At 35.6% G+C, this 1084604-nt stretch overlaps 1 protein-coding gene, 4 long non-coding RNA genes and 1 pseudogene across 6 annotated transcripts; 2 read left to right on the top strand and 4 right to left on the bottom strand.

Moving 5' to 3' along the window:
- The first annotated feature begins 41027 nt into the window (after positions 1-41027).
- On the top strand, positions 41028-155308 carry LOC309620811. The gene is made up of 2 exons (XR_014239658.1): positions 41028-45659; positions 151846-155308. It is a non-coding gene; the product is annotated as an uncharacterized lncRNA (long non-coding RNA).
- Positions 119725-136539, bottom strand: LOC309620949 (transmembrane emp24 domain-containing protein 7 pseudogene; annotated as a pseudogene). Its single transcript has 2 exons — positions 136492-136539; positions 119725-134798 (listed from the first exon to the last, which is right to left on the bottom strand). The product of its transcript is annotated as a transmembrane emp24 domain-containing protein 7 pseudogene (transcript).
- Positions 155309-277609: 122301 nt separating the features above from the next.
- Positions 277610-540786, bottom strand: LOC309620854. The gene is made up of 2 exons (XR_014239702.1): positions 539821-540786; positions 277610-277723 (listed from the first exon to the last, which is right to left on the bottom strand). It is a non-coding gene; the product is annotated as an uncharacterized lncRNA (long non-coding RNA).
- POU3F4 (POU class 3 homeobox 4) lies at positions 341552-376017 on the bottom strand. Its single transcript, XM_082377407.1, has one exon. The coding sequence runs from the start codon at positions 374536-374538 to the stop codon at positions 373447-373449; it is 1092 nt and encodes a 363-aa protein (XP_082233533.1). The 5' UTR covers positions 374539-376017; the 3' UTR covers positions 341552-373446.
- Positions 540787-540845: 59 nt separating the features above from the next.
- Positions 540846-1032293, top strand: LOC309620858. Its single transcript, XR_014239706.1, has 2 exons — positions 540846-553246; positions 1028697-1032293. It is a non-coding gene; the product is annotated as an uncharacterized lncRNA (long non-coding RNA).
- On the bottom strand, positions 637137-846064 carry LOC309620819. The gene is made up of 2 exons (XR_014239667.1): positions 844195-846064; positions 637137-656006 (listed from the first exon to the last, which is right to left on the bottom strand). It is a non-coding gene; the product is annotated as an uncharacterized lncRNA (long non-coding RNA).
- Positions 1032294-1084604: the final 52311 nt, after the last annotated feature.

Below are 1084604 nucleotides of genomic sequence, written 5' to 3'. Positions count from 1 at the left end.
AGAACAAATATTAAAATAATTGGAATATCAAAAGGAGAAGGGTAGGAGAAAAGAGCAAAAAAAAAATCTATTTAAAAAATCATAGGTGAGAACTTCCCAAACCTGTGGAAAGACTGGGATATTCAAGTTCACAAAGTTCATAGATCAATCTATTATCTCAATGCAAAAAGACCTTCTCTAAGATACATTATACTAACACTGAGGTGGTTTGAGAGGTAATTAAGTCATAAGGGTTGAGCCCTCATGCATGGGATTAGTACTTTTATAAAAGAGACCTCAGAAGTTTCTCTCACCCCCTTCTGCTTTGTGAGGGCACAGTAAGAAGTTGGTAGTCCTTAGCCAGGAAGTGGGATCTCACCAGAAGCCAAATCTGCAAGCAACTTACTCTTAGAATTTCAGTCTTCACAAGTGTGAGAAACAAATGTCTGTTGTTTATGAGCCATTCGATTTATGGTACTCTGCTATGGCCTGAGTTGAATAAGACAATATATACCCTTTTCTGATTACAATGGAATTAAACTAGAAATAAATAGTAAAAGGTAACCTGAAAAATTACATACATGTGGAAATTAAACAACACACTCGTAATCAATGAGTCAAGGAAGAAATCATAAGGTTAATTATAAAATATTTTGAAATAAATGAAAATGAAAAATCAACATAAAACTTATGAGATAATTTAGCACTGCAAAAGCAGTGCTAAGAGGGAAATGTATAGCTGTAAATTCTTATATTATATAAAAAAAGATTTCACATCAAAAACCTAATGTTCCAACTTAAGGAACCAAAAAGAACAAACTCAACTCACAGCTGGCAAAAGAAGGGAACTAATAAATATTGCAATAGAGATAAACAAAATAGATAATAGAGAAACAATTGAGAAAATTAAGAAAATCAAAAATTGGTTCTTCAAAAAGGTCAACAACATTGACAAACCTTTAGCTAGATTGACTAGGGAAAAGAAGAGAAGACCCAAATAAATAAAATCAGAAGTGAAAATGGGGACATAACTACCAATTTTATATAAATAAAAAGGATTATTAGCGAGTGCTACAAACAATTAAACCCTACAAGTTGGATAACCTAGATGAAATGGACAAATTCTTAAAAATACATAACCTGCCAACACTGAATCATGAAGAAATAGAAAACCTGACCAGCAAGGAGATTGAATCAGCATTCAGAAATCTCCCTATGAGAAAAGTTAGGAGCAAATGTCTTCCCTGGTGAATTCTATCATTTAAAGAAAAATTAATACCAATTCTTTTCAAACTCTTCCAAAGAATTACAGAGGAGAGGATACTTCCAAACACATTTGATGAGGCCAGCATTGCTGTGATACCAAAGCCAGGCAAAAACACTACAGGAAAAGACTATAAAGGCCAGTATCCCTTATAAATATTGATGCAAATATCCTCAACAATATACTCTCAAACAGAATTAAAATAGTATATGGAAAAGATTATCCACCATAACCAAGTGGATTTATTTCTGGAATGCAAGGATGTTTCAAGATAAAAAAGTAATCGTTGTAATACATCACATTAACAGAGCAACTGGAAAAAAAATCCCACCAAATTATCTCAATTGATGGCCACAGTATTTAAGAAAACTAAACACATTTTATGAGACAAACACACAAAAAGGAGAAATAGAAGGAAACTACCTACATAATAAAAGCCATATACGAAAATTCTTAAAAACTAATATCTTAAAAGCTTAAAGCTTTACCTCTATAATCAGAAGAAAAAACAATCATGACCACTTTTGACACTTCTGTTTAACATAGTGCTTGAAGTTCTAGCCAGAGCAATTAGGCAAGAAAAGAAATAAAAGTCATCCAAATTGGAAAGAAAGAGCAAAACTATTTATAAATGACATAATATTGAAAATCTCAAAGAATATACAAAAATCTACTAGAATTAATAAAAAAAATTTAGCCAAGTTGTATGTTACAGGCTCAACACACAAAAATCACTTGTGCTTCAACATATCAGCAATGAAACAGGTAAAATGGAAATTAAGAAAACAATTTCAATTACAATAGCTTCAAAAATACTGAGAGATAAATTTAACAAAGAAAATGAAAAATTGTGCACCAAAAACTTTAAAATATTGCTGAAAGTAATTATAGAAAACCTAAATAAATAGAAAAAACATCCTGTGTTCATGAATGGGAAAACTTAATATTGTTACAATGTTAATACTCCCCCAAAGAAACCTACAGACTCAATGCAATACGTTAATATTCCAGTGGCACTTTTTGGAAGAAAAGCTGATCATCAAATCATATGGAATTGTTAGGGGACTCAAATAGTCAAAAATATCTTGAAAAACAAGAACAAAGTTAGAGGATTCACACTTACTGATTTCAAAACTTACTACAAAGCTACAGTAATCAAAACAGTATGTTACTGGCAAAAAGGATAGGCATATATACCAATGAAACAGAAGTTAAAGTTCAGAAATAAAACCATACATTTATGGCCAATTGTAGACAAGGATGCCAAGACTATTTAATGAATGAATAACCTCTTTAACAAATGCTGCTAGTACAACAGGATATCCACATGCAAAAGAATAAAGTCAGACTCCTACCTCACAAAATATTTTAAAAAAAGGACTCAAAATATTGAGTTGGCCAAAAAGTTCATAAACACACTACTGTCCTAAATATGAGAGGTATCACCATAAAACTCTTAGAAGAGAATATGTATAAATCTTCTTTTTTTTAAAAAATTTATTTATTTATTTATTTATGGCTGTGTTGGGTCTTCGTTTCTGTGCGAGGGCTTTCTCCAGTTGTGGCAAGCGGGGGCCACTCTTCATCACGATGCACGGGCCTCTCACTATCGTGGCCTCTCATTGCGGAGCACAGGCTCCAGATGCGCAGGCTCAGTAATTGTGGCTCATGGGCCTAGTTGCTCCGCGGCATGTGGGATCTTCCCAGACCAGGGCTCGAACCCGTGTCCCCTGCATTGGCAGGAAGATTCTCAACCACTGCGCCACCAGGGAAGCCCTGTATAAATCTTCTTGACTTTTGATTTGGCAATTATTTTTTCATGACATCAAAAGCAGAAGCAACAGAAGAAAAAAAAAAGATAAATTGGACATCATCAAAAAAATTTGTTGTGGATCAAAGGACAGTAACAATGGAGTGAAAAGGCAAGCCACAGAATGGGAGAAAATATTTGTAAATCTGATAAGGGTCTAGTATCCAGAATATATAGAGAACAGTTACAGCTCAACATCAAAAAGACAAAGAACCCAACTTAAAAAAGGACAAAGAATTTGAATAATATTTCTCCAAAGAAGATATGCAAATGGCCACTGAAACATGAAACAATGTTCAACATCATTAGTCATTAGTCATTAGCAAATCAAAACTACAATGAATTACTACTTCACACCCAATAAGATGTCTATAACAATTTTTAAAACCCAGAAAATAAAAAGTGTTGGCAAGGATGTGGTGAAATTGGAATCTTTGTACTTTGCAGGTAGGAATGCAAAACAGTTAAAAGTGTTGCAAACATTTTGGCATTTCTTCAAAAATTTCAACATGGCATTACCACATGATTCCACATTCCATTTCTAGGTATGTACCTAAAGGAATTAACAACAGGTACTCAAACAAATGCATATACAAGCATACTCATAGAAGCACTGTTCAGAATAGTCCAGAATAGTCCAAAAGTGGAAATAACCCAAATATCCATCAATAGATAAATGGATAACAAATTGTGGTATATATATATATATACATATATATATGAAATATTTTTCGGTCATAAAATTAAACATTGATAAATGCTACAATGTGGGCGAACCTCAAAGCATTATGCTAAGTGAAAAAAAACCAGACACAGGTAATCACATACTGTTTTATTTCATTTATATAAAATAACCAGAGGCAGAATACAAATTGGAGATTTCCAGGCCATAGGGGATGTGGGGAGTAGGGGGAAAATACTTAATGGATAAGCAGTTTTACTTTGGAGTGATGGAAATATTTTTGAATTGATGGAGGGGTGGTTGAAAAACATTGTGAATGTAATAAGTGCTACTGAATTGTTCACATTAATATAATTTTATGTTATATGAATTTAATCTAAATAAATCATTTTTTAAACAATGCTCAAATTATTCCAACCTACTCATCTGATAATAATACTCAGCTCTTTGAGTGATGTATTAGTTTTCTACTGCTTCTGTAAAAAAATTACCAGAGACTCAGTAGCTTAAAACAACACAAATTTATTACCCTACAGTTCAGCAGGTCAGAAGTACAAAATCTTACTGGGCTAAAATAATTTTCCAGAGTTTGTAGTATAGAGTGCTTCCTTGCCTTTTTCAGCTTTTAGAAGCTGCCCATATTATTCGGCTTCTGCCTCCTTCCTCCATTTTCAGAGCCAGAAAATTTGCACCTCTCTGAACATTCTTCCATAGTCACATCTCCTTCTGAGCGACTAAAACTGGGAAAGATTTTCAGCTTTTAAGGATTTATGTAATTAGATTAAATCCAGAATAAACTCTTTACAGCTCAGGGTCTTTAATTTAATCGCATCTGCAAAATCCCCCTTTCCTTTTGACATGTAAGGTGACATATTCAAAAGTTTCAAAAATTAGAATGTACAAAAGTAGACAGATGATACCATTGTAAATTTATAGCCATGGAGCTCAACTGGGCCACAAATAGCGGCTGGCTATCATACACTATGTTTCTGTTTTTGTTTTTTTTTTTTTCCTTTTTTAAACACCTTTATTGGAGTATAATTGCTTTACAGTGTTATGTTAGTTTCTGCTGTATAACAAAGTGAATCAGCTATATGTATACATATATCCTCATATACCCTCCCTCTTGTGTCTCCCTCCCACCCTCCCTATCCCACCCCTCTAGGTGGTCACAAAGCATCGAGCTGATCTCACTGTGCTATGCAGCTGTTTCCCACTAGCTATCTATTTTACATTTTGTAGTGTATATATGTCAGTGCTACTCTCTCACTTCGTCCCAGCTTACCCTTCCCGCTCCCCATGTCCTCAAGTTCATTCACTATGTCTGCGTTTTTATTCCCGTCCTGCCCCTAGGTTCATCAGAACCATCTTTTTTTTTAGATTTCATATATATGTGTTAGCATATGGTATTTGTTTTTCTCTTTCTGACTTAACTTCACACTGTATGCCAGACTCTAGGTCCATCCACCTCACTACAGATAACTCAATATCGTTTCTTTTTATGGCTGAGTAATACTCCATTGTATATGTGTGCCACATCTTCTTTATCTATTCATCTGTCAGTGGACACTTAGGTTGCTTCCATGTCCTGGTTATTGTAAATAGAGCTGCAACGAACATTGTGGTACATGACTCTTTTTGAATTATGGTTTTCTCTGGGTATATGCCCAGTAGTGGGATTGCTGGGTCAGATGGTAGTTTTATTTTTAGTTTTTTAAGGAACCTCCATACTGTTCTCCCTTGTGGCTGGATCAAATTACATTCACACCAACAGTGCAAGAGGGTTCCCTTTTCTCCACACCCTCTTCAGCATTTATTGTTTGTAGATTTTTTTTTTTTACTTAATCTGCTTTATTCACTGTTTTATCCCCATCACTTTGAAGAGGGCTTGGTACAAAGTAGTTCCTCAATAAATTCATTTGTAAATGAATTAATGTCCTTAAACAAGGTACCAGTTTCTCATCAGTAACATGAGGTAACAATATCAGCTGCGGGGGTTATCAAAAATAAACAGTTTGTGAAAGTATGTCACACAACTAGCAGATTAGGTACATAGTAGTGGTTAAAATTATTCTGAACTCCATACTCCAAGAAGAATATGAAAAACCTGGAAGACAAACAGGATTTAGAGGAAAACCAAAATTGTATATTTGAGAAAATACTGAAGGGAAGAGAGAGCATTTTGTCTGGAGCAAATTCAGAGGAAGCATGGTCCTTGCCATCCTAAATTTGAAGATTTTTTTGAGCAAGAGAGATTCTCTATATACTTTGTGGCACCAAAACAGGTAGAACTAGGATCACTGGGTAAATACTGCATGGAAATGGATGTCTGCTTATTGAAGGCATGCACTTCCTATTCACCCCTGAGGGGCAGAAGCCATATTTATTTTCTTTACTGATGTACCTTAATGCCTAGCAGGAGGTCTTAAGGTGCACAACCAGTCCTAATTGAATGAATGATTGGGAATGAAGAGTGAATAATCTAATCTTAAGAGCTGACCAAAGCTGGAACAGGCTCCCTCAATTTGTGGCTTGGAAGGTTCAAGAAGGAACTTTTCAACCACTGGCTAGGGTACAGCAAAGGTGACATTTTACATACAACTATGATACCTTTGTCACCACTAAATAACTTATGTCAGTGCATTACTATGAACTACACACACTTTGTTTGAATTCCACTGGCTTTTCCACTAGTGTCCTTTTTCTGTTCCACGATCCCATAAAATATACTAGACAACATTTAGTTCTCTTGTCTCCATAGGTGCCTCTTGACTGTAACAGTTTCTCAGACATCCCTTGTTTTTACTGACCTTGACAATTTTGAGGTATATTGAAAATTGTCCTTCTATTTGAATTTGTTTATTTTCTTCATGATTAGACTGGGTTACAGGTTTGGGAAATAAAGAACACAAAGGTAGTGTCATTTTGAGTCACATTACACTAAGGGTACATTTATTTATTTTTTCAACAAATATTTGCTTATTTTATTTTTATTTTTATTTTTTTAACATCTTTATTGGAGCATAATTGCTTTACAATGGTGTGTTAGTTTCTGCTTTATAACAAAGTGAATCAGTTATGCATATACATATATTCCCATATACCCTCCCTCTTGTGCCTCCCTCCCACCCTCCCTATCCCATCCCTCTAGGTGGTCATAAAGCACTGAGATGACCTTCCTGTGCTATGCAGCTGCTTCCCATTAGCTATCTATTTTACATTTTGTAGTGTATATATGTCACTGTTACTCTCTCACTTTGTCCCAGCTTACCCTACTCCTCCCCGTGTCCTCAAGTCCATTCTCTATGTCTACGTCTTTATTCCTGCCCTGCCCCTAGGTTCATCAGAAACATTTTTCTTTTTTTTAGATTCCATATATATGTGTTAGCATATGGTATTTGTTTTTCTCTTTCTGACTTACTTCACTCTGTATGACAGACTCTAGGTCCATCCACCTCATCTCTTTTGTATATTAAATTCTTTTTTGAAAAGAATTAAGAAGTACACATCTTTGGAAGGGCATTATTCTCCCTATCAGTAGAAATTTTGTTTGACTATGGACTAACCTAGAACCCCATCCATGCTAGAGTAAATAAAGATTCCAGTAATATAGGGTAAATAGGGAAACAGATACCTCCAGCTTTCCCCTGACATGTGAGTACTCCCAATTCTCAGTAATATCTGTCTGGGCCATTGGTCAACCTTTCAAGTTCATAATTTGGTTTTCAAATTCACTCTACAACTTTTTTCTCCATTTGTGCTACCCTCTGTTACCCTCCAGCAACCATTCTATCTGGGACTGTATTGTCCAGTATAACGAGGTTTTTAGCAGTGTGCCTTTTGTGTCCAAAAGCCCTTGTTTAAAATATTGATTTTTTTAACATCTTTATTGGAGTATAATTGCTTTACAATGGTGTGTTAGTTTCTGCTTTATAACAAAGTAAATCAGTTATACATATACATATGTTCCCATATCTCTTCCCTCTTGCATCTCCCTCCCTCCTATCCTCCATATCCCACCCCTCTAGGTGGTCACAAAGCACCGAGCTGATCTCCCTGTGCTATGCGGCTGCTTCCCACTAGCTATCGGTTTTACATTTGGTAGTATATATATATATATATATATATATATATATATATATATATATGTCCATGCCACTCTTTCAGTTTTTTGCGATTTACTATCTGAAGTACCATGGGCAATTTGCTTCATTCCTATGTACATCAGTTTTCTCATCTGCAAAATGTGGATATAATAGAATCTATCTCACAGAGCTGTTATGAGAATTACATAAGAATATGTGTGTAATGTATTAAGCACAGTAAATGGAATATAGAAAATATTCAATAAATGTTAGCTGTCACTTTTATCAATCTGACTTGTCTCTTCAAACAGGGAGAAAGCATCTGATAAACTCATATTTACTAAGGCATTAGAAAAAAAGTATGATGTTTTTCAAATATATTTTCAAAGGAAACATGAAAATGAAAAGATTTAACTTAGATCAATCTCTAATTGTAGAACCAAAGATATTATGGGACTTTAAAGGGGGAGCTATTTTTAGTTAGGAGTCTTTCTGAAACATCACAGGTAATGGTCACTTCTAATAACGCTTTCTCTTCCACTTACCATTCAAGAATTCCCTATAGGCATTCAAGTGCTCAAAATTCCTTCTTACTTTTCAGGAAGGATACACTTTTCTTTCATACTTCCCACAAGTACTAAGGCAACATTCTTAAAGTTAGTAAATTATTTGTGGAATTAGTCCATATCCATTAAGTACATTCCTTACTTTTCATTTCTAATGCTATCATCTTAGATTAGGAATTCGTTCCCCTTCCCGTGGATCACTGCATTAGACTCCAAATTTCATGAAATTGTCTCCCCTTCGACAATCTGTCCTTAACAGCAGCAAAATATTCTCGGTACAATACAACCTCGACTTCAAAAATCTTTAGTTGGTTCCTATCTCCTACCGAATTCAGTCTAAATTTCTTCCCTGTCATTAAAAAAAAAAAATCCATATTAGGGCCTAAATCTACTTTTCCCAGACTTCTCTCTTTCTTTTCTTCCACATGTTTTCTTTAGTCATTTCCTAAAAGACATATCACATTTTTCTATCACCACACCTGTGGCCAGAATGCTCCTTCTCATTTTTCTTAAAGACCAGGTAAAGTATCACTTTTGTGATCCTTACTTCTAAGACATCATCCATATTCTCTGAACAACATTAACATTCAGCTTATATCCTTTAAGTGATATCTAACATGTATCCTTACATTGTAATTATGTATTTATATATTTTATGCCATTTAATTGAGTTTGAACATTTTTTTTAAGTTTAATTTTTATTTATTTATTTATTTATTTATTTATGGCTGTGTTGTGTCTTCGTTTCTGTGCGAGGGCTTTCTCTGGTTGTGGCAAGTGGGGCCACTCTTCATCGCGGTGCACGGGCCTCTCATTATCTCGGCCTCTCTTGTTGCGGAGCACAGGTTCCAGACGCGCAGGCTCAGTAATTGTGGCTCACGGGCCTAGTTGCTCCGCGGCATGTGGGATCTTCCCAGACCAGGGCTTGAACCCGTGTCCCCTGCATTGGCAGGCAGATTCTCAACCACTGTGCCACCAGGGAAGTCCCCGAGTTTGAACTTCTTGACAGATGGTACATTAGAGTCAGTATTATAACACAGCATGGATCTGGAATACCGTAACTCTGGACTTAACTGCATAAGTTAGATAAATGTAAAATCCAAATAATCAGAAGTGTATGGAGGAGAGGGCTTAAGATGGTGGAGTAGGAAAATGTGGAGCTCACTTCTCCCTAACAAACACATCAAAAGATATATCTACATATCGACAATTCTCACAGAAAACTAAGTGGAAACTGGCAGAATCACTCCTATACAGTGAAAGCTGCAAGAATGAGCTCCGCTTAACAGGGTAGGATGGGACAAAAAGACATCAGGTCAGGACCTGCGCCCCTGGGAGGGATCCGTAAGGATAAGAAAATACACACAGGCGGCCCGCTCAACCTGGGGAGTGAGTAGGTTGACCCACAATCTGGGGATCCCATTCCTGGGACCCTGTAGGGAGGAGGTAAGAACCTTTGCCTGCTGGGGAGTCTGCTGAGACAGATAGGATGGCTGGAGAATCCTAGACTCTTCTCATGATGAGTGCATGCATGCTGGCTTGTTAACAATAAGGGCGAAGAATCTTGCACTGGTGGCTGCTGCCTTGCTACACTTCCCAATCCAAAGAGATGAACACCCCGTCCTGCTCAGCCCACACTACAGCTTTTGTGAGATCAGGGCAAAGATTATGTCTAGATACACAGACAGACCAGGAGCCTGGGGTGTGATCTGGGTGGAGCCAGTGGAGAACATTGTCAGCACACCCACGGAGTGGCATAACAAGAATGCTCAGAGGCTAAGGGCTGAATCTAGTGTAGACAGGTACTGGGGAAGGACTCAATCTAGCTATGCAGAAACAGCCTGAAGGGCCTAGGGTGTGATCTGGGTGAAGCTGCAGAGCCCATTGTCAATGCATGCACAGGGCTGCAAGTAAAGCCACTGTGGCAACTGTCAGTGCAAACACTGGGTGGTGTGACAAAAATGCACAGTGATTAAGTACTGAATCTCTGGCAGATAAGCTCTGGGCTAGAGTACACAGCAGTTTGTTTCCCAGTGAGAGAGCCCAGGCTCCGCCCACTCCACTCACAGCTTAGCGCTAGATCTGGGGCAGATAAGTCCTGGGTGAAGTCTGTCACAGTGGCAGTCCAGACCTCAGGAAACAACACAGCCACCTTAATTCCTGCAGCCACAATGCCCAACACCCAGCCCTAGCCTACTCCACACCACAGCCTTGCACTCAATCTGGGATGAACACAACAGAGAAAGGAAGACGACTTTGGACTTCTGAATGGAACTGAGGGTGCTTACACAGGAGGCACATAGGCACCTTGTTACAACATGGCCTCACTTGCTTCATCAATCACCTCTTCTGGGGCAGAACATACACTCAAGGCAACAGAGCCTGATCAAACGACCCTCAAGGCTTCTACTCCAACAACTTGGGATCAAACTGCCCCTGACAAGGCAGTGACAGCCATGGAGCAAAAGGAAGCCCCACCTCACATCCAGCACAGTCTTGAGACACTACAAAACAAACCACATTGTTGGTGTTTACTCAAACAGTGCCCCAGAAGCAGACCAGACTTCTAAAGGCAGCACAGCCACCAGAATTACCATTACCACCTCACAGCACACAACAGACCCAGCTGAACGATTTGGTCCTGCCCACTGTCACAGTTTATTACTGGATCTGAGAGCAACCACAACAGGGGAAAAGACAAGAACATTGGCAGCATCGGAGCAGAGCTGCAGATGCCTACACGGGTAGCACATAAGGCCTCTGTACACACACAAGTCCCACTTGCTTCAGCATTCCCCTCCTTTGGAGCAAAGACCCCAGTGTGGGGAGAATAAATAACACACACTTAAAGGAAACAGAGCCAGTTTGAGCCCAAACCTCAGGACTTCCACTCCAGCAACATAGGAGCAGACCCTGACCCTGATATGGGGTTATGGCTGCTGAGCAGAAAGGAAGTCCCAGGTCACACAGGCACAGTCTCCAGCTCCTCCATCACCAGCTACACCTCTTACCAAGGGGCTAGCACATCTTGGGGAAAGACATGAATGGAGTTTATATCAAAACCAGCCCTCCCACCAAAGGAATAGGGCAAACACAGTCTACATAGGGATGCTCACATGTAAGAACACCCTTTCAAGACCATAATAGGTAATTATTTCCTACTTTAATTTTTATTTTATATTGGACTATAGTTGATTTACAGTGTTGTGTTAGTTTAGGGTGTACAGTGAAGTGATTCAGTTATATATATATATATATATATATATATATGCATATACATATATATGCATATATATACATGTATATATACATATATATACATGTATATATATATGCATATATATACATATATATATATATATATATATATACTTATATATGTATATATATATTCTTTTTCAGATTATTTTCCCATTTAGGTTATTACAGAATATTAAACAGAGTTCCCTGTGCTATATGGTAGGTCCTTGTTGGTTACCTATTTTAAATATAGTATAGTGTGTATATGTCAATCCCAAACTCACAATTTATTTCGGTCCCAACCCTTACCCCCTGGTAACCATAAGTTTGTTTTCTATGTCTGTCAGTCTGTTTCCATTTTGTAAATAAGCTCATTTATATCATTTTTAAAAATTAGATTCCATCCATGAGTGATATCATATGATATTTGTCTTTGTCTGACTTACTTCACTTGGTATAATAATCTGTAGGTCCATCCATGTTGCTGCAAATGGCATTATTTCATTCTTTTCAATGGTGGAGAAACATTCCATTGTATATATGTATGGCATCTTCTTTATCCATTCATCTGTCAATGGACATTTAGGTTGCTTCCATGTCTTGACTACTGCAAACAGTGAACACTGGGGTGAATGTATCCTTTTGAACTGTGGTTTTCCCCAGATATATGTCAAGGATTGCTGGATCATATGGTAGCTCTTTAGTTTTTCAAAGAAAATTCCATATAGTTCTTCATAGTGGCTATATCAATTACTTTCCTGCCAACAGTGTAGGAGGGTTCCTTTTTCTCCACACCCTCTCAAGGTTTTATTGTTCGTAGACTTTTTGATGATGGCCCTTCGGACTGGTGTGAGATGATATCTCATTGTAGTTTTGATTTGCGTTTCTCTAATAATTAGCAATGTTCAGCATCTTTTCATGTGCCTGTTGGACATCTGTATGTCTTTTTTTTTAACATCTTTATTGGAGTATAATTGCTTTACAATGTTGTGTTAGTTTCTGCTTTATAATAAAGTGAATCAGTTATACATATACATATGTTCCCATATCTCTTCCCTCTTGCGTCTCGCTCCCTCCCACCCTCCCTATCCCACCCCTCTAGGTGGTCACAAACCACCGAGCTGAACTCCCTGTGCTATGCAGCTGCTTCCCACTAGCGGTTTTACATTTGGTAGTATATATATGTGTCCACGCCACTCTCTCACTTTGTCACAGCTTACCCTTCCCCCTCCCCATATCCTCAAGTCCATTCTCCAGTAGGTCTGTGTCTTTATTCCCGTCTTACCCCTAGGTTCTTCATGACCTTTTTTTTTCTCTTATATTCCATATATATGTGTTAGCATACTGTATTTGTTTTTCTCTTTCTGACTTACTTCACTCTGTATGACAGACTCTAACTCCATCCACCTCACTACAAATAACTCAATTTCGTTTCTTTTTATGGCTGAGTAATATTCCATTGTATATATGTGCCACATCTTCTTTATCCAGTCATCCGATGATGGACATTTAGGTTGCTTCCATGTCCTGGCTATTGTAAAAAGAGCTGCAATGAACATTTTGGTACATGACTCTTTTTGAATTATGGTTTTCCCAGGGTATATGCCCAGTAGTGGGATTGCTGGGTCGTATGGTAGTTCTATTTGTAGTTTTCTAAGGAATCTCCATACTGTTCTCCATAGTGGCTGCATCAATTTACATTCCCACCAACAGTGCAAGAGTGTTCCCTTTTCTCCACACCCTCTCCAGCATTTATTGTTTCTAGATTTTTTGATGATGGCCATTCTGACTGGTGTGAGATGATATCTCATTGTAGTTTTGATTTGCATTTCTCTAATGATTAATGATGTTGAGCATTCTTTCATGTGTTTGCTGGAAATCTGTATATCTTCACTGGAGAAATGTCTATTTCGGTCTTCTGCCCTTTTTTGGATTGGGTTGTTTGTTTTTTTGATATTGAGCTGCATGAGCTGCTTGTAAATTTTGGAGATTAATCCTTTGTCAGTTGCTTCATTTGCAAATATTTTCTCCCATTCTGATGGTTGTCTTTTGGTCTTGTTTATGGCTTCCATTGCTGTGCAAAAGCTTTTAAGTTTCATTAGGTCCCATTTGTTTATTTTTGTTTTTATTTCCATTTCTCTAGGAGGTGGGTCAAAAAGGATATTGCTGTGATGTATGTCATAGAGTGTTCTGCCTATGTTTTCCTCTAAGAGTTTGATAGTGTCTGGCCTTACATTTAAGTCTTTAATCCATTTTGAGTTTATTTTTGTGTATGGTGTTAGGGAGTGTTATAATTTCATACTTTCACATGTACCTGTCCAGTTTTCCAGGCACCACTTATTGAAGAGGCTGTCTTTTCTCCACTGTATATTCTTGCCTCCTTTATCAAAGATAAGGTGACCATATGTGCGTGGGTTTACCTCTGGGCTTTCTATCCTGTTCCATTGACCTGTATTTCTGTTTTTGTGCCAGTACCATACTGTCTTGACTACTGTAGCTTTGTAGGATAGTCTGAAGTCAGGGAGCCTGATTCCTCCAGCTCCGTTTTTCTTTCTCAAGATTGCTTTGTCTATTCGGATTCTTTGTGTTTCCATACAAATTGTGAAATTTTTTGTTCTAGTTCTGTGAAAAATGCCAGTGGTAGTTTGATAGGGATTGCATTGAATCTGTAGATTGCTTTGTGTAGTAGAATCATTTTCACAATGTTAATTCTTCCAATCCAAGAACATGGTATACCTCTCCATCTATTTCTATCATCTTTAATTTCTTTCTCCAGTGTCTTATAATTTTCTGCATACAGGTCTTTTGTCTCCTTAGGTAGGTTTATTCCTAGATATTTTATTCTTTTTGTGGCAATGGTAAATGGGAGTGTTTTCTTAATTTCACTTTCAGATATTCCATCATTAGTGTATAGGAATGCAAGAGAGTTCTGTGCATTAATTTTGCATCCTTCTACTTTACCAAATTCATTGATTAGCTCTAGTAGTTTTCTGGTAACATCTTTAGGATTCTCTATGTATAGTATCATGTCACCTGCAAACAGTGACAGCTTTACTTCTTCTTTTCCGATTTGGATTCCTTTTATTTCTTTTTCTTCTCTGATTGCTGTGGCTAAAACTTCCAAATCTATGTTGAATAATAGTGGTGAGAGGGGGCAACCTTGTCTTGTTCCTGATCTTAGTGGAAATGGTTTCACTTTTTCACCATCGAGGATGATGTCAGCTGTGGGATTGTCATATATGGCCTTTATTATGTTGAGGAAAGCTCCCTCTATGCCTACTTTCTGCAGGGTTTTTATCATAAATGGGTGTTGAATTTTGTCGAAAGCTTTCTCTGCATCTATTGAGATGATCATATGGTTTTTCCCCTTCACTTTGTTCATATGGTGTATCACGTTGATTGATTTGCGTATATTGAAGAATCCTTGCATTCCTGGAATAAACCCCACTTGATCATGGTGTATGATCCTTTTAATGTTCTGTTGGATTCTGTTTGCTAGTATTTTGTTGAGGATTTTTGCATCTATGTTCATCAGTGATATTGGCCTGTAGTTTTCTTTCTTTGTGACATCTTTGTCTGGTTTTGGTATCAGGGTGATGGTGGCCTCGTAGAATGAGTTGGGGAGTGTTCCTCCCTCTGCTATATTTTGGATTAGTTTGAGAAGGATAGGTGTTAGCTTTTCTCTAAATGTTTGATAGAATTCGCCTGTGAAGCCATCTGGTCCTGGGCTTTTGTTTGTTGGAAGATTTTTAATCACAGTTTCAATTTCAGTGCTTGTGAATGGTCTGTTCATATTTTCTATTGCTTCCTGGTTCAGTCTTGGCAGGTTGTGCATTTCTAAGAATCTGTCCATTTCTTCCAAGTTGTCCATTTTATTGGCATAGAGTTGCTTGTAGTAATCTGTCATGATCTTTTGCATTTCTGCAGTGTCAGTTGTTAATTCTAATTTTTCATTTCTAATTCTGTTGATTTGAGTCTTCTCCCTTTTTTTTTTGATGAGCCTGGCTAATGGTTTATCAATTTTGTTTATCTTCTCAAAGAACCAGCTTTTAGTCGTATTGATCTTTGTTATCATTTCCTTCATTTCTTTTTCATTTATCTCTGATCTGATCTTTATGATTTCTTTCCTTCTGCTAACGTTGGGGTTTTTTTTGTTGTTGTTCTTCTTTCTCTAATTGCTTTAAGTGCAAGGTTAGGTATTTTATTTGAGATGTTTCCTGTTTCTTAAGGTAGGATTGTATTGCTATAAACTTCCCCCTTATAACTGCTTTTGCTGCATCCCATAGGTATTGGGTGGTTGTGTCTCCATTGTCATTTGTTTCTAGGTATTTTTTGATTTCCCCTTTGATTTCTTCAGTGATCACTTGGTTATTAATTAGTGTATTGTTTAGCCTCCATGTGTTTGTATTTTTTACAGATCTTTTCCTGTAGTTGATAACTAGTCTCATAGCGTTGTGGTCAGAAAAGATACTGGATACGATTTCAATTTTCTTAAATTCACCAAGGCTTGATTTGTGACCCAAGATATGATCTCTCATGGAGAATGTTCCATGAGCACTTGAGAAAAATGTGTATTCTGTTCTTTTTGGGTGGAATGTCTTATAAATATCAATTAAGTCCATCTTTTTTAATGTATCATTTAAAGCTTGCATTTCCTTATTTATTTTCATTTTGGATGATCTGTCCATTGGTGAAAGTGGGGTGTTAAAGTCCCCTACTATGATTGTGTTACTGTCGATTTCCCCTTTTAGGGCTGTTAGTTTTTGCCTTATGTATTGAGGTGCTCCTATGTTGGGTGCATAAATATTTACAATTGTTATATCTTCTTCTTGGATTGATCCCTTGATCATTATGTAGTGTCCTTCTTTGTCTCTTGTAATAGTCTTTACTTTAAAGTCTATTTTGTCTGATATGAGAATTGCTACTCCAGCTTTCTTTTGATTTCCATTTGCATGGAATATCTTTTTCCATCCCCTCACATGCAGTCTGTATGTGTCCCTAGGTCTGAAGTGGGTCTCTTGTACACAGCAAATATACGGGTCTTGTTTTTGTATCCATTCAGCCAGTCTGTGTCTTCTGGTGGGAGCATTTATTCCATTTACATTTAAGGTAATTATGGGTATGTATGTTCCTATTCCCATTTTCTTAAATGTTTTGGGTTTGTTATTGTAGGTGTTTTCCTTCTCTTGTGTTTTTTACATAGAGAAGTTCCTTTAGCATTTGTTGCAAAGCTGGTTTAGTGGTGCTGAACTGTCTCAGCTTTTGCTTGTCTGTAAAGCTTTTAATTTCTCCATCAAATCTGAATGAGATCCTTGCTGGGTAGAGTAATCTTGGTTGTAGGTTTTTCTCCTTCATCACTTTAAATATGTCCTGCCACTCCCTTCTGGCTTGCAGAGTTTCTGCTGAAAGATCAGCTTTTAACCTTATGGGGATTCCCTTGTGTGTTATTTGTTGTTTTCCTTTGCTGCTTTTAATATGTTTTCTTTATATATAATTTTTGATAGTTTGATTAATATATGTCTTGGAGTGTTTCTCCTTGGATTTACCCGGTATGGGACTCTCTGTGCTTCCAGGACTTGATCAACTATTTCCTTTCCCATATTTGGGAAGTTTTCAACTATAATCTCTTCAAATATTTTCTCAGTCCCTTTCTTTTTCTCTTCTTCTTCTGGGACCCCTATAATTTGAATGTTGGTGCGTTTAATGTTGTCCCAGAAGTCTCTGAGTCTGTCCTCAGTTCTTTTCATTCTTTTTTCTTTATTCTGCTCTGCAGTAGTTATTTCCACTATTTTATCTTCCAGGTCACTTATCCGTTCTTCTGCCTCAGTTATTCCACTATTGATCCCTTCTAGAGTATTGTTAATTTCATTTTTTTTGTTGTTCATCGTTGTTTGTTTTCTCTTTAGTTCTTCTAGGTCCTTGTTAAATTCTTCTTGCATTTTCTCTATTCTATTTCCAAGATTTTGGATCACCTTTACTATTATTACTCTGAATTCTTTTTCAGGTAGACTGCCTATTTCCTCTTCATTTGTTAGGTCTGGTGTGTTTTGACCTTGCTCCTTCATCTGCTGTGTGTTTTTCTGTCTTCTCATTTTGCTTATCTTACTGTGTTTGGGCTCTCCTTTTCGCAGGCTGCAGGTTCGTAGTTCCCGTTGTCTTCAGTGTCTGTCCCCAGTGGGTAAGGTTGGTTCAGTGGGTTGTGTAGGCTTCCTGGTGGAGGGGACTAGTGCCTGTGTTCTGGTGGATGAGGCTGGATCTTGTCTTTCTTGTGGACAGGTCCACGTCTGGTGGTGTATTTGGGGATGTCTGTGGCCTTATTATGATTTTAGGCAGCCTGCTAATGGATGAGGCTGTGTTCTTGTCTTGCTAGTTGTTTGGCATAGGGCGTCCAGCACTGTAGCTTGCTAGTCGTTGAGTGAAGCTGGGTCTTGGTTTTGAGGTGGAGATCTCTGGGAGATTTTTGCCATTTGGTATTACGTGGAGCTGGAAGGTCTCTTGTGGACCAGTGTCCTGAAGTTGGCTCTCCCACCTCAGAGGCACAGCCCTGATGCCTGGCTGGAGCACCAAGAGCCTTTCATCCACACAGCTCAGAATAAAAGGAAGTAAAAGTACAAACAAAGAAATAAAGAGGATAAAATAAAATAAAGTAAGATAAAATAAAATAAAGTTATTGAAATAAAAAATAATTATTAAGAAAAATTTTTTTAAAGTAAAAAAAAAAAGAAAAAGAGAAAAAAAAAAAAGAACGGACGGACAGAACCCTAGGACAAATGGTGAAAGCAACGCTATACAGACAAAAATCTCTTTTTTTTTAAACATCTTTATTGAAGTATATTTGCTTTACAATGGTGTGTTAGTTTCTGCTTTATAACAAAGTGAATCAGTTATACATATACATATGTTCCCATATCTCTTCCTTCTTGCATCTCCCTCCCTCCCACCCTTCCCATCCCACCCCTCTAGGTTGTCACAAAGCACCAAGCTGATCTCCCTGTGCTATGCGGCTGCTTCCTACTAGCTATCTGTTTTATGTTTGGTAGTGTATATATGTCCATGCCACTCTCACTTTGTCCCAGCTTACCCTTCCCCCTCCCTGTATCCTCAAGTCCATTCTCTAGTAGGTCTGTGTTTTTATACCTGTCTTACCCCTAGGTTCTTCATGACCATTTTTACATTTGGTAGTGTATATATGTCCATGACACTCTCTCACCCTGTCACATCTCACCCCTCCCCCTCCCCATATCCTCAAGTCCATTCTCTAGTAGGTCTGTGTCTTTATTCCCATCTTGCCACTAGGTTCTTCATGACCTTTTTTTTTTCCTTAGATTCCATATATATGTGTTAGCATACTGTATTTGTTTTTCTCTTTCTGACTTACTTCATTCTGTATGACAGACTCTAACTCCATCCACCTCATTACAAAATCTCACACAGAAGCATGCACATACACACTCACAAAAAGAGGAAAAGGGGAAAAAATAATGTATCTTGCTCCCAAAGTCCACCTCCTCAATTTGGGATGATTCGTTGTCTATTCAGGTATTCCACAGATGCAGGGTACATCAAGTTGATTGTGGAGCTTTAATCCACTGCTTCTGAGGCTGTTGGGAGAAATTTCCCTTTCTCTTGTTTGTTCGCACAGCTCCCGGGGTTCAGCTTTTGATTTTGACCCGCCTCTGTGTTTAGGTTGCCTGAGGCTGTCTTTTCTTCACTGAGACAGGACAGGGTTAAAGGAGCAGCTGATTTGGCGGCTCTGGCTCACTCAGGACAGAGGGGGAGATAGGGGTTTGAATGCGGCACGAACCTGCGGTGGCAGAGAACGCCATGACGTTGCACCAGCCTGATGCACGCCATGCGTTCTCCAGGGGAAGTTGTCCCTGGATCACGGGACCCTGGCAGTGGCGGGCTGCACAGGCTCCCGGGATGTGAGGTGTGGAGAGTGACCTGTGTTCACACACAGGCTTTTTGGTGGCTGCAGCAGCAGCCTTAGCATCTCATGCCCGTCTCTGGGGTCCACGCTGATAGCCACGGCTCATGCCCGCCTCTGGAGGTCTTTTAAGCAGCACTCTTAATCCCCTCTCCTCACGCACCAGGAAACAAAGAGGCAAGAAAAAGTCTCTTGCCTCTTCGGCAGGTCCAGATTTTTTCCTGGACTCCCTCCCGGCTAGCCGTGGTGCACTAGCCCCCCTCAGGCTGTGTTCACGCCACCAGCCCCAGTCCTAGCCCAGGGATCTGACTGAAGTCTGAACCTCAGCTCCCAGCCCCCGCCGGACCCGGCAGGTGAGCATACAAGCCTCTCCAGCTGGTGAGTGCTGGTCGGCACCGCTCCTCTGTGCAGGAATCTCCCGCTTTGCCCTCCGCACCCCTGTTGCTGCTCTCTCCTCCGTGGCTCTGAAGCTTCCCCCCTCTGCCACCCACAGTCTCCACCTGCCAAGGGGCTTCCTAGTGTGTGGAAACCTTTCCTCCTTCACAGCTCCCTCCCACTGGTGCAGGTCCTGTCCCTATTCTTTTTTCTCTGTTTTTTCTTTTTTCTTTTGGCCTACTCAGGTATGTGGGGAGTTTCTTGCCTTTTGGCAGGTCTGCGGTCTTCTGCCAGCGTTCAGTGGGTGTTCTATAGGAGCAGTTCCACGTGTAGATATATTTCTGATGTATCTGTGGGGAGGAAGGTGATCTCCACATCTTACTCTTCTGCCGTATTCTCCTCTCCCTATATGTCTTTTTGTCGTAATGTCTATTTAGGTCTTCTGTCCATTTTTTTATTGGGTTGTTTGTTTTTTTGATATTGAGCTATATGAGCTGTTTGTAAATTTTGGAAATTAATCCCTTGTCAGTCACACCATTTGCAAATATTTTCTCACATTCTGTGGGTTTTCATTTTGTTTATGGTTTCCTTTGCTGTGCAGAAGCTTTTGAGTTTAATTAAGTCCCATTTGTTTATTTTTGTTTTTATTTTCATTACTCTAAGGAGGTGGATCAGAAAAGATCTTGCTGTGATTTATGTCATAGAGTGTTCTGCCTATGTTTTCCTCTAAAAATTTTATAGTATCCTGTCTTACATTTAGGTCTTTAATTCATTTTGAGTTTATTTTTGTGTATGTTGTTAGAGAATGTTCTAATTTCATTCTTTTACATGTAGCTGTCTAGTTTTCCCAGCACCAGTTATTCTCTTCATTTACTGAAGAGACTGTGTTTTCTTCATTGTAAATACGTAACTATTTCACCTAAATTCATAGAGACAGAGTTAAGTAAAATGAAAAATGACAGAGGAATTATTCACAATAAGAAAAAGAGAAATCCCCTGAAAAACAAATAATGAAACAGACCTCAACAATCTACTAAAACCTGAGTTCAAAAAGGAGGTAATAAAAATGCCACAGAAATTAAGAAAAATTATCAATAGAAATGCAGATCACTTTAACCAGAAACTAGAAACTATTAAGATGGACCAATCAAAAATAGACAATTCAATTTCCGAGATAAAAGCCAATCTAGAAACAAGGAACAGCAGACTAAACAGCACAGAATAACAATTAAGTGATAAGAAGATAGAAGAATGGAAATCACCCAACCAGAACAGCAGACCGAAAGACAAGAAAAAAAGAAAAAAAAATTAAAACAACATACGAAATCTATGGGGCAATATACAGTGTGCCAACTTATGCATAAAAGGGATTCCAGAAGTAGAATAGAGAGAAGATCAAGAATGCCTTTGAATGAATTATGGCTGAAAATTTCCTCAAACTAAAGAAGGAAACAGATACCCAGGAAGGACAGGAAGAATAACAGGAAGGACAGAGGGTCCCAAAGAAGAATAACTCAAACAGACCCACACCAAGACACATCATAATAAAAATGGCAAAACTTGAAAAAGAGAAGATTCTAAAGACAGCAAGAGAAAACAGTCACTTACAAGGGTCCCCATAAGGTTTATCAGCTGATTTACCTGCAGTAACTTCGCAGGTCAGAAGGAAATGGCATGATATATTCAAAGTCCTGACAGTGAAGAACCTGCAACCTAGGATACTCTACCCAGCAAGATTATAATTTTGAATAAAAGGAGAGATAAAGAATTTCTTAAACAATCAAAAACTAAAAGAATACAACAATACTAAACCTACCCTAAAAGAAATATTGAAGGGTTTTCCCTAAATATAAAAAAGCAACAATCTATAGAAAAGGGAAAATCACAATAGGAAATTTATAAAAGGATTGAAGGTCACCTAAATAAACAAGTATATAGATTAAAAAATAGTAAAAAGATTTTAAAAGTGATTACAACTACAATTAACAGTAAAAAGATAAGCATGAAGATAAAAAATAGGACATCAAAATTACAAATTCTCAATGGACTAAATGCTCTGATCAAAAGACATAGGATGGCACATTAGATTAAAAAACAAGAACCTATAATATGCTACCTACAATAGACTCACTTCAGGGTGAAAGACATACACAGACTGAAAGTGAGGGGATGGAGAAAGATATTTCATGCAAATGGAAATGACCAGAAAGTGGAGGTAGCAAAACTCATATCAGACAAAATAAACTTTAAAATAAAGGTTATAAAGAAACACAAAGAAAGACATTATGTAATGATAAAGGGATCAATACAAGAAGAGGATATTACACTCATTAACATATGTGCACTCAACAGAGGAGCACCTAAGTATATAAAACAAGTATTAACAGACATAAAGGGAGAAATGGACAATAGTACAATAGAATTAGGAGACTTTAACACCCTACTGAAATCAAAGGGCAGATCATCTGGACAGAAAATCAGGAAGGCAACAGAGGTCCTAAATGGAACAATAGACCAGTTGGACTTAATTGATGTCTACAGCACACTACATACCCCTCCCAAAACAGAGTACACATTCTTTTCAAGCATGCATGGAATGTTCTTTAGGATAGACCACACACTAGGTCACAAAACAAGCCTCAACAAATTTAAGAGGATAGAAATTATTTCAATCATCTTTTCTGACCACAACAGAATGAAATTAGAAATCAAGCACAGAAAGAAAAAATGGGAAAAAACAAACACATGGAGACTAGACAATGTGCTATTGAAAAACCAATGGGTCATAGTTGAGATCAAACAAGAAATCAGAAAATACCTCAAGAGAAATGAAAGTAAAAAACAACCTAACAAAATCCATGGGATAAAGCAAAAGCAGTTCTAAGATGGAAGTTCATTGCAATAAGGCCTTCCTCAAGAAACAAAAAAAACAAATAAACAACCTGACCTACTATCTAAAATAAATAGAAAAAATAAAACAAACAAAACAAAAAGTCAGCAGAAGGAATGAAATAATGAAGATCAGAGAGGAAATAAATCAAGCAGAGATAAAAGACAATAAAAATTATCAATAAAATCAAGAGCTGATTTTTGAAAAGATAAACAAAATCAGCAAACCTCTAACAAGCTCACCAAGAAGAAAAGAGAGAAGACCCAAATAAAGAAAATAAAAAATGAAAAAGGAGAAATAAAAACTGATACTACCTAAGTAAAAAAAAAATTATAAGAGAATACCATGAACAGTTACATGCCAACAAATTGGATAACCTAGAAGAAATGGACAAGTTTGAAGAAATATACAGCCTGCAAAAACTGAGTCAAGAAGAAACAGATAATTTAAATAGATCAATCACCAGGGGTGAAATAGAATCTGTAATAATAATAATGATAAAAAAACTTCCTGCAAACAAAAGTACAGTACTAGACAGCTTCACTGGAGAATTATAGCAAACAGGCAAAGAAGAACTTATACCCATCCTTCTTAAATTATTCTAAAAAATTAAAGAGGAGAGAATTCCATATTCATTCTATGAAACCACCACCACCCTGATAACAAAACCAGACAAAGAGACTGCAAAAAAAGAAAATTACAGGTCAATCTTTAATGAATATAGATCGAAAAATCCTCAACAAAGTATTAGCAAACTGAATCCAACAATACATAAAAAGGATCATACACCATGATCCATAATCAAGTCAGATTCATTCTGGGTTTGCAAGAATGGTTCAACATATGCAAATTAATCAATGTGATACACCACATTAATGAAAAGAAAAACAAAAACCACATGATCATCTCAATAGACACAGAAAAAGCATTTGACAAAATTCAACATGCATTCATGATAAAAAGTCTCACCAATGTGGGTATAGAGGAAACATATCTCAACATAATAAAAGCCATTTACAACAAACCCACAAATAATACTTAGTGGTGAAAAGCCAAAAGCTTTCCCACTAAATTCAGGAAGAAGACAAGGACGCCAACTCTCACCACTTCTATTCAACATAACATTGGATATCTTAGCCATAGCAATCAGAAAAGAAAAAGAAATAAAATGTATCCAAATTTGTAGGAAAGAGTTAAAACTTGTATTTGCAGAGGACATGATACTCTATATAGAGAGCCCTAAAGTCTCCAAACAAAAACTATTAGAACTAATAAATGAATTCAGTAAGGTAGCAGGACACATGATTAATATATATATGTCTGTGGCATTTTTTACACTAATAATGAAATATCAGAATGTAAAAAAAATCCCATTTAAAATCATCTCAAAAATATGAAATACCTAGGAATAAAATTTACCAAGGACATGAAAGACCTATATGAAGAAAACTATAAAACATTGATGAAGGAAATTGAAGATAGTACCAAAAAAAAAATGGAGAAGTATCACATGCTCTTGGATTGGAAGAATTAATATTGTTAAAATGGCCATACTACCCAAAGCAAACACAGGTTCATTGCAATCTCCATCAAAATGTCCAGGAAATGTTTCACAGAACTAGAACAAATAATCCTAAAATTTATATGGAACAACAAAATACCCAGAATTGCCAAAGCAATCCTGAAGGGGGAAAAGCAAAACAAAACAAAAACAAAGCTGGAGTCATAACTCTTCCAGACTTCTGAATATACTACAAAGCTATAGTAATCAAAGCAATGTGGTATTGACACAAAAACAGACATATAGATCAATGGAACAGAATAGAGAGACCAGAAATAAACCCACACTCCTACATTCAATTAATCTACTACAAAGGAGGCAAGAATATACAATGGAGAAAAGAGAGACTCTTCAACAAGTGGTGTTGTGAGAGCTGGGTAGCTACATGTAAATTAATGAAATTAGAACAGTCTCTAACACCATATACAAAAATAAACTCAAAATGGTTTAAAGACTTAAATATAAGACATGACACCATAAAACTCCTAGAAGAGAACATAGGCAAAACTTTCTCTGACATTAATTATACCAATATTTTCTTATGTCAGTCTCCCAAGGCAAAAGAAATAAAAGAAAAAAATAAACCAACGGGGCCTAATCAATCTTAAAAGCCTTTGTACATCAAAGCAAACCATCAGCAAAATGAAAAGATACCTATACAATGGGAGAAAATATTTGCAAATGATGTGACCAGCAAGGGGTTAATATCCAAATATACAAACAGCTCATACAACTCAATATTGAAAGAACAAACACCCAACCAAAAATTGGACAGAAGGCCTAAATAGGCATTTCTCCAAAGAAGATATACAGATGGCCAACAGGCACATAAAAAGATGCTCAGCATTGTTAATTATTAGAGAAATGCAAATCAAAACCACAATGAGTTATCACCTCACACCAGTCAGAATGGCTATCATCAAAAAGTCTACAAACAATAAATGCTAGAGAGAGTGTGGAGAAAAAGATTCCCTCCTACACTGTTGGTAGGAATGTAAATTGGTACAGCCACTATGGAGAACAGTATGGAGGTTCCTTAAGAAACTAAAAATAGAGCTACAATATGATCCAGCAATCACACTCCTGAGCATATATGTGGAAAGAATGAAAACCCTTATTCAAAAAGATACATGCATCGCAATGTTCACAGCAGCACTACTTACAATAACCAAAACATGGAAACAACCCAAGTGCCCATCAACAGATGACTGGCTTAAGAAGATGTGAGTCATATATATATATTATATATATATATATATATATAATATATATAATATATATATATAATATATATAATATATATATATATGAATATTACTCATCCATAAAATGAATAAAATATTGCCTTTGCAGCAATATGGATGGGCCTAGAGAATATTATACTTAGTGATGTAATTCAAACAATGACAAATACTATATGATATCACTTATATGTGAAATCTAAAGAATAATACAAGTGAATCTATATACAAAATAGAAACAAACTCACAGACATAGAAAACAAACTTATGGTTACCAAAGGGGAGAGAGAAGGAAGATGGTACAAATTAGCAGTATGGGATTAGCAGATACAAACTACTATACATAAAATAGATAAACAACAAGGATTTACTGTATAGGACAGCGAATTATGTTAAGTACCTTGTAATAACCTATAATGGAATACAATCTGAAAAATATATAGCTGAATTACTTTGCTATATACTTGAAACTAACACGGTATTATAAGTCAACTATACTTCCATTTTTTAAAAAGTGTATGAAAAGTCTAGAACTTGTTAAACTGGCAAACGCAGTAACCTAGATTTGAGCAGGCAGTATTAGGAGAGATCAAAAAAAGAAAGAAAAAACACAGCAGAAAACCAGAAGTGAGTTTATACATGCATAAGCTCACAGGGTATCAGAGTTAAAAATGATCTTTACAAGCAGTCTAGTCTCATATGCATTTGATGGTGAGTCCTCTTGGTCACATCTCCTCAAACTGCCTTCTACAATTTTATATGTTGTACAGGACATATACCTGTATGTTGAATGTTGAATAAATGATTGAAATTTATACATACTTCTTATTTATCACCCATAAGATGAGAGTACATTTCATATTTTTTAATAATAAAATCGTATAAAGCTAAAAACTAGGTTTTCTTTTCAGAATTTAACTCTATGGTGAGTATTATTGGTTAGTTTTTTTTTTTTTTAGCAAATATACTTTAACCTTAAGTAGCTCTTTCTTCTAACAAACCATTGTATCATTTAATGTACCTCAATTGCTCCATCAGACCACCACTATCATTTGGTGCACTGAAACATAAATTTTAATAGTGTTTTTCTGTTGTCCCAAGAGGGAGGTAAAGTGCTATTAGGGAAAGAAATTTTGATTGAGAATTCTGCAACTGAATCTGCTACTGACCAGCAGTATGATCTGAAGTAACTTAACATCTCCAGGCCTTAATTGCCTTTTCTGTAAATTTGAGATAATAAAACCTTGTGTCCTTGGGCTTCCCTGGTGGCGCAGTGGTTGAGAATCTGCCTGCCAATGCAGGGGACACGGGTTCGAGCCCTGGTCTGGGAAGATCCCACATGCTGCGGAGTGACTGAGCCCGTGAGCCACAATTACTGAGCCTGCGCGTCTGGAGCCTGTGCTCCACAACAAGAGAGGCCGCGATAGTGAGAGGCCTGCGCACTGTGGTGAAGAATGGCCCCCACTTGCTGCAACTGGAGAAAGCCCTCACACAGAAACGAAGACCCAACACAGCCATAAATACATAAATAAATAAATAAAATATTAAAAAAAAAAACAACCTTGTGTCCTTGAGGGAAGGATTCAGAATGAATTTATCTTTTGTGGTTTCTTCCATTCTGAAGAGTAATGATTCTAAATAATTCTTGGTAATGGGACATTGATATCACACTTTGAAGAATACTGTTAACATATCAATTTAAAAATAATCTCCATTAAGAAAGGAATGTAAGGAATGTAACCTTATGAATTTAACCACTAGCAGGAGGAATCTCATAACAACTCTGATCACTTTTTTGGCTTCGAATTTGAAAGAATGTGTTTGGGGGAAAAATAATATAGAGACCATAATAAAATAATTGAAACCACATATTTATGTATCATACTAGATTACACAAAAGAAACAGAGACTCTTGTTTAAATAACATTGATAGGAAAACGTACCCAGTCTCCCTATCTAATCATTGACTTAATTGAATTCAATGTATATTTATTGAATCTCTATTATGTGAGGCACTATATAACTTACAGAAGGGAATGTTTCATTAACCCTTCCATCTAGGGGATTATGGTTTAGTGGAAGGAGATAGACGCTTAGCATATAAAGAATAAAAGGCAGACTAGAATAAGTGCAAGTCAGTATTAAAAAGTGTGATGTCACCAAGATGGCAAAGTAGGAGACCCCAGCCTCTATTCCACTGCAAAGATTAACAATTAGACAGCTATCCATGAACATAACCAGCTCTGTAAAAGCACAGGTGTCCATTTAAGAAACTTCAGCAACACAGTGGAACAAAAAAAATCTGAGAATAAATGCACAAAAAGGGAAGATGTATATATGTCCATGCCATTCACTTTGTTATAAAACAGAAACTAACACACCATTGTAAAGCAATTATATTCCAATAAAGATGTTTTAAAAAACACCATTACATAACAAATAAAAATAAAAATAGCATGTGCAGTATGGTTAAAAAAAAAAAAAAGGGAAGATGGAACGGCTTCATTTTGCCTGCATCACTTCATCTCCCAGGCCAGCATGTCTCAGCACCTAGGGGGAACTCCTCAGCTAGAAAGAATTACCCTCACTGAGAAAAGGAGAGTGGGGTGAGTGTCTAGCTTTGCCCACCTTTTAGAGCACAACACGAAGGACCCACTCTGGTTCACCCCACCCAGAGAATGGCAAATCTGTGACTTACAGAGACAGATATGAACAAGGAAGAATAGCAGAGACTACCAGTAGTAGCCATGCAGTGGGAGCAAGCATGGTTTCCAGTTGCTTGTTCTGCAGAAGACTCCAGCAATTGTCACCACTGAAGTAAGCAAAGACCAGCACAGCCACCATGGATCCACTGCAGATTTTACTGTTTTTTGTTTGTTTGTTTGTTTGTTTGTTTTTATTCAAGAACTACTCCTGACCACAGACACCAGCATCCTGAGTCCCTTCCCACTCCCTTTCCTTTCACCTCTGCTGGAGCACATGATCCATGCAGGCGGCATCTGAAGATGCGTGAGTGCAAATCACCAGCCTAGACCCCCCTCGACTGACCTCTACAAACAAGAGTTCACTTGGGGATAACCCCTCCAGCTGTGCACATACATGCTGCTGTCTTAACTCTAATCATCAGCCTCTACTGCCATGTGCTATGCCAGTGGTGAGACCTTATAACTATGGAAGTGCATGCTGACAGCCAAACTACTTACCAGCTGCTTGTGGGCCTGGATTTGGCCTATCTCCTGTCATTGGCCAATACCACTGGGTGCACCTACAGATATCGCCCCCAACTGTTCACTCTAGACTGACAATAGCTCCCTCATGCAAGTGCATTCCCTAGATAGCAACCACAGAATCACAAGCAAATTTAAGTTTCTGATATGACTTCCCCAACAGCCCTTGTGATCAACAGTCTTCCCTGCTTCCTAGGGCCTGTATGCCTTATATGCTTCTTAAATATGAACTCTGTGGAGCTTATCAAACTCCTCTCTTTTGGCTTTTATTGACCATCCCAGCCTAGGCAGGAAACCACAATGTACTCCACCTATGGAACTTAATAAACATATGAGGCCCAGGTCCCATATTTCTCTGTCTACATTCTGCCTTGACCTTCTTATGTAATCCAACAAGGCATGCTATGTATTTCCTCCAGGACCTGTGAGTAACAAATTTCTCTATTTCCATTTTTTTTGTAGTCTATTGTTGAACCATGGCTCACTGTACAACATTCTGTGCTCTACTGAACAAATGTTAATTTAGCAAAGTCATAACACACCCACAGCTGAGAGTCTGAACACCACTGGTCTCAGCCACTAATGCTGCATGCATTGGTGCCTTGCCATTGGACCAGGAGGTAACTCTGAGGACACCAACAGCCCTAGTCACCATTACGGAACCTTATAGAACTTACCAAGAACCACACAGTTGGAAATGCTATGGACTACAGTGGCCTTGCTGATGAGACATTATGTTGCCTCCCAGACCTATAGCCACTATATGCCCCTACACTTGGCTCCATTTACTACTAGACATGGGGTCATAGGGTGCTCCAGCATACCTCCATCAACAGACCTTTCCTACTGAAGTCTGTCCATAAAGTCTGGAAGAGGTGATTGCTGCTTCAAATATGCAGATACCTACACAAAGCCACTGGGGTCACAAAGTATCCAAAAAAAGACATGACACCACCAGGAACAAAAGTAAACATCCAGTAACTGACTCCAAAGAAATAGAACTACAAGAGTTGTGCAACAAATAATTCAAAATAATTATTCTAAAGAGGTTCAAGCACCTATAATAGATAAACACTTTAACAAAATTATAAAAACAGTAGAAGAATACAATTAGGAGCCCAAAAAAAGATAGAAAACATAAAAAAAAGAAACTTAGAATGGAAGAGTATAATGATTGAGCTGAAGAGTTTAACAAAGAGATTAAATAGCAGCCTGTAACATCAGAAGAAAGAAACAGTGGGCACAACGACAGACCATTTGAAGTTATAGAGACAAAGGAACAACAACAACAACAAAAGAGTGAAAAAGAATGAATAATGCCTATGGTTTACTTTAAGAGAAAAATCTACATATTATTGGAGTCCCAGAAGAAGAAGAAAGGATAAAGGGACAGAAAGATTATTTAAGAAAATGTGACTGAGAACTTCCCAATGTGGGGAGAAATTTGGACATCTGAGTTCATGAAGCTAAGAGGTCACAACACAATTTTAATCCAAAACAATATTCTCCAGGACACACTATAATACACATGTCTAATATCAAAGACAAAGATAAAATTTCGAATGCAGCATGAGAAAAAAGAATTGTATTATACAAGGGAATTCCCATAAGTCTATCAGTGGATTTCTCAACAAAAACCTTGCAGGTCAGGAGAAAGTGGGGTGGTATGATGAAATGCTGAAAGAAAAAAGCCCTGCCAATCACGAACACTTTGCCCACCAAAGTTGTCCTTCAGAAATGAGATAAAGACTTCCTCAAAGAAAAGCCGAGGGAGTTCATCACCACTATATTTGCCTCACAAGAAATGCTGAAATGAGCTATTTTATAAAACCTTAAAATACCTCACATAGAGCACTCATGAGAAAGAAGGACAAAGATGGTGGTACCACAATCCTTGATTTCAAATTAGAGTAATCAAAATAGTATGGTATTGGCATAAAAACAGACACATAGATCAATGCAACATAATAGAGACCCCAGAAATAAATCCATTCATATTTGATCAATTAATTTACAACAAAGGAGCCAACAGTACATGATGGGGACAAGGCAGTCTCTTCAATAAATGGTGTTGGGAGAAATGGATAGCCACCCACAAAAGAATTAAATTGGACCACTATCTTACACCTTACACAAAAACTAACTGAAAAAGGATCAAAGCTTTGAACATAAGACCTGAAACCATAAAAAATAATCCTAGAAGAAAACATTGGTGGTAAACTCCTTCAAATCCATATTGCCAATGATTTTTAGATTTGACACCAAACGCAAAAATTAGCAACTGGGGCTACATCAAACTAAAATTCTTCTGCACAGAAAAGGAAAGCATCAACAAAATGAAAAGGTAAATCAACAGAATGGGAGAAAATATTTGCAAATCGTATATTTGATAAGGGGTTAATATCCAAAATATATGTCACTCATACAACTCAACAGATAAAAGCAAAACAATTCTATTAAAATATAGGCAGAGGATCGGAATAGACATTTTTTAAAGAAAACATATAGATGGCCAACAGGTACATGAAAAGATGTTCAGCATCAATAATCATAGGGCAATGTAAATTGGAACCACAATGAGATATCACTTCACACCTGTTAGAGTGGCTATCATCAAAAAGACAAGAGATACAAAGGGTTGGGAAGGATGTGGAGAAAAGGGAAAACTTGTGAGCTGTTGGTAGGAAAGTAAATTGGTGCTTCCACTATGGAAAACAGTTCCTCACAAAATTAAATACAGAACTACGATATGATCCAGCAATTCCACTTCTGTGTGTTTATGTGAAGAAATGAAAAAGTTAACTTGAAAAGATATGTGTGCCCTCATGTTCATTGAAACATCATTTACAATAGCAAATATAATGGAAACAGTGTAAATGTCCACTGATGGATGGGTGGATAAAGAAAATTATGTTTGTATATGCACATATATATATATACTGAAATATTATTCATCTATAAAAATGAAATCTTGTCATTCAAAACAACATAGTTAGATCTGAATGGACCTTAAAGGCATTATGCTAAGTGAAATAAGTCAGCCAGAGAAAGACAAATTCCATATGATCTCACTTACATGTAAAATTAAACAAAACAAAACAACCAAGCTCATAGATACAGAGAACAGGTTGGGGTAGCCATAGACAGAGCATGGGGCTGGGTTAAATCAGTAAAATGATTAAAAAAATACAAACTTCCAGTTATAAAATAAATAAATCATGGGTATGTAATATACAGCATGGTGACCACAGTTAATAATACTGTATTGTATATTTGAAAGTTACCAAGAGAGTAAATCTTGAAAATTCATATTACAAGAAAAAAATCTGTAACTAGGTATGATGATGGATGTTAACTAGACTTATTGTGATGATCATTTGCAATATATAAAAATATCAAATCATTATGTTGTACACCTAAGCTTAATATATAAATTTAAAAAATGCTGAAAAGAGTCTTTCAAGCTGAAACAAAAGGATACTAACTAGTAACATGAAGACATATATGAAAGTATAAAACACAATTATAAAAGTAAGAATATAGTCAGATTCAAAATATTTTAATACTGTAATAAGAGGACATGTTAACCACTTAACTCTAATTTAAAGGTTAAAGGACAAAAAGTATGAAAAATATCTACAGATACGGTAATTTGTTAACAGATACACAACTAAAAAGTGGCAAATTGCAACATCAAAAGTATACAAAAGGGAATAAGTGGGTAGAGTTTTAGTATGTGATCAAAATTAACTTACACATTTCAAAAAGAATGTTGTATTTTTAAAGTTTCAAGTAAACCTCTGGGTAATTACAAAACAAAGTGGTAAAATTTATAAATAACTTTATACAGTGTACTATAAATAAATTTGCAGTTATAAGATAAATAAGTACTAGGGATGTAATGTACACAGGATTAGTATAATTAACACTGCTGAATGTTATATATAAAAGTTGTTAAGATAGTAAATCTTAAGAGTTCTTATCACAAGGAAAATTTATTTCTTTTTTTTTTTAGTTTAAATCTACATGAGACAATGGATATTCACTAAACTTATAGTGGTAATCATTTCATGATATATGTATGTCAAATCATGTTGTACACTTTAAACTTATGCAGTGCTGTATGTCAATTACATCTCAATAAAACTGGAAGAAAAAACAAACCAAAACAAAAATTTATAGTAGATACACAAAAGATAAAGAGAAGACAATCAAATTATACAACTATGGAAAATCATCATTCACAAAGGAAAATAGCAAGAGAGAAAGAAAGGAAAAAAGGAACTACAACAGAGCCAGAAATCAATTAACAACACAGCAATGCCTATTAATAATTAATTTAAATATAAATGGATTAAATTCTCAAGTTGAAAGGCACAGATTGGCTAAACAGGTAAAAATGAGACCCAACTATGCACTGCCTGTAAGACACTCACTTCAGATTCAAGGACACTTATAGGATGAAAATGAAAGGATGGAAAGAGATATTCCATACAAATGTACATCAAAAGAAAACAGGGATAAAAATATTTATATCAGAAAAAAATAGCTGTAATGAGAAACATAGAAGCTCATTATAAAATGATAATTTTGATAAATTAATCAAAAGGATATAAAAATCATAAGTATATGTACACTCAACATCAGAGTAATTATATATAGTAGGCACATACTAACAGATCAAAGGGAGAAATAGACAAAAGTATAATAAAAGTAGGGAAAATAAATATTCCATTTTCAACAATGCAAAGATGATCCAGACAGAAAATCAATAGGAAAACATTGGATTTGAATTATACTTTAGACCAAACAGTCCTGAAAAACATATACAAATCATTTCATCCAATAGCAGCATAATACACATTCTTCTCAAGTTCACATGGATCCTTCTTCAGGATAGATTATGTGTTAGGCCACAAAAAGGTACTAGCAAAATTTACAAGATTGAAGTTATACCAAGTATCTTTTCCAACCACAGTGGTATGAAACCAGAAACCTAAAACAGGAAAAAAAGGGAAAAATTCACAGATATATGGAAAAATTCAAAAATATATGACAATTAAACACACTGCTGAACAACCAATGTGTCAAAGAAGAAGTCCAAAGGGAAATCCAAAAATATATTAATAAAATGAAAATGGAAACAACATACCAAAAAATGGGATGCTGCAAAAGCAGGAGAAAGGTTTATCACAATAAACAGCTACATTAAGAAAAAAGAGATATTTCAAGTAAACAATCTAACTTTACATCTCAAGGAACTAGAAAAAGAAAAACAAACTAAGCCCAAGTTAAAAGGAAGGAAATATAAGAAAAAGAATAGAAATAAATAAAATAAAGACCAGAAAAACAATAGAAAATATCAATAAAACTAAGACCAGCTTCTTTTTAATTGACAAACTTTTACCTAGACTAACTGAGAAAAGAGAGGAAAGGCTCAAATAAATAAAATAAAATTATAAATGAAAAAGGAGACATTACAAACATTACCACAGAAATACAAGACCATAAAAGGCTACTATGTACAATTATATGCCAACAAATTGTAAAACCTAGAAGAATAGGATAAACTCCTGGAAACTTACAACTGACCAAGATTGATTCATGACAAAATAAAAAAATCTGAACTGACAAATAATATGTAAGGGGATTGCTTCAGTAATTTAAAATCTCCCAATAAAGAAATATCCAGTATCATATGACTTCCCTAGTGAATTCTACCAAACATTTAAAGGAGCACTAATGTTAATCTTTCCCAAACAATTCCAAAAAGTCAAAGAGGAGATAACATTAACAATCTCATTTTAAGAAGTCAGCATTACCCTGATACCAAAACCATAAAAGGACACTGTAAGGAAAGAAAATGCTGGCCAATATCCCTGATGAATATTATGGCAAAAACTTCAACAAAATACTAGCAAACTAAATTATTGCACATTAAAAGGATTATACACCATGATCAAGTGGGATTCATCCCTGGGATGCAAGAATGCCTCAACATATGCAAATCAGTAAATGTGATACACATTAGAAGAATGAAGGAAAAAATTAATTATTATCTCAATAGATGCATAAAAATCTTTTGTCAAAATACAATATTCTTTCATCATAAAAACTCTAAACAAGTTGACTATAGAAAAAACGTATCTCAAAGTAGTAAAGGTCATCTATGACGAGCCCACAGCTTACATTATACTCAATGGTGAAATGTTGAAAGATTTTCCTCTATGATCAGGAACAAGATAAGGATGCCTACTCACACCAGTCCTATTCAACATAGTACTGGAAGCTCTGGCCAGAGCAATTAGGCAAGATAGGAAGTAAAAAAAGCATATAAATAGAAAGGAAGATGTAAAATTATGTTTGTTTGCAGATGATATAATCTTATATGTAGCAAATCCTAAACTCTCCACCAAAAACTGTTAGAACTAATCAGTGAATTCAGTAAACTTGCAAGATACAAAGTCAACATACAAAAATCAATTGGGTTTCTGCACACCAAAAATTTTCTGAAAAGAAAGAAAAAGATGAAAGAAAGAAAGAAAGAAAGAAAGAGAGAGAGAAAGAGAGAAAGAAAGTGAGAAAGAAAGAAGAAAGAAAGAAAATCTCATTCACTAAAGTATAAAAATAATAAAATACTTATGAATATATTTAAGCAAGGAAGCTAAATACCTGTACACTCTAAGATTTTGATGAAAGATTATGAAGATGATACAAACAGATGGAAAGATATCCCATGTTTATGGATCATAAGAATTAATATTGTTAAAATATCTGTACTTCCAACAGCCAATTATATAGATTAAATGCAATCCTGAGCAAAATACCAAAGTCATTTTTCACAGAAATTGAAAACACAATTCTAAAATTCATATGGAACCACGATGAATAGCCAAATTATTCCTGAGAAAGAAGAATAAAGCTAGAGACATCAAACTTCCTGATTACAAATTAATCTACAGAGCTATACTATTCAAAACAGTATGGTACTAGCATAAGAACAAAAACAGAGAGCAAATTAATAAAATCAAGAATCCACAAATAAACCCATGAATATATGGTCAACTAATCCCAAGAACACCAAGAACACAAAATGGGGAAAGGATAATCACTTCCATAAGAGAAAACTGGATATCCACATACAAAAGTATAAATGTGGATCCCTATCTTACACAACTCTTGAAATAGATTAGACTTGAACATAAGAACTGAAGAAACTGTACAACTCCTAGAAGAAAACATAGGGGAAAAGCTCCTTGATATACCCTTACATTGATTTTTGGGTATGACATCAAAAGCAGAGGCAACAAAAGAAAATATAAACATGTGGGACTACTTCAGTTAACAATTTCTGCACAGCAAAGAAACATTCAATAAAATGAAAAAGCAACATATGGAATGGGAGAAAATTTGCAAACCAGTTATTTGGTTAAGCACTAATATCCAAAATATTTAAGGAACTCATACAACTCAATAGTAAAGTAGAATTCTGATTTAAAATTGGTAAAGACCTTAAGATATATTTTCAAAGGATAGATACAAGTGGCAAACAGTTATACGAAAGATGCATCAAATGTGCCACCATCACCAATAACAAAAATAAACAAGAGGAACTATATCAGACTGAAAAAACTTCTGTACAGCAAAAAAACAATCATCAAAATATAAAGGCAGCCTAGGGAATGGGATAAAATATTTGCAAACCATCTGTCTGATAAGGGATTAACATCCAAAATAAAATAGGAACTCATACAACTCAATAGCAAAAAAACAACCTGATGTTAAAATGTGCAAATGAATAAAATAGACACTTTTCCAAAGACAACCTACAAAATGTCAACAGGTACAAGAAAAAATGCTTGACATCTATAATCATCAGGGCAATCCATATCAAAACCAGAATGAGATATCACCTCAGACCTGTTAAGATGGCTCTTACCCAAAAGAGAAAATACAACACGTTTTAGCGAGACTATGAAGGAAAGGGAACCCTTGTGCTCCCTTGGTGCAAATGTAAATTCTTACATCCACTATGGACAACAGGATGGAGGTTTCTCTAAAGTTAAAAATAGAACTACGGTATGATTCCACAATCCCAATTCTGGATATATATCCAAAGGAAATGAAATCATTCTATCAAAGAGATATCGGCTCTAGTCCTGTGAAAAATGCCATTGGTAATTGAGAGGAATTGCATTGAATATGTAATTTACTTGGGTAATATAGTTATTTTGACAATATTGGTTGTTCCACTCTAATTTTGTCATCTCTGATAACTTTGTGTCATCTCCAGTTACTTTCTTCAATGTCTTATAGTTTTCAGGGTAGAGGACTTTTGTCTACTTACTTCAGTTTATTCCTAGGTATGTTATTCTTTTTGATGAGACAGGAAATGGGATTGTTTCCGTAATTTTTCTTTCTGATATTTTGTTGTTAGTGTATAGGAATGCAAGAGATTTCTGTGCATTATTTTTTTATCCTGCAACTTTACCGAATTCACTGATGAGCTCTAGTTGTTTTCTGGTAGAATCTTTAGAATTTTCTATATATAGTATCGTACCATCTGCAAACAGTGACAGTTTTCCTTCTTCTATTCCAATTTGGATTCATTTTATTTTTTTCTTCTCTGATTGCCACGGCTAGGACTTCCAAAACTACAGTGAATAAAAGTGGTGACAATGGACATCCTTGCCTTGTTCCTGATCTTAGAGGGAATGATTTCAACTTTTCATCATTGAGAATGATGTTAACTGTGGGTTTGACATATATGGCCATTATTATGTTGAGATATGTTCCCTCTATTCTGGCATTGGTAAGAGTTTTTTAATCATGAATTGGTGCTGAATTTTGTCAAAAACTTTAACTGCATCTATTGAGCTGATCATATAGATTTTATTCTTCAGTTTTTTTTAATATGGTGTATCGCACTGATTGATTTGCAGATACTGAAGAACACTTGCATCCCTGGGATGAATCCCACTTGATCATGGTGTATGATACTTTTAATGTATTGTTGGACTTGGTTTGCTAGTACCTTGTTGAGTATTTTAGCATCTGTATTCATCAGTGCTATTGGCATGTAATTATCTTTTTCTTTTTTTATTTAACGTCTTTACTGGAGTATAATTGCTTTACAATGTTGTGTTAGTTTCTGCTGTATAACAAAGTGAATCAGTGATAATGTATACATATATCTCCATATACCCTCCCTCTTACGTCTCCCTCCCAACCTCCCTATCCCACCCCTCTAGGTGATTGCAAAGCACCGAGCTGATCTCCCTGGGCTATGTAGCTACTTCCCACTAGCTATCTATTTTACATTTGGTAGTGTATATATGTCAATGCTACTCTCTCACTTCGTCCCAGCTTACCATTCCCCCTCCCCATGTCCTCAAGACCATTCTCTACATTTGCATCTTGTTTTTTTGTTTTTTTGGTTTCTTTTGGAGTTTAAGGTATACTATTTATTTAGCACTTAAATTTATAGAACAAAATCTTGTCCTCAATTAAAATTATATAACCCACTGAAGTGAAAAAAGTTGCTCATCATTTTAAGAATTACCATTTCTATAAATGCTTTTAACATAGTGAGAAATATTCTAAATCAGCCTTAAATTTTTTAACATCTTTAATGGAGTATAATTGCTTTACAATGTTGTGTTAGTTTCTGTTGTATAAAATGTGAATCAGCTATATGTATACATATATCCCCATATCCTCTCCCTCTTACATCTCCCTCCTACCCTCCCTTTCCCACCCCTCTAGGGGGTCACAAAGCACCAAGCTGATCTCCCTGTGCTATGTAGCTTCTTCCCATAAGCTATATATTTTACATTTGGTAGTGTATATATGTAAATGCTACACTCTCATATCGTCCCAGCTTACACTTCCCACTCCCGATGTCCTCAAATCCACTCTCTACTTCTGTGTCTTTATTCCTGTCCTGCCCCTAGCTTCATCAGAAACATTTTTTTTTAATTCCATATATATATGTTAGCACACTGTATTTGTTTTACTCTTACTGACTTACTTCACTCTGTTTGACAGACCCAAGATCCATCCACCTCGGAACAAAAAATTCAATTTTGTTTCATTCTATGGCTCAGTAATATTCCATTGTATATATGTGCCACATTTTCTTTATCCATTCATCTGTCAATGGACACTTAAGATGCTTCCATGTCCTGGCTATTGTAAATAGAGCTGCAATGAACATTGTGGTACATGGCATTTTCTGAATTATAGTTTTCTCAAGGTATATGCCCAGTAGTGGGATAGCTGGGTCATATGGTAGTTCTATTTTTAGTTTTCTAAGGAAGCTCTCTACTGATCTCGATAGTGGCTGTATCAATTTACATTCCCACCAACAGTGCAAGAGGGTACCCTTTTCTCCACACCCTCTCCAGCATTTATTGTTTGTAGATATTTTGATGATGGCCATTCTGACCAGTGCGAGGAGATACCTCATTGTAGTTTTGATTTGCTTTTCCCTAATGATTACTGATATTGAGCATCCTTTCATGTGTTTGTTGGCAATCTGTATATCTTCACTGGAGAAATGTCTATTTTGGTCTTCTGCCCATTTCTAGATTGGGTTGTTTGTTTTTTTGATATTGAGCTGCATGAGCTGCTTGTAAATTTTGGAGATTAATCCTTTGTCAGTTGCTTCATTTGCAAATATTTTCTCCCATTCTAAGTGTTGTCTTTTTGTCTTGTTTATGGTTTCCTTTGTTGTGCAAAAGCTTTTAAGATTCATTAGGTCCCATTTGTTTATTTTTGTTTTTATTTCCATTTCTCTAGGAGGTGGGTCAAAAAGGATCTTACTGTCATTTATGTCATAGAGTGTTCTGCCTATGTTTTCCTCTAAGAGTTTTATAGTGTCTGGCCTTACATTTAGGTCTTTAATCCATTTTGAGTTTATTTTTGGGTATGGTGTTAGGGAGTGTTCTAATTTCATTCTTTTACATGTCCCTGTCCAGTTTTCCCAGCACCACTTATTGAAGAGGCTGTCTTTTCTCCACTGTATATGCTTGCCTCCTTTATCAAAGATAAGGTGACCATATGTGCATGGGTTTATCTCTGGGCTTTCTATCGTGATCTATATTTCTGTTTTTGTGCCAGTACCATACTGTCTTGATTACTGTAGCTTTGTAGTATAATCTGAAGTCAGGGAGCCTGATTCCTCCAGCTCCGTTTTTCTTTCTCAAGATTGCTTTGGCTATTCGGGGTCTTTTGTGTTTCCATACAAATTGTAAAATTTTTTGTTCTAGTTCTGTGAAAAAGGCCAGTGGTAGTTTGATAGAGATTGCATTGAATCTGTAGATTGCTTTGGGTAGTAGAGTCATTTTCACAATGTTGATTCTTCTAATCCAAAAGCATGGTATATCTCTCCATCTGATTGTATCATCTTTAATTTCTTTCACCAGTGTCTTATAGTTTTCTGCATAAAGGTTTTTGTCTCCTTAGATAGGTTTATTTCTAGGTATTTTATTTTATTTTTTGCAAAGGTAAATGGAAGTGTTTCCTTAATTTCTCTTTCAGATTTTTCATCATTAGTGTATAGGAATGCAGCAGATTTCTGTGCATTAATTTTGTATCCTTCTACTTTACCAAATTCATTGATTAGCTCTAGTAGTTTTCTGGTAGCATCTTTAGGATTCTTTATGTATAGTATCATGTCATCTGCAAACAGTGAAAGTTTTATTTCTTTTTTTCGGATTTGGATCTCTTTTGTTTCTTTTTCTTCTCTCATTGCTTCGGCTAAAACTTCAAAACTATGTTAAATAATAGTGGAAAGAGTGGGCAACATTGTCCTGTTCCTGATGTTAGAGAAAATTGTTTCAAATTTTCACCATTGACAAAGATGTAGGCTGTGTGTTTGTCATATATGGCGTTTATTTTGTTGAGGTAGGTTCCCTCTGTGCCTACTTTCTGGAGAATTTTTATTATAAATGGGTGTTTAATTTTGTTGAAAGCTTTGTCTGCATCTACTGAGGTGATCTTATGTTTTTTATCCTTCAATTTGTTAATATGGTGTATCACATTAATTGATTTGCATATACTGAATAATCCTTGCATTACTGGGATGAACCCCACTTGATCATGGTGTATGTTCCTTTTTATGTGCTGTTGGATTCTGTTTGCTAGTATTTTGTTGAGGATTTTTGCATCTATATTCAACAGTGATATTGCCCTGTAGGTTTCCTTTTCTGTGGCATCATTGTGTGGTTTTTGTATCAGGGTGATGGCGGCCATGTAGAATGAGTTTGGGAATGTTCCTCCCTCTGCTATAACTTGGAAAAATTTGAGAAGGATAGGTGTTAGCTCTTCTCTAAATGTTTGATAGAATTCGCCTGTGAAGCCATCGAGTCCTGGGCTTTTGTTTGTTGCAGATTTTTAATCACATTTTCAATTTCAGTGATTGTGATTGGTCTGTTTATATTGTCTATTTTTTCCTGGTTCAGTCCCAGAAGGTTGTGCTTTTCTAAGACTTTGTCCTTTTCTTCTAGGTTGTCCATTTTATTGGCATATAGATGTTTGTAGTAATCTCTATGATCCTTTGTATTTCTGCAGTGTCAGTTGTTATTTCTCCTTTTTCATTTCTAATTCTGTTGATTTGAGCCTTCTCCCTTTTTTTGTTGATGAGTCTGGCTAATGGTTTATGAGTTTTCTTTACCTTCTCAAAGGTTTTAGTTTTATTTGTCTTTGCAATAATTTCCTTCATTTCTTTTTCATTTATTTCTGATATGACCTTTATGATTACTTTCCTTCTTCTACCTTTTGGATTTTTAAAATTTTTATCTTCTTTCTCTTATTGCTCTAGGTGGAATGTTAGGTTGTTTATTTGAGACTTTTCTTGTTTTTTCTGGTAGGATTTTATTGCTATAAACTTCCCTCTTAGAACTGCTTTTGCTGCATTCCACAGGTTTTTGGTCATCCTGCTTTCATTGTGGTTTGTTTGTAGGTATTTTTTTTAACATCTTTATTGGAGTATAATTGCTTTACAATGGTGTGTTAGTTTCTACTTTATAACAAAGTGACTCAGTTGTACATATACATATATCCCCATATATCTTCCCTCTTGCATCTCTCTCCCTCCCACCCTCCCTATCCCACCCCACTAGGTGGGCACAAACACCGAGCAGATCTCCTGTGCTACGTGGCTCCTGCCCACTAGCTATTTATTTTACGTTTGGTAGTGTATATATGTCCATGCCAGTCTCTAACTTTGTCCCACCTTATGCTTCCCCTTCCCTGGGTCTTCAACTCCATTGTCTAGTAAGTCTGCTTCTTTATTCCTGTCCTAACCCTAGGTTCTTCATGCCATTTTTTTTTTTAGATTCCATATATATGTGTTAGCATACGATACTTGTTTTTCACTTTCTGACTTACTTCACTCTGTATGACAGACTCTAGGTCCATCCACCTCACTACAAATAATTCAATTTCGTTTCTTTTTATGGCTGAGTAATATTCCATTGTATATATGTGCCACATCTTCTTTATCCATTCATCTGTCGATGGACACTTAGGTTGCTTCCATGTCCTGGCTATTGTAAATAGAGCTGCAGTGAACATTGCGGGACATGCCTCTTTTTGAATTATGGTTTTCTCAGGGTATATGTCCAATAGTGGGATTGCTGGCTCGTATGGTAGTTCCATTTTTAGTTTTTTAAGGAACCTCCATACTGTTCTCCATAGTGGCTGTATAAATTTACATTCCCACCAACAGTGCAAGAGGGCTGTCTTTTCTCCACACCCTCTCAGGCATTTATTTTTGTAGATTTTTGATGATGGCCATTCTGACGGGTGTGAGGTGATACTTCATTGTATTTTTGATTTGCATTTCTCTAATGATTAGTTATGTTGAGCATCCTTTCATGTGTTTGTTGGCAATCTGTATATCTTCTTTGGAGAAATCTCTATTTAGGTCTTCTGCCTAGTTTTGGATTAGGTTGTTTGTTTTATTGATATTGAGCTGCATGTGTTGTTTGTATATTTTGGATTTTAATCCTTTGTCAGTTACATCATTTGCAAATGTTTTCTCCCATTCTGAGGGTTGTCTTTTTGTCTTGTTTATGGTTTCTTTTGCCATGCAAAAGCTTTTAAGTTTCATTAGGTCACATTTGTTATTTTTGTTTTTATTTCCATTTCTCTAGGAGGTGGATCAAAAATGATCTTGCTGTGATTAATGTCATAGAGTGTTCTGCCTGTTTTCCTCTAAGATTTTTTTAGTGTCTGGACTTACGTTTATGTTTTAATCCATTTTGAGTTTATTTTTGTGTATGGAGTTAGGGAGTGTTCTAATTTCATTCTTTTACATGTAGCTGTCTAGTTTTCTCAGCACCACTTATTGAAGAGGCTGTCTTTTCTCCATTGTATATTCTTGACTCCTTTATCAAAAATAAGGTGACCATATGTGCTTGGATTTATCTCTGGGTTTTCTCTCCTGTTCCATTGATCTATATTTTCTTTCTGTGTCAGAACCATAGTGTCTTCATTACTGTAGCTTTGTAGTATAGTCTGAAGTCAGGGAGCCTGATTCCTCCAGCTCCATTTTTCTTTCTCAAGATTGCTTTGTCTATTCGGGGTCTTTTGTGTTTCCATACAAATTGTGAACTTTTTTGTTCTAGTTCTATTAAAAATGCCAGTGGTAGTTTGATAGGGATTGCATTGAATCTGTAGATTGCTTTGGGTAGTAGAGTCATTTTCACAATGTTGATTCTTCCAATCCAAGAACATGGTATATCTCTCCATCTATTTGTATCATCTTTAATTTCTTTCATCAGTGTCTTATAATTTTCTGCATACAGGTCTTTTGTCTCCTTAGGTAGGTTTATTCCTAGATATTTTATTCTTTTTGTTGCAAAGGTAAACGGGAGTGTTTTCTTAATTTCACTTTCAGATTTTTCATCATTAGTTTATAGGAATGCAAGAGATTTCTGTGCATTAATTTTGTATCTTGCTACTTTACCAAATTCATTGATTAGTTCTAGTAATTTTCTGGTAGCATCTTTAATAGTCTCTATGTAGATTATCATGTGTTTTGCAAACCATGACAGTGTTACTTCTTTTCCGATTTGGATTCCTTTTATTTCTTTTTCTTCTCTGATTGCTGTGGCTAAAGCTTCCAAAACAATGTTGAATTATAGTGGTGAGAGTAGGCAACATTGTCTTATTCCTGGTCTTAATGGAAATGGTTTCAATTTTTCACCATTGAGGACAATGTTGCCTGTGAGTTTGTCATATATGGTCTTTATTATGTTGAGATAATTTCCCTCTATGCCTACTTTCTGAAGGGTTTTTATATTAATTAGGTGTTGAATTTTATCAAATGTTTGTCTGCATCTATTTAGATGATCACATGGTTTTATTCATCAGTGTGTTAATATGGTGTATCACATTGATTGATTTGTGTATGTTGAAGAATCCTTGCATTCCTAGGATAAACCCCACTTGATCATGGTGTATGATCCTTTTAATGTGCTGTTGGATTCTGTTTGCTCATATTTTGTTGAGGAATTTTGTATCTATGTTCATCAGTGGTATTGGCCTGTAGTTTTCTTTCTTTGTTACATATTTGTCTGGTTTTGCTATCAGGGTGTTGGTGGCCTCGTAGAATGAGTTTGGGAGTGTTCCTCCCTCTGCTATATTTAAGAAGAGTTTGAGAAGGATAGGCGTTAGGTCTTCTCTGAATGTTTGATAGAATTCGCCTGTTAAGCCATCTTGTCCTGGGCTTTTGTTTATTGGAAGATTTTAAATCACAGTTTCAATTTCAGTGCTTGTGATTGGCCTGTTTATATTTTCTATTTCTTCCTGATTCAGTCTTAGTAGGTTGTGCTTTTCTAAGAGTTAGTCTATTTCTTCCATTTTGTCCATGTTATTGTCATATAAATGTTTGTAGTGATCTCTCTTGATCCTTTGTATTTCTGCAGTGTCATTTGTTACTTGTCCTTTTTCATTTCTAATCCTGTTGATTTGAGTCTTCTCCCTTTTTTTCTTGATGAGTCTGGCTAATCGTTTATCAATTTCTTTTATCTTCTCAAAGAACCGGCTTTTAGTGGTTTTTTTTTTTTTGCTATTGTTTCCTTCATTTCTTTTTGATTTATTTCTGATCTGATATTTATGATTTTTTTCCTTCTAACTTTAGGGTTTTTTTGTCCTTGTTTCTCTAATTGCTTAACGTGCACGTTTAGCTTGTTTATTTGAAGTTTTTCTTGTTTCATGAGGGAAGATTTTATAGCTAAACGTCCCTCTTAGAACTGTTTTTTCTGCATCCCACAGGTTTTGGGTCATTATGTTTTCATTGTCATTTGTTTTTAGGTGTTTTTAGATTTCCTCTTTGATTTCATCCGTGATCTCTTGGATATTCAGTAGCGTATTGTTAGCCTCCATGTGTTTGTATTTTTTACAGTTTTTTTTCCTGTAATTGATATCTAGTCACATGGCGTTGTGCTCAGAATAGTTACTTGATATGATTTAATTTTCTTACATTTAGTCAGGCTTGATTTATGAACCAAGAGATGATCTCTCCTGGGGAATGTTCCATGAGCTCTTGAGAAGAAAGTGAATTCTGTTTTTGGATTGAACGTCTCATAAATATCAGTTAAATCCATCTTGTTTAATGTGTCATTTAAAGCTTGTGTTTCCTTATTTATTTTCTTTTTTTTTATTTTTTATTTTTTTTTATTTTTACAAGAGATAAATAGACTGACACCAAGCATTGTACATGGATGACCACAACAAAAGCAACAATGATTGCAATTACCAAACATGAAACACACTCATACTATGTCATAATATTGACATTCAGTCCAGCAATCCTCCACTGTAACAGCTCCTTTACTTTGCAGTGAAAATTGATTTGTATATTCTTTGCCTCTGAGTCCTTTTGGGATTTTTTTTTTTAATTCAGACAGAAAGTCACAAAAATTATACTCATCCTCATCAGTTCACTCAGTCCCATGTAATTGATTTTTTTTTTCATCTTGATCTTTTGTTAGCACTTTTATGAGTTCATCTGTTTTTCATTAGAGTTCTGAAAATGCTTATTCATTCAGTTCAGCAGTACAGTCAGTTACCAGAAACCTATACTTGTCAGAGATTTTTCCATGAATTTCTTGAAGATGAAAGCCTTTTATAGGAACATATTTGCAAAAGCATCAGAGTACACCCAGAACTGTCTGTAAATGACAAAAGACTTAAAAATGACCACTGTTAAAGATTTGATGAAAGTTCATAATAATGCAGTTGACAAGAAAATTAGTTATTTCTGAGCTATACATTTTAAAGTAATAACTAGGATTATTACTTATAACATTATACAAGAACATATAAGATTTTTAGAAATTTCATGTAATGTCGGAAACATTTATATAAACATATTTCCATACATATTTCCATACAAATACAAATATAAGATTTTTAGAAATTTCATATAATGTCTGAAACATTTATATTAACATATTTCCATACATATTTCCACACAAATACAAATATAAGATTTTTAGAAATTTCATGTAATGTCTGAAACACTTATATTAACATATTTCCATACAAATAACCCAATGAAAGTTTAGTATTAGTTGTTTTGTTTGTTTGTTTTTTTATACTGCAGGTTCTTATTAGGCATCAATTTTATACACATCAGTGTATACATGTCAATCCCAATCACCCAATTCAGCACACCACCATCCCCACCCCACCGCAGTTTTCCCCCCTTGGTGTCCATATGTCCATTCTCTACATCTGTGTCTCAACTTCTGCCCTGCAAACCGGCTCATCCGTACCATTTTTCTAGGTTCCACATACACGCGTCAATATACGATATTTGTTTTTCTCTTTCTGACTTACTTCACTCTGTATGACAGTCTCTAGATCCATCCACGTCTCAACAAATGACTCAATTTCGTTCCTTTTTATGGCTGAGTAATATTCCATTGTATACATGTACCACAACTTCTTTATCCATTCGTCTGTTGATGGGCATTTAGGTTGCTTCCATGACCTGGCTATTGTAAATAGTGCTGCAATGAACATTGGGGTGCATGGGTCTTTTTGAATTATGGTTTTCTCTGGGTATATGCCCAGTAGTGGGATTGCTGGGTCATATGGTAATTCTAGTTTTAGTTTTTTAAGGAACCTCCATATTGTTCTCCATAGTGGCTGTATCAATTTACATTCCCACCAACAGTGCAAGAGGGTTCCCTTTTCTCCACACCCTCTCCAGCATTTGTTGTTTGTAGATTTTCTGATGATGCCCATTCTAACTGGTGTGAGGTGATATCTCATTGAAGTTTTGATGTGCATTTCTCTAATGATTACTGATGTTGAGTATTCTTTCATGTGTTTGTTGGAAATCTGTATATCTTCTTTGGAGAAATGTCTATTTAGGTCTTTAGCCCATTTTTGGATTGGGTTGTTTGTTTCTTTAATATTGAGCTGCATGAGCTGTCTATATATTTTGGAGATTAATCCTTTGTCCATTGATTCATTTGCAAATATTTTCTCCCATTCTGAGGGTTGTCTTTTTGTCTTGTTTATGGTTTCCTTTGCTGTGCAAAAGCTTTGAAGTTTCATTAGGTCCCATTTGTTTATTTTTGTTTTTATTTCCATTACTCTAGGAGGTGGATCAAAAAAGATCTTCGGTGATTTAGGTCAAAGAGTGTTCTTCCTATGTTTTCCTCTAAGAGTTTTATAGTGTCCAGTCTTATATTTAGGTCTCTAATCCATTTTGAGTTTATTTTTGTGTATGGTGTTAGGGAGTATTCTAATTTCATTCTTTTACATGTAGCTGTCCAGTTTTCCCAGCACCACTTATTGAAGAGACTGTCTTTTCTCCATTGTATATCTTTGCCTCCTTTGTCATAGATTAGTTGACCATAGGTGCGTGGGTTAATCTCTGGGCTTTGTATCTTGTTCCATTGATCTATGTTTCTGTTTTTGTGCCAGTACCATATTGTCTTGATTACTGTAGCTTTGTAGTAGAGTCTGAAGTCAGGGAGTCTGATTCCTCCAGCTCCATTTTTTTGCCTGAAGACTGCTTTGGCTATTCGGGGTGTTTTGTGACTCCATACAAATTTTAAGATGATTTGTTCTAGCTCCGTAAAAAATGTCATTGGTAATTTGATAGGGATTGCATTGAATCTGTAGATTGCTTTGGGTAGTATACTCATTTTCACAATGTTGATTCTTCCAATCCAAGAACATGGTATATCTCTCCATCTGTTGGTATCATCTTTAATTTCTTTCATCAGTGTCTTATAGTTTTCTGCATACAGGTCTTTTGTCTCCCTAGGTAGGTTTATTCCTAGGTATTTTATTCTTTTTGTTGCAATGGTAAATGGGAGTGTTTCCATAATTTCACTTTCAGATTTTTCATCATTAGTGTATAGGAATGCAAGAGATTTCTGTGCATTAATTTTGTATCAATCAACTTTACTATATTCATTAATTAGCTCTAGCAGTTTTCTGGTGGCAGTTTTAGGATTCTCTATGTATAGTATCATGTCATCCGCAAACAGTGACAGTTTTACTTCTTCTTTTCCAATTTGTATTCTTTTTATTTCTTTTTCTTCTCTGATTGCCGTGGCTAGGACTTCCAGAACTATGTTGAATAATAGTGGTGAGAGTGGATATCCTTGTCTCGTTCCTGATCTTAGAGGAAATGCTTTCAGTTTTTCACCATTGAGAACGATGTTTGCTGTGGGTTTGTCATATATTGCCTTTATTATGTTGAGGTAGGTTCCCTCTATGCCCACTTTCTGGAGAGTTTTTATCATAAATGGGTGTTGAATTTTGTCGAAAGCTTTTTCTGCATCTATTGAGATGATCATATGGTTTTTCTTCTTCAATTTGTTAATATGGTGTATCACATTGATTGATTTGCGTATATTGAAGAATCCTTGCATCCCTGGGATAAATCCCACTTGATCGTGGTGTATGATCCTTTTAATGTGTTGTTGGATTCTGTTTTCCAGTATTTTGTTGAGGATTTTTGCATCTATATTCATCAGTGATGTTGGTCTGTAATTTTCTTTTTTTGTAGTGTCTTTGTCTTGTTTTGGTATCAGGGTGATGGTGGCTTCATAGAATGAGTTTGGGAGTGTTCCTTCCTCTGTAATTTTTTGGAAGAGTTTGAGAAGGATGGGTGTTAGCTCTTCTCTAAATGTTTGATAGAATTCACCTGTGAAGCCGTCTGGTCCTGGACTTTTGTTTGTTGGAAGATTTTTAATCACAGTTTCAATTTCATTACTTGTTATTGGTCTGTTCATATTTTCTATTTCTTCCTGGTTCAGTCTTGGAAGGTTATACGTTCCTAAGAATTTGTCCATTTCTTCCAGGTTGTCCATTTTATTGGCAAAAAGTTGCTTGTAGTAGTCTCTTAGGATGCTTTGTATTTCTGTGGTGTCTGTTGTAATTTCTCCTTTTTCATTTCTGATTTTATTGATTTGAGTCCTCTCCCTCTTTTTCTTGATGAGTCTGGTTAATGGCTTATTAATTTTGCTTATCTTCTCAAAGAACCAGCTTTTAGTTTTATTGATCTTTGCTATTGTTTTCTTTGTTTCTATTTCATTTATTTCCACTCTGATCTTTATGATTTCTTTCCTTCTCCTAACTTTGGGTTTTGTTTGTTCTTCTTTCTCTAGTTTCTTTAGGTGTAAGGTTAGATTATTTACTTGAGATTTTTCTTGTTTCTTGAGGTAGGCGTGTATAGCTATAAACTTCCCTCTTAGAACTGCTTTTGCTGTATCCCATAGGTTTTGGGTCGTCGTGTTTTCATTGTCATTTGTCTCTAGGTATTTTTTGATTTCCTCTTTGATTTCTTCAGTGATCTCTTGGTTGTTTAGTAATGTATTGTTTAGCCTTCACGTGTTTGTCTTTTTTACGTTTTTTTTCCCTGTAATTCATTTCTAATCTCATAGCATTGTGGTCAGAAAAGATGCTTAATATGATTTCAATTTTCTTAAATTTACTGAGGCTTGATTTGTGACCCAAGATGTGATCTATCCTGGAGAATGTTCCGTGCGCACTTGAGAAGAATGTGTAATCTGCTGTTTTTGGATGGAATGTCCTATATATGTCAATTAAATCTATCTGGTCTATTGTATCATTTAAAGCTTCTGTTTCCTTATTTATTTTCATTTTGGATGATCTGTCCATTGGTGTAAGTGTGGTGTTAAAGTCCCCCACTATGATTGTGTTACTGTCAATTTCCTCTTTTATAGCTGTTATCAGTTGCCTTATGTATTGAGGTGCTCCTATGTTGGGTGCATATATATTTATAATTGTTATATCTTCTTCTTGGATTGATCCCTTGATCATTATGTAGTGTCCTTCCTTGTCTCTTGTAACATTCTTTATTTTAATGTCTATTTTATCTGATATGAGTATAGCTACTCCAGCTTTCTTTTGATTTCCATTTGCATGGAATATCTTTCTCCATCCCCTCACTTTCAGTCTGTATGTGTCCCTAGGTCTAAAGTGGGTCTCTTGTAGACAGCATATATATGGGTCTTGTTTTTGTATCCATTCAGCCAGTTTGTGTCTTTTGGTTGGGGCATTTAATCCATTCACGTTTAAGGTAATTATTGATATGTGTGTTCCTATGACCATTTTCTTAATTGTTTTGGGTTTGTTTTTGTAGGTCCTTTTCCTCTCTTGTGTTTCCAACTTAGAGAAGTTCCTTTAGCATTTGTTGTAGAGCTGGTTTGGTGGTGCTGAATTCTCTTAGCTTTTGCTTGTCTGTAAAGCTTTTGATTTCTCCATCAAATCTGAATGAGATCCTTGCCGGGTAGAGTAATCTTGGTTGTAGGTTCTTCCCTTTCATCACTTTAAGTATATCATGCCACTCCCTTCTGGCTTGCACAGTTTCTGCTGAGAAATCAGCTGTTAACCTTATGGGAGTTCCCTTGTATGTTATTTGTCATTTTTCCCTTGCAGCTTTCAGTAATTTTTCTTTGTCTTTAATTTTTGCCACTTTGATTACTATGAGTCTCGGCGTGTTTCTCCTTGGGTTTATCCTGTATGGGACTCTCTGCGCTTCCTGGACTTGGGTGGCTATTTCCTTTCCCATGTTAGGGAAGTTTTCAACTATAATCTCTTCAAATATTTTCTCTGGTCCTTTCTCTCTCTCTTCACCTTCTGGGACCCCTATAATGCGAATGTTGTTGCGTTTAATGTTGTCCCAGAGGTCTCTTAGTCTGTCTTCATTTCTTTTCATTCTTTTTTCTTTATTCTGTTCTGCAGCAGTGAATTCCACCATTCTGTCTTCCAGGTCATTTATCCGTTCTTCTGCCTCAGTTATTCTTCTATTGATTCCTTCTAGTGTAGTTTTCATTTCAGTTATTGTATTGGTCATCTCTGTTTGTTTGTTCTTTAATTCTTCTAGGTCTTTGTTAATCATTTCTTGCATCTTCTCAATCTTTGCCTCCATTCTTATTCCGAGGTCCTGGATCATCTTCACTATCATTATTCTGAATTCTTTTTCTGGAAGGTTGCCTATCTCCACTTTATTTAGTTGTTTTTCTGGGGTTTTTTCTTGTTCCTTCATCTGGTACATAGCCCTCTGCCTTTTCATCTTGTCTATCTTTCTGTAACTGTGGTTTTTGGTCCACAGCCTGCAGGATTGTAGTTTTTCTTGCTTCTGCTGTCTGCCCTCTGGTGGTTGAGGCTATCTAAGAGGATTGATGGGAGGCTCTGGTGGTGGGTAGAGCTGACTGTTGCTGTGGCGGTCAGAGCTCAGTAAAACTTTAATCCACTTGACTGTTGATGGGTGGAGCTGGGTTCGCTCCCTGTTGGTTGTTTTGCCTGAGGCAACCCAACACTGGAGCCTACCTGGGCTCTTTGGTGGGGTTAATGGCAGACTCTGGGAGGGCTTATGCCAAGGAGCACTTCCCAGAACCTCCGCTGCCAGAGTCCTTGTCCCCACAGTGAAACAGAGCCACCCCCCACCTCTGCAGGAGACCCCCCAACACCAGCAGGTAGGTCTGGTTCAGTCTCCCCCAGGGTCACTGCTCCTTCCCCTGGGTCCCGATGCACACACTACTTTGTGCGTGCCCTCCAAGAGTGGGGTCTCAGTTTCCCCCAGTCCTGTCGAAGTCCTGCAATCAATTCCCAGTCTTCAAAGTCTTATTCTCTAGGTATTCCTCCTCCCGTTGCCAGACCCCCACATTGGGAAGCCTGACGTGGGGCTCAGAACCTTCACTCCAGTGGGTGGACTTCTGTGGTATAAGTGTTTGCCAGTCTGTGAGTCACCCACCCAGCAGTTATGGGATTAGATTTTACTCTGATTGCGCCCCTCCTACCGTCTCACTGTTTCTTCTCCTCTGTCCTTGGACGTGGGGTATCCTCCTTGGTGAAGTCCAGGGTCTTCCTGTCAATGATTGTCCAGCAGTCAGTTGTGATTCTGGTGCTCTCGCAAGAGGGAGTGAGAGCACGTCCTTCTACTCTGCCATCTTGGTTAATCCTCTCCTTATTTATTTTCATTTTGGATGATCTGTCCATTGCTGAAAGTGGAGTGTTAACTTCCCCTACTATTATTGTGTTACTGTCAATTTCCCCTTTATGGCTGTTAGAATTGGCCTTATGTATGGAGGTGCTCCTGTATTGGGTGCATAAATATTTACAATTGTTATATCTTCTTCTTGGATTGATGACTTTATCATTATGTAGTGTCCTTCTTTGTCTCTCAGAATAGTCTTTTTTTTAAGTCTATTTTTTCTGATATGAGAATTGTTACTCCAGCTCTCTTTTGATTTCCATTTGCATGGAATATCTCTTTCCATCCTCTCACTTTCAGTCTATATGTGTCCCTAGGTCTGAAGTTTGTCTCTTGTAGACAGCGTATATATGGTTCTTGTTTTTTTATCCATTCTGCCAGTCTGTGTCTTTTGGTTGGAGCAGTTAATCCATTCACGTTTAAGGTAATTATCAATATGTATGTTCCTATTACCATTTTCTTGTTTTGGGTTTTTTTTGTAGGTCTTTTCCTTCTTTTGTGTTTCCTGCCTAGAAAAGTTCCTTTTGCATTTGTTGTAATGTTGTTTTTGTGGTGCTGAATTCTGTGAACTTTTGTTTTCTGTAAGTGTTTTAATTTCTCTGTCGAATTTGAATGAAATCCTTGTTGGGTAGAGTAATCTTGATTGTAGGTTTTTCCCTTTCATCACTTTAAATATGTCCTGCCACCTCCTTCTGGCTTGCAGAGTTTCTGCTGAAAGATCAGCTCTTAACCTTATGGGGATTCCCTTGTATTTTATTTGTTGCCTTTCCCTTGCTGCTCTTAATATTTTTTCTTTGAATTTAATTTTTGATAGTTTGATTAATTTGTGTCTCGGCGTGTTACTCCTTGGATTTATCCTGTATGGGACTCACTGTGCTTCCTCGACTGGATTGACTATTTCTTTTCCCTTGTTAGGGAAGTTTTCAACTATAATCTCTTCTAATATTTTCTCAGACCTTTTCTTTCTCTCTTCTTCTGGGACCCTTATAATTCGAATGTTGTTGCATTTAAAGTTGTCCCAGAGTTCTCTGAGACTGTCCTCAATTTTTTCATTCTTTTCTCTTTATTCTGCTCTGTGGTAGTTATTCCCACTATTTTACCTTCCAGGTTACTTATCCATTCTTCTGCCTAAGTTATTCTGCTACTGATTCATTCTAGAGAATTTTTAATTTCATTTATTGTGTTGTTCATCATTGTTTGTTTGCTCTTTATTTCTTCCAGGTCTTTGTTAAACATGTCTTGTATTTTCTCCATTCTATTTTCAAGATGTTGGATCATCTTTACTCTCATTACTCTGAATTCTTATTCCGGTAGACTGCCTATTTATTCTTCATTTTTTTATCTGGTGGGTTGTTACCTTGTTCCTTCATCTGCTGCATATATCTCTGTCTTCTCATTTTAACCTACTGTGTATGTGGTCTCCTTTTCACAGGCTGCAGGTTCATAGTACCTGTTGTATTTGGTGTCTGCCCCCTGTGGGTGAGGTTGTTTCAGTGGTTTTTGTAGACTTCCTAGTGGAGGGGAATGGTGCCTGTGTTCTGGTGAGTGAAGCTGTACCCTGTCTTTCTGGTGGGCATGGCTGCATCTGCTGGTGTGTTTTCTTGTGTCTGTGAACTTAGTATTACTTTAGACAGCCTCTCCTAATGGGTGGTGTTGTGTTCCTGTCTTGCTCATTTTTTGGTATGGGGCATCCAGTACTGGAGCTTTCTGGCCTTTGGGTGGAGCTGAGTCTTAGCATTCAGATGGAGATCTCTGGGAGAGCTCTTGCTGTTTGATATTTTGTGGTTTGGGAGTTCTCTAGTGATCCAATGTCCTGAACTTGCCTCTCCCATCTCAGAGGCTCAGACCTGACATCAGACCGTAGCACCATGACCCTGTCAGCCACGTGGCTCAGAAGAAAAGGGAGAAAAAACATTTAATAAAAAAAAATAATAATAAAAATAAAGAGAGCAACAAAACCAGTAAACAAATCCATCAATGATAGCAAGTGCTAAAATCTATACTAATATAAACATATAAATCAGAAACAAATCAGTCACAGACAGCAAACCCCAAGTCTACCATTGCTTCCAAAGTCCACTGCCTCAATTTGGGATGATCCTTTTTCTATTCAGTTATTCCACAGATGCAGGGTACCTCAAGTTGACTGTGGAGATTTATTCCACTGCTCCTGAAGCTGCATGGAGAAATTTCCCTTTCTCTTCTTTTTTTGCACAGCTCCTGGAGTTCAACTTTGGTCTTGACCCCAACTCTGTGTGTAGGTCGCCCTCAGGCCTCTGTTCCCACCCAGACAGGAAGGGATTAAACAGCGGCTGATTAGGGGGCTCTTTCTTATTCAGGCCGTGTGGAGGGAGGGGTACTGTAGTTATAATTGGAATGCAGGGAGAGTCTGTGGCAGCAGAAGCTGGCATGACATTGCAACAGCCTGAGGTGCACCATATGTCGTCTTGGGGAACTTGTCACTGGATCACGGGGCCCTGGTAGTGGTGTGCTGCACCGGCTCCCCAGGGGGGGGTTGTGGATAGTGACCTGTGCTTGTATACAGGATTCTTGGTGGCTGCAGCTGCAGCGTTAGCATTTCATACCAGTCTCTGGGGTCTGAGCTGATAGCCACATCACGTGACTGTCTCTGGAGTTCGTTTGTGGTGTTTTGCCTTCTGTGGGCAGACAGGGAAGGAATTCCATCTCCTTGTGCACCCCAAAACAATGGTCTCTTGCCTCTTAGGCAGTTCCAGACTGTTCCCCTGACATCCTCCCTGCTAGCTGTGGTGATCTAACCCCCTTCTGGCTGTGTTCATGCAGCCAAACCCAGTCCTCTCCCAGGGATCTGACTTCCAAAGCCCAAGCTTCAGCTCTCAGCCCCACCTGACCTGGTGGGTGAGCAGACAAGCCTCTCGGGCTTGTGAGTGCTGGTGGGCATCGATCCTCTGTGCAAGAATCTCTCCCCTTTGCCCTCTGCACACCTGTTGCTGTGCTTTCCTCCATGGCTCCAAAGCTTCCCCCCCACCTACCCCCATCTCTGCCAGTGAACGTCCATCCTAGTGTGTGGAAACTTTTCCTCCTTCACAGCTCCCTCCCAGAGGTGCTGGTCCCATCCCTATTCTTTTGTCTCTGTTTTTTGTTTTTGCTTTACCTTACCCAGGTATGTGGGGATTTTCTTGCTGTTTGGGAAGTCTGAGGTCTTCTGCCGGCGTTCAATAGGTATTCTGTAGGTGTTGTTCCACATGTAGATGTATTTTTAATATATTTGTGGCGAAGAAGGTGATCTCCATGTCTTACTCCTCTGCCATTTTGAAGGTCTCCATCCTCTTTTTTTTTGTCTTCTTTTGCAATCAAAGTGATGGTGGCCTCATAGAATGAACTTGGGAGTGTTCTTTCCTCTGTAATTTTTCTGAAGAGTTTCAGAAGGATAGGTGTTAACTCTTCTCTAAATGTTTGATAGAATTCATCAGTGAAGAAGTCATTGGCCCTAGACTTCTGTTTGTTGGAAGTTTTAAAGCTACAGTAATCAAAACAGTATGGTACTGGCACAAAAACAGAAATATAGATCAATGGAATAGGATAGAAAACCCAGAAATAAACTCACTTACCTATTGTGAATTAATCTATGACAAAGGAGACAAGAATATATAATGGAGATAAGACAGTCTCTTCAATAAGTGGTGCTGGGAAAACCTGACAGCTATACATAAAAGAATGAAATTAGAATATATTCTAACTTCATCCACAAAAAAAAAAAAAAAATCTTGAAATGGATCAAGGACCTAAATGTAAGGCTGGACAGTATAAGATTCTTAGAGGAAAACATAATCAGAACGTTCTTTTACATAAATCATAGTAATATCTCTTTTGATCCACCTATTAGAACAATTAACATAAAACCAAAAATAAACAAATGGGACTTAATTAAACTTAAAATCTTCTGCACAGCAAAGGAAACCATCAACAAAACAAAAAGATGAAGCAACCAACAAGGAATTAATCTCCAAAATATACAAACAACCCATGCAGCTCAATAAGAAAAAAACAAAAAATATAATCAAAAAATGGGCAGAAGATATAAATAAACATTTCTGCAAAGAAGCCATACAGATGGCCAACAGGAACATGAAAAGATGCTCAACATCACTAATTATCAGAGAAATGCAAATCAAAACTACAATGAGATATCCCCTTACACTGGTCAGAATGGCTGTCAACAAAAAATCTACAAAAAATAAATGCTGGAGAGGTTGTGGAGAAAAGGGAGCCCTCCTACATTGTTGTTGGTGGGAATATAAATTGGTACAACCACTATGGAGAACAGTATGGAGGTTCCTTTAAAAACTTAAAATAGAATAACCATATCATCCAGCAATCCCACTCCTGGGCATATATCCAGAAAAGAACATAATCTGAAAGGATACATGCACCCCAATATTCATTGCAGCACTATTTACAATAGCCAGGATATGGAAGCAACCTAAATGTCTATCGACAGAGGAATGGATAAAGAAGATATGGTAGATATGTACAATGGAATATTACTTAGACATAAAAAAGAATGAAATAATGCCATTTGCAGCCACATCAATTGACCAAGTGATTATCTTACTAAATGAAGTAAGTTAGCCAAAGACAAATATCATATAATATCACTCATATGTGGAACCTAATTTTTAAAAATATACAAATGAACTTATTTACAAAACAAAAACAGACTTACAGAAATCTAAAACCAACTTGTTACCAAAGCAGAAACATTGTGAGGGAGGGAAAAATCAGGAACTTTGGATGAACATACACACCCTACTATTTATAAGATAGACAACCAACAAGGACCTACTGTATAGTACAGGGAACTCTGCTCTCTATTTTGTGGTAACCTATTTGAGAAAATAATCTAAAAAAGAATGAATATATGTATATATATATAACTGAATCACTTTGCTGTACAGCTGAAACTAACACAACATTGTAAATCAACTATACTCCAATAAAATTAAAATATTTTTAAAAAGAGAGGGCTTCCCTGGTGGCTTAGTGGTTAAGAATCTGCCTGTCAATGCAGGAGACACAGGTTTGATCCCTGGCCCAGGAAGATCCCACATGCCACGGAGCAACTAAGCCTGTGCGTCACAACTACTGAGCCTGCACTCTAGAGCCTGTGTGCCACACCTTCTGAAGCTCGTGTGCCTAGAGCCTGTGCTCCACAACAAGAGAAACCACTGCAATTAGAAGCCTATGCACTGCAATGAAGAGTATCCCCCACTCGCCGCAACTAGAGAAAGCCCGTGCACAGCAACAAAGACCCAACACAGCCAAAAATAAAAACAAATAAATAAATATATATAAAAAAAGAGAGACATCTGCACTCCTATGTTAATTGAAGCATTTTTACAATAGCCAATATATGGAAGCAACGTAAATGTCCGTTTATAAATGAATGGACATAGAAAATGTGATATACCATGGGATATAATTCAGCCATGGTAAAAAGGAAATCCTGCCATTTGTGACCAGACTGATTAAATGTAAGGGCATTATACTAACTGAAATAAGTTACACAGAGAAAGATAAATACTATATGATTCACTTATTTGTGACATATAAAAGAAGTTGAAATCATAGAAACAGATAGTAGAATGGTAGTTGCCAGGGGCTGCAGGGTTGGGGAAATGTGGAGATGTCAGTCATAAGGTAAAAACTTCCAATCATAAGATGAATAAGTTCTGGGGATCTAATAGACAGTGTGGTGACTGTAGTTAACAGTACCGTATTATATACTTAAAAGTTGCTAAGAGAGTAGACTTAAAATATTCTCACCACAAAAAGAAATAGTGATTATACTGTGTGATGTAGGTGTTAACTAACCCTACTGTGGTAATCATTTTGCAATATATATGTGCAACAAATCATCAAATTGTACACCTTAAACTTACACAATGTTATATGTTAATTGTCTCAGTAAAACTGTGTAATAAAAAGAAAAAATGAGGATACAGAAGAAGGGTTAATTATAGGAGCTATACCTTAAGTAGAGAAGGCAACCCAGCACCCAGTGTTGTGAGTTGACTTGTATCCCCTATAAGGATATATTCAAGTCCTACCATTTGGTACCTGTGAACTTGACCTTATTTGGAAATAGTGTCTTTACAGGTGTAATCAAGTTAAGATGAGGTCATTCTGGATTAGAGTGGGCCCTAATACAATGACTGGTGTCCTTATGAGAAAAGGGAAATTTGGACACGTGCACACCCAGGCAGGAAAAAATTTGCCATGTGTTCATGGAGGCTGGATGGGGCCAAGGTCTGGGTCAGTCAGCAAGGAAAAAACCTCAGGCAGTAGTACAATGAACAGACAACAGAAAGTGCTGGGAACATTCAGGGTACCAAGAAGCTTCAATTTTGTGGGGGGAATTTTGGTGAGAAACAAAGTTATAAATGTGTAGTAAAAGGTAATTTCTCAGTACCCAGTTTACATTTGATTTTTCAAATAAATTGTTTAGTGTTTCCACTTGTTTCAAACTAAGCAAATGTGATCTGGCTCTGAGAACTGCAGAGGGCAGTCTAACACTTGCTACTGGAAATCAGAAACTAAAATGCAAATTCTTTTATTCTAAATAGCAACACTTTGTATGTATTACTGGGGTTGTGCTACAGATCACAGAAGCAACTAATACTTTTGCAAAATCAACAAAACCTCACCACCAAGTCACATTCTGAAAAATATAACTACAAATTTTCCTTAATATGTTTGGTAGTTGATCTGAGTATTCTCTGAAATTACAGAGAAAACTGTACATAAGGAAATGGCTATGGATATTTTTGTTGTTATTAATAATATGACCAATGGGGTAAATAAATAAAGGTAGGATGTTAGTTATAGTTCTGGTTTATTTTGTCCCCTAATTATAATATGGAACACTTAGCATTCACCTGCAAATTATTGGAAGAAGGTGTGTCACTAGGAAAGAAAGATTGTTAAAAAGAAAGAATGATATTTTTATTGTTGGAAGTTATGATGTTTGGTTTAGTAATTCAGGTTTAGTACTGAAAATATTGTCCTTGTTAAGCACTTTAAAAAAATACTGATGATAGGAATGAATGCAGCTCAGGATGGAGTGGATACAGTTCAATTTAAATTCATCCTCCAACAGTCTCCTTCATTCTGGGAAAGAGTCCAATTCTGACAATTTCATGTGTTCAAGGGAGTAGAATCTTTCATTTGAGAAGCATCAAAGCAGTCCTAAGGGGTTCATAAAAAAGGACAGGACCCTGGGAAGGAGACTTCAAAATGTTGGCAAGGAGACAAATAAAATATACTTCACTTTTAAATGAATGCAAAATATTGTGAAACTGTGTCTTAGAGATTATTCCCAATGTGTAATTTAAAAAACATTACCTTGTGTTCACAAAGAAGGGGTTATGCTTACTCATAACCTTCAAATAATAAGTATTCAAAATGTCCTTTTCATGAAGATTCTCATTCATAAATTTAGACAAACAACATTTGCATATCTTGGGAAAATGGAAAAATAAAACTTTTTCTCTTCTACTTAAGTGAAATAATTGAAATGATTATCTTCCATTCATAATTTGAAAAGTCTGTAGTTAATAGATTTTGGGAAAATGGGAGATGGGGTTCACATTCCTAAAGAAGCCCGTTTTAAACATGAATGTGTAGCTAATAGTTGAGAGTTTATTTTTATTCAGAGTAAAAAGTAAAGAGAAACATAATACCTTTTCTACTGCCTTAGTTTTCCACTAGTATTTTTCCTCTCATCATGCCCATGGGATTGTTTTACATACTAAAGAATGTGCATTGGTCAAAACTCTTCCCAGTTCATCAGTGATAATATCTCATTGGTCCAGAATGAATATAGCTAGTTATAAAAAGTGCCTTGTTTCTCCTATCATTGACTTTTTACTAGATTTTTCCCCTTTGGGAGTTAGAACTGAATTTAGCAATGTTGATTTTAGCCAGATTCTCATAATTCCAAAGTTCTACAATAAATCTCTGCTTCTGAAAGTTTCTGTGGATATAATCTCATTTACATAAGTGAACTAGTGAGAGAAGGAAAAATAATCCTTAAAAATAGAAGGCAGAACACGTAGTACAAAAAGACCAATGAGTGAATAACAATAAATTCTAAGGTAAGTCCTAATTTAAAAATACTAGACATAATAGTGCGACTGGCCTGTTGTTATTAGTTATTACTATACTAATAAAATATATCTTTAGCAAGCCTCCACTCTCTTCCTCTGACACAAGATGAGATAATTTATTCATTTCAAAACTGAATTTGGCAGTATGTCAGCCTCCAAGAATCCACAGCAAAAAGGAAACATTAAATTACATTATTTTTAATTATATGGCCAATTAAGACACACGTATAGGATATTAGCACGGTGAAAAATACTTTCAATTAGATTTCAAGAGGTGAGAAAATATTCTCTAAAGGGAAGATTCTTGCAAGTGTATTTCATTTAAAAATGAGAGGGTTTCTATGAGCAGACTGAAATGCAATAATTTCAAAATACACCTCCATGTAGTTAAATATTTTGACATGTTGAATGTAGTTAAGATTGATCACAAAAATTTTGGGTGAACACAAACCAAGTATAAAATAATCGTTTATGATACGTTGATCTTTCTATTAACTGATCAACAGTTTCAAATATACCTAAGACTGCTTGTAGTACAGAAAATACAACCTGTTATCTGTACAAAGTTATTAAGGTAAATATTAAAAAGAAAGTATGTTAGGATGCAATCGTTGTTAACACTGTTGAAGATTGAACTATTGACCTAATTTTATTATAGTCATGTTATTGTGAAAATGATTCCAATGAAAAATCTATAGCCTAAAATCTATTCTGAAGTTGTACAATTTGATTAGACCCATATATTTTCTTTGTCTGAAAAAAGGGATGGTAATAGGTGGATCAGTGTCAACATAAACTAATTTTTAAAAAGTATCAGTGATTAGTTATGAATTTATTATGTATCAGGATGTGTGCTGAGCATTATAAATATATTATCTAAATTAATTCCTCCTTAAATCCTATGAAGTGAGAATTGCAGTATTATAATAATATCAATTTACTAATAAGTAAAGAGAAGCATAGAGAGAGAGGTAAGATAAGAAACAAATATATGTGTAGTAAGAGACAGTACCAAGACACAAACCCAGGTCTGTCTGGTACAAAAATTAATTTCTTCTGGAATAAGCTATAACAGACATTCACCAGTTTCTTGTAGAAAATATTAGTTTGAAAAATTTAGTCTTATTTTTTTATGAAAACTGGCATGAAGTTTTTAAGTAATCCCTAAAAATCTTAATGGTTCCTAACATAAAGGTAGAAGGAAAATGTATTTTTTTTATGTAGGACATCAGAGAAATGTCAGACTAAGAAGCCCCAGGCCTTTATTGCCACATGGAAACATTAAAAAAACACTAGAGACTAGCTAAACTAATTTAATAGGAGTTCTGGAAAAGAGTCAAAGTCTAGAATAATCAAGTGAATGTCTAATTAAGAAATAGCCACATTCAAAACTGTAGGAAATTTGGGCTTCCCTGGTGGCGCAGTGGTTGAGAATCTGCCTGCTAATGCAGGAGACACGGGTTTGCGCCCTTGTCTGGGAAGATCCCACATGGCCGCGGAGCAAATAGGCCCGTGAGCCACAACTACTGAGCCTGCACGTCTGGAGCCTGTGCTCCGCAACAAGAGAGGCTGCGATAGTGAGAGGCCCGTGCACCGTGAAGAAGAGTGGCCCCCATTCGCCGCAACTAGAGAAAGCCCTCACACAGAAACGAAGACCCAACATAGCAATCAATCAATCAATCAATAAAAATAAATAAATAAATAAACCTTTTAAAAAAACTGTAGGAAATTTGAAGGGATTTTAATTTACCTTTGCCTCATACCTCACTGATGTAGGGTGGTCTTGGTCTGGAGAAGGCAGTAACCCAGTTCCAAATTCATTCACTCCCTCAAACATGAGGGATACCTTATTTTTCAAAGTTCTACCTGATCTGGGGGACTGCTTGAAAAACTAGTCTCTGTATTGACTAAAGAATAGATCCGGGGATGAAAGTGGTGTAACTTAGATTTCAGGTTGTGAAAAGTGGCAGAAAGCAAGTGGGCACTGCTAATAAAATCTTTAAGGGGTGTAAAGAGTTACAGAGGACAGTGCCAAAAGATTATTAGTAGAGACAAACAATAGAACTTCTAAGCTCCCAAGGAAAAGCTGGGGTGAGACTCTGGGAAATTAAGAAATACAAAAACAGCCATGTATATAGGGGAATTGCAAGAGCCACTCTCAGGCATGCAGAAGCACACACAGGTGCAGGCAACATATGTTCAAAAAAGACGTGAAATAAACTTAAGGCTTCACAACAGATTGATCTCAAGGTTTAAATAATATGTAGCTAATAATCAGAGAACTGCCCTTGCACAAAGCTGATATAACAATCCTGGAAGTGTTCATTTTTCAGATGCCCAATTAAAAAGCACAAGGCAAACAAAGAAACAGGAAAACGTGGCCCACTCAAAGGAAGAAAATAAATTGGCAAAAACAATTTCTGAGGAAGCACAGACATCAGACTTACTGAAAAGATATTTTATTATTAGTTAATTAATTTTTATTGAAGTATAGTTGATTTACAATCTTATATTAGTTTTGGGTGTACAACATAGTGATTCAATATTTTTATAAATTGTACTCCATTTAATGTTATTATAAAATATTAGATACATTCCCCATGCTATACAACATATCCTTCTAGCTTATTTATTTTATACATAGTAGTTTGTACCTCATAATCCCCTACCTCTATCTTGTTCCTCTTCCTTCTTTCCCCCAAATGGCAAACACTAGTTTGATCTCTATATTTATGAACCTGTTTCTATTTTGTTATATTATTTTATTTTATTTTTTAGATTTCACATATAAATGATAACATATGGTGTTTGTCTTTCTATATCCAAGTAACTTCACTAAGCATTGTATCCTCCATGTCCACTCATGTTGTTACATATGACAAAAATCCATTTTCTTAAGGCTGAATAATATTCCATTGTATATGTATACCACTTCTTCTTTAAGCATTCATCTGATGAAAAACACTTAAGTTGCATCCATATGTTAGCAATTGTATATAATGCTGCTATAAACATCAGGGTTTACTTATCTTCTCTAATTAGTGTATTAGTTTTCTTTGAATATATAGCAAGGAGTGGAATCGCTGGATCATGTGTAGTTCTGTTTTTTGTTTTTGGAGGAACCTCCATACTATTGTCCACAGTGGCTACACCAATTTACTTTATCACTGATAGTGTACAAGGTTCCCTTTTCTCCACATTCTTGTCAGCAATTTTTATTTGTGATCTTTTTGATGACAACCATTCTGACAGGTGTGATGTGATATCTCATTGTGGTTTTGATATGCATTTCTCTATTGATTAGTGATGTTGAGCATTTTTTCATTTGCCTGTTGGTCATCTGTGTGTCCTTTTTGGGAAAAAAAGTCTATTCAAGACTTCTGCTCATTTTTTAATTGGGTATTTTCTTTTATATTGAGTTGATGAGCTGCTTGTATATTTTGGATATTAAAAACCATATTGGACATATCATTTACTAATATTTTCTCCCATTCAGTAGGTTGTTGTCTCATTCTATCAATGGTTTCCCTTGCTGTGCAAAAGGTTTTAAGTTTAATAAGGTCTAATTTGTTTATGTTTGCCTTTTCTTTCCTTTGCCTTAGGAGACAGATCCAAAATAATATTGCTGCAATTTATGTCAAAGAGTGTCTGTCTATGTTTTCTCTAGGAGTTTTATGCTTTTGAATCTTACATTTAGGTCTTTAATTTTATATATATAAAATATATAGTATATGGTGTGAGAAAATATTCTACTTTCATTCTCTTATATGTAGCTATCCAGTTTCCCCAGGTCCACTTATTGAAGAAACTCTTTTTTCCATTGTATCTTCTTGCTTACTTTGTCATAGATTAATTAACCATAAGTGCGTGGGTTTATTTCTGGGTTCTCAATTCTGTTCCATTGACCTATGTATCTGTTTTTGTACCAGTACCATGTTGTTTTGATTACTATAACTTTGTTGTATAGTCTGAAGTCAGGGGGCATGATACCTCTAGCTTTATTCTTTATTTCTCAAGATTACTTTGGCTATTTGGGATATTTTGTGATTCCAAAAAATTTTAGGATTATTTGTTCCAATTTTGTAAAAAAGTCATGAGCATTTTGGTAGGGATTACATTAAATCTGTAGATTTCTCTGGGTGATATGGATATTTCAGCAATAATAATTCTTTTAATCTATGAATATGATATATTTTTTCATTTTGCTGTATCATCTCCAATTACTTTCATCAATATTTTATAGTTTCCAGAGTATAGGTCTTTCACATCCTTGGTTAAGCTTATTCCTAGATATTTTTTTTTCTGATTAAATTTTAAATGAGATTATTTTCATTCTTTCACTCTGATAATGAATTATAATTGTATAGAAGAGCAACAGATTTCTGTATATTAATATTGTATCCTTCAACTTTACTGAATTCATTTATTAGATCTAATAGTTTTTCATGGAGATGTCAAGGTTCTCTCTATATAGTATTATGTCATCTGCAAATGGTAACAGTTTTACTTCTTCCCTTCCAATTTGGATACATTTTATTATTATTTTTTCTTGTCTGATTGCTATGGCTAGGATTTCCAATACTATGTTAAATAGAAGTGGCAAGAGTGGACATCCCTGTCTTGCTCCTGGTCTTAAAGGTAATGATTTCAGCTCTTCACAGTTGAGTATGATGTTAGCTGTGGGTTTGTCATATTTGAACTTTATTATGTTGAGATATGTTCCCTTTATACCAACACTGATTAGAGTTTTTATTATGAACAGGTGTTGAATTTTGTCAAATGATTTTCTGCATCTATTGAGATGAACATGTGATACTTAGCCTTCCTTTTCATAATGTGACATATCACCTTGATTGATTTGTGGATATTGAACCATCCTGGTATCCTTGAAGTAAATTCTACTTGATTATTTTGTATGATCCTTTTGATATATTGTTGAGTTTGGTTTGGTAAAGTTTTGTTGAGGATTTTTGCATCTATATTCATCAGAGATACTGGCCTGTAATTTTCTTTTTTGTAGTGTCTTTTTTTTCTAGTTCGGTATCAGACCAGTGATGACTTCATAAAATAAGTTTGGTAGTGTTCCTTTCTCTTCAATTATTTGGAATAGTTTGAGAAGATAGGTATTAGTTCTTCTTTATATGTTTGTTAGCGTTCCCCTGTGAAGCTATCTGGTCCTTGACTTTTGTTTCCTGGGAGTATTTTTGTATTACAAAATCAATTTCACTACTAGTGATCAGTCTGTTCAGATTGTCTTTCTTCCTTATTCAATCTTGTCAGGTTGTATGTTACTTGACATTTGTCCATTTCTTCTAGTTTGTCCAATTTGTTGGCATATAACTGTTCATAGCATTCTCTTATAACTTTTTGTTTCTCTGTGGTAACAGTTGTTATTTCTCCTCTTTTATTTCTTATTTTGTTTATTTAAGTCTTCTCTTTGATGAGCCTGGATAAATTTGTTTATCAAATTTGTTTACCTTTTCAAAAAAACAGTTTTTGGTTTAATTGTTTCCATTTTCTGTCTATATTTTATTTATTTTCTTTATGAACTTTATTATTTCCTTCCTTCTGCTGACTATGGGCTTTGTTTTTTCTTTTTCCACTTCCTTTTGGTGGTAGGTTAGGTTGTTTATTTGAGATTTTTCTAGTTTCTTGAAGAAGGCCTGTATCACTATAACCTATTATTTTATAACTGCTTTTGTTGTTATCACATAGATTTTGGTGTGTTGGGTTTACATTTCCATTTGTCTGGAGGTATTTTCTGATTTCCTCATTGATTTCTTCATTGAACCATTAGTTTTTTCAGTAGCATGTTGTTTAGTGTCCACATGATTCTGCTTTTCCCATTTTTCTTCCTGTAATTGATTTCTAGTTTCATACCCTTGTGGTCAGAAAAAAATGCTTGATATAATTTCTGTTCTCCTAAATTTGTTGGGATCTGTTTTGTGGCCTAGCATGTGATCTATCCTGGAGAATGTTCCATGTGCACTTGAAAAGAATGTGTATTCTGCTGTTTTTGGATGGAATATCCTGTAGATATCTATTAAGTCCAACTGATCTATGGTGTCACTTATGGCCACTGTTTCCTTATTGATATTCTGTCTGATTATCTGTCCAGTGATGTAGGTGGGGTGTTAAAGTCCCCTACTATTATTGTAATATTGTTAATTTCTGCCTCTGCCTGTTAATATAGGTTTTATATACTTAAAGCCTGTATTGGGTGCATATATGTTAACAAGTGTAATATCTTCTCCTTGTATTGATAATTTTATCACTATATAATGCCCTTCTTGGTCTTTTGTTATAGACTTTGTTTTAAAGTCTATTTCATCTGATATGAATATTGCTAACCCCAGTCTCCGGTCATTTCCATTTCACTTTTAGTCTCTGTGTGTCTTTAGGTCTGAAATATGTATTTTGTAAGCAGCATATAGACAGATCTTTTTTTTATCCAATCACCCACCCTATGTTATTTGGTTGGAGCATTTAGTCCATTGATATGTAAAGTAATTATTGACAGGTATGTACTTATTGCCTTTTTGTTAATTGTTATCTGGTTGTTTTTGTAGTTCTTCTTTGTTCTTTTCTTTTTCTTTTAGTTTCTTCCTTTGTGGTTTGATGATTTTCTTTACTAGTATGCTGTGTTCCTTTCTGTCTAGTTTTTGTGTATCTATTGCAGAATTTTGATGTGTCTTTATCATGAAGTTCATATATGTTGAGCTATAACTATATCTACTTGTTTTAAACTGACAGTCATTCATGTTCAAACACATTCTGAAAGATCCACCTTTTTTTATCCCCCGAATGTTTTATGTTTTTGATGTTATATTTTACATCTTCATGTTTATCTCTTTACTGTTTATTGTAGTTATAGTTGATTTTACATTTTTTTGGTTTTTTAATCTTCATAATAATTTATTTAAGTGCTTGATCTACAGACATTACAATATATTTCTCATTACTAGTGGGATTCTTTCCTTTCTCATACATTCTTACTTATTGTTATATCCTTTTCTCTTCCACTTAGAGAAGTCGTAGTAACACTTCTTGTAGGGTCAGTTTAGTTTTGTTGAATCTTTTAGTTTTTGCTTCTCTGAGAAGTTCTTTATCTCTTCTTCAATTCTTCATGATAACCTTACTAGGTAGAGTATTTTACATTGTAAAGTGTTTTTTTTTTTTCCCTTTAAGCACTTTAAATATTTCATGTGACTCCCTCTTTGTCTGCAATGGTTTTGCAGAAAATCAACTGATAGCTTTATGGGGTTCCCTTGTATGTGAATATTTGTTTTTTCTCCTGATGCCTTTAAAATTCTCTATTTATATTTAACTTTGCTGTTTTAATTATGATCTGTCTTGGAGTATGTCTTTTTAGGTTCATCTCCTTTGGAAATCTCTGTGCTTTCTGTACCTGGAAATTTGTTTCTTTCTTTAGCTTTGGGAAGTTTTCAGACATAATTTCATCCACTTTTGACCACGTTCTCTCCCTTCTCCTTCTGGAATCCCTATAATGCAGATGTTAGTATGTTTGATGTTGTCCCAGAGGTCCCTCAAACTGCCCTAATTTAGTAATTTTGTTTTTCTTTTGGCTGCTCCAATTCGGTGATATCCATTATTCTATCTTCCAGATCATTTATGCATTCCCCTGTATCACCTAGTTTGCTGTTAATTCCTTCTAGTGTGTTTTTCATTTCAGTTATTTGATTCTTTATCTCTTACTGGTTCTTTTTTTTTTAAGTCTTCATATATGGTTTATAAAGCTATTATTTATTTATTTATTTATTTATTTATTTATTTATTTATTTATTTTTGGCTGTGTTGGGTCTTCGTTTCTGTGCGAGGGCTTTCTCTAGTTGCGGCGAGCAGGGGCCACTCTTCATCGTGGTGCACAGGTTTCTCACTATCGTGGCCTCTCTTGTTGTGGAGCACAGGCTCCAGACACGCAGGCTCAGTAGTTGTGGCTCAGGGGCCTAGTTGCTCTGTAGCATGTGGGATCTTCCCAGACCAGAGCACGAACCCATGTCCCCTGCATTAGCAGGCAGATTGTCAACCACTGCACCATCATGTAAGCCCCTGGTTCTTTTTATATTTTTTAGTTTCTTGTTACAATTCTCACTGTGTTCATCTTTTTTTTTTTTTCCTGGTTCAGTTAGTATTCTTATTACTAATGCTTGGAACCCTTTATCTGGTAAATTATTTATCTCTGTTTCATTAGATGTTTTTTCAAGGGATTTTTCTTGTTCTTTTGTTTGAAACAAATCCCATGTTTTTTCCTTTTGTTTAACTTTCTCTGTATCTATGAAATTAGGTGTAACAGTTACCTATTCTGGTCTTGAAGAGGTGTCTTTCTGTTGGAGCATCCTTATGCAGTCTGCATTTGCCCAGTGACTTTGGTGGGATAGATGGATCTGAAGTTAATGTGAGTCATGTCTTCCCCCAGAGTGTGCTGACAGCTATTACCTATGTGGGAGATGAGACTGCAGGTGGAGGGGCTAAAGCCAGAGCCAGATGTGAGCTGTGTCTTCTCCTATGCTAGGTGACCATCACCATCCTAGCAGGCCTGAGTTGTATTCAAAGTTCTAGAGCAAAAGACCAGTGTTGGGTCTGAGTTTGTTCCATTCCTTTTAAGTGTATGCTCTCTCCCCTCTTGGCATTAGCACCTTTACCTCCATGGGGAGCAACACTGATGCAAGGGGTGCTGGATTAGGCACCCGGTGCAGAAGGCAATGCATGCTGGGACAGTCCCAACATGGTAGACAAAGCTTCAGACACCTCCCAATCCACCTCCCTTGTGAACACCAGCAAAGGCCACCCTTGCCCCATTCAAATGCAGGGCTGGGTCCTAGCCAGCTCTTTCCCCACCATGTGTACACTATCCTCTGCAATTGCAGCCTCTCCCTTAGTGGGGAGCTGTGCCTGAGTAAGAGGGGCTGGGACAGTCCCATGCAGGGGTGATCATGTGAAACTGGCCAGAGTCCTGGGAAGTTTCTACCTTCTTCCTGTGCCTTTTTCCCAGGAGTAAGCAAACATGTGTGTATGTTCTTCATGAGTGGAGTCTCAGTTTCTTACATCCCTCCTGTAACTCCCACTGGTTTTCAAACTAGCTTATGGGACTCTTCCTCCTGGGGTTGGGCCTCAGGATTGGGTAGCAACAATATGTGGCTGAAACTTCATGCTACTGGTGAGTATCTCTGAGCCCATGATATCTCCATCATCTTCTGTGTTCCCTGCAAGGGGCACAGGTCCCAATCTGATCACTTCTCCTCCCTTCCTACTGAACTCCATGTGGATTTTTCTTTACAGCCTTGGTTCCTGAAGAGTATTTCTGCCACTCTCTATTTTGTTTTCATTAAGAGTTGCTCCACATATAGATGCATTTTTTGATGTGTTCATGGAGGGAAGTGAGATGTGTCCTCCTACTTCAACATTATTATCTCAGGTTTGTGCCTATTTTGCCCCCACAGCCATCTCCACTTTGGCAACCAACCTTTGGTCCTATATATCAGTGAGTTGGTTTTCATTTTGTTTTGTTTGTTTCTTTAGCTTTTTAGATTTCACATATAAGTGAGACAATAATATGATGCTTGTTTTTCTCTGCCTGATTTATTTCACTTAAGATAATACCCACTAGATCCATCCATGTTGTGGAAAATGGCAAGATTTTTTTAATGACAGAGTAATAAGTAATATTCCTTTTATATACACTGTATTATAAATACCATTTATCTGTCAATGGTTTTCCATATCTTGGCTATTGTAACAAATGTAAAAACTTTGGTGTACATATATAATTTTAAATTAGTGTTTTTGTTTTCTTCAGGTAAATACCCAGAAATTAAATTTCTGGTTCATATGGCAGTTCTATTTTTTTTTTTTTTTGAGGAAACTCCATATTGTTTTCTGTAGTGATTGCACTGATTTACAATCCCACCAACAGTGCACAATGATTCTTTTTTCTCCTCATACTTGTCAGCACTTGTAATTTGTTTTCTATTGGATGAAAGCCATCCTGACAGGTGTGAGGTTGTATCTCATTGTGGTTTTGATTTGTATTTCCCTAATGAATAATGACACTGAGAATCTTTTTATGTGTCTGTTGGTGATATGTATACCTTCTATATAAAAATGTCTATTCAGGTCCTTTGTCCATTTTTAAACTGGATTTTGTTTCTTCATTTGTTTTGGTGTTTAGTTCTGTGAGTACATTGTATATTTTGATATTAAACTCTTATTGGATATATTGTTTAAAATATCTTATCACATTTAATACACTGCCTTTTCATTTTGTTGATAGCTCCCTTTGTTGTACAAATCTTTTTAGTTTGAGATAGTCCTATTTGTTTATTTTTGCTTTTGTTCCCCTAAGTGTAAGGAGATATATTAAAAAAATATTCCTGGAACAGATGTCAGAGAGCCTATATTTTCTTCTCAGAATTTATGGATTCATATCTTACATTTAAGACTTTAATCCATTTTGAGTTTCTCTTTTTATATGGTGTGAGAAATTAATCACTGATTCCTTAGCATGTAGTTATTAAGTTTTCCTAAACTAATTTAAGATGTTTCCTTTCCCCATTGTATATTCTTACCTCCTTTGTCATAGATTAATTGATCATACAAGGGTCGGTTTATTTCTGGGCTCTATATTCTTTTCTATTGATTTCTGCTCCTTTTTTTGCCAGTAAAAATCTGTTCTGATTACTGCAGTTTTGTAGTATAGTTTGAGAGCAGGGACTGTGATTCCTCCAGCTTTGTTCTTTTCTCAAGGCCGCTTTGGCCTGGAGAAATTATTGTATGTCAGTTATTGACAATATTCTCTTCATTGGATTGCTTCTTAGTATGTCCAGATTATAAATCTTCAAAGATTAAGCCCAGATGTATCTGGACCATGGTGACTTTACCAAAGCAATATTACTTTGTGTAAATTCTTAATATCCAATTGGCCACCTTATTAACGTGTAAAAGTAATGAAGCTAAAAACAAAGAATAACTAGTACATTTGGATACTAAGTGTATATTGGTAGAGCACCTAAATATATAAAGAAAATATTTACATACATAAAGGGAGATATTGAAAGCAATACAATAATAGTAGGAGACTTTAAATATATTGTACTGTTTACTTTCATTTTATTTTTATTTTTGGCAGTGCCACACTACATGCAGGATCTTAGTTCCCCAACCAGGTATTGAACCTGTGCCCCCTGCAATGGAAGTGTGAAGTATTAACCACTGGACCACCAGGGAAGTCCCAGTTGGGGATTTTAATACCTCACTGACATCTTTGGATATATCTTCAGACAAAAAATTCATCAAGATGTGCACTCACTCTCTCTTGCGAGAGCACCAGAATCACAACTAACTGATGAACAATCATCGAGAAGAAGACAGTGGAACTCACCAAAAAAGATACCTCACATACAAAGACAAAGGAGAAGCCTCAATGAGATGGTAGGTGGGGCGCAATCATGATAAAATCAAATCTCATAACAGCTGGGTGGGTGACGCACAAACTGGAGAACAATTATACCATAGAAGTCCACCCACTGGAGTGAAGGTTCTGAACTCCATGTCAGGCTTCCCAACCTGGGCCTCCAGCAATGGGAGGAGGAATCCCCAGAGAATGACTTTGAAGCCCAGTGGGATTTGATTGCAAGATTTCCACAGGACTAGGGGAAAAAGAGACTCCACACCTGAAGGGCACACACAAAGTAGTGTGCATACCAGGACCGAGGGGGAAGGAGCAGTGACCCCATAGGACACTGAACCAGACCTACCTGCTAGTATTGGAGGGTGTCCTGTGGGTGGGGGTTTGTTGTAGCTCACCGTAGGGACAAGGGCAATGGCAGCAGAAGTTCTCTGAAGTACTCAGTGGTGTGAGCCATCACAGAGTCCACCATTAGACCCAATAAAGAGCCTGTAGTCTCCAGTGCTGGTTGCCTCATGCCAAACAACCAACAGGGAGGAAACTCAGCCCCAGCCATCAGCATACAAGTGGATTAAAGTTTTACTGAACTCTGCCCACCAGAGCAACATGCAGCTCTACTCACCACCAGTCCCTCCCATCAGGAAGCTTTCACAAGCCTCTTAGATAGCCTCATCCACCAAAGAGCAGACAGCAGAAGCAAGAAGAACTAAAATCCTGCAGCCTTTGGAACGAAAACCACAATAACAGAAAGACAGACAAAATGAAAATGCAGAGTCCTATGTCCCAGATGAAGGAACAAGATAAAACACCAGAAAAACAACTAAATGAAGTGGAGATAAGCAACCTTCCAGAAAAAGAATTCAGAATGATAGTGAAGATGACCCAGGACCTCAGAAAAAGAATGGAGGCAAGGACCAAGAAGATGCAAGAAATGTTAAACAAAGACCTAGAAGAATTAAAGAACAAACAAACAGAGATGAACAATACAATAACTGAAATGAAAAATACACTAGAAGGAATCAATAGCAGAATAACTGAGGCAGAGAACGTATAAGTGACCTGGAAGACAGAATGGTGGAAATCACTGCCATGGAACAGAATAAAGAAAAAAGACTGAAAAGAAATGAAGACAGCCTAAGAGACCCGTGGGACAACATTAAATGCACTAACATTCGCATTATAGTGGTCCTGGAAGGAGAAAAGAGAGACAAAGGACCTGAGAAAATATTTGAAGAGATTATAGTCAAAAACATCCCTAACATGGGAAAGGAAATAGCCACAGAAGTCCAGGAAGTGCAGAGTCCCAGGCAGGATAAACCCAAGGAGAAATACTCTGAGACACATAGTAATCAAATTGACAAAAAACAAGGCAAAGAAAAATTATTAAAAGCAAGAAGGGAAAAATGACAAATAACATACAAGGGCACCCCCATCAGGTTAACAACAGATTTGTCAGCAGAAACTCTGCAAGCCAGAAGGGAGTGGCAGGACATATTTAAAGTGATGAAAGGGAAGAATATGCAACCAAGAATATGCTACCCAGCAAGGATTTCGTTCAGATTTGATGGAGAAATCTAAATCTTTATAGACAAGCAAAAGCTAAGAGAATTCAACATGACCAAACCAGCTCTACAACAAACGCTAAAGGAACTTCTCTAAGTGGGAAATAAAAGAGAAGAAAAGGACTTACAAAAACAAACCCAAAACAATTATGAAAATGGTAATAGGAACATACATGTCAATAATTACCTTAAATGAGAATGGATTAAATGCTCCAACCAAAAGACACAGACTGTCTGAATGGATTCAAAAACAAGACCTGTATATATGCTGTCTACAAGAGACCCACTTCAGACCTAGGGAAACATACAGACCGAAAGTGAGGGGATGGAAAAAGATATTCCATGTTAATGGAAATCAAAAGAAAGCTGGAGTAGCAATACTCATATCAGAAAAAATAGACTTTAAAATAAAGAATATTATGAGAGACAAGGAAGGACACTATGTAATGATCAAGGGATTAATCCAAGAAGAAGATATAACAATTGTAAATATCTATGCATGCAATATAGGAGCACCGCAATACATAAGGAAAATGCCAACAGCTATAAAAGAGGAAATCAACAGTAACACAATAATAGTGGAGGACTTTAACACCTCACTTACACCAATGGACAGATCATCCAGACAGAAAATTAATAAGGAAACACAAGTTTTAAATGACACAATAGACAAGATAGATTTAATTGATACTTATAGGACATTCCATCCAAAAACAGCAGATTACACTTTCTTCTAAAGTGCACACGGTACTTTCTCCAGGATATATCACATCTTGGGTCACAAATCAAGCCTTAGTAAATTTAAGAAAATTGAAATTGTATCAAGCATCTTTTGTGACTACAATGCTATGAGATTAGAAATCAATTACAGGAAAAAAATGTAAAAAACACAAACACATGGATGCTAAACAATATGGTATTAAATAACCAAGAAACCACTGAAGAAAGCAAACAAACAGGAAATCAAAAATACCTAGAGACAAATGGCAATGAAAACACGACGATCCAAAACCTATGGGATGCAGCAAAACATATCTAAGGGGGAAGTTTATGCAATACAATCCTACCTCAAGGAACAAGAAAAATCTCAAATATACAACCTAAATTTACACCTAAAGGAACTAGAGAAAGAAGAATAAACAAAACCCAAAGTTAGTAGTAGGAAGGAAATCATAAAGATTAGAACAGAAGTAAATTAAATAGAAACAACCAAAACAATAGCAAAGACCAATAAAACAAAAACCTGGTTCTTTGAGAAGATAAACAAAATTGACAAACTTTTAGCCAGACTCATCAAGAAAAAGAGGGAGAGGACTCAAGTCAATAAAATTAGAAATGAAAAAGGAGAAGTTACAATGGACACCAGAGAAATACAAAGCATCATAAGAGGCTATTACAAGCAACTATATGCCAATAAAATGGAAAACCTGGAAATAATGGACAAATTCTTAGAAAGGTATAAACTTCCAAGACTGAACCAGACAGAAATAGAAATAATATGACTAGAAATCAATTATAAGAATATAACCAGAAAAAACACAAATGTGTAGAGATTAAACAGCATGCTACTGAACAACCAATAGACCAATGAAGAAATCAAAAGAGAAATTAAAAAAAATACCTTGAGACAAATAAAAATGGAAATACATCATTTCAAAATCCATGGGATGTAGCAAAAGCAGTTCTAAGAGGGAAGTTTATAGTGATACCGGCCTACCTCAAGAAATGTCTTAAATAAGCAATCTAAGTTTTTATTTAAAGGAGCTAGAAAAAGAAGAACAAATGAAGCCCAAAGTTAGTAGAAGGTAGAAAATAATAAAGAGCTAAGTGGAAATATATGTAACACAGACAAAAAAAAAAAACAATGGAAAATAACAATAAAACTATCAGTTGGTTCTTTGAAGAGATAAACAAAACTAACAAACCTTTAGCTAGACTCACCACGAAGAAAAGAGAGAAAGCTCCTTTCAGCAATTCTTGTAATGTAGATCTAGTGGTGATTAATTCTCTCAGCTTTGTTTCTGTAGAATTCTATTTCTCCTTCACTTTTGAAGGATAGCTTTGCTATATAGAGTGTATTGGTTGCCATTTTTTTTTTCTTTTTGCACTTTGAATATATCATCCCACTATCTCCTGATTTGTAAGGTTTCTGTTGAGAAATGCAATACTAGGCGTAATGAGGTTCCTTTGTAAGTCAAAATCTCTTCTCTTGCTGCCTTTAGGCTTATCTTTTGTCTTTGATTTTTGAAAATTTATTATAATGTTTCTTGGAGAAGATCATTTTAGATTCAAATAATGGTATGAGCTATAAGCTTCATGAACTGGGATGGCCAAGTCTCTCCCCAGGTTTGGGAAATTCTCAGCAATTGTTTTATTTAAATAAGCTCTTGACTGTTTATCCTTCTGTTCTCCTTCTGCAAATCCAAACATTCTGTAATTGGCTTTTTTTTCATCTTTATTGGACTATATTTTCTTTACAATGGTGTGTTGGTTTCTGATGTACAAAAAGTAAATCAGCGATATGTATACATATATCCCCATATCTCCTCCCTCTTGGGCCTCCCTCCCAAATGCCCTATACCACCCATCTAGGTCGTCACAGAGCATTGAGCTGATCTCCCTGTGCTATGCAGCAGCTTCCCACTAGCCATCCATTTTACATTTGGTAGTATATATATGTCAATGCTACTCTCACTTTGCCCCAGCTTCCCCTTCCTTCCCGTGTCCTCAAGTCCGTGCTCTATGTCAGCGTCTTTATTCCTGTCCTGCCACTAGGTTCATCAGTAACATTTTTTTTTAGATTCTATATATAAGCATTAGCATATGGTATTTGTTTTTCTCTTTCTGACTTACTTCACTCTATATGACAGACTCTAGTTCCAGTCACCTAATTACAAATAACTCAATTTCGTTTCTTTTTATGACTCAGTAATATTCCATTGGATATATGTGCCACATCTTCTTTATCCATTCATCTGTCACTGGACATTTCGTTTGTGTCCATGTCCTGGCTATTGTAAATAGTGATGCAATGAACATTGTGGTACACGTCTCTTTTTGAATTATCGTTTTCTCAGGGTATACGCCCACTAGTGGGATTGCTGGGTCATATGGTAGTTCTATTTTTAGATTTTTAAGGAACCTCCATAGTGTTCTCTTTTGTAGCTGGGTCAATTTATATTCCCACCAACACTGCAGGAGGGCTCCCTTTTCTCCACAACCTCTCCAGCATTTATTGTTTGTAGATTTTTTGATGATGGCCATTTGACCAGTGTGAGGTGATACCTCAAAGCAGTTTTGAGTTACATTTCTCTAATGATTAGTGATGTGGAGCATCTTTTCATGTGTATGTTGGCAATCCGTTTGCCTTCTTTAGGAAATGTCTATTTAGGTCTTCCACCCATTTTTGGATTGGATTTTTTGTTTCTTTGATATTGAGCCTCATGAGCTGCTTGTATATTTTGGAGATTAATCCTTTGTCAGTTGCTTCATTTGCAAGTATTTTCTCCCATTCTGAGGGTTGTCTTTTCATCTTGCTTATGATTTCCTTTGCTGTGAAAAAGCTTTTAAGTTTCATTAGGTCCCATTTGTTTATTTTTGTTTTTATTTCCATTACTCTAGGAGGTGGGTTAAAAAGGATCTTGCTGTGATTTAATTCATAGAGTGTTCTACCTATGTTTTCCTTGAAGAGTTTTATAGTGTCTGGCCTTACATTTAGGTCTTTAATCCATTTTGAGTTGATTTTTGTGTATGCTGATAGGAAGTGTTCTAATTTCATTCTTTTACATGTAGCTGTCCAGTTTTCCCAGCACCACTTATTGAAGACCCTGTCTTTTCTGCATTGTATATTCTTGCCTCCTTTATCATAAATTAGTTGACCATAGGTGTGTGGGTTTCTCTCTGGGCTTTCTATCCTGTTCCATTGATCTATATTTCTGTTTTGGGGCCAATTCCATACTGTCTTGATTACTATAGTTTTGTAGTATACTGTGAAGTCAGGGAGCCTGATTCCCCCAGCTCTGTTTTTCTTTCTCAAGGTTGCTTTGGCTATTCAGGGTCTTTTGTGTCTCCATAAAAATTTTAATAATTTTTGTTCTAGCTCTGTAAAAAATGCCATTGGTAATTTGATAAGGATTGCACTGAATCTGTAAGTTGTTTTGGGTAGTATAGTCATTTTCACAATGTTGATTCTTCCAATCCAAGAACATGGTATGTCTCTCCATCTGTTTGTATCACCCTTGATTTCTTTCATCAGTGTCTTAGAGTTTCTGCATACAGGTCTGTTGCCTCCTTAGGTAGGTTTATTCCTACTTATATTGTTCTTTTTGTTGCAATGGTAAATGGGAGTGTTTCCTTAATTTTTCCTTCTGATTTTTCATTGTTAGTGTATAGTAATGCTAGAGATTTCTGTGCATTAATTTTGTATCCTGCTACTTTACCAAATTCATTGATTAGCTCTAGTAGTTTTCTGGTGGCATCTGTATGATTTTCTATGTATAGTATCATGTCATCTGCAAACAGTGACAATTTTACTTCTTCTTTTCCAATTTGGATTACTTTTATTTCTTTTTCTTCTATGATTACCATGGCTAAAACTTCTGAGACTAAGTTGAATAATAGTCGTGAGAGTGGGCAGCTTAGTCTTGTTCTTGATCTTAGAGGAATGCTTTCAGTTTTCCACAGGGTGATAATGGCCTCATAGAATGAGTTTTGGAGTGTTCCTCCCTGTGCTATATTTTGGAAGATTTTGAGAAGTATTGGTGTTAGCTCTTCTCTAAATGTTTGATAGAATTCACCTGTGAAGCTATCAGGCCCTGGGCTTTTGTTTGTTGGAAGATTTTAAATCACAGTTTCAACTTTGATGCTTGTGGTTCATCAATTGATATTTTATTTTTCTTCATTCCATCTTGGGAGGTTGTATTATTCTAAGAATTTGTCCATTTTTTCCAGGTTGCCCATTTTATTGGCATATAGTTGCTTGTAGTAATCTCTCACGTTCCTTCGTATTTCTGCAGTGACAGTTGTTACTTCTCTTTTTCATTTCTAATTCTGTTGATTTGAGTCTTCTCCCTTTTTTTCTTGATGAGTCTGGTAATGGTTTATCAATTTTGTTTATCTTCTCAAAGAACCAGCTTTTAGTTTTATTGATCTTTGCTACTGTTTCCTTCATTTCTTTTTCATTTATTTCTGATCTGATTTTTATGATTTCTTTCCTTCTGCTAACTTTGGGGTTTTTTTTCTTTTTAACATCTTTATTGGAGTATAATTGCTTCACAATGGTGTGTTTGTTTCTGCTCTATAACAAAGTGAATCAGCTTTGTTGTTCTTTCTCTAATTGCTTTATGTGTAAGTTTAGGTGTTTTTTTTTTGAGGTTTTTCTTGTTTCTTGAAGTAGGATTTTATTGCTATAAAATTCTCTCCTGTAACTCCTTTTGCTGTACCCCATAGGTTTTCCGTCATCCAGTTTTCATTGTCATTTGTTTTTTGGTATTTTTAAATTTCCTCTTTGATTATTTCAATGACCCCTTGGTTGTTTATTAGCATATCGTTTAGTTTGAATATTTTACAGTTTTTTTTCCTGTAATTGGTATCTAGTCTCATAACATTGTGGTGGGAAAAGATGCCTGATACAATTTCAATTTTCTTAAATTTACTGAGGAGTGATTTGTGACCCAGGATGTGATCTATCCTGGTGAATGATTTGTGTGCATTCGAGAAGAAATTACATTCTTTTGTTTTTGGATGGAATGTCCTTTATATATCAGTTAAGTCTATCTGCTTCCCTGGTGGTGCTGTGGTTAAGAATCTGCCTGACAATGCAGGGGACATGGGTTCAAGCCCTGGTCTGGGAAGATGCCACATGCCACAGGGCAACTAAGCCCATGCATCACAACTACTGAGCCTATGCTTTAGAGCTTGGGAACCACAACTACTGAGCCTGTGTGCCACAACTACCGAAGCCCACATGCCTAGAGCCAGTGCTCTGCAACAAGAGAAGCCACTGCAATGAGAAGCCTGTGCACTGCAACAAAGAGTAGCCCCAGGCCACCACAACTGTAGAAAGCCCGTGTGCAGCAATGAAGACCCAATGCGACCATAAATAAATAAATAAATAAATAAATTTATTTTTAAAAATATATCAATTAAGTCCATCTTGTCTATTGTGTCTTTTAAAGTTTGTGTTTCCAATTTTATATTCTGTTTCAATGATCTGTCCATTGGTGTAATTGCAGTGTTAAAGTCCCCTACTATTTTGTGTTACTATCGATTTCCCCTTTTATGGTTGTTAACATTTGCCTTATGTATTGAGGTGCTTCTATGTTACGTGCATAGATATTTACAATTGTTATATCTTCTTGGATTGATCCCTTGATCATTATGTAGTGGTCTCCCTTGTCTCTTGTAATAGTCTTTATTTTTAATTCTATTTTTTCTGTTATGAGTATTGGTACTCTGGCTCTCTTTTTATTTCCATTTGCATGGAATATATTTTTCCATCCCCTCACTTTCAGTATGTATGTGTCCCTAGGGCTGAAGTGCATCTCTTGTAGACAGCATATATACAGGTTTTGTTTTTTTTATTCATTCAGCCAGCCTGTGTCTTTTGGTTGGGGCATTTAATCGATTTACATTTAAGGTAATTATTGATATGTATGTTCCTATTACCCTTTTCTTAATTATTTTGGGTTTATTTTTGTAGGTGTTTTCCTTCTCTTGTGTTACCTGCCTAGAGAAGTTCCTTTAGCATTTGTTGTAAAGCTGGTTTGGTGGTGCTGAGTTCTCTTAATTTTTGCTTGTCTGTAAAGCTTTTGATCTCTCTGTCGAATCTAAATGAGATCCTTGCTGGGTAGAGTACTCTTGGTTGTAGGTTTCTTCCTTTCATCACTTTAAATATATCTTGCCCCTCCCTTCTGGCCTGTAGAGTTTTGCTGAAAAATCAGCTCTTAACCTTATTGGGATTCCCTTGTATGTTGTTTGTTGGTTTTCCCTTGCTGCTTTTAGTATTTTTTCTTTGTGTTTAATTTTTTTTAGTTTGATTAATATATGTCTCAGCATGGTTCTCCTTGGGTTTATCCTGTTTGAGACTCTCTGTGCTTTCTGGACTTGATTGACTATTTCCTTTCCCATGTTGGGGAATTTTCCACTATAATCTCTTCAAATATTTTCTCAGACTCTTTCTTTTTTTCTTCTTCTTCTAGGACACCTATAATTTGAATATTGGTTTTCTTAATGTTGTCCCAGAAGTCTCTGAGGCTGTCCTCAAATCTTTCATTCTTTTCTTCTTTATTCTGCTCTGTGACAGTTATTTCCACCATTCTATCTTCTAGCTCACTTATCTGTTCTCCTGCCTCAGTTATTCTGCTATTGATTACTTCTAGAGTATTTTTAATTTCAGTTATTGTGTTGTTCATTACAGTTTTTCTCTTTAGTTCTTCTAGGTCCTTGTTAAACTTTTCTTGTATTTTCTCTATTCTGTTTCTGAGGTTTTGGGTCATCTTTACTATCATTACTCTGAACTCTTTTTCAGGTAGGTATTTGGCTTAAAAAAATGTTTTTTTTTTAAATTGGAGTATGGTACAAAGGAACTTGTTTACAAAACAGAAGTAGAATCATGGATGTAGAAAACAAACTTATGTTTACCAGGGTATAAGGGTGGGGTGGGATAAATTGAGATATTGGAACTTACATATACACAATACTATATATAAAATTGATAACTAATTAGAACCAGATGTATTGCACAGGGAACTCTACTCAATACTCTGTAATTGACTTTTATTCATGGTTTACCATAGATCACATAGTGTTCACTCTTTTTCATTCTCTTTTATTTTCTTATTTCTATCTCACCTGTTCTTTCTTCTATTTTGCCTATGCTGATATTGATATTCTCTTTTGCATTCTTCATTTCATTCATTGAATTCTTCAGCTCCGGAATTTCTCTTCAGTTCTATTTTATGATTTTTATCTCTTTGTTAGATTTCTCATTTTGATCATATACTGCTTTCCTGATTTTATTAAATTGTCTTTGAGTTCTTGTAGCTCATTGAGTTTCCTTAAAAAACTCTTTGGAATTCTTTACTATGTAAAGAACATAGATGTCTATGTTTTTGGATTTGTTTAGTGGCAGATTATTGTGATTTTTGGTGATGTCATATTTACTTGATTTTTCATGCTTCTTGGAGTTTTGCATGACTGTCTTTACATTTGATGTAGCAGTCTTCTCCTTCAATTTTTCCTAACTGTTTTCAGGATAGAAATATCTTTTGTCCGTCCTGATATAGAGTCTGTGGGTTTCTCTAACCTTATATAGATACACCTACTCCACTTTCCTTGCTCCTTCTTGTGGCAGAATTCTTAAGCTTGTATGTCTTTTCTCTATCCTATAACACACCAGACTAGCTGTTGATAGTCTGTCTTTTGTTTTCCTGAAGGTGGCTCTACAGTTTGAGTTTGTGATTTCTCCTTGCCTCCTTTCTGCATGTGCTCCTATCTATCAGAGCTTTCTCTCACTACCACCCTTGGAAGTGAGCACAAGAAGCTGGCTGCAGAGAGGGGGAAAGTGTGGACTTGGCATGTGATGCACTAGAGATGCCCACAGGCCAGTTGAGGGGAGCCACAGATGAAGCTTTCCCTGTGGCTCATAGTCAACCTTCTTGATGGAGTCCAGAATGCAATCAGCAGGAACCGTTAATGCCCTCCAATAATATATGTGCTCTCCTGATTGGCTACCTTACCTCAGTCTTGAAGCCCCCAATTTAATACTCTGGATGCTGCAAGAGAGGGAAATAAATTTCTATGACAGTGTCCAGCACAGGTGAGAAAGTCAACGGTTTACTCACTTACTCTCTTTCTCCCATGAAGAAGTCATCTCATTTAGCCCTAAACTGAGCTGCCTTTGGCCAGGCGTGATGCTGGCAAAGTCAAGCTTGTCTCTTTTACCCACTCTAATGCATCAAAACATATATATATATATATATATATATATATATATATATATATATATATATATATATATATATATATATATATATATATATAGTTCCAATGGAGTGCTGACACTTTTCCTCTGGAAAACTGGACCTCTGCAAAAGCTTTTTCATCTATAGATGACTGCCCAAGTCATTTTCTGCAGGCACTCCCAGACACACCCAAGAGAGCCCAGAATTAATTCATAGTTTCCTATAGGTTCAACAGCTGGTAATGAAGTCTGTCTGCCTATTACCCAATACACAGGAGGGTGAGACTCCTCCCAGTCCCTTGGCATATGATGCTGGTTCCCATAACTCCCACAGAGGCACTTCCACTCATGGATGGATGTCAATTTTTTGTTGTTGAAGGGGAGACAGAAACAAGGGAGGTTTTATGCCACCATGATGCTGACATCACCCTTGCCAATATCATTACTATTTGTTCCCACTTCTCCTTCTCATTGTCACTACATTTGTTTAAGCTGTAATCATTTCTTGTTTGGAATTCTGCAACAGCCTCCTAAATAAATCCTTATGCCCAGTTTTCCTCATCTTTAGTTCACTCTGAGAATTGCAGTCTGAGTGATGTATCTAATCCAATCATGGAAATCCCCTCCAGTGTCTCTTTAATAATCTACAGGATAAAGTCTAAACTCCTTAGAATGGCACACAAAGCCATTCATGTTCTGTATGCATGCTTCCGCTTTAGGATCATATTAAGACACTGCTTTCACACTTTAGGCACCAACTACTATGAATTATTTAACAATCTCCACACACCATGCCCTCACTCTGATTCATGCTTCTGCACAAGCCAATATAATGCTTCACCCACCTAATATACATCTTTAATGCTTTCTTTAAGATATTCAGGTTTCCTTCTGGGAAACCATCCCTGAAGTATTCCCTTACACTGCACTCTCTTAATCTGAATTAGATGCTCCTCCTTTGTGCTTTCTTCTAACATAGCACTTACAACAATAAATTATAAATATCTCTCCCTTGCAGTAGATTTTGAGATTTTGCGGTGAACTGACTTGTTATCTTTGTTTTTATATTTCCAAGGCATAGCACAATAGTTGGCAAATAGTTGATACTCAATATATTTTTGTTGAGTAAATATATGCTCAAGATATTGGAAAGCGAAGAGGAAAATTTTAATCCAAATGCCAATGTCCTCATGAAATGTGGAGAAATATTCTGGAATTTAACAGTTAAGATTAAGATTATGCTAAGAGTGATATAACCAACTAGAATGACACTTACAAGTGAATCATACTTAAATGTCTAAAAACATTCACATAGAGCAATGGTTTGAAAAATTCCTTGGGCATTAGATCACTTGAGATGTGGGTTTTAAAAATATAGCTACGTGGGTTTTAGTCACAGAGATTCAGTTTCAAATGTTCTGGAATGAGACCCGGATATCAGTATTTTGTGAAGTTTCTGAGTAATTTTAAGAGACAGTGTATTTGTTTGCTAGGTCTGCCATAACAAAGGACTATAGGCTTGGTGGCTTAAATAACAGGAAATATTTTTTTTTGTGCAATTACAAAGCTATAAGTCCAAAGTCAAGGTACAAGCAAGTTCGGTTTCTTCTGAGGTCTCTCTTCTTCCATAGCAAAAGGCATCTCTCATTGTGCCTTCACATGGTCTTTTCTCTGTGTTTGCACAGAGTGTCTCTTTATATGTCCAAATTTCCTCTTACTATAAGAACACCAGTCAAGTTGAATTAGGGCCATCCCAATGGACTCATTTTAACTTAATCACATCTTTAAAGACCTTATGTCTAAATATAGTCACATTCTGAAATACTGGGGTTATGGCTTCAACAGGTTAATTTTTTAGAGACACAGTTCAGCCCATAACAGGCACCCAATCAAGAGGGTAATCATTATTCTCTTTTTTGTTTTTTTTAACAGATTTATTGAGATTTAATTAACATGCAACATACCACACATATTGAAATTGTACAATTTAATGAATTTTGAGGTAAGCTTATGTCTGTTAAATCATCATCTCAATCAAGATAGTGAATGTATTGATCATTCCCAACAATTTCCTTTTGTCACCTTGTAATCTATTCCTTCTCCACTCCTCCATACTTCCAGGCAACCACTGATCTGCATTCTATTACTATAAGTTACTTTGCATTTTCTAGAATTGTATTTAAAGTTTGTCAAACATTATGCACGTTTTATCTGATGTTACACATACGAATAGTTCATTCCATTTTAAAATGGGAAGGAGTTAAAATAGACATTTTCCAAAGAAGACATGAAAATGGTCAACAGACACATGAAAAGATACTCAACGTCACTAATCATCAGAGAAGTGCAAATAAAACCACAATGAGATATCACTTCACACCTGTTAGAATGGCTATCATCAAGAAGACAAAAAATTACAGGTGTTGGCAAGGATGTGGTAAAAAGGAAATCCTCTACATTGTTGGGAATGCAAATTGGTCCAACCACTATGGAAAACAATATTTCATAAAATTAAAAATAGAATTACCATACAATCCAGGAATTCCACTTCTGGGTGTATACAAAAAGGAAATGAAAACAGGATTTTGACAAAATATATAAATAAATAAACTCCCATGTTTACTGTAGCATTATTCACAATAGCCAAAATATGGAAATAACCCAAATACCCATCAGAAAATGAATGGATAAAAAAATTGTGGTGTATATATATTTTTTTCATATATTATTATATATATATTATATTATTATACATTATTCAGCCACGAGAAGGGAAGATATCCTTTCATTTGTGACAACATGGATTGTCCTTGAGCACATTATGCTAAATGAGATAAGTCAGAGAAAGACAAATGCTGTGTAAGGTCGCTTATATGTAAAATCTAAAAAGTTAAACTTGAAAAAAACAGAGAGTAAAATGCTCATTATCAGGGGAGGAACAGGGTAAGAGTGATGGTGTTTAAGGGTACAAACTTGTAATAAGTAGTAAATAAGCCATAGAGATCTAATACACAGTATAAAGAATATAGACAATAATATTGTACTATAATTATGTAATATGATAAATATCACTACATCAGCAATCATATTACAAAAAGTAACACACTTCACACCTTAAACTTACACAATGTTACATGTCAAATTTATTTAATCAAAAAATGGTTCATTTATTTTTATTGACAAGTAGATTTCATTGTATGAATATACCACGAATTGTTTACCCATTCACATGTTGATGTATATTTGGGTAATTTCCAATTTCAATTATTACAAATAAAGCTAGTATGAACATTCTCATACAACTCTTTGTATGGACATATACATATGTTTTCATTTCTCTTAGGTAATACTTAAGAATGAAATGATCAGATCATATGACAGTGTTTGTTTAACTTTATAAGTGTAAAATTATTTTTCAATCTTTGCCAAGTTCAATGTCAATAAGATATTTTCCTAGGTTTTCTTCTGGAAGTTTTATAATTTTAGTCCTTACATTTAGTTTTATGGTCCTTTTTGATTTTTCAATATGGTCTGAGATAAAGGTTTAGGTTGTTTTATTTATTTATTGTTTTATTTTGTTTTCAAATGCATAGTCCATTGTTTCAGCACTATTTCTTGAACAGATTATCCTTTGCCACTTGAATTGCCTTAGGACCATTACTGAAAATCAATTTACCATATATATGTGTGTCTGTTAATGGATTCTCTGTTTCATTGATCTATATGTCTATATTTACATCATTAAGACACTATTCGAGATTACTGTAGCCTTGATATTAGGGAGGTAGTCTAAATCCTCTAACTTTGTTCCTTTTTTTTCAAAATTGTTTAACCTTTTTAGGTTCTTTGCATTTCCATATAAAATTTAAAACCAGTTTCCTGATTTCTGCAAAAAAAAAGTGCCTTCTGGTGTTTTAATTGAGATTGCATTGACTCTGTAGATCATTTGGGGGGGGCACTTAATATCCTAACAACACTGAGTTGTCCAATTCATGACCACACACTATATTTCCACTTATTTTAGTCTCCTTTAATTTCTCTCAGCAAAATTTTCTAGTCATCATTCCATCATTCATGCCTATCTTTAATCAAATTTTCTTTTACACTTGCAAAACTCACATATTAATTCTGGTAGCTTTTCTGAAGAGTCTTTAGAAGTTCCTACATAGATAAACATGACTTATGTGGAAAAAAAGTTTTACTGCCTTCTAATCTATATGTCCTTTATTTACTTTTCTTGCCTTCTTGCACTGGCTATGACATCCACTACAATATGAAATAAAAGTAAAGAGACTGAAATTTTGTGCCTTGTCTCTGATTTTAGGGAGAAGTTATTCAGTCTCTTACAATGAAATATGATGTTAGTTGTAGATTTTTCATAGTTGCCCCTTATCAGGTTGAGAAAATTCCTTTCTATACCCATTTTGCTTAGAAATGTTGATATGAACGGGTTTTTAATTTTCTCAAGTGATTTTTCTGCATTTATCATATAGTTTTTCTCTTTTAGTCTGTTAATATGAATTATATTGTTTGATTTTCTTGAATGTGAAGTTAATTTTGCTTCATAAGACAAACGCTGCATGGTCATGGTGTGTTACAATTTTTATATGTAGTTGGATTTAATTTACTAGAATTTTGTTATGAATTTTTGTGTCCATATTCATTATGGATATTGGTCTTCAGTTTTAATTTTTTGTACTATCTTTTTCTAGGTTTTGTGTTTTTCTTTGTTTTTTTGTTTTTTTGTTTTTTATGAAGGCAATGTTAGCCTGCTAGCCTAATAAAATGAGTTGGGGATTTCCCATTTCTATTTTCTGGGAGAATTTGTATAGAATTTTTTGATCCCTAAATGTTTGACAGAATTCTACAGTGAAAGCATCTGATCTTGCAGTTTTCTTAACAAAGAGGATTTTAACTAATAATTCCATTTAAAAAAAAGAGATATAGGGCTATTCATGTTATTTCTTCTTGAGTGAGCATTGGTAGTTTGTTTCTTTCAAGGAATTTCTCCAATGTCCTATATGTTGTTTAAATTTATTAGCATTAGGTTTTCAATCTATTAGCTTTTTAATTTCTGTGTGGTGTATAGTGACATCCTTTCTCATTCCTAGTACTGGTAAATTTTATCTATCCAATGAACCAGCTTTTGATATCATTTTCTCATCTTTTTTCTGTTTTCTATTTCATCAACTTATTTTTTTTTGCTTTTTTCCAGCTTTATTGAGATATTGTTGACATATAACATATGTATGGTTAAGGTGTACAAAATGATGAATTGATACACATATATACACATATATATCACAAAACAATTATCATAATAATGTTGGTTAACAACTCCATCACCTCACATAATTATCATTTTTTTGTGTGTAATAATAACATTTAAGAGCTACTCTCTTAACAACTTTCAAGTATGTAGTACAAAGTGTTAATTATATTAACCATGCTATACATTAAAGGATCTAAGTTTTCATTTGGAGATCTGCAATGAGAGTAGGATTGGACATCTTTAAAGTAATTCACAGGTGAGGAGAATCTGAATTAATTGTCTCTGACTAGGATTAAATTTGCTCAGCTGGAGAGATAACTTATCACCTGTCCTTTCATCCTTTTTGCTAAAGCAAAACTAAAGTTAAGTAGTCAACTTATTCTCTTTTTTTAAAATTTCTTACTTTTATATATTCTGAGAAAGAATTTTCTTGGAAATAAATGTCTACCTCTAACAGGTATTTGATTTTATAATTTATTTTGCCAAGCTGATTTTAATTGCAGCACACAATACATGAATATTAATGAAAAGACCTATAATATCTTTTTGTTTGTTTTGTTTGCTGTTTTTGTTTTGGTTTGTCATTTCGTATGACACCTTTGGTATTTCCTAGTTTTCTTTGGTTGGTCATGTTAAAATATGCATCTAGAATTATCTCTTGATCCTGTATAAAACTAATCAATTTAAAATGAAAGTAGGGACCTTTGGGAGTATTTTACTGTCCATACTTATAGAGTCTAATGTATATTTCTTAGTCACCACATTCCATGTGGTTTAATAGTATGGAAATAACTGGCATGAAATATTCTTCAGAGTACACTTCCTGGTGATATTTTCCTTCTTCATTTTTAATCAAACAAAAGCCTGAAAAAGGCCTTAACTCATAATAAAATACAATAGTAAAATAATTATTAAAATAACTAAATTAAATAAACCATTTTGAAAGTTAAAATAGTTTTAATGTATGTTTGGTACAATTGTATGCTTCTGAGGAAACATAACTGGTTAAAATTAGTAACAGGGCAGACTTAAATAGTTACAAAACAATGACAGAGGAATGGACAGCTGGGAATGTTCTTGTAACTTAAGAAAGCTGCTCATATATGTCTTGTTGTTTATATCCTTGCTGATTTTGAGAGCATTAATATGGAAGAAAAATAATTTCCTGAGGTATATCTGACTTTATACCAACAAACTATTGGACAATTCAGAGGAGGGTTAATCAAGTTTTCCTCTGAATATATTATACATACATTCACATTTAAAGTTAAATTAAACTGTTAAATAAAGAGTCTACTTACAGTTCTAGTATATATTGCTGTGGTTTGCCAAGTGATAATGTGTCATAGAAAGTGTATTTTGTAGAAAATCAAGCAACCAAACTCAGGGAATTCTGCTAAACTCCCCCTACTAAAATAACATAGAAAATGGGACTTCCCTGGTGGTCCAGTGGTTAAGAATCCACATTTCCACTGCAAGAGGCACAGGTTTGATCCCCGGTTGGGGAACTAAGATCCCACACGCTGCATGGTGCAGCCAAAACAAAAATAACATAGAAAAGAAAGCATTTTGAAATTAGATTTTTAAAATAAATCATATAGTAGAGGAGATGTATCTTCTTAAGTACCTATATGTACACAAATCTGTCTTAAGAAATAATTCAAGTGAGAGAAACACAATTTCTAAAGACTTCCTTTAAAGGGCAAAACATTGAGCAAATAAAAAGAAACTGTTATATCTATATGTGTGTGTATATATATATAGTTTGTGGGTAATATTTTTACTCCATTTCCTAGTACTTGTATGTGTATTATTTGCACTTGGTTGTTCATCCACTCATTAAATATATATTTACTACATATACAGAATCTCATATTTGTTGAATAATATTTGTTGAGTAAATACTTGTTGAGTAAATAATTAATATGAAAAACCGTGCCAGAGGCTGGAAATAAAATTGTGAATAAGGAATGGCCTCTCTCTTGACTATTAAGACAAGATGACTGTAAACACAAAATTAACACAAATGCACAACTATAAGACAGTGTTGAAATACACATATGCACAAATTGCTGTGAAGATTCATAGGAGGTGACCCGTTTTGGTGTGTACAACTGATGATGGTTGAGAGAAATTATATAATGTAGTGAAGAGAAACTAACTTTTAGAGTCCCTGACATCCATATTTGCATCTTAATTCTGACACTGGCTTTAAAACTTTGATCAAAGACTTAAAATTCTGATAATTTTCTTTTTCATCTGTAAGATGGAGGTGAAAAAATAATCTAGTATAGAAGGGTTTTGTTTGCAGAGTGGAGTAAGAAAGTCCTTAGCACAATACTTGACAAATGAGCAGTCAAATATTTCTTTCTTTCTTCCCAGAAGTAATAGTATATTGGTTATCTATTGCGGCATAACAAGTTACCCCTAAAACTTAGCTGCTTACCAGGCACTTTCACTATCTCCAAATTTCTGTGTATCAAACATATGGACTTGGCTTTGCTTGATATTCTACTTTATGGTCTATCATGAGGTTGCAATAAAGATGCTGGCCAGGAAGGGAGTCTTATTTGAAGTTCTGACTAGAGAAGAATCTGATTCCAAACTCATTTATGTGGTTTTGGGCAGGATTCATTTCCTTGAGGGGTATTAAATTTAGGGCCTTGATTCCTCACTGTCTGTTGGCTAAGACTTTACTCATTTTCTTTCCATGTGGGCTTCTACAATATGGAAGCTTACTTCATCAAAGCCAGAAAGAGACAGACTGTGCTAGCAAGATAGAAGTCACCATCTTATGTAACCTAATCACAGAACTGATATATTAAGGATGCCATATTCCATTGTTAAGAATCAAGTTATTAGGTTCAGCTTTTACTCATGGGAGAGGATTATACAAGAGTGTGAATGCTAAAGGCAGGGTATACCAGAGGCAATCCTAGAGACTACCTACCACAGATTGCATTTAAAATTTACCATTTATTGTGTATTTGCTGTATGTCAGGCAATATGTCAATTAATTTATAGGAATAATCTCATTTCACTCTTTATTTAAAATTAATTAATTTTTTAAAATTTTTGGCTGTGTTGGGTCTTCATTGCTGAACGTAGGCTTTCTCATTGTGGTGGGTTCTCTTGTTGTGGAGCACAGGTTCTAGGCATGTGAGCTTCAGTAGTTGTGGCATGCCAGCTCAGTAGTTGAGGCTCGCGGGCTCTAGAGTGAAGGCTCAGTAGTTGTGGCGCATGGGCTTATATGCTCCACGACATGTGGGATCTTCCTTGACCAGGGCTCGAACCCATGTCCCCTGCATTGGCAGGTGGATTCTTAACAACTGCGCCACCAGGGAAGTCTCATTTCACTCTTTCAACAACCCAATGAAGAACATATTACAGAGATCCTTTAAACTGTTCTCAGTTTTAAATTTGTCTTTCTTTTTGCTGTTCTGATTGGGTGATTTCCATCATTTTATCTTCCAGTTCACTTATGTGTTCTTCTTTATCACCTAGTCTGCTGTTAATTTCTTCTAGTGTGTTTTTCATTTCACTTATTGTATTTTTCAGTTCTGACTGATTCCTTTTTTATATTTTCTAGGTCCTTGTTAGAATTTTTACTGTGCTCATCTATACTTTCCCCTACTTCAGGTAGCATTCTTATTACTCATGCTTTGAATTCTTTATCTGGTAAATTGCTTATTTTTGTTTCATTAGTTATTTTTTCAGGGTTTTTCTCTTGCTCTTTCAATTGAGAAAAATTCCTCTGTCTTCTCATTTTGCTTAACATTCTATGTCTCTGTGAAGGTAGGTGAAACAGCTACCTAATGTGGTCTTGAAGGGTTGCCCTTATGTGGGAGCATCCCTATATAGTCCATGTGTGCCCAGTGGTTTTGGTGTTAGAGGTGGATTTGACATGAATTCAAGCAACATATTTCCTCAGGGTGTGCTTGCAGCTATCACTTTTGTAGGAGGTGGGCATGGAGATGGTGGGGCTAGGGCTGGAATCAGTTGTGAGCTTTTCCTCTGCTCAGTGGCCCTCACCAGTCTATTTAGGGTGAGGTCAGTTCCTATGTTGGTGGAGCAGAAGACCTGAGTATTGGGTTCAAGCTGCCTCTGTTTCTTTTAAGTGTGTGCTCTCTCCCCCTGCCAGCACTGCCATCCATACACCAGAGGGGAGCACCTCTGGAACAAGTGGGGCTGGCCTAGCCACTCAACATGGGTCAGGGTGCAGACTGTGGCAATCTAGCCAGGGTTAGAGACCCAGACTACTTCTAACACACTGCCTGTGTTAGCTCCAGTAAATGATACCCCTACTCTACTCAGACACTGCTTGGGGCCTGAGTCTCCTTTGTCCCTCTCAGCTGGATTCTTCCCTCAGCCTCTGCTGCCCTCTGGAGCTATGCTGCAGGGCAGGCAGGGTCTGTGCTGGCTTTTTGGATGTGTCAGGGTGAGGGATGCGGTGGTCCAGCTGCCATCAATCTGGACTGTTTCTGGTGTGTTGCCTGTGTAAGCATCAGTAATGGCTATCCCCACCGTGCTCAGACTGCTTCATGTCTGAGCTGCCTCTGTGTCTCACGGGCAAGCTTGTTCTGGGTTGTGGTAACCCTTACTCCAGTGTGAAGTTGCACTGTGAAGCAAGCGGGGCTTCAGGTTTTGCTGAGCTCAAGCTGAGGTTCATGCCAGAGAGGTTGTGGGAAACTAGCCAGCCACTCATGCATTCTCAATCTGCCTTCTCTGCTCTGCTTCAGGAGCAAGAAAGCATCTGTGTGATCCTCATGAGCAGAGCCCAGGCTTCCCACAGCCATCCTGTTTGTCCTACTGGCTGTCCAACCAGCCAAGGGTGCTCATCTTCCCTGTGTAGGAGCTCAGTGCTGGCGTACCAATATGTGGCTCAAACCACTCACTCTCCAGGGAGGATCTCCACCCATGTAATCTCCCTTTTCGTCTGAGTTCCCCCCCAAGGGCACAGGCTCTAATCTGATCACTTCTCTTCCCTTCCTACCTGACTCCATCTTTCTTACAGCCTTGTTTGTACAAGAGTCATTCTGCCAGTTTTTGGCTAGTTTTCAGTGAGAATTGTTCAACATGTAGATGTATTTTTGATATGTTCATGGGAGGTGGTGAGTTACGTGTCCTCCTATACCACCATCTTGATCTGACTACCCTGCGATGAATTTTTTTTCCTTCACTAATCTCTTTTGTAAAATGAATTAATAGACCAGTAGGGACAAAATGAAATTATCCAGAAAATGAATGTAGGCATAGTTTTTATTTTCCATAATTATAGAATATGTTGAAATAAGAACTATAGTTATTTTGTATAGCTACAGTGGGCAAACATAGTATTAATTAGTGGAGTTACTCAGCCCAAGGTTATACTTCCTAATAAAATATATTTTCTTCAGAAGAAACTGACCTCTCCATGATGAGTCCAAGCAGACCCTGGATAACCAATTGTTAGAGATGTAGACTTGATTCATAGATCAATGTTCTCAGTCTGTGAGAAAGTTTTTATTAGAATTCAGTAAAATGAAAATCTTAAGGATAGATTTATGATTTTATTATAGAAGTACATATATTAAATTTCAAACTATCTTTTATTTAGATATTTGGAAATTAAATAACATTTATTTTATAAAATGATAATAACAATACATTATAACAATTATTGTTGTGATTTTGCTTGATAACAAAATATTGGAGACCATATACTTGTTTTTCAAATTTTAATTTTTCAGTCTCACCTTTCTGTAAAATTGAAAAATCTGCAAGCATTGTGCTAAATGATTGCGAAGGTCTCTGAAAATACTGAGATTCTTTGATTCCCTGATTTATTGTATTGAATTATTATTTCAAATGACATAGTCCAACTTCCAAACATAACAATAGAGATTTTTTGTACATAATATCTAATAATAAAATTGATATTTATTATTGCCACCATTTGACAATAGATAAAGCAGAGACAGTGGAATTATGTAACTTTCATTCACAATTGATAAGAACTATAGCAATGATGCAAGAACAGATTTGACTAATACCGATCTGTTCCTTTCCCTTGATATATGGCTTCTCTTCAGTTGTATTTAAACTGCAAAACTCTGTTCCATGGCAGAGATTGCCACCATTATATCTTCCAGGTCACTTATCCAAACTTCTGCCTCAGTTATTCTGCTACTGATTCCTTCTAGTGTATTTTTATTTTCAGTTATTGTATTGTTCATTTCTGTTTGTTTGTTCTTTAGTTCTTCCAAGTCTTTGTTAAAAATTTCTTGTATCATCTTGATCCATGCCTCCATTCTTTTACTGAGTTCTTGGGAAAAAAAAAACCACAGAAATATAGATCAATGGAGAAGGATAGCAAGTCCAGAGATAAACCCACACACCTATGGTCACCTAATCTATGACAAAGAAGGCAAGAATATACAATGGAGAAAAGACAGTCTCTACAATAACTGGTGCTGGGAAAACTGGAGAGCTCCGTGTAAAAGAATGAAATTAGAACACTCCCTAACACCATACAAAAAATAAACACAAAATGGATTAAAGACTGAAATGTAAGGCTGAATACTATAAAATTATTAGAGGAAAACATAGGCAGAACATTCTTTGACATAAATCACAGCAACATCTGTTTTGATCCACTTCTTAGAGTAATGAAAATAAAAATAAACAAATGGTACCTAATGAAACTTCAAAGCTTTTGCACAGCAAAGGAAACTATAAACAAGATGAAAAGGCAACCCCCAGAATGGGAGAAAATATTTGCAAACAAAGGAATCAACAAGGGATTAATCTCCAAAATATACAAAATGTCCATGAAGCTCAATATCAAAAACATAAACAACCCAATCAAAAAATGGGCAGAAGATCTAAATAGACATTTCTCCAAAGAAGACATACAGATGGCTAAAAAGCACATGAAAAGATGCTCAACTTCACTAAGTATTACAGAAATACAAATCAAAACTACAATGAGGAATCACCTCATAATTGTCAGAATGGCTATCAGAAAATCTATGTACAATAAATGCTGGAAAGTGTGTAAAGAAAAGGGAACCCTCCTATATTGCTGGTGGGAATGTAAACTGGTACAGCCACTATGGAGAACAGTATGGAAGTTCCTTAAAAATCTAAAAATATAGCTACTATATGATCCAGCGATCCCACTCCTGGGCATATATATGGAGAAAAACATAATTCAAAAATATACATGCACTCCAATCTTTTTTGCAGCACTATTTACAATAGCCATGACATGGAAGCAACCTAAATGTCCATCAACAGAGGAATGGTTAAAGAAGATGTGGTGTGGTGGGACCTTCAAGATGGTGGAGGAGTAAGGCTTGGAGATCACCTTTCTCCCCAAAAATACATAAAAAATACATCCATATGTGGAGCAACTCCTACAGAACACCTACTGAAAGCTGGCAGAAGACCTCAGACTTCCCCAAAGGCAAGAAAAATCCCACGTACCTGGGTAGGGCAAAAAAAAAAAGAAAAAACAGAGACAGAAGAATAGGGACAGGATCTGCACCTCTGGGAGGGAGCTGTGAAGGAGGAAATGTTTCCACACAATAGGAAGCCCCTTCACTGGTGGAGACGTGGGGTGGGCGGGGGGGAAGCTTTGGAGCCATGGAGGAGAGCAGAGCAACAGGGGTTCAGAGGGCAAAGGGGAGAGATTCCCGCATAGAGAATCGGTGCCGAACATCACTCACCAGCCTGAGAGCCTTTTCTGCTCACTCACCAGGGAGGGTAGGGGCTGGGAACTGAGGCTCAGGCATTGGAGGTCAGATCCCAGGGAGAGGACTGGGGTTAGCTGTGTGAACACAGACTGAAGGGGGATAGTGTGCCACAGCTAGCTGGGAGGGAATATGGGAAAAGTCTGGACTTTCCTAAGAGGAAAGAGACCATTGTTTCAGGGTGCACAAGGAGAGGGTATTCCTTCCTTATCTCCTCACAGAAGGCAAAGCACTACCTAAACAAGCTCCAGAGACCAGCGTGAGCCAGAGCTCTCAGCTCGGACCTCAGAGATGGGTATGAAATGCTAACGCTGATGCTGCAGCCACCAAGAAGCCTGTGTGCAAGCACAGGTCACTATCCACACCCACCTGCGAGACTGTGCAGCAGAACGCCACTCCAGGGTCCCATGATCCAGTGACAACTTCCCCAGAAGAACACACGTCATGCCTCAGGCTGTTGCAACATCACGCATTCCAATTATAACTACTGTACCCCTCCTTCTCTCTGGCCTGAATGAGCAAGAGCCCCTAATCAGCCACTGCATTAACCCCATCCTGTCTGTGCAAGAACAGATGCCTGAGGGCAACCTACACGCAAAGTTGGGGCTAAAACCAAAGCTGAACACCAGTAGCAGTGTGAACAAAGAAGAGAAAGATAAATTTCTCTGTGCAGCCTCAGGAGCAGCAGATTAAAACCCCACAATCAACTTTATGTACCCTCCATCTGTGGAAAATCTGAACATACAATGAATCATCCCAAAATTGAGACAGTGGACTTCGGGATCAACTGTAGACTTGGGATTTGCTGTCTGTAACTGATTTCTTTCTGATTTTTATGTTTATATTATTATAGTTTTTATCACATATTATCATTGGTGGATTTGTGCATTAGTTTGGTTTCTTTATTCTTTTTCTTTTTATTATTATCTTTTTAATTTGTTTACTTTAATAACTTTTTTTAATTAAAAACTTTTTTTCTCTTTCTTTTGCTCTCCTGTTTCTTCTGAACCATATGGCTGACAGGGTCTTGCTGCTCCGGCCTGGTGTCAGACCTGAGACTCTGAGGTGGGAGAGGTTGGTTAAGGACATTGGACCACCAGAGACCTCCTGGGCCCACGTAATATCAAACGGTGAGAGCTCTCCCAGATGTCTCCATCTCAACGTTAAGACCCAGCTCCACCCAATGGTCAGCAGATTCCAGCACTGGACACCCAATGCCAAACAACTCACAAGACAGGAACACAACACCACCCATTAACAGAGAGGTTGCCTAAAATCATACTAAGTTCACAGACACCCCAAAACACACCACACGACGTGGACCTGCCCAACAGAGAGACAAGATCCAGCCCCACACAGCAGAACACAGGCACCAGTCCCCTCCACCAGGAAGCCTACACGACCAACTGAACCAACCTCACCCACGGGGGGCAGACACCAAAAATAACAGGAACTACAAACCTGCAGCCTGTGAAATGGAGACCCCAAACACAGTAAGTTAAACAAAAGAGAAGACTGACAAATATGCATCAGGTGAAGGAGCAAGGTAAATAACCAACAGACCAAAAAAAATGAAGAGTAAAAAGGCAGTCTACCTGAATAAGAATTCAGAGTAATGATAGCACAGTTGATCCAAAATCTTGGAAATAGAATGGAGAAAATACAAGAAAAGTTTAACAAGGAACTAGAAGAACTAAAGAGCAAACAAATAATTATGAATAAAACAATCAAAGAAATTAAAAATTCTCTAGAAAGAAACAATAGCAGAATAACTGAGGTTAAAAAAAAGTATAAGTGACTTGGAAGATAAAATAGGGGAAATAACTACTGCAGAGCAGAATAAAGAAAAAAGAATGAATTGAGGACAGTCTCAGAGACCTCTGGGACAACATTAAATGAAACAACATTCGAATTATAAGGGTCCCAGAGAAGAAGAGAAAAAGAAATGATCTGAGAAAATATTTGAAGAGATTATAGTTGAAAACTTTCCTAACATGGAAAGGAAATAGTTAATCAAGTCCAGGAAGGGCAGAGAGTCCCATGCAAGGTAAATCCAAGGAGAAACACGCCAAAACACATATTAATCAAACTATCAGAAATTAAATACAAAGGAAAAATATTAAAAACAGAAAGGGAAAAACAACAAATAACATACAAGGGAATGTTCATAAGGTTAACAGCTGATCTTTCAACAGAAACTCCTCAAGCCAGAAGGGAGTTGCAGGGCATATTTAAAGTGATGAAAGGGAAAAACCTACAACCAAGATTACTCTACCCAGCAAGGAACTCATTCAGCTTTGGAGGAGAAATTGAAACCTTTACAGACAAGTAAAAGTTAAGAGAACTCAGCAGCACCAAACCAGTTTTACAAATGCTAAAGCAACTTCTCTAGGCAGGAAACACAAGAGAAGGAAAAGAGCTACAAAAACAAACCCAAAACAATTAAGAAACTGGTAATAGGAACATACATATCGATAATTACCTTAAATATAAATGGATTAAATGCTCCAATCAAACACATAGACTGGCTGAATGGATCCAAAAACAAGACCCATATATATGCTGTCTACAAGAAACCCACTTCGGACCTAGGGACACATACAGATTGAAAGTGAGGGGATGGAAAAAGATATTCCATGCAAAAGGAAATCAAAAGAAAGCTGGAGTAGCAATTCTCATATAGAAAAAATAGACTTTAAAATAAAGACTATTACAAGAGACAAAGAAGGACACTACATAATGATCAAGGGATCAATCCAAGAAGAAGATATACAATTGTAAATATTTATGCACCCAACATAGGAGGACCTCAATACATAAGGCCAGTGCTATCAGCCATAAAAGGGGAAATTGACAGTAACACAATAATAGTAGGGGATGTTCACACCTCACTTTCACCAATGGGCAGATCATCCAAAATGAAAATAAATAAGGAAACACAAGCTTTAAATGACACATTAAACAAGATGGACTTAATTGATATTTATAAGACAATCTTTATTTTTTTAAACATTTTAGCAATTTAACTGTCTGCTTCATTATACATAATGTAATATTACACATTAGGAAATATATAAAACATAAACTTAATTCATGGCTCAAAGAATAGTTATAATCCTCTTTATGTTTTTCAGCTTTATTGAGATATAATTCACACCTAACATTGTATAAATTTAAGCTGTACAACATGTTGATTTGATACACTTATATACTGCAAAATGGTAACCACTAAAGTGTTAGCTAACACATCTAATCTCTATAATCCTCTTTATTAAACACAACTTTGATAGAGTTTACTTTGGTTAAGCTTCTGATTATAAGATATGTATTTTAAAACATGATGCAAACTACCCACTTTGGGCTGATTCTTAGAATTTTTTTTTAATTTAACTTAATTTATTTTTTTATACAGCAGGTTCTTATTAGTCATCCACTTTATACACATCAGTGTATACATGTCAATTCCAATCTCCCAATTCATCACACCACCACCACCACCCCTTTCAACAGTGGACAGATCATCCAAAATGAAAATAAATAAGGAAACACAAGCTTTAAATGACACATTTAAAAAGATGGACTTAATTGATATTTATAAGACATTCCATCCAAAAACAACAAAATAAACGTTTTTCTCAAGAGCTCATGGAACACTCTCCAGGATAGATGATATCTTGGGTCACAAATCAAGCCTTAGAAAATTTAAGAAAATAGACAACGTATCAAGTAACTATTCTGACCACAATGCTATGCAACTAGATATCAATTATAGGAAAAAAAGCGTAAAATATACAAATAAATGGAGGCTAGCAATATGTTACTGAACATCCAAGAGATCACTAAAGAAATCGAAGAGGAAATCTAAAAACACCTAGACACTAATGACAATGAAAACACAACAACCCAAACCTATGGGATGCAGAAAAAGCAATTCTAAGAGGGAAGATTATAGCTATACAATCTTCCTTCATGAAACAAGAAAAATCTCAAATAAACAACCTAACATTACATGTAAAGCAATTAGTGAAAGAAGAACAAAAATAACCCAAAGTTAGAAGAAGGAAAGAATCATAAATATCAGATCAGAAATAAATGAAAAAGAAATGAAGTAAATAATTGCAAAGATCAGTAAAACTAAAATGTGGTTCTTTGAGAAGATAAACAAAATTGATATACTTTTAGCCAGACTTATCATGAAAAAAACGGATAAGACTCAAATCAAAAGAATTAGAAATGAAAACAGAGATGTAACAACTGACACTGCGGAAATACAAAGCATCATGAGAGATTACTACAAGAAACTATATGCCAATATAATGGAGAACCTGGAAGAAATGGACAAATTCTTAGAAAAGCACAACCTTCTGAGACTGAACCAGGAAGAAATAGAAAATATAAACACACCAATCGCAAGAACTGAAATTGAAAGTGTGATAAAGAACCTTCCAACAAAAAAGCCCAGGAACAGATGGCTTCACAGGGAAATTCTGTCAAACGTTTAGAGAAGAGTGAACATCTATCTTTCTCAAACTCTTCCAAAATATAACACAGGCAGGAACACTCCAAAACTCATTCTATGAGGCCACCATCACCCTGATACTAAAACCGGACAAAGATGTCACAAAAAAAGAAAACTACAGGCCAATATCACTGATAAACACAGATGCAAAAATCCTCAACAAAATACAAGCAAACAGAATCCAACAGCACATTAAAAGGATCATACACCATAATCAAGTGGGGTTTAACCCAGGAATGCAAGGATTCCTCAATATAACAAAAATCAATCAATGTGATACACCATATTCACAAATTGAAGAATAAAAACCATATGATAATCTCAGTAGATGCAGAAAAAGATTTCAGCAAAATTCAACACCCATTTATGATAAAAACTCTCCAGAAAGTAGGCATAGAGGGAACCTACCTCAACATAATAAAGGCCATATATGACAAACCCACAGCCAACATCATTCTCAATGGTGAAAACTTAAAATCATTTTCTCTAAGATCAGGAACAAGAAAAGGTTGCCCACTCTCATGGCTATTATTCAACATAGTTTTGGAAGATTTAGCCAAGCCATCAGAAAAGAAAAAGAAATAAAAGAAATCCAAATTGGAAAAGAAGAAGTAAAACTGTCACTGTTTGCAGATGACATGATACTATACATGGAGAATCCTAAAGTTGATACCAGAAAACTACTAGAGCTAATCAATGAATTTCATAAAGTAGCAGGATACAAAATTAACGCACAGAAATCTCTTGCATTCCTATACATCAGTGATGAAAAATATGAACGAGAAATTAAGGAAACACCTCCATTTACCATTGCAACAAAAAGAATAACATTCCTAGGAATAAACCTACCTATGGAGACAAAGACCTCTGCAGAAAACTATAAGACACTGATGAAAGAAATTAAAGATGTTACAAACAGATGGAGAGATATACCATGTACTTGGTTTGGAAGAATCAAAATTGTGAAAATGACTATACAACCCAAAACAATTTACAGATTAACGCAATCCCTATCAAACTACCAATGGCATTTTTCACAGAACTAGAACAAAAACATTCACAATTTTAATGGAACAGCAAAAGATACTGAATAGCCAAAGCAATCTTGAGAAAGAAAATCTGAGCTGGTGGAATCAGGCTCCCTGACTTCAGACTATACTACAAAGCTACAGTCATCAAGACAGTATGGTACTGGCACAAAAACAGAAATATAGATCAATGGAACAGGATAGAAAGCCCAGAGAGAAACCCACACACCTATGGTCAACTAATTTATGATAAAGGAGGCAAGAATATACAATGCAGAAAAGACAGTCTCTTCGATTAGTGGTTCTGGGAAAACTGGACAGCCATATGTAAAAGAAGGAAATTAGAACACTCCCTAACACCCTATACAGAAATAAACTCAAAATATATTAAAGACCTAAATGGAAGGCCAGACACTATAAAACTTTTAGAGGAAAACAAAGGCAGACCACTCTATGACATAAATCACAGCAAGGTCCTTTTTGACCCACCTCTTAGAGAAATGGTAATTAAAACAAAAATTTTTAAATGGGACCTGATGAAACTTAAAATCTTTTGCACAGCAAAGGATACCATAAACAAGACGAAAAGGGGACCCTCAGAATGGGAGAAATTATTTGCAAATGAAACAACTGACAAAGATTTATCTCCAAAATATACAAGCAGTTCATGCAGCTCAATATCAAAAAAACAAACATTCCAGTCCAAAAATCGGCTGAAGACCTAAACAGACATTTCTTCAAAGAAGATATACAACTGGCCAACAAACACATGAAAGGATGCTCAACATCACTAATTATTAGAGAAATGCAAATCGAAACTGCAATGAGGTATCACCTCACACCATTCAGAATAGCCATCATCAAAATTCTACAAACAATAAATGTTCGAGAGGGTGTGGAGAAAAGGGAACCCTCTTGCTCTGTTGGTGGGAATGTAGTTTGATACAACCACTCTGGAGAACAATATGGAGGTTCCTTAGAAAACTAAAAATAGAACTACCATATGACCCAGCTATCCCACTACTGGGCATATACCCTGAGAAATCCATAATTCAAAAAGAGCCATGTACCACAATGTTCATTGCAGCACTATTTACAATAGCCAGGACATGGAAACAATCTAAGTGCCCATCAACAGATGAATGGATAAAGAAGGTGTGGCACATATATATAATGGAATATTATTCAATCATAAGAAGAAATGAAATTGAGTCATTTGTAGTGAGGTGGGTGGACATAGAGTCTGTCATACAGATTGAAGTAAGTCAGAAAGAGAAAAACAATTACCGTATGCTAACACATATATACAGAATCTAAAAAAAAAAAAAAAGGTTCTGAAGAACCTAGGGGCAGGAAAGGAATGAAGACGCAGACGTCGAGAATGGCCTTGATGATGTGGGGAAGGGGAAGGGTAAGCTGGGAGGAATTGAGAGAGTGGCATGGACTTATATATACTACCAAATGTAAAATAGATAGCTAGTGGGAAGCAGCCACATAGCACAGAGAGATCAGCTCGGTGCTTTGTGACCACCTAGAGAGGTGGCATAGGGAGTGTTGGAGGGAGATGCAAGAGGGAGGAGATATGGGGATATATGTAAATGTATAGCTGATTCACTATGTTATAAAGCAGAAACTAACACACCTTTGTAAAGCAATTATACTCCAATAAATATGTTAAAAAATAATAATTAAAAAAAGTACCATCCTTAGTATTGGCAAAATTCTGCTTTTAATGAAACAATCTTTCCCCTTTAAATTTAGTGGTATAAATTTGGAAAAACAAAACCTCTGGAGAAGGAATTATTCAAATGTCAAATAGGCTACAATTACTCAGCCTTCATGTAATTTGATTTTCTCTGATAATCTACTCTTCAATGCATTCTTTTTAATAAGTTTTTAACCATTTACTCACTAGAAACTTAGCATTCTTTGGGGAAACATAAAATCCTAGTCTTTCTTGACTCAGTAAGCAGTATAGTATAATACTTCATCTACTGCCACTTATTTGTTTTGAAGGTTTTTTTTTTTATTTTTTAGACTAAGTGTCTTCTATTTCCCCAGAGAGTAATATACATGAACTTCAACTTTATTTCAATTCACAGAATATTTATTGCACATACACCGGATGTTAAGCAACAGGTTAGCTGACCAGAGATAGATATGGGAAAGTAGGGAAACTGTTTACATAATGATGGGGTGTCACTAATAGTAGTTTTTGCCTTCTCTTTCACAATTGTACATAAGCCTTCAAACAATGATCTATCTGGGTTTTTTCTACCTTGGAAAACTCATAACCAAGAATTCATTATTGCAATAAGCACAATATGGATGGGGGTCTTTTAACCACAATAGACATTTTACACTCAACTTCTGCACACTACTCTAAGAACAGGCATCCTATGCTTTTCTATAGAGATAGTGGCATTGAATTTTTATCAGACACATGTGTTATAGATGATTTGGGCAGATCAAACTCCTTAGAGTTATAGGGAGAAACACTTTCCACATGTCAACTCTTTCAGTGGGTGCCAGTACTACTGGCCAGCATTTGTTGGCATACCTGGACTTTCAGAAGTTTTCTTTTCTCTGAAGTTGATACTTATAACTTGAGTTTTGCTTTAATTAAGTTTTACTTGCTAAGTTTTATTGTATCCAGTTCACATTTAACTTAAATACTATGTAGCAAATTTAATTCTCTGCTTTTCATACCACACTCAACCCCAACATATTTTTTTCCACCTAACTCTTCCTCTCAATCAGCAGAGCTTGTTGGCCAGGAGAGGATGCTATCAGACTTAAAGGGGAGGAGAGTGGTACTTTTAAAAACCTTCAACAGTTCCATGTGTACTTGAGAATAAGAGTAGTGGTTACCAGAGGGGAAGGTGTTTTGAGGAGGACAAAATGGTAAAGGGGATCAACTGTATGGTAACAAATGAAAGCTAAATTTTTGGTGGTGAGCTTGCCATGGTGTATACAGAAGTAGAAATACATTGTACACATAAAATTATATAATGTTATAAACCAATGTTAAATAATAAATTGAAAATAAAATAAAAGTTTTAAACATGTTTTATGTAGTACACCAACTGCAGATTTGTAATAAAAAGAATTTTTATATATAAATCTCAACTCCTTTGAAAGGTGAAATGAAACATCTTACTATACAATTCCTATAACTTTCTCATGACCAACATCTACTTAAAAACATATATATATATATATATATATATATATCTCCAAATCTCCTTCATCTGGCATAACTGAAACTTTATACCATTTGACCAGTATTTTCTCATTTCCTCCTACACCCTCAACACTGGTAACCACCATTCTACTCTCTGCTTCTATAAGTTTGACTATTGTAGATTCTACATATATTTAAATCTTGCAGCAATTGTTTTTTTGTGTCTGGCTTATTCCCTTAGAATAGTGGCAATAGTTAACAATACTATAATGTATACTGCAAATTTGCTGAGAATAGATCTTAAGTTATATCTTCTTATCTTTCTCTCTCTCACACACACACACATACACACAATGGTAACTGTGACGGTGGTGATCTTTTCACAATGTATACATATAACAAAACGTCAAGTTAAGCACTGAAAATATATATAAATTTTAGATGTGAAAAATATCTCAATAAAATTGTTTTTCAAAAGGAAGTACTAAAGAAAAATATACTTTAAAAATTAATGTGGAAAACAAACAAGATTGACAGATTGTATCAATGATAATATCCTGGTTTTGATACTGTTCTATAGTTTTGCAAGATGTTACCACTGGAGGAAATTTGGTAAAGAGTTTATAGGAGCTCTTTGTATTATTTATCACCATTTAAAGTGAATCTGCAATTAATTCAATAAAATTTTTCATTAAAAAATATAGACCTTAAGAAAAAATTGTTGCTAGAGATGAAAAAGGCCATTTTATAATGATAAAATTGTGAATCTATGAAGAAAATTTAAAAAATTATAAACACATATGCAACTAACAACAGAGGCCTCAAATACTCAAACACTAGCATAATTAAAGAGAGAACTATACAATTCAGCAGTAATCATTACAGACTTCAATACCATAATTTCAATAATGGGTAGAAAAACTAAACAGAAGATCAACAAGGAAGTAAAAGATTTAACAACAGTATAAACCACTAACCATAAAAAAATAATCTATATAATATTGTACTAAACAAGAGCAGAATACACGTTCTCCTCACGTGTGCACTTGGAACATTCTTCTGGATAGATCATATGTTAGATCATAAAACAAGTCCAATAAATGCAAAAAATTACGATCATACAAAATATCTTCTCCAAGCACAATAGGATGAAATTAGAATCCAATACCAGAAGGAAAACTGAAACACTCAGAAATATGCAGAAATTAAAAAAAAATTCTTAAATAACCAATGAGTCTAAGAAGAACTCAAAAGAAATCAGAAAATACTTTGAGGTGAATAAAAATAAAAATACAACATACCAAAACTTATGAGATGTAGTGAATGTAGTGCTCAGGGAAAAATGTATAGCTTTATTTTATTTTTTTTATTTTTTTAATTGAAATATAGTTGATTAAAAACATTGTGGTAGCTTCAGGTGTACAGCACACAAATTCAGTTATAACTGAATATATGTATATATATATATATATATATATATATATATATATATATATATATATATTCTTCTGAATATATTTATATATATATATATACTTCACATCCCATAAATCATGCCTGCATTGCCTTTTGTATAGTTAAACTTCTGTGTATCCAGTATAATTAAGGAGGAAATATTAAAACTTTTTAACTGTTTTAACATATATTCAAGAAATATTATTTGTAAAGAAATGATCCACTTTGAACATAATCTGATTCAGAATAAACATAACATCTTGAAAAAAAAAAAAATATATATATATATATATATTCTTCAGATTATCTTCCCTTATAGGTTATTACAAAGTATTGAGTATAGTGTCCTGTGCTATACATTAGGTCCTTGTTTGTTATCTATTTTATATAGAATAGTGTGTATATGTTAATACAAATTTCCTAATTTATCCCTCCTCCCACCCCCTTTTCACCTTTGGTAACCATAAATTTGTATTCTATGTCTGTGAATCCCTTTTTATTTTGGAAATATGTTCATTTATGTACATATAAGCAATATCATATGATATTTATCTTTCTCCATATGGCTTACTTCACTTAGCATGATAATCTCTAGGTCTATCCATATTGTTGCAAATGGCATTATTTCATTCTTTTTTTAGAGCTGAGTAATATTCCATTGTATATATATACCATATCTTCTTTATCAATTTATCTGTCAATGGACATTTAGGTTGCTACCATGTCTTGGCTGTTGTAAATGGTGCAGCAATGAACAGTGGAGTGAAAGTATTTTTTTGAATTATGGTTTTCTCCAGACATATGTCCAGGGGTGGGACTGAAGGACCATAGGGTAGCTCTAGTTTTAGATTTTTAAGGAACCTCCATACTATTCTCCATAGTGGCTGTACTGATTTACATTCCCACCACAGTGTAGGAGGGTTCCTTTTTCTCCACACACTCTCCAGCATCTATTATTTGTAGAATTTTTGATGATGGCCATTCTGAGCAGTGTGAGGTGATACCTCATTATAGTTTTGATTTGCATTTCTCTAAAATTAGCGATGTTGAGCATATTTTCATGTGACTTTTGGCCATCTGTATATCTTCTTTGGAGTAATGTCTCTTTAGAACTTCTGCTCATTTTTTCATTGGGTTGTTTGTTTTTTTGATAGTGAGCTGCATGAGCAATTTGTATATTTTGGAGATTAATCCCCTGTTGGTCCCATTGATTGCAAATATTTTCTCTGATTCTCTGGCTTGTCTTTTCCTTTTTTTATGGTTTCCTTTGCTGTGCAAAAGCTTTTGAATTTAATTAGGTCCCATTTTTGGTTTTTGTTTTTATTTTCATTCCTCTAGGAGAAGGATCCAAAATGATATTGCTGCGATTTATGTTAAAGATTGTCCTGCCTATGTTTTTGTCTAAGAGTTTTTTAGTATCTGGCCTTATATTTAGGTCTTTAATCCATTTTGAGTTTATATTTGTGTATGCTGTTAATGCGTGTTCTAATTTCATTCTTTTACATGTAGCTGCCCAGTTTTCCCAGTACCACTTATTGAAGAGACTGTCTTTTCTCCATCATATATTATTGCCTTTTTTGTCATAGATTAATTGGCCATAGGTGCATGGGTTTATTTCTGGGCTTCCTATACTCCTCCATTGATCTATATTATTTTTTTCTGTGCCAGTACCATACTGTTTTGATGGCTCTAACTTTGTAGAATAGTATGAAGTCAGAAAGCGTGATTCCTCCAACTCCGTTCTTCTTTCTCAAGATTGCTTTGACTATTCAGGGTCTTTTGTATTTCCCTACAAATTAAAAAAATTGTTTGTTCTAGTTCTGTGATAAAAGCCATTGGTAATTTGATACGGATTGAATCGAATCTGTAGATTGCCTCGAGTACTATAGTCATTTTGATATTATTGATTCTTCCAATTCAAGAACATGGTATATCTTTCCATCTGTTTTGTTATCTTCCATTTATTTCATTAGCTTCTTATAGTTTTCAGAATACAAGTCTTTTGCCTCCTTTCGTATGTTTATTACTAAGTATTCTATTCTTTTTGATACAAAGGTAAATGGGATTGTTTCCTTAATTTCTCTCTCTGATCTTTTGTTGTTAGAGTGTAGAAATGCAAGATATTTCTGTGTATTAATTTTGTATCCTGCAACTCTACTGAATTCATCGATGAGCTCTAGTATTTTACTGCTAGTGTCTTTAGGATTTTCTATTTGTAGTATCATGTCATCTGCAAACTGTGACAGTTTTACTTCTTCTTTTCCATTTGGATCTCTTTTATATCTTTTTCTTCTCTGTGATAAGATTGCTTTGGCTAGGACTTCCAAAACTATGTTGAAAAGAAGTGGCGAGAGTGGACATCCTTGTCTTGTTCCTCATCTTAGAGAAAATGCTTTCAGCTATTCACCACTAAGTATGATGTTAGCAATGGGTTTGTTGTTTATGGCCTTTATTATATCAAGGTATGTTCCCTCTGTGCCCACTTTCTGGAGAATTTTATCATAAATTACGTTGAATTTTAACAAAAGATTTTTCTGCATCTACTGAGATGATTATATTTTTTGTATTCCTCAGTTAGTTAATGTGGTGTATCACACTGTTTAATTTGTGGATACTGAAGAATCCATGCATTGCTGTGATAAATCCCACTTGATTATTGTGTATGGTCCTTTTAATACATTGCTGGATATTGTTTGCTAGTATTTTGTTGAGGATTCTTGTGTTTATGTTCATAAGTGGTTTTGGACTGTAATATTTTTTTTAGTGGTATCTTTGGTTTTGGTATCAAGGTGATGGTGGCCTCATAGAGTGTGTTCCAAAGTGTTCCTTCCTCTGCAATTTTTTGGAAGAGCTTGAGATGCATACGTGTTAACTCTTCCCAAATATTTGGTAGAAATCCCCTGTGAAGCCATCTGGTCCTGGACTTTTGTTTGTTGGGAGTTTTCAAATCACAGATTCAATTTCAGTACTTATATTTGGCCTGTTCATATTTTTTATTTCTTCCTGTTTCTGTTTTGGGAGATTGTACCTTTCTAAGAATTTGTTCATTTCTTCTAAGTTGTCCATTTTTATTGACATATATTTGCTTATAGTAGTTTCTCATGATCCTTTGTATTTCTGTGGTGTCCTTTGTAACTACCACATTTTCATTTCTAATTTATTGATTTCACCTCTCTCCCTTTTTTTCTTGATGAGTCTGGCTAAAGGTTTATCAATTTTGTTTGTCTTTTCAAAGGTCAAGCTTTTAGTTTCATTTATCTTTTCTATTGTTCTCTTAGTTTCTATTTCATTTATTTCTTCTCTGATCTTTATGATTACTTTCCTTCTACTAAATTTGGGTTTTATTTGTTCTTCTTTCTCTCGTTGCTCTAGGTGTAAGGTTAAGTTGTTAACTTACGATTATTCTTGTTTCCTGAGGTAAGATTGTATTTCTATAAACTTCCCTGTTAGAACTCCTTTTACTGTGTTCCATAGGTTTTGGATCATCATGTTTTCATTTTCCTTTGTCTCTAGGTATTTTTTTGGTTTCCCCTTCTATTTCTTCAGTGATCCATTGGGCGTTTAGAAACATATTGTTTGACCTCACGTGTTTGTGATTTTTGCAGTTTTTTTCTTGTAGTTAATTTCTAATCACATAGCATTGTGGTTGGAAAAAATGCTTGATAGAATTTCAATTTTTAAAAATTTACCCAAACCTGCTTTGTGGCCCAGCATGTGATCTATCTCGGAAAATGTTCCATGTGTACTTGAGAAGAATGTGTATTATGCTGCTTTTATATGGAATGCTCTATAAGTGTTAATTAAATCCATCTGGCTTAAGGTGTCATTTAAGGCTTTTGTTTCCTCATTGATATTCTGTCTGGATGATCTATCCATTGATGTAAGTGTGGTATTAAAGTCCTCCCACTATTATTGTGTTACTCTCAATTTCTCCTCTTATGTCTGTTAACATTTCCCTTACATATTGAGGTGCTCCTGTGTTGGGTGCTATTTATATTTACAATTGTTATATCTTTCTCTTGGATTGATTCCTTGATCATTATGTACTGTCCTTCTTTGTCTATTGTAACAGTTTTTATTTTAAAGTCTGTTCTGTCTCATATGTGTATTGCTACTCCAGCTTTCTTTTGATTTCCATTTGCATGGAATATCTTTTTCCATCCCCTCACTCTCAGTCTATATGTGTCTCTAGATCTGAAATATTTCTTTTGTAGACAACATATATACAGGCCTTGTTTTTTCATTCATTCAGCCAGTCTATGTCTTTTGGTTGAAGAATTTTATTTTTTGATTGGAGCATGTAATCTGTTCACATTTAAGGTAATTATCAATATGTATGTCCTTATTGCCATTTTGTTTTGGATTTGTTTTTATAGCTCTTTTTTTCTTCCTTTCCTCTTTTGTTTTCTTTGTTATTTGATGACTACCTTTAGTGTTGTGTGTGGGTTCCTTTTTCTTGTTTTTTTAATATTAGTTTTTTAGTAAAGAATAGTTGCTTTACAATGTTGTGCCAATCTCTGCTGTACAGTAAAGTAACTCCTTTATACACATGTATACATTATTTTTTAGTATTCTTTTCCATTATGATTTATCACAGGATATTGAATATATTAGGACCTTGTTGTTTATCCATTCTAAATGTAATACTTTCCATCTACCAACCCCAAACTCCCAGTCCATTTCTCTCCCTCTCTCCTTCCCCCTTGGGAACCACAAGTCTGTTCCCTATGTCTGTAAGTCACTTTCTGTTTTGTAGATAGGTTCATTTGTGTCATATTTTAGATTCCACATATAAATGACATCGTACGGTATCTGTCTTTCTCTTTCTGACTTACTTCACTTTGTATAACCTTTAGTTGCATCCATGTTGCTGCAAATGGCATTATTTTGTTCTTTTTTATGGCTGAGTAGTATTCCATTGTTTATATTACCACATCTTCTTTATCCACTCATCTGTTGATGGACATTTATTTTGTTCCATGTTTTGGCTACTGTGAACAGTGCTGCCATGAACATAGGGGTGCATGTATCTTTTTGAAATATAGTTTTGTCTGGATATACACCCAGGAATGAGATTGCTGGATCATATGTTAATTCCATTTTTAGTTTTCTGAGGAAACTCCATACTGTTTTCCACAGTGGCTATACCAATACATTCCCATCAACAGTGTAGGAGGGTTCCCTTTCCTCCACATCCTCTCCAGTATTTGTTATTTTTAGACTTTTTAATGATGGCCATTATGACTAGTGCAAAGTGGCATCTCATTGTAGTTTTGATTTGCAATTCTCTAATAATTAGTGATGTTGAGCATCTTTTCATGTTCCTACTGGCCATCTATATGTCTTATTTGGAGAAGTGTTTATTAAGGTCTTCTCCCCATTTGTCGACTGGGTTGTTTGTTTTCCTTTTGTTGTTGTTGAGTTGTACGCACTCTTTGTATATTTTGGAGATTAGGCCCTTTTGTGTCACATGATTTGCAAATATTTTATCCCATTCTGTAAGTTGTCATTTCTTTTTCTTTTCTTTCCTTTTTTTTTTATGGTTTCCTCTGCTGTGCAAAAGCTTGTATGCTTGATTAGGTCCCATACTTTTATTTTTGTTTTTATTTTTATTGCCTTGGGAGACTGACCTAAGAACACATTGGTACTATCTATGTCAGAGAATGTTTTGCCTATGCTCACTTCTTGGAGTTTTATGGTGCCATGTCTTATATTTAAGTTTTTAAGCCATTTGAGTTTATATCTGTGCATGGTGTGAGGGTGTGTTCTAACTTCATTGATATACATGCAGCTGTCCAACTTTCCCAGCACTTCTTCCTGAAGAGACAGTCTTTTTCCCATTTTATATTCTTGCCTCCTTTGTTAAAGATTAATTGACTGTAGGTGTGTGAGTTTATTTCTGAGATTTCTATTCTGTTCCATTGATCTGTATGCCTGTTTTTGTACCAATAACACAATTTTTGATTACTATAGCTTTGTAGTATTGTCTGAAGTCTGGGAGAGTTATGCCTCCTGCTTTTTTTTCCCCCCACAAGATTGCTCTAGCAATTCTGGGTCTTTTATGGTTCCATATAAATTTTTGGATTATTTTTTCTAGTTCTGTGAAAAGTTTCATGGGTAATTTGATGGGGATCACATTAAATCTGGAGATTGCTTTGGGTAATATAACCATTTTAACAATATTAAATCTTCCAATCCAAGAGCATGGGATATCTTTCCATTTCTTTGAATCCTCTTTTATTTCCTTTAATAATGTTTATCGTTCTTTTTTTTAAAAAACATCTTTATTGAAGTATAATTGCTTTACAATGGTGTGTTAGTTTCTGCTTTATAACAAAGTGAATCAGTTATACATATACATATGTTCCCATATCTCTTCCCTCTTGCATCTACCTCCCACCCACCCTCCCTATCCCACCCCTCTAGGTGGTCACAAAGCACCGAGCTGATCTCCCTGTGCTATGCGGCTGCTTCCCACTAACTATCTGTCTTACGTTTGGTAGTGTATATATGTCCATGACACTCTCTCACCCTGTCATATCTCACCCCTCCCCAACCCCATATCCTCAAGTCCATTCTCTAGTAGGTCTGTGCCTTTATTCCTGTCTTGCCACTAGGTTCCTCATGACCTTTTTTTTTTTTCCTTAGACGCCATATATATGTGTTAGCATACTGTATTTGTTTTTCTCTTTCTGGCTCACTTCACTCTGTATGACAGACTCTAACTCCATCCACCTCATTACAAATACCTCCATTTCATTTCTTTTTATGGCTGAGTAATATTCCACTGTATATATGTGCCACATCTTCTTTATCCATTCATTTGTCAATGGACACTTAGTTTGCTTCCATGTCCTGGCTATTGTAAATAGAGCTGAAATGAACATTGTGGGACATGCCTCATTTTGAATTATGGTTTTCTCAGGATATATACCCAGTAGTGGGATTGCTGGGTCGTATGGTAGTTCTATTTTTATTTTTTTAAGGAACCTCCATACTGTTCTCCATAGTGGCTGTATCAATTTACATTCCCACCAACAGTGCAAGAGTGTTCCCTTTTCTCCACACCCTCTCCAGCATTTATTGTTTCTAGATTTTTTGATGAAGGCCATTCTGACCGATGTGAGACGATACCTCATTTTAGTTTTGATTTGCATTTCTCTAATGATTAATGATGTTGAGCATTCTTTCATGTGTCTGTTGGCAATCTGTATATCTTCTTTGGAGAAAGGTCTATTTAGATCTTCTGCCCATTTTTGGATTGGGTTGTTTGTATTTTTGTTATTGAGCTGCATGAGCTGCTTGTAAATCTTAGAGATTATTCTTTTGTCAGTTGCTTCATTTGCAAATATTTTCTCCCATTCTGAGGGTTGTCTTTTGGTCTTGTTTATGGTTTCCTTTGCTCTGCAAAAGCTTTTAAGTTTCATTAGGTCCCATTTGTATATTTGTGTTTTTATATCCATTTCTCTAGGAGCTGGGTCAAAAAGGATCTTGCTGTGATGTATGTCATAGAGTGTTCTGCCTATGTTTTCCTCTAAGAGTTTGATAGTGTCTCGCCTTAAACTTAGGTCTTTAATCCATTTTGAGTTTATTTTTGTGTATGGTGTCAGGGAGTGTTCAAATTTCATGCTTTTACATGTACCTGTCCAATTTTCCCAGCACCACTTATTGAAGAGACTGTCTTTTCTCCACTGTATATGCTTGCCTCCTTTATCAAAGATAAGGTGACCATATGTGCATGGGTTTATCTCTGGGCTTTCTATCCTGTTACATTGATCTATATTTCTGTTGTTGTGCAAGTACCAAACTGTCTTCATTACTGTAGCTTTGTAATATAGTCTGAAGTCAGGGAGCCTGATTCCTCCAGCTCCATTTTTCGTTCTCAAGATTGCTTTGGCTATTCGGGGTCTTTTGTGTTTCCATACAAATTGTGAAATTTTTTGTTCTAGTTCTGTGAAAAATGCCAGTGGTAGTTTGATAGGGATTGCATTGAATCTGTAGATTGCTTTGGGTAGTAGAGTCATTTTCACAATGTTGATTCTTCCAATCCAAGAACATGGTATATCTCTCCATCTATTTGTATCATCTTTCTTTAATTTCTCTCATCAGTGTCTTATAATTTTCTACATACAGTTCTTTTGTCTCCTTAGGTAGGTTTAATCCTAGATATTTTATTCTTTTCGTTGCAATGGTAAACAGGAGTGTTTCCTTAATTTCTTTTTCAGATTTTTCATAATTAGTATATAGGAATGCAAGAGATTACTGTGCATTAATTTTGTACCCTGCTACTTTACCAAATTCATTGATTAGCTCTAGTAGTTTTCTGGTAGCATCTTTAGGATTCTCTATATATAGTATCATGTCATCTGCAAACAGTGACAGCTTTACTTCTTCTTTTCCGATTTGGATTCCTTTTATTTCTTTGTCTTCTCTGATTGCTGTAGCTAACACTTCCAAAACTATGTTGAATAATAGTGGTGAGAACGGGCAACCTTGTCTTGTACCTGATCTTAGTGGAATGGTTTCAGTTTTTCACCATTGAGGACAATGTTGGCTGTGGGTTTGTCATATATGGCCTTTATTATGTTGAGGAAAGTTCCCTCTATGCCTACTTTCTGCAGGGCTTTTATCATAAATGGGTGTCGAATTTTGTCAAAAGCTTTCTCTACATCTATTGAGATGATCATATGGTTTTTCTCCTTCAATTTGTTAATATGATGTATCACGTTGATTGATTTGCATATATTGAAGAATCCTTTCATTCCTGGAATAAACCCCACTTGATCATGGTGTATGATCCTTTTAATGTGCTGTTGGATTCTGTTTGCTAGTATTTTGTTGAGGATTTTTGCATCTATGTTCATCAGTGATATTGGCCTGTAGTTTTCTTTCTTTGTGATATCTTTGTCTGGTTTTGGTATCAGGGTGATGAAGGCCTCGTAGAATGAGTTGGGGAGTGTTCCTCCCTCTGCAATATTTTGGAAGAGTTTGAGAAGGATGGGTGTTAGCTCTTCTCTAAATGTTTGATAGAATTCGCCTGTGAAGCCATCTGGTCCTGGGCTTTTGTTTGTTGGAAGATTTTAATCACAGTTTCAATTTCAGTGCTTGTGATTGGCCTGCTCATATTTTCTATTTCTTACTGGTTCAGTCTCGGCAGGTTGTGCATTTCTAAGAATCTGTCCATTTCTTCCAAGTTGTCCATTTTATTGGCATAGAGTTGCTTGTAGTAATCTCTCACAATCGTTTGTATTTCTGCAGTGTCAGTGGTTACTTCTCCTTTTTCATTTCTAATTCTATTGATTGGAGTCTTCTCCCTTTTTCTCTTGATGAGTCTGGCTAATGGTTTATCAATTTTGTTTATCTTCTCAAAGAACCAGCTTTTAGTTTCATTGATTTTTGCTATTGTTTCCTTCATTTCTTTTTCATTTATTTCTTATCTGATCTTTATGCTTTCTTTCCATCTGCTAGCTTTGGGGTATTTTTGCTCTTCTTTCTCTAATTGCTTTAGGTGCAAGGTTAGGTTGTTTATTCGAGATGTTTCCTGTTTCTTGAGGTAGGCTTGTATTGCTATAAACTTCCCTCTTAGAACTGCTTTTGCTGCATCCCATAGGTTTTGGGTCGTCGTATCTCCATTGTCATTTGTTTGTAGGTATTTTTTGATTTCTCCTTTGATTTCTTCAGTGATCACTTCGTTATTAAGTAGTGTAAGGTGTAGCCTCCATGTGTTTGTAGTTTTTACAGATCTTTTCCTGTAATTGATATCTAGTCTCATAGCATTGTGGTCAGAATAGATACTTGATAAGATTTCAATTTTCTTAAATTTACCGAGGCTTGATTTGTGACCCAAGATATGATCTATCTTGGAGAATGTTCCATGAGCACTTGAGAAAAATATGTATTCTGTTTTTTTGGGATGGAATGTCCTATTAATATCAATTACGTCCATCTTGTTTAATGTATCATTTAAAGCTTGTGTTTCCTTATTTATGTTCATTTTGGATGATCTGTCCATTGGTGAAAGTGGGGTGTTAAGGTCCCCTACTATGATTGTGTTACTGTCGATTTCCCCTTTTATGGCTGTTAGTATTTGCCTTATGTATTGAGGTGCTCCTATGTTGGGTGCATAAATATTTACAATTGTTATACCTTCCTCTTGAATCGATCCCTTGATCATTATATAGTGTCCTTCTTTGTCTCTTGTAATAGTCTTTATGTTAAAGTCTATTTTGTCTGATATGAGAATTGTTACTCCAACTTTCTTTTGATTTCCATTTGCATGGAATATCTTATTCCATCCCCTCACTTTCAGTCTGTATGTGTCTCTAGGTCTGAAGTGGGTCTCTTGTAGACAGCATATATATGGGTCTTGTTTTTGTATCCATTCAGCCAGTCTGTGTCTTTTGGTGGGAGCATTTAATCCATGTACATTTAAGGTAATTATCGATATGTATGTTCCTATTCCCATTTTATTAAATGTTTTCGGTTTGTTATTGTAGGTGTTTTCCTTCTCTTGTGTTTCTTGCCTAGAGAAGTTCTTTCACATTTGTTGCAAAGCTAGTTTGGTGGTGCTGAACTCTCTCAGCTTTTGCTTGTCTGTAAAGCTTTTAATTTCTCCATCAAATCTGAATGAGATCCTTGCTGGGTAGAGTAACCTTGGTTGTATATTTTCTCCATCATCACTTTAAGTATATCCTGCCACTCCCTTCTGGCTTGCAGAATTTCTGCTGAAAGGTCAGCTGTTAACGTTATGAGGATTCCTTTGTGTGTTATGTGTTGTTTTTCCCTTGCTGCTTTTAATATGTTTTCTTTATATTTAATTTTTGATAGTTTGATTAATATGTGTCTTGGCGTGTTTCTCCTTGAATTTATCCTGTATGGGACTCTCTGTGCTTCCAGGACTTGATTAACTGTTTCCTTTCCCATATTAGGGAAGTTTTCAACTATAATCTCTTCAAATATTTTCTCAGTCCCTTTCTTTTTTCTTCTTCTTCTGGGACCCCTATAATGCAAATATTGGTGCATTTAATGTTGTCCCAGAGGTCTCTGAGACTGTCCTCAGTTCTTTTCATGCTTTTTTCTTTATTCTGCTCTGCAGTAGTTATTTCCACTCTTTTATCTTCCAGGTCTCTTAGCCGTTCTTCTGCCTCAGTTATTCTGCTGCTGATCCCATCTAGAATATTTTTAAATTTCATTTATTGTGATTTTCATCATTGCTTGGTTCCTCTTTAGTTCTTCTACGTCTTTGTTAAATGTTTCTTGCATTTTGTCTATTCTATTTACAAGATTTTGTATCATCTTTACTATCATTATTCTGAATTCTTTTTCAGGTAGACTGCCTATTTCCTCTTCATTTGTTAGGCCTGGTGTGTTTTGACCCTGCTCCTTCACCTGCTGTGTGTTTTTTTGTCTTCTTATTTTGCTTATCTTACTGTGTTTGGGGTCTCCTTTTCACAGGCTGCAGGTTCGTAGTTCCCATTGTTTTTGGTATCTGTCCCCAGTGGCTAAGGTTGGTTCAGTGGGTTCTGTAGGCTTCCTGGTGGAGGGGACTAGTACCTGTGTTCTGGTGGATGAGCCTGGATTTTGTCTTTCTGGTGGGCACGTCCACGTCTCGTGGTGTGTTTTGGGGTGTCTGTGGCCTTATTATGATTTTAGGCAGCCTCTCTGCTAATGGATGGGGCTGTGTTCCTGTCATGCTAGTTGCTTGGCATAGGGTGTCCAGCACTGTAGCTTGCTGGTCATTGAGTGAAGCTGGGTCTTGATGTTAAGATGGAGATCTCTGAGAGATTTTCACCGTTTGGTATTACATGGAGCTGGGAGGTCTCTTGTGGACCAGTGTCCTGAATTTGGCTCTGCCACCTCAGAAGCACAGCCCTGATGCCTGCCTGGAGCACCAAGAGCCTTTCATCCACCTGGCTCAGAATAAAAGGGAGAAAAAATAGAAAGAAAGAAAGAAAGAGGATAAAATAAAATAAAATAAAGGTATTATAATAAAAATTAAGAAAAAAAATTATTAATAATAAATTTATTAAGAAATTTTTTTTTAATTTTTAAAAATAGATTTATTAAATTTTTATAATCAAAAATTAGAAAAAATTATTAAGAAAAAATTTTTTTAATTTTTTAAAATAAAAATATGAAAACTTATCAAAAATATTTTTTAATTTTTAAAAATAGAAAATAAGGAAAAAATTATTAAGAAAACATTTAGTCGGAAAAAAAATTTGTTTAAGTAAAAAAAAAAACGGATGGACCTAACCCTAGGACTAATGGTGAAAGCAAAACTATACAGACAAAATCTCACCCAGAAACATAAACATATACACTCACAAAAAAAGGAAAAGGGGAAAAATTTATATATCCTGCTCCCAAAGTCCACCTCCTGAATTTGGGATGATTCGTTGTCTATTCAGGTATTCAACAGATGCAGGCACATCAAGTTGTTTGTGCAGTTTTAATCCGCTGATTGTGAGGCTGCTGGGAGAGATTTCCCTTTCTCTTCTTTGTTCGTACAGGTCCCGGGGTTCAGCTTTGGATTTGGATCCGCCTCTGCATGTAGGTCACCTGAGGGCGTCTGTTCCCTGCCCAGACAGAACGGGGTTAAAGGAGCAGCTGACTAGGGGTCTCTGGCTCACTCAGGCCGGGGGGGAAGGAGGGGTACGGATGCGGGACGAACCTGCGGCAGCAGAGGCCGGCGTGAATTTGCAGCAGCCTGAGATGCGCAGTGCGTTCTCCTGGGGAAGTTGTCCCTGGATCACTGGAGCCTGGCCGTGGCGGGCTGCACAGGGACCCGGGAGGGGCAGTGTGGAGAGTGACCTGTGCTCGCACACAGGCTTCTTGGTGGCAGCATCAGCAGCCTTAGCGTCTCATGCCCGTCTCTGGGGTCTGCACTGATAACCGCGGCTCACGCCTGTCTCTGTGGTCCACGCTGATAGCCACGTCTCGCGCCTGTCTCTGGAGTTCGTTTAGGCGGGGCTCTGAATCCCCTCTCCTTGCGCGCCATGAAACAAAGAGGCAAGAAAAAGTCTCTTGCCTCTTCGGCAGCTGCAGACATTTTTCCAGGCTCCCTCCTGGCTAGCTGTGGTGCGCTAACCCCTTCAGGCTGTGCTCACGCCGCCAACCCCAATCCTCTCCCTGTGATCCGACCAAAGCCCGAGCCTCAGCTCCCAGCCCCCGCCCACCCCGGCAGGTGAGCAGAAAAGCCTCTCGGGCTGGTGAGTGCTACTCGGCACTGATCCTCTGTGCGGGAATCTCTCCACTTTGCCCTCCGCACCCCTGTGGCTGCGCTCTCCTCCGTGGCTCCGAAGCTTCCCCCCTCTGCCACCCGCAGTCTCTGCCCACGAAGGGGCTTCCTAGCATGTGGAAACCTTTCCTCCTTTACAGCTCCCTCCCACTGGTGCAGGTCCCGTCCCTATTCTTTTGTCTCTGTTATTTCTTTTTTCTTTTGCCCTACTCAAGTACGTGGGGAGTTTCTTGTTTTTGAGAGGTCTGACGTCTTCTGCCAGCATTCAGTGGGTGTTCTGTAGGAGCAGTTCCACGTGTAGATGTATTTCTACTGTATCTGTGGGAAGGAAGTTGATCTCCGCGTCTTACTCTTCCGCCATCTTGCCCAGACCTGTTTTATAGTTCTTAGCATATAAATTTTTCACCTCCTTCGTCAGTTTTATTCCTAGGTATTTTATTTTATTTTATTTGGTGCTATTTTATTTTATTTATTTTTATTAGAATAAAATTGCTTTACAATTTTATGTTAGTTTCTGCTGTACGATGAAGGGAATCAGCTATATGTATACCTATATCCTCTCCCTCTTTAATCTCCCTCCTATCCCCCCAATTCTACCCATCTAGGTCGTCACTGAGTACCAAGCTGAACTATCTGTGCTATACAGCAGTTTCCCACTAGCTATCTATTTTATACATAGTAGTTTATTAATGTCAAACCTAATCTCTTAATTTGTTCCACCCTTCCACCCCCCCCCCATGTCCACATGTATGTTCTCTACATCCATGTCTTTATTTCTGCCTTGCAAACTGGTTCATCTATACCATTTTTCTAGATTCCACATATATGTGTTAATATACAATATTTGTTTTTCTCTTTCTGGCTTACTTCGCTCTGTATGACAGACTCTAGTTCCATCCACATCTCTGCAAATGACTCAATTTTGTTCCTTTTTATGGCTAAGTAATATTCCATTGTATATATGTAGTACATCTTCTTTATTCATCTATCATTGGACATTTTTGTTGTTTCCATGTCCTGGCTATTATAAATAGTGCTGCAATGAATATTGGGGTATATGTTTTCTTCTGAATTATGGTTTTCTCATGGTATATGCCCAGTAGTGTGATTACTGCATCATATGGTATCAGAAAAACAAATAACCCAATTAAAATGGTCAGAAGACCTAAATAGACATTTCACTAAAGAAGACATAGAGATGGCCAAGAGGCACATGAAAAGATGCTCAATATCACTAATTATTAGACAAATACAAATCAAAACTACAATGAGGTATCACCTCACATCGGTCAGAATGGCCATTCTCAAAAAATCTACAAACAATAAATGCTGGAGGGGGTGTCGAGTAAAGGGAACACTTTTGCACTGTTTGTGGAAATGTAAATTGATACAGCTACTATGGATAACAGTATGGAGTTTCCTTAAAAAACTAAAAATTGGTGCAATTTTAAAAGATATTGTTTTTTTACATTCTCATTCTGATATTTCATTGTTAGTGTATAGAAATGCAACCAATTTCTGAATGTTAATCTTGTATCCTATTACTTCACTGAATTAGTTTATTAGATCTAATAGTTTCTGTGTGGAGTTTCTTTTCTGATTGCTGTGTCTAAGACTTTCAAGGGACAAAGTAAGAGAGTGGCATGGACATATATACACTACCAAACGTAAAATAGATAGCTAGTGGGAAGCAACCGCATAGCACAGGGAGATCAGCTCTGTGCTTTGTGACCACCTAGAGGGATGGGATAGGGAGGGTGGGAGGGAGATGCAAGATGGAAGAGATAGGGGAACATATGTATATGTATAACTGATTCACTTCGTTATAAAGCAGAAACTAACACACCATTGTAAAGCAATTATACTCCAATAAAGATGTTAAAAAAAATACTATGTTGAAGAGAAATGGTGAGAGTGGACATCCTTGTCTTGTTCCAGATCTTACTGAGGAGGCTTTCAGCTTTTCACCATTGAATATTATATTGACTGTGGGTTTGTCATAAATGGCTTTTATTATGTTGAGATATGTTCCCTCTAATCCCACTTTGGTAAGAGTTTTCTTTATCATGAATGGATGTTGAATTTTGTGAAGAGCTTTTTCTCCATCTATTGAGATGATCATGTGGTTTTTGAGTTTTCTTTTGTTAATGTGGTGTATTACATTGATTGATTTGCAAATGTTGAACCATCCTTGTGAACCTGGGATGAATCCCACTTGGTCGTGGTGTATGATCTGTTTTATATGTTGTTGGATTCTGTTTGCTAATATTTTGTTGAGAATTTTTTGCATTTAAATTCATCAAATATATTGGGCATGTAATTTTCTTGTTTGGTGGTGTGTTTGGCTGGTTTTGGTATTAGGGTGATGGTGGCTTCATAAAATGTCTTTGGGAGTGTTCCCGCCTCTTCAACTTTTGGAAGATCTTGAGAAGAATCAGTATAAGCTCTTCTTTGTATGTTTGGTAGAATTCACCTGTGAAGCCATCTGGTCTTGGACTTTTGCTTGTAGGAAGTTTTTTTTTTAAATTACAGATTCTATTCCACTTCTAGCAATCAGTCTGTTCAAATTATCTATTTCTTTTGTTTTTTTTTAATACATTTATTTATTTTATTTATTTTTGGCTGCATTGGGTCTTTGTTGCTGTGTACGGGCTTTCTCTAGTTGCGGCGAGTGGGGCTACTCTTCATTTCAGTGCGCAGGCTTCTCATTGTGGTGGCTTCTCTTGTCATGGAGCATGGGCTCCAAGCACGTGGGGTTCAGTAGTTGTAGCTTGTGGGCTCTAGAGCTCAGGCTCAGTAGTTGTGGCACACAGGCTTAGTTGCTCAGTGGCATGTGGGATCTCCCTGGACCAGGGCTCGAACCCATGTCCCCTGCATTGGCAGGCAGATTCTCAACCACTGTGCCACCAGGGAAGCCCCTATCTATTTCTTCTTGATTCAATTTTTGTGGTCTCTATGTTATTAGAAAGTTGTCCTTTTCTTCTAGGTTGTCAAATTTGTTGGCATATAATTGTTCATAGTATTCTCTTATGTTTTTTTGTATTTCTGTGGTATCAGTTGAGATTTCTCCTTTTTCATTTATTATTTTGTTTATTTGCATCCTCTCTCTTTTCTTCTTGGTAAGCCTCACCAGAGGTTCTCATTTTGTTTACCTTTTGAAAGAACCAGCTTTTGGTTTTGTTTTTTCTAACTTTTTTTTAGGGTTCCTTTTTCTTTCTGTGTGTACATCTATTATAGATTTTTCATTTGCTGTTACCATGAGGATTTGATATAGCAGTCTATATGTAAACATGATTGTTTTAAGCTGCTTATCTCTTAATTTCAATTGAATTTCAAGTATTCTGCATTTGTTCTCTCCTCCTCTCACTATTATTCATTTTGATATATTTGCGTGTGGATGATTTTCTACCTTTACTGTATGTTTTCCTTTACTGGTGAGATTTTCCTTTTCATAATTTTCTTGTAACTATTTGTGGCCTCTTCTTTTCCACTTAGAGAAGTTCCTTTAGAATTTTTTATCAATCTGGTTTGGTTTTGCTGAATTACTTAGTTTTCGTGTGCCTGTAAAGCTTTGGATTTCTCCCTCAAATCTGAATGATAGCCTTGTTGAGTATTCTTTGTTGTAAGTTTTTCCCTTTCATCACTTTAAATATATAGTGTCACTCCCATTTGACCTGCAGTGTTACTGCTGAAAAACCAGCTGTTAGTCTTATGTTGTTTCCCTTGTATGTTATTTGTTGCTTTTCCCTTGTTTGCTTTTATTATTATTTTTTTGCCTTTAGATTTTGTCAGTTTGATTACTATGTGTCTCAGTGTGTTCCTCCTTGGGTTAATCCTGTATGGGACACTCAGCTCTTCCGGAACTTGGGTGACTGTTTCCTTTCCTATGTTAGGGAAATTTTCATCTATTATATTTTCAAATTGTTTCTCAGGCCCTTCCTCTCCCTCTTCTTCTGGGACCCCTATAAAGTGAATGTTGGTGCATTTAATGTTGTTCCAGAGGTCTCTTAGGCTGTCTTCATTTCTTTTCATTTTTTTCTTTATTCTGTTCCATGGCAGTGATTTCCACCAGTGTCTTCCAGCTCACTTACCTGTTCTTCTGCCTCATTTATTCTGCTCTTGATTCCTTCAAGTGTATTTTTCATTTCAGTTATTTTATTCTTCAACTCTGTTTGGTTGTTCTTTATATTTTCTAACGCTTTGCTAAAAACTTCTTGTAACTTCTTACTCTATGCATCCATTGTTTCCCTGAGTTCTTTGATCATTTTTATGATCATTACTTTGAATTCTATTGGGTAGATTGCCTATCTCCACTTCATTTAGTTGTTTTTCTGGGGTTTTATTTTATTTCTTTGTCTGGAACATATTCCTTTGTTATCTCATTTTGTTTAAATTTCTATTTGTATTTTTATGTATGTAGTAACTTATTTACACTTCTCAACGTGGCAGAAGTGGCCCCCTGTAGGGGATGTTCTATGTGTCCTAGCACTATACTCCCCTCTGTCACCCAAGTGCCAGGGACCACCTGATCCCAGTGTAGTTTCTGTCCTATATTTGTGAATTCAGTTCTGCTGGCTGCAAGATTATAGTTTTCTTGCTTCTGGTGTCTTCCCCTGGTAGGTGAGGCTGGTCTAGATGCTTGTGCAGGCTTCCTGATGGGAGGGCCCAGTGCCTATGCACTGGTGTGTGGACCTGGGTTCTGGCCTTCTGTTGGGCAGTGCCATGTCAAGGGGTGTGTCTAGAGGTGTCTGTGGGCTCAAGACGTCTTTAGGCAGTCTGTCTGCTGATGGGTGGGTCTATGTTCCTGCCCTGTTGGTTGTTTAGCCTCAGGTGTCCCAGGACTGGAGTTTACAGGATGTTGGGTGGGGCCAGGTCTCAAGGCCAAGGACCCAAAATGTCTGCCTCTAGCCAGAGTTCACATAGGTCTCTGTTATGTCTGCCACCAGATTTTTGACCCCAGCCAGAGCCACAGCCCCCCCTGCCTCTTCAGGATTCCCTCCAAGACCAGCAGGTAAGTCTGGCCCTGGGTCTTATGGAGTCACTGAATTTGCTCTTGGTCCCTGTGTGCATGAGAACTTGTGTACACTCTCCATGATTGGAGTCTGCTTCCCTGAGTCTTGTGGAGCTCCTGCAAAAAGCCCCACTGGCCTTCAATGCCAAATGTTCTGAGGATTCCACCTCCTGATGCCAGACCTCTAGGCTGGGGAGCCTGGTGTGTGGCTCAGAGCTCTCACTCCTCTGGCAGAATCTCTGCAATATTATTATTTCTAGTTTGTGGGTCACCCACCCAGTTAGTATGGGATTTGATTATGTCACAAGTGTGTCCCTCTTACAGTCTCATGGTTTCTTCTTTATGTCTTTGCATGTAGAATATCCTTTTTTTTTTTTTGGTAGATTCAAGTATTTGTTTTTGATGGTTGTTCAGCAGTTTGGTGTGCTTGTGAGAGGAGGGGAGCTCAAAGACTTTTCACTCTGCCATCTTGTCTCACAATCTCCCGTATACTTTTCTTCAACTTCAAGAACTGCTGTTTCAGTAGTTATAGCAAACTCCACTTGCTCAAGATAGTCTCCTTTTAGAGTGTTCCAGTCTCTCCTGACAGATAGACTTTATACAAGTACACCACCACTCCCTGCAAAAGGCTGCTAACAGGAAGGCTATCAGCCCAAGAAAAAAATGGTTTCTGCAAGCTGATTTCCAGTAAAAATGACTCGGCTTATTCTTGAAAAGAAACCTGGGAAGTTCAGAAGTGCCAGATGCAACAGTGGTGAGCTGATTCTGGCTCAGACCAGAATAGAAAAGATGATAGAAGTATGGTGGTACAAGGATCACAACATCAGTCAGACAGAAGGAAATCTATAGTACTATGGCAATGAGAGATCCTGGGGATGTTCTTCGAATAAGGCTGCACCAAGACCAATCCAACTGAGCATCCACTCTAGGCTCCTTGTGCACCACAGCCACTGTTGCTACCACTGCTGGGAAGATGTGGTAGTGGCTGTGCAGCTTGTGCTTCCACCACCACCTTGCCTCGGTTCATCTCTCCTCTAGCTTTGAATGCTTACATTAAAAAAGAAGTATCCAAAATTAAAAACCTAACTTCACATCTCAAGGAATTGGAAAAAGATGAGCAAACTGTACTTAAATTTTGCAGAAAGAAGGAAATAATAAGAGTAGAGTGGAAGCAAGTACAATAGAGAATAGAAAATAGATAAAATCAATGAAATAAAAAACTGGTTCTTTGATCAATCAATAAAATTAACAGAAGTTTAGCTCATGTGACAGAGAAAAATTACAGAAGACTCAAATTTCTAACATTAGGAATGAAAGAGATGACATTACTACTAACCTTACAAAAATAGAAAGAAAATACTATGAGAATTTGAAAGCCAACAAGTTAAATAAACAAGATGAAATGGGAAAATTTCTAGGAGGTCACAAACTACTGAAACTGACTCAAGAGGAAATCAAAATATGAATATATCTATACCAAATAGAGATTGAATAAGTAATAAAAAATCTTTCCATTAAAAAACTGCAGAAGAAGATGGCTCACTAGTGAATTCTACCAAGCAGTTAAAGAATTAACAGCAATCATTCACAAAATCTTCCAAAAACTAGAATAGAGACTAGCTTCCAATGCATTTTATGATAATAATATTACCCTGATACCAAAACCAGACAAAGACATCATAAGGAAAAAAATACAGATCATATCTCTTATGAATATAGATGAAAAAATTCCTCAACAAAATGTTAACAAGTCAAATCCAGCAACATATAAAAAAAGAACATATACCATAACCAAATGGGATTTATCACAGGTATGCAAGTTTGAGTAAATATATGAAAATCAATCAATGAAATATACAATAATCATAGAATAAAGGACAAAAAGGCCACAATGATCATCTCAATAGATACATAAAATACACTTGTCAAAAACCCAACACCTATTATGATAAACACTCATTGAACCAGTAATAGAAGGGAACTATTGATAAAGGTAAAAGGCATCTATGAAAAACCTACAGCTAACATAATACTTAATGTGCAAGAGTGAAAATTTCCCCCTAAGATGAGGAAAAAGCACATATGTCCCCTCTTGCCAATTTTATTAAACATTGTACTGGAGATTCTAGCCATTGCAGTTAGGCAAGCAAAAAATAAATTGATTAAAATAAATTTTAAAATTTGCATCCAAATTGTAAACTAAGAAGTAGAAGTATCTTTATTTTCATATGACATGATCTTTATGTAGATCACACACACACAAACCTATTATAATGAAAGTATTTCAGCGAGGTTTCAGGATACAAGATCAATATAAAAGAAGCAATTGTATTTCTATAACATTTGCAATAAACAATATGAAAATTAAATTAAGGAAACTATTACATTTGTAATAGGAACAAAAGAATAAAATACTTAGGAAAACTGTAAAACTCTTAGAAAAAAGTTGGCATAATTATTTGCGACAGTGGATTATACAATGATATTTTAGATATGACAACAAAAGTTAAAGCAATGAAGAAAGATATAAATAAATGACTACATAAAATTCAAATTTTTTTTGCTTAAAATGACATTTTGATGAAAGTGAAAAGACAGCCTACAGTATGGGAGAAAATATTTGTAAATCATATATCTGATAAGTGTCTGGTATACAGACTATATAACAAACTCTTACAACTCAGCAGTAAAAAGACAACATAATTTAAACATGAAGGGTCTGAACAAACATTTTTCCAAATAAGATCTACAAATGTCCAAGAAGCACATGAAAAGATACTCAATATCATAAGTCATTAGGAAAACACAAATCAATACCACGATAAAATACTTCAAACCTACTAGGATGGCTGAAATGGAAACAGAAAAAAATAAAAGAGAAAATACGTTTTGTCAAGGATTCAGAAGAATAGGAGCTCTCATATATTGTTGGTGGGAATGTACAGTGATGCAGCCACTGTGAAAACCACTTTAGTGTTTCCTTCAAAAGTCAAATAGAGTTACAATATGGCCCAGCAATTTCATCTGTAGGGATATACACAAGAGAATTGAACACTTACGTCCACACCAAAACTTATACATGAATGTACATAGCATTATTATTCACAATAGTCAGCAAGTGAAATAACCCAAATATCTACCAACAGATGAATAGATAAATAAACTGTGGTATATCCATACAAATGAATATTACTTAGCCATAAAAAGGAATGAAGTACAGATGCATGCTACAACATAGATGAACCTTGAAAACATTATGCTAAGCAAAAGAACCTAGGCACAAAAGACTATATTTTATTATTCCATTTGTATGCAATCTCCAGAATAGGCAAATTCATTGAGACAGAAAGTAGATTATTACTTGCCAGGGGATAGAGGAATAAAGAATGGGGAGCTACTGCTAATGCATACAGAGTTTCTTTTGGGGGTGATGAAAATGTCTGGAATTATATAGTAGTAATTGTTGTACAATTTTGTGAATTGTATGCTTTAAAGTGTAGATTTTATGGTAAGTGAATTAAGCCTCAATAGTAAAAAAAGTACATGTGTTGGAAACAAAAGTGTCAGCTTATGCTTAGGAGCCATTATTATATTATAATCAAAACAAGATAGCCTTTAATATCTCTTCCCAAAAGGTATATATATATATATATATATATATATATATTTATAATTTATACACTTATGTACTTTCATATTTCATAGAAGGTTTGAAATGATTTACAATAATGACACATATTATAATGAACATATAAAACTAAATTTCAGGGACTGAAAACATAAAGAAGAATGGGAATTTTTGGCAATTTTGCATCGGTTTCACTTCTGAGATTTCTAGCAACCAAGACACAAAGGGAAATATTAAAGGCTATTATAGTTATTATATTCAATACAAAGAATCATACCACTCATTAACAGTGAGAAAATATCTCCTGGGTCCTCCTAAGGCAAATAATGGATCCTTATATTAGGATCACAGAGTGTTACAATAAATGGCTCATGTAATGGAGATTTTCAATTGAGTTGCAAAATTTTTCAAGTAACTATTTTTTTGCATTGATCCTTGATAAAAGCAGTTTAAATGGGTGAAATCAGATCATCACATGAGTGGGTATTAGGCAGAAAAACAGTTGAATTGGGAAGTTCGGTTTGTACAGAAAGTGTCAGGTTGGGTAGTATGTGTATATAGCTGGGACCCAGGCTGGGAATGCTGGTCAGTTTGTTCTGCCAGGTCCACTAGAGCCTCGAAGCACTGGTCTCCTATTTATTCATGGCATGAAGAGTGTGCCAGGGAGAGTAAGGCTTTCAGCAAACAGGCCCCCTGCCTTTGGGAGGTGTCAGTTACAAGCTCCAAGTGTGTTATAAAGAGAGATGACAAGGGAACCACTTCTCTCCCAGAAACCCTCTTAGTTCTGATAATTAGGAAAGCAAGCGAGCTAGAAAGACCCGCTTATGAGGAAAACTGAGTCCTTTGAAGTTTGTCTTGCGGGGAGGAGAGATCGTTGAGTCCAGGTTACATTGATTCTTCCGTAAAGTTAAACTAATATCCCTAAAGGAAGCTTTCCACTAACTTTCTGATGTAGCCTCCCACTGACTTCCTTCTCCTGCAACAAGCTGAGCGATTTGTTCCCCTGAGTAACATCTAGATGTTGGATAAAAAGAATTTGTGCACAGATAACTTCTTCTGGAGACTGATTGCTCCTAAAAATCGAGGTAACCACATTGTTCCAGAAGTTATCTGGAGTGATTACTGAGGAAGACTTAGTAGTTTATTGAGAACTAGGCTTAGCCCATCATTCTCCCAAAATTACCCAGCTTGGTGGGTTCTAGTGGAAAGCTGATAGCCTTTTCCAGTGAGCTGACATGAATAACAAAACTTTCTTCTGGAACTGTAATGGGACCTCTGTTTGGCAACTCCTAGAAGGGTCTTTGCAAAGTTGATAAAAGAAAAAACTCAATACTCCTGAGGGGTTTTTTTTTAATGTCTGAATAGATATGCATTTTCTACTTCATATATGCATACCCAGCTAAATATAGACAACTATCAAACTTTAACCAGTTACATACAGACTAGACTAAGCCTGTATTATTTTTTACAACAGGTAACAGTGGTGATTTCAAAAACTTTAATATATCTCAATAATTTCATCAAAAGTTATTTGTGGGTGGTGTTAGAGGTTTATATGCAAGTTGGTCTCATTCTGCTGCTTGGATTCCTAGTGATAGTGTCATCAAGTGGTCACTGAGATCCATGAAGCAGATTTCATCCCAGGTGTTGTTCTTCAATGGCTGACAAGGTGTCATTTTCATGTGAAAATTCTCTAAAAGCCAAGTTGACATGTGACCCAGGAGTAGCTTTCTGAAAACCCTCCTCCATGCATCTCTCTTGCTATTGCTCATCACATTGTACATGTGAATACAAGGCTCTGACCCCTTTTTTTCTCAGAATTGAAAAATGCAGTGAGGAACTTGGAAAGACGAGATCATCTCTCCCATTGAGACAACAAATAGGTTTGGTTCGTACTTCAAAGAAACTGAAATAAATTCCACAACCTCAGCATTCCTCTCTTGTAAGACAACCCAGCGTATGTGCAGACTCCACGTGGGCCCTCTGTGTCACCCCCAAGAGACTCAGGGACGAAGGGAACCAATACAAACAGGCTAACTTTCCTTGAAGAAGGGAGTAATCAAGTCACAGGTCCAACAGTTTTGGTGATGGAGATGTGGCTTTCTGGAAGAGGTAGAACAGTAGTGGCCAGGCTGGGTGGAAAGACAGAAAAGCATCTGGAAGCCAGTAATGAAAACTCTTCCCCTAGACATTTGCAAGAAGAGGGAACAAGGATCCCTGCTGTCCTACTTCTTTTCTTTTTTCTTTTAAAACATTTTTATTGGAATATAATTGCTTTACAATGGTGTGTTAGTTTCTGCTTTATAACAAAGTGAATCAGTTATACATATACATATGTCCCCATATCTCTTCCCTCTTGTGTCTCCCTCCCTCCCACCCTCCCTATCCCAGCCCTTTAGGTGGTCACAAAGCAGCGAGCTGATCTCCCTGTGTTATGCGGCTGCTTCTCACTAGCTAACTATTTTACTTTTGGTAGTGTATATATGTCCATGCCACTCTCTCACTTTGTCCCAGTTTACCCTTCCCCCTCCCTGTGTCCTCAAGTCCATTCTCTAGTAGGTCTGCATCTTTATTCCCATATTGCGCCTAGGTTCTTCATGACCTTTTTTTTTTCTTTTTAGATTCCATATATATGTGTTAGCATACGGTATTTGTTTTTCTCTTTCTGACTTACTTCGCTCTGTATGACAGTCTCTAGGTCCATCCACCTCACTACAAATAACTCAGTTTTGTTCCTTTATACGGCTGAGTAATATTCCAATGTATATATGTGCCACATCTTCTTTATCCATTCATCTGTTGATGGACATTTAGGTTGCTTCCATGTCCTGGCTACTGTAAATAGAGCTGCAATGAACATTTGGTACATGATTCTTTTTGAATTATGGTTTTCTCATGGTATATGCCCAGTAGTGGGATTGCTGGGTCATATGGTAGTTCTATTTGTAGTTTTTTAAGGAACCTCCATACTGTTCTCCATAGTGGCTGTATCAATTTACATTCCCACCAAAAGTGCAAGAGGGTTCCCTTTTCTGTACACCCTCTCCAGGATTTATTGTTTGTAGATTTTTTGATGATGGCCATTCTGACTGGTGTGAGATGATATCTCATAGTAGTTTTGATTTGCATTTCTTTAATGATTAATGATGTTGAGCATTCTTTCATATGTCTGTTGGCAATCTGTATATCTTTGAAGAAATGTCTATTTAGGTCTTCTGACCATTTTTGGATTGGGTTGTTTGCTTTTTTAATGTTGAGCTGGGTGAGCTGCTTGTAAATTTTGGAGATTAATCCTCTGTCAGTTGCTTCATTTGCAAATATTTTCTCCCATTCTGAGGGTTGTCTTTTGGTCTTGTTTATGGTTTCCTTTGCTGTGCAAAAGCTTTTAAGTTTCATTAAGTCCCATTTGTTTATTTTTGCTTTTATTTCCATTTCTCTAGGAGGTGGGTCAAAAAGGATCTTGCTGTGATTTATGTCATAGAGTGTTCTGCCTATGTTTTCCTCTAAGAGTTTGATGGTGTCTGGCCTTACATTTAGGTCTTTAATCCATTTTGAGTTTATTTTTGTGTATGGTGTTAGGGAGTGTTCTAATTTCATTCTTTTACATGTAGCCGCCCAGTTTTACCAGCACCACTTATTGGAAAGGCTCTCTAAGGCTCATCAGTAAGTGTATCAGTAGTTATGTCAGTTTGCTTTTCCTTAATTTCTCAACCTTATACAACCCTTACTTTTTTAATATCACTTTATACACAGTGGACATTATGTGGAGTTTTAAAATACCTAAGTTTTTGCTATCCAATCTTAAAATTCTTTTTTTTTACTTGGAACATTTACTCTATAACATAATAAATTACTAATAAATTTGAAAAAGAAAGTTATTTGTGGTAATAGCCTAATATCATGATGTTTTGATAAACACAGATTAAATAACTGCATTATCTATGCCAAACTCAGCACAGTGTTGATACCCAACTCTGCTTAATTATAGTATAAGTATCTGAACACAACAGAGCAGACAGGCAACCAGCAAAGGACATTTAACATATGCCCATGCTTATCAATCCTGTTAACATTAGTGTTTAAAATTTTCAAATCTAAATATAGAAGGGCATTTATAAAGTTGCAGAATATAATATAAGAATTATAATTATATACAATCCTGTTTGAGGACAACTTGCTTTAGCTGGCATATGTAGTGGGATTCTTCAGTAGAGTATTAGTAATGATAACAGTGACAATAAACTGTGTGTTTTAATAGTCTTTACAGTATAAGAGTGATGGAAAACAGCAGGTCAACATTTGTTCATCTTTATTGCCGTAAACACACACTCACACATATCTTCAGCAAGACTGAAGGGCTTGTGGTAGGCTGAATAATGGTCCCCCAAAGTTATCCACTTCCTAATCTCTGGAACCTGTGAATGTTACTTTATATAGCAAAAAAGACATTTAGATGTGATTAAGGATCATGTGATGAGGGGATTATCCTGGACTATCTGGGTGGGCCCAAGGTAATCACAAGAGTCTATGAGAAAGATGCAGAAGGAGATTTGAGTACAAGAGAGGAGAAAGCAATGTGACCACAGAGGCAGAGATTGGGATAATGCAGCCAGTAGAAGAGGCAAGGAACAGACTCACCCTGAAGCTGCCAGACAGCTGACCCAGATGACCCCTTACTTTACCCTCATTAACACTCATTTTTTTTACTTCTTCCCTTTAGAACTGTAGGAGAATAAACTAGTGTTGTTTTAACCCACTAAGTTTATGGTAATTTGTTATTGCTTCGACAGGAAACTGATAGGAGGCTCAAGATCACAGTGCCTATATTGCTACTTGCCCTTCAATCCTTTAACTTCAAATTCTAACTTCTGCAGTATCCATCACACCGGGCACTTGACACAAAACAAGCCAATATAAGAACACTAATAGATAAATCTGCACAAATTTAAAATTCACTTATAATCCATTGGTAAGTATTGTTTAAGGAATAGCTATTTGGTCTTCAAAAATTTTAGAATTAAAGGGTTGAAAACATGTTCATCCCTTGATACATTGTAACATTTGAAATTAGGAAGCAGAGCAACTTGAATTTGTTTTGCTTATACATGCTGAAGTGTATATGCTTTTAAAGACAGCTTAGAATTAAGAGTTAACTTCTAATAAGTAGTGGTACGGTCTATCCAACCAGTTTTCTATGGTACCACATATCAAAGTCTCTACAGCATGACAGTCTTATTTAGCACTCAGCACTTTAGGGTGAGGGAGAGAGGCATGGCAAAAAGCAGTTGCAAATTATTTTTTAATAGCAGAAAAGCTTTAAAGACTTATACAATTTTTCATCATCTCATATTCTATTCCAGAATACTTGGAACAAAGTCTTATTTCAATCAGCTCAATCTATACAAGCTATAAAATGCAAAAACAGTCCAAACCCTATAGTGTACAGAATATGCACTATTTAACACTCATTAAATGAAGTACTGTCAATGAAGATTATCAAATAAGAAGTACACACAGTATTCTAAATTTTTAAATCACCTTAGGATCACTAACCGGAGATTGTACAAATTACATGTGCAAGACAAAAAGAAAAAGAAAAAAAAGAAAGAAACAAACTTCTCAGTGCATCACACCAATCAGGATAAAATGTATGGCATTTTTATGATACTAATATTACATTACAACTGTCCATTTTAACTGGGAATGACAAAGAAATGAAATTCGTATAAGAGCAAGAACCAGCCAATTAAAATGCTAAAATAAAACAGATCACCTGCTTTCTTTGTAAAAAACACTGAAAATGTAATGTGTGCAGGTAACTCACTAAAATTTTTCTCATTCATTTGCCCCCTAATAGAATTGTCTTAACTTTTTTCCTGTAAATATTCTACCTGTTATAACAGTCTGATCTTAAGGCTTGTGTAAACTCTAATATGTTATTGAAACATACTATTTTTTGTTTGATAAGAATGTCTTCATGAATAAAAAACATATCTGGTTATAAATCATAGAATAAAACCCCCAAAACAAAAATGTGACATTTTCTAAGCTAGTGAGAAATAAATTAAACCATGATGTATCAGTTTAAAATTATATCAATATTAAATGACATTTCTATGTTCTATTTTTTCCCATAAAATTAAACAGTGCAGAATAGGGCTTGGGCTACAATTAATCACTTTTGGTTTTCTTAAAAACAAAATTTTATTTGCTATAAACATTTAAAAGGCAATTATCTTCCTTCACAACACATGTGGACATTAAATGTAAGGTTTTAAAAATATCCACAACCTAAAAGAAAAGTACTTTTAAATGGCTAAAAGGAATCAAAATACCAAAGTTTAGTGTACAGAAGAGTAGATATAAACAACACCAACATCATTGGTGTTGAATTTTGAATAGCTCATAATAAGTTCCAAAGTTTTTCTACCTGTACAAATAAAAAAAGTGTCCTTTCCAAAGTTTGAGGCTATGCACTGCACATCACCCCCCAACAAGTGTATGAATAAGGTTTTAAAAATGTTGCCAGTATTAAGTTCTTCTGTACCTAAAATTAGAGGACAGCAATAGTACAGTGATTAGGGTGCATCAATTCTCAAAACTTAGTTATGATCCAACACGAGTTATGGTGGTTCTTTTAACTGAGAAAAACTTTTCAGAAGAAATACCAGCCCTATGCTAACCACCAGAAGAATGCGGGCTTCTACTGACCAAGGCCACTCTTATATTTAGATCCTTGGCTGGCTTAGGCCTTGAGCTTCTCTCAAACGGAAATGAGTCTGAAAGTTGATGACAGACTTCAAAGTTACGTGAATTGAAACACAGGCAGATTCCATCTGGGTAAGAGCCCTGACTCAGTTCTCACTAGGAAACAAAGGTGGGTCTTCTCCAACTTCAAAATTAAAATATACGATTTTATGGATTTTATGTGTGAAAGCAGAATATTCATTGCTGACACAAAATTTGTATGTCCCAGTTTTGGAGGCTGTTTCTTCATCTTTTTGTATAACACATTGCCATCAGGATGGTCAGATCGACAATCTACATCATAGTGACTGCCAGTAGTCGCCTGGAACTCGAGCGTGTACTTGGTGACAGGCGTAATGTCCTAGTAGAAGCACTGCTAGGCATAGTCGGGCAGTTTGAAGCTGATCTCAGTGCCATCAGGTGGGCACCAGCAGCAGCAGTGGCCCAGTGACCTGCGGAGTCCGCCCAGCTCTGCGCTGACACCATCCGCGGCCTCTGGAGAGGCTGTGGCGGCTGCCACTACAGAGCTGCGAGGAGACTAGGGTCAGGTCTGCACCGACTCAGGGCACGCACTGCAGAGTCTCTCTGAGCCTAGGAGAGATTAAGGATGAGCAGTGATCCGCTGGGTGTGGGTGAGGGGTGCTGAGCAACCAGGGCCTAGTGCCGGGAATGATCCGGGAAACAAGACTCCTGAGTTTTTAAAATGGATAATGTCCCCAAATTTATGCTGACAATATGTACTCCATTTAAGAACCTAAAGGAAAACCATTTGTCAGTGAAGTCTGCTGAAACACAGAATACTGCAAGGGATTATATATAAATTGTTAAAAAATAAACACGGAGCATTTTAAAAAATAGGTCTCAAATTCAAATCCAATCACTTATAATATACTGGAAATGAAATAGCACAGCTTTGAATCCAAAGTGGTTGGGTTTGAATCCAAGCTACATATAACTTTACCCTTATACCCACAGTGTCTTTGTAGAATGAAAACAATAACATCTACCTTGTAGAGCTGTTTTGAAGATTAAATATGAAGTGCTTATAGTATTACCTGGTACTCAATATATGGCAATTATTAATATTACTAGAAGATGAAAAGATTAACTTGTTACTGCAACCAGGTAAGGTACAGAAAATTCCATATACAAACAGACACATCCACAATTGTCAAATAAAGATTCTGGTCTTGGCTAGAGCATATTTGCAAGAAAATTTATCAGAAGGCAACATTGCAACGAGAAGCTTAAGGTTAAGTCCAGAAAACTCTAAACTTTAAACTACTTCAATTATTTGCTGTCCTCCCTACCCAGCACCAAGAAGCCAGACAAATTAACTCCAACAATGTTCTTTCTGGTGCTTTCTGCAGGAGTGTACCTAGAGAGAAGCAAGAAAAGTCAATGTGTGTTCTGACTATTGAGTGATAGATTATCTGGAATTCACCAACTTGCTCAGTATCCTTTGACCTGTATTGTCCCTTTCAGGAATGTTCTTAGATAGTTTGTCATCAAACTTTGTCCTACGTCCTAAATTGCCTTCAACCCACTCCAAACTTCTCCTTCCCAAGTCTATTCAGCTTAAAGGTTTACTAACAATTTCGGTGGTTGCTGATTAAGAACATAAAGTGTGACCTCCCTGAAGTATTTTCATTTCTACAGTGGACAATATAAGACCCTCTTACATACACACACACACACACACACACACCCCTACAAAATTTCAACATTTAACAGAATGATATTATACTAATGAAATGGCATATAATATGTATGGGTATATGTAGGCATATGAAATTTTATAGATATGTCTACTTGCATTTCTGATTTATAATTATACCTGATATTTGCATTATTGCTTAGAAATGTACCTGAATTTTGATAGAAAAAGAAAAAAAAGAATTTCTAACTTGAGTGCTATCTCAAAGAATCTCCCCTGAATAACTCAGAAGTCATTTAATCTATAGTAATGTCAATGTTTTGCTGTCAAATGTATCCCTTCCTCCTCTCCTTATCCTTAAGGAGCAGCTGGGGTTCAAATTGTGCACTTGCTGGCTGACTGGAATTTTACTGTTAAAAAATTTCATGCCCCCATGCATGGATTACACATGGGCCGGAGAAGAACATAGCCATGAGAATGCCATTCCCAAAACAGCCAGCACGTTGGGTCTGTTGTAGCATTTGTCCATTTTCATTTGTTCTTCATAATGTTCTGTTTTTTGTCATTCACATACAACTTCAGTAACTGTCCAGAGTGATTTGGCATTGATAATACAAACCATTTCTCGACCTGCTTTAATATAGTTGTTTTTTATCCCTTTATAGAATTAGATTCATTGTTAAGTTTTGCTGAAAAATAAAATGGTAGTGTTAATTTTTAGAAACATGCTAATTAGTTCTGCCTTAAGTTACCTCAAGGTGTATTTATGTGTGTGTGTGCATATACACATGTTGTGTACATACTTCTAGGTAGGCTGAAAACTTAGGCTTCCATATAATTATTAATTGTTAAATTGACTGTATTAGTTTCCTAGGGTTTCTGTGACAAAGTACCGTAAACTGGGTGGCTTAAACAACAATTTATTGTATCAACAGTTCTGGAGATTAGAAGTCTGAACACAAGGTGTCAGCAGGGTTGGTTCCTTCTGAGGGATGTGAGGGAAGGATCTGTTCCATGCCTCTCTCCTTGGCTTATAGATTGCTGTTTATATGTCCACATAATGTTCTCCCTGTGTATTTAATCCTGTCTCCAAATTTCACCTTTTTATAAGGACACAAGTCATATTAGATTGGGGCCAACTGCAATGGCCTCATTTTAACATGGTAAAGACCTATCTCCGAATAAGGTTATATTATGAGGAACTGCAGGTTAGGACTTGAACATATGAATCTTAGAGGAATACAGTTTGGCCCATAACATTGAGTGAGATCTTCTTTTCAAAAATTATTTCAATGTCTTTAAGCAAAATTGAATAAACAGTTAGCCAGATTATTTAAGTATGAGTTCCATTTTTACTCTTAGGAGGTAGAGATTATGAAATCAGTTGGCTGATCAGTGTTTTGAATACAATAAATATTCAATAAATATTTGGAGAAGGAATGAAAGCATCATAGTCCAGGAGAAGTAAATGGTGACATCATGAGCTTCCTTGATTTGCTTTATTTTTTTTTGAACCTGAGAGTATAGGTTGTTGATATTCTGCTATGGGGGTTTAAGATAGGATTCATATTCAATTACCAAAACTCCTATTTGGAATCATTTTCCCACAGAGTTCCCTAGTGTAAGGCTTAGAACAAGAAGCTCAACAGTTTCCCTGGACTTATGGGTAAATTGGGTTTTGAAATGCTTTATTTTAGCTTCTTTCTTTGTTTTGTCTTTGACTGAAAGTGGAGTAGACAATATAGGAGGGTCTTGAGACTTATGGAGAAAAAGTTGGCAATTTGGCTGAAAAACTGAGGCAGCCAATTTTTGATTCCTGATCTTGCAAATGGTAGACAGAGGCACTGCTCTAATATTTATGAGCCAGGAACAATTTGAAGATAGAAGCTCACATTTAACCAATTAGAGTTTAATTTTGACTGAGAGTAAAGCCAAGTGGTCATTCACTCCTCCCTATGAAATACTTTAAGGTTACTCAATCAATCCAAAGGGAATGGGAGTACAGTGATCCCTTCTACTATAGCCTCTCCTTGCCTGCTTGCTAAAATATGGAATATCCTTTGGAAAGTATGAGGCTTGTGTGTTTGCCTGCAGATCTATTCTATGTCTTCTAAAGAGAAAACCCTCTTCTCTAAGATCTGCTTTCATCTGAAGTGGAACTATTATATCACTAAAGTTACTATATATATACATATTTATTTTATATTTTTATTTTTTTATAAATTTATTTATTTATTTTTGGCCGTGTTGGGTCTTCGCTGCTGTGTGCGAGCTTTCTTTAGTTGCAGCGAGTGGGGACTACTCTTCGTTGCGGTGCATGGGCTTCTCATTGCGGTGGCTTCTCTTGTTGTAGAGCACAGGCTCTAGGCACGCGAGCTTCAGTAGTTGTGGTTTGCAGGCTCTAGAATGAAGGCTCAGTAGTTGTGGCGCACGGGCTTAGTTGTTCCGTGGCATGTGGGATCTTCCCGGACCAGAGATCGAACCCGTGTCTCCTGCATTTGCAGGCAGATTATTAACCACTGCACCACCAGGGAAGCCCTATATTTTTATTTTAATATTTAGACATTCATGTGTTTTCCAAAACCCTCCAAATCTTCCTCTGCATTCTCATATTTCTGTCATTCAAGATGATTATTGTCAGGCAGTTTTTTAGACTAAGCAAATTAAAGAAAGTAGTATTGGTGGTGGTGGTGGTACATGATGTTAGAAGTACATGCTTATTTGACATTAAACTTTTAAATATCTTCTCAATTTGAAATGAGACTTTAAAACAAAGAACCAAAAATGTTAGGTCTAACTCAATACAACCCTTTCATTAGAATCCCTTAAAACTCTTAAGAAAGTTTGTGGGTACAGGCCAAAAAAAATTTTCCTTATGTGGTATTTGCTGTTTAAAGTTAGAATAACAAGTCTGATGAAATGGTCTACTTAGCATATTTACATATAATACTTGGATGTCACATGCTGCTCCCACCTCACTAACCTAGTACACAATGGGATTGCACCTGGCTCTATTTAGAGGTGGAAAGGCAGCCTTGCATGAAAGTTTTAGAAAGTTGTCTGACAGCCTGAATTTTTATGCACCCACCTTCTTCTGTGGAAACACAGAGACAGGGAAATAGGTAAAATCCCATTTATTTTTTCCGATAAAACTCTGCTTTATGAGCATGTGTTAGCAATAACAATAGCTAAGATGTATATGGCACTCACTATGTGTCAGCAGAGCCACCATACTGTCCAAATCAAGGCGTTACCATTCACACTGCATTCTATGTTAATGGCATCCACTGGAGTTATACAATGCAGAGGTACTGAATTTCAGGCTCTGTTCTAAGCACTTTACATATATTACCTCAATATAATACTCATAACAACTCTAGGAGGTAAGTACTATTATGTCGACTCAACAAATGCAGAAACTGAGGTCCAGAGTATGTAAATACTTTGTTCATGGTCACATAGTAAGTGACAGAAAGTAGATTCAAACTCAGGCAATCTAATTGTAGAAGCCATGGTTGTAACCACTACACATACTGACTCTGTGAAGCTTGGAAAGAGTATATGGTTTTGGAAATGAGGAGATAGCAGTGACTGAATAAAGAATGTCTGAATGCAGTTAGCATGCAAACTGCATGCTTGAAAAGTTCTTCACATTTGCTAAACATGAGCTACAAATTTGATTCTGAACTTTTAAGCTTTCAATGCAAAGAAGGAAACCTTATCAGTTGTATGATTCACATTATATAAATGACAAATATAGAAGCAGAGTTATTGCTACTGAGATCAGAAAACTATTGCTACAAAGATCAGAAAACTAGTCTTTTTATGAGCAGTCTTGAAGAGTATGTTGTGAGCGATATCATCAACAGCACCTCCATAGTAAACACAGTAACATGTTTCTTAAGGCCTATTTCTATTAATATTGCTTACTGTAAATTGATGCCATAAAGCCAAAGTGATCTTCCCCCCAAATTATTATTGAGCTATACTTGGTCAAAATAAAGTAACCCTGTAGTCCATATTCACATTTCTCTGGAGGTCTTGCTTAAGCCAGCAATAGACTGCAAAGCATCCAAGGGAAAAAAAGGGACTTCTAGGGACTTCTCTGTAAGTATAAGCTCTTTCTATTCAGAATTTGAAAATGTTGAGCAACACTAAGTTCCTGGTTATACTCCGTGATGAGAATCTGATATGCAGGTAAAACATGTTAATTATATGCAGATCCACCTGCTTTAAAAGTTGATGACCACTTTATCATGGACTAGTGCTGCTACCAAGAATTCTGAGTGTGTAATCCAAGGAGAATCAGTGCAGTGTCAGTTAAGGTTAAGCATCTGAACTTTTGAGCAACTCATACCTGATCCCAAGCCACTTAGTTACTATGTGACCTGGGATAAATTTCCTTCTTCACTGGTAAAATAAAGATAATAATACCTATCAATACTTACCATTAAGTACTTAAAGTTGTAGGGATATAAATATTTTTGTGTCAGAAATATATGATTATTGATTACTTTTTCAATATTCTGCACAATCTTTATATATAACAGGTAGAATCAGGCTTAGGAAAAATAGAAAAAAAGAACATTACCTTCAGTTCCCCACCCTCCTTTCTAGTCCTATTTATAGTAATCCTCCTTGCTTCTACCAGGAAAAAACAGAACAAAGCTCATTAATACTGAGGCATCAGTGAGTAAGTGTGGCAGTATAGAAGAGAGATTTTTCTTTAGTCCAACAGACACATCCTCAAGCTCTGACACTTACTTTTGTTTTGTAAGCCCCAAATTTCTCATTTAGTAAACAAAGGCAATAAGTCCTTCCCCACAGGTTTGTTGAAAGGATGGGAGGTAACCAACGTGAAAGTATTAATACAGTGGTGCCACATATAAGGTGTTCAATTAATGGTAGTTATTACTGGTATTGTTATTACCCTGCTATAATATTTAGCCTTGGAGACATGAACTTTAGACACAGCTGTTATCCTAACTCATGGCGTGATCTTGGGTGATATATAAAAGTACTTGATAAATTACAAAGAATTATTTAAATAGTAGTAGTAGTAGGTAGGATGTAGTATGTAATAGTAGTAGTATTTGTATACATTCATTTTTTAATATTCTTTTCCATTATGGTTTATCACAGGCTATTCAATATAGTTCCCTGTGCTATACATTAGGACCTTGTTGTTTATCCATTCTAAATGTAAAAATTTGCATCAACCAATCCCAAATTCCCAAACCATCCCTCCCCCTCAGCAAACACAAGTTTGTTCTCTATGTCTATGAGTCTGTTTCTGTTTTGCAGATAGGTTCATTTGTGTCATATTAAAGATACCACATATAAGTGATATCATATGATATTTGTCCTCTTTCTGACTTTTGCATCCATGTTGCTGTAAATGGCATTATTTCATTCTTTATTATGGCTGAGTAGTATTCCATCGTATATATGTACCACATCTTCTTTATCCATTCATCTGTCAATGGACATTTAGGTTATTTCCATGTTTTGGCTATTGTGAACAGTGCTGCTATAAAAATAGGGGTGCATATATCTTTTTGAATTATAGTTTTTTCTGCATATATTCCCAGGAATGGGATTGCTGGAACATATAGTAATTACATTTTTAGTTTTCTGAGGAAACTGTATATTGTCTTCCATAGTGGCTGTACCAACTTACATTCCCACCAACAGTGTAGGAGGGTTCCCTTTCCTCCATATCCTCTCCAGCATTTTCTATTTGTAGACTTTTTAATAATGGCCATTCTGACCCGTGTGAGGTGGTACCTCATTGTAGTTTTGATTTACATTTCTCTAGTAATTAGTGATGTTGAGCATCTTTTCATGTTCCTACTGGCCATCTGTATGTTTTCTTTGGAGAAATGTATTAAGGTCTTCTGCCCATTTTTCGATTGGGTTATTTGTTTTTTTGTTGTTGAGTTATATGAGTTATTTGTATATTTTGGAGATTAAGCCCTTGTGTGTCGCCTCATTTGCAAATATTTTCTCCCATTCGATAGGTTGTCTTTTCGCTTTTTTTAATTGTTTCCTTTGCTGTGCAGAAGCTTGTAAATTTGAGTAGGTCCCCTTTGTTTACTTTTGTTTTATTTTTATTGCCTTGGGAGACTGACCTAAGAAAACATTGGTACTATCTATGTCAGAGAATGTTTTGCCTATGTTCTCTTCTAGGAGTTTTATGGTGTCTTGGCTTATGTTTAAGTCTTTAAGCAATTTGAGTTTATTTGTATGCATGGTGTGAGGGTGTGTTCTAACTTCATTGATTTACATACAGCTGTCCAACTTTCCCAGCACCACTTGCTGAAGAGATTGTCTTTTTCCCATTTTATATTCTTGCTTCCTTTGTCGAAGATTAATTGACCGTAGGTGTGCGGGTTTATTTCTGGGCTCTCTATTGTGTTCCATTGATCTATATGTCTGTTTTTGTACAAATACCACACTGTTATGATTACTGTAGCTTTGTACTATTGTCTGAAGTCTGGGTGAGTTATGCCTACTGCTTTTTTTTTTTTTCCTCAGTATTGCTCTAGCAATTCTGGGTCTTTTATGGTTCCATATAAATTTCTGGATTATTTGTTCTACTTCTGTGAAAAATTTCATGGGTAATTTGATAGGGATCACATTAAATTTGTAGATTGTTTTGGGTATTATGGCCATTTTAACAATATTAATTCTTCCAATCCAAGAACATGGGATACCTTTCCATTTCCTTGAATTCTGTTTTATTTCCTTTATTAATGTTTTATAGTTCTTAGCGTATATGTCTTTCACCTCCTTCATCAGTTTTATTCCTAAGTATTTTAATTTTTGGGGTGCAATTTTAAAAGGTATTGTTAATTTGCATTCCCACCAACAGTTCAAGAGGGTTCCCTTTTCTCCACACCCTCTCCAGAATTTATTGTTTGTAAAATTTTTTATAGAGGTTCCTTAAAAAACTAAAAATAGTACTACCATATGACCCAGCAATACCACTACTGGGCATATACTGTGACAAAACCATAATTCAAAAAGAGTCATGTACCACATGTTTATAGTAAAAAGAGTCATGTACCTAAAAAACTAAAAATAGAACTACAATATGACCCAGCAATCCCACGACTGGGCATATACCCTGAGAAAACCATAATTCAAAAAGGGTCATGTACCAAAATGTTCATTGCAGCACTATTTACAATAGCCAGGACATGGAAGCAACCTAAGTGTCCATTGACAGATGAATGGATAAAGAAGATGTGGCACATATATACAATGGAATATTACTCTGCCATAAAAAGAAATGAAATTGAGTTATTTGTAGTGAGGTGGATGGACATAGAGTGTGTCATACAGAGCAAAGTCAGTCAGAAAGAGAAAAACAAATATGCTAACACATATATATGGAAGCTAAAAAAAAAATAGTTCTGATGAACCTAGGGGCAGGACAGGAATAAAGACACTGGCATAGAGAATGGGCTTGAGGACACGGGGATGGTGAAGCGTAAGCTGGGACAAAGTGAGAGAGTAGCATTGACATATATACAGTACCATGTGTAAAATAGATAGCTAGTGGGAAGCAGCTGCAGAGCACAGAGAGATCAGCTCAGTGCTTTGTGACCACCTAGAGGGGTGGGATAGGGAGGGTGGGAGGGAGGTCCAAGAGGGAGGGGGTATGGGGATATATGTATAGATATAGCTGATTCACTTTGTTGTATAGCAGAAGCTAACACAACACTGTAAAGCAATTATACTCCAATAAAGATGTTAAAAAAATTAAAAAAAATAATTTATTTAAGAAAAGGTATTGTTTTTTTACATTCCCTTTCTGATATTTCATTGTTAGTGTAAAGGAATGCAACTGATTTCTGAATGTTAATCTTGTATCTTGCTACTTTGCTGAATTCATTTATTAGGTCTCGTAGTTTTTGTGTGGAGTCCTTAGGGTTTTCTATATATAGTATGATGTCATCTGCATATAATGACAATTTTACCTCTTCCCTTCCAATGTGGATAGTTTTTATTTCTTTTTCTTGTCTGATTGTTGTGGCTAGGACTTCCAATCTATGTTGAATAGAAGTGGTGAGAGTGGGCATTCTTGTCTTGTTCTAGATCCTAGTGAGAAGGCTTTCTGTTTTTCACCGTTGCATATTATATTGGCTGTGGGTTTGTCATAAATGGCTTTTATTATGTTGAGATATGTTCCCTCTATTCCTACTTTGGTAAGAGTTTTTATCATGAATGGATGTTGAATTTTGTCAAATGCTTTTTCTGCATCTATTGAGAAGATCATGTGGTTTTTGACTTTTGTTAATGTGGTTTATTATATTGATTGATTTGCATATGTTGAACCGTCCTTGTGAACCTGGGATGAATCCCACTTGGTTGTGGTGTATGATCTGTTTTATGCATTGTTGGATTCCATTTGCAAATATTTTGTTGAGAATTTTTTGCATCTATATTCATCAAAGATATTGGCCTGTAATTTTCTTGTTTGGTGGTGTCTTTGTCTGGTTTTGGTATCTGGCTGATGGTGGCTTCATAGAATGTCTTTGGGAGTGTTCCCTCCTCTTCAATCTTTGGGAAGAGTTTGAGAAGATTCGGTATACCTTCTTCTTCGTATGTTTGGTAGAATTTACCTTTGAAGTCATCTGGTCCTGGACTTTTGTTTGTAGGAAGTTTTTTTGTTTTTTTATTTTATTACAGATTCTATTTCACTTCTCATGATCAATCTGTTCAAATTATCAGTTTCTTCTTGATTCAATTTTGGTGGTATGTATGTTTCTAGAAAGTTGTCCATTTCTTCTAGGTTGTCAAATTTGTTGGCATATAATTGTTTATAGTATTCTCTTATTTTTTTTTTTTTTGTATTTCTGTGGTATCAGTTGAGATTTCTCCTTTCTCGTTTTGTTTATTTAGGTTCTCTCTCTGTTCTTCTTGGTGAGCCTGGGCAGAGGTTTGTCAATTTTGTTTACCTTTTCAAAGAACCAGCCCTTGGTTTTGTTAATTTGGTTATTATTTTTTTAATCTCAGTTTTATTTATTTCCTCCCTAATCTTTAGTATTTCCTTCCTTCGGCTGACTTTAGGTTTTTTTTTGTTTCTTCTTTTTAAATTCTTTTAGGCAATAGGTTAGGTTGTTTACTTGAGATTTTTCTTGTTTTTTGATGAAGGTCTGTATCGCTGTCAACTTCCCTTTAAGAACTACTTTGGCTGCATCCCATAGATTTTGTATTGTTGTCTTTTCATTGTCATTTGTCTCAATGTATTTTTTTTAATTTTTAATTTAATTTAATTAATTTATTTATTTTTGGCTGTGTTGGGTCTTCGTTTCTGTGCAAGGGCTTTCTCTAGTTGTGGCAAGCGGGAGCCACTCTTCATCGCAGTGTGCCAGCCTCTCACTATCGCGGCCTCTCTTGTTGCGGAGCACAGGCTCCAGATGCGCAGGCTCAGTAATTGTGGCTCACGGGCCTAGTTGCTCCATGGCATGTGGGATCTTCCCAGACCAGTGCTCGAACCCATATCCCCTGCATTGGCAGGCAGATTCTCAACCACTGCGCCACCAGGGAAGCCCTCTCAATGTATTTTTTAATTTCCTTTTTGATTTCCTCATTGACTCATTGGTTTTTTAGTAGCAAGTTATTTAGTACCCAGGTAATTTTTTTTCATTTCTTTTCCTGTTGTTGATTTCTACTTTCATGCCATTGTGGTCAGAGAAGATGCTTGAAATAATTTCTATACTCTTAAATTTGTTGTGGTTAGTTTCGTGCCCTAGGATGTGGTCAATCCTAGAGAATGTTCCGTGTGCACTTGAAAAGAATGTATATCCTGCTTTTTTTTGGATATAGTGTCCTGAAAATATCAATTAAGTCTCACTGTTCTATTGCATCATTTAAGAGCTTTGTTGCTTTATTGATTCTTGGTCTGGAAGATGTGTCCATTGATGTGATTGGGGTTTGAAAGTCTCCTACTATTATTGTATTCCATCAATTTCTCACTTTATGTCTGTTAGTATTTGTTTTATATATTTTTGTGCTCCTATATTAGGTGAATATATATTGATGAGTGTAAAATCCTCTCCTTGTATTGATCCTTTTATCATTATATACTGTCCTTTTTTTAATTTTTTTTTTATTGTGGTAAAAGTCACATAATATAAAACATACTATTTTAATCATATTTAACTGTACAGTTCAGTGACACTAAGTATATTCACATTGTTGTGCAACTCTCACCGTCATCCACAAATTTTTCACCTTCCTAAACTGAAACTTTTCCCCATTAAACACTAACTTCCGAATCCCCCTCCCCACAGCCCCTGGCCCCTGGCATCTACCAATGTACTTTCTGACTATGAATTTGACTATTCTAGGTACCTCGTATAAGTGGAATCAAATGGTATTTGTCTGCACCTACTGTATATTGGAATGCATTTTTAAGGTTAACTTAATATATCTCCTACAAACAGATTGTACCTTCTTTTTTTTCCCCTGTGCTATACAGTAGGTTCTCATTAGTTATCTATTTTATACATAGTAATGTATACATGTCAATCCCAATTCCCCAATTTATCCCACCCCCCCTTTACCCTCTTGGTGTCCATACGTTTGTTCTCTACGTCTGTGTCTCTGGTTTGCAAATAGGTTCATCTGTACTATTTTTCTAGATTCCTTATGTATGCATTAATGTACAATATTTGTTTTTCTCTTTCTGACTTACTTCACTCTGTATGACAGTCTCTAGGTCCATTCACGTCTCTGCAAATAGCATAATTTCATTCCTTTTTATGGCTGAGATTAGTGCCCTTCTTTATCCTTCTTTATAGCCTTTGTTTTAAAGTCTGTTTTGTCTGAATGAGTATTGCAATTCCCGCTTTCTTGTCATTTCTGTTTGCATGAAATTTCTTTTCCCATCCCCTCACTTTCAATCTATGTGTGTCCTTTGCCCTAATGTGGGTCTCTTGTAGGAAGCATATTGTAGGCTTTTGTTTTTTTATCCAGTCTGCCACTCTATGTCTTTTGATTGGAGCATTCAGTCCATTGACACTTAAGGTAATTATTGATACATATGTATTTATTGCCATTTTGAACATTGTTTTCCAGTTGATTCCTTGTTTCTTCTTTGTTCCTTTCTTTTTCTGGTTTGATTTCTTTTTATTTTATGCTTGTGTTCTCTTCTTTTAGGTTTTTGTGAATCTATTGTATGTTTTTGATTTGTGGTTGCCCTGTTTTTCAAGTATGTTAACCTCTTTCTATATCTGCTTGCTTTAGACTGATAATCATATAGGCTCAAACACATTCTAAAAAAAAGAAAAAAAAAACTTCATTTTCTTACTCTCTTTCCCCACATTTTATGATTGTGGTGTCACTTTTTATATATTTGTGTTTATCCCTTTGCTGTTCCTTGTGTTTATCATTGCTTTCACATAGAGGGTTTTTTTTTTTTCTCTTTGATCTACATACTGGATAACTTAAGTGATTTACTTTCCAATTGTGATTTCCTCCTTCCTATTTCTTCTTGATTCTTTTCTATTTGGAGATGCCCTTTAAATATTTCTTTTAGGATAGGTTTAGTATTGCTATTTTTTTTAGTTTTGGCTTGTCTGAGAAATTATTTCTCCTCCTATTCTTAGTGATAATCTTGTTGGCTAGAGTATCCTAGGTTGCAGATTTTTCTCTTTCAAGACTTTGAATATATTTTACCACTCGCTTCTGGCCTGAAGTTTTCTGTAGAGAAATCAACTGATAGCCTTATGGGGGTTCCCTTGTAAAGAACTCTTTCTTTTTCTATCGCTGCTTTTTGAATCTTCTCTTTAACTTTTTCCATTTTTATTATAATATGTCTTGGCGTAGGTCCATTTGGGTTCATCTTGTTTGGGACCCTCTATGCTTCCTGTAACTGGATATCTATTTCCTTCTTTAGATTTAGGAAATTTTCAGCCATAATTTCTTCAAATACATTTTCAATCCCCTTTTCTCTTTCTTCTCCTTCTGGAATCCTTATTATGCATAGATTGGCCCACTTTATATTATCCCATCAGTCTCTTATATTGCTTTCATTTTTTTTTTTTTTTCATTTGGCTTTCTGTTTGCTGTTTTCATTGGGTAATTTCCATTAGTCTATCTTCCAGGTCACTTATTCTTTCTTCTGCATTATTCATTCTGCTATTCACTGCCTTAAGCTCAGCTTTCATCTCAGAAAATGAATTTTTCTAATTTTGCTTGGCTCCTTCTTATAGTTTCTAGTTCCTTTTTTCAGTAATCTGTATTTCTTTTGATAGCCTTTCTTAATTCCTTCAGTATTTTCATTACCTCATTTTTGAACTCTGTGTCTATTAGACTGAAGAGATCTGTTTCATTATTTGTTCCTTCAGGGGAATTTTCTTGGTCTTTTAACTGAGAGTGGTTCCTCTGCTTCTTCATTTTGCTTATATTTCTCTTACTCTGTGAGTTTAGGAGAAACAATTATCTACTGTAGTCTTGGAGGCCTATTTATAAGTGGGAGCATCCCTGTGTAGCTTGTGTGGGTTTAATATTTTTTTGACGTGAGGGCTGTTTTTGGTTTGGATGCTTGCTGTCACTTTCTTCAGTGTGTGTTCACTCTTATCCCCTTGATAGGGGGTGTGCAGGTGCAGAGGTACATGCTCCCAGGAAGGAGGGTGCAGCGGTTGGCTCCAGTAGTGTGTCCCTATGCAGCTGCAGCAGCGAGGGTGGGGCGTCCCTGGGGAAGTTGGCCCCAGATTGTAGGACCCTAGGAAGTGGCAGCAGGTTGTGCACCCCCCAGGGAGGTGGGGGCAGTGGTTGGTTCTGTGTCGTGGGGCCCTCAGAGCAGAAGTGGTCTGTGTGCACTCCCATGGAAATTGGGTCTGGATCATGGGACCCTTGTCATTGGTGAGTTGTGCTGGCTCCCAGGAAGGTTGGGTTAGTGACCTTCATCCCTATTCACAGGGGCGGCGGCAGCAGCAGCCATCTGCATCAGCCTATGGAGTCTGAGATGGCAGCCCACAGCTTGCACCTGCCCCTGGAGCTCATGTAGGTGTTGCCCTGCCACCTGTGAGCATGCAGAGAAAGAAGCTCCTATGGCAGGCTTGCTCCTCTCCTTGCATGCCCCCTAAAATGGTAACTTACTTCTCTGGCAGGCCCAGGCTTCTTCCTGGACTCCCTCAGTTGTGGCACACTACACCCTTGCCCACTCAGGAGCTCAAGCCTCAGTACCCAGCCCCACCCGCTCCAGTGAGTGAATGGACAAACATCTCAGGCTGGGGAGTGCCAGTCAGCACTGATCCTCAGTGCAGGTCTCTCTCTGCTCTGCCCTCTGCACACCTGTTGCTGCACTCTCCTCTAAGGCTCTGAAGCTTTCTCTATCACCACTAGTAAGGGGACTTCCTAGTGTCCGGAAACCTTTCTTCTTTCACAGCTCCCTCCCAGAAGTGCACATCCTGTCCTAATTCCTTTTTCTATCTTTTTTTTTTTCTTTTGCCCTAACCAGTTACGTGGAGATTTTCTTGCCCTGGAGTCTTCTGTCAGCGTTCAGTACATGTTCTGTGAGAGTCTTTCCACATGTAGATGTATTTTTGATGTATCTGTGGGGAGAAGGTGAGCTCCGCATCCTACTCCTCTGCCATCTTGATCTGGTCTTGTAGTAGTAATATTTGGTAAAAAGTAAGTGAATGGGAAAACCAGCAACTACTGCGTGCCAATCTCTTTAATGTAAATTATCTTATTTAATACTTACAATAAGTGAAGTTGAGGTGATTTACTGTATATCTGTTGGGAAACTCCACACAGTTTCTCTATTGCACAGCCTCAGGACTCAAACTTAGATTAAAAGGCACTGTTCCCCTTCCTATCCTTCTTCCTTTCTTGTATGAGGCTTTAGGATGCTACATGGGGCCAACTTTCTGCTACTTTAGGGGCTAATACTTACCACTCTACCCAGCGGTGTCCTTCTCTTATTTTCTCAAACTTAGCTCTGAAGTGGAATTCATGTCTTAGTCAGTGGAGTTTGAAGAGATAGAGGTTGTGGTACTATCTTGGAGAAACTGAGCTTCACCCCAGAGCACAGTTCACCCCAGTTCAGGGAACCACATTCTAGAAGGAGGGAATTCACTCATCTATATGGTGAGAAGATATAAGGTTCCTCCCCTCCTCTATTCTTTGCCTGTGCTCTAAACTTAGAAATGTTGAGGGTGGGAAAAGGGGTGCAAGGAGGATTCTTATATTTTTCTGGTGCATTTTGCTCCTCTGGCCCCTTTATGCTGCTCTCATGAACAGTACATAGACATTTTACTTTAAGGAATTTACTACAGCTGGCACTGGGGAAACCAAAGAAATAACAAAAAAGAAATAATTATGAGGAAGACTATTTAGTTTTTAAAATTATTTTTGTGTAACAAATCACCACAAATTTAGTATCTTAAAATAAAATCCTTTTATCACTTCATAGTTCTTTAAGGTAGAAGACTGGAGGGACCTGACTGAGTTTTGTCCACAGGCTGAGGTCAAGGTGTTGTACAGACTGAGTTTTTATATGGGAGATTTAGGGGAAATCCACTTCCAAACTCATTCTCATTGTTGACAGAGTTCATTGCCTTGCAGTTGTAGAACTGAGGTTCCTATTTCCTTGCTGGCTATTAGCCAGAGACTGCTTTTAGTTCCTAGAGGCCACCCACATTCTTTGACACATACCCCCTTCAATCTTTTTTTTTTTTATAATTTGAACTTTAAGCCATTAATCTGACAATGAAAGACTTTTTTTATTAATTAATTAATTTTTTTTTTATGGCTGTGTTGGGTCTTCGTTTCTGTGCAAGGGCTTTCTCTAGTTGTGGCAAACGGGGGCCACTCTTCATCGCGGTGCACGGGCCTCTGACTATCATGGCCTCTCTTGTTGCAGAGCACAGGCTCCAGACGCGCAGGCTCAGTAATTGTGGCTCACAGGCCCAGCTGCTATGCAGCATGTGGGATCCTCCCAGATCAGTGCTGAAACCCGTGTCCCCTGTATTGGCAGGCAGACTCTAAACCACTACGCCACCAGGGAAGCCCCCCCTTCAATATTAAAGCCAGCAAAGATACATCAAATCCTTCTCATGCTTCAAAGTTTTCACTTGCTCTGTCTATGACATATAAACTCAGAAATAAAGTGCTCATAAGAATAGATCAGGTCCATTCAGATAATCTCCGTATCTTAAAATTAATTGTGCCTTCTGTCCATTTTTGGATGGGGTTGTTTGTTTTTTTAATATTGAGCTGCATGAGTTGCTTGTATGTTTTGGAGATTAATCCTTTGTCAGTTGCTTCATTTGCAAATATTTTCTCTCATTCTGCGGGTTGTCTTTTCGTCTTGTTTATGGTTTCCTTTGCTGTGCAAAAACTTTTAAGTTTCATTAGGTCCCATTTGTTTATTTGTGTTTTTATTTCCATTTCTCTAGGAGGTGGGTCAAAAAGGATCTTGCTGTGATTTATGTCATAGAGTGTTCTGCCTATGTTTTCCTCTAAGAGTTATAGTGTCTGGCCTTACATTTAGGTCTTTAATCCATTTTGAGTTTATTTTTGTGTATGGTGTTAGGGAGTGTTCTAATTTCATTCTTTTACATGTAGCTGTCCAGTTTTTCCAGCACCACTTATTGAAGAGGCTGTCTTTTCTCCACTGTATATTCTTGCCTCTTTTATCAAAGATAAGTTGACCATATGTGTGTGGGTTTATCTCTGGGCTTTCTATCGTGTTCCATTGATCTATATTTCTGTTTTTGTGCCAGTACCATACTGTCTTGATTACTGTAGCTTTGTAATATAGTCTGAAGTCAGGGAGCCTGATTCCTCCAGCTCCACTTTTCTTTCTCAAGATTGCTTTGGCTATTGGGGGTCTTTTCTGTTTCCATACAAACTGTGAAATTTTATTTTCTAGTTCTGTGAAAAATGCCAGTGGTAGTGTGATAAGGATTGCATTGAATCTGTAGATTGCTTTGGGTAGTAGAGTCATTTTCACAATGTTGATTCTTCCAATCCAAGAACATGGTATATCTCTCCATCTATTTGTATCATCTTTAATTTCTTTCATCAGTGTCATAATTTTCTGCGTACAGGTCTTTGTCTCCTTAAGTAGGTTTACTCCGAGATATTTTATTCTTTTTGTTGCAATGGTAAATGGGGGTGTTTTCTTAATTTCACTTTCCATAATTAGTGTATAGGAATGCAAGAGATTTCTGTGCATTAATTTTGTATCCTGCTACCTTACCAAATTCATTGATTACGTCTAGTAGTTTTTTGGTAGCATCTTTAGGATTCTCTATGTTTAGTATCATGTCATCTGCAACCAGTGACAGCTTTACTTCTTCTTTTCCAATTTATATTCCTTTTATTTCTTTTTCTTCTCTGATTGCTGTGGTTAAAACTTCCAAAACTATGTTGAATAATACTGGTGAGAGTGGGTAAAATTGTCTTGTTCCTGATCTTAGTGGAAATGGATTCTGTTTTTCACCATTGAGGACGATGTTGACTGTGGGTTTGTCATATATGGCATTTATTATGTTGAGGAAAGTTCCCTCTATGCTTACTTTCTTCACGGTTTTTATTATAAATGGGTGTTGAATTTTGTCAAAAGATTTATCTGCTTCTATTGAGATGATTATATGGTTTTTCTCCTTCAATTTGTTAATATGTTGTATCACATTGATTGATTTGCGTATATTGAAGAATCCTTGCATTCCTGGGATAAACCCCACTTGATCATAATGTGTGAACGTTTTAATGTGCTGTTGCATTCTGTTTGCTGGTATTTTGTTGAGGATTTTTGCATCTATGTTCATCAGTGATATTGGCCTGTAGTTTCCTTTCTTTGTGACATCTTTGTCTGGTTTTGGTATCAGAGTGATGATGGCCTCGTAGAATGAGTTGGGGAGTGCTCCTCCCTCTGCTATATTATGGAAGAGTTTGAGAAGGATAGGTGTTAGCTCTTCTCTAAATGTTTAATAGAATTCGCCTGTGAAGCCATTTCTCCAAAGATGATATACAGATTGCCAACAAACACATGAAAGAATGCTCAACCTCATTAATCATTAGAGAAATGCAAATCAAAACTACAATGAGATATCATCTCACACCTGTCAGAATCGCCATCAGCAAAAAATCTACAAACAATAAATGCTGGAGAGGGTGTGGAGAAAAGGGAACCCTCTTGCACTGTTGGTGGGAATGTAAATTGATACAGCCACTATGGAGAACAGTATGTAGGTTCCTTCAATAACTAAAAATAGAACTACCATACGACCCAGCAATCCCACTACTCAACATATACCCTGAGAAAACCATAAATCAAAAAGAGTCATGCACCAAAATGTTCATTGCAGCTCTATTTACAATAGCCAGGACATGGACGCAACCTAAGTGTCCATCAACAGATGAATGGATAACGAAGATGTGGCACATATATACAATGGGATATTACTCAGCCATAAAAAGGAACGAAACTTAGTTATTTTTAGTGAGGTGGATGGACCTAGAGACTGTCATACAGAGTGAAGTAAGTCAGAAAGAGAAAAACAAATACCGTATGCTAACACATATATATGGAGTCTAAAAAAAATAAAAGAAAAAAATATGGTCAGAAGAACCTAGGGGCAAGATGGGAATAAAGACACAGACCTACTAGAGAACGAACTTGAGGATAGGGGGAGGGGGAAGGGTAAGCTGGGACAAAGTGAGAGAGTGGTATGGACATAAATACACTACCAAAAGTAAAATAGATAGCTAGTGGGAAGCAGGTGCATCGCACAGGCAGATCAGCTCGGTGCTGTGTGACTACCTAGAGGGGTGGGAGAGGGAAGGTGGGAGAGAGGGAGATGCAAGAGGGAAGAGATATGGGGACATATGTATATGTATAACTGATTCACTTTGTTATAAAGCAGAAACTAACACACCATTGTAAAGCAATTATACTCCAATCCAGATGTTAAAAAAAAAAAAAGAAAGCAGAAACAGACACACTATTGTAAAGCTATTATACTCTAATAAAGGTGTTAAAAAAGAAAGAAAAAAAAAGACCTGACGCGACCAAATAAAAAAAAACAAATTACAAAGAAAGCATTCACAGTTTGGGATGATGAAAAATTCTGGAGATGGATAGTGGTGATGGTTGCACAATAATGTGAATGTACCTAATGTCACTGAATTGTTCAATTTTGACCCAGCTCCTAGAGAAATGGAAATTAAAAAAAAAAATAAACAAATGGGACCTAATGAAACTTAAAAGCTTTTGCACAGCAAAGGAAACCATAAACAAGACCAAAAGACAACCATCAGAATGGGAGAAAATATTTGCAAATGAAGCAACTGACAAAGGATTAATCTCCAAAATTTACAAGCAGCTCATGCAGCTCAATAACAAAAAAACAAACAACCCAATCCAAAAATGGGCAGAAGACCTAAACAGACATTTCTCCAAAGAAGATACACAGATTGCCAACAAACACGTGAAAGAATGCTCAACATCATTAGTCATTAGAGAAATGCAAATCAAAACTATAATGAGATATCATCTCACACCTGTCAGAATCGCCATCAGCAAAAAATCTAGAAACAATCAATGCTGGAGAGGGTGTGGAGAAAAGGGAACACTCTTGCACTGCTGGTGGGATTGTAAATTGATACAGCCACTATGGAGAACAGTATGGAGGTTCTTTAAAAAACTAAAAATAGAACTACCATATGACCCAGCAATCCCACTACTGGGCATATACCCTGAGAAAGCCATAAATCAAAAAGAGTCATGTACCAAAATGTTCATTGCAGCACTATTTACAATAGCCAGGACATGGAAGCAACCTAAATGTCCATCGACAGATGAATGGATAAAGAAGATGTGGCACATATATACAATGGAATATTACTCAGCCATAAAAAGAAACGAAATGGAGTTATTTGTAGTGAGGTGGATGGAGTTAGAGTCTGTCATACAGAGTGAAGTAAGTCAGAAAGGGAAAAACAAATACAGTATGCTAACGCATATATATGGAATCTAAGGGATAAAAAAAAAAAAAGGTCATGAGGAACCTAGTGGCAAGACGGGAATAAAGACACAGAGCTACTAGAGAATGGACTTGAGGATATGGGGAGAGGGAAGGGTAAGATGTGACAAAGTGAGAGAGTGGCATGGACATATATACACTACCAAACGTAAAATAGATAGCTAGTGGGAAGCAACCACATAACACAGGGAGATCAGCTCTGTTCTTTGTGACCACCTAGAGGGGTGGGATAGGGAAGGTGGGAGGGAGGGAGACGCAAGAGTGAAGAGATATGGGAACATATGTATATGTATAACTGATTCACTTTGTTATAAAGCAGAAACTAACACACCATTGTAAAGCAATTATACTCCAATAAAGATGTTAAAAAAATAAAAATAAATAAATAAATTGCTTAAAATGATAAATTTTGTTATGTATATTTTACCACAATTAAAAAAAGAAGAAAACGTTAAAAAAAATCAGTTGTGCCATATAACACAACCTAATCATAGGAGCAAGATCTATCATAGTCCCTGGGATTATTCAGGACCTACATAAAGGAGCAAGGATCTTGGGGGCCATCTTAGAATTCTGCCTAGAATAAAATGTTAATAAATCCTTATAGGTGTGTCTCTTAATTATTACTACTACTACTACTACTACTATTCTTCCTTCTTCTTCACCTCCTCATACTACTGATAACAACAACAACTAACTTTTCTTCAGTGTTTACTATGGGTTCAGGCCCAATTGTAAGCACTTGGCATGTATTAACTTTTGCAATCCTCACATAACCTTATGAACATTGAGGTGCTGGTAAATACTTAACAACCAGCTGTCTGGGAGAGAAAAAGACCCCTGATATGTAATGTTTCTGGTTTCTGTGGTACAAATATTCCACTATGGTCAATTTCAAGCTAGCAGCATGGTGTCATTGAATTCAGATTTGGGAAGACATGTGCAGTAGCACACCATCGTATAGTATTTCCATCATACGGATAGAATAGATGACCTTATGAACATAGATAATAGTAAAATAATTAAGAAGTGTAGAAAATAAACATTAACTTGGGCTATAAAAATCCTCCCTGCTATTCATCATGCTGGAATAAAAGACAGAGATAAAGCCAGCTACAATGTTAAGAGAAATCAATGCTTTTCCCACCAACATCTGCAACTGTAAAATGTCATATTGTCCCCCTTCTTTGAGTGTCTACTGCTGTCTTACTCACTAGAGAACACTGTTCCCTAAAAGACTTTAGAAACTTGTTTGTTTGTAATTATATCATTAATAATGAAATATCCTACTCTTGTCTATGAAATCTAAGTCACTTTGACCAAGAGAAGCAACCTTGATTTCCAGCTCAGGTAAAGAGATTCAGATGAAGAGTTTCTAGCATAACATCCCACATCTATCTTAACATTATATTTCTAAGGAAACAGGACCCTGAGTCCACGTTGCTGTCCATACATGAGGTTGGTCCCTTTACATGCAACTCTGCTTTGCTTTGAGACTCTCAAAACACTCTTTCATTTAAATTTCACTTAAGCTCCATAAATCTATCTCCAAAATTCTGTAACTCCATCTTCTCCTTTGTTTGGGAGATGCCCCATGATTCCTCTGGTGTGTGATCTCTTTCATTGCAATGGACCAGGAAGTCTGATTTTGTCAGACTGCAGGTTTATTCGTGGTGTCCTTAGGCTTATTGTACTAGGAAAAAGTAATGAGTTTTAAGTATTTATTCACTTTTTCTTTAATACAATTTATTTTATATTAAGTTTAAATGATTCAGTTTTTAATAATGGCTATGTTTAACCTCCAGTTCACAAAATAACTGAAAATCAAATATTGATTCCTTGTGAGCAGGTATTATCCAGCTATATCACACTATGAGGTAGATTTTATCATCTCCATTTTACCGGTGAAGGAACTGACACTCAGACAAGTTAAGTAATATGACCTGTGACCTGGGTCACACAGCTAATAAATGGAAGAGCTGAAATTTCAACCCAAAATTTTAGCTCCAGATTCTGTGCTTTTAATCCTCTGTCTCCTCTAATAATGTTAAGTTAAAGTTGCATGAGGATTTTGCCCTTTGTTTTCATCTGTGAGAATGGATCCTGTCAACTTTGTGGCCTCCTTTCTCCAGGAAGACTTTACTGTAGACTAGGTAGTCTACAGATGCAATTCTTCCAGAATATGAGATATCATCTTTGCCCCAAGTGGGTGATTTGCTGCCATTAGGCTTCTGTCAAGTTCAAAACAGTGCTCTCTAGGAATTTACTTCCACTTTAAGCATCGATTAATTTATCTTTAAAAGGTAGCCTGTAATGCTAAGCCCAGAAAGAACCTTGATTCTAAAATGGTGCGTTTTTGAAGGCCCACTAAGTGCCATGTGTGTTGTGTACATTATATCAGGGAAGCAGATATCATATTCCAATTTAAAGATTGGAAAATTCAGCATCTTGCTCAATATCAACCATTTAGCAAAATGGGGAAATTAGGATTCAAACTTGGGTCTAATTAACTCCAAAGCTCATGTACTTTCCACTAGTTCAGATTTGGGAATATCTGACTGATTTCCCTCTCAGCAAAGCATACTGTAAAGAAAAACATAAGGAAAAAAATAATGTGAACCTTCCTGAAAGGCTTGGAGTTTTCTGCAAATGTAAACTGTGCCTACAGTGGAGTTAGTACACTGGTTAAACTTTTTAGCACTGGTCCACTATAGTCACACCCATCAGTCAACCGATTCCTTTTTTACCTGCAGCCTGAGCTTTAGCCTTGAGAAAGGAAAGGGTAAAATCAGACTCTGACTTTTGTTGCAATGTGAACTTGAACATGTGTTAGTCATACTCATCTCTCAATACTTTTAGTCGAGTGAAGAGGAAACAATTATCTTTTAAGTTGAACACTTACCCTGTGTACAAAGTTCTGGCCCAAGCAGGGAAAAACAGAATCCTAGTTTTTGAATGCTGACTGCTTCACTGAGGTGCGATTTCATTATATGCTTTTGTTTGTACACTTTGGAACGGTTTTGGGCTGCTAGTTAAATTCAGCTTTCTCTAGCCAGATTTTAGAGCAGAACCCTCTTTAAAAGAAATGATTGCTTTTAAAATTTAGTATCAAAGTACCCAGACCTCAGCCATGATAATCTCAGCCAGATGGAATTCTGGGAACACGCTGTCATCACTGCCTTCCATTTCCCCTGAAAGGTTGATTGCTCAGAGATTCCAGTAATAACACACTGCTGCCTGGAGACTTAAGTAATAACATATTTTAAATTTTGGTCTGAAAGCTTAGTAATGTTAGTGATCTCACTCATTACTCAGCATTGTGATGTATTAGGGGATGAGGTTAGCATAATCCAAAAGGCGGTGAATTGTGGTTTGTCACCATTGCATTTTAATAAGGAAGAAATATAAAAGTGGGCTTTTGCATTGCTTCATTTGCTCCATGAGTCTCCTGAAAATGATTCCTTTATTGTTTATCTCCTTTGAAAATCCAAAGATCTATTAATAAAATGAGTTCTACTTCCAGTTTTAGGCATTGGTCTATTTAACATCCATTTCTCTTTAAGTCAGTACCCAGTTACTGTGATCAATGTTTTCAACTAAGGAAAGATGCATAATTGAATGATTAGAGGTTTGATTGAGAAACCTAAGACTGAAGTCCCTGGCTGCAGCTCTGATTGATAGAAGCAAAGTTTGGGAAGCCTTGCTTCCCATTTTTCTAAAATGACAATAACTTCTATGCACCTATGTTGTCAGAAATATTTTTAGGATGTTATTGAGTGGGTTTACAAGATGCACTGAGATCCTACATTGCTAAGAATGTTCTATGTGTGAAATATTTTTAAATGGTCTGATGGAGAAAATCCAAGCCACAGATAGATTTTATTTGAAACCCAAGTATTTTATCTTGAGCAGTTTAATAACTCATGTGTAGTTGAAGCTTTGATTGAGGTAATGTGTCGTGAGAACAAGACCATGAAGCCCTAAACTCTCCTAGCTTCATGCTGTTCTGCAGTTCTGGAGCCAAATTATTTAAGTCTGAGAGTCCTGGTAAGGCTTCTAAGCTTTGTGCTAAAACAAATGTGTTCCTGATCTTTAGAAATGAAAAAAAAAAAAAAACAAAACTCAGCCCTGTAAATAAGGCCCTAAATCTACCTAAGTCATAAATTTGCAAACCAAATGCAAATACGAATAATGATAAATGTCTACAGAAGGGTGAACTATGAGTCAACATTAAGAGGAGGGAAAGCTGAATGTACTACTCTCAGATAGCACTTCTAGGAGCAAGAGGTCATCTACAACAAAGTTTCTCAACGTTGGTACTATTAACATCTTAGATTGGATAATTCTTTGCTGTAGGGGCTGTCCTGTGCATTGTAGCATGTAGCAGCATTCCTAGATCTCTACCAACTAGACACTATTACCACCACCCCTGTGAGTTGTAACAACCAAAGTGTCTCCAGATATTGCCAAATGTCCCCTGTGTGTGTGCAGTCTCTCCAGGTTGAGAACTACTGATTTATAACATATGAATAAGATGTTCTTGCTTCCCTGCCCCACTGTCTTAAATTTCAGCTATTAGAGATTCTTTTCTTCAGAATAAAGCATTGTTTCATGGGTAGTCCTCTTTTAAAATACAGATAATACAGAGACACTTAGCAAAATCAGCAAATTAAGCTCTAAGTGGCCATTGGCACATAGCAATGATTTATTCATAAAAATTATAATAGCTAACACCCTTTCATATCTTATATAGTTAAGAGTTTGAGCCCTAGGAGCAGACAGACCTGAATTCTAGTTTGAGATCTAAAACTACCTAACTGACTTGGGACAAAGTTCACTTAAACTCTTCTTCAGTTTCTTCATTTGTAAAATGAGACACTAATAGTATTAATATTGTTTTTTTACAAGTATAAATATTACACAATGAACTTAAGGTGTTTTGCACAATGTATGGATGAATACATTTTACTTCTGATGTTATTAGTTTCATTTTTTTGTTTAATAGGGACCTTGTGAGAAAAAGATTAGTATTATTTCCATTTGATATATATGACATATATGATGATATATCTGAAAACACTTTGCATGTAGTAGGTTTTTACTTAGAGAGGTAAAACTTATTCAAGGTTACAATTAACTATGAACCTGGGCTCAAACGTAGTTCTTCTGATTTCAAATCATTTTCTCTTACTTAACAGAATTTACAAATTTTAGGGAATGTAAACTTTGACTCAGAGAGGTGAAGGAAGATGGAGGCATAATTTGTAGATCTGAGAAAAACCTAGATAAATCAGCCCTGTTAGGAGCCCTGGGTATTGGGTAGCCAAGGGGAAGCACAGAGGAACCTAGTTAGGTATCCTATGAAGGTAAGGTGAATAATACATTACAGTTAAGCCAGGTCAATTCTCTGCCCTCTGATTGGCTAACAAAACTACATTGGCTCCTGAAGGTCCATCTTTAACATTGTCCAGGTCTAGAAAAGGAGTATAAATGGAAGCATTTTGAGGCACACAGTCCACCTTCCTTCTTTTCCCACCTCTATCTCTGCCTTGTACCAAAAATATCTCTTTGGTGTGTGTGTATACACAACTTCCATATATTCAAATCCATCCATCTCTTACAACTTGCAAACAGCTGCTTCTTGGCCATCTCCAGGTCTAAGGTTAAACACACTTGTGGATCAGTCTGTTCTTGGAATGATGGACCCAAGCAAGAGATGGCTTTGGTCCTTGACAGCAGATTCTGGACCATTTGAGCAGGAAATTTTGTGTAATTGAAGCCTGATTCAGAAAAGAGAGTTAAGTCTTCAATTGGAGTACATACCAGTGGACTTGTAGAGGGAAGTAGCTGGAGAAGAACTAAAAGCAGGACATTTTAAAGCACAAGGGGAATACTGAGCTTCTGTGCCTGGAGTTCTGTCTGTCTTTAATTTTTCCTCAGCAAATGCTGTATGTCTGTCAAAGTCTTACATTCTCTTGTGATATCTAGCTAATCTGAAAAATAAACCTGTATTTTTCGGGGAAAGGGAAGTTGGACACAGAATTGCTAAAGGTTTACTGACTCTCAGTTGTCAGGAACTGTATTAGAACAGCAACCTTCTGGGTCCCAAATGAGTGCTTCAGATAGTGGACATTTAAATTCCTTAATGTCCACTATCAGGAGAAACACATTACTGGGAAGAAGAGAGCAGTTAATAATTCGCAGATCTGCAGAGATTAGTTCAAGATGGCAGAGTAGAAGGACATGTGCTCACTTCCTCTTGCAAGAGCACTGGAATCACAACTAACTGCTGAACAATCATCGACAGGAAGACACTGGAGCTCAACAAAAAAGATACCCCACATCCAAAGACAAAGGAGAAACTGAAATGAGATGGTAGGGGGAGTGCAATCATGATAAATCCAAATCCCATAACTGCTGGGTGGGTGACTCAGAAACTGGTAACAATTATACCACAGAAGTCCACCCACTGGAGTGAAGATTCTGAGCCCCACGTCAGGTTTCCCAACCTGAGAGTCCGGCAATGAGAGGAGGAATCCCTAGAGAATCAGACTTTGAAGGCCAGTGGGATTTGATTGCAGGACTTCAACAGGACTGGGGGAAACAGAGACTCCACTCTTGGAGGAGACACACAAAGTCTTGTGCAGGACTCAAGGGGAAGAAACAGTGACCCCATAGGAGACTGAACCAGAAATACCTGATAGTGTTGGACAGTCTCCTGCAGAGGTGGTGTGGTTGTGGCTCCCCATGGGGGCAAGGACACTGGCAGCAGAAGTTCTGGGAAATACCCATTGGTGTGAGCCCTCATGGAGTCTACCATTAACCCCACCAAAGAGCTTGTAGGCTCCAGTGATGGTTGCCTCAGGCCAAAGAACCAACATGGAGGGAACTCAGCCCCACCTATCAGCAGAGAAGTGGATTAAAGTTTTACTGAGCTCTGCCCTCCAGAACAACATCCAGCTCTACCCACCACCAAGCCCTCCCATCAGAAAGCTTGCACAAGCCTTTAGATAGCCTCATCCACCAAAAGGGCAGACAGCAGAAAGAAGAAGAATTACAATTTGCAACCTTCAGAATGAAAACCACAATCACAGAAAGATAGACAAAATGAAAAGGCAGAGGATTTTGTCCCAGATGAGGTCACAAGGTAAAACCCCAGAAAAACAATTAAATGAAATGGAGATAGGCATCCTCCTAGAACAAGAATTCAGAATAATGATAGTGAAGATGATCCAGAACCTCAGAAAAAGAACGGAGGCAAGGTAGGAGAAGATGTAAGAAATGTTTAACAAAGACCTAGAAGAATTAAAGAACAAACAAACAGAGATGAACAATACAATAACTGAATTGAAAAATGCACTAGAAGGAATCAATAACAGAATAACTGAGGCAGAAGAACGGATAAGTGACCTGGAAGACACCAGGAAGAATGGTGGAATTCACTGCCTCAGAACAGAATAAAGAAAAGAGAATGAAAAGAAATGAAGACTGCCTAAGAAACCACTGGGACAAATTTAAAGGCACCGACATTCACATTATAAGGGTCCCAGAAGGAGAAGAGACAGAGAAAGGACCCAAGAAAATATTTTAAGAGATTATAGTCAAAAATTTCCCTAACATGAGAAAGGAAATAGGCACCCAAGTCCAGAAAGGGCAGAGACTGCCAGGTAGGATATACTCAAGGGGAAACACGCCAAAACACATAGTAATCATATTGACAAAAATTAAAGACAAAGAAAAATTATTACAAGCAACAGGGAAAAATGACAAATAACATGCAAGGGAACTCCCATCAGGTTAACAACTGATTTCTCAGCAGAAACTCTGCAAGCCAGAAGGGAATGGCACGATATATTTAAGGTGATGAAAGGGAAGAACCTACAACAAAGAATACTCTACCGAGCAAGGATCTCATTCAGGTTTGATCAAGAAATCAAAAGCTTTACAGACAAGCAAAAGTTAACAGAATTCAGCAAGACCAAACAAGCTCTACAACAAATGCTAAGGGAACTTTTCTAAGTGGGAAACACAAAAGAAGAAAAGGACCTACAAAAACAAACCCAAAACAATTAAGAAAATGGTAATAGGAACATACATATCACTAATTACCTTAAATGTAAATGGATTAAATGTTCCAGCCAAAAGACAGAGACTGGCTGTATGGATACAAAAACAAGATCTGTATATATGCTGTCTACAAGAGACCCACTTCAGACTTAGGGACACATACAGACTGAAAGTGAGGGGATGGAAAAAGATATCCCATGCAAATGGAAATCAAAAGAAGCTGGAGTAGCAATTCTTATATCAGACAAAATAGACTTTAAAATAGACTATTACAAGAGATAAAGAAGGACACTACATAATGATAAAGGGATCAATCCAAGAAGAAGATAACAAAATTGTAAATATTTATGCACCCAACATAGGAGCACCTCAATACCTAAGGCAAATGCTAAGAGCTATAAAAGAGGAAGTCTACAGTAACACGATAATAGTAGGGGAATTTAACATCTCATTTACACCAATGGACAGATCATCCAGGCAGAAAATTAATATGGAAACACAAGCTTTAAATAACACAATAGACCAGATAGATTTAATTGATATTTATAGAACATTCCATTCTAAAAGAGCAGATTACACTTTCTTCTCAAGTGCACACCGAACATTCTCCAAGATAGATCATATCTTGGGTCACAAATCAAGCCTCGGAAAATTTAAGGAAACCAAAATCATATCAAGTATCTTTTGCAACCACGACACTATGAGATTAGAAATAAATTACAGGAAAAATAATAAAAACAAAAACATATGGAGGCTAAACAATATGGTACTAAATAACCAAGAGATCACTGAGGAAATCATAAAATACCTAGAAATAAATGACAACAAAAACATGATGATCCAAAACATGGGATTCAGTAAAAACAGTTCTAAGAGGGAAGTTTATAACAATACAATCTTACCTCAAGAAACAAGAAAAATCTCAACTAAACTATCTAACTGTACAACTAAAGGAACTAGAGAAAGAAGAACAAACAAAACTCAAAGTTAGTAGAGGGAATGAAACCATAAAATTCAGAGCAGAAATAAATGAAATAGAAACAAAGAAAACAGTAGCAAAGATAAATAAAACAAAAAGCTGGTTCTTTGAGAAAATAAACAAAATTGATAAACCATTAGCCAGACTTATCAAGAAAAAGAGGGAAAGAACTAAAATCAATAAAATTAGAAATGAAGAATAAGTTACAGTAGACCCCGCAGAAATATAAAGCATCATAAGAGACAATTACAAGCAACTATATGCCAATAAAATGGACAACCTGGAAGAAATGGACAAATTCTTAGAAAGGTATAACCTTCCAAGACTGAACCAGCAAGAAATAGAAAATATGAACAGACAAATCACAAGTAATAAATTGAAACTGTGATTAAAAATCCTCCAAAAAACAAAAGTCCAGGACAAATGGCTTGACAGGTGAATTCTATGTAACATATAGAGAAGAGCTAACATCCACCCTTCTCAAACTGTTCTAAAAAATTACAGACGAAGAAACACTCCCAAACTCATTCTACAAAGCCACCATCACCCTGACACCAAAACCAGACAAAGATACTGCAAAAAAGGAAAATCACAGGGGGGCAAGATGGCGGAAGAGTAAGATGCGGAGATCACCTTCCTTCCCACAGATACAGTAGAAATACATCTACACGTGGAACTGCTCCTACAGAACACCCACTGAATGCTGGCAGAAGACGTCAGACCTCCCAAAGGCAAGAAAATCCCCACGTACTTGGGTAGGGCAAAAGAAAAAAGAAATAACAGAGACAAAAGAATAGGGACGGGACCTGCACCAGTGGGAGGGAGCTGTAAAGGAGGAAAGGTTTCCACACACTAGGAAGCCCCTTCGTGGGCAGAGACTGCGGGTGGCAGAGGGGGCAAGCTTCGGAGCCACGGAGGAGAGCACAGCCACAGGGGTGCGGAGGGCTAAGTGGAGAGATTCCTGCACAGAGGCTCGGCACCGAGCAGCACTCACCAGCCCGAGAGGCTTGTCTGCTCACCCGCCAGGGCGGGTGGGGGCTGGGAGCTGAGGCTCGGGCTTCGGTGCTAGCCGGGAGGGAATCCGGGAAAAAGTCTGCAGCTGCCGAAGAGGCAAGAGACTTTTTCTTGCCTCTTTGTTTCGTGGCACGCAAGGAGAGGTGATTCAGAGCACTGCCTAAACGAACTCCAGAGACGGGCATGAGCCACGGCTATCAGCGCGGATCCCACAGCAACAGGGGCGCAGAGGAAAAAACAGAGAGATTCCCACACAGAGGCTCGGCGCTGAGCAGCACTCACCAGCCCAAGAGGCTTGTCTGCTCACCCGCTGGGGCGGGCGGGGGCTGGGAGCCGAGGCTCGGGCTTTGGTCGGATCACAGGGAGAGGACTGGGGCTGGTGGCGTGAACACAGCCTGAAGGGGTTAGCGCACCACAGCTAGCCGGGAGGGAGCCCAAGAAAAAGTCTGCAGCCGCCGAAGAGGCAAGAAACTTTTTCTTGCCTCTTTGTTTTGCGGCGCGCAAGGAGAGGGGATTCAGAGCGCCGCCTAAATGAACTCCAGAGACGGGCGCGAGCCATGGCTATCAGCACGGACCACAGAGGTGGGCGCAAGGTGCAGCTAACAGCGCGGATCCCAGAGACAGGCGTGAGCCCAGGTTATCAGCGCGGACCCCAGAGACGGGCAGGAGACGCTAAGGCTGCTGCTGCTGCCCCCAAGAAGCCTGTGTACGAGCACAGGTCACTCTCCACACCGCCCCTCCCAGGAGCCGGTGCAGCTCGCCACTGCCAGGCTCCCGTGATCTGGGGACAACTTCCCTGGGAGAACACACGGTGCGCCTCAGGCTGCTGCAACGTCACGCTGGCCTCTGCCGCCGCAGGCTCGTCCCGCATCCGTACCCCTCCCTCCCCCCGGCCTGAGTGAGCCAGAGTCCCCGAAGCAGCTGCTCCTTTAACCCCGTCCTGTCTGAGCGGGGAACAGACACCCTCAGGCGACCTACATGCAGAGGCGGGTCCAAATCCAAAGCTGAACCCCGGGAGCTGTACGAACAAAGAAGAGAAAGGGAAATCTCTCCCAGCAGCCTCACAAGCAGTGGATTAAAGCTCCACAAACAACTTGATGTGCCTGCATCTGCTGAATACCTGAATAGACAACGAATCATCCAAATTCAGGAGGTGGACTTTGGGAGCAAGATATATTAATTTTTCCCCTTTTCCTTTTTTTGTGAGTGTATATGTGTATGCTTCTGGGTGAGATTTTGTCTGAATAGCTTTGCTTTCACCATTAGTCCTAGGGTTAGGTCTGTCGTTTTTTTTTTTTTTTTTTACTTAAAATTTTTTTTCCTACTAAATGTTTTCTTAATAATTTTTTCCCTTATTTTCTATTTTTAGAAATTAAAAAAAATTTAATAAGTTTTTTCATATTTTTTATTTTAAAAAATTAAAAACTTTTTTTCTTAAGAAATTTTTTTCTTAATATTTTTTCCTTATTTTTTATTATAAAAAATTAATAAATCTATTTTTAAAAATTAAAAAAAAATTTTCTAAATACATTTATTCTTAATAATTTTTTTTCTTATTTTTCATTATAATAGCTTTATTTTATTTTATTTTATCCTCTTTCTTTCTTTCTTTCTATTTTTTCTCCCTTTTATTCTGAGCCATGTGGGTGAAAGGCTCTTGGTGCTCCAGCCAGGCATCAGGGCTGGGTCTGGGAGGTGGGAAAGCCAACTTCAGGACACTGGTCCACAAGAGACCTCCCAGCTCCACGAAAAACCAAACGGTGAAAATCTCCAAGAGATCTCCATCTCAACACCAAGACCCAGCTTCACTCAACGACCAGCAAGCTACAGTGCTGGACACCCTATGCCAAACAACTAGCAAGACAGGAACACAGCCCCATCCATTAGCAGAGAGGCTGCCTAAAATCATAATAAGGCCACAGACACCCCAAATCACACCACCAGACATGGACGTGCCCACCAGAAAGACAAGATCCAACCTCATCCACCAGAACACAGGCACTAGTCCCCTCCAACAGGAAGCCTACAAAATCCACTGAACCAACCTTAGCCACTGGGGACAGATACCAAAAACAACGGGAACTACGAACCTGCAGCCTGTGAAAAGGAGACCCCAATCACAGTAGAGATAAGCAAAATGAGAAGACAAAAAAACACAAAGCAGGTGAAGGAGCAGGGTCAAAACACACCAGACCTAACAAATGAAGAGGAAATAGGCAGTCTACCTGAAAAAGAATTCAGAATAATGATAGTAAAGATGATCCAAAATCTTGGAAATAGAATAGACAAAATGCAAGAAACATTTAACAAGGATGTAGAAGAACTAAAGAGGAACCAAGCAGCGATGACAAACACAATAAATGAAATTAAAAATACTCTAGACGGGATCAATAACAGAATAACTGAGGCAGAAGAACAGATAAGAGACCTGGAAGATAAAATAGTGGAAATAACTACTGTAGAGCAGAATAAAGAAAAAAGAATGAAGAGAACTGAGGACAGTCTCAGAGACCTCTGGGACAACATTAAACACACCAACATTCGAATTATAGGGGTCCCAGAAGAAGAAGAGAAAAAGAAAGGGACTGAGAAAATATTTGAAGAGATTATAGTTGAAAACTTTCTTAATAAGGGAAAGGAAATAGTTAATCAAGTCCTGGAAGCACAGAGAGTCCCATACAGGATAAATCCAAGGAGAAACACGCCAAGACACATATTAACCAAACTATCAAATATTAAATATAAAGAAAACATTAAAAGCAGCAAGGGAAAAACAACAAATAACACACAAGGGAATCCCCATAAGGTTAACAGCTGATCTTTCAGCAGAAACTCTGCAAGCCAGAAGGGAGTGGCAAGATATACTTAAAGTCATGAAGGAGAAAAACCTACAACCAAGGTTACTCAAAGCAGCAAGGATCTCATTAAGATTTGATGGAGAATTTAAAATCTTTACAGACAAGCAAGAGCTGAGAGAGTTCAGCACCACCAAACCAGCATTACAACAAATGCTAAAGGAACTTCTCTAGGCAAGAAACACAGAGAAGGAAAACACCTACAATAAAAAACAAAAAATATTTAAGAAAATGGGAAGAGGAACATATATATCGATAATTACCTTAAATGTACATGGATTAAATGCTCCCACCAAAAGACACAGGCTGGTTGAATGGATACAAAAACAAGACCCATATATATGCTGTCTACAAGAGACCCACTTCAGACCTAGAGACACATACAGACTGAAAGTGAGGGGATGGAAAAAGATATTCCATGCAAATGGAAACCAAAAGAAAGCTGGAGTAGCAATTCTCATATCAGAAAAAATAGACTTTAAAATAAAGACTATTATAAGAGACAAAGAAGGACACTATATAATGATCAAGGGATCAATCCAAGAGGAAGGTATAACAATTGTAAATATTTATGCACCCAACATAGGAGCACCTCAATAAACAAGGCAAATACTAACAGCCATAAAAGGGGAAATTGAAAGTAACACAATCATAGTAGGGGACATTAACACCCCACTTTCACCAATGGACAGATCATCCAAAATGAAAATAAATAAGGAAACACAAGCTTTAAATGATACATTAAACGAGATGGACTTAATTGATATTTATAGGACATTCCAACCAAAAACAACACAATACACATTTTTCTCAATTGCTCATGGAACATTCTCCAGGATAGATCATATCTTGGGTTGCAAATCAAGCCTTGGTAAATTTAAGAAAATTGAAATCGTATCAAGTATCTTTTCCGACCACAATGCTATGAGACTAGATATCAATTACAGGAAAAGATCTGTAAAAACTACAAACACATGGAGGCTACACAATACACTACTTAATAACGAAGTGATCACTGAAGAAATCAAAGGGGAAATCAAAAAATACCTAGAAACAAATGACAATGGAGACACGACGACCCAAAACCTATGGGATGCAGCAAAAGCAGTTCTAAGAGGGAAGTTTATAGCAATACAAGCCTACATCAAGAAACAGGAAACATCTCGAATAAACAACCTAACCTTGCACCTAAAGCAATTAGAGAAAGAAGAGCAAAAAACCCCAAAGCTGGCAGAAGGAAAGAAATCATAAAGACCAGATCAGAAATAAATGAAAAAGAAATGAAGGAAACGATAGCAAAAATCAATGAAACTAAAAGCTGGTTCTTCGAGAAGATAAACAAAATTGATAAACCATTAGCCAGACTCATCAAGAGAAAAAGGGAGAAGACTCAAATCAATAGAATTAGAAATGAAAAAGGAGAAGTAACCACTGACACTGCAGAAGTACAAATGATCGTGAGAGATTACTACAAGCAACTCTATGCCAATAAAATGGACAACTTGGAAGAAATGGACAGATTCTTAGAAATGCACAACCTACCGAGACTGAACCAGGAAAAAATAAAAAACATGAACAGACCAATCACAAGCACTGAAATTGAAACTGTGATTTAAAATGTTCCAACAGACAAAAGCCCAGGACCAGATGGCTTCACAGGCGAATTCTATCAAACATTTAGAGAAGAGCTAACACCTATCCTTCTCAAACTCTTCCAAAATATTGCAGAGGGAGGAACACTCCCAAACTCATTGTACGAGGCCACCATCACCCTGATACCAAAACCAGACAAAGATGTCACAAAGAAAGAAAACTACAGGCCAATATCACTGATGAACATAGATGCAAAAATCCTCAACAAAATACTAGCAAACAGAATCCAACAGCACATTAAAAGGATCATACACCATGATCAAGAGGGGTTTATTCCAGGAATGCAAGGATTCTTCAATATACGCAAATCAATCAACGTGATATATCATGTAAACAAATTGAAGGAGAAAAACCATATGATCATCTCAGTAGATGCAGAGAAAGCTTTTGACAAAATTCAACACCCATTTATGATAAAAGCCCTGCAGAAAGTAGGCATATGGGAACTTTCCTCAACATAATAAAGGCCATATATGACAAACCCACAGCCAACATCATCCTCAATAGTGAAAAACTGAAACCATTTCCATTAAGATCAGGAACAAGACAAGGTTGCCCACTCTCACCACTATTATTCAACATAGTTTTGGAAGTGTTAGCCACAGCAATCAGAGAAGAAAAAGAAATAAAAGGAATTCAAATCGGAAAAGAAGAAGTAAAGCTGTCACTGTTTGCAGATGACATGATACTATACATAGAGAATCCTAAAACTGCAGCCAGAAAACTACTAGAGCTAATCAATGAATTTGATAAAGTAGCAGGATACAAAATTAATGCACAGAAATCTCTTGCATTCCTATATATTAATGATGAAAAATCTGAAAGTGAAATTAAGAAAACACTCCCGTTTACCATTGCAACAAAAAGAATAAAATATCTAGGAATAAACCTACCTAAAGAGACAAAAGACCTGTATGCAGAAAATTATAGGACACTGATGAAAGAAATTAAAGATGATACAAATAGATGGAGTGATATACCATGTTCTTGGATTAGAAGAATCAACATTGTGAAAATGACTCTACTACCCAAAGCAATCTACAGATTCAATGCAATCCCTATCAAACTACCACAGGCATTTTTCACAGAACTAGAACAAAAAATTTCACAATTTGTATGGAGACACAAAAGACCCCGAATAGCCAAAGCAATCTTGAGAACAAAAAATGGAGCTGGAGGAATCAGGCTCCCTGACTTCAGACTATGTTACATAGCTACAGTAATCAAGACAGTTTGGTACTGGCACAAAAACAGGAATATAGATCAATGGAACAGGATAGAAAGCCCAGAGATAAACCCACGCACATATGGTCACCTTATCATTGATAAAGGAGGCAACCATATACAGTGCAGAAAAGACAGCCTCTTCAATATGTGCTGCTGGGAAAATTGGACAGGTACATGTAAAAGTATGAAATTAGAACACTCCCTGATGCCATACACAAAAATAAACTCAAAAGGGATTAAAGACCTAAGTGTAAGGCCAGACACTATCAACTCTTAGAGGAAAACATAGGCAGAACACTCTATGACATAAATCGCAGCAAGATCCTTTTTGACCCAGCTCCTAGAGAAATGGAAATAAAAACAAAAATAAACAAATGGGACCTAATGAAACTTAAAAGCTTTTGCACAACAAAGGAAACCATAAACAAGACGAAAAGACAACCCTCAGAATGGGAGAAAATATTTGCAAATGAAGCAAGTGACAAAGGATTAATCTCCAAAATTTACAAGCAGCTCATGCAGCTCAATAACAAAAAAACAAACAACCCAATCCAAAAATGGGCAGAAGACCTAAATAGACATTTCTCCAAAGAAAATATACAGATGGCCAACAGACACATGAAAGAATGTTCAACATCCTTAATCATTAGAGAAATGCAAATCAAAACTACAATGAGGTATCATCTCACACTGGTCAGAATGGCCATCATTAAAAAACCTAGAAACAGTAAATGCTGGAGAGGGTGTGAAGAAAAGGGAACACTCTTGCACTGTTGGTGGGAATGTACATTGATACAGCCACTATGGAGAACAGTATGGAGGTTCCTTAAATAAATAAAAATAGAACTACCATACGACCCAGCAATCCCACTACTCAACATATACCCTGAGAAAACCATAATTCAGAAAGAGTCATGTACCAAAATGTTCATTGCAGCTTTATTTACAATAGTCAGGACATGGAAGCAACCTAAGTGTCCATCATTGGATGAATGGATAAAGAAGATGTGGCACATATATACAATGGAATATTACTCAGCCATAAAAATAAATGAAATGGAGGTATTTGTAATGAGGTGGATGGAGTTAGAGTCTGTCATACAGAATGAAGTAAGTCAGAAAGAGAAAAACAAATACAGTATGCTAACACATGTATATGGAATCTAAGGAAAAAAAAAAAAAAGGTCATGAAGAACCTAGTGGCAAGATGGGAATAAAGACACAGACCTAATAAAGAATGGACTTGAGGATATGGGGAGGGTGAGGGGTGAGATGTGACAGGGTGAGAGAGTGTCATGGACATATATACACTACCATATGTAAAATAGGTAGCTAGTGTGAAGCAGCCGCATAGCACAGGGAGATCAGCTTGGTGCTTTATGACCACCTAGAGGGGTGGGATAGGGAGGGTGGGTGGGAGGTAGATGCAAGAGGGAAGAGATATGGGAACATATGTATATGTATAACTGATTCACTTTGTTATAAAGTAGAAACTAACACACCATTGTAAAGCAATTATACTTCAATAAAGATGTTAAAAAAAAAGAAAATCACAGATGAGTATCATTGATTAATATAGATGCACAAATCCTCAACAAAATACTAGCAGACAGAATCCAACAGCACATTAAAAGGATCATACACCATGATTAAGTGGGATATTTCTGAAGGATGCAAGGATTCGTCAATATACGCAAATCAATCAATGTGATACACCATATTAACAAATTGAAGGATGAATTCCATATGATCATCTCAGTAGATGCAGAAAAAGCTTTTGATAAGGTTGAACACCCATTTATTATAAAAACTCTCAGAAAGTGGGCTTAGAAGAAACCTACTTCAACATAATAAAGCTCATATATGACAAACCAACAGCAAACATCATTCTCAATGGTGAAAAACTGAAAGCATTTCCTCTAAGATCAGGAAAAATACAAGGATGTCCCCTCTCCCCACTATTAATCAACATAGTATTGGAAGTCCTAGCCACAGCAATCAGGGAAGAAAAAGAAATAAAAGGAATACAAATTGGAAAAAAAGAAGTAAAACTCTCACTGTGCACAGGTGACATGATACTATACATAGAAAATCCTAAAGATGTCACCAGAAACCTACTGGAGCTAATCAATGAATTTGGTAAAGTTGCAGGATACAAAATTTATGCACAGAAATCCTTTGCATTCTTATACACTAACAATGAAAAATCAGAAACCAAAATTAAAGAAAGAATCCCATACAACAGTGTGACAAAAAGCATAAAATACCTAGGAATAAACCTACCTAAGGAGGTAAAAGACCTGTACTCAGAAAACTATGAGACACTGATGAAAGAAATCAAAGATGATACAAAGAGATGGAGAGATATATCATGTTCTTGGATGGGAAGAATCAATATTGTGAAAATGACTATACTACCCAAAGAAATCTACAGATTCAATTCAGTCCTTATCAAATTACCAATGGCAATTTTTTACAGAACTAGAACAAAAAAATCTTAAAATTTGTATTGAGACACAAAAGACCCCAAATAGCAAAAGCAATCTTAAGAAAAAAAACGGAGCTGGAAGAATCATACTCCCTGACTTCAGACTATACTACAAAGCTACAGTAATGAAGACAATATGGTATTGTACCCAAAACAGAAATATAGATCAATGGAACAGGATAGAAAGCCCAGAGATAAACCCACGCACATATTGTCACCTAACCTATGACAAAGAGGCAAGGATACTCAATGGAGAAAGGACAGTCTCTTCAATAAGTGGTGCTGCAAATATTGGACAGCTACATGTAAAAGAATAAAATTAGAACACTCCCTAACACCATACACAAAAATAAACTCAAAATGGATTAAAGATCTAAATGCAAGACCAGACACTCTAAACCTCTTAGAGGAAAACATAGGAAGAACACACTATGACTTAAATCACAGCAAGATCTTTTTTGACCCACCTCCTAGAGAAATGGAAATAAAAACAAAAATAAACAAATGGGACCTAATGAAACTTAAAAGTTTTTGCACAGCAAAGGAAACCATAAACAAGATGAAAAGACAGCCCTCAGAATGGGAGAAAATATTTTCAATGAAGCAACTGACAAAGGATTAATTTCCAAAATATATAAACAGCTCATGCAGCTCAATATCAAAAAAAAAAAAACAACCCAATCCAAAAATGGGCAGAAGACCTAAATAGACATTTCTCCAAAGAAGACATACAAGTGGCCAAGAGTCGCATGAAAAGCTGCTCAATATCACTAATTATTAGAGAAATGCAAATCAAAATGACAATGAGGTGTTACCTCACACTGGACATCATCAGAAAATCTACAACCAATAAATGCTGGAGAGGTTGTGGAGTAAAGGGAACCCTCCTGCATTGTTGGTGGGAATGTTAATTGATCCAGCCACTATGGAGAATGGTATGGAGGTTCCTTAAAAAACTAAAAATAGAACTACCATATGACCCAGCAATCCCACTGGGCATATACCCAGAGAAAACCATAATTCAAAAAGACACATGCACCCTGATGTTCACTGCAGCACTACTTACAATAGCCAGGTCATGGAAGGAACCTAAATGTCCATTGACAGATGAATGGATACAGAAGATGTGGTACATATATACAATGGAATATTACTCAGCCATAAAAAGGAATGAAATTGGGTCATTTGTAGAGGTGTGGATGGACCTAGAGACTATCATACAGAGTGAAGTAAGTCAGAAAGAGAAAAACAAATATGGTATATTAATACATATATGTGGAATCTAGAAAAATGGTATAGATGAACCGGTTTTCAAGGCAGAATTACAGACACAAATTTAGAGAACAAACGTATGGACACCAAGAGGAGAAAGTGGGTGGGGGTGGATGGGCTGAATTGGGAGATAGAGATTGACATATATACACTAACACATATAAAATAGATAACTAGTAAGAACCTGCTATATAGCACAGGGAACTACACTTCGCTGTGCAGTAGAAACTAACACAACATTGTAAAACATCTATTTCCCAATAATAAAAAAATAAATAAAGTATAATTCTCAGATCTGCCTAAATAAAAATAAACCACAGATATTAATTTATAGGAAGCCTACTCAATTAATTAATTCAACACACATTTAAGAAGCTTATACTTTATCAAGCACTGTTCTAGATGTTGGTCCTGCATGGAACAACAGAAGATGTTTAAGTGGAGTAGGGGAATGAGGATCAAAGTTTTCAGAGGATATGATGTTTAAAATGATATTGTAATAGATGAACTAACCAAGGGGAGTATTTGTGTGTGTATGTACGTGTGTGTGTGTGTGTGTGTGCGTGTGTGTGTGTGTGTGTATGCATTCTTATTAAATAAGGGAAAGGATAAGACATTCCAGGTAAGTGGACCTTAACTTAAAATATTGATATTAAATAGAAATACTTTTAATTCCATTTTCCAGATGCAGAAACCAAGGCTGAAGTGATTATTGGACTTTCTCAAGGCCACATAGCCACTACATTTTGGCGCCCAAAATCAAACCAAACAGGTCTATATAACTCCAAATTTGATCTTTCTATATTATACATTGTCCTTCCTTCAGCCAAGTCTTGTTATTCAAGGGATCCTAAGCTAAAAAATATATTTCTGGGAAATTTTCGGTGGCATTTTCATGTTGGATTAAATCCTATCTTGTTGAGAACACACACACATACATACATACACACAGAGCCACTTAATTCATGTTTATTAAATTAACGAATGAACAAATGAATAAATAAAATATTTGAGTTAGCAAACATTTATTAAAGTCTGCTGTCTGCAAATCAATGTGCTTCTGATACATGCTGTGGGGGAAGCAGACACTGTTCTTACTATTAATGGGTTTACTATCTAATTAAGGAAATTACATATTTTCAAAATAACTGAAATATAAGGTAGAATATGATAAACTACACAAGAAAAGTCCAAAACACTCAGACGATTAAAATATAAATAATAAATAAAGGTACAGGGTAAATTTTTCTAGAAAGTGTGCAATTTAATCTGGACTGAGAAGGTTATATAGACCTTCTCTAGTCAGATATTGAGAAATGGACAATGCAGAGAGAGGGAACAGTCTGGTGGCAGTTACAAAAGTGAGAAAAAAAGAAAGTAGCATAGAATAATTAAGCCCTCAAAGACTCTGAAGTTCGACGGGACATGTGTTAAATTTCTAGTTCTGCCATTTACTAACTACATGACCAGTGGATAATTACTTAACCTTTCGACAGTTTACTTTTTTTATCATTAGCTATATAAGAATGAATTTGATAATACCTGAAAGGCACTTAACATGGTGTCTGGCACCTGGCAGTTGGTAAAAAATTAGCTAGTTTATTATAAAACATAAAGTATATAGAACATAAAGTATTTTATTTGGGATAGAAATAGTATTAAAGGGATGGGGATGAGAATAGTACATATATTTAATTTGGTCTTATAAGTTATTTGTAGTTTGTCACCTACCCTAATATTAATTACATTCTGAGTACACCCTGAAATTGAAGGCCTGGGCTACGAGATAAACTGTTTTACACAGGATAGTTAGTTATGAGGTGTCAGACAGAAGGAAAGATCCCTAAGGTCTGTCTTAATCATTGAAGAGAAACAGTAATTGCTTACTGCTTTGAAACCAAAGTGTCTTGTCTATTAGAAGTGGAGACAAAAACTTTATTTTATATTTCAGTCAGGAAGGTTCATGAAATCCTTTGGCCCACAAAACCTCCCAAGCAACTTGCAAGCACCAGCTCTTCCGAAGTGTCAGAAAGTGATGTGTCATAAATAGCTTGAGGATACATTTTGCATTTTTATCAAACTGACTAGACTCTAACCAGGCTACTCTTCTGGACATGGGCCAACATTCATTGACAACTGGTTCCAGCCGTTGGCAGCAGTAAGTTATTCATCTCTTTAATTCTCTTACTTCTTGTTTCAAACTATCTCTCCCTTTCCTGGATGACATCAGCACCACTCTTCTTAGTCTAACTTCCCTCCTTTAAGCAATATCATGTTGTGGTATTACCACATGCAGAGGCATTTATAATTAAAAAAAAAAAAATAAAGAAAAGAAGAAAGAAAAAGACAAACGATTTTTTCAATGAACAAACTCTTTAAAATCCAAAGGAAGAATCTTATATAGTAGATCTTCAGGGGCCTTTGCAGTGTCTTGTCAATCACACCATTTAGATGTAGTTCTCTACACCTTGCTAGATTATATAAAGTAACAGCATTGTTTGTAGGGGCAAACTTGTTCATAAAATGGTAGGTGTGTTGCATAGACTTTATTTGCTTTCTACTCCCCCAATATCTACGTTCTACCCTCCTCTACACTGCTCTATGCCACAGGAGAGTGATCTGTATGGACTGTATAACCAAGAGTCCCTTGACTTCTGATTTCAGTTGGATTAAGCAATAAGAGGCAAGGGATTGGGGTACAGGAAGAGAGAGAGATGTCATGGCATATCTTTACCTCTCTGCAACAACTGTGTGACCAGAGTTCCTGTTGGTCAGCTCCTTTCTTATAGCTTTAGGTCTTGCTATATTCTAGTAACACAGTTCTTTCTGAGGCCCCTTCAGGCCTGCAAGTACTAAAGGCTTATTACTGCTGCTAGACACTATATATCTCATCATTCCTTATTGGTTCTTTAATCCTGTTCACAACTCTGCAAAAAGTACCTTCATTAAATCTCTTAAACCATTTTGTGTATGCTATTTGTTTCCTACTGAGATACTGAATGATACAGTAAAAATCATCTTGGCTTCTCTATCTTCTAGGAATATGGGCTTGGATAACAAGAAAAAAATAACAAAATTAAAAAAGCCTATACATGTTTTATAAATTTTTCTAAATATCATAAGTCTCAATCGGCCTGTTTAAGGCAAAATAAGATCACACATGTGAAAGTGCTCTATAACCTACAAAGTATTGTGCAAGTCTAAAAGGATAATGATGATGATGATGCCCCCTCAGATTTAATTGTATTTTAAAATTTAAAACCATGTTTAGATTTAGTCCCAAGATGGAGGAGTAGAAAGACCCTGAGCCCCCCTCTTTTCATGAACACACCTAAATCACAACTATTTACAAAAGAGCTATTGATAAAAATATTGGAACCTACCAGAAAATATCTTCTATGATTAAAAATATAAAGAAGGAACCTCAACTGAGATAGGTAGGAGGGTTGGAGTTGCAGTATAGTCAAGACCCATACCTCCAGGTGTGCAAACCCCAAATAGGAGAATAATTATATTGCAGAAGTTCTCCCCAAACAGTAAGCAGTCTGAGCCACACATAAGCCTCCCCAATCTGCGGTTTCTATGCCAGGAAGATGAACCCCCAGAATGTTTGGTATTGAAGGCCATCAGGGCTTACTTTTGGGAGACCCAGAGAGCTGTGGGAAATAGAGACTCTGCTCTTAAAGGTCACACATAAACTATCACATGTTCTGGGACACAAGGCAAAAGCAGTAATTTGAAAGGAACCTGAGTCAGACCTACCTGCTGATCTTGGAGAGTCTCCTGGAGAGTCAGGAGGCAACTGAATGTCATCCTGGGGACAGAGACACTGGTGACAGCCATAATGGGAGCTCTTTCTACCATGTGGACATTGTTGCTGGCAAACACCATTTTAAAATTCTTCCTCTAGCTTATTAACCTCAGGACCAGCCCTGCCCCTGCCCACCATCCTGTAGGCATTAGTGCTAGGATGCCTACACACAGCTCCACCCAGCAGCAGACAGGCTGCCTTAACACCTCCTGAACCCAGAGCCACTCCTGGACATGGCCTGCCCACCAAAGGGCCCAAGACCCAGCTCTAAACTCTAATGCACAGGCACTATAACTGTTACACCCAGGGCTCTACAGCCAGAGACACTGGGATCCAACTCTACCCACCAATGGGTAGTCAAAAGCCCCAAAATTCTCTGGGCTCCATTCTCACAGACCAGAGAGTCTGCTTTAGCCTGGATCAGCCCCAGGATCTTCTGGACCATGACTCTGTCCATGAGTGAGCCAGAACTAAACCTGGCATACGCTGGGATACCTCTGCCAGCTGACTTGTAACCCGCTTCCACCAACCAGTGGCTGGCAACCTCCACAGAAAGCAGGGCTTGACAATCAACCAGACCCAGGGCCAGCCATGACTATGAGACAACCCACAGGAGTCAGACCACCAAAACAGAAGGACCCACAAACCCACATAGGGAGCACACCTATAGCATATAGCTCTGATGATGAGAGGGGCCTGTGCTGCTGGGACACATATGATGTCACCAACAAAGGCCACTTCTCCAAGGTTGGGAAATGTATCTACCAGATACATAGAAATAAAAGCAGCAAGTTAGGCAAAACAAGGCAACAGAGAAACATGTTTGAAATGAAGGAACAAGATAAAATCTCAGAACAACTAAGTGAAGTGGAGACGGGCAATCTACCTGAGAAAGAGTTAAAGGTAATGATTGTAAAGATGATCAAAGAACTGAATGGATGAATAGAGTGAGATATTAGAAGTTTTAAACAAAGACTATGAAAATATGAAGAACAACCAAACAGAGATGAAGAATACAATAACTGAAATGAAAAACACATTAGAAGGAAACAACAGTAGACTAAATGATTCAGAGAAACAAATCAGTGAGCTTAAAGATGGAGAAGTGGAAATCACTGAATCTGAATAGAAAAAAGAAAAAAGAATAGAGAGAAATGAGGACAGATTAAGAGACTTCTGAGACATCATCAAGCATACTAACATTCACATTATATGGGTACCAGAAGGAAAAGAGTGAGAGAAAGGGGCAGAGAACATATTTAGAAACATAATAGATAAAAACTTCCTTAACCTGGGAATGGAAACAGACATCCAAGTCAAGAAAGCACAGAGAGTCCCAAACAGGATCAGCTCAAAGAGGACCACACCAAGAGACATTGTAATTAAAATGGCAAAAAATAAAGATAAAAAGAGAATTATTTTTTGGGGGGGGTGCTGAACTGCATGGATTGAGGGATCTTAGTTCCCTGACCAGGAATTGAACCCGGGCTCACAGCAGTGAAAGTGCCAAGTCCTAACCACTGGAACACCAGGGAACTCCCCATATGAAGGAACAAGATAAAACCCCAAAGGGGATTGATTCAAGATGGAGGAGTAGAAGGATGTGTACTCATTCCTTCTTGCAAGAGCATTGGAATTACAACGAACTGCTGAACAGTCATCAACAGGAAGACACTGGAACACACCAAAAATGATACCCCATATCCAAAGACAAAGGAAAAGCTGTGATGAGGTGGTAGGAGGGGCACAATCATGATAAAATCAAATCCCATAATTGCTGGGTGGGTGACTCACAAACTGGAGAACAATTATACCATGGAAGTCCACCCACTGGAGTGAAGGTTCCAAGCCCCATGTCAGGTTTCCCAACTTGGGGGTCTGGCAATGGGAGGAGGAATCCCCAGAGAATCAGACTTTGAAGGTCAGCAGGATTTGATCACAGGACTTTGACAGGACTGCGGGAAACAGAGATTCCACTCTTGGAGGGCACACACAAAGTCCTGTGCACACCAGGCTCTGGGGGAAGAAGCAGTGACCCCATAGGGGACTGAACCAGACCTACCTGCTAGTGTTAGAGGGTCTCTTGCAGAGGCGGGGGTGGCCATGGCACACCATGGGGACAAGGACACTGGCAGCAGAAGTTCTGGGAAGTACTCCTTGGCGTGAGCCCTCCCAGAGTCAATGATTAGCCCCGCCAAAGAGCCTGTAGGTTCCAGTGCTGGGTCACCTCAGGCCAAGCAACCAACAGGGAGGGAACACAGTCCCACCCAACAGCAGACAAGCAGATTAAAGTTTTGCTGAGCTCTGCTCACCAGAGCAACACCCAGCTCTACCCACCACAAGTCTCTCCATCAGGAAGCTTGCACAAGCCTCTTAGATGGCCTCATCCACCAGACGGCAGACAGCAGAATCAAGAAGAACAACAATCCTTCAGCCTGAGGGAAAAAAAAAAAAAAAAACACAATCACAGAAATATAGACAACATGAAAAGGCGGAAGATTATGTCTCATGTGAAGGAATAACATAAAACCCCAGAAAAACAACTAAATGAAGTGGAGACAGGCAAACTTCCAGAAAAAGAATTCAGAATAATGATAGTGAAGATGATCCAGAACCTCGGAAAAAGAATGGAGGCAGGATGGAGAAGATGCAAGAAATGTTTAACAAAGACCTAGAAAAATTAAAGAACAAACAAACAGAGATGAACAATACAATAACTGAAATGAAAAATACACTAGAAGGTATCAATAGCAGAAAAAGTGAGGCAGAAGAATGGGTAAGTGATCTGGAAGACACTGGTGGAAAACATTGACATGGAACAGAATAAAGAAAAAAGAATGAAAAGAAATGAAGACAGCCTGAGACCTCTGGGACAACATTAAATGCACCAACATTCAGATTATAGGGGTCCCGAAGGAGAAAAGAGAAAGAATGGACCCAAGAAAATATTTTAAGTGATTATAGTAGAAAAATTCCCTAACATGAGAAAGGAATTAAGCACCCAAGTCCAGTAAGCAAAGAGAGTGCCAAGCAGGATAAACCCAAGGAGAAACACACCAAGACACATAGTAATCAAATTGACAAAAATTAAAGACAAATAAAAAATTATTAAAAGAAACAAGGGAAAAACAACAAATAACATACAAGGGAACTCCCATAAGTTTAACAGCTGATTTCTCAGCAGAAACTCTGCAAGCCAGAAGGGACTGGCACAATATATTTAAAGTGATGAAAACAAAAAACCTACAGCAAAGAATACTCTACCCAGCAAGGCTCTCATTCAGATTTGACAGAGAACTCAAAAGCATTACAGACAAGCAAAACCTAAAAGAATTCAGTACCACCAGAACACCTTTGCAACAAATGCTAAAGGAACTCCTCTAGGCGGGAAAGAGAGTAGCAACTTAAAACAACGTTGTACATATACAGACTGCTATATGAAAACATTATGGGAACAGCAAACACCAAAACTACAAAAGATACACCTACAAAAAAGTAAAAGCAACCCAAACACAACACTGAACATGGTCATCAAACCACAAGGGAAGAGAATAAAAGAGGAAGGGAAGAAAAAAGATCTACAAAAACAAACCCAAAACAATTAAGAAAATGGCAATAGGGACACACATATTGATAATTACCTTAAATGTAAATAGATTACATGCACCAACCAAAAGACATAGACTGGCTGAATGGATATGAAAACAATACCATATATATGTTGTCTACAAGAGACCTACCTCAGATCTAGGGACACATACAGACTGAAAGTGAGGGGACAGAAGTTATTCCATGCAAATGGAAACCACAATAAAGCTGGAATACCAATATTCATATCAGACAATATAGACTTTAAAATTAAGACAGTTATAAGAGTCAAAGAAGGATACTACATAACAACCAAGGGATCGATCCAAGAAGAAGATATAACAATTGTAAACATATATGGACCCAAGATAGGAGCACCTCAATATATAAGGCAAATACTAAGAACCATAAAGGGAGAAATCAACAATAACACACTAATAGTGGGGAACTTTAACAGCCTAGTTTTGTCAATGGACAGATCGTCCAGACAGAAAATCAAGAAGGAAACACAGATCTTAAATGACACATTAGACCAGATAGACTTAATTGATATTTATAGAGCACTCCATCCAAAAAGAGAAGAATACACATTCTTCTCAAGTGCACATGGAGCATTCTGCAGGATTGACCACATACTGGGCCACAAAGCAAGCCTCAGTAAATTTAAGAAACTTGAAATCATACCAAACATCTTTTCTGACCACAAGGCTATGAGATTAGAAATGAAATACAAGAAAAAAAATCTAAAAAACACAAACATGTGGAGGCTAAACAATATGATACTAAACAACGAATGTATCACTGAAAATATCAAAGACGAAATAAAAAATTGCTAGAGAAAAACGAAAATGAAAGCACAACAATCCAAAATCTATGGAATACAGCAAAAGCTGTTCTATGAGGAAAGTTTATAGCAATACAATCTTACATCAGGAAACAAAAAAAATCTCAAAAAAACAAGCTAAGCCTACACCTAAAGCAAATAGGGTAAGAACAAAGAACAAAACTGAAAGTTAGTAGAAAGAAATCATAAAGATTAGAGCAGAAATAAATGAAATAGAGACAAAGAAAACAATAGCAAAGATCAATAAAACTAAAACCTGGTTCTTTGAAAAGATAAACAAATTTGATAAACCTTTAGCAAGACTCATCAAGAAAAAGACAGAGAGGACTCAAATCAATAAAATTAGAAATGAAAAAGGAGAAATTACAACTGACACACAGAAATACAAAGGATCATACTATATGCAACTGTATGCCAATAAAATGGACAATTTGGAAGACATGGAGAAATTCTTAGAAAGGTACAATCTACCAAGACTGAACCAAGAAGAATTAGAAAATATGAACAGTCCAATCACAAGCACTGAAATTTAAACTATAATTTAAAAACTCCCAACAAAAAAAGTCAAAGACCTGAGGGCTTCACAGGAAAATTCTCTCAAACATTTAGAGACAGCTAACACCTATCCTTCTGAAACTGTTCCAAAAAATTGCAGAGGAAGGAAAACTCTCAAACTCATTTTATGAGGCCACCATCACCCTGATACCAAAACCAGACAAAGATACCACTAAAAAAGAAAATCACAGGCTAATATTGCTGATGAACATACACACAAAAATCTTCAACAAAATACTAGCAATTTGAATCCAACAATACATTAAAGGAATCATACACCATGATCAAGCAGGATTTATCCAGGGATGCAAGGATTTTTCAATATCAGCAAATCAAACAGTGTGATACACCATATCAACAAATTGAAGAATAAAAACCATATGATTATCTCAATAGATGCAGTAAAAGCTTTTGACCTAATTCAACACCCATTTATGATAAAAACTCTCCAGAAAGTGGGCAAAGATAGAACCTACCTCAAAATAATACAGGCTATATATAACAAACTTACAGGTAGCATCATACTCAATGGTGAAAAGCTGAAAGCATTTCCTCTGAGATATGGAAGAAGACAAGGATGCCCACTCTCACCATTTTTATTCAACATAGTTTTGGAAGTCTTAGCTACGGCAATCAGAGAAGAAAAATAAATAAAAGGAATCTAAATTGGAAAAGAAGTTAAACTGTCACTGTTTACAGATGACATGATACTATACATAGAAAATCCTAAAGACGCTACCAGAAAACTACTAGAGCTAATCAAAGAATTTGGTAAAGTTACAGGCTACAAAATTAATATACAGAAATGTGTTGCATTTCTATATACTAACAATGAAAATCAGAAAGAGAAATTCAAGAAACAATCCCACTTACCATTGCATCAAAAAGAATAAAATACCTAGGAATAAACCTACCTTAGGAGACAAAAGACCTGTACTCTGAAAACTATAAGATGCTGATGGAAGAAATAGAAGAAGACAGAAACAGATGGAAGGATATGCCATGTTCTTGAATTGGAAGAATAAATATTGTAAAAATGATTCTACTACCCAAGGCAATCTACAGATACAATGCAATCCCTATCAAATTACCAATGGCATTCTTCACAGAACTAGACCAAAAATCTTAAAATTTGTACAGAGACACAAAAGACTCTGAATAGCCAAAGCAATATTGAGAAAGAAAAATTGAGGAATCATGCTCCCTGAGTTCAGACTGTACTACAAAGCTATAGTCATCAAAACAGTATGGTACTGGCACAAAAATTGAACTATACATCAATGGCACGTGGTGGAAATCCCAGAAATAAACCCACGCACCTATGGTCAATAAATCTGTGAAAAAAGATGTAAGACTATACAATGGTAGAAGGACAGTCTCTTCAACAAATGGCGCTGGGCAAACTGGACAGCTACATGTTAAAAAAAAAAAGCAATTAGATCATTCTTTAACACCATAAACAAAAATAAGCTCAAAATGGATTAAAGACCTAAATGTGAGGCTGGCCACTACAAAACTCCTAGGCTAAAACTTAGGCAGAACACTCTCTGACATAAATCACAGCAATATCTTTTACAATCAGTCTCACACAGTAATGGAAATAAAAAACAAAATAAACAAATGGAACCTAATTAAACTCAAAACTTCTGCACAGTAAAGGAAACCATAAACAAAGTGAAAAGACAACCCACAGACAGGGAGAAAATATCTGCAAAAGATGTGACTGACAGTGATTAGTTTCCAAAATTTACAAACAGCTCATGTAGCTTAATATCATCAAAACAAACAACCCAATCAAAAAATAGGCAGAAGACATAAATAGACATTTTTCCAAGGAAGACATATGGATGGCCACGAGGCACACGAAAAGATGTTCAACATCGCTAATGATTAAAGAATTGCAAATCAAAACTACAATGAGATATAACTCACACCAATCAAAATGGCTATCATAAAAAAATCCACAAAGAGTAAATGCTGGAGAGGGTGGGGAGAGAAGGGAACCCTCTAACACTGTTGGTGGGAGTGTAAATTGGTACAGCCACTATGGAGAACAGTATGGAAGTTCCTTAAACTAAAAATTGAGCTAACATATGACCCTGCAATCCCACTGTTGGGCATATATCTGGAGAAAAACATTGTCCAAAAGGATATATGCACCCCAGTGTTCATTGCAACACTGTTTACAATAGCCAAGACATGGAAGCAACCTAAATGTCCATAGACAGAGGAATGGATAAGCAAGATGTGGTATATATATATATACAATGTAATATTACTCAGCCTTAAAAAAAATGAAATAATGCTATTTGCAGCATCATGGTTGGACATAGAGATTGTCATACTGTGTGAAGTAAGTAACACAGAGAAGGAGAAATATTGTATGATATCACTTATATGGAGAATCTAAAAAGAAATGATACAATGAACATATTTACAAAACAGAAACTGTCCTGCAGACTTAGAGAATGAACTTATGGTTACCAGTGGGGGAAGGGTGGAGCAAAGGGATAGTTAGGGAGTTTGGGATTGACATGTACACACTGCTATATTTTAAAATGATAATAAACAAGGACCTACTGTATAGCACTGGGAACTCTGCTCAACGTTATGTGGTAGCCTAGATGGGAGGGTTTTCTGGGGGAGAATGGATACATGTATATATATGGCTGAGTCGCTTTGCTGTGCAGCTGAAACTATCACATTGTTAGTTGGCTATATTCCAACATAAAATAAAAAGTTAAGAAAACAAAAAAAAACAGAAAAACAACTAAGTGAGGTGGAGATGGACAATCAACTGGAAAAAGAATTCAAAGTAATGATAGTGAAGATGGTCCATGGTCACAGAGAAAGAATGCAGGAACAGATTGAGAAGATACAAGAAATGTTTAACAAAGACCCAGAAGAAATAAAGAACAAACAAATAGAGATGAACAACACAATAAGTGAAAAAAACACTAGAAGGAATCAAAAGCAGAGTTACTGAGGCAGAAGAATGGATAAGTGAACTGGAAGACAGAATGGTAAACATCACTGCCCTGGAACAGAATAAAGAAAAATTAATGAAAAGAAATGAAGACTGTCTAAGAGACCTGTGGGATATTAAATGCACATCATTCACATTATAAGCATCCCAGAAAGTGAAGAGAGAGAGAACAGACCGGAGAAAATATTTGAAGAGATAATAGCTGAAAACTACCCTATCATAGGAAAGGAAACAGGCACCCAAGTTCAGGAAGTGCAGAGAGGCCCATACAGGATTCACCCAAAGAGGAACACATTGAGACACATGGTAATCAAAGTGACAAAAATTAATAACAAAGAGAAAATATTAAAAGCAATGAGCAAAAAACAACAAACAATATACAAGGGAATCCCCATCAGGTTAACAGCTGGTCTTTCAGCAGAAACTCTACAGGCCAGAAGGGAGTGGCAAGATATATTTAAAGTGATGAAAGCTAAAAACCTACAACCAAGATTACTCTACCCAGCAAAGTTCTCATTCAGATTTGATGGAGAATCAAAAGCTTTACAGACAAATGAAAGTTAAGAGAATTCAGCACCACCAAACCAGCTTTACAACAAATGCTAAAGGAATTTCTCTAGTCGGAAAACAAAAGGCCACTTCTAGAAACAAGAAAATTACAAATGGAAAAGCTCACTAGTAAAGGCAAACAAAAAGTAAAGGTAGGAAACCATCTGAACACAGATATGATATCAAAACCAGCAACTGTGAGAAGAGGAGAGCACAAGTGCAGAATATTGGAAATGCATTTGAAATTAAAAGACCAGCAACTTAAAACAATCTTGTTTACATATAGACTGTTATATCAAAACCTCATCATAACAGCAAATGAAAAATATACAATAGATACACACACAAGAAAAAGGAATCCAAACACAACACTAAAGTTAGTGATCAAATCACAAGAGAAGAGAACAAAAAAGGAAAGGAAGAAAAAAGACCTACATAAACAAATCCAAAACAATTAAGAAAATGGCAATAGAAACATACATATAGATAATTACCTTAAATGTAAATGGACTAAACTTTATAACCAAAAGATTTAGACTGACTGAATGGATACAAAAACAAGACCCATATATATATGCTGTCTACAAGAGACCCACTTCAGACCTAGGGACACACACAGACTGAAAGTGAGGGGATGGAGAAAGAAATTCCATGCAAATGGAAATCTAAAGAAAGCTCTAGTAGCAGTACTCATATCATACAAACTAGACTTTAAAATAAAGACTGTTGGAAGAGACAAAGAAGAATACTACATAATCATCAAGGGATCAATCCAAGAAGAAAATATAACAATTTTAAGTATACATGCATGTAACATAGGAGCACCCCATTATATAAGGCAAATACTAACAGCCTTTAAAGGAGAAATTGACACTAACACAATAACAGTGGGGGACTTTTACACCCCACTTACATCAATGGACAAATCATCCAGACAGAAGATCAATAAGGAAACACAGGGCTTAAACAGCACATTAGACCAGATGGACTTAATTGCTATTTATAGAGCATTCAATTCAAAAGCAGCAGAATGCACATTCTTCCCAAGTGCCCATGGAATATTCTCCAGGCTTGATCACATGCTGGGTCACAAAGCAAGCCTCAGTTAGTTTAGGAAATTGAAATAATATCAAGCATCTTTTCTGATCACAACTCTATGAGATTAGAAATCAACTACAAGAAAAAACTGTAAAAAACACAAACACCTGGAGGCTAAACAATATGCTACTAAATAACCAAAGTCTATTCCAACATAAAAAAATATTTAATCTATGAAAATTTATCTTATTAATCAGCTGTGCTTCATGTGATCTGAATTTTAATGTGTTCTACAGGGTGTGTGTCCATACTCCTTCGAGCAGTAAAAAAAATAAAAAATAGGGCTTCCCTGGTGGCGCAGTGGTTGAGAATCCGCCTGCCAATGCAGGGGACACGGGTTCGAGCCCTGGTCTGGGAAGATCCCACATGCCGCGGAGCGGCTGGGCCCGTGAGCCACAATTGCTGAGCCTGCGCGTCTGGAGCCTGTGCTCCGCGGCAAGAGAGGCCGCGATGGTGAGAGGCCCGCGCAACGCGATGAAGAGTGGTCCCCGCTTGCCACGGCTGGAGAAAGCCCTTGCACAGAGGCTAAGACCCAGCACAGTCATAAATAAATAAATAAATAAATAAATAAAAGAACGTGAATTTCTAAAAAAAACTAAGACCTGGAGCAGCTAGAATAAATAAATACACAAGTAAATATTTAAAAAAAAAAATAAATAAATAAATAAATAAAAAATAAAAAAATAAAGATCTGTTACTTGAAGTAAAGGAGAGAATATTAAAGGCAACATGGGAAAAGAAACAAGTTACATACAAGGGCACTCCCATAATGCTATCTGACTACTAAGCGAAAACTATGCAGGACAGAGTGGAATGGCACAATGTATGGAAAGTGATAAAAGGGAAAAACTTAAAACCAAGAATATTCTACCCAGCAAGGCTCTCATTCTGATTCAAAGGAGAGATCAATGTTTTAGAGAAAAGCAAAAGCTAAGAGTTCAGCAACACCAAAACAGCTTCATAAGAAATGTTAAAGGGACTTCTTTGAGCTAGAAAGAAAAGGCTACAACTGGAAACATGAAAAGTATGAAAGGAAAATCTCATGAGTAAAAGTATATACAAAGTCAATGTAGTACATTACCCACATTCAAAGCTAGTAGGAAGGTTAAAGGACAAAAGTAGTAAAACTGTCTATGTCTACAATAAGCAATTAAGGAATACACAAAACAAATAGATGAAAAATATGTCAAAAACAGTAATCGCTAGGGGAGGAGAGAAAAAATGCAGGGTTGTTAAAATGCATTTGAAATTAAGAAGTCAGCAACTTAAAAAGTCATGTATACATATATGGATTGCTATATATAAACTTCACGGTGACCACAAACCAAAAATCTATAACAGATATATACACACAAAAAAGAGAAAGGAATTCTAACATAACACTAATGATAGTCATCAAATCACAAGGGAAGAGGACAAAAGAAGGAGAAAGGAACAAAAAAAAGAATTGCAAAAACAACCACAAAACAATTAACAAAATGGCAATAGTATATACATATAAATAATTACTTTAAATGTAAATAGAATATATTTTCCAATCAAAACACATAGGATGGCTGAATTGACAATAAAACAAGACCTGTATATATATTGCCTACAGGAGACTCACTTCAGTTTTAAAGACACACACAGACTGAAAGTGCAGGGGTGGAGAAAGTTATGCCATGCAGTTGGAAATTTAAAGAAAGCTGGGGAAGCAATATTTATATCATTTTATACCAAATGGACCTAACAGCCATATAGAGAAAATCCATCCAACAACAGCAGAATACACATTCTTCTTGAGCACACATGGAACTTTCTACAGTATAGATTATATGTTAGTTTATAAAAAAATCCTTAGCAGGCTTAAAGTTATTGAAATCATCCTAACTATCATTTTCAACCACAAAAGTATGAAGCTAGAAGTCAGTAAGAGGAGAAAAAGTGAAATTTTACTAATATATGAAAATTGAATAGCACATTTCTGAGCAACAAATGGGTCAATGTGTCAAAGAAAAAATCAAAAGGAAATTTAAAAAATCTTGAAATAAATAAAAATCGAAACACAGCATACCAAAACTTATGGAATGCAGCAAAAACAATTATAACAAGGAGGTTTATAACAATAAACATCTACATTAAGAAAAAAGAAAGATCTCAAATTAACAGCATAGTTTAATAATTCAAGGAATGAGAGAAAGAAAATCAAACTAATCCAAAAGGTAGCAGAAGAAAGGAAATAACAAATATCAAACAGAAATAAGTGAAATACATACCAGTAAAACAATACAAATGATGAATAAGACTAAGAGCTTGTTATTGAAAAGATAAACACAATTAACAAACATTTAGTGGACTAAGAAAAAAAAGACTCAAAAAATTATAACTACTAGAGGAGATATTATGATTGATATCAGAGAATTACAAAGGATTATATGAGACTTCTGTGAACAGTAATACTCCAACAAATTGAATATCCTAAGAGAAATGGATTAATCCCTAGAAACAGAACCAACCAAGACTGAATCATAAAGAAATATAAATTCTGGGCCAATCAATAACAAATAAGGAGATGAAATTAAAAAAAAAATTATAAATTCCACAACAAAGAAAAGCCCAGTACGACATGGCTTTAAAGCTTAATTCTACCAATTAAAAATGAATTAATACCAATCCTTATCAATCTCTTCCAAAAAATTGAATAGTAGAGGACATGTACAAACTAATTTTATGAGGCCAAAGTTACACTGAGAACAGAGCTTGAGAAGGACACTACAAGAAAAAGAAATTTCAAGCCACTCTCCCTGATAAATTTATATACAAAAATTCCCAATATGATAGTAGAAAATATTATTCAACAGAACATTAAAATGATTCATACACCATGATCAAGTAAGATAATCCTGGAATTCAAGGATGTTTCAATATATGCAAAACAATCAATGCAGTATGCCACATTAACAGAATGAAAGATAAAAATTGTATGTTCATCTCAATAGATGCAGAAAAAGTATTTGACAAATTCAACATCCTTTCATGGTAAAACCTCTCAACAGATTAGGTATAGAAGAAATGTACTTCAACATAATAAAGTCCATATATGGCAAACCCCCAACTAACATCATACTTAAAGGTGAAAAGCTGAAAGTTTTTCCTTAAGATAAGGGGCAAGTCAAAGTTGCCCACACTAGGCACTTTTATTCCCCATAGTACTGAAAGTCCTATCTAGAGTAATTAGGCAAGAAATAGAAATAAAATCTATCCAAATAAGAAAGGAAATAGTAAAATTGTCTCTGTTTGAAAATAACATGATCTTATATATAGAAAACCTTATATATGGCAACAAAAAATGTTAAAGCTAATAAATTCAGTAAAGTTGCAGGATACAAAACTCAACATACAAAAATCAGTTGCATTTCATTATTTTAAAAATGAACTATGTGAAAAAAGAAATTATGAAAGCAATCACATTTACAATACCATAAAAACAAATTAAAATTAGAAATAAATGTAACCAAAGAGGTAAAATTTCTGTTCACTGAAATATGTAAGACATTGATTAAATAAGTTGAATATGAACCAAGTAAATGGAAAGACATACCATACTCATGAATTGGAAGTATCAATATTGTTAAAATATCCATTCTACACAAAGAAATCTACAGATTCAATGCAATCCTTATCAAAATACCAATGGCATTTTTCCCTGAAGTAGAAAAATACAATCAGAAAATTCCCTTGAAATTAGAAAAGCCTCCAAATAGTCAAAGCAATCTTGAGAAAGAACAAAGCTGGAAGCATCACAATTTCTGATTTCAACATATATTAAAAATCTATAGTAATTAAAACATTATAGTACTGGCATAAGAAAAGACACATAGACCAAATGAACAGAATTGAAACCAGAAATAAACTCATGCATATAAGGTCAAACAATCATTGACAATGGCATCAAGAACACACAATGAGGAAGTATTGTCCCTTCAATAAATGGTGTTAAGAAAAATGAGTATTCACATGCAAAAGAATAAATTTGTTCCCCTATCTTACATCACTAACAAAAATTAACTTAGAGACTTCAATGTATAAATTAAAACCTTAAGTTTTTAGAAGAAAATATATGGGGAAAGATCTTTGTCTTTGGTCTTGTCAATGACTTTTTTGGATATGACACCAAAAGTACAATCAACAAAAACAAAAATAAACCAGTCATACTATATCAAATTAAAAAGTTTCTGCACAACACAAAAAATAATCAACAAATGAAGAGGTTACCTACGGAAGGGATAAAAATATTTGCAAACACTATATATGTTGACTGCAAAAAAAAATGCACAAACTAAAAGTTGAAAATTATGTTTTATTTGGTGGACAAAACTGAAAATTTAAGCCTGGGACACAGCTTCTCAGATATCTCTGAGGAATTGCTCCAAAGAGGTAAGAGGAGATACAGGGCTTTTTGCAACGAATACCAGGTAGTCAAAACATCAAAAGATAACTGTTAAATAAGAAAACCAGGAAGTCTTCAAGATGGTGGAAGAGTAAGACGTGGAGATCAGCTTCCTCCCCACAAGTACATCAGAAGTACATCTACATGTGGAACAGCTCTTACAGAACACCTACTGAACGCTGGCAGAAGACCTCAGACCTCCCAAAGGGCAAGAAACTCCCCATGTAATCAGTAATCAAGACAGTATGGTACTGGCACAAAAACAGAAATATAGATCAAAGGAACAGGATAGAAAACCCAGAGATAAACCCTCACACATATGGTCACCTTACCGTTGATAAAGGAGGCAAGAACATTCAATGGAGAAAAGAGAGCCTCTTCAATAAGTGGTGCTGGGAAAACTGGACAGCTACATGTAAAAGAATGAAATTAGAGCAGTCCCGAACACAGAAATAAACTCAAAATGGATTAAAGACCTAAATGTAAGGTCAGACACTATCAAACTCATAGAGGAAAACATAGGCAGAACACTCTATGACATAAATCACAGCAAGATGCTTTTTGACCCAGCTCCTAGAGAAATGGAAATAAAAACAAAAATAAACAAATGGGACTTAGAGAAACTTAAAAGCTTTTTCACAGCAAAGGAAACCATAAAATAGATGAAAAGACAACCCTCAGAATGGGAGAAAATATTTGCAAATGAAGCAACTGACAAAGGATTAATCTCCAAAATTTAAAAGCAGCTCATGCAGCTCAATAACAAAAAAACAAACAACCCAATCCAAAAATGGACAGAAGTCCTAAATAGACATTTCTCCAAAGAAGATATACAGATTGCCAATACACACATGAAAGAATGTTCAACATCATTAATCATTAGAGACATGATAATCAAAACTACAGTGAGATATCATCTCACACCGGTCAGAATGGCCATCATCAAAAAATCTAAAAACAGTAAATGCTGGAGAGGGTGTGGAGAAAAAGGAACACTCTTGCACTGTTGATGGGAATGTAAATTGATACAGCCACTATGGAGGACAGTATGCAGGTTCCTTAAAAATCTACAAATAGAACTACCATACGACCCAGCAATCCCACTACTGGGCATATACCCTGAGAAAACCATAATTCAAAGAGTGTCATGTACCAAAATGTTCATTGCAGCTCTATTTACAATAGCCAGGACATGGAAGCAACCTAAGTGTCCAACAACAGGTGAATGGATAAAGAAGATGTGGCACATATATACAATGGAATATTACTCAGCCTTGAAACGAAATGAAATTGAGTTATTTGTAGTGAGGTGGATGGAGTTAGAGTCTGTCATACAGAGTGAAGTAAGTCAGAAAGAGAAAAACAAATACCGTATACTAACACATATATATGGAATCTTAAAAAAAAAAGTCATGAAGAACCTAGGGGCAAGATGGGAATAAAGACACAGACCTACTAGAGAATGGACTTGAGGATACGGGAACGGGGAAGGGTAAGCTGAGACAAAGTGAGAGAGTGACATAGACATACATACACTACCAAATGTAAAATAGATAGCTAGTGGGAAGCAGCCACATGGAACAGGGAGATCAGCTTGGTGCTTTGTGACCACCTAGAGGGGTGGGATAGGGAGGGTGGGAGGGAGGGAGACACAAGAGTGAAGATATATGGGGACATACGTATATGTATAACAGATTCACTTTGTTATAAAGCAGAAACTAACACACCATTGTAAAGCAATTATACTCCAATAAAGATGTTAAAAAAAAAAGCCAGTTATCTCAAGTTAATCAATTTAGCACTTTTCTGTGTATGTGAAGACTCAAGAGTATGGGATCATTGAAATCATTCCTTTGATATGCACCTTAGCTATCTAGGGCTAGTATCCCATGCTTTACCATCTTGAGTTCCCTCAGAGTGCACCATTGTGGGTGGTAGCAGCAGCTGAGCTCTTGGCAGTGGGCAGCTTGTTTGTCTCCATGCTGAGTTTTCCTCAGGGCACACTGCCGGAGGTGGCTGTAGTGGCTTGATGGCTCTAACAACCTTTGTTTACTGACATGGCAGGCAACATTTTTCATTCACATATATGATAAGGGGTTAATATCCAAAATATATATGAAATATTTGATTTAATAGCAAAAATATATACCCTCATCTAAAAACGGGCAAAGAACTTGAATAGACATTTTTCCAAATAACACATACAAATGGCCAACAGGTGCATGAAAAGATGCTCAACATCACGAATCATCAGGGTAATGTAAATTAAAAACATAATGAGATAGTCTTTCACACATGTATAATGGCTATCATCAAAAAGACAAGAGATAAGTACTATGAGGATGTGGAGAGAAAAGAACCTTTGTACAATGTTGGTGGAAATGTAAATTGTTCACCCATTATGGAAAACAATATTAAATTTCCTCAAAACATTTGTAAAAGAACTACCTTATGATCTTGCAGTTCCACTTCTTGGTGTATATGCAAAGGTATCAAAATGAGTATCTTGAAGATATATCTACCCACTCACTTTTATTGCAACATTATTCACAATAACCAAGATATGGAAACAACATATACATATATATATGTGTATATATATATGTGTGTATATATATTATATATATATACACACACATACACACACACACACACACACACACACATATATATATATATATATATACATGCAGTGAAATATTTTTCAACCAGGAGAAGGAGGTAAATCATGCCAGTTTCAACAACTTGGGTGAACCTAGAGGACATTATGCTAAATGAAATAATTCAGACACAGAAAGGCAAATGCTGTATGATCACTCTATCATGTGGAATCTAGTTCCTGGGCAGGTGGGATTTAAGTGGGGAGCTGATAGTCAATGACTACAGGCCTTCAGTTGTAAGATGAATAAGTTCTTGTGATCTAATGTACAGCATGATGGCTATAGTTAATAATTTATTTTATACTTGAACTTTGCCAAGAGAATAGATCTTAAGTGTCCTCACTACAATAAAAAATAAATTGTAACTATGTGAATTGATAGATGCATTAGTTAACCGGATTGTGGTAATTGTTTCAGAAAAAATATGTAGAGCAAGTCATCATATTTTACCCCTTAAATACATACAATTTTATTTGTAATTGTACTTCAATTAATTGAAGAAGAAATAAACCACTAGAGCCCTTTAAAAAATGTGTTCTGCTTGACTTATTGTTGCATGAATATAATACTCCTTTATATTTTTAGCTGATAATTCCAACATATTTAACATCTCAGGGTTCAAAGTTGTTGGCTTTCTTTTCCTTTGTGAGTTAAGATTTTCCTTGTTTGGGACTTCCCTGGTGGTCCAGTGACTCCACGCTCCCAATGCAGGAAGCCCAGTTTCTATCCCTGGTCAGGGAACTAGATCCCACATGCTGCAACTAAGAGTTCGCATGCCACAACTAAAAAAATACAAGTCATATTGGGTTGTATAGTAAGCATTTCGAATATTATGTTAAGTGATTCTGGGTCTTGTTTAAATCCTTTGGCAAATGTCAGCATTTTTGTTCTAATAGACAACCAACTCTTTCAGTTCAGACTGTAAGTTATGCTTTGTCTTCTTTCGACTGTGGTTCTAATGTTTGTTAGTTTTCAAAGCCTTTGCCAATTTGTTTGGATCTCACTTGTGTGTGCACCACCTAATGATCAGTCTGGGATGTAAGTGTCTGTCTTCCTCAAGAGGTCAGTTTCTTGATATGGGGTTTAGGATCAGATCCTTGTTTCCATAGTTCAAGAAAGAGCCCAAGGATCCTACACAACATGATGGGATTACTTTCTTGAGCTACTTATTTTCTGCAATCTCCATAAATTTTGCCAGTTCCCAGTGACCTTCCCTTCTTGGAACATTGTCTGGGATGCTGAATCTTTTGTTTCACTATTCTGTGGCACACCTTCTGTGAATTCTTCTGCCTCCAGGATGAAATAGCTATAAAATATAAAAGAAAAATAAAGTAGGGATTCTACCTATGCTTTTGGAAACACAATTTCTCTGATCAGATATAAGAGTTCCCATTCCTCAGAGTTTTAGGCACATGCCTGGTCACCACTGGCATCATTGATGCCAATACAGGAACTGCTTGGAGGCTGGGGCAGGAAGGAATATTTAAAAAATAAAATAAAAGGGGAATTTCCTCCACCCTATCGGACCTCTTTCTTGCCTTTTGGAACAGAAATAAAAGGGTTTTTTGGAGTTATTTCTGTCAACACCTGATAAATAACTAGGTTTCAGGCTACCTTGGAGTCCAACCAAGAAGAAACTAGAGGGAAAAAAATAGGACACTCATTTTGTTTCTGTGGTACTTTGAGATTTGTTTTTCTTCCTCCCATCAACATGATACCATTTACTTTTCAGAGACCTCAAATAGCTCTTCCGTGTATTCAATTTATTTACTGGAAGAGGGGAGGTTAAAGTGTTCTTACCTAGTCTTATGTGGAACCAGAACCCTCCAATTTAATTTTTGTTTTTTTTAATTAATATAATTTAATTTTGGAATTATTTTAGATTTACAGAAAAGTTGCAATTATAGTACATATAATTCCAGCATACCCCTCTCCTAGCTTTTCTTAACCACTTTACTGAGAAAGTATTTATATATAAAATACTGTGCATATTTACTGTGTACATGTTAATGAGTTTTGAGGTAACTGCACACACGTGAAACCATCACTACTATCTATGCCATAAACATATAGATAACCTCCAAAACTTTCCTTTTTATTATTTTTTGTGAGTGATAAGAACACTTAACATATGCTATAACCTCTAGCAAATGTTTAAGTATACAATACAGTGTTAATAACTATAGGTATTATGCTATACAGTAGATCTCTAGAACTTATTAATCTTGTATAAATAAAGTATACTCAGATAAATATTTTCCCTTTACCCCTCCACCAATTCCTGGCAACCACCATTCTACTCTCTGATTCTATGAGTTTGACTATTTTAGACAACTTTATAGGTGGAATCATGTATTATTTGTTCTTCTGTGTCTGGCTTTTTTCACATAACATAATGTCCTCCAGGTTTATCTACATTGTATCATATTGCAGTATCTTTTTATTTTTAAGGCTGAATAAATTTCCATTGTATGTATATACCACATTTTCTTTATTCATTCATCCACTAAGGGTTATATAGGTTGTATTCAGGTTTTGGCTTTTGTGAATAATGCTCCAATGAATATGACAGTGCAGATCTATTCCCAAGACAATAATTTTAAAACCTTTTGATACATACCAAGACATGATATTTCTGGATCATATGGCACTTATATTTTAAATTTTATTTTAATGTAATATTTATTTTACAGTTTTACTGGATTATAGTTGATTTACTATGTTGTGCTAGTTTCAGGTGCATTGTAAAGTGAATCAGCTATACACATACATACTATCCACTCTTTTTTAGATTCGTCTCCTATATAGGCCATCACAGAGTATAGAGTTCCCTGTGCTATACAGTAGCTCTTTATTAGTTACCCATTTTATATATATTAGTTATCCATTTTATATATAGTAGTGTGTATATGTCAATCACAATCTTCCAATTTATCCCTACCCCTGTTTACCAACTGGCAACAATAAGTTAGTTCTCTACAGCTGTAAATTTATTTCTGTTTTGTAGATACAGACTATACTACAAAGTTATAGCAATCAAAACAGTATGATACTGGAAAAAAACAAAAACATAGATCAGTGGAACAGGATAGAAACTCCAGAGATAAACCCATGCACCTCTGGTCACCTAATCTATGACAAAGGAGGTAAGAATATACAATAGAGAAAAGGCAGTCTCTTCAATAAGTGATGCTGGGAAAACTGGACAGCTATACGTAAAATAATGAAATTAGAACACTCCCTAACACCATGTGCAAAAATAAACTCAAAATGGATTAAAGACGTAAATGTAAGGCCAGACACTATAAAACTCTTAGAGGAAAACATAGGCAGGACAGTCTTTGACATAAATAGGAGTAAGTTCTTATTTGATCCACCTCCTAGAGTAATGAAAAGGGAAACAGAAATAAACAAATGATACCTAATTAAACTTCAAAGCTTTTGCACAGCAAAGGAAACATAAACAAAATGAAAAGAGAACACTCAGAATGGGAGAAAATTTTTGCAAACAAAGCAACTGACAAGGGATTAATCTCCAAGATGTACAAACAACTCATGCAGCTCAATATATAAAAAAGAAAAAAAAACCCAATCAAAAAATTGGCAAAAGATCAAAATAGACATTTCACAAAAAAGACATACAGGTGGCCAACAGGCACAGGAAATGATGCCCAACTTCTTTAATTATTAGAGAAATGCAAATCAAAACTACAATGAGGTATAAACTCACACTGGTCAGAATGGCTATCACCAAAAAATCTACAAACAATAAATGCTGGAGAGGGTGTGGAGAAAAGGGAACCCTCCTACACTGTTGGTGGGAATGTAAATTGGTACAGCCACTATGGAGAAGAGTGTGGAGACTCCTTAGGGGGAAAAAAAAAAACTAAAAGTAGAGCTGCTATATGATCCAGCAATCCCACTCCTGGGCATATATCCAGAGAAAACCGTAATTCAAAAAGATACATGCACCCTAATATTTATTGTGGCACTATTTACAATAGCCAGGACATGGAAGCTACCTAAATGTCCATCAACAAAGGAATGGATAAAGAAGATCTGGTACATATATACTGTGGAATATTAGCCATGAAAAAAAGAAGAAGATAATGCCATTTGCAGCAACATGGATGGACCTAGGGCTTGTCATACTGAGTGAAGTAAGTCAGATGGAGAAAGGCAAATATCATATGATATCGCTTATATGTGGAATATAAAATAAAGGTACAAATGAACTTATCTACAAAACAGAAATGCAGTTACAGATGTAGAAAACAAACTTATGGTAACCAGGTGGTAAGTGGGGGTGGGGAGGGATAAACTGGCAGATTCGGGTTAACATATGCATACTACTATATATAAAATAGATAACTAATAAGGACATACAGTATAGCACAGGGAACTCTACTCAATACTCTGTAATGGCTTATGTGGGAAAAGAACCTAAAAGAGAGTGGATGCATGTATATGTATAACTGATTCACTTTTCTGTACACCTGAAACTAACACAACATTGTAAATCAACTATACTCCAATAAAAATTTTAAAAATAAATACATGTCTTTTAATTTTATGAGAAACCTTCACACTGCTTTCCATAGAGGCTACAACAAGTTATATTCCCACAAAGAATGCACAGGAGTTCCCATCTTTTGACATCTATGCCAACTTTTGTTATCTTTTTCACTTTTTGATAAAAGTGTCTTAACATATGTGAGGTGATATTTCATTGCGGTGTTGATTTGCATTTCCCTGGTGATTAGTGATGTTGAACACCTTTTCATATTCCTGTTTGGCCATTTGTAGCTTTTCCTTTGAGAAATGTCTATTCAGGTCCTTTGCCCACTTTTTGATCAAGTTATTTCTATTTTTGTTATTGAGTTTGTATGTTTTATCTATATATTTTAGATATTAACTCCTTATCTAATGTATGGTTTGTAAATATTTTCACCCATTCTGTAGACTGACCTTTCACACTGTTGATTGTTTTCTTTGCTGTGCAGAAAGCTTTTTATTTTGATGCAATCTCACTTGTTTATCTTTGCTTTTGTTGCCTGTGCTTTTGGTGGCATATCTAAAAAAATCATTGCCAAGATCATCTCAAGATTTTTCCATGTTTTCTTTTAGGAGTTTTACGGTTTCAGGTCTTGTGTTTAAGTCTTTAATCTCTTTTGAGTTGATTTTAGATTGTGGTGTGTTGTAAGTATCCAATTTCATTTTTACTCCTTTGGATTTTCAGTTTACCTACTACTATTTGTTAAAGTGACCATCCTTTCCCCATTATGTATTATTGACATATTTGTCAAATATCAGTTTATTGTAGAGTGATGTCAGCATCATGGGAGCATAATACATTCCTCCTATTTATTTCCCTTTTAAAATAATCAATTAGACATACAAACATAAACAAAAGTTCCTCTGTGGGAACTATGAGATTCAGCAGCATATAGTAAGGGATCTGGAATAAGTTTTTCCAATTTCTCCATCTGGTAATAGACAGACAGCCCTGGGATGCAACACAGAGGAAGGAGGAACTTTGTCAGTGTCACCGTCCTCCAAGGCAACAGAGTACATGGTTGTGTTAGCTGGAGGCAACTAATCCTGTGGAGGAAAAGTAGAGTAGTGTGTGAAAAGATGCCTCAGCTATATTGGATACTGCCAGAGTAATCAGTTTATTTCCAACAACAACTAGAGAACTGATGTGGAACCTTCATGACTGGGGAGAAGAAAGAGATTGGGAAAGAAGAGGATAAGAAAGTGAAATGACATTAACAGTTCATACTGATGGCACTCAGGACTTCAGCAGGAAGTCTGCCCACAAGCACCTGGGAGAACTTCACAGGAGGATCTATCCACCAGTTCCATGGATATCCTCAATGTTCAGAGTGCTAAACACACACCTCCTCCCACTCTGAAGCCAACTCCTTGAGCATGCTCCTAAGTATGATGGCAAGACTGGGTCCAGTAGACAGACTGGTATCGAAAAAGAGACCAGGATCTGTGTCAAGGGAGAAACTACAAACTTGAACTATAGCTCCACTTTCGTAAAAACAAATCAGAGGTTTACAGTAGCCAGAATGGTGAGTTGTAGGAATCAGAAAGGATATACAAACTTAAGAATTCTGCAAAAAGAGGGACAAGATGAATGCAGCAATTGTATCCATAAAAGTTTGGAGAAAACCCCCGCTATAACATGCCAAAGAACCGTGTTCCCCACATGAAGGCAAAAGGAAAAGATTTGAGGATTTGTCTGCTGCTTTAAATATGAAATCAGCAACACAAAACTCCAAGGAATAGAAAGAATCATGGAAACACGTCATCACCAAAGATAATAATCTTCCAATAACCAGGCTCAAAGGCATGGAATTTTGTGATGTAGTCAATAAATAATTCAAAATGGCTCTTTTGAGGAACCTCAGTAAGCTACAAGAAAACACAGAAAGACAATTCAAAAAATTTAAGAAAACAATACAAAACAAAATGAGAAAATTTTAATAATATAGAAATAATAAACAAGAACCAAACAGAAATTCTGGAGCTGAAGACTTCAATGAATTATATGAAAAATGCAATAAAGAGCATCTACAGCAGAGCAGTGCAAAGGGAAGACAGAATATGTTATGAAAAGGAAAGGAATTTTGACATAACTCAATCAAAGGATAACATCAAAAAAGAATAAAAAAGAGGAAAGAAAGCCTAAATGATTGGGTTCATATAGCCGTACAAATATTAGAATAACTGGGATTCCAGAAGAAGGAGAGATGGAGAAGTGGGCAGAAAGTTTATTTAAAGAAATAATATCTGAGAACTTTCCAAAACTTGGGAAAGACTTGGACATACAAGTTAACAAAGCTAATAAATCATCCCATTAGCTCAATGCAAATAGGCCAGGACACAGTATAATGAAACTATCCAAAATCAATGACAAAGGGAGAACCCTAAAAAACAGCCAGAGAAAAAAGATTGTAACCTACCAAAGAACCCCCATTAAGCTGTCAGCAATTTTCTCAGCAAAAACACTACAGGCCAAGAGAGAATGAAACGACACATTCAAAGTGTTGAAAAAATTGCCAGGCAAGAATTTCTATCTGGCAAATTTATCCTTCAGGTAAAAAGGAGAAATAAAGGCATTCTTTGAAAAAAAGAAAAAAAATGCTGAGGATGTTCATAACTGCTAGAACTGTCTTGTAAGAAATGCTGAAATGAGAATTCAAACAGAAATGAGAAAAATGAAATGAAAATATATAAAAGTATACAACAAAATGATAAATGTAAATATACAGTCAGATGTAGAAAACTCCAATTCTGTAATAGTATGGTGTGATATTTCCATGGGAACCCCCCCTCAAATGTGGCAAATTTCAGTAGGGAAGATATTGCTGAGGGGTTAAACTGCAGACTCTCTCACCCTGGGACACAACAACAACAACAACAACAAAAGCAAAAGTTTAAAGGGCACCTTAACTATATGGGAAGGAAATCCATTTACTAAAACTAGAGCTTCTGCAAAATGAGCAGGGAACTGCGGGAGCCCTCTCTGGTATCAGAGGCACCGGCAAATATCACTGATTGAGTCCCCTTGAGGCTCCCCATCCTCATGCCCACACATACTCCAGCCCCAGCTGCCCCACTGAGGCAGTCTTGGGCACAGTGCTCCTCAGGCACAAGCAGTCTACATTTAGGATGCTCCCAACCAAGAACACTACTTCAAGACCAGGAGAGGTAGCTGTTTTGCCTGATTCATAGAAAAAAAGTCAAACAAAATGATGAGACAGAGGAATATGTTCAAAAAAAGAACAAAATAACCCCCCAGGGAAAACCCTAATGAAATAAAGGCAAGTAATTAACTTGGTAAAGAGCTCAAAGAAACTATCATAAGGAAGCTCACTGAACTCAGGAAAAGAATGGAGGAACTCAGTGAGAACTTCAACAAAGACTTAGAAAATATAAGAAATAATCATTCAGAGCCAAATAATACAATAACTAAAATACACAAGAACGAATCAACAGCATATTACATGTTACAGAAGAATGGATAAGCAATCTGTAATGTAGAATTATGCAAATCAAACAATCAGAAGAGCAAAAAGAAGAAAGAATTTTTTTTTATTCGCATTTTGTTTTTTTTTATGTTTTTTTCACACACACAGACTATATTTTATTTTTACAAGAGATAAATCAACTGACACCAAGCATTGTAAATGGATGACCACAACAAAAGCAACAATGATTGCAGTTACCAAACATGAAACACACTCATACTATGTCATAATATTGACATTCAGTCCAGTAATCCTCCACTGTAACAGCTCCTTTACTTTGCAGTGAAAATTGATTTGTATATTCTTTGCCTCTGAGTCCTTGTGCGATTTTTTTTTAATTCAAAAAGAAAGTCACAAAAATTATACTCATCCTCATCAGTTCACTCAGTCCCATGTAATTAATTTTTTTCATCTTGATCTTTTGTTAGCACTTTTATGAGTTCATCAGTTTTTCATTAGAGTTCTGAAAATGCTTATTCATTCAGTTCAGCAGTACAGTCAGTTACCAGAAACCTGTACTTGTCAGAGTCTTTTCCATGAATTTCTTGAAGATGAAACCCTTTTATAGGAACATATTTGCAAAAGCATCAGAGTACACCCAGAACTGTCTGAAAATGACAAAAGACTTAAAAATGACCACAGTTAAAGATTTGATGAAAGTTCATAATAATGCAGTTGACAAGAAAATTAGTTATTTCTGAGATATACATTTTAAAGTAATAACTAGGATTATGACTTATAACATTATACCAGAACATATAAGATTTTTAGAAATTTCATGTAATGTCTGAAACATTTATATTAACATATTTCCATACAAATAATCCAATGAAAGTTTAGTATTAGTTGTTTTGTTTGTTTTTTTATACTGCAGGTTCTTATTAGTCATCAATTTCATACACATCAGTGTATACATATCAATCCCAATCGCCCAATTCAGCACACCACCATCCCCACCCCACCGCAGTTTTCCCCTCTTGGTGTCCATATGTCTGTTCTCTACATCTGTGTCTCAACTTCTGCCCTGCAAACCAGCTCATCTGTAACATTTTTCTAGGTTCCACATACATGCATTAATATACGATATTTGTTTTTCTCTTTCTGACTTACTTCACTCTGTATGACAGTCTCTAGATCCATCCACGTCTCAACAAATGACTCAATTTCGTACATTTTTATGGCTGAGTAATATTCCATTGTATATATGTACCACAACTTCCTTATCCATTCGTCTGTTGATGGGCATTTAGGTTGCTTCCATGAATTGGCTACTGTAAATAGTGCTGCAATGAACATTGGGGTGCATGTGTCTTTTTGAATTACGGTTTTCTCTGGGTATATGACCAGTAGTGGGATTGTTGGGTCATATGGTAATTCTATTTTTAGTTTTTTAAGGAACCTCCATATTGTTCTCCATAGTGGCTGTATCAATTTACATTCCCACCAACAGTGCAAGAGGGTCCCCTTTTCTCCACACCCTCTCTAGCATTTGTTGTTTGTAGATTTTCTGATGATGCCCATTCTAACTGGTGTCAGGTGATACCTCATTGTAGTTTTGATTTGCATTTCTCTAATAATTAGTGATGTTGAGCATCTTTTCATGTGCTTTGTGGCCGTCTGTATGTCTTCTTTGGAGAAATGTCTATTTAAGTCTTCTGCCCATTTTTGGATTGGGGTGTTTGTTTCTTTAATATTGAGCTGAATGAGCTGTTTATATATTTTGGAGATTAATCCTTTGTCCGTTGATTCGTTTGCAAATATTTTCTCCCATTCTGAGGGTTGTCTTTTGGTCTTGTTTATGGTTTCCTTTGCTGTGCAAAAGCTTTGAAGTTTCATTAGGTCCCATTTGTTTATTTTTGTTTTTATTTCCATTACTCTAGGAGGTGGATCAAAAAGATCTTGCTGTGATTTATGTCAAAGAGTGTTCTTCCTATGTTTTCCTCTAAGAGTTTTATAGTGTCCAGTCTTACATTTAGGTCTCTAATCCATTTTGAGTTTATTTTTGTGTATGGTGTTAGGGAGTATTCTAATTTCATTCTTTTACATGTAGCTGTCCAGTTTTCCCAGCACCACTTATTGAAGAGACTGTCTTTTCTCCATTGTATATCTTTGCCTCCTTTGTCATAGATTAGTTGACCATAGGTGCGTGGGTTTATCTCTGGGCTTTCTATCTTGTTCCATTGATCTATGTTTCTGTTTTTGTGCCAGTACCATATTGTCTTGATTACTGTAGTTTTGTAGTATAGTCTGAAGTCAGGAAGTCTGATTCCTCCAGCTCCGTTTTTTTCCCTCAAGACTGCTTTGGCTATTTGGGGTCTTTTGTGACTCCATACAAATTTTAAGATGATTTGTTCTAGCTCTGTAAAAAATGTCATTGGTAATTTGATAGGGATTGCATTGAATATGTAGATTGCTTTGGGTAGTATAGTCATTTTCACAATGTTGATTCTTCCAATCCAAGAACATGGTATATCTCTCCATCTGTTGGTATCATCTTTAATTTCTTTCATCAGTGTCTTATAGTTTTCTGCATACAGGTCTTTTGTCTCCCTAGGTAGGTTTATTCCTAGGTATTTTATTCTTTTTGTTGCAATGGTAAATGGGAGTGTTTCCATAATTTCTCTTTCAGATTTTTCATCATTAGTGTATAGGAATGCAAGAGATTTCTGTGCATTAATTTTGTATCCTGCAACTTTACCATATTCATTAATTGGCTCTAGCAGTTTTCTGGTGGCAGTTTTAGGATTCTCTATGTATAGTATCATGTCATCTGCAACCAGTGACAGTTTTACTTCTTCTTTTCCAATTTGTATTCCTTTTATTTCTGTTTCTTCTCTGTTTGCCGTGGCTAGGACTTCCAGAACTATGTTGAATAATAGTGGTGAGAGTGGACATCCTTGTCTCGTTCCTGTTCTTAGAGGAAATGCTTTCAGTTTTTCACTGTTGAGAATGATATGTGCTGTGGGTTTGTCATATATGGCCTTTATTATGTTGAGGTAGGTTCCCTCTATGCCCACTTTCTGGAGAGTTTTTATCATAAATGGGTGTTGAATTTTGTCAAAAGCTTTTTCTGCATCTATTGAGATGATCATATGGTTTTTATTCTTCAATTTGTTAATATGGTGTATAACATTGATTGATTTGTGTATATTGAAGAATCCTTGCATCCCTGGGATAAATACCACTTGATCTTGGTGTATGATACTTTTAATGTGTTGTTGGATTCCGTTTGCTAATATTTTGTTGAGGATTTTTGCATCTATATTCATCAGTGATATTGGTCTGTAATTTTCGTTTTTTGTAATGTCTTTGTCTGGTTTTGGTAACAGGGTGATGGTGGCCTCATAGAATGAGTTTGGGAGTGTTCCTTCCTCTGCAATTTTTTGGAAGAGTTTGAGAAGGATAGGTGTTAGCTCTTCTCTAAATGTTTGATAGAATTCACCTGTGAAGCCATCTGGTCCTGAACTTTGGTTTATTGGAAGATTTTTTTTTAAACATCTTTATTGAAGTATAATTGCTTTACGATGGTGCGTTAGTTTCTGCTTTATAACAAAGTGAATCAGTTATACATATACATATGTTCCCATATCTCTTCCCTCTTGCATCTCCCTCCCTCCCACCCTCCCCATCCCACCCCTCTAGGTGGTCACAAAGCACCGAGCTGATCTCCCTGTGCTATGCGGCTGCTTCCCACTAGCTATCTATTTTACATTTGATAGTGTATATATGTCCATGACACTCTCTCATCCTGTCACATCTCACCCCTCCCCCTCCCCATATCCTCAAGTCCATTCTCTAGTAGGTCTGTGTCTTTATTCCCATCTTGCCACTAGGTCCTTCATGACTTTTTTTTCCCATAGATGCCATATATATGTGTTAGCATACTGTATTTGTTTTTCTCTTTCTGACTTACTTCACTCTGTATGACAGACTCTAACTCCATCCACCTCATTACAAATACCTCCATTTCATTTAGTTTTATGGCTGAGTAATATTCCATTGTATATATGTGCAACTTCTTTATCCATTCATCTGATGATGGACAGTTAGGTTGCTTCCATGTCTTGGCTATTGTAAATAGATCTGCAATGAACATTTTGGTACATGACTCTTTGTGAACTATGGTTTTCTCAGGGTATATGCCCAGTAGTGGGATTGCTGGGTCATATGGTAGTTCTATTTGAAGTTTTTTAAGGAACCTCCATACTGTTCTCCATAGTGGCTGTATCAACTTACATTCCCACCAACAGTGCAAGAGTGTTCCCTTTCCTCCACACCCTCTCCAGCATTTATTTTTTCTAGATTTTTTGATGATGGCCTTTCTGACCGGTGTGAGATGATATCTCATTGTAGTTTTGATTTGCATTTCTCTAATGATTAATGATGTTGAGCATTCTTTCATGTGTCTGTTGGCAATCTGTATATCTTCTTTGGAGAAATGTCTATTTAGGTCTTCTGCCCATTTTTGGATTCGGTTGTTCGTTTTTTTGTTATTGAGCTGCATGAGCTGCTTGTAAATCTTAGAGATTAATGCTTTGTCAGTTGCTTCATGTTGGAAGATTTTTAATCACAGTTTCAGTTTCATTACTTGTGATTGGTCTGTTCATATTTTCTGTTTCTTCCTGGTTCAGTCTTGGAAGGTTATACCTTTCTAAGAATTTGTCCATTTCTTCCAGGTTGTCCATTTTATTGGCATAATGTTGCTTGTAGTAGTCTTTTAGGATGCTTTGTATTTCTGTGGTGTCTGTTGTAACTTCTCCTTTTTCATTTCTGATTTTATTGATTTGAGTCCTCTCCCTCTTTTTCTTGATGAGTCTGGCTAATGGTTTATCAATTTTGTTTATCTTCTCAAAGAACCAGCTTTTAGTTCTGTTGACCATTGCTGTTGTTTCCTTCATTTCTTTTTCATTTATTTCTGAACTGATCTTTATGATTTCTTTCCTGCTGCTAAATTTGGGTTTTTTTAATTCTTCTTCCTCTCATTGCTTTAGGTGTAATGTTAGGTTGCCTATTTGAGATGTTTCTTGTTTCTTAAAGTAAGATTGTATTGCTATAAACTTCCCTCTTAGAACTGCTTTTGCTGCATCCCATAGGTTTTGGGCCGTCGTGTCTCCATTGTCATTTGTTTCTAGGTATTTTTTGATTTCCCCTTTGATTTCTTCAGTGATCACTTCGTTATTAAGTAGTGTATTGTGTAGCCTCCATGTGTTTGTATTTTTTACAGATCTTTTCCTGTAATTGATATCTAGTCTCATAGCGTTGTGGTCGGAAAAGATACTTGATGCGATTTCACTTTTCTTAAAATTAACAAGGCTTGATTTGCGACCCAAGATATGATCTTTCCTGGAGAATGTTCCATCAGCACTTGAGAAAAATATGTATTCTGTTGTTTTTGGGTGGAAAGTCCTATAAATATCAATTAAGTCCATCTTGTTTAATGTATCATTTAAAGCTTGTGTTTCCTTATTTATTTTCATTTTGGATGATCTGTCCATTGGTGAAAGTGGGGTGATAAAGTCCCCTACTATGATTGTGTTAGTATCGATTTCCCCTTTTATGGCTGTTAGTATTTGCCTTATGTATTGAGGTGCTCCTATGTTGAGTGCATAAATATTTACAATTGTTATATCTTCTTCTTGGATTGATCCCTTGATCATTATGTAGTGTCCTTCCTTGTCTCTTGTAACATTCTTTATTTTAATGTCTATTTTATCTGATATGACTATAGCTAGTCCAGCTTTCTTTTGATTTCCATTTGCATGGAATATCTTTTTCCATCCCCTCACTTTCAGTGTGTATGTGTCCGTAGGTCTAAAGTGGGTCTCTTGTAGACAGCATATATATGGGTCTTGTGTTTGTTTCCATTCAGCAAGCCTGTGTCTTTTGGTTGGAGCATTTAATCCATTCACGTTTAAGGTAATTATCGATATGTATGTTCCTATGACCATTTTCTTAATTGTTTTGGGTTTGTTTTTGTAGGTCCTTTTCTTCTCTTGTGTTTCCCACTTAAAGAAGTTCCTTTAGCATTTGTTGTAGAGTTGGTTTGGTGGTGCTGAATTCTCTTAGCTTTTGCTTGTCTGTAAAGCTTTTGATTTCTCCATCAAATCTAAATGAGATCCTTGCCGGGTAGAGTAATCTTGGTTGTAGGTTCTTCCCTTTCATCACTTTAAGTATATCATGCCACTCCCTTCTGGCTTGTAGAGTTTCTGCTGAGAAATCAGCTGTTAACCTTATGGGAGTTCCCTTGTATGTTATTTGTCTTTTTTCCCTTGCTGCTTTCAATAATTTTTCTTTGTCTTTAATTTTTGCCACTTTGATTACTATGTGTCTCGGCGTGTTTCTCCTTGGGTTTATGCTGTAATGGACTCTCTGCACTTCCTGGACTTGGGTGGCTATTTCCTTTCCCATGTTAGGGAAGTTTTCGACTATAATCTCTTCAAATATTTTCTCAGGTCCTTTCTCTCTCTCTTCTCCTTCTGGGACCCCTATAATGCGAATGTTGTTGCATTTAATGTTGTCCCAGAGGTCTATTAGGCTGTCTTCCTTTCTTTTCATTCTTTTTTCTTTAGTCTGTTCCACAGCAGTGAATTCCACCATTCTGTCTTCCAGGTCACTTATCTGTTCTTCTGCCTCAGTTATTCTTCTATTGATTCCTTCTAGTGTAGTTTTCATTTCAGTTATTGTATTGGTCATCTCTGTTTGTTTGTTCTTTAATTCTTCTAGGTCTTTGTTAATCATTTCTTGCATCTTCTCAATCTTTGCCTCCATTCTTATTCCAAGGTCCTGGATCATCTTCACTATCATTATTCTGAATTCTTTTTCTGGAAGGTTGCCTATCTCCACTTCATTTAGTTGTTTTTCTGGGTTTTTTTCTTGTTCCTTCATCTGGTATATAGCCCTCTGCCTTTTCATCTTGTCTATCTTTTTGTAACTGTGGTTTTTGGTCCACAGGCTGCAGGATTGTAGTTTTTCTTGCTTCTGCTGTCTGCCCTCTGGTGGTTGAGGCTATCTAAGAGGCTTGATGGTAGGCTCTGGTGGTGGTTAGAGCTGACTGTTGCTCTGGCAGTCAGAGCTCCGTAAAATTTTAATCCACTGACTGTTGATGGGTGGGGCTGGGTTCCCTCCCTGTTGGTTGTTTTGCCTGAGGCAACCCAACACTGCAGCCTACCTGGGCTCTTTGGTGGGGCTAATGGCAGACTCTGGGAGGGCTCACGCCAAGGAGTATTTCCCAGAACCTCCGCTGCCAGTGTCCTTGTCCCCACGGTGAAACTTAGCCAGCCCCTGCCCCTGCAGGAGACCCTCCAACACTAGCAGGTAAGTCTGGTTCAGTCTCCCCCAGGGTCACTGCTCCTTCCCCCAGGTCCTGATGCATGCACTGTTCCGTGTGCACCCTCCAAGAATGGGGTCTCTGTTTCCCCCAGTCCTGTCGAAGTCCTGCAATCAATTCCCACTAGGCTTCAAAGTCTGATTCTCTATGAATTCCTCCTCCCATTGCCGGACCTCCAAGTTGGGAAGCCTGATGTGGGGCTCAGAACCTTCACTCCAGTGGGTGGACTTTTGTGGTAGAAGTGTTCGCCAGTCTGTGAGTCACCCACCTAGCCATTATGGGATTTGATTTTACTCTGATTGCGCCCCTCCTACCATCTCACTGTGGCTTCTCCTCTGTCCTTGGACGTGGGGTATCCTCCTTGGTGAAGTCTAGTGTCTTCCTCTCAATGATTGTCCAGCAGCTAGTTGTGATTCTGGTGCTCTCGCAAGAGGGAGTGAGAGCACGTCCTTCTACTCCGCCATCTTGGTTTATCCCCCAAGAAAGAATTTTTTTAAGTGAAGAGAGTTTAAGGGGCATCTGGGACAACATCTAGGATACTAACATTCCTATTATAGGCGGTCCCAGAAGGAGAAGAAAGAGAGAAAGGGACAGAAAACATATTTGAAGAAATAATAGTTGAAAATTTCCCTAACCTGAGGAAGGAAGCAAACATCCAGGCACAGGAAGCACAAAGAGTCCCAAATAAAATACACCCAGAGAAATCCACAATAAGACATATTATAATTAAAATAGCAAAAATTAAAGATAAACGGAGCATCTTAAAGGCAACAAGAGAAAACAGCTAATCACTTACGGGGTTATCCTCATAAGATAATCAGCTTATTTCTCACAGAAACTTTACAGGATAGAAGGGAGTGGCAGGATATATTTAAAGTGCTGAAAGGGAAAATCTTACAACCTGGAATACTCTACCCATCAAGATTATCATTTAGAATTGAAAGAGAGATAAATTGTTTCCAGATAAGTAATAATTAAAGGAGTTCACCAACATTAAACCAACCACACTAGAAATGTTAAAGGGTATTCTTTAAGTGGAAAAGAAAAGCCCACAAATAGAAGTAACAAAATATGTGAAAAGAAAAATCTCACTGGAAAAAAGAAACAAATAGTAAAGGCAATGAATCAGTCATTTAAAAAGCTAATATGAAGGTTAAAAAGACAAAAGTAATACAATCAACTATAACTATAATAAGTAGTTAAGGAATGCACAAAATAAAAAGATGTCAACTATGGAAACAAAATATAAAACATGGGGATGGGGAGTAAAAATATAATGCTTTTAGAATTCCTTCAAACTTAAGCTTCTACCAAATTAAAATAAATAGCTATATATGCAGGTTGATATATATAAACCTCATGGCAACCACAAACAGAAAACCTACAATGGATACACAAAGAATAAAGAGAAAGAAATCCAAATATAACACTAAAGATATCTATGGAACCATAAGGGGGAGAGAGAGGGAAAAGGAGGAAGAGGAGGAGGAGGAGGAGGAGGGGGAGGAGGAGGGGAGGAGGAGGAGGAAGAGGAGAAGGAGAAGGAGAAGAAGAGGAAGGAGAAGAAGAAGAAGAAGAAGAAGAAGAAGAAGAAGAAGAAGAAGAAGAAGAAGAAGAAGAAGAAGAAGAAGAAGAAGAAGAAGAAGAAGAAGAAGAAGAAGAAGAAGAAGAAGAAGAGGAAGAAGAAGAAGAAGAAGAAGGAGGAGGAGGAGGAGGAGAAGGAGAAGAAGAAGACAGGAATGGAGAACTACAAAAACAATCAGAAAACAACCAACAAAATGGAAATAAGTACATACCTATAAACAATTATTTTAAATGTAAATTGAATAAATGCTCCAATAAAAAGACATAGGGTAGAGGCAAGTATTAAAATAAAATCAAACAAGACCAATTCATATGTTGCCTACAGAGAGTCACTTAAATTCTAAAGACACATATAGATTGAGTGTAAAGGGATGGAAAAATATATTACAGGTAAGTGGAGAAGAAAACTAGGGTAGTAATATTCATATCAGACAAAATATACTTTCAAATCAATCTATAATAAAATACTAAGAAGACCATTACAGTAAGCATTACAATAAGTCCCTTACATACAAACAAAAAGTTCTGTTCAGAGAGCATGTTTGTAAGTCCAGTTGGTTCATAAGTCCAACAAAGTTAGCCTAGGTACCTAACTAACACAATTGGCTATAGAGTGCTGTACTGTCATAGGTTTATAATACTTTTCACACAAATAATATATAACAAACAAACACAAAAAGTAAATAAAATATTTCTAATCTTACAGTACAGTACCTTGCAAAGTACAGTAGTACAGTACAACAGCTGGCATACAGGGGCTGGCATCAAGTGAACAGGCAAGAAGAGCTATGGACTGGAGGAGGGAGAAGAGGTGGGAGATGGTAGAGCTGAAGGATCATCAGCAATAGGAGACAGGGGGCAAGCTACAATTTCACTCACACCTGAAGTTGATGGCACAGGTTCTGGTTTCCTGATGGAACCAGATGCTAGTTCATATCTTTGAAAGTTTGCAACTTGAAGGTTCGTATGTAGGGGACTTACTGTACATAATAATAGTCGTCATAATAAAGTGGTCAATACAACAAGTGGATATAACATTTGTAAACATTTATGCACCAAACATTGGAATATCTAAATGTATAAAGCAAATATTAACAGAAATAAAGGGAGAAATGGACAGTGATACAATAATAGTAGGATTCTTTAATATATATTATATATATAACATTAATATAGCATTAACTAACATTATATAACATTATATATATATATATAATATTCCATCTAAAACTAGCAGAATACATACATATTATTTTTAATTTTACATGGGACATTCTCTATGATAGCTCATATATTAGGCCACAAAACCAAGTCTCAATAAATTTAAGAAGACTGATATCATATCAAGCATTATTTTCAACCATGATATGAACCTAGAAATTATGTATGAGAGGAAAAGTGGAAAAAAACCCACAAACACATGGAGACTAAACAACAAGTTACTCAACAAGCAATGGATCAATGAAGAAATCAAAGAAGAAATTTTAAAATATCTTGCAACAAATGAAAATGGAAACCCAAATTTCCAAAATCTATGGGATGCAGCAAAAGCAGTTCTAAGAGGGAAGTTCGTAACAATAAAAGCCTACCTCAAAAAATAAGAAAAGTTTCAAATAAACAATCTAAATGTACACTTAAAAAGAAGAACAGCAAAGACCAAAGTTAGTAGAAGGAAGAAAATAATAAGCAGAGAGGAAAAAATTGAAATAAAGACAAAAAAAATAGAAAAGATCCATGAAACTAAGAGTTGGTTCTTTGAAAAGTTAAAAAAAAAATTGGCAAATGTTTAGCCAGACTCATCAAGAAGAAAAGAGAGATCCCAAATCAATAAAATCAGAAATGAAAGGGGAGAAATTACAACTGACATCACAGAAATACAAAGCATCATAAGAGAACACTATGAACAACTATATATCAACAAATTAGACAACCTGGAGTAAATGGATAAATTTCTAGAAATATACACTCTTCTAAGTATGAATCATGAAGAAATAGAAAATCTGAATAGACAGATTACTAGTAACAAAATTCAATCAGTAATTTAAAAAATATCCCAACATATAAGTCAATGTACAGATGGCTTCACCTGCAAATTCTACCAAACATGTAAAAAAGAGTTAATATCCATCCTTCTCAAAGTATTCCAAATAATTTAAGAGGAAGGAACAGTTCCAAACAAATTTTAAAGGGCTAGCATTACCCTACTACCAAAACCAGACAAGGACAATACACACACACACACACACACACACACACACACACACACACACACAGGAAAATTGTAATACAAGCTAATATCCCTGATGAATATAGATGCAAAACTTCTCAACAGAATATTAAGCAATCCAAATTCAAGAGTACATTAAAGGAGTCATACACCATGAACAAATGGTATTCATTTCAGGGATGTAAGGATGGCTTAACATCCATACCTCAATCAATGTGATACACCACATTAACAAAACAAAGGATAAAAATCACATATTATCTCAATAGATGTAGAAAACACATTTGACAAAAATCAACATCCATTTCTGATAAAAACTTTCAACAATAGAGGGAGTTTACCTCAACATTATAAAGGCCTTATATGATAAACCCATAGCTAACATTATACTCAAAGGTGAAAAGCTGAAAGCTTTTTCTCTAAGATCAGGAAGAAAACAAGGATGTCCACACTTGTCACTTTTATTCAACATAGTGTTGGAAGTTATAACCACAGAAATTAGGCAAGAAAAAGAAATAAAGGAATCCAGGATGGAAAGGAAGAATTAAAACTGTCACTATTTGCAGGTGACATGATACTATATATAGAAACCCCCAAAGCCTCCCACTGCCAAAAAAAAAAATTTCTTAAAAAGTACTAGTAAATGAATTCAGTAAAGTTGCAAGATACAAAATACGTGTACAGAAATCTGTTTTGTTTCTATGCACTAATAATGAACTATCAGAAAGAGAAATTAAGGAAATGATCCCATTTACATTGCAAAAGGAATGAAATACCTCAGAATAAATTTATCCAAGGAGGTGAAAGACCTGTATTCTGAAAACAAGGTGTTGATGAAAGAAATTAAAGATGACACAAATAAATGGAAACATATACCATGCTCATGCATTGGAATAATTAATATCATTAAAATGTCCATACTACCCTAAACAACCTACAGATTCAATGCAATCCCCATCAAAATAGCAATGGGATTTTTTTCCACAGAAATAAAACAGATCATCCTAAAATTTTTATGGAACCACAAGAGACCTCGAATAGCCAAAACAATCTTGAGAAAGGACAAAGGTGGAGGTATCATGCTCCCTGATTTCAAAATATACTACAAAGCAATAGTAATCAAAACAATATTGTACTGTCACAGACAGACACATGGATCAATAGAACCGAATAGAGAACCCAGAAATTATCTCACACTTACATAGGCAATTAATCTACAACAAGAGACAAGAATATACAATGGGGAAAAAGAGAGTATCTTCAATAAACGGTTTTGGGAAAAATGAACAACTACTTGCAAAGGAATCAAACTGGACTAATTTCTCACACCATGTAAAATTAAACTAAAAATAAAGACTTAAATGCAAGATGTCAAACCATAAAACTTCTAGAAGAAAACAAGGAAGAAGCTCCTTGAAATTGGTCGGGCAATGATTTTGTGCATATGACACCAAAAGCAAAGGCAATAAATAAAAAAATCAACAATTGGGACTACATAAAACTGAAAATATTCTGCACAGCAAAGGAAATATTCAACAAAATGAAAAGGCAAGATACAGAAAGGGTAAAATATTTGCAATTCTTACATTATATAAGGAATTAATAACCAAAATGTATAAAGAGCTTATTCAACTCAATATGCCAATAGGTTTGCCCCTTATGGAAAAAGTATGAAAATTCCTCCAAAAATTAAAAATAGAACTCCTACGTTTGAGTATATATCCAAAGGAAATGAAAACATGATGTCAAAATGATATCTGCACTCCCATGTTTATTACAGCATTGGTCACAATAGCCAAGATATGGAAACAACCTGGGTGTCTATCAACATATGAATGTATAAAGATATGTGATATATATTTAAACACACAATGGAATATTATTCAGCCATGAGAAATAAAGAAATCCCACCATTTGGGACAACATGAATGGAACTTATGGACATTATGCTAAAGTAAGTGAGACAGTGTAAGACAAATATTGTATGATATCACATATATGTGGAATGTAAAACAGCCGAATTTGTATAAAGTGAGAATAGAATGGTGATGACCAGGGGCTGAGGAATAGATAATTGGAGATATATATTTAATGATACAAAATTACAACTAGAAGATAAATAAGTCCTGGAGTTCGAATGCCCAGCATAGTGATTATAGTCAGCAATACTATATTACAGACTTCAAAGTTGCTAAAAGAGTAGATCTTAATCATTCTCACCACAAAGAAAGGAAATGATAATTATGTGACCTGATAGAGATGTTAACCAACACTGTGATGGTACTCTTATTGCAATATATAAAAGTGTCAAATCAACAAGTTGTACACCTTAAACTTAGAAAATATCATTATCTAATCTATATGTCACTTAAGAAAAGGAGATCAGTTGACTATAGGTGGGTGGTTTCACTTCTGGGCTGTCTATTCTGTTCCACAGGTATATATGTCTTTACACCACCACCATACTGATAATTTTGTAATATATTTGACATATCGGATATACATATACATTGTGAAATGATTGCCATAATCAAGCTAATTAATGGATCCATCTAATCACATAATTTTCATTTTTTTTGTCATGAGAAGACGAGATTTGTTCTCAGCAAATTTCAAGTATACAATACTGTATTATTAACTGTAACCACATGGTGTTCCATAGATGAATAGACGATAGATAGATGATAGATAGATAGATAGATAGATAGATAGATAGATGATAAGTAAATAAATAGATGATAGATATATTCCTTAAACATTTTGGATAAGATCCTTTTATCAGATATATAGTTTGCAAATATTTTCTTCCATTTTGTAGATTGCCATTTCATTTCACTGTTTGTTTTATTTGCTTTTAAATGTGATGTAATCCCACTTGTCTATTTTGACTTTTGGTGCCTGTGTTTTAGATGTCCTAGCCAATAAACCATTTCCAAAGCTAATGCTAAGAATCTTTTCCCCTATGTTTTTTTCTACAAATTTTACGTTTCTGGTCTTTCATTTAACCCTTTAACCTACTTTGAGTTTATTTTTATGTTGTAAGGGTCCAATTTCATTCTTTTACCTGAGGATATACAGTTTTCCAATACCAATTATTGAAAACATTATAATTTCCCCATTTTGTGTTCTTGGCATCCTTATTGAAGATCAGTACCTTATTTGCATGGGTTTATTTGGGGGCTTTCTATTCTGTTCCACTGGTCTAAACATCTGTTATATACCAGTCCCATGCTCTTTTGATTACTGTTGCCTTGAAATATATTTGGAAATCAGGAAATATGAGGTCTCTAGCTTTATTCTTCTTGCTCAAATATACTTTGACTATTCAGGGTCTTTTCTGATTCCATATAAATTTTAGGATTATTTGTTCTAGTTCTGTGGAAAATATTATGTGTATTTTGATAAGGGTTGCATTAAATCAGTAGATCGCTTTGGGTAGTATGGATATTTCAACAATATTAATTTTTACAATCCATGAACACAGTATATCTTTCTATCTGATGGTGTCATCTTTAATTTTTTTCAACAATGTCATAGTTTCCTGAGTGAACGTTTTTCTTCCAACTTAGGGAGTTTTATTCCTAGGCATTTTATTCTTTTTGTGGTGATTGTAAATGGGATTATTTCCTTAATTTCTTATGTTGATAGTTGGTTGTTAGTGTATAGAAATTCAACAGGCTTTTGTGTATTACTTTTTTATCCTGCAACTTTACCGATTTCATGGATGAGATCTAGTATTTCTCTGGTGGCATCTTTAGGATTTTCTCTATATAATATTATGTCATCTGCAAAGAGTGACACTTTTCATTCTCCTTTTCCAATTTGGATTCTTTTTATTTGTCTGATTACTGTAGCTAGGACTTCTAACACTATGTTGAATAAAAGTGGCAAGAGTGACCATCCTTGTCTTGTTCCTGAATATAAAGAAAACACTTTCAGTTTTCACTGTTGAGTATGACGTTAGCTATGGGTTTGTCATATATGGCCTTTATTATGTTGAGATATGATCCTTCTATATCAAGTTTGATAATAATTTTTTATAATGAATGGATGTTGAATTTTGTCAAATGCTCTTTCTCTATTAAAATTATCATGTGATTTTTATTCTTTTTTAAAAATTGAAGTATAGTTGATGTACAATATTATATGTTATGGCTATACAATATAGTGATTCACAATTTTTAAATGTTATACTCCATGTATAGTTACTATAAAATATTGGCTATATTCCCTTTGTTGTACAATATATCCTTGTAGCATAATTTATACATAATAGTTTGTACCTTTTAATACCCTACCTCTATATTTCTCACCCTTTCCCTCTCCCCGCTGGTTAACACTAGTTTGTTCTCTATATCTGTGAGGCTGTTTCTTTTTTGTTATATTCACTAGTTTATTTTATTTTTTTAGATTTCACATATAAGTGATATCATATGGTATTTGTCTTTGTCTGACTTATTAACTTAGCATAATACCTTTTAGGCCCATCCATTTGGCTGCAAATGGCAAAATTTCATTCTCATGGTTGAGTAGTATTCCATTGTGTGTGTGTGTGTGTATATATATATATATATATATACACATATATATATGTACACATATATGTGTATATATATATATACACATATATGTGTGTATATATATGCTATGTTTTCTCTTTGTTAAAAATTTCTATTTTCTAACTCTATGCATCCATTCTTCCCCCAAGTTCTTTCATCATCTTTACAGTCACTATCCTGAACATACTCTCTATTAGATTGCCTATCTCCACTTCAGTTAGCTCTTCCTTTGGGGTTTTATCTTGTTCCTTCGTCTGGAACATGTTACTCTGTCACTTCATTTTGCCAAAGTTGCAGTTTGTATTTTTATGTATCTGGTAGGATAGTTATACTTCCCAACCTTGGAGAAGTGACCCTCTGTAGGAGACACCCTATGCAACCCAGCAGTGTACTCCCCTCTCATCACTCAAGTTACATGCTCTAGTGTTTCCCCCTATGCAGGCTGTGTAGGTCCTTCTCTTGTCTTGGGATGACTATGTAGGCTTGGCTAGCCCATGGTCTGGTTGGTTGCCAGGACCTGCCTTGTTCAAGGGCTGCAGGCTGTTGGTTGGCAGGGCCAGAGAATCCCAGGGGGCCCTGGGGCTACTGCTGTCTCACTGGTCAGCAGAGTCAGGATCCAGAAGACTCCAGGACTTTTACCTGCCTGTGGTGGGTAAAGCCATTCTGGAGTTTGTTTGCAGGGCCCTTATTTTATATTCCTTGTATATCATATTCTTTGTACATTATATTCTTTGTATATTATATATAATGTATATGTATATATATATATAAAGTATATATGTATTATTTTTATATTATATTCATTGTATATTCCCCATTGTATATTCTTGCTTCCTTTGCTGTAGATTAAATGACCATATGTGTGTAGTTTTATTTCTGGGTTCTCTATTCTGTGCCATTGATTTGTGGTCTGTTTCTATTCCAGAACCATACTGTTTTGAATATTGTAACTTTGTAAGATAGTCTGAAATCAGGAACCATGATACCTTCAGCTCTGTTCTTATTTCTCAAGATTGTTTTGGCTGTTCGGGGTCTTTTGTGTTTCCACACAAATTTTAAAATTATTTGATCTATTTCTGTGAAAAATGCATTGCTATTTTGATAGGAATTGCATTGAATTTGTAGATTACCTTGAGTATTATGGTCATTTAAACAGCATTATTTCTTCCAGTCAATAAATACAATATATCTTTACATCTGTTCATGTAATCTTCATTTATTTTCTCATCAGTGTCTTCTGAGTACATGTCTTTTACCTACTTTGTTAGATTTATTCTTAAGTGTTTTATTGTTTTTGAAGTGATTGTAAATAAGATTGTTTCCTTAATTTCCCTTTCTGATAGCTCATTGCTTGTGTATAAAATTGCAACAGATTTATTTATGTTAATTTTGTATCCTGCAACATTGCCAAATTCATTGATGAGCTCTAGTAGATTTTGCTGGCATCTTTTGGATATTCTATGTATAGTGTCATGTCAACTGCAAATAGTGACTTTTTAATTCTTCCATTCCAATTTGGATTTATTTTATTTCTTTTACTTTTCTGATTGCTGTGCCTTGGACTTTCAAAACTATGTTGAGTAAAAGTGGCAGGAGTGGGCATCATTGTCTTTTTCCTGATCTTACAGGAGATGCCTTCAGCTTTTAACCACTGAGTGTTATGTTAGCTGTGGGGTTGTTGTATATGGCCTTTATTATGTTGAGATATGTTCCGTTTACACCCACTTTTTGAGAGATTTTATTTTTAATGTATCTTGAGTTTTTTCAAAAGCTTTTTCTGCATCTGTTGAGATGATCATGTTTCTAGTTTTAGCCTTTTCTTTTGCACTTAGAGAAGTCCTTTTAAATTTCTTGTAAAGCTGATTTGGTAGTGCTGAACTCTGAGTTTTGCTTGTTTGTAAAACTTTTGATTTTTCCATTAAATATGAATGAGAATATTGCCAGTTATAACATTCTTGATTCTAAATGTCCCTTCTAGCCTGCAGAGTTTCTGCTGAAAAATCAGTGAAAGTTTTATGGGAGTTCCCTTGTATGTAACATATAACCTGTTGCTTTTCCCTTGCTGCTTTTCTGTTTTTTTCTTTTTTTTTTTTTTTGGCTGCGCTGTGTGGCATGTGGAATCTTCGTTACATGGGTTGTGAGATCTTAGTTCCCCAACCAGGATCAAATCTGTGCCCCCTTCATTGGAAGCACAAAGTCTTAACCACTGGACCACCAGGGAAGTCCCAATGCTGCTCTTAAAGTTTTCTCTTTATCTCTTATTTTTGCCATTTTAATTACAATGTGTCTTGGTGTGGTCCTCTTTTGGTTGATCCTGTTGGAAACTTTGTGCTTCCTGGACTTGGAACACTGTTTCTGTTCCCATGTTATGGAAGTTTTCATTTATTATGTCTTCAAATATGTTCTCTGCTCCCTTTCTCTCTCACTTTTCCTTCTGCTACCCATATAATGTGAATGTTAGTATGCTTGATATTGTTACCAAGATCTCTAAAACTGGTCTCATTTTTTAAATTCTTTTTTCTATTAATCATCAGTGACTTCCATTATTCTATCTACTGAATCACTGATCTCTTTTCTGTATCACTTTATCTACTGTTGATTCCTTCTAGTGTATTTTTCATTTGTTATTGTATTCTTCATCCCTGGTTCTTTTTTATATTTTCTAACTGTTGAATTTCTCACTGTTTTCATCTGTTCTTCTCCTGAGTTCTTTGATCATTTTTATGATCATTACCTCGAAATTTTTTCAAGTGGGTTGCCTATCTCCTCTTCAGTTAGTTCTTCTTATGGGGTTACATATTGTTCCTTAGATTGGAGCATGTTCCTCTGTCACTTAATTTTGCCTAATTTGCTGCTTTATTTCTAAGTGTCTGGTAGGTTGCCTATATTTCCCTATATTGAAGAAGTGGTTTTTTCTAGGTAACATCCTATACATCCAAGCAATGCATACTCTTCTGGTCACCAGAGCTATATGCTCTAGGTGTTCCCCCTATGTGAGCTGCATTGGTCCTTCTGTTGTGGTGGGATGACTACTGTGGGTGGTGTGTTAGGTGTGACTGGACCCTGGCCTGGTTGCTTGCCAGACCCTGCTTTGTGCGGAGGCTGCTGGCTACTTGTTGGTGGGGTTGGTTCATAAGGTGACGGGGTGTGGAACCCTGGGAAGTCCCAGGTCTCATGATGGATTACTGGTTGGCAGAGCCAGGTTCTTTGGTCAGTGGTTGTGGGTCGAGTGCTTCTGGATTTAGTGTCAGCCTGCTGATGTGTGGGGCTGATTTCTGACATGGCTGGCTGCAGGTTCTGATATGTCGCAAAGCTGGTGTTGGCCTGCTAGTGGTTGGGGTTGGATCCTGGGGCTGTTGGTTGAGGGCAAGATGTCCCAGAGCTGGAGTTAGACTCTTGGTGGTCAGTGCTGTGGCCTGGAGCATTCTGGGGCTGGTGTTGGCCTGCTATCTTGAATGGGTCCTGACAAGACACGCTATGGGGATGCAGTGGTTCTGGAGCTGGTGTTCATCAACTGGTTAGCAGGGTTGTGATCCAGGAGACACTGGGTCAGGTGCCCATTTGCAGTAGGTGAAACTGGTACCTGATGCTAGTGCCAGGCCACTGACAGGCAGATCCACGTCCTGGATTCCCTGGCTGTAGGTCCCAGGTGTCCCATAACTGGAGTTGAAATGCTGTTCATTGGAGTCGGACTCTGGGGTGGTTGGCTGAGGGATTTATGCAGTCTCAGAGCTGGTGTTGGGCTGCTGGTAGGCAGGGCCATTACCCAGCATGTTCTAGGGCTATTGTCTGCCTGTTGGTGAGTGTGGCTGTTCCCAAAGCTGGTGGTTGGCATTCTGGAAGACAGGGTTGGGGCCCAAGTTGTCCTGGGGCTGCTGCCTTTGCACCAGTGGGTGAGGCTGGTCCTGAGGCTACAGCTCTCTCACTGTCAGGTAGGGTTGGGGCTGGGACTTCCTGGGGCTGGTGCCTGCCTACTGGTGGGTGTATCTTTGTCCTAGTGTCTCTGAATGCAGGGCCATAGAGGTCCAAATTTTAATGCCTGCACACTGGTGTGTGGGGCCAGATCTTGGGCCCCCCCTACTGGACAAGACTCTGTCGAGGGATGACTGTGCACTCAGGGAGTCTTAAAGCAGCCTGACTGCTGGTGGGTGGGGCTGCCCCACATGGCTATTTGCTTGGCCTGAGGCATCCCAGTACTGGTGTCTATAGGCTGGTGGGCAAGGGAAGAGCAGGGTCCTGGGCTAATAAACTAGAAGGAGGATTCCAAAATGGCACTTGCCAGTACCAGTGTCCTCGTGGTAGAATGAGCTCCCCAAAATGGCTGCTGCCAGTGTCCATGTCTCCAGGGTGAGTTCCACTTACCTCTTGCCTCTCTTGGAGACTCTCCAAGATCACCAGCTGGGTGTGACCCTGGCTCCTTACAAATTACTGCTTCTGCCCTGTGTTCTGCAGTGTGTGAGATTTTCTTTGTACCTTTTAAGAATGGAGTCTCTATTTCCCTTAGCTCACTGGATCTCCAAAAAGAAAGTACCACTGGCCTTCAAAACCAAACTTCCTGGGGGCTCGTATCCCCAGTGAAGGACCCCAGGCTGTAGAGCTCGATGCTTGGTTCAGATCCCTCACTCCTTGAGGGGAACCTTTGCAATTATAATTATCCTCCCATTTATGGATCACCCACCAGGAAGTATGGGTCTTGACTATACTGCAACCCCACCCCCCCATCAGCCTCATTGTGGTGGTTCCTCCTTTATACCTTTAGTTGTAGAAGATCTCTTTTGGTTTACTCTGATCTTTCTCCTCAATAGTTGCTCTGTAAATAATTGTAATTTTGTTTTTCCCGAGGGAGGAGATGAGCTCAAGATCATCCTACTCCACCATCTTGCAGCAATCTATGACTTGTTTTCAGTTAATCTCTGTAAAATTATGCTGGAACACAAAGTACAGTCTTCAGATTTACAACTTTAGTTCTTCCATTACCTTGGGAATTTTCTGCTGTTATATTATCCAATAGTTTCCCTGTTCCATTTGTAGAGCAGAAGTTGTTCTACTTCAGGATTATTTTTAGTACATCACCTGTGATCTCTGTCTCTATTATTTTCTTTCTAACTGCTTTAATTTTTAAAACTCTTTTTCCCTGCATTCACTGTGATTATATTAGAATTTCTCTCCATTTCTTTAATTTGATTTTTAGCATTTCTATGGAGTTCTGTGCATTTTGTAGTTTGTTATTTATCAAACGGAGTTTTATTGTTTTGTTTCCTTAGCCCTAAATCCTTCCTTTAAACTTATATTTTGATATTTACCTGTTCATTGAGTTCCTTTTATAAGTAATTCATATTTTTAATAAGCTCTTTTCTTCACTAAACATTCATGGGTAATTTGAATTGTTTTTTTCCCTTGCATTGTGCATTCTTCCTGAGTGGATTCTTCATCAGTCTTTTGCCTCCTATGCTCAATTTTGTTTCTTACTTTACCTCCCATTTTTTTCTGTGGTATATTTTTATTACTGTAATGCAGTTTTATTTTGTCTTATCCTGCTTATGGTTAATAGAGTCAGGTTTTGTAACTCATATTTACCTTTATATAGTACAGTTATATTTTCTTGACACTATTTATTTATTTTCTGATACCCTTCCACTTCCCTTCTCTTTTAAGGTATATTTTAAGGGTTGATTATTGAAATTCTGTTCAATACTTTTGTAACATACTGACTGGAGAGTGAGGAGTAGGTGTGAGCTACTCTGAAGCTGCCTAAAACTTTTGTTTCAGAACTTGGTCTCTGCAAATCTTTCTGATATATTAAAAAAATGTCCTGAATCATGATACACTCCACTTGTGTCCTTTTCCCATGAGATATTATTCTTCACTTTGGTTTATTTCTCAAATTCAGCATTGAAAAATGATAGTTTCTAGATTTTCCTACCTCTCCTGCTATCCTAAAAAGCTGTGCCTGTAATTGAAATCTTGTCAAAGAATTTTCATTACTTTTGTGCCTCTACATCTTCCTCAGTTTCCTTCTCTTTAAATTATTCATGAAAATTCTCAAGATTCTGAGATGTACGCTCTCCCCAGTACAATTTCTCAGTGTAAATGATTTGTATAAGAAACACTCATGACTGAGGTGGCAGCTGTAGTGTCAATGACTGAGACCAGATGTGAGAGGCCAAGAAATGCACCAAAACACAGCCAAGTAGACACAAGGAATGAACGTCAAGCATACTTCCTGCACCATTTCAGCAACCCACACACTGCACATAAGGGGACATAAAATTATTGTTCATCCAACACTAAATTAATATTTTAACAACAACAACATAAATTAATTACAAAAATGACTCTGAGAATGATGTCACATAAGATGGCAGATTGGAAGCTCCAGGATCCTATAACTCCACTGAAACAATTTTATTGGCAAAAAAAAAAATAAATCTCAGAATGAACTATATTAGAACTCTGGAATTCAATCAAACAATTGCATCATCCATGAATGTGCTAGATGAATTAAGATGCTGGTAAATTGCAGTAAATTTTGGCATTTTCATAACAGCTACCATTCCACATCACCATAGTGGGCACACATGGAAAGGATGGACCAAATTTCTGGTGTGGCTTTCTGGTACAAAGGAAGGCAAAAGAACTTTGTCCTACAAGAGTCAGAGCTGTGTGTTTTTATGGGCCTGCTGGATTACTGAGGGACAAGCACAGGGTGGCCATTATTTTAATTCTCTCAGGCTGAAGTAATTTTTCCAGATAATATCTGTTGAAAGAATTTAGAGTGATCAAATATCTTTTTCTTCTTATTTGATCCAGGCTTTCAAGGAAATTTCTGTAGGGTCACAGGTTGAGTGTGGGGATAATGGAACAGGGACTTCAATAACCACACACAACAAATATTATAATCTTTGCAAAAATAGTTTGATGATGTCACTCACAAAATAGAAGACTACAGCACTCAATAAGCAAAAGCGGCAATCCTGGGGAATATGAGAGAATCTGATTTCCTGAGTTACCACATTGCAATATTCAAAATATCCAACTCTCTGAAAAAAATATGAAGCATAAAAAGAAACAGGAAACTGTGATCATTTTATAAGATAAAAGAAATAAGCAGAAACCATCATTAAGGAAGCTCAGACTTTGGACTTACAAGACAAAAACTATAAATTAACTGCCTTAAATATGCTCAAAGAGATAAAGAAACCATGGACAAGTAATTAAAAGCAATCAGGAAAATGATGTGTGAAAAAGTAGGGAAAATCAAAACAGAAATAAAAGTTATAGAAAGAACCAAATACAAATTATGGAGCTGAAAAATATAACAGGTGACATGAAAAAATTCACTACAGAGGTTCAAAAGCATATTTCAGCAGGTAAAGGAAAATAATCTTAAAACGGCTAATAAAAATTACCCTGGGCTGACAATCAGAAAGAATAAAGAAAAATGAACAAAGCCTAAGCTACAAATTTGACACAATCAGGTAAATCAATGCATGTATTATGGGAATCCCAGAAGGAGAGGAGTAAAAAGGGTCAAAAAATTTTGAGGAAAAAATAGCTGCAAGTTTTTCAAATTTGATTTAAAGACACAAATTCATACATCCAGGAAGCCCAATAAACACCAAGTAAGATAAACTAAAGAGATTTACATTGAGACACATTATAATCAAATTGTTGAAGGCCAAAATGAAAGCAGTTTTTTTGAAAGCAGCAAGAGAGATGCAACCTGTCATATACATGGACTCCTCAATAAGATTAATAGAAAACTTCTCATCAAAAAACACAGAGGTCAGAAGGCAGTGGGATGATATATTTAAGGTGCTTAAATAAAATTAAAAGAAAAACTTCTCAAAAGTTCAATATGGCAATACTATCCTTCAAAAATGAAGAGAAATTAAGATCTTCACAGATAAACAAAAGCTAAGTGCTCTTGTTGCTAGTATACCTGCCCTACAAGAAGAGCTAAAGGGAGTTCTTAATGCTTAAGCAAAAAGACAATAAATGGCAATGCAAAGCTACATAAATATCTCTGTTAAAAATAACATAGATTAATATAAAATTTAGTGTTTTTGGATTTGGGGTTTGTAATTTCTCTTTTTACTTACTATGTGAGTTAAAAAGAAAAATGCATAAGATAATAATTATAAATCTGTATTAATGGGCACACAACGTATAAAGATATAGTTGTTAACAATAATGACATAAAGGGGAGAATAGAGATGCATAGCAGCATAAGAGCTAACTTATGCTATTGAAGCTAAATTGGTATAGTTCAACTAGATTCCTAGAAAATTTAGGATACGAATGGTAATTCTCATGATAACTACTAAGAACATAAATTTAAAATAGAAATAAAGAGGAAATAAAAATGGTACACCAGAAAAAAATCAAGTACAAAACAAAGAAGTACAGGAGGAATTGAACAAAAAAAGACATGTAAGAAAAAACAGAAAAGTGGCAGAACTAAATTCTTCATTAATGATAATCACTTTAAATGAAATAGATTAAACTCAATAATTACAAGAGAAAATTGGCAGACTGGATTAAAGAATAAAAACGTGATCTACCTATATGTTCTTTAAAAGAGACTAACTTTATATGAAAAGGCACAAATATGTTGAAAGTGAAAGAATATAAAAATATCCCATGCAAATAATAAGCAAAATAGTTCTACAGTGAATATACTAATATAAGACATTACAAGAGACAAAGAGAACATTGTATGTTTATTAAAGGGTGAATTCATCAAGAAGATACAACTATAAACATTTATAAATCAAACAACATAGCCCCATTATATATGAAGAGAATATTGACATAATTGAAAGGATAAATATAAAATTCTACAATAATATTTGGAGACATCCACACATCACTTTCCATGATGGCTAGAACATCTAGAGAGAAGATTAATAAAGAAGTAACTTGAACAATATTATAAAATAACTAGACTTAATGTATATGTATAGTACACTCCACTTAACAAAAGTAGAATAAATATTCATTTCAGAAGGAAATTTTTTTAATTAATTAATTAATTTATTTATTTATTTTAATCAGTCATCAATTTTATACACATCATTCTATACATGTCAATCCCAATCACCCAATTCAGCACACCACCATCCCCACCCCACCGCAGTTTTCCCCCCTTGGTGTCCATACGTTTGTTCTCTACATCTGTGTCTCAAGTTCTGCCCTGCAACCCGGTTCATCTGTACCATTTTTCTAGGTTCCACATACATGCGTTAATATACGATATTTGTTTTTCTCTTTCTGACTTACTTCAGAAGGAAATTTATAGCATCTAATCACTATGTTAGATAATAAAATCTCAAACCAACAAATTAACTTTACAATTTTAGGAACTAGGGAATAAATTGCAAACTGAACTCAAAGGCAACAGAAGGAAGGGACTGAAAAAGATTAGAGCAGAGATTTTAAAATCAAAGAGAGAATAGAAAAAAAATCCAGAGAATCAACAAAACTAAAACTTGGTCCTCTGAAAAGATAAAACTAGCTAGATGAAGAAAAAGAGAGAGAAGACACAAACCACTAAAATCAAAAATGAAAGTGGGAACATTACTACTTACCTTAAATTAAGTGTAGTATAAAAGAATAGCATGAACAATTGTACACCAGATAATAAGATAATCTATAGGAAATGAGAGAATTCCTAGAATCAAACAAATTACCAAAACTGATGCAGGAAGAAATAGAAAATATAAACAGATATTGATCAAATGCAATTTTCCCAGGAATATGAGTGCATTTCAACATAAGAAACATAAGAAAATCAATCAATGTAATATACCATAATAATAGAATGAAGGGGAATAAACAGTATGAACATCTCAATAGACGCAGAAAGCTTTTTGACACAATTTAACACTCTATTCTTTCAGTGATAAAATCACTCAGAAAACTAGGAATAGAAGGAACTTCCTCAGCATAGTAAATGACATATATGAAAAACCCACAGTTCACATGACACTCAAGCGTGAAAAATTGAAACTTTTCCCCGAAGATCTGGAACAGACAAAGATGTTCACTTTAACCAGTGCTATTTAACATTGCATTGGAAGTCCTAGTCAGAGAAATTAGGCAGGTTGGGGGGAAGGAAGTAAAATGCATCCATATTAGAAAAGAAGAAATAAACTACTTGTATTTGCAGATGGCATGATTCTATATATAGAAAAATCCCCCCCAAGACAAATCCACAATAATACTAGAGATAACTAAAAAATTCAACGAAGACACAGGTTAAAAAATTAACTTATGAAAATCAGTTATGCTTCAATACACCACCAACAAACAATCTGAAAAAGAAAGTAAGAAAATTATTCTGTTGACAATAGCATCAAAAAAGATAAACTATCTACAAATAAATCAAACTAAGAAGGTAAAGATCTGTGCTCTAAAACTACAAAAGCAGCCTTGCAGGCAGTTGGCTCTCATCAGCAAGCTGTGCCAGTGCTCACCTGAGCAGCACCTGGCAACCCATGGTCCACTGGCCACTCAGTAGTGCTGCCTTCATGACCCTCCAAAGAACGGGCAGCCATGCCCTCTCCATAGTTTATGGGTGGTGAGCAGCTTTGAGAGATAACAGAGTCTGAACTCTTCTTTGCACCAAGAAGTTAAGCCCTGGCTCTGACATTCTGTGAGGACTTCCAATACCATATTGAATGAAAGTGGCAATGACTGATCACAGACAAGATGGCAGGGTAAAAGGATGTGAGCTCACCTCTTCGTATGGAAACACCAAAACACAATTAACTTGAACAACCATTGACAAAAAAAAAAAAAAAAAAAAAAACAGAACCTACCAAAAAACGATACCATATATCCAAAGATAAAAAGAAGCCACACCAAGACAGGGGCAGACAGCAGAAGCCAGCAGAACTACAACCCTGAAGCTTGTGGAATGGAAACCACAATCACAGAAAGTAAGACAAAATGAGATGGCAGAGGAATACATCCCAGATAAAGGAACAAGACAAAACCCCAAAAGAACTATGTGAAGTGGAGACAGACAATCAACCTGAAAAAGAACTCAGAGTAATGATAGTAAAGATGAGGCAATATCTCAGAAAAAGAATGGAGGCACAGATGAGAAGATAAAAGAAATGCTTAACAAAGACCTAGAAGAACTAAAGAACAAAGCAACAAGGAAAAAGCAAGAAATAATGTATGAGGGAACTCTCATAAGGTTATCAGGAAGAATCCTGTTCCATTGATTTATGTCTGTCTTTGTGTCACTACCATACTATTTTGATTTCTGTAGGTTTGTAGTATAGTCTGAAGTCTGAAAGCCCTATTCCTCCAGCTCCGTTTTTATTTCTCAAGATTGTTTTGGATATTTGGGGTCTTGTGTGTTTCCATTTTTTTTTTTAATTTATTCCAATTCTGTGAAAAATGCCAATGGTAATTTGACAGGGATTGCATTGAAGCTGTAGATTACCTTTGGTAGTATAGTCATTTGACAATATAGATTCTTCCAATCCAATAACATGGTATATCTTCCCACCACTTTGTGTCATCTTCTATTTCTTTCATTAGTGTCTTATAATTTTTGAAGTACAGGTTTTTGCCTCCTTAGGTGATTTTATTCCTTGGTATTTTATTATTTTTGATGAGATGGGATATGGGGTTATTTCTTTAATTTCGGTTTCTGATATTTCTTTGTTAGTGTATAGAAATACAACCAATTTCTGTGTATTAATTTTGTATCTGGCAAAATTACCGAATTCATTGATGAACTCTTAATAGTTTTCTGGTAGCATCTTTAGGATTTTCTCTGTATAGTATCATGTCATCCGCAAGCAGTAACAATTTTACTTCTTCTTTTCCAATTTGGATTTCTTATATTTAATTTTCTTTCTGATTGGCATGACTAGGACTTTCAAAACTATCTTGAATAAGGATGGTGAGAGTGAACATCCTTTCCTTGTTCCTGATCTTAGGGGAAATGCTTTCAGCTTTTCACTGTTGAGTATGATGCTAGCTGTGGGTTTGTCATATATGACCTTTATTATGTTGAGGTAGGTTCCTTCCATGCCCACGTTCTGGAGCGCTTTTACATTAAATGGGTGTTGCATTTTGTCAAAAGATTTTTCTGCATCTATTGAGATGATCATATGGTTTTTAGTCTTCAATTTTTTAAAGAGGTGTATCACACCGATTCATTGGCAGATATTGAAAAATACTTGCATCCCTGGGATAAATCCAAGTAGATTATGTTGTATGATTCTTTTAATGTATGGTTGGATTCAGATTGCTAATATTTTGTTGAGGATTTTTGCAACTATGTTCATCGTGATATTAGTCTGTAATTTTCTTGTTTGTGGTATCTTTGGTTTTGGTATCAGGGTGATGGTGGCCTCATAAAATGAGTTCTGAAGTGCTCCTTCCTCTGTCATTTTTTGGAAGAGTTTCAGAAGGGTACGTGTTAACTCTTCTCTAAAAGTTTCATAGAATTCGGCTGTGAAGCTTCCTGGTCCTGGGCTTTTGTTTGTTGGAGGTTTTTAAATGAGAGTGTTAATTTCAGTGCCTGTGATTAGTCTGTTCATATTTTCTATTTCTTCCTGGTTCAGCCTTGCAAGGTTGTACCTTTCTAAGAATTTGTCCATTTCTTCTAGGTTGTACATTTTATTGGCATATAGTTGTTTGTAGTAGTCTCTTATGATTCTTTGTATTTCTATGGTGTCTGTTGTAATTTCTTTTTCATTTCTAAATTTATTTTATTTTAATTTTTTTAACATCTTTATTGGAGTATAATTGCTTTATGATGGTGTGTTAGTTTCTGCTTTATAACAAAGTGAATCAGCTATACATATACATATATCCCCACAATTCCTCCCTCTCACCCTCCCTATCCCACCTCTCTAGGTGGTCACAAAGCACCGAGCTGATCTCCCTGTGCTATGTGGCTGTTCCCACTAGCTATCTATTTTACATTTGATAGTATATATATGTCCATGCCACTCTCTCACTGAGTCCCATCTTACCCTACCCCTCCCCATGTCCGCAGGTCCATTCTCTATGCCTGCATCTTTATTCCTGTTCTGACTCTAGGTTCTTCAGAAACGTTTTATTATTTTAGATTGCATACATATGTGTTAGCATACGATATTTGTTTTACTCTTCTTGACTTACTTCACTCTGTATGACAGTCTCTAGGTCCATCCACCTCACTACAAATAACTCAGTTTCATTCCGTTTTATGGCTGAGTAATATTCCATTGTATATATAGGCCACATGTTCTTTATCCATTCATCTGTCAATGGACACTTAGGTTGCGTCCATGTCCTGGCTATTGTAAATAGAGCTGCAATGAACATTGTGGTACATGCATCTTGTTGAATTATGGTTTTCTCAGGGTATATATCCAGTAGTGGGATTCCTGGAAAATATGGTAGTTCTATTTTTAGTTTTTTAAGGAACCTCTGTACTGTTCTCCATAGTGGCTTATCAAGTTACATTCCCACCAACAGTGCAAGAGGGTTCCCTTTTCTCCACACCCTCTCCAGCATTTATTGTTTGTAGATATTTTCATGATAGCCATTCTGACTGGTGTGAGGTGATACATCAATGTAGTTTTGATTTGAATTTCTCTAATGATTAGTGATGTTGAGCATCCTTTCATGTGTCTGTTGGCAATCTGTATATCATCATAGGGGAAATGTCTATTTAGGTCTTCAGCCCATTTTTGGATTGGGTTGTTCGGGTTTTTGGTATTGATCTGCATGTGCTGCTTGTAAATTTTGAAGATTAATGCTTTGTCAGTTGCTTCATTTGCAAATATTTTCTCCCATTCTGATGGTTGTTTCTGTCTTCTTTATATTTTCCTTTGCTGTGCAAAAGATTTAAGTTTTATTAGGTCCCATTTGTTTACTTTGATTTCATTACCATTTCCTTAGGAGGTGGGTCAAAAAGGATTTTGCTGTGATTCATGTCAGAGAGTGTTCTGCCTATTTTTTCCTCTTAGAGTTTAATAGTGTCTTGCCTTACATTTAGGTCTTTAATCCACTTTGAGTTTATTTTTGTGTATGGTGTTAGGGAGTGTTCTAATTTCATTCTTTTACATGTAGCTATCCAGTTTTCCCAGCATCACTTATTGAAGAGACTGTCTTTTCCCCATTGTATACTCTTGCCTCTTTATAACAGATAAGGTGAACATAGGTGTGTGAGTTTACCTCTGGGATTCTATCCTGCTCCATTTATGTATATTTCTGTTTTTGTGCCAGTACCATACTGTCTTGATAACTGTAGTTTTATAGTATAGTCTGAAGTCTAGGAGCCTGATTCCTCCAGCTCCATTTTTCTTTCTCAAGATTGCTTTGGCTATTCGGCGTCTTCTGTGTTTCCATACAAATTCTGAAATTTTTTGTTGCAGTTCTGTGAAAAATGCCATTGGGAGTTTGATAGGGATTACATTGAATCTGTAGATTGCTTTGGGTGGTATAGTGATTTTACACAATGTTGATACTTCCAATCCAAGAACATGGTATATCTCTCCAACAGTTTGTATCATTTTTAATTACTTTCATCAGTGTCTTATACTTTTCTGCATACAGGTTTTTTGTGTCCTTAGGTAAGTTTACTCCTAGGTATTTTATTCTTTTTGTGGCAATGGTATTTGGGAGTGTTTCTTTAATTTCTCTTTCATATTTTTCATCATTAATGTATAGGAATGCAAGAGATTTCTGTGCATTAATTCTGTATCCTGTACTTTACCAAATTCATTGATTCACTCTACTAGTTTTCTGGTAGAGTCTTTAGGATTCTCTATGTATTGTATCATGTCATCTGCAAACAGTGACAGTTTTACTTCTTTTCCAATTTGGATTCCTTTTATTTCTTTTTCTTCTCTGATTGCTGTGGCTAACACTTCCAAAACTATGTTGAATAATAGTGGTGAGGGAGGACAACCTTGTCTTGTTCCTGATCTTTGAGGAAATGTTTTCAGTTTTTCACCATTGAGAATGATGTTGGCTGTGGGTTTTTAATATATGGCCATTATTATGTTGAGGTAAGTTCCCTCTATGCCTACTTCTGGAGGGTTTTTACCATAAATGGGTGTTGAATATTGTCGACAGCTTTTTCTGGATCTATTGAGGTGATCAAATGGTTTTTCTCCTTCAATTTGTTAATATGGTTAATCACATTGATTGATTTGCGTATATTGAAGAATTCTTGCATTCCTGGGATAAACCCCACTTCATCATGGTGTATGATCTCTTTAATGTGCTGTTGGCATCTGTTTGATAGTATTTTGTTGAGGATTTTTGCATCTATGTTCATCAGTGATATTGGTCTGTAGTTTTCGTTCTATGTGACACCTTTTCTGGCTTTGGTATCAGGGTGATGGTGGCCTCGTAGAATGAGTTTGGGAGTGTTCCTCCCTCTGCTATATTTTGGAAGAGTTTGAGAAGGATAGGTGTTAGCTCTTCTGTAAAGGCTTGTGGGAATTCGCCTGTGAAGCCATCTGGTCCTGGGCTTTTGTTTGTTGGAAGATTTTTAATCACAGTCTCAATTTCAGTGCTTGTGATTGGTCTGTTTATATTTTCTATATCTTCCTGGTTCAGCCTCGGAAGGTTGTGCTTTTCTAAGGACTTGTCCATTTCTTCCAGGTTGTCCATTTTATTGGCATAGAGTTGCTTTTAGTAATCTCTCATGATCCTTTGTTTTTCTGCAGTGTCAGTTGTTACTTCGTTTTCATTTCTAATTCTATTGATTTGAGTCTTCTCCCTATTTTTCCTGGTGAGTCTGACTAATGCTTTATCAATTTTGTTTATATTCTGCAAGAACCAGCTTTTAGTTTTATTGATATTTGCTATTGTTTCCTTCATTTCTTTTTCATTTATTTCTGAACTGATCTTTATGATTTATTTCATTTGGCTAACTTTGTGGTATTCTTGTTCTTCTTTCTCTAATTGCTTTTGGTGTAAGTTTACGTTCTTTATTTGAGATGTTTCTTGTTTCTTAAGGTAGGATTGTATTGCTATAAACTTCCCTCTTAGAACTGCTTTTCATGCAAACCATAGGTTTTGGGTTGTCGTGTTTTCATTGTCAATTTTTTCTAGGTATTTTTTGCTTTCCTCTTTGATTTCTACAATGATCTCTTGCTTATTTAGTATCGTATTGTTAAGCCTCCATGTGTTTGTATTTTTTACAGTTTTTTTTTTCTGTAATTGATATTTAGTCTCATAGTGTTGTGTTCTGGACAGTTACTTGATATGATTTCAATTTTCTTAAATTTACCAAGGCTTGGTATGTGACCCAGGATATGATCTATCCTGGAGAATGTTCCATGAGCACTTGAGAAGAATGAGTATTCTGTTGTTTTTGGATGGAGTGTCCTATAAATATCAATTAAGTCCACCTTGTTTAATATATCATTTAAAGCTTGTGTTTCCTTTTTTCTTTTCATTTTGGATGATCTGTCCATTGGTTAAAATGGGGTGTTAAAGTCCCCTACTATGATTTTGCTAATGTTGATTTCACCTTTTATGGCTGTTAGCATTTGCCTTAAGTATTGAGGTGCTCCTATGTTGGGTACATAAATATTTACAGCTGTTATATCTTCTTCTTGGATTGATCCCTTGATCAGTATGTAGTGTCTTTCTTTGTTTCTTGTAATAGCCTTTATTTTAAAGTCTATTTTGACTGATATGAGAATTGCTACTCCAGCTTTCTTTTGATTTCCATTTGCATGGAATATCTTTTTCCATCCCCTCACTTTCCCTCTGTATGTGTCCCTAGTTCTGAAGTGGGTCTCCTGTAGTCAGCATTTATATGGGTCTTGTTTTTTATCCATTCAGCTAGTCTATGTCTTTTGGTTGGAGCTTTTAATCCATTTACATTTAAGGTAGTTATCGATATGTATGTTCCTATTTCCATTTTCTTAATTGTTTTGGGTTTGTTATGGTAGGTCTCCTTCTCTTGTGTTTCCTGCCTAGAGAAGTTCCTTTAGTACTTGTTGTTAAGCTGGTTTGGTGGTGCTGAATTTTCTTAGCTTTTGCTTGTCTGTAAAGTTTTTAATTTCCCCTTCGAATCTGAATGAAATCCTTCTTGTGTAGAGTAATGGTTGTAGGTTTTTCCCTTTCATCACTTTAAATATGTCCAGCCACACCCTTCTGGCTTGCAGAGTTCTTCTGAAAATTCAGCTCTTAATGTTATGGGAATTCCCTTTTATGTAATTTGTTGCTTTTCCCTTGGTGCTTTTAATATTTTTTCTTTGTATTTAATTTTTGCTAGTTTGTTTAATATGTGTCTTGTCATGTTTCTCCTTGGATTTATTCTGTGTGAGACTCTCTGTGCTTCCTGGACTTGATTAACTATATTCTTTCCCATATTAGGGAAGTTTTCAACTGTAATGTCTTCAAATATCTCTGATATTTTCTCAGTCCCTTTCCTTTTCTCTTGTTCTGGGACCCCTGGAGTCCGAATGTTGGTGCATTTAATGTTGTCCCAGAGATCTCTATGAGTGTCCTCAATTCTTTTCATTCGTTTTTCTTTATTCTACTTTGCAGTAGTTATTTCCACTAGTTTATCTTCCAGGTCACTTATCCGTTCTTCTGCCTCAGTTATTCTGCTATTGATTCCTTCTAGAGAATTTTTAATTTCATTTATTGTGTTGTTCATCATTGTTTGTTTGCTCTTTAGTTCTTCTAGGTCCTTGTTAAACTTTTCTTTTGTTTTCTCCATTCAATTTCCCAGATTTTGGATCATCTTTACTATCATTACTCTGAATTCTTTTCCAGGTAGACTGCCTATTTCCTCTTCATTTGTTTGGGCTGGTCGGTTTTTACCTCGCTCCTTCATCTGCTGTGTGTTTCTCTGTCTTCTCATTTTGGTTAACTTACTGTTTTGGGGGTCTCCTTTTAGCAGGCTGCATGTTCGTAATTCCCATTGTTTTCGCTCTCTGCTCCCAGTGGCTAATGTTGGTTCAGTAGGTTTTGTAGGCTTCCTGGTGGAGGGGACTAGTGCCTGTGTTCTGGTGAATGAGGCTGGATCTTGTCTTTCTGGTGAGCAGGACCACATCCGGTGGTGCTGTTTTGAGGTGTCTGTGGCCTTATTATGATTTTAGGCAGCTTCTCTGCTAATGTGGGGCTGTGTTCCTGTCTTGCTAGTTGTTTGGCATAGGGTGTACTGCACTGTAGCTTGCTGGTCATTGAGTGGAGCTGGGTCTTAGCGTTGAGATGAGATCTCTGTGAGATCTTTCACCATTTGATATTACATGGAGCCTGGAGGTCTCTGGGGCACCAATGTCCTGAACTCAGCTCTCCCACCTCAGAGGCACAGGTCTGACACCTGGCCAGCACCAAGACCCTGTCAGTCATACAGCTCAGAAGAAAAGAGAGAAAAAAAGGAAAGAAAGAAAGAATAAAATAAAATAAAAGTTATTAAAATTAAAAAATAATTATTAATTTTTTTTTAATTAAAAATAATAAAAAAAGAAAAAAAAAAGAATGAAAGAAGAGAGCAACCAAACCAAAAACAAATTCACCAATGATAATAAGCACTAAAAACTATACTAAAAATAAAAAAAGGTACAGACACACCCTAGGACAAATAGTAAAAGCACAGCTATACAGACAAAAATCACAGAAAGAAGCATACACATACACACTCACAAAAAGAGAAAAAGGAAATATATATATATATATATATATATATATATATATATATATATATATATATATATATATATATCGTTGCTTCTAAGTCCACTGCCTCAATTTTGGGATGATTCATTGTCTATTCAAGTATTCCACAGACACAGGGTACTTCAAATTGCTTGAAGAGACTTAATCTGCTGCCTCTGAGGTTGCTGGGAGAGATTTCCCTTTCTCTTCTTTGTTCGCACAGCTCCTGGGGTTCAGCTTTGGATTTGGCCCCACCTCTGCATGTAGGTCACCTGAGGGCGTTTGTTCTTCGCTCAGACAGGACGGGGTTAAAGGATCAGCTGATTCGGGGACTCTGGCTCCCTCAGGCCGGGGGGAGGGAGGGATACGGATGTGGGGCAAACCTGCGGCCGCAGAGGCAAGCATGACGTTGCACCAGCCTGATGCACGCCGTACATTCTCCAGGGGAAGTTGTCCCTGGATCACAGGACCCTGGCAGTGGCGGGCTGCACAGGCTCCCAGGAGGGGGGTTGTGGATAGTGACCTGTGCTCGCACAAAGGCTTTTTGGTGGCTGCAGTAGCAGCCTTAGCATTTCATGCCTGTCTCTGGGGTCCGCACTGATATCCGTGGCTCGCGCCCTTCTCTGGAGCTCGTTTAGGCAGTGGTCTGAATCCCCTCTCCTCACACACTCAGAAACAATGGTTTCTTGCCTCTTAGGCAGGTCCAGACTTTTTCCCGGACTCCCTCCCTGCTCTCTGTGGTGCATTTGCCCCCTTCAGGCTGTGTTCACACAGCCAACCCCTGTCCTCTCCCTGGGATGTGACCTGCGAAGAGGTAGCCTCAGCTCCCAGGTCCCACCTTTCATGGCAGGTGAGCAGACAAGCCTCTCAGGCTGGTGAGTGCTGGTTGGCACAGATCCTCTTTAAGGGGATCTCTCCACTTTGCCCTCTGCACCCCTATTGCTGCACTCTCTTCCGTGGCTCCAAAGCTTCCCCTCTCATCACCCCCCACTCCGTCTCCACCAGTGAAGGGGGTTCCTAGTGTGGCAACTTTTCCTCCTTCACAGCTCCCTCCTAGTTGTGTTGGTCCCATCCCTATTCTTTTGTCTCTGTTTTTTCTTTTTTCTTTTGCCCTACCCAAGTATGTGTGGAGTTTCTTGCCTTTTGGAAACTCTGAGGTCTTCTGCCAGCGTTCAGTAGGTGTTCTGTAAGAGTTGTTCCACATGTAGATGTATTTCTGATGTATTTGTGGGTAGGAAGGTGATCTTCACCTCTTACTCTTCCGCCATCTTGAAGGTCTCTCTCTCTAACCCCTTTTTAAAAACATTGTTAAGATTCAATAATATCTTTTTTTAAACATCTTTATTGGAGTATAATTGCTTTACAATGGATATATACAATGGAAGATTCAGTAATATAAAAACAGTTTTCATAGGTTATAAAGAAATTTCCCAGCACCACAGGTGATAAAACACTGCTGTTCTATTTGGAGAAATAAGAAAAATTGTAAAGTAAAAGAGCTTTTAAATATTTTAAATACAATGAAAACAATCAACAAGTTATGAGCTCTTTCCTTGACCACTTAGAAAAGAATTTGACTTTACTTTTTATTCAAAAAATATTAGGCTTATTTTCAGTTTTTAATTAAAAAAGAGTATTACTTAAAGAAAGCCTTTTGTTTGATAATAGTCAATACAATATTCATTTACTTTTCTCCACGCATGCAAGATTTCAATTATACAATGCGAATGTTGCCTAAATATTTGGAAAAATTCTGATTTTAATAGCTGTCCCCTAAACAATTTCTTCCTATTCATATGTAAATGGTCCATGGCTATTTCCCTATCATTACAAGTTCTGGACATTATTCCAACAAGGAATATATGGCTTGATGGATTTCATCTCTGATTATCACTGTGAAAACATAAATTTAATAAATATATTTTAAGTAGAAAAAGTCTCATAAGCCTCTGAGTCTACTCTTCCAATGTAAGGATATCTGCTACAGATTCTCTGACAGATTGTTCTGGCCTCTGCTTGAACACCTCAGTGAATTCTAGTTTATTCAGTTCATTGCAGCCCTTCAGTCAATTAAACACTTACTAAGCATCCACTCTTGGAGTATATAAAAATTAATAAACAGAAACCTCAATTAAAATAGAGTCAAGAGGACAGAAAAGGGATCTCTCAAGCTCTACGATAATAGCTGAGCCCAACAGGAAAAAAGAAAGTCTTCCTCTTCTTGCCAGGCAAGAGCTCAGATAATGAGAGAATGTCACAACTCAGCAAATAAAAAGCCACTATACTTTGAACTCTCAATTCTCCCAATGAACTCTTTGTTCAATATAGCCTTTCCAACCCTCTTTTCCTCTCTTTAAAATAGTTCTCCTCTCTTGGCTGTGTGGGGACTTGCACATTGCTCACCATGGTTGCAGACCCCTAATCGCCATTCTTTGTCGATCCGGAGTAAAACTATTTTTTTCCTGGAGAAATAACTCACTATTTTTTTTAAGTGAACAAAGAGCACGATGTGAGTAAAAGCCTATCTAAATCTAATCAGGGAGACTGACACACATGTCAGTTTCATACAAAGGTGAGTAGGATTAATGATATTTCAGAACTAAACAATGTGATTGGGGAGCTGTTTTAGAAGGAAAGATTCAATCTGACCAAAAAATCTGGGTTAGATTTTGAGGGAGGTGGGATTGAAATGGGGTGTTTGTTATAAGGAATGGAGATATTTAAATTAAGTCAAGAATTAAGGGAGTATGACTGCATGTGGATTAAAGTGGAGAAGTCATCAGAACAGAAGCAGCTCTAGGATCTAGCTACAGGCATACATCAGAGATTTTGCAAGTTCAGTCCAGAACCAGCAATAAAGTGAATATCATAATAAAGTGAGTCACATGAATTTTTTGAGTTTCCAAACATATAAAAGTTATGTTTACACTATATTGTAGTCTATTAAGTGGGCAATAGCATTATGTCTAAAAAATGTACATACTTAATTAAAAATGCTCTATGATGAAAATTATCTGAGCCTTCAGCCAGTTGTAATCTTTTTTCTGGTGGAGGTTCTTGCCTCAATGTTGACAGCTGCTGACTGATCAGGGTGGTGGTTGCTAAAGGTTGAGGTGGCTGTGACCATTTCTTAAACCAAGACAACAATAAAGTTTGCCATATTGATCAACTCTTCCTTTCATGAATGATTTCTCTGAGCATGAAATGGTATTTGATAGCATTTTACTCACAGTAGAACTTCTTTCAAAATTGGAGTCAATCCGCTCAAACCCTGCCGCTGCTTTATCAACCAAGTTTCTGTAATATCCTAAATCCTTTGTTGCCATTTCAACAATCTTCACAGCATCTTTTCCAGGAGTAGTTTCCATTTCCAGAAACCACTTTGCTCATCTATAAGAAGCAATTCTTCATCTGTTAGTTTGAGATTGCAGCAATTCAGTCACATCTTCATGCTACACTTCTAATTCTAGTTCTCTTGCTATTTCTACCACATCTGTAGTTACTTCTTCCACTGACATAACCTCTTCCCATGAATCAGAAGTGTTCTTAATGGTATCTAGAATGGTGATTCTTTTCCAGAACCCTTTGTATTTGCTTTGCCTAGATCCACCAAAGGAATCACTATCTATGGCAGCTATAGCCTTATAAAAGGTATTTCTTAAATAACAATACTTGAAATTTGAAATTACTCCTTGATCCATGAGCTGCAGAATGGATGTTGTGTTAGCAGACATGAAAACAACATTAAACTCATTTTATATCTCCATCAGAGCTCTTGGGTGACCAGGTGCTTTGTCAATGAGCAATACATAATATTTGGAAAGAAATATTTTTTTTTCTGAGGAGTAGATCTCAACAGTGGGCTTAAAATATTCAGTAAACTAAGTTGTAAACAGATGTGCTGTCATCCAAGCTTTGTTGTTCCATTTATAGAGCATGGCAGAGTAGATTTAGTATAATTCTTAAAGGCCCTAGGATTTTCCGAAAATAAAATGAATATTAGCTTTAACATTAAATCACCAGCTGCATTAGCCTGTACCAAGAGAGTCAGTCTGTCCTTTGAAGCTTTGAAGACAGGCATTGACTTCTCTCTAGCTATGAAAGTCCTAAACAACATCTTCTGCCAATAGGAGGATGTTTGTCTACATTTAAAATCTGTTGTTTAGTGTAGCCACTTAGTTAATTATCTTAGCTTGATCTTCTGGATAACTTGCTGCAGCTTCTACATCATCACTTTCTGCTTCACCTTGCACTTTTATGTTATGGAGATGGCTTCTTTCCTTAAACCTCATGAGCCAACCTCTGCTAGCTTCAAATTGTTTCTCTGCAGCATTCTCTCTTCTCTCAGCCTTCATAGAATTGAAGAGAGTTGGGGTCTTGCTCTGGATTTGGCTTAAAAGAATGTTGTGGCTGGTTTGATCTTCTCTCCAGACCACTAAAACTTTATATCAGCAATAAGGCTGTTTCGCTTTCTTATCATTCATGTGTTCATTAAAGTAGCACTTTTAATATTCTTCAAAAACTTTTCCTTTGCATTTACAACTTGGCTAACTATTTGGTGCAAGAGGACTAGCTTTCAGCCTATCTTAGCTTTTGAATACTTTCCTCATTAAACTTAATCATTTCTAGCTTTTGATTTATAGTGAGAAACATGGCACTACTTCTTTTACTTGAACACTTAGAGGCCATTGTAGGGTTATTAACTGGTCTAATTTCAATATTGTTTTGTCTCAGGAAATAGGGAGGCTTGAGGAAAGGGAGAGAAACTGGTGAATGGCTTGTCAGTAGAGCAGTCAGAACACACAAGATATTTATTAAGTTCACCATCTTATATGGATGTGATTTGTGGCCCCCAAAACAATTACAAGAGTAACATCAAAGATCGCTGATAACAGATCACCATAACAAATATAATAATAATAAAAATGTTTGAAATATTGTAAGAATTACCAAAAGGTGACACAGAGACATGAAGTGAGTAAATGCTGTTGGAATAATGACATTGATATGCTTTCAGGGTTGCCACAAACCTTTAATTTGTAAAAAGCACAATATCTTTGAAGTACAATAAAATGAAGCAAAATAAAACAAGTTATTCCTGTACTGTTTAAAATTCTCTAAGGAACTAGTTGATCCTGGTTTCTTATGGCATATCTCCTCTTAGTATAAATGGTCTTTTCTTTGCTTTCCATCCCAATCAACTAATTTTTCTTCTGCTTAGTTTTTGCTCACATCTAACTTCATCTTTCATATGGCTCACCATGGCTACTCATGTTTATTTCTCCCTTCATTATCAATTTTTCCCCTTCTTACTGCCAGCTGGGAAATTCTCCACCATTTTATTAGTTCAAATTCTTAAGAAAACTAAAATTATATTTTGGACCGATTTATTTTTTTGTGATAGGCCATAAGATATAATTGATAGCCCTACTGGATGCTCTGAAATATGACGGATACCTAACCATCACACAAATAACTATGGTATGGTGGGAGATGGATGAGGAGAATAGGGTCATTGACATGAATAAAATAGTGGCCACAGACTGGATAATTTCCCCTTAAAATGGATATGTGTGAAAATAAGGCAATTAAATATTTTCCTGTCCAGTGAGATATTATACATCATACAACTGGACAGATAAGCTGATATCAAACTGTAATGATTATTAAATGCTAATCTAAGAAACATAGACTTTTTCTCTGTATATCAAAGGAAGTTTTCAAAGTTATTTGTGAACGGGAATCATAATAATAGCCAACATTTATATAGCACTTAATTGTGCTACAGGAACAATTTTAAGTGCTTTTTGAGTTGTAATTCATCAAATATCATTAAGCTTGCATCAAAGGAAGTTAGTTCTAGCTGCAACAAGGCATGGCTTGAAAGAAAGAGCTAGAGATCTGGGGTGGGGCGTGGAGAGTAGAAAACTGTTTTAATAGTTTTGAACACTAGTACTTAAACATGAGTACCTAAAACAGATCACTGACAAAACAGTAATCGTATGAATACAAGAAACTTTCATAGTTAAACCTGAAACAATTATTATTTGATTTTATGTGAAAGGAGAATGGAAGATAGTGCTGAGTTATAGACCTTAAGAGGCTTGATCTGGAGAAGATTATGGTATTACTAAAGAAACAAGGGGATGTGGGAAGAAGAGTAAGTTTACAGATAAGATGAGTTTATTTGAGGTGTCTATGGGACATCAGGTGGAGAGGTTTGCATAAAGAGGTCTGGTATTTGGGAGAAAAGGTGACAGACAGAGTTTGGAAAGTCATACCTTGTTACCAAATGAAAGCTTTCAGTGTGAGCTAAGAAATCCCAGTAATAAATGCTGATTTAAGGTTGGGAAAATTATCATTAAAGGAAGTGATTATAGAATCATGGTTCTCTAGAACTGGAAAGGACCTTAAACATGCACTTTGACATTCTAATTTTGAAGAATTCATTTCAGAGAGAAATGACTAGTCCAAGGTCGTAGCATAAGTTACTGATAAAACTAAGGCAAGTGTCCTTATACACTGAAGAAGAAGAGCCAGAAAAGTCCCATATCACAGAAAAGTAGGGAGAACAAGATTAATTACAAGGATACTGAGCAAATTTGAAAAGGACTTCTGCTTGACAAAAACTCAAAAAAGGCCACTGAATGAGGCAATTAGGAGTATACTGTTAGAAACTTTCATTACTGAAATATTCTTTCTTGAACAAAAGTCACCCTCCACCCAGTAACTTCAAACCACCTGTCCTAGGTTTTCGTCCTTGAGCCAATATTGCTCCCTTTTTTTTCTCTTCTTATCTTATATTTTTTATCTTTTCCTCCCCTCCCCTGTTTCCAACCCACATCTTTCTTTATCTTTTTCACAACATAAAAGTGAGTGCAGTTTCGTGTTTTTCAATGCCTTATACTTTTAAAAGATGTGATTAATATATTATTTTTCTTTGTTTTTCATCCAAAGCCCGAACTTCAAAAGTTATTGCTCCGTTTGGTTTCTGTTGATGATGTTATGCATAGTTCTTCTATTGCAACAGGTTTTTTTCTTTTTGCCATTTAATATAATTTGCCTTGTTTTATTTTATTGATTATCTTCCTCTATTAGGCAGAATGGTTTAAATGCAAATAACACAGAACATTTATTCTGAGTCCTGACCCTATCAACTATATCTCTGTGAGATCTTTAGTAGGTCACTTGACTTCTGTATCTCTTAGGTTCCTAATCTGTCAATTGAGGATATTGACTTCCATGTCTATTTTTAGGAAGAAATTGTTGGGAATGTTTGGGGATGGTTCAGATAACATTTGTATATAAAATTATATGAAAATAGTTTGGAAAATAAAGCAATATTATGCAAAAAGTAGTTCTTACATTTATATAGAATTACATAATGGGAAAAACATGGCATTTGGAGCCACATAGAGCCTAGTTTGAATCCTAACTCTAGCATTTACTAGCTTTATGATCTAGTACAAGTTACTTAACTTTTGTAGGTTTCAGTTACCTTATCTGAATAAAGGGGATAATAAGAGTATTAACCTCCTAAAAAGTTGTAAGGATTACAAATTGTATATAAAGTGGGCAAAGTGCTAGGTATATAGTAACTGTTCCATAAATATACTATCGTTTTTTCTTTTCTTTCCACACCAAGATGTTCTGCTTACACATAAAAGCTTTATGTCAAATCTTCTTGCAATTATCCCTCTTGGAAAGTAGCATAATCAAAGAGACCAGTATATCCTGGAGTCTAATGAGTGTTCCATTAAATAGGTTAGATACAGATAATTGACTCAGCAAAAGCTAAGATGAAAGCTTTTTCTAAATGTGTTTAATCTACAGAGGGTAGACCCTGCCACTCCTGATGCACTTTTTTTAATAGTTCATGTTTTGTTTTTCTTTTTCTAACAAATTTATTGTAGTATAATTGCTTTACAATGTTGTGTTAGTTTCTGCTGTATAACAAAGTGAATCAGCTATACGTATACATATATCCCCTTATCCCCTCCCTCTTGCGTCTCCCTCCCACCCTCTCTATCCCACCCTTCTAGGTCGTCACAAAGTACCTAGCTGATCTCCCTGTGGTATACGGCTGCTTCCCACTAGCTATCTATTTTACATTTGATAGTATATATATGTCAATGCCACTCTCTCATGCAGTCCTGGCTTACCCTTCCCCCTTCCCATGTCCTCAAGTCCATTTTCCACGTCTTCATCTTTATTCCTGTCCTGCCCCTAGGTTCTTCAGAACCATTTTTTTTTTTTTTTTTAGATTCCATATATATGTGTTAGCATATGGTATTTGTTTTTCTCTTTCTGACTTACTTCACTCTGAATGACAGACTCTAGGTCCATCCACCTCACTACAAATAACTCAGTTTCATTTCTTTTTATGGCTGAGTAATATTCCATTGTATATATGTGCCACATCATCTTCAGCCATTCATCTGTTGATGGACATTTAGGTTGCTTCCATGTCCTGGCTATTGTAAATAGTGGTGCAATGAACATTGTGGTACATGACACTTTTTTTTTTTTTTTGCTTTTATAAAATTTTATTTTTGTCTTTAAATTTTTAATATTTTCTTCCAGTTTTATTGACATATAATTGGTGTACAGCACTGTGTACATTTAAGGCATACAGCATAATGATTTGACTTACATAAATCATTTAATGATGATCACAATAAGTTTAGTGAACATCCAACATCTCATACAGAGACAAAATTAAAGAAGTAGAAAACACATCCTTTTCCTTGTGATGAGAATTTAGGGTTTACTCTCTTAACAGCTTTCATATGTAACACACAGCAGTGTTAAGTATCTTTCTCAGGTTGTACATTACATCCCTATTACTTATTTATCTTATAACTGGAAGTTTGTACCTTTTGACCACCTTCATCCAATTTCCTCTTCCCACAGATAGGCTGTTGCTTTTTGAATATCTAAATGAAGGGCATAATTCCTTATCTCCCAAAATAAATGGAATAATTTACCCAAGAAGAGACAGACACTAATTTTAGAAGATATTGAGGAGTTTGTCAAAGACCTACCTCCTCCAAAAGAACCTAATAAAAGACAGTTTTCAAGCAGTTTCTTTATAAGCTTTTTTTTTTTTTTTGAAACTGATAATTCCTATGTCAAGGAGATACACAGACATGGAATACTTTTCCATTTATTCTGAGTTGGCATGACTGTGATATTGCAAGTGGACTGGAGTAGTCCTCAAAAAAACCTAGGACCCTTACAGATTAGAGAGGCTCATCTCTATTCCTTGAACCCCAAATTTCATGGCCCTTTAAAGTGAAGTAAAGAGAAAGGGTAAATATTTAGTCAATCTTGTAATTGGTGTGGCTGGGAATTTGGATAAGTACTAGACAAGGGGTAACTGCCAAAATTAATAACAGAAACCAGGAGCAGCCCACCCAAATGTAAGGCACATACACCAGGACACATCACCCTAGGGAAAAACCAGGATCGCAAAAATAACCACATACAAGGTATCACTGACACTTGTCTCTGCCCAGGATATCATATCTTCCACTTCCATGAAAATAATATTCTTCACATCCCTCATTATTTCTTGCATCACACAGGCATCTCATGAGGGATCACACTCACCACTGCACTCTCCGTGATTAACAATTGTCTGGCATACACTTAGTGTCCAATACATGTTTACCCAAATGAATGAGTGATATGAACAAGGATTGTTCAACAGTCACATGGTACTTGCTGTTTGCTCCTTTTTTGCTTTGGTGCGCCCTCTGGTGAGCACATTCGGTAATTTCTGAAGCCCTGAAAACTGCTGCTTTTATTTTTTATTTTTTTAACATCATTATTGGAGTATGATTGCTTTACACTGGTGTGTTAGTTTCTGCTTTATAAAAAAGTGAATCAGCTATACATATACATATATCCCCATATCTCTTCCCTCTTGCACCTCCCTCCCACCATCCCTATCCCACCGCTTTAGGTGGTCACAAAGCACAGAGCTGATCTCCCTGTGCTATGTGGTTACTTCCCACTAGCTATCTATTTTACATTTGTCAGTATATATAAGTCCATGCCACTCTCTCACTTCATCCCAGCTTACCTTTCCCCTCCCCGTGTCCTCAAATCCATTCTCTACATCTGTGTCTTTATTCCTGTCCTGGTGCTAGGTTCTTCAAAACTTTATTTATTTTTAAGATTCCATATATATGGGTTGGCATACAGTATTTATTTGTCTCTTTCTGACTTACTTCACTCTGTATGACAGTCTCTAGGTCCATCCACCTCAGTACAAACAACTCAATTTCATTTCTTTACATGGTTGAGTAATATTCCATTGTATATATGTGCCACATCTTCTTTATCCAGTCATCTGTCGATGGACACTTAGGTTGCTTCCATGTCCTGGCTATTGTAAATAGAGCTGCAATGAACATTGTCGTACATGACTCTTTTTGAATTATGGTTTTCTCAGGGTATATGCCCAGTAGTGGGATTGATGGGTCATATGGTAGTTCTATTTGTAGTTTTTTAAGGAACCTCCATACTGTTCTCCATAGTGGCTGTATCAATTTACATTCTCACCAACAGTGCAAGAGGTCCCCTTTTCTCCACACCCTCCCCAGCATTTATTGTTTGTAGATATTTTGATGATGGCCATGCTGACCTGTGTGAGGTGATACCTTTTTGTAGTTTTGATTTGCATTTCTCTAATGCTTAATGATGTTGAGCATTCTTTCATGTTTTTGTTGGCAATCTGTATATCTTCTCTGGAGAAATGTCTATTAGGTCTTCTGGCCATTTTTGGATTGGGTTGTTTGTTTTTTTGATATTGAGCTTCATGAGCTGCTTGTATATTTTGGAGATTAATCCTCTATCAGTTGCTTCATTTGCAAATATTTTCTCCCATTCTAAGGGTTGTCTTTTCGTCTTGTACATGGTTTCCTTTGCTGTGCAAAAGATTTGTTTCATTAGTTTCCATTTGTTTATTTTTGTTTTTATTTCCATTTCTGTAGGAGGTGGGTCAAAAAGGATCTTGCTGTGATTTATGTCATAGAGTGTTCTGCCTATGTTTTCCTCTAAGAGTTTTATAGTGTCTGGCCTCACATTTAGGTCTTTAATCCATTTTGAGTTTATATTTGTATACGGTGCTAGGGAGTGTTCTAATTCCATTCTTTTATATGTAGCTGTCCAGTTTTCCCAGCACCACTTATTGAAGAGGCTGCCTTTTATGCATTGAATTTTCTTGCCTCCTTTATCAAAGATAAGGTGACCATATGTGCATGGGTTTATCTCTGGGCTTTCTATCCTGTTCTATTGATCTATATTTCTGTTTTTGTGCCAGTACCATACTGTCTTGATTACTGTAGCTTTGTATTATAGTCTGAAGTCAGGGAGCCTGATTGATACAGCTCCATTTTTTTTTTTTTCCTCTAAATATTGCTTTGGCTATTCGGAGTCTTTTTTGTTTTCAAACAAATGGTGAAATTTTTGATTCTAGTTCTGTGAAAATTGCAATTGGTAGTTTGATAGAGATTGCATTGAATTTGTAGATTGCTTTGTGTAGTATATTCATTTTCACAATGTTGCTTCTTCCTATCCAAGAACATGGTATATCTCTCCATCTCTTTAATTTCTTTCACCAGTGTCTTATAGTTTCCTACATACAGGTCTTTTGTCTCCTTAGGTAGGTTTCTTCCTAGGTATTTTATTCTTTTTGTTGCAGTGGTAAATGGGAGGGTTTCCTTAATTTCTCTTTCAGATTTTTCATCATTAGTGTATAGGAATGCAAGAGATTTCTGTGTATTAATTTTGTATCCTGCTACTTTACCAAATTCATTGATTAGCTCTAGTAGTTTTCTGGTAGCATCTTTAGGATTCTCTATGTATAGTATCATGTCATCTGCAAACAGTGACAGTTTTACTTCTTCTTTTCCAATTTGGATTCCTTTTATTTCTTTTTCTTCTCTGATTCCTATGGCTAAAACTTCCAAAACTATGTTGAATAATAGTGGTGAGAGTGGGCAACCTTGTCTTTTTCTGATCTTAGTGGAAATGGTTTCAGTTTTTCACCATTGAGAATGATGTTGGTTGTGGGTTTGTCATATATGGCCTTTATTATGTTGAGGTCAGTTCCCACTATGCCTAATTTCTGGAGGGTTTTTTTTCATAAATTGGTGTTGAATTTTGTCAAAATCTTTTTCTGCATCTATTGAGATTATCATATGGTTTTTATCCTTCAGTTTGTTAATATGGTGTATCACATTGATTGATTTGCATATATTGAAGAGTCCTGCAATCCTTGGGTAAACTCCACTTGATCATGGTGTATGATCCTTTTAATGTGCTGTTGGATCCTGTTTGCTACTATTTTGTTGAGGAATTTTGCATTTACGTTCACCTCTCCTGATGCATTTTTTTGACTATCTGCAGATCCTCAGATTCACCTCACACTCTTCTGTAATGAAATACATAGAGCACAGGGCATGTTATCATAAAGCCTGGATTTGAATCTTCATTTTACCATTTAACACAGGTTTCCTTGGGAAAGCCATGAGGACTATCTCAGGCTCAATTTCTTTATTGAGAAATTAGGGTAATCCCTCTTTCTATCTCTACCTTGTGGAGTTGTACAGAAAGTATAGAGAAATATAGGTGGATGTGTCTTGGTAAAATGTAAAATATAATAATGTGATGTAGTGTTATTATTTGGGGGTCTTTATAGTGGTTTTGGATACTTTTTTAGTCTGAGGATCTAAGTAATCTGGATTCTTTAAAACCCATGTTTGAGGTTTCCATGGGTAAAATCAGAATCAGGTCTTATAAGGTCTGTGAGGTGTGTTACAGTGAGTCTCTAGAGTTCCAGCATTTTCCTCATTTTTGCCACATATTCCTCATTTTTCCCTTTGTTTATAAACATGGCTTCTGAGAAAGCCAGCAACACTGGCAATCACTTAGAGTCTAATTTATCTTCAGTTATTCATCTTGTGAATCATCCACACTAATGTTTCAATAAAACTGATCACTCTTCTTTTTTCCCGATTTTATACATTGAGGTATATTGTTCCACAAAAACTAAAAGGCGTAGGGAACATTAATGTTTTTTTCATTTATACTTTCAGCTTTTGAGACAGGGAATGTGTATTAGTAAGAATAGAGAGTATTGCTGAAACAGAACTGCAGATGATTCCCTTATAATTGAATATTTTTGTTAAGTAAATCACTTCTTGTCTTGCCCTTTTTAAAAGAAGTGGTTTCTTTGGTGTCACTAAACAGGGGAATAGATACTCATATCCCCTTATAATCCCTCTCTTTGGTATGATTTCTTCCCCAATTAAGAGAAAAATAACATAAAGAAAGAAACATATTTCAAGATTATTTTCTTTGTAAGAAATTATACTGTATATGCCTGAAAAGATAATTTTGTTAAATATGGCCCTATAATTACTATAACCTCACTCTACCTCAACCAAGATTACTGTATAAGAAACTATGTGTATTGAGGGGAAATTTTAAAAGCCTCATTACATAGTACGACTCCATGTTTCCAATTGCTTCAGTTTTACTTTTACTTTTTAAAATAGTAATTCTTACTATAAAAATAATACCTGTACACACTATGAAGATTGAAGTAAAATTAAGAAATGTATTAAGGTATAATATAGAAAACAAAAATAAGTTATAATCCGATGACATACTGTGCATATTTTTCTGAGATTTTTTTTAGACATCAGCCATTACACAGAATTTCAAACTCAGTCAAAGTTATTCTCAGACCACAACAAAATAAGGCAAGTAAAGGCCATTTAATAATTTTGCCTGAGAACAGACAGACTCAAGTTCATTGTGCCACACACAAAATACTAACTACCCATTTCTCAGCCAAAATAAGTGACTACCACTTCTTTACCAATTACAGCTTTGTCTTCATATTGGTCTCTCTCTTCCCTATAGGTAAGACTGACTGAGATACCTAATCATAGAATGCCCCTCTTCTGCTTTCTACCAGCATCTAATCTGGAGCAAAATTCCTTAAATACTCCCCTAAATTACCCAACCAAAGCCCAAACCCTATAATATGTTGTGTTTTTTTTTTAATACCCTATTCCTGAGACACTCCATGCTTCTTCATGATGTATGTTCTCTCTTGCTGCAATGAGAAATAAATCCAACATGTTTAATTGCAGACATATATATTATCCATGTTTTTCTGATGTTTTGACATCTGGAGCCTTACTGATCTTGGAGGAATTATCCCCCAAATGTTAGTCAATTTGTAGAGATACTGAACAACTCAGCTGTGAGTGTGCATTTCAGATACAAACCAAACAATCTAAAGCCTATATCCTAACCACCTCCTTTATTGGGTTTTCACACTCTGGGTCTCTATTCAACTGCCCTAAACACATCAGGGACAGGTACCAGACAGCTAGGGAAAGCTCATAAACCCCTCTGTACTCCAGAGCCTGCTGAAATTTTTCTAACTGATCCTTAACCTGCTTATCTGCCTTGCCCATTCCTTCCCACAGAAAGCATGATAAAGGTTCTTGCCCATGTTTCCCCATTACATTTGTCTCCTGACTGACCCTGGTGCTTACCTGGGTGTCCACCTCTGGTGGCATACCATGTCACCTGTTACTAGGAATTTGTAAATATAAAAACTTCTTCCTTCATGACAGTTATTTCGGTGCCTGCATGTCTTGCCATACCTGATTAAAATAAATTTCATGTATATTTTAAAACACTGTGTCCCTTTAGCTGGAGGGCAATATATTTTTTTTTTTTTTTTTTTTTCTGCCCGATGGCCTTCCTCAAGTGTCAGGGCAAACCTAGGGGGAATGATGACCACATGGGCTGCTGTTAGGTTCGAACTCCAGTGGCTGGGCTTTATTGGATGAACTGCATCTCCTAGTTGCTAAAAACACAAAATCATTGGTGATTTGATGCGAATTGCATTGAACCTGAAGATTTCTTTGGGTAGTACAGTCATTTTCACAATAGTGATTCTTCCAATCCAGAAGCATGGTATATCTCTCCGTTTCTGTCATCTTTGGTTTCTTTCATCAGTGTTTTATAGTTTTCTGAGTACAGGTCTTTTGCCTCCTTAGGTAGGTTTATTCCTAGCTATTTTATACTTTTTGTTGCGATGATAAATGGGAGTGTTTCCTTAATTTCTCTTTCTGATCTTTCATTGTTAGTGCATAGGAATGCAAGAGATTTCTATGCATTAATTTTGTATCCTGCAACCTTACCAAATTCATTGATTAGTTCTAGTAGTTTTCTGGTGGCATCTTTAAGATTTTCTATGTATAGTATCATGTCATCTGCAAACAGTGACAGTTTTACAACTTCTTTTCCAATTTGGATTCCTTTTATTTCTTTTTCTTCTCTGATCACCATGGCTGGGACTTCCAATACTATGTTGAATAATAGTGGTGAGAGTGGACATCCTTGTCTTGTTCCTGATCTTAGAGGAAATGCTTTCAGTTTTTCACCATTGAGAATGACGTTTGCTGTGGGTTTGTCCTATATGGCCTTTATTATGCTGAGTTAGGTTTCCTCTGTGCCCACTGAATGTCCATCAACAGATGAATGGATAAAGAAGATGTGGTACGTATATATAATAGAATATTATTCAGCCATAAAAAGAAATGAGATTGGGTCATTTGTAGAGACGTGAATGGACCTAGAGCCTGTCATACAGAGTGAAGTAAGTCAGAAAGAGAAAAACAAATATCGTATATTAATGCATACATGTGGAATCTAGAAAAATGGTACAGATGAACCTATTTGCAGGGCAGAAATAGAAAGGCAGATGTGGAGAACTGATGTGTGGACACGGGGGTAAGGGGAGGGTGGGATGAACTGGGAGATTAGGTTTGACATAAATACACTACCATGTGTAAAATAGATAGCTAGTGGGAACCTGCTGTATAGCACAGGGAGCTCAGCTTGGTGATATGTGATGGCCTAGGGTATGCATATGTTTGATTCACTTTGCTGTGTGACAGAAATTAACACAACATTGTGAAACAATTATACTCCAATAAAAAAAATAAAAACATCAAAACATAGTTAGCTATGGGCGTCAAATTCAAGCCAAGAAAGAGAGTCAAGGTCAGTCTCAGAAGAGCAGTGTCAAGATCAGAAATAAGGCTAAAGTGCTAGAGATGAAGCACTCAGGGTTCAGGAATGGACTGAAAAAAAAAAAAAGAAAAGAGAGGAACCAAAAGCGTTCAGAACATTAACCATGAGCGAAGCAGCAGTGCTCATTATCTGGGGTGGGAGCTAAGGAAGTGTGAATTATCTACATCAATTTAAAAAATATTAATATGCTTCAACATATAGTGTATACTTATTGTTTGACTTTGCAGATTTCATAGCTTTACTTTAGGAAGAGTTATTTTATTTCCTAATAAGTTAAATGTACAATTATTTAACTTTTAATTTAAAGTTTTTCTTCTACTAATAAAGTGAGAATACTGAACTGTCTACTTTAATACTGAATACATGACAAACCTGATGGCATGAGATTGGGGGGTCTGGCATAAAACTGTAGAACTGATCCAGATCAGATACCCTCAAAAAAAAATGGTGCAGATAACTTATTCTCCCCATACTGGCTAGAACAGGAAACTCTGAGGCTCAAGAAATGTTTGATTACAAATGAAATCATTTCCAAGCAATAGTCCATATACGAACACGTTTAGTATTGCTTCTACATACACAAGACTCAAAACTGAACTGTTACTCATACTTCTATTTGGGACTATGGGAAATAGTGGGTTCTGCTAATTTATTTGAATTCATGAGTTTTATTAATCTTGATTTTCAAGTTACTGAAAGTGTTTTTTCTTACAAATAATATGGATATATACTTTTCAGGTTAGGAATTTTGTCTACAAAATCCTGAATAACATTGCCAAGCTTTTTTCCATTAGTCCCTTAGCAATTCTTCTGTTAATGGTGAGTGTGTTGAGATATCATATACAGTAATTAATCTAAGCTCATTATTGTATCTCTCACATGAAAAATGGTAGAGAATGTCATGTCAGTTGATTTGAATGAAATATAAGCTCTTTTGTATTGAAGTATAGTAGATTTACAACATTGTGTGTTTCTGGTGTACAGCAAAGTGATCCAGTTATATATATATATATATATATATATATATATATATATATATATATATATATATATATATATATATTCTTTTTCATATTCTTTTCCATTATGACTTATTGCAGGATATTTAATATGGTTCTCTGTGCTATACAGTAGGACCTTGTTGTTTATCTGTTTTATATATAGTAGTTTGTACCTGCTAATAACAAACTCCTAATTTATCCCTCCCCCACCACTTTCCCTTTGGTAACCATAAGTGTGTTTGCTATGTCTGTGAGTCTGTTTCTGTTTCATAAATAAGTTCATTTGTGACATATTTTAGATTCCACATATAAATGACATCATATGGTATTTGTCTTTCTATTTCTGACTTAATTCACTTAGTATAATAATCTCTAGGTCCATCCATGTTGCTGCAAATGGCATTATTTCATTCTTTTTTATGGCTGAGTAGTATTCCAATGTGTATATAAACCACATCTTCTTTACCCAAAATATAGGCTATTAATAATTAAAAGCATGTTCCACAAATTTTTCATTTTCTGCCCAGAAATCTGTAGTGAGAAAGAAGTTCTCTAAGGCCCCTTTCTTTCTTTAATATTGGGTTAGCCAAAAAGTTCGTTTGGGTTTTTCCATAAGATTTTACAGAATAACCTGAATGAAATTTTCGGCCAACCCATTATATTAAAATAAAATAAAACTACCTCTCTCTTTTCTTCTCGTCATCTCTCACTTGCACTCTTTCAACTGTACATACTTTTAGATTTCACGGAACTGAGCGTGTTTCTTTAGGATATTTACACAGATCAATGGTTTTAATAAATATCCTAAACTCCAAGAGGAAATATCATGTCAGGACAGTCTCACTATCTATTTGCTTAACATATAGGATCGTTGACTCCCTGAGTAAGAAGGCAGGCTGAAAAATTAGTGGAACATGCTGTATATCATCTAGTCTAGTTCATATTTACATCCCAGTCCCTTCTGCACAAGCCAATCTTTCAAAATTTGAAGACAGTTTTCACAGTCCCTCATGCAATTTAGGTACAGATTATTTTTGACAAACCCAGCTACCTATCTTTGGTTGTTTCAGTTTATTTATTTTTAATTAATTTATTTATTTTGGGCTGTGTTGGGTCTTCATTGCTGCGTGCAGGCTTTCTCTAGTTGCGGCGAGCAGGGTTTACTCTTTGTTCTGGTGCGTGGGCTTCTCACTGCAGTGACTTCTCTTGTTGAGGAGCATGGGCTCTAGGGGCCTGAGCTTCAGTAGTTGTGGCATACGGGCTCAGTAGTTGTGGCTCACAGGCTCTAGCGCCCAGGCTCAGTAGTTGTGGCACTCAGGCTTAGTTGCTCCGCAGCATATGGGATCTTCCCAGACCAGGGATCGAATCCATGTCCCCTGCATTGGCAGGCAGATTCTTAACCACTGTGCCACCAGGGAAGTCCTGTCTCAGTTTATTAATGCTCTTTTAAAAATGTGGCACAACATTCCAGATTTGATCTGAACTTTATACTTCTATTTATGTACCCTAAGATAGCATGAACTTTGTAGAAAGCCATGATATGTTGCTTGGTTCATATGAAGCTTGCTGCCAACTAAACTCCCCAATGGTTTTATAATGTCACTTCAATTCTGTTCTTGTAAAATTAATCTTTTTGAATTTAAATGCATGACTTAATTCCATTAAGCTTCATATTTTTAGTGTTAGCCCAGTATTTATTATAAATAATAACAATAATAATAATCTGATAATTATCTTCTTTTAGTCAGTAAACATTTTCCAGGGCCAGATGGTAAATGTCTTTAACTCTACCACCTATAGGGTCTGTGTTGCAACCACTCTGCTAGCATAGTGCAAAAGTAGCCATATACAATTCATAAACTATTGGGTGTGACTGTGTCCCAGTAAAATTTTGGTTACAAAAACCAGTGAACAACATTTGACCCATGGAATTTAGTTTGTCACCCCCTACTCTAACATGTACATATAATCCTGTCTTCAGTCTTCTGAGAGGAAGGTCTATAGCTTTCCTCAGATTCTTAATGGAATTGAGGTCTTCAATTATGATGATGAACATATGCTTTGGGGACTCTGTCTAACTATGTTCTTGCTAAGTTTATATTCATTTACATATAGAACAACTGTCCCAGTTTATGTCTATTGTCTCAGTGTTCTCTCTGGTTAGTGTTATCTTTCACTCTCAAAAGTCTCCTAGTTTGGTTAAGAACTGTATGGTTACTCTACTAATATGCCATATGGATATGATCTCTATTAGGTCCAGAGACATTTCTAAAACTTGGAATTACTTCAAATTCTTTCTTCTAACCATTCAAGTAAGTAATCTTCCAAAGACAAGTACTTTGCTATTTTTTCTCTATTCAGTTTTAAAATGGCAGATTAAAAAGATGAAAAACAAAGGGCTATTTTGCTGAACTGAAGACGGTTTAAATTAGTAATATGTTGAGAAGAATTTAGGGGCAGACAAGAGCACCATAAAGAGGAAAACAAGCACTGTGGTCAGAAAAATAATACTGAGGCAGGAATAGAGAAGAGCATGCACACATGGTCCCTCTTTGAGAACACTACCACACAAAATTCATGATTTTTTAGTCTCCTGATTTTGTGTGCTAGAGAAGAAAATGCTTAAAATTTTTGAGATCCTCCTGAGAACTTCAGAAATTAAAAACAGAAGATTGCCAAGACTTTGAGGTGCAACTGTGGTGGGGGGATGGACTACTTGGGCCTTTATACTTTTTTCAACACTACAACTCAATAATTGCTCTAGAAATTTGTTTTCTAAATAGAGGTTGAGATAAATCTGCTTCTAAGATTAATAGGGTTCTAGATCTGTTCTTCTATTAGCTAACTATGTTGATTTCAAGTCATTTCCCCTCTCTGGGCATTTGCTGTCCCTTTTTTATTTTTCAAGTGGGATAATAATCTGTGTTCTGCCAGTAGAGATTTTGGGAATATATATATATATATATAATTTTAACCTCTATTTATCTATTTTCCTGAGTTTTGTGGGACTAAACTTATGGCAATGTCCTTAATTGCATATCTGACATAACTGTTGTTATTCTCTTTTTATCCCCAGAAAGTAATGCTCAATATAATCTGTTTGAGAGTCCCTCCCTTACTTCAAATTGTAGGACAGTCTGGCCCCCGACTTCATGGAGCCATTCAAGACTATGAATCTTCCACTTTATGATGAAGACACATTTTTAAGACTTGAGTAGGTTCCTTACTCTCTTTTACAAAAGGAAATAAATACAGTATGCCCTAGAATGCATGGACAATTTCTTTTCTTCTACCAGGTACTTGTGAATGTGAACTTGATATAAGCAGCTCTTTCCAGGTGGAGCTTAGGTGTGATTTTTTAAAGCATGCATGCAGGGGCTTTTCATCCCAATATAACTATTCCTTGACTGATATCTATCTGAACTTTAAAAATTAGATGTTCCCCTAAAGACTTGAAATATTAGAGATGGGTTTAATGAAGAAATAATGTTAATTCCTTCTGTGTGTACTATGCTTTATCATTTACAAAGCCCTCTTAATCAGGCAGGGCAGGTGGTAGCATTCTCTCTTTACAGGTGGAGAAACTGAGGCTTTAAAAAATGAATAAGATTTGTCTAAATTTAAACAGATTAATGGAATCACTAACACTAAAACCAAGATGAATTTTAAAGTATTTTAAAATGTCTTTTCTTTCTTTTGCCTGATTCAGATAAACTTTACCCTCACAGCAACTTGGTGATGTAAATAAGAGTAATTTAAAAATAAAACTGTTAATTGTTACTATAATTAAAAATAGATACCCACATTTCACCTGATATTCTGCATTAAAAAAAAAAAGATGGAATTTTTGCCTTAAAAAAGTACCTGCTAAAACATCCAAGGTAAAGAGTTATTTACACATATCTTAATCAACTCAATACTTCATGACTTGTCAGTTGTGATACCATAGTTTAAGGCCCAAAACTCAATAAATTACAAAGCCTTGCATCAGAGAATCAGTGTTTAAAAAAAATATTTAAGTATTAACACTAACGTTATGATAATTGCTGCCACCGATTTAGTCTTCGATGGAGATATTTTAAAGAAGCTTTGTACCCATTGAAAAGAAATCAGTCATGACAGTTTGTTTCTTGGCATACTTCTCTCAACAACTAGTTATTGAGAATCAACACTGTGCTAGTCTCTCTGGGGTATAGAAAACAAGATGAAGTCACAATCCCTGACCTAGAGAAGCATATATCCTAGTTGGAAATTTATATAACCCCTAAGTTGCAAAACAAAATGTTACAAAGCAGAATATTATCGCTTTTTAGTATGTACTCTAAGGAACATCATCTTTGGATAATATAGCCATTGTCCTGGTATGCACTGAGTAGCATGGATTTCTGAAGATAGAAATGGACATTCCATTGCATCACAGTCCAAAAGGAATTTACACCATTAGGTTTTCAGAAGGATATAATGGTTAATAATAGAGGTTCTGGTAACTTTACCCAGGTTTCAATCTTGGCTCAGTTACTTGCTAATTTGGGTTCAAGTTATTTGAGTCTCAGTACTTCATTCATAAGAAGTGACAATTAATAATACCTTATAAAGGTTTTTATAAATTAAATAAGATACTCCATAGAAATGTTTTAGCATAGGGCTTGGGACATAGTAAATGCATGGTAACTATTATTACTATTTCCTAAGGTTACGTATTGAATTTGTTATGTTACTTTTCATTCCTTCACCAAATTTAATTCCCCTTAAAATTTGAATATCGAACCTCGAACCCACGGTGTTTAGAATATGACTTGATTTAGAAATACGGTCATTGAGATATAATTAGTTAACTTACGATGAGGTTATATGGGGTAGGATGGGCCCCTAGTTCATTATGACTGGTGTCTTTACAAAAGGGAAGATTTGGACTCAGACTTGCAAACAGGAGAATGCCATGTAACTATTGGGGTTGTGTTGCCATAAACCAAGAAACTACCAGAAGGTAGGAGACAGGGCTTGGAATAGAAATTTCCCTAGTGCCTCTAGAGGAAGTATGGCCATCACAACACTTTGATCTTTGACTTCTAGCCTCCAGAAGTATGACACAATACATTTCTTTTGTTAAGCCACTCAGTTCGTGGCACTTTGTTACAGCAAACCTACAATATGAATATACTAGTTTATAGTGCTAGAACATTCATGAGTCAGGTCTATTACTCCTTGTAACCTGTAAAATACATATCAACACCTCATCTCTGGAAAGCAGGAATGAGCTAAACGAAGGAAGAAAAATTTTCTTTCCCATTCTGTTCTCCAGATCCAGTTTTTTTCTCAAAGAATATGTGTCTCTTATAGTTAAATGAAATATAGCAGTATCCTCAAGTCAATACCAGAAAAAAATCTGTGCTCCTGAAGGACAAGGGTAACAGGAAAACAGAGAGAATGGTCATTCAAGGTATGCAAGTGGTCATTCAAGGTATGGCAAAGTGGCATAAACATGAGCAAGAAAGCGTGTTGTATAATGGTGTATTCTTTTTGGCATGGCATTTGGTATAAGGATACCTTAATGCCTGTATACCAAGTACTTGCCTGCTGAGTGTCAGTGCCCTTGGCCAAATAAAGTATGCTTACTCACACTTTAATTCTGTGAAATGGCAGCATGTAATCTGACAAGATCTTCATATACAACTGTAAATGGAAGACCATGTGATTAATAAATTTGTTAATTCATATACTAATTTCATATACAATATTTGAAGACTGATGAAGACAACTAATCTTTCTTTCATTGTTTATAATTGAAACAATATGTAGTGGCTATTTTTAATTGACTGATTAAATTAGCATTTAAATTCTCAAGAAAACTGAAAACAATTAAAATATATATTACCTTCTTTGTGTTTTATGATATTTATTCTTCTTTTCTACTTGGAATTTAACATGGTCTTTTAACTAAAATCTTAGCATTTATTCCCAAAATTATTCATAGTAAAAACTTCAAACCTTTAAACACATACACATTTTAAAGTTCATTTATATGAAGGGGAGATGACTCATGTTTTATAAATGACTTATAGGGTATATATGATTTTAATGTTGCTTATTTTTAACATTAATGTAACATCAACATGGTGCCAACTTTTATATAAATTGGAACCAATACGGTGTCAAATTTACCAATTCATTCATTGGAAAATGAAATAAGAAAATAACAAATTGGTATTAATGTCACATATCCAAAATCAGTTGTAATTAACAATTTTTCCCTATAACAAATAGATGTCATATAGTATAACAAAGATATTGTGAGTTACTGATTGCATTCTGACACTAATTCTCACATACCAGCTGGGTGTCCTATAATTTATTTCAATGCTGACACTATCTGAGTTTCAAATTCCGAAGGTGAAAGGGCAAGATCCCCAATAAAGCTGCCTTTACTTCAGATGCCAGCCATAAGAAGGGTCCCCAGGATACCCTCAGTTCTGCCCAGCTGACTACAAATTTGCAGTTTCCAACAAGTTTGATAATTTGTTTGATAATTCACTAGAAAGATGCATAGAACTCAGGAAAACACTATATTTATGATTACCATTTCATTATAAAGATTACAAATGAATAATCAGATTAAGAGATACATAGAGCAAGGTCTAGGAGGGTCGCGAGTACAGAAGTTTATGTTTTCTTGGAATCAGACTGTGTCACCCTTTCAGTATATTGACATATTCACCAACCAGAAAGCTCCCCTGAGCTTCAATGTCCAGACATTTTATATGGGGTGTCATTACATAAGCATGATTGATTAATAACTGACCATGTAAGTGAACTCAATATCCAGCCCTTCTCCCCTCCTTGGATGTTGGGCAGCTGAAAGTTCCAACACTCTAATTATGCATTTGGCTTTTCTGATAACCAGCTCCCATCCTGAAGCTATCTAGGGGCTACTATAGGTCATTTCATTAACATAGCAGAAATAATCCTATCACTCTGAAAATTCCAAAGGTTTTTGAAGCTCTGTGCCAAGAACCAGGGACTAGAAAATCAGATATAGTCTTTAGTACCTCACATTGATTTTCTAGTGCCCAAAGTAGGACATAGTGGTAGTGTCTCTTCAACACCAAACTTCTGCTTCCTCTTGAGTATAGCCCCTCAACCCACCCAGACTCAAACTTTTTCCTTCTTTCTGTCCCTAAATTCTCTATCCATTCCACCATCTTGAAGTGGATATGACTAATATCAGCTTCAAGTATGATAATCTCCCTTGGTGTTCATTAATTCGTTTGTTAACCCAAAATAATTATTTAAAAAGTGATATATGTATATAATGGGATATTACCCAGAAATAAAAAGAAGGAAATCTTGCCATTTGCTACAACATAGATGAACTTTTAGGACATTATATAAGTGAAATAAGTTAGACAGAGAAACTCAAATACTGTATGATCTCATTTTCATGAGGAATCTAAAAAAACTGAGCTCATAGAAATGAAATAGTAGATTCTAGGGGCTGGAGGGTGGGGAAAATGGAGAGATGTTGGTCAAAAGTACAAATATCCAGTTAGAAGATGAATACGTTCTGAGGATCCAATGTACAGCATGGTGACTATTGTTAAAAATACTGTATTATAATTGAAAATTGCTAAGAGAGTTCATCTTAAATGTTCTCACTACACACAAAAGTAACTCTATGAAGTGATGGATGTGTTAACTAACCTTATTGTGGAAATCATTTTACAGTATATACATATACCAAATTATCACATTGTACACCTTAAACTTACACATCATATGTCAATTATATATCAATAATGCTGAAAAAATAATAATTATTATTATAATACCTACTATGTATTAGGCATTATTCTTTGCTTGTGTCTCACAGCACTCTTCACTCTCTGCCTTATAAGATAAAATTTTATGCATATCTTAATCTATCTTTGTATATTTATCTAACTTGGAGCTTGGTAATTATTTGTTATTGAATGTTGCCATCTACGTACTAGATGTTGCCATCTACCTATGAATTAATATAGTAATTAAACAAATATTTATTGCTTATCTATAATATGCTGTGGGACATGGCAGTGAATAAAGTACATGCTTTTTGGAGCGTATAATCTACAGGATATACAGACAATTAACAAATAAATATAAAATATTAGGTTAAAATATAGAAAAAGTACAAGTGATAATGTGTGTCATTTTAATTAAGGAGGGTCATAAGAAAAAGCTCTGAAAAGATAAAATTATAACAAAGGAAGGAAGCCACTGGATCAGGGAATGAGACATGAAACAATCTGGGAGAAGAATGTTATAGCAAGGGCAAAGACCTAGAAGTAAGAATAAGTTTGTGGGTTTTAGCAACAGCAAGGTTAATGTAGTTAAGTCATAGTGAGTTGGAGGATGGTAGGAGATGAGGTCAGTGAGCTAAAGAAGGGCCATATCATGTAGGACCTTGTAAGCCATGACAAGGAGTTTATATATTTTTTTCTCAGTACAGTAGATAACCACTTGGTTTGATCTTTGAAGAATTTTGAGCATGGAAGTGACACAATTTAATGTATATTTTTAAAAAATCCCTCTACCAGCACTGTGAAAGACTGACTATATGGGGGCAATAATGGAGCCATGTAGACCACTTAAGACTATTACTACAGTTTAGACCAGAGATCAGTGGCTTGGATAAGGTAGTAGTTGAGGAGGTGAGAAAATATACTTGAGATATATTTTTTAAAAGAAGAGTGAATAGAATTTGATAATGGATTAGATGTAGAGTGGAAGGGAAAGAGAAGAATAAAATATGACCTCTGGGGTTTTGACCAAAGCAACCAAGTGAATGGTTTACTGACATGAGGAAGGCTTGGTAAAGAACAAGATAGATGGAGAGTGGTGATGTAGTCAAGAGTTGTATTTTACCTATGTTAAATTTGATATGTTGTTAGGCAACAAGTAGTGTAGTCCCAAGGCAGTTGGATATAGGAGTTTATAGCTTATGGAAGTTCAAAGGCTGGACAAATTTGGGGTCATCAGAATATAAATCCTATATGAAACCATTAAAAATTAAATCACCAAGAATATGAAACTAAATAGAGATAAACAGAAAACGTACAGTATTTAATAAATGGGAAAGAAGAGTGGGAAAACTAAAATAAAGCTGAGAAGGAGCTTCTAATGAGGTATGATGAAAACAAAGAGAATATCCTGCTCTAGATGAAACCAAGTCACAACAGTGCTTCAACAACAGAAAAGTGATCAACTGTGTTAAATACTGCTGAAAGATCAAATAAAATACAGATGAAAACTGACCATAGATTTGAAAAATATGGAGGTCACTGGGAATCACAATACAAGATTTCAGTGGAGTTATGAGAACAAAATCTAATTAGAGTGTGTTTGGAAGACAATGAGATGTGGAAAATTTGAGAGAGTAAGTGTAGGCAACACTTTTGAATGGAGATTTGCTGCAAATATTTTCATAGAAAAGGAGTAAGATGTGGTAAATTATGAGGGATTTGGGACCTATGGAAATTGTTTTTGTTGTTTGTAGTGTTGTTGTTTAAGATGCGAAATATTTCAACATGTTTGTTGGTTGAGAACCTAGTGTACAGGGATAAATTGATGATGGAGGAAATAAGTTATTTTCAGGAGCAAAGTACATAATTGGAGTAAAGCAGATTGTGTGGGTGCAGATACAGTGAGATGGGTAAATGTTTTGGTAGGAGCTTGTGGTAGGCCTCTTCAGATACCTTCTATTTTATCAGTGAAATAACAGGCCAGTTAATCAGTTAAGGTGAGGAGAGGGAAGGCAATATTGGATGTTTGAGAAGAGGAGGTGTGAAATAGTTGCTGGGGCCAGAGGAACAGAGGATAAAATGGACTTGGAATTAAAGTAGGATCACCTGGAAGTACTGAAATATCACTTCAAATTTTAGTCATAAACTTAAAATGAGACCACACATGGAAGTCTTAAAGAAATAAGATGTAAACTACATTTGGAATTACTTGACTTCAGCAAACAGAAGATTTGGTATCAAAGAGCTACCTTCCAGTCATAATATTAAGCCAAAATGGTCAATAAAATATACAGAGGCCAATGGGCACAAAAGGGTCACTATGTGGGAAATTAGCTCTTGAGATGAGCTTACTGCTTTTGGATACAGGGCTGGTGCTGTTGAAGGCAATAGTGATGGTGATGGTGATGATGTTGATGTTTGTGTTTCAGGATATAGGTCCAGGGCCTCCAACCTCCTTCACAGAGGTAGAGAAGATACAGAGACAAGTTATTATGAGTGTCTCCATTTCATAGCATACAGTTTTTGAGCTTCAAAGATGATAAATTCCATCTATTTGTTCTCCTATTTCCACATTATCCATTCTTCCTCACAAAAGACACCCTATTTGCTTAGCTAAATCCATTACTCATAAAAGAAAGAGGAACACTCTTTTATTTTATTCAGAGATTTACTCTGAAGTGTGAGTGGAAGTGCATATCAAATTTTGTATTAGGCCTTATTTTTATTAGTATCAACTCTGCTGCCTTCACAATGTCACTGAAACCATGCCATGCAGATAAAGCCTCATAATGAGATCAGTTGTCAGCAAACTGCTCTACTTGATATTGTAGGAAGGATTCTGGTGGAACTCTACATGTTGCTTTGCTGATGCAACAAGACTATCCTGATTAGATCTCAGTAAACCAGAAAAATGCTTGCCTTGATGCCATTTCTACATGAGGCACCTATGATAACACTCAGCAGGACTTGTTATTCCTTGGCACTATATATTGTATCTGGTTTTAGCTTTAACACACAGCAGGGAATTTACAGCCAGAGATTTGTTGCAAAAAAGTGGTCAAGAGGAGGGAGACCAAGATAGTAGAGTAGGAGGATGCTGAGCTCACCTCCTCCCTTGAACACATAAGAAATAAATCTACATGTGGAGCAACTCTCATTGAAAACAAACTGGAGACTGGCAGAAAGATTCACACAGAGTTGGGTAGGAAGGGAGGTGAAGCAATCAGGTAGGGACCTGCACTGCTAGCAGGGGAGACAGAAGAGAAGAGACTATCACAGGCTTGGAGATCCACTCTGGGGGATGAGAGGCTGGAGCCAAATATCAGCACACCAGCTCTGGGGTCTGACAACAGGAAGACAAGTCTCCTTAGCTGGTTTGAAAACCAGTGGGACTTAACAGGAAGGCTGTAAGAAACTGAGACTCCACTCATGAAAAGCACACACACACACACACACACACACACACACACATTTGCTTACTCCCTGGAACAAGAGGAAGAAGATTGAAAATGGCCTGGGGCTCTGGCAAGATTCCTTCAATTGCTCCAACATTCACCCCAGCCCACACCGGGTGCTTGCTCCAGCCCCTCTAGCTCAAGCACAGCTCTCCACTAGGATGAAAGCTGCCTTTGCCAAGGAGAATGTGCACATGGGTGGAATGCAGTCAGCTTGGACCTGGACCTGCATTTGAACACAGTGAAAACAACCATTATCAGAGTACACACAGAGGTGGCAGATAGAGAGCTACCTGAGGATCTGACTGGAGTGCCAGGACCATCCCAGTGGGTGCCCTGGCTTGCACTAGGCATCTGCTTCATCCCTATTGCTCTGGCACTGATTTGTACTAGAGCAGAAGTGCCATTGCTGGGAGGAGAGCACACACTTAGAGGGAGTGGAACCAGCTTGGGCTGGAACCTTAGGGCTTCTGCTATGGCAACATGAACCCAATCCCACTGTTGATAGGGCAGTGATGGCCACTGAGCATAGGAGAAACCATGGATTCTACCTGGTTCTGGCTCTAACCCCTCCATATCCAGCCCCACCTCCCACCAAAGTGGTAGATGCTAGCATACAAATGGGGAAGATGTGACCCATGCTCACTTTAGATACAACTCTCCCACCAAAGCCACTGGGCACATGCAGACTGCATAGGAGCAGTCCCCTACAAAGACACACCTTCAAGACAGGGATAGATAATTGTATCACACAATTCCATAGAGACAAAGAAAATTAAACAAAATGGGAAGACAAAGAAATTTGTTTCAAATGAAAGAATACAAAAAAAAAAACCTGAAGAAGTCCCTAATGAAACAGAGATAAATAATTTATTAGATCAGGGGTTCAAAGCATCAGTAATAAAAATACTAACCGAACTTGGGGCAAGAATAGATTAACATAGTGAGAATTTTAGCAAGGAACTATAAAATTCAAATAGAATCAGTCAGAATAGAATACAAAAATTAAAATGAAAAATACACTAGAAGTCATGAGTAGCAGACCAGGTGATACTGAAAAAGGCATAAGTGATCTGGAAGACAGAATAATGGAATTCATCCAATCAGAACAGCAAAAAGAAAAACAAATTAAAAAAATGAAAATAGTGTAAGGGGCCTCTGGGACAATGATAAGGATAATCACATACTTATTATAGGACTTCCAGAAGGAGAAGAGAGAGAGAAAAGAGTTGAAAATTCATTTGATGAAATTATAGCTGAAAACTTTCCAAAGATGAAGAAGGAAATGGATTTCCACATCCAAGAATCACAGAGAGTTCCAAACAAGGTGAACCCCAAAAGAACCACACCAAGACATATCATCATTAGAATGGCAAAAGATAAAAAGAGAATTTTAAAAGCAGCAAGAGAAAAACAAAGAGTTATATACAAGGGAATCCCCATAAGGCTATCAGCTGAATTTTCTGCAGAAACTTTGCATGCCAGTAGGGAGAGGCATAATATATTTAAACTGCTGAAAGGGAAAACCTACAACCTAGAATATTCTACCCAGCAAGGTTATCATTCATAGTTGAAGGAGAGATAAATAACATAGACAAGCAAAAACTAAGAGTTTATCAATACTAAACCAACCCTACAATAGGCATTAAAGGTTCTTCTTTAAGTGGAAAAGAAAAGGGTACAACAAGTAAAGAATTTATGGAAAAGGAAAATCCTACTAACAGAGGTAACTATTTAGTAACGTCTGTGGCTCAATCAATTAAATAAGCTAGTACAAATATGAAAAGACAAAAAATTGTAAAATCAACCATAACTACAATAAACAGTTAAGGGTTAGACAAGGAGATGTAATATATGACATCAAAAACACAAAATGTGGGGTAAGAGAGTAAAAAATGTAGATCTTTTAGAATGTGTTTGAAAGATTATCAGTTTAAAATAAGTTGATATAGTTATAGATCAACATATATGAACCCCGTGGTAATCATAAAAAAAAAACTATAATAGATACACAAAAACTAAAGAGAAAGGAAAACAAGCATACCACCAAAGAAAATCAGCAAACCACAAAGGAAGAAACTAAAAGAAGAAGAAATGAACAGAGAAGAAGAAAAAAAAACAGAAAACAAATAACTCAATGGTAATGTGCACATGCCTCTCAGTAATCACTTTAAATGTCAATGAACTAAATGCTCCAATCAAAAGATATATGGTGGCTGATTGGATAAAAAAACAAGACCCTTTCGTGTGTTTTCTACAAGAGATTCACTTCAGAGCTAAAGACACACACAGACTGAAAGTGAGGGAAAGGAAAAAGATATTTCACGCAAATGGACATGACGAGAAAGCTGGGGTAGCAATACTCATATCAGACAAAGTAGACTTTAAAACAACATCTATTACAAAAGACAAAGATGGGCACTTTATAATGATATAGGGATAAACTCAAGAAGAAGATACAATATTTGTTAACATAGGCACACCTAATATAGGAGCACCTAAATATATAAAGCAAATATTAACAGACTTAAAGGGAAAATGACAATAATACAATAATAGTAGGGATTTTAATACCACACTCACATCAATGGACAGATCATCAAGACAGAAAATTAATAAGGCAGCAGTTGTCTTAAATGACATATTGGACCAGTTGGACTTAATAGATATCTACAGATATTCCATCCAAAAGCAGCAGAATACATATGTTTTCAAGTGCACATGGAAAAATCTCCAGGATAGAACACATACTAGGTCACAAACCAAGTCTCAACAAATTTAAGAAGATAGAAATTATATCAAGCATTTTTTTTCCTAATCACCATGACATGAAACTAGAAATCAATGATAGGAATAAAAATGGGAAAAACACAAATTTGTGATGAGTAAACAACATGCTACTAAAAAAAACCTAATGGGTCAATGAAGAAATCAAAGAAGAAATCAGAAAATACCTTGAGACAAATGAAAATAAAAATACAACTTTATAAAATCTCTTGGATGCAGCAAAAGCATGCTAGGAGGAAGTTTGTAGCTATACAAGCCTAACTCAAGGAGCTGGGAATATCTCAAATAAACACCTAACTTACCATCTAAGTAGAAAAATAAAGGCCAAAGTTAGCAGAAGGAAGGAAATAATAAAAATCACAGAGTAAATAAATGAGATAAAAATAGAAAAGATCAATAAAACCAAGAGCTGTTTTTTTTTTAATATAAACAAAATTAATAAGCCTTTAGCCAGGATCATTAAGAGAGAAAGAGAAAGGACCCAAATAAACTAAATAAGAAATGAAATAGGAGAAACTACAACTGATATCACAAAGATACAAAAAATAAGAGAATACTATGAACAGTTATATGCCAATAAATTTGACAACCTAGAAGAAATGGATAAACAAGTAGAGACATACAATCTTCCAAGACTGAATCAGGAAGAAAAAGATAAACTGAGAAGACTGATCACTAGTATTGAAATTGAAGCAGTAATCAAAAAACTTCCAGCACACAAAAGTTCAAGACTGGAGAGCTTCACAGGGGTATTTTACCAGACATACAAAGAAGACCTAATACCCATCCTTCTCAAACTATTCTGAAAAGTTGAAGAAGAGGGAACACTTCCAAATGCATTCTATGATGCCACCATTACCATGATACAAAAACCAGGCAAAGAAACTAAAAAAAAAGAATATTGCATGTCCTCTACAAACAGTGTCAGTTTTCCTTCTTCCTTTCCAATTGGATTCATTTTATTTATTTTTCCTCTCTGATTGCTGTGGCTAGGAACTCCAAAATTATGTTGAACAAAAGTGGAGAGAGTGGGCATCCTTGTCTTGTTCCTGATCGTGGAGGAAATGCTTTCAGCTTTTCACTGTTAGTATGATGTTAGCTGTGGGTTTGTCATATATGGCCATTATTTTGTTGAGGTATGTTCCCTCTATGCTCACTTTCTGGAGAGTGTTTTTGTTTTTAATCATAATTGGGTGTTGAATTTTATCAAAGGTTTTTTTCTGCATCTATTGAGATCATTATATTGGTTTTTATTCTTCAGTTTGTTAATGTAGTGTATCACATTGCTTGATTTACAGATATTGAAAAATCTCTGCATCCCTGGGATAAATCCCACTTAATCATTGTGTATGATCTTTTTAATGTATTGTTGCATTCTGTTTGCTAGTATTTTGTTGAGGATTTTTGCACGTATGTTCATCAATGATATTGGCCTGTAATTTTCTTTTTTTGTGATATCTTTGTCTGGTTTTGGTATCTGGGTGATGCCGGCCTCATAAAATGAGTTTGGGAGTCTACCTTCCCCTGCAAATTTTTGGAATAGTTTCAGAAGGATAGATGTTCAGAAAGATAGATTTTCTGCCTATGTTCCTAGAGGAAACAGGCAGAACATACTTTGACATAAATTGCAGCAATATTGTTTTGGATCTGTCTCCTAAAGTAAAGGAAATAAAACTAAAAATAATTATATCAGGCCTAATTAAACTTAAAAGGTATTTCACAGCAAAGGAAACCATGAACAACATGAAAAAACAACCTACTGAAAGGGAGAAAATATTTCTAAATGATATGACTGATAAAGGATTAATATCCAACCTATATAAACAGCCACTGTGGAAAACAGTATGGAGGTTTCTCAAAAAAACTAAAAATAGAGCTACCATATACCCAGCAATTCTGCTCTTGGGTATATATCCAATAAAATCATAGACACTAATTTGAAAAGATATGTGCACCCTAATGTTCATAGAAGCATTATTTACAATTGCCAAGATATAAAAACAACCTAAGTGTCCATCAACAGATGAATGGATAAAGAAGATGTGATATATATATATATATATGTTATATAACATATATATGTTATATATATAACAAATGAATATCACTCAGCCATATAAAAGAACAAAATGTTGCCATTTACAGCAACATGGATAGACTTGGAGAGCATTATGCTAAGTAAAATAAGTCAGACAGAGAAAGACAAATACTGTGTGATATCACTTATATGTGGAATCTAAAAAATACAACACAATGATCTAGTGAGTATAAGATAAAGAAGCAGATTCACAGATATAGAGCACAAAGTAGTGGTTACCAGTGGGGGCAGAGAGGCAATTTAGGGCTGGAGGAGTGGTAGACACAAACTATTCGGTGTAAGATATGCTCAAGGAATATTGTACAACACGGGGATTGTAGCCAATATTTTTTTTAATAACTGTAAATGGACAACAACCTTTAAAAATTGTATAAAAGTAAAAAAAATAAGTAAAATAAAATAAACATAAAAAAGAATATGTGGGAAAAATTACAAAAAATTATTACAGGCCAATATCTCTGATAAATATAGATGAAAACAACCTCAAATAATAGTAGCAAACAGAATCCAACAATATGTAAAAAGGATAATACACCATGATCAAGTGGGATTTATTCCAGGCATGCAAGGGTGGTTTAATATCCACAAATCTATCAATGTGGTACACCACAGTAACAAAAGAAGGAATAAAAATCACAAAATCATCTCAATAGATGCCAAAAAAAAACATTTGACAAAGTTAAGCATCCATTTATGATAAAATCTCTTATCAAAGTTTGTGTAGAGGAAACATACCTCAGCATATCTCAATATACTAAAGGTTATTCATGAGAAAACCACACCAAACAGTATACTCAATGGTGAAAGGCTAAAATCTTTCCCTCTAAAATCAAAAAAGAGAAAAGGAGCCTACTCTTGCCTCTTCTATTTAACACAATATTAGATGTCTTAGCCACAGCATTTAGAGATGAAAAAAATTAAAGCCATACAAATTAGAAAGAAAAAGTAAAACTGTCACTATTTGCAGATGACATACTACATATAGAAAATCCTAAAGTCTCTGCCAAAAAAACTGTTGGAAGTAATAAAAAAAAATTCAGTAAAATTGTAGGATACAAGATTAACATACAGATATCTGCTACTTTTCTATACACTAATAATGAGCTATCAGAAAGAGAGAGCAAGAAAAAAATCCCATTTAAGATCACATCTAAAAGAATAAAATAACTAGAAATAAAATTACCAAGGAGATGAAAGACCTATACTCTGAAAACTATAAAAAAATTGATGTAGGAAATTGAGGATGATGATAAAAAGGAATTAAAATGTATTCTGTGTTCATGAATTGCAAGATTTAATATTGCTAAAATGTCCATACTACACAAATCCATCTAAAGATTTAATGCAGTCCGTATCAAAACATCCATGACATTTTCCACAGTACTAAAACAAAAAATCAAAAATTATATAGAACAATAAAAGACCTTGAACACCCAAAGCAAAAGAGAAAAAAGAACAAAGCAGGAAGTATCCCACTCCCTGACTTCAGAATGTACTACAAAGCTACAGTAATCAAAGAATTATTTTACTGGCAGAAAAAGGAGTCACATAGATCAATGGAACAAAATAGAGTCCAGAAAAAATTCCATGCACTTATGGTCAATTAAATTATGACAAAGGAGGCAAGAATATACAATGGAGAAAAGACAGTCTATTCAATAAGTGGTGCTGGGAAAAGTGGACACCTATATGTAAAAGAATAAAATTAGTACATTTTCTTAAACCATTCACGAAAATTAACTCAAAATGGATTAAAGACCTAAATGTAAGACTGGAAAACATAAAACGTCTAGAAGAAATCATAATTAGGACAATCTTTGACATAAATTGTAGCAATATTTCTTTGGATCTGTCTCCTAAGGCAAAGGAACAAAAGAAAAATAAACTGATGTTACCTAATTAAACTTAAAAGGTTTTGCAGAGCAAAAGAATCTGTCATCAAAACAAAAGCACAGGAAAGTCGAGGAGATCAGAGCAAGACCACTATGAAACAGACTACACGACAGGCAGCGAGTCCTGCGATGAGCTGGAGGAGGACTGGATCAGGGAATATCCACCTATCACTTCAGATCAACAAAGACAACTCTACAAGAGGAATTTTGACACTGTCCTGCAGGAATACAAGAGCTTACAAGCAGAGCTTGATGAGATCAATAAAGAACTCTCTCGTCTAGATAAAGAACTGGATGACTATAGAGAAGAGAGTGAAGAGTACATGGCTGCTGCTGCTGAATACAATAGACTGAAGCAAGTTAAGGGATCTGCAGATTACAAAAGTAAGAGGAATTATTGCAAGCAGTTGAAGAGCAAATTGTCACACATTAAGAAGATGGTTGGAGATTATGATCGACGGAAAACATAGACAGCAGATGCCACATTGTTAGGTTAAGAAGTATCTGACTGACATCTCTGCAATGTTATCAGGAGTCAAAATGACTTTGGACTCTAACCTGGGAGGCCAAATCTTTGTGATCATTACAGAGTTTTGGTAGTTTTAATATCATCAGTATTGAAGCATTTTATAAATAGCTTTTGATAATCAACTGGGCTGAACACTCCAAGTAAGGATTTTATGCTTTAAACATTGGTTCTTGTATTAAGAACTTTTGTTTCAGGTTTTTAAACCTCTAAGGAAGGTCCTGGAGTACACTGTGCTGTGAACTTTCACACCCTAGGCAATCAGGTCTTAATACCTAAGTACGCTCATTGGGTCTTGTAGGGGATAGTTTAATTCTCCCAGAATTCTCCCTTCAGATAACTGTTACTTATAATCATTTATCTTCAGATAAGGAAACTGGGGCCCTGCAATAAAGTCTCTGAAGAAAATAAACTAAAAAAAAAAAACAACAAAAAAAAACAAAAGCACAACTTACTGAATGGAAGAAAATATTTGCGAATGATATGACCAATAAGATGTTAACATCCAAAAATATATACACAGCTCATGCAAATCAATATCAAAAAAAAGTCCAAGTTTTAAAAGAGCAGAAGGCCTGAATAGACATTTTTCCAAAAAGACATGCAGATAGCTAATCGTCACATGGAATAATTCTCACTAATCATCAGAGAACTGTAAATAAAAAACCACAATGACCTAGGGGCAGGACAGGAATAAAGCCGTAGATGTAGAGAATGGACAGGAGGACATGGGGAGGGAGAAGGGTAAGCTGGGACAAAGTAAGAGAGTGGCATGGACATATATACACTACCAAACATAAAATAGATAGCTAGTAAGAAGTAGCTGCATAGCACAGGGAGATCAGCTCAGTGCTTTGTGACCACCTAGAGGGGTGGGATAGGGAGGGTGGGAGAGAGATGCAAGGGGGAGGAGATATGGGGATATATGTATATGTATAATTGATTCACTTTGTTATAAAGCAGAAACTAACACACCATTGCAAAGCAATTATACACCAATAAAGATGTTAAAAAAAACACAATATAACCTCACACCTGTCAGAATGGCTATAGTCAAAACAAAACAAAAAATGAATAAATACAACAAAACAAACAGACTCACAGATATAGGAAAACAAATAAAACCAGTGCTATCCAGGTGGAAGAAGAATTGGGGGAGGGGCAAAATAAGGGTAGAGGATTTTTTTTTAAACTTTTTTTAACATCTTTATTGGAGTATAATTGCTTTAAAATGGTGTGTTAGTTTCTGCTTTAAAATAAAGTGAATCAGTTATACATATACATATGTCCCTCTTGCGTCTCCCTCCTTCCCACCCTCCCTATCCCACCCCTCTAGGCGGTCACAATTCACCCAGCTGATCTCCCTGTGCTATGCGGCTGCTTCCCCCTAGCTATCTATTTTACATTTGGTAGTGTATATATGTCCATGCCACTCCCTCACTTTGTACCAGTTTACCCTTCCCCCTCCCCGTATACTCAAATCTATTCTTTAGTAGGTCTGCATCTTTATTCCCATCTTGCGCCTAGGTTCTTCATGACGATTTTTTTTTTTTTTTAGATTCCATGTATTTGTGTTAGCATACAGTATTTGTTTTTCTCTTTCTGGCTTACTTCACTCTGTATGACAGACTCTAGGTCCATCCACCTCACTACAAATAATTCAATTTCGTTTATTTTTATGGCTGAGTAATATTCCATTGTATATATGTGCCACATCTTCGTTATCCATTCATCTGTTGATGGACACTTAGGTTGCTTCCATGTTCTGGCTATTGAAAATAGAGCTGCAATGAACATTTTGGTACATGACTCTTTTTGAATTATGGTTTTCTCAGGGTATATGCCCAGTAATGGGATTGCTGGGTCATACGGTAGTTCTATTTTTAGTTTTTTAAGGAACTTCCATACTGTTCTCCATAGTGGCTGTATCAGTTTATATTCCCACCAACAGTGCAAGAAGGTTCCCTTTTCTCCACACTCTCTCAAGCATTTATTGTTTGTAGATATTTTGATGATGGCCATTCTGACCCGTGTGAGATGATATCACATTGTAGTTTTGATTTGAATTTCTCTAATGATTAATGATGTGGAGCATTCTTTCATGTGTTTGTTGGCAATCTGTATACCTTCTTTGGACAAATATCTATTTAGGTCTTCTGCTCATTATTAGACTGGGTTTTTTTTTTTTTATATTTAGCTGCATGAGCTGCTCGTAAAGATTGGAGATTAATCCTTTGTCAGTTACTTTATTTGCAAATATTTTATCCCATTCTGAGGGTTGACTTTTCATCTTGTTTATGGTTTCCTTTGCTGTGCAAAAGCTTTTAAGTTTCATTAGGTCCCATTTGTTTATTTTTGTTTTTATTTCCATTTCTCTAAGAGCTGAGTCAAAAAGAATCTTGCTGTGATTTATATCATAGACAGTTCTACCTATATTTTCCTCTAAGAGTTTGAGAGTGTCTGGCCTTACATTTAGATCTTTAATCCATTTTGAGTTTATTTTTGTGTTTTTTGTTAGGGAGTGTTCTAACATCATTCTTTTACATGTAGTTGTCCAGTTTTCCCATCACCACTTACTAAAGAGGCTGTCTTTTCTCCACTGTAAATTCTTGCCTTCTTTATCAAAGATAAGGTGACCATATGTGTGTGGGTTTATCTCTGGGCTTTCTATCCTGTTCCATTGATCTATATTTATGTTTTTGTGCCAGTACAATACTGTCTTGACTACTGTAGCTTTGTAGTATAGTCTGAAGTCTAGGAGCCTGATTCCTCCAGCTCCGCTTTTCTTTTTCAAGATTGCTTTGGCTATTCGGGGTCTTTTGTGTTTCCATACAAATTGTGAAATTTTTTGTTCTAGTTCTGTGAAGAATGTCAGTGGTAGTTTGATAGGGATTGCATTGAATCTGTAGATTGCTTTGGGTAGTAGAGTCATTTTCACCATGTTGATTCCTACAATCCAAGAACATGGCATATCTTTCCATCTACTTGAATCATCTTTAATTTCTTTCATCAGTGTCTTATAATTTTCTGCATACAGGTCTTTTGTCTCCTTAGGTAGGTTTATTACTAGATAATTTATTCTTTTTGTTGCAATGGTAAATGGGAGTGTTTTTTTAATTTCACTTTCACATTTTCATCATTATTGTATAGGAATGCAAGAGATTTCTGTGCATTGATTTTGTATCCTGCTACTTTACCAAATTCATTGATTAGCTCTAGTAGTTTTCTGGTAGCATGTTTAGGATTCTCTATGTATAGTATCATGTCATCTGCAAACAGTGACAGCTTTACTTCTTCTTTTCCGATTTGCATTAATTTTATTTCTTTTTCTTCTCTGATTGCTGTGGCTAAAGCTTCCAAAACTATGTTGAATAATAGTGGTGAGAATGGGCAACCTTGTCTTGTTCCTGATCTTAGTGGAAATGGTTTCAGTGTTTCACCATTGAGGATGATGTTGGCTGTGGGTTGTTCATACATGGACTTTATTAATTTGAGGAAAGTTCTCTCTAAGCCTACTTTCTGGAGTGTTTTTATCATAAATGGTGTTGAATTTTGTTGAAAGCTTTTTCTGCATCTATTGAGATGATCATATGGTTTTTCTCCTTCAATTTGTTAATATGGTGTATCACAGAGCTTGATTTGCATATATTGAACAATCCTTGCATTCCTGGGATAAACCCCACTTGATCATGTTTTATGATCCTTTTAATGTGGTGTTTGATTCTGTTTGCTAGTATTTTGTTGAGGATTTTTGCATCTATGTTCATTAGGGATATTGCCCTGTAGTTTTCTTTCTTTGTGACATCTTTGTCTGATTTTGGTGTCAGGGTGATGGTGGCCTTGTAGAATGAGTTGGGAGTGTTCCTCCCTCTGCTATATTTTGGAAGAGTTTGAGAAGCATAGGTGTTAGCTCTTCTCTAAATATTTGATAGAAGTCGCCTGTGAAGCCATCTGGTCCTGGGCTTTTGTTTGTTGGACGATTTTTAATCGCAGTTTCAATTTCAGTGCTTGTGATTTTTCAGTTCATATTTTCGATTTCTTCCTGGTTCAGTCTTGGCACGTTGTGCATTTCTAAGAATTTGTCCATTTCTTCCAGGTTGTCCATTTTATTGGCAAAGAGTTGTTTGTAGTAATAACTCATGATCCTTTGTACTTCTGTAGTGTCAGTTGTTACTTCTCCTTTTTCATTTGTAATTCTACTGATTTCAGTCTTCTCCCTATTTTTATTGTTGAGTCTGGCTAATGTTTTATCAATTTTGTTTATCTTCTCAAAGAACCAGCGTTTAGTTTTGTGATCTTTGTTATCGTTTCCTTCATTTCTTTTTCATTTATTTCTCATCTGATCTTTATGATTTCTTTCCTTCTGCTAACTTTTGGGGTTTTTTGTTCTTCTTTGTCTAATTGCTTTAGGTGCAAGGTTAGGTTGTTTATTTGAGATTTTTTTGTTTCTTTTTTTTTTTTTTTTTTTTTTGGCTGTGCTGGGTCTTCGGTTCGTGCGAGGGCTTTCTCTAGTTGCGGCAAGTGGGGGCCACTCTTCATCGCGGTGTGGGGACCGCTCTTCATCGCGGTGCGCGGGCCTCTCACTATCGCGGCCCCTCCCGCTGCGGGGCACAGGCTCCAGATGCGCAGGCTCAGTAGTTGTGGCTCACGGGCCCAGCTGCTCCGCGGCATGTGGGATCTTCCCAGACCAGGGCTCGAACCCGTGTCCCCTGCATTAGCAGGCAGATTCTCAACCACTGCGCCACCAGGGAAGCCCGATTTTTTTGTTTCTTTAGGTAGGATTGCATTGCTATAAACTTCCCTCTTAGAACTGTTTTGGTGAATCCCATAGGTTTTGGGTCATCAAGTTTTCATTGTCATTTGTTTCTATGTATTTTTTGATTCCTTCTTTGATTTCTTCAGTGAGCTCTTGGTTATTAAGTAGTGTATTGTTTAGCCTCCATGTGTTTGTATATTTTTACAGATTTTTTTCCTGTAATTCATATCTAGTCTCATAGAGTTGTGGTCGGAAAAGATACTTAATACAATTTCAATTTTCTTAAATTTACCACGGCTTGATTTGTGAACCAAGATATGATCTATCCTGGAGAATGTTCCATGAGCACTTGAGAAGAATGTGTATTCTGTTGTTTGGTGATGGAATGTCCTAAAAATATCAATTAAGTCCATCTTGTTTAATGTATCATTTGAAGCCTGTGTTTCCTTATTTATTTTCATTTTGGATGATCTGTCCATTGGTGAAAGTGGGGTGTTAAAGTCCCCTACTATGATTGTGTTACTGTCAATTTCCCCTTTTATGGCTGTTAGTATTTGCTTATGTATTGAGGTGCTCCTATGTTGGGTGCATAACTATTGACAATTTTTATATCTTCTTCTTGGATTGGTCCCTTGATCATTATGTAGTGTCCTTCTTTGTCTCTTGTAATAATATTTGTTTTAACGTCTATTTTTTCTGATATGAGAATTGCTACTCCAGCTTTCTTTTGATTTCCAGTTGCATGGAATATCTTTTTCCATCCCCTCACTTTCCCTCTGTATGTGTCCCTAGGTCTGAAGTGGATCTCCTGTAGACAGCATACATATGGGTCTTGTTTTTGTATCCATTCATCCAGTCTATGTCTTTTGGTTGGAGCTTTTAATCCATTTACATTTAAGGTAATTATCGATATGTATGTTCCTATTACCATTTTCTTAATTGTATTGGGTTTGTTATTGTAGCTCTTTTCCTTCTCTTGTGTTTCCTGCTTAGAGAAGTTCCTGTAGCATTTGTTGTAAAGCTGGTTTGGTGGTGCTGAATTCTCTTAGCATTTGCTTGTCTGTAAAGGTTTTAATTTCTTCATCAAATCTGAATGAAATCCTGACTGGGTAGCATAATCTTGGTTGTACGTTTTTCTCCTTCATCACATTAAATACGTCCTGCCACTCCCTTCTGGCTTGCAGAGTTTTTTTATGAAAGATCAGCTGTTAACCATATAAGGAATCCCTTGTGTGTTATTTCTTGTTGTTCCCTTGTTGCTTTTAATATTTTTTCTTTGTATTTAATTTTTCATAGTTTGATTACTTTGTGTCTTGGCCTGTTTCTCCTTGGATTTATCCTGTATGGGACTCTCTGTGTTTCCTGGACTTGATTAACTATTTACTTTCCCATATTAGGGAATTTTTCAACTATTATCACTTCAAATATTTTCTTAGTCCCTTTCTTTTTCTCTTCTTTGTCTGGGACCCCTATAATTTTAATGTTGGTGTGTTTAATGTTGTCCCAGTGGTCTCTGTGAGTGTCCTCAATTCTTTTCATTCTTTTTTCTTTATTCTGCTCTGCAGTAGTTATTTCAACTATTTTATTTTCCAGGTCACTTATCTGTTCTTGTGCCTCAGTTATTCTGCTATTGATCCCTTCCAGAGAGTTTTTAATTTCATTTATTTTGTTGTTCATCACTGTTTGTTTGCTCTTTAGTTCTTCTAGGTCCTTGTTAAACGTTTCTTGTGTTTTCTACATTCTGTTTCCAAGATTTTGGATCATCTTTACTAACATTATTTTGAATTCTTTTTCAGGTAGACTGCTTATTTCCTCTTCATTTGTTAGGTCTGGTGGGTTTTTTCCTTGCTCCTTCATCTGCTGTGTGTTTCTCTGTCTTCTCATCTTGCTTAAGTTGCTGTGTTTGCAGTCTCCTTTTCTCAGGCTGCAGGGTCATAGTTCCCGGTTTTTTTTGGTGTCTATCCCCAGTGGCTAAGGTTGGTTCAGTGGGTGTGTAGGCTTCCTGGTGGAGGCGACTTGTGCCTTTGTTCTGGTGGATGAAGCTGGATCTTGTCATTCTGGTGGGCAGATCCATATCTGGTGGTGTGTTTTGGGGTGTCTGTGGCCTTATAATGATTTTAGGCAGCCTCTCTGCTAATGGATGGGTTTGTGTTCCTGTCTTGCTAGTTGTTTGGTATAGGTTGTCCAGCACTGTAGCTTGCTGGTCGTTGAGTGGAGCTGGGACTTGGCATTGAAATTGAGATCTCTGGGAGATTTTTGCCATTTGATATTACATGGAGGTGGGCCGTCTCTTGTAGACCAGTGTCCTGAACTTGGCTCTCCCACCTCAGAGGCACAGCTCTGATGCCTGGCTGGAGCACCAAGAGCCTTTCATTCACATGGGTCAGAATAAAAGTGAGAAAGGAAAGAAAAAAGAATATAATTAAAATAAAATATGTTATTAAAATAAAAAATAGAAAATAATTATTAGAAAAATTTTTAAAGTAATAAAAAAAAGAAGAATGAAAGAAAGAAGAGAGCAACCAAACCAAACAACAAATCCACCAATGATACCAAGTGCTAAAAACTGTATTAAAAAAAAAAAAAAAGGAGAGACAGAACCCAGGAGAAATGGTAAAAGCAAAGCTATACACACAAAATCACACAAGAAAGCATACACATACACACTCACAAAAAGAGAAAAAGGGGGAAAAAAAAAAAAATATATATATATATATATATATATCATTGCTCCCAAAGTACACCTCCTCAATTTGGGATGATTTTTGTCTATTCAGGTATTCCATAGATGCAGGGTGCATCAAGTTGATTGTGGAGATTTCATCCACTGCTCCTGAGGCTTCTGGGAGAAATTTCCCTTTCTCTTCTTTGTTTGCACAGCTCCTGGGGTTCAGCTTTTGATTTGGACCCGCCTCTGTGTGTAGGTTGCCTGAGGGTGTCTGTTCTTTGCTCAGAGAGGACGGGGTTAAAGAAGCAGCTGATTCAGGGGCTCTGGCTCACTCAGTCCGGGGGTAGGGAGGGTTACGGAGTGCAGCGCGAGCCTGCGGTGACAAAGATCCCTGTGACGTTGCACCAGCCTGAGGTGCACCATGCATTCTCCCAGGGACGTTGTCCCTGGATCATGGGACCCTGGCAGTGGCATGCTGCACAGCCTCCTGGGAGGGGAGGTGTGGATAGTGACCTGTGGTTGCACACAGGCTTCTTGGTGGCTGCAGCAGCAGCCTTAGCATCTCGTGCCTGTCTTTGTGGTCCACGCTGGTAGCCACGGCTCGCGCCTGTCTCTGGAGCTCTTTTAAGTGGCACTCTTAATCCCCTCTCCTCACGCACCAGGAAACAAAGAGGCAAGAAAAAGTATCTTCGTTGTTCAGCAGCTCCAGACTTTTTCCCAGACTCCCTTCCGGTTAGCTGTGGTGCACTAGCCCCTTCAGGCTGTGTTCATGCAGCCAACCCCAGTCCTCTCCCTGGGATCTGACCTCTGAAGTCCGAGCCTCAGCTCCCAGCCCCCACCCGTCCCGGCAGGTGAGCAGACAAGCCTCTCGGGCTGCTGAATGTTGGTACTCTGTGCGGGAATCTCTCCGCTTTGCCCTCCGCACCCCTGTTGCTGCACTCTCCTCCATGGCTCTGAAGCTTCTCCCATCTGCCACCCGCAGTCTCCGCCCGTGAAGGGGCTTCCTAGTGTGTGGAAACCTTTCCTCCTTCACAGATCCCTCCCACTGGTGCAGGTTCCATCCGTATTCTTTTGTCTCTGTTTTTTCTTTTTCTTTTGCCCTACCCAGGTACGTGGGGAGTTTCTTGCCTTTTGGGAGGTCTGAGGTCTTCTGCCAGCATTCAGTAAGTGTTCTGTAGGAGTTGTTCCACTTATAGATGTATTTCTGATATATTTGTTAGGAGGAAGGTGATCTCCACATCTTACTCTTCTGCCATCTTGAAGCTCCCCCTTTTTTTTCCCCCTCTCTTTTTCTTTGTGCTTCCTCTAGTTTCACTTGCTGACAGGATGCTGCATGCAGAGGCCTTGCACCAGGCTGGCCCTTCAGACTAGAGTTCTTCCAGCCAAATGGGTGCTCTGGACACCTGCAGGGTAGAGGATTAAGACGTATGATCTGCTATGTATAAAATAAATAAGGTACAAGTATATATCGTAGAGTGCAGGAAATATAGTCAATATTTTATAACATTAAATGGAGTATAATCTTTAAAAATATTGAATTACTAATTTGTACGCCTGAAAGTAATATAATTTTGTAAATCAACTATGCTTTATTTTAAAAAGTGGGCATAATGACAAGAAGATGAATGAACTACTATGCAACTGGGTATACTTTTAATATTATACTGCATTTTATATTATTTTATTGTTTCCCAAGCATGTTTGTATACATTTGATTTTCACAGTCTTATAAGTTTGTCAGGAAAGTTTATCATTTATATTTTTCAGTAAGAAAATTGTAGCTTAGACTGAATTTCTGAAAATTACATAAATAGTAGATAGCAGAGCCCTGGTAAACTCACTTCTCCCAAAAGAGTGTTTTATCCACCACTATACAATTTTTTTCAAATGACCCCAATTATATTTCAACCAGTTTTTCATGAATGCCTAATCTGTGCCAAGCAATATATTATATGTTAGGGATACAATTATTTTTACTTTTAATTCATTTGTTATAAGTTTATTAGTTCATTTTTATTATATAAAAATGAATAATATGTATGAATTACAGGAGATTTGTGAAATACCAAAGTTATAGAAAAAATAATATACAACAGTTCCATCATAATTTCTAGTATCATATAGCAGCTGTCCCCAACTTTTTGGCACCAGGGACTGGTTTTGTGGAAGACAATTTTTCCACAGACCAGGACGGGGGGATGGTTTCAGGATGATTCAAGCACTTTATATTTATTGTGCACTTTATTTTTACTATTATTACATTGTAATATATAATGAAATAATTATACAACTCACCATAATGTAGACAGGAGGCAGAGCTCAGGCGGTAATGCCACTGATGGGGAGTAGTTGTAAATACAGATGAAATTTCACTTGCTCACCCACCACTCACCTCCTGCTGTGTGGCCTGGTTCCTAACAGGCTACAGACTGGTACTGGTCCGTGGCCCAGGGGTTGGGGATCCCTGTCATATAGTTCCATCTTCTTTCTCTTAAACCTTAAAAATTTGGCATGCCTACTTGAATGATGTGAGCAAAATCAAATGGAAAATTATAGAAAAGCTTTAGGATGGGTTATTGAAGAAGAGGTGTTAAAATATACCACGATGATTGTGGGTTGTCATACTCTACTTGTAATTATTTCAATCTGCTTTAGATACTTTGTGGCTATGCTATTAAATGCACTCAACTTTAGAATTGTTATCTTCTTGGAAATTGTTTATTTTACCATTCTATACTGACCTTCTTTATTACTAATAATATTTTTGCCTTTTAATCTGTTTTGTCTGATATTAACATAAACACATTAGATTTCTGTTCCCATCTCTTTGCTTTGAATCTTTCTGTGTGCTTATGTTTTAGATGTATTTCTCACAAATAATTTATAATTTTTTTTAAAGTTTTCTATCCAGTCTATCTTTGCCATTTAATTGGTTAGATTAGTCCACTTATATGTGTTGTGATGACTGACATGTTTAGATTTATTTCTACTGTCTTATCTTGTATTTTTAATAATTCTGCCTTTTCTATGCTTTCTTTAACTTCTTTTTCTGCCTTATATTACATGATTTTTCCTCTACTGGTGTTGATATACATTCTATTTACATTTTTCTTTTGATTACCCTTAAAAATTTGATTACCTACTTGACTTAACAATATCTAAAGTCATTCCATATCTTTATTTTCTAGTCTTCTTCTGAATATTATGAGTACATTATAATAATTTAACTCCAGTCTTCCTTTACCATTTTACCATATTTTCCAGTACTTTTGTTTTGTCTTGTTTTTATACTATCTAATAAGTTGTTCTTTTTGCTCTTGTTTCTGTTCTTTTTGTTGTTGCTGTTGTTGTTGTTGTTATACAGTTAATTCTTGTCTTCACTCTTGAATAATGATTTACCTGGTCATAAAATTCTACATAAGAAATTATTTTCTCTGAAAGCTGAAAATGATTTATTGATTAATTTCTATTATTGCTACTAATAAAGTCCCCTGTCTATTTTTATTTGTGAGTACTCTGTCTTTTCTCTCTGATTGCTTTTAAGATCTTCTTTTTATATTTTATGTGCAGTTTCTCTATAATGTGTATAGCATTGAGTTAGTTCTATTTATCCTTCTCCGTTTTAACTCTAATTTTTTTCCTGTGTATATTTGTCTTTCTTCAATTCTGGAAAACTCTAAGTCACTCTTTTCTTTGAATATTGCTTCTCCCCTATTTTCTCTATTCTCTCCTCTGTAACTTAGAACACATATATGCTAGACTTTTCAGTTCAATTTTGTATGTATCTGAACTTCTCTTTCATATTTTCCTTCTCTTTATTTACCTATACTACACTATGGATAAATTTATTAGATTTACCATTGAGATCATTAATATTCTCCTCAGTGGTTGTGATGCAAGGAACAGGATTGTATGGCACAGGATTATAAAATCTCTCTTAGCAATGCAGTAGAGGTTTCTTTTATATAAAATCTCTGAGGATTCTCACTGTTTCATGATTGTATTTTGATTTATTTTTCTTCCTCCTACTCTTTCACTTCCTCTCTCTTTCCTCTATTTTATTTTTTTAGATTTTTAAAAATTATTGATTTTATAAAGTAAACATTGGTTTGGAGGAAAAACTTGGAATCATGTTTTTGTCAGTTGTCAGATTTCAATTTGATTTGAAATTCAATTTTCCTGTAGAAAAAAGTGAATAAATTGAGTGAAAATGACTCTGCTTTGACAAACAGCTCATTGGAACCAGAGACTCCCTCTATTCCCAGAAAGGGAGTTTGCATCCAAGCCCAGCTTCCCCCTGGACCTGTGCTTCCTTCCACCAAACAGGGATCCCATTGACACCAAGTTCTTCATATTCTGGGAATATAACATTACAAAGAGCTCTTGCATACAAAAGACCCCCTAAATCAAGACTGCCTAGTTTCTAGCAGTCTATGTAGTTAGTTCTCCGCTGATAAGACTGCTTTTTTCACACTGGTCCCACAGGAGAACTATGTTCATTTATTGGGTCACAGACCCATACTATTGGATAATATGTGCCGACCCTACTAAATTTTCTAGGTGATGCTAGATCAAGGAGGCCTATTACTTTAGTTCTCTTGCATATGTAAATGTCCTTGGTTCATATAAGTCCTCTTAATAAAATCTATTCTTTAACTCATGCAGTGGGAAATTATGTTTTCCCCAAATCCTGATGTACATCTAATGGATTTGAGTTGCTTATCGTATATTGTTTTCTGGAAAGCTTTATGACTTTGAATTGTAGGGATTTTGAGGCTAAATCCAGGTTTACTGTGAGAAATATTTATATTTTTCATAATAACAACTATTAACAACTAAGATTTTTATGTTTACAATGTGCCAGTCACTGTGATACGTGCTTTACACACATTATATTTCATCTTCACAACAACCCTGTGAGATCAATACTATAATTACTCCCACTACACAGATGAGGAAACTGTGGGTTATAAATGTTAAGTAAGTTGTCAAAGGTCACACAACAAGTTAGTGGTAAAACAATGATTAGAACTCAAATCTATATGACTCTATACCTCAAACTATTAACTGTCATGCCAAGATTTCTCAAACTTGACAAATGGTGCTTTTCAAAATCTCACAGTACATTACAAATACCTCCATTTCATTTCTTTTTATGGCTGAGTAATATTCCATTGTATATATGTGCCACATCTTCTTTATCCATTCATCTGTCGATGGACATTTAGGTTGCTTCCATGTCCTGGCTATTGTAAATAGAGCTGCAATGAACATTTTGGTACATGACTCTTTTTGACCTATGGTTTTCTCAGGGTATATGCCCAGTAGTGGGATTGCTGGGTCGTATGGTAGTTCTATTTGTAGTTTTTTAAGGAACCTCCATACTGTTCTCCATAGTGGCTGTATCAATTTACATTCCCACCAACAGTGCAAGAGGGTTCCCTTTCCTCCACACCCTCTCCAGCATTTATTGTTTCCAGATTTTTTGATGATGGCCATTCTGACCGGTGTGAGATGATATCTCATTGTAGTTTTGATTTGCATTTCTATAATGATTAATGATGTTGAGCATTCTTTCATGTGTCTGTAGGCCATCTGTATATCTTCTTTGGAGAAATGTCTATTTAGGTCTCTGCCCATTTTTGGATTGGGTTGTTCGTTTTATTGTTATTGAGCTGCATGAGCTGCTTGTAAATCTTGGAGATTAATCCTTTGTCAGTTACTTCATTTGCAAATATTTTCTCCCATTCTGATAGTTGTCTTTTGGTCTTGTTTATGGTTTCCTTTGCTGTGCAAAAGCTTTTAAGTTTCATTAGGTCCCATTTGTTTATTTGTGTTCTTATTTCCATTTCTCTGGGAGCTGGGTCAAAAAGAATTTTGCTGATGTATGTCAAACAAATACAGTATGCTAACACATATATACGGAATCTAAGGGAAAAAAAAAAAAGGCCATGAAGAACATAGTGGCAAGACGGGAATAAAGACACAGACCTACTAGAGAATGGACTTGAGGATATGGGGAGGGGGTGGGGTGAGATGTGACAGGGTAAGAGAGTGTCATGGACATATATACACTACCAAATGTAAAATAGATAACTAGTGGGAAGCAGCCGCATAGCACAGAGATATCAGCTCGGTGCTTTGTGACCACCTAGAGGGGTGGGATGGGGAGGGTGGGAGGGAGGGAGATGCAAGAGGGAGGAGAAATGGGAACATATTGTATATGTATAAGTGATTCACTTTGTTATAAAGCAGAAGCTAACACACCATTGTAAGGCAATTATACTTCAATAAAGATGTTTAAAAAAAAAAAAACTCACAGTACAGACCCCCAATGTTTATTTAAATGATTTTCCCCTTTACTTTAGTACTTAAATGAACACAAACATAAAGTATAGATTCCTTATTTTTATAACTTATACAAATAATGCAAAATTGCAAGACAAATTTTAAAATTAATTACAAACAAAACTATGAAATGAATTGAATAAAGTTAATACTATTAATTTAATGTCATAGATGATACTATTATCTTAAACTAAAAAATAAACTTGTTTTTAACAATAAATCCTCTTTATTGAAGAATTATTCGATTAGTATCATAAGATGTAATACTAAAAATTATAAAAATAACATTTAATGAAGCATTCTTTATTGAATAATTTCTAAGTAGTTAATGCTTCATTACTTATTGCAAGTGAAGAATGACTAGTTGGTATAGACAAAAATGATTGTATAATTTGAATATGTTAGTAAAAGATACTACCCAGCATTATTCAATTTTAGCATTCCAATATTACTATGTGCTGTGAGAGTATTCAGTTCTCCCATAAATTTTCTTTAATTGAACTGCAATAAAACCTTCATTTGCCATGAGGTCATTGGACATTCACTTGTGTAAATACATCATTTATGCGTGAAGTTCTCTCTGTTATTAATCTCATTACCTCCAGTAATTTTTATTGCTCCATTAGTTCATTTTTAGGGCATTGAATCAAAGTCTTATTTTACTGATAAATAAAACAATTGAAGCTCATGTTTTATGAAAATATCCCTCAGTAGTGACACATCATACCAAAATAAAGGTTTTATTTAAACAATAATGGAAACAAAACCTCAAATTCTCTTGGAAATTTAAAGCACACCAGTGATCTCAAGATTCAGTTTGAGGGGGGCCTTCAAGATGGTGGAGGAGTAAGAGGTTGAGATCACCTTCCTCCCCACAGATACATCAAAAATACATCTACATGTGGAACGACTCCTACAGAACACCTACTGAACCTGGCAGAAGAACTCAGACTTCCCAAAAGACAAGAAAATCCCCACGTACCTGTGTAGGACAAAAGAAAAAAGAAAAAACACAGGCAAAAGAATAGGGACAGGACATGCACCTCTGGGAGGGAGCTGTGAAGGAGGAAAAGTTTCCACAACTAGGAAGTGCCTTCACTGGCAGAGACAAGGAGTGGGCAGGGGAGAAGCTTCAGAACCACAGAGGAAAGCACAGCAACAGTGTGTAGAGGGCAAAACAGAGAGATTCCCACACAGAGGATTGGTGCAGACCAACACTCACTAGTCTGAGAAGCTTGTCTGCTCACCTGCTGGGGCAGGTGGGGGCTGAGATCTGAGGCTCGGGTTTCAGAGATCAGATCCCAGGGAGAGGACTGGTGTTGGCTGTGAGAACACAGCCTGAAGGGGGCTTTTGCATCACAGCTAGTTGGAAGGGAATCTGGGAGTCCAGCAGGTCTGGACCTGCCTAATAAGCAGAAGACCATTGTTTCAGGGTGCGTGAGGAGAGGGGATTCCTTCGCTGTCTGCCCACAGAAGGCAGAGCACCACTTAAATGACTCCATAGATGGGCATGAGCCATGGCTATCAGCTCGGACCCCAGAGATGGGCATGAAATGCTAACACTGCTGCTACAGCCACCAAGAATCCTGTGTGCAAGCACAGGGCACTATCCACACACCCTTGGGAGCCTGTGTAACACACCACTGCCAGGGTCCCAAGATCCAGGTACAAGTTCCCCAGGAGAACACACGGTGCACCTCAGGCTGTTGAAACGTCACACCAGGTTCTGCTGCCACAGGTTCCCCCTGCATTCCAATTATAACTACCATGCCCCTCCCACACCCAGGAATGAGTGAGAAAGAGCCCCCTAATCAGCAGCTGCTTTAACCCCATACTGTCTCGGCGGGAACAGATGCCTGAGGATGACCTACAAACAGAGGTGAGGCCAAAACCAAAGCTGAACCCCAGGAGCTGTGCAAACAAATAAGAGAAAGTGAAATTTCTCTGTGCAGCCTCAGGAGAAGTGGATTAAATCCTGCAATCAACTTGATGCACTCTGCAAATGTGGAATACCCTGAATAGACAATGAATCATCCCAATATTGAGGTGGTGGACTTTGAGAGCAACTGTAGACTTGGGGTCTGCTGGCTGCTACTGATTTGTTTCTGATTTTTATGTTTATATGAGTATAGATTTTAGCACTTGTTATCATTGGTGGAATTGTTTATTGGTTTGGTTGCTCTCTCCTTCTTTATTATTTTTTTAGTAACATTTTTATTAATTTTTTTCTTTCTTCTATTTCTCACTTTTCTTCTGAGCCACATGGCTGACTGGGTCTTGGTGCTCTGGCCTGATGTCAGCCTGAGTCTCTGAGGTGGAAGAGGTGAGTTCAGGACATTGGATGACCAGAGACCTCCAAGCCCCATGGAATATCAATCTTCAAGAGTTCTTCTAGAGATATCCATCTCAATGCTAAGACCCAGTTCCACCCAATGGCCAGCAAGCTCCAGTGCTGAACACCCCATGCCAAACAACTAGCAAGACAGGAACACAACCCCACCCATTAGCAGAGAAGCCATCTAAAATCATACTAAGCTCACAGACACCCAAAAAAGCACCACCGGGAGTGGCTCTGCCTACCAGAAAGAAAAGATCCAGTCCCACCCACCAGAACACAGGCAATAGTCCCCTCTACCAGGAAGCCTAAACAAGCCACTGAACCAAACTGACCCACTGGGGGCAGACACCAAAAACAATGGGAACTATGAATGTGCAGCCTGTGAAAAGGAGACCCCAAACACAGAAAGCTAAGAAAATGAGACCATAGAAAAATATGCAACAGATGATGTAGCAAGGTAAAAACCCACTGACCAAACAAATGAAGAGGAAATAGGCAGTCTACCTGAAAAAGAATTCATAGTAATGATAGTAAAGATAATCCAAAATCTTGGAAATAGAATGGAGAAGATACAAGAAATGTTTAACAAGGAATTAGGAGAACTAAAGAGCAAACAAACAATGATGAATAACACAATAAATGAAATGAAATATTCTCTAGAAGGAATCAATAGCAGAATAACAGAGGCAGAACAACAGATAAGTGACATGGAAGATAAAATAGTGGAAATAACTACCACAGAGCAGTACAAAGAAAAAAGAATGAAAAGAATTGAGGACAGTCTGAGAAACCTCTAGGACAACATTACATGAACCAACATTCAAATTATAGGGGTCCCAGAAGAAGAAGAGACAAAAAGCGTTTCTAAGAAAATATTTGAAGATATTTGAGTTGAAAACTACCTTAACATGGGAAAGGAAATAGTCAGTCATGTCCAGGAAGCACAGAGAGTCCTATACAGGATAAATCCAAGGAGAAACACGCCAAGACACATATTAATCAAACTATCAAAAATTAAATACAAAGAAAAAATATTAAAAGCAGCAATGGAAAAACAACAAATAAGATACAAGGGAATCACCATAAGGTTAACAGCTGGTCATTCAGCAGTAACTCTACAAGCCAGAAGGGTGTAGCAGGAAATATTTAAAGTGATGAAAGGGAAAACCCTACAACCAAATTACTCTACCCAGGAAGAATCTCATTCAGATTTGATGGAGAAATTAAATCATTTACAGAAAAGCAAAACCTAAGAGAATTCAGCACCACCAAACCAGCTTTACAACAAATATTAAGGGACCTGCTCTAGGCAGGAAACACAAGAGAAGGAAAAGACTTAAAAAAAAAAAAACCCAAAACAATGAAGAAAATGGCAATAGCAACATACATATCGATAATTAGCTTAAAAGTAAATGGATTAAATGCTCCAACCAAAAGACATAGACTGGCTGAATGAATACAAAAACTAGACCCATATATATGCAGTCTACAAGAGACCCACTTCAGACCTAGGGACACACACAGACTGAAAGTGAGGGGATGGAAAACGATATTCCATGCAAATGGAAATCAAAAGAAAGCTAGAGTAGCAATTCTCATATCAGACAAAATAGACCTTAAAATAAAGATTTTTACAAGAGACAAAGAAGAACACTACATAATAATTAAGGGATCAATCCAAGAAGAAGATATAACAATTGTAAAAATTTTTGCACCCAACATAGGAGCACCTCGATATATAAGGCAAATGCTAATAGCCATAAAAGGGGAAATTGACAGTAGCACAATTATAGTAGAGGACTTTAACACCCACTTTCACCAGTGGACAGATCATCCAAAATGAAAATAAATAAGGAAACACAAGCTTTAAATGACACATTAAACAAGCTGGACTTAATTGATCTTTAAAGGACATTCCATCCAAAAACAACAGAAGACACATTCTTTTCAAGTACTCATGGAACATTCTCCAGGATAGACCATATCTTGGGTCACAAATCAAGCCTTGGTAAATTTAAGAAAATTGAAATTGTACCAAGTATCTTTTCCGACCAAAACACTATGAGACTAGTTATTAATCACAGGAAAAGAAAACTGTAAAAAATACAAACACATGGAGGCTAAACAACACACTACTAAATTACCAAGAGATTATTGAAGAAATAAAAGAGGAAATCAAAAATAAATTAGAAAAAAATGAAAATGAAAACAGGATGTCCCAAAACCTATGGGATGCAGCAAAAGCACTTCTAAGAGGGACGTTTATAGCAATACAATACTACCTCAAGAAACAAGACAAATCTCAAATAAATATCCTAACCTTACACATAAAGCAATTAAAGAAAGAAGAACAGAAAACCCCCCAAAGTTGGCAGAAGGAAAGAAATCATAAAGATCAGATCAGAGATAAATGAAAAAGAAATGAAGGAAATGATAACAAAGATCAATACAACTAAAAGCTGGTTCTTTGAGAAGATAAACAAAATTGATAAACCATTAGCCAGGCTCATAAAGAAAAAAAGGGAGAAGACTCAAAACAATAGATTTAGAAATGAAAAAGCAGAAGTAACAACTGACACTGAAGAAATACAAAGGATCATGAGAGATGACTACAAGGAACTATATGCCAATAAATTGGACAAATTGGAAGAAATTCTTAGAAAAGCACAGCCTTCTGAGACTAAACCAGGAAGATAGAGAAAATATAAACAGACCAATCACAAACACTTAAATTGAAACTGTGATTTAAAATCTTCCAACAAACAAAAACCCAGGACCAGATAGCTTCACAGGCGAATTCTATCAAATACTTAGAGAAGAGATAACACCTATCCTTCTCAAACTCTTCCAAAACATAGCACAGGGAGGAACACTCCAAAACTCATTCTACAATGCCACCACCACCCTGATACCAAAATCAGACAAATATGTCACAAAAAAGAAAACTACAGGCCAATATCACTAATGAACATAGATACAAAATTCCTCGACAAAATACTAGCAAACAAAATCCAACAGTACATTAAAAGGATCATACACCATGATCAATTGAGATTTATCACAGGAATGCAAGGATTCATCAATAGGCAAATCAATCAATGTAATACACAATACTAACAAATTGAAGGATAAAAAACATAAGATAATATCAGTAGATGCAGAAAAAGCTTTCAACACAATTCAACACCAATTTATGAAAAAACTCTCCAGAAAGTATGCATATAGGCTACCTACCTCAAGTTAATAAAGGCTATAATATGACAAACCCAAAGCCAACATCGTTCTGAATGGTGAAAAACTGTAACCATTTCCTCTAAGATAAGGAACAAGGCAGGGCTACCACTCTCACCACTATTATTCAACATAGTTTTGGAAGTTTTAGCCACAACAATCAGAGAAGAAAAAGAAATACAAGGAATCCAAATAGGAAAAGAAAGTAAAACTGTCACTCTTTGCAGATGACATGATGCTATACATAGAGAATCCTAAAGATGCTACCAGAAAACTCCTAGAGCTAACCAATGAATCTGATAGAGTAGCAGGATTCAAAATTAATGCACAGAAATCTCCTGCATTCCTTTACACTAATGATGAAAATCTGAACGAGAAATTAAGGAAACACTCCCATTTCCCATTGCAACAAAAATAATAAAATACCTAGGAATAATCCTACCTAAGGAGACAAAAGACCTGTATGTAGAAACTATAAGACAATGATGAAAGAAATTAAAGATGATACAAATAGATGGAGAGATATACAATGTCATTGGACTGGAAGAATCAACATTGTGAAAATGACTCTACTACCCAAAGCAATCTACAGATTCAATGCAATCCCTATCAAGCTAGCAATGACACTTTTCACAGAACTAGAACAAAATTTTTCACAATTTGTATGGAGACACAGAAGACCCTGAATAGCCAAAGCTATCTTGAGAAAGAAAAACGGAGCTGGAGGAATCAGGCTCCCTGATTCAGATTATACTACAAAGCTACAGTAAGCAAGACAGTATGGTAATGGCACAAAAACAGAAATATAGATCAATAGAACAGGATAGAAAGCCCAGAGATAAACCTACACACATATGGTCACCTTATCTTTGATAAAGGAAGCAAGAATATATAATAGAGAAAGATAGCCTCTTCAATAAGTGGTGCTGGGAAAACTGGACAGCTACATGTAAAAGAATGAAATTAGAACACTCCCTAACTCCATACACAAAAATAAACTCAAAATGGATTAAAGACCTCAATGTAAGGCCAGACACTGTAACTCTTAGAGGAAAACATAGGCATAACACTCTATGACTTAAATCACAGCAAGATCCTTTTTGACCCACCCCTTAAAGAAATGGAAATAAAAATAAACAAATGAGACCTAGTGAAACTTAAAAGCTTATGCACAACAAAGGAAACCATAAACAAGACGAAAAGTTAACCCTCAGAATGGGAGAAAATATTTACAAATGAAGCCACTGACAAAGGGTTAATCCAAAATATACAAGTATCTCATGCAGCTCAATATCAAAAAAACAAACAACCTAATACAAAAATGGGCAGAAGACCTAAATAGACATTTCTCCGAAGAAGATATACAGATTGCCAACAAACACATGAAAGGATGCTCAACGTCACTGATCATTAGAGAAATGCAAATCAAAACTACAATGAGGTATCACCTCACACAGGTCATCATGGCTATCATCAAAAAATCTACAAACAATAAATGCTGGAGAGCGTGTGGAGAAAAGGCGACCCCCTTGCACTTTTGGTGGGAATGTAAATTGATACAGCCACTGTGGAGAACAGTATGGAGGTTCCTTAAAAAACTAAAAATAGAACTACCATACTACCCAGGATTCCCAGTATGGGGCATATACCTTGAGAAAACCATAATTCTAAAAGAGTCATACCAAATGTTCATTGCAGCACTATTTACAGTAGCCAGGACATGGATGCAACCTATGTGTCCATCAACAGGTGAATGGATAAAGAAGATGTGGCTCATATATACAATGGAATATTACTCAGCCATAAAAAGAAATGAAATAGAGTTATTTGTAGCCAGGTGGATGGAAATAGTCTGTCATACAGAGTGAAGTATGTCAGAAAGAGAAAAACAAGTATCGTATGCTAACACGTATATATGTATTTTAAAAAAATGGTTCTGAAGAACTTAGGGCCAGGACAGTAATAAAGATACAGATGTAGAGTATGGACTTGAGGACATGGGGAGGGGGAAAGGTAAGCTGGGACAAAGTGAGAGAGTGGCATGGACATATATACACTACCAAATGTAAAATGATAGCTAGTGGGAAGCAGCCACATGGAACAGGGAGATCAGCTCGGTTCTTTGTGACCACCTAGAGGGGTGGGTTAATGAGAGCAGGAGGGAGATGGAAGAGGGAGGGGTACGGGGATATATGTATACATATAGCTGATTCACTTTGTTATACAGTAGAAACTAGCACAACTTTGTAAAGCAATTATACTCCAGTAAAGATGTTAAAAAATAAAAAAAAAGATTCAGTTTGAATTTAACTTAGGGAGTGACATTGGCAAGATGGCAGAGTACAAGATACAGACTTTTAAATACCCACAAAAACAACAATTAAACAGCTGTTCACAAAATAGCCCTTGGAGGGCAGAAGTGTTCAATTAATAATGTATGACAACATATTTTTCAGTAACCAACCACAAAATAGTGAAGATTTACAAATTGCCAGAGAAAGAGAAATCAATATAATTGTTATAAAGAAGTTCAGCAAGTTATAAGAGAGCACAGATAGACAAAGCAGTGAAATCAGGAAAAGAATACACGAACAAAACTAGAAGTTTAACATGGAAATAGAAATAATAAAAAATGAACCAAACAGATTCTGGAGCTCAGGAATAAAATGAATGAAATGAAAATTTTAATAGAGAGCATTAACCTCAAACTTGGTCAAGCAGAAGAAAGAATCTGTGAACTCAAAGACAGGTCTTTTGAAATTATACAGTCAAAGGAGAAAAAAAAAAAGAAAAAAGAGAATGAATGCTTACTTGAATTATGTGTCACCATCAAGCAAAAATATAATTAGTATTATAGAAGTGCTGGAAGAACAAGAGAAAGAGAAGGGACAGAAAGATTATTGAAAGAAATAAAGACTGAGATATTCCCAAATCTGAGAGGAGATATAGACAGCTAGGTACATGGAGCACACATGTCCTCATCCAGATTTAACCCAAAGAAGACTTCACCAGTATATATTATTAAAAAACAATTGACAATCAAATACAAAGAATTTTGAAAGTAGCAACAGTAAAACAGCTCATCTCATACAAGGGAACTGCTATACGGCTATCAGAAAACTTCTCAGTAGAAACCTGAAAAGCCAGGAGAGAGTAGGAAGATACATTCTAAGTGGTGACAGAAAACAAACAAAAAACACTTTATCTGGCAAAGCTGTCCCTCAGAGATAAAGAAGAGATAAAGACTATCCCAGACCAAAAAAATAAATAAATAAAAACTGAGGAAGTTCATCACAACTGATCTCTTTACAAGAAATTCTGAAATGAGTCCTTCATGCTGTAATGAAAGGACACTAATTAGTAACACAGAGACATACAAAAGTATAAAACTCACTAGTAAATTTCAGTATATAGTCAAATTCAGAATATTCCAATATTGTAAATGTAGTGTGTAAATCACTAGTTCTAGTATAAATGTTAAAAGACAAAAGTATTGAAAATAAATTTAGCTACAATAATTTGTTAATGATGCATCCTTTAAAAAGATAAAATTTTTATATCAAAACTATAAAATGTGTGTGGGAGGGGATAAAAGTGTACAGATTTTTATGTGATTGAAGTTAAGTTGTTATCAGCTTAAAATAGATTTATAATATGTATTATGTAACTTCCATGGTAAAGAGAAAGCAAAACTTATAGTAGATACAAAAAAGATTAAGAGAAACAATCAAAGCATACCACTACGGAAAATAATCAAATCACAAAGGAAGATAGTAAAAGGGGAAGAAAAGAACAAAAGAATTACAAAAGAGCCAGAAAAAAATGATCACATTGACAATAGTGAGTTTCTAACTGTTAATAATTACTTTAAGTGTAAATGTATTAAATTCTCCAACCAAAAGGCTTAAAGTGGCTGAGTGAATAAAAACACAAAACCCAACTATATGCTACCCAGAAGATTCTCACTTCAGCTTTAAGGACACACATAGGCTCTGGCCTCACATTTAGGTCTTTAGTCCATTTTGAGTTCATTTTTGTGTGTGGTATTACAGAGTGTTCTAATTTCATTCTTTTACATGTAGCTGCCAGTTCTCCCAGCACCACTTATTGAAGAGACTGTCTTTTCTCCATTGTATATTCTTGCCTCCTTTGTAACAGATTAGGTGACCACAGGTGCATGGGTTTATCTCTGGGCTTTCTATCCTGTTCCATTGATCTATATTTTCTGTTTTTGTGCCAGTACCATACTGTCTTGATGACTGTAGCTTTGTAGTGTAGGGAGGGGTGTCTGATTCTTCCAGCTCCGTTTTCCTTCCCCAAGACTGATTTAGCTATTTGTGGTCTGTTTGTGTTTCCATACAAACTGCAATTTTTTTTTTTGTTCTAGTTCTGTGAAAATTGTCATTGGTAATTTGACAGGGATTGCATTTAATCTGTAGATTGCTTTGGGTAGTATCGTCATTTTCACAATATTGATTTTTCCAATCAAAGAACATGGTATATCTCTCCATCCGTTTGTGTTGTCTTTGATTTCTTTCATCACTGTCTTATAGTTTTCTGACCCACATCCTAGGGTAATGAAAATAAAAACAAAAATAAACAAATGGGACCTAATTAAACTTAAAAGCTTTTGCACAGCAAAGGAAACCATAAACAAGATGAAAAGACACCCGCAAAATTGGAGAAAATATTTGAAAATGAAGCAACGGACAAGGGATTAATGTCAAAAATTTACAAACAGCTCATGGAGCTCAATATCAAAAAACCAATAAACCCAATCCAAAAATGGGCAGAAGACCTAAATAAACATTTCACCAAAGAAGACATACAGATGGCCAACAAACACATGAAAAGATGTTCAGCATCACTAATTATTAGAGAAATGCAAATCAAAACTACAATGAGGTATCATCTCATACTGGTCAGAATGGCCATCATCAAAAAATCTACAAACAATAAATGCTGGAGAGGGTGTGGAGAAAAGGGAACCCTCTTGCACTGTTGGTGGGAATGTAAGTTGATACAACCACTGTGGAGAACAGTATGAATGTTCCTCAGAAAACCAAAAATAGAACTACCATATGACCCAGCAATCCACTACTGAGCATATATCCAGAGACACATGCACCGCAAAAGACACATGCACCCCAATGTTTATTGCAACACTATTTACAATAACCAGGACCTGGAAGCAACCTAAATGTCCATCAACAGATGAATGGATAAAGAAGATGTGGCACATACATTCAATGGAATATTACTCAGCCATAAAAAGAAACGTAATTGAACTATTTGTAGTGAGGTGGATGGACCTAGAATCTGTCATACTCTAGAGTGAAGTAAGTCAGAAAGAGAAAAGCAGATACCGTATGCTAACACATATATATGTAATCTAAAAAAAAAAATGGTTCTGATGAACCTAGGGGCAGGACAGGAATAAAGACGCAGAAGTACAGAATGGACTTGAGGACACGGTGTGGGGAGGGGAAGCTGGGACAAAGTGAGAGAGTAGCATTGACCAAATGTAAAATAGATAGCTAGTGGGAAGCAGCTGCATAGCAAAGGGAGATCAGCTCGGTGCTTTGTGACCACCTAGAGAGATAGGATCGGGCGGGTGGGAGGGAGGTGTAACAGGGAGGGGATATGGGGATATATATATATATACATATAGCTGATTCACTCTGTTACGCAGCAGAACGTAACACAACATTGTAAAGCAATTATACTCCAATGAAGATGTAAAAAATAAAAAAGAGTATAGTACAACATTACTGATAAAATATATATATATATATATAAAGGACACATCTAAGTTTTTTCTCTTCAAAAAAAAAAAAGAAAAGAAAGATGTGGTACATATATACAATGGAATATTACTCACCCATTAAAAGGAACAAAACTGGTTCATCAGTAGAGACGTGGATGGAACTAAAGACTGTCATTCAGAGTGAAGTTAGTCAGAAAGAGGAAAACAAATATCATATACTAATGTATGTATCTGGAATATATAGAAATGGTATAGATGATCTTATTTGCAAAGCTGGAATAGAGACACAGACATAGAGAACAAACGTATGGATACCAATGGGGAAGTGGAGGCGGGATGAATTGCGAGATAGGAATTGACATATATACACTATTGATACTATGTATAAAATAGATAACTAGTGAGAACATACTGTACAGCACAGGGAGCGCGCTACTCAGTGCTCTGTGGTGACCTAAATGGGAAGGAAACCAAAAAAAGAGGGAATATATGTATACATACAGCTGATTCACTTTGCTGTACAGTAGAAACTAACACAACATTTTAAAGCAACTATACTCCAATAAAAAAATAGTATATAAAGAATGAGAATAAAGGACACACACATGCTCAAAATAAAGGGATGGAAAACAATATTCCATGAAAATGAAAATGAAAAGTGAACAGGGTAACTATACTTATATCAGAAAAAAAAAAGATTTTGAATCAAAAACTTTAATAAAATACAAAGATCATTATATAATAATAAGGAAAAATTCATCAAGAAAGGATAGTAATTGTATATATATCCAACACCAGAGTAGCTAAGTAAGAAAATATTAACATATCATTAGAAAGAATCAGCCAGGTATACAATAGTAAGGGACTGCAATACCCAACATTCAGCCATGGATAGGTTATCTAGACATAAAATTAACAAGGAAATACTGGACTTACATTACAATTTATACAAGATGAATCTAATAGACATATAGAGAACATTCCATCCAACAGCAGCAGTATACATGTTCCTTTTGTGCACAAAGGGAAGTTTCTTCAGGATAGATTATATGTTAGTTTATAAAACCGGTCTTAACAAATTTAAGAGGATTGAAATAATATCAAGCACTTTTTCTAACCACAGTGATAAGAAACTGTAAATAAATAACAGAAGGGAAACTGAAAAATTCACAAATATGCAGAAATTAAACAACACATGCCTGAACAACCAATAGGTCAAAGAAGAAATCGAAAGGGAAATCAAATAGTATCTTAAAGCAAACGAAAGTGGAAGCACAACATACTGAAATGTATAAGATGCCGGCTAAGCACTTCTAAGAAGAAAGGTTTTAGTGGTAAATGCCTACATTAAGAAAAACCAAGATCTTGAACAACCTAACTTTACACCTCAAGGAATGAGAAAAATAAGAACAAACTAAGAAAAAAGCAGAAAGCAGGAAATAATAAAGATCAGAGCAGAAATAAATGAAATAAAGAATAGAAAAACAGTAAAAATGATCAAAAAAACTGAGTCACTTCTTTGAAAAGAGAAATAAAATTAACAAATGTTGGTGAAGATGTGGAGGAAAAGGAATGCTTGTACACTGTTGATGGACATGTAAATTGGTACAGCCATTATGGAAAACAGTATGGAAGTTCCTAAAAAAATAGAATCACCATATGATCCAGCAAGTCCCCCTTCTGAGTATATAGGCAAAGGAAATTAAATCAGGGTCTCAAAGAGATATCTGCAATAGCATGTTGATTGCAGCATTTTCCCTAATATCCAAGATATGAAAACAATGTAAGTGTCCATTGGTGGGTGAATGAATAAAGAAAATGTGAGATCTACATAAAAAGAAGGAAATTCTGCCCTATGTAACTAAATGGATGATTTGGAGGACATTATAGTATGTGAAATAAGGCAGACAAAGGCAAAGACTGTATGGTATCACTCATATGTGGAGTCTTTTTTAAAAAGTTGATCTCAGAGAAGCAGAGTTGCTGGTTTCCAGGCACTGGGGTTGGTTTGCTAAATGGTATAAACTTTCAGTTATAAGGTGAAAGAGTTCTGAGAATCTAATGTGTGGCATGGTGAGTATAGTTAAAACCACTGTATTATGTACTTGAATTCTGCTAAGAGATTACATTTTAAACATTCTCACAAAAAAGAAAAGAAAAGAATAATAAGGTAGGTATGTGAGGTGATGGATGTGTTAATTAACTTGATTGTGGTAATCATTTCCCAATGTATGTGTATAACAAATTATCACATTGTACACTTTGCATATTTACAATTTTATTTGTCTATTATGTCATAATAAAGCTCGGGGCAGGAGGGAGTAAATGTTGACTGTTATTATGATCTGAAGAAAAAAAGCAGCTTGAGAAATAGTGCTTTAAACATTCTTTCTTGTGCAGAAAGTAGATTAAGTCAGATTTTCCACTAAGTTCAACTTTTTTCCAAGGTAAAAACTTGATTTAAAAATCACAATTCATAAACAAAAGTTCCATGCACAAAAGCTGCTATGTTCTCTGTATTATCAGATTTGGGGGGAGGTCAGTTATAATAAAAACTATTTTTATTGACCTAACCAAATTCTAGGTAATGTATAGTAAATTTCCATGAATTTTACATTTAAATCCTGACAATACTTGACACAGGTACAGTTATCCACATTTTACAGATAAGGAAAATTAGGCATAAAAAGATTAAGGAACACATCCAAAATTATGTGGCTGATAATGGAACTAGATGTATTCTGAGTCCAGTCAACCTCCCTAACCCCTCTGCTATACTACCTCAGGTGGTCCACCTCAGTTTGTCTTTTGGACCTCCTAAATATTGTCTTATATTACTATTAGTATTATTCTTATTCCTATTAACTTTCTATGATCATTTAGAGAATAAAGGAATGCTGAGACCAAAATCATGTTTTAATTGCTTTTTTCACCTTCTTGGTAATAAGAATTGTGCAAAACAAATGTCTTGGAAAATTGTTGATGGCTCTGTGAATTCTTATGTATTAAAATTCTATTCTATTTTATGCACTGCACATGTATAAAAACATAATTTGTGACAACAGCATAAAAGGGGAGGGGATGGAGTTATATAGTAGCAGAGTTTTTTATGATATTGAATTTAAGTTAGTACTAAATCAAACTATATTTTTATAAATTTAGTATGTTAAATGTAATCCCTAGTATAACTATAAAAATATTTTTAAAATACACAAAGGAAATGAGAAAGGAATAAAGAAATGTCACTACAAAAATACTTAACCAAATACAAAAGAAGGTATTAATGGAGAAAATTAAGGACAAAAAAGATGTAAGAGTTACAGAAAACAAAATGAAAAATGGCAGAAACAATTTCTTCCTTATCAGTAATTACTTTACTGATGCAAATGGATTGAAGTTTGAAATAAAAAACAGGAATTGAAAAATAGATTAAAAATATATGACACAGCTATATCCTGTCTATAAGAGATTTACTTTACATCCAAAGATTCGAACAGGTTGAAAGAGAAAGAATAAGACAAAGTATTGCATGCAAATAGTAATAAAAAAGAGGTTTGAGGCAGCTGTATTAATATCAAACAAAATAGTTTTAAGTCAAAAACTGTTGCAAAAGACAAAGAAAAACATTATATGTTGATAAAGGGTCAAATCCTTAAGAAGATATAACAATTATAAACACACACCAAACAACAAATCCCCCAAATATATGAAGCAACATTGACCAGATTGAAGTGAGAAATAGTTCTACAATAATTGGAGATGTCAAAGCATTAATTTAAATAATGGGTAGAACATCTAGCTAGATGATCAATAAAAAAACAAAAGACTTGGACAGCACTCTAAGCTATTAGACCTAATAGATATGTATAAAACAATTTACTAAACAATAGCAGAGCACACACTTTTCTCATGTGTACATTGGACATTCTCTAGGATAGACCATATGTTAGGCCACAAGTATCAATAAATTTTAAATGATTGATATCATACAAGCATCTTCCAGGACCACAATGGAGTAAAGCTACAAAAGTAACAGAAAAATGAAAAACATTTTAAAATGTGTGGAAATTAAATAGCAAACAATTAAGTAACAAATAGGTTAAAAAAGAAATCACTAGATAAATTAGAAAATAATTTGAGGTGAATAAAGCTGAAAACACAACATATCAAAACTTATGGGATGCAACAAAGGCAGGGCTCAGAGGGAAATTTATAGCAGTAAATGACTACATTATAAAAGAGAAAAAATCTCACATCAAAAATGTAAATTTATACTTGAAAGAACTAGAAAAAGAAGAGCAAACCAAAAGTAAAACTAGCAAAAAGAAGAAAATAATTAGATCTGAGATTTTTAAACTAGAGAATAGAGAAAATCAACAAAATCAAAGATGGTTCTTTAGAAAGATCAACAAAAATTGACAAATTTTTAGGCAGACTGATTAAGAAAAAGGAGAGAATACACAAAAAACTAAAATTAGATATAAAAGTGGACATTACTACCAACCTTAAAGAAATAGAAAAAACTATAAAAGAACACTATAGTTTTACACCAACAAGTCAGATAACCTAGATGAAATGGACAATTTCCTAGAAACATTCAAATTACCAAAATTGACTGAAGAAGAAATAGAAAATCTGAACAGACTTATAACAAGTAATAAGATTAAATTAGTAGTCAAAAACATCCCAACAAAGAAAAATTCAAGGCCATGTGGCTTCACTGTACTGTTAAATTCAACCAAATATTTAAAGAAGAATTAACATTAATTCTTCCCCAACTCTTTCCAAAAATGGAAGAAGGAGGAACACCTCTTAAATCATTCTATAATGCATGCATTACTCTGATACATCAGAAAAAATCACAAGGGAAGGAAATTACAGACCAATATCCTTTATGAATACACAGCAAATATTCTCAACAAAATACTAGCAAACTGAATCCAATAGCATATTTAAAGGATTATACATCATGACCAACTGGTATTTGTCACAGGACAGCAAGGGTGGTTCAATATAATAAATCAATAAACATAATACACCACATTCATAGAATGAAAAAAATCCACATGATTATCTCAATTGCTGTAGAAGGGCACTTGACATAATTACACCTTTTCATGATATAAACATTCAGAAACCTAGGAATAGAAGGAAACTTCCTTAACATGATAAAGGACATTTTTGAAAATCCCAGAGCTAACATTATACTTAATGATGAAAGACTGAAAGTTTTTCCCCTAAGATTAGGAAAAATTCAAGTGTGCCCACTTTCACTGCTGTTATTCAACATTGTACTAAAAGTTCTAACCAGAGCAATTAGGCAAGAAAATGAAGTAAAATTTATTCAAATAAAAAAGGAAAACTTAAAACTATATCCATAGATGATGTAATCCTATATATAGAAAATCCCAAGGAAGGTACAAAAAAGCTACTAGAGCTAGTAAACAAATTGAGTAAAGCTGAATGTTACAAGCTCAACACATTAAAAAAATCAGTTGTGTTTTCATTCAACAGCAATGAATAATCCCAAAAAGGATTTAAGAAGTCAATTCCACTTACAATTGCATTTAAAAGAAAAAAATCCCTAAGAATAAATTTAACCAAGAATGTAAAAGCCTTGTATACTTAAAACTATAAAATATTGCAGAGAGAAATTAAAGAAGACCTAAATAAATGGATAGACATGGGGTTCTGTAGAGCCAAAACAATATTTTAAGTGACAATAAATTTAGAAGACTCACTATTCAGATGCAGGAATGAAATCTGTGGATAGATATGAAGACAAATGGAATATAACTGAGAATCCAGAAATCAACCCATATATCAATGGCCAACTGACTTTTGACAAGGGTGCCAATACCATTCGATGGAGACAAAAGAGTTTCTTTAATAAATGGTGTTAGGACAACTATATTTCCACATGCAAAGGACTGAATTTGGACCCATAAACTCAATTGATCATTGACCTAAATATAAGAACCAAAAGCTAATATTTCTTATAAGAAAACAGGGGTAAATATTCATGGCTTTGGATTTGGCAATAGATTCTTACATATGACATCTAAAGCACAAGCAACAACAACAAAATGATAAATTGTACTTCATCAAACTTAAAAATTTTGTGTAACAAAGCACATTATCAAGAAAGTAAAAAGAAAATTTACAGAATGGGAGAAAATTTAATAAATCATATATTTGATGTGGGGTTAAATACAGAATATATAAAGAACTCCTACAGCTCAACAATAGCAACAACAAAAAGATTTAAAGTGGACAAAGGACTTGAAAAGATATACAAATAGCCAATGAGCACATGAAAAGATGTTCAACATCATTAGCCATTAAGGAAATTCAAATAAAAAACACAATTAGATACCATTTCACATCAAATAGGATGTAATTAATTTTTTAAAAATTGAAATCAACAAGTGTTGGCAAGGAGGCAGTAAAATTGGAACCGTCATACATTACTCTTGGGAATGTAAAATGGTTCAGCTGTTGTAGAAACGGTTTTGGGGTTCCTCGGAAAATTAAACAGAAATTATATGAACCAGCAACTCCGCTTGTAGATATATATGCAAGGAAATTGAAAACAGGCATTCAAACAGATATTTGTATGCCAATGTTCATTGTAGCCTTACTCATATTAGCCAAAACAACTCAAAACAACCCAGGTGTCTGTCATCAGATGAATGGATAAACAAAATATGGTATATGGTCAATGGAATGTTGTTCAGCCATTAAAAAGAATGATGTTATGGTCATCTAAAATACGGATGAACCTTGAATACATTAAGGTAAGTGAAATAAGCCAAGCAGAAAAAGATAAATATCGTATGATTCCACTTGCATGAAATATCTAAAATACACAAGTTCATAAAAACAGAATATAGATTACAGGTTACCAGAGACAACAGGGAAGGGGAAATAGAGAGTTTTTAATGGTACAAAGTATCTATTTGGAGTAATGGAAAAGTTCTGAAAATAGATAGTGGTGATGGTTGTACAATATTGTGAATGTAATTAATGCCACTGAATTGTGTACTTAAAATGGTTAAAATGGGAAGTTTTACATTATACAATGTACCCACCAAATTTGAAAACTTTGCACTGTACCCAATTATTATTTAGTTCTAAGAATTTAAAAAAAAACTAGTTATAGGATAAATCCCATGATTGAAATATGTGCTAACAAAGTTTCTACACATTGGAATTCTGCTTAGTGAAAAATTTAATTTGATTTTATATATCAAATCAGATAAATATTGCATTGTAGATACTTGTAGTTAGGCTAGGATATAAAATCACTCTTAAGATATAGTACTCGTGTCAATGATATTCATCTCTAAGGAAAATTATAAATTTCTATCAATAATATAGTTGTACTTAAAATAAATACCATTGGTGTAACATCACCTTTTACAAAATTAAAATAATAAAATTGAAAATAAGATGTAAAAAAGTTAATGACCTAGAACCAAAAATTTTTGCTGCACTAAGTTTTGGAGACAGGTGAATAGCTATAAACACATTAATAATAATAAGTAGAGAAAATGATACCCAAACCCCCAAGGTTTCTGGGGTTAAGCATATATTCAAACTTTTTCTGTATATATTTATATCTATTGTCTTCTGCAATTAAAATTAATTTTTTCAAAATAGTATACTGAGGGTCTGTAAATCTTCAATTACAAAGAAAGATTTAACTATAATTTATTAGACTCTACTCAGTAATGTTGGAAAGGGGACTCATGCATTCTGGAAAGATTCTCAACAACAGGTATTGAGATAAAATGGATTTTCTGTTAAATCTGTTACCTGAAAATTCAATTAACTTCAAAGACATCTTTCACTTCTTCTTTCTCTCAAATCTCTCACTGAATTGGTCAACTAGTCCTGTGAATTCTCCCTTCAGATTTTCTTCTATTGATCTCTTGCTTTCCATTCCCACTGCCATTGCCCAGAGTTCAGGTCCTTATTATCTTTTCTCTAGACTATCACAATAGCTTCCATTTCCTCTCCTTATAACTGATCTTTCCCACTGGAATTAGAGTTATCTTCATAAATCAACCATCTGAACATGTTGCTCTGATGATTAAAATTCAGCAACTCAACTTCCTAGCATGGTATGCAAAGCTCTATCAATTTGGACTCAGTTTATATCTCTTTTGGTATCTTTGTTATGCACTGAATTTTTGTGTACCCCCAAATTTATACATTGAAGTGTAATAGTATTTGGAAATGAAGCCTTTGGAAGGTAATTTGGTTTAGATAATATCATTAAGGTGAGGCTCTCATGATGGGATTAGTACTCTTATAACAAGAGACCCAGAGAAATTGCTTGCTCTCTCTCTCTCTTTCTCACCCCACCATGTGAGGACACAGTGAGAATTAGCCATCTACAAGCCACGAAGAGAGCCCCTATTAGGAACTGAATTGACCAGCATCTTTATCTTGGACTTTCCAGCCTTCAGGACTTTGAGAAAATAAATTTCTGTCATTTAAACCACCCTATCTATGGTATTTTGTTATAGCAGCCTGATCTGACTAATACAGATTTCAGTACCAAAAGTGAGCTGCTGCTGTAACAAATACCTAAATGTGGAAGAGTCTTTGGAACTAGGTAATGGTAAAGGCTGGAATGGTTTTGAGGTGCATGTTAGAAATATGGATATTAAGGGCAATTTTGGTGAGGTTTGCAAATGAAGAACATGTTTTTAGAAACTAGAGGATAGGTGATCCTTGTTATAAGGTGGCAAATAACTTGGCTGAACTCTGTCCTAGCATTTTGTGAAAAGCAGAAATTTGAGTAATAAAATTGGATATTTAACTGAGACTTCAAAGCAAAATGTTGAAGGAGTGGGTTTGTTCCTTCTGATTGCTTATAGTAAGATGTAGAACTGAAAAAGGAATTGCTAAGCAAAGAGGACCAGAAATTGAAGATTTGGAAAACTCAGCTTATCATTATTGTAAAAAATCTTGTTCTGAAGAGAACACTAAGAATGTGGCTGAACTACAATTTGATAGGGAGATCATGCATGTGACTCAGAGACTTAATAAGCCATCTTAGAACAAGCCAGGAATAGAGATGGAATTATACCAGCAAAGACACTATCAGTTTGAACTAAAGGAAACAGAGAAAGCAGGACAGAATAAAAAGATGATTCTGAGATCATCAGTGCTGCCACTTCCTCCAGAGGCATTTGGGAAGGCTGTTTCCTCCTTGGTTTCAAAATGTGGAGCCACTTCTCCTGTTTCAGTGCATCAGGAAGATATCACCCAAGTGCCCCAATGATGGGACCTCCCTGGCATATAGCCATTTGGGTGGGGCCTATGCAGAAAAGAGAAGGGATGGAGCCTTCCCATAGAGCCATAGGGGTAACACTGCTGCTCCAATGGGCCTACAGTACAGAGTAACACACCAAAGAAGATTAGTCTTGAGTCTTAAGATCTAATGTGGGAGGAGCAGCCAAGATGTTGGAGTAGGAATACCCTGAGCTCACCTCCTCCCACAGGCACACCAAATCACAACAATTCACAGAGGAGCTATCAATGACAATGACCTGAAGACTAACAGAAAAGATCTTCTACAACTAAAGATGTAAGAAGGAACCATAAGGACATATGTAGGAGGGACAGTTACATGGTATAAGCAAGATCCATACCATCAGGTAGGTGACCCACAAACAGGAGTGTGATTACAATTGCAGAGATTCTTCCCAATGAGTAAAGGGTCTGAGCCCCACATCAGACTCCCCAGCTTGGGGATCCTACACTGGGTAGACATTCCCCCAGAATGTTTGGCTTTGAAGGTCATTGGGGTTTGAGAGACAGCCAGAGGGCTGTGGAAAATAGATCCTGCTCTAAAAGGGCAAATAAAAATTTTCCCATGCTCTGAGACCCAGGGCAGAAGAAGTAATTTGAAAGAAGCCTATGTCAGACCCACTTGCTGATCTTGAAGAGCCTCCTGGAGAGTTAGGAGGCAATTGAGAGTCACCCTGGTGACATAGATGCTGGAAGCAGCCATGTTTTGGAGCTTATCCCACCACAAGGTCACTGCTGCTTCCAAGCACCGTTTTGGAACCCTCCCTCAAACTTATTAGTGTCAGGACCCAGCCCCACCTGCCAGACAGTCAGTACCAGTCCTGGGATGTGACAAGCCAAGCAGCTATCTGAGCAGGGACACAGCCCCACCCACCAGCAGGCTGGCTGCCATAGGACCAGCTGAGCCTCCAGTCACTCTGCGACCTGGCTCTACCCACCTCAAGGCCCAGCCCCCTAACAGGGGATTGGCACCAGAACTGGGATACCTTGGGCACTGGCCCCACCAACATGTGGACTGAAACCAACTCTGACATATTCAAGACCCTGCAGTCAGAGAACCCATGACCCGAATCCTCACACCAGTGGCCCAGCACTAGCTCTGGAACTGAACCTCACCCAGTGGGCAGGCACCAGGTCCAGAACACCCTGGTCCCTGGCCCTGCCCACCAGCAGGTAGATACTGGCCACAGGGCCAGTGCAGCACTGCAACAAACATTGTCAGTATGTGACCAACTCACCAGTGGACTGGCACCAGCTCAGGACCCCATGAGCCCTGGCCCTACTCACCAGCAGGCTGGCACAAGCTCCTGGACAGCCAGGCCTGGCAGTCAGACAACCTAAGACATAGCTCTGCCCATCAGTGGGCCAGCACTAGCCCCAGGACCTGGCCTCACCCATTAGTGGAAGGACACCAACTCTTAGACAACCTAGGCTCGAGTCCCACCTACCAGCAGGCATGGAGACCACTGTGGCCCTGCAACAAACTGTCTCATGAAATAGCCCTGCCAATCAGCAGGGTGACACCAGCCCTGGGATTCTGCCCCTGAGTTCATGGACCCACACACCGGTGGGCTATCATTAGCCCCAGGACCCCACAGGGTTCCATAGACAGCTGCCTTGTGGTCTAACCCCACCCACCAGAAACAAAGAGGCTTCTCACAAGGCAGGGCCTGGCAACCAACTAGACTGTGGGCCAGCCACGCCCATTACCATGCCAAGGGTAATTAGTCTACTGAAACAGAAGGACACATGCAGCCCACATAGAGAGCACAGCTAGAGCTTATAGATCTGGTGAACAGAGTAGAGTGCACTGTTGGGCCACATAGGAATTTTCCTACATAAAATCACTCCTCAATGATCTGGAAACGTAACCAACCTACCAAATGCATAGAAACACAGAGAATCAGGCAAAATTTGACAACAGAGCAATTTGTTTCAAACAAAGGAGCAAGATAATATCCCAGAAGTTGGACTAAGCTAAGTGAAGATAAACAATCTACCTGATAAAGAGTTCAAGGTAATGATCACAAAGATACTCAAAGAACTTGTGAGAAGAATGAATGAACAGAGTGAGAAGTTATACGTTTAAAACAGAGAGTTAGAAAATATGAAGAAGGACCAAACAGAGCCGAAGAATTATCATACTAAGTGAAGTAAGTTGGATAGAGAAAGACAAATATCATATGATATTGCTTATATGCAAAATGCTAAACAAATGATACAAAAGAACTTATTTACAAAACAGAAACAGACTTACAGACTTAGAGAAGGAACTTATGGTTACTTGGGGGAAGGCTGGGAGGAGGGATAGACTGGGAGTTTGGGATTGACATGTACACACTGCTATATTTAAAATAGATAACCAACAAGGACCTACTGTAAAAAGAAATAAAGTATAATTAAAAAAGAATGAATGAACAGAGTGAGAAGATATAAGTTTAAAACAAAGAGAAAACATGAAGAAGGATTAAACAGAGCTGAAGATTACAATAACTTAAATAAAAAATACATTAGAAGGAATCAACTATAGATTTGATGACAGAGATGAATGAGTCAGCAAACTGGAAGACAGAGTAGTGGAAATCACTAAAGCTGAACAGGAAAAAAAATGATAAAAAAGAGGACATTTTAAGAGACCTCTGGGAAAACATCAAGCATTCTAATATTTGCAATATAGGGGTCCAGAAGAAGAAAAAGAGAGAGAAAGGAGCATAGAACATATGTGGACATAATAGCTGAAAATTTCCCCAACCTGGAAAGGAAAGGGAAACAGACATCCAGGTCCAAGGAACACAGAAAGTCCCAAGCAGGATCAACCCAAAAAGGACCACACCAAGACATATTGTAATTAAAGTGGCAAAAATTAAAGAGAGAATATTAAAAGCAGCAAGTGAAAAAAAGCCAGTTACATACAAGGGAACTCCCATAAGGCTATCAGCTGAATTTTAAGCAGAAACTGCAGGCCAGAAGGGAGTAGGATAACATATTAAAAGTTATGAAAGGGAAAAACCTACAACCAAGAATACTTTACCAGCAAGACTTTCATTCAGATTTGATGGAGATATAAAAGTTTTACAGAAAAGCAGAAACTAAGAGTTCAGCACCACCAAATCAGCTTTACAAGAAATGTTAAAGGGACTACTCTAAGCTAAAAAGAAAGGCCACAACTAGAAGTATAAAAATATGAAAGGAAAAAGCTAATTGGTAAAAGTAAATACAAGGTATGTGTAGTAAATCAATCATGTACAAAGTTAGTAGGAAGTTTAAAAGACAAAAGTTGTAAAATCATTTATATACACAATAAGTAGTTAAGGATACACAAAACAAAAAGATATAAAATATGATGTCAAAACAGTAAACAGGTTGGTGGGGGACAAAAATGCAGGACTGTTAAAATGCATACTAACTTAAGAGATCAGCAACTTAAAATAATCACACATATAGACTGCTATATACAAACAACATGGTAGCCAAAAGCTAAAAATATATAATAGATACACACACAAAAATGAGAAAGGAATCCTTTAAAGAAATGACTTTAATGACACTAATTAAATCACAGAAGAAGAGAGGAAAAGAAAAAGAAAGGACAAAAACGAACTACAAAAACAACCCAAAAAGAATTTAAAAAATGGCAATAAGTACATACCTATCAATAATTACGTAAATGTAAATGGACTAAATGTTCCAATCAAAAGACATAGAGTAGCTGAATGCATATAAAAAACAAGACCTATCTATCTATCTATCTATCTATCTATCTATCTATATATTTATACTGCCTACAAGAAATTCGTTTCAGGTCTAAAGACACACAGACCGAAAGTGAGGGGACAGAAAAAGGTACTCCATGCAAATGGAAACAAAAAGAATGCTGGGTTAGAAATACTTATATTAGACAAAATATACTTTAAAATAAGGACTGCAACAAGAGACAAGGATATTACACAATGAGGGGGAGATTAATCCAACAAGAAGATATAGCAATTATAAATATATATGCACCCAACATAGCTTTACCTAAATACATAAAGCAAATATTAACAGACATAAACGGAGAAAGTGAAAGTAACACAATAACAGTAGGAGACATTAACAACCCACTTACATCAAAGGACAGATCATACAGATAGGAAATCAATAAGGCAACATGGGCCTTAAATTACACATTAGGCAGGATGGATTAATAGATACACATAGAACATTCCATCCAAAAGCAGCAGAGTAAAAACATTCTTTTCAAGAGCACATAGAACATTCTTCAGTATAGATAACATGCTAGGACACAAAACAAGTCTCAATAAATTTAAGAAGTTTTAAATTATACTAAGCATCTTTTCCAACCATAATGCCTTGAGGCTAGAAATCAACTACAAAAAGAAAACTGCAAAAAAACACAGAAATATGGAGTCTAAACAATATGACACCAAACAACCAATGGGTCACTGATGAAATAAGAAAGAAAATTAAAAATACCTGAAGGCAAATAAAAACAAAAACAAAATGATCTAAGACCTATGAGACCCATCAAAATCAGTTCTAAGAGAGGAATTTATAGCAATACAAGCCTACCTCAGGAAGCAAGAAAAATCTCAAATAAATGACTTAAACTTACACCTAAAGTAACTAGAAACAGAAGAACAAACAAAACACAAAGTTACTAAAAAAAAAAAAGAAATCATAAAGATCAGAGCAGAAGTAAATGAAATAGAGATGAAAAACAATAGAAAAGATCAATGAAACTAGACCTGGTTATTTGCAAAGATAAAGAAAATGGATAAAACTTTAACCAGTCTCAATAAGAAAAAAGAGTGAGGAATCAAATGGATAAAACAGGAAATGAAAAAGAAGTTACAACCAACACCACAGAAATAATCATGAGATTATTATGAAGTTATATGCCAATAAAATGGACAACATAAAAGATATGAAAAATTTCTTAGAAATGTACAATCTCCCAAGACTAAATTAGGAAGAAGTAGAAAATATTAGCAGGCCAATTACCAGTAATGGAACTGAATCAGTAATTTAAAAAACTTTCAAACAAATAAAAGTCCAGGACCAGACGGTTTCAAGGCTGAATTCTACCAAATATTTAGCAAAGAGTTAACACTTATTCTTCTCAAACTACTCCAAAATATGAAAGAGGAAGGAACACTTCTGAGCTCATTCTATGAGGTCACTATCACCCTGGTACCAAAACCAAAGACACTACTAAAAAAGAAAATTTCAGGCAAATATCACTGATAAATATAGATGCAAAAATCCTCAAAAAAATATTAGCAAAACAAATTCAACAATACGTTTCAAGGATCATACACTCTCATCAAGCTGGATTAATCCCACAGATGTAATGTGGTTCAATATCCATAAATCAATCAATGTGATACACCACATTGACAAATTGAAAAATAAAAATCATGATCATCTCAATAGACACATAAAAAGTTTTTGAAAAAAATTCAACATCCATTCATGATAAAACTCAACAAAGTGGGTATAATAAAGATCAACATAATAAAGATCATCTATGACAAGATCACAGCTAACATCATACTCAATGGTGAAAATTTGGAAGCATTTCTTCTAAGATCAGAAACAGCAAGGATGCCCACGGTCACCAGTTTTATTCAACACAATAATGGAAGTCGTACTCACAGGAATCAGAGAAGTAAAAGAAATAAGAGGAATTCAAAATTGGAAAAGAAGTGAAACTGTCACTGTTTGCAGGTGACATGATACTATGCATATAAAATCCTAAAGAGGCCACCAAAAAACCCCTAGAACTCATCAATGAATTCAATAAAGTTACAGAATACAAAATTAATATACAGAAATGTGTTGTGTTTCTATACATCAAAAACAAACTGTCAGAAAGATAAATTAAGAAACGATCCAATTTACAATTGCATCAAAAAGAATAACCTGTACTTGGAAAAATGTAAGACACTTATGAAATAAATTGAACAACCCTAACAAATGGAAATATATACCCTGCACATGGATTGGTAGAATTGATATTGTTAAAATGACCATACTACCCAAGGCAATCTACAGATTCAGTGCAATTAATATCAAAATTCCAATGGCATTCTTTAGAGAACTAGAACAAATAATTCTAAAATTTATAGTATGGAAACACAAAAGATCCTGAATAGTCAAAACAATCTTGAGGAAGAAGAACAAAGTTGCAGGTATCAATTTCAAACTGTACTACAAAGCTGCAGTAATAAAAAAATATGATACCAGCACAAAAACAGGCACATAGATAAATAGAACCAAATACAGAGCCCAGAATTGAACCCACACTTAAATGGGCAATTAATCTATAACAAAGAAGGGAAGAATATATAGTGGGGAAAAGAAAGCCTCTTTAATAAATGATGTTGGGACAACTGGACAGCTATATGCAAAGAATAAAACAGAGTGATAGATTCAGAGAACAAACAGCTGATTGCAGAAGGGGAAATGGTGAGGGGAGGAGAGAAATAGGTGAGGGAGATAGAGGGACATAATTTTAGATAGAAAATAAGTGAGTCATCAGTATGAAATGTACAGTGTGGGGAATATATTCTATAACGTGTAATATCTTTATAAGTTGACAGATGGTAGCTAGAATTATGCTGATCATTTTGAAATATATTGAAATATTGAATTGCTATGCTGTGTTTTATAACACAGTGCGGTAAGTCAGTTATAATTTTAAAAAAATAAATAAACTCATAGAAAAGCAGATCAGATTTGTGGTTACCAGAGGTGGGGATTGTGGGGAGGAAGAATTGGATGAAGGTATTCAAAAGTTACAAACTTCCAATTATAAGATAATTTCTGGGATGTAATTTACAATGTGATAATTATAATTAACACTGCTGTATATTATATAGGAAAGCTGTTAAGAGAGTAAATACTAAGTGTTATCTTCACAAGGAAAATTTTCTCTTTTTCTAAAATTTTGTATCTATATGAAATGATAGATGTTCACTAAGTTTATTGTGGTCATCATTTCATGATACACATAAGTCACATCATTATGCTGTATACCTTAAATTGACACAGTGCTGTATGTCAATTATATCTCAATAAAAATTGAAGAAAATAAATGATCCAATGGAATTTGCCTTGTTAGGTTTGAGACTTGCTTCGGACCCACATTCCCTTTCTTCTTTCCAATTTCTCTCTCTTGGAATGGAAATTTCAATCCTATAATTTTTCGTATATGTTTATCCACCAATATACTATGGAAGCACATAGCTTATCTCATTTCACAAGTTCATAGCTGAAGAGAAAAAAAATGTAATAGGGTAAGCCATATTGCATTTGCTTTACTAATTGTTATTCATTTTTTTAAATAACTTTATTGGAGTAAAATTGCTTTACAATGGTGTCTTAGATTCTGCTTTAAAACAAAGTGAATCAGTTACACATATACATATGTCCCCATATCTCTTCCCTCTTGAGCCTCCCTCCCTCCCACCCACCCTATCCCACCTCTCTAAGTGGTCACAAATCACGGAGCTGACATCCCTGTGCTATGCGGCTGCTTCCCACTAGCTATGTATCTTACGTTTGGCAGTGTATAAATGTCCATGCCACTCTCACACTTTGTCCCATCTTACCCTTCCCCCTCCCCGTATCTTAAAGTCCATTCTCTAATAGGTCTATGTCCTTATTCCCGTCACACCCATAGGTTCTTCATGACAATGTTTGTTTGTTTAGTTGCTTTTTTTTTTCTTTTTTAGATTACATATATATGTGTTACCATGCGGTATTTGTTTTTCCCTTTCTGACTTACTTCACTCTGTATGACAGACTCTAGGTCCATCCACCTCACTACAAATAACTCAATTTCATTTCTTTTTATGGCTGAGTAATATTCCATTGTATATATGCACCACAGCTTCTTTATCCATTCATCTGTTGATGGACACTTAGGTTGCTTCCATGTCCTGGCTATTGTAAATAGAGCTGCAATGAACATTTTGGTACATGACTATTTTTGAATTATGGTTTTCCCAGGGTATATGCCCAGGCGTGGAAATGCTGGGTCATATGGTAGTTCTACTTTTAGTTTTTTAAGGAACCTCCATTCTGTTCTCCATAGTGGCTGCATCAATTTACATTCCCACCAAAAGTGCAAGAGTGTTCCCTTTTCTCCAAACCCTCTCCAGCATTTATTGTTTGTACATGTTTTGATGATGGCCATTCTGACGAGTGTGAGATGATATCTCATAGTAGTTTTTATTTGCATTTCTCTAATGATTAATGAGGTTGAGCATTCTTTCATGTGTTTATTGGCAATCTGTATATCTTCTTTGGAGAAATGTCTATTTAGGTCTTCTGCCCATTTTTGGATTGGGTTGTTTGATTTTTTGATATTGAGCTGCATGAGCTGGTTGTACATTTTGGAGATTAATCCTCTGTCAGCTACTTCATTTGCAAATATTTTCTCCCATTCTGAAGGTTGTCTTTTCGTCTTGTTTATGGTTTCCTTTGCTGCAAGCTTTTAAGTTTCATTAGGTCCCATTTGTTTATTTTTGCTTTTATTTCCATTTCTCTAGGAGATGGGTCAAAAAGGATCTTGCTGTGATTTATGTCATAGAGTGTTCTGCCTATCTTTTCTTCTATGAGTTTGATAGTGTCTGGCCTTACATTTAGGTCTTTAATCCATTTTGAGCTTATTTTTGTATATGGAGTTAAGGAGTGTTCTAATTTCATTCTTTTACATGTAGCTGCCCAGTTTTCCCAACACCACTTATTGAAGAGGCTGTCTTTTCTTCACTGTATATTCTTGTTTCCTTTATCAAAGATAAGGTGACCATATGTGCCTGCATTTATCTCTGGGCTTTCTATCCTGTTCCATTGATCTATATTTCTGTTTTTGTGCCAGTACCATACTGTCTTGATTACTGTGGCTTTGTAGTGTAGTCTGAAGTCAGGGAGCCTGATTCCTCCAGCTCCGTCTTTCTTTCTCAAGATTGATTTGGCTATTCGGGATCTTTTGTGTTTCCATAAAAATTGTGATTTTTTTTGTTCTAATTCTGTGGAAAAAGCCAGTGGTAGTTTGATAGGGATTGCATTGAATCTGTATATTGCTTTGGCTAATAGAGTCATTTTCACAATGTTGATTCTTCCAATCCAAGAACATGGTATATCTCTCCATCTATTTCTATCATCTTTAATTTCTTTCATCAGTGTCATAATTTTCTGCATACAGGTCTTTTGTCTCCTTAGGTAGGTTTATTCCCAGATATTTTATTCTTTTTGTTGCAGTGGTAAATGGGAGTGTTTTCTTAATTTCACTTTCAGATTTTTCATCATTAGTGTATAGGAATGCAAGAGATTTCTGTGTATTAATTTTGTATCCTGCTACTTTACCAGATGCATTGATTAGCTCTAGTAGATTTCTGGTAGCATCTTTAGGATTCTCTATTTATAGTATCATGTCATCTGCAAACAGTGACAGCTTTATTTCTTCTTTTCCGATTTGGATTCTTTTTATTTCTTTTTCTTCTCTGATTGCTGTGGCTAACACTTCCAAAACTATGTTGAATAATAGTGGTGAGAGTGGGCAACCTTGTCTTGTTCCTGATCTTAGTGGAAATAGTTTCAGTTTTTTTCCTTTAAATTTCTGTTAATTTTTATTTATTTATTTATTTAATTCATGGCTGCGTTGGGTCCTCGCTTCTGTGCGAGAGCTCTCTCCAGCCGCGGCAAGCGGGGGCCACCCCCCATCGCGGTGCACGGGCCTCTCGCTGTCGCAGAGCACAGGCTCCAGACACGCAGGCCCAGCAATTGTGGCTCACAGGCCCAGCTGCTCCATGGCATGCGGGATCCTCCCAGACCAGGGCTCGAACCCCCGTCCCCTGCACCTGCAGGCAGACTCTCAACCACTGCGCCACCAGGGAAGCCCAATAGTTTCAGTTTTTCACCATTGAGGACGATGTTGGCTGTGGCTTTGTAATATATGGCCTTTATTATGTTGAGGAAAGTTCCCTCTATGCTTATTTTCTGGAGGGTTTTTATCATAAATGGGTGTTGAATTTTGTCAAAAGCTTTTTCTGCATGTTTTGAGATCATCATATGTTTTTTCTCCTTCAATTTGTTAATATGTTTTATCACATTGATTGATTTGCGTATATTTAAGAATCCTTGCATTCCTGGGTTAAACCCCATTTGATCATGTTGCATGATCCTTTTAACGTGCTGTTGGATTCTGTTTGCTATTATTTTGTTGAGGATTTCTGCATCTAAGTTAATCAGTGATATTGGCCTATAGTGTTCTTTCTTTGTGACATATTTGTCTGGTTTTAGTATCAGGGTGATGGTGGCCTCATAGAATGAGTTTGGGAGTGTTCCTACCTCTGCTATATTTTGGAAGACTTTGAGAAGGATAGGTGTTAGCTCTTCTCTAAATGTTGATAGGATTCGCCTGTGAAGCCATCTGGTCTTGGGCTTTTATTTTGTTGGAAGATTTTTAATCACACTTTCAATTTCAGTGCTTGTGATTGGTCTGCTCATATTTTCTATTTCTTTCTGGTTTATTCTCAGAAGGTTTTGCATTTCTAAGAATTTGTCCATTTCTTCCAGGTTGTACATTTTATTGACATGTAGTTGCTTGTAGTAATCTCTCATGATCCTTTGTATTTCTGCAGTGTCAGTTGTTACTTCCCCTTTTCCATTTCTAATTCTATTGATTTGAGTCTTCTCCCTTTTTTTCTTGATGAGTCTGGCTAATGGTTTATCAATTTTGTTTATCTTCTCAAAGAATCAGCTTGTAGTTTTATTGACCTTTGCTATCATTTCCTTCATTTCTTTTTCATTTATTTCTGATCTGATCTTTATGATTTCTTTCCTTCTGCTAACTTTCGGGTATTTTTTTCTTCTTTCTCTAATTGTTTTAGGAGTAAGGCTAGGTTGTTTATTTGGGATGTTTCTTGTTTCTTAAGGTAGGATTGTATTGCTATAAACTTCCCTCTTAGAACTGTTTTTGCTGCATCCCATAGGTATTGGATCATCGTGTTTTCATTGTCATATATTTCTATGTATTTTTTATTTCCTCTTTGATTTCATCAGTGAGCTCTTGGTTATTAGAATAGTGGATTGTTTAGCCTCCAAGTGTTTGTATTTTTTGCAGATTTTTTCCTGTAATTGATATCTAGTCTCATAGCATTGTGGTCGGAAAAGATACTTGATACAATTTCAGTTTTCTTAAATTTACCAAGGCTTGATATTTGACCCATGATATGATCCATCCTGGAGAATGTTCCATGAGCACTTGAGAAGAATGTGTAGTCTGTTGTTTCTTGATGGAATGTTCTATAAATATCAATTAAGTCCATCTTGTTTAATGTATCATTTAAAGCTTGTGTTTCCTTATTTATTTTCATTTTGGATGATATGTCTATTGGTGAAAGTGGGGTGTTAAAGTCCTCTACTATGATTGTGTTACTGTTGATTTCCTCTTTTATGGCTGTTAGCATTTGCCTTATGTATTGAGGTGCTCCTATGTTGGGTGGATAAATATTTACAATTGTTATATCTTCTTCTTGGATTGATCCCTTGATCATCATGTAGTGTCTTTCTTTGTCTCTTGTAATAGTCTTTGTTTTAAAGTCTATTTTTTCTGATATGAGAATTGCTACTCCAGCTTTCTCTTGATTTCCATTTGCACGGAATATCATTTTCCATACCTTCACTTTCAATCTGTATGTGTCCCTTGGTCTGAAGTGGGTCTCTTGTAGACAGCATATATATGGGTCTAGTTTTTGTATCCTTTCAGCCAGTCCATGTCTTTTGGTTGGAGCATTTAATCCATTTACACTTAAGGTAATTATCCATATGTATGTTCCTATTATCATTTTCTTAATTGTTTTGGGTTTGCTATTGTAGATCTTTTCCTTCTCTTCTGTTTCCTGCTTAGAGAAGTTCCTATACCATTTGTTGTAAAGGTGGTTTGGTGGTGTTGCATTCTCTTACATTTTGCTCGTCTGCAAAGCTTTTAATTTCTCTGCCAAATCTAAATATGATCCTTGCTGGGTAGAGTAGTCTTGGTTGTAGGTTTTTCTCCTTCATCACTTTAAGTATATCCTTCCACTCCCTTCTGGCTTGCAGAGATTCTGCTGAAAGTTCAGCTGTTCACCTTATGGGGATTCCCTTGTGTGTTATTTGTTGTTTTTCCCTTGCTGTTTTTAATATGTTTTCTTTATATTTAATTTTTGATAGTTTGATTAATATGTATCTTGGTGTGTTTCTCCGTGGATTTATCCTGTATGGGACTTTCTGTGTTTACTGGGCTGGATTAACTATTTTCTTTCCCATATTAGGGAAGTTTCAACTATAATCACTTCAAATATTTTCTCAGTCCCTTTCTTTTTCTCTTCTTCTTCTGGGACCCCTATAACTCGAATGTTGGTGCATTTAATGTTGTCCCAGAGGTCTCTGAGATGTTCCTCAATTCTTTTCATTCTTTTTCCTTTATTCTGCTCTGCAGTAATTATTTCCACTATTTTATCTTCCAGGTCACTTTTCCGTTCTTCTACCTCAGTTATTCTTCTATTGATCCCTTCTAGAGAATTTTTAATTTCATTTATTGTGTTGTTCATCACTGTTTCTTTGCTCGTTAGTTATTCTAGGTCTTTGTTAAACATTTCTTCTATTTTCTCCATTCTATTTCCAAGATTTTGGATCATCTTTACTAACATTATTCTGAATTCTTTTTCAGGTAAACTGCCTATTTCCTCTTCATTTATTAGGCCTTGTGGGTTTTTGCCTTGCTCCTTCATCTGCTGTGTGTTTCTTCGTCTTCTCATTTTGGTTAACTTACTGTGTTTGGGGTCTCCTTTTCACAGGCTTCAGTTTCGTAGTTCCAGTTGTTTTTGGTGTCTGTCCCCAGTGGCTAAGGTTGGTTCAGTGGGTTGTGTAGGCTTCCTGGTGGAGGGGACTGGTGCCTGTGTTCTGGTGGATGAGGCTGGATCTTGTCTTTCTAGTGGGCAGGTCCACATCTGGTGGTGTGTTTTGGGGTTTCTGTGGCCTTATTGTGATTTTAGGTAGCCTCTCTGCAAAAGGATGTGGTTATGTTCCTGTCTTGCTGGTTGTTTGGTATATAGTGTCCAGCACTCTAGCTTACTGGTCATTGAGTGGAGCTCGGTCTTGGCATTGAGATGGAGATCTCTGGGAGATTTTCACCATTTGGTATTACGTGGAGCTGGGAGGTCTCTTGTGGACCAGTGTCCTGAACTTGGCTCTCCCACCTCAGAGGCACAGTCCTGATGCCTGGTTGGAGCACCATGAGCCTGCCATCCACACAGGTCAAAATAAAAGAGAGAAAAAGAAAGATAGAAGAAGGCAAATTAAATTAAAATAAAGAATATAAAGTTTTTAACATAAAAATAATTATTAAAATACTTTTTCTAAGTAATAAAAAAAAAGAAAGAAAGAAAAAAGAGAGCAACGTAGCCAAAAAACAAATCCAGCAGTGGTAACAAGTGCTAAAAACTATAGTAAAAACAAAAAAACAAACAAAATAACAGACAGACAGGATGCTAGGTCAAATTGTAAAACAAAGCTATACAGACAAAATCACACACAGAAGCATACACATACACACTCACAAAAAGGGAAAAAGGGAAAAAATATATATATATATATATATTTTTTCTCCCAAAGTCCACCTCCTCAATTTGGGATGATTCGTTGTCTATTCACGTATTCCACAGATGCAGGGTACATCAAGTTGATTGTGGAGATTTAATCCGCTGCTCCTGAGGCTGCTGGGAGAAATTTCCCTTTCTCTTCTTTGTTCACACAGCTCCTGGTGTTCAGCTTTCGATTTGGACCCACCTCTGCGTGTAGGTCACCTGAGGGCATCTCTTCTTCCCTCAGACAGGACAGGGTAAAAGGAGCAGCTGATTCGGGGGCTCTGGCTCACTCAGGCCAGGGGTGGGAAGGGTATGGAGTGCGGGGCGAGCCTGCGGCAGCAGAGGCAGACGTGATTTTGTACCAGCCTGAGGCACGCTGTGTGTTCTCCTGGGGAAGTTGTCCCTGGATCACGGGACCCTGGCAGTGGCGGGCTGCACAGACTTCTGGGAGGGGAGGTGTGGAGAGTGACCTGTGCTTGCACACAGGGATTTTGGTGGCTGCAGCAGCAGCCTTAGCATCTCGTGCTTGTCTCTGGGGTCTGCGCTTATAGCTGGGGCTCATGCCTGTCTCTGGAGCTCCTTTAAGTGGCGCTCTTAATCCCCTCTCCTCGCGTACCAGGAAACAAAGAGGCAAGAAAAAGTCTCTTGCCTCTTCGGCAACTCCAGACTTTTTCCCAGGCTCCTTTCCGGCTAGCTGTGGCGCACTAGCCCCTTCAGGCTGTGTTCACGCAGCCAACCCCAGTCCTCTCCCTGGGATCTGAGCTCCGAAGCCCCAGCCTCAACTCCCAGCCACCGCCTGCCCTGGCGGAGGAGCAGACTAGCCTCTCTGGTTGGTTAGTGCTGGTGAGCACCGATCGTCTGTGCGGGAATCTCTCCGCTTTGCCCTCTGCACCCCTGTTGCTGTGCTCTCCTCCATGGCTCTGAAGCTTCCCCCATCCGTCACCCGCAGTCTCTGCCCACGAAGGGGCTTCCTAGTGTGTGGAAACCTTTCCTCATTCACAGCTCCCTCCCACTGGTGCAGGTCCCATCCCTATTCTTTTGTCTCTGTTTTTTCTTTTTCTTTTGCCCTACCCAGGTACGTGGGGAGTTTCTTGCTTTTTGGGAGGTCTGAGGTCTTCTGCCAGCATTCAGTAGGTGTTCTGTAGGAGCTGTTCCACATGTAGAGGTATTTCTGATGTATTTGTGGGGAGGAAGGTGATCTCCACATCTTACTCTTCTGCCACCTTGAAGCCGTCCTGGTGAAGAGAAATTTTAAGTAAGGATGAATCACCCCTCTACTCTCACCCACGGTTTGTATGAGGCTTGAATGAGACTTTGGGCTTTAGACTTTAGATATGATGCTGGAATCAGTTAAGACTTTCTGGGCTGTTGAAATGGAATTCATGTCTTTTGCATATGACAAGGACCTGAAATTTAGGAGGCTAAAGAATGAAGTATTATGGACTGAATATTTGTGTTCCTACAAAATTCATATGTTGAAGCCCTATGCCCCAAGTGACGATATGGAGATGGGGATCTTTTGGAGGTAATTAGGGTTAAATGAGGTCATAAGTGTGGGACTCTCATGATGGGATTAGTGCACTTATGAGAAGAGACACCAGAAATGTTGCTCACTTTCTCCCTCTCTAGTCAAGAAGACAGCTCTCACCAGGAACTGAATTACCTGGCACATTCATCTGGACTTCACAGCCTCCAGAACTGTGAGAAAACAAATCTGTCATTTAAGTTGCCTGTCTACAGTATTTTATTATGGCAGCCTGAGCTGACTAGCATACTCCACTGCACTACATACCTCTTGTCACATAGATTGATGTTCCATTTTCCACCACATGATGTCCCTTTATTCATCCTCTTCTGTTGACTCAGAATGCCTTCCATTGACTCAGTTTATCCAAATCCTTTAATGTTACCTCAAATATTGCACCTCTTCTATGAAGCTATTCCAATCCACAAATACAGAATTTATTTATTTATTCTTGTAATAAATATTATTTGGTGGTTTCACATCTCTAGAATAACATTCAGTTTGTTCTGTTTTGTATCCAATATGCTTTAAAGAGGTCTGGTAGACCCATTAAACTATAAGCATCTTGAAGGAAGAATGTTATATCTCTGTGTCTCCCCATAATTTGTAGCATACAGCATATTTATGAAAAGTAGGTACAAATATTTGTAGAATGACTAGATCCTTTATTTCCTGAATTTGGAGATTAATCTATATTTAATTTATTCTTCTGTCATTTGTCCAGCATAGAAGTTGTGAAACTAATGATAAAGCCATAAAGAGCTCTAACCCCAAATTCTTCTAAGAGAAAGTTATTTCTCATGGTTTCATACATACACACAGTTTGCATCATGGGTGTGCAACCTATGCAATTGTACAGGGCTCCATGCACAGAAGGATGCTATAGTTGATTTAAAGGTCTGCTATCAGTGACTTAATAATTTTATCTCAGAATTGTGTTTTCTAACTGAAGTTTAATAAGACAATAAAGCATATTTGTGAGCAGAAGAAATACGCACACTATGCGTGTTTACTGTTTCTTGCCAACACTTTTGCATATAGCTATTGTGGTACCTCATGAGTACAGAATTCTGGTGGACCCACAATGTGTGGGAGGTCTGTAATTCTCAAGGAAAGTATAAGGTAAGTGAGCTACATTACTATGAATGAGTAAACTTGGCCACAGACAGACCCTAAGGACCACACTTTCCTTTCACACCAGAACTTGCTTCAAACACAGAAAGAAGGAAATGATGTTCTATGAAACAAGAACAACCATGGAACCTTATATTCTTTCTTACTCATGTTATTTCCTTGTGTTAGCCAACCACACTTACTGAAAATGATGACATAGTTTAAAATGGAAAGATAGGGCAATCCATAGATCCTTATCTTTTCAGTCCTTTCTTATGCATCAGGAAGCCCAAAATAGAGAGTGTTGGTAGAATGTATGCCTATCAGAAAGTCAAATCAAAGCATTTAAGGTAGTTTTGTGCAGTATTTCCACTGCTCTGTTAAGAAAAAAATACATATGTCTGTACAAGATATAAAATAATAACTGAGTAATATATATGATTCCACATAAAATTTATATCTCTATTTAAACTGCCTTGCACAATACAAAAATGAATGGTATAATTTATGCTAATAATTTAAACATAAATTTTTCTTTACTCATAACAACAACAAGTAGCAGATAAAAAACACCTAAACAAGTCCAAAGAGAGACCACAGAAGAAAAGAAAAAAAATTATATTTTAGTAAATTTAATGGTATATTTTCCCTTGAAATTTTACCTTGGAACCCCCAATTTTTATCTTTTACTGAGCCTTGAACATTATGTAGTAGTATAAAATGTCCTTTGTTTTGTGGTTACATGGCTAAAACTACTATTTGGTTAATCTGACCCTTATTTTTACAGGCAACTCAAAATATGATTTTTCTCAAAAAGAAAGTATAATCATCCAATTAAAAATATCTGCCAGTATATCTTCTCACTTCCTCTAGTAGTGAAGTAATGTTTCGGACTAGGACTGAGTTTTTTCCCTGTCATTTTGAAACAGGAGGGAAGGAGGCAGGGCACAACTTTTGAAAGAATGACATAGCCCAAGGACATGACATAAACTGATTAGAACAAAATGGATCCAAGATGGCAGACAAATTGACTTTTTCCACTAGACCTTGAGCCTCAGCATCAGCAAGCTCACATCAGCAAGCTAAATGACACACCCACAGTTGCCATGAAAGTTCCAAGACTGACCTTAATAAGGATAAAAAGGGGGCAGTGACCCTATTCCGGGAAATCCCTGCCTCTTCCTAAAATAGCTGGAATACTCCCATTCATGAGCCTATGAATTTACCCACTCTTATAAAAACTGACAACCTCATACCCTGGTGCCTTTCTCACCTTCTGAGATGGCTCACACTCTGTGGAGTGTGTTTCTCTCTAAATAAATCCACTTCTTACCTTTCACTTTGTCTCTCACTGAATTCTTTCTGTGATGAGCCATCAAGTACCTGAGATTCATTAAGTCCTGAAACCAGGTGTGTGATCTCAGTTGGAAGACTGTGGGTTCTGGCTAAGTTCGAGTCCTGGCTACGTGGGTTCAAGTCCCAATCTGAGTTTTGGCCAGGTTCGAGTCCTGGCACATGGGTTCAAGTCCCAATCTGAGGTGCACAGTTTCAATTTCAACTCAGGCCTGCCCCATTTAATTTAGCTTGTGGCAATCATTTCTGCTGACACTATAATAAGGTTAGTAGTGTAAGCTTTGCAGTCAACCGGATCTGAAATTGAATCTTGTCTCCACTCATTTTCTGGGACATTTTGAGAAAGTTACCTATCCTCTTTAAATGTTTGCTAAGGCCCATCCTCAGCGATTCTTATTTAATAGATCGGTATGGAAGAATAAGAATCTGACTTTGTAACTAATTACCCATGTGACTCTGATGTAGCTATTCCACATACTGTTATTTGGGAAGCCTAGGATTAGATAATTTTTATGAAAATTATCTTTTGCACAATACAAAATGAAGTATACAGGCTCCTCAGATCCTTGCTGCACATGTGCCTTAGAATGATGTCCTTTTTGTCTCCTTGACAGGAGACAAAAGCTTCATTATAACACAATCCTCAATAGAATGTTATGCAGGAAGAATCAGGCATTTCTTGACCTGACTCAAAAGCAAAAAAATTGATCTTATTATAGGGTTATACAATTTACCTGTGGTAGCAAGAAACACTACATAGTTCTCGTACCCAGTGCTATAAAAAAAGATAAATATGTGACCTAAGGAAAGCACTTTTCCAAAAATAGTTACCAATATATTGAGCCCTATTCTTCTGGTATACGAAGATGATGAAACAGTCATAAAATACAAAAGGCAAATTTGCAAGTGTGAGTGTGTAGACAATTGGAGATTAATGAAACATAATTAATTTGGATCTGTCAGTTATCCTTTAAAATAAAAAAAAAAAAAACACGGAGGAGGATGAAGATGGTGGAGTAGCAGGATGTGGAGCTCCCCTTCCCTCACAAACACATAAAAAAATACATCTATAGGTGAAACAATTATCACAGAAAACCAAGTTTAAAAAAGGCCTCAGGATGGGATCAGCACACCTGAGAGGGATCAGTGAAGAAGGAAAGGTCCACACAGGGGAACAACTTTGCATGCTGGGGGGTCTGCTGGGATGAATAGAGGGGCTGGAGGGCCCTGGACTCTGCTCAAGAGGAGTGCACATGTTCTGGCTTGTTAGAAATCAGGGTGGAGAGAGACCACCACTGGCAGCTACTGCCTCACTGCACTTCCCAGTCCCAAGTACACACTGGGTGGGGCTACTAGTATGTGAAGTGGGTAGGTGCTGAATCTCCAGTGAACAGGACCTGGAAGAGGACTCAGTATAGCTGCACTGACACAGCCTAGTTGGCCTGGGCTGAACCTCAGAGCCTATTTTCAGCATGCACGGAAGGGGCGGGTCCAGCTGTGGTGGACTTTGTTGGGGCACACAGCAGGGTGGGGCCACAGAAATGTATGTCTTTGGTGGACAGCCACTGGGGAGGAGTATGCAGTGATTCATTTCCCAGTGGGAGCCCTCTGGCTCTGCTCAGTCCATACCGCAACTTGAAGCTGGATCGGGGGTGGACAGGTCCTGGGAGAGGTCTGCCACAGGGACAGCCCAGGTCCCAGGAGACAGCACAACTACCTCAATTCCTGCAGCTGCATCACAGTTGTACCTGCTACCAGCCCACTCTGCACCACAGTCTAACGTTAGGTCTTGGAAAAACACAACAGAGAAAAGGACATGACTGTGGGCTGCTCATGGGTAGAACTGCAGATGCCTGAGTGAGCAGTGCATAGATATGCTGTGAACACATGGGCCTCAATTGCTTCAGCAGTTACTTCCTTTGGTACAGAGCATGCACTCAAGGGCAATGGAGACATCAATTCAGACCCTCAGGGCACATACTCCAGCAACTGGGGAGCAGACCTCTCCCCTGCCAGGGCTGTAACAGCCATGAAGCAAAGAGGATACCCTACCCAACATTCACCTCAGGCTCTGGACACCACAACACCAACCACACGTCCCATCAAGGGGATAGTGGTCAGCACTTTCTGAAGAAAGACATGGCTAGCAACCATACCAAAATCAGCCCTCATACCAAAAATATTGGACTCACACAGTCTACACAGAGATGTTCTCACATAAAAATATCCCTTCAAGACCACAGTAGATAACTGTTTCTCCTAACTTCAAAGAGACAGAGATAATTAAGTAAATTAAAAAGCAGAGGGACTACCTCAATTTAAAGAACAAGAGAAATCCCCTGAGATTAAAAAAAAACAAAAAAAAAATGACAAATAGCTCAGCAGTCTACTAGACCCCAAGTTCAAAAAGGAGGTAATAAAAACACCAAAGGTATTAAGAAAGATTATTGATAGAAATGCAGATCACTGTAACAAGGAACTAGAAAATATAAAGATGAACAAATCAAAATTAGACAATCAATTGCCGAGATAAAAACCAATCTAGAAGCAATGAATAGCTGACTAAATAATGCAGGAGAACACATAAGTGACCTGAAAGATAGAATAATGGAAATCACTCAAATAGAACAGCAGACGGAAAGACAAATGAAAAAATTAAATAAATAAATAAAAAAGAAAGCAACATATATTAATCTATGGGATAATATGAATCATGACACCTATGTATAAAAGGGGTTTCAGAAGAAGAAAGAAGGCACTCAGGAATGTATTTGAAAAAATTATGGCTGAAAAATTCATTCCCAAACCTAAAGAAGGATACCAGACACCAGGTACCAGGTATCCAGGTACAGGAATCACAAAGGGTCCCAAACAAGCTGAACCCAAACAGACAAACATCAAAACACATCATAATTAAAATGGTAAAATTTAAAGATACAGAGAAGATTCTAAACTTGGCAAGACAAAAATAAAGTGTCAGTTACAAGGGAACCCCCATAAGGCTATTGGATGACTTCTCTGCAGAAACTTTGCAGGCCAGAAGGGAGTGTCCAGAAGGGAGTCTTGAAAGGGAAAAACCTGCAATGTAGGATACTCTACCCAGCAAGATCATCATTTAGAATAGAAGGAGAAATAAATAATTTCTCAGACAAGCAAAAACTAAAAGAATACAGCAATACTAACCCTACTCTAAAAGAAATATTGAAAGGTAGTCTCTAAATAGAAAGAAACAAGAATCTACAGGAAAGGAACAATCACAATAAGAAAGGCAAATATATAAAAGAATTGAAGAGCACTTAAATAAACCAGTACATAGATTAAAAAACAATAAAAAAGTTTCAGTAAAAGCAATTATAAATATAATCAACAAGAAAAGGATAGACATAAAGACATAAAATAGGATATCAAAATCACCAAATGTGGGGAAGGGAAGTAAAAATGTGCAGATCTTTTAGAATGTGTTTGAACTTATATGACTATCAGTTTAAAGCAAGTTAGTTTAGTTATGGTTTAACATACTTGAAGACCAGGGTAACCACAAACCAAAAAGAAAGGAACTCAAGCATTAAAAAAAAAAGAAAAAAAATCATACCACAAAAGGAAAAATAAAAAGAAGAAGAAAGGAACAACAACAACAAAAAAAAAAAAACCCTACAAAATCAACTGGAAAACAAGGTTTAACATGCCAATAAATACACACTAATCAATAGTTATTTTAAGTCAATGGACTAAATGCTCTGATCAAAAGATATAGAGTGACAGATTGGCAGATTGGAAGGAAAAACAAGAACCTACATTATGCTGCCTACAAGAGACTGACTTCAGGGCAAAAGATAAACACAGATTGAAAGTAAAGAGATGAAAAAGATATTTCATGCAAATGGAAATGACAAGAAAGTGGGGATAGCAACACTCATACCAAACAAAATAGGCTTTAAAACAAAGCCCATAAAGAAAGACAAAGAAGGACACTATATAATGATAAAGGGATCAATACAAGAAGAGAATATTACACATTTTAACACATATGCACCCACTATAAAAGCCCATAAATATATAAAACAAATACTAACAGATATAAATGGATAAATGGACAATAATACAATAATAGTAATAGACTTTAACACACCACTAACATCAATGGACAGATCTTCCAGACAGAAAATCAATAATGCAATAGAGGTCCCAATGACACAATAGACAAGTTAGAATTACTTGATATCTACAGAACAATATATCCAAAACAAAAAGCAAAAACAAAAACACAATACACATTATTTTCAGGCACATATGGAATGTTCTCTAGGATAGACCACATACTAGTTCACCAAAAATGCCTCAACCAATTTAAGAGGATAGAAATTATTTCAAGCTTATTTTCTGACTACAATGGTAAGAAACTAGAAATCAACCAGAAAAAGAAAACCAGGGAAAAAAAGAACACATGGAGACTAAACAACATGCTACTAAAAAGCAAATGGGTCAACAATGAAATCAAAGAAGAAATCAGAAAATACCTTGAGACAAACAACAATGAAAACAAAACCTTACAAAATCTATGGGATACAGCAAAAGCGTTTCTGAGAGGGAAGTTCATAGTAATACAGGCCTTCTTCAAGAAAAAAGAAAAACCTCAAATAAAAAAGCCTAACCTACCACTTAAAAGAATTAGAAAAAGAAGAACAAACAAAACCCAAAGTAGGCAGAAGAGGAAATAATAAATATCAGAGAGGAAATAAATAAAATAGAGGTACAAAATAGAAAAGATCAATAAAACTAAGAGGTGGTTTTTGCAAGAGATATAAAAAATTGACAAACTTCCAGCCAGGCTCACCAAGAAGAAAAGAGAGAGGAAACAAATGAATAAAATAAGAAATGAAAGAGAAGAAATAAAAACTGATACAACAGAAATACAAAAAAAAAAATCATAAGGCAATGCTATGAACACTTACATGTCAACAAATTAGAGAACTTGGAAGAAATCTACAAGTTTCTAGAAACATACAACCTGCCAAAATTGAGTCAAGAAGAAACAGATAATTTGAAGAGAATGATCACTAGAAGTGAAATAAAACCTGTAATTAAAAAAAAAAAAACTGTTTGCCAGCAAAAGTCCCAGACTACATGGATTCACTGGGGAATTCTACCAAACATATAAAGAACTTGCACCTATCCTTCTCAATTTATTCCAAAAGACCTAAGAAGAGTGAACACTCCCAAAATCATTCTATGTAGCCACCATCAACCTGATACCAAAACCAAAGACACTACAAAAAATTATAAGCCAATATCTTTGATGAAGATAGAAGCAAAAATCCTCAACAACATATTAGGGAAAAAAATCCATCAGTACAGTAAAAGGATTATATACCATGATCAAGGTGGATTCATTCTCAGATCACAGGGATGGTTCTACACATGCAAATCAATCATTGTGATACACCACATTAACAAAAGGAAAGACAAAAACCACATGATCATCTCAATAGACATAGAAAAAGCATTTGACAAAATTCAACATCCATTAATGATAAAAAGTCTTAGCAACGTGGGTATAGAGGGAACATATCTCAACTTAATAAAAGCCATTTATGATAAACACACAGCAGACCTAATACTCAAAGCTGATGAAAGCCTTCCTGCTAAGTTCAGGAAGAAGACAAGGATGCCCATTCTCACCACTTCTATTCAAAATGGAATGGAAGTCCTATCCACAGCAATCAGACAAGAAAATGAAATAAATGGTATCCAAATTGGAAGGGAGGGGATAAAACTTTTACTATTTGCAGGTGACACGATACTCTATATAGAGAACCCAAAAGACTCCACACAGCTATTATTAAAACTAATAAATGATTGCAATAAAGTAACAGGATACAAGATTAATATACAGAAATCTGTTGTATTTTTTTACACTAACAATAAAATATCAGAAAGAGAAATTTTAAAAAAATCCTTGTGGGGAGAGAGGAGAAGATGGCGGAAGAGTAAGATGCAGAGATCACCTTCCTCCCCACAGATGCATCAGAAATACATCTACACGTGGAACTGCTCCTATAGAATACCCACTGAACGTTGGCAGAAAACCTCAGACCTCCCAAAAGGCAAGAAACTCCCCACGTACCTGGGTAGGGCAAAAGAAAAAAGAAAAAACAGAGACAAAAGAATAGGGACGGGACCTGCACCAGTAGGAGGGAGCTGTGAATGAGGAAAGGTTTCCACACACTAGGAAGCCCTTTCGCGGGCGGACACTGCTGGTAGCGGAGGGGGGAAGCTTCAGCACAACAGAGGAGAGCACAGACACAGGGGTGTGGAGGGCAAAGCAGAGAGGTTCCTGCACAGAGGATCGGTGCCGACCGGCACTCACCAGCCCGAGAGGCTTGTCTGCTCACCCGCAGGGGCGGGTGGGAGCTGGGATCTGAGGCTCAGGCTTCAGAGGTCAGATCCCAGGGAGAGGACTGGATTTGGTGGCTTGAACACAGCCTGAAGGGGGCTAGTGCACCACAGCTAGCTGGGAGGGAGTCCGGGAAAAGGTCTGGACCTGCCGAAGAGGCAAGAGACTTTTTCTTCCCTATTTGTTTCCTGGTGTGCGAGGAGAGGGGATTAAGAGCACTGCTTAAAGGAGCTCCAGAGACGGGCATGAGCCGCGGCTATCAGCAGGGACCCCAGAGACAGGCATGAGACGCTAAGGCTGCTGCTGCCACCAACAAGAAACCTGTGTGAAAGAACAGGTCACTATCCACACCACCCATCCCAGGAACCTGTGCAGCCCATCACGGCCAGGGTCCAGTGATGCAGGGACAACGTCCCAGGGAGAACGCACAGTGCGCATAAGGCTGGTGCACCGTGACGCCGATCTCTGCCACCGCAGGCTAGCCCCACACACTGTACACCTCCCTCCCCCGACCTGAGTGAGCCAGAGCCCCCGAAGCAGCTGCTCCTTCAACTCTGTCCTGTCTGAACAAAGAACACATGCCCTCAGGTGACCTATGCACAGAGGTGGGGCCAAATCCAAAGCTGAACTCCTGGACCTGTGCGAACAAAGAAGAGAAAGGGAAATTTCTCCCAGCAGCCTCAGAAGCAGCAGATTAAAACTCCACAATCAACTTGATGTACCTGCATCTGTGGAATACCTGAATAGACAATGAATCATCCCAAATTGAGGAGGTGGACTTTGGGAGCAAGGTATATTATTTTTTCCCCTTTCCTCTTTTTGTGAGTGTGTATGTGCATGCTTCTGTGTGAGATTTTGTCTGTATAGCTTTGCTTTCACCATTTGTCCTAGGGTTCTTTCCATCGGTTTTTTTTTTTGTTTTGTTTTTTTCTTTTCTTTTTCCTTACTTCAAAAAAAATTTTTTTAATAATTATTTTTTATTTTTTATTTAATAACTTTATCTTACTTTATTTTATTTTATTTTACTTTTTTCTCTTTCTTTCTATTTTTTCTCCCTTTTATTCATGCTGTGTGGATGAAAGGCTCTTGGTGCTCCAGCCAGGCATCAGGGCTGTGCCTCTGAGGTGGGAGAGCCAACTTCAGGACACTGGTCCACAAGAGACCTCCCAGCTCCACGTAATACCAAATGGCAAAAATCTCCCAGAGATCTCCACCTCAAAACCAAGACCCAGCTTCACTCAACGACTAGCAAGCTACAGTGCTGGACGCCCTATGGCAAACAACTAGCAAGACAGGAACACAGCCCCATCCATTAGCAGGCTGCCTAAAATCATAATAAGGCCACAGACATCCCCAAACACACCACCAGACGTGGACCTGCCCACAAGAAAGACAAGATCCAGCCTCATCCACCAGAACACAGGCACTAGTCCCCTCCACCAGGAAGCCTACCCAACTCACTGAACCAACCTTAGCCACTGGGGACAGACACTGAAGACAACGGGAACTACGAACCTGCAGCCTGCAAAAAGGAGAGCCCAAACACAGTAAGATAAGCAAAATGAGAAGACAGAAAAACACACAGCAGATAAAGGAGCAAGGTCAAAACACACCAGACCTAACAAATGAAGAGGAAATAGGCAGTCTACCTGAAAAAGAATTCAGAGTAATGATAGTAAAGATGATCCAAAATCTTGGAAATAGAATAGAGAAAATGCAAGAAGAATTTAACAAGGACCTAGAAGAACTAAAGAGAAAACAAACAATGATGAACAACAAAATAAATGAAATTAACGATACTCTAGAAGGGATCAATAGTGGAATAACTGAGGCAGAAGAACGGATAAGGGACCTGGAAGATAAAAGAGTGGAAATAACTACTGCAGAGCAGAATAAAGAAAAAAGAATGAAAAGAACTGAGGACAGACTCAGAGACTTCTGGGACAACATTAAACACACCAACATTCAAATTATAGGGGTCCCAGAAGAAGAAGAGAAAAAGAAAGGGACTGAGAAAATATTTGAAGAGATTATAGTTGGAAACTTCCCAAATATGGGAAAGGAAATAGTTGATCAAGTCCTGGAAGCACAGAGAGTCCCATACCGGGTAAAACCAAGGAGAAACACGCCAAGACATATATTAATCAAACTATCAAAAATTATATATAAAGAAAACATATTAAAAGCAGCAAAGGAAAACAACAAATAACACACAAGGGAATCCCCATAAGGTTAAAAGCTGATCTTTCAGCAGAAACTCTGCAAGCCAGAAGGGAGTGGCAGAACATATTTAAAGTGATGAAGGAGAAAAACCTACAACCAAGATTACTGTACCCAGCAAGGATCTCATTCAGATTTGATGGAGAAGTTAAAATCTTTACAGACACGCAAAAGCTGAGAGAGTTCAGCACCACCAAACCAGCTTTACAACAAATGCTAAAGGAAATTTTCTAGGCAAGAAACAAAAGAGAAGGAGAACACCTATAATAACAAACCCAAAATATTTAAGAAAATGGGAATAGGAGAATACATAACGATAATTACCTTAAATGTAAATGGATTAAATGCTCCAACCAAAAGACACAGACTAGCTGAATGGATACAAAAACAAGACCTGTATATATACTGTCTACAAGAGACCCACTTCAGACCTAGGGAAACATACAGACTGAAAGTGAGGGGATGGAAAAAGATATTCCATGCAAATGGAAATCAAAAGAAAGCTGGAGTAGCAATTCTCATATCAGACAAAATAGACTTTAAAATAAAGACTATCACAAGAGACACAGAAGGACACTACATAAAGATCAAGGGATTGATCCAAGAAGAAGATATAACAATTGTAAATATTTATGTACCCAACATAGGAGCACCTCAATAAATAAGGCAAATGCTAACAGCCATAAAGGAGGAAATCGACAGTAACACAATCAGAGTAGGGGACTTTAACACCCCACTTTCACCAATGGACAGATCATCCAAAATGAAAATAAATAAGGAAACACAAGCTTTAAATGATACATTAAACAAGATGGATGTAATTGATATTTATAGGACATTCCACCCAAAAACAACAGAATACACATTTTTCTCAAGTGCTCATGGAACACTCACTAGGATAGATCATATCTTGGGTCACAAATCAAGCCTTGGCAAATTTAAGAAAATTGAAATTGTATCAAGTATATTTTCTGACCACAACGCTATGAGACTAGATATCAATTACAGGAAAAGATCTGTAAAAAATACAAACACATGGAGGCTAAACAATACACTACTTAATAACGAAGTGATCACTGAAGAAATCAAAGGGGAAATCAAAAAATACCTAGAAACAAATGACAATGGAGACACGATGACCCAAAACCTATGGGATGCAGCTAAAGCAGTTCTAATACAGAAGTTTATAGCAATACAATCCTACCTTATAAACAGGAAACATCTCAAATAAGCAACCTAACCTTGTTCCTAAAGCAATTAGAGAAAGAAGAACAAAAAAACTCTAAAGTTAGCAGAAGGAAAGAAATCATAAAGATCAGGTCAGAAATAAATGAAAAAGAAATGAAGGAAACTATAGCAAAGATCAATAAAACTAAAAGCTGGTTCTTTGAGGAGATAAACACAATTGATAAACCATTAGCCAAACTCATCAAGGAAAAAGGGGAGAAGACTCAAATCAATAGAATTAGAAATGAAAAAGGAGAAGTACAACTGACACTGCAGAAACACAAATGATCATGAGACTACTACAAGCAACTCTACGCCAATGAAATTGACAACCTGGAAGAAATGGACAAATTCTTAGGAATGCACAACTTGCCGAGACTGAACCAGGAAGAAATAGAAAATATGAACAGACCAATCACAAGCACTGAAATTGAAACTGTGATTAAAATTCTTCCAAAAAACAGAAGCTCTGGACGAGATGGCTTCACAGGTGGATTCTATAAAACATTTAGAGAAGAGCTAACACCTATCCTTCTCAAACTCATCCAAAATACTGCAGAGGGAGGAACACTCCCCAACTCATTCTACAAGGCCATCATCACCCTGATACCAAAACCAGAGAAAGATGACACAAAGAAAGAAAACTACAAGCCAGTATCACTGATGAACATAGATGCAAAAATCCTCAACAAAATACTAGCAAACAGAATCCAACAGCACATTAAAAGGATCATACACCATGATCAAGTGGGGTGTATTCCAGGAATGCAAGGATTCTTCAATATACGCAAATCAATCAACGTGATACACCATATTAACAAATTGAAGGAGAAAAACCATATGATCATCTCAATAGATGCAGAGAAAGCTTTTGACAAAATTCAACACCCATTTATGATAAAAGCCCTGCAGAAAGTAGGCATAGAGGGAACTTTCCTCAACATAATAAAGGCCATATATGACAAACCCACAGCCAACATCATGCTCAATGGTTAAAAAGTGAAACCATTTCCATTAAGATCAGGAGCAAGACAGGGTTGCCCACTCTCACCACTATTATTCAACATAGTTTTGCAAGTTTTAACCACAGCAATCAGAGAAGAAAAAGAAATAAAAGGAATCCAAATCTGAAAAGAAGAAGTAAAGCTGTCACTGTTTGCAGATGACATGATACTATACGTAGAGAATCCTAAAGATGCTACCAGAAAACTACTAGAGCTAATCAATGAATTTGGTAAAGTAGCAGGATACAAAATTAATGCACAGAAATCTCTTGCATTCCTATACACTAATGATGAAAAATCTGAAAGTGAAATTAAGAGAACACTCCCGTTTACCATTGCAACAAAAAGAATAAAATATCTAGGAATAAACCTACCTAAGGAGACAAAAGACCTGTATGCAGAAAATTATAAGACACTGATGAAAGAAATTAAAGATGATACAAATAGATGGAGAGATATACCATGTTCTTGGATTGTAGGAATCAACATGGTGAAAATGACTCTACTACCCAAAGCAATCTACAGATTCAATGCAATCCCTATCAAACTACCACAGGCATTTTTCACAGAACTAGAACAAAAAATTTCACAATTTGTATGGAAACACAAAAACCCTGAATAGCCAAAGCAATCTTGAGAACGAAAAATGGAGCTGGAGGAATCAGGCTCCCTGACTTCAGACTACACTAAGCTACAGTAATCAAGACAGTATGGCACTGGCACAAAAACAGAAATATAGATCAATGGAACAGGATAGAAAGCCCGGAGCTAAACCCTCACTCATATGGTCACCTTATCTTTGATAAAGCAGGCAAGCATATACAGTGGAGAAAAGACAGCCTCTTCAATAAGTGGTGCTGGGAAAACTGGACAGGTACATATAAAAGTATGAAATTAGATCACTCCTTAACACCATACACAAAAATAAACTCAAAATGGATTAAAGACCTGAATGTTAGGCCAGACACTATCAAACTCTTAGAGGAAAACATAGGCAGAACACTCTATGACATAAATCACAGCAAGATCCTTTTTGACCCAGCTCCTCAAGAAATGGAAATAAAAACAAAAATAAACAAATGGGACCTAATGAAACTTAAAAGCTTTTGCACAGCAAAGGAAACCATAAACCAGACCAAAAGACAACCCTCAGAATGGGAGAAAATAATTGCAAATGATGCAACTGACAAAGGAGTAATCTCCAAAATTTACAAGCAGCACACGCAGCTCAACATTAAAAAGCAAACAACCCAATCCAAAAATGAGCAGAAGATCTAAATAGACATTTCTCCAAAGAAGATATACAGATTGCCAACAGACACATGAAAGAATGCTCAGCATTATCAATCATTAGAGAAATGCAAATCAAAACTATTATGAGATATCATCTCACACCATTCAGAATGGCCATCATCAAAAAATATACAAACAATAAATCCTGGAGAGGGTGTAGAGAAAAGGGAACCCTCTTGCACTGTTGGTGGGAATGTAAATTGGTACGGCCACTATGGAGAACAGTATGGAGGTTTCTTAAAAAACTAAAAATAGAATTACCATACGACCCAGCAATTCCACTACTGGGCATATACCCTGAGAAAACCATAATTCAAAAAGAGTCATGTACCAAAATGTTCATTGCAGCTCTATTTTCAATAGCCAGAACATGGAAGCAACCTAAGTTTCCATCAACAGATGAATGGATGACTAAGATGTGGCACATATATACAATGGAATATTACTCAGCCATAAAAAGAAACGAAATTGAGTTATTTGTAGTGAGGTGGATTGAGTTAGAGTCTGTCATACAGAATGAAGTAAGTCAGAAAGAGAAAAACAAATACAGTATGCTAACACATATATATGGCATCTATGGGAAAAAAAAGTCATGAAGGACCTAGTGGCAAGATGGAAATAAAGACACAGACCTACTAGATAATGGACTTGAGGATATGGGGAGGGTGAAGGGTAAGCTGTGACAAAGTGAGAGAGTGGCATGGACATATATACACTACCAAATGTAAAATAGATAGCTAGTGGGAAGTAGCCGCATAGCACAGGGAGATCAGCTCGGTGCTTGTGACCACCTAGAGGGGTGGGATAGGGAGGGTGGGAGGGAGGGAGATGCAAGAAGGAAGAGATATGGGGACATATGTATATGTATAACTGATTCACTTTTTTATAAAGCAGAAACTAACACACCATTGTAAAGCGATTATACGCCAATAAGTATGTTAAAAAAAATCCTTGTTAACATTGTGTCAAAAAATTTAAAAAACCTAGGCATAACCTTAATCAAAGGGTGAAAAACCTATACACTGAAAACAATAAGACATTGATAAAGGAATTTGAAGATTATTCATAGAAATGTAAAGATATCCCATGCTCTTTGATTGGAAGAATAATTAAAATGGCCATATTACCCAAAGCGATCTATAGATTTAATGTGATCCCTGTCAAAATACCCATGAAATTTTTCACAGAACCAGAACAAATAGTCCTAAAATTTATATTCAACCACAAAAGGCCCAGAATTGCCAAACCAATCCTCAGAAAAAAGAATAAAGCTGGAGGCATGACCCTTCCAGACTTCAGACAATACTACAAAGCTACTTTAATTGAAACAGTGTGGTATTGGCACAAAACTAGACATATAGATCAATGGAATAGAACAGAGATCCCAGAAATAAACCCACACACCTGTGATCAATTAATCTATGACAAAGGAGGCAAAAATATACAATGGAGAAAAGATAGCCCCTTCAACAAGTGATGCTGGGAATGTTGGACAGATACATGTTAATCATTGAAATTAGAACACTCACATCATATACAAAAATAAAATCAAAATGTTTTAAAGACCTAAATATAAGGCCTGAAACCATAAAACTTTTAAAAGAGAACATAAGCAAACTTTCTTGGACATAATTCATAGCAATATATTTTTAGATCAGTCTCCCAAGGCAAACTAAATAAAAGCAAACATAAACAAATGGGACCTAATCAATCTTAAAAGCTTTTCCACAAAAAAATAAAATCATTAACAAAACTAAAAGACAACCTACAGAATGTGAGAAAATGTTTGCAAATGATGCGATTGACAAAGGGTTAATATCCAAAATATAAAACAGTTCATATAACTCAATATCAAAAACAAAAACAAAAGAAAACAATCCAAACAAAAAATAGGCAGGGACTTCCCTGGTGGTGCAGTGGTTGAGAATCTGCCTGCCAATGCGGGGGACATGGGTTCGATCCCTGGTTTGGGAAGATCCCACATGCCGCGGAGCAACTAGGCCCATGAGCCACAGCTACTGAGCCTGCATGTCTGGAGCTTGTGCTCTGCAACAAGAGAGGCCGCGACAGTGAGAGGCCCATGCACCATGATGAAGAGTGGCCCCCACTCGCTGCAACTAGAGAGAGCCCTCGCACAAAAACCCAACTGTCACAGAAGACCCAACACAGACAAAAATAAATAAATAAATAAATAAATAAATATTTTTAAAAAAATAGGCAGAAGACATAAGTAGATATTTCTCCAGAGAAGACATACAGGTGGCCAACAGGCACATGAAAATATGCTCAGCATCACTAATTATTAAAGAAATGCAAACCAACCAAACTCACAATGAGGTATCACCTCACACTAGTCAGAATGGCTATCATCAAAGTGTCTACAAATAATCAGTCCTGAATAGAATATGGAAAAAGGGGAACTTCCTACACTATTGGTGAGAATGTAAATTGACATAGCCACTATGGAGATCTATATGGAATATTAGCCATAAAAAGAATGAAATGTTGCCATTTGCAGCAACATGGATGGACCTACAGAATATTATACTAAGTGAAGTAAGTCAGAAAGAGAAAGATAAATATTATATGATATCACTTATATGTGGAATCTAAAATAATACAAATAAATCTATATACAATGCAGAAACAGACTCACAGACATAGAAAACAAACTTATGGTTACCAAAGGGGAATGGGAGGGGATAAATTAAGTGTATGGGATTAGAAGATACAAACTACTATATAAAATGGATAAGCAAAAAAAAAAAAAAAATGGATAAACAATAGAGATGTACTGTATAGCACTGGGAGCTATATTTAATATCTTGTAATTATCTATAGTGGAAAATAATCTGAAAAGCATATATTATATGCTTTTTAAATTATATATATAATATATGCTTTTCAGATTATATATATATTATATACATGTTATGTATATAATATATATATATATATATATATATATATATATATCTGTATCACTTTGCTATATACCTGAAACTAATGCAATATGGTAAATCAACTATCCTTCAATACAAATGGAAAAATACACATCTTAATAAAAATTAATCAAATTTCTATTCTTCTGGAAAAATCCAGCCTTACAGGATGCAAATGAAGCTATGTGGGTCGGGATGGGAGAAAGAATGGTGAAGACTTTTGAAATAGAGCTGAATTGTGCATGAGGAAAGACAATATAATGGTAAATTGGTGTTGGTAGAGAGAATTCAGACAGCCAGAGAACAATCTGTGGAGCTGTGATGTGAGAAATGGGCACAAAAAGTAAAGTGGGGATGTACCACTGCAATTTAAGCAAAGGCCCTTGCAGTAGGAAGCCTGTGAGTGCTCCTCTTACCGTTCCTTCCATGACTTACTGTTAACCAGATGTGATTGCTGCATTAATTAAAGAGCATTACAAGAACACATGGAGTACTTAATTGTGCTTGTTCCTGTTCTCTAATATTTCCACCTTTACCATTATGGTCCCAAACAGTTCATTACTGATAATTAATATTTATTTAATACTTTCTAATTGAAACTATTGTCAGGGGGTTGGTAAGGTTGAGTTACAGTATCAAATCATTTTTCCAATTTGCCCTGCTCTGCTTATTGCTCTGTTGGTTTCCCAGTTATTTCAACTTTCCTGAAGCTATACTCCCATGGTAGAGGAATCAGAGCAGCTCAAATATCAATAAATCAGCATCTCAAATAAATAGACATCAGTGGCTTTATTGTGTGACTGTGTATTCCCTGTGTGGAAGAGCAATGTGATGAATGTAATAGATATACTTCTGTCTCAAAAAGCAGATGGGCTCGTCAGATACAAAAAACAGAGCTACCATTTGGATATTGCCCCTTTTGCATGTCTTTTTTTGTACCAAAACTATTTAATTGTATATTTTCTCTCTCAGTATGTAATTATAAACCTTCTCATTTAAAATATTACATGAGAGTAAGTCATTATGACAATACATTTAAGAAAATAATTCAGAACCACCAATGTTAATCTCTGTCCAAGTTTGTAATCAAGAAGCTATATTTTAAAGAGACTAAGAAAGATGCCCTATCTTGCAAGTTGGTAAGCTGGGTCTCAGATGAAGGAACATTTCATTCAAGGCAAACTTAAAAGCTAAATATGTGAAGTGGACATTTTTAGTATTTTGTATCAATGTAACTATTAAAAGTTCTTGATTACTTTTTTTCTTTTCTTTTTGATTTTTAATAGTTGATTTACAATGCTGTGCTAATTTCTGCTGTACAGCAAAGTTATACACATATATACATTCATTTTTATATTCTTTTCCACTATGATTTATCCCAGGATATTGAATACAGTTCTCTGCTACTGCTATGCAGTAGAACCTTGTTGTTTATCCATTCTAAATGTAATAGTTTGCATCTACTAACCTCAAACTCCAAGTACATCCCTCTCCCTCCCCCCTCCCCCTTGGCAACCACAAGTCTGTCATCTATGTTTGTGAGTCTGTTTTTCCTGAATTTTTTTTTTCTAAAAGACTTAGGGCCATAGAAACCTGAGTTAGATACTAATATGAACATGCATTCTTCATTATGAATTTTAAAGATCTGAAGATGAGAGCCTGACAGCTCTGGAAAGTCATAGTCTATTTATAACATAAGTAGGGGAGAAGAGTGATATTAATTAATATTGGTTTCAGATTTGTATCCTTAGCCCCACTAACTCTTCTTTCTTCTATACCACTTTCCTAGATACAAGGAAAGAAAAGAAGGTGGGACATAATTTACAGGTGGCTGAACATTACTTTAGGCTCTTTACTAATGTTTGATCATTTAGCTGCTTTATCCTTCCTGTCAGATTCATTTCCAGTCCATCTGTGTTGCAAAGCCATGGAAGTTTTAAAATATTTCTTAAGCGAAGTGTTGAAAGATAGTTTTTCTCTTGTGTTACTTTCTAGAAAGTCAGGAGAAATTGGTTTCATTATAAAGTGTACTGCATAGGAGCAACTCTTTCTTCATCTTCTTTTTCTTTCTTACTCTCACTTATCTTCTTTCTTTCTCATTTGACCTCTTTTCTTCTTTTCACTTTTCTTTCTTTCCTTCCTTCTTCTTTTCTTTTTTTTTCTTTCTTTCTTTCTCTCTTCCTTTCTTTCTCCCATCCTTCCTTTCTTTCCTTCTTTCTTTCTTTCTTTCTTTCTTTCTTTCTTTCTTTCTTTCTTTCTTTCTTTCTTTCTTTCTTTCTTTCTTTCTTTCTTTCTTTTTCTTTTACTCCTTCCTTCCTTCCTTTCTCTCTGTCTTTTCTTCTTTCTTTTTTTATTTTCCTGGAGCCACTTCTACATGCCATCAACACATGACAATCACAAAGGAGAATAGGTATGAAGTGGAAAGTGGCTTCACATTAAGAGTTTTCCATCTCGAACAGATGTCCTGATTTTCTATGAGACTGCTACTCCTAAACATTTCTTTTTTTTTTCTTTATTTTTCTTGATATCACATTTTCATCTATAACATCATTAGGGACTGGCAGAAGAAGAAACGTGATGCTGATAACGTTCAGATTTCCAGTGTGAGGGGAAGACACCTTGCAAAAGACCCTTTTACTTGGCAGGAAGAGGAATTCAGAGACTTCTGTGACTGTAGTTTTCCATTCTAAACAGACGTTCTAGTTTCTATTCTTGATACCTATTTCCCCACTACCTTTTTACCCCCATCTGTGTTGATTTTATTTTCATTAATGATTTAAAAAAGAAAGGGAGGGAAACAGGTCTGCCCTCTCCATTATTTATTCCTCCCTTGGCTATCAGGTGGCTTGCTTTTTAGAGGCATGTGTAATGCATCCTTTTCCTTGATGCAGTTCTGTGTACCATGGTTGCAATATCCAATCTCCCACCATATCTTTTGCTCTGAGGAAAAGAAATATTTTACTTAAATATTAAAAGGTATATTAAAGTCTTTCCATATGTATGTTTTTCATCCATTTTTATATGGAAGTATGACCTTTTAGTTTCAGAAGATTTGTCTCTTTACAAATGAGCAGAAATGACCTGTCAAGATAATTTTGGCAGTGTCTCCATTAGTGGAACTGAAAGCAAAAAGACAAAACAAATAAAACAAAATAAAGCATGTAGTTTGATAAATTTTGTCCAAAAGAGGTACATGTCCAAATACTGATAATACTTTAGTCTCACCTTTTCCAAGAAGCTTTCCCTAACCACCCCAGCCTTCACTAATCTCTGCTTCCTCCAAGTTCCTGTGCTGTCAGATGTTTATGGAAAGCAATTTTAGGATAACATAACTTGCCCAAGGTTACAAAAAAATAAGTGACAAAGCTAGGATTTTAACTCAGGCAGTATGGCTTCAGAGGTTGCCTGTACTTTTAGTCAACATTCTATACCACCTTCCTTGACAGACCCTATGATATGAGAAAAAACATTGATTAGGTAAATTTATAGCTCTGGAAGAAAATAAGTAGAGGATGTTGTACATGTTGGTTTGCTTTCATCACATAATTTCCTTTTAATCAAAGTATGCTATACTGTTAATGACTGTAAAATGTGTTGATTTAAAGGAAGAGGAGAGCATCTAAGAAGTCCTGAAATGCTTATTCTTTAAACTGACTCTTAAATTTTCTTGACATGTGCTGGAGGTGGAGAGATTAGGGAGAAGGGTGGAGATAGGAATTGGAAAGTGTTCCTGGTCAGCATTATTTTGGAAACCTCAAGGGCAGAAGAGAGTGAATTAACTATATAAGCCTAGCTGAAAACAGTACTGGGCCATAGAAAAATCCAATTCTGTAGCCTACTGTAGCTTGGTTAGTGGGCTTGGTCCTCATTAGCACTGTTGTTGTATTGATACTTTCCAATTCACGGATATTTGTGTATGTGTCTTAATCTAATCTTCCCCCTCTCCTACTTCACTTCTTAGGATACCACAATGTTTCTAAAATGCCTTCAGGTTTTTAAACGATTTCCCCAGGGAATATCTCTCAACTTTCACCTCTTTACTTTTCCCAACCCTCTTACAGGAGAAAAAGAAAAGATTTAAAAAATTGTGAAGTTTTAAATAAAAGGAAGGAAGAGGAAATGACCATATACAGGTTAATGCTTATATATGCTGGGTAACAGAAATGAAAAGCATATTTCTTTTATAAAATTCAAGATGGTCACTTGACTTGAGCTTTTCTAGGTCTCAGCCATCTGGTTCAGCTCCACTGCTTCATAACTGTGTGACTTTGAGCAAATTCACTCCTCTTCTTTAGGCTCTTTTCCTCATTGATGAATGAGATTGTTAGATCAGCCAATCAAAGAGCTTCTCAACTGCATCGATGTGGTGGTTCTTTAATGCTAAGGTAAGCTCCAGCAGGGAATTATCCATGAATATCTCTGACTTGTATCGACTTCCACCTTCTAATGTCAATCTATGCCCTTAAACACACATATCACCAAAGAAAATGATATCATAATAATAGCTAATAATTAGAGTGGTCTTCACTATGTAGCAGGCATCATTTTAATCAATTCCCATGTATCTGGTCTTCACAACCACCCTAGGAGATAGGCACCATCATTATCTTCATTTTATAGAAAAGGAAACCCACCCCCATAAGAGATGCTAAAACACTTGGCCAAATTCACATAACTAATAAGTGGAAGAATTATAATTTGAACTCAGCCGACCTGGCTCCAGAGACCATACACTCAACTACTATACTACATTGATAACACAATAGTATTTGGAAAAATAATAAATGTTGATTTTAAAAATGCAAAATGAGACATCAAATAGCAAATAGTTACAAACCCTCTTCTCTTCACAGAATTCCAAAGGATACACAAATATCCAGCTATTTATGCATTGCTTTCCCTTCCCTAAAGTTAAAAAGCGATCAACATTATTGAACTTTTCATATACTTGTTTTACATTTTCAAATCTACCTTAATGGGAACACAGTAAAACTCATAAGGGACTGGATTGAGCAGAGCAGATTCCATCCATCCATTTATAAATAGCCACATCCTTGTATGGATAAGAGGTTTACTCTTTAGATATGACTAATCTGCCTATTTGCAGCTGAGTTCTTGTCTGAAAATGGGCCACAATGTATCATGTGTGATGTGTAAAAGTCACATACCTTTAACCACTTATAAAAAGCTATTGGCCTTGGCTGTTCATAACAGAAAAAAATATATATTTGTGACTAAATTAAATCCCTTCGATCAAAGAACATACAAAGCCATCTTGCTCTCTTGTACTTAGGTAATGCCCAGTCCCTGATGGCAGATTTTGATGACAGGTGTAACTGCTTAATTCAAATTGATTTCATACACACACAATTCACACACTCCATTTCACCATTTTCTATTTCTTTCTGGAGATACTTAAAGGGCACTCTTTACTGCACCTCTCCCACGTTGCCTTTAGGTACACATTTACTGGTAACTATTTTACAAAGGAAGAGATCACATTAAGGTCAAGTAGTGATTATTATGATCTCTCTAGTTGACTGAGTCTACACACACACAGTGAAGTAGATAATTGAGACAACTATCAAGATAATTCGAGGCAAAAAAGAATTATTGCTTCAATTATCTGACTATTTCAGATGAGTGTGTTTTGAACTGAATTACCTACCTAATTGCTTCAATTTTCCACTTCACTTTGTGTGGGTGCTGCCAAGTTGCTAGGGTGCTAAGCTGATGAAAATCTACTGTTTTCCCCATTTAATTAAACTATTTTTACACTAGTTTGCCTTTATAAAAAATAGTCTTCAGGAGGAATTCTAGCTTGTTTCAGACTTAGAGAATTGAATTCCAATATGACCTTGGGTAGTTAATGGTACCTCTCAAGACGCTATGGAAAATTTAATAATCTTATAGGACTCTTCCACGTCTGACATTCTATGAATGATTTTGTTTAATCAAACCAGTCTTAGAGACGTCTGGAAAAACAGTAAAGCTTAGTGTCAGGCCACTTCTATCCATACAGCTGACATTCATGTTGATGATGATGGACACTGACAGCCTGTGGCTGGATCCTTATCTCCAAAGCTGCTGTTCCAGGAACAATCTTCTTTTTGCTACAGAACTTTGCTGGTTGCAGCCTTGCTCTGAAAATTTGGCTAGAAAAGCTCTATCATTTTCAAGAGAAAAATATCTTGTGTGTTTGTGCATACATGCATTAGAGTGTCTGCTGCTGCTACTGCTCCTGCAAAGCATTTCCTCACCAGAGCAGTGACTGTTAAGAGGCAGCAGAGACTGGCTGCAAGGAACACCAAGAGGAAAGTGAAAGGTGAGTCTAGTGGAGTTGCCTGGAGGCATCAAATACTTATTAAATGAAACTTCAAGCTGATTTTCAGAGGGCTCTGTTTCAGAGACCTGTAAATGAGTTGAATTCATTTTCCATGCCAATTACTTGGAGTCCAAGTTTCTACAGTAGCCTGCTATTAGCCTCTTATGTAAACACTATCAAGTGCTTATGTATCTCTTATGGAACCAAGCAGACTCAACAGCTGAGCTAAGTTTTACTTGCAGGTAGAAGACTGTATTGGTAGATTGTTCACCCTTACTCTGGAAAGATAGTCATCAAACCAATTCTGTCTCCTTAGGTTCAACTTGTCTAAATAATATGTTAATTAACTTGTTGATGAGCTATAATCATATTGATAGAATTTCCTGAACTGAGTTGACAGCCATATCTGTAGGCAGTCTTAACCATCTTAGAATCATTTGAATGTGGAAGGGAAGTTGATGAGACATCCCCAGACTACATTCAAACGATTCACGATGCTGTCTGAACAGATTGTTAAATATATGATCACATTTTCCAAACTTCTTGTTCTTTTTATATTTTCTCCATGGTAAATTGAAGTTCAGAGGTAAATGCCAGATTAGAAAAGGCAAAAATACAGCTTTTCCTATTTCCTGCCCTATGCTCTCACCATGAGACCCAGAGTTTGAAATATTTTTCTTATTACAAATTCATAAAATATAATGTATTCCTTTACTGCTAGAAAATATAAAGATATCCATAATTGTGTGTGATATATAGTGGTATTTGGTGTATTTTCTCAGAGTTCAAAATCTTGCAAGAAATCATTAAAGACACAGTAAAACTGTTTTTCAAAAAATCTCCTCAATGCCTTTAAAGATCAACATGACTACAGAGTGAATAATCATGAGAAAGTAGCAATAAACATTTTCCTTTAATGAAGTATAATGTTGATGAGTTTTCTTCTTATAATTGTCACCTTAGGCAGCTATGTGTTGGTAAATTTTGCATTCTGATTCTGGGAAGAGGGAAAGCTTTATGGGCATGTTACTAGTGCAGTGGTACAGGACACCACACTCAGAAGGGTGTCCAATGCTTAGGGTTTAATGCTCTGAAGTAACTGTCTTAAACTTCTTAGTAATTTTATCTTTGAATTGTGTTTGTACATAAAGTCCAAAGAGACAATGGGTTACGTGACAGGAGTTTGGAACTTGGCTTCATGTTGTAATCCTTCCTCTCACTGCTTCTCTGCCTCCCCAGGATGAGTTCTCAGTGCCCATGGCTGCCGAACAACCATTGTTGCCCTCTAACCCTGTGGAAAGAATTGAGGTCCCTGTAAGTCTTGGACTAGGGCATGGTGGTAGCCATACCTTCCCTGGGCTGATGGTGTCATGGCCTCGGTGAGAGTGAGCCTTTAGCCCATCGACCCCTCCCAACTCAGGAGTAAGTCCTAATGTTCAGTCACTTTTGGAGGTCCTTCATTCACTGCAGGTAGGATTTTAGGAAATAAAAATGCCTTGCTAGACTCCACCCTCTCTCCAAAAGGGTATGGCACATTGATCTAGCAGCTGGCAGAGGGTAGAACCCTGCGGCTGATGGGCATGCACCAAGTAGTGCACTTACTCCACAAGTATCCCTATCTCTGAGGGACTGCAACATTAGAAGTCAAATAAAAAACACTGACAGATCAAGAAAGAGAAAGAAATAAGCTTTAACAACATATTTTTCTGCTTTTAAAATAAGAGTTCCCACATTTTAATTTTGTACTGGGACCCACAAATTATGCAGCCTGTCCTGCAGAAGAGGTAGTCAAACCAGCAAATTTTAGATGGCAATCTAAGTGGCCAAGTAGCAAGCTTTGACCATGTTAACAAGATTTCCTAATGTGAGCACGCTATGGTGGTTCAAACCCTATATAGGGGTCATGAAATCTGTATATGAGACAACTCTGTCAATGACCTCATTCTGTGATTGTGAAAAAGATTATTCTCTGAACTTTAATTTCTTCATTAGTAAAATGAGAGGGTTATTTTCTGTGCTTTTCAAGTCCTTCCAATGTTAACATTCTGTGCTGTGAACATTTTGTCAGAAATAATTTTGCTTTAAGAGCTAAAGGACAGTATAGTAATTATATCCTCTCTGTATCAGTGGATCTCAACAGGGGCAATTTTGCCCACCAAGGAATGTTTGGAAATATCTGGAGACATCTTTGATTGTCACAGCTGGGATGAGGGTGCTACTGGCCTCTAGTGGATAAAGGCCAGGAATGCTGCTAAATATCCTACAATGCACAGGGCCGCCTCACACAACAAAGAATTTTCCAGCCCACAATGTCAGTAGTGCCAAGGTTAAGAACTCCTGATCTATATGAAAGACATACTTTCGCTTTAGGATTTGTATAAATGTCCCATTCTTTTCTTTAACAATGGGTTAAGGCATGATAATGTTAGAATCAAGGCTTAATAACCGAATCAAACACAAAAGATGTTGACTAATGTTGCTATTGGATTCTGGTCTCTGGAAACAGGAACATCTGTCTGCTGTAATCTTTTGTTTGCCAAGATAGGAAGAGAATAATTAACTGTAGTTATAAAACTCTCTCACGCATAAAGTCTGTAGAAGAATAAAAAGTTAAGACTGCTTTATTAGGCTAATAATTGAGCAATTTTTCCACTGGTGAACTTTATTGTGTTGGTAGAATTTTGAAGATGATGATTTCTTTGCAGCCGTCATATTTTCACACAAGAAATAAGCAGAGAGCTTTCTAACAAAGCTAGTCATCGCTATCACTAATAACACAAAGAATTATAAGGAGGATGTTACTGGCTAACTCCAAGATTTATTTATTCATTAATTCATTAATGCATTCATTTATTCAATAATTTTAATTAAAATTTTACAGTTTGCCATGATTTCATAGAATATAGTGATTAATACTACTACTACTAATAACTCTAGATAGGTCCTTGTTTGCATCCCAATAGTTGTTGTGAGGCATACTCAAATAGCTAAACCAAATTTGTAATATATAAAGTGATAGCTACAAAGAAAGTGTAGAGTTAAGTGCCATAGGTTGTAAAACAAAAGAGAGAGAGTTCTTTAGGAGTTCAGGGAAGAGAGAGGTTGTTTTTGACTGGTGTGGTCAGGAAGTCTTTGTGTAATTGGTGATTATTGAACTGGATTTTATTCACATAACAGAATTTGAATAACTGCATTATCTGTCGTATAGTGAATACCCAAGTGAGGAAGGTAAAAAATACAAATGCATTCTTATGATCAGATTTCTGTAATGAGATTGTGTATAGACAGAGCTTTTTTGATTGCAAGTATCAGAAGCCCAAATCAAACTAAATTAAGACAAAAAAGCAGTTTGTATTAGGAATCCTGGGGTATCTCAGAGAAACTGGGGACAGAAATTAAAGAAGAAAAATGAAGAATGTGTGCAGAAAGAAGCAGATTGTAGAGGAGGAGCATCCTGATTGAGTTTCAGACTCCAGTTCCAGTGATTCATGAAACCCAGCTGCATTTCCTCTGAATCCCTGGAACTGACAAGGGCCTTGGTTTTGGTGCCCACCCTACATTAATCAAGTATGGTTAGAAATGGAGATACGTATTATACTCACAAGTCAGCACTCTCAGTTGCTATGAAAGGAGTTGGAGTGTGGTAGCAATTTCCAGAAGGAGAGCATTCTACAGGAATAAGGGAGAAGTATCTTGGGAAAAAGGTGTCTACCAGACATAGATAGTTCTAAGGCCCTTTGAAATTAAATGACATACCTTACATTTATAGAATGATAAATGCAAACCAATGTGTACAAACATGAATTGTCTCACCTAAACTTCAACAGAGTTTTATGAGGAATGTTCTTTTATAACCACAATACTTACAGATGAGTAAACCCAGTCTTTAATGGGTAAAAATAACTTGATCAAGGTAATATATAAATCTGATAAGCTAGGGAGCCAAGATTAAAACACAGATACGCTGACTCAATGACTACACAATACGGCCTCAAACATTTTTGTGAAATAGTTGCAAAGCCAGCTTCATGGTTATATGATCAACACAGTCATACATGGCCACATGCTCAGAAGGGCCTCATGCTTGGGGTTTAGTGTTCTGTGATACTGTCTTGAAATTCTTAATACCTTTATCTTTGAATTTATGCTTTGTAAGTGATGTCCAATGGGACAATGGAGCTTGTACTAGGGGCTTGGAATCTCGCCTGATGTGCAACCCAGCCTCCCCAACTTCCCCGCTTCCTTACAAATGTCCTTGTGCTTAAGGGAGTGTGACATTCAATAACAAATCAAAAATATCAAGTCATGTTGTGGGAGAGACTGTAAAAGAAAAAAATGTATATGTTAGTGTCCTTAAGAAAACTTTTCCCCTTACTGTTTGAACAAGGAGTCTTTCATCTTCATTTTTCATTGATCACTGAAAATTATGTAGCCAGCCCTGAACAGTTGTTAGGAATGCTGTCTATGGCCAAATAGAGTTTCTGCGGGCCAAAACCAATTGCCTAACAAAGAGATAAAAACATTATCTGTAGTCTAGCTATCTCAGATCAACATCCAAGAAAAAAGTAACTAATACCATCAGATATGATTAAAGCAGGTGCATTAGGCCCCCATAACTAACTATCCAGAAGCATCATGGCATAGTGATTTTGAGTGCAGATTCTAGAACCAATTGCCTCAGTTCATATCCTATCTTCCTTGATGTGTGTCCCCAAGTAAGTTAGCATCTCTGTGTTTCCACTTCCTTATGTGTAAGGATGATGATAATAATGCTAATACCTATTTATAGAATTTTTATGAGGATAAAGTGAGTTGATATATGTAAATATATGCAATATATATAAAATGTGCTTTGAACATTGCCTGGTACTTAATAAGTACTCAGTAAATTTCACTATTCTGAATAGCTATGGACCCAATATATGAGGACAATTCTATAGCATAATTAATAAATGTTATCACAGAGCTTGTGTCCAAAAAAAATTACTAACTTCAACTTGAACTTTAATTATCTCAAATATACAAGCTTACTAACATTGTTAGTTTCCCAGAAAATGTTTTCAGTGCTTAATAAGTCATGGAATACACAGTTCAATGTAATAAAATTTCATTCCATGAGGAAAATATAATGAGGGCACTGTGTAGAACATGTGCAATCTTGAAAAGTATTTGGATTTCAAGCAAAAATATTCTAAATTAAGTTGAACTTTAGTAGTAAGTTCAGCATACAATGTCTTTATAATTGTATGCCTTTAGTCTTGCAGCCCAAGAGGTCATGACTATAAATACACACAGAAGAGACCATTGCTTAAATGAAATTACATATATAAATCATCTAGCATAGTTCCAGGCATAAAGTAGATGTTCAATAAATGATAGCTATTATCATTAACATTGAAGTCTTTTGAAACCTCAGTGACTAGAATGTAATTTGACTCTCTGACCACTGGGTCATCTTTCTGAAGTGATTGAAACTGAGCTCTTTTAAAGGATTTCAGATCGTCTATTATAATGCTGCATTTTATGGTTGAATAAATCAGTGGCTATTACCTTTTGGAGAAGAAAATGAAGAAAGGAATGTTATGAGAAATGTCACAAATGTGAATTTTATGGACAGTTTTATGAAAAAGCCATTAGACGGCAACAGTAGTTCACAAAGATGTTATGCTATTTAGTATTGTTACCTACAGGTGCTGACTGACAGTGTAAACTCACAGAAGCATCAACTCCCAGAGCTTCGAGTACCTGTGGAAACATATAACACAGTGTCAGGCTTATAGAAGGCACTCAATAAATGCAAGCATCCTTGTCTTCTTCCTTTGAGATTGTATAGTTCAACGCACCCCCCGCCTCAGTTTTGCAAATGAGGAAATGAGAGGGAATAACCTGACAAGATTATACAAGTAATTTTCTGATTGAATAGGAAGTAGAATGTCTATAAAATGTCTCAGAAGACTCAAATCATGTTCTTCTCCATTTTGAAACAAACCAGTGAACCCTGAGAGGAGAGCTTGGTATACATAACAACATGAGTAGTGAGAGCTCCCATTCTCTTAAAAGCAAAGCAACCCAAAGCAGCAGTTACAACTCATAGAAACTCTACCCTATGAACAAAGACTCAGCTATCTCTGTCCCAGCAACTCCACACCCCCTTCTCCCCAGTCTGCTAAACAATATTCCCTGCAAGAAAATGGCTAAAATAATCATACACTCTCCTAGAGCTAGATGAGACTTTATCCAAACTTTTCCCCAAAACAGGAATTCCTTTTCTACCATCTCTAACAGGTTTTATCCTGTGAAGACTAAAAAAAAAGTCCAGTTCTTTCAACAATCCCTTGTATGGTTATTTTCTGAAACTTCCAGAGACACTGTAATTAAGCAGAGTCAATATTGATGTACCCAACTATAATAGATTTGATTATTGGTTCCGATTTTTCCCTCCCTCGTTAACAGAGTTATGCATCCACATACTTTGCCAGGTACATTTGTAGTATCCTCCCAATACGGGTGAAGTATACTTGGCTTTGTGACTTGCCTTGGCCAATGAAAGTTTACTGGAAATGATGTCAGTGAATGTTTAAAATGTACTGGCATGTATTGGCTTGTCCTCTTGCCCTCCAGTGATACGTCTTGAGAAGTATACTTCCTGAGTAGCTGCTAGTCCAAGAAGAAAAACAGGGAAAATGAGGAACAGACTTAAATCCAATTCATGATGTATCTGAACCCAATCAACCCGAAGTAGTAGTCAGAGATTGGCAAATGAGTCACAAACTCATGAGTGGGAAATATAAATGCTTGCATTGTAACTCACTGAGTTTTGGGGGCAGTTTATTACATAATATTGTTTGAAACAGTAGCCAGCCAAGACTTCCCATGATTGACTGCTGAGCATAGCCACAGTAGTCAAGAACCTAGGTATGGTATATGCCAGTAGATTTCTTTATTATTTTACTGAAAGCTTTTTTTCTTTTACAGAAGTCACTCTTAATGTGTGGTATCCTTTAGTTTTTTTGTCTTTCATTTGTTAAATAGAGGTATGATTGACATACAGAAAACGCTGTACATATTTAATGTATACTTCATGATGAGTTTAAAGATAAATATCAATTTTGCAGCAAACGGCAGGATTTCCTTATTCTTAAGGCTGTATAATATTCCACTGTATGTATATACCACATTTTCTTTATCCACTTATCTGCTGATGGATATTTAGGTTGTTTCCATGTCTTTGCCATTCTAAATAAAGCTGCAATGAACACAGGTGTGTAGATATTTCTTTGAGATACAGAGTTCAATTTTTAGGTGTATGGAACTAAGGAGAAATTTTAAAGAAGATTTGATGGCTGTGAGAGTTACAATACCACAAGCCAAATTATTGTGGGATCACAATTAGGCTTCTATTTTCTTTTTTTGCATTTATTTTTCAGCTGCAACTAGTTATGAGTCCCAAAATTGTACCTGCATTTTGCCACTGAATATCCTAAAAAAAGGCAAGTGGCCAATTATGTTAGCATGTGGCTAATTATGCACACAAGGAGCCAATTGCAAAAGTAAAGATGTACACCCCAAAACAAGAAGAGTTCTTTAGCACCTTAAGTCTTAGTAGCTTACACGTATTGTGTGTTTATCACTTAATAAAGGAGGCAGGAATCATGATCAGATAACAACAAACATTTATATGTATGTATTTATAATTTTTGAATTAATCACTGCGTTATGTGTTCTGGAAAATATTGAGATGAAATAGACTCTGTTTCTATTTTTTTTTAATTAATTAATTAACTTATTTATGGCTGCATTGGGTCTTCAGTGCTGCACGTGGGCTTTCTTTAGTTGCGGTGAGCAAGGGCTACTCTTCGTTGCGGTGCGTGGACTTCTCATTGCAGTGGCTTCTCTTGTTGCAGAGCACAGGCTCTAGGTGTGTGGGCTTCAGTAGTTGTGGCACACAGGCTCAGTAGTTGTGGCACATGGGCTTAGTTGCCCCACAGCATGTGGGATCTTCCTGGACCAGGGCTCGAACCCATGCCCCTTGCACTGGCAGGCAGATTCTTAACCACTGAGCCACCAGGGAAGTCCTCTGTTTCTGCTTTTAATAAACATAGGGATTTGCTGAGATAAGACTTCTACACATGAAACAAAGCCAGTAATTAAAGACATTATACTAGAGGTTGTCTCTACAAAGTATGCTTAAAATGCAATAAGACAAACTGCAGTGTCTTAAATCAACACCTTTCAATATCCATTATTAGTTTAAGGATAATATACTGCCCCAAATCATGCATAGGTTCCATGAGTAAACTGAAAGTAATATTTATTTATTTATTTATACAAAATGAGATTGAAAAATTCATGAGAGTTTGCAAGAGAAAGAAGGAGATTGGGTGGTCTCTAATATTTAATTCTGTTGGAACTTTCCCTATATTTGTTTATTGCTCTAGGATTTATGGCTTTATAAAACAATAGAGAGATATTAAGGAGTATGAAGGAGAAAATAAAAGTCTTATTTTACTTATTTAACTACTTTTTATTTTTTTATTTGTTTTTGTTTATTGAAGTATAGTTGATGTACAATATTATGTTAGTTTTGAATGTACAACATAGTGGTTCGACCACTTAATGTGAAATGATTACTTGAAATGAAATGATTATGAAATGATCAGGCATTATGAAATGATCACCATGATAAGTTTAATAGCCATCTGTCACCATACAAAATTATCATGTTATTGATTATATTTCTTATGGTATATATTACATCCCATGGGCTTATCTTTTTAATAAGTGGAAGTTTGAACTTCTTAATCCCCTTCACTTATTTCACCCAATCCCCCACCTTCCTCCCCTCTGGTAACCACCAGTTTGCCCACTGGATCTGAGGTCTCTTTCTGTTTTGTTTTGTTTATTCATTTGTTTTGTTTTTAGATTCCACATATCACTGAGATCATATGGTATTTGTCTTTGTCTGACTTATTTCACTTAGCATTATATATTCTAGGCCAATCCATGTTGTTACAAATGATAAGATCTCATTCTTTTTCATGGCTGAGTTTATTTATTTATATTTATGTTTATATTTATATATCACATCTTCTTTATCCATTCATCTATCAGTGGACACGGCTTGTTTCCATATCTTGGCTATTGTAAACAATGCTGCATTGAACATAGTGGTGCATATATCTTTTCAAATTAGTCTTTTTGTGTTCTTCAGGCAAATACCCAGAAGTGGAATTGCTGGATCATATGGTAGTTTTACTTTTAGTGTTTTGAGGAACCTCCATACTGTTTTCCATAGTGGTTTCACCAATTTACATTCCCACTAATAGTGCACAAAGCTTCCCTTTTCTTCACATCCTCACCAACACTTGTTATTTGTTGTCTTTTTGATGATAGCCATTCTGATAAGTGTGAGATGATATGCCATTGTGGTTTTGATTTGCATTTCCCTGACAATTAGTGATGTTGAACATCTTCTCATGTGTCTGTGGCCATTTTTACGTCTTCTCTGGAGAAATATCTCTTCTGGTCCTTTGTCCATTTTTAAATCAGACTTTTTAATATTGAGTTGTATGATTTCTTTACATAATTTAGATATTAACCCCTTATCAGATGTGTCATTTGAAAATATTTCCTCCCATTTAGTATGTTGCCTTTTCATTTTGTTCATGGTTTCCTTTGCTGTACAAAAGCTTTTTAATTTGATGTTGACTTGTTTATTTCTGCTTTAGTTGTCTTTGTCTGAAGTGACAGATCCAAAAAATGTGTTTCTGAGACTGATGTCAAAGAGCATAGTGCCTATATTTTCTTCTAGAAGTTTTGTGGTTTCAGGTCTTACATATAAATCTTTAATCCATTTTGAGTTCATTTTCCTATATGGTGTAAGAAAATGGTCCAGTTTCATTCCTTTTCCTGTAGCTGTCCAGTTTTCCCAACACCATTTGTTGAAGAAGTTGTCTTTCCTCCATTGTATATTCTTGCCTCCTATTCCTGCCCCATTTGATATTGAATAAAACCTATTTTCCATGCCATTTAGAAGGTTTGAAAATATTTAAAATGTCATATACAGCAGAAAACTGAAAAAGCACTTGAGAAACCATCTCAAATTAAATTTAAATTTTCTTTAAAATTTAATTTTTAAGTGTCAGAAACAAAAGTTACTTTGCTACTTGTCCCTTCATTGATTTAATCTAAAGTCTTGATTAATGTGACAACCAACCTGTAATTACAAACAGTGCTTCTAAATCTTCTGGGTTATTAGAGGTGTCACCTACAAATTGGCACTTGCCATCTACCTCTACAAGGATTAAATTATGAGCTGCTGAAGCTGTTGGTCTTCAACACCCCCCGAAAGGAGTTCAGGGTGGAGATCAGAAATGAGGTACTCTGTGCTCTGGAAAAAACTGGCAGAACAGGTCTTCAGATCTTTAGATATTTTCAGGAGAAGATTTTATGAGTCCAATTCTTGCATCTCCTCATATCTAGAAAATCACTAAAATCTGATGTCTGCTCCTCATGAATAGCAGTAACCTTCATAACTAGCAGAAACCATCTGCAAAACATATGTACTTAATTGTGTGTACTCCCCCTTCACCAAAATCACATATATACTGACCTTCCCCCCTACCTCTTTGGAGCAGTTTCCTCAGAGCTTTCTGAAATGCTGTCTCCCTGGCTATAGTCCTCATTTTGCCCCAAATAAAACTTAACTCACAACTCTCACATTGTGCATTTTTTTAATCAGCAGAGGGTAGATTATCATGTAATTCTGAATCACTCTGTTCTGTTCATAGCCCCCAGCATTCAGAGAGACTGTATTATAATGCTAATAGCACAAGGACAGTCTCCTGGAAATGGGATATCTTCAACCATTCTCCCAAGTCATTTGCTCTTCTTTAAAAGTGTAAATAGGACAGGGGAGAGAAATGTTTTTAAAGACCTTAGAGTGCATACAAGTATTTATTGAGCTGCTGCTACTTACAAGTCATTGCTGTGGAAAAGAGGAAATGAAATGTAAAGTTCAGGATTTCAGAAAATTTAACACAGTGCTGTCATTCGTATATTTAGCCTGAATTACTTTATTCACATGGCCAAACATTTTTTATATTCAGGTTAGAGAATGCATAACAGTTTGATTAAGGGGGGGCTTGAGTAAAAGACAAGTTGAAGCACGTCTGAAGAATGAAAGCCTAGGAAGTGATTTAGGACAGCAAGAGGTGAGCATGAGGCTGGAGGATGATGGAAGAATGATAGTCTAGAGTGGGGAGCTGGAGAAAGAGAGAAAGGAAAATGCTAAAGATAGACTTTTGAATACTATTTTAGCAAGGCTTCCATGTCTCCTAGACTATAAACTGTGGGGAAAGATCTGTTTGTTCCGCTTGCATATCTCCTTTAGTAGATTGTGAGGGCAGATTACCATTTTATTTCCAGGGCCTAGCCCAATATCTGCACAGAATAGACACTCAAGAAACATTTTTTAAATGGAAATGATTTCAGAGTCTCTTCAAATGATGGGTACCTGTTATTTTTGCATCAATATCTATTCATATTTAAGTCATTGGGGGCCAGAGTCTTATACTGCCCTGTACATCCTTAGGCAAATCCAGCCCATAAACACAATTTGTTTAGTCAATATGTAGTTTTAATTTTTTCTTTTATTAAATGCCCTAAGAAGGAGCATACATTCACAAGTTCACCTCAGCCATTACTACTGTATAATGCGCAGCATTCATAGTTCTCTTAAATAACTTGCATTGGCCTGAAGGCATTTGAGTTTGTGAACTGTTAAATACTTGCTCCAGAATTGTTCTTATCTATCTTGCCTTCTCTTCTTGTCTCTCCCAATTTACGCAGTCATTTATTCCACAAACATTTTTTGACAATTTACTATGTGCCAGACCCTGTGATAGGCAATACTATGATGAATAAAAGACACATTCCTGAACTGGGACAGCTCACAGTATAGTTGGAGAGAAGGACAAGTAAATAACCTATTATAATACAGCATTGATAGAATTATGGATAGCATGACATAGGATTATATAGCTACTCATTCCCTTTATCTGTCGTATTTTCCTCTTTATCCCTTTCTCTTTTCATCTTTCATATCTATTTAGAGCTAAGAAGTATTTTAAACTCAGAACTAAGACAAGAAGCTTAGTCAAAATTTCTGCTCATCCAGATTGGAGGAAAATTGATCATCTAGACATTCACCCATCTTTGCAAAATAATGTCATGAAAAGCACATAGACTTTGGAATATAATGTAAGTTCGAATGATGATTCTGTCAATTTATAAATTGTATATATAAATTAAACTCTCTGAACCTCAATTTTTCAATTTGTAAAATGAGGATAATGATACTTATCTTATATTTGGGTTATCAAAGGATTCGATATAATATACCTAAGGCATGTTGCACACTGCCTAATACTTGGTAGGTAATCATTACTGGTAGTTTTTGTTATTCACTCATTCAGTGTACTTATTGAGCATCCATTATGTATATCTTTTGTTTCTCATCCATGCCTCTAGATTCTGGGGAAATAAGGTACTTCAGGGTCTAGTATTGACTATTTAATCTAAGACAGATAACTGAAACTATTGTTTTAACAGTGCATCACAAGATAAAAATAATTCTGTAACAAAATAAAATTAGATTGTATTTACTTAGTTATTATAAGGATCAAAAATGATTTATTAAATGTTGTAATGTTTGTATCTTCCAAATCTAAAAATTCAAATGAAAGCTTTACATTTGTTAAATTATAGATATAACACATATAGACTTTGGGAAACCCCCAACTTCTAGGCTTTGGCTGTCATCATGGGTCTCAAGCACTGGAACTTTCTAATTTTTAATTCATTATGTCATTTCTTGATCCTGGAAACTTAGGATACCCTATTATAAGAAACACACATACTCACATAATGTGCATGTATGAGGGAAATACTACCACTCAAAGAAAAAATCAACAAGGACAGGTGAAGACTCAAACCAAACTCATCTAGTTTGTGGGGGTACACTTACCTTAGGGAGGCAGAATAGTACAGTGTTTAAGAGTACTCACTCTAGAGCCAGATGTCCAAGTCTGAAGCTCACTCTAGCATTTATTAGCTATATGACCTTAGGCATTTTCAACAGCCTCTCTGACATAATTTTCTGAATCTGTGAAATGAGAATGGAACTAATAATTCCTACATTTTAGGATTATTATGATGATTAAATGAGTTAGTATATGTAAAGTACTTAAAATAATGGTACATAATGTGTTATATAAGCACCAGCTATTATTGTTGGTTATATAAGAAACATAAGGTAAGTATGACTTAATTAAATCCACAACCCTCTGATAAATATAAGTGGAAAAATTGGAATCTTTTCTGACTATTTCTAATTGGAGAGCAGGTGGGCTTGTGAGGCAGGAGCTGAAAGATATAGGAAATCTTTCTTGTAAATGGGCACAATACTAAGAGGATATCTGATTCATAGATGGTGAGTAGATCCAGTGAGGGAATGGTCTTCCAATGGAGCGGTGAGGAGAGGGGAAGAAACATTTAGGTGATAAGCCTTGGTAGGTTGCTATAGGGCTTGGGCAGCCAAGAGTAATTATGCAACAAGCCCAGAGATAAGTACCTAACATGAATTTTACCCTCTTAAAAATGTTTTTCATTTTTTTAAAATAGAAGTATTGTTGAGTTACAATATGTTAGTTCCAGGTGTACAGCATAGTGGTTCAGTATTTTTACAGATTATGCTCCATTAAAAGCTATTATAAGATAATGGCTATAATTCCCTGTGCTGTACAATATATCCTTGTGGCTTATCTAGTTTATACATAGTATTGTGTATCTCTTAATCCCATATCCCTATATTGCCCCTCCCCCTTCCCTCTCCCCACTGGTAATCACTATCAGGGGAATCTATTGGCTTTTAGTATGAAAATTTTGTTATTCATTCATTCAATATACTAAATATTTTTCTATTAGAGTGAAGTTTCTAAACTTGGAGGTGTTCTAGAAAACAGCTATGAGTTAAAATTAAGGCATTATGATAGTCATAGATTAATTTTCATTTTCTTTCCAACTTCTATTCTGACTTGAGTGGTTGCTTTCTCCAAAACTGCTGGAAACAGAAAAAAAAATTGACATAATTTAAAAGCAGCTTAGAATACTATCTTTTGAAATTATGTATTAATCATTAGATTAAATTGTGTTAAATACTCAGTACTCATTTTTTTCCAAAATGAAAGAGGATAGCAAAGATGATTCTCAAAATGATATAATTTTATATGTGGGTGTTGGTCAAACTGCTAATAGATATTTTTCACTAGCTTTATATAATAGAAATCATAATTCCAGAGAACCTAAAATGTCCCTTCATTTCTCTTTCTCTCTGGCAGAAGAAACCTCATTTGTAACAGTAGTGTTCTATTGCTGTTTTTGCTGGGGTTTGTAGTAATACTGAAAAATCTTACCAAATTCACTTTCAAAACAAAAGAGATGGATTAATATCTTTTAACCAAGGCCAGTATGACGACAGCTGACATCTAGTAGTCTGTTTGATTTATAAGATGTTTTAGCTTTTCTTGAAGGAGAAATTCTAAATATAGTTAATTTAGATAAGGATAATATATAATAAGGACTAATATCTGACCTAATGATCAGACAAAAACAACATGCTTTTACATAACATATAATTATGTTATAAAACTCTAGATGCTTCAAGATATTATCCAAGCAAATAATAATATTTTTCAAATATAAAAGAGACATGTAAATAATAGCACATGTAACTATATCACTTACATGACAAAAGAAAATCAGATCAATTATCAGTCTGGCTATAAAGGGGTCAGTTGGTTCATGGTTATGCATTTATGGAAGTGCAGAAGTATCTAACTTTTCTCCAAAGCATCAAAGGTAAGTTGTCACTAGTGACTAAACTAGACTCTATGAGTTTCTTACAATTCCTTAATAATTTCTGTCTCCACCATAATCAGTGTTTAGGTTTGTACTATTTTACATTTTTCTTATAGTTGTTGTCATGGGAACAAAGTAATACATATTATACCATTTTATTGTCTTATTACAAATTTTGCCTTAAGAATGGAATCATTTTGCCCACTTTTTCTTGTTGCAATATTAATTGCCAGAATGAGATACACTAGTTTTAATGCCCAGTTCAGTCTGTGAAAGGCTATAAACATTTAATAGACTCATAAACACAGACTTTAACCTTTTCAATATTCTGCATTTTGATTGGCTGCTCATACTGCTTTATCCTTACAGGTTACTGAGACTGTAAACAGGAAGAATAGGAATGGATGGTGAATCATACTGCACAAACCCTGAAAAGGTCAAAGTTATTCTTTCACCTGGAATATATAAGGTTTCATAATTTCAAGGAAACTTTCTTGGATTTAATTGGTGATGGGTATAGACATAGGATAATATGTTTTTTAAGTGGTGGTGAGTACAAAGGAGATATTTAACCCTCTTTTCTAGGAATTCCTGCATTATTATAGTGGAGTTACTTTTGGATTCTCTTAATGAGGATAAGACATATTAATGGTTAAAATGCTTAAGCCAAGAGAATAGTAGTACTATTTGCCTACGCTTTAGGTTAGGAAATCCTGGCACATCTTTGTGTGCCAGCAATTTTCAAAGTCGTTGTGACAACATGTTATTGTGTTTTTATGTATTGTGAAATGTGTCACAAAGAATGTTACTAACGGTAACATTATTGCCTCTTTAAAAAATAAATAAAAAATAAATCAGAATAGATTCCAGGTTGTCTTGATGATATCACTCTCAAGTTCCTGCATTATAGTTAATGTCCAGGGAATTGTACATAATCCTGGCAAAAACCATTGAGTTTGTTGCTCATTTAGGTGTCAACTGTCATGTACATTGCAGTAGAGAGAAAAGGTGCTGTGAAGCACTGCAATAGTATATACTAAAAAGGGAATTTTCTTTTCACTCTGTTTAGATACATTTCAACCATATTAAAATGTTCCTTGTAGTATAGAATATGGAAAAGGAGGAGAGATGAACCAAACAATAAGAGCTAATATCAAATGAGTACTTCCTATGTATCAGGCACTAAGGTAAGCATTTAGCATGGGTTGTATTTTTAATTTTTACAGCCTTATTAGATATGTGCAATTATTATCATTCCCATTTTACAAATGAGAAAATTAAACACAGAAGTTAAAGGACTTGTTCAATGTCCCACAGGTAGTTAAGCTGCAGACCTGGAATTCAAAACCGGGTCAAAATCCAGAGTACAAAAAAAAAAATCTCTAAAAGCTGTAGTGATTTTAAAATTCTTGGATGTGGCAGGTACTCAATAAATGTTTGTTCAACTAGTGAATAGCTCTTGAATCATTAAAAACATATCTCCCCAGGAAGTCCATACCTAGTTTTTAGGGGATTATCCCTTGGGTACTCACTTAATTGCATTGTCTTTCCCTGGGTGGATCTGGGGCTGGCTTTGTAAACAAGCATCTTACAGGAGAAGACTATAAAACAAACCAGAAAGCAACCCAGGTGGATAACCAGAGTTTCCATAGTCACAGTGTGGGTTTAGGGGCGCTATAAGCACCAGAGACAGGAGATTAATTCTAGTTAAAGAAGAACTCAGAACAGGCTGGGTTTATTCAGACACTGCTACTCCCAATGCCGAAAAAAAAAAACAAAAAACAGAAAGTCAAACTTTAGATTCATGAAAATTACTGAATGACAGGAATAGAATTTGTACCAGCTTTTTTAATTATTAAAATTGTGCCTTGGTTTTTGAAATTAAAATTTTAATGGAGATAATTGTAGATGTATATAAAGTTGTAAGGAATAATATAGAAAAACTGGTGTACCCTTAACCTGGTTTTATCCAACAATATGACATAAATACATCTGGGTTGGTTTTTGACAAACTCAAAATGCATTTGATCAGTCAATTAAGGTCCCTTTGGAGCATTGCTTGTTATTGCACTTATATGACTCTACCTAAGGTGTATCTCTGTTCCCTGAAGAGCATGAGTGACAGCAGTGGCAGTGTGCCCTAGAAGACTTAGGTAGGAAAAGAACATGGTCATATGATTGTCCACTGTGTTTCTAACCCCTTCCCCTAAGATAATCATGCTCCTGCCTCCCATTACTCTGTGCTTATGAATGCAAATGCAGGACCACTGGGAAAATTTTTCTTAGTCCTCTGATTATTTTATCAGTGCTAGGGAATGTATTTTACACAGACCATATTTCCCCCCAGAAAATTGGAAATTTTGAAGTAGTGCTACAAGCCTCACTTTGTTGAATGCATTTGGAAGAGGGAAAACTGCATTAAAGAAAAAAGAAGACAGTGTACATTCCACACTTAATGAGTTTTTGTTAAAGATTCAGATTCCTTCAACTCTGAAAATTATCCTAACAAGTCAACTAAACAGTCACACTTTAAACATCAATGCCATTTTCCCACAAGTTTCTGAATTCATAGAAATTATTTCATCCATTGCTTGTCAACAAAAAGGCACTGCAGAAAATCTCAATGAGGCTGGCTTTTAGCTGGGAACAATTTGGTTACAAAAAGTGCTTGCCACACTCGTGGGGATTTTTTCCTTCCCTGTTTAAATCGCCATACCCTTAAGCTTACCAACAGAAATTTCCGGTCTGGAAATGTATTTTCCATGTTCTTCTTTGCCTATTGTTTTTACCATGTCATTAATCTCATACAATGAAATCCATAGTGGGAGCAGAACAAATACACAGAAACTCATTTTGGAGTATGATTCTCAGCACCTGCTGGTGAGACTTTCACTCCTTAACTCAAGCACAATTACTAGTTGCAGAACTGTGGATAGACTAATCCTCTAATAGTGGAAGAGGTGAAAATAAGAGGAGGGAAGCATTTTGCATTACTCATGTTACCTGCCATTTATCCCAGGTTTTTAAGTGTGGAGAGGAGGGACAGGAAGAGGGTTTTAGAAGCTTGCAATGTGTTTTTCCTTCTGCACTTTATCCCTGTATAAAATTTTCCTTACAAAAATAATTCAAGCTCATCAGAGCTGAATTTAATTTTAGGAATTTGCAAATGCTGCTATGACACTCAGTGTCTATACACATAAGTCAACTAACAATTGCATCTACTGGGGTTCAACGAAGATATGCAATATTATCAAAATAGCACAAACAACTGCTGTGTTTGAGTATGAAAGTGTACTACAAAGAAGGAACAATAAAAATATAGAGTAGTGACACCCAATTTGGCAAATAATACATATCTCCAGCACTCCCAGTTCTCATTTAATTAACAGTTAGTTGTGTATATTTCTATCTTATTCCTATTTTCCCTAGGGATTATTAGCTCCTCAAAGCAAGGTACATACTCCACACCTTTCACTCCCCAATGTCTCCCCAATTTTCAATGTCTTGAAAATTGTATGCACTCAATAAATATGTTTGTTAAATTGGATGTTGTTACTATTTCTGTTCTACCAGTTACATATAAAATCTGAACATATTTATTCAGTTAAAAAATTACTGGGTTTTGAAATTCATATGTTTGTATGTGGAAAGGTGGAGAATAGCTTTAAGCTATTATTATGCTGCCTCATTCTTGTCATTTTTTAATTTGACATTGAGCTTTGAGCAGGCACTGCACAATTCTGACAGCCAGAGGCATGGAATAGGGTCAGGGCAGGCACAAAGAGTTTAAAATAACACATATTTTCCAGGAAATACACAGCTTCTTTGCAGGTAGGTTGATTTTTTTAGTGTGTTTTCCAGAAAATTTAAAACAAAAATGCTTTCATACTATCAGGAGGTAATGATAATATAGTTTGTGCTGCTTTTACTAAAAAAGGGGTTGCCATTTACATCATATATCTCCTTGTCAAAAGGGTTAAAAGTGAGCCAGAAAATAAATTACTTTCTATTTAAGTATTAATGGTCTCTCTCCTGAAAGTCCCCTTCACCTTAATATATTTGGTTGGCCAAAAAGTTCATTTGGGTTTTTCCGTAACATCTTATGGAAAAACCTGAACGAACATTTTGGCCAACTCAATATTTAAGACCTATCAAATCCACTTCTCTTCATCTGAACAGCTTGGTCATTTTTACAAAATACAGACTTATATGTGGGTGGTGTTAGTGGAGGCATGGGAGGAGTTACTGGCATGGTGATTATTAGCTTAAAAACCATTCAATGGTTACTTTTAAAATAGTTACTCCAGAGTGTATGTTGTGCGTGTGTGTGTGTGCACTTGCACGTGTGTATAATTAAAAGCAGCCAAGAGACTGTGATTTTAAAATTGGCTATTCTTCTATTTAAGCATTTTTAACAGATATGTGTAACAATTTTAATTTTAAATATTACATAATTTAAATGCACAATTACTTTTGAGTATCACTGGTCTGTCACTTACTGAATAGCTTATTTTTCTACAAAAGTCTTGAAGACAAATTTAAGCAACAATTATCAAATGTATGAGAATTCATTTTATTTCTTTTTTTCCTCTTATAAGACACGAGTTTAAAATGTAAGACTTTATTCCTTTACAATGTGAGCCCAGATACTTTCATACTCTCCTACAGCAATGAATGAGACCCATGGCATATACTGCCCTTCAATTGTCCACAGAACTCCTATTGATATTAATGAGTTTTTGCTCAAACTGATTGTGGTCATTTTATGTGGCCTGAAGTGGTCATTTTGTTGTGATTTGCATATTGGTCGCTGCAGGGTATAGTGTATATATCATTTCTAAAGTGCCTAGGGATCTTTACAGAGGAAAGGTGGTGCATAAATTGAAAAGATTATTATTGCCTTTATTTTAAATTCTTCTGTTTGTGAGTTCTCTAAATCATGCATAAATACAGTACAAAGTGCAAATCAGATGTGCAGAGAAAACTCCAAAAATAAAATTTTTTTAAACCAGCAATTTTGAAATTATCCACTTGTAGAAGTATTTTTAATCCATTGAAAACAAAGCTAGTTCATTTTCTAATTTGACAGACGACATCAAACCAGGACTTGCAGAAGCATAGCATTAAGGGGTAGAAGGGAGTATAGGATTTGAACTTCCACTATGGGTGCAATCCCTTCTATAACTACTCCTTAGTTCTGCTCTAAGGAGGTCAGTGAGGAGCACCTAAAGAGCCAATATCATCAACGAATCCATGGACAGTGATGGAGGGAGGACTCAGGGTGGATGAAAGAGCTACTTTGAAATGTTACTTTAGTTTCACTTTTAATGTAAAATCTGGAGAAGTTAGGCTTTTCTCTCCCAGGATAAAACATGAAAAATGAAAGTTATTAAGGAAAATATGTTTATCTAGAATTTCAATTACTCTCACCCTCAAGGCTCAGCATTCAGAATTTTGGGTTAAACATACTTGGCTCCTCTTCCTATGATGAAAGAAATTCATCTGTAGAAAATTGCTGTTTACTGTTGAGCAAGTCAACCCCTATCCCTTAACAGTGGCTATTATACACTATTTTGAACACAGTCCCTGATTATGACAACAGATATCACAAATCCGATTTTTTTGTTATTTTTCTAGGCCACCACAGGTTCAAGACAGACCTCTGTCTTTGATTCTTATATTTTCTATGTGTGTATATACATGCAATTCTGTGGGAACAAAGAAAAAAAAACTGATGTTAATTAAACATGAATATTACCAACACCACCACAGGTAGACTGTGAATAGTAAAACATTAAAACAATATATACCTCTGTGCAACATGTCCACCTAGATAACTTTTTTCTGCAGTTTTGAATCATGTGCCATTTGAAGCCGAATAAGCTACTGCCCCTGGTTCATAATCCTCTATTTTCTGTGCTTTAAAAATATGACATCAAGCAGTGATTTTAGCAGGTAGAATGGGTATCTATGTGGTTTTCTGTGCTCAAAATGCAAGTATTATGGAAGAAATAATCTTTTACCAGATATACATTCTGTGCAACAAATCTCTTTTTAATATTGGTCTGGTGGGGAGATACTAACATTACTTTCCATGCTCACTTTTATAGGAGGCTTTTCCATGTCTATGAAAGGGGGGCAGAGCAAAGATTGATGTCAGATCTAGTCAAGTCTGGGAGATAATCAGCCACATTATAATGAGATTCTCCTGTATGTGAAAAATAACTGGGAAGATAAGAAGCAATCAATATTAAAAACATTTATGACCCCCATTCCTGCCAAAAATCTATGCTGATAGACATTGTTTACAAGATGACAATGCATGCAAGCAGTCAGTTCCGTGTGTGTGTGTGTGTGTGTGTGTGTGTGTGTGTGTGTGTGTGTGTGTCAGAGTTTGGGGGAGGATCTCTCAAAGTAGTTTTTTTTTTTTTTTTATATTACATAGAAAAAAAACAAAAGTTTGATAATAGTGATTTTTTTTCTTTACAACTGGCTATACCAGAATAGTATGGGCACAGTCTGTGTAGCTGGAAAGATGAAAAGACATACTTAATGAATTGGTCAATGAGTTGATTTCTTTCCTGTCTTTGAGCACAGTCTGCTTTCTGTTAAATCATCTAGTCTGTGTGCAAGTGCAGGGATAGAGGGAGGGTGTGGGGAGAGGGGGCATGTTTACAGTTGTGAGTGTGTCTATGCACATATATTAAATAATGTAGAGTTTCACCCAAAAGCAAGTTGTCCCATGATTCCCTTAGAGAGTGAAGCCACCTCATAATAAGGCCTTTTTGATAGTTAACAAGCTCCCTTGGAAAGCATCCAAGATGAACCCATCTTTTACTAAATCTTCCTTGATAAGGGAACCCAGTGTCCCAGCTAGTGAGTAAGATAATGTGTGCATAGGTATAAGTTCTACAATCATATTTATGAAAGAAAGCATAGTGATCTAATGTATTTTTCACTGGAAGGCACAAGGGATTAATTTTGTGGATTCTGTTTACTAGAAAAATAGTCTAGGGTCATTGTATGTGATCCTTCTGTCTCCACCTTTTTAGAGGTAACAGAAATTAACTGGACTTTGTTTTGGAGACTGCATTTCTTTAAATAATCCTCTAATTTTTGAAATGTTCCACTAGCAGGGCTCTTAAGAGGAGATACTTTTATTTCATCTTAAAAAAATTGATTTCAAATATATTTTATATTCATTTTTCTTAATGCTTAAAAAATTAACATCTACAAATGAGTAAGTTGGAGGATTGCTATTTTTAAAACTACTATCTGGGGGTATGTATAAAAATGTTTTATCCTTTTATTTTACAGAATGGATGAGTATTGAGTGGTATCAATTCACAGGGTATTGTTTTGCATTGTTACTTTTTCTTTCTTTCAAGACTTTTTTGAAAGGGTCACATGTTTGGATTTTTAAATACCAAATCATAGAAATAACTTTCACAATTCTGAGGTGCCATATGCATCTTTAAAAATATCTGACAGGTGGAAAAAATACATTCTTTTCTTTGGAAAACTATGTTTTAACCTCTAATCATTTTTTACTTCTCCATTCTCCCCCTTCTTCTCCTCCCTCCTTACTAAAAAAGATATTTTGAATAAAAACAGAAAATTATTTTTGCTTTCACACCATTAAATATGGTTAAGTATTATTTTTCCTTTTGAGCCCACGGAATCTTTTTATGGGAGAGAGAGATACTGCTGTGAAGGACTGAGAGAAACTGAGGCCAAAGCTGCTTCTCCTACAAAGGAGTTGGTTGAGAATTGGGTGGTGACAACCTCCATACAAAGAATGTCCCAGGCAGAGGCACCAACATCCCCTGAATTTTAATGAAAATGTCATGGTAATGATATAACAAGGTTGATAAGGAGGTCATCATAAAAGCCAACTAGGCCTTGGTTATATATTAAGACAAAGAAAAGAGACGGTAAAGGAAACGAGTCTCATAAATATGTATAAAATATATGTAGTCAGTAATACATAGTAAAATACTGATAGAGAGGTGTCTATATGTATATATTTATACACGTAGTATCTCCTAAAATATCCACTTATGGTTCCATTAAAGAATGGAGAATACACTGTTAGTTGGTTTCTGTGTGCTTTAGTAAGAAAAGGTATAACTTTTTAATCAATTCAAATTTTTTCATAGGATACTGAAAGAGAAAGAGATTAGGTGATATGAATGGAAACAGAAACAGTGGGTTTAAGACTATGGCTTTTGTGCTTGTAGATACATCTCTATAAAATCAGTATTACTTATAAAGAGAGATAGGCCCATGAGTATGCACACAACATGTAGCATATTTCATACACAACACTCACATGTGTATGGTGCACTGTGCAACTGTAAATTATTAGACAATCTGAAAAAATGATAATCATTACCTTTTAAAATAATTAAATAATTTTGCTCTGTCTAACAAAAAACACTTCAGAGTATAAATTGAAGAGAGTTTTACTATCGGAAAATTATACTTAAATTTATTTTCTGTTACTAAAAATACATCTACAAAAAAAGTTGGTTAAGGCATGTGTGTACATACAAAGCTTTAAAATATAACTGCTTCTGTTTTAGTAAATTACTCCTCAGCCATCACTACATGTAACTGTCCCTTATTTTATTTAGGGTCTTTGGTAAAATAATAGAGGTGAAATTGTATGTAGGAGTGGGAAGAAGAGTAATACATCAAACTTTTACTCCAAATGTCTCCATGTAATCTATTTTTCTTCCCCCAAAACTCAGATAGGAATGGACAGAATTCAGCCTTATTGGGCAACACTAAGTGGACAAGAGTTTACCCAAGTTTAGGGGCCTTGGAAGAGCCTTAAGAAGTAGAGCACTTCTCCTTGCATATAGTCATCTTTCCATTCCTCATCAGGAGAATGGGGCAGGGGAATGGGGACTCACCTACCAGAAGGGCATCAGCTGGGAATGGGGAAGAAGAGGAAGGGGGGTGGTTGCAGCTAGTTGAGATGAAAGCCTCAGCGAAGATCTGGGCCCAGTTTCAAGAGGAGCAGTTCCAGAGAAGGGTCTAACTGCTGGACTAGAGTGAGACACACTCCTTTTGGAGAACGTTAATATGACTTCACCTCCTGAAATGAACACCCTGCCCCATCAGCCTTCCCCAACATTCCGGGTGTGTTTTGCATGATCGTGGGTGTGATAACAAGCCACGCTGTGTGACTGTATGAAAGGCCAAAAGTCAGTGAGAGAAAATCAAAAATTAATACAATGACTAATGATTTCTAACCTGAAGCAAAGCACATGCAATGCTCACCCGGAACCTGCCTCTGTTTAAACGCTTCACTTCACACACCACACAATAAAGCCAGGAGAAGAAGACAGATTTTTTTTTTTTTGGAAAAATGTTTTATTTAAACCTTTTTAATCTTTTACAACAATAAAATATTGCGTCAATATAAACCCCTTGACTAAAACTGTTCACATCAAATATTACAGCGAATTGTTTTACTTTTGACACCCAACTCATCTTTGAAAGAGTTTCCTTTTAAACACAATGCAGAATTTATTGAAAATAAATAATTGCTGGCAACTGCAATAGGCAATTTGAATAAAATAGTTGAAAAAGCAACTCTTAATGAAAATAGCGTTTATTATACATCGGTTACTAAATGAATAAACTAAATGATCTTTCTTTAAATTAATAACTTCAAAAACGTTTTATACAAAACTGTACAATTATAAAGTCGGCAGAAATATTTGGGTTAACTCAGGTTTGAATAATAGCGCTTAACTGCAAAGAAAAAAAAATCGAAACAAACAAAGAAAACCCTAACAGTTGTAAAACATGAACTCCTTGTGGGGGGAAAAAATCCCAGAACTGAAACCCAACTACCAACAGAATGAAGAAGCTTGGCAAAAAAAGAAAAAGGATCTGGGATTTGAATTAACACATGCTCTTCGACCGACAGCTGGGGGAGACACAGTGTGGTGGACCGGGGCCCTGGCAGCCCTTACTAGCGCATCCTCAAAAAGCGGCCATAGGCTTTCAGGTCCTTATAGGTAGTTTGAAGCTTTGTCTACCGCAGCTGCGTCTGGAGGTCGGGACAGGCGGCCGGCCCGGGCTTACGGAGCCCCCAGCCAGGTCTGGCGAGCAGCGACTGAGTGTTTGGGTGCATGTCCGGCCCAGCAATGTGTGCTCCTTGGGAATGAGGTGAGCCTCCGGACCTGGCATGTGGACATGAGAGCTAGCAATAAAGCCACAGCAACTGCATAAATTTTGGTTCTCTACACAGACTAGCGAGATTTTTTTTGTAGTTTTTTTTTTTTTTTTGTAAATAGTAAGACGATACACACAGCTATCTACACACACACGTTTGCACGCGCACGCACACACGCACAGAGACACATACACACAGAGAGATATAAAAAGAAGAAGAAGAGGAAAAAAACCCAGCCACCCGGGCGCTCGCTAGCTAGCTCAGTCTTCGCCATGGGCTTCTACCAGCTGTGTTTGTTGGAGGCGCGGAGATGGCTCCCCATGAGCCCACTCAGAGACAGCCGTATATACGGGAGAGGAGGTGGTACGCGGCTAGACCAGAATCCCTGCGACCTTTGCCACTCATTTCATTGTCCTTCTGCACAGAGCAGAGAACGCCGGTCCACCACCCCCTCGCCACCCTTCCCGGAGGGTTTCTCACTCACGGAACAGGCAGTGAACTGGAGGTGAAACGAACTGGAAAGCGTTGACCCAGTCTGTCGCCAGCGTCTCCGGGTCGGGTCGTCATCTCCAGCTAAAGCAATCGGGTGTGAAGGCAAAGTCCTTCGCCTAGAAAGGCCAAGGTGGGATCGAGCTGGCAGTCGGCCTGGCAAGGCGCGGGGCGGGTGGAGAGCTCCGAGTGCAGGCATTAAGGACTTCGGGAGGCGAGGAGCACTCTCCGCTCCTCAGGAAGACTTCTTTCGCCCGGTGCAGCTGCGGAATCCTTCCAGGGCACCCAGATGCGCTGTGGAAGCCTGTGGGGGCTCCACAGTTGCGGGAAGGAGGGCAGAAAGCTTCGAAATCGCCTCTCCTCCTTCGTACTAGTTTGCAAACAGAATCGGCTGCCTATTCTGCCTACCCTAGGCACTCGGCTACCCCCCAGAAAAAAAATTTTATATATATGTGTATGTGTATATATATATATACACATACACATATATATGTATGTATCTCCAATATCATCAACAAACTCTCTCCACTGTACCCTCTCTTCTCCATACAGATTTGGGATAGGGGATCAGTGGATGGGTAGGCATCTCTCCCCCTCTTCCTTTTCTAAGCAATTAAAAACCATCAGCTCAATGAAGGAATAATAGTAGCAATAATAATATGGAGTGGTCGATTAGATACAAATTGTCTCACAAATATTGTGTACAGCTTATAGTAAAACACCGCAGACATTTAGAAACGCTATAGAAGTTTTAAAAAATGCAAAACTAGTCTATTGTAAAACAGATTTCACCTGAAATACAGCTGCTATAACCAAGGCGCTGAAAGGTTATTCAGAGGCACACATCTGTCTTCCCACCCCCCTCCCCCGTCCCTACCCCGCCCCCAAGTTACCCCACTCCTTTCTCTTCCTAGAGAGGAGCGACCAAAAACAAAACAAAACAAAAACAGCAAAAAACCTTACTCAAAGTAAACAATATATATTGATCAGCAGAAAAGGCTGGAGGGAGCTGTTGCCTGGCGCAGGGGATATGAGGTCCCCGCCTGGACCGCTTAAGGCAACTGTGTATCCGCGTTGAGAAGCCTGAATGCGTGTGTGTGTTTTCTTTCTTAATATGTTAGAATCCCCTGTTTAAAAAAAAAAAAAAAAAGTGGAGGGAGGGGGAAAAGAAAGAACGAACAACAAAAAAGAGAGAGAGAGAGAGACAGAGAGCTAGAGAAATAGCAATTAAAAAGCTGGAGTAAAAGGAAGAGAGTGGAAGAGAAAGAGAAATCCGCGCTGCTCCCAGTGCGGCCGGTTCCTTCCTCGCTTCCTGCAGTCAGAGATCGTGGCAGGACGTGTCTGTTTTCACCGTGTGCGTGTGCGAATAAACCTCATGTGGCTGCTGATCCCCTGGTGGAGTCATTCTTTTCTCTTTCTGTCTTCGATTACAGAACCAGACACGCACCACTTCTTTCTCCAACTGGAGGCTGTCTGCCAGCGAGGAAATCTCCTGCGCGGCAGGCTTGGGACACTTGAGGAAATGCGTCTCCAGTACGCCCTTGACACTCACCTCGATAGAGGTTCGCTTCTTGCGCTTGCGGCCCTGCGCCGCGATCTTGTCAATGCTGGTCGGACTCCCTGTGGACGAATCAGCCTCCTCCAGCCACTTGTTCAGCAGCGGCTTCAGCTTGCACATGTTCTTGAAGCTCAGTTGTAAGGCCTCGAACCTGCAGATGGTGGTCTGAGAGAACACGTTGCCGTACAGTGTGCCCAGCGCCAGCCCCACGTCAGCCTGCGTGAAGCCCAACTTGATTCTTCTTTGTTTGAACTGTTTGGCGAACTGTTCCAACTCATCCGAGGTTGGTGTCTCCTCGTCCGAGTGGTCCTGGCAGTGGTGCGAACCTAGGTCGCCGTGGTCTGGGGGTTCCCGGAGCACTGGGTGTAAGCTCTGCGTGGAGGCAGAGGCCGGCGGTGGAGTGAGTCCCCCGTGCTCCAGCATGCCGCTCACCGTGAAGCCCGGCTGCGAGTACACGTTAAGGGGTTGGCTGCTCGACGTGATGGACGGATTCGGAGCTGGGCTCGCCCCCCAAGCATTCGGGTGGTTAGTGTGCGGAGAGTGGTGGGCGACGTGTGGAGAGCGGTGATGGATGATTGCGCCCAACTGTAGGTCTTCGCGCCCAGGCTTCACGTCTTGCTGTTCCAGGGGGCTGGTGGCCAGTGTGGAAGACCATGGGCCTCCATCGCTCAGACTGGTCACCCAGTGATGCCCGAGGGGATGCCCATTGCTAGGAACTCCCTGCAAGTAATCACTTTGGAGAAGTTTCTGAGGGTTTCGGAAAGGACTCCCCTGCTGCATGCCCGCAGAGTCCGCATGGACCATAGAGCTGGAACTGAGAATGCTGTAGGGATTCGAGGCAGCTGTGGCCATGGTCGGTGAGGATCCCCTACTAGTTATAATGTGGCAAAGGGAGCAGCTTCAGCCTTTGACATCTATGGTACAGGGGAGCCAAAGCCGCGAAAGCGAGTTACCGGCACCCGCCGAGGCCAATTGCAGCGCGTCTCGGCCTGGCCTTCCACGGACTCGGCCAATGGCGGCGCGGGAGGCCGGGCTAGCTTTCCAAATTAGGCTGGCGAAGCTCGAGAGTTTCTGTGAGACCCAAGCAGGAAGTGAATCAATCTTTCGGCTCCATTGGCTGCCTAGTGCTGAGTGACAGGAGCTCATTTGGTTAACCCTTCCCCCCACCTCCTACCGCTCTCGGACTTCGCGGATGTTAGTAGAGGAGGGGGAAGGATGAGAGGGATGTGCGTTCGTGTGTGTGTGTGTGTGTGTTTGTGTTTGGTGGGGGATAGGGGTGAGGCGGCAAACTGGTTTTAGAACTCTTTTTAGGTTATTTAGATTAACCTAAATAAAGAAGAATATTAAGAAAACAATATAACCAGTTTAAATGTCTTGTAGATTTTAGCGGATAGGGATTTTCCTCAGGTTAATTTGGCGTTCTCGGTTAGTTGTGTGCGGGGGAGTGAAAAATAAAATGCCACTACAAACTTTGAGCAAAGGAACGTCTTCGATAGGACCCTAAATCTGTGAGATTGAAGCCCATGATTCCAATAAGAGCTATTTCAATGTGTTTAATTTCATTTTATCACTTATAAGAAACTCGATACCAAGGTCAGAAAGCATCTAAGAAAGAGATGCCCAGATCCTTCTGAAAAGATTGATTTAGGGCATGAAGCACTGGAAAATTCTGAGAAAGTGTTGTAAAATCTAATGTGATACTGGCAAAATCCAGTTATTTTGAAGTTTGTCTCCCAATTCAGTTGGTTAATTGGTAGACTTGCGGTTTTTTTTTTTTTTTTTTTTTTTTTTCCTTTACTGCTCCGTGTCAACTCCCATCAGAGGTCCCACAAATTTTGTCAGGGGCAAGTCTTGCTGAAGTGGGTAACCCTCCTACGCACTCACCCCAGACACTCAGAGAACCTAGTCCCAATAGGTACACAGGAGAATATTCATGACTACCTGCGCCCAGTGTTGTCCCCTAGGAAAATTGTTTTTAACACACACTTCTTCAACCCGCCACCAATCCCACATATGTTGAAGAAAATGGGAAGCATTTAGTGTGCCCTGGAAATTCAGAGAGAGAGAGAGAGAGAGAGAGAGAGAGAGAGAGAGAGAGAGAGAGAGAGGGAGAGAGGGAGAGAGGGAGAGAGGGAGAGAGGGAGAGAGGGAGAGAGGGAGAGAGGGAGAGAGGGAGAGAGGGAGAGAGGGAGAGAGGGAGAGAGGGAGAGAGGGAGAGAGAGAGAGAGAGAGAGAGAGAGAGAGAGAGAGAGAGAGAGAGAGAGAGAGAGAGAGAGAGAGAGAGAGAGAGAGAGAGAGAGAGAGAGAGAGAGAGAGAGAGAGAGAGAGAGAGAGAGATGACTGGAGGGCTGTTTGGCATTAAGTACCGCCTCCCCCAACCCCAACCCCCCACCCCCCGCCCCATTCCCATCAAGCTTGAATTTACTTTCAGTTTGGGAAGACGGGACTGTTTTTACATTTTGGTTAAAGGAAAATAGAGCAAAGACTTGTATTCCGCCTAAGCTTTTATAAGTTCGGGAAGGACAAGTCTATGTGCTCCACAGCCCCGTGCAAATGCGTTGCTTGTAAGCAGAGTGGGTGAAATGCAAAGATTTTAGATTTGCTCTAGCTGGGAAAAGGCAACATCGGATACCTAGCACGATCTCTGAAGTTAAAAAATGACCTTTCATTGCATAATTTTGAAGATAACCTAGTTGCATAATTATATTTGCACTTACAGAAGACGGCATCAGAGTTCCCTTATTGGTTTAAAATTCCATTAAATATATTGCAAGAGCTCCTAGGTTAAGCTTGATTTAAATTTGCATACATTTTCATATATTTAGCAGAAATAAAAGAAGGCTTGCAGCTACCAGAAAGTCATTAAGGCATTAGTTTCTCTAAGAAGACAGATCTGAAGAAAATGCAAGAAAATGAGAAAAAAATAAAAACAAGGTGAGCTTATTCTGACATTCCTTTATATAGCTAAAGAGCCTATATTTCCTGTTAAATGAGTAATTTCTTATGAGAGCACAGTGCAGTAAGAGCTTATGTTGGTAAATGTAAACTGTGTCTATTATGCAGGAAAGTCTGGCATCTGGTTGAGATCTATTTCTTTCTCTCCCTCTTAAAAAAAGGATAAACACTTAGTAATTATTGGTAGAGAGGATCATTTGCCATCTTCTGCCCTCCCCCTTCTCCCTCATTGAAACTGCTTTCATTTGCTGGTGTCCTATTGTAAAGGTTCATCTGCTTTTAACCTAGAAATTGATTTTTTCCTCTCTCCCTTCCCTTTCCTCCCCTCCCCTCCCCTCCCCTTCCCTTGCCTTCCCTCCCTTCCCTTCCCTTCCCTCCCTTCCCCTCCTCTCCTTTCTCCTCCTCTCCTCTCCTCTCCTGTCCTCTCCTCTCCTCTTCTCCTTCTGCCCAGGAACGTCCTTTCTTTACTGCCAACTATGTGTATCTTCCTTTGCAAGAATGCAATCTCATTTTTGCCCGAACTTTTGCTTCATGAAGAAAAAAATAACTTGTTAAAATTAAACAAAAATAAAAGTTTTCCGGCGCTCTGTTAGACTGTCTTTTCAAGGATCCATTTGCCAGTCTGGGTTGGGTCAGTTTAGAGGTCAGAGGGAAACACATTGAAGAAACTATAGGAGCAAAAAGATCATGATCATTGCCATGTTGTTGTTGTCGGTGGGTTCCCCACCCCCACCATTGCAGCTGCGTTTGGTTGAAAGAGTTGTTAATCTTAGCCTGGCCATTCAGGGAGTTAAGGCAATTATCAATTGATAAGACTTTTGCATGAAGAAGAAGTGGGTCCTCTTCCAATTCTGACTTGCCTGAGTTCTTAAAAAAAAACCTTCCTCTTGCCTGTGGCTTCGGATCTGGCTCTGAGCGAAGAGGTAAGGCCAGCCGCGGAAAAGTGGTTCAGACCTTTTGCCCCGAGGCTGGTTGGGGGGGGCGGTGGTGTTGAGGACAGGGCATCTGCACCCAGCGACAGGCTTTTCCACACCGTTGCTTTGCAGTCTTTTAATATAAGAATAGCTTCTGTCAGGAACAAAAACCGATGTTAGTTGCCTTTTTCCTTTCCATTATTTCCTTTCCTTTTTCTTTCTTCCTTCCTCCTTTCCTTCTCTTTCTTTCTTTCTTTCTTTTTTCTTTTTTCTTTCTTTCTTTCGTTTTAATAATTAGTTCCCATGAATATAGATACTGCCTATTGAATTCAGGTGGAATCATGTCCTTTAGCAGCTGAGATAGAATCTCTTGCACATTAGGTGCTTTGTTTTTGAAGAAAATATCTGCATATAGTCAAATCTTCTTGCTGTTCTAACTAATCTGCTGGAGAGGTTTCCTTCGCCTTCTCCTGTCAGTCTAACTTCCCAAGTGTAACAGATGCCGCTCTCAAGCGCTCCTTTCTGCGGCTTCTCTTTATTCAGCCTTGCATATTTCTCCCCATGATCTGGGTTTCCATAGAGAGAGGAATAAAAGGGGGGACCATGGTCACAAATCCCCTGCCCCATGCAAAATAAAAGAGCCTCATTCAATATACGACCCTGTCTGGACATGGGAGAAAAATAAGTCCATGAGAAGCTACTGTTGCAAAGAGCTTGTAACTTATTTTTCATAGACTGCATTTTGCCTTAAACTCAAAAGTTACCACTGGTAAACTTGCTATCTTGGGTAGCTGGGCTAAATACACAGCTTCGTGTTCTCCTCACTGAGGTCTTGAAGTCCACTACCAGATCCTCAGATCTGATTTACCCCACCCCCTTCAGAGCTATGGTTTGAATATAATAAGAGCTGTCGAACCCTGCCAGGCTGGGGCAGCTAAAAGTTGCCCTGGAGGGGATCCAGACTTAGAATTGGAGAAACTAATTTTAGCAAGTCTGCACACCTATCTCCAGCAAGGCAACACAGGTTTCGATTACCATGCCTGGCCAGCACACAGCACCAACTTCATTCCTCCTAGGGTTGCCTCCAAACCCCAACTCGCTACCCCTCCCTACTCATCACTTTGCTTGATTTCTAAGAGGACAATTCAGTTAATTTCCAAAAGCAAGTCAGATCAGCTTGATTTACTTGTACTCATTTATTTGTAACCTGGGGGTTCACAGTGGCTTTCCTCCCTCACAATATTTAAGGATATAAAACAACTCCTGAGAGTCTTCGCAGACCTTACGCCCCCCTCCCTTCCCTTTCGAAGCAAGAAAGGACTCACAAAAGAAATTAAGCAGATTAATGTAGTTCATGTCGCCCGTTCCTGTGGAAGCCCCCAAGCGTGGTCGCAGTTGGGCAGCCTGTGCCCAGGCTGGTTCAGAAAGTGCCCCCGCCATGGGGATTATGCTGCTTGTAGATTTTATATTTGAGTGTAGATTACGAAGTGTTCTCGCGGCACAAATTGGAAGAGGGGGAGACCGTCTGTGGCTGGGGATGGCTGGGGTTGAGGAGGGGATTAAGGAAAGAAGTCCAAACGGCCAGATTTGAATGTGTATAATGCAGCATGAAGCTCCAGGCGGTAGGACATGGCACACAGGCGTGACCTCAAAATTGGAAACTTCACCTTCAACACAAGTTCACTTTGGAAGCAGGATGAGTTACGTTGGGCTTGGTGGGGACAAGTACACATTTTCTTTTTATAACCAGGGAGCTCATGAGGGAAGGGAAACAATTGAACAGCCTCTGAAAGGAAATGAGAAAGAAACCTTTTCCCTGATGTCTGTACACTGAGCTCATGAGACATTCTCAGCGTGAGACACAGCTGCCCTACAAAGCGCCAGTCTACTGTAGCTGCTCTTATAGTTGTTGTTGTTGTTGTTCTTCTTCTTCTTCTTCTTGGCAAACTGCATGGGGGAAGGTTAAGGGCTCAATATTCTGAGGGAGAATTAAAAAATATTAGATGGCATTAGCAGACATTAGCCAATACCGATTCAAGCTCAATTAGTTCATTTTAAAAAGATCTCTGTTGGCTTTCCTTGAACGTGAAGAAAAGGATATTTAGAGAAAAGGGGAGAGGGAGGAGTGACAGCATATAGCAAATGCCGCAGCATAAACAGGGTTATTTATAAAGTAAAATATTCATCATGAAAAATTTAATACAAATACCACAATCTTTGAGAACACTAGTCATTTGTTAGCAAAATCCACTGTCAGTGGGGAAGTGCTGAGGCATTGTGTGGCTGGGGCCTCAACAGGAGGGTTAGAGGATAAGGACAATAGAGACCTTCACTGCGGAGGGAAAGGATGCTGGCTCCCACCCTGCCACTGCGTAGGCAAGGTCGAGTTGATCCCGGCTCAGTTTCTCTTCCGAGTTTAGAGTTTACTTCTTCCCTTGCCATTGCTCTATCTTACAGTGTCCAGGGAAAGAACTCTACCGGGACAGAGCTATTGTGCAGTATTCTACGTGGCTATCATTTTTCCCGGTTCTAGGATTTAGGGTGTTTAGAAATCATTGTGGGCATTTGCCAGTCACATTTTTTGCACTGCAGATAGAGACTAGTTTCTAGGAATCCCGTTAACAGTTCTACAAAATAGAGACCCCGTGTGGAATTACCTCTGTGTGTGTCTGTCTCCCTCTCTGTCTCTCTGTCTCTCTTTATAATGGAGTAGCAGAATGTTTATAAATTTAAATTGCAGTGGTGGTTTTTAGTTTTACTTTGACTTTTTTTCTTAAAATCAGAAGTGGTGGGAGCATTTAAAAACAAGAAAAAATATTTCCAGCCGCATAATTGATCAGACGGCTTGTAGAGATGATCTATTACTTTAAACTCTGCAGATCTATGTTCGGGGCATCAATAAGTCCATCTAGTTTACCATTAGACGCTGTTTATAAATCACTGCCTTGGTTAATAGATCCGCCCCAAATTGCAATTCACTTCCTTCTTCATGGACGGATTAAGGTTTTAACATGCAAAATTGTAAGAATGCTCTGGCTTCATTCATAACTGAGATCGTGTTTTCCCTGCACTCTTGTTCTCCGTCTCCCTTCCTTAGTGAATAGTACTTATCTGAAATGGCTAGCATTCTGCGTCCCTGTGCGGTAATGGGACTACGGGAAACTTGATTACAGATCAAAATATGCGCTCTTTCTAGGAAAAGACTTTTAGTAAGTAATCAGCTGAGTATTCGGGGCTCATGTTACTATTTGTGGGTCCTATGGTGGGCAAGAATCTATGTCATATTTGAAAATAAGCAAGCGACCAGATTTAACCTGCTATCATTATTCAGAAATTTCTATTATTTTTTTTTCCCAGAGGGATACAGTAGGTAAGCAGGTTGATGATTGTGAGAAAAATGTACTAAAAAGTATTTTTAAATCAAGTTTTATAAATCAAATATAAATATATAATTGATATATGTGAGAGAGAGAAGTATTTGGGGAATAGTCCACTTTGCAAGGACATTTGGGAAACCCATTTTTTACAAGAATATAAGTGCTTCCTCTGTTGTGATTGTTGTGCTAGTTCTGGGGGGAGGGGTGTTTGTTTCCTGAGTGCTCTTAAAAATCTACATATTCTGTAACTTTGGGCCACTTCTTTTGCACTTTGCCCCATTCTCGATTGGGGGAATCAATTTGGCTTGCCTGCTTGGGGAAGAGATCTATTTGATCTGGTATTTCAGTTTCCAGCTGCCTGTGGATACATGCCATAGTGTGTGTGTGTGTACATTTTATATCCAAGAAATTTTTTGGAGTCTCTTTTCAATGCACAAGTGCTCAGGCGGTCAGCCAAAAACCCAGCCCCCCACCAGGTCTTTCCTCTTGGTGGGTCCGCTCCCCTAACCACGAGTCTGCAGCTAGCCTGCTCTCATTTCTGGTGTTGCTACAAACCCAAGTCCCTTAGCTACAAGCTGCAGAAAGTCAGAGCCAGAGAGAATCAAAGAGCTGTCCCAAAGTCCTGTACACGATCTTGGTGGGAGGGAGCGTGATCTGGGCAGCAACATTATCCTTAACCTCCGGGGTAGCCTGGCTGAGATGCTTGGATGAAGCCAAGCAGCTTGACCTGAGATAGCCTCTGAGATGCATCCTGAAAAGAGGCGATTGGGCCAGGACAGGGGTGGGGGCGTTCAAATGAGAGATTCTGTGTTAAGATAACTCAGTGGATGATAATTCCTTGGGCTGAATGGGTCCTGTTCGGACAACTGAGCAGCCAGTGAGAAGGACTTATTTTGCCAGCCTCCTGGCATTCACCGTCCTGCTTTCCCCAAGCTCTCGTCCTCTATTTGGAACAGGTTCCATAGGATGGAGACGGCTGAATTTCCCAGGTTGGAAGTAGAGGGAGGTGGCCAGGATCTAGAAGAGCCAGCGCCAAGGCAACTGTGTGAGCTGTGTGAGCCTGGGGGCCAGCCAGCAGTTAGTTTTTCGGGATCCCCTAGACCCAGGCTGAGCACCCTTGTCCCTTAATAGCCACAGTTCCTTGCCCTGTGCGCCCCTTAAACATTTCTAAGTCCAATGTCTCCCTCTCTAGGCCTGCACAAAGGTAAGATGATTAAGGTAACCCTTTCCTGGGAGGCAAGACCCAGCCCCTTTACTGCCAAACACTTTATATTATCACAATTCTGCCTCAGTGACACTCTCCCTTGGAGGTGTGCTTAGGGGAGCAGTGACCCCATGATTCTTCTTGTGTGCATATGTGTTGGGGGTGATAGTCACCCTAAAATATTTTATCCAGGCACTAAGATGTTAACTCAGATCACACTGAAGGCAGCAGGATTTAAACCTCCCTAATCCTCTTTAAAAAGAACAAATTTCCTGTTTATAACAATTGACAGGGGCAAGAGAAACCTTAGGCTTCTAAGGAAACACACAGGGCAATCTAAATATCAACACTCAAATTTTTCTTTTACATCCTAAATATTCCTTTTAACTTACTCAATTAATAGTGAGAATGAGGCTCTCTCATTTCCCCCACCTACCCTCTTCTTACTACTTACACTTTCAGAGAGAGATTGGGGTTCCTGTTTGCAGTTAAACTATAATTCAATCACATCTGTTCTCATCTTTACCTTTAAATGCAATATTTCCCCAGGTGCTTGATGTAAACATTAGAGATGCACTCCCCCTTAAATAGATCACATACACCTTTGTGTGTGTGTGTGTGTGTGTGTGTGTGTGTGTGTGTGTGTGTGTGTGTGTGTGTGTGTGTGTGTGAGAAAGAGAGAGAGAGTTTACAAGGCTGAACTTTGCATATTGAAGTACAACATTATTTGAGTGTATATTGCATTCAAAAATGATCTGAGCTCTGTGTCTCTGTGTATGGATCTCGGCTCTGCAGAAGCTGAGTCTTAGAATTGTGGAAGTTTGGTTTTCCTTTAACTGCTAGTTGACAGCTTTGTAAAGAACTGAAATTTGTCCTATACAAACACCCACACTGGTGACAGAAAGAAGCATTTGAGTCCTTCCCCCTTTCTTTGCCCCTCAAAGTAGAAGAACTGCATTTTCAAACACATTCTGTATGTTTTCAGTATTCTTGAGGAGTCTGAAAAGTTTTCTAAAGAGGAGGAAAATAAGTCACAACACACAAATAGAAACACTTCGGGAAAGATATAATATGCTTTTTTTCTGAAATTTTACTACTAAAAATGGAAAGAGACCAAGCTTTCTAAAAACACTTCTAGTGAGATGATGACTTGCATTATAAACATATTTACTCTTCTCTTTTCATGTCTTTAGAGCAAGTCTCATCCCAGACAACTGTATTTAAAACTCTATTTAATTATCCATCCTACCATATTTTAAAAGGTGTGATATCTGTACCTGCTATGGAAGGAAATCAGAATACAGTTACTGGAAATTGTGGGGGATGTTGTAGAACAATACAGTGAAGTTTAGAGTAGAAAGAAGTGTCGTTAACTTTTCAGTAGCCTTTAAGCATTTTTTATAAACTCTTCCAAATACTTGTTTGGAAATAAAAATTTTCTCTGCCATGTACAACATATCAGAAAGCACTGTGTCTTCATGGGATAATACTTTTGGAGGTGATTATTGGAAGTAAATAATGATCATAAATATGCTAGCTCTGATGAATGATGAAGGTTTGCTGAGAAAGATATATTAAAGTGTTCTTAGCTTACATACTTACAGCTAGACCCTCTGTTTTCAAACGCGTTGGAGTATTTCTGGTTTGGTGGATCTGCAAACTGCTTTGAAATGACTAGTAGTGTGTAAGTAGATTGCAAGTAAACCTAGTGAATTGAGATCATTCTCTATCAGTTTAATATATGTTTTATAGTTAGTTTAGCATTCTGATTTGATTGCCTTAGTAATGTGAATTGCCTACAGCTGCTGATGATACAGCTTTAATTCTGTTTTAAAGGTCATGTAAACATGTGCCTGTAGCATAAGGAATGCAAATTCAATTCCCTTTTAATGTTTCCTCACATTTACTTCACAGCCTTCACCTAGAAAATAAGCAGGATTTAATATAAAATTATTTTAATGTTATGATTTCATTAAGATCCTTTTTCAATGTTTTACTTTTCCTTTTGCAGGGTAAAGAAGTCTTCCTCTGCTTTGCAGTGCATAGCTCATGCAACATACATCACTCATACTGGAGGCAGAAAGATATTTTTGTTAAGATCTTTTCACTTTTCCAATGCTTTTTACTAATAAAGAGCTGAGAACTTCATTTCAGTCTCTCTGTAGCTGCGGGTAAAAAGGACACAAAACAAGCTAGATAATCTAACCACATTTTAGATTGCAGTGGAGAGAGAATATTGTGCACGTGTTTAGGAGGCTCTAGTCACAAGCAGTTTTACAATATGAACATATGATCAAAAATGAACTGTGGAAAGCATATTATCAAGAAGAAAAAAAAAATATTTAAAATAGAGTTGACACAGAGAAGAATGCTTTAGTTGTTCCAAATTAATATAAAAAGCATATAAATTATGGCTTCAAAGTTCTATGACTTAAATATTGGTTGTTATGCAGTTATTTTTTACACTGCTTTCTAAAATATATTAAGACCTTGAGATTAATGCAAGATTATGCCAATAGATTACATTGAAACTTTTTCTTTGAAACTTTTAAAAATGTGCTTTAAGAAATTGAGTAAATCTTTACAAAACAGGTAATTGTTAGTGTTAAGAGATAGTCATGTGGGGTTAAGAGCAGTGAGGATGTAAACATACAGGTTGAAATGAAGTGGAAAGCTGAACTTAATGCTTGTGGTGATGCCATTTTGCTCTATATATCTCTGTTCATATATCTCTAAACTAAAACTTGTTCACACTGAAATTAAGTTGTAGATAATGTTTTCGAATATCTTCTCCTTAAATTGAATTGTCCAATTGATGGAAGTGTTAAAAAATAAAATAGAAAGTATATATACATCAATTGATTTGTTAGCATATTTTTAATATAACAAAAATAAAAATGCATAAATGAAGCCTGAATGTCACCAGTCTCAAATGTAGTTTCATTTGCTATTGAGGAGCAATGATTCAGAAGTTTGGAATTCAAATTTGGAAGATGACTGCAGTTATAGGGTAGGAAATGTGTTTTGTTCTGTGTTTATGTTGTAAAATTGAGTGTTATCCACCACAGGTGAATAATCATGAATGCCCATAGTGGAAAAGAGCTATGGGCATGAAAACCTTAGGTGCTGATCTAAGTGGTTGATTTTTTAAAATTTTCCTCTGGTTTTCAGCTTACACTTTTCAAGCACTTCTTGTTTTTTTGTTTTTTTGGGTTTTTTTTCCTTTTTCTTAGTAGTAGGGAACTCAACATACAAAGTTTATGTTTAAAGCCTGGAAAATTTGCTACATATTCATTAACACCTTGGACTCTAACAATATAATACTGCAGAGACAGCTGATTGGTGATAAAAATCAGTATGAAAGTAGACTCTACTTTCTGTGAATTGGCCCTGCTGCCTTTTGTCAGTATAACAAAATTGAAATTTCATGAAAATGGCTTTGTTTTTTGTTGTTATTTTTACATAATCTTAGTGCTGTACACATGTTCTTAGAATGAAACCTACAACTGGGAAATCTCTGTCACAGAGATTACACAAATTGTAAAAATTCCCAATGTGATTTGCCTTTGATAGGAGACCCTTAGTTACATGACTATTTACTTGCTTAAGGAAATTTAAAATGTACAATGATGCAAGTCTTACATTATTTTGGAATTTGCATTTTGAGCAATAGATTCTAAGGAGAAAATTTCTGGTTTTTTCTCCTGACTTTAAGGACCTTGTTCACAGAAGTGCTCCTTTAAATAGAAATGGACAGTAAATAATATAGAACTCCAAATCTAGATCACTGCGTGGTCTATATGTTGTGTCTGAGCTGAATGTTCATCACTCACACATATGGTTGTATGTATTTGATGTCACCTTAGTTAGAAGATACTGCATCCACAGGTGTCAGTTTCAGTGTAGATACACGTTTTCCTTTGATGGTGCTTTCAGTGCTATTTTCCTGTCAAAAAGATACAGAGATACTTCTCACAGTTGAAATTAGCTATTTCATGACTGCATGCTCTTTCACCAAAAGAGAGAAACTTGTTCATGTGTGAGTAGCATGTATCTCAGGTGCTTTGCCTGGAGTAGTTGCACTAAAAATAACATTTAAAAATGGGAAAAAGCCCCAAACCTCGGCATTTACATCTCATCCAGGCATGCTGTAATCCACTTGCTAGATAGTTAGTGGCCATGCTTCTTTAAGTTGCATGCATACATGCACATAATTGAAAACCAGGGTGTTTTTTAATGCAGTTAAACCTACCATCTTTATTTTCAGAATCCTTTCAACTGAAGCCTATTTCCACAGTTTTCCAATATCCTATAGTTTTCTTCATTGAGCAATGGCACCTTCTGTGTTGTGAGAATGAGTGGTTTGAACACAAACAGGTTATATAGAAGCAGTTTGTGGCTGATTCTATTAATTTTGCCCTTATCAGTAAGTACCTTCAAATATGAAGAGGTATAAGTGACTTTATTAAATTAAATATGGCATTACAAAGCACGTGTCTCTTGTCAAATCACTACCTTATATAGTAATAGAGATGGAAATTCTTTGTTATACCTATTCAGAAAAAGTTTACATATTCACTTAAAATCAACTTTATTATAACTGAGAGAAATACAATTTGTTTGAAACAATGAACCACAATTCAACATTTCCTAATAATGTATGTTCTTGTATGTTCTACTGTGTGTTTTTCTTCGTTATCTTCTTATATCTGAAGTTCTATTCCCACCCCCTTCCCTCCACCCCATGTATTTGATCATTTCTCTAAGTCCCTTGGCTGAACCAATCTCTTTTCATGCAGAGGATAAAAAGAGAACAACTTCAAAGTAGGTTCAGGTAATTAACAGCTGAGGGGAATATAATCTAAACCATAGGCCCTGCTTTGCACCCAGGCTGGCTCTCTGAGCCAGCCGGCAAGGGAGTGCCTATTCCCTATAGCATCTAAATCTGCTTCCTCTGAACAGTACTGCCAGGCCTCCAGTTATCACATCTGCATTTCAAACACCATGGCTCTGGCATTAATTATTAATTAGCCTACAGTCACCCTAGAGGATTCAAGTTCCAGTTTGCACATACTTATTCATTGACCTCTATCTTAGTTTTTGTTGGGGGTAAAAACTCAGTAGAATGCTTAATAATTTCCTTTCTCTCAGACCTTCTGTTCTAGTTTCATGGAGGGGAAACAAAATATTTTCCAAGTGAGAATAATCACACAGTGGTCCCCAAATTTGTTTACAGTAAAATGTTTTGTCAAATATTGAGGGGCATAGAAGGAATGAAATGATTTATAGACAGTATTGAGTATTGAAATGCACTTTTTAATGTTCAACACATTGACTGACTCTAGTTTCCTCAGATTGGGAGATATGATCATGTGAAAAAGCCATATACTTCTTTCTCAGTGAGAACAACTGCACAACGTGTAAACTAGATTTCACCCTTGAAAAATACATGTACATGATCAATGAAAATAGTGGTAGGTGCATCTGAAAGCAGGAATGCCTAAAAAAACTAAAAACACAAAAATGATTTTTAAAAAAGACAGATATTCTAATTTTGGTTTATTTCAAATAGAAATCTAAAGATTTTTTTTTATTATCAGTAAATATTTCAATGTATAAATTAAATTATTATGCTATTTGTGATAAGTCTTTGGGCCTAAATATGGAAGCCTTTAAAGAATAGAGTTTAACTGAGTTGAGCTGAGAGTTAAGCAGACTTGGGTATGTATCTCAGACCCGCCACTTAATAAGTGACCTTAAATCCCACATCATTTGAGATTCTGACTACCGTTTAGGAAAATGAGGATAGCATTAGAACCCACCTCATAGGATTGTTATGAGAATTAAATGACAATATATATAAAATTCTCATCATAGTAGCTGACTTATAGTAATGCTCAATAAGTGTTAATTATATTAGTAAATATTTGTTCTATTATTTTATTGTGAGATTTCCATAGTTTGTCTTAATTTGGTTTTATTTAAACATCAGTTCCACACTGCATGTCTCTCCCAATATGGAGTTTTTGAACAACTATGTATGAGCATGAACCCTGTTGTACTACTCAGAAACTACTATCACTAGTGTCCTTTTACCACTCACTTGCCACCTTAATTGTCCCTTCTGCATCCCAAATCCTGTTTTCTTGTTTTGTATTCTGACATTTCTTCTGGAATCTAGTCATCACTGATCAAAATCTCTCCCCTTAATACAAGCACCCCTGTGGGCTTTTCCCAAACATTTCAACTTGTATCCTTGGCATGTGGACTCTCCTCTGGAACCCCAGCACCTGTATGCTGTTTCCTTTTCCTGGAATTCGTCCAGGAACCCCTTTCAGAGAAAATGTGACAAAAGTAAGATCTGAGCACAGGTCTTGCTACCTCTGCCAAAACTGAGTCTGTTTCTAATACTGAAGTGGAAAGAAATGTTGTCTTGTCCTGAGTTTAAATTCAGAAATACTGTTCCATACAAATAAAGTTATAAATGGTAGTTAAAGCCTGGTACTATAAACAATGTGCAGTGTTTTGATTATTTTGCTTTTTATGTAGGAAAAATGTGTTTTTATTAAAGATTTATACATTTTAAAATTCTTATTTTACCATGGTTTTCATTGTTACCATTCACATTGGCAGAAAATTAGTTTAGTCAAATAAATGGATCAGATGAGGTGAGAATGTTAACTTACCTGATAATGAGGTCAAAGTGAATTTTAAACAAATAACACAGGTACAGGTATAGAGAACCAGCAAAAATAGTCACCTACAGAACAATCATACCATGTAAAAGATTAAGGATTAGTGAATCAGAGTTTTCTAAGAATGTGGGGTAGAGCTCTGTATCAGGTCTTGCTCCATTTTTCATTTTTAATGAATGACTGAAATGAAAGCATAGAAACCGTACTAAGAGAATTTTCAGGGATAATTAATATATTGTATGGGAATTAAAATTTTGAAAGATTTCAACTGTGGAATGTTAGATAGAGAAAGTTGGAGTTAAATGAGACTTCAAAAGTCATCTAAATTAATACAGAAATCTCTTCTATAGCACTCCTGAACAATGGTCTTCTATTCTTTATTGGGACAAGTCTACTGGTAAGTTCACCATGTCGAAAAACAGCTCATTCCATTTTGGCAGAGCTTTGTTAGAAAGCTATGTCTTATATTGAACCCAACTTCTTCTGTCTTAGTTTGGGAAGACTGTTTCCACATGACATCTCTTTAAATATCTGAAAACAATTTCTTTGCACCACATTATTCCTTTTTTCCATTCTTAATATCCTCAGCTACTCCGCCTATTCATCACTGAAGTGGTTTTAAGATCAGTCACTGTATTAGTCGGCTTGGTCTGCCATAACAAATACTATAGACTAGGTGGCTTTAACAACAGAAAGATTTTTCTCACAGTTGTGAGCAGAAGCCCAAGATCAGGGTGCCAATATGGTTGGGTGCTGGTGAGGCCTTTCTTCCTGACTTGTAGATGGCCTTCTTTTCACTCTGTGTGTGTGTGTTTGTGCATGTGTGTGAGAAAGAGAGAGAGAGAGAGAAAAAGAGAATGAGAGAGAGAGAGAGAGAAAGAGAGAGATCTTCTTCATAAGTCCTATCAGATTAGGGTCCCACCTTTATGACCTCATTTAACCTTAATCATCACCTGAAGACCATATCTCCAGATATAGTCACATTGGAGGACTGGGTTTCTACATATGAATTTGGGGGTGAGGGGAACAGAATTCAGTCCATAGCATTCACAATCCTGGATTCCATAAACTTAGCACTCTTGTTATAGTCAAAATTACTCTTAAAATGTAGTGAACTAAAGTAATCCAGATGAGATCTGAGCAGTGCAAAGCACAATGGGACTATTTTGGACAATATGCCATTATTTTGCTGATATGACCTAAGACTGTATTTAGTTATTTTGTAGCTATTTATGTTGTGTACATAATGCCTAATGAAAAAAATAATAACCCCACCACTCACATTTAAACTTTTGGTGACTTTTCTCCATTTTTTTCCTTTGCTTTTAAATGTCTATAAATGTAATTGTAATAATACTTTATAAGCAATTTTATGTGCTGAAATTTTCAACTTAACATTATATTACATGAATTTCCTATGTTAGTAAAACTCTTCATAAATATTTTTAAATGTTGCATATTATTTCTTCTTAAGGATGTGCCATAATTTACATAAGCATTCTTTTTTTGTTGATTTTTCAAATACTGTAAACACAGTGAGATTTATACTTGAACCCAAAGTTATTTGTAAAATGTTCTGATTTTTTTGTTCTTAAATTCATCTTGTGGGCACGCACGCATACACACACACACACCATGGTTTCGTTATCTCAAATAATAGCTATCCTTCTTAGGATTGTGTCATGAACAAATTTAAGATCCTTATATATCTTGGTCTGCTTTGAAAAAAATTGTTGAAAAGGATAAAGGTCAAAGACAGAGCCACAGTTTTACCACTTGAGATTTCTGTTCTGGTTTACAAAGATCCATTAATCAGCACTCTTTAAGAAAACTTGTATATCAAATTACGAATCCATTATCATACAGCAAAAATTTACCTTACGTCTATCAGGTGAAACACCTGGGATTTTAAAGCCAAAAGGGACCTTAGAGGATCATATATTCCAGGTCCCTAACATGAAAAGTTTTTAATCACTTTATTTTAATTTATTTTTGGGGGGCTGTGTTGCAAGGCATATGGGATCTTAGTTCCCAGACCAGGGATAGAACCCGTGCCCCTGCAGTGGAAGCGTGGAACCTTAATCACTGGACCACCAGGGAAGTCCCTGAAATTTTTAATGACGCTTAAAAAGCCACGTTGTGTGTGGCAATCTCATCTAGTAATTCTATGAGAAAAAAAAAAACACGGGATTGGTTCAACATAACTTGTTTTTGGTGAACCTATGATGACATAATCATGCTGTTTTTTTTTTTAATTTCTCACAAAAGTTTTTAATAAACTATTTGAGAATTTTACTGGGCATCAATGTTAAGCTTATGGTCTATATTTTCTAGAATCTATCTTTGCTCTCTAGTTAAGATTCAGTTGTTATCTGCCAGTTGACTGGCTCTTACTTACAATAATAATATGCTGAAATTACAGAATTATAATTTTATATGCTAATAAACAACAATGTTTTGGTGTAAAAATATTACAGAGTTAGCAATAAGAGTAAATCTACAAAAATTGCTGCTTCCTTCATTTGAGATACTATAATAACGAGATGTGTGAAGCCTGAATAGAAATAGGGGAGGGTGGGATGAGATTAGACCAGATGACTTTTAAAATATTCTTCAATGCTATGATTCTCTAAAAACTATTTGCTAAAATTTTTCTCAGATTAAGGCACGTTATTCTATTATAGATTGTTACAAAATGAATTTTAAGGATTTTGTCTTTAGAAATCTTTTAAAGTGCCAAATTCAGGTTTTATCAAAAAATAAATAAATTTCTATATATCCATTGTTTTAAAGCAGCAGTATTTAGGATATAAAATTCAAATTGTAAAATAATTATAATGTTAAAAGATCCCAAATGTATTTTTGAAAGCCGCTTAAAACTTTATCCACTAAAATTTTAATTATTTTATAAAAAACTAGAAATATCTACAAACATATGTGCTGATTGACATACCTATGGAAATGATGGACTTGGATTTTAAGTTGCCTGGAGAAAATGCCTTGTGTGGCTCACTTTAGATGATAATGACATATCTGCAAGTAACAAAAGAATCAATGGTTTAAGAAGTGAAGACTTTAATATGACTGATAAAAATCTTGTGTGATCACATTGCTGTATATAGCTAAATGAATGTAGAAGCAATTGATTTTGTGACTGGCCAAAAAAATATTTGCTCCACCATATTTATCTATCATCCTAAATAATGAAAGAGAGCTTTTACGATAGTAGAAGGAGTCCAGGATTTGGAATGAATCATATTTGCATTCAAATCTCAATTCTGCCCCTCCTCAGATGTATAGGAAAACCATTGAAACCCCCTAAGCCCAAATTTCCTCATTTGTAAAATGTAGATAACAAATGGACCTGGTTTGCAAGATTATCTTAAATATTAAATAATGTAATATCCAGATAGTTTCTAGATCTGTACCCTGCAGTAAAAGGTATTTTTATTAATATAACTTTTTCCATATAAGTGTATTTGCCACATTAACAGTTTTACCTCTAGATGGAAAAATACTTTAAAAAATTATCTATTTTGGATGGAAAAATTTATATTTCATTCTCTGATTCTTTCAGTAGACTATACTGAACATAACTGACATGTTTCTTAATGGTCCTAGGTAATCACAAGGAATTCTCATATTTATGTTTGCACTTATGTGGTGATGCCCTTGGGCTACTGATGTATTAAGAGCAGTGTTTGTCCCATCCTCTAAATTGTTCCAAGCTGTACTTTTTCAGATCTTACCTGATTTTTCTGGTTATTTTTTAAAACTTTTATGCTTAAAAGATGCTGTAAATATACTTGCCTGTAGTAGGTAGCCTGGATTTCATTTTCTTTCTTCTTTTTCTCTAACCTACAGTAGGCTCAGAAAACAGATAACTATGGCTGCTGATATGTACTGTGCTTTATAGTCTACAGTGCAATTTTATATCCAAGATCTCATTTGACACTTTGGTATATAAACGTAATTATTCTCAGTTTAGATCCAGAAAAATGGAGGTGCAGAAAAGTTAAGAAAGTTCCAAAGGTTTTACAGTCCATATTCAAGCCTAAATGTTTTGAACAAAGATTTTGTAAAATTTATTCTGGCTAATCAAATAACCTGTATTTACACTTTTATTATAATTTATAACTTAAATACCATATATAAAATATAAATATACAACTTTAAAATGATTGTGAAGTAAATTCACGTGTAATTTTTCCAAGGTCAAGAAATAAAACATTGTCAGTATTCTAGAAGTTCCTGGTGCATTCTTTCTGGGTTATAGCCCTCTACCCAATTAAGAGATTACTGTTCTTCTGACTTCTGTGGTTTCTTTAGTAATTTTACCACACAAGTCTACTTCCTAAATAGCTTCATTTTGTCTCTTTTTGAACATTATATAAGTGGAATCACACAGTATGTGCTATTATGTGTCTGGCTGCTTTTGCTCAACATAATATTGGTGAGATTCAGTCACCTTATTTTATTAGTTGTAGAATATTCATTGACGTTGCTGTATAGTAGTCCATTGTGTGACTATACTATTATTTATTTATCTCTTTGTATTGTTGTTGGACATTTGTGTTGTTTTTAGTTTTGGCTATAAGCAACAATGTTATAGAAATTCTTACATGTATCTTGGTACACATAAACTCATATTTCTGTAAGGCATAGACTAGAATTGTTGAGTTGTAGAATATCTCCAATTTTACTATATTATTCCAAATTCTTTTCCAGAATGGTTATACCAATTAACACCCCCACTCCATACCACATTTAGGGTGTGTGATTTCTCATTGTTCCATACTGTTGACAATATTTGATTTCTTTAGACTTCAATTTTAGCCAATTTGGAGGATGTGTAGGGGTAATTAATGGTTTTAATTTGCATTTACCTAATTGCTACTAAGGTTAAAGGACTTCTAATATATTTATTGGCTAGGTAAATTTCCTTTTTTGTAAAGTTCTCATTAAGTCATCTGCACATATTTATTGAGTTTCCTGACTATTTCTTATGGCTTTATAGTAATTCTTTTTGCATTCTGAAAAGGATCCCATTTTTAGTTTCCCATTCTTTGCCTTTCCTTTTCACTCTTTAATGTATCTTTTAATGAATATAAATTCTTAATTTTAAAAGTCAAATTTATTCATTTTTTCCTCTTATGGTTCGTGCTTTTTGTGTATTAAGACATTTTCTTTTTCGAAGGGCATAAAGATATTCTCTTATATAATTATCTGAAAACTGTATTGTTTGTGCTTCACATTTAGGTCTATAATCTACCTGGGATTAATTTTTGTGATGGTATGAGGTAGGGTTACAATTTCCTTTTTTCTAATATGGATACTTGATTGACTCACCATTAAAAGACTACTTTACAGTGCTTACGTTGCATAAATCAAAAGGCCCTATAAGCATTGGTCTATTTCAAGATTCTCAAATGTGTCTCATTGGTCTATTTGTATATTTCTGTGCAAATACCATATTCTTTTTATTACTATAACTTCATAAATCTTGTCAATACTCTTGTTTAATGTGTTCTCCTTCATAAAGGATGTCTTGCCTATTCTTAGCCTTTTGCATTTTCATATAAATTTTAAAATAAACTTACCAATTTTCACAAAAAGACCATTGGCATATTAATTGGAATTTTGTTGAATTTATACATGTTTTTATTATATGGGGTCTTTTAATCCATAAAAATAGTATCTCTATGTATTTTTAGGTCTTTAATTTCCATCAATAAAGTTTTATATTTTTCCATAGAAATTTTGCTTTTTATTTGTTGACTTTTTGTATAGGGCACTCTTTTATAAAAATTATTTTATAAACAATTGTTACTGTTGTTGAGAAATATAATTGATTTTTTCAATTTGTTGTATTTTCATCAAAGTTGCTGAACTCTTATGAATTTTAATATTTTATACATAGATTCTTTTGAATTTTCTAGGAACACAATCATATAACCATATAACATATAAATAATGTTTTATTTGTTCCTTTCAAATCTGTAGAACACTGGGTTATTTTTGCCAACTACTCACTACCTCTGTGCAATAAGATTATACAACCTATTCTATTGTCATTGCTTGTGTATCTCTTTCCATCCTTTAATACCTGTGGGACGGCTACACTTCTCACATCAATGACTTGGGAATTGGACATGTGACATGCTTTGGCCAGTGGCATGTGAATTAATATGTTTGCCATGTTTGGACCAAAGCTTTAAATGCCACATTGTGGATTGGCTTAGGCTTTCTTTTATTTACTTATTTTTAAAATTTTTATTGGGGTATAGTTGATTTATAATGTTGTGTTAGTTTTTGCTGTATAGCAAAGTGAATCAGTTATACATATACATATACCCAATCTTTTTTAGATTCTTTTCCCATATAGGTCATTAGAGAGTATTGAGTAGAATTCCCTGTGCTATGCAGTAGGTCCTTATTAGTTATCTATTTTATACATAGTTGTGTGTATCTGTCAAACCCAATCTCCCAATTGATCCCTCCCACTATCGCCCCTGGTAATACTAAGTTTGTTTTCTATATCTGTGACTCTATTTCTGTTTTGTAAATAACTTCATTTGTACCATTTTTTAGATTCCACATATAAGTGATATCATATCATATTTGCCTGTCTCTGTCTGACTTACTTTGCTCAGTATGACAATCTCTAGGTCCATCCATGTTGCTGCAAATGGCATTGTTTCATTCTTTTTTATGGCTGAGTAATATTCCATTGTATATATGAACCACATTTTCTTTATCCATTTGTAGATTTTTGATGATGACCATTCTGACTGATGTGAGGTGATACCTCATTGTAGTTTTGATTTGCATTTTTCTATGGGTGGAAGACCTAAATAGACACTTCTCCAAAGAAGACATACAGATGGACAAAAAGTACATGAAAAGATGCTCAACATCACTAGTTATTAGAGAAATGTAAATCAAGCTTTAAACTTTCTTGCACTGGTGTGCCCTCTGTCTGAACAAGAGTATATTCTAGATAGGAGTGGGTGCTTTACCTGGGATTAAGAATAAGAAGACATGTGAAGCCAAGCAGAACTGGGTAGAACTATACCCAACCCACAATCTTCACATAATGTAAGAAATAAATGTTGCTGAAATATTGGAGCTATTACCATAGTAAAATCTGAAATAAAAATAATCTTTATATCTTTCACTTTTTGCCAGTTATTAAGCTATTGCCTTTCTGTTCCAAATTCACCTTTCTATAATCTGCTTTGTGGTGCTGGGGCTAAAACACAGTACATTTCTCTTTGCAAACTAGTTCTGCATTAGATGGTTTCTTTTTTTTTTAATTTTTATTTTATATTGGAACATAGTTGATTAACAATGTTGTGTTAGTTTCAGGTGTACAGCAAAGTGATTCAGTTATACATGTATCTACTTTTTCAAATTCTTTTCCCATTTAGGTTATTACAGTGTATTGAGTAGCGTTCCCTGTGCTATACAGTAGGCCCTTGTTGCTTATCTATTTAAATCTATTTAAAACATGTCAATCCCAAACTCCCAATCTACCCTCTTTCCCACCCTTCCCCCTGGTAACCATAAGTTATTTCTCTAAGTCTGTGAATCTGTTTCCATTTTGTAAATAAGTTTGGCATTAGAGGGAGATTTTAAGGTTAAGGAGGGGTAGAAGGAATTTTCCCTTTACTTCCTGTTCCTGTGAGCATCACTCCAGCAATGGTATTTTACCCCAGCAGTAGCATTTGGTTCCAGTAGCAGTTGGTTCCAATGTCCAGTAGTTTTCCAAAGTCCCCAAACCAGCCTCATTGTGCTTCCTTGGACGCAGTAACAAAAGTTGGAGATATTAGCAGTAACCCTTCACCAAAGTCTGAATCCCAGCTCCAGGAGGCCCCACTTCAAGCTCCTGAGTACCATCATTAGCTAAGCAGCAGCCCTCATAGATATCTAGGTCCCAGCTTCTCAAGGTTTTCCCTCCAAGCTTCTAAGTTCTGATAACCCTAAACTCTTTCCTTTGTCTCCCAGCCCTAAGGGTGGTATCTGTTCCTAAAATTATTTTCTTTTTACTTCAGTGTTCCTAATTTGCCTTTTCAGTCTTCTAATACCTATTTAACCAATTCATATTATTAAATTATCTCTAAGTTAACCATCTTCTTGACTTACTGTGCTGTCTAGGACCTCTAGTTTAAGGCTTCATCCCCATCTCAAATTGAAACCATTCACTGTGTCATAAAAGTGTAATTTTGAAGTAGATTTTGGTATTTCCTTTCTAATAAACATTATGAAAGTTTCTTTTTACTCCTAGTTTACTTATTTTTTTTTTTATCATTAAAGGAAGTTGAATTTTCTCCATATATTCAAATAATCATATGATTTTTTCTTCTTTAGTCTGATGCTGTGGGTATCTGAGTGTTAAAACAACATTGTATCCCTTGGATAAAACCAACTCAGCCATTATATAGTATCCTTTGTATATATTGTTGGAATTAGTTTGCAAATATTTTGTTTAGGATATTTGCATATACTTTCATAGGTGAGATTAGCTGGTGATTTTCTGGCTTTCTGTCTTTGTTTTCTGTGTGTCTGTGTGTGTGGTAATAAAAACATAACATGAGATCTACCCTCTTAGCAAAAATTTAAATGTACAATACAGTATTGTTAACTATAATCACTATGTTGTACATTAGATCTCTAGAATGTTTTCATCTTTCATTACTGAAAGTCTATGCACATTGAACAGCAACTTCCCATTTTACCTCCCACCTAGCCCCTGGGAACCAACATTCTACATTGTTTCTGAGTTTGAATATTTTAGATACCTCATATAAGAGGAATCATGCAGTATCTGTCCATCTATGACTGGCTTATTTCATTTAGCATAATGTCTTCAAGATTCATCCATGTTGTAGCGTGTGATAGGATTTCCTTCTTTTTTATGGCTAATGTTCCAGTTATGCATATATGACATTTTCTTATCCATTCATCCACAAATGGACATTTAGGTTGTTTCCACCTATTGGCTACTGTGAATAGTTCTGTAATAAACATGCGAATGCATCTATGTCATCAAGATATCCTGATTTTAATTATTTTGTATAAACCCCCAGAACTGAATTACTGGATCATATGGTAATTCTAATAAAATTATTTGAAGACCTACATACTGTTTTCCATAGTGGCTGTACCACTTTACATTTCTACCATCAGTGCACAAGAGTTCCAATTTCTTCACATCCTCATCAATGCATTTTCTGTTTACTTTTCTTTTTTTGAAATAATGGCCAGCCTAACCAATGTGAGGTGATGTCTCACTATGGTTTTGATTTTCTTTTCCCTGATTATTAGAGGAATTGAACATATTTTCATATACCAATTGGTCATTTGTATGTCTTCTTCAAAGAAAGGAATATTCAAGTCCTTTGCCCATTTTTAATTGGGTTATTTGTTTCTGCTATTGAGTTATGAGTTCCTTATATATTTTGGATATTAATCCCTTATCAAATATATGTTTTGCAAATATTTTCACCCATTTCATAGATGACTTTTTTACTCCACTGTTTGCTTCATTTATTGTGCAGAGGCGTTTTAGTTTGAGGTAGTCCCCACTTGTCTATTTTTGCTTTTGTTGCCTGTGCTTTTGTTGTTATATACAAGAAATCATTGCCAAATCCAATGTCATGCAACTTCCCCCTATGTTTTCTTCAGGGATATTGTAGTTTCATGTCTTATGTTTAAGTTTCCAATCCTTTTTTGAGTTTATTTTAGTGTGCCATGTAAGATAAGCGTCCAATTCTATTCTTTTGCATGTGAATATTCAGTTTTTTCATCACCATTTGTTGAAGGTATCATCTTTTCCTCATTATTCAGTCTTGGCTCCTTTGTGGAAAATCATTTTATCATATATGTATTGGTGAATTTCTAGCCTCTCTATTCTGATCCATTGGTCTATATGTCTGTTTTTATACCAATACCATAAAATTTTAATTACTGTAGCTTTGAAATATTCTTTGAAATGCAAGTATACAGACGACAGCTTTGTTTATCTTTCTCAAGATTGTTTTGGCAATTTTGGGTCCTTTTTCATTCCATACAAATTTTAGGATTTTTAAATTCCATGTCTGTCAAAATTCCACTGGGATTTTGATAAGAATTGCATTATATCAGTATATTACTATGTGTGGTATGGGCATTTTAAAAATATTAAGTCTTCCAAGCCATGAAAATGGGGTGTCTTTCCATTTATTTGTGACTTCTTTATTTCATCAATGTTTAGTAGTTATTGATGTATAAGTTTTTTGCTTCCCTAGTTAATCTTATTCCTAATTATTTTATTCTTTTGAGGCTATTATAAATGATATTTTTCTAAATTTTCTTTTTGGATTTTTTGTTGTATCAATGTACAGAAATATAACTGATTTTTGTATATTGATTTTGTATTCTGCAAGTTTGCTAAATTTTTTTTAAATTTTTCTTTTTAATTTATTTGTTTTTGGCTGCACTGGGTCTTCATTGCTGCACATGGGCTTTCTCTAGTTGTGGTGAGTGGGGGCTACTCTTCGTTGTGATGCATGTGCTTCTCATTATGGTGGCTTCTCTTGTTGTGAAGCACAAACCCTAGAACGTGTGGGCTTCAGTAGCTGTGGTGCATGGGCTCAGTAGTTGTGGCTCACGGGGTCTAGAGCACAGGCTCAGTAGTTGTGGTGCATGGGCTTAGTTGCTCCACAGCATGTGGGATCTTCCTGGACCAGGGCTTGAACCCATGTCCCCTGCACTGGCAGGCATGATTCTTAACCATTGCACCACCAGGGAAGTCTCAAGTTTGCTACATTTTTTTGAACAGTTATTTTTGGAATCCTTAGAGTTTTCTACAAATCATGCCATCTGTGAATAGATAATTTTACTTCTTCCTTTCTGATTTGGATGCCTTTCATTTATCTTTCTTTTCTCATTGCTCTGGGTAGAACTTCCAGTTCTATGTTGAATAGAGGTGGTGAGGGTGGATATTGTCAATTTTGTTTATATTTTTTTAAAAAATAGTTATTTTGTTTTCTTGATTTTTGTATTATTTTTCTTCAATTTACATTATTTCTTCTCTAATCTTAATTATTTCCTTCCTTCTTATAAATATTGGGTTTAGTTTGTTTTTCTTTTTCTAGTTTATTGAGTTGTAAAGTTAGATTGTTCATTTGAGATTTTCCTTTTTTTTTAAAATGTAGGTGTCTAACACTATAAACTTCTCTCAATATTGCTTTTGCTGCATCCCATAACATTTGGTATGTTGTGTTTTCATTTTCATTTGTCTCAAGATATTTTCTAATTTCCTTTTTGATTTCCTCTTTGACTCATTAGTTATGAAGAGTGTGTTGATTAATTTCCACATATTGCTGAATTTTCCAGTTTTCCTTCAGCCATTAATTTCTAATTTATTCCATTGTGGTCAGAAAAGATACTTGATATAATATCAATCTTCTAAAATTTGTTAAGATTTGTTTTGTGACCTAACATGCAATTTAGCTTGGAAAACGTTTCATGTGCGCTTGAGAAGAATGTGCATTCTGCCTCTGTTAGGTGAAAATTTTTGTATATGTCTGTTATGTTCTTATGTTCTATAAAGTTGTTCAAATTTTCTGCTTCCTTATTGATATTGTTTGGATATCTAATTCATTATTGAACATAAGCTATTGAAATCCTCTAGTACTATTGTGTTGTTGTTTATTTTTCCCATCAGTTCTTTCAATGTTTGCTTCATATATTTGGGTGTTCTGATGTTGAGTGCATATATATTTATAATTATTATACCTTCGTGGTGAATTCACCCTTTAGTCATTATATAATGTCCTTTGTGTCTTTTAACACTGACTTAAAGTTCCTTTGTTTGATATAAGTATGGCCACTTTTGTTTTTTGGTTTTCACGTGTGTGGAATATATTTTCCTGTCCTTTTACTTATTGCCTATGTGTGTCCTTAAATCTAAACTGTCTCTTCTAGACAGTAGATACTTAGAAGAGATCTACTTGTTTTGTTATCCATTCGACAACTTTATGTCTTTTGATTGGAGAGTTTAATCCATTCAAATTGAAAATTATTACTGGTACATAAGGACTTACTCGTGCCACTTTGTTAATTATTTTCTTTATGCCCTGTAGCTTATTTGTCTTTCTTTTCCTCTCTTGCTGTTTGACTTTGTGTTTTGTTATTTTTTTTTTGTTGTTGTGACATGCTTTGATTCCTTTCTGATTTTCTTATGTGTATCTTCTATAAGTATTTTTTTATGGTTGCCACAAGGCTTAGATAAGACTTCTTATAACAACATACTTTAAGCTCATATCTTAACTTCAGTCACATAAAAATACCGTACGTTTTACTTCTCCCCTGCTTTTTGTTATTGATGTCACAAATTACATCTTTTTATATTGTGTATGTATTGACAGATTTTGTTGGTTTTAATTATTTTTTATACTTTTGTATCTTTACTTCTATACCATAATTAAAGTAATTTTTGCACCACAACTTTGGTAATACAGTATTCTGTGATTGTCCATATATTTACCTTTACCAGCAAACTTTATAATTTCATATGCTTTCCCATTGCTGTTCAGCATCTTTTCATTTCAGCTCAAATGACTTCCTTTAGCATTTCTTTTAAGGCAGGTCTAGTGGTGATAAAATCTCTAAGCTTTTTTTAATTTTTATTTTTTTGTCTAAGAAGGTCTTTATCGCTCATTGTTTTAAGGACAATTTTTTTTTTTTTGAGTCCAGTATTCTTGGTTGCCAGTTTTTTCTTTCAGCACTTTAAATAAGTGGTCCAACTCCCTTCTCTACTGCAGTGTTTCTGCTGAGAAATCATTGAGCGCTTTATGGGTTTTGTTTTGTTTGTATGTGGTGAGTCACTTTTTTCTTGCTGCTTTCAAAACTCTGTCTTTTTCTTGGACTTCTGACAATTTGATTAGAATATATTTGGGCATGGATTTCTTTGGATTCCTCCTAGCTGGAGTCTGCATATTCTCAGCTATGGGCTTCTACTTTCTTTCTTGGATTTCAGAAGTTCTCAGCAATTATTTCCTTAGGTATACCTTTTAACCACATTTCTTTCTTTTGAGAACTTCTGTAGCTCCCATGATGCTTCTGAGATGAGATGAGATCGGGCATGTTCAGGGTGGTATGGTCGTAGATGCCCCTTAATGCTTATATTGATCAGCTTATAGTGTCCCATAAGGCCTTTGGCCTTTCTTCATTTTTTCATTCATTTTTTTTTAATTCCTTTGACTGAATAATTTCAAATACCCTCTTTTCATGTTTGCTGATTCTTTCTTCTGTCGAATCAAGTCTACTCTTGAACTCCTGAGAATTAAATTTAGTTTTTTTTATACCTCAGCTCCAAAATTTGTTAACTTGTTTTTTTAATATTTTCTATCTCTTTGTTTATATTTTCATTTTATTCATGTATTGTTTCCTTGTAAAAAATATTGTACACCATCTTTATGACAGTTATTTTAAATTCTGTGTCTGGTAATTCATATTCTTCTGTTCCTTTAGGGTCATTTTCTGGAGATTTATTTTGTTCCTTTATTTGAGACATATTTCTCTGTTTTGTCATGTGTCTTTTAACTATGTGTTGGAATTTGTCCATTTGAAGAGCCATCTCTCCCAGTCTTTATTGAGTGGCTTCATACAGGAGAAGACTCTCACTAATCACTCTGGCTAGAGATTCTGAGGGACACTGGAACCATTTGGGGGGTTGCAATTTCCTAATTATAGGAGCTTTCCAGCTTCTTTTTCTTTTTAATAGATCTTTATTGGAGTATAATTGCTTCACAATACTGTGTTGGTTTCTGTTGTAGACCAAAGTGAATCAGCCATATGCATACATATGTCCCCGTATCCCCTCCCTCTTGAGCCTCCCTCCCATCCTCCCTATCCCACACCTCTAGATCATTGCAAAGCACCAAGCTGATCTCTCTGTGCTATGCTGCTGCTTCCCACTAGCTAATCTTTTACATTCAGTAGTGTATATATGTTCATGCTACTCTCACTTTGCTCCAGCTTCCCCCTCCTACCCCATGTCCTCAAGTCCATTCTCTATGTTTTTGTCTTTATTCCTGCCCTGCAACTAGGTTCATCAGTACCATTTTTTTTTCTTTATAGACCACATATATATGTGTTAGCATAGGGTATTTGTTTTCCTCTTTCTGACTTACTTCTCTCTGTGCGACAGACTCTATGTCCATTCACCTCACTACAAATAACTCAATTTCATTTCTTTTTATGGCTAATATTCCATTGCATATATGTGCCACATCTTCTTTATCCATTCATCTGTCCATGGACATTTAGGTTGGTTCCATGTCCTGGCTCTAGTAAATAGTGCTGCAATGAACATTGTGATGCATGTTTCTTTTTGAATTATGGTTTTCTCACGGTTTATGCACAGTAGTGGGATTGCTGGGTCATATGGTGGTTCTATTTTTAGATTTTTAAGGAGCCTCCATACTGTTTTCCATAGTGGCTGTATCAATTTACATTCCCACCAACAGTGCAGGAAGGTTCCCTGTTCACCACACTCTTTTCAGCATTTATTGTTTGTAGATTATTTTGATAATGGCCATTCTGACTGGTGTGAGGTGGTGGGAACCATAAGCAAGATGAAAAAACAACCCTCAGAATGGGAGAAAATATTTGCAAATGAAACAATGGACAAAGATTAATCTCTGAAATATACAAACAGCTCATGGAGCTCAATATCAAAATAACAAAAAGTTCAATTAAAAAATGGGTGGAAGACTTAAATAGACATTTCACCAAGGAAGACATACAGATGGCCAAGAGGCACATGAGAAGATACTCAACATCACTAATTATTACAGCTTCTTTTTCAGAAGCTCATGATCTCTTGCTACTTCTGTTGCAAGTTTTCTGGTTTTACCGGAGCAAGCATCCCCATTCTCTTTGGGTGCCCTGGCCAACATGCATTCAAACTATGCTGGTTCCGCATCAACACCCTGAGTCAAGAATGACTTATATTAGTCTCTTAGGCAGTTCTCCCAAAATTCAGAATGCTGGACAAATATTGAATTCTTCTGCCTCCCTCTTGAGGGAGAAGCCTCATGTTGTGTGCCTTCTCACTATTGTATTGAATCATGCTGGTTTCATCAAGAATTCTTCTTTGCTGTCAGTGGCCCATAGGCTTCCAAACTATGTCAGTTTCATCAGCACTCCAAATGAGATGAGATGGGAGATACCAGTCCTTTGGCAGTCCTCTGAAAAGGTGGAACATTGGACACACACACCACTCTTCTCTTTCTCCCTTAAGGTAGAAGCCACAAGCTGGAACATTCATTCCCAGTGCTGATTTGTCCTGGCCTGGGGCTGACAAGGGTAACTTTGAAATGCCTCTTCCTACCTATTTCAGTGCAGCTATTCTTAGTTTTGTGCTTTCCTGGAGTATAGCAACTTCTTATTTGGATTCTGGAAATCTCATATAGGATTTTGGTCTGTATTTTTTTGTTATATTGATATTGCTATGGGAGCACGACAGCTGGGAATCCTATTCTACCATCTTGCTGATGTCATTGTGCTCTTTTTGACATTTTGGTATCAATGATATGGTAGTGTCAAAAAATGAATTTTGAAACATGTCTGTTTTTTCTTATTCTTTTGTCCTTATAATTTATTGAGTTTATTTGATACCCATTTCTTGATTTCTTAAAATAGACTGTTAGCTAATTTCCATTTTTTCCCTTTATAAGATTTTTTAAGGCTACTGATTTTCTCTTATGTTCTGCATGGACTCTGTACAAGTTCTGATATTTAGTATATTCGTCATTATTTAGTTTAAAAATATTTTGTTTTGCCATTATTTCTTTTATCTTCTAATATATTATTTAAAAGTGTATTCTTAATTTTCAAGCATAAAGAGATGCTTCTGATTATATTTCTGTTACTGTTTCTGAGCATACTTGTGACAGGAAAATACATTCTGTATTATTTGTGTTTTTTTGTATATGTTGATATTATTAGGACACATATATGATTTTTAAAAAAATTGTTATTGGAATATAATTGCTTTACAATATTGTGTTTGTTTCTGCTGCATAACAAAGTGAATCAGTTATACATATACATATATCCATATATCTCCTCCCTCTTGCATCTCACTCCGACCCACCCTAACCCACCAATCTAGGTGGTCACAGAGCACTGAGCTGATGTCCCTGTGCTATGTGGCTGCTTCCCACTAGCTATCTATTTTACATTTGATAGTGTATATATGTCAATGCCACTCTCTCACTTCGTCCCAGCTTACCCTTCCCCATCCCTATGTCCTCAAGTCCATTTTCTATATCTGCATCATTATTCCTGTCCTGCCCCTAGGTTTTTGAGAACATTTTTTTTTTAGATTACATATATATGTGTTAGCATACAGTATTTGTTTTTCACTCTCTGACTTACTTCACTCTGTATGACAGACCCTAGGTCCATTCACCTCACTGCAAATAACTCAATTTCGTTTCTTTTTATGGCCGAGTAATATTCCATTGTATATATGTGCCACATCTTCTTTATCCATTCATCTGTCGATGGACACTTACGTTGCTTCCATGTCCTGGTTATTGTAAATAAAGCTGCAATGAACATTATGGTACATGACTCTTTTTGAACTATGGTTTTCTCAGGGTATATGCCCAGTAGTGGGATTGCTGGGTCATATGGTAGTTCTATTTTTAGTTTTTTAAGGAACCTCCATACTGTTTTCCATAGTGGCTGTATCAATTTACATTCCCCCCAACAGTGCAAGAGGGTTCCCTTTTCTCCACACCCTCTCCAGCATTTACTGTTTGTAGAGTTTTTGATGATGGCCATTCTGACCAGTGTGAGGTGATATCTCATTGTAGTTTTCATTTGCATTTCTCTAACGATTAATGATGTTGAGCATCTTTCATGTGTTTGTTGACAATATGTATATCGTCTCTGGAGAAATGTCTATTTAGGTCTTCTGCCCATTTTTGGATTGGGTTGTTTGTTTTATTGATATTGAGCTGAATGAGCTGCTTGTATAATTTGGAGATTAATCCTTTGTCAGTTGTTTCATTTGCAAATATTTTCTCCCATTCTGAGGGTTGTCTTTTCATCTTTTTATGGTTTCCTTTGCTGTTCAAAAGCTTTGAAATTTCATTAGGTCCCATTTGTTTATTTTTGTTTTTATTTCCATTTCTCTAGAAGGTGGGCCAAAAAGGATCTTGCTATGGTGTATGTCATAGAGTGTTCTGCCTATGTTTTCCTCTAAGAGTTTTATAGTGTCTGGTCTTACGTTTAGGTCTTTAATCAATTTTGAGTTTATTTTTGTATATGGTGTTAGTGAGTCTTCTAATTTCATTCTTTTACATGTAGCTGTCAAGTTTTCCCAGCACTACTTATTGAAGAGGCTGTCTTTTCTGCATTGTATATTCTTGCCTCCTTTATCAAAGATAAGGTGACCATATGTTTGTGGGTTTATCTCTGGGCTTTCTATCCTGTTCCATTGATCTATATTTCTGTTTTTGTGCCAATACCATACTGCCTTGATGACTGTAGCTTTGTAGTATAGTCGGAAGTCAGGGAGCCTGATTCTTCTACCTCTGTTTTTTTTTTTTTTTTTTTTCTTCTCAAGATTGCTTTGGCTATTCATGGTCTTCTGTGTATCCATACATATTGTGAAATTTTTTGTTCTAGTTCTGTGAAAAATGCCAGTGGTTGTTTGATAGGGATTGCATTGAATCTGTAGATTGCTTTGGGTGGTATAGTCTTTTTCACAATGTTGATTCTTCCCACCAAGATCATGGTATATCTCTCCATCTATGTGTATCATCTTTAATTTCTTTCATCAGTGTCTTATAGTTTTCTGCATACAGGTCTTTTTTCTCCTTAGGTAAGTTTATTCCTAAGTATTTTATTCTTTATGTTGGAATGGTAAATGGGAGTGTTTCTTTAATTTTTCTTTCAGATTTTTCATCATTAGTGTTTAGGAATGCAGGAGATTTCTGTGCATTAATTTTGTATCCTGCTACTTTACCTAATTCATTGATTAGCTGTAGTAGGTTTCTGGTAGCATCTTTAGGATTCTTTGTGAGTAGTATCATGTCATTTGCAAACAGTGACAGTTTTACTTCTTCTTTCCCAATTTGGATTAATTTTATGTCTTTTTCTTCTCTGATTGCTGTGGCTAAATCTTCCAAAACTGTTTTGAATAATAGTGGTGAGAGAGCGTAACCTTGTCTTGTTCCTGATCTTAGTGGAAATGGTTTCAGTTTTTCACCATTGAGAACAATGTTGGGTGTGGTTTTGTCATATACAGCCTTTATTATGTTGAGGTAAGTTCACTCTATGCCTACTTTCTGAAGGGTTTTTATCATAAATGGGTGTTGAATTTTGTCGAAAGCTTTTTCTGCATCTCTTGTGATGATCATATGGTTTTTCCCCTTCAATTTGTTAATATAGTGTATCACATTGATTGATTTGCTTATACTGAGGAATCCTTGCATTCCTGGAATAAACCGCACTTGATCATGTTGTATGATCCTTTGAATGTGCTGTTGGATTCTGTTTGCTAGTATTTTGTTGAGGATTTTTGCATTTATGTTCATCAGTGATATTGGCCTGTAGTTTTCTTTCTTTGTGACATCTTTGTCTGGTTTTGGTATCAGGGTGATGGTGGCCTCATAGAATGCATTTGGGAGTGTTCCTCCCCCTGCTATATTTTGGAAGAATTTGAAAAGTATAGGTGTTAGCTCATCTCTGAATGTTTGGTGGACTTCACCTGTGAAGCCATCTGTTTCTGGGCTTTTTTTTTTGGAAGGTTTTTAATCACAGTTTCAATTTCAGTGATTGTGATTGGTCTCTTTATATTTTCTGTTTCTTCCTGGTTCTGTCTCATAAGGTTGTGCTTTTCTAAGAATTTGTCCATTTCTTCCAGGTTGTCTATTTTATTGGCATATATTTTCTTGTAGTAATCTCTCATGATCCTTTGTATTTCTTCAGTATCAGTCGTTACTTCTTCTTTTTCAATTCTAATTCTGTTGATTTGTGTCTTCTTTTTTTTCTTGATGAATCTGGCTAATGGTTTATCAATTTTATCTTCTTAGAGACCCAGCTTTTAGTTTTATTGATCTCTGCTATTGTGTCATTCATTTCTTTTTCATTTTTCTTTTTTTTCTAATGCAAATATATCTGAGAATTTAGTACATGATAAAAGAGATATTTTATATTATTGGAGAAAATGTAAATTAATTAGCAATGTTTTAGGGCAATTGACTAGGCACATTAAAAAAAGTTTATACTGCAACCTCATTTCTTATTATCAATTCCAGTTGGAACAAATAATTAAATTAGGAAGATGAATGATGAGGAGCAGAAGGAGAAGAGAAAGAGGAAATTATAAAATTATTAGAAAAAAATGATTTTTTAAATATTTGAAAAATAGTTTTTAAATGGGAAAGGCCTCTAAAATTATTAAACAAAATTGTAAGTACTGAGACCACCTGTGTCAACATAATTTAACTGTTTGCTCCATAAATTTCTTGCCCAGGAAGATAAAGCTAAAAATCAATAAATAACTTTACTGTTTGCTTTAGGAAATTCTTACAAATCAATTCATCTGGGCAAACAGTTTGCTCACCTGGATGAACAGCTTACTTATCAGTACAGTAAGTTGCTTACCAAGAATTGTTTCAATAGCCTTGCTTCAGTATGTCGACCAATCCTATACCATTATGTCATGAACTTTCATTTATTTCTGAGCTGATTTTTATGATTTCTTTCCTTCTGCTAACGTTGGTGGTTTTTTTTTTTTCGGTCTTCTTTCTCTAATTGCTTTAGGTGTATGGTTAGGTTGTTTATTTGAGATTTTTCTTTTTGCCTGAGGTAGGATTGTATTGCTATAAACTTCCCTCTTAGAACTGCTTTTGCTTCATCCCATAGGTTTGGGTCATCGTGTTTCATTGTCATTTGTTTCTGGTATTTTTTGCTCTCCTCTTTGATTTCTACAGTGATCTCTTGGTTATTTAGTAGCGTATTTTTTAGCCTCAATGTGTTTGTATTTTTTACAGCTTTTTTTTTCTGTAATTGATATCTAGTCTCATAGTATTGTGGTCGGAAAAGATACTTGATTTGATTTCAATTATCTTAAATTTACCAAGGCTTGATTTGTGACCCAAGATATGATCTATCCTGGAGAATATTCCATGAGCAGTTGAGAAGAATGTGTATTCTGTTGTTTTTGGATGGACTGACCTATAAATATCAATTAAATCCATCTTATTTAATGTTTCAGTTAAAGCGGTGTTTCCTTAATTATTTTCATTTTGGATGATCTGTCCATTGGTTAAAGTGGGGTTTTAAAGTCCCCTACTATGATTGCGTTACTGTCGATTTCCCCTTTTATGGCTGTTAGTATTTGCTTCATATATTGAATGCTCCTATGTTGGGTGCATAAATATTTACAATTGTTATATCTTCTTCTTGGATTGTTCCCTTGATCATTATGGAGTGTCCTTCTTTGTCTCTGTAATTGTCTTTATTTAAACTCTATTTTGTCTGATATGAGAATTGCTACTCCAGCTTTCTTTTGATTTCCATTTGCATGGAATATCTTTTTCCATCCCCTCACTTTCAGTATGTATGTGTCCCTAGGTCTGAAGTGGGTATCTTGTAGACAACATATATATGGGTCTTGTTTTTATATCCACTCAGCCAATCTATGTCTTTTGTTTGGAGTATTTAATCCATTTACATTTAAGGTAATTATTGATATGTATGTTCCTATTACCATTTTCTTAATGGTTTTGGATTTGTTATTGTAAGTCTCTTCTTTCTATTGTGTTTCCTGCCTAGAGAAGTTCCCATAGCATTTGTTGTAAAGCTAGTTTGGTGGTGCTGAATTCTCTTAAGTTTTGCTTGTCTGTAAAGGTTTTACTTACTCTGTCCAATCTGAATGACATCCTTGCTGGGTAGAGGAATCTTGGTTGTAAGTTCTTCCCTTTCATCACTTTAAATATGTCCTGCCACAACCTTCTGGCTTGCAGAGTTTCTAAAGAAAGTTCAGCTGTTAACCTTATGGGGATTCCCTTGTATGTTACTTGTTACTTTTCCCTTGCTGTTTTAATATTTTTTCTTTGTATTTAATTTTTGGTAGTTTGATTAATATGTGTCTCGGCATGTTTCTCCTTGGATTTATCCTGTATGGGTCCCTCTGCACTTCCTGGACTTCACTGACCATTTCCTTTCTCATATTAGGGAAGTTTTCAGCTATAATGTTTTCAAATATTTTCTCAGTCCCTTTGTTTTTCTTTTCTTCTTCTGGGATCCCTGTAATTCCAATTTTGGTGCATTTAATGCTGTCCCAGAGTTCTCTGAGACTGTCCTCAATTCGTTTCATTCTTTTTTCTTTATTCTTGCTCTGGGGTAGTTATTTTTAAAAAATATTCCATGTGTTCTTGAAAATGATATATATTCTGCAGTTTTGGGTTCATGGATATAAACATATCAGCATTAAGTCAGACTTTTTCCATTATAATATTCAATTCTGTATCCATAATTTTTGCTTATTTTATCAATTCCACATATAGGTGTGTTAAAATCTCTAACATGGTTGTGGATTTGTCAACTTATCCTATAGTTTTATCAAGTTTTGCTTTATGGTATTAGGCACACACTTATTTATAACTTTTATTTCATCCTGACGAAATAAAGATTCATCATTATATATTGACATTTTGGTTTCTAGTAATCTTTTTCCTCTAAAGTGTATTTTGTCTGATATTTTTATAGCCACATCTGCTTTCTTTTGTTTAGCATTTTAAATATCTGTTTCTATCTTCTTATTTTAACCTTTCTGTATGCTTATAGGATCTCTCTTTTGAAAACAGCATATAAGTCAGACAGAGAAAAGCATGATTTACTCATTTGTGGAATATTAAAAAAAGAAACTGTTAAAGAAACAAACAAACAAAATAAATAAACCAACTAACCAAAAACAAGCACTTAGATACAGAGTTTCCAGAAGGGGAGAGGTTGGTGGAGAATAAAGTGGGTAAAGGGGATCAACTTTATGGTGATGCATAGAAATTGAATTTTTGGTTCTGAGCACATTGTTGGGTATATATAAGTAGAAATATAATATAAAACACCGTTACTTCAAAAAATAAATTTCAATAATAAATCAAGTTAAATGAATATCAAAAAAAAACCCAGCATCATATAACTGAGTTTTTCTTTTTCATCCAGTCTGACAATATATATTTTTAAATGGTAACATTTTTTCCTTTTATATTTAAGGTAATAAATAATACATTTAGGTTTAAATCTATTATCTTAGTTTCTGCTTTTGATTCTGTCTTGATTCTTTGATTTTCCATTTCCTTTCCTTTCCTTTCTTGTTTTTCATTTTTTAGTAATTTTTATTATTACATTTTCCCGTCTATTATTTTGGAAGTCATGCACATTTTATTTGGTTCCTTTAAAGTATAGTATGCATCCTTGAGTTATGGAAACAGAATGTTGATTGATACTTTTATCTTTCTCTAAGACAATGTGAGGATCTTATAACACTTTAATTCAATTTTCCCTCTCTGTTCTTAACTCACATGCTAATTGTGTACTATATTTTAATCCTCCTCCTTTTTCTTCCTCTTCTTGTTTTTCTCTCTTTCCCTCCCTCTCTCTCTCTACACATAAATATTCCACAAAATATATTGTTTATTTTATACATCCAATATTTATATAGATTTCCCCACATATTTATCATGTTGTTTCTCTTCATTTCATTTCTTCCTGCATCTATGATCATCCGTTTGGAATTATTTTACTCCTAACTGATGAACACTTTAGGATTTCTTTTAATGTGTGCTTTCTTGTGGCAAACTTTCTCAGTTTTTGTTCAAAATTGTCATTATTTTGTTATCATTCTTTTTTTTTTTCTTTTTTTGGCCATGCAGCACAGCTTGCAGGATCTTAGTTCCCTGACGACAGGTGGAACCCAGGCCTTCTGCAATGGAAGTGCAATGTCCTAACCACTGGACCACCAGGGAATTCCCTTGTCTTCATTCTTGAAGGATGATTTCATTGAGTACTATTCTAGGATTGGCAGTTATTTTCTAAAGGTACATTGAAAATAACTTTCCTTTGTTTTCTAGCTTTCACTGAAATTACTGAGAAAACAGATGTCTTCTTAGTTGCTGGTTCTTTGAAGGCAAACTGTATTCTTTATTCTGACAAATTTTAAAATCTATAATTTTTAGTTTTCTATAGTTTATGATATGTCTAGCTGTGATTTTTTTTTTTTTTCTGCTTGAGATTTTTGGACTGGTTGAATTTGTGAGTTGGTATTTTTTACAGAAACTTCTCTGCCACAATTTCTTCTAAAGTTGATTATGTCCCATTTTTCCTCTTCCTTCTCAGACTCCATTAAAGATATCACATTGTATCTTTTATGGTTTATACTCTCTTCCACACTTTCCACTGCAATATCTCTTTGGAATTTATCTTGGATATTTATTCTGACCTGTTATCCAGTTCACTAAGCTGATATTCCGCACCATGTAATTTATTGTAAAATTTATTCAATCAGTTCTTAATTTTGTCATAGTATTTTTCAAGTCTGGGGTTTTGATTTCATTCTTTATATATGTGTTCTATTGTTTCATTTCCCCTGCTAAAAAATTCAAGCTTGACAGTTATTTCCTTGAATAAAATGATTGTAGTTGTTTTACAGTCTGTTTCATAAGATCAGTATCTAGAGTCTTCGTGTGTCTGTTTTGTTGTCTATTGTTTCTTCTGTTTCTAGCTTATAGGGTCTTGCTTCTTTGTGTGTCTAGTTTTCTGTGAATGTGTTCTAGACATTAAATACATTTAGTATAAATAATATGAAGTCTAAGATTACTATATTTTTCTCCAATGATGTCTTTAGTTTGCTTTTGTTAGGTTCCTGGAGATAGTAGCAAATCAGCAAGTTCAAAGCTTGTTATTTTCTGGGCTTCAAATACAGAGTACCCCAAAATTCAAATTTTTGAAAGGGTTAGTTTCCTTTGATTTGCCCTTATACCTAGGGTTTAATCTCTTGTGTTCTCAGTCAAAATCAAGAAAAAATATATTGGATCCTCATACTTTACTGTGGACCCAGGTCTTTGAATTATTTTCTGCCTAAACTTAAGAGGCCACTGAGCACTCAGCTCTGTCAGCATCCTCTTTAAATCTGGAAATACTCCCAGGGTAAAAGTGACTTTGGTTTCTCTACCATATCCGTTCTCTCATATCTCATCTCAGTAATTCCTTATTAGCTTCCTAGGTTTTTTCATGCTTTTAAAAATATCAAAAAATATTGCTTTTCAGTTGTGATCACTAGGAGCTGGAGAAAAATTAGTCTAAGTCAACTTGTCTGTCATTATAAGTAGCACAAGTCTTTAGAGAACATTTTTATTTTCACCTTTTTCCTTCTTCTTGACTATTCTCTGGAAAGATAAGACTTAACTGTTAATTGACTTTCACATAAATAAACTTAAAAAAAAAGACATTTGGCTTGCTAATGTGAGCACTTTAGTATTAGACACTATGTTTTTGTATTCTTAGCATCTAAGAATACGTGGCATTTAATGCATGTTTGTTTAATGAATGAGTCAATTAATGAATAAAAACAGCCTAGCAAACAACTTTCAAATAATGAATATTCTACTACTATTACAATAATCATATTTTATTTTTTTTGGTCTAATATAACTATAGATAATTTTTTTTTCTAAAAAATGATGTAAGAGATAGAGTGATTCTATAGTGGAAACTAACATCCACCAGAATCATCTCATGATTGTAATTATATTTTGTGGATATAAATCAAATTCTACTTCAAGTTTCTAGATTGATCATATTATTTTTGTTTAGAAAGTCCCTTGTTGCAACCTATTTTTTACATGTAGGCATTAATTTAAATTAAATAGATTATTATTTTCTCATTCACAACAGCTATCTTTCCAAAGAATATTTTGTTAGTTGCATGAATATAGGCATTGTACCCGTCAGTGCTTCCTATATGAGATGGAATGATCTTTTCAGAAAGTTCATTAGGTGTTGTATAGAGTAGTCAGTAGTAACATTTTGTACAATATATAATGGGTGAGAGTAAGAGTGGGAAGGACCCTTAAAAGATTTACTCTTCTGGAATGATTTATTCAAAAGGACAGAGGGATAAAAGAGCACTTATTGATAAGTTGAAGGCAACCCATTCTTTAAAAATCTGTGTTATGTGAGATGCATTTGTAAACCATATTAATATTTAGGACAGTTTATAGTTAACAATACATACTCAATTGTATTCTTTTCATTCATGAAATTACCTTTCTGCTTGTCCTTGTGTATCTATGAGAAAAGGAATTAATTTTGGTGTGTAGGGATAAAGGAAGAGTAAGACCCATTCATGGGTCCAAGTAGGGTAGGACCAGGTAGGGATTTCTTGACAACTAAAAACGACAACATAAGATTATTGAAAATCCATTGAAGGTAGGGAGTAGTTGATGCCAGAAAGGAGAGAAGTACCAAAATGAAGGATTAGCTAGATAATAACAACTGGAACTGCAGGGGAACAAGGATGAATAACAACTAAATCCCTGCTCTCAGGGAATTCACCTTCTAATAGGAAGATAAGCAAGAACTATATTTATATATTAACAACCAGGACGACACAAGAACTGATGGATCAAAATGAATACAAGCCTTAAGTAGAGCAGAGTTCTGGAGGTTCCCTGCTGTTCCAACTGTTAATCCCTTAGTTGCTCAGTTACTGGAAATTTGAAGCCAGTGTCTTAAGGAGAACTGAGATGGCAGGAAGTACATGAGATGAAACATGGGACACTGGATCTTTACGAAACTGTACATATTATTTCAACATTGTAACAATTAATAGGATCATATTGAGGCTTACGTAGCCCTGGATACAAGATATGCAAAAAATTACAACATACAATAAAAGTTTGTATATCACGAAGTGAGGTCAAAGACACAAGAGTATTGAGCTCTACCTGGAGTTAGATTTCATGAAGGAAGTATCACTTCAACTGGGTCTCGAAATATGAACAAGCATCTGACATGAAAGTAATAGAGTAAAGACATTCCAGAAACATGAACTGGCTTAAGTATGGTATGAAATAGTATGAAATGTTTAGAAAGCCTCTAATTTCTCAGCTCAACCGTAATTTAATTTGCAAGGAAGTAAGTGACAGATGATGTTGTTGTAGAAGTAGGTAGGAGAATCGATTTGCCTAAAGTCATGAATCTCGTAAATGGAAGAGTGATTATTTAAAATTTAGTTCTTTCTGGCTCCAAAGACTATAATTTTTCACTATACTTGTGTTTTATTATGACTCTTTTTTTAAGGCAGAATATTTTTTGAAATGAAATCTTATAATTATACATAAAATATAATATTTAATGTGCTTTGGTTCAAGTAGGGGCTATGACTGGCAACACCTTAGATACCTCTTTGGTCAAATTCATTGCTGTACAAGCACTTCTTTTCCATCCAACAACTTCCCCACCCCACACATTTTATGGGAAAAGTTTTATGGGAGACCAGAGGAGAGAGTGACTAATTCACTAGGGAGAAGTCATAGAAAGATTCATAAGGGGGGTGACATTCCAGCTGGGCCTTGACTGAAAAACAGACATTCTTCAGGCACAGAAGAGAGGAGTGGAACTGCAGAAGTAATAGAGGAAGAAAATGATGATTGTAGAAGAGTGGTTTTGGCCTCTCATAGCGAAAGAACTTGGACATTAACCTGTGAGCCAAGTGAGTCATTGAAAGATTTTCAGCAGTAGAGTGCTGCAAGCAAATTGGTATTTTAGAAAGATGATTCTGATATCAAGGTGTAGAATGGAATGGAGCATCAGAAAGGCTAGAGGAAAGTAAGCCATTTAGGAGGTTGTTGTCCCAGCAAGAAATGAGGTGGGTCTGAACTTATATTCTTGTGGCAAAGTAGCTCCTCACTATGAATTGAGGGAAAATAAAGGAAGTGATTCATTATTATCTGATTATTTGGTATTCAGGTAAGGATACCCTAATTCTTAGCAAGATAGATTATATGTTGGGATTTTTCACAGGCAAAATTAAAATTTGATTTGATACTTTGATAACTTGGCAGTCTGTTCCTGGTTGCCTTTTCAAGTATTATTCATAAACTTTAAAGGGCTCCCGATTGCTCTATGATCTTGTCCTTTGCTTTGTAATGGGTTTCTTAGAAACAACAATTCAGCAAAACAATACAGGGGTTCTATGACACACACCTTTTTTGTATTTCTCAGAAGTGTCCCACAGCATGACTAGATACAATATGTACACCTTCCTGTGTGCTAAAGCACTCTTTAGGTTTATTTGTTTTCCATAAGGTAAGGGATGCATATGAAGGACAGTGAGAAAATCCATCGGAATACATGATCTAATTTATAGTTTCCATAAATTAAATAACATGATTTATATATTATATATCATATATTTTATATATTATTTTCTTTGAAGTCCATATTAGTTACTATTATTTTAGGCTGTTTTATATCTTATATTATCAGAACCTTATACTTAACTAAATATATATGCTCATAATTATTTTTAGAGTTTTTAGGTTTTATTCCTGTCAAAGACGCTTGATGCAGAAAGAAGACAAGTGTGAGGATTTCCTTGCTTTGCTGATGAATGTGGTTTAAAAATACTTGGCCACAAAGAAATTTGTACCAGACACAAAGCCATAGGTTGCTCCTGCTTTCTAAATTGAGTTGTAAAGAAAACAGAAGGAATTTAAATAGTTGCCAATAGGGCTGATTTGGTGAGAATCATTGCACTTATAAGTTCATCTGTCCAAGTTAGTCTTATATGACTGAAATATATGACAGTGCTGCATAAGAAAATAAAAGGAATTTCTTGCAAAGATCCCTTAACAATTTAAGATTGTGTTCTTTACATCCTTTGGTGTAAGATTTGACTTCCCTATGGACTTTGGCCTCAAGATAATGGTGTTATTTCTTCCCTCCCCACCTCCTTTCACCTCATTACAATCTACTTGGGTTTGGACCAAGACTATTTAGTCATCATCTCTTATTTCTTGCATTTTCCCCTTTAATGCAAAACACCCTGATTTTGTAAGCCATTTCTTTTGGGGAGATAGGTTTTTCCATTCTTCATTTATGTAGGCATAAATACTCAGGCTACCGGTTAATTTTTTTTTCCCTTTATGCTTGTGATGGGAATAGAAAACTTGGAATGTAGGCCTTCCAACTTTACCAACTTTCACTTTTCTCCCTCTTCTTCTATGCTCTTTTCTTTATCTCCATTTTCCCCTTCATCCATACTTCTGTTCTCTGTAGTCTAAAGAAGCAGGAAGTTGGTGATGAGATGAGAGGGGTATAGAAAGCACATGCAGTTTTTTTTTCTCTACTCCAAGCCTTCATCTGCATGCTATTAATACAAGTAGCCAAAATATGAAAATGTACAATTAAAATCTATTTCCGTCAATTAGTTGTGTTATTGGCTCATAAGAGACAATTGTTAATTTTTCAGGAATTTTGTGAGTTAGATATTAAACCAGCCATTATTAAAAATTAAATTATATAAATTTAGAATTAAGTAAATTATATTAAAAAGGTAACAAGTATTTGTCATTCCTTATTTTAATACATTTTACTATTATATATGTTTTTAAGGTTATTACATTTATTTCACCTGTATAGTGGGAATACTATATAATGATGCACCACTGTACATTGCTTCCCATTTCTGCCTTTAATGATACTACGTGTCTAGCTTGAAACTGGCCATGGTGGGAGTATTTGCACTATGGAAATTGGCAAGTGCTACAAATAATGATTTGATTTATTGTTTTGTTGTTTTTTTATCCTGAGTCAGTTAACTATAGTCCGTGGGCCAACTCTAGCCTGGCATCTATTTTGCTAAATAAAGTTTTACTGGAATATAGGCAGTTTCAGTGCTGCAATGATGGAGTTGAGTAATTGCAGCAGAGACTGTATGACTTGCAAAACCCAAAATATTTACACTATCTCCCCCTACATAAAAAAATTTGCCAATTCTTGGTCTAAATTTAAGAATATGGTTGAGAGAATGTTTATAAGTCAAGTTAAAATTATAGTTTGTAGCTGTGACATTATGAGCAGCACAAAAATTTTAAAAACTATTCTTTAAGTATTTGAGAATTATTATCCAACTCAGTATAGAATTCATTCACCAGCAAACACAACAAAAAATGTACTAGCATGATAGAGTATAAAACAATCAGAATCTACTGTTGTACTGAAGAAACAATGTAAATAAAGGTACAGATTTATAATGCATTTATTTGGACCAGTTTTGAACAAAGCTGGATTATAAATTCTGAGGTCAGGAAACTTTTATTTCTTTGGTCATGCAGCATCTAGCACAGTGCTGAACACATGGAGGCCATCAGCTAATCTCTATGAATTATAAACAGTGATTCTTACCTGAAAAGAAGCCTTTACCTTATATTCATATAAAATGAATTCCCAAATATACATTTTGATCTTCCAAACTTTGAAGGATATAGGGACAAGATTAATTGCTCTGTTTGGCCAATAAGAAAATGAGACCAATAAAGATTAAATTATATATACACTTTTGCTACTTAAAATCTGATTCTTTGATGAGCAGGAGCATCCCATCACTTTTGATCTTGTTAGAAATGCAAAATGCAGTATTTCAGGTGCATCCTAGATCTACTGCTCCAGAAACTGCATGTTAACATTTCCAGCTGATTTCTACGCACATAAAGCTAGACCAAGAAATTCTGAGAAGAGTGTTCTTGCATACTGCCTCCCTAATATACTATGCTTTCATATTTCAAAATATGAGAAATTAAGACAATATTATAGTTTTTTTTGGATCCAAGAGATAACAGAAAAAAACCTTTGTTTATTTCAATGTGTTTTTTCTCCTTTGGTTATATTATCCAATTTTATTCTCAGAAACTTTTCCTGAGGCAAATAGAATGAGCATCGTTATTCCTTTATTAATGACGAGTTAATAAAACTACAGATAACTGATTACTGTTTTAGCCAATGTAAAATTGTGTGTTAGTGACAGACTGGTCGGATAATACTTTTATACAAGTTTATTTTCCTATAGATGTCTGTGAAGGGAAAGACAATTATCTGATTAATTCAGGTTCCTCATATGCTCTATCTGGGTATTTCAGGCTCCTGAACACCCCCCAGAGATACCCCCACCTCCATCCAACAAAATCCATGAAAAAATAGCAGAATTAGGGATTTAAACTTGAAGTGTCTGGGTAATTTTGTATAAGCCCAGTCTCTAATTATTTAGGCTTTAATCTATACAAGGACCTTTTAACCCCTAAAATTTCTAATAGCAAACAATGTCCGATTACCAAAAATAGACAAAGCAATTGCAAACGTTTTAATTTTAGTTGAAAATTCAATAATTTAAATTAATTTTTCATAGCAAGATAAACAATTCTTTTTTATATATAATATAGTGTTTTAGTCTACTAAAGAAATAGGGCCAGTAAATAATTAAACAAATATTTCATATCCATGTGCAGAGCAGTGTAACTGTGTAGATGAAATTATTGACATCTACTGCTCCATGCTAATTTATTTTACATGATATTTTATTATTTTATTTTGAATGTTATTACATAAAATCAAAAACGTATTGATTTTATTGTATGGTAAATTTTTTACTTCTTCAAGGTATTCCTTGTTCCTCCATCTCCAGCAAGCTATACAGAGATACTTGCACAGGGTCTCCATTAATCTTCCGTTTGCTAGATGGTATGTGAGGCAGAGTGGGTTTCCACAGAAATTAATTTGTCCTGACGACAGACCTAAAACCTGGAGTCCAGGGAATCCACTTGGCAAATTCCCTTTAAACCAAGAACAATAATAAACAGAAAACTGATACTGACAGTTCTAAAAGACCACACAGGAGAACCAAGAATAGACTTGCTGTATGTATATCTGTGAATACTTCTGTTAAACTAGCTTGTAGAAGCTTTATGCTTGGTAGGATTTGTACATGCTAATTTATGAATGTTTTCACATTACATCATTCAGCAGATACTACAAACTTACATTTCAAACCAATTATTTAAGAATAAATAATAACTTTACTTAATTAGTTAACAAGAGTCCATTACATCTATTGGGTAGTAGTTATTCATTTATTTTTAATATTTGAATCTTTGAGAACAATTTTTCAATATTCAATTGTCATTCAAATTTCATAACAATGTTTATCCTTATTAGAAAGTTTTAAGGGAAATTTGATGTTTGCAAATAACAATTCACAAATCACTTACTAGTAGTATAGTAGTAGAAAATAAAGAGCAACACTTATGTTCATTACACAGTTTTCCATTCAAATTTTGAATTTGATTTAAATAACTCATTTAAGTAACATTTTTTGAATACTTAGTGAGGATAAAAATAACCTGAGTGATACCATTACTGCAGTTTTATTCTTACACTGTTTTTCACGTTAAGCTATTAAATGGGCATTGTTTTTCTTAGGGTTCGTGTTGTTTGGACTGCATTTATACTACATGTATTATATGCTGCTTGCACTAATTTTTGCTTCTGTTTTTTAAATGGCTAACCCACCATGTGAAGGAAAAGAAAAAAACATAGTCAAATTGGTAATTGGAAATATTGGAAATATGTCATTGCCATTGCATGTATGAAAACACCATTCTTTGTTTATTCTGACCTCTAAGGTCCCTTTCAGTCCCGTGATTTTCTTTTTATGTGTGATAAAATTTGCCAAGAACTTTATACTTCTTTATCCTGAACGTGTATAATAGAGTAAGTAATGATATTTGAGATTCGTGGATGATAATATTTAAAACACAAGAAGAACATTTGATAGTAATGCCTAATTTTTATTTCAGTGACCAGGGATGTGTTCTGAGTCAGACAGTTAATGCACACAAACAGATATGTGAATGTATTTTTAGAAGCAAAGTAGACTGTTTGACAAGCAGAAGGATGTATCTAATTCCATGCGTCATATACGATTATCTCTATCATCTCAAGTTTTTATTTAGAATGAATTTTGGTTCTGTTCTTTAACACAATCATTGTAAACCTCTCAAAAAATACTCTATCTTTCTTCACACAAACTTTTTAAGGAAAACATACATGACTAGTTATAAGCAAAAATATTAAATTTGCAAATCTGCAGATCCTAGGGAAAAGAGAGACTAAACCGACCCAAAGTTCCAAAACACAGCGACAACTCAGGAGGAAGGGTTATGTTGTGGGAGTTTTTATATCGCTATGTAAGGGTGGGTGGCAGTTTGCCAGCATCTCCATAGCTAAGGGCTTGAAAAGGCTGTCTCTAGCATTTGAGAAGCATGATGCATATGTTTAAATGGAAATTTATGTCTACATATTTCTAATAAAAATATTTTCCATATACTGGAAAATAATGAGGGATCTACTAAATTTGAAATTTCAAGCTTAATGCATCTTCTTGGAGAAAAACAATACTGTATATTAATGACTATCAATGAATTGTGTGGAAAAGTTAATATATTTCAATTTACTTAGCAAACCATTGAAATAGTGCTGTTCATATTCATACTTTGATGTGCTTATTGTATAGGGAACAATTAAAACAATTATTTTCTGTGCTTTCTAATTAATTCTTCTATCTTTTTACACCAAATCAAATTGTATTCCCATTCCTTAACACTTATTTCTGTAACAGACCAAAAACACATAATATAAATTCCGTTATATACAATCAATGCATGCCTTTCAGCACATAACGTGCTAAATATTTTCAGTTTAAAAAGAAGAGTCAATATACTTTTTCTGTTATGTTATTTTCCCAAGACTACTTATCTGTTAGAATTGACTTTATTTTAGCTGATGGTCTTATGAGAGCAAAAAAATCAACTTTTTAATATGATTTTTTCCATTTGTATAAAGGTCCATATATGCCTAACTCTGTGTCCTTTAATCTGGTTTCCCTGGGGAGTTATTATCATGCAGCTCACATTGTCACTCACCTACACTGTTGAACTTGTTATCAAATAACCTGCAAAACAGTGCACGTTATTTATATGTCGTAGGGTAGATTTATGATAAACTAAGTTTGAAACAAAGTAATGAATTCTTGACATTTATCCTGTCTCTAATAACATGACTACTAATTCCATCAGATTTAATTTTAAATAAGGAAGTTACATTTCCTCTCCTTATATCATATGTAAATCCCTCAGACATTCCCTAGTTGAATATGGTTTATGACGATATGTGTTTTCCTATAAACAATAAAAATGAGAATATTTTTCTGTAAGCCACCAAACTAGTTACCAGAGGTCATCATGATCCTCTATTCAGATCAAATTTTGAAAGCCCTTTTCAGTCTGTGCAAATTAAAATAAATTACCATATTCTAACAACTTTCTGAGAGAGTAATTCTCTGTAAAAAATGAGAAATATTTACATTACTGCATAATATTAATGGTGCACATTGTGAAAATATACTCTACAATAGTGAAACTCAACAAATTGTAAACAGACACAGTGATTTTAAAACCTGTTTGGCTGTTGAGCCCCTTAAAGTCCTTATGAAAGTACGGTGCATCTGAGTATGCATGATAGTGGGGGGCGAGGGAAGGGCGGAGAGGGAGTATAGAGGGAGTATGGTGGCTGATAGGCATAGCTTCTGTAAAACTCTTTGCAGAAGTAGAAGAAATTAATCTTTCAAATTTGGTCACTGAGCCCTTTAAGTTGTTACCAAAAGTGAAGTCCCAGTACGTGAAGCCACAAACAGGAAGAAAGTAAGGATGCAGGAAGAGAAAATAAGTTCCTACCGTAGTTCAGGGATTCAGTCCTTTGAATGGTACCACTCTTTGAAGTGAGTTAAAATCCGAAAGGACTGTAGCACAGTATATATTTGAGAAGAGCTTATACTCTCATGATAGAAAAAAAGTAATAGGGATTTGATACCCTATCAAATCAGGGTATTTAAAAGAATGTTTATTAATAATTCAATCTACTTGAATTCACCAATTTAACTGGATGTTTTGATATTTTTAATGCTAAAAGTGATAAGATTATAATTCTATTTAGATTGCTAACTTGACTTTTAGTATGATTATTTTTTTTTTGTTTTTAAGCTTTATTAAGGTATAATTGATATGCAAAAATTGCACATTTTTAGTGTATACATTGATTAGTTAGACATATGCATACACCTATGATATTATCACACCAATCAAGGTACTAAAAATATACATCACCACCACGAAAATTTTTCTTTTTGTGTGTGGTAAGAACACAGTATGATTATGTTTCTGTCATCACTTTTAACAGAATATGGCAATAGCAAAATCAGAAAATTGCTATGAAGTTTATGAAGTGTTCTCATTCATTCATCAAATATTTATACATTGGCTACTTAGTGTCATTTGCTGTTCTCTTTGTCAGAGGTATAGTAGTATACAAGACAGTGGGCATTTCTTGCTCTCAACGAGTGTAGCCTTAAAAGAAATGACAGACATTAAAGAACAATAACATAAATTATCAATTTAAATAAAAATTAATACCACAAAAAATAAATATGAGGTGCTTCTCATAAGACTGTAATCTGGGAGCCTTATGTTGCTTGGAGGGTGGTCAGGAAAAGCATCTCCCATCTACTGAAACCTACAAACTCTATGAGGTAGTAGAAGCCAGTACTACTATTATCCCTATTTTAAACATGTACTAATTGAGGTCAAAGAAAGTGAGTGGCAAGATAAAAATTCAAACCTAGATCTTAAAAATTTTTACTACACCATACTCCCATCCTGACAGCAATAACATGGCAATTGAATAATATGCTATATTCCCTCTAAAATTACTACTCCTAAAATATTTGTATGCTATCAGAAGCTATTTTTCCATTTTTCAAATCATATCTTCAGCTTAATATCTTATGCTATAAGTAAGCTATCTTCACTTATGTTATTCAGTTACTAATAGTGTTTAATATTGAAGGAATAAATGAATGAATCTTTGGATTCATTGGATCTGGATTTGGATCTTTAAGTTCTCATATTAGGTTTTATGAAAGAAATAAAGTCCAGGTTCAAAAAATAATTATAATATTTGCATAAGTGAAGTAAAATATTTTCTTCCTGTACTTTACCTTTCTTCTCCCATGATATATAGTCTCCAAACACAGTCTCTTAAAAGTAGAACATGCAATAAAACAGAACAAAAAATGATATGATTTTTGTACCTTGTCAAAAACGAAAGACAACAAAACAAAACATACAGACAAAAAAACAAACCCAAAGACGTAGGGTATTTTTGTTTTGTTTTGTTTTGTTTTGCAGCACTTAGAATGGTAGACCACAGAAGTTAGGATGAGGACCAGTGGAAAGGTGCTTTCCTTTTTCTTATTCACTGCAAACTCGGCTGAAAAGTCAAAAGAGAACCCTACTCAATGAAACAATATTTCCTCCCACACCAAAGTGTTCATAGTGATGAAAAATCACCAGCAGGCCCAGAGGTAAGATAAATAAATACTACATTGAATAAAAGTTAAAGTTGAAAGTAGATTTATTCTTTTTCATAGCTAACTTTATAAAGTGGATGAAGATGAGTTATTCAGCATTTGCAAGGAATGGGACCATGGAGAAGGCTGCTACTGTGTCTTAATTATGTTACAACTGTGGCAGAGTCTGTGGATTCAAACAACTGTCCTAGTCAGTAAAAGAATTAGTCAATTAAGCTATTTGACAGACTTGACTATATTGCTGATTGGATTTGCTAGTTAAGGAAACAATTTTTGGCTGTCCCTTGTAGTCAAGGCATTGTGTCTAAGGGAGGTAATACGGACTTTGTTTTGTCCCATGCATATCAGGTTACACCTTGAGTACTGGGCTCAGTTCTGGGTGCCACCATCATGTGCCTAGTAACATTTAAATTTCAGCACTCATGTAATTTTGTGTCATTTAGAAAAAATAATATTTTTCATCTCTTCTTTAGTTTTCCTTCATTTTTTATTATATATGTAGGTACAGAGGAAGGGAACCATAATTTTCTCAATAGGTAGGGTCTCTAAAGGTCTGATTCAGTTATTAGTGCCACACTTGAAGATAGTCATGATAAATTGAATTCTATCCAAAGGGGTATAAGTATTCAGTCAATCAGTCATGTCAGTCATTATAAAAAAGAATTGAAATGGTAAAAGAGTGAACAAGATAGTGAAGATGAAGCTAGCCTACATCACACGAGGAGCAGCTAAAGAAAATATAGAATATTTGGCTTGGGAAAATATTACTTTGTGCAACAAAGGCTAGGGTGGGGCAGGGTGGAGCAAAATAGAGGTCTCCAAATGTCCAAAGGGCCATGATGAAGAGAAAGGATTAAATTGATCATTATAACTCCAAGAGGCAGAATTAAATTAATAGATGGAAGTTAAAGGGAGGCAAACATTGTATAAATTCAAGTAAGAACTTTTTAACAGTCACAGCTGATTAAAAGTGGAATGGATTGTCTCAGAAGATAGCAGATTCTCGATCAATTAAGATCTTCAAAGATCTTGGGTAACTGCATGTAGGGCTTTTAGAGAGAAGAATCAAATGTTGGCATAATAAGAAAAGTAAAATGTGAAAATGTAGCTAAATTTTCATTTAGCTAAATTTATTCACTCTTTTGTTTTTAAAATGTCTTTTCCTTTTTGAAATGATGCTGTTGGATAGAAAAAAAAATGTTTAATGTTCTTACTTAGCAAAGCAAGTTGGCAACACTGTTAGTCTCCCGATAAACATTTACAAAATAAAAGAAAATTTACTGGTCTGTGGAATTGAAGCACTAGACCAGATGACTCTCAAGATTCTTTCCTATGTTGAGTGTCTATGATTAAAATTTTTGAGATGGTGACAGAACAAGGTGGAAGTCTCTTTACAATCATTAATAGATATGTATGAATGAACTTATCAGATTGTTTTTTCCTCTTCAGGCTAAGCTTGATCCATCTGCAGGCCCTAAACCTCTAGCTAGGAAAAAAGGTATTGCAAAGAGAGGCAAAGGAAGCAGGGCATATCTAAGTTAAATATGTACTGCTTCAAAATTTTGCTATTGCTAGCTATATTCTATGTTCTTCTTCACTGTCTTACTATGTCTCTTTGAACTTCTCTGTGAAGTATTTTTCTGCATTAATGTCTCTACTATTTTAAATTATTTTATTAGTAGGTGTCATGAGAAAATGGGTCAGTGTTACTAGTGAGTGAATGATTTCATGTATATAATGGAGTCATTTGTGGAATTGTATTTGCAATATCAGAGTCTTACAACTGTTATTTTCCTCAGTTTTATTTAAAACCTTGTGTTCTTGCTTGGCAGTTCATTGCATTGAATGCACTGTGCTCATCAGATCATAACCATTTCCCATTTAAGAGCGCTATTTGTGGTCTACATGTAAAAATTGTTGAGAATTTCATACATGGACACAAATACTTTACTTCTGTTAAATTGTTAGTTTTCACATACAGCAACAAGAAGTTCTTTTAGAACCTCATAAATACAATACTGCTTTTATTTGTTGATTTGATTAATGATACAAAGGTAGGAGTTTTTACTGTTTCTGGTTCTTAAGTAAATGCTACCTATGATTTTAGCAAAACTTTATTTTCTTACTCAAAATGCACACAATTTAGAATCTAAGATTGTTTGATATGCTTGTGGTTGTCAGGAAGCCTCATTTTAAAAGTTCAGTTCCTTTTTTCTCCTTAAAAGATGAGGCAAAATATCTCAAGGTAGTGTCTATTAAAATATTTTTCTAAAGATAGTTTATGAAGAACAATTATGTAATATATATTAAATGCTTCAAATATGAAAATTCTTGTCACTCAGCAAAACTTAGCTTCAAAGCTATCTTTACTCATTTATTTTTAAATAGTAGACATTAAGTAAACTTAGTTTGATCCAATACATTTTATTTAATGCCTCTATTTGGACAGATAGGAATGTGACAACATCACTAAAAGTCCTATGTGTTGAGTTTCCCATGAATGAAAGAGAGGGAACTCGGTAACCACAGATGGACAGTCTAGATGCATAAAACTTCCACAACTAAATTTACTTCCCTGAGACACTTTCCAAAAGCAGAACCTTTCCAACTATTCAATATTTTGAAGCCACCCATTTACCTTTTATTCTTCACAAAAATGCTAATGAAAATGTTTGAAAGTTAAAGTGGAAATTTTATTTCACTTATTAAAAATGTTCCCCAAATCCGATCTGTCAAAAGATGACACATTCAAGTTTTATTGTATTTTTTATCAGGTGATGACCCACCAGCTGGTAACACCACAAAGTAGTGAAAAAGCTGACCAACTGAGAATTAAGAACCAGAATGAAATTCAGTGACACTGCTGCTTTACTACACATATAATCCTTTTCTTTTTTTAATTTTTTTAAATTAATGTAGTTTAAACCTCATGAGATGTCCTTTTTTTTTTTTGGCTGCACTCTACTACTTGTAGGATTTTAGTTCCCTGACCAGGGATGGAACCCAAGCCCTTGGCAGTGAAAGCATGGTGTCCTAACCTCTGGACTGCCAGGGAATTCCCGAGATGTCCTTCTTATACAATTATGCTTTCAGCTCTTGCCTGAATGTTTCACATGCACAAGTAAAAAATACATCTATTAGATTGTGGTGAATTCAATATTCCGTGAATCCTTCAATAATTATCAAGCACATACTCTGTACTATGCTCCAGTCTATATATTGGGGAAACAAAGATGAATAGGAAGTGGACCTTCCCTTAGTGAGCTCAAGTTTGATGGTATACTTAGAGACATATTGATAAATAAATAGCTACCATATCTTTAATCTCTTTATTCAACAACTCTCCTTTAGAATTCTCAGAATGGTAATTGACCAGAATCTCCCGTGGGAAGTATAGGTCAACTAGAAGGCAATTTTTCTTTTTTAGACTTCCACAACTTATTGTATTTGTTGTTTCTCGGTAAATGTGATTGTTAAACTCGGGGAAACAAGAGCATTTTGTTTTAATAGCCCTCTTTTCACTTCTTGCCCCATGGCCTGCAAATAGTATCTTTTCTAATTTCATCCCGAATCTAAACTGTTGGAAACTTAGAGCTGCCGAAAGGAATTCTCTCTATTCACTCAAGTAAAATTAAGGCAGGGAACATGGCTGTTTTCCCTCTAATTGTATCAGTAGGGCTCAGCACAATGCCTAGCTCATAATAGGCACTTACTAAATGACTGCTGAATGAATGAATGAATGAATGATTAAGTTATAATATCTAAAATGGTTAGGATTTTTTTCATTTTAAAGGAAGGGCCTTTAAGATTGTTTATCCAATTAATTTATAATTGTTTGGAAGAAATAGGGAGCTATTTAAATGTAGGTACCTCCCTCGAGTTCTTTGCCTGTACCACCTGTCCCTGTGCATGTGCAATGCACATAAGAAGAACGAGGTTGTCGATTAGGCATCTCACTTCTGAAATATTACTGACCTCTGCTTTAGAGCACTAAAATATCTGAAATGGCTAGATTACCATTTCAGGTGTTTAATTTTTTTCATTTCTAGTACATTTTCTTCCAAAATATTTTTATGGACACTTGAAATCGATCTGAAGGATGAGTTATACATAATAATTGGGAATAGTTACAATGGGAGAGGTCAGAAAAATTATCAGCAAACCTGAAAAAAACCATTAATTTCTAAGAAAATTTATCAGAGTTCCCCTTATTTTCTTTGCCTAGAGCCCTTTGATAGAAATGTTTTGTTTCACTTCACTTTGCAACTTTAAATCCCAATGAAAGATTATTTATAATCTATCCCCCACCTCCTTTCCCCCCTCCCTCTTGTCCTCCATCCCTTTCCCTTCTTTCCCTCAAAAGACACCCCTCCTATGTATTAATAATTTAGTTCCCAAATGCTTACTTATCTTATTGTTGACTTTGTCCTTTAATGTTTACAGGACTGGGAACAACTGGTGTCTTAAAGCAACTGACTTTCTTCTTTCTAATGAAATTACCCTTTTAGCCCTTCTCATTTGGTTTTCAACAACATTAGAACACTAAGCTCAGTGTTTTCTTGCCCAGAGCTAACTTGTAGCTTCCCTCTGTCAGCCATAAGATATAGAGATACTGTTGCCTTAATTACTCAAATTTATCCTGCTGCTCATAATTCTACTTGTCGTGCCAAAAGACCCCCGACTTCAGAGAGCTTCATGCCCACCCTGTTATTTCTATTGTTTTTATTTCAAGCTTGTCGGATGTATAAATGATCTTTGTTGTTAGGTCTGGCTTATGACTAAGTCTAGAAGGAAGCTAGTTTAGCAATTATAAGAACCACATTTGAATGCTTTGGGAATTGAACATTTACATGAAAAGAGAATATATTTCAAATACAAGGTACATGAATGGCTAATACATGTAGTACATTCTAACCACTAACCATTTTTCTATGTAGAAATCCATAAGGTGAATTTCTTGCATTTTACTTGGTTTTAAACTACTAATGGAAACCATGTAATCTATCTCTATTTTCTACTTGCAAATTAGATCTTGGCGATTTTTTTCTCATTAAATTTGTACATTTTAATTTGCTTTAAAATAGACCCTGAAATTTTATCTCACTTTAGATAAAGTCCAAGATGGTTCTTCAGTAGTCTAGATGTAGTCTTTTGGGGCTTAGGTTTTCTATTTACTAATATATACCATTATTATTGTTATCTGAATTAATTAACTAAGTAATGCTTTTGCTGATGCAACTTGAGCACCCTAGAGCAAACTGAATGCATAATGTCTCAGTTATAGGCACTAGAGTTCAAATAATTTTTTAACAGGAATCTGCTTTTTCCATTTTCAATTAAATTTATTTTAGTAACTGATTTATTACATCAGAAAGATAGAATTCAGAGGTGGGAAGTGCATTTTGTTTTTAATGCAGTCATTTTTATTTTATTCATGGATATGCTTTTTATTTATTCATTAATACCCTTTGTTTCCATAGTCATCATAATCAAGAAAAAATAATCAGGAATAAAGCAGTCCTTTTAACTGCACACAAGGGACAGAGAACAGCAGTAAAGAACAAAGGCCTAGGAATAGCTCTTGGTTAAGCAAAGTGTATCATTCCCAGAGAGGTCTGGGAGTTTGTAAGCAAGCAAGGTGTGCATCTCTTTGCCATCATCAGTTACTCTATTAAAGTTTTCAACAGTAGAAAATAGCTCTGCCTTTTATCATAATCACCAAATCTTTTAGCTTTTGTTTACAGATCAATTTTACTCTAAGGGAAGATAAGGGACTATGAGTGGGATAGGTGAAATCCACCAGTTTATACCTTGTCAAAGAAGCAAACATATGAAGCTGATAGCCGGGTAGGTAGTGACAAGCACGTTATGAGTAAGTCATCTAGGGTAGCCATTTCCTATACAATAATTTTACAAACACATTTTATATCCTGTAACTGTCCCAGGAAAAGCAGGTCTATAGCTACCTGGAGATAGAAGAATGTGAAAACCAAAATGCAAGTGTGAAGCAGATCTCCAAACAGAAGTTTGAATTACAAGTAAAAAGGAAATTATCAATCTCTAGGAAAGTTTATTGCGGATATGTAATAAAAATATCACACTTACAAATATCCAATACAAAAGGCATCCTGAATTACTAAATACACATTTCATGATTTTTTGCAAAACAGTAGACAAGCCAAGCATTAAAATGGCTGCCACAAAGTTATGACATTTACTTATATTTCTTTAAATTTAAAATCATAAATAGTTTTATATTCCACACAACATGGATAAATGACCAATAACAGTGAAATTATTTACCCACGCCCAGTGTTCTCTCTTGTTGTATGGCAGTAGTCCAGCAGAGGGAGCACATGTTAGTAAATGATGACATACTAGGTGGACTAGACTTCTGTGGATATCCTCAATAATGTGAATATATAAATAACAGTTAGCCTGTGACTTAAATGTTGACTTATACTTCATGAAGAAATTACTATGGACATCTGTTGCTTTTAAAAATAGTGTATCTCCTTCTCGCGGTAAAATCCTTCCTATCCGTACATACAATTTCATTGAATCAAAGAGTTCCAATTTCTATCTTAGAATTTTCTCTGAAAAGTCTTAGGGAGAAGAAAAACATGGTTTTATCTGCTCTTCTCTATCAAAGATGCCAGAATTTTTGTGTAATAGTTCCATTTATAATTTTGGACACATAGCACCTTTTTGAACTATTTCATCTTCTGAACCTTTCTTTATACTAAATACTAAAGATTCTATATGTTAATCTTGAAGAAGGATGGAAAATAACACAAGTATCCCTTTTATTTTGAAGGGATCATATTTGGTTCTTTGGATTTGGTGTACATTTTATGCTGCAAAAGATGGTCTCAATTCATGGAGATCAGGCCAAAACAACAGTAGAAACAGCTTGGTATTGATTTTAGCTTCATGAAACTCAGTGAATACAATACAAGACAGCTTTTTTTTTTATAAATGTAGAACATCTTCAATCATTAGTTTATTAATGCAAACATATACTGTTTGAAAAAGGAAATATGTCACTAATGTCTGAAAGATTTTTACCTACTGATCTTTATTTTCCAAGATAAAATGGCTTTATTTGTAGATAACTTGTATAAAAGTTACAAATGCATAAAATCATGAAGAAAATAAAACTGTACATATTCAAAGCTAACTGCTACTAGTATTTTGATGTACTGCCTTTTACATTTGTTCTAGCCATAAGTGTACATTTATGTATATATTTTCCATAAAAGGTATTACATATTATTTACAGCCTTTTAAAATATTTATTTTGTCAATCTTTTTTTAAATATATTTTACTTTTAGAGCAGTTTTAGTTTCACAGCAAAATTGAGCAGAAATTACAGAGAATTTCCACATACTTCCCTGCCCCCACACATAAATAGCCTCCCTGATTATCAACATCTGCCACTAGAGTGGTACATTTGTTACACTGATGAACCCACATTGACACATCATTATCATCCATAGCCTATAGTTTAAATTCTGGTTTACTCTTAGTTTTGTATATTCTATGGGTTTGGAAAAAAATATAATTACATGTAGCCACTATTATAGTAACATACAGAATAGTTTCACTGCCTTAAAAATCCCCCATTCTATTCATAACTACCTCCTCCCTCACCCCTGGCAATCACTGATCTTTTTACTGTCTCCGTAGCTTTGCCTTTTCTACGATGTGGTACATTTGGAATTATACAGTATGTAGGCTTTTCAGATTGGCATCTTTCATTTAGTAATACACATTTTTTTCCCCCATGTCTTTTCATGGTGTGATAGCTCATTTCTTTTTAGTGCTGAATACTATTCCATTGTCTGGATGTACCACAGTTTATCTATTCACCTACTGAAAGGTATCTTGGTTTACTTCCAAATTTTGGTAATTATGAATAAAGCTTCTATAAATATCCGTGTGTAGGTTTTTGGGTGCATATAAGTTTTCAACTCCCTTGAGTAAATAAAAGGGACTACAATTGCTCCCTTTTATTATATTGTATAGAAAGAGTGGGTTTAGTTTTGTAAAAAACAGCTAAACTGTCTTCAAAATTGGTTGTACCATTTTACATTCCCACCAGCAATGAACGAGAATTCCTGTTACTCCACATCCTCACCAGCACATGGTGTTGGATTTGGCCTTTCTAATACGTGTGCAGGGGTATCTTCTTGTTTTGATTTGCATTTCTCTGATAACATATGATGTGGAACATTTTTTCATATGCTTACTTGGCATCTGTGTACCTTTTTTGGTGAGGTCTTTGGTCCACTTTTTAATCAAGTTGTTTGTTTTCTTATTGTTGAGTGTTAAGAGCTCTTTGTATATTTTTGATAACAATCCTTTTTCCAGATATATATATTTTGCAAATACTTTCTCCTTGTCTGTGCTTTGTCTTGTCATTTTCTTCACAATGTCTTTCACAGAACAAATATTCTTAATTTTTTTTTAATTAATTAATTTATTTGTTTATTTTTGGCTGTGTTGGGTCTTCATTTCTGTGCAAGAGCTTTCTCTAGTTGCGGCGAGCGGGGGCCACTCTTCATCACGGTGCACGAGCCTCTCATTGTCACGGCCTCTCTTGTTGCGGAGCATAGGCTCCAGACGCGCAGGCTCAGTAGTTATGGCTCACGGGCCCAGTTGCTCCATGGCATTTGGGATCTTCCCAGACCAGGGCTCGAACCCGTGTCCCCTGCATTGGCAGGCAGATTCTCAACCACTGCACCACCAGGGAAGCCCCAAATGTTCTTAATTTAATGAAGTCCAGCTTGTCACTTCTTTCTTTTATGGATCATATCTTTGGTCTTTGTATGATATTGCAAATCCAAGGTCATCTAGATTTTCTCTTATGTTATCTTCTAGGAGCTTTATTAGTTTTGAGTTTTACATTTAGGTCTATAATCCATTTTGAGTTAATTTTCATGAAGAGTGTAAAGTCTGTGTCTAGATTAATTCTTTTTAGCAAGTGGATGTCCAGCTGTTCTAGTACCATTGGTTGAAAAGTCTATTTTTGCTCCACTGTATGGCTTTTGCTACTTTGTCAAAGATAAGTTGACTATATCCGTGTGTATCTATAGGCTTTCTATTCTGTTCCATTGATCTATTTGTCTATTTTTTCACCAAGTATTGTTGAATTATAATAAGTGTTTAAGTCCGGAAGTATCAGTCTCCAGATTTTTGTTGTTTTTCTTCAACATTATGTTGACTATTTTGAGCCTTTTGTCTCTCCATATAAACTTTAGAATTAGTTTGTCAGTATTCACAAAATAACTTGCTGGAATTTTGATTGGGGTTGTATTAATCTATAGATCAAGTTTTGAAGAAAAGGCATCTTGACAATATTAAGTCTTCCTCATGGCTCATGAACATAGAATATCTCTCCATTTATTTAGCTCTTCTTTGATTTTTTTTCGTCAGTTGTTTAGCTTTCTTTATGTAGATCTTCTTACATATTTTGTTTTATTTGTAACTAAGTAGATCTTCTTACATATTTTGTTTGATTTGTAACTAAGTATTTGATTTTGGGGGGTGCTAATGTGGGTGGCATCATGTTTTTAATTTCAAATTCCTCTTGTTCATTGCTAATATATAGGAGAATGATTGACTTCTGTATATTAACATTACATCTTGTAATGTTACTATTCAATATAATCACTTATTAGTTCCAAGAGTTATTTTGTTGATTAAGATTTTCTACGTAGGTGATTTTGTCATCTGAGAACAAAGGCAGTTTTAGTTCTTCCTTCCCAGTCTGTTTATCTTTTCCCCCTTGTCTTATTGCATTACCTAGTATTTCCAGTATGATGTTGAAAAGAAGTGGTGGCATCCTTGCCTTATTACTGATTTCAGTGGGAAAGCTTCAAGTTTCTCACCATTTAATATGATTTTAACTGTAGTTTTTCTTGTAGATATTCCTTATCAAGTTACAGAAGTTACCCTTTATTTCTAGTTAGTGACAGTTTTATCATGGATGGTTGTTGGATTTGTCAAATATTTTTTCTGCATCTATAGATATTATCATGTGAGTTTTCTTTTTTAGCTTGCTAATGTGATGAATTACATTATTTGCTTTCAAATTTTCAAAATTTTAAATTAGCTTTTCATACCTTTGGTAAATCTCATATGGTTGTGGTATATAATTCTTTTTTTTAAATTATTGGATTTGATTTGCTAATATATTGTTGAGGATTTTGCATCTATGTTCATAGAAATATTGGTCTGTAGTTTTATCCTTGTAATGTCTTTGTCTGATTTTACTATTAAGGTAATTCTGGCTTCATAGAATGTGTTAGGAAGTTTTCCCTCTGCTTCTATCTTCTGAAAAAGATTATAGAGAATTGGTATAATTTATTCATTAAATATTTCATAGAATTCACCTGTAAACCCAACTGGGCCTGGTACTTTCTGTTTTGGGATTTTCTTAATTATTGACTCATTTTCTTTAATAGATATAGATCTATTCCAAATGTCTATTTCTTCTTTGGTGAGTTTTGGCAAATTGTGTCTTTCAGAAAATTGATTCATTTCATCTAAGGTATCAGATTTGTAGCATAGAGTTGTTCATAACATTTCTCTATTATTATTTTAATATCCATGGCATATGTCATAATGTTGCTCATCTACTTTTGATACCAATAATTTGTGTTCTCACTCTTCTTTTTCTTGGTTAGCCTGGCTAGAAATTTATTGATTTTATTAATCTTTTCAAAGAAAGAGCTTTGGTTTTAATTTTCTCTATTGATTTCTTATTTTTAATTTCATTGATATTGCTTTAATTTTATTATTTATTTTCTTCTGCTTGTGTTGGATTTAACTTGCTCTTCTTTTGCTAGTTTCCTAATGTGTAAGTTTAGATTATTTGATTTCAGATCTTTCTTCTTTTTTAATACATGCATTCAATGTTATAAAATTCCCTCTAAGCTTTGACTACATTCCATAAATTTTGATATGTTGTGTTTTTGTTTTCACTTAGTTCAAAATATTTCAAAATTTCTCTTGAGATTTCTTCACTGACCCATGTGTTATTTGTAAATGTGTTTTTTAATCTCCAAGTATTTAGGAATTTTCCAGCTATCTTTCTGTTATTGATTTCTAGTTTAATTTCACTGTGGTCTGAGAGCAGGTATTGTATGATTTATATTATTTTAAATTTGTTAAGGTGTGTTTTATGGATCAGAATGTGGTCTATATTGGTGAATGTTCCATGTGAGCCTGAGAAGACTGTGCATTCTGTTTTTGAATGAAGTAGTCTTTAGATGTGCAATATACCATGTTGATCAAAGCTGTTGTTGAGTTCAACTATGTCCTTACTGACTTTCTGACTTTTGCATCTGTCCATTTCTGATAGAGGAATACTGAAGTCTCCAACTATAACAGTAGATTAATCTATTTATCCTTTCAGTTCTATCAATTTTTACCTCGCGTATTTTGATGCTTGTTTCTTAGGCACATACACATTAAGAAGTGTATTTTTTTCTTGGAGATTTGAGCCCTTTATCATTATGTAGTGAGCCTCTTTTTTCCTGACAACTTTCCTTATTCTCAAGTCTGCTCTGTCTGAAATTAATATAGCTACTCCTGCTTTATTTTTTTAGTGTTATCATGATAACACTCCATCCATTTACTTTTAATGTTCATCTGTTTTTACATTTAAAGTGTGTTATATGTTGACAACATGTAGTTGGGTCTTGGTTTTCAATCCACTCTGACAGTCTCCATCTTTAAATTGGTGCATTTAGATCATTGGTGTAAAAAGTGATTATTGATAGAGTTGAATTAATGTCTACCATATTTGTTACTGTTTTCTTTTTGTTACTTCTGTTCTTTGTTCTTATTTTGGTTTTCCCCTTCTTTTATACCTTTTTGTGATTTTTAATTGAGTGTTTTACATGATTAAGTTTTCTCTTCTTTCTTAGCATATCAGTTAAGCTTCTTTTTTAAAACTCTTATTTATTGAGTGCCCTAGTGTGCAATATACATTTACAACTAATCCAAGTTCATTTTAAAATACACTATACCATTTCATGAATAGCCTTAGTACCTTAAAGTAACAAAATAGTCATAATTAATCTCTTGTCCCTTGTATAATTGCTGTCATTCAGTTTACATGTTCATAAGCATACAAAATAGAATATATTGTTGCTATCATTATTTTGAACAAATTTCTATCTGTTAGATCAATTAAGTATTAAAAAAATAAAAGATTTTATTTCACCTTCTTATTCCTTATCTGGTGGTTTTCCTTTCTTTATGTAGTTCTGTATTTCTGACCAATATGAATTTCCTTCTCTCTAAAGAACTTTCTAAACATTTTTTGAAAGGAAGTTCTACTGGTAACAAATTCTCTCACACAAATTTTTTTTGTCTGAGAAAATCTTTATTTCTCCTTCAGTTCTGAAGAGTAATTTCACAGGGTGCACAATTCTAGATCAGTGTGTTTTTTTTTTCTCTCAACACTTTAATATTAAATATTAAATATTCCACTATTTAATATTTAAATATTCCAATATTTAAAATATTTAAATATTTTATTCCACTCTCTTACTACTTGCATGATTTCTGAAAAATCAGATGTAATTCTTATCCTTGCCCTTCTATAGGTATTTTTTCATCTGGCTTCCTTCAGGATTTTCTCTTTATCTTTGATTTTCTGTAGTTTGAAAATTATTTGCCTAGGTGTTTTGTTTTATTTTGTGTTTGGCATTTATCCTACTTTATATTCTTTGACCTTCTGGATCTGTGGTTTAATGTCTGACATTAAGTTGGGGAAGTTCTTAGTCCTTATTGACTCAAATATTTCTTCTAGTTCCTCCTTTTTTTCTTCATTGGTTTTTCCTTATGCATATGTTGCTCATTTTTTTGTTGTTCCACAGTTCTTGAATATAGTTTTTTTTCCAGCCTTTTTTCTGTGGGCTTTTCAGTTTTAAAGATTTTAATTTAGATACACTCAAGTTCAAGGGTTTTTTTTCCCCTTAGCTCTATCCAGTCTACTAATGAGACCATCAAAGGCATTCTTCATATTTCTGTTACAGTATTTTTGATCTCTCACATTTCTTTTTGGTTCTTTCTGGAATCCTTTCCCCTATGCTTACATTGCCTATCTGTTTTTTTCATGCTGCCTACTTTATCCATTAGATTCCTTAGCATATTAATCATATGCTAAATTCCCTGTCTGATATATCCAGCATCACAGACATATCTGAGTTTGGTTCTGATGCTTGGTCTGTCTCTTCAAACTGTGTCTTTTTACCTTTCAGTATGTCTTGGAATTTTTTTCTTGATAGCCAGTCATGATGTTCTAGGTAAAAGGATCTACTGTAAATATGTCTTTAGTAATGTGGTGGTAAGATGTTGGGGAAGGAAGCATTCTATTGTCCTATGATTATGTCTTAGCCATTCAGTGAGCCTATGCTCTGAACTGTGAATTTCAGATATGCTTCTTAGGTTTTTCCCCTGTTAAAATGCGACAGGATGGATAGAGTGGGCATGCATTCGGTGTTTTCCTTCTCCCATATGGAAGCTTAAGGGAGGTGGACATATGTATGTCCCTCCCCCCCAGATCAGTTAGGTTCTTCTAAAACCACTGAACATTAGGCTCTGGTTAAATTCAGCATGATGACTATAGTTAATAATACTATATTGTATATTTGAAATCTGCTAAAAGAGTAGATCTTAAGTTTTTTCACACACAAAAAAAGATAACGCAATCAGAAATTGCTTTTGTTCTTATGTTGTTCTTCAAGAAACAGAACAATTCATCCCTTTTCTACATGGAACTCAAATAATAGGAATACAAAAAAAAAAAAGCTGGAAAGGAATTGTTGTCTAACCTCCCCTATCCCCACAATATTTAAGACAAGATTTAACCTTAACTCTGGGAGGGTAATTTCTGACAGGGTAATTTGAGTAGTTTTAGTCAACTGATCAAAAGCTGATGTTTTGGATTTTCCCTAAATGAGCAACATTACTTTCTCTCCTACTTTTCTGTGTTTCTCTAACTTGTACTCTGAAGCCATTTTTGATACTGAAAAAAATACTGTGTTCTAACTAAAAGTAATAAAATATTATAGTCTTTATTAATTGAGCACTTGTAATACTTTGTCCAGACACTGTCCTAAATGTTTTATGTGCATTATCTCATATAACTCCTGCTGTACTCTATACTAGATAATATTACTATTTAAATAATAAAGAAGAGAAAGCTGAGAATTCAAGATTAAGTAATTTGCATTAAGTCAGAGAGCACAAAAATGGAAATGTGCGACTTGAACATAGGTCTTTGTAACTCCATATTCCAAGCTATTGAATATGATGCAATTCTGCATCTCACCACTGTGGATCCATCACTTGGGTAAATGATATCAATCTCTGGACAATCTTAGTTTTTGCCCAATCAATTGTATAATACTTGAGCTTTGTCTTAATCTCTGCTGGTATGTTGTCTTTATAACAATGTGCTCTGGATTGAAGGTCTCTGACATGACTAGTTGTTTACTTCCTTTTCTGGGCTATGTGTTCCCTGTTGTTATAACCCTTTGTTTTCTGAGAGGTTTTGCTTTTATTGGTCTACATGCCTATTGCTTGTTTTGTCATAAATATTCCCGCCAATATTTGCTACTTATTTTTCTCAGATATAGTTGGACTCTGTCTTCCCAATCTAGACCTCAGCAAGAAAATCTTGCTCTAGTGCATTCAGTAGAATCTGATATCTATCTTTAAACACTTCCCATGGGGAAAGATGAGGCCAGTAAGAAGATGTTCAGGTTTTAGCTTTTGTCCTTCTGCACAGATGAGGATTTAGTCTTGCTAATGTCCAACTGTATGCTACAAGGTCAGCATAACTTTCCTAGATGAAGACAAGATAGAGACATTTGCTCTTCCTGAGTTTTAATTTACTTGATGTGAGAAATTAGTTGATATTAGGAAGACTTAGAAAATGTTAGGCTAGAGTATTTTTAATACCTCTTTTTCACCTCTATAAATAAATACTACAACAGGCAAGAAACTTCCTTTTCCTGTCTCTAGAAATCAGCCTTCTTCTGTGGTCCCAGAGTCCTGAGGTACTATGCTAATTAGCTCATTCTCTGAGAGTTACCTTCCAAGCAGTCCAAATGGCGTTCTGCAAAAGAGTTTTTTTCACCTAAAGTGTAGTGTGCTTGACACTAGTGACTTGCTTGCTAGATGATATTTTTTTGTAGTACAAAGAAAATTTTCAAAAATATTATTGATGCATTTTAATGTTATTAGAAAAATATAATTCGTATATTAAACCCATGATTGAATGGAATTTATTGCTTAGAGCATTGATAAAGTGAATAGTAATTTAAAAATATAATTGAGAAAATACAGAATATTAGGTGAAAATACTAGAAAGTAGTCTATACGAATGTAGGAAAAAGTGTGAAGTTTACATATGAATGATTGGAGTTTGGATATTAATGCCTTAAGTCTTGAGTCTTGAAAGTTCCAAGTTTAAAAAATGTTTAATATTTTAGAAGAAAATATATTTATGCGGTTCAAACATTCAACAAGATAATAGAACATCTTACTTTTTAAAGTATTTTAAAATTTCCCACAAATATAACAGATTGCCACTATTACTAATTTCCTGTGTAATATATCCTTCCAGAGATTTTATATTTATGCAAAAGCTCATAAAATATTTATTACTTATCTACTTTTTACACAAATGGAAGATTACTATACAAATTCTTTTGCCTCTTGCTTCTTCAAGTTAACAAACGTGTGGTGATTTTTCATATCAATATACAGAAAGCTTTATCATTTTTGTTTGTTTGTTTTGTTTATAAATTAATAGACTTTATTTCTTAAAGCAGTTTTAGTTTTACACAGAAATTGAGCAGCAAGTAAAGCGAGTTTCCTTTTACCTCTCACCCTCCCCAGTTTCCTTATTATAAACATCTTACATTTGTGTAGTACATTTGTTACAATTGGTGAGCCAAGTTGATATATTTATTATTATTATTATTACTAAAGTCTATAATTTATATTAGGGTTTATTTTTGTGTTGTGCAGTTCTATAGGTTTTGATAAATGCATACTGTCATGTATACATCATTTCAGTGTTGTTCAGGATAATTTCACTGCCCTAAAAATGCCCTGTGTTCCATCTATTCATCTCTCCTTCCCTCCACTCGCTAATAGCTCCACTGATCATTTTATTATCTATATAGTTTTACCTTTTACAGAATGTCATGTGGTTGGAATCATACAGTATGTTGCTTTTTAAGTTTGGCTTCTTTCACTCGGCCATATGGTTTCAAGGTTCCTTCATGTCTTTTAGTGGCTTGATAGCTCGTTTCTTTTTATTGCTAAATAATATTTTTTTGTATTGATGTTGTATAGTTTGTTCATCCACTCACCTATTGAGAGACATTTTGATTGCTTCCAAGTTTGGGTAATTGTGAATAAAGCTGCTATAAACTTTCATGTTTAGATTTTTTTGTATGGATATACATTCCCAGCTCATTTGGCTAAATAACTAAGAGCTCAATTGCTGGGTGATATGGTAGGACTATGTTTAGTTTTGAAAGAAACTGCCAGAGTTTCTTCCAAAGTGGCTGTACCATTTTGCATTCTCATTAGCAATGAAAGTTTCTATCAGTCCATATCCTCAGTATATTTGGGCTTGTTTTGGATTTTAACCATTGTAATAGATGTGTAGTGGGATTTCATTGCTGTTATGAGTTGAAATTTCCTAATGATATAAGATACAAGCATGTTTTCCTATGCTTCTTTGTCATCTGTATGTCTGGTGAATTGGCAGTTAAGATCTGTTGCTCACTTTTAAAAATATTACTAATGTTGCAGTATTATTTAAGAATAAATTCTCCTTTATCCATTGGTTTATAATATTTTCTTTATATTTATGTGCTAAAATATTAAATAGATACAGAGGTAGAAATCTTCTACTCTCTTAATTTTTATATATACATCTCTGAACCAGTGTAGTCATATTTTCAATATTATGATCTCTGTGACAATTTTTTTTACCTTCTTAACTATTTTAAGTGAATAGTTTAGTAGTTTAAAGTTACATCCATATTGTTGTGAAACATTTCTCCAGAATGTTTTCTTCTTCCGAAACTGAAAGTCCATGTCTGTTGAGGAAAAACTCCCATTTCTCCCTCCCCCCAGGCCCTGAAGCCACAATTTTACTATTTGTTTTTATGAGTTTGACTCCTTAAGATATCTCATACAAGTGGAATCATAGAGTATTTGTCTTTTGTGACTAGGTTATTCTATTCACTATAACGTCCTCAAGGCCTTTCATGTTGTAGCATGTGACAGGACCTTTTTTTTCTGAATAAAATATCTTTTTATTTAATTAATTAATTTTCTACAAACATTTATTTATTTATATTGGCGTATAGTTGCTTTACAATGTTGTGTTAGTTTCTTGCTGTACAGGAAAGTGACAGGACTTCTTTTTTTTTCCTTTAATGAGCAATATTTTATTTTTCAACCAGATGAATTCAAACATTCCAGAAGAATCCAGCATCAAAAAAACAATATGCAGATTTAAGATTGGATATAGAACGCTGATGTTAGTAGGAAAAAAGCCTCAGAATACTGGTGAATGTCCATGGTTATGTGAGTGACTCCTTTTTTTGTGTTTTTTTTTGTTTGTTTGTTTTTCAGCTGTAAAGATGCTTTCTGATTTTATTTGATTTTATTTATTTATTTTTCTTTTTTTATTGGGGTATATTTGCTTTATAATGTTGTGTTAGTTTCTGCTGTACAGCGAAGTTAGTCAACCATATGTACACATATATCCCCTTTTTTTTTGTATTTCCTTCTCATTTAGGTCACCAAAGAGCATTAAGTAAAGTTCCCTGTGCTATACAGCAGGTTCTCATTAGTTATCTATTTTATACATATTAGTGTATATATGTAAATTCTAATCTCCCAGTTCTTCCCACCTCCCTTTCCCTCCTTGGTGACCATACATTTGTTCTCTACATCTCTGTCTCTATTTCTGCCTTGCAAACAGGTTCTTCTGTACCATTTTTCTAGATTCCACATATATGTGTTAATATACAATGTTTGTTTTTCTCTTTCTGATTTACTTCACTCTGTATGACAGTCTCTAGGTCTGTCCACATCTTTACAAAGGACCCAATTTCATTCCTTTTTATGGCTGAGTAAAATTCCATTGTATATATGTGCCACATCGTCTTTATCCATCCATTTGTTGATGGACATTTAGGTTGCTTCAATAACCTGGCCATTGTAAATAGTGCTGCAATGAACATTGTGGTACATGTCTCTTTTTGAATTATGGTTTTCTCAGGGTATATGCCCAGTAGTGGGATTGCTGGGTCATATGGTAGTTCTATTTTTAGTTTTTTAAGGAACCTCCATACTGTTCTCCATAGTGGCTGTATCAATTTACATTCCCACCAACAGTGCAAGAGGGTTCCTTTTTCTCCACATCCTCTCCAGCATTTATTGTTTGTAGATTTTTTGATGATGGCCATTCTGACCGGTTTGAGATGATACCTCATTGTGGTTTTGATTTGCTTTTCTTTAATAATTAGTGATGTTGAGCATCTTTCCATGTTCCTCTTGGCCATCTGTATGTCTTCTTTGGCGAAATATCTATTTAGGTTTTCCACCCATTTTTTTTAACATCTTTATTGGACTATAATTTCTTTACAATGTTGTGTTAGTTTCTGATGTATAATAAAGTGAATCAGCTACACGTATACATATATCCCCATATTCGCTCCCTCTTGTGTCTCCCTCCCACCCTCCCTATCCCACCCCTCTATGTGGTCACAAAGCACCGAACTAATTTCCCTGTGCTATGCGACTGTTTCCCACTAGTTATCTATTTTACGTTTGGTAGTGTATATATGTCAATGCCACTCTCTCACTTCGTCCCAGCTTACCCTTACCCCTCCCCGTGTCCTCAAGTCCATTCTGTATTGAGCTGCATGAACTGTTTGTATATTTTGGAGATTAATCACTTGTCCATTGCTTCATTTGCAAATATTCTCTCCCATTCTGTCTGTTGTCTTTTCGTCTTGTTTATGGTTTCCTTTGCTGCTCAAAAGCTTTTAAGTTTCATTATATCCCATTTGTTTATTTTTGTTTTTATTTTCACTATTCTATGAAGTGAGTCAAAAAAGATCTTGCTGTGATTTATGTCAAAGGGTGTTCTTCCTATGTTTTCCTCTCAGAGTTTTATAGTGTCTCTCCTTACATTTAGGTCTTTAATCGATTTTGAATTTGTTTTTGTGTATGGTATAGAGAACCATACGGTATGGAGAACTTCTTACTTCCTAAATTTTTAAAGCTGAACTATACTAGGTTTTTAAAAATATTATTATATATTGAGTGGTCCAAAAAGTGCCTTCAGTTTTTTAAGTACAAATAAAAGACACATTTTTCATTTTCACCAAGAACTTTATTGAACAACGTATTCACCCTTTTGTTCCACTGCCTTCTGCCATTTTTCAGGCAACTTGGTAATTCCATCTTCCCAAAACTTTTTATCTTTTTGAGCAAAGAACGGTTTCAGGTGCCTTTTACAGTCTTCCAGGGAGTTGTAATATTTTCCATTAAGAGAATTTTGTAAAGACCAAAATGTATGTAAATCTGAAGGTGCAATGTCTGGTGAATACAGTTAATGAATCAGAACTTCCCAGCCACGCTGTAACAGTTTTTGCCTGGTCGTGAAATAAACATGCAGTCTTGCATTATCCTGATGGAGGTTTATGCATTTTCTGTTGACTAATTCTGGACGCTTTTGGTTGAGTGCTGCTTTCAGTTGGCTTAATTGGGACCAGTACTTGTTGGAATTAATTGTTTTGTTTTCTAGAAGGATCTCATAATAGAGGACTCCCTTCCAATCCCACCATATACACAACACCTTCTTTGGATGAAGACCGGCCTTTGGTATAATTGGTGGTGGTTCATTTTGCCTCTTCATTCCCCATTGTTGTACAGTACCCACTTTCCTTTGCCTGTCACAATTTGTTTTAAAAACGGAATGTTTTCATTATGTTTCAGTAAAGAAACCCATGCGGAAATACGGTCGAGGTTTTTTTCACTTAACTTATGTGAAACCCAAACATCAAAGCGATTCACATAACCAACCTGGTGCAAATGATTTTCAATGCTTGATTTGGGTATTTTGAGTATGTCGGCTATCTCCCATGTGGTATAAGGTTGATTGTTCTCAATTATTATTTCAATTTGATCACTATCAATTTCAACTGGTCTACCCGATTATGGAGCATCATACAGCAAGAAATCTCCAGCAAGAAACTTCGCAAACCACTTTTGACTCGTTCAATCACTCACAGCACCTTCTCCATACACTGCACAAATATTTTTGTGTGTTTCAGTTGTGTTTTTACCTTTCTTGAAATAATAAAGCATAATATGACAAAAATGTTGCTTTTTTCTCCATCTTCAATATTAAAATGGCTACACAAAAAGTCACCAATTTTGATGTCTTTTTTAAATGCATGCTGATATGATGATAGCTGTCACATACAATCTGACAAAATTGTTTCGAATGAAGTTAAAGACAAATAGGTGTTGCAAGACCCATCTTACAGAAAAAAAAAAAGAATGAAACTTTTGGCCCTCCAATATATGTGCATATATATTATTTTTCTTTATCCATTTATACAGCAATGTGCATTTGGGTTATTTCCATATCTTGGATATTGTGGATAATGCTGCAATAAACATGGTTATGCAATATTTTCTTGATATTGCTTTCAATTATATTAGATATATATTCACAAATGTGATTGATGAGTCATGTGGTAATTCTATTTTTATTTTCTGAGTAGCCTCCAAACTGTTTCCCATAGTGGCTGCACCACTTAAGATTACCACCAACAGTGTACAAGAGTTCCAATTTCTTTACAGCCATGCCATGACTTTTTCTTTTTCTCTTTCTTTCTTTCTTTCTTTCTTTTTCTATCTTCCTTTCTTTCTTTCTTTTTCTTTCTTTCTTTCTTTCTTTCTTTCTTTCTTTCTTTCTTTCTTTCTTTTTATAGTGGAAATGCTAATGGGTATGAAGTGATATCTCATTGTGGTCTTGATTTGCTTTTCTCTAATGATTAATGATGTAGAGCATCTTTTCATGTGCTTATTGACTATTTATTTATCTTCTTTGAGAAATGTCTATTCAAGTCCTTTGCCCAATTTTGTTTCTTTTTGTTGTTGTTGACTTGAAGTTCTTTATGTATCTTGGATATTAACTCATTAACAGATATATGATTTACAAATATTTTTTTCCCATTCTGTGGGTTGTCTTTTCACTCTTTTGATTATTTCCTTTAATGTACACAGGTTTTTACTTTTGATGTATTCCAATTTATCTACTTATACTTTTGTTCCCTGTGCTTTGGTGTCATATCCATGAATCATTGTCATAATCCAGTGTCATGGAGATTTTTCCCTAAAAGCTTTCTAATTTTAACTCTTACATATGGGGTCTTTAATCCATTCTGAGTTAATGTTTGTATGTGGTTTAACTTAAGGGTTTAACTTAAGGGTCCAAATTCATTCTTTTGCATGGAAATATCTTTTTTTCCCAACATCCTTTACTGTAAAGACTGTCTTTCCCCAGTGAATGGTCTTGGAACCCTTGTCAAAAATTATTTGTCCATATATACGAGGGTTTCTTTCTTGTCTCTTTATTCTATTACTTTGATCTACATGTCTGTCTTTATGTCAGTAATAAACTGTTTTGTTCTTACTGTAGTTTATAGTAAGTTTTAAAATCAGAAGTGCAAGATCTCTAACTTTGTTCTTCTTTTAAAAGAATGTTCTGGTTATTTGGAATCCCTTGAGATTACATGTGAAATTTAGTACACATTTTTCTATTTCTACAAAAAGCACCATCGGGATTTTGATAAGACTTTCAGTGAATCTGTAGACTACTTTGATTAGTATTGACATCATAACAGTATTAAGTGTTCCAATCCATGAACACTGAATATCATTCCATTTATTTGTGTCTTCTTTAATTTCTTTCAGCGATGTTTTGTAGTTTTCATTATACAAGGATTTCTCCTCCTTAGTTAAGTTTATTTCTAAGTATTTTATTCTTTTTGATGCTATTGCTATTGGATTTTTTTCTTAATTCCTTTTCTGGATTTTTTATTGTTAGTATATAGAAAAGCAACTGATTTGTCTATTGATTTTGTATCTTGCAAATTTTCTGAATTTGATTATTAGTGATAACAGGTTTTTATGATTTTTAAAGTGTTTTCTAGATATAAGATCATGTCCTCTGTGAACAGAGGTAATTTTACTCCTTCCTTTCCAATTTGGATGCCTTTCATATATTTTTCTTGTGTAATGGATCTGGCTAGAACTTCCAGAAAATGTTGAATAGAGATAGCCAAAGAGGCATCCTTGTCTTTTCCCTGATCTTAGAGGAAAATATTTCAGTTCTTCACTATTGAGTATGATGTTAGCTGTTAAGCCTTTTATTTATACATTTTATTATGTTGAATAATTTTTCCAGTTCTTAAGTTGTTGAGTAATTTTACAATTAAATTTTGTCTCATGATTTTTCTCAATCAAGTAAGACGATCATGTGTTTCTTTTCTTTTCATTCTGTTAACGTGATATATTACATTGATTTATTTTCATATTTTGGACAATTCTTTCATTCCAAAAATAACCTCCATTTCGTCATGGTATAAAACCTTTTTTATATGTTGTTGAGTTCTGTTTGCTAGTATTTTGTTGAAAATTTTTTCATCAATATCCATTACACATATTAGTTTATAGTTTTATTTTCTATAGCGTTTTTGTCTGCCTTTGGTGTAATGCTTGCCTTAGAGAATGAGTTTCTAAGTGTTTGTTCCTCTTCACATTTTTTCAAGAATTTGAGGAGGATTGGTCTAAATTTTTCTTTAAATGTTTGGTAAAATTCTCTAACAAAGCCATTTGATCCTGGGTTTTGCTTTGTTGTGCTAATTCTACAAGATATTCCCATGTACATATTATTCCCTATTAAAAAATTTTAAAAGGAAAGCTTCCAAGACTCATGGAAAGAATCTTTGTGTATGATACAGAGATCTTGCTTCTAGTCTAGTTCTCTCTCACAGACTGTGTGATGTCAGTAAACTATATCACTTTTGGGGTCTGGGTTTTCTAATCTGTGAAATGAAAAGTTAGACTATGTTATCTCAAAGTTTTTTTCAGTTCTAATGGTTTATGACTCTATGTAGAAATATTAATATATAATGATCTGACTTCAATTATTTATCTAATCTATCATTTGTAAAATATTTGAAATATTTGAAATGGTTGATGCACATTGTAAAGGATCATATATCTCATGTAACATTCATGTCATTACTCAGTCTTAAATTGTTTATGTTAAATGGATATATTTTAACATTAGGTCTACATTGTGTTATAATAGAAATGAATAAGTTAGTCAACCAATTGCTTCCGTACTTTTGACTAATTCCTAATTTTCCAAATATTTAGTGAATTGACTTGTTTTGGTCTGGTGATACTGTCTTACCTTGAGGTGCTATAACAAGTTATTGTAGACTGGATGGCTTAAACAACAAACATTATTTCTCACAGTTCTGGAGGCTGAGAAGTCAAAGATCAAGGTGCTGGCAGATTTGGTGTCTGGTGAGGACCCCTTCCTGATTTGCAGATGGATGCCTTCTTGTTGTATTTTCACATGCTAGAAAGACAGAGCTCTGGTCTCTTCATCTTCTTATAAGGTCGCCAGTCCCATAGTGGGGGCTTCACCTCCATGACCTCATCCAAATCTAATTACCTCCCAAAGCCCCATCACACTGGGGATCAAGATTTCAGCATATGGATTCTGTGGATACACATTCAGCCTATAGCAGGTAAATACTATCTTAACCTGTCATAAAATGTTATATATTAATTATATTCAATAAACACTTATTGAACACTCATTTATCAGACACTGTTTTAGTCACTATAGGAAATATACATATATATATATGTCTTGAGAGACTGTCTCTGCCCTCAAGCAACTTACAGTCTGTTAGTGGAGAAAAGGCAAGTATACTTTTAAGTAAACTTATGAAATTGTGTCAATTTTCAGACCTGTGTTCTCACAAATTTAACTTTGGGCACACCAAAACTTTTCTTCTTGAAAATAATCTACCTATTTTAATAATATACCAAACTAATTTTATTAAAATAGAGACTAGTTTTAGTATTTATTTTAGGTTTCATGTTTGTGGAAAAGTTGTGAGTCAAGAGATAGAGGTTGTAGTCTCAGCATGCCAGTATGATAATGAGTGAGTCTTATAACTATGTTTATCCTTAATTTTTTAAATTGCTTGTGGAAGCACTTTTATGATGGTTGGTTTATAATTTTTATAAGTAATTCCAATATTCTGTCATTTTATAGTTGGCATCTATTGATTGCTTTTTCTCATTCAAGTTGAGATTTTTCTTTTTCTTAATATAATTAAAGATTTTAAATTATAATATGTACATTTTGGTTATTCTGAGATTACATATCCTATTTAAATTATATAATTCAGCAGAAATCCACTCATACTGCATACATGGGAGAAGTGGAGAGTGTTGTCTCATTATTGCCAGGGATGGGTAGAAGTCAAGGTTTTCCACTCAGCCTCCAGTTACACTTGACAAGTTATGGGAGAGAAGAACTTTGATGATGGCTGGGCAGGGGTAGAAGGCCATACTCCCCACTCTTCTTCAACTTACAGAGGAGCAAGAATGCTTCCTCACCACCAAGTGGGAGTGGAAGTTCAGTTTCCTCATTTGGCCTCTGCTGTCCCACAGAGAAGGGGAAGGGTGTCTTCTTACTGCTAAGTAGGGATGGAGGTCCAGACTCAAACTTGGCTTCCATTGACTGTGGGGAGGGGGGAGATGTCATTGTTATAGTTAGGTGGGGATAGAAGTTCAGGTTCCCTCTTCTGACTTTGTTGGTTGTAGGGGATGTGGAGAGCAATTGTTTTCTATGGTGTTGGCTGGAGTAGGATTGATATTGTCAAAATATTACTTGTTTTGGTATGTTATCCTTTCCTGGTCTTTTGGCTAGAGAGAGCAGGTTTATCATGGGACAATTTTTATCTGCCCTTGTTGGTGTTTCTTGGTTGTTACTACTCCAGCACCAAGTATGAAATACAGGAGAAAGAAAAGATAACACAGGGAACTTACCACTGTGTTGTTCCTCATATCTCAAAGTCCTTGGCCTGTGTGTCTTCTCTCTGCTTTTTAGAGTTTTCAGATGTTTATTTTATATATTGATATTATACTCAGGGGTTTTAGCTGTTTTTAATTGGAAGAATTTGCTCCATTTTTTTCCTCAAACTGGAAGTCCTTATACTTATTTCCTAAATCTGTAAAGTGAGGATAAAGTAACTGTTGTGCAGGGCTATTTAATATGCTTTAAAAATCAGTTCTATTTGACAGACTCTAACTCAAATAGAACTGAGTCTGTCATACAGAGTGAAGTAAGTCAGAAAGAGAAAAAACAAATACAGTATGCTAACACATATATATGGAATCTAAGGGAAAAAAAAAAAAAGGTCATGAAGAACCTAGTGGCAAGATGGGAATAAAGACACAGACCTACTAAAGAATGGACTTGAGGATATGGAGAGGGGGAGGGGTGAGATGTGACAGGGTGAGAGAGTGTCATGGACATATATACACTACCAAATGTAAAATAGATAGCTAGTGGGAAGCAGCCGCATAGCACAGGGAGATCAGCTCAGTGCTTTGTGACCACCTAGAGGGGTGGGAGGGAGGGAGATGCAAGAGGGAAGAGATATGGGAACATATGTATATGTATAACTGATTCACTTTGTTATAAAGCAGAAACTAACACACCATTGTAAAGCAATTATACTTCAATAAAGATGTTAAAAAAAATCAGTTCTATTGAGATAAAAATTTACATAGAATAAAATTCAACTTTTTTACTGTGTAATTTGATGAGTTTTAAAAATATATACTCAGTTATGTAACCATCACCACAATCATGATATGCAACATTATCCAAAATATCCCCTGTCTGCTTTGCAGTAAACACTCCACCCCTATCTTTAGCTTCATGCAAACCTTGATATGCTTTTTACCATGGAAGATTATTTTTTTCTGTCCTAAATTTTTTAAAAAATGGAATCATGCAGTAGGTAGTCTTTTGTGTCTGGTTTATTTAGCTTAACATAAAATTTTGAAATTTATCCATATTGTATGTCAGGAGATAATTCCTTTTATTGCCAAGTAGTATTCCTCTGTATGGATATACCACAGTTGTTTTATCTATTCACTGGTTGATGGACGTTTGAACATTTTTGACAATTATAAACAAAGCTGCTAAGAACATTTCCATACTAGTCTTAGTATGAACTTAAGTTGCTGTATCCTTTGGATAAACACCTAGCAGTGGGATTGCTGTGTCATATGGTTATTATACATTTAACTTTATAAGACACTGTTCAACCATTTCCCTAATATGGATTTGAAAGTTAACACTTACTATAAGAACATACTTTATAAACTCTAGTTTTATACTACTGTAACGTATTAATAAACATTGCATTTTAAAACCTTTCAAACTACAATTTCTCAATAAACTTTTATCTACTAACAAGAATAACTCATTTTTCTAAGCCTCTGCCAAGGCTTCTGGGCTACAGTGTACCAATTGAACTAAAACTTAAATTTGACTGGTTCTGCTACCTTGTTCATTGACACATGCTATGCCTACCTTGAAAAACTGGTAGGACAAAATTTCCTTTGTACCACTTATTTTAAAATATATTATTTAGGAAATATTCACTATAAAATTGCCTACTGGGGGAATCAATATTGACAAATATAAAAGCTTTCTTACAGTTATTTCAGTTCTGGCTTGTTTGTATTATGCTTTAAATAGCTTTTTCTTTCTTTTCTATATCTTACCTACTTTCAAAAGGATTTGAAGTGCTTACAGAGTTAACTAGTGTAATACAGAAAAAATATTATAAAAATAGAACAATATGATTTGAGAGGAATTAGGAAATACTATTCTTTAAGAAGTTGCAAAGTATATCTTATCAGCTCTTTCATTTCAACAATAGCTGTGAATTTAAGTAACTTCTGTGTGTTAATTTGCTAGGGCTGCATAACAAAGTACCACAGACTGTCTAACTTAAACAATAGAAATATATTTTGAGAAATTCTCACTTGATTGTGGAGACTGGTAATCTGAGATCTAGGGATCAGCAGTGTTGTTTTCTTCTGAGATCTCTCTCCTTGGCTTATGGATGGTCATTTTCTCCCTGTGTGTTCACATGGTCTTCCCTCTCTACCTGTCTGTATCCTAATTTCGTCTACGGTAAGACATGAGTCATATGAGATTACGGTCCACCCTAATGACCTCATTTTGACATAATTACCCATTTAAAGACTCTGTCTTCACATACAGTCACTTTCTGAGGTTTTCGTGGTTAGAACTTGAACATATGGATTTTAGTAAGGCATAATTCAGCCCATTAACATCCTAATTTAAATTTTGAATAAATCATAATGCATTTTTCAGTCTTCTGAGATGTTGTTGGCTACCCCCTCAGCTACTCTTTCTAACTGTATCATTCCCATCTGGAGGGAGTAGAGAGGTAGCTTAGCAAAAAAGCATGAACATTGATTTTGGAATTAGGTGAAACATGTTTTTCATGACAATGTTCATCTTGAAGAATACCTGTGAGGATTAAATGAAATAATGCATGCAAATCATCCAATACAGTGTATGGCTCTTGGAAGGTGTCATACAAATATTTTGTCTCTTCTTATTGTGGACATAGTTTCTTTTTCTTAGTTAGGTGTCACCAGTAGACCCTGGGTCTGGTGGTACTGTTGACTCAATTCCTAAGAGTAATTTTCAAGATCTGGTCTTTACTAGCCAGTCTCTGTCTCACCGCTTATCCTTACCAGGGGCTAGTTCTTGACTTGCCTATTCTTAGAATTTTAGATCTTTGCTCTCTAGCTTGTTTGATTCTCTCTCAACCTCCTGCAACCATTATAGACTCCATTCAAAACCAAGCCTGCTTTCCTGTCTTAATTTTTGCCATGCCCTTCTTCTTACCTCTGTTATTCAGAGAGTTACTTCAGCATATTTTGTGGCCATGCATCCAATGCTCCCAAGTGAATTAAGTGTGCAATATTATTTTCAGCTGCTTCTCTAAAGTTGTCTAATCTCCAACCCATAATGTTACTTTCTTCTCTATGAACCTTCAGTTGGTATACTTATCATTCTTATATAACGTTATATTTCTGCAGCATTCCCCCAGCCTCCTTAATCCTGGAAATATGTGTGAGTACACACACACACACACACATACAAAGCAACAACAATATAAACATAGAATCAAAAGACAGATGTTTATAGATAAATGGCAGTTAATTTTTTTCTGGCTTTTTCTGGGACTCACTTGACAACTGGTGATGTGACTGAGATATACTGCTTGAGATTTGAACAGACTGTAAGGTGCATTATCAATAATAATTGGTGAAAACTCGTATGACTACAGTTTGTCTTGCAGACCAGTTGGTGCCTAAAACACACAGGTATTGATATTTTTGGTCATCTCTATTTTTATTGCTAAATTAGTTTCTTTATGCCTCCTAGTAGAGTAAGCTGCTCCAAAGTATATGATTTCTCATATTCTGGTGTCCTCTGACTACATCACTATTTCTAAGACCTCTAATTACGGAAGGGGTCCCCAACTGCCGGGCCATGGACGGGTACTGGTCCGTGGCCTGTTAGGAACCAGGCTGCACAGCAGGAGGTAAGCAGCGGGCGAGCGAGTGAAGCTTCATCTGACGATCCCCATCGCTCACATTACCATCAGAACCATCGCTCACATTAATGCCTGAACCATCTCTCCTCTCCCCCACCCTCCGTGGAAAAATTGTCTTTCACGAAACCAGTCCCTGGTGCCAAAAATGTTGGGGACCATTGAATTATGGAATCTTCTCTCACCATTTTATTTTTAATATTGATAAAGTGTTGCATGTCCATATAACAATGCAAAAAACAGTGGCTTTTTATATTTTTGGAAAATTCTGTAATCCGTGTGACCAACATAAGGCCCATGTTCTTGAATGATAATTTGTAATGATCCAGTAGATATCTAATATAGTTTCTTAAGTAGCAGATAATTTAAATTATAGGTATCGTTTTTTGTTGAAAGGTTTTTGGTTAATAGTATAAAAGTAGTAAAAGGCTTTCCTGTCCCCATGCCCTGAGTAAATAAGAGGAATTACTTTTATTGAAATGTACTTTTGGTTAGGACAAGAATTATTAAAATAACGACAACAAAGAAAGGGCTTCTGATTATAAGAATGCAATGATTTCTACTTCTCTCTGATTTATCTGTGTATGTATGTATCTATCTATCATCTATCTTAGTTTTATTGAGATATAATTGGCATACGACACTGTATAAGTTTAAGGTGTGCAGTATAATGACTTGACTTACATGTATTGCAAAATCATTATTATGACTTTTTTTTTCCTTGTGAAGAGAACTTTCAGGTTTACTCTTTTAGTAACTTTCAAATATACCATACAGCATTGTAAACTTTAGTCATCATGTTGTATATTACATCTCCCAACACCCCACACCCACCTCTCATAACTGAAAATCTAATCCTGTTTTCTATTATTGTTTTTTTTTCTTATATTTCACATGTAAGATCACCTGACATTTGTCTTTCTCTCTATGACTTATTTCACTTAACATAATGCCTTCAAGGTCCATTCACGTTGTTGCAGATATTTTTTTCATGGCTGAAGAGTATTCCACTATATATATAAATATATATGTATTTATTTGTTTGTTTATTTATATTTCATTTTCTTTATTCATTTCTCTATCAATGGACACGTATGTTGTTTCCACATCTTGGTTAATGGAAATAATGATGCAATGCACATGGGGGTGAACAAATCTCTTCAACATAGTGATTTGGTTTTCTTTTTGATATATACCTGTAAGTGGAATTACTGAATTATACGTTAGTTTTATTTTTAGTTTTTGAGATACCACCATTCTTTTTTTCTCTAGTGGCTGTACCAAATTATACTCACATTCATAGTCACAAGGGTTCCCTTTTCTCTGCATCCTTGCCAGTATTTGTTATCTCATCTTCTTGATGATAGTCATTATAATAGGCATGAGGTGATATGTCATTATGGTTTTGATTTGCATTTCCCCAATTATTAGTGACGTCAAACACCTTTCCGTGTACCTGTTGGAAATTGGAGTATCTTCTTTATAAAAATATCTGTTCAGGCTCTTTGCCCAATTTTTAATTAGAAGGTAATGATGATGATGATTGCTACTGAGTTATATGTGTCCTTTACATATTTTCGATTTTAATCTCTTATCAAATATATGATTTGCAACTATTTTATCCCATTTGTAGGTTGGCTTTCATTTTGTTGATTGTTTATTTTGCTGAACAGAAGCTTTTCAGTTTTATCTAGTTCCCCTTGTTGAATTTTTTACTTTGTTGCTTGTGCTTTATGTGTCATATCCAAAAAATCATTGCCAAAACCCATGACAAGAAGTTTTTTCATATGTTTTCTTCTAAGAGTTTTATGGTTTTCAGTCTTACATTTAAGTCCTTAATCCATTTTGAGTTAATTTTTGTGAGTGGTGTAAGGTAGGGTCTAGTTTCATTCTTTTATATTTGAATATCCAATTATCTTAACACTATTTATTAAATAAACCATTTTTTCTCCACTGAGTATTCTTGGCACCCTTGTCAAGTCTTTGTTGACTGTATATGCATGGGTTTATTACTGCGCTCCTGATTCTGTTCCATTGGTCTATTTGTCTGTTTTTATGCCAGCGCAACACTGTTTTGATAACAATAGCTTCATAATATGGCTTGAAATCAGAAAGTGTGGTGCCTCCTGCTTTGTTCTTTCTTAAAATTGCTTCATATATTTGGTATCCAAATACTCTGTGGTTTCATTCAAGTTTTAAGATTGTTTTATCTACTTCTGTAAAAAATGCCATTTGAATCATGGTAGGGGTGACATTAAATCTACAGATAGCTTGGGGTAATATGGATATTTTTGCGATATTAATTTTCTCCAATCCATGAACATGTTTTATTTTTCCATTTATTTGTGTCTTTTTCAATTTCTTTAATCAATGTCTTTAGTTTTCAGTGTAGAGACCCTTCACCTCCTTGGTTAAATATATTCCTAAGTATTTAATTGTTTTTGATGCTATTGAAATGGGAATGATTTTTAATTTTTTCTTAAAAAATTCATTGTTTTTGTATTGAAATGCTACTGATTTTTGTATGTTAATTTTGTACCCTGTAACTTTGCTGAATTTGTTGATCATATCTAACAGTTTTCTGGTGGAGTCTTTAGAATTTTCTGCATAAAAATTAATGTCATTGCAGATAGAGACAATTTCACTTCTCCCTTTCTAATTCTGATATATTTTATTTCTTTTTCTTGCCCAGTTGGTCTGTCTAGGACTTCCACTACTATGTTGCATAGGAGTGGAGAGAGTGGGCATCCTTGGCTTTTTCCTGATCTAAAGGAAAAGATTTTATTTTCACCATTGAGTATGATGTTAGCTGAGGGCTGGTCATATATGGTCTTTTCTTCTTCATTGGGAGATTTTTTAAATTGAAGTACAGTTGATTTACAATATTGTATTAGTTTAATGTGTACAGCAAAATAATTAGGTTTTTCTTTTCCATTATAGTTTATTACAAGATACTGAATATATTTCCCTGTGCTATAGAGTAAATCTTTGTTGTTTACCTATTATATATATAGTAGTGTGCATCTGTTAATCCCACATGCCCAAGTTATCCCTCCCCCTATTTTCTCTGGTAACCATAAGTTTGTTTTCTATGTCTGTAAGTCTGTTTTGTAAATAAGTTCATTTGTATTAATTTTTAGGTTCCATATATGAGTGATAGCATATAACACTTGTCTTCCTCTGTCAGACTTACCTCACTTAGTATGATAAACTCTAGCTCCAAACATATTGCTGTAAATAGCATTATTTCATATTTCAGTCTTTTTTATGGCTGGGTAATATTCCATTGTGTGTGTGTGTGTGTGTATATATATATATATATATATATATATATATATATATATATATATACACACACCGCATCTTCCTTATCCACTCATCTGTTGATAGACACTTAGGTTGCTTCCGTGTCTTGCCTATTGTAAATAGTGCTGCTATGAACATTGGGGTGCATGTATTTTTTGGGATTAGAGCTTTTATCTTTTACAGACATATGCCCAGGAGTGGGATTGCTGGATCATATGGTAACTCTATTTTTAGTATTTTGAGGCACTTCTTTACTGTTTTCCATGTTGGATGCACCAATTTACATTCCCACCAACAGTGTAGGAGGGTTCCCTTTTCTCCACACCCTATCCAGCATTCATTATTTGTAGACTTTTTGAAGATGGCCATTCTGACTGGTGTGATGAGATACCACAGTATAGTTTTGATTTGCATTTCTCTAATAATTAGGAATCATGGGCATCTTTTCATATGCCTGCTGGCCATCTGTATGTCTTCTTTGGAGACATGTCTATTTAGATCTTCTGCCCATTTTTTTTTTTATTGGTTTGCTTGTTTTTTTGTTATTGAGCTGTGTGAGCTGTTTGGGTATTTTGGAAATTAAGCCCTTGTTTGTTGGGTTCATTGTTTGCAAGTATTTAATCCCAGTCTGTAGGTTGTCTTTTCATTTTGTTTATTGTTTCATTTGTTGTGCAAAAACTTATAAGTTTGATTAGGTCCCATTTGTTTATTTTTGCTTTTATTTCTATTGCCTTGGGAGACTGACGTAAGAAAACATTGGTATGATTTCTGTTTTGTCTATATTCTCTTCTAGGAATTATATGGTGTCATGTCTTATATTTAAGTCTCTAAGCCATTTTAAGCTTATTATGTGTATGGTGTGCAGGAGTGTTCTTACTTCATTGATTTATATGTGGCTGTCCAGCTTTCCCACCACCACTTGCTAAAGAGACTGTCTTTTCCCCATTGTATATTCTTGCCTCCTTTGTTGAAGATCATTTGACTATAGGTGTGTGGGCTTATTTCTGGGCTCTCTATTCTGTTCCATTGATTTATCTGTCTGTTTTTGTTCCAATACCATGCTGTTTTTATTTTTTAATTTTTAAATTTATTTTATTTATTTATTTTTGGCTGCATTGGGTCTTTGTTGCAGCAAGCAGGGGCTACTCTTCATTGTGTTGGCTTCTCTTGTTGCAGAGCATGGGCTCTAAGCACACAGGCATCAGTAGTTGTGGCTCGAGAGCTCTAGAGCACAGGCTCAGTAGTTGTGGCTTGCAGGCTTAGTTGCTCTGTGGCATGTGGGATCTTCCTGGACCAGGTCTTGAACTCATGTCCCCTGCATTGGCAGGTGGATTCTTAACCACTGCACCACCAGGGAAGCCCACCATGCTGTTTTGACTACTGTAGTTTTGTAGTGTTTTCTGATGTCTGGAAGGGTTATGTCTCCAGCTTTGTTCTTTTTCCTCAGGATTGCTTTGGTAATTCTGGGTCTTTTCTGGTTTCATATACATTTTAGGATTATTTGCTCTAGTTCTGTGAAAAATGTTATGGGTAATTTGACAGGGATCACATTAAATCTGTAGATTGCTTTGGGTAGTATGGCCATTTTAACAATATTAATTCTTCCAATCCAAGAGCATGGAATATCTTTACATTTCTCTGAATAACCTTCTATTTCCTTTATAAAAGTTTTATAGTACTCAGCCTATGTCTTTCACCTCATTGGTTAGGTTCACTCCTAGGCATTTTATTTAATTTATGTATTTTTTTTTTTACTTTCTCTTTCTGATATTTCACTGTTAGTGTAAAGAAATATTATATACTTCTGTGTATTAATCTTGTTTCCTGCTACTTTGCTAATTCATTTATCAGTTTTTATAGATTTTGTGTGGAGTCTTTAGACTTTTCTATATATAATATCATGTCATCTGAATATAAGGACAATTTTACTTCCTCCTTTCCAATATGGATACTTTTTATTTATTTTACTTGTCTGATTGCTATGTCTAGGACTTCCAATATTATGTTGAATAGAAGTGGTGAGAGTGGGCATTCTTGTCCTGTTCCTGATTTTAGAGTAAAATCTTTCAGCTTTTCACCATTGAGTATTATGTTGGCTGTGGGTTTGTCATAAATGACTTTTGTTATGTTGAGATGTGTTCCCTCTATACTCACTTTGGCAAGAGTTTTTATTATGAATGGATATTGAATTTTGTCAAATGCTTTTTCTGTATCTATTGAGATGATCATGTGGTTTTTGTCTTTTCTTTTGTTGATGTGGTGTATCACATGGTTTGATTTGCATATGTTGAACCATCTTTGTGACCCTGGAATGAATCCAAATTGATCATGGTGTATGATCCTTTTTATGTATTGTTGGATTCAGTATGATAATATTTTGTTGAGAATTTTTACATCTGTCTTCATCAAAGATATTAGCCTGTAATTTTCTTTTTTGGTAGTGTCTTTGGTTTTCGTGTCAGAGTGATGGTTGTTTCACAGAATGACTTTGGGAGTGTTCAGTCCTCTTCAATCTTTTTGAAGAGTTTGAGAAGGATAGGTATAAATTCTTCTTTGTATGTTTGATAGAATTGCTGGAATATTTTTGATTACTGATTCAATCCAAGCTAGTATTTGGTTTCTTCAGTTTTTCTATTTCTTTCTGACTTAGTCTTGGTGGGTTGAATGATTCTACGATTTTATCCATTTCTCGCAGGTTGTCCAGTTTGGTGGTGTATAACTGTTCATAGTAGTCTTTTATGATCCTTCAGTTTTCTGTGATATGTTATGTTATTTCCTCTTTATAATTTTCTTGATTTGAATCCTGTTTTTTCTGGTTAGTCTAGCTAAAATAATTTCAATTTTATTTATCATTTCAAATAACCAACTCTGTTTTGTTAATTTTTTTCTATTGTTTTCCTCTTCTCTATTTCATTTATTACTGCTGCTATCTATATTATTTCATTCTTTCTGCTGCTTTGGGTTTGGTTCATTTTTCTCTTTCTGTTTCCTTGAAGTGTAAAGTTATGTTGTGCATTTTAAATCTCCCTGTTTTCTTGATATGTAGCTAAAAACTTCCTTCTTAGAACTGCTTTTGCTGCATCACATACCTTTTGATGTGTTGTGCTTCCCTTATTATTTGTATCAAGATACTTTTTTCTTTTCCCTTTAGTTCTTCTTTGACTCCTTGGTTTTTCATGTATTCATTTTCTCCTCTAATTGATTTCTGGTTTCATACCATTGTGGTTGGAAAAGGTACTTGTTATTATTTAAATGTTAAATTTGCTAAGACTTATTTTGTGGTCTAACATATGCTCTATCCTAGAAAACGTTTGATATGTGTTCACGAACAATGTGTATTCTGCTGTTGTCAGATCAAATGTTCTGTGTATGTCTGTTGGAGCCATTTGGCCTATAGTGTTGTTCAAAACCACCCCTTTCTTATTAATTCTCTGTCTGGATGATCTATCCATTGTTAAGAGTGGGGTATTAACATCACCAACAGTTTTTTGTTGATGTTTATTTCTCCTCTTAGTTCTGTTAGTGTATGTTTTATGTATTTAGGTGCTCTGATATTGAGTGTTTTAATATTTACAATTGTTATATCTTCTTGATGGATTGACCTCTTTATCATTATATAATAACCTTTTTCCTTTATACCATTTTTAGTTTAATGTCGTTTGGTCTGATACAAATATAACTAGCTCTGCCGTTTTTTTGGGAGGGGGTTACCATTTGCTTGAAATATATTTTTTCATCCCTTCACACTCAGTCTATGTGTGTCTTTAAGGTTCAAGGGACTCTCATAGGCAGCATATCATTGGATCTTTTTTAAAATTCCACTTAGCTATTCTATGTCTTTTGATTGGAAAATTTAATCCATTTATGATTAATCTAATTATTGATAGTAAGGACTTGCTATTGACATTTTGTTAATTGTTTTCTGACAGTTTTGTAGATCATTGTTTTTCTCTTCTTATCTGCTGTCTTCTTTTGTGATTTGATGACTATTGACATCAATAATCTTTGACTTTTTTTATTATGTTCTTTTGTGTAACTACTGCAGGTTTTTTTCTTGTGTTTACCATGAGGCTTACATATCTTAAAAATGTCTTAAAATTGTAACACCCTATTTTAAAATGATAACTTTGACAGCATTTCTAAACTTTATACTTTTGTTTCTCCTTTCCCTCAAATGTTAGGTTACTAAAGTTATAGTTTACATATTTATCTTATTTTGTAACCAATAGCAGATTATTGTAGTTATGGTTATTTTTAGTACATTTCTTTTTAAGTTTTTAATATAAAATTAAATGAATCATGCACTACCATTACCATAGGAGATAATCTGACTTTGACTATATATTTACCATTACCAGTAAGTTTTATACTACCTTCATATGTTTTTATCATGTTAATTAGCATCCTTTTACTTCCACTCAAAGAACTCTCTTTAACATGTCTTATAAGGTAGGTAGGTCTACTGTTGATGACCTCCCTCTTCTATTTTTTGTTTGGGAAAGTCTATTTCTCCTTTATTTTTGAACTACAGTTTTGCCAGGTATAGTATTCTGGGTTGACAGTTTTGTTTTTTCTTTTCAATATTTTGAATATATCATCCCATTCTCTCTGACCTGAAACATTTGTTTTGAGAAATCCACTGATGGTCTTATGGGGTTTCCCTTGTATTCATTTTTTTCTCTTTTTTCATGCCACTTTCAAAATTGTTTTTTGTCTTTGACTTCTGAAAATTTTATTATAGTGTGCCTCTATTTAGCCTTATTTTGTTTTAACTTATTTGGGGTGTTTGGGCCTCATAGATATGGATGTCCATTTTTCTCCCCTGGTTTGGGAAGTTTTCCACCATTATTGCTTTAAATATACTTTCTGTTCCTTTCTCTTTATCTTCTCCTTTGGAATTCCCATAAGATGGATATTGTTTCTTTTGATCATGTCTCATAAGTCCTGTAGGCTTTCTTCACTCTTTTTAATTCTTTTTTCTTTTTGAGCCTCCAACTGCATATTTTCAAATGCCCTGTCTTCTAGGACACTGATTCTTTCTTATGCATGGTCTAGTCTGCTTTTGAAGCTCTCTATTGAATTCTTCATTTCACTTGTATTTTTCAGCTCTAGGATTTTTTTTTCTTGACAGTTTCTATTTCTTTGTTGAACTTCTCATTTTATTCATGTATTATATTCCTAATTTTGTTTAGTCGTATATTTGTAGTTCACAAAACTCCTTTAAGAGGATTATTTTATATTCTTTGTCTGATAGTTTATAGATCTTCATTTCTTTTGGGTCAGTTTTTGGAGTTTTATTAGTTTCCTTTGGTGGCATGATACTTACCTGATTTTTTGTGATCCTTGATTCCTTATGTTTGTATTTGTGCATTTCTGTAAGCAGTCTCATCTTCCAGACTTTACAGGTTTGCTTTTGCACTGACAGTTCTTCACCAGTTCACTTAGTGTGGAGTTCTGTACAGGTCAGCTGGTAGTGTCATTGAGTGGACGAAGCTTACTATTAGGGCATATTTTTGGGCAAGGCTGCATAATGAGCTCTGAGGTTGGGCAGATTTGTGCTGCTGGCTGAGAACTGTTGGCTAGGACTGCTGGCTTTATTCCCTGCACAAATAAGTTTAGAAGATGGGCTCCACAGTTGCCTGTGTTCTCTGGTCAAGCTTCCTAGATGGTTTGGACTGAGTACTATATTCATAAGTAGACAAGACTATGACTTAGATTTCCTGCCCTGGCAGGGAAGCAGAATGGGCCCCAAGGCCTGCATGGCTCATTGTTTGGTGATCCAAATTGGTCAAGAATGTGCATTGCATTCCCTGGCCAGACAGGTCCACCAGTTTTGTTCTGAAGATGGGGAAATCCATGGGATCTGCTCTCTGTTCATATGGGACTGTAAGCAGGGCTGTGTGGTGGGCTCCACAGCTTCCACAGTGATCTGGTTAGTTTCCCTGGTCAAGCAGACTGATAACTGGATTCAACAGTGAGCAGGGCTACAAATTAGTTTCCCTGCCTAGGAAGGTGCCCATGTATGCCCCAAGTCTGGAATGACTCTTGTTTGGTGATAAAATGTGGCAGAACTATACACCTAGATCCCTAGTCTGACAGGCCACTGTCCTAGCTCTACAGATGGGTAGGCTTACTAGCTAGGCTCTCTGCTTAAGTACTGTTGTAAGTGAAGTTGCAGGATGAGCTATACAAATTTCCAGAAATTCTGGTTAGATTTCCTGGTCAGGGCTGGCTGGACCTTGTATTCAGCTTTGGGTAGGGCTATAAATTAGCTTTCCTGCTTGGGTGGGGCTGCAGAAAAAGCCATAGGGCTTGCATGGCTCTTTGGAAATCAAATTCAACAGAACCGTGTGCTAAGCTCCTTGGACATACAGGACCTCTGTCTTGGCTCTGTATATACAGATCTGTTTGCTGGGCTCTTTGGTCAAGTGCTGCTGAATCTGGGCAGCAAGATGGGATACTGAGATTCCAGGGAGCTCCATTTAGGTTTCCTGGTTGGCAGGGTCAGAGGCTGTATTCAGCAGCAGACAAGACTACAGATTAGCCTCCCTGCCTAGGAAGGACCACAAAATAGGCCCCAAGGCTAGCAAGACTCTTGTTTCAAGAGCTAATCAGGCAACACTGCACCAAACTCTCTGGCCATATAGGGTTGCTGGCTTGGCTCTGCAGATAGGCAAAGCTGCTGGCCAGGCTCTAAAGCAGTTCCCATGTTCTCAGTACAGGCTTCTTGAACATGTGGGCCAGGAGGTTCCCTCAGCAATGGGCAGGCCTGTGAATTAGCTCCTCTAGCAAGGCACAGTGTTAGAACTAGTTTTAGGCCAGCAAGACTCTTTGTTTGTGGTCTTGACTTAAGCAGTACTGCAATCCAAGTTCTCTAGTCAAATGGGACCACTGGCTTTGCTCTTTAGACAGTCAGAACTGCCTGCTGAATTCTCCACTCAACTGTGCTGGGCTAATCAACCTCACAAGATTTCCAACCAGGCTTCTTTCTTGAACAGGGCTGGGAGCTACACTTAACAGTGATTGGGGTTATGACTTAGCTCTCCTGCTTTGGCAGAGGGGCAGACCAGGTTCCAGGCCCAAAAACCCTCTTTGTTTGTGGTCCCATATCAAGCAGGCCTGCATCCTGCTGAGTTCTTTGGTCAGACTGGGCTACCATTTTGGTTTTGCAGATGAGCAAATCCACTTGGTTTGGACTTCTACTTGTGTGCTGAAGCTAGAAATTCAGTCTGCCAAGGTCTGAGAGCTGGTTGCTACAAGCCACCTGCCTGCTTCTCCATCACAGTCCAGTTCTCAATGGTCAAGCTCCATAGATTCCCCCACAATCCCCATTAGGCAAGTCCAGAGTGACTCTCTTCAGAAACAACCCACAATTCTTGGGGATGTCTACCCTGGGCTCTCTTTTTCCCACTGGGGGAAAAGTAGTTCTGCCCTGGATTAGGGGAGGAGCAGTGTGGTCAAAGTGTAGCCATTCCTCTTACCCTTCTAACACAGCCCACCTGTGTTTATATATATATATATATATATATATATATATATATATATATATATATATATATATATATATATATATATATTCAGAACTAAGCAGACTCATTTTTCCCGTCTAGACACAGTTTAAGAGAAAGATGTAGGTGGGCTAATAAAGTGGGATTTTGTAAATTTTTTATTTATTTTTAATTAATTTTTTATTGAAGTATAGTTGATTTATAATGTTATATTAGTTTCTGCTGTACAGCAAAGTGAATCAGTTATACGTATACATATATACACTCTTTTTTACATTCTATTCCCATATAGGTCACTACAGAGTATTGAGTAGAGTTACTTGAGCTATACAGTAGATTCTTATTAGTTATATATTTTACAATGTCACTACAAATGACATCATTTTGTCCTTTTTTACGGCTGAGTAATATTCCATTATATATAATACCACATTTCTTTTTAAAAATTTTATTTTATATTATAGTTGATTTACAATCCACAATATATTTCTTAAAAACTCTTATGCAACTTAATAGAAAAGCAAACAAACAACCCAGTTAAAAAATGGGGAGAGGCTCTGAATAGACATTTTTCCAAAGAAGACTTACAAATGACCAACAGGCACAAAAAAATGTGCTCAACATCACTAATTATCAGGGAAATGCAAATCAAATCTACAATAAAATATCACCTCACACCTGTAAGAATGGCTATTACCAAAAAGCAAGAAATAACAAGTGTTGGCAAGGATGTGGAGAAAAGGGCACCCTTATGTACTGCTAGAGGGAATGTAAATTAGTGTAGCCACTATGGAAAATAGTATGGAGGTTCCTCAAAAAATTAAAACTAGAACTACCATATAACCCAGCAGTTCCACTTCTTGGTATTTATCCAAAGGAAACAAAATCACTATCTTGAAAATATACCTGCACTCCCGTGTTCAATGCAACATTATTTATAGTAGCCAAGACATGAAAACAACAAGGGTTCATCAAGAGATTAATGGATTTTTAAAAAATGTGGCATATATACAATAAAATATTATTCAGTCATAAAAGAAGGAAATCCTGCCATTTGTGACAACATGGATGGATCTTGAGGACATTATACTAAGTGAAGTCAGACAGAGAAAGACAAATACCAATACTGTATGATCTCATTTGTATGTGAAATCTAAAAAAAAAAAAAAAAAAAAAAAAAAGTCCAAAACAAAAATATAAAACTGAAGCCATAGATACAAGAGAACAGATTGATGGTTGCCAGAAACAGTGGGTGAAATGGGTAAAGGTGGTCAAAAGCTGCAATTTTCCAATAATAAAATAAATAAGTCATGGAGATATAATGTACAGCATGGTGAGTATTGTTAGTAATACTGTATTACATACTTGAAAGTTGCTAAGAGAGATTTTTTTTTTAACCAGTCATCTTTTATTGGGTGTTAATTCTCCGTTAGGATATGAAAGGATTCAGGGGTGCCCGGCAAAGGTCATGGTCAAGAATGCAGAGTGCACCCTCTTCAGTGGTACTCACGTGGCTGCTCATGTTCAAGTTCCTTGTAAGAACAGCAGTAGTTGAAAATCACATAAGCTGCCAGCACCATAGAAAGCCCAGCGATGCTCGCTTTCTTCACATTGAAATACTTGTTGTAATACCAGTAATAACCTCTTTGAAACGCTCCAGCAATGCCTTTAGGGATGAAACCCCACATTATTATCCAGCTAGGCAGCTCCTTTAATTTGACATCCAGGAGCTTCTTCTCCTTCAGTGGTACAACTGATGTCATCTTAGAGTCCTGTCTGTCTGCTCCAACATGAACTCTTCCATGTTGAGCAAGGTTTGAGGCATAACTAAAGGCCTTCCCACATTCTTCATCTTCATAGGGTTTCTCACCACTATGAATTCTCTGATGCAAAAAAAGAGATGAATTTTTCCAGATATAAATGTCTTTCTATCACTGATTATTTTATAACTTGAATCCAAATCTGTAATCCAGCTTGTTGTCTCTTCTTTCACAACCATTCAGTGTTCTCCTCCTTGCTCCAGTAACACAATTATGTCTGGCTCATAAATGGAATGGCCCACTAAGACCAAATTACTATTGTTCTCCATCATCACATCATAGTACAACTTCTTCTGAACAGGATCAAGAAATTCCCACGCATGCTGAAAGAACTCTATGGCCACATCTCTGAAAGTTATTGCTTCATAGGCCATGGTTTTAGACGTGCAAGAGCTGATCAGTCCTCAGGGTTTATTTACCAGAAAAAAAAACAGAGTCCAGAAAACCCAGACCTGAGATTGGGCAGCTTGGTCTGTTGTGAGCACATCTTCCTTCTCCCATGTCTAACTTCAAGACTGAAAAGAGGTCATATCATCCCAAGGAGAAACTCTTTTGTGACTGTCCCTCATGGGCTGTGCACAGTCATTTCTGCAGCGACTTACACGGGTTTCTCACTTGGATGGTTGCTACTCACAAGCAGTTTGCAACAAGGAGCCTGGAAAAAGGCCCAAGATGGAAGTTACCTCGTCAGTTGTGGTCTATACCACATTTCTTTATCCATTCCTCCATCGATGGACATTTAGGTTGCTTCCATGTCCTGGCTTTCATAAATAGTACTGCAGTGAATATTGGAGAACATGTATCTTTTCGAATTATGGTTTTCTCCAGTTATATGCCCAGGAATGTGATTGCTGGATCATATGGTAGCTCTATTTTTAGTTTTTTAAGGAACCCCCATACTGTTCTTCATAGTGGCTGTAACAATTGACATTCCCACCAACCTTTTAGGAGGGTTCCCTTTTCTCCACACCCTCTCCAGCATTTATTGTTTGTAGATTTTTTGATGATGGCCATTCTGACTGGTGTGAGGTGATGCCTCATTGTAGTTTTGATTTGCATTTCTCTAATAATTAGTGATGTTGAGAATCTTTTCATGTGTTTGTTGGCCATCTGTATGTCTTCTTTGGAGAAATGTCTGTTTAGGTCTTCTGCCCAGTTTTTGATTGGGTTGTTTGTTTTTTTGATGTTGAGCTGAATGAGCTGTTTGTATATTTGGGAGATTAATCACTTGTCAGTTGTTATGTTTGTAAATATTTTCTCCCAATCTGTGGGTTGTCTTTTCATTCTGTTTATGGTTTCCTTTGTTGTGCAAAAGCTTTTAAGTTTAATTAGGCCCCGTTTGTTTATTGTTTTTATTTTCATTACTCTAGGAGGGGGATCAAAAAAGATCTTTCTGCAATTTAGGTCAGAGAGTGTTCTGCCTATGTTTTCCTTGAAGAGTTTTATAGTATCCAGTCTTACATTTAGATCTTTAATACATTTTGAGTTTATTTTTGTTTACGGTGTTAGAGAATTTTCTAATTTTATTTTATTACATGCAGCTGTCAGGTTTTCCCAGTAACACATATTGAAGAGAGTGTCTTTTCTCCACTGTATACTCTTGCTTCCTTTCCATAGATTAGGTGACCATAGGTGCATGGGTTTATTTCTGGACTTTCTATCCTGTTCCACTTATCTATATTTCTATTTTTGTGCCAGTACCATGCTGTTTTGATGATTAAAGCTTTGTAGAATAGTCTGAAGTCAGGGAGACTGGTTCCTCCACCTCTGTTTTTCTTTCTCAAAATTGCTTTGGCTCTTCGGTGTCTTTTGTGCTTCTCTACAAATTGTAAAATTTTTTGATCTATTTCTGTAGAAGAATGCTATTGGTAATTTGACAGGGATTGCATTGAATCTGTAGACTACTTTGGGTTGTATAGTCACTTTCACATTATTGATTCTTCCAATCCAAGAACATGGTATATCTCTCCATCTGTTTGTGTCATCTTTGATTTCTTTCATCAGTATCTTGTAGTTTTCTGAATACAGGTCTTTTACTTCCTTAGGTAGGTTTATTCCTAGGTATTTTATTCTTTTTAATGTGATGGTAAATGGGATTGTTTCCTTAATTTCTTTTTCTGATTTTTCGTTGTTAGTGTATAGAAATGCAACCAATTTCTGTATATTAATTTTGTGTCCTGCAACTTTACCAAATTTATTGATGAGCTCTAGTAGTTTTCTGTTAGCATCTTTAGGATTTTCTATGTATAGTATCATGTCATCTGCAAACAGTGACAGTTTTACTTCTTTTTTCCAATTTGGATTTCTTTTATTTCTTTTTCTTCTCTGATTGCTAAGGCTAGGACTTCCAAAACTATGTTGCATAAAAATGGTAAGAGCAGACATCCTTTTCTTGTTCCTGATCTTAGAGGAGATTCTTTCTGTTTTTCACCATTGAGAATGAAGTTTGCTGTGGATTTGTCATATATGGCCTTTATTATGTTGAGGTATGTCCCGTCTATGCCCACTTTCTGGAGAGTTTTTATCATAAGTGCTGTTGAATTTTGTCAAAAGCTTTTTCTGCATCTATTGAGATGATCATATAATTTTTATTATTCAGTTTGTTAATGTGATATATCACATTGATTGATTTACATATGTTGAAGAATCCTTGCATCCCTGGGATAAATCCCACTTGATCATGCTGTATGATCCTTTGAATGTGTTGTTGGGTTCAGTTTCCTAGTATTTTTTTGAGGATTTTTGTGTCTATGCTCATCAGTGATATTCGTCTAGAATTTTCTTTTTTTTGACATGTTTGTCTGCTTTTGGTATCAGGGTGATGGTGGCTTTGTAGAATGAGCTGTGGAGTGTTTCTTCCTCTGCATTATTTTGGAATAGTTTCAGAAGGATAGGTGTTAACTCTTCTCTAAATCTTTGATAGAATTTGTCTGTGAAGTCATCTGGTCCTGGACTTTTGTTTGTTGGAAGTTTTTAAATCACAGTTTCAACTTCAGTACTGGTGATTGGTCTGTTCATGTTTTCTATTTCTTCCTGGTTCAGTCTTGGAAGGTTGTACCTCTCTAAGAATTTGTCCATTTATTGTAGGTTGTCCATTTTATTGGTGTATAGTTGCTTGTAGTAGTCTCTTAGATTCCTTTGTATTTCTGTGGTGTCCATTGTAACTTCTACTTTTTCATTTCTAATTTTATTGATTTGAGCCCTCTTTTTTTCTTGAAAAAGCTAGAGGCAACTCAAATATCCATTGAGAGATGAATAGATAAACAAACTTTAATATACACATCATAAAATTTGTAATCAAATGGTTTTTAAATGTACAGTTTAGTCGTGTTTATTTTTGGGTTGGCCAAAAAGTTCGTTCGGGTTTCCATACTGTCTTATGAAAACCTGAACGAACAGTGACAATCTTCCATAAGATTGGGTTTTGGCCGAACCAATATATTCCCATTTTTGTGTAACCAATCTCCAGAAATCTTTTCATCTTGTAAAACTGAAGCTTAATACCTACTAAACTACAACTCTCCATTCTTTTCTGCCATCATTCCCTGGCACCCACATTACTACCTTTTCTAGCTCTCTGAATTTGACTGCTCTAGGTACCTCATACAAGTGGTCATACAAGAATCATACAGTAATTTTTTATTTATGACTGACTTATTCCACTAAGCATAATGTCCTCATGGTTCATCTGTGTTGTAGCCTGTGTCAAAATTTTATTCCCTTTTCAGGCTGAATAATATTCTGTTATACATATATACTACATTTTATTCATCCATTCATCTGTTGATATACACTTGTGTTGCTTACACCTTTTGATGACTGTAAATCATGTTTCTATGGACATGGGTGTACAAATATCTCTTCAAGACTCTGCTTTCAATTCTTTTAGGTATATATGATCAAAGTGGAATTGCTCAATCATATGGTAATTCTATTTTTAATATTTTGTGGTTCCATCTGTTATGATTAATTTTATATATCAATTTGACTGCACTGAGGGATGCTCAGATAGCTGGTAAAATATTATTTCTGGATGTGTTTATGAGGGGGTATCTAAAAGAAATTATCATTAAATCAGTAAACTGAGTAAAAAATATTGCCCTCACCAATGAGACTGGGCATCATCCAGTCAGTTGAGCACCTGAATAGAACAAAATTATGGAGGAAGTTTGAATTTCTTCTCTCTGTAAAGCTGAGGCATCTATTTTCTTCCTCCTTTGTACATTGGTCTTCCTGGTTCTTGGAACTTCAGACTCAGACTGGGACTTGTACCATTGGCTTGCCTTGCTCTCAGGTCTTTTGGTTTGGACTGGTTCTATACCACTGGCTTTCCTGGGTCTCTAGCTTGCAGACAGTAGATCATGGAACTTCTCTGTCTTCATAATCATGATTTGGAGTGCTTCTTGACGAAAAGAGAGTTGATGCTGAAACAAGACTGGGCCATCGGGATAGAATAAATGTATTTTGCATTTGAAAAGGACATGAATTTTTAGGTGCAAGGAGCAGAATGTTATAAACTGAATGTTTGTGTTCCCCTCCCCCAATTTATATGTTGATATCTAATCTCCAGTGTGATGGTATTAGGGGATGGGGCCTTGGGAGATGATTAGGTCATGAGGGCAAAGCTCTAATGAATGGGAATAGTACTCTTATAAAAGGGTTGGTTTTCTGTGAGAATTGTTCCACATGTAGATGTATTTTTGACATGTTTATCGGGGGAGGTGAGTTCCACATCCTTTTACTCTGCCATCTTGATCTCCCTCTCTCCCGTTTTCCATTTTCTTTGCAATTTTTGTGTGAAGATTTATCTTTTCCTACCGCCTTTTTTTGCTTTGTTTCCATTTTTGCAGGAGTAGGTTTATCTGACAACTTTGCTGATCTCCTCTTGGGCTTCTCCTGTGCTGTGCCCTTGGCAGAGCTGACCTTCCTCTTAGTCATATTTTAAAATTTTTATTTACTTATTTTTTTAATTGGTGTATAGTTGATTTACAATGTTGTGCTACTTTCTGCTTTACAGCACAGTGAATCAGTTATATATATATATATATATATATATATATATATATATATATATATATATATATATATATATACATTCATTTTTAGACTCTTTTCCCATATAGGTCATTACATAGTAATGAGTAGAGTTCCCTGTGTTACACAGTAGGTCTTATTAATTATCTATTTTATATATAGTAGTGTGTATACGTCAATCCCAATCTCCCAATTTATCCCTCCCACCTTTCCACCCTGGTAGCCATAAGATTGTTTTCTGTCTTATGCACAAATATTGTATGATATCGCTTATGTGTGGAATCTAAAAAAGGTGCAAATAAACTTACTTACAAAACAGAAATAGAATTACAGTTGTAGAAAACACTCTCAGTAATCTTGGCGGCAGGGCTGGCATGTGCCAGGTGCTTGCTGACCACAGCACGTAGATAACCTTTGCATAGCTGCATGGTTGCTACTGCTTCTCCCACTTTATACTTTTTGGTATTTGTCATTTTGATAGTAGAAAATTTTAACATTTTTGATTTACATTTCTTTAATTATCAATGATGCTAAACAATTTTTCATATGTCCATAAGCCATTTCTTTCTTTTTAAATAATTTTATTGTTCATATTCTAAACTAATTTTTTGGTCAGGATTTGTTATTTCTCTTACATACTTATGAGAATTCTTTATATGTTGAGAATGTTTGCCCTTTTGTCACATGTAGCACAAATTTTTAAACTAGTGTTTCATTGATCTTCTAACTTTAATTATGGTGTGATTTTCCTCATATAAGTTTTTAATTAGTAAAGATTTAGAATTTTATTGTGCATGTTATTCTACAATATGATTTATCTACTTAATAGTATCTATGTCAGGGTACATATATCTAGCTTACTTATTAATATTCATATAGCTTTCCATTATTTGGATATGCTATATTTTATTTAACTAGTCCTTTGTTGATAAACTTTAAGTTGTTTCTAGCTTTTTGCTATAGCAATCATTGAAACAATGAACTTTCTTGTACATTTATCTTTATGTAAATGATTATGATTAAGTATATTCAGAGGATAATTTTATAGTAGTGGAATTGCTGTATATTAAGAGTAGTTGAATTAAATATTTTAGGAAACATAGCCAAGTTATAGGAGACAGTAGACCTTCATTATTGGAGGTTGATTGAGACTTGAGGAGTGAGTCATCGGCCATTCCAGGAAGAAGAGCAAAAATATATTAAAACATGGAGACTGCCCTCTCCAGAAAAAAAGTGGATGGTTATAAATTTAACTTATACAAAATGTATGGAGGCTATTTGTGGAAGATAAGTTGAAGGGTTAGGGATGTTGCATAAAGCAATTAAGCTCAGTCAATACTTTTATTTTCTGAAACCCTAGAGCAACGACTTTCAAAATGTGTTTCATAAAACCCTAGGAAGCCCAAAAGACTAGAAAAGGGGCAATTCTCACTACCAGCTTCAACCAGAGAAGTTCATATTAAATATTTTTTTATATAATGGGAATCAACATGAGATTTTATTTGATGGATTCTATTGCTGGTTAGTAAAGAAAAAAAATATAATTCTATAGGAAGTGTAGCACCCTTGAAAGTTATAGGACTGGTTTTTAAATGTTTTTGTTCAAGAACACTTATTCTCTTAAAATATTATTGGGTATACTGAGTACTGTAAAGAATTTTCATATTGTGAGTCCTATCTATTGATATTTACCTTATTAAAAGTTAAAAATCAGAAGAAAACATATTTGTATAATACTCTTTTCCTGGATTATTGCAGAGCAATGTTAGGCTGTTTGAGATATTTATTTTTTTCTTTACTTTTTCCTTTCTTCAGCTTTATTGAGGTATAAATGACAAATAAAATTTTAAGATATTTAAAGTGTACAACATGTTGATTTGATGTACATAGGCATTGAGAAAGATTCTCCCCAATTGAGTTAATTAACACATCATCACCTCTCATATTTACCTTTTTTTTTTTAGTGAGAACACAAATTCTACACAAATTCTTAGCAAATTTCAATTATACAATATATAGTTATTGAATCTTGTCACCATATTATACATCAGATGCTCAGAACTTATTCATAGTACAATTGAATGTTTGTACCAAACTCTCCCTGTTTCCCCTAAACCCCAGTATTTGGCAGCCAATTTTCTATCCATGTTTCTATGAATTCAAATTTATTTTTTTGATTCCACATATAAGTAGAATACATACAGTATTTGTCTGGCTCATTTTACTTAGCATCATGCTCTCCAGTTTTGTTCATGTTGTCACAAATGGCAGGATTTCCTTTTTTTTAAATGATGAAAAATATTTTATTATAGTCATATATAATATATTCACATATATATCACATTTTCTTTATCATTAATCCATTGACAAACACTTAGGTTGTTTCCATAATTTGGATATAGTGAATAACATTGCCATGAATATGAGAGTACAGATATCTCTTGAAAATAGTGGTTACTTTTCTTTTGGATATATATACCAAGAAGAGGGATTGCAGGAGCATCTGGTAGTTCTATCTTTAAATTCTTGATAAACTTCCATATTGTTTTCCATAGTGGCTCAATCAGTTTACATTCCTACCAATAGGTTACAAGTACTCCTTTTTCTCCAAGTCCTCACAAGCATTTGTTATCTTTTGTCCTTTTGATAATAGACATTCTAAGGGTTGTGAGGCTATATATCATTTTGGATTTGATCCACATTTCCCTGATGATTATTGATGCTGAACACCTTTTTATGTACCTGTTGGCCAACTGTATATCTTCTTTGGTTATCCAGGTCCTTTGTCTATTTTTAAATTGGAATATTTGCTTTTTTTCTATTGAGTTGTATATGTTATTAATACATTTAAGTTATTAGCATCTTATTAAATATGCTATTTGCAAATAGTTTATTCTCATTCATTAGATAGTCTTTTCATTTTGTTGCTGGTTTTCTTTATTGTGCAGAAACTTTTCAGATTGGTGTAGTCTCCCCTGTTTATTTTTGGTTTTGTTGTATTTGCTTTTGTTGTCAAATACAAAAAAAAAAAATATTCCCAAGACCAATGTCAAGGAACCTGACACCTATATTTTCTTTTAGGAGTTTTATGGTTTCAGGTCTTAATTAAATATTTAATTATTTAATCCATTTGGAGTTGATTAAGATAGGGGTCCAGTTTCATTTTTTTGGATGTAGCTGTCCAGTTTATTCAACACCATATAGTGAAAAGATGGTCATTTCTACATTGTATATTCTTGGCTTCATTTGTCAACAATTAATTGACTACTTATGCATGGGTTTATTTCTGGGCCTTCTAGTTTGTTCTATTGATCTATATATCTTTTTTTATACCAATACCATACTCTTTTGATTACCATAGCTTTGTAATATAGCTTGAAATCAGGACGAGTGATGCTTCCAGCTCTGTTCTTCTTTATCAGGGTTGCTCAGGGTATTTGGGGCCTTTTGTGGTTCCATATGAATTTTAGGATTGTTTTTCTATTTCTGTGGAAAATGATATTGGAATTTTGATAGGGTTTGCATTTACTGTGTAGATTGCTTTGGGCAGTATGGATATTTTAATAATATTAATTCTTCAAATCCATGAGCATTGAATATTCTTCTATTTATTTTTGTCATCTTCGTTTTTCTTCAACAATGTTTTATTGTTCAGTGTACTAAGCTTTCACCTCTTTGGTTAAATTATTCCTATGTATTTGATTCTTTTTGATACTATTATAAATGGGATTGTTTTCTTTATTTCTCCTTCTGATACTACATTTTTAATATATAGAAACACAACTCATTTTTGTGTATTGATTTTTTATCTTGCAATGTAACTGAATTCATTTATTAGTTCTAAGAGTTATTTGGTGGAGACTTTAGGATTTTCTAGATATAAGATTATGTCTTATGCAACAGATACAGTTTTACTTTTTCCTTTCCATTTCGGATGACATTTTCGTTTCCTTGCTTGGTTGCTCCGGATAGGGATTCCAGTACAATGCTGAATAAGAATGGTGAGAATGGGCACATTTTTATTGCTCCTCTTCTTAGAGGAAAAGCTTTTAACCTTTCACCATAGCTGGTAATGTTTGCTGTGGGTTTGTCATTTATGGCTGTTAGTATGTTGAAGTATGTTCCCTCTATTCTCAATTTGTTAAGGGTTTTATAATAAAAGGAAGTTGTATTTTGTCAAATGCTTTTCCTGCATCTACTGAGATGATAATATGACTTTAATCTGTTATTCTATTAATGCAGTGTATCACATTTATTGATTTGTGTATGTTGAGCCACCCTTTCATCCCAGGGATAAATCCCACTTAGTTATGTGTACAGTCCATTTAATGTATTGGTGAATTAGGTTTACTAATATTTTGTTAAGAATTTTTGCATCTATATTCATCAGGGATATTGGCATATAGTTTATTCTTATAGTGTCTTTTTCTGGCTTTGTTACCAGTGTAATGTTGGCTTCATAAAAATTAGTTTGGGATTGTTCATTCCTTATCAACTTTTTTGAACAGTTTCAGAAGGACTGGTGTTAATTCTTTTTTAAACTTTCGTAGAATTCACCAGTGAAGTCATATGGTCTTGGGCTTTTCTGTGTTGGGAGGCTTTTGATTACTGATTCAGTCTCCTTACACATTATTGGTCTATTTGGACTTTCTATTTCTTTATGATTCAGTCTTAGTAGGTTGTATGTTTCCAAGAATTTATGGAATCCTTTTAGTTTGTCCATCTTTTGGTGAATAATTGTTCATAGTTATCTCAACTGATCTTTTATATTTCTGTGGTTATAGTAGTCATATTTCCTACTTCATTTCTGATGAAATAGAAATTCTTATTTATTTGAGTTCTTTCATTTTTTTCTTGGTACATTTGTTTGTCTATTTTGCGTGTCTTTTCAAAACCCTGGCTCCTTGTTTCTTTGGTCTTTTCTATTGTCTTTTTAGTCTCTATTTCTTTTATTTCCACCAAGATTGTTGTTATTCCCTTCTTTCTACTAACTTTAGGCTTAGTTTTTTTCTTTTTTTTTCTTTTTCTTTTTAGTTCCTTGTGGTCAAAAGAGATTACTTATTTGAGATATTTCTCTTTTCTTAATGTAGGCATTTATTGCTAAAACTTCCCTCTTAGAACTGCTTTGTTGCAACCTATAAGTTTTGATATATTTTCTTTCAAATTTTATTTGTCTCAATATCTTTTTGATTTTTTTAAATGTTTTTCTTGGATCCTTTGCTTGTTCAGAAGCATGTTATTTAATCTTTATATATTTGTGAATTTTCTAGTTTTTGTCTTGTAGGTAATGTCTAGCTTCATAATATTTTGGTCAGAAAAGGTGCTTGATATGCTTTCAATATTCTTAAATTCCCTAAGACTTGTTTTATTGCCTAAGATTTTTTTATCTTTATTGGAGTATAATTGCTTTACAATGTTGTGTTAGTTTCTGCTGTACAACAAAGTGAATCAGCTATATGTATACATATATCCCCATATCCCCTCCCTCTTGAGCCTCCCTCCCACCCTCCCTATGCTAAATAATGTTTCAAATGCCTTTGAGTAGAATGTGTATTCTGATGCTGTTGGATGGAATGTTTATTTCTATCTAGTCTAAAATGTTCTTTAAGTCCAATGCTTTCCTTAATGATTTCATGTCTGGAAGATCAATCCGTTTTTAAAAGTGGGGTATTGAAGTGCTGTAGTATTATTGTACTACTGTCTGTTTCTCACATCAGACCTGGTAGTATTCAGTATATACAGTTATGTGCTCCAATGTTGAATGTATAAATAATTTTAAAATGTTTATTTATTTATTTAATATTTTAATTTTATTAGTGTATAGTTGATTTAAACTGTTGTGTTAGTTTCAGGTATACAGCAAAGTGATTCAGCTATTCATATACATATATTTATTCTTTTTTAGAGTATTTTCTCATATAGGTTATCACAGAATATTAGGTAGAGTTCCCTGTGCTATACAGTAGGTCCTTGTTGTTTATCTATCTTATATATAGTATTGTCCATGTGCTCATCCCAAGCTCCTGATTCATCCTTCCCCACCATGTTTCCCCTTTGGTAACCATGTTTTTGACATATAAAAGTCTGCTTCTCTTTTGTAAATAAGTTCATTTGTATCTTTATATTTTGATTAGTTTCCACATATGACTGATATTATATGACATTTCTTTCTCTGTCTGACTTACATCACTTAGTATGATAATCTCTAGGTCCATCCATGTTGTTGCAAATGGTATTATTTCATTCTTTTTTATGGCTGAGTAATATTCCATTGTATATATGTACCACATCTTATTTATTCATTCCTCTGTCAACAGACATTTAGGTTGCTTCCATGTCTTTGTAAATAGTGCTGAAATGAGTGTTGGGGTGCATGTATCCTTTCAGATTATGGTTTTCTCTGGATATACACCCAAGAGTGGGTTTTCTGGATCATATGATAGTTTTATTTGAAGTTTTTATGGAACCTCCATACTGTTCTCCATAGTGGTTGTATCAATTTACATTCCCACCAACAGTGCAAAAGGGTTCCCTTTTATCCACACCCTCTCCAGCAATTATTGTTTGTTGACTGTTTGATGATGGCTATTCTGAACCCTGTGAGGTGATACCTCATTGTAGTTTTGATTTGCATTTCTCTGATAATTAGTTCTGTTGAGCATCTTTTCATGTGCTTTCTGGCCATTTGTATGTCTTCTTTGGAGAAGTGTCTATTTAGAATTTCTGCCCATTTTTTGAATGGGTTGTTTGTTTTTTTGATATTGAGCCGCATTCACTGTTTGTAAATTTTGGAGACTAATCCCTTGTCATTTGCATCATTTGCTAATATTTTCTCCCATTCTGTGAGTTGTCTTTTCGTTTTGTTTATGATTTCCTTTGCTATGCAGATTTTTAGTTTAATTAGGTCCCATTTTTTAAATTTTTCTTTTCATTTTCATTACTCTAGGAGGTGGATCCAAAAAGATATTACTGCAATTTACGTCAAAGAGTGTTCTGCCTATGTTTACCTCTAAGAATTTTACAGTGTCTCACCTTACATTTCAGTCTTTTTATGGTGGATTGTGTTAGAGAATGTTTTAATTTCATTCTTTCACATGTAGCTGTTTAGTTTTCTGAGCACCACTTATTGAGGAGAATGTCTTTTCTCCATTCTATACTCTTGCCTACCTTGTCGTAGATTAATTGATCATAGATGCATGTGTTTATTTCTGAGCTTTCTATCTTATTCCATTGATATATGTTTCTGTTTCTGTGCCAGTACCATACTGTTTTGATGACTGTAGATTTGTATAGTCTTCAGACTATAGTGTGAAGTCAGGGAGTCTGATTTCTCAAACTCCTTTTTTCTTTTTCAAGATTGCATTTTCTATTCGGGGTCTTTTGTGTTTCCATATAAATTTAAAAATTTATAGCTCTAGTTCTGTGAAAAATGCCATTGGTAATTTGAGAGGGTCTGCATTGAATCTATAGATTGCCTTGGGTAGTACAGTCATTTTGACAACATTGATTCTTCCAATCCAAAAACATGGTATATCCTTCCATCTATTTGTGTTATCTTTGATTTCTTTCATCAGCATCTTATAGTTTTTAGAGTAGAGTTCTTTTGTCTCCTTAGATAGGTTTATTCTTAGGTATTTCATTCTTTTTGATGCAATAGTAAATGTGATTGTTTTATTAATTTATCTTTCTGATTTTTCATTGTTAATGTATAGGCATGCAACTGATTTCTATGTATTAATTTTGTATCCTGCAAATTTACTAAATTCATTGATGAGCTATAGTAGTTTTCTGGTAGCATCTTTAGGATTTTCTGTGTATAGTATCATGCCATCTGCAAACAGTGACAGTTTACTTCTTTTCAAATTTGGATTCCTTTTATTTCTCTTTCTTCTTTCAGTGCTGTGGCTAGAACTTCAAAAACTATGTTGAGTAAAAGTGGTGACAATGAGCATCCTTCCCTTATTCTTGATCTTAGAGGGAATGTTTTCAGCTTTTCACCAACAGAGGAGTGTCTCCGTTTGGAGAGCAGAGGGAAGCATTGCCAACCCTCTGTGCAGGTTGATCTCCGTTTTGCCTTCCGCAAACTGGTTGCTGCTCTCTCCTCTTAAGCTCTGAAGCTCCCCCTCCATGCAGGCTGATTTTCCCACCGGTGAGGAGAATTCCTGAGGTTCAGGAACATTTCCTCCTTCACAGCTCCCTCACTCGGGTGTAGGCCCCATTCTGATTCCTTTTTCCTTTTTTCTTACCTGGTTATGTGGAAGTTTTATTTTCACACGTCTGAGGTCTTCTGTTTGCATTCAGTAGCTGTTCTGTGTGAATCGTTCCACTTGTAAATGTATTTTCAATGTTTTTGTGGGAGAAGGTGAACTCCATGTCCTATTCCTCCACCATCTTGATCCCCCTCCGAGTCCATAAATACTTACAATTGTTATATTCTCTCGATAAATTGACATTTTTAATAATATAATGACCTCTTTATCTCTTTTAAATATACTTACTTTAAAAGCATTTAAGACTATGTTTAAAAAATAACACATAGATTACCTGTCTCCACTTAGTTGTTCTTCTGGAGTTTTATCTTGTTCTTTCATCTGGGACGACGAAAAGAACAAGATATTCCTCTGCTGTCTCATTTTGTCTAATTTACTGTGATTGAAAATTCTCTTCTGCAGGCTGCAGGGTTGTAGTGCTTCTCACTTCTGCTGTCTGCCCCCTGGTGGATGAGCCTGTCTACGAGGTTTGTGCAGGCTTCTTGGAGGGATGGACTGGTTCCTGCCTACTGGTGGGTGGATCTGGGTCTTGTCCCTCTAGTGGGCAAGGCCATGTCAGGGGGTGTTTATCAGGCAGCTGTGTGTTCAGGAAGACTTTAAGCAGCCTGTCTGCTTATGAGTGGGGCTGTGTTCCCACCCTGTTGGTTGTTTGGCCTGAGGCATCCCAGCATTGGAGCCTACAGGCTTTTGTGTGGGGCCAGGTCTTGGTGAGAAAATGATGGTCTCCTGGAAGGCTCATGCCTATGAGTACTCCCCAGAACTACCACCACCAGCGTCCTTGTCGCTGCAGTGAGCCACAGCTGTTCCCCGCTTCTGCAGCAGGCCCTCCAATACTAGCAGATAAGTCTGGCCCAGTCTCTGACGAGGTCACCGTTTTTTATCCCTGGGTCCTGGTGCAAGCAACATCTGTGTGTGCCCTCCAAGAGTGGAGTTTCTGTTTCCCCCAGTCCTGTGGAGTTCCTGCAACCAAACCCCACTGACCTTCAAAGCCAGATTCTCTGGGGTCTTCTCTTCCCATTGCCAGAGCCCCTGGCTGAGGAGCCCGCCATGGGGTTCAGAACTTTCACTCCTGTTGGAGAACTTCTGTGGTATAATTATTTTCCAGTTTGTGGGTGACCCACCTGACATGTATAGGATTTGATTTTATAATGATTGTGCCCCTCTTGCTGTCTCACTGTGGCTTCTTCTTTATCTTTGGATGTAGGGTATTTTTTTGGTAAGTTCCAGCATTTTTTTGTCAATGGTTGTTCAGCAATTAGTTGTGATTTTGGTGTTTCCATAAGAAGAGGTGAGCTCATGTCCTTCTACTCTGCCATCTTGTCTCCAATAATAAACCTATTACACATTAGTGTAAATAAGATTAAAAAAAAATAAAATTACATTTTTATGAACAAAAAATATTACTGAGCAAAGTAGCATTGCTTTACACTTTTAGCAAATGTTTTGTATGTTTTATCTAATTAAAATAGCTTTTAATAAAGTGTTTGATTCTATTTTTGAGGTTTGATTATTGACAACTTTCAAGTTCTTTTCCTCCCCCTTCCATTCTTGTCCCTCATTTGTGCCAGCTGATAATAAAGCATGCACTCTACCCCTTTGGCTCCTGTGGGAAGTTTAAAGCACACAAGCCCTAGTTTGGCCCCATCCCCTAAACAAAATCAAATCCAAGACCACTCATCTTTTCTTGCTTTCTCAAGCCATTTGTGGACCTACTTGAGAGCCTTCTCTGCTCTCCTCAGAAAACCTCATAATGTGATTAATAAATATTTGCATTCTCTTTTGGTGTACATGTGGAAACATCCAAACCAAATTTTGAGTGTAGGGTCAATTTCATCCCTTTGGTCTGTCTATAACACAGCTGGATTCTGATATCTACGCTGCATTTAGTCTTTTTTTTTTAAAGACTTATTTTTTAGACTAGTTTTAGGTTCACAACAAAATTGACAGGAAGATACACAGATTTCCTATAGGCTCCCTGTCCCCACACATGCACAGCCTCCCCCATTATCAGTATTCTCCACCAGAGAAAATATTGGTTACCACTGATGGACCTACATTGACACATTGTAATCACTCACTGTCCATGATTTACATTACAGCTCAGTTTTAGTGTTGTACTTTCTATGGATTTGCACAAATGCAAAATGACATGTATCCATCATAATAGAATCATACAGAGTAGTTTCACTGCCCTAAAAAGTCCTCTGTGCTCCATCAATTCATCCCTCCCCCAAAACCCTGGCAACCATTGATTTTTTTTACTGTCTCTATGTTTTTTCCCTTTCCAGGATATTACATGGTTAGGATCATACAGTATGTAGCCTATCCAGATTGGCTTCTTAGACTAAGTAAATTGTCTTTAAGGTTTCTCCATATCTTTTCATGGCTTGACAGTTCATTTCTTTTTAGCCCAGAATAACATTCTATTTTCTGTATGTGTTATAGTTTTTTTTTTTTTTTATCCATTCGCCTATTAAAGGATACCTTGTTGCTTACAAATTTTTGCAATTATGAATAAAGCTGCTATAAACAGCCTTGTGCAGGTTTATGTGACAAAAGTTTTCAACTCCTTTGGGTAAGTACCAAGGAACATGGTTGCTGGATTGTATGGTGTGTTTAGTACATTTAGTTTTGTGAGAAACCGCCATGTCTTCCAAAGTGACTGTAACATTTGCATTCCCACCAGCATGAATGAGAGTTCCTGTAGCTTCACATCTTCACCAGTATTTGGTGTTGTCAGATTTCTAGATTCTGGCCATTCTAATTGGTATGTAGTGGTATCTCATTGTTGTTTTAGTTTTTGTTTCCCTGATGATAAATTATGTGGAGCATCTTTTCATATGCTTATATACTTCTACATTTAGTTTTTTGTGATATGTTGTTTTAGTTGAAATATGTAAAGAAACTGCAGCATTTCACAGATATGTAGTTTGAAAAAGAAATACATTAATAGCATTTTCAGATAACTGTGGATATTCCTCTTTGATACTATTCCAAAACTTAATAAGCATTAGTTGCTATAGCTAAAGTAGTTGCAATATGAAATATGAAACCATGTTAATAAATTTGACATTTGGAGAATATTTGTTCACTTAGTTACATAAATATCTAAATATTGATACATTTCATTATACAATATCTAAAAATCATAATCTTTAACTTCACCACCCATGTCATAAGAACAATTTTAAGTATTGAGAGGCTGCCAAACTCATGGTTGCACATGTAAGTTTTCAAAAATATAAATTTTGCTTAAAAGAAAATTGCAAATTTTAGCATTGGCGACAAATAATGTCATTTTTTTTCATTGAAGTAACTCTCACTTCGTTTATTTTGAGAAAATATATGCCAAATACTCAGGTCTAAATAACCAAACTTTGTCTGTCAGTCATTATTTCAAGTAAAAATGTTTTTATCTTGAAAAATGACTAGCAGATTGTACCTCAAAAAAACAGACAACTCTTTTTCCTGGAGACATCCATCATACTTCAGTATACAACAAAAATGTTCTATGTATATTTGCCATGTTATCACAAAAATTATCAAAAAGTTGTGTATTCAAGGATTAAAATTTAATAAAACTAATAGTCTTTACTATTTCAACAAGGGTGTTTTTAAGTAAAACCAGCTTTTTTTACCTGCAACTGTGTGGCAATGAATAATACAAAAACTACTAGCAATTTGATGTCACTGCTTTGATTTTTGTTAAGGACCCAGCACTTTTTTTTTTAAATTAATTAATTTATTTATTTTTGGCTGTGTTGGGTCTTCGCTTCTGTGCAAGGGCTTTCTCCAGTTGCGGCGAGTGGGGGCCACTCTTCATCGCGGTGCACGGGCCTCTCACTGTCGCGGCCTCTCCCGTTGCGGAGCACAGGCTCCAGACGCGCAGGCTCAGTAGTTGTGGCTCAGGGGCCTAGCCACTCCGCGGCATGTGGGATCTTCCCGGACCGGGGCACGAACCCGTGTCGCCTGCATTGGTAGGCAGATTCCTAACCACTGCGCCACCAGGGAAGACCGGACCCAGCACTTTTAACTCCCCATTACTTTTGCACCATCTGTGCAAATGTCCACACAGTAAAAAAGACAGTCTAAGCTTAATATTTTTATAGAATTAATTTTAATGTCACAGACTCCATGAAAGGGTCTTAGACATCCCAGACTTCCTTGAAACATTCTTTGAAAAGCACATTTGGGGGTATAGAAAATGGGACAATTTGTGTGAGTTAGTGTGGTTGGGGAGGACTTCATAGGGAAAGTATGATTTAAGCTGGAGCCATAAAGATTGAGATTTGGTATGGGCCAAGATGTTCAGGATGTTTAGGTATATGGGAGAAAAAAATAAAAGGCCTGGTGTAAGATTACAGAGTAGAAGAATCATAGAGATAAACTAACTGTATAAGATGGGGTATGAGTATAGAATCAGGCAGCCTGAAAATGACTCCTAAGAAGATAAACAAGTGAGAACCTTTGAAGGTAAAGTGAAATATTAACAACTAGTGGAAATAAAATGCTCAGTAAAATTAGGACCCTTCGTTGTTTATAAAAACTATTAATTAGCACTTTCCAAAATCTTATTACAAATTAGGTGGAAACACAAACATGGGTTTATTAAATGGGAAGCATATTTACAGATAGCAAACCAGCCATACATAGAAACATCATTTTAGCAGTTTCAGTTATTGAATTTTTTCTTATTTAATTCAATCATTCATTCAATCTTCTAAGAATCATGTTTGAAAGAAAACAAGCAAGAGCTTTGATAACTTTCCTGGATCGAGTGTAGAAGCCCATATGTTTTTTCTTAACTGATTTTGTTTGCCTATAAAGTTTTAGAGGCAAGCAATATTTGCAAGCAAACTACATGGAAAATACAGTTGCGTCATTGTTTTATGGCTGTCAGTCAAATAACAATTTAGACTTATTCCTCCCCCCACCCCAACAAATGAATTGACAAGTTGATTGAGTTGAATGAATTGGCTGGTTGTTTTCGTTCCTTGGTGATTATCATTGGTCCCCTTCCCTTTCCCTTTCCCATTCCACAATTAAACACAGCTAAAAATTTTATAGCAGAAAAAATAGCCCCCAAGAACTTAAGGTTTTATTTAATACTTTGATTTTTCTTTGTTGATTTGTTTTAAACTCCCAGTGGGTTTGAGTGTTTGAAAAGATTTCTATTTTTATTAAAAAGAAGAAAAAGGTCTTTGTAAATGTCCCTGTGAACGCGCGCGTGTGTGTGTATGTGTGGTTATAATGTGTGCACATCTTCTCTTCTTTCAGGCATATAATATTTTAATAACATGATTGAATGAGTATCAGAAACAAATGTAAATGAGCCAAATTAATAACTTTTTTGAATAGGAATAAGGTAATTAATTTGTTTGGGGGTCTCAGAAAGGGCTGAGATCCCTCAATGCTGAACATCACTACAAAAACAAACAATACAACAAAATCTTATCCAGAAATACTCAGTTAAATATTTTAAAGTGAAAATCCATTTATTTTAAAATTAAAAATGAATTTTTTCTTTTTACAAAAGCAGTGCCTATTCATTATGGAATTCTTGGGTCATTTCTACTGAGTATTTTGAAGCTATTTTTTGGAAGGAAGGCACTCTTTTCAGGAATATTGCAGATTTGAGAGTGCCTATCCATTGTAACAGGTTCAGTGTTCACGTACCCCTGTCAGTGTTTATTAAAACTTCAATTCACTATCATCCAACTAAGTAGAATATGTTGCTAACATAGGGCTGTCAGATTTAGCAAATTAAATGCAGGATGTCCAGCTAAATTAGCTAATTTTTTAGTATAAGTATGCCTCAAATATTGTCCTGTATTTTAACTTTCAGTTGTATAGCCTGAACTTTAATGTTATTCTCTGCTTTTCAGAGAAAGAAAAGTGACAATCAAAACAAATCCTTATTAGGAAATTAATAAAACACAAAACAAACACAAACAACCACATTCTAGACCTTAGAACACATCTAGCTTGCTCTCCCATACTTACTAGTGTATCCTGGCCCAAATGGTGAGAGGTAGATCCTTATTAAAGTGGAGACAGTTAGAACCCAGTGGGTTTTGTAGTCAGACAGACCTGTCTGCCACCAATTCTCAATTTTCAATTCCTTGTCTGTAAATTTGGGTAATATCTACAAAAAATGATTGTTGTGAAAATTAAATGAGATAACATGTGTAAAGTGTCAGGCATGTATTTATCTGGCTGCTTCTTCAGACAAGTAAAAGATTAAATTATATTTACCAAACTGATGAGGCAAAATCCTGGAACTAGTACATTTCAGACTTTGCTTTTTCTTTTATTAGGAAAACTTTCAAATACATCAAAGGTAGAAGGAATAGTAATAACTATATCCCATGTACTTAATACCCAGTTTCAATAATTACCAGTATTTTGCCATTTTCATCATCTCTCATTTTTCTTCCTGGAGACTTCTAAAGTATATCTCAGACATAATATACTTTTACCCATACATACTTCAATATGTATTAGAAAGGTATTTGACAATAAAGACTACCTCCTTTTCCAAAAATTAGCTGGAAATTGAAATCACTTCCCCCACTATTTGACCCTTCCTGTTAATTGGTGTACCTTGTAAATTAAATGTCTAAAAGAAGTTGGTATATAGATACCTAGATTATAGCACTCCAGAATGGAATTGCAGATAATAAAAACACAAAGAGACAAGCCTTCACTACCAAACAATTAAAAACAGTTTCACAGAAATAAATAAAATTATTAGGAAACGGGAAATTTTTATTTGCTGTTGCAATTGTATTTTTGCATCAGTGGGATGAGATTATGTACTTGAAACTAACTGAAGGCTGTTATTGGATATACTTTACATTTGAAAGCCTGCAGTTCTTAAGGTGATTTGAAACCTAGATAGTAATAAATGAACTAAGCTCCTCTGAAAAGAATTATGTAGGATTATTCTTCTAACAACCCAATTCTTTTATCTTCCCTATCTGTGTAAACATTAAAGTTAAATGCACCATTACTGACACATAATATTTAAAGCAAGAATTTTCATAATGGTAAAGTAAAAGTGGAAAAGCCCAAATGAAGAATAGAATATACATATGTTTAAGCCCTCTACTTCTACGTGTATTGACAACTGGGTAAATTTTAGCCAGTATTAACTCACTGAAAATTTGATAAATTCCAGTGGGGATAGAGTAGAAAATAGGAAGAGATGGAGAGTCGAAAGACCTGGAATACATCTTCAAGTTCTACCACTAACCAACTAGATAGCATGAATAAGGATGATGTGTGATGAATGCCCTCCACTGTAAAGGTGCCATATACAACACACTGATTTTACTGCTATATACATCTATTTTTTTCATATGAGAAAGAATCTCATAGCTTTATTGAAATAACAAATCTGTCAAGTGAATTGGAGGTTGCTGTGGTAACTGTTTCCCACCTAACAGTGGAATACGTATATGGAAATATGCATACAAGTTGAAGGTATTAATGCCTGGGGGCAGCATGAAAACCCACTGTCTATTTCAGCCTCTATTTTCAGGATTTTTGCAGTTTTACTCAAATAAGGTTGCAGTCAAATACTTCCTCTTTCCTCCCTTCTTTCATCTAACTCTGTGTGGGGTTGTGCACCCTTCTGACCTCCAGAGGTAAGGTGATAATGGAGAAGGGCAGGGGGAGAAAAAGATTGATGAATTTTCTGAATCGGCCTAATTGAAAAACAAAGCTAGCTACATTTTATCCTTCCTGGTAAACATTCCTTGAACAGAGTGGGGTTAGAGATATTTTTCCTTTTAAAATCAATGAGCGCTTTGTACTTTAACTAGAAATTTGTTAGCCTCTAAATTCAATAGGTTTGCATCACTAACATGAGCCAAACCATTCCAGTCTGTTCAAATACTTTTGATTTTGGCATCTGAGCAGAACTTTGCTGGGATATATGTTCTGTACATGCAGGTTTTATTGAACTGGAAACTGGTCCAAATGGCAACGGATGTCTTCTGTACAACTAGTTTCCAGTTTCAAATTCAATATCTCACATACTAACTACAATCAGTGTTTTATTTAAATATGTAAATTTCTTAAATTTACACCGGTTAATTTTAGGAATGGAGCCTTTATTGAACCTTTTTTCCTACTTGCCTCTCCGCTCTATTTTAAAATTCTCTTCTGAAATTTCCCCCCACCACCACTACCATAGTGCTTGCATTTTACAAAGTAATTCATGTACGCAGTTAAAAAGAGAAGCCTTTAACAGCTAATCTGCATTTTTGTTTCAGCACAATATCGATCTGACAGTAATAGTTTGCATAAGGTGTACTTTTTGCTGGGTGGAACAAAGAGTAATAAATTAGTTTTGAACTTTTATGATCTTGTATTATAAAGAGTCTACAACAAGCCCTGTATTCAAATCAATTGTCAAAGTGAAGAAGGATTAATAACTGTTGCACCATATAACCTTTTATATAACTATAGCCCAAGGAAGGCACACTTTAAAATCTACTACGTGAGTTCATTATTGTAATTCTTAACAGAAGACCCTTGCCATTACAGAAAAAATAAGCAAAAGCAAAAATAAATAAATAAATAAGCAACTGCTTAGTTTATAGATTTGTTTATAGAATTATTTTTAATAGAAGATCTCTATTTTTCCTTTACATGATTGGGAGATGAAGTTGAAAGCAGGCCCAGGGAAGAAAACTATCAAAAATAATTTTATATTAAAAGACAAATTAAGTAGCAGAGATATTGCTTTTCAGGAGACATCACATTAGACTGTATTGTATTTGTGTTGGTTTATTATTGATAGGGTGTCTTTTGTCTGAAAATCTTGAAAATTTCTATACATGTAGTGAAGGTGAGCCAGAACCAATATTGTTATTTTCCAGAGAAAGAGACTGATTCACAAACTGGTTTAGTGACTCCCACAAGATAGTTACCCAGCCTTGTGATTCTTTTCTATATTTTAGTAGCTGAATGAAAAAGAAAACCCAGATCTTCAGACTCCTGTGTTAAACCACTTCCCTGTTGCTAAGAATGTTTGCACAATAAAGTCAGAAGAGATCTCTTTTAATGCCAGAGACCACTAGATTATGATTCAGCATAGAAAAAGTAAGGAGGCTCTTTATTTCAAACTGTTCAAAATTTTCAAATTTACAGCAGCTTAAACCGTGTGAGAATCGGAGAGCCCCCTTGAGACGCTTTGGCCTAAAGTAATACAGGGACAGGACAACAGTCGAAGATGGACTTCAGAACCGACTTCATGGTAAGGAGAGAGAACTTAAGTTAGGAAACAAACTCCACACCCTAACCAGCTGTGAGACTTTGGACAATTCCCTTCCTCTTTCTGCTCTTAGCTTTCCTATCTTGAATAGGGGGAAGTAAGACTAGAATTAATGATTCTTTGTGGAGGTGGGGCAGTGTAGTTACAAAAAGTTTTAAACTGTGATGAAAACTCAGGATCCCCCTCACCAGAAAATGGCAGTCATAGAGCCACCCTCACCGACACACACATTAATACATCATTTTACCTACAGTTTGAGGAGATCTGTGTACCCCTAAAGCTCTTACACAGACTCCAGTTTAAGAACTCTGCAGCAAATATTCTTTCAGCTCTAACAAAATTTGATTCTATGTTTTTCTAATTCAATTAAGTACAATTTATTTATGCATACTGCATACTAATGAAGATGACTACCCAGTCAAAATATTTAAAACCTGGGACAGGCAAGGCTATTCCTCAGGATTATTATTCCCTTTGATGGTCTCATGTTCTTATGTCCAGGCTAGGGACTTCAAGCTTTTCAAGAACCTATAAACATGCTCAGAACCTGAAAAAAAATCTATTAGTTTTAAAATATGGAAAGAAAATGGCAATATCAAAATTTAAACACTTGTTTAGATTTCTAGATAATATAACACATCAACTAGTTAATTGTCACTCAATTCTTAAATAATTATATATAAAATTAATGAAGCTTAAATCACAACATATTTTTCTTAATAAAACTCAAAATTATAATATTAATAAAATTCTTTAGACTTTTATCAATAAGTATATTTAATATACAGTTTGATATATTTTAATATTTTTGATATGATGTGGAAGAGGGCTTCCAAATCTAAGAGTATATAAGGCCTAAAAAAGTCTCAAAACAATTCTTGTCTGAGACCTACTCTCCCATTTTCTGCAAGGAAGTAGCGTTTTGTATCAGGGCCATAAGATTCACATATACCAGGACCCTATCCTGAAAACAGGATTCTCATTTTTTAATGAGAAAGTAGAAAGCAGTTTCAGGCGTAGGAAAACAGTGAATCTTAGGCTCTGGATCCTGAAATTGGGGGTGGGGGAGAGGGGATTGAACACTACCTAAAGTGCAAGTGGAGAGGAGAGAAAACAGGAAACTAGTACTGTTTCAGAATTTTAATGTTGGCTGAAGTAGTTTCTGGTTTCTTTAAGTGTTTGAGTGTGTATTTTTTTTTATTTTTAAAACCTTTATTATAAAATCATTTCAACATACAAAAAAGCTGAAAGAATCATATAATGAACTCCATATCCTCACTACTGATTTATTAATATTTTGCCATATTTGTTTCATCTACTTTTGTGAATTATTTTAATTTTAGACATAATGATATTTTACCCATATGCATCTCTGAAAAATAAAGGCATTTTTCTAAATCACCAAACTATCATTATCACACTTATTAATGAACTATAATTCCTAGATATAATTTCATTTCTAGTCTGTATTCCAAGTCCCCTATTGTCAACAAAATGTCTTTTAAAGCTGACTAAAATCAGGATCCAATCAAACATCATACATAATTTTTCTAATCTAACAGAATCCCCTTTTCTTTTCTTTACAACCTTGAACTGTTAAATAGATATAGATCTTGGTTATACAGAATATTTGATCTTCTGAATTTAGTTATTTCCTGTCTTGTGGTATTTAATTCATTCCTCACATCCCTGTATTTCCAGTAAACTGAAAGTTAGGTTTAAAGGCTGGATTTTTGGCAAGTATGTTGCATAGATGCTGCTGCATAATTTTTATTGCATTTTATCAAAAGGCATATACTGTCTGGCTGTTCCACTATTAGTGATGGTGAGTGATTGCTGGTTAGAGTGGAAATAACTTGGTCCCTCCATTGTAAAGTTTTATTTTTTCTCTTGCAACTAGCAAGTAGAATACATTTGACCATGCAAGCTTTAAAACATGAAAGTGAGAGTAAGGATAAGAAGTGTAATAGAACAACACCAGAATGTTTTATTACCCTCTTAATTCTTTTCAAAGACTCTTTTTCATTTTTGGTGCTTAAGGCTGTCCTTTCTCCTTTCCTATATCCTAGCTTTCTCTATAAAATATTGGCAAGTTGCTGGTGATATATTGTTCTAGAAATGAGTTTATAAAGAAAATTTAAATATTTTCTCTTAATTACGGTAATAAATATTAGGAAATTACCTAAAAATCCATTTTGTTAGGCAACTGTTTTAATAGAGAACAGTGATTTTCATGACCATGATGTAGGACAGAAAATATTTTGGAAAAAGTTTTAAAACAAGTTTTTGTTGTTGTTTACAACTTTTCATTTCACAGTATACTATTAAATTCTATAAAAGCTTATACATTTTTTCCAGCTCAGTTGTAGCAAAGCCCTTTTATGATTACAATAATGTCCTTCCTCTCCTTATATTTATGTATCATTTGCACTGATTTCAGTGACCTAGGAAGAATTGCTAAAACTGCAGATCTATGTAGTTTAGGTCTGTTTTCAGTGAACTGAGTTGCCTTACCAATTGAATAATCACAACCAGTTGTTATATTTAATGGAACATAATTTCATTTTTATAACAAACATCTGTGAAAAATCAGAAAAAAATTGCTTCCGAGGAATTCTTTTTGATGACTGATTTTTTATAAACGCACCTGCTTGACTGAAGAATTTAAGTGCAGAAACAAAAGAATCTGAGATTGCCTTAAGGAGTGAGGTCAGGTGAAGGTTAATCAAAGGAAGTGACAATGAAATGGCATTCATAGCTTTTGGTAAATTTTTAATCATTACATACACAAACACACATTCGAGCGTGTGCCTCTGGGCATGCATGCTCACACACACAGCATTGAAACTTAGGTTACATAGATACAGTCTTATAAAATTAGATGACTCTTTTATTTTATTCTTATGATTTGGATTTCTGCCTGTATTTCTGCTTCAAACTAGAATTTTTTAATTTAAAAATTAGGTAGATTAGATTAGCTATGAGGTGTAGAGGTATTCAAATTACTTTTTTGACTTGGAATCGGGATGAATTTTAGGAGAACATTGAAACAGAATATTTTACATATTTAGAATTTGTAGGGAATATTAAAAGGAAAATATGCTGAATTTTTAGAATAAAATAATTAGGTCCAGAAAAAAATTTAGAAATAGACAATGAAGATTTTCTACACACACTTAGCTGGAAACTGAGGATTTGAGCAGAAATGTCTTTTATTATGTTAGCTTATTATACTTACGAATGGTTTATCCCCAAAAGAGCGAAATTCCTTATTAAGAAATCCTTCAAGTAGATTGTTAGGTACATTCTCAAATAATATTGCAGTGGTTAAGAATGTCCAATTAAATTTTAATTCACCACCATTTTACTGTTTTTCACTCTACTTTTTCTAGATAAAATATAAAATAAAAATGAAATGAATAAACAAACTAAAAAAGATGTTTTAAGATTGAAGAGCTTCCTCCTTTAAAAAAAAATCTGTTAACTACATTTAGTTTTTTCAACAATCACTTGGTACTACTTTGACTTAACAGGATAGAATCAACTTTTAGTAACTATGTCACCGCCTAAGACAACTGCCTCAAAGTAAGACAGCATTTTTTCTTTTCATTTTACTATATGCAATTAATGTTGCAAGGCATACCTCGGAGATATTGTAGGTTGGGTTCCAGACCACCACAATAAAGAGGATATTGCAATAAAGTGTCACACGTTTTTTTTCCCAGTGTATATAAAGGTTATGCTTGCACTAGAGTGTAGTCTAGTAAGTATGCAATAACTAAAAAAAAGTAAACACCTTAATTTAAAAATATTTTATTGCTAAAAAATGTTAACCATCATCTGAGCTTTCAATGAGTCATAATGTTTTTGCAGTAGTAACATCAAAGATCACTGGTCATAGATTACCATAACAAACATAATAATAATGTAAAAGCTTGAAATATTGTGAGAATTTCCAAAATGTGACACAGAAATGCGAAGTGAGCAAATGCTGCTGGAAAAAATGCGCCGATAGTCTTGCTTGACACAGGTTGCCACAAATCTTCAATTTGTAAAAAACACAGTATCTTCGAAGTACAATAAAGCAAAGTGTAGTAAAACAAGGTGTGACTGTATTTAGAGATTTTGTGGTTGTGGGGCAAGGACTTTTTTCTATTCCTATTTTCACCAAATATATTACCCCAGAAGAGGAAAAAGAGGCTAAATTTCCACTTCATTGATAATTACCGACAAAAAATAAGTCTTTTCCCACTCTCTAAAAGTGTTAGATCACCAACAGTTATCACATTAGTTTTCTAATAAGATCTTCTGAAGATGTTTTTCTTGTATTAACGTGGATAACTGCAAGGCAATCTATCTGAAGACACATTGGTGGGTCTTTGCACACTTAATCTGAATGGATTACAAGGAACAGAAAGCCTTTCATGTGAAGCAAAACTGATGAATTTTATACCTCAGTGGACCTGCAAAAGTATAAAAATGAATAAAATGGGTGTTTCTACTGTAACTTTGCCAAGTTTCTTCCTCTGCAAAAGTCTGTTTTTCTCTTTTGAATATTCCCCCTTGTGACAGAAAACAAAACTAGTGACATGTACAGCATAAAAGTAACTAGTGTATTTTAACATCTCTAGAATCTGTATTTTCCCCATATAAAATCCTTTGGTATGTCACCTGGAGGATACTGCCAAAAGTAGAGTGTTATGACAAAATGGGGATTTTTAAAGAATTTTAAGACACCAGAAGAACTGAGTATTTATTAACCTAATTAAACAGTCTATCAATTTAGTGATAACAAAAAAAATCAAACCAACCACCCAGGAAAAATGTCCAGCTGTTAGTCTTGCTTCTAACATGGCTCTATTACTCATTTTTCTTCTATTTTTTGGTGAGGAATTAAACACTCTCTTACACTTAGACAAAGAGAAAAGACATTGTTTAGAATATCTGGATATTTAGAACTACCGGGATTACAGAAGGGAAGGTTAGTCAAAAAGGAGGCTAAGAAAATAATCTGAGAGTACCTTATGCTTATTTATGGTAAGTGCTTATAATTTAGGCTGGTTCTATGGAATTATGGATGACTCAAAGTGAAACTAAAAAATAGACAGGCAGGTCTTATTTGATGGCCAATAATTTAATGTAGTCTGAGGAGTGGTTTCATTATTTACGGATCTTTAATTGTTTAACCCCTAAATGAAAATGCATAATGTACCTAAAGAAAATGAACAAGTCTTATAATCTCTTAGTTTGTTTCATTACCTATATTGTAACGAATATATTATAGAGCAAATAATATATATTTACTTCATAAGGTTATTGTGTTAGAATGTAAAGAAAGAATTTTAAGTCTTATCTGATTGGGAGCCTTTGTATATGTACACCATAACGTGGTAAATTGAAGTAATTGTCCAGAGAACCTAGGTAGAAAGCTCCCTTTAGTCTTAGATGATTTTAAAGGAAACGCTTGTTGTGACTTGAGCCAGCTTTACATTTACCTTTCTTTTTTATGCATATTCTATCAGAAATAAATTTTTACTCCCATATAAAAACTTTCAAAGCTGAAAAACACATTTTTATTTAAACTTTTTAATACTTAAAGCTGTGAAATTTCCTCTTTTTCCTGGTAGTGCTTAATAGGGCTCATCATAGTCTGAAAAAAAAAAAATATAGCAAATGTTTCCTTCTCTGTAAAGTGAAGGTAATAACCTCCCTCTCATAAAACTGTTTTGAGGATCAAGTACCATAATATATGAATATGCTTTACAGACAAAAATATGCTATACAAATGTTAATGGTTTTCACCTTCTATTCATGCTGGTTTTTGTACCCAGGGAGTTTGTCAGCAGAGCTTGCACTTTGAAAGAAGTTTCCTGGTCCTGGGCCTGAGTTTGCACTGAACCAGTCACACTAACTTGGTTTTTCTTGTGACAAATTTAGGTGTTTGCCTTTGGTTCACTAAGATGGTAGTTGCAATTTATGTTACTGAAGAGAAGTGAGGCTAATTGGCCCTCGTAGAGATAAGAGTTGTCACCATAGTCTCATTAATGTCATGATTTAGTCAACAGAGCGAACTGGCCACAGACTAAATGACAGAATGACTAACTTCCCATTACATGATTTTCCCACACTCTCTGCCTCTTCACATTTACATTTTTACTACATTAACAAACAGAAATATATTTATGTTCCTAAATATTCTTCAGATTTTAAGAAGACTGAAAGTGAAATTTGTTGTACAGAAAGTGGTTGCAATCTTGTTTGAAACTTAACAAAAATGTTTAGATTTATAGACTTGGCAGTGTTTTAATATATGCACCTCCCAAGTTTTACCCAGCTGGAAGGAGGAATCCCTGATGAATTTTCATACCTTCTGGAGAGCTAATGACAATATTTGTTGGTGTGGAGATTCTTTTGGGAACTCTCCAAGAAGAAACTCTTCTCCTTGAGCTGGTGAAATTTGAGGAACTACTTCAAACAGCAAGACTGTTGTCAAAAGAAACAGATGGGGCAGTATCTGAGGTCATTTCTTACAGTATCTAAAATTAATTTACAGTAAAATATCTACCTAACTAGGGGCTAATTTCTTTTAAGAATTTCTGAACTGGAAAATGAGCTCACCAGCTTCCTGCTTCAAATTTCTCTTTGTAGAACTGATCAAGCGGAAGGATGGGTATTATCTGCAATGTAGATCTGGAAAAAGAACATTAACAATAATGGCATTTCTTCATGGTGCTCATTTAGAAATATGAGTGTAGCCAGAGTGTATAGATAGAAGATGCCTTCACTTACAACCCATCTGTCCTCAATGGGGTCATCAGAAGGTCAGATGTTGTGCCACTTTGGGCTATTTAGCAAAAACTAAAGCCTTTATTCCAACCTCTAGACCTTCTTTTGTTTTCTTGGAGATTGGTTTCCCCTTGGCAACAGTCCAAAGTGCTAATTCCTTGGGTCGAAGGCTTTTAAAATGGAAAATAAAAATCCCTGTTGACTCCCAGTGACTGATTAATTTGCTACTAGAGGTAGGTGAGGGACAAGAAAAGCTGCCATTTTTTTCCCAAAGAAGAAAGAAACAATGGGACACCTAGGTTGCAGAACTGATTGCAATTAATATATGTTTTAAGGAACTTGAGAGAGAAAGAGAGAACAAATATGTGTAGAATATGTAATAGGGGATATCTTCAAATTTACAATTTATTTTCCTAATACTAAATAATAGAATTTTTTATGTTTCTAATCATGCTGTTCTTTGACTCATATTACAAACACTGGAAGCATTTATGTTTTTCATTTTTGCTTTCTGAACTCCTGCAGAGATGTGTTGTGACTGGGAAAAAGTTACTCCCCACACACTAATGGTACATAATATCTCAGTAATGCAAAACAAGTATGGCAACTATGTGACTAGGAGTTTTTGGTAGCACCATTCACTATTAAAAATTCTTCCTTGACATGTAGGTTGAAATGAATGGGTTCAGCACTAATGAAGGATATAGTCTAGTCAAGTACTTGACTGATTTTGAATTTTTTAATAGTTTTTGTTGCCTATCAATGATGCATAGGTAAATGATGCTCCAAGACTGAATAGGGTGCTATAAGAGATGAAAGGGCCCTTAAAGACCATATAGTCCAAACTGCTTTTAGGGATAGAAAACTGAGACCCAATAAAAGTAGATATCTCATTAAAGACAAAGAGGTAATTGATACGTAGTTTTCCCAGACCTGTGTTCCTTCCACTGTACTATGCAGGTTTATATAGGTCAACCCTCTGTGTTATCTTTAGCCACTTGACACCCTTAGCCCTTATTGGTCAGTTTGGTTGTGTGGATAAATCATATGGAAGTTAAAAAATTTGTAGTTCAAAGTAATATTTTTTTTTTCTTCATATGAAAACAGTCTCTGTTCTACAGAGTCAGAGAATGTTAGAACTGGAAACGTCCTGGCCTCACCAGTATAGGAATCTATTTTTCAGCATCTTTAACAAGAAGTTACTGAGCTTCTGCTTGGATACCTTCAAAATGAGGAACTCATTTATTTTTTATAAGGCAGCCTAATTTATTATCTGATAACATTGTTTAAAATGTGCTTTAAGGGGCTTCCCTGGTGGTGCAGTGGTTGAGAATCTGCCTGCCAATGCATGGGACACGGGTTCGAGCCCTGGTCTGGGAAGATTCCACATGCCGCGGAGCAACTGGGCCCGTGAGCCACAACTACTGAGCCTGCGCGTCTGGAGCCTGTGATCCGCAACAAGAGAGGCCGTGATAGTGAGAGGCCCGTGCACCGCGATGAAGAGTGGCCCCCACTCGCTGCAACTAGAGAAAGCCCTCGCACAGAAACGAAGACCCAACACAGCCAAAAATAAATAAATTAATAAATAAATAAATTAATTAATTAAAAAAAATGTGCCTTAATATGAAAGTATTTGCCTCTTTGTTATTCACAACTATAGTTCTTTATTTTTCTTCCATATGACACTATATAGAACAAATTTAACTCCTATTTTACAAGATGGCATTTCAACACTTAAGAAAATACAATCATGCTCCCCCTGCCTTCCAATATCTCTTAATTTTTTATCTGAGAGCATTAACGGATCCTTTAGAATCCATTAAATGGGCTCTTCCTACATGGTCTCCAGTGAGTCAACATTCCTCAAAATATGAATCAAAAAGAGGAATAATGTTAGAGTTTTTTTTGTTTTGTTTTGTTTTGTTTTTTTCTGAGCAGTGCAGAATGAGGAAGGATAAATTTTGTCCAGACATACTTTTTTTTCTGCCTTGGACTATCATTATTTTGAGTGATTACTATGTGTCAAAAACTCCTATGCCCTTTATATGGATTACCTAAAATTTAATACGCAACACAACACTATGAGGTAGGTACTTTTATTATTCCCATTTCATAGATTAAGACACTGAGAACCTGAGATATTGAATAAGATGTTCACGTATTCGTAACTAATAGATGGCAGATTTGAACTCAAGCTTGCTTAATTCAAAAATGGATATATAAACTTCTACTTTATGCTGACTCCCATACCACCTGAGTGATTTATTTGTCTTCTCTTCTATTGTTGGCTCCTTTTAATCTTGTGCATAACCTTGAAGTCTTCTATTTTACACAAATAACAATTAAATTTAGTCTGTACTTGCACAACTGACTTTTAATCAGTTTTTAGTAGAGAACTTACATCTTTCCTGTTCATTTTCCAACCTGTTAGTCTTGGTCTAAGCTTCTAGATTTTTGAACACTGCTTTATCTCTTAGATTTTTTTCATCCATTGAGTTGAACAACAAGCCATTAATATCTTTGTTTAAATTATCTATAAATATTGAACAGGACAGGGAATTTCTTCCAGGGTAATATGGATTCATTAACTCATATTCTTTGTAGGATTGTTCAACCAGGTGCAACCTCACCTAATAGTACTGTCATATAACTTATGTTTTCCATCTTGTTCACAAGAATATTGTGGAAAACTATCAAAGACCTTGCTAAAATAAAGCTACATTGTAGCTACAGCACCCTCCAACTGATTCAACAACCATTTTTTGAGCATTTACTAGACAACAATGGGATACAAAGATGACTACTGACCTTAAAGCCCCTACAGTCTAATAAAAAAACTATAATATGATTGACTTTAATGCACAGTAAACAGTGTTTAAAAAGAGGTTTAAGTAATAGAGTTGGATGGGTCAACGGAAGGAAGTGTTGGTTCCAGTTTGTGAAGAGAAAGGTGATGATTACTAACTTACAGACCTTTCAAAAAGGGAGATTTGCTTAATTTGGCAGGATTACCTATTAGTGAACCCATGCTAAATCTTGGTGATCCCTTCAACCTGAGTTAGAAAGCTTAAACCTTAGATGTACTTTTCTGTTGGAACCACTTGTTGGATATTTGATAATGTAATCTAGAGTAAGTTGACTCGTCAGGCTTAATGCCTTGGAATTTAGAGAACTGATATTCTGTGCTCAAAAATATAAGTTCTCTCCATAAACTGGGGAGAATTGGCTACTTTAGGATTTCTCTTTTCCAGTAACCTCAGGGAGCATTTCCTTCTCCTTATGGGTTATTTACATCATAAGGGATCACTTTAACCAAACTCTACATTTTCCAATCTCACTTCCTCTCAGAACTCTATCGCTCCTCACAGGGGGGTCTGCCCTTTTGCTGTTCTGAATATTTTAAACACTTTAAAACAGACAGAACAGAACAATTTTAAAACCCAGCTACACAGTGCTTTCCTGAATCATGCATAAAATCTCTACAAATTAAGCCTGGGTCTGCATGATGCTAAAACATCTGCTGAATTCAGTCCTACTTGTTTTTTTGTTATACAGATATAGTGACCATATGCCCTAAATTTTCCAGAACAGTTCTAATTTCAAATATTGTGTCCCAATGTCCCTAAAATTACACTCATATCTATAGGATCATGTGTCCTGGTTCAAAGGTGAGAAATTATATTGGTAGACTTTATAAAATATTTTGAATATTTTGAATATTGAATAACTTCAATAACCAGATGTTTTGGTGTACTATAGAAGAAGCCCAGATATCTTTAGAATCTGATAGTTGCTTTTCCTATTCATGTCCCTCTCCTTAACATAATGTGTTCTTTGATAACTCATGAGCAGATCAAAAGCTAAAAAAATAATCTTGGCAACATTAAAGATTATTTAGTTCATTATATACAACAGGATGTAGATAAGGGTATAAACATATTTTTTGAGAAAAGATAATGGCAAAGGTACAGTAACATTTTAAGCATTTCTTAAGGTTCCACAAGGACAGTTCACTATATTGGGGCACATAAAACTTATTAATTTTTAAACATGGTCTCAACACTAAAGGTGCAATCACTTATCATCTCTGAGCCTCAATTTCTTCTTCTATAAAATGAGTATGATGATAACCGTACTTATCCCATAGAGGCATTATAAAGACTAAATAAAATAATTATAAATTGCTAGCAATGATCCTGCTACACAGAAAGTTCTCTATGAATATTAGTGATTAATAGTATAACCAGAAAAATATCTTTGTTTAATTCAATAAAACGATACACTGAGGTAGAAAGGAGGGTGTAGAACTGAGCTGATAGAGAATAGGTAAATCTAGTGAGAGGAGAAGATCCAAATGAGATATGTCTTGAACAATGAATTAAAGGAAGGAAAATATAAATCTGGTGGATAGGTAGGAGGAAAGGGGAAGACCCGTACAAAAAGACAAAATTAACTGTGATGTGAAAACTGAAGCTTTATTTGTTACAATAGACAAAGCATTCTATTTAGTAATGTGGCATTTTGACAATCAAATGTTATAATTTAGGCTTCTCATTGTTGTTGTTCCAATTAGTCTTTTTTAGTCATTTATAGTAATAAGATTTAAAGGTTGAAATGATCAGCCATCTGAATCCACCCTTCCTACGGTCTCTCTTATATGGGAGACTCATATTCCCCTCTTATTTTTTTTCCAGTTCTCTCCTGTATCAAAATTTTATTTAAGACTGTGAACTTTGTTATCTTTGGGCTGTACAGTAGTTCCAATCTTTACATGTTTTATTGGTGATTCATCTGGATAAAGAATAATCATGCTAACAAATACCTTCTAGCATTTATTACATAACAATTCTTGGGCTGAGTGCTTTACACCAATTACCTAATTTAATCCTTAAAACACCCTATGAATAGGTAATATTATTATCCTCATTTTACAGATGAGAAAACAGAAGCACAAAGAAGATAAGCAAATAAGGCAAAGCCACACAGCTCTATTAAATGGTAGAAGTGGATTTTGAACTCAGACAGTTTGGCACTAGAGTCCATGATACTATAGTGCACTACTTAGTATTACAAAGTTTAGTAGCTGATGAGTAAAGTGACACACACAATAAATGCTTGATAAACATTTATTTAATCAATGAGAGAAAATGAATGAATTAATGTGGATGTGGGCTAAATTTGTAGGACAATCTGACCATGTTAGTATAGTAGTGAAGAAAAAAGCTGGGTAATTATCCTTTACACATAATCAGTGTAAAGGACCAGGCAAGAAAAATTGCTCACTTTTGACTCAGCAACACCTTCTTTTCCTGAGTTATTCTTATAATTCCCTAAACCACACAATAAGGATTTCCTAAAACAAAGTGAAAGGAAAAAGGGATAATTTCAGATTCATCTGATACCGAACTCAAGACCAATATTTCACATTTCAAATTATTCCATAGGCCAGGGTAATCTAAATTTATTATTAAAGATGTCAGTATAACCACTGTCAAGGTAGACAAGGTGAAAAGAAAACTTGGAACTTAACATTTAACTTTCTGGGCTAATTCATGAGGTTGTTGTTTGGAAGCACTGCTGTATACTGCATAATTCAAGCTTTACCTCATAATATGTGTGTGTATTTCTTTTTGTTTATCTGTCTATACTGGATTGTCTAATTTGACAGTAGGCATTATTCCAGTTAGTTGGCTAATTTCCAAGTCTCTTTTTTCTTTTATAATGGATAGAATTAACCTTAATTTCTATTTCACATTGCCTGTGTGTAGACACAGAAATCATTCTGTTAGAGAAGAAAAAAGAAGTACCATATAGGAAAGGGATTTCCAGAAGGGTTCTCCTAGTTTCTGAGAAGATGGCATGGCTAACAGCAGTGTAATTAGAGTATCCATCATAAGGCAGCCAAGTTTCGTCATGGAAATTAGTAAGTTACTGCCACCTGGATACTTCGAGTTCAATATGGGATTGCTTCAGACAAGGGACTCTATATCTATCTATCATCTATCTATCTATCTATCTATCTATCTGTCATCTTCATCATCATCATCACCACCTATTTATATATAGTAATAGATTCTCATCTTTAAAATAAGAGAAGAGAGAAATCTAAAATTTGGGTATTGTATTCCTCTTGTTTTATTTTAAAAAAGACAGCTAGGCATTATTTTATCAAATCAGTAAAAGACACATAGTTACATTTTGCTTCCCCTTTTCTCTGGCTTTTTTTGAGGATAAATCAGACAATACTCTCTTGAGTTACTGTTCATTTGGAAGAAATAATAGATTTTCAGTTTCACTGCAGAAGAAAATTGAATATTCTCTTACTTTGCTGATTATGGTCTCAAAAACAAACTAGTAGCAAAATGTTCCTTTTTACTGAATTTGTTTTTGCATTAATAAATATTCCTTGAATGTTTGATGATGTACGTAACACATCTAAGTACATTTAGAAATAATGACATTTTGAGAGATTTTCATGCTGTAATATGTCTTTCTATTCTTTTCTGTATTTGCAAATCTATATGTACACACTCTAAAGTGTATGTAAGTTCAGTGGCTTCAGATCTGAAACGATTTTTCTCAGTATAGCTGCATTAGCATTCAGCTGTGAGTATGTAAGATAATAGTATTAAAAGCAACCTTCCATTCTGTTGTCATGGATGCAGCACAACCCAATACTGGTAGCACGATACCACTAGTCTTTGTACAATCTCATTTTTATCAACCAAATTTATTTTCATTATATGCAAAATTCAATCTCTATACTTAAAGAAACAGAAACCTTGCTATTTATTTGATATTTGAAGTATTAAAATATTAGAATCAATTGATGATCTTTGAATGTGATAATATTTTAATGCCCTTTTTAAGCAAAGTATTTCTGTTATTATTGATTATAAAAATCAGAAAAAAATCATGAAAAATATTGCTTTTTAATTATCAAGAGATTATTTTTTTCTTGATTGAACAGTGAGTCAGTATGTACTCATTCGTGGGTATGTATAAGTAATTTATGAAAACAGCATGTCAATTCTCCAAATTTGTAGGTCTTTTTACAAAATGTATGCATCAATTCTAAAGAACTTATTTAATCAGAATAAGTACACATCTCCTTGCTGTAACTCATCTTGGTCGTTAAAATAATTGGTCACAAGAAAGTTTGCCCCAGTCTTGATGGCCATACCTGGGCCTTTAAAAACAATACTCAACTCTAGAGAATGTGGGAATATTAGAATTTATAAATTTAGTTTTTGTTATCCAATAACAAAAAGTATCCCTAAGGACAGGATAAACTAATCTGCAAATAGCCAAATCCATAGTTGGTTGCCTAGAAAGTGTAATGTCCAATAGGTGTTCTCCTTATTTATCAGTATACATTTAGTTGTTCTTGTTTTGAGTAAAAAACTATTTTGTGAGTTTGTTTCATAAAAGAGGTCTATATTCTTTTTTCTTTTTCCAAAACAAGACAATTTGTGTTTCAACTTTAACAAAGAAATCCTTATGTACTAAAGATAATATTTTCCTTCTTTGTTAATTTAATTAGGATAATCTGAATTTATATTCTATGAGAGCAAATTTTGATAAGATACTCTAAGAGTTCTTCATAATAATTTTTCAATGATCTTTTTTATTTGACAGCCATTTTTCTGCATAATTTGAAAATACAGAATAAAAATTAATAATTTAGAATTTTAAAATAAATTCTGACATTTACTTTTGATATATTAATAATAAAATAATTTGATTATATATAATTGAATTTGTTTTTCAATAATTTGAACTATACAGGCTGACTCTTTTTGTTATGATTACCTTATTTACAAAGAGACACCTCAGATTATATATTGTTTATGCTGAGGGTGACTGGAAAGAGGAGAGTTTATGGGGTGGGGAAAATCTGTGCCCACTCATAATTAAACAACCATGAATACACATGCATCAGTCAGCAAAAGCAGGCATCAACATTATGGAGTGAAAATTAGAGTCAAAACACCCGAGTGTCTACTGTATCTGCCTGCTGTTAGACACTGAAGCATGGAGAACAGGATACACCTCTATGGCTGGATAGCTTTCCTTATTAAAAAAACACAGTGGGAAGCACAGTAGGGGAACGTACTAAAACAAGGCTTTGTAGTAATTTCCTTGAAAGAAATTTCCCAAGATAGCAACTTGAAAGGCTTTTAATCTTATGACTAGCTATAGAGTGCTCTTTGCATTAGGTGGTATTTAAAAATTCCATTAGTTTGCAACAGATCTGATAGAGTTTCCCAAACTCTTCTCTCTTCTTTTATTTTTTCCTTATAAAATATTTGTTTTCCAGACTCATTAAAATGCACACATATTTGAGAGTCTGAATCCCTTTGAAAATTTCTCTCAATGATATATTAGCTATTTTCATTTTGAATAAAATCTTTGACTTAGAAACTGACATAATAACATCACTGGATGAAATGATGAACTTTTATGGCAGCATTTTCTGCTTCATTCATTTAATGTATCACACGTTTCATCAGGTGAATGCTGAAGTCAGTGTGACATCCTTTTACTTCTTATAAACTGCATAGAAAGAAGACTTAAGTGCTATAAACTTATGTCACTCCAGAACTTTCATTCCTAATGGTTGAAAAGAAATATTTCAAGTGCCAGTTCTGAATGTCTGCTCACTCCTTGAAATATTAGATTCTATTCTACTGTGGATTTTTTCCCTTTTACCTTAGATGTTACTTGTATTTTTGGAAATTTTTTTTTCTTTTGAATTTGAGTGTCTATTGTTTACATTGTCCATTAAATATATCTAAACAGTAGAGACTTTAAAAAATTACCATCTAAAATTATCAAAAGAAGATTTTGTGACTTGTGACCCATTGATGGAGCATTGAGTACCCTGTGAATATTTAATATTCCTTAAGTGGATATCTCGTAATATGACCAAATATTTCTAATATAATGAATCTATTTGCATACACTGTACTTTTAGATGAATGTTAAAATTTTGATTACTGTACACAGATTGAAAACTGATATAATTTGGAGTAAGTTAACCACAAGCAGGCTCAGGCACTTTGGATGCAAAAATAAAATATACAATTTCATATGAAAATACTCATTCTATTCTTATTTATTAATTTTAGATTTACATAAAGCAAACATCAGGGATATGCTCTGAATTTCACATGATTCTTTCAGAAACATAAATATAGAACAATAAATCTAACTTGCCTAGGTAGCAAACAACATATAGTGAAGCAGCAGATAGCAGCATACTTTCTTACCAACTTTGACTTCTAGACATTTAATTTTTATGTAGCCATTAGTAGAAACACTGTGAAATTGAATGCCCCGCTTTGAGTACAGATATTTTTAAAATACACACACAGAGAAATCTATGTTGCTGAAGGTAGAGTTTTTTGGGTTTTTTTAACCTTCATTTAGTAATGTAATTATGATCTGGAGGTATTTGCATTTTCCTTATAAAAACGAGCCACAAGAATATTTCCTAAATATAAAATTAGAGAGGAAAACAAGTGAAAAAAACATTACTTGCATGTTTTCATTTTAACACAAAGACATTTTTAATATGTTGATACTAATTCTGTAATTGGTACATACCAGAAAATTTTAATTCATTTTCGTTCATTTAGAGTAACATTTGTAAAATTTAGTTGTATCGTTTTGACTTTTTTCATTATATTTGCTCATTTTTGCAGCAAATTTAATCTGCAACCTAATTTACCTACTATAAGAAAGAGTGTCTAAAGTGACAGGGTAATTATTTAAACTCTGTCTGCATTTTATCTATTTAATTATTTTGGTGGTCTGGAATTTTATTACAAAAACTTTCCTTTTTTACTGTGGGTATGTTCCTCAGTGTCAGAAAAGCTATTTCTAGTTTAAAGTAGAAGGGCTCAGATTTCAAAAAAAAAAAGAATGTTTAATGACACTTAAAATTGAATTGTCAATTTTATTGGGCACTTTATAATATGACACATTTAAAGATGTATATATTTAAATTATTACAAGTTGCTTTTTTATAGGTTTGAATAATTCTGAATTCTAAAAGAAGAATTAGGGGAAAGAGCTCATGAGATGATTACTTAGTAATAGGATTATTTCTTACCATACAACTCATACAACCTACCATTTTTAGTACTTTTATTTATGTAAACTTACAATATATATACACTTTGGTAGTTAAAAGATTCAGACTGAAATATATCCATTGTTTCTTGAGAAATAAAAACACATTTTTTGGTTTGAGTTTTAAGTTAAAAATCTGATGCTCATAAAGTAATGTAAAACAGCTTTCACATCACTATTGTACAGTTGCTACTATAACAAATGTATTCTGTGGCTCTTACGCAAAACCAAATTCTTAGACATGTGGGTTATTTTCATGGGTAGGGAGCGCACATACATTTCTACATTTCCAAAGCATCAATGTGACTGTGAAGGGAAAGTATATTTCAACTTACATTATATGCATATGCTCCCCAAAACGATTAGATCTAATATTATTTGTTTTATATATTTTGGGAGAATTAAAGGATTCCTGCAGGGAAACAGTTAATCTATTTTTAACTAAAGCTTAACTTTTGTAATCTATCCAGTGCTTCAAGTTCTGTCATTGATCTATGATTTATGTGATTTAAACCACCTCTTGGCTGTAACACTGGTTTCTGTCCAAGATGCTGAGTTGAATACTAATTACAAGATCAAATTTATGCTGTTGGGCTAAGCAGCTGAATGAGTTCTCCATGAAGGACTCCCTTCTCCATCGCCACCACAGTTGAATCTCAGGGAAGTATTTGTCAGATAAAAAGATAAGGGGAGAAACAAATCAATATTTTTAAATGTCTTATTTAATATGTTTTAGTATATTAGTTGTTTTTGAATCACACAAATGCAGTCACGAATGGAGATGTGGCCATGGACATAGAAGACATAAACTGTATATTTATTGATTCTGTGTGTGTGTGTGTGTGTCTCCATGTCTGGGAACATAGAATAAACACTCAAATTAATATTTATGGCTTTATTTAAAATTCAAGTTGAATAAATAGTAAGATCCACTCCATAGAGTGGCAAAGCTTTCATTCTTTAACTGTACTCCAAAATTTCCAAACAGCAACCAGTATTGGGCCATAGTTAACCTATTATTCCATTGGAAGGGAGAGAGAATTTGTTGAAGGAGTAATTTAAGAAATGTAGGTGACTGATAATTTTCTGTGCAGAGCAGTGGTACTCAACTGGGATTTATATTGTCTTCCAGGGGATATTTGGCAATGTCTAGAGACATTTTTGAATATCACAGCTGTGAGGCAAGACGTTGTTTGGCTTCTAATGGGTAGAGGCCACTGATGATGCTAAACATTTACAATGTAGAGGACAACTCCCCACAACAAAGAACTGTCTGGACCCATATGTCAACAGTGACACTGTTGTGAAACCTTGGTCTAGAAGTACCATAAACCTGTCAGCTACTATGCATATTCATAGATATTGCTGAAAAATTACAATAATTGCTATTGTTCACTTCACAAAGAAAAGTCACACAAAATAACTAGCCCGAACAAATAGCAGAATTGGAGTGGTTGGATGTAGCTGTGACTCAGCAGCACAATTGCAGAAGAATGCAAAACTAGAAACGCCACTATCTGAAATGTTTTTTTCAAATTCAGTGAGGACTCTGAATTTGGTTTGGATTTTAGAAGATGCTAGCTCCTTTTCTCCATATATACATACATACCAACTTTAATTCTTTTCTTTGAGCCCACCCAAATACACACTTATATATTGTTGATATATGCACCCACTTTTATTTTGGAGACCTATATTCTTATTTGAATCTGGGTCAGAACTTTTTAGGCAGTTTTGTAATTCATAGCAATTATACAGTTGGATTATTCTTGGGGTCATGGGCATTTATTCTTAAGATAGCTTTATTATTTAGCCAAGTCTTATATATTTTTCTCTAGGAAATGACTAAATCTTAGACTGAATTTAATGAAATATCAAGACAGAAAAGCAATGAGGTCCCAATTTCCAAATTGGAATAAAGGCTGTTTGAGTGTTCTAATTGGTCCACTAAACTAAAGAACTCAGAAAAGTGTGTGTGTGTATGTGTGAGTGAGTGTGTGTGTGTATGTGTGTGTGTGTGTATTTCAGTTTAGGGATGCCAGATGATATTAAACTTAAGATTTAATACTTACCCATCACATCTTGTGACAAGATGGGAATGCCACAATTACCAAAATGGAATGGGGCTGATTAGAAGGAAATGGAAGCTGAAGTTAGACTAATTCTTAGTTCTGTTACTTATACTAACTAGCTAAACTCTATGAGTATTCGTTTTCTCATCTATAAACTCAGAATAAAAGTATCTACACAATTTGGTTGTTTATGAGTTAAACAGGCCAATGTATCTGTCTGTAGTAAGGAAATAAGTAAATCAGCTTTTACTATTATTATAGTATTAGCTGCTCAAACATGCAATACTCATTTTTTTTAAACATCTTTATTGGACTATAATTGCTTTACAATGGTGGGTTAGTTTCTGCTTTATAGTAAAGTGAATCAGCTATACATATACATATATTCCCATATCTCCTCCCTCTTCTGTCTCCCTCCCACCCTCCCTATCCCACTCCTCTAGGTGGTCACAAACCACCTAGCTGATCTCCCTGTGCTATGGGGCTCCTTCCCACTAGCTATCTATTTTACGTTTGGTAGTGTATACGTGTCCACGCCACTCTTTCACTTTGTCACAGCTTACCCTTCCCCCTCCCCATATCCTCAAGTACATGCTCTAGTAGGTCTGTGTCTTTATTCCCGTCTTACCCCTAGGTTCGTCATGACCTTTATTATTATTTTTTCTTAGATTCCATATATATGTGTTAGCATACGGTATTTGTTTTTCTCTTTCTGACTTACTTCATTCTGTATGACAGACTCTAGGTCCATCCACCTCACTACAAATAACTCTATTTCATTTCTTTTTATGGCTGAGTAATATTCCATTGCATATATGTGCCACATCTTCTTTATCCATTAATCTGTCGATGGACACTTAGGTTGCTTCCATGTCCTGGCTATTGTAAATAGAGCTGCAACGAACATTGTGGTACATGACTCTTTTTGAATTATGGTTTTCTCAGGGTATATGCCCAGTAGTGGGATTGCTGTGTTGTGTGGTAGTTCTATTTTTAGTTTTTTAAGGAACCTCCATACTGTTCTCCATAGTGGCTGTATCAATTTACATTCCCACCAACAGTGCAAGAGGGTTCCCTTTTCTCCACACCCTCTACAGCATTTATTGTTTGTAGACTTTTTGATGATGGCCATTCTGACTGGTGTGAGGTGATACCTCATTGTAGTTTTGATTTGCATTTCTCTAATGATTAGTGATGTTGAGCATCCTTTCATGTGTTTGTTGGCAATCTGTGTATCTTCTTTGGAGAAATGTCTGTTTAGGTCTTCTGCCCATTTTTGCATTGGGTTTTTTGTTTCTTTGACATTGAGCTGCATGAGCTGATTGTATATTTTGGAGATTAATCCTTTGTCAGTTGCTTCATGTGCAAATATTTTCTCCCATTCTGAGGGTTGTCTTTTCGTCTTGTTTATGGTTTCCTTTGCTGTGCAAAAGCTTTTAAGTTTCACTAGGTCCCATTTGTTTATTTTTGTTTTTATTTCCCTTTTTCTAGGAGGTGGGTCAAAAAGGATCTTGCTGTGATTTATGTCATAGAGTGTTCTGCTTATGTTTTCCTCTAAGAGTTTTATAGTGTCTGTCCTTACATTTAGGTCTTTAATCCATTCTGAGTTTATTTTTGTGTATGGTGTTAGGAAGTGTTCTAATTTCATTCTTTTACACGTAGCTGTGCAGTTTTCCCAGCACCACTTTGCAATACTCATTTAAAAGGAACAATTCTTCAGAGAAAATCCAGTCTCCTGGCAAAAGTTGTTTAAAGAAGGGGAAGAGTCTAATAAGGCAGTTGGCAACAGAGAAATACAACATGGAATAACAGCGTACCTTGGTATGTCATCTGACCACAGCAGTGGGGAAGTTGGGAACAGCTGACATTTGGAGATCCAAATAAGCAGTTAGAAATCTGGCCTCAGGGAAGGTAATCTATAGGTATTAGGGCCTTGGCAAAGATCTAGTGTTCAAAGAAGAGATTTCATGTCCTGGAGGAGAATTGGCAAAATTCATCACTATCGCAATTGGATTTTAGGAAAGCCATTCTTTCAGAGAAATGGGACTGGAAGCAAATAAAGGACACGCTTTACCAGATTTTAGGTAGTGCCACTTGAAATCTAGTAGTACAGTTTTGTTGTGGGCAGCAGCCCTTCTCTACTGCCTCTTTTTCCATAATGTATGTAAAATACAATACATTAAAAGATAATTTACACAGAGAATAGAACAGATTTACACAGCTGTAATAATCCATGAGTTTCCTCTAAGGAAGTCTGTTGATCTTAACTCTAAGGAAGTTTTAGCCAGTCCAGTAGTAGTAATTTAGTTTTAAAAAATTGTCCTTAAAGTGAATAGAGCTATGCTGTCACCTGCAAAACATTTAAAGGTAGATACGAGCTATAGTCTATTCAAAATCAAGATTGATATTAAGAGTGGAGATTATGGAAAATTTACTTGTGTCCTGTTCTCTTTTACTTGTTATGCATATACCCAGTCTTGTCATTAATGTAGATTATAGGAGGGTGGGATTTAAGATCTTCTGCCTCAAATACTTTGAATTGAATCTGTTACTGTATTTTAAGTGCAATTGTTGTACTTAGAATGATGTGTGGCTCAAAGAGACACTTAGTTGAACAATCCTTCCCTATTCTGCTGTATGAAGATACTACTACATATATTCAGATATGATTTAATCCATGATTTTATTTCTATGAAAAGTTGAACCATGGTCAAATTGCACTACAAAATCGTTTTGATTACACCTCTGAAATGTTCAGGCCTTCATAATCTCTCACTTACATCATTGAAATAGCCCCTTAACTGGTCTCCATGATCCCAATTTCTCCCCTTTCCAATTTTTTCTTCACATCAAAGTCAAAATCTGGTTGGAAATATTCTACTTACCCTCCTCCAATTGCCAAGAAGAGGTAGTCAACTTCTACTATGTATCAGTACCACCTAAGTAGCTTTCTAAAATGTCGATGACTCAACTCCACCCCTAGGGTTATGATTTATAACATGGGACAGAGCTCACTTATCTGAATTTTAACTAGCTTTCAGGTAACCCTAAGGTATGAATTTCCTTTACCACACTTTGAAAAACAGTAACATAGTGAGTAAAGTTCAAAATCTTTGTCAGGGCTTTCAGCATTCTCTAAAGAGCAAAATGAATTCAAGGTGCTCAGTTCTAATATTATCAAACCCAATATATTGGAAGCTACTGTAAGTACTACATAAAAATGAATGCAGATCTTCATAAATCTACAAGGTCCCAGAAAGTTAATAGCTTACTTGGTTAGTTGTCTTACTCCATTTGGGCTGCTATAACAAAATGCCATAGACAGAGTGCCTTACAAATAACAGAAATTTATTTCTCATAGTTCTGGATGCTGGGAAGTCCAAGATCATGGCGCCAAAATGGTCACATTTGGGTGAAGTTCTTTTTCCTGGTTTGTAATTGGTGCCTACCTGCTGTGTCCTCACATGGTGGAAAGGGAGAGGGATCTCTGTGGGATCTCTTCCATAAGGATACTAATCTCATTTATGAGGGCTCCACCCTAAGAATTTCAACATGTGAATTTGGGGTGGACACAAACATTCAGACCATGGCAGTGGTCTCTGGGTGTGTGTGGGAGTCAGGAGATATTAATGACCAAAATAGTTTTGTAAACTCTATGTGGAAGTCTTGCATTTGTCTCTTCCCTAGAAGGAAGGTTAGTTAACCTTGTTGCCATTCACTGTCAACACTACTCCTACTCTCTTGCTCTAGGCCTCACTCCACTCTGATGGCCGAATATCACTCCTTTACCAATATTATGCCTCTTTTTTTTTTTTTTTTGGCTGCGTTGGGTCTTCATTGCAGCATGCAGGCTTTCTCTAGTTGCGGCGAGTGGGGGATACTCTTCGTTGTGGTGTGCGGGTTTCTCATTGCAGTGGCTTCTCGTTGAGGAGCATGGGTCCTAGGTGTGTGGGCTTCAGTAGTTGTGGCGTGTGGGTTCAGTAGTGTAGCTCGCGGGCTCTAGAGTGCAGGCTCAGTACTTGTGCTACGCAGGCTTAGTTGCTCCACGGCATGTGGGATTTTCCCGGACCAGGGCTCGAACCCGTGTCCCCTGCATTGGCAGGCAGATTCTTAACCACTGTGACACCAGGGAAGTCCCATGCCTATTCATTTTGGGGGCTCCAATTGGTCTGATGAGAGAGTGGGTTGGGGGATATTGGGCAAATGAGGCAACATTGTTTGTGTATTAGAACACATGATATGGGTTCAGTTAAGAATATAAAGTAGCCAATACTTAGAGCCACCTGGAAGGAGGGGGCAAAAAAATCCAGGTAGATAGATAGATCACTGTGACGCTTTAGACGAACTAATCAACTCTTCAAAGTCCCATTGTGGAAGGAACCAAAATGAATTCTACCTCAGTTAAACATGCATATTTCATCTAATACTCACAATTCAGTTGCTAAAACACTGGCCCCATTTACTGCAAACTGTTTATATAATAGGTTTTCATATGTGTTTCTTGAAATACATTTTCTCCCTCAAAATGTCTTTCCTTTGTCAATGTTTCTACACAGTGTTGTATGTTAAGTAAACATCAAATGAAAGATACTTTGCTAAGTTTTCTTTCATTTTAATTGGTCCTAATTAAACATTGGTCTTCCTTTACATTTGTTTTTTCATATTCATGGCTCAGCTGATACATTTCACATTCTCTATTGATAGCTTTGGAAATGATAACTAAATGAAACCATATTGAATTTGATTAACTTTAGAGTAATAAATGGAGGAAGGAGACACCCTAACACTGTATAAAAATCAGAATAGACATTAAAATTTTTCTCATAATGCCTGACCATTAGGGTTTGGCAACTAGAAATGCAATAACCATCTGCAGGCCAGACCTTTTGGAGGGTGTCCATCTTTCTGCCAAATGCAAATATGAATGTGTACAAATACACACCCATGTGTATTCTGTTTTGACACCTGTGAATGAAGGAATATGCATATATGTGAATGAAGATCACCCTCAGATCCTTCCTTACAGTCATAATTAGACCTAATGCTATGGGAAAGCTTTGAGATATGCTCTCTTAACTCGAATATTTCATTAAATAGCTCTAACCAGGCAGTCTGGAAGGCAATGATAACTGGCATTTATAGTGATGTTTCTGGGGCACTGTAAGATCTTAAAGTATATTCTAAATCTTCAAAATAAAATGTAGGTATATAGTATAGTTTTAGTGTTGCATGTTTTGTTTTTACTTATCTTATTCTAGGTCTTCAAAACTTGGGAATTCATGTATGTTAAATGTGTAAACTCATCGTTTACCAAGGATATATTAAACCAGATGTTCCACTTTTTAATTTTTTTTTTTTTTTGAGTAAAAGGACGTCTACTGTATTTGATTTGACGTTCTCATTTATCTACATTTTCAACATTTCTGGACATTGTATTCTCTGAATCTCCTGTTTCTTAAAATTTAAAACTCCAAATTTCAGTTTCTGGTTGCAAAGCAAATGTGGAAATCCTGACCTTTTTGTTGTCGTTGTTCAAACTAAGGTCCAACATCAAGCCATGGGTTCAAATGAATTGATAAGGCCCTTACTATGTTTGCAGCATTGTACTTGATAATACTGATCACTATGAAAATAAATATTAAACACCTGATTCATTCATTAATTCAACAAATATTTATTGACCACTTACTATATGCAAGGCACTGTACTAACAAAAACAGTTACTATATTTCCCTTCTAGAACTTAAATGTCTTTTGTTGTTGGCTAGAAAGCATACATTAATCAAAGAATCACACAAATAACTGTAAAATTCCAACTGGCAGAGAGGTCCATAGTGTTATGAAAACATATAAGAGAGGGATTTTACCTGCTCTGAGGAGTAAGGGATGTCTTCCTTGAGATGAGATCTTTGGGATAAGTAAGTGCTAAAGATTTGAGGAGGAAAGGTTAATAATGTCCTAAGTAGAGAAAAAGTTTGTAGTAGGAGGAAACATGGTACTTTTGAGTAATTGAATATCTAGTATGGAGGGAGTACAGAAATTGCAAGGAAGACATGGGAGATAAGGCAAGAGAGTTAAATATGGGTCAGTTCACACAGGTACAAAAAAGAGGACTTTAAGGGGTTTTAAGCAAGCATTGGTGAAGTGATATAATAGATTTGTATTTTTAGAATATTACTTTGGCTGAGGTGTAGAGGACTGATGGGTGGATGCCAGAATGAAGCAGAAAGTCAAATTAGGATATTACTGTGCTAGCCCATGTGGGAGATAATGGCATTAACAATGTTTCTGGCGGTGGAAGAAAGAAGCTCACACATTAGAGAGATATTTAGGAGGTAAAGTTTCAAGTTTTAAAAGCAGAAAGGAGGTTCCTGAAACAGGGAATGCTGGAAGAGATGAAGACTTTCTCTTATGGAGGGGACAGAGTAGGGAGTAAGTTAGATTTTGAACATATTTGTCTTTTAATTACTTATAAGACCCTTGGGGAAGGTAAGACATATAGTATAACCATTAGAGTGCAAACCAAACAATACATCATATGACATGGTACTAAGTAGTTCAGCCTTTAAGTACTATAGGAGTTTTGGTAGAGGAGTGATAAGTTCTATTACCCCTTCCGTGAATACATGAATTTGAGCTTCATAGTGATGTTAGTGGAGTAAATCTATTTTAAATGTTACCAGTTCCCACAGATAGAATCCAAAAAGGGATAAAAATCCACCTATCCCTGAAGTTAACTCAGTCCCCCCATGCTATCTATTAATATCTGTAATAGTGAATGAAAGAGGGGGAATGGTAGACTTGGATGGTTTAAGGCCGGCTACATTGACTGAACTCAACATTAATCATTCATCTTATAAATTTTCATTTATTTTCTACTAGCAAGTTGCAAGAGGACTGGAGACATTGTCAGAATGAGCTAAAAAAACAAATAATATCCAAGGTAGCAAGGTCTCAGCAAACACTCACACACAAGTCAATCTTAATTGGCCTCTCTGGGAACCATGGTCAGATGAAAGCGTTCCAAATCTAACAATAAACATTCCCAGGCAGCTCTATCTCAATTTCTCCCATTAGGGATTGTCTTTCAAAAAATGCAATATCATTGATGAAAATGAGCCCAGAAAAGGATGATGGTAAGAATAAAAGAAGAATGAATCATTGTTTGCCTTACTATTCTTTGGAATGAAATAATTATTTGATTATATATTCTGGAGCTTTCCAAAGCATCTTATAAAAGTCAAATCTTCTAAATTATATAAGTAGAGGGTTTAGAAATTAAATGGCTGCATTGATCATTACATACTTCACTGAGATGAATCATATACTTAAAATAGTTGGATAGAAAACCAATTCACTATTTGAAATTGTTTTGAATTTCATTAGACTTAAATTGTCTTTGATATAAATAAAATTTATGCCAGTCCCCTGTTACTCCCATATCCCCATTAAAAAGCAGCACAATGACAACAACAATGAAATTTTCGTAATCCTTTGTTAGTAAAAGACATATTAGGTGTAGAAATTGTCACATGGGTAGTTCTATGGTTCATCAAGGCCAGATTTCCATTTCTGACAAGGACATTTGTCTCAGTGTCATTTTATAGGAAAGTCTGGGTGCTTTTACTGCTTTCAACTTAAATTTGAACTGATCTATCACTTAAATAGACCACATATTTAGTTTACTAAAACACAGTTTGGTCTGAAGTATGCACAGCTTCTTCCCATTCTTGTTTATCCTACAACTTTGGGGTACCCAGACAAAGTTGGACACACCACAGAAATTCTATAGCTCTGAAGAGTAGGTCTGTAAATTATTTTTCATTGTCGCACTAGGTTATGATCCTTTACTTTTGAATAAAATTCCCAAGGGCAATAAAATATCAAAATAGACATGGCTGGATATTACTTTGAGATAACAATTTGTTCTCTGCCATCATCCCTTTACCTCCCTCATATTCAATTTCATTGTCTCTGGAGAAGTATGTGGCATGGAATTGTCTGAGAATTTCTTGCTTTGTTTTTAGAGTTCTAAATCCATAGGAGAAAGTAAGGTTTGCAGAAACACTTTAGAGTTATCCTTGACACATCCATTTCTCTCATACCCCACATTCAATCCATCAGCTAAGCCTATTGGCTATATCTTCAAAATACAAGAATCCAACCTCCAGTCCTTATATCAAAGACAATTTAAGTCTAATGAATTCAAAACAATTCATCTCTTACTATGCTATAATCCTGATCTGAGCCACCGTAATCTCCTACCTGGATCACTGCAATAAACTCCTAATTAATTTATCTCACCCATCAGTAGTTTATTCTCAACACAGTAGCCAGAGTGATACTTTACAAGTGTATATTACATTATTACTCTGCCCTAATCTCTGTAGCCCAGGGGTTATTAACATTTTTTGTATTAGGATCCCCTTTGGTAGTCTGGTGAAACCTGTGCATTCCTTCTCAGAATATTTTTAAATGGATAAAATTTAAAAAGGAGTAGAGAGTAAACCAATCATTCTGAAGTGCATAGCCAAAATATTTTAAAAACCAAATTTATGATATAGTAATGTATGTATTTCTTAATTAATGCATTAAATAACAAGCTCTAGGGTCAGGTTTAATAACTACCATAATTCCAAGTAGTAATAAGTGTGAATAATATTTTGATATATCTGAAACAACTATTATATGATATAAAACTGTTTTTGATTTCTACTGCTGACAAAATTACAGATAATGTTAATACTACTGTGGTTTGTTGCTACATTCATGATGGAAGGAAATGAAAAATTTCAGTTAAAGGTTAATGAAAATAAAGATGTAACTGTTTTTCTTGTCTAGTTTCATAGACCTCCTAAATTCTATCCAAAGGACTTCAAGGTCAAGAACCCCTGCTCTACTGTCTTCCCATCTCACTCAGGGTAAAAGACAAGTTCTTATTAGAACATAGAGTCCTAATGATTAATGCTCCTACTTCTATCTTCCCTTCTACTATTCTCTCCTTCAGTCACTCTGCTCTTGTAACAGTAGCCTCCTTCAACATGCTAGGCATGTCTCCATCTTAGAGTGTTTGCACTGGTTATTTTCAGGTTGTTTTTCTTATTATTGTCATAATAGCTTTTTATATATTATGGATACAAGCCCTTTATATTGTATATACTGACATATATTTTAATACAATTTTACCCCTAAGGCTTGCCTTTTAATTTTCTTAGCAGCCTCTTTTAAAAATCAAACAAACATACTTAGTAGTATGGTTTTATTGGCACACACAGCTTATATAGGGAAATGATGAAAGAGGAGGTTGAAAAGGTAGTACTCATCTCTGCTTCCTGAAATGCATCATACCTCTCTTAATGCCCTATCCCAAGTGTTGGGATCAACCAATCAATCTGCACATGAGATAAATGTGACCAATACTGTGAATGTCAGATCGTTCATTCTATAATATCTGTTCTTTATTAATGTCCAAGATATCATTAGCTGATGGAAGCAAATCTCTTCCCCCAAACATCGTATGGCTGATTTTGGGAGAGGCATGTGGTGATTAATTAAATTGATTTTGGCATTAAGATGTATCTTCTCAGCTTCACTTGAACTCTTCTCTGAGAATTTTAAGAGAAGGACTTTCAGTTTAAGATGATACCTTGTATCAGTCTAACAGTTGATTTCCCTGTTTCTAATTTGGGCAGCTTTACATTTAAAAAGGGGGAATTTCAGAATGAAGGGGTTTGAAAAATTCTCAGGTTTCCTGGAGATAGGCCCTCCTGTAAGGCACGATTATTTGATTAAAATAAATTCCCATAATTAGAAACATATTCATGTGAAAACGTAAATCAAAATCCAGGTAGAAATTACTTTTAAGCTTTTTGAAACAGAGAAGCCATTCTCTTCAATTGTGCTTTACTTAAGTCTTTCTCAAAGTATGACCTCAGGACCACCTGCATTTTAGAATCACTTGGAGCACCTGCTAAAACAGTAAATTCTGAATCAAAATCTTAGATTGCAATACTGAAGAGTCTGCATTGCCTGTTAGCATTTTTCTGATATATTTATTTCCATCCCTTTACTGTTAAGTATCCAAAGTAGTGAAGTTTTGCTTTAATTTGACTTCTTACAAATAGTATGCAGATGGATTAAAAACAACAACAACCTAATCATTAATATGCACACTTAACCCATTCATGATTCTTATGATTAATGATATATTGGAATTATTTATGCCATCTTCTTATATCTTCCATTTAGTTTTTTTCTTTTCTTTAAAATTCTCCTCTTTTTATATCTTTCGTTGGTTTGGTTAAGTTTCCTCATTCCCCCACCTTTACTCTTTGGAAACTTGCATATTTTGTTTATATTCACCTATTAACAAACAAGAACATTTCTGGAAACATCATTGCCAAGTATAGTTGCTTAAGATTCAACAACATTGTCCTAAATTAACTAAATAAATAAGAAAATGTAAAATTCAACAGCTGATTCAAATTATCTTCCATACCACCACCCTCCCACTCCAAGTACGTGATTTATTTTAGAATATTTATTTTCAAAACTTGTTTAAAGGACTACTGACATTAGAATCACCTGAAGTGATAATTAAAATTGCAAATACCTGAGCCCATCCCGGGTCTACTGAATCAGAATGTCTGAGTGGAAAAGGGCTAGGAATCTGCATTTTAAAACACGTTCCCAGGATATTTCCTATGAATATTAGACAATGACCACATTAATGCCTAGCTCAGCACTTGGTACCTAATTTCTTAACAAATATTTGCTGGGTTTTTTTTTTTCAGTTGAAGTTCATATTTTAGATTAGATAACTTGTGATTTCCTTTCATCAGTGCAGGCAATAATAAAATGAATATTTATAATCTGTCTTAGAACTTTCTGTGTTTATACCCAGAAGGATCTACCTATGTGTATAAATGAGCAAATGTATGTGTACTATTTTTCATTAAGGAATGGGTATATTATTTAATTACTACCTGCTGCCTTTGTTAATGGTCACTGCTTTCTTTAGTGAAGTAGAAGGAGATGGGTATAAGAGATAATATGCAGAACTGCACAGAAAGACTTGGTGAGAACTGTCTTTGTCAGTACTAAGGATGCTGCTCCTTAAAAGGAAGAAGGAAAGTTTGATTTGCAGGTCACCTTGCCATTATGAAAGCCAGAATACCCTTTCACCTGCTCCTACCCTCGGCCCTTATAGAAATAGGAAGGGTATAGGCCTTGGAGGGTTCAAATCTAGGCTCTATCATATATTAATTATGTGGTCTTGGAACAGTTACTTAACCTATATGGGCCAAGAGTTTATTCATATCTAAAACTGAGGGAATTGATAATACCTATGCCATTGGGTTGTTTTAAGTATAAGTGAGATTGTATATATGAGAGCACACAGCAATGTATTTGGCATATAGTGTGTTCTCAACCTATGCTAATTTCTTTCCCTTTTCTTCCACCAAGTCACAAGCATGCTTTGCTCAGTAACAAAATTGTATATAATAATGTTACTGTTCAGCTACTTGCCACTTTGTGCCCTTTGGCATTTGCAGCTTCTCAGCCTAAGTCTTGTCCTCTGACTAGATCATATAGAGCTCTGCTGCTTCTTAAGAATTTTGGTGGTCTCACAGGAAACAGTGCTCTGGTTTGCTTCTCCAGATGTGCAGCCCTTTTTCTGGGGCCAGAGGATGCAAGATTAAAAGTACACTTGGGGCCTGGCTTATCTTTGTTAGCAGGGTAAGGGAAATGATTGGACTAAGGATTTAATGAAAGCCTTTATTTAGGAAACTTTTAGCTGCTGGCCTTTTTTTTTTTTTTTTTTTTTTTGTGAACAGCAGGACTTGAACTAGACCAAGATCTTGTAGCCAAAATGAACTGTGCTGATTGGCATACTTTCTAATGAGTTATGAACTGAATGTTTTACACACACACACACACACACACACACCTTAGTTTGAACCAGAGCAAAACCATATATTTTTTGAAAGCTATTAAACTGCAACAAAACAAAAACATCAACTACTTCTAAGCCTATATATTCCAAACTTCTGTATCACTTGATTTGTATTATTGGTGTAGACAAAACAAAATATTTGAAATGAAAATTCAAACCCAAACTCAACATTTGGACTAAGAGGCCTCCCCTCAAATCATTGTTTTGTCCTTGGGAATGTCCAATGAGCAAAATAAGGTACCTCAACTAGGCTGTCCTGCCGTGAACTGTAGTTGATTAATAGGAGATATTTCACTTGGCATAAAATATTTTTAGATATGTTAGATTTATAAGAATGTTTGAAATGTGTCTATCATTTCTAGGCATGTGTTTATCCATGCATAACATAGTTCCTTTTCTCTATCTTGAAATTTGAAAATCCACTCAATGAAACAAATAAAAACTATGCCTAAGAGCCAGTTCACATTTGTTGTCCTGTTACTGATGTTTCTTTAATGATTTACTCTCCTCAAGGTCTAGGATTTCAGCTCACTGTTGGCTGAGATAGCTATGTTTCTATGTCAATTTATTTCTTTGCCACTTGTATAGTAAATATGGTAGGTGGAGAGTAGTTTCCTAGCCAGGTAACAGTGAAAATGATACATAGTATAGATATGAACTCTCTACATCTATGTGTGTCAGGGCCCAGGAACTTTAAAGGGTCCATTTATAAACTGGCAGACAAGGCCTCGCCAAACACTGAGAAAGCTTGTTTCATGATTGCCAAAGGAAAATAATAATAGTAATAATAAGAATAAGAATAAAATATTTTAACTATATAAAAATAATTTAAAAGAAGTTAACAAAATTTAATTTTAACTGGTTTTAATTAATTTCATTTTAATTAGGTCAATACAGTAGTATTTTTCAATTAACACATTTATTTTCAAGCTCATTTATGGGACTCAAGACACTTTCTCTTTTACTGCTTAAAGCAGAGAATATAGTTCTTCTGAATTTAGAGAGTTCTTTTTGCTAATTGACAAATACACTTATTTTTACATATAAGCCTTATTAAATGCAATAGATTCTACCTTCTTCCTCAAATCTACTCTCTTCTCTTTTTTATAATGTTATGGAACTGGTAAAAGTTATCTTATTCATGTAAAATTATTAGTGTATAATTTTAAAAATTATTGTTTTTTAAACAATAACAGTAATAGGGAAATCTGTGGTAAGTCCTGAGGAAAGTACTTATTATAGCACTTTCTTTTCACAGGGGCAAATCTTTTATGCTTAAATAGGAGTTTGAAAAGTTTGAAAATAGGAGGTTGAAAGGTTATTTTGAAAACTCCCCCAACTATAGATTTTCTGTAAGGAGGCTGTGCATTAACTACTGCTAAAATATCTTAGAAGATATAGTATTATTTGAGGGTAACTTTATAGAAAGGTCTGAAAATTGAAGGAACTAAAAATACTAACAAAACCAGAAATTACACATATCCTTGAAAAAGTAGAAATAAAGAGGAAATGTAAATAAGAAATTTCAACTTAATTTTACTTGCATTTTCATGAAAATTACTCTATGCATATACGATGCTTAGTGAAAAAAAGGAAAATCAATTAGAAATCTGTTGCTTATTTAGTGGTAACAGTGACCACATGGTTTTCTGTTCCTCTTTGGGACCACTCTTAATAAATAGCTAAAAAAGAAACCCAGTAGAGAGTTACTATTTAACTAGACATTTTATTGACTACTGTTTCGTTATTGTTGAGAAAAGCTCATTCATTCATTCATTTATTATGCTTTTACAAGCAGATTTTCTCCAGTAATAGTACTGGAAATGCAGATATGTGGGGAAAAAAGATAAATGTTCCAACCATCTATAATTATAAGTGTTATTTAAAATCATGATAAAGAGTTGATTTTTTATACATGGAATTTGCAGCATATTACAGATTCTCCTATTCTGTCTGCAAAATAGATATTTTAATTCTGATAAAACATCAATAAAGACTGAAATTTAATGAGAAGCTGAAGTTCAAGGAATGGCTCTGAAAACAAGGGCTAAGCCAATTTGACTGACTATGCTTTTGTATATTTGTATCCATGGTTTCTTAGGATAACCTAGAAATGTTTTATTCAGGAGATCAGCTGTTTGAAGGACAAGGTAGGCCTTCTTGATCCTGGCTGGTGATCTGGCAAAAGGAGACCTTATTTACAAGACTAGATGAAGCCATGAAGATGTTTTCCTGCAAATCCTTTGCTACTACTGGAGGAAAACAATTCAAAGCACATGTTGTACTTTGGGTGGGCTAGTGTGTCAGCTTTGTGTGCAATGTCAGCATGTCATGATTCTAAACTATAAAATATGCCTGGTAAGATAATTGCTGGTGAAAATCATAACATATGGGCTATGTGTATTTCTCATTTATAATAAGTAATAGCTAACCTTTCCAGAACACTTTCTATGTGCTTGGTCCTATGCTAGGCATTTTACATATATAATTATAATTTAAAAATCTAAATCAACCATATAAAGCAGATACTCACATGTCACCATTTTATACATGAGGAAACTGAGGCTAAGAGAGATTAAGTAAGTTGTCTAAGATTCTAGCTTTTATAAATGGTGAGGCTAGGATTTGAATCAAGTAATCTGACTTTAGAACTCAGGTGTTTAACCATTATACCAGATATTCCAACTGTAACATATCTATGAAACTATAATTTATTATTATTATAAATGTGACCTTAACACAGGTTTTCCTCATCGAATTTTCCATGCTTTCCAATCCAAATTGCTAAACTAAGTAACATTTCTGTACCTCAGTTTCCTCATCTAAAACTGGGGAAATGAATAACTACCTAATTAGGTTGTTTTAATGATTAAATGAAATAATGAGATTTGTGTCAGGTTATATGATATGAGCCAGATAATAAGATGTCATATAAAAAAAGTCATTGCATTTAATCTTTTTAAGTAATAATTATGATTATAATAATAACAGTTCTTGGCATTTACTCATGGATTACTATGAATCAGGCATTGAGTTAAGCACTTTTCATTGCTTATGTCTTATACTCCTCACAAAAATTATGATGAGACAAACACTATTATTATTTCCATTTTACTTCTGAGGTCACTAAGGCAAAGTGAAATTAAATGAAAATTCTGAACATCGCACAGCTAGTAAATTTTACAGCCGCAATAGAAACCCAGGCAGTCTGGTGCATTTTTATTTTGTGGCAACCATTTCTATCCAATGATGGGGTAAAGCTGACCAGTAAATGTGTCCTTACTGGCCTCTGTCAAAATACTCTGCTATTTGCAGCATCATATTTTATCTATTCCTTCCTGGAGGGATGGTTAAATAACCTTCCCTCCAGGCCTGTTGAAGGAACTGCAAGGAGACCAACATGGGTAGAGCACAGTGAGCAACGGAGGGAGTGGTAGGAGTAAAGCAGGAGAATGGATTATAGGGGAACAGGCTGGTGACAAGGAGAGTCATTAGGCAGCTACTACACTAATTACTTCCCTTATATTTTACTTATGTGAAAATGATTATATGGTTTTTATTCCTCTTAAAATTTCTCTATATCTAATTCAAAAGAATTGATAAAGTTCCAAACTATCCAGTAAAAGCAGTGGCTTTCATGTGGCATGGGAGATGTTCTTATTCAAATGCGTAGTGGAACTAGTTGATTTTTTTCAGAATCACATGTTTTATCTTTAGCATTATTAATTTTCTAGGATACCATCACTTGAACCAGGAAAATGGTTGTTAGATTATACTCCTTTTCAGCCTCCACAACATAACTTCAAAGGGTATCCAAGACCCCAGAAAGGGTTATTGATGAATAATTGACCTGGGGTTCAATTAGCAAAGAAACTTACCACAGAATTTTACCATCAGTAAATGAACCACTGATGTACTTACTGTTACTGCCTGTGATTTACTCCTTTATCCAACAATTACTGTGGGGATTTGGGGCAAGATATTTAACCTCTCTGTTTCAGGGCTTGCAAACATTAAGCATCTATCTCCTAGTTGTTTGTTTGTTTTATAAAAAGATGAAATAAATTACTGCATGTAAAGTGCTTACAACAGTGCCTGATACTTAGTAAGCACTCAATAAGTCCTTCTCCTTTATTCAGTATTCTGGTGTTTAGCCATTGCTTAGCATTTTTATTCATGAATGACAATTTTGTTTACTTTTAAGAACTATTTATTGAGCACCTCTTATGTGGTAGACAGTTTGATATGCACTGGAGGTAAAGAAAAAACATGGCACTTGCTCACTTTTTAAAAAGGACTCATGGATAATGATGGTTATAAACATGTAAACTACAAATTCTAAAAGTGGTGAATACTATGGATGCATATTTTACTGAATGTAAAATAAACCTGAACTATGAATCCCATCCTAGGGCTGGTGTGCTCTAGCTAAGTAAATCTTATCAGAGCCTGATTCCTCAACTTTTCAAAGAAAGGCCATGCTTTGTCAAAAATTTGTTGAGGTACCCAGAGGTAAAGAAACATTTTCACTTCCTCATGCCAACAAACTGTGCAGTCCCATCATCATCTTCATTAAATAGTACATTGTCATAGAGTTTTGCACATTTTAAAAGGGTATTTTGGTTTGTTTCATGACTCACGGCTGTGTAACATCAGCACTACCACTAATGGGTAGTTCCCCAAGTGGATGAACAAAGTCCATCATTTACATAGAAAAATAGCTCAGCATGTATGTCACGACTCCATCTTCCAACATCTTTTGTTCTTTTGAAAGTTTCAATATGCACTTGAAAGTTTTGTTTTCTTTCAGAAAAACGTGAATCAAAAAGAATACTCTCCACTGAAAATTTAAAAGAGAATAAAATAGTAAATGACAAGATACATATTTTGTTAGGTATATTTTGAACCAAGGGTATAAGACATTCAGCCTTAATGTCAATAAGGCTAAACCAAAAAACAGTATGTAAACATACAATACAGAAACCTGTGGGTGAGTACATTTTCTTCCTTTGCATATATGTAGCTCTCACTTTCAAAAGGAAGACACCTTACTGATTGAGAATTAGGTAGATTCTCTGTTGTATTCTAGTCAACTTAGTCATGAAATGGCACAGTATAATTTTGTAGAATACAATGTTATGGGATCATGTGATTGCAAGTGCTATGATTCAGAATGAATTTTCTCCCAGGTTCAAAGTTTAATGTGTATATTTTTATGCCCAATAGATACTGATGAGTAATAAAATACAGGTTTCATTTAGAAAATAGGCATAGTATTTTATATACTTAACCTCGGCAAAAAGAAATTCTTATGTGGTAAAATTAAATTACATAGAGAATAGAACTTCTAACATGACAGAGTGAGGACTTTGTAAATACACTCATCCATGAAAGTAACCAAAAGCCTTGACAAATTTTGTCAAAATCAACTTTTACAGAACTTTTGTAGATAAGCAAAGGCTTGCAAAATTCTGAGAGGTATTTGTTCAAGAAAAACACTGCTGAACCTTGGTAAGAAAATAGAATTTGTAATGGTTCAACTTGGCTTACATTTATCCTCCTCTTCTCAGTTCCACAGTAGCACTGAAAACCAACAAGCTTGCAACTATGGTAGATGTTAAAATCATCAGTCTGTGGTCACTGTAAGAAGCAGAACAGGTTTGGAGCTCCTGAAAATGCCCCATACTCAGAATTTTATCACTGTTTGAACAGTCTCCCAGCTGCTTGGAAAAGTCCTATATTCAGAGGGTTTTTGTTTTCACTTAACTCATAGTTAATTCTGCAGAAAAAGCTATATTCCCACAGTGTCTGTCAAAAGCAATCAGCAGCAGTTGTTTAACATTGCATATGCCTGAGGCTATGATACCCGTTGGAGTTAACAAGTGCCTGACCGAAAAATTAAAATGAAGGTCTAGGAAACAAAATGCCCATAGAAGGCTTTGTAAAGCTCTAGAGGACTAGAAGGCCACACACAGTTGCAGGGCTATGCATAGTCCCAGGTAAGAAATATCTCTTCAATTATTATCTGACCAATAAGTTAATCAAGCAGAGACTTCATTGGACACACACAATAAAGAATACAGACTTTACAGAAGTTTTCCAGGAAAGTCACTAAACAAATAAACAGCAACAATAACAAATATAGAATAAAACCTAACAATGATAAGAAATTTGCAGGGATTTATGATTTCCATAATTGCCACATTATATTGCCACATAATATTTAAAATATCCAGCTTTCGTAAAAAAAAAAAAATGACATATATGCAAAGAAACAGGGGATTAAAGCCCATATTCAGGGAAAAAATAGAAACTGCCCTTTAGGTAGTCCAGATTTTGAACTTACTAGACAAAGACTTTAATATCATCTAAATGTAATATGGTCAAAATAAACCATATTCATTAAAATAAAGGAAAGTATAAATATGACATCACACCAAATAGAAAAGAATTGGTAAAAATACCAGAATTTTTTAAAAAAAAGAACCAAAAATTTTCTGCTGTTGAAAAGTACAATTAACTAAAATGAAAAATTTACTATATAGCCTCAACAGCAAATTTGAACCAGCAATAAAAAAGAATCACCAGACTTGAAGATAGGTCAATCAAGTTTATCCAGTTTGAGAAACAAAAGAAAAAAGGAATGAATAAAAGTTAACCAAACCTTACAATCTATGGAATGGAGAAAATATTTGCAAACCATGCATCAGATAGGCAGTTAATATACAAAACATATAAATAACCTATACAACTCAATAACCTAAAAACCAGCAATGCAATTAAAAAATGGGCAGAGAAACTAAATAGACACTTTTCCAGATAAGATATCCAAACGATCAACAGGTACATGAAAAGGTGCTCAATAAAAGTAATCATCAGGTAAATGAAACTGAAAATCACAATGCTATATAACCTCACCCTTGTTAGAATGACAAGAAGGCAAGAGGTAAATGTTGGTGAGGATGTGGAGAAAAGGGAACGTTTGTATACTATTATTTGGATTGTAAGTTTGTTCAGAGACTAGGGAAAAGAGTATTAAAGTTCTGGCAAAAAGTAAAAATAGAAACTACCTTATGATCTAGTAAATGCACTGTGAGTATATATCCTAAGGAAATTAAAAAAAGAATATCAAAGAGATATTTGCACTGCCGTATTCATTGCAGCATTATTCACACTAGCCAAAACATGCAAACAACCTAAATGCCAACAAATGAATGAATAAAGAGGATATATATAAGATGTAGATATACATATCTCTATCTCTTACTCTCTGTCTCTATCCATAAACACACACACACACACATACAGAGAATGGAATACTCTTCAACGATGAGAAAGAAGGAAATCCTCCCATTTGCAACAGCATGGATGGAACTTAAAGGCATTATCCTGAGATAAGTCAGACAGAGAAAGACAAACTTTGTATGTAATCATTTATATGTGGAGTCTAGGAAAGCTGAGCTCATAAAAACAGAGAGTAGATTGGTGGTTACCAAGGGCTTAAGGGTGGGAGAGTTTAGAAGGTGTTGTTTAAGGGTACAAACTTGCAACTAGTAGTAAATATGTCCTGGAGACATAATGGACAGTAGAGAAATTATAGTCAACAATACTATATCATAAACTTCAAAGTTGCTAAGAGACTAGATCTGAATTGTTCTAATTATAAACAAGAAGTGATAATATGTGATGTGATAGAGGTGTTATTTAACACTACAGTGATAATCATATTGCAATATGTAAAGTTATTAAATCAATATGTTGTACACCTTAAAATTACACAGTATGATAGGTCAATTATATTTCAAAAAAAAATAATGAACAGATCTTCAGATACCTATGGGACATCATGAAGTTTACCAACACATGCATAAAGGTTGTCTCAGAGGGAGAAGGAGACATTTTATAATGATAAAAGAGTTATTTCATTAGGAATATATTTATTAATTATAAATTAGAATAAATATAGAAATTAGGGTAAGTATAGAGAAGAGAATTTTAATCTGAATGAAAATGAAAACACATGTCAAAGTTTATGGGATGCAAATGAAGTGATACTTAGAAGAATATTTATAGGTGTAAATGCCTACATCAAAAAAGAGAAAATTGTCAGATTAATAGACGACACCTTAAAATATAAAAAAGAGCAAATAACTGAAAGTAAGCAAGGTGACAAAAATAATGATTAGAGCAGAAATTAATAAAATGGAAAACAGGGACTTCCCTGGTGGCACAGTTTTTAAGATTCCGCTTGCCAATGCAGGGGACACGGGTTCAAACTCTGGTCCGGGAAGATCCCACATGTCGTGGAACAACTAAGCCTGTGCACCACGGCTACTGAACCTGCACTCTAGAGCCTGTGAGCCACAACTACTGAAGCCCACACGCCTAGAGCCTGTGCTCTGTAACAAGAGAAGCCACCACAATGAGAAGCCCATGCACTGCAATGAAGAGTAGCCCCTGCTCACCGCAACTAGAGAAAGCCTGTGCACAGCAACGAAGACCCAATGCAGCCAAAAGTAAAATAAATAAATAAATAAATTTATTTTTAAAATGGAAAACAGAAAAACTATAGAGAAAATAAAATCAAAATTTGGTTCTTTGAAAATATCAACAACATTGAGAAAATTTTACAAAGACTAGTCAAGAGAAAATGAGAATATTCAGACAGTGGTAAATTAGTTCTGACTCCTCAAAAAATTAAAATGATTATAAAGAAATACTATGAAACACTTTATGCCAACAAATTTAACAACTTAGATGAAATGGACAAGTTTCTATAAGACACAAATTAACAATACTCATTGAACAAGAAATAGAAAATCGAAATAAAAGTATAATAAATGAAATTAAATTAGTAATTTAAAAACCTTCCTTAAAAATTAGCTGAAACCCAAATTTCATTTTTATCAAATATTCAAATAGGAAATAATCACAACACTTATCTAACTTTTCCCAAAAATTTAGGAAAATGGAACACTTCCCAACTCATTTTATGAAACCAATATCACCCTCATACCAAAGTCAGACAAAGATATCACAAGAGAAGAAAACTACAGACCAATATTTCCCACAAATATAGATGTAAAAATCCTGACAAAGTAGTAGATATCCAAATCCAGCAAGATGTCAAAAAAATATATACGAAGATCAAGTGAGATTTATCCTAGGAATTCAAGGTTGGTTTAACACCCAAAAATCCAAAAAAATAACACCACATTAATAGAATAAAGTACAAAGTCTACACAATCATTTCAATAGACTTAGAAGAAACAGTTGACAAAATCTAATACCCATTTCTGATAAAAAGTATGAACTGGAACAGAAGGGAACTTCCTCAACCTGATAAAGGTTGTGATCTATTATCTTCTGAAATCTATTCAACTTTTCCTGACCAAAGAGCAGCAAGCATTCTTATTAATCATGTCTTATTGCTAGTTGGAGCCCAGTTATACAATTAAATTAAATTAAAATAGCAGTTTTTAAAAAATAAAAATAAAAGCAGGTTAAAGAGCTCTAAGTGATAAAGATACTAAAACCCATTTTCATTAGAGTCATAGAAGAATTTATTTTTAATGATGAGGAAGCTACCAAGTTCAGTCAGTATTTAGCACTTTTCACCTCCTAAAACTGGGGGTTCCTTACAAGGGATCCTCAGGGGGAAAATGCCAAAGTGTGAGAACAAGATAAATGATCCCTAAACTGTTACCTTTACCTTACATTATAGGCTTGCACCTTCAGAACCAATGTATTTCTCAGATGCTGTAAGCATGAGGCAAGAATATGACCCTGTCAGAGCATAGCCAGGGAAGAATGTCTGCTTGTTCCTGGTTTATTTACTCCACTTTCGTTGTCCCTAATAAATATAATTAGGCTCTACTTAATTGATGTTTGATTGCCTTTTTCGTCACAAATTGCATTCTCTTCATATTGCTGACTTGTGGCAAGGATATATTACCGAAAAAAAATCTATCTTCTTGAAATTCACTCTATGATGTTAGCCTGTGACAGCTTAAGAATCCTGATTTCTCATGAGTCCATCATCATGTGATTTAAGCCTCGTAAGGTGAAAGGTATCACTTCTGAGTTTACTGACACTGTTGGGGTCCTTTAATGTATGCAAACAAATGAGCCAAACATTTCATCTAATCATAAGAAGCTAAGAAGATGATGAATAACTTGGATCTTAGAAAATTAATTTTATACTATTTGGAATCTCATATATGGACAACCTTTCTACTTTGGAAAAAAATCAGGTATTAATAGTTACATAGTGGAATATTACCCAACCATAAATAGAATGAAATTCTGCCATTTGTAGCAATATGGATGGACTTAGAGAATATTATGCTTAGTGAAATAAGACAGACAGAGAAAGATGAATACTGCATGATATCACTTATATGTGGGATCTAAAAAATAATGCAGATGAATGTATATGCAAAACAAAAATAGATTCACAGATATAGAAAGCATACTAGTGGTTATCAAAGGGGAGAGGGAAGGGGGAGGGGCAAATTAGGGGTATGGGATTAAGAGATACAAACTACTATGTATAAAATAGTTAAGCAACAAGAATATATTGTATATCACAGGAAATTATAGCCATTATCTTGTAATAAATTTTAATGAAGTATAATCTGTAAAAATACGAATTCACTGTGCTGTACACCTGAAACTAATATTGTAATTCAACTACACTTCAATAAAAAAAATAATTTCTTGGTGTAGTTTATGCATCTACATAGTGCCCTTGCCCTTCCATCTGGGACTAAATGTATTAATGCTAATGACTACAAAAATGTCTGAAATTCCCAACATTAGTTACTTTTTGGATGAAAGGTTTGAAAGGCTTTTGTACATATAGGAGAAGATTAACATATTTTTTTCTTTATTTGCTATAATATCTTCTTTTGGTTATTTTATCACATTAATTCCACATTCCCAGGAAGGCGGAAGAGGCAAGAGGATGGAGAAAAAATATTAGTAAGGGAGAGAATCACTCAATTGTGTCAGATAGAGGATTCAGACTGAAGCTCTCAGCAAATGGAAGCATTAAGTAAATAAGAAAGGCATTAACATGGGATCACAAAATCAATGGGAGAGAGAGTAGGAGAGAGATTCTGAGAACCAAAGTGCTTGAGCCTATTGGACGGTGGTCAGGGTGAGAAATTGGTCTCAGAGGTTTTAAGTCTTCCTGAGGTCCCCATCTCTAGAGGCTCCTCTTCTTCTCCCTTGCATTTAAGGACAGTCATCCTCATTTTATTTCAACACTATCTAGATCTCTGCTCTGTACAAGCTCCAGGTTATGAAGAAATTGGGATTCAGAGTTAAAGCAAGCTTTTTCCTTGCCTTTCTGAACCTCACTGCCTAGTAAGGAAAACACTTTACTTCCAGCCTTGGCCATTTTACTAGGTACTTAACATTTAGAGAGTCATTTAACTTCTTTGAGCTTCAGTTTTCTCATCTGGAAAAAGATAATAATAATAACAATAATGCCTACTTCATAGGATTGTTGAGATAATTCAGTGGGATAAAGCTGATAGAGGATAAAGTGAGTCCTGTAAATGGTGCCTGTTATTAGTTGGGATGACAATGATAAAGCACTTAGCAAAATGCCTGGCACATGGTAAGTACTCAATAATTATTATCTATTATAAGCAATTATTACTGACATAATTGTAGCTTTTGTGAGTCCTAAGAGGACTACCTTGCCGTAATGGATACTAGCTTTAGCTATCCCAGAGGTTTTCCCAATACTCTTTCTTCTTTGTTACACTGTGAGCCATTCTGTGTCTGGTGACATAGAATTACCATGATTCTCATAATTTAGTATGTGTCAGAATCATCTGAGGAACTTCTAAAAAATATACCTCCTGGGACCATCTCCAAAGATTATGACTCAATGGTTCTAGAAGTTTCTTCCAATAATCTGAATTTTAAACAAGTGTCTTAGGTGGTACAAATAATGTGGTTCTTGGACCACATTCTGAGACAGTCTAGCCAGGTGCCTTCTGGAGATACAGTGGTTTTCTGAATTGCTTTACCATGTTTATCCTGGCTCCTTCCAATCCAGCTGTCATGCCCACGAGAAGAAAAGTCTAGGAGAGATTCCCATAAAGTCAGCCAGGGTGGGAAGGAAGGATTAATAGATACCAAGGGAAGAAAGTACTTGAGAAGGACGTGAGCAGACCTTTTCCAGTTAGGTCCATGTGGCTGCCCGAGCACGGTAGGCACTCAGGGAGCAACAGTGCTTCTCAGACTCACTGAGTTGGAGAAGAGTCCTGGGCACAGCTGTAGATGGGTGTTCTATGGCAAGAGCCTTGGCAGATCTTAATGAACAAAAATGTGGTAATGCAAAACCTTGCTAATCCAGTCTAATTGGGGACCTGAATAATTTTAATTAAAAATGTTTAATTAAAAATGATAGAATATTTGAAAGGTAATTTTATTACAGTCAAGGAGCTACAGCAACCCAAACCAAGCTAAAAAAGTGTTGCCAATATAGGGCCTCTGGGAACTAGTATAATGAATTGAGAATTATTTGTCATCAGAAATGTGTATGTAAATGGATTTGTATGTAAATAGATGCTTCAAAAGTGCCTGAAAACAGTTTGTTCTTTTAAGGGGGATAAATCTGTCCCTGGTAATACTGTTTGCATGATTTTACTCATCCCTCCTCCATTCCTCCCTCAGCCAGACAGCCTAACTTTTATTTCTAATAGAATTATTTCAAGTTCATTTACAAAGCTCTTGAAATCACAATTTCCACTTGGAGAATGAACATGAATGAATTTTTGTGAGTAAAATCAAACAAAGTCTGAACTTGAGGACAGCTTAGAGATCACTAAGCCTGAAGCCCTCATTTTACTGATGGAGAAACTGAAGCTCACAGCAAGAATGTGACTTGCCAGAGGACATACAGGTTTAGGGTAGAATCAGGACTAGATCCCAGATCTCCCACATTCCAGAGCAGCCTGCCTCCTGCTGCATGGATTATGTTGCTTCCTAATGAATGCCATTTACTAAAATGCATCCTGGTCAGTAATGCATTTTTTCATTATTATCCTTGTGTTAAACAATATATATATTTTTTTCTTTACTACCCAGTTGTGAATTAAAATGATTCTATCTGAAGATAATAAGATCCACAAGGGCTCAAGAAGCCGAATTCCAATTTGGTGTTTAAATTTATAACAGGATTTCCTAATAAGAGAAAACACTACTGTACTTGAAAGTGCAGGCAAAACATAAAGAGGAGCAGAAGCTGATGAGGTAGGTTAACAGCAAGAGATCCAACTGGGGCTCTAGCCTTCAGCAAACTTGTGTCAGCAAGGTGAATCTTTATTAACCTCTCCCTCCCTCTTTCCGTGCCTTACTCCTTCTTCTGAGATACTTAAGGAACATTTTGTTAAAGGAAAGGATAAAGGAGAGAAATTGATGCCAAAATATTCGGGCAATTCTATTCTTACCTAAGTAGGAGAAAGCCCAAATGGGGAAATTTTTTAATTTCCAATAACCACTTGTGTTGCTATAGGCCAAATCTAAGTGGCCAGGTAATTTATATCCAAACCTGAACACTTGTGAGATTGAAAGAGTTTCCTATGGAATACTTTTACTGGGACAAGAGGCAAAAACTGGGACTGTCCCAGGCAAACATGGTAATCCTTGAAAACAGATGGAACACAAGTGTTAAAGAAGGTAGAGTACAGCCATCCGACTCAGATATCCACATGTGGGTGGGGACAAAAATCAAAGTGATTCTGTAGAGGTTATCATCATTTGACTTTGGCTAACTTCATAGAACCCCATCTTTTCTAATCTTAAAAATGCTCTCCTCTTAGATACAATAATTATTAAGATCATGGATTTCCATTTCAAATCTGATTTTTGGTGCCAGTTATGTCACTTATTAACTGTGACCTTGTATTCAAGTCACTTATTTCTAACTTTCAATCTGCCATTTACAAAATACAGGTAATACATTTACTATTCTATATAAGGTACATACCTTAGTAAGTGCTTAGTAAAGGTAATAGCTATTCATAGTATCATTGTTATTATTTTATACTGATATTAAAAAGACAAGTAGTTCATTATAAGGGAAAGGTTACTGCATGAGAATTAAAAGGTCAGCTGAACAATATGATCAGATTTTCTTTTTAGTAGATGTTGTGGAAATACGTTATATGACAGAGGGAGTCAACATTCATATTCAGTAACAATAGTGTTTTTATCCAAAAAGGTACAAAGAAATAGTTGCACTAAGAATACTACCAAAAATAAAACTAACATCATCTATTAGTTTGCCTTTATGTATAAAGACTCACCGGAAAACATTTTCTTAAAGTTTAGTACTAAGAGGTAAAATGTAGTCCTACTGATAAATAGTATTCTACCTGATAAATTAGCCATGACTAACAGAAGTTTGAAACAAAAAATGTGTGCTCAATTGAAACAAACAATTTTTCCCATGTTCTTGATTTAATTTATTTTTATTGCAGTATAGTTGACTTACAACAGTCTGTTAGTTTCAGGTATACAGCATAGTAATTTAGTTATTTTTTTTCTGCTTATAATGCATTGTAGTTTATTACAAGATATTGAATATAATTCCATGTGCTATACAGTAAATCCTTGTTGCTTATCTATTTTATGTATAGTAGTTTGTATCTATTAATCCTATACTCCTAATTTGTCCCTACCTCACTTCCTTGCCCCTTTGATAAACATAAGTTTATTTTCTATGTCTGTGAGTCTGTTTCTGTTTTGTATATAGATTCATCTGTATTATTTTTTAGATTCCACATATAAGTGATATTATCTAGTCTTTGTCTTTCCCTGTCTGACTTACTTCAGTAAGTATAATATTCTCTAGGTCCATCCATGTTGTTGCAAATGACAATACTTCATTCTCTTTTATGGCTGAGTAATATTCCATTGTATATATATGTGTGTGTGTGTCTGCGTGCCTGTGTATTATATCTTCTTTTTTTTTTTTAACATCTTTATTGAAGTATAATTGCTTCACAATGGTGTGGTAGTTTCTGCTTTATAACAAAGTGAATCAGCTACAGATATACACATGTTCCCATATCTCCTCCCTCCCGCATCTCCCTCCCTCCCATCTTCCCCATCCCACCCCCCCAGGCAGTCACAGAGCACCGAGCTGATCTCCCTGTGCTATGCGGCTGCTTCCCACTAGCTATATATTTTACATTTGATAGTGTATATATGTCCATGACACTCTCTCATCCTGTCACATCTCACCCCTCCCCCTCCCCATATCCTCAAGTCCATTCTTTAGTAGGTCTGTGTCTTTATTCCCATCTTGCCACTAGGTTCTTCATGGCCTTTTTTTTTTTTCCTTAGATTCCAGATATATGTGTTAGCATATTGTATTTGTTTTTCTCTTTCTGACTTACTTCACTCTGTATGACAGACTCTAACTCAATCCACCTCACTACAAATAACTCAATTTTGTTTCCTTTTATGGCTGAGTAATATTCCATTGTATATATGTGCCACATCTTCTTTATCCACTCATCCGATGATGGACACTTAGGTTGCTTCCATGTCCTGGCTATTGTAAATACAGCTGCAATGAACATTTTGGTACATGACTCTTTTTGAATTATGGTTTTCTCAGGGTATATGCCCAGTAGTGGGATTGCTGGGTCGTATGGTAGTTCTATTTTTAGTTTTTTAAGGAACCTCCATACTGTTCTCCATAGTGGCTGTATCAATTTACATTCCCACCAACAGTGCAAGAGTGTTCCCTTTTCTCCACACCCTCTCCAGCATTTATTGTTTCTAGATTTTTTGATGACGGCCATTCTGACCGGTGTGAGATGATACCTCATTGTAGTTTTGATTTGCATTGCTCTAATGATTAATGATGTTGAGCATTCTTTCATGTGTCTGTTGGCCATCTGTATATCTCCTTTGGAGAAATGTCTATTTAGGTCTTCTGCCCATTTTTGGATTGGGTTGTTTGTTTTATTGATATTGAGCTGCATGAGCTGCTTGTAAATTTTGGAGATTAATCCTTTGTCAGTTGCTTCATTTGCAAATATTTTCTCCCATTCTGAGGGTTGTCTTTTCGTCTTGTTTATGGTTTCCTGTGCTGTGCAAAAGCTTTTAAGTTTCATTAGGTCCCATTTGTTTATTTGTGTTCTTATTTCCATTTCTCTAGGAGCTGGGTCAAAAAGGATCTTGCTGTGATTTATGTCATAGAGTGTTCTGCCTATGTTTTCCTCTAAGAGTTTGATAGTGTCTGGCCTTACACTGAGGTCTTTAATCCATTTTGAGTTTATTTTTGTGTATGGTGTCAGGGAGTGTTCTAATTTCATACTTTTACATGTACCTGTCCAATTTTCACAGCACCACTTATTGAAGAGACTGTCTTTTCTCCACAGTATATGCTTGCCTCCTTTATCAAAGATAAGGTGACCATATGTGCGTGGGTTTATCTCTGGGCTTTCTATCCTGTTCCATTGATCTATATTTCTGTTTTTGTGCCAGTACCAAACTGTCTTGATTACTGTAGCATTGTAATATAGTCTGAAGTCAGGGAGCCTGATTCCTCCAGCTCCATTTTTTGTTCTCAAGATTGCTTTGGCTATTCAGGATCTTTTGTGTCTCCATACAAATTGTGAAATTTTTTGTTCTAGTTCTGTGAAATATGCCAGTGGTAGTTTGATAGGGATTGCATTGAATCTGTAGATTGCTTTGGGTAGTAGAGTCATTTTCACAATGTTGATTCTTCCAATCCAAGAACATGGTATATCTTTCCATCTATTTGTATCATCTTTAATTTCTTTCATCAGTGTCTTATAATTTTCTGCATACAGGTCTTTTGTCTCCTTAGGTAGGTTTATTCCTAGATATTTTATTCTTTTTGTTGCAATGGTAAACGGGAGTGTTCTCTTAATTTCACTTTCAGATTTTTCATCATTAGTGTATAGGAATGCAAGAGATTTCTGTGCATTAATTTTGTATCCTGCTACTTTACCATATTCATTGATTAGCTCTAGTAGTTTTCTGGTGCCAGTTTTAGGATTCTCTATGTATAGTATCATGTCATCTGCAAACAGTGACAGTTTTACTTCTTCTTTTCCGATTTGGATTCCTTTTATTTCTTTTTCTTCTCTGATTGCTGTGGCTAACACTTCCAAAACTATGTTGAATAATAGTGGTGAGAGTGGGCAACCTTGTCTTGTTCCTGATCTTAGTAGAAATGGTTTCAGTTTTTCACCATTGAGGACAATGTTGGCTGTGGGTTTGTCATATATGGCCTTTATTATGTTGAGGAAAGTTCCCTCTATGCCTACTTTCTGTAGGGCTTTTATCATAAATGGGTGTTGAATTTTGTCGAAAGCTTTCTCTGCATCTATTGAGATGATCATATGTTTTTTTTCCTTCAATTTGTTAATATGGTGTATCACATTGATTGATTTGCATATATTGAAGAATCCTTGTGTTCCTGGGATGAACCCCACTTGATCATAATGTGTGAACGTTTTAATGTGCTGTTGCATTCTGTTTGCTGGTATTTTGTTGAGGATTTTTGCATCTATGTTCATCAGTGATATTGGCCTGTAGTTTTCTTTCTTTTTGACATCTTTGTCTGGTTTTGGTTTCAGGGTGATGGTGGCCTTGTAGTATGAGTTTGGGAGTGTTCCTCCCTCTGCTATATTTTGGAAGAGTTTGAGAAGGATAGGTGTTAGCTCTTCCCTAAATGTTTGATAGAATTCGCCTGTGAAGCCATCTGGTCCTGGGTTTTTGTTTGTTGGAAGATTTTCAATCACAGTTTCAATTTCAGTGCCTGTGATTGGTCTGTTCATATTTTCTATTTCTTCCTGGTTCAGTCTCGGAAGGTTGCACTTTCTAAGAATTTTTCCATTTCTTCCAGGTTGTCCATTTTATTGGCATACAGTTGTTTGCAGTAATCTCTCATGATCTTTTGTATTTCTGCTGTGTCAGTTGTTACTTCTCCTTTTTCATTTCTAATTCTATTGGTTTGAGTCTTCTCCCTTCTTTTCTTGATGAGTCTGGCAAATGGTTTATCAATTTGTTTATCTTCTCAAAGAACCAGCTTTTAGTTTTATTGATTTTGCTATCCTTTCCTTCATTTCTTTTTCATTTGTTTCTGATCTGATCTATAAGATTTCTTTCCTTCTGCTAACTTTGGGGTTTCTTTGTTCTTCTTTCCCTAATTGCTTTAGGTGTAAGGTTAGGTTGTTGATTTGAGATGTTTCTTGTTTCTTAAGGTAGGATTGTATTGCTATAAACTTCCTTCTTAGAACTGCTTTTGCTGCATCCCATAGGTTTTGGGTCATCGTGTTTTCATTGTGATTTGTTTCTATGTATTTTTTGATTTCCTCTTTGATTTATTCAGTGATCTCTTGGTTATTAAGTAGTGTATTGTTTAGCATCCATGTGTTTGTATTTTTTACAGATTTTTTCCTGTAATTGATATATAGTCTCATAGCGTTGTTGTTGGAAAAGATACCTGATACGATTTCAATTTTCTTAAATTTACCAAGGCTTGATTTGTAAACCAGTATATGATCTATCCTGGAGAATGTTCCATGAGCACTTGAGAAGAATGTGTATTCTGTTCTTCTTGGAAGGAATGTCCTATAAATATCAATTAAGTTCATCTTGTTTAATGTATCATTTAAAGCTTGTGTGTCCTTATTTATTTTCATTTTGAGTGATCTGTCTATTGGTGAAAGTGGTGTGATAAGTCCCTTACTATAATTGTGTTACTGTCAATTTTCCCTTTTATGGCTGTTAGCAGTTGCCTTATGTATTGAGGTGCTCCTATATTGCATGCATAAATATTTACAACTGTTATGTCTTCTTCTTGGATTGATCCCTTGATCTTTATGTAGTGTCCTTCTTTGTCTTTTGTAATAGTCTTTGTTTTAAAGTTTATTTTGTCTGATATGAGAATTGCTCCTCCAGCTTTCTGTTGATTTCCATTTGCATAGAATATCTTTTTCCACCCCTCACTTTCAGTCTGTATGTGTCCCAAGGTCTGAAGTGGGTCTCTTGTAGACAGCATATATATGGCTCTTGATTTTGTATCCATTCAGCCGTCTATGTCTTTTGGTTACAGCATTTAATCCATTTACATTTAAGGTAATTATCGATATGTATGTTCCTATTACCATTTTCTTAATTGTTTTGGGTTTGTTATTGTAGGTCTTTACCTTCTCTTGTGTTTCCTGCCTAGAGAAGTTCCTTTACCATTTGCTGTAAAGCTGGTTTGGTGGTGCTGAATTCTCTTAGCTTTTGCCTGTCTGTAAGGTTTTTAATTTCTCCGTCAAATCTGAATGAGATACTCGCTGGGTAGAGTCATCTTGTTTGTAAGTTTTTCCCCTTCATCGCTTAAAATAGGTCCTGCCCCTCTCTTCTGCCTTGTGATTTTCTGCTGAAAGATCAGCTGTTAACCTTATGGGGATTCCCTTGTGTGTTATTTGTTGTTTTTTACCCTTGCTCTGTTTAATATTTTTTTGTTTGTATTTAATTTTTGATAGTTTGATTAATATGTGTCTTGGCATATTTCTCCTTGGATTTATCCTGTATGGGATTCTCTGTGCTTCCTTGACTTGATTAACTATTTCCTTTCCCATATTAGGGAAGTTTTCAACTGTAATCACTTCAAGTATTTTTTTCTGCCCCCCTTTTTTTTCTCTTCTTCTGGGAACCCTAAAATTCGAATACTGGTGTGTTTAATTTTTTCCCAGAGGTCTCTGAGACTGTCCTCAATTCTTTTCATTCTTTTTTCTTTATTCTGCTCTGCAGTAGTTATTTCCACTATTTTATCTTCCAGGTTACTCACTTATCCATTCTTCTGCCTCAGATATTCTGCTATTGATACCCTCTAGAGAATTTTAAATTTCGTTTATTGTGTTGTTCATCACTGTTTGTTTGCTCTTTAGTTCTTCTAGGTCCTTGTTAAACGTTTCTTGTATTTTCTCCATTCTATTTCCACGATTTTGTATCATCTTTATTATCATTTTTCTGAATTCTTTTTCAGGTAGACTGCCTATTTCCTCTTCATTTGTTATGTCTGGTGGCTTTTTCCCTTGATCCTTCATCTGCTCTGTGTTTCTCTGTCTTCTCATATTTCTTAACTTAATGTGTTTGGAGTCTTGTTTTTACAGCCTGCAGGTTCGTAGTTCCTGTTGTTTTTTTGTGTCTGCCCCAGTTGGTTGTGTAGGCTTCCTGGTGGAGGGGACTAGTGTCTGTGTTTTGGTGGATGAAGTTGGATCTTGTCTTTCTGGTGGGCAGCTCCATGTCTGGTGGTGTGTTTTGTGGTGACTGTGGCCTTATTATGATTTTAGGCAGCGTCTTTGCTAATGGGTGCCATTGTGTTCCTGTCTTGCTAGTTGTTTGGCATAGGGTGTCCAGCACTGGAGCTTGCTGGTCTTTGAGTGGAGCTGGGTCTTGGTGTTGAGATGGAGATCTCTGGGAGATTATCACCGTTTGATATTACGTGGAGCTGGGTGGTCTGTGTTGAACCAATGTCCTGAACTTGGCTCTCCCATCTCAGAGGCACAGCCCTGATGCCTGAGTGCAGCACCAAGAGCCTGTCATACACACTGCTCAGAATAAAAGTGAGAAAAAAATAAAAAGTAAGACAGAAGATAAAATAAAATAAAATAGTTATTAAAATAAAAAATTAAAAAAATTATTAAATAAAATTTTTAAACTAAAAAAAAAAAGGAAAGAAAGACGAGAGCAACCAAACCAAAAAACAAATCCACCAATGATAACAAGCGCTAAAAAGTATACTAAAAAACAAACAAACAAACAAAAAAAAAACGGACAGACAGAACCCTAGGACAAATAGTAAAAGCAAAGCTATACAGACAACATCACACACAGAAGCATACACATACACACTCACGAAGAGAGAAAAAGGGAAAAACATATATATATATCATTGCTCCCAAAGTCCACCTCCTCAATTTGGGATGATTCGTTGTCTCTTCAGGTATCCACAGATGCAGGGTACATCAAGTTGATTGTGGGGATTTAATCCACTGCTCCTGAGGCTGCTGGGAGAAATTTCCCTTTCTTGTCTTTGTTCGCACAGCTCCTGGGTTTCAGCTTTGGATTTAGCCCCACCTCTGCGTGTCAGTCGCCTGAGGGTGTCTGTTCCTCCTCTTACAGGATGAGGTTAAAAGAGTAGCTGATTAGGAGGCTCTTGCTCACTCAGGCTGGGGGGTGGGAGGGGTATGGAATGGGGGGCGAGCCTGCAGTGGCAGAGCCCAGCGTGATGTTGCAATAGCCTGAAGCACACTGTGTGTTCTCCCAGGGAAGTTGTCCCTCGATCACGGGACCCTGGCAGTGGCGGGCTGCACATGTTCCCAGGAGGGAAGGTGAAGATAGTGACCTGTGCTTGCACAAAGGCTTCTTGGTGGCTGCAGCAGCAGCCTTAGCATCTCATGCCTGTCTCTGTGGTCTGCACTGATAGCTGCGGCTCGTCCGTCTCTGGAGCTCCTTTAAGCAGTGCTCTTAATTCCCTCTCCTCGCGCACCAGGAAACAAAGAGGCAAGTAAATGTCTCTTGCCTCTTCGGCAGCTCCAGAGTTTTTCCCGGACTCCCTCCTGGCTAGCTGTGGTGCACTAGCCCCCTTCAGGCTGTGTTCACACAGCCAACCCTAGTCCTCTCCCTGGGATCTGATCCAGAAGCCGGAGCCTCAGCTCCCATCCCCCACCTGTCCTGGCGGGTGAGCAGACAAGCCTCTCAGGCTGGTGAGTGCTGGTCGGCACTGATCCTCCGTGTGGGAATCTCTCTGCTTTGCCCTCTGCATCCCTGTTGCTGCGCTCTCCTCCGTGGCCCCGGAGCTTCCACCTCTGCCACCCACAGTCTCCACCTGCAAAGTGCCTTCCTAGAGTGTGGAAGCCTTTCCTCCCTCACAGCTCCCTCCCACTGGTGCAGGTCCCATCCCTAGTCTTTTGTCTCTCTTTTTTCTTTTTTCTTTTCTACCCAGGTGCGTGGGGAGTTTCTTGCCTTTTGGGAGGTCTGAGTTCTTCTGCCACCGTTCAGTAGGTGTTCTGTAGGAGTTGGTCCACATGTAGATGTATTTCTGATGTATTTGTGGGGAGGAAGGTGATCTCCATGTCTTACTCCTCCACCATCTTGAAGCTCCTCTTATTCATCAAATATATTGACCTATAATTGCCTTTTTTTGCAGTGTCTTTTTCTGGTTTTGGTATCAAGGTAATGGTGGCTTCATAGAAAGAGTTTGGGAGTGTTTCCTCCTCTTCCATATTTTGCAATAATTTGAGAAGAATAGGTGTAAATTCTTCTTTGTATATTTGGTAGAATTCCACAGTGAAGCCATCCAGTCCTGGAATTTTATTTGTAGATACTTTTATTATTATTATTATTACAGATTCTACTTCACTTCTGGTGATTGGTCTGTTCAAATTATGTTTCTTCTCGACTCAGTTTTGACAGGCTGTCTGTTTCTAGAAATTTGTCCATTTTTTCTAGGTTGTCAAATTTGTCGGCATATAACTGTTCATATTATTCTCTTATTTTATTTTTTGCATTTCTTTGATATCCTTTCTTATTTACTGTCTTTCATTTCTTATGTTGTTGGAGTCTTCTCTCTTTTCATCTTGGTGAGCCTAGCTAGATATTTGTCACTTCTGTTTATCTTTCAAAAAACCAGGTCTTCATTTTATTGGTCTTTTCTAAAGTTTTTTGATCTGTATTCCATTTATTTCTTCTCTGTTCTTTATTATTTCCTTCCTTCTGCTGTCTTTCTATTTTGTTTGTTCTTATTTTCTAATTCTTTTAGGTGGTAGGTTAGAGTGTTTATTTGAGATTTTTCTTGTTTCATGAGGAAGGCTTGTATCACTGTGAACTTCTCTCTTAGAACTGCTTTTGCTGCATCCCATAAATTTTGTAATGCTGTGTTTTCATATTCATTTGTCTCCAGGTATTTTCTGATTTCTTCTTTGATTTCATCATTGACTCATATGTTTCTAAGGAGCATATTGTTTAGTCTCCATGTGTTCATTCGTTTCCTGTTTTTCCTTCTGTGGTTGATTTCTAGTTTCATACCATTGTGATGAGAAAAGGTGCTTTAAATAATTTCTATCCTCCTAAATTTGTTGAGGCTTGTTTTGTGACTTTGTATGTGGTCTACCCAGAGAATGTTCCATGCTTGCTTGAATAGAATGTTTATTCTGTGTTTTGGGGATGTAGTGTCTTGTAGATATCAATTAGATCCAACTGGTCTACTGTAACATTTAGAAACTCTTATGCCTTACTGATTTTCTGTCTGGATGATCTGTCCATTGATGTTGGCAGGGTGTTAAATTCTCCTCCTATTATTGTATTATTGTTAATTTCTCCCTTTATGTCTGGTATTATTTGTTTATAAATTCAGGAGCTCCCATACTAGGTGCATATATGTTAACGATTGCAATATCCTCTTCTTGTATTGATCCCTTTATCATTTTATAGTGCCCTCCTTTGTCCTTATGGACGTTGTTTTAAAGTTTATTTTGTCTCATATGAGTATTGCTACCCCTGCTCTTTTGTCATTTCCATTTGCATGATATATTTTTCCATACCTTCACTTTCGGTCTGTATGTGTAAGAGAACTACATTTTTAAACTCTCTTCCCCCACATTTTGTGATTTTGATATCGTATTTTATATCTTTATGCTTATCATTTTACTGTTTATTGTAGTTATAATCACTTTTTCAAATTTTTGTGATTTTTTTACATCTATTGACTGGCTTAAGTGACCTTCAATCCTTTAATATATTTGCCTTTCATATTGTGATTTTTCCCTTTCCTATCGATTCTTGTTTCTTTTATATTTAGAGAAGACCTTTTAATATTTATTTTAGGGTGGTTTAGTACTGCTGAATTCTTTTAGTTTGTCCTGTCTGAGAAATTCTTTATCTCTCCTTCTATTCTAAATGATATTCTTGCTTGGTATAGCATCCTATGTTGCAGGTTTTTCCTTTTCAGGGCTTTGTATATATCATGCCACTCCTTTCTGGCCTGCAAAGATTCTGCAGTGAAATTAGCTGATAGCCTTATGGGGAAGCCTTTGTAACTGACTGTTTTTGTCTTGCCACCTTTAGAATCTTCTCTTTATCTTTAACTTTTGCCATTTTAACTATGATATGTCTTGATGTGGGTCTGTTTGGTTTCATCTTGTTTGGGACCCTCTGTGCTTCCTGTACCTGGATATGGCTTTTCATCTTTAAGTTTGGGATTTTTTAGCCATAATTTCTTCAAATACATTTTCGATTCCCTTCTCTCTCTTTTCTCTTTCTGGAACCCCTATTATGCATAGGTTGGTATGCTTTATATTATCCCATAGATCTCATATGTTGCTTTCATTTTTTTTCCATTTGTCTTTCTGTCTGTTGCTCTGTTTGGGTGATTTCCATTATTCTATCTTTCAGATCACTTATTTGTTCTCTTGCATTATTTACTCTGCTATTCATTGCTTCTAGACTGGTTTTTATCTCATCAATTGAGTTGACTACTTTTGATTGGTTCATCTTTATAGTTTCCAGTTCCTTGTTACAATGATCTGCATTTCTATCAATAATCTTTCTTAATTCCTTTAGCATTCTTATTACCTCATTTTTGAACTCAGGGTCTAGTAGACTGGTGAGCTCTGCTTCATTATTCTTTCAGGGAATTTCTCTTGTTCTTTTAAATGGGAGTAGTTCCTCTGCTTTTTTATTTTATTTAACTTTCTTTGTCTCTATGAATTTAGGAGAAATTGTCTACTGTGGTCTTAAAGGGCTATTTTTATGTGGAATCATCCCTGGGTGGACTGAGTCTAATATTTTTGATACAAGGACTGGTTTTAGTTTGGATGCCAGCCACATCTTTCCTCAAAGTATGCTGACTGTTATCCTCTTGATAGGTGGTGTGATTGGTGTTGTGGTGTCCAGAGTCTGCTTTGAATGTTGGATGGGCCTCTTCTTTGGCTCTCATGGCCCTATTGTGGGCAAGGTATTCTCTCCATTTGTTGAATTAGAAGCCCTGAGGGTTAGGTTTGATCAGGCTCCATTATCCTTGAGTGCCTGCCGTGTCCCAAGGGAGGTGATTGCTGAAGGATGTGAGGTCAGTGTGGTCACAGAGAACCTATTTGCCACCTGTATAGGTGTCCACAGTTCCACTCAGATGCAGCCCAAAGTCATGTCCCTTTTTCTGTTGTGTTTGTACCAGACCTACTGCAAAGTTGTGGTGTAGAATAGCCTGGGGCTGGGGGTTGGCGTGTTGAGGCTGCATAAATTGAGGTAATTGCGCTGCCACCTGGGATCCGGGCTGCCTCTGTGGCAGTCTTCTCCCAGGACCTGTCTTCCCCAGATTTAGAACTAAACTGCAATGTGGAGTGGGCAGAGCCAGGGCACTCTCCCTGAGAGATGAACCATAACTCCTCAGGGTACTGACAATGGCCATTGCCGCCCCACCCAGACCACACCCCAGGCCCTCCCAGCTATTTCTGAATAGTTAAATGTGTCCTTTCCCAGGGGTGTCTGCCTAAGATTCAGTGCTTAGCTGCTATATGTTCTTTTGGCACCACCCTGTGTGTGCACTGATAATGGTCTCTGCGGCTCCTCCCAGATCACACCCGAGGCACCCTGGTCTGTCTCTGCATAGCTGGACTGAGTCCTTGCCCAGAGCTTGCACCAGGCTGTGGTGTATAGTGAGCTGGGCCAAGATGTTTGCTTCTTAGGATTGGGAAGTGTAGCGAGGCAGCCACTGTCAGTGTACAGCTCTATCTGCAAGCCAGCATACACATACTCCCCATGTGTAGAGTCTAGGCTTCTTCAGCCCTTTTGTCTGTCTCAGTGGATTTCCCAGCAGACAAGGGGACTGGTCTCCTCCATGCAGGACCTCAGAACTGGGATGCTTATTGTGGCTTCACCTGCTAGCTCCCCAGGTGAAAGGTTTACCTCATAGACCTTCTATTCCTTCTGGATCCCTCCCAGGGGCACAGGTCTCAACATGATGCCTTTTTGTCCATCCTACCAGGTTATATGGAGATCTTTACTGTAGCATTGGTTGTACAGGAGTTCTTCTGCCAGTTTCCAGTTAGTTTTCCATGAAAATTGTTCCACATGTAGGTGTATTTTTGATGTGTTTGTGGGGGGAGGTGAGCTGCAAGTCCTCTTACTCCACCATATTGATCCCCTTCCCTCAGCAAACAATTTTTAATCCAGTTTTTATTTTGCCTGTATTTTTTGGATCCTGTCCTGTTGCCAATAGAGTAGTAAAATTGTATCTTTAATTTTTAATTGTAAAGCATCTTAAGTCATACCTTTTTAGAATAAGTAGGATATAAATAATAATTTTACTTAAATAGATTGCATTTAATAAATATTAAGATGTAATTTGGATTGGGCTTTTTACTTAATAAATGCATCCTATTGTTTTGCCATTGTACAGATTTGCATAATTTTGGTTTGTGTTAGTCTGCTCTAATTTCAAAACTTATCATCATCTGTACGACTACCTCCATCCTTTCCAGGATGGCAGTAATAGCTTCTGAACAGGTATTCCTGCTTCTATCCTATTCCCCTAGTCTTTTTTTTTTATAATTTTAATTGTATTGATGTACAGTTGATTTACAATTTTGTGTTAGTTACAGGTGTACAGGAAAGTGATTCAGTTATACATATACATAAATTCATTCTTTTTTAGATTCTTTTCCCTTGTAGGTCATAACAGAATATTGAGTAGAGTTCCCTGTGCTATACAGTATGTCCTTGTTGGTTATCTATCTTGTATATAGTGGTGTGTGTATGTTCATCCCAAGCGCCTGATTTATCTCTCCCGCCCACATTTCCCCTGTAGTAATCATAAGTTGTTTTCAATATCTGTAAAAAAGTGTCTGTTGTGTAAGTTCATTTGTATCATTTTTAAAATTAGATTCCATATATGAGTGATATCATATGATATTTGTCTTTCTCTGTCTGACTTACTTCACTTAGTATGGTCATCTCCAGGTCTATCCATGTTGCTGCAAATGGCATTATTTCATGCTTTTTTATGGCTGAGTAATATTCCATTGCATATATGTACCATATCTTCTTTTTCCATTCCTCTGTTGATGGACATTTAGGTTGCTTCCATGTCTTGGCTATTCTTTTCGGATTATGTTTTTCTCTGGATATATGCCCAGGAGTTGGATTGCTGGATCATATGGTAGTTCTATTTTTAGTTTTTTAAGAGACTTCCATACTCTTCTCCATAGTGGCTGTACCAATTTACATTCCCACCAACAGGGTAAGAGGGTTCACTTTTCTCTACACCTTTTCCAGGATTAATTGTTTGTGGATTTTTTGATGATAGCCATTTTGACTGGTGATACCTCATTGTAGTTTTGATTTGCATTTCTCTGATAATTAGTGATGTTGAGCATCTTTTCATGTGCTTTTTGGCCATCTGTATGTCTTCTTTGGAGAAATATCTATTATGATATTCTGTCCATTTTTTGATTTGGCTGTTTGTTTTTTTTGACATAGAACTGCAGGAGCTGTTTGTATATTTTGAAGTTTAATCCCTTGTTGGTTGCTTCATTTGCAAATATTTTCTCCCATTCTGTGGGTTGTCTTTTCATTTTGTTTATGGTTTCCTTTGCTGTGCAGAAGCTTCTAAGTTTCATTAGGTCCCATTTGTTTATTTTTGTTTTTATTTTCATTACTCTAGGAGATGGAATGAAAAATTATCACTGCAATTTATGTCAAAGACTATTCTGCCTAAGTTTTTCTCTAAGAGTTTTATAGTATCTGATCTTATATTGAGGTCTTTAATCCATTTTGAGTTTATTTTTGTGTTATGTTAGAGAATGTTCTAATTTCATTCTTTTACATGTAGCTGTCCAGTTTTCCCAGCACCACTTATTGAAGAGACTGTCCTTTCTCCATTGTATATTCTTGCCTCCTTTGTCATAGATTAATTGAGCACTGGTGCATGGTTTATTTCTGGGCTTTCTATCCTGTTCCATTTACCTATATTTTTGTTTTTCTTTGTGCCAGTACCATTCTGTTTTGATGACTGTGGCTTTGTAATATAGTCTGAAGTCAGGGAGCCTGATTCCTCCAGCTCCATTTTTCTTTCTCAAAATTGCTTTGGTTATTCAGTTCTTTTTGTGTCTCCTTACAAATTTTGAAATATTCTGTTCTAATTCTGTGAAAATTGTTATAGGTAATTTGATAGGGATTTCACTGAATCTGTAGATTGCCTTGGATAGTATAGTCATTGTGAAAATATTGATTCTTCCAATCCATGAACATGGTATATCTTTCCATCTGTTTGTGTCATCTTCGATTTCTTTTATAGTTTTCAGAATACAAGTTTTTTGTCTCCTTAAGTAGGTTTATTCCTAGGTATTTTATTCTTTCTGATGTGATGGTAAATGTGATTGTTTCCTTAATCTCCCTTTCTGATCTTTCATTGTTAGTGCATAAAAATAGTCTTTTTTTCCACAAAGGAATCAATTGATCTTTTAAAATTGTAAATAAGACCTTTCACTTCTTTTCTTAAAACTCTGCACTTTAAGTCCTTGGCTTTTATAATGAAATGTAAACAGTATATCATGTCCCTAAGTGATCTAACCTTTACCTACCTCTCCTCTCTCATTTCATCCTACCTTCTCCCTCACTTACTGTACTCCAACCATACAGGCTTCTTGTTTTTCCTCAAACACACCAAACTTGTTCTTGCCTTAGGGCCTTTGCACTTTATCTTCCCTTTGTCTGGACTGCTCTTAATCAAGATCTTTACTTGGAAGGCTCTTTTGTTGTTCAGATATCACTTCTTTGCAGTAGCCTCCTCTGACAATCTAAAGTAGCTTTCAACTTTCTGTCTCTGTACCTTTTTATTGCCATTTATCATGACCTAGAAGTTTATCTAAATATTTTAGTTGTGCATTGTCTGTCTTGCCTTTTTAAAATAAAAGTTTCTTGAGAGCAGTTACCTTGTCTGTCTCATTTTCTGTTGTGTCTAATTATCTGCTGTAGAACAGTGCCTAGCACACTGTAGGCACTCAATAAAGAATGTTAAATAAATGATTACAGATAAGCCACAGGCTTTTGAATAATTCAAGAAAAGACAAATTTATTGCCTTATATTAGGTAGGGTGGAACTTATCGTTTAATATTCAAACCAAAAGAGAGATCTCTAATTATGCTAAAATGTAGTATTTGTAACACTGACAATGACTTAATAAAAGCTTTAAGCCAAAGCTATGGCATACAAAGACTTTAATTTGAAAACAAACCTCTTAATCTAAAAACACTCATTCTATTTCACTTTTGGATCTCTGTTTGATGTCCTGATGTTTATATTTTGTGAAAATCATCTCTCTAGGAAAATATATTAAATCTATTAAGTAATTAGAGTGAATTAAAATGGAGAATTACCTAATATTTTCTGAGCTAAAAACAACACTAAATCCCAAACTAGATATCCCTGTTCTTGTCTAATCATGAAAAACCAAAAGTTTGTGATAGAGAAGACTAGTCTAAAGTGGTAATTTTTGCTGTTGACAATAATACTGTCTCTTGTCTGGCACTCTACAAGATTTTCTTCAGCCTATTGTGTTCTTTGGAAGAGATAAAAGTTTAAGTTGGATCAATTTCTCCTATCACATATTGTCAAGGATGTGTTCAAATGGCAACTTAGACTGGGCATTTGTTTGACATGGCCAAAAAAGTTAGTTATTTTTGATGGCAAATGAAAAACTATGTACATCTGTACACACAGGACCTCCTAGCAGCTGTCAGAAAGAAAATATATGGCTGCTAGTTCTAGCCATTTCCGTTTTTGGTAGCCTAAGAAACTCCTGGAGTGACTTTTTGTACCTTATTCTAAAACATGTGATGACTAAGTCTTGCTGACATAATTGACTATGCCAAGAATTTGTGCTTGGAGTTGCTTAGAACATCCCAAGGACTGATTCAATCCCAGAGGTCTTCAGAGGAGCTAGGCCACTTATTCTTCATTATTGACTCTATAGGGCTAAAAAGCCTCACGCTTTTCTTTCCTTTTCACCTACTTCTTTTTTTTTAAGCTGATATCTTCCACTCCTTTTCATTTGTTTATCTTTTTTACCTTAACCTTTTTAAGAAAAAGGTTTTCTTCTATGCTCTTTATTTAAACTTCTCCATAGGGCAGTGATCATCTAAATATAGTCAGTATTTTTTGAGCTCCTACAATGTGCCACGTATGTGGAGCAGTATGGTATTATTTTTGAATTGTGCTTCTCAGTGTCCGAGGAGATTCCAAGGTATCATTTCAGAACCAACTTGAGAGTGGGTTGTAAGAGTTGAGTGGAAGGGGAAACGTGTGGCTAAGTGGATGGAGTCTGAGTCACCAACTCTGATGAATCAGAACAGGCCTATTTTTCTCTGTTTTATGCATTGATCTTTTGTGTTAGATATTTTCTTAAAGAAAGGGATCCACTACTAAGGAAAACCGGTGAAAATTACTGTTATTCTGCAAAGAGCAGGTTTAGGAATTGGAGCCAGACAAACCTTAGATGAAATTTTAGTTTAAACTCTCTGTGGCCTAGAATCTCTCTGTATATCCTTAGGTGAACTTATTTAAACTCTAAGCCACAGAATCTTCATTTTTTAAGTTGGAGACAATAATATTTATCTCACATAATTTCTCATGGATTAAATAAAATAAAATAACATAAATAAAAGCATCTATAACAGCATCTGGCACACACTAGGAAGTCAATGCATGTAAGTTATCTAAGTCCTATGGTGGAGAGAGAAAAAAAAGTAAGCCAATATTCTTATTCACAGAAAGCTTATATTCTAGCTAGGATGAACACATCAATATACCTAAGACAATTAAAATATAGTTCATTATTGTATGGGGACAACTATAAGAAAACCATTATTTCTAAAGAGATTGAGACACATGAATTAAAATAATTAAAGAAAACTTCATGAATAAGGCATGCCTTAAATAAATTAGGTCCTTGGTTCTCAGCCATCAGTATGCAGCTGAATCAGCTAAGGAGTTTTGAAAATAATTAGGCCTCAACTCAGATCAATTGAACCAGAATTTATAAAGTTCCTAGCACATAGTAAACTTTTAATAAATGGTAGCTGTTATTATTTGATTAATCTAATTTTGAATATGTTCAAAAGTAAAACCAGAGCACATTTGATTTGGACAGAACCAAAGCTACCTGAAAAAAAGTATCATTTTAGGTTTAGTTGGGCATTTGCAATTACAAACTTGTTCAATGACAAAATAACTATATTACTGAGAATTAAATATACGTGTGGATAATAATAATGTAGATGGTGTAAGTAGTAAGAAAACATGTTATTTAAATGTATATAAATGATCTCCAATGTGCCAAAGGACGTTTCTATAAAACCTTGTTCATTGGACAATTGTTTGAGTTCTGGAGTACATTATTTTATTGAATGTAAATTTAGGTCACATTTAGGATTCCCAGTGAATTCCCAGAAGTCAGTATAACTCATTATTTTTTGAATTATAGTACAAATACTAATGAGCACTCAGATGAGGAAATGCATTGTGAGAAAAGCATGTTTATCTTTAGCTTGGACAAGAAAAATAGCACGATCAGGAGCTTCTTGCCTAGTCCTCTTTTTCCTTTTGTTCTGTCACTTGTGAAGAATATCTTTGGCAGTGAGGAGAGAAGGAAAGAAGTAGTCCTGGACATTAAACTTAGTAACTATCTAACACTGGTTCAGAGAAATTACCTTTCTATGTCAGTCATTCTTCACATGCTTTGCTTGAGGAACTGAGTTCACTTCAAGATGGAAAAGTACAAGGTTGGGGCTCTGAAAATATTTTCTCATATTCTGTTCCAGTGTAATAAGCTTGTCATCCAAATACCTGAACATTAGTTCCAGTTCAATTTCATAAAATGTGGCTTTAAGCAATTCACCTTACCTCCCTAATCTTTTGCTTCATTATCTGTAAAACCTAGATAATAATACCAGATTTTTGTGAAGATCAATCATTCAAATATATGCTTTGGGACATTTATAAATTCTTTATTTTTATATAGGCTTTAAATATAATTTTATAAACTATAAAATCTTTGCCATATATATTACCATAGTAAATGCATACATGTATATATGCATGTATATATATGTTTATATATATGTTATATATATATATCACAGACAACATTAACCTAAATAAAATTCCATGACTTTTATGTCAATAAATAATCATCCAGTGATGGTGGGAAGTTCAGGCAATAGATCCAGGTGGAGGAGAATTTTTGTGCAAAAGGAATCTTAATATTGAACTTCATGTACCCAAAACATATAGCCAGTGCCCACTGCTTACAAATCTTCAGCTTCAGTGTGATTGAAGGACAGTAACCAAATTGATAAATCAATAAGAATTTGGACTGTTTGCTTTCAGACAGTACTTCACAGATGTTAGAGAATTGCTCAGGCCCAAATAGTGTTTCTTTGGTGTGTTTCTTTTGTGTGGACCTCCTCTATTGTTCATGGCAATGAATCCTTCATGGTTAACTTAACGACATATAACATCTGCCTTCAATGGTAGAAGCTAGCAGCAAAAATGACACAGCATACAATGTGCCACAAATCAGCCTATGCTTATTTTGTCATTTGGTATATAGTGGTGCTGGTAGACATATTTCCATTTCTCATTAGAGAGAAGGTACGTAAAAGAATACTAATTCCTTCCATTTGTACAGAGTTTAGAGTTTTTGAAAGCCTTGAACGGGTTTTCTTCTTAATTTTACAAAAAAAAATTTTTTTTTTTGCAATACTTGCAAAACAATGTGATAAAAGAGGAAAACTTATTTTGACTTTCAAAAAATGTACTTTGTGATTTTTTTAAAGAAAATTATCTTTAGGAATGTAATGCAACAAAGTCTTCAATACTTGAGAAAATTCTATTGATATGAGAAAATATTTTTTTTAATGAAATGTAGTTCACATTTCAAAAAATAATTTAAATAATGTTAGGCTTATAGAGATTTGCTGCATATATTTCACTCGGCTTCTCCTGATGATGACATCTTACATAACCTTGCTACAACCATCACATCTAAGAAATTAACATTAGTAATTTAACTAAATTACTAAATTAACTAAATTACAGACTTTATTAGGATTTTCCAGTTTTTCCACTTATATAATTTATCTGTTCCAGGATCCTTTCCATAATGTACTTAGTTTTCATGCCTCCTTCGTCTCCTCTGGTCTGTGATAATTTGTCATTCTTTCCTTATTTTTCATAACCTTGATGATCACTAGAAGTACTAATCACATATTTTGTAGAATATTCCTCAATCTGGGATTGTGTTATTTTTTCTTATAACTAGATTGAGGTTATGTATTTTGGACAGGAATGCCACAGAAATGATATTGTGCCCTTCTCAGTGCATGATATCAGTAGGTATATGAAGTTACCATGTCTTATTAGTGGTGGTGTTAAATTTAATCACATGATTAAGTTGATGTCAGCCAGGTTTCTCCACTGTAAAGTGACTATTTCCCCTTTTGTAATTAGTAAATATGTTTGAAGAAATATTTTGAGGTTATGCTAATATCTTGTTTCTTTTAAATGTTTGCTCACCAACTTTAATATTTATTTGCAATATTTCCTACTCAGACGTTCTGATGATGATTTTATGTTTCTCATTTTGGAGGGAGGGAGATGCAAGAGGGAAGAGATACGGGGATATATGTATATGTATAACTGATTCACTTTGTTATAAAGCAGAAACTAACACACCATTGTAAAGCAATTATACTCCAATAAAAAAAAAATTGAAGTACTTCTTTAAAAAAGGTTGTATCTTTCCCTCATTCCTTTATTTATCTAATCATTTGTTTATATCACTATGAATTTAATAGATATTTATTCTTTGGGTTCTAATCTAAAGTTGTCACTATTTATTTTGTTGTTCAAACTCTTCCAGCTTGGTCATTGGGAGCTCTTTCAGATCAGCTTCTCTGTCTTTTTAACATGTCCCTTCATTTTTGTTGTTATTATTATACTTGATGAGCATTTCCTTACTATGTGAGACCACAAGATGCTCCAGGCTCATCTTGTATTTTCCTTGCCCTCAGTCCTGAAATCAACCACATCATCAAGGAGCCTTGGTTCCTTTTATTAGGGAATGATATTTGGAAACCAAGATCTGGGTGCTCGATGTGCTTATTACTACTTTGAGTGCCATTGCTTCTAGACCCTCTCAGTGGACAGAGCTAGGAAATATAGGTGTGCTTACTAACATGTATGTAAATACACACATCTCTGTTTATCTCTGTATACATCTCTCTATATAGACATTAAAAAGCATGAGTTACTGATACATCTTACACCAAGGCATCACCAAATATTTTTTCATCTTATTTTGAAATAACAGAACTTATACCTTTTGGAAGTTTTCGCTCATTAGGCACCTCCAATGTAATGGAGACCTTGAAATTCCTTTTGACATTCTTAAAGTACAAGTATTACTCATTAGTCTCTTATTTTCTAAATCTAGAATGGAATGATAGCTGTTGTTTCATTTGTTATATGACTCTGAAATAAATTATTTAGGTTTTCCCCAGAAACTTCCTAGTCAATAATCTATTAATTTGGAGACAAAGACAGAAAAATTTGTAAAGTCGGATCTTATATTTCTAAAATGTAAATGAAGGGAAAATTATTCCATCTAATGTTCAGGAAAAGATCATCACTCCACTAAAATTAGATATCAGTTTTATTGTAAATTTCTGTCTCAAATTGTTGATGGCTAAATATTCAGCAGGAATTAAAAATTTTACCTTAAAACATAAAAGACAATGAGTCGCTCAGAAAGTAGTTTAAAAATTTTCCCTGGGCCCTTTGAAAGCAGCTAAGCATTCTTGAAAAGTAAGCATAAAGCCACTGAAGGATAAAAGACACTCAATTTTTTAAAACTTTCAACTCAAATAAATAGTTTGTGGAAAGAGAAACAAAGACAAGTCAGTTCTGTTTAGAATCACAATCACTGAATAAAAATTAATTAGACCAGTTTCCAATAACATTTTTTAAAATGTAGTATAGTTGATTTACAATACTCTGTTAGTTTCAGGTGTACAGCAAGTGATATATATATATATATTCAGATTATATATGTATATATATTTCAGGTTATTTTCCATTATAGGTTATTACAAGATGTTGAATATAGTTCCCTGTGGTATACAGTAAATCCTTGTTGCTTATCTATTTTATGTATAGTGGTGTGTATCCATTAATCCCATACTCCTAATTTATCCTTCTCCCCTCCTTTTCTCCTTTGGTAACCATAAGTTTATTTTCTATGTCTGTGAGTCTGTTTCTGTTTTGTATATAGATTAATTTGTATTATTTCTTAGATTCCACATATAAGTGATGTCACATAATATTTGTACTTCTCTGTCTGACTTACTTCATTCACTTAGTATAATATTCTCTAGGTCCATCCATGTTGGTGCAAATGGCAATATTTCATTCTTTTATATGGCTGAGTAATATTCCATTGTATATATGCCACATCTTCTTAAACCAGTTGTCTGTTAATGGGCACTTGAGTTGTTTCCATGTCTTGGCTATTGTAACTAGTGCTGCTATGAACATTGGGGTGTATGTATCTTTTCGAATTAGAGTTTTCATCTATTCCACATATATGCCCAGGGGTGGGATTGCTGGATCATATGGGAGCTCTATTTTTAGTTTTTTTAAAGAAACTCCATACTGTTTTCCATAGTGGCTGCACCAATTTACAGTCACACCAACAGTGTAAGAGGGTTCCCTCTTCTCCACACCCTCTCCAGCATTTATTATTTGTAGACTTTTTGATGATAGCTATTCTGACCTGCGTGAGGTGATACCTCATTGTGGTTTTGATTTGCATTTCTCTAATCATTAGCGAGGTTGAGCATCTTTTCATGTGCCTGTTGTCCATCTGTATGTCTTCTTTGGAGAAATATCTGTTTAGGTCTTCTGCCCATTTTCTGATCCCATAAATTCAGGCTCCTCCTATTGGTTATATTATACTTCTTATGTTTAATCTGTTGGTATCAGTGTAATATATTTTGATAAAAAGCACAAAAGCTTTATTTCCTTACTTCAAAATCCTTGGATATAAGACTTAAACATGGGATTTAGGCTTCTTAGTTGAAAATAAGAGTGTGTAATACAGAAAACTTAATAGAGTGCCCAGAGAAAATATGTGCTATCCAGAGCTACATACAGACATCAAGGACCAAATTAATCCTGGTAATATCTGGTGAACTCGATCATATACATCATGTATATTTATGGGTTCACAGTACTTACGAACACATATGTCACTTCTGTCAATAAAGACAGAATACTTAATAAAGACAATATGGTCAAGGAATGAACTAAATTCACTAGTATTGCTTTTAAAGGAGTGCAGTCAAATTTTTGTTGATCATTTTCATAGCTAACTACGTTTCTTATACTTGTAACTCAAACTTCCAAAACACCACCAGTTGGGAGGCAAAAAATAGGGCCATAATAAAGATAATAAAGTTGTAATTCTCTGAATATGGCTCCACCTGCAATTTCAGGAGCACAAACTCAACTTTTAAGGTTGCTTCCCAGCTACGTATGGACAACGTGAAGAATGACATGCAGGTATCCATGAACTTAGTTCACTTGATTCCCATGTAGAATTCAAATTTTATTATCTCTTGATTTACTTCATGTTCATTATGTCTACTGCCTAAGGCACCAATGTCTTCATCCAAGGTATTAATTTCCCAGGTTTTATTAAGTCTGCTGATATCTGGAAGTCAAAGATGCTGAATGTTGTTATCAGGTTATGTTGCCAATTCAGTAGTATTACCCCTACTACTGAATACACTGCCATTACCTTACATTTTCTAATGACCTGCAGGGGTTTTAATGAAATTACTTCTTTAAATTTTACCTTCTAAAATTTATTGGCATATTTATTAATTAAATGAATGTTGAGAAGTACCAGGCACTACATTAGACACTGGAGATACAGTATCTAACATAGTTTCTGCCCTCATGGAGCAACATACTAGTGGGGGAGACAGACATTAATAAAAGAAATACACAAATAAATTCCATATTACAAGTATGACAAAGACTGTGGAGAAGACTGGTGCTATGAGAGTGATACCAGTGGAAAGGAGTTCAGAAAAATCTTCCTTGAGGAAGCAATATGAAGTCAAAGGAAGTGGAGATGGTGGGTGAGGAAGAACATTTCAGAGATACTCCTCATCTTAGACTAACTGGAGGAAAATCTGAACAAGTCACCTGTTGCATATAAAATAGTCTCTCTCATCCTATGCTGGTCCATTGTCCTTAGTCAAAATTTTATGCCTTCTCTATCTCTTTCCTTGAGATAAGCTTTTTTTTCCCAGTAGAACCTTCAGTACTTTATGAAAGTAGACAGAGTGTCAGTCTTAGCCATAAACCTCCCATTGATGTATATCTGAATCCCAAATTGAACACAATGAGTTTCTCAAGGTGAAAACCATTACCATATACTGAAAAGAAATGAAAGACATCTACATTATTTGTTTATCTGAATTCAAAATGTTTCACTCCACTTTATAATAGTGCTTTGGGATTTCCAAAGGACATGGTGTTACTCATTCAAAGCATCAATACAAATTATAATAAAATCCAGTTTTTATTGTCTGTCTTTCTTTAAGGGCTGCATATGAGTCTCTAGAGAGCTACATGTCATTCTAGAATCAAAGATTTGTAGTTGAGAGTTACTGAGTTGAACTCTCCCTATTGAGCCTAAGACAAAACTGTTATGCATATCCAATTATGGAAGGAAGATCATAGCTCATCTTCATTTTCTCCCTAATAATTTTTGAAATGCACCTCAGTCATACTGATACCTTGCAGTTGAAAGGATTTTTAAAGATGGAATTGGATGCTCTTTGAATGGTTGGCTATTTCCCCATGACTTACTTCTTCCAGAATATCCATAACCTCAGTTCATCTTTTGCCACTGGAGAAATGATCCTTCTTTTTTTCTGTGAGAATTGAACTTTTGTGTTTAAATTTGTATCATAAATAATTGTAAAATAGAAGAGATATAATAACCCCTTCCTCATGTACTCATCTCAAAGCTTGAAACATTATCAACATTCTGATATTTTATTTCATTTACGGTTAGACTTTTAAAAAAATCAGATACTTATATTAGATTCTTTCATTTTAAATAATAGCCTTCAATAGAAGTGAGTGTTTAGGTTTTGTTATTCTTATTCCATAGCGGGGAAGCAGAGGTTAAGACTTGCGTAGGGTCATAGCATTATAGCAAACATTAAATTATTAGAACTACAGAATCTTGATTCCATATCTCTTTCTCTTCATTTGTTTTTTAAATCAGATAGCTTCTCTCCTCAAAGAAAAGAAGGCTTATTGCATCTTTATAAATTTATGAAAACTCTCATTGCTCCTTGGAGAAAAATCATTTAATCTTTCAGATACAAGATCTTTATTTTTATAATAGCACCTTCTATGTCCAACACTTCAAGGGGTAAAATTGACTTTCTGAATTTAGTTTTTGTTTGATCAGTAAAATTTATTACCAGTCTGTGACTAAGTTTTCTGCTTGCTTGGCTAACTTGAGCTCCATTTGACGAAATCTGACTCTAGAAATTTCATGCCCGCACGATTACCTCCAGGTATGGGTTCAAATCTTCCAGTCCCTGTTTGAACTGGTCTCCTAAGACTCTCCAAGCTTGGCTTACATTTTTAGCTCCTAGTTGGACTGGCTTCCTTGGTCTGCTTCAGCCTGACCTTCCAACACATTATACTTGGCTAGTTTTCTGGTCTACTGCTTGGACTGCCCTCTCAGGCTCTTCACCAAACTTCCCTGTAATTACCAGTGTTCACTTTGTAGTCTTGAATAATAACTGTAGTTCTGTCAACGCAGCCTCTGACATGTGGCAGGTTTATCTTTTCAGTTTAAACTATGGTAGATCATAGGGACTAGTTATACCAAAAATGCCGACTGGAGAAAAAAATTCCATAAGTAAGTTATCACTGTTAGTCTGATTCTTAGCCCTTGCATCTCCTTGCTCTTAATAGCAGGAATCCCTTGGCCCATGGACTCATACCTGTCCCAATCCCTAATTGCAATCATGGGCGGAGACAGGAGGGAACTATTAAGCTTCATCATGTATCATTTGCTATTTATCTGATCCCAATTTTTGGGCCCCAGTTTTGTTAACTGAACTATTGCCTAGGGTCTTGTTTTCATTTCCTATGTGTGAACACTTGCTTTAATGTCCCTGTTCTTTTAGAATTGGAATCCTGATTCACTTCTTCTAGACTTCTTTCAAGTCTAGAGTTCTTGTCCCTGGATCCCAGATGAATACTAGTTGAGACCTTGCTAGCTACTCACAGAATTTTCTTGATTTTATTACCTGGATTTTAGAGCTCACAACAAATTGGATTCCCTTTTCTGCTCTGCTAGCTGTATTGGTTGGATTTAAATAATAATACTAATAAAAATGGATAATATTTATTGAGTAATAACTATTTTCTAATGTCTAGCCTATGTACTTTCAAAGTATTACATTATATATACCTCACAGCAAGCCTGAGATAAGTAATGTTATTTTGCCTGAACTTCCTGTTGTCTATGACCATATCCTGTGGGTACACATTCTGTTTCTACACTAGATTTTCTTAACACTTATAAGTGAGTCTGTCTCCTCTGTCCCAATCCCTCAACCACCATGTGTCCCATTAGTGGTTGGTCTAGCTTCATGTCTTTGCTGCTCTGAGCTTGTCCAAAATCATTCATTCAATCAGACCATGGATAGCCATGTTCTGACATATGAACATGATCTCTGTTTTGTCTTTCTAGAATGATAACATAGCTAAGGGTTTGGTATCTCTGGTTAGACAGACTGAAATTCAAATCTTAGCTCTAGGATTTTCTAGCTGTATAATGTTGCACAGTTTTTAATTTATAAAATGAGATTAATAACAGTAATTATCTTCACAGTGATATTATGGGAATGAAAATAATTTTACATATAAAATATTTAACATACACAAACTTGGTATATAGCAAGAGTTTAAAAGTGCTGGATAATATTAAAATCGAGTTCAGTGTTCTTATGGAACATTGAACTCCATTGGATTGTGTTCTGTCTTTAATATTCCTGGTCTAACAAATGAAGCTGTCTGTGGAAAAGAGAAATTTATTTAAAAACAAAAAAATACGTTTTACTTTTGACTAGAGAATTTTCTCTACCTAAAGAATTAAGGATTCTCCAAATAATAACCGCAGTCTCCACACACAGGTAATAATGCATTTAGGAAATAAAACAGTTCATTTAAATTGCAAAGAGTAAATATTTAAGACATTGATATGATTTGGGGAAAAGAAAAGCATTAGGATGATTAAAATAGAGTTTATTATCAATTAATGGAATGTCCAACTAGCCTCAAGGATATTTCTAAAGGAAACTAACTTTTAAATAAAAATTGTGTGTGATACTATTACTAAATAGAAATGAGAATATATTTAAGAAAGTAATCGAGACCCAAAAGGCCATACCTCTATGTTTTGTGCTTTCAGTTTCCTGGTCTGGTTCAATTTCTTTAGAATTCCCAGTGAAATTTTTCTCCTTGGTGGTTTCCATTTTTCTTAATTCCTGATTATCCCCAATTATTTAACACACTTATACTAAGAGCTTCTGTATATGAAAGCATTTGGGAAGTATCAGGAGAGATGCTAAGAAGCATAAGAAAGTTTATAGACTCAAGGAGCTTATCATCTAGAGCTATAAAATATGTAAACATGTGAAAAGCTAAAATAATACAAAAGAACAGAAATCTAGGAAAAGGTGAATTGCTATAAGGCAATGTGATTAATCACTTGTATCACAATGAGTAATAAAGGAAATAGGGTCCAGAGAAGTTCAGAAGAGGGCATATGCATTTGGGCTAAAGTGCCCTGGAAAAGTCTTTCTTGGGGGAGAAGGAATTGGAACTGGTTTTGAATGGTAAGTAGGATTTGGACTGTCTCAAACATTTTTATTCTAAAAATAATCTACCTTGGTCTTCATATTAAGGTCCTAAAATGCTTTCAAAATTTCAAGGGAGCAGAGCAGGATCAAAGGGCTAAAGATTAGTAAATGTAGATCTGAAAACTCCAGTTTCTTACTACTCTTACTGAACAGCTGGTAGAAATTTTGTAATTTCAGTCTCCACATCTCTTTTCACCACCCTCTCGGAATTTTCCTGGGAATTTCCATCTATGAAGCACAATTCTATTTCTCAATCCTCATGAAAAATGTTTGGGCAAATGGTTGAAATTTAACAATGCCTCAGTCATCCTGATTGAAAAACGGGCAGCCGCTCTAATCCACAGAAATGTTGGTTCACAAGGGAAGTGGGTAGTGTAAAATGTGTATAATGGTGACTATACATGCTCATTTGTTATTGCCATCATTGCTGACCACACATAGCTTCCCATTGCTCTCTCTTTTTCTATCCACTTATTTTAAGTTGCCTGAGTCAGATGCAAATCCCTCCCCTTTCTTCTTTTCCTTTGGCTCCAGATGCTGTTTACTAGGCTGGAAATGTGTGGTGGGCTTGGTATAATATGAGAGCTCCTACTTTTGGATATTTACATCATGAAGATTGAAGCTTTCATGTACTGCTGATCAGTTGGTTACTATGCTGTGGACCCTCAGAGGTGAAAATCCTTCCATTTGGGCAAAGTTGCCATGAATTTATTCATTATCATTTTCAACTGAGAACAAATTAAAATCCAGGCTTCTATTGGCTTGAGCCCTGGCAAATGTACACTTTCTGCTCCCGTAACTCTCTTCACTGGCACCTGAAAATGAAACCAGTTAGTGGAAATAGTGCTTGTTATGTTAAATTAAACTTCTTGAGAACTTTGAGAATTGAGACCTTTAGGTTCCATTTTAAATTCAGGGTGGATTACATAGCCTTCTAAATAACTCAAAGTTAAATTAGGTCAGTCCACTTTGTGAGAGATCAATCATAGGCATAAGTATGATTTCAGATTTCCCATATACTGTTAATGAGGATCTGATTGCACATGAAAGACACATCTGCCTCAATAGAAAAATTAATTTTATGTCCTGTAAGAAGTTGATTAATGATTCTGTTACCCCATACTCTAGCAAAAACCAGCACTGAATTAAAAAAACTAATATTCAATTAAACATCTTAGCTTTCATGAAATGAACTGATGTGAGACACTAATGGGTGACTGTCTTATAGGTTACATCCATTGTAATATAAGGAGAACATTGTACAGTACCTTTTTATTTAAACAATTGATGTTGATGTCTATATTGTCATTAAAATGGATAAAAAAGGAAAATCTACAAATACTGTGTGTGTTTAATATAAACCAATGAAGAATTATTTGTTTGGGTATAAAAAATTTTAATAATAATTAAACATCAATTTGTTGTGCTTGGCCATAATTTTAAAAGGTGTTGCTCTGAATGCAATAGTGAAGAAAATATATTTTAAAAGACTGTTTTTGTTATAAGTAAAGTTGAGAAATCATAAATTAAAACAATACTATCTTGGTTGGAATTAAAACATAATTCTTCAAGTAATATGATGTTGTTTTTCTCCCACAAGATACCAAATGTTTCATGTATATTCTTCTTTGTATGTTTAACATGTTCAACTTTTTCTGAAAATGTACTTTGTGTGTAAGATAGAAATATATGCATTGAGAGTGAGAAATACTGAAGTGCATATAACAAGGATTTGTAAGTAAAATTATTCCACCAGAAAAAATCAGGCAAAGCATTTCTTAAAGGAGATTTTTATGTCTGTCAACCTTAAATCCTATTCACTTTATATCTGCCAGCCTTAAATCTTACTTGCCTGTAGTGCTCAGTTTTTTCTCACTTTTGTAATTCATCAATACTTTTTTCCTGAATCCAAGAGTTGCTTTTCCTTTGATTCTGCATGTGAAGCAATAGTTGTATATTTGTAGTATTATAGCCATTTCTTGAGTTGAACAGTAGAATTTCATCAATGCTGTCTTTTTGAGGTGATGTAACATTTACAGAAATGTACATGCCATAGAAGACCAAGAACTCCATCACTTCTTCAGAGATATACAACAAATCTTCTTTTGGAAGTCCTCTTGCTTTGCTTGTGCACTTCTGGGTCAACTTTGTTTCCCTTAGGAACCTCCAAGAATACCTTTCCTCACTCTTTTTAAGTGCCTCCCATCCCCATCAAGTTACTGGAAAAAAAATCTGTCAACTGACTACCAGCACCTCTTTCTGTCAGATAAGAGTCAAAGATTTGTAGAATCAGAATATCCCTTACTGTTAAAACTACCCAATGCTCTTGCTACTGATAAAACGTCACTGAGATGAAGGAATGAGAAATAACTTACTGACAACTGGTTCTTGGCTAAACTGAGACAAGAAATCTAATTGCTTTGTTCAAAGTTAAGATTATCACATCTCCTCATTTGTGGCACCTAAAAATAGCCCAAATAAAACTAGGTTCCACCATGTATATATTGTTTAATGAAACAACTTTTTGTTTTCTAAAAATATGATGACTAAAATTAAGACCTGCTTATAGGATCCAATTTGAAGCAGATCCCAACAACCAAAAGGAAAACTTTAGCAAAAATATATAATGATAGTGATGGACTACAATCTACAGAGTAAAATAAGAATAAATGAATCCATACTAACACAAACAAACAATTGAATAAATACATTAATAACAGAAAATGTAATTCAAACAAATGTAGACAAATTATGGAAATAGAAAAGTACCATTGCTAAACACCACAGTAATTGTTTCAGTCGCTAACTAACAATGGGTGATAAAATTAGTGAGTAAATGTACTATGAGAAACAGGTTATTTGTATAGCCTCAAAGTATCTCTTTAAAAAATACTTATTAATTACAAAGGGGAAAATATTAACTTTACACTTTAGAAACTTGGCAGATATCACCTGAACTCAATGATGAAAGCTAACCATCAATAATGAGACATACCAACATCATGGACCTCCTAATATGATGCAATAAGAAAATAATAAACATTATTTTGTGATATCTTTGTCAAAAATGGATAACCTAACTTTTATTATTAGGAAACATTAGGCAAATGAAAAATGAGGGGGATTCCATAGCCTTTACTCTTCAAACATGTCAAGATCATGAAAGATGAAGACATACTGAGAAGCTATTCTAGATTAAAGAATACTGAAGAGACATGATAATTAGTGCATCATGTGATCTAACATCAGATCCTGAAGTAGAAAAAGGAAATTAGTGGGACACTTAGAAACATTTCAATAAAGTCTGTAGACGAGAATGCTGTATCAATGTTAATTTCCTGATTTTGATAATTGTAATGTGGTTATGTAATATGCTAACTTTTGGGGAATCTGGGTCAAGGATATACAGGAATTCTTTGTAGTACTACTTTTGCATTTTTTGTGTAAGTCTGAAATTTTTTCAAAATCAGCAGTTAAAAAATAAAAATAAAGGGAACCTTCCTCACAGACACTTTAGAGTCAGGACAAGTGAATGAATACAAGTTGCTAATTTTCATGGCTAGGCTCTCCAAAGGCTTGGAATCCCAAGCCTCCTTGAGGACTTCATTATTCTGTTATCTCACTTCTATTTTCCAGATTTTGGCTAATGTTTAAACTAACCTCTCACCTCTGCCTTCTTTCCATGTTAAGCCTTTTCCTCAAAGGAAAATATAAAGCACCTATTTCCCAAGATTAGCTGGAGAGAAAACTGTCCTACACTTAACATTTCAGGAAACAAGACCAAAAATCACCTTACCTCTCATAGACCGGATTTATATGGGACATCACTGTCCAAATCATATTGCCTCTTTTCACCTCAAATACGTCTTCTCACAGTTTTCAGTTCAAAGGAGCTAAGGAACAGTTTTAAGATAAAGAATGGTAGGAGAAGCGATTAATTCCATCAGATTAAAGTAGTGAGTCCTCTAGTAATCTCCCTTTTATTTGAATGAAAGTTAGGTTTTCAGGTTGGTTCATATTGGGTTGTCTATAATCAAGCAGGTAGAACTATATGTGAAGAGAAGATTGGGGGAGGCATGGCTTGGTGAATGATTACTACAAACTCTAGTTTGTTCCTTTCTGGCTGAGAAGAATGGCAAATATTCTTAGACCCTCCTCCACTTTTTTTTTTTTTGTAACTCAATAAGAGAATAAAGGAACAAACAAACAGAAACACTTGTGTAGATAAAAACAAATTTCTTTGGGGGAGTTCCTTTACTGTTTTTGTAGTTTGGCAGCTCTCAACATCTCAAAATATCATCTCACCCAAACTGTTGAAAGACAGAAACCTTTTGATTTCCCCCTGGAGACTCTGAGACTGAAAATGAAAACTTTGTAGTCCTAGTTCCATTTCAGACAATACAACTTGTATATTCTAGTTGGCAGAAACATGTAATTACTGAGTAGTTAATTCAATAAGTTTTATTATTCTAACTTACTTTCAAAGGAGAAAAAAATATACTTTCTCTTTGTTACCAATCTTAAGAGAATAAACGTCATATTTTGTGCATCATTAATAATGCAAATTAATTTTTGTATCACATAAGACTACAATTAGAAGTGAATATTTAATGCCCAGGTCAGAAAATCAAATCTTACACCCCAAGAACAATGCTTGCTAGCTACAGGACACTACTCTGAGAAAGACTGCAGGTACTGCCATTTTTATTTAACCTTTCTTGGTTTTCCCTCACTATCAATGGATTACTTTGTAATTATTCATTAAAGAATAATATATTCTTATATTCTTTGTCCATCAATCTTTAGAGTTGTTGATAGCATTAAATATTACACATTTAACACTATCAAATATAAGTGAATATACATGTAAGTACAACATCTGAACTTTTAATTTTATATAATTTCAACAATCTGAAAGATTCAGAATGAAGTTGAGGAATTTATTTATTGACATCAGTTTTTGATACTTTAGTTTAAAATATTTGTTAATCTACTGAAAATGTAAGTGTTTTCTTCAGCACTGGCAGCATTCTGTAGATGTGGTATTTGTATTTTACTAATAGGGTAAAACTATCTACAGGAAGAAGGTAAATCCCTTCTTGATGTGGTCATTAAAACAAAATCATTCTTTGTGGACCGAACTTCCCAGATTTTTTCTCCAACTTCACTTTTCACTAGGAATGGCATAGGAACATAGAAAGTTACTCATAAATGAAATCATCACTATGAGACATATAAAATATATAATCTCTATTAAAGATACGAAAATAAAATCTGCTAACCAAACATAATCACCGATTAAAAATTACTTTTTGACAGTGTTGAACTAAATTTTTTAAAATACAAATGAGACCTAATTAAAGTAAAAGCTTTTGCACAGCTAAGGAAACCATCAACAAGATAAAAAGACAACCTACTGAATATTTGCAAATGATATAACTATTAAGGGGTTAATATCCAAGATATATAAACAGTTCTTACAACTCAACACCAAAAAAAATAAATAAATAAGCTCTATTAACCATGGGCAGAAAACCCCAATAGACATTTTTCCAAAGAGGAAATGCAGATGACCAACAGGCAAATATAAAGATGCTCAAAAGTGCTAATCATTAGGGAAAGACAAATCAAACTATGAGATATTATTTCACAACTGTCAGAATGACTATCATCAAAAAAAACCCACATGCTGGCAAGGATGTGGAGAAAAGGGAAACCTCACACACTGTTGTTGGGACTGTAAATTGGTATAGCCACTGTGGAAAACATTATGGAGGTTTCTTGAAAACTAAAAATAGAACTACCATATGACCCAGCAATCCGCTCCTGGGTATATATCTGAAAAAACCCCAAAAACTCTAATTCAAAAAGATACATACACCCCAATGTTCATAGCAGCATTATTTACAATTTGCAAGTTATGGAAGCAACCTAAGTGCCCATCAACAAATGAATTGATAAAGAAGAGGTGGTATATACATAAAAATGGAATACTACTCAGCCATAAAAAAGGATGAAATTTTGCCATTTGCAACAACATGGATGGACTTAGAGGGTATTATGCTAAGTGAAATAGACAGAGAGAGAAAAATGCTGTATGATATCACTTATATGTGGAATCTAAAAAACACAACAAAATAGCAAATATAACAAAAAAGAAGCTGACTCACCGATATAGAGAACAAACTAGTGGTTCCAAGTAGGGAGAGAGAAGGGGGAGGGGCAATACAGGAGTAGGGATTAAGAGGAAAAAACTATTAGGTATAAAATATATTACACAGCCTGGAGAATATAGTCAATTCTATAACATTAAATGGAGAATAAACTTAAAAATTGTGAATCAATATATTGTACACCTATAACTTATAAAATATTGTCCATCAACTATACTTCAATAAAAAAGGGAAAAAAAGAAGAAAAGACATTTTGTTATGTAGTAGTTTCAATCTGCTGTTAAAAGTAATAACAATAAAAACTAAGCTCAAGAATGTCTCTTACAAGGGTCAACATTTAAATATATCCTCTGATCGGTTTTCAAGATGGTGGAGGAATAGGGGGACATGGAGTTCATCTCTCTCCATAAATGCATCAAGATTACAGCTACATATGCAATAATTCTCACAGAACACTGGCTGAACACTAGCAGAGGACTTTGGGCACTGGAAAGAACTATAAAGATCCACACATAACTGGGTAGGATGAAAGAAAGAAGAGAGAAAGAAGAAGAGAGGAAGCGGGATGGGACCTGCACCCTAGGGGGGGAGCTGAAGCAGAGGAGAGGTTCCCACATCTGGGGAAGTCCCTTCACCAATGGGGAAATTAGTTGGGACAGAAGGGAAGCATGTGAGGCTGTCAGAAGAGGGTGAAACTGCCAATCTGTGGCAGACAAGACAGAGTGAGAACTACACAGAAGGTCCATGCCATGGCCCTTTGTGCTCCCGACTGGGACATGTGTCTACCAGGGTGCACGGGGACTGGGAGTTGGAGTGTGGGGATTGGAGAGCAAGCCCAGGGGGAGGACTGCTGTTGGCTACAAGGAGACAGCCTGAGGGGATGGGAGGGAGGAAATCCGCAAACGAGAATGCCTGTGGAGGAAACCTGGACTGCCATGGAAACAAGGCACCACTGTTGAGCGACATGCAGAGGGTGGAGCCTCCATTCCAAGCTCTCTCTCCTCACGTGCCAGTCCCTCTTCCCCCAGGTGCTAAGAAAGGGCCCCGCCAGGGCTGGCACTCATGAGCCTGCAGCTGGGCTCTAGAAAAAGCCCCTGCCACGGCTGACCATCACAAGCCTGCTGTTAGGCACTAGAAAATGCTCCCACTAGGGCCAGATCTCTTGCATCTGTGGCTGCTGGCTTCCCCACACACCTGTCACTGCTGGGGCTCCCACGACCCAGGCAACTGAGCCATCCCTGTGCCCTGTCCTCACTGGTGCAGATCCAAATGATCCAGGGCAGCCTTAGGAGCAGAATTCTGCAGGTGGGCCACATGCAGAAGTGTGGCTAAAACCAGAGCTCAGCCCCAGGGGTGGGGCAACAAAGAAAGAGGAAGGAAAACCTTTCCATCTGCTGCAAAAATGACAGATTAAATACCCTTGATTGGCTTGGTAGACCCTGCATTTATGGAATATCTGAATGGACAATGAGTGTTCCCACAAATTAAACTGGTCTAGCTCTGGCAACCAAGGACTTTAGAGGCAAGCACATGCAGGAATTCAGCCATATCAGAGGCTGAGCTGCCCCCACAGGGCCCACAGAGGGTCCAGAGACCAACCCAGAGGCACTGGAGGGCCTCCTGGGGAGGTGGAGGTGAGCTGAGGCTCACAGAGTGGGCAAGGATAATGACAGCTGAGATCCCAGGAAAATATTATCATTACTATGATTTTTATTATGTTTTGATTCATTCTGTTGTTGGTTATCTTTACTATTATTATTATTATTATTATTTTATTTTTATTTAGTTTTTTGGTTTTCTTTAGGTTTGTTTGTTTTGCTTCTTTTTTTAAATTGTTTTAAATATATATTTTTAATTTTTTTTATATTTCTGTTTTTACTTTGCTTTTTTGTTGTTCTGTGTTTTTTCCTTTTCATCCTCTTCTTTGTTCTATTTTGTTTTTATCCTTTTTTCTCTTTGTTCTGTTTTGTTTTCATCTATTTTTTTAATTGTTTCTTTTTTAACATCTTTATTGGAGTATAATTGCTTTACAATGGTGTGTTAGTTTCTGCTTAATAACAAAGTGAATCAGTTATACATACACATATGTTCCCATATCTCTTCCCTCTTGCGTCTCCCTCCCTCCCACCCTCCCTATCCCACCCCTCTAGGTAGTCACAGAGCACCGAGCTGATCTCCCTGTGCTATGCAGCTGCTTCCCACTAGCTATCTATTTTATGTTTGGTAGTGTATATATGTGCATGCCACACACTTGCTTTGTCACAGCTTACCATTCCCCCTCCCCATATCCTCAAGTCCATTCGCTTGTAGGTCTTTGTCTTTATTCCATCTTGGCCCTAGGTTCTTCATGACCTTTTTTTTTTCTTTTTTTTCCCTTAGATTCCATATATATGTGTATGCACACAGTATTTGTTTTTCCCTTTCTGATTTACTTTACTCTGTATGACCGATTCTAGGTCCATCCACCTCACGACAAATAACTTAATTTCGTTTCTTTTTATGGCTGAAAAATATTCCATTGTATATATGTGCCACATCTTCTTTATCCATTCATCTGTTGCTGGACAGTTAGGTTGCTTCCATGTCCTGGCTATTGTAAATAGAGCTGCAATGAACATTTTGGTACATGACTCTTTTTGAATTATGGTTTTCTCAGGGTATATGCCTAGTAGTGGGAGTGCTTAGTCATATGGTAGTTCTATTTTTAGTTTGTTTTTTTTTGTTAACTTTATCAGATCATCACTGTTTTTTTTTTTAATTAATTAAATTATTTATGGCTGTGTTGGGTCTTCGTTTCTGTGCGAGGGCTTTCTCTAGTTGTGGCAAGCGGAGGCCACTCTTCATCGCGGTGCACGGGCCTCTCACTGTCGCGGCCTCTCTTGTTGCGGAGCACAGGCTCCAGACGCGCAGGCTCAGTAATTGTGGCTCACGGGCCCAGCTGCTATGCGGCATGTGGGATATTCCAAGACCAGGGCTCGAACCCGTGTCCCCTGCATTAGCAGGCAGATTCTCAACCACTGCGCCACCAGGGAAGCCCGATTTTTAGTTTTTTAAGGAACCTCCATACTGTTCTCTATAGTGGCTGTATCAATTTACATTCCCACCAACAGTGCAAGAGCGATTCCTTTTCTCCACACCCTCTCCAGCATTTATTGTTTCTAGGTTTTTTGATGATGGCCATTCTGACCGGTGTGAGATGATATCTCATTGTAGTTTTGATTTGCATTTCTCTAATGATTAATGATGTTGAGCATTCTTTCATATGTTTGTTGGCAATTTGTATATCTTCTTTGAAGAAATGTCTATTTAGGTCTTCTGCCCATTTTTGGATTGGGTTGTTTGTTTTATTGATATTGAGCTGCATGAGCTGCTTGTAAATTTTGGAGATTAATCCTTTGTCAGTTGCTTCATTTGCAAATATTTTCTCCCATTCTGAGGGTTGTCTTTTCGTCTTGTTTATGGTTTCCTTTGCTATGCAAAAGCTTTTAAGTTTCATTAGGTCCCATTTGTTTATTTTTGTTTTTATTTCCATTTCTCTAGGAGCTGGGTCTAAAAAGGATCTTGCTGTGATTTATGTCATAGAGTGTTCTGCCTATGTTTTCCTCTAAGAGTTTGATAGTCTCTGGCCTTACATTTAAGTTTTTATTCCATTTTGAGTTTAATTTCGTGTATGGTGTTAGGGAGTGTTCTAATTTAATACTTTTACATGTACCTGTCTAGTTTTCCCAGCACCACTTATTGAAGAGGCTGTCTTTTCTCCACGGTATATTCTTGCCTCCTTTATCAAAGATAAGGTGACCACATGTGCGTGGGTTTATCTCTGGGCTTTCTATCCTGTTCCATTGATCTATATTTCTGTCTTTGTTCCACTACCATACTGTCTTGATTACTGTAGCTTTGTAGTATAGTCTTAAGTCAGGAAGCCTGATTCCTCCAGCTCCATTTTTCGTTCTCAAGATTGCTTGGATATTCGGGGTCTTTTGTGTTTCCATAAGAATTGTGAATTTTTTTTTTCTAGTTCTGTGAAAAATGCAAGTGGTAGTTTGATACGGATTGCATTGAATCTGTAGATTGCTTTGAGTAATAGAGTCATTTACACAATGTTGATTCTTCCAATCCAAGAACATGGTATATCTCTCCATCTATTTGTATCATCTTTAATTTCTTTCATCAGTGTCTTATAATTTTCTGCATACAGGACTTTTGTCTCCTTAGGTAGATTTATTCCTAGATATTTTATTCTTTTTGTTGCAATGGTAAATGGGAGTGATTTGTTAATTTCACTTTCAGATTTTTCATCATTAGTGTATAGGAATGCCAGAGATTTCTGTGCATTAATTTTGTATGCTGCTACTTTACCAAATTCATTGATTAGCTCTAGTAGTTTTCTGGTAGCATCTTTAGGATTTTCTATGTATAGTATCATGTCATCTGCAAACAGTAACAGCTTTACTTCTTCTTTTCTGATTTGGATTCCTTTTATTTTTTTTCTTCTCTGATTGCTGTGACTAAGATTTCCAAAAGTATGTTGAATAATAGTGGTGAGAGTGGGCAGCCTTGTCTTGTTCCTGATCTAAGTGGAAATGGTTTCAGTTTTTCACCATTGAGGAAGATGTTTGCTGTGGATTTGTCATATATGGCCTTTATTATGTTGAGGAAAGTTCCCTCTATGCCTACTTTTTGCAGGGTTTTTATGATAAATGGGTGTTGCATTTTCTCAAAGGCTTTCTCTGCATCTATTGAGATGATCATATGGTTTTTCTCCTTCAATTTGTTAATATGTGTATCACATTGATTGATTTGCATATACTGAAGAATCCTTGCATTCCTAGGATAAACACCCCTTGATCATGGTGTATGATCCTTTTATTGTGCTGTTGGATTCTGTTTGCTAGTATTTTGTTGAGGATTTTTGCATCTATGTTCATCAGTGATATTGGCCTGTAGTTTTCTTTCCTTGTGACATCTTTCTCTGGTTTCCGTTTCAGGGTGATGGTGCCTCGTAGAATGAGTTTGGGAGTGTTTCTCCCTCTGCTATATTTTGGAAGAGTTTTAGAAGGGTAGGTGTTAGCTCTTCTCTAAATGTTTGATAGAATTCGCCTGTGAAGCCATCTGGTCCTGGGCTTTTGTTTGTTGGAAGATTTTTAATCAGAGTTTCAATTTCAGTGCTTGTGATTGGTCTGTTCTTATTTTCTATTTCTTCCTGGTTCAGTCTCGGCAGGTTGTGCATTTCTAAGAATGTGTCCATTTCTTCCAGGTTGCCCATTTTATTGGCATAGAGTTGCTTGTAGTACTTCTCCTTTTTCATTTCTAATTCTGTTGATTTGAGTCGTCTCCCTTTTATTCTTCATGAGTCTGGCTAATGGCTTATCAATTTTCTTTACCTTCTCAAAGAACCAGCTTTTAGTTTTATTGATCTTTGCTATCATTTCCTTCGTTTCTTTATCATTTATTTCTGATCTGATCTTTATGATTTCTTTCCTTCTCCTAACTTTGGGTTTTTTTGTTCTTCATTCTGTAATTGCTTTAAGTGTAAAGTTAGGTTATTTATTTGAGATGTTTCTTGTTTCTTAAGGTAGGATTGTATTGCTAAACTTCCCTCTTAGAACTGCTTTTGCTGCATCCCATAGGTTGTGGGTCATTGTGTTTTCATTGTCATTTGTTTCTAGGTATTTTTTGATTTCCTCTTTGATTTCTTCAGTGATCTCTTGGTTATTAAGTAGTGTATTGTTTAGCCTCCATGTGTTTGTATTTTTTACAGATTTTTTCCTGTAATTGATATCTAGTCTCACAGTGTTGTCATCAGAAAAGATACTTGATAAGATTTCAATTTTCTTAAATTTACCATGGCTTGATTTGTGACCCAAGATATGATCTATCCTGCAGAATATTCCATGAGCACTTGAGAAAAATATGTATTCTGTTGTTCTTGGATGGAATGTCCTATAATGATCAATTAAGTCCATCTTGCTTATTGTATCATTTAAAGCTTGTGTTTCCTTATTTATTTTCATTTTGGATGATCTGTCCATTGGTGAAAGTGGGGTGTTAAAGTCCCCTACTCTGATTGTGTTACTGTCGATTTCCTCCTTTATGGCTGTTAGTATTTGCCTTATGTATTGAGGTGCTCCTATATTGGGTGCATAAGTACTTACAATTGTTATATCTTCTTCTTGGATTGATCCCTTGGCCATTATGTAGTGTCCTTCTTTGTCTCTTGTAATAGTCTTTGTTTCAAAGTCTATTTTGTCTGATATGAGAATTGCTACTCCAGCTTGCTTTTGATTTCCATTTGCATGGGATATATTTTTCTACCCCCTCACTTTCAGTCTGTATGTGTCCCTAGGTCTGAATTGGGTCTCTTGTAGACAGCATATATACGGGTCTTGTTTTTGTATCCATTCAGCCAGTCTATGAGTTTTGGTTGGAGCATTTTATCCATTTACATTTAAGGTAATTATCAATATGTATGTTCCTATTCCCATTTTCTTAATTGTTTTGGGTTTGTTATTGTAGGTCTTTTCCTTCTCTTGTGTTTTCTGCCTGGAGAAGTTCCTTTAGCATTTGTTGTAAAGTTGGTTTGCTGGTGCTGAATTGTCTTAGCTTTTGCTTGTCTGTAAAGGTTTTAATTTCTCCGTCAAATCTGAATGAGATCTTTGCTGGGTAGAGTTATCTTGGTTGTAGGTTTTTCCCTTTCATCACTTTAAATATGTCCTGCCACTCCCTTCTACCTTACAGAGTTTCTTCTGAAAGATCAGCTTTTAGCCTTATGGGGATTCCCTTGTTTGTTATTTGTTGTTTTTCCCTCGCTGCTTTTAATATTTTTTCTTTGTATTTTATTTTTGATAGTTTGATTACTTTGTGTCTTGGCCTGTTTCTCCTTGCATTTATCCTGTATGGGACTCTCTGCTTCCTGGACTTGATTAACTATTTCCTTTCCCATATTATAGAAGTTTTCAACTATAATCTCTTCAAATATTTTCTCAGTCCCTTTCTTTTTCTCTGCTTCTTCTGGGACCCCTATAATTCGAATGATGGTGCATTTAATGTTGTCCCAGAGGTCTCTGAGACTGCCCTCAGTTCTTTTCATTCTTTTCTTCTTTATTCTGCTCTGCAGTAGTTATTTCCACTCTTTTGTCTTCGAGGTCACTTATCCATTCTTCTGCCTCAGTTATTCTGCTGTTGATCCCTTCTAGAGAATTTTTAATTTCATTTATTGTGTTGTTCATCATTGATTGTTTGCTCTTTAGTTCTGCTAGGTCCTTGTTAAATGTTGCTTCTATTTTCTCTATTCTATTTCCAAGACTTTGGATCATCTTTTCTATCATTATTCTTAATTCTTTTTCAGGTAGACTGCCTATTTCCTCTTAATTTGTTAGGTCTGGTGGGTTTTTACCTTGCTCCTTCACCTGCTGTGTGTTTCTCTGTCTTCTCATTTTGTTCATCTTACTGTGTTTGGGGTCTCCTTTTCGCAGGCTGCAGGTTTGTAGTTCCCATTGTTTTTTGTGTATGTCCCCAGTGGGTAAGGTTGGTTCAGTGGGTTGTGTAGGCTTCCTGGTAGAGGGGACTACTGCCTGTGTTCTGATGGATGAGGCTGGATCTTGTCTTTGTGGTGGGCAGGTCCACGTCTGGTGGTGTGTTTTGGGGTGTCTGTGGCCTTATTATGATTTTAGGCAGCCTCTCTGCTAAGGGATGGGGTTGTGTTCCTGTGTTGCTAGTTGTTTGGCATGGGCTGTGCAGCACTGGAGCTAGCTGGCCATTGGGTGGAGCTGGGTCTTGGCGTTGAGATGGAGATCTCTGGGAGCTTTTCTCCATTTAATATTATGTGGAGCTGGGAGATCTCTTGTGCATCAGTTTCTTGAAGTTGGCTCTCCCACCTCAGAGGCACAGCAGTGACTCCTGGCTGGAGCACCAAGAGCCTTTCATCCACACGGCTCAGAATAAAAGGGAGAAAAAATAGAAAGAAAGAAAGAAAGAAAGAAAGAAAGAAAGAAAGAAAGAAAGAAAGAAAGAAAGAAGATAAAATAAAATAAAGTAAAATAAAATAAAATAATTAAAATAGAAAATAAAAAATAATTATCAAGAAAAAAAATTTAAAAAGCAAAAAACAAATAAAAACAGACAGACAGAGTCCTAGGACAAATGGTAAAAACAAAGCTATACAGACAATATCACACACAGAAGCATACACATACACACTCACAAAAAGAGAAAAGGAAAAAAATATATATATCGTTGCTCCCAAAGTCCACCTCCTCAGTTTGGGATGATTCATTGTCTATTCAGGTATTCCACAGATGCAGGGTACATCAAGTTGATTGTGGAGATTTAATCCGCTGCTCCTGAGGCTGCTGGGAGAAATTTCCCTTTCTCTTCTTTGTTCACATAGCTCCCAGGGTTCTGCTATGGATTTGGACCCGCCTCTGCGTGTAGGTCGCCTGAAGGCATCTGTTCTTTGCTCAGACACGACGGGGTTAAAGGAGCAGCTGTTTTTAATCGTTTTTGTGTGTTTGTTTCATTTTCTTTGCTATATTCTTTGGTTTGCTTTGGTTTTGTTTTCTGTTTTGTGTTTTTCTTAGTTTTATGTTTAATTCTTTGATTTTATTTTTGTGTTCATTTGCTTGTGTGGTTGTTCTCTTGTTTTTTGTGTTCTTTGGTTTTGAGTTTGTTTCTTTTTTGTGTGTGTTTCTTTGTTTGTTTTTGTTGGTTTGGTTTTGCTTCTACCACTTGTCTGGGGTTTTGTTTGTCTTTTTTTATCACTGTTGTTGCTGCTTGTTTGTTTCTGTGCTTGCCATCTGTCTCAGGTTTTGTTTCTTGGTTTGTTTTCTCTCTCCTTTTTTTTTCCCTCTATTGCTATGACCTGTGACTTGCAAGGTCTAATTATCCGGCCGGAAGTTGGGCCTGAGCCTCTAGGGTGGTAGCACAGAGTCCAAGACTTTGGATCTCCAGAGAATTCCCGGCCCCAGGGAATATTTATCAGCGAGGGTTCTCCCGGAGGTCTCCATCTCAAATGCAAGAACTAACTCCACCCAAATGCCTGCAAGCTCCAGTGCTGGATGCCTCATTGCCAAACAACAAACAAGACAGGAAAACAAACCCACCCATTAGCATACAAGCTGCCTAAACTCGTACTAAGCTCAGTGACACACCAAAAAACACCATCTGACATGGCAGTGCCCTTCAGGGACAAGATCAAGCTCTAACCACCAGAATGCAGGCACCAGTCCCACCCAACCGGAAGCCTACACAAGCCACTGGTCCAAACTCACCCACCAGGGGCAGATACCAGAAGCAAGAGGAACTATGAACCTGCAGCCTGTGGAAATGAGACATCAGACACAGTAAGTTAGACAAAATGAAAAGACAAATAAATATGTTGTAGTTGAAGGAACAAGGTAAAAACCCATAATAAAATAAATAAATAAACAAATGAAGAGGAAATAGGCAATCTACCTGAAAAAGAATTCAGAGTAATGATAGTAAAGATGATCCAAAATCTCAGAAATTCAGTGCACACACAGATTGAGAAAAGGCAAGAAAAATTTTCACCAGGACCTAGAAGAACTAAAGAACAAAAAAAAACAGTGATGAAAAACACAATAACTGAAGTCAAAAATACACTAGAAGGAATCAAAAACAGAATAACTGAGGCAGAAGAACTGATAAGTGACCTGGAAGATAGAACGGTGGAAATAACTGCTGCAGAGCAGAATAACGATAAAAGAATGAAAAGAAATAAGGACAGACTCAGAGAACTCTGAGACAACATTAAACACACCAACATTCGAATTATAGGGGTCCCAGAAGAAGCAGAGAAAAAGAAAGGGTCTGAGAAAATATTTGAAGAGATTATAGTTGAAAACTTCCTTAATATGGGAAAGAAAATAATAAGTTCAGGAAGCACAGAGAGTTCCATACAGGATAAACGTAAGGAGAAATACACTGAGACACATATTAATGAAACTAACAAAAATTAAACACAAAGAAAAATATTAAAATCTGCAAGGGAAAATCAACAAATAACACACAATGGAGTCCTAATTAGTTTATCAGCTGATATATCAGCAGAAATTCTGCAGGCAAGAAGGGTGTGGCAGGATAATTTTAAACTGATGAAAGGGAAAAACCTGCAACCAAGAATAGTATACCCAGCAAGGATTTCATTCAGATTAAATGGAGAAATCAAAAGCTTTACATACAAGCAAAAGCTAAGAGAATTCAGCACCACAAAACCAGCCTTACAACAAATGCTAAAGGAAATTCTCTAGGAAGCAAACAGAAAAGAAGAAAAAGACGTATAAAAACAAACCTAGGGGCTTCCCTGTTGGCTCAGTGGTTGAGAATCTGCCTGCCAATGCAGGGGACACGGGTTCGAGCCCTGGTCTGGGAGGATCCCACATGCCGCAGAGCAACTAGGCCCGTGAGCCACAATTACTGAGCCTGCATGTCTGGAGCCTGTGCTCTGCAACAAGAGAAGCCACGATAATGAGAGGCCTTCACACCACGAAGAAGAGTGGTCCCCACTTGCAACAACTAGAGAAAACCCTCGCACAGAAACAAAGACCCAACACAGCCATAAATAAATAAATAAATAAATAAACCCAAAGTTCAAAAAAAAAACCCAAAACAATTAAGGAAATGGTAATAGGAACATACATATTGATAATTACTTTAAATGTAAATGGATTAAATGCTCCAACCAAAAGACACAGACTGGTTAAATGGATACAAAAACAGGGTCCATATATATGCAGTCTACAAGAGACCAACTTCAGACCTAGGGACATATACAGATTGAAAGTGAGAGGATGGAAAAAGATATTCCATGCAAAGGGAAATAAAAAGAAAGGTGGAGTAGCAATTCTCATATCAGACAAAATAGACTTTAAAATAAAGACTATTACAAGAGACAAGGAAGGACATTGCATAATGATCAAGGGATCAATCCAAGAAGAAGATATAACAATTGTACATATTTATGCACCCAACATAGGAACACCTGAATACTTAAGTCAAATGCTAACAGCCATAAAATGGGAAACCAGCACTAAAATAATAATGGTGGAGGATTTTAACACTCCACTTACACCAATGGAGAGATCATTGAGACAGGCAATTAATAAGGAAACACAAGCCTTAAATGACACATTATACCAGATAGAGTTAATTGACATTTATAGGACATTCCATGTGAAAGCAGCAGAATAAACTTTCTTCTCAAGTGTTCATGGAATATTCTTCAGGATAGATGATATTTTGTGGCACAAATGAAGTCTCGGTAAATTTTAAAAAATTGAAACCATATCAAACAACTTTCCAACCACAAAGCTATGAGATTGATAATCAATTGCCAGGGGAAAAAACAAAGCTGTACAAAACACAAGTGCAAGGAAGTTAAACAATATGCTACTAAATAACAAAGATATCACTGAAGAATCAAAGAGGAAATAAAAAAAAATACCTAGAAATAAAAGACAATGAAATCTCAATGACCCAAAACCTATGAGATGCAGCAAAAGCAGTTCTAAGAGAGAAGTTTATAGCAATACAATCCTACCTCAAGAAACAAGAGAAATCTCAAATAAACAAATTTACCTTACAAGTAAAGCAATTACAGAAAGAAGAAGAAGAACAACAACAACAAAAAACAAAGTTAGTAGAAGGAAAGAAATCATAAAGATCAGAGCAGAAATAAGTGAAATAGAAATGAAGAAAACAATAACAAAGATCAATAAAAATGAAATCTGGGTCTTTGAGAAGATAAACAAAATTGATAAACCTTTAGCCAGACTCATGAAGAAAAAAAAAAAAAAATGGAGAGGACTCAAATCCATAAAATTAGAAATGAAAATGGAGAAGTTACAACTGACACCCCAGAAATACAAAGGATCCTAAGAGACTACTACAAGCAACTATATACCATTAAAATGGACAACCTGGAAGAAACGGACAAATTCTTAGAAAGGTACAACCTTCCAAGCCTGAACCAGGAAGAAATAGAAAATATGAACAGACCCATCACAAGTAATGAAATTGAAACTGTGATTAAAAATCTTCCAACAAACAAAAGTCCAGGACCAGTTGGCCTCACAGGTGAATTCTATGAAACATTTTGAGAAGAACTAACACCTATCCTTCTCAAACTCTTCTAAAAAACTGCAGTGGTAGGAACATTCCCAAACTCATTCTATGAGGCCACCATCACTCTGATACCAAAACCAGACAAAGATATGACCCCCCAAAAAAAAGAAAGAAAGAAAAGAAAAGAAAATTACAGGGCAATATGACTGATGAACTTAGATGCAGAAATCCTCAACAAAATACTAACAAACCAAATCCCACAACATGTTAACAGGATCATACCCCATGATCAAGTGGAATTTATCCCAGAGATGCAAGGAATCTTTAACATACACAAATCAATCAATGTGATACACCATATTAACAAATTGAAGAATAAAAACCATGTGATAATCTCAATAGATGTAGAAAAACTTTAGGCAAAATTCAACACCATTTATGACAAAAACTCTCCATGAAGTGCACATAGAGGGAAACAACTTCAACATAAAAAAGGCCATATATGACAAACCCACAACAAACATTATTCTCAATGGAGAAAAAGTGAAAGCATTTCCTCTAAGATCAGGAGAAAGACAAGTGCCCATTGTTGCCACCATTATTCAACATAGTTTTGGAAGTCCTAGCCACAGCAATCAGAGAAGAAAAAGAAATTTAAAAAATCCAAACTGGAAAAGAAGTAAAACTCTCACTGTTTGCAGATGGCATGATACTATACATAGAAAATCCTAAAGATGCCATGAGAAAACTACTAGAGCTCATCAAGGAATTTAGTAAAGTCGCAGGAGGCAATATTAATACACAGAAATCTCTTGCATTTCTATACACTAAGAAAGAAAAATCAGAAAGAGAAATTAAGGAAACAATCCCATTTACCATTGCAACAAAAAGAATAAAATACCTAGGAATAAACATTCCTAGGGAGGCAAAAGACCTGTACTCAGAAAACTTCTGCACACTGATGAAAGAAATAAAAGATGACACAAACAGATGCAGAGATATACCATGTTCTTGTATTAGAAGAATCAATATTGTAAAAGTGACTCTACTACTCAAAGCAATCTACAGGTTCAATGCAATCCCTATCAAATTACCAATGCCATTTTTCATAGAACAAGAACAAAAATTTTACAATTTGTATGGAAACGCAAAAGACCCCAAATAGCCAAAGCAATTTTGAGAAAGAAAAACAGAGCTGGAGGAACCAGGCTCCCAGACTTCAGACTATACCACAAAGCTATAGTAATCAAGAGAGTATGGTACTGGCACAAAAACAGAAATATAGATCAATGGAACAGGATAGAAAGCCCCAAGAGAAATTCACATACCTATGGTCAACTAAACTATGACAAAGGAGGCAAGGATTTACAATGGAGAAAAGATAGTTTCTTCAATATGTGGTGCTGGGAAAACTGGACAGCTACATGTAAAAGAATGAAATTAGAGCGCTCCCGAACACCATACACAAAAATGAACTAAAAATGGATTAAAACCTAAATGTAAGGCCAGACACTATAAAATTCTTAGAGGAAAACATAGGCAGAACACTCTTTGACATAATTCACAGCAAGATCTTTTTTGACCTACTTCCTGGAAAATAAAAACAAAAATAAGCAAATGGGACCTAATTAAACTTCAAAGCTTTTGCACAGCAAGGAAACCATAAACAAAATGTAAATAAAACCCTCAGAATGGGAGAAAATATTTGCAAACAAAGGGACTGACAACAAATCTCCAAAATATATGAAGAGCTCATGCAGCTCAATATCAAAACAAACAAAAAACAATGCAATCAAAAAAAATGGGTAGAAGACCTAAATAGACTTTTCTCCAAAGAAGACCTACAGATGGTCAAGAGGCACATGAAAAAATGTTTAACATCACTAATTATTAGAGAACTGCAAATCAAAACTACAATGAGGTATTATCTCACACCAGTCAGAATGGTCATCATCAAACTGTGTACAAACAATAAATTCTGGAGAGAGTGTCGATAAAAGGGAACCCTCTTGAATTGTTGCTGGGAATTTAAATTGATACAACCACTATGGAGAACAGTATGGAAGTTCCTTAAAAAAAAAAAAAAAAAAAACTAAAAATAGAACTACCATATGACGCAGCAATCCCACTGCTGGGCGTATACTCAGAGAGAACCATAATTCAAAAAGACACATGCACCCTAATGTTCATTGCAAAACTATTTATGATAGCCAGGACAGTGAAGCAACTTAAATGTCCATTGGCAAATGAATAGATAAAGAAGATGTGGTACATATATATAATGGAATATTACTCAGCCTTATAAGGGAATGAAATTGGGTCATTTGTAGAGATGTGGATGGACCTAGAGACTGTCATACAGAGTGAAGTAAGTCAGAAAGAGAAAAACAAATATCGTATATTAATGCACATATGTGGAATCTAAAAAAATGGTAGAGATGATCTTATTTGCAAAGCAGAAATAGAGACACAGATGTAGAGAACAAACGTATGGGTATCAAGGGGAAAGGGGGGGTTGGGATGAATTGGGAAATGGGGATTAACATATATACACTATTTATACTATGTATAAAATTGATAACTAATGAAAACATACTGTAAAGCATAGGGAACTCTACTCAATGCTCTGCGGTGAAAAAAATGGGAAAGAAATCCAAATAAAGAGAATATATGTATACATGTAACTCACTTTGCTGTACAGTAGGAACTAACACAACATTGGAATGCAACTATACTCCAATAAAAATTTTTAAATAATAAAAAATAAATATATCTGCTGATCAATAGGATAGTGATAGGGTAGATTTAAATTTGTATTAAACTTTAAAAAATTGAGTTTTAATAAAGAAATCAAGAATGTATTCGAGGTACATTTTATCTGTCTGAGTTGATTCTAAGTCTATTAACTGAGTAAATTAATTTTTACTAATATCACACATTTGCAAAAATTGAAATAAAAGCTAGTCCCTATATGAAAAAGAGCAGTGGAAGAAAACACAAAAACAAAATGATTTCTGAAACTGAGCTACCATACAACATCAATCTACTTGATTTTAGTTGTGACAAGTATGAAATATAAGTGATTTTTTTTAATTGGAGTTCTTTAGAAAGAATATGAAAGTTGGCCTTTAGAAAAGGAATATGGCATTACCTTTGGACAAATTGTAGGATTTGAAATAGTTTTATCCAAAGATCACTTATTCCTTTTTGAATGGTTGCCAAGGTCTGCCAGGGCCTAACTTCCACTCAATAGCATAGACTATTGCTTGTGAATATTTATCAACCATTTATTTATTCAGTAAATATCTGCTGAACAAGTACTATATATGTGCCAGGCCTTAATTTAGGCACAGAGAAAACAACAGTGAGCAAGATACACAGGTTTTCTTCCATCAAGCCTGCCGAAAATCTAGTAGTATAAACAATCAAGTGAACAGGAAATCACAATAACATTTTACTTGGCTATGTTCTGGAAGAGAGTGTCTTATCAAGTCTATAGGGACTAAAGAATGTTCTTTAGAGGAAAAGTATAAACTGAGATGGATTGGCAAAAATGAGTTGTGAGTCATATATGCATTAGAGAGAGGACATTTCAAGGTAAATGTGTAGCTTGGTACAGGTCAGATTGATTTTCCTGAGCCTCAATTTCATTATCTGTAAAGTTGGCATAAATATATCTACTCTGTATACTTGTCAATATAAAATAGATGGAAGATGTGAAAATTACTTGGAAACTGTAAAGAATTAAATAATATGAAGGATTATTATTTTTGCTCCCTCAAAGCCCTTCTTTCCTCTTCTCTCTCCTTGATATTTGCCATTCCAAGTTCTCATTTCTTTAGGAACTTTCTGTTGGGGAATATGATTTGCTAATCTGATAAATGATTCTATACTAGGGTGTTAATTTGTGGTGGTTGATTAATTTCTCACTTGTAATATATTAGCAGGAGCATTTTGAAGAACTCAGTCAAAAGTACTAAATTGGATGTTGAGAATTACGGGCATTGTGGAAGGCTAATGGGAAAATATTTTGTTTAGTGGCAGGATGGGCTATTAGGGGTTCCCTAACTCCACTAGATAGGGGACCACCTATTCTTCCCACAGTAGAGCCAGTCCAGTGCATACCAAAATATATTTGTTTGAATCATCTTGTTTGATTTTCACAGTAACCCATTGAAGAAGGCGGGGAAAGAGTCATAGCCTTTAAGTGAGAGGACACAAAACTGGATCCCAGGTCTTCTGACTCCAGGCAGTGTTCTTTCCACTGTAAAAGTAGTTTTCAAAAATTTTTATTTCTTTGTTCAAATAAAATCCTTAGCAAAATCCAAAGATAAAAAAAAAAAAAATACAAGCAGAAATATTTGTTTGCAGAAGAATTTGTGGGCTCAGAACCATAACCTCACATCACTCTCTATATACTTCCTTTCACAACTCTAAGGGCCCTCTTAAGAACCTCATCACACACTTTGATGAGCACTGAAAAAACACTATGCTGTTGTGCAACTCACTGAATATTTCCAAAGCGTCAGTCCCTATCAATGGACCTCTCTCTGTTAGTACTTGATAAATTCCATGAAGTAGCTGATAAATACCATCTTTTCAAGCTACCAAGAAAAACTCCAGGGTGTATAAAGAAACAGTTGTTTATCTCCTAACCCTCAAACTAATACATTAATCTATTTAACAAATATTTATTGAGACTCTACAATGAACCAGACACTCTTCTCACTACGGGGAATACTCCACTAAACAAAATGATTAAAAACAAAATTCTGCCTTCACAGGGCTTATATTTTAAGTATATTATATTATTTAAGGGCATGTACTATGGGGCCAAATCATCTGCATTTTAATCCCAACTCTACCACTTAATATGTGTATGGTCCTGTTCAAGTTAATTAATCTATTTATGGATATTTTCCTCATCTGCAAATTAAATATCTATTTTTTGAGGAAGATTTATTTATTTCTTTACATTTTATTTATTTATTTATTTACATATATGTGTCTATTCTTTTTCAAATTCTTTTCGCATTTAGGTTATCATAGAATATTGAGAAGAGTTCCCTGTGCTACACAGTAGGTCCTTGTTGGTTATTTATTTTAAATATAGTAGTGTGTACGTGTCAATCCCAAACTCCCAATATATCCCTCCCCACCACACTTCCCCCCAGTAACCAAAAGTTCGTTCTCTAAGTCTGTGAGTCTGTTTCCATTTTGTAAATAATTTCATTTGTATCATTTTTTTAGATTCCACATATAAGCGATATCATATGATATTTGTCTTTCTCTCTCTGACTTATTTCATTTAGTATGATAATTTCCAGGTCCATCCATGTTGTTGCAAATGGCATTATTTCATTCTTTTTAATTGCTGAGTAATATTCCATTGTATATATATACCACATCTTCTTTATCCATTCCTCTGTCAATTGACATTTAGATTGTTTCCATGTCTTGGCTATTGTAAACAGTGCTGCAGTGAACATTGAGGTGCATGTATCCTTTCAAACCATGGTTTTCTCTGGATATATGCCCAGGAGTGAGATTGCTGGATTATATGGTAACTATCATATTTAGAGTAGAGATCTTTTGTCTCCACAGGTAGGTTTATTCCTAGGTATTTTATTATTTTTGATGCAATGGTAAATGTGATTGTTTCTTTAATTTCTCTTTCTGATCCTTCATTGTTACTGTATAGAAGTGCAACAGATTTCTGTGTATGGATTTTGTATCCTGTAACTTTACCAAATTCATTGATGAGCTCTAGTAGATTTCTGGTAGCATCTTTAGAATTATCTATGTATATTATCATGCCATCTGCAAACAGTGAAGTTTTACTTCTTTTCCAATTTGGATTTCTTCTATCTCATTTTCTTCTCTGATTGCTGTGATTAGGACTTCCAAAACTATGTTGCATAAAAGTGGCAAAAGTGGACATCCATGTCTTGTTCCTGTTCTTAAAGGAAATGCTTTCAGCCTTTCACTGTTGAGTTTGATGTTAGCTGTAGGTTTGTCATATATGGCCTTCATTATGTTGAGGTATGTTCCCTCTATGCCCATTTTCTGGAGATTTTTTTTGTTTATGATAAATGGGTGTTGAATTTTGTCAAAAGCTTTTTCTGCATCTATTAAGATGATCATATGGTTGTTATTCTTCAATTTGTTAATATGGTGTATCACACTGATTGACTTGAAGGTATTGCAAAATCCTTGCAGTCCTGGGTTAAATCCCACTTGATCATGGTGTATGATCCTTTTAATACGTTGTTGGATTTGATTGCTGGTATTTTCTTGAGGATTTTTGCATCTATATTCATCAGTGATATTGGCCTGGAATTTTCTTTTTTTGTGTGGTATTTGTATCTGGTTTTGGTATCAGGATGATGTTTGCCTCATAGAGTAGTATTAGGAGTGTTCCTTCCTCTGCAATGTTTTGGAATAGTTTCAGAAAGATAGGTGTTAACTCTTTACTAAATGTTTGACAGAATTTGCCTGTGAAGCCATCTGGTTCTCAACTTTTGTCTGTTGGGATTTTTAAAATCACAGTTTCAATTTCCATACTTGTGATTGGTCTGTTCATATTTTCTATTTCTTCCTGGTTCAGTCTTGGGAGATTGCACCTTTCTAAGAATTTGTCCATTTCTTCCAGGTTTTCCATTTTATTGGCACATAGTTGCTTGCAGTAGTCTCTTATGATCCTTTGTATTTCTGTGGTGTCTTTTGTAACGTCTAGTTTTTCATTTCTAATTTTATTGATTTGAGCCCTCTCCCTTTTTTTCTTAATGAGTCTGGCTAAAGGTTTTTCAAGTTTGTTTAGCCTTTCAATGAATCAGCTTTTAAGTTAGTAGAAGGAAAGAAATCATAAAGATCAGAGCAGAAATAAATGAAATAGAAGTGAAGAAAAGAATAGAAAAGAGCAAATTAGATACATTAATAGTACCTACCTTCCACAATGATTATAATAATTAAAGAGTAAATATTTGTGAAATAAAGAACATAAGGAACAATATAGGTGTTTGCTAAATTAAAAATAGTGGGAGGATGCAGACAATAAATGAATAAGTAAAATCTATAGGGTGACAGGTGGTGATAAGTACTAAGAAGAAAAATAAGGCATATGTCAACCTAAATAAACCTAGGAGGCAATAATCAAGCAAAGAACATTTACTTGAAACCAAAGAATTATAATTTGGGGCATATAGATGTGGGTAGCAATCCAAACAGGGTCCCACTGAGGTGTAAAAGTCGGGGGCTTTTAAAGACAATGAAGAGATGTTTGCATTACAAAGAATTTTAATTGGAGTTGGAAGCAGAAGCTAGTCTTGGCTAACCATGATTAAGAACTAAGGCTATCACTAGAGGGAGGTAAAAGTCCATTACTGTGACAAGTTGCAGGTGTCCTTGCAGAGTTCTTGGGATATTTGTGGTTTGGCTCCATTCAAAAGTTCATGGTTTTACCCGGTGAGGACCTGTGTAAGGTCCACCTTTTTAATGGCCTCCTGGCTCGATTTTAAAACCTCTTGAAATAGGTGACTTCGTTTTATTAATATTTCCACGTTTTGCATTTCCCCATTTTGATCAAGATCTTTCTCTGAAAATATCCCTGATCAACTTATAGATTAACTTTGTCTAACATCGCTGGGAAGGATTTGTCCCAGAAAGTCATGTCCCACATTACTGAGATGAACTGGTCCCAAAAAGTTGCAACCCACAGCTGGGAAAATTTTAAATCTCTAATGGTTATTTCAAGAAGTCTGTGTCATACAGGTTAGGCCACATTTGAGGAACAATGAGGCATTCAGGTAATGACTCAGGTAGTTTCCTCATCCAGGAACTTCATCTATTTATCTGAAAGTTCAGTTGAATAAGCTTTATCTATCATTTGAATCTGTTAATCTTGGTGTTTCTAGAAGTTTTAGAGTAGATCAGAGTGAGGAGTACCATGAAAAGTTTAAGTACGAGCACACAAAGCAAAATTCCAATAACATTCATGAACAATATTTGTAATCCTTATCTAAGTCCCTATGGAAGGAAGCCAGCTGAAAACGTCAATAGGGGACCAGAGGGTGCCATCCAAAACATTGGTACAAAAAGGTCTTGGGCAATGTTTCTTTCTTCATGTGTTCTAATGCAATTTCACCAGAAGTGTTGCTCCAGGTGCAGCAGGTGTTGGCTATGGCACAGATACCACACAGTTGTGTAAGGAGATAACTGAGCACTATTCAGTTATCTAATATGACTCTCTCTAGGTAATCCAGGGATTGTTCTTGTTGACCCAAGTCTCAAGTGGTAGAATTTGCTACTTTAGTGATGGTTAGAGCTAAATTCTTTATCAACAGGTCCTTATGGATTTCACCAATGTAAGGAACAAATCCTTTGGCAATGATAAGCAATGGAGAATAGATAGGGTGTAAAAAGGGAGCCACCAATTTTCCCCTAGGCCTATAAGATTGCAGCTAGAATTTTTTCTTTAACAAAAACTTGAAATGGAATGCTATGGTATCCCCAAAAACATTGTCCTGTCATATACAAGGTCTAGACATTCATAAGCCCACAGTTCCCTCTGTAACACATACAAAAGGGTACCTGAAAGGAACACATAGTATCCTGCCAAGAGTGTGGTTATTCACAGTTTCATTGATAGGTATGAAATTATGGCCAAGGATCATTACAGCCATTACAGGCTATTAAGTTGCCAGCTGACAATCATCTGGTCCTGGTGCAACAAAAACTTGACATAGATGGGTTAGATCTCATTTCTTACAGTTTTTTGTCAACCACTTCCTTCATGCAGGAGGCAAAGGAAAAAGTGGGAAGACCCAGATGCTTGGAATGTTAGAGGAGTAGGGTTTTAGAGAAACGTTCTGTGGTGGTGTCAACCAAAAGCAAGGTGGAGCTACCAAATCAAACAGTTTTACTATGTAGGGTAGTTTTAAGGGCTGGGTGCCTAAAATTTACCATAACATTGGGAACCAAGAATAAATTGGTGATGGGGGTAACTAGGGGCTCCTTAGATCTGGATGACTGTGGTCTTTGGAGACATATCCAGCACTCAGACAGATTTCTCCCAGGTGCTACAGTTTGTGAATAGTTTACTAGAACATTATCTTTACATTTGCCAAAAGAAGTACCCTCAGGGAATGTAAAATTTTGAGTTAAGATTAAATGTATTTCAATAAAATGCTGACTCATCACCATCTTGTACATAATAAAAGGAAATCATTAAGTGATATTCTGAAACCACCAGTCAAATGAGTGGACCTTCCCTAGCAAGACTGTTGTATTAAACTCAGTAAATGCATCGGTGCAATAGAGCAGATCTATTATGAAAAGGATCAGTAATGAGGTTAGCGTGGTATGTATATATATATACTGACCTGGTCCTGAGTCTCGAGAAAGTTGTCAGCATCAGATGCTCTCTGCTTCACTTCTTAGTTCATTTTAATTTTAAGTCTGTAGTCCATTAAGAAGTTCAATTGGGTATTAGGGCATTCTTTAAATGAGAAACATGAATTCAAGAATAAACACTTTAAGCTTTGCAACAGAAGGATTAGTAAAGAGTAGCTGATATGATACTGTACATAAACTACATTTTAATTTTAGAAAAGAGTACCTGATATGGTCCTTTCCAAATATGTTGTAAAGAATCTTTTTGAAAATGTCATTTTCAGCAGACAAAATCACCTGGTTGTAGATTTTGAAGTTTGTTGTCTTCATCTCCCAGGAGCACAACAGTGGAAAGGCTGTTCTACCAGGGTATGGTTTTTATGCAACATTCTAATTGGTCCTTTGCAATACTGAAGCATGTCTCCTATAGTTAGTAGAATATCAGGAGCAGAGAAAGCCAAATGCATAAATCAGTCAGTAATAATTTCAAATGGTGATAGCCTGTGTTTCTCAAACATGGTAGCTCTTAAATTCAGAAGGACCAGAGGAAGTGCCTCAGGACAAACTAATTTCAAGGTCTCCATAACTTTTACCAATTGAGTATTAATAATACTATTATTTTTTTCCAACAGTCCAGAGGACTGAGGGTGATAAGCACAATGAAAATTTTGTAGAATAGGCCAACCCTCACAAACCTATTTTGTAACATGGTCAGTAAAATGTGTTCCCCAGTCACTATGCAGTTCTGAGGGCACATCCCAGGTGGGTATGATTTTTTAAATAATATTTTGCAACTGCCAAAGTGGTAACATGTTGGCAAGGGAATGCTTCAATCCAATGATAAAACATGCAAACCATAACAAAAACTAATTTATAGCCTTGGGAAGGAGGCAACTGGATAAAATCCATTTGCCATACGTCTAAAGGCCCTTTAAACTAGGAAGTCAAAATGTCCAGGGGAAGTTTAGATAGTTTTCCCTGGGTTGTATTTAAGACATTCAGCACAAGTTAATTGTGCCTCCTTGGCGGCCTTAGAAATATTTTCCTGCCAATATTGTTTCATGAAATTTACAAATTTATTTGCTGCCCAGTGGGTCATCTGAGGAGTCATTTCCATCAGAAATTTTTTGTGGACTCTGGCAAGACATGTCTTCTATTTGGGCCATACCATTATTTAATGGGCTAAAATACACCCATTATCATCCCAACAAAACTTTTCTTTATGCAGTGCCTTAAAATTGGACATCTTTGAACATTTTCATTAGATCCTCTTTTAGAATACAATCAAAATTTGCTGTAAGAGTTTCAGGTTCGGTGGCTCATAAGGCAGCTGTCCTTATCAACCAAATTGTTTCCTTTGATTTCATCTGAATTTAATTTTGAATACCCATGCACCCTGATGATGACTAGAGCAGATGGAAATTGGACCAATTCCAATGACTTATTGACCCAATTTTCATTCTTAATCTGGTTTCCTCCTGCGGTCAAGAATCCTCTTTGTTTCCAAAGTATGCCAAAGTCATGAACTACCCCAAAGGCATAGCAGCTATCTGTATAGATATTTGCAGTTTTACCTTCTGCTATGATGCAAGCTCTAGTTAAAGAATGGAGTTCTGCCTGTTGGGCTGAAGTAGTGGTTCAGCAGAGCTGCCTAAATTATTTCAAAGGAGGAGGTGATTGTATATCTGATCAGTGTTTTCCTTTGCCACTTTTCAAATAAAAAACCTCAGTAAACCATGAAATCTCAGCATTAGCAATAGAGGTTTATTGTAATTCAGCTCTAGAAATTAATAAGTGATCAGTGAGGGACAAACAGTCATGAGATGTTTCATCAGCAGGTAAATGGCGAAGGCTTTGCAGGGTTGAGGTTGTTGCAGTGGGAAAGGGTTATATGCAGAGAAGTTAGTAACATTTCAGAAGAGGTAAGACAGCTTACAGAAAGATGTTGAGTGGGATGAGAATCGAGCAAGGCTTCTACTGAATGGGGAACATGAATGATGAGTGGAGAGCCATAATTATTTCCTCAGTTGACTTTGTAAGGACTGCTGCTGCTAAAATAGCTTTCATTCATGGGGGAAGACCTCAGGCTACAGGGTCTGATTGTTGAGTATAATAGACAAGGAAGCAGTGTTGACCTCTTTTCCTTTGAGTAAGCACTCCTAAGGCTTTCTCCTTCCTTTTGTACACTAAGAGGAAAAAGCCAAGCTGATTATTAGGATGTCGTAAAGCAGGGGAATTAAGAAGTCCACTTTTCAGTTTCTAGAAAGTCATAAAGGTATTTTCTTCCCAGTCTAAGGGATCTGGTCTTTCAGCTTTGAGCAAAGTATAAAGAGGCTAGGCAATTAAGGAAAATTTAGGTATCCAGTTCTTACAGTACCTGGCCAGACCCCAAAATCCTCAAAGTTTTTTTTTTTTTTTTTTTTTTTTGGTCTTTGGCCAAGGGAAATTTGAGACATTTTGTATCTTATTAGGGTCTAAAAGGAGTCTTTGATCTAAGATCAGGTGTCCTTGGTATTTGACCTGCATTTGAATAACTTGTAATTTCTATTTAGAGACTTTCTGACCTTTAGTTGTTAACAGCTTGAGGAGATGGATGCTATCTATCTTGCTCATTTGCTTCCTTGGAAGAGGAGCAGAGAAGTTCATCAACATATTGTAAGAGGATCGACCCATGTGGAAAAATGACATCTGCTAAATCTGCTATTAGGATCTGTGAAAAGGGTGCTACAGAGGTCTATTGCAGAGGAAAAATTTATTCTCTATTGGTATTACCATAAAGGAGTATGAGGATTAAGGACAACTGGATGACAAGGGATGAAACTGTTTTTAATAGTCCTCAAATCTTGGACAAATATCCATCCTCTTCCATGAGGTTTCTTAATAGAGAGAATGAGTGTATCACAAGGACTAGTGCAAGAAACTATGAGGTTTTGTGTCTTATATTCCTCTATGATTGTTTTAATTCCTGCTAATGCCTCAGGTTTTAAAGGATGTTTTTTAACTTTAGGAAAAGGCATACCAAGGTCAATTTGAATTCCAATTGGGAGAGATGAATGAATCCACCCAATGTCAATTGTGGACATTGCCCAGAGTTTCTCAGGGACTTCTCTGAGGTGTTTTACATTTATGTTATCTTCCAAGCTTCCAAGCTAGTCCTAAGTGCAAAACCTTCTAATAGGGTTGAGGAGCTTGGAATGCCATCAGTTGTTGAGGGGGTTAAATTAATTTTAAGGATAATTTCCCCCTTTTGAAAAAAGCAGTGGCAGCGTGATATACGTATGTATGTATGTATGTATATATATATATATATATATATATATTTTTTTTTTTTTTTTCCTAAAAAGTTTCATCCCAGTAAGTTGACAGGAGCAGAATTGACCAATAAGAAGGAATGGTTATTCTGGCAGGGGCCAAATTGGAAAGGTAAGAGAAGGGACTCTTAAGCTATAAAAGGTTTATTAGATACTCCCACCATTTGAATTTTCTCAGTACTCTGAGGAAATGGTTGTTTGAAAGTGGTGTGGTTGAGCATGGAAAGTGTGGCTCCAGTACCAATTAAGATGGTAATAACCTCATTTCCAATCATGAAGAATGTTTCACCCAGATGATTAATGGAAAGGATCAGAAAAACCCCCTGTTTGTCCTTGGAGCAGCCTCAGTACATAACATTATCTGAAGGCTTAACATGGGAGAATTTTTAAAGTGTTTTAGTTTAAGGCACTCATTTTTCCAATGACCAGGTTTCTCACAAAAATGGAAAGCATTTTTAGAGTTTGAAGGCTTTGATTTAGTTTGTTGAAGCTTCTGGGAGGAAGCTGATAGCTGTTGAAGCTGTAAATTCATGATTTTAGTGGCCTTGTGTTTATTTGAATTTTGAATAGCCCAGGCCAATTGGTTTACCAGATTAACCAAATCAGGAGCTGCTCTGGTTTCTCAATTAAGTTGTACTCACTTTACTAGAATTGTGAGATCTTCATCTAGGACATTTATGAATATGGGGTTAAAGACCACCTTAGTGGACTCTGTGACTAAAGTGAGTCCAGAGTTTTCCTTAAAAACAATTTCAACTCTGTTGTAATAATCATACATAAGTTCATCAGTCCTTTGAATGCATGCTTGGATTTGATTCGAATCAATAGGTTTTGGGAAGGTCCAAGGGATGGCTTCACATAAGGTTTTTTTTTTTTTTTTTCTCTTTCTTAGGCTTTAGATTTGTTAGCTGGCATGATTCATTAAAGATCCTCTAAAGGATGACTCCAGCCATCTTTAGTCATCCAATGTTGGGTCTGACCTCCTCCCACTAGCTTGTGGACTAACTGATACAATCAGGAAAATACAATGTTAACTTCCTCTGCAAAATGGTGAGGATTCTCAGTAACCTTGGGAGATTCTTTGGTTATAGCTCACAATTCTGCCTTAGTCCAAGGTGTGTATGTTACATTTAAAAGGGTGCCTTCATTATTGGACTTCAATTTAAAGGGATGAATTTGAACTGGTTAAATGGAAGAGGTTGAGGCTGGAGGTTCAAGGGGAGCCCCAGGGTCTTTGGGATAAAGGGAGAGCTAACAAGGGAAGGATAAAGAGGGAAAGATTGGGGACAGACTTGAGGAGCAGGAAGGGGGGACAGAGAAGAGTTATAAGTCTTTTGTAATTGAACAATCTTTTCAGAAAGTTTAAAATTTGCATCTTGGAGGGAAGAGATTTTGAAGTCCTGGACTCATTTAGAGGCCTCTAAGTACCAATTAAAGTAACTGTCCTATTCAATTTGCTTAATGCCACGGTTTTCAAGTTTACTGCACAGAAAAATAAGTTTAGAGACTTCCAGAGAGCCCCATTGTGGCCACTGTAAATTTAAATCATCTTTTATGTTATTAGTACATCAAGATAGAAGTTTACAAGATGAAGGTAGACATAGTTTTTAAACATAAAACCACCTCTGGTCCCCAATGGAGGATAACCCTCTGAGTGGAACTTAGAAGAGGACAATCCCATAATTAAAGAAGCACACAAAGAAATAAGAGCATTCAGTAGTAGGAGAACCCCTCCAGTGGCCTAGCCATGAGCTGGCACTTTGAAATAATCATCTCCCAGCATAACTGCCAACCTGACGCCAAAGAAAGCCAGTGACTGAGACCTCAGCCAAAAGAAAGGAGGTTGGAGCCTGGAGGACTCACAGTCGAGATGGTAGTTTTAAGAAAACAGTGAGTACAAAAGGCTCTATGGCTACCACATCCAATTCCAGGAGACACCCATTATGAAGCAATGGGGTCGCTTCAGGTCCTGCTTCTGACACCATGTATGTCAACCTACATAAACCTAGGAGGCAATAATCAAGCAAACAGCATTTACTTGCAATTAAGGAATTGCAATGCAGGGCACACAAATATGGGTAGCAATCCAAAGAGTGTCTCACTAGGGATTAAAAGTCAGGGGCTTTTACCCAGGACCAGATGGATTCACAGGCAAATTCTATCAAAAATTTAGAGAAGAGCTAACATCTATCCTTCTCAAAATCTTCCAAAATATAGCACAGGGAGAAACACTCCTAAACTCACTCTACAAGGCCACCAACACCCTGATACCAAAACCAGGCAAAGATACCACAAAAAAAGAAAAATACAAACCAATATCACTGATGAACATAAATGCAAAAATCCTCAAGAAAATACTAGGAAACAGAATCCAACAGCACATTAAAAGGGTCATACACCATGATCAAGGGGTGTTTATCCTAGGAATGCAAGGATTCTTCAATATACACAAATCAATCAATGTGATACACCATATTAACAAATTGAAGGAGGAAAACCATATGACCATCTCAATACATGCAGGAAAAGCTTTTGACAAAATTCAACACCCATTTATGATAAAAAAAAAAAACCCTCCAGAAAGTAGGCATAGAGGGAAATTACATCAACATAATAAAGGCCATATATGACAAACCCACAGCCAACATCGTCCTCAATGGTGAAAAACGGAAACCATTTCCACTAAGATCAGGAAGAAGACCAGGTTGCCCACTCTCACCGCTATTATTCAACATAGTTTTGGAAGTTTTAGCCACAGCAATCAGAGAAGAAAAAGAAATAAAAGGAATCCAAATTAGAAAAGAAGAAGTAAAATGGTGACTGTTTGTGGATGACATGATACTATACATAGAGAATCCTAAAGATGCTACCAGAAAACTACTATAGCTAATCAGTGAATGTGGTAAATTAGCAGGATATAAAATTAATGCACAGAAATACCTTGCATTCCAATACAGTAATGATGAAAAATCTGAAAGAGAAATTAAGGAAACACTCCCATTTACCATTGCAAAAATAGAGAATAAAATACCTAGGAAAACCTACCTGAGGAGACAAAAGACCTGTGTGCAGAAAACTATAGGACACTGATGAAAGAAATTACAAATGATACAAACAGATGGAGAGATATACCATGTTCCTGGATTGGAAGGATCAACATTGTGAAAATGAATATACTAACCAAAGCCATCTACAGATTCAATGCAATCCTTATCAAACTACCAATGGCATTTTTCACAGAATTAGAACAACAAAAAAAATCACAATTTGTATGGAAACACAAAAGACCTCAAATAACCAAAGTGATCTTGAGAAAGAAAAGCTGAGCTAGAAGAATCAGGCTCCCTGACTTCAGAATATACTACAAAGCTACAGTAATCAAGACAGTATGGTAGTGGCACAAAAACAAAAATATAAATCGCTGGAACAGGATAGAAAACCCAGAGATAAACCCACACACATATGGTCATCTTAACTTTGATAAAGAAGGCAAGAATATACAATGGAGGAAAGACAGCCTCTTCAATAGTGGTGCTGGGAAAACTGGACAGCTACATGTAAAAGAATGAAATTAGAACACTCCCGAACACCATATACAAAAATAAACTCAAAATGGATTAAAGACCTAAATGTAAGTCCAGACACTATAAAACTCTTAGGGGAAAACATAGGCAGAACACTCTAAGACATAAATCACAGCAAGATACTTTTTGACCTACCACCTAGAGAAATGGAAATGAAAACAAAAATAAACAAATTAGATCTAAGGAAACTTAAAAGTTTTTGCACAGCAAAGGAAACCATAAACAAGATGAAAAGACAACCCTCAGAATGGGAGAAAATATTTGCAATTGAAGCAACTGACAACGGATTAATCTCCAAAATATACAGGCAGCTCATACAGCTCAATATCAAAGAAACAAACAACCCAATCCAAAAATGGTCAGAAGACCTAAACAGACATTTCTCCAAAGACAATATACAGATTGCCAACAAACACATGAAACGATATTCAACACCACTAATCATTAGAGAAATGCAAATCAAAACTACAATGAGGTATCACCTCACACCAGTCAGAATGGCCATCTTCAAAAAAATCTAGAAACAATAAATGCTGAAGAGGGTGTGGAGAAAAGGGAACCCTCTTGCACTGTTGGTGGGAATGCAAATTGATACAGCCACTATGGAAAACAGTATGGAGGTTCCTTAAAAAACTAAAAATAGAACTACCATACGACCCAGCAGTCTCACTACTGGGCATATACCCTGAGAAAACCATAATTCAAAAAGAGTAATGTACCACAATGTTCGTTGCAGCTCTATTTACAATAGCCAGGACATGGAAGCAACCTAAGTGTCCATCAACAGATGAATGGATAAAGAAGATGTGGCACATATATAAAATAGAATATTACTCAATGATGAAAGAAACAAAATTGAGTTATTTGCAGTGAGGTGGATGGACCTAGAGACTGTCATACAGAGTGAAGTAAATCAGAAAGAGAAAACCAAATTCCGTATGCTAACACATATATATGGAATCTTAAAAAAAAAAAAGATTCTGAAGAACCTAGGGGCAGGGCAGGAATAAAGACCCAGATGTAGAGAATGGACTTGAGGACATGGGGAGGGGGAAGGGTAAGCTGGGACGACGTGAGAGAGTGACATAGACATATATACACGATCAAATGTAAAATAGATAGCTAGTGGGAAGCAGCCACATTGCGCAGGGAGATCAGCTCTGTGCTTAGTGACCACCTAGAAAGGTTGGATAGGGAGAGTGCAAGGCAGATACAAGAGGGCGGAGATATGGGGATATATGTATATGTATAGCTGCTTCACTTTGTTATAATGAAGAGACTAACACACCATTGTAAAGCAATTACACTCCAATAAAGATGTTAAAAAAAAAAGTCAGGGGCTTTTAAAGATAAAGAAGGGAAGTTTGCGTTACAAAGAATTTTAATTGAAGCTAGTCTTGGCTAAACATGATTAAGTGCTAAGGCTATCACTAAAGGGAGGTAAAAGTCCATTACTGTGACAAGCTGCAGGTGTTCTTGCAGAGTCCTTGGAGTATTTGTGGTTTGGCCTAGTTCAAAAGGTCATGGTTCCACCTGGTGAAGATATGTGTAACGTTCACTTCTTTAATGGTCTCATGGCTACATTTTAAAATTCTTGGCATAGGTGACCCTGTTTTATTTCACATTTCACAAAGGGAAGACCTAAATGTTCCTGGGATGTTCTAGGGGACAGCAAGGAAGTTATTGTGGCTGGTGCAAAGTGAGGAAGGAAGGAAAGCAGTAAGGTCACTGATATCATTTCAGATTTCTGTCCAAGGTGGATTGTTCTATGGCAATAAATATCATTTTAGAAAGCAGTGTGCATCAATGACAAACAGTAGAAATTATAAGCTGCCAGGATATTGCTAACCACTATTAAGTAATTGCAAGTAGAGATTGCTTTGAGAAGGGAGAAGATAGGGATCTTTTTTGAGAGAAGAATAGATAGAAAATGTCTTTGTGATTAGCAGTGGGGATGTAAGTGGGAATAAAATATGTCACAGGTACTTTTGGTGCCTTTCGTTTTCCAATTCTAATATTAGGGTCTACTTCAGTTAGTGCTATGAAACAGAGAATTCTGAAATTAATTTGTTCTAAGTAACCCACTACTGGTAGTGGAAGACCCTTCTTCCCAAATAGACCTGAGCTAAGTTTTAGACGTGTACCACCAGAGACAGGAAAGATTTGACTCTAAGATAATCTTCAGAATGAGTTGGGAAAAAATGTATTGTAATGTAATATATGGCTAAACCAGAGTTAGATTAAGCTATGAGTGACTTATTAAAGATTAATAAGAAAAGTAACATATTGGATGTAAGTGAACATATTTTTAAAAGCATGTGTTGATTAGCTTCTCTTTATTTTTTTAATGTTCTTTAAGTTCAGCAAGATTAAAAAGACAGGCTACATGATTTTGTTTTTTTCTATTTCTGTCTATTTATCTTGAGATACAGCTATAGATATCAGTTAATTGTGTCTATACTTTTGAGTGTAGTGCTTGAAATAATAATTGAACTTTTATTCAACAAATATTTATTAAGCATCCTCTATGAGCCAGACACTGTTCTAGATGCTGAAATTGCAGCAATAACCAAAAAAGGCAAGATCCCTGCCTTCATGGAGCTTACATCTACTTGGGGGGAGGCAGATTTGAAATAATCTGAAAAGGACATACACATCATTATAATTTCTATGACTACCTTACTACTATACCTAACATTCCCTAAAGTAGTCAACATTTACCAAAATTAAAGTGATAAAGAAATAATTGGACACTTGAGTGATGAATTTACAGATAAGAGATATAAAATAATAGCATAAATGTCACAAGGATCAAAAGTGATATTGATTGATTCAGATACCAATAGGCAAATCCCTGATGGTCTGCTAAGGAAGTCTAAAGCTGCTTTTTTTTGTTGACACTCTGGATTCTCTAGGTCTGTTGTCAGTTTCCGTAGTGTCTTGATAAGCAAAGATGCACAGGCTCCAAAAAGAAAGCAGTATAGAGGAGTCCCATGGCATCAAGGACACATGGATATTTTTAAAGAACACCTCCAGCAAGTATGCAAGCATCAAACATTGTCATTTAAATCACTGATGAGTTCTTACATGACCAGTTGAATACAATTTTTTGTTAAACCCTTCTCCCACCTAATTTTGAAAGCCATTTGTTATAATTCAAAGAGCAGTTTCATTTGTGTGGCACACTTCAAATCAGATTTTGACAGAATTATTTGAAGCTGGAGAAGACTCCAAGTCCTTTTATAAGCTTTTTGAAAGTTCTTTTGCCAGAACAACCATGTCACAATTTGCCAAGCTAAAGTAGATATAAAACAGATAAAAATTTGATGACAGTTGTATGAGTCACAAATTTGGTAAAATGCCATGCCTAAAAGATAATGTCTTATTGAAATTATTAAGACAATACCCAGAGAAGCTTTTATGGAGCTTTGCTGCCTAGTTGCTCAGACCCTATCACACCCATTCTATTCTGCATGTATAACTAGCTTCACAAGTTAAACCAGTTAATGTGGTCACCTCAGTGAAAGAAAAAAAAAGTCACAAGTAAAATAGGAAATTCCAGCAACATCTATTCAAAGTGGTACTTGAATTAAAAGAACACTGAAAACAATGAATCCTTTACCTGTTATAAGAAACACCATCCTCATTAATGTTGTAGAATCAGTGTGGCAGTGGACCATGTAGGTTCAACCGATCCTCTCCTTGAGACATCTCCATGAATTTAGAGTAAGTGATAGAATGAAATTGGACATCGTTGCAACATCCAAATATGGGCTTTAATTTCATGTAACTTTTATTTTTTAATTTCATTTTTCTAGTAATTCATTTTAATGTATTTTACAAAAGCATACCTTTGCAATAGATTGGATATTTGAAAAAAGAATCTTCCCCCTTCCTATTCTCATAATCAAATGGTTAAGGATATATATATATATTTTTAAATAAAAAAAGTTTACAGATACATGGAAGTGGAAAATCTAGTGGATCACTTCTTTACGAAACAAACATTTCTTAAACACCTCCTCTGTGGCTGGCATTGTGATGGATACTGAGGATACAGAAATGAATATACACAATCATTTCCCACAAGGAACTTATAGTCTAATGACTTATGGCTGAATAGTGGTTTACAAACCAGCTCTATAGATTCCACCTGGTAACTTGCTAGAACTGCCAACTCTCGTACCCAATTCTAGAACTATTAGAACCTGTATAACAAGATCCCCAGGTATCTCACATGCACACAAATTTGAGAAGCACTGATCATTGCATTCTATCAATGTTACGCATTAAGTGTCTGAGGACTGAAACTGGTTTGTGAAATGATCAATGGCAAGATAAAGATAGAAATAAAGAAAAAACATTTAGAAATTTTTATAGAAACTTGACATTGCTGCAACATTCAAATGTGACCAGTGGGTTTGAATTTTATAAATATTTGCTTTTTTAATTTCACATTTTCAGTAATCATTTTATTCTATTTAATAAAATTATACTTTTATCACAGATTGGGTATTAAAAATAAAAAAGATTCTTCAGCAGAGTTAGTTTGAGAAGCTCTAAACTAGATTATTTTTTATTTATTTATTTATTTATTTTTGGCTGTGTTGGGTCTTCGTTTCTGTGCGAGGGCTTTCTCTAGTTGCGGCAAGCGGGGGCCACTCTTCATCGCGGTGCGCGGGCCTCTCACTATCGTGGCCTCTCTTGTTGCAGAGCACAGGCTCCAGACGCGCAGGCTCAGTAGTTGTGGCTCACGGACTTAGTTGCTCCGCGGCATGTGGGATCTTCCCGGACCAGGGCTCGAACCCGTGTCCCCTGCATTGGCAGGCAGATTCTCAACCACTGCGCCACCAGGGAAGCCCTAAACTAGATTATTTAAACATCTAAATGCCTGGGACAGGTGAAAGTTTCAATTGTTCAGAGGTAGACTTTTATTGAAGTATAGTAGATGTACAGTATTATATGTTACAGGTATACAGTATAGTGATTCATAATTTTGGAAGGTTATACTTCATTTATAATTACTATAAAATATTGTTTATATTCCCTGTGTTGTAAAATATACCCTTGTAGCTTATTTTATACATAATGGTTTGTACCTCTTAATCTCCTTCCTCTATATTGCCTTTCCTCCCTTCCCTCTCCCAACTGGTAACCAGTAGTTTGTTCTCCATATCTGTGAGTCTGTTTCTTTTTAGGTATATCCTGCAGTTTGTTTTATTTTTTAGATTCCACGTATAAGTGATATCATACAGTATTTGTCTTTCTGTCTGACTTATTTCACTTGGCATAATACCCTCCAAGTCATCCATGTTGCTTCAAATGGCCAAATTTCATTATTTTTATGGTAGAGTAGTATTCCATTGTGTATCTCTACTACATCTTCTTTATCTATTCATCTGCTGATGGACACTTAGGATGCTTCCATATCTTGGCAATTGTAAACAATTCTGCTATGAACATTGGGGTGCATGTATCTTTTCGAATTAGTGGATTTTTTCAGATATATATGCAGGAGTGGAATTGCTGGGTCATATGGTAGTTCTATTTTTAGTTTATGAGAAACCTCCATAATGTTTTCAACAGTGGCTATATTAATTTACATTCCCAACAACTGTGTACATGGGTTCACTTTTCTCCACATCCTCACCAACATGTTACTTCTTGTCTTTTTGATAATAGCCTTTCTAACAGGTGTGAGGTGATATCTCATTGTGATTTTGATTTGCATTTCCCTGATGATTAACGATGTTGAGCATGTTTTAATATGCCTATTCGCCATCTGCATGTCTCCTTTGGAGAAATGTCTATTCAGGTCTTCTGCCCATTTTTTAATTCTTTTTTTTTATGTTGAGTTGTATGAGCTTTCTATATGTTTTTGATATTAACCTATTATTGGTCATATCATTTGCAAATACTTTCTCCCATTCTGTAAATTGTTTTTTCATTCCGTCGATGGTTTCCTTCATGGTGCAAAACTTTTAAGTTTAATTAGCTCCCATTTGTTTATTTTTGCTTTAATTTATTTTGCTTTAGGAGACTGAACCAAAAGATATTGCTGTAATCTATGTCAAAGAGAGTTCTGCCTATTTTTTTCTACTAGGAGCTTCATGGTTTCTGGTCTTACATTTAGGTTTTTAATCAATTTAGAGTTTATTTTTGTATATGGTGTTATAGAATATTCTAACTTCATTCTTTTACATGTAGCTATCCCTTGTTCCCAGCACCACTTATTAAAGAGAATATCTTTTTTCCATTGTATATTCTTGCTTTTTAGTCATAGATTAATTGACCATAAGTGCATGGGTTTATTTCTGGGTTCATTATTCTGTTCCACTCATCTATATGTCTATTTTTGTGCCAGTAACATACTTTGATTACTTTAGCTTTGTAGTATAGCCTGAAGTCAAGGTGTGTGATTCCTCCAGCTCTGTTTTTCCTTCTCAAGATTGTTTTGGCTATTTGGGGTCTTTTGTGTTTCCATACAAATTTTAAGATTATTTGTTCTAGTTCTGTAAAAATAAAAAATACCATTGGTATTTTGATAAGGATTGCATTGAATTTGTAAATTGCCTTGGGTTATATGGTCATTTTAACAATATTAATTCTTCCAATCCAAAAACATGATATATCTTTCTATCTCTTTGTGTTGCCTTCTATTTCTTTCACTGCTGTCTTCTAGTTTTACAAGTATGGTTCTTTTACCTCCTTAGTAGGTTTATACCGAGGTATTTATTATTTTTTATGCAATGGTAAATGTGATTGTTTCCTTAATTTCTCTTTCTGTTCATTCTTAGTGTATAGAGATGCAACAGATTTCTTTATATTAATTTTGTATCCTGAAACTACTGAATTCATTGATGATTCTAATAGTTTTTCTGGTGATTTCCTTAAGATTTTCTATGTATAGTATCATGTCAACTGCAAACAATGATGGTTTTACTTCTTCCTTTCCAATTTGGATTTCTTTTTCTTCTCTGATTGCTGTGGCTAGGACTTACAAAACTATTATGAATAAAAGTGGTGAAAGTGGGCATCATTAGAGGGGTTCTCTGTAATAAGGCCACTTGCGTCCTTCTGTTATGGTTTGCTGACTATGTGGGCAGTCTGGTAGGCTTGGTGGGCCAAAGGTCTGGTTGGTTGCCAGGCCCTGCCTTGTGTGGGGTCTGCCAGCTACTCTTTGGTGGTACTGGGTCACAATGTGGATGACTGAGAAAGGCCAGGGGGTCCTGGGGCTTACGCTGGCTCACTGGTGGGTGGAGTCAGGGTTGTGGAGACTCTGGAGCTCTTTCCCACCATTGGTGGGTGAATCCAGGTCCTGGGGTTAGTCCCGGGCTACAGTCAGGCAAAGCCAGGTCCTAGAGTCTGGCTGCAGGGCTCAGACATTCCATAGCTGGTTTCAGGTTGCTGATGAGGAGGCTGGTTCCTGACATATTTGGATATAGGATTCAGGGTATCCTGAAGCTTGTTTTGGCCTGCTAATGGGCAGGACCAGGGTCCAGTTGGTCTCAGGGCAGGGTCTGGCCTGCTGTAGTCAGGCTGGATCCACAGACTGTAAGAAAGTGGTTTTCTTGTGTCTTTTGTCTGCTCCCTGTTGGGTGAGGCTGATCCAGAGACTAGAGAAGGCTTTCTGGAGGGTAGGGTGGGGTCCCAGGGGATTCTGGAGCTGGTGCCTGCCCACTGATGGGTGGATCTGTGTCCTATGTCCTCTGTTGTGCAGGGCCATGTCTAAAGGTATGTCAGGAGACAGCTGTGGGTTCAGGAAGTCTTTAGGCAGCTTGTCTGATGATGGGTGGGGCTCTGTCCCCACACAGTTAGTTCCATGTCCTGAGGCATCCCAGCACTGGCACCTACAGTCTTTTGGGTAAGGCTAGGTCTTAGTTAAAAAGAGCTAGATAGAGGATCCCATAATGGCAGCCACCAACACCAGCATCCATGTGGTAGAAAACTCCCAAGACTGTCTGCCACTACTGTCTATGCCCCAGGGTGAGCTGCAGCCACCCACTGCCTCTCCAGGAAACTCCAAGACCAGCAGGTAGGTCTGGTCCAGGCTCCAATCAGATTACTGCTTTTGCTCTGGGTCCCAGTACATGTGAAATTTTGTGTGCACCCTTTAAGAGTGAAGACTGTATTCCCCCAAGTCCTGTGGGGCTCCCAAAATTAAGCACCACTGGTCTTCAAAGCCAAATGCTCTGGGGGCTCATCTTCCTAGTTCAAGACCACCATACTGGGGAGCCTGATGTGGGGCTTGGAGGTCTCATTCCTGTTGGAGAAACTCTGCAATGTAATTATTTTTTATATTTTCACCTGGGGTTATGGAACTTGACCGTATTGCAATTCCACCCCTTCTACCCATCTTGATGTTGTTCCTTCTTTATGTCTTCAGTTCTAGAAGATCTTTTCTGGTAGTTTCCAGTCTTTTTCATGGGTGGTTGTTCTACAGATAGTTATTATTTTGGTGTGTTCATGTGAGGAGATGAGCTCAGTGTCTTTCTACTCTGCCATCTTGGCTCCAACTCCCAGTAATAGAGCCTTGTTGTCATGAAGCTACCTGTGTTGCTGTTCAGAAATATTATTCAATATACTTTATATGGTGTAAGAGAAACAGGTTTTTCCAAAAAGTTTGTGGAAAACTTTTTTCCTGCAACAGTTTGTGGAAGTTTCGGATATCAAAATCAAAGCTAAGACTTTTATAAGAACTACTATTTAGTGCAAAAATTTTATAACTACAAAGCAAAAATACAAATTATTTTCTTTATGAGTGGAGAGAATCAAATCACCAAGGTGCACTGAGATTATGCTGCCAATGTAGTTTCTTGCTCTGGCTGAGTTCAGAGGAGTTAAGAGAGTTCTAACAAATGGAATCTAAAACTTACTATGAATCATTTTAGTTTTATCCTATGAAAGGGAGTAATCACAGATAAGGTGATGTGCAAGAAATTGAAAAATCAAGTTGATCTGAATTTACTCATGAATAAAAAACAGAGTTCCTAACATCAAGAAACTTATAGATTGGCAGAGGAGATAGACATTAAACAATTATCTAAATAATTATTTAATTGCATTTGATAAAGGAAAATTACACAGTTACATGAAAACATGTAATCGTAGATATAATTCAGATTGGAGTAGTGAAGGAAGGCTTCTCTGATGAAGTGACATTTGAGCTGAGACCTAAGGGATAAATTGGAATTAGTCAGATGAAGGAGAAGGACATTGCTACAGGCAGCAAAGGAAATAGTATTTGTGATGACCCTAAGACAAAAAAGACATTTCCATAGAGAAAAAGGAACATGTCTGGAACATGGCAAGTAAAAGAGAGAGGTGGTAAAAAAGAGACAACCTAATTCTGAGATCACACATGTCTTGGAAGGCCATGGTCAATTGCTAATTTGAATTTTATCCAAAGAGCAATGAGAAGGCATTAATGGGTTACAAGCAGAGTAATGACGTGATTAGAAATTAGATTTTGGAAGATCACACAAATTGCTTTGAAGAGAATGGATCTGAGGGGTCCTTAACACCTTGAGATAATATTCAGAGAGATTTTAAAAGGAGCAAGTGTCACTTTAATCAAACTTGGGTGAAGACCTCAAGAGGATAAAGCTGTGGTTTGCAACAGTCAAGAGACATTATTTTCCTATATTTTCTTAAAGTCAGTATTTGGTAGTTGACTTTATAGGAAGTAAGTATTACAATAGTGAATTGTAGGTTATATGATTCAATATATATTTAAATAGAGAGTTAATATAGAGATAGATGAGGTGGATGATAAGCTATGTTATTCTGAAAGTTAAGAATCCTTGAAATACTCTCTCAAAGTGCTTAAATAAAATACATTTAAAAAATCTTAAAAGTATTAAGGAGCAGACAAGATAATAAGGAATTAAAAGGCCTAAATATATTCACAGTGAGAACCCAGTAAAGAAAGTAAAACACTGAAACTTATTTTTTCTCTGAGGGATTTGACTTCTCTGAGGAACTTGAGATTCTAGGAGAGGTAAAACTCTAGCACCTCCCTATTTTAAAGGGTCTAATGTGAAAACCACTTCCCAATAAAAATCCGAATTCCAAAAATCTATGCTTTGAGGGTAAAAGTTCCCTAGACATTAACCTATTACCCACTCCCCAGAGGAACACAAATTTTTTCCCTTGGTACCCAAGTGAGCAGGTTGACAAGGTTCGGGAGAGGGCATCCCTGAGAAGTTATAAATACAAGTTAGCAGTCCTGTAAATTTATAGCCTAAATTCACATCACTAAAGTGGGTCCAAAAATCTCAGGCTGTGATTATAGTATAAAGTGATCCTGAGTTTTGTATCCTTAAGCACATGATGGAAGTAACCATAAATCCTCTTGGGAGGAAGGAATTTTGTTCTAGACCTCAAATCCTTAGGACTAATTTTCAAGAACAAAAAGCATCACCCATTCAAAAATAAACACACATGTAAGAAAAGAAGGCACCAAGAAATAGAACCAACAAAAATAATAGGTAACAAGCAAAAACAGACATAAATTCTTCAAATATTTAATTTATCAGACAGACTATAAAACAAATATGATAACTTATATTAACAAAATAAAATGCTACAAAGAATGAGATCTTTTTAAATGACCTAGATATTTGAAAGCATGACAGGTAGAACTCTGGTAGGAATAAATGTATGCAATATCAGAAATTTTTAAAATCAGTGCATTAATTTCAAACATATTTGGCATAGCTGAAGATGCACTTAGTAGACTTGAAGATAGATAGGTCAGAAGAAATTTTCTAGAATACAGCACATAGAAACAAAGAGAGGAAAAATATGTATGCAATGACTATTAAAAGAGAGATAAAGGTGAGTAACCAAGATGGCAGAATAGGAAGGGCTAGAGCTCACCTCCTCCTATGAGCACACCAAAATTACAACTATTAATAAAGCAACAGTTGATGAGAAAAACTGGAAGAATAGCAGAAAAGATCTTCTACTACTAAATATATAAAGAGGGGACCACAATGAGATGGGTAGAAGGGACAGAGACACTGTATAGTAAAGACTGTAACCCAAGTTGGCAACCCACAAACAGGAGGATAATTACAGTTGCAGAGGTTCACCCCAAAGAGTGAGTAGCCCAAATCCCACACTGAGCTCCACAGCCAGGAAGTCCTATGGTGGAAAGACAATTCCAAACATTTGGCTATGAAGGCCACCAGGACTTAATTTCAGGAGAGCCAGAGGGCTGTGGGAAATAGATACTTCACTGTTAAAGGACACACACAAAATCTCACATGTTCCAGGATGCATAGCAGAAGCAGTAATTTGAAAGAAACTTTGGTCAGACCAAACTGCTAACTTTAGAGGTCTCTCATAGAGGCAGGAGACAACTGGAGCTCACCCTAGAAACACAGACACTGGCAGCATTCAGTTTTGAGAGGTTGGAGTACCATGTGGACACTGATGCTGGCAAGCCCCACTTTGGAATCTTCCCTCTAGCTTATTAACACTGGGACCCAGCCTTGCCCACCAGTCTTTTATTTTCTCCCACACCTTTCACAAAACCTTTTTTATTAATTTTTTAACTATAGTTTTTATTTTATATTGGAGTATAATTGATTTACAATAGTGTGTCAGTTTCAGGTGTACAGCAAAATGATTCAGTTATACATATATCCATTCTTTTTCAGATTTTTTTCCCATATAGGCTATTACAGAATTGAGTAGAGTTCCCCATGCTATACAGTAGGTCTTTGTTGATTATCTATTTTATATATAGTAGTGTATATATGTTAATCCCAAATTATTAATTTATCCCTCCCCTCCCACCTTTTCCCTTTGGTAACCATAAGTTTGTTTTCAAAGTCTGTGAGCCTGTTTCTGTTTTGTAAATAAGTTCATTCGTATAATTTTTTTTAGATTGCACATATAAGTGATATCATATGATATTTGTTTTTCTCTGTCTGACTTGCTTCACTTAGTATGATAATGTCTAGGTCCATCTATGTTGCTGCAAATGACATTATTTCCCACCAGTCTTTGGCACCAGTACTGGGACACCTCAGGCCAAGCAACCAGTTGGGTGGAGACACAACTCCACCCACCAGCAGGCCTGCTACTTTAAGATCCCCCTAAGCCACAGTTACTACAAGACTCAACCCTTTCCACCAGAGAGCCCAGGAATTGTCCCCACACACAAGTGCACCAGCACTAGCACCAGGATCCCCAGAGCCCTACAGCCAAAGATGTTGGGATTCAGTTCCACCCACCAAACGGATGGCATTAGCCCTAGGACCAGCCTCACCAGCCAGTGGATAGGTATCTGTTCCAGGACCCTGTGGGTCCCAGCCTCACACACCAGTGGGCCAAAACCCCAAATCTGGGACTCCCAGGCACCTGCAGCCAGAAACCCTAGGACTAGCTCTACCCACCAGTGAACTAACACTAGCCTCAGTACCTGGCTTCACCCACTAAAGGGCAGCAACAAGCCCCAGGATCTGCTTGGCCCCAATCCTATCTACCATCTGGCAGACACCAGCTCCAGGACCACTGCAGCCCCACAGACTGCCATATCAAGACCCAGCTTACCCACCATCAGGCCAGCACCAGCCCTGGGACACCCAGGCTCCACAGCCACTGTATCAGTAATGGCCCCACAGCAGTGGCCCAAGACCAGTTCTGGAAAACTGAGGGCCCAGTAGCCAGAGACCCAGGAATGCAGCTCAACCGACCAGTGAGCCAGCACTAACCTTGGATCTCCTGGCCCTTGGCGCTGTCCACCAGCAGGCTGACACCAGCTGTGACACACCTTGGACTACTCACCCAGCTACCCCAGGATCCAGTCTCATTCACCAGTGGACAAACACCAACTTTGGGGGCACCCCACACACTGCAGCCACCTGAGTCAGGAACCAGCCCCACCCAGAAAAAGTCCAACTGTAGATGCTGGGCTCCTAACCCCAAACCACTCATTCCAGAATCTGTTTCCACCCACCAGTGGGGGAGCACTAGACCCAGAACACCCTGAGGCCCTACAGCCAGCAGCTTCGTGACACAGCCCCACTCTCTAGTGGCCAGCAGTCCCTACACAAGGCATTTCCAGGCAACCAACTGGACCAGGGTCTAGCCATGACTATCAGAACACCCACAGTTGCCAGTACACCACAACAGCAGGACCCATATAGCCCAATTAGGGGGCACCACTAGAGAATGTAGCTCTGGTAACCAGAGGCAAGTATACTGCTGGTATGCATAACATGTATCCTACAAAAGACCACTTATCCAAGGATGAGAAACATAATTAACTTACCAAATACATAGAAACAAAAACAGCAAATTAAGCAAAATTAGGTGGCAGAGATATATGTTCCAAATGAAGAAACAAAATAAGACCCCAGAAGAAGAACTAAATGAAGTGGAGATGGGCAATATATCAGATAAAAAGTTCAATGTAATGATTGTAAAGATGTTCAAAGAACTCAGAAGAAGATTGGATGAAAATTGTGAAAAGTTAGGAGTTTTAAACAAAGAGTTAAAATATATAAAGGAGAACCAGAAATGAAGAATAAAATAAGTGAAATGAAAAATACTCTAGAAGGAATCAAGAGATTAGATGATACAGAGGAATGAATCAGCAAGCTAGAAGACAGAGTAGTTGAAATAGCTGGAGCTGAACAGACAAACAAAAACAATTATAAAAAGAAATAAGGACAGTTTAAGAGACCTCTGAGACAGCATCAAGAGTACTAACATTCACATCATAGGGATCCCAGAAGAAGAGAGATAAAAATGGGCAGAGAACACATTGGAAGATATAATAGCTGTAAACTTCCATAACCTGAGAAAGGAAACAGACATTCAATTCCTGGAAGCACATAGAGTCCCAAATAGGACAAACCCAAAGAGAAACACACCAAGACAAATTGTAATTAAAATGACAAAAATTAAAGAGAGAGAATATTTAATGTAGCAAGGGAAAAACAACAAGTTATGTAAAAGGGAACTCACATAAGGCTACCAGCTGACTTTTCAGCAGAAATTCTGCAGGCCAGAAGGGAGTGACACAATATATTTAAAGTGATGAAAGGGAAAAACCTACAACCAAGAATAGTCTACCCAGCAAGACTTTCATTTAGATTTGAGGGAGAGATCAAAAGTTTTACAGACAATCAAAAGCTAAAAGAGTTTGCACCACCAAACCAATTTTACAAGAGATGTTAAAGGGACTTCTCTAAGTGAAAAAGAAAAGGCCACAAATAGAAACATTGAAATTACAAAAGGAAAAAAAAATCTCATTTATAACAGCAAATATACAGTAAAGATAGTAAATCAACCATGTATAAAGTAGGAAAGTTAAAAGGCAAAAGCAGTAAATTCATCTATGTCCACAATAAGTAGTTAAGGGAGATACAAAACAAAAGATTTAAAATATTATGTCAAAAACAGTAAACGTGAGCGGAGAGTAAAAATGCAGGGTTGTTAAAATGTGTTTCAACTTAACAGATCTGCAAATTAAAATAATACGTATACATATATATTGCTATATATAAACCTCATGTTAAGCACAAACCAAAAATCTACAATAGGGATTTCCCTGGTGGTTCAGTGGTTAAGACTCCATGCTCCCAATGCAGGGGGCCTGGGTTTGACCCCTGGTGAGGGAACTAGATCCCAGATTCATGCTGCAACTATAAGTCCTCATGCCACAACTAAGAAGCACACATGCCGAAACAAAGATCCTGTGTACCACAACTAAGACCTGGCACAGCCTAAATAAATAAATAAATAATAAATAAATAAATAAATAAATATTGTTAAAATATCTGTACTACACTCACAAACAAAAGAAAAGGGAAACCAAGCATAACACTAGAGAGAGTCATAAAATCTCAAGGGAAAAGAACAAAAGACGAAGAAAGGAACAAAAAGGAAGTATAAAAATGACAAAAAACAATGAACAAAACTGCAATAAGTACATACCTATCAACAATCACTTTAAGTTAAATGAAATAAATTCTCCAATCAACAGACATAGAGTAGTAGACTGGATACAAAAACCAATCTCATATATGTATATATATACTGCCTATAAGGAACTCACTTAAGATCTTAAGAAACACACCACCTGAAAGTGAGGGGATGGAAAAAAAAATGTATTGCATGCAAAAGGAAAAGAAAAGAAAGCCAAGGTAGCAATACTTATGTTAGACTAAATAGACTTTAAAACAAAGACTGTAACAAGAGACAAAGGAGAACATTACATAATAATTAAGGGATCAATCCAGGAATAATATACATTTTTAAGTATATATGCATGCAACATAGGAGCATGTAAATATGTAAAACAAATATTAACAGACATAAAGGGAGAAATTGACAGGAACACAATAATAATAGGGGACATTAACACTTACATAAATGGAGAGATCATCCAGAGAGAAAATCAATAAGGAAACACTGACTTAAACAACATATTATACCAGATGTCATTTATATATATGTGTATATATACAGAGAGAGAGACAGAGACAGAGACAGAGAGGGAGTATTCCATCCAAAATCAGCGGAATACATGTTCTTTTCAAGTGCACATGGAACATTCTCCAGGATAGATCACTTGCTAGGTCACAAAACATGTCTCAGTAAATTTAAGAAAGCTGAAATCATATCAAGCATATTTTTCCGACCACAACACTATGAGACTAGAAATCAACCACAAGAAAAAAAAGAAACACTGCAAAACAATGAACAAGTGGAGGCTAAACAATATGCTACTAAACAAAAGTGGATCACCGAAGAAACCAAAGAAGAATTTCAAAAATACCTGGAGACAAATGAAAAGAAAAACACAATGATCCGAAATCTATGTGATGCAGGAAAGATGTTCTAAGAAGGAAGTTTATAGAAATAAAAGCCTATCTCAGGAAACAAGAAAAATTAAACTCAAATAATCAACCTAACCTTACACCCAAATGAAGTACAAAAGAAGACCCAAATTTAGTAGAAAGAAAGAAATCATAAAAATCAGAGCAGAAATAAATGAAAAATTTTGACAAGTTTCAATCTCCAATTATGATAAAACTATTAACATATGTGTATATAAGGAACATACCTCCACATAAAAAACGGCCATGTATTACAAGCTCACAGCTAACATACTCGACAGTGAAAATCTGAAAACATTTCTTCTAAGATCAGGAAGAAGACAAGGATGCCTATTCTCACCACTTTTATTCAACAGAGTACTGGAAGTCCTAGCCAGAGTAATCAGACAAGGAAAAGTAATAAAAGGAATCTCAATTGGAAAGGAAGAGGTAAAACTATCACTGTTTGCAGAAGACATAATACTATACATAAACAAGACAAAAAGACAGCCCTCAGAATGGGAGAAAATATTTGCAAATGAAGCAACTGACAAAGGATTAATCTCCAAAACATACAAGCAACTCATGCAGCTCAATATCAAAAAAAACAAACAACCCAATCCAAAAATGGGCAGAAGACCTAAATAGACATTTCTCCAAAGAAGATATACAGATTGACAACAAACACATGAAAGAATGCTTAACAACATTATTCATTAGAGAAATGCAAATCAAAACTACAAAGAGATATCATCTCACACCAGTCACAATGCCCATCATCAAAAATCTATAAACAATAAAGGCTGGAGAGGGTGTGGAGAAAAGGTAACCCTCTTGCACTTTTGGTGGGAATGTAAATTGATACAGCCACTATGGAGAACAGTATGGAGGTTCCTTCAAAAACTTAAAAATAGAACTACCATACGACCCAGCAATCCCACTACTGGGCATATACCCTGAGAAAACCAAAACTCAGAAAGAGTCATGTACCAAAATGTTCCTTGCAGCTCTATTTACAATAGCCAGGACATGGAAGCAACCTAAGTGTCCATCAACGGATGAATGGATAAAGAAGATGTGGCACATATATACAATGGAATATTACTCAGCCATCAAAAGGAATGAAACTGAGTTATTTGTAGTGAGGTGGATAGACCTAGAGACTGTCATACAGAGTGAAGTTAGAAAGAGAAAAACAAATACCGTGTGCTAACACATATATATGGAATCTAAAAAAAAAAGAAAAAAAAAAAGAAAAGAAAATGGTCAGAAGAACCTAGGGGCAAGACGGGAATAAAGATGCAGACCTATTAGAGAATGGACTTGAGGATACGGAGAGGGGGAAGGGTAAGCTGGGACAAAGTGAGAGAGTACCATGGACATATATACACTACCAAACGTAAAAGAGATAGCTAGTGGGAAGAAGCCGCATAGCACAGGGAGATCAGCTGGGTGCTTTGTGGCCACCTAGAGGGGTGGGATAGGGAGGGTGGGAGGAAAGGAGATGCAAGAGGGAAGAGATATGGAGACATATGTATATGTATAACTGATTCACTTTGTTATAAAGCAGGAAGTAACACACCATTGTAAAGCAATTATACTCCAATAAAGATGTTAAAAAAAATACTATACATAGAAAATCCTCAAGACACCACCAAAAAATTACTAGAGCTTATCAATGAATTTGGTAATTTGAAGGAGGCAAAATTAGTATAGAGAAATGGACTGCATTTCTATCCAACTACAAATTATCAGAAAGATAAATTAAGAAAACAATCCCATTTACAATTGCAACAAAAACAGAAAACCTAGGGATAAACCTAACTACGGAGGTAAAAGACTTTTACTCAGAAATCTGTGAAACAGGTGAAAGAAACAGATGGAAAGATATTCTGTGTTCCTGAATTGGAAGAATTATTATCATTAAAATGACCATGGTACCTCAGGTAATCTACAGATTCAATGCAATCCCTATTAAAATACAAATGGCATTTTTCACAGAACTAGAACAAAGTATTCTATAATTTGTGTGGAAACACAAAAGACCCTGAGTAGTCAAAACAATCTTGAGAAGAAGAACAAAGCTGGAGGTATCATACTCCCACATTTTAAACTCTACTATTTACAAAGGTAAAGTAATCAAAGCCATATAGTACTGGCATAAAAACAGACACATATATCAATGGAACAGAATAGAGGCCCAGAAATGAACCCACACTTATATAGTTAATTAATCTACAACAAAGGAGGCAAGAATATACCATGGGGAAAAGACAGCCTCAATAAACCTTCAATAAATGGTGTTAGGAAAACTAAACAGCTACATGCAGAAGAATCAAACTGGACAACTCTTTCACATCATTCACAAAAGTAAATACAAAATGGATTGAAGAATTAAATATAAGACGTGAAACCATAAAACTTCTAGAAGGAAGATGGCGGAAGAATAAGACGCGGAGATCACCTTCCTTCCCACAGATACAGTAGAAATACATCTACACGTGGAACTGCTCCTACAGAACACCCATTGAACGCTGGCAGAAGACGTCAGACCTCCCAAAAGGCAAGAAACTCCCCACGTACTTGGGTAGGGCAAAAGAAAAAAGAAATAACAGAGACAAAAGAATAGGGATGGGACCTGCACCAGTGGGAGGGAGCTGTGAAGGAGGAAAGGTCTCCACACACTAGGAAGCCCCTTCGTGGGCAGAGACTGCGGGTGGCAGAGGGGGGAAGCTTCGGAGCCACAGAGGAGAGCACAGCCACAGGGGTGCAGAGGGTAAAGCGGAGAGATTCCCGCACGGAGGCTTGGCGCTGAGTAGCACTCACCAGCCCGAGAGGCTTGTCTGCTCGGCTGCCGGGGCAGGCGGGGGCTGGGAGCTGAGGCTCGGGATTCGGTGCTAGCCAGGAGGGAGTCCGGGAAAAAGTCTGCAGCTGCCGAAGAGGCAAGAGACTTTTTCTTGCCTCTTTGTTTCACGGCGCGCAAGGAGAGGGGATTCAGAGCGCCGCCTAAATGAACTCCAGAGACGGTCGTGAGCCGCGGCTATCAGCGCGGACCCCAGAGGTGGGCGTGAGCCACGGTTATCAGCGCGGACCCCAGAGATGGGCAGGAGACGCTAAGGCTGCTGCTGCCGCCACCAAGAAGCCTGTGTGCAAGCACAGGTCACTCTCCACACTGCCCCTCCTGGGAGCCTGTGCAGCTCGCCACTGCCAGGGTCCCGTGATCCAGGGACAACTTCCCCGGGAGAACGCACGGTGCGCCTCAGGCTGCTGCAAATTCACGCCGGCCTCTGCCACCGCAGGTTCGTCCCGCATCCGTACCCCTCCCTCCCCCCCGGCCTGAGTGAGCCAGAGCCCCCTATTAAGCTGCTCCTTTAACCCCGTTCTGTCTGGGCGGGGAACAGACGCCCTCAGGTGACCTACATGCAGAGGCGGGTCCAAATCCAAAGCTGAACCCCCCGGGAGCTGTACGAACAAAGAAGAGAAAGGGAAATCTCTCCCAGCAGCCTCAGAAGCAGTGGATTAAAGATCCACAAACAACTTGATGTGCCTGCATCTGTTGAATACCTGAATAGACAACAAATCATCCCAAATTCAAGAGGTGGACTTTGGGAGCAGGTATATTAATTTTCCCCCTTTTCCTTTTTTTGTGAGTGTATATGTGTATGCTTCTGGGTGAGATTTTGTCTGTATAGCTTTGCTTTCACCATTAGTCCTAGGGTTAGATCTGTCCGTGTTTTGTTTTTTTTTTTTTTTTTACTTAAAAAAATTTTTTTTCCTAATAAATGTTTTCTTAATAATTTTTTCCTTATTTTCTATTTTTAGAAATTAAAAAAAATAATAATAAGTTTTTTCATATTTTTTATTATAAAAAATTAAAATTTTTTTTCTTAATAAATTTTTTCTTAAAATTTTTTTTCTCATTTTTTACTATAAAAAATTAATAAATCTATTTTTAAAAATTAAAAAAAAATTTTTCTGAATACATTTATTCTTAAAATTTTTTTTTCTTATTTTTTATTATAATAGCTTTATTTTCTTTTATTTTATCCTCTTTCTTTCTTTCTTTCTTTCTTTCTTTCTTTCTTTCTTTCTTTCTTTCTATTTTTTTCTCCCTTTTATTCTGAGCTGTGTGGATGAAAGGCTCTTGGTGCTCCAGCCAGGCATCAGGGCTGTGCCTCTGAGGTGGGAGAGCCAACTTCAGGACACTGGTCCACAAGAGACCTCCCAGCTCCATGTAATACCAAACGGCGAAAATATCTCAGAGATCTCCATCTCAACATCAAGACCCAGCTTCACTCAATGACCAGCAAGATACAGTGCTGGACACCCTATGCCAAACAACTAGCAAGACAGGAACACAGCCCCATCCATTAGCAGAGAGGCTGCCTACAAACATAATAAGGCCACAGACACCCCAAAACACACCACCAGACGTGGACGTGCCCACCAGAAAGACAAGATCCAACCTCATCCACCAGAACACAGGCACTAGTCCCCTCCACCAGGAAGCCTACACAACCCACTGAACCAACCTTAGCCACTGGGAATAGATACCAAAAACAACGGGAATTACTAACCTGCAGCCTGTGAAAAGGAGACCCCAAACACAGGAAGATAAGCAAAATGAGAAGACAAAAAACCACACAGCAGGTGAAAGAGCAGGGTCAAAACACACCAGACCTAACAAATGAAGAGGAAATAGGTAGTCTACCTGAAAAAGAATTCAGAATAATGATAGTAAAGATGATCCAAAATCTTGGAAATAGAATAGACAAAATGCAAGAAACATTTAACAAGGATGTAGAAGAAGTAAAGAGGAACCAAGCAATGATGAAAAACACAATAAATGAAATTAAAAATACTCTAGACGGGATCAACAGCAGAATAACTGAGGCAGAAGAACGGATAAGTGACCTGGAAGACAGATGGTGGAATTCACTGCTGCGGAACAGAATAAAGAAAAAAGAATGAAAAGAACTGAGGACAGTCTCAGAGACCTCTGGGACAACATTAAACGCACCAACATTCGAACTATAGGGGTCCCAGAAGAAGAAGAGAAAAAGAAAGGGACTGAGAAAATATTTGAAGAGATTATAGTTGAAAACTTCCCTAATAAGGGAAAGGAAATAGTTAATCAAGTCCTGGAAGCACAGAGAGTCCCATACAGGATAAACCCAAGGAGACACACGCCAAGACACATATTAACCAAACTGTCAAAAATTAAATATAAGGAAAACATATTAAAAGCAGCAAGGGAAAAACAACAAATAACACACAAGGGAATCCCCATAAGGTTAACATCTGATCTCTCAGCAGAAACTCTGCAAGCCAGAAGGGAGTGGCAGGATATACTTAAAGTGATGAAGGAGAAAAACCTACAACCAAGATTACTCTACCCAGCAAGGATCTCATTCAGATGTGATGGAGAAATTAAAACCTTTACAGACAAGCAAAAGCTGAGAGAGTTCAGCACCACAAAACCAGCTTTACAACAAATGCTAAAGGAACTTCTCTAGGCAAGAAACACAAGAGAAGGAAAACACCTACAATAACAAACCCAAAACATTTAAGAAAATGGGAATAGGAACATACATATCGATAATTACCTTGAATGTAAATGGATTAAATGCTCCCACCAAAAGACACAGGCTGGCTGAATGGATACAAAAACAAGACCCATATATATGCTGTCTACAAGAGACCCACTTCAGACCTAGAGACACATACAGACTGAAAGTGAGGGGATGGAAAAAGATATTCCATGCAAATGGAAATCAAAAGAAAGCTGGAGTAGCAATTCTCATATCAGACAAAATAGACTTTAAAATAAAGACTATTACAAGAGACAAAGAAGGACACTATATAATGATCAAGGGATTGATCCAAGAGGAAGATATAACAATTGTAAATATTTATGCACCCAACATAGGAGCACCTCAATACATAAGGCAAATACTAACAACCATAAAAGGGGAAATCGACAGTAACACAATCATAGTAGGGGACTTTAACACCCCACTTTCACCAATGGACAGATCATCCAAAATGAAAATAAATAAAGAAACTGATAAAGGAGGCAAGCATATACAGTGGAGAAAAGACAGCCTCTTCAATAAGTGGTGCTGGGAAAACTGGACAGGTACATGTAAAAGTATGAAATTAGAACACTCCCTGACACCATACACAAAAATAAACTCAAAATGGATTAAAGACCTAAGTGTAAAGCCAGACACTATCAAACTCTTAGAGGAAAACATAGGCAGAACACTCTATGACATACATCACAGCATGATCCTTTTTGACCCACCTCCTAGAGAAATGGAAATAAAAACACAAATAAACAAATGGGACCTAATGAAACTTAAAAGCTTTTGCACAGCAAAGGAAACCATAAACAAGACAAAAAGACAACCCTCAGAATGGGAGAAAATATTTGCAAATGAAGCAACTGACAAAGGATTAATCTCCAAGATTTACAAGCGGCTCATGCAGCTCAATAACAAAAAAACAAACAACCCAATCCAAAAATGGGCAGAAGACCTAAATAGACATTTATCCAAAGAAGATATACAGATGGCCAACAGACACATGAAAGAATGCTCAACATCCTTAATCATTAGAGAAATGCAAATCAAAACTACAATGAGGTATCATCTCACACCGGTCAGAATGGCCATCATCAAAAAATCTACAAACAGTAAATGCTGGAGAGGGTGTGGAGAAAAGTTAATCCTCTTGCACTGTTGGTGGGAATGTAAATTGATACAGCCACTATGGAGAACAGTATGGAGGTTCCTTAAAAAACTAAAAATAGAACTACCATACGACCCAGCAATCCCACTACTGGGCATATACCCTGAGAAAACCATAATTCAAAGAGTCATGTACCAAAATGTTCATTGCAGCTCTATTTACAATAGCCAGGACATGGAAGCCACCTAAGTGTCCATCATCGGATGAATGGATAAAGAAGATGTGGCACATATATACAATGGAATATTACTCAGCCATAAAAAGAAATGAAATGGAGGTATTTGTAATGAGGTGGATGGAGTTAGAGTCTGTCATACAGAGTGAAGTAAGTCAGAAAGAGAAAAACAAATACAGTATGCTAACACATATATACGGAATCTAAGGAAAAAAAAAAAAAAAAAAGGCCATGAAGAACCTAGTGGCAAGACGGGAATAAAGACACAGACCTACTAGAGAATGGACTTGAGGATATGGGGAGGGAGAGGGGTGAGATGTGACAGGGTGAGAGAGTGGCATGGACATATATACACTACCAAATGTAAAATAGATAGCTAGTGGGAAGCAGCCACATAGCACAGGGAGATCAGCTTGGTGCTTTGTGACTTCCTGGGGGGATGGGATGGGGAGGGTGGGAGGGAGGGAGATGCGGGAGGGAGGAGATGCGGGAACGTGTGCATATGTGTAGCTGATTCACTTTGTTATAAAGCAGAAACTAACACACCATTGTGAAGCAATTATACTTCAATAAAGATGTTTAAAAAATAATAATAATTAAAAAAAAAACTTCTAGAAGAAAACATAGGCAGTATGCACTCTGACAATGATCTTAGTAATATATATTTGGATATATCTCCTAAGGCAAAGGAAATAAAAGCAAAAATAAACAAATGGGAAAATATAAAGCTAAAATCCTGTTGCACAGCTAAGGAAAATATTAATAAAACAAAAAGGCCATCTACTGTATGGAAAAAGATACTTGCAAATAATCTATCTAAAAAAGGGTTAATAGTCAAAACAAAAAAAACTCAAATAACTCAACATCAAAAAGGCAAACAACCCAATTAAAATATCTGCAGGAGACCTGAATAAAATTTTTCCAAAGAAGACATTCAGATGACCAACAGGCACATGTAAAGATGCTCAACATCATTAATCAACAGGGAAATACAAATCAAAAGTACAATAAGATATCACCTCACATCCGTCAGAGTGGCTATTATCAAAAAGACAAAAAAAAGCAAGTGTTGGCAAGGATGTGAAGAAAAGTGAATCCTTGTGCACTGTTAGTAGGAATGTAAATTGGTGCTGCCACCATGGAAAACAATAGAGATTCCTCAAAAAATTAAAAATAGAACTACCATATGATCCAGAAATTTCTCCCCTGGGTACTTATGTGAAGAAAACAAAAACACTAATTAGAAAGGACATATGCATCCCTATGTACATTGCAGCATTATTTACAATAGCCAAGATATGGAAGCATCCCAAGTGTCCATAATTAAATGAATGGCTAAAGAAGTTGTGATATATATATATATCTTTATAAATAAAGAAGATACATCATATCTTCTTTATATATAAAGATGTGTTATATATATATATATATATATATATATATATATATATATATATATATATATATATATATATAATGGAATATTAATATTACTGGGCCATATAAAAGAATGAAATCTTGCCATTTGCAACAACATGGATGGATAGGACTAGTGGGTAATATGCTAAGTGAAATAAGTCAAACAGAGAAAGACAAATACTGTATTATTTCACTTACATGTGGAATCTAAAAACAAAACAAATGAACAAACATAACAAAATAGAAGCAGAGTTATAGATACAGAGAACCAACAGGTGGTTTCCAGAGTGGAGGGCGGTGGAAGGAGGAAAGAAATAGGTGAGGGATATTAAGAGGTACAAACTTCCAGCTGCAAAATAAATGAGTCAAAGATATGAAATGTACATTGTGTGGTATATAGTCAATAACTATATAATATCTTTGTATGGTATAAAAAGAGACAGAGATAGAAAGCCTTTCTTTCTGAACTCAAGAAGACAAGTAGTCTCTCAATTCAGGATTCTCATACGCGTTACCCCCACTACCTATAATGCTTCCCCTGGATTTTTACTTGGATAATGCATGGTCCCTTATTATTGATGTTGTAGCTTAAATGCCATATTTTGGGAGAGGTATTCTATGGTGAGTTACTTAGTACTGGATCACTCAACTAATAATCTGCCCTTAGCTTCCTGTAGTGCAGAGTTTGGAAAGCAGACCAAAACAAAACAAAGCTACATACCTTAGATTTCTTTTCTTTTACTCCTGAGGAGAATGAGGTTTCACCAATTACAAGCAATCTTGTGAAAATAGGAAGGCAGAAAGGAGATAGATGCTTCTTCCTATTACCATATATATGCTGGCAAACAAAATCATGGATGTGTAAAGACTGAGAAGCAATTCCAGTTGTTGGACGCAGATTTTCAGTGGCTAATCACCAGTTTCATGGGTGTCAAAAAACATTGGCAGTAGTAGCAGTGGTTGTTGCAAGTGTGTTATATGATCTGTGGGTCACAGCTATGGTAATATTCTCTCTCTCTCTTTTGACATTATTTAAATACCAGATTTATTTAGGTGTAATTCATATGCCATAAAATTAACACTTGTAAAGTGTAAAATTCTGTGGTTTTTAGAAGATTCTAAATTGTTCCACCATCACCACTATCTATTTCAGAATGTTTTCATCATCCCCCACAAAACCCTGTATCTATTAGCAATTATTTTCCATTTCCTCTTATTCTCAGCTAATAATTGAAAACCACTAAAATAATTTATGCTTATAGATTTTACTTTTCTGGATATTTTATATGAATATCATCATGAAATGCTCTATTCTTCTAGCTTCTTTCACTTATCACAATATTTTCAATGTTCATCCATGTTGCAGCATGTATCAGTATTTCATTCTTTTTAAGGATTAATAATGTTCCATAACATGGATTAATCACATTTTGTTTATCCATTGGTCAGGTGATGGACATTGGATACTTTCCAAGTTGTGACCCTTAGAATAATGCTCCTATGAGCATTCATGTGAAAGTTTTTCTGTAGACATGTTTCCAATTATTTTGGTATATATCTAGAAGTACAATTAATCGGCTACATGATAGCTCTATGTTTAACTTGTGAGGAACTGCCAGACTGTTTTTCAAAGTGACTTTACAACATTTCACATTCCTATAAGCAATGCATAAATGTTCCAATTCTCCACATCTAAACTAACACTTGTTGCTGCCTGTATTTTTGATGTTGGTCATTCTAGGGCATGTGCATAGTTTGTCACTGTAGATTAGATTTGCATTTCCCTAATCATTAGTGATGATGAGTATCTCTTCAGGTGCTTATTGACAATTTATATACCTTCACTGAAAAAACATCTGTTCAAATTATTTCCCCAATTTAAATTGTCATTTACTTGCTTATCAGCCGTTTATTATTGAACTGTAAGTGTTCTTTATCTATTCTATATAAAATTATCTAATCAGATATATATATATATTTTTTTCACACACAAACACTGTATTTTATTTTTACAAGAGATAAGTAGACTGACACCAAGCATTGTACATGGATGACCACAACAAAAGCAACAATGATTGCAATTACCAAACATGAAACACACTCATACTATGTCATAATATTGACATTCAGTCCAGTAATCCTCCACTGTAACAGCTCCTTTACATTGCAGTGAAAATTGATTTGTATATTCTTTGCCTCTGAGTCCTTGTGGGATTTTTTTTTAATTCAGACAGAAAGTCACAAAAATTATACTCATCCTCATCAGTTCACTCAGTCCCATGTAATTAATTTTTTTTTCATCTTGATCTTTTGTTAGCACTTTTATGAGTTCATCAGTTTTTCATTAGAGTTCTGAAAATGCTTATTCATTCAGTTCAGCAGTACAGTCAGTTACCAGAAACCTGTACTTGTCAGAGTCTTTTCCATGAATTTCTTGAAGATGAAAGCCTTTTATAGGAACATATTTGCAAAAGCATCAGAGTACACCCAGAACTGTCTGTAAATGACAAAAGACTTAAAAATGACCACGGTTAAAGATTTGATGAAAGTTCATAATAATGCAGTTGACAAGAAAATTAGTTATTTCTGAGATATACATTTTAAAGTAATAACTAGGATTATTACTTATAACATTATACCAGAACATATAAGATTTTTAGAAATTACACGTAATGTCTGAAACATTTATATTAACATATTTCCGTACATATTTCCATACAAATACAAATATAAGATTTTTAGAAATTTCATATAATGTCTGAAACCTTTATATTAACATATTTCCATACATATTTCCATACAAATACAAATATAAGATTTTTAGAAATTTCATGTAATGTCTGAAACATTTATATTAACATATTTCCATACAAATAACCCAATGAAAGTTTAGTATTAGTTGTTTTGTTTGTTGTTTTATACTGCAGATTCTTATTAGGCATCAATTTTATACACATCAGTGTATACACGTCAATCCCAATCGCCCAATTCAGCACACCACCATCCCCACCCCACCGCAGTTTTCCCCCCTTGGTGTCCATATGTCCATTCTCTACATCTGTGTCTCAACTTCTGCCCTGCAAACTGGATCATTTGTACCATTTTTCTAGGTTCCACATACATGCATTAGTATACGATATTTGTTTTTCTCTTTCTGACTTACTTCACTCTGTATGACAGTCTCTAGATCCATCCACTTCTCAACAAATGACTCAAATTCGTTCCTTTTTATGGCTGAGTAATATTCCATTGTATATATATACCACAACTTCTTTATCCATTCGTCTGTTGATGGGCATTTAGGTTGCTTCCATGACCTGGATATTGTAAATAGTGCTGCAATGAACATTCGGGTGCATGTGTCTTTTTGAATTACGGTTTTCTCTGGGTATATGCCCAGTAGTGGGATTGCTGGGTCATATGGTAATTCTATTTTTAGTTTTTTAAGGAACCTCCATATTGTTCTCCATAGTGGCTGTATCAATTTACATTCCCACCAACAGTGCAAGAGGGTTCCCTTTTCTCCACACCCTCTCCAGCATTTGTTGTTTGCTGATTTTCTGATGATGCCCATTCTAACAGGAGTGAGGTGATACCTCATTGTAGTTTTGATTTGCATTTCTCTAATAATTAGTGATGTTGAGCATCTTTTCATGTGCTTCGTGGCCGCCTGTATGCCTTCTTTGGAGAAATGTCTATTTAGGTCTTCTGCCCATTTTTGGATTGGGGTGTTTGTTTCTTTAATATTGAGCTGAATGAGCTGTTTATATATTTTGGAGATTAATCCTTTGTCCGTTGATTCGTTTACAAATATTTTCTCCCATTCTGAGGGTTGTCTTTTTGTCTTGTTTATGGTTTCCTTTGCTGTGCAAAAGCTTTGAAGTTTCATTAGGTCCCATTTGTTTATTTTTGTTTTTATTTCTATTACTCTAGGAGGTGGATCAAAAAAGATCTTCTGTGATTTATGTCAAAGAGTGTTCTTCCTATGTTTTCCTCTAAGAGTTTTATAGTGTCCAGTCTTATATTTAGGTCTCTAATCCATTTTGAGTTTATTTCTGTGTATGGTGTTAGGGAGTATTCTAATTTCATTCTTTTACATGTAGCTCTCCAGTTTTCCCAGCACCACTTATTGAAGAGACTGGCTTTTCTCCATTGTATATCTTTGCCTCCTTTGTCATAGATTAGTTGACCATAGGTGCGTGGGTTAATCTCTGGGCTTTCTATCTTGTTCCATTGATCTATGTTTCTGTTTTTGTGCCAGTACCATATTGTCTTGATTACTGTAGCTTTGTAGTAGAGTCTGAAGTCAGGGAGTCTGATTCCTCCAGCTCCATTTTTTTGCCTCAAGACTGCTTTGGCTATTCGGGGTCTTTTGTGTCTCCATACAAATTTTAAGATGATTTGTTCTAGCTCCGTAAAAAATGCCATTGGTAATTTGATAGGGATTGCATTGAATCTGTAGATTGCTTTGGGTAGTATGCTCATTTTCACAATGTTGATTCTTCCAATCCAAGAACATGGTATATCTCTCCATCTGTTGGTATCATCTTTAATTTCTTTCATCAGTGTCTTATAGTTTTCTGCATACAGGTCTTTTGTCTCCCTAGGTAGGTTTATTCCTAGATATTTTATTCTTTTTGTTGCAATGGTAAATGGGAGTGTTTTCTTAATTTCACTTTCAGATATTTCATCATTAGTGTATAGGAATGCAAGAGATTTCTGTGCATTAATTTTGTATCCTGTTACTTTACCATATTCATTGATTAGCTCTAGTAGTTTTCTGGTGGCAGTTTTAGGATTGTCTATGTGTAGTATCATGTCATCAGCAAAGAGTGACAGGTTAACTTCTTCTTTTCTACTTTAGATTCCTTTTATTTCTTTTTCTTCTCTGATTGCTGTGGCAAAAACTTCCAAAACATTGTTGAATAATAGTGGTGAGAGCAGGCAACCTTGTCTTGTTCCTGATCTTAGTGGAAATGTTTTCAGTTTTTCACCATTGAGGATGATGTTGGCTGTGGGTTTCGCATATATGGCCTTTATTATGTTGACGTAATTTCCCTCTATGCCTACTTTCTGGAGGGTTTTTATCATAAACGGGTGATGAATTTTGTTGAAAGCTTTTTCTGCATCTATTGAGATGTTCATATGGTTTTTCTCCTTCTATTTTTTAATATGGTGTATCACATTGATTGATTTGCGTATATTGAAGTATCCTTGCATTCCTGGGATAAACTCCAGTTGATCATGGTGTATGATCCTTTTAATTGTGCTGTTGGATTCTGTTTGCTTGTATTTTGATGGCGAATTTTGCATCTATGTTCATCAGTAATATTGGCCTGTAGTTTTCTTTTTTTTGTGACATCTTTCTCTGGTTTTGGTATCAGGGTGATTGTGGCCTTGTAGAATGAATTGGGGAGTGTTCCACCACCTGCTATATTTTTGAAGAGTTTGAGGATAGGTGTTAGCTCTTCTCTAAATGTTTGATAGAATTCACTTGTGAAGCCATCTGGTCCTGGTCTTTTGTTTCTTGGAAGATTTTTAATCACAGTTTCAATTTCAGTGTTTGTGATTGGTCTGTTCATATTTTCTATTTCTTCTTGGTTCAGTCTCGGAAAGTTGGGATTTTCTAAGGATTTGTCCATTTCTTCCAGGTTGCCCATTTTATTGGCATATATTTTCTTGTATTAATCTCTCATGATCCTTTGTATTTCTGCAGTGCCAGTTGTTACTTCTCCTTCTTCATTTCTAATTCTATTGATTTGAGTCTTCTCCCTTTTTTGCTTGATGAATCTGGCTAATGGTTTATCAATTTTGTTTATCTTCTCAAAGATCCAGCTTTTAGTTTTATTGATCATTGCTATTGTTTCCTTCATATCTTTTTTATTTATTTCTGATCTGATCTTTATGATTTCTTTCCTTCTGCTAACTTTGGGGATTTTGGTTCTTCTTTCTCTAATTGCTTCAGGTGTAAGGTTAGGTTGTTTATTTGAGATTTTTCTTGTTTCTTAAGGTAGGATTGCATTGCTATAAACTTCCCTCCTAGAACTGCTTTTGCTGCATCCCATAGGTTTTGTGTCATCGTGTTTACATTGTCATTTGTTTCTAGGTATTTTTTGATTTCCTCTCTGATTTCTTCAGTGATCTCTTGGTTATTAAGTAGTGTGTTGTTTAGCCTCCATTTGTTTTACTTTTTACAGATATTTTCCTGCAATTTATATCTAATCTTATAGCATTGTAGTCAGAAAAGATACTTATACGATTTCAATTTTTTTAAGTTTACCAAGGCTTGATTTGTGACCCAAGATATGATCTATTCTGGAGAATGTGCCATGAGCACTTGAGAAGAAAGTGTATTCTTTTGTTTTTGGGTGGAATGTCCCATGAATATCAATTAAGTCCATCTTGTTTAATGTATCATTTAAAGCTTGTGTTTCCTTATTTATTTTCATTTTGGATGATCTGTCCCTTGGTGAAAGTGGGGTGTTAAAGTCACCTACTCTGATTTTGTTATGTTGATTTCCCCTTTTATGGCTGTTAGTATTTGCATTATGTATTGAGGTGCTCCTATGGTCAGTGCATAAATATTTACAATTGTTATATGTTTTTCTTGGATTAATCCCTTGATCATTATGTAGTGTCCTTCATTGTCTCTTGTAATAATCTTTGTTTTAAAGTCTATTTTGACTAATATGATAATTGCTACTCCAGCTTTCTTTTGATTTCCATTTGCATGGAATATCTTTTTCCATCCCCTCACTTTCAGTATGTATGTATCCTTAGGTCTGAAGTGGGTCTCTTGTAGACAGCATATATATGGGTCTTGTTTATGTGACCATTCAGCCAGTCTATGTCTTTTGCTTGGAGCATTTATCCATTTTTATTTAAGGTAATTATCGATATGTATGTTCCTGTTACCATTTTCTTAATTGTTTTTGGTTTGTTATTTTAGGTCTTTCCTTCTCCTGTGTTTCCTGCCTAGAGAAGTTCCTTTAGCATTTGTTTTAAAGCTGGTTTTGTGGTGCTGAATTCTCTTAGCTTTTGCTTGTCTGTAAAGGTTTTAATTTCTCCTTCAAATATGAATGAGATCCTTGCTGGGTAGAGTAATCTTAATTGTAGGGTTTTCCCTTTCATCACTTTAAATATGTCCTGCCACTCCCTTCTGGCTTGCAGAGTTTCTGCTGAAAGTTCAGCTGTTAACCTTATGGGGATTCCCTTGTATGCTATTAGGTTTTTTCCCTTGCTGCTTTTAATATTTTTTCTTTGTATTTAATTTTTGATAGTTTGATTAATATGTGTCTTGGCGTGCTTCTCCTTGGATTTATCGTGTATGGGACTCTCTGTGCTTCCAGGACTTGATTAACTATTTCCTTTCCCATATTAGGGAAGTTTTCAACTATAATCTCTTCGAATATTTCCTGAGTCCCTTTCTTTTTCTCTTCTTCTTCGGGCACCCCTTTAATTCGAATGTTGGTGCGTTTAATGTTGTCACAGATGTCTCTGAGACTGTCCTCAGTTCTTTTCATTCTTTTTTCTTTATTCTGCTCTCCAGTAGTTATATCCACTTTTTTATCTTCCATGTCACTTATCCGTTCTTCTGCCTCACGTATTGTGCTGTTGATTCCTCCTAGAGAATTTTTAGTTGCATTTATTTTGTTGTTCATCATTGTTTGTTTGCTCTTTAGTTCTTCTAGGTCCTCGTTAAACGTTTCTTGTATTTTCTCCATTCTGTTACCAAGATTTTGGATCATGTTTACTATTATTATTCTGAATACATTTTCCAGTTGACTGTGTATTTCCTCTTCATTTGTTATGTCTGGTGGGTTTTTACCTTGCTCTTTCATCTGTTGTGTTTCTCTGTCTTCTCATTTTGCTTATCTTACTTTGTTTGTGGTCTCCTTTTCGTAAGCTGCAGATTCATAGTTCCCACTGTTTTTGGTGTCTGCCCCCAGTGGCTAAGGTTGGTTCAGTGGGTTGTGTAGGCTTCCTGGTGGAGGGGACTAGTGCCTGTGTTCTGATGGATGAGGCTGGATCTTGGCTTTCTGTTGGGAAGGTCCACATCTCCTGGTGTGTTTTGGGGTGTCTGTGGCCTTATTATGATTTTAGGCAGCCTCTCTGCTAATGGATTGGGTTGTGTTACTGTCTTGCTAGTTGTTTGGTATCAGGTGTCTAGGACTGTAGCTTGCTGGTCGTTGATTGGAGCTGGGTCTTGGTGTTGAGATGGACATCTCTCGAGATTTTCGTTGATATGACATGGAGCTGGGAGGTCTCTGGTGGACTAATGCCCTGAACTTGGCTCTCCCACCTCAGAGGCAAAGCTTTGATACCCGGCCGGAGCACCAAGACCCTGTCATCCACATGGCTCAGAATAAAAGGGAGAGAAAAATAAATAAATATATAAATAAAATAAAATGAAATAAAATAAAATAAGGTTATTAAAATAAAAATTAATTATTAAAAAATTAAAAATTAATTTAAAAACAAAGATAGAAAAGAGATAGCACTCAAAGCAAAAAGAAATCCACCATTGATAACAAGTGCTAAAAATTATACTAAAAAAAAAAAAGGACAGACTGAACCCAAGACAAATGGTAAAAGGAAAGCTATACAGACAAAATCACGCACAGAAGCTTACACATACAAAGTCACAAAAAGAGAAAAAGGGAAAAAAAATATATGGTTTCTCCCTAAGCCCACCTCCTCAATTTGGGATGAATCATTGTCTATTCAGGTATTCCACAGATGAAGGGTAAATCAAGTTGATTGTGGAGATTTAATCCCCTGCTCCTGAGGCTGCTGGGAGAGATTTCCCTTTCTCTTCTTTGTTCGCACAGCTCCTGGAGTTCAGCCTTGGTCTTGGCCCTGCCTTTGTGTGTAGGTCGCCTGAGGGCGTCTGTTCTTCCCTCAAACAGGAGGAGGTTAAAGTAGCAGCTCATTAGTGGGCTCTGGCTCACTTAGGCCAGGGTGGGGGGGTGTTTGGGGGCGGGTAAGTGTATAGAATGTGGGGCGAGCCTGTGGCCGCAGAGGCCAGTGTGACGCTGCAACAGCCTGAGGCATGCTGTGTGTTCTCCCGGGGAAACTGTCCCTGGATCACGGGACCCTGGCAGTGAGAGGCTGCACAGGCTCCAGGGAGGGGAGGTGTGGATAGTGACCTGTGCTTGCACACAGGCTTCTTGGTGGCTGCAGCAGCAGCCTTAACAGCTCATGCCCATCTCTGGGGTTCACGCTGATAGCCACGGCTTGCGCCCATCTCTGGAGCTCATTTAGGCAGTTCTCTTAGTCCCCTCTCCTCGTGCATTGTGGAAAAAAAGAGGGAAGAAAAAGTCTCTTGCCTCTTCGGCAGTTCCAGACATTTTCCCGGACTGCCTCCTCACTAGCTGTGACGCAGTAGCCCCCTTCAGGCTGTGTTCATGCAGCCAACCCCAGTCTTCTCCCTGGGATTGGACCTCCAAAGCCCGAGCCTCAGCTCCCAGGCCCCACCCACCCCAGTGGGTGAGCAGACAAGCCTCTTGAGCTGGTGAGTGTTGGTCGGCACCGATCCTCTGTGCGGGAATCTCTCCATTTTGCCCTCTGCACCCCTGTTGCTGTGCTCTCCTCCATGGCTCTGAAGCTTTCCCTCCACGCCACCCTCAGTCTCTGCCTGTGAAGGTGCGTCCTAGTGTGTGGAAACCTTTCCTCCTTCACAGCTCCCTCCCACTGGTGCAGGTCCCATCCCTATTCTTTTCTCTCTGTTTTTTCTTTTTTCTTTTGCCCTACCCAGGTATGTGGGGAGTTTCTTGCCTTTTGGGAGGTCTGAGATCTTCTGCCTGCATTCAGTAGGTGTTCTGTAGGGGTTGTTTCACATGTAGATGTATTTCTGATGTATTTGTGGGGAGGAAGGTGATCTCCACATCTTACTCTTCTGCCATCTTTAGGCTCCTCCTCTTGCTTTTGATTTTTTATCTTAAAAAAAATAATTGCCTCATCCAATGTCATGAAGATTTACACCTATATGTATTCTTCTAAGAGTTGTATAGTTTTAGCTCTTACACTTAGGTCTTTGATCCATCTTGTGTTAATGTTTGTGTGTTGTGTAAGGTAGGAGTTAAAATTAATCTTTTTGTATGTGGAAATCCAGTTGTTCAAGTGCCATTTTTGGAAAACATTTATTCCTCATTTGAATTGTGTTCTTGGTCTTGTCAAAAATCAATTTATTGACTAAACCCTGTTAGATATATCTACCTTAATTACTTGTCAAAATAGCATTCCTTTTAATTTTCACCACTACACCTTGCTTGTTTTCTTAATCCCACTGAATACATTTTAAAATTTATTTTTGTATGTTTATTAACTGTCTCTGCCATGATACTGTAACCTCTGTGATGTCAGGGACAACCTCATCCTTGTTCACTATTATATCTCAGCAATTATCCCAATGATTGACACCTTGTAGGCAACTGTTAAATATTTGTGAATAAATTAAATGAATTAGTGAATAAATTAAAAATTATAGAGAGGTTTGTAAGAATGAGTAACAAAGTTTTGTTTGGCACACATTTTATGTGTATTATGATTTCATATCTTTTTTCCCTTGGGCTTTGAGATTTGAGGCTCTTTGACTTTGTGATTATGAGAAAAATTAGGATCAAAAGCTCCATTTTTTGTGTATTCAACTGGCTAGTGTAATATATGCACTATTGAAAAAAATAAATGGTTTATGAAAGGAAGGACTCTAAGTTTATTTTTAAAGAACTGTATCTTTTATTTCTAAAGCAAGAGTTCACACATTGTAGTTACCCTGAACATATTTGTTGAATTAATAAAAATATATACTTTTTTCCTTCCCCCTTTTTTCCAGCTTTATTTAGTTATAACTGACAAATGAAATTGTATATAGTTAAAGTTTACAAGTGATATATGTATATATTGTAAAATGATTACCAAAATCAGTTAATTAACACATCCATCACCTCACATAAATTTGTTTTGTGTTGAGAGCACTTAACATTCATACAATTAGTAAAATCAAGTATATGATACAGTATTATTAACTAGAATCACCATGCTGTACATTAGATACACAGAAATCCTTTATCTTGTTACTGAAAGCTTGTACCCTTTGACTAATATCTCTTCATTTTCCCCACTCCCCAGTCTCTGGCAACCACTCTACTTTCTATTTCTATGAGTTCAAATTATTTTTAAGATTCTACATATAAGTTAAAACATACAGCATTTGTCTTTCTCTGTCTAGCTTTTTCACTTAGCATAATGCCCTTTATGTTCATCCAAGTTGTCACAAATGGCAGGGTTTCCTTCTTTTTAAGGCTTAGTAGTATTCCACTGTGTGTGCATGTGTGTATATATATATTACATTTTCTTTATCTATTAGTTTCTTACCTGTAGAATGCAAGTAACAATATTTACCTTTGAGGTTGTTATGAAGATTAAATGACCTCATTCTTTTAAAGTACTTAAAATGTTGTTTAGCATTTAATAACCCTTTTAATGTTAGCTATTACTGTGGAATGAGCATGGCATTTAGACTCTAGCATAAAAATGTTCTTTTTTTAGGAGAGTAGTCTTGAGCAAGTTAATTTTCTTGTCTGTAAAATTGGGTTGATAATGTTATTTAGTAAAAAAAAAAGATTCATATACTCTTTCTCCAGAGCTGATGTCAGGAATTTAAAAGCTCATTTATGTGAAAATATTTTTAAGCTATATAATACAAATATTATGTGCATATTAAATATATTTACATAATAGTTATGTGACTGGGCAATTAATATAAGCTAATATAAATAAAGATAATTTAACTGGTGATCTTTTCATTATAGCATTTTCACTTTTCATAAGAATACTGTTGTAATTTAAAACAACATTGGGGGTTTCCTAGTCCAAATTCCCCACCTATTTAGAACAAATGGAGGTTTAGAAACTAAATGCCATTTCCAAAGCAAATAATGAGTTCATGGCAGACATGAGGTTATAAGTCAGATTTCTGTATATTTTCCCTGCTGTAGTTTTCAGTGGAGCATTTAACATGCTCCACCTCAGAAGGCTAATATTATTGGTTGGAAAATCAACCACAGAGAGAGGAAAGTATGGTGAAATATTTGAGTCCCTGTATCACAGTGCTGTTCAAATCACATTTCATTGGTGAGTAGTTCATTGACGTGTATGGGAGAACTATTCTGTAAAAGTTAATGTTGAAGGGCTTCCCAATAATTGTATAGCGCTAGATGCAAACACTTGCCTCCACCATCTACAAGCATGATATTGTATGCATAGTCTTATCTAAAATCCATATGATTATACATGTTTGTATTCTTATTGAAATACTACTTACTTATCTTAACAACTAAAGGCATTTTTTCTTGGTGGGTTGTTTTTACAGCTTCTATAAAGCTTAATTAATAGAAGTTTACATAAACAAAAAATCATTAGGAGAAAAGACTGATATATCTGAATTCCCTATTCATATTTCCAATAAAATAGAGCTAAAAGAAAGATGGGATCTTATAACAGAATTTTGTCTGACTAATGTAAATTTTACCATGGTTAGAAATCTATTAAGGTTGTAAAGAAAAAATTTTCTCAGTGGTAGTATACTTTGTGGTTAAAATGGACATAACATATAATGATTACAACTTCATCTTTGGTGTGAAATACACATTGGTTCACATTTCCACTCTTCCACTTACTACATATGTGACCTCTGGACACGTTATTTAACCTCTTGAAGAAACAAATTCCTAATCCGTCAAACTAGGTTTTATACTAGTACCTGTTTTAGAGGATTGTTATGAGGATTAAATGTTATGATAGTATATCTAAAACACTTAATTCTGTGCCTGTACAACTAAGAACTCAGTAAATGGTAAATGTCATTATTATCAGTGTTTGTTGCTGAAGTGACACATGAATTAAGTCTGAAGGTATAAATAATAGAAAATCTAACTGACAGATCATCCAGACAGAAAATCAATAAGGCAACAGTGGTCATAATTGACACACTAGACCAGTCAAACAATATATATCTATTGCACATTATATCCAAACAGCTGAACACACAGCTGAGTACACATGGAACATTTTCTAGGATAGATCACATGCTAGTCCACAAAAGAAGCCTCAACAAATTTAATAGGATAGAAATTATATTAAGTATTTTTTTTCTGTCCACAATGATATGAAACTAGAAACCAACCACAGAAAGAAAAATTGGAAAAGAATAAACATGTGGAGACTAAACAATATGCTACTAAAAAACCAATGAGTCAATGAGGAAATCAAAGAGGAAAGTAAAAAATACCTTGAGACAATTGAAAATGAAAAAAACAACACTCCAAAATCTACAGGACACAGCAAAAGCAGTTCTACAAGGAAAGTTTATAGTGATACAGGCCTTCCTCAAGAAACAAGAAAAATCTCAAGTAAACAACCTAACCTACCACCTAAAAGAATTAGATAAGGAGGATAAACCAAAGCCCAAAGTCAGCATAAGGATGGAAATAACAAGGATCAGAGAGGAAACAATAAAATAGAGATTAGAAATAAATAGAAAAGATCAATGAAATCAAGAACTGAGTTTTTCTGTAAAGATAAACAAAACTGATAAACATTTAGCCAAGCTCACCAAAAATGAAAGAGAGAAGACCCAAATAAACAAAATAAGAAATGAAAGAGGAGAAATAAAAACCAATACCAAAAATACACAAAAATTCGTAAGACTACTACAAACAGTAATATGTCAACAAATTGGACAACTTAAAAGAAATGGACACATTTCTAGAAATATACAACTTGCCAAGACTGAATCAAGAAGAAATAGACAATTTGAACAGACCAAACACTAGTAGTGACACTGAATTTGTAACAACAGGAACAACAACAACCAAAACAAGCAAACCAAAGTCCAGGACTGAACAGCTTCACAGGGAAATTCTACCAAACACATAAAGAACTAATACCAATCCATCTCAAACTATTCCCAAAAAATTGAGAATTGAACAATTCCAAATTCATTCTATGAGACCACCATTACACTGATATCAAAAATCAGATAAAAACACTTTAAGAAAGGAAAATTACAGACCAATATCATTGATGAATATAAATGCAGAAATTAAAAAATAATGTTAGCAAACTGAATCCAAGAATATATAAAAAGGATCATACAACATGGTCAAGATGGATTTATTCCAGGGTCAAAAGAATGGTTCCACATTACAAAATCAATCAATGTGAAACACCAAATTAACAAAAGGAAGGATAAAAATCACATGATTTTCTCAATAGATGCAAAGAAAGGATTTGGCAAATTTAAATATCAATTAATGATAAGAACTCTCATATGAATGGTTATAGAGGGAGTATATCTAAATATAATAAAGGCAATTTATGACAAACACACAGCCAACATCATACTCAATGGTGAAAAGCTTAAAGCCTTTCCTCTAAATTCAGGAATAAGACAAGGATGCCCACTCATGCCACTTTTATTTCACATAAAATTGGAGGTCTTAGCCACAGCAGAAAATCAAAAGAAATAAAAAGCATCCAAACTGGAAGGGAAGAGGTAAAATTACCACTATTTGCAGATAAGATATTTTATATAGAAAAACCTAAAGTCTCCACCCCAAAATTATTAGAACTAATAAATGAATTAAGCAAAGTTGCAAGATATGAGATTAATATATAGAAATGCATTTTTATTCACTAATAATGAACTATCAGTAAGAGGAAATAATTTTCTTTAAATGCCATTTAAAATCAGATCAAAAGGAATAAAATACCTAGGGATAAAGTTATCCAAGGAGATGAAAGGCCTATACACTGAAAACTAAAAAAAAAAAAAAAAAATCATTGAAGAAAGAAATTGAAAATGATACAAAGAAATGGAAAGGTATAATGCGTTCTTGGATTGGAAGAGTTAATACTGTTAAAATGTCCATACTACTCAAAGCAAATAAAGATATAATGTAATCCCTATCAAATACCCATGACATTTTTCACAGAACTACAACAAATCATCCTAAAATTAATATGGAACCACAGAAGACACCAAAATGCCAAAGAATTTCTGAGAAAAAAAGAACACAGCTAGAGGTATTACCCTCGTTAAACTTCAGACTATACCATAAAGCTATGGTAATCAAAGCAGCATGGCACTTGCACACACACACAAAAAAACAAACAAACAGACACATAGATCAATGGAACACAATAGAGAACTTAGAATAAAACCCACATACTTATAGTCAATTAATTTACTACAAAGGAGGCAAGAATATGAAATGGGTAAAAGACAGTCTCTTTAACAAGTGGTGGTGGGCAAATTGGACAACTACATGTAAAGCAATGAAGTTAGAATATTACCTCACCTCATATACAAAAATAAACTCAAAATGGATTAAAGACCTAAATGTAAAACCTGAAACCATGAAACTCCTAGAAAAGAACATAGGCGGAACTCTCTTTGACATAAATCACAGCAAAAATTTTTTTGGCTCTGTATACTAAGGCAAAGAAATAAAAGCAAAAATAAACAAATGGGAACTAGGTCAATTCAAAAGCTTTTGCACAGCAAAGGAAACTGCTGACAGAATGAAACGAGCCTAGAGAATGGGAGAAAATATTTGCAAGTGATAGGACCAACAGGGGTTAATATCCACAAAATATACTACTCATCAAACTCAACATAAAAATAAAAAGAACCCAATTTAAAAATATGCAGAAGTTATGAATAGACAGTCTTCCCAAAAAAGACATGCAGATGGCTGAAAGGCAAATGAAAAGATGCTCAACATCACTAGTTATTATAGAAATGCAAATCAAAACAACAATAAGTTATCACCTCACATCTGTCAGAATGGCTATCATGAAAATGTCTACAAATGACAATATTGGAGCAGATGGGGAGAAGAAACTTCCCTAGTACATTGTTGGTGGGAATGTAAATATAATTTGTTGCAGTCACTGTGGAAAACTGTGTGAAACTTCCTCAAAAAACTTAAAATAAAACTACCATATGATCTAGCAGTTCTACTCCTGTTGTATACATCTGGGAAAATAGGAAAACACTAATGGGAAAAGATACATGCACCCCAATGTTCATAGCAACACTGGTTACAATAGCCAATATATGGAAGCAAACCAAATATGCATCAACAAATGGATGTATAAAGAAGGAAGATGCTATATATATATATATATATAACTCAGTCACAAAAAAGAATGAAACTCTGCCATTTCCTGCAATGTGGATGAATCTACAGAATATTATGCTTGGTAAAATAAGTCAGACAAAGAAAGACAAATACCATCACTTAGACGTGGAATCTAAAAAATAATGCAAATGAGTGTATTTTCAAAATATTAACTGACACACAGAGATAGAAAAAAATATTGCATACAAAAGTGGAGATGGAAGCAGGGAGGGACAAATTAGGGGTATGAGTTTAAGAGATACCAGAAAAAAGTATTGCATACAAAAGTGGAGATGGAAGCAGGGAGGGACAAATTAGGGGTATGAGTTTAAGAGATAACAACTACTATGAAAAAATAGATAAGGAACAAGGATATATAGTATACCACAGGAAATTGTAACCATTATATTGTTATACTTTTTAATAGTGTATAATCTGTAAATATAATAAATTCCTATGTTGTACAACTGAAACTAATATAATATTGTAAATCAATTATACTTTAATAAAAAAGGAAATATTTTTAAAAAGTAAACTCTTCCCCAGTCCATAGGTAATGTAACAATTTACCTGTGCTGGATAGATACAACTTTATAGATTATTTGACAGCTACTCTCTTTATTTTTCACTCTAAATCTCACTTTGATTTTTTATCTTTGTCTACAACATGTAAAAAATTAAAAATAAATTTTAAATTCCAAGTGAGTGACTAATGTTTTGAAGTACATACAATTTTACATCCCCATGGGTAAACTCTCATGTGAGTTTTAAAAATTATTTTATATTGGATTATAGCTGATTAACAATGTTGTGTTAGTTTCAACTGCACAGCAGAGTGATTCAGTTATACATATACATGTATCTATTCTTTTTCAAATTCTTTTCCCATTTAGGTTATTACAGAGTACTGAGCAGAGGTCCCTGTGCTATACAGTAAGTCCTGGTTGGTTATTTGTTTTAAATACAGCAATGTGTACATGTCAATCCCAAACTCCCAATCTATTCCTCCCCTCCACCTTCCCCACCTGGTAATAATAAGTTCATTCTCTAAGTCTGTGAATCTGTTTCTGTTTTGTAAATAAGTTCACTTATGTCATTTATTTTTAGATTCCACATATAAGCAATATCATATGATATTTGCCTTTCTCTGTCTAACTTACTTCACTTAGTATGATAATCTCCATGTCCATCCATGTTGCTGCAAATGGCATTATTACATTTTTAATGGCTGCATAGTATTCCATTGTAAATATGTACCATATCTTTTTTATCCATTCATCTGTTGATGGGCATTTAAGTTGCTTGGACATTTAAGTTGCTTCAGTGTCTTGGCTATTGTAAACAGTGCCGCAATGAACATTGGGGTGAGTGTATCCTTTTGAACCCAGTATTTCTCTGGATATGTGCTTAGGAGTGGGATTGCTAGATCATATGGTAGCTCTATTTTTATTTTCTTAAGGAACCTCCATAGTGGCTGCACCAATTTACATTCCCACCAACAGTGTAGGTGGTTTCCCTTTTCTCCACACCCTCTCCAGCATTTATTGTTTGTAGACATTTTGCTGATGGCCATTCTGAATGGTGTGAGGTGATATTTAATTGTAGTTTTGATTCACATTTCTATAAAATTAACGATGTTAAGTATATTTTCATGTGCTTTTTAGCCATCTGTATGTACTCTTTGGAGAAATATCTATTTAGGTTTTCTGCCCACTTTTTAATTTGTTTGTTTTTTCTTTTCTGATATTGAGCCACATAAGCTGTTTGTAAATTTTGGAGATTAATCCCTTGTCAGTCGCATCATCTGAAGATATTTTCTCCCATTCTGTGGGTTGTCTTTTTGTTTTGTTTATGGTTTCCTTTGCTGTGCAAAAGCTTTTGAGTTTAATTAGGTCCCATTTATTTATTTTTGTTTTCATTTCCATTACTCTAGGAGACAGAACAAAAAGACATTGCTGCAATTTATGTCAAAGAGTGTTCTGCCTATGTTTTCCTCTAAGAATTTTATAGTATCCGAACTTACATTTAGGTCTTTAATCCATTTTTGAGATTATTTTTGTGTATGGTGTTAAAGAATGTTCTAATTTCATTTTTTTTACATGTAGCTGTCAAGTGTTCCCAGCACCACTTATTGAAGAAACTATCGTTCCTCCATTGTATAGTCTTGCCTCCTTTGTCATACATTAATTGACCATAGATGCATGGGTTATTTCTGGGCTTTCTATCCTCTAAGATCAGGAATAAGACAAGAATGTCCACTCTCACCAATTTTATTCAATGTACTGATAGTTTTGAAAGTCCTAGTCATGGCAATCAGAGGAGAAAAAGAAATAAAAGGAATCTAAATTGGAAAAGAAGAAGTAAAACTGTTGCTGTTTGCAGATGACATCATACTGTACATAGAAAATCCTAAAGACGCTACGAGAAAACTACTAGAGCTCACCAATGAATTCAGTAAAATTGCAGGATACAAAATTAATACACAGAAATCTGTTGAACTTCTATACACTAATAATGAAAGATCAAAAAGGGAAATTAAGGAAACCCATTTACCATTGCATTAAATATTATAAAATACTTAGGAATAAACCTACCTAAGGAGGCAAAAGACCTGTACTCCAAAAACTATAAAACACTGATGAAAGAAATCAAAGATGACACAAACAGATGGAGAGATATACATGTTCTTGGATTGGAGGAATCAATATCATGAAAATGACTATACTACCCAACGCAATCTATAGATTCAATGCAATCCCTATCAAATTACCAATGGCATTTTTTTTCACAGAACTAGGACAAAACAATCTTAAAATTTGTATGGAGGCACAAAAGATCCCAAAACTCACAGCAATCTTGAGAAAGAAAAACGGAGCTGGAGGAATCAGTCTCTCTGACTTCAGACTATACTACAAAGCTACAGCTATCAAAACAGTATGATACTTGCACTAAAACAGAATTGTAGATCAATGAAACAGGATAGAAAGTCATGTGATGCTAAAAGTTGTCAATTGGACATTTCTTAGCATTAAAATTTTCTTTCTTATGTTGTCATTATATCTGTCTCCTTTTACATATCACTATGGATCCTAGTTAAATAATCCTCTCAGACATTGTGAAAGTGACATTATTACTTGGGCAAACCAAACAAGTCCAATATATTTTATATGTGATAACTTTTCACATATTTGGAGAGAGCTCTTATGTCCTGCAGGAAACTTCTTATTCTGGATAAATGAACAGAAGTATTTCAAATATTTATCATATGACAATGTGTCTAATTTCATCACTATCCTCACTATATTTTAATTTGTTTAATGCTTGAAAAAAAAAGTGATGCCTTATGAGGAAACCAATATTCCAGATATTGACTCCAGAATGTAAATCAAGAAAGAATATCTCATCCATTATTGCAAATATTGTACTCAAGTTAAAGTCATAATATCACGTTAATATTTTTTGGCTGTCATGTCATATTTTTATCACACTCAGTTCATTTTCAATGAAAAGCCATTGAATCTTTATTATGTGGGTTGTTGAAAAGCCTTTCTTATGCATTTCATGGATATTTTCCCCTTTTCAAGCACAGAAATATTTTATTTATTTAATATTACATTTATTCTTTTTTTCCCATCAAAATTATTTGGACATTGATGATGACAATAATATATTGTTTCAATATGTGTCACTGGGAGTAATGTCAGCAAAATGGCAAACTAAAAGCCTCCAAGCTCTTATTTCCTCACAGAAACATTTTTAAAAATAATTAAAAAACAACAACAAGTAGAAACTGAGCTAGTTTATCAGTGCTCTGAAAAACATTCAAAGCCTTACAGCAACAAATCAAACACCCAATTTAAAAAAAGCTATCAATCATTTTGGAAAGTTTTGTGGTGTTTTTACCCATTCCTGCTTTACACCCTTCTTGCTGTGGTAGCTGTCTTTGTCTTCAAGTGAAGCAGCCTGGTTGCTAATTATTTCTCTCAAACTAGAGGAAGCTGAGCAGAACTTATTTGCAAATTATTGTGTAGAGTTCTTCTAATCTGTCTGGCGTCTACCTAACTACTGACGAAAAATGCACATCTCTGTTTTGCCTAATGTAGATCTCATTCAGAAAATGCAATGGGCACTTTTGAAAGTTTCAGGATGGTCTAAAGACCCAAGAAATTTGGGGCAAAAGATTATGGGTGTCTCAGGACATACAATAAACTATCTAAGAAAGAGGAGAATCTGAGCTGGGACTCTTTGATAAATTACAATGTTCAAAGCAGCCATGCAAACTGAGAAATTTAGAAAGCCATGAACATGCCCAGGCAAGATACATGTTCAGACAAGACTTTAGAAGCTAATCTGTCAGGTTGGGCTGATACTTATGGTCAGAAAAGCCTAGCTAAGTGTGAAGTGACCCAGCACTGATAAAAGCAGAAAAACTTGGAGAGGTGATTTTTTTTTTTTTTGCTTCTCTCTTTTATATTTTTTGTGTTTTGGTTTGTTTCATTTCCTTGCATCCAAGGAAATTTCTGTCAATCATTAACTGAACATGAAGGAAAAGAGTCATCACTAATAACACATGACACAAAATATTCTATGTAAAAATAGTTTGGAAAGGTCTAAAAAAACAGACTACTACAGTCTGTAACAAGCACTGAGGAAGGAGGAAAATCTGATTTTCATAGTTGCAACATTATAATAGTCAAATACCAAATTTTCTATATGAAGTCTCAAGGCATATGAAGACACAGGAAAACATGGCTCATTCAAAACAACAAAATAAACATGCTAATACCCCTGAAGAAGACTGGACATCAGACACACTAGACAATAACTTTGATACAACTATATTAATTATGTACAAAGAGCTAAAAAGAACACATACAAAGAACTAAAGGAAATCAGAAAAATGACATATGAACAAAATGAGAATATCAACAAACATGTAGAAACTATATAAAAGGAACCAAACAGAAATTCTGGAGATGAAAATTACAATAACTAAAATACAAAATTCACTAGAGGAGCTCAACTACAATTTTGAGCAGGCAGCAAAAAGAATCAGAAGACTTGAAAGTAGGAAAATGAAAACTGTTGAGTCTATGGAGCAGGAAGAAAAAAGATGGAGAAAAAGTAAACAGAACCTAAGGGATTTGTGGTATACCTCCAAGTGGACCAATATATACATTATTGGATTCCCATAAGGAAAAGAGAAAGAAGAAACAGGGAGGTAATTTGGAGAAATTATGGTGCCAAACTTCCTAACTTTGATTGAAGGACATGAATCTACAAAGTTCAAAGTTTAACAAACTCCAAATATTCCAAAATGATAAGAATGAGACACATTAAAATCAACTGTTGAATACCGAAGACAGAGAAGGACAGGAAAAATGACCCTTTACATATAATGGACACTCTATAGGATTATCAGCCAATTTCTCATTCAATATCTTGGAGATCAAGTGGAGATGGAATTATATTTAAAGTACTGAAAAAAAACTATCAGCCAAGATCTCTACATCTGGCAAAATTGGCCTTTAAAAATGAGGGAGGGGCTTCCCTGGTGGTGCAGTGGTTGAGAATCTGCCTGCTAATGCAGGGGACACGGGTTCGAGCCCTGGTCTGGGAAGATCCCACATGCCGTGGAGCAACTGAGCCTGTGAGTCACAACTACTGAGCCTGCGCGTCTGTAGCCTGTGCTCCGCAACAAGAGAGGCCTCGACAGTGAGAGGCCCGTGCACCGCAATGAATAGTTGTCCCCGCTCGCCGCAACTAGAGAAAGCCCTCGCACAGATACGAAGACCCAACACAGCAAAACATAAATTAATTAATTAATTAATTTTTAAAACATGAGGGAAAAATTAAGACATTCTTAGAAAAACAAAACGTGAGGGATTAAAGAGGCCAAGAAGTCCCACAATCTGCCATCTGTAAGCTGGAGAACCAGGAAAGCCATTGATGTACTTCAGTCTGAATCTCAAGGCCTGAGAACCAGGGGAGCCAATAGTGTAAGTCCCTGTCTGAATCTGTAGGATTGAGGACTAGTAATTCTGATGTCCAAGGACAAAAGAAAATGGGTGTCCTAGTTCAAGCAAAGAATGCAAATTTGACACTCCTCTGCCTTTTTGTTCTATGCAGGCCCTCAGTGGATAGGATGATGCCTACCTACATTGGTGAAGGTGATCATCTTTACTCAGTCAACTGAATCAAATACTAATATCTTCCATAAACATCTTCATAGACTCACCCAGAAATAGTATTATATTTACCAGTTATCCAATCATCCCGTACCTCAGTCAGGTTAACACATAAAGTTAACCATCACAACCATCACAAGTCCATCCATTGTCAACTTGACACCCATACACATCTCTTTAAACCTCACTTAATCTCCAGATAAATACAATAACAAGGATATAATTCCACGTAACATGATACAACTATCCTCACAACCAAAAATTCACTAATCTCTTCCCCAGAAGAGGGGGTAAAGTTCTTGAGTGGTCTTTATGCTTATCCTGATACCCTGTTTAAATAAATACTATGATGTAAAATTAACAATATTAAACACTGATAGAAAATAAATACATCTTACATTACATGATAAGGGAACAAGAGAGGAAATAAAACAAAGGTATTTGCTCAATATATGTATATACACACAAAAATGTATTCATAATATTTTTCATAATATAAAGAGGAAATTCACCTTCCTCATGACACAGTCCTAGATCCTGTAACTTGTAACATGGTTGTAGCTTGTATTTGTTAACTACCTTATTCTACTATCCCTTTGGTATTGCTTTTGCCTTCAGCAATGATCTCAGCTGGTCCTGATTTTTCACCTGGTGGGGTGACCCAAATCCTTATTCCTTAAGGGTCTGGGCTATTGTTAGTCCCTCCTGGATTGAGCTGTAGTTTTCCACTAACCTTAATCACAGGACATGGTAATACTAAAATACACCCTGTGTGATCTCCTGTAATCCAGATATGCTTTCCTTTGCCCCTATTATGGAATAGTAGTATAATTTACCCTTAGTAGACTGGATCAATCACCCTAGCTGACACCATTATTCCTTTTTTTGCCCTTTGATTCAGAGGCATTAAGTATCCCAGTGTGGTCAGGTGACATTCTTAGCTTCCAGTGTAATGAAATCATTACTGTTTCTCCTGGTATAAGTATTCCTCCCTCTGGAACAAATACCTCTATGCCAGAAAAGCATAAGGTTGCAGGACCAGGAAGCAAAATTTTTGCTAGTGGGTCACTAGGGGTATTAGTGAGTAGTGCCACTCCCATTTTCATTGCTTGATACCTGGATCTGTGAATCCTGGCTATGGGAGAAATAGCACCATATATTGAATGCTTATTCAAAGCATATACACCCTTCTGGAGAAGCTTTATCCAATGCTGTGATGTACTGCCACCTAGATGGCACAGATACTGAGTCTTCAAAGGCCATATCACCATTTGATCACACCAGCTGTTTCAAGATGGTGGGGAACATGATAAAACCAGTGAAGTATATGAGTATGAGCCCATTGCCACATTTCTTTTGCTGTAAATTGATTTATTTGAGCAGAAGCAATGCTATGTGCTATATAATGACTGTAGATAAGGCCTACTGTAAGTCCATAGATGGTAGTTTCGGCAGAAACAATGCATGCATAGAAGAAAATTCCATATCTAGAGTGTCTATTCCAGCAAGAACAAAACACTGCCCTTCCATGACAGAAGCTGTCCAATATAATCAACCTGCCACCATGTAGCTGACTGATTGCTTCAGAGAATGGTGTCATATGAAGAATTCACTGTTGGTTGCTAAGAGCAGATTGGGCATTAATGGTGTCCATAGTAAGATTGGCATTATTTTTTGTTGTTCAATATTAAATCACTTTTTTATATAAATATAGTTGATCACAATATTATATTAGTTTCAGGTGTGCAACATACTGATCTAATATTTTATAGATTATACTCCTTTTAAAGTTATTACAAAATAATGACTATATTTTCCTGTGCTGTACAATATATCCTTCTTGCTTATTTATTTTATACATAGTCGTTTGTGTCTCATAATCCCATACCATTATCTCATCCCTCCCGCATTTCCTCTCCCCACTGGTAACCACCAGTTCGGTCTTTATATCTGTGAGTTTGTTTCATTTTTTTAATATATGTACCTTCCTTCAATTTATTTTTTAGATTCCACATATAAGTGATTAACATACAGTGTTTATCATTCCCCGTCTGACTTATTTCACTAAGCATAATATTCTCTAGGTCCATCCATGTTGCTGCAATTGACAGAATTTTATTCCCTTTATGGTTGAGTAATAGTCAATTCAGTGTGTATAGATACAGAGATAGAGACACAGTTGATATATGTATATACCACGTGATATATATATATACCACGTATTTTTATCCTTCATCTGTTGATGGGAATTTAGGTTGCTTCCATTTCTTGACTGCTGTAAATAAAGCTGCTATTAACATTAGGGTCCATGTATCTTTTTTTTTTTTTTTTAATTTTATTTCTCGGAGTACTTTTTTTTTTTTAATTAATAGCTACTTTCTTTCTTTCTTTCTTTCTTTCTTTCTTTCTTTCTTTCTTTCTTTCTTTCTTTCTTTCTTTCTTTCTTTCTTTCTTTCTTTTTAGCTGTGTTGGGTCTTCGTTTCGTGCGAGGGCTTTCTCTAGTTGCGGCAAGCAGGGGTCACTCTTCATTGTGGTGCGGGGGCCACTCGTCATCACGGTGCACGGGCCTCTCACTATTGCGGCCCCTCCCATTGCGGGGCACAGGCTCCAGATGCGCAGGCTCAGCAGTTGTGGCTCACGGGCCCAGTTGCTCCGCGGCATGTGGGATCTTCCCAGACCAGGGCTTGAACCCGTGTCCCCTGCATTAGCAGGCAGATTCTCAACCACTGCACCACCAGGGAAGCCCCCATGTATCTTTTTGAATGGGTGTTTTCATTTTCTTTGTTTACATACCCGAGCATAGAATTTCTGTATCATATGGTACTTCTATTTTTAGTTTTGGATGAACCACCAAACTGGTTTCCACAGTGGTTACAACAATCAACAAGCCCATCAACAGTATACTAGGGTCCCCTTTCCTCCACATCCTCAAACAACATTTGTTATTTGCACACATTTTGATGATAGCCATTTTGACAGGTGTGGGGTGATATTTTTGTTTTGATTTACATTCCTCTGATAATTAGTGATGTTGAGCATTGTTTCATTATCTGGTTAACCATCTATATATCTTCCTTGGAAAAGTGTCTATTCAGTTCTGCCAGTTCTCTAGTTGGGTTCTTTGGTTCTTTGATATTGAATTTTATGAGCTGTATATAAATTTAAATATTAATCCCTTATCAGTCATATTATTTATTTATTTAACTTTTTTTTTTTTATTGGGGTATAGTTGTTTTACAATGACGTCTTAGTTTCTACTGTACAGTGAAGTGGAGTTCCCTGTGCTATACAGCAGGTTCTCATTAGCAATCTATTTTATACATATTATTGTACATAAGTCAATCCCAATCTCCCAATTCATCCCACCCACCCCTTTCTCCCCTTGGTGTCCATACGTTTGTTCTCTACATCTGTGTCTCTCTTTCTGCCTTGCGAACCAGTTGATCTGTACCATTTTCTGACATTCCATATATATGCGTTAATATATGATATCTGTTTTTCTCTTTCTGATTTACTTCACTCTGTCTGACAGTCTCTAGGTCCATGCATGTCTCTACAAATGACCCAATTTTTTCCTTTTTATGGCTAAGTAATATTCCATTATATATATGTACCACATCTTCTTTATCCATTAGTCTGTCGATGGACATTTAGGTTGCTTCCATGACCTGGCTATTGTAAATAGTGCTTCAATGAATATTTGGGCACATGAGTCTTTTTTTAATTATGGTTTTCTCTGGGTGTATGCCCAATAGTGGTATTGCTGGGACATATGGTAATTCTATTTTTAGTCTTTTAAGGAACCTCCATACTGTTCTGCATAGTGGCTGTATCAATTTACATTCCCACTAACAGTGCAAGAGGATTCCCTTTACTCCACACTGTCTCCAGCATTTATTGTTCATAGATTTTCTGATGATACCCATTCTAACCGGTGTGAGGTGATACCTCACTGTAGTTTTGATTTGAATTTCTCTAATAATTAGTGATGTTGAGCATCTTTTCATGTGTTTTTTACCATCTGCATGTCTTCTTTGGAGAAAAATCTATTTATGTCTTCTGCCCATTTTTAGATTGGATTGTTTGTTGAGCTGCATGAGCTGTTTATATATTTTGGAGATTAATCCTTTGTCAGTTGCTTCATTTGTAAATATTTTCTCCCATTCTGAGGGTTGTCTATTCATCTTGTTTATGGTTTCCTTTGCTGTGCAAAAGCTTTTAAGTTTCATTAGGTCCCATTTGTTTATTTTTGTTTTTATTTCCATTACTCTGGGAGTTGGGTCAAATAAGATCTTGCTGTGATTTATGTCAAAGAGTGTTTTTCCTATGTTTTCCTCTAAGAGTTTTATAGTGTCCGGTCACACATTTAGGTCTTTAATCCATTTTGAGTTTATTTTTGTGTATGGTGTTAGGAAGTGTTCTAATTTCATTTTTTAAATTATTATTTATATTTTGGCTGTATTGGGCCTTCGTTGCTGTGTGAGCTTCTCATTTGTTTTATTTTATTTTATTTTACTTTATTTATTTATTTTAACAGCCACAATAGCTTATTTACAATTGAACTCTTTATAAGATATTTACAAGACAACCAATTTAACACATCAGAAATGGTATCAAAAATATGAATTACAGCACAGACAACAGTATGAAATGGGCATAAAACAAAGCTGAGGTGGACAGACAAGCAATTTCTCATTTTAATTTATTAAAACTAGCTTAAACTTTGTTAAAGAAAGAAACAAAGAGCTATGTTTTAGAAGAATTTCAGGGCCTTCAGTTGAAGATTGAATTTCACAGTGTTGTACCCCATGTAGGGAAAAAATAAAACTAATTTTCCCCCCACAATCTAACACACTGTAATTTTGCTCTTGGAACTTCTCTTGTTGCAGAGCATGGACTCTAGGTGACCAGGCTTCAGTAGTTGTGGCTCGCAGGCTCTAGAATGCAAGCTCAGTAGTTGTGGCACATGGGATTTGTTGCTCTGTGGCATGTGGAATCTTCCTGGACCAGGGATCGAACCCATGTCTCCTGCATTGCCAGGTGGATTCTTAACCATGGCAGCACCAGGGAAGTCCCCAATTTCTTTCTTTTACATGTTGCTCTCCAGTTTTCCCAGCAGCACTTATTGAAGAGACTATTTTCCATTGTATATTTTTGCCTCCTTTGTCACAGATTTGTTGAACATAGGTAAGCAGGTTTATCTCCGGGTGTTCTATCTTGTTCCATTGATCTATATTTGTTTTTGAGCCAGTACCATATTGTCTTGATTACTGTAGCTTTGTTGTATAGTCTGAAGTCAGGGAGTCTGATTCCTCCAGTTCTGTTTTCTTTCTCAAGATTGCTTTGGCTAATCAAGGTCTTTTGTGTCTCCTTAAAATTTTTTTAGTTTTTTTGTTCTAGTTCTGTGAAAAATGTCATTGGTAATTTTATAGGGATTGCATTGAATCTGTAGATTGCTTTGGGTAGTATAATCATTTTGAAAATATTGATTCTTCCAATCCAAGAACATGATATATATCTCCATATGCTTGTGTCATCTTCGATTTCTTCCATCAGTGTCTTATAGTTTTCTAAGTACAGGTTTTTACCTCCTTAGGTAGGTTTATTCCTAGGTATTTTATTCTTTTTGTTGCATTGGTGAATCGGATTCATTCCTTAATTTCTCTTTCTGATCTTTCATTGTTAGTATATAGAAATGCAAGAGATTTCTGTGCATTAATTTTGTATCCTGCAACTTTACCAAATTCATTGATTAGCTCTAGTAGTTTTCTGGTGATATCTTTAGGATTTTCTATGTATAGTATGATGTCATCTGCAAACAGTGACAGTTTTAGTTCTTTTCCAATTTGGAATAGTTTTCTTTCTTTTTCTTCTCTGATTGCCATGGTTAGGTCTTCCAAAACTATGCTGTATAATAGCACTGAGAGTGGACATCCTTGTCTTGTTCCTGATCTTAGAGGAATTGCTTTCAGTTTTTCACCATTGAGAATGAAGTTTGCAGTGGGTTTGTCATATATGGTCTTTATTACATTGAGGTAGGTTCCATCTATGCCCACTTTCTGGAGAGTTTTTATGATAAATGGGTGTTGAATTTTGTCAAGAGCTTTCTCTGCATCTATTGAGGCTATCATATGGTTTTTATTCTTCTATTTGTTAATATGGTATATCACATTGCTTGATTTACATATATTGTAGAATCCTTGCATCCCTTGGATAAATCCTACTTGATCATAGAGTATGATCCTTTTAATGTGCTGTTGGATTCTGTTTCCTAGTTTTTTGTTGAGGATTTTTGCATCTATATTCATCAGTGATATTGGTCTATAATTTCCTTCTTTGTGACATCTTTGTCTGGTTTTGGTATCAGGGTGATGGTGGCCTCATAGAATGAGTTTGGAAGTGTTCCTTCATCTGCAGTTTTTTGGAAGAGTTTGAAAAGGATGCGTGTTAGCTCTTCTCTAAATGTTTGATAGAATTCACCTTTGAAGCCGTCTGGTCCTGGACGTTTGTTTGTTAGAAGATTTCTAATCACAGCTTCAATTTCATTACTTGCGATTGGTATGTTCATGTTTTCTATTTCTTCCTGGTTCAGTCTAAGAAGGTTATAGCTTTCTAAGTATTTGTATATTTCTTCCAGGTTTTCCATATTATTGGCGTATAGTTGCTCATAGTAGTCTCTTATGATGGTTTGTATTTCTTCAGTGTCTGTGGTAACTTCATTTTCATTTCTAACTTTATTGATTTGAGTCCTGTCCCTCATTTTCTTGATGAGTATGGCTAAAAGTTTATCAATTTTGTTTATCTTCTCAAAGACCCAGCTTTTAGTTTTATTGATCTTTGTGATTGTTTTCTTCATTTCTTTTAAATTTATTTCTGCTCTGATCATTACGATTTCTTTCCTTCTAACTTTGGGTTTTTTGTTCTTCTTTCTCTAGTTGCTTTAGGTGTGAGGTTAGGTTGTTTATTTGAGGTTATTCTTGTTTCTTGAGGTTGGATTGTATTGCTATAAACTTCCCTCTTAGAAGAGCTTTTGCTGCTTCCCATACATTTTGGGTCTTCATTGTCATATTTCTCTCAGTATTTTTTGATTTCCTCTTTGATTTCTTTAGTTATCTCTTGGTTATTTTGTAATGTATTGTTTAGCCTTCATGTGTTTGTGTTTCTTACAGTATATTCCTGTAATTGATTTCCAATCTCATAGCATTGTGGTCGGAAAAGATCCTTGATATGATTTCATATTTCTTAAATTTACTGAGGCTTGATTTGTAACCCAAGATGTGATCTATCCTGGAGAATGTTCTGTGTACAATTGAGAAAGAAGTTCATTCTGCTGTTTTCAGATGGAATGTACTATAAATATCAATTAAATCTATTGGTCTATTGTGTCATTTAAAACTTGTGTTTCCTGGTTAATTTTCTGTCTGGATGATCTGTCCATTGGTGTAAGTGAGGTGTTAAAGTCTCTGACTATTATTGTGTTACTGTCAATTTCTCCTTTTATGGCTGTTAGCATTTGTCTTATGTATCAAGGTGCTCCTTTGTTGTGTGCCTATATGTTTATAATTGTTATATCTTCTTCTTGGATTAATCCCTTTATCATTATGTAGTGTCCTTCCTTGCCTCTTGTAACATACTTTATTTTAAAGTCTATTTTATCTGATATGAGTATTGCTACTCCAGCTTTCTTTTGATTTCCATTTTCATAGAATATCTTATTCCATCCCCTGACTTTTATTTCCTATGTGTCCCTATGTCTGACATGGGTCTCTTGTAGACAGCATATATTTGGATCTGGTTTTTGTATCCATTCAGACACTCTGTGTTTTTGATGGGAGCTTTTAATCCATTCACATTTAAGGTAATTATCGACATGTATGTTCCTATTACCATTTTCTTAATTGTTTTGTGTTTGTTTTTGTAAGTCCTTTTCTTCTCTTGTCTTTCCTGCTTAAAGAAGATCCTTTAGCATTTGTTGTAGAGCTGGTTTGATGGTGCTGAATTCTATTAGTTTTTGCTTGTCTGTAAAGCTTTTGATTTCTCTGTCAAATCTGAATGATCTTCTTGCTGGGTAGATTTATCTTGGTTGTACGTTTTTCCCTTTCATCACTTTAAATATATCTTTTCACTGCCTTCTGGCCTGCAGTGTTTCTGCTGTAAAATGAGCTGATAACCACATGGAGATTCCCTTGTATGTTATTTTTTGCTTTTCCATTCCTGCTTTTAATATTTTTTCTTTGTATTTATTTTCTGATAATTTGATTAATATGTGTCTCAGCCTGTTTCTCCTTGGGTTTATTGTGTATGGGACTTTCTGCACTTCCTGCACTTGCTTGACTATTTCCTTGTCCATGTTAGGGAAGTTTTCAATTATAATCTCTTCAAATATTTTCTCAGACCCTTTCTTTTTCTCTTCTTTAAGTGGGACCCCTATAATTTGTATGTTGGTGTATTTAATGTTGTCCCAGAAGTGTCTGAGAGTGTCCTCACATCTTTTCATCTTTTTTTTTTTTTCTGCTCCATGGCAGTGATTTCCACCATTCTATCTTCCAGATCAATTTTCTGTTCTTCTGCCTCAGTTATTCTGCTATTGATCCCTTCTAGAGTATTTTTAATTGCAGTTATTTTGTTGTTCATCACTGTTTGTTTGCTCTTTAGCTCTTCTAGGGTTAAACGTTTCTTGTATTTTCTCCATTTTATTTCTGAGATTTATGATCATCTTTACTATCATTACTCTGAATTCTTTTTCAGGTAGACTGCCTATTTCCTCTTCATCTGTTTGGTCTTGTGGGTTTTTACCTTTCTCCTTCGTGTGCTGCATATTGTTCACTCATGCCAGGGAGAGGGAGGGATATGGCAGTCACAATTGGGATATGTAGGAAGTGCCTACGGTGGCAGAAGCTGGCAGGAAGTTGCTACAGCCTGAGGTGCACCGTGCATTCTCCCAGGGAAGTTAGTCCCGGATTGCAGGACACTTGGCAGTGGGGGGCTTCACAGGCTCCCAGGAAGATGTGGGGAGTGACCTGCACTTGCTCACAGGAAACTTGGTAACAGTGGCAGCAGCCATCACACCCCCCTCTGGGGTCCTAATTAACAGCCGTGGCTCATGCCCACCTCTGGAGCTCACGTAGTTGGTGCACTGCCATCTGTGAGCACATGGAGCAAGAAGCTCCTATGGCGGGCCCACCCCTCTCCTCACACCCAGCAAAAATGGTCTCTTGCCTCCTTGGTAGGCCCAGGTCTTTACCTAGACTCCCTCAGCTGTGGCATACTAACCCTCTCAGGCTGTCTTACGAAGCCAACCCCAGTCCTCTCCCTGGGGTCTGACCTCCAAAGCCAGAGCCTCAGCACCCAGCCACCACCTGCCCCGAGCAGATAAGCATCTCAGGCTGGGGAGTTCTGTTTGGCACCAATCCGCTGTGCTGGATTCTCTCCACTTTAGCCTCTGCACGCCTGTTGCTGCTCTCTCCTCTAAGGCTCTGAAGCTCTCCCATCCCCACCAGTGAGGGGGCTTCCTAGTGTGTGGAAACTTTTCCTCCTTCACAGCTCTCTCCCAGAAACAAAGGTCCATTCTGATTCCTTTGTCTCTCTCTCTCTTTTTATTTTTTTTTCTTTTTTCTTTGCCTTACACAGTTATGTGGAGATTTTCTTGCCTTTTTGGAAGTCTGAGGTCTTCTGCCAGCATTCAGTAGGTTTTCTGTAGGAGTTGTTCCACATGTAGATGTATTTGTGGGGAGGAAGGTGATCTCCACGTCTTACTCCTCCACCATCTTGAAGGTCCTCTGGTCATATTATTTAAAAATATTTTCTTTCAATTCGATTGGTTGCCTTTTTATTTTGTCACTGATTTTCTTCACTCTACAAAAGCTTTTAGGTTTAATTAGATCCTATTTGTTTATTTTTGCTTTTATTTATTTTGCTCTAAGACACAGATCCAAAAATTATTGCTACTATTTATGTCAAAGAGTGTTCTGCCTATGTTCTCTTCTAGGAGTTTTATGGTTTCAGGTCTTACTTCCTTCTTTTACATGTAGTCTCCAGTATTCTCAGCACCATGTATCGAAAAGACTCTTTTCTCCTCATTTGTCATAGATCAATTGATCATAAGTGAGTGGGTTCATTTCTGGTCTCTCTATTCTGTTTCATTGATCTATGTCTGTCTTATGCCAGTACCATGCTGTTTTGATTACTATAGCTTTGTTGTACAGTCTGAAGACACAGGGCATGATACTTCCAGTTTTGTTCTTTTTTTTTCAATATTGCTTTGGAATTCAGGATCCTTTGTGGTTCCATATAAATTTTAGGATGCTTTTCTACTTCTTTGAAAAATGTTATAGGCATTTTTATAAGGATTGCATTAAATCTGTAGATTGCTTTGAGTAGTATGGTCATTTTAACAATTTCAATTATTCCAATCCAAGAACACATATAGCTTTTCATTTCTTTGATTCATTTTCAATTTCCTTCATCAATATTTTATAGGCTTCAGAGTATAGGTTTTTTACCTCCTTGGATATATTTATTCCTAGGTATTTTATTCTTTTTGATACAATTGTAAATGGGATTGTTTCCTTAATTTCTATTTCTTATAGTTCATTATTGGTATATAGAAAATATATATATTTCTGTATGTTAATCTTGTACCCTGCATCTTTACTGAATTCATTTTTTACTTCTAATAGTTTTTTTTTGTGGAGAATTTAGAGTTTTCTATATACAGTGTCATGTCATCTGCAAATAGTGACAGTTTTACCTCTTCCATTCTAATTTGAATGTCATTTGTTTCTTTTTCTTGTCTGATTGCTATGGCTAGTACTTCCAATATTGTGTTAAATAGAAGTGGCGAGAATGTGCATCCTTGTTTTGTTCCTGATTTAAGAGGAAAATATTTCAATTTCACTATTGAGTATGATGTTAGCAGTGAGTTTTCATAAATAGCTTTTATTATGTTGACATATGTTCCCCCTATAGCAACTTTAATGCAAGTTTTTATCATGAATAGTTGTTGAATTTTGCCAAATGCTTTTGTCTGCATCTATTGAGATTACCATGTTTTTTATCCTTCTTTTTGTTAATGTGGTATATCAAATTGATTGATTTGTGAATACTAAACCACCCTTATATACCTGGAATAAATCCCAATTGATCTGGTTTTTGATACGTTTTATATTTTGTTGAATTCTGTTTGCTAATATTTTGTTGAGGATTTTTGCACCTATATTCTTCAGAGATATTGGCCTATACTTTTCCTTTTTTGTAGTGTCTTTGGTTTTGCTATCAGGGTAATGGTGGTCTTTTAGAATGAATTTGGGAGTCTTCCATTATCCTTTTTTATTTTATATTTTTATTTATTTTATTATTTTTTAAAGTAGTTTGAGAATGATAGGTACTAGCTTTACTTTATATGTTTGGTAGAATTATTCTATGAAGCTGTCCTGTGTTGGACATTGTGTGGAGTTTTTTTTTTTTTTAATTAGAAATTTAATTTAACTACTTGTAATTAGTCTAATCGTATTGTCTATTTCTTCCTGATTCAGTTTGGAAGGTGGTATGATTCTAGAAATTTGTCTGTTTCCTTTAGGTTGTCCAATTTGTTGGCATGTAACTGTTTGTAGTGTTCTTTTATCTTTTTTTTTTTTTTGTTATCTCTATGGTATCAGATGATATTTCTCCTCTTTCATTTCTTACTTTGTTTATTTTCATTCTCTCTCTTTTATTCTTGGTTAGCCTGCGTAAAAGTTTATCAATTTTGTTTATCTCTTCAAAGAACCAGCTCTTGGTTTCCTTGTTTATTTCTATTGTTTTTTGATCTCTATTTTATTTATTTCTTCTCTGGTCTTTATTATTTCCTTCCTTCTTCTGATTTTGGCATTTGTTTGTTCTTATTTTGCTAATTCCTTTAGATGGAAATTTAGGTTGTTTGAGATTTTTCTTGTCTCTTGAGGTCGGCCTCTATTGCTATGAACTTCCTTCTTATAACTGCTTTTGCTGCTTCCCATAGATTTGTGAAACTTGCTTCCTTTTTCATTTGTCTTGAGTTATTTTCTGATTTTCTCTTTGATTTCTTCATTAACCCATTGTTTTGTTTTTTTTGTTTTTTTTGTTTTTTGTAGCATGTTTTTTAGTCTCTACATGTTTGTGCTTTTCACTTTATCCTTCCTGTAATTAATTTCTAGTGTCATACCATCATGGGCAGAAAAAAAATGCTTGATATAATTTTAATCTTCTTAAATTTGTTGAGACTTGTTTTGTGGCCTAGCATGTGAACTATTCATGAGAATGTTCCATGTGCACTAGAAAAGAATATGTATTCTGTTGTTTTTGAAGGAAATGTCTTGTACATATTTATTAGGTCTAATTGGTCTTGTGTGTGAGTTAAGACCACTGCTTCATATTGATTTTCTGTCTCACTGATCTGTTCATTGATGTAAGTGTAGTGTTAAAATCCCCCATCATTGTGTTATTGTCAATTTTTCCCTTTATGTCTGTTAATGTTTGCTTTATATTTCTAGGTGTTTCTATATTAGGTGAATATATGTTAATGAATGTTAAATCATCTTCTTGTATTGATCCTTATATTATTATATAATGCCCTTCTTTGTCTTTTGTAATAGACGTTATTTTAAAGTCTACTTTTCTGATATGAGTATTACTACTCCAGCTTTCTTTTCATTTCCATTTACATGAATTATCTTTTTCTATCCTTTCACTTCCATTCTGTATGTGTCTTAGCTCTGAAGTGAGTCTCTTATAAGCAACATATAGATGGGTCTTGATCCTTAGCCTTTACTATATATTTGCCTTTACTAATAGGACTGTTCCTTTTCTATAGGTACTTGATTCTTATTATAGTCTTTTCTTTTCCACATAGAGAAGACCCTTTAGCATTTCTTTTAGGGTAATTTGAGTATTGATAAACTCCTTTAGTTTTTGCTTGTCTGAGAAGTTCTTGATCTCTCCTTCAATTCTAAATGATAATCTTGCTGGGTGGAGTATCCTAGGTTGCAGGTTTTTTACTTTTAGCTCATTAAGTATATCATGCCACTATGTTCTGGTCTTCAAATTTTCATCAGAAAAATCAGCTGATAGCCTTATGGGAGTTCCTTTGTATATGATTCTTTGTTTTTCTCTTGCTACCTTAGAATTTTCTCTTTTTCTTTAACTTTGGCCATTTTAATTATGATATTTCTTGTTGTGTTCCTGTTTGGTTTCATCTTGTTTGAGATTGTTTGTGCTTCCTCTACCTGGATATCTGTTTCCTTATTTAGGTTTTGGAAGTTTTCATAATTTCATTAAATACATTTTTGAACCCCTTCTGTCTCTTTTTCATTCTGGGACCCCTATAATGTGAATGTTGGTATGCTTGAAGTTATGCCAAATATCCCTTTAACTGTTTTAATTTTTTAATTTGTTTTTCTTTTTGTTGTTCTAATTAGGTGATTTCCATTATTCAGTCTTCCAGATCACTTATGCACTTTTCTGTACCACCTACTCTGCTGTTCATTCCTTCTAGTGTATTTTTCATTTTATTGTATTCTTTGGTCCTGGCTGGTTATTTTTTATATTTCTAATCCCATGTTAAACTTCTCACTGTGTTCATTTACTCTTTTTCCTAAATAAGTTTGCATTAGTATTACTAATACTTTGAATTATTTTCTAGTTGTTTATTTCTCTTTTATTAGTTCTTTTTAGGGGAGTTTCTCTTGATCTTTTAATTGAGACAAATTCCTCAGTCTTCTCATTATGCTTATCTTTGTCTCTATGAAATTAGGTAAAATAGTTACCTATTCTGTTCCATTCTTCTTAGTGTCTATTTTTATGCCAGCACCATACTGTTTGGATTACTATAGGTGTGTCATACAATTCGAAGTCAGGAAGTGTGATGCCAAGACCTTTGTTCTTCTTGCTAAATATTGTTTTGGTTATTCAGGGTCTTTTGTGATGCCATGTGAATTTTTCGATTTTTCTTATAATTTCTGTGAAAAATTCCATTGAAATTTTGATAACTATTGCACTGAATCTGTAGATTGCTTTGAGTATTATGAACATTTTCACAATATAAATTCTTCCACTTCATGAACAATAGATATGATTTGCATAATTGCTCTAGCTAGGACTTCCAGCACTATGTCATATAGAAGTGGTGAGAATGGTCACATTTGTTTTCTTCTTGATCTTAGAGGAAATGCTTTCAGTTTTTCATCATTGAGTATGATTTTGGCTGTGGTATTGGCATATATGGCCTTCATTATATTGAAGTATACATCCCTTCTATTTTATTTCTCTCTTTAGTTCTGTTAATATTTACTCTATATATTAAGATGTTCCAATGTTGGGTGCATATATATTTACAGTTGTTATATCCTCTTGTTAACTGACCTCCCTTTATCATTATATAATGACCTTCTCTGGATATAGAGAAAGTTTTTGACTTAAATACTGTTTTGTTTGATATAAGTACAGCTCTTTCACTTCTATTTTTATGGAATATCTTTTTCTATCCCTTTACTCTTCCATCTATGTGTATCCTTAGGTGAGCCTCTAATAGGCACTATATAGTTTGGTCTCTTTTTAAATTTATTCAGTCTCTATATCTTTTGATTTGAGAATTCAATTCATTTATCTTTAAATTAATCATTAAAGGGTAAGGATTTACCATTGCCATCTTATTGTTTTCTGGCTGTTTTGTAGTTCCTCTGTTTCATTTTTCCTCTCTTTATGTTTTTTTTTTTGATTTGATGATTTTCTGTAGTTGTATGCTTTGATTATTTTTTCTTTACAATATATGTATACACTATAGATTTTTGCTTGTTGGTTACCATAAGAATTTCACAAAATATCTTATAATTATAGCTGTCTATTTTAATCTAGTAACATGTTAAATTTGATCACATACAAATACTCTAGCCTTTTCTCCTCATCATATTTTTTGGTTTTGGTATCACCACTTACATCTTTTTATATTGTGCATACATTAACAACTAACTTAGTACTTATGTTCTTTTTAGTTTTATGCTAGTTATGTGATTTTTACACCACAATTACTGTATTAGTGTTTTCTGAACTTGTGTATACACTTTCATTTTCTAGTGAGTTTTATACTTTCATATGTTTTCATGTTTCTAATTGACATTCTTCATTTCAGCTTGAAGAAATACCTTTTAGTATTTCTTGTATGTCAGGTCTAGTAATGCTTAACTCCCATGATGGCTAACTCCTGTTTTGGGGTGGGGGGGCGATTGTCTACATATCTTCTTCATTCTTGAAGAGCTTTATGTTATGTCATATTCCTGGTTGTCAGGGTTTTTTTTTTCCTTCAACACCTTAAAAATATCTTCCCTCTCTCTTCTGGCCTGCATTTGTTCTTTTGTGAAATTGCCTAGAGCTTTAAGGGGGTTCCTTTGTATTTCGTGAGTCTCATTTCTCTTAGAAGTTTCAAAATTCTTTTTACTTGATTTTTACTCTTGATTATGTGTCTTGGTGAAGTCATCTTTATGTTGAAACTCTTTAGGGCATTTTGAGCTTCATGTACCTGGAAGTCCATATGTCTCTCCATTTTGGGGAAGTTTCCAGCCATTATTTCTTCCAGGAATATTTCTCCATCTGTTCCTCTGTATTCTACTTCTGGGATTTCCATAATATTTATATTAATAATGTTTCTTATATTCCACAAATTCCATAAGCTTTCTCTACTCTTTTTTATTCATTTTTCTTTTTTCCTTTGATTGTATATATTTTCAAATAACTTGCCATTATTGTAAATTATTTTTTTCTGCTTGATAAAGTCTTATGTTGATATCCTCTATTTTAAAAAAAAAATTAATTGTTTACGTTTTTAGAGCAGTTTAAGGTTCAAGGCAAAATTGAAGGGAATGTACAGGAATTTCTCATATATTCCTTGCCCCCCACATACATAGCTTCTTCATTTATCAACATCCCCCACTAGAGTGATACATTTGTAACAATTGATGAACCCATGTTGACACATTATTAACACCCAAACTCCATAGTTTCCATTAACATTCATGCTAGGTGTTGTACATTGTAAGTGTTTGGAGAAATGTACAATGACATATACCTAATATTATGGTATCATACAGCATATTTTCACTTACCTAAAAGTCACTTGGCTCCACCTATTTAATTTTTCTCCCCCGGGTAAACCTGCAGCTACTGTCCTTTTTACTGACGTCATAGCTTTGCCTTTCCAGAATGTCATGCAGTTGAAATCATACATTGTGTACACTTTTCAAATTGGCTTCTTTCATTTAGTAAAATGCACTTAAGTTTCCTCCATGTCTTTTCATAGCTCAATAATTTATATATTTTCAGTGTTAATTAATATTCCATTATCTGGTTATACCACAGTTTATTTATCCATTCACCTTCTGACGAACATTATGGTTGCAATCATGATATGACAGTTATGAATAAAACTGCTCTGAACATCCTTGTGCAGTTTTTTAGGTGGATGTAAGTTTTCATCCCTTTGGATGAATAACAAGATGTGTGATTGCTAAATTGTATGGTAAGAGTATGTTTAGTTTTGAAAGGAACAACCAAAATGTCCTCCAAAATGGCTGTACTATTGTTCATTCCCACCAGCAAGTAATGAGAGTTGTTACATCACATCTTCACTAGTATTTGGTATTATCAATGTCCTGGATTTTGGCCTTTCTATAGGTGAATATTGCTATCTTGTTATTTGTATTTGCCTTTCTCTGTTGACCTATAATGTAGAGTATATTTTTATATGCTTTTTTGCCATCTATATGTCTTCTTTGGTGAAGTGTCTGTTGAGATCATTTGCACATTTTTAAATTATTTGTTTTCTTATTGTTGAATATTTAGTATTCTTTGTATATTTTGGATAGCAGTCCTTTATAAGACTTCTTTCACAAATACTTTCTGCCAGTATGTGGAATGGCTTCTCATTTGCTTAACATTATCTTTCAGAGAAGGAGTTTTTAATTTTATTAATTAATTAATTTTTATTTATTTTTATTGAAATATAGTTGGTTTACAATGTTATTTTGTTTCAGGGGTACAATATAGTGACTTGAAGTCTCTATAGATTATACTCCATTTAAAGTTATTATCAAATATTAGTTGTATTCTCTGTGCTGCACATTATATGTTTGTATCAATAATTTATTTAGTACCTAATAGTTGTACTTCTTAATCCCCTTCCCCTATGTTGCCCACCCACCTTCTCCTCTCTCTGCTGCTAACCACTAGTTTGTTCTCTGTATCTATGTGTCTGTTCTAGTTTTGTTATTTTCATTTGTTTGATTGTTTTTAAAATTTCACATATAAGCGAAAATATACAGTATTTTTCATTCCCAGTCTGACTTACTTCACTAAACATAATACACTCCAGGTGCATCCATGTTGTTGCCAATGGCAGCATTTCATTCTTTTAATGGCTGAGTAATATTCTATTGTATATATTACAACTTCTTTAACCATTAATCTGTTGATGGACTGTTAGGCTGCTTCCATATGTTGACTATTGTAAAGGATGTTCACATGAATATTGAGGTGCATGTACATTTTAGAATTAGTGTCTTCATTTTCTTTGGATATATACCCAAGAGTGGAGTTTCTGGATCACATAGTAGTTATATTATTAATTTATTTAGGAATCCTTATACTATTTTCCTTAGTGGTGATATCAATTTATATTACAACAACAGTGAACTAGGGTTTCCTTTTCTCCACATCTATGACAATATTTATAATTTGTTGTCTTTTTGATGCTAGCCATTCTGACGGGTTTGAGGTGATAAGTCATTTTGGTTTTGATTTGCATTTCTCTGATACTTAGGGATGTAGAACATCTTCTCTCCTGCTTGTTAGCCTTGTGTATGTGTTCTTTAGCAATATAACTGTACAGGTCTTCTGCTCATTCTCTTAATCAGATAGTTTTTTTAAAATATTGAGTTTTATGAGCCCTTTATAAATTTTAGATATTAACCCACTTATCAGACATATGATTTGTAAATATTTTCTCCAATTCAGTAGGTTGTCTTTTCATTTTGTTGACTGTTTCCATTGCTGTGCAAAAAATTTTAGGATTAATTAGGGGCCATTTGTTCATTTTTGCTTTGGTTTCCCTTACCTGAGGAGAAAAATCTGTATATATATTGCTAAGATTTATGACAAAGTGTGCCCTATCAATGTTTTCCTCTAGATGTTTTATGGCTTACAGTCTTACATTCAGGTCTTTAATTCACTTTCAGTTTATATTTGTATATGGTGTGAGAAAATATTTTAATTTTATTCTTTTACATGTAACTGTCAAGTTCTCCCAACACCACTTATTGAAGAGACTGTCTTTTCACCATTGTATATTTTTGTCTACTTTCTCATAGATTAATTGACCATAAATATGTGGGTTTATTTCTGTACTCTCTGTTCTGTTCTCTTGACCTATGTGTTTGTTCTTTGTGCCACTACCATGCTCTCTGAACTATTGTAGCTTTGTAGTACAGTCTGAAGTCAGGGAGTGTGATAGCTCCAACTTTATTTTCTCAAGATTACTTTGGCTATTTAGGATATTTTGTGGTTCCATACAAATTTTAGAATTATTTTTTCCAGTCCTATGAAAAATTTCATGGGTGTTTTTATAGAGATTGCATTAAATCTATAGATTGCTTAGGTAGTATGGACAATTTGACAATATTAATTGTTCCATTTCATGAACACAGTATATCTTTTAATTTCCTTGTATCATTTTCAATTTCCTTCACCAATTTATTAGGGTTTTCAGAATATAGGTGTTTCACCACCTTGGCTAAATTTATTCCTAGGTGTTTTATTCATTTTGAGGCAATTTTAAATGGGATTGTCTTCTTGCCTTCTTTTTCTGAGAGTTAATTATTAGTACATGGAGAAGCAATAGATGTCTGTATGTTAATCTTGTATCCTGCAACATTACTGAATTCATTTATTAGTTCTACTAGTTCTCTTGGTGGAGACTTTAGGGTTTTCTTTATATAGTATCATATCATCTGTAAATAGAAACAGTTTTACTTCTTCCTTCCAATTTGCATTATTTTATTTCTTTTTCTTGTCTGATTGCTGAGGCTAGAATTTCCAATACTCTGTTAAATAGAAATGTTGAGAATGATCATTTTTAGTTTGTTCCCGATTTTAGAAGAAAAGCTTTCAATTTTTCACTATTCAGTATGATGTTAGTTGTGACCTTTATTATGTTGAAGTATGTTCCATTTATACCAACTTTGTTGAGATTATTTATCATGACTGGTATTTTGAATTTCATCAAATGTCTTTTCTGCATCTATTGAGATCATGATCTGTTTTGTATTCTTCTTTTTGTTGATGTTGTGTATCTCATTGAATGACTTGCAGATATTGAACCATCCTTGCATCACTGAAATAAGTCCCACTTGATCTTCATGTATGACTCATTTTATATACTGTTGGGAATTATCTGCTAATATTATGTTGAGGATATTTTGCATCTATATTCATCAGGGATATTGGCCTATAATTTTCTGTTTTTATAGTGTCTTTGTCCAGTTTTGGTATCAGGGTAATGCTAGCCACATAGAATGAATTGGGGAGCATTCCCTTCCCTTCAATTTTTTTTTTTTTTTTTTTTTTTTGCACTAGTTTGAGAAGGATAAGTATTAACTCTTTTATATGCTTGCAAGAATTCTCCTATGAACCTGTCTGGTCCTAGACTTTTGTTTGTTGGGAATTTTTGATTACTGATTCAATTTCTATGCTAGTATTCAGTTTGTTCAGATTATCTATTTCTTCCCAGTTTGTATGTTTCTAGGAATTTATCCATTTTTTCTAGGTTGTCTAAGTTTTTGGCATATAACTGTTCAGAGTGGTCTATTATGACTGTTTGTATTTTGTGATATCTGTTGTAATTTCCTCTCTTTCATTTCTTGTTTTGTTTGAGTCCTCTCTCTCTCTCTCTTTTTTTTTTTTTTTTAAGGAGCCTGGCTAAAGGCTTATCAACTTTATTTATCTTTTCAAAAATAACTCTTGTTTTTATTAATTTTTCCAATTGTTTACTTGACCTCTACCTATTTCCTCTTTGATCTTTATTGTTTCTTTCATCTGCTGACTTTGGGCTTTGTTTGTTTTTATTTTTCTACTCCTTTAGATGGTAAGTTAAGTTGTTCATGTGAGATTTTTCTTGTTTCTTGAGGTAGACATTTATTACTATAAACTTCTTTCCTAGAATTGCTTTTGCTGCAGCCCATAGATTTTGGAAAGTTGTGTTTTTATATTTATTTTCTCTAGTTATTCCCCATTTCCACTTTGATTGATTCATCGATCCATTGATCCTTTGGGTCTTTTAGTAATATTTTGTTTAGTCTCTACGTGTTTTTTTTCCATTTTCTTCCTTTAATTGTTTTCTAGTTTCATACTGTTGTGGTTGGAAAAGATGCTTGATATATTTACTATTATCTTAAATTTGTTGAGACTTATTTTGTGGACTAGCACATGATCTATCCTGAAGAATGCTTCATGTGCAGTTTAGAAGAATGTGTAGTCTGCTGTTTTTGTATGAAATGTCCTGTATATATTTACAAGTCTAACTGTTCTAGTGTGTCGATTATTATTGTATTATTGTCAATTTCTTCCTTTATGTCTGTTAGTATTTTCTTTATATACTTATGAGCTCCTATATTAGATGCATATATATTTATGAATGTTACATCTTCCTTTTACTGTTCCCTTTATCATTAAATAATGCCCTAATTTTTCTTGTATTACAGACTTTGTTATAAAATCTACATTGTCTGTCATATGTTACCCTATAACAGACAAAAGCTACCCTAGCTTTCTTTTCATTTCCATTTGCATGGAATATATTTTTCCATCCCCTCACTTTAAGCATGTGTGTGTGTTTCTTTACCTTTAAAGTGAGCCTCTTGTAGGCAGCATATTGATGGGTCTTTTTTTAAAATCCAATCAGCTACTCTATGTCTCTTTAGTGGAGAACTTAGTCAATTGACATTTCAGTGCTTATATATCAGTTTTTACTTGTTGACATTTTGTTACCTGTTTTCTGGTTGTTTTTTGTAGTCTTCTCTGTTCTTTATTATTTTCCCTTGTGGTTTGATGATTTTCTTTAGTGATATGTTTGTGTTCCTTTCTCCGTAGTTTTTGTACATCTGTTGTAGGTTTTTGATTTGTGGGTACCATGTATTTCATATATGTTGACCTATACCTGTATCTACTTTTTTAAGACTGATAATCATTTGAGTTCAAACACTTTCTAAAGGCTCTATGCTCTTTACTCCCCACTCCATGTTTTGTGTTTTTGATGCCTTATTTTACATCTTCATGTCTATGCCTTTACTGTTTATTGTAGTTATAGTTCATTTTACACTTTTTGTTTTTTAACATTTGTACTAGCTCATTTAAATGTTTGGTCCATAGCCTTTATTTGCTGTTACCAGTTGGATTTTCCCCTTCCTTTAATTTCTTATTTCTTTTTATGGCCTTTTCTTTTTCACATAAAGAAGACTCTTTAATACTTTTTATAAAGTTGGTTTAGTACTTTGGAACTTTTTTACTTTTTGCTTGTCTGTGAAGCTCTTTATCTCGTTTTCAATTCTGAAGTATAACATCTTACTGGATAGACTATCCTAGGTTGTAGTTTTTCTTTTTTTCCTTTCATGACTTTAAATACATCATGCCAGTCTCATCTGGCCTGCAAAGTTTCTGCAGAAAAATCAGCTGATAGCCTTAGGAGGGTTCCCTTGTATGCAAGTCTTTCTTTTTCTTTGGTTGCCTTTAGAATTTTATCTTTATTTTTAACATTTGCCATTTAAATTATAGTATGTCTTGGTGTGGGTCTTTTTTAGCTCATCTGTTTGGGACTCTGTGTGCTTCCTGTGCCTGGGTATCTTTCCTACTTCAGTTTTGGGAAATTTTCATCCATAATTTAATCACATACATATTTGACCCCTTTCTCTCTTTTCTCCTTCTGGGACCTCTAAAATATGAATATTAGTATGCTTGATGCTCTCTCAGAGGTCGCTTAAACTATTCTCATTTTTCATTTTTTTTTCTTTTTGCTGTGCTAATTGTGTTATTTTCATCATTCTATCTTCCAGATGGCTTATGCATTCTTCTGTATCATCTAATCTGTTGTTAATTCCCTCTAGTGTATTTTTCATTTTATTTAATGCATTCTTCAGCTCTGTCTGATTCTATTTTATATTTTCCAGGTCTGTGTTAAAATTCCTACTGTGTTCATTTATTCTTTTCCCCACTTCAGTGAACATTTTTGTTACTATTCCTTTGAACTCCTTATCAGGTAAAATATTTATCTGTGCTTTATTAGGATTTTTTACAGTATTTTTTTTCTTTTATGTTCTTTTTTTGATTCATATTCCTCTGTTTTCCCATTTTGTTTTTCTTTTTCTGTCTGTTACCTTTCCTTGAAGGAGTGACGTTGTGTGGGATCTTCCTTATGCAATATGTGTGGCTTTGGTGCATGAGCTGGTTCTGAAGTGAACATGGACTGATGAGGTGTCCTGGCAGCCACCACCTTGGTGGGAGGTAGGGATGGGTTGGATGGACTAGAGCCAGAGCTCTGAGGGAGTTGATTTCCTTCTGAGTGTGTTGGCTGTCCCCAGCTTGGTTTGGGGCATGGCTGGGGCCTGAGGGCTTAGGGCTGCACTTCTGTGCTGGTTTCACTCTTTCGCTGATGTGTGCAAATTTGTTAGCAGCTAGGTCTGGGCCAGAGGATTTGGTGCCATCACTCAGTGGGCCTCTCCATCTCCCAAGTGTGCACAGGGACACTCACTCATACAATGATGATCTCCACACTGGAACTAGCTTCATTCCATTCAAACCATGCACAAGAATTGGCACTCCTGTATTGGTGGTCTCTGTCCTGGAGCTAACATTACTCCTTTCTGAGTGTGTGTACCAAAGTGTGCACTGGCAGTGGCTGCCTTTACCTTGGTCAGAGACAGGACAGGCATCCAATTTGGCCCCATTCCCTTCAAGGATGCACACTCTTATTGATAAAGGCCTCAGTGGGGAGCAATGCCTGGGCTTGAGGGACTGGAATAGGAGCCCAGTGCAGGCTGGATGCCATGCTGGGCCAATTCTGCCAAGCCAGCCAGAATCCTAGGCAGTTTTCAATCTGCTGCCTCCATGCTGTGACTGGGAGTAAGCAAGTTTGTGCACATGCTCTCCAAGAGTTGAGTCTTGTTGAGGCTTACAACCTTTTGGTTTGTCCTACTGGTTTTCAAAATGGTTAAGGGGACTTCTCTTCCCAGTGTCAGACTCCAGGGGTGGGGTGCCTAATATGTGGCTCAAACTCCTTGCTCCCAGGGAGGATCCTCAAGGCTGTGACATTTTTCTTCCTCTTCTGTGTCCCCCACTAGCAGTGGGAGTGCTGACCAGATTGCTTCTCCTCCCTACCAGACTCTGTGTGGATCTTTCTTTAGAGCCTTGGTTGTGGAGAGTTGTTCAGCTAATCCCTAGGTCAATTTCAGTGAGAGACACTCCATATGTATTTGTAGTTTTGATGTATTCATGAAAAATGTGAGCCCAGCTTCCTCCTACTTCACCAATTAGATCTCTCTTCCCAGACTTTTTAAATTTAATACAGTCCAGCTTATTGATTGTTTCTTCCATGGATTGTGTCTTTCGTGTTATAGATAAAAAAGTAATTGCAATATGCAACATCATCTAGGTTTACTTTTATTTTTCATTTAGATCTGTGATGCATTTCAACTTTATTATTCTGCAGGGTATAACGTCTGTGTCTAGATAAAGATGACAATGATTGCATTCAGGGGATCAGTTGTTCTGCACCATTAGTGCAAACGACTATTTTTGTTCCTCTGTCAAAGATCAGTTGATTATTTTTATGTGGGACTTTTTATGGGCTCTCTATTTTTTCCCATTGATGTGTTTGTATTTTATTTCACTGGTATCACAGTATCTTGATTACTATAGCTTTAGAGTAAGTTTGAAGAGGATAGTGTCAGTCTTTCAGCATTGTTCTCCATTATTGTGTTGGCTAGTCTGGGTTTTTGTCTCTCCATATAAAATTTAGAATTATTTATCAATATTCATAAAGTATCTCTAGAGATTTTTATTAGGGTTTCACTGTATAGTTCAAGTTGGGAAGAACTGTCATCTTGACATTATTGTCTTTCTATACATGAACATGGAATATCTCTCCATTTATTTATTTCTTATTTGATTTTGTTTATCAGAGTTTTTGTTTGCTTTGTTTTCCTCATAAAGATCTTGTACTTATTTTGTAAATGTATACCTAAGTGTTTCTTTCATTTTTTAGTGGTTTTATTTTATATATAATATAAATTTCACAGATGTATATTTCAAATTTTACTTGTGTGTTGCTGGTGTATAGAAAAAAAATTAACTTTTGTTAATTAACCTTGAATACCAGAATCTTTCTATAATGGTTTATGAGTTCCAGGAGCTTTTTTTGGTGTTGATTATTTTGGATTTTCTGCATAAGTTATCATGTCATCTGTGAACAAATACTGTTTTATTTCTTCCTTCCCAATAGGTATACCTTTTATTTCCTTTTCTTATCTTACTGAAATATCTAGAACTTCCATTACAATGTAAAAAAGTGATGAGAACAGACATTCTTTCCTTGTCTCTAATCTTAGTGTGAAAGTTTTAAGTTTCTCTCCATTAAGTATTATGTTAGCTGTAAGCTATTTGTAGATATTCTTTATCAAGTTGTGAAAGTTTCTCTCTGTCCTTATTTTACTTAGAGTTTTTACATTGAATGGGTGTTGGATTTCATCAAATGCATTTTCTGCATCTATTAATATTATCATGTGATTTTCCTTTTTTAGTCTGCTGTTGTGATGTATTATATTAATTGATTTTTGAAAGGTGAACCAGCCTTGCATACCAGAGATAAATCCCATTTCGTTATGGTGTGTAATTCTTTTCATACACTGTTGGATTCATTTTGTTAATATTTTATTTAAAATTTTTGAATCTATGTTCATGAGAGATATTAGTCTGTAGTTTTCTTACAATATCTTTGATTATGGTATTATGATAATGTTGGTCTCAGAGAATGACTTAGGAAGCATTCCCTCTGCTTCTGTTCTCTGAAAGAGATTATAGAATATTGGTATAATTTCTTCCATAAATGTTTAGTAAAATTCACTACTGAACTCATCTGGGTCTGGGGTTTTCTCTTCTGTAAGGTTATTATTGAATCATTTTATTTAATAGATATTATAAGCCATCTATTGCAGTTTAAAATTTTTATTCATTGTATTCTTTTCCCCCAGAATTTCTGTTTGGTTCTTTTTCATATTTTCTATCTCTTTGTCAAATCTCTCATTTTGTTCATGTATATTTTTCCTGAATTTATTGAGTCATCTATCTTTGTTCTCTTGTATCTCATAAGCTTCTAAAGAAGACAACTATTTTGATGTCTTTGTCAGGCAATTTGTAGGTCTCCATTTCGTTGGAGTTTGTTGCTGAAAAAAATGTTGTGATTTTTTTGTAATGTCATGTTTCCTTGATTTTTCATGTTTCTTTTAAACTTGCATTGCTGACGTCAAATTTGTAAATACAGTTAATTAATTCACTCTTTACTGACAGGCTTGGGGAGAGAAATGCCTTCATCAGTATGCCTAGCTAGGGATTCTAAGGATCTTTCAGAAGTTTTATATGGATGTGCCCACTTCACATGTCTTGTTCCTTTCTGGAAATGAAGGGAGAGGTTCTTAAGATTTTATTTATTCTCTCAATCCTACAAAGTCATGCTGAGTGCTGAAAGCCTCACATTTGTTTTCTCTAGTGGGCTGCCCTAAAATTCTCAATTTGTCTGTGTGTGTCTTCACCTAATTCTGCAGATTCAGACTGGCTTTCTGCATGTGCTTGTGAATCTTCTAAAAAGGGTTGCACTTCTTGTCAATGGGCATGTGTGCAAGGAGCATACCACAGGATGTGAATGAGGTGCATGGAGCATTGGGTGTGCCCATGCATCAGTTAAAGGGGTCAGCAGTAAGGCATCACAAGAAGCTCATGGGTGGGCTTCCTGAATGGGTCCAAAAAGCTTTTAGTAATACCTGCATTCCTTTCATTAGATCTGGAGTTGCTGTGCTGCAAGTCTCTCCCAGTCCTTCAGCTTTGCCAATCACATCAGTATTCTAGGTGAGGCATGAAAGAGGTAAGCCTCTTGGGCAGTGTCTCACTTGGTTGGGGAATCCAGGCACTCACTGACTCTACTCTCACTTTCCCTGTGGTAGAAATCACAAATCAAGGTGGTCTCTCTTGACACTGAGCTGTGCTGTCTTGTGGGAAGTGTGATGTAGGTAAAGTGACACTGTTCTTACCCTCTTTAATGTATTTAATCTTGGATTTTTTGCTCTAATTGTATTCTTTCATTTCTATGCTGGGCCCCTGAACTTCCACAAAGATATTCTTGTCCATAGATGTTGTCAAAATAGATGTTTTGTGGAGGGATGATGGTAGAAAATTACTATTTTGCCATTGTGCTAATGTCGTTCTGCCTCAAATTTCTTTGTTACTAATTTTCTAATTATGTTCCTTCCAAGTTCTTGGACATACAGCTAAGCCACTGGAAACAGCCCATAAGTAGGTATATACTCAAACATTTGGCATTTTCTCCTTCCAAGAAAAGTAAACAACCAGATGCACTGCCCAAAGTTCTGTCCACTAGGAGGATTTTCCTTTATCACTCTCCTTCAGTGATGTCCCAGAGAGGGGCTGCAGTGTTATAGCTGTCCAGTTTTAGGTGGTGACTGCAAATTGTGCAGAATAATCTGTAAACTAGGCCCAAGTCTTCTCTACTTCTGTCAACTTATTATAGGAAACTTTCCATAAGGCTATAGGTGCAGGCTGGGATACAGAAGACTGTGTAGCTAGAGTGGGACCATGGGCACTTGGACCACTTCTTTTTTTTTTTTTTTAACATCTTTATTGGAGTATAATTGCTTTACAATGGTGTGTTAGTTTCTGCTTTAAAACAAAGTGAATCAGTTATGCATATACATATGTACCCATATCTCTTCCCTCTTGCATCTCTCACCCTCCCTAGCCCACCCCTCTAGGTGGTCACATAGCACTGAGTTGATCTCCCTGTGCTATGCGACTGCTTCCCACTAGCTATCTATTTTACATTTGGTAGTGTATATATGTCCATGCCACTCTCTCACTTTGTCCCAGCTTACCCTTCCCACTCCCCGTATCCTCAAGTCCATTCTCTAGTACGTCTGCAGCTTTATTCCCATCTTGCCCCTACGTTCTTCTGACCATTTTTTTTCTTTCTCTTTTTTTTTTTTATATTCCATATATATGTGTTAACATACAGTATTTGTTTTTCTCTTTCTGACTTACTTCACTCTGTATGACAGTCTCTAGGTCCATCCACCTCACTACAAATAACTCAGTTTCATTCCTTTTGATGGCTGAGTAATATTCCATTGTATATATGTGCCACATCTTTATCCATTCATCCGATGATGGACACTTAGGTTGCTTCCATGTCCTGGCTATTGTAAATAGAGCTGCAATGAACATTTTGGTACATGACTCTTTTTGAATTATGGTTTTCACAGGGTATATGTCCAGTAGTGGGATTGTTGGGTTGTATGGTAGTTCTATTTTTAGTTTTTTAAGGAACCTCCATACTGTTCTCCATAGTGGCTGTATCAATTTACAATCCCACCAACAGTGCAAGAGGGTTCCCTTTTCTCCACACCCTCTCCAGCATTTATTGTTTCTAGATTTTTTGATGATGGCCATTCTGACCAGTGTGAGATGATATCTCATTGTAGTTTTGATTTGCATTTCTCTAATGATTAATGATGTTGAGCATTCTTTCATGTGTTTGTTGGCAATCCGTATATCTTTGGAGAAATGTCTATTTAGGTCTTCTGTCCATTTTTGCATTGGGTTGTTTGTTTTTTTGATATTGAGCTGCATGAGTTGCTTGTATGTTTTGGAGATTAATCCTTTGTCAGTTGCTTCATTTGGACCACTTCTTCAAGTAAGTTAATTGTGCCTTCAGAAGATATGCGGGCCCAATCATGTATATACTATTTCCATTTGATAATGTAGTGTTGCTGGGCACACCCAACTTTATGACTTGTTGAGTCAGATAACACCCAGTTTATTATGGACAGCTTAGTTTGCATGGTAACTTGGTGGTCCTTGGTTAAGTGTTCAGTATCTACTGAGCCTAGTAGCAGGCTAAGACCTATTTCTCAAAATGAGAGTAGTTATCTGCAGATGACAGAATGACCTTATGACAAAATTATAAAGGACTACTCTGTGGTTCACCTATAGGTGTATGACATGCAAATGTCTTACAAATAAGTATACAGAAGTTACTACTTCCTTCTTACTAGGTCGAATCAGCATATGCAACCACACCCACCTTGCCTTTGGCAGTTGAATGCTGCCATATGGCTCCTGCCACCCAAGGATTCAATTACTCACATTACATCTAGGTTTTTCAATTATGTGGCTGTTGTTCCCACTGTAAGTTCTGGCCTACAGAAAAGAGCAATCACGGAGCACTTTAAGGATGCTGGAGGCTCCCCTCATACATTTATTTCTCGAAGTATTAGTGAACGGTGTGTGTTCTGAACCCTCCCAATGTGGGTGAGTAGATGTTAAATGACAAATTGCTTTCAACATTACAATGTCCATAAGCCTCAGAATCCTTTTCTCTACATTAAATCAAGGAAGATCAGGCATTTCTAATTCACTCACAGTGGACCATCTTTTGATCCACATTTCAGCCAGTCAGCCAAAAAGTTTTAGAGATATTTTTAACTCCTCGAGCCGCAACATTAAATCCAGAATTTCTGCTTAATAGGCTCATATCAATAAATGCACACTGATCCAACTTTCTGAATATATCACACCCTTGGTATCCAATCCCATACATGTTTCCCAGATTTTTGCTTGTATAAATTAGAAAAATCAAGTAGTTCTTTTAGAGTGTACTGTACCTTCTCATAGATCATACTTTCAACTTCACCTTAGGATTCTGTTGGGACTTGAGTCTAGTTACTGGCCCAGAAGCACAGAGGAGGTGGTAGGTGTGGATCCCAAGCAGAATCAGCATTGTCTTCCATGACATCTGCTTCAAGGGAGACAGTTAACATTTCCTCAAGCAATGTTGGGCTAATCCCCTGAGGTGGAGGCGGAAAGGCTAATACCTCTGAGGTTGTGGCTGCCACCAGGGATGGGGAAGTCACTTCTGCTGGGGTTGAGGAAGCCACTTTTGCTGGGGGTTGGGAGACCAATTCCACTGAGGGTGGGGATACCTCTTCCACTGGCAAAAAAGACTCATCATAATTTAAGGGCTCAATTCCCCAGCTTCATAAGGTTCTTCCCACATGTCCCCATCCAAAACTACATGATCCCATTCTTTCCCTGTTGATACTCTCACATTAATAGTAGATACCTTCTGAGCCTGAGAGTTCAAATTGCTTTGTAAGTTAGCCAATTGCAAGATAAGTTACTGTGCCTGACTTTCAGCAATGTCATCCCTGTGGCTACAGAACATAAGGCTTTTGTTCAGAACACACATAGTAGCTCCTAGACATTTATATAGCTCTTGCATAAAGTAATGTATCAACTGTGGTATGCATTTTTGAATTGGGTCGCTTTCTTTTGTGTTGTTGTATTGGAGGACATTTCTCTAAAGAAGACCTACAAGTAGCCAAATAAGTACATGAAAATATCCTCAACATCAAAAGACATTGGGAAATGCAAATCAATATGACAAGTAGATACTACTTTACATGCATTAGGCTATTAAACATAATAGAAAAATAAAAAGTGATAGTGAGGATGCTGAGTAATTGGAACCCTTGTGCATTGCTGTTGGAAATATAAACTGGTACGTTGTCATGAACAACAATTTGGTGGTTTCTTAAAAATAATTAAACATAGCATTATCATATGATCCAGCATTTCACTTCTAGATATATATTCCAAAATATTTAAAGCAGGGACTCATATAGTTGTAACCAATGTTCATAGTAGCATTTATTCATAATAGCCAAAAGGTGGAAGAACACTCATGTGTTCATTAATGGATGAATGGATAAACAAATTGTGGAATACACAAAAAACAGAATATTATTTAGCCTTAAAAAGGAATGAAATTGTGACACATGTTACAACATGGATGAATTTTGAGGACCTTATGCTTAGTGGAATAAGCCATTATAAATAGGTGAGTAACATGGTTAAGTTTTAGAAAGTAAATATGGGATGGGATAAATTTAATTTACTTTTGTTCATCACCAACTTTTACTATTCCTTCCTTTCTTCAGTCGAAGATATGTCTACTGAATAAAACACACAGTGTAAGAGCAGTGAGGTTCAGTTTTGTCTGAGGACATTACTGAGGACTGTAGCTGTATCCCTGAAACTGAGACAAAAAATTACATTGAGGTAAGCTCATGTTTGTTAATACATATCTGAATATTGAGGTTGTTATAAAAAGGGACAACTATGACCTTGATGTCTTCTTAGAGACAGAGTCCTGGGATTGTAGGGGAGCAGAATTCAGCACCTTAAAACTATGTCTCCTTGGCATATTTATTATTTTAATCTGGTTATTTTCTGAGAAACATCAAACATGAGAAAAACTGAAAACTAAGTAGGAACTACCCTTTTGTAAGAAACATTTACATTTATAAGGGAATCTCTATTTGTAAGGGTGTCTCCCTTCCTCTACGAGGAAATGAAGGATGACCAAATTCCTCGAAACTTTTATCAGTGGAGAAGGCAATTACTTAAATCTGCATAACAAACTTATTTTTGTTATTTGTGCTTTTCCTGGCAATCTTGCATAACTAACTGTCCCCACTCTCAAGATCTTCTTCTGTCTTTAGCTGAGGATGATCTTTAAGGTGAGGGTTTTGGCCATTTTGGCAAGTTACACATTTTCCTGAGTCTCTCCCATGTATAATGTTGTTAAACTTTTTGTTTGATTTTTCTCCTGTTAATCTATCTCATGTCAACTTAATTATCAGACCAGCCAGAAGAAACTAGAAGGATAGAGGAAAATGTGTTCTTCCCCAACAATATGGTTAATCACGGGCCTGTGTTTATTCTTGTAAAAATGTAGAATACCCATAGTGATTAGTTCTTCAACTTCCTTAGTTTCAGCTCCTGGAAGCTATACTGAGTCCTAGTTTAGGAGAGGTAATTTGGTACCTTATGTTGAGCTGAATTTAAACTGTAAGCACTTAGGGGAAGTCAGAGATACATAGTGAAATGAGAACTGACCTTTTATAAGCTAATCATATGTAATTTTTCTTCTTCCTGTTAGATAAAACTGATTAAGATGGAAAAAGTGCAAATTGATTAAGGTAGTTATCGTTCAGCAAAGCAGCCTCATAAATCAATTCTCAGATGTGACATTTTATTGTGATAAAGTCACAATAAGCATTAACTGTGGGACAGACAAGTAAACCATTTAAGGTGACTTTCACAAATGCTATTGGAAGAGGTGGAAATTAATATCTGAAAGGTTTACCTGCTTTCCATGAACTCTAATAAACTAAAAAAAGACAACATTCTCTTGCACCACAGAAGCTGAATTTGTAATAGCTCATCACTTGTCGAAAGTCTACACAATATTTATTATTGTCTATGAGTTCAGTGATAAGTTGATCTCTTTAAAGTCTTATTCATGAATTTTTATAAAATTATAAAATGTGAGAAGTGAATAAAATTATAGACTATTAAGTCTAACCATTTTATGGATTTTCTCCAAATAGAAATACTGAGAAACAGGGGAGGGAAATAATCTATCTAATGTCATATTGCAAGTTAGTGGTAGAACTGGATATAAAATTTAGATAGTTTGGCTCCTGATTATAAACTCTTTTCACTTTGGGCCTGGAAGGATTTTCTTAGCTGGCCGGCAAGACCTACTTTATGCATGGATATAAGTGGTATAATGAGGGGCATTAGTTGCTTAAGAGGTATAATGAGGGCCATCAGTCAAAGCTCCATGCCCCAAATATTTCTCCCATTACCAAGTATATTAATATAATTACACAGTTAATAAACTCTTTTGGGAGGGGCCATACACTCCCTGATTTTACTCTATAAAAATACACACCCTCTGCTACCAACCCACATGACCAGGGTTGAAGGAGGGTGTTAAAGTGTTATCTGTCTCTAAATTATTTAGTGCAATTTACTATTTTTTATTACTATAAGTGCCCTCTTAACAAGTAGTTAAGGTTTAGATTAAAATTGTGGGTGAAGAAAGGGGTCTAGGTTTTATTTTATTCAACTGCTCTTTACCCATTTGTGTGGAAAGAATTCCTATGCTAGGGTTATGTGGATGACCAAACACACAACACCTGACACTGGAAAGATGTGATCTACAGCAGTATATTAGTCACATATACTCACAACTTAGAGGAGGAGGAGACAACATATCATGCAGGGCTACATGGGGCTTGTCCTCAGAAACAAAGTGAAACCAGGGGCATGGGAAACAAGCATAGTAGTATAATATTAAGAGGAGGAGGTAATACCTGGTTCCCATGGGATTATATGATTGGCTTGTTTAATGATTCCATGGTCTGTCACGGAACTGAAGCCTTATACTCAGGGATAAGCAGTCATTGTACCTCCCCTGTAATAATAATGGTTGTTAGGATAGGGAACCTTTCTGAGTGACCATAATAGGAAGAGGAACTTGCAGTTAGGCCATTTGAGGCCTTTTCAGTTTTTTCTAAATGCCAAGGTACACATAATATTGCACCTTAATTTTAGGCACTATGCCACAGATTTTAAGCGTGGGGGCATTTCTAGGCAGAAATCTTCAATGGGCTTTCAATGTTTTTAGGACAAAGACCCAAACTTTTAACATAGGCTAGAGGACCCCAAATGATATGGTTCCTGTTCACTTTTCCAGTCTTATAACCCTACCACCCCCCACTTCCCACCTTGATGCAGCAATACTGGTTTTGTTTCAGTTCTTTAAATGGACTCTATTGTATCTTCAGTACTATTTTCTTATCTGTAGACTTTTATACTTACTTCTTCCTTCTGAAACTTTTCTAACACATGCCATTATTCTTCTGGCTGACTCCTACTCGTTCTTTAGATCGCAGCTTAGAAATCGTTCCCTTAGGAAGATATTTCCTGAACCTATCTGTTAGGTCCTTCTTGTAACATTTACCAAATAGCATTCAGTACTTTTCTTATAAATTAACAGCCTTGTTTTTTCTCTATTCTTCCCATGAAGTTGGCAGAATAATGGTTCTCCCAAGACATGCATGTCCTAATCTGCAAAACCTGTATCTATGTTTAGCATAGAAGACAAAAGAGACTTTGAAGATGTTATTAAGGTTATGCACCTTGCAATAGGGAGATTATTCAGGTGGGCCCAATCTAATCACATGACTCCTTAAAGGCAGGAAACCCGGCTGAAGTCAGAGAGATGTAGTAGAAGAAAAGAGAGAGAGAGAATTGAAGCATAAGAGGGACTCTTCATTGTTTGCTTTGAAGATGGAGAAATGAGGCAATGAGACAAAGAATGTGGGTGACATCTAGAAGCTAGAAACAACCCTCAGTTGACAGCCAGCAAGAAAATGGAGAACTCAGTCCTACAACCACATGGAATTAAATTCTCCCAATAGCTTGTATGATCAAGAAAACATATTCTCCTCTACAGTCGGCAGAAGAGAATACAGCACTATGAATACCTTGATTTTGACACCGTAAGCTTCTAAGCAGAGGAATTAGTTGAGCAACACTGTGTTCAGACTTCTCTCACATACAGAATTGTGGGATAATAAACTTGTGTTGTTTTGAACTGCTAAGTTTATGATGATTTGTTATGGTAGTCATAGAAAATGAATACCTTAATAGACTGAAAACTCCATGAAGGTATGGGTTATATCTGCCTTTGTTCCTCCCAATATCCCCAGTGTACAGCTCAGTGTCTGGCAGAAAGTACTTCAATTTTTGTTGAACTCAAGAGAATCAAACAGGAGACAGGTAAAGTTCCTGGGTTTTACTTGGAGACAGTCAGACATTAGAAGAAGGAAGAAAAACACATAAAATGTAGCCATGAAAGTACCATAGACCAGTCTTGTCGTTATGTACATTATTTCACACAGGACCAACTCTCATAGCTAGCTTTACTTAGAGAAGAATGATGTGCTCACAGTCTACAATGGAAAAAATGTTTAGCTTGTGATACCATCAGCTGTGATATTAGCAAGCACTTTAACTCTTGCCTGATCCACACAGAACTCTGATGAGTTTGGACAATGCAACTCAAGTGCTTATTCCACTAGTTTTTCAAATTCTACTGTTTTTTCAATATTTGCTTTACCTCCATTTAATTTTTTAGTTTTACATTAGCAGACTTCAGATACAGAATGAAGGACCCTGAAAAATACTTTAAATTTTCAGCTTCAGTGGCTCAATACACAGTGCAATCATATAAATAAGATCCCAAAGCCTATTCAGCTTAGTTAGAAACAAATTTAAAATGTGCTCTAAATACATTTGATGCTCTTGTATTCAAATAGTTAATGTGTTATGTTCTGTTCAAGAAAAAGAAAACTGTCACCCTGTCATTTTAGAGTCTGACACTAAGCTTGTCAAAAGAGACAGCTGTTAAACTGAATTACTGTTGACATGAGGAGAAACGACCCTTGCTAGATGTAAAGGACATCTGTGACAATAAAGTGGTACAGGGTGGCTTTTCAAATGTGGTCACACTGGTATTTGAATAGCATGTCTATGGCATGAAAACATGGCTTTGACTTACTCCATTTAAGGCAGTGAACCAAAGGCAATGAGAAGCACAAAGAAACTGATCTCTGTTGCTATAACTTATGCCTGGGTATAAAAACAGTACAGTAACAAAGCCCTCACATTCTTATCTTGTATTCAGAAGCAGGGGGGGCTTAAACCACAGCCAGAAATTTGAGTTTCTAGGTCATTGAGTATGTGGCTAGATGAGGTGTAAATTGATGAAGTAGATTTTACAGAGAATGAATGAAAATATTCTTGTATTCTAGTAACAAATGTTTCTGTGATAATTTTAAAAGGTTTTAAGTTGGTAAAGAGTTTGCTGGTTGAGGTATTCTGACACTGTTCTTCAGGAATTTAAAGCACTGAATTTACAGATAGACAACACAGATAAATTTTTAGTACATATGAGTTACATTGATGACCAAACAACAGAGGTAGTTCAAAAATATATACTAATTGCTTAATATGTCTGAGCTACTGTGTTAGGTATTACTCAGAATGCATGAAGTGTCCAAAACTGAGGACTTCCTCCCTCAAAGAGCTCCTTATCTAATGGGAAGATGAACACAAACACAAAAAAGTCTTTTCTGAGGAAGACTGTGATAAGAGCAGGGACTAAGGCACCAAAAATATTTTTCAATAATGAATAAGAAAAAAAGATCAGCAAAGGTACCATGGAAGAGGTAAGAAGTTAGCGGAATCTTAAAGGACAGGTGTATGTATATATATATAAAAATAAGAAGAAGAAGAAAAAAGAAAGTATCAATGCAAACACATTTTCGAAGGTTGTTTCACAAATAATTTGGAATTTAAGGAATTGAGCTAAACAGTACATTCTATTATTAACCATTGTGTTCCTTGACTATCTCTAATTGTACCTCCAACAGAACTATACCCACTTCAGATCAGAACAGAAAGTGTGAGATTATTCATCCCTAGAGGCCAGAATCATCCAAGCAGTTAAGCCAGAGCCAGATCTGATTTTCCTTTTCCATGACTGGTAAGAGCAAAAATCTCATGGCTTGGTGGTGGTACATAGAGACAGACTAAGAAATCATTTCACAAGAAGGAGCATGATTCTACTACAGTATTAGATATTATTAGCCATCATTTATTGGGCTAGTTGCTTTATATCATATCTCAGTTAATAGGCACATCAATGCTGTTAGGAGGTATTTACTATTACCATATTTTAGATAAGGAAACTGAGGCTCAGAGATGGAATCACTTGCACATGCTACACAGTAGAAAGTGGTGGATCCCTTGGAATGCCTGAGTCCAAAGACTTTCATGCTTTGTTACTTACAACTGCTTTTACAAGCTCTGGAGTAGATGCTTGATAGCTTTACTCAGTAAAGCAGGTCAAAGTAGGAGAAATATCTGTAACTCAACTTTAATACTTGCCTTCTCAGTTCACTACTGCTGGAGACACCATGTATTACCATGTAGCCCCAAAACTGTTTGGTGAATCATTTGGCTTGTAATTTTGGCCACCTGTAAACCATACCTGAAGTGAATGGAAATATTTGAGGACTTTAAATAAGAAAGAACTGTCAGAACCTGTCCCATATAGTTCAAAATCATGTTTATCCCACTACAAAAGGAATTAAAAATCTAAGAAATTTGGAGCTGCACATATACCCCAATATTAAATCTAGAGTAGCCACTTGTTTTTAATAGACTTTCTTTTTCGAGTAATTTTATGTTGAGCAGAAGGTATGGAGATTTCCCATATACCCCCTGATCCAACACATGCATAGCCTCCCCCATTTTCAACATCCCCACCAGGGTGGTACCTTTGTTAAAATTGACAGGCCTACATTGACAGATCATTCTCACTCAGAGTCCATAGTTTACATTAAAATTAACTTTTGGTGTTCTACATTCTATGGGTTTGGACAAATGAATAATGACATGCATCCACCACTATAGTATAATACAGAGTAGTTTCACTGCCCTATAAATCCTCTGCTCTTCACCTATTCATTCCTCACTTTCCCCTCACCTCTGGGAACCACTGATCTTTTTATTGTCTCTATAGTTTTGCCTTTCTCATAATGTCGTGTAATTAGAATCATACAGTGCGTAGTCTTTCAAAGTGACTTCTTTAACTTAGTAGTATGCATTTTAAGTTTCCTCCATGTCTTTTCACGGATTGAGAGTCATTTTTTATCGCTAAATAATATTCAATAATCTGGACGTACCACAATTTATCCATTCATCTACCGAAGGACATCTTGCTTGCTTCCAAGGTTTGACAATTACAAATAAAGTGGCAATAAACGTTTTTGTTCAGCTTTTTAGGTGGACATGAGTTTTCAACTCCTTTGGGTTAATATCAAATATTAAGATTACTGGATCATATGTAAGAGTATGTTTAGTTTTGCAAGAAACTGCCAAGCCATTTTCCAAAGTGGCTGTACCATTTTTCATTCCCACCAATAATGAATAAGTGTTCCTGTTCCACTGTATATATGTACCACATCTTCTTTATCCATTCCTCTATTGATGGACATTTAGGTTGCTTCCATGTCCTGGCTATTGTAAATAGTGCTGCAATGAACATTACTCAGCCATAAAAAGGAACAAAATTGTGCCATTTGCAGAGATGTGGATGGACCTAGAGACTGTCATACAGAGTGAAGTAAGTCAGAAAGGGAAAAACAAATATCGTATAATATCACTTATATGTGGTATCTAGAAAAACGATACAGATGAACTGATTTACAGAGGAGAAATAGAGACAGAGATGTAGAGAGCAGATGTATGGATACCAAGGGGGGAAGGACGCATGGGATGAATTGGGAGATTGGTATTGACATATATACAGTACTATGCATAAAATAGATAACCAAACCGAACCTACTGTATAGCACAGGGAACTCTACTCAGTGCTCTGTGATGACCTAAGTGGGAAAGAAATCCAAAAAAGAGGCGATATATGTATACATATAGCAGAATATTTTTGCTGTACGGTAGAAACTGACACAACATTGTAAAACAACTATACTCCAATAAAAATTAATTAAATAAAAAAGAGTTCCTGTTGTCTATATCCCTAGTGTTTTCAATGTTCTCTATTTTGGCCACTCTAATAGGTATGCAGTAGTATAGCCACTTTTTAAAGACATCCTTAACTCTTTGTTCCCTCATAGATATATCTTTGGGTTTAAAATACTAGCATAATGAATACCGCAAAGATCTAACTGCCCTCTGTGTAAATTACATTTAAAAATGGGCAATCACTAACGTAAAGAGAGTAATTTATTAAAATACATGAAAGATCATCCAGTACATGATGAGACCTAGAATTAAGGGGCACGGTGTGTGTGTGTGTGTGTTTGTGGGTGTGTGCACATGCAATGTGTGTATTGAGGATGTTGGTGAGAAGATTTGTGTTAAGAGGTGAATTCCCAATAATCCTAGTTTAAGATATACCACAGACTTCCTGAATGAATTTTTCAAGTTTATCTTCCAATCTGGTTTTCTGTATCCTCATTTTAAAAGTAGAAGTTGTTATCAGATTATCATTGTCACTTTTTTAAATTTATTTTTTTAATTTTATTTTTTTTTTAAATTGGAGTATAGTTGATTTACAATGTTGAGTTAGTTTCTACTGTATGGCAAAGTGAATCAGTTATACATATACATATATCCCCTCTTTTTTGGATTTCTGGCACTCACATAAAGGGGTTCTAGGGTTATAGGATAAAGAGTGAGAAAACATCCCAGAAAATTTGCTATTTTAAACATTTTTAGTGTAAAGTTCAGTGCAATCAGTTACACTCAAAATGTTGTGCAACCATCATATTACCTATTTCTAAAATATTTTATCACCTCAAACAGAAACTCTATAGCCATTAGGTAATAACTCTCATTCCTTCTTACCCACAGCCCCTGGTAACCACTATTCTACTTTCTATTGCTATTAATTTGATTTATTTATTTTAGGTATCTCATGTAAGTGGAATCATTAAATACTGGTTATTTTGTGTCTGGATTATTTCACAAGGCATGTTTTCAAGATCCACCCATGTTGTAGTATGTATTAGAAATTCATTCCATTTTATGGTTGGATAATATTCAATTGCAGGCATATAACATTTTGTTTATCCATTTATCTGTTGATGAACACTTTGGTTGTTACAGCCTTTTGAGTATTGTGAATAATGCAGCTGTGAATACTGATGTACAGTTGTGTGTTTGAGGGTCTATTTTCAATGTTTCTGAGTTTATACATAGAAGGGAGATTGTTGGGTCATATGGTAATTCTATGACTAACTTTTGAGGAACTCCCAAACTGTTTTTCACAGCAGCTGCACCCTTTTACATCGCCACCAAGAAAGTATTATGGTTCCAATTTCTCTACATCCACTCCAAAACATTTTCATTTATATATATGTATATAAATATATATACATATAAACACATATAAATATATATATATATATATATATATATATATATATATATACTCATCCTAGTAGGTGTGAAGTGGTATCTCATTGTGGTTTTGATTCCCATTCCCTTAATGACTAATGATGTTCAGAATTCTTTCATGTGTTTATTGGCCATTTTTATATCTTCTTTGGAGAAATATCTATTCAAGTCCTCTGTCCATTTTTTAATTGGATGGTTTGTCTTCTTGTTGTTGAGTTCTAGATGTTAAGTTGTTCTCTATATATTCTGGTTATTAATCCGTTAGAAGATACATGATTTGCAAATACTTTCTCCCATTCTGTGGGCTTTCTTTTCACTCTCTTGATAGTGTTATTTTATGCACAATGTTTTTAATTTGAATAACATCCAATTTACTTTTTTCTTTTGTTGCTTTTTCTTTTCATTTCATATTAAAGAAACCATTGCCAAATCGAACACAGATTTGCCTCCATGATTTCTTATAGTTGTAGCTATTAAATTTAGGTTTTTGTTCTATTTTGAGTTATTTTTTATATGTGGTATAAAAGTGCAACTTCATCCTTTTATTCAAATTTTGGTATATCCACTTTTCTCTTCATCATTTGTTGTTCTTCCCCCTTTAAATAATCTTGGCTCTCTTGTTGAAAAATCAATAGACCTTAGATATGTGGGTTTATTTCTGGGTTTCCAATTCTACCGCATTGGCCTATATGTCTGTCTTTATGCCAGTTCTACACTGTTCTGAGTATTGTAACTTTGTAGTAATATTTGAAATTTGAAAATTTGAGTCCTCTAATTTTGTTTTAGTTTTTCAATAATGTTTTAGCTATTTGAAGTTTCTTGAGATTCCATATAAGCTTTAGGATGAGATTTTCCATTTCTTTACAAATGTCACTGGGATTTTGATGGGTATTACGTTGAATCTGTAGATCACTTTGGGTAATATTGACATCTTAACATTATTAAGTCTCCCAATTCATGAACACAGGATAGTTTTCTGTTTACTTGTGTCTTCATTTTCTTTAGGCAATATTTTGTGATTTTCAGTATATGAGTCTTTTTACTTCTTTGTTAAATTTATTCCTAAGTACTGTTTATTGATGCCATTGTAAATGAAATTGTTTTCTTAATTTCCCTTTTGGATTGCTTATGCTAGTACGTGGAAATATAGCTGATTTTTGTATGTTTATTTTGTATGCTGCAACTTTGCTGAATTTGTCTGAGTTCTAACATGTGTGTGTGTGTGTGTGTGTGTCTGTGTCTGTGTGTGTGTGTTTTAGGGTTTACAAAAGGAAGGTCATGTCATCCGACGATATAGTTTTATAATTTCCTTTCCAATCTGGAAGCCGTTTATTTTCTTATTTTTTGCATAATTTCTCTGGCTAGAATTTCTACTAATATGTTGAATCTAGGCAATAAAAGCAGACATCCTTGTCTTGTTCCTGATCTTAGTGGGAAATATTTTGCTCTTTCATTCTTGAGTATGATGTTAGCTGTGTTTTCCTTTTTTAAACTTGGCTTTGATCATATTGATAAACTCCCCTTATATTCCTAGTTTACTGAATGCTTTTATCATGAAACGGTGCTTCCTTTTTTCAAATATATTTTCTGCATCAGTTTATATGGTCACATTTTCCCCTTTAATCTACTCATGTGATACATTACATTGATTGTTTTTCATATGTTAAATCCACTCTTACATTCCTGGGATAAATCCTATTTGGTCTTGGTATATAATTACTTTAATATGCTGTTGGAATAGGTTTGCTAGTATTTTCTTGAGGATTTCTGAATCTATATTCATAAAGGATATTGGTTTGCAGTTTTCTTTTCTTGCAGTGTCGTTGTCTAACTTTGCTTTCAGGGCAATGCTGGCTTCATAGAATGAGTTAGAAAATGTTCCTTTCTTCATATTTTTGGGAAAAGTTTGAGAAATGTTGGTGTTTAGCATTTTTAAAATGTTTGGTAGAATATATCAAACATTTGGTAGTGGGTTTTTGTTTTGGGGAGGTTTTTATTAGGGATTCAATCCTCTTAGTTTTTATCAGCCTATTCAGATTTTCTGATTTTCTATTTCTTCCTCAGTCAGTCTTGGTAGTTTGTGTGTTTATCAGAATTTGCTCATTTAATCCAGATATCCAATTTATTATTTTTTTTGAATTTTATTTTATTTATTATTTTATGCAGCATGTTCTTATTAGTTATCCATTTTATACATATTAGTGTATATATGTCAATCCCAATTTCCCAATTCATTCAATTTAGTGTCATGCTGATGTTCATTATATACTCTTATAATGTTTTTATTCCTGTAAAATCAGTAAAGTTCCCTTTTTAATTTCACAATTTAATAATTTGAGTCTTCTCTTTGATTTAGTCAATCTAGTTAAAAGTTTGTCAATTTTGTTGATCTTTATAAAAAAACTTTTGATTGTTAATTTTCTCTATTGTTATTCTTTTTATATTTAATTTATCTCCACTTTATATGTAGTATTTCCTTCCCTCTTCTAGCTTTGAGTTTAGTTTGCACTTTATCTTCTACTTCCTCAAATTGTACTGTTCAGTCTTTCTTCTTTTTAATGAATGCATTTATAGTTATAAACTTCTATCTTATCACTGCTTTTACTGCATCCTACAAGTTTTTGTATGCTGTGTTTTCATTTTCTTTTGTATTAAGGTATTTTATAATTTACCTTGTGATTTATTTTCGACCCCTTGGTTATGTAAGTGTATGTTGTTTATTTTCCACATATTTGTGAGTTTTCCAGTTTTCTTTCAGTTATTGTTATCTAGCATTATTCCATTGTTCTCAGAAAACACACTTTATATAATTTCAATCTTTCTAAATTTGTTAAGATTTGTTTTGTGGCCTCACATATGGTCTATTCTGGAGAATAGTCTATGTACACTTGAGAAATATGTATATTCTGCTATTTTTGGGTGAAGTGTTTCTCATGTATCTGTTAAGTAGGTCTAATTGTTTTATAGGGTTATTCAAGCCCTCTCTTTCCTTATTTTACCCTGTCTTGCTGTTCATTCCATTATTAAAATTGAGGTATTGGAGTCTCCAAATATTATTCAAGATCTGTATAGTTCTCTCCTCAATTTAGTCAACTAATACTTCATATATTCAGTGGCTCTATTGTTAGATACATGTATGTTTATATATGTTATATCCTCTTGGATTGAGCCTTAATCAATGTATAATGTCCTTCTTGATCTCCTGTAATCTTTTATTACTTAATATCTATTTGGCTGGTAATTATATAACCACTCCAGCTCTGTTTTGGTTAATAGTTTCTTGGAATATTATTTTAAATTATTTTACTTTTCACCACTTTGTTTCTTTTCATCTAGTTTCTTGTAGATTTTATATAAATGAATCATGTCTTTTTATCCATTTTTCCATTACCTATCTTTTAACTGAAGATTTTTATTCATTTACATTTAAATTAGTGATAATAAAATATTTCTGCCTCTATGTATTTTTTAAAGAATGATTCGTTTTAAAAAGTATTTTTCCAGTTTTATTCAGATATAATTGACAAACAGCACAGTATAATTTTAAAGTGTACAGCATAATGATTTGACTTACGTACACCATGAAATAATTACCACAATAAGTTTAGTGAATATGCATCATCTTGTATAGATAAAAAATTAAAGAAATAGGAAAAAAAGTTTCCCTTGTGATGGGAACTCTTAGGATTTACTCTCTTAACAATTTTCTTAAATAATGTACAGCAGTGTTAATTATGTTTATCATGTTGTACATTATATCAATAGTACTTACTTACCTTATAACTGGAGTTTGTACATTTTGACTACCTTCATCAAATTGCCCTTTCCCCCTACCCTGGTCCCTTGTAATCACGAATCTGAACTTTTTTCTATGAGTTTGTTTTGGATTTTTTGTGGTTTTTTTTTGAAGTATAGTTGGGCTACACCATTTTGTTAGTTCCTGGTACAGAATATAGTAATTTGATATTTCTATACACTTTACAACAATCACCATGAGAAGTCTAGTTACTATCTGTAACCATACAAACATATTACATAATTATTAACTATATTCCCCACACTGTATATTTCATACCTGTGACTCACTTATTTGTAACTGAAAGTTTGTACCTCAATCTCCCCCACCTATTTCTCTCCTCCCATCCCTGCCCTCTGGCAACCACCTGTTTTTTCTCTGTATCCATGATGGTGTTTCTGTTTAGTTGAGTTTGTTAATATGTCTATTTTTTTTTTAGATTCCACATATAAGTGAAATCATACAGTATTTTTCTTTCTTTGTTTGACATATTTCATTTAGCATTAATACACTCTAGGACCATCCATGTTGTCACAAATGGAAATATTTCATTCAGTTTTATGGCTGATATATACATATATACATATACATATATATTATATATATATATATCTCACATCTTCTTTAACCATTTATCTATTAATGGACACTTAGATTGCTCCCATACCTTGACTATTGTAAAGAGTGATGAAATAAACATAGATGTACATATATCCTTTTGAATTAGGGTTTGTATTTTTTTTCATAGATGCACAGAATGAAATTACTGGATTCCATGGCAATTCTATCTTTAGTTATTTGAGAAATTTTCATACTGTTTTCTATAGGCTACACCAATTTACATTCCCACCAACAGTGCATGAGTGTTCCCTTTTCTTCACATTGTCACAAAAAACTTGGTGTTTCTTGTCTTGTTGATAATAGCCATGCTGACAGATGTGAGGTGATATCTCATTGTGGTTTGTATTTGTATTTCCCTTAAGATTAGTGATGATTCACGTCCTCTAAATAGACATTTAAATCAAATTGTTTGTTATTTTGATGTTGAGTTTTATAAATTCTTCAAATATTTTGAATATCAACCTTTTATCAAATATATTGTTTGCAAATATCTTCTTCCATTCAGAAAGTTGCCTTTTGTTGTTTTTGACAGTTTTCTTCACTGTGCAAAAGTGTTTTTTTTTTTTTTTTTGCTTTGTTTTGTTTTGTTTTGTTTTTTGTAGTCCCATTTGAATCCCATTTATTTATTTTTGCTTTTGTTGTCCTTGCCTGAGGAGACAGATCCAAGAAATTGTTGCTAAGTCTGATGTCACAGAGATTACTGTCGTGTTTTCTTCTAGGAGTTTTATGGCTCTAGGTCTTACTTTTAAGTATTTTAATCAGTTTTGAGATTGTTTTTATATATGGTGTAAAAATGGTCCAGTTTCTTTCTTTTATTTGTAGCTGTCTAGTTTTTCCAACACCATTTATTGAAAAGACAGTCTTTTCCTCATTGTTATATTCTTGCTTCTTTGCCATAGATTAATAGACCATATAACCATGGCTTTATTTCTGGACTCTCTATTCTGTTCCATTTATTTATATGTCAGTTTTTGTGTCAGTACCATGTTATTTTGATTACTGTAACTTTGTGTTATAGCCTAAAATCAGGGACTGTGATAACTCCAGCTTTGTTCTTCTATCTCAAGATTGCTTTGGCTATTGGAAGTCTTTTGTTGTTCCATACAAATTTTATAATTATTTGTTCTGGTTATATGAAAAATGACATTGATATTTTGATAGAGATTGCACTGAATCTGTAGATTGCTTTCGGTAATATGGAAATTTTTGCAATGTTGATTTTTAATTTAATGGATTTTTAAATCCATAAGCATTGTATATCTTTGTTTTATTTGTGTCATCTTCAATTTCTTTCATTAATTTCTTACAGTATTCAGAGTACAGGTCTTTCACGTCCTTCTTTAAACTTATTCTTGGGCGTATATTATTTTTAATGTAATTGTTAATGGGATTATTTTCCTCTCTCTTTCTGACGATTCATTATTAGAGTATAGAAATTCAACAGATTTATGCATATTAATTTTGTTTCCTGCAACTTGACTGAATTTATACTTCTAATAATTTTTTTTGGTGGAGTCTCTGGTTTTCTACAGATGGTATAATGTCTTCTGCCAATAATGACAGTTTTATTTCTTCCTTTCCAATTGGGATGAATTTTATTTCTTATTCTTGCCTAATTGCTCTGATTAGGACTTCCAATTATATGTTAAAGAAAAGTGGTGAGAGTTGGCACCTTGTCTTGTTCCTAATCTTAGAGAAAACGAGTTCAGATTTTCACCATTGAGTATGACAGTAGCGGTGGGTGTGTCATATATGGCCTTGATTATGATGAGCTACGTGACCTCTATACCCAATGTGTCAAGAGTTTTTATCATAAATGGAGGTTGATTTTTTTCAAATACAATTTTTACATTTATGATATGATCATATGATTTTTTTAAACATCTTTATTGGACTAAAATTTCTTTTCAATGGTGTGTTTGTTTCTTCCTTATAACAAAGTGAATCAGCTACACATATACATATATCCCCATATCTCATCCCTCTTGCGTCTCCCTCCTTCCCTCCCTATCCCACCCCTCTAGGTGGTCACAAAGCACTGAGCTGATCTCCCTGTGCTATTTGTCTGTTTCTCACTAGCTATCTATTTTGCATTTCATAGAGTGTATATGTCCATGCCACTGTCTCACGTCATCCCAGCTTACCCTTCCCCCTCCCCTTTTCCTCAAGTCCATTTCTACATCTGCATCTTTATTTCTCTCCTGCACCTAATTTCTTTCATCAGTGTCTTACATTATTCTGAATACAGGTCTTTTGTCTCCTTAGGTTAGTTTATTCCTCGATATTTTATTTTTCTGTTGCAATGGTAAGTGGGAGTGTTCCCGTAATTTCTCCTTCAGATTTTTCATCGGTACTCTATAGTAATGTAAGAGATCTGTGCATTAATTTTGTATCCTGCTACTTTACCAAGTTCATTAATTAGCTCTAGCAGTTTTCTGGTAGCCTCTTTAGGATTCTCTATATGTATTATCATGTCATCTGCAAACAGTGAGAATTTTACTTCTTCTTTTTCAATTTGGATTCCTTTAATTTCTTTTTCTTCTCTGATTGTTGTGGCTAAAACTTCCAAAACTATGTTGAATAATAGTGGTGAGAGTAGCAACCTTGTTTTGTTTCTGACATTAGTGTAAATGGTTTCAGTTTTTCACCATTGAGGATGATGTTGGTGGTGGGTTTGTCATACATGACCTTTATTATGTTGATGTAAGCTCCCTCTATACCTACTTTCTGTAGAATTTCTATCATAAATGGGTGTTGAATTTTGTCTAAAGCTTTTTCTGCCTCTATTGAGATGATCATATAGTTTTTCTCCTTCAATTTGTTAATATGGTTTATCACATTGCGTTATTTGTGCATATTGAAGAATCCTTGCATTACTGGGATAAATCCCATTTGATCATGGTGTATGATTCTTTTAATGTGAGTTGGATTCTGTTTGCTAGTATTTTGTTGAAAATTTTGGATCTATGTTCATCAGTGATATTGGCCTGTATCAGGATGATGGTGGCCTCGTAGAATGAGTTTGGGAGTGTTCCTCCCTCTGCTATATTTTGGGAGAGTTTGAGAAGGATAGGCATTAGCTCTTTTCTAAATGTTTGATAGAATTTGCCTGTGAAGCCATCTGTTCCTGAGCTTTTGTTTGTTGGAAGATTTTTAATCACAGTCTCAATTTCAATGCTTCTGATTGGTCTGTTTATATTTTCTGTTTCTTCCAGATTTAGTTTCCAAAGGTTGTGTTTTTCTAAGAATTTGTCTGTTTCTTCCAGGTTGTCCATTTTATTGGCATATAGTTTCTTGTAGTAATGTCTCATGATCCTTTGTATTTCTGCAGTATCAGTTGTTACTTCTCCTTTTTCATTTCTAGTTCTATTGATTTGACTCTTCACCCTTTTTTCTTGATCAGTCTGGCTAATGGTTTATCAATTTTGTTTATCTTCTCGTAGAACCAGATTTGAGTTTTATTGATCTTTGCTCTTATTTCCTTCATTTCTTTTTCATTTATTTCTGATATGATCAATATGATTTCTTTCCTTCTGCTAAGTTTGTGTTTTTTTTCTCTTCTCATTTGTCTAATTGCTTTAGATGTGAAGTTAGGTTGTTTAGTTGAGATGTTTCTTGTTTCTTGAGGTAGGATTGTATTGCTATAAACTTCCCTCTTAGAACTGCTTTTGCTGCATCCCATAGGTTTTGGGTCATAGTGTTTTCATTGTGATTTGTTTCTAGGTATTTTTTGATTTCCTCTTTGATTTCTTCAGTGATCTCTTGGTTACTTAGTAGTGTATTGTGTAGCCTCCATGTGTTTGTAATTTTTACAGAGTTTTTCCTGTAATTGAAATGTAGTCTCATAGCATTGTGGTCAGAAAATTTACCTGATATGATTTCAGTTTTGTTAAATTTAACGAGGCTCAATTTTTGACCCAAGATATAATCTATCCTGGAGAATTTTCCATGAGCATTTGAGAAGAAAGTGTATTCTGTTGCTTTTGGATGGAATGTCCTATAAATATCAATTAAGTCTATCTTGTTTAATGTATCATTTAAAAATTGTGTTTCCTTCTTTATTTTCATTTTGGATGATCTGTCCATTGGTGAAAGTGGGGTGTTAAAGTCCCCTACTATGATTGTGTTACTGTCAATTTCCCCTTTTATGGCTGTTAGTATTTTCCTCATGTATTGGGGTGCTCCTATGTTGGGTGCATAAATATTTACAATTGTTATATCTTCTTTTTTGATTGATCCCTTGATCATTATGTAGTGTCCTTCTTTGTCTCTCGTAATAATCCTTATTTTAAATTCTGTTTTGTCTGATATGAGAATTGCTACTCCAGCTCTCTTTTTTTTTCCCTTTGCATGGAATACCTTTTGCCATCCTCTCACTTTCAATCTGTTTATGTCCCTAGGGCTGAAGTTGGTCTCTTTTAGACTGAATATATATGGGTCCTGCTTTGTATCCATTTAGCCAGTCTGTGTCTTTTGGTTGGGGCAATTAATCTATTTACATTTAAGGTAGTTATTGATATGTATGTTCCTATTACCATTTTCTTAATTGTTTTGGGTTTGTTTTGGTAAGACTTTTCCTTCCCTTGTTTTTCCAGCCTAGAGAAATTCCTTTAGCGTTTGTTGTAAAGCTAGTTTGGTGGTGCTGAATTCTCTTAACTTTTGCTTGTCTATAAGGTTTAAATGTCTCATGATTCTGAATGAGATCCTCACTGAGTAGAGTAATCTTGGTTGTAGGTTTTTCCCCTTCATCACTTTAAATATGTCCTGCCACTCCCTTCTGGGTTGCAGAGATTCTGCTGAATGATCACCTGTTAACCTTATGGGTATTCCCTGTATGATTTTTGTTGCTTTTCCCTTGGCACTTTTAATGTTTTTTATTTGTATTTAATTTTTGGTAGTTTGATTAATATGTGTCTTGGCATGTTTCTCCTTGGATTTATCCTGTATGGGACTCTGTGCACTTCCTGGACTTTTGGATTATTTCCTTTCCCATATTAAGGAAGTTTTCAACTATAATCTCTTCAGATATTTTCTCAGTACCTTTCTTTTACTCTTCTTCTTCTGGGACCCCTATAATTCAAATGTTGGTGCATTTAATGTTGTCCCAGACGTCTCTGAGACTGTCCTCAATTTTTTTCATTGTTTTTTCTTTATTCTGCCCTGCAGTAGTTATTTTTCACTCTTCTATCTTCGAGGTCACTTATTCGTTTTTCTGCCTCAGTTATTCTGCTATTGATTCATTCTAGAGAATTTTTAATTTCATTTATTGTGTTGTTCATCACTGTTTGTTTGCTCTTTAGTTCTTCTAGATCTTTGTTAAACGTTTCATTTATGTTCTCCATTCTATTTCCAAGATTTTGGATCATCTTTACTATCATTACTGTGAATTCTTTTTCAGGTAAACTGCCTATTTCATCTTCATCTGTTTGGTCTAATTGGTTTTTACTTTGCTCCTTCATCTGCTGCATAATTTTCTATCTTCTCATTTTGCTTAACTTTGTGTTTGGGGACTCCTTTTCACAGCCTGCAGGTTGGTATTTCCCATTGGTTTTGGTGTCTGCCCCCAGTGGGTAAGGTTTGTTCAGTGGGTTGTGTATTCTTCCTGGTGGAGGGGATTGGTGCCTGTGCTCTGGTGGATGAGGCTGGATCTTGTCTTTCTGGTGGGCAGGATTGCATCTGGTGATGTGTTGTGGGGTGTTTGTAAAGTTATTATGATTTTAGGCAGCCTCTCTGTTAATGGGTGGTGTTGTGTTCCTGTGTTGCTAGTTGTTTGGCATATGGTGTCCCGCCCTGTAGTTTGCTGGTCGTTTAGTGGAGCTGGGTCTTAGCTTTGAGTTGGAGATCTCTGGGAGAGCTTTCGCTGTTTGATATTATGTGGAGCCGGGAGGTCTCTGGTTCACCAATGTCCTGAAATTGGCTCTGTCACCTCAGAGCCTCAGGCCTGACATCTGGCTGAAGCATCAAGACCCTGACTGCCAGATGGCACAGAAGAAAAGGGAGAAAAAGGAATAAAGAAAGAAAGAAGGAAAGAAAGAAAGAGAAAATAATAATATAAAGAAAATAAAATAATTAAAATATAAACTAAAAAATATTATTATAAATAAAAACTATTTAAAAAGTACTTAAAAAGAAAAGAAAGAAAGAAGAGAGCAACCAAACCAAAAAACAAATCCACCAATGATAACAAGCACTAAAAACTATACTAAGAAAAAAATAAAAATAAAAACGGACAGACAGAACCCTAAGACAAATGGTAAAAGCAAAGCTATACAGGAAAAAATCACAGGAAGGAGCATACACATACACATTCACAAATAGAGAAAAAGGAAAAAAAAATATATAAAAGGAAGAGAGCAACCAAGTCAATAAACAAATCTACCAATGATAACAAGCTCTAAATACTAAACTGAGATAAACATAAAACCAGAAATGAATTAGATTCAGAAAGCAAACCCCAAGTCTATAATTGCTCTCAAAGTCCACTGCCTCAATTTTGAGATGATTTGTTGTCTATTCAGGTTTTCCACAGATGCAGAGTACATCAAGTTGATTGTGGAGATTTAATCTGCTGCTCTTGAGGCTGCTGGGAGAAATTTCCCTTTCTCTTCTTTGTTCACACAGCTTCTGGGGTTCAGCTTTGGATTTGGCCCCACCTTTGTATGTAGGTTGCCTGAGGGGGTCTGTTTCCCACCCAGACAGGATGGCATTGAAGTAGCAACTGATTAGGGGCTCTGGCTCACTCAGGCCAGTGGGATGGAGGGGTATGGAATGTGGGGCGAGCCTGAGGCTGCAGAGGCCAACATGATGTTGCAACAGCCTGAGGCATGCCGTGTGTTCTCCAGAGGAAATTGTCCTTGGATCATGGGACCCTGGCAGTTGCAGGCTGCACAGGCTTTTGGGAGGGGAGGTTTGGATAGTGACCTGTGCTTGTGCACAGGCTTCTTGGTGGCTGCAGCAGCAGCCTTAGTGTTTCATGTCTGTCTCTGGTATCTGTGCTGACAGCCATGGCTCGCACCCATACTGGAGCTCATTAGGCAGTGCTCTGAATCATCTCTCCTCACCCACCCCGAAACAATGGTCTCTTACCTCTTAGGCAGTTCCAGGCTTTTTCCTGGACTCCTTCCCAGCTAGCTGTGGCACACTAGCCCTCTTCAGGCTGTGTTCATGCAGCCAACCCCAATCCTCTCCCTGGGATCTGACATCCACAGCTGAAACCTCAGCTCCCAACCCCCACCCACCCAGGTGGGTGAGAAGACAAGCCCCTCAGGTTGGTGCATGCTGGTTGGCACCTATCCTCTGTGCAGGAATCTCTCTGCTTTGCCCTCTGCACCCCTGTTGCTGTGCTCTCCTCCGTGGCTCTGAAGCTTTCCCCCGCCCACCCCCCATCTCCACCTTCGAATGGGCTTCATAGTGTGTGGAAAGTTTACCTCTTTCACAGCTCCCTCCCAGAGGTGCAGGTCCCGTCCCTATTCTTTTGTCTCTGTTTTTTGTTTTTTCTTTTGCCTTACTCAGGTTCGTGGGGAGTTTCTTTCATTTTGGGAAGTTTGAGGTCTTCTGCTAACATTCAGTAGGGCTTCTGTAGGAGTTGTTCCACATGTAGATGTATCTCTGCTGTATTTTTGGGAGGTACATGATCTCCACGTCTTACTCCTCTGCCATCTTGAAGGTCCCTCTGATCATATGATTTTTATTCATCATTTTGTTGGTTTTGTGTATGACATTGATTGCTTTGTAGATGTTAAATCATCCTTGCATCACTGGAATAAATCCCATTGCAGAGTATGGAGTAGAGTTCCCTATGCTATATAATAGGTTCTTATTAGTTATGTATTTTATACATCCTAATGTGTATATGTCAATCCCAATCTTTCAATTTATCCCTCTCTCAATTACCCCCTGTTAACAATAAGTTTGTTTCTACATCTGTAACTCTATTTCTGTTTTGTAGATATGTTCATTTGTACCTTTTTTTTTAGATTCCACATATAAGTGATATCATATGATATTTGTCTTTCTCTGACTTACTTCACTCAGTATGACAATCTCTAGGTCCATCCATGTTGCTGCAAATGGCATCATTTCATTATTTTTAATGGCTGAGTAATATTCCATTGTATGTATTTACCACATCTTTTTTATCCATTTTTCTGTTGATGGAAATTTAGGTTGCTTCCATGTCCTGGCTATTATAAATAGTGTTGCAATGAACATTGGTTGGATGTGTTTTTGAATTATGGTTTTCTCCAGCTATATGCCCAAGAGTGGGATTGCTGGATTATATATTAGCCATTTTTTTCTTTTCCAAGATTCCCTGCTTCTCTTCCTCTTTTTCCATCAAATACATGAATTTGTGCTAATCAAATGTAAACTGAGAGAAGTGATATTTCCCCCAGTTTTATTGACAAATAATTGACATACGTTAATGCATAAGTTTAAAGTGTACAGCAAGAAAGTTTGATTTACATATAATGTGAAATGATGACCACAATAAGTTTAGTTACCATCTATCATCTCATACAGGTACAAGAAAAAAAAAAAGAAAACCATTCTCCTTTTGCTGAGAACTCTTAGGATCTAGTATCTTAACAACTTTCTTATATTTCATAGAGAACTGATAAATATAATCATGTTGTACATTATATCCCTAGTACTTATTTATCTTATAACTGGAAGTTTATACCTCTTGACCACCTTCCTCCAATTCCCCCTCTTCCTACCTCTTCACCTCTGATAAGAACAAATCCGATCACTTTTTATATGAGTTTTCTGGGGTTATTTTTGGTTTTTGTTTTTTTGTTTCTTTTAGATTCTACTTACAAGTGAGATTTTACAGTGTTTGTCTTTGCTTTATTTTACTTAGCATAATATCATCAAGATTCTTCCATGTTGTTACAAATGGAAGAATTTCCTTGTTTTTTATGGTTATATATATATATATATATATATATATATAATCTCACAACTTCTTTTTTTCATTTATCCATCAGTGGACACTTAGGTTATTTCCACGTCTTGGTTATTGTAAAAAATGCTGCTTTAACATGGGGAGGCAGATATCTTTTCAAATGAGTGGTTTTGTTTCCTTTGGATATAGTATTCCCAGAAGTAGAATTGCTGGATCATACAGTAGTTCTAGTTTGTATTTTTTGAGGACCCTCCATACTGTTTTTCATATTGGCTATCCCAATCTACAATCCCACCATCAATGCACAAGGGTTCTCTTTTCCCCACATCCATGCCAGCATTTGTTATTACTTGTCTTTTTGACAATGACCATTCTAACAAGTGTGTGATGATACCTTACTGTGGTTCAAGTTTGCATTTCCCAAATGACTAGTGATATTGAACATCTTTTCATGTATCTGTTGGCCATTTTTATATCTTCTTGGAAATTTTTGGAATGTTTATTCAGGCCCTTTACCCACTTAATTGGATATTTTTGCTATTGAATTGTATGAGTTCTTTATATTTTTTGAATAACAACTCCTTATCAGACATATGGTATGCAAATATTTTTCCATTCCATAGCTTATCTTTTCATTTTGTTGATGTTTTCTTTTGCTGTGCAATCGTTTTTAGTTTGATGTACTTCCAACAGTTTATTTTTGATTTTGTTGCTTGTACTTTAGGTGTGATTTTCAGAAATGCATTACCAAGAGCCAAGTCAAGGAATTTTTTCTTCTGTTTTCTTTTAGGAATTTTATGGTCTCAGATCTTACATTTAAGTCTTCAATCCATTTTGAGTTATTTTTTGTGAGTTGTATAATTATGGGTCAAGTTTCATACTTTTACCTGTGAATATCTTACTTTCTCAGCACCATTTTTTAAAGATACTGTTATTTCTTCATTGAGCATTTTGGTTCCCTTGTCAATTATTAGTTGACTGTGAAGTGATATTTTTAAAAAACAACAAAATGAAAGAACGTGCAATCCCCTCACTCACTCAAACTTGATCAGCAGAAAGTTATTTGCGTGGACTTTATTTTCCTATCTTCTCTTAAGATAGCCTTCAATGAGCTACCATTTAAAGTTATGCTTTTGGCCTTTATCAAAGTTCTGTAAAGAAAACCTACTGGTAGATTGCTTATTCACTTGCTTTCCATCTGTTGTCAAAAAGACATTGCTAATTATATCAGTTGAAGTCTTCCATAAAATTTCCTGTGTGATAAATTAATTTGTAGTCTTAACATTGGAAATAAGTGTGTTTTGATGAAGAACTAATATACTATTTTTATCAAATTATGAGTGAAAGATGCCGAGAATTAGCAATCAGAAAGAAGGATAATTAAGAAGCTACAAGGAAGCTAAAAAGAAGGGAATTATCAGAAGGTGTAAAAGATCAGAGAAATGGATGACTTTGGAGAAAGAGCTAAAACTGTTCATCGGTAGATTTGTGAAACTGGATGTAGTCCACTATCACAAATCTACCAATTTGTGATAGTGGATAATGTGATAGTGGATTTGTGATAGTGGATAGTGTGATAACCCATTTGGATGAGCCAGCATTGGATCTGTCATAGTCCCATGTTTTGGTCTTAGCTTCCCGTCCTGGTCCCTGAAGCCTATATACAGAGACTCCTTCTTTTTGTTTAACTTGGGGCAGCCACCCAGAGTTTCTAATCATTATGTTAGTACTCAACCATTGAAATTAGTATCATCTCAATAGCACAATTTTGGGGAGCAAAGTTGCAACATATCTTTACTAAATGAAGAAAAACAACTTCTTGGCAATATATCCTTTGTAACATAGCTTTTAAATTGCTGCCTTTCTTCTTTAGCTCATTCATCACTCTAATAACTGGTGAACGGGTGGGAGATTCACCCAAAGTGTCACTTCTCCAAATTTTTCAAATCACACTGCCCAAACATTTGTATATCTTGTTAAATTCCAGAGCTTAATAATCATAAAAAGACATGTCTTATTAAATATCATGTATGATAAATGTGACAGATAGCTACCATATAGGTAGTTTTTCACCCCAACCTCTTTCACACCACCAACCTCTTGATACAATGCTTAGCACAGTGCCTTCTTTAGAGTGAGTAATGAATAAAATAGTTATAATTACAATTACATGGACATAAGACCATTACTCCTTATCATTCAATTAAATATATTTTAAGATATTTATTAACAACTCAAAAGAATTTTGAGGTGATATAGAGGGAAAAATATTGCACTTGAAACTAACTCTGCTTTCCATAGGCTTGCATTCAATACTGAGTACAATAACTTCCCCCATGTCTTTTCTGAAACCACATTCCAGAAAGTTCCAGAAATGAGAGGCATTAAATATAATTAAAGGTGGAATTAATGTAACTAAAACAGAAGGGTATGTTGATATTCTGTGAAAGGAGCATTTAAACACCCAGATGCCTTCTTACTGCTTAGTTAGCCAAGCCATTATCCATCTCTCATCCCTTAAGAATTTAGATTTGTTCCTTGAAGAAATTAAGTGAAAAATTCCCCAGGATTTGGAAATGGGACACAGTAAAAGTCTGGTGGTAATATTTGGTGGCTAAAAACAAAGAGAATAATTGAAAGCCTATGTAATGAACACTAAGATATTGGTTTCTTGTTCTATCTATATCCCAGCATTGTGATAGCCAGCTTGAAATATCTAAGGCAGGAGATAATTTTTTTTTGAGAAAATACACTGCTCTAGAGAAAATATCTACAAATACTGATATCTCGGTGTTTCTGTGGTGAAAAAAAAAACTTGCTTGCTAACTGATTACCTTAGAGTAGAACATACCAGTCATCAAGCTCCACCCATGTACCTAGAGCTTCCAATCAACTATTTAGAGTACTATTTCTCAGTATGAATGGATATCTAAAAATCTTCAGATATATGAAGAAAATCTAAAATATGAAAGGAGAAAAATAAATAAAATGTTGTTTGGTTTACTTAGAAAGAGTCAAAAATATGTTATATCCTTAAAACATGAGTATAAGGCTATGAAAGAAAAAAAAAAAGGACAGACTAAAAAAGTATATATATATATATATATAGAGAGAGAGAGAGTTTAAGCATGAACATGCTCACCCTCCTTAATTTAATAAAAAGACTGAAGAATAAAATTTTTATAAAAATCTCTCAAGGATGTAGATCTGAAAACACAAAGGCTGGGATAATTTAAAAAATATACATAAAAGACTAATCTAAGAGGTCCAACTAAATGGAGTTTCAGTGGATAACAGAAAATGAAATTAAGGCAAGTAGTAAAAAATTATAGAAACAAAATTTCAAGAGCTGAAGAAGTACACGTAGTTTCATAGTGACAGGGCTCATCAAATGTTCAATAAACTGAATGAATTAAAAAGATTCCTATTCAAAACAACAAGGATAAGAGAACTCCTAAGAGAAAAACAAGTTTAGAGGAAGGACAACAGGTCATAGATAAAAAATAACTCTCAGAAGGACATCAGGCCTCTCATAAAGAACTCTGATGTAGAAAATAGTAGAATATTGCCTTAAAATTCTGAGGAAAATTTGTGAACCCAGATATCCAGACACAGCAAAACAATAAATTAAGTGGCGTGTCTACAGATTTTCAGATATGCAATCATAAAAACACTTCCTAAGATTTTAACTGGAAGCTCTACTTCAGTAATATGAGGGAGAGAACTGAAGAAAAGTAAAATATGAGATTGAAAAAAAGAGGGCACAACTCAAAAGAATAGTGATAGAAAGTGTCAGGATGAGATCTGGGCAGAGTTCTAGGGAGCTACTGATTCCAATTGGAACAGTAGGATAGAAGGGCACATGAAAGAGGACTGTCAGAAAAATGAAGTCCCCAGGAAACAGACAGTGTAATGAAAAGGATAAAAATATCTGGAAATACAATGGAGGCTGATTTTTTTTCTAACAGATATTTTTAAAGTTCTGGTAGAAGCTCTTGAATTCATAAAGAGAAAAAAAGTCCAAATATTTCCAAATAATTATAAACAAAGTAAAATATTCCATGATTTTAAGCAATTAGGGAAATATAGTTGACCCTTGAACAACATGGTTTTGAACTGCACAAGTCCACTTATATGAGGATTTTATAAAAATGGTAAATACTATGGTACTACATGATCCACAGTTGGTTGAATTTGTGGATATGGAACTGTGGATAGGAGAGAACAACAGTTACCAAGGAACTGGGTTATAGAAAACAGTTATAAGCAAATTTTCTATCGCAGAGAGGGTTGGGGCCCCTAACATCCACATTCCTCAAGGGGCAATGGCCTATGAAAAATTTAATCATTTGTCTTCAATGCTTTAAACATTTACCTTTGAATGGTTGAAGGAAGAGAGCACAGTCGATCGTTTTAAATACTCCAGAGCAAATAATTAAATATGAGGAGTAAAGTACACAGAATTTACTGAAAAAACGTATTTTGTCAGATTGTAAATGACTTTACATTTTTTACAAAGTATTTGAAATGGCTTTAGCAAATTCGTAGTGAGGGAAATAAGTCGATTAATGTAGACAACTCTGCCAATAACTAACTCTGATGGGGAGAGAAAACATAGAACAGAAGATAGAGCTCTGGTTGAAGTTGATTTTGCCTTTTCTTATTTTCTTTTAACTTTTAAAAAATTGACATACAGTTGATGTACAATATTATAATAGACATATACAACATTGTGATTCACAATTTTTGACAGTTATACTCTATTTTTAGTTATTATAAAATATTGGCTATGTTCCTTGTGCTGGACAATATATCCCTGTAGTTATTTATTTTGTACCTATTTTAAACCTATACCCATATTTTCCCCTCCCCCTTCCTTCTCCCCACTGGTAACCACTAAAATTTTCTCTATATCTGTGAGTCTGTTATTTTTTTTTTAGTTATATTCACTAGTTTGCTGTATTTTTTAAATTCCAAATATAAATTATATCATACAGTATTTGTCTTTCTCCTTCTGAATTTTTTTATTTAGCATAATATCTTCCAAGTCCATCCATGTTTTTGCAAATGGCAATATTTCTTATTTTTTATGGCTGAGAAGTATTCCATAAATAAGAATATATATGAGTATATATATATATTCTTTTTCAGATTCTTTTCTCTTACAGGTTATTACAAAATACTGAGTACAGTTCCCTGTGCTATACAGTAGGTCTTTGTCGCTTATCTATTTTATATACAGTGTGTATATGTTAATCCCAACCTCCTAATTTATCCCTCTGCCACCCCTTTCACCTTTGGTAACCGTGAGTTTGTTTTCTATGTTCTGTGGGTATATTTCTGTTTTATAACTAAATTCATTTGTATTTTCTTTTTAATTCCATATATAAGTGATATCGTATGATATCTTTCCTTCTTTGTCTGGCTTACTTCACTTAGTAAAATAATCTCTAGGTCCATCCATGTTGTTGCAAATGGCATTATTTCATTCTTTTTTCATGGCTGAGCAATATCCCTTTATATATATATATATATATATATATATATATATATATATATATATATATATATATATATATATATATACAGTCTTTTGTATGGAAACAAAAAAGACCCCACATAACCACAGAAATCTTGAGAAAGAGAAACAGAGCTGGAGGAATCAGGCTCCCTTGACTTCAGACTATACTACAAAGTGACAGTAATCAAAACAGTATCGTACTGACAACAAAACAGACATATAGATCCATGGAACAGGATAGAAAGCCCAGAAATAAACCCACACATCTGTGGTCAATTAATCTATGACATAGGAGGCAAGAATATACAATTGAGAAAAGACCATCTTTTCAATAAGTGGTGCTGGACTGGACAGCTACATGTTAGAGAGATTAACTTACCCATACACAGCTATGCATTGAAGTGTACAGAAATTTAAAACCCATGCTCTTAAGTAGAGTTTTTCAATGTATAGTGAACATGCCTCTGATTTGGAATGGTACATTTGAATATTTTTGATACTTGCAGCAGGTATTTATTAATTTTATTATATTTAAAATATATAACATGTACTTTTGTGATATTAGGTGCAGGGTTACATAAATGCCAATTAGATCAAGTAGGTTTATAGTGCTGTCCAAGTCTTCTAAATCCTCACTCATTATCTGTCTATTTAAACGTTCTATCAATTATAAAGAGGAAAGCTAAGGACTCAAACTGTAATTGTGACTTCTTTTGCTCCTTGTATTTTAAAGCTATAATTTAGATGTATACACTTTCAGGATGGTATTTTTTAAATAATTTGATCCCTTTATTGATATGAAAAGCCCCTCTATATTTCATGTTCTGATCTCTATTTTATCTAATACTAATATAGTTATTTCAGTTTTTATTGATTAGAGTTTTGATAGTTTATATTTTTATATCATTTAATTTTTAATAAACCTGAATATTTTATGTAAAGTAGGCTCTTTGTATACAGCAAATAATTAGGGGCTACACTTTTTCTTTCAGTTTTATTAAGATATAATTGAAATAAACGTCTGTAGAAGTTTAAGGTGTACAGCATAACAACTTAACATATATTACAAATGACTACCATAATAAGCCCCAAATGAAAGAAATCCTGCCATTTGTGACAACATGGATGGACCTTGAGGACATTGTGCTAAGTAAAATAAGTCAGACAGAGAAAGACACATACTGTATAATTTCTTTTATATGTGGAATCTTAAAAAAAAAAAATACGCATAGAAAGAGATCAGATCTGTGGTTACCAGAGGTGGGAGGTGTGGGTGGGGGAATTGGATGAAAGTGGTCAAAAGATGTAAACTTCCAGTTTTAAGAAAAATAAGTACTAGGTTCCTACATTTTTATCTAATTTGACAATTTCTGCTTTCTAATTGGAGTGTTTTTACCATTTATGCTTAATATAATTATCAGTTTGGTTCATCTCAAATCTACTATATTTTGCTTTTTTTTTTTTTCTTTTTAATTTTCCTAGCTGTAGCTGTTCACTGTCTCTTTTCTCTCTTTTCCCACCTTGTCTTGAATTAAATAATTTTAATGATGCCATTATATCACTACTATGGGCTTACTTTAAAATTTTTAAATATTATTGGTATGAATATTCCTATATCCAAGCAATGAACAATTGGAAATTGAAATTAAAACAAGATTTCATTTTACAATATTATCAAATTGAGATATATATACAAAAAATATCAGTAAAAAACTACAGTAGACATTTTATAGAAATGGACAAGCTGATGCTAAAGTGTACATTGAAATGCCAAAGCCCTCTAATATTCAATACATTTTTGAAAATAATAAGACAATTGTGGATCTTAGATAACCTTATATCAAAACTTAACATAAAGCTACAGTAATCAAGACAGTGTGGTAATGGTGAAGGCAGATCCATAGATTTATGGACTAGAATAGACACACTAAAAATAGATCCATATACATATAGTCAACTGATTGTTGATAAAGGTGGAAAAGCAATTCACTGGAGGAAAGACAGTCTTGTCAAGAAATGGTTCTGGAACAATTGTATATACATCCATATAGTAGTAACACAGATGTAGTCCTCACAACTTACACAAAAATTCACTCAGAGTGGACCATATATGTAAATGTAAAACACAAAACTCTAAAGTCTAGAAAAGAGTAGAAAATCTGTGTAAATTTAGGTTTGGTGATGAGTTCTTTTTTAAAATACAACATCCAAAGAATGATAAATGACATACAAAATTGATAAGTTGGGCTTTATTAAAACTAAAAAGTTCTGCTCTGCAAAAGACACTATTAAGAGAATGACAACATGAGCCACAGACTGAATTTAAGTATTTGTAAAATACATATCGTATAAAGTAGTTGTATCCAATATAGTTTTTTAAATACTCTCGAAACTCAAAAGAAAAAAGAAATTTAAAAAGGGGGAAATATCTAAAAAGCCATCTCCCTAAAGAAGAATTTCATATGGCAATTAAACATAGGAAAGGATGCTGATCAATTATCATTAAAAAATGCAAATTAAAATAGCAATGAAATACCAACTCACTGATTGGAATGGATAAAATCCAAGATCTGACAATAGGAGGGGACACCTTCAAGATGGCAGAGGAGTAAAACTTGGAGATCACCTTCCTCCCCACAAATACATCAAAAACACATCTACATGTGGAACAACTCTTACAGAACCCCTACTGAACACTGGCAGAAGACCTCAGACTTCCCAAAAGGCAAGAAACTCGCCATGTACATGGGTAGGGCAAAATAAAAAAGAAAAAACAGAGACAAAATCATAGGGATAGGACCTACACATCTGGGAGGGAGCTGTGAAGGAGGAAAACTTTCCACACACTAGGAAACCCCTTCACTGGTGGAAATGGAGGGTGGATGTGGGGGAAGCTTCAGAGCCACGGAGGAGAGCACAGCAACAGGGGTGCAGAGGGCAAAGCAGAGAGATTCTCGCACAGAGGATTGGTGCCAACCAACACTCAACAGCCTGAGAGGCTTGTCTGCTCACCCGCTGGGGCAGGTGAGGGCTGGGAACTGAGGATTGGGCTTCAGAGGTCAGATCCCAAGGAAAGAACTGGGATTGGCTGCATGAACATAGCCAGAAGGGGACTAGTGCACCACAGCTAGCTGGCAGGGAGTCTGGGAAAAACTCTGGACCTGCCTAAGAGGCAAGGGACCATTGTTTTGGGATGCACGAGGAGAGAGGATTCCTTCCCTGTCTGCCCACAGAAGGCAGAGCACAACCTAAATGAACTCCACAGATGGGTGCGAGCCATGGCTATCAGCTCCAGAGCTCCCTAATCAGCTGCCGCTTTAACCTCGTCCTGTCTCGGTGGGAACAGATGCCTGAGGCAACCTACATGCAGAGGTGGGGCCAGAACCAAAGCTGAAGCCCAGGAGCTGTGTGAACAAAGAAGAGAAAGGGAAATTTCTCCATGCAACCTCAGGAGCAGTGGATTAAATCCCCACAATCAAATCGAGGTACCGTGCATCTGTGGAATACCTGAATAGACAAAGAATCAACCCAAAATTGAGGCGGTGGACTTTAGGAGCAACTGTAGACTTGGGGTTTGCTGTTTGTAACTGACTTGATTCTGATTTTTATATTTACGTTAGTATAGTTTTTAGTGCTTGCTATCATTGGTGGATTTGTTTATTGGTTTGGTTGCTCTCTTTTTTTAATTACTTTTTAAAATTTGAATAATATTTTTATTTTAATTATTTTATTTTATTTTTTAAATTATTTATTTTTCTTTATTTTTCACCTTTAACTCCTGAGCCATGTACCTGACAGGCTCTTGGTGCTCTGGCCTGGTGCCAGGCCTGAGCCTCTGAGGTGGGAGAGCCAAGTTCAGGACATTGGACCACCATCAAACTGTGAAAGTTCTCCCAGAGATCTCTGTCTGAACCCTAAGACTCGGCCCAGACAACAGCAACAAGCTCCATTGCTGGATGCCACATGCCAAACAACTAGCAAGACAAGAACACAACACCACCCATTAGCAGAGAGGCTGCCTAAAATCACACTAAGTTCACAGACACCCCAAAACACACCACTGGACACGGCCCTGCCCACCAGAAAGACAAGATCCAGGCCCACCCACCAGAACACAGGCACCAGTCCTCTCCACCAGGAAGCCTACACAACCCACTGAGCCAACCTTACCCACTGGGGGCAGACACCAAAAACAATGCGAACTACAAACCTGCAGGCTGCAAAAAGGAGACTCCAAACACAGTAAGTTAAGAATAATGAGAAGACAGAGGAATACACAGTAGATGAAGGAGCAAGGTAAAAACCCACCAGAACAAACAAAGAGGAAATAGGCAGCTTACCTGAAAAAGAATTTACAGTAATGAGAGTAAAGATGACCCAAAATCTTGGAAATAGAATGGAGAAATTCAAGAAATGTTTAACAAGGACCTAGAAGAACTAAAGAGCAAACAAACAATGATGAACAGCACAATAAATGAAAATAAAATTCTCTAGAAAGAATCAGTAGCAGAATAACTGAGGCAGAAGAACGGATAAGTGACCTGGAAGACAAAATAGTGGAAATAACTACTGCAGAGCAGAATAAAGAAAAAGAATGAAAAGAATTGAGGACAGTCTCAGAGACCTCTGGGACAACATTAAATGAACCATTTGCATTATAAGAGTCCCAGAAACAGAAGAAAAAGAGAAAGGCCCTGAGAAAATATTTGCCACTTGTGAATTCTTGTTGACTATGATAAGGAAACCTCATGTAGATAATCACTAAGGTCTGAAAATTGGTTTTCTTATTTGCATGACAGTTTGCTTCTCTTTTGCCTTTCAATGTGCATAATTTTAACTCTGTAGAATTGCATTATAACATTAAAAAGTAAGACATTTTACTTCTTTTACTAAGTTGTAAGCAGCTTAATGGCAGATATTTTTTCTGATATAATTTACAATATTTCACACTGGTGCACATATTGTAGTATTTAGTAAACATCTGTTGGTAAATAAAATAAAGTTTCAAAAGATCACATCTTCCAACATGTGGAGGAGATATTTTAAGTTAAAAGAAAGATTTCAGGGCTTCCCTGGTGGCGCTGTGGTTGAGAATCTGCCTGCCAGTGCAGGGGACATGGGTTCGAGCCCTGGTCTGGGAAGATCCCACATGCCGCGGAGCAACTAGGCCTGTGAGTCACAATTACTGAGCCTGCGCGTCTGGAGCCTGTGCTCCGCAACAAGAGAGGCCGTGATGATGAGAGGCCCGTGCACCGCGATGAAGAGTGGCCCCACTTGCTGCAACTAGAGAAAGCCCTCGCACAGAAACGAAGACCCAACACAGCCATAAATAAATAAATAAATAAATAAATAAACCCAAAGTTTAAAAAAAGAAAGATTTCAAAATAGGAGAATACTAAATCTTCATATTGCTTAAAATGCACAAAAGTCCTAAGTAAGGTATTAATTACCGTTACTTTCAAAATATTTATCACCGTTTCTTATAAATTCACATGAAAATACTCTATGGGCAATTGTGTTGGTGACTGGGAAGGGAGATACAGAGAAAGACATGGAAAGTAGCAAAGGGAGATAATTAAAGAAAGGGAGATAATTAAAGAAAGGGAGAGGGACAAAAGGAAACAGAAACAGACTTAGAGAAACATTGAGAAAGAAAATGATGTGGAAACAAAGAGAATGGAAAGTATAGATGCAACCACAGAAAATGAGACAAGGAGAAAAAGAAAACAGAGCATGAGAACAGGTAAAAAAAAAAAAGAATGACAGGCATATTCAAGAGAGAGGAATTATGAAGGAGAAAAATAAAGTCTGAGAAAACATAGATAAAGAGATGGTTTTGTTTCAGAGCAAGATAGAGTAAGTATATTCCACTTCTTTCCCACTGAACGGAAATATAAATCATTTTAATGATAAAGGAAGCAGCTATATGGGACCATAAAAAGTAAATTATAACAGGTGGATTAGGGAAGTAAGTTAGAATTTGATATACCACCGAATGGTTGGGTGGTGGTGGTGGTGATGAGTTTTCTGATCCTCACTCCTCACCCTAGTCTTGCCTTGCTGGATTCAAAGACAGACCAAATTCCAGAAGTGTATGCTCAGTGCAGACAGAAAGAGTTTTAGAAGACTACTTTTCCTTTCCTAATGAGCAATAAAAAGAGCACCTAAATCAGAGAAACAGGGGAAATGCCTTTATTTTCTTTTTGTTTGTTCAATTTCATTCTAACACTCAGGTAATTCTATGGTATCCCATTGTCAGTAAAAGCTGAGCTGGTGCCTAGCACTCTGAGAGGAGATTCTTTCTCTCTGACTAGAGGAATTATGGTCCCCCAAATTTGGGGTGAATTCCCATCGCATTTTGTTTCTCTTTTCTTGTTGCTTTGCCCAGGATAGGGCCATAGTAGTGGAAGTACATAACAGAGAAGAGAAACTAAAGTCTTGGCTTTCTAGCCAGAGTAAAATGAAGCAAACCCCCAGGGAACCAAAAAGTGTTGGGTAATTCACGGAGATGAAAGAACTCAAGACCAGTGCCATAGTGAGGTGTATGAACACCTGGGTTCACCTTAAAGGCCACTTACATGGATCTACCCTATATAACTCACCAAAAGCTTTGAAAACTGACCTTCAGAGTTAACTACCACTAAGTTTACAGAACAACTACTGGGTGGTGCACATGCAAGGTAAATCCAAGTAACATTACAAAGGCTTTGAAAAATGAAGAGATGATATCTGTGATCACATATCACAGAAGACATGTAGGAACTTTTGGCCAGAATAGAAACAAGTTTATTATCTATTAAAACAAACAAAAATCAGCATTCTCCTTAGGATTTAGACAGGATCTGGACAGGAATGCCCAGAGGACAGATCTGAAGAACAGTGTAGAGACTGTGAAAACTGTAATGACATTTGAACAACAGGCCACAGAAAGTGCGTAGAAAATTGTGGCCTAAACCTACCAAGTCAATTGCCTGCTAAAAGAAACCAGAAGTTAACATTCTGCTCAAGATTTTAACAAGACAAAGCGTCTCATAAGAAAATATAGAAAGGTAAAAGAAATAATCTAAAATTACTTGGCATATGAAGAATCAGGAAAGAAAATTTACAAGGAAACTGCTAATCAACAGATGAAAATCGAAAAATGAAACTGATGTTGGAATTATCAAAGACTTTAAAGCAGTTTTTATAATCATGTTCCAAGAAGTAAGGACTTACACTCTTTGAACAAATGGAAAGATAAAGAATCTTATCAAATAAATAGAACATATAAAGAACCAAACAAAAATTGGGAACTAAAAATACAATAATCAAAATTAAACTCACTAAGTGGCTTCAATAACAGGATGGAGATGACAGAGGAAAGATTTAGTGGTCTTGAAGGTAGATCAATAAAAAGTATTCAATCTAAATTAAAGAAAATGAAAAAGATTGACAAAAATTAACTGGACATTGGAGACCTGTGGGACTATAACAAAAACTATAGCATTCAAACATTATCAATACTTGCATTAAATGTATATGGTCTAAATATATCAATTAAAAGACAGATTGTTAGAATGGAGTTTTTAAAATGACCAAATGATTTATTGTCTATAAAATAGTTTACTGTCTATATTTATTGTCTATGTAACTCACTTTACATATAATGATAATAAATACTTTAAAGGCAACAGGATAAAAAATATTTACCATCCCACTCCAAAGAAAACTGGAGTGGCTTTATTAATATAAGGCACAGTGTATTTCAGGTATCAGGAGGAACATTACATAGGGTAAAAGTTTCAATTCACCAAGAAGGCAGAACATAATAATCCTAAAAGCACATACATTTAACAATAGAATTGTAAATTATGTAAAGCAAAAATTGATACAACTCTGAGGAGAAATGGAGAATCTCTGGTATTTTTCACTGGAGCACAATTTTCAGCAATCTTCATGTATTGGATTTTCAAATAGTGTTGAAAGGTTTTCTAAATATAAATTAATCTTAGAAGCTTTCCCGACTTCTAATTAAAACAAAAATTTCATTACTATCAGTATATACAGGTAATAAGAATTTATTTTACTAATGAACTTATGTGTTCTAAAACCTCTTATGTATTTATTCCAGTTGATTTTCTAATCTTTATGGAAGAAGTGAGAATGAAGTGTTGATACGTTTCCCTCTTCAGAGTCTATAACAATATTTGGCTTATCTCTTATGAAAATCCCAACTCTGACATTTTGTTAAGCATTTTTGTAAAAATTGAAAATTTTTCATCTAGGAGGGTCTTGAAATGTGAACGAATCAAATATTACTTGACCATAACTTCTAGACCTTTGAATCAAAATTATGGAATTTCTGCATTGATTTGACTCCTAAGGGAGACAAAATCAGTTGGACACATTGCTTCTTTTTTATCAGGGAACTACTGATGGTGTTATGTTTCCATTGTACTCCCCGTCAATGAGTATGTCTTTCATGGGTATGCAGGAAGAAAAAAAATAAGTAAAGAAGTATTCTATGAAAACAAAAACCTAGGACATTCATTTATTTATTTAGCACATAAAAATTACATGAAGGCCTACTCTGTCAGACACAAAGAATAAAGTGAACAATGACACAATATTTGCTGGAGAACATCTTACCATCTAACAGGGTTTAGAAAATTAGTGCAAAAAAAGTAAAGTAGTAGAATTCTAATACTTATAAACGTGATATAGTATGAGTACTGTTACCATCGAAAGCAAAGTCTGAGGAAGTTATAAATTTAGTCCTGAGATGCTGCTATTGTTCAAAACATTTTGAATACTCTTCCAAACTTTGGAACTTCCTTCAGAACCATTGTCACATTCTTGGAATATTTTTGTGGGATAAACTTACAGCTTTGGAATGTGGATATGATTTTCAGAAATAGTCAAAAGCTTTCTGGAAGAAAGATGATGAAATAATGGAAATTGGAATTGGAGAGATGGAGAACAATATTGACAAATGGGTTGATTTTTAAAAGAGGAAAAATGGATTCTGGCAATAGATGTCAGGAAATCTTGAAATGCATGTCTCTCTGGTAAAACTGTAAGATGAATTATTGAACTAATTGTTTGTAAACACTTAGAAATTGAGGCAGTAATCACTAGAAGGGAACTTAACAGTGAGTTTGTCAAGCTAAACTCCTAACCCTTTCTAATAGCATTATCAGACTGGCCAAATTAGGGTAATGGTAGATGTAGAAATGAAAGCTAATTAACATTTAATAAACTCCTATCTGGTACTGGGCCAGGTGCTTTATATCATTTGATCCTCACCAATATCCTACAAATTAGATAATATCACCCTCATTTTACTAATAAAGAAATTGCAGTTGAATGAATTTCAGTAATGTGGTACAGAACTGAGAAGCCTCAAATTGACCTCAAGGTTACCCAATTGCAAAATACGAGTTTTATTTATTTCAGAATTGTGTAAAATTTCAAACATACAGAAAAGTATAGTGACTAATATAACCAACACCCACAGACACTGTCAAAATTAACAAATATAAATATTTTCTTTTGATTTTTAAATAAATAAACCTTACAAATACAGTTTAAGCCCTCTTATGCTTTTCATCATCTCATTGCTTTTGTTTCTCCTTCAACTACATCCATTATCTCGAAGTTAATGTGAACTGTATCTACCCACGCTATTTCAATTTTTTAAATGTATCAATATATCACAATATTTACTATTATTTTTGTGCTTTAAAACTTAATTCCAAGACATGGAAGCAACCTAAATGTCCATCAATAGATGAATGGATATGGAAGATGTGGTACATATATACAATGGAATGTTACTCAGCCATAAAAAAAGAATGAAATAATGCCATTTGAGGCAACATGGATGGACCAAGAGATTATCATACTAAGTGAAGTAAGTCAGAGAAAGACAAATATCATAGGATATCACTTGTCTGTGAAATCTAAAAAGATCATACAAATGAACTTAGTTACAAACTGAAATAGTCATACAGACTTAGAAAACAAACTTATGGTTACCAAAGGGAAAATGTGGTGGGTGGGAATAAATTATATATATTCTGTATATTGTATAACATATACACAGTACTATATATAAAATAGATAATCAACAAGGACATACTGTATAGCACAGGGAACTCAACTCAATACTCTGTGATAACCTATATGGGAAAAGGTTCTGAAAAAGAATAGATATATGTATACAGATAACCAAATCACTTTGCTGTACACCTAAAACTAACAAAACATTGTAAATCAACTATACTCCAATAGAAAATAAAAATTTTTAAATAAAAATAAAAATAAAAGTAAGTACTATTTACAGTATACGCTATTGTGGAATATCATTTTCTCATTCAATACTATTATTGAGATCCACTAATATTGATACATGTGGTTCTAGTTCAATTATTTTCACTGCTCTAGCATAATTAATCATATGCCTTTTAATGCATACTTTTAGTTTCCCCACACCAAAATTTCCACTCTGGGAAATAGTACTGCAATAGATATTTTTGCAAATGTTTTCATTGTACACATGTGCTGGAGTTAATATGTACCTTGGAGTGGAATTGTTAAATTGTTGACAATGCACATTTCATATTTACTAGGTATTTTCCTAATTGTCCTACATAATTGTTGACCAATTTACAATCCTTTTGCTGTTAATTTTTTTTTAATTGCCCATCCTATATGGTTTTTGAAAAATACCTCATTTTTATTTTAACTTGTAGTTTCCTGATTAATAATGAAGGTGATGACCCTTTCTTGCAATTACTGTTCATTCAGGTTTCCTCATCTGTTAATTGCCCATCCATATCATTTGCCAGTTTTTATATATATTTTATTTTACTTATTGGCTTATAGGAATTATGTCTTATGAATTGGAAATATTTTATCCTAGAACCTCACATAAATATTTATTTTGTTTATAGTATTTTTTCACACAGATGATTCTTGTTTTAATGTAGCCAAATTTATCAATATTTTCTGTATGTTTTGTGCTAATTATGTCCTATTCAAGAAACCCTTCTTTACACTGACATATACATATCTTTATGCTTTCTATTACAATATATAGAGTTCTAAATTTTTACTTTGCTGTCTTTGATGCATATTTAATTCATTTTAAGAGATATGTGAAACCAAGATGGCGGAGTAGAAGGACGTGCTCTCACTCTCTCTTGCGAGAGCACCAGAATCACAACTGGCTGCTGGACAATCATTGACAGGAAGACCCTGGACTTCACCAAGGAGGGTACCCCACGTCCAAGGACAGAGGAGAAGCCACAGTGAGATGGTAGGAGGGGCGCAATCAGAGTAAAATCAAATCCCATAACTGCTGGGTGGGTGACTCACAGACTGGCGAACACTTATACCACAGAAGTCCACCCACTGGAGTAAAGGTTCTGAGCCCCACGTCAGGCTTCCCAACCTGGGGGTCCGGCAATGGGAGGAGGAATACCTAGAGAATCAGACTTTGAAGCCTAGTGGGAATTGATTGCAGGACTTCGACAGGACTGGGGGAAACAGAGACCCCACTCTTGGAGGGCACACACAAAGTAGTGTGTGCATCGGGACCCAGGGGAAGGAGCAGTGACCCTGGGGGAGACTGAACCAGACCTATCTGCTGGTGTTGGGGGGTCTCCTGCAGAGGCAGGGGGTGGCTCTGTTTCACTGTGGGGACAAGGACACTGGAGGCGGAGGTTCTGGGAAACACTCCTTGGCGTGAGCCCTCCCAGAGTCTGCCATTAACCCCACCAAAGAGCCCAGGTAGGCTCCAGTGTTGGGTTGCCTCAGGCAAAACAACCAACAGGGAGGGAACCCAGCCCCACCCATCAACAGTCAAGTGGATTAAAGTTTTACTGAGCTCTGACCAGCACAGCAACAGTCAGCTCTACCCATCACCAGAGCCTCCCATCAAGCCTCTTAGATAGCCTCAACCACCAGAGGGCAGACAGCAGAAGCAAGAAAAACTACAATCCTGCAGCCTGTGGACCAAAAACCACAGTTACAGAAAGACAGAGAAGATGAAAAGGCAGAGGGCTATGTACCAGATGAAGGAACAAGAAAAAACCCCAGAAAAACAACTAAATGAAGTGGAGATAGGCAACCTTCCAGAAAAAGAATTCAGAATAATGATAGTGAAGATGATCTAGGACCTCGGAATAAGAATGGAGGCAAAGATTGAGAAGATTCAAGAAATGATTAACAAAGACCTAGAAGAATTAAAGAACAAACAAACAGAGATGACCAATACAATAACTGAAATGAAAACTACATGAGAAGGAATCAATAGCAGAATAACTGAGGCAGAAGAACGGATAAGTGACCTGGAAGACAGAATGGTGGAATCCACTGCTGTGGAACAGACTAAAGAAAAAAGAATGAAAAGAAATGAAGACAGCCTAAGAGACCTCTGGGACAACATTAAACACAACAACATTCGCATTATAGGGGTCCCAGAAGGAGAAGAGAGAGAGAAAGGACCAGAGAAAATATTTGAAGAGATTATGGTTGAAAACTTCCCTAACGTGGGAAAGGAAATAGCCACCCAAGTCCAGGAAGCGCAGAGAGTCCCATACAGGATAAACCCAAGGAGAAACACGCCGAGACACATAGTAATCAAAGTGGCAAAAATTAAAAACAAAGAAAAATTATTGAAAGCAGCAAGGGAAAAATGACAAATAACATACAAGGGAACTTCCATAATGTTAACAGCTGATTTATCAGCAGAAACTCTACAAGCCAGAAGGGAGTGGCATGATATACTTAAAGTGATGAAAGGGAAGAACCTACAACCAAGATTACTCTACCCGGCAAGGATCTCATTTAGATTTGATGGAGAAATCAAAAGCTTTACAGACAAGCAAAAGTGAAGAGAATTCAGCACCACCAAACCAGCTCTACAACAAATGCTAAAGGAACTTCTCTAAGTGGGAAACACAAGAGAAGTAAAGGACCTACAAAAACAAACCCAAAACAATTAAGAAAATGGTCATAGGAACATACATATCAATAATTACCTTAAACGTGAATGGATTAAATGCCCCAACCAAAACATATAGACTGGCTGAATGGATACAAAAACAAGACCCATATATATGCTGTCTACAAGAGACCCACTTTAGACCTAGGGACACATACAGACTGAAAGTGAGGGGATGGAAAAAAGATATTCCATGCAAATGGAAATCAAAAGAAAGCTGGAGTAGCTATACTCATATCAGATAAAATAGACTTTAAAATAAAGAATGTTACAAGAGACAAGGAAGGACACTACATAATGATCAAAGGATCAATCCAAGAAGAAGATATAACAATTATAAATATATATGCACCCAACATAGGAGCACCTCAATACATAAAGCAACTGCTAACAGCTATAAAAGAGGAAATCGACAGTAACACAATCATAGTGGGGGACTTTAACACCTCACTTACACCAATGGACAGGTCATCCAAAATGAAAATAAATAAGGAAACAGAAGCTTTAAATGACACAATAGACCAGATAGATTCAATTGATATATATAGGACATTCCATCCAAAAACAGCAGATTACACTTTCTTCTCAAGTGCGCACGGAACATTCTCCAGGATAGATCACATCTTGGGTCACAAATCAAGCCTCAGTAAATTTAAGAAAATTGAAATCATATCAAGCATCTTTTCTGACCACAACGCTATGAGATTAGAAATGAATTACAGGGAAAAAAACGTAAAAAAGACAAACACATGGAGGCTAAACAATACGTTACTAAATAACCAAGAGATTACTGAAGAAATCAAAGAGGAAATCAAAAAATACCTAGAGACAAATGACAATGAAAACACGACGACCCAAAACCTATGGGATGCAGCAAAAGCAATTCTAAGAGGGAAGTTTATAGCTATACAAGCCTACCTCAAGAAACAAGAAAAATCTCAAGTAAACAATCTAACCTTACACCTAAAGAAACTAGAGAAAGAAGAACAAACAAAACCCAAAGTTAGCAGAAGGAAAGAAATCATAAAGATCAGAGCAGAAATAAATGAAATAGAAACAAAGAAAACAATAGCAAAGATCAATAAAACTAAAAGTTGGTTCTTTGAGAAGATAAACAAAATTGATAAACCATTAGCAAGACTCATCAAGAAAAAGAGGGAGAGGACTCAAATCAATAAAATCAGAAATGAAAAAGGAGAAGTTACAACAGACACCGCAGAAATACAAAGCATCCTAAGAGACTACTACAAGCAACTTTATGCCAATAAAATGGACAACCTGGAAGAAATGGACAAATTTTTAGAAAGGTATAACCTTCCAAGACTGAACCAGGAAGAAACAGAAAATATGAACAGACCAATCACAAGTAATGAAATTGAAACTGTGATTAAAATTCTTCCAACAAACAAAAGTCCAGGACCAGATGGCTTCACAGGTGAATTCTATCAAACATTTAGAGAAGAGCTAACACCTATCCTTCTCAAACTCTTCTCAAACATTGCAGAGGAAAGAACACTCCCAAACTCATTCTATGAGGCCACCATCACCCTGATACCAAAACCAGGCAAAGACACTACAAAAAAAGAAAATTACAGACCAATATCATTGATGAATATAGATGCAAAAATCCTCAACAAAATACTAGCAAACAGAATCCAACAACACATTAAGAGGATCATACACCACGATCAAGTGGGATTTATCCCAGGGATGCAAGTATTCTTCAATATATGCAAATCAATCAATGTGATACACCAAATTAACAAATTGAAGAATAAAAACCATATGATCATCTCAATAGATGCAGAAAAAGCTTTTGACAAAATTCAACACCCATTTCTGATAAAAACTCTCCAGAAAGTGGGCATAGAGGGAACCTACCTCAACCTAATAAAGGCCATATATGACAAACCCACAGCAAACATCATTCTCAATGGTGAAAAACTGAAAGCATTTCCTCTAAGATCAGGAACGAGACAAGGATGTCCACTCTCACCACTATTATTCAACATAGTTCTGGAAGTCCTAGCCACGGCAATCAGAGAAGAAAAAGAAATTAAAAGAATACAAATTGGAAAAGAAGAAGTAAAACGGTCACTGTTTGCGGATGACATGATACTATACATAGAGAATCCTAAAACTGCCACGAGAAAAATGCTAGAGCTAATTAATGAATATAGTAAAGTTGCAGGATACAAAATTAATGCACAGAAATCTCTTGCATTCCTATACACTAATGATGAAAAATCTGAAAGAGAAATTATGGAAACACTCCCATTTACCATTGCAACAAAAAGAATAAAATACCTAGGAATAAACCTACCTAGGGAGACAAAAGACCTGTATGCAGAAAACTATAAGACACTGATGAAAGAAATTAAAGATGATACCAACAGATGGAGAGATATACCATGTTCTTGGATTGGAAGAATCAACATTGTGAAAATGAGTATACTACCCAAAGCAATCTACAGATTCAATGCAATCCCTATCAAATTACCAATGACATTTTTTACGGAGCTAGAACAAATCATCTTAAAATTTGTATGGAGACACAAAAGACCCCGAATAGCCAAAGCAGTCTTGAGGCAAAAAAATGGAGCTGGAGGAATCAGACTCCCTGACTTCAGACTCTACTACAAAGCTACAGTAATCAAGACAATATGGTACTGGCACAAAAACAGAAACATAGATCAATGGAACAAGATAGAAAGCCCAGAGATTAACCCACGCACCTATGGTCAACTAATCTATGACAAAGGAGGCAAAGATATACAATGGAGAAAAGACAGTCTCTTCAATAAGTGGTGCTGGGAAAACTGGAGAGCTACATGTAAAAGAATGAAATTAGAATACTCCCTAACACCATACACAAAAATAAACTCAAAATGGATTAGAGACCTAAATATAAGACTGGACACTATAAAACTCTTAGAGGAAAACATAGGAAGAACACTCTTTGACATAAATCACAGCAAGATCTTTTTTGATCCACCTCCTAGAGTAATGGAAATAAAAACAAAAATAAACAAATGGGACCTAATGAAACTTCAAAGCTTTTGCACAGCAAAGGAAACCATAAACAAGACAAAAAGACAATCCTGAGAATGGGAGAAAATATTTGCAAACGAATCAACGGACAAAGGATTAATCTCCAAAATATATAAACAGCTCATGCAGCTCAATATTAAAGAAACAAACACCCCAATCCAAAAATGGGCAGAAGACCTAAATAGACATTTCTCCAAAGAAGACATACAGGCGGCCACGAAGCACATGAAAAGATGCTCAACATCACTAATTATTAGAGAAATGCAAATCAAAACTACAATGAGGTATCACCTCACTCCTGTTAGAATGGACATCATCAGAAAATCAACAAACAACAAATGCTGGAGAGGGTGTGGAGAAAAGGGAACCCTCTTGCACTGTTGGTGGGAATGTAAATTGATACAGCCACTATGGAGAACAATATGGAGGTTCCTTAAAAAACTAAAAATAGAATTACCATATGACCCAGCAATCCCACTACTGGGCATATACCCAGAGAAAACCATAATTCAAAAAGACACATGCACCCGAATGTTCATTGCAGCACTATTTACAATAGCCAGGTCATGGAAGCAACCTAAATGTCCATGGACAGACGAATGGATAAAGAAGTTGTGGTACATATATACAATGGAATATTACTCAACCATAAAAAGGAACGAAATTGAGTCATTTGTTGAGAAGTGGATGGATCTAGAGGCTGTCATACAGAGTGAAGTAAGTCAGAAAGAGAAAAACAAATATCGTATATTAACGCATGTATGTGGAACCTAGAAAAATGGTACAGATGAGCCAGTGTGCAGGGCAGAAGTTGAGACACAGATGTAGAGAAAGGACATATGGACACCAAGGGGGGAAAACTGTGGTGGGTTGGGGATGGTGGTGTGCTGAATTGGGCTATTGGGATTGACGTGTATACACTGATGTGTATAAAATTGATGCCTAATAAGAACCTGCAGTATAAAAAAAAAACAAAAAAACAACTAATACTAAACTTTCATTGGGTTATTTGTATGGAAATACGTTAATATAAATGTTTCAGACATTACATGAAATTTCTAAAAATCTTATATTTGTATTTGTATGGAAATATGTATGGAAATATGTTAATATAAATGTTTCAGACATTACGTGTAATTTCTAAAAATCTTATATGTTCTGGTATAATGTTATAAGTCATAATCCTAGTTATTACTTTAAAATGTATATCTCAGAAATAACTAATTTTCTTGTGAACTGCATTATTATGAACTTTCATCAAATCTTTAACCGTGGTCATTTTTAAGTCTTTTGTCATTTACAGACAGTTCTGGGTGTACTCTGATGCTTTTGCAAATATGTTCCTATAAAAGGCTTTCATCTTCAAGAAATTCATGGAAAAGACTCTGACAAGTACAGGTTTCTAGTAACTGACTGTACTGCTGAACTGAATGAATAAGCGTTTTCAGAACTCTAATGAAAAACTGATGAACTCATAAAAGTGCTAACAAAAGATCAAGATGAAAAAAAAATTAATTACATGGGACTGAGTGAACTGATGAGGATGAGTATAATTTTTGTGACTTTCTGTCTGAATTAAAAAAAAAAAAATCCCACAAGGTCTCAGAGGCAAAGAATATACAAGTCAATTTTCACTGCAAAGTAAAGGAGCTGTTACAGTGGAGGATTACTGGACTGAATGTCAATATTATGAAATAGTATGAGTCTGTTTCATGTTTGGTAATTGCAATCATTGTTGCTTTTGTTGTGGTCATCCATGTACAATGCTTGGTGTCAGTCTATTTATCTCTTGTAAAAATAAAATACAGTGTGTGTGTGTGAAAAAAAAAAAAAGAGATATGTGAGGTGGGCATCTAATTTTGCTGTTTTTCATATGGAGAGTCAGTTGTTCCAAATTATGACACTGTATAAAATATTATTTCCCTACTAATCTGTAATGCCTCCTGTGTTACATTATATATATAATATATATATATATATATATATATATATATATATAAATTTTCCAAATACATTTTTGAATCAATTTTCATGATAAATTTTATTGTGATTTAAATTGGAATAGCACTGGCTTTTAGATATTAATTAGCAGATGATTACCATCTTTATGAAATTAAATTTTCCCATTCAGACACATGGCATACCTCTACTTATTCAGGTATTTAAAAATGTACTTTAAACAATTTCTTTACATTTTGTGTCATTCAGCCTCAGGTTTATATGCCCATTGATAATATAAATCCATAGACAGCATAAGCCTTCTCATATATGTCATTGTGTCTTCTGCAATGTTTGTCACAGTGTTAGATATATGATTGAAGCAAAGTCACTACTATACTCTTGTAGACTTTTAATGATGGCCAATCTAACTTGTGTGAGTGATATCTCATTGTAGTTTTCCTTTGCATTTCTCTAATAATTAGTAATGTCGAGCATCTTTTCATGTGCCTGTTGGCCATCTGTATGTCTTTTTGGAGAAATGCCTATTTCGGTTTTCTGGTCACTTTTTAATGTTTTCTTTTCCTTCTTTTTTTTTTGATATTGAGCTTATGAGCTGTTTGTATATTTTGGAAATTAATCCCTTTTGTCTCATCATTTGCAAATACTTTCTCCCATTCTGTAGGTTGTCTTTTCATTTTATTTATGGTTTCCTTTGATGTGCAAAAGGTCTTAAGTTTAATTATGTCTCATTTGTTTGTTTTTGCTTTTATTTCCATTATCCTAGGACACAGATCCAAAAAATATTACTGTGATTTATGTCAAAGAGTACTCTACCTATGTTTTCCCCTAAGAGTTTTATAGTATCCAGTCTTATATTTAGGTCTTTAATCCATTTTGAGTTTATTTTTGTATCTGGTGTTAGAGAATATTCTAATTTCATTCTTTTACATGTAGCTGTCCAGTTTTCCCAACACCATTTATTGAAGAGACTGTCCTTTCTCCATTTTATATTCTTGCCTTTTTTGTCTTATATTAATTGACCATAAGTGAGTAGGTTTATTTCTGAGCTTTCTATCCTGTTCCATTTATCTATTAGTCTGTTTTTGTGTCAGTACTGTATTGTTTTGAATACTGTAGCTTTGTAGTATAGTCTGAAGTAACGGAGCATATGGCCGTTAGCATGTGGAGCATATGGCCACCTACCAATTCATTCAACTCGCTCCTTCTTTCTCAAGATTGTTTTGGCTATTCTGGGTCTTTTGTGTTTTCATGCAAATAATAAATGCTTATAGGGTTTAGAGAAAAAGGAACACTTGTAAACTGTTGGTGTGAATGTAAATTGTTGCAGCCACTATGGAGAACAGTGTGAAAGTTCCTTACGAAACTAAAAATAGAGTTACAATATGATCCAGCAATCCCACTCCTGGGAATATATCCCAGAGTAAACCATAATCCTAAAAGATACATGTACCCCAACTTTCACTGAAGCACTATTTACAATAGCTAAGACATGTAAGCAGCATAAATGCCCATTTATAGATGAATAAAGAAGATGTGAGATATATATATATATATATATATATATATATATATATATATATATATATATACACACACAATGGAATATTATTCTGCTATAAAAAGAATGAATTAATGCCATTTGCACCAGCACAGAGGGACCTAGAGATTATTATATTAAGTGAAGTAAGTTAGACAAAGACAAATATCACATGATATCACTCACATGTGTAATCTTAAAAAATGATACAAATGAACTTATTTACAAAACAAAAATAGACTCACAGACACAGAAAACAAACTTATGATTACCAAAGGGGATGGGGTGGGAGATAAATTAGGAGTTCAGGATTAACATATACACACTACTATATACAAAATAGGTAAACAGCAAGGACGTACAGTATAAGTCCTTTCCTATAGTATAGGAAACTATACTCAATATCTTGTAATAAGATATTGTAATATATATTATCAATATCTTGTTATATATATATATATGTGTGTGTGTGTGTGTGTGAATCATTTTGCTGTACACTTGAAACTAACACATTATAAATTAACTATCCTTCAATTAAAAATATACTGTAGTCTTCATTTGAATCCACAGTATGAAAGTTAATAGCAATGTGGTTTTTATATTGCACCAACATTAAATTCTTATTATTGAATATTTATTATGAAGAATAATATTATGAATATAATAATATTATGAAGAATATTTATTTCATGAGTAAAATGAGATGATTATGAATATCAAATACAAAATAGGAAATCAATAATATGCTGTTTAATGTTAGATTGAAAAGCCAGATCTGTGTGGTAAAGAAATTGATCATACCTACTATGGGGATATTGATGTTATGCACTTTGTTATTGTTATTGTCACTGTTGTATAATTTTATAAATTATGTGCCTACTCACTTCTAATAACAAGTTTGATAATGAACCAGAGTGAAAAGTGACCCTCAAAGGTCACCAAAAGAGCTAGAGATCAAGTTGATGGACTAAGAAAATGTGGAGTGCACCACCCTCAATGAAGACATCAAAAAATTCATCTACTTTGAGAACAATTTCCACTGAAAACTTCCAGAAGGCCTCATGTACAACAAAGGCTGTAAGAAATATACACACATTATCGAGTATGACTGGAAGAAAATGATTAGATCAGCACCTGTGCCCCTGGGAGGTGACTCAGAGGAAAAGGGAGATAGCAAGGGTAGACATCCACCCTAGGGAATAAACAAGTCAAGCCACAGATTGGGTGTCCCTGTCCTGAGATCATACATGTAGGATACAAGCCACCTTGGCTGGTTGGAGAAATGCTGGGACAGATAGAATGGCTGGAGAAGCCTGGACTCCACTCATGAGGAGTGCATGAGTGCTTGCTTACTTCAAGGCAGAGTGGAGAGAGGTCTGCCCCAGTGACTGCTGGGATTCCTGTGACCTCCTTGCCCCACTCCCAAGGCTGAGCTAAGTGAATGTCCTGACCCTGCTCACTCCATTCCACACCACAACACTGGATCTAAGGCACCCAGGAAATGGGAAAAGACTCAACCTTGGGGTGCAGAAGCAACCCAGTCCTGGGATGGAGCCCAGGTAGAGCAGCAGTGGCCATTTTTGGTGCTTATTCAAGTGGCACCCCTGAAGCAGCCCAGACTTCCAGTGGGAGCATGGCTGCATGGTTTCTCACAATAATCTCAAAGTGTGCCCCAACCAAAGCAGAGCAAATAATCTAGCCCTGCTTACTCCATGCACAGCACAGCACCAGATTTGCGGCGGCCATGATGGAGGAAAAGACACAACACTGGGCTGCATTATAGTAGAGTTGCAGATATCTACACAGGCAGAGTATCAGATATCTGTAGGCACACGAGAGTCACTTGCTTCAGCACTCTGTCCTTTGGGGAAAGGTCCTGGTGTGGGTAGAAGGAAAAACACACATAAAGGGAACACATCCAGCTCCAGCTTGACCCTCAACACTTCTGCTTCAGCAACTTGGGAGAAGACCCTGCCCCTGACAGGGTGGTGATGGCCACTGAGCAAAGAGGAAGGGAAGTCCTGCCTCACATCTTGCACACCCTTTGGCTCCGCTGTTTCAAGCTGTACCACCTACCAAGGTGATAGGTACCAGCACAACCTGAGGAAATACATGACTGTGGACCACATCAAATCCAGGCCTCCCATCAAAAGCACTGGGTACACAGAGTCTGCATTGGGATGTTCCCACCTAAGAACACCCCTTCAAGACCACAAAAGGTAACTGTTTCTCCTAAATTCATAGAGTCAGAAAAAGTTATGTAAATGAAAAAGCAGAGGAACTACTCTCAATTGAAACAGTAAAAGAGAACACCTGATAAAATAATGAAACATAAATAACTTAACAGATTAAAAATTCAAAACACTGGTAATAAAATGCTAACTTAATTAGGAAAAATAATTGATCTAAACACAGATCATTTTTTCAAGGAACTGGAAAAAATATAAAAAGACCAAATCAAGGAGAGATAATTCAATATCTGAAATAAAAAAAAACACTCTAGAAGCAGTAAAAAGCACACTACATGATACAGAAGAATGCATAAGTGATCTGAAAGATAATGTAAATTATCTTTAAAATAATTAAAGATAATGTAAATTATCTTTAAAATAATTAAAAAAATATAAGAATAATGTAAATCACCAAATCGAAACAGCAGAAAGACAAGTAAAAAATGAAATCAATCTATGAGGTCTTTGGTATAACATTAAGCATGCTAACATTCACATCATAGTGGTTCCAGGAGGAGAAGAGAAAAGAGGTTCAAAATTGTATTTGAAGAAACTATGGCTGAAAACTGTCCAAACCTATATAAGGAAACATATATTCAGGTACAGGAAGCATAGAGAGTCCAAATAAAGATGAACCCAAACAGAACCAAAACCAGATACATAATTAAAATGTCAAAAGTTAAAGATAGATAATTCTAAAGGAAAAAGAGAAAAACAAAAAGTCATATAAATGGGAACCTATATAAGGCTATCTGCTAATTTCTGTGCAGAAAATTTGCAGGCCGGAAAGCAGTAGCATGATATATTCAAAGTGATGAAAGAGGAAAACTTGCAACCTAAGATACTCTACGCAACAAGTTTATCATTTGAAATAGAAGGAGAGATAAAGAACTTCTCAGAAAAGCAGAAACTAAAAGAATTCATCAATACTAAACCTACCTTAACAGAAATGTTGAAGGGCCTTCTCTAAATGGAAAAGAAGTAAGAATCTATAGGAAAGGGAAAATCCCACTAAGACAGGCAAGCATATAGTAAGGCATAAAGATTACTGAAGTAGCCAGTATGTAGATTAAAAGGCAAAACAAATGTAAAAGCCAATATAACTACAATAAACAGGTAAGGGATAAGCATGACAATGTAAAATATGATATTAAAACATAAAATGTGGGGGAGGGAAGTAAAAACTAACCTTGCACCTAAAGCAATTAGAGAAAGAAGAACAAAAAACCCCCAAAGCCAGCAGAAGGAAAGAAATCATAAAGATTAGGTCAGAAATAAATGAAAAAGAAATGAAGGAAACAATAGCAAAAATCAATGAAACTAAAAGCTGGTTCTTTGAGAAGATAAACAAAATTGATAAACCATTAGCCAGACTCATCAAGAGAAAAAGGGAGAAGACTCAAATCAATAGAATTAGAAATGAAAAAGGAGAAGTAACCACTGACACTGCAGAAGTACAAATGATCATGAGAGATTACTACAAGCAGCTCCATGCCAATAAAATGGACAACCTGGAAGAAATGGACAGATTCTTAGAAATGCACAAACTGCCGAGACTGAACCAGGAAGAAATAGAAAATATGAACAGACCAGTCACAAGCACTGAAATTGAAACTGTGATTAAAAACCTTCCAACAAACAAAAGCCCAGGACCAGATGGCTTCACAGGCGAATTCTATCAAACATTTAGAGAAGAGCTAACACCTATCCTTCTCAAACTCTTCCAAAATATTGCAGAGGGAGGAACACTCCCAAAAACGTAAATCTTTTAGAATGTGTTAGAACTTAAAAACTACCAGTTTGAAACACATAGATATAATCATGTTGAGGTTCAACATATATGAACTCATGGTACCACAAATCAAAAACTTACAATAGATACACAAAAATCAAAAAGAAAGAAACCCAAGTATAGTCCTAAAGAAAATTATCAAACAAAACAGGAGAAATAAAAAGAAGAAATGAATAGAAAATAACTACAAAAACAACTGGAGAACAAGTAATAAAATGACAATATGTCAATGGAATAAAAGCTCCAATCAAAAGACAGCATGGATGATTGGATTAAAAAACATATATGCTGCCTATTAGAGACTTACTTCAGGGTTAAAGACATACACAAACTGAAAGTGATGGGATGGAAAAAGATATTTCATACAAACAGAAATGACAAGAAAGTGGAGGTAGCAATACTCATATCAGATGAAATAGACTTTAAAACTAAGGCTCCAGGGAAAGGAGTCAAGATGGTGGAATAGGAGGACATGGAATTCACCTCTTCCCACAAGTACATCAAGAATACATCTACAAATGGAACAATTCTCACAGAGAACCTGCTGAACACTAACAGAGGACCTTGGACACCTAAAAGGACAAGACAAACACCTATGCAACTGGGTAGGATTAAAGAAAGCAAAGAAAAAAAAAAGGAAAAGAAGAGTCAGGATAGGACCTGCAACCCTAGGGGGAAAGCTGAAGGACAAGAGAGGTTCCTGGACCCATAGAAGCCCCCTAACTGGTGGGGAGACAGGCTGGAACAGAAAGGGAGCTTCAGGGGCTTGGAGGAGTATGCAGCAAACAGTATGTGGCAAGCAAGACAAAGTAAGACCTACACAGATGGCCCATGTCACAGCCCTACACACTCCAGCCTGAAATGTGTGCCTGATGGTGCAGTTGTGGGCTGGATCTAGATTGTGAGGTTTGGAGAGCAGACTCAGGGAAGGGACTGTTGTTGGCTGAGAAGAGACAAACTGAAGTGACAGCAGTAAGGAGCTCCACAACCAGGAATGTTCGTGGAGGAAGCCCAGACACCCATGGAAGCAGAGTGCCATTGTTGAGTGGCACATGAGGAGTGAGGCTGCCATTGCAGCCCCTTCACTACATGCTGGTCCCTGCTTCCATGGGCACTAGGAGGGGCCCCTGCCTGAGCAGGGTCATGCACCTCACCTGCTGCTGCCTCCTCTGCCCCTTCTGTTCAAACAGGCCCGTGTGCCCCACACACCACCTCCTCCTCCACCCCCACCAGCCTGAGAGGGCCCACACTCCCTGCCTGCCACACTCTCCAATGCTCCTGCCCACCTGCATGAGTGCCTGTGCTCTGGAGCAGCCTCAGGAGCAGACACCAGTGGGAGGCCCACACACAGAGGTGAGGCTGAGACCACAACTGAATCTCAGGGGCCGTACAACTAAGGAGGAAGTGCTGAAATCTCTCCTTGCATATGCAGGAACTGCAGATTTACAGCCCTGCTGCTGGGTTTGTAAACTTAGCACCTGTGGAACATCCAAATGGACGAGTGCTCCTGTAGCTGAGATGGGTCTAGCTTTAGCAGCTGTGGGCTTTGTAGGCACATACACGCAGTGACTGGACCAGGCCAGAATCTGAGCTGCCTCCATAGCTCCCACAGCGGTTCAAGGTACATGATTACTGCAGTCCTGGAACCTGACTTCTGTTGGTCTGAACTGGTGACATGATTAAAAGAACACCCGAGAGACACCAGGGCCAACTGCTGGCATATCCACAGTTAAAGTGTGGCTGAAAGTAGTGCCAACAACAGTGTAATTTTTTAGCCAGCACAACGGGGGAAAAGTGACACAACAGAGTAGACTCATAGGTGAACACCTCCAGAGGAGGAAAACTCAGTGCATTCTCTCCCAGTGGGAGTGATCCAATCCCACCTACCTCACACAGCAGATCAAAAACACAGCTCAGGAACATATCTGGGGGCCTCTACTCTAACAACTAGGGAACAGATCCTGCCCCTAACAGGACAGTGACAATCACAGAACAAAGGGGAGGCTGTGCTCAATATCCAGTGAAGGCTCAGATCACCACATCAGTCACACCTCCTATCAAGGGGATAATGGCCAGCATACACAGAGGAAAGAGGTGGCAGACATCCATACTAAAAACAGCCCTTGAACCAAAAAGTATTATATTCATGCAGGCTACACGGGGACGTTTCCACATAAGTAATAGCCCTCTAAGATAGTCAGAGGGCCAGGCATTAGGAGGAAGAACCCCCAGAGCATTTGGATTTGAAGGCCATTAGGGTGTGAAAGCAGGAGCTTCACAGGACTGGGAGAAACACAGACTCCACACGTGGCAGGAGCACACAAGACCTCACATGCACTGGGACTCAGCACAAAGCAATAGGGACAGGGGCTAGAATTACCTGGGGTCATGGAGTGCATCATTGGGAGGCAGGGGTTGGCTGTAGCTCACTAGGGGGACAAGGACACTGGTGGTGTAAACCCAAGGGAATATTGATCAGGGTGAGCTCTCCTGGAGGTCCTTGTATTGGCACCAAGATCCAGGTCCACCCAACAGCCTACAGGCTACAGGGCTGGAATGCATCAGGCCAAACAACTAGCAAGACAGGAAAATAGCCCAATCTATCAGCAAACAGGCAGCCTAAAGCTATAGTGAGCTCACAGTTACCTCAAAACACACCCTTTGATACAGACCTGTGCATCAAAGGGACAAGGCACAGCTCCACCCACCAGTGGGCAGGCATAAGTGCCCCCAACCAGGAAGCCTGCACAAGTCCCTCAACCAATCTCAACCACCAGGGGCAGACACCAGAAACAAGAAGAACTACAATCCTGCGGCCTGCAGAAACAAGACCACAAACACAGACGTTAGACAAAATGAGACAATAGAGAAACATGTTGCAAACGAAGGAAGAAGATAAAAACCCACAAGAACAATTAAATGAAGAGGAGATAGGCATCGATCTCAAAAAGAAAAAAAGAAAATTCAGAGTAAAGATAGCAAATATGATCCAAAATCTAGGAAAAAGAATAGAGGCACAGATTGAGAAGATACAAGAAATGTTTAACAAGGAGCTAGAAGATTAAAGAACAAACAAAGATGATCAATAAAATAACTGCAATGAAAAATACGGTAGAAGGAATCAATAGCAGAATAACTAAGGCAGAAGAAGGAATAAGTGAGCTGGAAACAGAGTGGTGGAAGTCACTGCCACAGAACAGAATAAAGAAAAAGGAATGAAAAGAAATTAGGACAGTCTCAAAGACCTCTTGGACAACATTAAAAGCAACAACATTTGCATTACAAGAGTCCCAGAAACAGAAGAAAAAGAGAAAGGCCCTGAGAAAATATTTGAAGATATTATAGCCAAAAGCTTCCTAACATGAGAAAGGAAACACTTAAGCCCAGGTAGCACAGAGAGTCCTATACAGGATGAACCCAAGAAGGAACACACCAAGACACATGTTAAACAAACTGACAAAAATCAAAGACAAAGAAAAAATATTTAAAGCAACAAGGGAAAAGCAACAAATAACATACAACAGAATCCCCATAAGGTTATCAGCTGATTTTCAGCAGAAACTCTGCAGGCCAGAAACGAGTGTCATGATATATTTAAAATGATGAAAGGGGAAAACCTACAACCAAGAATATTCTACACAGCAAGGTTCCCATTCACATTCAAGAAATAATCATAAGCTTAACAGACAAGCAAAAGCTAAGAGAATTCAGCAACATCAAACCAGCTTCACAACAAATGATAAAAGAACTTCTCTAGGCGGAAAAGTGACCAGCAACTTATAACAACCTTCTGTATATATAGACTGCTATATCAAAACCTCATGGAAAATGCAAACCAAAAATCTACAGTAGATACACACACACACACGCAAAAGCAAGCAAAACACAACACTAAATATAGTCATCAAATCAAAAGAAAAGAGAACAAAGAGGAAGGAAAGAAAAAAAACCTACAAAAACAAATGAAAAACAATTAAGAAAATATCAATAGGAACATACATATCAATAATTATCTTAAGTGTAAATGGATTAAATGCTCCAACCAAAAGACATAGATTGGCTGAATGAATACAAGAGCTAGACCTGTATATATGCTGTCTACAAGAGACCCACTGCAGACCTATCAAAACACACAGACTGAAAGTGAGGGGATGGAAAAAGATATTCTATGTAAATGGAAACCAAAAGAAAGCTGGAGTAGCAATACTCATACCAGAAAAAATAGACTTTAAAATAAAGACTATTATAAGAGATAAGGAAGGACACTACATAATGATCAAGGGATCAATCCAAGAAGAAGATATAACAATTGTAAACATATATGCACCCAACACAGGAGCACTTCAATATATAAGCCTGTTTCTTTGTTTGTTTTGATATTGAGCCGCATGATCTGTTTGTATATTTTGGAGATTAATCCTTTGTTGGTCACTTTATTTGCAAATATTTTCTCCCATTCTATGGGTTGTCTTTTCGTCTTCTTTATGATTTCCTTTGCTGTGCAAAAGCTTTCAAGTTTAATTAGGTCCCATTTGTTTATTTTTGTTTTTGTTTTCATTACTCTAGGAGGTGGGTCAAAAAAGATCTTGCTGTGATGTATGTCAAAGAGTGTTCTGACTATGTTTGCCTCTAAGAGTTTTATATTACCCAGCCTTATATTTAGGTCTTTAATCCATTTTGAGTTTATTTTTGTGTATGGGGTTAGGCTGTGTTCTAATTTCATTCTTTTACATATAGCTGTCCAGTTTCCCCAGCACCACTTATTGAAGAGACTCTCTTTTCTCCATTGCATACCCTTGCCTCCTTTGTCATAGATTAGATCACCATAAGTGATGTGGGTTTATCTCTGGACTTTCTATCCTGTTCCATTAATCTATATTTCTCTTTTTATGCCAGTGCCATACTGTTTTGATGATGCTAGCTTTGTAGTATAGTCTGAAGTCAGGGAGCATGATTCCTCCAGCTCCATTTTGCTTTCTCAAGACTGCTTTGGATATTTGTGGTCTTTTGTGTTTCCATACAAATTGTAAAAATTTTTCTATTTCTGTGAAAAATACCATTGGTAATTTGATAAGCATTGAAGTGAATCTGTAGATACCCTTCGGTAGTGTAGTCATTTTGACATTATTGATTCTTCCAATTCAAGAACATGGTATATTTCTCCATCTGTTTGTGTCATCTTTTGTTTCTTTCATCAGTATCATAGTTTTCTGAGCACAGGTCTTTCGCCTCCTTAGGTAGGTTTATTCTTAGGTATTTTATTGTTTTTGATGTGATGGTAAATGGGATTTTTTCCTTAATCTCTCTGATTTTTCACTCAGTGTATAGGAATGCAAGAGATTTCTGTGTACTAATTTTGTATCCTGTAACTTTACCAAATTCATTGAAGAGCTCTAGTAGTATTCTAATAGCATATTTAGGATTTTTTATGTATAGTATCATATCATCTGCAAACAGTGACAATTTTACTTCTTCTTTTCCAATTTGGATTACTTTTATTTATTTTTCTTTTCTGGTAACCATGGCTAGGACTTCGAAAACTAAATTGAATAAGAGTGCTGAGAGTGGACAACCTTGTCTTGTTCCTGATCTTAGAGGAAATGCTTTCAGTTTTTCACCATTGAGAATGATGTTTGCTGTGGGTTTGTCATATAGGGCCTTTATTATGTTGAAGTATGTTCCCTCTATGCCCACTTTTTGGAGAGTTTTTAGCATAAATGGATGTTGAATTTTGTCAAAAGTTTTTCTGCATCTGTTGAGATCATCATATGTTTTTTTTTCTTTAATTTGTTAATATGGTGTATTACATTGACTGATTTGCATATATTGCATATATTGCATCCCTGGGATAAATCCCACTTGATCATAGTGTATGATCCTTTTAATGTGTTGTTGGATTCGGTTTGCTAGTATTTTGTTGAGGATTTTTGCCTCTATGTTCATCAGTGATATTGGTCTGTAATTTTCTTTTTTTGTGATATCTTGACTGGTTTTGGTATCAGGGTGATGGTGACCTCATAGTATGAACTTGGGAGTGTTCCTTCTTCTGCAATTTTTTGGAAGAGTTTCAGAAATGTACGTGTTAACTCTTCTCTAAATGTTTGATAGAATTTGCTTGTGAAGCCAGCTGGTCCTGGACTTTTTTTTTTTTTTAAGAAATTCACATTCTTTTTTAATTAATTAATTAATTTATTTATTTATGTCTGTGTTGAGTCTTCGTTTCTGTGCGAGGGCTTTCTCTAGTTGCGGCAAGTGGGGACCACTCTTCATCGCGGTGCACGGGCCTCTCACCATCGTGGCCTCTCTTGTTGTGGAGCACAGGCTCCAGACGCACAGGCTCAGTAATTGTGGCTCACGGGCCCAGTTGCTCCGTGGCATGTGGGATCTTCCCAGACCAGGGCTCGAACCCGTGTCCCCTGCATTGGCAGGCAGATTCTCAACCACTGCGCCACCAGGGAAGCCCTGGACTTTTTTATGTTGCAAGATTTTTATTCACAGTTTCAATTTCAGTTCTTGTGTTTGGTCTGTTCATATTTTCTATTTCTTCCTGGTTCAGCCTTGAAAGGTTGCATCTTTCTAAGATTTTGTCCAGTTCTTCTAGTTTGTCCATTTAATTTGTGTATAGATTCTTGTAGTAAACTCTAATGATCCTTTGTATTTATATGGTGTCCATTGCAACTTCTTTTTCATTTCTAATTTTATTGATTTGAATCCTCTCCCTTTTTTTCTCTTGATGAGTCTGGCTAAAAGTTTATCAAATTTGTTTATCTTCTCAAAGAAATAGCTTTTAGTTTCATTGATCTTTGCTATTTTTTTCTTTGTCTCTATTTCATTTATTTCTGCTCTGATTTTTATGATTTCTTTCCTTATACTAACTTTAGGTTTTGTTTGTTCTCCTTTCTCTAGTTGCTTTAGGTGTAAGGTTAAGTTGTTTATTTGAGATTTTTCTTGTTTCCTGAGGTAGGACTGTATTGCTATAAACTTCTCTCTTAGAACTGCTTTTGCTGCATCCCATAGGTTTTGGATTGTTGTGTTTTTGTTGTCATTTGTCTGTAGGTATTTTTTTATTTCCTTAGTGATCCTTTGATTATTTAGTAACATATTGTTTAGCGTCCATGTGTTTGTGTTCTTTACAATTTTTTCCCATATTTGATTTCTAATCTCATAGCATTGTGGTCGGAAAGGAGGCTTGATATGATTTCAATTTTCTTAGATTTATGGAGGCTCTATTTGTGACCCACAATGTGATGAATCCTGGAGAATATTCCATGTGCACTTGAGAAGAAAATTTATTCTGCTGCTTTCAGATAGAACGTTCTTTAAGTATCAGTTAAGTCCATCTGGTCTAATGTGTCACTTAAGGCTTGTGTTTCCTTATTGATTTTCTGTCAGGATGAGCTATCCATTGGTGTAAGTGGGATGTTAATAACACCCACTATTATTTTGTTACTGTTGATGGTTGTTAGCATTTGCCTTGTTTATTGAGGTGCTCCTGTGTTGGGTGCATATATATTTACAATTGTTTTTTCTTCTTCTTGGATTGATCCCTTGATCATTATGTAATGTCCTTTCTTGTCTCTTGTAAAAGTCTTTATTATAAAGTCTATTTTGCCTGATATGAGTATTGCTACTCCAGCTTTCTTTTGATTTCCATTTGCATGGAATATCTGTTTCCATCCCCTCACTTTCCATCTGTATGTGTCCCTAGGTGTGAAGTGGGTCTCTTGTAGATAGCATATGTACAAGTTCTGGTTTTGTATCCATTCAACCAATCTGTGTCTTTTGGTTGGAGCATTTAATCTACTTCATTTAATGTAATTATTGATATGTATGTTCCTATTGCCATTTTCTTTATTGACCGGGTTTGTTCTTTTAAGTCTTTTTCTTCTCTTGTGATTCCCACTTCAAGAAGTTACTTTAGCATTTGTTGTAAAGCTGGTTTGGTTTTTCTGAATTCTTTTAGCTTTTGCTTGTCTGTAAAGGTTTTTATTTCACTGTCAAATATGAATGAGAACCTTGCTGTGTAGAATATTCTTGGTTGTAGGTTTTTCTCTTTCATGACTCCCTTCTGGCCTGAAGAGTTTCTGCTGAAAAATCCACTGATAACCTTATGGGGATTACCTTATATATTATTTGTTGCTTTTCCCTTGCTGTTTTAATTTTTTTTTATTTGTACTTAATTTTTATTAGTTTGGTTAACATGTGTTTTGGCATGCTTCTACTTGGGTTTATCCTGTTAGGGGCTCTCTGAGCTTTCTGGACTTGGGTGACTATTTTGTTTCCCATGTTAGGGAAGTTTTTGACTATAATCTCTTGAAATATTTTCTTAGACAATTTCTTCTTTCTCTTCTTCTTCTAGGACCCCTATAATTCTAATGTTGGTGTGTTTAATGTTGTCTCAGAGGTCTCTGAGACTGTCCTCTTTTCTTTTCATTCTTTTTTTCTTTATTCTGTTCTGTGGCAATTATTTCCACCTTTCTATCTTCCAGCTCACTTATCTGTTCTTCTGCCTCAGTTATTCTAGTATTGATTCCTTCTAGTGTATTTTTCATTACAGTTATTATTTTGTTCATCACTGTTTGTTCTTTAGTCTTCTAGGTCTTTGTTAAACATTTCTTGTATATTCTCGATCTGTGCCTCCATTCTTTTCCCTATATCTTGGATCATGTTTACTATCATTATTCTAAATCCTTTTTCAGGTGGATTGCCTATTTCTTCTTCATTTATTTGTTCTTTTAGTTTTTTACCTTGCTCCATATGCAACATATTCCTCTGTCATCTCATTTTGTCTAACTTGGTGTGTTTGTGGTCTCCTTCCCACAGGCTGCTGGGTCATAGTTCCTCTTGCTTCCGGTGTCTGCCCCTTGCTGGGTGAGGTTGGTCCAGGGGCTTGTGTTGGCTTACTGGTGGGGGGGACTGGTGCCTGCCCTCTGGTGTGTGCAGCTGGGTCTTTTCCCTCTGATGTGCATAGCCACATCAGGGTTTTTTTTTGTGTGTGTGTGGTATCTGTGAGCTTAGTGCAACTATAGGCAGCTTATTTGCTGATGGGTGGGGCTCTGTCCCTGTCTTGCCTGTTGTTTGGCCTGAGGCGCCCAACAGTGGAGCTTGCAGGCTGTTGGTTGGAGCCTCATCTTGCTGTTGAGATGGGGCATTCTGGGAGAGCTCATGCCAATCAATATTCCCAGGGGACAGGAATTGTCTGGTGGTCCAGTGGCCTGGTCTCAGTGCTCCCACAATTGGGGCTCAGTTGTGACCCATGGCCAGGAAACCAATACCCTGCAAGAGACACAGCACAGTCAATTAAAAAAAAAAGACAAAAGCCAAGACAAATAATAAAAACAAAACTGAACAAAGACAAAAACAAACAAGACAAATGAATAATAAAAAACACAGAAAACAAAAAGCAGGAAACAATAAACCAAACAAACAAAAAGAAAACCCAAAAGCAGAACAAATAAAAATAAAAAAACAAACTAAAAAATGCAAAGAAAACAAAAGACAAACACAGAAAAAAATGACAAGAAAAAAGAAAAACAAAACAACAAAAATCAAAAGACAAAAAAACCCTAAAACAACATCAACAACAAACAGAAAAGATAAATAAATAAACATAGAAAAAATATATCAAAAAAGTAAAAAAAGAATAAATAATAAAAAAAACACAACAAAACAAAACATATATTCCCTGAGGTCTCCACTATCAAGGTCCTTGCCCACATGGTGAGCCACAGCTAACCCCTGCCTCCTTAGGAGGCCCTCCATGACCTCTAGGTAGGTCTCTGGACCCACTGTGTGGGCACTGTAGGGTAGCTCAGACTCTGACTTGGCCCAACTCTTGTGTGTACTTGTCCCCAAATTTCAGAGCTGCTAAAGCTATACTGGTCTTAGTTGTGAGAGCACTCATTGTTCATTCATATTTTCCACAGACCTTGGGTTTACCAAGCCAATCACAGGGGTTTAATCCGTGGCTTGTGCAGCTGCATAGAGAGATTTCAGTTCTTCTTCCTTAGTTGCACAGCCCCTGGGGCTGAGCTTTGGTTTCAGCCCCACCTCTGTGTGTGGGCCACCCTTGGGCTTCTGTTCCTCACCCAGGTGAAAAGGGGTAAAGGCAGTGACTGACTGGGGCACACTTGCTTGCTTAGGTGGAAGAGGGATAAGGTGTCAATGCCTGTGGTGCATGCTTGCTCTGATGGGATCCCTCTCTAGTGCCTGCAGAGGCAGGGTCTGGCAGGAGGCAGCAACAGACAGAGGTGCACTCACTCTGGTGGGAGTCCCTCCCATTGCCCACAGAGTCAGGGGTTGGTGTGTGGGGAGAGAAGCCATGATGGAGACCTTGTCCCTTGTGCTCCACTCAACAATGGCACTTCACTTCCAAGGCAATCTGTGCTTCCTCAAGGAGGAGTCCTGGCTGTGGAGCTCCTCTCTCCCATCCCCTCAGGCTGTCTTGGCACAGCTGATCGACACACTCCCGTCCCTTCAGGCCACCTCCATGCAGCCAACAGCAGTCTTCTCCCAGGGTCTGCTCTCTTAATCCCATGCTTCAGCACCCAGACCCCACCAGCCTTGGTGGACACCCTTCTCAGGCTGGGGTGTGCAGTGTTGTAGCACAGACCATCCGTGCAAATCTTGCTCTGTCCTACCTGCCACAGACCATCTGCTGCACTTCCAATAACCCCCAAAGTCCCCCCCTCTACTTCTGCATATCCATATCTTGTTGTTTGTGAGGGGCTCTCCCTGGGTGCAGTAACCTCTCCCCTTCTTCAGCTCCTCCCCCAGGAATGTGGGTCCCATACCATTTCCTCTTTTCTTTTTCTTCCCTTTCTGAGACTCCTTCATCCTACCCTGTTGTGCAGGGGTCTATTCTTGTCCTTTTAGATGTCTGAGGTCCTCTGTTAGTGTTTAGCAGGTGTTCTGTGCAAATTGTTCCACTTGCAGATGTATTCTTGATGTACTTGTGAGTAGAGGTGAACCTCAGGTCTTCCTATTCTGCCATCTTGACCAGGATTCCCTTTTCTTGATGCTTTGTTTTTCTCTTGCTGTCTTTAAAAGTCTTTAACTTTTGCCAATTTAATTGTGATATGTCTTCATGTTGGTCTCTTTGAGTTTATCTTGTTTCAGACTCTCTGTGTTTCCTGTACGTGGAAATCTGTTCCTTTCTGCAGGTTTGGGTAGTTTTCTGCCATAATTTCATCAAATACATTTTCAATCTCTTTCTCTATCTTCTTATTCTTCTGGGGGCCCTTTTATACAAATGTTGGTATGCTTGTTTTCCCAGAGGTCTCTTCAACTGACCTCATTTTTAAATTAAAAAAAAAAAATTTGGCTATGCCATGTGGCATGTGGGATCTTAGTTCCCCAATCAGGGATTGTACCCACAGCAGCTGCATTGGAAGTGTGAAGTCTTAACCACTGGGCCACCATGGAAGTCCCAACTGTCCTCATTTTTTAAAGTTTGTTTATCTTTTTGCTATTCTAACTGGATGATTTCCATTATCCTATCTTACAGACCTTTTTTCTGTATCACTTAGTGTGTTGTTAATTCCTTCTAGTGTGTTTTTCATTTCAGTTATTGTATTCTTCAGTTCCAACTTTTATTCTTTATATTTTCTAGTTTCTTGTAAAAATTCTCACTGTGTTCATTTATTATTTTCCTATGTTCAGTTAGCATTCTTAATATTTATGCTTTGAACTCTTTATCTGTCAAATTATTTATTTCTATTTCATTAGGTTTTTTTTAGGGTTTTTCTCTGTTCTTTTATTTGAAACAAATTCCTCTGTCTCCTCATATTTTTCAGTTTGATCTGTCTCTATGAAATTAGGTTAAACAGTTATCTATACTGCTCTTGAAGGGGTGTCCTAATGTGGGAGGATCCCTATGCAGTCTTCATGTGCCTAGTGCCTGGTGGTATAGTTGGATCTGAAGTGAGCATGGATCACCTCTCCCCCCGTGGCATGATGCTACCTATCACCGTCGTGGGATATGGGACTGGAGATGAAGTGGCTAAAGCTAGAGCCAGGTGAAAACTGGAGCTACTCCTATGCTCACTGGCTGTCACCAACCTATGGGGACAGGATCAGTAAGATCAGTGTGGAAGGTGCTGGTGCCCAAGACTTGAGTGTCAGGGCTATGGTGGTTCTTTTACCTCTAAGTGTGCACTTGTCACCCTCCTGGCAATGGTGCCTTTCTCCCAGAAAGAAGTAGCTCTGAAGCAAGAGGGGCTGGAGCCACTGCCAGGTGCAGGCTGGGGCATACGCTGGGAAGTCCCAGTATGCCAGTCACACCTCCAGACAGCTTCTGATTTGCCATCTCCATACATGCCAACTAGGTTCACCCTTGCCCCATTTGGATGTAGTGCCGGTTCCAAGCTGGCTCTGTCCCTTCCAAGTGTGCACTCTCCTTGGAAAAGGCAGGCTTTGTCAAACTGTACTGGAACATGAGGGGCTGGAGCAGACACCTGGTGCAGGCCAGGGCTTGCAGTGGTGCAGACATAGGAAACTGGTCTGAGCCCCAGGCAATTTCATTCTGCTTCTTCTACCTTGTTTCCAGGAGTAAGCAACAATGTACATACATTCTTCATGAGTGGAGTCTCAGTTTCTTTCAGGCTTCCTGTAAGTTCCACTGGTTTTCAAACGAGCTAAGGGAGATCATCTGCCTGGTGTTGGACCTCAGTGCTGGGGTGCCCTATATGTGGCTTGAACCCTTCACTCCCCACAGAAGATTTCCAAGCCCATGTTTTCCCTCTCTTCTTCTATGTCCCCTTCTAGGGCCAAATGTCCCAACCTGATCACTTCTCCTCCCTTTCTACCCAACTCCACTTGGATCTTTCTGTACAACCTTGGTTGTAGAAAGATCTTTCTTCCAGTCTTCAGTTTGTTTTTATTGTGAGTTGTTCCACATGTAGACATATATTTGATGTGTTCATGGGGGGAGGTGATCTCACCATCCTCCTACTCCACCATCCTTTTCTCCTCCACCTCTTGAATTCCTTTAATCATATTTTATAGTTGAAATGATAATAACACTGTCTGATATGGAGCTCAGTGCACATAAATAAATAATTCATAAATTAAATGATTAAATTGAGAAGACAAAGAAATCTAATGGAAGTAACGTTTCTTGAAGTTTTAATACTTTAACACCTCTAGGCTGTGATAAGTTGTGTATGTATATGTATTATAATACCTACATCAACCACAAAGCAAATAGAACAAGGCTATGTACTAAAATAGATGAATCCAAATGGAATTCTAAAAAATATACAAGCAGCCTCCTGAGGAATGAGGAAAGGAGGGAACAAACAGAAAATAAAATAGCAGATATAGAAGCTAATATATCAATAATTACTTTACATACAAATGATCTAAATACAACAACTAAAAGACAGAAATTTTCAGAGTGGCTCAAAATCCACACAACTGACCCAACTGTATGCTACCTACAAGAAATTCACTTTAAACCTAATGCCAGAGGTAGGTTGAAAGCAAAAGAATGTAAAGAGGCATTTCATGCAAAAAGTATTGAAGAAATGGAGTGGATATATTAATATCAACTAAGCAAATACTATTATTAAGTACTTAACTAAACTAAGATCAATTCTCCAAGCACATAATTGTAATTCATTATGAGTATTTACAAAACACCAGAACTCCAAAATACATACAGCAAAATTGTTAGAGATGAAATGAGAAATAGGCAAATCCCTAATTTCAGATGGGGACTTCTGTAGTCCACTCTCAGAAATTGATATAATTACTAGTCAGGAAATTTTCAAGGATCTAGAAGAACAGAACAATAACAAGAGCCAAAAGAATCTAATTGACATTTATAGAACATTTCATTCTACTACAGAATACACATTCTTTTCAAGCACCTGTGAAACAGTCATCAAGCTAGACTACATTTTAGGTCATATTACTATTCTTAACACATTTAAAAGAATTGGTATCATATAGAGTGTGCTCTCCGATAAAAAATGAAATCAAACTAGAAATCAGTAATAGACAATGATAAAATCTCCAAACACAAGGAAATTAAGCAAAAAATGTCTAAATAGAGTCTATAGATCAAAGAGAAAATAACAAAGGATTTGAAAGAAATGAATGAAAATGAATATAAAACATAACCAAATTTGTGGGATGCAGCCAAAGCGGTAGTGAGAAAAAAGCTTGTGACACAAAATGCTTATATTAGAAAACAGTAACAATCTCAATTCTTAGTTTTTACTGCAAGAAACTGGAAGTAGAAGAGCAAAAACATCCCAAAGCAAACAGCTGGAAAGAAATAATAAATACAAAAGCACATATAAATAAAATTGAATAGAGGACAACAATGGAGAAAATTAATAAAACAAAACCTAATTCTAAAAAAAATCAATAAAATTAGCAAACTTTTAGCAGCATTACAAAGATAGAAAGAGAGCACAAATCACCAATATCAAGAAAGGAACAGGGCCATAAAACATATTCTACATCCATTAAACGATAATTAGGAAATAATACTTATAAATTCAATAATTCATAAGAAATGAACCAATTTCTTAAAAAACACAAACTTCCCAACTGAAATAGATAACCTGGAAAATGCTATAACTATTAAATAAGTTAAATGTTTAATTAAAATACTCCCCCAAAATAAATCTCCATGTCCAGATGGTTGCATTGGAAATTTTTACCAAATATTCAAAGAATAATTAACACCAATTTTAGAAAATATCTTCCATAAAATAGAAGAGGAGGAAACATTTCCCAACTCATTTTAAGAAGGCATTATTACCCTGTGTGATTATTAATTTTATGTGTTAACTTGGCTGGGCCATGGTGTCCAGACATTTGGTCAAACATAATACTGGATGTTTCTGTGAGGGCTTTTGAGGGGGGATGAAATTAATATTTATCAGTGGAGTTTGAGTACAGTAAAATAGATTGCCCTTCATAATGTGAGTAGGTCTCATCCAGAAAACTGAAGAGAAAAAATTACCTCCCATGAACAAGAAGAAATTCTGCAGCATATGATTTTGAACCTGAATAGCAATATTGGCTCTTTTCTGGGTCTCAAGCCAGATGGCCTACCCTGCAGATTTTGGACTAGCTGGTCTATAATCATATGTGCCAATTCCTAAAAATAATTTTTTTTCTCTATATATGCACATCCTATTGGTTCTGTTTCTCAGGAGAATGCTGACCAGTATATCCTGACACCAAAATCAGGATAGGAAAAGAAAAATGCAGACTAATATTTCTCCTGATCTTACACAAAAATTCTCAGGAAAAGTTTACCAATAAAATCTAAAAATGTATAAAAGGAATAACATACTACAAACAAATTGGGTTTTTTCCATGTAAAGCCTGGTTTGATATTTGAAAAATGAATCATAAGCTACAAGGATATATTGTACAACATGGGGAATATAGTTAATATTTTATAATAATTATAAATGGAATACAGCCTTTAAAAATTGTAAATCACTACATGTACACCTGTAACTTATATAATATTGTACATCAACTATATTTTGATTAAAAGTCAATCAATGTAATCATTCATATCAACAGACCGATAAAGAAAAATATCCCATGATAATTTTAAATGTTGCAGGAAAAGCATTTGACAAACTTCAATAACCATTTATGAAAAAAAAAACTCTCACTACACTATAAATAGAGAAGACCTTCCTTAATCTCATATAGATCATCTACAAATAAAACAGCAGGTAACTTCAAACTTAATGGTAAAGGACTGGATGTTTCCTCTTAGAGATAAAAATTGAGGCAAAGAGAGCAACAATATATATATATTATTTCCCTTTTTCTCTTTCTGTGAGGGTGTATGTGTATGCTTCTGTGTGTAATTTTGTGTGTATAGCTTTGCTTTTATCATTTGTCCTAGGGTTCGGTCTATCTTCTTTTTTTTTTTTAGTATAGATTTAGCACTTGTTATCATTTGGTGGATTTGTTTTTTGGTTTGGTTGCTCTCTTCTTTCTTTTTTTTAATTACTTCAAACATTTTTAAATAATATTTTTTTTATTTTAAAAACTTTTACATTTTATTATATTTTATCTTCTTCTTTCTTTCTTTCTTTTTTTTTCTCCCTTTTATTCTGAGCCATGTGGATGACAGGCTAATGGTGCTCCAGCCAGGCATAAGGGCTGTGCCTCTGAGGTGGGAGAGCCAAGTTCAGGACATTGGTCCACAAGAGACCTCCCAGCTCCAGGTAATATCAAATGGCGAAAATCTCCCAGAGATCTCCATCTCAACGTCAAGACCAAGCTCCACTCAATGACCAGAAAGATACAGTGCTGGACACCCTGTGCCAAACAACTAGTAAGACAGGAACACAAACCCACCCATTAGCAGAGAGGCTGCCTAAAATCACAATAAGGCCACAGACACCACAAAACACACCACCAGATGTGGACCTGCCCACCAGAAAGACAGATCCAGCCTCATCCACCAGAACACAGGCACTAGTCCCCTCCACCAGGAAGCTTACACAACACACTGAACCAACCTTAGCCATTGGGGGCAGACACCAAAAACAACGGGAACTACGAACCTGCAGCCTGTGAAAAGGAGACCCCAAACACAGGAAGTTAAGCAAAATGAGAAAACACAGAAACACACAGCAGATGAAGGAGCTAGGTAAAAACCCTCCAGACCTAACAAATGAAGAGGAAATAAGCAGTCTACCTGAAAAAGAATTCAGAATAATGATAGTAAAGATGATCCAAAATCTTGGAAATAGAATGGAGAAAATACAAGAAACGTTTAGCAAGGTCCTAGAAGAACTAAAGAGCAAACAAACAATCATGAACAACACAATAAATGAAATTAAAAATTCTCTAGAAGGGATCAATAACAGAATAACTGAGGCAGAAGAATGGATAAGTGACCTGGAAGATAAAAGAGTGGAAATAATTACTGCAGAGTAGAATAAAGAAAAAAGAATGAAAAGAATTGAGGACAGTCTCAGAGACCTCTGGGAAAACATTAAATGCACCAACATTTGAATTATTGGTGTCCCAGAAGAAGAAAAGAAAAAGAAAGGGACTGAGAAAATATTTGAAGAGATTATAGTTGAAAACTTCCGTAATATGGGAAAGGAAAGAGTTAATCAAGTCCAGGAAGCACAGAGAGTCCCATACAGGGTAAATGCAAGGAGAAACACGCCAAGACACATATTAATCAAATTATCAAAAATAAAATACAAAGAAAAAATATTAAAAGCAGAAAGGGAAAAATAACATACAAGGGAATCCCCATAAGGTTAAGAGCTGATCTTTCAGCAGAAACTCTGCAAGCCAGAGGGAGTGGCAGGACATATTTAAAGTGATGAAAGGGAAAAACTTACAACCAAGGTTACTCTACCCAGAAAGGATCTCATTCAGATTTGATGGAGAAATTAAAAGCTATACAGATAAGCAAAAGTTAAGAGAATTCAGCACCACCAAACCAGCTTTACAACAAATGCAAAAGGAACTTCTCTAGGCAGGAAACACAAGAGAAGGAAAAGACCTACAGTAACAAACCCAAAACAATTAAGAAAATGGTAATAAGGACATACATATCGATAATTACCTAAAAGGTAAATGGATTAAATGTTCCAACCAAAAGACATAGACTGACTGAATGGATACAAAAACAAGACCCGTATATATGCTATATACTAGAGACCCACTTCAGACCTAGAGACACATACAGACTGAAAGTAAGGGGGTGGAAAAAAATATTCCATGCAAATGGAAATGAAAAGAAAGCTGGAGTAGCAATTCTCATATCAGACAAAATAAACTTTAAACAAAGACTATTACAAGAGACAAAGAACAACACCACATAATGATCAAAGATCAATCCAAGAAGAAGATATAAAAATTGTAACTATTTATGCACCCAACATAGGAGCACCTCAATACATAAGTCAAATACTAACAGCCATAAAAGGGGAAATCAACAGTAACGCAATCATAGTAGCGGACTTTAACACCCCACTTTCACCAATGGATAGATCATCCAAAATGAAAATAAATAAGGAAACACAAGCTTTAAATGATACATTTAAAAAGATGGACTTAATTGATATTTATAGGACATTCCATTGAAAAACAACAGAATAAACTTTCTTCTCAAGTGCTTATGGAACATTCTCCAGGATAGATCATATCTTGGGTCACAAATCAAGCCTTGGTAAAGTTAGGAAAATAGAAATTGTATTAAGTACCTTTTACAACCTCAACGCTATGAGACTAGATATCAATTACAGGAAAAGATCTATAAAAAATACAAACACATGGAGGCTAAACAATGCACTACTTAATAACGAAGTGGTCACTGAAGAAATCAAAGTTGAAATCAAAAAATACCTAGAAACAAATGACAATGGAGACATGATGACCCAAAACTTATGGGATGCAGCAAAAGCAGTTCTAAGAGGGAAGTTTATAGCAATACAATCCTACCTTAAGAAACAGGAAACATCTCGAATAAACAACCTAACCTTGCACCTAAAGCAATTAGAGAAAGAAGAACAAAAAAAACCCAAAGTTAGCAGAGGGAAAGAAATCATAAAGATCAGATCAGAAATAAATGAAAAAGCAATGAAGGAAACAATAGCAAAGATCAATAAAACTAAAAGCTGGTTCTTTGAGAAGATAAACAAAATTGATAAACCATTAACTAGACTCATCAGGAAAAAAAGGGAGAAGACTGAAATCAATAGAATGAGAAATGAAAAAGGAGAAGTAACAACTTACACTGCAGAAATACAAAGTATCATGAAAGACTATTACAAGCAACTCTATGCCAATAAAATGGACAACCTGGAAAAAATGGACAAATTCTTAGAAATGCCCAACCTTATGAGACTGAACCAGGAAGAAATAGAAAATATGAACAGACCAATCACAAGCACTGAAATTGAAAGTGTGATTAAAAATCTTCCAACAAACAAAAGCCCAGGACCAGATGGCTTCACAGGCGAATTCTATCAAACATTTAGAGAAGAGTTAACACCTATCCTTCTCAAACTCTTCCCAAATATAGCAGAGGGAGGAAGACTCCCAAACTCATGCTACAAGGCCACCATCACCCTGATACCAAAACCAGACAAGATGTCCCTAAGAAAGAAAACTACAGACAAATATCACTGATGAACATAGATGCAAAAATCCTCAACAAAATACTAGCAAACAGAGTCCAACAGCACATTGATAGGATCATACACCATGATCAAGTGGGGTATATCGCAGGAATGCAAGAATTCTTCAATATACGCAAATCACTCAATGTGATACACCATATTAACAAATTGAAGGAGAAAAACCATGTGATCATTTCAATAGATGCAGAGAAAGCTTTCGACAAAATTCAAAACCGATTTATGATAAAAACCATCCAGAAAGTAGGCATATAAGGAACTTACCTCAACATAATAAAGGCCATATATGACAAATCCACAGCCAACATCATTCTCAATGGTGAAAAACTGAAACCATTTCCACTAAGATCAGGAACAAGACAAGATTGCCCACTCTCACCACTATTATTAAACCTAGTTTTGGAAGTTTTAGCCACAGCAATCATAGAAGAAAAAGAAATAAAAGAAATCCAAATTGGTAAAGAAGAATGAAAGCTGTCACTTTTTGCAGATGACATGATACTATACATAGAGAATCCTAAAGATGCAACCAGAAAACTACTAGAGTTAATCAATGAATTTGGTAAAGTAGCAGGATACAAAATTAATGCCCAGAAATCTCTGTCTGTCGTACATAGTGAAGTGGGTCAGAAAGTAAAAAACAAGTACCGTATGCTAACACATATATATGGAATCTAAAAAACAAACAAACAAAAACGGTCATGAAGAACCTAGGGGCAAAGCGGGAATAAAGACACAGACCTACTAGAGAGAATGGGCTTGAGGATACAGGGAGGGGAAAGGTTAAGATGGGACAAAGTGAGAGAGTGGCATGGACATTTATACACTACCAAATGTAAAATAGATAGCTAGTGGGGAGCAGCTGCATAGCACAGGGAGATCAGCTCGGTGCTTTGTGACCACCTAGAGGGGTGGGATATGGAGGGTGGGAGGGAGGGAGATGCAAGATGGAAGAAAGATGGGGATACATGTATGTGTATAACTGATTCACTTTGTTATAAAGCAGAAACTAACACACCATTGTAAAGCAGTTATACTCCAATAAAGATGTTAAAAAAAAAAAGTAAGGCAAAGATGTACAACCATTCTTATTCAACAGTCCTGGGCATTGTAGCCACTGTTACAAGGAAATAAAAATAAATAAAACACCCTTGGAAAAGAATAAATAATGCCATCTCTATTTGCTGACAGCTTAATTATGTACATAGAAAATCACAAGGATTCTACAAAAAAAATTCTAAAAGTAATAAATAAATTTTGTAAGTTCACAGGATACAAGGTCAACACCCAAAAGTAATCAATTGCATTTGTGTACTGAAAATACAGAAGTAGAAAAAGAAATTTTAAAACAAAATGTCATTTGCAGTTGCACAAAAGAAAGTGAAATAATTATCTGTGAATCTAACCAAAACATGTACAGGTTCTGTATGATGAAAATTACCAAACGCTGATGAAAGAAATGAAAGAAAAACTAAATACCTTAAAAAATACTGTGTTCATAGATTAAAAGACTCAACATCGTAAAGTCAATTCTCTCTAAAGTTACCTATAGGTTAAATGCAATTCCTATAAAAATCCCAGCAAGGCATTTCATATATGAAGAGAGCTTATTCTAAAATTTAAACAAAAATGGCAAGGCAATAAAATAGTCAGAACAAGTATGAAAAAAATGAAGAAGAATCAAATAGGAGGAATCACTCTTCCTAATATATGCCTTACTATTTACCTCCCCTAATCAAAACAATATGGCACTGGAGGAGAGATAGATATAAATAAATACCACAGAATAAAGAATCCACAAGTAGATTCATACAAATAACCTAGTTAATCTTAACAAAGAAGCAAAAGCAAACACTGAAGAAGGATAAGTTTTTAAATAAATAGTGCTAGTGATTGGACATCCATAAGCCAGAGAGAAATAGTTAAATTATACAAAATTTAACTCAGAATTGATCATGGACATAAATGTAAAACAAAGAACTCTAAAACTTTTAGAAAAATTCACAGGAAATCTTCAGGACTTAGGACTAGGCAAAGAGTTCCTAGACTTTATACTAAATGCATGATTCATAAAATGAAAAATCAATAATTTGGACCTCATCAATATTATTTTTTTTCTCTATGAGAGACTGTGTGAAGAAGTTGATTAGGGAAAGTAAATACTGTGAGAAAATATGTACAAATTACTATTTGTTTTCTATTTCTGCTGTAACAAATTGTCACAAAGTTATTAGCTTAAAAGAACACAAATGTATTATCTTACAGTTCTACATGTCAGAAGTCCGAAATGGCTCTTACTGGGCTAAAACCAAGATGTTTGCAGAACTTCTTTCCTTTCTGGAAGCTGTAGAGGAGTATCTATTTTCTTATATTTTTCAACTTCTGGAGGTGGGCCTCATTCCATCTTCAAGCCAACAGTGTCATCACTCCAACCTCTGCTTTCATAATCATGTCTTCTCCTCCAACTCTACTTCTCCTGCCTACATCTATCATTTATAAGGCCCTTGTAATTATATTAGGCCCACTCAGACCATCCAAGATAATCTCCCCTTCTCAGAATAAAATTATTACCAACTTTAATTCAATCTGAAAACATATTTCTGTCCCACTATTTATATAACATATACTTAGGTTTGGAGGATTAATATGTGGGCATTTCTGGAGTGGGTGTCATTATTATGTCTATCAGAATCACATATCAGACAGAGGACTTGTATTTAGAATATAAAAAGAATTATAAATCTCAACATTGAAAATCAAACGATTTAACTGTGAAATGGGCTAAAGATATGCACAAACAACCCACCAAAAATATATACATATAAGAAATAAGCACATTAATGTATGTTGAACATAATTAACCATTAGGTAAATGCAAATTAAAATCACAATGAGATATTACTGCACAGCTATCAATACTGTATGTATATATATATATATATATATATATATATATATATATATATATATATATATATACACACCCATATGTATACATCATGCCAAAAAACTGTCAAGAATTTGGAGAAACTAAGTCATACTTTGCTGATCAGAATGTAACATGATAAATCCACTCTAGAAAACTGTTTGACAGGCTTTTTTAAAAACTAAAAATTACATGATACAGTACATAAAAAATCCTAAAGACACTACCAGACACTAGCTCATCAATGAATTTGGTAAAGTTGTAGGTAACAAAATTAATACACAGAAATTTGTTGCATTTCTATAAACTAAAAATGAAAGATCAGAATGAGAAATTCAAAGAACAATCACATTTACCATTGCATCAAAAAGAATAAAACACATAGAAATATACCTACCTAAGGAGACAAAAGATCTGTACTCTGAAAATAATAAGACACTGATGAAAGAAATAGATGACACAAACAGATGGAAAGATATACCATGTTCTTGGATTGGAAGAATCAATATTGTCAACATGACTATACTACCCAAGGCAATCTACAGATTTAATGCAATCCCTATCAAATTACCAATTACGTTTTTCACATAACTAGAACAAAAAAATCTTAAAATTAGTATGGAGACACAAAAGACTCTGAATAGACAAAGCAATCTTTTGAATGAAAAGCAGAACTGGAGGAATCAGTCTCCCTGACTTCAGACTATACTACAAAGCTATAGCCCTCAAACAGTATGGTACTGGCACACAAATAGAAATATAGATCAATGAACAGGAGAGAAAGCCCAGAAATAAACCCACACACCTATGGTTGATTAATCTATGACAAAGGAGGCAAGACTATACAATGGAGGATATACAGTCTCTTCAATAAATGGCCCTGGGAAAACCAGACAGATACATGTAAAAAAAAATGAAATTAGAACATTATTTAACACCATACACAAAAATCAACTCAAAATGGATTAAAGACCTAAATGTGAGACCAGACATTATAAAACTTTTAGCGGAAAGTATAGACAGAACACTCTCTGACATAAATCACAGCAATATCTTTTTGATTCATCTCCCAGAATAATGGAAATCAAAACAAAAATAAATAAATGGGACCTAATTAAACTCAAAAGTTTTGCACAACAAAGGAAACAATAAACAAAATGAAAAGACAACCCACAGAATGGGAGAAAATACTTGCAAATGATGTGACCAAAAAAGGATTAGTCTCAAAAATTTACAAATAGCTCATGTGGCTTAATATTATCAAAACAAACAACCCAATAAAAAAATGGGCAGAAGACTTAAATAGACATTTCTCCAAAGAAGACATGCAGATGTCCAAGAGGCACATGAAAAGATGTTGAACATCACTAATCATTAAAGAAATGCAAATCAAAACTCCAATGAGATACTACCTCACACCAGTCAGAATGACTAACACCAAAAAATCCACAAAAAATAAATACTGGAGAGGGTGTGGTGAGAAGGGAACCCTCCTACACTGTCGGTGGGAATGTAAATTGGTGCAGCCACTATGGAGAACAGTATGGAGGTTCCTTAAAAAACTAAAAATAGAGCTACCATATCATCCTGCAATCCCACTCCTGGGCATATACCTGGATAAAAACATGGTCCAAAAGGAAACATGCACCCCAGTGCTCATTGCAGTGCTGTTTACAATAGCCAAAACATGGAAGTATCCAAAATTTCCATCAACAGAAGAATGGATAAAGAAGATGTGGTACATATATGCAATGGAATACTACTCAACCCTTAAAAATGAAATAATGTGATTTGTGGCAACATGGATAGACCTAGAGATTGTCATACTGAGTGAAGTAAGTCAGACAGAGAAAGAGAAGTATCATGTGATATTGCTTATATGCAGAATCTAAAAAAAGATGATACAAGTGAGCATATTTACAAGACAGAAACAGACTCACAGACTTAGAGAATGAACTTATGGTTACCAGGGGGGAAGGGTGGGGGGAGGGACAGTTAGGGAGTATGGGATTAACATGTACACACTGCTATATTTAAAATCGATAACCAACAAGGACCTACTGTACAGCACAGGGAACTCTGCTCAATATTCTGTAACAACCTAATTGGGAAAAGTATTTCAAAAAGAATAGATACATGTATATATATAACTGAATCACTTTGTTGTACACCTGAAATTAACACAATATTGTTAATCAACTGTACTCCAACATAAAATAAAAAGTTAAAAAAAAATGAATTTACCAATAATTCTCGATTATTGCACTACTAGGCATCCATACCAGAGAAATGAAAACTTATTTTCATGCAACATTTTGTACATAAATACACACAGCAGCTTTATTTTTGATAGGTCCCAAATGTAAACTACCCAAATGTACTTCAATAGGGGAATCCTTAACCAAACTGAGGTATACTGTGAAATGCTACTCAGCAGTAAAAAGAATAAATTATTGATACATGCATCAACTTGTATATATCTTAATGAAATTATCCTGAGTGGAAAAAAATTACTGAATGAATATGTACCAAATTTTTACATTTACTTAACATTTGCAAAATAATATAATTGTAGATGGATAGTAGACTTGTGGTTGTCAGTGGTTAAGGATAGGCAGGGTTTTGGTAGGTGTGAATATGAAGGGCTAGCACCAGGGAATTATGTGTTCATGGTACAGCATGGGGGTTAAGTATCTTGATTGTGGTGGAGGTTGCATGAAGCTAACATGTGTTCAATTCTTGCATAGAGCCTCACATGCACACACACATATGCACACACACATATAGATGAGTACATATATAACTAACAAAATCTCAGTAAGCTCAAAGATTGCTCCAGTGTCAATTGCCTGATTTTGATATTGTACTATAGGTGTGAAAGCTGTAGTTAGAGGAGTCTGGGTAGAGAGTTTATAGGATCTTCCTGTACATTTTCTTTCATACACATGTGAATCTATAGTTATTTCAGAATAATGCCTTTTTTTTTGTAAATTGAGTTACAATAAAAATTATCAGATAGATTTTTCCAGGGAATAAAAATGTATAAATTTCTCATGCTTTCCAAAGAATTTATATGTTAGGCGATAGATGTGGCCATTTTCCTTTCACTTAAGCTTGAAGCATTAGGGGTAATCTGAATTGTTGCATCCTGCCTAAAGTTAGTGTGGATTAACTATTTTTAAAAACTCCTTTAGTAGGGTATGATTGGCATGTAAAAAGCTATACAAATTTAATGTTTACATCTTCATTATTTTGAGGTTAAATATATACCCATGAAATCATCATCACCATCAAGGCCATAAACATTTCATCATCTCCCAAAGTTTCCTCCCAACTTCTTTATTATTACTTTTTTTTTTGTAAGAAGTAAAAACACTTAACATAAAGTCTACCCTCTTAGTAAAATTTAAGTATACACTACAGTATTGTAAGCTATGGGCAATTTGCTGTATAGGTGTTAATTGAAATTTCTTTCACTTTAACAATCATCTCCCCAATTCCCACTCTCCCAAATTCTAGCAATTTCCATTCTAAATTCTGTCTTTGTGAGTTTGACTATTTTATATTCCACATATAAGTGAGATAATAGAATATTTGTCTTTCTCTGTCTGGCTTATTTCACTAAGCATAATGTCCCCCAGGTAAATCCATGTTGTTAAAAATGGCAGGATTTCCTTCCATTTTTTAGGTTGAATAATATTCCACTGTGTATATATATATATATATATATATATCACATTTTCTTTATCCAGTTATCTGGCAATAGACATCTAGGTTGTTTCCATATCTTCAGTATTGTGAATAATGCTGCGATAAACATGGGACTGCAGGTAACTCTTTGAGATGCTCATTTTAGTCCCTTTGGACAAATATCTAGAAGTAGAATTTATTCATGATATGTAAATTCTATTTTTAATTTTTTGAGGAACTTTCATACTATATTCCATAATGGTTGTGCCAATTAACATTTCCATCAACTGTATACCAGAGTTCTCTTTTCTCCACATGCTCACCAACACTTTTTTTCTTTTTTTTTATTAATGGACATACTAACAAGTGTGAGATGAGATATCAGTGTGGTTTTAATTTTCATTTCCCTGATGATTAGTGATGTTGACACATATTCATATGCCAGTTGACCATTTGTATGTCTTCACTGGAAAAAATGTCTATTCAGGTCATTTTCCCGTTTTTTAATTGTGTTATTTATCTTGCTGCTATTCAGTTGTAGGAGCTACTTATATATTTTAGATATTAACCCCTTATCAGATATATGTTGTGTAAATATTTTATCTCATTCCATAGGTTGGCTTTCCATCCTGTAGTTTCCTTTGTTGTGCAGAAATTGTGTAGCTTGACATCATCCTACTTGTTTGTTTTTGCTTTTATTGCTTGTGCCTTTGATGTCGCATAAAAAAAAAACAAAAACAAAACCATTGTCAGGATTGTATCAAGGAGACTTTCCTTCATGTTTTCTTCTGATAATTTAAGAGTTTCATTTCTTATATTTATGTCTTTAATCCATTTTGAATTGATTTTTGTGTATGGTATAACATAATAATCCAATTTCCTTCTTTTTCATGTGGATATCCAATTTCTCAACACTATTTGTTGAGGAGACTATTCTTTGCCTACTGTTTAATTGTGGCACCCTTGTCAAAGATCACATATATGTGGGTTCAGTTCTTGGCCCTATATTTTGTTACATCCATTTTTGAGTCTGTTTTTGTGCCAGTAACATACTGTTTTGATTATAATAGCTGTGTAATATAGTTGGAATTCAGGAAGTGTGATACCTCCAGCTTTACACTTCTTGCTCAAGATTGCTTTGACAATTTAGGGTCTTTTGTGATTTTATATGAATATTAGGAGAGTGTTTTTTATTTTTGTGAAAAATGCCACTAGAATTTTAAGGAATTGCATTGAATCTGTAGATTGTTTTGGGTAGTATGGACATTTTAACAATATTTATTATTCTAATCCATGGACACTGAGTATCTTTGCAATTTTTGTGTCTTTTACAGTTTTTAAATCAATGTCTTGTTGCTTTCAATATAGAGATCTTTCACTTCCTTGGTTAAATATATTCCTAAGTATCTTATTCTTTTTGATGCTACTGCACAAGGGATTGTGTCCTTACTTTCTGTCTCAGTTAGTTTTTTGTTAGTGTACAGAAACTGAACTGATTTTGTAATGTTGAATTTATATCCTGCAAATTAACTGACTTTATTTATTTGTTCTAACAGTGTTTTGGTAGTCTTTAGGATTTTCTATATATGAGATTATATGATCTGAAAATAGAGACAGTTTTACTCTTTGTTTTCCAATTTGGATGCATTTTATATTCTTTTTGTTGCTTAAATCTCTAACGAGGACTTCCAGTACTATATTGAATAGAAATGGTGAGAGCAGGTATGCTTGTATTGTCCCTGATCTTAGAGTAAAATCTTTAAGATTTTTCACTATTGAGTATGACGTTAGCTGTGGGCTTGCCATGCATGGCCTTTACTTTGTTGAGGTACATTCCTTTTACACCAAATTTGTTCAGAGTATTTATCATGAAAGGCTGTTGATTTTTGTCAAAAGCATTTTCTGCATCTATTGAGATGATTTTTATTCTTCCTTCTATTAATGAGGTATATTATATTTATTGATTTGCATATGTTTGTCCTTGCACCCCTGGGATAAATCCCATTTTATCATAGTGTATGATACATTTAATGTGCTGCTGAATTTGATTTGCTAGTATTTTGTTGAACATTTTTGAATCTATGTTTTTTGTGAGCTATTGGCCTGTAATTTTCTTTTCTTGTCGTGTCCTTGCCTGTCTTTGGAATCAGAGTAATACTGACCTCATAAAATATTTTAAGTGATTCTCCCTCTTCAAGTTTGTAAAACAGTTCAAGAAGGATTGACACTCTTTCTTCTTTAAATGTTTGGTATAATTCACCAGTAAAGCCTGGACTTTTTTTGTTGTTGGGAGGTTTTGGATTACTGAATCAATCTCCTTACTCTTTATTGGTCTGTTCAAAAATTCTATTTCTTCATGATTCAGTCTTGGTAGGTTGAAAGTTTCTAGGAATTTACTTATATCTTCTAGGTTGTCCAATTGCTTGGCATATAATTGTTCATAGTACTCTCTGTTGATCCTTTGTATTTCTGTGGTATCACCTGTAATGTCCCCTCTTTCATTTATTATTTTATTTATTTGAGTCTTCTCTATTATTTCATAAGTATTCCAGCTAAGGGTAAGTCAATTTTACTTACCTTTTCAAACACCAACTCTAATTTTGTTGATGTTTTTATTATTTTTTTCTTCTTTATTTCATTTCTTTCTGCTTTATTATTTTATTTGTCCTGCTAACTTGATATAGTTTATTCTTCTTTTACTAGGTCTTTGAGTATTAAAGTTAGAATTTTTTGCGGGGGGGATTTTTTTCCCTGTTGTTGCTTTGTATTACTTTTATATTCCATATATGAATGAAGTAATATGATATTTGCCTTCTCGGTCTGACTTTATTCACTTAGCATAATACCCTCAAGTCCATCCATGTTGCAAATAGCAATATTTCATCTTTTATGGCTGAGTAGTATTCCATTTTGTGTGTGTGTGTGTGTGTGTGTGTGTGTGTGTGTGTGTGTGTGTACACATCTCAACTTCTTTACCCATTTTTCCATTACAGACACTTGGTTTATTTCTATATCTTGGCTATGGTAAATAATGCTGCAATGAATATAGGTATTCATGTATCTTTTTGAATTAGTGCTTTCATTTTCTTCAGATAAATACCCAGAAGTGGAATAGCTGGATCACATTGCTGTTCTCTTCTTAATTATTTGAGGAATCTCCAGAGTTATCCATAGTGGCTATACCAGTTTACATTTTCAACAACAGTATATGAGGGTCCCCTTTTTTCCACATACTTTCCAACATTTGTTATTTCTTGCCTTTTTGATAATAGTGATTCTACTAAAAGGTGTGAGATAATATCTAACTGTAGTCTTGATTTGCAATTCCCTGATGATTAGTGATGTTGAACATTGTTTCATGTGTCTATTGGCCATCTGTAGGTCTTCTTTGAAAATAAATGTATTCAGATCCTCTGCCCCTTTTAAAATCTGTTTTTGTTGTTGTTATTGTTGAGCTGTATGAGTTCTTTATATATTTTTGATATTTTATAGTTTGTCTTTTCATCTTGATGTTTCCTTGGTTGTGCAGAAGCTTTCTAGTTTGATGTAGTCTCATTTGTTTATTTTTGCTTTTGTTTCCCTTGCTTGGGGATACATATCCAAAAAGATATTCCTGGGACCAATGTCAAAGAGGGTACTGCCTATGTTTTCTCCTAAGAGTCATGTTTTCAGGTGTCACATTTACTTCTTTAATCCATTTTGAGTTTATTTTTGTGTATAGTGTAATATACTGGTTTAGTTTGTATTTTTTTATTTTTTTAAATTTTGCATAATGCTGTCCAGCTTTCCCAACACCATTTACTGAAGAGAATATTCTTTTCAAATTTTATGTTCTTTCCTCCTTTGTTATAAATTAATTTTCTATATATGCATCAGTTTATTTGTAGGATCTCAGTTCTGTTCTATTGATCTGTGTGTCTGCTTTTATGCCAATTCCATGCTCTTTTGATTACTATAGCTTTGTAGTATAATGTTAAATAAATGATTGTGATAACTCTAGCTTTGTTCTTTTTTCTCAGAATTGCTTTGTCTATTTGAGGTCTTTCTGGTTTCAAATAAATTTTAGGATTTTTGTTCTATTTCTTTGAAAATGCAACAATTTTTAAAGGGATCACATTGAATCTGTAGATTACTTTAGGTAATATGGACATTTTAACAATGTTAATTTTTCCAGTCCATGAGCACAGAATATTTTTCCATTTATTTACATCATCTTCAATTTCTTTAAACAGTATCTTACAATTTTCAGTGCATAGGTCTTTCACTTCCTTGGTTAAATATATTCCTACATATTTCATTATTTTGTTGCAAATATAGATGGGATTGCTTTCTTATTTTCTCTTTCTGCTAGTTTGCTGTTAGTGTATAGAAATGCAACTTATTTCTGTATATTGATTTTGTACCCTGCAAATTTACTGTGTTCATTTATTATTTCTAATACTTTTCTTGTGGTGTCTTTAGGGTTTTCTATGTATAGAATCATGTCATCTGCAAAACGTGATAGTTTAACTTCTTCCTTTCCAATTTGGTTGCCTTTATTTTTTTCTTTTTCTTGCTTAATTGCTATGGCTAGGTCTTCCAATATTATGCTGAATAAGAGTGGTGAGAGTGTGTATCCTTGTTTTCTTTCTGTTTGTAGGGGGATAGGTTTCTGACTTTTACCATTGAGTATGATGTTAGCTGTATGTTTGTCATATGTGGTTTTTATTATTTTGATGTATGCCATTCTACACATATTTTATGGAGAGTTTTAATCAAAAACGTGTGTTGTATCCTGTAAAATGCTTTTTCTGCATCTATTAAAATGATTATATGATTTTTATCTTTCATTTTGTTAATGTGGTGTATCATGTTTCTTTCTTTTGGTTGCCATTTACATGGAGTATCATCTTCTATGACATCACTTTGAGTATTTGTTTGTCTGTAGAGCTGAGATTATTCCCCTAGAGACAGGATATAGTTAGATCCTATTTTTTTTTAACCCATCCAGCTACTCTGTGTCTTTTGATTAGTGAATTCAATCCATTTACATTTTGGGTGATCATTGATAAATGAGGATTTAGTACTGCTATTTAATTTTTTGTTTCCTTTTTCCTTTATATCTCCATTGTTTCTTTTTCCTTGTGTTTCTGTCTTCTATTTGAGTTTAGTGGTTTTCTATGACGTTTTTCTCAGTTTCTTTTTTTTATGTTTTATATCTCTGCTCTTGATTTATGTTTTATTGTTACCATGAGGTTTCTAAAATAAGAGACTCATAGATAATATAGTCATTTTTCTGCTGATAGCATCTTATTTTCATTTGCCTATATGTGTTCCATCCTTTTCCTCTTTTATGCTTTTGTTGACTTAAATTATCACTTTTTTGTTATGAATTTATTAGAAAATTGCAGTAGCTATAGTTATTTTTACTGTTGTTTCCCTTTAGCCTTTATGATATAATTAAGTTTTTAACAATCTATTCTGGCATAGTGTTGCAATTTTCTGATTCTGTCTGTCCATTTATCACCTTAATCAGAGTTCTGTTTATTTTTGCCTTTTTTATTCCAGGTAGAAGAACTTCTTTCAACATTTCTTGCAAGGCAGGTCTAGGGGTGATGAAATCCATGAGATTTTGTTTGTCTGGGAAAGGCTTTATTTCTTCTTCATATCTGAAGGATAATTTTGCTGGATAGAGTATTCTTGGCTGAAAGTTTTCAATCTTTCAATATCTTTAGTATGCCATTCCACTCTGTCCTGGCCTGTGGATATTCTGCTGAGAAATCTGATGATAGCCCAATGGAGGTTCTTCTTTAGGTTACATCCTTTTTTCCATGGCTGCCTTTAAATTCTTTCTTTGTCATTGACTTTGACAATTTACTCTAATGTGTCATGGAGAAGGTCTTTTTGCATTGAGGTAATTAGGTGTTCTCTTAGCTTCATGGGCTTGCATATCCAGTTCATTCCCCAGATATGGCAAGTTGTCAGCTGTTATGTCTTTAAATAAACTCTCTGCTCCTTTCTCCCTCTCTTCTTCTAGGATGACCATTATCCTAATGTTTCTCTTCCTAATAGAGTTTGATAGTTCTCAAGGAAGTTCTTTTTTTTTTTTTTTCTTTCAGATCTTAATATTCTTTCATTTTCTACCTTTATCATTTCTAGATTTCTTTCTTTGGACTTACTAATTCTCTCTTCCATATGATCCTCTCTATTTCCAATGCTTTCTAGTGCATTCTTCATCTCATTTACTGAGTTCTTTGGCTCCAGAATTTGTTCGGTTCTTCTTTTAGAGCTTCAATCTATTTGGTAAAGTTTTCCTTCTGTTCATTAATTTTATTCCTGGGCTCAGTGATCAGCCTTTATGCATTTTCTTGTAGCTCATTGTGTTTCTTCATGACAGCTATTTTGATTTCTCTATCAGATCACAATATTCCATGACTTTAAGTTTGGCTTCTGGAGAATTGTCACTTGCTTTTTGTGATACCATTTTACCTGGTTTTTCATGGTATTTAATGAGTTGCTCTTCTGCTAGTTCATTTGAGGAAGTAGTGTATACATTTCTTCTTAGGTAAAACTTTTTCTTTTTTATAAGTTTAATTTTAAAGTTTCAACAAGTTCAAAATTAAATGATTTTTTGTTGTTATTTTCAGTAGGTGGTGCTATAGCACAAGTTTTTAGTTTCACTTACTTGAGCTGCCTCTGTTTATATTTGAGAATTCACACTTTCCACCCTTCACCACTTCTGCCAGAAGTGTTGCTTGGTGTCCATTTTGTTGCTGCTTGTGCCTCCAGGGTCTCCAGTCCCTTGTTGCCACTGGTGTCACTGATGCTGTCACTGTCATTTAGGGAACCAGGATGTTTGTTGCCTCTACCATGTTCATGGTCTTCTGGGTCACAGACTCTGCCACAACAGGGGGGAAGTTTGGGGGGATCCAGGGTCATGGGTGCCTCTGCCACTGCTGGGGTCATTGGGTTTGCAGGCACTAATGTTTTGGGTAGAGGGCCAGAGTTGCATACATCTTCACAGCTAGAGGGCTGTTGTCTCAGGCTCCACTGCTACTGCTGCACAGTTCCTTGTGATCATGTACATTGCTGTGGCCAGGATGTTGAAATTGTACACCACTTCCCCTGCTGCTACCAGGTTCTCTGGGGCTTCAGGCTCATCTGCCATGACCAAGGGTCCAAGATTGCAGACATCACCTCTGCTGTTGCTTTGGTCCCAGCTCCTCTATGTGTTCCAGTCCAACCACCTTTAGATGTACAGATGCATAGAATTCTCTAGCATCTCAGTGAGTTGGGCAGAGACACCTTGTTATGTTATGGACATTTTACTTGCTGTAGATTGAAGCAGAGAGACAAAGGAAATGTCTCACAGTGACATGATGCTGACATAGTTCTCTTTGTTTTCACAATGTAGGTATTTATCACTATAAACTGCCCTCTTAGAATTGCTTTTGTAACATCTCATACATTTTGTTATGTTGTGTTTCCATTATTGTTTGTCTCAAGATTTTTAAAATTTCTTCTTTGACTTACTGGTTGTTCAGGAATATGGTCTTTAATTTCTACATATTTATGAATTTTCCACTTTTCCTTCTGTTCTTAAGTTCTAGTTTCATACCATTGTTTTCAGAAAAAAATACTTGTTATGATTTTAATCTTCTTAAATTAGTTAGAACATTTTTGTGGCCTAACATATGATTCATCTTGGAATATGTTCCATGTGCACTCGAGAAGAATGTGTATTCTACTGCTGTTTGATAGCATATTCTGATATGTGCATTATACATTTGGTCTATAGCCTTGCTGAAATCTGCTGTTTCCTTATTGATTTTCTGTCTGGATAATCTTTCCATTTTTGAAAGTGAGGTATTAGAAAAGTGAGGTATTATAATCCCTTGTAACATCAACATCATTATATTGCTGTTTATTTCCCCTTAAGTTCTATTAATATTTGCTATATATATTTAGGTGATCCTATGTTTAGTATATATATATATATATATATATATATATATATATATATATATATATACAGTTCTTTCTCTTGATGAATTGACTCATTTATCATTATATAATAACTTTCATTGTCTCGTGGCAATTTTTGATTTAAAGTCTGTTTCATCACATGCAAATGTAGCCATTCGTACTTTCTTTAGGCTACCATTTGCATGAAATATTTTTTTTCATTCTTTCACTTTCATCCTACATGTGTCTTTAAAGCTGAAGTGAGTTTCTTATAGGGAGCATATAGTTGGGTCCTGTTTATTTTTATCCATTCAACCATTGTGTGTCACTTGATTGGAGAATTTAAACCAATTACATTTAAGTAATTATTGAAAGGTAAGAACACACTATTGCCATTTTGTTGTTTTCTGACTCTTTTGCATTTTCTTTGTTCTTTTGTCCTTCTATTGCTATATTTCTTTGTGATTTGATTATTTTTTGTAGTGTATGCTCTGAGTTCTTTCTTTTTATATTTTGTGTATCTATTATAGGCTTTTTTTCTTTGTGATTCCCAAAAGGCTTACAGAAAATATCTTGTAATTGTCTAAGATGATAACAACTTAACAGCAATCATATACAAAACTCTGTATCTTGCTTCTCTTTCTTCACCATTTATATATTTTATGTTAAAATTACATTTCTTTATATTGTGTATTCCTCAACAAACTAATGAAGCAATAATTTAAATGATTTTGTGTTTAGATTTTTATACTTGAGATATATGTGATTTATGTACCATCATTACAGTATTATTCTGGACTTTAGTATATACTCACCTTTACCAGTTGGTTGTATATTTCCATAGGTGTAAATGTTGCTAAATAGTCACTTTTAAATTTCAATTTGAAAAACTGCTTTTAGCATTTCTTGTAAGATAGGTCTAATGGTGATGAACTCCCACGGATTTTCTTTGTCTGGGAAAGTCTTCAACTAACTTTAATTTCTGTAGGACAGCTTTGTCACATAAAGCATCCTTGTTGCAAGTTTTTTTTTTCTTTCAAGCATTTTGAATATATAATTGCACTCTCTTCTGGAATGAAAGATTTCTGCTGAGAAATCACCAGCAGTCTAATGGAGGTTACTTTGTATGTGAAAAGTCACTTTTTTCTTGGTGATTTCAATACTGTCTCTTTGTCCTTCACATTTGACAATTTGATTATAATGTGTCTTTGGGTAGACTTCTTTAGATTCCTCCTATTTGGAGGTTTTTGGAATTCATGGATATATATGTTAATTTTACTCCTGAAATTTGGAAAGTTTTCTGTCATTGTTTCATTTTTTTAACATCTTTATTGAAGTATAATTGCTTTACAATGGTGTGTTAATTTCTGCTTTATAACAAAATGAATCAGTTATACATATACATATGTTTCCATATCTCTTCTCTCTTGCATCTTCCTCCCTCCCACCCTCCTTATCCCACCCCTCTAGGTGGTCACAAAGCACAGAGCTGATCTCCCTGTGCTATGCGGTTGCTTCCCACTGGCTATCTATTTTATGTTTGGTAGTGTATATATGTCCATGCCACTCTCTCACTTTGTCACATCTTACCCTTCCCCCTCCCCATATCCTCAAGTCCATTCTCTAGTAGGTTTTTGTCTTTATTCCCGTCTTGCCACTAGGTTCTTCATGACCTTTTTTTTTTCCCCCTTAGATTCCATATATATGTGTTAGCATACTGTATTTGTTTTTCTCTTTCTGACTTACTTCACTCTGTATGACAGACTCTAACTCCATCCACTTCACTACAAATAACTCAATTTCATTTCTTTTTATGGTGGACTAATATTCCACTGTATATATGTGCCACATCTTCTTTATCCATTCATCCGATCATGGACACTTAGGTTGCTTCCATGTCCTGGCTATTGTAAATAGAGCTGCAATGAACATTTTGGTACATGACTCTTTTTGAATTATGGTTTCTCAGGGTGTATGCTCAGTAGTGGGATTGCTGGGTCGTATGGTAGTTTTATTTTTAGTTTTTTTTTTTAAACATATTTATTGAAGTATAATTGCCTTACAATGGTGTGTTAGCTTCTGCTTTATAACCAAGTGAATCAGTTATACATATACAATATGTTCCCATCTCTCTTCCCTCTTGCATCTCCCTCCCTCCCACCCTCCCCATCCCACCCCTCTAGGTGGTCACAAAGCACCGAGCTGATCTCCCTGTGCTATGCGGCTGCTTCCCACTAGCTATCTATTTTACATTTGGTAGTGTATATATGTCCATGACACTCTCTTATTCTGTCACATCTCACCCCACCCCCTCCCCATATCCTCCAGTCCATTCTCTAGTAGGTCTGTGTCTTTATTCCCGTCTTGCCACTAGGTTCTTCATGGTCTTTTTTTTTTTTTTTCCCTTAGATTCCGTATATATGTGTTAGCATACTGTATTTGTTTTTCTCTTTCTGACTTACTTCACTCTGTATGACAGACTCTAACTCCATCCACCTCATTACAAATACCTCCATTTCATTTTTTTTATGGCTGAGTAATATTCCATTGTATATATGTGCCACATCTTCTTTATCCATTCATCTGTCGATGGAAATTTAGGTTCCTTCCATGTCCTGGCTACTGTAAATAGAGCTGCAATGAACATTGTGGTACATGACTCTTTTTGAATTATGGTTTTCTCAGGGTATATGCTCAGTAGTGAGATTGCTTTAAAACAAAGGCTATTACAAGAGACAAAGAAGGACACTACATAATGATCAAGGGATCAATCCAAAAAGAAGATATAAAAATTGTAAATATTTATGAACACAATATAGGAGCATCTCAATACATAAGGCAAATACTAACAGCCATAAAAGGGGAAATCAACAGTAACACAATCATAGTAGAGAACTTTAATACCCCACTTTCACCAATGGACAGATCATCCAAAATGAAAATAAATATGGAAACACAAGCTTAAAATGATACATTAAACAAGATGGACTTAACTTATATTTATAGGACATTCCATCCGAAAACAACAGAATACACTTTCTTCTCAAGTCTTCATGGAACATTCTCCAGGATAGATCATGTCTTGGGTCACAGATGAAGCCTTGCTAAATTTAAGAAAATTGAAATCATATCAAGTGTCTTTTCCGACAGCAACGCTATGAGACTAGATATCAATTAATGGAAAAAAATCTGTAAAAAATACAAACACATGGAGGCTAAACAATACACTACTTAAAAGCCAAGAGATCACTGAAGAAGTCAAAGAGGAAATCAAAAAATACCTAGAAACAAATGACAATGAAAACACGATGACCCAAAACCTATGAGATGCAGTAAAAGCTGTTCTAAGAGGGAAGTATATAGCAATACAATCTTACCTTAAGAAACAAGAAACATCTCAAAAAAACAACCTAAACTTAGACTTAAAGCAATTAGAGAAAGAAGAAGAAAAAAACCCCAAAGTTAGCAGAAGGAAAGAAATCATAAAGATCAGATCAGAAATAAATAAAAAAGAAATGAAGGAAATGATAACAAAGATCGATAAAACTAAAAGCTGCTTCTTTGAGAAGATAAACAAAATTGATAAAACATTAGCCAGACTCATCAAGAAAAAAAGGGAGAAGACTCAAATCACTAGAATGAGAAAAGAAAAATGAGAAGTAACAACTGACACTGCAGAAATACAAAAGATCATGAGAGAATACTACAAGCAACTATATGCCAATAAAATGGACAACCTGGAAGAAAAGGACAAATTCTTAGAAATGCACAACTTTCCAAGACTGAACCAGGAAGAAATAGAAAATATGAACAGACCAATCACAAGCACTGAAATTGAAACTGTGATTAAAAATCTTCCAACAAACAAAAGCCCAGGACCAGATGGCTTCACAGGCGAACTCTACCAAACATTCAGAGAAGAGCTAACACCTATACTTCTCAAACTCTTCCAAAATATAGCAGAGGGAGGAACACTCCCAAATGCATTCTACAAGGCCACCAACACCCTGATACCAAAACCAAACAAAGATGTCACATAAAAAGAAAACTACAGGCCAATATCATTGATGAAAAAAATTGCAAATATCCTCAACAAAATATAAGCAAACAGAATCCAAAGGCACATTTAAAGGATCATACAACATGATCAAGTGGGGTTTATCCCAGGAATGCAAGGATTTCTAAGTATAAGCAAATCAATCAATGTGATACACCATATTAACAAACTGAAGGAGAAAAAACATATGATCATCTCAATAGATGCAGGGAAAGCTTTTGACAAAATTCATCACCACTTATGATAAAAACCATCCAGAAAGTAGGCATAGAGGGAACTTTCCTCAACATAATAAGGGCCATATATGACAAACGCAAAGCCAACATCATCATCAGTGGTGAAAAACAGAAACAATTTCCACTAAGATCAGGAACAAGAGAAGGTTGTCCACTCTCACCACTATTATTCAACCTAGTTTTGGAAGTTTTAGCCACAGCAATCAGAGAAGAAAAGAAATAAAAGGAATCCAAATTGGAATAGAAGAAGTAAAGCTGTCACTGTTTGCAGGTGACATGCTACTATACATAGAGAATCCTAAAGATGCTACCAGAAAACTACTAGAGCTAATTAATGAATTTGGTAAAGTAGCAGGATACAAAATTAATGCACAGAAATCTCTTGCATTCCTATGCACTAAAAATCAGAAACTGAAATTAAGAAAACACTCCCATGTACCATTGCAACAAAAAGAATAAAATATCTAGGAATAAACCTACCTAAGAGGACAAAAGACTTGGATGCAGAAAATTATAAGACACTGATGAAAGAAATTAAAGATGATATCAATAGATTGAGAGATATACCATGTTCTTGGATTGGAAGAATCAACATTGTGAAAATGTCTATACTACCCAAAGCAATCTACAGATTCAATGCAACACTATCAAACTACCACTGGCATTTTTAACAGAACTAGAATAAAAAATTTCACAATTTGTATGGAAACACAAAAGACCCCGAATAGCAAAGCAATCTTGAGAAAGAAAAGCTGAGCTGGAGGAGTCAGGCTCCCTGACTTAAGACAATACTACAAAGCTACAGTAATCAGACAGTATGGTACTGGCACAAAAACAGAAATATAGATCAATGGAACAGGATAGAAGGCCCAGAGGTAAGCCCATGCACATATGGTCACCTTATCTTTGATAAAGGAGGCAAGAGTATACAATGGAGCAAAGACAGCCTCTTCAATAAGTGGTGCTGGGAAAACTGGACAGCTGCAGGTTAAAGAATGAAATTAGAACACTCCCTAACACCATACACAAAAGTAAACTTAAAATGGATTAAAGACTTAAATGTAACCAGACACTATCAAACTCTTAGAGGAAAACATAGGCAGAACAGTCTATGATATAAATCACAGCAAGATCCTTTTTGATCCACCTCCTAGAGAAATGGAAATAAAAACAAAAATAAACAAATAGGACCTAATGGAACTTAAAAGCTTTTGCACAGCAAAGGAAACCATAAACAAGATGAAAAGACAACCCTCGGAATAGGAGAAAATATTTGCAAATGAAGCAACTGACAAATGATGAGTCTCCAAAATTTACAAGCAGCTCATGTGGTTCAATATCACAAAAACAAACAACCAAATCGAAAAATGGGCAGAAGATCTATATAAACATTTCTCCAAGGAAGATAAACAGATTGCCAACAAACACATGAACGAATGCTCAACATCATTAATCATTAGAGAAATGCAAATCAAAATTTCAATGAGATATCATCTCACAGTGGTCAGAATGGCCATCATCAAAAAATCTACAAACAATAAATGCTGGAGTGTGTGTGGAGAAAAGGGAACCCTCTTGCACTGTTGGTGGGGATGTAAATTGATACAGCCACTATGGAGAACAGTTTGGATGTTCCTTAAAAAACTACAAATGGAACTACCATAGGACCCAGTGATCCCACTACTGGGCATATATCCTGAGAAAACAATAATTCAAAAAGAGTCATGCACCACAATGTTCATTGCAGCTCTATTTACAGTAGCCAGGACATGGAAGCAACCTAAGTGTCCATCAACAGATGAATGGATAAAGAAGATTGGCACATATATACAATGGAATATTTCTCAGCCATAAAAAGAAAGAAAATTGAGTTATTTGTAGTGAGGTGGATGGACCTAGAGTCTGTCATACAGAGTGAAGTAAGGCAGAAAGAGAAAAACAAATACCGTATGCTAACACATTTATATTGAGTCTACAAAAAAGAAAAAAGAAAAAACAAAAAACAACAATAGTCATGAAGAACCTAGGGGCAAAACGGGAATAAAGACGCAGACCTACTAGAAAATGGAATTGAGGACATGGGGAGGGGGACGGATAAGCTGGGACAAAGTGAGAGAGTGGCATGGACATATATACACTACCAAATGTAAAACCGATAGCTAGTGGAAAGCAGCCGCATTGCACAGGGAGATCAGCTTGGTGCTTTGTGAATGCCTAGAGTGGTGGGCTAGGGAGGGTGTGAGGGAGGGAGATGCAAGAGGGAAGTGATATGGGGATATATGTATATGTATATCTGATTCACTTTGTTATAAAGCAGAAACTAGCACACCATTTTAAAGCAATTATACTCCAATAAAGATGTTAAAGAAAAAAAACAAATAAATAAATAAATAAATACAGTAGCATGGGAAAAGCAACAAATAATATACCAGGGAATCCTCATAAGGTTTATAGCTGATCTTTCAGCAGAAATTCTGCAAGCCAGAAGGGAGTGGCAAGACATATTTAAAGAGATGAAAGGGAAAAAGTTACAACCAAGATTGCTGTACCCTGCAAGTATCTCATTCATATTTGACAGAGAAATTAAAACCTTTACAGACAAGCAAAATTTAAGAGAGTTCAGCACCACCAAAGCAGATTTACAAAAATTCTAAGGAAACATCTCTAGGCAGGAACCACAAGAGAAGGAAAAGACCTATGAAAACAAGCCCAAAACCATTGAGAAAATAGTGATAAGGCATATAGATAATAACCTTATATGTAAATGGATTAAATGCTCCAACCAAAAGACACTGACTGGTTGATTGAATACAAAAAGAAGACCCGTATATAGGCTGTCTACATGAGACACACTTCAGACATAGGGACACATACATACCGTAAGTGAGGGGATGGAAAAATATATTCCATGCAAATGTAAATCAAAGAATGCTGGAATAGCAATACTTATATGAGATAAAATAGATTTTAAATTAAAGACTAGTACAAGAGATAAAGAAGGACACTACATAATGATCAAGGTTTCAATCCATGAAAAAGTTATAACAATTGTAAATATTTATGCACCCAACAAAGGATCACCTCAATACATAAAGCAAATGCTTACAACCATAAAATGGGAAATTGACAATAACACAATAATAGTAGGGGACTTTAACATCCCAGTTTCACCAATGGACAGGTCATCAAAAATGAAAATAAATAAGGCAACAAAAGCTTTAAATAACACATTGGACCAGATGGACTTAATTGATATTTATAAGACATTCCTTCCAAAAGCAACAGAATTCAGTTACTTCTCAAGTGCTTATGGAACTTTATCCAGGATAGATCATAGTTTAGGTCACAATACAAGTCTCAGTAAATTTCACTTTGAAGATTTTGTTTTTCCATGATATTTTTTTCAAGGAGACCGAGTTTTCTTCTCAATGGGACCTTGCAAGGCAGGGTGTGTTTCCCTCGTTTCTGTGCAGGTGGGTTGATTAAAGATGGTGTTTTCTTCTCAAATAAATAAGAAAATTGAATTCATATCAAGTATTTTTTCCAACCACAACACTTTGAGACTAGATGTCAAGTACAGGAAAAAAATGTAAAAAATACAAACATATGGAGGCTGAACAATCCACTACTAAAAAACCAAGAGATCAAATAAGAAATCAAAGAGGATGTAAAAAAATACCTAGAAACAAATGACAATGAAAAAACGATGACCCAACACCTATGGGATGCAGCAAAAGAAGTTCTAAGACAAAAGTTTATAGCAATACAATCCTACCTCAAGAAACATCTCAAATAAGCAAACTAACCTTACACCTAAAGCAATTAGAGAAAGAAGAAGAAGAACAACAAAAAAACCCCAATGATAACTGAAGGAGAGATATCAGAAAGATCAGATCAGAAATAAATGAAAAAAATAAATGAAGGAAATGATAACAAAGATCAATAAAACTAAAAGCTGGTTCTTTGAGAAGATAAACAAAATTGACAAACCATTAGCCAGACTCATCAAGAAAATAAGAGAGAAGACTCAAATCAACACAATTAGAAATGAAAAAGAAGTAATAACTGACACTGCAGAAATACAATGGATCATGAGAGATTACTACAAGCAACGATATGCCAATAAAATTGACAACCTGGAAGAAATGGACAAATTTTTAGAAATGTACAACCTTCCTGGACTGAACCAGGAAGAAATAGAAAATATGAACAGACCAATCACAAGCACTGAAATTGAAACTGTAATTCAAAGTCTTCCAACAAACAAAAGCCCAGGACCAGATGGCTTCTCAGGCAAATTTTATCAAACATTTAGAGAAGAACTAACATCTAGCTTTCTTAAAATCTTCCAAAATATAACAGAGGGAGGAACACTCCCAAATGCATTCATCGAGGCCACCATCACCCTGATACCAAAACCAGATAAAGATGTCACAAAAAAGGAAAACTACAGGCCAATATCACTGATGAACACAGATGCAAAAATTCTCAACAAAATACTAGCAAACAGAATCCAAAGCACTTTAAAGGGAACACACACCATGATCAAGTGGGGTTTATCCCAGGAATGCAAGGATTCTTCAATATACACAAATCAATCAATGTGATACACCATATTAAGAAATAGAAAGAAAAAAAGTATGATAATCTCAATAGATTCAGAAAAAGCTTTCAACAAAATTCAAGAGCAATTTATGATAAAAACGCTCCAGAGAGTAGGTATAGATGGAACATACCGCAACATATAAAAGGTCATAGATGACAAACTCACAGCCAATATCATTCTCAACAGTGAAAAACTGAAACCATTTACTCTAAGATCAGGAAAAAGACAAGGTTTCCCACTCTCACCACTATTATTCAACATAGTCTGGAAGTTTTAGCCACAGCAATCAGAGAAGAAAAATAAATAAAAGGAATCCAAATAGAAAAAGAAGTAAAATTGTCACTGTTTGCAGATGACATGATACTATATGTAGAGAAACCTAAAGATGCTACCAGAAAAATACTGGAGCTAATCAATTAATTTGGTAAAGTAGCAGGATACAAAATTAATGCACAGAAATCTCTGCATTCCTAAACACTAATGACGAAAAATCTGAAAGACAAATTAAGGAAACACTGCAATTTTCCACTGCAAGAAAAAGAATAAAATGCCTAGGAATAAACCTACCTAAGTGGACAAAAGACCTGTATACAGAAGACTATAAGACATTGATGAAAAGAAATTAAAAATGATACAAACAGATGGAGAGATATTCCATGTTCTTGGATTGGAAGAAACAACATTGTGAAAATGACAATGCTACCCAAAGCAATCTACAGATTCAGTGCAATCGCTATCAAGCTACCTTATCTTTGATAAAGGAGGCAGGAACATACAATGGATAAAAGAGAGCTTCTTCAATAAGTGGTGCTGGGAAAACTGGAGAGCTACATGTAAAAGAATGAAATTAGAACACTCCCTAGCACAATACACAAAAGTAAACTCAAAAAGGATTAAAGACCTAAATATAAGGCCAGACACTATCAAACTCTTAGAGGAAAACATAGGCAGAACACTCTGTGACATAAATCATAGCAAGATCCTTTTTGACTCACCTCCTAGAGAAATGGAAATAAAAACAAAAATAAACAATTGGGACCTAATGAACTTAAAAGCTTTTGCACAGCAAAGGAAACCATTAACAAGATAAAAAGACAACCCTCAGAATGGGAGTCAATATTTGCAAACGAATCAACAGACAAAGGATTAATCTCCAAAATATATAAGCAGCTCATGCAGCTCAATATCAAGAAAACAAACAACCCAATCCAAAAATAGGCAGAAGACCTAAATAGACATTTCTCCAGAGAAGATATACAGATTGCCAACAAACACATGAAAGGATGCTCAACATCACTAATCATTAGGGAAATGCAAATCAAAACCACAATGAGATATCACCTCACACCAGTCAGAATGGCCATCATCAAAAAATCTAGAAACAATAAATGCTGGAGAGGGTGTGGAGAAAAGGGAATCCTCTTGCTCTGTTGGTTGGACTGTAAATTGATAGAGTCACTATGGAGAACAGTATGGCGTTTCCCTAAAAAAGTTAAAATAGAACTACCATATGACCCAGCAATCCCACTCCTGGACATATACACTGAGAAAACTATAATTCAATAAGAGGCATGTACCACAATGTTCATTGCAGCACTATTTACACTAGCCAGGACCTGGAAGTAACCTAAGTGTCCATCGACAGATGAATGGATAAAGAAGATTGTCACATATATACAATGGAATTTTACTCAGCCATAAAAAGAAATGAAATTGAGTTATTTTTAGTGAGTTGGATGGATATAGAGTCTGTCATACAGAGTGAAGTATGTCAGAAAGAGAAACACAAATACCGTACGCTAACACATATATATGGAGTAAAAAAAAAAAATGTTTTGATGAACCTAGGGGCTGGACAGGAGTAAAGATCCAGACGTAGAGAATGGACTTGAGGACATGAGGAGGGGGAAGTGCAAGCTTGGATGAAATGAGATAGTTGCATTGATGACATATATACACTACCAAATGTAAAATAGATAGCTAGTGGGAAGCAGCTTCATCGGACAAGGAGATCAGTTTGGTGCTTTGTGACAACCTAGAGGGGTGGAATAGGGAGGGAGGCACCAGAGGGAAGGAATATGGGGATATATGTATACATATAGCTGATTCACTTTTTTATACAGTAGAAACTAACACAACATTGTAAAGCAATTATACTCTAATAAAGATGTTAAAAAAAAAAATAAGCAAATGGGACTGGGTTAAACCCAAATACTTTTTCACAGTAAAGGAAACCATCAGCAACCAAAAAGAGAATGTACTGAATGGGAGAAAATATCAATATTTGCAAATGATATGGCTGATAATGTGTTAATATACAAAATATACAAACAGCCATACAAGTCAATATGTAAACAAACAAATAAACCTGATTAAAAATGGGCAATCTCCTCAATAGACATTTTTCCAAAGAAGACATACAGATGACAAACAGGCACCTGAAAAGATGCTCAACATTGCTTATTATCAGAGTAATGCAAATCAAATTCACAGTGAGATATCACAGCACACCTGTCAGTATGGCTATCGTCAAAAACACTGGAGAGAAGAAAATTTGGTGTGGAGAAAAGGGAACCCTAGTGCACTGTTGGTGAGAATGTTTATTAGTGCAGCCACTATGGAAAGCATTATGGAGGTTCCTCAAAAACTAAAGATAGAGCTACATATGATCCAGCAATCCCATCCCTGGGTATATACCTGAAGAAAACAAAATTACTTATTTTAAAAGACACATGCACCCCAATCATAGCAGCATTATTTACAATAGCTAAGATGTGGAAGCAATTTAAGTTCCATCAACAAATGAATGGATAAAGAAAAATTATATATATATATATGTGTGTGTGTGTGTGTGTATGTGTATATATATATATGTATACATATATATATATATATATTAATGGATTTGGTTGCTTTTATGCTTAGTGCATTAAGTCAGAGAAAGACAGGTCCTGCAGGTTACCACTTATTTATGGAATCTAAAAATGAAACAAATGTATGAATATAACAAAACAGGAACAGTCTCACAGATATAGAGAAAAACTAGTTGTTACTTGTGAGGAGAGTAAAGCGGGGAAGGGAAAGATAGGTTTAGGAGATTAAAAGTTACTATGTATAAAATAATCTATAAGAATATATTGTACAGCAGAAGGAATACAGCCAATATTTTATAATAATTTTTAAAGGAGTATAATCTATAAAATAATGAATTACTATGTTGGTCACCTGAAACTAATATATTTTATTTTATTTATTTTATTTTTTAATTTTTTTGGCTGTGTTGGGTCTTCGTTGCTGTATGCAGGCTTTCTCTAGTTGCCGTGAGCAGTGGCTACTCTTTGTTGCAGTGCACGGGCTTCTCATTTCAGTGGCTTCTTTTGTTGCAGATCACGGGCTGTAGGTGTGCGGGCTTCAGTAGTTATGGCTCACAGGCTCAGTAGTCATGGCTCGCGTGCTGTAGAACGCAGGCTCAGTAGTTGTGGCACACGTGTGTAGTTGCTACGTGGCATGTGGGATCCTTGCAGACCAGGGCTCGAACCCGTGTCCCCTGCATTGGCAGGTGGATTCTTTTTTTTTTTTTTTTTTTTAAGAGATTAGAAGTGGTCCCTGATCAGATTCAGGGCCAGTTGCTTCTCGGAATGTTTGGTGATATTCTTTTTAAAGTTTAATTTTTATTTATTTATTTATTTATGGCTGTGTTGGGTCTTTGTTTCTGCGTGAGGGCCCTCCCCAGCTGCGGCAAGCGGGGGCCACTCCTCATCGCGGTGCGCAGGCCTCTCACTATCGCAGCCTCTCCTGCTGCGGAGCACAGGCTCCAGACGCGCAGGCTCAGCAATTGCGGCTCACGGACCCAGTCGCTCCGCGGCACGTGGGATCCTCCCAGACCAGGGCTCGAACCCGCGTCCCCCGCATTGGCAGGCAGACTCCCAACCACTGCGCCACCAGGGAAGCCCTGGCAGGTGGATTCTTAACCACTGTGCCACCAGGGAAGCCCTAACATAATATTTTAAATGTACTATACTTTAATAAAAAATGGAAAGGAAATTATTCTATGACTCAGAAAATCTACCTCCTGGAATTTTCCCTAGAGAAAACCTTATATGTGTGTACAGGGAACATGCAATGGGATGTTTATTGTAATAGTTTAAAAAATGCAAATAACCTACTTGTCCATCTTTCTAGAAATGGGTATATCAATCGTGGTTTATTCATAAATAATGAATACTATACAGCTGTCTTAATGAATGAATGAATTTTCTAAGTAACAATATGGATACAACTCAAAAAAAAACTAAGAAAGAAGCACATCAGAATGTGATGTACAGTGCATTATAAAGTTACAAAACTATGAATGGGTATAATATGGCTCAACTATGAGGTATTTTACCTCTGAGGAATAGGGGTGGAAGAGATGGGAGATGATAGTGGGGATTTAGCTGTTTTTCTAATGTTTTATCTGTTAAAAATATTAGAGAGCATCTTCAATGTAAGCATGACAAAGTTGTAGATCTATTAAATATGGTTGGTGGCTACATATCTACCATATTACTTTATGCACGTTTGAGATATTTTATAAATAATTTTTAATTAAAAGAATATATATTATTCCTAATGATATAAAAAATCTTCACTTTCAACTATTGTCATTATAAAAGATTGATCATGTAAAGAAAATAGTTAATGTTTTGTTGTACAAATACATTGTTAAGGTACAAAAACTTTCATCTTTTAAATAGAAATAATGCTACATATACGGAAATAAGATTTAGCTAGATTTATAAAACAAATGGACTTTGATGAAAACTGGGATAAAAGACATGGTGTATTGTTTTCTTTTAAAGACTGTGGGCATTTGATGTAGCTTGGATGGAAGATCTTATAAGTATGGTGGTCCTTTTAACCTATAAGTAGGTGTTTAGAACTTCAGTATATACAAGAGCAATTGGCAGCAGGGGAAGTGAGTGTTCACTCTTTTGGCGAGGAAAAGAACATTCAGAATACAACTGCTTGGGTGGGGGCAAAGACAGTGAACATTTGTCTGCACTATACTTGAGTATCCAGGTAAAATAGCACAGTGACTTTGCTTGGATATTAAGGGAGAACCATATAATGACCAGGAGCACAAGTTCTGGGATCCTGGCTGCTATCCACTCACCAGGTTATTTCATCGCTGAAAGTCTCAGTTTCCCTAGATGTAAATGTGATTGACAAAATAGTATCTATCTCATTAGACTGATGAGATGACTGTATGAAATAATCCATGTAAAATTATTAAAGCATTTTCTGACATGTAGTAAGTTCTAAGTAAATATTAGCTTTATTTTAGGGTCCATAAGACACACTGTGCCCAATTTGGGGCACTATCTGGGTCTGAGCCCTGTATAAAAGATTGAGATTAGATGGGTCCTAATGGCAGGAGTTTCAGATAGCATAAATCCCCATGAGTGCATTCTCATAATAGCTGATTTGGGGCACTTTCTGGGCCAATCATCTCAGTCAGTAATGCTAGGATGACAATTGTATCCCAAACAGCAGTCTTACAAATACATGAACATAAGAGAGTCATATATGAAACTCAGTTATGTTCAAAACTCATGGTAATATCTCTGGCCTTTTTTAGTGTTCTTTATCTTGGTTAAAGGCCCTGCCATCCATTCAGCTGAGTAGCTAGAAACCTAGAAGTTGTGCTAGGCACCCCTTTCTTTCACTTCCATTCCCTATTCATGAATTTATTATGTGGATTTTACTTCACAAAGAACCCTAAAATAGATCTTTCTTCCACATTTCTACTACCACTGTCACCACCAAAGCCCAAGACAACATCACCCTGACTGAGGTAACCGCATTAAACTCCTGGACTAGTCTCTCCACATCTATCCTTCCTTGACACCCAATCCTTTCTTTTTACAGAAGCTACAGCTTTTTTTTTTTTTAAATACATGACTAATGATCACTCTCTTGCTTTAAAAAGCCTTATATGGCTCCCAGTTGTTCTTAGAATACAGAATAAAATTATGCCCTGAATGGTCTGGACCCAACTTACCCTCCAACCCCATCTTACAGCAAGAACTTCCTTTCCTTCTATTCTTAACCACATTCTTTCTTTCACTTTCTCAATGGTGTCATACCCTCATCCAATGTAGGGCCTTTGCACATGTTGTTCTCTCTGCTGAAATATTCTTTCTGTTCTTGTCTTATATAGCTCCTACTTTTCTTTCAGTTTTCTGCTCCATTATCATTTCTATGACTTGTTCAGCTGCTCTTGTTATATGCTTTCCTAGAACCATCACACTTTACTTCATAGCATATATCCTTTTACATTTATTTTAGTTGCCATCCATGGTTTGTTAGTATCTCACACTAATCATAAACATATCTGTTTTTGTTCACATTTTTTATACTCAGAACCTTAACACAGTGCCTAATAATTGTAGGAGTTCAATAACTACTTGTTCAATGCATGCAATATAATTATACATAGATGTTTATCACTATATATTTGAAAGTCTCAATTAAAATATTACCTCCTCTGAGAGGCTTTTCCAGATTGCCTTAACTAAAGATGCTCAACCTACCTACCGACTCCCTATGTTGCTCTCTACTTTATTACCCTTTTTAATTTTTTTTAATTGGCATGTATTCCTACTGGAACATATATATTTATTTATTTAGATAAAAACTCTCTTTACACCACTAGAATATGAGGTCTGTGAGAGTAAAGACTTTGATTTTCTGATTTGCTGCTGTATCACCAACAACCCTCACAATGCTTTACTCAGAGGAGACCCTAAATGTATTTGTCAAATGAATGAATGAATAAAAATATCTCACTATACTTCTACTTATTTTTAGATGTTCCGACAAATGAAAGTCTTCCCTAGAAAGAATGATTTCTAGAAAAAATGTTTATCTTTGCAAATGTTGAGATCCCCCAATACATTAAAACTTAATAAATAAAAATAATGGCAAAAAGTATATATCAGAAATACTAGGAAAATATTAATAATTAGATTGATGAGTCCAAGTAAGCATGGAATTTTGGTATCTCTCCTGTCTGACCCCAAGATTAAAACAACAAAAGTAACAGAACATAGAAGTTATTTGATGCCTGTAATTGTTGCAAAAAGAAATGAAGTAGTGAAATGATGTTTCTATGTATCTAGGCCTCTAAAGTATATTATCTATAATATAGTAGGATGGTTTCAAGTCCTCCTGGGAAGAAGACTAATCTCCCTTCTGCCCCTTATCTACTCCTTCAACCCATCCACAATCCCCATTTCAAAATAATAAAATGCTTATTTATTTATGTTATACTCTCTTTGGTTTCATAAAGGATAAAAGCAGTTTTATAAAGTATGAGTGACCAATACATTTTAATGGCAAATTTTATGAAAAGGTAAAATGAGGGAACATGAACGTACCAAATGACTAAGTTGATATAGTTAGAATACTTGAGCTATAATTTTAGCACTGAGAGTCATGTCAGCTACAGTTAACGAGGAATATAATGGGTAGCCTGATAGAAGGAAATGGGCCAGCTTCCTGGGAGAGGGAACTTTTTCTCTAGAATTGAATTTTAAAAGCTAATTTTTTATGTAAATCATTAATTAGTATCAATGACTAATATAAAAGACTATGTTTTCAACAGTATGTTTTACTAAAGTTTTTGTGATTTTGGTAAGATGTGATGTGCTTCCTAGAAAATGTTCACAAAGCTTCTTGAGAGCAGCCTGTCAGGCATCGTGGTGTTTTCTAGGCTCTATATTCTAATAGTGAATTTTCAAATCCAATTTCCACTATTTCTAGCCTTGAGAAATATATACTGTATTTGTTATGATGTGGTTGACCTTTGGTTTCTCCATCATTTACATTAACCACCTATGATATTCATAATAATATCCTTTAAATTATGTCTGCAGAAGTCAACAGTGCACAGTCAAAACACACACTGCACTTTATTTATTTACTCAGTAAAATATTCCTTGACAAGATGACCTCAGTAGCAGAACACTCATTACCATAAGGCTTCAGGATGGGAGCTGGAGAGTGAAGGTGGGAGACAACAGACTTATGTTCATCTCAGATACATTCTTCTAATCTTAATGAATGAAACACTTCAATCATAAATTTTAAAAAATGGCCAGTCTCTAACTGGCAGGAATTTTTTAATGGGGGGGGGAGTTTTCTTCCCATGTTATTTTTTTTTAAAAATAGCAAGCAACAATATATGTATCCTGAATTGTAATTGAGAGAAAAGCCACAAGGTTTTGGAAGAGAAAGAAAAGGTCATTAAGAATTGTATTTGACTGCAACAGCAAACAGATATGCCATACATTTATTTTTAAATGTCAAGACAGAAGAACCCCTACAAACAGAAGTTGAAAGTCAATTCCATAACCATTATATGCAGTTGTTGAAATACCTTGCTCCAAGGGATTTGAGATTATACTCTAGACAGGCTGAATAGCCTGCTGTTCCTCACCTCAATGAGCAGCCAGAAATGTGCAGTGACAAAAGATTTCACAATATACTGGGTCACAGACATAAAGTGCCATATACATGAAATGAATCTTTAAAATAACATATGCTATAAATATTGTATCCTGACTGCACACTCAGAAAGACTGAGAACAAAAATCATAAAATAAGATACATTTGGCAAACTTTGAGTGACTTCCTTTACTCAATCTTGGAACATTTTGGCTGAAATAACTGTTTGGATGAAATCATTTTTACAATTTAATAATGACATGCACATGTTAGTACTAATCTCTGTAGTGATGATTAATTAGTGAATAAATGATGTTCAACCTGCCAATAATTGGAGCAGGAGCAATAGTAACTTTAACTGATAATGAGACTTTATTATTTGTAGGAAGAAATCTGCTTAAGTAAAGATTTTATTGAAACCATTTCATGTGGTCATTAGAAATGCCTGGTGACTTGAGACTCAGATATGACAGCCACTGAAAACAATAGACTAGGGCAAACTAAGAACTGGAAATGAGTATAATTTAAGGTAACTGATATAGCAGTATTAAGGATTTAACCTCAGCAAAACTATGAATGAGATTGTCTCTGATTCATGACTATCTCTCCTCTATTTCACCTACCTCCATCTTACTTGCTCCTGATGAATAGTTATCAATAAAGATGATAGGTATTAAGATTGTCAGTTGTACAGTATTTGTTTTCTATTGCTGAATAACAAATTATCACAAGTTTAGCAACATAAACAACCCCATTTACTAGCTCAGAGTTTTATAGGTCAGAAGTCATGGCAAACTCAGCTAGATTCTCTACTTAGGTTCTCACAAGGCCAAAATCAAGGTGTTGCTTGGGTTTGATTCAACTGGAGGCTCTGAGAAGACTCTACTTCCATTTTCATTCACATTGTTGGCTGAATTAGATGCCTTGTGGTCATAGGTCTGAGGTCCCCATTTCTTTGCTGACTGTTAATAAGGGGCTGCTCTTAGCTTTTATAGGGCCACCTGCTTTCCTTCTCACATGGCCTAATCCATCTTCAAGGGCAGAAATAATTCATCAAATCCTTTTCTTACGTCAAATCTCTGAATTCTTCTTCCACTGTCAGTGGGAGAAAATTCTCTGCCTTTTTTTTTTTTTTTTTACCTTTATTGGAGTATAATTGCTTCAAAATGTTGTATTAATATCTGCTGTACAAAAAAGTGAATCAGCTATATGTATACATATATCCCCATATCCCCTTCTTCTTGCGTCTCCCTCCCACCCTCCCTATCCCACCCCTCTAGGTGGTCACAAAGCATTGAGCTGATGTCCCTGTGCTAGGCAGCAGCTTCCCACTAGCTCTCTATTTTACATTTGGTAGTATATATATGTCAAGGCTACTTTCTCACTTTGTCCCAGCTCACCCTTCCACCCCTGTGTCCTCAAGTCTGTTCTCTACATCTGCATCTTTATTCCTGCCCTGTCACTAGGTTTACCAGTACCATTTTTTTAGATTCCATATATATGCATTAGCATATGGTATTTGTTTTTCTCTTTCTGACTTACTTCACTATGTATGACAGTCTCTAGGTCCATCCACCTCACTACAAATAACTCAGTTTCTTTTTATGGCTGAGTAATATTCCATTGTATATATGTGCCACATTTTCTTTATCCATTCATCTGTCGATGGACACTTAGGTTGCTTCCATGTCCTGGCTATTGTAAATACTACTGCAATGAACATTGTGGTACATGACTATTTTTGAATTATGGTTTTCTCAGGGTATATGCCCAGTAGTGGGATTGCTGGGTCTTATGGTAGTTCTATTTTTAGTTTTTAAGGAACTTCCATACTGTTCTCCATAGTGGCTGTATCAATTTACAGTCCCACCAACAGGGCAAGAGGATTCCCTTTTCTCCACACCCTCTCCAGCATTTATTGTTTGTAGATTTTTCGATGATGGCCTTTCTGACCAGTGTGAGGTGATACCTCATTTAAACTCTCTGCCTTTAAAGGGCTTATTATGATTAGATTAGATCCACCCAGATAGACTCTCATTGCCATGTAATGTGACAAAATCAAAAGAGTGTATCTTATCATATTCACAGGTTCTACCCTCATTCAAAGGGGAGGGTATATACAGGAGATTCACAGGCTGCCATTCTTAGAATTCTGCCTATCACATCACCTAAATCTGTTATCTGCTAAGACTTAAAACCTTCCACTTTATTTATATTTACAGTGACCTCTTTCATGGAAAAATAAGCATTCAAAGCCCAAAGGAATGAACGTACAATTGTAAAATGCTGACACAAGAGTTGATAATCTGGGTCAGAACACTTTACTACATATTTCTTCAAATCATGCTACATAGTTATTTTGTTCAAAATTTTGGTTATAAGTGAGGAATATTATTTTATCCATTTTCATATTTACTGATTTTTAATAAAATCAATACATTTATTGCTAATTTAGAGTTATATTTAAAATTTGTTGTGATATGTAAATAGTCTTGAATTTAAGAGCAGGTAAAACAGTAATTATAGTCTCAGGTCAGCCTACAGAAGCAGAAATATTTTATATTTTCAATGAAAAAAAGGAAACCAGTAATCTTACTAGAACATGAGCATTTAAACAAAACCAAAATATAGTAATAAGAACAATCATAAGGTATATGAAATAGCCTTTTACTTACCTTGAATATTGTAATTTGGGAATGGCTTATTAGATTAGAGTATGACTGTTCTATGGTGGATACACACAGCCTCAGCCCAGCTTTTGAGGTTAGTCCCTAGAAGAAGGTAGAGTGGGTAGTAGATTGTTTTTGGGCAATGTGAGATAAAGCTGGAACCAAATTCATAGGGGAAGAAGGGTAAAAGTGAGGAGATGCTAAAAGTCATGACTGAGTTTTCAGGATTGATTGTGTGTCAAAGAACACACAATTCTAGGCTGAGTCTTTAGGTTATAAATTCAGGATGAGTGAGTTAAGAGTGAAAAAAAGGCAGTTGATGAAGTTGCTAATTCAAACATCTTCTGGGGCCAGCAAAGTGACATAAATATGTGAAGAGACTGCATGTATGAGTGAAAGTAATGGGACCTGGGAATGAAAATAGAGTACTTTCCCCACATGACCTTATGGTGTGTGACCCATGAGTACAGACATGTGTGTTGGTTTTTTTTAAATGTTTTAATGTTTGAGTCTAACTGAGGTAATTTAAATAAGGGATAGACTAATATTATGGATAAAAGTAAGGTGGTGGTGGTGTGATGGTGGTGATGATGATCATAGTGGTGGTTTATGATAATGTGTTGGGATTTCTCTGGTGATTCTTCTCCTGGATGGTAAACTTCGAGCCTGAAAATTTGAAGGGCTGAATGTGCTGATCTTTACTCATACTAATTCTTACTTTATCTAACAATTATGATTTCTAGAGGGAAGAGTGAAAGGAACTAATGATATGAGCAAAGGACAAGGTTGTCTCCACTTGGCAGATGATGCAACTGGAGCTCAGAGTGGTTATATAAGTTGTTCAAGCTTAAACAGCTAAGCTTAAGGGGTAAATAAGGGGTAAAGCCTGTGAACCCCTTTTCTTACATAACAGTCATAATCTCTTACTAAAAGAGAACCTCGGCTGGGATGCCAAGGAGCTAAATCTTGCCACAGTTGTGTGTGAAGAATCTGTATATATCAGAGCTACTTTGTGCCCTTCATCATAACGGTGTTAATGTGCTGTAACCTATGAACCTGAGTATAAAGGTACTAATCTCTGAATGTAACAAAGATAAGGAAGTAGCAGAATTCTTTGGGGAAGAATCTGATGAGAACTAGTGGCCACTTTAAGGTACTTTGGTGGTTATATATAACGGTAGATTTCACTCTCAAACACTCCTTAAGAATATGTGATAAGCTTCTCTGATAAACATCTGAGTAAAAGCCTATAAATCATGCCTAGGGAATTTGGCTCTTTTGTTTGGTTTTAAAATGGAATGAAATACGTGTTGTAAGCAAGAGAGAACTTTTTATGTAATAAAGCAGGAAACATTTGGCAAGGAAAATAGAACTATAATTGGATTAAAGAAGATATTTTGAAAGAAATAGCCAAATGTAAAACTAACTGAAATGTGAACAGAGGGACACAGAATAAAACAGGGAAGGTAGTGTGTGCACAATCCCCTTAAGGGAGAAAATGGAGGGAATACAAAAGAAAATTTGGCTGCTTCTTATGCCAGTAGGTAGGTGATGTTGTTGTCCCAGGAAATTTCTGGCTTATTTGGTCTGGATAAAGGGTAGTATTTGACAGGCATTCTTAAAGTGAGGAGCTTTATGTCTGCTCAAATACGAAGTTACAAGATGGATATATCAGGGGTGATGTTTGCATTATGAAACAATTATTTGCTTTGCATGAAGATTCACGGCAGGGCTCCTTTAATTACGGAGTTCCCTAAATACATTTACATATCTGCTTACAGATCATTAACTACACAAAGCAGCTGGGTTAGGGGGGCAGCGAAGCAGAAAACTAAAAATTTAGGAGTGTCTGCCCCTGAAAATCCATCAACTGTAGAGATAAGAGCTTCTCAAGAGCAGGAAATGTGTCATATTTATTATGTCCTATGCATACTAAGTACTCAGTAGATCTTCAATAAATCAATGGAGATTTTATGAACAATATCTAAATTTAATGAATACTTTTATAAATATACCTGCCTTCTTCCAGAAAAGACTTTGACTTGGCCTAAAAGAAAATAAACATGTCCAAATGATGACTGGTGACTGTGTAATAGGCAGAATACTGGTCCTCCAGAGATATCCATGACCTAATTCCCAGAAACTTTGAATATGTAATATTATATGGCAAAGGGGAATTGAGGTTGCAGATGGAATGAAGATTTCTAAATATTTATTTGACCTTAAAATGGAGAGATTATCCTGAATTATCCAAGTGAGCCTACCGTAATTACAAAGGTCCCTAAAAGTGGAAGAAAAGGAAAAGAGTCTGTCAGAGTGCTGTCATGTGAAAAAAGACTTGATTAGTTATTGCTGTCTTTGAAGAGACAGGAAGGGAGCCACAAGCCAAGGAATATAGACAGCTTCTAGAAACTGGAAAAGGAAAGGAAATGGATTCTCCCCTAAAGCCTGCAAGGAGAATCAGCCCTGCTGACTTTGGTTTTAGTCCAGTGAAACCCATTTTGGTTGTTTGACCTCCAGAACTGTAAGATAATAAATTTGTGTCGTTTTAAGCCACTAAATTTGTGCTAATTTGTTATATCAACAGCAAGAAATCAATACACATAGAAACAGAGAAGTTAATTTTCAAGGGTCTGTTTTCAGACATTTTCAGGATGTATTCATTGCATTTAATGAAGAATGCCTACACCAAGGAATGTTTGGTAAGAAACTCTACGTCTCCTTATATTGAAAAGTATATCTAATAGCAGCATCAATTAACATTGCAAATAGTATATTTTGTTGCTGGTGCTGGAATACCCTGAAACCTTGCTTTGGAAACCATGACCTTCCTGAGGAGCCCCAGAGAGAGGATCACTCTTTTGACAGTGAATGGCACTATTCTAAGTGATCAGGATACAACAATGAATGAAACAAATGTTTACTCTTATGGAGCTTACATCTTAGGGGAAATGCAATAAAAAATTAACAACAACTAAGTATAAAATACAATATTAGGTACTATGATAGATATTATAAAGAAAGTACAACAAAAAGTAAGAAGATAGACAGTGATGGAGTATAAGATGTGTTTTAGGTACGATGTCCAGGGAAAGACTCTAAGTAGGTGACATTGACCTGAACGACGTAAAGACAGAGATTAATACAAAAATGAAATTTTATTATTTTTGATGTACACTGGCTTCTTGGGAGGTGATGATATGATGTCTCAAATTCAGGTTAAAGGAATAAATATTTACAGAGGAGATTTTTGCTTGTCGCATAAGTTTGAGACCCTCCACATACCACTTCTTTTCTAGACTTTTCCTAGTTCAACCTTCTTCCAATGCCATAAAAACCCACTTCCCCACAAGAACAATAGAGCCTTCTATCAAAAGAAAAAAGGCAACTGAGCATAAGGATGCTGCATTTGCCCATTTGGGAAGGTGTTTGTTGTGAGGTATTCTATTTATTGGTATCTCATGACATTCATATGGACCAGCCACTTAAAACCTCCTATCTGAAACAAGGTAAGGCTGCATAAATGCTAAGAATTTATTCTAGAACTATCTATACTATGATCGCAAAAGGGACTTAAAAATTCCTCCAAAATGAAAGGAAATGAAGGACTTGTAAAGAGAAAATAACCACGATAAAATCTCCCCACAAATCTGAAAAAAAATTAGTGGGGTAAAAAGAATGCAGGCCAAGGTGCATTTTAAATTTAGTAATCACTTTTTCTAATGTGATAATCACCCACAGATCCAACACCCAAAATTAAACCTAGGCCTTAATAATAACTTAGCATTTAGTCATATATTTCCCCTCTACCATTCTATTATTCTGGGTCACCTACCCTGAATATCTCATTTTCCATTTTCATTCTGTTCCTTTACTTTCTTTTAGCTTTGCTACATTTAAATATATTCTGAAGAAATATATATTCAGAACCCACCGGGCCCTGAATACCACTAGTCATCCTTCTGTGTCTATTGATACTCTTATTCTGGGTATTTCATACAAATGTAATAATATAATGTGACTCTTTAGTGTCTTGCTTCTTTCATGTACTGTAATGTTTCCAAGGTTCAAGCATGTTGTAGCACGAATCAATACTTCATTATGGAGGGATTAACCAAGATGGTGGAGTAGAAGGACGTGCTCTCACTCCCTCTTGTGAGAGCACCAGAATCACAACTGGCTGCTGCACAATCATTGACAGGAAGACACTGAACTTCACCAAGGATGATACCCCACGTCCAAGGACAGAGGAGAAGCCACAGTGAGACGGTAGGAGGGGCGCAATCAGAGTAAAATCAAATCCCATAACTGCTGGGTGGGTGACTCACAGACTGGCGAACACTATACCACCCACTGGAGTCTACCCACTGCAGTGAAGGTTCTGAGCCCCACATCAGGCTTCGCAACCTGGGGTCTGGCAACGGGAGGAGGAATTCATAGAGAATCAGACTCTGAAGCCTAGTGGGAATTGATTGCAGGACTTCGACAGGACTGGGGGAAACAGAGACCCCAATCTTGGAGGGCGCACACGGAATAGTGTGCGCATCGGGACCCAGGGGAAGGAGCAGTGACCCTGGGGGAGACTGAACCAGACCTACCTGCTAGTGTTGGAGGGTCTCCTGCAGAGACGGGGGCTGGCTCTGTTTCACCGTGGGGACAAGGACACTGGCAGCGGAGGTTCTGGGAAGTACTCCTTGGTGTGAGCCCTCCCAGAGTCTTCCATTAGCCCCACCAAAGAGCCCAAGTAGGCTCCAGTGTTGGGTTGCCTCAGACAAAAAAACCAACAGGGAGGGAACCCAGCCCCACCCATCAACAGTCAAGTGGATTAAAGTTTTACAGAGCTCTGACCACCACAGCAACAGTCAGCTCTACCCACCACCAGAGCCTCCCATCAAGCCTCTTAGATAGCCACAACCACCAGAGGGCAAACAGCAGAAGCAAGAAAAACTACAAACCTGCAGCCTGTGGAAAAAAAAACCACATTTACAGAAAGATAGACAAGATGAAAAGGCAGAGGGCTATATACCAGATGATGGAAAAAGAAAAAGACCCAGAAAAACAACTGAATGAAGTGGAGATAGGCAACCTTCCAGAAAAAGAATTCAGAATAATGATAGTGAAGATGATCCAGGACCTCGGAATAAGAATGGAGGCAAAGATTGAGAAGATTCAAGAAATGATTAACAAAGACCTAGAAGAATTAAAGAACAAACAAACAGAGGTGACCAATACAATAACTGAAATGAAAACTACACTAGAAGGAATCAATAGCAGAATAACTGAGGCAGAAGAACGGATAAGTGACTTGGAAGACAGAATGGTGGAATTCACTGCTGCGGAACAGACTAAAGAAAAAAGAATGAAAAGAAATGAAGACAGCCTAAGAGACCTCTGGGACAACATTAAATGCAACAACATTCGCATTATAGGGGTCCCAGAAGGTGAAGAGAGAGAGAAAGGACCAGAGAAAATATTTGAAGAGATTATAGTTGAAAACTTCCCTAACATGGGAAAGGAAATAGCCACCCAAGTCCAAGAAGCACAGAGAGTCCCATACAGGATAAACCCAAGGAGAAACACGACGAGACACATAGTAATCAAAGTGGCAAAAATTAAAGACAAAGAAAAATTATTGAAAGCAGCAAGGGAAAAACGACAAATAACATACAAGGGAACTCCCATAAGGTTAACAGCTGATTTCTCAGCACAAACTCTACAAGCCAGAAGGGAGTGGCATGATATACTTAAAGTGATGAAAGGGAAGAACCTACAACCAAGATAACTCTACATGGCAAGGATCTCATTTAGATTTGATGGAGAAATCAAAAGCTTTACAGACAAGCAAAAGCGAAGAGAATTCAGCACCACCAAACCAGCTCTACAACAAATGCTAAAGGAACTTCTCTAAGTGGGAAACACAAGAGAAGAAAAGGACCTACAAAAATAAACCCAAAACAATTAATAAAATGGTCATAGGGACATACATATCGATAATTACCTTAAACGTGAATGGATTAAATGCTCCAACCAAAAGACTCAGGCTTGCTGAATGGATACAAAAACAAGACCCATATATATGCTGTCTACAAGAGACCCACTTTAGACCTAGGGACACATACAGTCTGAAAGTGAGGGGATGGAAAAAGATATTCCATGCAAATGGAAATCAAAAGAAAGCTGGAGTAGCAATACTCATATCAGGCAAAATAGACTTTAAAATAAAGAATGTTACAAGAGACAAGGAAGGACACTACATAATGATCAAGGGATCAATCCAAGAAGAAGATATAACAATTATAAATATATATGCACCCAACATAGGAGCACCTCTATACATAAGGCAACTGCTAACAGCTATAAAAGAGGAAATTGACAGTAACACAATCATAGTGGGGGACTTTAACACCTCACTTACACCAATGGACAGATCATCCAAAATGAAAATAAATAAGGAAACAGAAGCTTTAAATGACACAATAGACCAGATAGATTTAATCGATATTTATAGGACATTCCATCCAAAAACAACAGATTACAGGTTCTTCTCAAGTGCACACGGAACATTCTCCAGGATAGACCACATCTTGGGTCACAAATCAAGCCTCAGTAAATTTAAGAAAATTGAAATCATATCAAGCATCTTTTCTGACCACAACACTATAAGATTAGAAATGAATTACAGGGAAAAAAACGTAAAAAGCACAAAGACATGGAGGCTAAACAATACGTTACTAAATAACCAAGAGATCACTGAAGAAATCAAAGAGGAAATCAAAAAATACCTAGAGACAAATGACAATGAAAACACGATGACCCAAAACCTATGGGATGCAGCAAAAGCAGTTCTAAGAGGGAAGTTTATAGCTATACACGCCTACCTCAAGAAACAAGAAAAATCTCAAGTAAATAATCTAACCTTACACCTAAAGAAACTAGAGAAAGAAGAACAACCAAAACCCAAAGTTAGGAGAAGGAAAGAAATCATAAAGATCAGAGCGGAAATAAATGAAATAGAAACAAAGAAAACAATAGCAAAGATCAATAAAACTAAAAGCTGGTTCTTTGAGAAGATAAGCAAAATTGATAAGCCATTAACCAGACTCATCAAGAAAAAGAGGGAGAGGACTCAAATCAATAAAATCAGAAATGAAAAAGGAGAAATTACAACAGACACCACAGAAATACAAAGCATCCTAAGAGACTACTACAAGCAACTTTATGCCAATAAAATGGACAATCTGGAAGAAATGGACAAATTCTTAGGAAGGTATAACCTTCCAAGACTGAACCAGGAAGAAATAGAAAATATGAACAAACCAATAACAAGTAATGAAATTGAAACTGTGATTAAAAATCTTCCAACAAACAAAAGTCCAGGACCAGATGGCTTCACAGGTGAATTCTATCAAACATTTAGAGAAGAGCTAACACGTATCCTTCTCAAACTCTTCCAAAAAATTACAGAGGAAGGAACACTCCGAAACTCATTCTATGAAGCCACCATCACCCTGATACCAAAACCAGACAAAGACACTACAAAAAAAGAAAATTACAGACCAACATCACTGATGAATATAGATGCAAAAATCCTCAACAAAATACTGGAAAACAGAATCCAACAACACATTAAAAGGATCATACACCACGATCAAGTGGGATTTATCCCAGGGATGCAAGGATTCTTCCATATATGCAAATCAATCAATGTGATACACCATATTAACAAATTGAAGAATAAAAACCTTATGATCATCTCAATAGATGCAGAAAAAGCTTTTGCCAAAGTTCAACACCCATTTATGATAAAAACTCTCCAGAAAGTGGGCATAGAGGGAACCTACCTCAACATAATAAAGGTCATATATGACAAACCCACAGCAAACATCATTCTCAATTGGGAAAAACTGAAAGCATTTCCTCTAAGATCAGGAACGAGACAAGGATGTCCACTCTCACCACTATTATTCAACATAGTTCTGGAAGTCCTAGCCATGGCAATCAGAAAAGAAAAAGAAATAAAAGGAATGCAAATTGGAAAAGAAGAAGTAAAACGGTCACTGTTTGCAGATGACAAGATACTATACATAGAGAATCCTAAAACTGCCACCAGAAAACTGCTAGAGCTAAATAATGAATATGGTAAAGTTGCAGGATACAAAATTAATGCACAGAAATCTCTTGCATTCCTATACACTAATGATGAAATATCTGAAAGAGAAATTAAGGAAACACTCCCATTTACCATTGCAACAAAAAGAATAAAATACCTAGGAATAAACCTACCTAAGGAGACAAAAGACCTGTATTCAGAAAACTATAAGACACTGATGAAAGAAATTAAAGATGATACCAACAGTTGGAGAGATATACCATGTTCTTGGATTGGAAGAATCAACATTGTGAAAATGACTCTACTACCCAAAGCAATCTACAGATTCAGTGCAATCCCTATCAAATTACCAATGGCATTTTTTAGGGAGCTAGAACAAATCATCTTAAAATTTGTATGGAGACACAAAAGACCCCGAATAGCCAAAGCATTCTTGAGGGAAAAAAACGGAGCTGGAGGAATCAGACTCCCTGACTTCAGACTCTACTACAAAGCTACAGTAATCAAGACAATATGGTACTGGCACAAAAACAGAAACATAGATCAATGGAACAAGATAGAAAGCCCAGAGATTAACCCACGCACCTATGGTCAACTAATCTATGACAAAGGAGGCAAAGATATACAATGGAGAAAAGACAGTCTCTTCAATAAGTGGTGCTGGGAAAACTGGACAGCTACATGTAAAAGAATGAAATTAGAATACTCCCTAACACCATACACAAAAATAAACTCAAAATGGATTAGAGACCTAAATGTAAGACTGGACACTATAAAACTCTTAGAGGAAAACATAGGAAGAACACTCTTTGACATAAATCACAGCAAGATCTTTTTTGATCCACCTCCTAGAGTAATGGAAATAAAAACAAAAATAAACAAATGGGACCTAATGAAACTTCAAAGCTTTTGCACAGCAAAGGAAACCATAAACAAGACCAGAAGACAACCCTGAGAATGGGAGAAAATATTTGCAAACGAATCAACGGACAAAGGATTAATCTCCAAAATATATAAACTGCTCATTCTGCTAAATATTAAAGAAACAGACACCCCAATCCAAAAATGAGCAGAAGACCTAAATCGACATTTCTCCAAAGAAGACATGCAGACGGCCACGAAGCACATGAAAAGATTCTCAACATCACTAATTATTAGAGAAATGCAAATCAAAACTACAATGAGGTGTCACCTCACACCATTTAGAATGGGCATCATCAGAAAATCAACAAACAACAAATGCTGGAGAGGTTGTGGAGAAAAGGGAACCCTCTTGCACTGTTGGTGGGAATGTAAATTGATACAGCCACTATGGAGAACAATATGGAGGTTCCTTAAAAAACTAAAAATAGAATTACCATATGACCCAGCAATCCCACTACTGGTCATATACCCAGAGAAAACCGTAATTCAAAAAGACACATGCACCCAAATGTTCATTGCAGCACTATTTACAATAGCCAGGTCATGGAAGCAACCTAAATGCCCATCAACAGACGAATGGATAAAGAAGTGGTGGTACATATATACAATGGAATATTACTCAGCCATAAAAAGGAACGAAATTGTGTCATTTGTTGAGACATGGATGGATCTAGAGACTGTCATACAGAGTGAAGTAAGTCAGAAAGAGAAAAAAAAATATCATATATTAACGCATGTATGTGGAACCTAGAAAAATGGTACAGATGAGCCGGTTTGCAGGGCAGAAGTTGAGACACAGATGTAGAGAACAGACATATGGACACCAAGGGGGGGAAAACTGCGGTGAGGTGGGGATGGTGGTGTGCTGAATTGGGCGATTGGGATTGACATGTATACACTGATGTGTATAAAATTGATGACTAATAAGAACCTGCAGTATAAAAACAAACAAACAAACAAAACAACTAATACTAAACTTTCATTGGGTTATTTGTATGGAAATATGTTAATATAAATGTTTCAGACATTACATGAAATTTCTAAAAATCTTATATGTTCTGGTATAATGTTATAAGTCATAATCCTAGTTATTACTTTAAAATGTATATCTCAGAAATAACTAATTTTCTTGTGAACTGCATTATTATGAATTTTCATCAAATCTTTAACTGTGGTCATTTTTAAGTCTTTTGTTATTTACAGACAGTTCTGGGTGTACTCTGATGCTTTTGCAAATATGTTCCTATAAAAGGGTTTCATCTTTAAGAAGTTCATGGAAAAGACTGACAAGTACAGGTTTCTGGTAACTGACTGTACTGTTGAACTGAATGAATAAGCATTTTCAGAACTCTAATGAAAAACTGATGAACTCATAAAAGTGCTAACAAAAGATCAAGATAAAAAAAAAAATAATTACATGGGACTGAGTGAACTGATGAGGGTGAGTATAATTTTTGTGACTTTCTGTTTGAATTAAAAAAAAAATCCCACAAAGACTCAGAGGCAAAGAATATACAAATCAATTTTCACTGCAAAGTAAAGGAGCTGCTACAGTGGAGGATTACTGAACTGAATGTCAATATTATGACATAGTATGAGTGTGTTTCATGTTTGGTAATTGCAATCATTGTTGCTTTTGTTGTGGTCATCCATGTACAATGCTTGATGTCAGTCTATTTATCTCTTGTAAAAATAAAATACAGTGTGTGTGGGTGTGAAAAAAAATACTTCATTACTTTTTATGGATGGATAATATTTGATTGTATGGATATACCACATTTATTTATCCATTCATCAATTGATAGACATCTGAGTTGTTCTAACCATTTGGCTATTATAAATATTACTGCTTCTATTAACACTTGTGTGTAAGTTTTTGTGTAGACATTTGTTTTTATTGATCTTGAGTATATATCTAGGAGTAGAATTGCAGGGTCATGTGGTAATGCTGTGTTTAACATTTTGAGGAAGTGGCACACTCTTTTCCAAAGTGACTATACCATTTTACATTCCCATCAGGATTCATGAGACTTCAGATTTCTTCAAATCCTTATCAACATTTATCATTCTCCATGTTTTTTATTATGGCCATCCTAATGGTTGTGGAATGGTATATTGTGGCTTTGATTTGCATTTCTTTGATGAATAATGATGTTGAGCATCTTTTCATGTGCTTATAGGCCAATCTAATATCGTTTTTGGAGAAATGTCTCCACAGATATTATGCTCATTTTTAACTGAGTTATTTTTCTTTTCATTTTTGGGTTATAATGGTTCTTTATATATTCTGGATTCTAGCCCATTATCAAGTATGTGACTTGCAAATATTTTCTCTCATTCTGTGGCTTATATTTTAACTTTCTTGATGTTGTTCCTTGAAGCACAGAAGTTTTTAATTTTGAGGAGTCCATTTTTTCTATTTTGCTTTTGTCACTTTTGATTTTTTTGTTATATCTAAAATGGTCAGGAAAATTTACTCATATGATTTCTTCTAATAGTTTTAACTCTTACACTTGTGTCAATGATCCATTTTGAGTTAAGTTTTGTATATGATGTATGGTAGAGGTACAACCTCATTCTTTGTCATGTGGACACCCAGTAATCCCAGCATCATTTGTTTAAAAGACTATGTTTTCCCTATTGAATGGTCTTGGCACCCTTGTCAAAAATCAATTGGCTATAAATGTAAGCATCTATTTCTGGAATCTCAGTTATATTCTGCTTATCTATATGTTTATTCTTATGCTAGTAGTACACTGGTTACTGTAGTTTTGTAGTAAAGTTTGAAATAACAAAATATGAGTCCTCTAACTTTTGTCTTCTTCAAGACTGTTTTGACTATTCTGGGGCTCTTATTTCCATATGAATTTTAGGATCAGCTTGTCAATTTCTGCAAAAAAAAAAAAAAAAACAGTTGGGATTTTGATAGGGATTGCATTGAACTTATAGATCAGTTTGGGGAATACTGCCATCTTAATGATATTAATTTTTCTAATCCACAAACACCAGATGCCTTTCTATTTATTTAGGTTTTCTTTAAATTCTTTTAACAATATTTTGTACTTTTCAGTATACATGTCTTTCACTTCTTTTTAAAAAATTTATGTGCATGTATTTTACCCTTTTTGATGTTATTGTAAATGGAATTTTCTTAATTCTATGTGTGGATTATTCATTGTTCAAATGATTTTTTTATACTAACTTTTACCTGCAATCTTAGTGAACTCATTTATTAGAATTATTAGTGAATAACTAATAAGTAATAAACTCTTATTATTAAGAGTTTTAGTGAATTCTTTAGGATCTTCTATATAAAAGATTATATAATCTTTAAGTAGAAATAGGTTTACTTACTCCTTTCCAGTGTGCATGATTTTTATTTCTGAGAAACAATTTTATTTTCAAACCCAGCACACCCTGCCTCCTTTACATTCAAAAGTTTTTACTTTAGCTTAACATTTTTTTTCCCTCACATTTTACTATAACAGCAAGAAGAAGCCAGGAGTCCTTTCTATGTTCTGCCTGGAAATCTCCTTAGTTATATCATCCATTTCATTAGGTGAATTTTCTTATTTCCACATTACTATAGACAGAATTGTTGTTAAACTTTTCCCTTTCCTCTAGTTTCCAATAACAACTACTGATTTCTCTTTAAGTCTTCACCTACAACCTACTAGAGAGCCAACAATCTGTAGCTAATAACCTCTTCACGGCCCTTACAAATTTTTCCTGTCTCCTTGTCCTAAAGACTCCACAAGATTTTTAGATTTTTCTTATGACAGCACTCTACTCCCAGTACCATAATCTATTCCCAGTATCTCATGTTGTATAATAAATTACTTGAAAAGTTACTGGCTTAAAATAACAGAAATAATTTACTATGTCTCACAGTTTCTGTGGATTTGAAATTAATGTATGGCACAATAGGAAGAGCTGGTCTCTGCTCCATGATTTCCGAGCCTTTGTTTCAAGCATGGCTCATTGCAAAGAAGGCTTGGGCCTAGAATCATCTAAATCAATATTATATATATATATTATATATATATATTATATATATATAATATATATATATTATATATATATATTATATATATATATACAAATATATATGTATATACACATATATATATTGGAGAGAATTTTTTGTTTCTGTTTCATGAAAACATACACACCCACAAACAGCCTAACTAAAGTAAGCTTTATATTTTTTATGGATCCTGTGTTTAAACTATTCTTCAGAGTTAAATACTCCCATCACTTTAGTTCTAAGTAGAGAAAAATGAACTATGGAGGACAAGGGAAGTTGGAAAGAAGGTGCAGCCGGCTCATTCCAAAATCAACAGCAGGCTTAAGTGGTAATTGTGAATGAATCACAGTATTTTATGACAAAGTGAGAAAAAGATATTCTAGCAATTTTAGAGAAGGTAAATTATCTTCTGTCCAAAAAAACAGTAACATACTTCATTTGCAAAAAATCATTATTACCCATGTGTAAGCCATATAATCTTGTAGTCTACTATAGTTATTTTATTGAAAACATCTTTGGTAAGCTAATGTCTGTACACTCCTGGTTTTCATTTTTGAATTTAAAAAATATTGTACATTCTAAACTTATAGTTTAAGTTGTTTCTTCTTTCATGGCAAGGACATTTATATTATCACACAATTCCTGCCCAGCATGGAAGCAGAGAACATCTTCTGTTCCCTTTACCAAACCTTTCCTTCCTCTTGAGGCAGCCAGAAATGTGAGCTGACCACTACCACAGGCATCAAAATACCCAATACTCACCAGTGTAAAACAATACCCACAGCAATGCAGTATTTGTTACACAAGACTTGAGTTCTGCCTCTGTCTCTGTGAGTGATACACTTCATCTTTTTTTTAACTTTTTCAACTGTTTTTTACAAGTTCTTTACTTGTAAAACAAGGTTAATAATATCACAACAATTTATACTTTAAACATCACTGTGTTGCATTTGCTGGCTTACTTGTATCCATCCTCCTCTCCACACGCCCAACATAACTCTACCACAAAGTGAATGAAGGAACAATGCTTGTATTCCTCATCATTATTTTTCAAGTGCCAAAAATAGTTCCTGGCACATAGTAGGTGCTCTAAATTGTTTGTTTGAATAAACAAACAGAAAATTTCCTGTTGCATTTCAGCTTGCTTTGATTTTAATATTCTGACAGATGGTATAGCAAAGTAATTTGACTTACAAAAATTTCAGTTTTATTTTATTTTATACTATAAAATTTTATTATGATGTTCTTTATTAGCAGTACATTTGTTCACAACTACCTTTCGAGATTTTTGTTTAGGCTGCATATGCTGAGTTTAATAGGAAGCTACAATTATAGAGATTTAGGAAATTTTCAGAAAGATATGGTAATTCTATTGCTTATTCACATCCTATATAATTAAAATGTAAATATGGACATATGACTATGATTTGTAGTATGACATCCACATGATCTAACCTTTGGTATATTTTTAGTTTTATTACCACACAGAAAATGGAAAAAATCAACATGGCCAGAAGTTTGAGATTAGTTTATTCTCCCATATGAAGTTCATTTGTTGTAGAGGGATGATGAATCACTAACACGTGTAAAAGAGGGAAATTTTAATGTAAAATTATAAAACAACTTTAGCTGTTTTCTTTTTATCAACTTATTGAGACGATTTCTCTTAAACAATATGCCTACTGTACAGTTTTTATTCCCACTAGCTAGCTTTGAGGATTCCATGTTATAATAATAAAAATAACTACAATAATAATAATGGTAATAATAATCACTGAATAAAATGGAAGAATTAGTTGTACATTAGGATGAGTGATGGCTTGAAAAAAGCAGTGCCCTGTTCTAATTGCTATGTAATATGGCACTAGTTCCATGCGTTCTATAGCTTTATAAGACTCACATGTTTTGTACTCCTTTAGTAACACAATTTTAGGTTTGATTTGGAGAGGTAACTCACAGAGGCTTGTTTCTAACCATATCTTCATGTCCCAAGGGTAGCACAAATAACTTCTTGAATATAGAAGAGACTTCATCAGACATGAAGTTCTAATTCGATTAGTGTTTCGATTTCCTTGAAATTCTATATTCCTGTGCAGTGGTTTTATCCAGTGGAATGCTGTGAAGAGAGTAGCCTTGGCAAAATTGTAAGATAAGTTTGTCCTGGGCTTTTTTATTCCCCTTCTACCTGCTTCCCTTCCTATGTCCTCTTCTGCCTTTACATGCTCTCCTACTATCACAAGCAATAAAGTGGTCCCATACTGCTCCTTTACTGCCAAGGTCCCACAGTGTAAAGTCCTAAACAAACCAAATCTCGATAAGCATATAGTACTGCTCTGGTTCTTCTGTTGTTTCTACCATCAAAATTTACTTTGCTTAGGCTTTAGTTGCTAGAGCCTCATTTTGTGGCTGGCTAGCACCTTAGCAAAGCTATTCACCAAATTCAATATTAGGCATAAGAAAATAACAGTGTAGAGAATGAGATCCACAGTTCCCTGGCATTGGTAGTCTACATTTTTGGTGCCTAGACCTTAGTGTCTTCTTATCCTCACTGTTTTAATGACTTTCCCTAGACCAAGGACCCCCAGAATTTTGGCAGTTAAAACTTCACTGGCATCTGACTGAAATGATACCCATGTGTTTCTCTTCCTCTCCAAACTGTTGTTCCATTTCTTTCTACTTATAATTTGGTATAAATCCATTGTGTCACCAATTAGCTAATTTTCTCTCATATCATAATTCACTTCTTGGAAAAAACATCTATTGAATATATACTACATGACCAGCACTATGCTATGTATCAAAAGGATACTCCTAAAGATCATGTAATAATAATATGATTGTGATAAAAATAATAGTCATACTTGAATTATATTCAACATTTCACAGTGTAAAAGAGTTTTCGTATTCATTATATCATTTTATTTATCTATTAAACAAATATTTATTGACCATCTTACTATATTCCAGTCACTGTGCACGATGTTGAAAGATATAATGGTGGACAAAACAGGTTTTTATAAATCTTACAGTTTAGTGGGTGACATAAACATTAATCAAATAATTATAGAAGTAAATATATAATTATAAACTGTGATAAGTGATATTATAGAAAATTAGTGTATTATGATACTATATAATAGGAGTCCAAATTAATTTTTATTTATGGGGCATTAGGGAAGGCTTTTTTGAAAACTTGACCTGTGAACTGATGTCTAAGGGTTAAGCTATTTGACTATCTGGAGTGCAGGTAATGGAAGGGAAGGAAAAAAGGGACTAGTACATACAAATATCCTGTAGTGAGGAGGGGCATGCTATAAGATAAGAACTTCATAGACTGCTACAGTGTTTTGTCTTTATACTAAAAGAAATAGAAGGCTTTGAAAGGATTTAGGCAGGAAAGTAGTATATTAGACCTACAGTTTGAAAATATCACTCTGTATTAAACTTGAATGAGAGATAATGGTGAAAAATGGAAGACTAGAAGGCTACTATTACCATAGTACAAGTGAGATATGTTGGTGGTATGAACTAAGGTGGTGTGGTGAAAATGGAGAGAAATTATAAATCTGTGAGCTTTTAGAGAGTACTCACTATTATTCTTTGAGGTAGACAGGGAAAGAATTATAATTCACATTGTGAGAATTAGAGAATGAAGTTTAGGAGACATTCAGTTACTTGCTCAGTGTCTTATCAATAGCTCTTAAATGGTGAATGTGGGTCTTAAACCCATGTCTTCTGAATGTCTTCCCAAACAACTTTCAATTTGCAAAGTAATATAGGATATGTCCACAAGTAATGTGTGGATTTTTACCTCTCTACACAGCATAAAATATTGGGAATGATCTATGTTAGATTCAAGATAAAAAAAGAGAAAACAGAAAAATCATATAGAATTGATTAGACTATGAATAACCAGTCTTGGCCTCCATGTTTAAGCTGTGAGACCTTATTCAAGGTAGTTAACTACTCTGGGCCACACTTCTATTGTCTACTAACATAAACATAAAACTGGTTTTGCAAAAGAGTACCATTTTTAAGAATAAATTTAGGATATATCCAAATATTTGGTGGTTGTAGCGAAACTGCCTTTATAAGCTAAGATTGGTGTTCAGATACCAGGTTTAGTTAGCAATTCAAATAGATTAAAAGAGTTTTAGAATTGAAGATATTTAAAGAGCATAGAACAGATTAAAATATTGGCAAATAGATTTAATGTCCATTGAAGGAGAAAAGGAAAACTATATACCTTTCCCAAAGCAATTGCATAACTTGCCTAACTATAGAACCCAACACTATCTTTATGGAAAAGACTGACAGAGGGAGGGAGATCAAGATGGTAGATTAGGAGAATACAAAGACCACCACCTCCATAAACACATCAAAAAAACTTCAACATGTAGAGCAATTATCAATGAAAAGAAAACAAAAATGGACACTGGAAGAAATATTTTTATACAACAAAGGTTGTAAGAAAGATCCACACAGAATCAGGTAGGAAGGGACGAGAAACAATCAGGTCAAGACCTGCACCCATGGGGGGGACACAGAAGAAAAGGGAGATTGCATGGTCTTGGAGACCCTCTGGGAAGTGAGCAGTTCTAACCACATACTGGGTGTCCTAGCCCTGGGGTCACACATAAGGAAGATGAGTTCCCTTAGCTGGTTTGAAACCAGTGAGACTGACAAAAGGATTATAAGAAACAAGGCTCTGCTTGTGAAGAGTGTGCACATGCTTGCTCACTCCCCCAAAAAAGGTGGAGGAATCAGATTGAAATTGCCTAGGACTCTGGCCAGTTTCCCACAAACACACCAGTGCCTCTGTCTCAGCTCTAACTGGGTACACAATCCTGCCTGGCTTGCTCTGCAGTGCAGCTCAACACTAGGGCAAAGGCTGCCATGGCAAGGGGAGTATGCAGTTGTGGGGAACAGAGCCAGCTCAAACTTGGCATGGTGTGTAAACAAGGTGATGGTGGCCATTGCTGGTGCTCATGGAGGCAGTGAATTGGAGTGGTACATGATTCTGAACCTGAGTGCTAGGAACCATACATCTTGTACCCTGAACTATGATGAGTGCCCACTCCAGCCCCTCTTGCTCCAGCACTTCTCCCCACCAGGATGAGGTTGCTGATGACAGAATGAGGGAAGGCACACACTCAGTGGAAATGGAGGCAACTCAGACCCAACCCTCAGGGTTTATGCTCCAGCAACTTGACACCTGACTCCACCACCCAATAAGGTGGAGTTGGCCAGTGAGCAGAGGAGAAGCCTAGGCTCACACCTAACTGTAACCCTAGCCCTTCAATCTCCAGCCCCACTTCCCACCAAGACAATAGCTGCCAGCAAACTCTGAGGGAACAGGTGATTCATGCTCACTTCAGATCCAGCTCTCCAACCAAAGCCAACAGGCACATGCAGACTGCAAAGGGATGCTCCCACATAAGCACACCCTTTCAAGACCTGGATATGTAACTGTTTCACCTAATTTCATAGAGACAGAGAACGTTAAGCAAAATGAAAGACAGAGGAGTATGTTTTAAATGAAAGAACAAGGGAAACCCTCCCAAAAAATTAATGCAACAGAGATAAATAAGTAACCAGATAAAGAGTTCAAAGCATTAGTAATAAGAATGTTAACTGAATTAGGGAAAATAATAGATTAACAAAGTGAGAATTTTAACAAGGAACTAGAAAATATAAAAAGGAACCAGTCAGAGAATACAGACTGGAAACAGAAAAATAAATAACTGAAATGAAAAACACACTACAAGGAATTAAGAGCAGACTAGGTGATACAGAAGGACACATAGTGATCAGTAAGACAGAATAATGGAAATCCTTCAATTAGAGCAGGAAAAAGAAAAACAAATGAAAATAAAACACTTTAAGGGAACTCTGGAACAACATCAAGTGTACCAATATTCCCATTATAAGGGTCCTAGAAGAAGAGAGAGAGAAAGGGGTTGATGATGTATTTGATGAAATTTTGGCTGAAAAATTTCTGAACTTGAAGAAGGAAATTGATACCCTGGTACAGGAAGCACAGAGGGTCCCAGACAAGATGAACCCAAACAGACCCAGAGCAAGACATATCATAATTAAAATGGCAAATTTTAAGATAAAGAAAGAATTCTAAAGGCTGGAAGGGAAAAACAAAGAGTCATACACAAGGGAACCCACGTAAAGATATCAGCTGGTTTTTCTCCAGAAAATTTGCAGGCCAGAAGTGTGTGTCATGGTATATTTAAAGTGCTGAAAGGGAAAAAAAATCCATGACCTATGATACTTTACCAGCAAGATTATAATTTAGAATTGAAAGAGAGATAAAGAACTTCTCAGACAAACAAAAACTAAAAGAGTTCATCAATACTAAACCTACACTAAATTTTTTTAAAGAGTCTTCTCTAAGTGGAAATGGAAAGGCTACATCAAGAACTAAAAATCTATAGTAACAGAAAGATCTCACTAGTCAAGGAAAATATACAGTAACAGCTGTAGATCAACCATTTAAATAAGTTAGTACAAAGACTAAAAGACAGAAATTGTAAAATCAAATATAACTGCCATAAACCTTTAAGGGATAACCATGAAGATGTAAAATATGACATCAAAAACCCAAAACATGGAAGACCGGAGTAAAAAAAAAAAAAAAAAAAAAGTGGAACTTTCAGAATATGTTTGGCATTAAATGGTTACCCATTTAAAAAAACTGGATATATTTATAGGTCAACATATGTGACCCCCTGGTAACAACAAAATAAAAGAACTATAAGAGATACACAAAAATGAGAGAGAAAGGGACAAAAGCATTACACTCAAGAAAGCATCAAACCACAAGAGAAGAAATTAAAAGAAAAATAAAAGAACTACAACACACACACACACACACACACACACACACACACACACACACAGAAAGCAAGTAACAAAATGGTAATAAGTGCATACCTCTATCCATAATCACTTAAGACATCAATGGACTAAATGCTCCAATCAAGAGACAGAGAGTGGCTCACTGGATAAAAAAAAAAATTAAAAATATAAAAAAATAAAAACTATACATATGCTTCTTACAAAAGATTTATTTCAGAGCTGAAGAGACACATAGACAATAAAGGGGAAGGAAAGAGATATTTCATGCAAATGGAAATGACAGAAAAGCTGGGAGCTAACAATACTCATATCAGACAAAAAGATTAAAAGTCTATAACAAAAGACAAAGAAACATGTTATGTAATGATAAAGAGATCAATATAAGAAGAGAATATAACACTTGTTTACATAAACACACCTTATATAAGGCCACTTAAATAAGTAAAGTAAATAATAACAGATGAAAAGAGAGAAATTGACAATAACACAATAATACTACGGGACATTAACACCCCTACATCAATGGACAGATGATCCAGACAGAAAATCAAGAAGGAAACAGGAGTCTTAAGTGGCACATTAGACCAGTTGAATTTAATAAATATCTATAAGATATTTGATTCCCAAACAGTAGAGTATGTATTGTTTTCAAGTTCATGTGAAACATTCTCAAGAATAGATCACATGGTAGGCCACAAAGAAAGTCTCACCAACATAAGAGGATAGAAATTATATGAAGCATTTTTTTCTGAACAAAATGGTATGAAGCTAGAAATCAGTTACAGGTAATAAAATGAGAAAAACACAAACATGTGGAGACTTATCAAAATGCTACTAAAAAACCAATGGGTCAATGAAGAAATCAAGAGGAAACTAGAAAATACCTCATGGCAAGTGAAAATATAAACATAATTTTCCAAAATCTATGGGATTCAGGAAAAGCAGTTCTAAGAGGAAAGCTTATAGCAATAGAGACCCTCCTCAAGGAACAAGAAAAATTTTAAATATACAACTTAATTGATCATCTAAAGGAATTAGAAAAAGAACAAATGAAGCCCAACATCAGTAGAAAGAAGGAAATAATAAAGATCAGAGAGGAAATAAGTAAAATAGAGATGCTCCCTCTCCCAAACAGAAAAGATCAACAAAGCCAAGAGCTGGTTTTTTGAAAAGATAAACAAAATTGATAAGTCTTTAGCCAGGCTCATCAAGGAAAAAAAAAAGAAAAAGAAAAAGAAAGAAAGAAAGAAAGAAAGAAAGAAAAAAACAGAGAGGATGAAAATAAATAAAATAAGAAATGAAAAAAAGAAATTTCAGTCAATATCACACAGATACAAAAAATCAAAAGAGAATACTGCAAACAGCTATATGCTAATAAATTCAACAACTTAGAAGAAATGGATCAATTTCTAGAAACATACAATCCACCAAGACTGAACCAGGAAGAAACAGAAAATCTGAACAGATTGATCACTACAAGTGAAATTCGATTTGTAATTTAAAAAAAAAAACCTCCCAGAAGTCCAGGATTGGGCAGCTTCAACTGGGAATGCTTGTGACAGAAGCCCAGACCACAACAGAAGTGAAGTGCCATTGATGAGTGATACACAGAGGGCAGGGCCACCTTTGCAGCTTCTATACTCACACACCAGCCCCTGCCTCCAAGGGCACTAGAGAAGGATTCCACCAGAGCCAGCTCAGGTGCCCCTGTAATCACCTCCTCCACCACCCGACTGCCTGGGTGGCCTGCTCCTCCCGACAGCTGTCTCATGGGCTCTCATATTCCAATCACTACCCCAGCACCTTCCTGCCTGAGTAGCCTGCTCGCCCTGACAGCCACCTCGGCTCCTTCCTGCCTGATGGGCTCCTGTGCTCCAGCAACCTCTGGAGCAGATTCTGGTGGGAGGAACACATGCAGAGGTGGGGATAAAACCACAGCTGCATCCCAAGAGCTCTGTGACTAAGAAAGAAGAGCTGAAATATCTTCTCACAGCTGTGGGAAATATGGAGTTACAACTCTGCAGAAGGCTTCCTAAATTCAGCACCTGCAAAATATCCAAAAGGACTACAAGTGCTCCTGCAGCTGGGTCAGGTATGGTTTTGGCAGCTGTGGGCTTTGTGGGCATGTACACACAGGTGTTGGGCCAAGCCAGAGTCTGAGTGGCCTCTGTACCTCCCACAGCAGGTCCAGGTGCATGACTACTGCAGTCCTGGGAACTGACCTCAGTGGATCTGCACCAGTGGCCTGATGAAAACAATGCTTGAGAGACACCAGGGCCAATATCCATCATACTCACCATTAAGGTGGGACTGGGAGCAGAGTCTAAAACAGTGTACTTTGTGAGCCCACACAATGGGTGAAAGGAGAAACGACAGAACACATTCACAAGTGAACAGCTCCAGAGCAGGAATACTCAGTGGCTTCTCTCCCAGTGGAAGTGCTCCAGTTCTGCCTAACTTACACTGCAGATCAGAGACACAGCTAAAAACAGATCTGAGGGCCTCTATTCCAACAACTAGGGAGCAGATCCTGCCCCTGACACGGCTGTGACAACCACAGAACAAAGGAGAGACCCTGCTCAATATCCAGGGTAGGCTCTGGTCTCCGCAAGACCAATCAAACCACCTACCAAAGGGATAATGGCATGAGTCTCTGGACCAATCTCATCCAGCAGGGGGCAGACACCAGAAGCAAGAGGAACTACAATCCTGCAACCTGAAGAAAGACCACAAACGCAGTAAGTTTGACAAAATGAGAAGACAAGGAATTATGTGGCAGATGGAGGATCAAGATAAAAACCTACAAGAACAACTAAATGAAGAGGAGATAGGAAAACTACCTGAAAAGGAATTCAGAGTAATGATAGTAAAGATGATCCAAGATCTCGGAAAAAGAATGGAGGAACGAATCGAGAAGATACAAGAAATAATTAACAAAGACCTAGAAGAACTAAAGAACAAACAAACAGAGATGAAGAATACAATAACTGAAATGAAAAATACACTAGAAGGAATCAATAGCAGAATAACTGAGGCAGAAGAATGGATAAGTGACCTGGAGGACAGAATGGTGGAAATCTCTGCTGTGGAACAGAACAAAGAAAAAAGAATAAAAAGAAGTGAGGACAGTCTCAGAGGTGTGGGGGACAATATTAAACACACTAACATTTGAATTATAGGAGTCCCAGAAGAGGAAGAAAAAAAGAAAGGGACTGAGAAAATATTTGAAGAGATTATAGTCGAAAACTTCCCTAATGAGGGAAAGGAAATAGTCACCAAGTCCAGGAAGCACAGAGAGTCTCATACAGGATAAAATCCAAGGAGGAACATGCCAAGACACATATTAATCAAATTCACAAAAATTAAATACAAAGAAAAAATAATAAAAGCAACAAGGGAAAAGTAACATATAACATACAAGAGAATCCCCATAAGGTTATCAGCTGATTTTTCAGCAGAAACTCTGCAGGTCAGAAGGGAATTGCATTATATATTTAAAGTGATGAAAGGGAAAAACCTACAACCAGGATTACTCTACACAACAAGGTTCTCATTCAGATTCAATGGATAAATCAAAAGCTTTACAGACAAACAAAAGCTAAGAGAATTCAGCACCACAAAAGCAGCTTTACAACAAATGATAAAGGAAGTTCTCTAGGCAGAAAACACAAGAGAAGAGAATAAAAGAGGAAGGGAAGAAAAAAGACCTACAAAAACAAACCCAAAACAATTAAGAAAATGGCAATAGGAATATACATATGGATAATTACCTTAAATGAAAATGGATAAAATGCTCCAACCAAAAGACTGGCTGAATGGATTAAAAACAAGACCTGTATATATGCTGTATATATGCTGTCTACAGTGGAACCATTTCAGGCATAGAGAAACATACAGTCTGAAAGTGAGGGGATGGGAAAAGATATTACATACAAATGGAAATCAAAAGAAAACTAGAAATACTCATATCAGACAAAATATACTTGAAAATAAAGATTGTGACAAGAGACAAGGAAGGAAACTACATAATGATCAAGGGATCAATCCAAGAAGAAGATATAACAATTATAAATATATATGAACCCAATATAGGAGCACTTCAATATATAAGGCAAAGCTAACAGCCCTAAAAGGGGAAAACAACAATAACACAAAAATTGTGGGGGACATTAACACCCCAATTACACCAATTTACAGATCATCCTGACAGAAAATTAATAAGGAAACGCAAGCGTTAAATGACACATTAGACCAGATAGATTTAATTGATATTTATAGGATTTTTGAACCGAAAGCAGCAGAATGCACTTTCTTTTCAAGTGCACACAGAATATTCTCCAGGACAGATCACTTTTTGGGTCAGAAATCAAGGCTCAGAAATTTAAGAAAATTGAAAACATATAAAGCATCTTTTCTGACCACAATGCTATGAGATTAGAAATCAATTACAGGAAACAGTGTGTATAAAACACAGACATATGGAGGCTAAGGAATATGTTACTAAATACCCAATGTATCACTGAATAAAGTAAAAAAAATCAAAGGAAAAATAAATGAAATAGAGACAAAGAAAACAAGAGCAAAGATCAATGAATATAAAAGCTATTTTTTTGAGAAGATAAACAAAATTGATAAACTTTTAGCCAGACTCTTCAAGGAAAAAAGAAAGAAGAGGACTGAAATAAATAAAATTAGAAATAAAAAAGAAGTTACAATGGACACCACAAAAATGAAATGGATCTTTGTGACTACTACAAGCAAATATACACAAATAAAATGGACAACATAAAGAAATGAACAAAATCATAGAAAGGTACAATCTTCTAAGACTGAACCAGGAAGAAACAAAAAATATGAACAGACACATCACAAGTACTGAAATTGAAACTGTGATTAAAACTCTTCCAACGAACAAAAGTCCAAGACCAGATGGCTTCACAGGTGAATTCTATCAAACATTTAGGGAAGAGTTAAGTCGTACCCTTCTGAAACTCTTCCAAAAAATTGCAGAGGAAGGAACAATCCCAAGTTCATTCTATGAGGTCACCATCACCCTGATACCAAAACCAAAGATATCACAAAAAAAGAAAATTAGAGGCCAATATCACTGATGAACGTAGACAAAAAATTCTCAACAAACTACTAGCAAACCGAATCCAACAACGCATTAAGAGGATCATACACCATGATCAAGTGGATTTTATCCCAGGGATGTAAAGATTCTTCAATATAGACAAATCAATCAGTATGATACACCACATCAACAAACTGAAGAATAAAAACCATATGATCATCTCAATAGATGCAGAAAAAGCTTTTGAAAAAATTGAACACCGTTTATGATAAAAAAAAAAAAAAACTCCAGAAAGTGGGCATACAGGGAACCTATCTCAACATAATAAAGGCCATGTACGACAAACACACAGCAAACATCATTCTCAATGGTGAAAAAATGAAAGCGTTTTCACTAAGATCAGGAACAAGACAAGGATGTCCACTCTCATCACTTTTATTCAACGTAGTTTTGGAAGTCCTAGTCATGGCAATCAGAGAAGAAAAAGAAATCAAATGAATCAAAATTGGAAAGATCTAAAAATGTAAATGTTTGCAAATAACATGATACTATACATAGAAAATCCTAAAGATGCTACCCGAAAACTACTAGAACTAATCAATGAATTTGGTAAAGTTGCAGGATACAAAATTAATACACAGAAATCACTTGCATTCCTATACACTAATAATGAAAGATCAGAAAGAGAGATAAAAGAAACAATCCCATTTACCATCACATTAAAAAGAATAAAGTACATAGGAATAAGCCTATCTAAGGAAGCAAAAGACCTGTACTCAGAAAACTATAAGATACTGATGAAAGAAATAAAGGTGACAAAAACAGGTGGAGAAGTATGCCAGGTCCTTGGATTGGAAGAGTTAATATTGTTAAAATAACTATACTACCCAAAATAATCTACAGATTCAATGCAATCTATATCAAATTCTCAATGGCATTCTTCACAGCATTAGAACAAAATTTTAGAATTTGTATGGAAACACAAAAGACCACAAATAGCCAAAGCAATCTTGAGAAAGAAAAAGGAAGATGGAGTAATCAGGCTCCCTGATTTTAGACTACACTACAAAACTACAGTCATCAAAAGACTATGGCACTGGCACAAAAACAGAAATATAGATCAATGGAACAGGATAGAAAACCCAGAGATAAACCCACGCACCTATGGTCAACTAATCAATGACAAAGGAGGCAAGGATATACAATAGAGAAAAGACAGTTTCTTCAATAAGTGGTGCTGCGAAAACTGCACAGCTACATGCAAAAGAATGAAATTAGAACACTCACTAACACCATACACAAAAATAAACTCAAAATGGATTAAAGACATAAATTCAAGGCAGGATACTATAAAATTCTAGGAGGAAAGCATAGGTAGAAACCTTACTGACATAAATTGTGGCCAAGTATTTTTTAGTCTACCTCCTAGAGTAATGAAAATAAAAACAAAATAAACAAATTGGACCTAATGAAACTTAAAACTTTTGCACAGCAAAGGAAACCATAAACAAAATGAAAAGACAACTCACAGTATGAGAGAAAGTATCTGCAAAAGAAGCAACTGACAAGTGATTAATCTCCAAAATACACAAACAGCTCATGCAGCTCAATATCAAAAAAACAAACAACACAATCAAAAAAATGGGCAGAGAAGCAACTATATGCCAATAAAATGGACAGCCTCAAAGAAATGGACAAGTTATTGGAAAGGTAAAATTTTCCAAAACTGAACCAGGAAGAATTAGAAAATATAAACAGACTTATCACAAGTAATGAAATTGAAACTATTATTAAAAATCTTCCAATAAACAAAAGTCCAGGACCTGATGGCTTCACAGGTGAATTCTATCAAACATTTAGAGAAGAGCTAACACCTGCACTTCTGAAACTCTTCCAAAAAAATTGCAGAGGAAGGAACACTCCCAAGCTCATGCTATGAGGCCACCATCATACTGTAAGCAAAACCAGAGAAAGATATCATACACAAAAAATTAGAGACCAATATTAATGATGAACATTGATGCAGAAATCCTCAACAAAATACTAAAAAACAGAATCCAATAACACACTAAAAGTATCATACACCATGATCAAGTGGGATTTATCCCAGGGATGCAAGGATTCTTCAACATATGTAAATCAATCAATGTGATACACTACATTAACAAACTGAATAATAAAAATCATATGATCATCTCAATACATGCAGAAAAAGCTTTTGAAAAAATTCAACACCATTTATGATAAAAATTCTCCAGAAAGTGGGCATAGAGTGAACATAACTCAACATAATAAAGGCAAACACGCAGCAAACATGATTCTCAATGATGAAAAACTGAAAGCATCTCCTCTAAGATCAGAAACAAGAAAAGGATGCCTACTCTTGCCACTTTTATGCAACAGTTTTGGAAGCCCTAGCCTCAGCTATCAGAGAAGAAAAAGAAATAAAGGAATCCAATTTGGAAAAGACAAAGTAAAACTCACTGTTTGTAGATGACATGATACTATACATAGAAAATCTTAAAGATGATACCAGAAAACTACTAGAGCTCATCAATAAATTTGGTAAAGTCGCAGGATACAAAATTAATACACAGAAATCGGTTGCATTCCTATACACTAACAATGAAAGATCAGAAAGAGAAATTAAGGAAACAATCCCATTTACCATCACATCAAAAAGAATAAAATACCTAGGAATAAACCTACCTAAGGAAGCAAAAGACCTGTACTCAGAAAACTACAAGACACTGGTGAAGGAAATCAAAGATGACATAAACAGATGGAGAAATATACCATGTTCTTGGATTGGAAAAATCAGTTTTGTGAAAATGACTATACTACCCAAAGTAATCTACAGATTCAATGCAATCCCTGTCAAATTACCAATAGCATTCTTCACAGAATTAGAACAAAAATTTTACAACTTATGTGGAAACACAAAAGAACCCAAATAGCCAAAGCAATCTTGAGAAAGAAAAATGGAGCTGGAGGAATCAGGCTCCCTGACTTCAAACTATACTACAAAGCTACAGTCATCAAGACAGCATAGTACTGGCACAAAAATAGAAATATAGATCAATGGTATAGGATAGAAAGCCTAGAGATATACCCACGCCCATATGGTCACCTAATTTATGACAAAGGAGGCAAGGACATACAATGGAGAAAACACAGGCTCTTCAATAAGTGGTGCTGGGAAAACTGGACAGCTCATGTAAAAGAATGAAATTAGAACACTCCTTAACACCATACACAAAAATAAACTCAAAATGGATTAAAGACCTAAATGTAAGAGGGGGCAATATCAAACTCTTAGAGGAAAACATAGGAAAAACACTCTTTGACATAAACTACAGCAAGATCTTTTTGACCCCCCTCCTAGAGTAATGAAAATAAAAACAAAAATAAACAAATGGGACCTAATGAAACTTAAAAGCTTTTGCACAGCAAAGGAAACCATAAACAAGATGAAAAGACAACCCTCAGAATGGGAGAAAACATTTGCAAATGAATCAACGGACAAAGGATTAATCTCCAAAATATACACAGGTCATACAGCTCAATATGAAAAAAACAAACAGCGCAATCAAAAATGGGTGGAAGAGCTAAATAGACATCTCTCTAAGGAGGACATACAGATGACCCAGAGGCACATAAAAGGATGCTCAACATCACTAATTATTAGAGAAGTGCAAATCAAAACTACAATGAGGTATAACCATATACTTGTCAGAATGGCCATCATCAAAAACTCTACAGTCAATAAATCCTAGAGAGGGTGTGGATAAAAGCAAACCCTCCTACATTCCTTGTGGGAATGTATATTGGTACATCCACTATGGAGAACAGTATGGCAGTTCCTTAGAAAACTAACAGAGCTACCATATGATCTAGCAATCCAACTCTGGGGCATATATCTGGAGAAAACCAATCAAAAAGATACCTGCATCCCACTGTTCATTGCAGCACTATTTACAATAGCCAGGACATGGCATTAACCTAAATCTCCATCAACAGAGGAATGGATAAAGAACATGTGGTACGTATATACAATGGAGTATTACTCAGCCTTAAAAATGAACCAAATAATGCCATTTACAGCAACATAGAAGGTCCTAGAGATTGTCATATTGAGGTAAATCAGACAGAGAAAGACAAATATGAGATGGCATTGCTTATATGTGGAATCTAAAAAAAGGGGGTACAAGTGAACTTATCAAAAAACAATTAGAGTTACATATGTAGAAAACAGACATTTTTACCAAAGGGTAGAGTGGGAAAGATAAATTGGGTGATTGGGATTGACATATACATACTACTATATATATATAATAGATATATAATAGATAGCTAATAAGAACCTACTGTACAGCACAAGGAACTCTACTCAATGCTCTGTAATGGCCTAAATGGAAAAAGTATCTAAAATAGTAAATATAGGTATATATATAACTGATTCACTTTGCTGTACACCTGAAACTAACACATTATAAATCAACTATACTTCAATAATTTTTTTTAAAAAGAGAGGCCAGCCATAAACCCATGTACCTATGCTCAATTAATCTATGACAAAGGAGGCAAGTATATACAATGGAGATAAGACAATGTCTTCAATATGGTGCTGGGAAACTGTACAGCTCCATGTTAAAGAAGGGAACTAGAACATTTTCTCACACTGCATACAAAAGTAAGCTCAAAATGGATTAAATACCTAAATGTAAGGCCAGAAACTAAAACTCCTAGAAGAAAACATAGTCGGAACACTCTTTGACATAAATCATAGTAATATTTTCTTGACTCTGTCTCCTAAGGCAAAGGATACAAAATGAAAAATAAACAAATGGGACTTAATTAAACTTAAAACCTTTTGTACAGCAAAGGAAACCATAAAAAAAAGGAAAAGACAACCCTCAGAATGGGAGACAATATTTGCAAATGATATGCCTGGTAAGGGGTTAATATCCAAAATATATAAAGAACTCACCAACTCAATACTCCACCCCCCAGAAATAAGCAACCTAATTAAAAAAGTGGGCAGAATACCTGAAGAGACATTTTTCCAAAGAAGTTATATAGATGACCAACAGACATATGAAATGATGCTCAACATTGCTGATCATTAGAGAAATGTAAATCAAAACCACAGTGAGATATTCCCTCAAGCCAGTCAGAATGACTACTATTGAAATATCTACAATAAAAAACAATGGTGAGGATGTGGGGAAAAGGGAACATTAGTTCACTGTTGGTGGGAGTGTACATTGGTGTACCCACTATGGCAAATTGTAAGGAGGTTCCTCAAAAAACTAAAAATAAAATTACCATATGATCCAGCAATTCCAATCCTGGGTACATACCCAAAGAAAACAAAAATGCTAATTCAAAAAGTTACATGCTCCACAATGTTCATAGCAGCATTATTTACAATAGCCAAAATATAGAAGCAACCTAAATGTCCATCAAGAAATGATTTGATAAAGAAGATGTAGTAAATAAATATATATATAATCTATATTTATATCAATCTATCTTCTATCTATATTAGCCATAAAAAGGGAAATTTTGCCATTTGCAACCACATGGAAAGTATTATGCTTAATGGGAAAAGTCAGAGAAAGAGAAATACTCTATTTTATCACTTATATGTGGAATCTAAAAAATAAAACAAATGAACAACTATAACAAAACAGAGAAAAACTCACAGATATAGAAGACAAACTAGTGGGTACCAGTTAGGAGAGGGAAGGTTGGAGGGGCAAGGTAGGGAAAAGTTGGAGGTACAAAAGACCATGTGTAACATAAATGAGCTATAAGAATATATTGTACAGTACAGGGAATATAGCCAGTATTTTATAATAACTTTGAATAGAGTATAATTTATAAAAATAGTGAATCACTATGTTGTACATCTGAAACTAATATAATATTTTAAATCAACTATACCTCATTAAAAACACAGATAATTGCCTATAAATATCCATTCTCACCTTCTTCTTTAGTAACAGAACCCTAGATTGGGAGCTGATACTGTAGAAAAACTACATTTTCAGCTTTCTTGTAGATAGCATTGGCTATGAGATGTAAGCAGGCATTCTGTGATAGTTCCTTAAAACATGGATGTCTTATTCAGCTAAAAGATGTTTACCTTTTGCCCTAACCTTTTTTGCTACCTGGAACGTGACTAAGTTGTCCTGACCAACAGAAACCATGTAGTGAGCATGACACAAATTTGAAGGTTGAAGTTACTTACATGTTAAGTGTAAGAAAGAAGCAAAATAAAAAGAGCTGATGATATCATGGAACCAATCAATGAGCCCTAGATTGGCTACCTCCTGAATACATTTTTTGTGTGTGTGAGAAAAGCAACAACAACAAAAACCCTACATCTTCCTTAAGCCTATTTTTTTTTCAGGTATTTTTTTACTGACTATAAATGCAATTCCTAGGCAATTGAGTCTTGGAAGTGAAAGAATCTGGTTCTAGGTAAATGTCCATTAACCTGGAAAATGGAAGTTACAAGAAACAAATCTGTCATGTGTTTCCTTTACTGGGACCACGCACATCGTTACATGTCTTCCCAGGTCCTGCCTAATAACCCAAACAACTTTAAATGCCAAGAGCAGGGGATGGGTAAAATATGTCTCAAACTCAAAACTGTCTCAGTTCTCTCTTCAAGTATGCTAAAATTTTGTCAAGGTTTTATCATCAATCATCCATTTAGGAGATTAGGTCTACATTGGCACATTAATGCCTCTGCCCTTAGGTTTGATATGCTGAACTCCATAGTAGAAGAGACAAATAAACTAAAGAGGGTATAAAAAGCTCATCTTTTAGAACAAAAGAGTGAATACATGTATACTTTATCAATTTTTCAACCTTCCCAAACACTTAGCAGCTTTCAATTAGCAACAAATATATTACCCAACCATAATAAAGGTAGAGATCATATGATCACAGCAAAACAAACTTACTAGATTGAGCATTGTGATGTCACACAGGGAATATATACTAATTTTGATTGCCCACAGACTGTGGACAATAGTGAAATAAATGTAAATGAAAATTTCAGCTGAACAATTTATTTCATGCCACAGAGGAAAAATAAAAATGGATTACAAATGGTAGTAAGTTACAGTCGAATTATATTGTAACCATTGTTGCTTTTAAGGCTAAATTGAGAATTAAAACTACTTACAGGCGTCTTATAGGAAAATAGAAATCAAATCATCTGTGAAGTACTGAGCCACTGGTTTATTGTAGTGTGAATCACCAACAGCTATGAAGGACTAAGAACTGAGAAGCTTGAGTAAAGGAGAGATGGTAATCTTCCAGCTTGCAGAGATTGTGGAATTGTCAAGAACAGAGAGAACGAGAAAAGAGTTACTTTGCAAATTCAGGATAAATACCAAATAAACAGTGAGCTATGAGGAAGGGATTGGGAAAATGCGAGGCAGGCTGGCCAGACATAAACATGAAAGGGAATAAGACAAAATGGTTAAAAGAGAAAAGTGAAAAAAAAAAAAATCAGATGTTAGCTAGCAAGGAAAAATGTGATGGAAATATTACAGGCATGTTGGGCAATAGGGTGCTAAACACTGTTCTCTATTTTTATACCTCTACCTGTCACATTTAATGTTTTAGAGTTGAGCATCCCCAGCATTGTTATGTATATTCACTTAGATCAAAGCATCAGGCAAAGTCTTGTAGAATAAAATCCATAGAGAAAAGGATCTATTCATCAATATAGGACATTAGAGAAAATATTAAGCTCTCAAAACCAAGAGAGTGAAGTAATCACTGAGTAGCCAGATAGACACAAATTCCTTTGCCAGAAGTGTTTAAAAATAATTTGAGGAGGGAAGTGGCTTATTAGAGTGGCAACAAGGGTGATAAAAGGAAAAACTTGGAAGTACATATTATAGGAAATAATGAAAGATTAAAGCATAAACAATAAAATTTCCAAATTCCTGAGTCAGCAAAGGGTTGCAGGTTATGATTGCATAATTGAAGAATTCTGAAAGAAAGTTCTTAAATTGTGCATTAAACAGGTATTTACCATTTGCAAATGATGGAAAACTATAATCAGACTGGCTTTAGCAAAAAATATACAATAAAGGGCCTCTCCCTCTCTCTCTCTCTGTCTCTCTCTCTCCCCTCTACGCTGTACTCTGTGCTTCTTTCACAGTCAAATTCTCCCCAAGTGTCTCTCTTCGGAAGCTTTGGTCTTACTTCCTACTGGGTTGGTAACCTCCAGTAGATAAATAAAATGTTATCACCTTCTGTGACCAAAACCAGATTTCTGAGCCTAATGTCTTCCAATCTTTGACTACTCTCAAACTATTCTGGATCTTGTTTTCTCAAGACATAAGGATTTGAAAATAAGCAGTGGGAAATGGAGCTGAGAAACTTGTGAAGATATAATAAGTAGAGCTCAGAAACTAGGCTGGGATTTCTAGATTTCTAATTGAGAATAATTATTATATACCTTTCTCTTAGAGATCATCCACACTGCAATAAGGATATCCTGCATTCCAGACAGCTGACAGTGTGTTAAAATTTAGACTTGCTAGAGAGGAAAGGGGACTGAATGATGTAGTCTAGGCTGTAACTGAAATAGAGGGTATCCCCTTCCTTCCTTGACTGGTGGTGGAAGGCAGTAGTAGAAGATTTATTTGAAGTCCTTGATACCTTGTTACAATACACATGATAGAAGAGAGGCCCAGTCTCTTTCTTTTGGTCTATAAAGTCCAGCAAAGAAAGGCATAGAAATGTAAATAACATAAAATTTGGGACCAGATAGTGGGGAATAGGAAGGGAGAAAGTTTAAAAATTCTTCTGTATCTAGAGAAGAGGGCCATAACAAGATGTATTTCGCAGAAGGAAACAAGAAGAAACTAGAATGTGAAAGGAATTTTATGTCATGAAGACAGAGGAAGATCACCACAAAAGGCCAGTCAAAGGCAAATAGTGGAACTTTAAGGTCAGTCAATTTTATTTTCATTGCTGGATAATCTTTTAATGCCAACTTAAAGTGTAGCTGAAATGAAGAGGGCACATCCCTCCTGGTTTATGAAATGGTGGTAAAGGTGTAGAAATCTCATTGGAAAATATGACCTTTGTTCAGCAACCACTATGTTGTATTCACCTGCTGTCATCTTCTGCATTCACAGTTTTTGAAGTTGAATCTTTTTAAAGGAATAAATTCTCTCACCAGGCAAAAGGATAGATTTGATTACAAGTCTACATCTTTCCTGCATCTAGCACTTAGAGGTCTGCCCAGCAAATGCGAGGGCAGTAAAACCTTTACATTTAAATCTTACAACATTAGTCCCTAATGAACTATATTCTTCTTCCTTGGAAGATGTGTGTGTGTGTGTGTGTGTGTGTGTATGTGTATGTGTGTGTGTGTTGATATAGAAAATTGTTGCCCTTCTAGGTTAAGATAGGGATAGGGGCAAGGAAAGAAGCGATGCTTAGGGAGACAAAGAGCCTGACTTTGGCTAGGGCTATGAGATGAAATGCAAGACGTTCAATTAAATTTGAATTTCAGATAAATAATAAATGATTTTTAGTATAAGTGAGTCCCAAATATCTCAAATATTGCATATTAAATAATATTTGTTGTTTTACTGAAATTCAAATATAGCTTGAAATTCTGTATTTTTATTGCTTAATCTGGCAACCTTAGTCTCAAAATGGTAAATCTAGAGGTGAGAAGCTGTCAGTCTTCTATGGTATCTCTAGAAAGATATTTGAGTGATATATTTTCACGACCTACACAATCCACCCCATACATCATATAGATCTACTTACCCATACAGGTTTTAGAAGTAGCTTCTCCATGGTTCCCATGTATAACATATTGAAATTTGGGGGATAGATGAATGTATTTTGCATGTTGGATAGACATAAATCTCTGGTGCCCAGATGGTAGACTGTGGAAGACAGAATAATGCCACCTCCCAAAATATCCACATCCTAATCTCCAAAAACTGAATATGTTACCTTTCACAGAAAAAAGGACCTTTTAAAAGTGATTAAGTTAAGGATCTTGAGATGGGGAGATTATTCTGGATTATCCATAGGGGCCCAGTATTACCATAGAGATCCTTATAAGAGGGAGTCAGGAGGGTCAGAGTCAGAGAGGGAAGCAGAGGGTGAATAGGCAATGTGATGTTAAAAGAGAGATAGAGAACATGTGACAAAAGAGCCAGAGGTAAGAGTCAGAGAGAGACTTAAAGTTGCTACACTGCTAGTTTTGAAGATGGAGTATGAGACTATGAGCCAGGTAATCAGGCAATATCTATAAGCTGGAAAAGACAATAAAACAGGTTCTCCACTAGATCCTCTAGAAGGAACAATCCCGCTAACACTTTGACTTTAGCCCAATGTGACCTATTTTGTACTACGGACTTCCAGAAGTTTTAGAAAATAAATGTGTGATGTTTTAAGCCACTATGTGGTAATTTGTTAAAATAACAATAGGATACTACTACAGCGTTAGACTCACTTCCTGAGGGTAAACCTAAAGGGACAAGGCCAGTAAAATAAACTATAACACTTATCACTGCATTTGGTCTAGGAGTACACAAATTGTACTCCTCCTTCTTCTCCTCCACTATTATAATTTCCCTTCTCTTTCATCTATTACTTCTTGCAGGTTTTGATGGCTTTTCTGGGTGCTCTAAAACCTTTATCTTTTTAGAGGTCTGCTTCCTTGGTAATTATGCCTTTCTCAGGTGGGGGATACTACACATGTCTTTCCATAATTACAATTGAACAGAAGAATTCTATGTGTTCCCAGGTAGGTCACCTGGGCTCTACATGTATTCTTTTCTATCCCTATTGTATAAAAACATCCCTACCTCTTCGTGCTGATCAGATTCAGTTACCTCTGCCAAAATAGCAACTCCTTTTCTTACCTGCTAGTCTCTAGACATGAGGAGTTCAACATGCCAAGGCAGAAGCTGTGGCTTATAGTTCAATGGGACTTTTGCTTTCTCATGACAAGAGTGTGCCCCTTTTTGGCAACCTGGATCATCAGTTTTATACACTTTGTATTTGTAAGAATGGGAAAGCACAAAATCTTCCAGTGGGTCGTTGAGAATGATAGTGAGTGGAGTCATTCTCGTTTCCATCTTTTGATCCTATTGGAGACACAGCAGCATAGAGATTTCTGATTAAGTGAGCATTCACCTTGAGTAATCCAGGATGATAACCCATCTTTTCAAAGTACTTCCTCTGACCTGACAATCCAACTGTTCCTTCAGCAAAATACCCCAGTTACTCTATTAGGCAAGATTCTTCTGTATGGTTTGGTATATAATACATTTGATGGATTTTGTGATCATAGGTCCATTCCTTTTTCTCCTTCACTGTGCAGGATGTCCCGTAGTAGGATAATATGTTGTGTGGGATTCTATGACTATGGATTAAACATTTAATAAGCCCCCCCAGATAGTGATACTAGTTGAAGGACTGTCAGCAGGAGATGCAAAGGTATCCATCCTGTGAGAATAAATTGCTGTTCCTCCCAAGATACACAGAACCAAGACCATTGCATGTTTTAGATTATTAATATTAGCAATAATCTCAGTCATTATAATATAGTTTTATGAATGCTATCTTGCATCAGTTCTGAGTTTCTATCCTGGGGCTAGTCAGTTAGCCTTCTTGAGCAGCTGATTAAATCCACACCCCTAACCAGCTCCCTTATTATGCTTTCACACTTTGAGCCACAGTACACACACAATAACTATCCCAGGGCCTAGTAATAGACAACCAGGGACATCCTAATTCAGAGCCTGCTGAAATTGTTCAAACTAATCAATCCTAAAGCTGCTTGCCTTGCCTCTCCCATTTCTTCCTACAAAAACCACAGTAAGGTCCTCACCAGCAGTTTTCCTCTCTCCCTCTGCCTCCTGACCAACACTGGTGTTTCCCTTGAGAGGCCCTACATGACATCAGTATTCTCCTCAGGAACTAAGTATAGTCAGTCCTGCATATCTGCGGATTCCACATCCTCAGATATGAAGGGCTGACTGTACTACGCCATTTTCTATGAGGAACTTGAGCACCTGTGGATTTTGATGTGCAAGGGGAATCCTGGAACAAATTTCCCGTGACTACCTAGGGATAACTGTATACCACAACAAGACTCTTATTTCTCTCTTTTGATATGCATCTGGCCTCACCATACCTCATCCAAAGTAATATAGTTAAAACAGTCTTCTCCCATGGGAAGTGAGATTGTTTTTAAGTCTGTGATCACGACAAATGGAGTTTCAGAGGTTTCTACTTGGCCTTCTCCACCAGATAAATTTTATTCTACATGCTAAAGACTCAACGTGGAGGTTACTTCAGTTGGAAGTATATTGATTCAAGTTATACATTTGGAGACACATTGGGAAAATGACTACTAGGTGGATCCTTGGACCCTGATGGCCCACTTTGAGCTGGACTTCAGGTAGGACACCTTTTGTTAACTGACTCTTTTATGCCTCTACTCTAGCAAGGTGGCTGTGATTATCCATTGGATCTCTAGGCATCAATGTCAATCTAGTCCTTTGTCTAATAGTCATTGAAATATCAAAGTATTCCGTTTTCTTCGAACTTCTAGTAGCTGTGTGTTTTCCCTGTTTCGACTAGTCCTTTCAGCTAATGCTAGAGAAGTGTTAGCTCATAATAGAAAGAGGTGGTAAATATCAGGAAGCTCAGAGGGTCCAGGAGAGTCTACAGAGTCAAAATATTCCAGGGCAACCATCCAGATGCACCCATTCCACATTTCAAAGCCCCAAATAGGGGACTGGAATTACCATAACAGACTTGCCTTGCTGAGAAATTAAATGTGTCTGAAGCTCGGCCTTACTATTAAATTCAGTGTCTGCACCTTAGCTATGTCCACTCTTTCAATAAAGAAAATGTGTCTTTTTGTAAGTTACCAAAGAGGTCCACTGGTTTTCACACTTAGTCTTTTTCTTTAATTTTTATTTTATATTTGAATATATTAATTTACAACGTTGTGTTAGTTTCAGGTGTACAGCAAAGTGACTCAGTTATGCATAAACATATATCTATTCTTTTTCAGATATTTTTTTCCATATAGGTTATTACAGAGTATTAAGTAGAGGTTCCTGTGCTATACAGTATGTCCTTGTTGATTATCTATTTTATATATAGTAGTGTGTATCCGTTAATCCCAACCTCCTAATTTATCCCGCCCCCCCTCCCCCACATTTCCCCTTTGGTAATCATAAGTTTCTTTTTGAAGTCTGTTTCGGTTTTGTAAATAAGTTCAGCTGATTCATATTTTTAGATTCCATACATAAGAAATATCATATGATATATATCTTTGTCTGACTTACTTCACTTAGTATGATAATCTCTAAATTCATCCATGTTGCTTCAGATGGCGTTAGTTCATTCTTTTTTATGGCTGAGTAATATTCCATTGTATATATGTACCACATCTCCCATATCCATTCATCTGTTGATGGACACTTAGGTTGCTTCCATGTCTTGGCTATTGTAAATAGTGCTGCAATGAACATTGGGGTGCATGTATCTTTTTTGAATTATGGTTTTCTCCAGATATATGTCCAGTAGTGGGATTGCTGGGTCATATGGTAGTTCTATCTTTAGTTTTTTAAAGGAACCTCTATACTATCCTCCATAATGGCTGTACCAATTTACATTCCCACCAAGAGTGTAGGAGAGTTCCCTTTTCTCCACACCCTCTCCAGCATTTATTATTTGTAGACTTTTTGATGATGACCATTCTGACCAGTGTGAGGTGATACCTCATTGTAGTTTTGTGTTACATTCTCTAATAATTAACGAAGTTGAGCATCCTTTTATGTATTTTTTTGGCCATCTGCATGTCTTCTTTGGAGAAATGTCTATTTAGATCTTCTGCCCATTTTTTGATTGGGTTGTTTGTTTTTTTGATAGTGAGCTGCATGAAGTGTTTGTATATTTTGGATATTAATCTCTTGCTGTCACATTGTTTGCAAATATTTTCTCTCGTTCTGTGGGTTGTCTTTTTGTTTTGTTGATGGTTTCCTTTGCTGTGTGAAAGTTTTTGTTTACTTAGGTCCCATTTGTTTATTTTTGTTTCTATTTTCATTATGCTAGGAGGTGGATCCAAAAAGATATTACTGTGATTTATGTCAAAAAGTATTCTGCCTATGATTTCCTCTAAGATTTTTATAGTATCTATCTTTACATTTAGATCTTTAAGACATTTTGTGTTTATTTTTGTGTATGTGGTTTGAGAATATTCACACTTAGAATTTAATAGTTTGTTAACTGCCCTCAGTTTCTCATGATGCCTATGGAGGCTATCAGTTCCACTTAGCAATAAACAAAAAAACTCCACTGTCCTTACAGATATTGTCTTTCTCAATTATTTCAAACCCTTTAATTTTTGCAAATGTAAGGATATTCTACACTGGAAAAGTGTCAGTACAAGTGAAATCATTGGCAATTGTACTGCCACGTTTTCCCAAAGACATTCATTTCCCCACATACCAGTGAGAATGGGGTTCTTTTGCTAGCTGAGATATGAGTGACTCAAACTCTTTCTTACTGGTACTATTTACATCCACTTGGTTCCTCTGAGAAGCAGATTCCAAGGTGGGATTAGATGTGCAAGAGACTTACTGGTGAGAGGGATAAGGACTTATGTTGGAAAAAGGTAAGGATAGCTTTCACACTGTGATGTGTATCTGACACTTGTGAAAAGAGAAAAGAAATGAAGGACGATTAGATAGGAGGAGTTTCAGCACTCTTCTAAAGAAAGTGCTGGAGCACTGCAGCACTCTTCTAAAGAAAGTTCTGGGTTAGCTGATGAGACTACCTCAAGTTAATGTTGCCTGATAGAAGATTCCAGAGAAATGGGCCTGTCCTAGTACTCTTACTGTGCTCAGTCATTGGCTGGGAAGAAACCTATAGATGTGTGGACATAATGTGAATGTAGCAGTATTCCAAAGAAATGACAGGGTTGTCAGTCAAATATACTTACCACAATCTAAGAACTGAATGGTGCATTTTGATTGCCGTAGTATGTGATTAGAATATTTTTTTCAGACATATTGTGGTCCAAGTTCTCTTATCAGCTATTGAACTTTATTTGACCTCTCTGAACCTTATTTTACTGCCCAGTTTCATTAAACAAATGTGAAAATTTCATTCTAATAGGGCTACTGTAAGTGCATGATAAAGTATAAGTAAAGGATCTTGGGAAATTTTCAGATACTAGACAGATATGAGGACATTTATTATCATACAAAATTAGGTAAGTTAAAGGAAGACTTCTCTTCTATGCATATTTAATTTTAAATCACTGAATTGAAACAAGAAATTATATTTCAGGTATAGCTTCCATGTACAAATGAACTACTCTGTAGCTCAATTAATTAATTTTATTCAAATGATACATTCAGTCTGTTCTGTCCCAGGTATTTTCCCAGACTTCTCTCAGGCTCACCCATTTCAATTGGCTCTTTCTTGCTCTCAGTTCCTTAACTAACCCTCCTATCCTTTGGCTTCATGTCTTACTTCCAATTATTTGCCTCTTGTCCTCTTTGTTTTGGACAGGGTTTTCTGGCTCTGAAAAGTGTACTAATCCTTGATCTCCATTTGTGTTCACCCACTGGCTAAACATATCAACAGATTTGTAATGAGGTGTGCTTCCCACTTCTGCCCTGGTTCTGCATAGTTCATGCTATCTAGGCTGTCTCCACCTATCCTCCAATGAGGATGTTGGAATCAGACACTTATTAGATTCTAATTTCTGACTGTTTAACACTGCAATCTATTTCTAACACCTAATACTTTTGGTGCTCATCGATGGTTTATTAAATACATTAATGAATGATCAATCATTTTTCTCATATTTTGGGTCCTAGGCACATTAATGGCCTTCCCAGTTTCTTCCCCAGTCTTTTCTCACTCTTATTTCTGCCAGCTCTGATTATGGCATTGCTTGCTCAAAAACTTTTAGTTAATATCTACTGCCTTAAAAATTCAATAAAGAGTCCTTTGTACTCAAAATTCTCTTTTTGAGAGATGCTTCCTAGTTCTAAGTCTGTGCTAATGCTTACTCATTGACGTAGAACAGCCTTTGAAATATGTAAAGCTGTTTTGCTCACATACTAAGACCTATGCCAAATGCTATATCTCCCTTGATTAATTGTTCTTAATCAAGGGACAAACAAATATTCTTGAGAATCTCCCCCTTTTCATGGAGGCCATTATTCCTAAGAATATATTTGTTTTCTAAACAGTGTGGATAATGGATATGGGAAATCCAAGATTATAAGAATCTGGACAGAGCTTTTGCTCTACATAAGGAAAGGAAATATTTGTATAGATATACCTAGAGGGAAGGTCCAAGGACCTTGAGGTACAGAGGGGGCTGAATAGGAGATATTTGAGGCTTTTCTGGAAAGCAATTATAAGTAGGAAGCCTGGTTAGGTGGCAGTTGAAAAGGAAGTGATTCTGATGTAAACATATCTAATTTGGGATTATTAAAACATACTGTTATGAAATATAAACTATTTGTCCTTTATTTTCACAAAATATGCAGCAAAATATCCATTATGCACCCTTACTGTGTAGAATAAATTTTCTTGGAAGAGTTGGTTGAAGGGTGATATAGGATGGGTGGAATAAAACCAAGTATGGAGTTCTTGGGTTGGCCAACAGGATTAGCTAACACTGAAATCAGTGTCTACCACATGTGGGTTAAATAACATTGTCCAAACAAATGTGATTTCTCCCCTTTTGAACACCCCAAACATTTTGTCTATACATCTATTTGTCATATTCTGCCATGTGTTTAAACCTTGTTTACTTGTCTTAGACTCTTTTCTTGACTACTTGATTAAAAGTACCTTGAAGGTAGGAACTATATGTAGTCTCTCTGTATCCCTTAAAGGGGTAATTTTTACATAAAGTACCACTTATTCTCATTGATGTTGCTTGAGAAACTCATAGGTGTGCTGTAATAGTTGAGATAATTTTTTTCAAAATTATCCAATTTCTGTTATTGAAACAAATGCAAGGTAGCATTTTTAAAATGTGTATTTCACATGATTAAATTACTTTATGTAGATATTTCTGTGTATTTTACTTTTTGGCAATATTTGTTTACATTTTTGGAGGGGTAGAATATTTTAATTTTTCCCCAACAATGTATTGTTTAATATTCTGTGCTAGTTTAGACCATGACTTGGCAGTCAGCATGGTTTGATTCCTACTTCTGCCACATTCTAAATGTGTGACACTGAGAAAATTTTTGAGCTTTAGTGTTCAACCTGTACAATTGAAATGCTAGAAACACCTAACTCATAGGAAAGCTGTAATGATTAGATGAGCTAGCCTTTAAAAAGAGATTTATAAATGGCAACTGTATTAGTCAGCTCTTACTACTGTAAAGGAATATTCTAGCCTGGGTGGCTTAAACAAGAGTAATTTATTTCCCCATGGTTCTGGAGTCTGGAAAGTCAAAGATCAAGGTTCCTGCAAGGTTTGATTTCAGGTGAGAGCTCTCTTTCTGGCTTGCAGATGGTCATCTTCTCACTGTGCCCTCAAATGGTTGAAAGAGAGAGGGTGAGCTCTCTGGAGTCTATCCTTATAAAGACATTAATCCTATCAAATCAAAGTCCCACATGTGAATCTATATGCTACATTATTTCAATGTCTATGTTAAGGGTAGTTGAATCAGACCTCATTTAACCTTAATTAACTCTTTCTAGGCCCTATCTCCAAATACAGCTGCATAGGTGTTAGGACTTCAACACATGAATTTTAGAGGGATATAATTCAGTCCATTGTAGCAATCCAACTAGTATTTTTAAATGTTGCATATCTGTACAATGTACCAGGTTTTGTATTCAGTAGATATACAGTAAACATTTGTAAGTTAATTTTGTGGGGGAAGGCAAAAAGTGAGAGGAATATCACTCTTCTTCATCTGCTCTTTCCTTTAAAATCTCTCTCCATCTTACTCTTTCTCTTTTCCATTCATTTACACTATCCTTTCTTACCAAAGTTGAAGCAGCATATGAGGGAGGGAGCCAGGCAGTTCTAGGAGATATGGTCAGGATTGGGGGATTGAATCAGGCTTAGGAGAATCATTTCAAATTACCCACCTTCAAGTCTTCCTTAATTGACTACATTATAATCATTAAATGATCCTAGTTACCTGACATATGTGTAATTGAGTACGTAACATAATAAGAAGTGTATATGTTTCCTCAAAGCACATGTCTCATCACTAAAAAATATTTCAATGAAAGTAAATACAGAGCTTGAAGAAGAAAAACTTCATTTATATTGTGAAGGTGTTTTATTTCGTAAAGTTACAGACAAATATCCAACACTGTGTGGCACAGTTCTACTTTACCTCAATACACGTGCTTAAGAAATGTAATTACTTTTTATTTATTTATTTCTCCAAGCTACATAAAAGCCTCACAAAGCTAGGAGGAGAAAAATACTGATACACATCATCTCATTCCAGCCCTGAGGAATACCTAGGGTCCAATGGAAGGTCTTGAGAGGATGGAGAGTATGTGCCCATATGGAATTCTTTCACAGGCTCTAGTGAAATCATCTCAACTAGGGAAACATGTTATTTACAGCATTAAAGCAAAGCAGAAAATATTTACCTAAAGGATAAGCAGGAATTCATACTGTCAAGTAGATGTTGGTATTTGGGGCAAGATTTTATTTGAGGATAAGGACAATCACTATTGCTGCTTCATGTCTTGGAAATATAATAGAAAATCCTTAAGCTGCATCACATGACCATGGAACAGAATGAAGCAACTAATACTAACTGGGGAAAGTGCAGCCATGGTCTTAGTATCTAGTATTAACCCAATGGATCTCAAAATTGAGCATGCATGAGAATCACCTCAAGGGGTTTTAAAAACACATATGCTGGACCCCACTTCCAATATTACTAAATCAGTAGGTATGAGATAGGGCCTGATCACTTGAATTTATAAAGAATTTGGTGGTGATATTGATGCTGTCTGTCTAGACACCACACTTTATGTTAACTAACTGAGCTTAAGACTAGCCCCATCGCCTTCTAGGAGGCACCTTTTATAAATATTTGCTAAACTCTGGTGCCAAACTTTTTAGTTGAGAGATGTTCACAGCACAGATTCTGCAGGCCTCTGTCGCCACTAAAAGTATTCCTTATGAGATAATGAATTAGATACCTTATATAGAGGTATAAAGTATACCTCTATAACCTCTATAGTATACCAATATAACCTATTGTAAGTCTGTCCATTTTAGGAGCAGGAGAAATCTAAAAAACATAGAGACCATGGATTCTGAAGCCATCTCTTCAACAGCTGAGGAAAATGAAGTCCTAAGAATGGAGTGGACTCTCATAAGGGCATAGTGATGGAACTGGCATTTAAATCTCCTGATTCCTGATGTACATTTATTTCATCTGTCATTTTTACCCTTACAGTATGACATTTTAAGATGTGGGGTGCAGAACACCTCTGTCACAATCAATTGGAGACTTTGTTAAATGTACATTCATGGGCTCTGTATCAGCCTACTGAATCAGAATGTGTGAAGATGGAAGCCTGGCACGTGCATGTCTATTAATTTCTGATACGTATCCTTAAAATCACTAGTTAAAAAACAAACACACTAATTTTCTACATGTGAATCTAAATGCTACATCATTTTGTTGTTGAACCATAGTTGATTTATAATATAGTGTTAGTTTCAGATGTACAGCATAGTGATATAGTTACATATTTTTTAAGATTATTTTACATGCTAGATTATTACAGGATATTGAATATAGTTCCCTGTGCTATACAGTAAATCCTTGTTGCTTATCTATTTTATATAACGTATTGTGTATTAATTCTATATTCCTAATTAATCCCTCCATCCCTTCCATTTTCCCTTGGGTAACTGTAAGTTTGTTTTCTATGTCTGTGAGTTCATTTCTGTTTTGTAAATAAATTCATTTAGATTAATTTTTAGGTTTGATATCACATAAAATTTTCTTTCTCTGAGTTACTTCACTTAGTATCATATTCTCTAGGTCCATCCATGTTGCTACAAATGGCAATAATTCATTCTTTTTATGGATGAGTAATATTCTGTGGTGTGTATATATATATATATATATATATATATATATATATATGTATATCTCCTGATTCTTGATGTATTTTTTTTTTCATTTGTCAATTTTACCCTTATTGTATGGCATTTTGATGTGTGGGGCACAGAACACCTCCATTACAATCAATTGGAGACTTTGTTAAATGTAGATTCTTGGGATCCGTATCAGCTATACTGAATCAGAATGTGTGAAGATGGAAGCCTGGCATGTGATATATATATATATATATATATATATATATATATCACATCTTCTTTATCCATTCATCTGTTGATGGACACTTAGGTCGCTTCCATGTCTTGGCTATTGTAAATAGTGGTGCTATGAACATTGGGGTGCATGTATCTTTTTGAATTAGAGTTTTCATCTTTTCTGGAGTAAGTCTGCTACATATGAATGAGTTCCATTTTGAGAGCATGTTCGTAAGTCCAATTTGTTCGTAACTCCAAAAAAGTTAGCCTAGGTACCCAAATAACAAAATCAGCTATTTAGTACTGTACAGTAATAGGTTTATAATACTTTTCACAGAAATAATACATACAAAACAAACACAAAAAATAAATAAAACATTTTTAGTCTTGCAGTACACTACCTTGAAAAGTACAGTAGTACAGTACAACAGCTGGCATACAGGGGCACATTTGTATCTTTGAAAGTTCGCAACTTGAAGGTTCTTATGTAGGGGACTTACTGTATATGCCCAGGGTGGGATTGCTGAATCATATGGTAGCTCCATTTTTAGTTTATTAAGGGACCTCCATACTGTTTTGCATAGTGGCTGCACCAGTTTACATTCCCACCAATAGTATATGAAAGTTCCCTTTACTCCACACCTTTTCCAGCATTTATTTATTGTAGACTTTTTGATGATAACCATTCTGATCCATGTGAGGTGATACCTCACTGTGGTTTTAATTTTAATTTCTCTGAAGTTAGCGATTTTGAATATCTTTTCATGTGCCTCTTGGCCATCTGTATGTCTTCTCTGGAGAAATATCTATTTATGTTTTCTGCCCATTTTCTGATTGGGTTATTAGCTTTTTTGATATTGAGTTGTTTGAGCTGTTTATACATTTTGGAAATTAACATCTTGTCAATCTCATCGTTTACAAATATTTTCTCCCATTCCATAAGTTTTCCCTTCATTTTGTCTATTGTTTCCTTTGTCATGCAAAAGCTTTTAAGTTTGATTTGGTCCTATTTGTTAATTTTTGTTGTTACTTATTTTGCCTTGGGAGAATGACCTAAGAAAATATTGCTACAATTTATGTCAGAGAATGTTTGCCTATGTTCTTTTCTAGGAGTTTTATGGTGTTATGTTTCATATTAAGGTTTTTAAACAATTTTGAATTTATTTTTATATATGATGTGAGGTAGTTTTCTAATTTCATTGATTTACATGAGGCTGTCCAGCTTTCCCAACATTACTTGCTGAAAAGACTGTCTTTTTCCCACTGTACACTTTGCCTCCGTTGTCGAAGATTAATCAACCGTAGGTGTATGGGTTTAGTTCCAGGCTCTCTATTCTATTCCATTGATCTATATAACTGTTCTTGTGCCAGTAGCATGCTCTTTTGATTACTGTAGCATTGTAGTACTGTCTCAAATCTGGGAGGGTTATGTCTCCAGCTTTGTTCTTTTTCCTCAGGATTCATTTGATGATTCTAGGTCTTTTGTGGTTTCACATAAGTTTTAGGGTTATTTGCTCTACTTCTGTGAAAAATGTCCTGAGTATTTTGATAGGGCTCACATTAAATCTGTAGATTACTTTGGGTAGTATGGCCACTTTAACAATATTAATTCGATCCAAAAACGTGGGATATCTGTACATTTCTATTAATCACCTTCAATTTCTTTTATCAATGTAGTTCTCAGTGTATAGATTTGTCACCTACTTCGATAGGTTTATTCCTGGGCATCTTATTTTTATTAACATGGTTTTAAATGGGATTTTCTTAAACTTTCTCTTCCTGATATTTCATTGTTAGTGTAAAGAAATGTAACAGATTTCTGTACATTTATTTTGTATCTTGCCACCTTGCTGAATTTAATCATTAGTTCTAATAGTTTTTGTAAGGGGTCTTTATGGTATTTGTATATAGAGTATTCTGTCATCTGCACATAATGACAGATTTAACTCTTCAATTTGGATACCTTTTATTTATGTTTTATTCCTGAATGCTGAGGCTAGGACTTCCAATATTATGTTGAATAGAAGTAGTAAGAGTGGGCATCCTTGTTTTGTTCCAGAATTTATCAGGAAGGCTTTCAGCTTTTCATCGGTGAGTACTTGAGGACAAAGTTTGCTGTGGGTTTGTCATAACTGACTTTTATTCTGTTGAGGTATGTTCCTTCTATATGCATGTTGGTGAGCGTTTTTGTCATGAATGGATGTTAAATATTATCAAATGCTTTTTTTGCATCTATTGAGATGATAATGTGGATTTTCTCTTCTATTTTGTTAATGTGGTGTATCACATTGATTTATTTCTTTATGTTGAACCATACTTGCAACCCTGGAATTAATCCAACTTCATCATGTTGTATGGTCTTTTTTATGTATTGTTGTATTGGTTTACTAATATTTTGTTGATGATTTTACATGTATATTCATCAAATATATTGGCTTGTAATAATTTTCTTTGTAGTGTCTTTGGTTTTGATATAAGGGTGATGGTGGCTTCACAGAATGACTTTGAGAGTATTCCCTCCTACTCAATCTTTTGGAATAGTTTGAGAAAGTTAGATATAACTTATTATTTGTATGTTTGGTAGAATTCCTGAGTGAAGCCATCCAGTCCTGGACTTTGGTTTGCAGGAAGATTTTTTTTTTTCTTACATTACAGATTCTATTTCAGTTCTAGTGATCAGTCTGTTCAAATTGTCTGTTTCTTCTTGACTCAGTTTTGGAAGGTTGTATGTTTCTAGAAACTTTTCCATTTCTTCTATGTTGTCCAATTTATTATTGTGTAACTGTTCAAAGTGTTTCTTAGGATTTTTTTTTTTGTATTTCTGTGGTATCAGTTGTTATTTCTCCTCCTTTATTTCTTATTTATTTCTTTGGGTCCTCTCCCTTTCCTTCCTGGTAACCCTGACTTGAAGTTTCTTGATTTTGTTTATCATTTCAAAAAAACAGCTCTTGGTTTTATTGATATTTTGTATTGTTTTTTTAATCCCTATTTTATTTATTTCCTCTCTGATCTTTATTATTTCCTTCCATCTGCTGACTCTGAGTTTTGTTTGTTCTTTTCTTTAGCTATTTTAGCTTGTAGTTTAGGTTTTTCATTTGAGGTTATTCTTGTTTCTTGAGGAATGCCTGTATCATTATGAACTTCCCTCTTAGAACTGCTTTTGCTGCATACCATAGATTTTGTAATGTTCTGTTTTTATTGTCATTTATTGTCAAGGTATTTTCTGATTTCCTCTTGGATTTAATTGTTGAACCCCCTTTTTTTTTTTTTAATAGCATGTTGTTTCTGGGGCATGTAACCACTTTTTTCTCATTTTTCTTTCTGTGGTTAATTTCTAGTTTCATACCATTGTAGTCAGAAAAAATGCTTGAAATAATTTTTTTTTCCTCTTAAATTTGTTAAAGCTTGTTTTGTGTCCTCGTATGTGGTCAGTCATAGAGAATGTTTCATGCATGCTTGTTGATTTTTGGTCTGGAAGATCTGTCTGAAAGATCTGTCTATTGATGTTAGTATAATGTTAAAGCCTTTTATTGTATTCCTGTCAAATTCTCCCTTTATATCTATCAGTCTTTCTTTTGTATATTTAGGTGCTACTATATTGGGTGCATATATGTTAAGGAGTGTAATATCCTCCTCTTGTATTCATCCCTTTATCATTATATAGTGTCTTTCTTTGTCTTTATTTATAAATTTTGTTTTAAAGTCTATTTTGTCTGAGTACTGCTAACCTTGCTTTCTCGTCATTTCCATTTGCATGAAAATCTTTTTCTGTTCCCTCACTTTCAATTTATGTGTCTTTTGCCCTAAAGTGAGTCTCTTGGAGGCAGCATATTGTAGGTTCATTTTTTTTTAGACAATCTGCCACTCTATGTCTTTTGATTAGAGCATTTAGTCCATTGACATTTAAAATAATTATTGATAAGTTGTGTATTTATTGGATTTAAACCTTGTTTCCCAGTTGATTTTGTATCAATAGTTCTTATGTGTTCCTTGCTTCTTTTGTGTGTGTGTGTGTGTGTGTGTGTGTTATGATGGTTTTCTTTTTTATTATGCTTGAGTTCCTTTTTGTTTTTTGTAACTCTATTGTATGGTTTTGATTTATGGTTATCCTGATTTTCAAGTATGTTAGCCCAGAACTATATTTACTTGTTTTAGACTGATAGTCATGTAAGTTCAAACACATTTTAAAAGTTGTACTTTTTTTACTCCCCTCTCCCACAGTTTGTGATTTTCTTGTCCAATTTTATATATTCATGTTTATCCTTTTGCTGCTAATTGTAGTTGTAATTGCTTTTACAAAAATTTTTGATGGTTTCTTCATCTATGTTCTGGCTTATTTAAATGATCTTCAATTCTTACTACATGTTTGCCCTTTCTATTTCATTATTCCCTTTCCTCTAGATTCTTGCTTCTTTCCTATTTAGAGAAGCCCTTTCAAGATTTCTTTTAGGTTAGATTTAGTATTAATGTATTCTCTTAATTTTTGCTGGTGGTAGTCTTGCTGGATAGAGTATCCTAGGTTGCAGGTCTTTCCCTTTCAGGATTTTGAATATATCACACTACTCCCTTCTGGCCTATAAATTTTCTGTAGAGAAATCAGCTGATAGCCTTATGGGAGTTCACTTGTGACTGACTTTTTGTTTATCTCTTGCTGCCTTTAGAATCCTCTTTTTAAAAAAAAAATTGTGAGGATTTTATAGTTCTAAGCTTTTACACTTAAGTCTTGGGTTCATTTTGAGTTAACTTTTGTATATGGTGTAAGGGAATGACCCAAAAATTTTTTTTTTAAAGTAGATATGTGGTTTTCACAGCAACATTTTATTTTTCCATGAAATGGCCTTGGTTCCCTGGTTAGAAAATCATTTAAACATATATTTGAGAGTTAATTTTTGGACTATCTATTCTATTTCATTGGTTATTGTGTCTGTATTTATGCCACTGCACACTGCCATAATTTCTGTAGCTGTTAAGTAAGTTTAAAATCAGGAAGTGAAAATCCTCCAACTTTATTCTTTCTATTTTCAAATGTGTAATTGTTACTTAGGGGTCCTTGAGATTTTCTATTTCTGCAAAAACATCATTGAGATTTTGATTAGGATTACATAGAATCTGTAGGTCAATTTGAGTACTATTGACACCTTAAAAACTTTGTTGTTCAAGCCATGAACAAAGGATGTTTTTCCTCTTATATGTTTTCGTTAATACTTTCAGCAATATTTTGTACATTTTAGCCTACAAGTCTATTGACTAATTGGTAAATTATTCCTCAAGTTTTATTTTTTTTGATGCTATTGTAAATGGAATTGATTTCATAATTTATTTTAAATTACTAGCATATAAAGTAAAACTGATATCTGTGCATTGATTTTATGTCATGCAATTTTTTTCTTTATTCTGTAAATGAAATATATTGCATTGATTGATTTTATTTTCTTTCCAGGTTTATTGAGCTATAAATAACAAATAAAATGGTATACATTGAAATTTATAATTTGATGATTTGATACACATATATATTGTGAAATACTTGCAAAATCAAGTTATTTAACACATCTATCATATCATATAGATGCATTTTTTTAAATTTATTTTATTGAAGTATAGTTGATTTTAGATGTCTAAATTTTTTGTGGTGACAATGCTTAAGATTTATTCTCTTAGCAAATTTCAAGTATACAATACAGTATTATTAACTAAAGTAACCATACTGTACATTGGATCCATAGAACATATTAGTCTTGTAACTAAAAATTGTACCCTTTTAAAATTATCTCTCCATTTTCTCCACCACCCAGTCCCTTGTGACCACTATACTTACTATTCCTTGATTCTACTAGTTTATAGATATAGTTTCCACATATAAGTGATATCATACAGTATTTGTCTTTGCCTGGCTGGCTTATCTCACTTAGCATAATGCCCTCCAGAATCACAAAGATCACAAATGGCAGGATTTTCTTTTTTACAGCTGAATAATTCTCCATGGTGTATATACACACCATATTTTCTTTATCCATTAATTCATCAATGATGGACACAGGTTGTTTCCATATCTTAGCTATTGTGGATAAAGCTGAAATGAACACAGGAATGCAGACATTTCTTTATGACCGTAATTTTATTTCCTTTGAATTTATACTCAAAATGGATTGCTGGATCATAAGGTAATTCTATTTTTAATTTTTCAGGAATCTCTACAACGTTTTCCATACTGGCTACACCAATTTACACTTCCATCAATAATACACAAAGTTTCCTTTTTGTCAACATCCGTGCCAACACTAGTTGTCTCTTGTCTTTTGCTACTAGCCATCTGAACAGGTGTGAGGCAGCTTTGATTTGCATTTTCCTGATGATTAGTGATGTTGTTGAACAACATTTCATGCACTGTAGGCCATTTGTACATCTTCTTTAGAAAAAGTTATTTTGCCTGTTTTTTTCAACATCATTATTGCAGTATAATTGCTTTACATTGTTGTGTTAGTTTCTGCTGTATAACAAACTGAATCAGCTATACATATACTTATATCTCCATATCCCCTCCCTCTTGAGTCTCACTCTCACTCTCCCCATCCCACCCCTCTAGGTGGTCACAAAGCACCAAGCTGATCTCCCTGTGTCATGAGGCTGCTTCCCACTAGCTATCTATTTTACATTTGGTAGTATATATATGTACATGCCACTCTCTCACTTTGTCCCAGCTTACCCATTGTCCTACCAGAGTCCTTAAGTCCATGCTCTACATCTGCATCCTTATTCCTGTCCTGCCCTTAGGTTCATCAGAACCACTTTTTTTTTTTAATCCATATATATGTGTTAGCATACAGTATTTGTTTTTCTCTTTCTGACATACTTCACTCTGTTTGACAGATTCTAGGTCCATCCACCTCACCACAAATAACTGAATTTCATTTCTTTTTATGTCTGTGTAATATTCCATTGTATACATGGGCCACATCTTTATCCATTCATCTGTCGATGGACACTTAGGTTGTTTCCATGTCCTGGCTATTGTAAATAGTGCTGCAGTGAACACTGTGGTACATGCCTCTTTTTGAATTATGGTTTTCTCAGGGTATATGCCCAGGAGTGGGATTGCTGCGTCATATGGTAGTTCTATTTTTAGTTTTTTTAAGGAACCTCCATACTGTTCTCCATAGTGGCTGTATCAGTTTACATTCCCACGAACAGTGCAAGAGGGTTCCCTTTTCTCCACACCCTCTCCAACATTTATTGATTGTAGATTTTTTGATGATGGCCATTCTGACCGGTGGGAGGTGATACCTCATTGTAGTTTTGATTTGCATTTCTCTAATGATTAGTGATGTTGAGCATACTTGCATGTGTTTGTTGGCAGTCCGTATATCGTCTCTGGAGAAATGTCTATTTAGGTCTTCTGCGCATTTTAGGATTGGGCTGTTTGTTTTTAGATATTGAGCTGCAAGATCTGCTGGTATATTTTGGAGACTAAGCCTTTGTTTGCAATTATTTTCTCCCATTCTAAGGCTTGTCTTCTCTTCTTGTTTATGGTTTCTTTTGCTGTGCAAAAGCTTTTAAGTTTCATTAGGTCCTATTTGTTTATTTTTGCCTTTATTTCCATTTCTCTAGGAAATGAGTTAAAAAATATCTTGCTGTGATTTATGTCATAGAGAGTTCTGCATATGTTTTACTCTAAGAGTTTTATAGTGTCTGGCCTTACACTTAGGTCTTTAATCCATTTTGAGTTTATTTTTGTGTATGGTGTTAAGAAGTGTTCTAATTTCATTCTTTTACATGTAGCTGTCCAGTTTTCCCAGCACCACTTATTGAAGAGGCTGTCTTTTCTCCATTGTGTATTCTTGTCTCCTTTATCAAAGATAAGGTGACCATATGTACATGGATTTAACTCTGGGCTTTCTATCCTGTTCCATTGATCTATATTTCTGTTTTTGTGCCAGTACCATATTGTCTTGATTACTGTAGCTTTGTAGTATAGACTGAAGTCAGGGAGCCTGATTCCTCCAGCCCCGTTTTTCTTTCTCATGTTTGCTTTGCTTATTCGGGGTCTTTTGTGTTTCCTTACAGATTGTGAAATTTTTTATTCTAGTTCGTGAAAAATGCCATTGGTAGTTTGATAGGGATTGCAGTGAATCTGTAGATTGCCTTGGGTTGTATAGTCATTTTCACAATGTTTATTCTTCCAATCCAAGAACATGGTATATCTCTCCATCTGTTTGTATTGTCTTTAATTTCTTTCAACAGTGTCTTATACTTTTCTGCATACAGGTCTTTTGTCTCCTTAGGTAGGTTTATTCCTAAGTATTTTATTCTTTTTGTTGCAGTGGTTAATGGGAGTGTTTCCTTAATTTTTCATTCAGATTTTTCATCATTAGTATATAGGAAAGAAAGAGATTTCTGATCGTTAATTTTGTATTCTGCTACTTTACCAATTTCATTGATTAGCTCTAGTAGTTTTCTAGTGGCATCTTTAGGATTCCCTATATATAGTATCATGTCATCTGCAAACAGTGACAGCTTTACTTCTTCTTTTCCGATTTGGATTCCTTTTATTTCTTTTTCTTCTCTGATTTCTGTGGCTAAAACTTCCAAAACTATGTTGAATAATAGTGGTGAGAGTGGGCAACCTTGTCTTGCTCCTGAACTTAGTGGAAATGGTTTCAGTTTTTCAACATTGAGAACGATGTTGGCTGTGTGTTTGTCGTATATGGCCTTTATTATGTTGAGGAAGGTTCCCTTCTATGCCTACTTTCTGGAGAGTTTTTTTTTTTTTTTTTTTTTATCATAAATGGGTTTTGAATTTTGAGGACATTGATTTTTTGTCTAATATTTTTCTGCATCTCTTTGAGACAATCATATATGTTTTAGGTGTCAGTCTGTTATTTTGTTGTATCACATTTTTTGATTTGCATATTTTGAACCATTCTAGAACCCCTGGATAAATCCTATTTGATCAAGCTATATGATCTTTTTATAAGCTTTTGAATTCAGTTTATTAGTATTTTGTTAAGAATTTTTGCGTGTATCTTAATTAGGGTTATTGGCCTGTGTTTTCATTTTCTTTTATTTTCCTTGTCTGTCTTTGGTGGCAGGGGAATACTGGCTTCACAGAATAATTCTGAAACTATTTCCGCCTCCTCAGTTTTTTCAAGGAGTTGAGAAAGATTGATGTTATCTATTTTTTAAATGTTTGTTTCAATTCACCCAATAATTCATCTGGTCCGAGTAATTTATTTATTTATTTATTTATTTATTTATTTATTTATTTATTTATGGCTGTGTTGGGTCTTCATTTCTCTGCAAGGGCTTTCTCCAGTTGCGGCAAGTGGGGGCCACTCCTCATCGCGATGCGTGGGCCTCTCATTATAATGGCCTCTCTTGTTGCGGAGCACAGGCTCCAGACATGCAGGCTCAGCAACTGTGGCACACAGGGTTAGCTGCTCCGCGGCATGTGGGATCCTCCCAGACCAGGGCTCGAACCCGTGTCCCCTGCATTGGCAGGCAGATTCCCAACCACTGCACCACCTGGGAAGCCCTGAGTAATTTTTTTCTTGGGAGGTTTTTGACTACTGACTCAACCTACTTACTAGTTATAGGTATATTCAGATTTTCTATTTCTTCATCATTTCAGTCTTGGTAGATTGTATCCTTTTTTTAAAACTTTACCCAATTCCTTAATGTACAATTGTTCATAGAAGGTTTCTTATGATCTTTTGTATCAGTTGTTATGTTTCCTCTTGCATTTCTGATTTTATTTATTTGAGTCTTATTTTTTATTAATGGAGTTAAATGTTTGTCAATTTTGTTTATCTTTTCAGAAACTGCTATATTTGTTGATCTTTTTCTAGTCTTTATTTCATTTATTTCTGCTCATATCTTTGTTATTTCTTTCCTTCTACTAATTTTGGACTCTGATTTTTCTTCTTTATGTAGTTCCTTGAGGTATAAAGTTAGGTTGTTTCATTGAGAGCTTTCTTTTTGTCTTAATTTAGGGGTTTATTGCTGTAAACATTTCCTCTTATAACTGCTTTTGCTGTGTCCCATAGAATTTGATATGTTGTGTTTCCAGTTTCGTTTGTCTCAAGATATTTTTCAATTTTCTTTTTAATTTCTTATTTGACCCATTCAAGAATGTGTTGTTTTGTTTTCAGATATTGTGAAGTTTCCAGTTTTCCTACAGTTTTTGATCTCTATTTTCACATGATTTTGGTCAGAACATGTTCTTCTTATAAGTTCAATGTTTTAAATTTGTTAAGATTTGTTCTGTGATTTAACATATGATTGATCCTGGAGAATGTTCCATGGGCACTTGGAAGAATGTATATTCTACTGCTGTTTGACAGAATGTTCTATATATGTCTTAGATCACTTTGCTCTAAAGTGTAGTCCGAATCCATTTTATCCTTATTAATTTTCTGTGTGCATGACCTATCTATTGTTGAAAGCAGGCTATTTAAGTCTATTATTATTATTAAATTGCTGTCTATTTCTCTCTTCAGAGCCATTAACATTTGCTTAATATATTTAAGTGCTTCAATATTGGGTACACATATATTTACAAGTGTTATATCTTTTTCATAAATTGATCCCTTTACTATTATTCAAGGACATCCTTTGTCTTTTTTTTTAAATTAATTAATTAATTAATTAATTAATTTTTTTGCTGTGTTGGGTCTTCGTTTCTGTGCGAGGGCCCTCTCCAGCTGTGGCGAGTGGGGACCACTCCTCATCGTGGTGCACGTGCCTCTCACCGTCACGGCCTCTCCTGCTGTGGAGCACAGGCTCCAGACGTGCAGGCTCAGCAGTTGTGGCCCATGGGCCCAGCCGCTCTGCGGCATGTGGGCTCCTCCCAGACCGTGGCACAAACCCACGTCCCCTGCTTTGGTAGGTGGACTCCCAACCACTGCGCCACCAGGGAAGCCCCTTCCTGTGTCTTTTGTTATAGTTTTTACTTAAATATTTTCTCTCATATATTTATAATTACCCATGTTCTTTTTTGCTTGTTTCCATTTATGTGAAATCTTTTTCCATCTCTTAACTTTTTCACTTTTAGTCTATTTGTTCCCTTAAAGCTGGAGCGAGTCTCATTTAAGCAGCATAGAGTTGGGTATTTTTTTATCCATTCAACCACCCTGTGTCTTTTGATTGATAAATTTATTTTTGTACATTTAAAAGTAATTATTGATAAGTTATGTACTTACTGTTGCCATATTATTGTTTTCTGGCTGTTTTGTAGTTCATTTCTTCCTCTCTGCCTTCCCTTGTGATTTATTGATTTTCCATAGTGGTATGTCAAAAAAAAAAATGTTTTTGACAAATTCCGTCACCTGTGACAACATCTTTAACACTGATGAGGTGAAGACAGGCTCTTCACGTCTTTCTCCTTTGGAGCTGCCAGAGAGGTCAAAACAATAGTGACAATTCTTTGTGAATGAAGTCTGTTCTACAACTTTCAGAACCAGAAAAGTGGACTGTTATTTTCAAGGCTATTTTTGCACTGGGTATTGGGAAATGACACTGGGATAATTTAAAATGCCACAAAGCTAATTTTTCTTACTGAGATTTATCCATTTTCTTGAATAAGCAATCCCTGTGTTTCTGCAACACTTTGGTTAATTTCCACGATTCTGAAAAAGTTAATTCTTTTTCTTTTTTTACTTTTTTAAAGTTTTTTTGAAAACATCTTTATTGGAGTATAATTGCTTTACAATGTTGTGCTAGTTTCTGCTGTATAACAAAGTGAATCAGCTATATGTATATATTAATTCTTAAAAATTATGGAGTGGCAGAAATTCAGAGTTTCTTCTACACTGTTTTCTCTGAAATGTTCCAGTGAATTTTGTAATTTACATATTGTAATTTTTAGTTACAAATTTAAATTTAGTTCTGTTTTATATTTCTTATCTTGAGTTGAGATTTTCTATTTTTAATTTTTTTCAAGAGCCTGTATTTCTTGTAGTATTTTTTTTTTTTTTAATGATAGCTGCTTTAAAGTCTTTTTCCGGCAGTTCTGACATGTGTGCTTTTACAGTGTTTGTGTGTGCAGATTGTCTTTCTCTTGGTAAACTGACATTTTCCTTGTTCTTATTATGTACAGTGATTTTAGATTATATTCTGAAATCTTTGAATATTGCATTATTGGATATTCTGTTTTATTTAAGTTCTGTTTTAACATGCAGTGGACCTTTGGGTTCAAGCCTCAAGTTCTGTGGGTGGCAGTTTCAATATCAATTCCATTTTAAAGTCATTTGCAGTGCTATTTAGAACCGTCCCATGTATATGCCATTCAGTGATAAGTCTGGACCACTGGGAGGCAATCTATCACAAAGCTATTACTATGTTCTCAATGCCTTTGTTATGCTGAATAGAATAAAATACAAGCAGTGAGCCTAGGAATCTATGCACGTCTTTATATGGTTGATTTCAGAACTCTCCTTTCTCCGTGATATTGCTAGTACTTTATGGTTCCCAGGGCCTCCCCATTTTGATTTTCCAGACAGAAAGCAGGGACTTTATTTACACTGTGTGCTTTCTATGTCTGTGCTAATATTCAGCGCCAAGCAATAATAGGACAGATGGTAAAATATCAGTTGGGCTCTGCCCCATGCTTTTGGGTCCACGACTACTCCAGTACAAAAATAAGATCCACCTCTCTGAGGTTGTTAGGCTTCCATTGGCCCCTATTTTTGCTATTCTGACCATCATAGGCTTAATTAGGAGAGGATCAAGAGTATCAAGAAAAGAAAAATAAAATCAAGTTATTCTTCTCTACTTTTACTGAGCATTAGGAAATACTCTCTCCAATATTTGAGCCAGAGTTAGAATGTTTATTCTGAAGCTCTGTCTGTTGGTGCCAACTCTGACTTCCAGGTTTTGAGCTGTGGTGGATTTTGGCCAGGCCAAGAGAAACAAACAAACAAAAAAAAAGGTAAACTAATGACAATTTTGGTACTACTTCAAATTATTTTCTTCTTCCCTAATCAATTTGTAACTATTTAATATCGATGTTTTCAAATAACTGTACCATGCATTCTGTCAAGTTTTTATAGCTACTTCTGTAGGAGAGATTGGATGGGAATGTATTTACTACACCATACTCAGAAGAGGAGCATGTAGGTATTATTGTAATCCATGTTTTAGGGGTGAAAAAACCAAGGCTCTTATAAATGTGAAAACATGTCAATGATCAACAGCAAAGAAGTGGCACAGCCAGAATATATACCTCAATTTATGTTGCTGCAGAGTCCTGACATTGAGACACAATACCATTCTACCTCTTACCATGAAGATACTCCAAAACAAATATATGTTTTGTTCTTGACTGTCCAGCTGACATTCCTTCCAACATGTCTAAGAATTCTTAGATACAATATCTGGCAGCTCATGCCAATTCCTAGAAAAGCAGTCTTATGTATGGTTCAACCACATTCCTCCATTCCCATCCACCATTCCACAGCTCTCTCATCTCTAAATCTCAACTCACAGTGCACTGACAAAGCCTCTACCTATACTGTGAATTTATTCCTTTCTGCCCTCTCTACCTAGCCCTATCTCCTGACACCTCTCACTCTGAATACTTGTATAATGGCTATAGTTTTCTATAAATGTTCTCATTTATTACATTTGTCTGTTTTCATGTCCACTCTCTATCTTTCTTTATTTTAGATATCTCTGGAGCCTGTTTGCATTTAAAAAATTTGTATCCTGTGACATTAGTACCAGGAAATTATTTTACACAGTAGTTTATTTTTTTTTTTCATTTAATTTATCAACAAACATGTTCCTCTATGTACCAAGTACTTTGAGAAATGTTGGGAACTCAGAGATTTAAAAATCAAACAAACAAAAATACACTTGCTTTCTTCAAGAGACTCAAAATTTCTTCCTTCATTTCCTTCTTTCTTTCCATCTTTCTCTTTCTTTCTTTCTTTCTTTCCTTCTCTTTCTTTCTTTCTTTCTTTCTTTCTTTCTTTCTTTCTTTCTTTCTTTCTTTCTTCTCTCTCTCTCTTTCTTTCTTTCTTTCTTTCAAGGGGACAAAGAGAACAACTTATAAAAGTTATCAAAAACAGAATGGTTAAGTTATGGGAACATAGAAGAGGATTCCCAATGTACATTTGAGGTGGGGAGTATTACAGAAGGATTCTGGTTAGATACTTGGCACCTAACTGCTCAACCTGTTTCACAGAAATTAATGTATATACTTAGTTCTGCCAATCTCTTCTGTATCTTTTCCACAAACATTCAGTGGCCAATGGAAACAGTTGGATCAATGTCACTGTGTCACTGTGACTATATCACTGGGCCTATGCCATTGCAGTATCTATGCTTCAGCCCTAAAAGATGAAACTTTTTTATCAGCTGCTCCAACATGGAGAATCCATCTTTTTACTCATCCCTCATGCAGTCTATCCTAGACTTCTTGACACTATTGAGTGGGCAAAGCCAGAAGAGTCAGTTCCTTACACTGCAGTTTAGATAAGGCATTTTCCTTTCAGTTCTGTTTTTTTGATTCTGAGAGTTGCTTCTTCCTTGATGCATATTTGACACCAAGAATTGCCTCACATTAAAAAGTGAAATTTGCCTGTACATAAAAGCCCAATAATTTAACAGCATATTAAACTTATAACAACCCTAACATACATTTATTTATTTATTTATTTTTAACATCTTTATTGGAGTATAATTGCTTTACAATAGTGTGTTAGTTTCTGCTTTATAACAAAGTGAATAAGCTATACATATATATATATCTCCATATCTCTTCCCTCTTGCGTCTCCCTGCCTCCCACCCTCCCTATCCCACCCCTCTAGGTGGTCACAAAGCACCATGCTGATCTCCCTGTGCTGTGCAGACCCTTCCTACTAGCTATTGATTTTATATTTGGTAGTGTATATATGTCCATGCCACTCTCTCACTTTGTCCCAGCTTACACTTCCCTATCCCTGTGTTCTCAAGTCAATTCTCAAGTAGGTCTGAGTCTTTATTCCCGTCCTGCCCTTAGGTTCTTAATAACGTTTTTTTTTTTTTTTTTAGATTCCATATACATGTGTTAGCATATGGTATGTTTTTCTCTTTCTGACTTACTTCACTCTGTATGACAGACTCTAGGTCTATCCACCTCACTAGGAATAACTCAGTTTTGTTCCATTTACTGGCTGAGTAATATTCCATTGTATATATATGCCACATCTTCTTTATCCATTCATCTGTTGATGGACACTTAGGTTGCTTTTGTGTCCTGGCTATTGTAAATAGAGATGCAATGAACATTGTGGTACATGACACTTTTTGAATTACGGTTTTCACAGGGTATATACCCAGTAGTGGGATTGCTGGGTTGTATTGTAGTTCCATTTTTAGTTTTTTAAGGAATCTCCATACTGTTCTCCATAGTGGCTGTATCAATTTACTTTCCCACCGACAGTGCTAGAGGGTTCTCTTTCCTCCACACCCTCTCCAGGATTTATTGTTCATAGATTTTTAATGATGGCCATTCTGATGGGTGTGAGGTGATAACTCATTGTAGCTTTGATTTGCATTTCTATAACAATTAGTGATGCTGAGCATCCTTTCATGTGTTTGTTGGCAATCGGTATAACTTATTTAGAGAAATGTTTATTTAGGTCTTCTGCCCATTTTTGGATTGGGTTCTTTCTTTTTTTGATACTGAGCTACATGAGCTGCTTGTATATTTTGGTGATAAATCCTCTGTCACTTGCTTCATTTGCAAATATTTTCTCCCATTCTGAGGGTTGTCTTTTCATCTTGTTTACAGTTCCCTTTGCTGTGCAAAAGCTTTTAAGTTTCACTAGGTCCCATTTGTTTATTTTTGTTTTTATTTCCATTTCTATAGGAAGTGGGTTAAAAAGATCTTGCTGTGATTTATGTCAGAATGTTCTGCCTATGTCTTCCTCTAAGAGTTTTATAGTGTCTGGCCTTACATTTAGGTCTTTAATCAATTTTGAGTTTATTCTTGTGTATGGTGTGAGGGGGTGTTCTAATTTCATGCTTTTACATGAAGCTGTCAAATTTTCCCAGCACCATTTATTGAAGAAGCTATCTTTTCTCCATTGTATATTCTTGCCCCTTTATCAAAAATAAAGTGACCATATGTGTGTGGGTTTATCTCTGGGCTTTCTATCCTGTTCCATTGATCTATATTTCAGTTTTGTACCAGTATTGTACTGTCTTGATTACTGTAGCTTTGTAACATACTCTGAAGTCAGGGACCCTGATTCCTCCAGCTCTGTATTTCTTTCTCAAGACTGCTTGGGCTATTCTGGGCCTTCTGTGTTTCCATACAAATTGTGGAAATTTTTTTCTAGTTCTGTGAAAAATGTCATTGGTAGTTTGATAGGGATTGCATTGAATCTGTAGATTGCTTTGCTTATTATAGCCATGTTCACAATGTTGATTCTTCCAATCCAAGAACATGGTATATCTCTCCATCTATTTGTATCATCTTTAATTTCTTTCGTCAGTGTCTTATAGTTTTCTGCATACAGGTCTTTTGTCTCCTTAGGTAGGTTTATTCCTAGATATTTTATTCTTTTTGTTGTAATTGTAAATGGGAGTGTTACCTTAATTTCTCTTTCAGATTTTTCATCATTAGAGTATAGGAATGCAAGAGATATCTGTACATTAATTTTGTATACTGCTACTTTACCAAATTAATTGATTAGCTCTAGTAGTTTTCTGGTAACATCTTTAGGTTCCTCTATGTATAGTATCATGTCATCTGCAAACAGTGACAGATTTACTTCTTCTTTTCTGATTTGGATTCCTTTTATTTCTTTTTCTTCTCTGATTGCTGTAGCTAACACTTCCAAAACTATGTTGAATGATAGTGGTAAGAGTGGGCAAGCTTGTCTTGTTCCTGAACTTAGTGGAAATGGTTTCAGTTTTCCATCATTAAGGGCAATGTTGGCTGTGGGTTTGTCACATTTGGACTTTATTATGTTCAGATAAGTTCCCTCTATGCCTACTTTCTGCAGGGTTTTTATCATAATTCCATGTTGAATTTTGTCAAAAGCTTTTTCTGCATCTATTGAGATGATCACATGGTTTTATTCATCAGTGTGTTAATATGGTGTATCACATTGATTGATTTGTGTATATTGAAGAATATTTGCATTCATGGGATAAACCCCACTTGATCATGGTGTATGACCCTTTTAATGTGCTGCTGGATTCTCTTTGCTGATATTTTGTTGAGAATTTTTGCATCTATGTTCATCAGTGATATTGGCCTGTAGTTTACTTTCTTTGTGACATCTTTGTCTGGTTTTGGTATCAGGGTGATGGTGGCCACGTAGAATGAGTTTAGGAGTGTTCCTCCCTCTGCTATATTTTGGAAGAGTTTGAGAAGGGTAGGTGTTAGCTCTTCTCTAAATATTTGATAGAATTCACCTGTGAAGCCATCTGGTCCTGGGCTTTTGTTAGTTGGAAGATTTTTAATCACGGTTTCAATTTGAGTCCTTGTGAAAGGTCTGTTCATATTTTCTATTTCTTCCTGTTTCAGTCTGGGAAGGTTGTACATTTCTAAGAATTTGTCCATTTCTTCCAGGTTGCCCATTTTATTGGCATATAGTTGCTTTTAGTAATCTCTCATGATCCTCTGTATTTCTGCAGGTTCCATTTTTACTTCTCCTTTTTCATATCTATTTCTATTGATTTGAGTCCTCTCCCTTTTTTTCTTGATGAGTCTGGCAAATGGTTTATCAATTTTGTTTATCATCTCAAAGAACCAGCTTTTAGTTTCATTGATCTTTGTGATTGTTTCCTTCATTTAATTTTCATTTATTTCTGATCTGACCACTAAGATTTCTTTCCCTCTGCTAATTTTAAGGTTTTTTTGTTCTTCTTTCTCTAATTGCTTTAGGTGTAAGTTTAGGTTGTTTATTTGAGATGTTTCTTGTTTCTTAAGGTAAGTTTGTATTGCTATAAACTTCCCTCTTAGAACTTCTATTGCTGCATGCCATAGGTGTTGCATCATTGTGTTTTCATTGTCATTTGTTTCTAGATTTTTTAAATTTCCATTTTGATTTCTTCAGTGATCTCTTGGTAATTAAGTAGTGTATTGTTTAGCTTCCATGTTTTGTATTTTTTACAAGTTTTTTCCTGTAATTGATATCTAGTCTCATAGCCTTGTGGTCGGAAAAGATACTTGATATGATTTCAATTTTCTTAAATTTACCAAAGCTTGTTTTGTGACACAAGATATTATCTATCCTGGAGAATGTTCCATGAGCACTTGAGAAGAAAGTGTATTCTGTTGTTTTTGGAAGGAATGTCCTATAAATATCTATTAAGTCCATACTTTTTAATGTATCATTTAAAGCTTGTGTTTCCTTATTTATTTTCATTTTGGATGATCTGTCCATTGGTGAAAGTGGGGTGTTCAAGTCCCCTACTATGATTGTGTTACTGCCGATTTCCCCTTTTATGGCTGTTAGCAATTGCCTTATGTATTGAGATGCTCCTATGTTGTGTGTATAAATATTTACAATTGTTATATCTTCTTCTTGGATTGATCCCTTGATCATTATGTAGTGTCCCTTTATCTCTTGTAGTAATCTTTATTTTAAGTCTATTTTTTTTCTGATATAAGAAATGCTACTCCAGCTTTCTTTTGATTTCCATTTGCATGGAATACCTTTTCCTTCACCTCACTTTCAGTCTGTATGTGTCCCTATGTCTGAGGTGGTTCTCCTGTAGACAGCATATGTCCAGGTCTTGTTTTTGTATCCATTCAGCCAGTCTAGGCTTTCTGGTTGGAGCATTTAATCCATTTCCATTTAAGGTAATTATTGATATGTATGCTCCTATTACCATTTTCTTAATTGATTTGCGTTTGTTATTGTAGTTCTTTCCCTTCTCTTGTGTTTCCAGCCTAGAGAACTTCCTTTAGCATTTGTAGTAATGCTGGTTTGGTGGTGCTGAATTCTCTTAGCTTTTGCTTGTCTGTAAAGTTTTTAATTTCTCCATCGAATCTAAATGAGATCCTTGCTGGTTAGAGTAATCTTCATTTTTCCCTTTCATCAGTTTAAATATGTCCTGCCACTCCCTTCTGGCTTGCAGAGTTTCTGCTGAAGTTCAGCTGTTAACCTTATGAGGATTCCCTTGTGTTAGTTTTTGTTTTCCCTTGATGCTTTTAATATTTTTTCTTTATATTTAATTTTTGATAGTTTGATTAATATGTATTTTGGTGTGTTTCTCATTGGATTCATCCTATATGGGACTCTCTGTGCTTCCTGGACTTGAATAACTATTTCCTTTCACATATTAGGAAAATTTTCAACTATAATCTCTTCAAATATTTTCTCAGTCCCTTTCTTTTTCTCTTCTTCTTCTGGGACACCTACAATTTGAATGTTTGTGTGTTTAATGTTGTCCCCGAGGTCTCTGAGACTGTCCTCAGTTCTTTTCTTTCTTTTTCCTTTATTCTGCTCTGCAGTAGTTTTTTCCACTATTTTATCTTCCAGGTCACTTCTCTGTTCTTCTGCCTCAGTTATTCTGCTATTGATTCCTTCTAGAGAATTTTTAATTTCTTTTATTGTGGTGTTCGTCATTGTTTGTTTGCTCTTTAGTTCTTCAAGGTCCTTGTTAAACGTTTTTTGTATTTTCTCCATTCTATTTCCAAGATTTTGGATCCTCTTTACTATCCTTACTCTGAATTCATTTTCAGTTAGACTGGCTATTTCCTCTTCATTTTTTTGGTCTGGTGAGCTTTTACCTTGCTCCTTCATCTGCTCTGTGTTTCTCTATCTTCTCATTTTGCTTAACTTACTGTGTTTGGGGCTCCTTTTTGCAGGCTGCATGTTCGTAGTTCCCTTTGATTTTGGTGTCTGCCCCCAGTGGCTAAAGTTGGTTCAGTGAGTTGTGTAGGCTTCCTGGTGGAGGGGACTAGTGCTTGTGTTCTGGTGGATGAGTCTGGATCTTGTCTTTCTGGTGGACAGATCTTCGTCTGGTGGTGTGTTTTGGGGTGTCTGTGAGCTTATTATGATTTTAGGCAGTCTTTCTGCTAGTGGGTGGAGTTGTGTTCCTTTCTTGCTAGTTGTTTTGCATTGGATGTCCAACACTGTAGCTTGTTGGTCATTGAGTAGAGCTGGGTCTTGACATTGAGATGGAGATCTCTTGGAGATTTTTGCTCTTTGATATTTTGTGGAGCTGGGAGGTCTCTGTTGGACCAATGTCCTGAACTCATGACTCCCACCTAAGAGGCACATGCCTGACACCCAGCTGGAACACCAGGATCCTGTCATCCACATGGCTCAGAATAAAAGGGAGAAAAAAAGAAAGAAAGAAAAAGAATAAAATAAAGTTATTAAAATAAAAAATAATTATTAAATATAAAAAATTAAAAAGTAATAAAGAAAGAAACATTAAAGAAAGAAGAGACCAACCAAATCAAAAACCAAATCCACCAAAAATAAGAAGCTCTAAAAACTATACCAAAAAACAAAAACAAAAAACCAAAAACTGGCCAACAGAACCCTAGGAGAAATGATAAAAGCAAAGCTATACAGACAAAATTACACACCAAAGCATACACATACACACTCACAAAAAGAGAAAAAGAAAAAAATATATATATATATATATATATTGTTGCTCCCAAAGTCCACCACCTCAATTTTGGGATGATTCGTTGTCTATTCAGGTATTCCACAGATGCAGGGTACATCAAATTGATTGTGGAGATTTAATCCACTGCTCCTGAGGCTGCTGCGAGAGATTTCCCTTTCTTTTCTCTGTTCCCTCAGCTCCTGGAGTTCAGCTTTGTATTCGGTCCCACCTTTGCCTGTAGGTTGCCTAGGGGCATCTGTTCTTTGCTGAAACATGACGTGGTTAAAGTAGCAGCTGATTAGGGGGCTCTGGCTCACTCATACCAGGGGGAGGGAGGGTCACGGGGTTACACGGAGGTGGCAGAGGCCGTTGTGACATTGCAACAGCCTGAGGCGTGCCATGTGTTCTCCCAGGGAATTTGTCCCTGGATCATGGGACTGTGGCAGTGGCTGGTTTCACAGGCTCCCAGGAGGGGAGGTGTGGATAGTGACCTGTGCTTGCACAGAGGTTTCTTGGTGGCTGCAGTAGCAACCTTAGCATCTCATTCCTGTCTCTGTGGTCTGCGCTGATAGCCGGGTCTTGTGCCCCTCTCTGGAGGTCATTTAGGCAGTGCTCTTAATTCCCTCTCCTCGTGCAACATGAAACAAAGAGGCAAGGAAATGTCTCTTGCCTCTTTGGCATTTCCAGACTTTTTCCTGGACTCTTACCAGCTAGCTGTGGCACACTAGCCCCCTTCAGGCTGTGTTCATGCAGCCAACCCCAGTTCTCTCCCCGGGATCTGATTTCCATAATCGGAGCCTCAGCTCCCAGCCCCCATGCCCCCCTGGGGGTGAGCAGACAGGCCTCTCTGGCTGGTGGGTGCTGGTCAGCACCAATCCTCTGTGCGGGAATTTCTCCACTTTGCCCTCTGCACCCCTGTTGCTGTGCTCTCCTCCGTGGCTCCAAAGCTTACCCCTGCCCACCCCCCATCTCTGCCAGCGAAGGGGCTTCCTAGTGTGTGGAAACCTTTCCTCCTTCACAGCTCCCTCCCACTGGTGCAGGTCCCGTCCCTATTCTTTTGTCTCTACGTTTTCTTTTTTCTTTTGCCCTACCCAGGTATGTGGGGAGTTTCTTGCCTTTTGGGAGGTCTGAGGTCTTCTGCCAGTGTTCAGTAGGTGTTCTGTAGGAGTTGTTCCACATGTAGATGTATTTCTGATGTATTTGTGGGGAGGGAGGTGAACTCCACGTCATACTCTTCTGCCATCTTTAATGTCTCCTAACATACATTTTTTTTTAAACATCTTTATTGAAGTATAATTGCCTTACAATAGTGTGTTAGCTTCTGCTTTATAACAAAGTGAATCAGTTATACATATACAATATGTTCCCATTTCTCTTCCCTCTTGCATCTCCCTCCCTCCCACCCTCCCCATCCCACCCCTCTAGGTGGTCACAAAGCACCGAGCTGATCTCCCTGTGCTATGCGGCTGCTTCCCACTAGCTATCTATTTTACATTTGGTAGTGTATATATGTCCATGACACTCTCTTACCCTGTCACATCTCACCCCACCCCCTCCCCATATCCTCAAGTCCATTCTCTAGTAGGTCTGTGTCTTTATTCCCGTCTTGCCACTAGGTTCTTCATGGCCTTTTTTTTTTTTTTTTCCTTAGATTCCGTATATATGTGTTAGCATACTGTATTTGTTTTTCTCTTTCTGACTTACTTCACTCTGTATGACAGACTCTAACTCCATCCACCTCATTACAAATACCTCCATTTCATTTCTTTTTATGGCTGAGTAATATTCCATTGTATATATGTGCCACATCTTCTTTATCCATTCATCTGTCGATGGACATTTAGGTTGCTTCCAGGTCCTGGCTATTGTAAATAGAGCTGCAATGAACATTGTGGTACATGACACTTTTTGACCTATGGTTTTCTCAGGGTATATGCCCAGTAGTGGGATTGCTGGGTCGTATGGTAGTTCTATTTGTAGTTTTTTAAGGAACCTCCATACTGTTCTCCATAGTGGCTGTATCAATTTACATTCCCACCAACAGTGCAAGAGTGTTCCATTTCCTCCACATCCTCTCCAGCATTTATTGTTTCTAGATTTTTTGATGATGGCCATTCTGACCGGTGTGAGATGATATCTCATTGTAGTTTTGATTTGCATTTCTCTAATGATTAATGATGTTGAGCATTCTTTCATGTGTCTGTAGGCCATCTGTATATCTTCTTTGGAGAAATGTCTATTTAGGTCTTCTGCCCATTTTTGGATTGGGTTGTTCGTTTTTTTGTTATTGAGCTGCATGAGCTGCTTGTAAATCTTGGAGATTAATCCTTTGTCAGTTGCTTCATTTGCAAATATTTTCTCCCATTCTAAGGGTTGTCTTTTGGTCTTGTTTATGGTTTCCTTTGCTGTGCAAAAGCTTTTAAGTTTCATTAGGTCCCATTTGTTTATTTGTGTTCTTATTTCCATTTCTCTGGGAGCTGGGTCAAACAGAATCTTGCTGTGATGTATGTCATAGAGTGTTCTGCCTATGTTTTCCTCTAAGAGTTTGATAGTGTCTGGCCTTACACGTAGGTCTTTAATCCATTTGGAGTTTATTTTTGTGCATGGTGTCAGGGAGTGTTCTAATTTCATACTTTTACATGTACCTGTCCAATTTTCCCAGCACCACTTATTGAAGAGGCTGTCTTTTCTCCACTGTATATGCTTGCCTCCTTTATCAAAGATAAGGTGACCATATGTGTGTGGGTTTATCTCTGGGCTTTCTATCCTGTTCCATTGGTCTATATTTCTGTTTTTGTGCCAGTACCAAACTGTCTTGATTACTGAAGCTTTGTAGTATAGTCTGAAGTCAGGGAACCTGATTCCCCCAGCTCCATTTTTCGTTCTCAAGATTGCTTTGGCTATTCGGGGTCTTTTGTGTCTCCATACAAATTGTGAAATTTTTTGTTCTAGTTCTGTGAAAAATGCCAGTGGTAGTGTGATAAGGATTGCATTGAATCTGTAGATTGCTTTGTGTAGTAGAGTCATTTTCACAATGTTGATTCTTCCAATCCAGGAACATGGTATATCTCTCCATCTATTTGTATCATCTTTAATTTCTTTCATCAGTGTCTTATAATTTTCTGCATACAGGTCTTTTGTCTCCTTAGGTAGGTTTATTCCTAGATATCTTATTCTTTTTGCTGCATTGGTAAACGGGAGTGTTTTCTTAATTTCACTTTCAGATTTTTCGTCATTAGTGTATAGAAATGCAAGCGATTTCTGTGCATTAATTTTGTATCCTGCTACTTTACCAAATTCATTGATTAGCTCTAGGAGTTTTAGGGTAGCCTCTTTAGGATTCTCTATGTATAGTATCATGTCATCTGCAAATAGTGACAGCTTTACTTCTTCTTTTCCGATTTGGATTCCTTTTATTTCTTTGTCTTCTCTGATTGCTGTGGCTAAAGCTTCCAAAACTATGTTGAATAATAGTGGTGAGAGTGGGCAACCTTGTCTTGTTCCTGATCTTAGTGGAAATGGTTTCAGTTTTTCACCATTGAGGACAATGTTGGCTGTGGGTTTGTCATATATGGCCTTTATTATGTTGAGGAAAGTTCCCTCTATGCCTACTTTCTGCAGGGCTTTTATCATAAATGGGTGTTGAATTTTGTCGAAAGCTTTCTCTGCATCTATTGAGATGATCATATGGTTTTTCTCCTTCAATTTGTTAATATGGTGTATCACATTGATTGATTTGCGTATATTGAAGAATCCTTGCATTCCTGGGATAAACCCCACTTGATCATGGTGTATGATCCTTTTAATGTGCTGTTGGATTCTGTTTGCGAGTATTTTGTTGAGGATTTTTGCATCTATGTTCATCAGTGATATTGGCCTGTAGTTTTCTTTCTTTGTGACATCTTTGTCTGGTTTTGGTATCAGGGTGATGGTGGCCTCGTAGAATGAGTTTGGGAGTGTTCCTCCCTCTGCAATATTTTGGAAGAGTTTGAGAAGGATAGGTGTTAGCTCTTCTCTAAATGTTTGATAGAATTCACCTGTGAAGCCATCTGGTCCTGGGCTTTTGTTTGTTGGAAGGTTTTTAATCACAGTTTCAATTTCAGTGCTTGTGATTGGTCTGTTCATATTTTCTATTTCTTCCTGGTTCAGTCTCGGCAGTTTGTGCATTTCTAAGAATCTGTCCATTTCTTCCAGGTTGTCCATTTTATTGGCATAGAGTTGCTTGTAGTAATCTCTCATGATCTTTTGTATTTCTGCTGTGTCAGTGGTTATTTCTCCTTTTTCATTTCTAATTCTATTGATCTGAGTCTTCTCCCTTTTTCTCTTGATGAGTCTGGCTAATGTTTTATCAATTTTGTTTATCTTCTCAAAGAACCAGCTTTTACTTTCATTGATTTTTGCTATTGTTTCCTTCATTTCTTTTTCATTTATTTCTGACCTGATCTTTATAATTTCTTTCCTTCTGCTGGCTTTGGGGTTTTTTTGTTCTTCTTTCTCTAATTGCTTTAGGTGCAAGGTTAGGTTGTTTATTCGAGATGTTTCCTGTTTCTTGAGGTAGGCTTGTATTGCTATAAACTTCCCTCTTAGCACTGCTTTTGCTGCGTCCCATAGGTTTTGGGTCGTCGTATCTCCATTGTCATTTATTTCTAGGTATTTTTTGATTTCCCCTTTGATTTCTTCAGTAATCACTTCATTATTAAGTAATGTATTGTGTAGCCTCCATGTGTTTGTATTTTTTACAGATCTTTTCCTGTAATTGATATCTAGTCTCATAGCGTTGTGGTCAGAAAAGATACTTGATACGATTTCAATTTTCTTAAATTTACCAAGGTTTGATTTGTGACCCAAGATATGATCTATCCTGGAGAATGTTCCATGAGCACTTGAGAAAAATGTGTATTCTGTTGTTTTTGGGTGGAATGTCCTATAAATATCAATTAAGTCCATCTTGTTTAATGTATCATTTAAAGCTTGTGTTTCCTTATTTATTTTCATTTTGGATGATCTGTCCATTGGTGAAAGTGGGGTGTTAAAGTCCCCTACTATGATTGTGTTGCTGTCGATTTCCCCTTTTATGGCTGTTAGTACTTGCCTTATGTATTGAGGTGCTCCTATGTTGGGTGCATAAATATTTACAATTGTTATACCTTCCTCTTGGATCGATCCCTTGATCATTATATAGTGTCCTTCTTTGTCTCTTGTAATAGTCTTTATTTTAAAGTCTATTTTGTCTGATATGAGAATTGCTACTCCAGCTTTCTTTTGATTTCCATTTGCATGGAATATCTTTTTCCATCCCCTCACTTTCAGTCTGTATGTGTCTCTAGGTCTGAAGTGGGTCTCTTGTAGACAGCATATATATGGGTCTTGTTTTTGTATCCATTCAGCCAGCCTGTGTCTTTTGGTGGGAGCATTTAATCCATTTACATTCAAGGTAATTATCGATATGTATGTTCCTATTCCCATTTTCTTAAATGTTTTGGGTTTGTTATTGTAGGTGTTTTCCTTCTCTTGTGTTTCTTGCCTAGAGAAGTTCCTTTAGCATTTGTTGTAAAGCTGGTTTGGTAGTGCTGAACTCTCTCAGCTTTTGCTTGTCTGTAAAGGTTTTAATTTCTCCATCACATTTGAATGAGATCCTTGCTGGGTAGAGTAATCTTGGTTGTAGGTTCTTCTCCTTCATCACTTTAAGTATATCCTGCCACTCCCTTCTGGCTTGCAGAGTTTCTGCTGAAAGATCAGATGTTAACCTTATGGGGATTCCCTTGTGTGTTATTTGTTTTTTTTCCCTTGCTGCCTTTAATATGTTTTCCTTATATTTAATTTTTGACAGTTTGATTAATATGTGTCTTGGCGTGTTTCTCCTTGGGTTTATCTTGTATGGGACTCTCTGTGCATCCAGGACTTGATTAACTATTTCCTTTCGCATATTAGGGAAATTTTCAACTATAATCTCTTCAAATACTTTCTCAGTCCCTTTCTTTTTCTCTTCTTCTTCTGGGACCCCTATAATTCGAATGTTGGTGCATTTAATGCTGTCCCAGAGGTCTCTGAGACTGTCCTCAGTTCTTTTCATTCTTTTTTCTTTATCCTGCTCTGCAGTAGTTATTTCCACCATTTTATCTTCCAGGTCACTTATCCTTTCTTCTGCCTCAGTTATTCTGCTATTGATCCCATCTAGAGTATTTTTAATTTCATTTATTGTGTTTTTCATCATTGCTTGATTCCTCTTTAGTTCTTCTACGTCCTTGTTAAATGCTTCTTGCATTTTGTCTATTCTATTTCCAAGATTTTGGATCATCCTTACTATCATTATTCTGAATTCTTTTTCAGGTAGACTACCTATTTCCTCTTCATTTGTTAAGTCTGGTGTGTTTTGACCCTGCTCCTTCATCTGCTGTGTGTTTTTCTGTCGTCTCATTTTGCTTATCTTACTGTGTTTGGGGTCTCCTTATCACAGGTTGCAGGTTTGTAGTTCCCGTTGTTTTTGGTATCTGTCCCCAGTGGCTAAGGTTGGTTCAGTGGGTTGTGTAGGCTTCCTGGTGGAGGGAACTAGTGCCTGAGCTCTGGTGGATGAGGCTGGATCTTGTCTTTCTGGTGGGCACGTCCACGTCTGGTGGTGTATTTTGGGGTGTCTGTGGCCTTATTATGATTTTAGGCAGCCTCTCTGCTAATGGATGAGGCTGTGTTCCTGTCTTGCTAGTTGTTTGGCATAGGGTGTTCAGCCCTGTAGCTTGCTGGTCATTGAGTGATGCTGGGTCTTGATGTTGAGATGGAGATCTCTGAGAGATTTTTGCCGTTTGGTATTACGTGGAGCTGGGAGGTCTCTTGTGGACCAGTGTCCTGAAGTTGGCTCTCCCACCTCCGAGGTACGGCCCTGATGCCTGGCTGAAGCACCAAGAGCCTTTCGTCCACACGGCTCAGAGTAAAAGGGAGAAAAAATAGAAAGAAAGAAAGAAAGGAAGGAAGGAAGGAAGGAAGGAAGGAGGAAGGAAGGAAGGAAGGAAGGAAAGAAAGAAAGAAAGAAAGAAAGAAAAGAAAGAAAGAAGCTATAATATAGTGAAGTAAAATAAAGCTATTGTAAAGCAAAGCTATACAGACAAAATCTCCCCCAGAAGCATATACATATACACTCACAAAAAAAAGAGGAAAAGGGGAAAAATTAATATATCCTGCTCCCAAAGTCCACCTCCTGAATTTGGGATGATTCGTTGTCTATTCAGGTATTCAACAGATGCAGGCACATCAAGTTGTTTGTGGAGTTTTAATCCGCTTCTTCTGAGGCTGCTGGGACAGATTTCCCCTCCTCTTCTCTGTTCGCACAGCTCCTGGGGATCAGCTTTGGATTTGGACCCGCCTCTGCGTGTAGGTCGCCTGAGGGCGTCTGTTCCCCGCCCAGACAGGACGGGGTTAAAGGAGCAGCTGCTTCGGGGACTCTGGCTCACCCAGGCCGCGGGGAGGGAGGGGTACAGAGGAGGCGGGGCGAGCCTGCGGCGTCAGAGGCCGGCATGACGTTGCAGCAGCCTGAGGCGCGCAGTGCGTTCTCCCGGAGGATGTTGTCCCTGGATCACGGGACCCTGGCAGTGGCGGGCTGCACGGGCTCTCGGGAGGGGCGGTGTGGAGAGTGACCTGTGCTCGCACACAGGCTTCTTGGAGGCGGCAGCAGCAGCCCCATCGTCTCACGCCTGTCTCTGGGGTCCGCGCTGATAGCCGCGGCTCGCGCCAGTTTCTGGAGTTCGTTTAGGCGGCGCTCTGAATCCCCTCTCCTTGCGCGCCGCGAAACAAAGAGGCAAGAAAAAGTCTCTTGCCTCTTCGGCAGCTGCAGACTTTTTCCCGGTCTCCCTCCCAGCCAGCTGTGGTGCGCTAACCCCTTCAGGCTGTGTTCACGCCGCCAGCCCCAGTCCTCTCCCTGCGATCCGACCGAAGCCCGAGCCTCCGCTCCCAGCCCCGCCCGCCCCGGCGGGGGAGCAGACAAGCCTCTCGGGCTGGTGAGCACTGCTCGGCGCCGAGCCTCTGTGCGGGAGTCTCTCCGTTTTTCCCTCTGCGCCCCTGTTGCTATGGGATCCGCGCTGTTAGCTGCGGCTCGCGCCCGTCTCTGAAGTTCGTTTAGGCGGCGCTCTGAATCCCCTCTCCTCGCGCACCAGGAAACAGGGAAGAAAAAGTCTCTTGCCTCTTCGGCAGCTGCAGACTTTTTCCCGGACTCCCTCCCGGCTAGCTGTGGTGCGCTAACCCCTTCAGGCTGTGTTCACGCCGCCAACCCCAGTCCTCTCCCTGTGACCGAAGCCCGAGCCTCAGCTCCCAGCCCCGCCCGCCCCGGCGGCTGAGCAGACAAGCCTCTCGGGCTGGTGAGTGCTGGTCAGCGCCGAGCCTCCGTGCGGGAAGTGCGGGAATCTCTCCGCTTTGCCCTCCGCACCCCTGTGGCTGCGCTCTCCTCCGTGGCTCCGAAGCTTCCCCCCTCTGCCACCCGCAGTCTCTGCCCGCGAAGGGGCTCCTAGTGCGTGGAAATCTTTCCTCCTTCACAGCTCCCTCCCACTGGTGCAGGTGCCGTCCCTATTCTTTTGTCTCTGTTATTTCTTTTTTCTTTTGCCCTACCCAAGTACGGGGGGAGTTTCTTGCCTTTTGGGAGGTCTGACGTTTTCTGCCAGCGTTCAGTGGGTGTTCTGTAGGAGCAGTTCCACGTGTAGATGTATTTCTACTGTATCTGTGGGAAGGAAGGTGATCTCCGCGTCTTACTCTTCCGCCATCTTCTCCGAAGGGCCCCATACATTTTTTTTTTTAAAGCTTTGGGGCCACTTGTTTGTTTGTTTGTTTTTAATAAGTTATATATTTTAATTTTTATTTATTTATTTATTTTTGGCTGTGTTGGGTCTTCGTTTCTGTGCGAGGGCTTTCTCCAGTTGCGGCAAGCGGGGGCCACTCTTCATCGCGGTGCGCGGGCCTCTCACTATCGTGGCCTCTCTTGCTGTGGAGCACAGGCTCCAGACGCGCAGGCTCAGCAATTGTGGCTCACGGGCCCAGTCGCTCCACGGCATGTGGGATCCTCCTGGACCAGGGCTCGAACCCTTGTCCCCTGCATTGGCAGGCAGACTCTCAACCACTGCGCCACCAGGGAAGCCCCTAACATACATTTTAAATGAATCTATTACATGTATAAACAGAAGGCATTTCCAGTATGTTTTCAGGTATACCAAATTTAGAATTAATAATTTTTTATTTTATCATTTAATAACAAAATTCTTATACTTCTATTATGGTTCTAATTTCTCTATGCCTTGTACTCCGGGTACAGATATATCACTCTAATAGATTGCAAAGTCCTTCAGGGCAGACTATGTGTCTTTGTTGTTTGTTTTTTTCTCTTCCTCTACAACAGCACTTTACATGAAGTCAGAATTCAAAAAATGGGTGTTTAATAAATTGGTTTTAATGCACTTTTAATGTAGGAAGTAAATATAATTAACTTCACTGTGGAAAATATTTTGTTAAAATACATCTAGAGAAAAAGATGTAGAAATTGATTTTTTAACTAAAATAATGCTTTGTCTTCAAAATATACCTTTCTAAACCAGATTACAATTTCAGTTTCCCCAGGTGTCTCTGTAGGATTTGAAAAGGTTCTAAAAAGGTAATAATCAATTTTAATAGTTTCTTAAGAAAATTGTATTTCCTTATATGTTTAATGTGTCCATGCTGTGAGAAATAGATAAATTACTGGACAAAATTATTCCTTCCTGTGAGAATATCTGTGTTCAGATAATCATGAACATTAAAAATCCTTTGGTTTAATTTCCTAATTTTAAAGAAAGGAAAATTATAACAAATAAATGAAGTGACTAAACCAAAGTTATAGGCTTAGGTTGATGGAGAATTTGTAGTATTATCCATAGTTTAAACAGTCACAGTTTTAAGAGGTCTTTCATATATATGTAGAGCAATGTAAATTAGAGTTAGTTGGTAAACTATTAGTGTAAAATCTAGGTAATAGAGTCAGCCTGCATAGCATATGAAAAAATCTACTTTGGATGGTAGTTCCCTGAGAACAGCATGTAGCCTGATTTCCTAATCCCATCTCAGGCTCCTCAGTCACCTAGGGTGAGGTGTGGAGTGGTGGTCTGTGCTGGTGTGTGATGGCTCTAGGCTAACTTCTACACAAGTTCTCACTTGATATCCTAATTTTATCACATTTATAGGCTTAATGCAGACAGAAATTCTGAATTCTCACCTACGACTCTGAACAAGCTGGCATTACCAGTAGAGGATATTTACCATATTCAAGGTGTTATATGAGTCCACACAGATTGTGTGTGGATTCACTTCAGTTCTTTGAAGGTGATTTCTTGCCAATAATTTTGCCTAAGGCATGTCAAATGGTTCCATTTTATTTAGCTATTTTTATAGTTCTCAGTTATGTGTAATTCTTTATTATTTTTTAATTCTCAAGTGAAGGAAGCCAGATAAGGTCCCAAGATTGGTGTACTTGCTTCTAAACCAAAAACTCACATAATTTTTGCTTGGGATTTTCCTTTAAGTATTTCATTGATTTATTCAAATACTGTTTAATATAAATTTAATACCCACTGTGCTGCTTGACTCTAAGTGATGTTATGTTCTGAGGTATATTAAGATATAGTCTTTGCCTCTAAGGAACTTGCAGCCTAGTGGGCTGCAGTTGGGGGGTAGAAGGGCTACAAGAATTATAAATATCTATGCAAAAGAAAAATTCTGCAAGTAACATACAAATGGTGCAAAATGGAATGGGGATTTGGAAAGATAAGAGCTTGCATTTTATTCAGGAAGTCTTTGCTCATTCCCAAAAGTGATCTTTCTTCCCTGAGAGTTTCCCACAACACTTTCTCAACATTTTTCTTATGCAATTTCTCATATTCTACCTTATATGTATTTATATACTTATGTTTCTTCTATAAGAAACACATAGATAGAAAAGTAGAGTTCTTTATTTGAGTGGGGTTCTTCTCAAATGGATTTATTTTAATTGGGATAATATTAAGAAGAATGAATAAAGTGAGTTCTAAAGTCAATCACTGACAGCTCCTATAAACTTAATTTGGAGGTGATGCCAATGAAATGGTACAGTATAAATCTTGGACAAGAAATGTGAAAATTTTTACAATTGTAAAAATCAACATTTTCAGAATTCTAGAAATTAATCTAAGGCTTGCAGCAATCGAAAAAGCTTTTATTTTAGAGAAAAAGGTTATTACTTGGTAATATCAGTGAGCTTTTACACATTTTAACTTGACCTATTCCTATATCTTCCTCTACAGCTCCATGGTAGTGTTGAAATTCTACAGCCCATGATTCACAATTAAATATAGCAATCTGGCATCAACTAGGGGAAAAGCAGGGTTAGAGCTCCTTTAAAACCTCATTTTCAGGGATTTGTCAATTATATGGCCTGCCTCGTGGTTCCCTGAAAGACACAACTTGAAAGGCTTTTTTTTCACATGACTTGTAGTTTGTCAACTGTGAAGTCTTTTCCATGTGGGCATATTTTGAAAATATTTACAGGCAATTGTTTAACTTTAAGACTGTCTGAGATAGTGGATAGGAGCTGGGACCAACAATAGGCTAACCAAAAATCTTAACAAGAAAAATATGGAGAATTAGCCCCCATTGGGGCCTTGAAAATTTTTAGCATATTCTTGCTAATGTAGAAGGAGATGTATTCATAGGACTATGTGCGTATTAAAACTAAGAAGCCTCTAAGCTCTTGCTGTGGCTGAACTCAAGGCTCTGTACAAGCAGGAAAGGAAGGCTAAGCCAGTTATAAACTACTTTAGTGAGTGTTGAAGATGTGTCCTCACACACAGAGAACCTAGGAAATGACTGTGAGACTTTTTGGTTCCAGACATTTGAGGAATTATATGTGCAATCACTAGCTGATTGCTGACATAACTGAGAAGGTATTTCATTGGCTAAACAAGCCAAAGAATAAAGACTTTACAAAATAAGATAAGAAATGTCACTAAGCAAGCAAACAATGCCACAAACAACAAACAATGAAAGCAAACACTGTACAGGGACAATCTGATTTATAGGGCTAACACATTTTTTATTTAAAATATCCAGTTTTCAACAACAAAATCAATCATGCCATTCAAAGAAGCGTGAAAGATTGGCTCAAACATGAATAAAAAGGCGATCATTAAAAACTTTCCCTGAGCGAGCACCCAAAGACTTTAAATTGGTTTTAAATTGGCTACAGAATATATTTTCAAGGAACTAAAGAAAAACATTTGATAGAATTAAAGGAAATACGAGAACAACATCTTACCAAATAGAATATCAATATAGAGATAAAATGATAAAAAATTGAATAGAAACTCTGCAGTTGAAAGTAAAATAATTGAAATAAAAAAAAAAATTCTAGAGAGACTCAAATGCAGATTTTAGTAGGCAAAAGAAAAAAAATCAGTGAATTTGATGACAGGGCAATTGAGAGTGTCTAGTCTGAAGAAATGACAGGGGAAAAAAAAGAAAATAAACAGTCAGAAAACTCTGAGACATCATCTTGCTTACCAACATACAATAAAATAAATTCCAAAGGATAGGAGAGAGTAAATGGTGCAGAAATAATATGTGAAAAAATAATAACTGAAAAGTTCAACTTTATGAAAACCATTGATCTAGACATCCAAGACACTCAGTGAACACAAGTAGTACAAACTCAGAGATCCAAAACTAGACAGATTTTAATAAAATTATTTGCGATGGTTAATTTTATGGGTCAACTTGGCTGTGGTAAGAAATGTTCAGATAGCTGGTAAAACATTATTTCTGGGTATGTCTGTGAGGTTGTTTCTGGAAGAGGTTAATATTTTAATTGGTAGACTGAGGAAAAATAATCACCTTCACCAATGCAAGGGAACGTCATCTAATCTGTTGAGGGCCTGTACAAAATAAAAAGACAGAAGAAGAGTGAATTTTCTCTCTGCTTACTCTGGACATCCATCTTTTCCTGTCCATGGACGTTAGTGCTCTTTGTTCTCAGGTCTTTAGACTCAGACTGAGACTAACACCATTGACTTCTTTGCTTCTTAGACCTTTGGGTTTGAACTGAAACTACACCACGGGCTTTCTTGGGTCCGCAGCTTGCAGACAGCAGATCATGGGACTTCTCAGTCTCCACAATCCCTTAAGCCAATTTCTCATATTAAATATCTTTGTATATATATTTATATATCCTATTGGTGCTATTTCTCTGGATAACTCTGACTAATATGCCTTTGAAAGCAAGAGACAAAGAAAAAATCTTGAAAGTAACAAGAGAGATAACTACACTGGATCCTCAATAAAAGCAGAGGTAAATATAAATACATAGACAACTTTTAAGAGGATTCATGTGCTTTTGTTTGTAAAACTTTTTTTCTTTCTACCTAATTAAAAAAAAAAACATAATTATATAAGTATGATGGGTATAAAACATATAAATATATAATTGGTATGTCAATAACAGCACAATGCAGCAGGGGAGGGAACTGAGCTATAGAGAAGAAATGATTTTGTAAACTATTCAAGTTAAGTTTGTACTAATCTAAATTGTTATAAATTAAGATGTTAATTCCAATATACTGTGAAACTAAGAAAACAACTCCAAAAATATACTAAAAGAAATGACAAAGGCATTAAAATAGTATGAGAGAAAGTATCTATCTTATACAAGGAATTAAGAAACAAAAAAGACATAAGACCTATAGAAAACATAAGCAAAATGCACACATACATTCTACTTCAACAGGAATTACATTAAAAATGGATTAGAGAGTGACATCTTCAAGTTAATGACAGGTTATTCCAGACTTTGTTCCACTTCACAAGAACAACTAACAACCATTCATGTACAAGACTTCACTGAGAAAATCCTAGAACATGGGGATGAGGATGAGACAGTCCACTGAACCACAGAGACCAAGATAGACTGCATTAAAAGGTTAAGAGGAGTGGTTACTGACTTGCCCCTCCACAAAGACAGTATAGCAGGACACCCAGAGTTCTCCCTTTAGTGTATGGTTCCTCCAGTGAGAAAAGAGAGCTCAGGATAAACATTCAGCTCCCCCAGCATTGTATATTTCTTCTTAAGAGTTCCCACTCTGGTCTCACCTCACAAGGAAGGTGGGGGAATCTGTGGGGCTTGACCACTAAGAATCTGATTGTGATGGAGAAGGGGAGGGGCTTGTGACAAGCAATTCTCAGATCTTGGCACACCAATCCTACATGCAGCACCAAAGTAATAGTTTCAACCCATAACTTTGCTTACCTGCAGAGCCAAGACAGTGATGCAGTCTGACCAGAGACTTCAGCAGGGTGCAGGTCTTCCTGATTTGTGTCTTTAAATGAAGAGTTTGCCAGCACTGAGCCTGGTTTATCATCACCCTTCCTCCTGTTCAGGCAGAGAAACTGAGCATAGTCCATTGCTGAGTGTAAATCTTGTTGCTGCCTGAACAGAAATCCTGGTTGAAACACCCAGAGGCTATGTAGCTCAGTAACACTTGAGCAGAGAGTACAGCAAGCAAATCTGGTCTTCCACAGGGGAAAGCCCATGTCACCTTTCAGCCAGGAACTTAGAGTGTGAGTCAGTTTGAGTCAAGACCACAGGCAAAGAGCCTTTCTGAGCTTGGAACTAGTTTCTCCCACTACCACTACACCCAGGCAAGGGAGGTGATTCATAACCTTATCCACTACTGAATGTAGCTCCCAGCACCTCCCAACCAGAAAGGCTGACTGGGAATAATTGGAAGTTTGCATGGAGGTAGATTTTCTCTTTTGCCCAGAGAAGGGATCAAATCTATAGTCATACCCATTGCTTATTGCAGGTCCTGATCCTTTTCAACCAGAAAGCCTGACTGGGAACACTTGGGGGACTGCTTGGACCTGGCTTTACTGTTTGACCCAGGCAGTGGAGCTAATACGTAGCCCCACCCACTGCTGAGTGTAGATTTTGGCTCTGTCCCCCAGAAATCTTGGCCAAAACACTTGAAAATCTGCATAACTCAGCAACACTTGAGTGGAGAGTCGAGTAGGCAGGGTTGATTGTCTATAGAGAAAAAACTAGTGGCCCTGTTCAGTCAGAAAACTTGGGGTGTGGGTTGGTTTGAGACAAGACCACAATCAGAGAGCATTTTCATCCTTGGAATTAATCTTTCCACTCCATCTGGGCAGAGAACCTTATTCATAGCCCAATCAATTGCTGAGTATAACCTTCAATCAGTGACCAGGGAACCTAACCAGAGCACATGGGAAGTTGCATAGCCCACCCTTGCTTATAGTGGCGCTTGAACAGAGAGCATAGTTCATGGCTTGCCCTATCTGCTGAGTAAATCAGGTGGCTTTCCCTGGCCAGAAAATTTTGTACCAAGTCTTGCCTAATTTGGGTCCCCAAACAATGAGCTATGCAGGCCTTGGGGCTCATTCTGATGTCCTGCCAGGCAAAGGAGGCTAATTCATATCCATACCTACCTTTGAGTATAGTACCCAGTGATGACACTCTAGAAAGCTTGGCCAGAGAACACAGGCAAACTGAAGTCTATTCTACAGCCTTTAATGGACAGGGAACCAAGCCAGCTGTTCTATCCAACTGTTCTCAGCCAGTGATACCCTTCCCTACACTAGAGCTTAGGCAGTGGCCTTGACCAAAAATAGAACTTAATAGCCAGCCACACCTGCCCAAGGACATTACCAGCTGACACATCCAGAAACCCAAACTGAGCTGACTAGTGAAGTACTGTCTATGCCAAGTCAAATCTGTAAAGTCTGGAAGAGGAGACTGCTTACACAAATGCCAGCTATGAATGTAATAAATCAAGAATCTTGAAAAATCAGATAAGCATAACTCTACCAAAGGAAACTAATAAAGCTCCAATAATCTATCTTAAAGAAATGGAGTTCTGTGAACTGTCAGACAAATAATTCAAAATAACCCTTTTAAAGAAGTTTAGTGAACTACAACACACACAGATTAGAAGTTGAACAAAGAAATAAAAACCATTAAAGCAAAACAGTAATGCTAGAGCTGAAAAATATAATGACTGAACTGAAAAGTTTAATATAGAACTTCAAAAGCAGACTCAAACATGCAGAAGAAAAAATAATTGATTTACAAGGTGAGACATTTCAAATTATTGAGTCAGAGGAACAAAAAGAAAAAAAAAGAATTAAAAAAGAGTGAAGAGCACCTACAGTATTTATGGAATATAATCCAAAGAAACAATATCCTCATTTTGAGAATTCCAGAAGCAGAATAGAAAGGGACAGAAGGTGTATTTAAAGCAATAATGGCTGAAAACTTCCCAAACCAAGGGAGAGAATTGGACATCCAGATCCTGAAGCCCAAAGTATCCCAAATAGATTGAACTTAAATAGGGCTACAATGAAACAGATTATAATTGTCAAAAGTCAAAGACAAAGAAAGAATTTTGAAAGCAGCAAGAGAAAAGAGAGAAGTTACATATAAGGGAACCCCCAAAAGACTACAGATGGGTTTGTCAAAAACTTTTCAGGTCAGAAGAGAATAAATAATATATTCAAAATATTGATACAAAAATAAACTGTCTACCAAGAATTCTATACCTGAAAAAGCTGTTCTTCAGAAATGAAGGATAGGGCTTCCCTGGTGGTGCAGTGTTTGGGAGTCTGCCTGCTAATGCAGGGGACACGGGTTCGAGCCCTGGTCTGGGAAGATCCCGCGTGCCGCGGAGCGGCTGGGCCCATGAGCCACAACTGCTGAGCCTGCGCATCTGGAGCCTGTGCTCCACAACGGGAGAGGCCGCGATGGTGAGAGGCCCGCGCACCGTGATGAGGAGTGGCCCCCGCTTGCTGCAACTGGAGAAAGCCCTCGCACAGAAACGAAGACCCAACACAGCCAAAAATAAATAAATAAATAAAGCCAGAAAACATCTTTAAAAAAAATAAATAAATAAAAGTCAGTCTTGTCAGAGACATTAATTCTCCCTAAATTATAAAAAAAAAAAAAAAGAGAGAAGAAATGAAGGATAGATAAAGACTTTCTCAAAAAAGTACTGAGGATACCACTGTCTTAGATCTGCCATACAAGAAATAATAAAGGGAGTTCTTTGGGTGGAAGTAAACGTATGCTAACTTTATTTTATGCTAATTTTATGCTAATTTTTTGAGGCTAACATCATAAAAACATAAGAATGTAGCATAAAATTACAGTTGAAAGACACAGAATGGCTGAATGGGTAATAAAACAAGATCCTGTGTTATTCTGCTTACAAGAGAGTCACTTTAGCCTTAATGACATACATAGACTAAGAGTGAAGGGATAGAAAATTATTTCAAGCAAACAGTAACCCCCAGAAAGCAGGAATAGCTATACCTATAACAGACAAAAGAGACTTTGAATTAAAAATAGTAACAAGAGACAAAAAAATGTCATTATATAATGACAAAGTCAATGTATCAAGAAGATATATCAATCATAGATTTTTAGGAACCCAACATTAGAGCACCTAAATACATTATAAAAAAAATTAACAGAGCTAAAGCAGTGCAATAATAGTTGGGGGACATTAATATCCAATTCTCAACACTGAGTAGATTATCCAGAGAATCAACAAAGAAACAAGAGATATGAACAACACTGTAGACCAAACAGACCTCACGTATACCCACCATTCTATCTGAGAACAGCAGAACACATTGTCCTTGAGTGCACATGGAACATTTTTCTAGGAAATATCGTATGTTAGGCCACAAAACAAGTCTTAAAATTTCAAGAAGATTTAAGTCATACCAAATATTTTCTCTGACTACTATGGTATGAAACTAGAAATCAAGATGAAGAAAACTGGAAAACTCATGAATACATAGAAATTAAATTACACTCTCCTGAACAGCCAATGGATCAAAGAAGAAATTAAAGGAGAATATAAAAAGTATCCTGAGACAAATAAAAATGGAAACATAACATACCAAAACTTATACGATGCAGCAAAAACAGTTCTAAGAGGCAAGTTCAAAGCCATAAATGCCTACATTAAGAAACAAGGAAAATCTTAAACAATCTAACTCTATGCCTCAAGGAACTAGAAAAAAGAAGAACAAAGTAAGCTCAAAGTTAGCAGAAGGAAGGAAATAATAAAGATTAGAACAGTAATAAATGAGAAACAATAAAATTATTAACAAAATATTTGGTTATTTGAAAAAAATAAATAAAATTTACAAACTTTAACTAGGAGAAGCAAGGAAAAATTAGAAGACCAAATCAACAAAACTATAAATGAAAGAGGAGACATTACAACTGATAACACAGAAATACAAAGCATTATAAGAAGCTACTATTAACAACTGTAACCAATACACTGGACAACCTAGAAGAAATAGAAAAATTCTTAGAAACATAGAACCTACCTAGACTGACTCAGGAAGAAATAGAAAATCTGAGCAGACCAATTAATAGTAAGGATATTGAATCAGTAATCAAACCTATCCCAGGGGAACAAAGCCTAGGACTAGATAGCTTCACTGATAAATTTTATCAAACATTTAAAGAAGTAAAACCAATCCCCAAATCTTCCAAAAAATCAAAGAGGAGAGAACACTCCCAAACTCATTTTACAAGTCCAACATTATCCTAACCTCAAAGCCAGAAAAGAACACTGAAAGATAAAAAAAAAAGTACAGATCACTATCCCCAATGCACATAATGCATATAGATGCAAAAATTCTCAATAAAATACTAGAAAACCAAAATCAGCAACACATTAAAGGATCTTTCACAATGATCAGGCAGAATTTGTTAGTGCGAAGCAAGAATAGTCTAACAATCAGAAAAGAAAATGTGATACATCACATTAATTGCATGAAAGATAAGAAGCATATGATCATCTACATTGATACAGGGAAAGCACTTGAAAAAATTCAACATCTATTCATGAAAAACTCTTAACAAAAGAGGTATAAAAAGAACAAATCTCAACATATTAAAGTTCATACATGGTAAGCCCAAAGCTAACATCATACTCAATGGTGAAAGTTTGAAAGCTTTCCTCTAAGATCAAGAACAATACAAGGGTGCTCTATCTCACCACTCCTATTCAACATTCTGCAGGCATTCTTAGCCAAAACATACATATATATATATATGTATTACTTAGTCATGGGAAAGAAGAAAACCCTGTAATTTATGACAACATGTATGGACATTGAGAGCATTATGATAAATTAAATAAGTCAGATAAAGACAAATACTATATAATATGTGCAATCTAAAAAAAATCATAGAAAAAGAGATCAGATTTGTGATTAGCAGAACAGGGGTGAGCAGTGTGGTAAATGGATGAAAATGGTCAAAAGGTACAAACATCCAGTTATAAGATAAATAAGTACCGAAGCTGTAATGCACAACATGATGACTATATTTAACACTGCAGTATGGTATATTTGAAAGTTGTAAAGAGTGTAGATCCTAAGAATTCTCATCAGAAGAAAATTATTTTTCTTTTTTATATCTAAATGAGATGATATATCAACTAAATTTATGGTGGCAATAATTTCAAAATATATGTAAGTCAAATCAGTGTCTTGTACACCTTAAACTTACACAGTGTATGTCAATTACTTTGCAATAAAGCTAAGAAAAAAACCAAATACATAAAGACAAAATGTGATACATAAAATTGATTAAATGCTGCAATGAAAAGGCAGAAATTGGCAGAATGAATTAAAAAAATGATTCTACTGTATGCCTTCCACAAGATACATGTAGATATAAATAGATTCAAAGATACAAATAGATTGAAAGTAAAATGATGGAAAAAGTATTCCATTCAAACAGTAACTAGAAAAGAGATGGAGTGGCTATACTAATATTAGACAAAACAGATTTTACAACAAGAATTTTTGTTAAAGACAAAGGATATTTTATAATAATAAAAGTGTCAATCCATCAAGAAAATATAACAATTATAAACATGTATGCACCAAACAACAAAACCTTGAAATAAATGATTTAAAAATTACAGAATTGAAAGGAGAAATACAGAATACAACAGAAATAGTACAATACAATACTCCCCCTTCTGTAATGGATAGGACAACAAGATAAATACTATCTTATGAAAATAGAAGATTTGAACATCTGTATAAAGCAACTTGATCAAATTATAGAGCACTATGCAACAGTAAGAGAATGTACATGAAAAAATCTACAAGATATACCATATATTAGGCCATAAAGAATTCTCAATACATTTAAAAGAACTGAGATCATGGTACCGAGTCCAAGCTCACTCTGCATGCCACACGACAGGCCAATAAATTGGGAGACGGGGTGTTGAGGCAAGGACTACAACTTCATTGAAAAGCCAGCAGACCGAGAAGATGGCAGACTAATGTCTCAAAAAAAAACATCTTATCAGGGTCGGGATGCCAGATTCTTCTATAGAATCAGAGAGGGAGAAGGAGTGAGGAAGTAAAGTAAAAAGGGCCATCAGTCTTGCAAAACAACTCCTGGAATGGCCAGCCTCGGGGAGGGGATGTGTTAATTTCTTCATTCTTGCTGCTGTTCACCGGTGGGCAAGGTCAGATTTTCTCCCTGTGAGCTGAACAAAGGCACTTTAGTTTAACATTCAGGCAGAGGGGCAGAGTTCCCTGAGGCAGGCCATTATGTATGATTGTAATAACAAAAGCAACTAAAAGCCAATGTTAAAGTCAAAGAAACAGATCCAACATGGAGTCCAATTTAGCTCTTCTCTGTTATAATCACACTAAGTATATTCTCTAAACACAATGAGACAATATTAGAAATCAATAACTGAATGAAATTTGGAAAATTCAAAAATATAGGGAAATTTTATAATGCTCTACTTAATAATCAATGGGTCAAAAAAATAAGTCATAATATAAATTAGAAAATACTTTGAAATTAGTTGAAATGAAAACACAACAAACCGAAATATGGGACACAGCTATGACAGTGTCTAGAAAGAAATTTCTAACTGTAAATGCCTTATTGAGAAAGAAAAAAGTTATGAAATCAATAATCTCACCTACCACCTTAAAACTTATGAAATAGAAAAGACTAAACCCATAATCATCATAATAAAGGAAATAATAAAAATTTAATATAACAAAACAGAAACTAACAGATACAGAAAACAAACTAGTGGTTACCAGGGGGAAGAAGGGTGGGATTAAGGACAAAAGAGGGGAAAGGGATTAAGAGGTACAAACTACTAGGTAATAAAATAAATAAGATATAAAGATGTACTATAGAGCAAAGGGAATATAGCCAATATTTTATAACTTTAAATGGAATATAATCTATAAAAATATTGAATTACTATGCTGTACACTTGAAACTAAAAAATATTGCAAATCAAATATACATCAATTAAAAAGATTACAGTGCAAAATACTAAAATAGAGAATAAAGAAATAAGAAAACTAATGAAATCAAAAGTTGTGTTTTTTTTTTTGAAAAGACAATGAGACTGAAACATTTTAGCTAGATGGACAAAGAAAAAAATTAAATTACTAAAATCAGAAAAGAATGAGGGTATATTACTGTCATTCTTAGAGAAATAAACAAAAGTATTATAAGGCAATACTATGCATGATTGTATGAAAACAAATTAGATTACCTAAATGAAATAAAACAATCCCTTGAAAGACACAAATTATGAAAATAGACTTAAGAAGAAATAGAAATTATGAATATATATATAACAAGATACTGACTTAGTAATGAAAATGTTCTCATTTTTTTAAAAGCCCAGGAACATTTGGCTCTTCTTCATAATTATGTCAAATATTTGAAGTAGAATTATTGCCAATTCTTCACAAACTCTACCAAAAAATAAAAGAATGAGTTCCCAAATTATTCCAGCATGCTAGCATTATCCTGATACCAAAATCAAAGAAAGAAATAAGAAAATTATCTACACGGACATTTCCTTATAAATATAGATACAAAAATTCTAAAAGAATGCATGCAATCTGAATCCAGTGACATATAAAAAGCATCATAAACCATGACCAATTGAGATTTATTGTCTGGAATACAAGGTTAGCTTAATATGTTATACAGCTAAAATCAATAAATGTAATATTCCATACCAATTGAATAAAAGTCAAACACCAAATGGTCATCCTAATAGATGGATAAAAAGCATTTGACATAATTTAACAACCTTTCATGATACAAACACTCAATAAACTAGGAATAGAAGGGAACATTCTCAAACTGATAAAATCACTTGTGAAAAACACACAGCTACATCATAACAGTGAGAGACTGATTGCTTTCACCTTTAGATAAGAAACAAGATAAAACTGTCTTCCTTTGCCACTATTATTTAACCTTCTACTGGAGGTTCTAACAATGACAACTAGGCAAGAGAAATAAATAAAAATCATACAGATGAGAAATAAAGGAATAAAACTACTTTGCAGATGGCATAATCTGTTTATAGGAAATCCCAAGGAATCAACAAAAAATTATTAGAGCTAATAACAAATTCAGTTCATTTTCAGGATACAAAGTCAATAAAAAAAAATTATATTTCTATACACTAGCAGCAAACAACCTGAAAATGAAAACAGTTACATTTAAAACAGCATAAAGAATAAATTACAGATAAATACAAAGAAGTGGAAGACTTGAACACTGTAAACTTCAAAACATCATTGAAAGACATTAAAGAAAATCTAGAAAATGAAATAGCATACTGCTTACTAGGATTGGAAGTCCTAATATTTTTAAGATTATAATATTCCCCAATCTGACCTACAGATTCAGTGAGATATCTATCAAAATCCCAACTGCATTTTTTTTTCAGTAATTGACAGGTTGGCATTAAAATTCTTATGTAAACTCAAAAATCCAGAATAACCAAAACAAACTTGAAGAACAATAGAGTTGGAGGATTTACACTTCCCAATCTCAAAACTTGCTACAAAACTACAGTAATCAAAAAAGTGTAGTACTGTCATAAGAATAGATATATAGACCAATGAAATGGAATTGAGAGCTCAGAAATAAACCTATGCATTATCATCAATTGATTATCAACATAGGTGACAAGACATTTAATAGGAAAAGAATAGTCTTTTCAACAAATGGTGCTGAAACAATTGGACCTCCACATGGAAAAGAATGAAGTTAGCCACATACCTCAGAAATAAACCCAAATGGATCAAATACTCAAATGTAAGAGATAAACTATAAAAATCTTAGCAGAAAAATGAGGTGCAAATCTTCTTGACCTTGGATTAGGTAGCAGTTTCTTAGATAAGACACCATAAGCAACAGCAACTTATATGGAATGGATGATTGTGTCTTCTCAAAATTTATGTGTTGAAGGCCTTACCCTCAGTGTGGTGGTATTTGGTGGTGGGACTTTGGGAGATAATTAGCTATAGATGAGGTCATGAGAATGGGATGGGATTAGTGTCCTCAAGTGAAGAGGAAGAGACCAAAGTTTTTAACCTTCCTGCCATGTGAAGAGACAATGAGAAGGCAGCAATCTACAAATCAGGAAGAAGGTTCTCACCAGGAACCAAATCTCCCAGCACCTTGATCTTGGACTGCTTAGTCTCCAGGACTATGAGAAATAAATGTACATTGTTAAAGCTATACAGCCCATGGTATTTTGTTATGGTAGCCAGTGGTGACTAAGACAGCAACCAAAGAAAATACACATAAATTGGACTTTGTCAAAATTGAAAAATTTTGTGCTTCAAAGGACAACATCAGAAAGTAAAAAGAAAACCTACAGAATGGGAAAATTCATTTGCAAATCATATGTATGATAATCGGCCTGTTTTCAAAAATACATACACACACACACACACACACACACACACACACACATTATATATATATATATATATATATATATATATATATATAAATTTTTATTGAACTGTAGTTGATTTACAATGTTGTGTTAGTTTCAGGTGTACAGCAAAGTGGTTCAGTTATACATACATATATATCAATTTTTTCAGATACTTTTCCCTATAGATTATTACAAAATACTAAGTATAGTTCCCTGTGCTATGCAGTAGGTCCTTGTTTATCTATTTTATATATAGTAGTGTATATGTGCTAATTCAAAGCTCCTAATTTATCCCTCCCCACCTTGCCCTTTTGGTAACCATAAGTTTGTTTTCTATGTCTGCTGATCTGTTTCTGTTTTGAATATAAGTTCATTTGTATCACCTTATTTTAGATTCCACATGTAAGTAATATCATATGTCTGTCTTTGTCTGGCTTGCTTCACTTTGTATAATAATCTCTAGGTCCAACCATGTTGCTGCAAAAGGCATTATTTCATTATTTTTTTGGCTGAGTAATATTCCATTGTATAAATATACCACATCTTCTTTATCCAGTCATCTGTCGATGAACGTTTAGGTTGCTTCCATGTCCTGGCTACTGTAAATTGTGCTGCAATGAATATTTGTGTGTGTGTATCTTTTAGAATTATGGTTTTCTCAGGATATATGCCCAGGAGTGGGACTACAGGATCATGTGTAGCTCTAGTTTTAGTTTTTTAAGGACCCTCCATATTGTTTTCCATAGTGGCTGCACAAATTTACAATCCCCCCCCCAAAAGTGTAGGAGGGTTCATTTTTCTGCACACCCTCTCCGGCATTTATTATTTGTAGACTTTTTCATTATGGCCATTCTGACAAGTGTGAAGTAGTTTGAAGTTTTGATTTGCATTTCTCTAATAATTAGCAATATTGAGCATGTTTTCATGTGCCTGTTGTCCATGGCATGTCTTCTTTGGAGAAATGTCTATTTAGATCTTCTGCCCATTTTTGAATTGGGTTGTTTAGTCTTTTGGTTTTTTTAATAAATTTATTTATTTTATTTATTTTATGTTTGGCTGCATTGGGTCTTCTTTGTTGCGGGCTTTGCGGGCTTTCTCTAGTTGTGGCAAGCTGGGGTTACTCTTCATTGCAGTGTGCAAGCTTCTCATTGAGGTGGCTTCTCTTGTTGCAGAGCATGGGCCCTAGGTGTGCAGACTTCAGCAGTTGCGGTGTGTGGGCTCAGTAGTTGTGGCTCACGGGCTCTAGAGCACAGGTTCAGTAGTTTTGGTGCACGGACTTAGTTGCTTCACAGCATGTGGGATATTCCTGGACAGGGATTGAACCCATGTCCCCTGCATTGGCAGGTGAATTCTTAACCAGTGCACCACCAGGGAATTCCCAGGTTGTTTGTTTTTTTGATATTGAGCTGTATGAGCTGTTTGTGTATTTTGGAGATTAATCCCTTGTGAGTTACACTGTTTGCAAATATTTTCTCTCATTCTGAGTGTTATCTTTTCGTTTTGTTTATGGCTTTAAGTTTAATTAGGTCCCATTTATTTATTTTTGTTTTAATTTCCATTACTCTAGGAGAGGGTTCCAAGAAGATCTTGCTGCAATTTATGTCAAAGAGTGTTCTGTGTTTCCTCTAAGAGTTTTATAGTGTCTGGTCTTAGATTTAGGTCTTTAATACATTTTGAGTTTATTTTTTGTGTATGGTGTTAGGAAGTGTTCTAATTTCATTATTTTACATGTAGCTTTCCAGTTTTCCCGGCACCACTTATTGAAGAGACTGTCTTTTTTCCATTGTATATTCTTGCCTCCTTTATTACAGACTAATTGACCACAGGTGAGTGAGTTTATTTCTGGGCTTTCTATCCTGTTCCATTGATCTATATTTATGTTTTTGTCCCAGTACCATACTCTTCTGATTACTGTAGTTTTGTAATATAGTCTGAAGTCAGGGAGCCTGATTCCTCCAGCTCCATTTTTCGTTCTCAAGATTGCTTTGGCTATTCGGGGTCTTTTGTGTTTCCACACAAATTTTACAATTTTTTTTCTTGTTCTGTGAAAAATACCACTGTTAATTTGTAGGGATTGCATTGAATCTGTAGATTGTCTTGGGTAGTATAGTCATTTTGACAATATTGTTTCTTCCAATCCAAGAACATGGTATATCTTTCCACCCATTTGTGTCATCTTTGATTTTTTCATCAGCATTTTATATTTTTCAGGGTACAGGTCGTTTTCCTCCTTAGATCAATATATTCCTAGCTATTTTATTCCTTTTGATGCAATTGTAAATGGGATTGTTTCCTTAGTTTCTTTTTCTGATATTTCAATGTTAGTGTATAGAAATGCAACAGATTTCTGTGAATTAATTTTGTATCCTGCAACTTTACGTAATTCATTGATGAGCTCTAGTAGTTTTCTGGTAGCATTTTTAAGATTTTCTATGTATAGTATCATGTCATCTGCACACAGTGACAGTTTTACTTCTTCTTTTCCAATTTGGATTCTTTTTATTTCTTTTTCTTCTCTGATTGCTGTGGCTAGGACTTCCAAGACTGTGTTGAATAAAAGTGGTGAGAATGGGCATCCTTGTCTTTTTCCTGATCTTAGAGGAAACACTTTCAGCTATTCACTGTTGAGTATGGTGTTAGCTTTGGGTTTTTCATATATGGGCTTTATTCTGTTGAGGTAGATTCCCTCTATGTACATTTTCTGGAGAGTTTTTTTATCATAATTGGATGTTGAATTTTATTGAAAGCTCTTTCTGCATCAATTGAGATGATTGTATTGTTCCTCTTCAATTTATTAATTTGGTGTATCACACTGTTTGATTTGCCAATATTGAAAAATCCTTGCATCCCTGGGATACATCCCACTTGTTCATGGTGTATAATCCTTTTAATATATTCTTGGATTAGGTTTGTCAGTATTTTGCTGAGAATTTTTTGTGTCTATATTCATGAGTGTTTTTGGCCTGTAAATTTTTTGTGTGTGGTATCTTTGTCTGCTTTTGGTATCAGGGTGATAGTGGCCTCATAGGATGAGTATGGAAGGGGTAATGTGAAGTGAGTAATGACTGCTATTGAGTATATGGAATTTCTTCTGCGGTGATGGAAATGTCCTGGAATTAGGTACTGGTGATGGTTGGACAATTTAGAATGTAAATGAATTTGAATACAATAAAAAATCCACTGAATTATATAGTTTAAAAGAGTAAATTTTATGGTATGTGAATTATATCTCAATTTTAACAAAACTTTGTCATCAACATGCATATTTATATAACCCAACTTCTTGGGAATACTATAGAGAGTAGATTTTTGGAGAGCCTGTTTCAAGTCTTGAGGAATACCTACAGTTTATGGCCTCTGCTCTTTATTTGGTTCATTCTTAAGAGTAGCTGTTATTAAAGTCTTCTCACATCCTCCAGGGTTCCAAAATTTTCCATGAGAGAGCTTAAAACACTTTACTTATTTGAACTTAGCAAGTGGTTATGTTGAAGCCACATCATAAAAGTGGTAACTGACTCATTTCTCCTCATTCCCCGGGCAAAGAAAAATCCAATGGGTTTTAGGTGTTTGACACTAAGCAAGTCATATAGTCTTTCTGTGGCATAAGTTTCTTTTCTGTAGAATGGAGGTGAAGTTTGACCCCTGCATACTTCTCGTGGATGCTCTACTAATTGAGAAAATCTCTGCAATGAAGACATTAGAACTTCTCATTGCTCAGGTACAATTTTAAAATGATTTTGTTTTTACTTTTGCTTTATGAGGGAGTTGGAAAAAAATTATTCTTCATAAGCATATAAAATATTTTACATGTAAACTTTAAAAGATTATTGGGAAATTCTGGAAATTGAGGCTACTTATACTGCTTTGATTGGATGCACCATGTATAATAATACAGCAGAGGAACAACTGAACATAAACAATGCTCTTTAAACTTTATTGTGCCAGTATTGATTGGTATTAGAATATATACTATGTAAACATGTGTCAAAACAGTAGGAGAAGGGTTATTCCTCCAGAATTTATTCCAGTTAGGCAAAATCAGAGAAGAAATTTTTTGTGGCTTCTTTTGTTTTGGTACATGTCTCTGAAGAAATATCAATATTAATTGCTGTTATTGGGTTCGTACTATGTTCCAAGGTGTTTTCCATATTCTTTAGATGCATCAATTTGTCAGCCCTCACAAAAATCTCATTATCATTTTAGTTAGGCACTACTAGTGTCATCTTGTTTCAGAAATGAGGCAATTAAGTTTGAAAAAACCTAATTAATTTGTTGAAAGTGAAATATGTGATAAGTGGTAGAATCAGGATTTGAACTCTGGAAGTGTGTCTCCAGAGCATGAGCTCTTAATCAGTATGCTTTACTGCCTCCATAAATAAGGTTTAAGTTGTCTGTGTAAATGTGGTATAAGGGATATGGGAAGGGGAGTACTAATGATGTGCGATGGTATTGTGCCATTTTATTGAGAATATAAATCCATTTTTACTTCCCAAAAATTATGCCTTTGTGTCCATTATTGAAAAGTTTGATTAGAAAAATCAGTAATCAAAAATTAACCATTTATTTGTGACCATTAAGGCATAGTACTTGTATATTAAATTTATTTAACAGCATCCTTAATTTATACTTGTATGCATTTTAAATGTGTTAACATTTAAATTTATTTTGTTTTGCAATTACCTTTATTTGGTGACTTCAAACAGTATGCAATCAGTAAATATGTCAGAGTGTATTTGTGATTTTAATGAGAGACTGCACTTATGAGATCTTATTTCTAGTTTTTAAATGGGAATTTTATGAACCTGTGAGGCTTTTGAGGGACATAGGTAGATGTACCCGTATGATCCTAAGCATGACACAAAAAGCCTGACCTCAATTTCAGCTTCCAATGTGACATTTGGGCATTTATTAAAAAGAATGTTAAAAATATAAGATACTACCTACCATTTTTTGCGCTCATACTACCTTCTACCTTCTAGTTGCTCTTATAATCTTTTTACATGCTAATTCATTTAATCATCACAACAATACTATGAGGCATGCATTATTATTATTCCCATTTTACATATAAGAAACTGAGGCTCAGGGTATTAGGAGAAGGAACTATCTTAAAATACTGCTTCTTTTTTTTCCTTTTTCTGTTTCATGAGCTCTAAGTTAAAAATGCCAGCTGGACCAAGGTCCATGATGAACAGCTAGGAAATACATCATTCGTGTTTCAGGCTGAGTCGTACTTAGGATTTTCCATCAGAAGGTGAACAGGAAAGGATTTTTCTAGCATTTGAATTTGGTAAATAAATGTTATTAAATGCATGCTGAAATATGAATTTTAACTAACAGTTTAGAGGGTAAAGAAATGTCTATAATTACAGAAAACCTAAATGTTCATGGTGCAAGTTAGCTGGTCGTTTTATAAATGTTGTTTTCTAAAAGATAAGTAATCTTGAGGCATGATTTTTAATTATTTTTCATGAATCAACAATTCAGGACTAACAAATAAAATCGGGAAGGCTAATTTAAAAAGTTGAAAGTGAAATATAGTTGAAGAAAAAAAAAAAAGACACTGTAAATGGAGAGAAATATATCACAAAATAGCTGCAGCTGTATATCTCATGAACATAGTAGCAAACAAGGCCTAATTAGTGAGTACAAGTTTATAAAGAGGAAGAAGTCAACTATACATTCTATTTAGTAGATGATTCTCATCTTTAATATTTGGGAAACCAAAGTTTTATGCTCTAAGTGTTGCCACAAGAATGAGCTACTTAAGAAATTTAAGTCGTGTGTCTATTTGGAAATCTATTGTTATTGTTCCCAGGGATCTGAGCCAAGTAAAATATTGGACCAGTTCATGTTAATTTTGGGAATATTTTGGAATTCATGCTTGATCCTGGTTCAATAGAGTAGGAGAATATATTGGCCTGGTCCAAGTTCAAACATATTCAATTAACATTTTTGCTTTTAACTTTGGTTTCATTTGGTAACTCAGTAACTTTCTTCCACTTTTATATTTGATGTCTCAGTTTATTTGAAGTCCTCACCTATTTGGAATTCATCCAGGTAGATTATCCCAAATATTTTCCTAGAAGTGTATAGAATTTAAATTGTGAAGAAATCTGCTTATGTTTAATGTATACCTGCTTGGTTAAGTGGTCTACCTCTCTTATACTATTTTAGCTTAGTGACAAGATAGTCTAGGCCCCTTAAATGGCCTGGCTGTTGAATTTTGCTTGTAAAGATAGTTGAGAATAGGAAAATTGGGAATAGCTACAGTAGGCAAAGTACAAGAATGGGCTTCAACTAAGAAAAAAGGCAATAAGAAGAAAAGATCTCCATAGCAAATCAAGAAATTGTTCTAAAAGGAGTCTGCTCCAGAAGAAACAACTCATAAATAAGGCAGAGAAGAAAGAGTAGCTCATAAAGAAAGACAAAGAGATAGAAAAACAGAGAATGGCTACCTTGAATATAAAGAAATGATTTGAAAAAATGAAGAAAAAACTAAACAACAAAAGTTACAAAAGAGCTGGCTGAGTCATTTATGATTTAGTAAGAACAATCAATATGTTTAAACACTTAGATGCTGAAAGCTGAGTGCAAGCTAGAAAAGGCAAAATTAAAGAGGAGTTTAGGCATACAGTTCAGATTTTTTAAATTTTATTTTCTTTTTGGTTTTGCTTTTCATGGTGATGTTTTAACCATTTAATTCTATTTTTAAAAACAAATGAATATCTCGTAAATAAGTCACTTTCTTACTATATTCAGGAAAACCCTACTGGCATATAACCTAGATTTTCTAGGATCAGAGTGCTCTGTGTCAAAGTTCTAAGATAGGTAAAAAGTATATAATTGCTCCATGAACTTGGAGATAAGATTACTGCCTTGGAGATAAAAGTAGTAAAACATACAACGAATAATATTAGCCATCTGCAGAAGGTTATCATCATTCATCTTACAGGACAATATGTAGTTGTGGTTATTAGGAGATAGTGTGTCTCCTATAATCATGGTGATTGTCTTATTTCCTCAGGACTAAGATGTAATTAAAGTTGTAACTTGATCAGTGCTTTGGTGCTCTGAAGAAAGAATGCATCATAGCTGGAGGTGGTCTGCCAAATTCTTCACAAAAGAGAAGAAAAGAGTAATAATTTAAATTGGCTTTTTAATTTTAGTTTTATTGAGATATAATTGGCATACAAAACCATATAACTTTAATGTGTTCAACATAATGACTTGATTGACACATATTGCAGAATGATTATCACAATAAGTTTAGTGAACATCCATCACCTCATATAGTTACAAAAAAAAAGACAAAAAAAGTTTTCCCTTGTGATGAGAACTTTTAGGATCTACTCTCTTCATAGCATAGTTTATTCAGTAAAATACACTGAAGAGATACACTGCATCTGGTGGACATAAGGTTTCTGTCACTAGATGTCTCTTTTATTGTGGATCAATAATAAATCATAAATCTATCTTATGGTCTAGATTTCATATGTCTCAATTCTTGCCATGTTTGGATTTCTTGTTAACTATTCCCATGACTACCTTCAGTCTACCAAGTACTTTGATGTCATATACATTTTCTTTTTTACTGTTAGATTGAGGTATCTCCCATTGCAAATTAAAAAATTAGCATTATGGTTTATACATCTATCCCTTCTGAAATCGGTTCATGTGAGACTCATTAAGAGATTATCACCTCTGGGCATAGAAAGAAAAAGGAGTATCTGAGCCTGTATATTTTGTATGGTAAACTAAACTTTTGTAACAAGTAGAATAAAAAGTTTAATATCCCCAACCCAAACACAGGCTTATTTCTTGCTATTTCTAACATTTCAATTTGGGAGCTTCTTGCTGGCAGGATACTCTCCTCCAGGTGGTGTTTTTTGAACGATTTTTTTTTCTATCTTGTGAATGTGCCACCCTCTAAAGTTTTATTGTCATCTGCATTTAGTTTAAAGAAGGGAAAGTTGTGGGGAAGGTGTACTCACTACTTATAAGCCTTACCAGAAAATAGCACAACTTCTGCTCTTATTCCATTGACTAAAAATCCACCACATAGCTACATCTAATTTCCAAAGAAGCTGAGACACTTAGTCTGTGTGCCCAGAAGAAGAATAAGTGGTTTGGTAATCAGCTGGTAGTTTCTGCCAAAACCTGTGAGGCTGAGAGTGACTTTATACCTTGATGAGAACACCAAATAATGCCAGACAGCCATATTATTAGATATTTATCTTTAATCTCTAACTGTGCTACCAAAAACAGGAATTTATTACTTTGTGATAATAACTGAAGATAAGGTTAAAGTGCTAAGTTCTAGAAGGATTTCATTCTGACATTGGGATTGTCATAATTTTTAACCCCTCAATAGTAATTAGTGGATCATAATAGGTAGCTAGACACAACTAGGGGAGAATGTGACTTTGACCTCAAGTCTTAGGGTTTATTGCAAATGTGGGCAAATAAAGGAAACTTACAGAAATAGAAAGGATTAAAATCCTTAGACTATTTAGGACAATTTATTTTACATAGATTATTGGCATTACAGATGACTTAAATACCTAGTCAGCCTATGTTACCAGTAGTTTTAAAGTTAGGGGGGAGGGAAGAAAAACTGATGAAAGATAGACATAAACAACTGAGTAGAAAGAAACTATATGTTAGCTATAGCCTGAATAGTAGTGAACACCAATTTATCATCCTATTCATTCCTCTTCTCTATACCCTAGCTAGTCTTTCCATTTCATATTATTTTCACGTGGTTCTGATAAGATAGAAAATCCATTCTTAACATTAAACTTACAAAATCAAGATCATAAGAAAAGATTCTTCTAAAGTAAATGAAAAAATGTGATAAAGAAACAGAAATCATTCTCAATTTTGTTTAGTATCAGATCAAGTTTTATATAATAAAGACAAATATACTTCTTATAACTCAATATAACATTAAAACAAATACTTTATATAAGTACCATACTCACTGCCTTAAATGCCCTCTCTCTACAATATTGTCAGATATTAAAATGTTAATTGTGTCTTGTGAATTTAATGCTATGCATTTTTTTAACATCTTTATTGGAGTATAATTGCTTTACAATGGTGTGTTAGTTCCTGCTTTATAACAAAGTGAATCAGCTATACATATCCATATACCCCCATATCTCCTCCCTCGTGCGTCTCCCTCCCACCCCACTCTCCCTACCTGCTATGCATTTTTAAAGGCCTAAAAAATAACAGCTACCACTATGCTAATACTTTTAATTGATTGAAAGTAATTCATGAAAATTGTAATGCATTAACCTGTGTATATATGGTGACAGCATTGAATAGTGTGTCTGAGAGAACATGATATAAGTGAAAAATTAAATGATTTCTTACTCATGATCCCAATTCATATTTTATAATCCAGGTTTCTTTCACCCATTTCTCAGGTTTTTGGGAAATATATATTGGAGAAGCCTTGGAAGGAGAAAATAACTGCAGAAAATAAATATACATTACTATTTATAAGTGCCATATAGAAGACACCATAAATTCCTTTTTTTTAAAGTTTATTTTATTTATTTATTTATTTTTGGCTGTGTTGGGTCTTCGTTGTTACGTGTGGGCTTTTCTCTAGTTGCAGCAAGCCTGGACTACTTTTAATTGTGGTGTGTGGGCTTCTAATTGTGGTGGCTTCTCTTGTTGTGAAACATGGGTTCTAGGTGCATGGGCTCCAGTAGTTGTGGCACATGAGCTCAGTAGTTGTGGCTCACCAGATCTAGAGCGCAGGATCAGTAGTTGTGGCTCACTGTATTAGATGCTCCACAGCATGTGGTATCTTCCCAGGCAAGGGCTTGAACCTGTGTCTCCTGTATTGGCAGGAGGATTCTTAACCACCACACCACCAGGGAAGCCCAACTCCTGGAGTTTAAAGCGAGTAAAATACTTGATCAACATGAAAGTCTTCATTACTCAAAATGTCATATATAAACATATAAATTAAAACTTGTCTATGCACCCAGATTAACTTATTTGGGAAGCTATTCACAAAGATCTAATAAGGCTGCCATTGCTCAAAAATGTTTTACACATTCCTCCCCTTTGAAAAACACTTCTGGGAGTGAGTAACATTATTTTCAAGATTCTTAGTGGTGACAAATAATAATCTTTTGAGGATGAACTTCATTTTTAATTAAAATACCATCAAAACAAAGAAGCTTACTACAGGGGAAGACCTTCAAGATGGAGGGGGAGTAAGACGTGGAGATCACCTTCCTCCCCACAGATACATCAGAAATACATCTACATGTGGAACAACTACTACAAAACACCTACTGAACACTGGCAGAAGACCTCAGACTTCCCAAAACGTATATTTTTTTTTACCTTTTTCTCTTTTTGTGAGTGTGTATGTATATGCTTCTTTGTGTGATTTTGTTTGTATAGCTTTGCATTTACCATTTATCCTATGGTTCACTCTGTCTATTATTTCTTTAATATTGTTTTTAGCACTTGTAATCATTGGTGGATTTGTTTTTTGGTTTGGTTGCTCTCTTCTTCCCTTCTTTTTTATTTTTTTTAATATTACTTTTTAATTTTTAAATTTTTAATTTTTTTAATTTTAAAAACATTATTTGTTCTTATTTTATTTTTTCTTTCTTTATTTCTTTCTCCTTTTTCTTCTGAGCTGTGTGGCTGACAGGGTCTTGGTGCTCTGGCCGGGTGTCAGGCCAGTGCCTCTGAGGTAGAAGAGCAGAGTTCAGGACATTGTTCCACCAGAGTCCTCCCAGCTCCACATAATATCAAATGGCAAAATCTCTCCCAGAGATCTCCATCTCAATGCTAAGACCCAGCTCCACTCAACAACCAGCAAGCTACAGTGCTGAACACCTTATACCAAACAACTAGCAAGACAGGAACATAACCCCACCCATTAGCAGAGAGGCTGCTTAAAATCATAATAAGGTCACAGGAACCCCCAAACAAACCACCAGACACAGTCCTGCCCAACAGAAAGAAAAGATTCAGCCACATCCATCAGAACACAGGTGAACAATCCCCTCCACCAGGAAGCCTACACAACCCAGTAAACAAATATTGGCCACTGGGGGCAGACATCAAACAAAGGGGATTACAAACATGCAACCTGTGAAAAGGAGAACCCAAACACATTAAGTTAAGCAAATGAGAAGACACAGAAACACACAGCAGACGAAGGAGCAAGGTAAAAACCCAACAGACCAAATAAATGGAGAGGAAATAGGCAGTCTACCAGAAAAAAAAATTCAGAGTAATGATAGTAAAGATGATCCAAAATCTTGGAAATAGAATGGAGGAAATAAAAGAAACATTTAACAAGGACCTAGAAGAACTAAAGAGCAACAAACAATGATGAACAACACAATAAATGAAATTTTAAAAATCTCTAAAAGGAACCAATAGCAGAATAACTGAAGCAGAAGAACGAATAAGTGACCTGGAAGATAAAATAGTGGAAATAACTACTGCAGAGAAGAATAAAGAAAAAAGAATGAAAAGAATTGGGGACAGTCTTAGAGACCTCTATTACATTAAACGCACCAACATTCAAATTATAGGTGTCCCAGAAGAAGAAGAGTAAAAGAATGGGACTGGGAAAATATTTGAAGAGATTATAGGTGAAAATTTCCCTAACATGGGAAAGGAAATGGTCAGTCAAGTCCAGGAAACGCAGAGAGCCCCATATAGGATAAATCCAAGGAGAAAGACGCCAAGACACATATTAATCAAACTATCAAAAATTAAATACAAAGAAAAAATATTAAAAGTGGCAAGCGAAAAACAAAAAACAACATACAAGGGAACCCCCATAAGATTAACAGCTGATCTTTCAGCAGAAAATCTGCATGCCAGAAGGGAGCAGCAAGACACGTTTAAAGTGATGAAAGGGAAAAACTAAAACCACGATTACTCTACCCAGCAAGGATCTCATTCAGATTTGACAGAGAAATTAAAACCTGTACAGACAAGCAAATCTAAGAGAATTCAGCACCACGAAACCAGCTTTACAACAAATGCTAAAGGAACTTCGCTAGGCAGGAAACACAAGAGAAGGAAAAGACCTACAATAACAAACACAAAACAATTAAGAAAATGGTAATAGGAACATACATATCAATAATTACCTTAAATATAAATGGACTAAATGCTCCAACCAAAAGACACAGACTGGCTGAATGGATACAAAAACAAGATCCATATATATGCTGTCTACAAGACACCCACATCAGACCTAGGGATACTTACAGACTGAAAGTGAGGGGATGGAAATAGATATTCCATGCAAATGGAAATCAAAAGAAACCTGGAGTAGCAATTCTCATATCAGGCACAATAAACTTTAAAATAAAGATTATTACAAGAGACAAAGAAGGACACTACATAATGATCAAGGGATCAATGCAAAAAGAAGATATAACAATTGTAACTATTTATGCACCCAACATAGGAACACCTCAATAAATAAGGCATATGCAAATAGCCATAAAAAGGGAAATCAACAGTAACACAATCATAGTAGGGGATGTTAACAACCCACTTTCACCAATGGATAGATCATACAAAATGAAAAATATAAGAAAACACAAGTTTTAAAAGATACATTAAAGAAGATGGACTTAATTGATATTTATAGGACATTCCATCCTAAAACAACAGAATACACTTTCTTCTCAAGTGCTCATGGAATATTCTCCAGGATGAATCATATCGTGGGTCACAAATCCAACCTTGGTAAATTAAAGAGAATTGAAATCGTATCAAGTAGCTTTTCCGACCACAATGCTATGAGACTAGATTTCAATTACACGAGAAAATCTGTAAAAAATACAAACACATGGAGGCTAAACAATACACTACTTAATAACCAAGAGATCACTGAAGAAATCAAGGAGGAAATTTAAAAATACCTAGAAACAAACGGCAAAGTAAAACGATGACCCAAAACCTATGGGATTCAGCAAAAGCATTTCTAAGAGGGAACTTTATGGTAATACAACCCTACCTCAAGAAAGAAGAAACATCTCAAATAAACAACCTAAACTTACACATAAAGCATTTAGAGAAAGAAGAACAAAAAACCGCAAAGTTAGCAGAAGGAAAAAAATCATAAAGATCAGATCAGAAATAAATGAAAAAGAAATGAAGGAAACAACATTAAAGATCAATAAAACTAAAAGCTGGTTCTTTGTGAAGATAAACAAATTTGATAAACCGTTAGCCAGACTCATCAAGATAAAAGGGAGATGACTCAAATCAATATAATTAGAAATGAAAAAGGAGAAGTAACAACTGACACTGCAGAAGTACAAATGATAATGAGAGCTTAATACAAGCAACTATATGCCAATAAAATGGGCAAGCTGGAAGAACTGGATAAATTCTTAGAAAAACACAACCTTCCATGACTGAACCAGGAAAAAATTAAGCAGAAAATATAAACAGACCAATCACAAGCACTGAAATTGAGGCTGTGATTAAAAATCTTCTAACAAACAAAAGCCCAGGACCATATGTCTTCACAGGTGAATTCTATCAAATATTTAGAGAAGAGCTAATACATACCTTTCTCAAACTCTTCCAAAATATAGCAGAAGGAGGAACACTCCCAAACTCATTCTACGAGGGCAACATCACCCTGATACCAAAACCAGACAAAGATGTCACAAAGAAAGAAAACTACAGGCCAATATCACTGATGAACATAGATGCAAAAATCCTCAAAAAAACACTAGCAAACAGAATCCAACAGCACAGTAAAATGATCATACAACATGATCAAATGGGGTTTATCCCAGGAATGCAAGGATTCTTAAATATACGCAAATCAATCAATGTGATAAAACATATTAACAAATTGAAGGGGAAAAAACATATGATCATCTCAAAAGATACAGAAAAAGCTTTCAAAAATTCAACATACATTTATGATAAAAGCCATCCAGAAAGTAGGCATAGAGCGAACCTACCTCAACATAATAAAGGCCATATATGACAAACCCACAGCCAACATCATTCTCAGTGGTGAACAACTGAAACCATTTCCTCTAAGATCAGGAACAAGACAATGTTGTCCACTCTCACCACTATTATTGAACATAGTTTTGGAAGTTTTAGCCACAACAATTAGAGAAGGAAAAGAAATAAAAGTAATCCAAATCAGAAAAGAAGAAGTAAAACTGTCACTGTTTGCAGATGACATGACTATACATAGAGAATCCTAAAGATGCTACCAGAAAACTACTAGAGCTAATCAATGATTTTGGTAAAGTAGCAGGATACAAAATTAAGGCACAGAACTCTCTTGTATTCCTATACACTAATGATGAAATAACTGAAAGAGAAATTAAGGTAACTCTCCAATTTATCACTGCAACAAAAAGAATAAAATACCTAGGAATAAACCTACCTAAGGAGACAAAAGACCTGTATGCAGAAAACTATAAGACACTGATGAAAGAAATTAAAGATGATACAAACAGATGGAGAGATATACCATGTTTTTGGATTGGAAGAATCAACATTGTGAAAATGACTATACTACCCAAAGCAATCTACAGATTCAATGCAATTCCTATCAAACTACCAATTGTATTTTTCACAGAACTAGAACAAAAAATTTCACAATTTGTATGGACACACAAAAGACCCCAAATAGCCAAAACAATCCTGAGAAAGAAAAACAGAGCTGGAGAAATCAGGCTCCTTGACTTTAGACTATAGTACAAAGCTTCAGTAATCAAGAGAGTATGGTACTGGCACAAAAACAGAAATATAGATCAATGGAACAAGATAGAAAGCCCAGAGATAAACCCACGCACATATGGTCACCTTAGTTTTGATAAAGGAGGCAAGAATATATTATGGAGAAAAGAGAGCCTCTTCAATAAGTGGTGCTGGGAAAACTGTACAGCTACATTTAAAAGAATGAAATTAGAACACGCCCTAACACCATACACAAAAATAAACTCAAAATTGATTAAAGACCTAAGTGTAATGCCAGACACTATAAAACTCTTAGAGTGAAAAACAGGCAGAACACTGTATGACATAAATCACAGCAAGATCCTTTTTGACCCAGCTCCTAGAGAAATGGAAATAAAACCAAAAATAAACAAATGGGACCTAGTAAAACTTAAAAGCTTTTGCACAGCAATGGAAAATATAAACAAGATGAAAAGACAACCATCAGAATGGGAGAAAATATTTGCAAATGAAGCAACTGACAAAGTATTAATCTCCAAAATTTACAAGCAGCTCATGCAGCTCAATCTCAGAAAAGCAAACAACCTAATCCAAAAATGAGCAGGAGACCAAAATAGACATTTCTCCAAAGAAGATATAGATTGCCAACAATCACATGAAAGGATGCTCAACATCAGTAATCATTAGAGAAATGCAAATCAAAAGTACAATGAGGTGTCACCTCACACCGGTCAGAATGGCCATCAACAAAAATTCTACAAACAATAAATGACGGAGAGGGTGTGGAGAAAAGGGAATCCTCTTGCACTGTTGGTGGGAATGTAAATTGATACAGCCACTATGGAGAACAGTATGGAGGTTCTTTAAAAAACTAAAAATAAAACTACTGTATGACCCAGCAATCCCACTACTGGGCATATACTCTGAGAAAACCGTAATTCAAAAAGAGTCATGTACCATAATGTTCATTGCAGCTCTATTTACAATAGCCAGGACATGGAAGCAACCTAAGTGTCCATCGACAGATGAATGGATAAAGAAGATGTGACACACATGTACAATGGAATATAACTCTGCCATAAAAAGAAACGAAATTGAGTTTTTTGTAGTGAGGTGGATGGGTGAGGTGGATGGACCTACAGGCTGTCATGCAGAGTGAAGTAAGTCAGAAAGAGAAAAAATAAATACCATATGCTAACACATATATATGGAATCTAAAAAAAAATAATGGTTCTGAAAAACCTAGGGGCAGGACAGGAATAAAGACGCAGATGTAGAGAATGGACTTGAGGACACGGGGAGGTGGAGGGGTAAGCTGGGACGAATTGAGAGAGTGTCATGGACTTATATATACTACCAAATGTAAAATAGATATCTAATGGAAAGCGGCTGCATAGCACTGGGAGATCATCTCGGTCCTTTGTGACCACCTAGAGGGGTGGGATGGGAGGTTGGGAGGGAGACGCAAGAGGGAGGAGATATTGTGATATATGTATATGTATAGCTGATTCACTTTGTTATAAAACAGAAACTAACATATCATTGTAAAGCAATTATACTCTGATAAAGATGTAAAAAAAATAAAAATAAAAATAAAAGGTTACTACAGTCCTGAATAAATTGGCTAATATTACTTTAGGCTAACAAATAAAATTTTAAATTACAGCGACATGGCTAGCATATCAGTGTGATTAAAACTAGTTTCATTAAACATGCATTTACTGAGTATTTGACATGTATGAAAAACTCTCTTCTAGATGGTATAGAGAGTTCTTAACTCTGGCTATACAATAAAATTACTTGGAAAGCTTTAAAAATACTGAGTCCCACTCTTATAAATGATGACTTATTAGTGAGGAGCAGCCAAGTTATTGACATAAGAATTTTTAATAACTTCAACTGACTGTAAATGTGTTGCCATAGTTGTAAATGGACGAAGTAAAAAATTTAGAGATAAGTAAGAGAAATAAGATATAACTCAAATTGCTTCTAACTCCCTATTTTATGAGCTTCTCTTTTGGGGTCACAATCTATGGAGTAAGACTAAAAGATGAAATCCAAGTACCATTTACTGAGTGTTTCCTTTGTACCAACCAGGATTTTTTGGTCTTTATATGTTATTTAATTCACAACAATTATATAAATATATAATTGCTATGGTCTGAATGCTTGTGTCACTTCAATATTAATGTTTTGAAATCCTAACCCTCAAAGGTGATGGTGCCAGCAAGTGAGGCCTTTAGGAGATGCTTAAGTCATGAGGCTGGAACCCTCATGAATGAGATTAGTGCCTTATAAAGAAGCTCCAGAGTGATCCCTGCCCCTTCGGACTTGTGAGGACACAGCAAGAAAGCACCATCTGTGAATCAGAAAGTAGACCCTCACTAGACACTGAATCGTCAGGTGACTTGATGTTGGCATTCCAGCCTCCAGATCTGTGAGAAATAAACTTCTGTTGTTTATAAGCTACCTAGTCTGTGGCCTTTTATCATAACAGTCTGAACAAAGTAAGATAATTATTTTGTCCCTTTTTTCATAAATGAGGGGGGAAAAAAGTCCAGAGAGGTTATATAACTTGCATGCAGTCACACAGTAAATAATAGAGCCAGGATTCAGATCCATGCCTTCTGGCTTCAAAATTTTTGTTCCTTCTACTCTACAAAATTGATTCTAGTAAGAATAATATAAGGTAGGACATATTAAGTTTTTGAAGATGAATTCCGAAGGAGGAGAGAGAATTTCTAGCTGAAGATAATAAGTGAGAAGCTGTAAAATATAACATTTAAGTTGAAGTATTGAAGACTGGTGGTATTTTTATAGGTGGATATGAAAAGGCAGGGATTTTAAATGTGAGAAAAGCATACAGAAAGAAAAACATGGCGTATATGTTAATGATTAAAAATGGTCCAGATTAATGGACCTCAAACATGGCAGTACTGCTGTGATGTTTAGAAATGAATCTGAGCAATTTTGATTGTCTCAGAATTGGGGACATTCAACAATGCATACAACAGTCTTGCCAAATTAGAAATTACACTGTAAATACCAAAAGTGTCTTCATTGATATTTATGCATGTCGTATGTGTAGGAAAGGAGCAGGAGATAAGCTATGGTAGAAAATACTAGTGCTTACTAATACTTCCAGTTCTTTCTTTCTGGATACATGGGAAGATTGAATCTCTTTGCATCCTAGAACTTAGGTACAGCTAGTGAAAGATGAGATAAGGCCAATGAGTTATTTGCAGGCAGAAATATTTACAAGTAGGCATACATTTCTAACTCTCTTCCCCTGCTGATTTAAACTCTGAAGCTTAGTAATGAGAAAGTGGTGGCACAAAACCAAAGCATCTTATATAACTAAGCCATCACAGGGAGGAGAGTTATCCTGAAAAGATGGCCGAGACCACATAAGATTTTGTAATATACTTTTGTTACTTTTAGCCATTGAGATTTTCGTATTGTTTGTCATAACCTAGCTTGTAGAAATTAAGTTTAGATAGATGAATTAAAAATAGTTTCCAAAGTATTTGAATATTAGAACATGGAGTTTTGACATGACTCTGAAAGCCTTTCAAATATAGGATTTCCACCAATGTTCAGAGTATTGATAGCATGATTGGATTATATGTGTAATCTGCCAATTTAAATTCTTTGAAGGATAGCACTCATCATCAGATGTACAGTTCTGATATTTTAAAAATCACTATCATTCCTTTTTAGTCACAAAGCATGCAAATGATCAGAACAACTACTAGATATGTCTTGCTGCTCAGCATCAAAAGCAACTGTACAGGTGAATGAAGGGGAAAACTTTTACTGAAATGCAACTGAACCTCAACAGTAAATACAACTGTTCACCACATGGAGTAGAAAGCTATCCTGTTTCTACTCCAAACATTACAATGCTCTTCTGCTCAGATACAGCCTTCTCTAGATCTGTATGAAGTTAAGATAAGCTAAAACCATTTTAAGACAAATTGGCAACATTTACTAAAGGGCTAAACAACGTTTATAGTTTTCAATTGAAGTAATTTCATTTTGGGAAATCTAGCCTAAGAAAATAATACCAAATATAACCAAACTTTAACCACAAAACTATTCAATGCAGCAGCATTTATAATAACAAAAGATCATAAGCAAGTTATTTTTCTAGCAATGGAAATTTACTGAAGTAAATTATAATACATCCATATTATAAAATATTTTTATTTTTAATATATAAGTAATCTATAAATAAGTTAATATGTTAATGATTTTATTAAACATATACATGTTTATATTTAAAAAATAAAAATAAGAACTAATATAGTATGCACAGTATGTACAGTACTATGCTAAATAGATTTGAAGAAAATAGAAGTATACCAAAACTGTTAAGTGGTCATATCAGGGTGGTAGAATTATGAGTCCTTTTTCCCATTTTAGGCTTTTCTACATTTTGCAAAATTTCTATACTAAATATGATTCGTTTTAAAATCAAAATATAAATATCCTAAATTCTGCAATTGCTTCAGCCCAGTCAAGCCCAGCACAACAATAAGGGACAGAGAAAAGAGGTTTTTATAGTGCATCTTGCTTCATTTCTAATATATATCACTCTATTTTACTCCAGCTATCTATCTACTCTTTCATTCATATTTAGAATATTAGAAGACATTGTTTCAATCCCAGGCCATGATTGCATAAATAAGTGATTCATCAGTAAGAAGGCTAGATCATTTATACTAACTCACATATATATTTGTAAATTATGGGAAATATTTCCATTTTATACGCATATATAGATATATATGTATATATTGGTACAAATATAAGCATATATATGTACATGTGTACATGCAAACACATATATATATTATGAGAGAGAGAGAAATGAGAAATACATTTTTCCATGGACCAGTGTTGATCTGTGATTAAGTTTTTACTAGTCTTATAAGAAAGTGAAAGGTAAATGAGAAAAATAAAGATCATGCAGTGGGATTTTTCCTGTTTTATACTTACACTTAATTTATTGATTTATGTTGAGTGTTTCCCTTTCCTGCTATTTGGCATTGATTTTATTTAGCATAAAACTTGTGACGGTGTATGGTTGTTTGTTGTTGTTGTTTTCAATGTTTCTATTTAGCAGAAAGAAAATGACAATCCTATGAAATAATCAGTGAAATAAATAATCTCTAGAGTGGCATTACACATCTCTGATACAGTTTAAGCCTGTATTTTGAGGCTAGAGAGCCTGTCTGATCTTTCACCATTCAGAACTTGTATGTAGCTGCTTATATGAGACTAGCACTGACTAGAAGCCTTGGAAGATAAAACCCATTCTTCAAGTAGGACCTATAACATTATTAAAGCTAAAAAAAAACAAAAAACAAAAAAACTGAGTTTCCTATACTCCCTTATTTCACTCTCCAAAAAGAAAAAAGCTTCTGTTTCTCTGGGGTCAGAAGCCTGGGAATGGTGATGGAAAATAATAAAACGAGGAGAGAACCATGTTTAAACAATAAACAGTTGTTATTGCAATACAATGGTCACCTATTTTCTGGCAGCTTCTGAGTTAGAGAGGTAAAGTTTGTCCTACGCATCCCTCATTCTAACATATATAGGTGAAACCTGCCACCGAAGCTATGATATCTGCTGCTGTTCTCTTCATAGCCTGCTAAAGGCCTCTTCATGCTTTTTACTTGGTGTGCTGTTCCCTTCAGGCTGCTGTAATAAAAATACCATAGACTGGATGGCTTAAACAACAAACATTAATTTACTATAGTTTTGGAGGCTGAGAAATCCAAGATCAAAGTGCTGGCAGAGTCAGTGTCTGGTGAATGCCCTTGTCCTGATTCATAGAAAGCCATCTTCTTGCTGTGTCCTCACATGGCAGAAGTGGCAAGAGAGCTCTCTGGTCTCTTTTATAAGGACAATAATTCTATTCATGAGGGCTTCACCTTCATGACTCAATCACCTCCCGAATGTCTCACCCTTTAATATCATTACATTGGAAATAGTATTTCAACGTATGAATTTTATTTAGGAGAAACACACATTCAGCCCATAAAACTTGGTCTTTCCTAGTGTCTTCCTGGCTCTATTCCAAAAAGGAGCCCTTCAGATCAGTCTCAGGTGAACCAGTTAATAAGACTATAAATACATTCCTCTGACTTGACACCTCAGGTCTCTAGCCCTGCTGGCCAGGGAGCCAGGGGCAATCTTAGGTAGCAACAGTGGTTATGGCATCTGGAAGAAAAGCAGGGGCTCAAGTTACTTGGTTTCTTCCCTTATGGGACACTATCACTCTCCATTTTACTTATTTATTTTTCTGTATTGACCTTAGCAGAAAACAACACAACAAAAAGAAGGAAAAAATGTTTTTGTGTTGCCCCATCATGTGGTAGGCAGAGAAAACATTATGTTTGGTTATTTTGGCAAAAGGCAACTGTCCATCCACTATTTGAAAGAAATTGACAAACAAAATACACATAAATGACATGAGCTATATATAGCAATTCTAACACACCCAATAGTCTCTGTGGTTGCTGGTTCCAGTAAGGCAAAGCTTGGAGGCTGCTATTATGGGTCTAAAATGTGAGAGAGATGGATCAGACCACCATCCTTTAAATGCTCTTTTCCTGCAAAAGAAATTGAGGCTTTGCAGGAAAAGGGTGCCTCTTTGTATAATTAATGAAGATAAAATCCCTACTCCTGTGGTCATAAAATTCTTTTTATGGAACAACCCCCCCATTTTAGACCCCACTTCTAATATTCCTAACTCTTGCTATATGATGGGGAATAAAGGTTTCCATATATTTTCACCAAGTATTGGGTTGGGGACACTCAAAACCTTGCATCATACACACTGCTATATTTAAAATGAATAACTGACAAGGACCTACTGTACAGCACAGGGAACTCTGCTCAATATAATGTAACAACCTAAATGGGAAAATAATTTGAAAAAATAATAGATACATGTATATGTATAACTGTCACTTTGCTGTACACCTGAAACTAACACAACATTGTTAATCAACTATACTCCAGTATAAAATAAAAAGTTAAAAAAAAACCCTCACCTTGCATCATGTATATTTGTGAACAGAACACCTGGCTTTGACGTCGATTAACCCCTATTGCTGTGTCATTACCATTCAGACAATGAGTGTGTCGGCAAGAAACAGAGAAAAAAAGACTTCTGTGGCTGAGACTGGCCACTCCAGCAGCTGTGGTTCTTTATTGCCTACATTAGAGGGACAGGGACTTTTCGCACCTGCCATTCCCTTCAAATGTAAAAACTCACTAAAAGGTGAATTCCTGTGGGGGTGCAACTGGACTTTAAATAGACAATGTCAATGTAAAACTCATTTGCTTTTTCAAAGTTGGTTTCTTTTTTTTAAGTTTTAGCACCCTCATGATTATCACTCAAAAAAGAAAAATATGCTTTTTTATCTGGGTTATTTATATAGTCATCTGATTCACTGCCACCTCTGACATCTAATTTTTCATTTATTGAAAATAAGCTATTAAAAGTATTGTAGTCTTTTGCTCCCACTTGGTAGGAAAAAATTCTAAAAATTGGCTATTTTATTGGCTATGGTTTTCATAATATGTGCCTAATGTTGTTCCAGTTTATTTTTGTAAAAGTTTTCTTACCTATTCCATCACCCCTTAACTGATTTTCGAAGGCAAAGAAAATATGGCTATTCTCTTTCTCACAAGGTTAACATAAAGCTAAATGTCTTATTGAAATAGTTAAGACTGGAAATAGGAGACATTGATAAACATCTCCAAATAGTTTTACTGGTTAAGATGTTACATTTCTCTTTATGCTGTAATTCAATATGTCATTTGTCTCCAAATTAGAGTATCAGAGAATTAACAAAAGGTAATGATTTCTCCCAAAATTAGTATGAGCTCCAAGAAATCACCCAATATTTATATGTTGGTAAGCATTACTGTGTTTACTTTCTGTTAAAGTCCCATCATTAGACACTATGGGAATAATTAAAATGAGAAGGTTTCTGCGGCAAGACCTAACATCAACAACAAAATTTAAAATGTCTTTGTTCAAATCTGCCGGTTAGAGAAGCAAAATATCCTCTCAGTAAAGACTTTTTTTTGTAATATTAAGAAACTGTTTTATCCATGTATATGATTTATTTATTTTGAGCAGTTGAAACCATTGACGTTTTCTCCTTCACAACTCTCATAAACCAAATCTGACAAAGATAGACAATCCAAAGTACCAAGCTCCAAGAAATGTCTTTCTTCCATTAGTGGCTACAGGGAGAACTGTAAAAAGCTCTGAAATACCTTCACCTGTAGGAAGTGGGCATCTAAGGAGATCATTATGAAAAGGATTGGTAATTGCTAATGGAGGCCTTAAAAAAAGATATATCTATACAAACAAAAAAATGAAGCAGTTTGTAGATTGGAAGAATGTAGGTTACTCATTTGCAGGGACCAAAAGCGTGAGTTTTCTTTAACCCTCTATATACCTTGACTGAAATAGAACATACTATTCACTCTTAGTTGACTACAGAGACTAGTTCCTTATTTCCCATAACAAAAAGCTGCTATGAATCTTCTTGCTCTAATTCTCATTCTCCATCTTCCTGAGCAGCCTTCTCTCCTTTTCTCAGCCTTGGCTACCTCTTTGTATTTGTAAAGGCCCAGTTACTACTGGCCTTCTCTTCCAATTTCTTATCATCCTTGTCAAAATTTCCTCCTTTAGTTCACTGTGGCTCCCATTTTCTATGCTCCTTCATTTATGCTATATTTAACTGTTTATATGCAAATAAGTTTTAACCATCAAATGAAATGATAAGTTCCTTAAGGGTAGAGGCTCTTTGAAATGTATTCATATCCCCCTACAGGACTCACAACTAAAATAGAGAGCCCAGAAATAAACTTTCGCATATATGGTCAATTGATTTTCAAGAAGGGTACCAAGACCATTCAATGGGGAAAGGAAAATCTTTGTAAAACATGGTGCTGGGAAACTGAATATCTAATGCTTAAGAATAAAATTGGACCCTTATCTTATATCATATATAAGAATCAACTCATAATGGAACAATGACCTAAACTTAAGAGATAAAACAATAAAACTCTTAGAAGAAAACATAGGGAAAATTTTCATAACATTGGATTTGACAATAATTTTTTGGATATGACATCAAAAGTATAGGAAACAGAAGAAAAAATAGATAAATTAGACTTCATGAAATTATACTTTTGTTCATCTGGGGACACAATCAACAAAATGAAAAGGTAACCCACAGAATGGGGAAAAATTTTGCAAATTATATATCTGAAGGGGATTAATATCCAGAACGTATAAATAAGTCCTACAACTCAACAACAACAAAACAATGTAATTCAAAATGGGCAAAATATTTCAATAGGCATTTGTCTGAAGAAGATACACAAATAGCTATTAAATGCATGAAAATGTGCTCAATATCATTAGTCATGAGGGAAGTGAAAATCAAAACCACAATAAGATAACAATTCACACCTACTATGATGGATATAATCAATAAATTGGAACATATTTTTGGCATGAATGTACAGTAATTGGAGCTCTTGTGTTTTACTGGTGGGAATCTAAAATGGTACAGCCATTGTGGAAAACAGTTTGACACTTTCTCAGTAGCTTAAAAAGAACTACTATATGACCTAGCAATTCCACTCCCAGGTTTATATACAAAGGAATTGAAAACAGGGACTTGAACAGATATTTGTACACTAATGTTCATAACAATATTATTCATAATAACCAAAAGGTGGAAACAACCCAAATGTACATTGATGGATGAATGGATAAACAAAATGTAGAATACGCATACAATGATGTGGGGATGTGTGTGTGTGTGTAGCTGATTTGCTTTGTTGTGGAGCGGAAACTGACGCACCATTGTAAAGCAATTATACTTCAATAAAGATGTTTATTAAAAAAGATATTGATGGTTGTATAAAAGAAAATAAATGAGATAATAATACGCACACACAAAATGTTGTCTTTCTATTTGAGTAAGGAAAGATCATGGATTTTTTCTCCTCCTTCTTCACCTTCTTTTCTTCTTTTAATATTGAAAAAGAAACAAATTCCATTTTCCCCCTAGTCTCTTGAATCAGTCTTCTTCCTCTACTACTTGATGTGGATACTCAGGCCCTGAAAAGCTTTCTATTATTTAATCTCAGCCTCCTGTGAACTATCTTTTCATTCCTTACTTTTGTGTTTAAAATCACTCTTAGTGCCCCCTTAAACTTCATTAAGCTATCATTGGCATTGGTCTCTCAATTTGATGTATTGTAACTTATGGATGCACTTTCTGCATGCTTGATTACCTTTTGCACTTCTCCTTTTCTCTACTCTGGCCTTTAAAACCCACCACTCCACATGCTCTCAATTGTTATTATTTCTATATGGTGTGCATAACCCATGGGAATACATTAATTTACCTTTGAGCACTTTTCTATTTCCCCTCTGTCCTTTGCCTCCATTGTACTAGCCTGCTCAAATTTATCATGCATTTCCAGAATATGTCTGTGACTGGCTTTGCTGACTATCACACAGCTCAGTTTTCTATTCCTTTAATTAAAACTCAATTATGAGGAATGACTGTTTAACTGTTCCACATCTCCCAACACAGCAAGTCTAATAAGTGTGGTTTTCTCTATATCAAATCAAAACTTCCTCTTAACCTTAAATATTTTTATTTATACTGTGAGAAATTTTAAAGTCTAAAAAGTAGACCACCTAGCCCAATGCTTTTCCCATACAAAATCCTCAAAAGAGGGTAGGGCTTAGTGGTTAAGGATAACAGTCTTAATATCTACACTGCCTAATTCAGTAGCTACAAGCCACATTTGGAAATTTAAATTTAAATTAAATGAAATGTTGTTCCTTAGTTGCACTAGCCACATTTCAAGTGCATAATAACCACACGTGGCTAGTGGTTACCATATTAGACATGGATAGATAAAAGTTTCATCATCACAGGTAGTTTTAGTAGACAGTATAACACTAGAGTCTAATAGTCCCAGATTTGACAGCTGTCTTCATTTCCAGCTTTATAATTTTGAGCAAACAAATATATAACATCGCTAAGACACTATTTCTTGGTCTGTAAATAGTGGATGATTACCAACTGAAAGGTTTATTTCCTAGATACATAGCATAATACATGACATATAATGCATGCTCAAAAAAGTGTTTGTTATTATTAATATTATCACAAGTATCTGTTCCCTTCCTCTCACTATCAAACATACATCACATTAATAAGTAATAAAAATATAATTCAGTAAATATATTTTAATTGAAATATTATCAATATATATAGTACTTCTATTGATAAGTATGCCCAAGTCAGACATAACTATTACTCCTCTTTTATTGAGGACTTCCACTGGATTCACAGAAGCATTCTTTTAGGAACCTTTTAGGTGACCCTGATCTAGTAGGATAGCTCAAACAGAAAGTTTTGTATTTAGCAAAAAAAAAAAAAAAAAAATACCTCTGGGTTACATTTACACAGCAAAAGTGAAGCAGATATAGAGCATATTCCCAGTGAATTCAAATCATCTATCTTATCTAATCAGCCAGAATGGATTTAACTATGCCTCTGTGTGTGTTGTGAATTTTACTAAATTTAGAAAAATGACTGACTCAGCACCACACTACATCTTGGTAACAGTTCAGGTATTGACTTTAAAAATTGCTTTATGTATGTTGTGCTTTCAGCAATTTTATTTTTCTGTTATCTTAGAGAGTTGTAAGTTGGCAGATCCCAAAGACTGAAACTGTATTTGACTAACTTCTGTATGGCATACTGTTTCACTGGCCTGTGTGGTTATTAATATGACTTTGGACATGATTTCTTTTTCCTTATTGGAAATGTTGATTGTATTTTTTCCTTTTAGATCTAAGCAAAGTGTTACGTTAAATTTTTTCATATGAAAACAAATGTCATCCTTTTCCTGGCTTTGGAAAATTCTTGTTTTTAATCTTCTCTTTAATAATATAAACATTTCTGGTACATAACACTTTCCTTTGAATATGCTGCAGTAAATGTAAATAGAAGAAACAAAGGACCAATATTTTTCAATATTTCAGCAAAATATTTAAAATGCATTACCTGTCTCATTGCTTTTTATACCATTGAATTTTTGTGTCTGTTTGATTTCAATAATAACAATAATAATATTGGTTAAAATTACAGCAGGAAAAATGAACAACATAATACACACAAAATTCTCTGTAGCTATGATTTATTGAACTTGGTTCTAATTTTTACTACTTAGCTCTCTGTTTAGTAACACAGACAAATAAGATGATATACCACAGCCTGTATTTCACAATCTTCCAATCTGCAAATCAGTATACTTTTCTTATAATGCCTTAGGTTACAATCTACAGCATATTGTGCTGTTTTAATTTAGTAGTAAACAAGAGACCTTTCCAATTTTCATTACTAATTAGAAGTTAAGAAAATTCATACCATGGTGCAGAAAAATTTGAAATGGTAATCTATGAATTCCCAAATGTAATTAAGATAATCTAAACCAGCAGTTCATATATTTCTTGATCTGAGAAGGACCCACAAAGAGCTTTGGACTATGTGGGTTATACCTACCAATAACATCCGTATTAGAAATTAAATGGAAAATTTTAAAATATATTAATATATTAATTCATTAAAAATCATAACAATATTAAACCCATTATATGTTTATATATAGAGTATATTATGAAAAATTACTATTATTTCTACAATAAAAATAGTGAGAATAATAACTTACCAGACGACAGCTGAATTCTTCTATCAAATTCTGCATTCAGTACTTTGAGATATTTCTTTAATCAAAGAATGTGAAGAAAATCTGGGTTTATGCAGATATATATGGAAAAGGGAGTGTTGCTTGAACAGTGTTTTTAGATAGCTAGATATATATTTTGATATTACAGCAAACTGGATATTAGTATTTTCTTAAAGATTATAATTCAGAATTTGAAATTCTCAACGTATTTTATAATGTTATATTAAATTTAATTTGCCTATCTTGCACTTAGGGTGAATTTTTTGCACATGTATGATTTTGCACATCACACATTGGTCATTTGAAAAAAGATAATTGTTCATGGAATTAGGCAGAATACCCAAATGTGATAAATATCATTATATAATATAAAAAAAACATTTATTAATATCACTACTGATCTCATCAGAAAAGATTGTAAGTTAGGGAAGCTATCATGTACATGGTGACGTGTACAAGTTTTCCAAAATTCTACTATATCTTGAAAGCTTAAATTTTAACAATGGCTAAAAATATCCCTGTTTCCCATTGAAGTGAAAGGTTCACTGTTAGTTTTTCAGAATATATCTGCCAAATGCCAACAGCTGAATAATCATAGACACTTTGTTAGGTATTCTTCGAAGTAAAAATTGTTTCTTAAAAATTTAGACAGTTCAGCCAGAGAGTCAAACAATGGCAAAAACTTTTCTCCTTAAGACAATTAAGTATGTTTATGTTTCCTTCAGATCCTGCAAGAAAAAATATGTATTATTTTTCACAGCTGGTTAAAATTAGTAGAGATTAATTTTTAGGAATATGTTTCTAGAAACCTAGCCTAGGAATGTACTCTTATTCAATTTTTTTTTAACATCTTTATTGGGGTATAATTGCTTTACAATGGTGTGTTAATTTCTGCTTTATAACAAAATGAATCAGTTATACATATACATATGTTCCCATATCTCTTCCCTCTTGCATCTTCCTCCCTCCCACCCTCCTTATCCCACCCCTCTAGGTGGTCACAAAGCACAGAGCTGATCTCCCTGTGCTATGCGGCTGCTTCCCACTCGCTATCTATTTTACATTTGGTAGTGTATATGTGTCCATGCCACTCTCTCACTATGTCCCAGCTTAATCTTCCACTCCCCATGTCCTCAAGTCCATTCTCTACGTCTGCATCTTTATTCCTGTCCTGCCCCTCGGTTCCTCAGAAACTTTTTTTTTTTTTTAGATTCCATATATATGTGTTAGCATACAGTATTTGTTGTTCTCTTTCTGACTTACTTCACTCTGTGTGACAGACTCTAGGTCCATCCACCTCACTACAAATAACTCAATTGCGTTACTTTTTATGGCTCAGTAATATTCCATTGTATATATGTGCCACATCTTCTTTATCCGTTCATCTGTCGATGGACACTTAAGTACTTTCCATATCCTGGCTATTGGAAATAGAGCTGCAAGGAATATTGTGATACATGACCCTTTGAATTATGGTTTTCTCAGGGTATATGCCCAGTAGTGGGATTGCTGGGTCGTATGGTAGTTCTATTTTTAGTTTTATAAGGAACCTCCATACTGTTCTCCATAGTGGCAGTATCAATTTACATTCTCACCAACAGTGCAAGAGGGTTCACTTTTCTCCACACCCTCTACAGCATTTATTGTTTTTAGACATTTTGATGATGGCCATTCTTACTGGTGTGAGGTGATACCTCATTGTACTTTTGATTTGCATTTCTCTAATGATTAGCAATGTTGAGCATCATTTCATGTGTTTGTTGGCAATCTGTATATCTTCTTTGGACAAATGTCTATTTAGGTCTTCTGCCTTGTATTTGGTTGTTTGTTTTTTTTGATATGGAGCTGCATGAGTTGCTTGTAAATTTTGGAGATTAATCCTTTGTCAGTTGTTTCATTTGCAAATATTTTCTCCCATTCTGAGGATTGTCTTTTCATCTTGTTTATGTTTTCCTTTGCTGTGCAAAACTTTTAAGTTTCCTTAGATTCCATTTGTTTATTTTTGTTTTTATATCCATTTCTTTAAGAGGTGTGTCAAAAAAAGGGTCTTGCTGTGATTTATGTCATAGAGTGTTCTGCCTATGTTTCCCTCTAAGAGTTTTATGGTGTCTGGACTTACATTTAGGTCTTTAATCCATTTTGAGCTTACTTTTGTGTATGGTGTTAGGGAGTGCTCTAATTTGTTTCTTTTACATGTAGCTGTCCAGTTTTCCCAGCACCATTTATTGAAGAGGCTGTCTTATCTACATTGTATATTCTTGCCTCCTTTATCAAAACTAAGGTGACCATATGTGCATGGGTTTATCTCTGGACTTTCTATCCTGTTCCATTGATCTATATTTCTCTTTTTGTGCCAGTACCATACTTTCTTCATTACTGTAGCTTTGTAGTATAGTCTGAAATCTTGGAAGCTGATTCCTCAAGCTCTGTTTTTCTTTCTTAAGATTCCTTTGGCTATTAAAGGCCTTATGTGTTTCCATAAAAATTGTGAAATGTTTTGTTCTACTTTTGTGAAAAATGATATTGGTAGTTTGATAGGGATTACATTGAATCTGTCAATTGCTTTGGGTAGTACAGTCATTTTCACAATGTTGATTCTTCCAATCCAAGAACATGGTGTATCTCTCCATCTGTTTGTATCATCTTTACTTTCTTTCATCAGTGTCTTATAGTTTTCTACAAACAGGTCTTTTGTCTCCTTTGGTAGGTTTTTTCCCAGGTATTTTATTCTTCTTGTTGCAATGGTAAATGGGAGTGTTACCTTAATTTCCCTTTCAGATTTTTCATCATTAGTGTATAGGAATGCAAGAGATTTCCGTGCATTAATTTTGTATCCTGCTACATTACCAAATTTATTGATTAGATCTAGTAGTTTTCTGGTAGCATCTTTAGGATTCTCTATGTATAGTATCATGTCATCTGCAAACAGTGACAGCTTTACTTCTTCTTTTCCAATCTGGATTCCATTTATTTCTTTTTCTTCTCTGATGCTGTGGCTAAAACTTCCAAAACTATGTTGAATAATAGTGGTGAGAGTGGACTACTTTGTCTTGTTCCTGATCTTACAGGAAGTGGTTTCTCTTTTTCACCATTGAGAACGATGTTGGCTGTGGTTTGTCATATATGGCCTTTATTATGCTGACGTAAGTTCCCTGTATGCCTACTTTCTGGCAGGTTTTTATCATAAATGGGTGTTGAATTTTGTTGAAAGCTTTTTCTGCTCTTTTGAGATGATCATATGGTTTTTCTCCTTCAATTTGTTAATGTGGTTTATCACATAGATTGATTTGTGTATGTTAAAAAATACTTGCATTCCTGGTATAAACCCCACTTGATCATGGTGTATGATCATTTTAATGTGTGCTTGGATTCTGTTTGCTAGTATTTTGTTGAGGATATTTGCATCTATGTTCATCAGTGATATTGGCCCATAGTTTTCTTTCTTTGTGACATCTTTGTCTGGTTTTGGTATCAGGGTGATGGTGCCCTCATAGAATTAGTTTGGGAGCATTCCTCCCTCTGCTATATTTTGGAAGCGTTTGAGAAAGATATGCGTTAGCTCTTCTCTAAATATTTGATAGAATTCACCTGTGAAGCCATATGGTCCTGGGCTTTTGTTTGTTGCAAGATTTTTAATCACAGTCTCAATTTCAGTGCTTGTGATTGGTCTGTTCGTATTTTCTATTTCACTTTTTCCTGGTTCTGTCACGGAAGGTTGTGTTTTTCTAAGAATTTCTCCATTTCTTCCAGGCTGTCCATTGTATTGACATATATTTTCTTGTAGTAATCTCTCATGATCCTTTGTATTTCTGCAGGGTCAGTTGTTACTTCTCCTTTTTCATTTCTAATTCTATTGATTTGAGTCTTCTCCCTTTTTTTCTTGATGAGTCTGGGTAATTGTTTATCAATTTTGTTTATCTTCTCAAAGAACCAGCTTTTAATTTTGTTGATCTTTGCTATTGTTTCCTTCATGTCTTTTTCATTTATTTCTGATCTGATCTTTATGATTTCTTTCCTTCTGCTAACTTTGGGTTTTTTTTGTTGTTCTTCTTCTTCTTTAATTGCTTTAGGTGTTAGGTTAGATTGTTTATTTGACCTGTTTCTTGTTTCTTGAGGTATGATGTTATGGCTATAAACATCTCTCTTAGAACTGCTTTTGCTGCATCCCATAGGATACGGGTCATCAAGTTTTCATTGTCATTTGTTTCTAGGTATCTTTTTTATTTCCTCTTTGATTTCTTGAGTGATCTCTTGGTTATTTAGTAATATATTGTTTAGCCACTATGTGTTTGTTTTTTTACAGATTGTTTTCCTGTAATTGATATCTATTCTCATTGCATTGTGATTGGAAAAGATACTTGATATGATGTGAATTTTCTTAAATTTATCAAGGCTTGATTTTTGACCCAAGATATGATCAATCATGGAGAATATTTCATGAGCACTTCAGAAGAAAGGGTATTCTGTTGTTTTTGAATGGGATGTCCTATAAATATCAATTAAGTCCATCTTGTTTAATGTATCATTTAAAGCTTGTGTTTCCTTATTTATTTTCATTTTGGATGATCTGTCCATTGGTGAAAGTGTGATGTTGAATTCCCCTACTATGATTGTGTTTCTGTCGATATCTTCTTTCATGGCTCTTAGCATTTGCCTTATGTATTGAGGTGCTCCTATGTTGGGTACATAAATATTTTCATTTGTTATATCTTCTCCTTTCTTTGATCCCTTGATCATTATGTAGTGCCTTTTTTTGTCTCTTGTAATAGTCTTTATTTTAAAATCTATTTTGGTGGATATGAGAGTTGCTACTCCAGCTTTCTTTTCACTTCTATTTGCATGGTATATCTTTTTCCATCCACTCTCTTTCCCTCTGTATGTGTCCCTAGGTCTGAAGTGGGTCTCTTGTAGACAGCATATATACAGGTCTTGTTTTTGTATCCATTCAGCCAGTCTACGTCTTTTGGTTGGAACATTTAATCCATTTATTTAAGGTAATTATCAATATGTATGTTCCTATTACCAGTTTCTTAATTGTTTTCCATTTTTTATTGTAGGTGTTTTCCTTCTCTTGTGCTTCCTACCTAGAGAAGTTCCTTTAGCATTTGTTGTAAAGCTGTTTTGGTGGTGTTGAATTCCCTCAGGTTTTGCTTTTCTTTAAAGGTTATAATTTCTCCTTCAAATCTGAATGAGATTTTTGTTTCGTAGAGTAATCTTCGGTGTAGGATTTTCCCTTTCATCACTTTAACTATGTCCTGCTGCTCCATTCTGGCTTGCAGAGTTTCTGCTGAAAGATCAGCTGTTAACCTTTTGGGGATTGCCTTGTATATTATTTGTGGTTTTTCCCTGCTGGTTTTAATAATTTTTCTTTGTATTTAATTCTTGATAGTTTGATTAATATGTGTCTTGGCATGTTTCTCCTTGGATTCATCCTGTATTGGACTCGCTGTGCTTCCTGGACTTGATTGACTATTTCCTTTCCCGTGTTAGGGAAGTTTTCAACTATAATCTCTTCAAATATTTTCTCAGTCCTCTTCTTTTTCTCTTCTACTTCTGGGAGCCCTATAATTCGAATGTTGTTGCGATTAATGTTATCCCTGTGGACTCTGACACTGTCCTCAATTCTTTTCATTCTGCTTTTTCTTTATTCTGCTCTGCAGTGGTTTTTTACTCTTTTATCTTCCAGGTCACTTATCTGGTCTTCTGCCTCAGTTAATCTGCTACTGATTCCTTCTAGATAATTTGTAATTTCATTTACTGTGTTGTTCATCATTGTTTGTTTGCTCTTTCATTCTGCTAGATCCTTGTTAAACGTCTCTTGTATTTTCTCCACTCTATTTCAAAGATTTTGGATCATCTTTACGGTCATTACTTTGAATTCTTTTTCAGGTAGACTGCCTATTTCCTTTTCTTTTGTTTGGTCTGATGGGTTTTACCTTGCTCTTTCATCTGCTGTGTGTTTCTCTGTCTTCTCAGTTTGCTTTACTTATTGTGTTTGGGGTCTCCTTTTCACAGGCTGCACGTTCGTAGTTCCCGTTGTTTTTGGAGTCTACCCCCAGTGGCTACAGTTGGTTCAGTGGGTTGTGTAGTCTTCCTGGTCGAAGTGACTAGTGCCTGTGTTGTGGTGGATGAGCCTGGATCTTTTCTTTTTGGTGTGGAAGACCACGTCCAGTGCTGTGTTTTGGGGTTCCTGTGACCTTATTATTATTTTAGGTAGCCTCTCTGCTGATGGTGTGGTTGTGTTCCTGTCTTGTTAGTTTTTTCGCCTAGGGTGTCCAACACTGTAGCTTGCTGGTCATTGAGTGGAGCTAGTTCTTAGCTTTGAGATGGAGATCTCTGGGAGAGCTTTCACCATTTGATATTATGTGGAGCAGGGAGGTCTCTGGTGGACCAATATCCTGAACATGGCTCTCCCACCTCAGAGGCACAGGCCTGACACCCGGCCAGAGCACCAAGGCCCTGTCAACCATGTGGCTCAGAAGAAAAGGGAGAAAAAAAGAAAGAAAGAAAAAAATAATTAAATTAAATTAAATTAAATTAAAAGATTTTTAAAATATAAACTTTAAAAAGTCATTAAAAAAGAGAAAAAAACAACTTACACACAGAAACCTAGGACAAATCTACCAATGATAATAAGCTCTAAATACTAAACTGAGATAATCATAAAACCAGAAACATATTAGATACAGAAAGCAAACCCCAAGTCTACAGTTGCTCCCAATGTCCACCACCTCAATTTTGGGATGATTTGCTGTCTATTCAGGTATTCCAGAAATGCAGGGTATATCAAGTTGATTGTGGCGATTTAATCTGTTGCTCCTGAGGCTGCTGGGAGAAATTTCCCTTTCTCTTTGTTCGCACAGCTCCTGGGGTTCAGCATTGGATTTGTCTCCACCTTTGCATGTAGGTCACCTGAGGGCATCTCTTCTTCATTCAGACAGGATGGAGTTAATATAGCAGCTGATTAGGGGGCTCTGGCTTATTCAGGCTGGGGGAGGGAGAGGTACAGAATGCAGGGCAAGCCTGCGGAGGCAGAGGCCAATATGACGTTGCTACAGCCTGAGACATGCCATGTGTTCTCCTGGGGCAGTTGTCTCTGGATGAGGGCACCCTGGCAGTTGTGAGCCACACATGCTCTTTGGAGGGAAGGTGTGGATAGTGACCTGTGCTTGCACACAGGCTTTTTGGTGGCTGCAGCAGCAGCCTTAGTGTTTCATGCCCATCTCTGGTGTCCGCGCTGATAGCCGCAGCTTACACCCGTCTCTGCAGCTCGTTTAGGCGGTGCTCTGAATTCCCTCTTTTTGCACACCCCAAAACAATGGTCTCTTACCTCTTAGGCAGTTGCAGACTTTTTCCAGGACTCCCTCTTAGCTAGCTCTGGTGCACTAGCTCCCTTCAGACTGTGTTCATACAGCCAACCCCAGTCCTCTCCCTGGGATCTGACCTTTGAAGCTGCAGCCTGAGGTCCCAGCCCCCACCCACCTTGGCAGGTGACTAGACAAGCCTCTCAGGCTGGTGAGTGCTGGTTGGCACCAGTCCTCTGTGCGGGAGTCTCTCCGCTTTGCCCTCTGCACCCCTATTGCTGCCCTCTCCTTCATGGCTCCGATGCTTCCCCTCCCCCTGTCTTCTCTAGTGAAGGGGCTTCCTAGTGTGTGGAAATTTTTCCTCCTTCACAGCTCCCTCCCAGAGGTTTGGGTCCTGTCCCTATTCTTTTGTCTCTATGTTTTCTTTTTTCTTTTGCCCTACCCAGGTACGTGAGGAGTTTCTTGCCTTTTGGGAAGTCTGAGATCTTCTGCCAGCGTTCTGTAGGTGTTCTGTAGGTGTTGTTGCACGTCTTGATGTATTTCTGATGTATTTGTGGAGAGCATGATGATCTCCAAGTCTTACCCCTCTGCCATCTTGAACGTCTACCCTCTTATTCAATTTTGATTGTCTAAAAAATGAAAACATTTAAATACCTTTCATCTGTGACATTTTCACACATACTTATCTCTAAAGAGGTAATCAAATGGAACTAATGATAGTTTTCAGAAAAATATAATATGTTTACAGCACCATGATTTTCTAGCTTTTTAAGAAAATGCTATAAATAAATTTTTCTGTACTTGACTCCCTCCACCAGTCTAATTTTAAAATGTTTTACTCTATCTGTCCTACAAGGCCCACCGACAATGTGATTTCTTTACAAAATATTCCCTGAATTTTTCAAACAGCAGTAATATTTCCTTCCTCTCAATTCACACAGCTGTATGTTCATAACCCCTATTTTGGCACTTCTCAGTCTCATATTTAGTATAATGAATTTTATAAATGTCCTCTCTTCACAACTCTAGTGTAAGCTCCTTGAAGTCAAGGGCCATAACCTTACCAAAAATAAAAATAGAAAAGCCCCAAACATTGCAAAATATTTTTCTGTATTTCTTTTTTTTTTTGTATTTTGGTAAAATGTAGATAATTAGATAATGTATAATTTATCATTTTAATCATTTTAAATGTACAATTCTGTGACATTAATTACATTTGCATTGTTGTGCAACAACCACTGCTATACATCTCCAGAAAATTTTCATTACTTCCAATTGAAACTCTGTACCTATTAAATAGTAACTCCCCATCCCCGTTTCATATAACCCCTAGTACTCTGTATTCTACTTTCTTGCTTGATAAATTTACCTCTCCTAGGTACATCAAGTCTATGAAATCATACACATTTGTCCCTTTATATCTAGCTTATTTCACCTAACATAATGTGTTTAAAGTAAATCCATGTTGTATCATGTATCAGAATTTCATCGAGTGGAGTTCTCAATGGCAGAGTAAGAGGATATGGAGCTCACCTCCTGCCACTAACAAACACATCAAATTTTATTGTCATATGGAATAATTCTCATGGAAAACTAACTGGAAACTGGCAGAAGGACTCCTTTACAACCAAAGCTGTAAGAAAGATACACGTGTATTTGGGTAGGATAAGAAGAAAAGCATCAGGTCAGTACCAGTGTCCCTGGGAGATGCCTATGAAGAAGAAGGAGGTTGCGCAGGTAAACACTTGCCCTGGAGATTGTAACCAGGTCAAACCACAGACTGGGTATCTCAGACCTGGGATCCTACATGTAGGAGACAAGCACCATTGGCTGCTTGGAGGATACCTGGAATGGATAGAAAGTCTGGAGAAGCCTTGGATCCACTCCTGGGGAGTCCACCTTGGTGCTAGCTTGACCCAAGGCAGGGCAAAAAGTGGTCTGCTTTAGAGGTTCTGCCTTGCCACACCCCCCAGTCCTAGCTGAGTGAATGTCCCTGGTTACTCACTACATGCCACAGATTAGCACCAGATTTAGGGTGGCCAGGACATGGAAAACACTTGATCTAGGGATGAAGTGGTAACCCAGGGCCCCAGGGCTCAGCTCAGATGGGACAGCAGCAGCCATTTTTGGTGCTTACTCAAACAGTGCCCCAGAAGCAGACCAGGCTTCTGATAGCATCCTGGCCACCAGAATTCCCATAACTGCTTCACTGCACTCAACAGCCCCAGCCAAAGGAATATGCTGGCCCCACCCATTCCATGTCACAGCATTGTACTGAATCTGGCATAGACACAACATGGGAAAGAACATAAATTTAGGCAGTATCTGAGCAGAGCCACAGACACCTACACAGGCAGGGCATCAGACCTCTGTAAGCATATATGTCCCACTTTCTTCAGCACTCCACTCCTTTGGGGCAAAGGTCACAGCACATGGAGAAGCAAAAAGCACACATTTATAGAGAATAGAGCCAGCTCAAGCCTGACCCTCAGTGCTTCCACTCCAGCAACTTGGGAGCAGACCCTACCCATGAAGGGGTGATAACTGCCACCAAGCAGAAAGGAAGTCCCTTTTAACACCATGTGCAGGCTCCATCACCAGCCACACGCCTTACCAAGGTGATAGCTGCCAGCTCAACCTGAGGAAAGCCATGATTAGTGATTACATTAAAACCAGCTCTCTCACCAAATGCATAGGGCACACAGTTTACATAGGGGTGTTCACACTTAAGAACACCTCTTCAAGATCATACTAGGCAACTATTTCACCTAAATTCATAAAGACAGAGAAAGTTAAGTAAAATAAGTAGGCAGAGGAAATACTGTCAATTGAAAGAGCAAGATGAAACACCTGAAAATTACATAATAAAACAGAATTAAGCAATCTACCTGACAGAGAATTCAAAACGTTGGTTAAAAAAAATGCTAACCTAATTAGGAAAGAAAATTGATCTAAGCACAGATCATTTTAGCAAGTAGTGGGGAGCGATAAGGACCAAATCAAAATATATACTTCAATACCTGATATTAAAAGCATTCTGGAAACAATGAATAGCAGACTGAATGACACTGAAGAACACATATTTGATCTGGAAAATAGGATAGTGGAAATAATGCAATCAGAACAGCAGAGAGAACGACAAATGAAAAAAAAAAAGATGAAGACAGCATACAAGATCTCTGGGGTAAGATAAAATGTGCCAACATTTGCAATATAAAATTATCAGAAGGAGAAGAGAGAGAAGGGTATTGCAAATGTGTTTGAAGAAATTATGGATGAAAACTTCCTAAACCTGAAGAAGGAAACAGATCCAGGTACTGGAAACGCATAGGGTCCCCCACAAAATTAACCCAAATAGACCCACACCAAGACATATCATAAATAAAATATTAAAGAGAATTCTAAAGGCAGCAAGAGAAAATCAAAGAGTCATATACAAGGGCATTCCCATAAGGCTACCAACAGATTTCTCTGCAGAAACTTTACATGCCAGAAGGGAGTGGCGTGATACAATTAGACTGCTAAAAGGGAAAAAAATTACAAACAAGGATACTCTATCCAGCAAGATTATCATTTATAATACAAGGAGAGTAAAGAACTTCTCAGACAAGCAAAAACTAAAAGAATTCATCAATACTAAACCTACCTCATAAAATGTTGAAGGCTCTTCTCTAAGTAGAAAAGAAGTAAGATCTATAGAAAAGGGAGAATTCCAATAAGAAAGGCAACTACATAGGATGGAAGATCACTTAATTAAGCCAGTACATAAATTAAAGAATAACAAAATTGTAAAAGCAACTATGATTATAATAAACAGTAAAGAGATAAGTATGAAGATGTAAAATATGACATCAAAAACACAAAATGTGAGGGAGAGGTATAAAAATGTAGTTTCCATAGAATGTGTTTTAATGTAAATGACTATCAGTTTAAATCAAGTAGAGGTCAACATATATAAACCCCATGGTAACCACACATCAAAAAACAACAACAACAACAAAATCATACATTAGATACATAAAAAGCAAAAGGAAAGGAACCCAAACATATTACAGAAGAAAATTATCAAACCAAATGGAAGGAACAAAAAGAATAAGAAATGAACAGAGAATAACTACACAAACAACTGGAAAACAAGTAATAAAATGGCAATAACTACATACTTATAAATACTTACCTTAAATACTTGCCTTAAATGTCAATGAACTAAAAGCTCATATCAAAATACGTATGGTAACTTACTGGATTAAAAAAAGAGAGAGACCTTTCAACAGGCTGCCTACAAGACACTCTCTTCAGTGGTGAAGATGCACACAGACTGAATGTAGGAGGATAGAAGAAAGATATTTCATACAAACAAATATGACAAGAAAGCAGAGGTAGGAATACTCATCAGAAAAAAAAAATAGACTTTAAAGCAAAGGCTATAAGTAAAGACAAAACAGGGCATTATATAATGCTAAAAGGATCAATACAGGAAGAGGATATTGCACTTGTTAATGTACATACCCAGTACAGGAGCAACTAAATAGATGTTAAAAAATTAACAGACATAAAAGGAGAAATTGACAGTAACACAAGAGTAGGAGACTTTAACACTCCACTGACATCAGTGGAAAGATCATCAGATAGAAAATCAATAAAACAACTGTAGTCTTAAATGGAACTATAGACTAGTTGGACTTAATTGATACCTACAGGACAATACAAAGAAAACAGTACAATACACATTCTTTTCAAGCTCACAGTCAACATTCTCCAGGATAGACCACATACTAGGTCAAAAAAGAAGCCTCAACAAATTTAAGAGAACAGAAATTATATCAAGCATTTTTTTTCCAATTACAATGGTATGAAACTAGAAATCAACTAAAGAAAAAAATAAAAACAGGAAAAAAAACACGTGGAGAATAAACAGACTGCTACTAAAAAAAAAAAACAATGGATCAACAATGAAATCAAGTAGGAAATCAGAAAATACCTGAAGACAAATGAAAGTGGAAACAAAACTTTCTTAAATCTATGGGATACAGCAAAATATTTCTAAAAGGGAAATTCATGGTGCTTCAGGCCTTCCTCAAAAAACAACAACAACAACAAAAAACCCTCAAATAAACAATATAAACTACCACTTAAGAGAATAGAAAAAGAAGAATAACCAAAGCCCAAAGTCAGCAGAAGGAAGGATTATAAAAGATCAGAGAGAAAATAAATAGAGATTTAAAAGAAAAAACAATTGAAAAGACCAACAAAACCAAGGGCTGGTTTTGTGAAAAGTTAAGCAATACTTATAAACCTCTTTTAAATTGATTTTATTTTACATTGGAGTATAGTTGATTTACAAAGTGTGTTAGTTTCAGATGTACAGCAATGTGATTTAGTTATACATATACATATATCTACTCTTTCTCAGATTCTTTCCCAATGTAAGTGATTACAGAGCATTTAGTATAGTTCACTGTGCTATACAGTAGGTCCTTGTTGATTATCTATTTTATATATAGTAGTGTGTATATGTTAATCCCAACTTCCTAATTATCCCATCTCCCTACCTTTCTCTTTTTTGAAATTTGTGAGTCTGTTTTCTGTTTTGTAAAAATCTTCACTTGTATCATTTTTTAAATTATATTCCACATATAAGTGACACCATATAATATTTGTCTTTCTCTGTCTGACTTACTTCACTTAGTATGATAATCTCTAGGTCCATCAATGTTGCTACAAATCACATTATTTAATTATTTTTATGGCTGAGTAATATTCCATTGTGTATATGTATCACATCTTCTTCATCCATTCTTCTGTTGCTGACACTTAGGTTGCTTCCATTTCCTGGCTACTGTAAATAGTGTTGCAATGAATATCGGGGTGCATGCATTCTTTAGAATTATGGTTTTCACCAGATATATGCCCAGGAAGGGGATTGCAGGATCATATGGTAGCTCTATATTTAGTTTTTAAGGAACCTCCATACTGTTCTCAATACTGGCTGTACAAATTTACATTCCCACCAACAGTGTAGGAGGATTCCCTTTTCTCCACACCCTCTTCAGCATTTATTGTTGTAGACTTTTTGATGGCCATTCAGACTGGTGTGAGGTGATACCTGATTGTAGTTTTGATTTGCATTTCTCTGATAATTAGTGACGTTGAGCATCTTTCCATGTGCTTTTTGGCCATCTGTATGTCTTCTTTGGAGAAATGTCTATTTAGATTACCTGCCCATTTTTTATTGGGTGGTTTGTTTTGATATTGAGCTGCATGATCTGTTTGTATATTTTGGAGATTAACCCCTTGTTGGTTGTATTGGTTGCAAATACTTTCTCTCATTCTGTAGGCTTTCTCTATGTTTAGTTAATGCTTTCCTATGCTGTTCAAAAGCTTCTAAGTTTAATTAGGTCCCATTTGTTTAATTTGTTTTTATTATCATTATTCTTGGAGCTGGATCAAAAAGATATTGCTGTGATTTGTGTCAAAGAGTGTTCTGCTCTGTTTTCCTCTAAGAGTTTTATAGTATGTGGTTTTACATTTAGGTATTTAATCAATTTTGAGTTTATTTTTGTGTATGGTGTTAGAGAATAATCTAATTTTATACTTTTACATGTAGCTGTCTAGGTTTCCCAGCCCCACTTTTAGAAGAGACTGTTTTTTCTCCATTATATATTCTTCCCTCTTTGTTGTAGATTAACTGACCATAGGATGGTGCATTTATTTCTAGGATTTCTATTCTGTTCCACTGATCTGTGAGGTCTGTCTCTGTGCCAGTACCATACTGCTTTAATTACTGTATCTTTGTAGTATAGTCTGAAGTCAGGGAGCCTGATTCCTCAAGCTCCGTTTTTCTTTCTCAAGATCATTTTGGCTATTCACGGTCTTTTGTGTTTCCATACAAATTTCAAGATTTTTGTTCTAGATCTGCAAAAAATTCCACTGGTAATTTCATAGGGATTAAATTGAATCTGTAGATTTCTTTGGTTTGTATGGCCATTTTGGCAACATTCATTCTTCCAAACCAAGATTATGGGAAATCTTTTGATCTGTTTGTGTCGCCTTTGACTTCTTTCATCAACATCTTATACTTTTCAGAGTACAGTACAGGCATTTTGCCTCCTTAGTTAGGTTTATTTCTAGGTATTTTATTCTTTCTGATGGGCTGGTAAATGTGATTGTTTCCTTAATTTCTTGTTCTGATCATTTGTTGTTAGTGTATAGAAATGCAACAGATTTCTGTGTGTTAATATTGTATCCTGCAACTTTAGCAAATTCATTGATGAGCTGTAGTAGATTTCTGGTAGCATCTTTAGGATTTTCTATAATATCATGTCATCTGCAAACAGTGACAGCTTTACTTCTTCTTTTCCAATTTAGATTCCTTTCATTTCTTTTTCTTATCTTATTGCCATGGTTAAGACTTTTAAAGCTATGTTGAATAATATCGGCAAGAGTGGATATCCTTGTCTTGTTCCTGATCTTGAAGGAAGTGCTTTCAGCTTTATACCTTGGGCATGATATTAGCTGTGGGTTTGTTATATATGGCCTCTATTATGTTGAGGTATGTTCCCTCTATGTCCACTTTATGGAGGGTTATTTATCATAATTGGGTGTTGAATTTTGTCCAAAAGCTTTTTCTGCAACTACTGAGATCATATGGTTTTTATTCTTCAGTTTATTAACGTGATGTATCACACTGATTGATTTGCAGATATTGAGAAATCCTTGCATCTCTGGGATAAATCACACTTGATCATGGTGTATGATCCTTTTAATGTATTGTTGGATTTGGTTTGGTAATATTTGGTTGAGGAATTTTGTGTGTATATTCAAAAGTGATATTGGTCTGTAATTTTCTTTTTTTTGTGGTATCTTTGTCTGGTTTCGGTATCAGGGTAATGGTGGCATCATAGAATGAGTTTGGAAGTGTTATCTCTTCTCCAATTTTTTGAAATAATTTCAGAAGGACAGTGTTAACTGTTTTCTAAACGTTTGATAGAATTTGCCTATGAAACCAGCTAATCCTGGACTTTTGTTTGCTGGAAGTTTTCAAATCACAATTTCAACTTTAGCACTTGTGATTGGTCTGTTCATATTTTCTATTTCTTCCTTGTTCTGTTTTGGGAGTTTGTACCTTTCTAAGAATTTGTTCATTTCTTCTTGATTGTCCATTTTATTGGTATATAGTTGCTTGTAGTAGTCCCTTATCATCCTTTATATTTCTGCAATGCCATTTTAACTTCTTTTTCATTTCTAATTTTATTGATTTGAGACTTCTCCGTTTTTTTCTTGATGAGTCTGGCTAAAGTTTTATCATTTTGTTTACCTTTTCAAAGAACCAGCTTTTAGTTTTATTGATCTTTTCTATTGTTTTCTTTTTGTCTATTTCATTTATTTCGGCTCTTATCTTTATGATTTCTTTCCTTCCACTAACTTTGGGTTTTGCTTTTTCTTCTTTCTCTTGTTGCTTTAGTTTTAAGGATAAGTTGTTTATTTGAAATTTTTCTTGTTTCCTGAGACAAGATTTTATTGCTATATACTTCCCCCTTTGAACTCTTTTTACTGCATTCCATAAGTTTTTGATTACCATGTTTTCTTTTTCATTTGTCTTTAGGTATATTTTTTATTTCCTCTTTGATTTCTTCAGTGATCCATTGGTTATTTAATAGCATGTTGTTTAGCCTCCAAGTGGTTTTGATTTTTACAGTTTTATTCTTGTAGTTGATTTCTAATCTCATATTGTTGTGGTTGGAAATGATGCTTGATATGATTTCAATTATCTTAAATTTACTGAAGCTTGCTTTGTGGAGCAGCATGTGATCTGTCCTGAAGAATGTTCCATGTGCTCTTGGAAAGAATGTGTATTCTGCTGTTTTTGGAATGCTCTATAAACATCAATTAGGTCTATCTGGTCTAATGAGTCATTTAAGGCCTGTGTTTCCTTATTAATTTTCTGCCTGGATGATCTGCCCATTGAACTAATTGTGGTGTTAATGTGCCCCATTATTATTGTGTTAGTGTCAATTTCTCCTTTTATGGCTGTTCACATTTGCCTTAAATTATGAAGTGTTCCTATGTTGCATGCATATATATTTACAATTGTTATATCTTCTTCGTGGGCTGATCCCTTGATCATTATGTACTGTCCTTCTTTGTCTCTTGTAACAATCTTTATTTTAAAGTCTATTTTGTCTATATGAGTATTGTTGATCCAGCTTTCTTTTTATTTCCATTTACCCATTACCAAACAATCCTTAAAAAAAAGAACAAAACTAGAGGTATAACACTCTCAGACTTCAGATTATACTACAGTGCTACAATAATCAAAATAGTATGATACTGGCACAAAACTAGACATATAGATAAACGCAACAGAATAGAGAGAACAGAAATAAACCTATACGCCTATGGTCAATTAAGCTATGACAGCAGAGGTAAGAATATACAACGGAGAAGATAGTCTCTTCAACGAATGGGGCTGGGGAAAACTGGACATCCACATGTTAAATAACGAGATTAGAACATTCCCTCACACCATATACAAAAATAAACTCAAAATGGTTTGAAGACCTAAATTTAATTCATGAAACAATAAAACTTCTGGAAAAGAACATAGGTGGAACAGTCTTTGACATAAATCATAGTAGCAATATTTTCTTGTACCAGTTTCTTAAGGCAAAATAAATAAAATCAAAATTAAACAAAATTGACCTAATTAAACGTCAAAGCTTTGCACAGCAAAGGAGACCATCAACAAAACATAAAGACAACCTCCAGAAAGGGGGAAGATATTTGCAAAGTATGCAACTGACAAGGGGTTAATATCCAAAATATATAAACCACTCATATAACTCAATATTGAAAAAACAGAGAGTCCTATGAAGAAATGGGCAGAAGACCTTAATAGACAATTTTTTTGCAAAGACGACATATAGATGGCCAACAGACAAATGAAAAGGTACTCAGCATCTTTATTTTTTAGAGAAATGCAAATATAAACAACAATGAGATATTACTTCATACCTGTCAGAATGGCTATCATCAAAACGTCTATGAATAACAAATGCTGGAGAGGATGTTGAGAAAAGAGAACCGTTTTACACTGTTGATGGGAAGGTAAGTTGGCACAGCCACTATTTGAAACAGCATGGAGCTTCCTCAAAAAACTAGAAATAGAACTACCACATGATCCAGCAATTCCACTCCTGGGTATATATCTTGAAAAAAACAAGGACACTAATATAAAAAATATACATACACCCTAATGCTTATAGCAACACTATTTACAATAGCCAATACATGAAAGCAATACAAATTGCCCATCAAAAAAACTGGGTTAAAAAATGTGGCATATATATATATATATATATATATATATATATATATATATATATATATATATATGTGTGTGTGTGTGTGTGTGTGTGTGTGTGTGTGTGTGTGTGTATGTATACCCAATAGAATATTAGCCATTAAAAAAGGTTGAAATATTGCTATTTGCAGCAACGTGTATGGAACTAGAGAATATTATTTTTAGTGAAATAAGTCAGACAAAGAAAGGCAAGTAGTGTGATATCACTTATATGTGTAACCTAAAAAAAATACAAATGAATGCATATGCAAAATCAGATACAGTCTCAGAGATATAGGAAACAACGTTGTGGTTAACAAAGGGGAGGGGGAAGGGGGAGGGAAATTCTGGGTAAGGAATTAACAGATAAAAACTCCTATATATAAAATAGATAAGCAAGGAGGATACACTGTTAGCAAAAGGAATTATACCCATTATCTTGTAATAACCTATAATGTTGTATGACTGCAGAAATATTGAATCATTATGCTGTACACCTGAAACTAACATAATATTGTAATTCAACTATATTTCAATAAAAAAGAATGGCACACACACTAAATAGAATTTCATTCCTTTGTAAGATTAAATAATATTCCACTTTATGTATATACCCCATTTTTTATCCATAATGTAATTGATGAACATTTTGGTTGTTTCCATCTTTCAGTTATTGTGAATGATACTGTTATGAACATTGGTGTGAAAATATTTGAGTCTCTGCTTCCAATTTTTTAAATTAATAACATTGATTTGAATTTTATTGGCCTACTTTCCAAAATTTTTATTGTGCTAATAGCACTGAACATAAGATCTACCCTCAACAGATTTTTAAGTGAACAATACAGTATTGTTATTTACAGGCACAGTATTATATAGCAGATACCTGGAGACTATTTATCTTGTGTAACTGAAATTTTATAAATATTGATTAGCAACTCTCCCTTTTCCTATTCCTCCAGCCCCTGGCAATCATCATTCTATTCTTTGCTTCTATAAGTTTGACTGTTTTAGATACCTGTATAAGTGCAATCATGCAGTGTTTGTCTTTTGGTGACTGTCTTACTTCATTAGAAAAATGTCCTCAAGTTTCTTCTGTGTTGTCATATAATGCAGGATTGATATTTTAAGGCTGAATAATATTCCATAATATGTGTATAACACATTTTTAAAACAATTTATCTAGCAGAGGGCATTTAGGGTGTTTCACATCTTGGCTCTAATGACTATTGCTGCATGAACATGGGATTGTCAATATCTCCTCAAAATCCTTCTATTAATTCTTTTTGATATGTACGCAGACATGAAATACCAAATCATATGGTGATTCTATCTTCAATTTTTTGAGGACTGGCTAAACTCTTTTCACAGAGACTGCATCATTTTGCATTCCAATCAGCAAATACAGTGATTCACATTTCAATTGTTCCTCCACGACACTTGTTATTGCCACATATATAAAATATATAATGAATACAATAGAATAGAATAAAAACTATTCTCCCCAGCATTTGCCTTTTCATTTTGATATTATTCATTCTAATGGACATGAGGAAATATCTTCTAGTTTTGATTTGCATTTCCTTAAAGATTAGTGATGTTGAGCACCTTCTCATATAACTGCTAGCCATTGCATGCTTTCTTTGAAAAAGTGTCTATTCAAGTTATTTGCCCATTTTTAAATTCGGTTATTATTTATTTATTTATTTATTTATTGCAATTGAGTTGTATGAGTTTCTTGTATATTTTAAATATTAGGCCCTTACCAGAGGCTTACCCCTGTGTCTATTTGTAGTAGTTTTAGGGCTTCAGGTATTATGTTAAAGTTAATTAACTCATTTTTAGTTAATTTTCATGTTTGACATTAGAAGGGGTTTCAGTTTCATTCTTCTGCATGTAGTTATGCAGTTTTCCCTATACCTTTTATTAAAGGTAATATACTTTCTTATTATATATTCTTGGCCTCTTTGTTGAAAATTAAATTGATCATACATGCAGGGGTTTATGTCTGGGCTGACTATTCTGTTCCATTGATTTATGTGTCTGTTTTAATGACATGATCATACTGTTTAATGACTATGGCTTTGTAAAATAACCTGAAATCAGGAAGAGTGATGCCTCTGTCTTTGTTCTTTCTCAAGATCACTTTGGCTAGTATGGGTCATTTGTGCTACCATACAAATTTTAGAACTCTTTTTTTCTTTTTCTTTTTCTGAGAAAAAATACCATTGGTATTTCTATGAAGATTGCATTGAATTTATAGATCATTTTGGGAAGTATGGACATTTTAACAAAATTAGTTCTTCTAATCCATAAACACAAAATATCTTTTTTATTTATTTGTGTTTTTTTCAATTTATTTCATCAGTCTTATAGTTTTAATTATAAATATCTTTATCCTACTTGGTTAAAGTTATTCCCAAGTGTTTTGGTCTTATAATACTGTAAATGGGATTGCTTTCTTTATTTCTGTTTCTGATAGTTTATTGTTAGTATACAGAAAGACAACAGATTTTGTATATTGATTTTAGATCCTGATTTTATATCCTCCTGCTTTCTATATATAATATCATTTTATCTGCAAATAGAGATAATTTTACTTCTTTTCTGATTCAAATAACTTTTGTTTCTTTGTCTAGCCTAATGCTCTGGCTAGGACTTCAAGTACTCTGTTGGGTACAAGTGGCTAGAGTAAGCCACTTTGCCTTGTGCCTAATATTTGAGGAAAAATGTTCAGCTTTTCATCACTGAGTATGACATTAGCTTCTCATATGTAGGTTTTAGTATGTTGAAGTATGTTCTTTCCATACCCGATTTGTTGAGAGTTTTTGTCATGAAAGTGTGTTGAATTTTGTCAAATGTTTTTTCTGCATCTATTGAAATAATCATATGATTTTCATCCTTAATTTTTTTAATTCAGTGTATCTTATTGATTGATTTGCAGCATCTTTTCATCCTTGGGATAAATCCAGCTTAATCATAGAATGTGATTTAATGTATTGTTGAATTTGATTTGCTGATATTTTGTAAAGAGTTTTGTCTCTATGATTGTCAGGGATATTAGCCTGTAATTTTCTTTTCTCATATTGTCTTTGTCTGGCTTTGGTATAAGGTAAGCTGGTTTCATAAAATAAGATTGAGAGTGTTCACTCTGCTTCAATTAAAGAAAAAAAAAGTTTGAGAAGAATTGTTATTTCATTTTTAAATGTTTGGTAAAATTCACCAGTGAAACCATCTGGTACTGAGCTTTTATTTTTTGGGAGTTTTTTATTACTGATTCAAACTCCTTACTCATTATTGTTCTTTTTTTTTTTTTTTTCATGATTTAATCTAGGTAAGTTGTCTTATGATCCTTTGTTTCTGTGGAATCAGTTGTAATGTGTCTTTTTTCTTTCTGATTTTGTCTCCCCTCTTTTTGTTTTAGTTGGTCTAGCAAAAGTTTTATCAATTTTCTCTTTTCAAAAAACCAGCTCTTAATTTGTTGATCTCTTCTGTTGTTTTGTTGTTGTTGTTATCTATTTTATTATTCTCTGATCAAAGTTATTTCCTTCCATCTGTTAACTTTGGAATTAGTTTTATTTTTTCTAGTTCCTTTAGATGTAAAGTTATGATTGAGATCATACTGATTTCTTAATGTAAAATTTTGTTTTATTTTATTTTATTTATAAGCTTCCCTCTTAAAACTGCTTTTGCAGTGTGTTTTCAATTGTGTTTGCTTCAAGATATTTTGTGATTTCCATTTTAATTTATTCTTTGATACATTGATTGTACAGGAGGGAGTTGTTTAATTTTTATATATTTGTGAATTGTTTAGATTTCCTCCTGTTATTGATTTCTAGTTTCATATAATTGTGATCTGAAAAGGTATTTAATATGATTTCAATCTTTTTAAATTTATTTAAACTTGTTTTGTAGCCTAACATATTATCTACTCTGGGCAATTTTTCATGTGTGCTTGAGAAGAAAATGTATTCTGAAGCTGCTGGATGCAATGTTGTGTATATGTCTATTAAGTTTATTGGTCTAAACTATGGTTCAAGTTCAATGTGTCCTGCTTGATTTTCTGTCTAGATGATCTATCCCTCTCATGAGCCTTTGCATTTCTGTAGTATTATTTGTAATGTGTTCTCTTTCATTTCCAATTTTATTTAATTGTGACCTATCAGTTTTCCTGAGTTAGTTTAGCTAAAGGTTTGTAAATCTTGTTTATTTTTTCAAAAAAATGGCTTTTAGTTTCATTTGTTTCTATTGTTTTTATGGAACCTATTTCATTTATTTCAGCTCTGATCTTTATTTCCCCTCTTCTGTTAATTTTGGGCATAATTTGTCTTTCTTTTTGTAGTTTCCTGTGGGGTGACCTGCTGTTGTTTATTTGAATTATTTCTTATTTCTTAATGTAGGTATTTATCACTATAAACTTCACACTTAAAACTGCTTTTGCAACATCCTGTAGGTTTTGATATGTTGTGCTTTCAGTTTCATTTGCTTCATAATATTTCTTGATATATGTTTTGATTTCTTTTTTGACCCATTGGTTGTTCAGGAGCTTGCTTATTAATCTCCACCTTTTTTGCATTTTCCAGCTTTCCTCCTGTTACTGATTTCTAGTTTCACCACTGTAGTCAGGAAAGATACTTGGTATGATTTCCATCTTTTAAAATTTTCTAAGACTTATTTGTGACCTATCTTTAATCTACCCTGGAGAATGTTTTTTGTATGCTTGAGAATATTGTGTATTCTGCTCTTCTTGAATGGAATATTCTGCTATATATTTCTGTTAGGTCCATTTAACTTAACTATATTTCCAGCCCAACCCTTTCTTATTGATTTTCTGTCTGGATGATAGATCTATTTTTGAAAGTAGGGGATTTAATTCCCCTACGATTACTACATTTTTAAAATTTCTCTCTTCAGATCTGTTAGAATTTGCTTAGTAAACTTATGTGCTCTGATGTTGGGTGAATAGTTATAATTACTATATATTGTTGATTAATTAACCCTCTCATCACCATACAATGACCATCTTTAAATCTTTATAAAATTTTGTTTTAAAGTCTATTTCACCTGATATAAGAATTGCTATCCCTTCTCGTTTTTTTGTTTACACTTGCATGGAATATCTTTTGTCATCCCTCGCTTTACTTTGAACCTATGTGTGTCCTTAAATCTGAAGTGAATCTACTGTAGGCAGCATATAGTTGGGTTTTCTTTTTTTTTCCATCCAGCCACTTTTTATTAGATAATTAAATTCATTACCATTTATAGCAATTATTGATAGGTGAGGACTTACTAATGCCATCTTATTAACTGTTTCCTGGTTATTTTGAAATTCCATTTTTTAAATACCACCTTGCTTCCGTCTTTGTAAATTGATGATTTGTAATAGTGGTATGGTTTGTTTGCTTTCTCTTTATCTTCTTGTATATTGTGTATTTTTGCTTTGTAGTTTTCATGAGGTTTACAGAAAACATCTTATAGATGCAAAAGTCTGTTTTGTTCCGATAATTTAACTTTGTTTACATACAAAAACTCTATCATTTTGATCCTCCTCTTCTTATATTTTTTTATGTTACCATTTACATCATTTTTAGAAGTTTGTTCTGTGCAAAGATTAATAAAACTGATAGGCCTTTAGAAATACTGATAAAAAACAAGGAGGAGAAAAATGACAATATTAGAAATACAAGAGTGCCTATCACTTCAGACCACACAGACATTACAAAAATAGTAATGAAATATTATGAAAAACACTAGATACATAAATTATACAACTTATGTGAAACAGACCAATTCCTTGAAATCTATAAACTACACAATGACTAATGAATCTTAATTGCCCTGTATATTAAATATTAATATATAGTTAAAAACCTCCATAAAAATCTCCAGTCCAATAGAGTTTCAATGGCAATTTCCACTAAACACTTAAAGAAGTAACACTAATTCCACACAGTCTCTTTCAAAAAGTAGAAGGAAAGAAAATCCTTGGCACCTCATTTATGAGGACACTACTTCCCTAGTGCCAAAAGCAAAGACAATTTGAAAAGAAAGGAAAGCTAAGACCAATATCCCTTACAAATATAACTTCAAAAATTCTCAATAAAAAGATGAAAATATCATATTCAACAATATATACAAAGTATAAGACACCACAGTCAAATGGGTTTTATTCCAGAAATTTAACACTATTTTAATATTTGAAAAAATTATTAATAGCATTCTGTTTTCTGGTCCAGCATGTAAGGAGCTTAGAAATTGCCACTCCATCTTAACAAAAAGCAAAAACCTGAACAAAGTGAAAAATCAAATCTTTTAGGTCCAAAAAAGAACTGCAGTGACAGAGCAGACCACTGCCCCCAAAATTGAAGAATCAGAGAGGAAAATACAGAGAATCTCAAATTGCCAGAGTAGAAACCCACAAGCAAAGATATCCACAAGAACCAGTACTGAGGCTGGAAAAGCTAAAGTGTAATTGACAAATTGCCGGTAGCTCAATATGCTCAAGTCTGATAATTAAAATCTCCAGGTAGAACAGGTCATAAGGGGGCTCTCACACTGCTGTGAATTTTACCTCAGGAGGTCTGGCAAAGTGAAAAATTAAATAAAAATCTCCACTTTTCTGGCAGCAAGAGGGAAGAAATAAACATTTTGAAATATGTAAGAACATTCTGTCCTTAACAAGGCTGGCCCTCAGGACAAACTATTTTCCCAGGGCCTAACCTGCTGGGGTATTAGAGGCTAATCATTCATGGGCAAAGAAATACTCAAATCCAGTACCTTCTAGCCATCTTGTCCATTTAAGTGAAGGGGATAACTCAGAAGCACTGGGAAATTTACAGACCAGGAACACAAGATTACTAAATGACTGAAACCTAATTATAAGACTATGGAAGTCTTCCATTCCCACCACGCATAATCACTACATTATTAAGGTTTATTCACTGTGGTTCATTCTATCTAATATATCCTGTCCACTTTCCAATAAAAAATTATGGGGCATACTACAAAAAATAGACATAGCAAGCAGCAAAACCAGACACAGATATGACAGTGATGTTGAAGATATCAGACCAGGAATTGAAAAGAACTCTGATTAACATGCTAACAGCTGTGATGAAAAAAGTAAACAACATGCAAGAATAGACAGAAAATATAAGCGTAGCAATAAAAATCTTAAGAACCAAAAAGAAAAGCTGACAGAAAGAAAGAATGTCTTTGATGGGCTCGTTTGTAGACTAGACAGAGTAAAAACAGAACCTCTGAGATTTAGTATATGGCTATAGAAGTTCCAAAAATGGAAAGAAAAGGGGAGCCTGGGTGAGAAAAGAAGAGAATATTCAAGGAATGTGGGACAACATTCAAAGGTGTGGCATACACATAGTGGGACTACAAGGAGGAGAAGAAAGAAAGGAATGGAATAAATATTTAAAATAATAATAATAGAGAATATCTTCAAATTAATGTTAGACAACAAGCAACAGTTCCAAGAATCTCAGGCAACACCAAACAGAATAAATGACAAAAAAAGCACACCTAAGCACATCATATTCAAAGTGTAGAAAATCATATATTTAAAGAATCTTGAAAGAATCCAGAGCAATAAAAAACTTACCTATAGAGGAGCAACAGTAAAAATTACATTTGTCTTCTAAGAAATCATGAAAAGAGGAGAGAATGGAGTGACATATTTAAAATATTGAGAGAAAAAAATCTAACAACTTAGATTTCTGTACTTTGCAAAATTATCCTTCAAAAGAGAGAAGAAATAAAAAACTATTTAGACAAGCAAACTGAGGGAATTTGTTGCCAGTTGACTTGCTTTTCAAGAAATGTTCAAGAAGTTCTTCAGGAAGATATAAAATATGGGTCAGAAATTCAGATCGACATAATGAAAGGAAGGGCACTGGAGAAAGAAAAAGTGAAGATAAAAAGTTATATCTTTCTTATTCTTTTTTTTTAACGTGTTTATTGGAGTATGATTGCTTTACAATGGTGTCTTAGTTCCTGCTTTATAAGAAAGTGAATAAGTTATACATATACATATGTCCCCATATCTCTTCCCTCTTGCATCTCCCTCCTTCCCAACCTACCTATCCCACCCCTCTAGGTGGTCACAAAGCACCGAGCTGATCTCCCTGTGCTATGCGGCTGCTTCCCACTAGCAATCTATTTACGTTTGGTAGTGTATATATGTAAATACCACTCTCTCACTTTGTCCCAGCTTAACCTTCCCCCTCCCCGTACTCTCAAGTCCATTCTCTAGTAGGTCTGCATCTTTATTCCTGTCTTGCCCCTAGGTTCTTCATGACAAATTTTTTTTTTAGCTCCCATATATATGTGTTAGCATATGCTATTTGTTTTTCTCTTCCTGAATTACTGCACTCTGTATGACAGACTCTGTGTCCATCCACCTCACTACAAATAACTAAGTTTCATTCCTCTTTATGTCTGAGTAATATTCCATTGTATATATGTGCCACATCTTCTTTATCCATTCATCTGCTGATGGACACTTAGGTTGCTTCCATGTGATGGCTGAGGTAAATAGCTGCAATGAACATTTTGGTACATGACTCTTTTTGAACTACGGTTTTCTCAGGGTATATGCCCAGTAGGGGTATTTCTGGGTTGTAATGTAGTTCTATTTTTAGTTTTATAAGGAACCTCCATACTGTTCTCCATAGTGGCTGTATCAATTTACATTCCCACCAACAGTGCAAGAGGGTTCCCTTTTCTCCACACCCTCTCCAGCATTTATTTTCTGTAGATTTTTTGATGATGGCCATTCTGACCAGTGTGAGATGAGAGCTCATTGTAGTTTTGATTTGCATTTCTCTAATGATTAATGATACTGAGCAATCTTTCATGTGTTTGTTGGCAAACTGTATATCTTTGGAGAAATGTTTGTTTAGGTCTTCTGTCCATTTTTGGATTAGGTTGTTTGTTATTTTGATATTGAGCTGCATGAGCTGCTTGTAAATTTTTGAGATTAATCTTTGTCAGTTGCTTCATTTGCAAATATTTTCTCCCATTCTGAAGGTTGTCTTTTCATCTTGTTTATGGTTTCCTTTACTGTGCAAAAGCTTTTAAGTTTCATTAGGTCCCATTTGTTTATTTTTGTTTTTATTTCCATTTCTCTAGGAGGTGGGTCAAAAAGGATCTTGCTGTGATATATGTCATAGAGTGTTCTGCCTATGTTTTCCTCTAAGAGTTTGATAGTGTCTGGCCTTACCTTTAGGTCTTTAATCCATTTTGAGTTTATTTTTGTGTATAGTGTGAGGAAGTGTTCTAATTTAATTTGTTTACATGTAGCTGTCCAGTTTTCCCAGCACCACTTATCGAAGAGGCTGTCTTTTCTCCACTGTATATTCTTGCCTCCTTTATCAAAGATAAGGTGACCATATGTGTGTGGGTTTATCTCTAGGCTTTCTATCCTGTTCCATTGATCTATATTTCTGTTTTTGTGCTAGTGCCATACTCTCTTGATTACTGTAGCTTTGTAGTATAGTCTGAAGTCAGGGATCCTGATTCCTCCAGCTCCATTTTTCTTTCTCAAGATTGCTTTGGCTATTCCGAGTCTTTTATGTTTCCATACAAATTGTGAAATTTTTTGTTCTAGTTCTGTGAAAAACGCCAGTGGTAGTTTGATAAGGATTGCCTTGAATCTGTAGATTGCTTTGAGTAGTATAGCCATTTTCACAATGTTGATTCTTACAATCCAAAAACATGGTATATCTCTCCATCTATTTGTATCATTTTCAATTTCTTTCATCAGTGTCTTAAAAATTTCTGCATACAGGTCTTTTGTATCTTTAGGTAGGTTTCTTCCTAGATATTTAATTTTTTTGTTGCAATGGTAAATGGGAGTGCTTTCTTAATTTCAGTTTCAGATTGTCATCGTTAGTGTATAGGAATGCAAGAGATTTCTGTGCATTAATTTTGTATCCTGCTACTTTGCAAAATTCATTGATTAGCTCTAGTAGTGTTCCGGTAGCATCTTTAGGATTCTCTATGTATAGTATCATGTCATCTGCAAACAGTGACATCTTTACTTCTTCTTTTCCGATTTGGATTCCTTTTATTTCTTTTTCTTCTCTGATTTCTGTGGCTAAAACTTCCAAAACTATGTTGTATAATAGTGGTGAGAGTGGGCAACCTTGTCTTGTTCCTGATCTTAGTGGAAATAGTTTCAGTTTTTCACCATTGAGAACGATGTTGGCTGTGGGTTTGTCATATATGGCCTTTATTATATTGAGGAAACTTCTCTCTATGCCTAGTCTCTGCAGTGTTTTTATCATAAGTGCATGTTGAATTTTGTCAAAAGTTTCTCTGCATCTATTGAGATGATCATATGGTTTTTCTCCTTCAATTTCTTTATATGGTGTATCACATTGATTGATTTGCAGATATTGAAGAATCCCTCCATTCCTCGGATAAACCCCACTTGACCATGGTGTATGATCCTTTTAATGTGCTGTTGGATTCCATTTGTTAGTATTTTGTCGAGGAATTTTGCATCAATATTCATCAGTTATATTGGCCTGTAGTTTTCTTTCTTTGTGACATCTATGTCTGGTTTTGGTATCAGAGTGATGGTGGCCTCGTAGAATGAGCTTGGGAGTGTTCCTTCCTCTGCTATATTTTGGAAGGGTTTGAGAAATATAGGTGTTAGCTCTTCTCTAAATATTTCATAGAATTCGCCTGTGAAGCCATCTGGTCCTGGGCTTTTGTTTGTTGGAAGATTTTTAATCACAATTTCAATTTCAGTGCTTGTGATTGGTCTCTTCATATTTTCTATTTCTTCCTGGTTCAGTCTCGGAAGGTTGTCCATTTCTTCCAGGTTGTCCGTTTTATTGGCATATAGTTGCTTGTAGTAATCTCTCATGATCCTTTGTATTTCTGCAGTGTCAGTTGTTACTTCTCCTTTTTCATTCCTAATTCTATTGATTTCAGCCTTCTACCTTTTTTTCTTGATGAGTCTAGCAAATGGTTTATCAATTTTGTTTATCTTCTCAAGCAACCAGCTTTTAGTTTTATTTACCTTTGCAATCATTTCCTTCATTTCTTTTTCATTTATTTCTGATCTGATATTTATGATTTCTTTTCTTCTACTAACTTTGGGGGGTTTTAGGTCTTCTTTCTCTAATTGCTTTAGATGTAAAGTTAGGTTTTTTATTTGAGATATTTCTTCTTTCTTAAGGTAAGTTTGTATTGCTATAAACTTCCCTCTTAGAACTGCTTTGGCTACATCCAATAGGTTTTGGGTCATCGTGTTTTCAATATCATTTGTTTCTAGGTAATTTTTGATTTCCTCTTTGATTTCTTCAGTGATCTCTTGGTTATTAAGGAGTAGTTTAGCCTCCATGTGTTTGTATTTTTTACAGAGTTTTTTCCTGTAATTGATATCTAGTCTCATAACGTTGTGGTCGGAAAAGATACTTGATATGATTTCAATTTTCTTAAATTTACCAAGGCTTGATTTGTGATGCAGGATATGATCTATCCTGGAGAATGTTCCATTAGCACTTGAGGAGAATGTCTATTCTGTTGTTTTTGGTTGGAATGTCCTATAGATATCAATTAAGTCCATCTTGTTTAATGTATCATTTCAGACTTGTGTTTCCTTACTTATTTTCATTTTGGATGATCTGTCCATTGGTGAAAGTGAGGTTTTAAAGTCTCCTACTATGATTGTTTTACTGTTGATTTCCCCTTTTATGGCTGTTAGTATTTGCCTTATGTATTGAGGTGCTCCTATGTTGGGTGCATAAATATTTACAATTGGTTTATTTTCTTCTTGGATTGATACCTTGATCATTATGTAGTTTCCTTCTTTGTCTCTTGTAATAGTCTTTGTTTTAAAGTGTATTTTGTCTGATATATGAGAATTGCTACTCCAGCTTTCTTTTTATTTCCATTTGCATGGAATATCTTTTTCCATCCTCTCACTTTCAGTCTGTATGTGTCCCTAGGTCTGAAGTGGGTTTCTTGTCAACATCTTATATATGGGTCTTGTTTTTGTATCCATTCAGCCAGTCTATGTCTTTTGGTTGGAGCATTTAGTCCATTTAAATTTAAGGTAATTATCGATATGTGTGCTCCTATTACCATTTTCTTAATTGTTTTGGGTTCATTATTGTAGGTCTTTTCCTTCTCTTGTGTTTCCTTCCTAGAGAATTTCCTTTAGCATTTGTTGTAAAGCTGGTTTTGTGGTGCTGAATTCTCTTAGCTTTTGCTTCTCTGTAAATGTTTTAATTTCTCCTTCAAATCTGAATGAGATCTTTGCTGGGTAGAGAAATCTTGGTTGTAGGTTTTTCTCCATCATCACTTTCAATATATCCTGCCACTCCCTCTGGCTTGCAGAGTTTCTGCTGAAAGATCAGCTGTTAAACTTATGGGGATTCCCTTGTGTGTTATTTGTTGCTTTTCCCTTGCTGCTTTTAATATTTTTTCTTTGTATTTAATTTTTAATAGGTTGATTAATATGTGTCTTGGCGTGTTTCTCCTTGGATTTATCCTGTATGGGCCTCTCTGTGCTTCCTGGACTTGATTAACTATTTCCTTTCCCATATTAAGGAAGTTTTCAACTATACTCACTTCAAATATTTTCTCAGTCCCTTCCTTTTTCTCTTCTTCTGGGACCCCTATAATTCGAATGTTGGTGTTTTTAATGTTATTCCAGAGGTCTCTGAGACTGTCCTCAATTCTTTTCATTCTTTTTTTTTATTCTGCTCAGTAGTTATTTCCACTATTTTATCTTCCATGTCACTTATCCTTTCTTCTGCCTCAGTTATTCTGCTATTGATCCCTTCTAGAGAATTTTTAATTTCATTTATTGTGTTGTTCATCACTGTTTGTTTGGTCCTTAGTTCTTCTAAGCCCTTGTTATACGTTTCTTGTATTTTCTCCATTCTATTTCCTAGGTTTTGGATCATCCTCACTATCATTATTCTGAATTTTTTTTCAGGTAGACTGCCTATTTCCTCCTCATTTATTAGGTCTAGTGGGTTTTTGCCTTGCTCTTTCATCTGCTGTGTGTTTCTGTGCCTTCTCATTTTGCTTAACTTCCTGTGTTTGGTGTCTCCTTTTCGCAGGTTGCAGCTTCTTAGTTCCAGTTGTTTTTGGCGTGTGTCCCCAGTGGCTAAATTTGGTTCAGTAGGTTGTGTATGCTTCCTGGTGGAGGGTACTAGTGTCTGTGTTCTGGTGGATGAGGCTGGATCTTGTCTTTCTTGTGGGCAGGTCCACGTCTGGTGGTGTGTTTTGTGGTGTCTGTGCCCTTATTATGATTTTAGGTAGCCTCTCTGCTTCTGAATGGGGTTGTGTTTCTGTCTTGCTAGTTGTATTGCATAGGGTGTCTAGCACTGTAGCTTGCTGGTCATTGAATGGAGCTGGGTCTTGGCATTGAGATGGAGATCTCTTGGAGATTTTCACCATTTGATATTACGTGGAGCTGGGAGATCTCTTGTGTACCAGTGTCCTGAACTTGGCTCTCCCACCTCAGAGGCACAGCCCTGACGCCTGGCTGGAGCAACAAGAGCCTGTCATCCACTCGCCTCAGAATAAAAGAGAGGAAAAAAAAGAAAGAGAGAAAGAAGATAAAATAAAATAAAATAAAATAAAATTTTAAAAAGTTATGGAAATAAAAAATAAGTATTAAATTTGTTTTAAATAATAAAAAAGAAAGAAAGAATGAAGAGAGCAACCAAACCAAAAAACAAATCCACCAATAATAACAAGTGCTAAAAACTATATTAAAAGAAAAATAAAAAACAAAAACAGGCAGACAGAACCTTAGGACAAATGGTAAAAGCAAAGCTATACAGACAAAATCACACACAGAAGCATACACATACACACTTCCAAAAGAGAAAAAGGGAAATATATATATATATAGTTGCTCCCATAGTCCACCTCCTGAATTTGGTATGATACGTTGTCTATTCAGGTATTCCACAGGTGCAGAGTACATCAAATTGATTGTGAAGATTTAATCCGCTGCTTTGAGGCTGCTGGGAGAGATTTCCCTTTCTCTTCTTTGTTTGCACAGCTCCTGGGGTTCAGCTTAGGATTTGGAACTGCCTCTGCATGTAGGTCGCCTGAGGACGTCTGTTCTTTGCTCAGACAAGACAGGGTTAAAAGAGCAGCAGTCGGGGGCTCTGGCTCACTCAGGCCGGGGGGATTGAGGGGTACAGATTGTGGGTTGAGCCTGCAGCAGCAGAGTCCAGCATGACATTGCACAAGCCTGAGGTGTGCCATGTGTTCTCCTGGGGGAGTTGTCCCTGGATCACGGGGCCCTGGCACTGGTTGGCTGCACAGGCTCCCAGAAGGAGAGGTGTGGTTAGTGACCTGTGCTTGCACACAGGCTTCTTGGTGGTTGCAGCAGCGGCCTTAGCGTCTCATGCCAGTCTCTGGGGTCCACGCTGATAGCCGTGGTTCGTGCCCGTCTCTGGAGCTCCTTTATGTGGCACTCTTAATCCCCTCTCCTCATGCACCAGGAAACAAAGAGGCAAGAAAAAGTCTCTTTCCTCTTCGGCAGCTCCAGACCTTTTCCCGGACTCCCTCCCAGCTAGCTGTGGTGCACTAGCCCCTTCAGGCTGTGTTCACACAGCCAACCCCAGTCCTCTCCCTGGGATCTGACCTCCGAAGCTGGAGCCTCAGCTCCCAGCCCCCACCCGCCCCGGCGGGTGAGCAGACAAGCCTCTCGGCCTGGTGAGTGCTGGTCAGCACCAATCTTCTGTGCAGGAATCTCTCCCCTTTGCCCTCTGCACCCCTGTTGCTGCTCTGTCCTCCGTGGCTCCAAAGCTTTCCCTCTCCACCACCCACAGTGTCCTCCCACGAAAGGGCTTCCTATTGTGTGAAAACCTTTCCTCTTTCACAGCTCCCTCCCACTGGTGCCGGTCCATCCCTATTCTTTTGTCTCTGTTTTTTTCTTTTTTCTTTTGCCCTACCCAGGTACGTGAGGAGTTTCTTGCCTTTTGGGAAGTCTGAGGTCTTCTGCCAGCGTTCTGTAGGTGTTCTGTAGGAGTTATTCCATATGTAGATGTATTTCTGATGTATTTGTGGGGAGGAGGGTGATCTCCACGTCTTATCTTCCACCATCTTGGAGCTCCTCCTCTTTCTTATTCTTAGTTGTTCTTATTAAAACCTTTTTCTTCAAAATTATAATGACAACAATGTATTCACATTTATATGTATGTTTATGTATAAGTGAAATGATTGATAGCAATAATACAAGAGATGTGCAGGAGGGATGACTTTTTTTTTCTAGTAAGGTACTTGTACTACATGTAAAGTGATGTAGTATTATTTGAAAGTGAATTATTTGTAAGTGTATATTGCAAACTTTAGAGCAACCACTAAAAAGTAATTTCAAAAATTATATAATTTATGTTCAAAGAGAGGAGAGAATTGGAAGCATAAAATACACTCAATTTAATCTAGAGAAGACAGAGAGGATTCAAAGATTTTAAAAAGGCAAGAGCCTGAAATAGAAAAAAATTGGCAAATATGACAAATATAAATATATTCATATGGTAGATATCAATAATTATTTTAAATGTCAATGGATGAAATACACCAATTAAAAGACAGAGACTGTCAGGGTTGAATAATAAACAAGACACAACTATATGTCATCAACTAGAAACTCACTTTAAATATAAAGGTAAAGATAGATTATGGGGAGAAAGAAGGGAAAAGAGGGAATATAGGGGTAAGGGATTAAGAAGTAAAAATGATTATGTATAAAATAAGCTACAAGGATATATTATACAGCACAAGGAATACAGCCAATATTGTATAATAACTGTAAATGGAGTATAACATTTAAAAATTGTTAATCGCTATGTTTTACACCTATAACATATAATATTAGAAATCAACTATATCTCAATTTTAAAATTTACAAAAAAGTAAAGGAACAGAGGAAAGCATATATAACTAATACTAATAAAAAAGAAATAAAGAAGGTAGGAGTAGCTATATTAATTTCCAACAGAGAAGAGTTCAGAACAAGGAAAATTATCAAGGATAAAGAGGGGCATAACACAAGAAGACATAACAATTCTAAACAATAATGCATCTGACAAATGAGGATAAAAATACATAAGGTGAAATCTGATAGAACTGAGAGGAGAGAGAAACATATCCACTATTGCAGTTGGTGGCTTCAATACCCATCTTTCAGTTGTTAACAGATCCAGCGAAAGAAAAAAAAAGGTTAAAGAATAATTGAACTGAAGAGTCAATCAAGTTGGATGTAATTCATATGTGGTGAATAATATGTCCAACAACAGTAGAATACTGTTTCTTATTTCACACAGGATATTCACCAAATGCTCTGTAATAAGTTTACAAGATTATAAAACATACAAAGTAGACTTTCATACCACAATAGAATCAAGCTAGAAACCAATGACAGAAAGATAGCCAAAAAACTCCAAAGCACTTGGAGATGAAACAACACACTTCTAAATAAAACATAGATCAAAGAGAAGTCTCAAGAGAAATTTCATTTTTTTAATAAAATGAAAATTAAAATACAAATTTTCAAAATTAATAGGATGCAGCAAAAGCTATGTTTAGAGAAAAATATCTGGTATTAAATGCATACATTAGAAAAGAAGAAAGAGATAAAATCAGTAAACTAAGCTTACACTTTAGGAACCTAGAAAAAGAGGAAGTTATTAAATCCAAAGTTCACAAAAGAAAATAAATAATAACTATTAGAGCAGAATTAATAAAGCTTAGGGAATCAATAAGTAAAATTAATAAAACAGCAAGAGGCTCTTTTAAAAGACCAATAAAATCAATGTCTCAGTCAAGCTAACTAAGAATAAAAGAAGAGTACACAAATTATTAATATCAAAACTGAAAAAGTGACATCACTATAGATTCCCTGAACATCAAAAAATAATAAAGAAATACTATGAACAACTCTATGTGAACAAATTTAATAACCTAGATAAAAAATGAGATGATTCCTTGAAAGGCACAGTCTGACAAAATCATACATCAAGAAAAAGACAATCTGAATAGGCCTATATATAGTAAACAAATTGAATCAGTAAGTAATAATCTTCCATAATTGAAAGCACCAGACTCAGGTTCATTGGTGAATTCTACTAAACACTTAAGGAAGAAATTATACCAATTATCTGCAATATCTTCCAAAAGATAAAATCAGTGGTAATACTTCCCTGACTCATTCTATGAAGCTAGCATTACTCTTCATCCAAAACCAGACAAAGGCACTGCAAGAAAAAAATAAAACCTGCAGATCAAAATCTCTCATGAAAGTAGGTGACAAATTCCTCAACAAAATAATAGCAAATCATATTTGTCAATTTATAAAAATAATTATATCTTATGACCAAGCAGGATTTATCTTAGCATTCAAGACTGGTTTGAAATTCAAAAATTAATTAATATTGAGTGCTCCAAAAAGTTCCTTCAGTTTTTCAAGTACAAATAAAAGACACATTTTTCATTTTCACCAAGAACTTTATTGCACAACGTATTCACCCTTTTGTTCCACTACCTTCTGCCATTTTTCAAGCAAATACGTAATTCCATCTTCCCAAAACTTTTTATGTTTTTGAGCAAAGAACTGTTCCAGGTGCCTTTTACAGTCTTCTAGGGAATTGAAACTTTTTATATTAAGAGAATTTTGTAAAGACCAAAATAAATGGAAATCCGAAGGTGCAATGTCAGGTGAATATGGTGGATGAGTCAGAACTTTCCAACCAAGCTGTAACAGTTTTTGCCTTCATCATGAAACAGGTGGTCTTGCATTATCCTGATGGAAGATTATGCGTTTTCTGTTGACTAATTCTGGACACTTCGTAGAGTGCTGCTTTCAATTGGTCTAATTGGGAGCAGTACTTGTTGGAATTAATTGTTTGGTTTTCTGGAAGGAGCTCATAATAGAGGACTCCCTTCCAATCCCACCATATACACAACATCATATTCTTTGGATGAAGACCGACCTTTGGTGTGGTTGGTGGTGGTTCATTTCACATGATGTTTTCCATTCCACATTATTGTACAGTATCCACTTTTCATCATCCATCTCAATTTGTTTTAAATATCAAACATTTTCATTATGTTTCAGTAGAGAATTGCATGCAGAAATATGGTCAAGAAGGGGTTTTTTTGCTTAACTTATGTGGAACCTAAACCTCAAAGTGATTCATGTAACCAAGCTGGTGCAAATTATTTTCAACGCTTGATTTGGATATTTTGAGTATGTCAGCTATCGCCTGCGTGGTATAACGTTGATTGCTCTCAATTATTGTTTTGGTTTGATATCTATCAACTTAAACTGTCCTACCCAACAGTGGAACATTGTCCAGTGAGAAATCTCCAGCATAAAACTTTGCAAACCACTTTGGACATGTTTGATCACAGTACCTTCTCCATACACTGCACAAATCTTTTTGTGTGTTTCAGTTGCATTTTACCTTTCTTGAAATAATAAAGCATAATATGCTGAAAATGTTGCTTTTTTTCCATCTTCAATATTATAATGGCTACACAAAAATTAACCAATTTTAATAAGTCTTATTTTAAATGCACACTGATATGACAGCTGTCACATACAAGCTAACAAAATTGTTTAGAATGAAGTTAAAGACAACTAAGTGCTACTAGAGTCATCTTATGGAAAAAAGCAAACGAACATTTTGGTCCACCCAATATAATCTATCACATCAGCAGACTAAAATTAAAAAAAAAAAAACAACACATGATAATATCTATAGATACGAAAAAATTATTTGACAAAATCCAAGGCACATTCTTAATAAAGACTCTCAACAAACTAGTAAAAGACAAAATGACATGACTGTTTACATAGAAAATACCAAGGAATCAACAAAAGTTTCCTGGAACTATTAACTAATTATAGAAATATTTCAGGATTTAAGGTTAATACACAAAAGTCAGTCACTTTCCTTTATAACAGCAGTAAACAAACGGAATTTTAAACACAAACACATTATTATTTATATTTGCACTCAAAGTAATGAAATCCTTAGGTATAAATCTGAAAATTATGTGCGAAAACTCTATGAGAAAAACTGCAAAGCTCTGATTAAAAAAAACACATCTAAATAAATGGAAATATATTTTATATTTATGAGTAGGAAAGGTCAATATTGTCAAGTTGTCAGTTCTTCCCAAATTAATCTACAGATTCAACACAATCCCAATTAAAATTCCAGGAAGTTATTTTGTGGATACTGACAAATTTATTCTAAAGTTCATATGCAGAGAAAAATGATTCAGAATATCCAACACAATAATGAAGGAAAAAGCAAAGTATGAGAACTGACCTTACAAGATATCAACATTTACTATAATGCTTCAATAATCAAATAGTGTGAAACTGGCAAAAATATACTCAAATTGATAAACAGAATAGTGAGCCCATAAATAGATCATATGTATATACTCCACTGAACATTGTCAAGGAGCAAAAGTAATTTGATGGTAAAAAGATAATCTTTCCAACAAACTGTTCTAGAAGAACTGTACATCTGCATTTAAAAAAGTGAATCCAGACACAGACTTTATATCTTTTACAAAATTTAATTCAAATTGATTCATAGAAATAAATGCAAAAATTGCAAGACTATTAAAATTCTAGAATATAAGTGAAAACCTGGGTGACTTTGAGTGTAATTATGATTTTTTAGATAAAACATCAAAGGCATGGTCCATGAAAGAAATAGCTGATAAAGTGGACTTCATTAAAATTAAAAATGTGTATTCTATAAAGGACAATATCAAGCAAATAAAAAAAAAATCCACAGACCAGCAAATCATATTTGCAAAAGAAACACGTGATAAAGAAATGTTATTCAAAATATGCAAGGAACACTTAAAACTCAAAAATACGAAAATGAAAAATTTGATTTAAAAATGGGCCAAAGACCTGAATGGACACCTCAACAAAGAAGATATGTAAATGACAAATATGCACATGAAAAGATGTTCAAGATAATAAGACATTAGGAAATTGCAAAGTAAAAAACAAACAAAAACAATGAGATTTTGCTACACACCTATTAGAATGCCCAAAATCCAAAATACTGAGAACACCAAATACTGCTTAAAATGTAGAGCAACAGAAATGCTCTTTTAGTTCTGGAGGAAATTCAAAATTGTACATTTACTGTGGAAGAGTTTCACAGCTTCTTAAAAAATTAAACATACTCTTGCCATTTGATCCAGCAATTGTACTCCTTGGTATATACCCAAATTAATTAAAATTTTGTGCCCATACAAAAACTTGCACATGGATGTTTATACCCACTTTATTCATACTTGCCAAAAGTTGGAAGTGACCAAGATATACTTCATTAGGTAAATGGATAAATAAACTGTGGTACATCCAGAAAATGGAATCTTATTCAGTGATATAAAGGAAAGGAGCTTTGAAGGCATAAGAAGACGTGGAGAAAACCTAAATGTATATTAATAAGTGAATGAGGCAGGTATGAAAAGCCTACATACTGTATGATTTCAACTATATGGCATTCTAGAAAAGGCAAAATTATGGAGACAGTAAAAAAGATCAGTGGTTGCCAGGAGTTATGGGGAAAGAGATGGATTAGCTGGCAGAGAACAGAAGAATTTTTTTTTTTAATAGATCTTTATTAGAGTATAATTGCTTCACAATACTGTGTTAGTTTCTGATGTACAACAAAGCAAATCAGCTATATGCATACACATGTCCCCATATCTTTTAAGGCAGTGAAAATATTCTGTTTAATTCTATAATGGTGGATTCAAGTCATTATTCATTTGTTAAAGTCCATAGAACGTAGAATACCAAGCATGAATCCTAATGTAAATTATGAACTTTGAGTAATAATGATGTGTTAATGTAGGTTTATTGATTATAACAAATGCACCACTGTAGTGTGGGCTGTTGATAGATGGGAGGTTGTTGGGGTCAGGGAGCAGGGATTATGTGGGGACTTTCTGTATTTTCAGTTCAATTTTGCTGTGAACCTAAAACTGCTTTAAAAATGAAGTCTATTTTTTAATGTAATAAATCATATTAATAGGCTAAAGAAGAAAAAACATGTGGTCACATCACTTCGTGAAAAATAAAAGAATTTGACAAAATTCAACTTGTATTCATGATAAATGTCCTCAGAAAACTAGCACTAGAGGGAAACTTTCTTAATCTTAAATAGAGATTCCACCAAACAAACAAAAGAAAGACAAAAAAACCCAAAAAGGTAACATTTTACAAGGCTAGGATGTCCACTCTCATTTCTCCTATCCAACATAGTACTAGAAGTCCTTACCAGCACAATAACATAAGTGCAAGGAATAACAAGAATGTACATATTGTACATACATAGACATCCCAAGAAATGTGCAAAAATGTATGTTAATGTGCATACAATATATAAAGATTTAATTTGTGATATCAATAACAAAGTGGGGGGGATAAAGGTGTAGAAAAAGCTGTTAAAACAGACAAAGAATATTATATAATGATAAATATGCCAATTCACCAAGAAGATATAACAAATGTAAATATAAACACTAACTATCAGTGGCCCTAAGTGTGAAGCAAACTATGACAGAATTAAAGGGAAAAATAGATAGCAACACAAAAATAGTAGGAGACTTCAATACTCTATTTTCAATAATAGAAAAACCAGACATAAAACTAATAAGTAAATAGAGGGCTAGAAAATCAACATAGCCCAATTAGACAAAACAGATATGTACAGAATACTCCACCCAACAAGGGCAAAATATATATTCTTCCCAAGTGCACACACATCATTCTGCAAGATAGATCACATATTAAGCCACAAAACTTAACAACACAAGAAGATTGAAATCATGCAAAGTATATTTTCTGATGACAATGACATAAAATTAGAAATCCGTAGGAAAGATAACTGGAGAATCCACAAATATCCGGAAATTAATCAATACACACTTACTTACACAACAAATAGATCAAATAAGTCACAAGGAAATTAGAAAATATCTTGAGACAAATGAAAATTAAAACACAACATACCAAAACTTGTGGAATGCAGTAAAATCAGTGTTAGAGGGAAATTTATGGCTGTAAATGGTTACATTAAACAGAAGAAAAATCTCAAATCAACAGTCTAACTTTACATCTCAAGGAATTGGAAGAAGAAATACAAATTATCCCCGAAATTAGAAGGCAGAGAAAAATAATGAATCTAAGAGCAGAAATGGATGAAATAGAGAATAGAAAAGAAATAGAATCAATAAAACAGGTTTGTTTTGAAAAACAAATTGACAAACCCTTAGCTAGATTAGCTAAGAAATAAAAAGATGATTCAAATAAATAAATTGTGAATAAAAGAATAAACATGTCAACTGATACCACAGAAATAAAATAATTATAAAAGAGTTACATTAACAATTTTATAAAAAATATTGGATAAGAAAGATGAAACTGATAAATTCGTAGGAACACACAAGCTACTAAAACTAAATCAGAGACAAATTAAAAGTCTGAATAGACCAACAATAGATAAGGAGATTGAATGAGTAATCAAAAATCTACAAACAAAGAAAATCCAAGTCCAGATGGCCTCACTAAAGAATTCTCCCAAACATTGAACACTTAGCACTTATTCTCCTGAAACTATTCCAAAAAAACGGGAATAGATTTTTGTCCAGGAAGACGTGGGAACAATTCCAAGCTCACTCTATGAGGCTAGACTTATCTTGATATCAAAGCCACTATAAGAAAAATAAACTACAGACCAATATTCCTGATTATTATTCATGCAAAACTCCTAAAAAATGCAAGCTAATTGAATTCAACAGCACATTAAAAATATTATGAATCATGGCCAAGTGACAATGATTCCTGTAATGCAAGGATGGTTCAAGATAAAAAAAAAAAAATCAATGTAACACACGACATTAATATAATGAGGGACAATAACTACACAGTCACCTCAATTGATTCAGAAAAATAAAATCATTTGCCGAGATTCAACACCATTTCATGTTAAAACAATCAACAAACTAGGAACAGAAGGAAACTGTCTCTACATTATAAAGGCCATTTTTGAAGATTCCACAGCTAAATTTGTATTCAGTGTTGAAAGTCTAAAAACTCTTCCTCTAAATTTGTGAACATGGCAAAGTTGCCCATTCTCACCTCTTTTATTCAAAACAGTATTGTAAATCTTAACCAGAAATTCCATTTCAATAGCATCAAAAAAATGAAATACATAAGATTAAACTTAACCAAAGTGGGAAATTCTTGCACTCTGAAAACTACAAAACTGCTAAAAGAAATTATAGAAGACACAAATAAGTGGAATGACATCCTGTGTTCATGGATTAGAAGACATAATATTGGTAAGATGACCATAATGACCAAAGTAATTTATAAATTCAACACAATCCCTATTAAAATTCTATTTTTTGCCATAATAGAAAGTTCATCTAAAATTCATATGGAATTTCAAGAGATACTGAATAGCCAAAATGAGTTTGAAAAAGAAAAATAAAGTTGCAATCCTCATACTTTCTAATTTCAAAATATATTGCAAAGCTACTTTAATCATTTTGGTACTGGCATAAAGACAACATATCAATGGAATAGGATAGAGAGTATAGAAATAAAGCCTTGCATAAACAGTCAAATGATTTTTGACAAGAATGCCAAGACCAGTACGTGGGAAAAATTTTCTTCTACAAATTTTGGAAAAACTGGACATCCTCATGCAAAATAATGAAATGGAAATCTTCTCTACTTTTTAAACAAAAATTAACACAAATTGGAATAAAGACTTAAATGTAAGCCCTAAAACTATAAAACTTCTAGGATTGAAGATAGGGAGAATGCTTCAATACATAGGACTAGGCAATAATTTCCTTGATATGATACCAATAGCACAGTAACAAAAGCAGAAACTGACAAGCGGAATGAAACAAAATTTTTTGTGAATCAAAGAACACAACAGTGTAATAAAGCAACCTATGGAATAGAAGAAACTATTTACAAATCATATATCTGACTAGGATCAATATCCAGAATATATAAAAAACTAAACATCAGCAAAAAGTAAAAAGAACAAATGATTTGAATAAACATTTTTCCAAAGATTATATACAGATGGTCAAATACACATTGTGAAAAGCCACTCAACATCACTAATAATTAGATAAATCCAAATCAAAACTGCATTGTTACACTTTTTATTTTTGTGGAAGTACAGTTTATTTATAATATTATGATAGTTTCTGGTGTACACCATAGTGACTCTATATTTTTGCTGATTATACTCCACTTAAAGTTATTCCAAAAATGTCAATAATTCAGTGTTCAGTACATTATGTCCTTGTTTTTTATCTACTTTTTGTGTAGTAGTTAGTATCTCTTAAACTCATACTCCTATTTTGCCCCTCCCCCCTTCTATCTCCTCACTGGTATACATTAATTTGCTTTCTATATCTGTGAGTCTCTTTCTTTTTTTTTTTTTAGAGTTTTTTTTTTTTTTAAAGTACAAACAGATTATATTTTAAATTTATTTATTTATTTACTTGGCTGTGTTGGGTCTTCGTTTCTGTGCGAGGGCTTTCTCTAGTTTCAGCAAGCGGGGGCCACTCTTCATCATGGTGTGCAGGCCTCTCATTATCGCAGCCTCTCTTGTTGAGGAGCACAGGATCCAGACGCGCAGGCTCAGTAATCGTGGCTCACGGGCCCAGTTGCTCTGCGGCATGTGGGGTCTTCCCAGACCAGGGCTTGAACCCATGTCCCCCCCATTGGCAGGCAGATTCTCAACCACTGCACCACCAGGGAAGCCCTGTGAGTCTCTTTCTGTTTTGCATGTGTATTCATCTGTATGAGTTTTTACATTCTACATATAAGTGATAACACAGTGTTTTTCTTTCTCTGACTTATTTTACTAAGCATAATACTCTCTAGGTCCATTTGTGTTGCTGACAAAGGTAGAAATTCATTTACTTAGGGCAGAGCAATATGCCATTGTATATATATACCACATCTTCTCTATCCATTCATCTATTGACAGACACTTGAGTTGCTTCCATATCTTGGTTATTGCAAATAGTGCTACTAGGAACATTGGGGTACATGTACCTTTTCAAATTAGAATTTTTGTCTTCTCTGATATATACCCAGAGGTGGAATGTTGGGGTTATATGGTGGTTCTATTTTTACTTTTTGAGAAAACTCCATATTGTTTTCCATAGGAACTGCACAAATTTATATAACCTTCAGCAGTGTACAAGGGTTCTCTTTTCTCCAAATCTTCACTAACGTCCATTATTTGTAGACTGTTTGGTAATAGCCATTCTGACAGGTGTAAGGTGATATCTCATTGTAGTTCTGATTTTCAATTTTCTAATAATTAGTCAGGTTAAGCATATGTTTGTGTGGGTGTTAACCATCTGTATGTCATCTTTGAAAAAATGTGTCTTCAGCTCTTCTGCCAATTTTTTAATCGGGTTGTTTGTTTTTTGATATTGAGTTATATGTGTTGTTTTTATATTTTAGATTTTAATCCCTTGTTGATCATATCATCCGAAAATATTTTCTCCTGTTATTTAAGTTGTTTTCTTGTTTTGTTGATGGTTTCTTTTGCTGTGCAAAATCATTTAAGTTTAGTTAGGTCCCGTTTGTTTATTTCTCTTTAATTTAATTTAATTTATTTTATATACAGCAGGTTTTTAGTAGTTATCAATTTTATACATATTAGTGTATATATGTCAATCCCAATCACCCAATTCTACCCACCACCTCCTGCCACTGCTTTCCCCCCTTGGTTTCCATATGTTGCTTCTCTAAATCTCTGTCTCTATTTCTGCCTTGCAAACAGGTTCACCTGTAACATTTTTCAAGATTCCACATATATACGTTAATATATTATATTTGTATTTCTCTTTCTGACTTACTTCACTCTGTATGATGGTGTCTAGGTCCACACACGTCTCTACAAAGTACTCAATTTCACTCATTTTATGGCTGAGTAATATTACATTGTATATATGTACCACATCTTCTTTATCCATTCATCTGTCAATGGGCATTTAGGTTGCTTCCATGACCTGGCTACTGTAAATAGTGCTGCAATGAACATTGGGGTGCATGTGTCTTTTTGAATGATGGCTTTCTCTAAGTATATGCCAAGTAGTGGGATTGCTGGGTCATATGATAATTCTATTTTTAGTTTTTTAAGAAACCTCCATATTGTTCTCCATAGTGGCTGTATCAATTTACATTCCCACCAACAGGGCAAGAGAGTTCCTTTTTCTCCACACCCTAACCAGCATTTATGGGTTGTAGATTTTCTGATGATGCACATTCTAACTGGTGTGAGATGATACCTCATTGTTGTTTTGATTTGCATTTCTCTAATAATTAGTGGTGTGGAGCAGCTTTTCATGTGCCTCTTGGCCATCTGTATGCCCTCTTTGGGGAAATGTCTATTTAGGTCTTCTGCCCATTTTTGGTTTGGGTTGTTTGTTTTTTAAATATTGACCTGCGTAAGCTGTTTATATATTTTGGAGTTTAATCCTTTGTCCATTGATTCATTTGCAAATGTTTTGTCCCATAGTGAGGGTTGTCATTTCGTCTTATTTATAGTTTCCTTTGCTCTGCAAAAGCATTTAAGTTTAATTAGGTCCCATTTGTTTATTTTTGTTTTTATTTCCACTACTCTAGGAGGTGGGTCGAAAAAGATATTGCTGTGATTTATGTCAAAGAGTGTTCTTCCTATGCTTCCTCTAAGAGTTTTATAGTGTCTGGTTTTACATTTAGGTCTTTAATCCATTTTGAGTTTATTTTTCTATATGGTGTTAGGGAGTGGTCTAATTTCATTCTTTTACCTGCAGCTGTCCAGTTTTCCCAGCACTACTTATTAAAGAGTCTGTCTTTTCTCCATTGTAAATCCTTGCCTCCTTTATCATAGATTAGCTGACCATAGGTGTGTGGATTTATCTCTGGGTTTTCTATCCTTTTCCATTGATCTATATTTCTGTTTTTGTACCAGTACCATAATGTCTTGATTACTCTAGCTTTGCAGTACAGTCTAAAGTCAGGGAGTCTGATTCTTCCAGCTCAATTTTTTTCCCTAAAAATTGCTTTGGCTATTCAGAGTCTTTTCAGTTTCCATACAAATTTTAAGATTTTTTGTTCTAGTTCTGTAAAAAATGCCATTGGTAGCTTGATAGGGATTGCATTGAATCTGTATATCCTTTGGGTAGTATAGTCATTTCACAATATTGATTCTTTCAATCCAAGCATATGGTATATCTCTCCATCTCTTTCTGTCATCTTTGATTACTTTCATCACTGTCTTATAGTTTTCTGCATACAGGTCTTTTACCTCTTATGTAGGTTTATTCCTAGGTATTTTATTTTTTTGTTGTTGTTGCAATGGTGAATGGGATTGTTTCATTAATTCTCTTTCTGATATTTGTTGTTAGTGTATAGGAATGCAATAGATTTCTGTGCATTAATTTTGTATCCTGCAACTTTACCTAATTCATTGATTAGCTTGAGAAGTTTTCTGGTGGCATCTTTAGGATTATCTATGTATAGTATCTATGTATGTCATCTGCAAACAGTGACAGTTTTACTATTTCTTTTCCAATGTGTATACCTTTTATTTATTTTTCTTCTCTGATTGCCATGGCTGTGACTTCCAAAACTATGTTGAATAATAGTGGTGAGAGTGGACATCCTTGTTTTGTTTCTGATCTTAGAGGAAATGCTTTCAGTTTTTCACCATTGAGAATGATGTTTACTGTGGGTTTGTCATATACGGCCTTTATTATTTGAAGTTGGTTCCCTCTATGCCCACTTTCTGATGAGTTTATATCATAAATGGGTGTTGAATTTTGTCAAAAGGTTTTTCTGCATCTACTGAGATGAACATATAGTTTTTATTCTTCAATTTGTTAATATGGTGTATCACATTGATTTGCATATATTGAAGAATCCTTTCATTCCTGACATAAATCCCACTTGTTCATGGTGTATGATCCTTTTAATGTGCTCTTGGATTCTGTTTGCTAGTATTTTATTGAGGACTTTTGCATCTATATTCATCACTGTTACTGGTCTCTAATTTTCTTTTTTGTAGTATCTTTGTCTGGTTTTGGTATCAGGGTGATGGTGGCCTCATAGAATGAGTTTGGGAGTGTTCTTTCCTCTGCAATTTTTTGGAAGACTTTGAGAAGGATGGGTGTTAGCTCTTCTCTAAATGTTTGATAGAATACACCTGTGAAGCCATCTGGTCCTAGACTTTTCTTTGTTGGAAGATTTTTAATCACAGTTTCAATTTCATTACTTGTGATTGGTCTGTTCATATTTTCTATTTCTTCCTGGTTCAGTCTTGGAAGGTTATACCTTTCTAAGAATTTGTCCATTTCTTCCATGTTGTCCACTTTACTGGCATACACTTGCTTGTAGTAATCTCTTGTGATTCTTTGTATTTCTGTGGTGTCTGTATTAACTTCTCCTATCTTTTGTCTATGCTCCTTTTAAGAGCAGTGGAACCTTTCCAGAAGCCCACCAGCAGATTTTCCCTCAGGTTCCATTATCTAGAATTGATTAATATGTTATCCTACTACTAATTTTCTGGCAACTAGAATGAGTTTAATATTAGTAGCTTAGACTAATTAGTATTTATTCAATAGACACTAGCATAAAAATAGGATTCTGCTAACAGATGAAAGGGCAATTGATTGCCTGGTAGGCAACCAACTGAATCAGCTACTGTGTTGAATAGATTTAGAGGAAGAAGGAAAGGAGGAAGGGAGGGAGGGAGAGAGAGAGGGAGGGAGGGAGGGAAGAAGGTAGGAAAGAAGGAAGGAAGGAAAGGAAGAAGTTCTAATAATTTTTTATAATTTTTTATCTTTCTAATTTTTTAACATCTGCTGTATAACAAAGTTATCCAGTTATACATATACATATATCCCCATATCCCCTCCTTGTGTCTCCCTCCCACGCTCCCTATTACACACCTCTACATAGTCACAAAGCACCAGGCTGGTCTTCTTGCACTATGTGACTGCTTCCCACTAGCTATTTTACTTTTGGTAATGTGTATATGTTAATGCTACTCTCTCACTTCATCCCAGCTTACCATTCCACTTCCCTATGTACTGAAGTCAATTCTGTATGTCTGCATCTTTATTCCTGTCCTGCCACTAGGTTCTTCAGAACCTTTTTTTTTTTAATTCCATATATATGTGTTAGCATACGGTGTTTGTTTTTCTCTTTATGACTTACTTCACTCTGTATGACAAACTCTAGGTCCATACAACTCACCACAAATAACTCAATTTCATTTCATTTTATGGCTGAGAAATATTCCATTGTATACATGTGCCATATTTCTTTATCCATTCATCTGTTGATGCACACCTTGGTTGCTTACATGTCTTGGCTATTGTAAATAGAGCTTCAGTGAACATTTTGGTACATGACTTTTTTTTTTTGAATTATGGTTTCCTCAGGGTATATGCCCAGTATTGGGATTGCTGGGTCGTATGGTAGTTCTATTTTTAGTTTTTTAAAGAACCTCCATACTATTCTCTATAGTGGCTCTATCAGTTTACATTCCCCCCAACAGTGCAAGAGGGTTCCCTTTTCTCTGCACCCTTTCCAGCATTTATTGTTTGTACATTTTTTGATGATGGCCATTCTGACCAGTGGGAGGTGATACCTCATTGTAGTTTTTTTTTTTTTTTAGAAGTTTTTTTTTTTTTTTTAAGCACTTTTCTTTTTTTTTTTTATAGCTACTTTATTTATTTATTTTATTTATTTTATTTTTGACTGTGTTGGGTCTTCGGTTCATGCGAGGGCTTTCTCTAGTTGAGGCAAGTGGGGGCCACTCTTCATCGCGGTGCAGGGACCGCTCTTCATCGCGGTGCGCGGGCCTTTCACTATCGCGGCCCCTCCCGTTGCGGGGCACAGGCTCCAGACGCGCAGGCTCAGTAGTTGTGGCTCACGGGCCCAGCTGCTCCGTGGCATGTGGGATCTTCCCAGACCAGGGCTCGAACCCGTGTCCCCTGCATTAGCAGGCAGATTCTCAACCACTGCGCCACCAGGGAAGCCCCTCATTGTAGTTTTGAATTGCATTTCTCTAATGATTAGTGATGTTGAGCATCTTTTCATTGTTTGCAATCTGTACATCTTCTCTGGAGGAATGTCTATTTAGGTCTTCTGCCCATTTTTGGATTGTGTTGTTTGCTTTTTGATATTGAGCTGCATGTGTGTCTTGTATATTTTGGAGATTAATCCTTTGCCAGTTGCTTCGTTTGTAAATATTTTCTCCCATTCTGAGGGTTGTCTTTTTGTCTTATTTATGGTTCCCTTTGCTGTGCAAAAGCTTTTAAGTTTCATTAGGTCCCATTTTATTATTTTTGTTTTTATTTCCATTTCTCTGGGAGATGGGTTAAAAAGGATCTTGCTCTGATTTATGTCAGAGTGTTCTGCCTATGTCTTCCTCTAAGAGTTTTATAGCATCTGACTTTACACTTAGGTCTTTAATTCATTTTGAGTTTATTTTTGTGTATGGTGTTAGAGAGTTTTCTAATTTCATTCTTTTACATGTAGCTGTCCAGTTTTCCCAGCACCACTTATTGAAGAGGCTGTCTTTTCTCAATTGTATATTCTTGCCTCCTTTATCAAAGATAAGGTGACCACATGTGCGTGGGTTTATCTCTGGGTTTTCTATCCTGTTCCATTGATCTATATTTCTGTTTTTGTGCAAGTACCATACTGTCTTGATTACTGTAGCTTTTTGTATAGTCTGAAGTCAGGGATCCTGATTCCTTCAGCTCTATTTTGGTTTATCAAGATTGCTTTTGCTATTTGAGGTTTTTTGTGTCTCTATACAAATTCTGAAGTATTTTGTTCTAGTTCTGTGAAAAGTGTCATTGGTAGTTTAATAGGGATTGCATTGAATCTGCAGATTGCTTTGGTTAGTATAGACATTTTCACAATATTGATTCTTCCAATGTACGAAATGGTATATATCTCCATCGGTTTGTATCATCTTTAATTTCTTTCAGAAGTGTCTTACAGATTTTTGCATACAGATCTTTTCTCTCCTTAGGTAGGTTTATTCCTAGGTATTTTATTCTTTTTTTTTGCAATGGTAAATATGAGTGTTTCCTTAGTACCTCCTTCAGATTTTTATTAGTATATAGGAATGCAAGAGATTTCTGTGCATTACTTTTGTATCCTGCAACTTTACCAAATTCATTAATTAGCTCTAATTGTTTCCTGGTGGCATCTTTAAGATTTTCTATATATAGTATCTTGTCATCTACAAACAGTGGCAGTTTTACTTCCTCTTATCTGATCTGGTTTCTTTTTATTCTCTTTTTCTTCTCTGATTGCTTTGGCTAAAACTTCCAAAGCTATTTTAATAATAGTGGCGAGAGTGGACAACCTTGTCTTGTTCCTGAAATTAGTGGAAATGTTTTCAGTTTTTCACCATTGAGAAAGATATTGGCTGTGGGTTTGTCAAATATTACCTTTATTATTTTGAGGTAAGTTCCCTCTATGCCTACTTTCTGGAGGGTTTTTTATCATAAATGGGTGTTGAATTTTGTCAAATGTTTTTTTCTGCATCTCCTGAGATTATCATATGGTTTTTATCCTTCAGTTTGTTAATATGGTTTATCACATTGATTGATTTGTGCATATTGAAGAATCCTTCCATTCCGGGGATAAACCCCACTTGATCATGGTGTATGACGATTTTAATGTGCTGCTGGATTCTGTTTGCTAGTATTTTGTTGAGGATTTTTGCATCTATGTTCATCAGTGATATTGGCCTGTAGTTTTCTTTTTTTGTGACATCTTTATCTGTTTTTGGTATCAGGGCAATTGTGGCCTCGTAGAATGTGTTTGTGAGTGATCGTCCCTATGCTATATTTTCAAAGAGTTTGAGAAGAATAGGTGTTAACTCTTCTCTGAATGTTTGGTAGAATTTACCTTGAATCTATCTGGTCCTGGGATGTTGTTTGTTGGAAAATTTTTAATCACAGTTTCAATTTTAGTGCTTGTGATTGGTCTGTTATATTTTCTATTTCTTCCTGTTTAAGTTTCAGAATGTTGTGCTTTTCTAAGAACTTGTCCATTTCTTCCAGGTTGTCCGTTTTATTGGCATATACTCACTTGTAGTAATCTCTCATGATCCTTTGTATTTCTGCAGTGTCAGTTGTTACTTCTCCTTTTTCATTTCTAATTCTATTGATTTGAGTCTTTTCCCTTTTTTTCTTGATGAGTGTGGCTAACAGTTTATCAATTTTCTTTATCTTCTCAAAGAATCAGCTTTTAGTTTTATTGATCTTTGCTACTGTTTCCTTCATTTCTTTTTCATTTATTTCTGATCTGATCTTCATGATTTCTTTCCTTCTGCTAACTTTGGGGTCTTTTTGTTCTTTTTTCTCTAATTTCTTTATGTGTAAGTTTAGGTTGTTTATTTGAGATGTTTCTTGTTTCTTGAGGTAGGATTGTGTTGCTATAAGCTTCCCTATCAGAACTACTTTTGTTGCATCCCATAGGTTTTGGATCATCGGGTTTTCATTGTAATTTGTTTCTAGGTATTTTTTTATTTTTCTTTTATTTCTTCAATGATCTCTTGGTTATTCAGTAGCATATTGTTTAGCTTCCATGTGTTTGTATTTTTTACAGTCATTTTCTTGTAATTTTTATCTAGTCTCATAGTGCTGTGGACAGAAAAGATACTTGATACGGTTTCAAATTTCTTAAATTTAAGAAGGCTTGATTTGTGACCGAAGATATGATCTATCCTGGAGAATGTTCCATGAGCACTTGAGAAGAGAGTGTATTCTGGTGGTTTTCGATGGAATGCCCTATAAATATCAATTAAGTCTATCTTGTTTAATATGTCATTTAAAGCTTGTGTTTGCTTATTTATTTTCATTTTGTATGATCTGCCCATTGATTAAAATGGGGTGTTAAAGTCTCCTACTATTATTTTGTTACTTTTGATTTCCCTTTTTATGGCTGTTAACATTTGCTTTATTCATTGAGGTGCTCCTATGTTTGGTTCATCAATATTTACATTTTTTATATCTTCCTCTTGGATTGATCCCTTGATCATTATGCAGTGTCCTCCTTTGTCTCTTCAAATAGTCTTTATTTAAAAATCTATTTTGTTTGATATGAGAAATGCTACTCCAGCTTTCTTTTGATTTCCATTTGCATGGAATATCTTTTTCCATCCCCTCACTTTCAGTCTCTGTGTGTCCCTAGGTGAAGTGGGTCTCTTATAGACTGCATATATATGGGTCTTGGTTTTGTATCCATTCAGTCAGTCTATATCTTTTGTTTGGAGCATTTAATCCATTTACATTTTAGGTAATTATCGATATGTATGTTCCTATTACCATTTTCTTAGTTGTTTTGTTTTCTTGTTGTAGGCCTTTTCCTTCTCTTGTGTTTCCTGCCTAGAAAAGTTCCTTTAGCATTTGTTGTAAAGTCGTTTGGTGGTGCTGAATTCTCTTAGCTTTTTCTTGTCTGTAAAGGTTTTAATTTCTCTGTTGAATCTGAATGATATCTTTGCTGGGTAGAGTTATCTTGTTTGTAAATTTTTCCCTTTCATCTCTTTAAATATGTCCTGCCACTCCCTTCTGGCTTGCAGAGTTTCTGCTGAAAGATCAGTTGTTAAACTTTTGGGGATCCCCTTGTTTGTTATTTGTTGCTTTTCCCTTGGTGCTGTTACTATTTTTTTTCTTTGTATTTAATTTTTGATAGTTTGAGTAATATGTGTCTTTTTGTGTTTCTCCTTGGATTTATCCTGTATGGGACTCTCTGGATTTCCTGGACGTGATTGACTATATCCTTTCCCATATTGGGGAAGTTTTCAACTATAATCTCTTCAAATATTTTCTCAATACCTTTCTTTTTCTCTTCTTCTTCTGGGACCCCTATTATTCGAATGTTGGTGCATTTAATATTGTCCCAGAGGTCTCTGAGACTGTCCTAAATTCTTTTCATTCTTTTTTCTTTATTCTGCTCTGCAGTAGTTTTTTCCACCATTTTATTTCCAGGTCACTTCTCCATTCTTCTGCCTCAGCTATTCTGCTATTGATTCCTTCTAGAGAATTTTTAATTTCATTTATTGTGTTTTTCATCATTGTTTGTTTGATCTTTCATTCTTCTAGGTCCTTGTTAAATGTTTCTTGTATTTTCTCCTTTCTATTTCAGAGATTTTAGATCATCTTTACTCTCATTTCTCTGAATTATTTCAGGTAGACTGCCTATTTCCTCTTCATTTATTTGGTCTGTTGGGTTTTTACTTTGCTCCTTCATTGCCTATTTCTGTTTTTTTCATTTTGCCTAACTTACTGTGTTTTAGGACTCCTTTTTGCAGGCTACAGGTTCATAGTTTCCATTTTGTTTGGTGTCTGCCTCCTGTGGGTAAGGTCCATCAGTGGGTTGTGTAGGTTTCTTGGTGGACGGGACTGGTGCCTGTGTTCTGGTGTATGAGGCTGGATCTTGTCTTTCTGTTGGGCAGTGTCACATCCATGATGTGTTTTGGGGTGTCTGTGAAATTATTATGATTTTAGGTAGCCTCTCTCATAATGGGTGTTGTTGTGTTCCTGTCTTACTAGTTGTTTGCCATGGGGAGTTCAGCACTGGAGCTTGCTGGTCGTTGAGTGGAACTGGGTGTTAACTTTGAGATGGAGATCTCTGGGATAGCTCTCGCTGATTGATATTACATGGTCCTGGGAGTTCTCTGGTGGTCCAATGTCCTGAAATAGTTCTAATAATTAGTGACACAATTTAAATGGAACACTTAATAGAGATTAAATGACTTTTGATTTAAAATTTTTAGCCTCAAGTAGTATATGGGTTAAAATAGGCCGTATTCTTGGTCTACCGTATTGGTTTTCAACCCTGACTGATCAGTTGTATCACCCTTCACAGGTGTGAAAAATAAAGATTTTGGTGTTTGTCTCTATATCTTCTGAATCAAAATCTCTACGAGTAGCCCCCAGCTGTCTGTATTTTTAATTTTCCTAGGTAGTTCTGCTGATCCAACAAGTTTGAGCCCTCCTGGCATAGTCCATTCTCTAGCTGTTTTCCAACTGAAAATACATGAGAAGCTGAGTGGCCCATGTTTCCTTGGAATATAGATATAAAAAATATAGAGAATATTAAAAGGAGGAAATTGATTTTAGTATAATTTTTAAAATTTAATTAAAAATAAGTTTTTACATAAACCTGCTTGTTTTGTAGATGTTTTTCCTTCTTTGCATTCATATTCCTCCTAAGAAGCTAGGATACTCTAATATCCAGATTAAGTAAACAAAATGTGAATATTATCAATTGGTTTTCATTTTTGCTTTGTTTTGATACTCCACCTCTTGAAAAGAAAAGCTTAATTTACCACAGAAAGTCAACCTGCTCCAACATCTGGTACTACAATCTAAAACTGACATTGCCGCAAATGCCTAGGCTTCATGACAAAGTTAATAGACAGTATTTGAATTTATAACTGGACTTTCTGCAAAGGTTTTTATGCTTTAAGCCTCAAAAAAAAGCTTATTTTCCAAGAGTGAAGCTCAAAAGTTCCTCTATATCATCATTAATACCACTGTAACAAGGCTTCATAGATGAACAAGATCTAGTTTTTCCTATTACTTGCTTTTACACAAACTTCTCAACTTTCTTGAAAGTACTGTGCTCTAGAAAATGGGTACCATTTGAAGCAAGATACAACTGAATCCTTCTTATAGTTTTCTAATACTGTGTGTACCCTGAAAAATTGTTTTATCACATGCTATGTTTTAGGACGTTGTATCAAGGCATTCCCCAAACTATAAAAGAAATTGTATGGTTATATTTATAAAATTATTTTCAAAGATTTATAAATGCATTAAAACCACAATTTTGAAGAAGATAGGTCTTGACTAATATTTTGAAATATATATATGTGTGTGTATGTGTATATATATATATATATATATATATATATATATATATATAGTTAAATATGTTGGGTTTGGAAATTCTTGGTCAGAGGAATTGTTTGTACAGAGAACATTAGATGAAGCAAGATTATGGAACCATTAGCAAATCCTACCATTTTAACTGGCCTAAAAATGAAATTAAATATATCCTTTGTATTATTCTTGACTCAACATCCAAATGGGATATTTTGTCCAAACCACAATATAATGAAAGCCATGTACTACAATATAGAGAAAAAAAATACATGTTAGTGGTTTGAAAATGTATTATAAATGTAATATTTGTAGTATAAATGTATTAATATGTATTAGAAAGCAAAATTTTAATGAACAAAATATGGACACTTGTATTAGATGAGACAGTATGTTCCAGTATTGGTCAGGACTCTTTATTGCACATAACTGAAACTTAATACAAACTAACTCTAATTTGAAAATTTCTAGGGAACCAATCTGCTTGGCACAAGGTTGTATGCAGTTTTGGACAAAGATGGTGGCTATAAAATAGGTCTTTAAGAAGGTACCATCTCCCATTTCAGCCACAAATTTAAAAGGAAGAAATCTAAGCAAGACATTGGGTGTGGGAATGGTTGCTGTTCCTAGAAGTGAGAGATCATGGGCAGACAAACAAATATCTGCTCTTCTGCTCACTGTTGAACATTTCTTGAGAATTTTTTTTTATGACAGTCATTTTGCTAGGTGCTTTATAATGTATGATATGATATAAAGAATATACCCTGTACCTTCCTTATAGGAGGTGACAATTTAATAATGGAGAAAATTTAAAATTTGATTGAGGTTAATTTCATACAGAATTTTCTGATATTCTAATGTTATTAAACATCAAAACAAGCCAAAAACACTATTCTATAAAATTAATTTTGTTTCTTCTTCAGTAATTCATGCATTTATAAAAGACTTCCATGACTATTGTTGTCAGATACTTCCTCATATAGGGACAGGTGTGATATAGTCACATGAAGAACAGCAGTTTAAATAGAACATTATAAAAGCTTTACTTTTTTTGAGACCCATAATCTTTTCATTGTGTATGGTCTTGCACTATGAAAAGCCAGACTAACGGTGATAGCAAAACTATTTACTTAGTGTGTATTTTCTAAGAATCTGTCCACTTACTTACCATAATAAAAATAATGTCTAATATTTATCAACTATTTACTATTTGCTTGATGCTATGTTAAACATATTATGCATATTATTGCATTTTATTATTCTTTACTTCATACAAATATATTGGGGAAATACAGTTATTATCCCCTTATGAGGAAACCGATGCTTTGGGAAATTTAAAACTTGTCCAAGATCATACAGCTATCAAATGTGGGAGCCAGGATTTGAACCCAGTTATTGTGACTGCAGAGTCTTCTCCCTTACAGAGTATGCAATAGGGCTTATGACCCAAAAATAACAGAGGCACTAATAGTACTATCAAAAACCTTCTGGTATAGTCAGAAAGAGAAAATATTTTCATATGTAACTGTCATATATGTCAAAATGTGATGAATTTTAAGAGACAATGGTAGGAAGGTTCGAAAAATTGCCTAAATATTCTGGAGTACTTTAAAGATCCTTTAAGTGAGAAGATGAAAGACATTTGTCAAATTGATTGCAAAGAACTAGATGCAATCACTTTGTTTGTTTGTTTGTTTTTCTAATTTTTGTTTTGCTTTGTTTTTTTGGATGCAATAAGGATGTCTTGGAACAGACAAGTGCAGCAAAAAATGTGGGTCTTCTGTTGTAATTTCATTCTGTATGTATGTGTTGATATATCATCTACTGGACACTGCTGTGTATGGTATTGTCAAATAAAACCAAACTTCAGTCTTAGATAAGGAGAGGCATTATTCAAAAGGATTATTGAAATTGGGGAATGGCTATTGCAATAGACAGATGGAGAAATATTGCAAGAAAGAAAATTCTCTATGAGATCTGAAAGCATCTCGGAATGAGGTGGAAAAGGACTTTATTTTATAAGGAGGAATAAGAAAGGATAGGAAAAAAACTGAGTGTGAGTAAGTGGCATGAAGGAATTAATAGGTGGAGAAGTATTATAAAACAGATCAGAGAAAGTTTTATTCTGATATTAGCCTGTTCCCTGCAAGGGCCATTTAGGTGGGGTTGAATGTGGGCTTAGGCTGAGGATGAGTCAAAGTTTTAGGGCATGGGAAAAAGAGGGAATATAAACCAAAGTTTGGTTGATATGTATTTTCTTCCATTTGATAAGTCAGGATAAGCAGTTCAGCTAAGTATTTAGGAGGTAAATGCTTGGAATTTAAAGAGTGGGTTTAGATGTAAGAATAATCAAATAAATCTGCAGACAACACTCAACTTCAGTGAAGTATTATATTGTGTGTACTGAACTAGGCTATATACAGGTAGAAAACTTAGAGGTGGAAACACATTGAGTCAGACTAATAACTTGTTGGCAGTGCTAAAATATAAGACCTACATTTTTATTTAAATTATAATTGATTCTAGTTGATTCAGGCAGTCATCACTTATTGAGAATCTACTCTTCCTAGTTTGGGCCTAGGGACAAAGTGATTACCCCTGTCCTCAAAGAGTTCACAATATAGTGAGTAAAGCTAATAGATGAATTAGATGATATATTATAGATGGACAGATAGCTAGTTAGACAAACAATTGTCCATGTCATGATATGTCAACAATTGAGTGCATTTATTTTCTGTCTTTTTTAAGGGAATGATTGGAACCCTTTCTGCCCCATGATTTTATTTTTTTTAGAATCCTTTATTTTTCTGAAAACACATTTTTCAAGCCCAAATTAAATCATTTTTATCTTACTGACTATTCAACTTGCACTTTCTGCTGCATTTGGGCCCCATTATCAAACACTCTACTTATCTCACCACACTGAGTCTCAGTTTCCTCATAAACATCTGTTTTGCTTTCTTTGAAAAGGCATATCTACTGGTCAAATATAATGCAAACCACCATAATAAGCAGATTTAAAATAGTATGCTCATAAATGCTTCCCTCCATTTAATGTTACCTGTAATCAAAACTCACCCATTGCAACCCATTATTATTGAAATATGGGTGAAATAAATAATGTTTGAAAGGGGAAAATGAGTATTTTCTTACTTTGAGAATCTTCATAAGATATTATGGAAAGATTGGACAGATACATGTAAAAGTATGAAATTAGAACACTCCCTAACACCATACACAAAAATAAACTCAAAATGGATTAAAGACCTAAGTGTAAAGCCAGACACTATCAAACTCTTAGAGGAAAACATAGGCAGAACACTCTATGACATAAATCACAGCAAGATCCTTTTTGACCCACCTTCTAGAGAAATGGAAATAAAAACACAAATAAACAAATGGGACCTAATGAAACTTAAAAGCTTTTGCACAGCAAAGGAAACCATAAACAAGACCAAAAGACAACCCTCAGAATGGGAGAAAATATTTGCAAATGAAGCAACTGACAAAGGATTAATCTCCAAGATTTACAAGCAGCTCATGCAGCTCAATAACAAAAAAACAAACAACCCAATCCAAAAATGGGCAGAAGACCTAAATAGACATTTCTCCAAAGAAGATATACAGATGGCCAACAGACACATGAAATAATGCTCAACATCATTAATCATTAGAGAAATGCAAATCAAAACTACAATGAGATATCATCTCACACCAGTCAGAACAATCCCACTACTGTGCGTATACCCTGAGAAAACCATAATTCAAAAAGAGTCATGTACCAAAATGTTCATTGCAGCTCTATTTACAATAGCCAGGACATGAAAGCAACCTAAGTGTCCATCATCGGATGAATGGATAAAGAAGATGTGGCACATATATACAATGGAATATTACTCAGCCATAAAAAGAAATAAAATGGAGGTATTTGTAGTGAGGTGGATGGAGTTAGAGTCTGTCATACAGAGTGAAGTAAGTCAGAAAGAGAAAAACAAATACAGTATGCTAACACATATATATGGAATCTAAGGGAAAATAAAGGTCATGAAGAACCTAGTGGCAAGATGGGAATAAAGACACAGACCTACTAGAGAATGGACTTGAGGATATGGGGAGGGGGAGGGGTAAGATGTGACAGGGTGAGAGAGTGGCATAGACATATATACACTACCAAATGTAAAGTAGATAGCTAGTGGAAAGCAGCCGCATAGCACAGGGAGATCAGCTCGGTGCTTTGTGACCACCTAGAGGGGTGGGATAGGGAGGGTGGGAGGGAGGGAGATGCAAGAGGGAAGAGATATGGGAACATATGTATATGTATAACTGATTCACTTTGTTATAAAGCTGAAACTAACACACCATTGTAAAGCAATTATACTCCTATAAAGATGTAAAAAAAAAGATATTATGGAAAGAAAAGTTGATGAATTAATTAAGAATACAATTGGATGAAGGGATCATTCATACAGGTCATTTTCAAATATGGATTTTATTGAATTTTAATATGAATAGCCAAACAATTCCAACACAAGAGCAGAGGATAATCTCAGATGCACTGTATACATAAATATATCTCCTCCACCATAACTATCATTTAATAAGCTCTAGCAATTTTTATATTCCCCTCTATCATGGTTTGAATTAAGAATATTATTTTAAAATAATATTCCAAAGACTATAATATGTACTCTCTCAAATGGAGTTGATTTATTGTAAGATAAGCTTTAAAAGATTGTGAGAGTAGTGACATCATCAAGATGGTGACATAAGTCATTCCCTATTTCAGTCTTTCTCACAAGAAGACCATCTGGAAACTATCCATAGACAAGACACCTCTGCGATAATCCCAGAACCTGGGAGTAAGGCTAAAGCACATCCCTGGACCACAGAGGTCATAAAGGGCTGCATTAGAAGCATAAGAGGAATGGCTACACTCTGACCACTCTATCTTCCCCCAAGCTGTCACAGTGCTACACCAAGAGTAACCCTCTGGGCCTATGGTTCCTCTAGTGGGAAAAAGAGAGCCCAAGGTGGTCATCAAAGTCTTACAGCATTGCAGAATGCTTCCTGGGAAGTCCATTCAGGTCTCACCTTATGGGGATCACTGTGAGAATCTGTGTGGCTTGACAACTGGAGATCATAGAGATGGAGGAATGTGGGGCTAGCAGCAAACAGGACACAGATTTTGGCAGACCACATTCCTGTTTGTAGTAGCAGTCAAGTAGAGATACCAACCAGTAGCTCTGCCACCTATAGAGAAAAGTTGGTTATCCTGTTTGGCCAGGGAGCTCTGGTAGCAATTATGCAAAATGTGCATTCCCAGCCAATGTCCCAGACCAGCTGTGGAGCCCTTTCTACAGCTCCTAGTTATAAGGGCAGGGAAGAAAATTTGCAGCCCTACTGCTGCAATATAGCTCTCAGCCCTGCACAAGCAGAATGTATAGCCAGAGAACCTAGGGAGCTGTGGAGCCCATCCTACAGCCCAACTTGAGCAGTCCTGTGAAACTGTTAAGTATAGCCTCTGGCCCCACATAACTAGGGGGCCTGAACAGGACACTGAAAAGTCTTGGAACCCAGCCTATAGTACTGAACAGCTGTGAAGCCTAGTCTATTGTCCTGCCACAAAGCAGAGCCCAGACTATGGTCCTTCTCAATTGCCAAACACAGATTGAAGCTTCACACAGGCAAAGACCAAAGCCAGTGACCATGCTCAATCATGGGGCACAGTGTCTAGTCCCACACCACTGCAGGATACAGCTGGAAGCCCCTCTAAACCAGAGAGTCTGGCCAGCAAACTTGCCCAACAGTAGAGCATAGACGGTTGCCTACCTGATCATAAATCTCAATCTGCAGCCCCACCAAAATTTGAATCATAGCCTGAAGCCCCACCTAATCACAGAGTACAGCCTGAGGCCCTATATGACTACAAAGTCCGGTTTGAATCCCTGCCTGAATATGAAATTCAAACAGCAACATCATCCAGTCTAAGAGCACAACCTAGAACCCCACCCACCTGGGAGCAATTATGATTCCCAGCCTGGGGCCCACTTGCAGAGTCCAATCAATGGCAACATACTTCCAGGGAACACAGGCTGGGACCTTACCTGACGAGGTAATGCAGAGCTCAGCTAGTGACCCCGCTGGACCACAATCCATAGCCAGCAGCACTGTCTGACCAGGGACCTCACCTAGCAGCCCCACATGAATATAGAGTCCAGACTGCAGGTCCACCCAAGTGTGGGGTCCAGACAGCACACACCCCTGATCTTAGAGTATGGGTAGTGGTCTCACCCAGCTTTAAAACACAGATGAAATTTTTTTGACCCTGGACACTACCAACTGAATTGCTCAGTACATCAAGCTGAGCTGATTGGTGAAGAACTTTTTCTGCCAAAGTGAAACTGTAAAGCCTGTTAGAAGAGACCACTTGATGAAATGTGTAGACACCATCACGAGTAATCAAGGATCACAAAGAATAAACATGACAACACCAAATGTAACTAGTAGAGTTACAATAACTGGAGACTTATGTACTGTCTGACAAAGAATTCAGAAAAATCATCTTAAAGAAATTCAGTGAACTACAAGAACACAGAGACTTCTATAAGAAATTAGAAAAGCAATGCCTGAATAAATGAGAAGTTCAACAAAGAAATAGAAATCTGCCAAAAAAAAAAAAAAAAAAAAGAAACAAAACTGAAGAATTCAATAGAGAGCTTGAACAACAGACTCATCCAAGCAGAAGAAAGAATCGCTGAACTAAAAGTTAGGTCATTTGAAATTATCCAGTCAGAGAAAAATAGGAAAAAGAATGAATAAGAATAAAGAAAGCCTATGGTATTTATGAGACAACATCAAAGGAAACATATATGCATTATTGGAATCCCAGAAGAAGAGGAAAAAGAGGAAGAAACAAAAAGTATATTTAAAATTCATTTCCCATACAGGTTATTACAGAAAATTGAGTAAAGTTCCCTGTGCTATACAGTAGGTCTTTATTAGTTATCTATTTTATATATAGTAGTGTGTATATGTTAATCCCAATCTCCCAGTTTACCACTTCCCCACACATTTCCGCTCTGCTAACCATAAATTTGATTTTGAGATCTGAGTCTGTTCCAGTAAATTTTTAAAAAAATTAACAAACTTGAAAAAAATGTATATTTAAAGTAATAATGGATGAAAACTTCCCAAACATTGAGAGAGAATTGGACATTTAGATTCATGAGGCCCAAAGGACTCAAGTGGGTTAAACCTAAAAAGGGCTACATATAGACATATTATAATTAAAATATCAAAATCAAAGACAAGGAGAAAATTTCGAGAGCAGCAAGAAAAAGAGACTCATCAAATACAAGGGAGCCCCCAGAAGACTATTAGGAGATTTTTCAACAGTAACTTTTCAGGCCAGGAGATAATGAGATGATATATTCAAAATATTGAAAAAAAACTAAAACAAAACCCTGTCAACCATGTATACTATACATGGCAAAGCAGTCCTTCAGAAACAAAGAAGTGATAAAGACTTTCCTGAACAAACAAAACCTGAATGAGGACATCACTCAGACTTGGTTTAAAGAAATGCTAAAGAGTGTTCAAGCAGAAAGAATGATAATTAAAATAGTAAATGCAGATCAAAACTAAAATGAGGTATCACTTCACACTGGTCAGAATGGCCATCATCAAAAAATCTACAAAATATAAAGGCTGGTGAGGGTGTGGATAAAAGGGAGCCCTCTTGCTCTGTTGGTGGGAATGTAAATTGTTACAGCCACTATGAAGAACAGTATGGAGGTTCCTTAAAAAAGTAAAAGTAGAACTACCATATGACCCAGCAATCCCACTACTGGGCATACACCCTAGAAAACCATAATTCAAAAAGAGTCATGTACCACAATGTTCATTGCAGCACTATTTACGATAGCCAGGACATGGAAACAACCAAGGTGTCCATCGACAGATGAATGGATAAAGAAGATGTGGCACATATATACAATGGAATATTACTCAGCCATAAAAGGAAACAAAATTGAGTTATTTGTAGTGAGGTGGATGGACCTGGAGTCTGTCATACAGAGTGAAGTAAGTCAGAAAGAGAAAAGCAAATACTTTATGCTAACACATATGTATGGAATCTAAAAAAAAAAAAAATGTTCTGATGAACCTAGGGGCAGGACAGGAATAAAGACACAGACATAGAGAATGGACTTGAGGACATGGGGAGGGAGAAGGGTAAGCTGGGATGAAGTGAGAGAGTAGAATTGACAAATGTACACTACCAAATGTAAAATAGATAGCTAGTGGGAAGCAGCTGCATAACACAGGGAGACCATCTCAGTGCTTTGTGACCACCTAGAGGGGTGGGATAGGGAGGGTGGGAGGGAGATGCAAGAGGGAAGAGATTTGGGGATATATGTATACGTAAAGCTGATTCACTTTGCTATACAGCAGAAACTAACATAACATTGTAAAAATCATCCTCCAATAAAGATGTTTAAAAAAACTGTAAAAACATATAAATGTGTAAAACTCACTGGTAGCAGTAAACTATAGTCAAGGTCAGATTTTCTAACATAATAAAGGTGATGCATAATTTAGTTATAATTCTAGTTTAAAAGTTAAAAAAAAAGGAGAAAATTTTGAGAGCAGCAAGAAAAAAATGACTCATCAAATACAAGAGAGCCTCCAGAAGATTATTAGCAGATTTTTCAACAGTAACTTTTCAGGCCAGTAAATAATGGGATGATATATTCAAAAGTAGCTATTCAGAGTAGCTATACTTGTATCAGACAAGACAGAATTGAAGCTAAAAATGGGCAAGAGACACAAGGGAGGTCATTATATAGTTATAAAGAGGTCAGTCTATCAAGAAGATGTGACAAATGTAAATGTGTATACACCCAACATCGAAGAGCCTAAATAAAGCAACTACTAACAGAAATATAAGGAGAAATAAATAGTAATAAAATAATTTGGGGGATCATTAGTTCCCCACTCTCAACAACCGATAGGTCATCCAGACAAAGTCAATAAGGAAACAGTGGATTTGAATAACACTACAGACTAAAGGCACCTAACAGACATATACTAAACATTGTATCCAACAGCAGAATACACATTATTTTCAAGTGAACATGAAACATTTTCTAGAATAGATTATATGTTAGGCCACAAAACAAGACTCAACAAATCAAGCAGTTATTATATCAAATATCATTTCTGAACACAATTGTATAAGATTAAAAATCAACAAAAGGAGGAAACCTGGAAAATTCACAAATGCATGGAAATTAAACAATACACTGCTGAACAAAGAAGACATAAAAATTGAAATAAAAAAATCTTGAGACAAAAAAATGGAAACACAGCATAGCAAAACTTATGGGATATTGTAAAAGCAGTTCTAAGACAAAATAGTGATAAATGCATATATCAAGAAAAAAATCTCAAATAAACAACATAAATTTATACCTCAAGGAACTAGAAAAAAACAAACTAAGCAGAAAGTTAGCAAAAAGAAGGAAATAATAAAAATTAAAGCAGAAATAAATAAAATAAGGAATAGAAAACAAAATTGTTAACAATATAGAGTTGGGTCCTCCCAAAAATTAAATTGACAAACTTATAGTTAGACAATCCAAGAAGAAAGAGAGAGGACCCAAATAGCTAAAATTAAAGAGTAGACATTACAACTAATACCACAGAAATGCAAAAAGGATAATAAAAGACTACTATAAACTATGTGCAACAAATTGGTCAACATAGAAGAAATGGATAAATTCTTAGAAACACACAACCTATCAATAATGAAACGTGAAGAAATAGAAAATCAGAACAGAACAATAATGAGTAAGGAGATTAACTCAGCAAAACCTCCCAGGGCAAGATTATTTCACAGGTGAATTCTATTAAACATGTAAGAAGATACATGAACGTTCCAAAACTCATTTTATGAGGCCAACATTACTCTGATAAAGCCAAATAATGAAACTAGGAATGATAAATAATGAAAGGAACACTACAGGCCAATATCTCTGATAAATATAAATGCAAAAATTATCAACAAAATACTAGCAAACTAAATTCAACAGCACAATGAAAGGATCATACACCATGATCAAGTGGGATTTATTCCAGGGATGCAAGAATGGCTCAAAATGTACAAATTAATAAATGTGAAATATCATATTAATAAAATGAAAGATAAAAAAATCCTATCATCTTAAAAGATACATAAAGAGCATTTGACAAAATTAACACAATTTCATGATAAAAACTCTCAGCAAAATGGCTGTAAAAGAAACATACCTCAAAAATAATAAAGGCCCACAGCTAACATCATACTCAATAGTGAAAGGCTTAAATTTGTCCTCTAAGATGAGGAAAAAGACAACAGTGCCCACTTTAAGCAAACCTATTCAATATAGTACTGGAAGTTCTAGGTGGAGCAATTAGGTAAAAAATTAATAGCATCCAAAAAGAAAAGGAAGAAATAAAATTATCTCTAATTGTAGATGATGTGATCTTTTATTTTTTTAACATATTTATTGAAGTATATTTGCTTTACAATGTTGTCTTAGTTTCTGCTGTATAACAAAATGAATCAGCTATACGTATATGTATCCCCATATACCCTCCCTCTTACGTCTCGCTCCCACCCCACTAGGTGGTCACAAAGAATGGAGCTGATCCCCCTGTGCTATACAGCTGCTTCCCACTATCTATCTATTTTACATTTAGGTAGTGTATATATGTCCATGCCACTCTCTCACTTCATCACAGCTTACACTTCCCCCTCCCCATATCCTCAAGTCCATTTTGAACAACTGTGTCTTTATTCCTGTCCTGTCCCTAGGTTCGTCAGAACCATTTTTATTTTTTTTTTAGATATCATATATATGTGTTAGCATAGGGTATTTGCTTTTCTCTTTCTGACTTACTTCACTCTGTATGACACACTCTAGGTCCATCCAATTCACTACAAATAACTCAATTTCGTTTCTCTTTATGGCTGAGTAATATTCCATTGTATATGTGTGCCACATCTTCTTTATCCATTCATGTGTCAGTGGACACCTTGGTTGCTTCCATGTCCTGGCTATTGTAAATAGTGCTGCAATGAACATTGTGGTACATGACTCTTTTTGAATTATGGTTTTCTCAGGGTATATGCCCAGTGGTAGGATTGCTGGGTCGTATGGTAGTTCTATTTTTAGTTTTATAAGGAACCTCCATACTGTTCTCCATAGTGGCTGTATCAATTTACATTCCCACCAACAGTGCAAGAGGGTCCTCTTTTCCCCACACCCTCTCCAGCATTTATTGTTTGTAGATTTTTTGATGATGGCCATTCTGACCGGTGGGAGGTGATACCTCATTGTTGTTTTGATTTGCATTTCTCTAATGATTAGTGATGTTGAGCATCCTTTCATGTGTTAGATGGCAATATGCATATCATCTCTGGGGAAATGTCTGTTTAGGTCTTCTGCCCATTTTGGGATTGGGTTGTTTGTTTTTTTGATATTGAGCCGCATAAGCTGCTCGTGTATTTTGGAGATTAATCCTTTTTCAGGTGCTTCGTTTGCAAATATTTTCTCCCATTCTGAGGGTTGTCTTCTCATCTTGTTTATGGTTTCTTTCGCTGTGAAAAAACTTTTACGTTTAATTAGGTCCCATTTGTTTATTTTTGTTTTTATTTCCATTTCTCTAGGAGGAGGGTAAAAAAATATCTTACTGTGATTTATGTCCTAGAGTGTTCTGCCTAAGTTTTCCTCTAAAAATTTTATAGTGTCTGGTTTTACATTTAGGCCTTTAATCCATTTTGAGTTTATTTTTGTGTATGGTGTTAGGGAGTGTTCTAAAACCATTCTTTTACATGTAGCTGTCCAGTTATCCCAGCACCACCTATTGAAGGGGCTGTCTTTTCTCCATTGTATATTCTTGCCTCCTTTACCAAAAATAAGGTGACCATATGTGCGTGGGTTTATCTCTGGGTTTTCTATCCTGTTCCATTGATGTACATTTCTGTTTTTGTGACAACCATACTGTCTTGATTACTGTAGCTTTGTATTATAGTCTGAAGTTCAGCAGCCTAATTCCTCCAGCTACGTTTTCTTTCTCAAGATTGCTTTGGCTATTCGGGGACTTTTGTGTTTCCATACAGATTGTAAAATCTTTGTTCTAGTGCTGTGAAAAATGCCATTTGTAGTTTGATAGTGATTGCATTCAATCTGTAGATTGCTTTGGGTTGTAGATTCATTTTCACAATGTTGATTCTTCCAATCCAAGAACATGGTATATCGCTCCATCTCTTTGTATTGTCTTCAATTTCTTTCATCAGTGTCTTACAGTTTCCTGCATACAGGTCTTTTGTCTCCTTAGGTACGTCTATTCCTAGGTATTTCACTCTTTTTGTCCTTCTTTGTCTCTTGTAATTGTTTTATTGTAATGTATGTTTTGTGTGATATGAGATTTGCTACTCCAGCTTTCTTTGATTTCCATTTGCATGGAATATCTTTTTCAGTCTGTATGTGTTCCTAGGTTAAGTGGGTGGCTTGTAGACAGCATATATAAGGGTCTTATTTTTTGTATCCATTCAGCCAGTCTATGTCTTTTGTTTGGAGCATTTAATCCATTTATATTTAAGGTAATTATCAATATGTATCTTCCTATTACCATTTTCTTAATTGTTTTGGGTTTGTTATTGTAGGTCTTTTCCTTCTCTTGTTTGTCCTGCCAGAGAAGTTCCTTTAGAATTTGTTTTAAAAGCTGGTTTGGTGGGGCTGAATTCTCTTAGCTTTTGCTTGTCTGTAAAGGTTTTAATTTCTCCATCGAATGTGCATTAGATTCTTGCTGGGTAGTCTTGCTTGTAGGTTTTTCCCTTTCTTCACTTTCAATATGTCCTGCCACTCCCTTCTGGCTTGCAGAATTTCTGGTCAAAGATCAGCTTTTAACCTTTTGGGGATTCCCTTGTATGTTATTTGTTGCTTTTCCCTTGGGGCTTTTAATATTTTTTCTTCATATTTAATATTTGAATGTTTGCTTAACATGTGTTTTGCATATTTCTCTTTTGTTTTATTCTGTAGGGGACTCTCTGCACTTCCTGGACTTGAATGACTATTTCCTTTCCCATTTTAGGGAAATTTTCAACTATAATGTCTTCAAATATTTTCTCAGTTCCTTTCTTCTTCTCTTCTTCTTCTGGGACCTCTATAATTCAAATGTTGGTGCATTTAATTTTTTCCCAGAGGTTCTGAGACTGTCCTAAATTCTCTTCATTCTTTTTTCTTTATTCTGCTCTGCCGTGGTTATTTCCAATCTTTTATTTTCCAGGTCACTTGTCTGTTCTTCTGCCTCATTTATTCTGCTATTGATTCCTTCTAGAGAATTTTTAATTTCATTTATTGTGTTGTTCATCATTGTTTGTTTGCTCTTTAGTTCTTCTATGTTCTTTTAAGCGTTTCCTTTTTCTCCCTTCTCTTTCCAAGATTTTGGATCATCTTTTTTATCATTACTCTGAATTCTTTTTTAGGTAGACTGCCTATTTCCTCTTCATTTGTTTGGTCTAGTGGGTTTTTACTTTGCTCCTTCATCTGCTGCATATTTTTCTGTCTTCTCATTTTTCTTAACTTACTGTGTTTGGGGTCTCCTTTTCGCAGGCTGCAGGTTCCCATTATTTTTGGTTTCTTCCCCCAGTGGGTAAAGTTGTTTCAGTGGGTTGTGCATGCTTCCTGATGGAGGAGACTGATGCCTGTGTCTGGTGGATGAGACTGGATCTTGTCTTTCTGGTGGGCTGGTCCATGTCCGGTGGTTTGTTTTACAGTGTCTGTGAACTTATTATGATTTTAGGCAGCCTCTCTGCTAATGGGTGTGGTTGTATTCCTCTCTTGCTTGTTGTTTGACATGCGGTGTCCAGCACTGGAGCTTGCTGGTTGTTGAGTGGAGCTGGATCTTAGCATTGAGATGGCGATCTCTGGGATAACGCTCACTGATTGATATTACATGGGGTCTGGAGGTCTCTGGTGGTCTAATGTCCTGATCTCATGTGTTCCAACTCAGAGGCTCTAGCCTGACTCCCTGATGGAGCCCCAACATCCTGTCAGACACACGGCTCAGAAGAAAAGTGAGGAGGAAAAGAGAAAGAAAAAAATAAAATAAAATAAAGTTATTAAAATAAAAATTACTATTAAAAATTATTTAAAAATTTAAAAAGTTCTAAAAAAGGGAAGAGAGTAACCAAACCAATAAACAAATCTGCCAATGATAACAAGTGCTAAAAACTATACTAAATAAACATAAGAATCAGAAACTAGTCAGTCGCATACAACAAACCCCAAGTCTACAGTTGCTTCCAAAGTCCACCACCTCAGTTTTGGGATGATTCATTGTCTATTCAGGTATTCCACAGGTGCAGGGTAGATGAAGTTGATTGTGGATTTTTAGTCTGCTGCTCCTGAGGCTACACGGAGAAATTTCCCTTTCTCTTCTTTGTTCACATGGCTCCTGGGCTTCAGCTTTGGATTTGGCCCCGCTTCTGCATGTAGGTTTCCCTCTGGCGTCTGTTCTTCACCCAGACAGGAGGGGGTTAAAGGAGCAGCTGATTAGGGGGCTCTGGCTGTCTCAGGCCGGGTGGAGGGAGGGGTACATAATGCAGGGTGAGCCTGCAGTTGCAGAGGCTGGCGTGACTTTGCAACAGCCTGAAGTATGCTGTGTGTTCTCCCAGGGAAGTTGTCCCTGGATCACGGGACCCTGGCAGTGGCAGGCTGCACAGCCTCCTGGGAGGGGAGGTGTGGATAGTGACCTTTGCTTGCATACAGGCTTCTTGGTGGCTGCAGCAGCAGCCTTAGCATTTCATGACAGTCTCTGATGTCCGCACTCATAGACGCACTTGCGCCCAGATGATGTGATCTTATATCTAGAAGATCCTAAGAACTCCACCAACAGGCTTTTAGAACTAATAAACAAATTCAAGATACAAAAGCAACATATAAAATTGAAGTGTTCTTCTCTATAGTAGTAACAATTTATTTGAAAAGACATTAAAAATATATCCCATTTACAATAGCATCAGAATACACTTAGGAATTAATTTAATCAAAAAGATGAAAGATCTGTACCCTGAAAACTGTAAGACATTGATGAGAAGAATTGAAAGCACAAATAAATAAAATATATATCCTATGTTCATGAATTAGAAGACTTAATACTGTTAAAATGTACTTACTAACTGGAGACATCTACAGATTCAATGCAATCCCTATCAGGATTCTAATGGCATTATTTTTTTACAGATATAAGAAAAACATTTCTAAAATGTGTATGGTGCCACAGAAGACCCAGAATAGTGAAAACAATCCTGAGAAAGAATAATAAAACTGGAGGCATCACACTTTCTGATTTCAAGATATATTAGAATAATATAGTAATCAAAACATCTTGGTTTTGGCATAAAAACAGACACACAGACCAATGGAACAGAATCAAGAGCCCAGAAATAAACCCATGCATATACATTCAGTTAATATTTGACATTGGATCCAAGAATATTCAATGGGAAAAGGGTTGCCTCTTCAATAAGTAGTGATGGAAAAGCTGGATAGGCACATGAAAATGAATGAAACTGGACCGTTATCTTAAACCACTCACAGAATTAACTCATAGTGAAATCAAGATTTAAATGTAAGACCTGATACCATAAAACTCCTAGAAGTAAATGTAGGGAAATGCTCCTTGACATTGATCTTAGATATGATTTAATGGATATGACACCAATGGACAATCAAAAAAATAAATAAATAAATCAACAAATGGGAATACATAAACCTAAAAATGCATAGCAAAAGAAACCATCAACAAAATAAAAAGGCAACCTTTAGAATGGGAGAAAATATTTGTAAGCCACGTGTCTGATGAAGTTAATATCCAAAATATATAAGCAACTTATAAAACTCAATAGTTATTTTTTTTTAAAAAATCCAATTTAAAAATGGGAAGAAGACATCATTAAACATTTTTCCAAAGGATATATTCAAATAGCCAACTGGAGAAAGGAAAGATTCTCAACATCACTAATCATTACGGAAATGCAAATGAAAAGTAGCATGAGATATCACCTCACACCTGTTAGAATGGCCACTATCAAAAAGACCAGAGGTAAGTTCTGGTGAGGATGTGAAGAAAAGTGAACCTTTGTACACTGCTGGTAGGAATGTAAGTTGGTAGAGCCACTATGGAAAACAGTATGGAGGTTCCTCAAGAAATTAAAAATAGAACTACCATATGATCCAGAAATTCCACATCTGAGAATATATCTAAAGAAAATGAAATCATTTTCTTGAACTAATATCTACACTCTTACATTCAAGACAGCATTCTTTACAATAGTCAAGAAATGGAAACTACTTAAGTGTCCATCAGTGGATGAAATGGTAAAGATAAGGTGCTGTATTTATATACAATTGAGTATTATTCTTCCATATAAAAGGAAATCCTGCCACTTGCAATGATATGGATAAAACTTAAGGACATTGTGCTAAGTGAAATAAGTCAGACAGTGAAAGACAAAGGCTGTATGATCTCATTTATATGTGGAATCTTATAAAAAAAATCAGAGAAACAAAGAACAGATTGTTAGTTGCCAGGGCAGGTGTAGGAGTGGGTTAAATGGGTGAAGCTGACCAAAGTGTACAAACCTCTGGTTATAAGTTGAATAAGTTCTGGGAATGTAATGTACAGCATGGTGACTATGGGTAACACTACTGTATTGTATATTTCAAAGTTGCTAGAGAATAAACCTTAGACGTTCTTACTACATACAAAATAATAATAATAATTGTATCTATGTGATGTGATGGGTGTGTTAAATAATTTTATTTTATAATCATTTCACAATATATGCATATATTTGATTATTACATTGTAATAATTTAATAACTATGTTATTTGTCAGTTATATCAATAAATATGGCAAATAGTATTGCAGGAAATAAATTAATACAATAGTAGCAGATAATTTTTCTTTAATTACAGGAAAGAATATGGATAAGCACAATCTACTCACAAAATGCTAACTAGAGATATAATATGTAGGTTACTTACCTTTTCTATGCAATATGTTACCAAAAACATATTTAAATGATTTGATTTTACCAGAAAATAGAGAAATGTAAAACATTTTCTCCTTGAAAATATATATCTTTATCATGAATGTGTCCTTCAAGAAATGGAGATGACTAATATCAATAATTTGATGGAAAGTAGTATTGCTTCATTATATATATATAATATATATAATTGCTTCATTATATATATATGTGTGTATATATATATACTTTTGGAAAGTGTATATATATATATATATATATATATATATATATATACTTTTCAAAATAGAGGTAAAAATGATGACCCTGAGTCCCAGTCCTGTTGTGGCAGGTGAATAGTTAAGATAATTGCCAACAGTTTCCAAATTTAAAGTAATCAGTGCAAAATGATAGTAATATTTTTGTTTCTTTTTTTCCTAACTTCAATAATTTTTGTTCAGATAAAAAGAAGGCATATTTTTAATTTCTTCTTGTTTTGTTATAAAAGTCAACACCAGAAGTCAGGATCTCTGTTGTCAGGACTCTGTCTCTTGATAGCTCTGAATGTTTGGTCATTATTTCCCTTTTCTAGGCTTCAGCTTTCTTCTCACTATAAAATGCATTGTGAGCATGAGGAGTGACACAATGGAGCTTGGAGAGGGACTTTGAAGAATCAGATAAATTTAAATTTCTTCTCTCAGGTATTCCATTCTAGGTGTATCTGCATAGCAACACTTTTCCGTTATAAATAATGACATTTATTTATCAGTAACCCTCTAATAAATCCACAAAATCCCAGTCCTATAAAGGAATATTAAACAGTGAAAGTGGATAACGGACAAGTTCCTGTTTCTGTTGCGATGTAATGGTAGAATAATTAGATGGGACCAATTTAAATCTCATGATAAAATTAATGCAATAAGAAATTTGAGCCCAATTTTTGATTTTCATATTAGTTGTTTAAGAAGCTGTGAAATATGTCACAGTGACTAAAAGGAAGCTGAAACACAGTGGTCCTAATTTGCTTATTCTTATTCTTTACATTTCCATGATACTCAGGCCCATCAGACCTCAGAATCTTTAGAAAAGCACTGAAGGTTATTTATTCGCACTGCTGGTACTAATTTTTCCCCTCTAATTTTCATTCCTCAGTTTTTCCTCTGCTGTTTTTTTTTGGGGGGGGATGGGATTATGGATATATTTAGTATTTTATTTCAATTTGCTCATTGAATTTTTACTATATCTATTTGCATGGTTTTATTAATAGTTGTTCTAAGGATTAAGATTTACATACTTAACTTTCACAGTTGAGTTAGAATTAATATTTCACCACTTCAAGTGAAATGCAATAAGCTTATCATAAAATAAGTTCCTTTACCATTCCTCCTTTTTGTTGTATTTGTCATATGTATTGCCTTTACTTATATTTAAAATCCCATCTGACAATGTTATACCCTTTGTTTTCTATATTTGATAGAATTTCAGAGAATACCCAATATATTTACCTATATATTTAATGTTCCTGGTATTCATTTATTTTTGTGCATCAAGTATCTCTCTCATAGCAATGCCCTCTCATCTGAAGAACTTTCCTTAGCATCTGTTTTGGAGCAGGACTGCTGACAATGAATTTTCATAGATCTTCTTCATCTGAAAGTGTCTTTATTTCACCTTTATTCCTAAGGTTATTTTAACCAGATGTAGAATTCTGTATTTACAGTCAGGTAATTTACAAATGTTATTCCATTTCATTCTGGTCTCCATTGTTTCTGATGAGAAATGTGCAGTCATTGAAATTGCTTCCCCCCATATATTTAGCATAGCTTTTCTCTGGATATTTTACAGATTTTAAAAATTGGTCTTTAGCTTTCTCCAGTTTGATGATGATGGGCATATTTATTTGAATTTACCCTATTTGAAGTTTTCTGAACTTCGTGTATCTATGTTTATATTTGTGGCCAAAATTAGAAAGTATTCAGCTGTATTTCTTCAAATGTATTTTCTGCACCACATTATTTTTTCTCCTCTTCTGTGATTGTGACAGTATGAATGTCAGTCATTTTATTATCATTATGTAGTTTATCAAGCCTCTGTTAATTTATTTGAATCTCTTTCCCTCTTTTTTCAGATTGGATATTTCAAAATCTATATTTAAGATCATTGGCTCTCCCTTTGGTAATTTTAAATCTGCTAGTGAGCAGAGCCAATGAGTTTTTATTTTAATTTCAGCTATTATATTTTTCAGTTCTAAAATTTCTATTTGAATATTCTTTATATCTTTGCTGAGACTTCTTATCATTTTGTTGGTTTCAAGAGTGTTCACTCTCACTTTTTGGAATACAGATCTAGTAGCTGCATTAATGTCTTGATAATTCTAACATCTGTATCATCTTGGGAATGGCATACGTTGATTTTTTCCTTGTCAAATAGTGATTTTCCTGGTTTTCTCATCCTGAGTAATTTTGGATTGTATCCTTGACATTTTAAATATGTTTTTCTGGCACTCTAGGTCTTGTTTAAATCCTAATGAAAATGTTGAGTTTTAAAATTATTTCAGGAGGCAGCCAAACTGGTTGGGTTCAGGCTACAAAGTCTGACTTACATTATGTGGACTGTAGTTTTAATGTCAGTTTGGTTTTTAAAGCCTTTGCAGTGCTACAGTTATGTCTTGCATGAACATTACCTAGTGCCTACTCTGGGACCTGGGCAATGGTCTACTTAGTAGTTCAGTTCTCAAAGCCTTTAGTATACTATTTTGGGTCACAACCCCATGTGAGCTGCTTGGGAGTGATCCCAGGAGTTTAAACATCACTTTATGAGATAGCTCTCTTGAAGTCTCTCCCATTTACATTTTTCCTTGGATACTTTCAGATTTCCTGAAACCACATTTCACAGTTCTCCAACAGAAAACAAGGTATTTGTTTTGTTTGTTTGTTTAATTCCACTTTAGCATGTAATTTCTATGACTGCATCTGCATTCTGGGCAAAATCTTGGGCAAACAGAAAGGGAAAATACAGCAACTGGGGTTCCCCCACATATTCTTGGAATCACACCTTCTCTGATTCACAAGTAAGATTTACCTCTCTCAGAATTTCACACATCTACTCAGACATTACTGCTCCTGCAGCACTGTGGGATTTCTTGGTAGCTGGTGAAGGAGAGAATGATGGGGGATGCCTTCCACTCTTTCTGAACTTCAGATATTGTCTTTAACACTTCCAAGGCCAGATAATAAGAGCTTCTCTTAAAGTTTTCTATCCACACCACTTGTCCACATCGGAATTTCATGCTGGTTTTGAGTCAAGTATGAATGATACCAAAAGGGAAAATGGTAAATTCACCACCATTTTGATGTCCCCTCAATTCAGCTCTCCTTCCCTGGTCTGTCTGTTACTGTATCCTTTTCTGGGTCCGTTTATACCTGCTCCCTGCATTCTGTCCAATGTTTATGTTTCCATTTATCAGCTTTATGACCTTGTGTACATTTATAAATATCTCTATTATTCATTTTCCTTATCTGTATTAAATAAACAATAATAATAATGTCTCCTGTCACAGGGGTATTGTAAATATTATATGAAAATTCAGTAAAGTTAGCAAAATGTCTGGATATTAAGTAAATGATACATACTTATTGGATGGTTACATTTATAATTATTATTTTTAATTCCATCACCAGAGAAAAATTGTCAATATTTTCATATATTCCTTTATTTTCATATATATTCCTTTCACATAGTCCTTTATATACATATATATATATATATATATATAATTATAAGAATGAGAACATAGTGCACACACTGCTTAGTAAAATTATATTTTAGACATCTAAATTATATTTTAAACATCCTTACATGTCAATAAATATAACACTGATTTTTAAACCTGGTATTCCATTGTCTGAATGTATACATAATTTAACTTGTATTTAATCTTTGTTTGCAAAATTTTATAATAATAACAATAAACGTCATTGTAACCCAGAATTTTATGTCATTCTTTGTCACTTTCATAAAAAGTATTTTAGCCTAATTTCTGATATTATATTATTTACTCATATCAAATTTTTAAAATTCTTATATTGCCTTTTAGAGTTTGTTGTTAGTTTATTTGGTTTAAAAGTCTGTTTTTATTGTGGTAGAATATACATAACATAACGTTTACCATCGTAATCGTTCTAAACTGTACAACTGTGACATTAGGTCCATTCACAAGGTCGTGCAAATATCATCAATATCAATCTTGAGAAATTTATCATTATCTTAAACAGAAACTCTGGAGCTATTAAAAAAATAGCTCCCCATTTTTCCCTCTCCTGGACCTGGTAAACTCTATTCTATATTCTGTCTGTATAAATTTGTTTATTTTAAATACCTCATATTTAAAATCATGTAATATTTTTTAAAATTATCTACCTGATTTCACTTAGCATAATGTTTTAAAGGTTTATATATGTGGTAGTTGTAACAGAATTTCATTCCTTTTTAAGTTGAATTACATTCCCTTATATGTATATATCACATTTTGTTTATTCATTCATCTGTTGGTGAGCACTTAGATTATTTCACCTTTGGGCTATTGTAAATAATGTTGTTATGAACATTTGTATACAAATATCTGAGTCCTTGCATGCAATTCTTCTGGACATATACCTAGAAGTGAAATTCCTGGATCATATGGTAATTCTATGTTTAACTTTTGTAGGAAATGCCAAACTTTTTTATACAGTGACTGTATCATTTGAATTTCCACTAACAATGTGCAATGGTTCCAATTTCTCCAAATTCTTGACAACACTTGTTGTTATCTGTTTTTTGATCATAGCTATCCAAATGGGTACAAAATGGCCTCTCATTCTGGTTTTCATTTTCATTTCTCTAATGACTAGAGTTATTGACCATCTTTTTATATGCTTATTGGCCATTTGTGTATCTTCTTTGGAGAAATGTCTATTCAAGTTCTTTGTTTATTTTAAAATTGGGTTTTTGTTTTTGTTTTCAGTTGTAGGAATTCTCTATATTCTCCCACGCTGTGTCCTCTTTTCACTCTCTTGATTGTGTCCTTTAATGCACAAAAAGTTTTTAATTTAGATGAAATGCAAGTTATTATTTTTTCTTTTATTGCTTGTGCTTTTCGTGTCATATCTATGTCATATCTATGAAATCATTTCCAAATTCAATTTCATGAAAACTTTCCTTCTATATTTTCTACTGAGTTTTACATATTTGCTTTCACATTTAGGTCTTTTTTTTTTTTAACACGTTAAATATCTTCCAATTTTATTTGTCAATTATACCTCAATAAAGCTAAACTTAAAAAAAATTATCACGAAACAAGCTGAGAAGAAAAAAACTGTTAACTGCTCAACTAAAACCAGACTCATCTTTCCTTTGGGCGAGCTTAAGAGGGGGCTGTCTCCTAGGTTTTAGCCCCTGGAGTACCCCTCAGACTCTACTGCCCGCCCAGACTCCTAACCCAGAGAGGTACCTGCCCTGCTCTCGTTCTGATTCCCACCTGAATCCTTCCCAGCAGACAGAGTGGCTCAAATCTGCACACACCTGTGGGAACCGGAAATTACCCCTCTTGAGCTTAATTTCGGGGACGAGAAAGTTCTGTATCATTAAATAATATAGGCCCCAGGGGATGGTCCCCCTTCCTTTCCTACTGTGACAAATATAGGTCTTGATCAGTTTTGGTTAACTTTTGTATATTGTGTAAGCTAAGTGTCTAAGTTCATTCTTTTGCATGAGGATATCCAGTTGTTCAGTATCATTTGTTGAATAATCTGTTATTTCCCCCATTGAATGATCTTGGCACCTTTGTCAAAAATAAATAAGTCATAGATGTAACAGTTTATTTCTTGGCTCTCTATTCTAGTTCATTTGTCTATATATCTATCTTTATGCCAGTATCACATTGTTCTGATTTCTGTAGCTTTACAGCAAGTTTTGAAATCAGCAAATGTGAGTCCTCAAAACTTTGCTCCTTTTCCAGATGTTTTTGGCTAGTTGGGATCACTGGAATTTCCATATGGATTTGTAGGTTTTGTTTTCTGTTTCTATAGATGCTTTTGGTAATATTTTAACATTATTAAGTTTTTAAATTCATGAATACAGGATATTTTTTTCACTTATTAGTGTATTCTTTAATTTATTTCAGTAATGTTTTGTAATTTGTATTAGTCTTTCATCTCCTTGGTTAAATTTATTGCTAAATATTTTATTCTATTTGATGCTATTGTAAATAAAATAGTTTTCTTAATTTACATTTTGTATTATTCATTTCTGGTGTATAGAAATGCAACGTACTTTTTGTGTGAATGTGTTTGTCTAATATTCGTGTGCTTGTGTGTGATCTTTGTTTTCTAAAAATATAATTACATCATTTACAAGCAAAGATAATTTTTTCCTCCTTTCTAATTTGGATGTGCTTTATTTCTCATAACTTTTTCCTACCTGGTGCTTCGCTTAGAACTTCTAACAGTATTTTAAGTAGAAATTGTGGAAGCAGGAAGCTTTGTCTTGTTCCTGACATTAAAAGGAAATCTTTCTGTCTTTCACCGTTGAATACTATGATGTTAGCTATTGGTTTTTCATATATGGCCTTCATCATGTTGAAGAAATGTCCTTCTATTCCTAGAATGGAGTGCTTTTTATCAAGAAAGAATTTTGAAGTTTATCAAACACTTTTTCTGTATCAGTTGCAATGATCATATGATTTTTTTCCTTCATTCTCTTTAGTTAACTCATACGAAATGTTGACTTAGGGTATGTAATTGGAGTATAAAATTGTAGTGGTCAAAATGATTGTTTACTTGTTATACCTACATCTATTGAACAATCTACCCTCATCCACTGATTTGATATACAACTATATCATATACTAAAATTTTATATGCACTTAAATGTATTTCTGAGCTTTCTACTCACAATTTAAATATTGTAGTTTTGTAGTACCCTTAATTATATGTTGAACAATACTTCTCCAATTATATTCCAAAATATTCTTTGCTTATTCACTCTTTCATATGAGCATTAGACTCATTTAAGTCTCTACACACACAAAAAAACTCATTTGAAATTTTATTGTAATTTAATATAATTTATAGAAAATCTGGGGGTAATATTTACATGTCTTCATTTAGCTATGGTTCCTGTATGTCTTTATTCAACATTTGGTAGTTTCCTTCATATGCTTTCTGTGATTTTTGTTGATTTGTTCCTAAACATTTCATGTTCTATAAATGTTACTGTAATTAGGATATTTTTCCCATCACAGTTTATAACTAGTTAAGTAAATGGATAGCAATTGTGGAAACTTAGTTTGTTAGTGTCAGAGTGAGTAGCTACAGATAAACAAGGGGAAAACCAAGATAATTGTTTTGATGCTGGGTTTAGAATCGGGGGCATCAGTATGAACTCATGTTTAACTTAATATAGATACAGATGGATACATATAAAAATATTTGTAGATATATATTTATAGTTGGCTTAGTGTACATATTAACATTTCTTTACTTTGTCAACTGAGAGGGACTAAAACCAGCGGCAGTGAGCACAATACAAACCCTAGTTTTTATTTTCTAATACTATTTTCCAGTGAAAGGAACCAGGGTTACCTGGAGAAATAGCTGAGTTTAGGGCGAGGGTAGAGCATCTTATAAGGCCAGAAAAGAAGCAAAACAACAACAAAAATGAAACTATATCAAATGGGCAAGGAGCTAACTGAAAGAGCTCCCAATGATGAAACTGAAAGAGCTCCCAATGACTAAAGCTGGAACAGTTTAGGCAAAAAAATTATTTAAATAGTGTTGTATTATAACCCCAATTATAAATATTGAGGAGTCCATATAGATATAAATAAATGGAGTATAATAGACACAGCTCCCATGTAGAAAATTTTAAATAAACTATATACATATTCCACACTTAAGGAGGTAGAGCATAACTCCACACTCCTTAAGTGTAAATTTCATATAATGACTTCCTTCCACATAGTACACCATAGAAATGGCAAATAAACAGTAACTTCTCAAGTAATGAAGAAACATGAAAAAATTAGGTGTTAAGATTAACATTAACAGTAATGTCACGTTGATAGTATATACCTTTGATATGATGTGATGAGAACAGCACTTTATGTCTGTGTCTCACTCCCAAAAAAATACAACCCAATTTAATCATGACAAAAACACCTAAGAAACTCATTGAAGGACATAACTATGAAATGCCTGACCAGTTCGTTTCAAAACTGTCAAGGTCATATAAAACAAGGAAAGTCTAAGAAACTGTAACAGCCAAGAGGAGCCAAAGACTACATGACTACTAAATGTAATGTGGTACCCTGTATATAACCCTGGAAGAGAAAAAGGATATTAGGTAAAAACTAAGATAATCTAAATAAAGTTTGTACTTTAGTTAATAATGTATCAGTATTGGATCACTATTTGTGACAAACATACCAAGCCGAGATATTAACAATATATCATGTTAGTTAGGTAGCTGGGTGTGGATTATACGGGAACTCTATTCCCGTCACAACTTTTCTGTAAACCTAAAACTGTTCTAAAATGAAAAGATTTTTAACTAATAGTTGTGTAAGTGGGTATATTTCTCTTCTTACTGGTCATAATATTTTCTTTATTGCAAGTTATATGTGCTTTGCTTTTCAAACAGATAGCCTTTATCATGGTTAGAACATTTCTTGTACTGAGTATACTCCTTGTCTACTCTTGCTGTTTTGTTTTAGAAATGTATGTTGAAATGTACATATGCCTTTTTCACAACAATAATGATTTTAATGGTTATTTGCAAGTTTAGGGGAGTTTAAGCATATTGATATATTTTTAGCTATTGCGTCTTAAATTGATTAGTATCTTTTATTTCATAACATATTTTCAAACTATGTCATTGAGAGAGGAACCTTTAATAATTCCCAAACGAAGGTACTGAAAACTTCACGTGTCAAGTGGTTATTTTTAAGTGTTTTTATATGTCTGAAAATGAATTTTGAGATGATATGTACCAGCACAAAGCCACTCATTTTAATTAAAGGCCTGAGTTAGGGCCAGTTCTATAATATATATTTATATAATTACAAAGAATATATAATTATATTATATATATAATATTTATAATTACAAAGAATAATGTTGTATATATAACATATATTCTTTGTATTTAGTTCTTTTCCATTATAGGTTATTACAAGATATTGAATACGGTTCCCTGTGCTAAACAATAAATCCTTGTTGTTTATCTATTTTATATATGGTAGTGTGTATCTGTTAATCCTGTACTCCTAATTTATACCTCCCCCACCCCTCACCCCCGCTTGCCCTTTGTTAACCATAAGTTTGTTTTCCATGTCTGTGAGAGTTTGTTTCTGTTTTGTAAATAAGTTCATTTGTACTATTTTTTAGATTCCATATATAGCAATATAGTATGATATTTGCCTTTCTTTGTTTTACTTTATTTAGTGTGATAATCTCTAGGTCAATCCCTGTTGCTGCAAATGGCATTACTTCATTCTTTTTTTATGACTGAATAATATTCAATCATATATATATATATATATATATATATATATATATATATATATATATACCATATCTTTATCCATTCATCTGTTGATGGACACTTGAGTTGCTTCCATGTCCTGGCTATTGTAAATAATTCTTCTATAAACATTGGGGTGCATGTATCTTTTAAATTAGAGTTTTGTCTTTTGCAGATATATGCCCAGGAGTGGGATTTCTGGATCATATGGTAACTCTTTTTTCCAGTTTTTTAAGGAAACTTCATACTGTTTTTCATAGTGGCTACACCAATTTATATTCCCACCAATGTATAAGGGTTCTTGTTTCTTCACACTCTCTCCAGCGTTTATTATTTGTAGACATTTTAATAATGGCCATTCAGACCAGTGTGAGGTGTTACCACATTGTAGTTTTGATTTGCATTTCTCTAATATTTAGTGATGTTGAGCATCTTTTCATGTGTCTGTTGGCCATCTGTATGTCTTTGGAGAAATGTCTATTTAGGTCTCCTTAACATTTTTTGATTGGGTTGCTTGTTTTTTGACATTGAGTTGTATGAACTGTTTGTATATTTTGGAAAATAAGCCCTTGTTAGTCACATTCTTTGCAAATATTTTCTCCTGGTCCATAGGGTGTCTTTCGTTTTGTTTATGGTTTCCTTTGCTGTGCAAAAACTTATAAGTTTGATTAAGCCTCATTTGTTTATTTTTGCTTTTATTCCTTTTGCCTTGGAAGACTCACCTAAGAAAATATTTCTACAATTTATGTCAGAGAATGTTTTGTCTATGTTCTCTTCTAGGAATTTTATGGTGTCATGTCTCATATTTAAGCCTTTAAGCCATTTTTAGTTTATTTTTGTGTATGGTGTGAGGGAGTGCTCTAACTACACTGATTTACATGTGGCTGTCTGTCCAGCTTCCCCAACACAACTTGCTCAAGATACTGTCTTTTCTCCATTGCATATTCTTGCCTCCCTTGTTGAAGGTTAATTGCCCTTAGGTGTATGGGTTTATTTTGGGGCTTGTAAGAGTTTATTATGTATTCTGAATACTAGACCATTTTTGGGCATATGATTTGCAAATATTTTCTAAACTCTGTGGACTTTCTTCACACTTTCTTTTCAGATGTTATATCGTTCTTCTAATAGAATATTAATTATTGAATTCTAGAACAATGCTCTTTTTTTAGAATGAGGTAGTAATACATTTGAACATTTAAGTTTAATTAAGACAAGAAGCATCAGAACTCCATGTAAGTGGATAATGCCTGTTCTACTTTCCTCCACTACATACCTTAAGAAGGATCAATACATGTATGCCTGCAAAAGCATGATCTAGAATATTTATTCTCCCAGGAAGCAGAGTGGCCCAATTGTTCCATATCGAGTATTAAAGCTTTAGAGTGAAGTTGGTAATACCATGATGAAATTTTATCTCTACAAATCAAAATGGAAGCTACTAGGTGACAAAGGGATGTTACCTCATTTATTTCTATATTTTAACCTAAAAAGATTCTATCACAAAATAAGTATTTGCTGAATTAAATAGGTCTATCCAGTTCCATATGTAGTGGCCTAGTTAATTATCAATAATGTAATTCAATAGGAAATCAATAAATGTTGACTGAATTTAAATATTTACAAATAAAATGTCTGAACCCAGAAGGAGGAATGTGAAAAGTCTTATTTCCTTCCTTTTATTTTTTATAAATTTATTTATTTTATTTATTTATTTTTGGCTGCATTGGGTCTTCATTGCTGTGTGCGGGCTTTCTCTAGTTGCGGCGAGTGGGGGCTACTCTTCATTGCAGTACGTGGGCTTCTCTTGCGGTGGCTTCTCTTGTTATGGAGCACGGACTCCAGGCATGCAGGCTTCAGTAGTTGTGGCTTGCAGGCTCTAGAGCGCAGGCTCAGTAGTTGTGGCGCACGGGCTTAGTTGCTCCGCAGCATGTGGGATATTCCCGGATCAGGGCTCGAACCCATGTCCCCGGCGTTGGCAGGCAGGTTCTTAACCACTGTGCCACCAGGGAAGCCCCTTCCTTTTCTTTTAAGATAAAACCCTAGCCTTATCTTTAGCATCTTCTTTGACAACTTTTCTTATTTAAATCACAGAGGAGAAATATGAAAAAGAAATACATGTTCAGAATTATATAATGTGATTGAATTTTATGCTTTGTGAGGACCCAGACCCTCTCTACATCAGGAATAAAAAAGATAAATAAGTATTAGTAACTCATATTTTCCAAAATATAGTAAATTCTCTCTTAGCAGGCATAAGACTCTCTATTAACCATCACTTGTGCATATCCACAGTACAATTGAAATTGATAATCATAATGATGACATTTCAAGAGCTTTCTGAAATACTGAATCATTGTTATATATGCTAACTCTATATTAGCAGGAATATTTGATTAAACAGAACTTCTCATTCCCAAGCATGTCAGATTACAGAGGGTGTCATGTGTCTAAATATTATATTTCATGTAACTAAATATTACTTGAGTGCCTCTAGATGTACTGGCCTGTATGGAAATTGTATTAACATATTTTGTGTCAGAAATAATTTTACACTGAGCAAAGGACAGGATTGAGTTTTATATCTGGGTACAATTATATTACTATTTGAATAACTTATTGTAAATAATGGCACCAAAAGTTTATTACCAAAGCGATAAAATAAAAATAGAAACAATACTGCTGTAAATTTTTATTATGAATTTCATAGACTTGAGATGACATCCTTCAAAAAACAAATAATTCCTTATAGATGGAATCAAAAGACTATCACTTCAAGTACTTTCTTTTACTAAGAGAACGATTTAAAAATTTACCGAAAGGGTAGAAGTCTGTTAATGGGTTCCAGGGCTGTCAGTGAAAATTTTGGTTGGAGGGAAAACATGAGCAGAGAAATGTATGCTTTGTTGCTTTGCTAAGAATTAATGTCTTGTAGAGTCCCTTTTCTCTCAGCAATGGAATTCCCAACCAACCATAAGAAACAATTGCATTTTTAGCATCCTGACAATAACATTTGGTAACAGAGATTGCTGAGTAGAAAAGTAGCAATCAGTTTAGAAACTTACCCAGTAAATTAAGGAGAAAAATAGAACATGCTAATTATAAAATATTTAGAAACTTTGCTTAGTCTAAAACAATTTTTATTTTTCAAGTGGCTGAAATTTCCTTTTAATATTTTTGTTTCTTTCTCATAGAGTAAGCATTTATTAATTACCTACTGTATGAATAGCTGCGTCCTGAGCCAAATAAAAGATATCAACACACAGGTACTCAAGGAGCTGAGAGCTGTTGTAAAGATGAGATTCTCAAATATTATTAAGAAAATCAGTGAATGATTACTAGGAAAAAAGTGGGGAGTTTAGAAAGGCAACATAGTTTTAATCAGGATAATCCCAATTATGACCATATTTACTAACGGGGACATCATTCATTGAAAGCGATTTAGAAAATGATATATATACCATTTTAGAGAGGAAGGTAGTATAGTAAAAAAAAAAAAAACATATTAATTTATGGAAAGATAAAGCTGGCCTTAGGATGTGTAGGATGTTTGATAAACACTGGGGAGGTTTTTACAGAAAACATATTCTTGCTCTTTTTGAAATATCAGACTTAGAAATGTGTTCATTAATTTTCTCTCAAAATATAGGTGCAACTAAAAAAAGTTACATATTATGATACTGTCCATAAAATACATCTTAATATGGATTGTTTTCATCAATTCTTGTACATATTAGCTTTTGAAAAGGTAAATTGTGAAAGGGTACAATTCATCTAGACAGAAGATAATAAAGCTGAGGGAAATAATTTGGGAGGAAGGCACTGAAACAAACTCACTTCCTATTTTACTTAGGATCTATGTTGTGACTGGGCTGTGACATTTGATTGTCTTTTTTTTTTTTTTTTTTCTAGCACTTACTGTCCGATGCCACAACCATTGCCCAGCCACCCTTTATGAGGCTGCTGCATGTAAACTGGGCATAGTGCTGCCACCCAAGGAAACTACAGTTCCCATCATCCCCCTCTTTTGGTAAGGTGATTTTCTATCCCTTGATTTCGTCCAGTTCTGTCTTATCTAACCTACAAGTTCATCTATCTCAGAGAATATCTGGGCAGTTCCATCTTAATTATAGAGAAATCATAAACTGTTTATGTTACCCAAAAGGCAGAGGGTGAGCAAGGGAGCAGGGGGCAAGAGACTGAGTGGGGAAGAGATGGAGTATAGCCTTTAGGAACAAAGTTTGGCCCCTACATCCGGGGATGGAGGATGGGGAGTGAAAGAAGGTAGCAAGTTCACAGAAAGGAGAGAAAGATTTATATTTTCATTTCTCTAATAGTTCACCCTATTGTCTATAATTTCACGCTTATGATAATTTGTAAAATGAATGATTCTTTCTTGGAAATGACTGGAGCCTCTCAGCACTCACCTGTCTGGTCAGCATAACAGCAAACCATCCTCAAGCCCAAGCATAAAGAATTGCCAGGTATAGTACTATGGAAAAAGTGTGATTATTGAACTAGATCACAATGGGACAAAGCACACAGCATGACACCTCTCAGTGGATCTTAGTATACAAATTGCCCCTCCAATAGCCATGGAGTTTCAGGATGAAATGCTATTTGCAGAAAAGGTATCTTCTTGTTATCAATAAATAAATGAATGCATCTTTTTTTGTGAAAACCTATTTCTCATTACTCTTTTGAAGCACTTGAAATAGATTTGGTGATATTTCATTTTGCCCCTGAATGCAATACTTTTATCCACCTGAGATCCAAAGAAAGATTTTGTGTTTGTTTGTTTTGTTTGCAATCTTTGTGTAGAGACAGTATTCTCCTGTATCACTCCTGTGAAGGGAAAGGGATGTTCTTTCACCTGGCTAGTGGAAGATGAGTGTGGAAAGTCTTAAAAGTAAAAGCAACCAAATGAGTAGTTAAAAAGCCCAAAATATATGATAAGCTTTCGGCTTTCTCTCTCCTTAGAGGGAGGAGGTTATTGAAAGCGCTCCACTTCCATTATAATTTTAAGCATACTTTTACCAGTATTTACAATGTGCACCATAGCTACAGACACTCTACAAAACAGAACACTTAGATAAAACTTTTTCAATTTAGTCTGAACCTCATTTACATTTTCCTTAGTCTCAAGAAAAGCAAATTGTCATTTGAGTTTTGTTCCCTTACAAACAACAAATAGAAAATATTTAATTGCTCCAAAAATAGTGTAATATTTATGTTACAGGAAGAAATCTAGTGTATCTTAGTATCATAGTTTTTCTCAACACACACAAAAAATCAGCGTTCTATTTCCAGTCATTACTTGGGGTAGGGGTACTATAGAGCAGGTTAGTTAATCAAACATCTTGGCTGATAGAAAGTGAACATATTTACCACAGCCAACTTGTCAGTTTTCAAAGCCGTGGAATACAATGAAATACAATGAACACAAAACCTATACTGAGCATAATTGAATCTTGCTTTGATGCATCAGAAGACACTTCAGGACTTTAAGTGCTCCAGGGTCATCATTATGAACATCAATTCTTACTGAAATGTTGAAGCGGCAGCTAATGAATGTTTCCAGTTAATAAAAGGCTGGACAGACAACACAGAGCTGACTATACATAGGTGTCTAACAGCAGACAGATTTTTTTCTATAGTTCATCCCGTGCTGGATCTAATGGGAGAACATTTTGTGAAGGACTTGGTTTTGTTGGGTAAACTAATGCAATGACTCATTCATTCATTCAAATAGATTTACTGAGAACTAAATATGTATCAGTTTCTGTGGCAGGAAGGGGATAATAAATATAAATCTTTGTAACATGTGCACTCACAGTTAGAAATAAGTAAAACAATATGCTGTAAGAGTGACTGCTCCTTCGTTTAATCTATTTTGGGCACAGGAATATTGACTTCAATTTACTTGGGAAAGGTCTGCCTAGTATAGGTAACTAAATAACATTGGGACTTTATGGAAACAGCAAAAATTTCCTTAAAGTTGATAAAAATTTCCACTATTATAGTATCAAATATATTCTGTGTATGATATGATTAACAACAATATGAATATGAAATCCACACCGTGATTTTTAGAGATAAACTTCCAGTTAGTTCTTTGCCAGTAAGGTCAAGAAGAATTTTTACCTGTATGGAGGATAGTATCTATTCTGGTACCTCCTGAGTCAAATTCTACCACGTTCTTCTGATCTCTGTTTCCCCCAACGTTTTTGTCTTACACCTTTTGTCTTATAACTGATCCCTTTCCTATTTAGGGATCTTATATAAATTTGTAGATTTCCAATTTTTACTTATGTGATTGTTTCAAGTTCATCTCAAGTATAGATATTTTTATCATTAAATTCCTGGGTACTTTGTTTAACTTCAATAGCCCCTGCAAAATTTGTTTCTTCTTTTCCTTTGTAGCTATGGGAGTAATTTTATTGTTAGCTTTCAGGGTTCTGGAGCTCTTTGCCTAATCCAATCACTTCTTCCTTCCTGAGTTTTCTACCAAATTTTTTCTTTCTCATACTTTCACAATATAGGTTCTGGGGATTTTTATGTATGCTCTGCTCCTTTTTATGGTAGGGAGCAAACTGAAAATGAGTGCTAAACTAAAAAAAATAAAATAAAAAATCCCTCCATTGATTAGTGGCAAGACTTACTACCAAGAGTTTAGCTAAGCTACTCCATGGTATTGCTGCTTCAGTATACATTTTGTTAAGCCAAGCAGCCTGCAGGGGCCTTAAAATGACACTAGCCCCCTTATTCAAGTGCATGCTTCTTGATACGAATTCCCCAACAACCCTTGTGATCAACAGTTTCCCCAGCCTCCCAGGGCCTTTCTCTATGTGCTCCTTCGATAAGACCCATGGAGCTATTAAAACCTTGGTTTTTTTTGGTTCGAATTGACCAATCTGGTCTTATCCCAGGAACCCCAAAGCATTCTATCCATGGACCCTAATAAAGGCATGTGCCCCAGGCCCTGCCTCTCTCTCTGCCTGCACCCTGCCTTGACTTCCCCTTATTGCCCCTTGAGGGAAGTTATGTACTTCCTCCAGGTCTTGTGAGTAATAAATTTCTGTATTTCAATTTCTACTGTGGTCTTTTGCTTAACCGCATCTCACCATCTGGCACCCTGTGCTCCACTTAGCAAATGTTAATTTAATAAAGTCATAACACTTATCTTCTGTATCACACAATTAAATATTAATTTGTAGCTCAGGACATTCCTATGTAACCATGTCACACTGAATACTACATATGATTTATAACAGTGGTCTCTGCTCCCAAGAAGGAATAAGATTCATATCAAATATTAGTTGTAGATATCTGCTTTGGATACATACAAACAAATGTAGATCTAAAAAAATATATATCTTCACCTTATTAAGCAGGATGGTAATAGAAAGTTTTTTTTAGTTTTCTCATTAGTTAAAATATGCATAATACTGACATCACTACATAGGGTAGTATGTAGTGCTTGGACGCAATCAAGGTAGAAAAGTATGGAATGAGAGTATTTGGGGGTTGACTTATAAGTTGTGATGTGCTAGGTGATTTAACACTGATCAGCACTGAGGATCATGGGAGGTCAAAAAGATGGGAATCAATCTGATAGAGATAAATCTACCAGAATAAAGTTAGATCCAAAATATTATAAAACAATTTGTTCAACAATTGCTGGGACATTGCACAAGTCAAATGACATCAGAGTGAGAGGTATATTATAACAGTTAAGAGTTCACATTCTGAAGTCAATATTTAAATTATAGAACTGCCATTTGCTGTGGAACCTTTACTTAACACTGTAAAGGAGATAAAATGATACATTTCACATAGAATTGTTGAAAGGATTCAGATTGTTGATACAAGCAAAATATTTTGCACAGTGCCAAACATTTAGTCACTGCTCAGTAAGTATTAGCTATATTATTCCTATCAAGTTAATAAAGAATAGAATGTAAAATGGCAATACGAAGAGCTTGTTACTTTGATTTCACTAGAGTTGAGAGGCATAGGCATTAGGACACGTGCAATGGAAAATGGAAACTTACAACAAGAGAGGGTAGCAGGACCCCAAAATCATTCCTACCCCTTATGTGCTGAACTTATAGAAACAATGTATGTATGTATGTTTGTTCATTTATTAATTCATTCAGCAAATATTTATTAAGCATATATTATGTTCAAGTACTATGCTTGATGCAAACACCTAGCCTGTGGCAGACACAAGACATATATTATCCTTACTGTCATAGAGCTTACAGTCTAGTGAGAGAAAATATTAGATTTCTCTAGTCCAATATTTTCCAAACTATAATTTGCAAAATACTAGTGCCCCATGAGATAATAAAAGTTGTTTGATAAATAAATGTGTTTTAATGATCAAATTAATAAATGCTGCATATCACCCTAATTGGCTATCCATAAAGTATATTAGTACACTAAATATTCTGAGAAATCCTACAGTAAACAAAGGTGTTTACCTTGGTTTGATCCAGCATTTCCAAACTGTATTTGACTACAGAAACCCTTTTAATGCAAAATTTTTTAATATCACTTAGAATATAATAGACTCATGGAACACAATTTCAGAAAATCTGTTCTAATTCAACCTTCTTATTTTGCAGTTGAAATAACTAAACATTAGACAACACAACAAACTTGTTTAATGTTATCGTTTCTCATCAGATGAGTAGGGGATCAGAAGCTCAGTTCAGTGCTTTTTCTACCCACCATGATGCTTCCAAGGAATGGAATTCTCTTTGTTATATTAGCTTAAGGACAGTTGGAAAGAGATTGTGCAATATTTTAAATTATTTTGTGAAAGTTCAAACCACAAGTTTAAATGATTCAGAGAAAAACCTCCATGATCCACTGCAGATCTTTCTTAAAAGCCAAAAAATATCAATTATCAATTATAAATTTAAATTTTATGTATTATAATTTGAATTATAGAATATATTTTATAATAATATAATGATAAATAGTCATAATAGCTTGATCTATAACTCCATTCTGATTGTCCAAATGGGTTGTATAGCTATCTTAAAATAAGGGCTTATTAACCAAACAAAAGAGAGCTTTTGTTTTATGTTTTTGAGAAGAAATAACTTCTGTGTACTACTGTGTTTGGTTATCTTGTTGAGGACTTAGCAAAAGTCATCACCTCTCACAGTACTCCTCCAAATACAAGAAGTGTTGTCAGTAGAGGGATTTTGTTTTGTTTTGTTTTTAGTTTGTTCTTTTATAGACAGTGGAGGGAAAAAAAAGAAATAATAGTTATTTGATACAAAGGTGCACAAGTGAGCATTGTCCATTCTTTGTTTTTCTGACCTCTTACTCCAAATTCTAGTAAAAAGATTAATATAATTTAATTATCTTTATTTTAATAAATACAGAAAAATAAAAAATAATTTAAAAGATGGCTGTAATATAAAATATCTCCATAATAAAGAGAACAGCAGCAAACTCTTACCACTCTTTGGAAAGAGTAGTTTTAACAAAGTAAGCAAGAATCATTTTCCCTGGTTGAGTGTTGATTCCCCAGCGTGCTCTCAGTAAGTAATTAGAATGGCCCACTGAATGTTAGCATCAGCTTGTTTATTCTCATTATTTTATCATTTTAAAAACCCTCTAGGTGATGAGACATGCAGTATAGAACATAATTACCATTATTAGCATACTAATTGGACACAAAAATAGGCCAACTACAAGGTAGCCAACTGAATAATTTCACATTAATCAAACACCATAGTGAATAAGCCTATTGTTAAATTGACAGCCTCCATAACTGACAATATTTTGCAGCAAAATATCAGAATTTTCTTGTAATATCTCTCTAGTGTCAGATAATTTAGCAATTTCTCATGGTCCCATCGTAAAATGTGTGCAAATAGCTCAAGTTCAAGAAAACCTCATGATAAGAATACTAGTCCATTTAAGAAATGACCTAATTGTTTAAAGAGAACTTACTGGCTTCAGCAAGAGATGTGAATGATAATTAAACAAATAAGCTACCAATTTAGTCACTTGTTGCTCTATATTGTGTTTTAGTTCTAAAAATGTATTCCACTCAACCTAAAAGATAATTGACCACATTAACAGTCTCTTGAGGATGCTACTTTATAAAAGTACAAGTATGATACCTAGCAGTAATCCCCTACTTAACAATGTAACTTTTTTTATGTATTGGCAGTTATGAACTCTAACTTCTCCATGCCAGCAGTATTTTTCCTTTTCTGCAGGTAAGTAGAGCTGGTCTAGATTAAAATCCTTTCTCATAGAAGAGAACCATTATGACGCCCCAATGTATAGGAGGTGTCCTTCTGATGTCTTGTGATACTGCTTTCATTAGATCATCTGTCTATTCAGAAATTACTAATGGGCACCAGTTGCCCTCAGGATCCAACCCTCAATTGAGCACCATTTAAAGTTTTCTATAATCTGACCTCAGCAGATATTTTTTACTGATCCCCAAAATAAACTCTGTTCCAGCCAGTCAATCTCCTCTCTTGCAGTCATCCATGCCATATTTCTCTTATGCATATTTTTGCATGCTTTCTCCTCCTGAATTACCTACCCCCTTCTTTTATACTTATACAAAATCCCCTTACCCTCAAATGTTGACTCACATCCCTGCTCCATGAAGTTTTTCCTAACTACTGCAACCTGAAGTGAGTTTTCTTCTTGCTAAGCTTCTATTATGTTTATATTTATTTAGCATATATTCACTTCCTCAGTAAACACTGAGTACCTATTAAATGCCAGCCCTATCATTTGGCAACAAAAAAGACTAAGATGGCTCTGACACAGTTTCCCCTTGAAGTTTCACAGCTGTGGTCCTAACAAATATCTATATTATAAGTTTTTGAGAGTAGAAATCCTGTGTTATGTTCCTTTTGTACCCCTCACCAGTGAGGGGATAGTAGGTAATCTAGAAAAAAATGTTAATGGAATAAAATTCTCTATTACCTTTTCTTTCCTATCAGTCTTACTGAAGTTACACGTAATTTTAACTTAGAGCCTCTTTATAATTACTTCAACTTTACTAACTTTCTTTTATCCCCTATCATTCCTTTTTCTGGTAACACTTTCACTGATTCTTCTATTGCATGTTAGGATCAGGTGAGTAATAAGCTGGAAAATCTGTTCCTATATTGTCTTCTAAACCTGGGCCTGCACCAAACTTGATTTTGTCCCTTCATTTTTCTGTATCTTAGTTTGCCTACCTATAAAATAAAGGGTATGAACTACATTAATAGTTCATGTAACTAGCTGGACCTCAGAATTATGTGAGTAGCATTTTTAATATACAGCTAAGGGTAGGATTAGATCCATGGTCCCCAATTGAGGTTGCACATAGAACTACCATATGACCCAGCAATTCCACTCCTGGGTATATATCCAAAAGAAACAAAAATACTAATTCAAAAAGATACATGCACCCCAACATTCATAGCTGCATTATTTACAATTGCCAAGATATGGAAGCAACCTAAGTGTCCATCAACAGATGAATGAATAAAGAAGATATGGTATATATATACAATGAAATACTACTCAGCCATGAAAAATAATTTTTTGCCATTTGCAAAGACATGGGTGGACTTGGAGGTTTTTATGCAAAGTGAAATAAGTCAGACAGAGAAAGACAAATATGATATCACTTATATGTAGAATCTAAAAAATTCAACAAACTAGTGAATATAACTAAAAAAGAAAAAACTCATAGATATAGAGAACAAATTAGTGGTTACCGGTGGGGAAACAGAATGGGGAGGGGCAATATAGGGATAGGGGATTAAGAGGTACAAACGATTATATATGAAGTAAGCTGCAAGGCTATATTTTACAACACAGGGAATATAGCCAATATTCTATAATAAATATAAATGGAGTATAACCTTAAAAAATTGTGAATCCCTATGTTGTATACCTGTAACTTACATAATATTGTACATCAACTATACTTTAATTTTTAAAAAGTTTTATGGGAAGCTTTTTGAAATTGCTGTTGACTCAACCCCCTCCTTCAAACCAATTTACTCAGTTTCTGAGAGTGTAGATTAGATGTCACTATCATCTGAAAGGCTAGCCCAGATGAATTTAATGTACAGCCTGAGTTGAGAACAGCTGGATTTTCCACTCTGAATCTCTGTGGCTTTGTAGTTTAAGAAGCATAAAAGTCATTGAGAAAGACTTTAGCAAGTCCATAACAGTGAGTTTTAGGAAGTCAACATTTACATGAACAGCAAGATGCTTTTAAGAATCTATTTTAGGATACGGTGAAAATCTAATCTATGACAATTTTGAAAGAAGGAAATTCAACATTAGCTCTATGTATCATCAGCTTGAATCAAAATAGCTGCTTTCTATGTTAATAAATAATCTGCTTCAGTTAGGGGATTAAATAGAGATTGAACATTTAGTTATGACTTACGAAGGCAAAAAGAAATAGGATTCATGAATAAGCACAAACCCCGTTTCTGGAACACGAGACTTTTACAACATTTCACTCTTGATGATTTCTTTTTGTCATTTATTTTTGCTGTATCAACAGAGAATTTTCCAAGGAGCCTGCGTCCTGAGCGTAGCTCTGCAGCTAGGGCAATTTAACTTGTGAGCCTCGGAAGAGAGAACTGTGGAATATAGCCCATAGCTAGCCATGGGAAGTGTATTACAGCTGGCTCACCTGCTGTAACAGAGATTCAAAAACAAAACAGTAGTTGTTTAAGTAAGATATAAATTTGTGCTTATCTCATGAAAAATTTGGGTTGCTAATTCAGGGCTGGCATAACCAGTCTACAACTATTAAGGAAGCAGGATCCTTCCCTTCTTCATTGTTGCATCACCATCCTCAAAATGCAGCTTAGATATTTTGATTTAAAATGGCTGCTTCATCTCCCACTATCGTGTTTACATCCAATCCAGCAGGAAAGAGAAAAGATGAAAGAGGGAAAATGCTTTTCTATTTCGGGAAAAAAACCCAGCTATAGCACCCATCACTTTTCTTACACTCCACTAACCAGTACTTAGCCATGTGGCCACGCCTTGCTGCAAGCGAAGCTTAGAAATATAGTTTTCAGCTGAGTGATGATGTGTTCAACTAACAATATTATTAGTATATACGAAGAGGCTACATGTTGGGGAAAACTGAGTTTCTGGCAGGCAGAATCTTATAATACCCTGCAGAATTCCCTTCCTTTAACTATATCTTTCAGCGTCCATAGCTGAGGATAAATTAACTCTTCCTTTCCTTCCTCAACTCTGCTTCCAACTCTCCACACCCACATAATGTGAGAGAATTTAGCAAAACACAAAAAAGACTTTATAATTTCCCAAAAATAAATACACTTCTAAAAGTCAATGCTACATATGCAATCAGTAATTTGATTAAAATTTATGTAAACAACATTCATCAAAGGACAAAAGTAGTTGAAAATATAATAATTATTCAAGAAAATGCAATAAAAGAAGGAAGTGGTAACTATGTGAGGTGAAGGATATGTTAATTATCTTGATTGTGGCAATCATTTCACAATGTATATGTGCATCAAACCATCATGCTGTGCTCCTTAAACATATACAATATTTATTTGTCAATTATACTTCAATAAAGCTGAAACAAAAACATGAGACAGAGAAAAAAAGAAAAAGAAAATACAACTGGTTCAATGAATTATAGCACATTTATACCATTTATTATGCATGCAGCAATTAAAAAACTGAAATATATTTATGATGTATTTTAAACAGTATGGGGAAAATTTTCACAAAATAATGTTAAGTGATTAAAGTGAGATGTAAAACTATAAATACATTATAATATCCACTAAGTTTTATATATACTACTTTGTGTGTGCATTCAAGTTTAAATAAGTCTATACAATATTGAAAGTAAATACACCAAATATTAAAAGTGGTCATCTCTGGATGATAGGATTATGGACAATAGGATTAGAAGTCTTTTTTTTACTTCTTTTCATTTTATTTCTATGTATTTTTATGTACTATGTTGTATATTTGAGTAACATTGAATTAAATAACATTTGTATGGACACACACATGTGTGTGTATATATACATGTATACACATATATGTGTATGTATATTTGTACATATATATATATATATATAGAGAGAGAGAGAGAGAGAGAGAGAGAGAGAGAGAGAGTACGGATATGTTTTCAGCATTGTTCTCAATATCCCCTTTTGAATTCTTATCCGAATCCTGACAATCTTTGCCATCCCCACCCAGATAACTTTCGTGGAACTCATTTTACCAGGACTTCATGCTGAATGAACTGCTAACAAAACCATGTGAGGACTCAGCAAAGAATGCTTTATGTTAGAGTTTTTCAAGTGTGTTCCTGAAAACATTAGTTCATCAGGTTGTTTTTAGTGGACGTTTCATGTAAAAAAGATTTCAAGATCAAATATGTTTGGCAAATGCTGAATTTTTAAAAATGGTAAACTTATTTTTTTTTTACGGAAAGACGTTTCCAAGGATTTAATATGCTAAGATACTTTGTGAATCTTGGTGGAGGGGATAGAGAGTGGGAGATGGCAATGTCTCCAAACTTATTTGGTCATGGAATGCCTTTTTGACAGGGGATATACTGAGGCACTAGGGTTCCAAAGAAGGCAATTAGGAAAGCTGGTCCCTCTTCCTGGAGACTGTAATTTCATTGAGGACTCTGAAAGGCTAATCCTTCATATCTTAAAGGAATAAATATGTCATGGTGGGACTTTGGTCTCTGTGAGAGACTAATGAGAGATATGGAGCAGAAGACTTTCCAAGTACTGTTAGAATCACACCTGGAGCCTTTTCTGATCACTTACAAGGTTAGCTCTGGTGTTTAGCCTTAACCTGCAACCTAAAATACTGCAGTGCTCTGCCAGATAGATCACAAGAAACAAATGCAAACACCACCTGTTTCCTAGGGAAAAATGTCCATAGAAAGAAGAGAGATGTTATAATCTAACGACCCTGAGACTCTGTCCTAATACATGCACTTACCAAGGCTTTTTGACATATTCTCTAAGCATTTTCTCATCTTACATGCCAACTCAGTGAAGTCTAGACTGGCATTTAAGAAATGGAATATGGAATTAATATTTCCTTGAACGCAGGTATTCTGACACATGAAATATGTGGATATTTATATTTGTGGCCTGGCGCAGGAAGAATGGCATTCCTAATATTATTCTTCATCATAGCACTGAAATCCTGGGTGACAGCTTTAGGCAGTGAAGAGTTTGTTCATTAATATATTGTTTTAAGCAATATATTCCATTTAGCAATCAAATGATTTATCTTTTTTTGTTGGAAAAATATTAAAAAGCTCTTAAGTCTATAACTTTTTCTTTTTCCTAAAGCAAATAAATTAATTTCAAAAAACATTTAAATCTTTAAAATTAAGATACTTCCTTTGACTTAGTCTGATGCAGATATTTTATATACAGCCTAGAAAATCTATGCAGTATCTGTAGTATATGTATGTGGTCTGATTGATTTCTGGATAGACACAATTAATTGCTTTGATTAAATTTTCTTTGTCTCTCTGAGAAACATGCATAGAAAATCTCAATTAAATGCCTTAGAGAAGTAAGACCAGCCTTTGTGAGGGAAGTTGTGGCAGCCTATCCAGAATCTGATGGACACAAGAACAGACACAATACTCCTTGGTGTGCTTTCTGACTTCAAAGGCTTTCAGGAAATTTGGGCATTAAAGGATTCTGTTTTGCAGAGAGCCATAATGTGTTTATGTCACCTATAACTATGCTCCTCCCAAAACTGATCAAATGTCCTAGAGAAACTGGCTAAATTCTCAAAAATCTTGTGTCCTCTTCCTTGGCACAGGAAGACTACATCCCCCAGTCTCCCTTACAGTTAGGCTGAAGCAGTGTGGCAAACATCTGGCCTATGAAATTGACAAGGTAAATGATCAATAAACAATCTATAATAGGAATAGAAAGGAGTCTTATTTGAGCCAAACTGAGGACTATAGCCTAGGAGACATAGATTCAAGAAGCACTTGAATTGCATTCTGCTGGGATACAAAATTGATGAGGCTTATATAGGCAAGACCACAAAATTACATAAGTTGTTTATCAAGAATAAATGGAGCTGGAAAGAAGTAAGGGTGCTTGTTAAGCAAGGATTGGTTGGGGTCCAAAATGGTGGCATAGTTACAAGAGGAGACCTTGAGACCATAAGGTTGCAGCTGGCAGCTTCTAGCAGATATTATCTTGAGAATGGATGATGGTGTCCTAGAGTCTGATACAGATCAGAAAATTCAAGTTCTCAGTAATTCAGGGAAGTATCTGAAACCACATCCACGGTGGCCTCCCAGCTCTATTTTGGATACCTGAATCACAGTTACTCCATTTAAAAAAAAATATCTTTATTGGAGTATAATTGTTTTACAATGGTGTGTTGGTTTCTGCTGTATAACAAGGTGAATCAGCTATACATATACATATATCCCCATATCTCCTCCCTCTTGCATCTCCCTCCCACCCTCCCTATCGACCCCTCTAGGTGGTCACAAAGCCCCGAGCTGACCTCCCTGTGCTATGTGGTGGCTTCTCACTACCTATCTATTTTACATTTGGTAGTGTATATATATCCATGCCACTCTTTCACTTCGTACCAGCTTACCCTTCCCCCTCCCCGTGTCCTCAAGTCTATTCTCTACGTCTGAGTCTTTATTCCTGCCCTGACCTAGGTTCTTCAGAAACTTTTTTTTTTTTTAGATTCCATATATATGTGTTAGCATATGGTATTTGTTTTTCTCTTTCTGACTTATTTCACTCTGTATGACAGACTCTAGGTCCATCCACCTCACTACAAATAACTCAATTTTGTTTCTTTCTATGGCTGAGTAATATTCCATTGTATATATGTGGCACACCTTCTTTATCCATTCATCTGTCGATGGACACTTAGGTTGTTTCCATGTCCTGGCTATTGTAAATAGAGCTGTAATGAACATTGTGGTACATGACTCTTTTTGAACTATGGTTTTCTCAGGGTATATGCCCAGTAGTGGGATTGCTGGGTCGTGTGGTAGTTCTAATTTTAGTTTTTTAAGGAACCTCCATACTGTTCTCCATATGTAAATTGATAGTTACTCCATTTTGATTTTTAAATGTATTCTTCTCTTTAAGAGTTAAAGCAGATGTACAATGCATGTTTGACAGACTATAAGACAGTTTTACTTAGCATAACATTCAAGCCAAATCAAGTATGAGCCTGAATGATTTCCTCATGCCTCAAGATGTGAAAATTCCTTCCATCAAAATGTTCCAGGCCATACACTTGTCTCCCCTTATTAGAAATTTTACTTTCTATGGTTTCAGTTACATGTAGTCAACTGCAGTTCAAAAATATTAAGTGGAAAATTCCATAAATAAACACTTCATTGGTTTTAAATTGCATACTGTTCTGAGTAGCATAAATAAATCCCACGCTGCTGTCCCATCCTGTTCCTCCAGGGACATGAATCATCCTTGTGTCCAGTGTATCTATGCTGTGTAAGCTAAGTGTCTGTTAGCACCATCTAGGAAAAAAAATATATATATATATGTCATATACATATGTGTGTGTATGCATATATATATATATATATATATATATATATATATATATATATATATATATATGTCAGTTTCAGGCAATCACTGAGGATCTTGGAATGTATCCTTCACAGATAAAGGGGGACTATTGCATTCAAAATGGATGAAGCCATGAGATGAAAAGAAAATCTCAGAAGAAAAGCTTGAAGAGGAGTGGAACTATAGAGCCTCCTCATCTAATGTGAGAAAAAAATAAATTGTTTTATTAAGACACTGAGATTTGGGGGTTGGTTTATTTCTGTAGCCAGTGCTTCACAAGGACAACAAGTCTGCTAAGATCCAACCAAAGTTTCAAGCTAAGATGACTTCTCAAGTCTGAGACCTATTTGTGTGACTGCAATTCCTTGCACTTTAGCAACTCTTTACACACCCAATTGATCCATTTGATCTAAACAATAGCATAGTTACTACCTTAAGTATTGGTGTGTAGACCAACTCAGAACTTTCAAATTTTGTTTATAACACACTATAACAATCACTCAGAGTTCTCTAGAGTAACAAAAACAATAAGGTATATATATATATACAATATATAATAATTATAATATATATTGGATATATGTAGGATATTTACTGGGCATACATATATATAGAGAGAAAGAGACAGAGAGACAGAGAGAGAATAATTTCATGGAATTGGTTCATGTAATTGAAGAGACTGGCAAGCCTGTAATTTGTGTGCCTGGGTGGTTACATGAAAATTCAGGCAGGAGTTGATGCTGCAGACTTGAGGCAGAATTTCTTCCTTGGGAAACCTGTTTTCATTCTTAAGGCCTTTCAACCGAGTGGATGTGGCCGGTCTGCATTATCCAAGGTAATCTCCTTTACTTAAACTGATAGTTTACTACAAAATATCTTCATAGCAAAACATAGATGAGTTTTTGATTAAATAACTGAGTACTATAGCCTAACCATGTTGACATATAAAACTAAATATCACAATCCCCAAGAACTTGAGTTTTCTTCAAGGTATGAGTTTATAGCTTTCTTTAAACTTCTTTTCTTTTTTATCAGCACGTTATATTTTTATTACAGGTGGTCAATCTACAAGAATAGCCATAGGACAATGACCAAGACATATATACCATAAATATTGTTCCTTTGTGCTCCTTTTAAACTACACTCATATATTACTGACCCCATGAAATACAGGATTCTGTCATCCTGAGTTTTTTTTTTTCACTTCATTATTGCAGTATAATTGCTTTACAATGGTGTGTTACTTTCAGCTTTATAACAAAGCGAATCAGCTATACATATACATATATCCCCATATCTCCTCCCGCTTGCATCTTGCTCACACACTCCCTATCCTGCACCTGTAGGTGGCCACAAAGCACCGAGCTGATCTCCCTGTGCTATGCGGCTGCTTCCCACTAGCTATCTGTTTTACATATGGTAGTATATATAAGTCCATGCCACACTTTCACTTCATCCCAGCTTACCCTTCCCCTGCCACGTATCCTCAAGTCCATTCCCTAGGTCTGCGTCTTTATTCCTGTCCTGACACTAGGTTCTTCAGAACCATTTTTTTTTTAGATTCCATATATATGTGTTAGCATGCATATTTGTTTTTCTCTTTCTGACTTACTTCACTCTGTATGACAGACTCTAGGCCCATCCACCTCACTACAAATAACACAATTTTGTTTCTTTTTATGGCTGAGTAATATTCCATTGTATATATGTGCCACAGCTTCTTTATCCATTCATCTGTTGATGGACACTTAGGTAGCTTCCATGTCCTGACTATTGTAAATAGAACTGCAGTGAACGTTGTGGTACATGTCTCCTTTTGAATTATGGTTTTCTCAAGGTATATGCCCAGTACTGGGATTGGTGGGTCATATGGTAGTTCTATTTTTAGTTTTTTAAGGAACCTCCATACTGTTCTCCATAGTGGCTGTATCTATTTAAATTCCCACCAACAGTGCAAGAGTGTTCCCTTTTCTACACATGCTCTCCAGCATTTATTGTTTGTAGATATTTTGATGATGGCCATTCTGACATATGTGAGATGATACCTCATTGTAGTTTTGATTTGTATTTCTCTAATGATTATTGATGTTGAGCATCCTTTCATGTCTTTGTTAGCAATCTGTATATCTTCTTTGGAGAAATGTCTATTTAGGTCTTCTACCCATTTGTGTATTGGGTTGTTCGGTTTTTTTTTTTTTTATATTGAGCTGCATGAGCTGCTTGTATATTTTGGAGATTCATCCTTTGTCAGTTGCCCCATTTGCTAATATTTTCTCCCATTCTGAGGGTTGTCTTTTCGTCTTGTTTATGGTTTCCTTTGCTGTGCAAAAGCATTTGAGTTTCATTATGTCCCATTTGTTTATTTTTGTTTTTATTTCCATTTCTCTAGGAGCTGGGTCAAAAAAGATCTTGCTGTGATTTGTGTCACAGAGCGTTCTGCCTATGTTTTCCTCTAAGGGTTTTAAAGTGTCTGGCCTTACATTTAAGTCTGTAATCTTTTTTAAGTTTATTTTTGTGTATGGTGTTAGGGAGTGTTCTAATTTCATTCTTTTACATGTAACTGTCCATTTCCCCCAACACCACTTACTGAAGAGGTAGTCATTTCTCCATGTGTATTCTTGCCTCCTTTATCAAGGATAACTTGACCATATGTGTGTGGGTTTATCTCTGGGCTTTCTATCCTGTTACATTGATGTATATGTCTGGTTTTTTTGCCAGTACCGCACTGTCTTGATTTCTGTAGCTTTGTAGTATAGTTTGAAGTCAGGGAGCCTGATTCTTCCAGCTCCATTTTTCTTTCTCAAGATTGCTTGGCTATTCAGGGTTTTTTGTGTTTCCATACATATTGTGAAATTCTTTGTTCTAGTTTTGTGAAAAATGCCATTGGTAGTCTGATAGGGATTGCATTGAATGTGTAGAATGCTTGAGTAGTTGAGTCATTTTCACAGTACTGATTCTGCCAATCCAAGAACATGGCATATCTCTCAATCTGTTTGTATCATCTTTAATTACTTTCATCAGTGTCTTACAGTTTTCTGCATATAGGTTTTTGGTCTCCTTAGGTATGTTTCTTCCTACGTATATTATTCTTTGTGTTGAAATGGTAAATGGGAGTATTTCCTTAATTTCCCTTTCAGATTTTTCATCACTGGTCTAAAGGAATGCAAGAGATTTCTGGGCATTAATTTTGAATCCTGCTACTTTACCAAATTCATTGATTAGTTCTCTTAGTTTTTTGGTAGCATCTTCAGGATTCTCTATGTATAGTATCATGTCATCTGCAAACAGTGACAGTTTTACTTCTTCTTTTCCAATTTGGATTCCTTTTATTTCTTTTTCTTCTCTGATTGCTGTAGCTGAAACTTCCAAAACTATGTTGAATAATAGTAGTGAGAGTAGGCATCCTGGTCTTGTTCCTGATCTTAATGGAAAAGGTTTCAGTTTTTCACCACTGAGTACGATATTGGCTGTGGGTTTGTCATATATTACCTTTATTATGTTGAGGTAAGTTCCCTCTATGCACACTTTCTGGAGGGTTTTTTCATAAATGGGTGTTGAATTTTGTCAAAAGCTTTTCCTGCATCTATTGAGATGATCATATTGTTTTCATCCTTCAATTTGTTAATATGGTTTATTACATTGATTTATTTGCATATATTGAAGTATCCTTGCATTCCTGGGATAGACCTCACTTGATCATGGTGTATGACCATTTTAATGTGTTGTTTGATTCTGTTTGCTAGTATATTGCTGAGGATTTTTGCATCTATGTTCATATGTGATATTGCCCTGTAGTTTCCCTTCTTTGTGACATCTTTGTCTGGTTTTGGTAACAGGGTAATGATGTCCTCGTAGAATGAGATTGGGAGTGTTTCTCTCTCTGGTATATTTTGGAAGAGTTTCAGAAGGATACGCGTTAGTTCTTCCCTAAATGTTTGAAAGAATTTGCCTGTGAACCAATCTGGCCCTGGGCTTTTGTTTGCTGGAAGAATTTTAATCACAGTTTCAATTAAAGTGTTTGTGATTGGTCTGTTTATATTTTCTATTTCTTCCTGGTTCAGTCTCAGAAGGTTGTGCTTTTCTAAGAACTTTTCCATTTTTTCCATGTCCATTTTATTGGCCTATAGTTGCTTGTAGTAATCTCTCATGATCCTTTGTAGTTCTGCAGTGTCAGTTGTTACTTCTCCTTTTTCATTTCTAATTCTGTTGATTTGGGCCTTCTTCCTTTTTTTCTTGATGAGTCTGGCTAATGGTTTATCAATTTTGTTTATCTTCTCAAAGGACCACCTTTTAGTTTTATTGATCTTTGCTATTGTTTCCTTCATCTTTTTTTTTTTTTTTCATTTATTTCTGATCTGACCTTTATGATTTCTTTCCTTATACTAACTTTGGGTTTTTTTTTGTTGTTGTTGTTGTTGTTGTTCTTTCTCTAATTGCTTTACGTTTAAGGTTAGGTTGTTTATTTGAGATTTTTCCTTTTTTTTGAGGTAGGATTGTATTGCTATAAACTTCCCTTTTAGAGCTGCTTTTGCTACATCCCATAGGTTTTGTGTCATCGTGATTTCATTGTCATTTGTTTCTAGGTATATTTTGATTTCTTCTTTGATTTCTTTAGTGATCTCTTGGTTATTTAGTAGTGTATTGTTTAGCCTCTATGTGTTTGTAATTTTTACATTTTTTTTCCTGTAATTGATATCTAGTCTCATAGCATTGTGGTCGGTAAAGATACTTGATACAATTTCAATTTTCTTAAATTTACCAGGGCTTGGTTTTTGACCCAAGATATGATCTATCCTGGAGACTGTGCCATGAGCCCTTGAGAAGAGAATGTATTCTGTAGTTTTGGATGTAATGCCCTTTAAATATCAATTCAGTCCATCTTGTTTAATGTTTCATTTAAAGCTTGTGTTTCCTTATTTATTTTCATTTTGGATGATCTGTCCATTGGTGAAAGTGGGTTGCTAAAGTCCCCTACTATGATTGTGTTACTGTCGATTTCCCCTTTTGTGTTTTTAGCATTTGCCTTATGTATTGAGGTGCTCCTATGTTGACTGCATAAATATTTACAATTGTTATATCTTCTTCTTGGATTGATGCCCTGATAATTATGTAGTGTCCTTCCTTTTCTCTTGTAATAGGCTTTATTTTAAAGTCTATTTTATCTTATAAGAGAATTGCTACTCCAGCTTTCTTTTGATTTCATTTTGCATGGAATAACTTTTTCCATCCCCTCACTTTCAGTCTCTATGTGTCCCTAGGTCTGAAGTGGGTCTCTTGTAGACAGCATATATACTGGTCTTTTTTTTTTGTATCCATTCAGCCAGTCTGTACCTTTTGGTTGGAACATTTAATCCATTTACATTTAAGGTAATTATCAATGTGTATGTTCCTATTACCATTTTCTTAATTGTTTTGATTGTACACCTTTTCATTCTCTTGTGTTTCTTGCCTAGAGAAGTTCCTTTAGCATTTGTTGTAAAGCTGGTTTGGTGGTGCTGAATTATCTTAGCTTTTGCTTTACTGTAAATGTTTTAACTTCTCTGTCGAATCTGAATGAGATCCTTGCTAGGTAGAGTAATCTTGGTTGTAGGTTTCCCCATTCATCACTTTAAATATGTCCTGCCACTTCCTTCTGGCTTGCAGAGTTTCTGCTAAGAAATCAGCTCTTTTCCTTATGGCGATTCCCTTGTAGGTAATTTGTTGCTTTTCCTTTGCTGCTTTTAATAGTTTTTATTTGTATTTAATTTTTGACAGTTTGATTAATATGTGTCCTGTCATGTTTCTCCTTGGATTTATCCTGTATGGGACTCTCTGAGCTTCCTATACTTATTTGACTATTTCCTTTCCCATATTAGGGAAATTTTCAACTATAATCTCTTCAAATATTTTTTCAGTCCCTTTCTTTTTCTGTTCTTCTGGGACCCCTATAATTCGAATGTCTGTGCATTTAATGTTGTCCCTGAGGTCTCTGAGACTGTCCTCAATTCTTTTCATTCTTTTTTCTTTATTGTGCTCTGTGGTAGTTATTTCCACTCTTTTACCTTCCAGGTCACTTATCCGTTCTTCTGCCTCAGTTATTCTGCTACTGATTCCTTCTAGAGAATTTTTAATTTCATTTATTGTGTTTTTCATCATTGTTTGTTTGCTCTTTCATTCTTCTTGGTTTTTGTTAAACATTTTTTTGTATTTTCTCCATTCTATTTCCAAGATTTTGGATCATCTTTACTATCATTACTCTGAATTCTTTTTCAGGTAGACTGCCTTTTTCCTCTTCATTTCTTTGGTCTGCTGGATTTTTACCTTGCTCCTTCATCTGCTGTGTGTTTCTCTGTCTTCCTATTTTACTTAACTTACTGTGTTTGGGGTCTCCATTCCACAGGCTGCTGGTTCGTAGTTCTCATTGTTTTTGGTGTCTGCCCCCAGTGCGTAAGGGTGGTTCAGTGGGTTGTGTAGGCTTTCTCTTTGAGGAAACTGGTTCCTGTTCTCTGGTGGTTGAGGCTGGATCTTGTCTTTCTGGTGGGCAGGACCACATCTGATGGTATGTTTTGGGGTTTTTGTTACCTTATTATGATTTTAGGCAACCTCTCTGTTAATGGGTGGTGTTGTTTTCCTGTCTTGCTAGTTGTTTGGCACAGGGTGTCCAGCACTGTCACTTGCTGGTCATTGAGTGGAGCTGGGTCTTAGCTTTGAGATGGAGATCTCTGGAAGAGCTTTCCCCATTTGATATTACATGAGGCTGGAAGGTCTGTGGTTCACCAATGTCCTGAACTCGGCTCTCCCACCTAAGAGGCTCAGGCCTGACACTCAGCCAGAGCAGCAAGACCCTGTCAGCCACACGGCTTAGAAGAAAAGGGAGAAATAAAAGAAAGAAAGAAAAATAATAAACAAAATAAAATAAAGGTATTAAAATAAAAAAACAATATTATTAAAAATAAAAATGTAATTACAAATAGTAAGAAAGAAGAGAACAACCAAACCAAAAAAACAAATCCACCAATGATAACAATTCCAGAAACTATACAAAAATAAATAAATAAATAGCAGACAGAACCCTAGGACAAATGGTAAAAGCAAAGCTATACAGGCAAAATCACACAAAGAAGCATATACATTCACACTCAGGAAAAGAGAAAAAGGAAAAATATATATATATATATATATGTATTAAAAAAAAAGGAAAAGAACAACCAAATCAATAAACAAATCTACCAATGATAGTAAGCTTTCAATACTAAACTAAGGTAAACTTAAACCAGAAACAAATTAGATACAGAAAGCAAATCCCAAGTCTACAGTTGCTCCCAAAGTCCACTGCCTCAATTTTGGATGATTCATTGTTTACAGGTATTCCACAGATTCAGGGTAGATCAAGTTGTTGTGGATATTTAATCCACTGCTTCTGAGGCTGCTGTGAGAAATTTCCCTTTTTCTTCTTTGTTTACACAGCTCCTGGTGTGCAACTTTGGATTTGGGCCTGCCTCTGTGTGTAGGCCACCTGAGGGTGCTTTTCCCTGCCCAGACAGGATGGGGTTAAAGTAGCAGCTGATTTGGCAGCTCTGGCTCACTCAGGTCAGGGAGATGGAGGGGTACAGAATGCGGGGCAAGCCTGCAGTGGCAGAGGCTGGCATGACGTTGCAACAGCCCAAGGCATGCCGTGCGTTCTCCCAGGGAAATTGTCCCTGGATCAAGGGATGCTGGCAGTGGTGGGCTGCACAGGCTCCCGGGAGGAGAGGTGTGGATAGTGACCTTTCACACAGGCTTCTTGGTGGCTGCAGCAGCACCCTTAGTGTCTCATGCCCATCTCTGGTGTCTGCGTTGATAGCCAGGGCTCGCTCCCATCTCTGAGCTCATTTAGGCGGTGCTCTGAATCCCCTCTCCTCGCACACCCCAAAACAATGGTCTTTTGCCTCTTAGGCAGTTTCAGACTTTTTCCCGGACTCCTTCCTAGCTAGCTGTGGTGCAGTAGCCCTCTTCAGGCTGTGTTCATGTGGCCAATCCCAGTCCTCTCCCTGGGATATGACCTCCAAAGCCTGAGCCTCAGCTCCCAGCCTCCACCCGCCCCGGCGGGTGAGAAACCAATCCTTTAGGCTGGTGCGTGCTGGTTGGCACTGATCCTCTGTACAGGAATCTCTCTGCTTTGCCCTCAGCACCCCTCTTGCTGCACTCTCCTCTGTGGCTCTGAAGCTTCCCCTGCACCCACCCCCTGTCTACACCAGTGAAGTGTCTTCCTAGTGTGTGGAAACTTTTCCTCCATGACAGCTCCCTCCCAGAGGTGCAGGTCCTGTCCGTATTCTTTTGTCTCTTTTTTTTCTTTTTCCTTTTGCCCTACCCAGGTATATTGGGAGTTTCTTGTCTTTTGGGAAGTCTGAGGTCTTCTGCCAGCTTTCAGTAGGTGTTCTGTAGGAGCTGTTCCACATGTAGAAGTATTTTTGATGTATTTGTGGGGAGGAATATGATGTCCACGTCTTACTCCTCCTTCATCTTGGAGGTCCTCCCCATCCTGAGTTTTATAATAACAAGTCATGCTTACCCCACAGGTATATGACAAGTTCTTTATAGGCTAAAAGGCTAAGTTTTCTGTGTAGACAGGCTATAAAATTCCAGAACAAATCGGAATTTTTAAGCATTTGTCTTTTTTGTATCACTAACCTTAATTCATCAAAAGTATTTCACTTGGACAGTCTTTTAAAAAAAATACAATTATTACTCCATTTTGGACACAGGAAAATATTTCTTCTTTATTATAATGTTTTTCGGGTTTTTTTTAAAGAATATTTTTGAGGTTGACCATTTTTAAAGTCTTCATTGAATTTGTTACAACATTGCTTCTGTTGTATGTTTTCATTTTTTGGCTGTGAGGCATATGGGAATTTTAGCTCCCCGACCAGGATCAAACCCACATCCCCTGCATTGGAAGGTGAAGTCTTAACCACTGGGCCACCAAGGAAATCCCTCTTCTTTATTATTATCTTCTTCTTCTTTCCTTTCTCTCCCTTGTTCATTTCAATTATCTTTTCCATGCTTGGTATTAAGATGAGAAAATCTTGAATGTTATTAAGGATTCTTGGGTTTGTTCTAACAGCAAACAAATTGTGATTATTCCAACAATCATTGGATCATAAGGACTAGTTTATTTGATTAATTTATAAGTAATTTATTTTATAGCTGTAGATTTCCAAAGTAATTTTATTTGTTAGATGATTATTTAGTTTTTCATTATTGCCAGTGGGCTTTGGAAAATAAATTCTGTAAAAATAAATGTAGAACTGAAACAAGTTGATTCTCTATTCCATCAATCACAAATTTTCTGAGTGATCGCAAACAAATGTCTTCTCCATCTTTCTATTTTGTTTATAAAATAGGAATGCTAACTCTCAATATATTTCACAATTAAAGTTTTCTAAAGCTTGTTTAATCCTCATTTATAAGAAAATATAAACCAAAACAAATCACTGAAAAACTCTTGTAAGAACTGAGTGTAGCTAATTAATATGTTGTTCCAAAGTCAACCAAAAAATATTCTTTACAAATAAGAGGCTGAAGAAATAGAGGAAGACAGAATTTGTCCAGAGAGAACAAACAAATGAAGTACTTGATTGAAGATCAAGTACTAATGTGATACTTATTTTGAAGAGCAAAATTTTTATATCATTTCTTTCACATCTTCATATACTACTCCATATGCTTCAATCACATGAAGAAGTGCCACAGTAAATCTTTAGAGGATTTTTGGTTTGTTAATTTCCTGCTATTTTTTCTTTTTGAAGTGTGTTTGTACCATTGCAAAATCTGTAAGAAAGGCACCTTCTACATTATTTGGTCATGCAAATAATAATAGAGTAAAATCTAGGCATATTTTTACCATTTAAATATTTGATTTTTAAGAGAATAGTAAATAACATATTTTAGAATATTTCAAATTAGATATAATCCACATATAAAATTATGTTAGTTTCAGGTATACAGTGAAATGGTTTGATATTGGTATCCATTGCAAAATGACCACTGTAATAAGTTTAGTTAACAGCCATCACCATGCCCACTTGCAATTCTTTTTATCCTATGTGATGAGAATGTTTAAATTTCTCACTCTTAGCAACTTTCAAATATACAATTAAATATTATTAACTATATTCACCATGCTGCACATTACATAACCATGGCTTATTTATTTTGTAACTAGAAATGTGTACCTTTTGGCCACCTTCAACTATTTCTCCCACCCACCACCCTTGCCTCTGGCAGCCACCAATCTGTTTTCTATATCTGTATTCAGATGTTCTAGTACAATTATTAAAGGTTAAACTACATTTACAGTTAGAAAACATTGGCTATATTCCCAGTGTTGTACAATCATTTTACCCTATCATACAACTAATATTGTGTACCTCCCACTTCCCTACCCCTATATTGCTTCTCTCCCCTCTCTCCACTGGTAACCACTAGTTTCTTCTTTATACCTGTGAATCTGCTTCTTTTTCATAATATTCACTACTTTGTTGTATTTTCTAGATTCCCACATATAAGTGATATCATATAGTATTTGTCTTCCTCTGTCTGACTTATTTCACTTTGCATAATGCCTTCAAAGTCCATCCATGTTGCTGCAAATGGCAACATTTCATTTTTTTTTATGGCAGAGTAGTATTCCAGTGTGTGTGGATGTGATATATATATATATATTTCTCACATCTTCTTTATCCATTCAGCAGTTGATGGACACTTAGGTTGCTTCTATATCTTGGCAATTGTAAATAATGCTGTCATGAACATTGTGGTGCATGTATCTTTTTTAATTAGTGTTTTTTTCTGATATATATTCAGGAGTGAAGTTGCTGGGTCATATGTTAGTTCTATTTTTAGTTTTTTGAGAAACCTCCATACAGTTTTCCACAGTGGCTACACCAATTTACATTCGCACCAACAGTCTTCCCTTTTCTCCACATCTTCACCAACATTTGTTTTTTGTGTTCTTTTTGATGATAGCATTTCTGACAGGTGTGAGGTGATGTCTAATTGTGGTTTTGATTTGCATTTCCCCAATGATTAGTAATGTTGAGCATCTTTTCACATGCCTGTCGGCCATCTGCATTTCCTCTTTGGAAAAATTCCTCTTCAGTTCTTCTGCCCATTTTTTAATGAAGTTGTTTGATTCTTTTCGATGTTGAGTTGCATGAGCTGTTTATATATGTTGGATATTAATCCCTTATTGCAAATATTTTCTCCCATTCAATAGGTTGTCTTTTCATTTTGTTGATGGTTTCCCTTGCTATGCAAAAGTTTTAAGTTTAATTAGGTCCCATTCGTCTATTTTTGCTCTTATTTCATTTACTTTTATATTCCACATATAACTGAGATCATATGATATTTGTCTTTCTCTGTCTGACTTATTTCATTTAGTATAATGCACTCAAGGATCATCCATATTGTTCTCACTAATAGCAAGATTTCTTACTTTATTATGGTAGAATTATATATATATATATATATATATATATATATATATATATATTTATCCATTCATTCTTTGATGGACACTTGGGTTGCTTCTATGTTTTGCTTATTGTAAAAATGTTGCAATAAACATGGCTTTGCAGATATGTTTTTGAGTCAGTGTTTTCTTTCCTTTGGATAAACCCAGGAGTGGAATTACTGAATCATATGGTATTTATTGAATATATTTTCAATTTTTGAGAAAGCTCCATACTGTTTTCCATAGGTGATGTACCAGTTTAAGTTCCTACCAAGAGTGCACAAGGGTCGTTACCTTTTCTCCACATTCTCTCCAACACTTGATATTTTTTAATAGATATTTTAACAGATATGAGATGATGTCATATTATGGTTTTGATTTTCATTTCCCAGATGATTATTTATGTTGAGCAACATTTCATATACCTACTGACCAACTGTATGTCTTCTGTGGATAAATGTCTATTCAGGTCCTCTGCCAATTTTTAATCAAATTATTTGTTTGTTTGGTTTTTTTTTTTCTTATTGAGTTGTATGGGTTCTTCGTATATTTTGGGTATATATGATTTGCAAATATTTTCTCACATTTGATAGGATCTCTTTTCATTTTGTTGATGGTTTCCTTTGCTGTGCAAAAGCTTTTTAGTTTGATATAGTCCAATTTGTTTATTTCTGTTTTTGTTGCCTTTGCTTTTGGTGTCAAGTTCAAAATATCATGCCCAAGATTGACGTCAAGAAGCTTACCAGCTATCTTTTCTTTTTGAAGATTTGTGATCTCAGGCCTTACTTTCAAGCTTTTCATCCCTTTTGAGTTATTTTTTGTATATGGTATAAGATATTGGTCCAGTTTTATTCTTTGTCATGTGGATGCCCAGTTTTCACACCATTTATTGGAGGGACTGTCCTTTCCTTACTGTATGTTCTTTGTTCCTTTGTTGTATATTAATTCACCATATATGTGGGTTTCTGAGATTTCTATTATTTTCCATTGATCTATGCATATATTTTTATGTCAGTACCATACTGTTTGAATAATATAGCTTTGTAATAGCTTGAAATCAAGGAGTATGATGCCTTCAGCTCTGTTATTCTTTTTTAAGATTGCTTTGTTTATTTGGGGTCTTGGCAGTTCCATAAAAATTTTAAATTGTTTATTCTATCTCTGCAAAAAATGCCATTGGAATTTAGGTAGGGATTGCATTGAATCTGTAGATGGCTTTGGATAATACAAACACTTTAACAATATTAATTTTTCCAATCCATGAGCACAGAATATTTTTCTATTTTTTGATGTCTTCTTCGATTTCTTTCATCAATATTTTATACTTTTCTGTGTGCAGTTTTCACTTCCTTGTTTTGATTTATTCCTTAGTTTCTTATTCTTTTTGATGCAGTTGGAATTGTTTTCTTAGTTCCTCTATCAGATGGTTTGTTATTAGTGTATAGAAACAAAAATGATTTTTTTTTAAATATTAATTTGGTATCCTGCAATTTTCTGAATGTGTTTAATAGCCTTACTGTTTTTGATGGAAACTTTAGGGTTCTCTTTATATAATATCATGTCATTTGCAAATGGAGACACTTTTATTTCTTTTCCAATTTGTACACATTTTCCTTCTTTCTTTTTTATTTACTTATTTATTTTTTTTGCCTTATTACTCTGGCTAGGACTTCCAAAACTATTTTGAATAAAAGTGCCAAGAGCGAGCATCCTTGTCTTGTTCCTGATCTTAGAAGAAAAGCATTCAGCTTTTCACTGTTGAGTTTGATGGTAGCTGTGGTCTTGTCATATATGACCTTTATTATGTTGACATATGTTACTTCTATACTCAATTTTTAAGACTTTTTGTCATAAGTGGACATTGAATTTTTTCAAGTGCTTTACCTGCATGTGCTGATATGATTACATGAATTTTATCCTTCATTTTGTTAATGTGTTGTATTATGTTAATAGATTTGTGCATTTTGAGCCATCCTTGAAACCCTGGCATAAATCCCCCTTCACTACAGTGTATGATGCTTTAAATGCATTGTTGCGTTCAGTTTGCTAATATTTTCTTGATGATGTTTTCCTCTATTTTCATTAGGGATATTGGTTTCTAGTTTTCTTGTGGTGTCCTTGACTGGTTATGGCTTCAGCATAATGCTGACCATGTAAAATGAATTTGGAGGTGTTTTCTCCTCCTTGATTCTTTGGAAGGCTTTGAGAAGGATTAGTATTAATTATTCTTTAAATATTTGGTACAGTTCACCAGTGAAACCATCTGGTCCTTGACTTCTGTTTGTTTAGAGTTTTTTGATTACTGATTTAGTCTCCTTAAAAGTATTCAGTCTGTTTTCATTTTCTATTTTCATGACTCTATCTTTTTTTTTTATTGATGTCATTTCTTTTTTTTTTTTTTAAACATCTATATTGGAGTATAATTGCTTTACAATGGTGTGTTAGTTTCTGCTTTATAACAAAGTGAATCAGTTATACATATACATATGTTCCCATATCTCTTCCCTCTTGCATCACCCTCCCTCCCACCCTCCCTATCCCACCCCTCTAGGTGGTGACAAAGCACTAAGCTGATCTCCCTGTGCTATGCGGCTGCTTCCCACTAGCTATCTATTTTACATTTGGTAGTGTATATATGTCCATGCCACTCTCTCACCCTGTCACACCTCACTCATCCCTCTCCCCATATCCTCAAGTCCATTCTCTAGTAGGTCTGTGTCTTTATTCCCATCATGCCACTAGGTTCTTCATGACTTTTTTTTTTCCTTAGATTAAATATATATGTGTTAGCATACTGTATTTGTTTTTCTCTTTCTGACTTACTTCACTCTGTATGACAGACTCGAACTCCATCCACCTCACTACAAATACCTCCATTTCATTTCTTTTTATGGCTGAGTAATATTCTATTGTATATATGTGCCACATCTTCTTTATCCATTCATCTGTTGATGGACACTTAGGATGCTTCCATGTCCTGGCTATTGTAAATAGAGCTGCAATGAACATTTTGGTACATGAGTCTTTTTGAATTATGGTTTTCTCAGGGTATATGCCCAGTAGTGGGATTGCTGGGTCGTATGGTAGTTCTATTTTTAGTTTTTTAAGGAACCTCCATACTGTTCTCCATAGTAGCTGTATAAATTTACATTCCCACCAGCAGTGCAAGAGTGTTCCCTTTTCTCCACACCCTCTCCAGCATTTATTGTTTGTAGATATTTTGATGATGGCCATTCTGACATATGTGAGATGATATCTCATTGTAGTTTTGATTTGCATTTCTCTAATGATTAATGATGTTGAGCATTCTTTCATGTGTCTGTTGGCAATCTGTATATCTTCTTTGGAGAAATGTCTATTTAGGTCTTCTGCCCATTTTTGGATTGGGTTGTCTGTTTTTTTGTTATTGAGCTGCATGAGCTGCTTATAAATCTTGGAGATTAATCCTTTGTCAGTTGCTTCATTTGCAAATATTTTCTCCCATTCTGAGGGTTGTCTTCTGGTCTTGTTTATGGTTTCCTTTGCTGTGCAAAAGCTTTTAAGTTTCATTAGCTCCCATTTGTTTATTTGTGTTTTTATTTCCATTTCTCTAGGAGCTGGGTCAAAAAGGATCTTGCTGTGATTTATGTCATAGAGTGTTCTGCCTATCTTTTCCTCTAAGAGTTTGATAGTGTCTGACCTTACACTTAGGTCTTTAATCCATTTTGAGTTTATTTTTGTGTATGGTGTCAGGGAGTGTTCTAATTTCATACTTTTACATGTACCTGTCCAGTTTTCCCAGCACCACTTATTGAAGAGGCTGTCTTTTCTCCACTGTATGTGCTTGCCTCCTTTATCAAAGATAAGGTGACCATATGTGCATGGGTTTATCTCTGGGCTTTCTATCCTGTTCCATTGATCTATGTTTCTGTTTTGGTGCCAGTACGAAACTGTCTTGATTACTCTAGCTTTGTTATATAGTCTGAAGTCAGGGAACCTGATTCCTCCAGCTCCATTTTTCGTTCTCAAGATTGCTTTGGCTACTCAGGGTCTTTTGTTTTTCCAAAGAAATTGTGAAATTTTTTGTTCTAGTTCTGTGAAAAATGCCAGTGGTAGTTTGATAGGGATTGCATTGAATCTGTAGATTGCTTTGGGTAGTAGAGTCATTTTCACAATGTTGATTCTTCCAATCCAAGAACATGGTATATCTCTCCATCTATTTGTATCACCTTTAATTTCTTTCATCAGTGTCTTATAATTTTCTGCATACAGGTCTTTTGTCTCCTTAGGTAGGTTTATTCCTAGATATTTTATTCTTCTTGTTGCAATGGTAAACGGGAGTGTTTTCTTAATTTCACTTTCAGATTTTTCATCATTGGTGTGTAGGTATGCAAGAGATTTCTGTGCATTAATTTTGTATCCTGCTACTTTACCAAATTCATTGATTAGCTCTAGTATTTTCTGGTAACATCTTTAGGATTCTCTATGTATAGTATCATGTCATCTGCAAACAGTGACAGTTTTACTTCTTCTTTTCCGAATTGGATTACTTTTATTTCTTTTTCTTCTCTGAACGCTGTGGCTAACACTTCCAAAACTATGTTGAATAATAGTGGTGAGAGTGGGCAACCTTGTCTTGTTCCTGATCTTAGTGGAAATGGTTTCAGTTTTTCACCATTGAGGACAATGTTGGCTGTGGGTTTGTCATATATGGTCTTTATTGTGTTGGGGAAAGTTCCCTCTATGCCTACTTTCTGCAGGTCTTTTATTATAAATGGGTGTTGAATTTTGTCGAAAGCTTTCTCTGCAACTATTGAGATGATCATATGTTTTTTCTCCTTCAATTTGTTAATATGATGTATCACGTTGATTGATTTGCGTATATTGAAGAATCCTTGCATTCCTGGGATAAACCCCACTTGATCATGGTGTATGATCCTTTTAATGTGCTGTTGGGTTCTGTTTGCTAGTATTTTGTTGAGGATTTTTGCATCTATGTTCGTCAGTGATATTGGCCTGTAGTTTCTTTCTTTGTGACATCTTTTTCTGGTTTTGGTATCAGGTTGTTGGTGGCTTCGTAGAATGAGTTGGGGAGTGTTCCTCCCTCTGCAATATTTTGGAAGAGTTTGAGAAGGATAGGTGTTAGCTCTTCTCTAAATGTTTGATAGAATTCACCTGTGAAGCCATCTGGTCCTGGTCTTTTGTTTGTTGGAAGATTTTTAATCACAGTTTCAATTTCAGTGCTTGTGATTTGTCTGTTCATATTTTCTATTTCTTCCTGGTTCAGTCTCGGCAGTTTGTACATTTCTAAGAATCTGTCCATTTCTTCCAGGTTGTCCATTTTATTGGCATAGAGTTGCTTGTAGTAATCTCTCGTGATCGTTTGTATTTCTGCAGTGTCAGTGGTTACTTAGCCTTTTTCATGTCTAATTCTATTGATTTGAGTCTTCTCCCTTTTTCTCTTGATGAGTCTGGCTAATGGTTTATCAATTTTGTTTATCTCCTCAAAGAACCAGCTTTTAGTTTTATTGATCTTCACTATTGTCTCCTTCATTTCTTTTTCATTTATTTCTGATCTGATCTTTATGATTTCTTTCCTTCTGCTAGCTTTGGGGTTTTTTTGTTCTTCTTTGTCTAATTTCTTTAGGTGCAAGGTTAGGTTGTTTATTCGAGATGTTTCCTGTTTCTTGAGGTAGGCTTCTATTGCTATAAAATTCCATCTTAGCACTGCTTTTGCTGAATCCCATAGGTTTTGGGTCATCGTCTCTTCATTGTCATTTGTTTCTAGGTATATTTTGATTTGCCCTTTGATTTCTTCAGTGATCACTTCGTTATAAATAGTGTATTGTGTAGCCTCCATGTGTTTGTATTTTTTACAGATCTTTTCCTGTAATTGATATCTAGTCTCAGAGCGTTGTGGTCGGAAAAGATACTTGATACGATTTCAATTTTCTTAAAATTACCAAGGCTTGATTTGTGACCCAAGATATGATCTATCCTGGAGAATCTTCCATGGGCACTTGAGAAAAATGTGTATTCTGTTGTTTTTGGGTGGAATGTCCTATTGATATCAATTAAGTCCATCTTGTTTAATGTATCATTTAAAGCTTGTGTTTCCTTATTTATTTTCATTTTGGATGATCTGTCCATTGGTGAAAGTGGGGTGTTAAAGTCCCCTACTATGATTGTGTTGCTGTTGATTTCCCCTTTTATGGCTGTTAATATTTGCCTTATGTATTGAGGTTCTCCTATGTTGGTGCATAAATATTTACAATTGTTATACCTTCCTCTTGGATCGATCCCTTGATCATTATATAGTGTCCTTCTTTGTCTCTTGAAATAGTCTTTATTTTAATGTCTATTTTGTCTGATATGAGAATTGCTACTCCAGCTTTCTTTTGATTTCCATTTGCATGGAATATCTTTTTCCATCCCCTCACTTTCAGTCTGTACGTGTCTCTAGGTCTGAAGTGGGTCTCTTGTAGACAGCATATATATGGGTCTTGTTTTTGTATCCATTCAGCCAGTCTGTGTTTTTTAGTGGGAGCATTTAATCCTTTAACATTTAAGGTAATTATCGATATGTATGTTCCTATTCCCATTTTCTTAAATGTTTTGGGTTTGTAATTGTAGGTGTTTTCCTTCTCTTGTGTTTCTTGCCAAGAGAACTTCTTTTAGCATTTGCTGTAAAGCTGGTTTGGTGGTGCTAAACTCTCTCAGCTTTTCCTTGTCTGTAAAGCTTTTAATTTCTCCATCCAGTCTGAATGAGATCCTTGCTGGGTAGAGTAATCTTGGTTGTAGGTTTTTCTCCTTCATCACTTTAAGTATATCCTGCCACTCCCTTCTGGCTTGCAGAGTTTCTGCTGAAAGATCAGCTGTTAACCTTATGGGAATTCCCTTGTGTGTCATTTGTTGTTTTTCCCTTGCTGCTTTTAATATGTTTTCTTTATATTTAATTTTTGATAGTTTGATTAATATGTGTCTTGGCGTGTTTCTCCTTGGATTAACCTGTATGGGACTCTCTGTGCTTACAGGACTTGGTTAACTATTTCCTTTCCCATATTAGGGAAGTTTTCCACTATAATCTCTTCAAATATTTTCTCAGTCCCTTTCTTTTTCTCTTCTTCTGGCACCCCTATAATTTAAATGTGGTGCGTTTAATGTTGTCCCAGAGGTCTCTGAGACTGTCCTCAGTTCTTTTCATTCTTTTTTCTTTATTCTGCTCTGCAGTAGTTATTTCCACCATTTTATCTTCCAGGTCACTTATCCGTTCTTCTGCCTCAGTTATTCTGCTAGTGATCCTGTCTAGAGTATTTTTAATTTCATTTATTGTGTTTTTCATTGTTGCTTGGTTCCTCTTTAGTTCTTCTACGTCCTTGTTAAATGTTTCTTGCATTTGGTCTATTCTATTTCAAGATTTTGGATAATCTTTACTATCATTATTCTGAATTCTTTTTCAGGTAGACTACCTATTTCCTCTTCATTTGTTAGGTTTGGTGTGTTTTGACCCTGCTCCTTCATCTGCTGTGTGTTTTTCTGTCTTCTCATTTTGCTTATCTTACTGTGTTTGGGGTCTCCTTTTCACAGGTTGCAGGTTCGTAGTTCCCGTTGTTTTTGGTATCTGTCCCCAGTGGCTAGGGTTGGTTCAGTGGGTTGTGTAGGCTTCCTGGTGGAGGGGACTAGTGCCTGTGTTCTGGTGGATGAGGCTGGATCTTGTCTTTCTGGTGGGCACGTCCACATCTGGTGGTGTGTTTTGGGGTGTCTGTGGCCTTATTATGATTTTAGGCAGCCTCTGTGCTAATGGATGCTGCTGTGTTCCTGTCTTGCTAGTTGTTTGGCACAGGGTGTCCAGTTCTGTAGCTTGCTGGTCGTTGAGTGAAGCTGGGTCTTGATGTTGAGATGGAGATCTCTGAGAGATTTTCGCTGTTTGATATTACGTGGAGCTGGGAGGTCTCTTGTGGAACAGTGTCCTGAAGTTGGCTCTCCCACCTCAGAGCCACAACCCTGATGCCTGGCTGGAGCACCAAGAGCCTTTCATCCACACAGCTCAGAGTAAAAGGGAGAAAAAATAGAAAGAAAGAAAGAAAGAGGATAAAATAAAATAAAATAAAATAAAGCTATTTTAAAGCAAAGCTATACAGACAAAATCTCACCCAGAAGCATACACATATACACTCACAGAAAAAGGAAAAGGGGAAAAATTAATGTGTCCTTCTCCGAAAGTCCACCTCCTGAATTTGGGATGATTCGTTGTCTATTCAGGTATTCAACAGATGCAGGCACATCAACTTGTTTGTGGGGTTTTAATCCACTGCTTCTGAGGCTGCTGGGAGAAATTTCCCTTTCTCTTCTTTGTTCGCACAGCTCCCGGGGTTCAGCTTTGGATTTGGACCCGCCTCTGCGTGTAGGTCGCCTGAGGGCATCTGTTCCCCGCCCAGACAGGGGTTAAAGGAGCAGCTGCTTCGGGGGCTCTGGCTCACTCGGGCCGGTGGGAGGGAAGGATACGGATGCGGGGTGAGCCTGCGGCGGCAGAGGCCGGCGTGATGTTGCACCAGCCCGAGACACACCGTGCATTCTCCCGGGGAAGTTGTCCCCGGATCACGGGAGCCTTGCCATGGTGGGCTGCACCGGCTCCCGGAAGGGGTGGTGTGGAGAGTGACCTGTGCTCACACACAGGCTTTTTGGTGGTGGCAGCAGCAGCTTTAGCGTCTCATGCCCGTCTCTGGGGTCCACGCTGATAACCGCGGCTCGTGCCCGTCTCTGGAGTTCGTTTAGGCGGCACTCTGAATCCCCTCTCCTTGCGTGCTGTGAAACAAAGAGGCAAGAAAAAGTCTCTTGCCTCTTTGGCAGCTGCAGACTTTTTCCCGGACCCCGTCCTGGCTAGCTATGGTGCGCTAACCGCTTCAGGCTGTGTTCATGCCGCCAACCCCAGTCCTCTCCTTGCGATCCGACCAAAACCGAAGCCTCAGCTCCCAGCCCCCGCCCGTCCTGGAGGGTGAGCAGACAAGCCTCTCGGGCTGGTGAGTGCTGGTCGGCACCGATCCTCTGTGCAGGAATCTCTCCGCTTTTCCCTCTGCGCCCCTGTTGCTGTGGGATCCGCGCTGATAGCCGCGGCTCGCACCCGTCTCTGGAGCTCGTTTAGGTGGTGCTCTGAATCCCCTCTCCTTGCGCACCGCAAAACAAAGAGTCAAGAAAAAGTCTCTTACCTCTTCGGCAACTGCAGACTTTTTCCCCCAGACTCCCTCCCGGCTAGCTGTGGTGCGCTAACCTCTTCAGGCTGTGTTCACGCAGCCAACCCCAGTCCTCTCCCTGAGATCTGACCGAAGCCCGAGCCTCAGCTCCCAGCCCCCGCCCACCCCGGCGGGTGAGCAGACAAGCCTCTCGGGATGATGAGTGCTGCTTGGCACCGATCCTCTGTGCGGGAATCTCTCCGCTTTGCCTTCCGCACCCCTGTTGCTGCGCTCTCCTCCGTGACTCCGAAGCTTCCCCTCTCTGCCACCCACAGTCTCCGCCCGCGAAGGGCCTTCCTAGTGTGTGGAAACCTTTCCTCCTTCACAGCTCCCTCCCACTGGTGCAGGTCCCGTCCCTATTCTTTTGTCTCTGTTATTTCTTTTTTCTTTTGCCCTACCCAAGTACTTGGGGAGTTTCTTGCCTTTTGGGAGGTCTGACGTCTTCTGCCAGTGTTCAGTGGGTGTTCTGTAGGAGCAGTTCCATGTGTAGATGTATTTCTGATGTATCTGTGGGAAGGAAGATGATCTCCGCATCTTACTCTTCTGCCATCTTGCCCCGACCCCCCATGAGTCTGTCTTGATGGATTGTGGGTATCTAGGAATTTATCCATTTCTTCTGGATTTTCCAATTCATTGTTCATAGTATTCTCATGATTATTTGTATTTCTGTGGTATCAACTGTAATTTATTTCTTTTATTTCTGATTTTATTTATTTGAGCCCTCTCTCTTTTTGTCTTAGTGAGTATAGCTAAAAATTAATCTATTTTGTTTATCTTTTCAAAGAAAAAAGGAGCTTCTTTTTCATTTATCATTTCTGTGGTCTTTTTAATCTTTATTTCATTTATTTCTCTTCTGATCTCTGTTATTTCTTTCCATCTACTAATTTTAGGCTTCATTTGCTATTTTTCTAGTTTCTTGAGGTGTAAATTTAGGTCGATTTTTTAAGATTTGTGTTGATTCTTAATAGAGGCACTTATCACTAAGAACTTCCCTCTTAGAATTATTTATGCTGTATCCCATAAGTTTTGGTATTTTGCATTTCCATTTTGATTTGTCTCAAGTTATTTAAATTTTTTTCTTTTCATTTATTATTTGACCCATTGGTTGTTTATTAGCATGTTCCTTTATATCACATATTTGTGAATTTTCCAGTTTTCTTCTGTAATTTATTCTCTAGCTTCATTTAAGTGTGGTTAGAAAAAATTCTTGATATGATTTCAATTTTCTTAAATTTATTAAAACTTGTTTTGTGTCCTACATCTCTCCTGGAGAATGTTATGTGTTCACTTGAGACAAATATGTATTTTGTTGCTTTGAAATGTAATGTTTTACATATGTCTTTCAAGTCCATCTGGTCTAACATATCATTTAAGCCCAACTTTTTTTAATGTTCTGTATGGATGGTCTATCCATTAATAAAAGTGAGGTATTAACGTCCCTTATTATTATTGCATTGCTGTCTATTTCTCCCTTATAGGTCTGTTAATATATGTTTTGTACATTTTGGTTCTCCAGTGTTGGGTGAATACATGGTTATAAAGGTTACATCCTTTTGTTGGATTGACCTCTTTATCATTATGTACTGACCTTCTTTGTCTTTTATTATAGTCTTTGTATCAAAGTCTGATATAATTTTAGCCACCACAGCATGTGTTAAACCTTTTTTGTTTTCAAGTTGTTTTAATTTAATCTTCCATTAGAATTGTTTTCTCAATTTTTCAGTTTTTCTCATCATGTTTGGTATTTTCTGATCAAATATTCAAACAAGAAACTAGCAAATGAATAAGAAGTCACAAGCTTTTTAAAATGGTGTACTTAATCACTCTGTTATGTGGAAGACTCCTGTATGATGCAATAAGAAATATCAAACCAGAAAGACCTGGATTCAAGCAAGAGTACCAACTCTTACTCCTTGTGTAATTTTAGACATATTGATTAAACTCATTGCCTAAATTTTCTCATATATAACAGCTGTAGTCAATGATTCCTTTGAATTTAGATCACATTGACTCACATTTCATACAGGGGTTCCATCATTTTTTCCATAGTTCCAGGTACTCTCATCATTCTTATGTTTCTCTTACTCATCCCTGCCTCTGAATTCTTGATTCTGCTGAATATGTTCAATTTACAGAGCATCTCAGTTTTCTAAGTGTGTTGTCCCTTTTCTGTGCAATGTGGTCTCATGTTAGACTTTACCTTAATTCCCTTGCTCCTGAAAATGAGCTTACACAAGCTGTTTGAGCATGAAGCATATTTGTTGAAGTTTAGCAAGCAACTTAAACTTGAATTAAAGATATTCACATTTTTTACCAAATCTTTGTTCATTACAGTCATAGCAATTTCTCTCACGAGACATTTTGTTTTTCTTTCAGGCTCAACCTTTAACCTTATTACCCATTTTCAACTCTCTCTTCACTGAATCCTTCCATCTCTTTTGCCCTGCCCCCAAAATACAGTTAATATTTCAAGAAAACAAATTCATTATTTTTCCATATTTCTCTTTAAGGTTTCACTCTCTACCACTAAACCTGGTGTCATGGTATTTTACTAAGTAAACACAATTCTACATGAGGGAGGAACATTCTCCCTCAGAGAATGTTAAAATAACATATTTTTTTTGTTGTATCAAGGTAATAATATAAATCCATATTTACTAAAGAGTATTTTAGGATTAAATAAATTAATACATATAATAGTGCTTTGTAAAGCAGTTAATAACTGTAAAACACTGTGTGATGTTAAAGGGAATGGGTGGTTGTGTGGAGAAAAAACAAAACAAAACAAAACAAAACTTGTACACAGGATGCCCATGGTGGTTTGTCTATATTTCTAACCTCTTATCTCACCTCAAATATTTCTCCAGAACTTAGGTTATCTTGTCAGATAACTTAGGTTATCTCGGAGTTTCCAAGAGTCTAAGAATAGCAATAAAGGGATATTTTTTCCTTTTGGAGAAAAGAAGAATTCACTCATTTGGAAAGAATAGGTATTGTAAAGCAACATTAATAGACATATATCAGCATATTTATTTCAAAAAGAAAGGCTCTCATAGCTGCCCACTTGTTCTTTCCCTTTTGGTTCTTTTCAGTTCTGATTACAAATAGAAGAAAGAGGCATTTAAGTGCAAATGATCTAATGCACATCTCTTTATCTATTGCTAATTTCCTTTGTGACTGGGAAGTTAAATGGAAGCATCAGCAGCGGCAGCAGGGAATGGGGTCACAAAAGGGGAATGCTATGGTTATTGGAAATGAAGAATTTGAATTTTCAAACAGTAACATTACCTGGAATGCTCACTATTTATTTTGGGTAGAAAGGGTCAGTAAGTAAGTTTCAGTTAAATGCCACAAATACCCAATTTGTATTATATTAGCATGAATTAATAAACTATGTCTAAATACATGCAGACAGTTTTGAATAGTCTTAAGAAATTTATACTTTAAGAAGTTGCAAAGACAAAAAAATTAACAAACTTCTCTATTTACAAAATCCATCCATTTCAAATGTTATTTGGGAGCAGTTATGGGAATCTCAATGCTAAACACAACATTGTGGGTTGTGTCAAGAGACTAGTTTGACATTTAGGAGAGAGAGGACTATTCGTATCAGTTACATTTGCACTCAGGAGAAAAGCTAAAATGAGACTGGTTGCAAAACCTGGCCTTCTTTGATTATCCTCACTTTTCTGTCATTACCTTTATTCTTTCTTCAGGCAGATCAAAACAACCTGAGCCAATTATCTTCCAGCCAGGTGAGCCATTAAGACTTGGGTGCCCCTTCTAAATATAGAAGGCAGTGTGGAACAGAGAAAAGATCATGAAGTTTGAAACTAGATAGCCATGAGTTTTACCCTTGTCTCTGACAAGAATTGGTGGTACAACCTTAGACAAGTGATTTAACGGAGCTTTGATTTCATCATTTGAATAATAATACTTCAGTGCTAGGCTCATAGTACGTACCAGTAAACCATGTCTTCACTCAGTTATGCATGTATTGGATCTCTTTTGTACGTGTTCTTTATTTATTAACTCTATGAAAATGTCTATTGAAATATAGTTGATGTACAATATTATGTTAGTTTCAGGTCTACAACATAATGATACGGCATTTTCATACATTAGGAAATGATCACCATGATACATCTAGTTATAATCTGTCTCCATACAAAGTTACTGAAATATTTTTGACCACCTCCACTTCCTCCTCCTTCTCACCTCGTTTGGTCTCTTCACTCCTGCTCTGGCACTTGCAGCCTTCCCCAGACCATGCTGGGGACTCAGACCACACACCCTGAGAGTCTTTGTTAATGGACATGGTGGCCCAAGCCACCACAATCCAGAGGAACAGGTTGAAAAGATGTGATGGCAGCACTAATTTGACCAGCTTCATTCTCAGACAGGAAGGAGTTGTTTTCGCCTGTGGTCATGTCTGAGAAAATGGATTCTTGTGTTCTGGGGTATTCTCTCATCTCCTCTGAAAGCATAGTTCATGAGATATAAAAATACACACTTATGTAATCAGAGTTTCCAGACCCTCCTGGAAATCTTGTTAAAATGCAGATTCTGGGCCAAGAAAGACGACAAGATGGTGGAGTAGAAGAACTTGATCTCATTTCATCCCACAGTAACACCAAAATCAAAACTAACTGCTGACGGACCATCATTTAAAAAGCCTGGTGCCTACTAAAATAGATATTCTACATCCAAAGACAAAGAAGAAATCACAAAGAGACAATAGAATGGGTGAACTTGCAATATACTCAAAACCCATACCACCTGGGTGGGCAACCCACAAACTCTAGAATTATTATATCACAGAAGTTTTCCCGCAGAAGTGAGAGTTCTGAGCACCACCTCAGACTCCCCAGCCTGGGGGTCTGACATTGGGAAGATGAGCCCCCTGAGCATTTGGCTTTGAAGACCAGTGGGTCTTGATCATGGAAGCTCCACAGGACTGGGGGAAAAAGAGACTCCACTCTTGGAGAATGCACACAAGGTCTCAAGTGTACTAGGACCCTTGACAAAAGCAACAACTTCATAGGAGCCTGGCCAGAACCATCTTCTGGTCTTGGAGGGCTTCCTGAGGAGGCAAGGGGCAGCTGTGTCTATCTCTTGGACATAAAGCTGGTGGCAGAAGTATCCAGAAGTACTCATTTGAAGACTGACATCTTGCTTGGGTCATTAGCACCAAGACCTGACTCAACCCAACAGCCTGTAGACTCCAGTGCTGGATTGCCTCAGGCCAAACAACCAACAGGTCAGGGACACAACCTCACCCATCAACATACAGGCTGCCTAAAGACTTCCTGTGACCACAACAACTAGTAGACAGAACCCTTGACACAGCCCTGCTTACCAGAAGGCCAAGACCCAACTCCACCAACCAGTGGGCAGACACCAGCCCCTGCAACCAGGAAGTTTTCACGAGCCTCTAGACCAGTTTCATTCACCAGGGGGCAGACACAGAAGCAAGAAATATACAGTCCCACGGCCTGTGGATCTGAGTCCTCAAACACAGGTCAGAACCTATCCTAGGACCAGCAGGTCCCTGGCCTTTGGGTGAGGAGAGGAGAGTGTACTGGACACATAAGACATCCCTTACAGCAGGCCACATCTCCAAGGTTGAGAAATATAAATAACCTTACACACACATAAAAATACAGATAGAAGTTTAGACAAAATGAGATGGCAGAGGAATATGTTCAACATGAAGGAACAAGATAAAACCCCAGAGAACAACTAAGTAACATGGAAATAGGGAATCTACCTGAGAAAGAGTTAAGAGTAATGATCATAAAGATCCAAGAACTTGGGAAAATAATGGATGCACAGAGCAAGAAATAACAAGTAGTTTTTGACAAAGAATTAGAAAAAAATAAAGTTTGAACTGAAATGAAAAATTGCTGAAACAGAAAATACACTAAAGGAATCAATAGTGGGATACATGAGACAGAAGAAAAGAAAAGTGAGCTGGAAGACAGAGTGGTGGAAATCACTGCTGCAGAACAGAGTAAAGAAAAAAGAATGAAAAGAAAAGAGGATAATTTGAGATCTCTGGGACAATATAAAATGCAACAATATTTGCATTATAGGGGTCCAAGAAGGAAAAGAGAGATAGAATGGGCCTGAGAAGATATTTCAAGAGATAATAGCTGAAAACAAACCCTAACAAGCAAAGGAAGCAATCACCCAAGTACAGGAAGCACAGAGTGTACCATACAGGATAAACCCAAGGAGGAACACAATTTGACACAATCAAATTGACAAAAATTTAAAAAGAGAAAATATTAAAAGCAATGAGAGAAAAACAACAAATAACACACAAGGGAACCCCCATAAGGTTATCAGCTGATTTTTCAGCAAAAATTCTCCAGGCCAGAAGGGAGTGGCATGACATATTTAAAGTGATAAAAGGGAAAAACCTACAAACGAGAATATACTACACAGCAAGGCTCTCATTCAGATTTGACTGAGAAATCAAAATCTTGGCAGACAAGCAAAACTTAAGAGAATTCAGCACCATCAGACCAGCTTTACAACAAATGCTAAAGGAACTTCTCTAGGAGGAAAAGAAAAGGCCACATATAGAAACAAGAAAATTACAAAATGAGAAATCTCACCAGTAAAGGCAAACATACAGTAAAGGTAGAAAATCACCCACAAGCAAATATGATAGCTAAACAAATAATTGTGAGAGGAGGAGAGTAATATGCAAGATATTAGAAATGTATTTGAAATTAAGAGACCAGCAACTTAAACAATCATGTATAAATATATATATATATATATGTGTGTGTATATATATATATATATATATATATATATATATATTGCTATATCAAAACCTCATGGTAACCGCATACCAAAAATCTATAATAGATATACACACAAATAAGCAAAAGGAATCCAAACACAACACTAAAGATAGTCATCAAATCACAAAAGAAGCAAACAAAAGAGGAAGGGAAGTAAAAAGACCTACAAAAAAACATTCAAAACAACTAACAAGATGACAATGAGAACATACATATGGGTGATTAATGTAAATGTTAATGGAATAAATGCTCCAACCAAAAGACATAGACTGGCTGAATGGATACAAAAACAAGACCCATATATATGCTGTCTACAAGAGACCCACTTCCAATCTAGAGGCACATACAGACTAAAAGTGAGGGGATGGAAAAAGGTATTCCATGCAAATGGAAATCAAAAGAAAGCTGCAGTAGCAATACTCAGACAAAATAGACATTAAAATAAAGACTGATACAACACACAAAAAAGGACACTACATAATAATCAAGGGATCAATAAAATAAGATATAACAAATATATATATATATGTATATATATATGCACTCAACATAGGAGAACCTCAATATATAAGGCAAAGGTTAGCAGACATAAAAAGAGAAATAGACCATAATGCAATAATAGTGGGGGACTTGGACACCTGACTTAAATCAATGGACAGATCATCCAGACAGAATATCAATAAGGAAACACAGGCCTTAAATGACACAGTAGACCAGATGGACTTAATTGATATTTATAGAGCCTTCCATCCAAAAGCAGCAAAAAAACCCCACATTCTTTTCAAGTGTACTTGGAACATTCTCCAGGATAGATCATATGCTGGGCCACACAGCAAGCCTTGGTAAATGTAAGAAAATTGAAATCATATCAAGCATTTTTTTTTACCATAACACTATGAGGTTAGAAATCTACTACAAGAAAAAAATATATATATATCAAAATTCACAGACGCGTGGAGGCTAAAACACATGCTACTAAACAATCAATGGATCACTGAAGAAGTCAAAGAGGAAATCAAAAAATGCCTAGATACAAATGAAAATAAAAATATGATGATCCAAAACCTATAAGATACAGCAAATCAGTTCTTAGTGAGAAGTTTATAGCAATACAATCTTACCTCAGGAAACAAGAAAAATCCTAGATAAACAACCTAATGTTATACCTAAAGAAGTTAGAGAAAGAACAAACAAAACCCAAAGTTAGTAGAGGGAAAGAAATTATAAAGACCAAATCAGAAAAAAATGAAATAGAGACTAAAAAAAAAAAAAAAAAAATAGAAAAGATCAACAAAACCAAAAGATTATTCTTTGAAAAGATAAACAAAATTGATAAATATTTAAACAAACTCAGCAAGAAAAAAAGAGAGAGGGCACAAATAAGTAAAATCAGAAATGTAAAAGAAGTTACAACTGACACCACAGAAATACCAAGGAACATAAGAGACTACTGTGAGCAATGATATGCAATAAAATGGACAACCTAGAAGAAATGGACAAAATCTTAGAAAGGTACAATCTCCCAAAACTGAAACAGGAAGAAATAGAAAAAATGAACAGGATAATTACAAATACTGAAATTGAATATGTGATTAATCAACTCCCAACAAACAAAAGTTCAGAAACAGATGGCTTTGGAGGGGCATTCTACCAAACATTTAGAGAAGAGTTAACACCTATTCTTCTGAAACGATTCCAAAAATTTACCAAGGAAGGAACACTTCCAAACTCACTTTATGAGGCCTTCACCCTGATACCAAAACCAAACAAAGATACTAAAAGAAAAAAAATTACAGGCCAATATCACTGACGAGCATAGATGCTAAAATCCTCAACAAAATATTAGCAATCTGAATCCAACAATACATTAAAAGGATCACACATCATGATCAAGTGAGATTTGTCCCAGGGAAGCAAGGATTTTTCAATATCCACAAATCAATTGTGTGATACACCACTTTAACAAATTGAATAATAAAAAATATAATATCTCAATAAATGCAGGAAAAGCTTTTGATAAAATTCAACATCCATTTATGATAAAAAAAAAAAAAAAACTCTCCAGAAAGTGGGCATAGAGGGAACCTACCTCAACATAATAAGGCCATATATGATAAACCCCAACTAACATCATACTCAAAGATGAAAATATGAAAGCATTCCCTCTAAGATCAGGACCAAGGTAAGGATGCCCACTCTTGCCACTTTTATTCAACATAGTCCTGGAAGTCTTAGCTACAGCAATTAGAGTAGAGAAATAAATAAAAGGAATCAAGGTTGGAAAAGAAGAATTAATATTGTCACTTTTGCTGATGACATGATACTATACATAAAGAATCCTAAAATGTTACCAGAAAACTACCAGAGCTAGTTGATAACTTTGGTAAATTTGTAGGGTACAAAATTAATACACAGAAGTTTCTTGCATTTTTGTACACTAAAAATGAAATGTCAGAAAGATAAATTAAAGAAACAATGTCACTTACAATAGCATCAAAAAGAATAAAATACCTAGGAATAAACCTACCTAAAAGAGACAAAAGACCTATATTCATAAAACTATGAGATGCTGATTAAAGAAATGAAAGATGACACAAAGAGATGGAAATATACCATGTACTTGGATTGGAAGAATCAATATTGTCAAAATGACTATACTACACAAGGCAGTCTACAGATTCAGTGCAATTCTTATCAAATTACCAATGGCATTATTCACAAAACTAGAAGAAAAAAAAACCCTGAAATGTGTATGGAAACACAAAAGACCCCAAATAGCCAAAGTCATTTGAGAAAGAAAAACAGAGCTGGAGGAATCAGGCTCTCTGACTTCAGACTGTACTACAAAGCTACAATCATCAAAACAGTATGGTACTCACACAAAACAGATATATAGATCAATGGAACAGGATAGAAAGCCCATAAATAAACCCATGCACCTATGGTTAATTAACCTACCACAGAGGAGGCAAGAATATACAATGGAGTGAAGACAGTCTCTTCAATAAGTGATGCTGAGAAAACTAGACAGCTATATGTGAAAAAATGACATTAGAGGGAATTCCCTGGCAGTCCAGTGGTTAGGACACTACACTTTTATTGCTGAAGGTCTGCATTTGATCCCTGGGTAGGAGAACTAATATCCCACAAGCTGTGTGGCATAGTCAAAAAAAAAAAAAGAATAAAATTAGAACATTCTCTAATACCCTACACAAAAATCAACTCAAAATGGATTAAAGCCCTAAATGTAAGGCTGGAGAATATAAAACTCTTAGAGGAAAACAGAGGCAGAACACTCTTTGACATAAATTGCAGCAATATCTTTATCGACCCATCTCCAAAATAAACAATTGAGACCTAATCAAACTTAAAAGCTTTTCCACAGAAAAGGAAACCATAAACAAACAAAAACAAAAACAAAACCTACAGAATGGGAGAGTATGTTTGCAAATGATGCACTGAAAACTGATTAATCTCCAAAATATACAAAGAGCTCATGCAGCTCAATATGAAAAAAAACACACCACCCAATCAAAAAAATGGACAGGAGATATAAAAAGACATTTCACCAAAGAAGACACAAAAGGCTTATGAAAAAATACTCAATATCACTAATTATTATAGAAATACAAATCAAACTTTCAATGAGGTATCACCTCACTCCAGTCAGAATGGCCAACATCAAAATGTCTACAAATAACAAATGCTGCAGAGGGTGTGGAGAAAAAGGAACTCTCCTACACTTTAGAAGGGTATGCAAGTTGGTGCATTCACTATGGAGGACAGTATGGAGGTTCCTCAGAAATCTAAAAATAGAACTACCACATATACCAGCAATATCACTCTTGGGCATATACCTGGACAAAACTATGATTCAAAGAGATACATACACCCCTATGTTCATAGCAGCACTATTCACAATAACCAGGACATGGAAACAACCTAAATGTCCTTCGACAGATTAATGGATAAAGATGTGGTACATATATAAAACAGAATACTACTCAGCATAAAAAAGAACAAAAGAATGACATGTGCAGCAACATAGATTCAACTAGAGATTATCGTACTAAGTGAAGTAAATCAGAAAGAGAAAGGCAAATATCATATGATATTACTTATATGTGGAATCTAAAATATAGCACAAATGAACCCATCTATGAAAGAGAAACTTATTCACAGACATAGAGAACGGATTTGTGGTTGAGACGCAAACTATTACATATAGACTGGATAAACAACAAGTTCCTACTCTATAGCAGAGGGAACTATATTCAATATCCTGGGATAAACCATAATGAGAAAGAACATTAAAAAAATGTATATATGTGTTTAACTGAGTCACTTTGCTGTACAGCAGAAATTAACACAACATTGTAAATCAACTATACTTCAATTAAAAAAATACTAGGTGATAGGGGGATTTATTTTATTAACACTAGACTAATTATGTATAACTTCATTTTTCATAATGTTTTTTAAAAGAATGACAAGAATAATAGATAAAAAAGAAGTTTAAATCCTTGGAATTAGTGCTTTGTAACGTTTAAATGTAAATTAAATCGTTCAGTTTTGTTATTAAAATATTATGCATTTTAAGGCAAAAATGTCTACAAATAATAAATACTTGAGAGGGTGTGGAAGAAAAGGAACACTCTTACACTGTTAGTGGAAATGTAAATTGATGCAGCCACTATGGAGAACAGCATGGAGATTCCTTTAAAAACTAAAAATAGAGCTATAATATGATCCTGCAATCACACTCCTGGGCATATATTTGGAGAAAACCATAATTAGAAAAGCTACGTGCAACCCAATATTCATTGCATCACTATTTACAATAGCCCAGACATGGAAGCAACCTAAATGTCCACCAACAGATTAATGGGTAAAAAGATGTGGTATATATAGACAATGGAATATTACTCAGCCATAAAAAAAAGAATGAAATAATGCAGCAACATGGATGGACCTGGAGTTTATCATACTGAGTGAAGTAAGCCAGACAGTGAAAGATAAATATAATATGATATTGTTTATATGTGGAATCCAAAAAAAAAAGTGATACAAATAAACTTATTTACAAAACATAAATAGACTCACACACGTTGAAAACAAACTTATGGTTACCAGGGGGGAAGGGGGAGGGATTAATTAGGAGTTTGGGATTAACACATACAAATTACTACATACAAAATAGATAACCAACAAGGACCCACTGTATAGCACAGGGTACTATACTCAATATCTTGTAATAACATATAATGAAAGAGAATGTGAAAAAAATAATATCTACATTTATATATTTATATATGTGTACATATACATCTTAGTCCCCTTTACCTATTTGGCTGACACTCTTAACTCACCTCCCTTATGACAAACAACCATTTGTTCTCTGTATCTATAAGTCCGTTTTCATTTTTGTTTGTTTGTTTTTAGAGTCCACATATAAGTGAGATCATGCAGTATATGTCTTTGTCTGATATATTTCACTTACCATAATACACTCTAGATCCATTCATGTTTTCACAAGTGGCAATGTTTCTTTTTTATGGATGAGTAATAGCCCTTTGTATATATGATTCCACATCTTTTTATTCATTCATATATTGATGAACACAATTTTCTTCCATATCTTGGCTATTGTAAATAAAGCTGTAATGAACATTGGGAGGCATACACATTTTCAAATGAGTGATTTTGTTTTACTCAGGTAAATACCCAGAATTGAAATTTCTGGATCATACAGAAGATCTATTTTTAAGTTTTTGAGTAACCTCCATAAGATTTTCATTTTGGCTGCACCAATTTCCAATTCAACTAACAACTCACAAGGTTTCCCTTTTCCCCACATCCTTGCCAACACTTATTTGTTCTTTTTTTGATGACAAGCATTCTGAGAGATGTGAGGTGGTTGCTCATTTTGGTTTTGTTTGCATTTCCCTGATGATTAGTGATGTTGCACACCTTTTCATGTGCTTGTTGGCCATCTGTATGTCTTCTTTGAAAAAAATGTCTATTTAGGTCCTCTGCCATTTTGTAAATGGTTGTTTGATTTTTTGATGCTGAGTTATATGAGTTTTTTGAATATGTTGTATATTAATTCCTTATCAGATACATTGCTTGCAAGCTTCTTCTAGTTCCTTTAGGCCTGAGGCTGGATTGCTTATTTGAGATTCTTCTTCTTTCCTGAGGTAAACTTTTATCACTATAAACTTCTCTCTTAGAACTGCCTCTGATAATTCCCAAAGATTCAAGATCTTGTGTTTATTTCTGTCAGGTATTTTCTTTTAATTTACTCTTTGATTTTTTCAGTGAATTATTGATTGTTTAGTAGCTTATTATTTAGTCTTTATGTGTTCATGAGTTAGTCATTGATCATTAGCAGCATATTATTTAGTCTTTACGTGTTTGTGTTTCTTGTAGTTTTTCTTGTAGTTTATTTCTAATTTCATACTGTTGTGATCTGAAAGGGTGCTTGCTATGATTTTAATCTTCTAAAATTCATTGAGATTGTTTTATGGCTTAGCATGTGATCTATCCTGGAGAATATTCCATGTGCACGTGAAAAGAATGTGCATTCTGCTACTTTTGGTCTGTGAAAAATATATATCTCTATGTCTATATCTATATCTATCCTGTTCTAATCTATCATTTAATGTAAGGTCATTGATTTTCTGTGTGAATGATCTTTCTGTCGATGTCAGTGGTGTGTGAAACTCTCCTATTCTTATTGTGTTACTGTTAATTATTTCCTTATGTTTCTTTATACATATATGCTTTATGTATTTAGTTGCCCCTATTGTTATATTGTTATATCTTCTTTTTTTTCTTTTTTTAACTGGAGTATAATTGCTTTACAATGTTTTGCTAGTTTCTGCTGTACAGTGAAGTTAATCAGCTATTTGTATATATATATATTCCCTCCCTCTTGGAACTCCCTTCCAACACCCCATCCCACCCATCTAGGTCATCACAGAGCACCGAGCTGAGCTCCTTGTGCTATACAGAAGATTCCCACTAGCCATCTATTTTACACATAATAGTGTATATGTGTTAATCCTAATCTCCCAAATCATCCCACCCTCCACTTCCCCCCCAGGGTCCACATGTCTGTTCTCTACACCTGCGTCACTATTCGTGCCCTGGAAATAGGTTCATCTGTACCATTTTTCTAGACTCCACATATATGCATTAATATATGATATTTGCTTTTCTCTTTCCGACATATGTCACTCTGTATGACAGTCTCTAGGTCCATCCACATCTCTATTAATGCCACAATTTTATTCGATTTTAAGGCTGAGTAATATCACATTGTATATATGTACAACATCTTCTTATCCATTCATCTGTTGATGGACGTTTAGGTTATTTCCATGTCCTGGCTATTGTAAATAGTGTTGCAATGAATACTGGGGTACATGTGTAGTTTTGAATTAAGGGTTTCTCAGGTTATATGCCCAGAAGTGAGATTCCTGGGTCATATGGTAGGTCTATTTTTAGTTTTCTAAGGAACCTCCATACTGTTCTCCACAGTGGCTGTATCAAATTATATTTCCACCAACAGTGCATGAGGTTGCCTTTTCTCCACACCATCTCTGGCATTTATTGTTTGTAGATTTTTTGATCATGGCCATTCTGACTGGCGTGACGTGATATCTCATTGCAGTTTTCATTTGCATTTCTCTAATATTTAGTGATGCTGAGCATGTTTTCATATGTCTCTTGTCCATCTGTATGTCTTCCTTGGAGAAATGTCTATTCAGGTCTTCTGCCCATGTTTTGCTTGGGTTGTTTGTTTTTTTGTGATTGAGCTCCGTGAGTTGTTTGTATATTTTAGAGATAAATTCTTTGTCCATTGCTTCATTTGCAAATACTTTCTCCCATTCTGAGGGTTGTCTTTTCGTCTTGCTTATGGTTTCCTTTGCTGTGAAAAAGCTTTTAAGTTTCATTAGGTCTCATTTGTTTATTTTTGTTTTTATTTCCATTACTCTAGGAAGTGGGTCAAAAAGATCTCGCTCAGGTTTATGTCAAATAGTGTTTTTCCTTTGTTTTCCTTTAAGAGTTTTGCAGTGTCCGGTATTACATTTAGGTCTTTAAAGCATTTCCAGTTTATTTTTGTATATGGTGTTAGGTAGTGCTCCAAATTCATTCATTTACATGTAGCTGTCCAGTTTTCCCAGCACCAATTATTGAAGAGGCTGTCTTTTCTCCATTGTATATTCTTGCATCATTTGTCATAGATTAGGGGACAATAAGTGTGTGGATTTATCTCTGGGCTTTCTATCCTGTAGCATTGATGTATATTTCTGCTTTGTGCCAGTACCGTACTGTCTTGATTACTGTAGCTTTGTAATATAGTCTGAAGTTGGGGAGCTTGATTCCTGGAGATCAATTTTTCTTTCTCAAGATTGCTTTGGCTATTTAGGGTCTTTCATGTTTCCATGCAAATTCTAAAATTTTTTGTTCTAATTCTGTGAAGAATGCCATTGGTAATTAGATAGGGATTGCATTGAATCTGTAGATTGTTCTGGGTAGTATAGTCATTTTCACAATATTGATTCTTCCAATCTAAGAGCATGGTATATTTCCCCATAAGTTTATGTCATCTTTGATTTCTTTCATCAGTGTTTTATAGTTTTCTGAGTACAGGCCTTTTGCCTCCTTAGGTAGGTTCATTACTAGATATTCTATTTTTTTTGTTGTGATGGTCAATGGGATTGTTTCCTTAAATTGTCTTTCTGATCCTTCATTGTTAGTGTATAAGAATGCAAGAGATTTCTTTGCATTAATTTTGTATCCTGAAACTTTACCAAATTCACTGATTAGCTCTAGTAGTTTTCTGGTGGTATGTTTAGGATTTTCTATGTATAGTATCATGTCATCAAAACAGTGACAGTTTTATTTCTTCTTTTCCAATTCGTATTCTTTTTATTTCTTTTTCTTCTCTGATTGTCATGGCTAGGACTTCCACAGCTGTGTTGAATAAGAGTGGCAAAAGCGGACATCCTTGTCTTGTTCCGTATCTTAGAGGAAATGCTTTAAGTTTTTCACCATTGAGAATGATGTTTGCTGTGTGTTTGTTGTATATGCCCTTTATTATGTTGAGGTAGGTTCCTTCTATGCTCACTTTCTGGAGAGTTTTTTTATCATAAACATGTTGAATTTTTGCAAAAGTTTTTCTGCATCTATTGAGATGGTCATAAAGTTTTTATTCTTTAATTTGTTAATATAGTGTATCACATTATTTGGTTTGCATGTATTGAAGAATCCTTGCATTCCTGGGATAAATCCCACTTGATCATGTTGTATGATCCTTTTAATGTCTCCTTGGATTTTGTTTGCTAGTATTTTGTTGAGGATTTTTGTGCTTATGTTCATCAGTGATATTGTTCTGTAATTTTCTTTTTTCTGATATCTTTGTCTGGTTTTCATATCAGAATGATGATGGTATTGTAGAACGAGTTTGGGAATGTTCCTCCCTCTGCAAGTTTTTGGGAGAATCTTAGAAGGATCGCTGTTAGCTCTTCTCTAAATGTTTGATAGACTTTGCCTGTAAAGCCATCTGGTCGTGGACTTTTGTTTGTTGGAAGATTTTTAATTACAGTTTCAATTTCATTACTTGTGATTTGTCTGTTTGTATTTCCTAATTCTTCCTGGTTCACTTTTAGAAAGTTGTCCCTTTCCAAGAATTTGTCCATTTCTTCCAGGGTGTCCATTTTAGTGGCATATAGTTCCTCATAGTGGTCTCTTATAATCCTTTGTATTTCTGCAGTGTCAGTTCTAATTTCTCCTTTTTCATTTCTCATTTTATTGATTTGAGTCCTCTCCCTTTTTTTCCTTGATGAGTCTGACTAAATGGTTATTAATTTTGTTTATCTTCTCAAAGAATGAACTTTTATTTTTATTGATTTTTGCTATTGTTTTCTTCATTTCTACTTCATGTATTCCTGTTCTGATCTTTATGATTTCTTTCCTTCGACTAACTTTGGGTTATCTTTGTTCCTCATTATCTAGTTGTGTTACGTATAAGGTTAGATTGTTTATTTGAGATTTTTTTTTGTTTCTTGAGGTGAGCTTGAATTGCTATAAACTTCCCTATTAGAACTGCTTCTGCTGTGTCCCATAGGTTTTGGGTCGTAATGTTTTTGTTGTCATTTATTTCTAGGTATTTTTTATTTCTTCTTTGATTTCTTCATTGATCTCTTGGTTATTTAGCAGCACACTGTCTAGCTTCCATGTGTGTGCTTTTTTTTGTTTTTTATTTACATTTTTTTCCCCTGTGATTGATTTCTAATTTCATAGCATTGTGGTCCAAAAAGATGCTTGATGTGATTTTAATTTTCTTAACTTTTCCAAGGCTTGATTTGTGACCCAAGATGTGATCTATCCTGGTGAATGTTCCATGTGCACTTAGAAGAAAGTGTATTCTCTGCTTTCGAGTGGATTGTCCCATACATATCAGTCAAATCTATCTGGTCTATTGTTTCATTTAAGTATAGTGTTTCCTTATTTATATTCTGCTGGGAAGATCTATCCATTGGTAAGTGAGGTGTTAAAGTCCCCCACTATTATTGTGTTACTGTCAATTTCCCCTTTTATGGCTGTTAGCATTCACCTTATGTATTAAAGTGCTCCTATATATTTACAATTGTTATATCTTCTTCTTGGATTGACCCCTTGATTGTTATGTAGTGTCCTTCCTTATCTCTTTTAACAGTCTTTATTTTAAAGTCTATTTTATGTGATATGATTATTGCTACTCCAGCTTTTTTTTTCTTCTTTTTAGTTTTTATTTATTTATTTATTTATTTATTTATGGCTGTGTTTGGTCTTTGTTTCTATACGAGGGCTTTCTCTAGTTGCGGCAAGTGGGGGCCACTCTTCATCGTGATGCACGGGCCTCTCACTATCGCGGCCTCTCTTGTTGTGGAGCACAGGCTCCAGACGCGCAGGCTCAGTAATTGTGGCTCACAGGCCCAATTGCTCCGCGGCATGTGGGATCTTCCCAGACCATGGCTCGAACCCGTGTCCCCTGCATTGGCAGGCAGATTCTCAACCACTGCGCCACCAGGGAAGCCCTCCAGCTTTCTTTTGATTTCCATTTGCATGGAACATCTTTTTCCATCCCCTCACTTTCAGTCTGTACGTGTCCCCTAGGTCTGAAACAGGTCTCTTGTCGATGGCAAACATAAGGGTCTTGTTTTTGCATCCATTCAGACAGTCTATGTCTTTTGTTTGGAGCATTTAATCCATTTACATTCAAGGTAATTATCAATATGTATGTTCCTATTAGCATTTCCTTAATTGTTTTGGGTTTGTTTTTGTGGTTCTGTTTCTTATTTTGTGTTTCCCACCTAGAGAAGTTCCTTTAGCATTTGTTGTAAAGCTGATTTGGTGGTACTGAATTCTCTTAGCTTTTGCTTGTCTCTAAAGCTTTTGATTTCTCCATTGAAGCTGAATGAGATACTTGCTGGGTAGAGTAATCTTGATTGTAGGTTTTTCCCTTTCATCACTGTAAATATATCCTGACACTCCCTTCTGACCTGCTTATTTATGCTGAAAAATCAACTGATAACCTTATGGGGATTCCCTTGTATGTTATATGTTGCTTTTCCTTTGGTGCTTTCAATATTTTTTCTTTGAATTTAATTTTTGTTAGTTTGATTAATATGTGTCTTGCTGTGTTTCTCCTAGGGTTTATCCTGTATGGGTCTCTCTGCACTTCCTGGACTTGGTTGGCTATTTCCTTTCCCATGTTAGGGAAGTTTTTGACTATAATCTCTTCAAATATTTTCTCATACCCTTTCTTTTCTTCTTCTGGGACCCCTATAATTCCAATGTTGGTCCGTTTAATATTGTCCCAGGTGTCTCTGAGACTCTCCTCAATTCTTTTCATTCTTTTTTCTTTATTCTGTTCTGTGGCAGTGATTTCCACCATTCTATAATCCAGGTCACTTATTCGTTTTTCTGCCTTAGTTATTCTGCTATTGATTCCTTCTAGTCTATTTTTCATTTGTATTATTTTGTTGTTCATCCCTGCTTGTTTGTTCTTTAGTTCTGCTAGGTCTTTGTTAAACATTTGTATGTGCTCCATCTATGCCTCCATTCTATTTCCGAGATTTTAGATCATCTTTATTATCATTACTCCGAACTATTTTTCAGGTAGGTTGCCTATTTCCTCTTCATTTATTTGGTCTTGTAGGTTTTTACCTCACTCCTTCATCTGTAATGCTTTTTTTATCATCTCATTTTTTTTTAACGGATAGGGCTGTGTTACTGTCTTACTGTTTGTTTGGTGTGAGGCTTCCAGCACTGGAGTTTGCAGGCAGTTGGGTAGAGCCAGGTCATGGTGCTGAGATAAGGATCTCTGGGAGACTTCACTCTGATTAATATTCCCTAAGGTCTGAAGTTCTCTGTTAGTCCAGCAGTTTGGATTCCATGCTCCCACCATGGAAGCTTGGTCCAGACCCCTGGCCTGTGAACCAAGATCCCACAAGCCGTGCAGTGTGAGAAAAAAAGAAGCAGAACAATAACAAAGAATACAAAATAAAATAAAATGAGAAAAATGAAAAATATTTTAGAAAAAAATAAAAATCTACATGAAACAACAACACCAAAGTAAAATGGAACTGCAATAGGAAAAAAAAAGGCAGAAAAGGCCTTGGCTGTTGGGGGCAGAGCTTAGGCAGGAGTGAGGCTTAGGCAATTGAGGGGTTTAGGCAGTGGTGGATCCTAGGCTCAGGACCCATGCAGCTGGAGGGGGCCTTGGAGTGCAGAGGTTTAGGCTCAGGACCCCAGCATGCTTGCTGGGACCCAAGTGGGCAGGGGAAATGCTGGCTGCTTTCCCTTCTCATCCTCCAATCCCCCTAGGATCTCTTCTTTTCCCCGCTGATCTCTTCACCATGAGTGGGTCCCTTCCGAGCTTGGGAACCCCTACCCTTTCCCAGCCACCTCTCAGAGTACCAATCCCATCTTGCCTCTACTTTTCCTCCCCCCTCCCTCCCTTCCATGCCCCCAGGCCCCACATAGCTACAGGGGGCCTCAGAGGGGGGAAGATCTGGCCTTGGACCTCAGCATGCTTCCTGGGCCCAAGTGGGTGGGGGAAATGCTGGCCGTGTTCCCTGCCTATCCTCCTATCGCCCTTCGGTCTTGTCCCTTCCCCATTGATCCCTTCATGGTTAGTGGGCCCCTCCAGGTGGGAGAACCCCTCCCCTCTGCTGGCCACCCCTCAGGGGTGCCAATCCTGTCCCACCTCCACTTATCTTCCCCCCTCACTCTCCCCAGCATCCTACCTGGTCACTCAGCAGTTCCTCCCATCCTCGTTGGTGTCCGAGGTGCCCCACCAATGCCTGGTAGATGCCCTACCTGTGAGGAGATGCTAACTTTGTGTCCTCATACTCTGCCATCTTGACTCCACCCCTTTATATCTTCTTGATGGATTAATCCTTTTATCATTATAGAATGTCCTTATTTGTCTCTTCTTACAGTCTTTGTTTTAAAGCAGATACAAGTATTTCCACCATAACTTTCTTTTCATCTTCATTTGCAAGGAATACCTTTTTCCATCCTTTCACTTTCAGTCTGTGTGTTTCTTTAGATCTGTAGTGAGTCTCTTGTAGGCAGTATATATATGGGTCTTGTTTTTTGTTTCAGTCATTTAGCCACCCTATACCTTTTTTTTTTTTTTTTTCACCCTATACCTTTTGATTAGACCATTTAATCCACTAACATTTAAAGTAATGCTTGTTATGTATGTCCTTATTGCCATTTTGTTCATTGTTTTCAGGCAGTTTTGTAGTTCTTTTCTGTTCATTTCTTCATCTTTTTCTCTCTTCCCTTGTGATTTGAGGATCATCTTTAGTGTTGTGTTTGGATTCATTTCTCTTTTTTAATGTGTATAACTATTATAGGTTTTTGGGTTTTGGTCTCCATATATATATATATATATATATATATATATATATATATATCATATATATATATCATATATATGATATCATATATGATATCATATATCATATATCATATATGATATATATATATCATTAAGTTGATAGCATTTAAGGTAAAACTCATTCTAACAATCCTGCATTTTTACACCCTCCCTGACGTTTAATGTTTTTGATATCATATTTTACATACTTTTGTTTTGTATATCCATTAACTACTTATTGTGGACATAGATGATTTTACTACCTTTGTCCTTTAATCATTTTACTAGGTTTAAAAGTAGTTGACCTACTACCTTTACTGTAAATTTGCCTTTACCAATGAGATTTTTTCATTTGTAATTGTCATACTTCTAGTTCTGGTCTTTTTTCCGCTTAGAAAAATCCTGTTAACATTTCTTTATATTAAGCCTGTTTATTGATGCTGAACTCTTTTAGCTTTTGCTTATCTGTAAAACTCTTTATCTCTCCCTCAAAATTGAATGGTAGTCTTACAGGGTACAGTATTCTTGGTTGTAGATTTTGTCTTTTCATCACATTGAATATACTGTGCCACTACCTTCTGGCCTGCAATGCTCTGGTGAAAGGTCAGCTGATAATTTTATGGGACTTCCCTTGTTTGTAACTAGTTGCTTTTCTCTTCCTCCTTTTAAGATTCTATTTTTAATCTTCAAATTGGACATTTTACTTATGTCTTGGCTTGGACTTCTTTGGGTTTATTTTGTTTGGGGATCTTCTTACTGAACTTGAATGTCTGTTTCCTTTCCCAGGTTTTGGAAGTTTTTAGTTATTATTTCTTCACATAAGTTTTCTGCCCTTTTCTCTCTCTCTCTCTCTCTCTCTTTTACTTTGAGGAACCCTATAATGAAAATGTTAGTAAACTTGATGTTGTTTCAAAAGTTTCTTAAACTATCCTAATTATTATTATTATTTTTCTTTTTTTCTCTTCAACTTGAGTGATTTCCACTACTCGGTCTTCCAGTTCACTGACCTTTCCTCTGTATTATCTAATTTACAGTTGATTACTTCTAGTGTATTTTTTATTTGTTACTGCATTCTTCAATTTTGTTTAGTTCTTCTTTAATATTTTATAACAGTTTGTCACATTTGTCATTTTTTATCCATTTTTCTCCTGAGTTTTTTGAGCATCATAAGTCATTACCTTGAGCACTATTGGGTAGATTGCTTATCTCCACTTTTTAAGTTATTTCTCTAGATTTTGTCTATTTTTTTTTTTTTGGAATATGTTCCTCTGTTCCCTCATTTTGCCTGATTCTTTGCATGTATTTCCATGTATTGAGTAGGTCAGTTACCTTTCCCAATCTGGAGAAATGGCCTTCTGTAGGAGACATCTTAGAGATTCAGCATCACACTCCCCTCTGATAACTAGAGCTATATGCTCTGATGATGCTCTCTATGTGTACTGTGTGGGCCCTTCTGTTGCTGTGGGACCAACTACACTGGGTGCACTGGGGGGGGTGGGGGAGGTTGGCCCTTGGTACTTTTGCTGCCAGGACCTGCATTTTATGGTGTTTGCCAGCCCATTGGTGGTCAGGATCGGGTCCTAGCATAGCTGGTTGCATGGCACAGGGGATTCTGGTGCTGGTACCAGCACTCTGATGGGCAGGTAAGCCCTGAACACAAAGAGGTTTGTAGGAGGACACCAAAATGGTGCTTGCCAGCACCAGTGTCTTTGGGATAGAACAAGCTCCGAAAAATGGCCACCACCACTGTCTATGTTTCCAAGGGGAGTCCCAGTTGCCTCCTGCATGTCTGGGAGGCTATCCAAGATCAGCCAGTGGTTCTGATCCAGGCTCCTTTCAAATTAATGCTTCTGCACTGGGATTTAGAGTTTATGGGATTTTGCATGTGCCTTTTAAATGTAGAGTCTCTTTTTTCTACAGCCCTCTTGATCTCCCATACACCAGCCCCTCTTAGTGTCCAAGCCAGACATCCTGGGGGTTCTTATATATGATGCAGTATCCTGGGGCTGAGGATTCTGATGTTGGGCTCCAATCCCTCACTCTTTGGGGAGAATCTCTGTGATCATGATTATCTTCCCTTTTGTGGGTCAACTACCCAGGGGTCTGGGTCTTGAGTATACCACATCTCCACCCCTCCTACCTGTTTCGTTGTGGTTCCTTCTTTATATTTTTAGTTGTGGAAAATCATTTCTTCAGGTTGTTCTAATACATAGTTGCTCCATAAATAGTTGTAATTTTGGGGTGCCTATGGGAGGAGCTGAGCTCAGGATGTTCCTACTCTGCCATCTTGGCCACACATCTACAATAATTTGGATATATTCATTTCTTAATTTTCAGTTTCTAAAATTTCCCTGAGCCAATCCAACATATTTTTTTTTTTTTTGCAATCATAGTTTTTCTGGTTTTAATCTCCTTGCTTTTCTCTCTTATTCTTGAACACTGCCAGTTTGTTTTTATTTTACTTTCATTTTCTGATACTCTTTTTAAGTTTCTTTAGGGATACTATGTTATCTATATCTATATTACAGATAGATAGATAGATAGATAGATAGATAGATAGATAGATAGGCAGATAGATGTAGATATAGATAATATAGATAACATATATTTGAGACTATAAAGGACTCTTTGTTAATATTCTTGCATGTTCTTGGGCAAGTTCTCTTACAGTGCATGTTCTTCTTATGCTTTTTATTGTCTTATGTTTTCTTCCTCCTTTACTTTTGTTCATTGTGTGCAAATATTCTTTAACTTATTTTTCCTACCCATACCTTTAAATTCAATTACTAGAATAAAAAATAATTTATATATCACTTTCAAGATGATGACATCTAAGTTAGGAAACTTTTATGTTTTTCCTTAGAAGTCCAAGAAAGCATGTTTCTTGATGAGAACAACTGGGTCATTTTTTTTGCTCATCATTGTATTCTTAGCCCCTATCATACTGCCTAGTGTAAAATAGATACTCAATACATGTTTTCAAATGAATAAGTGACAATGTCAGTGCTCAGCATGCTATTTTAGATATCTCAACATTTTTTAGGTAATTTGTAATTTATGATTTGAGCTTTTACCAAATTTCCTATTTCACTAAGAGTAGTTTTTCTTTTCATATTATTAATTGAGTTTCAAAAGAGAAAAATGTTGTAAAAATGCCTTTACTCCTCCATCTTTAACCAAAAGTTTCACCCATCTTTTAATGACAAGAAGTTATCATTCTTTAGGTACTACTGTACATAAATTATCACTTTTAGTATTTACAACAACTCTATCAGGTTGATATTATTACTGGGGAGACTAAGATTAAAGTAGGCTAAGCAACTTGCTAAATGTTGCAGTATTAGTAGACAGAAGCCAGAATTCAAACCCACAATGGCTTGTTTCCTACCTTTAAGTTGTACATTTATGTCAACTAAGCAGTAACTTTGCTGCCTCTTTCATTCAACTACATGGAAGATGATCTGAAGAATATAGATATGAGAAGTGTACTCATCTTTTGCTCTAGGAACTTATATCCTGGTTGAAGAGATCAACAGCTATGTCAAGAATAAACTCAGCTACAAAACAGTAGATGCCAAATTACGTAAGAAAAGATAAGTACTATGTGAATTCTTCATAGTGAGGACAATCACTTCCAACTGAATTAGTCAAGAAAGGCCTCATAAAGAGGTAGGATGCTGAAACTAAATCTTATTTGCAAAGCAAGTACTGGGGTCATGCACAATACACTTGGTAACCTTAAAGTCCTTTGAAACCACTTGGAGAATATAGCTCTTTTGTTTTTTTGGTTGGGGCTGGGAATCATGGGATAAAATGTGTAAATTTCATATGCCTTCCTCCAAGAAATGTGTGTGTGTGTGTGTGTGTATGTAAAATGTTGCTTCACTTATACTAAAATGATATTTTGCATGATTATGACATGAAGGCAATGATAGTTGAATGTCAGCAGAAATTGCCAGTACAAATGTAATAGAAGCTTGTATCTCTTGCATGCTCTGAGTGATTTTTTTTCCCTCCACTTATAATGTGGCATGTAAGTTTTCCTGAGTGTTGGGTGTTTGGATCTTGAAGCTTTAAGATTTTATTTTCCTCAGAATATAAACTGTGTTCACATAATACAGTAGAATACTCCACTTTCAGTAGGAAAGGAATGTGATATCATAAACTTTTGTGTGAATTAATTTGGCTTCTAATTCTAGTCATATAACATTGACTATTTGGGGTGATCTCAGATGACCTTAGGTTATTAATATCATGAAGGCTTGGCTTTCTAATCTGTGCATTAAAAAGAATAATAACTACCTCTCAGTGTCATTACCAATGAGATAATTTATAAGACAATGTTTAGCATTATGCCTAGGTCATAGGTTTTCAATAAATGTCAGTTTCCTTCTTTCCTTGTGCTTCTTCCACCTCTTTTGTATCATTGTTGTTTTCTTCTTTTTTATAATTAGCTGTTTTTATTGTGTTAAAATATATATAACATAAATTTTTTTTATTATAACCATTTTTAAGTGTATAATTCAGTAGCATTAAATACATTTCTCAGTGTTGTGTAACCATCACAGCCTTATATATCTGAATCTTTTTATCACTGCCAATAAAAACTCTTTAACAATAAAACAATAATTTTCCCTTCCCACATTCTCCCAGGCCCTGGAAAACTCTATTTTACTTTCTGATTCTATGAATTTGTCATTTTAGATACTTTGTATAAGTGGGTTAACACAATATGTGTCTTTCTGGTAAAACCTATTTAACAGAGTATATTTTCAAGGTCTATTCATGTTGTAGCACATATCAAAATTTCAGTCCATTTTAAGGCTGAATAATATTCCATTTTATGTATATACCACATTTTGTTCAGTCACTTATCTTTTGATGAATACTTGGGTTGTTTATACCTTTTGGTTATTGTGAAGAATGCTTCTATCATGATCAAAGGTGGACAAGTATCTGTTTGAGTACCTGCTTTCAATTATTTTGAATTTGTATAGCTAGGAGTAGACTATTGCTGGGTCATATGGTAGTTTTATGTTTAACATAAGCTAAAACTGTCAAACTGTTTTCTACAGTGGCTGCACCATTTTACATTTTCTCCAGCAGTACACAAAGTTTCCAAATTCTCCACATCCTCATCAACACTCCTTTTCTGTTTTTTCTTTCTCTCTTTTTAAAATTATAGGCATCCTAGTAGATGTAAAGTGGTACTGCATTGTGGGTTTTGTTTACATTCCCCAATGACTAATGATGTTGAACATCTTTTCATACCTTTGTTAGCTATTTGTATATTGTCTTTGGAGAAATAGTTATTCAAATCCTTTGCCCATTTTTGAACTTTCCTTGTTGTTGTTGATATTTTAGGGGTTTTAAACATATTTGGAATATTAATCCTTCATCAAATATATATTTGCAAATATTTTCTCATACTGTGTAAGTTGTAGTTTCTCTTTCCTGATAGTATTCTTTGATGCACTAAAGTTTGCAATTAATAAAGCATAATGTATCTATTTTTTCTGTGCTTTATTTGGCATATCCATGAAATCACTGCCAAATTCAATAACATGAAATTTTTCCCCAATGTTTTCTTCTAGGAGTTATATAGTTTTATCTCTTAAATTTAAGTCTTTGACCATAATTTGAGTTAATTTTTACATATGGTGTAAGAGTTCAACTTTATTCTTTTTCATGTTTATATCCATTTCTTTCCCAGCACCATTAGGTTAAAAGGGTGTTCTTTCCCTATTTATTGGTCTTGGCACCATTTTGAAAATAAATTGACTATATATGTTAGGGTTTGTTTCTTGGCTTTCTATTTTATCTATTTATCTATGTCTGTCCTTATGTAAGTACCATAAAGTTTAAATTACTGTAGGCTTGCCATAAGCTTCAAAATTTGAAAGTGTGCTTTTCTTTCTTTTTTTTCAAGATTATTTTGATATTCAGAGCCCCTTGTAATTCCATAAGAATTAAATGAGTAGATTTTCAATTTCTGAGGAAAACGCTGTTGGAATTTTGATAGGAATTTTACTAAATCTCTAGTTTACTTTGAGTAGTATTGTCATCATAATAACGTTGTCTTCTAAACCATGTACATGAGATGCCTTTCCATTTATTTCAGTCTTCTTTAATTTGTTTTAACAATGTTTTGTACTTTGCAGCATACAAGACATTCACCTCCTTGGTTAGATTTATTTATAATACTTTTTGATGCTATTGTAAATAGAATTGCTTTCTTAATTTCATTTTTGGATGGTTCATTGCTGGTGTATAGAAACACAACTGTTTTTTTGTGTTGTTCTTGTATACTGAAACTGCTGAATTTATTCATTAGCTTTAGTAATTTTGTGTGGATTTGTTGGTATTTTCTACATATAGGATAATGCCATATTCAGAGAGAGATAGTTTTAACTCTTCCTCTCAATTTGGATACCTTTTATTTATTTTTCCTGTCCCAAAGCTCTAGCTAGAATTCCAGGACAATGTCAAATAGCAGTATGAAATGTGAGCACCCTTATCTTGTTTCTGATGTTGGGGGGAAACTTTCAGTCTTCACAATTGATCTTAATGTCAATTGTGGGTTTCTTATTAATACTACTTTTTCATGTTGAGGGGATTTCTCACTGTTGTTAATTTTCTGACAGTTTTTATCATGAAACAGATTTAGATTTTATCAAGTACATTATTTTCCATCAACTGGGATAATCATGTGCATTTTTTTTTTGTTCTATTAATGTGACATATTACACTGATTTTTTTTTTTTATGTTTACCTACCCTTGCACTCTTGGGATAAATCCCATTTGGTCATGGTAAATAAGATTTGTAATACTCTGTCGATTCTATTTGCTAATATTTTGTTGAGAGTTTTGAACCTATATTCATAAAGGATATTGGCATGCAATTTTCTTTTCTTGAGGTTTCTTTATGTGACTTTATTATCAGTGTAATGCTGGCCTCATGAAATGAGTTAGGAAGCATTCCATTGTATTCAATATTTAGCAAAAGTTGAAAAGGATTACTACTGATTACTTGTGTTTATTAGAATTCACTGGAGAGACCATATTACCCAAGACTTTACATGGTTGGCATGTTTTTGTTTACTAATTTATTTTTTTTTAACTTGCTATTGTTTTGTTGAGATTTTCTATTTCTTCTTGAGTCAGTTCAGGCAGTTTGTGTGTTTCAAGGAATTTGTTCACTTCTAGATTATATAATAAGTTATTGTACAACTGTCCATACTATTCTCTTTTATCCCTCTTATCTTTGTAAGATTGATAATGGTAATATCCCCAGTTTTATTTCTGATTTTAGTTATTTCCTTCTTCTCTCATTTTTCTGTGTTAATCTAAAGTTTTGTTAATTTTCTTGATTGTTTTAAAGAACCTACTTTTGAGTTTACTTATCTATTGTGTTTCTATTCCTTATTTCTTTATATCTTATATGATATTTATTATTTTCCCTTTCAGCAAGCTTTGGATATAGCTTACTCTTCTATTCCAAGTTTCTTAACGTGTAAAGTTTATCTATTGATTTCAGATCTTTCTTTCTTTAATAGGCATTTCAGCCAACTGTTTCCTTCTGAGCACTGCTTTTTATGCACTGCATATGTTTTGGTAGGTTTTGTTTTTATATTTTTTAATTAATTTATTTTTTATTGAAGTAGAGCTGATTTACAATATTGTGTTAGTTTCAAGTGTACAGCAATGTGATTCAGTTATACATAAATATATATCTTTTTTTTCAGTTTCTTTAATCTTATATATTATTATATAATATGGAGTATAGTTCCTGGTGCTATACAATAGGTCCTTGTTTTTTTTTTTTTAATCTATTTTAAATATAGTAGTGTGTATATATTAATCCCAAACTTCTAATTTATCCTCCCTCCCACTTTCCACTTTGGTAACAATAAGTTGGTTTCTATGTCTGTAGGTCTATTTCTGTTTGTATATAAATTCATTTCTATCATTTTTTTTTAGATTCCATACATAAGTGAAATCATATATTTGTCTTTCTCTGTCTCGCTCACTTCACTTAGCATGACAAACTCTCGGTCCAAACATGTTGCTGCAAATGGCATTATTTCATTCTATTTTTTTATGGCTGAGTAATATCCTATAGTCTATATATACCACATCTTCTTTACCCATTAATCTGTTGGTGGACATTTAGATTGCTTCCCTGTCTGCGCTATTGTAAATAGTGCTGCAATGAATATTGGGGTGTGTATATATTTTCAAATTATGGTTTTATCCAGATATATGCCCAGGAGTGGGATTGCAGGATCATATGGTAAATCTATTTTTACTTTTTTTTAAGGAACTTCCATACTGTTCTCCATAGTGACTGCAACAATTTACATTCCCACCAACATTGTAGGAGGGTTCTCTTTTCTCCACAAGCTCACCAGCATTAATTATTTGTAGATTTTTTGATGATGGCCATTCTGACTGGTGTGAGGTGATACCTCATTCTAGTTTTGATTTGCAATCCTCTAATAATTAGTGATGTTAAGCATTTTTCATGTGTCTTTTTGGCATCTGTATGCCTTCTTTCGAGAAATGTCTATTTAGATCTTCTGCCCATTTTTTGTTTGTTTGTTTGTTTGTTTGTTTTTGGTATTGAGGCATATGAGCTGTTTGTATATTTTGTAGATTAATCCCTTGTCAGTCGGAACATTTGCAAATATTTTCTCCCATTGTGTAGGTTTCCTTTTCCTTTTTTTATGGTTTCCTTTTCTGTGCAAAAGCTTTTAACTTTAACTAGGTCCCAATTGTTTATTTTGTTTTTTATTTCCATTACTCTAGAAGATGGCTCCAAAAAGATATTGCTGCTATTTATGTTAAAGATGGTTTTGCCTAAGTTTACCTCTAGGTGTTTTATATTCTCCAGTCTTACATTTAGGTCTTTAATCTATTTTGAGTTTATTTTTGTATATGGTGTTAGAGAATGTTCTAATTTCATTCTTTTACATGTAGTTGTCAGGTTTTCCCAGCACCACTTATTGAAGAGAATGTCTTTTCTCTATTGTGTATTCCTGCCTCTTTTGTCACTGATTAATTAACCATAGGTTGGTGAGCTTATTTCTCTCCTGTTTCATTGATCTATATTTTTGTTTTTGTGCCAATATCACAATCTTTTGATTACTGTAGCCTTGTATTATATTCTGAAGTCAGGGTGCCCTTTTCCTCCCATTCTGTTTTTCTTTCTCAAGATTGCTTTGGCTATTCAGGGTTTTTTGTGTTTCCATACAAATTGTAAAAATTTTGTTCTTGTTCTTTAAAAAAATGTTATTGTTAATTTGATAGGGATTACATTGAATCTGTAGATTGCCTTGGGTAGTATATTTGCTTTGACAATATTGATTCTCCCAATCCAAGAACACAGTATATCTTTCCATCTGTTTGTGTTATCTTTGTTTAGTTTCATCAGTGTATTATAGTTTTCAGAGTATAGGTCTGTTGCCTCCTTAAGTCAGTTTATTCCTAGGTATTTCAATAGTTTTGATGCGATGGTAAATGGGATTGTTTCCTTAATTTATCTTTCTGATCTTTCATTGTTAGTGTATAGAAACACAATGGATTTCTGTGTATTAATTTTGTATCATGAGACTTTACTGAATTCATTGATGGCCTCTGGTAGTTTTCTGGTAGAGTCTTTAGGATTTTCTTTTAAAAAAAAAATATTGCAGTACAGTTTATTTACAATGTTGTGTTAGTGTCTTCTATACAGCAAAGTGAATGAGTTTTACATATACATATATCCAGTCTTTTTTAGATTCTTTTGCCATATAGCTCACTGCAGACTATTGAGTAGAGTGTCCTGTACTATACAGTAAGTCCTTATTAGTTATCTATTTTATATAGGGTAGTGTGTATATTTCAATCCCAATCTCCCAATTTATCCCCCCCCTTTCCCCCTGGTAACCATAAGATTGATTCCTGCATCTGTAACGCTATTTCTGTTTTGTAAATAAGTTCATTTGTACTATTTCTTTTTTTAGATTCCACATAAAAATGATATCATGTGATATTTGTTCCTCTCTGTCTGACTTGCTTCACTCAGTATGACAATCTCGAGGTTCATTCATGTTGCTGTAAATGACATTACTCCATTCATTTTAATGGCCAAGTAATATTCTACTGTATGTATGTACCATATTTTATTTATCTACTCCTCTGTCGATGGACATTTAGGTTGCTTCCATGTCCTGGCTATTGTAAATAGTGCTGCAATTAACATTCGAGTGCATGTATTTTTTCGAATTATGGTTTTCTCCAGGTGTATGCCCAGGAATGAGATTGCTGTATCATATGTAGCTCTATTTTTAGTTTTTTAAGGAACCTCCATACTGTTCTCCATAGTGGCTGTACCAATTTACATGCCGACCAACAGTGCAAGAGTGTTCCCTTTACTTCACATGCTCTCGAACATTTATTTTTGTAGAGTTTTTGATAATGGCCATTCTGACTGGTGTGAAGTGATACCTCATTGAAGTTTTGACTTGCATTTCTCTGATAGTTAGTGATGTTGAGAACCTTTTCATGTGCCTTTTGGCTATTTGAATGTCTTCTTCAGAGAAATGTCTCAATGTCTATTTTCCACACATTTTTGATTGGCTTTTGTTGTTGTTATTGAGCTGCATGAGCTGCTTGCATATTTTGGAGATTAATCCCTTGTTGTTCACTTTGTTTGCAAATATTTTCTCCCATTCTGTGGGTTGTCTTTTCATTTTGTTTATGGTTTCCTTTGTTGTGCAAAAGTGTTTTAGTTTAATTAGGTACCATTTGCTTATTTGTGTTTTTATTTTTATTACTCTAGGAACTGGGTGAAAAAAGATCTTGTTGCTATTTATGTCAGAAAGTGTCCTGCCTATATTTTCCTCTAAGAGTTTTATAGTATCCGGCCTTACATTTAGGTGTTTAATCAATTTTGAATTTATTTTTGTGTATGGTGTTAGGGAGTGTCCTAATATCTTTCTTCTACATGAAGCTGTCCAGTTTTCCCAGTACCATTTATTGTAGAGACTGTCTTTCCTCCATTGTATATTCTTGCCTCCTTTGTCATTGATTAGTGGACCATAGGTGCGTGGGTTTAACTCTGGGCTTTCTATCCTGTTCCGTTGATCAATATTTCTGTTTTTGTGCCAGTATCATACTGTTTTGATTACTGTAGCTTTGTAGTATAGGGTGAAGACATGGAGACTGATTCCTCCAGGTCCGTTCTTCTTTCTCAAGATTGCTTCTGTTATTCAGGATCTTTTCTGTTTCCATAGAAATTGTAAGACTTTTTTCTAAGTCTGTGGAAAATGCCATTGGTAATTTGATAGGGATTGGATTGAATCTCTAGATTGCTTTGGGTAGTATAGTAATTTTGATAATATTGATTCTTCCAGTCCAAGAACATGGTATATCTCTCCATCTATTTGCGTCATCTTTGAGTTCTTTCAACATATAGTTTTCTGAGTACAGGTCTTTTGCTTCCTTAGGTAGGTTTATTCCTTGATATCCTAGGTATTTTATTCTCTTTGATGCAATGCTAAATGGGATTGCTTCCTTAATTTCTTTTTCTTATTTTTCATTGTTAGTGTATTGGAATGTGAGAAATTTCTGTGTATTAATTTTGCACCCTGCAAATTTACCAAATTCATTGATTAGCTCTAGTGTTTTTCTGGTAGCATCTTTTGGATTTTCTATGTATAGTATTATGTCATCTGCACACAGTGACAGTTTTACTTCTTCTTTTCCAACGTGGATTCCTTTTATATCTTTTTCTTCTGTGATTACTTTGGCTAGGACTTCCAAAACTATGTTGAATAAAAGTGGCAAGAGTGGACATCCTTGTCTTGTTCTTGATCTTAGAGGAAGTGCTTTCAGTTTTTCACCATTAAGAATGATGTTAGCTGTGGGTTTGTCATATGTGACATTTATTATGTTGAGATATGTTCCCTCTATGCCAACTTTCTGGAGAATTTTTATCATAAATTTATGTTGGATTTTATCAAAAGCTTTTTCTGCATCTATTGAGATGATCATGGGTTTTTTATTCTTCAATTTGTTAATGTGGTGTATTACTCTGATTTATTGATATTGAAAAATCCTTGCATCCCTGGGATAAATCCCACTTTTATCATGGTGTATGATCCTTTTAATGTATTGATGGATTCAGATTGCTGATATTTTGTTGAGGGTTTTTGGGTCTATATTCATCAGAGATATGGGCCTGCAATTTCTTTTTTCTTTTATTTTTTATTTTTTTGGTTTCTTTGTCTGGTTTTGTTATAAAGATGATTGTGACATCATAGAATGAGTTTGTAAATGTTCTTCCTCTGGCAAATTTTGGAGTAGTTTCAGAAGATTAGGTGTTAACTCTTGTCTAAATATTTGGTAGAATTTGCCTGTGAAGCCATCTTGTCCTGGATTTTTGTTTGTTGGGAGCATTTATTTACAGTTTTAATTTCAGTATTTGTGATTTGTCTGCTCATAGTTTCTATTTCTTCCTGGTTCAGTCTTGGGAGATTGTACCTTTCTAAGAATTTGTCCATTTCCTCTATGTTGTCCATTTTATTCGCATATAGTCACTTGTAGTAGTCTCTTATGGCCCTTTGTATTTCTGTGGGGTTGGCTGTAACTTCTCCTTTATCTTTCCTAATTTTACTGATTTTAGCTCTCTCTCTTTTTTTCTTGATGAGTCTGTCTAAAGGTTTATCAATTTTGTTTATCTTTCAAATAACCAGCTTTTAGCTTCATTGATCTATTTTAATTATTTTCTTAGTCTCTATTTCATTTATTTCTGCTCTAATCTTTATCATTTCTTTTCTTCTACTAACTTTGTGCTTTGCTTTTCTTTCTCTGGTTGCTCTAGATGTAAGGTTAGGTTGTGTGTCTTGTTTTCATATTTTTAATTTCTGGGAATTTTCTAATTTACCTAGTGACTTATTATTTGACCTATTTGCTCTTGAAGAGTATGTGTTTTATTGTTTGTTTGTTCATTTTCATATATTTGTAAATTGTCCAGTTTTCCACCTGTCATTCTTTTCTAACTTTACCCCATTGTGGTAAAAGATGATGATTTGTATGATACTTATTTTTTTCAAATACATTGTGGGTTGTTTTATGGTCAAATAATGATCTATCCTGGAGAATGCTCTATATGTCTTTCTAAAGAATGTATGTTGTGCTGTTGTTGCAGTGTTCTTTACATATGTGTTAGTTCTAATTGGTCTAGTTTATTGATTAAGTTCTTTATTTCCTTACTCATTTTATGTCTCATTAATGCTATGGAAAGTGAGATATTGAAGTTTCCAACTATTATTGTATTATAGTCTATTTCTTCTTTAATTCTGTCAACTCTTCTTTATATATTTTGATGGTCTTTCATTACACATGTAAATATTGATAATTGTTATATGTTCTTCTTGTATTGAGACATTTATCAAAATATAATTTCCATATTTTTCTCTTGTAACAATTTTTGACTCACATTATATTTTATCTGATATTACCTAGCCACCCAATGTCTGTTTTCTTTACTATTTGCATGGAATATCTTTTCACATCCTTTTATTTTCAATCTATGTGTGCCTTTGGATCTAAAGTGACTCTCTTGTAGCACCATATTGTTGAATAAAGTATTTTTAAATGTATTCTGTCAATCGTTTTTTAATCCATTTATATTTGAAGAAATTAATGGTAAGGTGGTTGCCATATTACTGTTTGTTCTCTATATGTTTATAGATTATTTTGTCTCTCATTTCCTCCATTACTGTCTTCTTTTCTGTGTAGTTGCCTTTTTTTAGTAGTGAAACATATTGATTTTCTTCTCATTTCATTTTTGCAGGCATTTTATTTGTGGTTACCAAGGAGATTACATTTAACATCCTAATGTTAGAACCTTGTAATTTGAATTAATACCAACTTAACTTGAAAAGCATATAAAATGATGTCTCTATACAGCTTCATTTCCCCCTTTTCTTTTGTAGTTGTCACAGATTATATCTTTATATGTTGTGTATAAATCTTTATTATAATTTTTTTTAAATGTTGTTGAAAATGAAAATAAGCCTTGCAAACTAACATCACAGTAACACTAGCTAACAATTCCCCATGTAAAACCTTTACTAGAGGTATTTCTTTCTTCCTATAGCTTCAAGTTACTGTCTAGTGTCCTTCCGTTTTAACCTAAAGGACTCCTTTTAACATTTCTTGCAGGACAGGTCTAGTGTTAAAAAAACTCCCTCAGCATTTTTTAAAATCTGAGAATATCTTTATCTCTCCCTTATTTTTGAAAGGTAGTTTTGCCAGATACAGAATTCTCAAGTGACAGTATTTTTTTTTTCTTTCAACACTTTGAATATATCAACCCACTTGTTTCTTGACGCCAAGGTTTCTGATGAGAAAACAGGTCATAATCTTTAGCATCCTTTCTATGTAATGAATTACTTCTCTTTTGCTGATTTCAAGAGTCTTTCCTTGTCTTATTGTTTGACAGTTTGATTATATTTCTTTCTGTGGGTTTGAGTTTATCCTATTTGAAGTTTACTCAGTTTCTTTGATCTGTGGATACATGTATATTAACACATTTAGGAAGTTGTCAACCATAATTTTTCAAGTATTTTTTTCTGTTTTTTTTAATTATTGAAACATAGTTGATTTACAATATTGTGTTCAGGTGTACAGCAATGTAATTTAGATATAGATTTTGGATTGTTTTCCATTATAGGTTATTAAAATATATTGAATATATATTTCCTGTGCTGTATGGTAAATCCTTGCTTTTTATCTATTTTATGTATAGTAGTTTGTATCTGTTAATTTCATGCTCCTAATTTATTTCTTGTCCCTCTCTGATTCCCCTTTGGTAACCGTAATTTTATTTCTATGTTTGCAAGTCTGTTTCTGTTTTGATTATAGATACATTGGTATTATTTTTTAGATTCTACATATAAGTGATATCATATATATTTGTCTTTATCTGACTTCACTTAGTATAATATTATCTAGGTCCATCCATTTTGCTGCAAATGGCAATATGTCATTTTTGTTATGCCTGAGTTATATTCCATTGTGTGCGTGTGTTTGTGTGTGTGTGTGTATCACATCTTCCTAAACCAGTCATTTGTTGATGGGCACTTGTGTTGTTTCCATGTCTTGGCTATTGTAAATAGTGCTGCTATAAACTTTGGGGTGCATGTATGTTTTCAAATTAGATTTTTCATCTTTCCCAGATAAATGCTCAGGAGTTGGAATGCTGGATCATATGGTAGCTCTATTTTTAGTTTTTTGAGGAACCTCTCTATTGTTTTCCATTTTAATCACACCAGTTTAATATCACCACCAAGCTTTTCCCTACACCCTCTCCAGAATTTATTATTTGTAGACTTTTTGATAATCACTATACTGACTAGTTTGAGGTGATACCTCATTGGGGTTTTGATTTGCATTTCTTTAATCTTTAAAAATGTTGAGCATCTTTTTTATTTTTGACAGTAAGTCAAGTTTATTTGTTTTCACAGAACATACCAATAAACCCCATAGTCGCCCTCTAACAGCCCACCAACCCCACAGCCACCCCTTGGGGGTAACTTAGAGGAGACTGAAGGCCAAGGACTTTATTTTCAATGATCTACTGAAGCCTCACACAGTAGACCCGTGAGTTAAGATGCTGGAGGACCAATGTTGAGCAGCTTTTCACGTGCCTGTTGGACATCTGTATATCTTCTTTGGAGAAATGTATATTTAGCTCTTCTGCTCATTTTTTGATTAGGTGGTTTGTTTTTTTGATATTGAGTTGTATGAGCTCTTTGTATATTTTGGATATTAACCTGTTGTCTGTAGCATCATTTGCAAATATTTTCTCCCATTCCATAAGTTGTCTTTTTGTTTTATTGATGATTTCCTTTGTTGTGAAAAAGCTTTTAAGTTTGATTACATTCCATTTATTTATTTTTTATTTATTTCTTTATTTTTTGCCTTGGGAGACTGATCTGGGAAAATATTGCAGCTATATATGTCTAAGAATGTTTTGCCTAAGTTCTCTTCTAGGAATCTTATGGTGTCATGTCTTTATTTATATCTTTAAACTACGTTGAGTTAATTTTTGTATATGGTATGAGGGATTTTTCTAATTTAATTGATTTACATGTGGCTGCCCAGCTTTCGCAACATCATTTGTTGAAGAGACTGTCTTTTCTCCATTGTATATTCTTGACTCCTTTGTTAAAGATTAATTGACTGTAGGTGTGTGGGTTTATTTCTGTGTTCTCTATTATGTTCCATTGGTCTATGTATCTGTTTTGTGCCAATATCATGCTGTTTTGATTACTGTAACTTAGTAGTATTTTCTGAAGTCTGGGAGGGTTATGCCTCCAGCTTTGTTCTTTTTCCCCAGGATTGCATTGTCTCTTGTGTTTCCATATAAATTTTAGGATTATTTGTTCCAGTTATGTGGAAAATGTCATGAGTATTTAGATAGGGATACATTAAATATGTAGATTTCTTTGGGTACTATGACCATTTCAACAATATTAATTCTTCCAATCTAAGAGCATGGGGTATCTCTCCATTTCTTTCAATAATCCTCATTGCCTTTTCCAATATTTTATAGATTTCAGCATATAAGTCTTTCACCTTCTTGTTAAGTTCATCCTAGGTATTCTATTTTTACCTACTCCATTTTAAATAGGACTTTTTAAACTTTCTCTTTCTGATAGTTCATTTTACTGTAAAAACACTCAATAGATTTCTATATATTAATTGTATCCTGCTACCTTGACAAATTCATTTATTAGTTCTAAGAGTTTTTTATGTGAAGTCTTTAGAGTTCTCTATAAGGAGTATTATGTCATCTGCAAATAAGAACAGTTTTACCTCTTCCCTTCCAATTTGGATAACATTTATTTCTTTTTCTTGTCTTATTGCTGTGACTAGACCTTCAAATACCATGTTGAATAGAAGTGGTAAGAGTTGTCATCCTTGTCTTGTTCTTGAAATTATTGGGAATGTTTCAGGTTTTCACCACTGAGTATTATGTTGGCAGTGGGTTTGTAGTAAATGGGTTTTATAATGTTGAGATATGTTCCCTCTATACCCACTTTGGTGAGAATTTTTTCATGAATGCATATTGAATATTGTCAAATGAATTTTCTACCTCTATTGAGATGATCATATTGTCATGTGGTCTTTTGTTGTTGTTATTGTTAATGTGGTGTATCATACTGATTGATTTGTATATGCTCAACCATCCTCATGAACCTGGAATGAATCCAACTTGACCATGGTGTATGATCCTTTTTAGGTATTGTTGGATTTTGTTTGCTAATGTTTTGCATCTCTATTCATTAAAGATATTGGCCTGTATAATTTTTTTTTTTAGTGTCTTTGGTTTTTCTATCAGTGTGATTGTGGCTTCATAGAATGAATATGGAAGTGTTCCATCTTCTTCAATCTTTTGGAATATTTTTAGAAGGATAAGTAAAAGGTCTTCTGCGTATGTTTGGTAGAATTCCCCAGTAAGGCCATGCAGTCCTGAACTTGTGTTTGTGGGAAGTTTTCATTTGTTTGTTTTTGTTTTTGTACAGATTCTATTTCACTTCTAGCAATAGGTCTGTTCAAATTATTTGTTTCTTCCTGACTCAGTTTTAGCAGACTGTATGTTTCTAAAAACGTGTCCATATCTACTAGGTTGTCGAATTTGTAGGCATATACGAGTTCTTAGTATACTATTGTGATTTTTTATATTTCTGTGATATCAGTTGTTATTTATCCTCTTTCATTTCTTATTTTGTTTATTTGTGTCTTGTCTATTTTCTTGTTGATGAGCCTGGCTAGAGTCTTGTTGATTTTATTTATATTTTCAAAACAAAACAGCTCATGATTTTTGATCTTTTTAAATTTTAGTCTCTATTTCATTTATTTCCTTGTTGATCTTTATTTTTTCCTTCCTCTGCTGACTTTCCGTTTTGTTTGTTCTTATTTTTCTAATTCATTTAGGTGCTATGTTAGGTTGTTTATTTGAAGTTTTTCTTGTTTCTTGAAGAAGACCTGTATGGTATGAACTTCCCTCTTACATAGATTTTATGAGGTTGTATTTTTTATTTTATTTCTAGAGGTATTTTCTGATTTCCTCTTTGATTTCATTATTGATCTGTTAGTTTTTTAGTATTCTGGGATTTTTTTAGCCTCCATATGTTCATTATTTTTTGTTTTATTTTTATTTCTGTTGTTAATTTCTAGTTTTATATCATTGTGGTCAGAAAAGATGCTTGAAATAATTTCTATCCTCTTAAATTTGTTGAGGCTTGTTTGTGACCTAGTGTGTGGCCTATCCTAGAGAATGTTCCATGAGCTTGAAAATAATTTTTTTTTCTGGATTTTGGGGATGTAATGTCCTGTAGATGTCAATTAAGTCCATTTGGTCTATTGTTTTATTTAGGACCTCTGATGCCTGTTTTTCTGTCTGGAAGATCTGTCCATTAATGAAAGTGAGGTGTTAAATATTTCTACTATTATTGCATTCTTGTCAATTTCTCCTTTTATGTCTGTTAGTATTTGTTTTATATATTTAGGTGCTCCTATATTGGATGTGTATATGTTAACCAGAGTAATATTCTTTTCTTGTATTGATCACTTTATCATTAAATAATATCTTACTTTGTCTTTCTTTAAGGACTTTGTTTTAAAGTCTTTTTGTCTAATATGAGTGTTGTTGGCCCTGTTTTCTTGTCATTTCCATTTTCATGAAATATCTTTTTTCATCTTCTGACTTTCTATCTATTTTGTGTCTTTGGCCCTGATGTGAGTCTCTTGGAGGCAGCATATTGTTGGTTCTTGTTTTTTATCCAAGCTGCCAGTCTATGTCTTTTGATTGAAGCATTTAATCCATTGATATTTAAAATAATTAGTTATATGGATGTATTTATTGACATTTTAATGCTTGTTTTCCAGTTGATTTTGTAGTTCTTCTTTGTTCATTTCTTTTTCTTTTTGTTTTTCCTTTTGTGCTTTGATTGTTTCCTTTTGTAATATGCTTCTCTTCCTTTCCTTCTGATTTTTGTGAATCTATTGTTTGTTTTTGATTTGTTGTTATCCTGGTTTTCAAGTATGTTGATCTATAACTATATCTACTTGCTTTAGACTGATAGTCATATAAGTTCAAACACATTCTAAAAGAGCTACATTTTTTACTCCCTTACCCCACATTTTGTGAATTTTATAACTTATATTACATCTTCATGCTTATCTTTTTGCTGTTAATTGTAGTTATAATCACTTTTACAAAGTTTTTTATTGTTTTTAAATTATATACTGGCTTATTTAACTGATCTTCTATTCTTTTATATATTCACCTTCCTTATTGTGATTTTCTCTTTCCTATAGATTTGTGCTTCTTTTCTATTTAGAGAAGACCCTTCAATATTTCTTTTAGGGTCAATTTAGTATTGCTGTATTATTTTAGTTTTTTCTTGTTTGATAATTTTTTATCTGTCCTTCTATTCTAAATGATAATCTTGCTGTGTAGAGTATTCTAGGTTTCAGGTTATTTTCCCTTTCAGGACTTTGAATATATCATGCTACCCCTTCTGACCTGTAAGGTTTCTGCAGCAAAATCAACTGATAACCTTATGAGGGTTCTGTTTTAAATGACCCTTTGTTTTTCTCTTGCTTTCTTTAGAATCCTGTCTTTGTCTTTTACTTTTGACATTTGAATTATGATATATTATTTTGTAGATCTTTTTGGGTTTAACTCGTTTGTGACCCCCTGTGCTTCCTGCCCCTGGATACCTCTTTCCTTCCCTAGGTTTGGAAAGTTTTCAGACAAAATTTTTTAAATACATTTTTGATCCCCTTCTCTTTCTCTTCTTTTTCTGGAACCCTATTATGTGTAGGTTGGCAAGTTTTGTACTATACCATAGATCTCTCTCTCTTTTTTTTTTTCTTTATTTTATCTTTCTATCTGCTGTTATGATTGATTGATTTCCTTTAGTCTGTCTTCCAGATTACTTATTTGTTCTTCTGCATTATTTAGTCTGTTATTCATTGTTTCTAGATTGGTTTTTATTTTGGCAATTGAATTACCTAATATTGAGTGATTCCTCTAGTTTTTTTTGTTACAGTGGTCTACATTTCTATCAATAATCTTTCTTAATTCTCACAGCATTCTTATTACCTCCTTTTTGAACTCCAGGTCTAGTAGACTGGTGAAGTCAATTTCAATATTAGTTCTTTCAGGAGATTTCTCTTGTTCTTTTAATTGAGAGTAGTTCTTCTGCTTTTTCATTTTACTGAACCTTATCTTTTCTAGAATTGAGGAGAAACGGTTATCTACCATGGTCTTGAAGGGCTGTTTTTATGTGGAAGCATACCTGTTTAGAGTATATAAGTCCAGTATTTTTGGTGTGAGGGCTGTTTTTGGTATGGATGCCAACCACATCTTTCCTCAGAGTATGCTGGTCATTATTATCTTGATAGGGAATGTGATTTGTGTTGTCATGTCCAGAGCCTGCACTGGAACTTGGGTGGGGACTTCTCTTTGCTCCTGTGGCTGCACAACCCTGTTGGTGTTAGGGCCGGCTCCTCTGTTTTTGGAGTACAATCCTTGAAGGTCTGATTCAATATGTCTCTCTTGCCCTTGAGTGCATACTTTGTCCCAACAGAGTTGAGGCCCCCATGGTCACAGCATACCTGTGCACTTCCCATGCAGGCATTCACAGTCCCACCCAAAGGCAGTCCAAGTTTGTGTCCCTTTCTCTGTTGTGTTCATCCCAGACTTAGTGCTAGGCCGTGGTGTGAAATAAGCTGGTGCTGGGGGCCTGGGTGCTGTGACTACAGGAATTGAGGTGGTTGTGCTGCTGTCTGGGACCTGAACAGACTCTGTGGCAGGCCTCTTTGAAAAACTATTTGCCCAAGATCTGGTTCCAAGCTGCACTGTGGGGTGGGAGGAATTAGAGCGCTCCTGCTGAGAAACAAAACTCTTCCCCAGGGGTTATCAGCAAGAGATATGCGTTTCTGTGGTACAACCTGGTTTGTGTGCTGGGAAAATGCTCTGCTTTTTGACCTGCTCCCAGCTTTGTATGCATTGATGATGGGCTCAGAGGCCAGATCAACCCCCACAGTGTGCCTGCCCACAAAGTCCACAACAGCTTGACAAACCCCCACCATATTTGCACTGACAGTGGGCTCTAATGTTCAGCCTGGACCACACCCCAGGCTCTCTTGGCTGTCTCAGAGCAGCTAGACTGTGTCTTCTCCCAGTGCCTGACCCCCTGAGGTTCAGCACCTATCTGCTGCATGTACTAGCAGCCCTTCCTTATGTGCATTTTGGGCTGGGAAGTGTGGAGAGGTAGAAGCCGTCAGTGCAGGCCTCTCTCCATCCTGATTGTTAGCAAGCCACCACATGCCTACTCCTTGCAAGCAGATTACAGGTTCTCCAACCCCTCTATCTGTCCCAGCCTACCTCCCAGAATAAAGGGGGTTCTCCAAGGCTAGGGCCTATGTAGACCTTCTCTCCTTCACAGCTCCCTCCCCAGGGCACCAGTCCCATCCTGATGCCTTTTTTTCTGTCCTACCCAGGCACATGGAGATATTTTTTGCAGCTTTGGTTGTATAAGAGACCTTCTGCCAGTTTCCAGTTGGTTTTCTGTGAGAATTGTTCCACATTCAGATATATTTTTGATGTGTTTGTTGGAAGAGGTGTGTTCCACATCCTCTTACCCTGCCATCTTGATCCTCTTCCTCTTTCTGCCATTTTCTCTCTCTCTTCTCCTTCTGGTATTTTCACAATGTGAATATTGGTACATTTGAGAATGTACCACAAGTTCTTTAGGCTCTGTTCACCTTTCTTTATTATTTTTTTTTTCCTTTTGTACCTCAGGTTCAATGATTTCAATTGTTCTACCTTGAAGTTTACTGGTTCTCTGTTCTGCTTGCTTAAATCTTGAATGGGAGAAGTCTCAGGCTTATCAGATATTGTTGGACATCCTTAGATTCACTGTACTATTCCAGACCTCTTCTAGGCCTATAAATCCATAGGTTTATAGTATTATCTTACCTGATTTATTTACCTAGAAAACCCCTACCCATTTTTCAAGATCCAGGTCTCATATCACCCACTTTATGAAGCCTTCCTCTGATCTTATGCAGGTTGTTCTCTTCTCTGCACTTTCCACTGTGATTTTTATGCAATTCTTGTTTAGAATATATCATATTTTATTGTGTTTTTCTTTTGTTCACATGTGTGTCCTTCTACTACACAGTAAATTCTTTGAGAGTAGGGACCAGGTCTTACTCATTTTGCATCTTCACTGCCTGTTATGGTGTCTTGTACATAACTTATGATGGATAAATGATTTATGTCCCTCAGTTTCCTCATCTGTAAGATGGGGTTAAAAGTGATATGTACCTCTTATGGCTATAGTGAGGAATAAATAAAATGAAGTCTATGTAAAGTGCTTAGAATAGTGCCTAGAGTATAATTAGTGACCCATAAATGTTAATTATTTTTATTATTATCACAAATATGATTATTAAATTTATGTTAAATTATATTGGAAAAGTAAAGACTAGAATACAGTTCTCAAAGTCTGGTGTGACTTCTACTACTCCAGACCACTCAGCTATCTCTTCCTGAGCATGGCTGCTAAGTCTTTCCCATCTATAGTCCCTTATAGTGCCTCAGATGAGTCCAGTCTCTTCAGGCAATGCATTGTGTTCAGGATCTTTCTTAAATTTTTTTCTCCATTAATCCAGCCAGGATAAGTCCCACTTCCTGAGTTTTAATTTATATTAAGAAAAAAAAGTATCAATAAGTTTTAATCAGCTAAACATGAATTCTTCACTAGTCATTATGTGTTTTGATCATCTGCAATATATAAAATGGCACGATACATTGACTTGAATAAAAAAACCTGTTCCCAGAAAGCCCTTTTGGATGAAATATGAAATTAAAAATTCACAAAATATTTAACAAACTAGATTTTCCCAGTCTTCTAGCTCAGGGGCTTTGACAGTTTTTTAATATAACTAACATTAAGAAAATATATTTTACACCATTTCTTGTTATAAAATGTACATGTAAATACACACTATACAATATACACTTGTATGTGTAGATAAAAATATAAAAGTTTCACAAACCTGAATAATCTTAAAACATGCTGTGCTAATTTCTACTCTATCCTATTTTTTATAAAACATTTATTGAAATATGATTGATTTACAGCACTGTGTAAGTTTCAGGTGTATAGCACAGTGATTCATATATATATATGTGTGTGTGTATATATATATACTTTTTCAGATTCTTTTCCCTTACAGGTTACTACAAAATATTGAGAATAGTTCCTTGTGGTATACAGTGAGTCCTTGCTGGTTATCTATTGTATACATAGTAGTGTGTATATGTTAATCCCAGCCTCCTAATTTATCCCTCCCCCACCCCCATTCCCCTTTGGTAACCACAAACTTGTTTTCTGTGTTTGTAAGTCTCTTTCTGTTTTGGAATTAAGGTTTTTTTGTGTCCTTTTGTTTTTTTCTTAGATTCCACATAAAAGAAATATCATCTGATATTTGTCTTTGTCTGGCTTACTTCACTTAGTATGATAATCTCTAGGGCCATCCATGTTGGTGCAAATGGCATTATTTCATTCTATTTTATGGCTGAGTAATATTCTTTTGTACATATATATATTTATATGTATATATACAATAAGTCCCCTACATACGAACCTTCAAGTTGTGAACTTTCAATGATGCTAACGTGCATTTGCATGTCCAATCAGGTGTACATTGTCATGTGCGTGCATCCTCTACAAGTGGTTGTGCTTTTGTATACTTTACTGTACAGCACTGTATAGAGTACAGCAGTACAATACCTTTATTTCAAGCCCAGAACCTGTGCCATCAACATTAGGTGTGAGTGAAATTTCAGCTTACCCTCCATCAACTATTGCTGACGATCTTTCAGCTCTACCATCTCCCACCTCCTTTCCCTCCTCCAGTCAGTAACTCTTCTTGCCTGTTAACTGGATGCCAGCCCCTGTATGCCTGCTGCTGTACTATACTACTGTACTTTTCAAGGTACTGTACTGTATGATTAAAAATGTCCCTTTTAATTTTTGTGTTTGTTTGTTTTGTATGTATTATTTGTGTGAAAAGTATTATAAACCTATTACAGTGCAGTACTATGTAGCCGATTGTGTTATTTGGGTACCTAGGTTAACTTTGTTGGACATACGAACAAATTGTACTTATGAATGCACTCTTGGAATGGAACTCATTCATATATAGGGAACTTACTGTATATCACATCTTCTTTGTCCATTCATCTGTCGATAGACATTTAAGTTGCTTCCATGTATTGGCTATTGTAAATACTCCTGCAGTGAACATTGGGGTGCATGTATCTTTTCAAATTATGTTCTTCTCCAGATATATGCACAAGAATGGGATTGTAGGATCATATGGTAACTCTATTTTTAGTTGTTTAAGGAACCTCCATACTGTTCTCCATAGTGGCTGTACCAATTTACATTCCCCCCAACATTGTAGGAGAGTTCCTTTTTCTCCCCATCCTCTCCAGCATTTATTACTTGTAGACTTTTTGATGAAAAGAAAAAGTAAAACTGTCACTGCTTCCAGATGACATGGAACTATACCTAGAACATCTTAAAGATACTACCAGAAAACTAGTAGAGCTCATCAATGAATTTGGTAAAGTTGCCAGATACAAAATTAATACACAGAAATCTGTTGTATTTCTATACACTAACAACAAAAGATCAGAAAGAGAAATTAAGGGAACAATCTCATTAACATCACATCAAAAAGAATAAAATACCTAGGAATAAACCTACCTAAGGAAGCAAAAGACTTGTACTCTGAAAATTATAATATACTGATGAAAGAAATCAAAGAAGAGGCAAACTGATGGAAAGGTATACCATGTTCTTGGATTGGATAAATCAATATTGTCAAAATGACCATACTACACAAGGCAATCTACAGATTCAATGCAATTCCTGTCAAATTAATAATGACATTTTTCACAGAACTAGAACAAAAAAAAAATAAAATTTGTATGAAAACACAAAAGACCCTAAATAGCCACAGCAATCTTGAGAAAGAAAAACTGAGTTGGAAGAATCAGGCACCCTGACTTTAGACTATACTACAAAGCTACACTAATCAGAAGAGTATGGTACTGGCTCAAAAACAGAAATATAGATCAATGGAACAGCATAGAAAGCCCTGAAATAAACCCACCAACCTATGGTCAATTAATCTACAACAAAAGAGGCAAGAATATACAATGGAGAAAGGAGGGTCTGTTCAATAAATGGTGCAGGGAAAACTGGACAACTACACGTAAAAGAATGAAATTAGAACATTCTCTAACACCATACATAAAAATAAACTCAAAATGGATTAAAGACTTAAATGTAAGGCTGGATACTACAAAACTCCTAGAGAAAAACATAGGCAAGACACTCTTTGACATAAATCACAGCCATATCTTTTTCAATATCTCTCCTATAGTAAGGGAAGTAAAAACAAAAATAAGCAAAAGTGACCTAATTAAACTTAAAAGCTTTTGCACATTAAAGGAAATGATAAATGGAATGAAAAGACAACCTAGTAATGGGAGAAAATATTTGCAAACAATGTGACTGAAAAGGCATTAATTTCCAAAACATACAAACAGTTCATACAGCTCAATATCAAAAAAAAACAACGCAATCAAAAAATAGGCAGAAAACCTAAATAGACATTTCTCCACAGAAGACATATCGATGGCCAGAAGACACATGAAAAGATTCTTAACATCACTATTTATTAGAGAAATGCAAAGCAAAACTACCATGAGGTATCACCTCACAGTGGTCAGAATGGCCATCATCAAAACCTCTATTTTTATTTAAAAATGCAGGTCTTGTCTTCTTAAATTGATTTTATTACCCAATATTGTATAGCGGGTCACTTTTCAAAAACACTGTTCATATTAAACCACTTCAATCTCTATTACACAGATAATAAAACTGAGTCCAAGGAGCTGTGCTTATTGTTGCACAACTCATATTGGAATCATGTTAAAATACTGGGACAGTAAATTCTGATAACTTTCCTGATATCTGGAAATTCTTCTATAATACTTTGAATAAGTACTTAAGCGATGTTTCAATGCTTAACACAGTTTCCACTCAAAAAGTGTTTGTTGAATTACTTTGCTGAATCCATGACTACTATGTAGGTAGTCACTTATTAGCAGTACTAACAAACAGAGTAAAGTATACTGAGAAGACTTGGAAAAGGAGTCTCTGGAAAATTACTGGAAGGAGCAATTATTAAAACTATGATTGGAAATCAGTGTAGTAAAACCCAAATTCAATACAAGATAAATCCAGTGTGAAAAATATGGAAGTCATCAAGAAGAGCTTTATTAAATCCTGAGAGGTGGGAAACAGAAATGTAGAGTATTAATGGGATATTTAAACATTACATATTTTTGGAGCAATTTAGAGTGTCCCTGGAGTACTGCCTAAAAGGCACCTTCACTCTTTGTGGAAGCATCACAAATGTGATAGGCTTTCAGTTTTGAGGTTTCCTTGACTATTCATTTTCAGTGCTGCATCAACTACCTCTGTCATAAAAGAGCTTTCCATGTTTTTGTGACATTTTTAAGGCAATGAGTTATCCCAGGGTCCAGTGACTGGGGCCAGATTGCAAATTTTTTGATACTTAAAATATAACAATAGTAGTGCCTGACAGTTAGGGTCTTGTTTTGGCCCAGTTATTTTTTTTTTTTTAATTCTGTGTCATGTGTTTTACTAGCTTATTTTGTTGATGTTGAAAATATCTATGACATTTTTAGTGGGCAATTAAGTTGGTTAAAGTAAATAGTTGTTTGCAAAACATGATAGAGTTTTTGTTGTAATGTTTTATTTTGGAAATCAACATGTGGGTGTCTCTAACATAGATTGATAGAGATGAAATAATTAACATTATTAAAATATTGATTTTTAAAAGCATTGTGGCATTCAACAAATTCCCAAAAGATGAATTTGTTTAAAAAAAATAATAAATGAAATTAATCTACTCAGAATGTTATGTCTGTAAAAATGGCCACTAAACCCCAATTTCCCAATGTTTCTAGTGTGAACTGCACCCAGGAAAACTGCTTTAATCTCCTAATGCCTGTACGTTCACAGTTCGCTACTTATAATATGTTATATTCAGTAATTTCTACTTTTATACACTCTACGTCTTTTCTTCCCAGAAAATAAACTAGCACCTCTTTTTCCAATTAATTTTTTAGTGAAACTGAAGGTGGACCTCTGTGAATGAAGGATGGGAAAGAAAATCAAAATAATCAAAGTAATCAAAATATCATAACCAAATGAATTTCTTTCTGTGATTCTTCAGGCTTCCGCATTTTTCTACAGGTTTTTCTTTGCTTACAAATGTCTAGAGCTAGACCCATCTCCCTGCATATTTCAAAGACTAGAGATCACATTATTAGTTTCCCATAAAATATTAAAATATATTTTAAAAATAAAAATACACTGTAGGGACTTCCCTGGTGGCACAGTGGTTAAGAATCCGTCTGTGAATTCAGGGTACACAGGTTTGATCCCTGGTCTGGGAAGATCCCACATGCTGTGGAGCAAATAATCCCATGTGCCACAACTACTGAGCCTGCGTGCTGCAACTACTGAAGCCCGCACACCTAGAGCCCGTGCTCCGCAACAAGAGAAGCCACCACAATGAGAAGCCAGTGCAGCACAACAAAGAGTAGCCCCCGCTCGCCACAACTAGTGAAAGCCCACGTGCAGCAACAAAGACCCAACGTAGCCAAAATAAATAAATAAATAAATAAATATTTTTTAAAAAAGAAAATATACTGTAATTATGAATTAGCCAGTGCATTTATATACACATTATTTTGGAGGGAATTTTAGAGGATTTGAGATTTTTTTCTTGATTCCATTTTTTTTTTTTTAATTCAGGTTTCTTTTGCGAAATAAAGGGCAACAAAATCTTTGCATCGTGTCTTTCTAAATTTAATAATATGTCTGTGCTTGACCAGAAGGACTTTTTTATTTCTTCAAGGCGTTATAAACAAAAGTTACTTTGTCCAGGAATCATCAAATTACAGTCAAAAAGCTGGAGCGCTTCCATTATAAAATTCAGTATTTTTCCTACTACAGGAGGATTCCCTATATGTCAGAGTGAATCATTTTAGAATTGGGAAGGCAAATGCTATTGCTAGTTTTATTTTTATTGCTTCATGAGTTTATACATTTTAGAGTTGGCAAAGTCTATAAGAATGTTATAATTTGAAAAAAGAAATTTTGTAAATCAAAGGGTTTTTTTTTTTAAATCAAATAACTGGTAGAATGATTAAAATTTGCAAGATTGAGAGAAAAAGGGTGACTATAAAAGGAAGGAATAATATAGATATACAGAATTAATGGAAATACAGAGTAAAGAATAATGGTAGTGAGAAAAGGAAGCTGAAGAGGGGAGGAAGGAAGGAAGGAACGAAGGAAGGAAGGAAGGAAGGAAAGAAGGAAGGAAGGGAGGAAGGAAGGAAGGAAGGAAGCTAGCTGGTGGGGGGGAAGAAGAAATTAATAGATAGCTTTTTTTTTAATCTCATCAAGCTATATGTCTAGTTCTACTATCATATTGCCAAATAAAACCATTATTATTCTTCCTTAAAGGAAAGCTAGTGAATTTATTTCCATCCCAAATTAATATTTTGAGAATCATGATCTTAAGATTGTGTGATATCTAGTGTTATTTACAAAAACTTCTTTATAAATTACTCTATAATTATCTAGTTTCAGACTGTTAAAGTGGATAACTATGTCTTAACTATATAATTGGCAAGGGGTTTAAATACAATGTCAACTTTCATATGAAAGGTTAGCACTAATACTAGAGTTTACAACATATGATAGGAATAACTAATTAAACACACCAGAATTGGGATTGACATATATACGCTGCTGGGTATGAAGTACATAACAAGTGAGGACCTGCTGTATAACATGGGGAACTCTACTTGGTGCCCTGTGATGACCTGGATGGAAGGGAAATCCAAAAGGGAGGGGGCATATGTATACATATGGCTGGTTCACTTCACTGTGCAGCAGAAGCTAGCACAACATTGTAAAGCAACTATACCTCAATAAAAATAAATGAATATAAAAAAATAAAATGCAAGGAAACAAATAGATAAATAAATAAATACTCCAGAATTAAGAATGGACTAAAAGCTATCAATTCAGAGGGGATAGCAAAAATATGACATTAATATAAATCTCTAGAGTAATTTTCTCTTAATTTATGGGCTTTATAATATATGGGCAGGAAGAACCACAAAGGAAGTCACTAGATAAAAGACAAATATAATTAAAGGACCAAAATTTAACTTATGTTTTTATCCTCCTATTTCCTTCTAAATGTGATGTGCATGACAATTAGGTGGAAATTATCCTTTCTCCCTATATACTAGCAATTTTACCATTTTAATAGTTGTTTATTTTCATTGAAATGAGTAGCTGAAAATATATCCCAACTTCCAGCTAAGATAAATGTTATTTAAAGAACAGGAATTTTATGGAATATGTCAAAAGAAGCATAAATAGCATCTTAAAAGACAGACTATAAGTTTAGTAACACATCGCCAGAAAAAAAGAACAGCAAAACTGTTGTTTTCTAACTATTGGCTAACTAAGATGACTAAGCTGAGTAAATATATAAACATTTATATTGGAAGTAAAAACTACTAGCAAAGGTATTTTATTGTGAAGCCCAAACACAAACTTGGATTTTTCCACTGCTCTAGGCAACTCAGCTTCTATCCTGAAGGATATCTTACCCTTATGTGTTTTGGCAGAGCTCCAAGGTCCCCAAGGAGAAAGCAATATCTCTATTTACATATCAAAGCAAAATAAGGATCAAACCTTATTAGACCTCTAAGGAGATGTGAAAGGACTCTGTGAATTAGAAGTCTCAACAGTTTTCTTCCCCAAAATCAAACTACTTCCTTCTTTGTCACACAATGCTTAGTATACTGTAGTATTTCTTGCATAGAGGCAACCAAGATAAGCCTAAGAAAGAGTTAATGATACTATGCAAATGGTTATTGAATTAGTTTAAATGAATGTTTTGAGTAAAGATATAGGGAAAGGAGATGTAAGTCCAAGGATCTGGGCCCATTCTAATGGTTTTACTGTTTTGGACATCTACAGAGTTACACAGAGAAGTGGCTAATTGCAGTTCTGCACTTCATGAAAAAGGATGAATGCCCCATAAACCAAAAGGTACTTAATTTGTTTTTTACTGACTATTGATGAATATTTGTAATAACCATCTCAATTTTTACATATTTAGTAGAATGCAGTTTCCATTTTGTAGCTTTCTGCTCTTTGCACAGCCTGTAGTTTACAGTGCAGTATGCAGAAACAAATGCTGAGTTAGGGTGTGTTTCAGAAGCCAGCCTACCCTAGATGTCTTTAGCAAGGCTTTCTTGCTCATACAGCAATAAATGCTTCCTATGAAGATATGAAAAATAAGGAAGGCTAAAAATATAAATTAAATAATCATAGTTCTCAACAAACAGTACATAAAGCACTCATTAGAGGTTAATGTATTTTTTCAGATATTTTTACAAAGATTTTCACACGTGTACAAATATTTATTTTCACAATCAAATTGTGTCCTCTGTCAACTTTTAACCTTTCTAAAACTGCATTTTTTCCTCCACTGTATTTAATTAACAGAAAATAAGGTTCTTTTTTTTAATGTCATCTTCACTTCAAACTCCCCCTCTTCAATGAAATGACATTCATAATACTAACCATGATAATTCCTCATATTTATGAAGTGCTTTTACTTTCTTATAAAATTCCTTTGAGGAAGGCAGAGAAAGGACTAACAGCAGACACTCCAGACCAGACTGAGATTGAACTCTTGTTTTCCCTTCCATCAAACACATTTTTCTTTGCTACCTCCTCTCCCTCTCCCCTTCCCACTCCTCCCTCCTTCCTCCTCCTTCTTATTCTTGCCGCCTTCTTCCTCCTTCTCCTCCTCTTCTTCTTCTTCTTCTTCTTCTTCTTCTTCTTCTTCTTCTTCTTCTTCTTCTTCTTCTTCTTCTTCTTCTTCTTCTTCTTCTTCTTCTTCTTCTTCTTCTTCTTCTTCTTCTTCTTTTTCTCCTCCGCCTCTTCCTCCTTCTTCTTCTCTCCATATCTCTTTTTATTCTCTCTCTCAATCTTCATTCTTTCTGCCCATAATGATTTATTGAGTTCTTTGTATGCTTCAGACATTGTGGTAAACTGTTCTCCATACATTATCTTCCTAAATCCTCACAACCTGTACCTCAGTGATGAAGCAGAGTGTCAAGAATGTAAGTATGGGCCCTCTTTGTGGTCTTTGTTCAGAGTTTTTTATTTGTCTCTTTCATTATTACTATAAATATTTCTTGAGCATAAATTATGTGTAGTGTCGAGTGTTAGGTATTTAAAAGTCCTTGCAACTTTAGCTATATGAATAATACAATCAGTATCAATGTTTTTTGGTGTTGTTGATATACTCCTATATTGTCCTGAGTACAATTACAAGATCCCAAAGGCACTTAAGCATATCCTTGAAGTTACTGAAAACAGTTATTGCATTTTCTTTTAATGAATGTATATTGAGCATCTGCCATGTGCCAATCACTGTGTTGTATGCTGGAGATATAAATGAAGTACAGAAAAATCACTGATCTCAAGACATGAGTCTTAGTGAGAAAAAGAGACCAAAAAAAAAGAAAAGAAAACAATGACTATAAAGCAATGATAAGTCTTATAATAAAGGAATAGCAGGATGTTATGGGAAAAATAAGAAGCACACAATTTTGTGTGGAGGATGAGTAAGAAAAATGTTCACAAAGGAGATGGGTTTTAAAGATGAAGGCCTTTTTCAGATGGATAATAGTAATAATAATAATATTATTATCTTTCATTAAGCCTCTACTATGTCTCAGGTAGAAGGCCAGGTATAACTCCATTTTACAGATAAGGTAGCTGAGGTTGAGGAGGTTAAGTAGCTTCTCTAAGGTCTCATAGCTGGTAAGTAGCAGAGGAAGAATCCAAACCCAGTTTCCTTACTCCATCTACATGGTGACACCATAGTTTCCCATCATTTTATAGTGCTCCCTCTAATTTGGTCTCATGAAATGTTATTTTAAAACTGTGATCATCTGTTTCACAAATATTTCTTGTATTTATATTGTGCTTTTTAAGGTTGTTAATTAAAGATCAGCTTTTTTCTTTTTGTTTATAGAAATTAAGTTCAACAAACATAATGATTACAACTGTGCCTATCTTACAGGATTCTTGTGATGATCAAATTATATGAGAGGTTTACAAAGGCCTATAAAAATATGAAAAATTGAAAAATTACAAGTTATTATTTATTCTAGGTATTTTCAGCTCCAAAAGTTTGCTTCGTTTTAGTTAATTTAAGTTTTGATTTCACTCTAAGTATGATTTCCTTGTGTCTGTTGATTTCATTTTTGCATGTGTGTAAGTTTCCATGTTCTGTTTCTTTGCAATTATATTTAATTGATTTATAGTTAGTAATATGATTTGGCAATAATTACTTGCTCATCTATGGATAATGTCTATTTAATCATTTGTAAACTGGCTACCATTAGTTACTTTCATTTTCCACTCTTGTACAATTTTGTAGATTCATATGTGCCTGCATCTGCATGTGTAGCTCTATATTATACTGTTATCAAAGCTGAATTTAACTAACGTAAGCTTCATTTCATGTCACCAACACATGCATTCAATAAACTTTATGTCATTGACATTTCTTGAGTTTTCAATATGGTTGTGGCACCAATAATTTTTTTTTCCATTTTTTTCTTGTTTTGAACGCCATTTTCCAACAAGCAGTTGTTTTCTGGACACTTTTCTATGAAATTTACTAAGAGATAAGCATGTCTTTGTACATTATTCATTTTTAGTAGTTTTTTATACTTCCATTGATTTTTATACTGAAATATTTATTTCTGCATTATTAACAAGTAGCTTGTTTTCAGTCTCCTGACATCTAGACTCTAAGACATTTTAGTTGATTTATTTATCTTTTAAAATAGTAAATAATTTGTAATATCTTTAATAGTGATGAAATTATCATTTCCTTCTTCATTATAATTTTTACATTCACCTAAAAATTTTTACATTCACCTAAAATTTTTACATTCACCTAAAACTTACATAACGTTAACTAGGGCCAAAGATCTAGAGATTTTAAGCAATACCTTAGATAGTTTTACTATGTATTTCTCTTTTCTTCTGTATTTCACTACTAGATATTAGAATTTTAGAATCTCAGGGAATTGTAGCCATATTTTTCATTGACCCAGCCTGATAGCAAGATGATGACCTTACTATATACAGGGTGAGAATGAAGTGATACATACTTTCGAATCTATGTATTAATTTACATTAAATTAATTATTTTCTGAAATTGTCTCACATATTGAATATAATTATTTATTTGTGTGAAGTAGCCTTTTCTTTAGTCCCAAAACACTACCCTGATTAATATCTTCATGACACATATTTCTTAGTTTAAATTAGGACTTTTTTATAATTAATAAACAAAATTAAAGTGGGCAAAATGGTTGATTATCTTTTTTCTCCATGTATGTTTTCAGTTAGATAATAGCCTGATCTATGTTTGAACAAGAAGCTATAGGCTTGGGAAATAAAAGTGAAAGTATAGAATACTTTAATAGTCTGTGTACAGTTGGGAGTATAAAAGTCTTGACATACAAGGTTCTCCTTCACCCCCACCCTGGGATCTTAAAACAGAGATGAGAATATAAAAACCAGTAGCGTATTCCCCTTTGTGGGATAAAAAAATAATATGGGGAAAACAACTCTATCAAGTATTTTACACGTATTACCCACATTCCTTTCCACCATGTCCTGGCAATTTTCTCTACATTAACTACCTCCAAACACAGTTAAAGAAATGTGTCACAACAATTTGCATTTTACCTTCCTGGTGGATTTCCAATCCTTATATTGTGGAAATTCATTCCAGCACTATTGGCTATAGAACTGAATTCACTAAGTTATATCCACATTAAAGCTTCTCCAAAAGAGCATACTTATTAAAATATCTAAAATGCCTCGTCATATGATAGTTTAGTTTACAGGGATGCAACACAGAACCTGTGGATCACTTTTGAAGAAAGCTACAGCAGATGGCTTGCTATCTTGTATTATGCACTCTTAGGAAAATTTGGATAGATTGTCTCCATTCTAACATGAAAATTCTACAGCTTAGAGTAATATGTAGGGGAGAATAGATTAATTGTGTTAGTTAAAATTGAGCACAAACAGTAAGTGCCAATGATTAGCAAGCCTTTAATTTCTATAAACCAATATAATATTTTCCTAAATTTCCAGGAGAAAATAAAGAGAAGACAAAGGATATGTGAACAGATGTTTTTTTTGTGTGTGTGTGGTTGATAACTACCACATTGTATACTGTCACACATAGCACCCTTTGATTAAATTTGAGTTTATATATGGAAATATGTATTCCAAGTTAACCTGTGTCAATACTTCTTACTTAGTAACATTTCAGAAAACTTGTGAATCAGTAGATAGTAAATAATCTCTGGCAATTTTAAAAAATGGACTCTGCACCCATATTATTCCTGAGAAGAAATTGGAAAATTATCACAAAGTAAGACCCTTGTTATCAGCTAAAATTGTGAAAAGCAGAAAAATTAAACAAACTTTATATCTGACAACATGACATTAATTCCACATGCATTTAACAGAGATTTATTATGTGAACACCGCAGGCATGGTCCTGGGCTAAGTGCTATGGGATACAAAGAAGCATGTAATATGAACCTTGTCCTTAACATACTTACACCATATGTGAAGAGACAGATAATTATGCATTAATAGCTACTGAACAATTCATGAGCTAGCATAAGCCAACATCACAGGGCATGATATTATATGAAAAATCAAATGTGAGGATTAGATGATCAGTGTTATGTGTGTTTAATCAAGAGAGAGCAATGTGGTTTGAAATAATCAGGGGACGCTTTCTTGAAGAAGTGGGACTTGAGCTGGGCCATGAAGTGGTTCAAGATGGTAAGGAATTGTGTAGATAGCAGTAAGGAATGGGAATTATTCTGTGTCTGTAGAAAAATGAATCGTGAATTCTTAAAAAAAGAACTGTAATTAATGATTGCAGGATTGCTTTTTGGAAAGATTATTAGTGAAGAGCAATGATAGACTAGTAACCGTGGACCCCTAGGTCAAGTTCAGTGCTACCCTGACTTGTTCCTATTGTCATAATTCCTGTGTTCCCAAATACTTTGTTGGGACAATTTTATTATTTCCTACTCCCAAATCATCATAAGTCAATAAATTACCATGTGCCATGTTTTACTAATAAACAAAAGCATTACAGCTGAGCATATATAATATAGCACAGAGGACTTTCATCTTATGATTGTGGACTAGCTAGCTAGCCCTATTTTGTAGAAGGATCACCCACAGATGTTTCACAGAAAGAGAAAGCAAAGAGAGAGAAAGAAATCCTCCGACTGAGACTATATATAGTTATTCTTACTAGGGCATCTGCGTGAATCATGCAAGCTGTGCAAAAATATTAATTTAAAATGTGGCATGTTCTGTGCATTTCTATAAGAAGAAAAGTAAAGGCAGACCAGCGAGTTAAACAGATATATTGGAAGTTATTTGTCACCTTAGTGGTTTCAAGGTGTGCCTGCCTGGGTTATGGGTTGTTATTGAGGTCAATTTTGTACTGCCTTCAAGGTCAATGGTGGACTTTCTCTTCTTTTTTTAGTTGAATAGAAGAGTCACATATCCCCAAAAGTCCTCCAAGTTCAAATAATTAATTTAAGAGTAGCTTCTTTTCTCCTGGAGTTTATAATAAGCATTAAATGGAGGAAAGAAAAAAAATGTATTAAATCTTTGTTTCCCCAGATGGAAAAATCAGATTCATTAGGTTTTCTTCCTCTGTGCCCACTATCTAGCTTGTATTCTAGCACAGGAACCTACAGTTTCTGAATTTTTCTAGGTGGAATCAATTTTGATACTGGCTGGTTTAGAAGGTCCCTGGCATATTCCAGGCTAACAAGAAAGAAGAACTTTGCCTCCTGAGGAAGACTGAGTCTGGATCAGGTCTGCAAAAGGGTCATTTACTCTAAAGATGCCTTTGCTGTTGCAGGAAAGTGTTTCCTGATCACTTTATATATATATAAAGATATATATGTATATCTTCAAAGCATTGCCTTGGCTTTCATCTTGTAACTCCCTCTTTGCATACTAGATTATAAGCCTCTAAATTTTTGTTCACTCACAGTAGTTACAATAACTATTAATAATAGAGTAAAATAAACCCTTCCCAATTTAAATGACTTTAGAAAGGAAAAAAATGTACTGAATATTTACTATATAGTATGCTTATTCTAGATATTCTAACTTATGTTATCTCACTGAATGCTTAAGACATCCATGGGACTTGTACCTGTTACCTATTAACTTTTAACAGTACCACACTTAAAAATTAATTCCAGTGTGATGAGGTTATGGACAATAATGACCATTTTACCAAGGTAGACTCACCCAGAAGCACTATACACTTTTCACTTTTCCAGAATGTTGGACAACATGAAAGTGAGCTGCATTTCAGAAAATTAAATTTATTGGGATTTTCCCAGGATACGTTAGAGAAATCATCCCACTCAGTCTATTTGATTTAGAGATGACTGTTGTTTCAGTGCAGGTATATGGATAGTGTTTTTAGAAGTTTCGTTGTTTTGTTTTATTTACTAACAGTGATGTTAAAGCTGTTTGTTGTTATAAACCTCACTCAAGTATAAAGAACATTGAGTTCTAGTATTTGCAACTTCCTACTGAGCAGATGTATTGACGTTTTTTGTTTCTGGAGTCAGATTGGAACTTTTTGGCTACCACATGAGAGACTGTATCCACTGAGTGTAGAAGTTAGCCATGGTGTAAAAAAACATATTGTAATAGAATTCACCTTCTAATCCAAACCCCTAAACTTCCGCAAGTGTCATGTAAGCAGTCCTCTGTGGGCATTCAATTTTGTTAATGCAAAAACTGGATGGGATGAATTTTAGGTTGAAGTTGCAAGATTCTTGCCTTTTTAACTTATTTAAATCAGTCAAGAAAGAAAATTTGGAAAAATCTGTGCATTATCTGCCTTTTCCCTTACTTCTCTGGTGCTTATGTAATTCAAGGAGCCAGAGAAAACTATAATGTAAAGTATATCCAGGAGAGACCCTCTGGGAAGATTTTTTCTCCCAGCTTCAGCTATGAGAGGACAGCTTTACTCATTATGACCTGAATGGGCTGTCACAGCACACTCATAAGACCTGAACATCATTAAATCTTAGCTCAGTGTCTTTCTTGTTCCATTGCACAAAACAAGTAAATGCTTTTTTTCTGATCAATTGCATACATTGATTTTGTGCATGGATTCTTTAAATAAGAAGTAAATGAGGGGAAAAATGTGGATACATCAGTGATATTTGGTCTTAGTGCACAAATATTCATTTTAGTGACCCATGAACACTGGTTTGCTTAAGACACACAATCAGATGCAACAGATTAGCCTCAGGCTTTGCTGATTTTGACTTTGGCATGTTGGATGTTGTTTTCCATCATGACACACAGAGACTGGAAATAACTAAAGAACAAAAGTGAAGCTTAATGAGATCAATTGTTTTGTACTCTCCATATTATATTTACCCTCTTTGTACCTGGTGTGGCTATTCCCATAACAATTTTGGATGATGATGCTAAAGAATCTTTAGCTACTTTTCTCATGAACTTTAATTCTGGTATTATGAGTCTTAAAGTAAGTTTGTTGTTATTATATTCTAAATACTTTAACAATATATTTCCTTATTTAATACTTCAAACAATTTCTGAGGCACTATAGTAGATATTGATGATTGCCTATTCAATAGTAATCCAGCCTTCCCATTCCTCCTCTCTAATAGAACCCTAATTTTTCTATAGGTATCATTTTTCTCCTTGAGGTTTTACATTTAATTGAAGTCAATGCCTTTAGTATTCCAGGGGATGAATGACAATGCATAGGCAAAATTAGTGACGTCAGTTTCCTGACCAGTAATTGATTTCGTTATACGCATAGGACAGACTTCTGACCAATGAGAATTGAGAGGAAGTCTGTTTGGGAGCACGTAGGACAAACATTCCTTGATGATTAAATTATAAAAAAAGATATTTACAAGAATAGGTCCTTTTGTTCTTGTTCTTCTGGATATTTTCATGCCTTTACCTGATTCCTGAAAGTGCTGCAGCTATCTTGTTCCCATGAGGAGATCTAAACTTAAATGCTTGGAATGGCAGGCTAAAACTTCACAAAGAACCTTGGTCTTTCATGGTGTCACCAAGAAATTGAATAAACTAATCCTAGAATCACCTTATCCTTGGATTTATTTTTATGTTAAATAATACATATCATATTGTTTAAGCTGTTTGAGTCAGGGTTTTATGTTACTTTCAAGTAAAAGGAATCTAAATTGATATAAATACATATTACCTTCATTTATCAGATGAGGAATCTGATGTTCAGAGATGCTAATTGAATTGCCCAATGTCTTAGAGATAAAAATTGGGAGGGCATAGATTCATATCTAGAGTTAGATGGTTATAAGTTTTCTACTATTTTCACTGCAACACAGAGATTCCTGTGGTATACTGCCACATTCATATATTGTTAAAATGTTTCTGTTATTCATCTAATTTAATATTAGAAAGCAAAGTAGCAAAGTCTGGGAAAATACTACCCAAATTTGTTGGCTAACTTGGTATCTATTATAGTTTCTGACCCTGAGTAGCTACAATATATATATATTGTTTTACCAAAGTCTGGATTTTTTGAACATCATACTGTATTTCCAACAGTATATTGGCTCTTTCCACCTTGATATCACAGTCATCGCTTCTTCAGCATGTCCATTATTGAAATCACCAACTTTACTCAAAACCCATTCCACCTTCTGCATTCCATATCTTCATTTATGGTACGGAAATTTATCCAGGAACCTAAAGGAAATATCTGGAAATCATTCCAACATGTCTATCACTCTTCATGGCTGAGTCATAATGGTATTTTGTCATTTTTATCCTGTAAATATCTTTTTTTCTACCTTGCTAATGTATACTCTACTTAGAAATTGGGATCTATGCCTTGGAGCATCTTGCATATTCAAAACACACAAAAAAATTGTTAAAGGCTACATGGATCTTTCTATAACTCAAGATTCAGTGCTCAGCCCTGGCATAGTATGACCAACAACTCCAAACATCTACTCTTACAGGTAGTACTACTCGGGTCCCAGGGACACTTTCTTCCATATCCCTTACCTTATGTCCTTGAACCAAATGATGATTGCATTTAAATGTCATGAAGGTTTGTGGATTGTACCAATGTTGGAGTTGGGCACTACTTTGGAGTATGAGGAAGATTTAGGCAGCAGAGGTACATATCTAAGTGAAAGATAAATAAACTTGTCACAACCTTTTTCTCAGATGTTATAAATGTCATAGATTCTTACATAACAAAATATCATTTCTGAGTGGTACAGAACATGCATTTTTCTTATTTCTCTTCATGTTCCAATCCAGGGTTCTAGATGAATTTCCACATCATGACATATATTAGCTGAGGAACGTTTTGCATTGTTGAACAATTCATAGTACTCTTACATACCTATGTATGTATTTCCAGATGTTATATGAATCAAGCACAATACTGATTCTTTATTTTGGCAACTAGATTAATATTAGAATGTTAGAAATGCAAAAAGCTCTACTTTATAAAATAATTTAATAAGATTTAATTAGGGTTTAATTAAATTAAAAGTCTTTCAGGCTTATTTACATAACTTTGAAAACATAACTTTGATTTCATTAGTTATAATTTGTATTTTGTCTTTTAAGGTCAATAAATTATCTCTGAATATTTTAGAAGAAAATGAAAATATAAAATATTTTAAATTTTATTTTATATTTACCCAAATTTACATTTTTCTTGAAAAAATATCCAAACTCTGTACCCTTTGAATACAAGTAATTTTTTAATTCTTTAGATTTATTAAGATGAGGAAACAGTCAGATAATAAAAATAGATAATGTTAAAGTAGAACATAGAAAAGAAGTAAAGATAAAAAGAAATAGAAAAATATTGTGCTTTTAAATTTTTAAAAATAGGATCAATGAAAGTGAGCAGATTTCTGTTGAGCATGACCCCCACAGAAGTCATTAACAGGGCAAGACATTATACACTCTTTATTTAATGTAAAGTTAATTCTGGATTACAACAAGGAATTTAAGCAAGGAAATTATTCTCATCAAGTCCACAATTTGAAGAGATCAAATGAAATCCTTGAATCTTTTTTGTTTTTCTATAAGAAATTTAATTACTGATCAAAACAATGAAACAGAAAAAAAATTTTATTCATATCAAATTCACAATTCAGAAGCAACAAATGCAGCAACTCTGGCTAGCCCATTAGGTTATGAAGGGAATTACGTTCATGAAATCCAGAAAAATAAAACATGAAACTCTGAATCTTTACTATGTTTATTGGATTATGATCACGGACAATGGCTGCCATTTCCTTATGACAGCATGACAATGTTTCTAGCATAGAATAATAAAATTTTAATTAATGCAATATTTTCCCCAATTAGATGAGTGTAACACAACATTTAGTATTTAATTTTGTACCAAAATTCTTTCAAATGAAGAAATAAACTATGGAAAATGGATTTTGTATTCTACATTCAGAAACAATGTATCATCACCTTCACTGTACATTTTATATCCAGTCCTCAAGATCAGCTTGGGTCAATGAAGGAATTTATGACACTGAAGCTGTTAGATTCATAATTAAAAGAACACAAAATGTCACTTGCATATATGCAACTACTGGAACTAATGAAAAAAGTTAAATAAACAACAACAATTAGCATTCAACAAAAACAAAGAAAAATATAGAACACTTTCATGATGTTCTTATAATAATATGTGTCCAATATTTAGCAAGCATAATAGTGCACACTATTTATAGGAAAACAAAAATTTTAGATTTATTAGATATCATTTTGAATTCTTTTGGCTAAACTTGTAAAATGAATAAAATAAATTATCACTATTTCGGATGGAAAACCAAAAATAAAAATTTTAATTTAATAGATTAAAAAGTAAGAAAATAAACCATATATACAATTTAAAAAGTAAATTTTATTTAGTACAACTTGATTATAGCAGGGAAAATTCATGTTGAATAAATAACATTTAATGTAAAAAGTACAGGTTTTGATTTTGTAAGGGACTGAAAAATAAATCATTTTCAATGTTAAGCATTGATTTAAAGGATTTTTGAGGGTGAGCCTGTTAATGATATGAACAAGTTTGTTTTTTTTTTTAAAGTGTACAAGACAAAGTTTTGGCTGAAAATATAGAAGCATTTTTTTTGTGTGCCATGTACAGAGCACATATTGAACATACTGAATTTGATACTGGTAGGCATGGCCTCAAATGTGCTGATAGTAATGACATTTTCTTTTAACAATTGAAATGTTAGACCTGCACAATAACAATTAAATACACTAGGGGTAAGATGGGAATAAAGACACAGACCTACTAGAGCATGGACTTGAGGATATGGGGAGGGGGAAGGGTAAGCTGTGACAAAGTGAGAGAGTGGCATGGACATATATACACTACCAAACGTAAAATAGATAGCTAGTGGGAAGTAGCTGCATAGCACAGGGAGACGAGCTAGGTGGTTTGTGACCACCTAGAGGAGTGGGATAGGGAGGGTAGGAGGGAGGGAGATGCAAGAGGGAAGAGATATGGGAACATATGTATATGTATAACTGATTCACTTTGTTATAAAGCAGAAACTAACACACCATTGTAAAGCAATTATACTCCAATAAAGATGTTTAAAAAAAAACAATTAAATACAATCATTTCTGGTGTTTTGTCCCAAACTCTGTGAGTTTTAGTGAATAGTTTTTTGCCCATTTCCACTGCCATTGTCTTATTTTAAACCTTCGATTATCTCTCAGCCTCAATATTTTAATATTCTTCTAACAGCTCCTACCTTCACCACATCCTCAGATTCTCTCTTCATACAATCCTCAGAAAATTACTTGGAAAATATTAAAATCTTATACCACTATTCTGTTTAAAATTCTTTAGTGATTCTTTATCATCTGTAAAATAAAATCCAAACTCTTTGGCAGACATTTAGTAACCTTCATGAATGGGCCCTTGCTTGCTATATTTTCAGCCTCTTTTTTCAACATTCTCCCCATAGTCACCCTTCACCGTAGCCAGGTCTAATTTGTGGAACCAGTGCAAAACTTTTTCTCAAATGTTATTAACAATTTCAAAATGGTGATGTCAGATTATTAAATAAAGCATGGGGTCCTTCTGAGTGGGGGGTGATGTGCAGCTACACATGAAACCAGCCCTGACTTCAGCCACCCCAAATGATTTGAACATCCCCACTCATTTCTCACTTATGTACCTTTGCATATCCTGTGATTTTTGCTATAATGCATCTTTCCCCATTTCTTTTAAGAATTTTCAACCAAGTTAAAAAACGTTTCCTCCTCTAGAGTTCCATAATACTTGAGGCATAACCCCGTTATAATACTTTCCACATTACTACTACGTGTTTACATTTGTTTACAAATCTGTCTCCTTCACCAGTCTCTGGAATGTTTAGGGCAGGGATCATATCTTATTCATCTCTGTGTCTTTAGCCTCAAGATCTACTACAGAAGAGGTGCTCTGAAAGGTAGATAACAATATTTATGTGGCTTAGTTTCTCCAGTGTGAAATGAAAATAACTTATACTTCCCACTTAACTTGCAGAAATTAAAGAACTGATTAAGTTGCAGAATTGCTTCAGTGATGGTACCAACATATCATGAAGAAGCTGTGTACTTAATCACTGTGTTGTGCTCATCAACAAATATCGATGAAGCTTCTTTCAGTGACATTTGCAGACAAAATGAGGAATATGACCCAACGTAATTTTATTGGGCCAATGGAGAAAAATATGATGGCTGATGCTATGTCTTTTGGTTAAACTGACAGGGTAACAATATCTGAGAGCAGCCATTTATCATTTTAGACTGTATCTCACTATTTAATGACACTTTATTTGCTAAGGGGACAGAGGATAGTCTTGACGAAATTGTGACTATTAACATTATGGATCTAGTTATGAAAAACACTTCAAATTTTATATCTTTGAGAAGCAAAACATTCACACAAAAGTACCCAGAATGCAGAGGTTTGTAAGAAGGAAATCCAATAAGTGTTTTTTGTAAAGCACATATAGATACTAGATTCTAGAGCATTGAGTTTTCTATATAGTGTTACTGAATTAAGGCCTTTCTGAAAGGCCTTGGCTTTCAGACCACTTACTTAGAAATGCATGTGTTTTAAAATACGATTAGCCGTGCCACAACTATTGAAGCCCGCGCGCCTAGAGCCCTTGCTCCACAAGAGAAGCCACCGCAATGAGAAACCTGCGCACCGCAACGAAGAGTAGCCCCGCCTCGCCGCAACTAGAGGAAGCCCGCTTGCAGCAACGAAGACCCAATGCAGCCAAAAATAATAAATAAATACAAATAAATTTGTAAAAAATCAATAAAATAAAATACAATTAGCTTCTGAACCTGTGCCAAGGCAGAAAGACCAGAATGATGGAGTCCTTTTGGTACATGCTTTTGTTGGATATTATGCCCTGCCACATTTGTACAAGAATCTCAGGTTACTAGGTATGTCTGAAAGAAATCTTATTGCTGTTAAGAATGTCCTTACCTTCACAGATCAAATCTTGCTTTATGATGATCATCAGAAAATGCATTTACCATGATTCAAAAGTGCAATATTACAAAGCTCCTTATGAAGGGCTTCAGGAAATATGTCTGCATGCACACAATGATACAGACATATAACTCCTAATATCTGTGCTTTAATTGAAATGTACTCTATTTTGCTTATTGAGATTTTAGATAGTCATTTCTTCCATTTGGATACACTTTGGAGCAGGGGGGTTTCTTACACTACAGAATTTCTCTACCCTGTATTTAAAGGCGATGTTAAAGACAATATTGTGTCTTAACTAACAACAATAAAAAAACATGTATTGAGTCCTGACCTCAGGCTCAGAAATATTAAGTGACTTATCCAAGGTCCCATAGATAGAAGGACATCAAGCCAGGACTTCAGCCCAAATCATTTTGAAACCAAAGCCCATGTTCCTAACCACAATGATTCTACTTCCTGATCGTAAGCTACTATTTGAACCTGATAGGTGAAGGAAAGCTACACCTCACAGGATTAAGGGAAACATAATTAAATAAAAGTAGCATTTATTGAGTGTACATTATATGCTAAGCAAATTTGGCAATTTTTATATATTTTTGACTTAATTATTTGAACATCCCCTTGAATAAGTACTCCTAACCAACAAATAAGAATTGAGAATCAGAAAGATTTAAATAGTTTTCTGATATCACAGAGGTAAGATGTTGTGGGAATTGCATTTTATTCTAAAGCCCATGGCCTTATTCCCTAAACTAGGGCTATAGATCAGCAATACTGTTTTTGCTCTGACTGAATTTCTATAATGTTGTGCAGTGCCGTTATTTAAGGTAGTGTTAATTCAGCAGCTTTCATCACAGCAGAAATTAGTTTCACTGCTACTAACATATTAAAGCAACAGTAACAGAGCATGGTGCCACAGGGAGGGCAAGTGACAGCATGAAGGAGTCTGGAGCAGGCAGAAAATATCCCCTACCTACTTAACTTTGCCTAGATCAGTCCCTAATGAAATAAGTCTCCATGTGATATACATTCTCCACTGAAGTTTCCATCCATTGTTGTTCAGTAGTGTTCTGGTCATTTTCTTACATCTTGTTTAGAATCAGACAGGCTACTAAAGATTAGGAGAAAGGGTTTGCAAATTCATAAATGTCTCTTCTTTCAGTTTTAACATACTTTAGCCATTCATGGAGCTACTGTGTACGTTCTTCCCAGTAGCTGGTCTTCATCTTTATTGTGAATGATAAGACAAAATTATATGGATGTCTCAGCTTTTTATCTTGATCCTGAAATGGATGTGAAGAGTTAAGAAAGAAAAATGTATAATTTAAAAATCTTTAGAAAAAAGGCTTTTAGAGACCACCAAGCATACCAAAATAAAGCAACATTCTTCACGTTCCTGAAATTGAGTCTCTTGTCTACCAGTTACATTGCATTAAAATTGGTTGGTATTCATCTAATGAATGAATTATTGAAATTTCCTAGGGAAATAAAACTCCCACTTTTCTCAAAGCCTAATGTTTCAGCAAATATATTGAGCACCAGTTAAGTAATTTCAGCCTCTCATTTATTTAATATATTACAGATGGATATCTGTTTAAGTTATAATGGGTCATTTCTGCCAAGAGTCAAGCCCTTCAGAGTTTAGCAGGGAAAACACATGCATGCTTCATGTATCCTTAGTTTAGTGTGAGATCCTCCATTTTTTTATCTCTGGAAAGGAGTTCTGTCAGCAGGATGCTTCTCTGTGAGGAAGTAAATTAGTTTGAGTGTGGCAGAAATCCCACTATCCAATGCTTATTGTCTCTCCCAATCCTGATGCAACATGCCACACCACAAAAGAGAAATACTGAATCATTGCAATCTTTAGCATCTTTCAGCAATATTTCTGACCATCCGCTTATAATTATATGTACCCACAACTTTTCTTTAACTATTTGGTATAAGAAGTCTTTCCTTTTTTTCCACATTTTCCTACATTCATGATTCTGACCAAAGTTTACTTTGTCTACCCTGTGTTTCCATGTTTCACAAATTTTGGCTCAGTCTATCCTAATAAGTGACTGAATCAAGCTTGATCTATCTTGCATGTATTTCTATAATTGTTTTTTTTTTTAATCCTTTGCTAGAAATCTGAAATGGATTAGAATATGTATCACTGAGATCGGAGTAGGTGGTTTGGTCATAGTTCATTTCTCACTTTGATGGGTGGTTATTATAAAAGATTTAGAAGAAAACATAGGGGATGTATTTAAATAATCCTGGCCTTTTAAAGCAATACAATTAAATAAAAAATTAAAATTAGATAAATGTGACTTTATAACATTTTAATTATATGCATTGAGGGACTTCCTTGGTGGTCCAGTGGTTAAGACTTCACCTTCCAATGCAGGGGGTGTGGGTTCGATCCCTGGTCAGGGAGCTAAGATCCCACATGCCTTATGGCCCAAAAACCAAAACATAAAACAGAAGCAATATTGTGACAAATTCAATAAAGACTTTAAAAAAATGGTCCACATCAAAAAAATCTTTAAATTATATGCACTGAAAATTATACCATAAATAAAGACAAAAATGTAAATGGCAAGGTGAAAATGGAAGGTAAAATATACCTTTGACAAGACACTCTTTCCTTACTTACCAAAAATCCTAAAAATCAGTAAGTAAAATCCAACAGCACTACAGAAAAAGCAGCAGAGCACATATATAGACAATTCACAGAAAAGTGCAAATGACTTTTAAACATATGAATTAAAGTATAACATCAATAATAGGAACATTTATACAAATTGAAACTATGAGATGCAATTTTTTTGTCTATAATGTTGACATTATTTAAAATGTTTGATTTTATATTACGTTGTAAATGCTGTGGGGAAAGAGGCACTCTGACAAACTGTTGGTGGGACTGAAATTTGTACCACTTCTTTAGAAGACAGATTAGTAATACCTATCAAAGTAACAAAATGCACATACCATGAATCCCAGCAGTTTCACTTCTAGCAATTTTACCTTTTGCCATAGATATTTTCATGTGTTCATACACATATGTACAGTTGCATATATATTTAAATTTATATTCATACACATATCTACATATACATACACACATATACCTGCAAGTATATGAGTAAAGTAATAGAATATCCTTGGACAGATACACCAGAAACTGGTAACGGTAGTTGCTTTTTGAATACAGTGAGCATGAGGGTTGAGGTTTCTGGGGAACTCAGGGATCGGGCTTCATTGATGAAAGAGAAACATCCTTTTCACTCTATTCCCTTTTGTATTCTTTGATTTTTATCATATGCATTATATATTAAGATATATTTAATTATTTATTTTACATATGTATTATCTACTTTAAATATTTTAAAAACTAAAAGTGTCTATTTTTGGTTCCTAGACATCTGAGCTTCTAAACTAAGAAATGGATCATGTGTGTGAATTTAACAAATGATTTAAAAGAGAAGGTCAAATTGGAAATGCAGAGCTTAAAAGTAAACAACTGTTAGTCTAGGACTAGTATGACGTGCAGATAGTGGCTTTGAATAGAAAATAATATGGACTTAATAATCAAACAAATCTTGCCTAAAATCCTAGCTCTACCATTTACTAATTATGTAGTCTGAGTCAAGTCACCAAACTGTATGAGCCTCAGTTTCCACAACTGTAACACTGGCATGATAATGCCTATGTCATAGTGTGTTCCAAAGGATTCAATGAGACAATATGTGTAAATTGCCTAATACGGGGCTTGTTGTATAGTAAGCACTCAATAAATGTTCATTTGTAATTTTAAAAAAATAATGTAGTGGAAAATACAGCTGAACAATGACATTAGAATATGTGAATTTATTTTTTCTTGGTTCTATCCCTAATTAGGCATAGGTGATACAAACCACTTATTTAAAGATTCTCAAGTTTCTCATATGTAAAATTAGAATAATTATTTCTATCTCACATACCTCATGGAAATTTGAAAGACTGATATGAGATTATGTGTATGTAAGAGCCTTGAGTACTACAATACACAGAGGAATTAATCCCATCCCAGAAAGTTTAATTTATGCTCTTTTTATAGATCTCTGATGATGAAGAAGATTCTGCAGCCAGACCCTAGATATTTTGAGGCTGCCTCTGGACTTCTATTTGGGTTATGATTCACTGGGCAAGGGAATATGTTTGAGGAAGTATGTGAAAAAAGCCATCTCCACACCCCTCGTCGTGTGGCCTACTTCCTTTCATTTCTTACCCTTCTTTTCAGGACATGAAATGAGCAGATGTGTTGGATTCCATTCTGAACTGCCCTGTATCCCTTGCTTGTTTGACTGCCTGGGGTAAGTCACTGACTGAATGCAAACATTTTTATCTGTTTGGATAAAACCATTAACCTATTACAACGCACTTTTCTTGGATTACTGTCTGAATTGCAAGCACAAAATGGAAAAGGAAAAAAGACTAGGGAGGAGTCTAGGAAAGGAACAAAGCATGTGGTCTGCCAGGAAAGACCTTATCTACTGGTGGTGGATGAGAAATGGTGGGGTTTATTGGGCAGCTGCAAGTAACAGTAAAAGATCCCAGTAAAGGAAAGGAGTATTGAAAAATATGATGGATTATCTTCATAATTTTGCCCAGGGTCACACTAAGGTTCTAGTCTTTGAATGCCTGAGGGAACTTGTGTATAGACTCAGAGTAAGAAGGGGACCTTTGAGACCTGTTATAGACTGGATGTTTGTTTCTTCCAAAAACTCATTTGTTAAAATAAATGATGGCATTTGGAGGTGGAACATTTGGAAGGTCCTTAGGTCATGAGGGTAGAGTCCTCATGAATGGGATTAGTGTCCTTATAAAAGAGACCCAGAGAGTTCCCTTGTCCCTTTCACCACGTGTGGATATAGTGAGGATGAACGATCTCTGAACAAAAAATGTCTCTTCAGTAGACACAGAATATTCTGGAGCCTTAATCTTGGACTTATAGCCTCTAGAATGATGAGAAACAAATTGTTTAAGCCACCTAGTCTATGGAATTTTTTTACAGCAGCTGCAATTGGACTAAGACAAGATCCTTCATTGCCATCCTCCAAAACTTGAATCCCCTATACAATATTTTAAACAAATGGATATGAAGTATCTTTGCTTGATGAACTCCATTGACAGATAACTCACTAATTTCCCAGACAATCAATTCTACCTTTATTTCCCCTAAAAACGTTGGAAAAATTTTTTCTCTTAATTTATGTTATGTAGTAATACAGGTTTTATTGCTATTACATGTAACAGTTCTTCAGCTATCTGAAGACAGAAATTAAAGCACTTGGACATGTCATTACTCTAAGTTCTACGTTCTATTAATTCTTCCTACTTTGACATGATTTTTTATCCATATATTATCCCAGAATTTTTCTATTCTTTTTTATACTTTTACTGAAGTATAGTTGAATTACAATGTTATATTATTTTCAGAGTACAATATAGTGATTTGATATTTTTGTATATTATGACCCATATAAACTGATTATAAAATATTGGCTGAATTCCCTGTGCTGTATATTACATCCTGGTATCTTATTTATTTTATATCTTGTAGATTGTACCTCTTAATCCCCTTCCACTATCTTGCCCCTTTCCTCACCCCTCTCCTCACTGGTAGCCACTAGTTTGTTCTCTGTATCTATGAGTCTGTTTATGCATTGTTATATTTGTCTGTTTTAAATTTTAGAATCCACATATAAGTGAAAACATACAGCATTTATATTTCTCTGTCTGATTAAAGAAAATACCTTCCAGATCCATTCATGTTGTTGCAAATGGAAAAATTTCGCGTTTTTATGCTTGGATAATATTCCATTATATGTGTGTGTGTGTGTTTGTGTGTATATATACATATATATACATATATATATATGTATATATATATATGTATGTATATATATATATATATACCAAAACTTCTTTATTCATTCATATGTTGATGTACACTTATGTTGCTTTCATATCTTGGCTATGGTAAATAATGCTATGAACATTTTGTGCATTTATCTTTTCAAATTTGTGTTTTTGTTTCTTTGGATATATATCTAGGAGTGGAACTGCTGTATTATATGGTCGTCCTATTTTTAATATTTTGAGGAACCCCATAATTTTTTCCATAGTGGCTTCACAAATTTACATTCCTACCAACAGTGTACTATGGTTCCCTTTTCTCTACATCCTCACTTGTTATTTGTGATCTTTTTCATAATAACCATTCTGACAGGTATGAGGTGATACCTCATTGTGGTTTTGATTTGCATTTCCCTGATGATTAGTGATGTTGAGCATCTTTTCATGTGCCTATTGGGCATCTTATATCTTCTTTGGAAAAATGCCTACTCAGGTCCTCTGCCCATTTTTTTAATCAGGTTGTTTGGGTTTTTTTTTTTTTTAATATATTGAGTCGTATGAGTTATTTATATTTATTTAATATTAACCTCTTATCAGACTTATTGTTTGCAAATATCTTCTCCCATTCAGTAGGTGCCTTTTCATTTTTCTCTTGGTTACTTTCAGTGTGCAAAAGATCTTAAGTTTGAAAAGGTTCCATTTGTTTATTTTTGCTTTGTTTCCCTTGCCTGGGAAGACAGATCCAAAAGAATTTTTCCTAATATCTATGTCAAAGAGTGTACAGCTTATACTTTCTTCTAAGAATTTTATGATTTCTCATCTTACATTTAGATCTTTAGTCCACTTTGAGTTTATCTTTGTGTATGGTGTGGAGAATGGTCTAATTTCTTTTCTTTTACATGTAGCTGTCCAGTTTTCCCAATGCCACTTATTGAAGAAACTATCTTTCCCCATTGTATATTCTTGCCTCTTATCATATATTAATTGATCATATGTGTTTATTTCTGGGCTTTCTATTATCTTCCATATATCCATGTGTCTGTTTTTGTTACAGTCTAATACTGTTTTGATTACTGTAGCTTTGTAGTATAGTATGAAGTTAGGGAGCATAATAA

Source organism: Balaenoptera borealis (assembly GCF_965194805.1).
Source record: "Balaenoptera borealis genome assembly, chromosome: X".
In the NCBI taxonomy this organism is placed as follows: Eukaryota; Metazoa; Chordata; class Mammalia; order Artiodactyla; family Balaenopteridae; genus Balaenoptera; species Balaenoptera borealis.
The sequence above is the reverse complement of the archived record's forward strand: the minus strand, read 5'-3'. Positions and strand labels throughout refer to the sequence as shown.

Bases quoted from the DNA above. Each gene is read 5' to 3' on its own strand.
- POU3F4 (XM_082377407.1), bottom strand. From the start codon at position 374,538: ATGGCCACAGCTGCCTCGAATCCCTACAGCATTCTCAGTTCCAGCTCT.